Source organism: Sorex araneus, chromosome 3 (assembly GCF_027595985.1).
Source record: "Sorex araneus isolate mSorAra2 chromosome 3, mSorAra2.pri, whole genome shotgun sequence".
Classification (NCBI taxonomy): Eukaryota; Metazoa; Chordata; class Mammalia; order Eulipotyphla; family Soricidae; genus Sorex; species Sorex araneus.
Window position 1 is genome coordinate 51601499 of NC_073304.1, and position 1153433 is coordinate 52754931.

General features: G+C 35.8%; 2 protein-coding genes, 3 non-coding genes and 1 pseudogene across 5 annotated transcripts; 3 read left to right on the top strand and 3 right to left on the bottom strand.

Annotated features, from left to right (window-relative positions):
- Positions 1-48462: 48462 nt before the first annotated feature.
- On the top strand, positions 48463-860143 carry MDGA2 (MAM domain containing glycosylphosphatidylinositol anchor 2; the record flags this gene model as incomplete). The annotated part of the gene is made up of 17 exons (XM_055132080.1): positions 48463-49276; positions 432047-432186; positions 520006-520180; positions 577474-577670; positions 592380-592512; positions 611391-611660; positions 653807-654136; positions 682944-683237; positions 752085-752354; positions 779333-779481; positions 808996-809173; positions 811391-811411; positions 816600-816755; positions 817864-818022; positions 834649-834779; positions 853609-853714; positions 856453-860143. Coding segments are annotated over 17 exons (3612 nt in total), but the record flags the coding sequence as incomplete, so codon positions are not given.
- On the bottom strand, positions 520904-521037 carry LOC129404042 (U11 spliceosomal RNA). Its single transcript, XR_008629650.1, has one exon. It is a non-coding gene; the product is annotated as a U11 spliceosomal RNA (small nuclear RNA).
- On the bottom strand, positions 592090-592221 carry LOC129404014 (small nucleolar RNA SNORA9). Its single transcript, XR_008629625.1, has one exon. It is a non-coding gene; the product is annotated as a small nucleolar RNA SNORA9 (small nucleolar RNA).
- LOC129404100 (small nucleolar RNA U13) lies at positions 620395-620497 on the top strand. The gene has a single exon (XR_008629692.1). It is a non-coding gene; the product is annotated as a small nucleolar RNA U13 (small nucleolar RNA).
- LOC105943135 (coiled-coil domain-containing protein 28A-like) lies at positions 694409-695969 on the bottom strand (annotated as a pseudogene).
- A 170247-nt stretch (positions 860144-1030390) lies between the features above and the next one.
- Positions 1030391-1031387, top strand: RPL10L (ribosomal protein L10 like). Its single transcript, XM_004612150.2, has one exon. It carries the CDS (start codon positions 1030401-1030403, stop codon positions 1031187-1031189), a length of 789 nt encoding a protein of 262 aa, XP_004612207.2. The 5' UTR covers positions 1030391-1030400; the 3' UTR covers positions 1031190-1031387.
- The last annotated feature ends 122046 nt before the right edge of the window (positions 1031388-1153433 follow it).

The following is a 1153433-nucleotide window of genomic DNA, read 5'->3' on the forward strand; positions in this document are numbered from 1 at the left end:
TTCAAGCTATTATCACAGAATCACTCAACACTATGGCCTCCAGTCATCTGTACTAACACTGAAATTTCTTTTAAGAGCAATAAAAAAGAACAAGAGAAAGCATTCAGAAACCAAAACGATACACCTTTTCCTCTATGAAGTCTATACTGCAAGATTCTCTGGAGGAATTAGACATATACCCTAATATATCAACTCCGAAATGCATCAGAGACTTGAAATGTATCTGCACCCATAAGCTGTATAGTTGCATATTTAATATATCTTAGGTTAAATAAGTGCTTGAGACATTATGTATTTGTGAAAATATGCATATTTTTTCATTTTTAAAAATGGTATAATTTCTTTCTTATAAAAACCCTTATTCACACATTCATAGTATCATTTTATATCTATTTAAATTTGACAACTAAGATGTTTTGCTTAATGCTACTATTATATCTGTCGGTTATGTGTTCAAATGTAATGTCCTGCATGCTTATTATGTCAATAAACATACTAACTTGGGGATATTGAAGACTGAAAATATCTAATATGAATGGGATTGGAAAATAATCATTCAAGGTCAGATCAGCAGCAACATGGATAAGGCTGATCCACATATGGTCTCCCAATCCCACCAGGAGTAACATCCAAGCAATGACTCAGAAGTGAACCCTGAGTGCTGCAGGGTCTTCTCCCCCCAAAGAAACTAAATGAATAAGTAAATAAATTATAATTTTAGGCCCCAGGCAGGCATTGAGATTACAGTTGATCTTACTAACGTGTTCATTACAGTCTTACAAGAGATGTCTTGCTTTGCATGTGACTGACCCAGGTTCAATCCTAGATATCCCGTATGGACACTTGAACCGGTTAAATAGTGATCTATGAAAACAGAACCAGGAGTAGATCATGAGCACCACCAGATGTGTCCTAAAGATAAACAAAAAATTTAAAAACATATTATACGTCTGTATATTCATCAAATAAGTTATCTATCTATCTTGTTGTTCACACATTGGTATTTTTTTTATTTTGTTATTTTTTGTTTTGTTTTTTGAACATACTCCTTAGGGCTTGCTCCTAATTTTATGCTCAGGGATCATTCCTCACAGTGCTTGGAGGACAATATGTGGTATTAGGCAAACACCTGAATCATTATTCTATCTCTCCAGTCCCTAATCAACCCTCTTCTGAGCATTTTTTCCCGTTTTTGTATTCGGATCAACCAAATTTTACCTTAATATTGACGATTGAAATTCTTAAAACTAGAGAGGACAGATTCTTGTTGCATATAAGAGATTCTGTGTTCAAGATTGAACTGAGCATGAATTCCACATTACTTTCTCTTTTATAATTGTTTCACCATGAGGTAGAGTTACAAAGCTTTCATGTTTGAGATTCAGCCATACAATGATGAAACACCCACCCCTCCACCAGTACACACCTTCCACCACCCACATCCCATTCCACACCCTGCTTCTGTGGCAGACAATTTCCTCAATACTCTCTCTCTAATTTTGGGCATTATGTTTTGCTCGAAATTTCCTGCCACCATTTAAGCCTACCTCCTAAAGGCAGGCACTAGATAATTTATTTTTCATTGCTCATTTTGACTATCATGAGAGCTTGCATGACCACAATTATAAATGTAAATTTCTAGATTGTAAATAGTTGAGTTCCAGCGACACCTCTGAATGACACTAATCCATTTTAGGGTTAAATTGGGAGTCTCTGGGCCAGGGCTGTTGGTGCACTAAGATGGCACCCAGAGGCAAGTGGTAGGCATGACAGCCAGTCTGCTGGGATTGGGGGACACGGAAAGTGGAAGCCCAGGTCTTTTGCTGCCATACGGCCTAGAGATTTAGTCCTGGAACCCGAATACTGAGGGAGGATGGGGCTTGCTTGTGGAAGATCTTGGTCACCAGAATTCCACTGCAGTAGGCATGTAGACTGGGCTGCCCCTGTGAAATTGGCCCAGTATGGGGCCCAGAGAGATCTCCAGTGCTGTGGTGTCTTTCGGGACTCACTGCTGTGACTCTGGGCCAGGGCTGTTGGTGCACTAAGTTCCACATTACAAAATTCTTGGCTGATTATATCTTGGTGATGTCCATCCTGAGAAGGTGGAATCAGGCTGGGGGTGTGGCAAGTTTGGATTGTGGAAGCAAGTGGCTGTGGGGGCTCTGCTTGGGTGGGCACAGGCCAACCTGCAACCCTCCAATTTTTCCCAGTCTATTCAGCCATAGACTGGAGCGATAACACAATGGGTAGGGTGTTTGCCTTGCACATGGCCGGCCCGGGTTTGATTTTCCATTCCTTTTGGAGAGCCCGGCAAGCTACTGAGAGTATCCCACCTGCACAGCAGAGCCTGGCAAGCTATGCATGGCATAATCGATATGCCAAAAACAGTAACTACAGGTCTCACAATAGAGATGTTACTGGTGCCTACTCGGGCAAATCGATGCACAATGGGACAACAGTGCTACAGTGCTGTTCAGCCATGTACATGTCCGAGCTTTTTTGCAGTTTTTGATCTCTTTTGAGATTTATTTAGGGGTCTCTGGAGCAAAGCCAGAAATAAAGCTTACAGGGGGGTGCTGGTGTTGGCTCATAGGGGTGACTGCCAGTGCTTCCATGTGTATTGAGAACTGGGGGGAGATAGCCCACCCCAACTCTAAGAAATCCTGGAGATTTCAGTCACAAAACCTGCACAACCGAATTTTCAGCATATTATATTTTAGTGAGGTCCATCCTGAGACGGTGGAGTCAGGCCAGGGATATAGTGGCGATTTTGGATTGTGGAAACAAGTGGTTGCTGGGCACTCTGCTTGGGAAGGCCAAGTCAAACCATCCCCCTCTGATTTTCCCCAGTCTGTTCAGCCATGTGTGGGTCTGAGATGAACTATGACTTTTTATCTCTTTTGAGGTTTATCTATGTGATTCTGGAACAAGCCCAATAAATGTGTTTGTATAGTTGAGCCAGAGGTGGTTTGAGGCTGTGGCTCACACATAACTAACTTTTGGCCGTTTTTAATTTCTTGGTGAACTTGGTCCCCAATTATTACGGTCTGACCATAAGCACAGTGGCAATTTTGGGGTATCAGAAACCCTGAAGGCACCATCAGACTGGTGATGCACTTGCCCCACAGGTATAGGTTGACTTACTAGTGGCACCATACCCCGAGGTTTAAATACTTTTTTAAAAAGGTTTAATTCATTTCTTTTTTTTAACTTTATTTTTTAATAAGTGAGTCACCATGAGGGTACAGTTACAAATTTATCCATCTTCGTCCTGGTGTTTCCCTCCTACAATATTTGAGAACCCCCCATCCTCCACCAGTGTCCATTCTCCACCACCAATGAACCCAGTATCCCTCCCAACCTCCACTCCTGTCCTCCACCTCCACCCCACCCTGACTCTGTGGCAGAGCATTCCATTTTGTTCTATCTCCTTTTGGGTGTTGTGGTTTGCAATAGGGGTATTGTGCAGCCATCGTGTTCAGTCTCTAGTCTACTTTCAGTACACTTCTCTCTTCTCGCGCGGGGTCCCCAACCACATTTTACTTGGTGTTCCCTACTCTATCCAAGCTGCCTTTCCCCCAGCATGTGAGGCCAACTTCCAAGCCATGGAGCCAACCTCCTGGTATTATATACTGCTATTCTTGGGTGTTAGTCTCCTACTCTGTTATTTTATAATCCACAGATGAGTGCAATCTTTCTATGTCTGTCCATCTCTTTCTGACTCATTTCATTTAGCATGATACTTTCCATGTTGATCCACTTATACGCGAAGTTCATGACTTCATCTTTTCTTACAGCTGCATAGTATTCCATTGTATAGATGTACCAACGTTTCTTTAACCAGTTATCTGTTCTCGGGCACTCGGGTTTTTTTCCAGATCCTGGCTATTGTAAACAGTGCCGCGATGAACATATGAATGCAGATGTCATTTTGACTATACCTTTTTGTTTCTCGGGATATATTCCCAGAAGTCGTATTGCTGGATCAAATGGTAGGTCAATTTCTAATTTTTTTGAGAAGTGTCCATATTGTTTTCCAAAAGGGCTGAGCCAGTCAGCATTCCCACCAGCAATGTAGAAGGGTCCCTTTTTCCCCACATCCTCTCCAAAAGCAGATACTTTTGTTCTTTTGGATGTGTGCCATTCTCTGTGTTGTGAGGTGGTATCTCATAGTTGTTTTGATCTGCATCTCCCTGATGATTAATGATGCAGAGCATTTTTTCATGTGCCTTTTGGCCATTCATATCTCTTCCTTAGAAAAGTTTCTGTTCATTTCTTTGCCCCATTTTCTGATGGGGTTGGATGTTTTCTTCTTGTAGAGTTCAGCCAGAGCTTTATATACCCTTGATATCAACCCCTTATCGGATGGGTATTGGATGAATATCCTTTCTCATTCTGTAGATTGCCTTTGTATTCTGGTCACTGTATCTTTTCGGTGCAGAAGCTTCTTAGTTTAATATAGTCCCATTTGTTTATCTCTGTTTCCACTTGGTTGGTCAGTTGCGTGTCATCTTTGAAGATACCTGTAGCTTCAATATCAAGGAGGGTTTTGCTGACCTTGTCTTCAATGTACCTTATGGATTGTGGTCTAATGTTGAGATCTTTAATCCATTTTGATCTGATTTTTATGTATGGTGTCAGGTCAAGGTCTAAGCCCATTTTTTTGCATGTGGTTGTCCAGTTGTGCCAGCATCATTTGTTAAAGAGGCTTTCCTAGCTCCACTTCACATCTCTTGCTCCCTTATCAAAGATTAGATGATCATACATTTGAGGTTATGTGTAGGGATATTCCACCCTGTTCCACCAGTCTGCGGGTCTGTCTTTGTTCCAATAACATGCTGTTTTAATTGTTACCACTTTGTAGTGAAGTTTAAGGTTGGGGAGAGTGATGCCTCCCATCATCTTTTCCCCAAGAATTGTTTTAGCTATCCGTGGGCGTTTGTTGTTCCATATGAATTTCAGGATTGCTTGATCCATTTCTATGAAGAATTTCATGGGTATTTTTATAGAGATTGCGTTGAATCTGTACAATGCTTTGGGGAGTATTGCCATTTTGACAATGTTGATTCTCCCTATCCATGATCAAGGGATATGTTTCCATTTTCTCATGTCCTCTTTTATTTCATAGAGTAGTGTTTTATAGTTTTATTTGTAGAGGTCCTTTACTTCTTTAGTTAAGCTGATTCCAAGGTACTTGATTTTCTATGGCACGATTATGAATGGGATTGCTTTTTTCATGTCCCTTTCCTCTGTCTCATTGTTAGCAATAGGAAGGCCATGGATTTTGGGGTATTGATTTTATAGCTTGCAACTTTACTATACAAGTCTATTGTTTCTAAGAGTTTCTTAGTAGAGGTTTTAAGCTTCTCTAGATATAGTATCATATTGTCTGCAAATAGTGAGGGTTTGATTTCTTCCTTTCCTATCTGGATGCCCTTGATAGCTTTTTCTTGTCTAAAAGCTATTGCAAGTACTTCCAGTATTATGCTGAACAGCAGTGGTGAGAGTGGGCATCCTTGTTCTGTCCCTTATCTTAGAGGAAAGGTCCTTAGCTTTTCACCATTGAGGATAATACTTGCCATAGTTTTGTGGTAGATGACTTTGACTATCTTGAGGAAAGTTCCTCCAAAACCCATTTTGGTGAGAGTTTTCACCAGGAACGGATGTTGGATCTTCTCAAATGCTTTCTCTGAATCTATTGATATGATCATATGGTTTTATCTTTACTTTTGTTGATATGATGGGATATGTTGATTGATTTCCAAATGTTAAACATCCTCGGGATGAATCCCACTTGGTCATGGTGCACAATCTTTTTTTTAAAAATTTATTTATTTTATTGAATCACCATGTGGAAAGCTACAAAGTTCTCAGTTATACAATTATGTCTCAGTTATACAATAATCAAACACCCATCCCTTCAGTAGTGCCATTATTCCACCACCAAAGACCCCAGTATACCTCTTGCCCCCGCCCTCACCCCCATCCCTGCCTGCGTAATTGATAAATTTCACTTCATTTTCTCTTTACCTTGATTACATTCCTTATCTTAACACAAAACTAACTATTGTTGGATTTTTCCCCCAATGAAGACAGCCCTGCTGCCAAGGAAGCATTTGATAATTAGTTTTCCATTGCTGAGAATGGAGAGATATGAAGTCCCACTGTTTCAAGTACATAGAATTTTTTTTTCCTCCTTCCCGCGCCACCAAGCTCATGGCTGCTTAATAAATAGTCCTCATATTATGGCTGATGCCCGCCACCTGACAAGAAAAAAAAAAGATATTTCCCATCCTTGGCCAGTGTGGGGCTATGGCTTAGTTCACAGTCTAGAGACATGGCTGCAAGCAGTTTCTGGAACCAAAAGTAGTTCAGTTGGCCTCTGGATTCTGTTTGATCAGCAGCAACGCGGCCGCTCAAAAGTGTGGCCACCTGGGTCGAATCTCAGCCGAGCATGCACTGGTATCAGCCGGAGACTGCCCAAGCATCCCGCTGTTCCAAGTACATAATTTTTTTCCCTCCCATTTCCGTGCCTCTAAGTTCATGCTTGCTTAATAGACGTCATAATATGGTGTACGCCGCACTGCTCTTCCCCCTGAAAAGGGAATAAAACTGAGAAAGGAGGATATTTCCTCTCCTCGGCTGGCGAGGGGCTATGGCTTAGATCACAGTCTAGAGAAATGGTTGCTACTTTGATTACCTTCAATATTTCAACAAAAAACTCAGTATTATTGTTTGGAGTTTCCCCCCACAGTCAGACCTGTTAAAAAGGAACCGTTTCACATTGCTGACAATTAAGAGATATTAGGTCACGTGGCCGCAACAACGGCCGCACAGTTTTGCATTTTTGTATGAAGTCCAGGGAAAATTCTGCCAGTAATTGCATCACTGCAAGCTTTTACTTCCCTTTTGTGGTGCTCATATATATGATGGAGAAGCCTGGAGAGAGAAACCCTGTCCCACTGGCGCCGCATAGGGCCACTGGCTCCGATCACAGTCTGGAGGCATTTCTGAGAGTTGCTCGTGTCCAAAGTAGTTCAGTTGCCTCCGGAATAGTACTCGTGCAGCAGCGGCCATCATGGTGTATGATCTTTTTAATGAGTTGTTGGATTCTATTTGCTAATATTTTGTTGAGGATCTTTGCATCGGTATTCATCAGGGATATTGGTCTATAGTTTTTTTTTTTGTGGTGTCTTATTTTGCTTTTGGTATTAGGGAGATTTGTGCTTCATAGAAACTGTTTGGGAGGATTCCTGTTTTTTCAATTTCCTGGAAAATCTTGAGGAGAACTGGCAACAAGTCCTCTTTAAATGTTTGGAAAAATTCACCAGTGAATCCATCTGAACCTGGGTTTTGTTTTTTGGGAGACTTTTGATTACAGTTCCGATTTCCTTAATATTATTGGGTCTTTTCAGGTATTCCAGGTTTTCTTGGTTCAGTCTTGGGAGAGTGTAGGAATCAAGTAATTCTTCCATTTCTTTTAGGTTCTCTTGTTTTGTGGCATACAGACTTTCAAAGTAGTCTCTGATTGTCTTTTGAATCTCCTTGGCTTCTGTCGTGATGTCCCCCTTTTCATTTCTAATTCGGTTTATTAGGGTTCTGTCTCTCTCTTTCTTTGTGAGTCTTGCTAGCAGTTTATCAATCTTGTTTATTTTCCCAAAGAACCAGCTCTTTGTTTCATTGACCTTTTGGATTATTTTCTGGGTTTCCATGTCATTAATTTCTGCTCTAATTTTTATTATTTCTTTCCTTCGGTCAGGTTTGGGTTCCTTTTTCTGGTCTTATTCTATGATCTTGAGCTGTGAAGTCAAGCTATCTATGTAGGCCCTTTCTTCTTCGTAAGGAATGCTTGCAGAGCTATAAATTTTCCCCTTAACATGGCTTTAGCTGCGTCCCATAGATTTTGGTAGCTCGTGTCTTCATTCTTGTTTGTTTGCAGGTATCTCTTGATTTATTCCTTGATATCCTGCCTGACACCGAGCTGTTTAATTTCCAGGTGTTTGCTTTGGTTCTCCATGTCTGTGTGTGATTAGCTTCTACCTTCAGTGCATCGTGGTCTGAAAAGATGGTTGATACAATTTCTATTTTTCTGATGCTATTGAGGCATTTTTTGTGGCCCAGTACATGATCTATCTTGGAAAATGTTCCATGTGCACTGGAGAAGAATGTGTATTCTTTCATTTTGGGGGTGTAAAGCTCTGTATAAGTCTATTAGGCCTCTCTCTTTTGTTTCTTCTTTCAGAGTCACTGTTTCCTTGCTGAGTTTTGTTCTTATCAATCGATCTAGAGGTGATAGGCAGTGTTGAAGTCTCCAACTATTATTGTGCTGCTAGCGATGTCCTCTTTCAAAGTCTGTTAGGAGTTGTTTTAAGTATTTAGCTGTATGTTCATTAAGTGCGTATATATTTAAGAGTGTGATTTTCTCCTGTTGTACATATCACTTGATAAATAGAAAATGAACTACACTGTCCCTTCGAATCTTTTTCAAATGAAATCTATGTTGTTGGATACTAGTATGGCCACCCAAGCTTTTTTACCTACAAGATTGTTTTCCATCCTTTGACTTTGAGTCTGTGTTTGTTCTGATTGTTCAGGTGTGTTTCTTGCAGGCAGCAGAATGTTGGGCTTAGTTTCCGGATCGATTTTGCCTCTCTGTGTCTCTTAATTGGTGCATTTTGGCCGTTGACATTGAGAGAGATTATTGTCGTGGGGTTTTGTGTCATCTTCTTTTGGGGTTTGTTGTTCTTGTGGGGTTCTTCCTTGTCTTACAATAGCCCCTTTAGTCCTTCTTTTAAGTTTGGTTTTGAGTCTATGAAGTTGCTGAGCTTTTGTTTATCTGAGAAACAGTGTATGGTTTATTCGATTTTGAGTGAAAATTTAGCCAGATAAAGTATTCTTGGTGATGCGTTCATTTTGTTGAGTTTTTTAACTATGTCCCACCACTGTCTTCGGGCTTGGAGGGTTTCTTCTGATAGGTCTGCTGTAAATCTGAAGGGTGCTCATTTGTATGTGATTTTCTTCTTTGACTTTGCTGCTTGCAGTTTTGTGTCTCTATCCACTGCATCCATCATTCTGACTATGATATGCCTTAAACTCTTTATATTTAGGTCTCTTTTTGCTGGTATTCTTTGGGCTCCTTGGATCTGGATGCCTGCCTCCTCCAGCTCTCGGAATTTCTTAGCAATGATGTCTTTCACTGTGCTTTTTTCACTGGGGTTACTTCCCTGTGCTTCTGGTACTCCAATGATTCTTATGTTATTCCTCTTGAGGTCATTTCCTAGGACTCTGATTTGCTCTAGGGCCATTTTGAGGTCTTTTGCCATTATTTGTTGTTGCCTGCAAGCTTTGTGCAGCTCATCTTTGTGCTCGCTGATTCTGTCTTCGGCTCTAGTCATTCTACTGTTGAGGGCTCCTACTGAGATTTTTAATTCATCTACTGATTCCTTTATTTGTGTGACTTCCGTTCATAGCTTTGAAATTTCTGCTCTTATTTCTTCCTGCATTTTCTTGGTGGACCTCTCCAGTGCTTCATTTATATTCTCCTTTAGTTTATTGGATGTCTGTTCCATGGTTGCTTGGAGTACATCTACTCTCCTCTAGATTTCCTCTCTGAATTCTTTTTCTGAAAGGTCGTGTAGGTGGGTAGCCCCTGTTGAGGCTTCATGAATCTTTTTTTCAATCCTCTCTTCATGGAGGGGATTTTTGCTGTTTCTTCATATTGGATAGAAGTATAGTGTTGAAACGTTCTAGTTGTCTATCCCTATTTCCTCTTGCTGTGTTTGGCTAAACTGTTAATGGTAGCCTTGTACCTATTCTATAATTCTTCCTTACTCTCAGGCATTCATCCTGATTTATGTGGGGCCTCTAGTGAATGTTTAAGTCTATGCTCTCCTTGCAAAGTTTCTATTGTTCACATATAGTTTTTTTGAAGGTAGAATAAGCTAATATACTACTGACATAGAGTGACTGGAATGGCCAGGGTAGTTTTCAAAGGAACAGGTTATACAGATTATGCTAAAAAAATAATAACTGCGGCCGCGCGAGTGGCCTGCGCTCAGGCAAGACGCCATGCCCCTTTTGAGACCACATCCCCTGAGATACAGGCCACGCCCACAGTAACCACTTGGGACACTGGCAGTGCTCACAGGGGCGATGCAGTTGGGGAGCAAGCAGAGAGGCATGGGGATGGGCACAGGGTCTGGATGGTCCTGGGAGAGTTGGGGGGGTGCAGGGCCCGCCTCTGAGTCATCTGAAGCCGAGTAGGAGGAGTTCCTGGTGGGCAGATTACCTGCAGGACGGGGGGACACAGTTGGGGAGCGGTAATTTATTTCTTATACAGTATTCATTATAAAATGAGTTGGTGGTATGATATTGTGGTAAAATTAAAACACAGTATATCAACTGAAGAAATATTTTCAAAATAAATGAAAGCAGAGTAAATATTTGTGAACATTTAAAAAAGTAGAAAATACAGTTTAATCTTTATTGGGCATATCTTGGGATTTTGGCAATATTGGAGAATTTGCTTTAACCCAGTCACATTTTATTAGCACTTCCCATTTTAGATATTGTAAATTTATAATTTTAATTTTTTATTCTTAGAATCACTTGTATCACTTGTTATCCCATTTTTCGTCTATTTGTTTGAGCGGGTGCCAGTAATGTCTCCATTAGTTTGTGCCACGTGCTATTATAGCCCATTGGCATCTGCTCGATCCAGGAACACAAAGAACCTCAAACTGTTCATTTAGGGTCTTGATGAAGAGATACCTATCTCGTAGGTGGGCAACCATGCTGTCTTTTGACACCCCATGGAATCCAGTCAGTAACAGCTCTAGTCCAGCAATTGTCTCTAAGTCGCATTACGTATCCGGCCCATTTGATTTTGGATGCCTTTGCAAAGGAGACAGCATCCCTGATTCTTGATTATCAATGGAGATTGGAGCTCCAGATTCCTTCTCTCAATTGAGTGAAATGTGATACTTCAAGTGTAGCTCTTTCCATTCCTCTTTGGGATACCCAAATAGCATTCTCCTCCTATTTGCATAGGGCCCAGGTTACTAAGGCGTATGTTAGTGCAGGAAAAATGGTGGAGTCAAAAAGATGTGCCCAGAGTCAGAGATTTTCCTCCTTTTAACCACTTCTTCAATGCTCTTGAAGGCATTCAACACTACTCTCTTCCTTCTGTGTAATTCAGATCCCAGATTGTTTGTCATGTTGAGTTCTTGACCTAGGTACATATAACTGCTGCATTCGAGATGTTCATTCCATTGAATGCAAAAGGAACATCAGGAACTAGTTTTTTTCTCATGAACATTGTCTTTGTGAGATTCAGCTGCAGTCCAACCTTTGCACACTCACGGTCAAAGTTGGCCAGCATTCGTGCTGCTTGGCTGATATTTGGTGTTATGAGAATGCTGTCACCAGCAAATTGGAGGTGGTGTAGTTGCTATCTTCACTCCCATTCCTTCCCATTCAAGTTGTCGCATGATGTTCTAGAGAGTGGAACTGAAGAGTTTTGGTGAAATGGTGTCGCCCTGCTGAACCCCTCTCTTTACAACGATGATCACTTCCTTGTAGAATGGTGAAATCATGGTGGTGAATCCATAATACAGCTCACGGAGGATCCTTATGTATTAAGTTTGAGCACCCTGTTTGGCTAGGGCTTCGATGCCCGCTTCAATCTCAACAGAATCAAAGGCCTTCTTCAAAGCAATGCACATTAGACAGAGCAACATCTTGACCTCTCGAGAAACCTCAATGAGCTTGGTCACCATGTGGATATGGTCAGTCGTGCTGAATCCTTTTCAGTACCTGGCTTGCTCACATGGTTATCCTTTGTCTAGTGTTCTGCCAATCCTATTCAGGATGACTCAACTGAATAACTTGTAGACGATGGACAACAGGAAGATTAGGCAATAGTTGCCAATGTTGTGGATGTCTCCATTCTCATACAACAGGACGGTCCTGCTGGTTTTTCATTGAGATGAAACCTTGCATTCAGACAGCGTGTGAAGAGCCGAGCCAGTGTATTGACAAGTATTGGTGGCAGATTCTTCAGGTGTTTGGGTCTGACCTTGTCTGGACTAAGTGTTGTACGCTTCTTTATAGAAGAAATGGCATGTCGGATTTTGGAAGGTAAAATGCATATCCATTCTGCGGAATTTGGTATGTGGACAGGTGGATGTGGCTGTCAAAGATATCTATGTAGAAGTTGTGGATAAAAATTTCCATTGCCCTTCTGGAAGGTGTGAAAAATCCATCAGGATGTTGGAGGACAGTAATTTTGGTCTTATAGTTGTTGAAGGACAGGCGGACATTAGGAATACTTTTCCTGGCTTCTGCCACATCGGCCAACACTGCTGCTCTTTTCTCTTTGAGGTCTTCCCTTATTGTTTCTCTGCACAGCTTTTCGAGCTCAGACGTTAGCTTGTGATTGCCTGAGGCTTGCACTAGACCACGTTGGTGAATGAACTCAAGAGTTTCTGAAGACAGGCGACTTTGGCAGCTTAGGTAGACCCTGAGATTTTATCAGCCTCTCCTTGTTTGTCCTTCTTAATGCTGCTGTGTCCTTCTTAATGCTGCCTGCTTCCAGGTTCAGGGGAGTGAGGTCCATTGTTGTTACTGTTTTTGGCATATTGAATCAGCCATGGGTAGCTTGCCAGGCTCTGCCGTGCAGGCAGGACACTCTCGGTAGCTTGCCGGGCTCTCCAAAAGTGATGGAGTCTTTTAGGGTGGCCTCCAATTGCCATTATAGGTGTTCCGATGGTTCACATAATATTTCAACCCCATCAAACATGGTGTGGTAATGATGGAAAATGGATAGGCCTGAACTCGGCCCAAGCGTCCAGAAAGTAGCCTGGAGTGTGGCAGCAGTTGCATTTTACTACATCTTATGTTTTACTATATTCTTAGAAATATGATAAAAATACTCAAATTTTTAAAAGCTAATAATAATTTTATTAAATTATAGTTCTACATTTTAACACAGCAAGCCAACTTAAAAGTTATTGACATCAAACAACAGTGTCTAACAAAATTTAATGACGTGAGACTATTGGTTTAGTGTATCTGTTTGAATTTTTTAAAACATAAAATCTGTATTCAACCAGGATACCTTATGATTTTGGATGTGGAATAGCTGGGAATTCAAAGACCTTCTCTCTTTCTCATACAACTTCTAATGGAACCTAACTTCTTCAGAAAATGCTGTTCTTTCCATTTTACCATTCCCTGTGTCCCCCAGTTTTATTGAGGAAATATATTTTATATTATAGTTTCATGCATCCATTTCACAAAACATAATAACATTGACTCCGAAAAACATTTCCATGTGTTCGTCACATCATTTATAATAGCAGATGCACAGTATAACAGCTAGGATTTAGAAAACCTGAATTGTCCAAATATGGATGATTGTAGGACACACACACACACAAACACACACACACATTGCACATAGTGAATATATTTAGTGAACTACTATGCAGCTGGGAGAGGATAAAATGATGCAATTTTCTGCTATGTAAATAAAATTAGAATAAAGTCATTCAGAGGAGAGGAACAAATACAGAATGATCAGTCTTATATGTGAGATATAAAGATATACAGTAAGCGTACAATAAGTAGCCAGAAGGAACAGAACTCAAGAGGTGGTCTACAGAATTTAAAAAAAAATTAGAATCCACAACATCATGATTTAGTATGGCTAGAAACATTGTTTTCTAGATAAGAAACTTCACCTAATGTTCTTCTGCAATAGTAATTCCCAATTTGGATCTGGTCCTAATAGCATGTTTTACTAGCAGTAAAACTGAATTTTTCTTTTCCCATAAGTTTTTTTATTTGAGAATTGTTTGTTATCTGAAAAAATGGCAATTATAACCCAGGAAATTCTTGTTTAGTGTCCTTAAATATATATATGAAATATGAACAAAACCAAAGTGATAACTAACCATTTAAGTTCAGTTCAATCAATGGTATTCAAAATAATTTTAAGGGTATACCTTTTTTGTTATCTTACTCTCTGTTTCATATAATGTGTCATCTTGCTCCCTGATTCATATAATTAATTCAAATGATGACTTTAATACTTTTCAGGTGTTATATTATTATTTAGCTAGAATCTTGGAGTGCACATGCCACAGATGCTGAAAATAAATCTCAGAAGATGTTTTTATTTTCTTAATGTGAGTTTGTTGTTATTTTTTAATGTTAAGCAACATCTGGATATGCATCCTATTTTGAGTGAAACTTCATGAGAAGGAAGGCCTGTACCCAACCAGATGCTCACACCTGGGAGTTTGAATCTTGAAACCATAGACCAAAGACTGAAAAATGGCAAAGAAAAATTCTTAAAAACTGGACATTATAATGACAACTCTGGGGCAGCATGAAAGATTAATGATATCAGTGTCACTAAAATGTCTGAAATTACGGCCTCTGATACTATTCCCCATTTATCTTGCCCTGATTACTAAACTTAATGCCCTAGTTTGGAGTCTGTAATTTTAATTTTTTTTTAAATATCCAATCCATTGATTTTTTTCTTAGCTTACTAAGGACCATAAATTGTAGCTTGTAATCAACAAGCTTGACCAAGTCATCATTTTAATCACACTGAACCCATGTTTATATATTAATATACTACTAAGAGATCATCTTCAAAATGTTTCATTTAATTGTGCAAATTGTTCCTAAAATAATGTTTTTATACTTTCTATATGTAGTCTATTGTGTCAGTGAACCCATTGTTAACATATGATAAATTTTGTCTTGTTTCAGAAAATCTCAATGATTTTACTTATTGTATGATGCTCTTGGAATAAATCAACCTGTTACTTATAAACTAGTAATCAAGGAGTGTTGCATGAACTTGATCTCTAGCACGACATACAGTTCACTGTGTACAGCCAAAAGTGATGCCTGAGCATGGAGCATATAGTAATTACAGAATTGCCAGGTGCCCCAAACCCCAGCACAATTCAAAGGGGGCAGGTTAAGCCTAGTAATCAACAGCAGAATTTAAAGGAAAACCTATCCTTTGGTATTTTATATAAATTCTGGGGAATAAAATGGGATCTATATATATATATATATATATATATATATATATATATATATATATTTGAAATCAATCATCTAAATTAGTAGAAACTTTAATAAAATTAAGTATTAATCCTTTCAAAATTAAAAATATTTTCATTACAATTTAATATTTTTTCAAGTTTTTGTTAAAAATTATAAATCATAAATGCTTAGATCAGTGAATTTCCACAAGATGCATCCAGAATCAAAATAAAAGAGCAAAATATACTTATACAGAAGACTTCATTTGATCCTCAGTTCTCTGTGTGAGTTTTGTTCCTATGTTGGTTAGTATATTTTATTTTTCTTCCCTGTTTAGTTATATGTGAAGAAAGTTGCATTTGCTTCATTAATGTTTTCTTCACTGCCTGTCAAATAAGTGTTCAATAAGTGATTAGAAATGAGTGAAATTGGAGCAAGAGTGATAGTAGCAGGTGAGTTGCTTACATGAGTGATATGTAGTTCAGAGAGAGGAGTAAGCCCTGAACAAAACCAGATGTGGCCCCAAAACAAAATAAAACAAAATTGAAATAATAATTTAATAAATAGAATCTACGAATGATCTAAATTCTTTTTTTGTTCAAAGTATGCATGATTTTCATTATCTCCCTAATTTCCTCATAACTAACAGCTACTTCCGTATTTTATCTATTGGAACCCTATTTCTCTAGCATTACATAGTATGTTATTTTCAGACAGGTTTATGTGTTTTATGGATTTTTATAACACATAAACCTGTCTACAAATAACATATGTATTTATACATATCAATGGATATGATTTTTCCTCAAGCTATTCCTCTAAAATTATATATAGCAAGTATGTATTAATTAATGCATGAACCTTCTTCTAGTAAAGAAAATGCTTACTTTCTTCATATATCAAAAGAAATATCCTTTTCCTTGTAGGTATTTTTGGGGTTTTGGACCACACCCATAATGCTTAGGACTTAATCCTAGTTTTGCGCTCAGAGATCACTCCTCGTGTGATGCAAGAACCCTATGGGATCGAATCTAGGTCAGCCACATGACAGGGATGTGCTCTATCCACTATATTATCTCTCCACCCCAGCTTTTCTTTATTAATGGCTATACTGAAATTAAGCTTAAAAGAATAGAGTGTTAGAAAACTTCATAGAAAATCTTTATGCTAAAAATAATCTATTATCTCTATTGTAAAATTTTTTCCTTGTCTGGCAATTTTCATCATTAATATATTTTTACTTTTTGGTATCAAAATGTAAATGTAGTTATGTGTGTCAAAAGTAACAGGGATGCAAGCAGTAATTTTAAACTGCTCACAAAAATATTATATTGATTCATGTTGATATTCCTGACAATAGAATGTATTATATCTTTATAAATCTTTCAGGGTTATGTTACCCAAGTAATTGGTTATCTAATTGCCCTCTTTGACAATCAGAACAGGTATGCCAGAACCATATTATGCAGATTAAACTACACTAGTGTCAATAATAAGTGTGTCTAATTGTTTTTTCATACTTTATCACTTGCTAATAAGCCCAAACATAGATATTAAATGGATTTTAATATTTACATTAAATTTTTCTAAAATAAATGTTGTGACCACTTTAATATCTGGATAGCCACAAGGTCTCTAAGCCTTCTTCTTATTATTGGTGAATTAACTACTATGAGTTTTGACTGTAAGCAAATTTCTACTCAATTTTAGTCACTGAATGCATTTGATTCTAACAGCCATTTATTCTGATATTTGTATTTATAAATACATTCTGGATTTGGCTAAGTTTATAGAACAACTTGGTGTTTGAGTGTCTAATTCATAGAGTTTAATAGAGAATAGTAGGGGCAATAAACTTCAAGAGACTCTAAGAGCAGTGGTTCCCCGTGTCCAATGCATCTTTTGTTGACTACATGAATTGTAAAATGCTGTTTCAATCAGTAAAAGTGATTACCTACTGTTAGGCAATTCTGTTTGTAAAGCTTTCTGTTAGGATAATACTTCCAGAAACATGTTTAACCAAGACAAGAAGTTAACCTGACAGGAAATACAAGACAGGATATCATATGTGATACTATCGTTGAGTGACCTAGGTGAGTTCTATGCAACATGAGTCATCTAAGCAAGCCATCTTGGGTAGCTACCGAGAAAAATCTACATATGTCTGTAGCCCACATAACATATTACTACAAAGGCAACAGACAGTACAAAAGATTATCATCCTTCCAACTGATCCCTGCCATAATAATAGAGATAACAATGAACTGCTGTTTTGAGCTTTTAAATTTGGAGACAAATTATTAATATATTGAATTAACTAGAAGAAATAATGTATCAAGCGGCATGAGATAAAAACCACAACAATAAATTTAACAAGAGAAATGTATTTAACACTCTAATAACTAAAAAAATGTGGTTAACTGCCAGAAAAGCAAACAGTTTCAAAAAGCATTTAAGTAAAAGCTAAAGAAGATATTCATATTCTACTACTATAGGGACATTAATAAAGCCAACTATATATTTCCACCCAGCAAGATGCAGCAATATTTCTCATTGTAATTATTATTGGATATATTGGTTATATTAATACTGGAGCTCGAACGATAGCACAATGGTTGGGCTTTCGCCTTTCACTCAGCCGATCTGAGTTCGATTCCTCCGCCCCTCTCAAAGAGCCCGGCAAGCTACCTAGAGTGTCGAGCCAGCGTGGCAGAGCCTGGCAAGCTACAGTGCATATTGGATATGCCAAAAACAGTAACAATAAGTCTCTCAGTGAGAGACGTTACTGGTGCCCGCTCAAACAAATCGATGAGCAACGGGATGACAGTGACAATGTATATTAATACTCAAATATTGTGTTATAGTTATATGTATAATATATAATACAAAACCATTCCATATCAATTTTTGTAGGTTAGCCTTACCAATTTTTAAGATACACATTATATATTATTATTGAGGTAGTCATAAAGAGATTTCTATAATTTCATTGTATCAATGTTTTATTTTCTAAATTCCGTTAACAACTTTAGATAGTTTTGTTTCTTAATAGTTCTGAATTTGTTGTTTTTTCCATATAACTTTCATTTTCTACTAGCAATTACCAACAGTTATGGAAATACTTAAAGGAACCTATGAGACTCTCCTGGTACTAGAGATAGTCCTATTTGTTCTATTGTATAATAATCAATTTCCCCTTAATGATTAAGGTAAATCAAACATACCACTCAGTGATAGGAGAAATCCCAAAATGTGCTGCTGAACATCTCATCAAAGTGATTGGAATTAGTTATTGTGTTTCTAGGTGGAAACACAAGATCTTGGAAACTCAGATCTCAGATCAGCAGACCTCAAAGTTTTCAAGGTGTAAAAGAAATATTCATGGTTACTGAGTCATTATGTAAAATGAGAGGAGCTCCTCCTACCTTTGATTCCTGGACATATGTTGTCTTTAGGGGGAAGAAGACTGAACTATATAATCTTATCTCTAACTGCATTGATCGGAGAGCCATAATTGCATTCATCAGAGAAAGAAATTTTCTAGAAGGCACTGGCTTCAAGAGAACCAAGAGTGTTGGTAATTGTAGAATGAAGAAACTTTTCCAAAAGCATAGATGTCTAATGCATGGAATTAGTGCTATTGTGAACAGTGTGAGGTTTCCTGCATAGCAGTCCACTGACTGCCATGTTGAACAAAGCACACCGGTTCGTTTTGTTTTGTTTTGTCTTGTTTTGTTTTGTTTAAAAAGGAAAAGCCCTTCTTCCTGCTCTGATATTGTAATGGCCTTCCAGTGCCCTCTATTGGGCAAAGTCTAATGTCAAAAAAACTGGCAAAGGATTAATGTCCAGAAGGTTCTGCTCCAGTACCACAAAAAAAAAAAAAAAAAGAGAGAGAGATAGAGAAGAAAAAGAAAAGGAAAGGTGGATATGAGGTTGAGAAGTGATAAATAACAGACAGGTGATAAAGTTAATTGAGTGGGAGAAATAAATTTCTTAGTGGATATCATTTGACCTTCTCCTGCTAACACTATATTTTATAAAGCATTAAGGTTCTTATTATAAATGTGCGTTCAAATTTCAATATTTTACTTTTTAAAATTAGGAACTTGAGCTTCTACAATGAATCTAGAAAGAAATTAAACTAACCCAAATCAAAAGTAGTGAAATTTTAAAGACTGAAATATTAGCACCAAAAATAGAAGAGTAGGTAACATTTCCCAACTCCTTATGTAACCACTGATAACAAAACCAGATAAAGATGACAAAAGAATAAAAATTCAAACAACACAACAATCATTATAAAGATAGTGTAAAACTAAATCTAGAAATATCTAAAAAAGAAAAACACACAACTATCAAGAAGGGATAGTGGCAGGTAGGAGGATATCACAAATCACAAAATCCCGTTAATCATTGATTTATTGAGGGGGCTCAGTAACTTCTCATTTCGTCCTTTCCCTGATATCTTAGAAGTCTATCTCGACTCTTCCCTCCCAATGATGTCGCACTGGGGCTCTTTCAGGGTCAGGGGAATGAGATCCAGCTTGTTACTGGATTTAGCATATGAATATACCATGGGAAGCTTGCAAGGCTGTCCCATGTGGGCAGGAAACTCTTAGAAACTTGCCAGTTTCTCCCAAAGGGAGAAGTAGGCTACAAGAGGAGAACATAGAATAATCAATGTTAAACCGTACCAATAAGGAAGGAAAAATCCATGTGATCATTTCAATAAATGCAGAAAAATTATGCTCGAAAATATGAAGTCTGATGATGTTTTAAAAAAACACACACCTTAATTGGGGGAATAGCAGAATCAAGAGGATTCAGTAGACAATGATTAAGGGTAATTGACATAATGGTGGTACCTTTTCAAATGTATGAGAACATACACTTTACAAATGTAAAACATATACAATGATGTAAACCTATGCTACCTGAACCTTTTATTGTTATGCAAAATAAAGTAGAAATAAGATAAATAAAATATGATAATATTAACTGGATAAGAGTAATGTGTAGAAATGTTCTAATATCACAATTTAAGGTAAATATTAAAAAGATTTATTATATATTATATGAGAAGATAAGGAATTCTGCTCTCATTACTGCTAGTCAATGTTGTGCTAAATTCTAGACTGAGTAATTAAAGATATAAAAAATATTTTTAAGAGATCACATGGAAAACTATCCCTATTTGCATTTCACATAATGTTGTGCAGAGAAAACTTAAAGAATTCATAGAAAGGCAACAGAAATAACAAACAGGTTCAGCAAATATGCATGACATAAGACCTATGCATAAAAGTCATCTGTTTCTATACAGAATTTCAGTGAATAATAGAAAAAATACATTAAGAAATAGTTATATTTATAACAAATATCCTCAAATATAGCAAGTTGCTTAGGGAAAAATTTAATGAAGGAAGTGCAAGGCTTGTGCACTGAAGCAAAAACTCAATAAAAAAAAAGACATGATCATAAAGGAAAAAATTCAAGAGATGTATAGGTCAAATTCATTTCACAAAAGTTGAGTGCACATTCTACTATAGATGGTACAAAATCATAATTGATTAAATGATTGTTTAAAAATAAATGATATAAAACAGCAAAGATGTTCATAATATAGCAAATATTTAATATAACTTGGTTCTATGGACAATTCCTGAAATAAGCATATGGATTATCATCGGATATACAAAAATACAAATCATCAGGTAAATGAAATCTAAACTACAATGATATAAAAGCTCACAACAGTGATACTAGCACACATTAAAAACAATAAAAAAGGGACCAGAGACAACTGTAAGATTTGTTGCATTGCATACGGCCTACTCTCTTTTATCCCCACAGGATACAGAGTCCTTAAACCCCACCATGAGTGATTTCTAAGTACAAAGTCAGGAGTAAGTCCTGAGTTCTGCAGGAGTGGTCCTCAAACCAAAAATAAATAAGTAAATAATAACAAAATCAATCAATGCTGACACTGGAGGAAAAGGAACTCTCATTCACTGTTAGTGAATTTTTTAGTGGTTCAACCTCTTTGGAAACCAGTATGAACAGTTTTTGAAAATCTAATAATTGTGCTTTCATATGACCCAGAAATTTCATTTATAGCCACTTACCCTGCAAGAATGCTAAACACTGTTGAGAAAAGAACCCTACGCAGATTGCAGCACTATTCACAATACTCAAGATCTGGAAACAACCCAAGTACCCCCAAACATATGAGTAGTTGAAGAAAATTGGGCCGTAGATATAGTAGAAAAGTTAAGAGTTAAGCCTTGCATGTAAAAGACCCCAGTTCAGATCCCGTTTCAATCCCTCACATCACAATGTGCAACATTAAAAGTATACCTTGAGCACAGAGCCAGAAGGAAATTCTGAGCACACTTAGGGGTAACCCCCTCCACCCTCCAAAAAAGAGAAGAAATCATGATATAGATATGCAATGGAATACTACTCTGCCTTAAGAAAAGATGAAAGTTTTCAATTTAATACTACATGGATGGAATTTGAGGGTGTTGTGCTGAATGAAGTCAGACAGAGTAGAGTTTAGAGTCAGAATGATCTCTATCACATGCGGAATATACAGCATAGTAGAAAGAAACAAATGGTCAGAGGCTATACAACTGGAAAGTTGATCTACAGGACTGAACTTACTTGGAGTGAAAAGTATTACAAATCAGGATACCTCAAAGAAAAGAGAGTTTCTTAAAAATCTAATTTTCCTTCATAACATTTAAATGATTTTATATTCTTTAAGGGTCCATTCCCCAAATCTTGCTCAGCATAAAAACTTTAGTGTTTACTACTCTGATAAATTAAAAAAAATAATCTTCAGCAAAGTTTTATTTTGCATTGTTGTTCTTGTAAGAGTAAGTATTATTTATTTTCTCCTATCAAGATATCGTTGGTTCATTTTGGAAGAATACTTCTTGGTATATAAAACATTTAACTACTTTTAATATGTTGAAGACATCACTGCTTAATGTTATAGATTAAATTTTGTTTTCCTTTTGAGGAAACTGGCTTCAATAAGGTGATTGAGTAATAAGTATTCATTATTTTTCTGGTTGTTTATTATTATTTATTTGAATTTATTTCTCATTTACCATGTTATATAGGAATATTTTCTTGCTTCCAAATTTGAATTATATCATAATTTCAAAATTATCAACTTTAGATATCTTTCATCTTTAATATTTCTGCTTTTTTATTAGACTCAATAATACTTGAATAGATATTATTTCCCAAATTCTACTCTGTATATTTAATTCTTCTAATGTTCACACTTATAAAAATCTTCTTATTGTTCATCTACCTCAATATTCTGTGTTGGTCTATGTCAAATACATAATTAAACTTTGAGTACCTAGTATCAGGTTCTGAGTTCTTTGATTAACAAATTTATTTTGACTTATTACTATAGTTTCTACCTTATTTCTTTGAATAAAGACCTCCATTATGCATGACCTTTTTCTTAGGGAGTTGAATGATATTCTATTTAGAGATTTGATTTAGTATGTGCTAGAATTCAAAGCTGTGACTTGTACTTAGTGAGGGCTGGTCAATTTCAATTTTTATGCTTATTCCTAACCCAATGTCTTTGGGGATTCAAGTCCAGTATCATACCAGATTCTGTTTTTGGTAGGAAAAATCTGCCCCTCTAAATTCTTGAATTTGTTGAAAATATTTCTTCCCATTTCAGTTTCTCAGCCACTTCACTAAGAATATGCTAATTATTCCTAAGGAAATATAATTACAAATTTTCACTTCTCTCAGAGCTTCTATCTGAGTCTTAGCCTTCAATTTCTACTACACTGATAGTTCTCTATTGGATTTAATAATAGTGACATGCCATCCACATGACAGAGTCTAGCAAGCTATCCCTGTCAGATTCGATATGCCAAAAACAGTAACAACAAGGGGCCTCATTCCCCTCATCCTGGAAAAGCCCCCAATACAGCAGCATTGAGAACAAGGAGAGACTGCTCAAATCTCAGGGCTGAACTAGGCTGCCAAAATGAAGAAGCACTAAATTGACTGTCTGAAATTTTAATGCATGTATGCTGGCATAGAAAGCATCCATTGAGGACCTGATAGTGCAAGCACAGAAGATCAAGTATGATGTCATTGGATTGACCAAGATGAGAAGGCACTGAATACATCATGCTGTTTTCGACAATGGAGAAGAACTGTTCCTTGAAACATTTGACAGTAGAGACATCTGTGATGTTGGCGTCTTCCTCAACATGAACTTGGTCATGAGCACTGATTTATTTGAATGCCTACCAGCCTGAATCAAATGCTTACATTTGAATAGATGTGGCTCATTGCTGGAAGTTTCTATCTTCGTCGTCTACGCACCAACATCCAACTACAATGAAGAAGAAATTGAGAAGTTCTACATGAAGGTGGAGAAGTTCTATAAAGAAGACAACACCTTCTACAAGGTCATTGTCAGTGATTTTAACACCAAGATAGGACCAAGAAGGTCACCTGAAGTACTCCATATCAGGACCCAGCTTAGAATGGAACGAACAAGGTGAGAGACTATCTGAGTTCATCATTCCCAAGACCATCCATGGTAACTTGCAGTTCCAGAAAGCCGAATCTAAACACTGGACATGGGAGTCTCTCGGTACACAGTTCCACAACAAAATTGACCACATCCTATTCAATGGATGGTTTTGCCTGATTGATATCGCTATTTTCCCAAAGTTCCAAATGGAATCAGATCACCATCTCCTTCATGTGAAATTCTACTTCACAGAGCATGGAAAGAGGGCTGGAAAGTTTAAGAAGAGAACTTCCAGAAAGACCACCACTGAAAGCTCTTTGGCAATTTTGCAGCAATTTGGGAAGTTGCCGTTGTTGACAATATCCACAAGGAATACGATCAACTAGTTCAGCACCTCCACGATTGTGTGAAAAACACCAAGAGAGAGAAAGCCACAAAAAGACTCCTGTCTTTGGAAACTCTCAAGCTCATTCGCCAACATGGTTTGGCTCGAGCCTCAGGCAATCACAAGCTAACAACCGAGATTGGATATCTGTGCAGAGAAGCAATAAAGGACAACCTCAAAGAGAGAAGAGCAGCAGTGTTGGCCGATGTGGCAGAAGCCTGGAAAAGTATTTGCATGACCCGCCTGTCTTTAGCCAACTATAAGACCAACGTGATTGCCCTCCAACGTCCTGATGGAATATCACATATTCCAGAAGAGCAATGGAAATGGTTATCTACGACTTTTACTCAGATCTCTTCAATAGCCACATCCATCTGCCCACATATCAAATTCCGCAGGATGGATATGTCATTCCCAGCATTCTCTCTTCCAAAATCCAACACACCAGTTCATTGGTAAAGAAGCGTACAACGCCCATCCAGAAAAGAACAGACCTGAAAACATGAAGAATCTGCCGCCAGTACTCATCAATACACTGGCTCAGCTCTTCACATACTATCTGTCTAAATGCAAGGTCCTTCCCAATAGAAAACCCTCAGGACCGTCCTGTTGTACAAGAAGGGAAACATTCACAACATTATCAACTATCACCCGATCTTCCTGTTGTCCGTCGTCTACAAGTTATTCAATCGAGTCATCCTGAATGGGAATGGCAGAACACTAGACGAAGGACAACTATGCAAGCAAGCCTGGTTCTGAAAAAGATTCAGCACAATAAACCATACCCACATGGTGACCAAGCTCAATGAGATTTCATGAGAGTTCAAGATGCCACTCTGTCTAACGTTCATCAATTTAAAGATCTTTGATTCTGTTGAGACAGAAGCAGTCGTCGAAGCCCTAGCCAAACAGGGCATTCAAACTCAGTACATCAGGATCCTCCATGAGTTGTATTATGGATTCACCACCAAGATCTCACCATTCTACTGATCATCATCTTAAACTGATCATCATCTTAAAGAGAGGAGCTTGGCATGGCGACAACATTTCACCGAAACTCTTCAGTGTCACCCTCGAGAACGTCATGCAATGACTGGAATGGGAAGGAATGGGAGTGAAGATAGACGGTTGGCAACTACACCACTTCCACTTTGCTGATGACATCGTTCTAATCACACCAAACATTAGCCAGGCGGGACGAATGCTGGCTGACTCTGACTGTGAGTGTGGGAAGGTCAGACAGACTACAGCTGAATCTCACGAAGACAATATTCACGAGAAACAGACTAGTTCCTGACATTCCATTTGCTCTCAACAATGAAACAAACATCTCCAAATGCAGCAGTTATGTGTTCCTAAGTCAAGAACTTAACATGACAAACAACCTGGCACCTGTGCTGCACAGGAGGAAGAGAGCTGCATGGAACGCCTTCAAGAGCATCGAAGAAGTTGTTAAGAGAACAAAGAATCTCTGGCTTTGAACACATCATTTTGACTCCACTGTTCTTCCTGAACTAACATACACCTCACAGGCCTGGGCCCTATTAAAACAGGATAAAAACGCTACTCAGGTCTCCCAAAGAGGAATCGAAGAACTATTGGAATATCACATTTCACTCAAGTGAGAGAAGGAATCCAGAGTTCCAACCTCTGTTGACGATCAAGAATCAGGGACGCTGCCTCATTCACCAAGGCATCAAAAATCAGACGGGCCAGACATGGAATGCGATTTGTAGATGACCGCTGGACTTGAGCTGTTACAGACTGGATTCTACGGGATGTCAAAAGAATGCCTGGCCGCCTACCTATGAGATGGTCAGACTTCTTCCTCAAGACCCCGAATGAACGGTTTGAGGCTCTTCGTGTTCCTAGAGTGAGCAGACGCCATTGGGCTACATTAGCACACGACAGGGACGAATGGATTCGTTACTGGCACCCACTTGAACAAATCATTGAGAAACAGGATGACAAGTGATACAAGTAACAAATATTTTTAGTTTCCTGATTGTACTTTCAGCATAAATAGTGAATTTACCTATAGTTTTATTACTAGGGAAAAACAGTTCAACTTTGCTATTTCTTTCTTTTTCATGCTGGGTATCACGTTTTTATTTATTTTTTGAATTATTTTTACTAAATCACTGGAATTTACAATAATGTTGACCATATTTTTCATGGATTCATCATTCCAACAAAACACTCACCACCAGGGAACCCAGTTTTCTCTGTCAGTGTTTCAAGGAATCTCCCCACCCACTACCCCATGTAAGCTCAGTTTTATAGACAAAATCTTCATGTTAGACAGCTGACAGTTTGTTCTTTTATTACTATTTCCTTTTTTCTCATATTTGATTTATGGACCTATTTATATTTTATTGTGGAGGTGGTGACATCTAGACATATAGGTTAATAGAGCTAATAACCTAGATAGCCACACAATTATAAATCAATGCTACTCATAGAGCCAAATAAGTTTTTTAACAAATAGATCTTTTTACAAGTATATATTTTAAAAAATAGTGTGAAAAATTCTGTGTAAATGTGCTTAAAAATTTATATGAAACAGATATCTTCTACAACAGTAAAACTTAGAGTAATAGAATCAAGAAAAATTTAAGGAGCTAATCTAAATAGTCCTCTACAAGTATAAAAATGTGTTTTATTTTAACATTTGCATTACGTTTGAAAATATTATATTATAGATGTGGCATACAAGTCTACATTAATAAGTACTATAATAAAATATCTTCGAATGTAATAAAACTGATCAGATATTCATTCAATATAAATGAAATGTTAATTCATTATTGCAATGTATAAAATCCCTTAGCGGGAAAGGAGTAAACAACTTTTCTTAATCTAGTTGAGGGCAAACCACTTCTGGTAAATGCCATCCTTAATATTAAATGGTGAGGAGTTTATCTTGCCTTTTAAAGAAGCTCCTTGAATGCATCTTACAAGACTGATTTCTTGAGTTCTGGATGATAATGAAGCTGAGAGTGTTCTTGGTGATATGTTCATTTCAATGAGGTTTTATACTACATCCCTCCATTCTTTTCTTAAAAGGGACTCAATTCACAGATCGAGTTTGAATCTTATGGGCTTCCCTTTGTATGCTAGTTTTTTTTTTCATCTTGCTGCCTTCAGTATTCTATCTCTATCTTTAAATTTTGTCATTTTAAATACATTATGTCTTGAAATCTTCCTATTTGAGTCTATTTTCATTGGGACGCTTTAGGCCTCTTAGATCTCAGTGCCTGTATTCTTAAACTCCGAAAAATTCTTATCTGTAATATATTAAATGATTGGTTCTGAATCAAATTTGTCTTCATATTCTTCAGGGACTCTGATGATTCTTTTATTGTTTCTCTTGAACTCATCATATAATTTTCTGGTATGCTATAGATTTCTTTTCAGATTTTCCCCCATTTTCTTTGTATTTTCTAGTTTCTTCCACATCATCTTGGAACAGTTCAATCTATCCCTTAGCTGCTGTTATTCTGTTGCTCAGAGCTTCAAGTGAGTGAGAGATATACATGTGTATATAAGTATATATATACATATATGTATATTTATATAATATATAAATGTATATAAACACTCATGTGCATATATATCACTACAATTGAGATACATATACATATATACATATATATCACCTATTATACTCCCCATTTCTGTCATTTCAGTTTACAGTTTTCTTATTTGGGCTCTCATAATTTCTTTGTTGTTTTTGTTTAGGGCCTACGCCAGCAATGGTCAGGGTTACTCCTGGCTCAGTACTCAGTAATCACTCCTGGAAGTGCTCTGGAAAGCAGATGGGATGCCTGAGATAGAACCCAGGCCAGTCACATGCAAGGCAAGCACTTGAACTGTTTCTCCAAACTGGGTTTTCATAATCTATTGTGCTTTTCTGACAGTCTGTGCCATCATTTGACTTCATCAAACATCCTCAGAATGGTGTCACTAAAGTCATGTCTGAGAATATACTGAGTTACTTGGTGCTGGTTCAGCCTTCTGTGTTATTCTTGATCTTTGAAATTGGTGAGTTTCTACACATATTTGCTATTGGCTTTGCACTGCCCTTGCTTTGCGGACATGTGGATCTTTGAAGTTAGCCTTTCTGGAACTCTGAGGAATAAGCCTAGAAATTGCTCTTTTCTCTTCTGGCCTATAATAAGTAACTGTGAGTAGTGTGATATTTGGTGATGAGCTTTCTACATTGTTTAGAGATGAGGAGCTCAGTTGAAATGAAGGAGGATGGGTGTGGAGATTGCTAGGACAAAGCCAGAGGAGACGGGGTTCTTCACCTGGTTGGAAAAGGACTGAAAGTGCCAACCTGGAGAGGAAGTACAGCAAGCAAAGGTTCAGGAAATGTGGAGATGGGCCCATTAAAATCTACTCTGCTATTGCTTATAAAAGCTCTACTTGGTCATGACTACAATAATAATTAAATATACAAGAATAATAAAATAAGTCACCTTTTTATTTATATATAATTTAAGTGATTGCAATTATTATTTAATAGAGAAGAATAATGCGAGTTGCTTTGTTACTTACCTTTCTTAAGATTTCAAATGATCTCAAATAATTTCTTTTTGTGAAGAAAGTTTGGGACCACACCTGTTCGTGTTCCAGGGCTTACTCAGGACTTTTTCCTCAGGGGTCACTCCTGATAGTGCTTAGAGAACCAAATAAGGTGTTTGGGATTGAGTCAGGGGTAAGTCAGAAGTAGGGCAAGAGCCTTTACCCCTGTATGATCTCTCCAGTTTTCAAACATTTTCTAGTACTGTTTTTTAGAATATATTTTGAAGAGACATGAAATTTTACCTCTAAAATATATATACTTGGGGTCGGAGCAATAGTACAGTAGGTAGGTTGTTTGCCTTGCACACGGTCAACAATCCCCGGCATCCCATTAAGGTCTCTCCAGCACCGCCAGGAATAGTTCCTGAACACAGAGCCAGGAATAATCCCTGAGCATCACTGGGTGTGACCCAAAAAGCAATAAATAAATAAATGAATAAATAAATAAAATATATTCACTTGTTTTGATTCCTCCGTCCCTCTCAGAGAGCGCCGCAAGCTACGGAGAGTATCCACTCAAATGGCAGAGCCTGGCAAGCTACTCATGGCGTATTCGATATGCCAAAAACAGTAACAACAAATCTCACAATGGAGACGTTATTGGTGCCCACTTGAGCAAATTGATGAATAACGGGATAACAGTGCTACAGTGGTATCTCAATAAATGATATTTTGAAAAATAAGTTAACTGAATGAGAAAAGGTATTTATCAAACATCTAACAAGGAGCTAATATCTAAGCTACACAAACCATTTACAGAGCTTAACAACAACAAAAGCCAGTAACTCCAGTAAAACAGAAAGGGGGAAAGGAGATAAAGAGAGATTTCCTCAAAAATCCATACAAAGGGTCAACAGATGTGTTGAAAGTGTGTTTATCTCACTGATTATCATGGAAGTAAAAATCAAAATAACAACAAAATATTTCCTTACACCAGTGAGAAATGCATAAATTAAAAACTGAGAAACAACCTGTGTTGACAGAGACACACTGAGAAAGTGAACCCTTGATCACCATTGGTAGAAATGTTCTCTACCTAAGCCTCTGTGAAAAAAAACATGAACACTCCTAAAAAATAAAATTACAATTTCCATATGACTGAGCAATTCTTGATATCTATCGCTAGAACATAAATATACTAATTTTAAAGATTTCTGTACACCTATGTATATTGCAGCAATATTTTAACGGCCGAGATCTGGAAACAATTCAAATGAACAGCAACAGATGAGTGGATAAAGCAACTGTGATATACATATATATTTATATATATACATATTAGAATACTATTCACCTATAAGAAGAAAAGATGAAACACATTTTGATGCAAGTTGCATGGATATAGAAAGTGTCATTCTAAGTAAAATGAATCAGAAGGAGAAAGAAAAATACTTATAATCTTACTTACACTGGATAAAAAGAAAGAAACCTTTAAATACGGCCAACTAAGTGCTAAGGGTACCTAATTGGGATTGAGGACAAAAAAATGATCTAGGGACAGTAGTGGAAGGATATTGTCCAGAAGTGGCTGTAAATAACATTGTATATCTAAAACATTAATATTAATCCTACTCTAAATCATAATAATTAATAAACCTATTGATTTAGATGAATAGATTGGCCACGTATGAGTTATTAAATCTGATAAAGAAATGTTTTTATCATATACACTTGGCAAATTATAGAAATAACAGTTACAATAGGCTATCTGCAGATAAACAAGGTATATAAGAAAAAGTTTCAAACTTTATCCTGGAAGTAAGTGTTTTAAAACATACTGCTTATGGTGGTTTGAAAATAATACAAACTAATACAAAATCATTAATAAAAATTTTAAAGTTTATTATAATATTAATATTTATGCAATTGTATACATACTATAGCAAAGATGTTAAAATCAATATTTTATTTAGTTGACTAATTTATTAATTAAATATTATAATTTTATTGAATATAAATTTGCTACATTATATTAAAATAGGACAAATATAGAGATATTATTGGCTTAGATTTCTCAAAGTAGATTAACCAGACATATGGTTTTATCAATTTCACTCTTAAAATTAATTTTTACTTTAGGAAAATTATTAATTCACTATGGAAAATAAACATAAAAGTCAGACGTTATTAAATGCAAATAAGTAGCTGAGGAAGTTCATCATCAGCTCTTTATTTCCATGTTAACAAGAAAGGACTACATTTTAGCTGGAAAGATAGTACACTGAGTCAGACACTGCAATAATTGTCTCCTTCGGGCATTTGTCTGTCAAATAAGGAAGTATCTAATGAATATGGAATTACTTTGTATTGTAGGGAAACTGTTCCAGAAATACATTGCATTATGTCACTATTAAAATTAATTACTTTGAACACTTTATAAATTCAAAACTCATTTTTAATCAACAGATATATCCTAATAGAAAGAAAATTATCATTCCAAAATGCCTCTAGTCATCCTAAAATAAAAATTTCAGCATAGACTATGAATTAAATTCAAATAAAACAATTACTTTCAAACCTGATTTAATATCAGGATGTAATGCTTTAATATAAAAATATTATTATTGTAATTGGAGGATTGTTAGCAAAAAATTCAGATCAAGTTGAGGTTAGAAAAATCCAAACTATACACTGGAAAAATTCCTATGACTATAATCTAGTAGTGTGAAGAATGATATCAATCTCTCATTTGGGTTGCTTGTTACCAAAATGGAAGTAACATTGTATCACTGTCATGCCATTGCTCATTGATTTGCTCGAGGGAGCACCAGTGATGTCTCCATTGTGAGACTTGTTACTGTTTTTTGGCGTATCGAAAATGCCTGGGGAGTTTGCCAGGCTCTGCCATGAGGGTGAGATACTCTCAGTAGCTTGTCTGGCTCTCTGAGAGGAATGGAGGAATCAAACCTAGGTCGACCTCGTGCAAGGCAAACACCCTGCCACTGTGCTAGTGCTCCAGCCCTCAAAATGGAAGTAGACTATATCTGTGCTCTTAGTAAGAGGTCAGTTGAATGGGTATTGTCACATGAATTTTCTAGGTGTATTTTAGTTTTTTAGTATTTTAATTTATTCTCTAAAATATACCTAGAGGGGGGGTTACCGGCACGTTCTCTGCCCAGATGGGATCTGGAGTGGCTGCACATGAAACGGCTCCTCTGCTCCTAAAAGACTATGATCCCAGAGGCCTACTAAACACTTTTGGCACCCAGCAGCTTCTTACAGAAATGCATCTAGACTGTGAACTGAGAGACAACCCCATGCTGCCCCGGGAGAGGAAAGGTTTTTCTCTTTCGGCCTTTTCTTTCGGCGACTTCTGGCAGAAATCTCTCTGGACTTAATTACTAAAATATCAGAAATCCAAAACCGCGTGGTCCCTGTTGCAGCCACGCAAGCTCATATATATTCTTCATTCTCAGCAATGGAAAACAAACTATCAAATGATGCCTTTTCAGCAGGCTTGATTTTTTGGGGGGAAATTCCAAATAATAATAGTGAGTTTTCTGTTGAAATATGTATTCAAAATATAGAGAGAATAAAGTGAAGATCATTAGCCTCACAAGTGGGGGGGATGTGGTAGGGAAAGTATACTGGGGTTCTTGGTGGTGGAACATGGGCACTGGTGAAGGGATGGGGGTTTGATCATTATATGACTGAGACTTAAACCTGAAAGCTTTGTAACTTTCTTCATGGTGATTCAATAAAAAAATAAGAAGCTAAAATACACCTAGAAAATTTATGTGACTACCCATTCAACTGACCTCTGACCAAGAGCACAGATATAGTCTTCTCCCTATGTAAAATTGCAAAAAGTTGAAAAAAACTAAAAAGTAGATAGATATGACTTATACTAGAATATCAGAGTAACTACTAAACATAATTAATAAAAGTGTATATAAAATTAAAGGTCGAGGGAAAGAAATTAAATGAAAGAAATACCTTAGTCTTAAGCCATTAACTAAAAAAATCAAGAGATTGAGAAAAAATTAAGCAAACAAATATTATGTGCATTTAATCCAACTTGGAATCCTTATCAACCACATGGAAAATATCCATTCACCTGTCAGGTCCTATTTGTAGTAACACTATGTATCTCTCTCTTTCTCCCTCTCTCTCTCGTACTATATATATGTATATATATAATTTATATAAAACATATAGCCCTTATATCTATCTATTTATCTATCTATATCTATCTATACATATCCCTATATATGCACAAACGCGTAATTTTGGAAAGCATGACTACTATAAGAGCAAGGACATAAAATTTCTATTGCAGAGACTAGGGAGCTAGTATAGTGCCTGGAGAGTATATAAGAATCATGAGTCTGATTTCCCTAAGCATTGCTGAGTATAGCTCAAGAGGCCAAGTATTACAGGGATAGCCTTGGTGTTCCCTGTCACCCTGCAGAGACCAGACAGTATTAAACCATACTCATGGTTGGCTGAGATTTACAGGAAGTGGCCCTCAAGTCACCTGAACAACACTATAGAATTTCAATCCAATCCCCTCCCCTATACACATTTTTGTGTTTTTAAAAATGCTCTATTGATATACTGAGAAGTCTAATCCTTATCTAGCATATTGGTTTAGAATATAAATTTCATAATATAAATTGTCTAAAAATGACTGGGAGTAATCAGAATTGCACAACTTCTCCTTGTTTCATAAATCTATCCTCTGAGTTTCAGAATTTCACCACTGCCAAATAGAAAAAATAGCAGATAACTAAGTTATTTTAATAAAATTATATCTCAATAGATTCCAGCTTTCTTTAGAAGGACAAAATAATGGGACATAGAGAAAGATCACTGTTTCACTGCCATTCCATTGTTCATCGATTTACTCGAGTGAGTGCCAGTAACATCTCCATTATAGAGAAAGTACTAGGATTAAATTGCCAGCAATGCATATGTGCAACACCATCATTGGCTTGGCATAACATGGTTTCCCAAGTATCACCAGGTTTGGGCCTAGAAGCACATGAGTAATGCTGGGATGGTTTAGGTCATCTATGACCTCTCTGGGACCAAGTAGCACAATCTTCTTTTGCCCTCACATTGAATCACTGGAACCGTTGGTTAAAAATCCTAGGGAGAAGGCCCTAGGCCTTCTCAATTCTCAAGTAACTTGAAATTAAATCCAAATTAAATCTGAGTAGTCTTGATAAAAGTGTGTCACAATAAAATCAAATCAGAGAAAATGTAGATAAGCAAAAAATATTTCAGAAATTAGATAGTCCTTGCTATATTTAAAGAATTATTGTTGGGGAGAAGTTTTTAAAATTCATTCTGATAAAATATGTGAATCATGAACATAATGTAAATCACAAACTGAAAGGAGCTGGATGGGGGCAGCTGTCTTCAGTGGAAGCAAAAGCAAGCAATCATAATTCTTGCCAGTTCAATAATGAATGACAAGATACATTAGTGTAATATGCATCAACGTGTTAGAAGGTATAAAGCATCTCAACAATCTAATTAAGAAAGCTTGCTTTAGGGGCTGGAGCAATAGCTCAGCGGGTAGGGTGTTTGCCTTGCTCGTGGCCGACCCAGGTTCGATTCCCAGAATCTCATACGGTCCCCTGAGCACCACCAGGAGTAATTCCTGAGTGCAGAGCCAGGAGTAACCCCTGTGCATCACCAGGTGTGACCCAAAATGCAAAAAAAAAAAAATTTAAAAGCTTGCTTTATATTTTTATAAATAAGCATAAAACTGTGTGTCTTACATTTAAGATTACATATTATTTTAAAGGTTGATAAAATATTTATCTATGAAAATAACCATCTGGAAGAAAAATTTCAATGAGCAGAAAAGTGGAAAATATCTAGTGAAAATTTCCCCATGATGCTATAATGAGACAGGTAATCAAAAATAAGTGGGGGCCAAAGATAATGTAGTGGATAAGGCCCGTACCTTGCACAAGGCCAAACTGGGTTGAATACCAAGTACTGTATATGGTCCTCAACCCACGCTAGAAGCACAGAGCCAGGAGTTAAACCCTGAGCAAAGCCAGGTATGGACCCCCAAATATTTTTCCCAAAGAGTATTCAGAGGGATCAGGGACTATTACCAGTAATATTTGGATAACTGGATAATGAATGGTTCAATGTGAGGATCCAGGTATGCGCTTGATGCTTGTGCTCTGAGTTCCTAGTGATCACACATGGGTTACTCCAGTGTTTGGGTTGGCATGCAGTGCCCAGGGGGAATCAGCTAAACCCTGTAGTATTCCCTCATTCCAGAAAAAATATATATCTTTTTAAAAAAATTCTTCTTTGGGTCAGGGAGATAGTATCTTGCATGTGGTCACTTTGACTGACACTTATTCAATTCCTGGCATGGCATATGGTTCCCTGAAGACCTTCAGGGGTCACTACTGAGCCCAGAGTCATGAATAATCCTTGAGTTTGTCAAGTGTGACCCAACCCCACCAAAATAAATAAAATACAATTATCCTTCCCTTAATTAACTAATTATGTAAAATAATAGCAACCCAGTCATAGTAACACTAACAAAAAAAGCAACATATATAAAAATATAGTTAAATAGGATGAAGGACAAATCAAGTATTTTTAATATTTTCATCAGTGATTAGATACAGACTAACAAATTAAGATTTCAATCTAGGATATTTTAAATGCAAAGTCAAAATTATCCCGAGTAAGTGAAGAAATAAGAATAGATTTTTAAAATGCATATATTATTAGAAAACATGAAAGGACATAATTGACATATATAATTAAAATTTTATTGATTAGAGACAAAAGAATTAAATTTGAAATCTTACAAAACATATACACTGATATATACTCACACAAGGAAAATGAAAATGAAAGCTAGAAAAGATGAAACTTAAAAATCCATGAAAGGTAATCACTCTTATACATACACAAAAGTAATTAGTAAAATAGTATAAAGAAGTATCAATACAGTTCCAGTAATTTTCTTTCTCTGGGAAATCCCAATATTTTTTGATAGTAAACCTAAGTATAAAGTTATTGTACAATGATTATGATGCCAAAAATCCATTTGGCTAAACTCTTTAGCCATGCAAATTGAGTGTTAGGTGGAATAATAGCAAGGAAAAACAGTATCAATAACAAGAAACAACAACACAAACAAACCCTCTATTAAACCAGGAATTGTGCTTCTATCTGAAACCAACATTCAGTGAATTCTGAATTGTGAAACATTAGAAGCATTTCAATTAAAATTTGAAACATGTTATTACTAACATTTTTCAGTTTTATAACTGAAATTCCTGCCAATGGAATCTCACAAAAAATAGAGAAGTGGAAACTCATTACTACTGGAAGGGAGCAATCAAAATTATCATTATTAGTAGATTATATGATTGTCTCAGTAACTGATAAACTCAAGACAATCAAAGAAAAAGAAAAATAGACCTAATAAGCAATTTCAGCTGGTTATCAAATGAATATACAAAAATTAAATAATTTCCTACATACTAACAATAGCAATTTAGAAATTATAATTTAAAAGTTACTTATTCATAATTATAAGGTATGATTTTACAAAAATATACAAAATATACACAAACAAAACTATAAAACTTTTCACTCAAAGATCTAAATGGATTTATAATCAGTGTGTATATATGTATATATGTGTATATATGCATATATGTGTGCTTATATATGTATACACACATGCACTTATATATAATTTGTTTTCTGAACTTTCACATTGACTATAAATTTTATATGGTCTGTGTCCTAATGGATTAATTCATAAACATGAAAAATACCCATTTACAGTATCTCTTTTTACTCCTAGGGTAGTTTTTCTTCCTTCCTTCCTTCCTTCCTTCCTTCCTTCCTTCCTTCCTTCCTTCCTTCCTTCCTTCCTTCCTTCCTTCCTCCCTTCCTCCCTTCCTTCCTCCCTCCCTTCCTCCCTCCCTTCCTTCCTTCCTCCCTTCCTTCCTTCCTTCCTTCCTTCCTTCCTTCCTTCCTTCCTTCCTTCCTTCCTTCCTTCCTTCCTTTCTTCCTTCCTTCCTTCCTTCTTTCCTTTTCTCTCTCCTTCCTCCTTCCTTCCTCTACCCCTCTCTTCCCCTCCCTCTCTCTCTCTCCTTTCCCCCCTCTTCCTCTTTGTTTCTCTCCCCCACTCCCTTGGGATACTAAACTGTAGTTTTATAAACTGTATTTATCAACTGCATTATAAACCGTATTTCTGTCTGGGTGTCTGCCTCTCTTCTCTTCTTTTTCCTTCTCTCTTTCTGAGTTTCTAGGGGCTTCCCCTTACACTGCAAATAAAATATTCTCTTTAGAGAACTGGCCTAAAGAGTTTTCTGTGAATTCGTGCCTAACTACATTTCAGAAAAGCTTTTTCATTTTTATCAAAACACTGAGCTTCAAGAATCCTTTTATTCCCTTTGTAGCTCTCTCTCTCCACAGTTTTATATGCACCATTTATCTTCACGCTTACTCAAAATCACTTTCCTGATATCTAAGCAAATTTGCAATATTCTAATTCTTTATCAAGTCTATTTTTAAACATTTGCTATAATTGAAATTATTCTTGTTATTTATATGCATGTTTATTGTTTCTTTACCTCACCTACTTAGATGTAAGTTTTTTTGTTGTTATTTTGGGGCCATATAGGCTGTACTCAGAGCTTATTCCTGGCTCTGCTCAGGGACCACTCCTGGTGGTTTGGTGGGGACTGTATGAGATGGCAAAGATCAAACTAGAGTTGGTCACATGCAAGGCAAGTGCCCTACATGCACTGCTATCACTTCAGGTCCCAGATGTAAACTTTTGAAATGAATGCCTAACAAAAGGAGATTTCTCAAATGATTGCATTATATTCACATATTGAAATGCCAATCAATTATTCAAAAGTTTATCAAGAATGAACGTTTATTACCATGGAAGGGAGTTACTCTATATTAATATTTTTAAAGATACAAGATAGAGATAGAAGAATGCTGCTCAAAACTTACTGTTGATAATTATGTCTTCTTCAAAGCCTAAACAAATTATTCCCTGTTTCAGAATAAAAGAGTTATGGTAGATACTCTTTTGAGGGACTTCAGGTAAAACATAAATATTTTTAGAGTCATACCCATTACTGATCAGGGGATATTCTTGGCTTGATGATAGGGGTTACTTCTGCCAGTGCTCAAAGGTCTGTGTGATGATGAAAACAGAACTTGGGCCTCTGGCATGCAAAGCAAGTGGTCCAGTGTATTTAGTAAGCGGTCTTTTGCCCAAGCTCAGTTTCTTTTTTAAATTAATAATTCAGTGAACAAAGAGACATTTGCACTTAACATAGAGCTTAATTTATAGTTAAAAATGAATTTATAGAGTTAAAAATGGACAAACCATAATTTTCAAATATAAAATAATGTGAAATAGAATGGAATAGAATATAAAAGAACATTATCAAAGTACTTCATATATGGTGAATTATTTTTTAATGAGAAAAGGTGTGTCTGGGATGGATGCGTGTGTCAATGTGTACAAGTGTATATGATGAGTCAGTGTGTACAAGTGTGTATGCTGAGTCATATGACAAAATATGTACCTATTAAAGTGGTAAAAAAAATTTACGAGAAGCTTGAAAGTTGCTGCCCTAAGAGTTTTGTGTAAAGGGGATACCCAGAAAAAAAGATGTCATTCTTGAATCTCAAGACAGAAATAATATACATAATGAGAAATGTGAGAGATTTCCTCTTCCTAGACCTTTGATGAATAGACAAGTATTCATCAAACAAATGCATCACATATAGAAAACAAAATACTTTTTCAATTCTTCTCTGAGACATCTAGGTTTCCCAGCCCCTAAAGAGGGGAGTAACTGACTCTCAGCCTCTCAGTTAATTGGGGAATAAGGTACCCTTAAGTCTAGAATACCCTGTTCTTACAGAGTCACTGTGAAAGATCAAGATCACTTGTGTTTTACAACCATTTTTTTGGTTCAATTTTCACAATAGTCTCCCAAGTAAAAGCAGCAATAAGACATAGAAACTGATACACTGCTGAGGTTAACTGATTTAATTAAGCTAGTGAAGTGTGATTTCATTTAGAAAAAAAACCTTCTAAAGTCAAAAATCTGGAGACTTCAGGGTCCACAGCCAAGTAGCATTAGGACAAATGTGGGTTCCTTCTGGTTATAAATACCTAGGGCTACTTCAGCAAAGCACCACAAATTGGAGGGTTTATATAACACAAACGATTCTCTTAACACATCAGGAGGCCACGGGCCCAAAAGGAAATTGTCAGCAGGGCCATGTTCTCTCTGCTGATACTAGCGGAGGCTGTTCCTTAAGTTTCTCTCAACCTTTGGTGTAATCAGCAATCCTTAATTTGTTGATGAATCACTCCATCCTTTGCCTCTATTGTCACCTGGTATTTTCCCCTGTGAGTGCCTTTCTGCATCTTTTCCTATTGGAACATCAGTCATGTTGGATTATAGGACCACTCCACTCCAGTATGCTCTCATTTTATCTAATATCATCAACTACATCCATATAAGTTCATCCATATAAGTCCATTTTCAGCATTCTAACAAGGACATAAATTAGTAGTTGTGGGATATCATTGCCCTAACAAATAGACAAGTTATCACAACCCTAAGTTTGTGATAACCCGAGGGCAAAAACAATTTAGTTTTTAGAATATAAAAAGAGAATAAAAAGAACTAGCAAAGAATAAAATATATGACAAGGCAAACAAAAATGCAATGGGGAAAGAACAGAATAAAGCAGTCTTGGGTCTTCTACATGCAGAGGGCAACATGGACAAAAATTAGGAAATTGTCATAACCTAACACTATACTTTAAGGGTGCCTCCTGATTGTATGTGAAATATTCCACACTCTGCTCTTAATGTGTACATTGACTCTAAATGCATACATTTACTCCCTTTCCTCAACATCTCTGTCAACTTAATAACTAATGTGTTGGGAAGGAGGATGGGGAGTGACCATACATTTAATAAAGGCCACCCTGTCTGCTCAAATGACCCTAAAAATCAAACAATCCTTGTATTTGTTCATCTCATTTTCTGCCACCAGCCCTGTAGTCAGTTTGATAGGATTAGAGATGGGGCAGGGACAGGGGCAGACATATATACAACCAAATATTTCACTATCCACTCTACTTGGTGTCCCTTCTCCTTTTTCTTTTCCTACTTTGTTGCACTGTTTGCTAATTAACATCCAGTGATTTAGCTACTTATATTTCTGTGTTCCACTTATTTTTTTTTACCCTTCCAATGTGGTGGCATTCTGGATTACTTGTCTATTCAATTATCAAATAACCATTTTTTTTTTTGCTTTTTTTGAGTCACACCTGGCGATGCACAGGGGTTACTCCTGGCTCTGCACTCAGGAATTACTCCTGGCGGTGCTCAGGGGACCATATGGGATGTTGGGAATCCAACTCAGGTCGGCCGCATGCAAGGCAAACGCCCTACCAGCTGTGCTATTGCTCCAGCCCCAAATAACCAATTTTTGCCTACAAATGTTTTCCCCATTCTTTGGGATACCACTAACCAATTCCATTGGATCTTCTGGGCTTTGAACTTCTAAGTGATACTATATTTTCTTGGGCAACCCCAAATAGACAAGCCTTGGTCCTTCCTCCTTACTTTATATATGGAGCTTAATACTCTTTAGCTATGAGTGATTATTTTTAAGTAGACTTTATTCTATGTTTCATTTGTTTGCTTTGGGTTTTCAGGCCACACTCATCTGTTCTCTGGGCTTACTCCTGTATCTGTGCTCAGGGATCATTCCTGACAGGAAACCATAGTGGTTCCTGGGATTGTACTGGGGATAGCTGTATGCAAGGCAAGCCCCATGTACTATCTGTTTCTCTGCCCAGTGACTGATTTTTAAGATATGACCCAATATTCAGTCTGCTTCTGCTTCTCTGTAATTGTTACTACTCCAGGGTTCTACACATTTTGAAACTATCTCTTCAGAGAAAGGCATAAACTGAGGCAAAAAGAACTGTCAAGCATTTGAGAGGGGAAAAAAGTTTTTAAAGGAAGCTCCCAGATACAAATACTGAATTATTAAATCTATTTTGGAGGATTCAGACCATAACAGTTTTTTTTGTAAACCAGGGAGAATAAAGAATATAGATGAAAAATTAAGTACATTTTCCCATTAGAACGTATAGGCATAATCCCCTCTAGCCTGACGGAGGTTGAAGTAAAGAATAGTATAGGAGAAAGGGAGAGTGAATGAGAGAGAGAGAGATAGAGAGAGAGAGAGAGAGCAGTGAGCAACAGAATTCAAGAATAGAGGCTAGGGATGCACATATCTGATCTATCCCAAATTGCAGAGAAGGCAACAATTTTCTTACATATTTAGAACCTTGTGGTTCAAAAAATGGTTTGTGATTCTTATATTACCTTTAGTATAAAAATGCCCCACAGAGTACATAGCCGTGGAATCCACTAGTGACAGAAATGTCAACACATAAAGAGAAACAGTGCCACTAGATTTCCCAAAGTGCATGGCATATAGGAGGGACAGACTTTACTGGAATTCTAGAGTAAAGGAATGAATAAGTACACCAGTGACTGTGGCTTAGAAGAAATCTGGAGTTGAAATAAGGCAGGAGCTGAGTTTTATTATTTTTTAAGTTATGCCAATATGTGAAGAAGCTGTGATAAATGTTGCAGGAAGGTAAAAGGCAGATACCCTTGTCAAGAAGAAGACAGTAATGCTAAATGGAAGAAGTCACATCCCACTGTTATCAGGAAATCCATAGCCAACTACTCCTGAGGGTACAATGAGGGTAAAAGCAGGTATGAAAACCCCTGAAAAACTGGATAATTGCATAAAAGAGTTTTAACCTAGAAAGGGCTGTGTTTTTTTGAGTTTTTTCAACTGTTAGTTAATCTGAGTAACTTTTATCAGGTTGAGGTTAATTATAGAGAAGTTTAAAAGTTGCATTTATAGTAATTATACATATATATTATTACTATGATTAATGCTATGATATGTCAGTATAGTAGGTGACAATGAGATATTAATATATTAATACTGTGATCATATTAGTATAAAATTTGAACCATCACTGAGTTATGCCTCCAAGTCCCTTCTTTGATTTTCTATTCCTTATAACTTTAAATTGATGAACCTGTAGGATCTTTAGGAAAATTTGTATTTTAGCATTCTTCTAGTCTTTTATATATTATCTGAGGCTTGAAAAAATAAATCATTGTTAGAAACAATGGTGGAAATTTTTATATTTCCACTTCAAATTTTCTAATCCAACTTGGAGCCTGATCTTTAACCTGGCCCACTTGTGAATTAGAAAGTATAAGCATCACTTCAAATGAATATGTCTGTGACAGATAATATACCACGCACAAAGATAAGCAAAAACTGTGTTACTATTCAAGTGGTGGAGGCCTCCAAGAATATATGCCAGGGTGTAGCACTTTCAAAAATAATCTTGAAGCACAATTGTACTCTCAAATCTTCATGTTTTCAGGAGATATTAAGCTATATATAAGTACTTAAATGCCAAACCATTATGGATAAACTATAGAAAGAATTCAGAATTCAATGCGACAGCACAGAACTAAGAATAAGAGCAATTTCATTTAGTGAAAATCCCCCTTCATACTTATAAAATGAAAAGTTCTGAAACTGATGTCAATTAATGTCAAAATATAAATCATCAACATTTTGGCTATATATACATATATATGAAACAACAAATATCAAGACAAGTATAAATCATTATTATGAATAATAAAAACAAAATAATACCTGAGCATTATAGGTCAGGTACTATATATCTTATATATATCTTTATTTAAAACTCTTAATAACTGCTAATTCTTTTTATTTTACAAAATAATGAAAATGTTAAGGTCATACTGATGTCAAAGATTCATGCCCAATGCATTCTGAAATCAAAGGTCTGACTTTAATATACTATATTATACAGCTCTACAATGAACATGTTATACTCTAGAACAAATCATTAGTACATTTTCCTAAAATTGTGTCAGAATTATGAGTTCAAGAGATGCAAGACAAAATAAAAATAAATCTAGGGCACTGTAGCACTGTTGTCCCATTGTTCATCGATTTGCTCGAGCGGGCACAAGTAACGTCTCCATTGTGAAACTTGCTACTGTTTTTGACATATCAAATATGCCATGGGTAGCTTTCCAGGCTCTGCCATGAGGGCAGGATACTCTTGGTAGCTTGTCCCTCAGAGAGGGACAGAGGAAAATCTACGGCAAGGCTATTAAAAATTACAATAGTATATGAAAGTAAGCTTTCAAAAATAATTGTGGGTCCAAGATACAATACATGAGTTTTCATAAAAACCTTGTAAATCTAGAGACTAGCTTGTCTTGTCTTGAAAGAAAGAGGGCTTGAGAGAGTTTACACTTTCCTCCAAATGAATAAAATCACTTAGAAATGTACTACGTTGCAGCTGAAGATAGGTTATCAAGAACATCAAGACTGTTGCTTATACTTTCTGCCCCTGCTTCTACTTTTCCTCTGTGTTAAACTTTTCATTGGCAGTCACAGTATATTTGAGATCTTAGCCCCATCATCTGGTAACAAATTACCTTGGCATCTTCTCCAAATAGTGTTCACTTGCTCAGCTTCTCTTGAGCACCTGCTTTTCAATCTGGACTTTTAGTTTCCTCCCTCAAGGAATAACTCTTTAGAATTTGTTGTTGTTGTTGTTGTTGTTGTTGCTCCCTAAAGTCACATATTTTTCCTTGACTTCTCTCATTCCATCTGTAGCACTTTCTTCCCGTTGTTCATCGATTTGCTCGAGTAGGCACCAGTAACATCTCTATTGTAAGACTTGTTGTTACTGTTTTTGGCATATCGAATACTCCATGGGGAGCTTGTCAGGCTCTGCCGTGGGTGCGAGATACTCTTGTTAGCTTGCCGGGCTCTCCAAGAGGGACTGAGGAATTGAACCGCCCATGTACAAGGCCGACATTCCACATGCTGTGCTATCGCTCCTGCTGTCTCATTCCATACATGGGGATTTGATGTATTTCTTAATTTCTAACACTAACAGTTACTGTTCTCATCTTCCTTTTCTATTTCTACTTAATCCCTGTTGAGAGATAATCCTGTTTCTTATTTACTTTTTTTTATTTTGGAGGTTTTGTGTCCATACCTGTTCATGCTTAGGAGTTACTCCTGGCTGTGTACTCAGGAATTACTCTAAAGTACAGCAGTGCACTAAGCACCCTACCTACTGTACTATCTCTTCATTCAACTCCTGTGTCTGAAAACAAGAGCCTGGTCTTGTACTAAACACCAGTGTCTAGCTTCTTCTGCTTATGAATAGGTGTTCCCTGCCTGCCTCTTGTAGATGACCAACACCAGTCATCACTAGTGTTATGCTCTTTTTCTCTGAGAAAATCTTGTTGCCAATTTTATGTGATGCTGTTTATACTTCTAAATTTGCTTACAGTGTAGACTGAGTACTGCTGGGCATGGGTGAAACATATAATGGGACAAAATGGTGGGAACTAATGACCAGAAAAAAATTATTAGTCACATTCTGCTCTTTATACAATTACTTCATTTTAGGACGTAGCACTGTAGCACTGTAGTACTGTTGTCCCATTGCTAATTGATTTGCTCAAGCTGGCACCAGTAACGTCTCCATTGTGAGACATCTTGTTTCTGTTTTGGGCATATTAAATACGCCACGGTAGCTTGTCAGGCTTTGCCGTGAGGGCTGGATACTCTTGGTAGCTTGCCAGGCTCTCCAAGAGGGGTGGAGGAATCAAACCCGGGTCAGCCGCATGCAAGGAAAAGGCCCTACCCGCTGTGGCTCTCACTCTAGTCCATCATACCTTCTTAAGAAATATAGGTAATTTTTTAGGAGACCTGGTCCATTATGTAGATGTTGAAGATGGTGAGTTAAAGTTTTGGATTTTTTGTGCATATCTAAGCCACAGAACAACGCAGTTTCCCTTAACAGATTTTGGAAATATCCAGCAAAGAGTTAACTTAAGGAAACAAGTTGAGGAAACAGCCACAAGCCCACTTTTGCAGTCAACTGGTTATTACAGTTGCAGTAAACTATGATATAAGCCAGAATTCTGTAAAATAATATGGCTACCACAGGGGGTGTGTTGAGTAGTAGATAAGGCTGTATGATTCTTGAAATATTATAAATCAGTTCATTTTTATATTTTTATTTAGCTTTATAAATTGAAAAGAAACAGTGTATATGGACATCAGCATAGTTTGAAAGGCCTGCAAGTGAACAGCTTTAAAATAAACAAATAAATGATGCTAATAAATAAAATTTGATATTTTCTCTTGGGAAGAGGCAAGAGTGCATAGAAATGACATCATTGTTATTGATGTTCTGATTTTGTTCTATTCGCTTTATCTCTAGAGTTACTAGTTTTTCCCATTCCTGTCCCACGTCTTTCACCACGCAGCACTCCCTCCATAACATTATTTCCCTTATGCTATACAGATTTATAACATCTTGAACATTTAAGGACATGGACATAGAAATTTAAAACATATAGTCAGTGAAACTATTGAAACAAGCCATGAAAGAAATTAGGGGCTCCCAGGAGTGGGCCCCTAAGTTGTCATGGCCCTATCAACACAATGCTTACACTTCTTGCTGCATCTGATAAAGAAAGAATACTCCTGAATGAACCCCAGAGGTAAAGTAATGTGTGATTTCTTTATGTTTGATATAATATATGTGTTCACTACACAAAATCCAAAAATACCTTGAAGTTTTCTTATACCATTCCCATAGGAAACTGCTCAAAATGGCTAAATTAGAATGTTGTGGCTCTGCTTTCCTTGTAGTCTTTGAATCTATCTTCTAGAAATTCCTGCCTGCCATTGGCCTCAGCTTAGAGTCACCATCTGGGGCCTCCAATAGTTAGAGCTAAGGTGTGGGTTGTGGGTCGTCTGAGCAGGAGTCTTGAGCTGCAAGAAGAAAATTAAAAGACAAAACAAAACAAAACACTATTTGTGGACTTGAACTGGATGATAGCTTCTATAAACAATCTATCCAATAATCATATTAAACTCATTTCAATTTTATGCTTATTGTCATATAACTCAATGATAGCATGTAAAATTTGCCACTATCTAGAACTTTAGAGCATCAAAAGATGTAATGGTTAGAGTAATGCTCATTTAAATCATATACTTGTTAAAGGAAGGGATTATGTCTTACAAATTGTTGAATATTTAATATGTAAACTAAAAATTTGACCCAGTGCAGATCCATCTGGCATTTTCCTTAATCCAAATAAATGTTATAATCAAATTCTTAAAAAAATTCTCAACGAAGTCCAGGTGTCTCATGATAGAAAACTGAGGGTATTGGTGGTGTGTAAAGATGTGTGTCACCCCATGAAGATGTGAGGTCTTTCTGTCATACTGAAGACTAAGTATTTTTCTAAATGTGTCTCCCTCTCTATTAGGGAGACTCATTTTTGGGGGGCTCATTTATTAAAGTGATTCACTGACATTTCTGGCATTGAAATATTCCTATCAAAAATACTACAAACTCTAGAGATTAAAAAAAAACCACAACTGACTAATATGGAGGTGAAGTTCTGTTTTAGAACAGACAGTTAAAATGTGGAAGTGCCTCCTTGACGAGCTAGTTCTGAACTGTGAGCTGAGAAAGGAGTGGCCGTTTACTGCCCCTTTTGGCTGCTGTACTGCAGTCTGCAGAAATAGTCTACTTTTTACACAACGGATCTCCAGAAACATACGACCTCTCCCAGGTGACCAGTGAATGAACGGCATGCGCAGAAACACTAGGTGTTGAGTTTTGCCTGTAGGATAATACTCAATGCTATCCATTCCAGAAAGGTATTTCATGACGAAGGGCTTCTCAGCATGATATGAGGCATCCCTGGGGATTCTCTCAATGCCTCAATTTCCCGTCTTGTAAACCCAAAGGATAAGCATGAGATCACACCCTGCAAAAATAGTATACACAATACACTTAAGTGAGGTTAGGGACCTGGGTGAAAACAACAAATGGGGGGCTATTCATTTTCTAGTGCTTGATTCCCTCCTCCCAGAAGACAAAAGCAGGGGAAGAAGAACCTACGCTGTAACCAAGTTATTCTGGAAGCAATACATGAGTACTATACTCCACATTTTCCACAGCAATTACTTTTGTAACTCAAGTATAAACGCACGTTTTTAGCTGTTCTAATCACGTCTCTACCCACACGTTGTTTGAACAGTGCAGCATATAGTCAACAAAGTGTATTGCGCACAGGGAGTCACTAATTATTGTGATTGCGGAAACAAATCACCAACCACCATCCTATTCCCAGTTTCCTCCCATTAATTTTCGGGGCACCCTTTCTACACTTGCTTTAGTGCAAAGTAAAAGTGTCCTGTACTTTCCAATCCTTTTGTAGCTATGAATTTCTTAAGTTGTTTCAACATCAGCCCTGACCCAAAGAGAGACTCAGTCTTGCAGAGAAGAGATCTTCAAAGCAGTTAACTTTAGTTGAAGACATTGCATATAAAATAAACTCAGCTCTGAACTCCCAGTGTTTCCCTCTAGGGCCTTCATAGCTGTGATGCCCAGATTTCCATTTAAAAGGAAGGGGAAAAGGGGGGTTGGGTGGGGAAGAATCGCTGCCGCTTGCTAGTGCTGTGGCCTGTTCTAGCGTCTAAAGGAGCAGAAGGGCTCCTGGAAGACCTTGGGCAGCGGGGACAGAGAGCGTGCCCAGTAACTGCCCCGGGTTTAAGGTGGCAGCTGGCGTGCAGTGGCCCGCCGCGGCATCAGAAATCACAACCTGCGGCCGCTGCGGGGCTCGGGGGAGCCGGGGGAGGGCCTCGGCCGGGGCCGGCTTGAGGCCGGGTGCCGCTGGCCTCGCTGAGCCCCCTCGAAGCGGTCCAGACTGAAGAGCTCCGGGGCTTGAGCCGGGAGGGCGGCGCGCAGGAGGCGCCGGGCGGGCGGTGAGGCGCGGAGCGGGCGACTGAGCCGCGCAGCCAGCTTTGACGTCGCCCGGCTGCGGCTAGCAGCTCGCGCTCTCCGCACGCAGCGCACAACGTGACCACACACAGCCTTCGTCTCCCGCACGCCGGGCCGCCCGGCCGCCGCCGCCGAGCCCGCCGCACCGCCCCGGGATTCCGGCCCCGGGCTGGCCCCCTCGGCCGCAGCCGGAGCCCCGCGAACGGCGGCGCCACGCAGCGCGAGGTCCTCGCCACGCAGCCGCTCCCGGGTGCACCTCGGAATGCCGGCACGGCGTTAGCCCCGGCGGGGATCCCCTTCCCCGGCTCCCGCCTCTAAACTCCCGCCGGTCCCCCCCTCCTCCTCCTCCCCGACTCCCAGCAGCGGGGGCGGCGCGGCGACGAAGAGGACGCGCGCGGGGCCGGTGGGCGCGCGGAGACAGCAGTGAGGATCGCTGGGCTCGACTGGGCAGCCGCTTTTTTGGGGCTTTGGTTTTTTTTTTTTTTTTTTCCTCCTTCTCTCGGTGTGTCTGGCAAGTGGCGGTGCCTCGACTCTGGCTGTCGGCTCCCGGGATTGGTGCGGGGCCAGCCCGAGCCTGCTCTTCGCTGGAGGGGCGCTAAAGGCTGTTCCGGAGAGCGGCGGCGGCGGCGGCTGCAGCGGAGGCTGGTGTCGGGCGAGCTCCAGACGCGCTCTCTGCTCCCCGTGGGTCCCTCTCATCCGGCTCCCCCTCCTCCCTTCCCGTCCCCCCATTCCCCCCCGCCCCAGCCCCGCGCCGCCTCCTCCTTTCCTCCTCCTCCTCCTCCTCTCCTCCTCCTCTTCCACCTCCTCCTCCTCCTCCTCCTCCTCCTCCACCTCCTCCTCCTCCTCTTCCTCCTCTCCCAGCTCGGCGATGCGAGCCTGTAACGGGTAACAGGATTGGCGTTGCAATGGCAACTGATGGAATGGGGGAAGGCAAGACAGCAGGGCTGGGGGCTCCGGACTGCGGGCGCCAGGGCCGCTGCCGCCGCTTGACGCTCCTCCGGGGACCTTCCCGAGTTACTTTGTAAAGGCGAACCTCGGCGAGGAAGCCCCGACTCGGCACCCCCCCCCGCCACCCCCCCCCAAGTCAGGGGCCACTTCCTGCCTCTGGGCTGCCCGTGCCAGGCTCGCAGCGCTCGGCACCCCCGGCCCCCTTGCCCGAGCCCGCCGCCTGCCCAGCGCGCCGCCGCCGCCGCCGCCGCCGCCGCCTCTGCAGCTGCGGAGCCTCGAGCCGGCTCCCGGGAAGAACATTTCTTCGCCGGGCTCCGCGTCCCTAGCACGCCCCCCTGCTCCTCCCCGGCGGGTGCTCCCCGGCGCCCGGTGTGAGTGCGGCGTGCGTGCGCGTGTGTGTCGGAGCATTGTGTTGTGGAAGAGTGTGCGTGTGTGCGCGTGTGCTTGCGTGTGTGAGTGTGAGTGTGAGTGTGTGTGCGTGTGCGTGTGTGTGTGTGTGTGTGTGTGTGTGCGCGCGCGAGGGGGGCGTGCGGGGCTCGAGCGCTCCGCTCGCGGCCGCCGCCGGAGAAGGACGGACGGACGGCGCTTCCTTCTGGGGCCAGCGGTGCCCGGGCGCCTCGGCTCGGCCCCGGCACGCGGGGAGCGCGCTCTGCCGGCCGCCGGCCTCCCGGAGGTCCCGCCGTGTGCCCCCCGGGCTGGATATGTTCCTGCTCACGCGAAGATGGATTTAGTGTACGGGCTCGTGTGGCTGCTGACGGTGCTCCTGGAGGGGATCTCCGGACAAGGAGTGTACGGTGAGTGCCAGCGCCGCGCCGTCGTGACCTTGTGGTTCTTGTGCACGCCTGGCTAGGGAGCAGGGGCGGGGGCTGGGGTGGTGGTGGGGGGGGGTGCACGCCCGGTGGCGCCCCCGGGCCCCTCCCGGCGTGGCATCCGCTTTACACTTGCTCACGTTCTCGGGAGCGGCGGGAGTCAGCGAGCGCGCTGCGGATTGGGCTTCCAGCCGCACCCCCTAAGCCTGAGATGGGGCTCTCACTTGGGGCGAGCAGACCAGACCGCCTGGCACTGGAGCGACCCAGGGACTAGCCTGGCTCCGGGTTTTTTGTTTGTTTGTTTGTTTGTTTGTTTGTTTTGAAGGGGCTTGGGGACCCCAAGCTGGAGGCATCTTTAATGATTTGGCTCCTGGCCTGTGCGTGCGTCGGTCCCCCCTCCCGCCCCCCCACCAAGGGCAACCTCGAATGTGACCCCCGTGAGTGCCCCTCTCCCCCTGCCCTCTCGGCCCTCTCACCCCTCTCGCTTCAGCCGCCGCCTCCTCGCCACCTTTTCCTTTTTGTGTGTGGATGCCTCCATGACTTGGTTTTCCGGCTCAGGAAGTGGGGTGACAGTTGAGTTGCGCTCTGCACCAGCCGTTGCCATGAGCACTGACTTGGGGAGGGGAACTAGCAGGCAAGATTCTCGGTGCCAGACACAATTAAAGGGCATGTTTATGTGAATGGATGAGCTTATGCTTGAATGAACGGACTGACGGTTGAGTCCGCGCGTCTGGGTTCCGGGGAGGACCCAGACTCGCTGCAACAGGGGCACCTGCATCCTACAGCTCGGTTCTTCGCAAAACCCAGGTCTGGGCTGCTGAACACTCAGGGAAGAAGCACTAGATTCGACTGAAGATTTTTAAGTCTTCAAGAGCAAATTCAGGTTCCTTTACTTGTCAGCAGTTGGCACCCTTGGCTTTCGGGACACACACACGAATTGGCTGAAATGTGACTTCTGGGACAAGCGGGCGGTGGCACAAAGGAAAGCTAACTTTTGTGTACTCGATGGTGGGGAAAACAGGCCCACTCGACCTCAGCTAGTCCAGGGCTGAGACTGTGTTGGAGATCCTGCCCACCACCTTGGGTCTCACTGGGGGGTTGGACCCCTCCGCTGCTGCAGTTCTAGGTAATGGTTGCCCACCAACCCCACAATCCCCTCCCGCACAGGTCGGAGCTTTCTCAGTAGAACTGACTGCGCAGTGGGCTTGGGTGCCAGCGGAATCTGGCGCCCTCAGATTCACTGAAAACGTGAAGAGTGCAGTGGGCAGGGGTTTGGTCTTGGCTGGCAGGAGAAGAGCCCAGGCTGTACTTTCTCTGCTTGTACTTTGTATGTCAGGGCTGAACGGTGAGGGACTGTGTCGGGGTCAGGATTCAAGCTTTCAAGCTGTGAGCTCTGGCCTTTCTGGCGCTTTAGCTGCCACTCCCCTTTCCGGTGTTTCCAGTTGCCTCCAAGGCAACTCAAGAATTTTTCACTTTCTCCTACCTTTAAGCATCTTTACAGCCCTCCTCTGGACTCCCTAGGTCCTAGCTGGTATGTAGTGTATTTGGTGGTAGCTAGTGTGGTGGCTGCAGTGCCTGGAGCAGACTGCACTGCTTGTTGGCCGGAGGAGGTGGGGTCTGAGATGAGAGGGAATTCAGACAGTGCTCTTCTGACTTCTGCTGGACTTGAGTTTCCTGAAGCAGGAGAAAGTGGCCCGGATTCTAGAACAGGAGAGAGCCTTCTCCGGGAGTGTTTGTTTATTAGTGTAGGAGCATTGGAACTCTTTTCATCCCATTGGATCCGATCACTCCAGTTAACAAGGGATTTTGAAAAATGTTTACAGTATGTCAGTGTGTAGGGGAAAAGGAAGAGAATAATGGGGAGGGACTTAGTGTGATGAAGCTGTCCGGATTAGCAACGAAGGATTCCATTCTCCTGTCACTTTTTACCATTTGTGTTACTTGCCCTCACAAATTCGTAGTTGGACAGTGAAAAAGGGTTAGGATTTAGAAGTGGAGTCTTGCAGGAAACAAATGAATTAAAACAATCCTGGTACAGGTGAAGGCATTCAACTAACCTGATCATGTGATGGAGGTGGTGGTCTTTTTTGTTTTGCTTTAATATTGACAAGGTTGTTAGTCACTTAGCTAGAAATAAAATTTGCTTTGTGTGAAAGTTAATCAGCATCTCTGGAAATTATATATGCCACAGGTATTATGCCTGTATGTCTTACATATCAAAGATATTGGGGTTCTCCAAGTTAGAATGTTAAACTTCAGCATCACTATGGCCCACTACTCTCTAATTCAGAATCATACACCTACACCCCTATTTGCCCCCACTCCCCCTCCCCATCAATCTGTGTTTCACACCTCAAGTTAATGGTATAATGATGGTCTAAACTCAGGTGATGATTCAGATGTATGCTAAGGTCTGGGAACCACTGACTTCAAATTTCTTTGCTTATGACATTGTAAATCACAGTCTTTCATAGTCTAAAATGTTTTTATTTTTAGAAGCAATTATGGTGACTTTAAGTTTAATTTTATTTTAAAATATTGATCATTTGTAAGGAACTGACATGAGTTGGTGTAAGTTAACCGTTTCAAACATTTCATGAAAAGACAAAAATTAACAATTAAAAAAACATGTCATTATACAAACTTCAACTTGTACATAGAAATTTTGCTAGCACAAATGTCTCATTCCCTGTATTTCCTTATTTGATTATATTTGGTAGGCATACAACTACCATACAACACTTGGTACTTTCAATATCAGTTCTTAAGATTTTGTTCTAGTACCTTAGTACATAGACCTCAGAGAAACTAAACACTTATTTTGTATCCAGTTCAGATAAAATAACTTTATTGTTGCCAAAAGTTTACATAATTTCAAAATGTACATTATAATTTATTCTCTAAAGAAACTAGTTAGTCTCTCCTTTTTCTGTGTTTTGCTGTAATCATGAAATTCAGATATTTTCCAGTAAATCGAGAATACTTCTTAAAATTAAAGCACCATGATTTACAATTTGATTCGCATTTGGGTTTTAGATACACACACTATGGTCTAGCACCAATCTCACCACCAGTGTCTTCTTCCCTCCATCAGGGTTCCAAGGTTCCCTCCCTCAGCCCTTCCCCAGCCCCAGACTCTCACCCTCACAGGCACATTTTAAATTTTGATTGCTGAAGTTTGGAACTCTTGTTTTCAGTATTATTGACTCTGTGATGTGGATATTAGGTATACCACGCCTAAAACCATGAAAGTACTGAGATTCTCTGGATCTCTGCTCCCCATTCCTTCTCATTTATCACTACCTCCCACCCCCGTAATTTTTTTCCTTCTATACCTTCTCATTCATATACTCTGGGGTTCAGTGGTGATCTAGGCATCTCTAATTTCAAGCATTGCATTCCTTTGTCTGGGTCTTCTTTATGTCACATATAAGTAAGATCATTCTGTGTTTGTCTTTCTTCTGGCTTGCCTCATTTGACATTATATCTTCCAGCTCAAGGATATTTGTTTGAATGCTTAGGTACCCTCTCTTGGGAATACTGTAGTCTTCCAATTATGGTCATTATGTTAGCCCCCATGTTCATTACTTAGGTGTAAATATTTCTTCTCTCTATATTGGAACATTCTGTCATTTATCTTGGAATATTGCTTACCAAAGTAACTACAAAATAGCTGAGATGAGTGTATTCTTAGATGTTGTTTATGGGCATGTTCATTTAATTTATATTAGCCTATCTCTCTCCCCTTTCAGTAATTCTGATATCACTAATTTTTAAAATTTTGATTATAAAGAAAAAGAAAAATAACTTTTTCTTTATAATTGTTCCCTATTCTGTCTACTGTCAATTGGGTAAGCACCTTCAACCTCTGTCCATTGGGGGTCTGTGGCAGAGAATATGATAAATACTTGAGGAGACAAAACAAATACATATGGACTATCCAAGCTTTAGGGTCACTTAAGAAGCCATGAGTGAATGCATAGGTTGGCCATTTATTCCTTTCCCATTTAATTCCAGTTTCTTAAATAAATTCCTATTTGTATTTATTCCAATATTGCTCCCTGAACACTTTTCCTAGTGCTTGAGTTATCACTTAAGTTTCCAGAAAACAGTTAGTAAGCATATCAAAATTTAATGGGTACATTAAGAGCTGAGACAGATATTTCTCCACCATCAGCCAGTACCCTTAACATTTAGAGTATGGTCATGACAGTTTTCTATTATATTTTTGTTTTTGTTGCTCTTTACTTCTAGAACATGCTGAAATATTGTACTCTGTCCTTTTTGGAGTGCATTTTTGCTATCCATTTATTTTCTGAGACCTATGTTGCTTTTCCCAGGGAATTATCTCTACAGGTTTTAGATGGTGGATGATTTCCTACACTATTCTCTGTCAAATATGGTATTACAGGAATATATATGTATATATATGTGATTCCAAACTATAAATAAATAACAATGCCATAATAATAAAAATTAAGAAAAGTATTTTGAGAGAAAATTGCCATCATAAAAAGGCATCAGGGAAAGTAATAATGTAGACTTCTAAGACAGCTGTTTTAATTATTTTGATGGATTGTACCCATTTGATATGACTTTTAAAATACCTTTAAATTTATATATTATTCCCTCTATGGTTAAAAATGTTATTTGTAGTACGTTTCTCCTCAAAGTACTCTTAAAATTTTTAGCTGAATATACCTTTTACTGTAAACATCACTTAAGATAAAAATCTATTAAATGAATGGTATCCATTTTTGGCATTTTTAATTTTGTTGTACTTCAGTTGCACTAGATTTAAGATAACTGATTAAATGCAAAATGAAGGGCCACAATGTAAATTCTAGTTATGTGTGTACTTACTGAAATACTTACAGACGAGTGATGCAAAACATCATTCTAGTTTTCAGTTTTGTCTCTAAGTTCTTCTGTGACAATAAACTGGGCTGTTTCTCTATTTTCTGGACAGCCACTTGACGATGATATAATATTGAGAATTGTATCTCAAACTTGTTAAGTTGCTAAAACAGTAAAAAATGTTACATTGAGACTTAGTTTTTATTTCTGGTCCAGTATATATTTAATTTTTAAGGACTCTAATGAATTTGTAACTGCAAATAGCAATGTGTAATCCATAAATAGCTTCCAGAATGCATTGGAATAAATAAATAAATAAATAGAATCATTTTATCAAGCACATGTGTATGACAAAATAATAAGCTATTTAATTCTATTCTAGGAATATAGATTAATCTTATGAAATATGAAAGTGGTACTCTAGGCAGTATTTAATAGAGTACCATTACTCTAATAAATTCCAGTATTTGGTGGAATTGAGAACAAATAGAAAAGGACAGGTTGGATTTAGGAGATATTTAGTCTGTCAGTGGGATGAATTTGGCTGGAGAGATTGACCCCAAAAGAAAAAGATATGATGAAAGGTTGTTGACCATGAAAATCCCAGGATATTGCCATTCTAACAGCAAAGATATTATGGCATGCATTAAATTGTATTTTTTGTCAAAGTTAAGTGTGCTTTTTTTGTGTGTGTGTCTATATGTGTGTTGGGGGAGGGGACAAGGGAGACTAGTGGGAAGCATCAGTGCTGGAGATCAAAGTTTCAGCCTCATACAGGCAAGTGATTAAATTCAATGGCCCTATCATTGAGTAACATTTTTTTTTTTAATCTTTATGTTCCCTTATTGGAGCAAGATTCCTGGTTGCATACAGTGATTTGTTTGCTGAATTGAGGCCTATCCATGAGACAGCTTCATGTTACTTTTTGCCTATCAATGGGATCTTTCCATTGATTTGATTTACATACATCAAGAAGGTTTGATTTTGACCAGGCTGTTAATTCATCTCTGAAAAAGTAGTATTTTACTTTGATACTATATTTTTCAGCATTAAGAAAACCTATCTGCATGAGGTAACTTCTCCTAATTTATTTACTTTATGCACAATGTCATTTAACAGACAGAGTTAAACACTTCAGCCTGAGCCACAGTCAGCTCTATAAGAAGAGATAGATGCCAGAGCAGGGATGTAAAAAGATGAGAGAACTCCCGAGTTTCTTACCACAATCTAAACATCTTACTCTGAGTGTTTGAGAGTGCCCCCAGAGATCTGCCAGCGGTCACCTCCAGTGTAAGTTGGCAGTGGAGCACCAGACCTAACGGTGGTGGCAGGCACTATTTTGGAGTCCAGGTAAATAAAGGCCGAGTGCCAATCTGAGTTACAAATCAAGGACACAGAATACTCAGTACTGAGTTATCTGCTAAATGCAAAGTGAATCTTAAGTGATGGCAAATTGCACCCAAGACGCTTCCCATCTACTGGGATATACATGATTCGATCCCTTTGCTTGATCCACAAAGCCCTGAGGACATCCCACAACATTGAATTACATCTTCAGCCCCAAAAGCTCAAAAATAGCCTCTTGATCAGATAGCATTTTTGAAAAAAATACTTATATAAGGTGTCAGCTAAGAAGAGATGATTTTAATAAATACTGTTGGGAAAAACTTGATGTAAACTATTTTACATAAAATCTGCTCCATTTTTATCCTTGTTGCTCACCCAAGATTTTCCTAAACATGTGCTTGACTGTGGGCAGAAATGTACATACAAAGGTGGGCACACAGACTCACATGATCACTACCTGCCCACTATCACAAGGAAAGATGCATAGTTTTTCATACTTTAGGATTATTTTGATCAATTCAAGGCTATCCTTGCTATTCATGTCATTGAGAATTCACATATCAGGCATATCATTTCATAAAATATTACTTGTACATGACCTTTATGATACTGGAGAAGCCCCCACGTAAGATATTAAGTAGTTTCGATTGAGCAGGTTACACCTCAAGCCTAAGGAAGCACTCACTAAAGAATCAGTCATAAAAAGTGCCAGGGTTGTCACAGTTAGGAGTCAGATTGCATTAAAAGTTAAAAGTTTCGTGTTGAGGTAAGATTCTGGTGGCTAGATTCAGGAAAGAACTAGAAAGAAAATGTTTTTCTTAGTTTACTAGTTTAATTTTATCTCTGGTTATAATTCTTACTGATGTTGTAAAAATATTCTAGTTTTTTATTTAAAAGGCACATTGCCTTAAATACTAAAAAAAATCAGGATGCAAAGCAAACTTAGTTAAAATAATACTTGAAGAATACTTGTTAATCTTTGACAATTTGCTATTTCAATGTGATTGGAGAAGGGCTTTTGACTTACAAGAGCCTTATGGGCTCTGTTTATGTCTTATTAAGATGGTATTAGGAATCATGGTTTAGATTGCTTTTCAAACTACAGTATTGATTTGTCACTTATGTTCATTGGCTTCGTCGTGATGCTTTGAGAACAGTCTTTCAAGAGTTGACTTGTTACCTGCAAAGGCAAAGGCAACAGTTGGATATATCCACCTATTACTGAAACTGAATTTTAGCATTTGCTCTTGGGTAGCTGCAGCTAATTAAGGGGATCTAACAGCTCGGAGTTACATTGGGAATGATCTTAGTCTTTATTTGGCAACTTTGGGAGGAAAAGCAAAACGCTTCAGGTATACCCAGAGTGAGTGTTTTTATTCCAGTATAATTGCCATTAATGGAATAGTCCCCACAAAATGAATTTTCTTTGATTCAAGTGATTATATATTAATTATTAATATAACACCATAGATATATTATACATGATATACTATGTGCTCATGCATTTATTATATCAAAAGTGTAAATGTTGTATATTATATAATACTATAAATATAAAATTATTAATTATAAATTAATAATACTAGAACAGAGAGAATAAATTATTGCATTCTAGGAATTGATATATTTTCAAATTTAATTGTTCAACTTGTTACCTTATAAAATTATAAATTTGTAAGTTATAAGAGACTTTCAGGTGTCATTAAATTACCTCACTCATTTAAAATACTATGATGGCTTAAATGTCCAAATCACAGAGTCAACAACACTGAAATAAAGAGACGCAAACTTTAACAACCAAACTTAGAAAGGTGCCTGTCAGGAAGGCAGGCTGTAGGTATGTGAGCTGAGGGTGGGGTTAGGACATGGGAGGAAACCTGGCGACATTGGTAAAGGAAAATTAACAGTAGTGGTGAGATCTCTGCTGTATATTGTATGTGTAAAACCAACTATGAATACCCTTATAAATTAAAGTGCTTTAATCAAAATGCTTGAAAGGAAAAAAAAATCATTAAAATTTTTCAAAAAAGACACCACAATGGCTTTATATTTATGTGAGTCAGACAGTGGTCCTATACTGTTTGTGAGAACTCTCTACAGGAAAATATTTCAAAATGAATTTTCTTCCCTGCCACAGCACTTTCATTGGATTGTTTGTTTTATTTTGTCAAGTTACTAGATTTCTTAATGATCCATTACTAGGGCTTGCACTTCATGTACTTATTTTCTTTTATACCAGATATTTTTTCCTTTTGGGTGGATGGGTAGCACACTCATCTGTGCTCAAGGATGGCTCCTGGTAGTCTTTGGGAGACCATATGTATTTCTGGGGATCAAATCTTGGTCAGCAGCATGCAAGGTAAGCACTGTACCAGCTGCACTATTTTTCTAGCTCCAACCAGTACTTTCTTTACTATACTATTTTGCACTGATCCTAGTAAGCTCTTTTTCTATTAGTTTCTTATTCTTTTCTAAAGTACAAAGACATTTCCAACCTTGGTTTTGTTATTTTACTTACTATCAACACATTTGTTGAACTCATTAAGAAACATGAATTCCATGTTATAAGCCAAATCATTCAAGTCTAAAATCTTTGTAAGCAGAGACGATTCTAAATGTTAAGATCATTTTTATTACTATTATATTTTTTATTATAAACTTGTTATCTCCAGGTTTTATTATGGTAGAATCAAAAGAATTAGAAATTATAATATAACTTATTCTTTTTTGTCTTTTTGTATTCTGCCTCTTGAACTTTGCATGAAACATTTCCTACTGTTCCCAGTAAAATCTGTACCAATGACTTTGGTGTCGTTGACAAGCAACATGTTTCTTATCTTCTTTCATTGTGATGACAATGGGAAGGATAAAAATAACAGGAAAATAGCAACAATGATTTTGTGGAAAAAGAGACATATCTGTCTGAAAGAGGAAGAGTTTGTTCATAACTAACCCTTCAAACAGTTGAAAAGGAGGTTGAGCTCTTGAAGATGCTTAAGAAAGAAGATCCTTTTCTGAAAAAGGGTTTTAGAAATATATGTCTGAGCTTTAATGCAAAATATAAAAATATGTTTTTTGGGTCTGAGGTTAATATTACTTTATTCAATAAAAAGAGAAAAAAGGGATATGCTTGCTATTTCACCTAAAGATATCTTCAGAGAGATTTTCCCCCCTAGTTTCTTGAAACAAAGATGAAGAGATACAGGAACTTTTAAGTAGATCCAGTTGTTTTTGAGAATCGGATTATACTTCCTGCTACTTAATTTTGTAACCTGGGTGCAAGGAGAAATAGTCTCAAATTAAGCGTTACGGAATGCTGTTATTTACTTCTGAGTTACTTGGTTATAACCCTTACCTCAGGTACATTTCCTTATGAAGATGAAAAAACTACCATACATACCCTAAAAATATAAAAAAATGAAAAATATATGCTACTTTTTAGAAATTGTGACCGGTGGGAATTGTACACCTTCCGGAAGGAATTAGTGTATTTTGTGGCCATTTCAACATATTATGTGTAATTGCTATGGATAATATTTGTAGCTGTATACATATAGTAAGGACTGTAATAAGCTCAAAGAATTTACAACTTAATTGAGACAGTACAGCCAATTAGAAAAAGAGATATAATAAGGCTATGAGAAATGAGCAAATGTTTCTTACCTAGACAAATAAAGCTACTGCAGTTGGTGTCATGATTGAAGGAATCTTAGAGTGACCTCATGCATACTGAGGTGAGACTTGAAACTAGACACACAAGATAAGGAAGGAGGAAAGAGCTTGATTAGAGAATTCATTCTCATGGTAGAAATGAACAGCAGTGCAGAAAAGTATAACATTGTAGTTTGTGTGTAACAAAATCTGAAATTTCTTCAAAGTTTACCCCATCTTGAAAGATGTATCTGTTTTTATTTATTTATTTATTTATTTATTTATTTATTTATTTATTGATTTATTTATTTATTTATTTATTTATTGCTTTTTGGGTCACACCCTGCAATGCACAGGGGTTACTCCTGGCTCTGCACTCAGGAATTACCCCTGGTGGTGCTCAAGGAACCATATGGGATGCTGGGAATCGAACCAAGATTGGCTGCATGCAAGGCAAATGCCCTACCTGCTGTGCTATTGCTCCACCCTTGTTTCTAAATCTTTGTCTGTATCCCCACAAAGTCTGTATGTATACTAAAGTTTATATTGTGACATGCTAGAATCCATTCAGATGTATATGCTCATCAAGACTCTTGAGTTTGTGTGTATTTAGTGTGGAGCCAATTAACCTGTTTTTTCAAACATTATAGTTGTATCTAAAATTTCTGTGAAATATTGAATCCTTACTTTATAAAGGGAAACATGGGATGCTTTAACCTTACATAGTATGTTCCTTTTTGGAGTTCAAGATGTCTCAAAGCCCTTTGAGTGTGTCTACTACTTAGAAGAATATGACTATGGCATCAGAATTACTTAAAATATTATGTTCTTTACAAAAGTATAGCTAGTAAAATTAATGCTTTGCCTTCATGAAAAGAAGATATTTATGCTGCTAGTGTTGGTTTTTATTCTTGTGCAAGACAGTATGATGTGATTAAAAACTGTTTATTTTCCTCTTGTTCATTTGTATTTTATCAGGTGACTCCAAGAAACTCATTAATTTCTTTAGCCTCAGTTGCTTTAATCCATTTAACCTCTTAGGAAAGTGAGATGCTACACAGGCGAGATGTAAATAACACCCAAAATTTAAAAAAAATGTAGCATTTTTATACCTGGGGTAGAGAGGCAGTTTATGAGTAGCTATGGGGTAGAGGGATAGTATATGAGTAGTTATGGGTAATTATCTTTATGGAAAAGCGCACTTCAGCTCAAGAATTGGCCTTCACCACACTGCCCACTGCCATATTGTTCTAGGAATAAAATGTATAGATGGAAACTAGTATCTTTTTCTGGAAAAAATATTCCAGTTTTTTAGTGCAACAGAAAATTAGGTATTTTAATATTTGGGGGGAGTGCTTGGGACATCATGATGCTCAGGGCTTACTTCTGATTCTGTACTTAGAGTCACTTCTTGTGGGGCTTGGGGCACCACGTGTGGTGCCATGTTGGCTGCATGCAAGGCAAGTGCCTTCCAGAACTATCTATCCAGCCCTTATGTGAGGGTATTGGAATTAAGTCTAGTTGTTCATGTGAGGTATTTACTCTGCCACAATATCTCTAATGCTTTGTATTTTAAAGCAGTGTTAAAGTATTAATTAGTACATGGAAATACTATTTGATATTGCATCTTGTCTGCGATGCAGTGATGCAGTTGATAGTTTTTCTGGCTGCCTTCTTTCTCTCAAACCATGTAATCTTAGAATTTCTCTTTCTTTATCTTAATGGAGAGGTATTGGTGGTGGGGAATTCTATCAGTGATTTAATAGCTTCAAGAATAACAGTGCAATTTAAACTTATTGTCATGATAAAATATATATTAGGTATAACGGGGGCATCATGCTTATAAATCTTGTTTTTATTCCAAGGATCAAAACTATTCTCAATATTTTACAATTTTGAAGCTAATTGAAAAATAAAACATGAAAAATAAGTCACCCATATGGATAGTTCAATTATATAATTATAATAATGCTACATAAAGCAAAGGTAATGAGGATAAATCATCAAAGTGTATTCTATATTTTTGTAACTTTTGATACCAAAGAGATCAGAATTGCTGTTGTGCATAGAGTTAATGATTTTAAAAAATCATTAAAAATGTGTTGCCCAGGATAGCACCCAGGTCAGCAGTATGCAAGGCAAGAGCCTTATCCACTGTACTATTTTTCTAGCCCTGGAAAGTTGTCACCTCTATTTCAGAATCTCAGGAATTGATTGTGTTGTATAGTTTATTGGTAGAATTTTTATTCTGGTTCTCAGCTTGTTTATTGTTGCTTACTACAATTGTAATTCTTCCTTCACCCTTTGTTTCAGTTACATGTTTCATACCAGTCTTCCCTCCTCGACCCTCTTTTTTAATAAAACTGCTATATTGACTTTTAAGACTTTTGTCTTCTCATTTAATCACAACTCAAACTTTGCCTAATTTTGTTTACATCATCATAGGAAGAGTTTTCTAAAAAAAAATATGTACAAGTCTCTTCTTTCATGACTGTTCTTGAAAGTGACACAGTGACATCCTGTGTGGAGGTTAGGTTTTTCCAGACTTCCCATTCTTTGCCTGAGACAAGAATAATTTCCAGGAACTGTAGCCTCAATTCATCTGTTTTTATTTTTTTTCCACTCAGCAGCTACATGTTCTTGGATTGTTTCCTTTGCCTTACTGTCAAACATCTCTCCAAGTGGACCAGTTGGGGTTTTTAAAGTGGCCTTCTGCTCATGATTTCATGATTTCACTCTTGAATCCTATTCTAATTATGTAATCTTGGTTAATGTCTAAAGGAGCATTTAATTTTATTTTCCATCACCATTAAAACTTGTCATGACAAATCCCTATGCTTATGCAAAGAGTTCTTTGAAACATGATTAATCTATCTCATTTCAGAGATAGCAGTCCATATCTACATACCTACATTCTATATACTGCATATATCTTTGTATATCATTTTATAGTCATACATTTTAATACCATTTTGATGTGGATGTGGATTTTTAGAGTGAGTCTGTCTCATGAATAGTAGCTGAATTTTAGGTTTTCCTCAGGGAATTAAATGACTTTTGCTTTCTTGGTGAAGCTGACTTTGATTCAGTATTGACAGTGGGACATGCAATCTTATACCTTACATCTATTTAATTTATTTCGTCTTTTAATGTTATTTTTTGGGCCACATCTGGTGATGCTCAGGGCTTACTCCTGACTGGATGTTCATGGATCACTCTTGGTGGTTCTCAGAGGTCCATCGGGGTACTAGGAATATAACCTGGGTGACCTTGTGCAAGGCAAGCACCCTGCCTTTTGTACTATCTCTCTGGAACGCTCATTCTTATTTAAATTATCTTTTGTGATGAGTTTATGTTTACAGTACTCACCTGGTTCGATTATATTTAGAAACTCACCTTCTATTTTTTTCCTTATTTTATTTTTGTAGTTGGTGAAGGGGAAATGTTCCGCATGCATAACAACTATACATGTAGCATTTTATTTTAAGTCTGTTATATTGGACTGGAGCAATAGCACAGAGGGTAGGACGGTTGCTTTGCACACGGGTGACCGGGGTTTGATTTCTCCGTCCCTCTCAGAGAGCCCAACAAGCTACTGAGAGTATCCCACCCGCATGGCAGAGCCTGGAAAGCTACATGGCATATTCAATATGCCAAAAACAGTAATAACAATGTAATAACAGTGTCACAATGGAGACATTACTAGTGCCTGCTTGAGCAAATTGATGAACAACGGGACAACAGTGCTACAGTATTGAGTTAATATATAAACCTGAATTTTTGCATCAGATGTATAATTTGAAGGCTGTCTTTTGCTCTACTAGTCAGATCTTTTTATACTGCTCTTTTTATAGTGCTCTGTTCTTGTTTTTACAAGTGTGCTTTTAGAGCATAAAGAGTCTTTATTGAAATGTGCATACTAAAAATATACCCATGTGAGTAGGGTGCTTGCATTACATGTGGCAGACCTGGGTTCTATATACAGCATCTGATATTCCACGAGCTCACTAGGAACAAGCCGTGAGTGACGAGCAAGGAGTAAGCTCTGAGCATTGTCGGATGTGACCCCCAAACCAAAAATAAATAAGTGCAAATAAATATATACCTACCCACCCACCAGCCAACTTTGTCATGTAAATTATCTGTCATATTGTTTATCATTAAAAATAATGAAGTGCTAACTATAGTTATTTTTCACAAATTGTCTTTTATAAATATCTACTGTATTTAATACCTTCTACCAGGAGGTTTATGTACATTATGCTATATTCTAATCATATTAGTAGATGGGAAAACAAAAACTTTAATTTTAATTTAAAAATTAAAAAAATAAGTGTATATAACTACCGTTTAGTTAGTTGCTCATGGCTGAAAAACTCCATGTTTGAATCAGGAGTCAAATATGAAATGCACATAAAAATAAACACTTGTATATGTTTTTTACACATATCACTGTTATATGCATATATGATACATGTGTTTAATACTTATTATACTTATTAAGATTAAAATATTCAAGTTAGTGAGCTCTTGTTGCATGACTACGAAACTTATCTCAAATGGTATGTGTTTGAAATGCAAATTGATAAATTTTATCCTTCTGCCTTAGAAACACACACACACACACACGCACACACACACACACACACACACACACACACACACACCCCACATAGGTAATGTCAGTATTATAGATATTGGTGTCTTTTTTTGGAAAAGAAAGATATGACTTAGAACATTTTTCCTCCTTAAATTGAATGCCTCTACTGAGGACTATTTCTGGCATGATTTATTTTTGTTACTGATAGGATATTTTAAGCTTATTCATAATTAGTGACCTGTAAAACTGATATGACTCTATGAAATATTCTGTAGAGATAGTTATAGTTCTCCATGTAAAATAGTAGCCTTATGCTTATAAAAAATAACTACTGTCAGATATATTACTTCCTTCTCTCGTAGGCTGACTAACAATCATGGGGCTTGGTAAGATTGATAATTAAATGATATATGTGGCTTGGTTTTTGCATGATGCTCCTTATGTGTATTGCTGGAACTTTTTTTTTTGCAGAGTTAATTGAAGAAACTATATCAGCAGGTTTCTTTTCTTGAAAATCTTGTTGTGCTCAAGAGGACAGTTGATTGCAAACTCAGCCTTTCTCCTAGCTGCCAGTGAGTTCCTCAAACCTCAAGGCTTACAAATTAGTGCAGTGTAGGGATTTGTTTTAGGCTTTTAACTAAAGCATTTGCTACCATAAAAGTCATTTTCCTATGCTTTTTGAATGCTGTTATTGTGTCATATAGTATAACCCTGTACCATTCCAGCTATTGAGTGATTGATACAGAAACTGCTTCGATAGGAAACCATTTCAAGAGAGAACAGGAAAGGTATTATATTCCGCTGTAGTGCCATGCATTTCTAAGCAGCTGATGTTTTCTTTAACTGATAACCAACCCCCCAAATTTTCAGAGGCAGTTGAGCCTTTGGAACTTTAACTCTTAATTTGGTCTGGCTGCAGGAGTAGTGTCCCAAAGTATCTTATACATTCACATTTTTGCAAAGAGGAATTCTTTCCTTCTACTCAGTAACTGCATTTGGCAATGCTGAATTAAAAGTCAGACCTCATTTTAAGAGCATAGACCGAACATGAAGGCCACTCAATATCTCTATTGCAAACTATAACACCCCAAAGGAGAGAGAACAAAAGGGAATGCCCTGCCACAGAGGCAGGGTGGGGTGGTGGGGGATGGGTTGGGGGTGGTGAGAGGGATACTGGGATCATTGGTGGAGGTGAATGGCACTGGTGGAGGGATGGATAAATGATCAGTGTATGACTGAAGTGCAAACACAAAAGTTCATAAGTTTGTAACTGTACATCACAGTGATACTCTAATAAAAATTATTTAAAGAAAAGAGCATGGAGGTACATCAGTTGTGGGTTTTTTTGTTGTTGTTATTGTTGTTATTGTGTGTACCCCACCTGGTGGTGCTTAGTGCTTACTTATGGCTTTTGCTCAGGGTTACTCCTCTCAGTACTTAGGGGATCATGTGCAGTGCCAGATATCAAACCCAGGTTGGCTACATGCACAGCAAGTGTGCTGCCTGACTCTACTATCTCTACAGCTCTAATATATTATTTTTCTTAACTTTTTGTCCAATAGCAATTTTTACATACATGATCCAAACATTTGAGCTAGATATGACTTTTATAATACTGAACATTGTGATGAAACTATTAAATGCACAAATCATCGTGTATTTTACCATCTAAGAATCTCAGATCAAACTTTAGGCTTTTGTAAATAATAGAATAAGAGAGAAGAAAATAAAATTCAAAAACATTTAACTATGATAATGTTTTATGTCACACATTTAATCTTAAAAATGTTGTATTACCTGTTTTTATGTCTATGTCTACTTTCAGCTTTTGTATTTTATGATATCTTAGATGTGTGCTCTATTTTGAGGAAGGTGGATAATATCCTTTAATATCTGAGGTATGAAATTATAGACCTAAAGCTCACACACATCTACTGTATGTAATGGGTTATCATTTCATTAAACATTGCATACTATATATTAATAATTCCATTTAATGTTAAGGGAACTGGAATATTATTAAATGAAATAAATGAAGAATATCTTATAAATCTGAAAATTCTATTTAATTAACTTAGTCATGACAAAAGTTAAAGTCCAGATATAAAGATTATTTTAAAATTAATATGAGTTAATTGCTTTTTACTCACATACACAACTTCATCCTTGCCCAAATTATGATAACCATGCAGAGGTTTTCTCATTTTTAATAAGATGTTCAGCATCTTTACGGATGGAAAGTTCTGATAAAGTAATGAAAACCAGTAAAGCAAACTTCCAATGTACTATTGCACTCTGTTCTGGGGGATTGGATTTTAAGTTGTGTGGGTAGTGCCAGGTGTTAGCCTGCTCACAATATTGATCTAGAAATAGATGCAATCAGCTGAAATAGTTTTTGTTATTGCAAAATGATTGTTGGTTCAAGTCACAACATTAGGAGGATAGGTTAAGGTAGAATGAGATATCTATATATCAGAGATCAGAGGTTGGGAACACCCAGCCTACTTGCCCCAGAAGGTCTACAGAATTGTGTGGTCTGATCAGGGTACATGACAGGACAGACATAAATGCTTCTTGTCTGCTGTCTGTAACCCATCTGTCTCTATTGTTAGGACCACAGATTATGTTATAAACACCCATATGACCCTTTGGCAGAAAAATATTTCCCACTCCTGCCCTAGATTAACTTTCTCATGAAAGTGACTCTGCAATTTATATGCAGGTTGTTTATTTTGAAAGCATTTGGAAATAGCATGTAGAGTGATAGAAAGAATCCTGGATTAAGCAAAGAGAAAATCTGAACTGTGCTTCAGTTGCTTACAACCTTAAGCTGAGAGAGCAACTTGAAGTCACCCTATTGTGAAATTTGAAAAACTTTTTCAAATGGAGGAAAGATCAATTATTTCTCAGTGGATGAGTTGGCTCTGGGGATGGGATATTATCTCTCTGGTTGAAGGAAAATCCTGGGAGAAACTCAGCTCTGAGTAGTTAATCCTAAAATGTAGGCAAATTAGGAGATTGGATGTCTTTAGGCAGAAGAGCCTCTGGAAGATGTGTCTCACCCACTTGATTTCCGGCCTTGTGCCTACATATTAATCATCCTATTTGGAAAATGGTCTTTTAGGAAAAGGACTTTTTCCATAGGTAAAAATGGCCATACAAGAAGCAAGTGGGACAAACTTCAGTCCAGGTCTCTAAACCATGATTGATGCCCATCACCCTCCTTTTCTACCACTTCTCTAGGTCTCCCCAATTCTAGCTTATAACACCAATAGACTCTATAATGAACCTGATGAAGTGACCCCAAATGCCTAAAATCCTGGATTTTACTCAGATAGTACATTCATCAATATGTGGTTAGAATAGGTAGGAGAGTGTGAGAGGGTCCCCTGGGCTGTCAGATGTCTTCTTCCTTGCTTCACTGCACACTAGCAATCATACCTTCCTCAACATTCATTGTAATTATTCCTGTCCAAAAGGTCACTCTTTATTGTCCTGCTAATTCTTCTACATTAGGAGCCCCAGGTAACTAGGTGATAGTTATCGTAGGATAGTTATAGAAGTTTGAGTCTCTTGCTGTTCCTCCCTAGGTACCAGTGTGTATTTGACCCAGTTAATATATATGTATATATGTATATATAGCTAATATATATGCACTGTATATTAAAAAGGTTTCCAATAGCATAGCGGGTAGGGCGTTTGCCATGCACATGGCCGACCCGGGTTCGATTCCTCCTACCTCTCGGAGAGCCCAGCAAGCTACTGAGAGTATCTCACCCGCATGGCAGAGCCTGGCAAGCTACCTGTGGTGTATTCGGGAAGCCAAAAACAGCAACAGCAAGTCTCACAATGGAGACGTTACTGATACCTGGTTGAGCAAATGGATGAGCAACAGGATGACAGTGATACAGTGATATATATAAATATTAGTTGTTGTTCCAAAGTCATTTATATAATAATTACATATTATTATAGATACTAGCTACTGTTTCAAAAGGCAATTCTGTAATTGTATCATTCCAGCTGCATTGCAGAATGTTAGAGGAGGGAGTAGAAGTGAAAGATTTCAACAGCATATTCTCTTTTGTATTTTTTCCCTTAGTAGGTCCCTTTGTTCAATGTAATATCATAAGTGCTCCTGTTAAGGTGGTTTGCATATTTAGAAAAACCCTTTGAGATGCTTCCTTGAGTTCTACATTTAAAGCTGTATAGAGAATATGTCACTGTCACTGTCATCCCGTTGCTCATCGATTTGTTCGAGCGGGCACTAGTAACGTCTCTCATTGAGAGACTTATTGTTACTGTTTTTGGCATATCCAATACGCAGGGGTAGCTTGCCAGACTCTGCCGCGCAGGCGCGATACTCTCGGTAGCTTGCTGAGCTCTCTCGGAGAGGGGCGGAAGAATCGAACTCTCCTGTCCGCCGAGTGAAAGGCTAAAGCCCAACCGTTGTGCTATCGCTGTTGTTTAATGTGTGACCCAGCCGTGCTGGTATCAGAATCTTGAAGATCGAGTATCCAGAACTGTGGAAAAATAAAATTTCATTATTTAAAATCATTGAATCTGTGGTGTTTTGGTGTAGCAATTCTGGTTAAGTAAAACACAAATCAGGGGTAAAAATACAGCAATTGGAAGAGCACAAATTTACCCTTCCCCCATAGGAACAGAAGATACTCTGCTTTTGATTCTGTTTCTACCACTTGCTACACCATTTGTTTTCTTTCTGGTGCAACTAAGGGGTGTTGCTTGCAAGCCAAGTGTGTAGGGCTGGTCTAGCAATATTGTTACTGTACCACTTCCTGGGATCAGCATAAAGTGAACAAGTTCTTTAGGACTGGAATGTGCTGAAATATAAAAAGTACTCTCTTGTATTTGGATTCTGTCCTACCATAATGCAGCATCCTCATCCTAAGGACATATTTCTTTCCTTGCACACCTCTCTAGCTCCTGGTAGTACTTTACAGGACAAATTCACTTTCTTTAGGAGTTAATGTCCTTCCTTCCTTCCTCGATGATTTTTTATAGCTGAGATATTTTATACATACTCCTGATCATTGGATTCCCTAAAGGGGTGAGGAATAGATTCTGTGGAAGGTATAGTCTTGCTTGTCAGAGATCTCTGCATCAAAATGAATGCTCCAATTTTATATTCCATCTATTCTTGAATAGCTTTCCCAGATGTGTCCCACAGTGTTTTCTAGATCCTTTGACTCCTGTGAAACTTTTCCCTTTCTTACATTTGCAGGATGCAGCAATGGAGGGAGTAGCAAATCCTAAGAGGGGCTCATTTCATTTGGCAGAGTTATTTCACCTCAGTATTCTATAAATTAGAAATAAATGAGAGGAGTTTCTAGCGGAGGGGTTGTGCCTACTGTGTAAGCTCAGAATAATCTGCTAATCAAGTTGGTTGAGTGCATGAAACTAAGTGTTTATCTTAAATCTCCACATATTCTCAGTTGGGCCTCTAATTTGATACAGCAGACTGCAGATAAATTTAGAGCTTCTAAACTTATGATTGAGTTTTGAGCTGGATCCTTGGGAGTTTTTACCTTCTGTTTGTAAGAGATGAGCTTCTTTAAATTTTCTGACAAGGAGCTTTAACACCTCACCTTAAATTTATTATTGTATTAGTTTTGATCACTCTTATAACATATTGCCTCAGACGTAGTTGGTCAAAGTAGTAATAATTCTCATATACATCTGTATGTCAGAGTTTGACATGTATCTCACTGGGCTAAAGTGATAGGTTGTGCTAAGTTTTAGGAACTCCAGGAAAGGTTTCATTTCTTTGTCCTCCCCTTATTTTAGAGGATACACATATATCTTGACACATAGAGCATTTTCTCTCTTCAAAGCTAGCAGTTTAACATTAACTTTATGCTTTTCTTCTTTAGTTAAATTCTGTTTACCATAATCCCCCTGACAATTCAGTGTATTCTCTCTGTTTTAGGAACAACTGTTTAGCAACTTTTATTACATAGATAATCTTAATTCCTTTTGCCAATCTAATATAGTCATATTTTCTGAAGAATATAACATAGACTTATTTTGGAGGAAGGCAATATTTTGTTAACAGTATTTATACATATATACACTTTTCATTATCTTTCTCAAAGTGGGGAAATCCCTAGCAGTAGCTCTCTGAGTATTATTCCTTGCAATTATTACTTAACACAACCTGAAAAAGTTTATGCTCTTCCTTTGGTATATCACTACAGTTCTATTAAGAAGATAACATTTCAGAAACTCAAGATACTCTCTAGTGTTGATCAACAAAGAACACTGTCTTCCATTCTATCCCCCAGATAAATGAATTCTTTTGGGAAATTTCCTATGACTGTCTAATTTGTTTTCCTTGTGTTTTAGAAAAAATCATTTAAAGTATAAGTATTTAAGTCCTTATTTCTCACAATTTCAGAGCTTCTTGTGGTGCAAATTTCGCCTTGCCTACCTTAGGTTCTTAATGGGTATTGTAGAGAAGCCAGGATAGTACTAATACCTGCCTCTATGTGTCTACCTGTGACTCTACAAGTGCTTGTTGAAAGCTGAGAACATGGAAATAGAGAAAAGATATTCTGTCAATGCTTCCTTGTTTTCAGTCCAAGTATGTTTCTGACTTCCAGTTGTACTCTGGTGTGCCTAGCATCTTTTTTTTTTCTGGTTATTGAATCACCATGAGACGCAGTTACAAAGTTTTCATGGTTGAGTTTCAGTCATACAATGATCACACTCCCATCACCCCACCAGTGTACATTTCCCACCACCAGTGTCACCAATATCTCTTCCGCCACCTCCACCCCACTTCACTCACAGCCTTTATGGCATTGTCTACCATATTATACATACATGCTAATCCTTTAGGGATTTTGAGATCCTAATTTCAGATTTAGGGTCCTTATCTTATACATTTTCCCTTTTAAAAGGTAGCATTTTCTTTTCACTGTTGACTACAAATTATCAAATAAATGTGAGTGTGATATTAGAAAGATAAGTCCAGTTAAAAACGATTATTAGGTGCTGTTTCCTTACTTGACTTTTATTTGATGATTTTTTTTTTGGCAGGGGCATTTTTGTTTCTGAGCTCGGTTATCACTCTTGGTGGTATTCAGAGATTATTTGTGATGCCAGGGATCAATTCAGGTTGCCAACATGCATGACAAGTGACCCACCTGCTATATTATTTCCTCAGCTCTGATGTGCTGATGTTTTATAGCTTTGTTTTCCTTCAACAAATAATTGTATAAACTTGGAAAACAATTCTTTTTTAAAAATCGTTTCTTCCTTATGGAATCACTGTGAGATAGACCCCTGCAAAGCTGTTCATGATTCAGTTTCAATTCTACAGTATTCCAACACCCCCCAACCCCCAGCCTGTCTCTATGGCAGTAGCTGTTCTTCTCTCTCTCTCTGTCTCTTGCTCCTGAAAAACAATTCTATCTCAAAAACTACAAATATAATTTCAATGAATGAAGATTAGGAGATAAAGTAAAATTGCTTCATGAATTTTCCACAATTTGAATTGCTCATTATATATACATATACTATATATAAAAGTTTTAAGAACATTCAACTTTTATCTGATACTAATATTGATTTATATATATATGTATATGCATATAATGAAATTTCAGTCTCCTCTGAATAATTTATTGTGTCTCCATAGAACTTTTGTTCTCAGGAATAATAGATGAGGAATATTTGGCCATATTTAAATTTTCTGTAAATAACCTTCTTTATTAAAAAATAATTTGAGACACTCCAGTATTATAAAGGAAAATAATAATACTTTTGGAAAAGAAATATGTTTTATAGATAAACCCTATCTTTATTTTTGTGTGTTTCTTCTTATTATTAACAGATTAGATTTTCTGAGTTCTGTTCTTTCCTCACTCAGATACCTCCTGCTTTAGGCAAATAAATATTATTTCTGTCTGATAACTTTCACAATTATACTCCATACTGGAACAATAGCACAGTGGGTAGGATGTTTGCCTTGCATGCGGCTGACCTGGGTTCTATTCCTCCATCCCTCTCGGAGACCCCGGCAAATGACCGAGAGTATCTTGCACGCACAGCAGAGCCTGGCAAGCTGCCCATGGCATATTTGATATGCCAAAAACAGTTAACAGCAAGTCTCACAATGGAAACATTACTGGTGCCCGCTCAAGGGAATCGATGAACAACGCGACGACAGTGCTATAGCGCTATAAATTCTTTGCTCTGAACTTCATACCAGTGTATGGAATTGCATCTTTTATATTTTCACTTAGGTTAATCATAAACATTAAAATTAGACCCCAGTCTTTACCTAAATTAACCTAAGAACCTAGTCATTCAATTCTCATTAAAAATTTCCCATGTCTATAACAATTAGTTACATGATCTTCCAGGAAGCCATACTACAACTCACCCTCTCTCTTAACCGGTCTGTCATCTGGATGTCACAATCCACATCTGTATTGTGGATTAGCCTGCAAAACAGATCTCAAATATGCTGTCTACGTCAGCCTTTGCCTTTCCATTTTCATAATTTGTATCTATAGATGCAGTAGTCTCTGTATTCTTATCTCCTCTGTTAACAACCCCTCCATACATGAATGCAGTGTATTCCATGCACCTTTACACATGCCTAGAACAAGTCTGCATAATTTTCAAAAGAATTAATCACATCAATCTTCTACGTTTAAAGCCCTTAAGTAGTTTCCCATTCCTCTAAAACTAGGTTTGAAATTCTACTATCATTATACATTCAAGATATGGTTGTTGTGTATTTCTGCAAGTTCATATCAAATTGTTTCTCTGTTTAAACAGTGAGTTATAGTAACTGGAGAGACGGTACAGGAGTTGTAAATTAGCTTGCCATGCAGCTGACCCCAAGGAGCAGAGTAAACCTGGATGCCACTGGATGTCGACCTTCCCTCAACATATATATATATATATATATATACATATATATATGTGTGTGTGTATGCATATATAAAGAATGTAAACTTCATGGTAGACACCTTATCAAAACTTTAGATTTTTGTGCTTTAGAGTAAATCTTCACTTAGTATCATTGATAGATTTAAGGAAACTGAGAGTTGTTGTGAACGCACTTTAATGAGGCCAAATTTGCTAAAGGCTAATTGATATAAACACGATCCAGTTTCTTACAGCATATTTCTAACCACAAAAGTATGACTGAACACCTAAATAAAGGCCATAGACATTTCTAATATAAAACTATAATTTATATTTAATTATTCATTAATTTTTCAAGGTATTTATCTAGTTCAGATTTGCAGGTGTTCAGAGGCTATCCTGGCAGGTCGGTGTCCAAGGTAGAAGCCAGCCCTAGATATGAACTGCTTCCATCTCAAAGTGTACTAACTAACACTCACACATAACATTCACTTGTTCTGGGACTGTTGAGACACAACAGTGAAGCTAGCATACCTGCTATTGGAATGTGGGTGGAAACTGGAACATTTGGAGAATCTAGGGGAAAACATGTAAGCTCCACACAGATAGTGGTCCTTGTTAGTAATTAGAACTTTTTTTCTATCAATATTGGAATGATATTACTTTTACTTTTAACAAATGCCATTTGATAATTTATTGTGCACATTTATCCCTTGTTTTGCATTTTCTTTCATGCATTAGTCACAGATATCAATAAAAATAGAATAAAGGGGCTGGAGTGATAGCACAGCGGGTAGGGCGTTTGCCTTGCACGCGGCCGACCCGGGTTCGAATCCCAGCATCCCATATGGTCCCCTGAGCACCGCCAGGGGTGAATCCTGAGTGCATGAGCCAGGAGTGACCCCTGTGCATCACCGGGTGTGAGCCAAAAAGCAAAAAAACAAAAAAAAGAATAAAAATCTATATCTATAAAATATGTTTTTATACCTATTTTTCTCAATTTCCCAAAAAAATCATGTCCCAGTAAACCCACCATTAAGTTGAAAGTAACATGTTTAAAATGCCTTTAAAATATGTAACAATGGACTCAACTAAGAAAACTCCAAGACTAATTGGACTCAAAAGGACAAAATCCAAACACACAGAGAGAACTTTGAAAGCAGCAAGGTCAAGAAAGGACTTTTATATATAAAGAAATTCTACATGATTTACAGCAAAATCTATCAAATTAGACACTATGAGCCAGAAGAGAATAGAGGGCTATTGTACAAAAACTCAATAAAATGAACACCTCACTAAGAATACTCAATCCAGCTTGATTATCATTCAGATTTGAAGGAATGGTACAAAACTTCATAAACTGTCAACAGGCAACAGCTTAGGGAATTCATAGCCTTGAAATCAGTTTGCAAGAAGCATTAAAAAGACTTTTTTTTAAAGATCAGGGCAAACTTCACAACATGTGGCATTGAATATGGCATTCACTAATGGTGCATATGATTGCCCTCTACTTCATTAAGAAAGGTATTTTTATTCTTAGATTGCTAAGGGTGTTTATACATTTGCAATAAAATTAACTTTTATTTATATTTACTGTTCTGTGTATGGTCAGCTTTTTCAAAACCAGAGACTTTTATATAGCAATATTTTACATAATGCAGACACTCATGTAGTACCTATATATATTTCTTTTTGGGTCACACCCGGCAATGCACAGTGGTTACTCCTGACTCTGCACTCAGGAATTACCCTTGGCAGTGCTCAGGGGACCATATGGGATGCTGGGATTCAAACCCTGGTTGGCCGTGTGCAAGGCAAACGCCCTACCCGCTGTGCTATCGCTCCAGCCCCACAGGCAGTACCTACATTTTTTGACATAAAACAAGTGTTCCCTTTCGTAGGATAAAGTACTTTATACACGAATTTAGATTTTCCCATTTAAATTTTCTTAATTCTCTTCAGTTTTACTTAACTTTCCATTTGTAAGCTTTACCTATATGATGGAAACTCTAAAATATATTCTTAAAATTTAAACAAAGCTTTATTTATGACAGGAAACACATGATAATTACACAATAAGATTCAAGTACAAAATTAAATTTAATGCAATTTTAGATGTCAAAGTTGAAAACTTAGTCATGTATATGAGCATGGGCAGCATACTATACTGTATTAAATTATTCAAATTTCTTTATTTACATAGGCTAAAATCAAATAGCAATAAATCATCACAAATTGATTTATTTTCTGATAATTCCATTTCCCATCCCTTTAAGTTTTGTTGAGCAAACAATATGAAATAAACTTGTTACATGACTGCCAAAGGGATAGAGTGGGGGATGGGAGGGAAACTAGGAACATCTGTAGAGGGAGAGCAACATTGGTGTTGGGATTGGTGCTGGAACATTGTATGCCTAAAACACCTCTATTTATAAACAACTCTGTAAATCATGATGTATTAATAAAAATTAAAGAAAAAAGGATAAACTACCTTACTAACAATATCATAGTTTAACTTTTCCCACTTTAAATATGCTTCTAAAAATTAGACTAGGGTCAGGCAAAATGGGTTAACACAAAGTCCATTTTATAATAAAAAGTGAGTATTTTGTGTAATTCATCGAATAATAAAAAGGAAAAAAATGCCCAGATTCAAAGTACAATTTCTGCTGTGTATCACTTTGTCTTTATTGTTAAGGCCAAAAAGTGAAATTTGGTTTATTTTAAGATGCTTCCTGGGGGCTGGAGCAATAGCACAGCAGGTAGGGTGTTTGCCGACCCGAGTTTGATTCCCCGCTTCCCATATGGTCCCCTGAGCACTGCCAGGAGTAATTCCTGAGTGCATGAGCCAGGAGTAACCCCTGTGCAACGCTGGGTGTGACCCAAAAAGCAAAAAAATTTTAAAAAAAAGATGCTTTCTGGATATATAAAGAGTTTTTTGTAGTGGTGGGTTTGCTTGACACTGGAGGACAGCTAATATTTTTATCTGAATCCAAGGCAGGAAAGGAAAATAGTCTTTCAGCTTAAAGGCAGTCAAACAGAAATTCCCTCTTATTTGGGTAAAAGTCACTCTTTTGTTTTACTTAGATATTCCATCGATTAGATAAGATTCATTAACATGGGGGAGGGTTCTACTTTACCCAGTTCACTGATATTACAGTTAAGTTATGTGGAAAAATTTTAATAGAAACACCATTTATAATACTTGACTAAATATCTCAGCATTCTGTGACCCAGTCAGGTTTACTGATAAAAGGTACCCTGCCAGTTATTTCTGCTTAATCCAGCCTGGTTTTTAAACTCTCATTTTAAAATTAGAGTGACTCTGATAATAACCTGCTCAATTTAAATTTGTCTATTAAGTTTCTCATTATCATGGCACTCTAATTTCATCAGGTGCTTAACATGATTTATTATTTCATATTTGTTTATGAAATAATTTCTTTTGCATGCATCTTCCTTGCTATTTTGGGTGACCCAGTAGGACAGGTACACTCTGACTTACTCACCACTTAGGCATAGAGCAATTTTCAGTTTTCTTGGTACAAGAGAAATTTGAAGAATGAATAGGTGGATGTATGAATAGGCTCATTTTCAAGTTTGTTGTAACAGTCCTTGAAATCTCAGGATAATAGAATAGTAGAACAGTTTGCTAATGAGATATTAGTTATCGTTTCCTCTCCTTAAGAAGAAAAAAATGTTTTACAGGTCATATTCATGAAAATCCAAGGTGTCTGTTAATTAGAAGGTGGACAAAAAGTTGTTACAGAAGTTTTATGATAAGTTTTTAAAAAATGTTTAATGTACTGCTATTTCTAAAAGTATATTCTTGGTGCAAGATATTAGATCAAAATACACACTTAAATCATCATCTTTAAAAGTGCTAACTTGGTTACTTATGTGTAGACTGTATGAATATAAATTTAGGTAAAAATTTGTTTCTCTTTGCCTTCTAAGTAAGATATATATAATGATGTTTTAATAACTTTTGAATACACATGAAGAAACTAGAAAGTTAAGTAGCTTATTTTTTTAAATCTTCATATAGGCCAAAATATAATACTGAAACATATTCTTCTTTGAATGTTTTGGGCTTTTATTTATTTAATATTGTAAGATCTAGAAGTGCTTTCACTTCCCATTTTTGGTTTCTGTCTGCCATTGATCTTTTCCTGACTGCACCAGCCCACTCAGATCTTACTCTTTGAAGCTGAGATTTTCTTGTACTTATATTTCAATGCCTTATGGCTTAGTTGTTAACTACTCTCTATTTTTAGTTACAATTGTTCATTGAGCAAATAATACTATTAGACATTATGTACATAGCATGGTATTTTTTAGACATTCAGGAAGAGAAAAGTATTATGAAAATGATATTTGTCCTCAACATACATTTTTTTCAGCATTATTTTATTTTATTTTATTTTTTAATTTTTTTTCCTTAAAGAAATATTTTATTGAACCACCGTGAAAACAAGAAAAAAAATACAAAGCTTTCAGGTTTAAGTCACAGTCAAATACTGATTAAACCACCATCCCTTCACCAGTGCACCCGTTCCACCACCAAGAACCCCAATACACCCCCCTCCCACTCCACCCCCCATCTAAGTAGCTAATGATATTCCCATTATTCTCTATATATATTGAGTACATTTCATATTTCCATACAGAACTCACTATTATTGATTGGAAGTTTTCCCCAACAATCAGGCCTGCTGAATAGGCATCATCTAATAATTTCTCTTCATTGGTAAGAGTGGTTTCTAATATTTTAGCTCAGTTCACAGTCAAAATGGATGGCTGCAAGAATCCGCTCTGGTAAAAAAAACATACATTTTTTACACAAAAGATACAAAGAAATCTTTAAACATGTCTGTAATAATACCATTTTCAGAGAATGAACTATGTAGTAGAAACTTCATTTTATATGTTCCCAAAATACTACTGTAATAATATCACAGAAATCAGATGATTTGGGTTTTAGATATTTGTAATTTTGTACAAAGTTATGTAGATAATAAATTCCAAGTCCCATTTTGGAAGCCAAAGTGTCTAACTTCACAATCTTTATGAATGTCTCAGCATATAAAATAACACATTCTTATATGAGCAGAGGATTGGAGGATTTGTGTGAAATGGACTTTGAGATTGGATGATCATAAATGGATATAGTACAAATTAAAGTTTTACTTTATAGTTTTATTAACATCTTGGCCTATTTTTTTCTATCTATTCTATTCATTTTAATTTTCATTGAAACAGCATTGTATTTGATATGCCAAAAACAGTAATGACAGGTCTCATTTCCCTGACCTTGAAAGAACCTCCAATTGCTGGGAAAGATGAGTAAACAAGGCTGCTAAAATCTTGTGGCTGAGTGTAATAGAGATGTTACTGGTGCCCGATCAAGTAAATCAACGAACAACAGGATGACAGTGATACAGTAATACAGTGATGTCATTTTTATTGAAAATCAACATAGGTACACACTATATTAAATTAACTACTCAAAGTCCAGTTCCTAGCTTTTTGTTAGACATTTTACTGTATTTCCTCAACTATTTTCTCCATTCCCTTTCTCCATTCCCACTCATTTGTCCTATAGTACATAAGTTCACTTTAATTTTATTCAGTTTATCTGTTTATTTTCTCTGTAGGCCATTTTAATGAAATTATGTGTCATTTGGTTTTTTTGTCTTATTTCACTATTTCCTATGTGCATACCTGTTGAAAGTCTCTTGCCCCTGTGCCTGACTGTCTTCACTGGGGCTCCTCGGAAGGAGGGGGTTGAGTCTCCCTCCCTGCCCTGAGCAGAGCCCCGGCAGCCGAAAACCTCCAGAACCCAGCCACAGCCATGCTCAAGGCCACTCTCCACATGCTTGGACGAGCCTCACACATGAAGGAACCGGCAGAGGAACCCAGGTGTGCGGGACGTGGGGCTGAGATCTCCAAGCCTGCTTGGATCGGGACTGGGCCTCTTTTGCCCAGATCCCCCATTTTCCAGTAGCTAGGCAGTCACATCCACAAATTGCCCCCGACGCCGTGTAATTCCATCAGTGGCCAACATCCAGAGACTATAAAACCAAGCTCCCAGAAGTGAAGATGTCCGGCTGTGTGACATCTTATAGCCTTGTTCTCCCTCTTGGAGAACCTGGCAAGCTACCGAGAGCTTCCTGCTTGTATGGGAGAACCTGGCAAGCTCCTGTGGCATATTTATATGCCAAATACAGTAACAATGATGTGTCTCATTCTCCTGACCCTGAAAGTGCCTCTAATATGGCACTATTGGGAAGGATGAGTAAAGAGAGGCTGCTAAAATCTTAGGGCTAGGATGAATGGAAACGTTACTGGGCCTGCTCGAGCAAATCGACAATCAACAGGATGATAGTGATAGTGATAATGATAGTTCTACCTGTTGTGACAAATGGCAGGATTTCATCTTTTTTTGTATGTGGGAATTATTCCATTGTGTTTATCAAACACAACTTTATATAGTCATCTGTAGATAGGCTTTCACATTATTCCAGAGCTTGGCTATTGTTTTAATAAACATTGTTTTAATAAATATAGGGGTTTAGTTTTAGTGCTTTGTAGACTTAATAATATAGATATATAAGATATCTTATATAGATATAAGATATAAGATATAGATATAGATATAAGATATAAGATATATAGATATATAAGATAGATATATACAGGGCTTGTGTCTAGAGGGTAAGGTGCCTGTCTTGCATGCAGTCAAGCCAGGCTCAATACTCAGCACCAAAAATGGTTTCCCAAGCACCACCAAGATTGATGTTGAGCATGGAGCCAAGAGTAAACACTGAACACATCTAGATGTGGATAACAACTCCCCCCAACGTATTTATATAAATTACACTTATTTTATATGGTTAAGGGGAAAGTAAAATGATGGCAGTGATATATAAAATATATTTTCAATATTCTATGGTTGATGTTCTTGACCTTTTATAACAACTATAAACACACATTTTTGGAAATATCTCATACTTATGTTTTTATTATTTTCTTGTAGGAGAAAAAAGGAAAACCCAGCCTCTACCATACTATTACTCTAATGTATGGTATAGTATAAAATTATGTACCAAAATGGGTAATGTGACTACAAGACAATAATCTTGGAAAATCTGTGAAAATTAAAACCAAGTTTTGCCAGTTTGGTTTTAATCATCCCAGATCAGAATCTTATGATGTCTAGTCCTTAAAGAGTGAATGGCAATTATGCTTTAAATGAATTATGAATTTGTTTTTGACCTTATTAAAATGTACCTGATTAAATGCTATCATAAGAAAAAATCTCTTCTAGATATTTTCAAAAATAAAACAATTCAGGGACTGAAGTTATAGCACAGTGGGTAGGGAATTTGCTTTGTATGCAGCCAAGCTGGGTTTGATTCCCAGCATCCCATATGGTTTCCCACACCCCCACCACTGCCAGGAGGAATTCCTGAGTGCAGAGTCAGGAATAAGCCCTGAGCATTGCTGGGTGTGACCCAAAAGGGAAAAAAAAATCAGTTGAAACAGGACATACATGATACATTGACTATCTAATACAGTTTTTCCCAAAGTGGTGATACTGTCCTATGTTGGTGCTTAAACATCCCAACGAGGGTAGAAGTATCATTGGGTGTAATTGAGTGGTGCTTTCTGTTTGTCCACTAAGAGATGGAGATTTCTGGGGTCACTTCAGTTTTTTTTCTTTTTTCTAATGCCTGTAAATATGTTTGTAAATCAAATAATTTTGGGAATCTATGAATAAAAATTAGTGCTAAAAGTTAGACGATATTTTGAAGTAGAGTTCATAAGATGAATCGTCAGATTTAAAAAAAAGTCAAAATACTCTTGAATGATAAAGTTTTATTTTTTGAATATGCTTTATTATGAGTAGCATGCATTTTTAGCTAATGGGTTTTTACCACTTATATATTCATTTGACATACTGGCATCATATGTGATACTAGAGGTAGAGTAGAATCCTAGAAATTATTTAGTGTAGACAGCCAAACTTCAAGATGGCAGTTTTATTAGTAAACCGTTTCTTAGATATTCATGTAAATCAAGGATACTGCATATCAAACTGGCGTCATTCGGTTTTAATAGGAAAGTGTCACTGTCATCCCGTTGCTCATCAATTTGTTCGAGCGGGCACCAGTAACGTCTCTCATTGAGAGACTTATTACTGTTTTTGGCATCTCCAATACGCATGGGTAGCTTGCCAGGCTCTGGCGCGCGAGTTTGATACTCTCAATAGCTTGCCGGGCTCTCCGAGAGGAGCATAGGAATCGAACACAGGTTGGCCACGTGAAAGGCGAATGCCTAACCGCTTTGCTATCCCTCGTTGACTAAATATGATTTACCACTTAGAAATGATCTCGAACATGATGTATTATCCTTTTTATAAAAACAGGTACAAAAATAAATCTATCCCCCCTTTTTTTTGAGAAGCATATTAATTTTTTTCTGAGAGAGAGAGACAGAGAGTGAGAGAGAGAGAGAAAAAGAAGACAGGGAAGGGCAAAAGTGGTGGGGATAGGACAATTACAGCTTATATGTACATATAAATGAAGCTAATAGAAGTTTTATATAAAACATAAATTTACATAAAAATAAAACATAAAAGTGAATAGATTTCTGAAAAATGCTTTAAGTAAAGCAGCTTACTAATTTATCCCAAATACATTAGGATATAATAAAATCTCTTGGTATATTGCTTGTATTTATATCTTGCTATTTTATATTGCGTGTATTTCAGAAATAAAAGCTTCAATGTTCAGTGTGATCAACCTGAATTTTTCTGTTATGTTGTTTGTTAATCTGTTTTGAAATAATAGTTATATTTGAGATACTATAACACTTTTCTTATTGTAGCGATCACATTTATGAACACCTAAACAGTTGTGTAATAATTAGACAGTCATGCCTACCTTGAATTAAATTTTTGAAGATTTTTTTCCTATTTGGATTCTTCATTTATAAGAGAAAACTAAAATTGATTATTCAAAAAACTATTACAGATTTTTAAAAAAGAGGCAAAAGAATGTTCTTTTCAAAAGTGACATAGATGTAAAAGAAATAGTTACAAGAACTGTATACAAAAATGGAGGCTTTGGGCTGGAATGATAGTACAGCAAGTAGGGTAATTGCCTTACATGAAGCCGACCTGAATTTGATCCCAGCATCTCATTAGTTCCCCATGCACTGTCAGGAATAATTCCTGAGTGCAGAGCCAGGAGTAAACCCTTAATATCAGGTGTGGCCCAAAATGAGGGAAAAAAAAAAAAAGGAGGCTACTTCATTTCTGTAAGAGCAGCTTTTTAAAAAATTTTCTCTTCTTTCTGTTATAAAAGACTATTAGTGGCAGAAAGCTCTTGAAACTGTTCTTATGTTTTGGGGATCAGAAATGTACAATGATTGAGGGTTAAAATTAGTGAATTTTGAGCAATGTGACTTTGTTCTAGGAGATAATCTGTTCCTCTGCTTTCTCCAAATTCCAGAGGTTGCTAGTGTTCTTTGGATCATGGCTACATTCTCCATCTTCAAAACAAGCAGAGTAGCATGCTCAGTTTTTTTTTTGGGGGGGGGGTCACACCTGGCATTGCACAGGTGTTCCTCCTGGCTCATGCACTCAGGAATTACTCCTGAGTGCTCGGGGGACCATATGGGATACTGGGAATCGAACCCGGGTTGGCTGCGTGCAAGGCAAATGCCCTTCCCGCTGTGCTATCTCTCCAGCCCTGCATGTTCAAATTTTTAATACTGACATTCTTTCCTTTTAGGGGAAATGTTGTGACCTTTATCCTAAAAGTTAGGAAAGTGCATCTATGTAACATTTCCATTGAAAGATAATCCAGGAAAACTTTGTGACCTTTATAATTGGAAGATTATCCAGGAAACTTTCACATCTCAAGATCTTTACATTAACCACATCTTTCAAGTCCCTTTCGATTAAGATGTGGATGAACATCTCTGGTAGGGGTGAGTGGGGGGTGGCACATTATTCTACCAGAGCCAGATTTTACCAAATAGACAAAATTAATGTCTTTTTTGAGTATTAAAACTATGTCTTCACAACCTCACTGTATGTGTATGTGTGCTCTAACAAAGTAATTTAAAATTAGTCGTGAGAAAACTCACCTGCTCTACACTCTTATATCTAAATGACCTTTTAATGGCTTATTTCCTCCATTTTCACTATGTAAATTATACCCAACAAGGAGAGTGCTTGATAATGAGCTTTTAGCTATTACTGAATTTTAAAAAAGATTCATGTAATCTGTTTCCCTCACATTTTTGCATTTAAAGGTAAAGAAGTAAAAAATGAGTTCTTCCATTTTTATTTAAGCATTGGAGGATCCCTTATTTATGTTTTTGTGATAAATGAAATACACAAAACACACTTTTGCTATCCTAGTAGGTAAATAGTATATAACATTTTTTTTCAAATTAGGATTTTTGGTATTTTGATGTCATAACAAAGTTTTAAAGGAGAGAGTAAAAGCTTCCATACGATATGTAAGAGTTGGTACTTCTATGCTTTCCCATGTTTTGAATGACTGGTAATAAAAAATATGCAAGACTTTATTTCAATAATTAGGGTGCTATTCCCTTGCATATTAAACCACTTCTAAAAGATGGGTATTGAAGAATTATTGACAAGAAATTGCCATTTCATATTTACATCATTAGCCTTCCTACAGCATACTTGGTGGGCTTACAGAAATCAGTGATTTGCATATGCATATCCCCAAATGGAGAATGTTAGTGATTTCTGTATCATTTTTATAATGATTGGCAAGAAGTACTAGAGATGCTAAAACAGTCTCCTCATTAAATATCTTTTCAAATTTTGATAGGCATTTAAAAAAGTGGTATAATGTAGTACTTTAAAAATATTTTCCCTTTGCTTTTGGAACAGACTTTGAAGTAGATGAACATGTATAGACACTATTATATATTTTGCTATTCCTTTATGAATAGAATATGATTTCTCATAAGTATAGGGGTGAGTGTTGTCAGTCTGCATTTACCCAGTAAAACAATAGCAATAATAAAAATGAAAGCTTAAATCACACACACTATTTGCCAGTTTATAGTATATGTTCATACATAATACATATGTACATGCAGTACATTGTTAATCTTGTTTGTGGGAAAGTTTGCATGACTACTGGATTTTATTCTATGGCATGAAGTTATGTACTAGAGCTGGTCACACTAAAATCTGGTTTATTTCTTCAGGCCAACACTGAGGGGCAGAAACCAGAGCTATCTGTGAAGTCACTGAGTGGGGCATGCTGCTGAAAATGGTGATTCTACAGTGACTTTTATAGTTTTCTGGTACTAGGTGTCCATGCTTTGACTGTCACCTCACTTTGGTGCCTAGTCTTTACAAGGTAAACTTGGAGGAGTAGAGCCCTGTAAGATTCACAAGTCTTTTTTCAGCTTCCTGTTCTTATGTAGAATGTGAGAAATGACTGCCAAGGTTTGAAAACTAGATTGTTTGACTTTGAACCTTGAGGGCCCCTTCTGGCTAAGGCAAGGCACTCTGTAGAAGAAGAAATCATGATCAACCCCAAAGGGACCCCACACTGACTATTCTAAAATGACAAGAGACAGTAAAATAAATGAACAGTGATGATATTATAGAAGGATGATCTCTAATATTCTCAGATGACATATGAGGAGAATGAGGAGGGGAAGTCAGGTTAAATCTAGATTCAACAGCTAGTAAATAATAGTTGGGGATTAATCCAGTCTATCTGTATGAAAAGTCAGAACTTATAACAAAGTAATTATTGTGTTTTAAAAAAATAGTTAAGGACTGGAACAATAGCATAACAGTTAGGCACTTGCCTTACATGTGACTGGATTCCATCACCAGAGTCACATATGGTCCCTCGAGTTCTGTCACGAGTTTGTCCCTGAGCACAGCTGAGTATAGGTTCAAGCCTCCAACCTCCAAAAAATACTATAAAATAGCAGTTCTGATAAAGATGCAAATGATTTATCTCACGTAGAAATCTGCTTGTGTTTACATAGTTAATAGGTTGCAGTATGAAATTGCAATGGTGATGAAGCAATTTAGGTGTTGTGGCATGAAAGGCTCTAGGACTTTTATAAGATATGCAGTTATGAGCACAATTTGTTTGGCCAAAGGATATGAAGACTTGTTTGCCTAGAAACATTTAAATTTGAGAAAATGTTCATTTTCTATTCATATTTGTTTAATGGAGAATGAGTTGGTGCTAGAGATCCCTGTTAACTCCTGTGGAATGAAAAATAAATGTAGATTTTTATTTTTCATTGTTAGAGTGTCATATTTTGGAACTAATTTCATCTAAAAATATGTAAATTCTTCCATTTGACATACACAGTTATAAACTGTTCAACATGTACAAGACCCTTTACTAAGTGACTTGAAAACATCAATTTCTTTCTCCTAACAAGCCACTGAAATAAGTATTAAAACAATCCCTATTTTATGAATGGGAAGACTGACAGGGAGAAATTACCCAAGAGATTGAAGTAATGAGTGTCAGACCCAGGATTCAAATTTAAGTAGTCTGTCTCTAAAGTTCATTATTTGCTCGTAGATAAAATAGTTCAGATCTGTGAGGAAAGTTTCATTTGGGAGGAATGTATTGCCCTTCTAGTTTCAGTTCATTTCACACTTTTTCCTAGTTTTCTATCACAATTGAAATGAGTTAATTAAATATGATGGCACCTAACCCTGACATTTTCCTTAGAGTTGTAGCTTGTTCTCATCTACAAATTATACTACTTCTCTTTATTATCTCCTGTTCTTATCTCTACTTATCTCACAAATAATTTAATATGATAATAGACTGAAATTAATTTATATGCATCTGAAAATCATGTTTATGAAGAACATGAGCATGAAAAGATGAAAATGAAGACATACCTTAATTTTAATAAAGATGTATCAAAATAAAGAAAAAATATTTTATATCAATTTGTACTATCATATTCATGTTCTATTACTTACGAGATGATAAATCCTTATGATGGTAATTAACAACTCAACAAGTTTACCCCTGAGTATCTGTCTTTATATTGATAATCATAGTCTGAAAACTCTGAGTAATCATTGAACACTCAATATTTGGATACTACTTACTTTTAAAATCAGTTGCCTCTTGTGGAGTTTCTTACATACCTTTTTTTAAATAGTTATTCATTGTAGTATAAAAAGTACTAATTTTTATATTACTTTTTAAATAAACATCATAGTATAAAAAGACCAATTATAAACATTTTAATTTTATAAACATTTTAATTTTTATAAACATCATACTATAAAAACTAATTACTAAATTACTAAAAAGTAATTAGTCTATGTTTTATAGTCAAATATTGTACTTATAAATAATACATAAATAGAAATGGCAAGAAATATCTAGAACTATTTTTTGAATTAGGAATTAAAGCTACTGAGAGTGGGCAGAGTTGTTAATCTAAGTGAAGAAGGAATTATGTATTGGATTCAGAGTTATATAAATTTGCCAGGGGGACCAGCCAAATATTCTTAAATAAGATATAGTAATATGGACATCAAGGTAATGATCTATATTCCCTGGTAGCCAACAGACTTGTATCAACTACAAGCATATCAAGAAGAGAAATATTTATCTAGGACAGCCCTGTTTCTGGGCAGCAAATATTGAATCCCACTGCCATTGATGGACACCTTAGATATCAATAGTGGTATGGTAAAATAACTAAGAGGTGGAAAAAAAAACAAAATAAACCTTGTTCTAGTAATGGGTTGTTAGTACCTTTCTAAAATAAAGATATAGGGGCTGGAAAAATAGCACAGCGGGTAGGGCATTTGGCTTGCATGAGGCCGACCCGGGTTCGATTCCCAGCATCCCATATGGTCCCCAGAGCATTGCCAGGGTAATTCCTGAGCGCAGAGCCAGGAGTAACCCCTGTGCATCGCCGGTTGTGATCCAAAAAGCAAAATAAATAAATAAATAATAAAAAATAAAATGAAGATATATGTAAATATGCACAAGAACATACTTATATTTTTAACTTTTTTAATTGAACTAACAAAAAATTACGTGCCTCCCTTTTTTTATTTGCTAATTGATTTACAAGTGATTGAGGTGAAAATCACTGTGGTCATTAGGGAGATACTTGATTAGAGGAAATACAGAACTAGAGAAATATTTGCAAAATTGTTTATTCAGGAAATGTTACTGTGCACTTAATGCAAGACACAATAAAGCATATGTCTGTAGTTTATATCAGAGAGATGCTGCTCCTGCAGTTTTGGAATATGTGCTGTGATACTGTTTGAATGATATATGCATTGAGAGAAACACACATAGGACTCGACAAAAATAAGGTCTTAGAAGAAATGGTGTTTTGGTGAGTCTTTATAAAAGTATCAATAATATTGATGGGGAAAGTGTATTTCATGTTGAGGGACCTGTATATGAAATAACTTGGCTCTTAGAGGACTATACAAAAAACACTACAGGAGAATATACTGGATTTTGTGTGTAAGAGAGCAGAAAAGATGCAAGGAGGAACAGGGCTCATATAATATGTGAATTTATATGATATGCTAAAAAACTCTTAATAAGCACTTTAAAGCGAAATAAGGAGCCTTCTATCAAAGAAATACGAGACAATTCGTTTTACCTTAATACAGTAATGCAAGAAGACAGCAATGTGTAAGATGGAAAGGGTCTAACTGGAAGCATGGGGGAATATTAGTCGTTGCAGTAAACCTCCTAATAATTATTAAGGGCATGGATTGACATAATCGTGTCAGTGTTAAATGAGGGAGGACTCACTGAAGTGGCAATTAGAAGAAAATGTCTTTAGAAGTTGAAAACTGGATATGCATGGTTAGAGAGGAGAAATGGTTCTCAAATGCTTAGTGTGTGTGTTTTATTTCTAAAGATGTAGAAAACGAGCAAGAAAACTAGTTGAAATTAAGCTTAAGGTAAAAGTCAAGAGAGGATAATGCATGATTTGTTTTTAAACATGTGAAGTCTTAAATGTGCAAGTGAACCTAACTAATAGGTATGTAGAACTCTCCCTTGGAAGTATAGCAAAAGGTCTGGATTAGAGCTCTGTAATATTTTGGGAATCCTCATCCATTACTATCCTGGACCAAGTACTGAAATTAAACGTGATGGTTCAGTAATGGGCAGCACATGATCCTTTATCTCGGGGATCTCAGAGCATACTAGTCAGCAATGTGTATTTGTGAATCAGAACTGGGTAGATATTTGAAATTCTTTCTTCTGAGAAAAAAAAATCACAAGGCATCTTAGGTAATATTAACCTTTGATGAATTGGTGATGGGCTGGAGCGATAGCACAGCGGTAGGGTGTTCACCTTTCATGCGGTCAACCCTGTTCGAATCCTCCTCCCCTCCCAGAGAGCCTAGCAAACTACAGAGAGTATCACGCCCGCATGGCAGAGCCTGGCAAGCTACCTGTGGCGTATCCAATATGCCAAAAACAGTAACAGTAAGTTTCACAATGAGCCATGTTACTGGTACCCGCTCAAACAAATTGATGAGCAGGGGGATGACAGTGACAGTGACAGTGAATTGGTAATGGTGATGCGTGAGACTGAGAAGTCAGAGTGATAAGATGTGAACCTGGAACAACATAAAAATAGAGCAATCTACAATGTGAAATATTGTGAAAGTTTAATATTTTGGGGGGCCTTCTAAACAGTATTCATGGGTCAGGAGTAGGGCTGGGTGAACCATCCTCTGCTATTCTGCTAACTGGAACCAGCAATTCACTGGTAGGGTCAGAGGATGCAGAGTTGCTTGTGCCTTGCAGTTCCTTTCACCACCAATGCTCTCCTGGTGATGCTTGGGGGCCCCAAGGCCACACTCTGAAGTGCCCAGAGGCTCTATGGCACCAGGGTTTCAAATTGGGTGCTGCCACCGACATGCCAGTCTGCTGAAATATCTCTCCAGCACCACGCAAGAAATAGGTGAATAAAAATGCTAATTTTACATCGAATGTTAAATATCCTCTTAGTAGAAGTCTCGATGGAGTTCAGAGTAGAGTTAACTTGTGGTTTTTAAGGAAAAAATATGAAGTAGACAAAGAGAGATCATGAATTCATTGTGAAAAGAGGTTAATTCTTTCAAATCAGTCTTTAGAAATCATTGCTCTGTTCATGATATTCAAAGGAAAAGAAGGAGAAACCTGAAGTACTTACCCATGGGATCTGGGCTCAGTGGTGAAAATGCAAGCCTGAGGCCATGAATGCAGGCACTGCAGCTAAAATGTGGTACTATTGGGGAATAGTCAGCTAAAAGATGTATGAGCATCATGAGCAGACACGTTGATGACTACTGAGAGCACATGTGTAAACACTACAGTGACCCCTGGTAAACACCATAACTACCTGAGTGCGACCTCTTTTCAGCATGTGTGCATGCACTGCAGATCCAAGAAACTGAGCCCCAGCAAGTGGGAGAGCATCACAAAAACTCAAGCATGTGAGATTCCCTAATCATTACAATGAAGAAAAGGAGAGGAGAAAAGGGGATTTAGCTGTGCCTAATCCAGAACAGATTGGAGCTCATGGTGATGGTAACAGTTGTATCTAGCAAAGAGTCATGCAATCATTTAGTTGTTTAATCCATGTTAAATCGCAGATAGGCTGGTAGTCCCAATCAGTTCTGCCATGTATGACCTATAGCATACATATTATATATACTATATATAGCTATATAGTTCAGTAGGTTCCACATTACACCCAATGGCATCAGTCAACAACAGAAATCACCTCAGGGCACTTTTTTTCAGAACTGACTTTTAAGCATGACATGATCATCGAATGCTTGTTCATCAGATTTTTAATTGCCATCCTCAAAAGACAAAAATAACTGTTGCCATGGGGCTTATGTTTTAGTGAGGATAAAATAGCACATTTGTATTTATAGTATCTCTGCAATATTTATATACATGTGCATTCTATCAAGTAATAAAGAATACTTTAAAGAATATGAAGGTGATACAATCAATAAAAATGGCGGTTGTTGATCTCAAGGGGAAACTTTCTGTGATTCATTAGAAACCTTAGTGAGGAAACAGAACAGAGCCTTTTATGTTGAAGAAACTCTATGCAAAAAAAAAAAAAAACAAACCCTCCTATATGCCTTCTCTGTGCAAGGAATAACAAGAAACTCAAGAAAATTGGAGAAAGAGATCTGAAGGATTTAATGAGGGATCCATCATCCGAGCCATGACATCATTAAACACATTTTTTACATGCTGAAAACTGTTAGGTACCTTAGAATATAGTCTGACCAAATGGGGAGCCACAGAATCTGAATAGAATTGTGAGTTTTTTCAAAGGATCATTGGTTGCTAGGTACAGAGTAGTTCATAATGGGATGAAATTCAGCGAGAAAGGACCATTAAAAGACTTTTGTCATAGTTAAGAAAAAGATGATGTGGTTTGGATTAAAATAGGAAGTGATGCAAATATGGCCAATCCTCCTCTCTAATTTGAAACAGAATATGGTGTTGGAATGATCTTATGAGAAGAAAAATAAATAGGATTATCTGGAAAAATCTAGCCTATAAATTTATCTAAAATTAGGATGATTATATCTGAGGGTAAAACATTTTTGTTTGGGGGAATAAAAATATTCTCTACTTACCTATCATTGGGTATTGAAGATATCAGGGATTGTCTCACAGTTGTGTGCATTTGATAAATGTTTGTCTTTGTTTAGTACCATTTTCAAGGAAGCACTGAAAGTTTTACTGGAAATGTTAAGAATCAATCCAGGTACTTTTGTTAATTTCTCTTTCACAGCAAAACTGGTTTCAAATTTATCAACTTTTTGTGAATCAAATCTGCCCCTCACCACTACTGATCATAGAAAATGTATTTTGAGTGATGTCAGCTGTAACATGGATGTGATGCTGATATCTGAGAAAATGTTTTCATGCACAATATGCATAGATAGATCAGCACAAATACTCTTACTACTACATGTTTCTGCTTTTGGAAGTAAGGGGCTTTATCTAAATTCCTTGTGTTAGGCATCATTAGCCCAGCTTCTTTGACTCTGTTGTAGCTTGAAGACCATAATCACATGTTCAAAGCCTGGCAGGATTTGATTGAGAATGATGATGACAAAAGAGACAATAAGCAAAGACTCAGAGTTGTGTCATTTTATCTCCTTGGGTAACCACATAGACATTTAATCTGAGCATGTTACTGTTTGACTCGCCAGAGCCCATTGTGTGAACAGAGCTATGCAATTAGCATGATAGTACATTCAGGAAGAACAATAAAAATGAGACTAGCTCACATTAAGGTTTATATATTTCACATCTGAAATCTGACATCTTGCCCTATCTAAAACTATCTTGCAGGCAAAATTTGAATAACATTTTCTATGGCAATTCCACACTGGCTTATATTTTATATAATGCACTACTTGAAGAGTATTTTTGTACAGAATGGCACACACTGAAATTTTTAAAGATAGAAGCAGTCTGACCTTTTTTTATAAATGGTTAATCTTCAAAAATTTTTTTCCTGGGTTAGAAATGTGGCTCAAGGGTAGAACAATTGCCTTGCATGTGTGATGTGTGAGGCCCTAGATTCAATTCTATTTTCTGTGTACATAGAGATAGATAAAGATATATACATTTAGAGATTTTTGTGGTGATGTTTTTCATAGATTATTTAAATTTACATATTTTACTAGCAAATTTAAGTAACCACTTTTCTATTCTAGAGGGCTGTTCCGCTAAAGAGAGCTGGTGAGCTGGGTCTATCTTAATTTTGATGTTTCTCCCAAATTAACTTTTTATTTATTGACATCTCCGTTAATAATTTTCTACCCTGATGTTTATACATAAAATACAAACAATATATACCTATAATTAAACTCTAGATATCTTATCCACACAACTATCATCTAATATCGGATAGAGTTAGAAATTTTGGAGTTATTCTACTTGCATTTGAGTTCTGTTTGTACCCATAACTTGAGTATTACTGGGCAAATTATTAAACCTGTGTAGTTATGAACTTATTTATTATTGTATACAAATTTATGTATAACGAATTTCATATATTTTTAGATTGAAATGAGAAAACTCATGTATATAGATACACATACATACACATATATATATACTTTTAATATAATTTAGTTCTTATACATTTTCAGTTGTCTGTTGTTGGTTTTGTAATTATAAGCATACAACTATTAATGCTGATTTCTTAGTAGTAGATCTCTTCAAGTAATATTGCCATATCCTTACAATAGTTTTTGTAGATACTTTTCTCCTGATTGATTCAAACTTGGAAACTAAGAAAGTTGTCACCTTCATTTATCTTAGTGAAAGTAGATCATACTGCATTGTGGTTTCATACATTTCACATTCTTTTTAGTTGCAATATAAATTGTTGCTTTACGGATTAATTTTTTACTTACGTTAAAGTAATACATCTAGGAGATATCTCTATTTTATATGTTTTTGAATCTAAAATGAACAAATCATTTCAAAGTATGATGTTATAGAGTCAGAGAGCTAGTACATTAGTTTTGCTTGTTTGTTTGTTTGTTTGTTTTTTAATTTTATTGAATCACTATGAGATAGTAACAAGCTTTCATGTTTGGGTTACAATCACACAATGATCAGCTAGTACATTTGTTAAGATGCTTGTGATCCATTGTTGTGTGATCTCTGATATCCCACGGTTGCCCAAACATCTCCAGATTCAGTGCTGGAAGATCATGAGTGCTTCTGTGTTATTGGAGGCCCAAACAGCCCTGCCTCTAATGGCCTTCACCTTACACTGCAGGCCGGATTGGTCAAATGTCACCAGGAATTAGCTCAAAGACCTCCTGAACACCATTTGGGGGACTCTGATGCTCCCCAAAAGAAAATTACTATGAAAGGAATCAGTTTTGTAATAATACATCTGTGTTGTAAGTAGTTGTTGATATAAACTGGTGAGTCTTAGTCCCTAAACAGATTTTTTTTTAAATAAATATTCCCATTTATCCTGCTTTTTCTTAGTTGCTCATAGAGAATTTTAAAGTGTGTATTGTTTTGAGTAAAGAATTCCTCATGTGCTTGTAGTTTATCAATAGGTATAACTTCATTCCCTCAGGCATGTCTTGGGCATGGTGTATCTATTTTTACTCTTTCTAAATTAATTCCTTCCCACAGCATTCTTAGATATCTCACACACTGCTTTGGATGAAACCTACTCTTTCTGGAAAGTAACAAGGCATGGAGAGTTTTCTTTACAGCAAATCAGCACTTTAAGGCATTATTGTTCCTGAAAGTTTGAGTTGCAGGATTACAAAAACTAACACTTCTGATTTCAAGGACCATTGAATTTTGGGGGTTGTTTTCTGAGTAGATTTTAAATCAGTGACCACTGTTTTCTATCCTCATGGATGTATATATTTGTTATATCTGTGTTGAAAAGTCTTTGGAACCTGTTAGAATATTCTTAAGTATAAATATTTTTAAATGACTACTAATACCATTTAATCTGTTGAAATTACTTTTTATGATTTTCAAGTCATATTACCTTAAGAAGCTATTTTGCAAAAATTAAATCTACTTTAAAATACTGTAATTTGGGGCTGGAGCGATAACTCAGTGGGTAGGGCATTTGCCTTGCATGAGGTCAACCCAGGTTCTATTCCCAGTATCCCATATGGTCCCCTGAGTACCGCCAGGCGTAATTCCTGAGTGTATGAGCCAGGAGTAACCCCTGTACATTGCCGGGTGTGACCCAAAAAGCTAAAAAAAAAACCCAAAACAAATAAAATATTGTGATTTGTACATCATCTGTTTTGTGTTAAATATTATGTAGACCCTTTACAATTTCAAAGAAAATGTATCAATTTTAATGCATTTTTTCATTTAGCTAATTAAACACTATAAAATGTATGCATATAAATGTATAATTTATGCCACTTTTTAGAAGCTGATGCTCACAGAAAGAAGTGTCATTCTTAAAGTTAGCTTTATGATTGGGAATTATAGGAATTTTTATTAGGAAAATGTTATTACATGCCATTTCTATATAGAATATTTTAATGAAAATAATTATTATAATAAAGTAATCAGTATAGGAATCAGTGAGATAGTACCATGCATAAGATGCTTGCCTTATATGTGACTGACTGACTACTTTTATCCTCAGCACTTTATATGGTTTCTCAAACACCAGAGGAGCTGTCCGAGTGCAGAGCCAGGAGTAAACCCTGAGCATTGCCAAGTGTGACCTAAAAGCAAAACAAAGAAAAAAGTAACAAATTAGGTGAAACTAATTCTGATTAAAGTTAAGTGATTTTAATAATAAATTTTATAGTTACTGTTAATGTGTCTACTACTGTTCTATTTTCCGTGTATAGTATATTTAATTCCTCAAAACTCTATCTTGACTAAATGTTATTTTCTGTAATAATCTATATGAACAATATGAAACACGGAGATATTAAATAACTTGCCTAAGGTCACAGTTCAGCAAGTGAGAGGGATCTGGGATAAGACGTTTATTTTTATATCTTTAAAGTTGATTTTCTTTTATAACAATGACTTTTTATGAAAAATTATGTAGTCAAAAGGCTTATGAATAATAATGATTTAGTTGTACCAAATAAGAACACTGTGGCTTTTACCTTCATATTTTTCATTTGTCATAGAATGTAAAAGTAACAGTAGACTGAGGGAATAGCACAGCAGTTCAGTTCTGGCACCACATGACTGTCCATTGTATATCCTAAGCACCCTGCGTGACACTGATGGCTTCCAGAACTTCCAGGGTGGCCCTGGTCATCCCCGGGAGCACAGAGCCAAGCAGTATGCGTACTCATGTTGAATTTCACACCCCTGCTGACCAAGTATTTCTGGGAATAATCCCTGGATTCCCTAAGCTCATATGGGACCCGGCACCTCAGACCAAAAAGGCAGTAGTGATTTTCTTGCTGTGTAAAATGTGGGTGAGTTACTGACAATTTAAATTTATTGGTATTGAAATTAAGGTTTCTAATGTGAGACTGTGGTTTAGACATGAGATAAAGTTACCACTTTACTTAACAAAACTGTATTTGAAAATATGATTTATAATAACTGAAAAGTTTTTACAGAGACCGGGCTCATAAAGTTTTCTTTTTTTCAGAGCAGATGCTACATATATATTCTGGGTAGAAGAGGGAGGCACACCCACCTGAGCTCATGGGTGACCCGTGGTCTTGATTGGGGCGCTAAATGTGGTGCCCGCGGTGGGGGCAGCTCTGTACACGGCACCTTGTCCTACCTTGTACTACTTCTCAAACCTATCCAAAGATAATCTTAAAAGTCTCTTCTAGGACTGACTTTTATGTTTAATTAAAATTTTATCACAAATATGCACATTTCACAGAACTTACTAAAAGTTGGTCATATCCCCATTTGATGTGTGTAATTCCTGTTCAGTTTCCTTATAGAATACACTGTCTCTGTCTATCTCTCTCCAATCATATTTCCTAAATAAATTCATGTAACAAAAATATGCTATTCAGAAACATAGCTCTCTAATGTATATCTCTAATAAATTAGGACTTACCTACATACTCCCCCGATATGTTACTTCCATCATTGAAATAATAGAAATATAATCTATGATTTTTATACAACAGAAATATAAATGTCATGAAAATTATCATCTTAATTTGCAGGACTATACATGCTAAGTGTAATATGCTAGTATCTTTTTATATGTAGATAATTTCTAGTCTTCTATCTTTAGAAATACTACAATAAACATCTTGGTGTATTTGGCTCTTTCTTCTTTCAGGATACTTCTTAAAGAGAAAGGATTGGGTCACATTGTACAAAGGTTTTAATATACAAATGCAAATTACATCCGAAAAGACATATAAAAATTTGTATATACATGTAATTTGTATATACAAATTACATCCCAAAGAAATGGACTTTATTTTCTTCCTCAAAGGATCCATTGACTTTAGGAACAGACTGCTCTGTTTTATCATAGAAAAGGATAAGCAAATTATTTTTTCAATTGTTATTCTTTATAGTACATCAAAATAAAGTCTCTTATCTAAACAACTTATACCCAGTCAATAGAGTTGACACCAACTTTTTAAAACTAGAAACTCTGGTTTTACTAAACTATTGTCTAACTGATGTTAGACATGCTTATCTCTAAGCCAGATGTCAGAAATTCAATGGCTTTTATCTTTTGGAAGATATAACAAACATTAGTTCCCTATAATGAGAACAATGACAAGAGCAGTATAGGGCCTGGTGAGAGCACTTAGAATTAGGATATGGACCCCAAAATTCTGGGGTTAGTGAAGACTTCCTAGTAGCACAGGATAATTATTGACAATCAATATGTGCAAGTCAGTGTGCCAAGTACTTTTCAAGGAGTTGGTGTTTACACAGTTCTATCATGTGAACATTTGGACTGTGAATTAGAGTTTAAACAATTCTTAGGTTCACACAGTAAGAAACCATAGTGTTCCAACTCAAACACAGACTGAGTGCAATATGTGAGCACCTGCTGTTGAAATAATACTTGAAAGAAGAATAAATTGTGGTCCAAAAGGGAGAAGAGGTTAGAGCAGGGAGGAATGAGAAGCATGTTCTAGGCAATGAAAAGAACAAGTGCCAAGTTTAGGAAACCAGAGAAAATATGCTTACAAATTCTAGAAGTTTCAGTTAGAGTTCATTCTGAAAATAAAGGTGGAAATCACGAGTCATGCGTACATGAGTGTAGTCAAGCAGCCTATGAAGGACATTTAAGTTGAGTGAGTTTGAACCTTATTCTGAGAGACATTTGAGACAATAGTTTTTTAGGGACACTGATATGTAGCTGTTGACCTTTATATTGCTTCACATGTTTTCTGTATGTATATTGGAGTGGCACAAAGACACTATATAGGAAGATATAAACAGGACTAATGACCTGGGTGCTAGACAATGATAGCCAGAATAGGTGAGTGCCAGAGAGGAGGGCGGCAGGAGGATATAGTGGATCCTTAGAAGTTTGGTGGGGAAGATTAATAGTTTACTTTTGGACATATTAGCAACAAAATACAAGGCTCTGAACAAAACCCTAGGAATGTCAGTTATATGAGACAAGAATCCTGCAAAGTGACTGATAAGGACCTTATGACTCATAGGGGGAATGCTAGAAAAATGCATTGCTGCCGAGAAGAAAAAAATCAATAGAAAAATGAAAAGGTTAAGGTAGGGCCAGGTATTGGTTAGAGACGTGAGATGTTGGATGAAAAGTAGCATTTGTAATTTTTGGTGAGAGGTTAGTTTATTGAGAGTTGAAGTGGAAATGAGACTGAAATATATGAATGAAAAAATAAATGTTGCCATCCATTATGGTGAAGAATTTGGCTGTATTAGGTATTTGTAGAATATGCTGAAATTGTACATGGTGACAGATATTGCTTTGCTTTAAATTCTCATAAATGCTTAAAAATTGATAAGTAGAAATTATCTTAAGTGATATGATTGGGTTAACATTGTGGATTAAAGAGATGTTAGTGTATCCAAGAAGATTCTTGGGAAGGAGTTGTGACATGGGAAGAAGGTAATGGCTCAGAACTTAGAAAGATGCAGTTAGTAGAGCAGGAGGAAAAGAAGAGAGGAAGAGATGGAAGAAGGAGAAAGGAACAGAATTCAGGGGATACGAGAGCAAATAATCATGGTGCATCTTGGGGAAAGTGAAGAAGATATGGATGAAGCTAAGTATCTAGGGCTTGGGCAGCAGTAAAACTGGTAGGTTGTTTGCCTTGCCTGAGGATAACCCATATTTGATCCCCTACATGACATATCAATTCCCTGAGACTCCCAGGAGTAATGCCTGAGCTCAGAGCCAGAAGTAGGCCTAGATGCCCCCAAAATGCTTACTATCTATGTTATATATTGAGGATGTGACTGCTTGAAGACTTCTTTCTGAGAAAGGTAAGAAATTAGGTCCTCTGCTCAGACTGCAGGAAAAGTGATGAGAACAGGGTTATTTAGGTGCTCTAGAACAGTGTTTTTGGTTTTGGCACAGATTAGAATCACAGGACTTTTTTCTCCATACACAAAGACCAAAACCAGGCTATTCAAGGCAGTATCTAAAAGATGCATTCAAGTGTTAGTATTTTTCAAGCTCGCCAGTTGATTTCACTCTATACATGTGACTGAAAGTTATCAAGAATTATATATATATATATATAAATATATTTAAAAAGAAAATAGTAAATAGTAACTTGTAGATCAGAAAGAGTTATGTTTCATTTCTATAATAGGAATAACAGGTTCTGCCTCACAGGTTTACCTTGAGTAAAAGATGAGCAAACAAACAAAGCAGCTAGCATGGACTGTAGAACATGGTAAATTCTCAATAAATACTGGTTTAGGTCTTTATATGAAATTGAAAATACTCTTAGCAGAGTCTTTTATTTCCAATATTTGATTGTTCCATGAACTCAGAACACTAGAATGACTATATTAACGTCATTTGGAATGAAGGGAACAGATGTTTTTAGTGTCCCTATTCCCTTTAGCTATGGCACAATCAATAATTTGAGTAGTGTGCGTAGGTATATGGCTTGTTATGATGTTTGGTTTTATTCTTAATATGCAGACAACTATAAGTCTAAATGTCCTTTTAGAAAGAAAGATTATATGTTATGTATATAATTTGGTGAAGCACAGAGCATGTAAGATTCTTATTGAAGAGACAAGGAACAAGAGTAGATGTGAATTATCCATTTATATCATTTGTAATTGTAGAACATAAAATTTAGCATGCAAGTTGATCTGTGTGTACATAATACAAAAATAACATGCAGAGTTGCACACATATGGATGTAAATGCACACACAGATTTCATCCTGAAAATGTATAATTGTGTTGTTTGAAAATAACCTCTAAAAATGTTACGTCCTACAGTCTATATTAATATAAACATGTAGCATTTTTATTTGGGTGACTTGGGTACTGTACCCCATGGTGCTCAGAGCTTATCTTTAGTTCTGTGCTCAGTGATCATTCCTGCCATTTTTCAAGGGACTTTGTTTGGTATTGGGGATGGAATCTGGGTCAACCATGTGCAAGGCAAGTATCTTTCCCACTTTACATTGTCTTCTGCCCACATGTAACATTTTGAGCTTCACATTCAAAATTGTTTTCTGTTTACTTTCCACAATTGGCAAATTAGGATTTGAAGAACTGATTTCATAAAATACAATTAACTGGACAAATAGCTTTTATAAAATGACATATGCAAATTTTTCCTTCAAAATGAATATTTTTTTTACTCCACTGGAAAATGGGTTGGAAATATTAACTTCTACCTAGATAACTTTCTGTGGCTCCTAGATATATCCTTGAGTGTGCTATTTTAAATACTGTTTCTTCTTACACTAGCAGAATCAGTATCAGCTCACGCTTGTTAGGAATCAAAATTTTCACGTTTACCACAGAACACGTGGATTTGAACTGCAATATAATAAGACCCTATGGGTGATTTGTATTCATAGTAAAGTTTGAGCTCAAATGCCAGGAGAGAAATCTATTGTGCTCAGATACCCTTTTTATACTAAACTTCAAAGGATGAAGGATGCATATGTTTCTTTAGAAGTCTCTGCCTGATTGTGATGGCTTAACCAGAAACTCTACATAGTGAAATACCAGGAAAGAATGATAATGGTTAAATTTGTCCAGCTTATTGCAAAAGAGTATACCTTCTTTCTATTGTATATGACACCCCTCATTATTCTAAAACTAGTTTCAACCTTTTTCTGTCATATTTACCATATGGATCACTTTCCACTTTTGGATAGGTAGCACTATAGCACTGTCATCACATTGTTCATCGATTTGGTCAAGTGGGCACCAGTAATGTCTCCATTGTGAGACTTGTTACTGTTTTTGGCATATCTAATATAAGAGGGGAGCTTGCTAGTGGGATATTCTTGGTAGCTTGCTGGGCTCTCCGAGAGGGAAGGAGGAATTGAACCCGGGTTGGCCGCGTGCAAGGCATACTGACTGTGCTATCGCTCCAGTCCATAAAAATAAAAATCATTTGGTATGGCACACATACCCTTTTTCCCTTCCTTGACGTAAAACCATAGTTGGCCATGTATCTGTCCACTTCAGACAAATGTGAACCATAACAGTATTTAAGGAAAAAGAAACTTGAAAAATAATACTATTAAATCTATAAACATGCACTCAAATAAAATTAATATGACTTCTTATTATTGACCTCAAACATAAAACATCCTATAATTTTTTTAAAGAGCTTATTCAGAAACAATAAAAAATGTAAGATGAAATTTACCTTTCTGTGACAAAGCATATGTGCACTTCCCCCAAACAAAAGCCAGAGTGATTTATATAGCTATAGGATGGGTAGATGTTATGCAAGTAGGAATCTCTTTCCCTCTGTTGGCCAGGACACACATCCCACATTAGGTACAATGTTTTTGCATGTTATTTGGTTCTGTAGCTAGTGATCATACTTGTGTGTGAACTCTTTTAGCCACCTGCTTTAATTTAAATAGTATTTGAAAAATAGCACTATGTAGTTTTACATTATGAATATAATGCTGCTGAAAGATACAAATAAAACCTTTCCAGTACCTGATGTATTTATAATAGTGGGGCCAGAGAGATTGTACAGTGTGTAGGGCACTTGCCTTGCATACAGCTGACCCAGAGCTTGATCTCTGTCACCACATATAATACTCCAAGCTCCAACAGATATGATTCTGAACACTGCCACGTGTGTCCCCTGCCCCCCCACACTTTCTTAATACATTTCTTACAGAACTGATATGCCACATGTTCTTTCTCTACAATTTTTATTCATGTAGACCTCCACTGTCTTTTTTCTTGTCACTGGGTCTTTGAGGGAGTTCAACCTATAGGGAATTTGCTAGAATGGTTCTTGGCATCAGATTGTAGGGGGAAAAAAGCAGGATTAGTGTATAATGGAGAATTGAAGCGTGATTTAGCCTCTCTGCCAGCCTCTGTAGACTCTTTAGGAATCTCCAGGATGAAACAGTCCTGTGCCGTTTTCCAAGTTGAAGTAGGTGATAGAACTCTAAAGTTCTGGGGTTGGAGCGATAGCACAGCGGGTAGGGCGTTTGCCTTGCACGCGGCCGACCCGAGTTCAATTCCCAGCATCCCATATGGTCCCCTGAGCACCGCCAGGGATAATTCCTGAGTGCAGAGCCAGGAGTAATCCCTGTGCAGAGCCAGGTGTGACCCCCCCCCCAAAAAAAAAGAACTCTAAAGTTCTGTTGCCCCTGAAAGATGGTAGGAAACTACATGGTATACTATTCAGATTTCCCTTCAAGAATAAAGACTCATTTTCCTAACTGGAGGGAGTAGGGAAGTGAGCTAACTGGTGACTGTCTCAGGAGCATACAACCACTGCGTCTGAGGTCCCACCTCTTTCCAGGGGCAGAAACTGGAAATTCTGCATCAGTCTTTTATTTCTGTAATTAGTTTTATAAGGATGTCAGGGAAATACAGGATAAAATAAGGGACAGAGATTAAATATTGATATCCTTAAAAATATGATACTTTCCTTTTACTCTGAAAATTCATAGCATGGCAAAATCTACAGAGTGAAAAATGCAGTCTAATGAGTATACTAGAAATATAATTAATAGGATAGCGGAGTGAATAATTTATAGTTGTCAGGTTAGAGGTTAGGGATAGGTAAATTATTAGGTATTTTAGTAACCACATAACTGAATAAGGCTTGTTTTAAAGCATTAAAACTGAAGAGGAAAGAGCAGAACTTAAAAATAATTAAGTACAGTTGTATGCCTTTTCAGGTATCAATTATACTTAATAATAAGAAGTTATTGAGTAATTTTGATAGTTGAAAACCACAGTAATTATATTTAAGATATGAATATTAAGGATTTTGTATGATACTGCTCCTAAAATGATTTTATAAATACCAGTATCAGTATGTGATAAGAAGATACAATATGCTTTAATAAGAGTCTAATTAAAACATCATTATCAAGACTTTTAGTGCAGTAAATAATTTTGTACTCTGAAATGAGATAAAAAAAATTACTTTACATTTCTCTACCCTTTTTCTACTCTCACTGCAGATATAAGAAATTTGTCCCAATTTTAAACACTGTAATTAGTGCTCCAAATAAATTATTGTGAGATGGATAAGACTACATAAACAACTATACTGTTTAAAAAGAAACCATAGATTAGAGTAGATACAACTTAAACATTTTGGCTGTCACTGCACAATAACAGCAACATCTTGGGCTAATAATTTAATTTTTTAAGGCCAATGAGTTATTCAAAAGCAAGTAAATTGCATTCACATTGCAGACAAGGAAACCTGCAAATTGGTGTTTGAGTGATTTGTTTAATTTCACATGTCAGTGGGTAGTAGTTGAACCAGGTCTAATTGAGGTTCATTTAATTTTGATTTTAATAGAAACATCTTCATTGTCAAAAATAAAATCAATCTGAGTAAAATCAACTTAAGTGCTCTTGAAAATAGTTTTAACTGGCCCCTGCCATATACATTTGTGTAATACAGTATGTGTTTTATCTGAAAAGCATTTATTAGCTATAAAGAAGGTAAGAAGTCTGTATTTTTCAGTATAAGATCAAAGGATTTAAATTGGTTTGACTTCCACTACTTCAGTATGACCTCAATTTTAATTTAAAATTAGAAGCACATAGGAAAATTGTTTACCATCTATTCTATAGCCTGAAGCCTTTTTCAGCTGATTGGATATAAGAATATTAATTTATTTTCTTGACCTAGTACAAACTCCTTGATTCTATTTATATCCTAAATTTTGATAAAATGTATATATTTCTTTGTCAAGGGTAGAAAAAATATTTTTCAAACAAAGTAACAAGGACCTTCAACCTTATTACTAGGCTGAAAACATAACGTTTAAAGTTTGCAATTAAAGCAAGCTAGTACTTATTATCATTAGACATTAATTCAAAATCAGTGCCTGAAAAGGGGAATTTTAAGTCTCACATAAATTTGTATTTTCCTAAGGATAGAGTGTGACTGAATGAATTTCTAATTCTTATTGTCATTAGACATTAATGTAAAATCAGTGCCTCAAAAATGGGGGCATTCACATTCACATTTAAGTCTCACATCACTGTATCACTGTCATCCTGTTGCTCATCAATTTGCTTGAGCAGGCACCAATAATGTCTCCATGAGACTTGTTTGTTACTGTTTGTGGCATATCAAATATGCCACAGGTAGCTTGCCAGGCTCTGCCGTGTGGGCAGGATACTCTCGGTAGCTTGCTCGGCTCTCCGAGAGGGGCGGAGGAATCGAACCCGGTCGGCCTCGTGCAAGGAGAACGCCCTACCTGCTGCGCTATCACTCCAGCCCATAAGTCTCACATAAATTAATATTTTCCTAAGCAAAGAATGTGACTGATTGGATTTCTTTTTGGAATGTCCTGAAGAAACTACCCATTGACTTATAGATTGGAACTCAAACAAAAAGAACTTGTTTAAGATGATGTGTAATTTCATTATATATCAGGTTTTTTGTTGTCAGTATGATAGGTTTTGATGTTTTATTTTTAATTGACTGCTTTAAAAAACATGTGCCAAATGAGTAATAAAATTGATTCTAACTATAAGCCTCATAAACTCATTGTGGAACCTTAGGCAAGTTTTAAAATTTTGCCCAAACTTCAATATTTTCCAATTTTAAAATGGAAATATTAATAGTGGTCCTCTACAATTCAATATCGTAGCTTTATTCAAATAAGATCTTTTCAATGAATGTGAATCTATTTGCAATGCTGACGAGTTCTATGTAAATAAAGTAACAATGTCTTTAGATCACACCCATCTCTTCACCAATGTACAGTTCCCACCATCAATGTCACCAGTTTCTCTCTATAGCCATACCGCCCTGAATGCGCCCAGTCTTGTCCCATTTATTCTTGAGGCCACAACTTGAAGAAAATAGAGTCCTTCTGTATCTTTCTAAGTCACTGTCTTTCCATACTGACAGTCATAATTGATCGCTGCCTACTTTCTCAGTAAAGAAAGAATAGCCTTCTTCTCAGTTGTTTCCTTAATGTTTGTCACTATATGTGACTCATACTTCACAGTTATCTCATAATTAAGCCTTCAATAAATACTTACTGGATAAAAATGATTCATTTTTCTTCTCTTCAAAATATTATTTTTCTTACTACTTTTGCTTCAGGTTAACTTTTCCTTTACCTCACTATGGTTGTAATGTATCTTTTTTTTTCACATTAGGACTGTTTAGTCAACACATAGTTTGTGCATTAAAGAATTTGAGAACATAAAGCAGATTACTATGGAATGGTAACTTACATATGGAGTCTATTTTTTGTGTCGCTATCCCATAAGCATTTCTAGTTACAACTACAGAGCAATGCAAAAATGTGCCAGTTTGGAGCCATTGTGACAGTACTGCTGGTTGGATGCTTGCCTTGCGAAAGGCTGATGCAGGTTTGATTTCCAGTGCCACATGTTTTCCCTGGATCCTCACAGGAGTAATCCTTGAATGCAGAGTCAGGAGTAAGCCTGGAACATCACTGGGTGTGGCCTAAAAAAACACAAAAATTGAATGTGCTGATTCTCTCTTACTTTCAATGTGAAATAGATGTGTTCAAATACAGATTTCTCCCTCTGCTTAGATCTAAAATCAAAAATGTGGGTTTTTTGGGGGAGGCAAAGTAAGTCACATAGGCAACCCTATGTTCATTTATTGATGTTTGTAAATAAAAATAAATGCTATATTCTAAAGACCTATGATTTTTAAAAAAATACACAAAGAGTTCTAATGATGCAACTATATGCATGGTGGAAAAGGATGTTGAGAGTTAATTAGCTGAAATTAATGCCAAATTCTATATATGGATAAAATAGATTATTTGGCAGGCAATTAAAAAGTGACCATAATTTCAAATCATCCACTGCAATCTCTGAATACTTTTTATATTAGAGATATTATTTGGTAAATGATAAACTTATTTTCTGCATTGGGGATGCTTGATGATTACAATTGTATTTAAACTTCAGGTGACAATTAATGAGATATTTTGTATTTTAAATTATATTCAAACTTCAGGTGATAGATAATGAGACATGTTGCCTACATTTATCTTGATTAATATGAATATTTGTTTCAGTCAGCTTGAGCAATCACAGGGAACGCAAAAATATTGCCATGTACAGTAGGGGAAGTTACTGCATGCTGGTCTTAAGCCACTGTCTTCATTCATTCTCCCATCAAAGCTTCATCCCTGCTTGTGATTCACAGGATAACAGTCAGTTTCTTATTTCCTTATTAGACTTTTTCACAGTATAAAGAGTCAATTCTATTTTTTAATATTATTAGAAATAATACTGTTAAAATAATTTGAGATTGTTGCTTAGGCAGAATGATTTCTTCAGTGTTTGAAAGTGTTTGAAGAAGGGAGAATATTTGTAAGCATATAAAATATGTACACAATTAAGTAAAATGTACTTGTATAAATTTATGATTCAATAATGTAAAAGCAAATTTGAGGAAATTAAAATATGTTTTATGTAGAATGAGTAATGTTTCTATTTAAGGAAAGAAGTCTATAACACATTTGTTCAGTGTAATATATTGGTAAAGTAGGAATCAAATGTGTTATGTTTAAATTTTGGAGACTATTAAACTTCACAGAATAATCAGCATTTGCCAAAGATTTTTCCAGCAGTTTTTAAATTCATCACTTTGCATGTTATTTAACAGTATCACTGTGAAGTCTCCTGCATATCATGTGTTCCACATGTTCTGTATTAGGCTAAAATATGTTAACTACTATTTTATTCTAATTTGAAAATGCTAATATTTATATCTAAAATCAGGAACAGATTGATAGCTTGGTAAACCATTATTAATAACATTGACTTCTTCATGGTTTATTTCTGAAAATTAGTATCCAGGTGTTGGTTTGCTTGATGAAATATACTACTAGATCTAAATTTATTCTATTATGTACAATTTAGCTTAATACTCAGATATCATCATTTAATCAAGACTGTACAAACAGTATGCCCTGTGCTTCTTATGAAATTTTCATCATGGCCTCTTTTGTAGCCATAATAAAGGAAGGTTTGGCTGAGCAGAATTAAGTGTATGCCTGTTGACTGTGTTGATGATGAAAACAGATCAATTTGTGGGTCAATCATACTCCACAGGCAGGGGTGGGGGACTTGGGGTTAGGGGGGTGGGGGGAGGTTTACTGTGGATCTTGGTGGTGGAATATATGCACTGGTGAAGGGATGGATGTTCAACCATTGTGTAACTGAGACTTAAGCCTGAAAGCTTTGTAACTTTCCACATGGTGATTCAATTAAAAAAAAGTTTCTCTTTTTTATTTTATTTTTAATTTTTTTTTTTGCTTTTTGGGTCACACCTGGCGATGCTCAGGGGTTACTCCTGGCTCTCCACTCAGGTATTACTCCTGGCAGTGCTTAGGGGACCATATGGGATGCTGGGAATTGAACCCGGGTCAGTTGCGTGCAAGGCAAATGCCTTACCCACTGTGCTATCATCACTCCAGCACCCAAATCTTCTCTTTTTAAAAATGTTATTATTACTTCACTGAAAAAAAATAAGAACTTATAAGGATTCAGTTTTTCTAGTTGTGTGATAGTCCCCAACATAGAAGAAGTAATTACTTGGAACATTACCTTGTTCTTTAAGTCCACCTAGTTATTAGAAGAAAAAACACAGAGAAGTGTTTGGAAGTTTAAACTTGCCTTCAAGTTAAAGGTTTCTTAGCTAAAGAAGTACTTTGCCTGAAAACTGAGTTGGGGAAAGAGGAAACATAAGTTTCCTCTTTAACACCCTGATAAAATTTAGCTTTTTTTATGTTAGCACAATATACAAAATAATAAATCACATCTTACAAATTATATGAGTGCCATCGGCATAAAACCAGCACTTATCAAAACATTTAACTGGCTAATTCAGCATCAACTTCCAGGAATGAAGTATTCTGAAAATCTAAATAGCAAATAAAAGAGCAGACAATACACAGACATTCACTTTGATTTTTCTGTCAAATTTTCATAGTAATGCCCATCATATTTTACTGTCTGCTTCAATTGTCAGAATCAAATGTAGTTGTAACATTTAAACTCATTCCGCTTATGGAAACTTATGCTGGTTTTAGTGGTTATGATCACTCCTTCTCACTCCCTTTTATTCTTTCCAGGGGAAACAGAGTAAATTTTTTTTGCCTTTTTTTGCGGGGGGTCACACCCAGTGATGCACAGGGGTTATTCCTGGCTCATGCACCCAGGAATTACTCCTGTCGGTGCTCGGAGGACCATATGGGATAGAAATAGAACCCTGGTTGGCTGCGTGCAAGGCAAAGGCCCTACCCAAATGCCATACCACTCTGCTATCACTTCAACCCCCAGAGTGAATTTTTTGATTGGTGAAATTGGAAGCAAAAACAAGGCCAGATGTTTAGTTTTTCAGCCCCATCTAAGCCATTTCCCAGATCCACACTGAGGGCTTCAGATATGATTCTAGCATTATCTGTTTAGAAATTATTCGTCCATTTAATTTTGGGGTCTTTATCAAGAGATTCATTTGCTTATAGAAATAAACTACATTTTACTGTTTCAGTTTTCTCAATAGTCAGGGGGAGTTGCTGCCTTATTTCAATGAGTGCAGAACAAAGGTAGGAAAGAAAGATGATACTTATTAGAATTTTTAGAAATCAAATATCTCAGCCTACACCTGAGAGAGATGAGAATGACAGTTTACTAGTGACCATTCGATGTGCTGATATAACTTTATCAAAGTACATTTGTTTTCTTTCTCTCATCATCCTACCTTATTCCATCTGGACTCCTGTAATTGTCCTCATTAAGAGCTGACCTAGACTTTGAAAAGATTAAGGTATGACTTTACTCAGTGTATAGTATAGACTTGCACACTGTTCTATCATGCTTTGACCATATGAGACTACTCTATCATTAAACATTTTCTGACTGTTGGTTTGGGATAGACTCAAATACTTTAGAACTATTTTGGATAGCCCTCTTGATGTTTAATACAACCATTGATGAGGACAGCTAAAATTATCTTCATAATGTTCAAGAAATCCCCCCCAAAATTACCTAAATTAACAAATATACTCATTATTGTAAAATGGCAGAAATAGCGACATGGTACAAGTTAAAATCACCAATAAAATTTTATTTTTTATATTCTGAATTTTATCAGAGCTGTTGAATATATGCCTGCTTGAGATCAACAATTAAATTAGAGGTCCTTGTCCTTTTGATAGTCACATAGCTTTAAAAGGACTCCAAACTCCAAACCAGCAAATAAGAAAGATGGATTACCTTCATTATAAAGCAGTTAAAAAATAAATCATCTTTGATTTATCTTTTTCATCAACCCACCTGTTAAATAATATCTATAATGTAAAAATGTTGGTTGATTGATGCTGAATACCAACAATAACAGCCTTATGGAACATAGTTGTGTGCTGTATGTAGAAGTAAACTTTTGATAGATATAATAATTTAAATATACATACCTCAATCAAAGTGAATTCTTTTTGTACTGTAGAAGAGAAATAGAGAAAAAAATCTATCACTACTAAATCATACAGACCTGGATATTAACATCATCTGAATTTTCTCAGTGAATTAGTTTATGGACATAAAAAGTCCAAAAAGATGTGATATGATCCTTGCTCTACTGAAGGTTCTAAATTTGAGAAAATAATGTAGTTTTTACCTGTAGCCATTTCTGAAAATTACTAATGTTCACCTCTTCTAATTAATATGGATTCATGAGAGGATATTAGAATTAATCTATAATTGCTCTGTTGGTGAGTACTTGATATATGAGTATGAATACATATAACAAAGCCATTATTGTCTTTATGTAGTTTTTTTGCCCTGTAAATTAAGTGAAAGCATCTGCAGGAAACGTTAATTCTAAACAGTGAATAACCTATTGATAAGCAAATTTAGACAAATGTTTTTATGGAATATTTTACTGGTCAAGCAATAAAAATTTCTACATAATGTGTGTACATTTTCTGAAGAATGGCACAAATTATGTTATGAATAACTTCAACATTTGCTGAATCCTTACTAAAAGTAACTCCAAAAAGGTGTTAGTGTCTGATGAAAAAATAAAAATGTTTTATATGAAAGTGCAAACAAAATGTCCTATCAAGAGTATGATGAATTTTAAGTTTAATTTTAGATGTTAGAAATATGAGATTAAAATCTACTAATAATAATGAGAATATATCTTTATTTTATGTGACTACTGCTGACAGGATGCATTTTACTTAACAAAGGGCATGGATGTAGCTGTATGAAGATACATATATGTTGATATTCTAGAATGTTTCTGTTAAAATTTCTTCCAGTATAAAAAGCATTCCTATTTAATGATAAATACTATGTAGCCAATGTAGGGTTAGTGCATGTGATCTTGTTTGTATGTGTGTGTTTAATAAATTTTAAAAAATTCTCAGTAAAATATGATTTCAGGATCTTTTTCCTCAAAATATACATTTTGCTATCCAGGAAAGAAAGCCTGAAATTTCATTGTGGAACTCACTTTATTTCTTTGGTTTGAAACTTAGCCAATTGGCTAATAAGTAAAAATGAATATTTGCTTTGGAGCTGCTTAGGCAGTGTCATCTAATGGGAAAAACAAAGCAAAATAGAAATTGTTTTAGGGTCAGACAGAGCTGGAAGTAACCTTTGTAGGTGGTTTACTGAGTATCCATAGGCAAGTTATTTATATTCCAAGTCCTCAATTTTCTCTTCAGGAAATTTAGATAACAGTAGTTACTTCAGAGTTGGTGTGAAAAAGAAATGAGAAAACTATAGCAATTATCACAGTAGCTGGCATAAGGAAGGTGTTTAAAACTCAATGTGCATAGCTGTCTACATTTCTTCTCTAACATTAGTTTTCTGGTATCAGAAGATCTACAGTTTCTGAAGAGATCCAGAAAAAGGGAAATACCGCAAATTTAGTCCACTTTTTTTCCCCCATGTGTATTTTTAATTTTTTTAAACTTTTATTTTTTTTATTTTAGTGAATCACCATGAGATACAGTTACAGATCTACAAACTTTCATAATTGCATTTCAGTCGAGTACAATGTTCGAGTACCCATTCTTCCACCATTGCACATTCTCTACCACTAATGTTTCCAGCATCCCTTCCCCCACCCCCACCCCTTTCTACCCCCTGCATTCATAGCAGGCATATTCCCTCTTACTCTCTCTCTCATTTTGGATATTATGGTTTGTAATACAGGTAATAAGTGACCATCATGCTTGGTCCATAGTCTACCTTTAGCATGCATCTACCATCCCAAGTGATCCCTCCAAGTTTTAAGAGTGAATAGAATTGGATCTCATTTGCCTAAAACATCATAAACTTACCTTATACTTACTAGATGAGAATATTTTATAGTTTTTACCTTTCTAAATAGGTTATATTTAATATATTTTTTCTAATATAACTTATCAGGGACTGGAGTGATAGCACAGTGGGTAGGGCGTTTGCTTTACGTGCAGCTGACTCGGGTTTGATTACTTCATCCCTCTCGGAGAGCACGGCAAGCTACTGAGAGTATCCTGCCTGCACGGCAGAGCCTGGTAAGCTCCCCGTGGCAAATTCGATATGTCAAAAACAGTAACAACAAGTCTCACAATGGAGATGTTTCTGGTGCCCACTCGAGCAAATTGGCGAACAGTGGGATGACAGTGTGACAGTGCTACAGTGCTAATTTGTCAGAAATGGTATTGGAGCATTTTGTTTGGAAAACATTATAACAGAAAGCACTTAAGGGACATTAACATGAGGATGTTACTTGGAAAAGTTTTCAGATAGAAGCACACTCAAGTAATTTTTGAATTTCCAATAGTAAAAGTGCCGATTAAGAAGCTATAAGAGAGTTTACTCTGAGATGTTTGTAAAATTTAGAATTCATATGCCAGCAGTTATAATCTTGGCATCTAGAATTTTGAGCAACTTCCAGAAAGTCTGAAAAGCTATTTTTTGTGGTTGTTGTTAAAAGTTGGCACCTGATATGCTCCATCAGGTGACCCCCTAAGCTTAGAGCCATGAGTATAACTTAAGCACCACTGATTTGGCTTAAAACAAAACAAAACAAACCAAAAAAAAAAAAGATTCCCAAATTATATTGCATACTAATGGTTCTGTACTATGTCTGCTAAATATATCAAGAGAAGTAATAGTATCTGGTGTTTACTTTCTTATTGGGCAAATACTGCTACACAGATGAGTCACTGCTTGTACTCCTAGATTGCTAAGAGCAGCATTTTCTTCTGTAATGTGTTGGGATATTGACCAATAATATGTTAGATCAATATGCATTATAATCCCATTATTGTGTATTTTTGTTGGGTACACTATGTATAGCTTGTTTGGCTTTTGGCTTTTCAAGCACCTGCTGTTTGGGATACTTCAAAATTAATGTCAGAACTGAATGTTTGATTTTTTCTTTTCTGAACCATTTTTCTAGAATTTTTTTTCTTTGTTGATGGCTGCTTCATTCTTCTAGTTGCTCAGGGAAGAACACTGATTCCTGTTTGGTTTTCTAAGCTGATTTTCAAAAACCATAGAGCCTTTTTTCACTTCGTATATATAGCCAGTATCCAGCCACTTCCTCTGGTACTGCTGTCATCCAAGTCATGTGACATCACTATTTCTGCATCAGAGACCAGTGTCTGACTAGTCTCTTGCTTTTGCTCTTGTGCCACATGGCGTATTTTCAGTTAGATTGACAGTGATTCACAGTTATGTTCAATGTCTTCCTCTAAACTTCTGTTTACTTTAAGTAAAACTTAGAACCTTAAGTTCCTCATTAAAATAAGCCCCTTTAAGTTTCACAATGTTTACCACTGTGGAAAAGTAATCAGTGCAGTAAGCCTATCAGAAATAAAACATGTCACAGTCCAGAATATATCTTGATAACCAGTTTTATTGCATATAAACATTTTTTCATGTGGCTGGATTGGGTCCTTTCCCATATAAACAAGACAATTGACCTGCTCTAAGCAATTGAATTTGTATTGACTTCTAATTTGAACATACTGAGTTATATACATACTGATTTATATAGTTATATGAACTGAATTTCTTAAAAAACAAATTCCATAACCTCTCTAGCCTATGTGATAAACTCAGTCTTAATTCAAAGTCCACTGTTTTATATCCACGCTTACTTCAGCTACCTGTCACTTACAGACTCTTCTCCCATCTTTCCCTCTTTATATGACTCTGATTTACATGTTACTAAATAAAACTTCTACCACTGACATAACAATTTGAATCATTTATAGGCTTAAAATGTCTTTTTAACTGAATAGCACAGATTATTATATTTAAATGTCATTTTTAAGCTTTATGGTTATTGTTATATGGCAAAATAAGTTGACTATGCTTTTTTCTCCTAGATGCAATAAACATGACTCTCATGAAAAAATAAGCGGAGAACTTGATCATTCATTACAGTTTCCTTATTCCACTCATATTTCACACATATTTCACTTCCACACTGAAGTACCTATATTCACACATATACAGATGAAGAGAACATCCTGTTTTCATGGGTTTTATTTTAAACATTACTCCAGTTTGATCTTTATTATAAGGAAGTAAGATGCACAAATTCAGCACAATATGTATCAGAAAATAGCTCACATGATCAGTTTGTTTTGTATAAATATGTTTAATAAAGGAACTAACTTTTTTTTAAAAAGAATGTATTATAGTTAGTCATTAACCATACATAATTATCCATATTTAATTTGTTGTTATTTTATAGTGGCATTGGCATTTGTGTTTTAGATGTTGCCCATGTTATTTTAGCAAAACGTAATGAAAAATCTTAAAATTAAATTTCCTACTATTCCTACATTAAGTAAAAGTTGTAATGAAATTAAGTATGGAATAACTTGAAGAGAACAGCAACACAATGGTAGAAGCAGGTTGAAGGAGCCTACTCTTACTAATGAGCAGATCAACAGGTAGAGTATAAGCAAGTAAAGAGTATAATTAACTGAGGAGATGCAACGGCTGTGCATAAAAGACAATTAAAAGGTCTTCATCTCTGAAATCCAAATACATATTTTTCTCAAGTGTGCATTAATACTCTTAAGGTTATACCACCAGTTGATATGAAACAAGTTTCAACAAGCTTGTAAAGATTGAAATTATATCAGGTAATTTTGTGGGGGCCACGCCTGCTGGTGCTCAGTGCTTACTCCTGGTTCTGCACTCAGGGATGGCTCCTGGCTCTGTGCTTAGTGATGACTCCTGGCAGGGTGTAGGGGACTGTGTGTGGTGCCAGGCATCAAATCCAGGTTGGCTGCCTCAAGACAAGTGCCTTATCCTCTGCGCTGTGGCACCAGCCTTCAGGTAAAACTTTTTTTTTATGTCAGAATAAAACTAGAAATTTGACATAAGTAAAAATCAGAAAACCTCACATATGTTCAGATGAAACATTATACTGCTGAATAACTTATGTAAAGGAGGAAATAAAAAATAAAGTTCTGCGAACAAATTAGAACCATATAAGAACATATAAAACTAATGTATGGAAGTATATAGCAATGTATATTTATACCAGGCAGCAAGGAAAAAAAGCAGGTAAATAACCTCATATGTAAAGACAAAGAAAAATGAGCAGAAAGTAAGTAGAAGGAAGGACATGATAAGATCAGAGGTTGTCCATTTTCAAACTTTAATTTATACTATAAAGCTGCAGTAGTCAAGAAAATATTCTTAAGAGTGCAAACATTCAAAATAGTGGGAGAAAATGTTTCACATTCTGTACATAAAGCAAAGCTACTCTCTATAATATATGGGGAATGAACTATTTATTATTTTGTTGACAAATCAACAACAAAATTTAGACAATCTTGTCAAAAACCATTGGGAATAGCTAAATAGACGTTCATTACAGAATACACATTGTGTTGTTGGAATTATTTGCACATGAAACCATCATTAATAGTATTGTAATTGTATTTCCTAAATTGAGAAAGACAATTAAAAAAAAGAAAGAAGCAAATGGTAAGCAATGGAAAAAATACAGAAACACGTGGCAAACAAAGCAAAAAAAAATGTATCCATGTACAGGTAGTATACATGGGGCTCCTTGACACCACCATTGTCAGAGAATTTGCATCTTTTTCCTACTTTTGCAGGAATTTTGACAATACTGTTGTATTATGTAAGAATCATGAATTAATTTTCTGTATTTTTTATTGCAAATAAAATATTAAAACTTGTATGGCATCATGAAAATAAATATTTTTCTTAAATGTTTGAGTGTTGTGTCTGCATTAATATATATTGCAAACTAGTAAAATTAGTCAAATTGTCAAAAAGAGCAGAAAAACAGATTTCCAAAAGCACATTAAAAATTCTTATTATCACTTATTATAAAATGCAAATGTAACAGTGAGATGTCACTTCAGATCTGTGAGAATGACCTATACCATAAAGATCAGAAAGAAGTTCTAATGAAGGTGTAGAGAAAATGGAACCCTCTTACTTTTAAAGGCCTCTATGGAATACATTATGGAAATTTCTAAAAAATTCTATTATAAACAGAACTACTATATGATTTAGAAATTCTATTCCAAGGTTTTTGTCCAGAAAACACAAAAGTACAATTCTGAAAATATATGTGCACACCTCTGTTCATTGCAGTGCTATTTGCAAATGTTAAGATTTGTTAACAGCTCAAGTGCCAAAAGCCAGTTCAGTGGATAAAGAGAAGGTGCGTATATACACAATGAAGTACTACTGTTATATAAGAGAAGATGCTACCTTGCCTTTTGTTACTACACGAATGGTGCTGGAAGCATCCATACTAACTTAAGTAGAAAGGAAAATTTCAAATGATCTCACAGACACATGCTATATAAAAAATACAGGAAAATATTTAAAATTTTACCATAGAGTTGAGGTCACCAAAAGGGGACAGATGAGAATTTTTAAAAGATGGAAGATAATTGATACTGGTGGTTGGAGGAGGAGAAGTGTGGTAACACAGATTTGAATTGGTATGAAATTGTATGCCTAAAACATTCTCAGTCTTACAAACCAACATTTCCTCATTAGAAATAAAAGAGAACCGAACATTCACAAAATTGCTCTTATTGAAGACCAAGGTTTGTGCTTCTATGAAATTTTAAAAATTAAGGACAAGGACAATTTTATCATTCTCTGCATGGGTTATTTTTCTTTATGTGAAGTTCCTAGTGTAACTGCCTTTCCCAGTACGATATTTTTTTCTTAGTAGTCATTAATCCTAAAATTTAAATTCAGTACAACTCTAAGTTTAAGCATAGGCAAAAATGAAAATTATTTAAGAAAACAAAAAAGCAAAAACAATTCTCTGAGGTTCACAGAGTGAGGCATTTTAGTTTTGTGTGAGATGCATGCTTTCTGACTCACTCACAGCAGCTCTTTTTTGTCCTACAAGCCATTTCTTCCCAGTGGGAAATAAATCATATCATACATCTTTATAAGTGTACTGTATGCTGGAGGCAAGGGAGGTGCATTTTTCAGTGATGTGGGTGTATCTGCTGACACAAGGCAAACAGTTCCTCTAGTATTTAGCCTCAAATATAAGGTTTGAGCTTGAAGCCACAATATGGGCTATCTATTGCTACATACACAGTTAGGCCTCAATTTCTGCTAGCAATGGAGAAGGCTGGTGTTTCATACTTGACATGGTAATTGATTAGGAATACATTTTGAATGTATAGAATATAGATTTAGTTTTTAGACCAAAATACATATTTTCAGATACTATTTAAATATAGTTTAATAAGCATTTCAGAGCTTATCATTTCTGAGTACTGATTTTGTTGGAAAAGGAAGCTTATTCTAAATTGTATTACGTAGCAGGAAGAAAGTACATGAAAGTAAAGTATTAAATACTTTAGTGCTGTTGACCTAGTCAACTCTGTCACTGTCACTGTCATCCCGTTGCTCATCGATTTGCTCGAGCGGGCACCAGTAACGTCTCTCATTGAGAGACTTATTGTTACTGTTTTTGGCATATCCAGTACTCACGGGTAGCTTGCCAGGCTCTGCAGTGTGGGTGCGATACTCTCGGTAGCTTGCCGGGCTCTCCGAGAGGGGCGGAGGAATCGAACACGGGTCGGCGGCGTGAAAGGGTGACTGCTCAACCACTCCAGCCCAGTCAACTCTATACTACCTAATTCATTTGCTTCTTCATTCAAGACATACATGCATTCCAGGTATTAAAAATAATTAGAAAAAAAGGAGTTTCCCTAATCTAATTGAAAGTAATAGACAAATCAAAATATAAGTTGCTTTTAGTGATTTGTGCTATTACAATTTTATTAATGACTAATGTGTAAAACTCTCAAGGCAGAAACACCATTAGCTATGGCAATTAAAGATTATCTACATGAGCTGTTATCATATAGAAAGTGATGAAATTTACTCTATGCATGTGATGGACGGGGTTCAATCCCTGGCATCTCACATGGTCCTTGAACACTATCAGGGGTAATTCTAGAGTAAAGAGCCAGGAGTGACCCTGAGTATTTGCTGAGTGGACTGGCATATTTGCAAAAAAATGTCAAGATTACAATGAGATAGGGGTGGATTTAAGGAGGTTAGTGGGTATAGGTAAGAAAATAAATTACTTAGAACACTGCATTATTTATTAAAGTGTACAAATGTGTACTTTTATATAGCAGTAGAAATTTGTGAAGTCTACAGTCTATTATTTTAGTGAGGGATGCGTAGTCTTTTATTTGTGAGAAGGAATTTCAGAATATCAGTTTATAAAAAGGAATTTTAGTGCATCATTTTGTACAAAGGAATTTCGCAGATCTCTCATAGGTTATTTTGGAGATGCTGAGTTTTTTTTTTCATTTTAAAGCTCACTGTAGAACTATGGAAATGTTAGCCATAATGTAAATTTTAATTTAATACTTTCTGAAGTAAATTTGATATAATTTTACTGTTACAAATAATGCTTTTCTATAAGTAATGTTTGATAAAAAATTTTGAAGTTGAAAGCAGTTTTTAATTTTTTTTTGACCATCCCTCTATGTGCATAGTTATGTTGTTAGGATCTCTTGTATTGTAGAACATAAAATTATTATGCTATAATTAAAAGCCTGTGCATACATACACACAAATACAGATATGCTGCCACTTAATCACTTTATTTCCTGTCTTTATTTTTTATTTTTTTCAACTTATTCTTTTATTGAATCACCATGTGGAAAGTTACAAAGCTTTCAGGTTTAAATCTCCGTTATACAATGCTCGAACACCCATCCCTTCACCAGTGCACATATTCCACCACCAAGAATCACAGTATACCTCCCCCCAACCCCCCACCTCCCCAACCTTCACCCCACCTGTGTAAAAGATGAATTTCACTTTACTTTCACTTTACTTTGATTACATTCAATATTTCAACAAAAAACTCACTATTATTGTTTAGAGTTTCTACCCCCAAAGTCAGACCTGCTGAAAAGGAAGCATTTGATAATTTGTTTTCCATTGCTGAGAATGAAGAGATATGAGGTTGAGCGGCTGCACTACCCGCCGCACGGTTTTGGATTTATGTATTTTAGTATCTTAGTAACTAAACCCAGAGAAATTTCTGCCAGAAATTGCATCAGTGCAAGCTTGTACCTCTCAGCTACTTTATATTCCACATATGAGTGCAATCTTTTATGTCTGTCTCATTCTTTCTGACTCATTTCACTCAGCATGATACTTTCCATATTGATCCACTTATATGCAAATTTCATGACTTCAAGTTTTCTGACAGCTGCATAGTACTCCATTGTGTAGATGTACCAGAGTTTCTTTAACCAGTCATCTGTTTTGGGGCACTTTGGGTTTTTCCATATTGTGGCTATTGTAAACAGTGATTTAATGAACATAGAAGTGCAGATGTCATTTCTACTATACCTTTTTGCCTCTCCGGAATATATTCCCAGGAGTGGTATTGCTGGTTGAAATGGAAGTTCAATTTCTAATTTTTTGGGAATTGTCCATATTGTTTTCCAAAAGGGCTGAACCATTCGGCATTCCCATCGGCAGTGAAGGAGAGTCCCTTTCTCCCCACATCCACGCCAACACCGGCTGCTTTTATTTTTTGGGATGTGGGCCAGTCTCTGTGGTGTGAGATAATATCTCATTGTTTTTTTGATCTGCATCTCCCTGATGATTAGTGATGTTGAACATTTTCTCATGTGCCTCTCAGCCATTTGGATTTCTTCTTTGGGAAATTTTCTGTTTATTTCATCACCTCATTTTTTGATCAGGTCGGCATTTTTCTTCTTATGGAGTTCAACCAGTGCATTGTATATCCTTGATATCAACCCTTTATTGGATGGGTACTGCGTAAATATCCTTTCCCATTCTGTAGATTGTATTTTTTTTTGCTTTTTTTTTTTTTGGCTTTTTTTTTTTGGGTCACACCTGACGATGCACAGGGGTTACTCCTGGCTCCACACTCAGGAATTACCCCTGGCGGTACTCAGGGGATCATATGGGATGCTGGGAATCGAACTTGGGTCTGCCATGTGCAAGGCAAAGACCCTACCCACTGTGCTATTACTCCAGCCCCTGTAGATTGTATTTTTGTCACTGTTTCTTTTGAGATGCAGAAGCTTCTTAGTTTGAGATAGTCCCATTTATTTATCTCTGTTTTCACTTGTTTGGCCAGTGGCGTGTCATCTTTGAAGATACCGTTGGCTTCAATGTCTTGGAGGATTTTGCCGGCATTGTCTTCAATGTACCTTAGGGATTCTGGTCTGATGTTGAGGTCTTTAATCCATTTTGATCTGACTTTTGTACATGGTGATAGATGGGGATCTAAGCCACTTTTTTGCATGTAGCCGTCCAGTTTTACCAGCATAATTGGTTAAACATGCTTTCTATCTCCTGTCTTTAACTAGAAAACTTTACTTGCTTTCTTAAAATCAAATTAACAAATTAGTGTATTTATGGTTTGATGTTCATTAAGTCATTTAAAATTACTTACCAAATAGATGGATATAAACCCAAAGAAACTATTTTGTCTAGAAAAATATTAATAGTATTAGTAGCACAAGATAATTTAAATTGTGAACAAAAATAGAGAAACTGAAGGAAGACTGAAATTACCAGTAAATGCCTCTGTATGAACTTTTAGATTTGAGGGACACTTATGAAAAATTTTTCATCAGATGGTCACCCAAGATAAATACTCAATATATTTTCGTTTTTTTTTTCTTTTTAGTTTGTGTGTCATACTCAGCAGCTCAGGTGTTACTCCTAGTCTGTACAGGGGTCTAATTCCTAACCCCTGGAAACTGAGCCAGCCTGTGATATTCATAGAAATAATATCTTGATAATAATATCTTGATAAATAATATCTTGACAATAATATCTTATTGTCAGCCTTTTACAATGCTGTAATCATCATAACCTGAAGAAATAAAATATGGCTTTCTTGAATCTCAAAACTTCAAGACAACATAGGCTTGAACTGCATTAAAGTGTGTAACCAGGATCAGCAGAAGTACAACTATGGTACACACAAAATCACTGTTTTAATGAACTGCGATGAGTCCATCATGGTATAGGCTGGTAAAATATGAAGAAATACAGCAATAATAATTTCCATTTTTCCTTTGAGTGTTTAAGAATTGAATCTAGGTCTCTTTATATCTCTTTATAGCTTTTCCCCAGAGGTTCTTCACCACAGAACTAAACAAATGGCTGAGTCACAGCCCAAGTATAATCTGAAATTTTATCTACATATGTGATGGACCTGGGTTCAATTTCTGGCATCCCATATGGTCCTTGAGCACCACCAGGAGTATTCTTGAGTACAGACCAGGAATGAACCCTGATATGGGGATCCTTTCTCACCACAACCCCATCAACAATGGCTGTTTTCAGATATTTTGATAAATGTCATTCTCACTGGCATGATATGAATCTTCATGTTATTTTGATTTGCATTTCCCTAATCAAGAAGATGATGAGCACTTTTTGACATGCCCGTTGGCCATCCATATGTCTTCTTTGAAAAAGTGTCTTTTCGTCTCCTTGCACCATTTGTGAATGTGGTTGTTGGATTATTTTTTGTTGTTGATTATTGTGAATGAATGATTTACAGGTCTTGGATATCGCCTCATCACTGAAGCAGCTCTTTGAGCAGAGGTGAATTTATATCAACTATACCTAATTGAAGGATGTACTCAGATACTTTGGGCTGATATCTCATTATGTGAGACTGATACAGACTGATATATTAGTTTAATAAAGCACTCAAATGAAATCTGATTGCTTCATCAATGTCTGGGAAATAACTGTAAAAGCAAAATCAGTTAGTAGTAAGACAGGAAAATATTGGATCTTTTCATTTAAGTTATTGAAAGATAAAAATATTGTTTGTCTGCATCTTGGCAGGCTATGATACAGTTTAGAGAGCTGTGGTGCTAATTCTTGTTTGGGAGGATTATGTATATAGTCTCATTAATCTAAACCCTTGAAATGACCAGATAAACTTGCAGGAATAAGCAGACTCCTGTGGCTTTGTGTGGGCAATAATTGGATGGAAATCTTGGGTAGACTCTATTTAATATGTGACTTATGGATTAATATTGTTTCTTTTCTCATTGATGACTTTAAACTTTTAGACACTGTGTTTTTGTTGGTATCTAAAGATAAATTCAATAAAATCAAGTTGAAAAGTGTTCTTCTTCATTCATTCTCACCTTCTGTACTCTATGGCCACTTTTATCTATTACAAAATATTTCACAGTCCCTAAATCCTGCCTGATGTCTCCTTAGATTTTGGACTTCCCAATTTAGTTTCACCACGTTTTCCCTTCCAATTTTGTTTCACGTAGTTTGTATACTGCAGATAAATACATGATAAGTTTCCCTGCTTTGTTGACCTCAAGGAAAGAGCCTAAGAGCTTCCTTTGTCATTTTTTCATCTGGGGAGGGACACAAAAAAAGTCAGTCCTAGTTAGTGTCTTTTTTTGTGGAAATGAAGGAAACTAAATATATTCAGATTTTACACTAGTGAAAGAAGCAGAGGAGTTTCCCCTCCCCCTGTTATTTTAGAGGAACTGTAGTTGTTTATATTTTATAATGCTTCAGAGATCTTGTAAACACCACCTAAAAATAAAGTATGTTATATTATTATGAATGATTCATCTGATCGACTGAGTATTTCTTAGACCTTTTTTGCACATGATATAAAAGCAAACACTAACTAGTACTTCTAGTCCACTAACTCTGGGCCAGTCTTCTTGGACTTCATTGTCTTCGTGGGATCTAGGACAAAAGGCATTCACAGAACTTTGTCATTGTGCTTGTCTTAACAGGTTAATTTAACATTGTGGTTTCATAATACCATGAAATATTGGTACAGGATAGAAGCAAAACAAAATGTGCCACTATTATGAAAAATAATTTCTATTCATATTTTATTAGTCATTGATTATTCTTTGTTTGATTTTTGGGTTTTGGGCTACATCCAGTAATGCTCAGGGCTCTGTACTCAGGGATTACTTTTGGCAAGGCTTGAGGGACCATATGGAATACCAGGGATAGAATCCAGGTTGGCCACGTGCAAGGCCAGCACCTTACCAGCTAAAATGTCTCTCCAATTTCCAAAATAGTTATTGGCTTCAGGGACTTCTAAGAAGCTTTCTTAGATTAGATAACATAAAGTGTGAAATTGCTTTCCTCTAAATGAGTAATTTCTTACAGTGTCATACCTAAAACAGTGTAGGATGGCTCCAAGAAAATAAGCAAAATACCAAATTCCAAAGCTGGGGCAGAGAGTTTAATTTGTTCATAGACTTCAGACTTTCTTACAATTAAAACAGATTGAAGTTTTATTAAAGGATATCTATTACAGTGGACTCAGATATACACAGCTTGCTTTCATTCCTGAAACTCTGTATACACTGGGTTAACTCAACCAAGCACTGTACACTGATGTAACTGGATCATGACCCTTGACCCTTTCTCAGATGCCATTGAAATCGAAACAAAAAATCTTTTACCCACATTTTAAAGAAGAAAATTTGAGTTTCATCTAGACTATGTATGTAACTCAGACAGAGTAATGCCTTTCATTACTAAAAGAATTTTTTGTAAAAGCCTTAATTTTCTGTGGTGAGTGATGGAAAAGGAAGCAAATTGTTTTATCCTAGATGATAGAGTAGTGATAGGATATATGTTTATATGAAAGTATTCTTTATAGTTCAAGCCTGTCATACCTTTAACTCTTGTCCCTAAAATTTGATAGTCTTCTGCAAAAATAACTTGCTTGATCAATACTTATTCTTTTTTATTTTATTATTTTGTTTGTTTTGATATCCAGGATGCAGAGGACTGCTAGGGAAAGTCACAAGTATTGATTGAGCACAACAGAAACATGGCCTTTCGCCTCAAATGATATTGCTCTGTAACGATGCTTGTTAAAAATGGCCCCTCCTACATTCAGCAGCTATTACAGACCTCACTCCATTTTTCATACTAGCTTTCTGACTATTCACATCTAACTGTTGGCATCAACTATAGCATAGAAGGTCATCAGTTCACAATGTTAATGCTAAAAAAAATTCTAAGTTAAAAGCTTCATATTGATGTTTGAGTTGATAACAAAAATTCTGTTATCCCATACCCTCTTTGAAAATCTCGTGAAACAGATATGCCCTTTGCTTTCTATAGTATACATTTTCATGGATAATAAAGTCTCTGTGTGATGTAAGAAAGTGCTAGCAGTAACAACATAGAATTTTGTGTCTCACAGAATTTAAAGAGTCATTAAAATTCCCCATTAAGGGGGCTGGAGTGATAGCACAGTGGGTAGGGCGTTTGCCTTGCACGCGGCCGACCGGGGTTTGAATCCCAGCATCCCATATGGATGGTCCCCTGAGCACCGCCAGGAGTAATTCCTGAGTGCAGAGCCAGGAGTGACCCCTGTGAAAAAAAAAATTCCCCATTAAGTCATGGAAACTTGTTGTCTAACAGGATTTTTTTATTGTCTGAGGTGGCTTTTATTCAACTATCATAAAGACACAATTTAAAACTGTCTTTTAGCAGCTTTGATGGAGTTACACGAAACTAAGACATTCTTTCATTTCATAAATTTTCTGTATGTCTGTGTGCGTTCTTCTGACTCATGACCTATCTATATGTTGTAATTTGCAAGAGCAAAGATGGTCAAATGAGTACCAAAAGACGATAAGAATCCCTACCTACCAGTTTTGATGCACTGCATTTGTCCCAATAGTCTGAGAATAATATATCAAGCCCACAAGAGAGCTCTAGAGAAGGTGTTGACACAATTCTATTACACCCGAAAATAGCCACATAGTCATTAATTCAGTAAAAGTTAGATAAAAAAGTTACATTCTTCTGGGACAACTATGTACAGTATGAAAGAGGGGAAAAAAACTCACCAGAGCCATGTTCTCTCTATGGCTACAAATCAAACAAATCTCATTTCCTTGTAAATTTGATCATAGTTATATATTCTGTACTGTATAAACTAAAAACTAAATCACTCTTTACTTTCCCTCTGAGGTAGTGATATTACTGAAGATATAGAGAACATATAGTAGGATGTCCACAAAAAATCTTTATTAAATCTTTGTGTGTCATACACTACAAATAGGTTTATTCTTTTCAAATCACAGTAAGGTGAGGATATAAAGAAATAGAATAACTCTTCAGTAGACATGAGGCTCTGACTTTATCTTTAACCAGCAAGGTGATTTTCACAATGTAATTAAGCTTCTACTACTACTACTTTGTATATGAATGGAGGGGGTGGAAGCAGACTGTATATTTTTAAAAAATGTATTTCAGCTCTATATTAACATAACTTTAGAATACAAATCTGCCAGGTGTAAGAATGATGTGTGGATATTTTACACACAGAGACTGAAGTAAACCAAATCAATTATTGAAAGCCTTTTCCTTTGTCTGAGGTTAAACTCACGGATTAAATTAAATGTAAATCGCATGCTTCCTTATTTCAAGAACATTCCACTTTTACCATTTCTTGGAAGAAGAAAATATTGAATGCAAGTGAAGTGCTCAGCTGTGTGTATGCTTGTGTTCCCTGAATAGTCGTTTCCTTTTGCACCTCACTAGTGATTTTAATTTGATTTGATGCCATTTATTTATTTTTTTGGTGGCCACACTTGGCTGTAGTCTGGGCTTACTTCTGGCTCTTCACTCAGGTATAATTCCTGGCAGGGCTGAAGAACCATAAGGGTTGCTGGGGTTCAGAGCCAGGGCTGGGAAACTCTAGGAGGAACTGGGGACCAAGTCCAGGTTCGACACTTGCAAGGCAATCACCTTAATTTGGGAATGAATACCACACGGTGCTCAAAACTTTCTACTGATTTTTTGCTCAGACATCACTCTTAGAAGTGCTTGGAGGCGAGATGCTGTGGGGAGATCAAACCAGTTTGGACTGTGTGCAAGGTAAATGCCCTGTATGCTATATTATTGCTCCAGCACTACCACACACTTTTTTTTCTCTTTCTCATTATTTTAATAGCACAGCAGGAAGGGCATTTGCCTTGCAAGCCACCAATCCAGGTTCAATTCCTCCCTCCCTCTCAGAGAGCCTGGCAAGCTACCGAGAGTATTTTGCCCGCACAGCAGTCTGGCAAGCTACCGATGGTGTATTCTATATGCCAAAAACAGTAACAACAAGTCTCACAATGGAGATTTACTGGTACCCGCTCGAGCAAATCAATGAGCAATGGGATGACAGTGGTACAGTGACAGTGACAGTGGTACAATATTCCAACACCAATCCCACCATCACTATACCTTCCCACCTTATTTCAAATTATTCAACGCCATCCCCTAGATCTTCTCCCAAAGCAAAACAGTTAATTTTATATTGCTTGTTATGAATAATCTGCTAAAGATGATCCAAAAACGTTTCCTTAGAGGAAAGTATGTGAAGATTGTTACATCACCCAGGAGCCATTAAGTCCTTGTACAAGAAATTGCCCCAGGAATTTTAAGATTCTAAATAGGGTGATACAGCTAGAATTAAATTTTTATTTTACTTTATTTATTTATTTTTGCTTTTGGGTCACACCTGGCGATGCACAGGGTTCATTCCTGGCTCATGCACCCAGGAATTACTCCTGGAGGTGCTCGTGGGATCATATGGGATGCTGGGAATCGAACCTGGGTCGGCCGCATGCAAGGCAAACGTCCTACCGCTGTGCTATTGCTCCAGCCCCAGAGAATTAAATTTTTAAATGGATGATAACTTTGGGGTTTAGAAGCATCTCTATGGCTTGTTACTCTCTTCGTCATCTGAGGTTTATTTGTGAATTTCTGGATCATGGCCCTTACTGAGCTTAAATGGTACCAGATGCAGCTCAGGGGCATGCTTGTCAGGCTACCAGAAGTGCAGGGAGATGGGGGGAGGTCACCCATTCCAGACTCTGTGCTAGCCTGAAGGTTTTAGTCATGAGCCCCGAATACCTGGGTTTTTCATCAGAATCTCTCATGGATGAAGCTTGTCTGAGTTTGTGGATATCAACCATGACCATGGTGGCAATTGATTTTTGGAAATTTTTGGCTGTTGGGGCTCTTTCGTGGTGGGTGGTGGGACACACCCGGCCCCCTCAGTCTTGCCCTGGATGAGACAGCCCATTATGAGTCTGGTGGCATCTTGCAGTGTGTTGCTGTCTTCCTTTTCCAAGGTTTATTTGTGAGTCTCTGGAATACGGCTGTTAATCCTAGAACAAACTTTAAATCAACCCCAGCTTGAACTCTATTCCCTTTACCCATTCTCACTTGCTTCCACTAACCTTTATTTTACATTCTATCTCTATGAATTTGTCTGTGATTTCGTATCTGACTTATTTCACTAAGCATAATATTTTAACAATCCATTCAGGCTATAGATGTAAAAAATTAATTTGTTTTTGTAGTTAAAAAACAGTTTGTGCATATACTGAAGTGTTTTTTTTCACCTATTGACTAACACAGGTTGTTTACATCTTTCAGAGCTTGAGAAGCATGTTGCTACAAATATACAAATAGTTTGATCCCCTGTTTTCTGTTACTTTGATATGCATTTAGGAGTAGAATTACTAAATTACACTGTAGTTTTATGTTTAAATTTTGGAAAAATCACTACTCTCCACAGTGGCTGTGCTGTTTTACATTTCCACAAGCAGCACACTTGGGTTGATGGTTTTTACCTCCTTTTCTAGAACATTATATTATTTAAAAACAAAATTATTGACTTAGTATATGCAAGGTACTGCATGTTAATGTTTTTATTTAAAATGAAAAACTGATTATTTTGTGTGTGCTTATGGTTGTATTTGTTTAATCCAGATCAGCAGCTTTGTGGAGGGAAGCACCTTACCATCTGGACCATCTCTCCCGCCATGAACTCTGCAATTGTTGAGTTAAACTATGTGATATCATTAGGGCCGTATAGATTTTATGACTCTTTGTTATGTACCTTCTGTGGTGTGAAATATATAACTTAAGGGCTTTGCCTTAAAAATGTGCATTGTAAATTGTTTAAAGAGATGGGTGTTGGAACATTATATTACTGAAATTCAACATGAACAACTTCAAAAAAATGTACATTGGTGTGTGATTTGTGAAAGAAGATATTTGGAAAGCCTTGGAAATGGTTAAAGCTTTACTTGTGAAGCATGATAGGTCATTTTCCAGTGAACTGGAAAGGACTAATTAAAAGTCAAAATGTTGGAAGTGTGTGAGGTAAAGTTTAGTGTCTATTCACATGGCTGGAAAATGTTACTGCCATGTAGAGACAGATTACTACTTAGTACCTCAATTGAATAGTTGTGCTCAGTTACTCCAAATATTTCCTTTTGACTGTTTTCAGTGTTTTGGGGGAATAACTCCCATTGATTTTTAAGGTATACTCTTGGATCTGTGCCCAGGGTTCACTCTTGGTGATGCTGAGGGTATCCAGATGTGGTGCTAGGGATAGATTTGCAGGGATAGAAGAACATCAGGGATAGAACCAAAATTGGTGAGGCAGAAAATATATGATGTATACCATATAGTATTGCGCTATAAGCGCTTGACAATAGATATGTTATCTTAATCCACTGTTTCCTTAGCCCATAGCACGTTGCTTGATACAAGAATTTCTTTTCCTGGATGTCATCTCCCATGTGGTGCTTAGAAGACCACGTAGTGCCAGGTTCTCAAACTGATGTCAGCTTCACCCAAGGATAGTAGATACAAGGGCCAGGGGGATTGCCCCATAGCTGGAAGACTGCTTCATGGGCAGAGGGGAGTAGGCAGATGGAATAGAGAAGGGATCACTAAGAAAATGATGGCTGGAGGAACCAGTTGGGATGGGAGATGCATGCCGAAAGTAGATAATGGACCAAGCATGATGACCTCTCAGTGTCTGTGTTACAAGCCATAATGCCCAAAAGTAGAGAGAAAGTATGGGGAATATTGTCTGCCATAGAGGCAGGGGGAGGGTGGGAAAGGGAGGGTATACCCAGGATATTGGTGGTGGGGAGTGTGCACTGGTGGAGGGGTGGGGAGTTTGATCATTGTGAGATTGTAACCCAAACATGAAAGCTTGTAACTATCTCATGGTAATTCAATAAAATTTTAAAAAATTAAAATAAAAAACTGATGTCAGCTTCAAGCAAGGCACATGGATGGCTTAACCTCTAAAATCTACTCCACCTTCACTAACTGTTGGTTGAAAAAATTAACTGAAACCTCAAGGTAAGTACAGGATTCAGGGGAAAGTGACTATAGCTCTGCAGTCCTTCACAGTTAAGAAGGCTTAAATCTTTGTTTAAACAGTGATCTCATTTGCATTTGAGTCCTGAGAGTGTTGTGACTGCTTAGGAGACTGATTGAGTGCTGAGGAGTCCTGTTACTTCAAAAGCCTTTTTCCAAAATTGAAAAATACAAAGATTGTCTTTTGCTGAATCTGAAACTTAGTGTTTCTATTAATTTACATTTTGTAAATTAAAAACAATGTTGTGGTTCCTAAAGAGGAATTCTTAGAAGAAAATATCCTTTTTATGAGGATATTTTTATGAGAAATAAAATTTATTCACAGCTTTCAAGATTTTTTTCTAGCATTTAATATAAAAATCCAAAGTTCAGATGAAAGCTACTAAATTAGTGTAGCCATGTGTTAGAGCATAAAGCAAAACTTTTAAAACTCTGAACACCGACACTAACATTTAACCTAGATAAACACAGACATCCCTTGAAAGGGTGAAGAGTATTATCTAGGTGCTGTTCTTGGGTTTGGAGAGATGATACAGCAGGTAAAGCGCTGGCCTTGCATGCAGGCTACCTGGGTCCTAATCCTAGGTACCCCGTGTAGTTTCCCAAGCACACCAAAAATCATCACTGTCCACAGAACCAGGATTACATTCTGAAGAAGTCATGCTTGGGCTCAAAAATAAAAACAAAAAGAGTAAACTAAACAACAACTGTTTTTTTTTTTTACTTTTCTTTTGCCTTCTCTCTAGTTAAACACTTTTTTTTCATTATTTAAATTTATTTATTTTTTAATTAGTGAGTCATGTGAGGGTACAGTTACAGATTCACACATTTTCATGCTTGTTTTTCCCTCGTACAATGTTTGAGAGCCCATCCCTCCACCACTGTCCATTCTCCACCATCAATGAACCCAGTATCCCTCCCACCCCACCAATCCCATCTCCCCCAACCCACCCCACCTCTGTGGCAGGGCATTCCAATTTGATATATCTCTTTCCTTTTGAGTGTTGTGGTTTGCAATAGGGGTATTGAGTGGTCATCCTGTTCAGTCTCTAGTCTACTTTCAGCACGCATCTCCCTTCCCGCGCAGGATCTCCAATCACATATTACTTGGTGTTCCCTTCTCTATCTGGGATGACTTTCCCCCAGCGAGTGAGGCCAGCTTCCAAGCTATGGAGCCAACCTCCTGGTATTATATACTACTATTCTTGGGTTATTAGTCTCCTACTCTGTTGTTTTATATTCCACAGATGAGTGCAATATTTCTATGTCTGTCCCTATCTTTCTGGCTCATTTCACTTAGCATGATACTTTCCATGTTGATCCATTTATATGCAAAGTTCATGACTTCATTCTTTCTAACAGCTGCATAGTATTCCATTGTATAGATATACCAAAGTTTCTTTAACCAGTCATTTGTTCTCAGGCACTCAGGTTTTTTCCAGATACAAGAACTGTTCTTGATTCACACCGATTCTAATATCTTTACTGAGAAGTGTACTGATTTATTTACTCTTAGCAATACCTGTTTTATACTAAGAACAGTTTCAACTTCTTTAATTTCAGTGTTTTAGTTTTAATTATATTTTTACTATTAAAATGTTAGCAAAATAACTCTATACTAACAAAAATATCTCCATAAGACAATATTTGAAAAGGGAGCAGAAGGACAGTATAGTGGGTAAGATTTTTGCCTTGCATGTATGTAATAGACTTGGGTTTTATTCCTGGCACTGCATCTGGGTACTCCATCAATCATGATCCCTGGGCACAGAGCCAAGAATACCCTCTGAGACCTACTAACTGAACACAAATATCCAAGCAAGGTCTTAATCAATACCCTATCTCTTTTCAAAACATGTGAATTGGTACTAAACTTTAGCAAATAAGTGTAACAGCATGAATGGCAAGAGTCAAATTCCTACATTAAAATCTTGGAATTTTGACATTGGAGATTAGTAGTTTTCTGTTGTCACAAGGATAAGCAGAATGAGAGATTTCTTCTGTAAAGATTTTTCTAAAATTTAATAAGATTCCATTGAGAGAGTCATTTCTTATATCAGATTTCTATTCATTGCCAGTATAAAGATGAAATGTCCTGTTCCAAAATTAGGCTGTAATTGGGTTAAATTAACAATTTTTTCTCAACAGTTCATCATTATTTGTTGATTAATCATCAAATTTCAAAAATAATTCTTTGTGAAGTCAATGGAAAAATGTCCTTGACCTATCAGTGGTCATGTTATAAAATATTTCTCAATGCTCTCAAGGCAGTTTTTCTATACTGTCCTGCATAAAATATTATGATTGAACTGTTTTGTCTTAGTATTTTAATAAATAATTTTATAATAGAAAGAAGAAATGTCCATGTTTCCTGCCCTATAAGTAACTCAGTTACATTTAGTGTCCAGAGCTCTGTCCCCTCTTGATGTCTGCTTACAATTTTCTCTTACCTAATATATGTCTTTCTTCATGAGATTATGACTTGTTATTTAAGCATGACTTTATGTTCTTTTATTTCTACTTAATAATTAATAACTATTATCTCAGAAAACATCAGTGTTTTTATTTTTTTCTTGACATGTACTACGTTCTTTTCGTCTAAAATATTTGGAATTGAATGTAGCTGCTTATTATATATGGACTCTGCTGCTGACAGGATTACATTGTGGTAGGGAGGAAATATAATTTTAAAAGCCATTAAAATAAAGGATAATATCTTCTCTTACTACTTATTCAGCAGTATGCTACCCAGTTAAATTAAAGCTATTAAATTAGGAGGGAAAGGGTATCCAGATCAGAAATGAAGTAAAACAAACACTATTATGTAAACATTATATAGCAAGCCTTAATGAATCCATACACAAAAATTATTATAAATAACAAACAAAATCAGTAATTTTGCAGAATGTTAGATCAGTATACTTAGCTAACATATCAAATGCCAGTCAATGCAATCTATTTCAACGAGCAATCTTAAAATGAAATTAAGAAAGCAATTTAATTTACAATTTCATCAAAAAAGATTAAGTACTGCTTTAAAATTTTATATGAAAATTGAAAGGATCCACAGTAACCAAAAACAATTACTACACAGCTACAATTGCTATGGATAAATAAAATAGAATCTGGAAATAAATATTTATGGTAAATTGATTTTTGACAATGATTTAAGAAAATTGATGGGGTAAAATAGTTTTTTGAATTAATGATGCTGGACCCACTGGATATCCACATGTAGAAGAATGGTGTTAAATGCCTCCCGTATACCACATATAAAAATAATGCCAAATGGGCCACAGAGATAGTACAGAGGATTAATGTACCTGTGTTGTATGCAGCTGATTCTGATTCAGTCCCTGAGTTCTGTATCTGGAACCAGATGTGGATCCTCAGGACTCAGGATTTACCCCTAAACACAGATAAAGTTTTAATAAGCCATTAAAAATTCTGGGTGTGGGACCCCATCTTCTCTCCAAAGTAATGCCAAATGAAATATAAACATAAATTTAAATTTAAGAGCTAGCACCAATACAGCTTTAAGATGAAAATAAAGCACTCATGATCTGGGTTGGGCAGTAGTTTCTCAGAAAAGACCCCAAAGCATAAGTCATAAAAGATAAGGTTGATTGTGGCATGCAAAGTAACATCTTCACTAATATGCTCATATTCGACATATAGTTAACTTAGATGACAAAAGAGCTTTACATAATTAATAATAACAACATGAGGGAATATACTGGGTTATCTGTGTGGGCCCAGAAGAATGACAACTGTCTTTATATGGGGGAAAATAATGTAGGATAGTCAGAGGAGGAACTAAGGAAAAGGAAGACAGAAGCAGGCTGGAGTGATGCTGGAACAAGAGCAAATAAATGTGAAGTGTTTCTAGAAGCCACAGTAGGCAAGATGTTATTCTTCCACTGAGCCTATAGAACACATACACCCTGTAATATTAACACCTTGTTTTTCATCCATGAATCCCATTTAGAAAAAAAAATGAGGTGGGGATTTGTGCCGCACCTGGTGTCACAGTTTGTAATGCCTGCTCTAAACTCTGTGCTCAGGGGTCACTCCTGATGGTATTTAAGGGACAGTGTGGTGCACGGGATTAATTTAGGATTAGCTTCATGCAGGGTAATCAAGTATTTTAAACCCTTTACTTTGTCTCTGGTTCCTGTTTTATACATTTGATATCTATAACACATATGTAAATAGTAATTTTGTGTTTGTTTAAGCCATTAAATTGTGGTATTTTGTTACAGCAATGGCACCTGGATAATTTGGAATTCAAATATTAAGATTTTTATGTATCAAAGAGCAGTATCAATAGTGAGGATTAAGGTATTAAACTCTTATTTAACTCTTTTGCTCATTGGGACATACTTAGGAGTACTGGAAAGAGGAATTGTGGTTGTCTCAGGTACAATTCAGGCTGATTTCTATTTGGCTGAACAAGGTAGATTTCCAGAGGGTGATGAGTAATATTTTTTCCTGAAAAGTGGGCAGTATACCAAATAATTTTGGGAACCTCTTCTCTAATAGAAAGACAATGTAGTGTAGACAATGAGTATGAAGACATTTGAACATGAATGGGATCAAGGACAGTGTCTTTGTTAAAAAAAGAGTCTTTGGATAATGAGGAACGTTCAAGTTATAAAACAATAATAATAATGTAAGATGTCACTTATTCAACTAAGTATAGTTTCCAGATTCCCTTTCTAGTCACCATTCAAATTCACATGTCCTACTGTAAACTTTTGTGACTTTGCTTTAAAGTTTTTTATTTCCTATTCCTTAAGGTTGTCAGGAAATGCTTGAGCATGGAGAAATCCATGAGATGTTCTCAGTCATTAACAAATGGTCATTTCTCAAGAGAAGGATTAACTTTGAGAGGGCTGATATCTTAGACCAACTCACAGAGGTGCCCAGTGGAGTTGAGGTATCTAAATAAAACAAAACAGAACAGAACAAAACAAACAAACAAAAAATATCTTTAGTGCCTTGCCTGCTCACTTGCTTCCATTTCATGTGCTACTCTCTGTGTTCTGTACTATATTTCTTAGGAAAACTTTGTTATGTCCAAATCCCTATATTTAGATTGACATCTGGAAAAAACATTACTGGGAGTATAAGTAATGTCATTAAAAAACAAGAATGACTAATTAATTCTCATGGATTAACATACCAGGCTGCTAGTGTAGAATATAAAGATACCATGACTCTTGATAGGTTATTGCAAAAGCAATGTTAAGTGTAGTATAATGGCTAATGACGGATAACCCTTCTATAGGGAGTAGTTAAGAAAAATACTCCTGTTCAGGCCACTATAATACCAGAACCCAGAGGCACCTATAAACAACAGATGTTTATTTCTAACAAATGAGGAGGCTAAAAAGCTCATGATCAAGGTATCAGTAAATTTGATAGCTGGTGAGGTTCATAAATAATCATTTTTTGTCATGTTCTCATAAGGAATAATGGACCTAGGAGCTTGGGGTATTCTAATTAATTATGTCAATTTACTCCATGAGCCCTAATCACTTCCCAAAGAACTGATCCCCAAACACTGTGATATTGAGGTTGAGTTTTCAGTATATAAATAATTAGAAGGTGTAGTCAGTCTATGGTATTGACAATTCAGATACCACCCAGAGATTATATAAATGGAAGATGGTTGACAGATGCAAGTATGGAACTATTGGATGAAGACTCTGTGTGTGTGTGCACGTGTGCACACACGCGTGTGCATGTAGTGAGAAAGAATCAGAGCAATGTACAAATGTACATTGGAAGATAAGGGAAATATGAAAGAGAAATAGAGAGAAGGAGAAACTGAATCTGAAAGTGAAATCGAATTAATGAATTATGGAAACCCATTAAAGACACTCTGTACTTCTAGTTTTGGGAATCTATCCATCATTTTATTCCCTTGGCTTCAGTTGACTTACATTGGCTCTATCAAATGGAATTTAGAGTCTTATCTATTAAAACGCCAAATTTCCTGAGCACTTGCCCTTTGCCAAATTCTACTCTATTTTTTTAATCCTTAAGATTACTTTGTAATATTTATGTTATCATTTTGTTTATTTATAGTTTAATTTGGGGATGTTGTACCATATCCAAAATTCTTGGGGTAGTATATGTGATGATATTGATTTAAACCAGTATTGGTGAGATGCAAACTAAGTACATTAACTCCTGTAATAACTCTTCAGGCTTGAGTGACATCACAGCGGGTTGGACGTTTGCCTTGCACGCGGGCAACCTGGGTTCGATTCCTCTGTCCCTCTCAGAGAGCCCAACAAGCTACTGAGAGTATTCCACCCACAAAGCAGAGACTGGCAAGCTACCCAAGGCTTATTCGATTTGCCAAAAATAGTACAGCAAGTCTCACAATGGAGACATTACTGGTGCCTGCTCGAGCAAATCGATGAACAATGGGATGACAGTGACAGTGACAATAACTCTCTAGCCCTATCATTTATATTTTTTGATAAAAGTTATGTTTCTAGATGAGTAACTTTATCAGTTTATATCATTGTTAGTAATAGAAGCAGCATCTTAAACCTGGAATATAAGATGTGGCATAACCCAGTTTTATTCTGGAAGCTGAGTGATGCTAATGGTTCAGAGAAGATATTGGCAGATCTACATCTGGAAAGTTTGAGAAAAGGCAGCCATCACATCTCATGCATATTTTATTTCCAACAGTTCCTATATTCTGCCTTTCACATAGTCATTTATCCTTCAACATAATTTCACTGAGTGCTAAGTCACCTATTTATAAAAAAAGATAAAATTCTAATAGCAAGAGATTGGGCTTAACAAGAAAAAGAGATGAAGAAAGTATATTTGAGTTTGGAAATTATGATCTTAAGTTGTATTATTTGTTCTAAGGGGCAATAAGGAGAAACGTCATTTCTGGGTTGTTTTATTTTTGGTGGGAAAAAAAGATTCAGAAAAAAATTATTTAATGGATTCTTGATACAAATAAATATGCACTAGTCAGTGTCAGGAGAGGCATTACAAGGAGAGAGAGCAAGTGGCAAAGGCGTGAGGCCATGAAGTAGAATGCACATTCTGGGAATTGAGGAGGCATCTTGGCCAAGTTGTTGGGATATTAATGGGAGCAATATAATATCTACCAGATTCTAAGTCTGAAAGCTATCCAATAAAAAGGCAGTCATTAAAGATTTTTTTCTCTCAAGGATGGCATCAGATGAGAGACTTTTTTTAAAATGGAAATTGATTTTGAATTATACAAAATAGAAGATGAGGAAACATTGAGAAGACTTTGTGATAATCCAGACAAGATGTTTTAAATTTCTGAAGCAACGTTTTAGTAGAGAAAATGGATGTTAAAATACGTATTAGGTCATTTAAATGCACACGTTTGTGTCTGAAGTGTTACATTGTTATCTGTACTGCCACAGCACAGTGATTCCTTAAGTATAACATGTATAAGTAATGCTATGTCTTATTTATGGTTCAAGATGCTAAGATTTTGTATACGTAGCAAAATTTTTTCAATAAGCAAGAATTTGTTAGACAGAGTATTCTCAGATTAAATGTTACTCTATAACAATTAGTTATTTACAGGTGTAGTCATGTTTCATACTGGATAGTATTACATTAAAAAATAATGACAGCGTGACATTATTTGATTCACATTTGCATCGCCAGTGCTTACCATTCTTTCTGTGAAATAGATGGTCCACACTACAGGTTTTTCACTGAATGAAAAATAAATTGCAGAGTGCTGGATTAAAAATGACATTTTAAAAGGACAGTTTTATTATTGAAATAAACATTTGTATGTTTTCAAATATATGTTCTTGTCGTCAGAAGAATAAGTAGTTAAGGTGATTACTTTTGATCATACATTTTGAAAATACAGACTATTGTATAATAAAGAGTAAATAATGTGATTGGCATGCGCCTCAGTTTCCTTGTTAGCATGGTGCAGTTAAGGTGATCTTTTCTGTATCAGTAATGCATTGAGGATCATGTTGGTTTAAAGTAATTAAAAATAACAGTCTGAATGAACAATTAAGTTTTTTTGATAAAATGTTCTTTATAGCATACCAATCATTTTGATTTCTAATCTGGGTTAATATTTCAATTGAAATATAGATATATACCTATATTAACCCATGTTTTAAAACCAGGGATTTAAATAATAAAGGGTAGTTGCTATAATAAACATATATTTTAAAACATGCCATTTTCTTTATAACCTGAGAGTTAAAGACAAATGATATCACTGTGAATTATAAATATTTCATTCATTTTTCTCAAGTTAGAGAATGCTCAACATATATATTAATGTGTAAGCTATTTCAATAAGTATTGATTATTCAGCACCCTAAAATCTGGTACCCTAAGGTGTGAGAATAAATTAGAAATCAATTGTATAGTTTTCAAGGGAATTATCAAGATGAAACAGACTGTAATTCACATTTAAGTAGGAGTCATGAAGCTCTCTGTTGGAACTAACGAACAGCTCATCATTAAAATCTCAAATTGTAACCCCCCAAAAAAATTTAAATAAAGGGGCCTGCCCGAGAGATTGTACAGCAGTAGAGTTTTGCCTTGCATGCTGCTGACCCAAGTTTGATCCGTGGTATCTGATATGGTCTCAGAATCCCTCAAGGAGTGATTCTTGAGTACAGAGCCAGCAGTAACCCTTAAGCACCACAGAGTGAGACTGCAAAACAAATACAATAAAATAAAATCAAAGCTCAAATTTACTATCTCCTCTTGAGGAATACTTTTCCTGGAAAACGGATCCACTGATCCAAGCTAGCCAATCTCATCATATCTTTTTTTTTTTTTTTTTTTTTGCTTTTTGGGTCACACCCAGAGATGCTCAGGGGTTACTCCTGGCTTTGCACTCAGGAATTGCTCCTGGCAGTGCATGGGGGACCATATGGGATGCCGGGGATCGAACCCAGGTCGGCTGCGTGCAAGGCAAACGCCCTACCCACTGTGCTATCACTCCGGCCCCTCATCATATCTCTTGAGGGTCTGCAATATACTACATTTGCTAATTTATTTATTGACACTTAATGTGTATTCTCCACAGGATCCATGAGACTCCCTCTCAGTCTTGGATCCTGTCTTTCCAGTATCTAAAACATTGCATTGTGGCTACTTTGGGGAAATAAATTATTAAATTGTCACTGTATTAAGTTGTGGGGAAAAAAAGACACAATTAATGCTTACTGTCCGTAGAAGAAGTGTTGTATATTTTACAGTAAGTACCCATCAAGGAAGTATATGGAAAGAACTATAAGATATGTATTTGTTCATTTACTATAATTATCTTTATGAAAATGAGAGACAAAGACAGAAATCACAAAGTGGTGGCAGCAGTTACCAGCTATGGATTAAAAGAAAGTGTTCTGAATAATAATACACTGTAAAAGGGTAAAAATAAAAGGATAGATTTAAATAAAATACATTTTCTTATTAAGAATATGAAAGAACTTTGAGGCTGGAAAGTACAGTGGGTAGAGCACTTATCATGCATGGGCTGACCTGGATTCTACCCTCTGCACCTCATAGGGTCCCTCAAGCCTCAGGTGTAGTGATCCATGAACAGAGAGCCAAGAGTAAGCCCTGAGCATTGGTGGGTGTGACCCCCTCACAAAAAACAAAGTATCTGAAAGAACTCCAGAGAACATTGCTTTATTCTCAGGTTGTCTAATTTATTTGGGCAGATACATGATTATATAGCACAATTATAGTAACTGTACATGCTGCACTACATTATTAAACATTATTTAAATTGTGCAAAGAATCTTGTATGTATTATATTTGAGTCTTTTGCTCTATCAACAGAGCTAGCTGGGTGGTTTACAGTTCATATTTAAGAATATAAGTTTTGTTGTCTTTTAATCATCACTGATATACCTCAAATTTATATTTTTAATACATTATTATAATTACTGAAAACAAATCAAAATTAGAGTAATGGAATATGATTAAAATTGTGAAGTCCACATACAAGGAAGGGAGTTTTAGCTTATAATTTAGAAAGATTTTCATCCAAGGTATTTAAAATAATCTCGCTCTGGAAGCATTCACATTTGATCGTGTTCAAGTCATTTATACTCAGCATCACATTTTTAAAGCACACATTAATAATTATACCCTTTTGCTGTAACATTTTTAACATTTTTAGTTTAACATAGAAAATCCTGAACGAGTTGTTAAATTCCACTTCTTCTATGCTTTATGGAATATTGACCAAAAGAATGATAATCCCATCCCATTATTCCTTTGAATTCCATTTCCCACTCATACTTAAGCCATTAATAACACCCCATGGCATATGTTGTGCCAATAATTAAAACACAAATAATGAAATAAAAATACTGTGCTAATATTTAGTGGAACTTATTGTATACAAAGAACTGTTTTAAGAATATAAAATCTGTTACTTAATATCCATTATAATAATGATACCTAATATTGTTGTGACAATTTTGCAATTGAATGACTAGGTTTAGCAAAGAAAGTTTACTGAGGTTGGCCATTCTGCTTCAGAGTTTGCCTGCTAATCTGCTGGGTGTTTTGTTGTTGTTGTTGTTGTTGTTGTTGTTGTTGTTAAAGTAATAAACAAATTCTAAGCAAAATCAGGAGAATGAATAATGAAAATAACTCCTAAAATTTAGTATTATTGTATTAATATAATTATAGGCCATAGCTGACAACTTGCAAAATTCAGTTGATTGACTTGCAATAATTTATTTTCCCTCTTAGGTTACAGTCATTCTACATCTTAATTTTGAAACTGCTATTTGCTGGTGCATGTGCCTCCCATGGCAGAACAAAAGAATAGAGGGTGTTTATATGAGCTATAATGTATGCTCTGTAAAAGACTGCCACTTCTGTTGGAACTCCAGTGATCAACATGTGTGAGCAGCCCAAAATCATTAAGGCAAGAAAGTATGCCTCTCATATAGAATGAGAATCGGGAGAGAGAATATGCTTTGCAGCTCTTTCATATGATGGAAAGTCTGTGTTTTTCCCACTTTAGATCTGCAAAGCTAAGTAACATCATAAACATGGTGGGCTCTTTTTTATGATTCCGTTTGAACATATTACCACAAATATGATTGTTCACCATCTCTAATTCTCCTATCATCAGATAATCTGTTCATCATCTCTAATTCTCCTATGTTCAAATCATCAAAAATAGTGCTACCCAACCATAGTTTCTGTACTGGCACGCTTTGGACTAAGTGAAGTGAAGCAAGCAGCAATGATACAGAGTTCTGTTCCTGCAAGCTATCCTACTACCCAGTCCTGTGCTTTCCTACAATCCGGACAAAGACCCAAATGAAGAAAATAATGTAGGAAAAATAGAGAGAAATGTTTCTTTAATATATGTATATTCTATATGTCATTTTTATATGTAAAATATATATATTTACATATACAATATATATTTATATATAATAAGGATCTAGCTGTCATTGCTTTTGCTTTATTACCAGCAGAAGTCTTAGTAAGTACTATTGATATGTCCCTTTTTTATGTGAACAGTGAAGAGATTTATGTGAATAGTGAAGAGATTTAATGGACTAAGTTAGCAACAGGTAGATGTAACAGAAGCTTTACATAGTTACAAACCATGAAGTAAAAAAACTACCACCTTGTTTTGCCTTGAAACTTCAGAAAATGCATAAAGGAGTTTCTTTCCCCCCCCTTTTTTTTTTATAAATATCTATGTTGCTTTCCATAAAGGTTGAATCAGACTACCATAATTTTTTTAAAAGAACTGCAGGAAAACATATCCATATTCTGTTACGGAAATAAATTGATGTCAAGGGATGTGTTGGAATTTTTTTTCGTGTTTTCAAATATGTGGAGACCCCATATACTGCACTTTTCACATATTACTGATAGATGAAATTTTAATCTATGTTTCTATTTCCAAAATCTTATGTAGTCTCCTTATGTGGTTTCTAAAAATGTGTGGAGTTTAGTTTATATATATATATATATATGATTACATTCTGTGAAAGCTAAATCACATGTGGAATATGTAATTTTGGATATATATTAAATATGAACACATATTTATTTTATGAGTATAAAATTTATATTAAGAATATTAGTTTAATAGATTTGTGTTCCAATTTATGCTGCCATCTCTGGTGTGATTTTACTAAGTAATCTCTTTGAACTGCTTCCTAATTTATAATGCACATGTTGCATATTAATTCCTATCCAAAAGATATTAGTTATCGCTGCCTCATAAAACTATTTTATTTTTATAACTTTAGGGTTTTTGATGCACATAGAGCAGTGCTCAAAGAACATTATTCTGCCGGGGAATTGGACCTGGGTTGACAGTGGGCAAAGCAAACACCTTAAGCACTGTAGTATCTCTTACTCAATAAAATAATTTTCAGCTAGAAAATAGATGTGTAGAATTACTGTCTACGCTCTGTATGCCATCAAGCCCATTGGATTCAATTTTAGATTTTTAGCATTTTGAGGGCAGTTCTAGCTCTTTGTATGAATTGATAAATGATTTTTGTATTGTTTCTCAGAGGTCTTTCAAAGGACAAAGACGATTTACTTGTTTCATTTTATTTTTGGTAAATAAAAATACTAAATAATACTAAATAGTGGGTAGAATTTAGAATTTAGTGGGTAAATGTCAATTATCCTATGAGTCCACTGGTCCCTTTATCAAACAAAGATATAATATTGTATTGTCAGATTATTTTTCCATAGCTTGAAATGTTACTCTATTTCACCCTCCTCAGAATTATTTTATTTTTCATCTTTGATTCCAAGCTATTCTGCAACAGAGTTAAAAAAGTGAATGAACGAGTTCTGTAATTATGTGAAAGAAGGCCAGAGAGGTAGTACAACGAGTCAGGTGCTTGCCTTGCATGGGGCCAACTTGGATTCAGTCCCTGGCACCACATGTGGTCCTCCAAGCAGTGCCAGGAGTGATTTGTGAGTGCAGAGCCAGGAGTAAGCCCTGAGCACAGCCGCATATAACCCAAAAACAAACAACAAAAAAACATAATTATGTGAACCATAAATTGTGTAAAACATAAAATTTCACAATTATGAAGTGAATCAGAAGATGAATGAAAAGAGACAGCAGAACTATAAGTATTGATGGTTTGCCAGCATGTATAATGTAAGTGAAACATCACACCCATTAATTCTGAGCCTGCGTTACTCTAGATAATTTCTCTTAAATCACAAGTACTTGGATAAATAATGCATTATCTTTTGGTTTTTGGGCCACAGCTGACAATGCTCAGGGTTTACTCCTGGCTCTGCACTCAGGACTTACTTTTTTAGGTGCTCTGGGACCACATGTGATGTAGGAGATCAAACTGGGTCAGCTGCATGCAAGATAAATGTCCTAAACGCTGTAATATTGCGCCACCCATAATTAATGCATTTTATAACCCAAATTTAGAATGCTGACCTTATTACTTACTCAATTTGAAGGATTTAATCATAAACTACTTTATTACAAAATCTGATTCATACCATTTTGATGTAAGATTATGTTATACCGTATCAAAAATTCACTTTATAATGATGTTGAATTTTCAATTATTATACATTTTCTAGTTTTTATTATTTCTCTGTCCTATAAGTTATTGATTGTAACTAAAGTATATTAAGATATATTAAAAATTGGGAAAATGATAAATAGTGATGGTTACTTTTCCTAGTATGATGAGAATAAAATATCCACTTTGACCTAAAACTGTATTCTCATTAATGTACTCTGGAAAATATTTCAAACCAAAATGAAAATTTTTGCTATTGCACAAAATGAAAAAAAAACTGAATAATATTTAAAATGCTTTAATTAATTTTAGTGTATCCATGGGATGGTATATCATGTAGATTCTAATAATGATAATTGTTAAGACCATGAGAATTAAAAAAATATGATACATGAAAACAACATTGATAGAAGCATATAGAAGCATAAGCTTAAATTAATTTTAAGTATTGCAATTGTGGGGTATAAAGAAAATAGTTTGTACCTCTCCTGCAGTTATACTAACATTAAGTAAATTATTAAGTAAACTGAATTTTAGTTTGCTCTACTTTGATCATACCTTACTGAAATTCTTGGATGGTGAGCTGAACTGAGAATTTGATAATTTCCTGAGAGTAAGATAAAAATTCATGATGTTTGGAGTATATTTTGAAGCAATTAAGTAAATTAAAAAATAAACAAGATTATTGGTGAAGGGGAAGATAATATAAGGGTTAAAGGTTAAGGTGCATATACTGCACACTACTGGGTTTGGCCCTAAAGGTCTTTGGTAATCACAGGTAATCCTGGACAGGTAATGACCCAGGTAATCCTGCACCACTGCAGGGTTTTACAGCACCTTATCTTTAGGTCCTCAAATTAAAATTGCCTGTCAGGTTAGCAGAAATTGCCAGAGGGAGTCATGAACTTTTTGGGGAGATGCCCCATAAATAGCAAAAATTAACAGGGTCCCAAACTGAAAAAACAGACTGTTTGTTTCTGTCTCCTGTCTGATTTAAGTTCCTACCCAGAAAGAAATATAAGTAGCTTTACATTTTTTTCTCATTAGTACTCTTGAGTAGGAAAGTGAAATTTCAAAGGTCAAGACATTTGTTTAAAACTTCATTGATCCCCAGATTCCATTTGATTTGTTTGTTTGCTTTTTGCCACACCCATTGATGTTTAGGGTGAGAATGAGAGTGAATGAAACAGATGTATTGGGTATCTGAACTGTTTCAGATATTGTAGATGATAATTCATGATTCTTATAAAAATTTTTATTGAAATTTGTAGGCTGGCTATTATTCAGGTTTTAGTAGCTAAATTTAGACACAGGAATGTTAAAAGTGATGATGCTGTTAGGTTTTCTAATGAATTCTGCTTCTGGTCTCTATATTCCACACAATTGTGCACAGTTGTGTAGGTAGAGAAAGAGAAAATGACTGCTTACTACATATGCTACTCTCTTAGACTGGGGACATGCAATTATCTATGAGGCCAGCTGCCATTTTATACAAATAACAAGGACTAGAAAATGCATAATTATTTGACAAGTCCAGAGTTGTGTAACAATCACGGGGTTAAGAGGAAATAAATGACTTTTCACCAGGTTTTGTATCCTGTATAATAGTCTGACAGACCTTATTGAACACCCAGAAACTTCAAACACATCTCATACATACCCACACAAAGTATGTGGTATCTTTAAAGTGGTTCACCTTTTAACTACTGGTGGTTAGATATAGTTCAGTGAACTTATGATGCTCTGTGATAAAGTTCAAGTAACTGTGATGAAAATAGAGCTACAGGTAGAATAGTAAAGATATGCCCTTGGGGAATTTTTTCCCCTCTTTTGTTTTTATTTGGAAAGTCTACTATGGGTCAAGCATTTGATTAACCATTTTATAGTCTGCACTACAGAGAAACCAATCTCAAATTTATAAAAGCACTAACTTTGCAGTCAGGTTTGGGAGACTGTTTCTGGAATATCATTATAAGGAAAAGAAAAATGCAAATACGATGATTTGGAACTATTGAAAATTGGCAAATACCATTCTCATGTGATGTTAGCTTACTGGCATTTATTCCTGACATTAATAAATTTCCTCTTTTCCCATTGGTGTTAAATGCTTTCCAATGATTCTACATGGATAGAGCTTGTAGGGGCGGCATCTCTATACTCTATTTTTACAACTACAAAGTTGAATTGCAACATAGATAAACCATGTTTATGGAAAGAGTAGAGCTAACAATTTTTCCTGACACCTTTTGGAGTGAACCTTCAGGATTGTTATGAGTGAATAAACATTTGGCCAATAGTAAGCCACTAATACTATAGCGTTTTATCTTTGTTCCTCTCCCTGCCCTTGCTAATACCTAACTAGGATGTTTATGCTTGGATCTGTTTTTATACTTGGTTTTAGTACCTTATTTTAGTTTGTAGTCTTCTATTACTATCATATTTAGTTTGGAATTTTAAATGTAGTGAGTACAGCTCTTTTATGTTTATTCTTAATAAAATGTACTATTTAGACACTGTAGTTTCCAAAGTTGTTCATAGTACAATTACCAGTTTTTGATGTTCTAATGCCAATCCTACCACCAGAGTGACCTTCCCTCCACAATGAGGCTATTTTCCCCACCCCCACCCCCAAGCCTGTCCCTTTAGCAGACACACAACACTGTATTGCATATTGTTTGTTACAACTAAGTAGCTAAGTTAAATTGTCAAAAGCACTTCAACAAAAGAAAAAATTGTGAAAACTATTGTATCTCTCAGGGGGTTGTTACATCCTTGTCTGAAGATTTACTAAAGCTGTTTATTGCTAGTTGAGACTTCCAAGTGCCATTGTCTTTGTTTGTTGAGTTTAGTTGGCATCTATGTTACTTTCCATCTAATTTGGTGCGCTCGTATTGAAATTTCAGTATTGTGGAATTTGGTATGCAGCTGCATGGTCCAGAAACTTCAGAATCTATAGATCTGGGCTACTGAGTTGCCGTGGTGGTGGTTGAGGGAGGTGAGTGTGGCTCTGATTTTATACTGATTGAATGATAATTGTACCACAACGCATAATATGATTTTGTGATAAGACATAAAAATGAGGAGGCAAAGTCACAATGAAGGAATTGGAATCACTATTTTTAGTTGTTCTTTAGATAATATCAATTACCGACATTAAGTCTGCATTTTAAAATACTGCTCTCTACTCCAGAAAGAAATTATTTTTAGGATAAGCTGATTTTGCATGTATATTTATGCCACAGCATATCTGTTTTCATGAAAACTTTGAGACAAGTTAAAGAAGTAGAAATCTGTAATAGAATTGTTAGAGATAAGTCAAGTTAAATATAGCACTGTAGCACTGTTGTCCTGTTGTTCATAGATTTGCTGGAGCGGGCATCAGTATCATCTCCATTGTGAGACTTGTTACTGTTTTTGGTATATCGAATACACCACGAGTAGCTTACCAGGCTCTGCTGTGTGGGCAGGATACTCTTGGTAGCTTGCTGGGAGAGGGACGAAGGAATCGAAACCGGGTCAGCCACATGCAAGGCAAACACCCTAACTTCTGTGTTATCACTCCAGTCCAAGTCAAGTTAAATAATCTTTTAAGTATAAAGATGTCAAAATATAAACATATAGACAATAATTTCTGAGACGAATAGTCTCATATTTGGCTCTCAACACCTGGGAAACTGACTTTGAAGTAATTGTATAGGTTGCAATTCTAAATAATAATGAATATATTCTTCAGAGGAGACACAATTCTTTAGCAGTGAATTCTAAAACATGCCATGTTTTTAATGTGCTTTATATGATTTTATATCATACAAAATATACTCAAGTATATTTTTTATAATATTCATAATTATTATATATGCCCTTCCAATGACTAGGGTACAGAATTAAGTATCTTTTAGTAAAGTTGATTTTGTGGAAGGTAAAACTAACATTTAAAATAATATTATGTTACATATAATTTTTCTCTACTAAAATGCAAGGTATTGAGGAATGATGCATTACATGTGTTCTCTAAACACTACTTCTTGTATTGTTTAAATGATGGAGTAATTCTTAGTGTTTTATTTTCCGTTGATGACCTTTGATGTTGACATGATAGAAGTAATTATTTTGTTTATTTGTTTCTGAGCCACACCTGGCAATGTTAAGGGCTTACTACTGGCTCTGTGCTCAGAACTTATTCCCCCTTATAATATCTCTGTGGCCCAATAAAAGTATAGTCTGCCTGAAAACATTTTAAGATCTTATTAACACTCACTGTGTACATTAGTTTATCAGTGGTTCAAAGTGTCATAGTTTATTTTCTCTAGTGTTTAACATATGATTTTAGTTGTTTGAATTGTAGCAAAAGTGAAAAGAAATGAAATGCATCGTATAAAAAGTACTGTAATACATTATAGAGTGTTAACAACATGTCGTAACATGAAGTCTCTGGTAAAGATATTTGTAATGATAGTAGCAATGTAGAAAACATTTATGATGGTGAATTTTATTATACTTTTTATAAAATTAATAATAAATTCATTTTTGTTCTCTTTTTTTAAAATTCTCCCTCCCTTCAACCTGTTTGTCTTATGATGAGTAAAGAGCCAGGCAAACATGCTTTGTGGTGCTGTCCTGGTCCTTTTGAAGTGGCCCACTTGGTTGTCATGGTACACAGTGGAGCCCTGAGGGTTGTCACTTGGTCATGGTGCTTGTACATTCTGATTGGTGGTGCTTCTCAAGGTCATACACATTAGTTAAGATGCTTGCACATCTTAACAGCAGCTAGCTGGGAGGCGAAGATCACCCACTTTATTTCTAGGACTATACTCAGTGCATGTAGATGATTCAGGATTCAAAGTCACTGAATCATCTACAACAGCATTGTAAACATGAGGTATCATGTTTCAATGTTGCTGCTTATGCTACACTCCCAGGCATTCCCACGCCCTTGAGCTCATTTCTTTGTTTAGAAGTTTGAGATATTAGTACGAGATTTTTTTTGTTGTTATTAATTTGTTAACACATCTGCTAGTGCTTAGGGCCATTTCTTGGCTCTTTGTTCAGGCAACATGCTTGGAAGTTCTGGGTGCCAGATATCTGAACTAGGGTAATAGCTACAGCCACCAGACAGGCAAGTGCCTTACTTCCTGTTCTCTCTCTCCACCTCCAAATTCAGTGAGTTTTTATTTGAATTATTATTTAAATTTTCTAAAAGCATCCCTTCTTCTGTAGACCACTATGGTGTCCTTTGCACAGTCAGTGTACTAGTTACCTTTTGTAAAATATACATGATTGTAAGAAATTATTTTGAACTTAGTAGAAATGTAGCTCAGAGTAGTAGATTCTAAGGCACTCTGTTTTTTGGAGGGGGCACACCTGGAGGTTCTCAGGGATTATTTCTGGATCTGTGTTTAGGGATCACTCCTGATGGCCCTCCAGGAACTAGTGGGATCCAGAGGAATCTAACCCAGATCAGCCACATGCAAGGCAAGTGCTCTGAATTCTGTATTGAAGCTCCAGCCCCTCTAAGACATCTTAAGTAAATTGTCATACATTGTTTAAGAGAAGACCATAAGAATCTCATGAGGGGGAAAAAGAAAAATAAAAACATCTCTCTTTGTAATCGTGATAAGGCATACTCCCAGGCGAACTATAGCAGTAGGGAAAGTGGTTATGCACCAAGTTGTGCACATTGCTGAAGAAATGGTGTGGTGAATGTGATACAAACTGAGGTAGACTCACTAGGGTCAAGTTCCGCTTTTGTTACTACCTACATGACTTTGGGTGTTGCCTCAGTTTCCACATCTCTAAAATGGATAATTGTCATTCACGGGTACTTATACAATTGGTATTTAGATTAAATAATTATTACATATGAAATTTGTTTAGAAATATTTGATATATATTAATAAACTAATAAATGGTAGAAAATTTTATCTAATTAGTCATAATACTAGTAGTATCACTGTATCACTGTCATCCCGTTGATCATCTATTTTCTCTATTTTCTCGAGCGGGCCCAGTAACATCTCCATTCATCCTAGCCCTGAGATTTTAGCAGCCTCTCTTTACTCATCCTTCCCAACGGTGCCACATTAGAGGCTCTTTAGGGTCAGGGGAATGAGACCCATCTATGTTACTGTATTTGGCATATGAATACACCAGGGGGAACTTGCCAGGCTCTTCCCCGTGCAGGCAGTAAACTCTTGGTAGTTTGCCAGGTTCTCCAAGAGGGAGAAATAGACTATCAGAACTAGGCTATTAGTAGTATTAATACTACTAGTAGTATTAGTATTAGTATAGTAATACTACTAGTAATAGTATTAGTAATACTATTAGTAGTATTAATACTACTAATACTAGTAATATTAGAAATGAATCAGATAATATTCCATATTTTAAGAACAATATTGAGATAATATTGTTGAGCTTTCATGAATGGATTTACTAGAATTGTGTTGTAATTGATGATTATTAAGTTTCAAGTAAACTTAAAAAATATTGAATTATAATCTATAATCAGGTGATAAAAACATTCAGAACTCTAAATTTAGGATGTATGCATGGATGAAGGATGCAGATAGATCTGTAGAATGCAGAGAAAGTCCTGTGGCTGAGTCATGACCTAGATCCCAGTGGACCAAAGAGGCAGAAACAAAGAGTAGTTATAAGTAGAATTTAGACATGAGGTTTCACAAAATCAATAGTAGAAATGAGAATAATAGAAATGAGAATAGGACTAGGAAATTATTATCAGTTTATTGTATGAGAAGGGGTGTAGATATTCATCTTCATTAAAAACTGTATCTGAGTCTCCTACTATCTGTTTGTATTTAATCTGTTTTATTTCTTAGTCTGACTCTAAATTTTCATTCAGAGAACCACAATGTTCGCTGCTTGATTTCTTCTGCCTATGAACAAGCCATTAAAAGTAGTATCTTTGTTTTTACTAGTATAAATTATCTTACCTTTATTATCATAAGAATAAAGCTAAAGTAAACTCTGAGTAAGAAAAAAGCTAATCATAAATGTTGTTTATAGTCACTATAAATTTCAAAGCTTACCCTCTAAGTCCTCACCCCGCTCAGATATTTAATGATAGCATCATCTAGAATTAATTTTTAGGCTTGAAGTGACATTACATTATTACATTAAGTTTAAGGTGTGCATCATTGAAAATACACATGGGTTTGGAACTGAAAAGCCATTCTATCACTTTCTAATTTTTAGAACAATAGAAACAAATCCATGAGTTTTAAAACACCCCTTCCATGTCATTTCTTCCAATCAGCTCTTCACATGCTTTTTGCTGATTTTCTACTGCTTATTAAGAGCAGCTGTGTTTAAGCAGCTGGCACACAAGTTGTCCAGTAAATGCATAGTATATAGATATTTAATACAACTTAGTGCTTTATCAGGCTTTATAACCTCTAATTAGTTAAACCACAGAACACCCGAACACATTAGGTAATTATTACTTTCCCCCCATTTCACAGACAAGGAAACTGAGCATGAGAAAAAGGTTTTTCCTATAATATTCTAATGGATAAATGAAGACTCAAGTAAGCTAAACATTGGGTTTGTGAAATAATGTGTCATTTGATGAGATAGTGAATCCTTGGGAATCTGACAATTAGAAACATAATAACATATCTGTAGAGCTTTCCCCCATATCCAAAAGTAGAACACCCCTATTAGGAATTGTCTGTAAATATTAATAGCATTAATTTATGTAAAAATAACATTATGTTCTAGTCCCTTACCTCAAACATCTACAAATCATACCATGTAAGTAAGCTTTACTTTTGAATTGTATGGGCAACATGTATTAGTCAGAGACTTAGAATGTGATTAATAACATATTACTCTTCCAGGCTAGAAATAGTCCATGCTTATAGTACAGAGTTTACTATTCAATGGTTCATGCTTAAGTGCTTAGAAAACACTTCCCAAAAGAATAATGGCCTTTTGATTTGGTATTGGTATCTTAATCAAGAATCGCATTATCTACTATTTTTATTTATAGTTTCTTGGGATTTCTCTGCCAGAGCCTGGCAAGCTACCCATGGTGTATTCAAAATGACAAAAACAGTAATGATAGGTCTCATTCCCCTGACCCTGAAAGAGCCTCCAATCATTCAAAAAGACGATTAAGGAGAGGCTGCTAAAATCTCAGGGCTGGGAGGAAAAGAAATGTTACTGGTGCCCACTCAAGTAAATCGACGAACAATGGGATGACAGTGATACAGTGATAGCTTCTTGGAATTAATGACCTTTAATTTTCTAAAGGCATAAGATAGATGAAAGTTTATTTTTTATAAGTATATTGGGGGGGTGTACATCTACATCTGGTAATGCTTACTTTTGGCTCTGTGCTCTGGAATTACTACTGGTAGGGATTAGGAGACTATTTAATGGTGCCAGGAATTAAACCTGGCTTGGCCACAAGTGAGGAAAGCATCTAATCGGCTGTATTATTTCTGCAGATTCTTAATAGCAATATTTGGTTCTGAGTTGTTTGTTTGTTTATTTTTTCTTTTTGGCTTTTTGGGTCACACCCGGCATTGCACAGGGGTTACTCCTGGGTCTGCACTCAGAAATTACTTCTGGTGGTGCTCAGGGTACAATTGGGATGCTGGAAATGGAACCCGGGTCGGCCACGTGCAAGGCAAATGGCCCTACCCACTGTGCTATTGCTCCAGCCCTGGTTCTGAATTTTTATTAAATTAGGGAAAATAATTGATTTCAGAGGTAAATATTCCATCCTTGTTTCATAGGGATTTCTTTAGGGAAGCAAAAAAACATAGTAAATGTACTCAGTCATTTGAGTCTAAAATTTATGTTTGGAGCATTAACTACTTTGAAAAAAACAACTGTCAATAATCATGATAAGAATATGTATATAAAGTGACAATATGGATGATTCTCAAAAATTTAGAAATTGAGATCCCATTTGACCCACCAGTACCACTCCTGGGACTATATCCTAGAGAGGCAAAAAGGTATAGTAGAAATGACATCTGAATTTCTATGTTCATTGCAGCACTGTTTACAATAGCCAAAATCTGGAAAAAAATGGAGTGCCCAAAACAGATGACTGGTTAAAGAAACTTTGGTACATCTAAACAATGGAATACTATGCAGCTGTTAGAAAAGATGAAGTCATGAAATTTGCATATAAGTGGATCAACATGGAAAGTATCATGTTAAGTGAAATGAGTCAGAGAGACAGACATAGAAAGATCACACTCATCTGTGGAATATAAAGTAACGGACTGGGACACTAACACCCAAGAATAGTAGAGATAAGGATCAGGAGGTCTGCCCCACAGCTTGGAAACTGGCCTCATATGCTGGGGGAAAAGGCAGCCAAGGAGGTTGAGGATATTGGGAGGACCCATTCAGGTTGAAAGATGCATGCTGTAAGTAGACTATAGACCGAACATCAAGGCCACTCAATACCTCTATTGCAAACTACAACACCCAAAAGGAGAGAGAACAAAAGGAAATGCCCTGCCACAGAGGCAGGGTGCGGTGGTACGGATGGGGTGGTGGTGGTGGGAGGGATATTGGGAACATTGGTGGAGGAGAATGGGCACTGGTGGAGTGATGGGTAAACGATCACTCTATGACTGAAATGCAAACATGAAAGTCTATTAGTATGTAACTGTACCTGATGGGATTCACTAATTAAAAATTTTTAAAAAGAATATTTATATGTAATGCTAATCAAAATACCTTAAATTGTGACCAGAGAAAGAGATTGCAGCTGACCCAGGTTCCATTCCCAGCATAGGGTTCCCCGAGATATCCCAGGAATGGTCTCTGAGTACAGAGCCAGAACTAAGCCCTAAGCACCACTGGATATGGCCTCGAACCAAACAAACAAAATTGTACAAGTATGGGTCTTACTGAAGTTTAAATTGGTGTAAAGTCTTTCTGTTTTTCACTATTAAATGGTGTTGTCAAAGCCAGGATTTCTACATTGAGAATTAATTAATTAGATAATTAATTCTAATTAATTTCTACTTAAGACATTTTGCTTGTGTATTCTGTACACTCAGTGCCAACTCTCATTTTCTCAGGAATTACATGAACAGGCTCAGAGAGTGAAGTGGTAAAATCTTTTTTACCAAGCCACTAGGAATATGTGCAACTACTAATAGGGTTTGGTGAAATTTCTTTCTTTCTCTACCAGTTATCAGAATCTGAGTTTTAACTGAAGGAAACTCTCATTTAATCAAATTAACATATTTAGTGATTGAATTTAATCAACTTTTAATCATTTACAAAATTATTCAAGTGATTTTATAATTACTAATGTTATCATTAATATTTCTAATTTGAATAAATCATAAGTAAAATATGTGAATGTCAGTGTATAAGGTGTATCCTTTAATTTATATATTAATATTTATTTAGAAACATGAATAAATTTTGCAAAAGTAGTGATAGTGGCCTATAGAGGACAGAATTATTTTTTATGGTACTATATATACACATAGCTTGAATTTTTTAAAAGATAAAAAAATCAATCAATAATACATATCAAGACAATGCTAAAAATTAGAGAAGCAAGATATGGGATTGGCTAATCTGCTATACTATTTGAAATTTCTTCCTCAAGTTCAGCAAAAGTGAAAGTTATGCTACTAGAGAAAATAATGGGAATATATGCTAGAGGCTCAAACTAGATTCTGTACACTTTTACTATTTATCAAAAGTTTTATATAGAAGATAATTTTGTTATTTTAATATAATGGTAGGTGAAGGTATTTTTGTATGTGTTGATATCTTATATGTACTGTAAGAGAAGATAGACTCGAGATACATAGTTAAGGTCTGTATCTAAAAGGTACATATCTGAAATTTGAAATGGAAATTCTGAGTAGGAGTGCTTACCACAGTGTAATACGGCTATTTTATTCCCGTCTTTTTCCCTGCATGCTTTCTATATGTACTAAAACAATCCAGTTAGTGTTACTCTGATATTAACCCCAGGTGATAAAGTGTAGATGTGTAGTTTCTTAATTATTTATGAATTTATTCGTAAATTACCTTTTTGAAAGCAAATTCAACTACAGCCAACAGCAGAAGTTTACATTTTACTACTTCAGTTATCAGCAAAGTTTATATAAGAATGACAGTAGTTTATGTTGGATGTGAGAGGTAGAAAAAAAGGAAGCAATAATTTCCGTTGTCTTAGTTCACCAGCATCCATGTTAACATTAAGAAAGAAAAGAAGTGCATAAACTGTCAAAGTCTATGTGCTGCTTGTGCCCATGTGGCCAAGCAAATGTGGTGCCCAAGCACATGTGTCTCCCGCATCTCCCCTCTTGGATGTGTACTTTCATGCTTTCTTATCTAATGCTGGGATGTGTCTAGGGGCTTTCTCTTCACTCTTGGAGAAGCCTGCATTCTCTTTTGAGTGAGTTACTCTCTCTCTCACTCTCTCCCCCTCAGAAACCCACCAAATAAAATCTATTTTACTTCCAAAAAAAAAAAGAGAGAGAAATAAAGAATATAAAATAAAGGAAAAAAAAGTAAGGAAAGGGAAGGGAAGGGAAGGGAAGGGAAGGGAAGGGAAGGGAAGGGAAGGGAAGGGAAGGGAAGGGAAGGGAAAAGGAGTGGTTGGGTGGGTGCAAGGGATAGCTTAAAGGGCCAAAGCACATGTGCTTTTATATCACAGGAATTAGCCTTGAGATGCTCTTAACATTCCTTGGGAGGCTTACCCTGTAGAATTCCATCAAAGCATGTCAGAAGATTATACATCTTATAATCAGCAAATAAATGCAGTCTGCAGTTAATCACATGGAAATTCTGCATTAAAATAGTATTTTAATCCAGAAAGAACTTCAGATATTCCAGGATATTCATTATATACTGTACCCATTGATAGGAACATAGTTTTACCTCTCCATATAGATTTTTTGACAGCAGAGATCTAGACCTTGAATTTTGGCACATTCACAATGATATTTTACTTTGTAATAAAGGATACTTTACGAAGTGTAAATTATATATTGCTGTTTTTCCTAAAGTTATTTTTCTTTCACATTAGGAGAATGTTCTTTGGGGGAGGGAAAGTGAGAGATCTTATTTTTGCTTAATTTTATCAGACTGTATTCCATACTGACTGATTCCATATTGACTATCAAATTCAGCATTTTTATGCTGTTGTCACAAAAAAGTGCAAAAAATAATTATACATTGTTAGCTTGGATGATCCATTCATACATAGATATATATGTATATATGCATGTATATATATTAACTGATGGCAAGTACTTTGCATAATTTGGAATAAGTGAAGCTTAAACAGCCTTAACAGTCTGACTTGTGTGTAGTACAGAAATAAAATTCGCCAGAACAGCAGTTGGTTGATGACTTTAGTCTATATAGACAGCATGAGGTCCATAAAATCCACATGTGATTTTAAAACTTTTAACTTTAATGACCTTACTTGTGTCATAACTCAGGCAAGCTAGAACATAATCCATATTATTAAGGTCTCAGCAGTACTGACTAATGAAGAAAGAAAGGTAACTGGGATGTGATGGAAGCACGAGAGTGAGCAACAGAAATCTATAGGCATTATTCATTATTGGGAGATTTGGAAAACCCTAAATTTTGCTATCTAGATATTGTTGTGATTGTGTTGGCAATCATAGAGGTGCAGGAGGATTCAACAGTCTGATATTTTATATCAAAATTCTAGCTATGCATAGGAATAAAATATATCGCAAAAGGAACAACTCGATATGCACATGTACATATAGTTAAGATTTTAAATATATTTCAGTAAATAAGATGGACCATATATACACATATTCAATTTTATCTTTGTGTGAATAAAGCATTAGAAGTAGATTTTGTATATTTGGGGCTATGATAAACAAAACAGCTTGTAATTAATTTAAGCACAGGGAAAAAAGGAATTCTGGGACTGCTGCTATATACTTACTTGACAAAGTGTTGCTGAAATTTTGTTGAAATCTTGTTATGCTGTGCATAGTGCCAAGTGGCTTACTTAAGGCCCCCCCCCAAAAAAAAACAGAGGTCTTAAGGAAGGTGAATTCAGAATGAAGACCAGCTATTTTATTTATTTATTTATTTAATTATTTTTTTTTATTGAATCACCATGTTGAAAGTTACAAAGCTTTCAGGCTTAAGTCTCAGTTACATAATGTTCGAACACCCATCCCTTCACCAGTGCATATATTCCACCACCAAGAACCTCAGTAAACCTCTCCCCACCCCCCGCCCCCTAACCCCCCACCCTGCCTGTGTAGTTGATAAATTTCACTTTACTTTCTCTTTACTTTGATTACATACAAACAAAAAACTCACTATTATTGTTTGGAGTTCCCCCACCAGAGTCGGACCTGCTGGAAAGGAAGCATTTGATAATTTGTTTTTCATTGCTGAGAATGAGGAGATATGAGGTCGTGTGGCCACAGTAGCGGCTGTGAGGTTCTAGATTTCTGTATTTTAGTATTTTAGTGACTAAGTCCAGAGGGCTTTCTGCCAGAGGTTGCATCATTGCTAGCTCGTACCTCTCTGCTACTTTATATTCCACATATGAGTGCAATCTTTCTGTGTCTGTCTCTTTCTTTCTGACTCATTTCACTCAACATGATACTTTCCATGTTAATCCACTTATATGCAAATTTCATGACTTCATGCTTTCTAACAGCTGCATAGTATTCCATTGTGTAAATGTACCAAAGTTTTTTAGCCAGTCATCTGTTCTCTGGCATTCGGTTTTCTTCCATATTGTAAAAAAAGTACTTTATATACCCTTGATATCAACCCTATTGTAAACTGTGCTGCAATAAACATATAGGTGCAGATGTCATTTTGACTATACTTTATTGCTTCTCCAAGGTATATTCCCAGGAGTGGTATTGCTGGGTCAAATGGGAGCTCAATTTCTAATTTTTTAAGAATCGACCATATTGTTTTCCAAAAGGGCTGACCCAGTCGACATTCCCACCAGCAGTGTAGAAGGGTTCCTTTCTCCCCACATCCAAGCCAACAGCGGTTGTTTTTGCTCTTTTGGATGTGAGCCAGTCTCTGTTATGTGAGGTGGTATCTCATAATTGTTTTGATCTGCATCTCCCTGATGATTAGTGATGAAGAGCATTTTTTCATGTGCCTTTTAGCCATTCATATTTCTTCCTTGAGAAAGTTTTGTTCATTTCTTCGCCCCATTTTTTGATGGGGTTGAATGTTTTCTTTTTGTAGAGGTCAACCAGTGCTTTATATACCCTTGATATCAACCCTTTATCGGATGGGTATTGGGTGAATATCCTTTCCCATTCTGTAGATTACCTTTTAATTCTGGTCACTGTGTCTTTTGCAGTGCTAAAACTTTTTAGTTTAATATAGTCCCATTTGTTTATCTCTGTTTCTTCTTGGTTTGGGGGCCACACCTGATGGTGCTCACAGCTTTCACCTGCCTCTGTTCTCAGGGAAAAGTTCTGGTGATGTTCAGTACTACATGCAGTACTGGGTGTCTGATGAGCATCAGCTGGTTATATGCAAGTATAGCATAGCCTGTATATTATACGTTCTAGTCTAAATTAGGCATAATATATATTGTATAGTATAGTATAGCATAGTATTGTAGACCCTTTCTTATCTCTTGGTCCCACCCAAAAGTGTTTCTTATGTGCTCAGAAAGTGGATGAAATTTAGCTTATAGATGAAAAGTATCCCTGCTTTGACAAACAAGTATTGAGTGTATTCTAGCATTCGCACGTTATCATTTGGCATCTCTATGATAATAAATGATAGGTATTTGTCTCTCAGTTGATGTGGGCCTAATTTTATATGTCCATAGACAAAACTTACCATCTTATTCCATTATAGACTGTTTTGAACAAGTTCTATACTAATAATACAGAGCAAATACTTGTATGTAATGCATTTCTGAGTTATCTTTTTTAGGTAATCTTTAAAACCGTTTATTGGTAATCTTATTCATTAACATTTTAAAGTGCATGATTATTTGAGACAGCTGCATTGAATCTTAAACAATTGCATCTAAAATTCTTTTGCAGAACCATAGGTTTAATTTTTAATGAAGTCAAATTTACAGATGTTAACTTAATATTTAACTTTCCAAAAAAAAGAATAAAACTTCAAGCAGTAAATTCTCGAATGAATTCTCTAAAGAAGTTGTTATTAAAAAATAATAATTATTAGCCTAAATTTATCTTTAGATTTTATTGTGGCTCTCATTATTTGCCCTAAAGAAGAATAGAGTTAAATATATATATGTGGACCTATAAAAGTGAAAGTATATCACCATCCACTAGCAGACAACACTTACTGTAACAGGCAGCGTATTCTTAAAAACAAAGAATATGTGCACCTACATATTCTACTTGAAAAAGAAACTAACTAAAAAGACTCACTATTTATGGGCCTGCTTTCTATTGTCAATTCACATCATTTATTCCTGAAATCCAGATATGTTTACTCATTAGTTTTTGGAATCTTGACAGTTCCTCTTCATTTTATTTAGATACAAATAATGCACTCCCCCAGAAATCTGCTTGGTGAGTCAGTCATTTTCAGTAAACATTGTTTTTCTATTAAAATATAGCTTCCGCCAGATGCTGGATTAAAATCAAAGCTGGTGTTGTATCAGTCTAGACCTAAAATTTGAGTATATCAAAGTGGACTTATTTTTCTTACCTCTGCCTACCCTTGCTACAGAGCTCTTAAAACCAGGATTGGGAGTTCTTTGAAGAATAATGTTATATTTAGAAAGCATTACACTTTTATCCACAGGCACAGATGTGAATACTCAGAGTCCTTACCCAACTATAAATCCTATTTTCTTAGGGAGCTGAGTCTTGTTCTCATATATTATCAGTTATGCCTTCTCTTGTCACTGCTCTTACTTGCCTCAGTTTCAAGGTCAGCTATCATGCACAATTCTAGTTTTTTTTTAAATTAATTACTTATTTTTGTTATCTTCTAGAAATCAGACCTTTCAAACTGATGTGAGAATTAGTGAAAGAACTAATGAAAAATCACTAATTCACGATCAGTGTCCTTAACGTATAGAGCTATGTCATTTGTGTGTGACAAGGTGCATGGGTGAGTTCTACATTTATAAGCTGTTAGCTGTTAGGGAAAAAAAAAGTAGTTAAAGATCATGCAGAGGTCGTGCACACATGTTAAAACACCCCCTTCTTATTATCCACACTATACACTCAAGATTAGGCATTGCTTTCTAACATTCTTTTGCTCATCATTATGTTTATTGTGCCTGATGTAGAACATGACACATAGTAGATACATATAACAGTTTGTGCAAAAAATGACTAATAAATAGATTTAGTTTGATTCAATATACTGTTGTGAAAAATTGTCAGTGATTTGAAATTTTGGAAGTGACTCAAAATTCCGAGCATATATCTGTCCTCCCTCCTTCCTCACCCTGCCTTCCTAGCTGTTGTAATTGTCACCTTCTGTACTCTGGCTCATATAAGCTGACTTAGTCTTTCCTCACAATTGAGCAGTGAATCAGGACTCTTGGGACATTTAATGACCTGACACTTCAAATGATTGGCAAAAAAAAACAAGTTTATGTATTTTGTAAATCATATACTACATGTGAATTTTTCCAGAGATATGGTGACAACCCAATATCTGAAGAGTCCATAATTTTTATATACTTATAAATAGCTAAATAAAATCTATCTAGTATTCCATTTTTACTGGTTTCCATATTTATAAAATCTTACCATGATCATATACATTTTTCTCCTTTGTTAAATTAATCAGCAAAAGCATTTTGGGGAAAAGTTTTCTTTTACCATTGATAATGATTCCTGAAATATGTATTATGTAACAACTTTAGATATAATCATGTATGATAGTCATTTGGAAATAGATTTGGATATGATAGGTTTTCCCTCCTAAGAAAGCTATTAAGCAGTTGATATTAACACCAGAGTGTGTGGTATTTACTAGGGATCTACATTTTCTGACCAGCCTTTTGATTCCTCAAATTTTAGTTTTCAGTTGTTTTCAAAATATTTTTATTGAAATGTCATTGCATTAAAGTATTATGATTAAAATATTATTGATGTTCTCATCACTGTAAAGACTTGCATAAAGTTTCAATTTTTCATATTGAAAAAATGGTATAAGTTGAACATCTCAGAATTCCTCTGTGGAAATTTTTTAATAGATTAGCTTTAAAACACTATAAAATGCCACATAAAGATATATGTCCAAGCTAACGAGAGGATGTTATATACTCATAAAAATCACATTTTATTATGGTAAAATTGTTTTAAAGGTTATTGAGATATTGACAATAGCAAATGTTTAGTGGACATATGTTATTTGCAGGGTAATTTAATTTTAAAATCAGATAGCCATCCACCAAACTCTAAAAAGTGGAATGATTATTATTTTATTTATGCAGATAAGAAATAAAGGCTAAGAAAATTTCCCCAGAATGTTTCTGCTGGAATTCCAGTGAAGAAACAGAGCTTGATATCTAAATTGTCTCACTCCACTCTTGCATTGCCTTAGGTGACAAGATTTTAAGAAAAGGTGATAAAATTTTGGAAAATGAAGAGTTTACTTCTAGCCATACTCTTAAAAAATCTAATTTTGGAAAACGTATAGAATCCTAATAGTGGCAGAATACAGCAAAAGGTTTGTTGACTCAGGAAGAGTGTGTGGGAAGCTTCAAATGTGGGAAAGCATTTGGCAGTGTTTGGAATGACTGACTTTTGAAGTATCTGAGGGGAAATAAGCAGGGAATGAATGATAGGTTCTGATAGTTGGGTTAGGTCAGATTGAGGAGTCTTAAATGTCAGTAAACAGAGTTTTGTGTTTGATTTAGTGGACACTGGAGTCTCATAACCTATGTTCCATGGTACTCACAATGACAGAACCAGCTTTAAAGCCAGAGATAGGGCACAACACAAGGACCCATACTGGGAAACACAGGCAAATCCACCAAGTTGATTGCAGACAGAGTGAAAATAGAACCTGGGTTAGGAAGCAGTGATCAGAAGGGAGAGTCACTTAAGAAGAGTAATTGTAATCTAGACTGTAAATTCAGAAATGTCAGGATGGAAAACAAACCCTTCCAGTCCTATCAGAAAATTTGTTAAGTTTTAGCCTCTTTGAAGAGTCATTGCTTGATTTTAGTGCCAGTGTAGGAAATTGGGGGAATTGAAGGAGTTTTTGTTTGTTTATTTTGGTTTTAGATTTTATATGGGGCTGATGTAGAAAGGAAAGTAGAGTTGCATTTGTGGAAAAAGTAATGTTACCGCAGGATATGAGATGGATCGGAACAACTGGGTTTACAAGAACTTTAGAAACTGGTGGAGGAATGGGTGTTGAAACTCAATCATAAAAGCTTTGTAACTATATCTCATGGTGATTCAATAAAAAAGATTGTTTATTTCCACATAAAATTAAATTCCCCATGATATTTAAAATTAATATTATAATAAAATGCTAGATATGTTATTATCTAGCATGTATCTCCTGTTATTTTGTTAGCTTTTATCACAATTTGCTAAATTTATAAATTTATATTTCACTTTTGTTTCTTTTAAACATGTTACTTTTATGCTTTTGATGGTATGTAAAGAAACAATTATGTTTATATATTAACTTGCATCCTATGACCTTATAATTTTCACAAATTTATTCTAGGATTTTGTTGCTGTTGTTGTTGGTTGGGATTTTCTGTGTAAGCCACATGCTCTTCATAAACATTTTATTTCTTCCTTTCTTTTTTTTTGTTCTGTGTCATTCTGTGGGGGGTTTATTATAATTCTAATTTCTTTAAATGATGAAAGGGACTTGTCTCAAATGTTGGTGAAAAGTATCACAAGATTTACTATTCAGTGCAGTAAATCAATAAGTTGCACATTATTTCAAATGGATATTTTAAGAATATTTAAGAAGTTAAAAGAATGTGGTTATTTTTATTACTTACATATTTTATTTTTGTTGCTACAAATAAATAAGCTGTATACTCAAAAAAAAATTTTGGAAAGAAATAAATACAAATTTTAGCTAACTGAGCTGTTTCATTGTGGCAGGTGGAGAAGAGATAGTGATTTCATTTTCACTGATTCACTATTATTACATTTTCATTTTTAGAAAAAGAAGTTTTAGTAGCATATAAATAATAATTTAAAATGTCGCAGAAAATTACTATGATGGATTAAAAGTCACATTCCAAATCCGTAGTCTTTTCTCTGAAGAATTCTGTGTCAAGTGTCACAAGCACACACACTTATCAGAATAAAAATGCAAACATAGAAGTATATTATTTTTTGCTGTTTGTTGGTCCTTTTTTGTTTGAGGGTCACATCAAGTAGTGATCAGGGATTATTCCTGGCTTTGCACTCAGGCATCAGTCCTGATTAGCTTGGAGGAACATCTGGAATGTTGGGTATTGAACACGAGTCAGCCACATGTGAGGCAGGAACACTACCCACTATACTAGCTCTCTGACCCGTAAGTATATTATTTTAGCTGAATTTTGTGCAAATTTCATCACTCTTTCTTATATACAACTTATAAACTCTCTGAACCCCACAGTCTCTTTTTCTTGTAGTCCTATGTAACTAAGAATATTGCAATGCTGATAAATAAAAAGCAATCAAAATCATCTCTGTATTCTAATTATGATTTTTTTGACCTTGGTTAAAAATATTAGATACATACTTGCTTCAGCTTTCCAATTTAAGCCAGAAAAGTCATTGGAAGTCCTCCCCTCCTTTTTAAAAAAATATCTGATGAGAAAGTGCATAGTAGTAACCCTACATCTTGTGCCCTGCTTGTACTTTGTAAAAAGCCACATTTTATTCCTGATCATCTTTTCCCCCATCACATTTATAGAACAGATTGGGAATTCCAAATACTGTTTTTGTCTCAGTTGTGACTATTTGTGTAGATTTTGTCCTATTTTATAACTCTGTTGGGGAAAACTTGAGAAGTAAAATATAGGAACAGGAAAAGAGGTAAAACGCATAGTGCCCTGACAGATTGTGAGGAATATATTCTGGCCACAGTTTCCACATCAACAAAGAAAGAAACTTAAAGAAAGAACTGCACTGAGCTGAGGCCACTTCCAATGGAAATAAGTTTCTGTCTTTGAATATAGCCAGTTTCCTGAGGTAATGCAGGAGAGAAAAAGTTCAAGTGAAAAGAGAAAGTAATTTTAATACCTTAAAAATCAGAAGATTGAATGTTCTCATCATCAAAATGCTTAACATTATAAACTTATCATTACTAAAGTTAGTTCAGAGATTCCTTAATTTATTTGGCCTACCACCTCCTTTACAAAAAGAAAATTACCATCGCCCCTATTTATATCTATCTACCTTTATTAAGTGAACAAAAAATGTTACACCTATTGTACCGAATATACTTCTTCTTCCCTCCATACTGCTGCTTCTTTGTTTTAGTGCCACATCGGGGGCAGTATCACCTATTTTGGGAATAAGTGAGTTAGAGATACAAAGTCTTTATTTGTATAGGTTGAGGAAAGAGCAATAGCTCATGAATTTAGGCTTTTGCCAAGCTTGCAGCTGACCCTAGTCACCACATACGGCTTGGGATGATTTGGAGTATAACCAGGAGTGATGCTTGAGCACATATCCAGGAATAAGCCCTGGACACTGCTAGGTATATTCCCCAAAATAAAATGAAGCAAAAAAAATGAATTGATAATATAAGTAGTCTGTACTTTAGAAACTTTCCAAAGTACTTTTATTAATCTCTCAGCTGTCCAGTACGCTTGTATTTGTACATCTTATTAATCTGCGATGATGAAATGATTTAAATATTGCTGTATTTTCTGTAACACAAGCTGATTTTTCAAACTCTTCCCTGCAGTGTTTGAGTTTATAGTTCTGTTATCATCTGTAACATAGTCAAAACAAGCAAAGAACATTTAAGAAATAGTTTCAAGGTTATTTTTTTCTAGGACCAAATTTCCATTCATATATTTTCCCTCTGTGAAATAAGATACAGACAAACTACTAGGTGTGCAATACACTCATCATCAGACAGTCAGATGGCAAATGTAGAGTGCAGCTCAGAAAAAGGAACTCGGTCCAAATCAATAACACCTATAATGGAACTCCCACGCTGAAACTCAGGACAGGCATCTAGAGAATCAAATCTCTTCCATAATGGAGAGTGATTTCAGCAACAGAACACTCATTGAAAGTAAATGGATTTCTTAAATGATAACAGAGGAAAAGAAAAATAGGAAGAAGGGTTAAAACAGCAAGACCTAAACTGAAGTATACTGAACTGGTATGTCTCCATGTGAAAAAGAAATGCCTGTCTTCATCTGGGAATTTGCTACTAGGAAAGTGTAGGACATTTGGATACTATCTTTGTTATTGATAGTATTTGAACATTTCTAGTGAAAACATTGGCTTGATCTAGAGAAATAATAATTTAAGTAGTAACATATCTTATATGCCATGAACAGTAAATTACTGGGAAGGCTTGGCTGAATGGTTCTGGATGAGTGAAGATCAGTACGAAATAGGACCCTTTTTAATAATAATAATGGTGGGAAGTGAGAAGACAATTGAATAGTCAAGTCTGGATTCCAGAGGAGGCATACAGGCTAAAGAAGAACATTTGGGAGTAGTATTGAAATACTGTTTTTATTGTGACTTAAAAAATAAATTCCATTCAATCAGCTTAATCAATGGTTGAATAAATAGCAGTACTCCTACATTATTAAAAGTAATAAATAAATAAATAAATAAATAAATAAAGGATGTTAAATAAATAAATAAATTCCAGAGTGAGAGTGATAGTACAGCGGGTAGGGTCCTTACCTTACACAAAGCCAACCAAGGTCAGTGCCTGGCATGGTGTATTGTCCTCTGAGACCACAAGGAATCATCTACTAGTGCAGAGCTGGGAGTAAGATCTGAGCACTGCTGGATGTGACCCCAAAACAAAAGCTGAACAAAATAAATTCCAAATGACTAAATTTTTTTTAGAAATGAAGTATATTTGTTGAAATCATTAAAATAACTTGGGGCCTATGATAATTACTATTGTTTCAGTTATTTCTTGTTCCTTCTCTCTTTTGTCTTACACACACAATGATTTCTTTTCACTTCTTCAATAATAAGAAAGATAGAATGTATTGGGAAAGATAAAACAAAGTGAACTTTACCCATAAACATCTGATTAAAATTAGAAAATTTTGGAAAAATACTCATATGGTTTGAATTTGTTATTTTGCTTTCCAGTTTATCAAAGATTTGAACATGCAATGTAATATATTGGAAAACTTAATTTTCTTGTTTTCTCTTTCATCTTATACTTCAGAGATTATAGATTGTATGCTATAGAAAATTTGATAATGCGGAAAACTCTATATTGGATATTAATACAAGATGATATTGCAGACAGGGGAACATTGCAATAAAGGTATGCTAAGATATAGTAGTATGCTAAGATACCGTTTATTTATATAGTTGGCTACTGAGGTTGGTCAGTTAGATTCATCAGTTCAGTGTGTATATAGATGAGTAATGAGAAAGAGAATATTAATAGTACTTAACTTGCACTGTAGCTGCAGGCAGTAGAGATATTTTGATAGTACAGAAAAGCGTAGAAAGCCAAAATCTCTATCCCCAGGCAAAGAGCAGGTTCAGTGATTTTGGAGGAGGTACTCAGAATCATCCTAATGAGTTAAAGTCTGGTCTTTGATGAATGAAAAAGGAAAGCCACTATCTAAGCCGTCTGGGGGCAGACTTTAGTGTTGCGCATCTTTTGAGACACATTTTGAATCAAACACAAGTTTTCTGAATGACATTAAATAATTATTTTCCTTCTACAAATGTAGTTTAGTAAGGACTGTATTCTGCATGTTTATTTATATGCTTCTAAAATATGTCTCTTAAAATAAAAATGTTTCAATAAATTAATCATAAGCATTCATGTTTCTTATTTAAACAAATACTTTGGACTGAAAAAATTCCAAAGACAGAAATTGAGCCAGACAGTGTGAGTGTTTAAAAACATTGCTTGGGTTTTCCGCCTGACAGTGCATAGACGCTCGAAAGTGAGGTTGGCTAAAACTTGGTTTGGGGAGGAAAGGGCAGAAGTTCTGAGAAAGCCTCATCTATTCTTTCACTGTGCACGTTGGGGCAATCTCCAGTCTTAGAGTCACTGAGAGAGAATTTTTTTGTTACAAAATATAATTTCCATATAATTTAAATGTATCATCTCAATGTATTTGAGGAATTATATATATATATGTGTGTATATATATACATGTACATAGATGTATATCTATATGTATCTCTTGGAGAGCCCGGCAAGTTACCGAGACTATCCCGCTCGCACGGGCAAAGCCTGGCAAGCTACCTGTGGTGTATTCGATATGCCAAAAACAGTAACGATAGTTCTCATTCCCCTGACCCTGAAAGAGCCTCCAATCATTGGGAAAGACAAGTAAGGAGAGGCTTCTAAAATCTCAGGGCTTGGAGGAACAAAGACGTTACTGGTGCCCGCTTGAATAAATCAACAAACAAGGGATGACAGTGATAAAGTGATACAGTGATCCCTCTAGGAATAGTTGGATATTGCTTATAATAGAGGTACTATTCTATTGCTGCATTATTTCAGGAATTCTGCTTTTTGTCTTCAGTAGGATCAGTACCTGCTATGGTTAGAAAGGAAGTAATTATACTTAGTTTTAGTACAGTTAATGGAAAGTGAAGAAAATATTGAGTGAACTATGTGTTGACCTATATAGCATGTGTGAATTGCTGTGGTTTTGTTTGTTCTTGCCAAATTGTGACGTTTCCTAATATGTGGTTTTGAGATATGGTAGATAAAGATTTAATTCTAAGTGTTCACTTCCTGCATTATCATTGGCTCTTATTGCAGTTGTCTATTTCTAAAGCATAAATTCTGCATGCTCAAATATATTGATTATAAAGAAGGTGGTGGAATGTTAATAAGTTAAATTGGCTTGTCAACCCACCTCCTGTCCCAGTGCTATATGGGATAGTTATAACCTCTAACATGGTGAGAGTATAATTAATTTTTTGCTAAGAGTTACAAGAAAAGAACATGGTATGCAACCTTAAGACATAATTTACAAGTCATCTGCATAGCTTTCAGAGACATTGGCTCTTCTTAGTTGTTCTTGTTATTGCTGTTATACTTTTGGCTCCATACCTGGCTGAGCCATATGGGGTGCAGGGGATTGAACCCAGGTTGGCTGCATGCAAGGTAAGCATCTTACCCACTGTACTATCTCTCTGGCCCTTTCAAAACAATTTTATAAGATTTTGCTGGTGTATCATCCTCAGTAGCTGAGAGGTAATCAGTCAAATTAGGAAAGGAAAGGAGCATTATTGACATAGATGTGAGCTAATAACTAAAATTTGAAATTATGAGGCAAGAAGTTGTTGACCAAGTAATGGTCAGCAAAAGTTAAAAATAGGTGCTTATAACTGACAAGTGAGATTACTATTTGAATGCAGCCAATCCTGGTTTGAGCCTTAGTACCACAGAGTGGTTCCCTGAACACCTCCAAGGTAGCCCAAACTCTCACCCCACTCCAAGTCAATTAAAATGATTTTTATTAGTAAAGTATGTGGGAACATTATTAGTATACTTTTGAATGGGTTATTATTCATTTAACACAGTTATTGTGGCACTATTCTAAGTGCTAATCATATGGTAGTCAAATTTAGATTTTTATGGGAGATTTTGACATTAGCTAAATGAAAACACATATATATGTATATATATGCATATATATAATTTAAGGTAGCTTTAATAATTAAGACACACAGAGGAAGGGTATGAAGTGAGTCATGGTGATGCTATGAAGAATATTAATCTGTTGTAGGATATTTACAGATTTCTTTGAAAAAGTGACACTTGAATTACAAATTTGAAGATTGGAGTGGAAATATAAAAATATCTCCCATCTAACTGGGAGTTAAACACTCCACAAACACTGCATCCATTGCAGGACTGTGCGAAGTCCAGGATGTAAGTGCATGGGACCTTAATTTCTTCCCTCTGACTGACCTTGAGACTGTTCTATCTGGAAATAAAGACCTAAGAGTTTTAAAAGGTTTGAGTTTTGAAAGCCTATTGCAACATTAAGTTTATGAGCTTAGCACATACATAGAGCTCTGCTCAAAGATTTTAAAACGTATCATTTCAATGTATTTGAGGAAATTTCCATCAATTACTGACTTCTTGCAAAGGTGACCAAGCAGAAACTTTAGTGGGTACACATGACAAAGAATGAAGATTTTCCAGAATTAAACCTGTAAACTAATTAAATTTTTAACATTAAAACCAAACTGTGAGCATGGCGGATATGATTTCTTAAAATGTATAGTTTAAAAAAAATACATGTTATTCAGAAGGAAGCAAGAAAAAATGCCCCATTCAGGTTTAAAAATAAACAGAAAATATATAAATAAAATTATACCTGAGGGGCTGGAACAATAGCACAGCAGATAGAGCGTTTGCCAACCGGGGTTCGATTTCCAGCATCCCATATGGTCCCCTGAGCACTGCCAGGGGTAATTTCTGAGTGCAGAGCCAGAAGTAACCCCTGTGCATTGCCGGGTGTGACCCAAAAAGCAAGAAAAAAAATCCCTAAGGAAGCTCAAATTATAGGCTCACAAGACTTTAAATCAGGTGTCATATGTTCACCAAACTAAAGGAAATTTGTATACTGTAAAGATGAGAATGACATGCTGCTAACTAGGGAATATCAACAAAGAGACAAAATTCACCAACCAGAAATTCTGAAGTTTTAAGTATAATGACCAAAGTAAAATACTCACCAGGGGGCTCAGTAGCAGATTTAAGCTGGAAGAGTAATGTTCATAGGTGAATTAAAATTAGTCAGACTAAAGACTAGAAATTAAAAAATATATAGAGTCTCAGGAACCTGTTAGTTATGTTCACATGTTCTAAGTTTATGATCTAAAGGGCCTCCAACAGCAAGTCGATGAGGAAAGGGAAAATAAATAGGAACAATATTTGAAGAAATATTTCACCGACATTTCCTGTTTGATTTTAAAAAAAATAATTAACATAGGAACCAATACAAGTAGAATAAACTCATTAAATTTATACCTGAATATATCATAGTGAAACCATCAAATTCCAAGGACAATGAGGAAATCATAAATCTACCAGGAAAATGCAGTTCATATCATATTATGTCAGAAATTTTCAGTAGATAATGGTTGGATTAACAGGGATCATAGAGATCATAAGAAAATGAAATGATATATTCAAAATGATGAATGCAAAACATTGTCAACCAAAGAGTCCATGTTTCGACAAACTAGGCTTTAAAAGTAAGGAGAAATTTGGAATTTCCAGTTAAATAAAGATAATTTGTCAATATTAGACATAGTGTCTAAAAATCTACAACAGAGTCACTTGAACTTTTGGGACATTAGAGGTTAACTCAGATCCACATAAGAAGTGGTAGGGTATTTGCCTTGCACACGGCTGATCCGAGTTAGATCCCAAGTACTCTCATATCATTCCCTAGCCTGCAGGGAATAATCCCTGAGTGCAGAGCCAGAAGTAAGCCCTGAACACCAGGTGTCAGCCTTGAATTGACACCTGGTCTCAAAAGGGCATGATCTCAAAACCCACAATAATTAAATAAAAGTGGAGTATAGAGAAAAGTTAATTTTGCACATCCATATAAGAGACAGTGTATTATCTCTTGTATTTTAAGTGGCAAAGGTACAAAGCAATTAAAATATTTCTATCTCCGCTTCGGGCAATGCTTAGAGATCCCCAGGGCCACTCCTGGTGATACTCAGCCAACCATGTCTGACAGTTTAATGCTTGGGCCTGGTGCCTTGTTGCTGTCTGGGCACAGTAACACTTGAAAACCACCAGGGCTCCACCTAATGGTTTGAACAGTAGTTTAAATTTTGGGTTGATGGTTTTATAATAGCTGCAGATATGCACCCAAATGGTCCCCATCTTTTCAGAAAATCAAGTTGATGCTAAAAGAAAATTTGCATAGAAATATATTCAATCCCGAGATGCCAAAACAATATTGAAAAAGTAGACAATCTTGAAGTATTCGTACTTCTTCATCTCTAACCACACCATAAAACTACATTAATCATTTATGTAGTGCTTGAATAAGCTAGTGATATAAATTAATGGAATACTATTTAGAGTTCAGAAAATAACACTACGTTTATGGCTCACTGGGGCTAGTAGTTCAATGTATTGGTCCAAAGATACTGTGCTACTTGGGCCCTCCTCTACTGGCAGTTACACTGGTGGCAAATCAGGGGCTCCTTGATTATATCTAGCAATTCTTTGTGCAAACCTGTGGTATCAGGATCAAACAGTTTAGGTGCATACTAGGAATTTGTGTTATCTTCTGTATTATCTCCTCACCTATGACCTTGCAATTTCACACCATAGAATATACCCTAGATAAGTTTATATGTATGTCCACATAAACATTTTCATACAAATGTCCAAATATTTGTAAATTCAAAATTTGAAGCAACCCATATATTGATTAGATTATAAGTTGATAAATTGCATATGATATATTAATACAGTATTTTTTTAAAAAGGGAATGGAATGCTATGACTTGCCATATTGAAGGTGAATCTTTCAAATGCCGAGGAAAGAAACACTGCATATTATTGTCACAGAATATCACAGAAGGTCACTCATGTTTTGATTTCATTTACATAAAATGCTTTGAATACAAATATTGATACATACAGAAGTTACAGTTGTGATTGTCAGGAACTTTGGGTAAGAGTGAAAGAGTAGTAACTAATAATAGGTACATGCAGTTTATAGTTTCATCAAGTATTTTAACATTAGATTTTGTTGCTATTTATACAACTCTAAATATACTAAAACAGTAATTGTACAGTGAAATGGTATTTTTGGTATATAAATTATTTTAAATAAAGCTATTATTTTAAAATGTCATCATTTGACATTTTGATAAAATGATGATAAAGAGAAAAATTATAGTTTGAAATTGAACAGGATAAACTGTCATCTTATCAAGAACTTTCTCCGTGAACAAAGGAGTAAGAAGACAGTAACATTTAAAGGAATAAAAAAATTCTAAGTCCTGTGACGACTGAAATATTTGCTGATAGGAGTGAAAAAGGCAAGATAGACATGGAAGTAAATGAGGAAGCATAATTTTCCCATCTTATTTCATGTGAAAAAATTGCAACTTTCATTTAATGACACATTGTTTCTAATTATGATTGATTGCTGATATTATCAAATTAAGGCTATCTAATTATCCAATTTATGTACATCAGTGCTTTTCCTCCTCCAAAGTTTGCATGAAATTCTAGCCTGAGCCAGATATGTGAGATGAATAGGTCTGTGCTAATGCTGTGATTAAAGAAATTCAAACCTGTTTCAACTTGACCTTTCACACATTTAAAATGACCATACCTAGGCAAAAAGTTCATGAGTTTTAAAATTCTCAACCTTACTAGTTTTCTTTAGTCTTCCTTTGATGGGTAGCATTTGTCAAAATGCTAAAAATATACGAATATATGAATTTGTTTCATCTGCTTAAACGATTTGATTTGTTGGCACTAAAATTTATACCCCAAAGATGTTGAATTTTGGTCAGTTTTAGAAAAATGTATTAAATATTTATTATCTTATGTGTGGAAAGGTCAGACTACAGCTGAATCTCACTAAAACAATGTCCATGAGAAACGGACTCGTTTCTGATGTTCCATTTGCTCTCAAAGGAATGAACATCTCTGAATGCAGCAGTTATGTGTACCTAGGTCGAGAACTTAACATGATGAATGACCTGGCACCCGAGCTGCGCAGGAGGAAGAGAGCAGCATGGAACTCCTTCAAGAGCATCGAAGAAGTGGTTAAGAGGATGAAGAAGACAGGGTGGGGAGGAAAAAAAAATCCACCCCTGGGCAGCACAGAGTTGCAGCCCAGTTCGCAGTCCCAATGCATTGCTATTAGATGCTGCTCCGGATGCCCGGATGTGTTAGGTCTCTGGAATCAAAGTCTTTAGGTGCAGAGGGTCCGCTTCCTGCTCAGAAGCTCCGGATTTATCTGGGCCGAGGGCATGCAAGTTACACCCCCTTCCCGTGAGTCCCTGGGAGCCCCAAGTGTAGAAATAGAATACCTCTGGGTTAGGATTCTTGGAAGATGGAACCTGCACATGGCAGGCTGCATATGGCGGCTCCACATGGCAGGCACCATCTTGGAAGATGGCACCATCTTCTAAGAATCCTAACCCAGAGGTATTCTATTTCTACACTTGGGGCTCCCAGGGACTCACGGGAAGGGGGTGTAACCAGCACGCCCTCGGCCCAGATAAATCCGGAGCTTCTGAGCGGGAAGCGGACCCTTTGCGCCTAAAGACTTTGATTCCAGAGACTTCTTACAGCAATACACTGGAAATGCGAGCTGGGCTATGCAATTTCTGGCTTAATTTTCCCTGGACTTTATATACAGAAATCCAAAGCTGCCCGGACGCTGGCGCGTCCGTGCAACTTAACATTTATAATTGTGAGCAATGTGAAATGGTTCCTTTTGAACAGGTCTGACTTGGGAGGGGGGTAAACTCCAAATAATAACAGTGGGTTTTTGTTGAAATGTTGGAGGTTATTAATGTAGCAGCCACCTCTCTGGACTGTGAACTAAGCAAAAGCCTCACGCTGGCCGACTCGGCGTGGCATACACCATACTATGAGGCGCGGGAAGGGGGATGAGGGGGAAAAAAAAAAGGGAAAAGATAATAGGAAAAAAAAAGAGTTATGTACTTGTAGCAGTGGGGCTACATATCTCTCCATTCTCAGCAATGGAAAACTAATTATCAGATGCTTCCTTGGTAGTAGGTCTGTCTCTCTTGGGTGGAAACTCCAACAACTATAGTGAATTTTGTGTTGAAATATGAAATGTAATCAAGGTAAAGAGAAAATGAAGTGAAATTCATTAGTTATACAGTAGGGGGTAAGGGGTGGGGGCGGGGGGTATACTGGGGTTTTTGGTGGTGGAATATGGGCACTGGTGAAGGGATGGGTGTTTGAATATTGTATAACTGAGACATAAACCTGAGAACTTTGTAACTTTCCACGTGGTGATTTAATAAAAAGTTTTTTTTAAAAAAAGAAAAAGAGGATGAAGAACCTCCGGCTCCGGGCACATGTTTTCGACTCCAACGTTCTTCCTGCACTAACATGCCTCAGAGACCTGGGCCCTACAAAAAAAATGAGAACGCTATTAGGGTATCCCAAAGAGGAATCAAAAGAGGTATGCTAAGAGTATCACATTTCACTCAAGTGAGACAAGGAATCTGGAGTTCTGACCTCTGTTGACAGTCAAGAATCAGGGATACTGTCTCATTTGCCAAGGCATCGAAAATCTGATGCACCGGACATGTAATGTAATTTAGAGACAACCACTGGACTAAAGCTGTTACTGACTGGATTCCACAAGACGTTAAAAGACCTTGTGGCTACTCACCTATGAGGTGGTCAAACTTCTTCATCAAGACCTTGAATGAGCAGTTTGTAGCTCTTTGTGCTCCTGGAACGAGCCATTAGGCTACACTAGCAGGAGATAGGGACGAATGGAGATGTTACTGGCATCCGCTCGAGCAAATCGATGAGCAACGGGATGACAAATAATACAGGTGATACAAGTGATTTTATTAGAGAATATAGCTGTTGTATGTTCTGTTTCCTGTTTCCTAAAAGCCTTAAAATTCTTGAAAGCAAAACACATTGAGAGATTTTTTAACTGCCCTTTCAGTATAACAGAAAGACTCTGGAAGCTTACATATGCCTTTCCTACGACTATAAAAAAGACCTAAAAAATAAAAGATAGTATGGTTAAACTTAGAATATGTCCATTCTACTTTTCCTTTTTGTAATATCTTCAGATGAATATTAGTAGAGAATCCTAAAAGAACAAGTAAATGGATCAGAGCAGTAGTACACTTCCCTTGCATGCAGCTGACCTGAGTTCAATCCCCACTACCCCATATGGTCCCCCAAGCACTACCAGGAGTAGTTCCTGAGGGCAGAGCCAGAAGTAACTCCTGAGCATTGCATAGTGTGGCCCAAACTCGGAAAATCAAATAAATAAATAAATAAATAAACAATGAATAAAAGTGGACCAAGGTGGATTGTAAAGAGGAAAAGGAAAGGGAAAAGTAGTCAAAGATTTTTCTGATCTGTACTTAGCGTAGACAACCATTCTTGACTCAGTTTGTCCATTTGTCTGCTTCTTTGTATTTATTTTAGCCTTAGTCCTTCTGTCTGGAAATGTGTCTGCTGGCATCCTCTTGCCACTAAAGGCTCAGAGGGGAGCCTGCTTATGGTACCTTCTTCCAGGTACCCTGCTTATGGCTGTCACTTCTCCCAATATCCACTTGGTGGCTTCCAGTGTTCTGAGCAGTGCTGCTGCTGACTGCTCTCTCTCTCTCTCTCTCTCTCTCTCTCTCTCTCTCTGTTTCTGTCTCTGTCTCTCTCTGTCTCTCTCTGTCTGTCTCTCTCTCTTTCTCTGTATCTGTCTGTCTCTCTCTGTTTCTGTCTCTGTCTCTGTTTCTCTGTCTGTCTGTCTGTCTGTCTGTCTGTCTGTCTGTCTGTCTGTCTCTCTCTCTCTCTCTCACACACACACACACACACACACACACAAACAAACACACAGTTTGGACACACAGTTTTCCAACACTAATCCCATCACCAGCATCAAACTCTCTCCACCATTGTCCTTAATTTCACTTTCACCCCCAAGCCTGCATTTTTGACAAGCAGATGTTTAAGGTTGGTTGCTGTAGTTTTAGGATCTCATGATTTCAGTGTTATTGGCATATGTAGTCCACTTCTCTACCACCTATGTTTTCAAGAGCACTGACACCTACTCCCATTGCCTTCATCTGCCTCTTTATACTCTCACCCCATTTCTTTCATTCCCTGTCATTGGCTTCTTAAAATATAGAAGACACCCATAATCTAGATATACTTGCTTTGACACCTTGATACATTGGTCCATAGAGATAACTAAGCTCATCTGATATTTGTCTCTCTTTATCCTACTTTTCTTAACCTATATTTCTCTTTTTAATGTATTTGTGATACTGATTACTAACCTATGAGCTTAAATGCTTGTTTTGGGAGAAAATTCTTTGGGAAGAACTAGTATAAATTACTTGTCAAATTACTTGTACAGTTTCTTTGCATCAATTGTGATAAATAATCAAGCTTAAAATAAGAGTGAGGGGCCAGAGATGTAGCACACGGGTGAAGGTTCTTGCCTTGCACATGGCTGAACCCAAGTTTGAGCACAGCTTCGCAAATGGTCCCCCAAAACCCCAAAAGGAGTAGTCCCTGGACATTTATAGGTGTTGCCACTTAACTGAAGTAACTGAAAAATGAAATCTTTAAGATTAGTTTATTCCATTTACTGTGATCTAAAATGGAAGAATGGGATATAGTTATTAGAAAAAGGCCTTAAAATGAACAAGATTAAACTACCTGATTTAGTGGAAATCTCCTGAAGAGTCTAAACCCATATCTGACATGTCTGAGAAATAGACGATGTTGTAAAGTCATATGAAGCCCTACACATTCAATATTAGTTATAGAGTTCTATTCTCTCCTCATCCTGCATGCCTAAATCTCTTGCTAAATTCCAAGGGATTTCCTTATGGGACTTATTTAGATAATTTTCATTTCTAGTGTAATTTATTTGAAACTGTAGGTAGAAGAAAAGTCTTTTATATTTCTATGTGAATAAATGATTGTTATAAGAGCCTTAAATTTCTTTTTACATAGAAAAATTATGGTTATCTTCATATCCAATAAATGGCAGTCCATTTTAATAATATTATGACTCAGATTCTGTGAGTAAATGGATTGTGTGTATATAATATATATATTCTCACATAATGACCATTAGAAAAATCATGCTTATTTATATATAAACATTTTCAAAATGCTTTAACTTTATATATTTCAGGGCTCATACATACAGAAGATGGCATTATATTTTATAAAATAGTACACATTACTGATTGATGAATTTGTATTATTTTAGCTTTCCTCTTTGTTTCTATCCTTTAGTGCTTTATTCTAGGATTTTTCTTAAAATGCCCAAATACTTCATCCCAAAATACTGCTCTCAGATTGTGATTGTTCATTTTCATTTATTATCTTTGCTAGGTAGTGCTTCCTAATGAGCTATATAACTTTACAAGAACCAGGTATTCCAAATTCATACTCACATGAATCTTCCACATAAAGTATTCCCCCCACTATTTTTAAGCACTCCTCTTCCTAATAATTTTAAAGTTGCATTTCTATTTATTTTAGGTTATATAGAGAGGTCAATGTTCATATATATTTATTTGGTATAAAATGTATATACACATATTTTTGGTGTAATAGTTTCATTCTCCTAAGTTCAATGTATTTTCACCATTTCACCATCATACCTGTCTCTTAAAAGACAGGCTATGTAAATATTCCCTCAAAGTGCCATAACAGCATTATATACTCAGGCAAACACCAGAAACAGCCTGTCCATAAACTGGGCTACATTAATCTCAAGTAAACATCTCAGTAAAGTCAAGTGGTTCAGAAATCATTCACAGTGCTTTTGATAAGCATAGATTTCAGCTTTCTCCTGCCCTTGTCCCCTTCTTTACTTCTGTTTGTAGCACACCACTGTAAAGGAGACCAGGATTGTTTTTGTCTTATCCTCATTGTGTGATTCTCAGGGCAAGAATCCAAGCGTTTCATTTTTCCCTTTTAACATGAAGTGTTGTTAAACATCATTTATTGACAATAAAGATTTAAGATGTGTTTTAAGGAGAAAAAGTTTTGTTGGCACAAAGTGCCTGTATAAATAAAACATCATTAGTAGCACCCTACACAGTTTCTGTTGACTTTTACTATACACATACCTTTTACCTGTCTTTCATTCTTGCTTCCCAATGTATATCAAATTATGAACATACTCCTTTTTTGAAATATAATGTACCTAAGCAGCATCCCTGCCCCTTTCTCTAATCTTTTCTGATCTACAAAAAAACACAAGATGTTTTCAAAGCAAATATTGAGTCTCCTTAACCACAAAATGGAGATTTCCTCTTTAAATAAAAGTGTGTGTTGACGGATTTTATGGTCTACAGTTTAAACTGCTTCCTAGCTATTAAATATGGACACTTAAATACATTGAGAGCTTAGCCACCAGCTTTCAGTGCCTTTAGACTTTTATTTGTTCTTTTATTTGCAAAAATATCATTTAAAATAGACAACAGTGACTTAGATTTAATCCATAAATATGAAACTCATTCATCATAGAATTTGACATTTTTTTTTACAGTATTTGTGCTAAGATTAGGATTTTTGTTTGTTTTTTGGAGGGTCATCTTCTTTTGGTGTAGGGTCTTACTTCTGGCTCTGTGCTCAGGAATTATTCCTAGCAGGACTTGGGGACCATATTGGATGCAGGGATTGAACCTGAGTTGACTGCCTGCAAAACAAGTAGCATACCTGCTTTACTATTGCTCTGGCCCCTAGAGTTTTTCAAAATAAATATCAACTTGGTTTTGTGTAGTAGAATAAGAAAAAAAATGAATGCTACTTTCTAAAAAAATGTAAGAACTGTTGTAGTTGGCATAGATTATATAGGTCATTATTTGATCCTATCTCTCAGTATTATTCTGATGATGAATTATGTATGATTTAGAGGTTGTTCACTTAAAAAAAATAAACCAGCCTTGGGACCAGAGAGATAGTACTGCAGGTAGGGTGTGTGCCTTAAATGGACTCATTCCCTGGTTCAGTCCCCAGATTCATAAAAGATCCTCTAGTCTAGCTAGTAGTGATTTCTGAGCAGTTAGATGCTCTGGGTGTCATTAAAAAACAAAAACACCAAACAAAACAAATAATAATAAATAAACCCAGTCTGTACTTACAGGTAGGTCTCTGCTGATATTAAGTTGTTTAGGGATCTGTTCTTTTACTCAGGCCTCTGATACTATTTTAATGAAATCTTTACGTAAGACTATAGGTTTGATCTCAGTAGAAAATCACTGTACTCTCCAGTACAGTACGGAGTGGGAGTCAAGTTGAACAAATTAACTTTGCTAACTAATGTCACCTATAGCAGGATGAAACAATCTTATATTATTTCATCTATATAATATAGTTTAGGTGAATATATCTATATAAATACTTCTAATATTTCAGAGAGTATTAACTTATTAACCTTGGACTCAGTGTTCACCGATGACCCTGTCATCTCCAAGTGATAACCAGCTCTCCCAATAGTAGACAAACCAGCATTATTAACAACAAAGGAAAGACAAATAAACAACTTAATATTAAATGTGCAAGTAGGTGTTTAAGCTGATAGGAGATATGAGGCTTGATAGACATCTGATTGACACATTTAGCATGCCCATTTAATTCAGAAATGAATTTGAAGTGTCAGTGATTGTTTACATTTGATCCTTTGGACAATTACAAAATACACAAGCACTGTAGGAAGCGTGTATTACAAGTGTTAATCCATGATTGCACAGTTGAAATATGCAAATCATACATTTTACATTGGAAAACAAGTTTAAATGCCCACTAAAACTTGCTAATGGTTTTGTGGAAATCGAAGGTGCTTAAACAGGGGCCAGAGGTTTAGTACAGTGGGTAAGGCACTTGCCTTGTATGCAGTCTATCTGGGTTCATTCCTGGCACCCCACATGGTCCCTTGAGCACTGCCAGAGTGATTCCTGAGTACAGACCCAAGAGTAACACTTGAACATTGCCACGTGTGGTCTAAAATTGAAGAAAATTAAAGGCACTTGAACAGTTTTATAACTAATTAAATTTGAACACCATTAGATTTCTAATGTCTATTAATTTCTTACTGATGAAATACCTGTAGTATTTAGTCCATGACATACTCCAGAATCTTTCAGACATGTGGACGTTTTCTATAATTCTTTCGTGTTTGTTTGCTATTAGAACTTTATGTGAACCAATCACAGACTTTCTATATATTCCTGAGAAGTTAAAACAAAAAAATTATAAAAAACCAAACCTTTTCATAGTACAATGGAAAGATATTGGATAATAGGAAATTAGTCCTTTTTGTTTTCTGCAGGTTTCTTCAGAGACTATGTGTCAGTGTACTTTGAAACACCTGCACAGATAAGATGCCCTCCCTCCTTTTTCTTAGAAAGTTTCACTAGACTAATGTACAGAAGCATTTACTGCGCCACATGATATTTTGATGCTTGTTAGTCACATGCATCTCTCAAATCTGTCTCCTCTGATGATTTATTAATTTTATGGAGTCTGATGTTTGAAATGGATGATTTATGACCATAACTCTAGCCAAATGAATGAGAAAACTTAATATATTTTAATTGTGTGAGTAGAATCCTTTAAAAGGCAAGAATAGGGTGATTTACCTAGTAACCATGAAGAAAGACTGGAAAGTGAATGGTATTACTTACTTAAACATTATGTATTATTTGCTACCTTAACCCATACTACGGCTTAACTTTCCTATGGAAGAGTATTAGCACCTCAACCAAATTTACCGGTTTGCAGGTTACTTTTTAATTTTCTGCTTGACCATCTTAAAGCTTTAAAAAATATTGCAATTACCTATGATAGTAAGCTTTATGCTTATAGTGAATTGTAATACCTTCATAATTAAAGGTAATTGCATTATTGTGTGCATCATTTTATGTACTGAATTTCTGCTTATTTGAAAACATGTGCATCGTTTTATTTATTTCTGCTTATTTGAAAAAGTGTACCTATATTTCTTTTTATATCATTAAAAATACTTTCTTTAATTCAAGGAAGCATGCAATATCTTTGCCAATATACAGATACTCATGGATAATACAAAATATAAAACAAATAGCATTTTTATTACTTGAAAAATTTCCCCCAATTTTTAAAAATCTTCTTTTAATTTTATCCTGGTTGATTTTTGGATATTAATGATTTTTAATTATTTTATCATATAAATTTATTGTTCTTAAAAACTACATGGTGGTTTTTATTTTGTTTTATTTGTTTGGGATTTTGGACCAAACCTGGCTGTGCTCAGGTCTTACTCCTGGTTCTGCTCTCTGAGATCACTCCTGGGGATGCTCAGGGAATCATATGGAGCGCTAGGGATTGAACCCAGGTCAGCCAGGTGCAAGGCAAGCTATTAACATGCCATGCTATCTCTGTGGTCCCCTAAATGATGTTTTTATATCTTCAGCTTAGGTAGTTAGACTTAAATTCTGTCCCTTCACAAAACTAGACTACATAGACTTAAGGTTAGAATAAGGGGCTAGGAAGATAGCTTAATTGACAGGAGCATACACTTTGCATGCAAGAAGCTTAGTGTTAGAATAAGGGGCTAGGAAGATAGCTTAATTGACAGGAGAATACACTTTGCGTGCAAGAGGTCTGAGTTTGATCCCTGGCACTGTGCGGTGGCAACCCAGAAGTTGCCACCTGAGCACAGAGCAGGGAATAATCTTCAACTCTGCTAACTTGACCCCACATATTTTAATGTTACCCTGTAAAATTAAAAAATAAATAAATAAAAAGTATATAACTCGGGGCTGGGGCGATAGCATAGCGGGTAGGGCGTTTGCCTTGCACGCGGCCAACCCGGGTTCGAATCTCAGCATCCCATATGGTCCCCTGAGCACCGCCAGGAGTAATTCCTGAGTGCAAAGCCAGGAGTAACCCCTGTGCATCGCCGGGTGTGACCCAAAAAGAAAAAAAAAAAGTATATAACTCTACTTATTGTGCATTGACTTTACATTTACCAATAACAGCATGCAATATTGCCAGAGTTAAAGAAGAACTGAAAAGAATATCAACTAGATCAATTATAATCATCTTCTTTCCTTGTTTGGTAGAGGGCTAATCAAGTATGTTTCCCTGAAAGATTTTGCAAAATACACAAAAATTTTACTACCTGTGCATTTTTTTCCCCTAGAAATAAACATGATTTTCAGTGTTTATTCAGGGCACAGTAATAAAAGAGATAGTGGCTAGATCGCTTTTATCACTCAGAGAAACAATTGCTGTGCCGGAATAAATATTTTTACTCTATGAAATACTCTTTTTCCTGTTGTTTATTTTGCAGTCATAAAATCTTGGAACACAATTAATACAAATACTTAAAAAGTGTTTGGAATCCATTCCTTTGTTTTTTAACAAGGGATATTTTGTAACGTAATAGTTACTTATTTTTTGCTATTTTTCCTATTCATTCTTCCCTTTGTCCTTCTCCTCCTTTTCCCCCTTGGTCTTCTTGATTCTAGATGTATATTTGTTTCTCTCATTTATGTTGCCCTGAGGAATATGGGTAATTGCAAGAATAGTTCAATGAACTAGAAGATCATTTGATCAAATGAAGTTACAGTTCTGGGCATTCAACTTGAAGGAAACGATGGGGCTTCAGTTGCTTTTTTTCCCCTATTAGCACAGATGGATTCAGGTTCCTCTCAGGAAGGAAGCTAAAGGCTTGGGAACAGATCAGAATAGTGTTGAGAAATAAAAGAAAGCCTTGAACAAAATGTTTTCTGGGAGAAATTCAAACACTCTGAGAAAATTAGAGGTTGGAGATGTAGAAATTTATTCAAGGTCTCATAGCAATAAAGAGGTAGAGCTATAATTCAATTCTCTATCTTTTTAAAATTCCAAAGTAGATTATACCTTCTGAAAATGTAATGTGTAGGCTATTGGCAGAAAAGACTGAGAGAATAAAAGATATAATGAGAGCAGGGAAAGAAACAATGTTGTCTTTATGGAAGCAATGTTTATTTGATTTTACAGAAAAGATTAACACATTAAGAATTCTAGCATAAGTTCACAAGGAATGAATTTGGGAATCAAATATAGAATTTCCATAACAAAGCTTAGAAGAAAACCATGTGGGCATACCACTGCTGAAACTGCATTCGTCTGCGTCCAGCCAAAGTTTGTCTTGCAAAACATAGTGTTATTTATTTAAATTTTCTTAAATTGAACTAGCACCTACATGTACAAGCTATGAGATTATAACTCAAAGTTCATATCTTCATATTTTTTGAAAGTATAAAAATGGCCAGGCTTGGTACACACTTTTAGGTAGTCATATTTTTGTAGGGAGATGATGAATCTCTTGCAGAAAGGATATATGCTGTGTTCTTCACCTACAGGCTCACCTCAATGAGTAGTTCTATTCAGTCATTTAGAAGACCTGTTTAGCATGTGTGAGCATTTCAATTCTTTATGGTTGAAAAGTAAAAAATGAGCCGTAGGGGTCTGTGAGATGGTGCAGCAGGTAGGGCATTTGTCTTGCACCATGCTGGTCTGGATTTAATCCTATGCAGAATTTATGGTGCCCTGAGAAGCACCAAGGGTCATCCCTCATTGCAGAGCCCAGAGTAAGCTCCAAGTACTCCTGGGTGTGACTCCAAACCCAAAGTAGGAGAAGAGTGAGCTATAGACTTTGGCTGGGGAATACCTTTCATTCCACAAATATTTATTCAGCTAATGATCAATGATGTAAAGTACAGTGCAGTGTAGAAATCAGAAACATTCCTTCATGAAGATTTTATTCTGATAAGATTATAGATAATCATAAAGAAATCAATGGCTAAAGCATGTTTTATGTTAATAAATATTAAGGAGGAAAACTAAGCATCTGTGAATAGCTATTATTCCTAACTAATAGTATAGTTAGGAAAAGTCTTAGCAAAATTGTAATGTTTGGCAAAGAATCTGAAAAAATAAGTGGTTCTGTGAGGATTGAATTCTTCAGATAAAATCAAATGCAGACTCCAGAAATGAATTTCTGCTGTGTTTATCATACCTTAAAGACACTAATGCAAATGATATTGAGTGAAACAGTGGAAGAGGTGAGAATAATTTGAATTTTGAATGGCGTAAGATGACTGTTGGTACTGTCACTCTTAGTTTGAATGATATGACCTTCAGGCCTCTGACACTATTCAAAGGAACATCATGAAGCTAAATTTTCTTAATATCTCAGATTGCCATACAAGTAGGGTAACCTGTGTCCTACCTACCTAGATATTGTATTGCAATATGATCATATACTAACATGAGGTCTTTATCCCAGATATATTCCTCTCTTATAGAAAGATGTTCCAGTAATTGATTCATCGCCTTTCAACTTCAAACCCACCTCTGCTTTAGTGGAGTTGGATTCTTTAAGTGATTTTTCATAGCAAAGTTCAAAATTAAGCTTTGTCAGTAGAGGGCGCTAAGGCAACATTACAGGAGGAAGAGTGTTCCCATTCCTGGTGGCAGTCTTTTATTTCTTGCTTCTACTGCAAGAATGTCAGTATGTCCAGTGGTATACTGTTTCCACCTCACATCATACCACATAATTTCATGGATCTAATTTCCCTTACTGTGGCTGTCAGTGAGATGCCATTTATAGCAGGTCTCTTGCTGCTCTGCTGGTGAACAGGCTCCAATGCCCTAACTCCATCTGTGTGCCCACCTGCCTGCCTCTAAGGGGACGTGTCATGCTTGCAACTGTAGACAAGCTGTGGTCTGGAAACAGCAGAATTCACTGTCTCTGAAGAAAAGTCTTGACACATATTTATGTGAAAGGTCACAGTTCTTCCCCCAAAGCCCTGCATCATCTCTAATGAGTTCTGCATCTTAGATTTGTGGTCGTCCCTCTCGACTAATACCATCTTTGGATATTCTCCACCAACTCGCAAGTTTTATCTACATATTTAATTATGCCGTTATAGTTTCTAATTTACTAATGACTGTTTGTATTTCCATCTATAGTTTTATTAAAGATTTTAATATCTTCTTCATTTTCTGCTCTGTTTAGTATTGTGTTTTGTCTATTCAAATCTTGATGTAGTCCATAAGACCTGCTTGAACCTTGAATTACACAAGGGGTAAGAGAACAAAAGTTCTGAAAGTTATAATTATTATTATAATTTTTCCAGTGTAAGGACACAGCAAGTTCAAAAAACTCAGCCAAAGGTTTCCTTTAATTATGGTTATCATGGGATTCACAAATGAGACTAAAATAATAAGATACATTTTTGACATAAAGGCAAAGTGTTTTGCATTTCTATTTTTTTTTCTGCATGAGTTTTTTGTGCTGGGATCAAATTCATGGATTCACACAAGCAAAACAAGTGGTCTACTGGTCCCACAAAGTACTTTTTTTTTTTCACTCTGCAAACGATAAGTCTCACCACTACAAAGCATTTCTGCTAGAACAGTATTGCCGACTTAATAAAAAGTAGAGATACAGTTTTCTTCAGAGCTATGCACATAAATTGAGCAGTTTTTACTTGCAAGGCACCTGTGCGATTGTTCTGAAATATAACATGATCCATTATTCATTGAACGTATATTTATTGACAACACATAAATGCTGATAACAGATAATACTGGGTAGTTGTTATGAGAGTCACATAGTGTAGACAGGGAAGTTGTACCTCCAAACAGCAGCCCAGCCAGTGCAGGGGTGAGAGTGGAGGTGCAGAATGATCCCTGAGCATAATGTCAAGAGCAAACCCTGAGTATCCCTGGATGAAACCCAATTGAGAAAGGTCAGGTAAGACTGGAGAGTTAGATGTTTTGGGTACGAGCTATCCTTCCATTATAGGTCTCACTGTGGACATAATTACACTGTTTTCTTTATATCTAACATTAAATCTCAGTAAGAAAGGTAATTCCTGATGCCAAATCATCTTGTTATAAGATTTATATACTTTGATGTATCCTTTACTCTCCTAGAATAATAATTTGCCAACTATCACCTGATAATTCAGTAAATGAAGTCAGCTTCTTCCATGGTACTCAATACTCATGGGGTAATTTACTGGCCATATTATACTAATTGGAGAGAAAATTATGTATAAATTTGAAATACAATGTCAATCAGTCATTTTCATGAAACTTTAGTGCAGGAAAAGCTCCAAGTAATTTTATTTAATCACTTAGCTATAGTTAGCCAATATTTTCACGTGATATAGTTGAAGTGTGCTAGTACAGATTCAGAGCATTTACTTCATTTATTTACTATGTCTTTTAGATAATTAGATTTAAAACAATTGTAATTTATTTATTAATTTTATTCTCATGGGGGCTCTACCTAATGGTGATCAGGGCCAGTTATGCTCTGTGTTTGAGAGACTGCGGGCTCGAACCCAGCATCTTAGAGGAATGGGCTCTGTCACTTGTACCCACCCCTGACCCCAACAACATCAACTTTAACTGCAAGTAGAAAAGAAAAATGGGATATTTCTCTTAATATTTTATTTTGCTTATGTAATTTGTATTTTACTTATGTTTGCCTTTAAGATTTTATATTTCTCTTAAATTTCTCTAATAAAATCTTCATAGTAGTTTTTTTTCAACTTGACAAAATTTACTCTATAAGATAAATAGTACATCCAGACACAAACCATACCTGTGTTAAATAAGAATATTATTCATTGATGACATCCAGAGAAATGCTGGCTCCTAACAGTTATCATTATGAACTCATTGAGGTGTTCATACTTGAGGATTATGTTGAATCTTAATGTTGTTGAGACTCACCAATCCTGGAAGTAATGTGATAACTGAATTAGGGGGAAGTTTAAACCACAGTTCTTTGGCACAGTATCATATGGATCTTTTCCATTGTAAACAAAGGTTGGTTTAGTCAAATTAGCCATCTGCCTCTGATGATTTTAAACAGTAATGTGACATGTTTTAGTACTGTAACAAGCTTTTGCTATTTTTTTTTTAAAGAAAGAAGGTATCAATGGATAACAGCAGGCCCCAGGTTTCCCCTTCAGATAAATTCTCGAATTGCTTCATAGCATTTCACTTCTGTCAGCAGCTATTATAATTTGTTATGATAAAACATTAGAAGAAACTAACATTTCTTGATTCTACAGTTCTTAAATTCTTCTATAATCACTTAACCTCCTCTAAAAGTCTATTTTCCTTTGTGAGTTAATGAATTGTTTGCTATATTTTCATGGAATATGCCAGGTACTTTGATTACATGTTTAGAGTAAGTGAATTAAGTAGCCACATTTAACTTTTAAACAGATAACATGAAGATGTTTACTTCTTTTGCCATGTAACTAACTTTGGTACAAGGTAATGAATCTAGCTATAGACATTAAGCCCACTGGTATGGTTTATTGCTAAACTATATTGATTATTGATATTAGTGATTTAAAAGTCTTTGGTTTCTTACAAAGACTTCATGGTTCTAATTTTCTTAGGGGAAATTTACACGTACATATGCTACAAACTTATTACAAACTCTCAATTACATCTATAGTCTTTGAATACATTGCGGTTCTCTCCTTTGATTTGTATAATTATTGAAAAGTGTTATTGACTTCTCAGTGGCAGACATATTGAATAACAGGACATTCAGAAACACCCATATACTGACAAGAATCTTCAAATTTTACAATTAACAAAACATAAGATTTAAAAGATAAATTGTCAGCTAATATTCCTCAGACTTACAGGCATGCCTATAAATATGTGAGAAAAATGGTGGGGGAATTCTTTATATATTATTTTTATATATTTATATTTATATATTATTTATATATATTATTTGTATGTTTTTTAAATTAATTTAAACAGTGCTGTAGCAAAGCATCATAGACAATGAGCTGAAGAAGTAGTACAGTGGAAAGCCGTTTGCTTTCATAGTGCTCACTGACCTGGGTATCCCTGACACCCTATATGGGTTCCAGAGCACTGCTAGAATGATCCCTAAGTGTAGAGCCAGGTGTGGGTCCAAACCCATAATAAATAATAATAATAATAATACATACATACATACTATGGGCAAGGAGAGTTATAATCAGTAGCAATTTACTTCTTAAAGATGTGGAATCCAGGAAGTCCAAAGTCAAATTTCTGGCAGCTTTGGTGTATAATGAGGGTCTCCTCATTATGTGTGTCTCCTCATTATGGTCCATATATGGCTGTGTCCTCACATGGTGGGAGGGGCAAGGTTGCTCTCTGATTTTCTTTTGTAAGGGCACTAAATCTGTGGGAACCCTATCCTGATATGATCTAATCACTTCCCAAAGATGATTATTGCTTTGATCTTGCGCTTCAAACCATCATATTGAGGATTACTGTTCAACATAAATATTTGGGGAGGACACAGCCATTGATGATAACAGCTTTCAGGTTTATTTTTAGTATTGAATCTGTACAAATTTCTTTTGATAACTTTCAATTTGCTTGATTTTATCTGTGTGACAGAGTATATTATTGGCATTCATTCTTCACGCTGCCCCAAGTCACACCCTTCCTTTTACTTCTCTGTAGTTCTCACAGTCAAGAAAGAGGAATCCATATCTTGACTTGGGTTTAGTTATGCAATTTGCTTAGATCACGGATAGTAAGGTTTCTAAGTTATGATTATTAGACATGTGGATATATATGCAAACATTTATGAATTCATTTTCTTAAAGTCAAATACCTGGCACTGAAAATTTTGTCATTACCACAAGAAGAGAGACTGATTGCCTGCTGCCCCAAATAGCTTCAGAGGCACTTAGGATCCAATTCAAAAGCCACCTACATCAGTCCGTCTTCCAACAAACCTGCAGACTTAGATTGAGAAGAAAATACTTGCTTTAAACCATTCAGCTTGGTGGTGGCTTGTTATTTTTTAGTTTGTTTAAAAGTTTGACTAATGACAGTAGATTTTACTATACACATGTACATACACTGACTTTAGAAGTATTGTACTGGAAATGGAAGAAGATAATGCTATTCTGCATCTGTATCATGTTTATCTTTTCCTCGTTTTCTGTCTGTGTGTTATTTATATAGTTTTTCTATTACTGAGACCCATTATCTATCTCCACTCTTTATCTAGCCTCTATTTTACTGGCATGCATTCTCTTATTTCCTTTCTGAAACAGAACTGCTTAAACCTAATCCTATAGCTTCAAGGATACATACCTGCAAGCTCCTTACAATAACTGTTGATTCACTCACAAATTTTTAAAATAACCACGGTTCTGCTGCCTGCAAATGTAAAACATGGCATTATTTTCATTCTAGTTAAAATGATTGTGTTTGACTAACTTTTCTTTTTTTGTTGTTGTTTGTTTCTGGGCCACATCCAAAATGGCAATGCTTATGACTTACTCCTGGACTTGCTTGGAGTGGGATGGGGTGGGACCGTATAGGTGCTGGGGTTCTAACCCAGCAAGTGGCATAGCAGGTGTACTATCTCAGGCCCTTAACTTAGGTTTCTAATTCAAAAATTAAACATCGGAACTAGCCTAACTTAACAAGAGAGATAAGCAAGCTGACTCCATTTCAGAACAAAAAGTTCTCTCCAAAAGGAAATTTTGTGTCTTCTATTAGAATCAGTAAAAGCCTGTGAGTTTTTTTAGGTTGAAGGTTTCTCTTTATTTTTAGTTATTTTGTATCCTTGTATGAGTTGACAGATTAGGTGTGGCCAACTTTGGAGACAGGAAAGACTAAGAAGAAAAAATCAGTGCTCTGTATGCACAGGTCCTAGAGAGCAGTATATTATGTCCTTCACAGAAAAACATCAGGATGGTTATGTCTGAAGACCCGAGCATATCTGCTAATTATTGGGGCCACGGTCTTTCCTGCTGTTCCCATAGCAAAGATGGTAGGCAGGATGAACAGTTTAGAATGCCCAAAATCATCATCATCATCATCATCATCATCATCATCATCATCATCATCATCATCATCATCATCATCGTCATCATCATCATCATCATCATCATCATCATCATCATCATCATCATCATCATTCCGTTGGTCATCGAGTTTCTCGAGTGGTCTCAGTACATCTTCATTCATCCCAGCCCTGAGATTTTGGAAGACTCTCATTACTCATCCTTCCCAACGGTGCCACATTGAAGACTTTACAGGGTCAGGGGAATGAGACCCATCATTGTTACTAGTTTTGGCATATGAATATGCCGTGGGGAGTTTCCCAGGCTCTCCCATGCAGGCAGGAAACTCTCAATAGCTTGCCTGTGCTTCCGGGAGCTTGGTTTTATAGTCTCTGGATGTTGGCCATTAATGGGATTACATGGTGCTGGGGGCAGCTTCTGGGTGTGACCACCTAGCTACTGGGAAATGGAGGATCTGGGCAGAAGAGACCCCGTCCCGATTCGAGCAGGTTTGAAGATCTCAGCCCCGGGTCCCACACACCTGGGTTCCTCTGCCAGTTCCTTCATGCATGAGGTTTGTCCAAACATGTAGAGAGGGGCCTGGAGCATGGCTGTGGCTGGGTTCTGGAGATCTTCAGCTGTGGGAGCTCTGCTCAGGGCGGGGAGGGAAACTCAACCCACCCCCTTTCAGGGGCATTGGTGAGGACAGCCAGGTGAAGGGGGAAAGAGACTCGGGTAGGATGCCCTAGTATGTATAATTTTGGTGAAACTTGAGCTGTAAATGTCATTTCTACTTGTGTGGTACCTGTCTCAAGATGAATAATGTATAAGAATGTTATGTCTTATAAAATATGCCATATAGAGGCCAGATAGGGGAGACACAGCTCTGGGTATATTAGGGTTGTTTGTTTGTCTGTTTTGCTTTGTTTTGTTTGTTATCAAAGGCAAACACCTTCTCTATGTCTAAGAAACAGTTAACAGAGGGAGAGGATGAAAGACTTTTTAAGATTAAAAAACTTTTTATTCTGCAGAAAATATAGTGTATGTGTCTGTGCATTCACACATGCACATACACACACCACACACATACACGCTATGCACACTCTGTAGAAGTGATACCAATGAAATTTATATAACTTCTTTTGATTTTTTTCTTTTTGTTAAGCAGGAACTAAAATCTGAATCAACACTCAACACCTGGAAATCCTAATAAAAAATAGAATAAACAAAAGTGAAAAATATGTGGAGATAGTAATATGGCTATCTGGCACGTACCTTTTCACAACTCAGTTTCTATTTTTGAGACACAGCCTGTGCTTCCTTAGGCTTTGCTTGAATGGCATTTACAAAGGGCTGCTATGGGAGCAGCAGGACTGTGTTCCCTGAGCTCTAGCCAAAAAGATCTGGGAGACTTTCAGGCCCTTCAGTTTCTCTCTAGATAGACTGGGAATTTGGGGAAGGTTCTGCTTTATGTGCTTCAATGTCCTCTAGTCTATCACAAGGTGTCTGATATTTCTACTTTTCCTGTTCCTGGTGCCGGATATATTCCCAGAAGTCCCTTATCCTTGTTTAGAGAGCTGCTGTTCTTACCAAGAAGACCTTTGCCTAAAGTTGTTGAATCCAAACCAACCCTTTTCATTGTTCTGGGTCTTTTATTGACATCACTGGCCTTCCACTCATCCACAACTCTACCCTGGCTTTATCTGTGAAATCATAAAGGCTGGATTATGAATTTATTAGTCACAGCTGTTTTCTCCACTGAAAACCTCCCTACCGTCTATTGAGCATCCCATCTCACTCCAAAGACATTTTATGGATTTTCCTCAATTACATGAAACACCTAATCTTATGCAGACCCATTTTATTATAAAAGTTCATGATCCTTAAATAAAAGTCTTCTAAGAAGCCCTGCTAATTGACCACTTTCAGTTAGCAAGATATCTGGGAACCACTATTTATCATGTCTTTTGCTAAACTATGGAACTTATAAAATGAAATGAAAAAGTGATATAGTTTTCTAAATAAGTGTACATGTAGTAAAAACTAATCTATGCATTAAAATATATGAAAATGGTACAGTTTCAGGTAGAAGGCAATCAATCAGCTAGTGAATCTTAAAATTTCAAATTAGAATTGCTATTTTCAAATTACATTCTGAATAGGTGGTTGAGATTGAAGGAATCTCCATATGGAGGTGGAAGTGGAATACATGGGAAGACAGACACACACTCTCTCCTATTTCCATATTCCTTTAATCATCTAACTTTCCTAGGTTATTGACATAAATCTTTTAATAAAAGCAAGTCTACTAGATTGAAAATTAATCTGGTCAATCAATAAATTCTTGTATAGATACTTAGAAGCAGTTCAAGGGTGCTCTGCAGGACTATGTTTGAGAGAATGGAATGGAAACAGATAGGAGGGATGATACTCAGCATGCTCAGTGCTCCGTCTAAGCCAATATCTTACACATTTGTCTTGTTCATTCCCAGCACTTGTGTCAGTTTCTCTTAAAACAGTGCCCTGATTTTCCTTTAAAGGATTTATTCATCCATGTCCTAATTTTCATGTTGTGTGAAGACTTAAAGTGACCTCTGATTAAGTAGACTAGTCTTTGATCTTAATGATTAATCTAGGGCTGTACAGTTGACCTAAATCGGACAGAGAGAGATACAATCCCAGCATTTGTGTGGAAGCTGTTTGAAAAGATGTTATCTTGTACCACAAATAATGTGATGTGAGGACCCGTTTGAGACAGGACTGGAACTGATGCAGTCACATAAGTACCATGAAGAATAGGCATGAGGGTTTAGTAGCTGCATTAAGAAAGCTAAGATGTAATTCATTCTGTGAAAGAACAGGAAACTATAGCAAAATCAGATTCTTAACAATGCTGTTTGAGGCGCTGAGTGGAACTTCAAATCAAATCAAGATGAAGTCTAGATTTTAATTTGTCTGAGCCAGTGAATTCCCTTAATAAAATGAGTTTGGATTGGTTCGAATATCACTTGACACATAAAAAATGACTTAACTGACACAAAGAAAAATTATTCATAAGTATAGTGAGAAAGAACCAATACACAAAGAATTAGATTCAGAGGTACAAATAGTGGAGAAGAACTTAATAGCAACAATGTAGCAGAAAATACTACATTTGATGAAAGCAGTATCTTTGAAAAGAACAAATTAAAATTTAAATAAGGAGGTGCCTGGAGATGTGTATGATGTAGTAGATTTGTTCCCTTGGTCTCTGGAAATTTAGAACAGGAGCAGTGTAATGGCAGAACTAGCGAGAAGGATTTCAGGGTAGCAATTAAAATGTTGGTTAAATTCATTAGAGATGAACTCAAAGAAAATAAACAATAAAGTACTATACCTTTTGTTGTGTGAGAAGACTATGCAAACAATAAGAAAGAAAGAAATAAGGCAAGGTCAGAAACATTCAAGATAGCAAAAATCTAATGACATTTTTATTTCCTGGTAAAACTATATAATGTAATGCCAATTGAAAGGACTATACCTCATACATTTTTTAAATACTAGCATCAGTAATCACCATTAAATTGTAGGACAACGACTGGAGATATTTGATGTCTTTAAGTTAGTGAAAACCTTGACAGTAAGTAGTGGTCAAAGGCTGCAACTGTATACTTCTATAGCTTTTACCCAGTGTCTTTGGATTGTTGACCTCAAGTTATGTGAAAGGCTTTGCATCCTGAAAACCCTACCTGCCTTTGGACATAGTTTGCACTAAATAACACTTAAGGCATTATTCAGTATGTTTTTGATATTATTTTGATAATGAATATATTTATTACTCTCAATTTAAATCTTTTTCAGGATCTATTCTTCAATTTTTATATTCCTGACTGTAAATGTATATAATTTCATAAACTATCAGCTTATTGAATTTCATGCTTAGATTTTAACCTAGATCAAATAGGTGACAAAGATGAGTATCATTTACTCATTTCAAAGGGTAACATATTCAGCATTGCCAATGCATTTGATGTCATTGTCAACATTAGTCATTTAAGGAAAATGTCCCTCCTCTAATAGGATGGAAATTAGAGGAGGTTTAGTTTGGGACATAATGATAGTAATAATATAATACTAGTAATACTAGACATACTTTATTTGCATCATTTTGTAAGTGATTTCTATATATTTATTTATATACTCACCATAGCACTCCGTTGAGATGGTATTATCCACATTTTTTAAGCAAGAAACTGAGGCTCAGATAGGTTAATGAACACATCTGGTAAATTTATATTGGTTACTACAGTGTCTACTTAAAATACCTCAAGTGATTACTTTTCCCGTTTCAAAAAGTGTATTTGTTAGTACTTTTGGAGGACACAATAACACAGGTATAATTTGTTATGATATATCTTATATTCTCTATTTTGAAAATGACAGTATTTTAATTTTTTTATAACAGAGAGATAGATACCAAAGTGCATAGAATTTCATGTTCTACCATTGAATGAAATGCTAATTTCCTAGGTTTTTTCAACTGCCTGTGGAAAACTAATTTTAATCTGGAAATTTGATGAAATGTGCAATTTTGTAAGCTTAATTTCTAATTTGAACAAGGAAGGACACTGCTTAAGGGAAATTCTTAGAAAAAAACTATTTTTAAAATTATTTTAAATTGTCTTTCGTTATCAAGTTGTAAGAATTCAAAATAGTGAAAATATATTCTATAATATCTATGGAAAATGCTTTGAATTTTTTAAATGACTTATCAGTTGATACTATGCAATAACTTTTATGCAATTGTACAATTGTTTTGAATGACAAAACTTCCAAAATAGGAGACATATCCAACTGTGTTATATTGATCTGTCAAAGGTGTAGACATTTCTAGCACCAAGAAATGACACACCCCTCCCAAGTATAGTTATAATTGACCAGTGTGAACGTTTTTCATGAAAGAAAAATGTTTATAGATTCAGGTCAGGAGTGCAAAATGCTGGAGTAATGTTATGTTCAAAAGTCACTAAGAATGACTTAGTCACTCATGAAAACAGTAAATAGAATTTTCCATTTTCCATTACAAAAGTGTATCTTTTCATTTTTACTAATGAAATTTTTATAAGTTGTAATAATAGATGTCTATGATAGATGTGATATTCTAAGAAAGCCTTAGAATGTCTCTCTGATTTGTATAGTTTCAGGATGACTTTCTGAAATGGGGATCTCTGTGGCCTTCCAGTAGTAAGCTGTATAGAAATTATTGTTTGCTATGACAAAATATGAAAATTGTTTTTCACGCATCCTTTAAGATGATGTCTTGCTTTACCCAGAAATTGCTTTATGGAATCTATATTGCTTGTTCTTAAGAGTAAATAGCTAGATATATTCTTTCATCTCTGTAGAACATAGATTGTTCCCTAAAATAGAATCTATTGATAGTACTTTTAATTTATATCTTTTAAAATTTTATGAAAAATTATTTAAATTTGTATTAAGTCACTGTAATTTAAAAAATTGTTCATTGTTGAGTTTCAGGCTTGACAGTGCTCAACTATCAGTCCCAATACCAGCTCAATTTTTTTCCACCACTGTCTTCAGAGTCCCTCCCACTGACTAGACTTTCTCCTTAACAGGGGTATTTTTTTGACATTGTATTTGGGTCTCAGGCTTCCTATGTTCTTGGCTCTACAGTTTGCTTATATTTATATTGTATGCCAGCACACCATTAATGCGGCCAAGTCTTCCTGCTCCTGTCCCCATCAAGCTCTTATATCCTGTCTCAATTTCTTTCCTTCCCTCTCTTTCTCATTTCTGTAATCCAGGCTAAAGGGTAACCTAGCTATTTTCATTCAACACCTTGCATCCACCTGTCCTGTTATTTTATCAAAAATTATTTTAGAATAGATATAATTATAACAAATATTTGATTTGGTTTGTTGGTTTAAAACATTGAGAAAAATAGAGGTAATCGTTTATTTTTATACAAAGGTCATTTTTAAATACCAGATTAAATAACTTTGGTATAATGTTTTTATAATTTTAGTAAATGTTTATTTTCTAGTTATTCGGAAGTCTGAAATTTCTGTTCCCACCTCTCAGGCAATGACAGAAGAAACCATGACTTTCTTCCTTAATTTGAAGAGGGAAAGTTGCCAGAAGTTTTCACAAGCCACAGTGAAAGAGAATACATGGTTTGAATCCTCATTAACTTGTCTATTTGATGAGAGTTTACATTCTTCTCTAAACAGCCAGTATATAAGCTCTTGGAAGGCAGAAATGGAGTCTGTTTGTTCATTAATATATTCTTTAAGCTGAGTATCTTGCACTGCTGACCGAAATCACTTATTACATACTTATTAAATAAAAGCATTTGAGGATGGAGATAAACTTTAGTAGTCTGTGTCTTTACCACAGGAAAAGAAATAATATTTCATTAGGCAGAAATAGGCAAGAATAGCACACAATCAACCAGAATGATCGTACAGTAGTAGGGTGTTTTTATTGCATGGGTTTGATCCTGGCATTCTATATGGCTCCCCAAGTCCTTCCAGGAATGATACCAGAATGCAGAGCCATAAGTAATACCTGAGCACTGCTGAGTGTGGCTAGAAAACCCAAAATAAACATAAAAAGAATGAGGTGTGACTTAGCAATCTTTGTAAAAAAAGAACGATGTAATTTTTTCTGCTTTAAATTTATATTTCATTTCATTTCATTTTAGGAACCATGATAATGGGAGAGTTTTATGCATAAAGCATTCTAGCACCACATTGTCAACCGGAGTTTTATGGCAAATCTACACAATGGAATACTACGCAGCTGTCAGAAAAACTGAAGTCATAAAATTTGCCTATAAATGGATGGGCATGGAGAGTATCATGCTGAATTAAATTAAATTTTTTATGGGTTATTTTGTGGCATCATCTGACTGTATTCAGGACTTACTTCTGGCTCTGTACTAAAGGATTATTCCAGCTGGTGTTCAGGGAACTCTATGAGGTCCTAAATATAAAATCAGAATTGGGTGTGTGCATGACAAGTGCCCAAACCCCACTGTTATCTCTCATGCCAGTTTAATATGCAGAGAATCTGAAATGTGGACACAGAGATACACACACATTCAAGGTTAGGGATAATCATGTTCTGTAGTATAGTAGTCAAGGATGACATTTTTTCTTAGTTTTGTGTTTTCTCACCTACGTTTTCAGTTTCTGCCTATTGATTGATCTTTGTCCTCAGTCATCTTTAACATTCTCATAATTCCAGAGTTAAGACTCAAGAAAAACCCTTATCTTCCACTCATTATTGCTTTTCTTTCTGGTTAGGTGCAAATATGAAAGAAAAACAGTTGATATCTTCCATTTCTTGTGTCTCATTTTCTCTAACTTTTTGACAATCTGGCTTTGCCACCATTATTCTGATCAAAATTTTTCCATCAGATCACCAGTGCTCATATTATGAAAATCATGTCCTTAAATAATTAGTAAGAATTCTCTGCTATCTTTAGGTATTTGCCCACTTTGTCCATCTTGAAATTGTTCTTTGCTTAGGGAGACCTTACTCTTCATTATTTTATAGTTTTGTAGTGAATGCTGATTGAGATTTTAATTGGAAACAAAAATAGCGTTTTATATTGAAACCAATCCAAAAGTGAATTTCCTGAAAGTAAATGTTTTCCTTGACCCTGATGCACTGCCAACACGCACTTAATGAAATGATCCAGTGGTGGTGGGTGAAGGGTAGCATAGGAAAAGTGGTAACACATATCTTGATTATCTTTCTACCTTGTTTATAACAGTATTCAGTATTTTGTAAGTATTCAATTAACATTTTGAAATTACGATAATCTCACTATATTTTTATTTTAGTTTTTTTTACCATACCTGGCATTGCGTCCCTCAAACTGTCCCCAAACACAACTTCCTATGCAAGGTTTCAGTATGGATTTTTTTTTCAGGGGAGGGGAGCAAATTTAGCCATTCTCAGTAAACACTCCTGGCTCTGTGCTCAGGTATCACTCCTGGAAGTTCTCTGGGGACCATATGGCATATAGGTACTGGGAATTGAACCCTGGTCAACCATGTGCAAAGCAAGCTCACTACCTGATAGACTAGCTCTCTGACTCCTCAGTGTGTGATTCTAATTGGGCAGAATACAGTGAGAGGAACTGAGATGTGAGAAAGATGTTTTATCAGGTAAGTTGCTTGCCTTGCTGTGGCAGATCCAGTGGTAAACCATGAGCACCACTAGATGTGGTCCAAAATAAAACAACAAAAAAAGCCAACAGTGGGATGGAGAGATAGCACAGCGGGTAGGGCTTGTTTGCCTTGCACACAGCCGACCCGGGTTCGATTCCCAGCATCTCATATGGTCCCCTGAGCAAAGCCAGGGCTAATTCCTGAGTACAGAGCCTGGAGTGACCCCTGTGCATCACCAGGTGTGACCCCCCCAAAAAAAAAGCCAACAGTGGGGCTGGAGCGATAGCACAATGGGTAGGGCGCTTGCCTTGCATGTGGCCAATCCAGGTTTGATTCCCAGCATTCCATGGTCTCCTAGAACTGCCAGGAGTAATTCCTAAGTGCAGAGCCAGGAGTAAACCCTGTTCATTACCGGGTGTGACCAAAAAAAAAAAGCCAACAGAATAAAATTTTCTGGCTTGTGAAAAACATATCCAGGTAAATATTGAAAATAAAATGTTGTAGATAGATTCAGAAAATAATTTTTATATTTGTGTTGTTATACACATATGTCCAAATAACTATGATACAAATATCATGAAGATGGAAATATAAATGGAGAATTTTCCCAGAGAACTGGACTTGGGAGATAGGGGTGATTAACTTACTTGTAGCACTGCAGCACTGTCATCCCATTGTTCATAGATTTGCTTGAGCAGGCACCAATAACATCTCCATTGAGAGACTGAGTAACAAGTCTTATCAAATTTTTGGCTTATCAAATACACCATGGGTAGCATGCCAAGCTCTGCCTTGTGGGAGGGATACTCTCGGTAGCTTGCTGGGCTCTCTGAGATTGCATATGGTCCCCTAAGATTTACCAGGAGTTATCACTGAGAACAGATAGCACTAAACCCTGTACAATGACAGCTATGACCCACCCTCCATCAAGAAAATAAAAAATAAAAATGAAAGATATAATAACATGGTTAAAATCAGATTAGACATGTTAGAAAAATTACCAAACTCAAATAATTAACTAGAAATACCTAGATTTTTATCCAGAGAATATGAAAAATGTGAGGCTTACACTAACAAACATATTTGAGAGTATCACTGGCATGTCACTGTCATCCCGTTTTTCATTGATTTACTCAAGAGGGCACCAGTAACGTCTTTATTCCTCCCAGCCCTGAGATTTTAGCTCCCTCTCCTTACTCGTCTTTCCCAATGATTGGAGGCTCTTTCAGGGTGAGGGGAATGAAACCTATCATTCCCGATTTTGGCATATAGAATATGCCACAGGTAGCTTGCCAGGCTCTCCCTGTGGGGGGCAGGATACTCTCTGTAGCTTGCTGGGCTCTCCAAAAGGTATCTATGATTTGTTGCCTATTGTCTGAACTCCACCAAATATGATGTGGTAATTATGGAAATGGGTAGGAAGTGTCTTATAATGTGTCACATGGCCTCGAAGAGGCCACTTTATCTGGAAAACAGCCTGGAGTGTGGAGGCGGTTGGGTAGTGGAGGTCATTGGATAGTGGAAGTCGGCTCCTGGGGCTGGGACGGGTGGAAACAGCCTGGCGTGGAGTCCGGTGGCATGGCTATGGGGACCTCATTTTATACTCTGGTCTTGGAGGAGCAGCCGTTGATTTCTGGAGGGTAGCCGATGAGGAGATTATGTGCTGCTGGCAGGGTGTGGCTTATGGGTGTGATGCTTATGGGCCACTTTCCAGATGCTCTAGCTGAGCCTCACACATGAATGAAGTCCCACGGAACCCAGTTAATGCGGAACTTTGTGACCTTGGATTCTGGACTCAATGGGACCTGGAAGCAGAGATCCTCTGCCTGCTATCACCCAATCTCAGGTGACCCAGAGATCACCCATTTGAGAATATATGAATGTGAAAAACAAAAGAATGGATACCAATTAAAAGAAGTTCAGGAATAGTTAAGATGCTTACTTGTATGTAACTGATGCTGGTTTGATTTTAGTACCATATACTGTCTCCTAAGCAATGCCTGATATGATCCCTGAGCACAGAACCAAGAGTAAACCCTAAATATATCTGAGTGTGACCCTAGAACTAAAACTATATATTTTTAAAAGGGCCAGAGCAACAGTGCATGCATGAAGGTACTTGCATGTGGTTGACTCTAGGTAATGCATATGGTCTCCTCAAGAGTGATATCTTTAAGAAAAGCCTGGAGAAAGAGCTGAGCATCACTAGGTAAGATCTAACACCCTATTCTCCGATTTTAAAAATGGTTTCAAAAACCTGGACTTAGGGAAAGAATAACAAAAAGTTGAGTGAAGTGGAAATGTTAAGACAGGAAAATCTTGTGGAAGTCATAAAATCTGAAATGTTGTCAAGATGAAAAGGCAGTTTTCTTACTGTTATCCGGGGGACAGAGTAGGAAGCAATTTGAAAGAAAGCAATTTGTAGCTCAACATGGGAAACTTTAATAATTGGGCTTTGAATGACAATGGAACAGTGCCTCCCCAGTCAGTGAAATTTTTAAACTTCAGATAACCAAGTGTCAGAGAGGTAGAAGGCATTCTTAAATTGAATCTGAGTTTAATGAGCTCTCTTGTCAGAATCTTCCTAACTCCAAGGTTAAATAATTCTGTAGTGTGCATTCTAGTGAGTGATTGTTGTATTTTCGTGACCGTACCTGGCTTACAAAGCCGTTCATGTAACCATTAACTCAGTAAATGTGAGGTGAATTACATCTCTTTGCAGGGGAGCTGCAACGAGATATAAAACTCAGTCCTCGGCATCAACTTGATTGTGCACATGAGAAAAGCCTGCTCCGAAGAGTTTATAACTTATTCAGGTCACTCTAATAGAACTTAGTACAATGGAAGACGGGACATATATTATTAAAATGGGGCTGAATGGTGTGAAAGTATAATTCATCTCCACTAAATGAGTATTTTATTCCTTTTTACAGAGGATATTACATGCTGTTTGTCATATTGAATACAAGTGCTATAAATATCACCCATTTTAGGACAATCAAATGATCTAGCACATTGTTGCTTCAGTACGCTTGAAGGCGTGGTTGTAGGCTATGGTGTTTCTTCAGTGATTCCCCCTTTCTGTACTGGTTGTTAAGATAATGTTCCAATTTTCTGTCACAAAGTAATCAGGTAGAGCTGAATGTTAGAGCAGAAGAAGGTTGTTATTTATAGTAACTTTTAAATGCATTTTCTGTGCCATTAATTCAGAATCCTCTACAATTACTTTCTACACCAAACATCTTCTTCTATTGTCTTAATAATATTAAAAATCTTTGATCCCATCATTTTAATAACCCAGGATGAGAGATTGGCTTACCAGTGGTATGGAATGACTCTGACACATCTTAAAAAACATACTTTTCATACAAAATTCCATTTTTAAAGCTATTTTCTCTTTGGGGAAAAAATGCTTCACAGTTTAAAAACATGGTTTTAACTGAATTGGGCAAAGGGGAAATGGTGGGTGGAAGCACATATTTCAGGTCTTTTTATCTGTCCTTGATTTGCCCTCAAGCATTACTGAAAAATATTGTTGGTTCCACTCCCTGAAAATTGTTTTCACTGAAAATAAATGTTTCAACGGTGACGTTGTGTTCCCATTTGATACACCTTTCAAGTTGTAAGCTGCTGAAGAAAGAAATAGGATGTTGTGTTTCTGTCACAAACTAAGGCACAAGCAACTTCAAATATAATAGATAGAAAAATAGAACTGGAGATGTCCTTTTGTTGGCCTCAGATACTGAAGGTTTAATAAACCTACACATAACCCAGCGTGGTGCCCACCTATGTAGAATGGTCTAAGGACAAAGCTCACAAAAAGGGCACCTCGGAATCCAAAGAGTGCAGGTTCCTCTTCCTTTTTCTAGGCCCCTGAATGGATCTCTTGGGTCCACCCCTCTGAGTTTTATGTGACCTTAGTCTGAGAAACTGAAGTAGGTTCTTGGACTTATAACATCCATAAGTTTCATGTCTTCCTAAATTTTGTCTCTGTATTCTTTTTTTAATTCTACTTAGAACAAGTTTTGTTAAATGTATAATAAGCTACACTTAGTGTCTAAGTTGATTTTAAACACTCTGATAATTTAGAGTCAGTATCAATTGTTATATTCAACTCTTGTTTGTAGTAAGCCCCAACTCGTATCCAGAATTATTTTTTGTTCTTTTTAATGTAACTTTTATATTAAAGTATATGCTTACCAAATATTTTATCATTTGACAAATTTAAATAAACAAGATCAATTAGTGTACATATATGTGTATATATATATATATATACATTATATTTTGCCCTCCTTGGTCTATGTTTAATGGGATTGCTGAGATAGAAAGAAGGGGCTATTTCCTATTTCAGGAATTTGTTGTTGGTGTTGATAACTATATAAATGTATACAATACTGATGAACCAATGAAATTAAGCAGATTTAATTTGTTGATTTGGAGCTTAGAAATGTGAGTTATTTTGTGATTGAATAACATTCTTGAATCTTTAATGTGTGGCTCCATTTACCTTGATTAGCTCAGCAATTCACTGCACATTATTTCCAAAGATACTAATCAATTCTAAATCGAAATAGATTGAGTTGCTTCTTAAATTGTTAAGATTGCCTGAAAGTGTCAATCTTTTTGGGAAATCAAAATTTTTAATGAACACATTCTACTTATGAAAAACTGCATAAGAATAATAGGTGCCAGAAATACTATAAACTGGAGATAAATTTCTGAGTATAACAGTACTTTTCAATTTAGTTCTGCAATTATTTTATCAATTTTATTCTATTTGTAAGAAGTACCCGTGGTGTTATTACAGATATTACTGCTTCTAATTGATGAAATCTGAAACACAGAAACCCTAACTCACATGTTACTGATTACCACATTCACTTCTCAACTGCTCAAATTTTACAATTTACAATACTACCCTGATCAAACGGCAGTAAGTCTCCTCAGAACTGCATGTATAAAATTATTTGAAGTAGAAAGAGGAGACAACATACATAGTGAACATTCAATTCTATATCTAAATGATATAGAATTTTAGTTGTATTTAATTATATAGAGACACACACATAATATCAACACATACATAATATGTTGGATATCCAAATAGGAAAAGACAGAATTACACTGTTTTTTTATTAACCCATTTCAAACATTTAAAGCAAACATTTATACTGCTTGAGAAAATAATTGCCTTACCTATCTGTAGAAGGACCCTGAAATGCAAAGATTTCAGACCATTGGCTTACATTAGCTCATGTTTACTTCAGATAGGTGTAATATTTCAAATAAGAGGAAAATAGAATGAGGAATGTGTTTTTATTGAAGATTTGTTCATGGACTAACACATTAAGAAGTGGAAGGAGAGGATTTTTTTTTTAAATTCAAGATCAGTATATGGTTTTATCAAGAGAAATAAAATTATAACTTTTAACACAAACATGTCTGAAAAGTGATATAGCGTTCTGTAGACAATATGATCCCATTTCAAACTCATTCTCCCCTCATTGCAGTGATGGCGGGTTGGGAATGGGTATACTCCTCAATGCTTAGAGACTATTCTTGGCTCTGTGTTCAGGAGTGACCCCTGTTGGTCCTCAGGAGACCAAGAATTCGAATCCTGGTTGGCTGCACCCAAGGCGGCGTCTAACCTCCTATACTGTTTTTCTGAATCTTTCTCATCTCACTAATACCTTTTTGATCTTGACAAAGTCGTAAACTCTCTGAGCCTCATTTTGAAAATGAGACTAGTTACAGCTGCTGTATACATTATAAGGGGCATCCCTCTCAGTGATGGGAGTGGGTAGGGGACACCTCTGACAGTGTTCTCCGAGTGGTGCTTACATGATTGATGCTCAGTCCTGGTGATGTTTGGGGCTTGGTGATATTCATGAGCTTCCAAAGCTATAGTTGATGGCATTTTTTGGAGAGAGCACAGCCTGCGGTTCTGGGGACTGAACTCAGGGTCTCATACCTGCTCAGCATATGCTTTACAAGTTGAACTATTCATATCCTCTAATTTAGTTTTTGTCATTTGCCACTCTATGTTTGTCTGTGTGTCTGTGTCCGTGTGTTTGTGCATGTGTATGCCACGCAAAGAAGTGCTAAGGGCTAACTGCTGGCTCTGCACTCAGGAATCATTCCTGGTGTTGTTTGAGAGACAACTTGGGGTGTTGGTACTCAAACCCAGGCTTTGTGCAAGACAAGTTCTCTACACAGTGAATGGTCATTCTGACCCCACAAATCCAGTTTTATTGCCTTATTCTATAATTAAATTTTAAGAATGGCAGTCTTAGAACCAATATTTGAGATGCCCTGGAAAGATGAAACAAGTCTTTCATGAAAAGACAGATTCTAAATTTGAAGATGATTAGAAATTAATTTATCTCTCCACACACAGGTGCCTAATAAGTATATGTTATTTTTCTTCATTTTTATATAGATGAAAATTTTTGATATCCTAAAGAAAAATTGATGACAAAGTATCAATTTTCTTCAATAACGTTAGAAAAAAGTAATATTTTGATGAGTTTATATTTTACTAATACCATTTTAGAAATTATTTTTCCCTAATTCTAGATGACACCATTTCTATATTTTAGGGATGGGAAAGGCTAGTTTTAATTAGTATTCATCTTTAACTTAAGAGAAATGTATCTGAGCCTTTCAATGTAATGAACCCATAGATCAGAGACGTGTTTTGAGTATTTCTTTTCAGTGTTCTGAATTGTACATTCATTTCCAACTTGTCAAGTGATTAATTTTAAACAACTATTGATTCTTGATTTTTGCTTGGCTGTTAACTCATTTATTTTAATGGACTTGTTAATAAAATGTCAACTTTATCCTGTTCTGTACTCTGTTTCTATTTTCTCACTATGCTTACTTGTGACCTGAAATAGGAAAAAAATGACAGATATTAATATCTTAGTCTTGAAAAGTACTTATACTTTAATGTCCATCGTATAGATTTTTACATTAGGAAGTTCATGTGGATTCATAATATGCAGCTTCACTTATCCTTGACATCAGTCTCTTTTGGGAAATCAATTCCAAGAATCCTTACATTTGTATGCTGCAATTTTGCTATTGGGCAATCTTTTTCAATGTTTAAAGATTTTGGCTTTTTTTTTTCTTTCACAAATGCCCTTGAGTGTATTTTAGTTAACTGGTTTCTGAAAGGTAAAACCCATTGAGTCATAAGTCTATGGCTACATTGAAAAAAAAATATAATGAAGAAGAAGAGCATTGTAAAAAAATAGTTGATTCTTAATGCAAATTTTTATAAAACTATTAGTTATGGCAGAGTAAGTGAAATCGTATGATTCAAGGATAAGGTGCCTCATAGGGACAACATCCTAAACTCATATAGTATATAGAATATGTTTTAGCTTATGTACTAAACCAATTATGCTTAGCTTATCTACTAAGCCATTTATAGCTATGAACATACTCTTAACCAACTATACATTATATATGTGTATGTGTGTGTCTATATATACATGTATATGTATATATATAATATATGTGTGTATAAATATATACATATATATGCATCTGTTGGTGCTCAGTGGACCATATATGGTGTCAGAGATAAAACCAGATAATAAGGTTTTAGCCTTAGTATCTTGACATGAATAGAGAAGGGTTTTATTATTAAGTATATTTGTCTTTCAAATCATTTCAATAGTTTACTAGATATAAGTGTTAGAGATATGGGAGAAAATTGTTCAAGTTATTTGCTTCTCAATTCCTGAGAGCCAAATTTAAAATAGTGGTTCTGAGTTGGAAATAATCTCACTATTAATAGTTGATTAGATACCCAATGGTAAGGATATATATATATATATATATATGTGGTTTAAATGCATGATTTGTTCGTAGCAGATAGGATGAGTCCAAAAGAAGACTGAGACAAAGAGATTTTGAACAAAATAAAAAGAGAATTGAGGTACAGAACATTTCCACTGCTTCTCTGTCAAAAGGATTAGATGAAAACTTGGGAGAAACGTTGCCATTCCTGTACTTCCTTTCTCCCTAATTTTTCAAAGAAATAGTTAAATACTGTAATAAATTAAAAACAAACAACCAGTTATCAAAGGCATATTGTTCTTCCATTCTGTGAAAACCCATGGCAATTGAATAAAAAAATAAACTGAATCAACTCCAATTATAATGCAGGAATGCATAAAAGATAAAATAGTTTAAGAATTGTTAACAATGAACAATTTTAACAATTAAAATTGTTTAAATTAACAGGGATATTACATTTCTATTCTCATTTTTCTCATTTATGTTTTAAAGTACCTCATAAAATTAAAATTTCAGAAAGATAGTTATCAGTACCTGTTCAAAGAGAACGACATTTGAGCTTAATTGTTTTTCAATTATGTTATGAGAAGTGGTCTTCTCAATAGACAATAAGAAAGTTGCATGCACTTGCTTAATATTTTTAATTACTCCCAGTGTGAAGACTTTGTATGAAGAAAACTGCTACTGTGGGTGACTTTTGGTGCTCAAGTACCTATGTGTCCTAATCATTTGTGTTTATGTTTAGCCCTGCCCCTCCCTTTTTATATTTTTATGTATTATTCCTCTTCCATATTTTTAAGCTTCTGTGAAGGATATCTGATGTTACATAAAATCAGAATTCTGGAGTGCCATTAGATTACTGTTACTAGAAATTTATAGCCTTCTGCTCACATATGAGAACATGCATAGTCATACTTACTTGCACACCAGTATGTCCTTGCTTGTTGGGGTATTCCAAAGTGGTTCTTATGGGATAACAGAGATAGATATTTCAGTGCCCAGAACTAGTGTTATGATACTACTTTGTATATGGACATAAATATATGTCTATATATACAATATAGACTTAAATATATGTGACTATATATACATATCACTGTCACTATCACTGTGATCCCATTGTTCATCAATTTACTTGAGAGGGCACCAGTAATGTCTCCATTCATTACAGCCCTGAGATTTTAGCAACCTCTCCTTACTCGTTTTTCCCAACAATTGGAGGCTTCTTTTCAGGATCAAGGGAATGAGACCTGTTATTGTTACTGTTTTTGGCATATTGAATACATCATGGGGAGCTTGCCAGGCTCTGCTGTGTGGGCGGGATACTCTCGGTAGCTTGCCATACTATAAATAGGTCATTGTCTATTTTGCTATATAATTTTTGTAATCAGCTTCCCCCCCCCACCCAATGCTAGGGATCAAATCCAGGATCTCACATATATAAGACATGCATGTACTTGATCTGAGTCACATCCCTGTTTCCAGAAATCAGCATTTTTGTTCTGTTTTGGGGCCACTCCCAGCGGTGCTTAGGGCTTACTCTTGGCTCTGTGCTCAGGGATCATTGCTGGTTGTGCTGTGCTTGGTGCCACAGATGGAACCCAGGTAGGCCATGGGCAAGGCACAAGTGCCCTACTCACTGTCCCATCTTTTCAACCCTCAAATCAGCATATTTCTACAAACTTTTTCACTTCACAGGTGTTTCCTTAAAACTGATGATTCAAATTGTTATTTCCAATTCCAAACCTTTCTACAGCTCTGGAAACACACTTCCAAATCACGCCAGACCTGTGCTCGGTGTGCTGGCCTGAGGATGCCATGTTGCTTGGGCCTACACTACCAGAGCCACCCAGCAGTGGCTGGGGCCCACATGGTACCACAGACAGGACTGGGGTCAGCTCTATGCAATAAACTGCCATAACCCCTGAACTACCTCTCTGGCACCCAACAAGTCTTTTTGCAATTTTTAAAAAAGGATATATACATATATAGAGACATATATTCTCACCTTTTTACCTGTAAACCCACATACAAAAGTTGTCTCTTTATTTCATCTGCACAATCCATTTATGTACCCAACCTATTACACACACACAAACTCACACTCACATACCACACATGCTTACATGAATTCTTTATTTCATATATAGAAGATTTGACATTATTGTATTTAAAAGCTCATAACCAAAAAAAATTTGAAGAGGAAATTCAAGACATGCAGTATATAGAATTTTCTTTTTGTCAATATTTTTCTAGTTTTCTTTTCTATTGAGAAATAATAATTTAATCAGTAGTGTCTGTCAGTGGTTTTATTAAGTTATTTGACAGTTTTGCATTTTGTTTCTTTGGGGGTCATGCCTAGTGGTGTGTAAAGTTTACTCCTGGCTGATCACTTCTTGTGTTGAGATCATTCAGAGTTGGGTTTATGGAAAGCAAATACCTGTGCTTTTTATATGGCCCCATTTTTTTTAACAATTCTAATACATTTAAGAACAAGTGATTCTCTATGGTGTGTGAATGTTTACTAGTAGCCTATATACAGTGTGTGGAGGAATTAAATGACATTATATGTGTATGCACTACTCAAGTTTATTAAGTTGATTTCAAGGCAGAATCTAAATATGTTCTGTTACCTTAATCATTTCAGAATGGGCTGATTTTATCCAATACAATGATTTACATAGAATATAAATTTATGTCTTATTTTTAGTTTTCTTTCATTTGTATATTGATTTTACCATGGAGCGAGGAGAGTTAATATTTCTTAAAGTGATAATGCTTTTTAAATATTTTTCTCTAAATACTTGGTTTTCTTCCCTTTTTAACCTTCAGATGACTGTACATAATAGCACACTAATATTCCTGCCTTAAATTTTACTGAGGGATGTATTTTGACATCATAATTTCCTCTCAGAGCTCTGGGGTGTTTTAAGCTTGACTTCCCTCCATTTTTGTCATTGAAAACCTCCCACTTTGAGTCAGTGTTTTAAACTGTAAAAGTCAGGTGTAAGCATTTTTGGCAAACATGACTTTTTTCCAATGTACTTGGGAAAAAATCAATCCAAGAAACCTTTTTGTGACTAACATCTTAAGAATGAAAGGTGGATAGTCATAGTTACAAACATTGCTGTTAGTAAACTACTTGTTAATATCACAACTATTGTGAATTTCAGCCTGCAGTTCCTTTGTATTAAATTTCTGTTTATTCTCTAATGTATGTATTTGGTAACTTTTTATAAACTAAAATATGTGTAAATCATTTTGTCAACTATTATATTTGTTTACATTTTCTAATCATTTTCCTGCTTACTTCTGGATTTGGAATCTTTCTTTTATATGTGGTAGAAATTAGAGCCCAGTTTGGCTTACAAATTAGAAAATCAGTTTATGAATTTACAAATAAAGATTTTACCAACTAAAGGAATAGTTTAAGTTTCATTATATTTTACCAATTTTGGCTTTTCTAAAATATTTTTTTTAATTTTCTAACTCGGTATTAGCAATATGTAGGGTAGCTTTCCACATTTTGTATGTAAAGGAGACAGATCTTGTAATTTTACATTATAAAGTCAAGAAAATGATAAAACACTTCTTCTAGTTGATTCCCTGAAAAATAGGGATGGGGATATTCTCTTGGTGTCCCACCAAATGCTGCTTTGTAGTTCATTGACTTGCTCTTTCCTGTATGCATAATTTTCCCTAAATGAATCTCTACTTAACAGTATGGAATTTACTACACGTTCAAACAATGGAGCTTTTAAAACTCAAAATGCTAGAAATGAGACTTAAGAGATGTTCAGGCATTTTTAATGACAGGGATGTGAATTAGGTATTGAGAAACAAGTTCTGTATTATATATATGTGTGTGTGCATCTTATATTTATGTGTGTGTATATACACATTATATATATCAGTGCTTATATAGGACGTGTATGCATGTATGTGTGTATAGGTACATATATACATATATATTAGTGTAGAACTATCTATTTTTATTTTTACTTTATTTTTGTTGGGGGGATGGGTTTCAGTCAGGCCACATCTGGTTAATCTCAGAGTTTACTACTGCTTTGCACTAAAGAATCACTGCTGGGAGGGCCAAGGACAATATGCAGTGCAATAACAGGAATTGAACCAGGGTTGGCAACATGCAGAGCATATGCCTTGATATATTATCATGAACAATTAATAAAAATGTAAATGGAATTCAAACTCAGACATGCTTCATCTAAAAAAAACTGCTCTTATTCCAGAATATGATGCATAAATACTGTCAGTACATAAGGGAATGTACTGAATCTTCTATTTGGTTCAATAATTGAACTATGCTAATTTTCTTAACTAAAAATGAAGGATCTGTGCATTTCAGAGTATCCTCTTTAAGTTCCAAACAGTGAAATTCATTCAGCTTTCACATGAATACATGATTGGTAATTCTAAAATGTGTTCTGTAGTTCAGAACTTGGAACAAACATACAGATATTGATGCTCTGCTACTTTTATATGAGAAACCTCCTTCCAAGTGCAGAAACAGCCACTTGTACTTATGTATTCCATGCTTTTAATCACTGCATAAAGTATCATTCAAACTTGAACTTTTCACCTAAGAATTTGTATTGTAGTTCTTTTTAAAAAGGCTTTTGGGTCACAGCTGGCGATGCTTAAGGGGTTACTCTTGGCTCTGTGCTCAGTAATCTTGCTTGGCAAGATTGGGTAACCATCTAAGTTGCTGGGACTCAAACCCAGGTTGACTACATGGAAGGCAAACTTCCTGCCCACAGTCCTATTGCTCCAGCTCTGATATTGCTCTTAATTTCTGTTTTCAGACATATACTATGGCATTTTGTGAATTCACACTTCTAAAATTCACTGTTCTAAATCTATTAATTATCCCCTCGCCCCCCTGCCCCCTCACACAGAGATTTCTGTCCCATGACTAAATAGTTACTATTTTATAGACCAACCGCTGAATATTCATTCTGCTGTGAATGCGCCCATAGTACAAAAGCAGGAATCAATATCTCAGTTGCCTCTATGCAATATGAATAGTTGATAGTTCATCTTCCTGCTCTCTGCAGAGGTGTCATTCAGTGATGCAGACTTGAACTAGGATAAAGAGATGAGAAAATTGATTTATATGTATACAAAGTATATGCGTGGTGATCACCAAACTTAGAGTCAGTCCATCATCATTGAATATTGTAGTGTCATCGGGGCGACCTCCTGTGGCATTTCCTTTCAGTATGATCAACTACTTAACTCCTGATCCAAGACAGTTCTCTAGTCTTGTACGCAAGTCATTGAACTGCCTTATTTTAATAAATTACTTTTGTATGCAAAGTATTCACTATCACCACATAATTCTGACTACTTTCTACACCCTTTATGCTTTTTTCAAATAAACTTCTGTTTATTATACACATGGAATTGCTGTGTCCCTCAGCTGAAAACCCTGGGGTGCCCATGGGATACAGGCGGGCCCAATACCTGCCAAACCAAGGCTCTGGCCGCAGCGCCCATCCTACCACTACAATTTTGTCAAAGGCTCATTTCTACCACCTCACAAATATTCTGTGCAGAGACCCCAATCTCCAAATAATTTCAGGTACCAGAACCCAGCTTGAGGACTCTGTTTTTTTTTTTTTTTTTGAATCAAGGAGGTAGCCTCTTCTCCATCCCTCATACTTGCATATGTCCCAGCAGCTCCACCCACCATCCACTTCTGCCACCTTCTTGACTGGCTCATGCATCTGCATATGTGACCTCACAACACCTGAAGCAACAAAAAGCTTAGTGGATTATTTGCTAATGACTTACTAATCAGCTTTGCAATCGGATATCACAGTATTCACATGAATTTAGTTACCACTTTGCACTATATTAAATTAATTTCTTTTTTAAAAAATGGAGACAATAGACACAGATAGAAAGGTAGAACTTTATATATGTGAAATAATAAAGTTTAGTTAATCTTTACTTTGAAGATAGCCATGCTTAAATTACTATAATATTCTATCTGACATATGGAAAAGGGCCTTTAGTTTCTTGCTTGCATTGGAATAACTAGAGAAGTGGGAAAAAAGGAAGAACTTGGGAAGACATGGTTATGAACTGTATTTAATCAATTTTTCTTCTTTGTAAAACAAAGGTTAAAAGCTCCAATATATTCCTCCCCCAGAAAATTCAGAAGGAGAACAGAATTGCAGAATTAATTTTGTTCTGACAGAACTAATCTTGTCTAATTTTACCTGCTTCTTCCTAGTAGTTGCTCATAGATATGACATATATCTATCACATTTCTCATAAACTTTGAGGTGTTACCTATATTTCTTTTAGACTTTAAACAAGGAGGAATGTGGTAAAAAGGGAGGAAATTCCCATATGGAATTTTCTCTTAATCTGTTAATTTCTTAATTTCTGGGATTGGTGATCATAACTCGTACTGCTCCACCTTTGTAAAAAATGATAACAATATGAAAACTTATGAATACTCAAACAATTCAGTTAATTAATTGTTTCAATTTGGGCAAATTATTTTATTTTTTGTTTTTACAATATTGGAAACAGATCAACAGCTTTTAACTCAATATATAGCAATAGCTAATTTAATTTGCTCTTTAGTTATTTGAATTAAAAATCCTGAGACTATTTTTTGTATGGTTATTAACCTTTATGACAATTATACTAATGCATGTTTACATTGTAATCAATTTTACTATTACTGGTGAAATGTTAATTTATTTATTATTTTTAAGTCCTCAAACTGTGACTTTATTCCTGTAGATAGGTAGGAAAAGGATCCATAGCAGTATTGAGTAGCACTGTAGCACTGTAGTCCCATTGTTCATCAATTTGCTCATATGGGCATCAGTAACGTCTCCAATGTGAGACTTGTTACTGTTTTTGGCATATCTAATATGCCACGGGTAGCTTGCCAGGCTCTGCTGTGGGCAAGATACTCTTGGTAACTTGTTTGGCTCTCTGAGAGGGACGGAGGAATCGAACCTGGGCCAGCCATGTGCAAGGCAAATGCCCTACCCACTGTGCTATTGCTGCAGTCCAACAATATTAAATAAAAAAATTAATTATCGGGGCCAAAGTGATAGAATGGCAGGTAAGACATTAGCTTTATATGCATCTCACCTGGGTTTGATTTCTAGTACCATATATGCTTTCCTGAATATAGAAGCAGGAGTAAGACCTGAGCACAGCTGTTTGTGGCTAAATAAAAATAAACAAAAAATAGTTTAATCATGTAACATTTTTAATATTAGGAGTCCTAGCATAGAAGTATTAAATTATCCTGTAGTTTATTGTATAAATTATTTTTGCATAAGCCCTTCATTGTACACTCCATTAGGATATGCAGTACCATTATTATTATCATTACTATACTTAACAATGGTAATAACAATCATTTCATTCATCGCTCTATAATATAATGATAACCATTGTGGTAATAGTAATATTTTGTTCAATGCTGTGTCAGGCATACAGTTCCCAGTAAATATTGAGGAATTTCAGTAAATATATCTTTTATTTATTCTGTTAAAATCATATTTTCAACTAGTCCATTTCCCTCATCATAAGCATTGCTTCATTAAAACAGTTGTATAAAGAATACCATTTTGCAAATATTACACTGCATATTGGATGTGTTTGAAACCAGTGCATATTCTGAACATTCAGTCTAGACACAAGGTAACAAGATAACACAATTTCTATCAATATGAATGTAAATAAATGACACAGCAAATGACTTTGAATATATTAATGAAATATCCTGGAATGTCCAAACTTTGTTAGTTATTACCCAGAGTAGAATTTTAAATTTGAGTTCTGAATTGTGATTGAGATTTAGAAAAGGAGTCGTTGACTCTTAAATAAATATGATGATATGAATTATATTTTCTTTGGATTTTTCCATTTAGCTCAAAAATGGCTGACTCCCTGATAGTGAGAGCAAGCCAGGGCATTTTTGTGTCTCTACAGGGAATCTGCTGTGTAAGAGACTAACATCAATAATTTCAACATTATGCTGTCATCTCTTAAGAAAATCATTGAACTGTGGATTTAAATTAGCATTTCACAGTTGAAGTACTGTTAAGTATGGACCTTGGCATGGACTACGATAGATTTATGATGTCGCTAGAACAAGGTTTCTCTTCATAAGTCATTCAAATCTTTGACACTTGAAAGGTTGATACCATTTCAGTAAGTATAGTGGAGAATTTAATTTATGGCTTTATAGTCCTCTAATTTTGCGTCTCTGAATGAGTGATTTTTGAACACAGTTGGATTGAGAGCATATTGAACAATTCTATTCAATGTATTTATATGTATACAAAAAAGTCTTAGTAATATATTCTTCTGAAAATCAGAAGAAAGGTCTGTAATAGATTGATTTAAGTTTACAGGTTTAAATCTCAGTTATACAATGCTCGAATACCCATCCCTTCACCAGTGCTCATATTCCACCACCAAGAATCCCAGTATAGCTCCACCCCGCCCCCTCACACCCCAAGCCCCCCCACGCCCCTAGCCCCCCCATCCTAAGCCCCCCCCGCCTGTGTAACTAATAAATTTCACTTTACTTTCACTTTGATTGCATACAATATTTCAACAAAACTCACTATTATTGTTTGGAGAGTCTCTCCCCTAAAGTCAGACCTGCTGAAAAGGAAGCATTAGATAATTTGTTTTCCATTGCTGAGGATGAAGAAGTATGAGGTCGAGTGACCACACTTAGCGGCCTCTCAGTTTTGGGTTTCTGTAATTTAGTATTTTAGTAACTAAGTCCAGAGAGATATCTGCCAGAAGTTGCATCGTTGCCAACTTGTACTTCTCAGTTACGTGATATTCCACATATGAGTGCAATCTTTCTATGTCCGTCTCTTTCTTTCTGACTCATTTCACTCAACATGATACTTTCCATGTTTGTCTTCCTTCTTTAACTAAATGCTTCAATAGTTGTATCGATATCACTCTCAATGTCACTGTCATCCTGTTGCTCATTGATTTGCTCCAGCAGGCATCAGTAACGTTTCCATTGTGAGACTTGTTGTTTCTATTATTTGAAAATTGAGTACGCCACGGGTAGCTTGCCAGGCTCTGCCATGAGGGCGGGATACTCTCAGTAGCTTTCCGGGTTCTGTGAGAGGGACAGAGGAATTGAACGCAGGTCGGCATCGTGCAAGACAAACACCCTACCTGCTGTGCTATTGCTCCTCCCTCTGCATTAATATATCTAGTTTAAAAATGTGGGTGCCTGGGGCTGGAGCAATAGCACAGCAGGTAGGGCATATGCCTTGCACACGGCCGACTCAGGTTCGATTCCCAGCATCCCGTATGGTCCCCTGAGCACTGCCAGGGGTGATTCCTGAGTACAGAGCCAAGAGTAACCCCTGTGCATCACCAGGTGTGACCCAAAAAAGCAAAAAATAATGTGGGTGCCTGTGTAAAATGCCTTTTTACATTTTCATGTTTGCTATATCCAATTTTAAAATAGTATTTTATATGTTTAGAAATAGGTACAGATATATATATATGTATATATATATATACATATATATATATTGGTGGTAATGGTGGCTATGGGCCTGGTATTTATCTTATAAAACACAAGGCACATATTTAAAAAAAATATTTAAAAACTTGGCTGAGACATGCTGCCACTCATCCTCTCATCCCCCAAAACTGTGGGCAGGGGAAATGAGTGAGCTCATAGGTGGCAGATCTGTGTCTAAATAGAGGCTGTTGTTTATTCTGTACAATTCCTGAGGTAAAGTCCCATCCCACATGTTAATATTATTTAATATTATAACTAGCCAAACCTTCATGTAAAAGAAAACTACCCACGACAAACCCAATTCTATTCATTTGGAGCAATGTCTCAGAGCTACAGCCCCATCAACACCTTGTCACCCTTGATTAAGACATCCAATGGCTATATCTGCTTGCTGAGAAACTGCCATTGTTTAATTACCAGGAGTTTTATTAGCATGTCACTCCCCAAGGTGTGCATGTATGCACCCAATCCTGCACAGACACACATGCATGGAAAGGCATTCACACAAATGCACCCCTGTAGATTAGCCCAGACCTGCATATGATGAATGTGAACACGCATAAATATGTCCCCCCAAAATCCACGCATGCGTGCACATTAGCAAGCACCTGCACATACACACGCACACAGAGACACAGCAAACCAGAGTCACCAGTCCCTTGGAGGCCCTGCCTCACCCTGTTCTGCCCCTTGTGACCCCAAGATGGAGAATTACCATGAACTGAAGGTGCCCCCGCTTGGGAAGTTCTGCTTGTGCCCCCTTGCCTTCCTCCAGGGTGTTGGATCCTTACCACTGAAAGTTGGTTGACACGTGTGCTTGAGCATGTGTGTTGCCCACAAGCTCCAGCATGTACCTCTGTACTGACATATAGCCTCATCCTCTCTCATGAGAACAAGAACTGCTTTTATAAAAAATATTATTAGTGAATCACTGTGAGGTACAGTTACAAACTTATGAACTTTCATGTTTGCGTTTGGTTTACATCCCTCCACCAGTGCCCATTCTCCTCCACCAATGTTCCCAGTATCCGTCTCACCACTTCACCCCAACCTTCACCACCCCACCCTGCATCTGCAGCAGGGCATTCCCTTTTGTTCTCTCTCCTGGTGGGTGTTGTATTTTGCAATAGAGGTATTGAGTGGCCATCATGTTGGGTCTAAGTCTATTTTTGGTACGCAGCTTTCAACCCAAGTGGGTACTCCCAACATCTCTACTAGATGTTCCCTTCTCTATCTTTGCTGCCTTTCCCCCCAACATTTGAGGCCAGTTTCCAAGCCGTGGGGCAGACTTCCTAGTTCTTATCTCTACTACTCTTGGGTGTAAGTGTCCCATTCTGCTACTTTATATTCCACATATGAATGCAATCTTTCTATGTCTGTCTCTTTCTTTCTGACTCATTTCACTCAACATGATATTTTCCATGTTGATCCACTTATATGCAAATTTCATGGCTTCATCTTTTCTAATAGCTGCATAGTATTCCATTGTTTAGATATACCAAGGTTTCTTTAACCAGTCATCTGTTTTGGGGCACTCCGGCTTTTTCGATATTTTGGCTATCGTAAACAGTGCTTCAGTGAACATAGAAATGCAGATGTCATTTCTGCTATACTCTTTTGCCTCTCCAGGATATATTCCTAGGAGTGGTATCGCTGGGTCAAATGAGAGTTCAATAATTTTCACAAATTTTTTTCACCAATGAAGAACTAGGATTGAAAAAAATATTCTAAAAAGGCAAGAGTTAATACACTTGTTTGGAGTAGGAAATGCAATGAGACAAAACACCTGTCTTTGGAGTTTGGGGTTTGTTTGTTTGTTTCCTATTCACTGTTGAACAGTTCATGCTTGCACAAAATGTATGCTCTATTTGGGAGCTATGGCCAGAGACCCACATTGCTACAGTCAATATCACCATCACCACAATTATATACTGACTATCATAAATACCACCAGGACCATGACCACCACAACACTGCTTCTCTCAAGGTGACCATCATCACCCAAACTACCACAGCCTCAAAAAAATTACCAAAACTTTTACCACTATCCCTTCACTGTTTCTCTCAGAGTCACCACGGCCACCAAAATTACCACACTTGGGGTTGGAGCAATAGCACAGCGGGTAGGGCATTTGCCTTGCATGCAGCCGACCTGGATTCGATTCCTAGTATCCCATATGGTCCCCTTAGCACCTCCAGGGGTGATTCTTGAGATGCAGAACCAGGAGTAACCCCTGTGCATTGCCGGGTATGACCCAAAAAGCAAAAAAAAAAAATTACCACACTTTGACTACCACCACTTCACTGTTTTTCTCAACATTACCATTACTGCCAATATAACCACAGTCTCACACATCATCACCAAAAAATACCAAATGTTCACCACCACTACTTTACTCTTTTGCTCAATGTCACCCAAATTACCAAAACTCAATCATTATTACCAAATATTCCCTACTATTCACCATCTCTTCAGTTTCTCACTCAGTACCAAAAATACCAAAACATAACCATCATCACCAAAATTACCAAATGCTCATCACCACCACTTCACTGTTTTTCTCAACATTACCATCCTCACTAAAACTACGAAAACATAATCATCATCACAAAAAATTACCATTCACAACCAGCACTTCACTGATTCTCTCAATGTCACTATCACCACCCAAATAACCACAACCTCGCCACCATCACCTCTTCACTAACTGCTCTCTCCTGACCACCAAAATGACCACTATCACCATCATCATTATCATAACTGTAATCACTGCTATCATACCATAACCACCACTGCTGTTACCAATAATGGAGTATATAAAAGCTTAAGTTTCAGGGTTCAGGTGAGATCTCTGTGCGGAATTTGCCACAAACAGTGGGTGGACATGACAGTAGCTAGTAACAGTTCATCAGTTCTCAATATCTTCGATGTAAAATGAGTCCTTGGCTGCCTTTGAAGATCAATGGCCAAGTGAAGTGACAATTGGTTAGAATGTTCAGTCTGTTAGAGAGGGTGGCATTAGAGGAACTGGCATAATTCAGGCCATCCAGATCAACAGTGCACCACATGAACTATCCTGGAGCACTAAGGTCAAGAATTCTCATAGCTAATGGAGACCCTGTCGTCACACCCATAAACCATCTCCTGCCAGCGCCAGATAATCTCCTCATAGGCCACCCTCCAGAATTCACAGCTGCTTCTGCTGGAAGGGAGCATAAAGTGAGGCCCCCTTAACCAAACCATCGGACTCCATGCCAGAGACGCCCCAGAGGTGGGTAGGTACCCACACCTCTATATCCCCCTCCTCATATCTCACTGCTGTGGTAAACTCAGTTCTACAGACTAGTTCATAGATTCTGTGGTATTTGACCTTTTGTTTTTCCCTAGGTTTTACCCATAATCATTTTTCTTGACATTTGTTCAAGCTTTCCTTTATCTATTTTATACTTGACAACTTTCTTGGAAAGTATCTGTCCATATATCTGAGCTCTCAGTTCTATTCCATTCATCTGCGCTACATCCTGGTTTGATTACTTTAGTGTTATAGTGTAGTTTTTGTATGTCAGAGAATGCATTGTCTCCATATTTTTTTCACTTGTTTTGATATTTGTTTTCTCTTTGAAAAATGCTGTCATAATTTTTATAGATGCAAAAATCCAAAATAAAATCTTAGTCTGGAATATTCAGCAATACATTAAAGTATCAAAAGGAATTACATGGGGGCTGGAGCAATAGCACAGCAGGTACAGCATTTGCCTTGCACGCGGCTGACTGGGTTTGATTTCTAGCATCCCATACGGTTCCCTGAGCACTGCCAGGGGTGATTCCTGAGTGCAGAGTAGGAGTAACCCCTGTGCATTGCCAGGTGTAAACTAAAAAGCAAAAAAATAAAAATGAAAAAAATTACATGAAAAGGATCATCAGGAATATAAGGATGGATAAGTATGTTTAAATTAGTTATGACATACCCCATAAAAATGAAAGATCAATCTCATGATTATATTGATAGATATATTGATAGATTCACAGATATTTTTTGAGAATATTTACAACTTACTTGTGATTTTAAAAACCGCTTTTCACAAAATGAGAATAAAATAAAAAAAATCTTGCCTCCATAAACCCTTACTAGTAGCTCTTCCAATTATTTTCATTTGAATTCAATAGCTCATAGAAGTGTAACAATATCTGAAATGACCTTAAATTCTTCCCTGAAATGCTTTGCTGAAAGTTTTCTACCCTTTTATGATGAGAGAGTGTGTGTGTGTGTGTATGTGTGTATTTATCTTAATCAGCAAATACCAACAGTAAAAAAATAGAAAAATTATCGTAATGTCTTTATCATGTATAGAGACTGTGTATAAAAGAATTTAATGGCATTATTAACAAAATGACTATTAATTTTGTCCTTATTTTAATTAAATTACCAATTTAAATTTATGTTGCAGTTTCTTATATTAATTAAAATTGATAGAATCCTATAATTTGACTTAAAGAAAGAGCTACATATCTCTGAGTATTAATGATAGTACGGTACAATTCCATTTAAACATATTACATGGTTTTCAAAATACTATTGACTTATGGAGAAACAATGCTTACTTCAAAACTAAGTCTTAGACAAATATATCTTAAATCCTCTACTTTGATTATAAACAATAGTATATAATTTTATTTTTAAAAATTTTTATTAGTAAATCACCGTGAGGGACAGTTAAAAATTTATGAACTTTCATATATGTATTTGGTTTACATCCCTCCACCAGTGCCTATTCTCCTCCACCAATGTTCCCAGTATCCCTCCCACCACCCCCACCCCAACCCCTACCACTCCACCCTGCCTCTGTGGCAGGGCATTCCATTTTGTTCTCTCTACTGTTGGGTGTTTTAGTTTGCAATAAAGGTATCGAGTGACCATCATGTTCGGTCTATAGTTCACTTTTGGTACTCAGCTTTCAACCCCAGTGGGTCCTAGCCCCCCCCCACCACCCCTAACACCTCCTTGCCTGTGTATTCAGTTACATTCTACTGTGTGTAATTGTCGATGTTGTTATTCTGAAAGTCTTTGTCATTTATTGAAAAAAGATATAGGATACTAATAAAAGTCAGATAAAAATACTGATGAATAATTTACTTATAGGAGTAGGGTGTACTTGTTTTCTCAATGATTTGAAATAATAGGATAAATCAATCAAGGTGAAATTGGATATGAAATTATATGAATATCACTTAGATATACATTTGACTGCACAGTATGAAAATACTATTTTAAAAAGACATGATTTTAGATCATTAATTTTGGAGAGTGTTATAAGAATACTGTATATTGAACATGTTTTATTATAATCATTTGATCATAAAGATGAGATGACTTTTTCTATTTTGCACATAACACTGTATCTGCATGGGTAAACATACAAATCAAGTTATATAAAGAATTAATGTATGGTAGTATAAACAGATCTATAATGAACCAGAGCTATAGTACAGTCAGTATGGCATTTACTTTGCATGTCACTATCTGGGTTCGATCCTCCAACACCCTATATGGTGCCCTGAGCATTGCCAGGAGTAATTTCTGAGGCAGAGCCAGGAGTAACCCCGAGGATCACCAGATGTAACTGAAAAACCCAAAAAGGAGATGTATAAAAGATGACTTAAAGGGCAACATTATTCTGGAGAGAAAACATACAAGGGACAAAGTTCTCCGTTAAATCACTAAATTATGGCCATATTAAGCACAGCATAGTGTAATTTTTAATTTTAATCAGTTCTCTTTGCTGCAGTTATTTAGAATATCAGAGAGTTAAAACATTTTCATGCTTCATTTTTTTTCTTTCTTTTTTTTTAATTAGTGAACCACCGTGAGGGTACAGTTACAGATTTACACACTTTTGTGCTTATGCTTCCCTCATACAAAGTTCGGGAACCCATCCCTTCACCAGTGCCCATTCTCCACCACCAGTAAACCCAGCATCCCTCCCGCCCTCGCCCTCCCCAATCCCATCTCCCCCCACCCCACCCTGCCACTGTGGCAGGGCATTCCCTTCTGTTCTCTCTCTCTAATTAGCTGTTGAGGTTTGCAATAAAGGTGTTGAGTGGCCACTGTGCTCAGTCTCTAGCCCTCATTCAGCCCACAACTCCCTTCCCCCACATGGCCTTCGACTACATTATAGTTGGTGATCCCTTCTCGAAGTTGCCCTTTCCCCAGAATGTGAGGCCAGCCTCCAAGCCATGGAGTCACATGCCTCATTATTTTTTTATTGAATCACGTGAGGTACAGTTACAAAGACTTCATGATTGAATTTCAGTCATACAGTGATCGAACACCCATCCTTTTACCAGTGTACAATCCCCACCTCCAGTGTCCCCAGTATCCCTCCCGCAACCCCCAACGCACCCTACACACTGCCTTTATGGCATGCACTTTCCTCATTTCTCAATTTTTATCATTGTTTTTGTTGTTGCTGGTGCTTACTGCATTTTTTCTTTTTTTATTAATTTATTTTATTGAATCACCATGTGGAAGGTTACAAAGTTCTCAGGGTTATGTCTCAGTTATACAATACTCAAACACCCTTCCCTTCACCAGTGCCCGTATTCCACCACCAACAACCCCAGTATACCTAACGCCCTAACCCGCCCCCCAGCCCCCGCCCACGTAAGTGATAAGTTTCACTTCATTTTCTCTTTACCTTGGTTACATTCCATGTTTCAACACAAAACTCACTATTGTTGTTGGAGTTCCCCCCCCCCCAAAAAAAAAGACCGTCCTACTGCCAAGGAAGCATTTGATAATTAGTTTCCCATTACTGAGAATGTAGAGATATTAAGTCCCGCTGTTCCAAGTACATAAGATAACATACATAACTTTTTTTCCCCCTCTTTCCTGCACCACCGAGTTCATGCCTGCTTGTAATCCTCATAATATGACTGATGCCACGCCGCCCGACAAAGGGAAAAAAAACGAGAAAGAGTGTTATTTCCCGTGCTCAGCCAGCGTGGGGCTATGGCTTAGTTGACAGTCTAGCAGCATGTCTGCAAGCAGTTTCTGGGACCAAAAGTAGTCTAGTTGGTTTCCGGATTCTGGTATATCAGCAGCTAGGTGGCCACACAAAAGTGTGACCACCTGGGTGGAATTTCGGTGTAGTGTGCGCTGGTATCGGCCCCGGCTCGAGACAGCCCAAGTGTCCCACTGTTCCAAGTATATAATATTTTTTTTCCCTTTTATCCCATTCCCGCACCACCAAGTTCGTGCCTGCTTAATAGACATCATTAATATGGCTGACGCCACGCCGCATTTCTTCACAAGAAAGAAAGAAATCCGAGAAAGAAGGATATTTCTTCTCCTCAGCCGGCGTGGGATTATGGCTTAGTTCACAGTCTAGAGAGATGGCTGCTATTTTGATTACCTTCAATATTTCAACAAAAAACTCACTATTCTTGTTTGGATTTCCCCCCCAAAGTCCAAGCCGCTAAAAAGGAACCATCTCATATTGCTGACGATTAGATGATATTAGGTCACGTGGCCGCATCAGCGGCCCCATGGTTTTGGATAAACCACCGGGTTTATCCAAATATTATATTTATATTTATATAAATATAAAGTCCAGGGAAAATTCTGCCAGAAATTACATCACTGCAAGCTTTTACTCCCCTTTTGTGGTGCTCATAAGATGAAAAAACCTAGAGAGAGAAACCCTTCCCCTCTGTCGCAGCCTGGGGTAAACTCTCAGTTCAGTCTGGAGGTATTTCAGTGGGCTGCTGGTGTCCAAAGTAGTTCATTTGGGCTCCTCGATCTTGCTCAAGCAGCAGCAGCGGTGGAAAGCTTACTGCACTTTTTTTCTTTTGCATTTCTTTGTTTGCTTTGTGTTTCTTTTCTTCTAAATATTGCTTTATGTTTGATGATAGTGATTTCTCAAGGATTTCCCTCCCCCCCCCTTATTTCTAAGCTGTCCTTTAGTGTCATTGTCTTCAAAATGGCTTAATGAAGTGATTGCACACTCAGAAATAGAGTAAAGTTCCGCTAATATCAAGACTAGATACAAAGACTGAAACATAAAGGAAGTTGTATATTACTGAGATTAAATCTCTGTTTGGTAGGAGATAGGAGATAGGAAGTAAATGGACTTCTTAACATGTTCAGCAATAACAGTTTTTGCTCCAGCATTGGAATTGACCAATCAATTTCAATGGGATTATCTTTGTATTTGGAGCCTTCTGTAGAGGATTGAAGTATTATATATAACACTTCTACAACAACAGCTGCTGCTGCTATTGATACAGCAAAAGGATATCTTAACAGGCAGAATTATTGATAAAAAATGTGATTCTCCATTCACTAATATTATGAAGTACCGAAGATTCTTAGAGACAATACTTGCCAAGAATTTGTAGAGGAATTAAAAGCACGAGACTGAGTTGTTCTACATTGAGCTTGAAATCACTGTGTGAATCAATGCCTCTGTTCTTATATGTTGTGTTGGAATGATGTTAAGAGCAATTTAGGTAAATAAATAACATTTTTACTTCTAGGTGGCAATACAATTCTTTTCTTTTCTTTTTGGGTCAGACCCAGTGATGCTCAGGGATTACTCTTGCTCTGCACTCAGGAATCACTCCTGGCAGTGCTCAGGAGACCATATGGAGTGCTAGGTAATGAACCTAGGCCGGCTGCATGCAAAGCAAATGCCCTACTCACTGTACTATTGTTGTAGCCCTTGGTAGTAAAACATTTTTACATGAATTATTTGGACAGTTTTGAATTGAAGATCAGATGTGGGAAGATTCACTGTCACTGTCACTGTCATCCCTTTGCTCATCGATTTGTTCAAGCAGGCACCAGTAACATCTCTCATTCTGAGACTTATTGTTACTGTTTTTGGCATATCCAATATGCTACGGGTAGCTTGCTAGGCTCTGCCATGCGGGCGAGATACTCTCGGTAGCTTGCCGGGCTCTCTGAGAGGGCAGAAGAATCAAACAGGGGTCGGCCGCGTGAAAGGCAAATGCCCTACCACTGTGCTATCTCTCCAGCCCTCGGGAGATTAATTTAGACATTAAAATATTAAGGAAATAATATATTACCTTATCACTAGGAAAAAATTGAAAGCATGACTCAAAATCTTTCTTCTTTAGTGTGCGAGGGAGAAGAAAAGTTCCTGCCACTGAGGCAGGCTTGAGAGTGCTGGTGAGAGGAGTGCGGGGAGGGAAACTTAGGATATTTGTAGTGGGAAATGAATTCCGGTGAAGGAATGTATGTTGGTAGACTGTCTGATTGTAACCCAATCACGAACCACTTTGTAACGGTGTAAAAAATTAACAAAAACCGGGGCTGGAGAGATAGCACAGTGGGTAGGGCGTTTGCCTTGCACGCGGCCGACCCGGGTTCAAATCCCAGCATCCCATATGGTCCCCTGAGCACAGCCAGGGGTAATTCCTGAGTGCAGAGCCAGGAGTAACCCCTGTGCATCGCCAGGTGTGACCCAAAAAAGCAAAAAAAAAAAAAATTAACAAAAACCTTTTCTTCTTCTTATATCTAATAATCTATAACTATCACATATGCTACTTGAAAGTGAGCAGTTCATCAGCTCCTTTTATTAAGGATCAAACAGGTATGTTAAATCCTGTCATTGTTTTTTTCCAGATCCAGTCTTTGTCGCACACTCTTTGTATTGAGATTAATCAGACCTTATTTTCTTAACTTGTTTTTATACAAATGGATTTTCTGTCCTTTCATGCTAGTTTATCTTCCAAATTCCAGCTCACTATTGAAAATTATATATTGTTATGAACTATACTCACATTTCCTTCTTCCAAATAGTCTTTCTTCTATTACATGATTTGAAAGTAGCCTTCTCTACTTTGTTTTCTAGACCAATATTGTAGATAATTTTCTATTTTAATTGCAGTTCTGCATTCTCTGTAATTCACCTTTCTGTTCCTTTGCTTATATTCTCATTTATAATATTAAATTTATTATCTTGTAAAGAAGAGCATTATTTCAATACATTACAGGTACAGCTTGCAAAATCTACTTTTCAGCAAATTATAATGTTTGGAATATAGCATGTAAGTATGCAGAATCCAAGTTAACTAATTTTGTTATATCTTCTTTCTAAAACTACTAGTGACTATAAATAAAAAACAGAATATACTCAGTCTAGTATCCAAGTCGGGCTGAAGTGATAACACAGCAGGTAGGGCATTTGCTTTGCACGCGGCTGAACCCAGGTTCGATTCCTCCGTCCCTCTCGGAGAGCCCAGCAAACTACTGAGAGTATCCTGCCCGCACAGCACAGCCTGGCAAGCTACCCGTGGCATATTCACTGTATCACTGTCATCACTCTCATCCCGTTGTTCGTCGATTTACTCGAGCGGGCAAGATTTTAGCAGCTTCTCCTTACTCGTCTTTCTCAACGATTGGAGGCTCTTCCAGGGTGAGGGGAATGAGACCTATCGTTACCATTTTTGGCATATCAAAGATGCCATGGGTAGCTTGCCAGGCTTTGCCAGGTGGCGTATTCAATATGCCAAAAATAGTAACAACAAGTCTCACAATGGAGACGTTACTGGTGCCCACTCGAGCAAATCAATGAGCAACTGGAGAACAGTGCTACAGTGCAACAGTATCCAAGTCATAACATAAAGTTTGAAGGCCAAAGGTCTAGACTGGATCTCCTCTAGGACACATCCTTTACCAGGTCCTTTGATTACTCCTTTCAGACCTAGAGGTCTGCATTGTTCTAATGAAAAAAGCCTTTGACGCCAACTCAAATGAATTTGAGAAGGTTCCAAGTGTTCTAAAGAGGAAAGCAAGAGAAACAAAAGAAAACCAAGCACAACAATCCCATTAGACCCAGTAAGAAACAATTTTCTTATAGAATTTGTATTCAGCGTCATGAAAAGAATTTGGTCACATGGGCATATCTTGTGTAAGGTTGGGAAATATAAGTTTCTAGATGAGTGACCAAGAGGTAAATAGATTTTTGAGGGAAGAAATAACTGTGTTTCTCATCAATTGTATTTTCTACTTTTAAATTCTGTATCTTATGCATTTGTCCCAATTCTAGGCCTTTTCTCCTCCTGGTTAGTAAATTCAGATGACTTCTCTGACATCTAAACTCCATTTCCTAAAATATCTCATACTGAATGCTACTCTTCCCCCCATCCATAGAGTAATCTATTTTCTCTACAATATCTGTTTACTATAGTCCTCTATAAATGTCTGAAATTCTTTGTTATAATCTCTTATCATTAACACCTTCTGTATTTTTTACTTATATGCTAGTCTTATATTTTCTATAAGGTGTTTGTTCAAAGACAAGAAGACTTTTCGCCTATCTATATATATTTTTTCTATTCCGTTTCTTTCAGGTACTAATGCATTAGATACAAAAATAAATTGATTATTATTTTTCTAAATTTGAGTTCAACAGAATGGAAAATAAATAAGTTAACAATACACATATTTAAAATATGCAGAATAAATGGAAGCCATAACAGGGATTAAGAACTGTTGAATAGATATATAAATTTGTATTTTAATTCAAATTTTGTTCTTCAATTAGTTTTGAATTAATATAAGAAACTGAAGCAAAAGTTGAAATTTGAAATTTAATTAAAATAAGGGACAGAGTTTGTATTCTCTTTGCAAATTATATCATAACATTTCTTAGCACTTTTTTTTACAATACTAGAATGGATTTAGTTAATTTATTTGATAATTCAACACTTATTTATTGAGTACTTAATGATTTAATGATATTATTATTGATCTTCTGCTAAAGCTATAAACTATTATGTGGTTTTGTGCTCTACCAGTCAGATTACAATGTGATATTATCTATGATATGTAGTACCATTAAGAATTGGGATGAGTATTATAAAATTTTGGATAACACCCTTGTATTTTGCTTTATCATATAATAATGTGTGACATGTGATATAATATGTTGGTTAGAAAATATGAGTAGTATATATAAGCATATATCTTACAACTTGTGTTGTGAAATTTTCAGATGCAGTGAGTTGTATCAGCTTCCTAGTCTATAATTTCAATTTCAAAAGTTATTTTCAGGTCCAAAATAATTTAGAGAGTAACTATTTAAAAGAAACTGTTTTACATAGAGAAAATATAAAAAATAAATCACTAACCAATTAAAAGACTATGATCTTGATGGTTCCTTTGAATTTTTAATGAGTGATTTATTATTTGGACTCCCTTAATTTTAGTAAATCTCAAGTGTAATAGTGAATTTTTCTAGAGAATCATTAAATATTTTTCCACTCAGCTATACTAGATTACCTCTGTAAGACCTCTCTGCAAATAAGGCCGTGGCAAGGAGGACTCCCGCTTAACGTTTTTGAGGAACATAATTCAAGCACGAAAATTCTAATTTATTACCACTATTGAGTGGAGAAAATCTTTGACAGTCCTAATAATCAATTCCTATTCAGGCTTTGCTGATTAACTCCAAAGTGTCTTTGTAGAGTCAGTGTGTACATACATATAAGGAGCCAAAGATGTTAAGAGTAATTCTCACACATGCCGTTTAATTTGATGTTTTACTTAATAAGTTACTCCTCTACCCTGTGGAATTTCTATATTTTGAATTTAACTTTGCTATTTCTGATATCATGCAACATGGACTCTATCAAGTTATATTTAAAAATTGATCATATCTGAGTTGATATCAAGTTTTAATGATGCTAAAGTTTGTTAATGGTTTTCATAGTTACTCTTTTTTTTTTTTTTTTTTGCTTTTTGGGTCACACCTGGCGATGCACAGGGGTTACTCCTGGCTTTTCACTCAGGAATTACCCCTGGCTGTGCTCAGGGGACCATATGGGATGCTGGGATTTGAACCTGGGTCGGCCGCGTGCAAGGCAAACGCCCTACCCGCTGTGCTATCTCTCCAGCCCTATAGTTACTCTTTTTATACATTACTAATTCCTCATATTCAGTCTTCTAAACTTTACTACAGTAATTTATTATTACTGTATTAAAATAGCAATTGTATTAAATTAGCAATTTACCAATTTTGTTACTTTCTCTGTATTTTAATTGTATTAAAATAGCAATTTGTCAATTCTATTTTACCAATACAGTTACTTTCTCTGTATTTTTAATATTATTTCTCCTCAATTTTATTTCACAATACCGGATGCTTCTCAAATTGATTTATAATTCTCATAATTGTTCAAATTGTCAGTGTGTTAATGACAAATTGATCTTTTCTTCTTTTTCTAAGTACATAGGTAGGACTTCTCTTGTATTTTTAGGAAAAATACTTAATAAGAAACCCCCCTCATTATCCATAAAGCATAATAAACACTTGATATTTGCTTCTACCAACTTTCAGTTTAAAAAAGCTGGCTATAACTAACTTAAGTTGCACAGAATCGATTCTTGAAACTATTATTAATGTACTGTATATAATTTTAAATATTTTCTATACTTTTCTGTTTTAGTCACAGTTTTTATGGTAACTTTATATTATCTTGGACCAGTTACATCCTTTTCTTGCTGTGTCTGACAATTTTCATACTTCCCAACACCCAGGTTCATATATCCTTCTATAAATCCAGAAATCAAGTCTTACTCTAATGTTATTGTTCTTTAATAAAAATTGATATTTGTAAAACACAATAAAGTTATTAGGTGTCAAATTCAGACTTTTTAATTGTGTTATTTCAGATTTTATAGCTCAAATAACCTAAAATTATTATATATTCTCAGCTATCAGTTTTGATCCCTTTTAGTCTTGTTTGTTTGTTTTTGGTTTGGCGGCCTATATGAGTAGTGCTCAGGGCTTTCTCCTGGCTCTGCATTTAGCAAACACTCCTGGCAGAGTTCAGAGGACCATAGTGGATGTCCAGGTATTGAACCCAGTTCAACTGTGTACAAAGCAAACACCCACCTGCTATCCTAATGCTCAGGGCCCTGATCACTTTTCAGTCTTAACTTTTCATCCCAACAAGTAGAGAAGATTCCTAGTTACAAATAGAATATACAATAGAAATCTAATGAGGGGAGGAATCCCTATCCCTGGTCTAGCTCTTGAATGGTCTTTCAGCCACAAAATTTATGTAAGTTTTGAAAGAACTTTCAGAATTGTAAGAGTTTGGTCATTAAAAGGATATGAGGAAATTTTGGTAACACAATTTGCTGTTAAATATGAAATTGATCCAAGACTTATATACAGTGATTCTACTTGTTTTATATATATTTTCTCATGTATTATGAACATTTACAAAATATTTTTTCAGTAGAATTACAGATGGAAGTAGACTTACAGATTGGAAAAATAAAACTTTAATATCTTTAGTATTGGTATATTTTCTAACAATATCTGCCACTAAATTTCACACTTTTTATCTTAAGTTAAATATAGACACATATTTCCCTGTGGTTATCTGGGAAAATATTAATTCTAGAACAAAAAACCATAAAATGCAGTTTTGGTAAATTCAGTTTTGGTAAACTAAATTAACTCTCTTTCAAAATTAAAATTGGGCCAAGGATATAGTATAGGAGAAAGGCATCTAACTTGCATATACTTTGATTTGACTCCTGTCATCGTCAAGTCCCCTGAACAGTGCTGGGAGCAATTCTAGAACATTAAGACTGGAATAGCCCAGAACTTTGCTAAGTGTGACCCAATGCCCAATCACCCCCCAAAAGGAAAGATAATCCTCAAAGTCTCAAGCATGTGATTATTTTTATAGCTCATACAAATTTTCTCTTAACAAAGGTAGGTACCTCTTAACAGAGGAAAAAAAACTCATAGAAAGAGGTTCTGCCTTCTTGTGTTTATTCTTTTAAATAACAATCCTTTACTAATTTCCAATACTGGAAGCTATAAATATATAAGTATATAAAACATATATGTGGTAGAGAGTCATTGTAAAATAATACTATTAAAACTTATCATCTCACAGTAAAATATATTAAATTCTTACATTTCTTAAGCACTTGATTTAGAAAAGTAGTGTTTAGTTATATTGTGGCTATAGATAGTAGGGCATAGTTAGTTTGAAAATTATGGGTATGCATAAATACTAGAAGGCTATATATTCTATATATCTAGAACTCTATATATTGTTCTAGAACTATAAAGTAGATTTTAATAATTTTAAAATAGTAGAACATAGATATGCAGGATCCACATGTAAAGAACACAACTGATTGATATCTTTAGTACTTAGGATTTGCTATGGACCTAAGATGTCTCAATCTAGCAGAGAAGAATCAATGGGAAGAGAGCCAGGTACATTTCATGCTACTTTGTTCCATTACATTATGGATCAGTTCCAGATGGAATGATTAAGGAAAGTATGCCTAAATAACTAACACACACCTTCAGTTTCTAAAATCAAGGGAAGGCCTGAGAAATATTACAGTGGATAGGGCAATTGCTTTGCAACTGGATTCTGTCTTCAGTATCACATATGCTCCCCTGAGTCTGACAGGAGACATTCTTGATTGCATAGCCAGGAATAACCCTTGAGCACTGCTGTGTATGCCTTCAAACAAAAATAAAAGAAGAAGAAAAAGAATGAAAATAGTCAGATTAGCTATCCTAGAGAAAAATGAGTAAATTACCATATCATACAATAAAAAATCCTGCAGAAGAATAAAAAGGCCATATTGTTACCAAAAAACCTTCATAATAACGATTTCCATCTTACATGATTCACACCATATGGTCTTTTAAACCATGAATGGTTATGATGTGATAATGAATGGGACTTGCTTTAGTTTTTATAAGTTTTCAGATTAAATTATATAAAAGATGCACCAGATATTTATATCACAAAATCTGCTATGCTAAAATTCTTCCTGATGTAACTCTACATGTTTCCACAGGTCCATGAATCTATTTGTTTGTTATTTTTACTAAATTTTTGATTGTCTGCGATTCATATGCTTTGATCATATGTAAATATAAATTCCAGTGCATTTAATAGTAACTTAATACCATTTTTGACTGAATAGTGTATTTAAAACAGCGTTGCTCTTGATAAGTTTCTGAAGGAATGTTTTATTATGTTCCCGTTGAGAAGCACAGTTCCTTTTGAATGTGCCTTGGTGGGAAAGGCATTATATATACATGTAAATACTGACAGTAAATCCGAAAGATGAGGATTCATTCACACAGTATAAGTGTGCCTTCCTAACTCCAGGTCTTTGCAGTCCATGCTGTACAAGTCATAGTGTGAGGGTGAAACTGATGCCATGACAGGTGAAAGAAATGAGAAAAATCAGGTAGGCCTCAGGTTCAGTTCCTGGAACTGAAACAGATTCAATTTCCCAGCAGTAAAACTATATGCAACTAGCCAACCTGAACCCACCTGGAAAAGTTCCTGGGTTCAGCAAGTGGGTTCAATTAATCAATTCTCACAATGCCCCAGATGTTGCTTTTTGTTAACCCTAAAAGACCTAGAAGCCTATGTAATTATAATATTGGTACTGAATGCCCATATATATTACAGTGATTTACGTCTGTATCTTTATATTTGATATCTTTTTGATGCCTCATTTTCTGAGTCTTAAATAATTATATTTAATACTTTAATTGATCAATTCCTTTAGTGATATATTCGTGAATAATAAGAGAAACAACAATTTGGGTGTTTTCAGTAATTATCTATTTGTTGAAACTGTTCCTAGATGAAGTTCTAAAATGTGCTTGAGTTACTTTGGAAGATGTAATATCAAACAAACAGACATTATTAAAATCTACTTTAGATGATATCAGTTCAGTTCCAGATAAATTCTTATGTTAAAAAATATTGTAAATGCCTATTGTAAATGTCTTTCTAAGATGGAGAAATAATTGGATAACTGTTAAGTACTCTATTTTTGGCTTCCCATTATTAACTCTTACTTGAAAATATTGAGGTAATTATGTTAAATATTTCATAAATAGTTTAAAATGTAGAATTCACAAATGTTATAAAGCCAAATTTGTGAACACTCTCACTGCATTATCTCAATAGTTGAGATAAAAATATTATTAGATGAGAAACTATATTTTCAAAATTTGGAAGAGTATAAAATAGAAAAGGTAAATGCAGTGTTAAAAATTTGGAAATTAAATGGTTTTGATTGATTCATATAAGCATTATTAAAGATTTTGCTGTGTTTTTTTGATGTCTCTTTTTTAATTATACGTAAAATATTATATTGCTATGTAAGATTCTGTAAGTCTGTTACATGGAGTTTTTAATTTTATTGTTGCTCAAGTAATTTAGTTTGGGTTTTGGATTGGACTTGGGACAATTTTAGTGATCAGTCAGTATTAAAATTAAGTTTAGGTAATGGCTGATATTGATCATACTTTGACTTAGATATTGTCTCAGTATTTCTTTTTTCTTCAATTACACAATTTGACATATTTGTTGCTTCTAGCAATGTTTTTTATTACCTCTTTTTCATTCTTACAAAAGTAACATTGTTAAAGTGCAGTTTGGTAACTATTGAGTTAATGTGATCTGTGTAAAGGAGATAGACTATATACCATCTGATCTGGTTTCAAATGAATTTTCATCTAGTCTTCAAAGAAGTATTATATGATGCTGTCAGTCACCACTTATTGAACCGAAGCTTATTTTCTGCATATGTATTCAGAATAAGATTTTTTCCCACCATTCTTTCATTACTTTTGCTTCCCCAATAGTGTTTGCTTAAAATAAAATGATTTCAAATTACCAAAGAGGATTATTCTATGTATGCACATTATTGTTAGAGTAGTCAGTAGAACTCAACTGCATGTAGAAAAGTTATTTTGTATAAACAACAGAAATAAGACACGAAACTAAAATTCAAAACATCTATTATTAGCTAACCCTGACTTGCAATTTCTACACAGTAAATGAGTTGAAAAATTTACTGATGTTATTTGTTATAGGTGTAAATATAAATAATATATATCTTGCTGCTGATAATACTATATCCACCTGTATTCACTGTATCATTGTCATCCCATTGATCATCAGTTTGCTGGAGAGGGCACCAGTAATGTTTCCATTTGTCCTAGATCTGCAATTTTAGCAACCTCTCTTTGTTCGTTCTTCCCAGTGGTGCCACATTGGAAGTTCTTTCAGGGTAAGAGGAATGAGACCCATCATCGTTACTATATTTGGCATATTGAATACACCATGGAGAGCTTGCCAAGCTCTGCCATGTGGGCAGCATGCTCTCAGTACCTTGCCGGGTTATCCAAGAGAGAGAACTAGGCTATCAGAGGGAGCTTTGTTTTATAGTCTCTGGATCTTGGCAGTTAATAGGATTATGCAGAGCGGGGTGGGGGGTGTTTGTGGGTGTGCTGCCCAGCTACTGACAAAATGGGGGATCTGGGTGGAGGAGGCCCAGTCCCGATCTGAGCAGGCTTGGAGATCTCAGCCCAAGGTCCCGCACACCTGGATTCGTCTGCCGGTTCCTTCATGCATGAGGCTTGTCCAAACGTGTGGAGCATGGCCTTGAACATGGCTGTGGCTGGGTTCCGGAGGTCTTCAGTTGCTGGGACTTTTTCGGGGCAGGGAGGGAAACTCAACCCACCCCCCTCCTTGCAGGGGCAAGAGACTGCCTGTATTACAACTGATAATCTTATCCTATCAATACTTTGACAATGTTCATAAATAAGAAAATTCTTAAAACACTTTTGTATCATATATAAATAAATGCTAATTTAAAATCTAATTCATGTGTCCTTTGGGTTTGTTTGTTTTGCTTTTAGGATAAACCTGTGGTGCTCAGGGTTTACTCCTGACTCTGCACTCAGGAATTCTGGAGGTGCTTGTGAACTAAATGAGATACCAGGAATGAAATCCCAGTTTGCCATCTTCTAGACAAACATCCTACCCCCTGAACTATCTCTGACCCCACTTCTGTCTTTGAAAATAGATATATTTGGAAAAATATGTAAATATTTAGTTTAATTATTGGTTCCACTTTTTTAATCATAATTATGTGATAGGATGAAGCTGAAAAAAATAGCTTAAAATATTATAAAAAGATGTATGTAGCTTTATACTTTGTCTTTATAGCGAAGTTTCTGTCACTCATTTACCCTGTAATTTATCTTATTGAAGTAATGAAAGAAAATTTGCTTTTGAAGCTATGAAAACAAGGAATATACAGCTGCCAGTAAGAAAAAATGTATCTCAAGTGTTTTGACACCCATAGTCATGTATATTTGTCACTAGCACTGAATAGTTAAACTAAAAATTGCTGAAGAGTTGGAATACTCAAACACTTTTGGGGGGCTAGAATAAACTAGAATATGTCCTTGGCACTTGTCTTTATAATATCATGCTGTTTAGAAAATGGAGACTCAAGAACTACTACAAGATGAAAATAGATGCCAACTACTCACTGCCTGCTGAGATTTGCCAGTGTGAGTGGAAAGTAAAGAGGAGTACTTGTGGGGAAATGAGGTAAATATGAATATGTTAACAGATGGAAAGCCACTGTTATTTTAACTTCTGTAATGTACTCATGAGCTTTCAGTTTTGTCTGTCACCATCTGTAGTTCTCATTCGACACACAGTGGACCTTAATGCTCTCAGAGACAGGATTTAGGACAGTTTTCTATTGCTTATGCTGAAGTGTGGGGTCTTAGATAATTACAATGATTCTTAAAGTTGAAACTTCTCAAAATTGAAGACCAACTTTGGATTCGAGAATGATGGGGATGGAAGAGTGAAAATAAATTAATTCAAAAAACTGTTGCCATGATCACGATTATGGTGATTGTGTGTATTTAGTTGAAGCAGGATCTTGCTCATCAGTGTTTTTGATCGAGTTTGACAGAAGCATGACAGTAGAAAGGGTTGATGAAGGACAACATGAAAAACATGTGATACTTGATCATTGAAGGTGAGTATAATGTGGTTGGAAGTAATCAAGTTATTCAATTTTTTAAATAATTTGAGAGGTAATTTAGAATTATGAAATGGAAATGAGTATAATAAAGGCTTTCAAAACACTGTTCTTATAGGTACCATTGCCCTCATCTACAAAAGTTTTACAACATTGATATTTTAAAATTTGCGTGTATGCTATGAAGTGCCAATTCAGTATTGGGGGGAAATGATTAACTAGAAAAGAAAAAAATAAATCTATCGTAAGAAGAGCTTGTATTGTACCTCCATTGTATCATGGAGGTACCTTTAGAATTATCTATAACCTGACTATTTTTTTTACCACTGTGGACTCCTAAATCCAGTATATCTTCCTAATTTCACATCTTCCTATAGTCAGTTGATTAAAAAAATATTATGATCAGTTATGTGTGAACAGTAATAATGAATGTGTAGATGAATGAATCATCAATGTATTGATTATTAGAGTAAAACTAAATTTTACTCTATAGAGTAGTGAACTGGAGAGATAGTAAAGGAAATGGCAGTTACCTTACACATGACCCACAAGTTTGATACTTAGTACCACAAATAGTTCTCTGAGCACTACTGACTGTGAGCCTTGAGCAGAGAACCAGGTGGTAAGCCTTACCACAGCCAGCTGTGGTTTACATACCCCCCCAACATATTAGCATTACTTTTATTAGAAAATTACTGATACCTAGATTTTCAGGATTGGAATAAGCTCTAAATTCTTGCTCTCTGTGCCAAATGAGAAAAGTGAGCCCTGTGTAATATGTAGGTAATATATTTTTTGTGGACTTGAGCGATAGCACAGCGGGTAGGGTGTTTGCCTTGCACGTGGCCGAACCAGGTACGATTCCTCTACCCCTCTGGGAGAGTCGGCAAGCTACCAAGACTATCCCTCCCATATAGCAGAGCCTGGCAAGCTACGCATGCCATATTCGATAAGCCAAAAACAGTAACACGTCTCACGATGGAGACATTACTGGTGCCTGCTTGAGCAAATCGATGAGCAACTGGATGACAGTGCTACAGTGCAACAGTGGTATACTTTTTGTCCGTGTTTTACATATACCCCATGAATAATTTAAAACCCACTATTTATTTCAGTATACAATACCACTACCAGAGAAAATTCATGGGAAGAAATTTATTGGTGTCATTTTATACAAAGGGTAGTTTTGTAAATGGTCATACAGCAGAAACAGTAATTCTTAGCCTTTTTTGTCTTAGAGAAATTTTTTCTATCCCCTTTTACCTAATTACCTGCCATTTATAAGCCTGCACACTTCTTTCTTCCATACCTAGAAATCAAAGCAACTATAATTAAAGCCTCCTTTTTTTTCCTTTTCACTAGGAAGTTATAATTATTTTAAGACCTACTGTGAAGCTTATTTCACTCACTACTATAGTCCAATGGTGAATTTTCACTGGAAAATAGATATTCAACTTACAGACTCTTAATTAATTATAATATATTGCTACCATTATGTGAACTAAGGCCTTTAGTTTGTGCCTTATTTTAAAAAGTGTAATCAGTCAAACATACATTTTCATAGTGGCATTATATATTTATATTAGTTACAGAATATGTTTTATGTTTCTTTTTAGTTTTAAACATTTATGGTACTAAAAATTAAGGCTCTAAATTTCCATGCATTTTTAATTTTAAACAATAGAGAAACAATACTGACGTAATATTTTATTGTAAAATTTCTACTTCAAATGTAAATAGTTTATGAACCAGAAATATTGGAAGACATTTAAACTATGGTGGAAAAACTAAAATAAAATTTATTCCTGATCTATGTTTTAATATTTTATAAGTAAAAGAAATTGACATTTTTAAATAAATTATTATATGATGTTTAATAAGTGTAATTAAAATTGTTTAGGTAAAAACTAGATATTCATTACATAGAACTGTTTTATTCTCTGTATCAAGGCACAGAGGAAACATACTGATAGTTCAGGATATTAGTGTCTGCTAGAACTTGTTCTGGAGTACTAATATATTTGACAAAGTACTTTGCATTTATAAAGTGTATTTTGAATTATTGGGAGCTCTGTCATTTGCAAATTTCATTTCCTGCCAACTTGTTCACCGTATAAACATTGTCAAAAGAGACTCTGATAGTCTATTCAGTCTCAGTGTTGATTTTAAAGTTTCTAAGTGGTTAGTGTTTTCTGCACCCTAGAAATAGTACTGGTTCTTTGCTAAGTCAGATTCCTCCTACACTTTTCACTTTGTAGGTGGAAAGGGAGTAAAAGAGTAGGTGGAAAGAGACTAGTATCTTTTCTTAGCATCACATTAACTTTGACAAGGAATTGGACCTTCTTAACTTATATTTATGATGGCAATGTCATTACTTAGATACCTCTCAGGGATATTAGGAGTTCTCAAGCATTTGAATCTTATTTAAAAAGACTTTTATTATCCTAGGTTTTCCCCCTTCCTTATCCATTTCTACTCTCATACAATTTGAGATTACCATTATAATAGCAAGATAATTATTACCATCAGAACAATTCTCTAGGGTACTTCTCCCTATTGGTATAAAAATGAATCATATAATCATCTTATAGTTTGAGAATTTTCACGATAACACGTTGTCCTAATTATTACAGGATGATTTACAATAGCTCATTCTTTTTATATATTCTTATTTTCATAAAAAAACTTATTTTCCTAGTTCAGATTGAAAACTGGAATTCAGAGGCGATAATGGTAATATGAGGATCAATTTTGGACTGTTTATCTAGCCCTCTTCTTCCATAAATAATAGTTTAAAAATTATCTATATCTTCATCACTTTTGAAATAAAGGTGAAAAAATATTTTTTCTTGTCATAATGTTATTGTCATTAGAAGCAATCCAAAGAATATTTTAGTAAAAACCACTGAATTATTTGGACTTGCTGTGTGAAATGTTACTTTTTATCATAATTTTTATCAAGTGATAAAAGATAGTGGGATAACTTTAAATGCTCTTAGTAAATTCATTTTATTGTAGATAAATTACTTTCTTTGAACTAGTTCTGTTTAATCTCAAATGATATACACTAAAACAATTTATTTTATATATTAAATTATCAACCAGTGCATATATATCTATGCAAAACTATTTTCATTGAATACATGCCATTTTAATTAATTCAGCTTCATTATGTTGTTTTTCTCCATGAAAGTATTTGATTTGATATGCATATGTATTATTTATTATTATTATTATTTTTTTGAAGTTTGAACACAGGGTTTTTGTTTGTGAAACATTCGCTACTACTGAGACAGCAGTCTTGTTCTTATTACAGATGTGTGTGCTAAGGTTCAGCTACTTCCTAAATAGATGTTTCATAAGAATATTTTAAATGAAATATTAAGGAGGATCATGTACTGATATAAAAAATAACTAAAAGTAGTTTTAAGTAAATAACTGTCTAAATATTTAAGCGTTTCTTTCTGTGAATGAATCACATAATTTGTAAATTTCTTATACCAAGTTTAGCACATACAATTTGAGAGAAATAAACCTGAAGTGAGAGAGGGTTAAAAAGCTGATTGCAAAATCTTTTGATGTTAACATATGAACATGAGTTAAAGGTAAAAAAATTGAATAGCCAGGATAAGCTTGAGATATTTTGTAGGAACTAGAAGCTATATACTGTTAGAGGAAGGATTACTCTGGGCCTCATTTGTATATTTTAGCTAGGGGTATCATGTTATCACTAGAAGGAAGAATGTAGGACATGTAATAAATAATTATTGTCTAAAATAACTTGCTTCTTATATTCTTGTCAATGTTTGCTAGTGTTTATTTAGAAAAAAATATTTTTTGGGGGGTATCACTTGGGGTCACACCAGATAGGGTTCAGGTCTTATTCCTGTTTCTGTGCTCAGAAATCACTTTTGATAGGCTCAGGTAACTATTTGGAGTGCCAAATATTGAACCTAGAGTCACAGTATGCCAGGCACACTCGCACCTGCTTCACAATTGCTCCAGTCCCACCAAAAATAATTCTTGTATTATTAGAACAATAGCCACTTCAAGAAAGTATGATCATGATTAAAATTAGGTACATAGAGAAGGCAAGAGGTTTTTCATTAGATTGCTAAATTGTAATGTCACTTTTATGGTAGACAATAGACACCATTAAAATGTTTTTCTATGTGTTCCTTACTGTAAGACTTAGTTTACAGTTTTAGTTTAGTATTAATATTAGTATATTACTTATTGAAAATAAGTAATGCTAACCTAATTAGCTTAGGTTAGCATTATTTTCAATACTAATTTTATTTTATTTTTTTAAATTTTATTTTATTGAATCACCATGTGGAAAATTACAATGCTTTCAGGCTTAAGTCTTAGTCATACAATGCTGAAACAACCATCCCTTCACCAGTGCCCATATCCCACCACCGAAAAAAAACAACAACACAGTACGCCTCCCATCCCGCCCCCCCGCGCCCCCCTTGTAACTGATAAATTTCACTTTACTTTCTATTTACTTTGGTTACATTCAATATTTCAACACAATCCTCACCATTATTGTTAGGAGCACCCCACTAGAGTCAGACCTGTTGTGAAGGAAAATGAGGTTGCGCGGCTGCGGTAGCGGCACGTGGTTTTGGATTTCTGTACTTTAACAACTAAGTCCAGGGAGATTTCTTCCGGATATTCGATCATTGCAAGCTTGTAAACCCCATCTGTGGTCCTCATAATATGGCGTCCCCACGCCCTTCATCCCCGGGAAGGGACAGGCGAGAGAGAGAGAAACACCTTTCCCCTCCTGGGCGGGCATGGGGTCGAGGCTTGGTTCTCAGGCTGGAGACATTCTGCAAGTAGCTGCCCATGTTGAATTTGTTCAGCTGGGTCTGGATTCACGCTCGTGCAGCTGCGGAGGAGCCGCACGTCCTCAATACTAATTTTATAATTAAGGAATTATATTTATTATTGAAAATTACCTCCAATAATAACCATAATTCCACTCTGTCTCAAAAGTGACAGTGTTTGGACTGGAGCAATAGCACAGTGGGTAGGGCATTTGCCTTGCACTTGGCTGACCTGGGTTCGATTCCCAGCCAGGGAATATGGTCCCCCAAGCACCGCCAGGAATGATTCCAGAGTGCATGAGTCAGGAGTAAACTCTGTGCAAAACCAGGTGTGACCCAAATAGCAAAAGAGAAAAAAAAACAGTCTTATTAATTTCAAAATATGTTTGAGTTTATATAAGTTTTTAGTATTTACACACAACTTTAATTTAAGTTTGGTAATTATGATTACATAGTCACCTTAAAAATTCCACTTACAAAAAAAGTCTTGTTTATAGAATTACGACCACTACAGTATTGTTCTATTACTCCCCGAAATAATTGTTTTAAGAATAGTGTTGATACTTCCTCGTGAAGTAGCAGAGGACAGGTAGTTCCTGCCAAAACTTGACCATTAAGTCAAAGGTGAAGCTCTCTAAAACTTAGTTGTTTCCAAGGTTTCAAAAATGTCAGAAACTCTCCAGAATGTCAAAGCCTTGTCTGTCTCTAATCTATTTAGTATTATTTGGCATGCATTGGTGAAATAATCTCCTTTGAATTACTAAGTTGCAATAGACTTTTCTCAACTCATTTTTCTGTATCAAAAAAAGGTCATTTGAGTTCATTATTGTTAGAGTTGCTTTTGGATATTAAGGTATACTTTTGGGTTTGTAAAATATTTGTAGATACAATTGGATTTGAGTGATAATATTGCTAAATATAATTAGTATTGTGTAATTATCTTTGTTTTGACTCTTACTGTATCCATCTAAAATACATGCAATGTTTGTACTTTAAAAATTGCTTTCCAAAATATAGTTTATCACTGAGGTTTGATTTAGCAGATATAAAACAACAGTTAAATCAATTCAGCTGCAACTTTTTAAAGTAAAACTGAAGTTTTATTTCCACTCCTTAAAAAATATGTAGGGTTGATTTTTTCCTTAGGCATCATGAGCTCCAATACAAAAAGTCTTGTACATTTGAAAAGCAGGAGCAATGTGTTTTGTAACACTGAGTCTATTTTCAGTACCATAAAAGGAGCAGGGCATGGTGAGAAAAGCAAAGGCCTGGGAATAAGATGGTCTGAACTCAGTTCTCCTTTTAATTAGCTGTTTACACGTGGTCAGACGCCTTAACCTTCTGGGGCTGTTTTCTTTTCATTTATTTATTTATTTATTGATTGATTGATTTTTAAGAAACGAAGTTATGTTGGAAGATCCATAGGGATTATTGGTCCTAAATTTATGGGTAAATATCTCCGAAATAACATGATTATTTCCCCCCTCTTGATTAGAGTTAGACAAAATCCTTTTGGGAAGTCAGAGTTTCCCAAGTAGTGCTCGGGGAGAGCAGGGGCCTCTCCATGTGATTCTTGGCTAACCAGAGCAGTGGTTTGGGGACAAAAAGGAAGGCTTCTCTGCTGCCCATGTCCTGATATACCAAAGGATTACTGGAGTCAGTGTCATGCAGCAGAAAAGTCTTCTACTTTTGTAAGAAAGGCAAGATTCATTTAACACATCAAAAGCTATTAGGACAGGTGGGAGGAAGCTCAGGGGTAAGGTACTTGCCTTCCACACAGCTGACCCAGTAGTTACGTATCACACTGGTCTGTCCAGTACCACTAGGAGTAAGCTCTGAGTGCAGAGCCAAGACTAAGTCCCAACATGAGATGGGGTGTGGCAGCAAACAAAAACTGGTATTTCTTTCTTTACTCATGAATGCATTGACATTCTCCTATTTTAGATGATTTTTGCAGGGAAAGCAACAGTATGATAGAGGGACATTAGACATGATCACATAAAACTCAGCATATAAAAATGTAAATCCCAGGTTAAAAACCAAAGCTGTGTGTCAGTAATTAGTTATCAAATAATTATTTAAACTTAAATTTAGAGTCAAAAATTGATAGTTGTTAAAATCAGTAATATTTAGTAAGAGTCCTGTGGAGCAAAATATTATTCATAAATAAAAACTTAAGTTTACAGACATGTGAAGTTAAAGGAATTAGTTTATGGGCTCCAGTTAAATCATTAAGTGAGATAGGAACATACTTTTACATATTCTACATTTCTTTGTCCCTCCATTTCACAATGGTTTTCTTTGTACTTGATACTGTTATAGGAATATATGGACATTTTATGCCAGTGTCATTCATATTAAAAGTATGTTTATTAAACTTAGCACTGCAGCACTGTTGTCCCGTTGTTCATCGATTTGCTCGAGCGGGCACCAGTAATGTCTCCATTGTGAGACTTGTTAGTGTTTTTGGCATATTGAATATGCCACGGGTAGCTTGCCAGGCTCTGCTGTGTGGGCGGGATACAAATCAAATGTCTACATATGCCACTTAATAGATGTTATATAATGTGGATACTACTATATGATTTTAAAAAATTGATACTTAAAGATGTACTGCCCATAAGATGATTGAGCACTAAAGCCAGGAATAGCCTTTCAGCACTGCTGAATGTGGCCCCCAAAAAATCAATAGAAAGAACGTAAATAAATAATTTTGTCCTTGCAGATTGCTCATTTTTTTCCTGGATTTTCATTTTAGACATTAGGTTTTTTACTCTTATTCCATAGAGTGACATTTTAGCCCACATAAGTGCATTTCTTCTTAATTTGTCCTTCACCTTTGAATTTTTTGCCTAATTTCTTTCACTTTTAAAAAAGATTAATATTAATGTATTCAGGTGCTGGTGCTTTGGGGGCTTTGATTTCAAAGTTCTTTATTTGAAAATATAGAAGATTTTACTTTTTCAAAATCATTATAAAATAAATGTACGTTTTCACTCAACCCAGCACCAGAGGATAATCATCCCTCACCAATGTCCCCAGGTCCTCTTGCTCCCCGTACCCTCTCCCCCAAACTCAGTTCTGCAGACCTACTCTAAATCCATTTTTTAAAAACGAAGCTATTATTTATAAAACAAGAGAATTATTAAATGCATGGCTTACTGTGTGGAGTAGGATGGAGTTGAAGTGTAGGAGAGACCTTCGTGCCTCAAGAATGAGTCAGGACTGCTAACTAACAGGACCTCTTGGGCCTGTACTGCATGTGACCTATTGCCATGCCCCCTTCCCATGCCCTTCTATGTATTCCACTACCCTCACAGGCACACCTTGATTCTGGTGTTTTCTATCATGAGTAACTTTCCTACCAGGGATCCTGTGTGTTTCCTCTACTTGGTCAGTGAACCTCCTGGCTTTTGATTATGCTCGGACATATAATCCCAGAATTGACTCTTAAATTGGAAGAAGACTGTTATCCATAACATTAATAATTCACATTTTTGCCGTACTTTGAATTCAACCTTAGGCATATTGAATATTCCATGGGTAGCTTGCCAGGCTCTGCTGTGCTGGCGAGATACTCTCGAAAGCTTGCCAGGCTCTCCAAGAGGGGCAGAAGAATCGAAACTGGATCGACCATGTGCAAGGCAAGCGCCCTACCCACTGTGCTATATATTAAACTAAATTCTACACTATCATAAAAAAGTTATTATAAAACTGTTTATGTTCAAGCTTAGAAAATGGGGGACTTGCCCTGAAGATACTCATTCTTTTCTCTGTATTTCTTCATGTTCATCAAACCTTTGCTTGCTTTTTTTTTTTGTCTTCTTTCAAAAGCCATGTATGGTCATTGTATAAGTCCAATTTATCTGTTCTGTTCATGCAAAATAACTAGTGGTTCACTCACACATTTTTAAGATAAATATTTACATGTATTGAGAAGGGTTTCCTCTTATGTGGCCCATTAACTCTCACAAAGTAGGCCTTTCATAATTGTATGACAGAAATGACATGTAAAATGATAAGATTTGATGATTCTGCATTCTAAAGTTTAGCTATAATTTGTATATCCTGTAAAATTATTCAAAAATCATTAAATGCTAAAAAATATTTTAGCACTATGATTTGAGTCTCCCTAAAATTAAAAAGTCATTGTATATATAATAGAATAAAAGGATAAAGTCTGAGCTACTGACAACTACAAAAATAAATGATACTATACTGTTATTTATAGTTTCACATAAATAATTTACATCTGCAGTTATACTGCTATGAATAATTTTACCATCTCTAAAAAATCTTGGGTTTTTTACAGGGTCAGAAAGATAGTTCAGTGGGTAGGAACCTTATCTTGTGCACAACTGCCATAGGTTCAATCCCAGGCACTCCAGATGGTTCCCTGAGTCATAGGAAGATCAAGATCAATTCTTGAGAAAAGAGCTATGTACAGCCTTAAGTACAGCTGAGTGTGGCTGCAAAAGCAAATAAATAAAAAATGTAGGCATTTTAATTTTTAAAAGTTATATATTAGTTTGATAGAATGAAATTCAGTCATTGCTAATAAATTAGACATGAAAAGGAATATGAGATTTCTTTATAAAAAACAAATCCTTAAACTTGTATATGTATGCAGTATTTTATATATGTATATGATAGTGATATGTTATATAATTATGTACTTATAATTACATATATTTAATTACTTTGACTATATATTTTACAGTTAAGCTATACAGATAGGAATAGCCTCAAACTTAATAATAAAATCTTTGTGCCAAGATAATAAGATTATGTATTTGTTTTATATCCCTACCGAGTTACCATTGCTTTGACAGTTTTATGAATAAAAATAAATAATTGCATTGTTAGTTTTTATTTGCTGTTTTTATCTATGTGGGCCATACTCAGTAGTGTTAAGTGTTTGCTTGTGCCTCTTTGCTCAGAGATCATTCCTAGCACTGTGGGGGTGTATATGTGGTACTGGGGATTGATCCTGCATTAGTCTTATACAAGACAAGCCTTACATGCTAACTTTCTCCAGCCCTGTTAGTTTATTTATTTTCTTGCTCTCCAGTATAGTTTATTACCTCAGCACAATTAAAAGGCAATTTATTGAGTGTATATTGAAAATATAATAACTCCTTGGAGCAGAGATATTAAATACAGTGGTTAAGGCAGTTGTCTTGTAGGCAGCCAACCTGGATTCAATCATGGCACCATGTTCAGGCTCAGGTCCTCTGAGCCTGAACAGAGTTAGGCATAAAATCTGAGCACAGCCAAAAGTGGCCCTCCCTCACAAAATAAATAAATCAATAAGAAAGAAAATAAAATATAATAATGCCATCAATATTTTGTTTGAAAAAACTTGGCTTTGTAGCTAGTTAAAAGTTACTTTGAAATATAATATTATTCAGCTATTGTCTTCAAATTTATTAAATGCTAATCAGATTCAAACCTGAATTCTTTCTGAGAACAAACATTGTACTTGCTAATAAACCTTCAATATGTTCTGCTTTCAGAGTTTATCAGTAAGTAAATTCCCAAGAGTAAATATTGCCAAGAAAAAGATTGAGGTATTTTAAAATGTGGAATTTTGTGAACATTAACTGTTTAAAATGATCAAATAGTAGTTATTTGACTTGATTTGAATGAAGCAATTTAACCAAGATTAGGTGTTACTTAAATGAAAAGTAGAGTGTTTTGATTGAGAAGGTTAGTTCCAGAAAATGAGGATAATGGTTGCCATTTGTAATTTTTTTAATAAACATTTTTCTAATCTATGTTTTCATACTTGTATTTATATAATAATTTGTTTCTTGATATTTCTTTAGTTGATTAAACTTGTGTAGAAATAAGGTGATAATTTTTATTTTATTTCTTAAAGGTGATACTTTTTAAATGTCAAAAACATTTTACAACTTTCTCACTACTAAGTTCTTTAACACAGTGTTAAAATGGTAATGTGACAACTTCTAGATTCTGTTACTAAAAAAAAAAAGCCCAAACAGAGCAAAACAAACAAAACCCCTCATTAATGTCATTAGTCACAGGAAATAGGAGCATGCTCGAGAATGTCTCTATCCTTCTAGATCCTATTTTGAGAATCATCTGGTTTTTTACCTGGCAAGGTATCTATAAAACCATACTATTTGGGAATGCTAAAAATAGTAGTAAGAGTGATTTTAAATTCCTCATCAGTACTATCCCAAGTAGAGAAAAACAGTAATTTTCCTTTCCCCTCTTTCCAACTATGAGGTAAATCTTAATAAAAGTCAACTCTATTGCTGCTAAATCAGATCATGAATTCACTACCCAAGTTTGTCTGCCATGTATTTAACAAAAAAAACTGTCTTATTAGCTGAGTTAAAAGTCATCCTCATTTCCATAACTTTATTAAATGATACTTATTTGGCCAGTAGGAATAGTTGCACCTGAAAGAATCTTTTATTCTTAATTTTGACAGATATACTGGACAATATTTCAGTGAAAGTCTTGTTAAACCAGAAAAACCAATCTGACAGGAAGACTCATAGTTGACTGTTAGTGTTACTGAGATGGAACTACATTTTCACCATCAATCTGGCTGCACATTGCCAGTGGCTGCTTTAATTTCATTCAACAGAAAAGACAAGACAAATTAGTGGGAAGCTACTTGTAGACATGTGTTTTCATCTTGCCTATATCATGTAACAGACTGGTTCTAATTTATTGATGGGTGTATTCCAAACTCATGTTAAAAATTTTGTTGAAATAATTTTTGAATCTGTGTCATGCTGACATATACATTATTGCATGTGATATTTTTGTTTCTATAATATTTCATATATATAGCTATCATAGCATAGAACCATTATTTCTACAGATTTCCTATGGATGTAAAACCTAAAATATATTCTATTTTTTATATTTGTAGTCCTCAGTGTGAAGCAGATTTGACATTTCAAAAGCAATTTTAAGAGATTATTATTTGCATAGTAGATTCTCAAGATTCTCTATATACTCAGATGCTTTGAAATGAGCTGAAGTCATTTGAAAAGCAATGCACCTGGCATTTATATCCAAAAGAGATGCCAAACTTAACTAAAATAAACTATATAAATCTCCTCATCAGTTTAAGTTAGATTTTAGTGCTATTTTAATTCCTTAGTTTTTTTATTTTAAGCGTTTTATGAGGTCACAGAAAACTCTGGGAATAGCTCTGTGCAGAACTGGGAACTCTAGTCTAGCTTTATATTAATTGATCTATTTTTATTTAGAACTGTATTAATTTTTGTCTTTGTTTCCAGCCCTCATCACAATCAGAGTTGTATGGGGCCAGAGAAATAGTACAATGGGTAGGGTGGGTGTCTTGTACACAGCCATCCTGGGTTCAATACCCAGTACCTTATATGATCCTGAAACCTATCCAAGAATGATCCTTGAGCACAGAGCCAAGAGTAATCTGTGGACAATGTCCAGTTTGGCTCAAAACCAACAGCAAAATATAAATAAACACAATCAGAGTTTCTACAATATAGATCTTTTCTTGAAGAGGCCTCTGAAAGAAAATAGGTTTGTTCTATTCGACTGTAATTAAAAGTTTTGTAGTGAATATGACAAATTAATATTAAGACTTTTGGGGCTGGAGCAATAGCACAGTGGGGAGGGCGTTTGCCTTGCACGCGGCCGACCCTGGTTCGATTCCCAGCATCCCATATGGTCCCCTGAGCACTGCCAGGAGTAACTCCTGAGTGCAAAGCCAGGAGGTAACCCTTGTGCATTGCCAGGTGTGACCCAAAAAGCAAAAAAAGCAAAAAAACAAAACAGAAAAAAATTAAGCCTTTCAATTTATATATAAGATAAAAAGAAGCGAAATCCATATCGCCATCTATTTTGAATCTTCCATATTTATATTTAGTCTATACTTTTTTTAATAAAAAAACACAAATTGACTCATTTCCTTTTTCTTTGAGACACCTTTTATCTCCCCAGTCCCTAAAACATTTTCTGAAGATCACAGGCAAGGAAATGAAAGCATGACACCTGAGGTTGGTTTGAGACCAATTGTAGACTGCTTTTGTCATTATCAACCATCTATCATTGCTTGTGTTGTTGGAATTTTATGGTACTCTCCCGATTTCCCTCATTCCTCAGATTCATCTCTTGTGCTTCCTGACAGCAGTGCAAACCGAGCATTGTTTTAACAGTTCCACCACTGATATCTTACAACATAATAGTGTTGAGCCAGTCTTTCCCATCTTTGTTTGAACTTTAAAATGTACTATATTGAATCTTCACTTTAATCATGTTTCAATTTTGGAATAGAAGGGCATATATGTATATATACACATGTATATGTCTGTGTTCTTTTAAGTCTAAAACCATTAACAAAGTTAAAATATTAAATACTATTAATATTTTACATTAAACATTATATACAATATTAATATTAAACATTATATATGATGTTCACTATGTTACCCTCTATTGTAAATACACACAGATCACATCATTAGAATAGCCTCATTGCCCCCTCCTTATACAGTGCAGACGCAGAGGCTCTTTGGGGGTAAATAAATGTCTTGCCCAAGGTAAAAGAAAAGGTAAACTGGTGACTAAGGATACATATCTGCAGTGCGTCTCTAAGAAACTTTACTTACCATATTATCTACTGCATTATGCTACCTCTTCAGGTACCTCAGGATATTAAAAATTAGGATTAGCTATCAAAACCTTTAAAATGATGTCCTCATTCATGCCATTTTAGGGAACATTATGGAGGGTGGCGGATGAAAGGTGACAGTCTCCTTCTCCAGAACTCTTGTTATGTATGTCATGCTGCAAGATTCATTTCTATTCCCAGATTTCTTATTGCCTGAAACTTCGAGTATGACTTTCACATTCTTGCAACACATGTACTCTATGTGCCATTATAACTCAGCTTCCCATAGTCACCCAATTGATAGATTGTCATCCTTAGGCTTTGAAGAGGGTAAGAAACCTTTCTCACATACTAACAGCTCTTTCCCCCAATCCCCAGCCCCCTCTACCTATCTGCCAGCTCGATTTTGGCTTCTCTTCTTTACTGTTTTGGCAGGAATTTATCATAAATCTCCATGGCTATTTGTCCAGAAAGTTGTAATTTATGATCTTGGTTCCATTTAAAGAATAGAGTTGATTTTCAAGTGGCACCTTCACTACCCTTTTTAGATAGTTGCTCTAGTCACTGACTCTGTGTTCATGGTCTGTCCTCAACACTTGGCCTCGTTCATTCTAGAAGTGTTTTAATTGACCCTTCTCTTCCTCTGCAATTCCCCCTCTGACAGTTGTACAAAGTAGGACTCTAGGTAGTAAAATCGAAGTTCCTCATAGAATGATGTGTATGAGGAGGCATGTATATATGTGAAGCCATATAATTTTATATCATGCTGATATCAACACATTTTATCTAATCTAATAGATATGATACATTTTTCAGAGGAGATTTTGTAGACTTCATTTTGTTATGTCAGTCATTTTGAAATTCATTTTGTTAATCAGAGCGGGAAAACTCGCTATTTGAACTTAAATGAAAAGTGATAGCAAGTTATCTCAGAAACATCCAAATCTTATAAATGGGGCTCAGCCTTGCTGTGGAAATTGGAACTGAACTTTTAAAGTCGGAAAAATAGATTACTCTCTGAAACTCTCCAGGATAATACCAGCATTCACTCTTTCTTTCTCTCAACTATGTATGTTTCCTTTTGCCCTCTTTGTATTAGGATTTCATAGAATTTAAAATGATTATACAAATCCTAATCTCAATTATCTAATAATTATTTTAGCATTTAATCTAAATCCTTACAATAAAGAATCAGGTGGAGTTTTCTTAGCTTCTCTCTACCCCATGGCCAAAGGTACCATAGTTCTATGTGGTTTGTGTTAACTGGTTTTAGCAGAACAACACAGATATTGTGTGGGATGCACAAAGTAAGTTGTAAATTTGTTCTTATATATTTATTTTGGGTTTCATGCCGCACCTGCCGCAGTGTTTGGGAATACTCCAGACCCAGTGCTCCTATGTTACTTCTAGTGGGGTTTGGGTGCGTCATGGAGTTCTAGGACTGAATATGGACCTCCTTGTGCAAAGCATGCACTTAGCTGAGCCATCTCTCTGATACCTGAAAATTAATTTATAAAGTTCCTAGTTTATTTGTCAGCAATAATTTTAGACAAAAAATGTATTTGTTATTAAATTTTTAAATTATGTGCTTTGGCTAAGCAGTTTTCTGAACAACCATATGTCCATTAAACTGAACTTTCCAGTACAGTGCTATGTCATATCAATATTAAGCTGAAGAAATGCCATTAAATAAGGAGCAATCAGACAAACCCCAGAGTTTTCAAACTGTCATAGGAAACAAATCTAAAGCAATGATATGAGGATTATATTGAATTAAAGGGATTTGGGATACAATTATTGATCCAAAACTAGAGACATTATTTTAACAATCCTGTATAGATATTCCTGACCTCAGCAGTTAGTTAACTTGAAAATATTTATCATCTCTGAATACATGAGTTTTCCCATTTTTCAAAGTTGCTTAGTCACATTTTTTGTGTGTGAAAATTTAAGCTGATCAACTGGAATCACATTTTTGAACTCTTAACTTTTCATTTGATCCCTTATTTTCTGATATGTGTATGTTAGATTGCATATAAATTATTTCAACTGTACTTTGTTGACAATTAGTAATTTGGTTTCTGAGTGTTCTCCTCTTCCCATGAAATGAATATTTTGAAAATGAGTTCAGACATATAATATATCATGCTTAAAATGAGTATTCTTAAGATTTAAAGAATTTATGCACAAATAATTCTCAAAGCAGCCCTTTGTCAGTGAAATAGACATGAATAAATGTAATTTTAATAGGGGATTCAAGTTAGCATTCAAATTACTAAAATGATTGTCTTCGACATAATGTTTCTTTTTTCTATTATATATTTAGCTTCACAATTGTAGGATTATTGAATATTCCCCTTTATTATGTTTTTGAGCTCAATTTCTTCAACAGACATATGTGCACTAGAGTTTTACTATTTTTCTCTAAAATATAATAAATTTCTTCTACTTTTTGGTAAAAACCACAACTGTAAGTCAATCCTTCAATCATCAGTTAAGTTCATGTTTAAAACTTTGCTGTATATACTCTGAAAACCTGATGTATACAGTTTGCTAGTACATTTAGTTATTTTAATGTGATGGAAACAGGAGAGACCAAAATATTCAGTTAGAATTAAAAACTTCTAGTCAAAATTGTAGTTTGTTTTATTCAATTATTTACATTTAAAAAATCTCCATTACTGAGATCACCTGGGTTTTTCCAAAACTTCCAGGTTAATCAAAATAGTTGTTATGTAGAGCCCTGAACATACAGCTTCCTGACCTTCCGGGGAAATTTTGAGTCAGTGATACATTAGTGGAATTCATAATCTCAATAAAAAATTGTATTTTTTACTCTAACTTCTATTCTGACAATACTTTATATTTTTAAATTAATCTCAAGCAATGTTACCTTCTAAGCTTCAGTCACTTTAATAAACATCTATATGATTGTCAGTGCTATCATTCTTAATTGCAAATCTTTGTGGACAATGTCTAAAACAATTGCTAGTTTAATAGGATCTTACATGTTGATTTTATAAACTGTTGACGTTTTTTAAGCTTAATTTAATGGCAAAAAAATCCACTCACCTAAGAATACTGTTAGCTCATGTTTTTCTCCACTTACAAGGTACTTTATATTAGAACAATTGATTGTCCATCAAAATACACAGGGATCCAAATGGATGTTAAGATCAGGAACTGTTACTGAAAGCACATTCCTCACTTTTGAATTTTGTTTGTAAATTTATTTTGGATTGTTCCAAGTGTTCTTCTTGAAATAGTTTAAAATTAGGTGTCCAGAAAAGTAAGTACAATATGAACTTTAGTAGTATTATGCATTTCACATAAAAATAAGGAAACTGGGAGCAGATGTTTTTGAAATCTTTTGATTAAGTATATACTTTTTTTTTTTTGCTTTTTTATGTCATTGTGGTTCAGCATGCAGTCTAAAGTCTTTACAGGTATTCGTATTCATGGATCTCCACTATATTTGAGCTTCTGAGTAGAGTCTGTAAAGAAATGCTCACAGTTGGAAGCCACTTTCCTGAGAAATAAATGTAGCACAGGAAATTTAAATTGCTTCCATCTTTTAACAGTGCTATTCTGTTTATAAAACTAAGACAGGCTCACTGTTGTTATTTTCAGTCTTGAACTCCCTGTGTTGTAAGGTCTTTCCATTTCTCTTTCTTGTTTCTATTTTGGGCAAGAAGTTTGACCAAATGTTCTTCCTGCACCGTGCTACTGGTGCTTCCTTTAAAGAGTGTTTGCAAAAATAAATAAATAAATAAAGAGTGTTTGCATTTTTCAACTTGATCTGCAGAAAAGTGTGAACATTCTTAATTTTGATGCTTTCATAAAATGCTTCTTTTAAAACCTCAGGTTATTCCAGTTAGACTCTTTATTTAGCTTTCTCCCAGCGTTTTCTTTGCTGGTTGGCATTGCCATCTGTGCAGGCAGAGTTCTTAAACAAATTCCAACAAATAAGCACTTTTACAGTTGTATGACCAAGGGTGGATTTTTTTGTCCCATCAAATTTGGAAGAAAATATAATTAAAAAATATCAAGGCACCAGGGATGATGTGGTTCAGTAGTAATTATTTACTAGAGGAATTTTTTTCTCTTTGTATATGATTCATTAAATTTTATTAGTTTCTAAAAATAGCAAAAAATATAGCACATTGTAAGAATTTTAACTAGCACTTACGGTTTTTATTTCTCTTTTATAATTTTAATGCATTTTATTTGTTCCTATATCATTTTGAAAAGATTCAAAAGTTCAAAATTTTTTGATATCCAAAAGTTATTAATATCCAAAACAAGTACCAGATATCTTGAAAATGTATTCCATATTAGGTATATCTAAAGAGTGTTAAATCTCTTAGAAGTAAATTTTAACATTGACTATTTGTGAAAATTAAGAAAACTGAGTAAGTTTTTTATATTAAACATTAGAATAAAGTGAAAATATGTAATTTTTATAGGTTAAAATAAGAGAGGCAATTAATGAATTCAGTCTCATACAGTGAAAAAACTATTCTAGGTAATATAATATTATATTGCCTGGCTTGTAAATTTTAAGAATACGTCTCTTTATTGTTTACTTCTTACTACTATGAAAGTAATACTGCGTCTTAACAATTTTAAGAGAACTTGCCTGAAGTTACTGTCATACCATTTACATTAATTCATTTTTTGCCTTCTAATTTTTATTTTTCTCATCTTTATTGAAATATTGTGATTTACAATACATCATTCCAGTTCTGTACCCCCTCCAGAGTGCAGCTTCTCTTCACCGAAATTCCTTCTCCCCAAAATAAATGCCTCCCACACATCCCCCACTCCACCCCCTGCTAAGTTCATCTCTGTATACCAATTCTCCAGTTTTGTTGTCATTGGCTGTTTGTTGCTCCTTGAAGTAAATAAAAGTAAAATATTTTTATTTTAATGTGATTTTTTTGTTCTGAGAGTCTTTCTAGGTATATTTTTATCAATTTCCAAGTGTTTGAGTGTTTCCACATTTTTATTTTGATTGATTGATTTTCAAAGCATTGTGATCTGAGAGATACTTAATGGGATTTCTATCTTTCTGATTTTATGACAGTCTACTTTGTGACCCAGTATATGATCATTCTTGGAGAATTGCTTCAGTGTTCTGGAGAATAACGTGTGTTCAACTTTATGGAGGTGTGGGAGTGGGGTGATGAGACCTAAGTATGTCTCTTAGGCCCATTTCTTCCTTCAAGGCTAGTGTTTCCTTGTTGAATATTTGCCTAACTAATTTATCAACAATGATAGATAAGTGTAAAGTCTCCTACTACTGTTGTTTTGCTGTTAGTATGTTCTTTAAGGTCTAAAAGCAGCTGTTTAGAATATTTTGCTGTCCACCATAGGTGCATACATTTAGAGTGTGAATTTGGCTTTATGTATTGATCTCTTGATCATTGAGCAATGCCCATCCTGTTCTTACATGCTTTTTATTTTATTTTATTGATTAATTAATTAATTTATTTATTTTGGGTCACACCCGGAGATGCACATCCCCTGGGGGTGCTCAGGGGACTATATGGGAAGCTGGGAATCCAACCCGGGTCAGCCGCGTGCAAGGCAAATGCCCTGCCCACTGTGCTATTGCTCTAGCCCCCTTACTTGCTTTTAAATGTGCAATCTATGTTGTCTAATATAAGCATGGCCAACCTAGTCATTTTTTTTATTATCCAAAGAAACTTGTTTTTCAAAGTTATTGATAGTTGAGTCACTCCAGCCTTCTTAAGGGAATAATTTGCCTGTAAAATTGTGTTCCAGCCTTTAACTTGGAGCTTATTTTTACCTTGACTATGTAGATGTATATATTGTAGACTTAGGTTCAGTTTTCTGATCCATCCTGCTACTCTGTGTCTTTAGATTGGTGAGTTCAGGTCATTATTGTTGATTGAGATTATTGAAATGAAGGAATTTATTGCACTGATTTATTGTTTGTTTAAATTATGTGTGTTTGTGACTTTTGTCTTATCTTTTTAAAGAAGCTTCTTTAATGCTTCTTCCAAAAATCTTTTCAAATATATAAACTCCATAAGCTGTTTCTTTTCCATGAAGATTTGTATCATTCCTTCAATTCTGAATGACAGTTTAGCTGGATAGAATATACTTGATGAGGTGTTTACTTCATTCATTTTTTGTTTTACTATATTTCCCCATTCTTTTCAGTCCTATGCATTCTCATTTAGTAGATCTGCTGCAAATCTTAAGAAAATTCCTCTATATATAAGTGTTTTCTTTCTTCTTCCTGATTTCAATCTTTTGTCTTTGACTTTGGCTTTTGTGATTCTCATTAAAATGTATCTTGGAGTTTTTCTATTTAGGTCTATTTTCAGTGGGACTCATTTGGTCTCTTTCAATCAGTTCTGGGAAATTCTTTTCTACTGTTTCTTTGATTACTGTTTTTTCATCACATTCACCTATTTCTCAGAGACTAAGGATGCTTATATTGTTTCTCTTGAACTCGATGATCTTGTAGTATTCAAGTGTATTAATTTTTTCATAGTTTTCTCCATATTGTTGTTTTCTAGTAGTTTCTTGAATCTTACCTTGAATTTCATGTCACCAAATCTTTTCTTCAGTTGCTTTATTTTACCGCTTTTGTGTTCTATTGATGGTTCTTTCTTTTTAAGTTTAACTACGGTATTCTTAGTTTCTATCATTTCTGGTTATAGTTTTCTATTTACTCATACTTTCTTGTGCCATCTTTCTTTGATTTCATTAGACATCTTCAACACGGTGTCTCTATAGTCATTGTATGAGAGGTTAGAGAGTTGATTGGTATTGATAGAGATTTCCATTCTATCTTTGTCATCCACTGACCTTGATAGTGAGTGACATGGTTTCCCCATGTATTTTTTGAACTTTGAGATTGAAAATACACACACACTCACACACATGAGAGAGAGAGAGACAGAGGGGAGAGAGAGATGAGAAGAAAAAGAGAAAAGAGAACACAAAACAAAATGAAAAGAAAGGAAATATATAAGTAGATAGGAAAAGGAGGTAGATGAGTATAGGTATACACACATAGACATATTTATCATAAGTCTAAAAATTAAATAATGCCAAAATCTATGAGGTATTTTTTTTAAATTGTATTTTAGTTTTATAAATATGTTTACAATATTTGATTACATTCAGTATTTGAACACCAATCTCACCACCATTATACCTTCCTACCATCATATTTCGGGGGTTTCCATCCCCAACCCCAACCCTGCCAGCCCCAAAGCAGAACCAAAATAATTTATTTTGTATTTTTTGTTATGAAAAACCACTGAAAATAATCCAATAAAGTTTCTTTAGAGGAACGTGCATGAAGATTGTTGTATTTCACCCAGGGGCCATTAAGCCCATGTATAAGATATTACTAACATGTTGTTAAAGGTTGAGCCTTATGTCCTCATATATATATATATACATATATATTATATCTGTAAAAAATATATTCCGCTCTAAGATTGGTTGCCTTTTACTTTAAATCCCATCAAATGTGGTGCGCTACTCTTGGAATTTGACTGGTATGAGGTATGAAATGGGTTTTTGGCTGCCGGGGCTGGGTCTGTTGGGGATGGAGGGGAACTCACTCACCCCTCCTCTGGCTTCTCCCAAATGAAACAGCCTGGTGCAGGTCCGGCAGCATGACTATGGCGAGTTGTTTTATGCTCTCTTCTGAGAGATTTATAACAAGTCTAGGAGGTATTCTTAACCCTTTAAAAGAGCATGCCCAGACACAGTTCTTTAGGGGGAAGTATGACTATGTACTATAGAGAAATCTGTATAAATATAAAAATCTATCTTGCTCCCTCCCACTCAGCTTTCAACTTCTGTCTATTTTCTGTATGTAATTCTTCTTGGGAAAGTCAGTCATTTCCTTTCCACCTTTCATCAGTAAGTCAACAATTCAAAGATCTGACAGAGAATAATAAAGGGGGGATTGATAGCATTATTTAGCTTTCTGATCTCTTTCCAGTAGCACATAATGTGCTGTAGAAGGTAGAAATAGGTTCAGCCAATGTGATTTAGAAATTATTCTGGTCAAAGAAGATAGAATGTCTCAAATTCATTAGGACACAAATACTTCTCATGCTATTTTATAAACATCAGAAAGCAGAATAATATACAGTTGTACACTACAAAAACCATTCTAGAAAAATTTCTGAGCACTAGAAATAGAACTGGAAACTGCATATCAACTAAAAAAGTGGTACATATTACTTCAGTTTCAGAGTTTAGTGAGAATGTGAAGGCTTATTAATTAAAATTAATTTGAATTAATAATTAATCTCTTCCTTTTATTGGAATACTCTTCTGAATATGCCTTCAACCCAGGTTATCAACGCATGGTAGGAAAATGGGAGCAGGGAAAAGATGGGGGAAAATAAGTGCATAAGTATAGGTTGTATGTTCTCAACACTATGGAAGCATTTAATTGTTATTTTTTTATTAACAGCAGTGACTACTAATTACTTTTATCATAATTTTTAAAAGAAAATAAAAGAATATTTAGGTTATGTGCTATTGCTGAAAATTCAGACCTCTCCTCATATACATTTGTTTCTTTTGTCCTAATTTAAAAAATAAAAGCATTTGGGACTGAGTAGTACAGTGGGTAATGCACTTGCCTTGCATGTAGCCAACCCAGGTTCAATCCCCGGCATCCCATATGGTTCCCTGTGCAATGTCAGGAGTAATTCCTCAGATTCCTGAGTGCAGAGCTAGCTTCCACACCTAGAAGAGCTGAGCACTTCTAGGTGTGGCCCAAAAAGCAAAAGCAAACAAACAGGCAAAAACAAAAAACAAACATAAAAAACAGTTGCATAACCTGAGAAAAGGTGATTACAATAAAATATTACAATTTTATTTTAATATGTGAACTGACGAGCTAAGAATGAAAAAGAAAAAAGAAAATAGGGGACGGAGAAAGAGTACTAGAGTTAAGACACCTACATTGCATATGATTAACTGTGGTTCTATCCCAATACCTCCTAGTCCCCTCAACCACCAACAGGCGTGATCATCAAGCACAGATTTGGGAAGAATCACCAAGATCAGGAGTGCCCCCAACCTCACCTGCAAAAACAAACAAACAAACAAAAAAACCCCACAAGTTCAATTTTTCAGGTAACAGAAAAAATATAAAATGAAATAGGAAGAGTAGTTCTAAGTATGATCAATGAACATCAGACTCAATACTGCAGTGGAATCATTCAAGTAACAAAGAGGTAAATATATACTCTTAGAAACTATTACAAAATATTTTCTTCAGAGTAAATATATTACTTTCTTCTTTTCCATAACTTTCCCTAAATTTTGTTTGCACTTACCATATAGCACATTGAGCTGAAATTGTCACCATGTATGATCAATTGTATTTTATCAAGGTCAGTGCATTTGGATTCATACAACCCTCACTGCATTTATCAAGAATTTGCTAAAAGTAGTACTGTCGTCCCGTTGTTCATTGATTTGCTCAAGCAGGCACCAGTAACGTCTCCATTGTGAGATGTGTTGTTACTGTTTTTGGCATATCGAATACTTTTGGTAGCTTGACAAGCCCTCCGAGAGGGACAGAGGAATCAAACCTGGGTCAGCCTCATGCAAGGCAAACACCCTACCCATTTTGCTATCACTGCAGTCCTTTGATTGATCATAATGAGATATTTATAACCAAAGCATGCATACTATACTAGACTAAGTCATTCTACAAGGTATAAATGACTAAATATCTGGTTATAACTTAAGCTAATAAAGAAAAGTGATTACAGTGAAAAAAAGTTATAATTCAAAAGTTCAAGTAAACTTTGTGAAATTAGAGTTTTAAAAAAGTCAAATTGAAAACTAATCAGAAATTTGCAATAAATGTAGAATAAACTTGAAAAGATTAAGGATTTCTTACTGGCATGTGGTTTTCCAGAAGAGAAAATATAAATCATTTATTAGTATTCAACGAATTTAGAAGGAATTTGAATTCTTAAGATTGTTTGAAAAGAAAGTACTTCAGTTCTTTACTTCACTAACCTTTATTATAAATTCCATAGCAATCACTTGAAAAAATCATCCTATTCACAATTTGTGCAACAATTGTGCTTCCCTTCAGCTTGAAAATCAGCAGTGCTTACTCATATTGACTAATGCAACATTCTTCCATTGTTATAAAGGCTATATGTAATTGCTCTGAGTGTTCTAATGCCTCACATTGTACTCTGTTCTCAAAAATATCTTAATAAATGCTGGTAGATGAAACAAGAACAATTCAAAAAGGAGTCAATAAATAACAGAGCATTAATTTGACATTGGTATTTAAAATTTTATCCTTAAACTTATTCTGAAGATAGTGGTTATCAGTTACTTTAATGGTGATAAATAATGTTAGTGCTAATATACGTCGGCTGGAATTCATGTCATAGTTTTCTGTTCAACAACTCCTTTCTGTAACTACTTTAGACTAAAAACAGTGCTCCCTTAAACTTTCTGAAATTCTCCTTTTCTTTAACTGTCTTAGCTTGTGGGAAGTATTTGGTTTCAAAATTGTTCAGAGAGAGCTAAAAAAGAAAAAAAGTGACAGATCCATAGAGCTTGTTTAAACACACTGAGAATCCAATATTTGCTGCCAAATATTTGGAAACTCATATTGTAGTAAACCTCTAAAAAAAAGAGAGCTCTATATTCTCAGATCATCATAGGAAAGTATAAATTAAGAAACTGTAGGTTGCATAGCTTTTACCGTGGACAACAAAAAATGCAATTATGACTAATTATGAAGGCCTCCCTTAGTAAATATCTGTTTAGATTTGTTAAGCCAGTAATACTATTTTCATACTACACCCCCACCCTCCCACTCCAGGTTTTAATTTTTTTAATAAGGAAGCGCATTTTGGAGGAACACTGTAGTAGAAATCTTGAAATATTTTCAGCTTTGACAGTTCTTTTACTGTTCTAGTAATATATGTTAAAATTCCTGATACGTAAGATACGTTTTTCTTGTTCTTATGTCTTTAAACCATGTGATGATTACTGATTACAACCTTGTTCCAGTGAAGTTTTATTTGAACATTTTTGTGTTTTACTTTCTCAACTTTATCTAATTAATTGAAAATAGCAAATTGGGTAATTTGTGTATATTCATATATACATATATATGAATAGGATATTAATCCTCTGTTAGATGAACAGTAGGCAAATATTTGTTTTTGTGGTGCAGAAGCTTCTTAGTTTGATTTAGTCCCATTGTTTATCTTTTCTTCTGTTTGCTTGCCCAGTGAGATTAAATCATTGACGGTGCCTATATATTCAATGTCGGCTTTCCTTGCTCCACTTTTTAGTGTTTGCTGCTTTGTCAACATTTAACTGTCCCTATACTGAGGATTTCTCTGTGCTTTCAATTCTGTTACATTGATCTGAGAGTCTGTTCTTATTCTAGGTCAGTCTTAATTATTATAGCTTTACAGTATAATTTAAAGTCAAGTAAAGTGAAACCCCTTGTTCTTTTTACCTAGGATTGTTAAGGCTATTGCTGAGGTTTTTACTATATATAAATTTCAATAATATTTGCTTCATGTCTTTTAACAGTGTTATAGGGATCTTTATAGGAACTGCATTGAATCTGTATATTGCTTTGGATAGGATTGTTATTTTGACAATATCGATCCTTCTGACTCAAAAACAAGGGATATATTTCCATTTTGTTGTGTCCTCTTTTCTTTCTTCTAGTAGACAATTTTATTATGTGAAAGTACTTTAGTTTCATTTTACTTGTGGCATATTAGATATGCCAAAAACAGTAACAAGTCTCACAATGGAGATGTTACTGGTGCCTGCTTGAGTAAATCAATGAACAACGGGACGGCAGTGCTACAGTGCTACTTATATTACTTCATGCTTACTTGTATATTACATGTATGTACAATATATTTACTTGTCTTTTACATCTTTTGTAAAATGGTTCACAGATACATGTTTTTGATTGTTTTGTTTTGCTTTATTTTGTTTTTTGGTTGTGTTTTGTTTTATTGCCACAATAACTGGTGTGCATCCCATATGGTTCCCCAGTCACCAACAGTTTCAGTCCTGGCGTTGCCTGGGAGACAATAATTGGGTGCTGAAGACTAAACCTCTGTCTGTTGCATGCAAAAGAACACTATGCCTGATGTACTATCTCTTCAGGCCCTGGTGCCTGATTTTTTTGAGGCAAAATGGTGAATGGGATTATTCTTTATTATTTTTGTCTTCTATTTCATTGTTTGTACATGGAAATGCTGTTGATTTATATACATTGATTTTGTGTGATAAACTGCACAAGGTTATTGTTTCAGCTTTTCTCTTTTTGGTAGTCTTTTGGGTTTTCTCAGTACAGAATTATGTTGTCTGCAGATAATAATAATTTAACTTACTCTTTTCTGATCTGAATGAACTTAATATCTCTTTCCACCTGATTGCTATGGCAAGGACTTCTAATACTCTATTGATTAATAGTAGTGAGAGTGGGCAACCTTGTCGTTGTCTAATCTTAGTGGGAAGGATTTAAATTTTTTTACCATTGACCCTGATGTTTGCTGAAAATTCATGGTAAATTGCTTTAATTATATTGAGGAAAGATACTTCTATCCCCATCTCATTGATCTTGTCAAATTCTATCTCTGTGTCTATTGATATAGCCACAGAATTTTTGTTTGTCTTTGTATTTATATGCTCTATTATACTGATTATCTTGCTTATATTAAATTATCCTGTGTCCCCGGGATAAATCCTACTTGATCTTGATGTGTTATATTTTTGTTGTATTGTTGAATTTGTTGTTCACTTTGTTTTTGGACTACACTCAGCCATGCTCAGGAATTATCCCTGGTTCTGTACTTAGGGGTCACTCCTGGTGAGGTTCAGGAGACCAAATGTGGGTCAACACAGGTAAGGCAAGTGTCCTACTCACTGTACTACTTCTTAGCCCTGTATGTTAGATTTAGTTTGTTAATATATTGTTCAAAATCTTTGTATCTATACTTACCAGGTATATTGGTATATCATTTTCTATTTTAGTGATGCCTTTACTTTTATAGCAGGGCAATGTTTGCCTCATAGAAATTGTTGGGGAAGATTCCTATATCTTTGACTTTCAGGAAAGGCCTGATAAAGATGGGAGTTTGTGTTCTTTAAAGTTTTGCTAGTAAATCCACCTAGGCTGGGCTTTTGCTTTAAGAGACTTTGATTACTATTTCAATTATTTTATAGTGATTTTTCTGTTCCTTGGTTCTATCTCCCTTAATTTAATCTTGAATGATTAGAAGAATTATTTTTTTTTGCATTTGCTGGTTTCTCCAATTTCATAGTATAAATATTTTCATAATTTTTCTGATAATACTTTATATTTCTGTTATATCTGTTGTGACATTTTTCCTTTTGTTTCTGATTTGGTTTATTAGTTTTCTCTCTTTTTGTATGGGTCTCACTAATAGTTCGTCAGTTTCACTTATCCTTTCAAAAAGTCAACTTTTGGTTTCATTGATCTTTCTAATTGCTTTATTTTTATTTTTATTTTTTTTGTTTTCTAGTTCATTGATTTCTGCTTTTACTTTTATTTCCTTCCAACTGCTTTATTTGATTCCCATTGTTGATCTTTTGCTAACTGTTAAAGCTATGGCATTAGGATATTTATTTTGGCCCTATATTGCTTCCTAAAAATGCTTACATTATTTTTCAAATCACTCTATCACTGTTATCACTGTCATCACTGTCATCGTCAATCTGCTCGAGCAGGCCCAGTAATGTCTCAATTTGTCCCAGCTTGCGATTTTAGCAGCCTCTCTTTACTTTTCCTTCCCAAGGGTGCTGCATTGGAGGCTCTTCAGGGAGACTCATCATTGTTACTGGTTTTGGCATATGAATACACCACGGGGAGCTTGCCAGGCTCTCCCCACTTGTAAAAATAAATGCAAAAAATCCTCAAACACTACCAAACCTAACCCAGCAGCACATAAAGGCTTAAACACCATGACTATAGGGATTTATTACAGGAATTAAGGGTTGGTTCAGAACAAGTAAATATATACATGTAAGATATCACATTAAAAGGAAAGTCATATGGTCATCTGAATAAATGCAGAAAAGGCATTTGACAAAATTTAACATCATTCCATAATAACATACTTAAACTAGAAATAGAAGTAAGTTCTAAATGAAGGGAACTTACTAATGAAAGGAACCTGGAAAAGACTCAAAGCTACCAGAATATGGATGATGAAAGACTAAAAGATGTTACCCCTAAGATCAAGACCAACACAGCCTCTTTAGGATTTCATGCATACACTGTTCCAACATCCCACTCTTCACTAAAATCTGTGATCTTAAGTTTTGGGTGTCTTTATTAAGAGTTAGTAATTGTGGACTTCATGCCCAATTCAATCAGTTTAATCAATGGCCGAACAAATAGTAGTACTCCTCCCTTATTAAGAAAAATTAAAACAAATTTTAAAAATAAAATATATATTAAAAAAGATTTAGCTATTGGGGTCTGTCAAAACATAAAGCTGTGAGATACTTGATACTTTTAAATGTTTTAATTATTGCTGTTGTTCTGGGGCCCTACCTGACAGTACTCAAGGCTTATTACTGCCTCTGAGCTTAGGGATCATTCCTGATCTGCTTGGGGGACCATATGAGATGCTGGGGATTGAACCTAGGTTGACTTCTTGCAAGGCAAGTACCTTACCCACTGTACTATGCTCTGGCCCCATAATCTGAAATCTTAAGAGGATTTTCATTGTTACACACAGATTTACTTTTATTAGACATATTTCTGAGCTGTCTAAAACTAGAACATCATAAACAATTTACTTTCTCTGTCCACCTCTCAGAAAGTCTATATTCAGACAATTTTACATTGAACATTTGCTAAGGAGTCACATCTGAATGCTTAAAATTTCTCAGTTCAGGGCTTCGAAGGAAATGAATAGCTTGTCTAGTAACAAGCTTGCTTCAGAAGTCATACCTGATCATGCTCAGGAGTTACTCCTGCTCTGCTGGCAGTGATAGGGGGACCATATGGGATGCCGGAGATCACACCTGGGTCAGCCATATGCAAGGCACACACCCTAACCACTGTACTATTACTACAGCCTCACTTGCATTAATTTTAGCTCTTCTCTTAGCACCGCTATTGCTGGGTTCCATTTGCTCTCTTACTGTATATTTTTATTTTCATTTGTTTCCAGGAATATTTGTATTTTCTCTCTGGTTTCCTCATTGACCTCCCCACTTGTTCTATAGAGAACTGTACAATTTCCAAGTATTTAAGTTTCCTATGCTTCTGTTTGTCATAATGTTTTATTTTCAAAGCCTTGCAGTCTAAGACATACATTGATATTATTTTTATCTTTTAAAAATATTATTGAAATATGTTTTAAACCAAAAATGTGGTGTATCTTAGATAATGCCTCATATGCACTGGGAAGAATGTGTACTCACACTTTCAGCAGAGAAGGCCTCTTTATAGGGAGAAGGTCTAGCAAAGAGAGTCTGCTAGAACTATCTTGTTAATTTCTTCCTTCTAGATCAGTGTTGCCTTGAGTTTTGTCTAGTTGATGTACCTGATAGTGAAAGGGAATTTTTAAAATCTCTTATTCATACTGTTTTATTGTTAACATCTTCCTTTGAGACATTTTGCAATTATTTCAAAATTTTGATGGGCACTATTAAGTGCATGTTTAGGTATGCAAATTCTTGATATATTGATCTCTTGATAATAAAATGGCCATTCCAATTTTATAGATTTTGTCCTGGGGTAGAGGTGGATATGTGGTGATGCTCACGGTTTATTTTTGGCTCTATATTCAAGAATTCTAGAGATGCTTGGGAGACCATATGGGATGCCAAGGATTCAACCTGGGTCAGCTGCTTGCTAAATGAACACCCACCTTCCTACCATCTCTCCAGCCTTTTTAAAATTTGAAGTCTATATTGTCTGAAATAAGTATGGATATCCAGGTCTTTTTGGCTGGATTTTTTTTTTGAGGGTGTGTGCACATGACAGTGTTTAGGACTTACTGAACCAGTGATCAGTAAGTGATGATGAAATATCATCATGCTAATATTATCATTACTGATATTACTCAGTTACTAGAGAAATAACAAGGCACTGTTCTATCAGGTTACTGCTGATGTCAAACCCTTGCATTGTACCAGGGCATAGAGCAGTCTGCTCCAGAAACTCCAAAGAGCACCCAAAAAGGATGCCTGCTTCAGTATGTGGTTCAATAGTGGTTCCCTTGCACACATGGGGCCTGAACTAGACCCTCTCTTTGGCAATCACAATCTAAATCATTATGGTACTTGGGAAATGAGTTTCTCTCTCGTCGCCAGTACAAGTGATTTTCTTTTGTTCTGTTTCTTATTTGGGTGCCAACCCATTTGTATCAGGGATTACTGATGGCTCTGCAATTAGAAATCACTCCTGGAGGGCTTTGGGGACCATGCAGAGTGGTGGGCATCAAACTCAGGTTGGTCATCACTCTTGTCAAGGCTTGGAGGACCAAACTTATGTGGTGCCAGGGATCAAAGTCAGGTCAATCGTGTGCAAGGCAAGAGCCTTACCCACTGTAGATTCTTTTCCAGCCTATTTTCTACTTTTATTAAACCGAAGTTTACCACTTCTATGTCTATTAACAAAAGTTTCCCCATTTCTATTAGAAGATCCCTGCTTCTATTAGCACTGCACTGTAGCACTGTCTTAGCATTGTCGTCCTGTCACTCTTCGATTTGCTCGAGCAGGCCCAGTAACGTCTCCATTGTGAAACTTGTTGTTACTGTTTTTTGGCATATTGAATATGCCACAGGTAGCTTGTCACCCTCTTCCATTGCGGGCAGGATACTCTCGGTAGCTTGCTGGGCTCTTCGAGAGGGAGAGAGGAACACAGCCCTACCCGCTGTGCGATCGCTCCAGCTCTTCCCACTTTTATTAATAAACAAAAATTTATTACCGTTTGAAATAATATACTAACTATGGGTACTATAGAAATACTATCGGGACAAGGCACTTACCTTGCATATGGCTGACCTGGTACCATCAATGGAACCTGATATGGTCCCCCAAGCATATCAGGAATGATCCCTGAGTGCAGAGCTAGGAGTAAGCCCTGAGCACCACTGGGTGTGACCCTAAAACCATACCAACTATGGCCAATTCTCATTGATTCTTATATGAAGAGATTTTACTGAGTATAATAAAATATTCTTAAGCCTTTCAGAAATTAATTTATAATAGTCTATGTTAACTGTGTTTTATTTATAAAGGTCTCATCCATTTCTTCTTAAGAAAACATGCACTTGGAATTTAAAGTGTTAAAAACTATAGATATAGTAGAGTTTTAATAAAAGCAGACTCTTTTAAATACAGATCTTATACTCCAAATATAATGAACAAAAGAAGTGTCAAATAAATGCCTCTCTATTTTTAAAAAAGCTGCCGGACTACTCTTTCAGAAAAGACAAAGGATATAGAAAAAATGGAAAACACATTACTTTTGTGGTATATAAAGAGTAAAATTAGATACAGTTAAGAACCTGCTAGAAAAATTTGAGGTGATGCTTCTTTATAAATAACTCCAAGTTAAACGAGAGAATAGTTGATAAAACTTATTAGGTATATTCATGGGTCACCTGGACTTTAGAGAGGCTCTCAAATCCTCCTCACTTTCCAAACACTCCAAGCGGTTGACTGACAAAATGTACTGAAGTGGTAAATCCAAGAGGTCTTTGTATTGGGATTAAAATGACTTTAATTTTAATCTGGAAGAGCAATAGTATAGAAGGTACAGTGTTTGCCTTGCACATAACCACCCTGAGTTTGATGCCCACCATCATGCATGGTCCCCAAAGCCCTCCAGGAGTGATTTCTAGTTGCAGAGCCATCAGTAATCCCTGATACAAATGGGTTTGGCCCTCAAATAAGAAACAGAACAAAAGAAAATCACTTGTAATGGCGATGAGAGAAAAACTCATTTCCCAGGTACCATAATGGTTTAGATTGTGATTGCCAAAGAGAGGGTCTAGTTCAGGTCCCATGTGAGCAAGGGAACCACTATTGAACCACATCCTGATGCAGGCATCCTTTTTGGGTGCTCTTTGTTGTTTCTGGAGCAGACTGCTCTATGCCCTGGTACAATGCAAAGGTTTGACATCAGCAGTAACCTGATAGAACAGTGCCTTGTTATTTCTCTAGTAACTGAGGAGAATATTCATGTAACCCATGGAAGCATGTAACAAAAGAAATTGCCATGAGAAAGTGGTATGTAAGAGAGTCCCATAACTAAATGACTATAGATGTCAAACAACACCTCCTATCCCTTTCTTTCTCATTCTTACTCCCTAAATGATTAACTGTAGTGAGACAAGTGGTGGAGACAGGAATAAGATAATAATCTCACCTTTCCCATCCTCTTGCCAAAAAAGTAAAGACCAAAGAATTGCTAGACTCTCAGTAGTAAACTGAGGTAGCCTATAAGGGGAGAACATTAAAATATCTGAAATTAGGAGTTTCCTGAACTGGAATTTTTTGTTGCGGAGTTGACTATATTTGGCATGTTGGAGCTAAATGAAAGTATTTCATTATCTGGAAATAAGCAAAATATATTTTGAGTTAGGGATTTAAGGGTTCAAGTTTCAAGTTTAAAAGAACAGTGTGAAGGCCAGAAAGATAGTATGGGAGGGGATGCATTTGCCTTATAAGTTTCTGATCCTACATAGAATCCCTGCCACCACTTGGTGTTCCCTGAATGCTGTCAGATGTACCTCCTAAGTACAGAGCCATAAATAGCCTTTAAATTCCAATGTGTATGCAAGAGTAGTAGAGGGAATTACCAGGAGGTTTGCTTCATGGCTTCGGAGCTGACCTCACATGCTGGGGGAGGTGAGGGGAAGGCAGCTCAAATAGAGAAAGGAATGCCACGTAAAGGTTATTTGGAGGACCTGCTGGGGATGGGAGAGGCATAATGAAAGTAGATCCAACAGGATGGCCACTCAATACCTCTATTGCAATTCACAACATCCCAAAAGAGAGAGAGAACAAAAGGAATGCCCTGCCACAGACGTGGGGTTGGGGGGTGAGGGTGTTGAGAGATTACTGGGATCATTGGTGGTTGAGAATGGGCATTGGTGAAGGGATGGGTACTTGATCATTGTATGACTAAAATGCAAGAACGAAAATTTCTAAGTATGTAACTGTACCTCATGGTGAGTCACTAATAATTTTTTTTTTAATTTAAAAGTTAAAAAAGTAAAAAAAAAAAAGCTCCACTTGATGTGGTCTCATCCAATGCCCCCTCCTGATCCCCACCCCCCAAAGAATAATAACAATGGAGAGAGAACAAATGGCTCATACCTTTGAGTTTCATTTATTTGGTATAATGATTAAAACTACTGCAGAAATCCATGAATATATTTTGATACGTGAACTGGATTTTGTTCTGTCTCACTCCACAACAGAGAGGACTAAAATAAAAATGATGGACATTAAGATCAAATATTTAAATTTGACTTCGAAAAATCCTTTTTATTGCTTTGCTTTATTCTATGTAATTACATACTCTGCCTGGGTCAAGTTTTTTCCCATATAACTTAATTTTGGAAGAAAGCTAAGGAGATGCTAACGAAGAAAGCGTCATTGATAGGAGAGTGAAACAATCTTTCTTTTGATTTTTATTTTTATTTTTTTGGCTTTTGTTTGTTTTTTGACCAATTCAGAATTGTTCAGACACTATTCCTGGCACAATTCAAAGGTGTCACTTCACTCCTGGTTTTAGCTTGTTGACCATATGCTGTGGACTGAACACAAGACAGCTGCATGCAAGGCACCTTAGCCCCTCATCCCCCTCTCTTACCTCTCTTTTCTTGAAACTATTTTTGAATGGTATAGAAATGTCTAGAATATTCTATATCTTTTATTTTCTAATACGTACACACATATATATACATATATACATACACATATACACATGCGCGAGCGCGCGCGCGCACACACACACACACACACACACACACACACACACACACACACACACACACACTCTTTCTTCTTAGGAACTGTGGTTTGCAATAATGCCTCTGAAAGGTTACCATGTATATCACTTTACCTTCTTGTCCAGAGTGTTCATTTGCAATTATCATTGTTTTTCTCTCACTTCTGTATTTACAAAGAATTCTCATTTAAGAGAAACACCAGTAAAAAATTATTTGTTGCTCCCTCTCACAGTAAACAAGGTTGCAAAGGACAGGAAACCCCATGATATGTCTGCTTTAATAGCAGCTTTCTTTTCATGGTAAGTCTTAAGGAAACAATATGTCTCAGGATAACAAACATGTTATCATTTTTACTAATTGCAGTAAGTATATAATTTTCTACTCAGATTTCTTGAACAATTTGCTTACACATAATTACTGAGGTACCTTTCTTTGTTACAGCAAACCAAGTGCTCATACACATCTCATCTAAAATTTCTTGGTTAACAAACTGTTTTTCTTTAAAATTCAGCACTGTGATGATTCTGTATACAAAAAACAAGCAAGCCTTAAAATAAATTTGTAATTTGGGAGGTTACTATTTTTATATATTGCTGCTAAAAGTTTTTTAATAAGCTACAAATAATTTCTTTGCCTTCTGTTGACACATAGAATAAGCCCAAGGGAAGTAGAATTCTTAGTTTCTTTGAAAAAAAAAAACTAAATGACTATGCAGGTTAAAGCTATAAAGCTGTGAACTTGTCATTTGAACAAAGTATTGACTCAGGCTGCTGTTTTGTGTTCTTATAAGAGTTATGAAAATAAATTATATTCTGTTGCATTGTGTTCCCTTTCTTTCTATTTGTCAGCCATCATACCTCTACAATTGTGACAACAAGAAATTGAATTCCATTTCTGACTCATTGCTTTCCTTTTCCTATTTGTGCTTATCATTGTCCCAGGCCATTTACAAAGGAGCCACACTGTATACAATGAAGCTTTTGTGCAATAATCTTGCATTTTTTGTTCTCCTCCTCCTTCGATCCCTCAATATCTCCCTCATTTTTTATATTTTCTATTTCATAGTATCATATCTCTCTGGGATATTATTTTATCTAATTAGTTCTTAGAATACAAATGTCAAGAAAGAATGGATAAGAACGTAAATCTGGAAATGAAAATGCTCTTAATACTTTTTTAAAAATGTCTCTATGGCATCTAATTTCAATTTAAAAAAATGAAGGTAGCAAAAATGAATTCAACTAATCTAAAGAAAAACTTCATTTTAATACACGGAGAATATGCTAGGTGTAAATTTTCAGCTTAAATGGCTGGTATTGTTATTCTTTTTAATTTGGAGAAATGTATGAGAGTAAAACATTGTTTTATAAAGTTGATCATTTCTGTAAAATTATAAAATCTGTAATGGAAATTTAGAACAAGTAATATTTATAGAGTAAATATAGATAATTTTGTTTGATTATTTAGGAGTTTGGTCTGATGACCCTGTCATGCTCAGGGCTTACTTAACTCTGCGCTCAAGGAATCTCCTGGCAGTGCTCTGGAAATCATATACCATGCCAAAGGTCAAACTTGAAGTGGACCCTGTGTAAGGCAGGCTCCTTAACCCTTATACTATTTCTTCGGCCTTAGAATATAAGCTTTATAATCTTATGATAAGTCTATTAACATAGTTATCATTTCTTAATCTGTTTTGAAGCTAGTACATTATTTGCAGATGTACACGATATCTGCCAGAGATGGTCAGTGTGGGAATTAGGGCTTATTCTGCATCATCTATGAATTACTTAATATCTATAAGTTTTTATTTACCTAAAGCGCTTCATGATACCTATTGCTAAGGAATGTGAGAGTAAATATACTAATGCTCTGTTCCTTTCTTCACTACCTACCTTGTTGGTAAATTTTCCTTCTCAAGCCATCATGTGTATGAACATCCATGGAAGTGTGCTCCTTGACCTGTGCTGTGTCTTCCACATGCCTCTACTTGGACCACTGAGTCACAGACAGCCGTCTGTCTTATAGTCTCATTTAGGTTTCTTCTCAAAAGATCAGAGTCCTTTCTTAGCAACCTTATCAAACCATTGACCCATAATCTTCTAAGTTTACTTTTAGTGCACTTTTCAATACATTTATACTCTTCATCTACATGTATTTATCACTGTCTTTCTACCACTAGAACATAATAAGAATAGGAACATTTTATTCACCATTTTGAGTGCAACACCTGGGACAGTACTTACTACTAAATAGTAAACACTAGCAAAAAATAGCAATACATAGATGTTTACTAATCTCTTAATAAACTACTTGTAATATAGTTTGAGCACTGTTGTTCCGTTGTTCATCAGTTTGCTTGAGTGGGCACCGGTAATGTCTCCATTGTGAGACTTGTAGTTACTGTTTTTGGCATATTGAATATGCCATGGGGAGCTTGCCAGGCTCTGCTGTGTGGGCTAGATACTCTTGGTAGCTTGCTGGGCTCTCTGAGAGGGACAGAAGAATCGAACCTGGGTTGCTCGCATGCAAGGCAAATGGCCTACCCGCTGTACTATCACTCCAGTCCCGTAATGTAGTAAAAACTCAAATTATGCTGTCATTTACATTTATTATCAATAAGATATTTGAAAATCGATGCCTACCTGTAATCACATGATTTCTGGTGTGTTTGATTTTAAGCAATTCATGCAGCATTGTCTGAAATATCATTTCTACTCCATAATGAGATGTTTTCCTAAGAACTTGAATTGTGCTTTTGACTGTACTTTCTGCTTTCTGAAATTCAGTAGGAAAATAATTGTTCTGTTTCTTGGAATATGTTTATCAAACACTGTGATTCTACCTCAGGATTTATGGGGCAGCTGTTTTCTAACTATTCTCAGCTTTGTACTAATAGTGGTGTGTCTAGTATTTCCTAAATCTCAGTCATTAGTTTGTATTTGTATTGAGATTTTTCTGTTAATTGTGATCATACCCCAACTGCCCTTATACAAATTTAATATATTTTATTGCTTTGATGGTTTTCATATCTTGTATCCATAATTACCCTGATTTCACAAAACTGAATACTACATAAAATGAAGTTTCTGGGACTCAACACTATAACCTTATGCTTCTATGTATTTAATATGTCTGTTGTTGAATGCTAATGTATTCAATATGTTCCCAAATATTCCGTGATTTAGTCACTTACCTGAATTTTTAATATATTTGTAGCATCAGATATCTTACAAGAATTACATAAATTTATTATCCCTATGCTTTTATGAGTTACCATAAATATCTGGTATTCCTAGTTATAATTTTAAATTGCATTTCAGTATGTAATAATTTTTATATTTTATAATTGATTATTTGGCTAAAACTAATTTTCAGTCTGAAAAGTAATTATAAATTGTGGCTATTTCCTATTCATTTGTCTTTATAACAGCAAGTTGGACATTTAATTTGATATTATAAATAAATATATATGTATCATTGTATCACTGTCATCCCATTGTTCATCTATTTGCTCAAGTGGGTGACAATAACATCTCCATTTGTCGTCCCTGTCGAGTGCTAGTGTAGCCCGATGGCATATTGGGGGCTCTTTCAGGATCAGGGGAATAAGGACCATTGTTGTTACTGTTTTTGGCACACCACAGGGTTTGTGATCCACACCTGGCTGTGCTTTGGGGCAGTGTGGTATGGGGATTACTCCAGCTTGATGCTGGAAGGTGGTAGCTGGATAGACATGTGATGGGATTAAAACTAGAAGTCCAACATGCTAGGCATGTGCTTCAGACCTGTTGTCTATTTTCTTAGTCTATTTAATTTTCCAAATTGAGCTATCTTTTATTTACATGATGGCTTGTGTTTTAGGTTTAATTTCATGCAATTTTAAAGTATATGGTAGTCCAACACAACTACCACCCAAATGCAGTAAACCTTCATCAGAGTCCATTCGATTCCCTCCCTACTTTATTCCTCTATTCTATTTCCTTTGCGGTAACACCCCTCCCCACCCCTGTGCTGTGTACTCCCATCAATGGCCAAGATCCAGACTATAAAATAAAACTTCCAGAAACATGACCTCCTATTCTCTAGTTCTCCCTCTTAGAGAACCCAGCAAGCTACAGAGAGTATCTTGCCTATATGGCAGAGCCTGGCAAGCTCCCTGTAGCGTATTCAATATGCCAAAAACAGTAACAATGATGGGTCTCATTCCCCTAAAAGAGCCTCCAATGTGACAACTTTGGGAAGGATGAATAAAGAGAGGCTGCTAAAATTCCAGGGCCAGGACGAATGGATACGTTACTGGCATTACTGGCGCCCGCTTGAGCAAATCGATGAACAACAGGATGGCAGTGAACCAGAGCTCTATGGTCTGAGTCCACAAATTTGTTTTCACTTGTTTTTTCTATCACTATGCTTTTCTTCTTTATATCCCACATATGAGTGAGATGGCTAGCATTTGTCTTATAATTTTACACATCATGACATCCTCCATGATTTTGCAAAATGCAGTATTTCATCACTTTATGTATAAGTACTGTTCATTGTGTATACAGCAAAACTAGTTTTGTCTGCTTATGTGTCAGTTGTAATTTGTTTCTAGATCTTGAATATTGTATATAGTCATACATTGGACATATGTGTGCATGGATGTTTAGATTTACTGTTTTATGTTCTTGGGGTATATAGTTAGGAGATGAATTGTTAGGTTATGCAGTGGATCCTCATTTAATTATTTAGTTGTTCAGGCCAAACCCTGCCATTATCAGGTATTACTCCTGGGATCATTCTTAGCTGTGTTCAGGGGAGCATATGCAGTACCTAGAATTGAACCATGGTCAGCTCTGTGTAAAAGATACACTCCTGTATTACCTCTCTACACTCTCATATTTAATATTTTAAGAGTACCCCATACTGCTTTCCATGGAGAGTAATCAATTTGTATGTCTTCCAACAAGCATGATAATTTCTGTTTTTTCACATCCCAGGCAATCCTTGTTCCTGGTCTTTTTTTGCCGGTGAAAGATGGTATTGGTATCTTATTGCCATTACTTCCATTTGTGTTTTTCATGATTAACGGTAATGAGTTACTTTTCATGTTACTGTTGACCATCTGTGTGTCTGGTTCAAGCTTTCCACTTTTTTTTTTTTTTGCATGGGATTATGTGTTTTCCTATTGTTGCATTTTGTGAGTTCTTTATATTTGTTGAATATTAGAAGTTTGTCAGATTTTTGCATATGACTTTATTTTCTGTATATGACATTGTGATTATTTTTTGTATATTACAGACCCACATTTGATACCATACACAATGACTAAAGATAGAAAGTTTTCCTAAAGATCAGGCACATGACCCAGATGTCCACTTTCACCACTGTCAGTATAGTTTTGGAAAAGCAAATTATCCAGAACAATTAGTCAGGAAAAGAGTCAAAATTGGTAAAGAACTAGCACTACAATACTTGCGTATGAAATATTATACATAAAAGGTACTAAAAGATTCCACTACAAAACTACTAGTATAGCTACTAAATCAATAACAAGGCAAGATATAAATGAGTATACAAAATTTTGTTAGAATTCAATATGCAAGCAATGAAGTATAAGAGAAAGAATGAAAATGTGGAATCACATCTAAAAAAACTTTAGTGTCTTGGAATAAACAGCAAATTAGGTGAAAGATTAGCTTATTAAAAACTAATAGAAGAAATAGAAAATGCAAAGATATAGGAAATATTTTATATTAATGGTTTATAATATTAAATTGTAAACATAATTCTTCTACCCAATGTATTATAAATATTCAATGTAGTCCTGGTCAAAATCCCAATGCTATTACTTAGTTAACAGAACAAACATTACCAAAAGCCTGTGGAAACACATTAAACCTCACATAAAATGATTTTGAGACAATAAATGGTCAAAAGCTTGTTCCAGGTCTTTGAGCTATAGTACAAAGCTATGATAATAAGAAAAATATGTTATTTAAAATTATAGAAACAAAAAGATAAATATAATAGAAGTGAGAGAGTCCAGAGTTAAATTTTTACACATATGGGTAGGTTTTTATTTTATTTATTGTAAAGGAGCAAATAGTAAAATATGTAGAAAAGAAATTTCAATAAATAATGCTGAGAAAGCTGGACAACCACATGCTACATAATTAATCTGGCTAAATCATTATCTCACACCATACAGAAAAGTTTACTAAAAATGGAATAAAAAGTTTGATGTTTGACCAAGAACATAAAATGCATAGAAGAAAACTTAATCTTCCATATATATTCAGAAATTCAACTTCAATAGTAAGGATAGCTAAAGCAAAAACAAGCAAATGCAATTGGAGTTAGAAGTATCTATACAGAGAAAGAAACTATCACTAATATAAAAAGACATTCTAATTAATAGAAAATATTCATATACAATATATCTAAAAGCGTTTTGTTTATATGTTATATTTTATTATAGTTTGATACTGTTTAAAATTCTTGGATGATACTCAAAGTTTTAAGCTGTCAGAGTATGACTATGTTCTCTTCACTCCCTTATTGTATTTATTCCCTTATTGCCTTATTTTGGCCTAAGAAGGTAGGGGCATCCATGCTGAAATTCTTGCTATCATAACCCCTATTAAAGGTCACTGGGCCTCTGAGGAGTGCCCCAGGTCCTGACTTCTCTGGGAACTGGCTGTTACCAGGGAAACCTTACATTCTCTAAGAATACATAGATTAACTGGCCTTGATAGCTGGTGGTTGCCAGTGGTTTGAGATTTGGGAAACAGACATCTTTGTGTGTCAGCATTTAGTTCAACCTTGTCTCTGCCATAGAGCTTCAGAACAGTGCTCCAGCAGTTTCTTCCTAGTCACAATACCCTCCCTCCCTCCCCCGCCTGTTTGTTAGTGCATGTAGGCACATTCTTCCAGCCTCATTTAGCCATTACCTGCCTTAATAAATGTTGTCATGTGACTGCAAGTCTATGTCCTGTATGGGTGGCTTTGTCCCGGCCATGCTGTGCATGCAAGTCTTTTTTTTTATTTTTTTCTTTTTGGGTCACACCCAGCGATGCACAGGGGTTCCTCCTGGCTCTTGCACTCAAGAATTACTCCTGGTGGTGCTGGGATCATGTTCAGCTATATGCAAAACAAAAAAGCCCTACCTGCTGTGCTATCCCTCCAGGCAATGTGCATGCAAGTCTTCAGTGTTCATTGTCCCTGACTCAAAGAACAGTCCTCCATTTCCTGGGGTCCACATAGTGGCCCTGATAATTACACTCCCTATCTTCTTTATCTTTCCTCTAAAAAAATCAACTATGAATAATAATATTTCAGAAGTTATTGAAATAATAACTAGACTATCATTTCATTTTAGAATGAATGATACCTAAAATCTTTCTAAATTTTCATAGGTAAACACCACAAGTTAGTAAAATTTTAGTTACCATGAAAACGGTACTTTTTTATTCCTTTATATATATATTTTCACTTGTAGGAGGGGTGGAAGGTTGGGTTACACCAGAGATACTCAAGGGATATCCGTGGCTCTGTGTTTAAGGATCACTCTTGATAGTATTGGGATAGGGATAGTGGTCATTCATGCTGCTAAGAATTAAACAGGGATTGGTCACATAAAAGTCAAATGCCTTACTCCTTGCACTATATCTTCATCAGGACCCCCAAATTCATTCCTGTAAACTTATTGGTATCCTGCTATTCTGCACTTTAGCTCAGGCAATTTAAAATAAAGCTACCAGCATCTGGTGTTCATTCTATCTTTTCTCTTCAAATATGCCTTCCCTGGTCAGCGCCCTAGTCTTTGTACAGATTCTCATCTTGAAAGGTCTCCTTGAGTCTGCTGAACCAAATCTCTATTGAAGAATCTCACCAAGAACTATTCTAGCTGTGCTGTCTTCCCTGATTACTCAGTCCAGAGTTCATCATCAGTCTCTAAGTTCTCTTGAAACTTAACCTGTAGTTTTCCCTGAGACTTACATTATTGTACTTTCCTTTGTAGTCACTGCACACAGATAAGACATCCCTATTATACTGTCATAAAGCTGAAGGTAGCAAAAGTTCTGACTGCAAATATGCTGTCCCCTAAACACAGAGTGTGACATGTTTTGTGCCTTAAATTTAATTTGGCCTTTGTAAAGAATTGATAACAGATTGATTTGGACATGAAAAATTTTCTATAGAGCAATTCAGGGGATTTCAGAAAAAACAACCACCTCTTTTACTCTCTTATACATTAGCTATGAAGTCACCCTTAAATTCATAAGGAATTTTTGTTATGTTTTTGATGTTTTTTACCTTCCTTGGAATCTGTTAAGTTGTGAGAAGAATGAAGCCATCCTGAGTAATGATATGAAATTTATTTTACCTTTTATTCTATGAATTTGGGAGTACCAAGTTGCTATGTAGAGTAAGCAATGATCTTCACTCATCTCTATACGAGATGGAGTATAAAAGCATTCAGTAGTTAACAGTTCTACACATTCTAGAATCAACTGTCATCTTATTCTACATTGCCATGTACCCCTCATCCCCACAAAGTAGTCCTTAAGACAGTTTCATGAAAAAGTGATGTATTAGAAAATATTTCCAAGAGTGCAGAAACAACACAGGTAGGCTGAAATGATGTGTTATCATAGTGACAGAAGAAGTGACTTGTTTGAACTTTGCCCCTGGGGACCTCTTGTGATGGTGAAAATCATACTTCACAGTTGTCCTCTTAACTGGTACTTCTAGAACTTCATTAACCAGGGTATTCTTGTACACAGGCAAAACCAACTTGGGCAGCTTGGGGCCAAAGCTCCAGAGAACTGCAGGTGCATGTGGCCAGAAGTCCTTGTTGTGGAGCACTCACAAGAGAGCCAGCCACATGCGTCTGAAAATACCAGCAGGGCTGTGTGCGGGGCAGTGCCCTATCAGCAGCATCAGCCTAACTTTGCACTGGGTTGCAGTTGAGAATCCGCTCTCAAGAAGGAAAGCCTATAAAAGCAGTGGACTCCAAGTGAAGGTGGTCAAGAGATGCAATGTCTGTAGAAAATTAATGAACAAAAAGTAAAGGTGGCTGAAAATCATAAGCAGTGTTGTTATTTTTTTAAAATATTTTGGTTTTAGGACCATAGCAGCTGACACTCAGGGATTGTTCCTGACTCTACACTCAGGAACTACATCCCATAAGGGCGATATATGGGATGCCAGTATTGAAACTGGGCCAGTGATGTGCAAGACAAATACCCTGCACACTATGCTGCTCCTACCCTGAACAGTGCTTTTAATTCTCACCATGCACCAGTAATTTTGATTACTGTGATTACTGTGACTGATGGACTGGAGTAATAGCACAGCACGTAGGGTGTTTGCCTTGCATGCGGCCGACCCGAGTTTGATTCTTCCATCCCTCTCAGAGAGCCCAGAAAGCTACTGAGAGGATCCCGCCCACACTGCAGAGCCTGGCAAGCTACCCGTGGCATACTTTATCTTCCAAAAACAGTAACAACAAGTCTCACAATGGAAATGTTACTAGTGCCCACTCAAGCAAATTGATGAACAACGGGATGCCCGTGCTACAGTGCTACTGTGACTGATAGAATGCTTGTTATTACTCTACGCTACAGTTCCCCCAAACCTTATTTTAGTGTGCTACTATTCTTGCTTCCTCTTAGACACTCACTGTCACTGTCACTGTCATTCTGTTGCTCATCGATTTGTTCGAGTGGGCACCAGTAACGTCTCCATTGTGAGACTTGTAGTTACTGTTTTTGGCATATCAAATATGCCATGGGTAGCTTGCCAGGCTCTGTGGTGCATGCAAGATACTCTCGGTAGCTTGCTGGGCTCTCCGAGAGGGGCGTAGCAATCAAACCCAGGTCTTCCGAGTGTAAGGCAAATGCCCTACCTGCTGGGCTATCGCTCGAGCCCCTTAGACACTCAATCTCATAAAATTTAAAAGCCTATATCACTGTATCACTGTCATCCCGCTGCTTATTGATTTACTCGAGCAGGGACCAGTAACATCTCTATTCCTCCCAGACCTGAGATTTTTAGCAGCCTCTCCTTACTTGTCTTTCCCAACGATTGGAGGCTCTTTTAGAGTCAGGGGAATGAGACCAAATTTAAAAGCCTACCACAATTTATTAATGATATTTTTTAAATGCCATTACTATCCTTACCAATTTTTTTTTTTTTTGCTTTTTGGGTCACGTCAGCAATGCTCAGAGGTTACTCCTGGCTTTGCACTCAGGAATTGCTCCTGGCAGTGCTTGGGGGACCATATGGGATGCCAGGGATCGAACCCAGGTCGGCCGTGTGCAAGGCAAACGCCCTACCCTCTGTGCTATCACTCCGGCCCCTCTACCAATTTTCTGGTATTCTTTTAAAAAATAAAAGAAAACACAAACCCACTTGATTAGTTTTCTGCATCTATGTGGCATAATGCCTTTCTACACTGACATCATAAACATAGAAGGAATAGAGCAGGGGAAGGAGGGACCATCTGACAGGGTAGGAGAATCAACATAGCATTTTAATTCATCCATTTGTCAAATGTTTCTTGAATAACTGCTGGGTTCTGAGTACTGATTGCTATGCACATTTTGAGATAAATGATTATGTAAGTATTCATTATTTATAAATATGCCTTCGACATATATCCAACAATAGTGCACATATCTATCTGAACTGTGATTCTCTTCCTAATTTGGTTTAAGCCACTACCTTCCATGTTTCTCAATATAGCCTGCTATATTTATCTCCTTCATGCCAAACTCTCCCCTGAAAAAAACACTTTCCGTGCTCTTTGAATAACTATTCTTTTATTAACCAGAGAATTGCTGAACTTCATTTCAGCATCCTGAGCAAAACAAAAGCACCTAATTCACTACAAAAGTTTAATGCACAGTAAAATTCTGCAGATTATTTGCTAGTGAGTCAGTCTATTTACCAAGATAATTCATCTTGCAAATTAGTCATGTAGAAAGATTTAGTTGGCGAAGATAAAGTAGGCACATTTGCCCTAAAATTAGACACACTATGCTTGTTCTAAGACAGTACAGTAGCACCACACATAAGAGACACAGTTAGACAGCTATAGAGTTCTTTTAGTTATCCAAATGATCAATTCCTTTCCCTGATAGAACTTAGAGCACATTGCCAAGCATTTGTGCCAGCTTTTTTATACACTGGCAAATAAGCCCTGGCTCATGCTAATGAATCAGGCACCAGCAGTACCAATTGGTCTGGTTCTTCCTTTGCTGTTTGCATTGCTGACATTTGCTCCTTCCAGCTTGGGAGTCACAGCTGCAGGGATCTAGCTGCAGTGTATTTTTGGCTCTTATATCTTGAAAATGGTAACATGAAGCTAAAGGAGTGAAACAGTCATGCTTTCTCCATAGTTGAGGAATGTGAGAGGCATAGAATCTGATTAAGAATATCTAAACTTCTTTATAAAAATGTGGTGTACTCAGTGGAGAAGTGGGGGTTAAGAGATGACCCAAAAGGTTGGATCTTATGCCTTGCATTTGTGGACCATGGGTTCAATCTCCAGCACTACAGTAGACCTCTGAGCACTTTTAGGAGGAACCCTCAAGTACCTGCTCCACACAGTGCCCGCTATGACCCCAAAACACAATGGAAATGTAAGTTATTGAACTGAAGTCCACTATTTTCCTCTCTGCTTATATATGGTGTAATTCCCTGAAGATTGTGGATTGAAACTAAAATTTAGTGATTAGATGTGTCAATCATTATATAGAGAGACTTCTGTTCTTTGATACTCTTGACTATCCTCCCACTGTGTCACATAAAATTCTTCCTTTCCTCTTATCCTGAGGTGAGCTGGCATTGTTCTAGACTTGAAGTTACCAAATGTAGTGGAATGCTAAATTAATGTATAAGCAGCTAAAAACAGGGTGCAATTAGTAAATGGATATGATATATCCAATCTATGCACTGGAGTTTCTGAATCATATAGCAATGTACAATAAAATGTGCCGATACAGTCTAGAGGATCCCCATAATGAGGTGCTCAGGAATACGTGGTTTCTCATGTACTGACAAGCTACCCGTCATGGGAGGAGATTCTTCACAAATATATTCTTTGGGAACTACATAGTACAAAAGACATGACCTTATTGTAGTATCAGGGAAATGTTGCCTTTATTAGAGTATAGCATGACTGCTTAGAATAAACTGGTACTAGAGCTCATTAATGAAGCTTCTTCAGCAAATTACTCCTACTGTGGATATGCCTGCATATTACTGAACTGAAATACCAAAATTTGCATGTGTTTTTCCAGCTGTGCTTGTTTTTTTTTTTTAATTCAAAAGATCAGCTGCAAAAGAATTTCTGATAATGTTCTTAAATTGTGAGAGTGGCTCTGATCCCAGATCACGTTTGAACACTGGTTTATTTCACAGAGTAACTTCTTGGTACCATTATTTTATCCTTCACCTACTATGAAATTTTGTGAATCCATTACATTAAAACTGTAGATATATTTTATTACACTCACATGAGAAAATGTTCTAATTTTCAAAAAAAATGTAGACATATGTATTATCCTTTATCTTAGCACCGTACCGTCTCTCTGTCTCTGTCTCTCTCTCTTGCTCTCTCTCTATATATATTATAGATAGGATTGACTATTAAAAAATGAAAGATTTGAAAAAGAAAACACATACTTTCTGATGTGTGTTAAGATTTTTCCTATTGGCTAAAACAAGATGCATTGTCATACTTAATCTTTTCTATAAATAAGTTAAAATATCTCAGGAACAAAGAGATTAAGAATCTTGCCTTAAGACTTCAATGATCCTGACCCAATGGTCCTGACCCAGTGGTCCTGACCCAATGTAATGTCTCTTAAATTGATGGGGGTTAATCTGAAGTTAATCTACTCATAGGTGTGGGTCTTGAGAAATTGGGAAGGCACAATTCTTGTTACTTAAAAATACGAAAATGATTAAGTAATGTAACCACACTGTATCATACAGTGGCAAAGATGGACAAATGAATCATTTACTCTGCAATTAATGCTGTAGTCTTTATGCCACAGTTGGAACAGGTGCATTCTATGAAGCACATGCATAAATATATATAAAACCCAGAGTAGATCCTGTTTTCCTTGGAGCAGAAGTTGTGAGCCTGTTTCAAGATATCAAATCCTGATTTCATGTTTTCCTTAAGAAATCTGCTGTTTTTTTAATATGATGTATGATTACCTGGGAACCCGGGGCATCATAAGGAAGTATAGTGAGTTGAGACAATAAATATGAGTCGGGTGATTATGTCCTTTTGTTTGCTACTTTTAGGACAGTGGGGAAAATTCCCCCAGACCTCTGGGTTTTTCTCAGTGTGTTTAAGAAATCAAAATCATGACAGATTGGTTGCTGGAAGAGAAAATATCACTTTAATCATATGTGCCTGGGGAATCTGCATAGAACGTAAAATTACATACTTAAATGGAAGAGAGGACTTATATCGTAAACCTAATAATGGGAGCAAGGATGAATCATCTGGGAGAAAACAGGAGGATTTTACATGATAGGGAATGAACCATTGATGCTTACTCTTCGAATACCTCGGTTTCTTAATGAGGGGGATTTTTCAGATGATTCTATACCTGGATTAACTCCCAGTGTTCATTCAACTGGACAGTTAAGGAGATAACTGTTATTTCTCCAATTAAGGAAAAAGGCAAAAGAGTTTCTCCACAGTTCTTTGACCACAGTTTGTTCTTAACTCAAAATAATGTTCATGCCAGAGTAGCACTACTAAAATGCTTAGCTGCAAGAATATTGAGGAGGTCTGTTCTGAGCATCTCAAAGCATTCATAATCATACTTCAGCATTGTTCTATGCAGTTAATGCATATCTGTTTAATTTTGAAATTATATAACTCATGTATCTGTACAAATTATATCACTATATATTATAGATAAATTATAAGTAAAATGAATAATATTCTAAAATTATATATAAAATAAAAATATCATCTTTTCTGCTTGTTCAAGTTACTAAAAATGTACTCTATGTGGTACATGTAAAGTTTATTTAAGACACAATCATAAAACATGTATAGCAAAATATTAAACCTATTTCTGACCACAGTTTCACTAGAATGTCAAATTATTCGCCCAGAATGAAGCTTAATGACTTTACACTATTTTTAAACACCTGAGTCTCATAACATCCATTTATTCCTGAGAGAAGAGGGACCTTGCAAATAGAGAAACAAAACAGGCTTAAGGAAACAGTGAGTTTCCTGGGACATTAAAAGAAATCTATATTATATGAACTAACAAGTGAGGTTCTGGGAATACAGAATGCACGATGAGTTGCTGAGGGCCTCTCTGGCACAGGTGGGTTCTTAAAAGAGAAATGATCACCTTTAGGGTAAAGAAGGCAAAGAGCCCTGGGAAATGGCTGAAAGTTTTATTTCTATGTTTCTGTGTGTGTGTGTGTGTGTGTGTGTGTGTGTGTGTGTGTGGTGTGTTTTTGTGCCACATCAGCAGTGCTCAGGGATTATTCCTGGCTCTTCACTCAGGGGTCATAGCTGACTGCTCTAGAGAAGGCTGGGTGTTTTAAACAGATGAAGTGGGAAAACTGCAGATTTTGTAGAAAAAAAAAAAACATGATACAAATCCAGTTTGGTGGGTTCCCTTTGCCAAATTCATAAATTCCTGTGTTGAGAGAGCAGCATAAGCAGAAAGTCTAGGAAAATGCTTTTAATTACCTGATTATGAAGTAGTGTCCTATTCCACCACTCCTGCAGGGGTGGGGCCTAAAATCATCTGTTTCTCCCTATCCGAGAGGCTTGGCAAAATAAATAGTTTTCAATAAACAGTTAGTATTTGCCATTCTGTTGCCATGGAAGCAAATGACAATTTATTTTGGCCCTGGGTAGTTTCTAAAACAAGTAAAGCCTTATCATGAAGACAATTGTAGTAACCCTTCATAGGTCATAGAAAATATTAAGCTAAGGGATCAGAGAAATAATACAAGGTTGTGGCAGTTGCCTTGAACTTGCCTCATCCCCCCTTCCCAAGTTTAGACCCCAGCATTTGGAGAAGTGATCCCTGAGCACATAATCAGGAATAAGCCCTTAACACTGCAGGACCTAGACGCCTAGAAAGAAAAGAAGAGAAAAGAAAAGAAGAAAGAAAGAAAGAAAGAAAGAAAGAAAGAAAGAAAGAAAGAAAGAAAGAAAGAAAGAAAGAAAGAAAGAAAGAAAGAAAGAGGAAGAAAGAAAGAAAGAAAGAAAGAAAGAAAGAAAGAAAGAAAGAAAGAAAGAAAGAAAGAAAGAAAGAAAGAAAGAAAGAAAGAAAGAAAGAAAAAGAGCAAGCTATGGCAAGTGCTTAAATTGTGAATGAAAAAAAAATTGACACTCAAGAAAGCAGATATCCAGGTTGTGATAAGACAAGCTGCTCTTGTCCACAGTTCAGAACCAAAGTCTCACTAATGTGTGGATCTAGTGAACTGAAAATGTGCACTATTCCCCACTCAGGAAATGATGGAAATTGGTTGGGATTGGGGTGGGGTGGGGGGTAGGGTTACACAGTAGCCAAAAATACATGCATTGCTGAAGCGCATTCAAGAAATGTCTGGCAAAACACAAAGAAAATCTTGGCTTAACTAAACATTTAAGGAATCTGATATTTTTAGGAAGGTGCAGTTGCTCTTCCTCATGAGTGACATTCTCACTAGAGCTAAATATGGAAACTGATGGCATTACCCACAGAAAGCACAGTTTTTTTGAAATTTCAGGATTGGTTTTAACGTAAGCTTTGTATTATGTTCCCTTTCTCACTATGTATTGAAGTATTGAGGACCAAAGTATTTGTACCAACATTTATGTGCAATCCCCCACTCAGAGTTTCTTAAAATATTTCCTGTTTATATTGTAGATAGATGACAGAAAACAGGTAAACAGAGAGATTGTTCCGTATTTGGTACTGAGTCATTATGTTGTCTTTCCCTTACCACCTATAGTAAAATTAGGTTTGCCTCTTTTCATGATTAGTTTTTTATGATTATTATGATTAGCTCATTTCTTTTTTCAGCACTTAAGATTTAAATATGCAAGTTGTTTTTTTTCAATTCATAGAAATGCCTCCCACATAAATAACACAGGTTTTTTTAATTAATGTGCTTAAATACTTTCATCTCCTTTGAGAGAAATGCAAATCAAATTTGAAGTTTAACCTTTTTCTTATTCATGATTCAAAACATTAGGAAGAAGGTCAAAAGTTATATGTAGGAGAGATACAGAGAGGTTGGCTGGCTTCGGCCATATCCCTCTATTCCAGTCTTCCTTCCTTCTCCTGCCCACGCCCATCTGAGGATGAGTTAAATAAGTTCTGTCTGCAGGCAAGGAAGAGAGTCCCTCAGCAGGAAACAAATATGCTGGCACTTTGGTATGGATTTTGAGCTTTCAGTACTGTGAAAATAATGTCTCTTATAACCTCCCTCTGTGACCTACCCACATGCACAGAAACGGGTTAACATCATTATTGAGTACTTTAAATCTTTAAATAATTATTTACTGAACTTCCTTTTTCCCCATTCTTGACATGGAAGTCTTCACTCTGTTGTTAACAATAAATGCCTTCCATGTTTGAAACCCTCAGTTCTATTAAAGCTACTCTAGCATTTAATATGCATTGCTCATTGTAGTTATCAGAATAACTTATTTGACAGGCATCAAATGTGAAGTTTAGAAAGAAGTAACTACCCGAGATCATACCTAGTTGTCAGGATCCTCCCTTTAGCTTAGCACTGTCCTGCACTCTCTTGCACTCTTGCACTTCTCTCTCTCTCTCTCTCTCTCTCTCTCTCTCTCTCTCTCTCTCTCTCTCTCTCTCTCTCTCTCTCTCTTTCTCTCCCCTCCCTCACCCATCCCCACATTTGTTCAAATATTTTTCTTTTTCTCTGTAGTTTTTTCAGACTTAATATAGTGATTAGATAGAAACTAGAAGTAACGAATATTTGTTTTGTTTTGTTTTTTGGGGAGGCATACTCATTTGTGCTCAGGACTTACTTCTGGCTCTGTAGACAGGAATCACTCTTGGTGGGCTTAGGGAACCATGTTCGGTGTCAGGGATCAAATTCTTTGGGTCTGTCTCATGCAAGGCAAGCACCTTACCTGTTGTAGTATCTCTCTGGCCCCATATAGAATGTTTTCAGTGTGCTTATATATTTATTTCCTTACTTATGTAGTGGACTAAAATGATAGCACAGCGGGTAGGGCATTTGCCTTGCATGCAACCGATGGTTTGATTCCTCCATCCCTGTTGGAGAGCCCAGCAAGCTACTGAGAGTATCCGCCCACATGGCAGAGCCTGACAAGCTACCTTTCACATATTCAATATGCCCAAAACAGTAACAAGTCTCATAATGGAGATATTACTGGTGCCCATTCAAGCAAATTTATGAACAATGGGATGACAGTGCTACAATGCTACTTATGTAGTATTTAAATAACCATGTACTATATAGAGCTCAATAAATCTTTCTTATGAAATTCTTTCAATGAATAAGATTACCACAATGTAAAACAGTTTGTCTGTGTACTGCTTTTTATATACTCACATTCACACTTTGTTTTCTGAGTATAGTTTGTCTCTAATACATTTTACTCATACTTTAATTATTTTTATTTTTATTGTAGTTTATGTTACATGATTATAATCTTAATGTTTATGACTTTTATGCAGCTTTAATTTTGAAGAGAGAATATATCTGAAGTTTAGAGAGACTATTCACTATTGCAAAGGTCATCAATTAAGTAAAGAGAATAGGCAAGCACTTAACCAAAATCTACTGAAGTGCTTATTATAATAAATAACTCACCACTTTCCAGGTGTGTCAGGACTTCATCATTGTTTAAATGATCTATGCATACTAGATAAGCACCACTACTTGTAGTGTGATTCTGATTATTAAATCAATGCTGAATTTTTTTTATCTTACTAGAATCCTACAATACTAGATTGCTAGCACAGTTGGAAATAAAGATCCTTATACAGAAACAAAATTTTGTTCAGTAGCTGGTATCTTCCTATTTCTAACTTCATTCATTTCATATCACAAACTAACATAAACCTCTCTCCCCTTTACCCATCTATAAATAATTAAAAGCAAGAGTAGCCTCATGATTTTAGGGTTTTTTGAAATGTCAAGAGAAATACAATGAAAAGGAAAATTTCAAGAGAAAGCAACATGAAATAGGGAGAGGTTAGTCTAAGTAGAGAATAAAGATTTATATATTCAGTTAAAAAAGTAGCCCAAGAGCAATGGGAATTGCAACACCTCCCAAGATACCATCAAGCAGAAATTCTCATTTAAGGTTATCAGACAATTTAAAGTTAGCTTATCTGATAAGTCTGCATTCCCTTGTGTATTTTCATATTTCATATTTTCATTCCTTTGTCCTTAAAAATATGATTCAATGTTAATGACTTATTGGGAAATGCTATACCCACATGATGTTCACATTATAGCCTGCATCAGTATGTTAATTTTTAGTGCTATTATGTGCAATAAAACATTAGAGAATTAATAATTCATCCTGTGAAAACATTCTATTGTATGCTCATTGGGAATCAGTCAATAGTTTGTTAGTGAAATGTCTATGAGTAAGGGGAATTTTAAGGAGGGACAGCCTAGAGACTTCAGGAGCAGGAAAGTACAGGATGTTGAGAACTATTAAGGCTTTTCACCAAAGTATTTAAAAGACTACTTTCTACCAAAACTTTAGAGGAAAAATGTTATTTTTAGTTCAGTGTTAATATAGTATTTTGAATCATGCTATGCATATGTGAAGATATAGATTTAGGGGCTGGAGCCCTAAGTACAGGGAGTAGGGCACTTGTCTTGCACAGAGCTGACCTGGGTTCGATTTCCAGCATCGCCAGAATGGTCCTCTGAGCACCGCCAGGAGTAGTGCCTGAGTGCAGAGTCAGGAGCAATCCCTTAGCAATACCAGATATGTCCCCAAAACCAGAGAAAAAAAGAGAAAGAAAGAGAAACTAGAGATATAAACAGACATGGACATAAATTTTGGCATATTGGGTTTATAGAAGAGTTACAGAATGGTGTGGTCTGTGTGCTCCTCACCAACCCCCCTTTTGTGCTAGTATATTACATACTAATTAAAACATTATTTACTAGTTAAACATTTATCAAAACACAAAATCAGTATATAATATTAAGTTAACATAACCACTGAATTTTTAAGTATTTTAATATTTTAAAAAATTATTGCTAAGGGTGGAGAGATAGTAGAAGACTTAAGGCATTGTCTTCCATGCAGCCAAGCCCTGTTTGATCTGCAGCACCACACATAAGATGCCCTCAGCATCACCAAGAGTCACCCCTAAGCATGTAGTCAGGAATAAATTCTGTGTGAAAATCATTCTTGTTTTTCTGTTCTAGTATCAAATCCAGGGTACCACATTGAATTTTTGCTATCCTGTTTTCATAGTCCCCTCCAATTGGTGATGGGTTCTTACCTTTCATTTCTTTGATGCATTCAAAGAGAATTGATCATTGTTTTGTATACGACTTCTCGCTTTGTGTTTGCTCGATTTTTTTCTCAGAATTAGATTTAAACATGCATTATTTGATGGCACACCAGAGAACCGATATGTTCTTCTTTATTACCCTATGACAGAGTTGTAAGATATTGAAGTAGATTAATAGCTGTATTAAACTTCTTAATTGCCTCAGATATTTGCTAGGGTTTTATAAACTGAAAAAAATATAATTAGTAAGTATATTCTATTGTTGCCATGGCATTGCCACAGTTTTTAAACACATACGTGTATTTTAATATTCAAAGGCAGTTACTCTGCAAGAAACTTACTAGAGTTGATTATGTTTTTCCACTACTAAAATACCTTTTGCATGAGTTTTAATTCTACCTTTAACAAAAAAAATAAAACAAAAATTACATATATTATTTTACATATATTTATTATACTATTTTAAAACCAGACATTTATTATTATAAGTCCCAGGTCTTACAGTTACCCTGTAATTAACCTTAGACCTCACTTGAATAAAATAAGAATGTCATTGTGTTCTATTTTTCAGGCTGACAAGAGTATCTATTACATTGCAGTTTCTACTTCTGTAAGCTTCCACTCATTCCCTCGTCTGTGGCCTACTTCTTTCATTTTCTATGTGATTTATAGTGGATAAAGTCTTTTTCATGTTGCATAACTCTAACCTTCTCTTCCAACTTGATGGACCACTTTGATTAGATTGAAACTCACCCACAGCATAGCATACTCTTCCATTTCTCTTATAATTTTATGAATTGAAATCTTTATTTTTAAAATAACTTATTTCTTCCTAATACTATTTACTTAAAGATATCATAGATATTTACTGAATTCTTTAGATTTCAATTTAGTAATGCTATTTCTTATTTTGTTAATCAAGTTCCAGATTTGTCCATTGGGAATTTTTTTGATTGACTTCTATACTTTTTCATTATGCATCCCTATTTTATTGTCACCATTTTCTGTCTCGTACCGCATATGATTTAGAAAAGTTACACTGTCCCACTAAGTTATTAAATATTCTAATACTAGAGTTCTTATATTTCAGAAAAATAATCTAAAATCATTTCTGTAACCGAGGGCCAGTGTTTGGGAAAAAATTATCTGAAAAACATCCAAATATGTATCAAAATGCTATAATCAGTGTAGGTTTCCAACAATAAAGAATGGAAAGATGGGATAAATTTTATTATTTGATGTATGAATATTGCAAGCATGATAAAGATCTTTCTTTATAGGGAAGGAATGATAGTTATAATATATTCTTTGGGGAAGAATAACTTTAGAATTCTCTCTGTATCGTACATTGGTTTTCTGAGCATACAGAGAAAAATATCTGTAAAGAAATACACCAAATTAATAATAGTAGGCTAAGAGAGGTAAATTTCATGTGATCATAAAATAAATTTTTATATTTAAATTAGTTAATTCAGATAAAATTTGAATAATTTAAATAAAAATAATTTCTATATTGGCAATGTCATCTCAAAATCACAGGGACAGTTGAAAGGGCTTTGTTCAGACTGAGAATCAAGTCTGGTTCCAAAAGCTGAAGAAGCAGCTTCAGAAAAGGGAAGAGTGCTCTATCTTAACCCTAGGATACAGCTAGGATCGCATAACAGTCAATACTTAGTGTTCTAGGGAATATCCGGCATATTTATAAGGAAAAACATGAATATATGCCATTAAGGCACATAAAATACACCACATTTGCAGAAAATGACGATCAGTCCCTGGGGTCACATTTTTTTAATTCATAGCATAGTAATGAAGTGGTTTCATCTTGGAAGTCGTACATAAGTCAATAAACGCCCATTGTACAGTCTTCACTTACTAGTTCTGTTCATGCAGGATCTGAGATCTTCTTAATACAGAAAGATATTTATTTATATATTTCTATATAGGGCCAAAGGGAGATATAAGAATGTTGTGATAGTATTCTAGGGAAGTTGTTATATCATTTGACAGAAAACCTCAGGCCAGTGTTGCACTTCTTTTTGTTTGTTTGTTTTGGGGCCAACCAGCAATGTTCAGAAGCTATTGGCAACTCAGAGCACAAAGATTGTTCTGGAAAGGTCTGAGTGACAAAATGGTGCCAGAGATCCAACTCAGGGCTCTAGTATGTAAAGCATATACTCCTGTGTCTTGAGGCATCTTTCCCAGTCTCCGTTTTACTTTCTTTTTTTTAAATGAATATTATTTCTTTAAATTGAATCACAGTTAGATACACAGTTACAAAGTGCAACCTTGATGATTATTGAATTTCAGTAATTTCTTGTTCTAGCACCCTTCCCTTCACCACTGTAAATTTCCAACCATCAGTTTCCCTAATCTCCCTCCTGTCCCTGCCCACTTCCCTGCCTCTATGTCAGGCACTTTTCTCTGTCTCTGTCTGTCTCTATCTGACTCTGCCTGTTTCTCTCTCTGTCTCTCTGTATGTCTCTGACTCTGTCTCTCTCTCTCTCTTTCTGTCTCTTCTTCCCTCCTCCATGTCTCACTGGCATAATGGTTTGCAATACAGGTACTGAAAGTTTATCGTGTATATCTCTTTACCTACTTTCAACACTCAATTCTTGTCTAGAGTGATCATTTACAACCATTATTGTCCTACTGGTCCCTTCTTCATCCTAACTGCTCCCTGCTCTCACATACTTGTGGTTGCTTCCAACCATTGACCAGTTCCCTCCTGGACCCTGTTTTTCCTGGCATTGAATATTAGTTTCATGCTATTTTTTATATCTCACAAATGAATGCAGTCATTCTATATCTGTCCCTCTACTTCTGACTCATTATACTCAGCATGAGTGTCCATTTATTGTTTTGCTTTCTTAAGAGAACTAAGACTGAACTTTTACAAGGAGGAAAGGTGGCACACAATTTTGACTATTTGATTACAGCTGTATTTAAATTAACCTACCCAGTCTTAACAGACATAAACTTCACCTAAACTGCTAGTATATCACCACTAGCAGCATAATACAATGGTATAAAAAGCCATTGCATTTTAGAAAATGCTTTCATGTAATTTAAATATGTTGTCTGAGAGTAAAAAATAAAACAATACTTGCCACTACCTCAAAAAGCCTGAGATTGATTGAAATACATGAAAAGATTTAAAGAAAGTGATGTAATCTTGACTATGAAATACAAAGAATAAATCAAAGGAAGGTAAAGGAAGGATTACTATGAATTTTTGGATGTAAGAAACTGAAAGTATTTGTTTTCAGTGCTATTCAAAATACACTTAGTACTTACTATTTAATTAAAGCCATAAGGACAAATTAGACTTGTGATTAGCATTTTTGTTATTTGATTATTACTCCTGCATACGTGTGTGTTATGTGCTTGCACACACACACACTCACACACACAAAGACACTCATCCTCATTCTCCTCAATTCTCTTCTCTTTTTTGTAACATTTTCAATGACAGCAAGAATTAATTGCAGCTGAGTCATTGTCACTAAACTAGAGACTAGGTGGTGGGAGCCAAGAGAGTTTCAGAGAAGCAGAACCATTCTTCTCTTTCCTGGAACTTAATGTGATGCCAGATACTTCCTCAAGTAGTGAATTTGTTTCAATTGTCTAACAATTCTTTCTCACTTAGAAAGTGCCAACCAACATTGAGTTAGAGGAAGCTTCACAGAGTTCTGTTTAACATTTGATTCAGTGTAGAATGTATGAGATATGCACTTCTCATTAATAAGTGATCTATCCTTGGAAGGTGCCAAGATTAAAATTTACCAGGCAGTTAGTCTCTATCTATAGATTAGCTGCAACCCAAGAAAGAAATAAACTGGTGCTAAATAAACTAAATGCCTAAGAAAGATAAATTATTCCTAGATATCACTAAACATTTATTGATCTTGCAGCTTTCTATTTCCTTTATTATGAGTAGCTATTTTAATTTGATATCTGTTCACAGAAAAAAAATACTAGGAATGCATTACTTTGAAAGTATATCATTCTATTTGATATGTTCTTTCAAACCCCCGCATTTAAAACACATGTGTAATGCTTAGAAAACATTTTCTTTTAAATTTGTCTTATTACCTTTCAGTAATTTAGAGAATACCATATCTGTATCACTCATTCTAATTGTTGGAAGATTAATATAAAATTCTGAAGCTTTCTGTCTGGAATTGTTATAGATTAGCTTTAATGTTACACAGTTTGTCTCCTTCATAGATTATATGATTATAGAAGTTTTCATGATGACTTATCATTCACTTGAACCACAAGATATCGAGATCCTGGTTAACCTCGATAAAAACTAGTTTTTAGAACCAAGTTTTGTGCTGCTGTTTCAAAATGACAAAACACACACACAGACACACATACCATTTCTCAAGGATCTCAGCACACAGTACTGATATATATAGTCTGTATTCTGATATCTAGTAAACACTAGCCAGATAGAAACAATAGAAGCAAATTATAAACATATAATTATTCTTTGAAACAGAAGAAACAAATTATAAAAGTGTAATTATTCTTTGAAACATAAGTCATATAATATTTTTATATTTTCTGGATTTATCCTCAATTTTATTCATGTCCTTCTGACTTTTCTGTATCATTTGTATTTCATGACATTTTTTTTGGGAATGGCCTTACTCTTTTAAAACTAACAGCATCTACATCTACATCTGTCTCTGCACTGTGAGTTAGTAAATGCTCAAAAATTCATAGTAAGTGCAATAAATGTTTATGCAAACTTGATCTTCTATGAAAAATTTTTAATGATAGTTTTATTTGTTAGGGATAGTGTAGTGTATTCATTAATTGTAAAAAAAAATGGGGGGTCTCAGTTATCCCAGGTGTCTTTCTTGGTTCTGAGAATAAGTCAATGAGCAAGAGGAATGATTTTTACTCTAATGAGAAAAAATGGAACAATAGCATCTAATTTCATCTACTGATAAATCCTTAGAAGAAAATAATGTTATAGGATGGCTGGCTATGGGGAAAAATTAAAAAAAACATGAGTACCATAGCATTAAATGATCTGAGACATGAATATGATTTGAAAGGCAGTGATGACTGAATGACAGTAGAGAAAAAAAGAACATTTTGATGGAAAAATAAGTGCAAACTCTCTGTCCTGTTCCTGAATCAAAATTTAAGTGGATTTACTTATTTATTTAATCTTGCAGATTTGAGGACTACACCATGCCATGCTCAGGGTCTTCTTAATCTTTACTCAGGAGTGATACCTCGGAATGCTTAGGGAATCCTTAGTGATGCTAAGAACCACACCAGGGTCTGCTGCATGCAAACTGTCTTTAGATAGTCTTTATTTTTTAGAGCTGGTTTTAGGCTCAAGGAAAAGATGAAGAGAAGGTACATGATAATACTGTTAATCTTCTGAATAAAAGAAATTAAAAGAATGGCATACAGAATTTTTTTTAAGTTTGGCATTTAGAATGAATGAATAAATGGAACTCCTTCAAGAGTGTCAAAGAAGTGATTAAGAGAATGAAGGATCTCCGACTCCAGGCACATCTTTTAGATTCCACCATTCTTCCTGCACTAATGTATGTCAGAGTCCTGGGCCCTATGCAAACAGGATGAGAATGCTATTCGGGTATCCCAAAGAGGAATCAAAAGAGCTATCCTAGGAGTATCATGTCTCACTCAAGTGAGAGAAGGAATCCAGAGTTCCAACCGCCGTTGACGGTCAAGAATCAGGGACACTGTCTCCTTTGCCAAGACATCAAAAATTAGATGGGCTGAACATGCAATGCGATTCAGAAATGACCACTGGACTAGAGCTATTACTGACTGGATTCCATGGGACATCAAAAGACTGCATGGCCACCCATCAACGAGATGGTCAGACTTCTTCATCAAAACCCTGAATGAATGGTTTGAGGCTCTTCCTGTTCCTGGAGGGAGCAGATATCATTGGGCTACACTAGCACTCGACAGGAACAAATGGAGACATTGCTTCTGCCCACTCGAGCAAATCAAAGATCAATGGGAAGACAAGTGATAAAACTGTGATACAAGTGATAAAACAAGTGATACAAGTGGCATTTAGAAATCTTTGAGAAGTAATTATATTTGTCTTTTTAGTCCATGATCCCAAGTAAGCATCAGATCAGCTGTATGTATGTAAACCATCAGTGTCTTGAAAATGTTATGTGGTACATAAAATATTTGTTCTGATGCCTAGTACACTGAAATAACTAATTAATATGGTACTTTTTTGTTATAATGAAAAAAGCATAGTAGTAGAGTCTTGGCCTTATTATTTATTATCTCTTGAAGAAATGTGGTTTCAAATGAATGCCTGGTTGTTGCTTTTTGGATGATAATGAACATTTATCATTATTATAAAAATTGTTATATCTTTACAACTTTATGGTGAAAAGTAAACTGAAAAAGTAAAAAGGTAATCATAAAATTGAGACTGGAGCAACAGTATAGCTCCTAAGACATTTTTCTTTCATGTGGTCAACCAGGTTTGAACCCTGGAGTCCATATGATCCCCTGAGCACTGCCAAGAGTGAGCAGGGGAGCATGAGCCAGGAGTAAGCCCTAAGATCCATGAGGCGTGGCCAAGAAACAAAATAAAAATTGAATTAAATAATCAGAGAGTATTCAATGGAATAACTGGGATTAATCTATTTTTTTCAAATGGAAAGTTATAAATCCATAAACTGAACATCTGAAAATTATTGTATTTAAGAAATTTTCTCTGTTGCTGCTGGAGTTTTCTGCAGTGGCTTATGTGAAATGGGGGATAGAAGAGGTAGCAGGCTCAAGATGGAAATTTACCACTTTGTCTACCCACTCTATCGCCTGGGGAAGCATTTGGGAGATTCAGTACTATGAAAGTCTGCCAGAAGCCCCTTGCTGGCATAAAATCTCCTGCCAGCCCCATGAAGCAGCAGTCAAGCTGAACCTAGAGTCCACTTGGTCTGCAATGAGCCCTGACACCAGATTTCTCAGGGACCTATGGGCTCAGGCTGGAGTGATGAATTACTCTTCTTAGCAAAGGAAATTCATTTCTAATTTTGTCCAGGCCCTTATGGTTCATCACCTTCCCTTACAGAAATGGATTTTAAGAGATGACAAATAGAGAAGTCTAAGGCGTTAATTGGGGAAGAGGAGAGGTAGGTGAGGTAGATTAAGAATACTTGCTCAAGAGAAAACATGGGTTTCTCCAGAATGGAGAGAACCCATACACATGCCAACATTGAAGTATGACATTACATATCTCAAGAAGGGAGATGAGGATGACATGGTCATTGGCAGCATGGAGACCAGCACATATGCATATATGGGTACTTACTCCTCTTCCAGTTGGTTTATGTACACTTTTCCTAAACTTCCCCCCACCCATGTCCTGATTGCTAAGTGGGAATGCTCAGAACTTTTGATGGTCTTCAGTTCCAGGATGCTGCCTCTTCTTCCAGGCTCTCTCTGGAAATCCTCCTTGCATTCAGTCTGGAATTCTGCATCTCAGTGGCATTTCAGGGTCCTACATTGAGTCTTTTATGTCAAAAAATTCCATGCCTTCTGGCTGATTCATGTTTAAGATGTTCTTTGCCCCAAAATGCATTGAATTGGCATCCTCTATTTCAAGCACTGGTTAATATCTTCGGGTATTTCTACTTGAAACAATAAGATATAAATGTAGGTAGCATATTGTTTATACTAATTTTTATGCAAAAGTTTAATATAAATGGCCAGTTTTTAATAGAAAATACACTTTAGGTTCAAACATGCTAAATAATTTCACCAATCTAAGAATTCTTTTGTGCACATCTATCTTTAGATTTTTTAAATTATTTGTGAGAAAATTGAATTTTATTTATTTATTTTAATTTTTATTAAATCACCATGAGATACAGTTACAAAACTTTCATGTTTGAGTTTCAGTCATACACTGATCAAACACCCATCCCTCCACCAGTGCACATTTCCCACCACCAATGTCCCCAGTATACCCCCCTCCATCCCAAACCTCCCCCTGCCTCTATGGCAGACAATTCACCCCGTGCTTTTTGTCTACTTTTGGGCATTATAGTTTGCAATACAGATAGTGAGAGGTTATCATGTTTAGTCCTTCATCTACTTTCAGCACATATCTCCCATCTGGAATGATTCCCCAGCCATCATTGTGTTAGTGATCCCTTCTCTATTCCAGCTGTCTTCTCCCCAGCTCATGAGACAGTCTTCCAACTATAGGGTAACATTCCTTGCCATTGGGTCTACTATCCTTTGGTGTCAGTCTCATGTTGAAAATTGAATTTTATATGGATACTTTTACCTCAGAATTTTGAGGTTAAACATTTACTAAAAATCTCTGACAAGATAAAAGTCTATTTAATAATTTCAAAACTAAACATATATTTTAAAATTAAGTTTCATTTGTGATGTTTAATGAAATCTCACACTTATATGTGAAAGCACATGAGCTTAAATTTTGGAAAGCATTTGAAATGCCTCACTTGATTGTCCGTATGTATCTGTAAATTAGATTGACAAGTTCATAGTATAAGAACCTGCATATTGAAGTTATTAGTATATTCTTCATAACTCTTATCTACATCCTCTGTAGATTATTTTGGTGCAGTTAGCTGACAATGTCCTAAAAGTGATAGGATTTAAGTCTACTATAAATTTCTATTTCGCTTATATTAATAAAGTAGTTTTGAACTTCTTTGTTTTCTTTAGAAGAATTCATTATCTAATGACAAACTTGAAGTGAAAAAGAATTTGACTTGCTATTACTTTCAACATTTTCTTTCATTTTTTCTATGACTATATCTACAGTATATGTAGATATAAAAACATAACTAGGGGGCCGGAGCAATAGCACAGCGGGTAGGGCGTTTGCCTTGCACGCGGCGGACCCGGGTTCGATCCCCGGCATCCCATATGGTCCCCCAAGCACCGCCAGGAGTAATTCCTGAGTGCAAAGCCAGGAGTAACCCCTGAGCATCGCTGGGTGTGACCCAAAAAGCAAAAAAAGAAAATATAACTTGATAATATGCTAAATAATCTGCTTTTGGAAAAGACACTTTTGAAGTTCTAGTTCAAAACTAATACTGTTAATTTACTTTGTTGCCCTTATTTCTAGGTAAATACAGATAAGAATTTCAAGATTACTATAGAAATTGTTTTCTAATTAGGATGTAGAGATTAGCATTTCTTCCATATTTATTGTGAACCAACCATGTTCCAAGAACTATTTCCAAGATACCGAAATGCAGATCTGAAGCTGAACAGCCTATTCTCTGGGCTCCCAGCGAGCTGTTTTCAAGCTCACCCAAAGAAGGCATACGCTGAGTCATTAATTGCAGACTTTTCCAAAATAAAAAGGTAGGGTTGGAGATATAGTAGCCTGAAAGTTCTTTGTTTTGCATGTCGTTCTACCTGGGTTCCATTCCCCGAAGTCTGTATGGTCCCCCTCCTCACAATCCTGATAGTGATCCCTGAGTATGGAGGCAGGAGTAAGCCCTTAACACTGATGAGTGTGGCACAATACAAAATGAATAAAAAATAATAATAAAAGGGGAGGATATAAAGAGACCATGGGAAGTTGTAAAGCAAAAGTGTCAGAAAAAATAATACTAAATAGATTATTGTAAAATGTTCACAATCACAATATTTTTTCAATTAGAACACATTTTGGGAATATTAAAAATTTTAGGAAACAGGCACTGTTTTTTATTAGTGTCTTAGCCTGTTTTCTGGAATCGATGAGTATTCATTAAGAAAATATCTTATTTGAATGGGCTGGAGTGATAGCACAGCAGGTAGGGTGTTTGCCTTGCACGCGGCCAACCCAATTTCGATTCTTCCATCCCTCTCAGAGAGCCTGGCAAGCTACCGAGAGTATCCTGCTCACACAGCAGAGCCTGGCAAGCTCCACGTAGTATATTCAATATGTCAAAAACAATAATAAGAAGTCTCACAATGGAAATGTTACTGGTGTCCCCTTGAGCAAATCGATGAACAATGGTATAACAATGCTACAGTGCTTACTTGAATGTGTTTTCATAGACTACTTTTTAAATTCCAAAACCAAATGCTTAAGAAAATAGAAGGCAGGGGCTGGAACAAATACATAGCAGGTAGGTTATTTTCCTTGCACATGACTAACCCTGGCTATATCCCTGAGAAGCTGATCCCTAAGTAATCCCTAAACACAAAGCCAGGAGTAAGCCCTAAGCATAGCTGGATGTGGCTCAAAACAAAGAAAAGAAAAGAAAAGAAAAGAAAAGAAAAGAAAAGAAAAGAAAAGAAAAGAAAGGAAAATAAAGAGGGAGGGAGGGATGGAGGGAGGGAGGGAGGAATGTGGGAGAGAGTGAGAGAAAGAGAAAGAGAGAAAATAGAGGGCAGAGAGCAAAAATAATTGAGAATCACTTTGAAGGAAAAATGTATTAACTCTCAATTAATCAACATAACAATTTCCAGTTTTGAAATTATCAGACATCTATACCTGATACTTTATAAAGCCTATTTCAAGGCTGAAGAGACTTTTGCAAAATTTTACATTAAATGGCATTAAAAACGCTAGATTCAGAATGTCAGGGAATTGAAGTGTTGTGGAGCTGAAGCTGCCATTTGCATTGTTATTCCATGGAAATGGAATAAAGCTCTTGTCTTGAATTGTAAGCACATGAGAAAAAATGGAATCATCTTTTTGTTATTCAGAGCAGACAGAGCATTCTCTGCTATTTAAGTATCTCATCTAGTTGCATAGAAAACAAATGCATGTGCTAATTCAGGAATGTGTTGATGCTTCACAGAGCAGAGCCTGAGATCTGGTCAATGAAACAATTATCAGGCATTGCTGAATTTTTGCATGTGTTTGAGAATCATGGTAGGCATATTTGAAGTTCATATGCTTCAGTTCTCAAATAAATTTTGCACCATTGCTAAACAAAGACAATATAACGTAAATATGTAAAAGTCTTTTGGTATCAAAGAAGAATCTTGACAAAATAGTTATTTTGCTGGCAAGAAACAAGACCTTTCTCTGTAAGATTACTATTAAGATCCTCTATTTTTAGAAAAAATCATTTAAAAACAACTTATCAAATGTTGAGCATATGACCTTTATTATTTCTGCCAGATGATTTTTTTTCTGTGATATTTTAAATTTTGACCAAAGTTCAGCGCTCACAGTTGTACTTTGATAAGACTGTCCTGAAATGTTAGCTCTCTCTGATAATTTGTCAGTTGCAGATATTTTATACTGTAGAAACTGTCATAGAAATTCTTCCATTTGTTTCAAAACCAGACTACATACAGCATTTCCTAGAACTGAGATAATGATTCAACTTAGTGAAACTCCATTTTGAGATATGAATTATTTTTTATTAAAAATTTAGCATTTGCTCAGTGCTTTCATCAAATGACTCTTACTAATTTTTGATGATTTTGAGGTTACTGGAGATATTTGTTGTGTGCTTATACAATCATCTTGATTTTTATACTTATTCCTTAAATAGCATATATCATGGGGAATAGTTGATAAGTTCCCATTACTGTATGATGGAGGTTCAGTTCCACTTCTGCTGAAGACCAATCAAAGGAGACATGGAAATGGGAGGAAAATAACATTTTATTGACAACCAGCCATCAAGTTGAAAGATGATGGCCTGAGAGGTCGTAGAGCATGTAAGGTGCCTGGATTGCACTCTGCTGCCAGTTCAATCCCTGGCACTGCGTATGATCCCCCAAGCACCTAATGAGTATTACCCAAAAATTAGGAAATTAAAAAAGAAGAAAAGGAAGGAAGATCTTGTTTGCATGGTCACTAACAAGGGTTTTTGTAAAGAAAGAGAACAGGGAAGCACATTTTTAGAAAGAGTGAGATGCAGACTGTTGGGTACCAGGAGGATCAATAACTTCTCTTCTGGGATTATACCAGGAGACAAACTTTGAATGTGACTATAAATAGAATTCCTGATGGAGTTTTCTGTTCTCTTTTTGGAAAAGAAACTGGGGCATTCCCAGCATTTTCACCTATCCCTAGCCAGACAGGCTTTCTAGTTTCTTGTGTTGAATTCAACTTCAAATTTCTCTTTACCAGTTTCACAATATGTCAGTGACATTCAGCACACCAAAAAGTGTGCAAGGACTCTGTTCCATTGGTCTGTGGCTCTGCCTTTGTTCCAGTACTATGCTGTTTTAATTATACCACTTTGTAGTAGAGTTTGAGTTTGGGGAAGGTAATGCCTCCCATTTTCTTTTTCCCAAGAATTCCTTTAGCTATTCGTGGGGGGTTGTTGTTCCATATGAATTTCAGGAGTGTTTGATCCATTTCTTTGAATAATTTCATAGATATTCTTATGGAGATTGCATTGAGTGTGCACAAGACTTTGGGGAGCATTGCCATTTTGACTATATTGATTCTCCCAATCCATGAGCAGGGGGTATGTTTCCATTTCCTCGTGTCTATTTCGTGAAGTAGCGTTTTGTAGTTTTCTTTGTACAGGTCCTTTACCTCCTTTGTTAAACTGATTCCAATATACTTGATTTTCTGAGTCATGACTGTGAACAGGATTGCTTTATTCATGTCACTTTCCTCTCTCTCATTGTTTGCATATAGAAAAACCATGGATTTGAGGGTATTGATTTTATAGCCTACAACTTTACTATACAAGTCAATAGTTTCTAGGAGTTTCTTGGTAGAGCCTTTAAGGTTCTGTAAATATAGTATCATATAATCTGCAAATAGTGAGAGCTTGATTTCTTCCTTTCCTATCTGGATGCCCCTAATATCTTTTTCTTGCCTAACCGCTATTGCAAGTACTTCCAGTACTATATTGAACAGAAGTCCTGAGAGTGGGCATCCTTTTTGTGCCCATGATCTTAGGAACAGGAACAGTCTCCAGTATCCTTACACACACCTGCAAATATATGGTTATCTAATCTTTGAACATATGATCATCTAATCTTTGATAAGGGAACAAGCATTATGAAAGCCTCTTTGACAAATGGTGCTGGAAAAACTGGACATCAACATCAGACAAAAATCCATTAGGTACATTGAAGACAAGATCAGTAAAGCCCTCCACAACATTGAAGCTAAAGGTATCTTCAAAGATGACACCCCACTATCCAAGCAAGTGGAAACAGAGATAAACAAGTGGGACTATCTTAAACTGAGAAGCTTCTGCACCTCAAAATATGCAATGACTAGAATTCAAAGACAATCTAGAGTGGGAAAGGATATTCACCCAATACCCATCTGATAAGGGATTGATATCAAGGATATACAAGGTACTTGGTTGAACTCTACAAGAAGAAAACACCCAACCCCATAAGAAAATGGGGTGAAGAAATGAGCAGAAACTTTCTCAAAGAAGAAATCCAAATGGCTAAAAGGCACATGAAAAAATGCTCTTCATCATTAATCATCAGGGAGATGCAGATTGAAACAACAATGAGATATCATCTCACACCACAGAGACTTGCCCACATCCAAAAGAATAAAAGCAACTGGTGTTGGTGTGGGTGTGGCAAGAAAGGGACTCTCTTTCCCTGCTGGTGGGAATGCCAACTGGTTCAACTCTTTTGGAAAACAGTATGGATGATCCTCAAAAATGGAGAAAGCAAGATCCCATTTGACCCAACAATACCACTTCTGGGAATATGTGCTGAGATACAAAAAGTATATAGTAGAAATGACATCTACTCTTGTATGTTATTGAAGCATTGTTTACAATAGCCAGAATTTGCAAAAAACCCGAGTGCCCAGAAACAGATGATTGGTTAAAGAAACTTTGATACATCTACACAGTGGAATACTATGCATTAGAAAGAATGAAGTCATGAAATTTTGCTTATAAGTGGATCTACATGGAGAGCATCATGTTAAGTGAAAGGAGTCAGAGAGGGACAGACATAGAAAGATTGCACTCATCTGTAGAATATAATGAAACAGAATGGGAGACTCACACCCAATAATAGTACAGGTGAATGCCAGGAGTATTGCTCCACAGCTTGGAAGTTGACCTCACATGCAGGGAGAAAAGGCATCTTAGAGAAGGGAACACAAAGTATGGGGTGCTTGGAGAGTCCACTCATGGGGGGAGAATGTGCTGAAAGTAGACTACAGACCTAATGATAGCAATCCAATCGCTCTATTGCAAACCACAACACCAATAAGGAGAGACAGCTAAAAAGGGAATGATTCCCTGCCACAGAGGAAAGGTGGGGTGGGTTAGGGGTGGAATGGATATCAGGATTGTTGGTGGTGGAGAATGGGCACTGATGAAGGGATGAATACTTGATCATTATATGACTGAAATGTAAGCACATAAGTTTGTAAGTCTGTAACTGTACCCCATGGTGATAAATAAATAAATAAAATTAATTTTAAAAATGTATGCAAGGAATAAAAATAGTCATTTGTGTTGATCAGCTTACTGCCAATTTCTACAGTTTTGTAATTCTTGTAAATATCCTCATGTACTGAATCTTTCATGTTGGTGAAATTAGTAAAAAGGGAAGAGCCTCATTACCGTGCAAAAGTTAGACAAGTGTGTGTGTGTGTTTTAAAGCTTCTTAAAAGTTGAATGAATTTAAAGTAGAAGGCAAACACTTATTTTTAATGAAATAAAAGTTCTAACATTCCTGGCCTTATGCATATATTTTGGTGCTAGTTGTATTTCCTTGCTAGTGATTCCAGATTGCAAGACTGTCAGGATCAATTTGGTGTATGAGATGGCCCTGCCAATTGATCTCACAGCCACTTGCTTTTCCTAGACAGTTTTTAAGCAATGGTTCATTTTCTCTGCTTCAGTTTCTTAGACTATTGTTTTATCCTCTTTGTTTTTTCTTTTAAAAAGTTAAAAATATGCTCTACAATAGTGTTTATATTTATGCTTTAGACATGCAATGTTACTGTAACATTCCCACGACCAAAGTATTATTATCCCTTGATAACTGTTTCCAGGTCCCTTTGTGCTATACACATCTATGCTAGGTAACCTGAGTCCTGTTGACAGAGTCTGATAATAAATTTTTATACATCATTGTAGACTTGCCTAATATATAAGGAATAACAAAACTTCATTCAATGTAAATAGCCTTTAATTTAAGTTATTTTTCCATCTGGTCACTACTTGTAACAGTTCCTTTTGAGGTATTAACATAGTTCTCTTGTTCTCTAAAAAACTAGTTGGATTGACTCACTCACTTTTATTTACCTAAAATCTACAGGAGCATGTGGAGGTGGCTGGGAGACAAAAATGTTCTTCTAAAGTTGATTTCAAATCATTAACCAAAAGCAAAAGAAAACCTGGCTTCATTAGGAAGAAAATAATTTGGAAGTGTCATTAGTGCTAACTCATATTTCCTTTTCAGTCTACAGAGATTCTGTTCAAGAGTAAATTCCAATATTTAATTTCTTGTTACTGCAAAGACCTGAAAATACTTTAATGGGGAGAAGGCAGAATATTTATGAATTTAGAGGAAAAAGCCAGAAAATGCTGGTCTGGCAATTTGGTAATAAACAGAAAAGACAGGTGATGTCTGTTTCATAGCACACAGTGGACCATTTCTATGCTTTGTAGAAAAAAAAAGTATATTTTCTTTAGTAATACTTCAACTTCAAAATTGAATGTCAAAAGTTGTAAGATACTTTATTTTAGTACTCACATCTCTAAAATTATCAAGTGCTTGATTTCTTTTAACTTAGAAAATTAATTTGGAGCTGAAGCAATAGGACAGCGGGTAGAGCGTTTGCCTTGCACACGGCCAACCCGGGTTCGATTCCCAGCATCCCATATGGTCCCCTGAGTACCGCCAGGAGTGATTCCTGAGTGCAGAGCCAGGAATAACCCCTGTGCATCACCAGGTGTGACCCAAAAATAAAAAAAAATTTTAAAAGTCAATACAATTAGCAGACAATTTAAGCCAAAAGATCATTCAAAAAACTTCTTAAATATTAGAAAAAATAATTTAGCAGATGTAATGCAATTTTTATAGTAGGAACTATGTATTAATATTTGCTTCTTAAGTAAACATTATTATTAATTATATATTGTAGCAACGTTTTCCCACAAGCACCAATATATGTGTACTTGATATATTTTAGTAGCTCATTGGTATATCAGCGGTTCTTAAAGCTCTACTTATGCACCGCTGTGTAAATTAAAATTTTTCTGTAAAAATCAACATGACTTTGCCTCTGTCCTGGAAATAAAAGATAATGCTTGTTGCCTAGTTTAATTTTTTGTCTCTCCTTTTGCTGTTTTGTCACATACTAATGGACAGAAGTTAATGAAATATGTGCTGTTTTCCATCTTTTTTCTAAAACCATGAATCAAGGTATTCAAAATTGTTTTGTTTTGCTATCAAGTAGACAAGATAAAATTCTTATTCAGTTTTCAGTTTGTTGTTGTTTCTCTTACTTTTTAATCTTACTTAAAATGTTTGTTAAGGCACAACTTTTAATTCCTTTGTATTCTTTGAGTAGTTAAAGTTAAAAATGTTTCAGGTGAACAAGAATGCAAATTTTAGAATGAAATCGGCCAGATCTATTTTATCAAACTGAAACAGGAAATAAGTGAACTCAGGCTACATTAGAAGTTACTGACTATCCTGATGAAATGTAGCTTTGTGATAATATTTTAGTTATGCCAGAAAGAACAGAAAAGCTTCTCATATTTTTATACAGCTCTGACATCTGTAGCATCACTGCATTTCACCCTTAGGTTTTATTTTTTTAATATTTTTCTTGCATATAAAAATCTAATACAATAGTAATCAAAACAGTCTCAGGAAACACATGCTGTGTTTTTTTTTTCTTTCTTTCTGATAGAAGAAAGTAGTTGTGCTCTCATGGCATAAAATAAAGCAAACAACAATGAACCCACTTTATTTATTTATAGATACTTTTTTTATAATTAAGGAAGGTAGAAGTTATTAAAAGTTAGTGCATGGGGATAGGAGATGGCTTGCAAGCTAATGTACCTGCTTTGCAGTGTGACGCCTCCAGGTGGATCTACGTTTCAACCTGTGTGCAACCCTGACAGTTGTGTTGTTATCTGTAGCATATCAAGTTATTTCCGGATAAACTGCAGCCAGGCATGTTAGATTCCTCTCTGAAATGTGTAGCTCCCTGTATGCATTACAACCAGTACAGCACAAGCACCATAACTAGAGTGTGACCCTTGAAAAGCACATGGTTATGAACCACAGCTAAATGAATGTAGCCCTCAGGAGCACTGCAGCTAACTGCAACATGAGGAGTGACCCTTGTATGCCCATGGATATGTGAAAATCACAACCAACCCTAATCATGACAACAGCATAAACAGAAGAAAAGGAAGGGAGAAAAGAAATTTAAAACAATAAAAAAAATTGGGGCCTAATAATTAAGGGTCTTTTTCAACCTTCAAATCATAATTCATACGGTTTTGTTATGAAAAAATAGAATCACACTTAACTCATGATGTTCTGAGTCTTGCTTTTAGTGAAATGGAATACATCTGGCTAAATGTTGACCTTTTCATGTACATTAAATTTTAGTGTCTGTGTTTTACACCATCAAAAGGAAAATGCCATCATATAGTTGAAGACTCTTCTCCTATTATTTTCCTCTCTATTCTTTAATTCCATCTTTCTTGTTTCTATTCTCTCCAAGGTTAATTTAAAGATCTAAAGCACCTTCCATATTAATTCATTGTAACAATTTTTCCTACATGAAGAATTCCTCTGAATCACAATAGAAATGTCATGCTTAAAAGCATATACAGTATTAGAAGCTATCTAGTCTCTCTTTCCTATCATATTTGAATTCTTTATCATTCATCTGTGTCTTTCTAAATTGAAATATTACTATATGTTTCTTCATAAACTGTTGATGTGAATTGGTTTTTGTCAATTGTCAAAATAGAATTGCTAATGATCTTCAAATTTAAAATAATCTGAAACTATAAATTTAAAACATTTTTACATATTATTTTACTGTATATATAATATGCAGTGATACATCCATATGGGTAGGCATTTTAGATTATCCAGTCATATACCATTTTTCATTGTGTTTAAACCCCACACTCAGTAAACTATCCAGTGAACTTTCTTATAATTAGATTTTTATGTCTTTTAAATTCTTCTTTTAAATTTAAACAAGAATTTAAAAGATAGCAAGTTTTATATTGATATAAAATAATATCAATATTATTTTGTAAATAATTTACAAAGTATTATTTTTGTAAGTAATAAATTTTTGTAAGTAATAAATCAGATTTATTACTCTTATTTATGCTAAAATATATATGTTAGTCATCTAATTCGTATTTTATTATTCCATTGTTCCTTTAAAGAGATCTTTTTGTGTTAAGTGTGCTTACCATACGAAGTTCATCCCCCTGCCTCCCAACCACCCAAAAAGATCCTAATATATTTTTTGTCCATGTTAAATAATTAGACCCATTCTAGAATGATCAATTATACATTTAAATATGTCTATTAGCTCATTTTTTATTGTAGTCAAGGTAACATGGCTACAATACACTAAGATTTATGGTTTTGTACATAGTTACTGTTCTCTACCACCTTCAAAGTGCCAATGACCCTCCACAGTTGTCTTTATGTTACTTTTAGTCCCTCTGCAACTTCTGTATATTTTTTTTACAGATATTCAAGATAAGTTATTTGATTGAATGTTTTAGCTATTGAAATTACACTGAGCATACATGAATGAGCAGTGAACCTCTGTATAAAAAGGCTATAATAGGGACAAGATTATAAGAGAGCTCAAAAGATAGGACAAGGGTTTAGAAACTTGAGCCCAGTTCATCTCTGGTCCTGCATATGGTCTCCAGAGTATCAGCAGAAGTGATCCTTGAGTATAGAAACAGGCATAATTTCTGAGTATAAACAGGTTTGCTTCCTTCCCCCCAAACAAAACAGATAAGCAAATTAAATTTCAATACTTATTTATATTAGTTAAATTCATCATTCAATTTTTAGAAAATGATTAGAAGGAAATATTTTATATATCGTTCTTATATTATCTGGAAGCATGTTTGGGTGTTGGTTCTCTTATTTTTGGCCATGGTCTTTGACTTAGTCTGGATCAGTCATCCTGCAGTTAATATTATTTGGTGTTTCAATATCTCAATCCTTGATAAGATCAAGAAAAAATACCCTATTTGCTAGGTTCAAGTAAACAATGTATAATCACATGAGGAGGATGTTTTTATGTCTCTCTGTCTTTACATTTAATACTAATCAGTCTATCATCCTCTTTCTCCTACTGATATTCCTTAGCCAAACCTAATAGGGTTTAATGGCATGAGTATCAACATTTTTCACCAACATACATAAAGTGCTTAGATTGTAGTTTTCTATTAACTGGACAAACACATGCCTAGGATGAGCTTATTTCCTTGACCTACGCCTTTCATACCTAATGCTTTGCTAGTCCCCTTAGCCCAAAGTTCTTTTCTATTGTGCAAGCTGAATACAATGCTTTTAAAGTGAAGTAAGCAAGTAAATTGGGGCAAGATGTTAAAAAGTGATAGCTGAATGCACTAGTCTTATTAGAATTGTGTCTGTTTTGTCTGCAATGAGTCAGATAGAAGATTGGTACTGTAAGCACATGAAAATAAATCTCTTTACATGACATATTAGTTTAGAAAAACTAGCTGTGAATATATTTGGATTAAATTAATTTTCAACCTAGAAATTTCTTTTTTCCTCTCAAATTTAGCTATAGTGGAAATTGTTATCATTGTAGCACAGTACTTTTGGAAGTTGGTGCTTCATTTTGTACAGTATCTTCAGTAAATGCTGTTAAGATTTTTTACATAAAATTTTCCAGCACTAATATTATGGGCATATTTGTAGTTGAATAAAATTCTTCCTAACTTAGAAAAGTAGATGAAAATAAATGCTATAAAGAAAATATTTTAATTTATTTTACTAATTTGAGTATGGATATGCAAATGTATTCTCACATATACATAGATGCTAAATTGTTTGTTAAGTGCTTTTTATTTTGAAGGGGGGAGTTGGGCTACATCTAGTAGAGCTTAGGGCTTACTCTGGCTCTGTTTTCAGGGATCATTCCTAGAGAGCTCAGGGCAACAAATGGGGTGTTGGGAATTAGGGATAAAACCTGAGTAAGCTGCATGCAGGGCAAATGCCTTGCCTACTGTACTATCTCTTTGGCCCTGTGCTGTGTGTTTGAATCTACTTGGTTAATTAATTAATTATTCGGTTATGATTTTCTAAGCTAGGTTTAGAAAAAATGTCAGAATAACGACATTAATTAATGAAATTGTATCTATTTGTCCTTTTATTTATTTATTGGGGGGTGGAGAAAACCTGTAACAGTGCTCAGGGCTTATTTCTGACTCATTTCTAGAGGTACTGGAGGACCAGATGTAATGCTAAGGATGCAGGATTTACCTTGTGCAGGGCAAAAGCTTGAATGCCTGTACTATCTCTCCAGCCCCTCATTAAGTTTTATTGGAAATGGGAGTTCCAAACAAGTCATCCTAATTAAAGTAGCCAAATTGACATGTTAATATGCATAAATGTTTGCAATTGAATTAAGATGAATTGTTCCTTTATTTTAAGTTGACACAGAAGAAAAATAACCCTTTAGTAAAAATTACAATTATATTAATCTTACTGATAGTACTTTTGACTTGCATTTATGTCTTTTTCAATACATTTCATTACATCTAGTATGTTTGTTTAGTTTGCTTGTATTTTGGGTTGTTTTAAGCAATGCTCAGGGCTTATACCTAGCTCAGTGCTCACCATTCATTATGCTGGGGACCAAAGCCTGTGTGCAAGGCAAATGCTTTAATCCCTGTATCTAAAGCCTTTAGCCCACCTCTAAACTTTTATTGGATTCTTGGTTACATGTGAATTTTTCTTTTCTTTTCTTTTTGGATAACACCTGATGATGCTCAGGATTACTCCTGGCTCTGCACTCAGGAATTACTCCTGTTGGTGTGCAGGGAAGCCAGGAATCGAACCCGGGTCAGCCAATGTGGAAAGCAAATGCCCTACTATATTATCACTCTGACCCTGTATAATGTGAATTTCAATTTGCCCTAAACTTTGTAAATCTTAAAAATGGGCTAGTTTTCAGTATAGTGTAGTGATAAATATATAAAGATAATAGTTCAAGAAAAACAATTTTGAAAACTCCAAACTTGGCAATTTATATATTCACAAGTACAGCAACGTGTGGTGCTCTAGAACTCACTGATATTTTTTTATTCTCTCTCTTTATTTTTGTTTGTTTATTGCTTTTTAAAAATTTTATTGGCCATACCCTGTGATCCTCAGAGTTTACTCCTGGCTCTACACTCAAAATTACTCCTGGTGGTGCTTGGAGAACCATATGGGATACCAGGAATTGAAGCCAGGTTGGCGTCATGCTAAGTGCGCTACCTGCTGTACTATCTCGCCGGCTTATCTTCTCCTCTTACATTAATGAATCAGCAAGAGTAATCTAGATCTTTCTATTTATTCTTTTTGTCTTTGTGTGTGGAATATGAAATATGTATTTAGGCACTGATTTGTGATTTCACAAAGATTATTACTGTCATTAGTATTTACCATTAATTGAACATGTTAATATACATTAGAGATATTTGTGAGTCATATGATTTAAATCTAATACTAGTGTACAAAGTAGGCATTTACTATTCTCATACTATATTAAGTACACTTAGTCTTGGAAAGTACAAATTATATGAATAAGAATACATGACATGTAAGAATGAATGAACTATAACCTCATTTTGCAACCTCAACAATAAGGCAGGGACAAGTTCCAACCTTTACAGCAGGGATTTATGATTGTGATTTTCTATACGCCTAATATTTACTTACAGATGGATGAAAATTTTGCCATCTGATAGATATTTAATATTGAAAAGCCAGGTTTAATATTCAGCTTGAAACACTGGAATATGGTTTAAATGCTCTATCAGCTTGATGGAATGATATTATTAACCTAGACAAAAAGGGTTTAACACTATACAAGTTTCTGGACTAACACAAAAAATGGTTCTGTAGAAAAATCAAATAAAATTTTGATGAAATTTTGATAGTTCACAAAAGCATATTAATGATTTCTAAGAGACATCAGTTTCCTTTATTTGTAATATATTCAACTTTCACAGAACACACAGATTAAATTATTTGCCTTCTGAATAAGGATAAATGAAAACTCATTTAGCTTAAAAGGTCTTTTCCTCAAATATCACCTTGAAATTGTATGGGGAGCCATGGTTTGGTTTGTGTGCACAGATCAGAAGCATCTGAAAACCTCAGGCTTTCTTTCCTTGGGAAATGCTGGAATCTGATGTTGGTGACAGCCTAGAGCACTACTTTCATCTCAGCCTGTCTTTCCCCCAGCAAATCTACTATCAAAATAATCTATTTCACTGCATAATTTATACATTATTACTATTTGCAACATTTCAGAGGTATTTATACTACTTAAAATTTTTATTTCTATTTTGTTTTCCTTTTAAAAATTGTATAATTTCCCTCTCTCATGCTTTTTTCTGTGTCATATTATTCATCCTTCTCCTTTTCTTTAAAGATTGATAGATAGGTTATATCATAAAAACTGAAGGCAATTATAAATTATTTGATGGTGCATTTCCCTTCTTTCTTCCAGAAGACAAATGGGAACTCGAAATTTCTGATTATTTTCATAGTCAGAAGAGATTTGACTTCTCATCCGCTGATCTTTATATGAGAAATTGACTCAAACCCCACACATGAAGGATCCATATACTGTTAACCAGTGATCTGTAAATTCATGATAATGAACTTTCAAGAGCACACATGGTATGAGTTTTATCCAGGGTTCCAAGTCTCAATTAATAGTCTGACATTGAATTAATAAATTTTGTAAAATATTCAGACTCATGGAGTTTGTCTTAAATGATTGACAAATTTTACTTAAAATAACTTAAAATAGCAGTGCTGACAGAGTTCAGGGTGTGTAGTAGCAATTATATAAATATTTGCTGGGTTCAAATAAAGCGTTAGTAACTTTAATATTAGACTAATTTTGTCAAACACAAAATAGTACTAATTTTAACTAGAGATAAGGACGATAGGATGATTTACTGACATCAAAAAAAGTAGTAATAGGGGCACTACAATTATTTTTTAGAGTCATATACTTTTAGAAATTATTGCAGCCTAAATGGAGATTTTATTTTTTAATCCGCATATATATTGTCAAATGTTCAAAAATATATACCTGTTTCAAGTATCTCTTTTATATAAATGAATGTAGTTGGTATGACATTTATTGTCTCAGATCACATTTGCTGCAAAGTTTAAGAGGAGTATTGATTAACCATCAATAATAAAGAGAAAGAAAATTGTTAAAATATAGTATAAATCTGTAGAACAATAAATGGTCCCTTTGTCATAAAATTTTCTATCTCGAAAATTTCATAGTTCTTCCCTCAGTTCCTCCTTCACTTGCTCTTTTTCTTCCTCTAACTCTCCTTTCCTCCTTTCTCTCCTTCCCTCCCCATCTTTGTTCCTTTCCTTTTATCTAGAGAAGGTGCAGGGGTTGTTTGCATGCAGCCTTGCAGACACACAAATCCTGGTTTGTTCTGGAACCATGGGACTCCTAACAACTCCAGCACTGGTTAGTATGGTTCACTCTCCCTCAACCTCCCCCCACTCCTTCCCCCCCCAAAAAAAAAAATAAAATAAAATAAAGACTTGCTTTAGATTGTCTTTCCTGGATACTGAGATTAAAACTTTGAATGACAGATTAATTTACAGTTATGTGTATTAACCAGTTATTGAAATATAAAGTGTTCTTTGCTCAAGTTCTGAGGGCTCTCTAAAAACAAATAACTGTTAGTTGGCTTTTGATTTTGATAAAATATGTACATAAAAAGAAAAATAATATTAAATAAAATGAGTCTCATAGTATATAGCTTTTCTTATGGCTGAGCAGAAAAGAGCTGTTAAAGATACTTCACAGACTTAAATCTATTTTTGCAGGTCTGGCACAATAGCACAGCGTTATAGGACTCTTGCTTTGCATGCAACTGACCTGGGTTTGGTCTCCCTGGGTTATAATCCCCCTAGCCTGGCAGGAGTTATCCCTAAGTACAGAACCAGCAATAAGTCCTGAGCACCACTGGATGTGACCTCAACCCTTTCCTTTCACCCTGCTCTGGAAAAAAAAAATATATATATATACATATATATATATATATATATATATAGTGCAACTTACTCCTCAGTAATATGTAAACCGCATTCTACTACCTACATTGTTGTTGTTGTTTTGTCCTTGGGCCACACCTGGCAGCAACTCAGGGGTTACTCCTGATGCTACATGCAGGAATCACCTCTTCCAGGCTCAGGATTCCATATAGTATTCCAGGGATCATGCCCAGATTGGCTGCATGCAAGGCAAATATCCTACCTACTGTACCATCTTCGGTCCAACACCCAACGTTATTTTTTAAAACTAGAATGTCTTAGCTTTTTTCTTTAGAGCGCTTTGATATCAGGCGCGAATAAAAAGTTCATTAAAATCCAGGAAGCAATATTCCATTTGGACTGTCTACTGATGATTATACCATTCTGGAGATTTTCTTTCTGGTGAAAAACAAATCAAAATAATACAAACCTGAATTTCACATCTAAGTGTCACTTGCGCTGTTTAGAATGATATAGCTCTGAGAGAAGTGGCCTGAAGGACCTCTAGTGTGTCATAAAAGATAAGCCTCCTTAGAAGACTGGAATGTACTAACAGTACAGATGAGAAATAGGGATGACAGTATGTAACTTTTTATTAGATTCATGTAAAAAGAAGCTGTTGCCTTTCTAAGGGTCCAACTTGTGGTCTAGGCACAGGGAAAGAATGAACAGATAATTTGAACCAGTGTGATAAATGCTATGAAAGCACTGTGATGTGTTATGGTAATTAAGTCAAGCTGTCTTTACATATCATGGAACTTCCTAAGAAAAACAATCCTTTCTATACTGTGTATATAAAGAAATTGTTCTGAAAATGAAGCTCCCTTCTCTTCACTCCCGTTTTTTACTACCTCAGTCTAAGCCATCCTTGTCTTTTTTTTGCTACTTGGTTATAGAAACTCTGAACATCTTTTCTTGCCCCTCTATTGGCCTGCTTTTTATTTGTAGTATGGTGGAATGTGGGTGATTCCTAAGTAGTGCTCAGGGACTACTCTCAACAAATATGTAGATTGGGTTAGAGGGCCCAGACATGTCTGAGACCCAGTGCCCAGACCCACTTTCCAGCAGTGCTGGGAACCAGGAGGACCACACTGAGAAGTGAGGGGAGGCCACACAGTGTTGAATATCTAATTTGGGGTTAGTGCTCCAGCCCTTTAAGATATCTCCCCGGACTCTTAATAATTGCAGAAGGTTTATTTAGAAACATTTCAGTCATAGCAGGTCAGACATCAACTCAAAACATTTCAATGACTTTCAATTAAAATAGACAAGTTTCTAAGATGAGAAAAAGCATCACATTTAGGTTCCTGCCCCTCTCCTTATCTTCTCCTGGTCTCTTAAACTTACTGTACTCCAATGCTTTGAATCCCTTGCTGTCTCTCAAAGACTCCAAGTTCGTGTTGGAGTCTTTGCTTATTAGGTTACTCCACTTGAAAAGATTTTTGTTGTCTACCTGCAGGAACACCAGCATTTCTGTTTTTAATCTTACCTTCTTGATAAAACCTAGCCTTGTCACCTATTAAAAGTTCTATCTGTCTTCTCACACAAACATTCCTTATTCCTCTTACCATATATTAATTTTTATTTTCCCTGATGCACTTTAGCCCTGCTAAAATTTTACCTAGCCTTTAAAAATATTTATTATGCATTTTATATTAGTTTTCTATTGCTGTCAGATCAATTTGCTGTAGGTACATTAGTCCTTTACAATGATGCAAAAATATTATAACACCCTTTTGTAGGTCAAAATTTTAACTTGAAGCACTAATTTCACTGCTCTCGATTTCATAAGACTGAAGTCAATTTGCGTATCCCTTGGGCTTTTCTTTTTAAGAGGCTCTAGAAACAGCAAACTTCCAAGATCTAAGTTTAAGCAATTTAGTTCCTTGAGCTATGAAACTAAGGGCTGGTTGTCCTCCTGGCACTCAGCAAGTTTCACCTTTAGGCCCTAGTTTCTCCAGTTCTTACATTGCTTCCACACATCTGGGCCAACATGGTTGCTCAACAAATACTTCAGAGAATTGGACTATCTTTGGTTTATCTCTTTCCACATCTGTCCTCCTTCCAGAAACAGTTCTCTTTTAAGAGCTTGTATCATTTAGATGCATCTGCCAGATAAATAAAAAAAAAATCCTGGTTTTAAGACACACAGCCTTAATTTTGTTTGCAAAACCTTTTTTCTTCCCTGGTAACTTATTTACAGGTTCTGGGTATAAGTGTATGAACATCTTTGGAGAGTCATTATTCTGTTTACAGCACATGATTCTTGCCTTTTGTTTCCCTGGCAGAAGTCAACAAAAATTCATGCAGATCAGTGTCTCCACATTTTGTTTACTAATGTGTTCACAGTGCTTGGAAGGGGATATTTCAGCTGGTACATGCTCAGCATTGACAGCATATGTGAATGAATGAAGTTTTATTTTCACTCAACTACAAAACTATTGTGCATTTGATTAGTGATAAACCAGTTCTCAATTGGCATGTTTCAAATGTACCCTAACCTTGAAAGTAGATCTTAAATTAGAATTTGACTATGTAAGCACATTGCTACAACTTTCATAAGAATATGCTGTGTAAGTCTACTAAAAGCCAAATGACCAACCAGAAACCGTATTTTCAGGGGTGTATTCTAATATTTTTGCAAATATTTGAAGATATATGCTATTTTAAAAGAATTCACAAAAATTCAAGTTTAAGCACAAGGATAACAAATGAATAAATATTCATAAACTTATAATGTATCATAATAAGGTATGGATTTATTAACCAAAAAACTGAAAATGAAATGAGTCAATTTGAATACCAATAGTAATAAGTAATAATATATATATATAATGACAGTAAGTTCTGGTTTAAGTGCCATCAAATTGACAGATACATATAGATATATATAGAGAGAGAGAGATACACACACACTGTGATATACAATAACATACATATATTTACGTATTCATGAATATACATTTCTGTCTTCTGGAAGAAAAGAAAAAAATAGCAGGAAACTTTAAATAGCTCCAGCATGTTAACCTGCAATGTACAACAATGAAATCATACCTAGTAGAATAGAATAGTAGAATAGAAGCTTGAACCAAATTAATATGCATACTTACTCAATGCAAGGTTACAAAAAGTTGGAATTGGCTTATGTAATGCCCTGATAGGTGATTACATGGCACATTTTAAAGAATACAATGATTCTTCATACATGAGGAAGTGTTCATTTTGTGTTGTTAACTGAAAATGGTAAAATTAATACTTATATGTAAGATAATAAGATATGTAAGATAGTCTTTGTAGATTTTGTTCCCCATGTACAATGAAGGAAAACATAATGTATAATGAAAATGTCAAACAATAAAAATTTTCCTAGGGATACATTTTGGGAATGGCATTTAAGTTTTGTATACCTTTATGAAGCTTGAATTATTTTTCAGTTAGGATGTATTGTGCAGTTTGCAGGGAACTTATTTAAAATATTACCAAGATATTTATTATGTTCAGCAGAGGATGGAAGGTGCGTATATTCAATCACACCTGTTTCTTCATCCACTAAGTGAAAAGAAAAGGCAGAAATAATGAAGAAACAATCCAAGTAGTCACCTGAAATATTGCATAGCTGTTTCTGTATGTTCTCTTTGATGCATGAGGAAGAGAAAATAGAAATGTACTAAGACATGAGGGCATTATCATCTTTTCATTCTTTGTTGTACCCTTTCCCTAGTAAACTCTGTTCCTTGGTATTTTTAGTGAAATATTAGTTTTGTTTATTTGTGGGTCACACTTATCAATGAACAGGGCTTACTCATGTCTCTGTGCACAAGAATCACTCTGGCAAGTCTCAGGGAACCATCTCTGGTGCCAGGAATAATAGCACTTGGTAGCCTCTAAGGCTACGCTATCTCTCCAATCCCAGATTTTTAATTGTTTGTGTTTCCATAATTAATTATATATTAGTGATCCCTAGTATCCACCTTGAATTTATACCATAAATAAATATATACCACCATATACCCATATACCTACTTATTTACACATAAGTGGTAAGCACTTACAACAACAGAAATTTATGGTATTTTAATAATTTTGCTATTTAAGTAATACCACAAAACGTTATTTAAATCATGTGAGCTTTTTCTGCTCATTTATGTAGGATGTATTTCTAACTTAGTTGGGTGAAATTTATTAACGTTTTTGAAAATTAATCTCAAATTTCTCCAAGATAAAATGCTAATTTATTCTTCACTCAACACACACATACACACACATATATAGATATATATTTTTATATGCATAAATTCTTACAACTCTAGAATCATACTCTTTCTTGCTGTTGGACTTGTCATATATTAAACCACTTACACAGAAGGTGCACATAAGGAGATCACTAAATTTCAGTTTCTTGGATCATTATGCAGATTTGGAAATGTATCATTTATAGAAATATCTTATTTTATTAGATACTAATGAAAAACTTAGTAACTAAGCTTGAAGTTTTTAATTGTTTTTTTTCATTCAAATATTAACTTACAGGTGTTATTAATAATGTTGAGTCTTGCATGAAGCAGATAATTTTTATAAAGATTATGGAAGTAAATCTGTTGATTGAATTTTTGTGATTGCTTTATGTATAATTTATTCTCTAGCAATCCAAGTACTTTAAGTATCCCTCCTATTGTATTCATGCTCCAAGTGCTTGAAAGATTATGCAAAATTATGTGACAAAAGCCAGATTCTTAATAAAAGACAGGGGTTCTAAAAATAGAATCTGTAGCTGTCAAAGTGATTTTACAGTTCATAATTCAAGAAAGGTGTTTGGAAAAGACGAAATTGGACAAATGATTGCACCTTCAAAGTGAAAAGTGTGGCTTTGTTGAGGATTGATAGTTTTATTTTCTTTTACTGGTAAGGTTCATAGTATTGCTTAAAATTACTACTCCCCTTATCTTTGAAAAACACACGAAACATAAAAGATATGTCAGGGAAGGAAAATAAATGATTAAGTTTCAGACATTTTTAAAAACAGCATGTAACCATCTTCTTCATGGTGTAAAACTTTGTGTAATTTATAGATATGACAGAATATTATACACTAGCAGTAACACATAAGAGTTCAAATTCATCTGGAGAGAACAAGTAAAGAGCAAGATGAGAATATGACAAATTTTATTTCAGAATATAATATATTGTATGATGTATCAACATATTGTATTTCCTCAAATTTAAAAGCAGTTTTGTTAATTACTTTGCAGTACTGATAAATCTACATCAAAGTACACTTGTTATCAATCATTTTACATAATTAGAATGCATATGTACATCATAGGAAAATATTTATAAGGAAATCTTTAGGGGAATACTGCTCTAAAAACACTGATCACTGATTGCTAAACATTTATTGCTTTTTTTTTTTTTTTTGCTTTTTGGGTCACACCCGGCGATGCACAGGGGTTACTCCTGGCTCTGCACTCAGGAATTACCCCTGGCCGTGCTCAGGGGACCATATGGGATGCTGGGATTTGAACCCGGGTCGGCCGCGTGCAAGGCAAACGCCCTACCCGCTGTGCTATCTCTCCAGCCCCACATTTATTGCTTTTGATTTCAAAATTAGGATTTATTTTGATTCTATTTATGTGTTACGACTTTTGCACCATACCCAGCTGTTTTCAAGGATTACTCTTGATTTTGAGTTTATGTACCACTCCTTAGTAGGCTGTGGGGACCGTGCAGGGTGCCTTTTCATTTTGGTGCAGTATCTACTTAGTCTATTGCAGTCACATTTGTTTATCTGTATTGAATCACTGAAGATGCCTCTATATGCAATGTCATGCAGTGTTCTACTATGTTTAATATATATATATTGATAACAAGGTCTTTCAAACGCTTTGACTTGACTTGTACTTTGGGATATGGTGTTCGAAAGGGATCTGAATTCATATTTTTTGCATGTGACTGACCAGTTTTCCCAGCACCATTTGTTGACCTAATGCCTTTTAAAGTTACACTGATGCTATTTCTGGCCTATTTACTATCATAGATATGGAAACAAAATGCAATTTACTAAATGAGAGACTAACCGTGAAAAAGACAAGTACTTATTGTAATTTAGGCAAGCTGGAAACTGATAAACCACATTTGTTATAACCTTTGACCATAAAGTGGAATTTTGTGGTGTCTCAGTTTTTATACTTTTTGGACTCATGGTTCACAATAAGTTATACTTGTTTGAAGCATTCATTCTAATATTCTTATGTGCTGTATCTCACTTGCCTGTAAAGCATTATGCTGGATTATCCATAGTGATAGGTCAATTTCAGCAGTTCCATGACTTATCACTTAATTAAATCAACAAAAAATGTGTAATCAGAGGCACAGCCAGGCCTGGAATTGAACACTATGTGTTTCTAAAAAAGAGCTCTAAGTGACTGTTCTGGAGACCTGATTCAGAAAGATTGACCTTTGAATACCCAGTGGATTGATAATGTTTGAGAACATATACAAGGCCACTCTGTAACTGTGGGTTATGGACTGCTTGTCACTTGTTGCCAGGTATCCTGGACAAATTATATTACTCTGACCTGAATTCACCATGATCCATTTAATCCTTTAATATTGACATGCAAACATAAACCATATGGGAATTTATTAGAAAAATTCAAGAATTACACTAAATATATAACACTAAGATTGATCAGACTGTAACACATAATTTAGGTCTATTATTTATTTTTCTTTCAAGGAAGAAAATTTTGTTTACTTTTTCCTTCCAAGCATCTGCGGTTCTTAACTTTTTATAGTTCCTCTGTTTTCAGTGTCTGTTTTACTTATTCATGTTCCTGTTATCTTTTCTAACAAAGTTATACTACTTCAAATGCACATTATAATGAATGATGTGATCAATTGTGATGAACAGAGTAGTTGAAAAAAAGAATGAATAATTGTTTCATTATTCAATACTTCATTCATTTAATTGTGCTTTTGATAACCTGCTATTAATTTGGAAAGCAAAGCACCTATAAAATTATTGAGAATGGAGAGAGGACAAATTTCCTTTGATATCAAAGAATCAAAAGCTTATGTGTATAATCTCTCAATATCTGTATTGAAAATCCCAAAAGGAGAGAGACAAATGCAGAGAGAGAGGAGAGAGAGAGCGAGAGAGAGAGAGAGAGAGAGAGAGGAAAAGAGCCCCATAGACAGAGGGGTGGTGGGAGAGAAACTGGGACCATTGATGGTAGGAAATGAACACTGGTGGAGGGATGGGTGTTGGCACATTGCATGACTGAAAACCAACCACTAATAGCTTTGTAACTGTGTATCTCATGGTGACTCAATAAAAATAAAAATAATAAATGTGTTTAGGGACCATATAGATAGTATGGCTGTAAGGCACTTGCCTCAGTTCTAGACCACCAGGGGTCACTCCTGATCATAGAACCTAGAAGACATCTGAGCACCGCCAACTGCAGCCCTAACTTCTCCATCAGGCCCGTCATCCCTGCCCTTAAGAAAAAGATTACTGTTGTTTTGATTTGCATCTCCCTGATGACTAGGGATGTGGAGCATTTTTTCATGTGCCTCTTGGACATTTGTATTTCTTTTTTGAAGAAACTTCTGTTCATTTCTTCTCCCCGTTGGAAGTTTTTTCTTATACAATTCTACAAGTATCTTGTATATCCTGCATATTAATCCCTTATCATATGGGTATCATCTCACACCACAGAGATTGGCACACATTCAAAAGAACAAAAGCAACCAGCACTGGCATGGATGTGGGGAAAAAGGGACGCTCCTTCACTGTTGGTGGGAATGCCAAATGGCCCAGGCTTTCTGGAAAACAATATGGACAGTCCTTCAAAAACTAGAAATTGAGCTTCCATATTCCCCGCAATACCACTTCTAGGAATATATCCCGAGGATGCAAAAGAACACAGTCGAAATGACATCTGTACTTATCATTGGAGCACTGTTCACAATAGCCAAAATCTGGAAACAACCTGAGTGCCCTAAAACAGATGACTGGTTAAGAAACTTTGGTGCATTTACACAATGGAATACAATGCAGCTGTTAGGAGAGATGAAGTCATGAAATTTGCTTATAAATGGATAAACATGGAGAGTATCATGCTAAGTGAAATGAGTCAGAAAGAGAGGGACAGACATAGAGGGACTGCACTCATTTGTGGAGTGTAGGGTAGCATCACATGAGGCTGACACCCAAGGATGGTAGATACAAGGGCCAGGGGATTGCCCCATAGCTGAAAGACTACTTCGTGAGCGGAGGGGAGAAGGCAGATGGAATAGAGAAGGGATCACTAAGAAAATCATGGCTGGAGTAACCAGTTGGGATGGGAGATGCATACCAAAAGTAGATAATGGACCAAACATGATGACCTCTCAGTGTCTGTGTTGCAAGCTGTAATGCCCCAAAGTAGGGAGAGAGTACGGGGAATACTGTCTGCCATGGATGCAGGGGGAGGGTGGAAATGAGGGGCTATGCCCGGTATATTGGTGGTGGGGAATGTGCACTGGTGGATGAATGGGTGTTTGATCATTTTGAGATTGTAACCCAAACATGAAAGTTTGTAACTATCTCACGGTGATTCAATAAAATTTACAAAAGTAAATCAAAACACTAAAACAAAACAAGTGTTTTTTTTTCTTGCTAGTATTCTGTTCATTGTTGGTGTTACCTATATAAACTTGATAAAATATATTGACTGTTTTAAAAAACAAACATCAATGATAGATTTTCAGCTAAATCCAAATATAAGTATACACATAAAGAAGATAATCTAATTTTTCATAATGAATATTAATTTTCAAATCTTTACACATTGCCTTTCTTCTATATGTGATTGTTTTCTCTAAAAATGTCATTTTTAGAGCACTATGCATGCAAACTGGCAGAACACAGTCATAAAAAAATAAAACGGGATACATGCAATTCTGTGCCTTTTTGGTGTCACTGCTTAATTGTATGTTCTCATTTCTTTACTAAGAGATTGGATGATAACCAGACCCACCTCTTGGATGCCCTCTCTGACCATATCAGCTGACCCCCAGTGATTTTCCTTTCCTCTCAAATCCTAAGGCTTGCTATTTTCACTTCCCAAATATAGTAGCTACCATCTATTGCTATATAGAATTGCTATCCCTTTGACTCAGACAAAATTTATTCTCTGAACTTTTATAAAGTGAAGAAAGTATTGAATAAACTATGGAATTTTTGAACTATTGCAAAAATATTGACTATTACATCTTTGAAAGACTCTCTTCTATGCATCATGCTTCATCAATCCACTGTTACACTTATTAATGCATCAAATATGCTCTGTGGGAGAATACGACATTAGCCCTATAACTGAACTCTCTAGGAGGCCAAAGTGCTTTTGGGTATGATGTAATTAAATTAAGAATTTTCTATGGTCTTGGAACAAATGAAATTAACTTATTTCTAAAATAATGAAGTAATACTGTCACTGTCACTGTCATCCCATTGCTCATTGATTTGCTCAAGCAGGCACCAATAACATCTCCATTGTGAGATTTGTTGTTACTGTGTTTGGCATATTGGATATGTCACGGGTAGCTTGCCAGGCTCTGCCATGTGGGTGAGAAACTCTAAGTAGCTTGCTGGGCTCTCCGAGAGGGGTAGAGGAATTAACCTGGGTCGACTGAGTGCAAGGCAAATGCCCTACTGCTGTGCTATAGCTACAGCCCCAACGAAGTATTAAGCAATAGAAAATAAATTATTTAGCATCTTCCTGTGGAGCAAGCTTGGTTGGTGGGGGGAAAATTCAAAATAGTGATGGTGGGAAATGTAATGGTATTGGAATTGGTGTATTGAATGTAATCAATTACTGTGAACAACTTTATGGAAACAAAATTTAAAATTCAAAAATAATTAAAAGTAAATTAAATAATGAAGATTTAGCTAGTTATTTTGTAAACAAAGCAGCAAACAGATATTGAGCTGTTTATTCCCCATTCTCCCTCTTTTTACCATGCAAAACTATTCTCATTTTCAGGTTTCTTTACCTCTTGTTCCCATTTTAAAATCTTCCTTGGTTCTTCATCTTCTTATCCCCACGTGGTTGTATACAATAAATCTGTCAGGCTTATTCCTCCTCTAGTTCCTCCTCTTTCTTTTGTTGTTATTTATACCATCATTGAAAATGAATGCTTCTGTATTCTTTTGTCTTCAATTTGACTTTTTTCTTTTGCATATTTTACTGCAGTTTCTTTTTTTGAAATTCCCTTTATATGCTTTCCATGACATTTCAAATTATTTTTAATAGCATAATTTCTGACAAAACTTAGTATTCTAGTATTCTCTCTTAGCTGTGGAGGAATGAATTTCTGAAGCAGCCTGGGGCCTACTAATACAAGTGCACCCTGTTTGTCGAAAAGTAACTTTTGTTTTATAATAAAATTGTGAAGATAAACTATTGATACATAGGCAGAGGTGAATGGAACTGTCCCCAGATTTTTAATTTAATTTTGTTGCAATAATAATATAGCAAGAAATAAATATGAAATTGTGTCTACACACTACATGCTACATAAGGATTAAGAGTCAAGAAAACAGGGAACTGCTTGAGAAGGGAGGGTGAGACCCCTCCCTGCCCCAAGGGACCCAGCCCTAGCAGCCGAAAACCTCCAAAACTCAACCACCTCCACACTCAAGGATATTCCCCGCATGAGCCTTACATACTAGTGAACATATATAAACATATATATGTATTTTAACAAAAAGACAAGTTTATTGAGAATATTGATGAGCATTATTTAAAGAATTGACTGTGGGGTCTAAACTAAATTATGATAATTAAAAATGTTTATAAAAAGAGAGAGGTTCTCAGGCTCACTGCCTTTTTAAAAAAAAATTATATTAGTGAATCACTGTGAGGTACAGTTACAAACTTACGAACTTTCATGTTTGCATTTCAGTCATACAGTGATCATTTACATCCCTCCACCAGTGCCCATTCTCCTCTACCAATGTTCCCAGTATCCCTCCTACCACTCAAACCCCTACCACAACCACCTCATCCAAAGATCATACTCATCTGTGGAATATAAAGTAACAGAATGGGAGACTAACACCCAAGAGTAGTAGATATAGGAACCAGGAGGTTTTCCCCACAGCTTGGAAACTGGCCTCACATGTTGGGGAAAAAGGCAGCTTAGATAGAGAAGGAAACACCAAGTAGAGAATGTTGGGAGGACCACTCGGGTTGAAAGGTGCGTGCCGAAAGTAGACTATAGACCAAACATGATGGCCACTCAATACCTCTATTGCAAAATACAACACCCAAAAATAGTGAACATATTCTTATAACAGACCACATGAGCACAAAAATGGCTGCACAACACATCATAAGACACTCCCTTCCTATTCTCCATTAATTAGCACACCACATTTGATGGGGTTCAGATAATAGGCAACAAATCATAGCGGGAAATATATGTATTACTGTGGATCACTGTCATTCTGTTGCTCATAGATTTGCCCGAGTGGGTACCAGTAACGTCTCCATTGTGAGACTTGTTGATACTGTTTTTGGCATATTGAATATGCCACGGATAGCTTGCCAGGCTCTGACCTGTGGGCGAGATACTCTCGGTAGCTTGCGGGGCTCTCCAGAGGGGTGGAGGAATCAAACCCAGGTCGGCCATGTGCAAGGCAAATGCCCTACCCACTGTGCTATCGCTCCAGCCCATATATATATATATGTATATATATACACACATATATATCTGTATATATGTACATATGTACATATTTTCAGATATATATATATATATATATATACCAAACACCCAAACTTTAACATGTTAGTGATATCCTATAGAATGTCTTAATGGTTCCTGCCAAAATAGAGCAATCTTCACATTGTTTCCTATATAAAGACTTTTTTGTAAGCATGTTCAGCAGTTCTTCATAACAGACAAAACAAAATATATTATTTCATTTGTGTTTTGAGACAGGGATTGGGGCTTGGGATGGAAACATCCCGAATTTGGTGGTGGGAAGGTGTAATGGTGGAGGGATTGGTGTTTGAATATTAAATGTAATCAAATATTGTGAATTAGCTTATAAAATAAAGAAATTTAAAAAATAGATGCTGGAGCAATAGTATAGCACAGTGGGTAAGGCATTTGCCTTGCACATGGCTAATCTGGGTTCAATCCCCAGCACCCCATATTGTCCCCCAAGCACTGCCAGGAGTAATTCCTGATTGCAGAGCCAGGTGTAATCTCTGGGCATTTCTGGGTGTGACCCAAAAAGCCAAAAAAATAGAGTCTAGAAAACATGATATGGAAACAAATTAGAAAATAATGGTTAAGATGAAATTTATGCTATATTATGGTAGAATTTTTAACATCGCAGTCTACAGATTGTATGGACTACAGTGCTTTCAGATCCTCAGTTTTATTATCTATAAATGAAATAATAATAGTTTAATAATAGCTATTATTATAAATAACATTTGTTAAAAATACTTATTCTATGACAGAAAATATATACAAAGTTTTTCTTATATACATAACAACTCTTGGAAGAATGAGTTCTTTTCACATAGTATCAGGTAGTAAAGTGAAGTGGAGAAGGCTAATGCACTTGCATACTTGTACCTCTCAAAGCTTGATTTCTTTAAATTTTAAGTAAACTGTATTGACTGTACTTAAGCTATAGGTACAGATCTTATGAAATTTGGAAATAGAGAGTAAATTGGGAGGTGATGACCAGGGATATGGAATACAAAACCAAAGCACCCAAATACTAGATCATAGTTATGAATCAGCCATATGTACCATATAAATTTATGGTCCCTTGTGGTCACTGTGATCACTGTTACTGTCATCCCATTGTTCATCGATTTGTTTGAGATGGCACCAGTAATGTCTCCATTTTTCCCTGTAGCATGCTAGTGTATGAATGCGTATTGGGGTCTTTTTCAGCATCAGGGGAATGAGGACCTCTATCAATTAAAGGTAATAATTATACTTTTATTGAAGAATGCCATGTGGATAAATGAAAACATATAGCAATGCTTAGGTATTCTAGCCTTTGGTTGGTAGTAAGGCCATGAAACTGAAAAAGTTGTTATAGGTCCTCTTTGAAGATTTGGGAGAACTCACTGGTGAACCCTCTAGAGTTGAGACTTTTTCTTTGAGGGAGTCTTTTGATTAAATCTTGTTAGGTTTCTGATTCTAAAAATTCATATAGTTTTTTCTGTGTTCTCTAATTTATTTGTATAGTGTAGTTCGTGGTAATCTCTATGAACTCATATTTTATGATGATTGTTACTTAGTCCTTCCTTTATTGAATTTATTAAAACAAATAGTAAACTCAAATGAACAGATGATGAGTCAATTATAATGGTAAGAACCAGGAAGATAGTACCACATATAGGCCCCGAAGTCCTGCCATGAAAGTAGAGCCAGGAATAACAACCCCTGAGTAGTCAATTAATTGAGTACAGCCAAATTTATTTTAGAAGATAAAACAGTGTGAAGCTAACACATCCATTATTTTTATTGTATGTATAGTTTTTTATTTTGATATTAGTTTTATTTATGATAGAATAATTTAAAATTTTTCATATTTACTTCCATGGAAGAAAAAATGAGAACCAAAGGAAAGCAGAATGGCAGCAACTTTCTGTTTGGTGATCATGATGCTATGGACTTAGTTTTGCTCATTCTTGTTTCTAAACCACTGTCTAGCTGAAATTCAGATGACCAACTGACCTAGTTCTAGCACTAACTGTCCTAGTTTCCAAGTAAATCTTCATTTCTTGGAAATCAATAGGATTAGCCAGACCTTAAACACATTTCTCTACTTCATGCTCAAGCATGAATCACAGGATTATCTTGCTTGAAAAGTGAGCAGATAGCTGAGAAGTAGAGTTATATTCAAATTTTGTTTACCCCTGAATTTGTACAGATCTGAGTAACTTTAGACTCTCCAAGAACAATAGAATATAAATAACAAATAAGAAACCAGAAGCAGGATCCTGAAAGAATCTGCATGAAAGAGAATTCTTTGGCTTAAGCTCCATGGGAAATTTGCTTCTACTGACTATAAACTCATCTTTTTCTTTTTTTTTTAATTCACATAACTGTCAGTTAAAAAATTGCCTATTACTATTAGGTTATTTTAATTTTTAAAAAGGAAGTATATTCATTCAATAAAAGTATATTTAATTAAAAAATCTGAAAACCAACATTAAAAAATAAACCAGAAATGACAAAACAATAAGACCCAACAAATATATTCAGGCCTGAAGTTCCAAGTTATTAATAATGAATATGTTTTATTTATATTAGTTACATTCTAAAAATCAGCAGTGACACACAGGTTTCCATGAGTACTAAAGGTATTAGCGATTAGATATTGCAATTAGTGCAACTCAAAAAGTGTTCACCCTCCTTTGCATATAAGTGGATCAACATGGAAAGTATCATGTAAGTGAAATGAGTCAGAAAGAGAGGGACAGACATAGAAAGATTACACTCATCTGTGGAATATAAAATAACATTAGCAGACTAATACCCAAGAATAGTATTATATAATACCAGGAGACTGGCCTCACATGCTGGAGGAAAGTCAATCAGATAGAGATGGGAACACCAAGTAAAATGTGATTGGAGATCCCTCAAGGGGAGGAAGATGCGTGCTGAAAGTAGACGAGAGAATGAACATGATGGCCACTCAATACCCCTACTGCAAACCACAACATCCAAAAGGAGAGAGAGAGAACAAACTGGAATGCCCTGCCACAGAGGCGAGGTGGGGTAGGGGGGATGGTATTGGGGGGTGGGAGGGATACTGGGTTCAATGGTGGTGGAGAATGGACACTGGTGGAGGGATAGGCTCTCGAACATTGCATGAGGGAAAAACAAGCATGAAAATGTGTGAATCTGTAACTGTACCCTCACTGTGACTCACTAATTATAAAATAAATTAATTAAAAAAAGTGTTCACCCTCTTCCTGACATCTTAATCTTAGAAGACAAATGTTTTTCATATTACTAGTTCTCTATATCTCCTGTTGTAATTCTTTTTTATTCTAGTTTGTGTAGCTAGAAACAGTTTAAAGTTTTCTAAAAGAAAGTTTTTAAGAAATTAGAAGCCCAACTTCCTTTGTGTTTATTTTTTATAGTTTGGGATAGATGGCCACAATAATTCCAAATTATATGGTATTGATATACATAATTACTGCAGCCTGCCCCCCTGCCCCCCTACACACTAACCCACCACCACTACCACATTAAAATGTCTATGTCTATGGCCCTCCAAAAGGCAGAGGTGACTATCCTTAAATCATCTCTAGCCCAGTCATTAATCCCTCCCTCCCCTCCCCTCCGAGTTGGATAATTAGGATCTCAATTCAAGGTCAAAGTTCTCATTGCTTGATATTGTCTTTTCTCATCATTGTCTCAATAGGTTGCACAACGGATTAACATTATATGATATTTTCTCTTCTTTCTCCAACTTGCTTGGCAAAGCATGATACCTTTCAGTATTAGCTGCATCCATGGTGCAACTAATAGCATAATGTCATCTTTTCCTAGAACTCAGTATTTTATTGTGTGTGTGTGTGTGTGTGTGTGTGTGTGTGATTCCTCTTCAACAATGAAGGTTTCTCATATAACACTGAATTGATACTGCATTCCCTTCCAGAATTTCCTTGATTGATAAGGATATGAGAGTTAAGAGTGCCACATAGCACAAGGGTACTGCATTTGCCTGCATTTAGCCTATTTTTATTTGATTACTGGAATCACGTGTGGTCCCTTGGGTATTGCCAGGAGTGATCCCTGAGCACAGAGCAGGAGTGTGCCCTGAGCACTGTTGAGTGTGGCCTCCAATATATAAAGCTAATAAATAGCAAAAAGATCCCCAACTCTCATTTTCTTTCTTGGTTTTGAACTTCTTTTCTCAAATTGTGATTTGTATTACATTCAAGCAATGGTAGGCTGATATTTTTGTTTATTTAAATTCAGAAATCTCATTCATCAGGTATTTTTTTCTTTTCTTTCAAAAATGTTTCTTTTTTTAAAGTTGTTAAAAAATAAAATAAAGTATGTTGCTGTGAAGCCTCAACAAAGTAAACAATTTAAAATAAATATGAGATAATAACAAAAATACATGTGTATTTCTGGACAGTAAGTCTAAATTGTAATGGAAGTACAGCCAACTCATTAGATAGGGTTGTTGTTTCTCTGGAACAGTGGAAAGCTAACGCAGTTTTGTTCTGGTCCTTCTCATTTGTCATTGTTTCACAGACATCCCCCCATGGGCATCCCCCCTATGGACTTGTTGCCCTGAAATGCATCTTGCTTTTGAAGACAGGGTCTGCATCTTCTATGATCATTGTTATATTATTTTTAATTAAGGACATTTGTTAAATAAACAAAGTTAAGGCTGAAATTTGCCAGTAATCAAAATTATCATTGAATAAGTATATTACATATACACACATATATTATATATGCATATAATTTCAGTGAGAGGGTACACTTGCTGGAGCTTTGATGGCCATGTGGTGCCTAGGCAAAAGCTGGGACTTCCATATTCAAAAATATGTACTCCAGCCCTTTGTGGCATCTTCCTGGCCCTATAATAAACATTTAAAAATAGGTCAGCATGAGTTATCAGTAAAAGTTGTTTTGCATTATAAAAAAATGAGTATGCTTTTGTGTCAGTTTAGATGCATCACTTGATTCAAAAAACAAAAGTTCATTATTTAAAAAAATCCCTTTTGCATTTTCCCCTTTGTCAGAAATTCTTAAACTATTACTTCATTGATTTGCTACTCACTCTCTCACTTACACACACTTTCAAGTGCTAACCGCATGAGGTGACTTGCTGAAGGTCACAGGGAAATAGAAAGTTCTCTTAGTATGTACTGTGCATAGATTTCACCCACAGATATATTACAAGCAATCCAATTGAGCCTTACTGCCTATTGTGTGATGCATGAAAGAATAAACATACAAGAGCAGAAATGTTAATAGGAAATATAGAATTAACTTAATTTTTCAGTAGTAGGCGTAGAAAGTACTGAGGGGAAAATGTTGAAGTCAACTTTATATAACTTTCTCAGCTGCTTCTACCTGATTTTTGATATATGGTTGTTGTCCTCTGAGAATTAAATGGAATGATTGACACTAGTCATTTTTATCTGGTGAGTCCATGTGTCAGCTGATGTTAACATGGAAAATTAAGAAAATATTTTTAGATTCATGTATGTTCCTGTGAAAATTATAGCTAAGCAAGGTCAAATCTAATATTTTATAATTGAGAAGAGTAGCATCAAAGACATCAAATCAAATCACCAACATTTGTGTTGGTGATTCGTTTACACTTACATGAATACCTGCATCTAGACCAAGTGCTCCTTAACCTTAAATGGATGTTTGATGAGGTGAAGTTAACAAAATCAGAGAAGCCAAACTAAAGTGGCATCCACAGACTTCCAAAAGCTGCCAAGATCTTGTATCTGAACTTGACAGATTCAAAAATTCAGAAATAGTCTAAATCAATCATCCCTCTCTTTAGAGACAGTTTACCCTAAACTATTAACAAAGACCTATTAACAAAAATGGTGTGGAAAATAGCACTCAATTTTAAAAGAAGAAATCATTTCCACAGACAAGGATTCTAGCAAAACTGGTGCATTTTCTCCCTCAGTGAATTCATGCATTACGTACTACTTCCAGAAAGTTGCTTGGACAGAATGGAAGTAGAGCACAGTTTATAATAAAGGGGATAATTAAATGCTTATGGAGCCTGGTTAGAAAAAAAGTTTGATAGAGGATATAATACCAGAGGACATCAATGTAGCCAGAAAGAACAGGACTTTAAAGGTATGGAATCAAGATTAACACTGTAGAGCAAGCAAGTGCTGGTTGATTGGGCTTGGGAGGGCTTCAGACAGCAAGAATTAAGTTTGGGAAGGTAGAGACCAGAACTTGAAAAATGTGTTCCATATAATCACATCAACGGCCAAGATCCAGAGACTATGTATAACAAAGCTCCCGGAAGCGCATGGCCGAGGACTTCTTATAGTCGAGCCCACTGATATGCCTAAAGCAGCACACGTGTGTTTTGCTTTAACATGCTTGCTTGTATTCTCTGATATACATTCTCCATCCCTCTCAGAGAGCCTGGCAAGCTATCAAGAGTATTCTGCCTGCACTGAAGAGCCTGGCAAGCTCTCCGTGGCATATTCAATATGCCAAATACAGTAACAATAACATCTCACTCCATTGACCCTGAAAGAACCTCCAACCATTGGGAAAGATGAGTAAGGAGAGGCTGCTAAAATCTCAGGGCTGGGATGAATGGAGACGTTACTGGTACCCACTGGAGCAAATCAATGAACAGTGATGACAGTGATACAGTGACAGTGATACAGTGGTTATATGGGCACTGTCTGTAGCACTGTCATCCCGTTGTTCATCAATTTTCGTGAGCATGCACCAGTAAGGTCTCCATTGTGAGACTTGTTGTTACTGTTTTTGGCATATTGAATATGCCACGGGTACCTTGTCAGGCTCTGCTGTGCAGACAGGATACTCTCAGTAGCTTGCCAGGCTCTCTGAAGGGATGGAGGAACACAGGTTGGCCGCATGCAAGGCAAATGCCCTACCCATTGTGCTATCGCTCCAGCCCATATGTGGGATGAAAGATAATTCCGTGATTATCAAAAAGAAATAGGCAAAGAGGTAGGAGAAAATCCAGGAGAGATGGGTGTCCCAGAAGACAAAAGCTTTTGTGTTTACGTGTCAAAGGAGACATATAAATGAAAAATAAATCTTCCCTTGCCTTGCATCTGTCTGACTTAGGTTCAGACTTCAGCACTCTTTATGATCCCCCTAGTCCCTCGAGGAATAAGCTCAGTGTATAGCCAGGAATTAGCCCTGAGATCTGCTTGGTATGGTCCACAAACAAATAAATGAAATAAATAAATTAATAGATATAAAATCTTCCCTTAAATCTGATAAATCTTTGAACTGCTAAAAGATAAACAGAAGCACATTACAGTTTTTTTTTTTATTCAGCTGAATGTATTGCATTCAGCTGAATCACTTAGTGCCAAACTTAAAATAGTTCTGACAATCCACAGAGAGGTACCAGGAGAGAGCTTTTTATAAGGATACCCAAGAAATATCAAGGAATTATTTCTAGTTAACTAGTTAATTTAAGCAGTTTCTTTCTGGAAGACCTTGAAGTGCTTGTGGTTGTTCCTTAAGTTACTTTTTCTTAGATTCCAGTGCAACTTGGGTTTTGATTTGCTTACATAGGATATCAAGACAATACAACCCCAGCCCAATAGATTTTTTGTTCCACTGTTTTAATACAACAAGAGGGGGAGAGAAAGAAAAAATTTGTTATCAAAAAAGGGTCTGACCACAGTCTGACATTACAGGCACTCTGCTAAGACATTGCAAACACACAAAGAAATCTCACTCATTTATATGATCATCGCATACAGGCTCTTAAGATAAATGACAAATTCTTAAGAGGACCTGACAGGATCATTTGTCACACAAAGTGCATCGTAGATCCACCTGGCAATTGGGTTAGCAATTTGTATTAGATAGTGGGCTTTATTGAAAGAAAAAAATTAATTTATCTTTATGAAAGTAGGTAGCTTTGGAGAAAGCACCTGCAGAAGTTTGTCCCTTACTCACTCATAAAATCTTAAGTCGCTATATCCCTGATGATTGTATTTCAGAGTTGGTTTCCAGGCCTTGAGTACTAAGAGGCTTATCTATTTTCAGAAAAGAGTTACATACTTCAAAGAGACAGGCACAGTTTAAAGTGCAAGTATTTTTTTTTTTACTTTTTTTTTTGACGGTTAAGGCAGACCCATTGGTCCTCAGCGGTTGCTCCTACCTCTTCATCAGGAGTATACTTATGGCAATGCTCAGGGAACCATATGGGATGCTGTAGATTGAACCTGAGTTGACCACATGCAAGGCAAATCCCTTCCCTGCCTGCTGTACACTCACTGCAGCCCCTGAAGTGCAAGATTTCTAAATAAAATATCTTAGACAAGGCAGAGGAAGAAATCTTTCTTATTTTCAATGGGGAGAATTAAACTTCTTTTAACTGGCATTTGCACTGTGGGACTTTTGAGTTTAAGTGTAGTGGATCAGCTACGCAAAAGCTGAAGTTTTTTATAAAAATAAGATAAGATGCAGGGGGGAGGGTGGTGGATGGAGGCAGGGAGGAGGTTTTGGAGAAAATCCTATTTACGGCTCAAAGATGCCTGTTTCAACTTTTCCTGAGTATTCTCTCTATTGTATGAGTTTATTGACAGTGCCAGCCCACATTTTTCTGTATGTCAATCAGGAAAGTTGCTACTAAATAGTTAAATGGTCCTTTTATTTTCTTTTTAAAGCCCTTTGGCTTAGTACTTAAATGTTATTTGTATTTGAGGGAATGATGTTGGAATCCTGTACCCTGGGCATTTTGAAATACTTGACTGCCAACAGTTTTTATGCACAGATTTTTAAGAAATCCCCATCTTTTTATTCTTCCTCTTTTTTTTTTTTTACCCTGAGGCCCAAGGTTGCAATGTAGCGCAGAGCTTCACCTACTCAGTTTTACAGCTGCTTTGCTTTCTGCAGACTTTTTCCCCCCTTTTTTTGAAAGGGAAACTTTTAGGATCTTTCTAATTGTTCAAATAGTATTTTATTTTTCATTTATTCCATTGTCTCAACACAGTTTTAGAGACCAGTTTTTTTTTTTAACACCTGCATTATAGTCTGAAAAACACACCATATTTATTAAAAGGCACTTTTCAAGCATTATATCAGGAACTTCACAAACGATATCAACATAATACTTCCTCTATGTTAGATATCAGTCTGTAAAGGTTTTCACATATATTTTCTCTGCAAAACTAACATAATAACTTATGTTTTCACTTTATAGATCAAGTGTATGTAGTGTTTATTCAGGCTATTCTGAAACATCTAATATTTGTTGACATTGTCATGCACACTGAGAAATAAATGGCAGGTTTATTTGCTGATCACAGAAATTTACAAATGTGGCAGTGAAATGTGACTAACAAATTTGTGACTCGAAGCCTCTTGTATAGTGACATTTCTGAGACTCAGTAATCAATAAAGAGTAACCCAGAGACTTTATGCAAAAGGTAATATGTGACTTTTAATTTGAATGATGACCTATCTTGGTTTGGACACATTATAATAACTAACGGAAATCCACTCAGCAGTTTGGGCAGAAAGGAGCCTGTACAGGGAGAAGGAGAATAGGTCATTGAATGATCAGGAGTTCCACTTAGACATTGCGAACCGCTGAGATCCAAATGGCCTTGTTCTGTCCTCTTGTTCCTTGGAGCACCTGTTCTCCCACCTGGAATTTTTCCTGTGCACCTGCATCACTTTTCTCCTTTTACCTGGTCAACTTTGCCTACTTTTCTGCACATGAGCGGAAATTGCAACTCACATGCTCAATTGCCAAGATTTTGTAGCCTCAGTCCAAGTGCTTTGCAAATGCTGACTGCCACCACGGACTCCTGATTTCAATATCCTCAGGAAAAGAGGAGTTTGACTTGGTCACACAAGAACAAAAGAACAGCCAGTTTGGATGAATGTGCCTAAGAACATTTCCTATAAAAGCAGTAATGCAGGCAGGAGAGAGCTCAGATGGAGATAGAACAGGCTCTGGGAATTTACAGAAGCAGGAGAAAGCTTGGCTACTTTAGAGAGGAAATGAGAGGTGAATAGCACAGTAATATTGGTGGTGCCTTTCTGTGATGACTAAGATGAGTTTAACAAAATGTTTTAAGGGATGGCTCTTGAATCTCTGTGTTCCAATTTGGAGAGGCAAGTAATAGAGTTCATTAAGGTACTAGGATGGTCATCTTTCTCTTTATTTCTGGTTTTATTTTATTTTTGTAGTCTTACAGAGGCACATGTTCTGTGCAACAGCAAAAAAATATAGGTTAATGCTGATCCTGAGTGCAGAGACCAAAAACTTGGGACTAGGATACCGAGTATCAAAACAAAGCAAAATTATTTAAGTCAGGGATCCATGCATAGAAACTGGGTTAGAAGGTTAGAATTGAGCCCAATGAAGCAAGGTATCAGTGTGTGAAAATAATAGCCTGTTTAGCTCAGAATCCCATATGAGCAATGTTTTTCATAAGAGAGACTATCCAGGTCAAGATTAAGCAGCCTCTTAAGCAGTCTTTGTCAAGAATGGGGAACAATATTTATGACATGAATGAATCATTTATTTATTGGGTTTTCTTGGGTTGAATAGTGAAAGAGAAAGATGAAATGTTGGCAACTTTCTGTCACTTGGTAACTCTTAAACATTCAATAATTTGGGGAGTCAGTTGCACATAGAATAGGGTTGACATTACAGAGATGAAGTATGCAGTACAAGCATTTTCAGAGCAAGAAAAATAAAAGTGTAATGCTGTCCTTGAGGAACGATAGAAAAGTAGATAGAAAGTTAATGAAAATATTTGTTGTAAAGTTAGATGGTAATTGGAATATGTCATTACACAGAAAAAAGGGTTCAGGAACGCAGGGATTCAGGAAAAGGGGGAGTATGTGTCAAAACAATAGAAATATTAGTACAAATGATATTGGAGAAAAGGGACATGCATTGGCAATAAGTGTCTATTAGTGACTTTTGAGAGTATGGTATCAGGAGATAGATTAGAGCAGAGACAAGATTTCAGAGGGTTAAAACAATGAATGGATCTTAATTAAAGTGAAGGCAGTAGGCATAGATCAACAACTTAGGTGTTATAAGTAGAAGGGAAGATTTAGACAGTGACAGGACTTTTGTTAAAAAAAATTAGAAGAGTTGTAGATAATTGATAATTGCTTCTACCTATTCTACCTGCCAACCGTTGTCTTCAATATTCTGTATGGTAGATTTCTCTAACTATTACACTAGAGGTAGGTTTCCACCTTCTTTCTAACACTTAGTTGTCTACTGACTTATATAATCACAACTTCCCATTATTGATAAATGTCATAGAAGTCAAATCATAGTTATAAAATTATCTAAAACAGTTCAATTGTTGCCACAAAGGAATTATTTGAGGATTTAATTTAATTTTCTACCTACCCAAAGCATGGAAAATGGTGGTCATTATTTAATTACAGGTAAAATTTATTTATTTTATTAATTAAGGACTTAGAAAAGAGAGCCTAAGAAATAATTTTTATCAGTAACACTTATCACATATGTACTCATATCCCATAGTGTAATTTCAAGTAGCATTCTGGTAAAAGCAGAAACAAAGCTAACAAAAAAGTAAAGGTCAATAGCAAATACTCCTTGGAACAAATAACCTCTGAGTTCTCCAGATGACAAACACAATATGGAAATATAATTTGCTATCACTTTCTCTCTAGTCTATGGCAGTCAATGACCAGATAATACAAGTGAGAATAAAAGCAGAGCCAACTTGTGAATGTCCAAATGAGTGACTTACTAACCATAAGGGATTTTCTGTCAGCATGTTGTAATTTTCCCTGATATTAAAGGTCATACTGTGTCTCACCCAGTGCCAAATATAAACTGCCTTGAAAATCAATAAATACACAGCTTACATACAAACATACCATCAGTCCAGAAGGATGATGAGGTTTGTGATTTTCAAAGTGGTTCTCACCATTCCACATAACCCTAAATTATGCTAGATTAGAGTACAGGATAAGGCTGGGCTGTAGCACAATTGTTGAACATTTGCTTTGCATGTCTGAGGCCCTGCGTTCAATTCACCACACTAAGGGGAAAAAAAGAGTACAGTGTTCGTGTGCCCTTCGATAAAGTTATTAAAGTTGAAAATATCGCCTTGAAACATATGAATAAATAATTGTTTTCTAAATTTTATACTTTGATTCCATGATTATTCTCCTGAACAGCCTGATTTAGAAAAAACAATTAATCATTTAATATTTTATTTATCTGATGGACTGGAGCAATAGCGCAGTGGGTAGGGCATTTGCCTTGCACGTGGCTGACCCAGGTTTGATCTTTCCGTCCCTCTCGGAGAGTTCAGCAAGCTACTGAGAGTATCCCACCCGCACAGCAGAGCCTGGCAAGCTACCCATGGCATATTTGATATGCCAAAAGCAGTAACAAGTCTCACAATGGAGACGTTACTGGTGCCCGTTTTAGCAAATTGATGAACAATGGGACAACAATGCTACAGTGCTACATTTATCTGATATTTAAATAAAAAACATAAAATAGAAAGTGATAGCAAAGAACCTGGCTGTTGAGTGTAAAAGTTAGACACTGATAAGATTCAAAAACCCTGAGCAATATTCTCATGTAGTAAGCACAAAAATTGAAATGTGTAGTGGAGTAACAAAAAAAAATCCTCTCCTCTACATCCAAACTTCAGTCTTTCCTTTAAATGTAGCATAGGCTGTAAGAAACAGCAGTGTGACCAAAGCAACCACTTCCTTCTGCCTTGGTTTCAAATGATCTGGTCATAAACTGAAGAAAGCAAGCCAACAGTAAAATCAGTTTGACTACAACATTTGAAGTAACTCTTAGAAAAATCCTTCATATTTTATGAAATATTAAAAATTTAATGTTTTCTAAAGGGATTCTAAAAATAGTCAGAAATGACAGTCATGACTTCTGATGATGACTTTGAAGAATATACAGTACTCTTGGGAATATACAGTATGGACATATTTATTTTTATCTTGAATCTGTTATATTAGAAGTTGCTAGTTATTATTTGCATGGACCAGGTGTGGTTTTTTAATTATTTTAATATTTTAATAATTAATTATTAAAAGTTCAGTGAAGTCAGTATTAATATTTCCACATACAGGTGAGGAAGATAATTCTCTTTCCAAGAATGCACAACTTGTAAAATATCGGATGAGGATTTGAAGGCAGCGTGTTTTCCTTGTGTGTTCATGTACATGATCATGCTTTTTATGGAGACACGGCATGGCTTATATGCAATGCCAGAATGCTGCAGATTTAAGATTAGTGCATAGTGATAGAAGTCGCCTGTCTGGCTTCTATAATAATTTACCACAGTAAAGACAATCAAAGTGGCATCTTTGACCTCTGCCATCAGGGTTGGTCACAAAGAAACAAGAATGTAGACTCTGTAGTATGTCCAGGTTGACAGCTAGCCATGAACAAAGGAATAAGCTGGTCATTTATTTAACACAATTTCTGCATCACACACCCTGACTTTCTCACTCCAGACATTGAGCCATTGTTTTAGAGACATTAAGAACAAAGGCTGGTATATTCATAAACTGTACCCATATGGTGAAAAACAATCAGCAAGAACCCTTGAAGTATAATATTAAAATCATGATAATATCTTGTTCTGTTCTTTGGGTAAACATTTGCAGCCTTCATGTAAGTTTGTTTTATCCAGGTTACTATTCTGAACTTGGGGTTATTAAGTGTATGATTTCCCATGCTTTCCCTCCCTCCTCTTTCCCTTTCTTCCTTCTTTCATACCTTTTTGAGAAATTGTCAGAAAACCTCTAAGAATGCAACCATTCTCAACAGGTATCAATAGCTTTGATACTTGTCTCACCATTTCCCTCTTTTCTCTTTACTTGTTTTCACTTTGCTTTTGTTGCTAATCAGTACCTTTCAGCAAGGTTCACATTTTATTTTGCCATTTCCTAAGGACTCTTTCAATGTGAAATTGTCACTTTCTTTTTTTCTGAAATGATTGCCACCTTCACAGCTCTGAGTAATGGTGACCATCTTATTGTGAAACTAATTGTGACTGTTACCTCTTCCATAGCTACATATTATCATGAACAGTTGCATCTTTTCTTTGATAGAATCTACTATATTCAATGCCCATGAAATCAAAATCACTGGAAAGATACTAAGTGAAACATACTTCAAAAAATCAAGACCAATATGGTTTGCATGCCTGTATTTAACTATGTTCTACTGAATGATAATCCACATTTATTATCTTTTTCTCAGTCATATGTGTTAATAGCTACAGTCCTGGGATTTATTGTCATAAAATGAGCAAATATTTACCTCAGTGATGAAATTACTTTCATCACTGGCTCTATTTAGAACATCTTTGGAATCATTTATTCATTGTGGCCACACATAAGCTCTTCATTAGATCTTTCTTCAACAGATAAGTGTATGGCCTTGTATAATTTCTGGGGTGGCCGGGGGAACCCCGACTTCTCTTGTACTAATTGCCCGGGTATGGTGGACTCCAGCTGCTTGAGCACATGAGGCTGCCCAGGCCATGGGGCAGATGAAGGAGGAAATGAGGGCCAAACTGGTTGATGGTCACTTGTCATTTATTCCATTCTCCCCACACTCCTCTTCCAGTCTCACTAAGCTTTCCATTCTAATCTCACACTGTCCCTCTGTTCCCTCTCACATCTTTGCTCTCTCATCTCTCCATGTGCCTATTTCATCATTCTTCCCCTACATTCTTCTCCCTCTGTTCCCCTTGCTAGTATCTCTGTGCTCCACCTTGCTGCGCTGGACTCTCTTGGCTGGCTCTCCTCAACTTTCCACATGGGGATAGCCATCACACCCCAGCTGGCAGCTAATCAACATAAGAAAGCCCTTCCTTAGCTCACAGCAAAAATACCACTTATGGTGTTTTTCTCCTTTCTTAGACCAATAACTTAATTAACATTTTAATTCCTCTTCTTAATATTAGTTATTTTGTATGGGCACAATAAGAGATACATTGAGGTTTATAGGGCAACTCCCCAGGGACATCTTGCCACAGACTCAGACTACAGTGCTCAGGCCAGATTAATCATTCCTAACTCTAACAGGGTCCGAATCTAGTTATTACTTTTTTCGATCATAACAGAGTTTGTCCATGAACATGCTCTTAACTTATAGTTAAGTAGTATGACTCTTTGGCCAGGCCCATTTTGATACGAGGGTAGCATATAATTCACAGCTTTCCCTGGGTCCCTTGTCTGGACCCTGTTTTGGGGGTGCTAGAAAGTAAGAGGGTGGGTTTCAGTTTCCCAACCCTCCCTGAGCAGAGCTCCCGTGGCCGAAGACTTTCGGAGCCTAGCCACAGCCATGCTCAAGGCTCCTCTCCACACGTTCAGATGAGCCTCACACATGAAGGAACTGGCAGAGGAACCCAGGTGTGTGGGACCGGGGGCTGAGACCTCCAAGCCTGCTCGGAATGGGACTGGGCCTCTTCTGCCCAGATTCCCCGTTTTCCAGTAGCTAGTCACTCACACACAGGGACTGCCCCCGGCACTGTGTAATCCCACCAACGGCCAACATCCAGAGACTATAAAACCAAGCTTCCGGATGCAGGAGAACCTGGCAAGCTACCGAGAGTTTCCTGCCCATTTGCGAGAGCCTCACAAACTCCCCATGGCGTACTCATATGACAAAACCAGTAACAATGATGGGTCTCATTCCCCTGACCCTGAAAGAGCCTCCAATGTGGCACCATTGGAAAGGACGAGTAAAGAGAGGCTTCTAAAATCTCAGGGCTAAGAGGAATGGAGACATTACTGAGACTGCTCGAGAAATTCAAAGATCAATGGAATGATGATGATGATGAGGAGGAGGAATTAATGGCAACTGAGGCTTAAGTTGAGAAAACAAGTCCAGGAGAAAAATATCATTAAGAGTCAATTAATTCCCAAGTTACAAAGGCATGTCTTTTTAACTGTCTTCTTGTGTCTACACAAAAAGAACTTTGCTCTGAATTAACTATGCAAAGGATTTAAGGAGAAGACAAAAGCCATATTTACAAGTCAACAGAGCACAAAGAAAGAAGTTACAAGTAAACACAGAGAAATGGGAGCCCTGTGATGGGAGTAAGCCAATAAACCTAACCTCCCTGTGGCAAGGTGGAAAGGACAAACCAATGTGATCTACATGACCTCTCTGCTTCAACTCTTCAGATAATTATGACATTGCTGTGGATAAAGAAAAAACTGGATAAAAGAAGCCATTAATGATCACTTGCTTTTCTTTTTAATAATTGGTTTATAATCTCAGAAATGTGCTATGTGAGATTTGAAATCTGTACTGTGTTCACGTGGGGCAAGGAGAGACTAAAGCGTTTAGTAGATGTCAGTTTTAATAAGCAAGGGTATATACAAAATATCTCTAGTTATCACAGGATAAAAGATATGCACTTGCCCTCCAGAATCTTTAAACTGTCAAAGGGAATCTTAACTGCCTCTAGTCCTAAATACCATCAAATGGTCTCAATCACACCTTACTCTTTTAAGGCTATGTCCTTGGAACAAGTCCTACTGTGGTGATGGTAGATAGGTAGAGTTCATATTCCAAGTACTGGCGGGGATGGTGGAAGTAGTGAGGATTAGAAATCTCTGATTAAGATGCCGAGATCCAGTTTGAAAGGCAAGCAGCAGTCCTGTCCTTTACATTAGCCTCTCTGACACCATCTAACATGCCAGAAGGAGAAATGATTTTTTAAAGTAATCTTCCATCACTTAAATAACTATATTGGAACTAATAAATAATAGAGTGGGGAAGGCACTTGGCTTGCTAGTGCACAGCCTGGGTTCCCTGAGAGCAGACCAGGACTAAGCCTTAAGCAATGTTGAGTGTGGCCCCATAAGAAAAATAACAATATTATTACTCAGTCATAGTAAAATGTCATAAAGGTATTTTATTAAAAAAAAAATTCTGACTGTGTTTAAGTTTTGGGGGGTTGGTAACAACTTTTACATGTTAGCCCATGTCACTGAAAATAAATTACACTCATCACTTATTTAGAAATTTTCATTCAACTTTACTGAAAGCATTTTACTGTGTCTCAGAGACTGAATACCAATTCCTGATCATAGTAAATGCTGCCATCCTCAATTACTTTATTTGGATTCAGAAACTACCAGTTACATGGTAGATTTTTGCAAATATATAATTTAAATGTTTAGACTTTAGTATGTATTATGCTAATAATAGATTAAAAATCTAGGAATAAAAAGTGTAATTTTATTCATGGAATTTATTCACGCATATTACACATACTTTATATATGTGAAGTTAGTATTATCTCCTCCTTGGGTTCTATAAAATATTTAGGGTCTTTGACCCAGATTATATAAGTAGCTGCTAACACAGCTGGGTTTTAAATAATGTCTGCTCACATAAAGAACAGTGTTTATTTCCTTTTAGGAAACCTTGGCAAGATAAACTTGAAATAGCTGAAGTCATCAGAAGCATTTATTGTACAGTTTCTCCATTGTTATAGGCTCAACTATCTTTGTGTTCTAAGGTTGCATGGTCTCATGATTAACTCTGCAGTGTTCTGTTCATTTGGTCCACCCCACTGGGCTTAACACCCCCATTTGTTCAGTGACTTTCAATTTGTTTTGCAATATTTTGTTCTCCATTGGAGAGTCTCCATAAGTGGGTATATCAGGTGGGATAGAGCCACTGGGAGCTGTGTGGAAGCACTGTGGTACCCACCTTGGCAATCAGAAGCAGTGATTTTGATGACAGTATGTGGTAAAGTTGCCCTCATGAGTCATACTGCAGAACATAAAATATGAAATATTTTAGGAGGGAGATGAAAATAACAGGAAAACCTGGGTTGTAGTTCCAAGTACAATCAGCAAAATACCAAGGAGATGGCAGAAGGAATATAAAAGGAAAGGAAGACAAAGTACAGTTATTTTCACAGAAATGTTCCTAGAAGGTTAATTTTGAAGGAACAAAATGAATTATACTTTACATGTTGCCCAGCTTTTAATATTATTATGAGGTTTTAAAATCATTCTGAGCTTGCATTAAACTAATTAAGAAAGTACAGGGAAGTTACTGACCTTAGTGCTGCTCATTTCATGCAGAACTTTGTGATTCTTTGGATTCTAAAGTCCTTTCCATAGCTCAGGAGCTACTCTCCTATCTCATTCCCTCCTCAACAAACCGATTATGTAATCTGTACTTTCTTTGTTGCTATCTATACTTTTTGGTTCAAGGCAAGCACTTCACCCACTGTACTGTCTCTCCAGCCCTGGTAATTCATTTCTTTATCTTTAAAGCTCACTAACCTAAAATTTTCCTCTTTAAAGCAAAATAAATTTTTCTCTACCCTGTCCCATTCTTTATTTCACAAATTATTTTAAAGATAAAATATTAATCAAAAATTGTTTAAAGATACTAAGACAATCTTTATCAAGGGAAGCCTGCATGAGATTTGTAGTAGAGGATGAGATTGAACTCAACTCCAAATCTAACAAAAAATAGTAATAGTTTATAAAAGAGGAGCAGGATGGATGAGGCACTACTGTGGAGACATCAATGTTAAAAAAAAAAATCTAGCTGAACAACCTGACAGAATTCTTTCTGAAAGTAGGCTACGGTAATCAGACATCTCCTGGTAGTAGGTGAGAGATGGAATATAGAGTCAGATAATGTTAAGGCTCTTCATTTTGGAAAAATCTATACAAAATATTTGGCTTATTAATATAAGGCTTCTTATTTTCCCAAACTAGCTTTGGTATTGTTTTATATTGAGTTTCAAAAATAAATCATTTAAAACTTCAAACTGGTGGAAATTCAATTGACATAAAATGAATGAATATGCTTTGAAGTTGAGGCATAGGACTAAACTGTATCTTCTCTTAAAAGTAAATATTGAAAAATGTCTTTTCATTGTTTTAAAATCTCTATGATTGATTTTTTATATGTTTCTGAAGTGTGTTACACCCTGCTAAGTGGTAATCAGGAGCTATTTATGGTGATGTTTTGGGTGCCATTTGAGGTGCACCCCAAAAGCCTCCTATGGTACGCCAGACACCAGGTTGACTACATGCAAGGCAAGAGCTTTAACCCCCCTTCTGTCTCTCCAGCCCCATTCTTTTCTGTACTGTGAATACTATAGGATTTTACTTTCCTAATTTGGGCTAACAGATTACCTGAGTAGCAAAGATAGAGTCTGTATTAGTTGAGTATACTGAATGGAACCTAAGAACAAGTCGGTTTTGCAAGTGGTCATAGACTATCCACATTTACTCCCAAGGTACCACTTTGTTGTGTGTTGTACATTAAAAATGTAAGATTGATGTTACTGAATGAAATTGACTAAATAATTTCACAATCTTTTTAAAATTGCAAAATTAATTACTTTATAAACTCTGAAAACTCACTCCAGAAGTTAAATAATCAGATAGATTATTCTTCTTAGAAAATAATTTCTTAATTGTAAAATAATTGAGAACTGAGTAATAATGAAAATAGTATGTGAATATTGCTTTTATGTCAAGTGATTGATATTTTCAGAGAAAATAAAAATTAATGTACCCCTTTTAAAAAAAGAAAACTGAAAATAGAAAGGTGACTGCTTCACAGAGAACACATTATTTGAATATGCAGTAATAAGCTCAGAATAAAGAGGTTCTTTAAGATCAAGTAAAAACATTTTGAGTGTATTTGGTCACTTAATCACATAACCTGGCATAGATTTTTGAGCAGTGAAGACATGAAGTGTCTTTTAGAAAGCTAAACTTGGCAGGGGAATGTGAAATAAAGTTCAAGTGACGTGATAAGAGCTTGAGATAAGACAGAAAGTGTAAACTAAGAAGAAAAAAGTAGCTATTAATGGATCACTTTTAACGTAAGAAGTATTATCTTAGATGTTTAAAATTAATAATGACTAACTTAACCTCTTAGAGAACTCGAGTATAGGTGGAGAATCTTTGCCATTTCATGAGTGAATAAATGGTTCTGAGGAGGTTCAGTTAAAAACCAACCAAATTCTTAGAAAACAGCTGAAAAAATTCAGGTTAAGCTCTCTTTGACTCTAAAATTCAACTCTTGCCACTGTTATCACTGAAGTTTAAGAAGCATTTGACGTGTTAATAATGATTAGATGTGGGCGTGAGTTTGGGACTAAAGAAAAATGAATCAAATGTGACTCTCCCTAGGAGTGGGCTCACTCTAATTAGGCTTTATATTTTATTCCTCTGGTTCCTAATAATATAGACATACCAGCATAAATTATTGAATACTTGCCATTACAAGATGGAAACAAAAAGGATTACCTACCTCTTGCTAATCCTTAATAATAACTCTTGCCAGTTTAGGAACTTTTCCAAAAAACATATAAATGAATCCAATTTATGCTTTTTCCAATACCTGCAACTTTTTCTTGCCCTTGAAAAAAACTTGATCTGTCACAGATTTTGAAACCATTTCAGTGTTCAGTTTTAAAATGTTATTGGCTGAATTCATTGCCGATACTCATGTTTCGAAAACTATAGTCTGAAAATAGATATTCATGAAGTAATCATAGTTCCCTGGAAGTAAAAATAGAAGTGAAATCTGAATAATTTGAATGACAGGGAATAAGAGGAGCTCTGCATAGATTTAAAGTTGAAGTATGATGTAACATCTGCCTTATTGCCCGATAATCTCTTATAAAACAGGAAAGAAAGCAGCAAAAATTGAGGAAAAAGACATTCCCACAGTCAATTCATCCATTTAAACAATACCTCAGAATAGTTGTAGCCATAAGGTTATACAACTTGTACCACTTGTGTTGTTTCCAAATCTTGGCTATTGTAAACAATGTTGAGTGAACATAAATAGACACTTATCCTTTAGGATCAAAGATTTATCTTCTTGATGTAGATGCTCCAGAGTGGAATTGTGAGGTTCAATGGAAACTCAGTTTTTAATTTCTTTGAGATGTCCCCAAATCATTTTCCAAAGTCAAATAAAGCAAGTCCTACCGTAAGATTTAGAATTACTCTTTTGCCAAATACCTGTCAAAATTGTTATTCTAGATCTTTTTTGCTAGAGACCATTCTCTCTGGTCTTAGTTAATTCACTGTCATTTGACTTGCATTTCCTTGATAATCAGTGATCTGATTGTGAACTTTTTCATATACTCATTGGCCACTTTTATGCCATCTATGAGTAAATCTTTATTAATCTCTCCCTATTATTTGATGTTTTATACTGTTGTTTTTCATGCTGTTGAACTTTGAGAATACTTTTGTGTATCTTGGATAATATTTCTCTGTCTGATGTGTGGTTTTTTTCCCAGTTGTTGCAATGTCTTAAAGCTTTGAAATTCATTAGTTATACAGTAGGGGGTGGGGGGGGCGGGGGGTATACTGGGGTTTCTGGTGGTGGAATGTGGGCACTGGTGAAGGGATGGGTGTTTGAATATTGTATAACTGACATATAAACCTGAGAACTTTGTAACTTTCCACATGGTGATTTAATAAAAATTAAAAAAAAAAGCTTTAGGTCTCATTTCTTTGGCACTCCAGAAATAGTTTGTTGTAATCTGTTTATTTCTATTTTTGATTTTTTTCTGGGGGGGTTGGGGGAGCAGTGGGGCATATCATTGAAGATTCTTAGGAGGTCAAGATCTTGAAGTTTTGCCCATGTTACACTCAATGTATTTTATGGAAGCAATTTGATATTTAGGTCTTAATTCATTTTGAACTAACCTTTATGCATTATGTGTAATAGGGATATAATTTTATTGTTTTGCTTCTGACTAACTGGTTTATCCAGCACCTTTAGTTGAAGAGTTTTAACTTGATCCATATCAAGTATTGAACTGCAAATTAACTGTTACAAATTAACTTCCATATAGCTGAGGGTTTATCTCTGCATCTCAATTCTATTCTGTTATTTTTCCTTTGTTCCAGGACCTTTAAGTTTTTCTTAATTTAGCTCTGTAGTAAGATTAATGTCTGGGAATGCAACGCTGCACATATTTTTTCTTTGGATTGCTTTGGGTTTTAAGTCCATACATATTTCAGAAATATATTTTCTGTGTCCTTGAAAAATGTTATGGGAATTTTTAATGGGAATTATGTTGCATCAGTATTTTATTTTGAGTAATATGGTCATTAAAAAATTGTATTGCTTCTTTCAATCCCTGAAAAAAGAATGCGTCCATTTCCTTGTTTTATTTTTTTCCTTGTTTTATTTATTTATTTATTTACTTTATTTTATTTTCTAAAAAATAAAATAGTTTTTTATTTACACCAAATCTGTCTTTCACCTCTTTGTTAAGTGATTCCCTGATATTTGAAGGTTTTTTTTGACACAATTGAACATCTAATCACTGTCATCTCGTTGCTCATCGATTTGTTCGAGCAGGCACCAGTAACGTCTTTCATTTAGAGACTTATTGCTACTGTTTTTTTGGCATATCCAATACTCACGGGTAGCTTGCCAGGCTCTGCCGTGCGGGCTTCATACTCTCGGTAGCTTGCCGGACTCTTCAAGAGGGGTGTAGGAATCAAACTTGGGTCCGCTGCGTGAAAGGCGAATGCCCAACCGCTGTGCTATCGCTCCATCCCGAACATCTAATAGATTTTTAAAATTCTTTATCTAATGTTGCATGTTCCATAAAATTAATGTAACAAAATCTTTATAAACATTTACTTTACATTAAAAATGTCTTTAGTTATATCATCTCTTGGAACTATAAAGATACAATAATTATATTTGTTTGCATATTCTTAAAATTGGAAATTTCTGTAGGTTAAGTTCTCTTAACCAGGATAGTTAGTAGTTATTCAGTTTTCAGAGCCTCAACAACAGTACTGGATATAGTAAATCTTTTAAAATCTGCCAATTTTCCATGCATTTTATTGTTAAATTTTTATTTAAAAATAAAATTTTTTATTTAACAAAAATTATTTTAACAAAACAAAAAATTTAATATTTAAAAAAACAAAAAAAATTGTTTTTTATTTAACAAAAATTTTAGTTTTGGTTTGGGTTCCATACCCAGCCAGCTGTGCTCAAAGACTACTCCTTGCTCTGAGTTTATGGATTACTCTTGGTAGTTCTTGGGGGACTTGATGGGCTGTCAGGATCAGATTTAGGTGAACCATGTACAAGGCAAGTGCCTTACCAGCTGCCATATCTCTCCAGTCTCCATTTGTCATTACTGATTTAATTTGGATTACTCTGACTATTAGTGAGAACAAAAGTTATTCTTCCCACTAATGTTGGGAAGAAAAGTTGATTAACAATTAAATTTAAATTGTTAAATTGATTAAATGTTGACTAACAATTTAAATTTCTCAGCAAATTATTAATTATTTTCCTTTGGCCTTTCCCTATAAGTTTATGTGCTATATTACTTACAGCATAAACATGGTCTTTATATGTATATTTATATATTTGGGCTGGAGTGATAGCACAGAGGGCAGGGCATTTGCCTTGCACGCAGCTGACCCGGGATTGATTCCTCTGTCCCTCTCAGAGAGCCCATGAAGCTACCGAGAGTATCCTGCCTGCATGGCAGAGCCTGTCAAGCTCCCCGTGGTGCTTGACAGGCTTCAATATGCCAAAAACAGTAACAAGTCTCAAAATGGAGACGTTACTGGTGCCCACTCGAGCAAAGTCGATGAACAACAGGACGACAGTACTACAGTGTTATATATATTTAGGTCATTAACATTTGCCTCTCATTTGTGTTGTAAATATTTTATCATTTGTTTTTACTTTATTTTTGTTGCTTTTGTCAGACAAAATTTTAAAAGGGTACTCAAATACATCTAATTATTTACCCTTTCATTCATTAATGTTTGCATAAGAAGATTGTTCTACTTGCTTGCAATAAAAGTAGTTTCAAGACTTAAATCTTTGATATATTTTAGATAATATTATGTTTAACAAAAGTGCATATTTCTAGTGTATTTACCAATTAACCACAGTTAATGTTATATCCAACACTTTTTTTCTATTTTGTGTATGGTTTAAAATTTCAGAATATTTATAGATAAAATTATATTTATTATGCTGCTTCAAAATAAATTATAAAAAATAACAGACTGTTGTAAATCTTCTTGTATAAAAACAACCGATCGCTTAAAATTCCACAAGATAAAATAGACTGTTGCTCATAGGTTTCTTCGAGCGGGCACCAGTAACGTCTCTCATTGTGAGACTTATTGTTACTGTTTTTGGCATATCAAATATGACATGGGTAGCTTGCCAGGCTCTGCCATGAGCGTGCGATACTCTCAATAGCTTGCCGGTGTCTCTGAGAGGGGCAGAGGAATCAAACATGGGTCAGCTGCGTGAAAGGCGAATACCCTACCTCTATGCTATCACTCCAGCCCATAAAATAAAAAATGATGTCAGTTGTATAAAAAGAAAAAACGTTTTCATATGGTATTATATCACTGTATCACTGTATCACTGTCATCCTCTTGCTCACCAGTTTGACCGAGTGGGCGCCAGTAATGTTTCCATTCATCCCTGTCACATTTTGGGTCAGGGGAATGAGGCCCATTATTGTTACTGTTTTTGGCATATCGAATATGCCATGGGTAGCTTGCCAGGCTCTGCTGTGCAAGATTCTATGTTACTCTCTTCCGAGAGCTATGTTTTATAGTCTCTGGATCTTGGCTGTTGATGAGATTACATGGCGCTGGGGGCAGTTTGTGGGTGTGACTGCCGAGCTACTAGAAAAATGGGGATCTGTGTGGAGGAGTCCCAGTTCAGATCCAAGCAGGCTTAGAGATCTCAGCCCTGGGTCCTGCATACCTGGGTTCATCTGTTGGTACCCTCACGGGTGAGGCTCGTCTGAGTATGGCTGAGATTGGCCTTGACCATGGCTGTGGCTGGGTTCTGGAGGTTTTTGGTTGCCTGGGCTCTGCTTGGGGCAGGGAGGGAAACTCAACCCGCCCCCCTCTGATTGGGTCCCTGTGAAGACAGCCTAGCACTGGGGCAGGAGATTCTGGTATTGTAGTAAAATAAAATATTTAGTTAGCACTTGAAATTACTTTGATACACATTGCTTTCTGGTATTCTTTCAGTGAAATTTGCAATTCATGCTTTCTGTTAGAGACTACTAAATTATAGAGAAACTTAAATTAACGTACTGATATCTTGATTAGTACGTTTTGGGGATGAGGCAATTGCAGGAATATTACTATATAAGAATCAACTTTTTGCATTATTCTCAAGTAGTCAGGTTCAGTGCTATCCATGATTCTATTCAGAATATAAATAAATGCCTGGGGCTCAAATGACTAATTACTATTTTGTTAATATTTTATGAGATATTGTATTAAATTTTGTCCTGATTACAATCCTTAGCTAGTGACATGGTACATTAATTTCAATGACTAAAAGAGATTGATAGTTCAGTAAGTAATTTTCATAGTATTTGAGACTATGTAGTAGCTCTAGGTTTTATAATTTTTTACTAAAAGTTAGTCATTCATTTATTATGTCAGCATTAGAAATTCACTTGTGCATAATTTTAAAAGGTTATGATTATGCTAATAATGTGATATTGTAATAATATATCCTAAACACATCTCTATAAAACTTTATCTCAAACAATTAAATCTTAACTTGTGATTTAGAAAGAAGTATAAAAGTATCTTCTACATTCTAAGATCATTTCACTATCACTATCACTGTCATTTAAAATCATAAAATTAATCATTTTATGTGACTTATTTTTCACCTCTTTTTTTATTCTGGTGTTTTGTAAGGGAAAGCTTTTCAAGTCAGGAGGTATTTAAAAAATTTCTTTTCTACTGTTTACTAACTATATTATACAAATACAACTTCTGAATAATTTATTAAAAAATTGAAGTTATATGGTGTGCACATAGGAAAGTATTAGAAAACATGAGACAAAAATTATAAATGCCTAGGTAGAATAAGATTATGTTTAAGATTTGAAAATCATTTGGAACAAATCAAGTGTATGATTTATCAATTAATATATATAAGGGGTAATTTTTTCATGGGCTGGAGTGATAGAACAGCGGTTGGGCATTCACCTTTCACATGGCGGACCTGAGTTTGATTCCTCCGCCCCTCTCGAAGAGCCCGGTAAGCTACCGAGAGTATGGAACCCGCATGGCAGAGCCTGGCAAGCTACCCGTGGCATATTGGATATGCCAAAAACGATAACAATAAGTCTCTCAATGAGAGACGTTACTCGTTCCTGCTTGAACAAATCGATGAGCAAGGGGATGACAGATCAGCTCAATTTTCTCAGTAGCAAATGGAGGATAGCAGACATGAGTAGGTGCTTTACTTGAAATAAATTAGTGTGTTTTGTTTTTTCTTAGTAGTTAGCAAATAACAGCAGGCCAGAGGATAGAACATTGGCCTAATACATGGCTGACGTGGATTTGATACCAATTATCCTGTATTATCCCTTGAGCCCAGAGAAGTAATCCCTGAGCACAGAGCCAGGAGTAAACCCTGAGAACTGCTGGCTGTGGGTTCAAAACAAACAAACAAAAACCAGATAGCAAAGTTATTTACTAACTTTTAAGGAACATAGTGGATATTTCAAAGATTTTAAACAGTGACGTTAATAACCTTAAGTGAATAATATACTATTTACAGTGATTTGAGGATTTTTAAAAATAGAAGACTTACATATTCTTTTAGTTTATGGCCCCAGATATTTGTTAGTCTCTGGATCATGGCTGGTTAATGAGCTAATATGGTGCCAGAGGCAGTTTATTGGCTTCCAGAAGATCATTGGGAATGGTCTGAGGTCATTCATCCCCACTCCATCAGACTATGGAGATTTTGGTCACAAGACCTGCATCAGTGAGTATTTTAGCAGATTTATTCCTTGATGACACTTGTCTGAGCCTGTGGAAAGTTCCCCCACCTTCCCAAGCAGAGCCCTGGCAGCTGAAAACCTCCAGAACCCAATACTGCCATGCTCACAGACATCTCCACAGGACTGGATGAGCCTCACCCATGAATGAAGCTACTGAAAAACTCAGGTATACAGCTCTTTTGACTAAAACCTCTAGGCTGTAACGGAGTCAGGAATGGGTGTCCTCACCCACTTCCCTGTTCTTCTGGAAGCCTGGCAGTCACACCCACAAACTGCCTCTGGCGCCATATAAACTCATTAACTGGCCCTGATTTGGAGACACACAAATAAATCTTGGAAGAGATCAACAAGCTGCAGAGATGCCTCCAGACCCCAAAATCACCATTCAGTTAAAATTTTAATTCCAACTGTATAACCTTATTTAAAATTTTAGAATTTCTGGAACACACGCAGCAAATGCTGCCATGCAACATCTTATATTCTATACATCTGATGTACCAGGAGTAGTACCCATTTAACAGAATGTACAGTAAAATGCAACCAATCTCAATTAAAACCCCAGGATTCTGTGTTCCCAAGTATTGAGAAAAACAGAGACACAAACACGATAATGAGAAAGCAATAGGAGTTTTATTCCAGTATATTGGTGTCAACTATCTCACCCACCAAGTGGTCTCTTGATAGTGGCCCCAACTTCAGTCAGCAAACAGTTTATATAGGTTTGATTACATAAGCAGTACATGCTCAATTGTTTCAGGGAAGTCTTACTTAGTTACTAAATAAAGGTGTTTTGGCAAGTGTCTAGGGTAACAGTAGTTAGGCAATAGTTAAACAATAATTTCCAGTAACAGTACCGGTTTTATGATTACATAGGCTTCTCATTCTTTAAGGATTAACAATAAAGCAACTTCTGGGGCATTGTGAGAATTGATTAATTGAGCCCACTGTTGAGCCCAGGAACTTTCCCAGGTGGGCACAGGTTGGCTAGTTACCCATTGTTTTATTACTGGGAAACTAAAACTGTTTTAGTTCCTGTAACTTAACCTGAGACCTAGTTGATTTTGCCAATTTTTGTCTCTCACAGCGTCAGTTTTGCCCTTACAATTAACACACAAGGCTCAACCTGTAACAACACGTTGGTAATCTCTTATACAAGGGCTCAATGGCCCCATGGTGAGATACAACAATCTTCACACATTTTCTTCTAAGAAAACGTTTTTTTATCATTTTTAGAGAATTAACTGTAAAAAACTAAAGCTTGCTGAGGGGCGAGTGCACTCGCGGGCTCTCTGGGCGGCTCTGTCTCACCACCCGCGTTCGGTGCTCTGGAAACGCAGTGTGTGGACTGGATCGGGACGGCCGGTGGTCAAGGACAGGCGAAGGAAGAATGAGGACCAAGCTGGTTGCTGATTAGTTACCGTTTATTCAATCTTCAAACTTTCTCATCTCCCGCACTCCCAGCTCCGGCCTCTCTCTGGATCTACTCTGCTCAACTGCCGCCTCTCTTTGGCTTCTCTCTCTCCTCCTACTTGTCTCTCCCACCTTGCCCTCTAGGCTACAACCAGCCAGGTAGCCAAATCAACATAAGAAAGCCCTTCCTGAGGGCAGGGCACTCCAAAGCCCTTCCTCACTCTTAAGGTTTTTTTCTTTTCCTTAGTCCAAGAACTTATTAACATCTTAATACTAGTTATTTTTGTATGGACATAGCAAGGGATACATTGAAGCTTGCAAGGCAGCTCTCCTGGCAACATCTTGTCACAGGCTCAGACCACAGCACTCAGGCCAGATTAATCATTCCTCACCCTAGCAGGGTCCAAATCTAGTATCACTGTTTGGATCATGACAGCATTTGTCCATGATCAAGCTCTTAACTTATAGTTAAGCACTAGGCACTTTGGCCAGGCCCATCTCGATGCCAGGGTAGCACACAACTCACCGCTTGCCCTGGGTCCTTCTTGTCCCACGTCGGGACCGTGCTTTGGGGGTGCTAGGAAGTAAGGGCAGCTGAGGCTTAGGTCAAGAGAACAGATGCCCTGGAGGAAAATATCATGTAGAGTCAAATGACTCCCAGGTTACAAAAGCATAACATTTGTTAAGTCTTCCTGTGTCCATACAAAAAGGACTTGCTCTGAATAAACTATGCAAAGGACTCAAGGAGAAGAGAAAAACATTATTTACAAGTCAACAGAACACCAAGAAAGAAGCTACAAATAAACAAAGAGGAATAGGAGCACTGTAATGGGAGTAACCCAATAAATCTAAACTACTGAGGCTATGTTATCCTACAATTAACCATAACAAGAAATACAAAATAAATTATTTAGGGTCTGCTATAGGGACAGACATGGATGGTGGTTGGGAAAGTTCGAAATGAGGTATAATGTTAGTTGGATTGGTGTTGGAATATTTAATGAATAAATAATTTTGAAAAACTTTGTAAAAATAAAATTTAACAAATAACAAGAACAAAATAAAATAAAATGAGTGTTCAAAAATAAAGCTTTTTGGGCTTGCGAAATAATACATCTTTGTAAGCATCTTGCACACAGCCAACCTGGGTTTGATCTATGGTACCACATATGTTCCCTGAGCCATACCAGGAATCATCCTTGAGCACAGCTGGATGTGACATAAAATCAAGCTAAAAAAGAACAAAAATACAAATCTTACACACATTCCTACATTTTATACACCACAGATCATTTTAAAAATAATCTATAGTACATGAACTCAAATACTGATCATTTCTCTACTTTGGTAGGCCTTTATTTTTTCCTGAGAGTTTCAACTCAAGTTAAGGCATTTGCCTTGCAGGCAGCTGACCCTGATCCAATCCCTTGCATAATAAATGGTCTCCTGAGCATTGCCAAGCATTTTACTCATACAGAGTCAAAAATAACCCCAGACATCACCCTACCAGCCACCCCCACAAAAATCGACCAACTTTGCACACATATTCAGCACTCTTTATCCTCTTACTGTGATTTTGTTTTTCTTTCAACACATTTGTCAACAAGTGCTGCTTATATTACATACTTGTTTGTTATTTTCTATTGCCAGTAATGTAAACTTGATTAGAACAAAATCTTGTTCACTACTGGATTTCATCATCTACATCAGTAGTAAATTCATACAATCTCAAATAAATATTTAATGCATTGTTAAATAGTTGAATTCATTATTCAATGATGATTAAAAAATTAGGTTACCCTTTGGTAAACATCTTAGGAAAAATAGACTCTCACATTACTTCATATTTCATCATAAGTGTCAAAATGATTAAAGACTTTTTATTTAATGTACTTTCAAAATGCAGTGAAGAATTATCCTCTTATGGATTAAAAGTAAGAAACATCAAACAAGATTTATATGATTATACAGATGTCTTAAAGTTTGTATACACAATCATGTTTTGTTTTTTAAAAAAAATATTTTATTAACTCTGTTATGTGTTTATTTGTTTTGAATCAACTCTGGCAGTGCTCTGGAGCCACTCCCGCCTCAATGCTTGGGGATTGCTCCTAGCATTTGGGGCACATGCTGTGTTCAGTGAGGAACCATTTAAGAAATCTTGCATACTTCATGCAAAACATGTGATCAGACCATTGAATCATTTGGAGTTGTTGTGTTGCATCAAATGTGGCCACACAGACCAGACACTTTAGGATATAAGGTCTGGGTCAATGAGTTGAAAAGACCCAAAAGTTTTCAGCTTGGACATCAGGTGTAACTGAAATTTTCTGTGGTTTGATATCTCTGCAAGAGAGTATTAGTGAAGCAGTGGAGTTGAGCCTTTGGTGTGGCTGCAGCTCTGGGTTATAGGTGTGGCTGCCAGGGAAAACAGTGTGTTCATGAATTCAAGCTGCTTGACTTGCATTTCCTTGGGGATTTAGCAGAGAAATGGTAGAGAAGAGCTGTGTGGATGAGTCAACATGGTGATGGCCCTGCGGGGTGGCCTATAAAATGATTTTCTAGTGAAACAATTAAATTTATTCAAGCTTTAACCTAATGTTTTATACTAAGCACAATGCAAATATTATAAGTATAAAATAGAGCAGCATTATTTAAAACAGAGTGCCATTTTTTATATTATTTATGAACATGAAATTAAATACTTAGAGTACCTTAGACCCTAACCAGAAAGTAAAGTTTGCATTTATCACCAGTATTTCCTACTTCTTTTCACAGGTCTGCCATTTATAGACTAGGTCAAATGCGGGACATATATTTTATTTATTTATTCAATTTATTTTATCTGTTGACTTTTGGACCACACTTGGAGTTTACTCCTGGCTTTGCACTCAGGGCTCATTTGTGGTAGAACTCCAGGATCGTATGTGGTGCAGGAAATCAAATCTATTTTGGTGGCAGGAAGTGCCCTATCTTATATATCCAGCTTATACAAATATATCCAGCTTCTAATACAAAACTTTTAAATTCTCTTTCAAATGTAGATTTATAAGAAAAGTTTTAGCTATGCTAAATTGCATGGTTATTAGTTTTTTCCCCTTTGTATTACCATCTAGCTAACATTAATGAAATATTTAATTTGCAAATATATCTTTTTTATCTTTGAATTTATTGTACCCATAGCATGCCTTAGTTAATAACATGATATGTTTTGGGGGGGTTAATTTTTTCTAATTTTTGTGACGTTTTTTGTTTATTTTTTTAAGGTGGAGAATTGTTATAGGGTGGTTTACTTTGGTGCTTTTAGGGAAAAATAATAAATTTTGTATTTCAGGTACACTGCCTCTGTGAAGATATCTTTCTGTCTACCCAGATAATAACATAATTTTCTTAACAGTTTTATGTAGAGTTATGTGAAGTCAAGTTAAAATAAAAGCCAATAGAGACAATGGTCAAGAAAGAAATTAACTAAAAAATATCCTGACTGTTAAAAGATATTAGGAAATCAGAGTCCATCTCTTTTCTATTGTTACTGTTTTGTATATTAAATTTGTTTGGATTTAACAAACTGTGAAAGGTAAAGATTTACAGTTTTTAGAACAGACTCACCTATAGTCTTGTTGTTAGGGGCCAATAACTTATTTCAGAAATTATGCTCAGGGTTTACTTTTAGCTCTGTGCTCAAGGAACATTCCTATAGGTGATCACTGTGTATGGTGCCAAATTGAACCATTTTGGTATGCCAAAATTGTTTGTACAGGTATGCTCTATACAAAGGCAAGTGCCCTACTGTCTGTCCTATAGAACCAGCCTCTGTTTTGGAGGTTATAAATCATAGTGGTCTTATTTAAAAATAGAAATTATCACTATAGTATACAAGTATTTTCTAACTACCAAAATATTTACACATTAGTCCATAGTTTTTTTGTTACATGAAGCATTCTCTAGATTCTTAATATTTTATAGTACAACCAAAGAAAATCATAAATATAATTATCTTTAGCAATGCTCAATTGGAATTTTCAGGTTAAAAGTTATATTAGTTGAACACATGCCCTATAAGTGTCTTTAATTTTATACTGAAAAGTGGTAAGATTCATATTAGTTTAGGTTAAGATTTTCTCCTAAACTTATTTCAAAACATATTTTTCTAACATGATTACATATGTTAGAAACACTTTATACCCTCCCTGAATATTGAAAGATTGAAAATATTTTTCATGGTGTAATAACTGCTCTTCGTTCAAAAAAAAATGACAAAATTAAATGTTTCAGTAATTGACATTTGTGTACCTAAATCAAATGGAAGTGAAATACCAGTGATTCGGATTAGTTGGGTTGAAAATTGGGAATAATACTGAATACAATTTTTCTGGCTTGAAGACAATGATTTTTAGACATAAATATACCTAGAAAAGATTTAAATAATTTTGAAAACTCCAGGGCTCTATTATAGTCTGAAACATATATTGATTAATATTGCAAAGGCATGAAGCAGGAGTCTGTGAAATTATACGAGTTATTGGGTAAATTATTCTCACCATGATTTAACTGCTTACTATAAAGTACAATTAAAATATATCAGATATATTTGTATTCCTCTGTGCATGTTAACAGTAATTAGCTAATAAACTCCAACGGAGTTTTTATTCACAACTGTCAGTTTTTCATTTGATGACAGCTGATTAGATTATAAAGCACATCTATTTGTAACAGTTCAGACTATATAGACTACGATTCCTGTTCATTAGTTCTTAATGTTACACAGATCTTTGAATGGTTTTGTTTTCTTTCTAATTTCTAGTAACAAAATTTAAGTGAACTAAAGTAAAACCCAAAATGGCTACATTACATCCAACTTTAGGTAAAGCATAGTACCACTTATAATTAAAAAAATATGTTTTGTTGCTTTGGTCCACACTTGTTGGTGCTCAGGATTATTCCTGGCTCTGTGCTCAGGGATCACTCCTAGTGGGACTCAGTGGATCCTATGTAATGCTGGGTATCAAACTTGGGTCAGCCATGCACAAGGCAAGCACCTTATCTGTGGTACTATGACACTGGCTCTCATTCATAATCTTTAAGGAGTTCAAATTATCTGCTCAGGTAGAAACATCATTATGTCTATTAAAGTCTATATAATGCTTTCAATGAAATAATCTTTTCATTTTAGCAAAGGCAATTAATAGTAGTAATAATAGCAATAGTCATAACATAAGTTGAATATCTCTATACTAACTAATAATAAATGTACTAGTGATTAGTTGTAATAATAAACACTGAAGATATATATACATAGGCATATAGCACTGTATCACTGTCATCCATCCCGTTGCTCATTGATTTGCTCTAGTGGGCACCAGTAACGTCTCCATTGTGAGACTTGTTACTGTTTTTGGCAAATAGAGTATGCCATGGGTAACTTGCCTGGTTCTGCTGTGCGGGCGAGATACTCTCCATAGCTAGCTAGTCTCTCTGAGAGGGGTGGAGGAATCGAACCCAGTCAGCCACATGTATGGCGAATGCCCTACTAGCTGTGCTATCACTCCAGCCCTATATGTATGTATGTATATATATATGTGCATATATACTATATATATATATATCTCCTATTTATCCTATAGACACACACATATATATGTAACAATATATTGACAATTTATAGGCTGGTAAGTAGATTGTATACTATAACATAACTTACTGCTAAAAATACTAAGGTGAGGATATGTGATAGATATGCCTCCAGACCCCGTGCCAGGATGCTTCTTTTGGGGCACCCTGGGAGAGAGGGGGAGGCCCCTCCCCACCCCAATGGAACTAGTCTTGGCAGCCAAAAACCTCCAGAACTCAACCGCCTCCAGGCTCATGGTCATTCTCCACACTCTCTCTATATGCTCAGGCCAAGCTTCAGCCATGAGTCAATCTATTTCTGGACATCTCATACTTTACACAACCAATATACTAAGACTAGTATACCATATTTGATGGGGTTTAAATTAGAAGGCAATAAATTTTAGGGGGAAATATATTTATACAGTTGTAGATCTAAGCACAGAAGGCTCAACTTTTAACATGTTAGCAATCTCTTATAAAAGGCCTTAGTGGCTCTTCAGTGAAATACAAAAATTTTCACGCTTTCCTCTAAGAAACTTTCTTGGATCATTTTTAGCAGATTATTCATAACAAGCAATACAAATAAATTATTTTGGTTCTGCTTTGTGGACAGGGTTCGGGGTTCATGATGGAAATATGGTGGTGGGAAGGTGTAATGGTGGTGGGATTGATATTCAAATATAAAATATAATCAAATATTGTGCATAATTTTATAAAATAATATAAATTAATTAAATAAATAATAGTAAGGTGGAAAATATAGTATTGAGTAGGTATCTGAATTTAATTAACATTTTAGCCCTTATTAACAAATCAAGGATTGCCCTGATTAGTTCTTCCCAAATAAGAAGAAACAACTAATTTTATAGGGAAATTTTAGAAAAGACTTGCTTTTGAATTTTTGCATACTGCAAAAGAAGCAAATTCCAAAACATTCAAATTTGAGAAGTTTCTCACTCTTTCAGAAGAAAAAACACACTTTTACAAATGTTTACATATATTAGTTGAGGCTTTCCAACCCTATCTTCAGTAATTGTTCTGCTTTCCCTACAATGACATAAAACTGACAGTCCTCAAACAGAGAAATTTGGGCTATTTGAGAAAATTCTGGAATGTACCATATGATATAAAAATAAGAGTTCTTGTTGCAAGATGTGAAATTCTTGGTCTGGAGAAAGAGTACAGTGAGACGGGTGCTTTTGATCTGGTTTGATCCCCACACTCCATTTGGTTTCCAGGCTCTGCCAGGAGTGATTCCTGAGTATAAAGCCAGAAGTAAGCCCTGATTACAGCTGTGTTGTGGCCCAAAAAACAAATACAAAAAAATTTAAAAAAAACTGCAATTGCTGTAAATTCTAAGAGATATTTGGAGGTAGGGTCTTGTTCTTCCCAGTTCCATCTTCCCCCTTCTACACACACACACACACACACACACACACACACACACACACAGATACACACACAAATCATATGTGGTTCTTGAAATTTCCTTAGTGATTGAGTTCTTGGGATCTCAGTTCTAAAATTGATTTAGATATTTTAAAAGAGCTTCCAATAAAAGAGGTGGAAATGATGTAAGAGTTGGAAATACTGATTTTTAAGAAAAAATTAAAATAATGAATATGTTTGGCTTGGCATCAGATTAGAATGAGGAGGTATACGAAAGCAGCAAATATTTGTAAACAGAAAGCAGAAGAAAAATTATTTACAGTGGTCCATCGTCATCATATGTAATGAGAGATAGAAATTTAAAACCAAGTTCATTGTATTTTCTGGGTCTCCCTTTTTAGATATCATACCATATGTCTACTTATAAACAGAGTAAGTGTCCGTTTACCATATAGAACAATCGAATGGCTAGACATATGAGAAAAAATGAGTAAGTTATTCATTTCTTTTCAATAGACACCATGAGGGTCACCCTGTGGAAGTCTGCTGTGGTAGTAGGACAGTGCTGGAGATTAAACTTGGACTTACCATAGGCTGTTTGTTCTATTATTTGAGCTACATTCCTAATTCTAGTATTTGCTTTGTTCAGGCTTTTATGTCTTCACTTTTGCACTTTATTTTATGGAAGGATTATTAGTTTGCAAGTATAAATAATTATATTTTAGGATCAATATTTTACTATCCCAATCCTAGCACTAAAGTACTGGTAACCCTCTACAATACTCAGATGGACCCTTTCAACCCACTCCTCCACCCTCTTGGTTACATTCATTATTTGATTTAAGTCTAAAGTTGTTTTCATTGAATGTTGTCTCATCCCTTGTTTTAGCTTTATAAAATACCATGTATATGTGAGATCATATGACATTTGTCATTTTTTGTTTTAATTATTTCACTTAGCACTATCATTGCTAGCATCACACAAGTTGTAACAAAATGCAAGATTACAACTTTTATTACAACTGAGTAATTTTTCATTGTGTTTTTATACTATATTCTCATTCATCTGTCTTTGTGAACTTAGGTTATTTCCAGATCTTAGTTATTATAAATTGCATTACAGTGAACAAAGGTATATGCATGTCTTTGGGGATTAGTGTTTTTTGTAATTTGGAATCAGTATCAAGGAGTGTAATTGTTTCATGATTAGAAATGTTTTGACAAGTTCCCTTAATGCTTTCTAAAGATTAGTAAATTTACATCCCTGCCAGTAGTGACTGGGGTTCCTTTTTCTCCACACTCTTGCAAGTACATTTTGTTTCTGAACTCCTTGATAAATACTATTTTTACAAACCTGAATGATTATCTTATTTTTATTTCGATTTGTATTTCCCTGATAATACATGTTTTCTCGTGTGACTATTGGTCATCTATATGTCTTCTTTGTTGAAGTATCTGTTTAGCTCTCCTCCTTGTTTTACTTCTGAGTGTAGTTTTTTTGTTGCTGATGGTTTTTTTGGGGAGGGGGTCAAGGGGAAGCTCCCAACGAGTGGTCATAAAGTCTTAAGAAGACTTGTAGTCTCCTAGATATTCTTAATCAATCTGTCAGATGATTCAATGAGAGGAAACAAATTGCATGGGCCACGTGACAGTGTATGAGGGCTTCCAGGACTGCATCCAATGACATTTGAGGGACCATGTGGTTCCAGGGATTAAATCAGTGTCAGTGGCATGCAAGCAAACACAGTAACTCCAGGAATACTTCTAATTGATGATTTTCATGACTTTTTTCTTTTAAATCTTGAATTTAAACTTTATGGTGTGGAAATTTATTTTTTCATTCAGTAGGATATATTTTTGCTTTATGATTGTTTATTTTTAAATGTCACTGTCACTGTCACTGTCATCCCATTGCTCATCGATTTGCTCAAGCAGGCACCAGTAATGTCTCATTGTGAGACTTGTCACTACTGTTTTTGACATATTGGATAAGCCATGGGTAGCTTGCCGAACTCTTAGAGAGGAATGGAGGAATTGAACCTGGGCCGGTTGCGTGCAAGGCAAATGCCCTACCCGCTGTGCTATTGCTTCAGTCCTTTATTTTTAAATATAGGGATTTTTCAGTTTGATGTAATACCATTTTTTTATTTTTATAACAGTTTCCCTTGTAGATATATTTGAATACAGAAGACCTTACTGAGACCAGTATGCAGTGTTTTGCCTACTTTCTCCAGTGCATTTTATAGTTTCATTCAAATACTGCCTTTAATTCATTTTGAGTTCATATTTGTTCATGGTATGAGAGGGGACTAATATAATTTTATTATTTTCCATTTTGCTGTCCAGTGCCAGTTTTTAAGAAATGTTCCAACTTGTGCTTTTGTCTCATACTTCAAATTAATTTTCCATATACATGAGTGTTTATGTTTATTTCTGCATTTTTAATTTCATTAGTTTGTTTCATTTCAGTTTACTCTTTTAATTATTATAGCTTTCTAATATAGTTTAAAGTTAAGTAAATTAATACTTTTCCTATTCTTTTTAAATCAATATTGCTTTGATCTTTTTATATTTGTATTATATAGGCATTGCTAGCATTCATTCCCTTTACTTCAAGTATGCTGTTGGGACTGCACAGAATCTGAATAATTGCACTTAATCTGAATAATAATTTGTTTAGGATGGCCATTAGTTCTTGAAGTTGATGAATATGGACTCACTTTTTATGAATAGATGCATTTCTATGTATCTTCTCTAAAAAAATATACTCAAAAGAAAAAAGAATACACTTTAGCATATTAATGCCACTTTCTGCAGACCCGACATTAATAACATTCTCAATTTGAAAGCTAGAGCTAGAGAAAGAGTGTTAGAGGCTAAGTCACTTTCTGTTTATTCTGTTGAACCCAGTTTGATATCCATGAGAGCATATGGGCTCCTAAACACCACTGGGATGGGTCTTGATTATAGAGATAGAAATATGCCCTGTATATCTCATGGTGTGGTCCCAACCTCTTAAACTTCCCTTTAAAAACACAAAAGTGAACAGGAATACTGACTGAAGGCTTTAAGATTAGGTATAAGATAATGAACAACTTCATGGCTATTACGTAGTATAAATCTGGAAGTTTTTAGTCATAGCAATTAGGTAAGAAGAAGAATGAAAAAAAATAAGGGATCCAGATTGGATTTTACTGTTACTGGTGTTGCAGATTTTATGATATTTGACATATATGAGTCTAAGGACTCCATTAAATGCTTATTAGAAAATGATTGTCCAGTAACATGGCAGATTAAAAAAGGAGTATACAAAAATCTATTGAATTCTATACGCAAGCAGTGAACTAGAAAAGAAGTGCTGTCTACAACTTCATGAAAAGGAGTAAAGTACATGGGACTCAGCCAAGGTGGTGATAAATTTGTGCATAGAAAACTAAAATTTGATGTTAAAAGGAATTTATTAGAATAGAAATGCTGTGTACTGGCTGAACTTTTTGATCTTGGCTAGTACTTATTATTTTGTCAGCATGGATGATCATGGTAATAAACATATTAAGAAATGTCAAGGGATGAGCTTTCACCTGCATCACTGTGGTTATTCTACCCATTCCCTGTAACCAGTTCTTCTGGTTCCAAGTGGTGAAGTTTGACTCCTATTAAAGACAGTGTTATTTTGTTCCACCTCAGGTAGTTGCAGCATTCATGAATAAGTTTGTAAACAAATTTTTAAAAGTGAGACAAGATACCATTTTTAATCGTACTCAGAGATTTGTCCTCCTTCTAATGAAAGAGGAGAAAAAGTTGAACTCAGAGATAGCATGTTATTTAGAAATAGATAGACATAATGGAAATACATTTAATTTGATTTCAATGACATTATGTTTGAGCAATTCATTAGATTAGAGTTCATTGAATAAAGTAGAAAATAAACCTCAAAATTCCCCAGTGGAGCATTATTGTATATATATAGGTGGTTTTGTTCAAATTTTCCTTAAGTTCTAAGATTCTGAGTCATGGAAACAGTGTTATACTTGGTGATTCAATTTTAGATGAAGCTGTTAAATCCTATTTTACCTTTACTACTAATTCTATTTTGTCAGTTTGTACTAGCCAATTCTTTCACACTTTTTTACATGAAAAAATCAACTGTATGAACCACTATTAAAATCAGAAGCACATTTCACTGAGTGGCCAGTTCCCTCTGTGAATATCAGAGCAGCCCAGATTAGCTTCAGTCACATTTGCTTTAAAGAAAGGACCTCATTTGACTGTCACTCAAGAGAACTGTCCTCTATCATATAATGTAATGTAGGATTAGCAGATTAGTGGAATCAGTGTTGTAAAATTACATTTATAGCCTTTCTTTAGAGATAACATATGTGAATTGATGAAACAGAATTGATAAAATTCAGAGAAAAGTATAATATAGGATATGAAAAAGTGATTAAGAAAATAGTTGGCAATGTTAAATTCCATTTTTTATCACTAATCATGTGATTTTATCTAGGTAGCCTTCATTTTTTTTACTTTAATTCAGAATTTCCATGTTTATTTGTATTCAGACATTTACTATTTTTTTAATTTTATTGGATTACCATGAGATAGTTACAAGCTTTCATGTTTGGGGTACAATCACACAATGATCAAACACCCATCCTTCCACCAGTGCACATTTCCTACCACCAGTATCCCCAGTAAACCTCCACTTTCCCACACTCCCCCTGCCTCCATTTCAGACAATATTCCCATACTCTCTCTCTACTTTTCGACATTATGGCTTGCAGCACATACACTGAGAGTTCATCATGTTTGGTCCACTATACACTTTTAGCATGCATTTTCTATCCCAACTGATTCCTCCAGACATCATTTTCTTAGTGATCCCTTCCCTATTCCATCTGCCTTCTCCACTCTGCTCATGAAGCAGTCTTCCAGCTATGGGGAAATCCTCCTGACCCTTGTATCTACTGTCCTTGCATGTCAGCTTCATGTGATGTTATTCTATGCTCCACAAATTAGTGCAGTCCTTCTATGTCTGTCCCTCTCCTTCTGACTCATTTCACTTAGCATGATACTCTCCATGTCTATCCATTTATAAGCAAATTTCATGACTTTATCTCTCCTAACAGCTACATAGTATTCCATTATGTAGATGTACCAAAGTTTCTTTAACCAATCATCTGTTTTGGGCACTCGGGTTGTTTCCACATTTTGGCTATTGTGAACAGTGCTGCAATGAATAAATAGGTACAGATGCCATTTCTATTGTGCTTTTTGCCTCCTCGAGATATATTCCCAGAAGTGGTATTGTGGGATCATATGGAAGCTCAATTTCTAGTTTTTGAAGGATTGTCCATATTGTTTTCCAGAAAGGTTGGACTAGTCAGCATTCCCACTAACAGCGAAAGAATGTCCCTTTTCCCCCACATCCATGACAGCACTGGTTGCTTTTGTTCTTTTGAATGTGTGCCAGTCTCTGTGGTATGAGGTGATATCTTGTTGTTGTCTTGATTTGCATCTCCCTGATGACTAGCGATGTGGAGCATTTTTTCATGTGCCTTTTGGCCATTTGTATTTCTCTTTTGAGGAAACTAATGTTCATTTCTTCTCCTCATTTTTTGATGGGGTTGGAGGTTTTTTCTTATACAATTCTACTAGTGTCTTGTATATCCTGGATATTAATCCATTATCAGATGGGTATTGGGTAAATATTCTTTCCTATTCTGTGGGCTCTTTCTGTATTTTTGGTCACTATTTCTTTTGAAGTGCCGAAGCTTCTTAATTTGATGTAGCCACATTTGTTTATGTTTGCTTCCACTTTCATGGTCAGTGCTGTTTCATCCTTAAAGATGCTGTTAGCATCAATGTCATGGAGAGTTCTGCCTGCATTTTCTTCTATGTACCTTATAGATTCATATCTGATATTGAGGTCTTTAATCAACTTTGGTCTGACTTTTTTGCCTGGCATTAGACAGAGGTCAGAGTTCATTTTTTTGCAGGTAGCTATCCAGTTTCCCCAGCACCACTGGTTGAAGAGGCTTTCCTTGTTTCACTTCACACATTTCTTGTCTCTTTGTCAAAGATTAAGTGGCCATATATTTGGGGATCTGTGACAGGATATTCAACTCTGTTCCATTTGTCTGCAGGTCTGTCTCTAGCCCAATACCATGCTGTTTTAATTACTACTGCTTTGTAGTGGAGTTTGAAATTGGGAAAGGTGTTGCCACCCTTCTTCTTTTTCCCAAGGATTGCTTTAGCTATTCGTGGGGGTCTATTATTACTTATGAATTTCAGATGTGTTTTGCCTATTTCTTTGAAAAATGTCATGGGTGTCCTGATCACTGTCACTGTCACTGTCATCCCATTGCTCATCGATTTGTTTGAGCGGGCACCAGTAATGTCTCTCACTGTGAGACTTATTGTTATTGATTTTTGGCATATCGGATATGTCACAGATAGCTTGCCAGGCTCTGCCATGCAGGCACGATACTCTCGGTAGCTTGCCGGGCTCTTCTAGAGGGGCGGAGGATTCAAACATGGGTCGACTGCATGAAAGGTGAACGCCCTACCACCGTGCTATCTCTCCAGCCTTGGTATCCTGATAGGAACCGCAATAAATTTGTATAGTGCTTTGGGCAGTATTGCCATTTTGATAATGTTAATTCTCCTTATCCATAAGCAGTGGATGTGTCTTCATTTCCTAGTGTTCTCTTTTATTTCTTTTAGTAGTGTTTTGTAATTTTCCTTGTATAGGTCCTTTACCTCTTTGGTTAAGCTGATTCCAAGGTACCTGATTTTCTGAGGTACTATTGTAAACAGGATTGTTTTTTAGTGTCTATTTCTTCTCTTCCATTATTTGTGTATAAGAAAGCCATGGACTTTTGGGTGTTGATTTTGTAGTCTGCCACTTTACTATATCGACCTATTGCTTCTAGGAAGTTTTCTGTAGAGTCTTTAGGGTTTTTCCAAGTATAGTATCATATCGTCTGCAAATAGTGATAACTTGATCTCTTCCTTTCCTATCTGCATGATATCTTTTTCTTGTCTAACTGCTGTGGTCAGGACTTTCAGTACTATATTGAATAGGAGTGGTGAAAGAGGGCAACCTTGTCTTTGCCTGATCTTAGAGGGAAGGCTTTTAGTTTTTCCTCACTGAGAATGATACTTATTGTGGGCTTGTGGTAGATGACTTTGACTATATTGAGGAAAGTTCCTTCGATGCCCATTTTGCTGAGAGTTTTCATCATAACCGGGTGCTGGAACTTGTTGAATCCTTTCTCTGCATCTATTTATATGATCATATAGCTTTTATTATTTCTTTTATTGATATGATGAATTATGTTGATTGACTTACAAATGTTAAGCCATCCTTTCATCCTTGGGATGAATCCTACTTGGTCATGGTGTATGATCTTTTTGATGAGTCATTGGATTCAATTTGCTAATATATTGTTGAGGATCTTTGTGCGTCTATTCATTAGGGATATTGGTCTATAATTCTCTTTCTTTGTGGTATCTCTGTCTGCTTTTGATATCAGGGTGATATTTATTTGCTTCAAAGACACTATTTGGAAGTGTTTTTGATACTTCAATTTCCTGGAAAAGCTTAAAGAGGATTGGGAGTAAGTCCTCCTTAAAGGTTTGGAAGAATTCCATAGTGAATCCATCTGGGCCAGGACTTTTGTGCTTGGGGAGACTTTTTATTACCACATTTACTATTTGTGAAATAAAGGAATAAGTTCTTTGTATAGAGTCTAAATTTAAAAGAGGAACAAGGCAAATTAAAAATAAACATTTTATATTAGATGTTCATTGACTATTAAAATATTCATTTAATGAATTGGATCAGTTGCAATCTACAAATCATCCTTGAAATTTATTCATTCTTATTAAAATATATTTCACTCAAACAAATTTATTTATTAGTACTTTAAAAGACTGGAGTGATAGCACAGCAGGTAGGGCATCTGACCTGGGTTCGATTCCTCTGTCCCTCTCAGAGAGCCTGGCACACTACTGAGAGCATCCAGCCTGCATAGCAGGGCCTGGCAAGCTACCCGTGGCGTATTTGATATGCTGAAAACAATAACAGCAAGTCTCACAATGGAGATGTTACTGGTGTCTGCTCGAGCAAATCAATGAACAATGGGACAACAGTGCTACAGTGCTACAGTGCTATTTTAAATACAATTTTATTGAGGTATCATGGTTTAAATATTATTGAAATTCTTCTTTTATAGTGGTATACCTATTAAAACAAGCTCTCCACCAGTAATTCAAGATCCCACCACCATTTTTCTATGATCTTTTCTCCTTTCTATTTCCCTAATTTCTGCAGATCCCTGTTCTGTATATCATTTCTTTAGAGTTTATCATTTACATTTCAAAAACTTTATCTTTAAATATTATTGTATCCTAAAATATATGAATAGGGAGATGAATCTTTTCAGCCTGTAATACATGGTTTGCATAAATATTATTATTAAACATTAAGCATTGCAAAATTAGCATTTTTCAACATTGATCTTGAAATAGTAAACATATTATAGTTTAATGGATGATATTAAACTTTAATATCACAAATGGGTGATATTAAATTGTGCAGAATACTATAATGCCTGATTTTAAATATTGGCTAATATTTATTTAATTATTTATGGTTCACAGATATTATATATGTGTGTGCATAATATATTTATATAAGGCCATATATATAAGCTAATATATATTACATATTCAGAGTATCACTGTCATCCCGTTGTTCATCAGTTTGCTCAAGCAGGCACCAGTAATGTCTCCATTTGTCCTAGCCATGAGATTTTAGCAGCCTCTCTTTACTTGTCCTTCCCTACTATGTAGCATTGGAGGCTCTTTCAGGGTCAGGGGAATGCAACACATCATTTTGACTGTTTTGAGCATATAAAAATACACCATGGGGAACTTGCCAGGCTCAGCAGTGTGGGCAGAATACTCTTAATAGCTTGCCGGGTTCTCTGAGAGGGAGAATTAGACAATAAGAAGTAGTGTGACCGTGAATGTGGCCACACACTTCCAGGAGCTTTGTTTTATAGTCTTTGCATCTTGGCCATTGATGGGATTACACGGCACCAGGGGCAGTTTGTGAGTATGACTATCTAGCTACTGGATAAAGGGGGATCTGGGTGGAGAAGGCCCAGTCTTGATCTGAGCAGGCTTGGAGATCTCAGAGCCGGGTCCTGCACACCTGTGTTCCTCTGCCAGTTCCTTCACGCATGAGGCTCATCCGTAAATGTGGAGAGTGGCCTTGAGCATGGCTGTGGCTGAATTCTGGAGGTCTTCAGCTACCAGGGCTCTGCTCGGAGTGGGAAGGGAAACTCAACCTGTTTCAGCTGCCAGGGCTCTGCTCGGAGTGGGGAGGGAAACTCAACCTGTCCCCCTCCAAGGGTTCCTGTGAAGACAGGGGCCCCTCGGATAATCACTGTAATTCCATTGCTCATCAATTTGCTCAAGGGGGCACCAGTAACGTCTCCATTGTGAGACTTGTTGTTACTGTTTTTGGTATATTGAATATGCCACGCGTAGCTTGCCAGGCTCTGCCATGCGGGCGAGATATTCTCGGTAGCTTGTCAGGGTCTCTGAGAAGGTGGAGGAATAGAACCAGGGTCAGGTAATATAATAACAATAGATAACAAATAATAGATAATAATAAATATTATATATTCTCACAATAATATTAGTATAATTTAAGTTAAGACACAATATAAAAACACATAGCCTTTACATTTACATATGTTTGGGTATGTGTTTTTACTACACTTGGTAGTGTGCAGGCTGTACTCTTGACTCTGGGCTCAGAGTCTACTCCTTGAAGTACTCAGGGGACCTTGTATTGTGCCAGGAATTGAATCTGGGTTGGTTGTTTTCGAGGAACGTGCCTTATCCACTGAATTATTCCTTGGATCTAACATTTATATTTTAAACCATCATGTCAGAAATTGATGCAGGACTGGTGTCTGTGAGTCTCGGTGTTGGTCCCTGGTTCCCAGTTGTTCAATATTTTCAAGAACAAAAATAGTGAGTAATAAAGATGCCCAGACTCAGAATTAGAAATAGAAAAGTTTTTTGAAAAGTAGAAAAAAAAAGGAATAGTAACTCCCCATTGGGGAAGTTAACTGAGTATAGAACCATGTTAAAATGGCTCTCTTTTTTTTTGTGTGTGGGTTTTTATAGGAAAACAGGGTTTTTGTGTTACTGAGAATGCAGGAAGTTAAAATAAGGGTCTTTTTGTGTGTGTGTGTGTGTGTGTGTGAATGCTCTCTTATATGAAAATTGAGCTCTTCATTTCTTATGATTGATAAGAATGTTAAAGGGTTAAATAGATCCTTGTCAGGCCATTTTCTACAGGTATTGAACATTATCTGAGCCTCCCCTTGAGCTTAAGGTCTAGGAAAGAATTTTGTGTTGGACAACTCTTAACTTCCAAGTATTTATCAGAAAGAACCTAGAAATTTTAGGAAGTCAAAAATGTAGAAGGTGGGGAGTCAGAAATTGGACTGCTCACAGCAGCTGACAAGAGGAAACTGAGGCTTCCTCTTTCAGAATTGTGAGAGGCATTCTATTACTGGTTTTTCAACTAATTATTACATTTCCTTACTTTGAATTTACAGAGAAAAAACTAGTGTTCAGAAAAGATAGGAACAAATTTACTTTTTAGATACAATTCTTCAAATTATAATATCATGAAATTACTTATAACTTTGAAGATATTTAATATCAGTAAGCCCTAATATAAGTTACTGCACAGTTCAGGCATGATGAGTGTCTACTAATTATTCTCATCAATTGTAACTTCAAGTATTTAGGGTACTTCTAGATTTCCTAAAATTAAATAAAGCAATTTCTAAGTTTGTTAGCAATTTGTAATAATTAAAAAGATGTTCAACTTGTTTTCTGATACATTAACTTGAGGCCAGTGATGAACTGAAAAATATCACTGCAGGGGCTGGAGCAATAGCACAACAGGTAAGGCATTTGCCTTGCACACAACCGAATCAGTTTCGATTCCCAATTCCCAGCGTCCCATATGGTCCCCTGAGCACTGCCAGGAGTAATTCCTGAGCTCAGAGCCAGGAATAACCCCTATGCATCACTGGATGTGACCCCTCCCAAAAAAAATCACTGCAGATGTTTAAAAAAATTACATAGTGGTTGGTGGATACACAAGAAAGTCAACAATTTAAAGATTGTATAAAACATAAGTGACATTCAAACCTTTGTATCCCATTTATCAATTATTTTTGAAGATTGACCAAGGAACTTTATAATTTTAAAGATATCAAATCTGCCTTAAAGATGTTTACAGTTCACTAAGAGAGAATGGATAAAAACAGATACAAGTATAACCTATGCTTTCACACTCATCACTTTTGGTATAGATTATAGATTGAAGAAGTCTATTCACAAGATATAAAAACTGCATGTGCACAAAACTGTCTGTCACTGTCATGGCATTGATCGTTGATTTGCTCAGCGGGCCCAGAAACATCTCCATTCGTCCTAGCCCTGAGATTTTAGCAGCCTCTCTTTACTCAACCTTCCCAACAATGTGGCATTAGAGGCATTTTCAGGGTCCGGAGAATGAGTCCCATCATTGTTGCTGTATTTTGTATATGAATACATCACGGGGAGCTTGCCAGGATCTCCCATGCAGGCAGGAAACTCTCGGTAGCTTGCCAGGTTCTCCAAGTTCCCCTTCTGCCCAGATCCCCCATTTTCCAGTAGCTAGGCAGTCACACCCGCAAACTGCCCCCAGTGCTGTGTAATCACATCAATGGCCAACATCCAGAGACTATAAAACCAAGCATCAAACTATTGTCCTTTATTAAAATTTATTTTTTAAAAAAATTCTTTGATGTTTTGGGGGACATCTGGTAATGCTAAGGCTTACACTAGTCTCTGTATTCAGGGATCATCCTGCTGGGATTCCTTGGGACCATATAAGGGTTATACCCTTATTAGCAGTGCAAAGCAAACCCCCAATACTCTACTGTAGTTCTTTCCCTTATACTGAGAAATTATTGCCTATTAAAGCCTTATATTAAAGTTTCTTCCTGCTCTTGGACCCAGTGACCAAAATCACTTTGGTACTTAAGAGTTACTAAAATAGAAATTCATTAAAATTATAGGATTTTTTGTCTGCACCTAAAACGTCTTTTCTCAATAGGATAACAGACTACAGATTTCCTTTTCCTGAAGTTCACAGAAGTTTTTGGAATGAATACTTCTACTCATTATATAAATATGCTAAGGAGTGTACCATTCAAAAATTACTAATGATTTTTAAAAGCATGTTGCATTTGGTATACTTAGAATTTATTATAAAATATGATTGTAAATGTGTAACAGCACAAAGTGAATATCTCATCAAATTTCTGGCTTATATTTAGGATTTTAATCTTTTCTCCTTTTAGTTCTAAATCCTTGCCTAAGCTGTCATGTAACTGCTAATTATATTGATGTTCTATATTATTTGGTTTTAATGTTACTTCTGTCAGAAAAAGAAGGCCACCATACAGAAATCTTATGTTATCCTGGGCCAGAAAATGCACTAGAGCCCTTGGGTGCACTTCTATATAACAGAGTTATAGATCATGTTTTATAGGAGCAGTAGTGGCTAGTAACTGCTTAAAGGGAGATAGGTTCTGTCTTGAGGAAAGTATAAAGCAAGTAATAACATTCTCAGAATGCTATGAATTCTAAGAACACTAAAAAATAGTCTGAATTCAGTCAAATGTGCAGAGGTCCATGTTGATACGCTGTCAGTTCTATGCTAAGTTAGGATTTTAAGGTTTAAATCCCATTTCCTAAAAGAGAGAGAGGAGAGAGAGAGGCAGAGAGGGAGAGGGGGACAGAGGGAAAGAGAGATAGAGGGATAGAGGGAAAGAGAGAGAGGGAGAAAGAGAGAGGGAGAGGGAGAGGTTAAGGTGTTGGCCTTGCACAAAGCAGATATGTTAGGTCCCTAAAGCTAAGCACTACCAAAAGTGATCCCTAAGAATAATCCATGAGTCCCACTGGGTATGTGCCCCATCATAAAGTATAAATAGGAAGGTATTTTTCTCTAAGAAACCATATCTATCATGATATCAAAGCAGCATACCATTCAGATTGGATCTGTGGTCTAGTTATTAGAAGTCTTAGGTGACATTCTTTAGTAGATTGTGATTGAATAACAATGCAAAACGTAGTAAAAATAATTTCTACAATGTAGCAATTCCTCTTATTTAAAGGAGCTTGAAGTGTACTGAGAGCTCATACTGGTTTTTCATGGTTTCCATGACCAATAATTATTTATTCCATTCTCAAAGTCATTGGTAATCCAAGAAGTTTGTGGGATCTCTTCTTATTTTTGTCTGTTTTTCACTCAACAGACGGGTAACTCCAAGGAAAGAACCCTCTGTCTATAAGACATCCCTGTATATTGTAGATACTATTACTTAAATCCAGTTGGACACAACTTAGTTTAGCACAATTAGCTGCAAGGAAGCCTGAGGATAGTCTTTTTTAATCTTTTTTTTTTTTTTCTTTTTGGGTCACACCCAGCTATGCTCAGGGGTTACTCCTGGTTTTGCACTCAGGAATTACTCCTTAAATAATAAATAAAAATGTGGTTTGGGAAATAGTAAATGTTGGGGTTAATTGTAAATTATTTACAAGAATAAGAAAAATTACCCTTCTAGAATGGCATTGTATAGTCTATAACTAAGTCATTTGGTCTACTGGCCGAGGTTACAGACATTTTTAAAGTAGGTCAGAATTAAACATTCTGGTTGTGTCAGTGGTCAGGGGCTCACTGTGATTGTTGCTCTGTGGTTGCTCCCCAGTCGTACTCTGGAAAAAAGAGGGTGCCAGGGATTAAAAGTCTAGCTCTTGTATACAAAGGATGCTCACTAGCCTTTGGGCTATCTCTATAGCCCAGCAGAAGTAGTCACACAGCATTTGGAATTTGTAATCAGAGATCAGAAAACTATAATTAGATAACTGAGTTTTATGGAAGCAGAAAATTGGATAAACCTCTTCTTAGATCTTATTTTGAGTATGGATGACTAGATACAGGAAAAATCTCTTAGAAGAAAGATACTTTAGAACCGTAAGAGGTCATCTTGTGTAAGTAAAGCTTAATGAATTTTGAATGCTAGCCATATCTGGTGAGTAGAATTTCTCATTAAATTCTACTTTTTGTTCACCAAAATATCAAAGATAAGCTTCCTTCAAGAAAATGGGTAATCTTTAATAAGGTCTAGTTAAAAGGTCAACATGGTTCGCATATTTTCAGATGTGCCCTATTTGAACTCTCTGTATCTAAATGGAAAAAGAACAAACTTTGCTGTGCATAAAAACATAGCTTTATCCACTTCTCAAAGCTCTAATACTATTCTTATAATACAGACCCCTCAGATTATAGGTAATGCGATCATCCTTTAATAAATTAATCAAATCCAACACTTCTTTTGATTATTCACTGCTGCTAATGTGAGAGCACTAGCAAGACATAAACAGAGCATTCAAACAAAGGTTTAGTAATAAATTCAAAATACAGGAAGGTAAAAGAGAGTAAAAACCACCACTGGCCCTAAATTTAAAAAAAGAGAAGAAAAGTGGTTCTTAGAACTAAGTACAATAGTCATAGAGGAGTGCAGTTCTACAGGAGTTCTGGATTTGGGTACAGAAAATAACTGCTACCAAACATTCGCCTGGTCAATGGGAAGACAGGAAGACCTATGTTTGTCACCTGCCAGTTCCCTTTTTCTGAGGCAAAGGAAAGGTGGAAGACAAATGAGTTAAAATTACGAATCTTAAAGGTCCACTTCAAAGATAAAAGAAGCAACAAAATGACAATGGAAGAGAACAAATGGGTTCAAAAAGATCATTTATTGATATTTAGCTCAAGGAAACACACACACAGAGTGCTATTATTGGTTGGTATTGCTCTTTCACACTAGAATTTTCTTTAGAAAGTATGAATGTCTAAAGAATTTCTGGAAATGGTGGTGTTCTCTTTTATTAAACTGTATACATATAATATATATGTGTGTGTATATGTATATATATATATGTGTGTGTGTGTGTGTGTGTGTGTGTGTGTGTGTGTGTGTGTGTGTGTACCAGTCAGCATTCCCACCAGCAGTGTAGGAGGGTCCCTTTTTCCCCATATCCATGCCAACAGCGATAGATTTTGTTCTTTTGGATGTGTGCCATTCTCTATGGTGTGGAGTGGTAGTATGGTGTGAAGTGAAGGAGAGACAGAGAACAAGAGGGAATACCCTGCCACAGAAATGGGGTGGGGTGGGGGGATGGGGTGGGAGAGTGGGAAGGATACTGGGAACATTGGTGGAGGGGACTGGGCACTGGTGGAGGGATATAAACAAAATGCAAACATGAAAGTTCATAAGTTTGTAACTGTAACTCATGGTGATTCACTAATAAAAATTATATATATATATATATCATAAGGATTAATTGTATATTTTTGCCCATCTTACCTAAAATCTGGTTTACTTAATTTTTTTAATTTAAAACATTTTTTGGAGGGTGGTCAGAGAGATAATGCAGGAATTAGGGCACTTACCTTGCAAGTGGCTGACCCTGGTTTGAGCTCAGGCACCACATATGGTCCCCTGAGCATTGCTAGGAGTGATTCATGAAAAAGTAAGGGCCAGAAGAAACCCATGATTACTGCTGGATGGGAATACCCCCCAATTATAGACTTCTAGAGGGATAATATGTCAATGGTCAGTTATGCTTTGTTGTGTTTTGTTCTAAATCATACGTTGAGATAGGCAAATGTCTCATAATAATTTCATAAAATCATTTACTTATAATTAGCAGGTAAGGTGACAGAAGAGGGGCTTACTTTGATGCTAATGAATTTTTGCTACAGATATTTTTTGCTTATGCTTCATTTTACCATATACTATGCATAACATTTATAAATTTTACTTAAAACAATTTTTAAATTTTATAAATCTTTGCCACCACTAACCTGAACTTTTTTTTTTTAATTGAAACACGGTGAGAGCAGTTACAAAGTTTTTGGTTTATATCTCGTTTGTACAGTGATGAAACAGCTAACCCTTCACCAGTGCACATTTTCCACCACCAAAAACCTCAGTATCTCCCCCATCCTACACCATCCCCGTACCTGTGTGGCAGATGATTTCCACATTACTCTCTCTCTCTACTTTGATTACATTCAATATTTCAACACCAAGCCCACCATTATTATTTGGGATTTTACCACAACACTCAGACCTGCTGTAAAGTCAACCTTTATCAATTTGTTTTCTATTGCTTATTATGAATTCCATATGATGATGTGCAGCTTCTATTGTGGCTACTATTGTGGCCGCGTGATTTTGGAGTTCTGAAGTTTTTTTTTTTTTTTTTTGCTTTTTGGGTCACACCTGGCAATGCACAGGGGTTACTCCTGGCTCTGCACTCAGGAATTACCCCTGGCCATGCTCAGGGGACAATATGGGATGCTGGGATTTGAACCCGGGTCAGCCTCGTGCAAGGCAAACGCCCTACCCACTGTGCTATCTCTCCAGCCCCTGGAGTTCTGAAGTTTTAATAAAGAAATCTGGAGGGATTTCTTCCCAAAGCCACAGTGTTCCCAGCTTTTTTACTGAGTCTCTGGCATCATAGCCAAATAACAGCTTGATTAGCAGCCAGAGGGCTCGTTCGTGGGTGGCAACTCAGGGTCTTGTGGGTGGGGGGAGAGGGAAAAGGCCTGCTCTGCCCCCATTCCATAAATCCCCATGTTTCTTGTCACTGCAGGCCTCTCATTTGCTGTCTCTAGGTCTCTAGAAGATGGCAGCAGTGACTGAGCCACCAGGGGAAACAAGCCAAAGCAGCAAACCCATTCCCACCTGGAGTAGTCCAGCATCGGAAACCTAATGCGTATTCTGGACACATTCCTGCTAAAAACCGCATGTTTGATATTCAGCAATACAATGATCAATCACTCATCCCTCCATCAGTGCAAACTTTCCACTATCAATATCCCTATTATCCCCTCAATTTTTAATTTCAGTCCTTACCCTGCCTCCAAACATGGCTCCGGTATGTGGGGACCAGGAATATATTTCCCAACTGCAATTACGTGGCCACTCAACTTTTCCTGATATACAAAGTGAGCAATGGAAAATAGATGATCTAGCATCTGTCCCTTGAAGACAGGATTGAGTGGTGGTGGGAATATCCAAGCAAAATATAATGTCCAAAACTGTAGAGAGAGTATCTGAATAAGCCCTTTAATATTGTCAGAGTAAGCATGTTTGGCACGATTCTCTGACTCACTAAATGTGAAAAGGAGGCTTATTTATCTCAAGTTTCCCTGGGTCTACAAACAGCACCTTTGTAGCGTTAAGACCATGACTTTTGGAAGAACTAGATATGCAGTCTTAGAAAATTCTAATATTCTTATTCTATACCACCATGTGTAGAAATAACTACTTCAAACATTTATAATGTTTTGGCCTCTAATCCAGACTCTATAGTCCTGACTAGCTGAGTTTGCCTTTTGTAACCACATGTAAAGAGACAGCTGTCTTGCTCAAACAGTTACCTTTGACATTGCTAGATTGTAAGAATATGCTTGAGCTCATATTCTCTCCATCCCCTTCTCGCATAGTTGAAGATGAAATGTGATTGCAGTGCCCCCTCCCCTGATTTCTCTTCACTAAGATTTTGTTATTTAAAAGTTTCAACAGTCTTAGGCCCTCTCCACCCTCACTGACAAAAGTCAACATATTTTTATTCTGTAAATCATGCTACTGAGTGGAGCAGCGGAGGATGGGGAAGGGAAGGGGAAACTCAAGCACTGTCCAGATGGGTCAAGTATAATTCCTGACAATATTCATCCAATCAGGGCTGATGGTTCAATGGAAGGCCCTAGAATGTGCTGCTGCCCGAGCCCTGAATCTGCTTGGGGCATCCAGTACTAATTTTATGTTAATTACTTATTTAATTTATTTTTTTATTTTTTATTTTTTATTTTGTAACCACAAAAACCATAGTAATATTCTAAAACAATGTTGGACCAAAACAAAAAAAAACCTTTCTCTCTCGTTCTTCCTTCCCTCTCCCTTTCTTCCTTTCTTCCTTCCTGAATATAGTTACTCTGGTTACTTATCTTTTTAAGTGCAAGAAGCTTATTCCCACTTAGTATTAAATTATTATTATATGTTTTCCATTAAATGCTTTTTATCTTACTACTAAATTTATAATGCTATTGATTTTTGTCAGTGTGGTAATGAACGCCATTGACTGTTACATAACAAACAAGTAATTATTTTCCAGCTACTATTTTGCAAAGTACATATCACCTTATATTAGATAAGAGTTGATTGTCTAGTTTTTCAAAATCTGAGAATGCAGAGAATATATGGCAATAATTCCAGGTCAAATTCTTAATAAGTGAGAGGAGTTTTTTTAATTTTTACCTGAGTTTTAACTTTTAAGTGTCTGAGTCTTTAGTGTCAACACACTTCACTATGCTCTTACAAATCTCTTCTGGTACTAGTTCACTCCCTGTCAGCTTTGTGTTTCATGACCCATGACTTCAAGTCCTTTAGGAAATGCTTTCAACTTTACTTTCTCTGAAAACTCTACTTACACATATAAAGAATTTCCCTGCCACAACCTAATGTCAGTAACTGAAGCCTGTAGTTAGTTATACAAGTGGTTACTTTCTTTACTTCTACATCATACAAGGACGAATGGAGATATTCCTGGTACCCGCTCGAGCAAATCGAAGATAAACGGGATGACAAGTGATACAAGCGATACTTTCTTCATAGAGATAGTTTAAGCATCCTCAATTTTTTTCAATTTACAAAGTAGCTGCCAATTTTTCCAGTAGAGCCATCAGTTAATTTTGACTTCTACTTGTAGATAAATAGAAGGCATCAAATAAAAATTTGATTTTGTTGATATCACCACCACAAGGATTTTTGCTTCTGTATGCATGACTAATTTTACTGTATGCAAATAACCCAGATATTTATCTCCAATGCAACTCTATCCTGTGATACTCTGCTTCCTGTTGAATACAAGCATCTCATACTCAAGATGATGGGACAAAAATACAGTATTTTCAAAACCCATGGTTTCTCTCTGTCTGCTAGCACAGTTTTTGACAGCATTAGTCACCTGGAATTTTAAGCCAGGTGGGGTTTAATTTAAATTTAAGCCAAGATGGGGTCATCTTGATCATTAAAACTCATAACAAATTGTTCTAATACACTTACACCTACTTCTAATTAAAAGACAGTAAAATGTCAAGTTCTTTAACAATGCCATCTAAACTTCTACTATTTATACAAATTTTATATATTACTGCTGTTTTATCTACTTTTTTTCTCTCATAAATTTTATCCCCATTTTGTAATATAATTGCTTCTATTGTCTCCTAAACAGTTTCCTCTCTTCACTTGTGTGTATTTAACCCATTATCCCTGGTTAATATCTGAATAAGTTAGAAATAAAAAAAAACCTTGTCATGCCACTGATCAGCTTAAAATCCATTGATTTTGGAAAAAAAATCAGAACTCCATATTTAATTTATATAGAAAAAATTTAATTTATATATAAAAAAATCAGAACTACAATATTTAATTTTATCACTTTTAATTGTATTTGTTTCCCATCCTTTCAGTGTTACTGTGTTTGCAGTATTGAAAGGTGGCACTTGTATACAGACTTGGTTGTAGTACTCACACATTAGGTCGTGGTCCCCATCAGGAGGATGGAGGGTGGTCACATTCCTAAACTCCTTGTTTTTCTCTTTCTTTTCTCTATATTAGCAGCTACCTTGAGCAATGGTTAACCCAGCAATACCTTTGCTTGGAGTTGATAGTGCTCAGGGTAACTGCAGGGTCACCAGAGCATCTTTCAACAGTGATGAGGTTGGGAGCGGAGCAGGTCAGCATTGTCATTAACTCAGACTCTGTACATGGTAGGCATGTATGCCAGTACTGTGCCCCATCCATGATAACATTCTTCAGTTGTGCTATCACACATCCTAATAGTGTTCTCAAGGGGTCTTATGCTTTAATTGTTTAGCTTGTATAAACATGGCTGTGGTATGCCAGATTGCTCACCCTCTGTGGCACCTGTGGTACCTGGCAGCGGAGCTCCTAGAGTCTTTCAGGTACATGTGATTTGCACCAGTGATTATTCTTGCATCCTCATGTTTGCGAATAAGGTGACATTTATGCCACTGAGCCATCTCTCTCTAGTCTTGAATGAATTAATAAAGTAAACTCTTTGACATAATAGGTGGCAAATAAAAATAAGATTTAATCCAGTTGGGGCAATTATTAATACTTAATAGAAAATTATATACATTAATAACATATATTCCTAAGAGCAGTTTACCCTATGGATGTTATATTCTGTCCTTTTATACTTGAAAGCACTAAAACCAAAAAAATCAGTGATTTATTGAAGGCCAAACAAGGTTTTGTTTTGTTTTGTTTTGTTCTTGTGGTGCCAGGGATCAAATCCAGAGTCTCACACATAGGGGTAACATGCTGTCTGTTTTATCTTTTTCTTCTCCAATATATTTTTATTATTTAGTAGAATAGAATCCCTCAGTGTTCATAGTTTTTTTCTGTACCACATTGTCTGAAATTCTGAAAGTACAAAATTACATTCATTATTATATACATTATTACACGTTTATGTGATGCACAAAAATAGTATAGCCATATGATTTATATTAACAGTAATAGAATAGAAATAAATAATAGTTATCATTTTTTGAATATTTGCTTTCACTTGGCACATGTCTTTTAATTTATGCTAGCTTGACTATTTTGAGAAAAACTACTTTTGACTCAGCAAAGATACCATGCATAAATGTATTTGGGCTTATATCAAGAGGAAAACAAACAAAATTCTGCACTTCTACATAATATCAAATGATGTTTGAGCTAGGTACTTTGTGGCGGCTAAACTTTGAGTCTCATTTATGATTTATTTGTAGTATGATGGTGGAAGAATTCCAATGCTTTGCAAGTTGGAATTGTTTAATTCTTTAATGAAGTAACTACACTTTATCAGTGGTTTTAAAATTTCAAATTGTAAAGGCACTATGCGCTTGAGAGTTATGACCCACAAGTTATGACCCACAATTTCTTCTTGCTAGAAGAAGGAATTCCAAGACATTGGGAGATTTTTTCATCTTTCATTTTCTTGATGCTTCCCTTTCAAATATATATGTAGTATTTTGTTAGGGGAGGTATTTATTTACATAGTGGATGTTGGCACAATCCCGTTTTTAAGTTTATAATTCTCACCTTCATAGTCAAACTATGTGTGGGGAATATGTTTTAATAGGAAGGGGACAATCTGAAGACCATCTTTGTTTCCTGTTGGGGTATTTTCATATTGGATGAAATCTAAGGAGAGCAATCTGTTGAATATTTAGTATTCAGAACAGTAGAACTACTCCTGGCATCGGTTTTGTCAAGTTCTAGCTAAAACTAAATATTAAATAGAATTTGCTTCTTTTTTTTCCATTGGTTTTGAAATTTCCTAGAAGATATTTAAATTCCTAAAGAAAAATAAATAAGGGAAAGGAAATGTGATATTTATTTTTCATTTTATTTTACAAAACCCTAGGTTAGTTCTAAGATCAATTATGTCAAGATATTTTTACTCTCATTTCTTTGTCTCTTCTGTTAGTTTTTTAAAGTAGACTGCTATAAATTGATGATCAAAACTTCATTGAAGTTGTGTCTCTCCTAAATACACACACGCACACACGCAACACACACATTTTGCAAGATTATATAAATAATTTGTATTTCAACAGTAATGCAATAACATTTCAAATTTTTCAAAATTTTGTTGGCTCTTGGGAAAGCATATTTTTATATTTAATGATCATTGGTGAAGAAAGTTTAGTGTCTTAGATCATAGCCCGTAAACTGTGGGAGACAACCCAATACGTGACTCAATGTTGAAGATACAAAGATACTCTAAACATTTATTTTTTTAAAAAAATTATCTGTATGTTATGTTTTAAGTAAATGTTTATTTGCATACACATTTTATATATCTATATATGTCTGTGGCTATGTAAGTGTTTTTTAGTGAAAAACAATTGCTTGTGTAAAAATTTAAGAAGCCCTATTTTAGCTGACATCCACTGTGATATTCAATATTGTCAAAAAAGAAATCCAACTGGATTTGAAATTACATAAAAAATAAGATACCAACTGAATTAAGATTTTATACAGATTAATAATAATTATTATTATCAAAGACAAAATACTAAGATATTCATAGTACTGATTTGCTCTCAAATTGATAAGGAGACAGTTTTTTTTTAAAGGTTAACAAAGTAAAATATACTTTTCTTTTTCCAAATTCTTTCAAGTGTCAGACTCTTTAAACAAGCTATGGTTATTAACTATTGTGCTTCTTTAAAAAAAAATCACTAATACCAATTAGGATTTTGAAGACATAAAATCCTAAAAGACAGTGGCTCACTTTATTCAGTGATCTTTCTGAGGCAGCCAACTAGTGTCTGAGAGAAGACTAAACTAGTTTCATAATTGACTCTAGTTTGTTGACAAAACATTGCATCATATTGTTTGTTCTTGTAGTATTGAGGAGAATGTCACACAAAAGAATGCCAATAGACTCCACCCTGGCCAATCTTAAATAGGATGAGTGGCAAAACATTTTTTCCTGACAATATGGCATTGTGAAGAATACTTGGCTTATGCACATGTCAAACCTAAAAATGTGTTCCTCTGTATGAAATAAAGAAATCTCTCATCCTCAGAAGTAGTGTTTTTTTTTTTTTGTAACTGCCAAGGATAAAGAGAGCATAAGGAATTTAGAGGGAAAAAAATGAGAAAAGCAATTGCGGCTGACAATGATTGTATGCTAAACAATGATCAGCTATTTACTCTCTAGGAAGCAATGGCAGTTGTGTTAATACTACTTGTGCAGAGCTACACATTCACTGGTGATTTCTCCAAGAGCCAATGAATAATATGTAAGTAATGGATATCATTATTTAGTTAAAATTTGAATTTTTGAGATTTTAGATACATTATGGCTGTTTTTTCTGAACAATTGCATATTACCATAACTGCTTTCAAATGCATTTAAAATATATACAGGCCATATAATAGTGCTTTGGTTGAATGTGCAGGTGAAGATACATAGCACTCAAAATAGCTTTCACAAATAAATTAGCAGACAGATATGAAATTATTATAATTCATTTTAAGAGAACTTTCTATTATGTGGTATATGTTGTTACTAAATTTAGAAAATAAGTGAAAATGGCGTCCTTGTTCCTGTGTCCTATTTACTTTATTTTAATTTAAAAAACTTTAAATGGAATATCTGTGAGATAGATCATTACAAAGCTGTTCATAATTGTGTTTCACTCACACAATGATCTAGCAACCCATCCCTCCACCAGTGAACATCACCCCCACCACTAATATCCCCTGTTTCCCAAGCACCATCTCCAAATACTCCCCACCCCACCCTCCGCTTCCCTCTATGGGAGGTTGTAAAAAACTAAGGCTCGCCGAGGGGCGCGTGCACTCGCGGGATCTCCGGGCGGCTCTGTCTCACCACCCACGTTTGGTGCCCCGGAACCGCTGTGTGTGCTGTCAGTCGAGGGCAGGCGACGGAAGGAAGAAGGCCAAACTGGTTGCTCGATCAGTTTATTTCATTCTCTCCCCCTGCTTCTCTCCCGGCTCTGGATCTCTCTCTGGATCTGTGGATCTGGCCCCGTGGATCTGGCCCCCCCAACCCACTCTTACAGCCTAATTAAATCTCCCCAGCATGAGGGGGTTGAGAGGTACACATAGGTGTGGTCACCATCAATAGGGTTGAGGTTCCTTTCCCTTAGGGGATGCTTCTCCTAAGATTTAATTCTCTTTCAGCAGGAGGATCCACCCAAGGGCGGAGTCCCATGAGTGTGTTTCTCTTCTCCTCAGCCAGCAAACATATAAGAATTCATAATATTAATCATTTTGTATGGACACAATAAGAGATGCATTAAAGCTTATAGAATTGCTCTCCTGGGGCCATCTCAATCTCAGACTACAGTGCTCAGGCCAGATCAGTCTTTCCTATCCCTAGCAGGGTCCTAGTCTCATCATTACTTTTGGATCATGACAGCATTTGTCTATGATCAAGCTCTTAACTTATAGTTAAGAATTAGGCACTTTGGCCAGGCCCTTCTTGATGCCAGGGTAGCACATAACTCACCGCTTGCCCTGGATCCTTCCCGTTCCTCGTCGGAACCCTGCTTTTGGGGTGCTAGGAACTGAGGGCAACTGAGGCTTAAGTGGAGAAAGCAGATGCCCAGGAGGGAATAATATTCAAGGCCAATTAAATTCCAAGTTACAAAAACATAATATTGTCTTCTCGTGTCCATACAAAAAGGACAATGCTTTAAAGAATATTATTCAAAAGGCACAAGAAGAGGAGAAAGGCAATATTAATTTATATAATATAAATTCAGTATCCTAGGAAGGTTTGAACTTACAAATTAGCAGAGTCAGATTAAGGGAAAGCCGAGGATTAACTGTTTTGGGGAAGAGAGCATAGAGAAGTGATTATAGCTAAACAAAAGGATGGGAGAGATTCGGGAACACCTTGATGGGTGAGCCTGGGGTAAGCCTAAACTCCGGGAAAACCAGGACAAACTACTTGTGGCAAGGAGGGAAAGGTCAAAGTAATGTCATCCTACAGGAGGTGTTTTTCTTCCTGCTCTCTTTCTCCTTTTCCTTTTGGCATTATGGTTTGCGATACAGGTGCTAAGAGGTCATGGTGTTTGTTCAGGGAATTCAGTGTTTTTATCAGGACAGTAATACTGGAGTGGCTTTTCAATTGGATGGCCGCTTTGGGGTGTGGATATGACTGCCAAGAGGTTTCTGGAAGTAAATGGAGATGGGGGAGATAGCCCATCCTGACCATAAGAAAACCTGGAGATTTCAGCCACAAAGCTCTCATATCTGAATTTTCAGCAGATTGTTGCTTGATGAGGTCCATCCTGAGACAGTGGAGTCACACTGGGGGTACAGTAGCGATTTTGGATTATGGAAGCGAGAAGCTGTCAGAGATTCTGCTTGGGTGGGTCCCATACTAATCTTCTCCCTTCAGTTTATCCCGATCTGTTCAGTTGTGAGCAGGTCCCAGGTTAACTGTGGCTTTAGATCCCTTTCTAGATTTATTTATGGGTCTCTGAAGCAAGGCCAGTAGTAGAGCTTACATGGTGGTACTGGAGTTGTTTCATGAGGGCATGAGGGTGACTACCAGTAATACCAGCAATATTAGGAAGTGGGGGGAGGTAGCCCATCCCAACCCTGAAAAAGTCTGGAGATTTCAGTTACAAAACCCGCATATCCAAATTTTCAGCAGGTTGTATCTTGGTGAGGTCCATCCTGAGACGGTGGAGTCAGGCTGGGGGTATAACAGCGATTTTGGATTGTGGATGCAAGCGGCTGCTGGGAGCTCTGCTTGGGTGGGTCCCAGGCCAACCTGTCCCCTTCTGATTTACCCCAGTCTGTTCAGCTATGTGGGGATCCGAGATTAACTTGCATTTGATCTCTTTTGATATTTATTTATGGATCTTTGAAATAAGGCCAAAAGATGAGCTTACATATCTGAGCCAGAGGGGTTTGTGGTTGTGACTCCCACATACCTAGCTTTTGACTGTTTAGTTTCCTGGTAAACTTGGCTCCAAGTTGTTGGGGTCCAGCCAAAGGCACAGCGACAATTTGGGTGTATCAGGAAACCTGAAGGCACCATCAGGCTGCTGATGCACTTCCTCGCAGGTACAGGATGACATACCTGCTGGTGGCACCATACCTATCTGTCCTGTTCTTTTTGAGAAAAAGTTTTCACTCTGTGGCAGTTAGTGATGATATCAATTTAGAAAAAGCTAAACAGAAGTAATGAAACATTGCATGAAGGAAGAAAGGAGACGACAATAGATGGAGCTGAAGTGGAATTTAATGATGTTAATAGAGAGAATAAATATATTTGTTTTGCGTTGAAATTTTGACTTCTTTTTTATTCTAGGGTCCAGATTATACTATCCCTTAAGTCAGAGGGATGTTCAGCTAATCACAGTCACATTTTATTACTACTTATGATATAGATAGAATTACCTTCCTAATGTAATACAATATCCAGTATTTTGTAATCTTCCCCTTAAAATTTTGATCATATTTTCTTTTCTTTGGGGGAGGGTTTTTGTTTATTATTTCACATTATATATGAGAAGGAATCATACCTGATAGTCATAGTCTTTCCTGGAAAGGCTTACAGATTTTTCTCTCCAGTTCTATCTCTCCTGCAAATAGCTGCCTATTCTCATCTAAGACTAAGCAGCATAGATGACAACACAAGACTGACTGTTATGGAAAATATTACTTTTCCCAAACATCAAATGTTTTGTGACTTAACATTTTCAAATTCTGAAACTGATTTGTCAACTCTGTCTTTAGATAATAAAATATATGGTATCATACCTAACCTTTTTCACATTGAGGAAACTTTCCAGTTTTCACACTTTTCTAAAGAAATGAATCTATTTCTATTATCTGTGTGTTACAAAATAAAACAAAACACATTGCCACTTTACTAAAAGTTTTCCCAAAAAAATCACTTACTAGGGGCTATATAAATGTGTATAGTAAATAGCTAACGTTTTATTTTATGATCATGAGTGTTAAAAACCATTAGTCAATGGTTTATCCTATAATGCCTGTCAAAGGTATATTTGGTCAAAAATCACTTCTCAATTTTGTCCGTTTGTGAAATTCAACTGTTTTCTTGTATATTTTTAAACTTTGATTTTTTTGAAGAAAAATTTAGTATAAGATGAATGAAACATCATGTGATAGCACATGGAAATAAGTGAAATTAGTACAGAGATAGTGCTGCCCCCCAAATTTGAAGATAAGACCTTAATTGGAAATGAAATTAAGGAGTATTCAATATAGATATTCAGATTAAATTTAACTGAAGCAACAGTCTTTAAATGATGGAATTCATATCACAGAAGAATGCCAGAAGGTGAGTGAATCCCAGTGTATTAAATCCTGAATTTTCAAATATGTAACATGTTTGGAAGTTAACTTTAACTCTAGGATGACTAATAAATTCATTTTAAAGAGACAGTTTCAGTCAGCTGATAGTGATACTAACCTGAGAAAATACCAAAGATGTCATCAGGATGTATCAGAAAACGTTGATAGTCAACATCTGCCTTTCTAAATAGCACTGGAGAATGTTCTTCTTAGTTATCTTTTATAAAAGGTTGTGTTTACCCAATCAAGGAGGTCAAAAAGATTTTTATGATAAATCAAAGTGAATTTTCACCTTGTTTCTAACACTTAATATGATGAAAGTTTAGGAGAGAGCTCAAAAGTTTGGAGCAGATGCTTCGCATATGGGAGCCCTGCATTTGATTTCTTAACATTATGATCCCGTGAGCATTGCTAGGAGTAAACTCCTATTACTAAGCTGGGAGGATCCCATGAGTACTGTTAGATGGGTCCTTAAAAGCAAACAAAATGAGCATGATATCACTACCATAAATCCCATCAGGAGATATAGAACTGTAACGTAGGAGAATTTCTCAAAGTGACATCAATAGATGGCACTAGTTATTTATTCCCTTTATAACAGTCTTGAAATAATTCATATTAGTAATTTGGATCTTTTTTGTTTCCAAAGTGGGTTTACTCAATGAAAAAGAATATGATGGTCACACACACACACATACACACATATACAAACTTTTTTTTCATTATAAATGAGCTAAGTAGGGAATCTATTTAACATTGACTTATCAATTGGTATTTTGAAATCTTGGTTAGGAGATTCCTTCCAATTGTGAATTTCTTATAAAAAAAACTCTGGTTGTACTGACAAAATTGAATTATTTTCTATAAAACCAAGTGTGTTGAATTATGAAAATTTAATAATAATCATCTCTAAATGTCTTACACAGCTAGCCAGCTGGTCTCATGACAATAATTTTCTTTTCTTATTCTAATAAAATCCTAAACTTAAAAGTAATCTGTTGTCTGTATATGTTTGGAATGCACATGCTTGATAAATTTATTATCTTTGAAATTTATTATATGCCATGGCATTTATTGAAAATTCAGGAAGATTAACTATGTGAATATTAATCATCATTATATATATGTAAGTACAAATGCTTGCAGAAACCCTAATTAATTTCAGAAATCTTGCTTTCTTGATTATAAAAGCTTTAAGGCATACTATGAAATATGTTATTTTCAATATTTTATCTTTGTTCAGGATAGACATGAAATATCTTTTAGTAATAGTAAATTATTAGCTAAGAGAAATAGTGAAATAAAATAATACTCTCCCAAAATGTGTTTGATTTATGTTTTATTAATTACATTTCCTTATTTATTCCATTTCCTTCTTTTGTTATACTCTTTGCATGCACATTAGGGTTAAAGAGATAGCCCAGATGTCAGGAGGACAGTCTTCCTTTAGTGGGTCACAGCACCACATGACCCCTGCTGGAAGTAGTCCTGGAACACTCTAAGCTCTACCACATGTGCCTTTTTGGGGGCTTGAGCACCACTAGAGTTGAATTGGGAGATGACTCTGATAGATCCCTGATGGCATATTCTCAACTGTGGCTTTGAACTGTCTCATCAGATTGGCAAAGTTTTTTGGGAATGGCCCTTGGATCTCTTGAGCTTTGCTTTGAAGCCTTTCAGCACCAAAGAATGTGAACACTATGAACTATGAAAACTGGTTGATAATGAATGAGAACATTGTTACTCGTTTTACTTACTATTTTATTGGGACCACCCATAGCATTGTCTGTTCTATAGAGAGAGAGCCCAGTGTCACTCCTAGAGATGCTGAGCTCAGTTCTGCAGGTGGCATGGCTCACTGCTCTGCCCTGGAGATGTAGTGCTACTCGTGAGGGGGTACGTCAGTCCACCAGGGCTGCAGCCAGTGATGTTGATCGAGCCATGCAATTCTAGGGAGAAATTGTCATGCACACTGCCACTTGAGCTGTCATCCCAGCACCTGTTATCCATTTTAAATGGTTACCCCTGAAAAATATACCAGTTTTATTTAAGTTAAATAACTTTTGGGTTTTGGGCCACATTGGGCAATGTTCAAGGTTACTCCTGATCATGCTCAGGGGACATATGGGACGCCAAAGATCAAACTTGGGTTAACCATGTACAAGGTAAACACCCTACCCACTATGCTACCTCTTTGTCCAAATTTTTTCTGATTAAGATGTATATATATATATATATACACACATATGAATATTCAAAACATTATTGTAGTTAAAGTAGTTAACATTTTTGCTCTTACTGTATCTTTATTATCACCAAAATGTTAGGACTCTCCACCACTATCGTTATGTCTCTCTGGTTTACCTCTTTTTCTTTTTTTCTTTTCTTTTTTTTTGGGTCACACCCAGCAATGCACAGGGGTCACTCCTAGCTCATGCACTCAGGAATCACCCCGGCGGTGCTCAGGGTACCATATGGGATGCTGGGATTTGAACCCTGGTCGGCCGCATGCAAGGCAAACCCCTACCTGCTGTGCTATCACTCCAGCCACACCTCTTTTTCTTTTATTCATTTCTACAAACCTCCACCCCTTACTTGGTAATCTTAGTTCACAAGTCAAAGTCCAAACATTTGTTTACATTGATACTGCCCATTTGTTTGTTTTGCTAGTATGAGTGGGATTGTTCAGTATTTATCCTTTAACATCTGGCTTTGTAAATTTCTATTTGCTAAATATGACCAATTCTAGTTATAGCAAAAGGCAATATTTTATCTTTTTTATGTAGCTGGCTTCTATTTTATTGTTTATATATTACACAATGTTTTTATCCACTCATCTGTTGTTGGACATTCGGGTTGTCGCCTGATCTTTACTATTGTAAATAGTGCTGCAGTAGAATTTCATTTCTGTGCTCAGGGGTCACATCTAGTAGTGTTCAGGACCATGCAAAGCTGGGAATTAAGCCAGGGCCTCCTGCATGCAAAGTGTATTTTCAGTCTGTTGTACTATCCCTCTGGCCCAAATATTTTAAGGATCTAATGTCCCCTACCCCATTTTTCAAAACTGATACTGAGAGAAAAGAAGATGTAAGGCATCATATCCCCCAACTTTAAATTATGTTATGAATCTGTCATAATCAAAACAGTGCAGTAATAGATTAAAATGAGATTGAGATTAATGGAACATAAGTAATAACCCAGGGATAGTTACTTCCATATGTAAGTAATTTATAACAAAGCAATTAAGAGAAAAAGTGAGAAAGGGATACATCCTCAACAAATGATGTTGGGAAATTTGGTTAGCTTCACGTAAATGGGTTAAATTTGATCACTAATTCGCATCCAACACTATAATTAATTCAAGGTAAATTAAGTACTTCAATATTAAACTTAATTCCTAAACGTAGAAAAAATGCAGACAGTGCTCGCATAATATAGACTGTGACTCAATTCTCTTGGCAAGGAACTTATGTACAGGACATTAAGCTATTTTATAAATAGAAAGACATCGAAGTGAATGAGAAAAAATATTTTCACACCATACACCTGCCAAACAGCTAATAACAATAGCAAAAATCAAATGATTCCTTCAAAAATGGGAAGAAGAGCTGAAAAAAATCCCTTGACCAAAGAAAATATCTAGATTACCAACAATGCATGAAAAAAATTTTGATCCTCATTGATTATCAGCAACATATAACTGAAAATAACCATGGGATATCACAGCACAAGTCAGGAACATCTGTATCAAAAAAGGCCGGAAACAGCAAGTGCTTATAGGCAAAAAGGACCTCATTCACTTTCCATGGACTTAAGTTGGTCCAGTCTCTATATAAAAATATCTGGAGACTTCTCAGAGCATTGAAAATGGAAGGACCATATGACTCAGTAGTTCCACTCATACCTGTAAAGAACAGAAAAACACTAAGTTTAAAATGCACACACACACACACACACACACACACACACACACACACACACCTCTGTTCATGATAGCCAAAATCTTGGAAAAATTGAATGTTTGACAATAAATGAGGGAATAAAGAATTTGTGGCATATGGCATATGCTTGTCAGCTAAGAAAAGATATGGTATTCCTTTTTGATACATGGCTGGAACTGTAGTTTTTCACGCCAAGCAAAATTATTCAAAGAAATAAATACTAAATTATCTCAGTTATAGGGGACATATAAAGAAACAAAATAAAGTAATATACATTGTCAAATGAAAATAAACCCCTGGATTCTGAGGACACCTGATTGTACTGAGCAGGGGAAAAGCAGGGAAGATTCCCATGGGAGATGGTGAAAGCTTATTGGTACTTTGATGCCACTTATAGGCATAATGAGTAACATTGGACTCCTAAGTTGTTAACATTTACACACTTTTATATCAATGTTACCTTAATAGATAAAAATATTTTAATGCGTTCTTCTTGAAATGTTTAATATGTTCATAGAAGTTTCAAAATCAACAATTTGTAGTCAGAGTAATGACCAATTGTACTTTCTTAAACAAATTAGCATCTTGTAATCTAGGGCTGGAGTGGTAGCACAGCGGGTAGGGCATTTGCCTTGTACTTGGCCGACCCTGGTTCGATTCCTCAGTCCCTCTCAGAGAACCCGGCAAGTTACCAAGAGTATCTCACCAGCACAGGCAAGCTCCCTGTGGCGTATTTGATATGCCAAAAACAGTAACAACAAGTCTCACAATGGAGGTGTTACTGGTGCCTGCTTTGAGCAAATCAAAGAACAATGGGAGGACAGTGTTACAAATCTAGTCAGAAAGAACTACAGATCACATACATAAATAATAATTTCTGTCCTTAATATGCCTGACGTCAGCATCTGTAATGAAAATAGTAGTCATCATATTTGTGTGTGTGTAGACTCAGCCATTTGTTTCATTTCAGAGATGCAACTCTTTAATTTTGAATTACGACCTATTCTTTTTTAAATTTTTAATTTATTTTTTAATGAGTCACTGTGAGACACAGTTACAATGCTGCTCATTATTGGGTTTCAGTCATACAACGTTCCAACAACTATCCCTCCACCAGTGTACATTCCCCACCACCAATAATACCAGGTACCCTCCTACTATGCCCCTCGCTGCCTGCCTGCCTCTGTGGCGGACAATTTTTTTCTCCCTCTCCCTCTCCCTCCCTCATCCCTCTCCTCCTCCCTCTTTTAGGCATTATAGTTTGCAATACAGATACTGAGGGTTTATCATATTTGTTCCTATTCTTACTTTCAGCATGCAGTTCTTATCCAGAGTGATCTTTTCTAACTATCTTTGTCAGAGTGATCCCTTCTCTATCCCAACTGCCTTCTCCCCAAGAACTTGAAGCAGGCTTCCAACTATGGACCAATCCTCCTGGCCAATCCTTGTTTCTACTGTCCTTGGGTATTAGTTTCACAATATGTTTTTTTCTTATATCCCACAAATGAGTGCAATCTTTCTGTGTCTATTTCTCTCTTTCTGACTCATTTCATTCAACACAATACTCTCCATGTCCATCCATTTATGGACATCATATATTGGTTAATGTGTATGAGTTGAGACATTAAGACATATCCTAAAGATTTTTTAAAACTATGTTCTATGTCAGGATACCTCTCAAAAATTCCATTTGAGTCTATGAATGTCTTTTATGGCGTAACATAAAAGGTGTCATGTTGTGGGTTCAGTTTTGAGCTACACATAATCCTACACATAATCCTACAACTGTATCACCACAGGACTCTTAGTTTGATCGACTGACTAAAATGTTCATCTCTATTTACTAACTAGATTGAGCAACATTTTACTGGAAGTGATTGATTAGTTGCTGTTTGAACACTGTCTTCCATTATAATTCCAGACATACAACTGGGTTTGATGTCGGTGGGCCCTACGGGTGACTTACATGAAGCGGGGAGGAGAAAGACGGTCACTTTCTCTCCAACCGCCTCAAACACCCAGGACCCAGGGTTACTGGGTTCTTGTCTTGCTCGCAGAAAAGAATTTCAGGAGTAGACAAGCAGTGAAGTAACAGATTTTATTTAGAGGTTTCTGAGGGAAGGAGGAAGGATAAGTGGGAGAGAGAATAGTCAGAATAACGCGCTCAAGAGAGAACGCGGGCTTCTCCAAGGGTGGAGAGAGCTCTACACACACCCTAGCACTGGACACGAAAGCATGAAAGTACACATCTCAAGGGGGGAGATGCGGGCGACACATGTGCTCGGCCACATGGCACAAGCAGCACATGGGCTCAGGCAGCATATGCGCGCACTTCCTTTGTTCAAGGTGGCCTTTATAGGGTTTCTCCAACCTGCCCCCATGTGGGGGCTTCTTCCCAGGTAAAAGTCCGTTGCTAAGGAGGTTACCAGGGAGGTTGGGAGTGGTGATGGTCTTCTTTAGGCTGGATCACATTTTAATCAGATTAAGGGAGAGGTCGAGGGAATTCGAGGAACTTCATGGGGAGGGGTCCAACCTCCTCAGGGTCTGCTGAAGGTCTTATCAGGTTTATTTTCTGTATCCACAAGGTGGGTCAGTCTTAGGATTCTCCTTCCCAGAGACTTTGTTAATCTGTTTCATTGTCGAGGGCCTTTCCCTATCTACCTGCCTACATCATGTTAACAATGTGTCTTTTTAAAAACAGAATCTAATATCTATGACTCTCCCAAAACCATGGATTGAAGTACAACCTCTTTATTTTTTTATTTTTTAATTAATTTATTTTTTAAATTGAGTCACCAAGAGAACAGTTACAGGGCTTTTAGCATCAACTCTCAGTCATACAATGATCAAACACCCATCCCTTCATCAGTGCACATGTTCCACCAATAAGAACCCCAGCATACACCCCCTCCCACTCCCCCTCTGCCTGTGTGGCAGATGATTTTCACTTTACTCTCTCCTTACTTTGATTACATTCAATTTTCTACAGAAAACTCACTATCAACATTTGGAGTTATTCCCCAAACAGTCCATACCTGTTGGAATGGCATCATTAGATTGTATGTTTCCTATTGTCGATAACAAAGAGCATATGATGTTGCATGGTCTCGAAAGCGGCTGCCCAGTTTGGGGATTCTGGTATTAAGTCCAGAGGTATTTCTGCCACAGCCACTGCTTTCTGAGCTTGCTTTGTGTGCCTCTGGGATCATAGCTGTTCAGGAGCAGAGGAGCTGTTCGTGGGCAGCCATTCGGGGTCTCATTTGGGCAGGAAGCAGGACCGGTTCTACCCCCGCCCCCTATGGCGAGATTCCCCATGCGTCCCATCACCCCATCACTGCAAGCTCCTACTTCTCTGTCCATTTGGTTCTGAATGGTGGCGGTCACCATGCTGCCACAAAGGAGAAAAGGCCAAGGGACCAAAAATCCTTCCCCTCCTGGGGCTGCACGGTGCCGTAGCTTAGTTCACAGTCCAGGAGTATATATGCCAGTAGCCTCTGCGTTCTGAGATTGGTTTCTGTGCCTCTGGGATAATGGTCACTCAGGGGTGGAGGAGCTGTTCCTGAGTGTTATTTTTGTATATTTTTTATATTTTGTTATTTTGCATATGGCATAAACGGCCACGCGGTTTGGAGACGCTGCACCTTCTCCGTCTGGCACCCCCATGTTGTTAGCCCTCTCTGGGGTCCTGAGCGTTCTCTGGCTTGCTGTGCCTGCCGACCCGGATTCTTCATTGCTAGGTGCAGCAAGATTGCGCCGAGGGTGTGACCTCTTACTTTAGACAAACTAATCTGGTAGTGCTAAGAAGACTCAATTTGAGCTTCTGCCTTGAGCAATGAATCAATGGATATCTGAATAGCTAACACTACCTGTAGTTGCCAGGTCTAATGTGGTTAGGTGGAACCCTTGACCCAAAGCCTATCTGTTAATGGTGATAATTCATACTCACCTCAGATAGAAAAGGTAAGTTAAGCTCAAATTCTCTCTGTAGTATACCATAGAAAGACAGAGGCAAGATGTTTTAGGACAGAAGTGAACTGAAGAAATTCACAGTAGGTCTGCAACAAAAAAAGAAAACCACCTTTCCATCTGTTGAGTAGTCAGAGATTCAGGACTCTCATGCTCATTGCTTAAAAGTGAGTTCCTAGCAAGATGAGAGAGAGAAGCTTCTCAAGAGTGAACCTCATGACTATCACCCTTTATGTTTGAGTACAATAGACTTTAAAAGCTTTTGTTTGGCCATACATTTTTCTGTGTTTGTTTCCTTCCTGACTTCCACTTCTGAGGGGCTGGACTCTGTAAGAGTCAGAGCCTTTAGGTTTGCATAAACCATTTAGGATGCAATTAGGGGATGGTTTACTACTGTTTTTTAAAATGAAAATTTAATACATGAGTCAAATCCATCTCTCATGCAGTGCTTGAAAGCTTTATAAGCTATAAAGCACATAACCAATCTTATTCTCATTTAATCGCACTGTAAATTTGCATAAATTGGTGATAGTGTAATAATCAACTTGGGGTTCAATATCAGGATACTATACACTTATACACACATGTGTGTATCGCACACATAAACATACATTATAGGTCTATATTATAGTCCACGTAAGAAAATGTTACTGGTGATATATGATCTCTTCAGATACACTTATTGTTTTCAAGGGTTGAGAAGAGGAAGGTGAATGACACAATATCAGGTTTTTGGTTTTTGTTTTCTTTTTTGCTTTTTGGGCTACACCAGGCAATATTCAGGAGTTTCTCCTGACACTGTGCTCTGGGATCATTCCTGGTGGTACTCAGAGGACTATACAAGCATTAGAGCTCAAACCTGGGTTGGCTGTGTGCAAGGCATGCGCCCTACCCCCTCAGATAAACCTTTTAGCTTTGGTATCTATTTTTTTCTTTGATGACATTTCATAATTCATCAGAAGCTACATATTTGATATGTCCTATCTACTGTAAAATGATTTCCCTAACCTTACATAAACCATCTGTTTAAAGAGACCACATCAAATACAATGAATTCTCATTTTCTCTAATCCTCATGATCTAGTTTGATGACATGCTAATTAAAAAGAACAAACACACAATTAGGGTATAACAGTTAATGAAAACTAGTCTTGTCTCATCTAGATTATTTGAAAGACTAAAGTAAACATACAGAGTATTTTATGGTATATTCAGGACAAAATTGTTCTGCTGCATCATTCATTATAAACATTTTATCATCTCAAAGTAAAAATCAGCCTGTGTAAAAGAAACTAGACTGTTGTGCTCTTATATGTGTATAAATTAAATATATTGATATAACAGAGACACACAGAAACAGAGATGTGCATAGAGTTATGAATTGATAAAATGCTTTTAAAATCTTTAAGTTAGTGTCTATAAATAATCCTTCATGGCTTTAGCTGTAATATACTATAATGTGATATTATTTAAGTTCTAAGAAATTGTACTAACTTAACATCCAGATTTACTAATTTAATATGCTCTATTGATATTTTATCATCCATTTTACCTTATTTTGCTGATTATTTATATTAGTAACTGAATGAAGAATTTGATTTATATTAAAATATTTTATATAGTTAATATATTTATGCCAATAATATTAAAGTTTAAATTTGTTATAATTGTACTTTTAGAAGAGGACTAATATAAATATATATTTATTTTCTCTATATTAGCCTGAGTATAAAATAGGTGAATGAAGGAAAAATGATTATTTATTCAATAAAAATTGGTTGAGAGAGAGATATAATGAAAGTGCCTGCCATAAAGTCAGGCTAGAGGTAGGGGATGGCCAGAAGGAAACTGGGGACATTGGTGACGGGAAATGAACACTGGTGGAAGAATTGGGGTTGGAACTTTGTTCAGTCATTGTATGACTGAAACCCAATCATGAACAGCTTTGTAAGCTGTGTATCTTACAGTGATTTCAATAAAAAGGAAGGAAGGAAGGAAGGAAGGAAGGAAGGAAGGAAGGAAGGAAGGAAGGAAGGAAGGAAGGAAGGAAGGAAGGGAGGAAGGAAGGAAGGGAAAGAAAGGAAGGAAGGAAGACAGAAAGAGGAAAAAAGAAACATTTTTTTAAAAATTGTTGAATATTTATAGTATAAACATGGTATTTGGGATGCTGAAAAACTAGTGAAAGTGAACAACACTGGAACAAATTATAAAATTATTTACACTCGGGAAGTAGAAATAAATAAGTAAAGATAAAGAAAGAAATTGCATATTTTGTTTATTACTATTAAAGGGCCAGGAGGAGGGCACAAACTAGGTCCAGAAGAACAGCTCAGATGATCTGGGGTGCAGGGTTTGTATGTGGGAGCTCCAAGTCTAATACCTGGAACCACATAGGCTCCCCTCCCAGTACTCCTGCATATGCCTCTTCACCCCTGCCCCCAAACACATTGTATATGTCATATTGGAGATCTTATTTGTTTTTTTAATGTTTTTTATAATATTACTTTTTGGCTCAGATCTTAAACATCTACCATTGCATTAATAAAAAATCTTTCTTCTCAAAATGTAAATGCTAATACACCAAAATAATTGACCTAAGTCAGTAATTCAAAGTGACATTTTTTAATTCAAATAGAATCATTCCTGTCTGCTTGTCAAGGCTGCTAATTTTGTGTTCTATGAAAAAGCTACTTAAACTGTGTGAAGTGCCAGTCTCAAAGATTTGTTAAAGGGGTGCAATTATTTCATCTTCTCAAAATTATACTATTGCTCTAACCACTATGGTCAGACTCTGCCATCTTCATCACCCCATTACTTTTTTGTGCAGTGCACTCACCTGGCAGTGTTTATTTATTACTCCTGACTCTGTGCTCAGTGATCACTCCTGGCAGGGCTCAAGAGACCAGATGGGGTGCCTAAGATCAAACCTGACTTGACTAAGTGCACAAAAGACTTATGCATTAGGCTATCTAGTCCCCTGTGGTGGCTTTATAATTCTTCTTGTTAATTCATTTTAATTTGTATTTATTTGTATATTGTATTTATATTAAAATTTCATGACATTATACAAAGCTTTTCAGGGCTGAGGATATAGTACAGTGGGTAAGGCACTTGCCTTGAAAGGGGCTGACCTGGGTTTGATCCCCAATATCACATTGGCTTCCCTAAGGACACCAGAAGCGATCCCTGAGCTCAGAGCAAGGAGCATAGTCTGGTGTGGTCACCAAACAAACAATAACGAAAAACTTTTCTAGATTTATTTTTAATTTAACCAATACAGAATGTTTTAATTCATACTAAGTTCTAACTATTTTTATGTTGGGCTGGAGTGATAGCACAGCGGGTAGGGCGTTTGCCTTGCACACGGCCCAACCTGGGTTCGATTCCTCCGTCCCTCTTGCAAGCTACCGAGACTATCTCACCCGAATGACAGAGCCTGGCAAGCTACCCATGTCGTATTCAATATGCCAAAAACAGTGACAAGTCTCACAATGGAGATGTTACTGGTGCCCGCTCAAGTAAATCGATGAGCAATGGGATTACAGTGATACAGTGATTTTTATGTTGATTCTATTGTTCTTCTTGGCTACTTACTGTTTGACCTCCAGATTCTGTGTCTATATTTCTTCATTATTACTCTTTTTCAGCAGTTGCTAGTAATTTCTTCTTATTTATTTGGGATTTAATCCTTTAACTTCTTTCCTGTCTATATTCATTCTAGAATTAATACATGAGTAATACTTAAATGTAGATCTTTAGCACAAGTTTCTCTATGAATTCCTCAATCATAGATAGAGCTACTTACAAGTAACCTCTATGTGAAGGAAAAAAAAAACTGTGTAAATATCATGTACAATCATTGACTTTTCCCCTGGTCTTCCTCTTCTACATTTAAAATAAGAGAGAAAGAAAGAAAGAAAGAAAGAAAGAAAGAAAGAAAGAAAGAAAGAAAGAAAGAAAGAAAGAAAGAAAGAAAGAAAGAAAGAAAGAAAGAAAGAAAGAAAGAAAGAAAGAAAGAAAGATAGAAAGAAAGAGAGAGAGAGAAAGAAAGAAAGAAAGAAAGAAAGAAAGAAAGAAAGAAAGAAAGAAAGAAAGAAAGAAAGAAAGAAAGAAAGAGAGAGAGAAAGAAAGAAAGAAAGTCAGAGAAAGAGAAAGAGAGAGAAAGAGAGAGAGAAAGACAGAGAAAGAGAAAGAGAGAAAGAGAGAGAGAGAAAGAAAGAGAGAGAGAAAGAGAGAGAGAAAGAAAGAAAAAGGAAGGAAGGAAGGAAGGAAGGAAGGAAGGAAGGAAGGAAGGAAGGAAGGAAGGAAGGAAGGAAGGAAGGAAGGAAGGAAGGAAGGAAGGAAGGAAGGAAGGAAGACCAAAAACATCAGTATTTATAGACGCTCTATCTATCTCTGCTCACGTGAAAACAATGCAGTTGTCCTTAAAGTCTCACCAGGGTAGGCTTCATTAGTATGTGACCTGTGTCACAACAAAAAAACCTGATTTATGGTTTAATATTCTGCTATTGGACTTGAGTGATAGCACAGCAGGTAAGGCTTTTGCCTTGCACATGGCCGATCTGGGTTCGATTCCTCTGTCCTTCTTGGAGAGCCCAGCAAGCTACGGAGAGTATCTCGCCCACATGGCGGAGCCTGGCAAGCTACTGTGGTGTATTTGATATGCCAAAAACAGTAACAACAAGTCTCACAATGGAGATATTACTGGTGCCTGCTCAAGCAAATAAATGAACAAAGGGACAACACTGCTACAGTGCTACAATGCATTCTGCTATCACTGTGTTAGAAATCCTTTTTAAAATTTTAAGCAAGAACCATGACTTTTGAACTTTTCACTTAGCCTCAGGAAGAGATTTTCCCATTCCTTTCTCTATTATATTCTCCACCTTACATTCCATATAACCATTTCTTCCCTGAGTTAAGTTACACTATCTAACTTTCCTTCCCACCTCGTTTTGTCCCTTTTAAGACTGTTTTCAACATAGCAGCCAAAGTGACCCTGCATGTGTGTATGTGTGTGTGTATGTGTATGTGTATTGTATGTAACAGATTGATTTAGACAAATACTCTACTGGTAAAAATAAGTAAAAGTTCTGACAATGTCCTACCTTATGTAAACACAGTTATCTAAATATTCTACATCATTGTATCTGTTGATTGCATTTTCCATTACTCTATAATCCATCTTCTGGAATTATGTTTTACACACTCATATCACTCACTACTCACATAAAAAATTTCCCCCAAATTTTCTCAGGTAAATATTCTATGACCACTCTTAAAGAAAAAAAGTAAAATGTTCTGAAATCCTTTAGTTTTTATGCCATAGTTCTGAATACCAGAGACAATATATCATTTATTTCATCTCTGTGCCAACTATAACATAGGAATAATGAGTGATGAATATAATCTGTTATTCAGTGGGTGAACCCCAGAATTATTTTTTAAGTGAGAAACTGGAGTTGTGGCTTAGTGATAAAGTATGTCAATTCCTTGAGTGCAAAAGACCTGAACTCAATCATAGGACAGAGGGTGGGGCAAGCAAGGGATAAATGTTTAGCACATAGTAGATATCATATGTTGTCTCTAATAAAAGAAATCCCCCTGTTTTACGATGCGTCCCCAGCAAAGAATAAAAATTGTATCACTTTTATGTAAGCTATCCAATTTTAAAATGAGATGAGGTCTTTTCTTAGCATTCAGACAGTTCAGTTACCTAATATTTGACATAATAAAACAAATCAAAAATACGTTTTAGTATTTATTTGTCAGTCAGTATTAAGGCAGATCCAGTCTTGATCGCCACTCCAGGGATACACTGTGTCAGACTAACTTACAGAGTACAGTACCATTTATTTTATTCCTTCTTGAATTATCAATCATGCCATAGCCTGAGGCCTTTTTCACACTCATAGTGCAGACATGGGAATACAAATAAGATATTTACTTTTCAGACAAATGTCACAATTCTTATGACCAGGTTTTTATTTCTCTTAATCTTTGGAATAATTAAAAATTATTATGAGAAAAATATTTTAATAACAGTTAAATATGACCACTGTTTTATTTAGTTTGAAGGTATCTCATTAATCCTTTTAATGATCCTATGGTGTCATTACCCACATATTGCTTGAGAAAAAAATTATACTTAAGGATATTCAGTAACCTCCTGAGTATATACATTGTCACTGTCACTGTCATCCCATTGCTCGTTGATTTCCTCGAGTGGGCACCAGTAATGTCTCTATTGTGAGACTTGTTACTGTTTTTGGCATAACAAATATGCCATGGTAGCTTGCCAGGCTCTGCCTGTGCGGACGGGATACTCTCTGTGGCTTGCCAATCTCTCCAAGAGGGATGTGTGTGTGTGTGTGTGTGTATACACACACACACACACACACACACACACACACATATATATATATATATATATATATATATATATTGCTCTCTATGATCTGTTGCCTACTGTCTGAACCCCATCAAATATGGTGTGGTAATTATGGAAAATGGGTAGGCAGTGTCTTATGTGTCTTGCCGGCAGACGTTGGATAGTGGAGGTTGGCACTGGGGCTGGGTCTCTTGGTGCGGGGAGGGTTCTCACCTGTCCCATCTGTGAAGCCCCGAGTGAAAACAGCTTGGTGCGGAGTCTTTCATTAGTGATATGTCTAGCATAGGTAACTAGAATAGACTAAGCTATACACTTTATTCCAAGTTGTAGCAAATATCAATACTTCCACTAATAAATCCTGATCAATGTAATATATATGAATTTTGTAACATAACATAGCATATTTTTGTAACAGTGTTGTTACAAAATTTATATATATATTACATTGATCAGGATTTATTAGTGGAAGTATTGATATTTGCTATAACTTGAAATAAAGCGTATAGCTTAGTCTATTCTAGTTATCTATGCTGTGGATTAGGATATAACGTATTAAAAATAAATGGAAAATGATTCATTGCTATTGTGACTATTATCTTCCTTAAATTGTTATTTTTTCTTTTTACCTTGAGACTAACAACATTTTGTGAAAGAAAATTATTATAGTGATATTGAATTGATTTCTGGTCAGTCTTGATTCTTTTATAGGTCTTTACACTTTTTCTTTGAATAAGATTTGGTAATGTTGAAATTTTCCATAGCTGCATAGAAAGATTGCTTTTTTTTTTACCCTTAGAGGGTTAAACATTTTTTTTTTTGCATCAATTAAATGGACTATTTTTAAATTCTTTCTGTTTTCATTACTTTGATGTTGTTTGGATTAAGGATCACTTCTGAATTTTGCAAATGCAGTACTGACTTGCTGTTGCCAAAAGTGACTGGGCTAAGGCCAGTGTGGTCACTCAGCCAATTTCTGAATTCACACTAATTGCTGGTTAACTGATTTTGAAAGCTAAACGGAGACTTCACAATTGTGTGTGCTTCAGAGTTCCAGATTAAAAATCTCTAGGTTTAATGAATATGACTAGCTTGTACAGAATCACATAGTCTATAAAGGAATTTTTATTGCCTCTGGGACTTATGGAATGAGCAAAACTATTCTGTAGTCAAATGATATTTTATCTATGTAGACATGGTCAAAGTCTTTTGAAAATATTTATTATGACTAGACATGGGGGCTGCTAAAATCTCAGGGCTAGGACGAATGGAGACGTTTCTAGGCCTGCTCGAGCAAATCAAAGATCAACGGGATAAAAGTGATAGTGATAGTGATAGACATGGGGGCAATGAGATTTTTTTTTCCGATTGCATCATTAGTTTCTGCTTAGTTAAATAATTTGACCTTATTTTAGATAGATGTGAGATATCTCCATGCACTAGATGAAAGTTGGCTTATTTGAATTGAATTTAGAAATAAACATTTGTGTTTACTTCAAAGCACTCCAATTGAAATGTTTCAGATTTGGAAATAACGATTTTAATAATGGACAAATTTTATCACTGATTGCAAAAGTATTACCAATACAGTTAAATTTCTAAGCATATACAAAATAAGACAACTACTGGTCTTTATTAATTCTATTATTGCATACTCTAATAAGCCTCTCTCTCTCCTGTAGTAGATATAGGCTAATTATTTAACAAAAATCAAGTAGTGTTAAGTAGCTTTTCATACAATTCTTAAACAACCCATAGTAATATCAGTGTTGTGATAAAATAAAAGGAAATATTCCCATGAGTTATGGAATGAGAAAGTGGAAGAGTTTGCAAAGTTATTGTGTCAAGAGAAATATTTGTGAAAGAGAACTTTTTTCAAATATCTGTGTTTATAAATCAAACTGAATGCAGAGAGATTAAAATACTAGTTTCTACATTGTAAAATTTATTTCATCACCTTTTTATTACTTAGCATACTGACATATAGTAATTTTTCTGTTGATTTTTCTTTTATGCTTCACACCATACCGCTTAGGGCTAAATGCAGCAAATTACATTTTCCTTCTAGTCTGAGCATTTGATTGAAGAATTATGTTATCTTATAGGAAGAGTATTTTGTTTGTAAAAATGTTTTTCTGTTCTGTTGAAAATGGTGTTGCTTTTAAGTATTTTATATGAGTAAATGTTTATGCAGCAGCGATACATATTTTCTTAACTATTAACTTATTTTCATTACTCTAATAAAATAGATAGATGCTAAAATTCTCATAAAACTTTCATCATAAAAATCTTTTTGACAAATAATCCTATCTTATATTAAGAAAAATCAAATTTTTCAATACTAATAAAAGCAAAGATGGCCTATTTCTACCTCTAGATGTCCCAGCAACCACTTTGCATTCTCTGCTTCTGATTCATTTTAGATACTTTATAGTAAATGGGATCATTCTGATTTATAATAAGCTTATCTCACTCATAATATTGTCCTCCTAGTTTATCATTTAAGTAGAAGTTTTGTGTACCTCTCTTTAAAGCTGGATAAGATTCAATGATATGTGTATGCCACTGTTTGTTTATCCATTCACCTACTGATGAACACAGGCTGTGTTCGCATCTTGGGTATTATGAATAGCTCTGTGAATATAGATGTGCTCATATCTGCTTAAGATTTTTTATTTGACTTCTTGGGCTACATGTGGTACTGCTCAAGGTCTACTCCCAGCTCACTACTTGAGAATAACTCTAATTTACTTCATGGTAAGATGTAGTGCCAGGGATCAACCTAGGGTCTCTAACATGCTAAGCATGTACTCAGCCAGTGTTTTTGCTAAATATCTAGCTCTTCTCTTTATGATTTTTAATTATGGGACTGTAGATCTAGTACAGCAGGTAGGGCATTTGCCTTATTAGCAGCAGACCTGGATTCTATCTCTGGCATCCTATATGGTCCTCTACCTTACCAGAGTGATCCCTGAGCACAGAGCCAGGAGTGTGAATGCAGCCAAGTGTGGCCCTAAAACAAAAAAATATTAGTTAAATATATATATATATATATATATATATATATATTAAACAGTACACTGGATCCTAGAAACTTGTTATTAAGTTTCTACAGTGTCAGTTCTACTAAGTGGATTCATTCTAAAGTTCAACTGTATAACATATTGACTACAGTTAATAATACTTTAAAATTACACAAGGAGTATTTATTTATTTATTTTAAGTTATTCTTTTATTGAATCACCATGTGGAAAGTTACAAAGCTTTCAGGTTTAAGTCTCAGTTATACAATGATCGAACACCCATCCCTTCACCAGTGCACATATTCCACCACCAAGAATCACAGTATGCCTCCCCCCCAACCATCCACCTCCCCAGTCCCCCACCGTGCCTGTTTAACTGATAAATTTCACTTTACTTTCACTTTACTTTGATTACATTCAATATTTCAACAAAAAACTCACTATTATTTTTTGGAGTTTCTCCCCTCTAAAGTCGGACCTGCTGAAAAGGAAAAATTTGATAATTTGTTTTCTATTGTGAGAATGAAGAGATATGAGGTCAAGGGGCTGCACTAGCAGCCGCACGGTTTTGTATTTCTGAATTTTAAATATTAAATGAATATATTATATGTTCTCTACACACACAAAGTCCCTATACAAAAGGGTTTATGAAAACTTTTAAAATTTACACTCACTTCATTTAATTTTTATGTCATTTGAATTTATGTTATATAAAATAAAAATATTTTTCAATGGAACTCATAAATTTCATTTTACATACATTTATTTTATTTTCAGAAAGGGAATACATTTTTTCATGTTTTTTAAAAATCAATTTTATATATTTTGAAGTATTCTATATCTTTGATTTTTGAGGGAGGTTTTTTTTTTTTTGCCACTCACTACATAAAATTAGTGTGGTTCACCATGTTATAAAACTATTTACTGTGGTTACTACCCTAATGTCATGGCTGAAATCTACTTGCAAATATAAATTATTCTAGTTGTAACTTGTCTGTGATGAAATAGTACACAATGTATTTTTAAACCTTTCATTTCAGTACCAATGTCCTATTTTATAAACTTAAAATTTCCCAACTGTTCATAGATTCTTCCATTTAATGATGTGTTGAATTGACACTTGCCATGTAAATACTGTTTGAAATGTATATCCTTCTGTCTCTGTATTTTTTGTATAAATCAGTTATGCAAAGCACCAACACATATTCATAACTCTGAAAGTTGATGTCTTGGCTGAAATTGAATTATAGATAATTTATCATATGTGCATAGAGGAATAATAGTTCCCCAAGCGTATATCAATTTTAGGTCTAGGTATGTAGAAATAAATCAAGCAGACATCTATGAAGCCTGATGCAAATTAAAAACTTTAGTAGCTACCCTGTAACTCACTTATAAAAATGAGAGAAATGGAATCCACTTAAAATTGCTGTTTATACAATATACATGTAAATATGAATACATTGATTTCATTCTTCTTTCTTTAAATTGGTGAACCTTTTTGGTCTTAGCCTAAATAGTATCTTGGCAACTAGTTTAAGACAACACAATAGAAAAATGTCAGTTTATACCTTATTGAAACATTTGATTTGTGCACTAAAATTATTTGCTCTCTATCTCCTTGTAAACATAAAATATTTTAACCACCCTCAATAGAAATTAGGACTAAATTTTAAAGTCTTCATATGAAGATCAAACTGAAACTTTGTGTTCAGTTGTATCATTATAAAATGATTGCTAGTGTATTTTTTGAGTTTTATCATTTTTATTTTTGTCATTGACATTATACTTTATTTACTCAACAGCTATAGTTTCTGATGTTTATACTTGGCATTTTTACTAAGGACACTTTACAATCAGTATTTATTCCATAGTTCTTAAACATTCTAATTTGGGGAAAAATAAGTGATCACAAGGAACTGTATTTTTTTAATCTGCCAAATGATAAATACCTGAATCTTTTATAAAAGTAAAATGTTTATTATTGTGAAGCAGGAGACATTTGAAGAACATCAACTTTGAGAAACTCAAGGAGAAGCAACTATTTTTCAATGCCAAAATCTGAAAAGCTTTTTTCTGATGATTATTGCCTATCACATCTGACACCCAGGAGAATTAAGACAGAAATAAACAGACAGAAATCAAAGCCAACTGGATACCTACACAGCAAGGGCATGATTTTTTTAGATAATCTTTGATTTCATACTTGCTTGTTTGTTCCAGGAGTTCTGCAGTTCTACTGTGAGCTAGAGCCCATCCGATAATGCTTAATAGGTGACATTGTAAAAAACAGGCTTCTGTTACATAAAACATTTTAAATGTTGCCCATTAGTATAAATTTTGCAAGTATGCTCATAAAGAATATGTCCTCTAATAAGTTATTTTTATTTAATAGGCTAATTTTTGTACTTCCTCCAATTGAACATCCAACTATCCCAGGTTGATAGACATATAAAATATCATAGTGGATAAAAAATACTGTGTGCAAAAAAATCTTTTTTTGTATTTTCTTCAGAAATCTGTGTCTAAATTCACATTGTTTTTCAAACAGTAATTTAGTTTCTCCCCATGCTACTGTGAAATGCTCACTCAAAAGATGTATGTATATATATATATATACATATATATATATATATATATATCATTGTATCACTGTAATCTCATTGCTCATTGATTTGTTCGAGTGCGCACCAAGCTACTGGAAAATGGGGGGATCTGGGTGAAGGAGGCCCAATCCAGATCCTAGCAGGCTTGAAGATCTTAGCCGCTGGTCCCGCATACCAGGGTCTCTCTGTCTGTTCCTTCATGCGTAAGGCTTGTCAAGGCGTGTGGAGAGTGGCCTTGAGCATGGCTGCAGCTGGGTTCTGGGGATTTTTGACTGCCGGGGCTCTTCTTGGGGCAGGGAGGGAAACTCAACCCAACCCCCTCCGAGGTGGCCCCAGTGAATACAGCTTGGTGCAGGGGCAGGAAATTTTATGTATATTTACAATATACATATATTTTATATATATATATAGTAATGCTTAAACAATCATACCAATCTACCAATCCTTGGACAGTGAAAACTTCAACAAGAAACTGAGAATGTTAATGTTATTATAGTGCAAGTGGTATTTTTTTCCAAGAAACAAATGTATACTCTTGTATCATCTATGTTATTCATTAAATGTAGATAGTAAAACTTTGTGATTAAAAGTGCAACTAGATTCCTGTGCTTGAAACCCTGTATACCTCAAGCTTTAGGATTCTTCTGTGTTAAATGTGGATGATACATCATTTTTCCAGGTTATGTGAACTTTAAATGTGTCATTTCATGTGAAATGCATAATAGAGAAAGACACAGCTAAAACATTAAAATGCTGATATTCAAATATAATATATTTATGACATGTATAAGACGAACATTTTATTGTAATTTATAATGTCCTATGAATTATAATGATAAACATTATTCTAAGACCTATGAGGAATAAAGTTTTTGGTATTTCTGAAAATGATTACACTAATCTGATTATGCTTTGCTTCGGCATTGTTGGTAAGAAGTATTTTACATGTCCCTTAATTTCTAAACTTCTTGATTTTGTAGTCAATGACACAAAGCTATTCTGTCATAGTGTGACAGCATAACAATAAGATAGTGGTAAATGCAAGCCAGGTCAGTCTTCCTAAGGCTTGATGTAAGATTATTTTCTTGTTCTTCTATCCAGATAAAACTTAATTTCATTTGCAACATGTCAAAAATGGGATTCTTGCAGTGGATATTCTATATTTGTGCACCCATATTCATTTTCTACCCTGTCTACCCTTCCCTGCAACTGACAGTTTGACCTGAATGACTGACTCAGATGAATGACTTTGCCTTACAGCTATGATTCTATTAGATCCTTACCTCCGCAGGGAGAGAGGTTGGGGTATTTTTTAACCTACCTCTATTCTTTTTTTTTTAATTAATTTATTTATTTTTAATTAGAGAATCACCGTGAGGGTACAGTTACAGATTTATACACTTTTGTGCTTATACTTCCCTCATACAAAGTTTGGGAACCCATCCCTTCACCAGTGCCCATTCTCCACCACCCGTAAACCCAGTGTCCCTCCCACCCTCCCCAATCCCATCTCCCCCCCACCCCACCCTGCCACTGTGGCAAGGCATTCCTTTCTGTTTTCTCTCTCTAATTAGCTGTTGTGGTTTGCAATAAAGGTGTTGAGTGGCCGCTGTGCTCAGTCTCTAGCCCTCATTCAGCCCGCAACTCCCTTCCCCCACATGGCCTTCGACTGCAATGTAGTTGGTGATCGCTTCTCTGAGTTGACCTTTCCCCGGAACGTGAGGCCAGCCTCGAAGCCATGGAGTCAACCTCCTGGTACTTATTTCTACAGTTCTTGGGTGTTAGTCTCCCACTCTGTTATTCTATATACCATAGATGAGTGCAATCTTTCTATGTCTGTCTCTCTCTTTCTGACTCATTTCACTCAGCATGAAACTTTTCATGCCCATCCACTTAACTACAAAATTCTTGACCTCCTTTTTTCTAACAGCTGCATAGTATTCCATTGTATAGATGTACCAAAGTTTCCTCAACTAGTCATCCGTTCTGGGGCATTCGGGTTTTTTCCAGATTCTGGCTATTGTAAACAGTGCTGCGATGAACATACATGTGCAGATGTTGTTTCGATTGTACTTTTTTGATTCTCTGGGATATATTCCCAGCAGTGGTATTGCTGGGTCAAATGGGAATTCAATATCTAATTTTTTGAGAGTCGTCCAAATTGTTTTCCAGAAGGGCTGAACCAGTCGGCATTCCCACCAGCAGTGAAGAAGGGTCCCTTTCTCCCCACATCCTCTCCAACAGCGGTTGCTTTTGTTCTTTTGGATGTGTGCTAGTCTCTGTGGTGTGAGGTGGTATCTCATGGTTGTTTTGATCTGCATCTCTCTGATGATTAGTGATGTAGAGCACTTTTTCATGTGCCTTTTGGCCATTCGTATTTCTTCCTTGCCTACCTCTATTCTTAATGGTCCATAGCTTGTCGGTGTTTGTGATACTCTGCCTGGTCAGTAGCTTATGTTTGGTGATCTGCTGTTTTGAGATCTGGCAGAGCTGGGATTCTTGTCCACTCTCATCACTACGTAAAGGTCATGCATCACTGTATCACTGTCATCCTGTTGTTCATCGATTTGCTCAAGCAGTTTCCAGTGATGTCTCCATTCATCCCTGTCATGTGCTAGTGTAGCCCAATGGTAGTGTAGCCCAATGGTGTACTGGGGGCTCTTTCAGGATCTGGGGAATGAGGACCGTTGTTGTTACTATTTTTGGCATATCAAGTATGCCATGGATAACTTGCCAGACTGCCATTCGGACGGGATACTCTGGGTAGCTTGTAGGACTATGACTATGGTCACTCATCATCCTTGTTTTATTTAATTCCAGCTTCTGCTTGATAAAATGTATTTTTATTAATATTTCTTCAATATTTTTTGAGAGTGGAATCTGATTCCTGACAGAACTTTGTATAATAAAAATGTCTTTGGTGAAACAAAATTAATGACTTTTCTATAAAGAAGAAGGGATAATAGATTATTTAAGTTTAAGGATCAATATCACTTAGTATCTCTATTTCTAAATCTAAGATAAGCTGTAATTGATTTGCATGAGTTTCTCTCTGTGATTGAGTTTATTGAAATGGTACAACTGTGTCTGTACTACTCTATTTGCCTAAGGGCAGAATTATGATTCTATTCACAGTTGAGATTTACTGGTGAAGCATAATACAAAGTGGTTTGAGAAAGTATAAAATAAAATACAGCAGCATTTTATTTGGAGACTCTTTTGTCATTTTTGGAAAAGATGAGTGTAGATCCATGGGATAAAATATAGTGGTGAGGAATGAATCTAAAGTTATTTAGGGAAAATTACTGTGTATTTGTTCACTTACTGACTCTCCCTGGTCAAGTTATTTAGTCTTTCTAATTCTCCATTTCTTTTCCATCTGTACAAGCAGAGGAAGAACACCTGTATCATAATATTGTTGAAGGATTTAATTTATGTTTGAAGTTTATAGACTAGGTTCTGGAAATAGTGAACACTATTTAATATGAACTTCAATTTTTACAATTATTACTGTGGAAGCATGTCTGTCAGTGAAGAGAAACATGTCTGGGGTCACTTGCAGATACACAATTTAGTAAGGAGTCTCATTTTTGGTACCACTCAGGGAAATTAGTAGTTTTATAAGTGCAATATTCCATTCATTATACCAAAGCCACTTTGAATCTGGAAATCTTATAGAAAGCTGGGATTTGAAAGTTTTCCTCTTAATTCCATATGTTTAATGTGTTACTATCATCATAGGTTAATGTATAATAATATAATCATAATTAAATAAGTCATAGTTATTTTTGGAAGTCTTTGTATATATAAATGTCTTCTGCTATGATTTATATAAATTGATTCCATTGGAGGCCAGAGAGACAGTGCAGCAGGAAGAGTTTGCCTTTCACATATTTCATCTCTGGTACCCCATATTGTCCCTCGTGTCCATTTGGAATGATTGTTGAGCACAGAGCCAGGAGTAATTCCTGGGTACAACTGGGTGTGGCTCCAAAATGGTAGCACTATAATCCCATTAATCATCAATTTACTTGAGTGGGCACCAGTAGCGTCTCCATTCGACCCAGCCCTGGGATTTTAGCATTGTAAACTTTATGCCCTTGTAACTTTATGCCATTGTAAACTTATTGGCTCCAAAACAAACAAAAATATTGATCTTTTATTCCCAGTAAAGTTCTCCAAAATGGCTGGCACATCTATCTTTCCTTTCATCTATGTAAATTAACTTCTCTATAACTGATTTAGTCTATGTTATCTACATATTTTCTCTCTTTTTTTTATTCCAACATAAAAGTTTCAAGTCCTTGGGCTGGAGCGATAGCACAGCGGGTAAGGCGTTTGCCTTGCATGCAGCCAACCTGGGTTTGAATCCCAGCATTTCATATGGTCCCCTGAGCACCGCCGAGGGTAATTCCTGAGTGCAGAAGTGCAGAGCTAGGAGTAACCTCTGTGCATCGCCGGGTGTGACCCAAAAAGAAAAAAAAAAGTCGGGTTCTTTATCTACCTTTAATTTTTTTAATTTTCTGGTGTTTATTTATTTGTGTTTATCTGTGCTCAAGGATCACTCTTGGCTATTCTCTCCTAGATCACTCTTGGTGGACTTATGGGAAGCATATGGAGTGCAGGGAAGGGATCAAACCTAGGTTGGGTGTATGTAAGGCAAGCACTTTAGTTGCTCTGCTATCTCTCCAGCCACCACCTTTAATTATTTGATCCACTTTATTACTTTGTTTTCTCACTTTACTACCTTATGGGTTATTGAAATACCCTTTGGTGTCATAGTGAGCTTCTATTTAGCTGCTCCCTTTTCCTGAGATATCCCCTTCTTTTTTATACATATAAGCTTTACAAACTTCTGAACACCCTGTAAAACCTGGCTCATTTTCAGTTTCTCAGAGAAAGTCTCACTTTTGTGTTCTCTCCATCCCTCACTTCCCCATAAGTGAATGTTACAGTAGTTTTCAAAGCATCTTATATTATAAATTAGATCCTAAAGACGCATTGGAAGTGTCTTCAATTCAGTTTCTTAGATTGCCTGATTTAAGATATTCTGATTCAGGGCTAATGTGTGGCTCAGTAATACAGTGCATGTCTTTCATAAATAAGCCTCTGGGCTCTGAAATTCCTGGCAACATACATGTAAATGCTCACACACACACACACACACACACACACACACACACATATATATATATATATACACCATTATGATTTATAGATCTGAAGGATTAATGCTGACTGTGGCATAGCCCCTTTGCTCTCCTCTTGGTAGGAAGCTCAGTTTTACTTGGTTGGTGGTACCTACTCCTGGAATGAGCCAGTAGGTGTACTCTTTTCAGTTACACTTGATTTGTGACTTAATCTTGCTGAATTCCCAAATTTCAGTCTCTTTTTAAAATTTGAGAAATCAGTTCATAGGTTGAATATCAAGCCAGATAATCAAATTATGTAACCTCCCTTGCCAGTTACCCTTAATTTATTTTCCGGTTTAATTTTTATTACAGCGTAGGAATGTTTGTTCTGCTTTGGGTGATTTTTCCTATAAAAAATTGTGAATGTCAGTGCTGGGAGATAGTACGGCATATAGATTAGTTGGCTTCTACTGACTGACCTAGGTTCAATTCTAGGCATATCATATCACCCAACCCCTATGGCCACCAAAGGTGATCCCTGAGTGCAGATCCAGTACTAAATCCTGAACACCACCAGGTGTGACCCCCCAAAAAAAATAACAAAAAATATTGTGTTACAACTCATTGGTCATGCCCCCATGCTACTTTTGTTATAACATTGTTTTGTCTTTAGTTTAGATTCATGTGCCTATTTATCCTTGATGGATTTTCCCCAAGTTTGCTATGTACTATAAATAAACTATTTTTTTACTTACTCCTGACTGCCTAATTTTTCTACCTAACCTTCCTGTGTACAATACTGAGAGGCAAAATTTTTAACACATATCCTTTCCCTTAATCAAAATAACATAATAGTTGAGAGGGCCAGAGATAGAGGCATTAAGATGCTTACCTTAGATCTCCATCTACCCTGTTTGATTTAGTTTTTGAATTGCTTTTAGTCCCTTGAGGATCTCCAGGAATTGCCAATAAGAACTTTCAGGTAATTGTTACCTTTGCATTTTCACCATGTTTTTCTGCCGAAGACATAATAAAAAAAATCTCTTATGACAATTATTTTGATACAACAGTGACTTGACTAAATGCTCTAGACTAGAAAGGTCTGGGGTTTAGTATACTTTGTAATGAAGAAAATATTCTGACTTTCTCTAGATAAAAGATAACTGACATTTTCTGAATGATTAATGTAGTGTGGAGTTTTTAATGCATTCCGAGTGATTCTGATACCACTGATCCATTTGCAAAACTAATGTACCAGATGCTCCTAATTATATTGTAAGCTTCTGGAAGAAAAAATATTTTATATATATCACAGATCTTAATATGATTTGTATAGATTATTCAGTTAAATGATTCTAACTTGAACTGGATGGAATTATTTGAAATTTAGTTTTTCCAGACTTGTTTTTCTCCATGCCGTTTCAAGCCTTCTCATAATATTTCTTTCAAGTTAATTGCAATTACTTCTGCTTTCTAATACTGCTGTCACCCTTCACTGTTGAAGTTGTATTGCAAACTAATTCTAATTGAGGATGGCATTCCAGTTAAGAATGTTTAGGAACTCTTGCATAGTTATAGATAGCTTTCCTTGTTTTACTTGTAGAAACTGAACCAATAGTTTTATCATATATATTAATCAAATATACCCAAAGTGATTTAAAGAATAACTACGACTGAGTTCTTTGCTCTGAATTCTTACATAGGGTCATTCTGAAGTGACACCAGGAATAGTGTGTCAAATGCATGCTGGTTTTTCTCCTTTTGGACTAGAGTTACAGGACAGTTGAAGTTAGCTTTTTCAGAAAGGCTATATTCTACTCTCTCAGTATTGTCTTTCTGCTTCTATGATATGAGTAGGGACATCTCCCTTTTAATTATGGGTGTCAAGTGCAAACATTCTTCTGTTGCTGAGTGATGACAGTGGGGAGATAAGGAGAAGAGGGGATAGTACTTAAAGGGATGAGGTTATACTTCATTTGATGCAGTCTAGTACAGATAAAGTACTTTCTGTATTTGCACTATACATAATAATTCTGAAATTATATATGCATATATATGGTGAATAAACAAAAATAAAACCAGTTTACTATTTCTGGAGCCCGGAAGTATTGTTTTATCTCAATCCAAATGAAGAATCTAAACCCACTAATTATAATCCAACATGAGATGTGGATGTGCCCAAGAGGCTACTTTCTACATGCAGGTTACATATTTTGGAGGTAGCAGTGCAATGAAAATCCTCATTCCAGAAATGTTGGAATTAGGAAATAATTGAAATCATTTTATAATATAATTTTTCACAATGTAGTTTTTCCAGCTATTTTTTATCCTTTTGTCTGCTTAAAAATTGGACTTAATTCTCTCTCTAGGATATGTATTTTTTTCCTAAGATCTTGCACATTGTTTGACTTCATCAAACTTTAGCAGTAAGGTTTTTCTTTAATTTGAATTTTCTCACCAGGAAATATTAATATTAAAATAAAAAGAATAAAGCACTACATGAATTATGATGTAGACCTGTTTCCCAGTTTTGACCTTTCAAAGTTCATGAACACAATACCTGTTATAGGAGAGGAGATTATTTTACATTTAGTATATTTTCATTTTTTCTCTTCCGGTGGGTTACTTTTCAGTTTATGGCATATCCTGCTGTGCATGGCTTGTATAAGATCAATCTATGTTCTCCAATGACAGGGAATCAATCCAAATAGAACACTGGAAATGAAAAATGCTTTTCTTTATATAGAAATTATCTAGAAATATCTCCTTATCTCTCATTGTCTCTTCATACAGTTCACTTACATCTGTTATTCAGTATGTTGGATAAAGGTCATTTTTTTAGCATTTTGACAATAAATAACTTGCCTCTTTTTGCCTACGAATGTCACATGTCTGTAAAATCCTAACTTTATGAATGAAAAGAAATTAGTTTAAGCCTTTATACAGTGACTTATTAAATGATTGCTAGTCTCATTCTGAATTGAAGTGTCCAGTAATTATCAGTGGAAGGTAAGATATATATATGGGGAGATGGGGTCAAGAAACTTTAAAGATGATAAAGCATTTGCCTTACTTGCTGTTGTTTCATCCACAAACCTGGTTCTACCTGGGCAACCAATATGATCCCTTGAGCATCACCAGGGGTCACTCCTGAATACTACTAGATATGGCCCCCAAACCATATATCTTTATATAGATGGGGATGTTAATTAAGAGAAATAGACAATGGAAAATCACTCTGGTTACCATAATTCTATCCATATAAAGATATTGCATCATTAATAAGTTTATTGAACTTGTGTAATTAACCTAGACTTATAAACGTTGTCATGCATTTCTACGTCTTTCTTTTACCTCAGCTAACACAATAGTGACTTGAGACCACAGGGTACTGGATAACTGGTTCTTAATGAGCTTTACAAGTTCCTTTTGATCTGTTTGTAGTATACAAAAAGCTATAATATAGAAGCATTCATTTTTAGGTCAGCAGCAACTGGTACTAAATACTGACAAGACAAGGAGGCAGATGTTTAATTTTTATTGACAGTCTTCAGGGAAACCAACATATATCTAGCAATGGATCAATTCTTTTGGATCAATCATTTCACTTGATAAGAAAGATCCTTAGGAGTTATCACATGTTATTAATAATTCTATAATAGCAGCTATGTGAAAAAAGCAATTAGTTAAAATATGTACCAAATAAGCTCTTCTCAACTGAATTGAATTCAGTAGGTCTTCATTCTTCAACCAGATTATTGCTGGTCTAAAGGTATGAGAAGTTGAAATCACTCTTATCCCATCTTGATTTCAACTTCTGGTCTATGGACCCGAACAAAAATAATTTAAAAAGTTATACAATGCGGAGCAGGTGCTGGTTTACAGGTATAATACAGCTGAAGAATGCTGAGTTAGACCACACAGGAAACAACCTCATAGTCAAATATAGATGATAACCTGAATTGGTTGAATGTCACTTTGGTAAATGTGTGTGCAATGTCACTTTGGTGTGTGTATGAATGTATGTGTGTGTCTATCTGTCTGTATATATGTATGTCTGTATGTCTATGTATTTCCTGTCTCAGGCAACAGCAAATACAAAAAATAAAATTAAAATTAAAATTAAAAATAAAATCATTTAAAAGCTGCAATACATGAAATATATTCTGTATTTTATCTGCATTCTTCTGCCCTTAAGTGTATCATTTCACTGTAGCACTGTCCTCTAGCACTGTTCTCCCATTTTTCATTGATTTGCTTGAGTGGGCACCAGTAATGTCTCCATTGTGAGACTTGTTACTGTTTTGGGCATATCAAATATGCCGTGGGGGAACTTTCCAGGCTCTGCCTGCAGGCAGGATACTCTTGGTAGTTCTCCGAGAGGGATTGAACACGAGTTTGCCGCATGCAAGGCAAACACCCTACCTGCTATGCTATTGCACGGCATATCATTTCAAGCCTTATGTAAATCAGACACTCTGGGACTATCCTATCTTTTCTCTCCATTATATATCTTTTAAACCTCTAAGTCAGTGAAGTCCTTGCTTCTGTACCCTTTATCTATTATTTTTACACGTTTTAGTTTAGCTGTATAATGCCTTACTGTGTGTCATGTGTAGTGAGAGCTAGCAGTCTCCTAACTTTAGAACAAATATGTATATTCAATAGACTTAAATCTCATTAGCACATCCTATTATAATTTAGGAAAGATAAAAAGAAGGTACATATTTTGGTTAAAAAGGTATAACCATACCTCTTTTATCAATTTTAAGTACAAAATAATATAATTTGCTTAGAAACCTCAAGCCATTTTTCAATAGTATTAATGAAAGTCAGAACTATATCTTATTCCTGAGCTATTCAAGGGGCAAGGGAAAAAAAGGGAAGGATGGTGGGAAGAGAGGAATAATAGCAAAGGCAGAGAGGGAGAATAGTAGAAAGTTAGTGGTAGACAGGAAGGAAATATACGTAGACTTTTGCAACCACTGACAATTAACTATATAAATTTGTGAGCCATGATATACATAATACGTAATCCATTTATCTTAGTAGATGTCCTATCTAGGATAATAAAGAATATGAATAAGTTAGAATAGCTTAGATAACTACCTGGCAGTGTTTGATTCTTTTTCCAAAGTAACAAAATTGGAAATAATCATGGATCCCCTTCACATGATTTACTAAGCAGAATGTGATCATTTGGTGTGATAAGCACCACAGGGAGCTTTCTTAAGAAAATATAATTAGCTTTAGCTAAACTTTTGTAATTATAAAAGTCCTTAATTTCAAAGCTTACTGTTAGCAGTGTCTATCTCAAGAAATACATAAAAAATCACATATTTAAACCTTTAATATGGGTAAAAATTACATACCAATATAATCATATTCCCTTTATCATAATTTAAGCCTCACTCATTCTTTAAGATGAGAATATATCAAAAACAACTTTCTCTGAAAATTAAGAAATATTTGATAGATGTAAAAATAGCTTTGGAATTAGTTGTTCAGTTCGCTTAATTAAAAAGTAGACTTCATCTGAATAATATGATTTTTCAGCTTATGTCATTCCTTGACTATTCATTTTAGGTTATGAAATTCCAGTATTAAAATGTCATGTTATAACAGTTTGTTTGGCATGTCTTTGAAATTTCTACAAATGTTTAATTTCTTTTGAGATTATGAAGGAAGGCCAATGCTTGCTTTGTACTAGTGTTAAAATGCTGTTTGTAAGAATGCTGATTATAGTGATTAATTAGACAAAAGTCAATCTTAATATTTTGCCTCTTGATAAACCTACATGTTATTCACTAGGTATTTTACAAATTTTACTTTTTATAAGTGGTTTGTAATATTAATTCACTGAAATGACATTAATCATTACATTGAGTTATTTTAGAAGCTTATTTTGTTTTCTATGTTTACCGTTCTCACTCAATTTTCTATTCTCCCTTTTTTCATCATTTCCCATTTTCAATAAAAATTTTCAGCTATCATTTTTATTGTCTTTTCTTCGTTTGTTTGGGCCACACCTGTCAGTGTCCAGAGTTTATTTCTGGCTCTGTGCTCAGGGATCTTTCTTTACGGGACCAGGGGACTATGTGGGGTCTACGGTATAGAACATGGGTTGACCACATTGAAGACTAATGTTCTATTTGCTTTACTATTTCCTTGTCCCCTAACATTTTTACTCATTTACTTCATTTGTCAGTCTTTAAGAGGAAAAATTTGGATTTGTTGAAATTTGATCATTTCAATATGTGAATAATTTGTGTAAAGTTGTGATTTTTATAAATGTTCTTCACTTCTAGTAACTTTGTTTTTTATAAATTTTTGGGTAGAAAATATAATGGTTTTAGTAATCAGAAATGTCATCCTTCTAATGTTTGAGCAGAATATAGAAATTTCAGACTACAAACTAACTTTTTTTAATGCATAGTGTAATAACCTTGGCAGGTTGGTAAACTTTAGATATGCATTATCCATATGATTGTCAATAGTATGAAATATGATGTCACTGTTATCTACATTTTAGATGAAGAAAGGGAGATAGATTTTATATGCTAGTTTTTCCCAGAATCATAAATTCCAGCTATAAATCTAATAATTTAAATTAGCCACAGCAGATGAGCCACATCTGACTGTACTCTGGTGCTTTTCCTGACTCTGTGCTCAGTAGTGATGTCAAGAGACCATATATGATGCTGGGATCTGAACAGGGGTCAGTGGGATGCAAGGTAAACAACTTAACTTCTGTATCACCTACATGGCTCAAGTGTCAATTCTTTTATCATTGGAAAAATTTGGCTAAAGGAATATATGTGTATATAATTTTAATACATAATGTATATAATAATGCACATCATATATTATTATATATGTAGTTTACCAGTAAGATTAAGCATATGTGGGAGAAAATTACTTGTGGCAGAAAATTACTATTGAAAGAATATAGTCAATTTTAGTTGCTTGAAGTTTTGACAGTTTAAATTATTGCCTTAAATTTTGTGCATAGTGTAAAATTTTATTGCTGGTGTTTTTTAGACAGATTCTTGGGAGAGCGGGCTAGTAAAAGTGGAGACTGGTGAGGTGATACATGAGTGATGATTTACATAATGGGCCTGGTGAAGTGTAAAATGTTGGGGTCCTGAACCATAATGAACTTGAATTTTACGTATATTTTTATTTCATGCATACATGGGTTTTAAATATTGTTATGTTTGCAATACAAATGAGTTGGAAAATATTAAAATAGGATAAGCAGAATTCAAGACTCTGTTAAGTTTTCTTAATGAGCTGGGGAAGAAGGAGCTAAAGTCTGCATTTGTGTCTTGAAAGATGAAAAGAAATACTTGTCATATCTCAGTGATGACTCCATAGTACTGTGGCATGTGGTGCTAACACTGGCTTTGCTACAGTCACTCAGAATGACACACTAAGTGAAAAGCTTTCGAGTTTCTTCTTAGTTACAAAGGCAAGTATGTTTGTTGCTTTCAAATAAGGAGGTGAGACAAATAGAAGAATAGGATATTTGCCAGAGACCTAATTTAAGAAAAGTCAGGGAATTCTAAATCAGTTAAAATAAAAAGCAGCCTGACGCTCATGGGAAATCTGGTAGGTCCTGATAGACAAGCATTTCTTTTATCCATTGAGATTAGGAGACTTAGTGCAACAGTGAAGTGGAAGTAGAGAAAATATTACAATCCAAGAGGCAAAACTTGACTCTGAAACATAGAGATAAACTGCAGGCTCATTTTATTAGTCCTGGGGGAAAGGTACTTATTGTAATAACTTTGGAAAGTAAAGGCCTTAATAAGAAAAAAAGACCGATGATTACCAGAGTGGGAGGATATAGGAGGAAAGCTAGAGGAGGTCAATCTGATCATCGAAATAGTTCTAACTCTTTGTTGGTAGAAATGATGAGGCTTACACATACATGAAAGTGTGAGGCTCTACTTCTAAAATGTATTTATTATTGTATTCAGTTAGTAAATAGTAGAATTTTAAAAGTATGAAGCAAGATGTCAACAAATTTATATTTCCAGTATATTACAGTTGTTAATATTCCGGTCCACATCCTTTAAGACATGTCTCTAGGTATGTAGTTGTAATCATACATAAAAGGTGATTCTATGAATATTCTAAGAATATTCTAAGAAAATATAGTACAAATTTATTTCCCAATCAGTAAGCATACATTTATATAATTTTATGTAGTAGTGATTTACTTTTGGATGTTTTACCATTTTCAATCCAGTACTCGCTTGCTTGATACTTTGTTGCATTTCAAAGTTTTGTCAATTAAAAAATTGAGACAACTGGTGGCTGGAGTGATAGAACAACAGGTAGGGTGTTTGCCTTGCACACGGCCGACCCAGGTTTGATTCCCAGCATCCCATATGGTCCCCTATGTACCGCCAGGAGTAATTCCTGAGTGCAGTGCCAGGAGTAAACCCTGAGTATCGCAGGGTATGACCCAAAAAGCAAAAGGAAAAAGAAAATAAATTGAGACAACTGAAGGTAGTATAGCAGTCAGGGCATTAGCCTTGTAAGTAGTGGTCCAGGTTCATTCCCCAGTACTCCATATGCTCCCTAAATCAATACCAGCAGTCATCCCTGCAAGGATTGTAGAATTAGGAGTAAGCCTTGAGTACCACCAGGAGTGATCCCCAAGCAAAACTAAATTAATAACACAATGATCATGATTTATGCTTGATTTTGCATAAGTATCCCAGTATCCCCAAACCATCCTCTAGAATTTGAGAGAATATCTTTACAGACATATCTGTATATATTATATCACATATATTTTTACATGTGAAAGAACTTACACATAAAATGAAAATTTGAATAATTTACACTTTCTGCAAGTTCAGTCTAGGCTATAATTGTTTCATTTAGAATTAGTCATCACATTCTCCTTAAATTCATTGAAAGTGATTTGACTACTAATAAATGTTGCAGATACTGAAACAAAACATTTTATGTATGTAGAAACCTGGCAGAGTTTGAATCATCCTTGATATGAGGTAATTACTCTTCATCTTAGGTTAAGAAGGGAACCTAGGGTTTTTGTTTCTATCACACCATTTCCTTTGTTCTGGAGTCCAAAAGGCATTTTTATGACATGCCAGAGAAATTTTCCTGTTGGGTTAATCATGGGCAGCACCAGTGATTTCTCTATGAAGAGAAACAAAGGGAACTTTTCAGGCCGGAACCTCAGAGTTCTCTGCCTGTCATTGCCACTTTCGGAGAAGAAAATTGAAGCTTTCATTTTTGGCATATTCAGTAGTAAACCTCATTTGTTTTCTTGATGAGAAATACTGGAAGAAATAATGACACACTCTAAACACTCATTTTGTGATTTAGGTTGGCCCACAATGATGAGAACAATTTCATTTTAGTTCATATTTGCTGGGGCTTTGTCATTCTTTCCAAAAAGTTTTAAAAATAGATTTTACAGAGGATTGGTAGAGTTTGGTGTATAAGGGTAAAAGAAAAACTGATGTAATTAGTAGTTGTTGTCTCAGAAGTCCTGATCTTTTAAGATGCTGTGATAATTCATAAGAGACAAGGGAAATTTGGTTCACAAAACCTTGCAAGGTTCACTGACCATGATATGTGATATCTGACATTGCTAAGAGAAAGTCATTTCACATGTTTGATTTAAAGGGTGTGGATCTTAAAAATGTTTAAGATCCTTTTAAATGCCGCCTTCTATTGCACTGTTACAAAAGTGTCTGCCTCCTTCACTATGCTGACTCGAGGTTCAGAAGATAGAGTATGTCTACCTCATTTTTATTTTTTTATTATAACATGTAACCAAACCTCCAAATTTTCTGATGAATTGGTTGTTGATTATTACTGTTATTGTTTAAAATGTACTAACTATACATACTTATGATTCACCTTTAATAAATTCAGGATGCAGCACAGGATCCAATAGAAAACCAAGAAATGACATAAACAGTACTATATTCTCACTTTATTTTATTTATTTAATTATTTATTTATTTTTTGATTTTTAGGTCACTCCTGGATCAGGCATCACAGGGGTGACTCCCGGCTCTGCACTCATGTATTACTCCTGGTGGTGCTCAGGGGACCATATGAGATGCTGAGAATGGAACCCGGGTCAACTGCGTGCAAGGCAGACACCCTGCCCGCTGTGCTATCACTCTAGCCCCTGTATTCCCACTTTAGAAGAAAGAGTATAGTTCCCCGAAACATTTATTTACTTTCAAGATGGGGTATATCATTTGTTTCATGCCAATTGTTGTAAGCAGATCAATAGATTAATAAAATATTTGAAATGCTTTCAAATGTTCCCTAGCTAGAGATCAAATATTTCTTCTTGAAAATATTATCATTGTAGAAACAGGGAATACAGATATCTGGAAGCTGTGAGTGATTGTGTCCAGACTTATTAGTTCATGGATTCTTTTTTGCACCCATGCCAGAGGCTACTTTTGAACAAAAATAAAGTTAAGAACCTTATGTACAGTACAACTTTTTTTTTCCTAATTAAAAAACATACATCAGCCTTTTTGAAGTTTTTTGTCTTTTTGCTTTTGGGGGTCTTTTCTGTTTTTTTTTTAGGTCACACTGGCAATTCACAGAGGTTACCCTGGTTCATGCACTCAGGAATTACTCCTGGAGGTGCTTGGGGGACCATATGGGATGCTGGGAATCAAACCCAGGTCAGCTGAGTGGAAGGCAAAAGCCCCGCCTTTGTACTCCAGACCCAGCCTTTGAAGTTTTACCTTTAAACATTAATAGATTTGTTTCTACAGGAAAATGAGAAAAGTATTTTTAATAAAATATAAAGTTTCAAACCTGGAAAGCTTCAGATACAGTTTGAATATTTTCTAGTGTTTCACTTTAGAAAAATAGGAAACATAGATGTCAATTTTAGAAGATAATTCAGAGTGATGTCTGCTATTATACATTCAATTTTCTGTGAAATTAGTAACTTGATAATGAGATAGATGGTATTACAAACTAGTACTTTTATAAAAATATCGCTTTTACAATTTCTTTAACATTAAAATTTAACTTCCAATATTGCTTTGTTTGACTTAAGATTTTTGGTCCAGGATCAGGAGTTAAGATGCATATCCAACGAAACCCAGATTCATTCCTCTGTACCACAAGTGTCTCACGTTGAAGGGCTTGAAAAGTTTTGTATTCTTGGCCCTAACTATCAGGTGATAGTTCAGAGTTAGGGCCAAGAATACGAAACTTTGTACTCAGTATCATTAGGAGTGGTCTCTGGACGTCCTCAGGACTGCTTAGCACTGCTTGACTCCCTCCAATTTTTTAAGTGCAAACGGAAGGTGGTTTTGCATGCAGGAACCAATGATACTATTTCCCCAAACACTGCTTGAAACAAATCTTAAGCATTGTGCTGGGAGCATTGTTTGAGAACTATCTTTGTGGCCATGACACCCAAATAAATAAAAAGCAGGTCTAGAAAGATAGTACAGTGGGTGAGGTGCTTCCCTTGAAATTAGTCGAACTATTGGGTCCTGGCACCACACGTGGCCTCCGACCCCTGTCAGAGCCAGAAATAAGCTCTAAGCACAGCATGGCATGTTGCACAACACAAAAATAAAATAAAATAAAACTTGATAGATCAGAATGAATATTCTGGTTCTTGGTATGTTGTAACTAAATGTCACTTTTTTTTTTTGCTTTTTGGGTCACACCCAGCGATGCTCAGGGTCACTCCTGGCTTTGCACCCAGAAATCACTCCTGGCGGTGCTTGGGGGACCATATGGGATGCCGGGGATCAAACCCGGGTCGGCCGCGTGCAAGGCAAACGCCCTACCCGCTGTGCTATCGCTCCGGCCCTAAATGTCACTTTTTAAATAAACTTTCTTTTGTTTTCTTAGTATTTATTTCCTATAAACAGATAACTTGAATTTAAATTTAAATGTTTAACTTCGCTCTTTGCATTAAAAATGTTTTTTTTCTTAAAATTTTTGACTAACACAAGGTGTATTTTGACTTCTGTTGTTTTACTAACATTAATAGCTGCTTTTTGAAAACCATTGGGTTTGGGGTTTAATTTTTCTTACTTTACTTTGGGCTTTGGAGAGACTTTCAGGTCAGCTCAATTAATTTATAACAATGTGGATCAACATGTGCTGAGGAGAGAATACAAAATAGTCAAAAGCCTTTAATATTCAGTCTTTCATCAAAGTTATATTAAATAGATATGATCTCCTTTTGATTAATCCAGAATAATCAATAGTATCTTAGTACTTTCATTTATAACTCATCAAATTAAAGATTTTAAAGTTTTTCCAGTGAACAGGAATACAGTGTTAACCAAATAAAAGGTTGAGGAGGCAGAGGTGGGAAACTAATTTCACAGTGATGCTAAGATAGTGATTATTTCAAAATAACCAATGGAATCAAACAAGTCAAATTAGCTAAAGGCTGATAAAATCCTCCATGAAGCCAGGGAGACAGTTCAAAGCTCTAGGTGCCTATACCTGGCATGGAAAGACTCCAAGTTTGATGTTACCATCTCTCTAGACTGCAAAACAACTTGATTGACAACTTTTAATGAAGAGATTACAGAACTTTGAGAAATTTCTGCATCTGTAGTAGAGGGTTTTTTTTTTATCTCTTTTATTTTTTTTTATTATTAATGAATCACCATAAGGTACAGTTACAAACTTCTGAACTTTCGTGTTTGCATTTTGTTTATATCCCTCCACCAGTGCCCATTCTCTTCCGCCAATGTTCCCAGTATCCCTCTCACCACCTCCACCCCAACCCCCACCACCCCGCCCTGCCTCTGTGGCAGGGCATTCCCTTTTGTTCTCTTTCCTGTTGGGTGTTGTAGTTTGCAACAGAGATATTGAGTGGCCATCATGTTCAGTCTATAGTCTACTTTTGGTATGCAGCTTTCAACCTGAGTGGGTCCTCCCAAAATTATCTACTAGGTGTTCCCTTCTCTAACTCTGCTGCCTTTTCCCCCAGCATGTGAGGCCAATTTCCAAGCTGTGGGGCAGACCTCCTGGTTCTTATCTCTACTACTCCTGGTATCTCTACTACTCCAGGTGTTGGCCCAATTTGATTTGTAAGCATAATATAACAGAAAGTAAGATTCAAAACAAAGTCAGATTTTAGTGAAGTTAATTTTAATAGAATTATAAGGGACACTAGAATAATATATAGTGTTGGAAAAAAATGAAATCATGTTGGAAATACAAACTATGGTTTTTCTTCCTATATTTTAAGTAATTGTAGATAGATATGTTATTATTATTATAACTATTATTATTATATTTTACACTTAATCCTTCCTACTTAGGACTAAATATTAAGAGCAGTTTTACTTTCTCACTCTAAGCTTGGTTTAACATACTAAGATGCTTTTTACTTGTCAGCCAGATCTTCATTCATTTCTCTTTTGTTCCTACTTCTCTGTATATCTTATGTAAATTCTACCATCCTATCTGTCACAGGCAATGAGTTTAGGTCATCAACTTTTTACTTGAGAACTGTCCTAAGTGATGTGCTAGGACAGCTCACCGTGCTTTAACATCTCAGTGAGTCTTTGAAAGCACTACATTTTCTTAGTTTTTCTTCTACTCTTCACATCTCTGACTTTATAATCAAAGTCTCTTTCCCTGGTCTCTCATATTAAGTATTTATATTCCTCAAGCTTCTATTGATGTCATTTAAATTTTTCACTATACATGCTCTATTTTAGTGATTTTCATTTGTTCTATGGTTATTAACCCAAATCTCAGAATTTCTAGAGTTCGCAACAACAGGCAACTCTCTACCAGCATCTAAAACTGGAATCTTCACCTTCTTGCCCAAATTGTAATCTACTCTGATTTTTCTGAGTTGATGATTTTAGTGATCCTGAGGAAGAATATATTAAGTAAAGGAGTGACCAATAAGAGGAATAATCATAGTGGAGGACTTTAATATTTTACTTAATTTAAAAATAGAATTGGAAAATTATTGTGAAAAAGGGAAGTAGGGAAAGACAGAGTATCTTGAACTAGTAACTCAGTAAAGAAAGTAATAATGGAAGTAGGGCATTTTAGTAGCATTGACAAGTGCTATTCTGACAAGTTGATTAAATTTAAAATGTTGAAAACATATTTTTGATAGCGTGCAATCAGAAAAATGAAAGGAAATTTGTTTATTATTATTTTTTTCTGTACGCATATAAATTATAGAGAAAGTGAGGAGTTACTGCCAAGAACATGCTGTAAATATCAGTGCCAGTTTTTTATCTTTGACCATCTGAGAGGAAAAGTAAAGTATAAGATGTTCTCCGTCTCTCTCATCTCTGTCTCTTTTCCCACAGAAAGCTGTATGAGAGGTGGTGGTTCAAGTTGATCTCTGGCCTTTAGGATTTCAGCATGACTACTTGGAGGAACCTATACATTCTTTCTCCTCCAATCCTATTCCAAGAGATCTCTGACTAGTACTAGGAAAGTAAGTTACCTGGAATCTAGTATAGAAATGTGGTAAGATCTTACTGGTATCTTCAATTCTTAGAGAACAGCTAAATCATAGATTTGAGGATTTTTCTATCGCACAAAGTTCTTGATGTTTTATAGGTGAGTGAACTCCTAATGCCAAGTCCTTCAGAAACTCTGCCTGCAACTAGAAAAAGTGTCTCCTTCTAATGCATTGGTGTCTCATTACCCATCACATTTTACCTATGTAACTAAAATATAAATATTACTACCATCTTAACTTCTTCTTGCTTATACCACATTCAGTTAATCTGTGAGTCTTTTCTAACAAGACTTAATAGGCTTCTTCAAGTGTATCTGTTTCCAGTGTTTCTCCAATTTATAGGAGGGAAGATGACTAGTACCAATATCAAAGTTTGGAATAAATTAGAATCTACAACAGTCTTGCTCTTCAAGCCCATGTTCTCCTTTGAACATGGACATCATTTGCTTGTTTCAGTGTTTCTTTGCCTGCCCATTTCTACTTAAGGAAGTCTCTATTTTCTTTTTCTTTTTCCCTTTTGGGTCACACCCAGCGATGCTCACGGATAATTCCTGACTCTGCACTCAACCATTACTCCTGGTAGTGCTCAGGAGACCATGTGGGATGCTAGGGACTGAACCTGAGTTGGCTGCATGCAAGGCAAATGCCCTGCCCGCTGTACTAGCAGTATGGTCCATCTGTGTTTTCTTTTGAACATGCACTTTTCTCTCTCCCCTCATACATTTCAAAATAAATTTAAATTAAAAAATCTCTTTCTTCACACAAAAAAAGAATTTATAATAGTCCACTAGAAATCCAGTTATTTCATAAATACTATAATTAATATCTTGCAGACATGCCATTGAATATATTTCCTCTTTCTGGAATCCCTTTCCTTTTTTGTTCCTGCCACATTAATCTTTCCAGATCTAGATTAAATGTCACTGAGTTTGTAAAATCTGTTGAAATCCCCTGGAAATTTAAGTCATTTTCCTCTTGGTCCTTCTACAATGCCACCCTTGATTTTATTGTTAGAATAGAATATATCATATATATTTAATATTTAATAAAACAGACCCAGTTTGCTGTAGTATTCAAGAGAATACATATTATAGCATTATTATCCATATCCCTAGCATATAGCCTTATGCCTAATCTATAGCAAATGCCTCAGAAATTCATGCTTGAAAATCTGTATATGAAAGACTAAAAGTGCTTCTGGTTGTTGGCAAAGGAAAATAATTTATTTTTGTTATTTTTCTAACAGAATAAGAGGATTTGGTTTAACTTTCAAAGCTGACTTCTAACAAGATAAAATAACATCTCCCTTTTGCCCTTTTCAGCTGACCTCTTGAACCCCAAGCCAGTTTACTAAAATTAAAGGAGTTAATATGATTAGTGTTAGAGAAGATTTTATGTAATGGAGTTTGGTTTACTTCAAACAAATTGGGATGAATATGAGTCTGATGCAGTATTTTAGCATTTTAATTCATTGCTGACTCTAGAGGGCAAAGGAGACTATAACCCTTACTCCAGTTTCAGAATGATAAATAAAAGCTTTTTTCCAATAAAATAGAGGATAATAGATGTCTTACTTCAGATATTGTACTGAAAATTGCATTTGCATTTAAAGTAAATTCAGTTTATAGTATTTTATATTTTTCCAAGATATGAGATCAAAGCCATTGTGATAGTCGCTAAAATAAATTATAAGTCAAATATTAAGCACATATTCTATGTTTTGAATTACGAGGTAAGAAGATGCTAAAGTAAGGCTTACCATAGAAATAGGTACTGAATCTGGTTAGGGCATTAAGAAAAAGGAGCACCACTAGATATTACAGATCAACTAGAAAAATAAGTAATTATTGCTATACAATTCATTGGTTCAAAAGGTATTGTGAACAATACCTATATTAGTACTAACAATACCAAATATTAGTCTCGTGGTTCTAGCTAAGATACTTAAAAATCTCAGTACCCGTTATCTTCTCATTAATATTGTCTTGATACTACAGGGATACCGAATTATCAGGTCCATATTCTGCATATTAAATTTAGAATGGTTATATAATTCATATTACTGATCTAGTTAGAGCACCCAAACTATTTCAAGATGGCTTCTTAATCTTTCATTATTCACTTAATCTAGTCTAAGTGTACTTGGGACTTACTGGGCACCCACATTTGACTATGCCAGATGTGAATTTGATAGCTTTACATAGTGAGAAGAACAAAGTACCACTGGATTATTCTAATTTAGATTGCTAGCTGCAAGCCTGTTACCAGCCCACATGGTATCCTCAGACTACCCTGCTCTCATTTGGAAATAGAAGCATTGACCCCATGTATTTTAAAGTCTTTTATCTTGAGGAGGGGGGGAGGGAGGGTGCTTTTTGCTTACCAGAATAACTTATGCGTGTTTCCAAAATGGTCACTCTGATATTGAGCAGCTAAAATTGATAAAAGTAGGTATTTTAGTGTCAACTTCTTAGTTTCTAAAAATGCATCATCAACACTTAAATTTGGTAGACTAATCTGCTCTTCTATAAAAAAGTCGGTAGGTTCATAATGATTGTGATATATAGACTATTATCTTTTCCAAAAATGTTATAACATAAAAGAAGGAAACAAAATTAAAGGCCGGAGTGATAGTACAGTGGGTAGGGTGTTGAACTTTCATGCAGACAACCTGGGTTTGATCCTCGACATCCCATATGGTCCCATGAGCACTGCCAGAGTAATCCCTGAACACTGCTGGGTGTGACCCAAAATGTTACCCACCAAAAAAATTTTATAGCACAAAGTTCTTACTGTATAAATTTTAAACAATGATACTTGTATAATTATGGTTAGGAAAAATGTATCTGTAAAATGTATTATTGGGACCCTGAGCCACTCCACATCCCTGAGCACCATCCCATCCGCCCCTGAGCCACCCTGCAGCACCACTTCTGGTTTTCTCCCTTTCCCAGTTTTCTGCCCCCCCTACTAGCACCCCATCCACATCAAGGTAGTGGGCATGGCCTCCGCAAAAGTAGACGTGGCCTTTTTGGGGGCTGGTGGCCTCTCATGCGACCATAGATATTTTCCCCTTTACTGGCACTCAGAAATCACGTCTTCATTTTCATCACCTAATTCTATGGAGATCATCCTGGTCATCTCAAACACATTAGGACAATAGTCCAATAGCGTATTCCAATGCACCATAAAACTGGCATAATTAGAAGCTATACAAATCCAATATAAAAGAACACATCCTCCAGAACTTCACTAGAGACCTCACCTAAGCCACTGAGGAGTACCTGAGAGGAAGAGGGCAGTACTGATAGTGAACTGGAATGTTCCACCACCATACTACTACAAAAACGTGAAGAAAGAATGAAAATCCCCACCACAAAGAGAAGATGATGAGAAGGGTCCTGGCATCTCAACAAGCATTACCCACAAATATGATCTCTGATAAAGAAAAGGAGGACATGAAAGAAACAATGGAACAGACAGCTGAGAAAATACAGGGAGAAATGAAAACAAATAAAAAAGCTACAAAATGAATGTAACAAATTAAGAATTCTGTAGATGAAATCAAAAACTCATTGAGTGCTCTCAATAGCAGAATGGCCACAGCCGAAGACAGAATCAGTGAGCTTGAATATGAACTGCATGAATCTTACAGGCAACAACAAGCAGTGGGAAAAGACCACAAAATAGCTCTTAGGTGAATCAGGATCTAGGGGATGATTTCAAGAGGAACAGTATTAGAATCATTGGAGTACCAGAAAGACAGGGATAAAACCCCAAGGAAAAAGCCACAGTTAAAAATATCATTGCTGAAAAGTTCCCAGAGCTGGAGAATGCAGGCATCCAGATCCAAGGAGCCCGAAGATGCCAGCTAAAAGAGACCCTAGTAAAAAGACTCCAAGACATATCATAGTCAGAATGATGGATGCCACAGATAGAAACACAATACTGCAAGCAGCATGGTCAAAGAAGGAAATCACATACAAAGGAGCACCCCTTAGATTACAACAGACCTATCAGAGGAAACCCTCCAAGCATTAAGACAATGGTGGGATATAGTGAAAAAACTCAATGAAATAAACACCTCACCAGGAATACTTTATCTAGCTAAACTCTCACTCAGAATTGAAGGAACGATACACTATTCCCTGAATAAACAACAGCTCAGGAACTTCATAGGCTCAAAACCAAATTTAAAAGAAGGACTAAAGGGGCTACTATAAGACAAGAAAAAAACTCTAGAAGCACAACAAACCCCTACAGAGAGATGGCACAAAACCTATGACAATAATCTCCCTCAATGTCAATGGTACAAGTGCACCAATTAAGAGACACAGAGTGACAAAATGGATTCAGAAACTAAACCCAACATCCTGCTGCATACAAGAAACACATCTGAACAGTCAGAGCAAATGCAGACCCAAAGTCAAAGGATTGTAAACAATCCTGCAAGCAAACACCTCCCTCAAAAAAGTTGGGGTGGCCGTACTAGAATCCGATAGATAACATAGATTTCATGTTGTTGACAAAGATTAGAAGGGACATCGAAGACCAATTTTTAATAGTCAAGGTATATGTACAGCAGGAAGAAATCACACTCCTAAACGTGCACATACCTAATGAGGGACCAGCTAAATACTTGAAACAACTGCTAACAGATTTTAACAAAGACAATGCTAACAGCTCAATGGTAGTTGGAGACTTCAACACTGCCCTATCACGTCTAGATAGATGTACAAGATGAAAACTCAGCAAGGAAACACTAGTTTTGAAGGAAGAGATAGAAGAGAGAGGGCTAATAGACCTATACAGGGCTTTGTATCCCAAAAAGAAAGAATACTCATTTTTTTTACCCAGTGCACATTTTCCAAAATAGACCATGTGCTGGCTCAAAAATCATACCTCAATAGAATCAGGAAGATAGAAATTGTATCAACTACCTTTGCAATTGAACTTTCATTTGACCCAGCAATACCACTTCTGGGAATATATTCTGGAGATGCAAAAGAGTATAGTAGAAATGACATCTGCACTTACGTGTTCATTGCAGCACTGTTTAGAATAGACAAAATCTGGAAAAAAACTCAAGGACAGATGACTAGTAAAAGAAACTTTGGTACATCTACACAATGGAACACTATGCAGCTGTTAGAAAAGATGAAGTCATGAAATTTACATGTAGGTGGAGAAACATGGAAAGTATCATGTTAAGTGAAATGAGTCTGACAGTGAAGGACAGACAGAAAGATTGCACTTGTTTGTGGAATATAAAATAACAGAATGGGAGACTAACAACCAAGAACAGCAGAGATAATTACCAGGAGGATTACTCCACAGCTTAGAAGCCAGCCTCGCATGCTGGAGGAAAAGGCAGCTCAGATAGAGAAGGGACCACCAAGTAAAGGGTGCTAGGAGGGCTTGCTCAGGATGGGAGAGGTGGGCTGAAAGTAGACTATAGAGCGAACATGATGGCCACTTACTACATCTACTGCAAACCACAACACCCAAAAGGAGAGAGAGAGAGCAAAAGGGAATACCCTGCCACAGAGGAGGGGTGAGTTGGGAGGTAGGGAATGGGGTAGAGGTGGTGGGAAGGATGCAGGTACCATTGGTGATGGAAAATGGGCACTGGTGGAGGGATGGGTACTCAATCATTGTATGACTGAAACACAAGAAGGAATGTTTGTAAGACTGTAACAATACCCCCACAATGATTCACTAATAAAAAATTAAATTAAATTAAAAAATAAGATATATTATTATTCACTGATTTGAAAGGAAAGTAAAAATAAGTATATGTTAATCTAAAATGATCTCTTACTACATAATTAGATATTTTAATAACCATTCATTTTATCACTTATTAAACAAAATTTTAAAAATTCAACAGTATAGTTCTAAATTTTCCTTTGAACAATGTTATATTTTACATATGTTTGTTGATATCAATTTATGGACCTCTTTAATATGTGCACAATCACATAAGACTGATACTTAAAATATGTAACTCTGAAGAATAATTTATCTAAATTGAAGATTAAACTTGGTCACTGAGGGAGATTATTTTAGAAACCATTATATAAAATATATCATGTCACTCCATGAAACACTACAGAAAAGTTATTCTAATGGCATAAAACTAAAGAAATTATTATGGTGTCTAGACAGAGACCAAAGGGATGGTAGAAAATTTTGGTAAATTGGTTTTATAGAATAAACAAAATGTTTTGTTTAGTTCTTTTAAAATCAGTGAAATGTTGCATAGCATAAAATTTACATTTTGAAAAAAATTGAAAAGGAACATTTTAATCTTTCAGTATTTTCAATCAAATTATATCTGTGAACCAGAAAGCCACTTCTAATAATCTCTTCTAAGTGATGTTGCCATTGCTATCACCTGTACATTTGATAAAAATGCAGGTTGGTCTGGTGTTATGTAAGCATATTAGGTCTCTGTGAATGGTTTATTTGATTTTATGTATTTTTTTCTTGCTTATTATTCTTTTTAGGCCACACCCAGCTATACTCAGGACTTCTGACTCTAAGCTTAGGGATTACTTGGTGATGTTCAGTGTACCATATGTGGTGTCAGAAATAAAACTGGGGTTGACCATATGCAAGTCAAGTACCTTAACATTGGCTATGTTTTCAGCCTCCTAAACCTGTATTTTAAACATATTCCTGGGTAGTTTATGATGATACTGAATATAAAAATATTTTTCTGAGTATATCCTTTGTCCTTATGCTGCCTGTGCATTAGTTGGTTCAGCTGTTCCCTGTGATTCCATCTGAGTTATTGTTGAAAGTAGGGCCAAAGGGTGCTCTGACTTTCTTTGGTGTCATATGGTGCCAAAAATTTAACTGAATAAAACCTATGTAATGTCCTTAGGCTTCTATAGAAGGAAATTTTAATATGTCATTAGGTATGGGTAATTGAGATCAAATCCTGAAGTTTTTGGTTGAGGGACTGGACTCTGGCATCCATATAGAAATAAAATAAACATTTTTTTTTAATTCAAAGTTGACTTCTCTGTATTTTGGCTATTTTAATTTTAATTTGAAATTGAAAGAATAATAAAATGTGGCCTTTTACATCTTTAAAATTTATGAGTATCTTACAAATTTATGTTTATAAAAGAAAGCGTTAGATATTGGAGTCAGTTCTGTTCTTTCCAGAACACAGATTTTCTCAAATCTTCAAGTAAATTTGACTTATTTTAGTCATTTATTCCTTTGAATCAACAAATTTTCTTCAAGTTCTATAGGACTTGGATTCTTATATTATTGTTACTGTTTTGTTATCATTGTATTTTAGCCACACCTGGAGGTTTTTGGGGCTTACTCTTGACTCTGCTCTGTGATTACTCCTGACAGGTCTCAGGGGCCATATGGGATGCCGGAAATTGAACCGGGTTGAATGTGTGCAAGGCAAGGACTGCACTATCACTTGTATTAATGCAAAGCAAATGCCCTATTCACTGTGCTTTCTTGGTCTTTGTAATGTTAAATAGAATTTCCAAATATTTCTGCATTAGTTTTCAAACAGTTACAGACTCTACTAATAATTCTGCTGTCTAGGTTAAAATTTCTGCTAGGAAGTTCTTGGCATTACTGTCCTTTTCAGAAATATATAGCCTTTCCACTTGCTTTTAATTAAAATAACCATTTCTCCTCTATTCTCAAATATTTTTTAAGTAAAAGTGCTGTGTTAACTGAAAAGGATGATCACAGGCATGGGAGGAACAGTGCAGTGAGTAGGTTGTGCCTTACATGTGACCAGCCAGATTCTATCCTTGAGACCCCTTTTGGTTCCTGGAGCCTGCCAGGAGTGATCCCTGAGGAAAAAGCCAATAAATAAGTAAATGATTTTTTAAAAAGGATGATCACCAATTTGCAGCCAGAAACTGAACATAATCCACCTGATGTCAGAAATGTATCTCTAACTACATCTCATGACCACCCGATTTTTTAATATTCAGTAAGGCTGATTTTTCTTTATTTCAGTAAAACCAGTTCTAGTGAAGTTTTAATTTAGTCAAGCTTTGGTGACCTGATTTGATATTGAGATAAAAGAAAATAACTAGAAAATTTAAAGTAAGCTTCATGAGAACTCTATTTTAAGTAAAGTAAAGTAAGCTTCATGAGAACTCAGAATTTTATATTGAGCCCTCAATTACTTTTTTCATGCTTTAGTGACTTATTTCTGCATTTGTATTTTCCATCTATCAATAGATGAACTTGTGTATATTGGAAGCAAAGATAGTTTCCAATTCCTCATACAAAATAATCTTAAATTCTTATCAGCTAACTAATACTACAGAGTTTATAAAATTAATACAAATGAAGCCAATGTCATTGTTTTTTTCTTTTCAATGGTTTTTCTCTTATATTGTCTTGTTTTGAGACAACAACACTTACTATATTATTTTTTTTTAAATTTCTCAGTGGAAGATATCTTCTCACAATTTCAACAATTAACTTTTATCATGTGGTTCCATAATGCATGTGATTTTCTGAGTTGTCAGTTTTTTACCAGCCCGTTTCCTTTTTTTATTGTCAGAATATATTTTGGTCACGATTGTCAGATACATTCTATCCAGTGATATCTTTAATACCTGAGGGATATTTGAAGTGTAAGCAGTAATTAACCTGACTAGTGTAAAGTCTAATAAGAATTGCACTTAAAACCAGGATGCCATGGGAAGATAGCATGCTTACCCTTTGTGTTCTTACCTTTGCTCACTCTTGTTTTCTTTACCATACAGCTCCCCCCACGGTTCGAATTGTTCACTCAGGCTTGGCCTGTAACATTGAAGAGGAGCGCTACTCTGAAAGGGTCTACACCATTCGGGAAGGAGAAACTCTAGAGTTGACCTGTCTAGTCACAGGTCACCCACGTCCACAGGTGAGTCCGGACCTGTGACACTGGGGGGAAATTGTAACCTGTCTTAAAAGTCAAAATGTCTAGTAGATAGTATATTTATATACTAGCAGTGTTTGTGTGTGTGTGTGTGTGTGAGTGTGTGTAATTTAAATGTGTGCAACACAGAGTGAGGGTTAGAATTACAAGTTTGATTATTCAGACCTCAAGTACTTGTGTGAATAATCCAAAAAAAGAAAATTCTGTTGTGGTGCTGTGGTGTGGCGAGAAATTTGGAGACACTTCTAAGGAAGCTGTTAAAAAGACAACTACAAAAATATCTCAGCGAGATAACAATTCTTATGGCAATGAGTTTATTTTAAAATGTGGAACATGATTTCATGATGACATAATTGCAGCCAAGGAAGCATTTGTTCTGCAGAATGTGATGCAGGAGGTCACATGTACGTTCCTTACTCCTATTCATTATATTCATAGAAAACTTTGAAAAACAAATGTTTGCAGGTGCCATAGGCATTCAGACTTTCAGAGTCATCATCTATAGCTTTCCAGAGCTAATTTAAGAATATGAACATAAATGGAAACTCAAAGGGCACTAAAATTACTAGCAATGAACAAAAAGCTGGAGGAAATGAAAGAAAGGATTAGTTGTAAGGTTATATAGGGAAGCTATGTATAATGAGGTAAAATCTTAATTTGGATATAGATATCCAAGGTATTTTATTCATTAATCAACAATTTCTGTTTATATTTACCATGAATAGTTCAAAATTCACATCAGTATTCAGCACAAACACTATGGGAAGAAAAGTGTCATTCATTTGGAAAAGTCAGATATTTAATAATTTGTGCTATAGAATAAAAGAGAAAATTCAGTGACAGAACCACAGAGGAAAAGGTGAAGAAATGTTGAATTTTGTTAACCAACCATGTTGAACTTGTATTTGCTTTTACTTTTCCTAAGTAATTTTTCTCAATACTGTAGTATGTTTTGACTTGATTATTTGATTCCCCAAAGAATGAAAATAAGGACCAGATCTGTGGTAGGGAGATTGTAATCCTTACATTTATTTTATATCCGGCATTGCCAAATTAATACATAACATAATAAAATAATATTAGGAACATCAAAGAATAAGGCTAGACAGGTAACTAAAATAGAAATGGCAAAAAAATTATAAAGCATTTTTTAATCACCATTGGATGCATTTTTAATGCATCCAATGGTAAAATTGGATGCATTAAAAATCGTGAATGTATTAAACTTACAAAAAATATTGGAATCTCAAGTGGTTAAAATTGAAGGTTACTATATTGACTATTAAGTAAAAATAGTTTATAAATTGCCTTGATAAAATAATTTAACAAATTTTGACGTAATATAAACTTGGTAGAAAAATACAGAAATTCAGAAAAATAATGTTAAAATGTCATATAGAAAAAGAAACTAATATTTAGTGTATTGTGTTTTATATATAATGCAATATATACAATATATACTTACAAAATACAATATATATATAATACCATTGATTCCTGTGAAAATAGGGGGCTGGTATTAGCAAAGCAGGTGAAGTGCTTGCCTTGCATGTAACTGACCAGGTTGTAACCCCTGCACACCATATGGTCCCCTGAGCCCCACCAGGAGTAATCCTGAATACAGTCTGGAGTAGGCACTGAGCACTGCTGGCGGGAGACAGGGAAAGGAAAGGAAAGAATAAGAAGGGGAGGGAGGCAAAGGGAAGAGGATGGGAGAGGAGGAGAAGGTAAAGAAAACAGTATTGCTCTAACCTAATTATATTTTTTGTATTTGTAGACATGGAATAAAAATTCCCAAATTAGCATTGGAATCAACGCATAAAGGTCTAAATAAATGTGTAAGGAACTATAAGTTGCTATATGACAGATTGCTTATGAGAAAGACTTATTGATTTTCATTTTATCCTCACACTACACATGCCAAATTGTACATTTTCAGAACTCCAAATTTTAGTTTTTTAATGTAGCTTGTCTTGGGTCTGAATTATTTCAGATATGTTGCTTCCTCTACTTGCATCTTTATTCACCGTTAATAGGGTGCATGTCTTCTTTTCCCATGTATCTTCCCTTATTGAACTTTCTGAAATGTAATCTGGGTCTCTGGCCAGTCTAAAAATAAGTTTGAAAACAGAGAAGCTAATTAGTGCCATGTTTGTTCCCTACACAATTCATTTTTGGAACCATTTCAATATGTACTGATCATAAAACAACAAAACAACAATTGAAAAAAAGTTGTTTCTATATTGCTTTTCCATCCCTAGAAGTCATTTAGGTGTTTGCAGGTAAGTCAGTTTCAGCTTAAGTGCCTGCTTGAAAAATTAACTGGGCTTCTCCTTTGTCAATAAAGTGTATAAGGAAGGATGACAGAACAGCTGGGCCTTGATATCCTGGCCAAGTACAAAAGGGCATCTGGCAACTGATGCCTGGAATGATTTTTCTTGCCTGATAATATGAATCTGAAATGACTTTCTGGTTGCTTTGTTGAATCTAAATACAATAATAGTTGGAAATGTTCTTGAGAGACAGTAGTTCTTGATTCACTGTCGAGGAGAATCCCTTATTTCTTGCCTGAATTCTTATAGTAATGCTAGTCAAAAAATTATCATATTTACAAGACTAAGTTTTTCTAAAATCTTAACTATTTTCTTTAAAAACATATTATTCAGGAGTTGAAGCAATAATACAGTGGTTAGCACCTTACATGCACAGACCTGGGTTCAATCTCCAGCATCCTCTAAGGTCTTCAGATCATCAAGCCCATCATGAGTAATTCCTGAGCTCTGAGCCAGACTGAGCATCACAGGTGTGGTCCAAAATCCCAAACAAACCAACCAAAACCAAAACAAAATAAAAAAGCATATTATTTAGTAATGAGTACAGTGCAGTGGTTAAGAAGATGACAATAGAACCAGACTATTTGGGCATATAGTTGATTCAATCACAACTACAACTATGACCTCAAGCTTCTTTCTTGCTTTGCTCTTTATTCCTTGTTCTCTCTGTATTTATAAAAAGGGATAATGGCAGTTATAATACCTATCTTGGTCTCCTATTGAAAGTAAAAATTGCATAATATATAAGCTATACATTTTTATATGTATATGCATATATTGTGTGAACATATGAAGTAGGCAGGCAGATAGGGAAAGCCCCATGACAGTGAGTCTTTGGAAAGTGGTAAAACCAGAAGCCCTAAGGCTGCTCAGACACCCATCTGTGGATACTAAAACTAAGTCCTGATAAAACCTTAATCTGGTGCCAGCACAGACTCTGAGAAGGCTAAACCTGCCTCCAGGAAAGCTCTGCCAGGAACAAAGACCAGGAAAGGAATATCAGAGAAGATGATCAACTTCTCCCAATTCTTGCCATTGGCAACCACCCTAGGAACCTACTCTGACCTCAGCAGAAAGCCTCTAGTGATAAACATTAGGAGAAACCCTATAAAAGCCAACTTGAGCAAAGGAAACACACATATGTTGCCTCTGCCCATGTGTCAGTGCAAGCACATGTGTTGCCCTCATCTCCCTTCTTGAGATGTGTATTTTCTTACCTTTATACTTTAACTCTGGGATGTGTATTGGGACTCTTTCCAGTCAGGAAAATTCTCTGCTCCCTACCTCTGACATCATCAAAATTTCCTTAGGTGTCAAATAAAACCTAATATACTTCATTGCTCCACTCCTCCCAAAAATCTTTTCTGTGAGGGAAAGGTAAGGACCCAAAAAAGACCTGGGTTAAGTCTGGGATTGACCTTTCCTGAAAAGAACTAGGCTCATAGCAGACTCATATAAGTCTTAGATTTCTTTAGTCCTTCCCTGAGTGGCAGAGGTGGATCTGGATAAAGGGGCAGATCCCCTTCTTGAGGCTATGGCCTCTCTCTTGCCTACTTCATGTAAGTCAGCTTCAATGTATACTTGACTCGCAAAGAATATTTTATTGACAAATAATAAAGCATTTTTACTTTGTATTACTTTGAGGTCATTTATGCTTAAATTTAGGACCTAGAGTTGAATTTTTGGTACGGAAATAAGTACATTTATTTTATTTATTTATTTTTTTTAACTTTTTATTAAATCACCATGTGGAAAGTTACAAAGTTCTCAGGTTTATGTCTCAGTTATACAATATTCAAACACCCATCCCTTCACCAGTGCCCATATTCCACCACCAAAAACCCCAGTATACACCCCCGCCCCTTACTGTATAACTAATGAATTTCACTTCATTTTCTCTTTACCTTGATTACGTTCCATATTTCAACACAAAATTCATTATTGTTATTGGAGTTTCCACCCAAGAAAGACAGCCCTACTACCAAGGAAGCATTTGAAAGTTAGTTTTCCATTGCTGGGAATAAAGAGATATGTAGCCCCACTGCTCCAAGTACGTAACTCTTTTTTTTTTTTCCTTTTCCCTTTTCCTTTTTTTTTTCCCCTTATCCCCCTTCCTGCACCTCATAGTATGGTTTACGCCACGCCGCGTTTCTCCTTGAAAATGGGAAACAACCTGGAAAGAGGGATATTTTCTCTTCTCGGCCGGCATGGGGCTTATGCTTAGTTCACAGTCCAGAGAGGTGGCTGCTACTTTAATAACCTTCAGTATTTCAACAAAAACTTACTGTTATTATTTGGAGTTCCCCCCAAGTCAGACCTGTTCAAAAGGAACCGTTTCACATTGCTGACAATTATAGATGTTAAGTCGCATGGTTTTGGATTTCTGTATAAAGTCCAGGAAAAATTCTGCCAGAAATTGCATAGCCCAGCTCACACTCCCAGTGCATTGCTGTAAGAAGTCTCTGGAATCAAAGTCTTTAGGCACAGAGGGTCCACTTCACTTTCAGCAGCTCGAATTTATCTGGGCCGAGGGTGTGCCGGTTACACCCCCTTCCCATGAGTCCCTGGGAGCCCCAAGTGTAAAAATCGAATACCTCTGGGTGAGGACTCTTAAAAGATGGCGCCTGCCATAGGGTGCCGCCGCCGCCGCCGTTTTCCCTGCAGGAAGACAGGGTGGGGAGGAAAATTCCACCCCCGGGCAGCACAGAGTTGCAGCCCAGTTTGCAGTCCCAGTGCATTGCTATTAGAAGCTGCACTGGATGCCGAATGTGTTAGGTCTCTGGAATCAAAGTCTTTAGGCGCAGAGGATCTGCTTCACTCTCAGCAGCTCCGAATTTATCTGGGCCAAGGGCGGGAAATAAGTACATTTAAAAATTACTTGTTTTCTTAGTTTTTATGCAGTCTATTTTAAATTTAATATATTTTAATTTTCTAAAGTTTATTATTTATGTTTTAATGTATCAGTGTCATCCCATTACTCATCAATTTGCTTGAGTGGGCACCAGTAATGTGCTATAGAAATTTTACAGCTGCTATTTTTTTCTAGTTTACAAGAACTAGACCTATTTATACTACTTCATTTAACCAGCATGTAATATAAAGATATATAGGGAGATAAGAATGGTGGTGAGAGTATGTCAGTACACTTACTAATTCAGTAATTCCTCTAGATATTAAAGTTTCATAATTCAGCTTATTTCTCTCTCTACTCTTTATCTTCTCTTCTTTCTTTTTTTAAATATCAGTTCCTTCCCTTGTCATATGGTTAACTCAAATAAATTATGGATTTACCTTCATAAATATTTTAGAGACTATTTTATTTAATATGAATGTTACTGATCATAATCCCATATACTCCTTCTATTTCTAGACATAAATAGTAATTGGTTGCCGTCTCTGTGCTCTGTGGTAGGTAACATTCCCTCTTACTCTTTCTCTCCTTTTGGGTGTTATGGTTTGCAGTACAGGTACTAAGTGGTCATCATGTTTGCTTTAACATCTACTTTCAGTATTCATCTCCCATCCTGGGCTGGAGCAATAGCACAGTGGGTAGGACATTTGCCTTGCATGAGGCCAACCCAGGTTCGGTTCCTCCACCTGTCTCGGAAAGCCTGGCAAGCTATTGAGAGTATCTTGCCCACACGGCAGAGCCTGGCAAGCTACCCATGGCGTATTCCATATGCCAAACACAGTAACAACAAGTCTCACAATGGAGACATTACTGGTGCCCGCTTGAGCAAATGGATGAGCAACAAGATGACAGTGATAATGACGACAGTGATAATGACGACAGTGATGATCTCGCATCCTGAGAGAGAAAAAGAGGGAGCCTTCCAAGCATCATTTACTTAGTGGTCCCTTTTCTATCCCAGCTGCCTTTTCTCAGATGCTAAAGGTAAGCCATTGTTGACAGAGACCTAGGGACAATTACTAAGCACATCAACATCAACAGGTACATGAAGATAATAGGTTGGGGTATTTTTACATAAGTATCAGAGGACATGCTTAAAATGTCAACTCCTCACAGTTTCCTATTTTATTTTTGCCCCATACTGCTTCTGTATCTAAAAAACCCTAAACAGTCTTAATCTATAACTGCCCTGTGCATTTTTGCAGCAGTCAGACATTTATTATCTGCTCTATTCTTTCCTGCTGTCTTATTCTCTCCTGAGTGCATTTTTACAAACATTTTGCTTTCTTATACCTAAATGATCTTACCTGTCGGTAAATCCTGGGGCTTTTTGTTAGGATTCTGATTTCCCATAGTTTGCCATACCACTTTACAGTTTTTGTTCAATCAATGTATATAGCAATCAATAATTAAACATCTCACATTTCATTTTAATTAATGAAAAGCTTTCTATGAATAGAAATTTCCCCTAGGTCATTATCCGGTTCACAATGCATAAATCAATCTGACCTGGGTTATATCACTTATAGGCACAGAGACAGTTATAACCCCCAAGCACTACTGGGTGTGACCACCAACCCCAACCTTTGGAATAATAAAAACTAAAATTTAACTACTCCATTTTATATAAATCTCTGGACCCAACAATTTATTTAATTCTTCCAAATGATTGTGACATACATGACAGTTTGAGAACCACTTTAGAACATTATCTTCAAAAACACTGAATTAAAAATAAAAGACTGAATTTTGTATAGTTGCTCTGAATTATGTAACTCTGTCATATACTGAATAACTAAATAGTTTGCAAACAATAATTCACTTAACATATCCAGTATGTATAGATATTAAAGTAGGATCATTTATTACTTCAAAATTTAATGATTTCACAAAGATTAGGAAACTTACTTTTTTCCTTAGAAAAAGTGAATCTTTAAAAACACCACTACCTGCAGTTTTGATAGCAGGCTTGATGAGTCTTATGTAACTGTAGAGATATAAAGCTAAACTTCTAAAATCCTCTAAATTTTAAACTGAGGAAAAATCATAAGTTATTTAACATTTTGGCAAAGGGAAGAAAATTACATCCTAATTCAGTTTATTTTTACAATTTTTTAAAGTTTTATTTTCATGTATTTTTTTCATGGCTAACCTTGTAATGCAACTTTTGCATTTTTAAAATGACTCATCAGTTTAAACATCTTCCATTCATTTATCAATTATTTGTATATCTTTTATCATTGCTTGATTTTTAAAAAAATCTTACTAATATAATGTGAGGGTCTTTGTCCAGAAGGCAAGACGAATGTAGGCTTTTCATCTCCTTTAAAAACAAAACAAGGATTAAAATATGCTCCAGTCCAAACACTTCCACTTTCATGTGCTTTCTGAGTGAGATTTCATTAAGTAATAAATTTGTCAGTAAATTATTTTTAAAAATCACTCTTCAAAAGTAATTAGGTTTAAACAGAACAGTAATCTAGGAAACAATAGAATTATCTATTGGTTTATTTCAGTTCACTTCTAGAGAGTGTATGTTTTTGGATTTCAGAGACATTTTTCAGTTTTATAATGGGATTATATTCAGTCATTTAATTGCTGTATAAATGTGCTTCTGATTGTCAGGCTTTAATAATGTTTTATCTTCATGAATCTGTGTAGTCATAAGGTGATCCTTTTTCCAGGATAACAATTTTAGAAAACCTTGTTAGCAGGTTCTTCAATTTGAAGTCTTTAATGCTACATGTTTGTTGCTTTTTATAAATATTTGATATATTTCATAATTTCATATATTTTATCTGATTCAATCTACTGAATTTCTTAAAATAATATTGCACACATGAAAAATGGCATTATATTTTAACTTATATTTATTAAGTGAACAGAATTAGAATCTATTCAAGTAATATTTATTCATAGTATTCAATATACTACTTTGTTTTTGATAAATCCATAAAAACTAGCTCTGTATACTATATAATATAATGTGAAAGATTATCCAGCTGCAGCAACTAATCTTTATGCCAGTAGATTTTTGGAGAGGATGTGGAGAAGGATTTAGAGTATCACAGAGATGATTAACCACAAATTTTTTATCAGCTGTTATTTTTGCAATTTTTACCTGTGTGTGTGTGTACACAAGTGATCACTCATATACTCAGCCCAATATCCTGACTATATATTTTTATTAAGTTCATGGTTACAGGGTAAATGTACTCAAAATAGCTTGTTTAGGAGATAGCACTTTTAGACTTTCTGAAGTGAAAATCATACTTTTAAATACCTCTGTTTTCATTCATTTAAAATGAACAGGGCTAGAGTAATAGCACAGTGGGTATGGAGTTTGCTTTGCGTGAGGCCAACCCGGGTTCGATTCCCAGCATCCCATAACCCCTTTAGTATTTCTCCAGCTCAGGAAAGCCATTTTTGCTGATCACTCTATTATATTTTTAAACCGTGATTTATTTTATTTTTAGCACATTAACAAAAACCAAATAATTATTAATTTGAGTTTGCAGGCCATAGGCAGAAATTATTTAGGACTTAACTTCTATTACTTCTGGTTCTGGCTCAGGGTTCACTCCAGGGAGTCCTCGAGGCACCATACATGGTATCAGAGACCAAATCAAGGTCCCTTGCATGTGTGGCAAGTGCTTTATCCCCTGTACTATCTCAGTGACACCAGTTTGGTTTTGTGCCACACCTAGCAGTGCTCGGGACTTACTTCTGGCTTTGCACTCAGACATTATGGCTAGGATGTAGGGTGACCATATTTAGTTCCTGGATTCGAGCCTGGGTCAGGCACAGCAATTGCCCTATCTGCTCTGGTCCATGACCCCAATTAAAAAAATAATGAAAAAACTTTTTTCCTTAAGAGGTATAATAATTGATTTATTTATAGAGATATGTGAGTCTATATTTCATTTTATTGCCATCTTTATGCATAAGAGGTACATTTTATCATTCATCACAAACATTCACTGGAAGTTTATCGGTATACTTAATAAGCTTGTAACTGAGTCATTGATATAAAAACATACTCTTCTATAAACAGTAATTCTAAGCTGTCAATTATTACTACACAATTTCAGAAAATCAAATTGGTAAGTGTAGCATTCCTACATCTCCCACTAATATTGGTTTTGGTTATATCCCTGGCTTTGGCAACTGGAGTTTGAGCTAGTTATAATATGTCAGGAATTTGATAATATTTGGTCAGAGAGAATTTTAGTTCGAAGCTCTCTTTCATGATGTGTTTAATCGACTGTAAGTATACTAACAGTCAGACTGGTGTTCTGCTACAGCAGATTTTTGAAATCTGAATACCATGAGGACTTGTGTAGAGACAAGTATAGTAGCTGCCTTTAAAGAGTATTGCTGAAGCGCTCAGAGGACTCAGAGATAGTGTGATGTTAGCACAAGTTCATGTATGAGACTTATTTTTGAAAGTTCTCAAAGGACACCTGTCATGGTAAGGAATGCACCGCTTAAATGGGTGCTGGAATATTTGTGAAGCAAAGGGTTACTATCCTCAGCAGATGAGTTTGAAGAAAGAAATGGTTCTAAGAAACTAGCTCTCCAAAATCAAAAGGAAAATAGGATTCTGAAATGATGGGATTGGGTTGAATACTGTGATGAACAGTAAAGTCTGGAAGGCTACCAACTTGTTTTTCACTTTATTAGCAAAGATTTCTGTTTTTGGGTAATTTATTCTCTCTCTCCTTCTTTTCCTCTCTCTCTTTCTGACTCTCTCTCCCCATCTTACAATGAGTTACTGGGACATAAAATCATTATAAGTCAATAAATATATGCTGCTTTATAATGGTTTTATGGCTTTTTGTCCCAACAACTTATTCTAAGTTGACAATATTCTAAATCAAAAACTCATTTAATATGCTTAACACACTAAATATCATAGCTCTGTCTAACCATAAATGTGCTCAGAACACTTAACATTAGCTTGTAGTTGAAAAAACTCATTTAACAAAAAGTCTATATTACAATGAATCATCATCAGTGTATTGTGTTCTCTGTTGGAGACTGTCTGTAATTGAGATCTATTGTATTGTTCATAGTAAAAATGTATCATTTTAAGGTAATTAGTTGCAGATATCTAAATGTATAAGTTCTGTTCTGTTACATGGACACTAATGTATTATACTTTGCATTGTTGTCATTAAAATAATACCATTAGTGTTTCCAGAAGTGTAGTATTTAACTGGTGATAACTATCTCTAAATGGTAAATATCCCACAGTATGGCTTTCATCCTCAGATTCTTAATATCCCTCTTCCCCAAAGTTACTGAGTTGTCAATTAAATATAATGCATCAAAAAGTCAGTTAATATGAAAGTATTATTTTAAATGAAATGAGTCAGAAAGAGAGATAGGCAGAGAAAGATTGCACTCATCTGAGAAATATAAAGTAACAGAATGGGAGACTAACATCCAAGAGTAGTGGAGATAAATACCAGGAGGTTTGCTCCACAGTTTGGAAGCCGGCCTCACATGCTGGGGGAAAAGGCAGCTCAGATAGAGAAGGGACCACCAAGTAAAGTGTGGTAGGGGGACCCACTGGGGATGGGAGATGCGTACTGAAAGTGGACTATAGATCAAACATGATAGCCACTCAATACCTCTATTGAAAACCACAACACCCAAAAGGAGAGAACAAAAGGGAATCCCCTGCCACAGTGGCGGGGTGTGGTGGTGGGGTGGAGGGGGTGGGAGGGATATTGGCATCATTGGTGGTGGAGAATGGGCACTAGTGGAGGGATGGGTACTTGAGCATTGTATGACTGAAACACAAGCACGAAAATATGTAAATCTGTAACTGTACCTCGTGGTGATTCACTAATATTTTTTTAAATCAGTTAATTTGATTATAATCCTATCATGAAAAAATACATTAAGACTATACTTAGGTTAATGGAGATAGATTTTTATATACTATGTATGTATACACATATAGGTTACACATATGCAAATAAAGATAATAAAATATGAACGTTGGGCACATTAAACCCTACTTTTTTTTTTTTTTTTGCTTTTTGGGTCACACCCGGTGATGCTCAGGGATTACTCCTGGCTCTTCACTCAGGAATTACCCCTGGCAGTGCTCAGGGGACCATATGGGATTCTGGGTATCGAACCCGGGTCAGCCTTGTGCAAGGCAAACGCCCTACCTGCTGTGCTATCGCTCCAGCCCCAACCCTACTCTTTTAAAGCAAATAAATATAGTAGTACTCTGCTTATGATCCTACTGAATTTAATTTCCTGTTAATTTATGGTCAAAATCCCAATCACTTAGCGCATGCTTTAGTTTGACTTTAAAATAAAAAAGGTTGAAATGTAAGTTTAATCCATTTAACTGCAGTTATAAGAACCACTGACCATCCACTTCTGTGCTAAAGAATATCCAGTTAAATTGGTAATTAATAATCTACCAGTGCTATTTTTATGCATGGTGTGTTTATTCCAAATTAGACTTCTCACAGTCTTTTCTTGAAATGTTCAAAAAGGCTTTAGAAATCAATATGGAAGCAGTTAAAACAATAGTACAGTGGGTAGGGACCTTTCACACAATGGATCCAGTTTTTATTCCTGGCACCCCATATGATCGAAGTGCTGTCAGGATTGATCCCTAATCTCTGAGCCAGGAATAAGCGCACAACACAGTCAGATGTGGCCACAAAACAAAACAAAACAAAAATATCAGTAAGAAATAAAAATATTTCCATGATCTGAAGAAACTTAACATATGCTACATAAGGATAGTGCTTTTTTCAAAAAAAAGGAGAAAATAATTATTTTAAATGACTCCATCATTTCTTTTCTGAAGAATTGTTAATCCTTTATTTTGATTTTCTCTTAGCATCAACATCTTAACAAAAACCTAAAAGTAATATTTATCTTCCTGACAGTTTTATCTTTTTTCATCAGTAAACATCGATTTCTTCCTTTTTTTCTGTTTTTTGTGGTACATTATCCCATACAGCCCAGTCCATTCTTGTTTACTTACTTGCTTTTGGCAGAAATATTTAAGTGATATTGGATAAGCTTGAACAGAACAAAATCCTTAAGTTATTAAGTGTCATCTCTGTCAGTTGCCATAGAGAAATTCCAGAAAGAAATCCCATGTTTTGTTTTTATTTTAAGATTTATTTTCAGGCAATCAGGTCTTTATGGGATGAAACCAAAATTAGTTTTGCATTGACTTTGTCATATTATCTGAATCACTAATTTATTTGAATTTGAATAACTTCACAATGTCATCAGGAATATGGAATTCAAAATTGCACACTTTCTGAAAGGATCTCTGAAATTACATGAAGCATTATTCATGTTACTATATAAAATACTTATAAACACATTTTGTGATATATATAGATTCCATACCAGCTAATCTTCAATATTAGCTTCAATGGCTCTCTAATTCTAAAAGTGTACAAGTATCTGAATTGTCACTTGTTTAATTTCATTAATTATAATAGTTTCTTAGACCTCTATAACAAAGTGTTATATACTGGATGATGTAAAACAACAAAAATCTATTCTCTCTTGTTTTAGAGGCTATAGTGCTTAAATTATGCATCTAAAGTGTTAAAGTATTTGATTCTTTCTAGTTGCAGTATTGGTCATCCATCACTGGCCTTCAGTTGCATCAATCACTCCAATCTATGCCTCTGTAAAAATTATCTGTCTGTCTCTCTGTGCATCCCATTTTCTTCACTTTACAGACACTAAACTAGTGTAACCTTATTTGAGCTATCTGACTAGCATCGCATTCTGAGGTATTGGGAGTGAGGATTTCAACACTTATTTTTTGACCACACATTTTATTACACATGCCACAAAATTAGTTCTTTCAATTATATAGTTCAGTCACTATAGCTGGCCTATAGTGACTGAACTATATAATTAAAATATAGCTGGTCTGCAGCCACCTTTAAAGTGCTAGTTATAGAGCCAGAAGAGGGTAGATAGAATAGTACCATGAGTTCTAACCCAATTCAATCCTTCACACAATATGCTATCACTAGCATAAGCAGTATGGCCCTGGTGGCCCCTTCCACTGCAACGTCCCCATAACCTCACATCCTCAGGTACTAGCATTCAAGCATCTGGAACCTATGGTGACTCTGAGGCTCCTGAACACCATAATGTAAGAGACCCATAAGTAAATAAGTAAATAAAAATAAAGATCATTAATGCATATACTGCTACACTGGGTGTCACTGATCTTGAAAGAAGTTGTAGTGCCTTTACTACTGATTCTAATATATATTTTTTCTTCTTTTTTTTTTGCTCCCCCCTCTTAATTAAATAGAATGGCTTATTTGTTTCTTCCTTTTTGTTGTGTCAAAGTAGTTTGCTTAAGTGCCCTTTCTATGTGCTCCAGTAAACCTAGTCATTTCTTTTTATTTCTTTTTTATTATTATTAGTGGATCACTGAGAGGTACAGTTACAGACTTACAAATGTCTGTTCTTACATTTCAGTCATATAATGGTCAAATATCCATCCCTCCACCAGTGCCCATTTTCCACCACCAATGGTCCCACTATCCCCACCCGTTCCCCTCCCCCAACCCCGCCTCTATGGCAGAACATTCTCTTTTGCTCTCTCTCTCCTTTTGGGTATTGTGGTTTAAAATAGAGGTATTCATAGGAATTAGCAACTCCTGAAAGGGAAAAAGGTGACCACCATAGACCAAGCTCACCCACAATCCCTGATTGCACCAAGAGGGAAACTAATAGTTTCCCCACCTCCTAATCATTTCTTTAGCCATCATAATATATCATAGATTACTTCTCTGGAGAAAAGGTACAAATTTAGACTCAAGTAAAAGTTCATTTTTTGAATTTCTATCTTCTGTACTTTATATCCCTATTGTTATTTTATTTTACTTCCCTTTCAAATCTTTTTTTCTTATGTGCAGGGGATAGTAGCAGTAACTTTATAGTAGCACTGCACTGTAGTAGCACTGTTGTCCCATTGTTCATCGATTTACTTGAGTGGGCACCAGTAACATCTCCACTTTAAGACTTGTTGTTACTGTTTTTGGCATATAGAATACACCATGTTCTCCCATGTGGGTAGGATACTCTTGCCAGGTTCTGCCATGTGGGTGGATACTCTTGATAGCTTGCCAGGCTCTCCAACAGGAATGGAGGAATCGCTCCAGTCCAAATTTATAGTAAGGTTTTTTAATTCTAACAATTAAATAAAGTACCAGGAAGGTTTAATAATTGTTTTGAATTGTTTCCCTATACAAATTGTAAATTCATAATTCTCTGCCTAAATAATGTTAAGATGATAGAAGCCTGTTTTTATTTATCAAAAAATGGGAAAAGTCACTAACTAAAGAAATTAGAACAGAGCTGGACCAGACAATGCTAAGAATTCATGTTGCCATCTATGCCTAGTTAATTTGCTTCTAGGTTTTGAAGGAATATAATCACTATTGTTCATATGACACAAAACCCATAGCCCAAGGATAGATTAATTATTCCATAGCAACAGGTCTTTTGGATGCATAAGATAGGGTGCATGACTCATCAGTGTATTTTTTCTCATCAGTACATTTATTCACTGGACTTCTGCCTGTAGATCAACATTCTACCTTTAACTGATATGTATGATAGCAAGTTCACAAATATGCCTATGTTTTAATGATGTACTATAACATCATATTTATCAGTCTAAATATTGATAAATGCTTTAGACCATCTATCTAGTGATTTTATGTATTAAACAAAGCACTGTAGCACTGTTGTCCCATTGCTCATTGATTTGCTCGAGTGGGCACCAGTAATGTCTCCATCGTGAGACTTGTTATTACTGTTTGGCGTATTGAATACGCCACAGGTTGCTTGCCAGGCTCTGCCATATATTAAATAAAAACTACAATTAATTTATTATTAGATATACACATAATCTAAACCTATAACACATAACACTCCTCATAATCATGTCTACTTAAATTTCTTGTTTTTACTTTGTTGCCTAATATAACTTACTGACAGAGTGTAAATCATAGTTTTCATTGACATATGGTTTTATTTTAAAAAATGAGCTTCTATCAGGACATAATTCTACTTGAACAGATAACCGCAGTAAATGTTGCTCTTATGTCACATGGTGGTAATTTATAGTTGGACAAGGAAAACAGAAGGCATACATTAGAAAATTAGGACATTCTCAAAAATTCTGGCTTTGGGTCAGAGAGCTAGTACAGAGGGTAAGAAACTTGCTGCTATCTTTAGTTTCCCACACTACATAGGGACCACCAGCACTGCTAAGAGTGATCCCCCAAAACAGAGTCAGGAGTAAGCCCTACCTGGTATGTCCCCCACCACCAAAAAACACTGAGCTTCAAATCGAGGAGACTTAATGTAGTAAATGAGTTTTACAGAGAAACCTGGCTTTTTCTTCTGTTGTCCAGTGTCATGACAGTCCCTATCTATTATAGATCAGGATCATCTGGGAAAAATAATATGGAACTCTTTTATTTCCTCTTCCAATAACACAGAGAAAAATAAAGGAAGGTTTATGTGAAGAAACTTCCCACTATATAGCCTACCTGGGGATTGCTGGCATGGTTCTAGGCAGTTATCCACAATGGTGAATAAGGTTATATAAGGTTATAAAACTCATTTTATAGGTTAATAAACTTGATATTGTTAGAATAATGAGAGCAAATTAGTTATGAGTTTGCATTTTCTAAACTCATGAAGACGGATACACATACAAACAATGTAAAAATCAGGTTAGTCATTTATAATTAGAAATTCAATTGTATATTACAATTGGTCTACTTGAAAATTAGAGTGGGAAGCTGCAGATAATGCTAATTATGATCAAAATGCCTAGTTTTAAACTTGCAGTAGTAAATTGATTAGTCTCTGCTCTTGTCTAACAGAATTACTCTCCCTCTAGCACACCAATTGTGAAACCAAATAAGAGGAAATTATATTAGTGAGCAAGGACTTTCATGTAAGGTAGTTGAAGGACATTGAATCTATTATAGGATAGAAAATCTTAACATCTGAACCCAGTGGTAATTTCCTCTCTCTTGGACAGTCCCACAAAGTAACTACTTTCCAATTCGTCCAACTTAAAGCTTCCTTTTTCAGTGCTAAAGCTGACAATTTCTCTCTTGATTGATACATTCTTTCTTTAGATGTATTAATATTAATTCATTCAATCATACTATACTCAAATTTCAGAAAGATGTTAACAATTTGACTTCATTATGTGACTTTGCATACTCTGTTTTGTAATTATAGCTGTCCTCTTGTCCTCTACCAGAACAATAATGTCATCAATATTTCTAAAGCCTTTAGGTTGATTTCACTTAAGTATATTTTATTAGAACTGGAAAGCCACAATGAAACCTTGGAAACACCTTGTCCTTTACAATGTATACTCTACACACAGGTGTAAACAAATGAAGCAGACTATAATACCTTGAAAAAGGACTATATGTCTAAACAATGTGAAACTAGACAGAATTTCAAATCATTGTTTTCTATTCATGCAATGCTACATTATTTTATAGTTTGTTTCGATTTATCACAGAATAAGTCCTCCCAATTCATTTTGTACATGCTCGACTACTGTAGCTTTATTACATATTTCTATATAAATTTTAAAATAAACCACCTTGAAATGAAGACTTAAAAATTTCATATTTGATATTTTTGTTGAAATTATAAAAATCTAACAGGACAGGCTCTTAAGAAGCATCTCAGAGACCAAGAGGAAAAAAAAAGAAATTAGCTCTGTGATTCAGACAGAAAGCAGACTTAAATGTCAAAGAGAGTAGTAGTTTCAGTAGTAGTAAGAAAATTGCAGCATTACCAGTATTGACAGTAATACTATTAGCACCTCTATTTTCTAGGCACTGTGCTTAAATTATGTATGTGCTTTATTTAATATAATACTCATAAAAACATTTTAGGAGCAAAGTCATGACTGGAGCCTCGAGCCCTTAATGAATCACTCTGTGGCATGTCCAAGGAAGTTAATCTCAAGCAATCTATTATGAACTACTATTTATTAACTGTGTTCTGGAAGAGGAAGATCAAGAATGTCTTCAGTAGGGCTCCTCATGAGATAGCTGATCTCCCACAGCAAAACAAAACTTAATGGAAATTTTAAAAAGTAGAGCTGGCAGTGACCAGTTGTGACTTTTTAAAATGTCAGATAGCTAAATGCCCTAGGTCTAAGGAACATATATGAGCATCTTATAGAATTTTCTAAATTGCATCTTTGTATAACCTCATTAAATGTAATTTTGAAGTTCACCAACATCACCTACATTAGACATTAATATTATTTAAGTTTATTTGGGGGACAGATAAATACTACCAGGGTTATGGCACATGCCTTACAATTCAGCCAACTGGTTCAATCCCTTGGACTGTGTTTGGCCTCCCAGGCACTACCAACAGTGTCAATACCCAGAACCAGAAACAATCACTGAGCACCAGGAAACATACCCTGCAAGGGCCCCCAAATAAATAAATACAGTTCTTGGACTCTGCATGCATATAGAGCCCCACGTTCAGTAAATATGGTTGGGGCCCACAAATTTATGTTTCTGTAGTTGCCCAGGTGATAAATTATTGTTGTTTCAGGGAGGATATTATAAATGGAACATAATGTATTTCTAATAAATTGCAATAGTAAAATGTTAGCCAGTGAGACTTGATCATTTTCAGACTACCTTGATGAAAATGATACTATTACAAAAAATGGAAAGAGAGTAAAAGTGACTTGTCATGCAATGGAAGTGATTGCCCTTGGGGCCTGGCATATGCAGGCATGCTCTCTGGCCTTTTAGATTATATCTCTTGCTTTCAAATGATTTTTTAAAATAGTTCTCTCCGATATTTTAGGACATACAGAATAGAAGAAGGGAATGATAACTGAAAAATAGGTTACTTTGCATTCAATACCTTTTTTTCTAGTTATAATATTGTTGCTGATTTTAAGTGAAGAATGTATTTAATAGGTATGTTAGGATGAATAATTACTCCAACATATCACACAAAAATCACTAAGACCTGTCAAATATTACAAGTATTTATAATAAATATTTAAAATAACAAAATAATGAAGCCTTAATGAGCAGAATTTTCTAGACATGTATTTTTCTGAAAATGTACAATTATTTTCTTTCCTGGTACAAAGATAAACAAATACTATTTTGAGGAAAAAAGCATCTTTAGAAATGGATGATATCTAATACAGTCTGGGACAAAGTGTAGAATTTTAAAATTGCTATTTTTAACCCAAGATATAATAGACTTCTGTAGGGATCATCAGTGCCCCATCCGTAAGTGAAATACACTGAAGGAATTTAAAATAAGTGAATCAGCATGACAATACCTAACCCAATGATCATTCTTACCTAAAAAAGTGAGACAACTGTATAATGTATACAAGAATTTCCTTGCATAATATATCGTGTTGCTTCTTGATGAAAAGCACTAGAAAATCCATGGTATCTCTCCTGACTTACTTTTCCTCCTTACTATTTCCAAATAAATTCTAAAATATGACCTAAGTATAATAAATCTGAGGGACCAGAGAGATTATACACTGAATAAAGTGCTTGTCTTACATACAACTGACCCAGGATCTGTCTCACCTCTTAGTAGTGATCCCTGAGCAAAGAATAAGGAATAAGCCATTAGCACTGTTGATTGTGGCTCTAAGCCCCACCCCTACCGCCCAGAAAAAGAAGGGGGGGGGTAAAAGAAGTCTATAGAATTCACTAACAGTTTCCTGAAAACATGGACTTGAAGCAGCATCAGTATGCAATTTTGACCTGAATATAGATATGAGAAAACATACAAGAGAAATCAAAGCATATTAGATGATAGATAGTAGGGAGTAGTAGGGTAGATTGTGTCACACATAAGACACTTGATTATAGGATCTTTGCATAATGAATAGACCTTTTAAAGAATCTGTATAATATTTTATATATGTAAATATATATTTGAGATAAAATGAGGACCACCTAGCAGTTTGATCTTACTTTGTATAAAATAATTTTTGCTCATATTTACCAGATTATGTTAACATAATGTTAAGAAAAACATGGAAATTTTTCTTAATATGTCAATAAAGACACTGTGACACATTAACAGAAAATATATGTCTAGAATTTGCTTAAGATACTTTAAGAAACTTTTTTTTTAAATCGAATCACTAAGAGACATCACTGTACCACTGTATCACTGTCATCATGTTGCTCATCAATTTGCTCGAGCAGGCACCAGTAACATCTCCATTGTGAGACTTGTTACTTTTTTGCAATATCGAATATGCCATGGGTAGCTTGCCAGGCTCTGCTGTGCTGGCGGGATACTCTCAGTAGCTTGCTGGGCGCTCCGAGAGGGGCTGAGGAATTGGACCCAGGTCAGCCACTTGCAAGGCGAAGGCCCTACCCGCTGGGTTATCACTCTACCCCACTAGGAGACATAGTTACAAAATTGATCATCATTTGATTTCAATCCTACAATATCCCAACATCTCAACCCTCTATAAGTGTACATTTTCCACCATCGGTGTCTCCAGTTTCTCTTCTGCCACCGTGCCCACCCCACACATACACGTTCTAATGATGTTTTTTTTTTTTCTTTTTTGGTTCATACCCTATGATGCACAGGGGTTACTCCTGGCTTTGCACTTAGGAATCACTTTTGGTGGTGCTCGGGTGACCATATGGGATGATGAGACTCGAAACCCGGGTTGGCCGAGTGCAAAGCAAATGCCTTGCCCGCTGTACTATTGTTCTAGCCCCATCAAATGAGATTTTTAAGATGAAAGTAGATAAGGGAGCTACAAATGGTCAAATGAAAAAATATTGTTTATGAAAGCTTTGCCAGGGGCATATGTAAGTTCATTAAACCATGCTTCTTATTTTTGTGTATGATTAAAATTTCCCAGGGAATAATGATAGACATTAAAAGTTTACTTTTGAGTTGAGCTAATGGTAGACTTGAGGGTGATTGATATAAATAATGGATTATGGAGTATGCAGAGTCCTGTAACTCAGTCTGGCAGTGAGACCATGTTTTAGCATGAAAATAGTTTAATTTTTTTTTTGGAGGAGCTTCTATGCAGTACTCATCATGGTTTCTCCAAGCAATTTGTGGCCAACCAGATTGACAGTTCAATACAGATCCTAAAGATTCTGTGCTAATCAATTCCTGTGTGGCCAAGATATTACCAGGCATAGCCCTGGAAGCCTGAGTACATTGTGGGTAACCTTGGTGGGCCCTGATCACCATCAAGTTGGCAGTAGTGGCCTTGGTGATTTCCTGCACCACAGGTTCTGAGCAGCATGACATCCTCATGCCCTCACATTGAATTGCCAACCCAGTTGACCAAGCATCTTCAGAAATAACACCTGAGCATCACATCAGAGGCCTCTCCCCCTCTGAAGAAAACTTCCACTTATAAATGAGATCTGATATCTGTCCTTTGCTGTGTGAATTATCTCTCCAAGCAGAATACACTTATCTTATCAGTGATATCACACATGGCAACATTTCCACCTTCCTTGTGCCTTATGGCTAATGGGATTCTCTTGCATGTATTTACCATATTTTCCTCATCCATTCATCTATTAATGAATACTTAGGTTATCCCCAGAGGTTGGCTTCTAGGACTAATGCTCTAATAAACATGAGAGTGCAGATTATATCCATTTCATAGTCTGTTTCATCTGGTGCTATTGGCCCTGGAATCAACAATAAACACACTATCTTGTCTTCTGTACTTTCTTAATGGATGGCTCTGTAATCATACAGAACCTTATGATGACAGGTGGTCAAACTTATTTCTCCTGGGGTGCTCTTCCAGGGTTATTAAAGCTGGTTTGGAATCAAAGTACCTTGGGCCATTGGAAATGTGTGCTGTTTATATTCTTCTTTCTTCTGTTCCACACTTGATGTATATCTGAACATATTTTAAAGCTAGTTGGGACTTAGAATTTAAAAGTTATTTATTTTCTAGTCCTTTTTGTTACTAATAACTCAATATCAAATAATTGAATATCTAAATCTGGTGAAACCATGCACATGGTGTGACATGAACTATGACACTTGAGTTTTTCAAAAAGATGAAAAGAATAAAAAGAGGATTTGTGTGATGTGTAATTATGTGTTGTGAGTGCTTATTTTGGATGGAGCTAATATTTAAATATAAAAAAGGAAAATTAGAAGGAAGTATGATTTCTAGAAAATATCTCAGAGTAAGAATAACATGAAAATCTTGATAAATAAATTAAAATTAATGTTTTATTATTATTATTATAGTAATAATAATTAAGCTTTAGTCCCTGGCATCCTATATGGTACTCAGAATCCCACCAGGAGTAATCCCTGATATCTGAGTCAGGAGTAAGCTCTGAACACTGTTAGGTATAGCCACAGAACAAACAAAAAAAAACACAAAACAATTGATTCTAAAATATCACCAATTGTGTGAGGGAATTTCTAGTGGGTGCATAGATTATAAAATTTGTTATTTGGAAATACAATAAAAATAATGCTACTGGATCTGAGAGTGAATTTATTTTAATGTACTCAAGATATAGACATACTCACATATGGCACTAACATTACATATAGGATATACATATGTTGATCAAGAAATTTAGCTTCATAATTTTTAAACTACCTACAAGTTGAAAACAATCTAAATATGAAATAGTAACATACCATATAAGTAAATAGATTCAAAATCCAATGCAACAAAATTCAATAAGGTACTATAAAGTTATTATAAAAGGAATAAGGTCTTTATCCTATGTTTTGATTTCCAACTATTCCCACTATATATATTTTTAAGGGAGGCAGGAAGGAGGACAAAATGACTAAATGGTGGGAAAAGAGAGTGCTATCATTTTTCTGAAAATTTCATGATAGCTTTGAAAGAATATGCAAAAAGCTAATTATAACATGCACTATTTTAAACAGAAGCCCTGAGAGACAAGCCAAGGAGAAACATGATTACTTTTTACTCTAAATGTGCAAGTTATGTGAATATAGTATCTAATTTCCTTCTTTTCTTTTAAAAATTCGTTTGGGGGCACTTCTGGCTATGCTCTGGGCTTTTTTCTGGTTCTGTACCCAAAGATCACCCCTGGTGGTGCTTGAAGGAGCCCATGAGGCCCGTCTTTTGATTTCATAATACATACATTAACGATACCATTTATAACTATATAATTTTAAAAGCTTGTTCTCAAGGGGTGTGTAAAAATTAAAACAGGAAAAATATTCTAATATGACCTCCTTCAGTAAGCTCACTAATGAATTCAGATATTTAGGTGACAACCAGAATTTGAGTCTCAGCAGAGATTTCACTGGAGATCCTGGACACCTGTCAAATCTGTCTTGATAGACTCTTCAGTGTCTGGGGAAGCTGGTCTCTGAGTACAGCCTCTAGGGGGCAACCTTTCCTAATGCCACTGCCAGCCAGTCACAGTTCCTAATAATCCTTCAAAAGGATATCCTTCTTTTCTTTTCTCCTCTTTTCTTTCCTTTTCTAATTTCTATCCTCTTTTTTCTTTTGTTCTCCTTTCTTCTCTTTTTGTTTGTTTCTTTTTTTTTAACTTTTGTGTTCACACCTGGCAGTACCTAGGTTGGCCCCAGCAGTGCTCAGGGGACCATAGGTGGTACTAGGGATATGAGCCAAGGACAACTGCAGCCACATCCAAGACAAATGCCTCAACTCCTGAAACATCCCTGCAGACCCAAGGAGGCACATTTTCCTTAGTATTATTATTTTCCACATTGAATGTCTTCTCTGTTGGTGCAGCTGCATTTATTTTCTTTCAGTATTAATTCTGCCAAGAGTCTATTTCCTGCTCGGGAGAGCCTGGCAAGCCCCAGTGGCGTATTCATATCCCAAATACAGTAACATATATATACATGTGTGTAAATATATATATATATATATATATATATATATATATATATATATATACCTCTCGGAGAGCCCGGCAAGCTACCAAGAGTATCCCGCCTGCATGGCAGAATCTGGCAAACTACCCGTGGTGTATTCAATATGCCAAAAACAGTAACGATAAGTCTCATTCTCCTGACCCTGAAAGAGCCTCCAATCATTGTGAAAGACGAGTAAGGAGAGGCTGGTTACTCAGGGTTGAGCGTAATTGAGACATTACTGGTGCCCACTCGAATAAATCGATGAACAACTAGATGACAGTGATACAATAACAGTGATTAATTCTGCTAACCAAGTAGATTTTAAAACTCAGTTGTTTTTCCTGTAAGCTTTTATCTCTCCCCATAAACATACCTCACCACCCCCCTACCACGCCCCCATCCAACTGCTTAAATATTCTTTTCCTCTTTCTTTTTCTACCCCTTCTGGTTGTTGCATATAATTCTTCTGCCTAGTCTTTTCTTTCTCTTCATCTCTACATTAGTCTTGTGCAACATCTGACTTTTGCTCACCTTAACATTAGCAAGAGGGGCCGGAGCGATAGCACAGCGGGTAGGGCGTTTGCCTTGCACGCGGCCGACCCGAGTTTGATCCCCGGCATCCCATATGGTCCCCCAGCACCGCCAGGAGTAATTCCTGAGTGCAAAGCCAGGAGTAACCCCTGAGCATCGCTGGGTGTGACCCAAAAAACAAAAAACAAAAAAAAACAAAACAAACAAAAAAAACATTAGCAAGAATACCGAGGAATTGATTACTTAGAGCTCATTTCATAATTATCAACATTTCCAGCAAATTGGGAATAGACTTGAATATGTTCAAGACTTGGCCATGTTTCCAAGATATATAAGACTGGAACACAAATTATTAGTCTTTTTAAGCTTGCAGTTTGTCTTGATCCAGTTCCCACTGTTTTTCTTGTTCTTCCTATTTCTGTAGAAGAAACATGTTATATTTCTTATAGATTGGGCCCCAGTGATCTCATGCATTTTTCCCAATTGATCCATTCAATTTCCACTGATGAATATCATCAACCTTACTGTACTTTCTATCTGTAATTAAAAGAATTTCTTTTCTAAAATCCCTCTTTGATCAATATTGCCCACTGAAGACATTGCAGTTAGGCCCTGGGTATATGTATTTTATATTTATTGACTAACTTAATAGTTAGCCCATATTTATGTAGGGTCTGTGCAGCTGTAGTTTATCAAAGGTAATAAGACATAATATGCAATTTCTAATACTTTATATCTGGCTCTATTGAAAGACATAATTTCATTGAGTGTATAATATAACTTCATTGTGTACTATTTTCATTACTATCATCTATCACAGTATTTCTCTTTAAAAACAGTTCCTGAGAGGAAGCCCTGTATTTATATTATTTCTTAAAGGAGTGTTCATAAGGGAGACTAGAGGAATAGGAAGAGCAATTTAGAATCTGATGATTCACCATAAGGGGTAAGATAAAATAAAAGCCTTTAGTGGGTACCTGAAGCCAGACCCTGAAAGGCAATTCTACAGCCTAAATCATGCCTCTGAATCTTCCTTGCCTATCATTCAGTTCACTGCATTTTCAGTTTTGGTCAATCCCTGTTCATAAAACAACAAATCAGTAGTCATCATCATCATCATCATCATCATCATCATTATCCCATTGATCATTGGATTTCTCAAGTGGTCTCAGTAACATCTCCATTTGTCCTAGCCGTGAGATTTTAGAAGCCTCTCTTTACTCGTACTTTCCAGTGGTGCCATATTAGAGGCTTTTTCAGGGTCAGGAGAATGAGACCCATCATTGTTACTGGTTTTGGCATATGAATACACCATGGGGAGTTTGTGAGGCTCTCCCATGTGGGCAGGGAACTCTTGGTAGCTTGACAGGTTCTCCCAGAGGGAGAACTAGGCTATAAGATGTTCGTGGCCATGCGCTTCCGGGAGCTTGGTTTTATAGTCTCTGGATGTTGGCTGCTGATGGGATTACATGGCTCCAGGGTCAGTCCCTGGGTGTGACCACTTAGCTACTGGAAAATGGGGAATCTGGGCGGAAGAAGCCCAGTCCCAATCTGAGCAGGCTTGGAGTTCTCAGCCCCGGGATCCGCACACCTGGTACCTTCATGTGTGAGACTCGTCGGAACGTGTGGAGAGGGGCCTTCAGCATGGCTGTGGCTAGGCTCCGGAGGTCTTCAGCCACGGGAGCTCTGCTCAAGGCAGGGATGGAAACTGAAGCCCAGCCTCTCCGAGGGGCCCCGGGGAAGACAGCCAGGCACAGGGGCAAGAAACTCTCTGCCAGGCCAGTAGTAATGGTATAAAATTATTTTAGTCTTGACACTCTGACCTTGTACCCTACATATGACAATTAGACCTAAATACACATTTGCTACATACATGAACAAAAAATAGGCCAGAAAGAGAAAATGAAGAAACTTAAACTCCAGTCATTGAATACACTGTGAAGCATTGCGATCAAACCTGTAGGAAATATAGAAATAGGACGGACCCATAAATTATGAAGAAATAAAACTCAACAGGAAAAAATCCACTTAAAACACAACCAGAAACCAGTGATATATAATACATCTCATATTAATTCAACAACAGAGAGTATCTTATCATTCCAAACATCTGTATATTTTGAGGTGGGTACCCAGAAGTCTCTGCTGTTAGTAGGTGAGGGAGAGGAAAGTCCAAACTCCAGCTAGTACTAAATAAACTAAAGAAGTTCACAGTGAGTACAGCATGATCAAGCAGAAGGAAGGCAAGGGCTTTGGAAACTTTTAGGGAAAAGACTCATTTGCCTGCAGGAAACTGGATGTGGTGACAAAATTCTTTGCATTTTGAACAGACGTAGCAGGGAACGTAGATCTGTTTTATCTGAACTATTACTGTTTATAGTTGCCAAATTCTCAAGCTACAAAACCAGCTCCTATATCTTTGCCTAGCAGTGCTGGAATCAGTACCCTTCAATCAGGGGAAGTGTCTACAGTTTGAGTACATCCAGTTCTCAGAGGCATTGGCGAAGGCCTTCAAAGAAGAAAGAGGATCCTTACATTAACCCAGTACCGGGAACTCTTTCTAGACTAAACTCCCACAGAAAGCCCGAGAGATAGTATAGTAAGTAGAGAATTTGCCTTGCATGCGGCTGATGCAGGTTCAATCCCTCGCCTCCCATATGGTCCACCAGGCACCACTAGGAGTAATTCCTGAGTGCAGAGTCAGGATTAACTCCCAAGCATTGCTAGGTGTGACCCAAAAAGCCAAAGTAGAAAACAGAAAAAAAAAAAAGAAAACTCCCAAAGAGAGAGCAGATGAAGTATGATAAATTTGAACTCCTCACCCAATACTTACTTTTCCATATGTAAAGATATCAAGAAGTCATTAGGTCATCTTATTATATCTGAGACTAAGTTTTTTGTTCATTTGAAGAGATTTATTTTGAATAAGCGAGATAGTAAAATGGCGTAGGGTGCTGCTTTGCATGTAGCTGACATGAATTCAATGTTCAACCGCACAAATGGTCCCCCCAATCTGCCAGGGCTAATCCTTGAGCTCAGCCAGTGTGGCCTACATAATAACAACAACAGTAAAGATTAAAGATTATCATTTTGTCTCATTAATCTGATTGGAACTAGTAATATAGATTTATGTAGGTGCTGTGTAGTTTTAAGAATAAAGCTTAAATATGGTTAACTAAGAAACAAATAGAGGAAGATACTTCTAAGAAAGTCCCCTGGCACTCTTAAGTCAAATCACTTAAGTGTTAAAAAATTACTTAACAGTGTATACTGCCTCTAGTGAGGCATTTAAGCCTTTTTTTTTTAATTTAAGTTTAATTTTAGACATTGTGGTTTACAATCCAATTACTAATAGGGTCTCTCTTCTACTGAGTGATCTGAGTGAACAGTTTCCTCCACTATTGCCTCCCTCCCCTAGTACTAGTAGTTTCTGTCTGGTCACTGGCCAAGAGAATCACAGTTATAGTTGTGATCTAATAATCACGAATCCCAAAATCCCAAAAAATCCCATTGATCGTCGATTTCTCTTTTTTTTTTTTTTTTTTTTTTTTTTTTGCTTTTTGGGTCACACCCGGCGATGTACAGGGGTTACTCCTGGCTTTACACTCAGGAATTACGCCCAGCGGTGCTCAGGGGACCATATGGGATTCTGGGAATCGAATCCAGGTTGGCCGCATGCAAGGCAAACGCCCTACCCGCTGTGCTATTGCTCCAGCCCCGATTGTTGATTTCTGATTTCTCGAGTGGGCTCGGTAACCTCTCCATTCGTCCTATCCCTAAGATTTTAGAATCCTCTCTCCACTGGGCCTTCCCAACAATGCCACATTGGAGGCTCTTTCGGGGCAGGGGAATGAGATCCAGCTTGTTACTGGCTTTAACATATGAATACACCTTGGGAAGCTTGCAAGGCTGTCCCATGTGGGCAGGAAACTCTCAGTAGCTTGCTAGTTTTCTCCCAGAGGAAGAAGTAAATTATAAGATATCTTCTGGGAGCTTGCTTTAAAGTCTCTGGATGTTGGCCATTGATGGAATTACACACACCTGGGTTCCTCTGCTGGTACCTTCATTCGTGAGGCTTGTCCGAACATGTGGAGAGGGGTCTTGAGCATGGCTGTGGCTAGGATCCGGTGGTCTTCGGCTGCAGGGAGCTCTGCTCAAGGCGGGGAGGGAAGCTGGAACCCATCCCCTCCGAGGGGCCCTGGGGAAGACAGCCAGGTGTGCAGGCAAGAGACTCTCTGATCTAATAAAATACTCTTAATTCTAAAAGGTGTCATTAAGAGTATAAAGTAAGTTAGATGTCAGAGGAAACAGGAAGTAGGGTAGGAAATAGATGTCAGTAATAGGAAGAACAAGAATCATGAGCCATCTCTTAGATAGATCTTCTTTCTTACATTACACAGTCTTCTCTTGTGAGACTTGAAATCTTCCTCTGCCATAATGGAAGAGCATCAAGGTCCTGTTTACTGGGACTCAATTATCAGGCTTTTTTAAAAAAAATCATGTTGAAATATTATATATATACACATTTCTATAATATGTTTGGCCTAAAATATTGGGCATTTTATGGATTTTATAGCTATAATTATAATATTAGAAAAGGCTCTTAAGGTACATTTGACTTTAGATCAAGTACTGTTTTATAGATCTAGTTTAGAATTCACAATAATATATAAACTGGACTTTGTCTCAGAATCCCAAAATTAGACACAGATCATTAAATTGAAAGCAACATGGATATTCTTAAATGCTTATATTCAAAGACCTTCCTACTGGGCATACAGTCTTCTAATTGAGGTCACATTGCAGCTAACAGTAGGGTATTGTTATTTATCCTTCCTGAATTCTATATGATGTAACAAAGCTATTAAGCATGACTCTATAGGAATCTTCCATGTTCTGAACAGACAGAAGAGAATTTTACAGTGCATCAAGCATCTATGCTACTATTTTTTCTACTGCTTCTGCCTGAGTGATCTTCTACATGTCTTTATTTGCTTCTTTATTACTCATCAATCAAGGCCTAAACTCAGATTTTATTTTAACATATAACACCAAAGACACAAGCAGCGGTACTAGAAGCTACAAAAATATCAGCTGTAGTACATTAAAATTAGCAAAAAAAATGTGGCTGTAAGTAAGTTAAAACCCACAGAATGGAAGAAAATATGAGAAAATCCTATATCTGTACTCCTATGACTAAGTAATAAAAAGACACATAATCTAATTTAAGAAGTTGGAAACATTTTAATAAAGATTTTACCAAAGAATACACACACATGGCACAAAGGCACACAAAATAAATGCTTATCATCTTTAGTCATTGGGGAAACACAAATCAAAATGATCGTGGCACTTTAGAGCCACCAGAATGACTGTAAACAAAAATGAAAAGAATATACATTGATGATTATATAGAAAAATTTAGAACATTATACAGTGTCACTTGGAAAGTAATATGGTACATACACCTTGGAAAAGAGTCGGGCAATTTCTCAGAAATTTAAACATATATAATATTATTTTACAACTTCATTTGATGTAGGGCTAGGGATTGGTCATGTGCAAGGCAAGTGCCCTGCCCATCTGTACTACCTCTCCAGCCCAACTTCATCCATTCTGTCATTAGACAGTTTGGTTATTTCCACATCCTGTCTCAAGTAATTTACTGCAACCATGAGTATAGATGTGTATTAATTTTTCCAGTTAATTGCTTTGTGTTCTTGAGGAATGTGTTGTGAATTGGACTTTATGTTCCATATGGAACATTATAGAATTGACCATTCTATCCAAAGCATCATACAGATTCATTACGATCCCTATCAAGATTCGATGACATACTTCAAAGACTGAATAAATGCTACTAAAATTTTAGACTCAAAATTCCTTGAATAGTCAAATGAATTTTTATTTTAAAATATGGGGTGTTGGGGGCCGGAGCGATAGCACAGCGGGTAGGGCGTTTGCCTTGCACGCGGCCGACCCGGGTTCGATCCCCGGCATCCCATATGGTCCCCCAAGCACCGCCAGGAGTAATTCCTGAGCGCAAAACCAGGAGTAACCCCTGAGCATTGCTGGGTATGACCCAAAAAGCAAAATAAATAAATAAATAAATAAATAAAATAAAATATGGGGTGTTGCATTACCTAACTTTAAATTGTAAAGCTGTAGTAATCAAAATTGTGCGGTGCTGAATTAAAGAGTCCCTCAAATCACTAGGACAGAAGATAGAATCAAAAGCCTAGAGATAAAACCCTAAGATCTGTGGATAGTTGATCTGTGACAAAGGAACTGGATACATGAAGTTTACAAAGTAAACTTTATCAAGAAATGGTGTTTGGGAAACTGGATAGACACACAAACTCACACGCATGCACGCAAACACACACACACACACTCCAAAAAAAATAGATCTGTATTACGCATTATACACAACCGTTAATTCAAAGTGAATGAAATAACTTCAAATGAGACCACAATTCACAAATTAAATTGATGAATGTTTAAGTATATTTCTCCATATTGACTGCAGAGGTGTCTTCAATGCTTCAACTTTATAAGCAATTAAAACAAAAACAAAGCAAGCAAATAAGAGAGCAAAATAATTAGTTTTTGCATGACTTAAAGGAAGTTGGGTTAAAATAAAGAGACACTATACAGGATAGAAGAAAACATTCTCCCCATACATCTGATAAAAGACTCACATTGAATATACATAACAGATTAACAAAGTTCAACAACAAAAACAATGATAATAACTGTTTAACATGTACAAAATGCATACAAAATTGGGGAGGGGAGAGCAATGAACACTTCTCTGAAGAACACATATGGATAGCTAGAAGACATATGAAAAGGTGTTCAAGCCGGAGGTACAGTAGCTGAGGTGCTTGCCTTGCATGTAGCTGACCCTAGATCAATCCTTGGTACAGTGCATGGTTCCCCAAGTTCACTCATACATGAAGTGTAACAACTTGTGAACACAGGACCAAGAATAGCCCCATATTACTAAGTTTGACCCAAACTCCTCTTCCCCCATCATTCCCAAATTATTCAATTATCACTGATCATCAGGTAAATGCAAATAAAAATGACATGAGAATGGCATTGAAAATCTCAGGGAAATGGCAAAATAATTGGAATCCACTATTGCTGGAAGGGTGTAATGAAAGTGGAATCCTCTTTCACCTTTGGTGCGAATGTTGTCTGTATCAGCCTCTAAAAAAGTAGTGAATGGAGAATACTCAAAAATCTCTACCTCAAGAGTATCTTAAAAAAATCTTTCTAATGAATCATCTCAGAACTTAAATGGGTCCCCTAAAATAAATTTGCTGAATCTGAGCTCATTCTTTTGGTTGCTAATCTATTTAGTTTACACTGTTAGTCCTCATATATCTGAGTTTTCAACTAAATTTTCCTGAGATCAAAATTGAGTTGTCGTTGTCGTTGTTGTTGTTGTTGTTGTTGTTCTTCTTCTTCTTCTTCTTCTTCTTCTTCTTCTTCTTCTTCTTCTTCTTCGTCTTCTTCTTCTTCTTCTCCTCTTCCTCCTTTTTGTTATTTTCTATAGTTTACCTTAGTTTCTTCTGTATAGTCAGTTATATTAGCGCTTATAGTTCACAAATTTTTAATTGTTTTCATAATTTTATACTATTAAAACTATTTTTAAAATACTTTCACAGAAGTATCTCCCTAAATGCTAACTAGTGGCACACACACGTACAAAACTTTTTCTTTTTCATGGAGAAAAGATTTTGCTTTGAAATTATGAATAATATAGACAAGTTACAAGAGCAGATTATATTAGCATATAAAAATGACAGAATGTATTGGTCCATTAATATGATTTTATTAAGGACAAATCAAGTTAACTCATTTTACATTCTTCTCATAATACAGATCTTATAAATTTTAAAAAGCTTATAGTTTTTTTTCTGTTTTTGCTAAAGGACTATTAAACTTTCAAACCTTATTAATTTACGCTGCCCTTTTCTTGACTTGATATACTAGAGCAAATGCAGTAAACTGAACCTTTAAAACAAAATCAAACATCTTACTCAATTACTAGATTGCTTTAGGAAAAGACTTCATTGTCATCATAGTTTCATTAATATTACCAGAATTAATTTTTATTTGTTTTTAAAACAAATTAATGTAAGAACAATAAATAGTATTGTGTTCAAAATTAAGCATAAAAACAGAAGCTCTTTATTGGTGTGATTTCCAATATTTATTTATTTTTTTATTAAATCACTGTGAGATAGAATATTACAAAGCTGTTCATAATTAGGTTTCAACCATACAGTGTTCCAATACCCATCCCTCCACCAGTGTACATTTCCTAGCACCAGTATCCACAAGTTCCCTCCCATCACACACCACCCCTCATCTCCAGCCTGCCTGTATCACAGGGCTTTACCTCTCTCTCTCTTTTACTCTCTCTCTCTTTCACTCTCTCTCTCTTTCTGTCTCTCTGTCTCCCTCCCTCCCCTTCACTCTGTCTGTCTGTCTCTGTCTTCCCTTTTGGGCATTATGGTTTACAATATTGATACTGAAAGGTTATCAAGAATATCCCTTTACCTACTTTTAATACTCAGATCTTGCCCAGCATGTTCATTGCTATTATTGTCATACTGGTCTCTTCTCTATCTTATCTACCATCTCCCCCCTACACACTTGTAGCTGATTCCAACCATTACTTAGACTTCCTAAGCCCCTGTTTTCCCTAACCATGTATATTCGTCTTCTAATATATTGCTTTACAAAAAAGCTGGACAAATCAGCATTTTCACCAGCAATGAAGGAGAGTCCATTTCTCCCCATATCCATGGCAGCACTGGTTGATTGCTTATGTTCTTTTGGGTGTGTGCCTGTCTTTGTAGTGTGAGATGATACCTCATTGTTTTGATCCAAGTCTCCCTGAGAATTAGTGATGAAGAGCAGTTTTATCGTGGCCATTCAAATTTTTTCTTTGAGAAAGTTTCTGTTCATTTCATCACCCAATTTTATCATCATCATCTTCATCATCATCATCATCATCATCATCATCATCATCATCATCTGTTGATTGTTGATTTTCTCGAGCAGTCTCAGTAACGTTTCCATTCACCCTAGCCATGAGATTTTAGAAGCCTCTCTTTACTCGTCCTTCCCAATGGTGCTACATTAGAGGCTCTTTTAGGGTCAGGGGAATGAGACCCAGCATTGTGACTGGTTTTGGCATATGAATACACCTAGGGAGCTTGCCAGGCTCTCCTATGTGGGTAGGAAACTCTCAGTAGCTTGATAGGTTCTCCGAGAGGGACAACTAGGCTATAAGGTGTCCGCGGTCATGAGCTTCTGGGAACTTGGTTTTATAGTCTCTGGATGATGGCTGTTGATGGGATTACATGCCACAGGAGGGGAGAGGGCAGTTTCTGGGTATAACTGCCTAGTTACTGGAAAATGGGGGATATGGGCAGAAGAGGCCCAGTCCCGATCTGAGCAGGCTTGGAGATCTCAGCCCCAGGTCCCGCACACCTTGGCTCCTCCGCTGGTTACTTCATATATTGCGTGAGGCTCATCTGAACTCGGCAGAGTCTCTTGCCCCCATGCCTGGCTGTCTTCACTGGGGCCCCTCGAAGGGGGTGGGTTAAGTTTCCTTCCCTGCCCCGAGCAGAACTCTAGCAGCCAAAGCAATGGCAGCCAAATATTTCAGCAAAAACATGCAAATACAAAAGTACTTAGAGCCACAGTACTAGTTAAAAGGGCTGGAATGCAGCATGCTTTGCATTCAAAAGATAAAGTTTAATCCTCAGTACCACATGGTCTGGCCACACCTCTGGGAACCATCTCTGCATATCATGTGGGGTGTAACCCCTAAGTACAGCCACATATGACCTAAATCAAACAAATAAACTGAAAGCACTCCTCGTTTATTTTAAAGCTAAAAGAAACAACAGCTGGAAAGATAGGATAGCATAAGTCATTTGCCTTACATGTGGTGGATCTGGGTCAGACCCAGCATCACTTTTGGTCCCCCAGTGCCTGCACTTCCAGGATTAATTCCTGAGTGCAGAGCCAGGAGCAACCAGAGTATCGCCAGATGTGGTCCCCAAAAAACAATAATAAAAAGAACAAGGCACTCAGGTGGGTTCTCTCCACCTCACTCAGACTTTACCCATTTTAGTTACAACTACTCCCCAGACCCCAAAAACAAATTTTTAAAAAATAATTTTATGCTACTTACCTTATTTAACCCAAATATTACTACAAGCAAGTGTTCATTTACTCCCGCTGTTTAGACAGTGTCAAGACATATTAAGTGGTGCCCTCATGGCCACCAATTATCCTTCCATTCCCAGACCTAACACCATGATGTGAGCTTCTTTTATTTCTCTCAATAGGGTTGGATGTTTTATTTTTGTAAAGTTCTATCAGTGCCTTTATATCTTTGATATTAACCCTTAATCAGAAGGGTATTAGGTGGATGACCTTTCCCATTCCATAGACTGTCTTTGTATCTTGATCACTGAGGTCCAGATAAATTTACTAGTGCATTCTTCCACACATTTAAAGAGGACATATTGACAGTTCTTTTCAAGATTTTTCTGAAAATTGAAGAAACAGAAACAATCCCAAACAGTTTCTATGAGGCACAGACCACCCTGATTCCAAAATCAGACAGAGATGCCACAAAAAATTAAATTACAGGCAGATAACACTGATGAACACATGTGCAAAGATCCTCAATAAAAACATAAACAAATGAAATCCAACGACGCATCAAAAAGATCATACACCATGAACATCATCCCGGGAATGCAAGGATGGTTTTAACATTCACAAGTCAATTGACATAGTTCATCATATCAATAAAAGAAAGATAAATACCCTATAATCATATCAATAGATGCAGAGAAAGCAGATCCAGCACTTTTATGAAAACTCTAGCAAAATGGGAATTGAAGGAGCTTTCCTCAGTATAGTCTACCACAAGTTGTCTACCACAAGCCCATGACAAGCATTATTCTCAGTGAAAAACTACTGACAGTCTTCTCTCTAAGATCAGACACAGACAAGGATGCCCACTCTTGTCACTTCTATTCAATATAGTACTGGAAGTACTTGCCATAGAAATTAGGGAAGAAAAAATATATTAAGGGCATCCAGATAGGAAAGGAAGAAATCTAGCTCTCCACTTTGCAGATAACATGATACTATACTTAGAGAACTTTAAAGCCTCTACCAAGAAGCTCTTTGGAACAGTGGATTTGTATAGTAAAGTGGCAGGTTACAAAATCAATATCCAAATTTCCATAACTCCCCTATATGCAAATAATGATAGAGAAGAGAGTGATATGAACAAAACAATCCCATTCACAGTCATGCCTCAGAAAGTCAAGTGCTTCAGAATCAGCTTAATTAAAGAGGCAAAGGACCTGTACAAAGTAAATTACAAAATCCTACTTCAAGAAATAAAAGAGGACATGAGGAAATGGAAACATGTCCTCTGCTCATGGACTGGGAGAATTAATGCTGTCAAAATGGCAGTACACCCTGAAGCATTATACAGATTCATTGTGGTCCCTGTAAGGATACCAATGACATTTTTCAAAAAAATTGATCAAACACTTAAATTTCATGTGTAACAATAAACCCCCACAAATAACTAACTCAATTCTTGGGGGCTGGGGGTAATGATGGTAAGCATCACCTTCTCCAACTTCAAAATGTACTACAAAGTGGTAACAATTAAAACAGCATGGTATTGGAATAAAGACAGACCTGCAGACCAATGAAATAGGGTTGAATGTCCTGGCACACACTCTCAAATATACGGTCATTTAATCTTTGGTAAGGTAGCAAGAAATATGTAGTGGAGCAATGAAAGTCTCTTAAACAAGTGGCACTGGTAAAATTGGACAGCTACATGCAAAAAAACAGACTCAGACCTCTATCTAACACCATGCACAAAAGTCAGATCAAAATAGATTAAAGTCCTCAAAATAAGACAAGAATCCATAGAAGAAAAGGTAGACAAAACTTTTCATGATATTAAACCTAAAGTTATCTTCAAAAATGAAATGCCAATGACCAAACAAGCGGAAGCAAATATAAACAAATGGGATTGCCTTAAACTAAGAAGCTTGTGCACCTCAAAAGAAACAGTGACCAAGATACAAAGATTTTCAAGATTCTTAACTCTTTTTCCACATACACAAAAAATTATTATTCAAAATACAACATCAGTATATTTATCATACCATCTAAGATCAGAATTATTCTGCTTATTTGGGAATGAAAAATGGACATGAGACCAAACCTCAAGCCACATTTGTCTTTTTAGTAACCTCCAAGGATTGCTTAAGGCTCCTTAAAGTAAAATTAACAGCCACAGCTAGATTGAAAGTAGGTCTATGCATCTCTCTGCAACTGAGGAATTAAATTTTTTATAGTAACCAATTACCTTGAACTATTCTAAGCTAATGGTATTTTGCTAACTGGATATCGAACACGGGACTCTATTCACATGCATTTGTTTTATATAGACTGTATAAAAGTATTAATAAGATAACAATGTTAACACAACAGGGTGATGGACACAGCCATGAAATATGTTTGATGGAACTTGCTAGTAGAAATATTTATAGGAACCAATTTTGCATGTAGTTTGTTTGAAGACAAAAAATCCTCAAGGTAATTTCTATAGTAAAATTACTTTTATTGTCTTTTTTCTGTATTAAGAACTCTTACTGAGTGTCAGATGGGATTGTTTGCAATGCTGATGATTTGAGGAATGGGTGCAGTGATGAAAGGAGCAATGGATGTGTCCATTCTGGATGGGAGGAGAATAGATGAGATTCTTTCCTTTCTTTTCTCCCTCTACTTTGCCATTTTCCTTTCATTGTCTTATTGATCTTATCTAGAGACCAATACCAGCTACCATCTCATTCTTCTTTTTTTGTTGAATCATGAAGGACTGGTGCTTTCATAGTTCTGCCATATTCCACAATGAAATCATCACTAAGACCTTTAGCTTTCTCTTTATTTTCTTCATCTAAGCAGTAAAGATATGGTTCTGTCATTCAGTGGAGATGTGCACTGACTAAATGAACTAGCCTATGTAATGTACTTAGTTGAACACTTTCCATGTGGTTAGAACCCAGTAAATATCCATAATTGATCTTCTAGTCGCCAATTTTCTTTCATTTTTTTCTTGCTTCCTAAGATTTCATCACAGTTTTGCTTTTTGTTTATATTTACTGACCTTTGTTGGATTCTTCAAGATTTCATTTTGAAATTTCAAAATAAATTTCATTTATTTCACTTGATGAAATAAAATAGGTATAGGTAAAAGCAAAGCATCATCCATCAATCAGGAATATCTAAATGATAAAAAAACAGATAAATATTTAGACTTGAATTAATAATAATTTTCAGCATCCTGCAACTTACTCAGTATAAAACCCTAGATTAAGCAGCATTTTTTAAGAGTCTATTGTAAGAGGAAAATATTTTAGAAATTCAGGAAAAAATTAGGGCTAGAGCATTAGTACTGCAGGAAGGGTGCTTGCCTTGCATACGACCAATCTGTGTTCAAACCCTGGCATTCCATAGGGTACCCTAAGATCCTCCAGTAGTAACCTATTTCCTCAGCACAGAGCCATGAGTAAGCCCTGAGCACTGTCGAGTATGTCCCAGCAACCACCCCCCCAAAAAAATAAAGAAGAAAAATTCAAATAAAAATAGATAGTGATATTTGCTTTTGAATATTACATATAGGCAAAATTGTATTATCAAATTAAAGTCATTTATAAATTTAGCTGAGATTGATATCTAGATAAGATCACTAAGACAATATAAATTTTAAAATACCCATTTTTAGGGAGTGTATCTTTGGGCTACACATGACAGAACTCTGAACTTACTCCTGGCCCTGTGTTCAGGGGATCACTCCTAGTCATTATTGGGAGATATTATATGATACCAGTAATTGAGCCAGGATTGGCTCCCTGCGAATCAAGCTCCATAATTCCTGTACTATCTCTCTAACTCCTAAATTAATTCTTTTTACAATATTTTTTCAGCATTACTGTCATTGATATCTAAAAGATGATGAGGGTGTTCTCAGCTAAAGTAATGAATTCAAAATCCAGAGTTGTGCCATCAACCACAAGGTTAAGAACTCAACAGTATAATTCCTGCTATTTCCAGGGTAATTTTATATTGCAGTTTCTGTGTTTTTCCAGTTTATACTTATACTTATTTCTAATTGTCTTTTATACAGTGACCCTTAGCCTAAGAGCGTAAATCCATATTTCAGACTTCTACATTTTAGCCATATTTTCCTTGCTTTTTCTCTTTAACTGTCAAGCATTTAGGCAGTAAGTCAACAGATTCCTCAAACAATGTCCTGTGTTTTTATAGCTATATTTACCAATATAGTTATATTACCATACAGTTACATGAGACCAGAGTGATAGTATTGCAGGTATGCACTTGCACTGACCCCAAGTTCTATTTCTGGTACCACATATGTGAGCCCTAAGCTCAGAGATGGGGTAAGACAAAAAAAAATTAAAAATTAAAATTGGCAATGAGGATAGTGCCAAAAATGAAATGCTTATTTTTCAGTTGTATTAAAACTTTTTTGAGTAGGACTAGAGAGATCTTACAGTAGGTAGGGTGCTTGCCCTGTATGTAACTGATCTGAGTTTGATCCCTGGCACCACACATGGCCCGCTGATCACCACCAGGAGTGATCCCTGGGCACAGAGTCAATAGTAAGCCCTAAGCAGAACCAGGGTCAGCCCAAAGCCAAAAAAAAAAGAAAACAGAAAGGAAAAAGAGAAAGAAAAGGAAAATGAATTAGAGAAGGGAGGAATTCAAAGGTTAAGCTTTGCTAATATTGAGGGATTGATAACTGAATGGGAAGTAAAACAAAGTGCTCACGGGCATATATGTCAAAGGTACAGATAGAGTCTATGCCTTCGGATACAAAATTAGGAAACTCATGTATGGAAACCAACGGTCAAATTAGACTTAAGAGAAGGAGTAATTTCCTCTGCCTTAGGAGAAAATTAGGAAAGGTTCTAAGAATAATTCAATCCTTCAAATGAAGATTTTTTTTTACACAATTGGGTGAATTGGGTGAATAAAATGAATCACTGTCGTTTTGAAAAGCAAGTAATGTATTTCCTAGATATTTCTGTTGCTTGGATTGTATTTCCTAGTTATTTCCATTACTTGGCACACATATGCATGCATGCATTCATCCAAGTATATACTTGTAGTCTATCAAGCAAAATTTATAATATGAAGTTGGAATTTTTTTCCCTAGGGATTATTTCTCTTCTGTAAAATATTTCTGTAGCTTGATAGTTTCCTGTCAGCATATTTTTTTTCTACACAGTGGAAAAATAGACTATATCACTTCTCATCTTAGGCTACCTTGTCATTTTGAAAGCCACATAAATCAAGAATAGATATTGTGGTCAGATAGATAGTACAGCAGGTAAGGTATTTGCCTTGCATACAGCTGGTGCAGATTTGATCTTCAGCAACCCCTCTGGTCCATAGAACCTTACCAGGAGTGATCCTTGAACTCAGAGCTAGAAGTAAGCCTTAAACATAGATGGTTGTGCCCTCCCCCCAAAAATAATATTTATATTTTATGTCATCATTATAATTATTAATATAATATTCTTTTTCATCATCACTCCCTTTATATAAACACTAAATATATTTGACTATTTTGTATTTTCTGAGCCTGTTTAATTATGACAATAGAACTCCTCTTATGATTTTTCTAAATAACATATTCTTGTACTGTCATCACAAATATTTAAAGCTTCTCTTCTCAGTTATATCACTTCAGCATCAGTGACATTTTCCAATTTATATAATGTCTTAGTCTGCTTTGTTAGGCAAAATCAGGATCACGTATATATATGCAATGGAAAATTGTGATACTCTGAAAAGTCTGTAGGAAAAAAAAGTATATCCCTCCCCTCACTAGAGCACAAATAGCCTCCGTATAACGTTTAAATGTATAATATAGCTTAATGGAAAAATCCATGGTACAGTTCAAACCAAATGAAATAATGATGTAAGTGTGGGTGCTTCTTCAAACAGCATCTTAAGTAGATACTTATGCACTTATGAGTTCACCCACAGCAACCATGTAGCCTCAGAGCTTGTTATGGAATTTCATATTCCTTTAATGGAAATGCCCCCTTGCTGTGTTTTCACTTTTCCAACTGTGGCAGTAATAGTTAGTAATCAAGTCTTAATGCAATAATCACAACTACAGGGAAATGCTAGCAGATGTAATGGGTTGCAGGGAGAAAAACCTTTGGTGTTTTTCCAGACCTCATTTCATCAGTCTTTTTGTTGCATGTTGAAAGAGTCAGGCTTATAGGTGAAAATAACTGCCTTAAATGACTGCACAGACTTTATCACATGCTTAATCTTACTGACTTATTTTCTCATTTGACCACTCACAAAGATACAATAGCCTGAAAATTTTATGTTGAAATCTAAAAAAGCAGTGTGCTATGTGAAATTCAGAACTATCCCAATTTTAGGACACTCTCATGTTTAATGGATTTAATTAATTGGGCATTAATAAAATTTTTATACCAATCATAACAATAATCTGACAGTTTCTAAGATTATTATAAAGTTGTTGGAGTTTTCATAAAAGTATTATTTGTAGCTTATTTTACCACTGATTCTCATTTTATAGCTCCCTAAATTTTCTCAATGAAGATATAAAATCCTTTAATTTGGAAGTGTAAATTATACATTTTGTATAATTTATTTTGTTATTTTGTAAAATAAACAGTTATTTTTTAAAAATTAATAAGTACCTTTTCACTTTTTGAATCAGTAAACTGGTCACTGTTAGTTAAATTTCCCTCTGTCTTTTTTATATGCTATATATGAATGAAAAGGTGATAATGGATTATTTTTAAATAGCATTATTTTCTTTTTTGTAAGAACACATAAATGACATAAATAAATTTTCATTCCCATAAATTTCTATTCAAAAACATAAGGTACTAGGCAGTAATTATAGAGACTAGAATATATTCTCCTTATCATATCTTTCTGTCCACTTCAGCTTCTAATTGAGCTATTGGATGCTTATTTGAGCTATCAGATCTTTTCTCTTTGACTTTTATGAAAACGACTTTTATGAAAAATAGGCATAAATGAAAAGAATTTTGTTCATAGTGTTGAATCCTATTTTACAGTTCTCTATGAAAATTCTATAAGTCTAAAAGTAGTAAGTAGTAAGAACATTTTAAATGAAAATTCGCTAAATTAAGTAAGTTCTACCATTATTGTTAGTTCCTATGTAGCTTTTATCTCTAACCTAGATAATAGTCTACACGAAATCACGAATCACAAAATGTCCGTTAATTGTCGATTTCTCGAGCGGGCTCAGTAACCTCTCCATTCATCCTTTCCCTGAGATCTTAGAAGTCTCTCTCGGCTCGGCCCTCTCAACGATGTCGCACTGGAGGGTCTTTCAGGTTGAAGGGAATGAGATCCAGCTTGTTACTGGATTTAGCATATGAATATACCATGGGAAGCTTGAAAGGCTGTCCCATGTGGGCAGGAAACTGTCAGTAGCTTGCCAGTTTCTCCCAGAGGGAGAAGTAGGTTATAAGATATCTTCTGGGAGCTTGCTTTGAAGTCTCTGGATGTTGGCCGTTGATGGGATTACACACACCTGGGTTCCTCTGTTGGTACCTTCATGCATGAGGCTTGACCGAACGTGTGGAGAGGGGCCTTGAGCATGGCTGTGGCTAGGTTCCAGTGGTCTTCATTTAATCCATTTAATCCATTTAATTCAACAAGGTAGCTAACCTCTTTGCTTTGGGTTTTTAAATATATTCTTTGCAGTTTGGTTTGGGCTAGAGAAATAGCACAGTATGTAGGGCATTTGCCTTGAATGCAGCTGACCCGGGTTCTATTCTTTCATCCCTCTCGGAGAACCCAGCAAGCTACCTAGAGTATCTCACCCGCACAGCGGAACCTGACAAGCTACCCGTGCCATATTCAATATGCCAAAAACAGTAACAAGTCTCACAATGGAGACATTACTGATGCCCGCTTGAACAAATTGATGAACAATGGGGATGACAGTAACAGTGACAGTGACATGTTTTCTAACAGTTGCATAGTATTTAATTGTATAGACGTACCAAAGTTTCTTTAACTGGTCATCTCAGACACTTGGGCTTTTTCCAGATTCTGGCTATTGTAAAATGTGCTGCAATAAACATGGAAGTGCAGATGTCATTTCTATTGTATTTTTTTTTTCATCTCTGGGATATATTCCCAGAAGTGGTATTACTGGGTCATATGAGAGCTCAATTTCTAGTTTTTGGAGGAATGTTCATATTGTTTTCCAAAAAGGATGGACTGTCGGCACTCTCATCAACAAGGAATGAGAGTCCCTTTCTCCCGTTGTTCTTGCTCTTTTTGATATGTACTATTTTCTCTGGTGTAAGATGATATCTCATTGCTTTGATTTGCATCTCCCTGATGAATAGAGATGTAGAGCATTTTTTCATGTGCCTTTGCACCATTTGAATTTCTTTTTTGAGTAAGTTTCTGTTCATTTCTTCTCCCTATTTTTTGATGGGGTTTGAAGTTTTATTTTCATGTAAAATTCTACCAGTGTCTTATATATCCTGGATATAATCCCTTATCTGATGGATATTGGGTAAATATTTTTTTCCATTCCAGGAACTCTTTCTATATCTTGGTTATTGTTTCTTTTGAACAGCAGACACTTCTTAATTTAATGTAATCCCATTTATTTGTATTTGTTTCCACTTGCTTGGTCAGTGTCGTTTCATCATTGAGACATTGAAGCCTTTAGTTTCAGTATCATGGATGGTTCTGGCTACATTTCCCTGCATGTACCTTATGGATTCAGGTTTGATATTGAGGTATTTGGATCTGTCTTTTGGGCTTAGCATTAGACAGAGGTCTGAGTTCATTTTTTTTTGTATGTAATTGTCCACTTTTCCCAGCGCCATTTGTTGAAGAGGCTTTCCTTATTCCACTTCACATTTCTTGCTCCTTTATCAAAGATTAAGTGATCATGCACTTAAGAGACTGTATCAGAATATTCAACCCCCATTGGTCAGTGGGTCTGTTTTTATTCCAATACCATGCTGTTTTAATTACTACTGCTTTGTAATACTGTTTGAAATTGGGGAATATGATGCCACCCATCTTATTTTCCCCAAGGATTGTTTTAGCAATTCGTGGGCATTTATTGCTTCATATGAATTTCAGGAGTATTTTGTCTATTTCTTTGAAAAATGTGATGGGCATCCTTATAGGGACTACGTTGAATCTGTATAATAATTTAGGAAGTATTGTCATTTTGACAATGTTAATCCTCCCTATCCATGAGCAAGTGATGTGTCTCCATTTCTTAGTGTTCTCTTTTAAATATCACCCTCATACCAAAAGCAGACAGACAGAGATACCACAGAGAGAGAGAATGAAAGAGAGAGAGAGAGAGAAAATTACAGGCCAATATCACTGTTGATGAATACAGATGAAAAGATCCTCGAAAAAATACTTGCAAGTAGAATCGAATAACTCATCAAAAAAATCATACACGACAAGAAGTGAAATTCATCCTGGGGATGCAAGTGTGGTTTAACATTCACAAGTCAATCAATATAATACACCATATCAATAAAAGTAAAGATAAAAACAATATGATCATATCAATCGATGCAGAAAAGGCATTTAACACAATCCAGCACCCATTTATGATTAAAAAAACTCAGCAAAATGGGAGTCAAAGGAAATTTCTTCAGTATAGTCAAAGCATCTACCTCAAGTTCATGGCAAGCATTATTCTCAATGGGGCAAAGCTAAGAGCCTTCCATCTAAGATCTGGAGCAAGATAAGGTTTCCCACTCTCACCACTTCTATTCAATATAGTACTGGAAATACTTGCCATTGCAGTTAGGCAATAAAAAGTATCAAGTGCAACCAGATAGGAATGGAAGAAATCAAGCTCTCACTATTTGGAGATGACATGACACTATACTTGGACATTATACCTAAAGTTTTTAGCAAGAAATTCCTAGAAACAATAGGTTTGTATAGTAATGTGGCAGGTGACAAAATCAATACTCAAAAGTCGATGGCTTTCCTATATCAAATGATGATATTAAAAAAAAATTCTGCTCATAATAGTGCCTTAGAAAATCTTGTACCTAGACTTTTAACAAAGAAGCTGCTCTTGTTTGAAAGATTGAGGATATAGAATCATTTGCCGTTCTGTTTTATTGATTACCAAGGGTTCAGGGTTAATTGTCTCAACTATCACTGCAGTTCTACATTACTGATCTTTAATTATCTAAACTTTTCCAGTAATTTATTCTCCCAGCATTTTTTTCAAACTCCCTTTTCAGATGAAGTTTCCCATACTTTAAAAGGAAATAAACTTATTTTTGAGGCTACATGAATAGGTAAAACTTTACTCTAACTATTGTACACTTAAGAATGGGAACAATATTTAAAATGCAAGAGATGTAAAGAGGATTGTTAGTACAACCAATGAATATTAGTTTAACAAACCACAGCATTATATAGCACTAATGTCAAGTTATGAATTTGACCAATGAAAAGCCATTATAATATTTTAAGTGTTGTGAATTTTGCTTCAAAATAAAGAAAATTATTGGTTCTTTATACAATTCATAATAAATAAAACAGTATCATTAAATAAAGCCAAAAGGGGTAAAATTTATTAGTTCAAAATTTGTACGGAACAAAATACCTGAATGGGAGTATATTTTCTATGATATTTTTCATAATTGTTTATGTGTATATTAGAAATGATTTATCAAATACTGACAGTGGTCAATATGGATACATTAAAATACTGTCTGCAAAAAGGAAAACAAAGGATCCTGGCAAAATATCTATTTGCTGGGACCAGAGCAATATTATAGTGAGTAGGGTGCTTGCTTTGTACATATTGATCTGGGTTCAATTCACAGTACTCTGTATGGTTTCTGAGGTCTGCCAAGAGTTATCCTTGAGTTCAGAGCTAGGAGAAAGCTCTGAGCACTTCTGAGTGTGAGTCTAAGAGAACAAACAAACAAAAATTTATAGTAGACAAATTTTACCTGGGAAATATGGAATAAATGAGCATCATAAGCACAAAGGAAACAAACAGTGTAAACCCCCAAATTTTTGATGTGGACAAAATCAAATGGATTATTTACATTTTTTACTATGTTTTGTTAAGCTTACTTAGCATTGGAAATGATGCATCTAAATGAAAATATTCAACTAAACGAATGTTAATAGAATTACTTAAAATTGCTTAACTTTGTTTTTAAGGAATTAAATTGTCTTTGTGAACTTAATTTAATTCATTTGCTAGTTTTCATTTTTAAGGTCATACCCAATGGTTCTTAACCCTAACTCTGAGTGGAGTTTGGGGAGCATATGAGTACTGGGAGCCATGTGCCAGGGAAGCACCTTCTGTACTTGACTAAATTTTGGTGAGGAGGTGCATCTCCCAAATGGTATTCAGGGGTCCTGGGGCTACTCACAGTAGTTCTTAGCCAGTTGGGTCTAGTCTAGTCTAGTCTAGTGCATGTGCTTCTCAGCCCTGATAAGCATGAGTCATTCAAAAGGTGTAAGAATTAAGGCCTCCATAACATAAAATAGGTCTAGGAGTTCCAGGAATGTGGAGTACCACATCGGAATAGGGATATTAACATAATAAAGTAAAAAAAAGGTTTGATACTTAAGAAGTCTGGCATCGAGTTTAACTTTCCCCTAGTATTATTTGTTTTTATTTGTTTGGTTTTTTTGTAATTTATTTTTTATCTAGTTACTTTGAGATACACAGTTACAAAGTATTCATAATAGGGTTTCAGTTACACAATGTTCCAACACCCATCCCTCCATCATCCACCATTGTACATTTCCCACCACCTAGTTTTTCTCCTGTTACTGACCCCTACCCCAGCCTGCCCCTATGGCAGGTGCTTTTCATGATTTGCTTTTCCTCTCTCTCTCTCTCTCTCTCTCTCTCTCTCTCTCTCTCTCTTTCTCTCCCTCTCTCTCTCTCTCTCATTTGCTCTCACTCTCTTTCTTTCTATGCCCCTCCCCACACACACACACCTTTTGGGAATTATGGTATGCAATACAGATACTGAGAGATTATCAAGTTCTTTTACCTACTTTCAGCACAAAGTTCTTATCCAGAATGATCATTTCCAACTATCTTTATCATAGTGGTCCCTTCTGTATCCCTACTGCCTTTTCCCTAAGCACTTGAAGCAGGCTTCCAACCATGGACCAATCCTCTTGGTCTTTGTTTATGCTATCCCCTAGTATTATTTGGACTAGTTACTTAACCTGCTTAAACTACATCTCTTAGTTCACCCGTATAAAGGGATAGCAGAGGGACCTCCCTCATGTATTTGTGAGATTAAATGAAATGATAAGTTAAAGGAAGTAATATAATTAATGAGACCCAGAGCCTAACAAAAGCATTAGTGGATAGTGTAGTACTGAAAACTTCTGAAAGGTGAAGATGCTAGTTTCTCTATACAACATTTATATTTGTGATTTTATCTTTAAAATTCTAGAAAGTGTGTCATTATAAAATATTTTATTTCTGTATCATGAGAAATGTGGTCTTGATAATTTAATCAGCATTAACATGGAAATCCTTATAGTTTAGAAATGATTTTGGGAAAGTCTCAAGTTTTGACATAGAATTTTTATTTAAGAGTAATTTTTATTTAAGAGTTAATCAGCTTGACTTTTACTTCTTTAGAACAACTGCATCATAATATAAACTAATGCATTCAAATATAGGTCCCCAAAAGAATGAAACACTGGCTTCTGTGGTAATATCATTTATACCGCTTCATGCAGATTTCTCCAAGAAGTTCTGAGCTAAAATAGTAGCTTATTCTAACCACCATGATGAAAAAGCATAGTAACTTGCAGAATATATTCAGAAAAATGTTTAGGAAGTACAATGTACTATTATTTCAATAAGTGGAACTTTAAATCTTAGTTAACTTCTTCAGCAAGAGACAGCAACATGCTGGGACAAACTCTTATTGTTCTGTCAGAGATTTTATTGTAAATACACTGATTATTAAGACGTAAATAGGGGGCTGGGGTGATAATGTATTTTCCTTGCACAGGACCAGCACTGGGCTCTGTCCATGGTGCTCCACTAGTTCTCCAAGCACCACAAGGAGTGATCCCTGAGTGCAGAAACAGGAATAATCAATAAACACTACTGGGTATGGCCATAAAACCAAAATAAATAATTAAAAGTCAAAACCAAAAATCAAATAAATAGCTGATCTTATTTATTTATTGAATATCTTACTATACAATGGATTATTTTTAAACAGGCAAAATGAATTAAATATAAATTAGAAATGACTATTTTATATTAACTATGCTTTTAATTATTTCTGTAGTTGAATTGTTATGTAGTCTTCCTGGATCCGCTTTCAGTGTCTGCCTGTTGGTTATTGAAAATCAGCCCTGTTAGAAATCATAGGTTTTATAAGCTGACAAATATTACAGATCAACATTTTTGTTTGCTTCTGTTTGAATGTCTCCTTGTTGTTTTTGAAGTAGCATCCCACCGAACATCTTAAAGCATCAGTCAAAGGTCAAAGGGATATAATTATAAATTTTGGGAAGAACTGTCTGTAACACTGTAGCATTGTCATCCCATTGTTCATCAAGTTGCTTGAGCGAGCACCAGTAACGTCTCCATTGTGAGACTTGTTGTTACTGTTTTTGACATACTGAATACTCCATGGGTAGCTTGCCAGCAGTTTTAAATAATTATTCTGTTTGGGTGGGGGGCATCATAGATGGTGTTCAGTGGTTACTCCAGGCTCAGTGCTCGGGAGTACTCCTTGTGCAGCTCAGGGAAGCTACAGATTGAGCCCAGGTCAGCTGTATGCAAAGTTTCTTGCCCACTGTACTATCGCTCCAGCACCAAAAGCTCTTCTTGTATCAATGTCACAGAGGTATATTTTATTGTACTCCAAAATCTGCTTCTAAAAGTATTAAAAACTACAGTACAGTGGGTATAGCCAACCCTAGTTTAATCCCTGGCATCCCATATGATCTCCTTGAGACCTACCAGGAATGACCCCTGGAGTCAGCCCTGAGTACCACCAAGTGTGATCAAGAACAAACAGAATAATTAAAAATTGCAATTAACCATCTCATTTATTTAAGAATATGAATTTTACTAATGGCTAATTTAGAGGTTTTATGTGTTAAAAGAAATATTAATTTGACAAAATTTTGAAAGCAAAACAGTGAAGATCTTTTTCCAATGCAATTCATTTTAGTAAATACAATATAAAACAAGGCCCCTAACTTACTAATATAGGTAAGATTTTCAGAAATGGTACTTCTCTACCCTTTGAAAATAACTGTTGTCATTAAATTATTCCCCAAGGACATTTGATTTAAAAAGCTTGCTTCTTGATTTCCTCCATGGGTTCAAGGGATGGTGATAATAGTAAATTTTGTGAAATGAAAAGTGGTTTGAGTACCATCACTTTAGATAAATCTGCTGCAAAATAGAACATGACTTAGAGAGCTGATGCTATTCCACAGAGGTAGAAGGGCTTAGTCACGAGTTAGTGCTTGTCAGAATTCTTGAACTCAGGTTGAATTGTTATTTTTCTTTATAAAGGAGAAAAAGAGACTTCATGACAGTGATAAATCATAAAAATTAGGATAAAGTGAATGAATTCTTCCATTGTAATGTAAGGAATGGCTCACAACATTGACTTTTAAGTGGATATATATCAAAGCAAGTCATTCTTAGACAACTGCAAGGCAAATGTGAATGTTTCTGTGTTAAGTTGTGAACCTGCAATGAAATGTGATCTGAAAGTTGGCCAGCAGAATCTAAGTGAAGTCCTGTGAATCTGTCACCTTTTAAACTGCTTTGCATATGATGACAATTACAGTGACAGTAATAAATAAAGAGCATTATCATTATCCTGTCTTGCAAGAATTTTTGGGGGGGAGTCAGATTCTGCCATACCCAGCTTCCTCAGGGCTTACTCCTGGTTCTGTGATCATGAATCACTCCTGGCTAATCCAGGAACCATATGTGGTGCCTGTGATTGAACCCAGGTCAGCCATGTACAAAACAAGTGTCTTACCTGCTATAGTATCTTTTCAGCCCTAACAAGATTATTTTTAATGAGGACTTTACTGTAATATTAAAGACCCATGGTAGATTATATCCTTTTGTAATACAATTAGTGATTTCTTTTTTTTTTTTTTTTTTTTTTTTTTGCTTTTTGGGTCACACCCAGCAATGCACAGGGGTCATTTCTGGCTCATGCACTCAGGAATCACCCCTGGCGGCGCTCAGGGGACCATATGGGATGCTGGGATTTGAACCTGGGTCGGCCGCGTGCAAGGCAAACGCCCTACCCGCTGTGCTATCACTCCATCCCCAATTAGTGATTTCTTAGCAACAAAATATGAATACAATTTTTTGAAAGATGCTGGAATATCTATCTGCTATTTCATAGCAAATCCTCCACAGCACTATGTAATCGGTTCCTGAGGACCTTGTCCAGTGATTACTTGGATACTATAACAAAACTGTAGAGAAAATAAAAACACATTGCAGTTTGAATCCATGTACCTAAATCGATCTAGGATAAGTTTTAAGCTTTCAAGTCTGTGTGTTCGTGTGCTGATTTTGAAGTTGAAATGTCTGGGTAACACCGCTAATTTTTCATACTCACCACAGTATGTGTCTATGTTCTGCAGTGATTTTCTGGTATCACCTTTTATCATCTCATTAAGTCCAGAGGAGACATTTACTATTTCTGGAATTTGGAAGTTTTCCTTTCTTCACAGTTAATTTAATATCAGGAAATTCTTATTTCTGCCTTATAGCATGTATCTCTTAATATTTTTGTTTAGTTTACTTTCATTTGCCACCATCATACAAATAGACTCATAAAACAGAAGTTCTCATTCAAGGAGAGATGTTAGTTTCTTTCATCTGAGCATGGCAAGTACCCAGATGCTTAAACATATGCAGCAGACTAAGAGTAATTCATAAATAGCATCAGTGTAAGGAGGAAAAATCTTTTTTTTCATGTGAGATTCTTCCTAAAGGTATTTTTGCTGCTGTACTTGGCATATTATTAATTAAAAATATTGCGGGGGCTATTTTAGTTCTAGTCTCCATACTTAACGTGATATAGCACTGTGTCTTAGGCCATCTGTTTCAACATCTTTTGATACATTATTCTTTGCTGCTTTTAGCAAGATGAATCTTTCAAACAGCAGCTCGTGAAACTTGATACTTTCTCCCATATTATATCTCATCTTTTCCTTTTCAAACTCTCCTTGATATCCCAGAGCTAACTTTATATTTGACTCTTCACCATATATTTGAGATGAAACAGGAGGAAGTAACATGGAGACCATACATTGTCAAAGACTTGAGTATCAATATACCTACTCCAAATTGACTTTATTTTGTTTTGTTTAGTTGAAATTTTGAACTTATATTTTTTTAAAAACACACTTGCAGAACATGCTAAGGGGAAACATCAATAATTTGCTCCAGGTTCAAAGAATTTCTGATTGATTTGTTCTCTCACCTAGGTTTCTTCAAACCCCTGAACTCTCTTAAGCCTACACAGCACTCACTTGCATTGCTATGGGATATGACATTGAAGTAATTTGCTTCTTGTTCAACTTTTATGCCATTCTTGTCCTTATTATTAACTCAGTGGGCTAAAATTTTGATAACTTTAAATAACCCATTAGTTGTCATAGTAACTGATATTAATGCTAAATATAAAGCCATCTCCTGGGTTTCCCATTTAAGTCATTGCTGGTTTTCATATTATATTTCAAGAACTTTATGAACTGACCATAGCACTTTGGACAAAAGGGGCCTTCAAATGTTAGGTTTAAGAAGTTGATTCATTTCTGCTCATTTCAGCCCCCAATTATGATTTATCTAGTTCAACCCAGATCCTTCAGAACAAAGTTTACAGAATCCTTAGAAGGATGCACATGTAAATGTTAGAGAGGTTATAAAAGTAAAGTGTCAGTTTTTAAAAGGGTGATATTGACAGTCTATATTTTCTATTGTTTTCTCTTCTTACTTCGCAATGATTTTTATAAAGTTTCCAACTGTCTTTAAAATTGCCCTCTAAGCACTGAGAAGGAAAAAGAACAATCACTAGAAGCCTTTAAGAGAATATTCCTACACACGTCTTGTTATCTGCTCTGTCGTAAGTGATATTTGTTCCTCCGATCTGAGTAGTAAAAATTTCACCCACTTAAAACCTGACTATGCTCTCCTATGTCTCTGCTGTTATTCTGCTCCCAAAATTTGTGTACTGTGTGGAACGGACACAATTTAATTATAGTTCTAAGCAGTATCAATATAAAGCTGATACTTCTCTCTCTTAAATTCTACATAATCTCAGATTCTAAATTATGTTGCATTAATTTTGATAAAGCCATTGCTCTTGTGGGAACTATTTAAAAATTCATTCTTACTAAGGAATGTTGCTTCACATAAAGCATTGCAATTTTGACCATGCTAAGGGGAAACATCAATAATTTGCTTTTTTTTCCCTTTAATTTACTATTTTTTCACCTAGCACCAGTTCAACACTAATTGAATTTCCCCCCCTCCGTCTATGGAGATGCAGTTATTTTCTATCTCAGCTCCCACTTCCAAACTCCAAAAGAAAGAATGCTTTTTTATCTGTAGCAGGGTATCTGTTGAATATGCATGAAGCATCCAAATGTTGGACAGTCTTGTCACTCTGATACAGTAATTTTGTGTTAGCACCAAGTCTTTCCCATTCCCCACAGTTCTGGAACGAGCCTGCTATATATTTTTTCTGAATCCTCAGTATCTTATTCAGTTCCTGGGTTCCTGTCTCTTCTCTCTTCTCTCTCATTTTGTTTTTTCAAAATTAATTTTCCTATAATGTCACACCCTTATTTCCTAAGACTTTAAGCCACATTTTTTTCTCAAAGTTCCTGTTCTATATACATCCCCATGCCTTTCAGTAGCAGCTTGTAGATTTCTGTTCAACATGTACTAATAGGATATTAGTTCTGTACAAAATAAAACATTTTTCATTTTTATAATGCACATATATGCAATTTTCCAGACAGGAAACAATGAACATTGCAAATCTCTTAGGAAAGAGAAGAAAATAGCAGTCTTTCTAAAACATAGCTACCTTGGAAACATGTTAAGACCTTCATTTATGAAACTTCAAGTCCACAATCTTTCAATGGGTATCTGTGACCAGTGGGATCTCTTCAACTTCACTGTGTATACTTTCTTAAGATTGATATACTTGACCCATGGTTGGTGATATATAAATTTATTTCTTTCAACCAAAGAAGTGACTTTGGTTTGGAAAATAGATTCTTTTGCAACTCAGGTGGCTACTAATTATTCTTTTAGCAAAATTAAAAATGGATGTAATTGATTAACAATTGACAGTTTCCTGGAAATATTTTTTAATGAGATTAGCATGTGACTTTATAGAAGTCTTCCCCAAACCAAATAAAGTGCATGTATCTTATTTATATGAGCAAGTTTCTCAGTTTTTAACTATAAAAATTAAGAAAAAATTATGATGAATTTCCATTTTATTCTAGAATCTCTATATGTGTGAATTATCTAAGGGAAAATCAATATGGTTATAATGCATTTCCAATAAACATGTTTTTAAAGTACTAATATGCATGATTTATATTCATTATGTACTATTACCAGTTTAGTAATGACAAAATTTTCAGTCTCAGCCTCAATATGTATACTGAATTTTTTCCTAACAGGTAATATGAAAATATGAAAAATCATTCATTTATAAATGATTTTAAATTTATATAAAAATATTACTCATATTCTATGGAGAAGGATGTTATAAAATTAACTTAAGGAAAGAATTTTCTTAGTAATTTTAAGACATAATAACATTCTTTCCTCCCAATTGCCACCAAATTTTAGCATTCTCATATACATATTCAATGTCTATCATTTCTTATGACATTAACTTAAAGTAAAAATGATTAAGGTTGGTGTGGGGCATGGTGAAGAAACTGGTAACTGAGTTAAGATATAATTGATATTCAAAAATTCATGGAAATATGTATAAAATAAAAATTAAAACACCTAATTAAATAACTAAGATTTGTGAAATTTTTGGTGACTTAAGATGGGCATCAAGCGCCCTCATTTTAGAGAGTGGAAGGAGAATTGGAAGAATTAGGACATTTTTATTTTATGTAAAAACTGAAGGACAGGATAACAAAAATTGGTATTTGGGCTCAATCAGCATGTGAACTACTTGCTTTCAGTAATACTTTGATCTCATTTGCCAGACATACATTTTCAGAAAAATGAATACTGACCTGAAAACTTGATTTATGTTAAGAATAGGCTGCCAAAAACAAGTTTCTAATAATAAGACACCGCAAAATACGTGAGGCCAAAATAAAGGATATGCAATTGTTAGACCTAATTGCTATTTTCAAGTAACAAGGGAAAAGATGAAATACCCAGTTTCAGTGAAATCTCATTCTGTGAAAATTAGAAAGTCAAAAAGAAGTGAAAGAATTATAAAACAGAAGAGGGTGTTGAAAATTTTCCTGAAGGTAAAGTATTATAACTACATTTTGAAAAGTTCCAATAGTCAGGCAGAGGCCATATGAACAAAAGCAATTTCAGCAATCTGGACATATGTACTTGCAACAAATACAAATTTGTTCTTGTTATCACAATAATAAAACATTTTTGTTGTATTACACTATACACAATCAAGTGATTTGGCCCTTGTCTACTGCCTTTTCTTTATCTTCCATGGCTTCCTTTTTAATAAATTGAAATACAGTCAAATCTATGCCTTTAATAATTGTCATAGGATGAGATTTCACTGAAACTGCTATTTCATTTTCATCTTTTCCCTTCTTACTTGAAAATAGCAATTAGGTCTAATAATTGCATGTCCTCTATTTTGGCCTCACGAATTTTACAATATTTTGTTATTAGGAACTTGGTTTTGGCAGCCTATTCATAATATAAATCATGTTTTCAGGTTACTTTTCTTTTTTTTTTCTGAGAATGTATATGTCTGGCATATAAGATCAAAGTATTACTGAAAGCAAGTAGTTTGCATGCTGATCAAGACGAAATACCAGTTTGTGTTATCCTGTCCTTCAGATTTTACATAAAATTAAAATGTCCAAATTCTTCTAATTCTCCTTCCATTTTAGGCTTAGAATTTACAGTGAACTCCTCTCAATCTCTAATATCTCTCACTCTTTATATATTTCTTCATTTTATTTACTTGCTTATTTTGTTTTCATTTTAGAATCTTTGAGTAATTTAATAATTTCAATTGTCAACTTGAAGAATTCAGCATATTGAAAAAATAACAATGTTTATGTTAAACTTTCCTCCCCACTACATATGAGCTAGGCAAGTTATGAACCTATAATAAGTTACTCCATCTTTCTAAGCCCTTCATTTGTGTAACTGTAAATTCAATTTAGTCCTCACACATTCATAGTTTTGAAGTATTTAAATAAAGCAATAGATTTGTGTACCAGCTATATGAGAAAATCATACTGTAAAATAAGTATTGATTTTTAAAAACACATTTGACATGAATTAACAATGCACAAAGATTATGTACAAATTGTCAGAGTATATTAGAAGATAATTCACTTACTATTCATTAGAGGAATACCAATCAAAACCACAAAGAATTGTATCATTTATATTCATTAGGATGGATATTCTTTTTAAAAAATAAAATAGAACTATAAGAATTAGCTTAACTATAGTGAAATCTGAGTCCTGATGCATAGTTGGCAATAATATAACATGATGCAGCAAAATGAAAATAATACATAGATTTCTAAAACAATAACTTAAGAATAAAATTACTATGTTAACCATCCCCTCTGGATATATATTAAAAGCTCAGTATATAACAGATATTTGTACACCAGTATTCGTATCAATTCTCAATATTTTTATTTACAATAGTCAATAGGTAGAAGAACCCAACTATTTTATCCATAGATGAATGAATGATCAAAGTGTGATCTTTAGATGCAGTGGGATATTATTTTATCTCTGAAAACATAAAGATGATTTTCTCTATTTCAGTATGAATAAAAGAGGACTATGTACAACTAAACAAATTATGCCAATGAAAAATGTTAAATACTATTATTCCACTTATATGCAAAATTTAGAGTAGTTAGATTCCTAGAATACACATTAGACTGATACTTGACAAGGGCTGGGTAAAGGGAGACATGGAGAATTATGCATAACAGGTATAAGAGCTTCAGTTTCACGTGGTGATGCAATTTTGAAGATAATTTGTACAACAGTATCAATGTACTTAACAGTATAAGCTGTATGATTTAAAATTTATAATGGTTTAAATATATTTAAATGTCCATTTTTCTTTTGTTGAAATTTCATTCTCCCTGCCCTTTACTAATTTACTTCAATATTGATTAGTGACTGTCTCATTTATATGATAATAGTGCTTGTTTCATCCTTATTTATTTTTCCAATGAGAATGAAAGTTCCTTGAAAGCAGAATCCAAGTTCTATCATCCTTGATACATTTGTGATTTGATAATGGATGAACCATAACCATTTATGTCTAAATTGAGGGCAGAGCCAAAGTAAGTCCTTTATCTTGCACCTATGTAACCCAAGTTACCTGTCATCCTATATGATCCCTCAAGCACTGGCTGGAGTGATTCCTTCCTAAGCTCAGATCAGAAGTAATCCCTAACCATTGCCAGGTGTGGTACAAAAGCAAACAAACAAAACAGTCTAAATTATTTTGCTAATTGATTGCGTAAAGAACAAAAGTACCACATATTGTTATATTTTCCATTGACTTCTGCTGCAAAAATAAATCTCATTTAGGAACAAAACACAACACAGTCAAACTACCTAGAGGTAAATTAATATCATAAATTCGAAGTAGACTGATATAAATTTTGGACTATCTAACCTACTAGGTCAATGAGTTTTACATTTATTAGTTGTTTTGTAAGTATGAGATTTTTAACTCAGTTTTCATGAATGTTACAGGTGACTGAGCTTGTTTTAATACTAAGTTATTTTCTCAATTTCATTTTCACAAAGTAAAGAAAAGCTGCCAGGAAATTGCTGACTATAACATTAACCATATGTTGGATTTTTTCTTTTTTCAGGCATTTCTATTTCTATACAATATTCTTGTTATAAATGCGAATTATTTTTCCCCACAAAATTCAAGCATTTAACATGTCACGCACACACCGATTTTCTTCCTTTATTGAGAATTAGTTCACACTTTATCCTTCTAACTTGGGAATTATTTCTATAATCTAATATACATATATATATATTAGGAATATAATTTACTTGACAATAGGAACTGGAAGTACAAAGTTGTGTTAGTTTTTTTCTTTGCATTTTTTTTTTTTGGTGTGTGTTTGTGTTTTATTGAATCACCATGTGGAAAGTTACAAAGTTCTCAGGCTTATGTCTCAGTTGTACAATATTCAAACACCCATCCCTTCACCAGTGCCCATATTCCACCACCTAAAACCTCAGTATACCTCCCACCCCTGCCCCCCACCCCCACCTGCGTAACTGATGAATTTCACTTCATTTTCTCTTTGCTGTGATTACATTCCATATTTCAATACAAAACTCACTATTGTTGTTGGAGTTTCCCCTCAAAAAAGACAGCCCTACTGCCAAGGAAGCATTTGATAATTAGTTTTCCATTGCTTAGAATGAAGAGATATGAAGTCCCACTGCTCTGAGTACATAAATCTTTTTTTTTTCTTTTTCTTTTTTTTTCTCTTCCCCCTTCCCAAGCCGCCCAGTTCATACCTCCTTGATAGACCTCATAGTATGGTGGACGCCATGCTGCGTTTCTCCCCGAAAATGGGAAACAACCGGGAAAGAGGGATATTTCCTCTCCTCAGCCGGCGTGGGGCTATGGCTTAGTTCACAGCCTAGAGAAATGTCTGCTACTTTGATTACCTTCAATATTTCAACAAAAAACTCACTATTATTGTTTGGAGTTTCCCCCCAAAGTCAGTCCTGATAAAAAGGAACCATTTCACATTGCTGACAATTAAGAGATGTTAAGTTTTGGATTTCTGTATAAAGTCCAGGGAAAATTCTGCCAGAAATTGCATCCCTGCAAGCTTTTACTTTCCTTTTGTGGTGCTCATAAGATGGAAAAGCCTTGAGAGAGAAACTCTTCCCCGCTGGCACCCCTTAAAGTCATTCAGCTACCTGTCTTGGGCTCAGAAATCTCTCCCTTCTTGCTTATTCTTCTACCTCAAAACAGTCCTAGTAAGCACAATGTCTTAATTTGTATCGTAAGCATCATTTTACTTTCAATGGAAATATCATAGAACCCATACTAGGGCTTTTTTAATATTAAGAAATGTTCTGGAAAAAAGGGTGATTATTCAGAAAACATAATTTGGGAAATCCTTGTATTCCTTCCCCATAGGCATTGTTTGTTTGTTTGTTTGTTTGTGGTACCAAACATGTCTAGGGGTTGGAGTGATAGCACAGCAAGTAAGGCATTTTCCTTGCTCATGGCCAACCTGAGTTAGATTCCTCCACACCTCTTGGAGAGCCCTTCAAGCTATTGAGAGTATCTTGCCCGCACAGCAGAGCCTGGCAAGCTCCCCGTGTTGTATCCGATATGCCAAAAACAGAAACAACAAGTCTCAAAATGTAGATGTTACTGGTGCCCACTTGAGCAAATCGATGAGCAACGGGATGACAGTGATGACAGTGATGACCAAACCGTGTGGTACTCAGGACTTACTCTGGACTCTAATCAATAACTCATTCCTGGAAGTGCATGAGGGAGCAAAAGTAATGTTGAGGATCATACCATAGGTCTGCAGTGTGCAAGTCAAGCACTCTCTACCCATTGTACTTTCTCCTAGTCTCCTCCCCATAGTAATTCTTTAAAACATATGAAACCACAAATAATGAACTAGAATTCACTAAGTTTAACATATCTGGTTTCAAAGATTGATCTTTAATTAAAGAAAGCATTTTATTTAAAGAGTTTCAAAATGGGGCCAGAGTGATTATTGTACAGAGGGTAGGGAGCTTACCTTTCATGCAGCTGACCTAGGTTCAATTCCTCTGCATCTCCTATGGTCCCCTAGGCCCTGCCATGAGTGATACCTGAACATAGAACCAGGAGTAAGCACTGAGCACTGCTGAGTGTGGTACCTTCATCACCCACTGAACCCCTCTCCCCCACAAAAATAAAAAGAAAAAGTCACTGAAGTGCTAGAGAGAGTGACTAAACTAATATTCCATCAACAGAAAATATTTACAGGTAACATTTTTTTCTTCTTAGATTTAGAATAAATTGACATGTTAATAGGAAGAAGAGATGTTTCTGGACTTAGGTGAGAGTGTCCCTTGTGAAGATAACTGGGAGACTATAAGAGGATATTTGGGTGCTTATTTATTTATTTATTTATTTTGCTTTTTGGGTCACACCTGGCAATGCACAGGAGTTACTCCTGGCTCTGCACTCAGGAATTACACCTGGCGGTGCGCAGGTGACCATATGGGATGCTGGGAATCGAACTGGGGTCGCCTGCATGCAAGGCAAATGCCCTACCTGCTGTGCTATCACTCCAGCCTCTTGGGTGTGTATCTTAAAGAAGGAAATGGGAACTTTAATGAAAACAGTAGTTAAATCATGTTTCTTTTTGTCAGGTTACCTTTAAAGCACAGAAGCACCTTTCATTTCAATTCTTTTTTTTTTTTAGCTTTTTGGGTCACACCCGGCAATGCACAGGGGTTACTCCTGGCTCTGCACTCAGGAATTACCTCTGGAGGTGCGCAGGGGACCATATGGGGTGCTGGGAATCGAACCCAGGTCGGCCGCATGCAAGGCAAACACCCTACTTACTCGCTGTGCTATCACTCCAGCCACTGATTTTAATTCTTAAAGATGCGCCCCTTCACCACATTTTCCTAAGATTCCTAGGAGTAGATTTAATTTTTTTTAAAGGAAATGTAGCCATGAAGTCTGATTATACTGCTTCTCAAGAGCCAGTCAATTAGAAAATACTTGATGGATCGAGAGTGAGCTTTATTGAATAAGTCTGAAGACTGAATGATGGCAGACTTATGCTCTCAAAGTAGCTATCTTGTCTACATGGTCACAAGAAGCAAATTTCAGAGCTAGAGATATGGTGCAGGGGACAAGGCTCCTCCCTTGCAGGTAGTCCATATGGATTCAATCCCCAGAGCTCTAGAACCATTGGAAGTGATTTTTGAGTACAGAACCAGGACTAAGTCATAAGCATTGGTTTGCATGGCCCCAAAGTAGAACAAAACAAAAATGTCAAACAAATACTAGGAACAAAAAAGCAACTTTAAAGGAAGGGTGAATTGCAAACTGATGACACCAGAGGGATCACAATGACGATCACGATAGCCCTTTAAACACCGATTTCTTTGGCGTTCCCAGTAACATCTCATTTCGTCCTTTCCCTGAGATCTTAGAAGTCCATCTGGAATTGGCCCTCCCAACGATGTTGCACTGGGTGCTCTTCAGGGTCAGGGGAATGAGATCCAGCTTGTTACTGAATTTTGCATATGAATACACCATGGGAAGCTTGCAAGGCTGTTCCATGTGGGCAGGAAACTCTCAGAAGACTGCCAGTTTCTCCCAAAGGGAGAAGCAGGCTAAAGATATCACGCGGCTGCTTGAGGCCACGCGCTTCTGGGAGCTTGCTTTTAAGTCTCTGGATGTTGACTGTTGATGGGATTACACACACCTGGTTTCCTCTGCCGGTACCTTCATACATGAGGCCTGTTCGAATGTGTAGAGAGGGGCCTCCAGCATGGCTGCAGTTAGTTCTGGTGGTCTTCGGCTGCTGGGAGCTCTGCTTGGGGTGGGGAGGGAAGCTGGAGCCCATCCCCTCCGAGGGGCTCCTAGGAAGACAGCCAGGCGTGCGCACAAGAGACTCTCTGCCACCATAGGGATAGTGATCAGTAAATTCCTACATAGTCTAGACACCCGAATACAGTATCTCTTGTCTTCAAGTCTAAGTCTGATTTCTGAGGATCCATCCAGGCTGCCCTTACTCAGGCTATTTTTACTTAGGCTTGGGGGAAAAACAAGGGCATCAACTCTGTCTAGATGAGCTTGCTGGTTCTTTCTGTTTGTTATTATTTTTGTTTTGGAGTCACACCTAGCAATGTATAGGGGTTATTCCTGGCTTTGTGTTGAGGGATCATGGGCTTGGGAAACCAAAGGGTATGCCAGGGATGTCATATGTCAGCTGTTTGGATGGAAAGTACCCTACCCACCGTGTTATCTCTCTGTCCCTAAGCTTGCTGGCTTTTAATTTTAAATTTACTTCTTAATTTCTTTTGTATAAGTTTCAGAAGTATTAAAACAACATTTTAAATGATAGTTTTATCATATCAAATGATACTGAAAGATCATATTATGAATTGGGTATTTGTCAGTGAGTAGAATTTCAAAACCCTTTATAATTTCAGCAAATGTAAGTAGGCAGGCTTCTGCAAAATATTTTTCTAAACACAGGAACACATATACATAGACACACACACATACATACCTCTTCATGTTCCCTATATGTATAAAATATTTAATCTTGGTGAATGATATGGACCCTCTTCATTGTGTATCTACTACATACATAGCCATAATAGTTATTTTTCTCTATACTTTCTATTCTTTTCAGAAATGTATTTTTTCTCTCCACTCCTGTATTGTACTCCTTTTGCTTTTATATATTTCTAACTTCTCATTCATTGCATATCCAGAGAAACATACTCATTTCATGGTTTCATTCCTGACCCAAGCAGTAACTAAAATAAAAAATATTTCTAATTATCTAGTTACTCTTTATTATTATGATCTTTACTTTATTAAATATTAAACAACTGAACACATTTCTACAACCCAATTTATTTGAACATTGAAATATTAAAATTGGCAATATATTATTTTTCTTAAAAATGTTATTGTCAGGCCGGAGCAATAGCACAGCGGGTAGGGCGTTTGCCTTGCAGGCGGCTGACCCGGGTTCGATCCCCGGCATCCCATATGGTCCCCCCAAGCACTGCCAGGAGTAATTCCTGAGTGCAAAACCAGGAGTAACCCCTGAGCATCGCTGAGTGTGACCCCAAAAAAGCAAAAAAAAATGTTATTGTCATGAATAGTATCTATCTTCCTCGCATTTTTGATAGAATTACTTTCTGGTTTTCTTAGATATTTCAGTATCAAGTTTATAATAAGTAAATGCACCCACTATTTTCAAGTACTGAATTGCTCAAAGAAAAAGATTATTTTCATACTAAAAAATGTATATACAAGTTGGCATGCAATTTTTATTTGGTGGTGGACAGGTGAAGTAGTAGTGTGCATCAAAACTATGAGTCAATATATTAAAATAATGTAATTATATGTTATAATACTATAGAATTTTTAAATGAATTTCTTAAGGTGGTGGAGTGTATGGGGAGTAGGTGGGACCTTGAAACATTGATAGAGAGATTCTAACATTGGTGGTAAATGTGAAGTTGAAACATTGTATACATGAATTTTGCTGGAAATCAGAGTGCCTAAGTAACAAAATGTCTTTTAAAAAGTGGGGGTTCAATAATAATCATGTATAATGAGGGAAAAGAAAACACTGAGAAAACTATTTAATTAGCAGCAACTTTTTATTAATTTATTTACTCAGTTGCCAATTTGGGCTACACCTGGTGATGATCAGATGTTACTCCTGGCTCAGAAGTCAGGAATTACTCCTGGTGGTGCTCAGGGAAACTATGAGATCCCAAGGATTGAACCTAGGTGGGCCATATGTTAGGCAAATGCCTTACATACTGTACTCTCACTCTGAACCCAAGTAGTAACTTTTGTAGGAAGATAATTTAATTGATTTTTCTAATTTGTTGCATATTTAAGACATTTTTCCTTAGATTGTATTGCATTTACATATTTTGTATTGAAAAGAAATAATAAAATATCCATTGACTACCATCTCTTTGGGGTACATAAGAGATGCTCATAATTAATATAGAAGTGTTCATAATTAATCAAAATCTTTCTCAATTAAAATTGTATGACTGATAGATATGTTCTCATCAAATTGATCATAACATAATGCATACCTTTTGTCTGTGTAAACACAAATTTTGAGAAGGCTGATTTCTTCACCCATTAGAAAGTTATAAATTATTTCATAGAAAGTTCAGTAATTTTCATTAGACATGTCAAGGTAAAGATTATTCTGAATTATTTATGTTAAAGATAATGACACGTTTTTTTTTCAATTCAGTATACTAATCTTTGAAATTAATTCTGTATGAATGGATTTATTTATAAGTTAACTGAAAATTTATCAGAATGCTTTTCTTGTAAACTTGGCTTCCTTATAGAGTATGGTGTCCAGTATCTCAGAATATATACTGTTTTCAAAAGTTAGATTAATGTTCTTCAATAAATCTTTGATGGTAGTAATGAATAGCACTTAAATTTGGGACAGGTAATTCTTTAAGAGTATTCTCAGAATAGTTCACCCTATGGCATAAAAGCTAGTGAGCAAATATTTGCTAAAAAATACGGAGAAATGGCAGAGTTGAATACAATGTGTTTACATAAAAATTCCAATATTCTTTCCTATTTTGAACTTTCTACCTCTTAGCTCATTTGTAGTCCATATTAATTAAAATATCATTAAAATTAATCTATATTTGGTGATTCCTTCAGATTTGTTGTTTTTATTAAAAGTTTTGTCCCATTTTATTTTATCTTACATCTTTAGTGTCAATGTTACCATAATACATTTCTTTTTCATTACTGAGCTTTAATTTTATTTTCTTCCACAAATTGCTGAGCTTTAAAGTCTTTCCATAAAACTTCTGTAAATGTTCTTCTGGGAACATGGTGTTTCCACAGATTTTTGGATTGGTCTACAGAGAAACTTAAACCACAAACATTCTAATTAATAATACTGATGTTTTTATGGTTGTGGAAATGCATTACATGAGTTTTTGTGAGCCTATAAGAAGTATAAGAAGTTGAGTTTCTTAAGTAGAGTATAGATTTTCCCTCTCAATTCTATGGAACATTATTAAAGTCATTTCTAGTGTTTAATGTTTACCCAGTGAACAGTAAAGAATGGCAACAGTGTATCAAATATAACTGTATGTGCATTAGGCACCTACTAAGCATAAGGCACTGCTTTCGGGCTGAGATAAAGAACTGAGTAAGATTTTCAAATACCGGGGAGCTGGAGTGACAGCACAGTGGGTAGGGTGTTTGCCTTGCACGCGGCCGACCCGGGTTCGATTCCCAGCATCCCATATGGTTCCCCAACACCGTCAGGAGTGATTCCTGAGTGCAGAGCCAGGAGTAACCCCTGTGCACAGCTGGGTGTGACCCAAAAAGCCAAAAAAAATTTTTTCAAATACCAACCCTTATGACAATTTTCTGTTTTATGGATAGACAGTTAATAGATATATATGTATATCTATATACATATATGTATATATACTTATATGTGTATGTATACCTATATATGTATATATACATATATACACATATGTATATATACATATATACATATATGTATGCATATATCTATGTATATATACATATATAGGCATACATACACATATACACATGCATGTATATATGTATATATGGCTGGAGTGATAGCACAGTGGGTAGGGTGTTTGCCTTGCAAATCCGGGTTTGATTCCTCTGTCCCTCTCGGAGAGCCCGGCAAGCTACCAAGAGTGTCCCACCCATACAGCAGAGTCTGACAAGCTACCCGTGGCATATTTGATATGCCAAAAACAGTAACAACAAGTCTCACAAGGGAGACGTTACTGGTGTCTGCTTGAGCAAATAGATGAAAAACAGGATGACAGTGCTACAGTGCTACAGTTTTCTAAGTATTCTGAAGTAAAATTACTACTTAATGTGACTGATAATAACACAATTACAACTTAGTACAGATGGCCAGGGAAGACTATTCTGATAAAAAGGTGCTAAAAGCAAGTAAAGGAAGTTTAAGGTAAAGGGGACAGTGAAGGCCAAGGCCCTCAAGCAGGAGGAATATTTGGTGTGTTTGAGAAGGGAAATCAGTATGAAGAAGTGCAAAGGTGGGGGAGTGATTGGTAGGAGATAAACATATAGGGCTAATATAATGGTCTTGAGCTGTATTATTTTTACAATGTGGGCATTAGGGAAGATTTAGCTCAAAGGAAGGTTAAATAAGCAGATAACAAATTTGATCTAAACTTACCATCACCATGCCTATAATTTCGGAAATAGGTAAGAGGCATTGAGAATGGAAGTAGGGTTTTCTGTCTTGGGACAAGGTACTTCATTCAGGTGTCAAGGACAAGAAAGCTAATTTTTTTAGAGATAATATGCCAAAAACAGTAACAACAACTTTCACAACGGAGATGTTACTGGTGCTCGCTCGAGCAAATTGATGAGAATCTGGATGACACTGATACAGTGATACAATAAAGCAGAGTATATCAAGTACATATTAAGTGAAAATTTTGTTTATGATTGAATGAGCATCAGAGAACAGTAGTCTAGCATGATTAAAATTTGGCATAAGGAACTGGTGAATAGTGAGTATCATATTTGTAGATAAGGAATTTAAATTTATTAATATTTGGTTAAATATATCAAAGTAATCAAAATTCAAAAATATTGCATAAGAAATATTTGATTGCCAATAATTTGTTGTCCAAAATGTGTATCTGTTTTTCATTCCATGGAGAGTTTCTTGATTATTTTTACTTCACCCCAGGTTTAAATGCCTAAGGAGATACATATATTTTTTTTCCTGGCTACACCCAGTGATTCTCAGGGGTTACTCCTGATTCTGTACTTAAGAATTATGCCTGGTGGTGCTTGGAGGTTCAAAGGGGATGCTGGAGATTGAACCCAGCATGGCCATGTGCAAGGCAAATGCCTTTCCTGCTGTATTATCACTTTTGCCCAAAGATGCATAAATTTAAACCTATAAAATTCTAATTTTCATTGAGAGACAAAGTTCCTTCCTTCCTTCCTTTCTTCCTTCCTTCCTTTCTCCCTCCTATCCTTCTTTCTTCTTTCTCTGTGTCTGTTCAGTTTTCCTAAAAATTTTATCTGAAGAGGTTTTCTACTTTTTCCATTATAAGGTCTTGGCTCCTTTATTGTAGGTTAAATGTCTGCATAATGTGTGGGTTTCTAGAGTCATTTCTACTATATTTTTTCTGGAACTTTTTATTGTAAAGAGTGAATTAAAGGCAAAATTGGGACACCTAAGTATGAAATGTTGTAAATCATTTGATTACATCAGGAATTAGACTAATCTATTAATTTGACTTTAATTTTTTATCAAGGAGCTTAAGTGTTTCAGATATCTGAACCTTACTTTCTTAGGTCAGCTCCATGAAAAAGGGGCTATTTTCCTCCGTGTAAGCACAAGATTCTCTGGCATTCTGAATTAATAATAAGTCTGTCTAAATTAGATTTAGGTTGTGGGAGAGGGAAATCTTGTCTTACTCTAGGGGAGGCATAGCTATTTTTATAGGAACCTGAATATTGTAAGTACTGCATATTCAGGGTGTTTGCAGAAGTAAGTTATATTAATAGGTAACTTGATAACAGATTTCTAAGAACTGGGTCATAGAGAAATTTTAAATCAGAGCCTTGTAAGTTTATATAATAACTTGGCTCCTTTTGTAAGTGGAGTTAAAGAGAGCATTTTTATGTAGCTTCTCTTTTATATTTAATGGCCTGGGTCAGGAAAAAGTCTCTTGAAATAATAGTTGTATTTTTTATTTTTCAGCTGATATTTCATATTAACTGGTCTAACTATCTTCAAACATTTTTATGATAGTTCTCTGAAATATTTTGCCCATGTGGGAAGTAACCACATCCCTGAAAACATTGAAGATGCTAATTCCTTTAGTCACCAATGAGGGGATGCTACACAATGCCAATAATCTATATATCATCAATCCTTACCCAGCATTTAGGAAGGTTTTTGAGAAGACATTACCCATTCAATAGTCCTTATGTTTTTACAAAATTTTAGGAAAAAAATCCTTTCAACTTAGCAGTTCCTTCTCACCAAAATAGCATGTAACTGTTAATCTCTGTAATCATTATTAGCCACTTGAATTTTCCTCAAAAAGTAACTGCTCCTAAACATTTTCCAGTGAAGTTAATTGTACACTGCTTTGTTCTTTGGAAAAATCTGTTTATAAAATTATTGTCTTTTCCCAAATGGAGTCTTCTTTTATAACCCCATTTTCCCTGACAGCACTCTGATTTTGTTTCTTATTTCTTTATTTCTGAACCTAGATATTTGCATTAATACAATCATTGATTCATAAGTTTCTAGGTCTTCAAACTTGTCTTCCACGTAGTTATTGGGACCAAGTGAAGGACAAGTTAATTACTTCTTGACATGAACCTAAACAAACAGGGAGACAGGGAGGGTGAAAGAGGTAAATTTCTTTTTATTTTCCCCCTGATAGAAATGCAGTGAAATGATAATGCCTTTCTTCAACTCTTGCAGATAATCAAACATGCAGGAAAAAGCACTTCAAAAGCCTTGTAATCTATGCATTCCCTTACATCTTTCCTTGCCTCCAACTCTCCATTTTTTCCTCATCTTCTTTTCCCTCGGTTTGCACTTCCCAAGAAACTGTCAACTGTCTAATCCTTGCCTCAGGCTATGTTCTTTTTAGAGAATCCAAATTTAGAGGGATGGCATTATTAATCTCTTTATTTAGCAAAGATTGTGAGGAATAGAAAGGTTTATAAGATCTCATCATGCCTATAATTTTTGTGTTGATAAAGGCAGTACACATTTTTGTTTTGTTCTGATGTCACATCAGATCTGCTCAGTGTTGTATACTCAGGAATTACTTCTGGTGGTGCTCGGGAACCATTTGAGATGCCAGAGATTGAATGCTGGTGGCATGTATGACAAACATCCTATCTTCTGTACTATTGTTCTGCTCTAGTTTTATTCTATTTTAATGATTGTTCATAAGAGACAAAAGCTATTCTTTCAAAATACTGATAAAACCTTTTTGTTTTTCTGATTTTTATATTCATGGGTAATTATTCTTTTTTTCAGGGGCTGGAGCAATAGTACAGCGGGTAGGGCGTTTGCCTTGCATGAGGCCAACCGGGTTTGATTCCCAGCATCCCATATGGTCCCTTGAGCATAGCCAGGAGTAATTCCTGAGTGCAGAGCCAAGAGTAACTCCTATGCATTGCCAGGTGTGACCCAAAAAGGAAAATATATTTATATATATATATATATTTTTTTTCTTTTTCCTTTCTATTTTTTTTTGAGATTGTTCAGAGGTTTTATTTCAGTTAAGTTTTTATTCCCTAATCTTTTGTTTTGTTTGGGGCCACACCCACCAGTGTAGCATACTTCTGATTCTGTGCTCAGGTGTCACCAATAGTGGAGTTGAAGGTGCCAGAGATTGAACCTGGACTGGCTGCATGCTAGACAAGCACCCTACCCACCATACTATATCAAGGCAACAATATTTTTTCCTCTGGTCAAATTGACCTTATGATAAATGCATTATAAATAAATACAATGAGTGAATTAAGAAATTGTAAATTATTACTAATAAGAATTTTACATGTCATAGTATGTAATCAAGAAAAAAATATTACTGGACAAGAAAGTTAAGGTACAGAAGTTAAGGTACTTGCCTCATATGTGGTAGACCTGTGTTTGAACCCTCAACACTGTACATGGTCATCTAAGCACTGCCAGGAGTGATCCTTAATCGCAGAGCCATAAGTAAGTCTTGAGCACTGCCTGGAGTGACCGGAAATCCAGAGGAAAAAAATTACTTTTGGCCTGAAGTGGAAACAAATAATTTACATCATGATCTCTAATTCTCTCTCATTTCCTGTTAACTTTAGAAAATAAAAAATTTGAACAATATGTTGTGATACTTAAACTTAGCTCTTCAGATACGTAATAAATAAATATCATGTGTTCTTTGAAGATCTCTAAAAGATTTTGATCTTTTAATATGGCTTCTATGATTTAGATAAATTAATTAAATGTTTAAATTATCACAAATGAGCACTGATGATTCTTAACATGAGTCCATTATGCTAATGATATTAGTATAGTATAACTAAAACAACAATTATACAAATGTTTCTGCATAAATAATACTAGGAAAAATAAGAATACATATTACTGCATCACTGTCATCCCATTGTTCATCAATTTGTCAATTTACTCGAGTGGGCACCAGTAATGTCTCTATTTCTCCCAGCCCTGAGATTTTAGCAGCCTCTCCTTACTCATCTTTCCAAATGATTGGAGGCTCTTTCAGGGTCAGGGGAATGAGATCTATCGTTACTGTTTTTGGCATATCAAATATGCCACAGGTAGCTTGCCAGGCTCTGCCTGTGTGTGTGGGATACTCTTGGCAGCTTGCAGGGATCTCTGATATATATAGATATAGATATAGATATAGATATAGATATAGATATAGATATAGATATAGATATAGATATATACTCTCTAGGATATTTTGCCTACTGCCTGAACTCCATCAAATATGGTGTGGTAATTATGGAAAATGAGTAGGAAGCAGCATGGCAGTGGTTGGGTAGTGGAGGTTAACTGCCAAGGCTGGGTCCCTTGGGGCTGGGAGGTTTCTCACCCACCCTCCTTCGGGGCACCCAAAGTGAAAACAGCGTGGTGCATAGTCTAGGCATATATGTTTAAAATGCATATATGGTGAAAAAAAACATTCAGTGGACTATAGCATTGTCTACTGAATACCTAATAGACAATGCTATAGTCTGTTGACAGATTGTATTCATTATGCAGTAAGACTTGCAATGATATTACATCTTTTTCTTTTTAAAAATGTGATTTTACATTACTTGAAATAGTAGCACTGTCGTCATCCCATTATTCATCGATTTGCTCGAGCTGCCACCATTTCAAATTACTGTTCAAGTTACAAACAATAATTTCAAATAGTAAAGATGTAAATTTATTAAAAGTGACAAAAATATTTTTCATTAGGTATCATGGTGACATCTTGATTTTATGTCATTTTCTATTACCTGCTAAGGTTAGATTTTTTTCTCTTTTTTTTTTGTTTTCTGTTCTCAACATGTAGTCTTGCCAGAAAATATATACTATTATGCCATTTTGATGTCTTGCATAAGATCTTGAAGTTGCCTTGGTAGATGTACATGTAGAATTATGAGTTCATTGTCTTTATCATTTTCTTTGGTTCAGGAATACAATATATGAAAACCATGATGATAAATCTAAAGTTGTAGATGAGTCTGAACTTGAATTTGTAGTTGAGAAATATTTTAAATTTGTCTTATATTACTTTGTATGTTTTCATTATCATACTAATGAACTTACCATTAGTTTGTATCTGTATATAGCAAAATATAGACTATGTACTTGCATATTAAACTTATTTATAATATATATGCATGTAAATTACTGCAGAATACTTAGAAATTATGGAAGGCTAGTTATTTATCTTTACCATGTAATTTTGTTGTCCCCTACCTTTCCATCTAAAATATCTTTAGTTGTGCTTACTGCTTAATTATCCTGCTTGCACATACAAGTGGCTGCTTTTGGCTGGAGATCTTGCATTTTGCTGCAGTGTCTGAATCTCAAATAGTAGATCTCCTGGAACTGATCTAGGTGAACTCACTAAGAATTGAATTTACTGAGGATTGAGCTGATACTTACAAGCCAGGTGGTTTTGTCACTGAACCATTTCCTGAGCCTCTTGATATGTGAATTTTGTGGTCATTTATTAATATTTTAATTGAACTTTAGTTTAGTTTATCTCATTCAGTTCTAAATATTGTGAAATAAATCTTCATTTATTTAGGAAAAAACTAGATGTGAGTTTAGTGAAAGATTGTTGTTAGCTTTATGTGGATAGATGTATTTTAATTTTATTTGATTTGAAACAATTATTTATCTATTTTTAAGTGTCATAAAATTATTTAGGAAGATGTCAATACATTGATAGTTTACTGGTTGTGAAACTCATAATAATTTTACTTCAGCTGAGACACAATAAAGTCTTTGCAAATCATGCAAAGTAGCTCTTGCATATTTCATGCACCTCCTAATGATTCTATTTAACAGAACATAATTGTGATTGTTTAATTTCTGTTAGGGACCCCACTTTTCTCTTTAGTTGCTATTGCCATTGTATTCATCATCATTCCCCTTCACTTCACTAAAGTTACAGTTATCCCTCTCAGTGTCTGTGTTGCAAGCCATAATGCCCAAAAGTAGAGAAAGAGTATGGGGAATATTGTCGGCTGTGTATGCTGGGGGAAGATGGGGTATACTGGGGATATTGGTGGTGGGGAAGTGTACTGGTGGAGGGATGGGCGTTTGATCATTGTATGATTATAACCCAAACATGAAAGCTTGTAACTATCTCACGGTGATTCAATAAAATTAAAAAATAATAATAATAAAGTTAAAATCATCAAAAACTGATGCATTTAGTCTGATGAATTAATTATTTTATTTTACTTTATTTCCCTCCCCCACAGCCCCCATTGGTAGGGATCAAAGTTAAGGTCTTACACATACAAGGCAAGTGTTCTACTATGTTGTTACATCCCTGGCTTTTTAATAATGCTAATTTATATAGTGGCATAATTTTTGTTGTCTCCAGCTAATACACAGCCAATTAGGAGAGGAGTATGCATTTGGAGGATGAAGCTCATGATGTGATACAGTAGTGCTGATATTATGCTTTTGCTCTGCAAGATTTAAATTTAAAGGTAAATCTGAGTAAGGCAGGTAAAAGTAAAGAGGAAAGGATTCATTCAGAATTCAGTTACAAGGAACAGAATCTATCCTAATTTGTTTGAAGATAAATGGATTAAACAAGTAATTCATTCCACGTAAAATGAATTACAAAGACTGGAAAGAAAAGGTCTTAGACTGAACCTTTAGGCATGACTTGTAGATTAACAACACAGCATTTACCTTCCAATGGGACTGTTTCCTTTATTATAATAGCAAAATACCTCCATAACCAATAGCCTAAAGAGAAATTTAACAGCCTAAAGAGAAATGCAATAGTCTAAAGAGAAATAGCTTAGAGAGGACCTTAATTATAAAAGAGAGAATTAAGAAATACACTCCAGAACTGTTGATTTTGCTCTATGACAAAGCTTATATAATTTGCAACAACAAAATGAATTTCTCAGAAAATATAGCTTCTCTCTTCCTACTAATTTGGTTTTGAACTATTTCTTTTTGTTTTTGTGTCACACTGGTAATGTTCCATTATTGCTCTTGTTTCGTGCTCAGGAATCATTCCTGTTAATACAAGGGGTTTCATTTTTGGTGTTGGGGATATAATTGGAGTTTGCCGCATGCAAAGCCAATACCTTATCTCTTGTATGGCCCAGGTTATGAGTTTATATTGATCAATCCAATTTAGTCTGCAACCTTAGTGCAAGGAAATCAATAAATGTAGTTTTAGCTTTTTGTCCTCAGACCTATCCTATTCAAATGTTGGGAGACTCCTAACTGAACTACAGTCAAATGCTCTGCCAAAGAGCTATACGCCCAAGTGTCATAGGGAAAATAATGTGGGGTCATTTCCCATCCAGTTATCCCTTGACTTCTTTGATATTTTTATATTTGGGCATATTTTGGGCAAAAGCAAAAATCTACCGTATTTTGGCAAGAGCAAGTCTCTACTTTGCTATTGAATATATCTTACACTATCAAAGTTCACAATTCTGTTCTACTCTATTATTTTTCATTGTTTGTGGTAATTATAAGGACAGATTTTTATGAATAGACCTTCCTCTCATAACTATAAAATTTCTTACTTTCTTCCTTCCTTGCTCAATGCATAGATTTAAGTTTCATTTCTCTCTTCTCCCTTTGTATTTTTTGTTTTGTTTTGTTCTGGGGCCACACCAGCTGTGGTCAGGACTTTCTCCTAACTATGCTCAGGGATCATTTCTAACAGTATTCAGGGAATCATATGTGATTCCAGGGATTGAACCAGGGTTAGCCATGTACAAGATAGGTATTGAAAACCCTGTACTATCTTTTCACCACTTTTTGTCTTGTATATTTCCTATATCAAGAATATTGTTTCCCTAGAATTACAATTAAGATTATATAGGCTGATATCATATTTTATTTTTAATTTACATGTCAAATACAGAAAATGGCAGAAATAAATGCCAGAAATAATATAATGGGTCAGAAAGGAATTACATAAAATTTTTACTAAAAATTAAAGTAACTATCCATTTTCATTGTGTTTAAAGAAAACATTGTTTAGTTGGTGGGTCTGGCAAGATAGTGCAGCAGATAATATGATCCCAGGTACCACATATGGTCCCCTGAGCTGTGCCAGCTATGACCACTGAGGACAGAGCTGGGGCTAAGCTCTGAGAACTGCAGGTATCACCCTCAAAACAAAATTAATAAATGTCTTTTAAAAATGAGAAAGTATTGTTGGTGTTTAAATGTTTGGGGAGGCCAGAACCAGTAGAGTCATCGTCACCCCTGCTCTATGTGGACACAAAGGCCCTCCCACTAAGCAATTGTAAGGCTGCTTCTTGACACCCACTTAGTCTTCATGATGTGGGGGCTAGTTCTTGCAATCTCAATTTTCAGTGGGTCTTGGTTCTCAGTCTGAAGCAAGATTTTGTAAGAAATGGAGAAGTCAGTTTCAGCCTCCACTTGTACCTTTGTTCTTGTACTTTCTCTCAGAAAGTAACTTCAGAAGAGACTAAAACAGAAAAATTATATTAAACAATAATAAATAAGAGTAGAAACGACACAGCTTCTCCAGAGAGGACAGATCTTATGAAGAAAGCACAGAATAAATATTCATAGTAGGGATTCAACAGCTCCAGAATGTAGGTCTATTCTAGTAAGTGACATTATGACATCATGGTATAGAAAACTAAAGGTCAATCCAGTCTTTTTAGGACTCCTGAAAAAGTACCTCATTACATAAGAATATTCACAGGGCCAGAGATAGAGTATAGTAGTTGGGCATTTTGTTTGCCTTGACCAAAGTCCTCTGCCTCTGTAGCAGACAAATTCCCCCATACTCTCACTCTAATTTTGGGGCATTATGGTTTGCAATACAGATGCTGAGAAGTTATTATGTTTAGTCATTTATCTACTTTCAGCACACATCTCCCATCCAGAATGATTCTTCCAACCATCACTGTGTTAGTGATGATCAAACCCATGTTTGATACCTAGCACCCCATATGGTCCTCTGAGTTCACCAGGAGTAATCCTAGAGCACAGAGCCAAGAATGAGTCCAGGAGTAAGCCTTGAGCACTGCCGTGTGTGGACCCAACACACAATCACATACACACACAGATGAAAACTGACAGATATTTTTAAAATATATCCAAAAATAATTTAAAATAATAATGTTTTTAGGTCAGGACAGTGACAATCGTAGGCCAAGAAGAAACTCTGCTTAAACTCAGCCCTTTGCCCTTTTTATAAGAAAGAGTAAATCACTCCTCTCAACCAAATAGCCAGGAGGAAAATATAGTTTAGGGGGTATCCCAAATATAAATTTACCATTGACCTTTCCTGATATACAAAAAAAAACCATTCAGGAGTGGCTCCTTCATCCCTGAATGGCTATGATTCCAGAGGTGCAGAAACCAATCTCAGAACATAGTGACTGCTGGCAGAAATGCTCCTGGACTGTGAACTAAGCTACAGCCCCGTGCAGCCCCAGGAGGGGAAGAGTTTTTGTCCCTTGGCCTTTTCCCCTTTGCGGCAGCATGGCGACTGCCAGCTTTCAGAGCCAATTGGACAGAGAAGTAGGAGCTTACAGTAATGGGGCACTCGGGAAACCTCGAGGTGGGGGGGTGGAACCGGCCCTGCCCCCCAACCAAACAGGACCCTGAGCCACTGCCCACGAATGGCTCCTCCGCTCCTGAATGGCCATGATCCCAGAGGCACACAGACCAATCTCAGAACACAGCGGCTGCCAGCAGATATACCTCTGGACTTAATTACTAGAATACCAGAATTCCAAAATCATGTGGCCACTGTTGCGGCCCTGTGACATCATCATGCTCTTCACTATCAGCAATAGAAAATGAATAATTTAATGATGGCTTTTCAGCAGGTCTGATTTTGAAGGAAATATTCCAAATAATAATAGTGGGCTTTCTGTCGAAAATTGAAAGTAATCAAAGTAAAGAATAAGTAAAGAGAAAATCATCTGCTGCACAGGCAGGATGTGTGGGGGAGTGGAATGGGGGCATACTGGAGTTCTTTGTGGTGGAACATGTGCACTGGTGAAGGGATGGGTGTTTTATTATTGCATGACTGAGACGTAAACCTGAAAGCTTTGTAACTGTTCTCACGGTGATTCAATAAAAAAAGAAAGAAAAATATGGAAAGAAAAAAGAAAGAAAGAAAGAAAGAAAGAAAGAAAGAAAGAAAGAAAGAAAGAAAGAAAGCAAAAAAAATAAGAAAAAAAGAAAGACAGAAAGGCAGGAAGGAAGGAAGGAAGGAAGAAAGGAAGGAAGGAAGGAAGAAAGAACTCATCTTTTATTTTTTTAAAAGTTGATGTCATTTTTATTTTACTTTTTTTTTATTGAATCACCATGAGATACAGTTGAAAGCTTTCATGCTTGAGTTTTAATCATACAACGATCAAACATGCATCCCTCCACCAGTGCACATTCTCCACCACCAATGTCCCCGGTATACCTCCTTCTTTCCAACCCTCCCTCAGCTTCCATGGCAGACAATTTCCCCCATACCCTCTCTCTACTTTTGGGCATTATAATTTGCAATACAGATACTGAGACGTCATCACATTTGGTCCTTTATCTACTTTCAGCACACATCACCCATCCCGAACGATTCTTCCAACCATCATTGTGTTAGTGAGTCCTTCTCTATTCCAGCTGCCTTTTCTCCCAGCTCTTGAGACAGACTTCTGACTATGGGGAATAGTCTTGGTTCTTGTATCTACTGTGTTTGCGTATCTGTCTCATGTTATTTTATATTCCACAAATGAAACCTATCTTTCTTAGTCTCATAATAAAGTTAAAGTCCTCTCCTCTTAGCTGTGTGGGATACTGAAATATCCCTTTCCTCTTGATCCTAGTATAGCATTAATATACCTGATACACCTAAAGTTTTTGTTTAGTACTTCTGTTATGTAAATTCTCCATATGTATGTTATTAACTTGACTTTTCTATTCACTAACCTTTTTCATGCTGTTTTGGTCATTTTTCCATCCCCCAAAAGTGAAGGAGAGAATTCCACCAGGAGCCCTATGTCCCAAAGCACTGAATTATTTTTTGGCATGAGCAGGTTAATTTTTTAAAATTTTTTACTGAATCACCATGTGAAAAGTTACAAAGATTTAAGGCTTAAGTCTCAGTCATACAATGCTTAAACACCCATCCCTTCACCAGTGCCCATGTTCCACCATCAAGAACCCCAGTATACATCCCACCCCCCACCCCCTGCCTGTGTAGCTGATAATTTTCACTTTACTTTCTCTTTACTTTGACTACATTCAATATTTCAACATAAGGATCTGGAGCGATAGCACAGCAGGTAGGGCGTTTGCCTTGCACGCGACCGACCCGGGTTCAATTCCCAGTATCCCACATGGCCCCCTGAGCACCTCCAGGAGTGTTTCCTGAGTGCAAAGCCAGGAGTAATCCCTGAGCATCGCCAGGCGTGAACCAAAAAGCAAAAAAAAAATATTTCAACATAAAATTCACTATTATTATTTGGAATTTCCCCCCCCGAAATTGAACCTGCTGAAAAAGCAGCATTTGATTATTTGTTTTCCCTTGCTAAGAATGAAGAGATATGAGGTTTTGGATTTCTGTATTTTAGTAACTAAGTCCAGGGAAATTTCTGCCCAAAATTGCATCATTGCAAGCTTGTACTTCTGTTTAGTGAGCCTTATAAGATGGCGATCGCTATGCCGTTCCCCCCTCCACCACCCTCCAAAGGAAAAGCTGAGAGAGAAAAACCTTTCCCCTCCTGGGGCGGCATGGGGCCGTGGCTTAGTTCACAGTCTGGAGGCATTTCTGCAAGAAACTGCTGGTGCCGAAGGTAGTTAGATGGCTTCTGAGATCATTGGCATTCAGCAACAGAGGGGGTGCATATGTGTGGCCGCTTGGATCACATCTGGGTGGAGAGTGGTGCCAGTACTGCCCCCCCCATCCCGAGATCTCCAGCACAACCCATTGCTGCAAGCTCATACCTCTTTAGTGGGCCTTATTGATCCAGTTAAATTTTTGTTATAGTGTAAGAATACTATAATTTTTGACATTTCTGTCAAGCTTGTATTACAGAAGAAATCATCATTTTTCTGTATGTGTATTAGTGTTTCTCTCTCTCTCTGTTTCTCTCCCTGTGACTCTGTCTCTGTCTACTTCTCTGTGTGTGTGAGAGAGGGGCGGAGGCAGCAGTGATCAATGGCTGATTCTTGGTTCTGCACTCAGAGATCACTCATAGCAGGTTCTGGGGACCATATAGGATGACTGGAGTCAAACTCATTTCAGTTTTATGCAAAGCAAGTGTACTACCTGTTACACTATCACTCCAGCCCCTGCATTTCTCTTTTTAAATACCTTAAATGGCAGAGGCTTATTTGGTTACTCATGAATTCATTTAAGTATGGCTTTAGTAGACTGCTGTCTCAGAGTGAGTGAAACAGAGCAATTTAATTTTTATTACATTTCTAATACTCTGCAGTGTGTGCAATACTGTTAATTTAAATTATATTCTATTATAAAAATCATTAAAGAAATTACTGCTTCTCATTCAACGAGATTGAGAATGATGGTAAAACAATTCCCTAAGAAACTCATAAGGAACAAGATGAAAACCTATTTAGTAGCACACTTAAAAGCAATCCTCTATTTGTTAAATGTGTGCTAACATAAAATCACTGTCATCACTGTCATCCCATTGCTCATCAAATTGCTCAAGCGAGCACCAGTAATGTCTCCATTGTCAGTGAGACTAGTTGTTACTGTTTTTTTTCATATGGAATACTAAATATTAATTATTAAGTGTAAAGCTACTAAAATTCTGGACAACCTTTTAAAATTTTCTGAAGAAGCATTATATGAAACTTGATTACTCTCCTATTTCATGTCACTCAAATTCCACAAGATTTTTTTTTTTTTTTGATGGATGGTGGCTTGCTGGGCTCACCTTTGGACATGCTCAGGCATTAATTGGTGCACAATATAAGATGACTCCTGAAAAGCACAGCTGTCAGATTAAAATTCCAGGCAGTAAGGAGGGAGAGGTAGTACAGATAAAGAAGGTACCATGTGTTCTCTTTTAAGGAGTTTTTTTTTCCCTTCAGAATATTCACATATCAGTTTTGTTACAGGTATGCATGAGTGCAGAAGATGCACCTTGGGTTGACATCTGGGAATTTGAATTTCAAGAAGTGTCCTAGCATTTTCTAGCATTTTCTAAGCAAGTCATCTGGTTCATTTAGTGTAACATGTTTTTGCAAAAATATTAATATATGCTGAAAAATGATGTACTTTGGGATATCTAACTTTTGGTATATGTTTGTCAGGAGGCGCCTATGTGATCGGTCCCCGGCAAAACATCTCAGGCACTCAGGCTGTAATGAGCTTCTCTGATAGACATTTCACAAGAGTTGTCATAATTTAATGTTGGGAGAATTAAGTGCTTCTTCTGTGACTCTAGGCAAAGGGAAATTTTTCATTTATTGTTGTTACCAGAAATACGATGTAGAGGAGAGTCTGAACTGCCAATATTATCTTAGGAGTTGTTTTCATGTAAATGCCGTTTAAATACTATAATAAATATCCTGTATCACTGTCATCCCGTTGATCATTGATTTGCTCGAGTGGGCGCTAGTAACGTCTCCATTCATCCTAGCCCTGAGATTTTAGCAGCCTCTCTTTACTCATTCTTCCCAGCATACTAGAGACTCTTTCAGGGTAAGGGGAATAAGACCCATCATTGTTACTGTATTTGGCATATCGAATACGCCATGGAGTGCTTGCCAGGCTCTGCCATATAGGCAGGATGCTCTCGGTATCTTGCCAGCTTCTCTAAGAGGGAGAACTAGGCTATAAGAGGTTGCATGGCCACAAATGTGGCCGCCCGCTTCTGGGAGCTTTGTTTTTTAGTCTCTGGATCTTGGCTGTTAATGGGATTACACGGCACAGGGTGGTGGTGGTGGGGAGTTTGTGAGTGTGGCTGCCAAACTACTGGAAAATAGGGGATCTGGGTAGAGAAGGCCCAGTCCCCATTCGAGTATTCGAGTAGGCTTGGAGATCTCAGCCCCTGGTCCCGCACACTGGGTTGCTCAGCTGGTTCCTTCATGTGTGAAGCTCAAATGCAACAATTAGTGAAATACAAACAAAAAGTGAAAATCCATTTTAAAATAACTATATTCTTTCAGTTTCTGAAACCCTTTGGTTAGATAATTATTTTACATGTGAATATATATGACCCATGAGTGATTTTGGAAACAAGTCTAACAGTGGGTACCAATTAAAATTAGACTGAACTGCAAGTAATACAGAGCTAAGTATTTGGTTTAAGTAAAATAAAGTCATTTGTCTCTCATGGTTAAATTCAGGTATATCCATTTCAATAAAGATTTGTTGGTTCTATAGAAGAGAGTTTAGGAAAAGAAATAACCAAGGAATAAATTCAGATAGCATAGGATTCAATCATTCACAGTCAAAGGGTAATAAAATGGAATAATAATCTGGGACAGAACAACACTACTATAGGTCTGTACTTTTCTGTCATGTGATCAACCTAGGTTTGGTCCCCTGGTACTCCATATGGTCCCCTAAACACCAGAAGAATTAATTCCTGAATGCATAGTGAGTAATAACAACTGAGGCTTGCAGTGTCTAACAACCACCCCCCCCACAAAACAAAGCAAAAACAAAAAAACAAAAACAAACAAAAGGCTAAAATCATTTGACCATGGGAATGGATGATCAAAAATACAGTGGATAGGGCATTTACCTGGCACACAGCCAACCTGGGTTCAATCCTTGGTAACCCATATGGACCCCCACGTACCACCAGGAGTGATTCCTAGGTTCAGAGTCAGGAATAACACCTGAGCCCAGGTATGACCCAAAATGTCAAAAAATAAATAAGTAAATAAATAAAGATTTTTTTTTTAAATGGTGCAATCATTGAAGAAGCAGCTGAACAAAGCTCTTCCCATTCACTTGTGGAAAGTTTGGAGAATACTCTACAACAATTTCCCCTATTTTTAACAGCTTACATGAAATGTTGCAGTCCTTAAAAAATATACATTTTTCTTACAAAGCATAATTAAATATTTATATTTCTGGTCACATATATATTTAGAGTAATGTTCAATAGCAGCATCATATTGCTGATTCATTTATACATTTATGTGTGTCTGTTCTGAAATTTGGGTGGTTTTATGATAACTTCAAACTCTTATCTATTCTTTTGTTTTCTGTTTTCATTTATATAATATTATTCACTATCAATCATTGTCCTTAACAGAGATGGAGAAACTCTTTAGTAAATTTATCTTTAGAAATTTACTTCCATTTATTTTATTTTATATACTAGTACTGCTGATTGTTAAAAACAATTCAAATTTTCATACTGAAAAGTTATCATTTGGTGAGTTTTTTTCTATTTCAACCAAATGCTCAAAAAATCCCATACTTACAAACCATACTAAACACAACTATTTAGATGAATTAATAGAAATCCATTCAGAGTATTAGAGTTCAGGTAAAATTCCCTGTGAATATTTCAGGATAGAAGCAGAGATCATTATTTCAGTGAGCTGAAACTCAGTATGTATGTTGTGAGTCTGAAATTTTTATTGCTGACAGTAATACCCTAGTCTCTGTGCTCTGGGCTGGAGACAACAGTATTAAGAACCGTAAATGGTCTTCAGTTTCCTAGAAGCCAACACATTATGTATTAGTGAGAAAAAGTAAAGACTGGATTTTGCCTCTAACACCAATCAAGAACAGCAGTCAGTAATCCTCAGAGCTGCATCAACAGCCTTCCTAATTTATGGAACCTCAACTCCTGCCTTTGCCCATTGCCTACAGCCTCCTTAGACAAGTTAAGCAGGCCTGTAACTCCTCCTAGCAGTCACTTTACAGAAAGGCAGAGGGGGAGTTTCTGGCCCTTCAGCTTGGGCTAGAGTAAGTAGCTAGCCCACTGTGTTACCCTCTTGGAGTGGTAGTCATGACCAACTCCTTCACCTTAGTGGGCATGCCTAATGTTCACCAGGCATGCACTCCGCTGTGTGTGACATATACCAGTTAACCAAGCCCATACTTGGTGCTATGTGTGTAGTTCCTAAAGCTGGATATCTAGCAACAGAAAGACTGTCCAGTTGATTTCAGAAGATTTCAAATTCTGCACAGATTTTAAAGCTCTAATCTGGCTCTCTTTGGGAGGACAGCCAATAGATATTTGTTTGTTTGCTTGATTTTACCCTTTGTGCTTGAGTAGAAGTTTTCTTTAAACATTTTCTGGGAATAAACATATTCTTGACCACTTCTCAATTTCATTTGCAGGTGGAAACAAAGAACTTTGGTTCTACTCAGATCACTGATTGACTTAGGGCCAATGAGTAGGGCGTTAACTCTAAGACTGCCTTTGGGAGCAAAATGACTGCACAGTCCAAGGACTTTCTCCAGTGAGAACAGGAATGATAGGGAAGTCCACAGAAAGGGGATAAAGGAGGCTCTGAGAGAATCTAGTGGAATACCAGTTATTTGCTAAAGCATATAAATAGCTACTTTATATAATGTGACGAGTGTTCTAGTACAGGGATTTCTAGGGCACTGTGACAACAAAGAGGTTAGTAGTAATAGAGAGATTTATGGATGAGGAAAGGTTTCTAATGCAATGATTTCTGGGGGATTAGAGGGATTTAGCTAGATAATAAATGAAGTGGAAAAAGGAGAACTAACAGATCAGAAGATATAGGCAGAGAATCATGAGAGAGCTGAAGCTGTAAAAAATGGAAGGAATAATGTCCCTACCTTATACGCTGTGACATTAAAATCAAATAATGAATTATAAAATCATTTTGTAAACCTTTAAAGGTATAAAATCCTGTATGGGCCAGTATGATCTGACATCCAGTGCACTCATAGTTTTATTATATCAAGTAATTTAAAGAGAACACACTCCCTCTGAAATTTTCCCTAATATTAGTGAAGGATAAGAGGATAATCTTTACTTTTAAAACTATATTGAACACCATCTACTCCTAATCATCTATTACAGATATGCCTTTATAACCCCTCAGCTTGACACCATAACCAGTTTTGTTTAACTTCCAAAGACGAAATAAAGCAAATCAGCCCAGTAATTATAATGGGCTAGGAGATACTGATCTCACTTTTAATTTTTTTTTTAAGCTGAGGAGTCTTTTAAGAGGAGTACACATTAGGATAACATTCAGATATTTTGTTGCTGGGTAAATGTGGGAGATGGTTGGCCATAAACTGTGGTTCTCTGGGACTATTCTTGATTTTACCCTCAGGGGCCACTTCAAGCTGCACAGGGAACCTTATACTGTTCTGGGGATCAAGCCAAGATCACTGTATTCAAGGCATACACTTTAATTTTTCTATTATCTCTTTGGCCCTGTCCTGCAAAATTCAGATTACCCCCCCCACCACATCAGATTTGCCCCTATATATTTATATATGGCCTAAATCCTCAGAAACTGATAGGAAATGGCCAATATCCCTAGTGGACTTGTACTATCTAATGCGATATACTTGTTTAATTTATTTATTTATCTTTTTGGTCTCTGGAACACACCTGATTATGCTCAGAGATTACTCCTGGCTCTGCATTCAGGAATCACTCCTGGTGAACTCAGAGAACCATATGGGGTATGGGGGATCAAACCTCTGTAAGACAAGTAATCTGCCCTCTATACTTCCACCCCCTGATTTACTTTTTTTTGTTTTTAGCTGGATCTGTCTTTGATATGTATATCAATTCTATAACATTGTCTTCTACCTTCATTTATTTATTTGCTTTGGGGCCCCCCCACACACACTGCTCAGGACTTACACAGTGGGATCACTCTGGTTGGACTTGGGGACCATCTGAAGTGCTGGGGACTGAACCCAGGTAGATTGTGTCCAAGGCAAGTGTATGCCGGCTGTCTCTCCGGTGCCACCTTTTAAACATTTTCTGGTTATCTCAGTCAACATTTAATTTATTTAAATCTATATGTCGAGAAAACAAAGTGAAAAATTGGATGGAAAAAAGTGTTATATGGTATATTAAGATCTCCATATTGTTTCTTCAGGTTAGATGGATAATTACAGTAGAAATGTATTTGCTAAATTCCAGTATCTTTCTTTTAAACATGTTATTCTTATTGAGCACATGGTTGCTTAATGTTGTTTTATGGGATTTAAGCACAGTACTGAAAACTGCGTGTTTTATCCCTATGTCGGGACTAAAAGTTGTCCCTAGTATCTAATTTCCTATTTTTCCAGAGTTATTGAATATTTCCTGGTCTTTCTTGTAGCTGAGAGTGGGGTTGCAAATACACTATGAGGGCAAATATCAGGAAGAAATATCTAGAACCTTGTAAAGCGGATACTAGTAGGCACTTTTCCCACTCCTCCCCTACCAGGCACTTTATCTGTATAATCTTTCAACCATTTGTGAATGTATTTTGGATGCTAGTTAGAACTTAAACAAAAGCCAGGCTCCATAGGGAAGGCACCTCTGAGGAGTTCTGAATTCCCTAAATCTGCACCATTCTGTCTTGTTCCAAATTAACTTTTATTACAGAATCCACATTTTATTTCATAACATCACTGTGTTATATCAATCTTATTGCTAAACCTAATCCACACTGTTGATCCTTAACCTATCACTGAAAGTTCCATAATTCAACATGTTTGTGTAGACTATTTATGTACTAATTGCTGTAGACTCTGAATTGTATTATTCATAAAATCTTTATATGGTTGGTTATAGCCTACTTATTTTGCCTTTTGCTATTGACATTTGTGTACTATCACAGGCTGGCTCTATGATATTAAAAATGGAGATGAATTTGTTATTCATTTCATAATAGAGAGGGCACTTAAGGTTTATATTTTGTTCTGTGTAGTCCTTTCACTGCATTATATTTATTGCAAAATAATTTTCAAATGACTTCTCAATAGCAATTTTCTCTTTTTATTTAAAAAATAATGATGAAAAGATTTCCATGTATTTGTTATATTGGATTAGTTAAAATTGCATTGGGTAAAATTAGATAACATAGGTTTTGCTGCCTGCTTTTTATTTATTTTTTGTTTGTTTTTATCATTTTAATTAGACATTCATGATTCCATTGTTATTTGATAACAAGATATATGCTATTTCTCCTGTACTGCCATACTCTTTATGTTTCCAACTCTTAAAATATAGTTATTTCTTTCCTCCCCTTCCTTTCCATTCCCTGAAAATATGATGAAAGTTTTGTTCCCTCATCATTTACTACAAGCTCTCCAAATGCCTAGCTGTTTTCTAGACTTATAAATTCTATTTTATTCCTTTTTGCTTTTTTGTCCTTTTATCTTCTTTGGGGGTTACATCTGGCTGCGCTCAGTGCTTTCTTCTTGCTTCTGTGCTTAATGATCATTCATGATGGTGCTAGGCTGGGGCTGTATAAAATGCCTGCAGTAAATCCTAATCTGCAGTGTGCAAAGCAACCAGTTTACCTAATATACTATACCATTGGTCCTTAGCCTTTTGATTTTAACTTAAGAAAATATGTTTAATTATTAAATTATGTGTTACCCAGGTGGGCTGTAATTTTCCATTACGTTTACATATTAACTACTCACCACCCTATGCTTTTCTATTTTTTTTTCAAGTCTAAGTCTTCAGATCCAATATATTTGTTAAATGGTTAGAATGTCCCTTTTGGCTGTTTTTACTTTTTTAAAAAAAATTCAGGATGTTTATTTGAAAGGTGAGGTTATTTGTTGAATATTTACATACTACTGATACTTTTGCTTCACATTAAAATTAATTTGACAGACCTCAGCTGTCAGAAGCTGAGTGATACACTCTCCACTCTTTTCAGTAAATCTAAATGCTAATCCACTGCATTCAGATTTTCAGTTTTGGAGATCAGAATGCTGCATATTAATGTACCATTTTAAATTATTAGTTACAATTAAATTTAGTTTAGGGGCTGGAGTGATAGCACAGCGGGTAGTGCATTTGCCTTGCACGCGGCCAACCCGGGTTCGAATCCCAGCATCCCATATGGTCCCCTGAGCACCGCCAGGGGTGATTTCTGAGTGCATGAGCCAGGAGTGACCCCTGTGCATCGCCAGGTGTAACCCAAAAAGCAAAATAAATAAATAAATAAATAAATAAATAAGTAAATGTATTTAGTTTAGCTGCTGGTACATACACGCAAAATCATCTAGTGTTTTATAAATAAGACAGAATTTTATTTACCACCACTAGAAAATAAGGGCTATAGTTTATACCAGTTAGATATTACTTCTTGGTGGTAGAGAATTCAGATTTCTTCTGTTTTATTGACTCTGTGTTTTGGTTTTATTCCAAATCTGCTCATGAAGAGAGTCAATGGAAATATATAAAAATTAGTAAAATATTGAGTGCTGTTTCTCTATAAGGATTTTTCCCGCACATTTGATACACTCTTTTAAAGATGTAGCTGAATGAATCATGTGGGAAATGTCTTTGACCAAGGTAACCATGTATCTGCTGAGTTATTTGGACTTAAATTACTATGTAAGAAAGGTACAGTCAATTTAGTGACTGATTAAGGCCTGCTATATTAGGACTATATCAGAGCTGGAGTGATAGCACAGTGGGTAGGGTGTTTTCCTTGCATGCAGCCGACCCGGGTTCTATTCCTTCATCCCTCTCAGAGAGCCTGGCAAGCTACCGAGAGTATCCCGCCTGCACAGCAGAGCCTGGCAAACTACCTATGGCGTATTCAATATACCAAAAACAGTAACAAGTCTCAAATGGAGACATTACTGGTGCCCGCTCGAGGAAATCGATGAGCAACGGGATGACAGTGATACTGTGATATATAGGTCATTTTGTTCTTTTCACCTGATTTATATATATATATATACATATATACTTATATCTATGTGGATATAGATACATAAATATATTGATGTTACTGATGCACACTTAAGCAAATTGATGAGCAACAGGATGAAAGTGATAGAGTGATCTATATAGATATATAATAAAGAGTTTGAAGTTAAAATATTTTATCAAAATATGTCTAGAACATTCTTTTCTCAATAAGACATATAAGTTGGCAAGCAATCTCAAAGTTTAGATTTTTCTATTCTCAAAGTTTAGATTTGACTGCTTATAGCTCAGAGATATCTCTTTTGATGTATTTAACTTCACAAAGTGGAATAAAAAGTATGGGAAACTTTCCAAAGTGATTTAGTTCATTTATATCTACTTTTCTAATTTCCTTATTTCCTATGTTTTGCTAAATATTTTTGTCTACTTTCTTAGAACTTATTTATAAGAAACCCAGTATTTGCTCTGTTAAAATAAAATGAATCTAAAAATTTTATTATTATTTTAAAGGAGATTTTCATTATCTCAGAATGAACCAATACTAATTTCATGTGTCATTGCATGTAATTCTAATAAATATTGGTATATTTAAGCAGACATACACATTAATGTTTACACAAAGATGAAAATATTATTTTCAATTCTTTATTTTTTGTTTGATTATCCAGTAGCACGTTGATGTTTTAATTTTTTAATGACTGCATTAAATTCAATTCTAGTCACTCATTGTAATCATTACTCTATTATATGTATAATATATAATAGTATAGTGTAATATACATATTACACTATATATGTAGTATAGTGTCCCCAACAGTATACTATGACAAATTAATCTGCATTCCTGTACAAATGTTATGATTTTAATTTTCCCCTATTTAAATTTATTTTATTTTTAAGTTTTTGTCTTTTGGACCACACCTGATGTTGGTGCTTAGAGCTTACTCCTGGCTCTGTGCTCAGGGATCACTCCTCATGAGGCTCTAGGAACCAATAAGGGGTTCCAGACATAGAACCTGGCTCAACCAATTACAACTGGCTGTACTAAAGCTATACCCTTCTTGTGCAAAGTTTAAAGATAAATTTTAAAGAGATATTGTAAAGTGAGAATGTGAATATGTTTTCACATTACTGACATGATTTAAAGAAGGGTTCTTCCATTTTCCATCTCCAAATTACAAATTCTACTAACTAAACTACTATAGTTGGTCACTTCATAGTAAAGGTATGTATGAATGAGTTTTTTCTTGAGCTGGTAACATTTTTTTTTTCATAAAACACTACTTTCAGTTAACAGGATAATTTTTAAAGCTGGAGAGATAGGATAAGAATTAAAGAACTTGCCTTAATTGTGAACAATCCTGAATCTATCTTTGGCAATGTGGGCCCCCAGAACACTGCCAGAGCAGACCCTAAGCAGAGTCTGAAGTAGTCCCCAGGCATTGCCAGCCATTGCCCCTTTCCCCCAAAGTATAACTTATACAAACTATGCATCTCCCTCTTGATTAGTGATATATAGAGAGCATCTTTTCTGAGGCCTTTTGGCCACTTTAATTTCTTATTTGAGGAATAGTTTTTATTTCCATCTCTTTTCCCTATTTTTAATGGGGTTGGTTGTTTTGCTTTGTTCTTTTCTTGTCAAGTTCTATCAGTGCTTTATATATACATATATATATATACATACATACATATATATGTGTGTCTAATAACATTTTTTCTGATGATTGGTGGGCAAATATTTTTTCCCATTTGTTGGCTGCCTTTACATTCTGGTCATTATTTCCTTTGAGGTGCAGAAGTTTCTTAATTTAGTCTCATTTTATTTTTCCTTCATTGGCCTGATCAGTGGCATCATCTTTAAAGATGCCTCTAGCTTTGATATCATGGGGAGTTCTGCCTGTTTTACTTTATGTAACTTATTAATTCAGGTCTAATATCAAGGTTTTTGGGAAATAAGAAAGAAAACTTTTTAAGTATAAGAAAAGGAGAAGTTAATACATACTTGCATTTTATGCTTACATAGTTAAATTCCTTTTTGTTATTTTGCATTTAATTCCATATTGATTAAGCTATTGATGAATTTTATGAAATAAATTTATAAGTAAGATACAATGCTTTTAAAAATTTTTACATTGTCATATGGAATCTTAATTTCTATTTTTCCCCCTCTGGGATAGAAAGAATCATAGTAGAGAAGTAACAAAATCCCAAAGGCAACAGAAACAACTTAACTTGAAACCTGGTCTTCAGTAGGAAGCTTGTCACTGGGGTGAAGATAGGGGTTGGAGAGGAGAGGGTAGGGAACCCTACAGCCATTCTCAGTAGACACATGACCCTCTCTCAGTAGCAGTAGTATAAGTCATGAAGCCTAAAAGAAAAATGAGGACAAGACACCCGCCACAGAGGCAGGCAAGGGTGCATTACAAGTACACAGGACATTGATGGAGGGAAGTGGACACTAGTGAGGTGATTGTTGTTAAAACATTGTAAGCCTGAAGGTCAATCATTAATAACTTTGTAATTCATGGTGACAATACTTTTTTAATAATTTGTTTAATTTTCAAATATTTTTAATGATGCTATGGATAGCATTATAGCAGTTCTGAAAGCAAACACTTCAAATGAGTAATAGCTGTCTGGTTGTGTGTGTGTATGTGTGTGTATGTGTGTGTGTGTGAAAACCAACCTGAAGTAACAATATTCGTTGATGCTTGCTCAGATCAGGTGGACCAAAACAGCAGGAAGTGCCTCTGACAGATTTCAAGACTCAAGTGTATTCAATGAAACTTTGAGGATTACAAATATTCAACGACACCAAGGAGGCCGGTATTACTGTAAAGCAGAGAATGGTTTGGGGTCCCCTGCGATAAAGTCAATTAGAGTGGATGTGTACTGTAAGTAAATTTCTCAGGAAACTATTAATAAGTTTACTATGATTTTTATCCTATAACTTGTTTTCTCTTTTTAAAAATATATTAAGAAACACTGGAGTGTTTTTTTTTCCAAAACCTAGCGTGTTTACTTGAGAATAAATAATGTACAGGTGAGGATAGCTCATGTAATATATTTCCTGAAGAAACTCCGTTAAGATTTTAAAAATAACTTTTGCTCTGATTGTTGAAAGCAACCAATGCTTGAGCAATGCTGTGCCACCTGGAAAATGTTTATTGACTTATTTGTTGTTGTTAATCTCTTTTTCCCACTTTTGACATTACCTTATATATTTTAAATCCTCTTGGTCTCTCATTTTCTTCTTCACCAAAAAACTTATGGTTTTACATTTAGGTGGGTGTTTTACCCTTAACCACATTGTCTTCTTACAAAAACTTCAGTTTTATTTATTAACCTTCTAATATCAGAACAAAAAGTTGTTGTTTTAATCTTCTAAAATGTTTCAGAAAAGAGTTACAGCAAGAACTTCCTTTTCTGCCTATTTATCTTTCTACATTTTTTAATTGTTTTTATCAATGCATGACAAAGGTCATATAGTTAGGGAAATTGGGATGAGATTGAAATTATGCAGAATTTATTATTCTGAGAGTCATAAAATCACTTGGGTGAATAATGGAAGGGTGGCCTTTGTTACTCACCTTCCACTTATAGTTTATTTTTTTGGGGGGGGCACCAGGACCAACAATCACTAGCTGCCACACTGCCCCAAAATTATGCTTCTGAAATCTCTTTATGTCAATTCTACACATAGAGCAAGCAATTTTCCCTACATATGTCACTTACGGCAGAACCCTTTTTTCACTTATAGTTTCTTGCATCATTCCTGGTTATGATGAGAGTCATGATCCATGACCTCTAGTACTTTCCAGTGCTTAGGCATCCCATGATATAACTCAGGCACCTGTTTTCCACATGGTGTTTTCTCATTCTTATTGTCCTGCTGAATTTTCAACCACTGACATATACTCTAATTCTTCTAACCCAAAATTTCTAATAACACACACTTAAAAAAATACCATCTAGGGGCTGGAGCATAGCACAGTGGGTAGGGCGTTTGCCTTGCACGTGGCCAACCCGGTTTGATTCCCAGCATCTCATATGGTTCCCTGAGAACCACCAGGAGTAATTCCTGAGTGCAGAGCCAGGAGTAACCCCTGTGCATCACTGTGTGTGACCCAAAAATTTAAAAAAAATACCATCAAACTTAATTTAAATCAATTATACAGTTTATAATTTAATTTTCTAGAGTGTATGCATATTCTTTTTTGTTATGTTATTCTGTCTTTTGTAATGAAGTATAATATATATATATACCTTCAGCATAATTCTAAAATCTAGAGTTATGAAAATTAAATGAATGTGTTTTGCTTCATTTTTTCAGTAAGTTTATGTCAAAAAAAAACTAATAGGTTTTATTTTAATGCTGACATCTGATCTAAAATGATCCAAAGAGAAAAATGCAGAACTTTTTATTGTCTTTACTTTTCTTATGTTTTGCTTAGGAAATATACTTGATTATATAGTGTTATATAGTGTATACACCAACTGGTTCATAATGTGCTTCAAAACTCTGAAGCAAATTCACCAAAAGCTTTCAAATATGATTATGACTTGCAGTGCCAATATCATATACTTCATTATTTTGAAAAATTGCATTATGGAATTAAAGAATCAAGTACACAGGGGTACAATTATATTTTAAATAACTTTAAAAAAGTGTTTTTTCTTCTTTCTTTCTACAAATTCTTCTCAGTACTGTTGTATCATATCCCTCTTTCCTTCTGTTTAAAACTCTTATTACTAGACCTAGGTAGATCTTATTATTTCATTTCATATTGCACAATTTGCTGGAAGTAATAGCAGGTTTCTCACCTGCTTTCCTTAACCCTGTTCTTTTATTAAACACTTGTGGTCACCTTAGACACAGTCTTGTCTCAAGGCTTCATCCTATTCCCTTCCTTGAATTACTTTTGGAATTTCTTTCCTACACTTAGATTTGTCATATGGAGACCACTCTGGGCTGTGCTATGGAGTGATTCCTCTCTCTGCACTCAGCAATTAATTGTGGCATTGCTTGGGGAATGATGTGGGATTCTAGGGGTAAAATTTGGGTCAGCTATTGCAAAGCAAGTGCTTAACTTCTGTGTTATATCCCTGGTACCAGTTCTCTAATACAATTTGAAGTTGTTAAACATCTTGTTTTATGTTGTTTAAGTGAAATGTTACTGTGTGCATCCTATAAAATTATTATTTTTTCTGTACTTTTGATTGTCAGTCTTTATGGAAATATACTATTGGAGAAAATAATATATATTGTCATCACTTGTATCACTTGTCATCCCGTTGATCTTTGATTTGCTTGAGCGGGTGCCAGTAACATCTCCATTTGTCCCTGTTTTGTGCTAGTGCAGCCCAATGATTATCTGCTTGCTCCAGGCACATAAAGAGCCTCAAATCATTCATTCAGGGATTTGACGAAGAAATCTGACCATCTAGTTGGTGGGCGGCCACGAGATCTTCTGATGTCCCGTCAAGATATATTGTCATATATTGTCATAGATTCTATTAAATAGGCCACTTCTTTAATATGCAAAAAAAACTAGCATATTAAAGAAGTTTTTAATTTTCTAAAAAAACTCTTTTTTCTAAAAAAAAGCTCTTACTTTCACGTCGAGAGAACTAAATGCAGGTGATTAACAGTTATGCATATTAATAGAGATATAGATTCATAAATGTCTTCAGATAGTAAAATTTCTAACCTGTTTTTGACTAATAAAAATAATTCATGATAAGTTAGGTCAATTGGAAGAAATTGTGTTACAAACATAAACTTGTTAAAAGAGTATAACTTTTAGATTCAAGTATGTTTTCTTTACATGAGTATTTGTAATCTAAAATATGTGCCTTCTGTTTTCTCAGGAAGAGAGTTTGGTCCACATATAGCATTTCTCTGAGACTCGCCTTAACTCTTTGCTAAGAAATGACAACTGACTATGATTAGGGGGCCTTATGAGGTGTAGGGTATTGATTTAGATATACTGCATGAAAACAAACACCATACCTTTTATGTTGTCTCTCAGGTCCTTAATGTGGAAATTAGATTGGGGAGCACACCCAGAAATGCTTAAGAGCCACTCCAACAGTGCTTGTGTTACTGTGATATGCTGGGAATTAATTGGACTTGGCAACAAGCAAGGCAAGCACCTTAACCCTGGTACTGTTTCTTGGGCCAAAAACTCATTATCACATTTTCAATAAGATTAAGACCATGGGGCTGGAGAGATACCACAGTGGGTAGGGTGTTAGCCTTGCAGGCGGCCGACCTGGGTTCAATTCCCAGCATTCCATATGGTCCCCTAAGCACCACCAGGAATGATTTCTGAGTGCAGAGCCAGGGGTAATTCCTGAGCATTGCTGGGTGTGACACAAAAATAAAATAAAATAAAATAAAATAAAATAAAATAAAAACCATGGCTAATGGAGCTAGTAAGAGAGTATGCTTCATGCCCTGATTTCAATGGCAACACTACATGTCTTCTAAGTACTACCTGCGTAGCCCCTGTGAACTCCAGTACTGCTGGGTCCAAACAGCATCACAACCCTAGGCCTCAGCATTGCCTTTGAGAACCCTCAACAACAAAAAAATTAACTGGATTATTAATGCCATGCTTATCCCTTCCTCTAATGCTATGTTTAAATTGGGAACTTTGGTGTTGAAATGGATTATAGTCTTGAAGATTTATTTGCATTTAGCTTTTGATGTAACCTGAACTGCACGATTGAGAAAATAATTTTTATAAATCATAAAGTAGTGAACAACTTTATTTTAGACACATTTGCTTTAAGTATTTTAGAAAGCACTAAAACAGTAAGACTAATTTTTCTATTTCAAGTCCTGTATTTAGTATTGTCACTTTCACTGCATGCTTCTGTTTCTTTTTTTCCAAAGTGGCTCTGCCATATACTATAACTAGGAACTGAGTTCTTGAAACACAGAGCACAAATGCAAAATCATCTATTGCATTATATGGGGAACAACAAAATAAGGTGGATTTTCACATAAAAAATTTTAAAACACCGCAAGAAGTAATACGATAATTTAGCTTGAAATTTCTATATTAGCAAAATCTATCTGAAACAAAATTGAGTGCTTTTATTGTACTATGTTGAGAAGAACTATAGTTTCAGAGGACAGGAATCTCCTCTCTCTCTCTCTCTCTCTCTCTCTCTCTCTCTCACACACACACACACACACACACACACACACACACACACACACTCTCTCTCTCTCCCCTTGTTACATTTTTATTATTTTATATAGCTATATACAATGATTACTGATAAAAATAAAGTCATTCAATTTTATTTTTTACTTTTATTTGTTTGTTTTTGAGGCCACTGTAGATGTGCTCAGAACTTACATCTGGCTCTGCGTTTAGGGATGTCTTATAGTGTTTGGAGGACCATATGTAGTGATGGGGATTGAATCAGTGTTCCTTGCATGTAAAAGCAAACACCTTAATCCCTGTACTATATCTCTGACCCACAGATGAGGTACTTTAAAATTAAAGATACTTTTTAAAATTTTGTGAGGTTGTATTAATATTTTGATTATTACATAAATGTTTATTAGTCTAAGTTAGCATTCATTTCCCACATAATATAAAATTTCTATAGTTGGAAGTTGGACAATAAAAGTTTTAACTAAATGAATATGAGGAACACAGGCGAAGTTTAATAGAAAAGGCATAGAGGCTTCTCCTCAACAGGGAGAAATCAGTAAGACTTTGTGGAAATTATAAAACAAAACTATACTGTACATTTGGAAATAGGAAGATAAATCAGTAATTGTTAAGAGATCTACTTAAAAGGATTTTCTTGAGGAAATTTGAAATGAGGTTGTGTTTCATATAATTATTTTTTTCTAAACTGTATGTATCACTTGACTTTTTAAAAAGTTATGAATTAATAAAACATGTATTTAAAGGTTTTGCCTTGAAGATCATAATAATTAAGTTTCTAGAAATCAAAATTAATTTAATTCCAAAATTTCATGGGGGAGCCTTTGTGTCATACCCTGTGGTGAGTCACACAATTATTTTTGGCTTTCCAGTGCATATAAAAGATAAATGTTCTATAGTTAATTTACTGTGCAAGGGTAACTTGTCTAAAAAAGTTTATGCACCTTAATTAAACATGATTCAGAGACAAAGTAAACATTTCATTGGAAAAAATCTGCCCATACTTATGTGCCTCACAGTTTTCCCCAACCTTTAATCTACAAAGCACATTAACACCAAGTATGTTAAAACAATGTGTACCTATAATAAATTATCTTGTCTTTTACCCAGAAGGGTGTCTTCTTTTAGTATTTGTGAAATTCTGACTAGTTAACATGCTAGCTAGCAATAGAAAAAAATACCAGAGCCTTCAGAGGATAAAAGCAAAATAGCATTTAGACAAGTAAAGGGGCAAGTCTTATATGTTCCACAATGAGAAAACAGCAAAAGAGATTAAATGTATTATATTTGGGCAAACAATGTCTAGGTTGGTGAGTTTTAAAAAGGACTTAGACTAATGAAATGCTAGATGGTCTGCCCAATCTCATTGACATTTTTATGCCAGTTTTTCCATACGAGGAGAGTAGTTTTCTGTCACTTGTATAAGATATAAAAAGGGAATGATAATTTCAGGACTGCAGAATTTCAGGTGAGTCAGTATTATTGTCTTGGTACTAGCATGGTTTCATTTGTCTTCTTTTAGAAGTTTTAGTGTTTAACCAAGGGTCCAAGATGCATACTTGGAGGGTAAATATCTTCTTGCACATTTTTTTTAAAAAAGAGGGTTTACAGAATTTTAAATGCTCTCACTCAGATATTTGTATTACCTTGAGATTCTTGAGAGCAGACCATTTCCCGAGAATATGTTCACCTAACGCTTCCTCTTATTCTCAGCCATGACTCTATTGCTCAGAGGGTAATAGAGGTCATACAACTTTAAAGGTTAGGATTTGATTAAAACTTATTTTTAATTCAAAAAGAAATTAGATTCAGAAGCATTAGCTTAATAAATTTTCATGTGTGCCGATACACACACACAAGACATATCTTTTTCAATATCCGTTAAATACTTTAAAGTCTTCTTATGTCTGAAATACATTCCCCACTTTAATTTTACTTAGGTAGAGTGATGTATTTCATTATATTCTAAACAAGCAGTGATTCTTTTTTGGCCCTTGTCTGTGATATTCATTTATTACATTTTCACCTGAGGAAATTTTAGAAATTGGAATGACATGTTATCAATTATTCCCTAAATACAATGTTCTTGTGTTAGAAAGAATTTTAAACCACATAGTTGAAAAGTTATTTACAAGCTGTTTTAGTTTATACTTATTAGACCTATAATACGATTCCTCAATCAGAAAATTTAGAAAGATGACTTGAATGCATAATGGGGACTATGGTAGCATGCAAAAAACCTTGGATGTAAGTTAATATCTAAAAATATCCACATTAAGCACATTTTTCTTATTTACCATTCTTCCAAAAGCATCAGCCTTGAGTTTAGAAGTTCTTACTAATGAAATTTTGATATTGTATTATAATGCTTGTTAAAAAATGGGTTACTGATAACTTCATTGCAACCTTAACATTTTTTCAAGATAGAGTTTTGTACATGTTGCAGATGAAGAATATTTCTTGAGTTTTCTTTTTTTTTGTGGCACATGGATATTTTAATACCAAAACAGTTGCTGATAATAAAAACCTCAAAAGAAAATAGAAAACAGAAAGTCTTCGATAGAGACTATATTGAACATAAAGAATTCTACATAGTTAAAGTCCATGTCAATATATTTAGCTGAGAATGCGTGAATTCATGCGATCTTATCTGGACAGGCAGATAAAGACATATATCCTTTTAAACCTATTTTCTTCTGCCCAAAGTCTTACATAAAGCATCCTTAGCTTTTACTAACATTTTCACTAACAAGTACTTTGCTAATTTTTATGTATTTGTTCAGTTTCCATATATTTGTATATTCTTGAAAAATTTGAGATCACTGGTTTTATATCACTTTTATTGTGCATGATTTTTTTATTTCTATCAACTGTGCTAAGAGAATACTCTTGATATTCAGGGGCCATATGTGGTGCTAGGAATCAAACTAAAGTCAGTTTCAGTAAGCATCAAAGTAAGCACCTTAATATATATGCTATCTCTTTGGTCCCTAATAGTACTTTTTGTGGGAGGTTTCAATATTATTTTAGTCACTGTGTTCTACAATGCTCTTTTTGGTAGGGTTTCCTGCATTAAAACATTTCAGAACTACAATCTCCAACCATTATGTCTGCTTTCCTCTGCCATCATCCCAATGTCCCCACCCCCTAGGACCCCCTCTATTTAAACAGCCTATTGAAGACCATTTCTCAGTTTCTGTTGTCTTTGGTCATTTGTTCCCCTACTATGTTTATTTTCCTCAGTCCCTCTTAGAGAGCCCTGCAAGCTACCAAGAGTATCCCGCTGGCACAAGAGAGCCTGGCAAGCTACCCATGGTGTTTTCAATATGCCAAAAACAGTAACAAGTCTCACAATGGAATATTACTGGTGCCCACTCGAGCAAATAGATGACCAACAGGATGACAGTGCTATTTTGTTTATTTATATACCATATTCAATGGAATTCATTCTGTGTCTGCCTCTCTTCTAACTTCACACATGATGGCACTCTCCAGATCTATCTACATAGCAGTAAATTGAATTATTTCAATTTTTGTTATTGCCAAGTAGTATTTCATTAAGTACATGTACCATAGTTTCTTTATCCCATAAACTTTATTGGACACTTGGGTTGTTTCCATATTTTAGTTATTGTAATCAATTCTACTATGAAAAAAGTGTTTGAATGTATTTTCAAATTAGTTTTCTTAATTTTCCAATAAATACCTAAAAGTTATTGCTGCATTTTTAATATTGGAGACTTCTCAAATAAAGCTTAAGCTTCTGTTTGATCCTACAATCCCAGTACTGGGCATTTTACACCAGGAATACAAAAACAATAATCCAACAGGACATATGTATGACTATATTCGCCAAACATTACTCAAATGTCAAATGGAATGGAATACTGCTCAACTACAAAAAAAAATAAATCTTTTACTTCACTTCTACATGGATAGATTTGGAGGAAGTCAAACTAAATGAACTCAAAAATGAAAAGACAAATGACCTCACTCATTTGCAGAGTATAGAAAAGGAAAGCAAGAATTACACAACCTCCAAAGGAAACAACCTTGACATAGATGAACTGAGATCTGAGAGTGCTGGAGAACTTGGGATGGTAGCAGATCTGGTGGTGGTTATGGTGTAGCAGGACTGCAAGTATGAAACAATAATATTGTACTATTGTTAAAAAAAATTTTTTAGGGGCTGGAGAAATAGTCCAATGGGTAAGGCATTTGCCTTGCACACGCTGACCCAGGTTTGATTCCCAGCATCCCATATGGTCCCCTGAGCACTACCAGGAGTAATTCCTGAGTGCATAGCCAGAAATAAGTTCTATGTATTGCCAGGTGTGGCCCAAAAAGCAAAAAAAAAAAATTGTTTTTAAGTAAACATAAAATGATGAAAAGAAGAAGGAGAAAGAAGAAAGGGGAGCTAGTAAGAGAAACAAGAAAGTAGAATTTAAAAAGAGAGCTGTGCATGGGATTGCCTTAAACAAAAGTAAATGTCAAGCTTCTTACTATTGAGTCAGCAAGACAATGGAGATTGGCATTCACTATTCCTGTTTACATTCAGTTCATGAACATTCTGAGTCTAGCTTTCTCCCTGCAGGCAGTCTGATGTTGCCCGTGGTGTACTACATACACATTTCACCACAAAAAGTAAAAGAAAAGCAACACATTTTGTACATATAAAGTAAGCTGATAAAATGGATTGAATATGAAAAATAAATCATAGAGTAATCAGATTCACTTCAACTGTTTTTAAGCCTAGTGAGTTTGGGGTTTAACAAGAGAATAAAGTAAAAGTGGGAATAGTGACTAATTACTTAAATGTTTAGCACCTGAGGCCATCATATATCTTTTATGGTTTCTCTATATATTTAGAATGCATTGTATCACCTAATTTAGATTTATTAACATTCAAGAAAATCTTATATACTATGAGTTTGATTAGATTGTTTAAGATATTGTTTGAAATATCAATTCTTAACTAGTTTTATAGCATGAGATGGAAAATTTTTCAGACTAAAAGAATCATTAAATCTATATAGTATAAGGAGTTAAAAAGTGATTTTTCCTTCAGTAATATTTCCTACAGGAAGATTTTACTTTATTATATTTTTCTTTGACAATTGAAAGAATAAGGCTCTTGTCTGCCTGAGTAAGAATACAAGGGAAGGCATCTGATCTTGTCTAGAAATTTATAATCTCAAAAACTCAGCTCTTTTTTCTTCATTGGGAGAGAAATTTAATTAACATTTAAGCATGTGAACCATACTCATGTTTCAAGCACTTGCATTGAAAATTAAATACAGATATCTAAACATTAGAGAAGAATGCAGTGTTTTGTGGGTTTTGTATATTTTTCCAGTTACTAAAATTTGTCACCTGGCTTTGTATATAAAATCTATATGATTCGAGTTAACTATGAGGCAACTAAGCATTCAATACATACAGATGGCTGTGAAAGAAATAAATGAAAGAAAATGATTCAATTTCAAACAATATTGGGTATATACCTATAATAATTACATTCAAATTGTGGAATGAAAGTGTCGAGAAAGGTTGTTAGACATTGTTTTCAGATTCCAGAATGACCTAAGATGGGGCTGGAGCAATAGCACAGCAAATAGGTCACTTGCTTTGCACGCAGATGACCCAGGTTCGATTCCCAACATCCCATACGGTCCCCTGAGCACCGCCAGGAATAATTCATGAGTGAAGTGCCAGAAGTAACCCTGTGTAGAGCCTGGTGTGACCCAAAAACCAAAAAGAAAAAGAAAGAAAAACAATGACCTAAGATAATCAGATGCCATTTTTGTAGTCCTACCTTTATTCCTTTATTCACGTTCCATCTTATCTCACACCTGGTTCATGAAGGTCTCTGGGACCAGATGTCCTCTCTTCATAGTGCTCGCCTTTAATTTATTCTGCATATCCATACTCTCTTCAATTAAAGGCTCATCATAGTATTTGTAAACTAAAAAGTCTACATTTATTCCATGTCTTACTTGCAAATATCTGAATATTTTTCCACATTTTCCTCCAGTTTTGCTGAAATGTAATTCATCCTTCCAAATCGATATCACCTTTTCTCTTTACCTCCTCACTCCTGCCTTTCCTTTTGCCCATGTGTTCCAGGTGAGTTGGGCCTCTTCTGCTTCCTGAAAAGCCTTGACTTTGGCTGTCACTATGAGCTCTTACAACTATATGCATTCTCATCATTTTGATTTTATCTGATTCCCAGATGTCTATCATTTATTGCAGACTATGTTTAACTCTTTTTTTCTTCTCCTTTCCAGAGAAGGATTTCTTTGCTTTTAAATTTTGTACATCAAATATTTAGTGCTGTCACCTGCTTCTTTACATTACATGTCTGCAGTAAATTTTTGAAACCTTGAGGCTGTTCACACTATTTCAGATACACACTATTTCATATCTTAGAATGGTTATAATATTTTTCATATTATCTCTAGTGAAATCCGGCACATTACCTCATGATGAAAAATATTAATATTTTGCAGCTTTAGCTATACCCTGAGTCATGTCAAATATGAAATGAGATCACTGAACTTTGTAAATAGCTTCGGATCACTTGAGGGCAGTATTTTCCACCAAAATTATTCAGATCATGCAAGATTTTGCCTCCAATAAGACTTTTTAAAAACTTTTTTATATAAATTTTTATAGGTTTTTCTTATCCTTGAGAATTCTATGGAAGGAATTATGGAGATACTTATGTCACTACATATGTCTAATAGTCAGTGTGTATGCTCACAAGTGTTATGTGATGATCCTTATCTATCAAGTTTTAATTTATAAAGATATTTATATGCACATAAGATCTGGTATCATTTAATGTTTTCGATGAATAAATTACTGTCCAAAAGACTGGACCTGAACTTACATTGAAAAGTATGAAAACAGGTGTTTGTGGGGTTATAGTTTAATTACTAAAGGATATTTGAAGTTTAAATCTAGCTTGATCTTGTCTATATTAGAATATGTATTTGAATTTTTATCATCATACTTCCTTAGATTTGTGGGTTTTTTACCTTAAAATTCTAATAAATAACCTATATATTTCAGATTAATATTGGTGATTGCCAATGATGATACAATCATAATAATAGAAAATAAAAAATATTATTTGTAAACTATTGTTTTTACTCATAAAAAATTGTCAATTTCCTAAAAGCAAGGACGAAAGTAGGGAAATGATATCTGAAGATGTAGGTCAGTGGTAATGTTCAAGCCTTTCAAGCATGAAACTTAGGTTTGAATCAGGGCACAACTGAAATTAACACACAAAAAAGGACAAAGTTAAAGCAAATGATGATACATGTCCATATATTCATCGGGAAAAGAAAGATAAATAACTTGTTCTCTTAGGATAGAAGGAAGCATTCAATGAGTGGAAAACTGAAAAAATTTGTTTTTCTTTTCCTCTCTGGAGAAAGAGAATGAAGCAGTATTTTCAATGATAGACAGGCATCAGGAAAACAATACTTTGAATAGTGATGTGAAATTATACATCATATCATATCCTGCATAGTGAACAATTTAGTGTTCATTTAACCAACAACCAGTGTTGGGAACAGATAATTCATAAAAACAACACAGTAAATGTCATCAGTAAAATATGACCTAGCACAGCAGTTAGATACTTGCTATTGAAAAGTGAACAAACATGGTATCTTTTTTTAATTTATTACTTAACTTATTTTTTAATTAGTGAATCACTGTGAGGGTACAGTTACAGATTTACACATTTTCATGCTTGTGTTTCCCTAATACAATGTTCGAGAACCCATCCCTCCACTGGTGCCCATTCTCTACCACCAATGAACCCAGTATCCCTCCCAACCCCAAATCCCATCCCCCACCCCACACTGACTCTGTGGCAGGGTATTCCCTTTTGTTCTCTCTCTCCTTTTGGGTGCTGTGGTTTGCTAAAGGGGCATTGAGTGGCCATTGTGTTCAACCCATAGTCTACTTTCAGCACGCATCTCCCTTCCTGAGTGGGGTTCTCCAACCACATTTTACTTGGTGTTTCCCTTCTCTATCTGAGCTGCCTTTTCCCCCAGCATGTGAGACCAGCTTCCAAGCCATGGAGCCAACCTCCTGGTACTTAACTCTACTTTTCTTGGGTATTAGTCTCCTACTCTGTTATTTTATATTCCACAGATGAACACAATCTTTCTATGTCTTTTTTTCTGACTAATTTCACTTAGAATGATACTTTCTATGTTGATCCACTTATATGCAAAGTTCATGACTTCATCTTTTCTAACAGCTGCATAGTATTCCATTGTGTAGATGTGCCAAAGTTTCTTTAACCAGTCATCTGTTCTCGGGCATGTTCTCAGGTTTTTTCCAGATTCTGGCTATTGTAAACTGCTGCAATGAACATATAAGTGCAGATGTCATTTCGACTATACATTTTTGTTTCTCCGGGATATATTCCCAGGAGTGGTATTGCTGAGTCAAATGGGAGCTCAATTTCTAATTTTTTGAGAAGCGTCCATACTGTTTTCCAAAACAGCTGAACCAGTTGGCATTCCCACCAGCAGTGTAGAAGGGTCCCTTTCTCCCCACATCCTCTCCAACAGCGGTTGCTTTTGTTCTTTTGGATATGTGCCAGTCTCTATGGTGTGAGGTGATATTTCATAGTTCTTAGTTTAATATAGTCCCATTTGTTTATCTCTGTTTCCATTTGGTTGATCAGTTGTGTGCCATCTTTGAAGATATCTTTAGCTTGGGGCTGGAGCGATAGCACAGCAGGTAGGGCATTTGCCTTGCACAAACCCAACCCAGGTTTGAATCCCAGCATTCCATATGGTTCCCTGAGCACCACCAGGAGTAATTCCTGAGTGCAGAGCCAGGAGTAACCCCTGTGCATTGCCTAGTGTGACCCCCAAAAAAAAAGAAAAAGAAAAAAGAAAGCAGGTCTTATTAAACTGTTTATTCATTACCACTTTTTTTTAACTTTTTAGATCACAACCAGTGATGCTTAGGGGTTATTCCTGGATATACACCCAGAAATCCTCCTGGTGGTGCTTAGGGGACCATATGGGATGTTGGGGGTTGAGCCTGGGTTGACCTCATGCAAGGTATATGCCCTACCCACTGTACTATCACTCCAGCCCTTCTCACAACTGCTTTTAATCTTGAGATTATTTTTATGTATATATAAACTAAGTGAGCAAAGGTAATATTTACAAATAATGAATAAATTTTATTTTGTCTTTGGGAGATGCATATGGTAGCAATGAGGACTTCATTTGTGATGGTATTTGGGACTGGGACCATGTAGTATAGAGGGCAGTTGGCCTCCTGGAATGTAAGCACCTTAACCCATGAAAAATCTCACTGGTCCAAAAAGGCATATCTTTAACTACATGTGCATGCTTGGTATCATGGTCAAATTACCTTAGGGCAAGATATTGTGGGGCTGAAGCAATAGTGCAGTGGGTAGAGTTTGTCTTGCACATAGCCACCCCAGGTTTTATTCCCAGCATCCCATATGGTCCCCCAACATCTCCATAAGTTTTTCCTGAGTGCAGAGCCAGAAGTACCTCAGAACATCACTTGGTGTGCCCCCCCAAAAAAAAGCAAAAAAAAAAAAAATGAGACAATGTTAGTATAACAGAAATGCTAGTATATTTTCCTCTTAATATGTTATTTTTTAAACTAACTCAACAAAAGATGGTGAATAAGAGTTATTTTTAACTATTGTTAACAAGCTAATTTATTTAGTGAGCACACAGTTTTGAGATTCTATTCTTTATAAAGCAGTTTAAATGTGGAGAAAGTGTTGCAAATAATAGGAATTAGAAAAACTAAAAAATGAGTGCATTTGGAAAATGAAGATAGAGTTTTTCTGATCTAGTTTGGCAGAGAATGCAAAATCTACTTGAAATTATGTAAAGATCTTGGAGTTATCAAATACATAGGAATATTTAATTTTTTTAAATCATGATTTTCTCTCCCATTGAATTTTTATTTTATTTTTTAAAAGAACATGCAGACACAAACCACATAATAAAACAAAGGTCATTTTTAATGAAATATTAATCTTCTCACTATAATAAGTCCATGAGTATTAACTTCACCTTCTACATGCCTGCTTTGTGGAAGGTAAGGGGATGGCGGTGTGCTAAAATATGAATGATAAGTATATGTGGCAATTTTGGATAACTGATAGAACATGTGGCTGATTGAGATGTAATTTCTGGTTGGCTTTTTTTTTTTTTTTTTTTTTGCTTTTTGGGTCACACTTGGCGATGCACAGGGGTTACTCCTGGCTCTGCACTCAGGAATTACCCCTGGCCATGCTCAGGCGACCATATGGGATACTGGGATTTGAACCCGGGTCGGCCGCATGCAAGGCAAACGCCCTACCCTCTGTGCTATCTCTCCAGCCCCATCTGGTTGGCTTTTTTAATTAAAACATTTTGTAAGTGACTGAGAGTGATTTAACAAAAATCTTGAAGTATTGATAGTACACAATTCATTGTGAAAAGTGGAATTGTTTTGTAAGACAAATTATTAACTCTGTATTGGTGATCTCTTTATTATAAATTTATCTTATTTTACCAAAATAACTAATAAAGCAAGTGTTTCTCTTCTGCTTTGCACAAAAGTTCTCTTAGTCTATTTCACTTGTATATACTAGTATTTCCTTCACTGTGCCTCCCTCAATGTTAACTTCGTATGTTAGAAAGTTTTCAGTATCTGCATTTATGCACAGTGCATTTATGCAGGATAAGGTGGTAGCTTTCTCCTTTATACTCAGTAAAATGCAGGTAGTAAGTTACTTTTTATCCAACGTGGCTTTTTATTTACATGATACTTTAATTAGTTTCTGTTTTTCTTTGCTTTTCTACTCACTATAAGCTCTAGAGGTGAATTCATTTTACTGACTTGGAGAAGGAAAACTAAAATGGATGTGTGTCATCTTTTCTGACCATAGTACTTCATCAGACTAAATTAGAATTACCATTAGAATCTGGTATGTGTGTTAATTACAACCATTGACCAACCATTAGAAAAGTAGCCAGGGGCAATAGCTACAGTACAGTGGGTAGGGGGCTTGTGTTACACATTCCCAACCCTGGTTAGATCCCTGGCACTCTTTATGATCCACTGAGCACTGAATAATTTCAAGAATAACTCCTGAGCCCAGCCAGGGCCGGTGCTCGGCTCTGGCCAGCCGGGTTTTCGGCCCAGGTGCCCATGCCTCTGCAGAGCCGGTGGATGTGGAACGAGCGGGAACCAGAGACAGCTTTAGGAATTGGGGTTCCAGCAAGTGCTTGCACCCATGTATGGAGACTGTGAACTAACTTTGGCTACATGCTGTTCCAGGAAGGGAAATGATTCATTTTCAAACTTAAATCTTCGCGGACTTAATTACTATAATACAGAAATTGTAAACCGATAGCCGCCGCGCGACATTTTATCTCTTCATTCTCATCAGTGGAAAACTTATTATCAAATATTTCCCTGTTAATAGAGCTGTATTCTTAGGGGATAAATTCCAACAAAAATAGTGAGTGAGTTATGTGTTGAAATCTGGAATGTAATCAAGGTAAAGAGAAAAGGAAGTGAAATTATCACTCACGTATGGGGTGGGTTGGGGGGTGAGGGGTGGGATGTATACTGTTTTCTTTTTTGTTTGTTTGTTTGTTTTGTTTTTGCTTTTGTTTTTGTTTTTATTGGTGGTGGAATATGGGCACTGGTGAAGGGATGGGTGTTTGAACATTGTGTAACTGAGATATAAGCCTGAGAACTTTGTAACTTTCCACTTGGTGATTCAATAAAATAAATTTAAAAAAAAAGAATAACTCCTGAGCAATGCTGAGCATGCACCCCCCTGCCCCCCAAAAAAGAAAAAACAGCTAGACAAGATGTATTATTAATGTGAATTAAATATTTATAATCATTTAGTCTTAATTTGGTAAATTTTTGTTTTCATGAACGTTATTGCTAGAGTTTTTGCTGGAAAATCACTTATTATATACATCATAATTATATGAACATATTAAATCATAGATTTAACAACCATACCATTGTAGCACTGTCATCCCATTGTTCATCAATTTGCTCAAGCGGGCACCAGTAACGTCTCTATTGTGAGACATGTTGTTACTGGTTTTGGCATATTGAATATGCCACAGGTAGCTTGCCAGGCTCTTCCCTGTGGGCAGGGTACTTTCGGTAGCTTGCTGGCCTCTCAGAGAGGGATCCAACACGGGTTGGCCTTGTGCAAGACAAACACCCTACCCGCTGTGCAAATTTAGCCCTAAGGCAATATTTTCTAAAAATGAATGCCATCATTAAGAAATGTTACACAACTCTCAGAAATTTTCAAATTGTATTCAAAAATTAATATTTCATATGAAAATTAATGTCTGCAAAAAAGTGGTACTTATTTCTATAGAAAGAGGTCTGATTTTTTCTAATATTATAGAATAATAATAAAATACTGACTGGTTTCTAGGATTTACTTGCTGTTTGCCTATGTCTTGATTTTTAATAATTCATATAATTCTGTGACTATGGGGAAAACACACATACAACAGATAGAAAAAATAACAGTATATACGTATAGATAATAATGTATGCATACATATGTATATAGCACACATGTGACACTAAATTCAAATACTCAAAACAGTTCTTAAACTTAAGCACTTTAGTTGAAAAACTATTCACTTTTCCTGAAGTTACTAGAATAGTTTGTAGAAAAAGTCTCAATTTGATGCCTTTTGAAGCAGTTGAATGAATGTCTCCTTAAAGACTCAGTTTATAAAGAGGGAGAAAACTAAGTGACCCCAAACTATATTATTTCAAATAAAGTAGTGAATTAAGATTAAAAACTCCACATCACATTCAAGTTTCCCACATTGTTTTTCTACAACATTATTCCATTCGCAGCTATCTTCTGCTGTGTATGTGGAGAGAAAATTGATTTAGATAGTTCTGCACTGAGCAGTTCCCCCCCACTCCCAATGCAAAGATGTATGTTGATAAGGTTCATTTCATTAAGAGAGAAAGGGTAATAAAATTCTCAATAGTTTATATCCTATCATGATCTTTTCAACATTATGAGACTAAATGTTATATAATGTCATGCAGATATGGGACTCCTGTAGAGAAGCATTTATCTTTCCTTACATAGTCAAATAGAGTATTTTAAGGATTGTGTTATTTCTGAAAACTTTGACCTTACATTCAAGATGATCTGTAAAGCAATTTATTGAATTTGCTGATATTTATATATTTCTACTAGAGATTATGAAAAAAGCCGAGAGTACACATGCCTTGAGAGTAGATATTTTAATACAATACGACATAACTGGATTGCCTAATATTTCAGCACAGACAACAGGCAAATCTTCCCTCCCTTACAATTAATTTCAATCTGGCTTGCTGTCTTGGAAGTCTCTATATATTGCTGTCAGTGATACATGTTACACATTCATGCTACTTAATTTAATATTGCAGTATTGCAAAGGGTCATGAGGTTGCAAATCCTAGATCAACAAGGTGGCTATTTTCAGACACACAGGGGAGCAGAAAAAATAGTTGGGCATTCCAATTTGCGTAGGATCAAGCCCAGAATCATTTTCAATGTTGTGACAGGTCAAACTGTTTTAAATTTATCATGATCTGTTCATTTAGTAAACATAGGAAACTAAAACCTAAGGACTTTTGTAAGATGACCTCTGCCCTCTGGCAAAAACTCTGGATAAATGTGAGAAACAATAGATTTGTCACATAAGTGGAAATTCCAGAGAATTTAAGAAGTAATATTTAACCAGGGTTCACAGCTTCAGCATTTAATTTTATTACATTACCAAGTGCATTTTTATTGGAACACTCCAGTGCATGTTTATTGGAACACTCTAGTGTGTTCTTATTGCAACACTGCATTTTTTTACTTTCATGGTATCAATGACTAAGCCTACCAAAAATTATTTCAGTCATATTCTCTATCTCTTATCCAGCATAGTGATTGAATGTTTAAATTCCATTCTTTTATCTTCATGTCTCTGAATCCTCACACATTATGGGCTTGAATATAAATGAAAATCTAGTAGTGCTTTATGATTTAGGAAACATTTCTCCTTGGCATCCAATTCAATTAGTTTGCCTAATGGGACAGGCATGTTTCTAGTGGTCATTAAACCTATATATCAATGATCATATTTTTGTTTGATGGATAATTAGAGAGAAAAAGTATTTAGAGCCTAAATATCTCAATATCCTACTACTCACATTAGAAAAAGAGAAAATAACTCAGTAACTGCTGTACTAGTTGACAGCAAAATTACTTTTATTTTTTTTTCCCGTATTTTCTATTCTGGTAAAACTTCAGGAGAGATAGAAGAGTTAACTTCATTCTGTGGTTCTGGAGTCGTTAATGTTCATCTTGTCTTGACAAATTACTTGGAATATTTTCACAAAGAAGCACTTATATTAATGCAAAAGTATGATTGTTGTATAATTTCTTATTTACTAGTTTATTCCCCAGAGATATGTGTTCCTTGCCCATGGAAGTTCACAGCATGATAACTGATTTTCTATAGAGAAACCATACAGGGGCGAGCACCTAAGAAAGAAGACATAATATTTTCTTAATAGTATTTTTAGGTAAAATATGAATAATTTTGCTAGAATTTATTTGCCAGAAAGCACTAGAGCCAGCCCAAGCTCAAAAGAAGACAACACGTGCTTGCTTATATCTGAGGGCTTTCTGGGAGTCCTTGAGAAGTTACCACAACTGATAATAGTAACCAATTACAAATAGTAATTTGCAAAGTTATTACAAAATCTCAAATGGTGAAGTAGTTTTTCTCTTTATTCTTTTACTTTTGTAGTTTCATCTAAACGGATTAATTTTATAATTTAATTATATATAGTGGAACATAAGATATATTCAGGAATTGAAGAACACACAATTCAATTCAAGAGTTGAAGGTCAAGGGCCAGAGTGATAGAACAATGGGTAAGACACTTGCTTTGCATGTAGCTGTCCCAGGTTCGATCCTCAGCAACCCATATGTGCCCCCGCAACCCCTCCTGCTCCAAGCACTGCAGGGAGTGATTTCTGAGTGCAGAATAGGAGCAATCCCTAAGCATCACCGGGTGTGACCCCCACACATTGACATACTCCTAAAAAAGGAAGGTTCACTCTCGGCTCTCATTTCTTGGGGAAGAAGGGGTACATACCCAGCACTGCTTAGGGCTTACTCCTGATGTTCTTCAGGAGACCACAGGCAGTGCCAATGACAGAATCCAGGTTAGCCACATGGAAGGCAAGTACCTTACTTGCTACACTATCTCTTCAGCACTCTTAGCTCTGATTTTTATTTCAATATAACTTTTGTTCTTGAAGCAAGGAAATTACTTAAATTGTTCTGATCAAAAGAAGTATTTCAGAAGCCAGCTGATTACTTTGGGCTCTTCTCAGATGACTTCTTTAGGAATCTAAGAAACCAAGTGCTGGGCCTGAGAGACAACAGGGCAGTGGGTAAGGCTGCACTATTGCACGCACCAGACCCAGGTTCAATCCCTGATGCCAAATATAGTCCCCAAGCCCAGTCGGCAGTGATTATGGACACATTCTGGGTCTGCTTTCTTTAAAGCAAAAGAGAAAAATGTAAGTTTGCTTAAGTACATTTGCCAAGGAGATAGATCAAAGAGATCTCTGAGCACAGAGTCAGAAGTAGCCCTAAGTACTGACAGGTATGGTTCCCCAAACAACACAACAAAATTCTGATTTCACATTCTAATTTAATGATAAAAGTTGCAGAGAAAAATGAGTTCCATTTTTTTATTTCTCTTTTTGGTTCTGAGGCTATACCCAGCAGTATGCAGGAGTAATTCTTGGCAGTGCTTGAGTGACCCAGTGAAACCAGAGTTCAAACTCAGATTTCTTGGTCAAAAAACATGTATACTAGCCCTTTGATCTATCTTCCTGGCCAAATATACTTAGCAAACATACATTCTTTTCCTTTGACTTAAAAAAATTCTTGAATTGAATTGTGTGTTCTTTAGTGACAGCACAGCGGTAGGGCATTCACCTTTCACGCGGCCGACCTGTGTTCGATTCCTCCGCCCCTCTCAGAGAGCCTGGCAAGCTACCAAGAGTATGGCGCCTGCAAGGCAGAGCCTGGCAAGCTACCCATGATGTATTGGATATGCCAAAAACAGTAATAATAAGTCTCACAATGAGAGCAGTTACTGGTGCCTGCTTGAACAAATCGATGAGCAACAGGATGACAGTGACAGTGACAGTGACAGTTCTTGTGAATATGTTGGTCAGCTGGAGGTTATGGAACCTTGATAATGTTATATCTCCTTGGGATCTTTCATGTATGCCTGGCACAAGCTATCTTTCCTTTTTTTTGCTCTTTTGGGTCACATGCGGTGATGCCCAGGGGTTACTCCTGAGCAACACACCTAAAGCAGCACACATGTGTTTGATTTTAACATACTTGCTTTGTATTCTCTTATATATATTCTCTGTTCCTCTCAGAAAGCCCAGCAAGCTACTGAGAGTATCCGCCTGCACAGCAGAGCCTGGCAAGCTCCCCATGGTGTATTTGATATGCCAGATACAGTAACAATAACAAGTCTCATTCCCCTGAACCTGAAAGAGCCTCCAATACGGTAGTGTTTGGAAAGATGAGTAAGGAGAGGCTGCTAAAATCTCAGGGCTGGGACGAATGGAGATGTCACTGGTGCCCATTTGAGCAAATCAATGAACAACGGATGACAGTGATACAGTGATACTGTGAAAATATATTAAGTTTGGGCTGGAGAATTAGTACAGTGAGTCAGGTGTTTTCCTCAAAAATGGCCGATTGGTTTTGATCCTTGGCAACTTGTAAGTTTCCCCAGGATTCTACCAGAAACCATCTCTGAGCACAGAGTGAAGAGTAAGCCCTGAACGTATCTGGCTGAGGGCCCCCCACAAAACAGGAAAAGAGATGTGGAGTTTTGGTGGAAAATAAACATTTCTCTAACCTACTTCCGTAACAAGATAAATTCAGTGTAGCTAAAAATCTCTATGTACCTTTCCAGCCTTAGTGATAATTACTATTCTTGCTTCTTTATATACTTTAAATATACTCATTTACACTATGAAAAAATTGTATGCATGTATTATTTAGCAATATTTTCTAATTTAAAAATATACCACTTTAAAACTTAAAATCAATGTCCCAATGTTATGTATCTATATGATCCAAGAATATATGTTAAAACTTGTTTTAACAAGGATTATCTAGAATACCAAGCATAAACAGAGATAGAAACACTTTTTGATTTATTATATGGAATTGTTATATATATTATAGTTTGTTCATAAGATTAAATGTTGTGTACAGCAAAAATAAATGAACTTAAGTAACATTAACAAATTCATCTAATAGCCTTAAATAAAAAATATTATAAAAGATAGTATCTATCTTTTAATGTCTTTGAGCCATAACTAGCTGTTCTAGGGAGACTATATATGATAATGAGGTAACAAACTTTAGTCAGCTCAAATGCCTTACCATATATATAATCTCTTTAGATCCTTAACAATAATATTTATTCAACCTTTATTTAAGTAATTTAGTATTTTGCTAATTTTCTTGATGATAATAAGTGTCATTTTTATTAGAAAAGTAAAAATTATGCTAGTATTTTTTTTTCAATTTACCAACTGGTTATTTGGAAATTATTAAGCACAGCATTCCTGAAATATCTCGTGTGGGAGTAACTTTTAATTATGAATCCTATGGCTATGTTAATAATTGTGCTCATTGTATGTGGTAGGTATTTATAGGATTAATACAAGATAATTCAGTTTGAAGTTTGGTATCCTGTGAAAAAATTATTCTTTGCCTTCTTTTCATACTTTAATCTGAAAGCCTAGAGAGTTGATAGATATATTTCAGTCCTCATCTCAACATCTCACTTTTCTATGTTACAATTGCGAAAATTGCAGCAGCTGTGACTAATATTTACATTGAAAATAATAACATGTGTAAATAGGATCCTTCTAACTTGTCATTATTGTCATCAGAAATAAGTGGGAATATTGGCCCAGCCTCATCATAGATACAGAGCCACATCCTGGATGGGATAAAACAAATGATTATAAATACATAGCAAAACAAGAGAACAAATTAACAAGAGAAGGTAATAATTATAATCAAGAATGCATAATAAGCATAGAAAATTTAAGTGAGCCAGGAGATATATTTCTTTAGAGTACATTGGTTTCCATCTGTTGATTTATACATTCTAAAAATTTTAAGAATGATTCATAACTAGAGGTCACAAGGACAACTCATTTGAGTTAAGTCAACTCATATTTAGACATTTTTAGATTCAGTTGTGACTATATTTAATAGCATGAGATAAACTAATTGGATTTGAAAGTCAGTTAAGTCACTTAATAGGATGAAAATAAAAAAATTAAAAATGACCCAGGCCTATCCGCTTCATAATATTTCTCTTGGTATTGTGGGTTAATAATTATAAAGCTTCTAGTGAAAATGCAATTATCATACAGCAAACATTAGCCTTTGTTATTTAAATTCAAGAATGTGATTTTTCAATTATTCAAAAGTTTAATTCAATTTCCAATTATTTAAAAATAACATGTTTTTTCACAAAATGTTTTTTTATAAATTGGCCCCTGGTATAATTTTTTAATTATTTAAGCTGTTTATTTTCTACATATTTTAAAAAGAGCCTATGGTCCCTTGACAGACATTTTAATGTGTATTATAAGTAACTTTTTTATTATGCATCTTTTCTTTTCTTTTTTATTTTGCCTTTGAGTTATATATTTTAAAAAACTATACATTTGATTTGATCAATTCTTTATTTTCACAGAATGTAGATTTTGCGCTCACTTATATAAGACCTTGTTTTTCACATTTCTAGAGTTTTGAGCAGTTTTATTTACTTTTTAGGATTTCAATATCCATCTATATATAATAGATGTGAAGTAAAGTTTCGCAGTGATTTTCTAGATTATAAAACTAAAAGGACTCCCAAAGATACCAATAACAAATATTTTTTGTTTGTTTGGGGGCCAAACTAGTCATATAACCGAACATTGAGTTTCACTGGTTTGGCCCCGAAATATAAAATGTTGTTTAAGGTATCATTAACTCTGTCACCCAGTTTTCTATTTGCAACATGTCCAGTGGTAATTAATTTTTTGGTGGTTGAACTTCTGTGATTTGCAATATTGTTAACAGTAAGATTTCATGCATCATTCTTTCAAATTGCACACTTACCTCAAGAATACTTATTTCTCTTCAACATCCTTTGAAGGATTCCTTCCTCAGCTGTGTTCAATTTTGAAGGCCAGTCCTCTAGCCTGTTGCCTTTGACCATCTGTTGCTTTCATCCTATTTCTCTCTCTCTCCCACATATGAAAGAGATCATCTGGTATCTGTCCCCCTTCTGACCAACTACACTGTTACATCCCTCCAGTTCCATCCACATAGCAGGAAATTGCATGATTTTGTCTTTATTTTATAAGCAGAGTAATATTTAATTGTGTCTATTTACCATAGTTTCTTAATCCAGTCATCATCTATTCAGGGATACTTTTTCTTTTCCAGATCTTGGCTCTAGTAAATAAAGCTGTAGTCAATATAGGAGTTCAAATCGATCTGTGATATAGTGTTTTGAGCCCCTAACATAGATGCTTAGAAGTGGAATGACGCACCACCACTGTCACTGTCACTGTCATCCCGTTGCTCATTGATTTGCTCAAGTGGGTACCAGTAACATCTCCATTTTTTTTGAGACTTGTTGTTACTGTTTTGGGCATGTTGAATATGCCATGGGTAACTTGCCAGGCTCTGCAGTGCAAGCGAGATACTCTCGGTAGCATGCTGGCCTCTCTGAGAGGGGTGGAGGAATTGAACCCCGGTCGGACGCATGCAAGGCAAATGCCCTACCGCAGTGCTATGGTTCCAGCCCATGACGCACCATATGGAAGGTCAATTATTAATATTTTTAAGTGTTCATATTGTTTTGTATAAAGGTACAATTGGTTGACACTCCCACCACAGTGGATGAGAGTAACTTTTTGCCCCACATCCATGCCAACACTGCTTGTTTCTGTTCTTTTTCATTTGTTCCAGTCTTGCTGGTATGAGGTGATTATCTTACTATTTTTTTGGTTGTATTTTGTAAAAATACCTATTGCCCATCTACTTGATTTTATGGAAGTATCTCTTCCTCTCTTAATCCAATCTTTCTTGATGGGTTGTTTGGCTTTTAGTTATTGGGATTTACAAGTGCTTTGTATATCTTAGATTCATTAACCCTTTTATATAGTATTTGTAGTAGTGAGAATTAAATCATATTATTCTCAAAATTTTAAAAATATTTTATTTGTAAATAATATAACCATATTTTCAAAGAGGGTGATGCAATCATAAATACACATTTATTCGACAAAGCTCATAATGGTATTTGTAAATTAGCTAATGTTCTTTTGAAAGTGCAAATTTGCTTATCATACATGTTAGAAAATATTGCAGCAACTTTGGAAGGAGAGAGCAAGGGGATATGTTGAGACTAAAGAGAATGGCATCTGGTATACATGGCTTCTTAATAAAGTAACCTAAACTTATACCAATATCAATTTGTAAAATTTGTCATTGCATGGCTTGATTTCTAATGAACTACATATACGAAAACTTCTGAAACATTCCCATTGTGTCATAATTTGCAGCTGTTTGATTGTTTCTATTACCTGCAAAGCAATTATGTATGAATAAAAACATATTTGACTAGATTTCAAGAGAATATTGATCATTAATACATTAAATTAAGGAATATTGAAGCGGAGAATTTAAATCAACAAAATAAACAGTATTGAGCAGAGTGATATTTGAAGAGTAAGTGATTATAAAACCTATAAATAAATGTTTCTATTCAAAATCCATATGCATGTATATATATTATATATTATGTTTTATATATTATAAATTTGATATGTGAATTCTAATTTAATATACTAACATCAGTTTTAGGCGAACCGATCTCTTATTGTCTAGTTCTCCCTCTCGGAGAACTCAGCAAGCTACCGGGAGTGTCCTGCCCATACACAAAGCCTGGCAAGCTCCCCATGGTGAATTTGACATGCAAAAATTAGTAACAATGACAACGGGATGTCATTGATACAGTGAATATCAGTATTCCAATTTAAATACTTCATATAGCGTATTTCTGTAAATTCAAATAGGAGTACATAAGACATTATTTTTTGGAGTGTTATCTAGTTAAGTTTATCCATGCCTGAGACTTTAAAAACAATTCATTATAATTAGAGATACAAAAAAGTAATGGATATTTTCAGCTAAAGAAAAACATATAAGGTACAAAGACCCAAGAGTGTTCATGGAACTCAGAAAATACTCAAACATTTAGATTTCCAGTAGACTCAAATTTGCATTCCTATGCTCAACTCCTTTGTGAAGGTCATCACATGTTGTAGATTCTATTAAATTCCATTAGCATTATTTTCTGTGTTAAAATTATGATAAATATTTGATATATATACACAAATGTGAATATATTTGTATTTTGTATTTACTAAGACTAAAGTAAATGATCAATAAATTTGCTTCAAATTATTATTTTATTACAAATTATGCTAAAATTATTGTTTAATGTACTAGAATTATTTTCATAGAAGTGTGCTCACTTAAAATATAAAGAGTAGTAAAAATTAGGTTAAGACTATAAAGGTAGGCTAGGGTAGATTTTGACCTTTTATTTATTTGTTATTTTTATTTTTTGGTTTTTGTGCCACACTCAGCAGTGCTCAGGAATTATTCCTGGTGCTGTGTTCAGGGATCACTTCTGGCAGGGCTTAGGGGACCATATGGGGTCCTGAGGATGAATACCAGGTCAGCCTTGTGCAAAGCAAGCACCTTACCAGATGTACTCTATCGCAGGCCCCTAAGGATTTTTTAATCACAAAAAAGTTTTGTTTTGTTTTTGTTTTTGCAATATTCTCAGAAATTCTCTGGAGTTACTCTTGGCTCTGCTCTCAGAGATCACTCTTGGCAGTCTTCGGGGACCATATGGGATCCTGGGGATCGAACCCACATCATCTGTGTGAAACACCTGAGACTGCAGTCCAGAAGTTAAGATATTTTTTAATTGCCATGATTAATTATGCAAGAGGCTGTGAGTGAGTCAGTGATTCATGAGAAATATGACTTTAGGTTTTCATATATAAATTTAAGTTAAACTGTTTAGTCAATATAAATTGTGTCAGACCACATTTTATATTATTTCAATTTAAATGTACATGAACCCTCTAAAAATATCTTAAAGGAAACATATTTAGAGTAATGACATAAAATATTTTACCTTCTTTTATATGCTTATTTTATTTCAGTCACTATGTGGCTAAACTATAGCATTGTACTTTAAGTAGGGTTTTATGTATATCAATAAATATATAATTTATAATGTTATATAAATAAATAACTTTATATAAATAAATATTTATGTATTGGTAGGGTTTTATTTATGAAAAATTCTCCACACTGAACTCTCCATCTGAATATCCAATTCTGTCCACTATTGTCTCATATACCCATACCACCATCCCTTTTTTGTATGATAAATTTTGTACAGAATACCAGTTCTCAGTTTCTGTTATATTGGGGCATTTGTTGTTCCCCTCCTATGTTTCTTTATGTCTCAGATATAGAAGAGATCATTTTTCTTCTGTCCCTTTTCTGCCTAAATTCACTCAACATCCTGTGAATGATACTCTTCAGATTCATACACATAGCAGCAAATGATATGATTTTATCTTTTCTTATAGCTGAGTAGCATTCCATTGTGATTATATACTATGGTTTCTTTATCTAGTCATCCATTCTTGGGCACTTGGGTTGCTTACAGATTTAGACTGAAACTCCAGATCATGAATAATGCTACAGTGAATATTGGAGTTCAGATGTCTTTTCTTGAATACAGTTTTGGGGCTCTTGGAGTTGGTGCGATTTCTAAGCCATATGGAACCTCAATTTCTACTTTATTTCGGTTCCCAGAGTTTCACAAAGCTGTACCAGTCAACATTCTCGCCAGAAATGAGGGACCCTTTTTTCCCACATCCAAGAAAAACTTTTTGTTTTTTTGTGATGTGGACTACTAGTTTCACTAGTTTGAAATGGTATATCACTGGTGGGTTTTTGTTTGTTTAGGAATACACCCAGAACTACTTAGGTATTACTCCCAGGCTCAGGAATTATTCCTGGTGGAACTTGAAAGACCATAAGGAATGCTGATGATTTAACCCAGGTCAGCCATCTTCAAAGCAAAACCCTACTTGCTTTCCTATCACATCCAGCCTCTAATCATTGTTGTTTTGATTTGCATTTACCAAATTATAAGTGATGCAAGATTTTTTTTCATATACCTTTTGGCCATCTATATGGTATGACTTCTTTAAGTACGTTTCTGTTTATCTATTCCTCTGATTTTTTAAATTATTTTTTCTTGTAAAGTTACACCTATGCATTCTGTATCTTGGATATCAACCTTTTATCAGGTTGGGAAATATTTTCTCTAAGTCTATGAGGTGTCTTTTTATACTAGTCACCATTTCTTTTGTAGTTCGAAAGCTTTGTAGTTTAATGCAGTCCCATTTTATCTTTGCTTCTGTTTTCTTAGCCAATGGCATTTAATCATTGAAGATACCTCTAGATTCAGTGTCATAAAGTGTTCTACCTATGTTTTCCTCAACATAATCTGTTGACTCAGGTCTGATATGAACATGCCAAGAGTGAAGTAGAAGTGAAAAAAATTAAATTGCATAAAAACATCTGGCTTATCTATCTTCAAATAATGAAATAGAAGAGAGATAAATTTTTTAAAAGCAATAAAAATCACAGTTGTGCCTCAGAAAATTGGGTACTTTGGGATCAGCTTAACAAGAGGAGTAAAATATATACAAAGAAAACTATGAAACACTACAGAAAAGGGACATGAGGAAATGAAAAAACATCCCCTATTCATGGATTGGTAAGATTTATATTGTAAAAATGGCAGTCTTGCCCAAAGCATTATACAGATTCAAATCAGTTCCTATAAAAATATCCAAAGCATTTTATAGATTCTTAGATCAAATGGTATTCAGTTTTATTTAGTATAATAACACCCACCACCCCCAAGTAGCTAAGGCAATCCTAGGAAAAAATATAAAATTGGGAGGCTTTTCATTCCCAACTTCAAGTATCCCAAAAAGCTGCAAAAATGAAAATAATATGGTACTGACATATGGATAGACTCCAAGGCCAGTGGAATAAAAGTGATTGTTCAAAGACAGAACATTACATATAAGGGCAGTTGATCTTTGATAAAGAAGCAAAAAGCATCAAGTGGAAAAAGGAAAGCTTCTACAAGTGGTATTGGGAAAACTTGTCAGTCTTCAGAGTTTTAACTATTTATCATTTAAGAATAAAAATTAAGACACATTTGCTTTAAAAATAATCTATGGAAATTCATATTTTATGTAGACTTGTTAGAATTTATGTACAAAATTTCATATAATTTCTTTGTTTGCCACAATAAGCAAATAAAAACTGTATTCAGTTGTTCTGTGCATAGTTGTATGTGTGTGTATACGAAGGGTGGTTGGGCCACCAAGCAGTATTCTGGACATACTCCTGACCCTGTGCTCAGAAATCTCTTCTGGCAGTGGTCAGAGGACCGTATGTGACCATGTCCTTTGAACCAGTATCAGCTACATGCAAGGAAAGTATCTTAGCCCCTGTATTATTTTCCAGTCCATTGTACATATTTTAACAATGTTATGAAGTCCTAATGGAATAATATTTTTCCTCCTAAAGGAAGTTTCCATATTGTTCATATCTTGAATTTCAGTAGAAATAATTTTGAAATTTATCTCTCAGTCATCAGATCTTGAATCATTAATACTATTATGTTTGTCAAGTCACTCAGTATCCCTGAGCTGCTGTAAATGAGTAGTTTCTCACCTTCAAAATCTTGATTTCAATCTCAAAGCACTCTTGTAAAAATTGGATAAAATGGCAAATGTGTATTTTGTGTCTGACCCATAGTGGATTAAGAAAACTGATTACAAACATTTTAGTAATACTTGTGTTATTTTATTATTTATTTCCTCACCGCCAGTCTTAAAATACCACTTCTTAAAGATTGAACCAGACATTTCCACCAAGAGCGGATATAGGTTCTGGGTTCTTTTCTCACCACAATCCCTCATCGCTTCTGTTTCGAGACTTATTGATCTGTACCGTTCTTAAAGGCATGAGTAATATCTTATTGCTGTTTTGATCTGCATTTCCCTAATCATGAATGATGATGAGAACTTTTTTCTTGTCTGTTGGTTATCCATGTCTTCTTTAGGAAAGTGACTGTTAATATCCTTGCCCCATTTATTGATGGAGCCATTGGACAGTTTGCTTTTCAGTTTTATGAGTGTTTTATAAATCCTGGATATCAAGGATTTTTATTGCATGTATTATATGCAAATATTTTCTCACATTCTATGGAGTGTCATTTTATTAGAGCTTAAGTTTCTAGTGCTATACTAAAACTTTTTAATTTGATATGTTTGATTAAGGACAAAACTATGTCTTTGGGGGCTGGAGTGATAGCACAGCAGATAGGGCAGCAGGTAGGGCTATTATTTTGTTTATTAATTATTATCATTATATAATAATTTGAGTAATTATATATAATACTTATATATGTGCTATATATAATACATATAGTATATATGTATACACCAATTATATATACTCAAAAAACTAATAACTGCATGCAGCTGACCCGGGTTTGATTCCCAGCATCCCATATCATCCCCCAAGCACTGTCAGGAGTAATTCCTAAGTACAAAGCCAGGAGTAACCCCTGTGCAACACCGGGTGTGACCCTCCCCTAAAAAAAAAAACGTGTCTTTGTGTGACCTTCCTGGCTTTTTCATAGTTCCTTTTGCCTTAAAGCACTTTACTACATGCTGCCTTTTGCTGCCATAGCAAGATCCTGGGATCTGGGTAAGAAGAAAGGATGTGTCCTCTTTGCACATGAGAAAACAGAAGCATAAAAAGTGCTCGTGATCTGCCTTAGGTCACCATCTTGGTAATGATAATTCTGGAAAAAGGACAGAAAACTCACAATTTTTTACATAATCCTACTATTTTAAAAACTATTCTGTTCAAAAATAATTTAAGGTAGTTGATAACTGGAGCGATAGCACAGCAGGTAGGGCATTTGCCTTGCATGTGGGCGACCCGTGTTTGATTTCTCTGTCCCTCTCTGAGAACCCAGCAAGCTACCGAGAATATCCTACCCATGCAGCAGAGCCTGGCAAGCTACCATGGCATATTCAATATGCCAAAAACAGTAACAAGTCTCACAATGGAGACGTTACTGGTGCCCACTCGAGCAAATTGATAAACAATGGGATGACAGTGCTACAGTCAGATGAACAGAAAAAAGAATAAACTACTATACGACCCAGAGATACCACTTATTGGCATCTATCCCCGAAACAGAAACAATAATGACAGGATATATGAACACTTATGTTAATTTCTACACTTATAATCATAACGAAGATACGGAAATATCCCAAATACTCAACTATGGCTGAATGGATCAAGAAGTATGTATATACACAACAGAATGCTAAGCAGCTTTAAGAACTCATTCAATTTGCAGCAACATGGATGGAACTAGAGGATATCATGCTGAGCAAAATTAGTCAGAAGAAAAGGGTTAGAGGCAGAATGATCTCTCTCATATTGTGGGACTTAAAGATAGATAGCAGGGTTCTGGAAAAAGTACAGCAAGCAGGCACTCCTTGCACAGCTGATCTGGATTCATCTCTGACTCCCATATGTTTTCTGAGCCCCTCCAGGAGTGAAGCCTGAGCACAAAACTAGTAGTAAGAGCTAACCACTACTGGGTATCACTGTATCACTGTCCTCCCATCACTCATACATTTGCTTGAGCAGGTACCAGTAACGTCTCCATTTGTCCTTGTTGCATTCAGCGTCAGGGGAATGAGGCCCATTATTGTTACTGTTTTTAGCATATAGAATACTCCATGGGTAGCTTGCCAGGCTCTGCCATACGAGATTCTGCTACTGGGTACGTCACATTTTTTATTCTTTTTAAAAGAAAGATACACAACAAGGTAGCAACAAAGGTCCAAAAGCGACATTTAATGGATCCATATAATTGAGTTGGTGGGACATGGACATTCAAAGAGAGGGGTTTGGGAGTTAAGGAGGGGGAGGAAGGTGATGGGTGATGGGTATGGTGTTATAATTATTTACAAAATAATTTCAATAAAAAGAAAGCAAACTTAAGTAACAGTATTTTAAGTCACGGTATCTCAGTAAAAATTAAAAAGTTATAAAAGCAGTATTGAGGTTCACTGTACCTCAGTAAAGATGCTTTAAAAAATACCAATTCTTACAGCTTTTGCTGTCATTTTTCCTTTTCTAATTTGGTTCATAAAGTATTTGTTATCTGATATAAAAGTTTGTGATTGAGATGAACATTAAAGGAAAGGGGCTAATCCCATGTGCGTTAAGGGCACAAACTCATTTTTGTTTTGTCAGGAGACCTAGGGTTTGCTTTAGCGTTTACACTATAAATAAATTTACTTAGAATAATTGAATTATTATGTCTGTACATACCATTGTTATTTTTTTTGTAAATCTTATACTACCTTTGGCATAAGAGGAACATTTGGAACATAAAAAAAATGGAGGGTAGATAATATAGTATTAAAATTTTTGAATGTTTTGTACCAGATATATTTGTTTTTCAATTATCCTAATTTTATGTTTTATGATTATTTTTTTCCTTTTTGGATCACACCCAGTGATGCTCAGGGGTTATTCTTTGCTCTGCACTGAGGAATTTGAGGAATAACTTTTAGCAGTACTTGGGGTCCATATGGGATGCTGGGGATTGAACTTGGGTCGACCACATGCAAAACAAACACCCTGCTTACTATGCTATCTTTTGAGCCCCAATTGCTTCTATTTTATATGCACCTCACTGTACTATAGCACTGTCATCCTGTTGTTCATCGGTAGGCTCAAGTGGGCACTGGTAACATCTCCATTGTGAGACTTGTTACTGCTTTTGGCATATATAGAATACACCACAGGTAGCTTGCCAGGCTCTGCCGTGCGAGCAGGATACTCTCTGTAGCTTGCTGGGCTCTCTAAGAGGAACAGAGGAATCAAACCCAGGTTGGTAGCATGCAAGGCAAATGCCCTACCTGCTGTGCTATCGCTCCAGTCCTATTTTTTATATATGAAATCATTTAAAATTCTTTCAAGTAGGTTTAGGTATTCATGAGAAGATGGATAAGGATATAGAAATTTTTGCTTTCAATAAACTGTAAAACAACTTGATATTAAAATTATTTTCATTCAATCATGAATGTCAAATTAAAAAATGAATATACAACATGTCAGTCTTAAGTGTTTACTTTTTATAACTCAATTCATAAATTCACACCTTGCTAATGGACTTTTTCTTCTTGATTCTAAGTGCAAATTTTATCATGTTAATGATTCTTGAAAAAAAACAAGTATTATCTGTTACTGATTAATATTAATGTTTCTTTAATATTCATAGCTATATGAGAATAATAAAGAATAAACTTTAAAAATTATAAAAACAGTTTCATAATAGCTATGCAGATATTTGTGGATATTTTCAGAGTAAAGAACTGGAAAAAGCATTCTGAAAGGAAACAAGTTGAAGTATATGTTTTCATTTGCTTTTTTGTTAGTTATAAGCTATTTCAATATGCTCTCCATGACTATTTTGTAATAGATAAATAAGGTAATGTGGCTTTTGAATTGTTTCCTGTACCCTATTATGCATATTTAGAAGGGAAATATGAAATGCCAGAAAAAATTAAGATACGCACAATTAATTATTAATAAGTATTGCTTTTATCTTTACTCCAAATAACCCATGAAGCAGGTCAATTAATTTTATAGCTGAGAGAGAAAAAGGATCTGCTTCATTTTATTTTATTTGTAATCATTAATATCAGTCATCTTATCTAAGGGTTACTAAGGCTTACAAGATTGAAATACCTTGGGTAAATCAGTTCTGAGTCAAATGTAAACTATTCTGAAGTTCATATGACTTTTATTGAATAGGTATCTTAAAGGCAAAATTTCTTATATTTTATTAGCATTTTATTAATCTCGTGAAATTCTAACTTAAATTAAATACATAAGTATAATTTAAGGTAAATTAATTTGAGTTTGAGGCAGCTCCTTAAAATTGAACCGGATTTATAGATTAACATCAGACTATAAAATTTAGTATACATGATCAGTTTATATATCTTTTACTAGAACTAATTAGTTGCACTATGTCTGAATCATGTACTGCAAAACAGTATAAAATTTTTTTTACTAGTAACTTTAATTAGTATTTTTTAAAACAATTTTCAAGTAAGCAACAGATTATTTATTTTTTTCCCTTTGTGTTTTTATTTCCTTTGCCCCACATTACCAAGTGCGATCTTGGAGGCATTCTCATTGTGTAGTCCTCATTGCCATGAATTCTACTCAGGTGTAAGAAAAGATGAAATCTTGTGTTTGCCACATAGATTGAAGCAGCGGGTGTCATGTCCAGTGAAATGTCAATATAAAGAAAAAAATTTGAATTATCACATTTGTATGTATTCTATAAAGGAACTAAGTGAGGAGTAGAGAATGGCCAATGAAAACATATACTTAGGCTCAGACAACAGAACTAAAGTTGACAAGTGGGGACTATGAAAGCAGAAGTCTGGGGCCGGGGGTTGTTGCTGTGCTAGACGGATATTTGCTCTTTGGTTGTGGGAGTGACACACAACATTTGATGCGTAAGTATACAGATTTATATTTGGTAAATCATGTTACTTCAATAAGCACTCTAGCACTGTCTTCCCTTCATTAATTGATTTGCTCCAGCAGGCACTAGTAGTGTCTCTATTGTGAGACTTGTTGTTACTGTTTTTGGCATATTGAATACGCCATGGGTAGCTTGCCAGGCTCTGTCGTGTGGGCGGGATACTCTCAGTAGCTTCCCAGGTTCTGCAAGAAGGACGGAGGAATCAAACCGGGGCCAGCTGCGTGCAAGGCAAACACCCTACCCGCTGTGCTATCACTCCAGAGATTGAAAAAGAGAAGAGTGCACATACAGATACACAAAATATCTAGGAGTCGTCTGTTAATTCGGCAGCATTTTACTGCAATTATGGATAGGAAATATATGAGGGAGGGAACCTATTGAAAATAAAGTGGAAATTTACCCATTGTCAAATTATTAAGCTTTTATCATGGGATTCTCTCCTAAATACAGTGTAATGGGTGGGCTGTGAACTGTACATTTCGAACTTTTGCACTTACATTGGCATACAAAAATGTAACGTTTTGCTTATAGGATCTAATTGAGTATGCTACCTTGCCTTTGTAAACAGAATATTGTTGCTAATTTCTTTTTTTTTTCTTTTTGGGTCACACCGGGTGATGCACAGTGGTCACTCCTGGCTCTGCACTCAGGAATTACCCCCTGGTGGTGCTCAGGGTACCATATGGAATGCTGGGAATCGAATCTGGCTCAGCCGAATGCAAGGCAAATGCCCTATCCACTGTGCTATTGTTCCAGCCCCTCTTACTGATTTCTAACCCAAAGCGATGTCCTGAAAAATAGTAAAGAAGACATGTGTTTTTCCTCCTTAGATAAACCAATACATAAAATAGCTTTATTTTTTTTATAACGTAAGGTATTTTATTCTACAGGTAATGATGTCACTCAGTTTTGAAAGTGAAAATTTTAGATTTTGTATATTTTAGTGAAGTCCTGCCAGTACCTGACATTATTATTGTGTCCTTGCTAAAAATTATTTATAAACTAATATGGAATGTCCCCTACTGATTTTGGCTAATTCATATTTAAGTTGTCATCCATCATTTTGATTGACAGCCTATAGTTCTATATATCAATGAGACTAAAATAATTTATTTGAGTGGTCATTAGAGCCTGACATTCTCTATAGAGAATGCCATTCCTATTTTCATCTGCTTTCAGAAATCTGAATGCTGGTTTTATAGACAACACGCAGCAGTTGAATGGACTGAATGTGCATCAACAGAGCACAGACATTGTGAAGTCACCCACAGGCTGCTTGTGTGTCAGTAATGCTCATGATAGTCTTTCCCTTTATAGTCATGGAGATGTCTATATCTCTCACTTTATTGGATAGTTTTTTGTTTTGTTTGGATTTGTCTTTGTTATTTCCACAAAAGGAAAAAGCAAACTGAAATGGCAGAGGAGGGGAAATGATTACTAATTAAATAAATATAAACCTAACCCCATAGATGGACAGGTATTCCTAAGGTGTCTAATATACTGAAAATATGCATTTGAGGTTTAACTTTTGTTTTGTTTAGGGTTTGGGCTTTGGGGCCGCACCTGGTGATGCTCAGGAATTACTCCTAGCTCTCAGCTCAGAGATTACCCGTGGAGGTGCTCCAGGAACCATATGTGGTGCTGGAGAATTGAACCTGGGTCAGTTGTACACTAGGCGAGTGCCTTACTGTCTGTATGATCTCTTTAAGCCAAAGGTTTAAGTATTTTTGTGGAGGACGTCCCAAGGAGTTCTCAGAGACTCTGCAACTCCATCTGGTGATATTTGGCTTACTGGGAAGGAGAGTTTAATGCTACCATCCCGGTGAAGTGATGTGCTTGGGTCAGCAGAACTGGGAACCACCAGGGCTACAGTAGCCATAATATCAATTAATTATGTTAATTAAACTTACAGTTTTATTGTTTTTTGGAGTTGGAAACCATTGTAATTCCTATAACCTGATGTCCTAGAGTGGAATGTCTTAAATACTGCTAGTGGTTTAAAAATTCCTAGATTCTGCTCTTGTTTCTTTTCTTTTCCTTTTGGTTTCTATTATGTCTCATGTAAGAAGAATGCTCACTGATAATGATCTTTCTTTTCATGGTCAACTTTCAGTATTTTTTGCCCTACCCACAAAGAAACAACTTCTTTTCAGTTAGTTCAATTAGCAGTGCTAATAGAGAACATACAAAAATATAAAGGGCATGGATTCAGTGTGATTTATTTTTAAGTGCAGTATTTTTAAAAACCCAATTCAGAGATCATGGTGATTACCCCTTAGAATCAGCAAGTTAAATTGATTGTTACTCAGCGTTAATTAGAATTGACTTAATCAAGTTACTTTTAAATAATTATCAACTCTAGACATAATAGTTGGGTAGATTATTAGAAGTGGAATATGCCTGGTTAGTGTCTACTGAGAATATTGCTAAGTTTTTGCAATTTTCAGAGTGTGAAGTCTAGACCATTTGAAGAAGGCAGCAGAAAGCAGGGTTGTAAAGTTTTAGATATTTGGGTAATTTGGCATAGTTGACACATACTATCTTATCTGGTTAGATGAAGACTATTATCAAATTTATAATTAGATGAGAAACACTTATAAATCAGTGGGAGACGCAGAGCCAGTTGTTTCCTTTGTATCAATAACTGGGGTTGTGTACAAAAATTTTCTCTTTACCTCTGGTGAGGTTTCTTATGAGCTGTGGTAAGTCAGTTTACAGCATGGTATAGGTTTCAGGTATAAGTTTCCCACTTCACCAACCCTGTATGCTGTACCACATCCAACACCAAAGGACCACTTAGTACCTACCACTATTTTGTCAATCCCCTCACATTCAGCCTTACCTTTTTTCCTTATATACACCATTTTCTATCAGAGAATTAGAGTTTATTTTATGCATTTATTATTCTTTTTCCTTTTTGTTTTTTGTGCCACACTGGCTTTGCTCAGGACTTACTTTTGACTCTACTCAGGAGTAACTTTAGCAGTGCTTGGTGGACCTTATGCAGTGTCAGGTATAGAATGTGGGTTTCCTATATGCAACAACAGCAATTTAACCCCAGTACTCTTTCTGCAGCCCTGCTTTAAAAAGTATTCTTTAAAATACTTTAAAAAGTATTCTATACTTGAGTGAGATAATATTGTATTTATCCTCTGATTTATTTCACAGTATAATCCCAGAGCCATGTCTATTTCAAAAGGGACATGATTTTCTTTCACTCTGTAGAAGCTTTTAAGTTTGATGCAATTTTATGTTTTGGTTTTGTTACCCCTGCTGTAGGTGATGACTTATAATGAAGTCACTATGGCTAGTATTGAAGAGCATATTACCTAAGTTTTCTTCAATGCATATCAGGACTATGATCATATGAATAATTCTTTAACCAACTATTTTGAATTTATTGTTGTGCATGGTGTAAGGTAGTGCTCTAGTCCTATCCATTTGCACATGCCTCTCCAGTTTTTCCTAGCAAAATTTAACATACTTACATTTATCCATTGTATGATATTGTCACTATCTCTCTCTTTCATAAACAGGAAAGTAAGTGGTAAAGCAAGGGTTTGGATTTGGGTGTAGTATGAGGCATCCACTGAGTTAAACTTAAAATGAAGTGAAATGGGGTAGTTAGATAGCCCAAGAGAGTCAAGTCTTGCTAACTAAACAGAATTTCGGTTTATACTGTGAATTGTAGAAGGTTTAAAATGCTTATTACTTATTCAGCTAAACAGTGCTACTTGCTGAATAATGTAAATGAACTCAGAAGTCTTGGGATATGGATAAACATAGTCTCATTTTCCCAGGGCAATTTTATTTTGAAAGCCAAATGAGCACAGATTGGGTGTTTGCAAAATTCTACCCCCGCTCAACTGATAGCCTTCATGTTATCATTTGCTATTATTATAATTGCACTCAGATCTGAGTTAGGCTCATTAGAACTGGAACTGTGGCAGATTCCCAATTGCTTCTTGAATCTCGAAAGCAAAAAGTCTAAATCTGAGAATGGCCATGTAGACTTCTACATGCCGAGAGATTAAACCATGTTGGACAAGCATTGTCTGACATCAGTAAACCGGGGTCCCATGCACCGGATATTAATATCAGCATATCTGAGCTTTTCATGTTTCCAAAATACACAAGGGCTAAAGAATGATTTCCTGATAGATTAATCAAGTCACTTGCTTCCCAAATCACAACTCTTACCAAGATAAACCCAGTGACACTCCCTAGTTGCAGGCCTCACCACTTTCACACTCAGAAGTGCATCATGACCCTTTTCAAGTAACTTGAAACCCAAAAGGACTTCGAGGAACAAAACCAGGGGAAGCTCGGGTATTTCTACTGTTTACTGTTACATGCTAATGCAGTTCTGCTTCTTGGATGGAAGTTGCATCCCATTTCTAATTAATGTATTCTATTAGACAGTCCGAATTCTCACAATCTAAATCCCTAGGAGCAGAAAGTCTCTTTCCCGAGCGCCTGGCTGTCTTCCTCAGGGCCCCTCGGAGGAGGTGGGCTTCAGCTTCCCTCCCCTCCCATAGCAGAGCTCCCTCAGCCAAGGACCTCCATAGCCTAGCCACAGCCATGCTCAAGGCCCCTCTCTACACATTCTAACAAACCTCACACATGAAGGTACCAGCAGAGGAACCCAAGTGTGTGATACCTGGGGCTGAGACCTCCAAGCCTGCGCTGATCGGGACTGGGCCTCTTCCGCCCAGATTTCCCATTTTCCAGTAACTACTAGGTGGTCACACCCAGGGACGCCCCCTGGTGCCATGTAATCCCACCAATGGTCAACATTCAGAGATTTAAAACTAAGCTCCTGGAAACCTAATTCTCCCTCTGGGAGAACCTGGCAAGCTACCGAGAATTTCCTGCCTACATGGGAGAGCCCCGCAAACTCCCCATGGTGTATTTATATGCCAAAACCAGTAAAAATGATGGGTCTCATTCCTCTGACCCTGAAAGAGCCTCCAATGTGGCATCATTGGGAAGGACGAATAAAGAGAGGCTTCTAAAATCTCAGGGCTAAGGGCGAATGGAGACGATACTGAGACCATTCGAGAAATTTGACGATCAATGGGATGATGTTGATGATGATGATGATGATGATGATGATGATGATGATGATGATATTGTCACCTTTGTCACTAATTAGTTGTTCAAATAAGGAAAAATTTATTCTGGGTACTCAATTTTGTACATTATCTCTATGCCATTTTTTTTATTCCAGTGCCATATATTTTTATGACTATTGTGCTGTAGTATAGTTCAAGTACAGGGAGCACAATATATACCTCTATTTTTATTATAAAACCATGACTATGATCTAGATACCATGGTTACAATATTGTTAATGTTTATGGTTTTTATATACATAGTTACTGCCCCTCCCATCACCAAAGAGACAAAGACCCTGCACCACTCACAAGTCTTAATGAGATTGTTTCCTATTCTACTTGTGTTAAGAATGTTTGTTAAAAATACCATAGTAATTTTAACAATAGTTGCATTTAATTGATATATCTTTTAGTGAAAATAAATATTTTAGCAATGTTAGTTTTTTCTATCCTTCAATAGATAACACGTTAATTTCTTTGTGGTTTATTCAATTAATTTTATTAATATCTTAGAATTCTCAGTGTATAGTTTATTTATCCTCTTGGTTAAATTTATTCCAAGGTGCATTTTCACGTGATCAGCACTTTCATTGTTTTATTCAATTCTGATGTTCTATTATCTGAAATGCAGTGCAGTTTAGTAGTTGTATTGTACGTTAATTTTGTGGCCTGCAAAATAATTCTTTCATTTATGAGCTTTATTTTCCACATGCGTCTTATACTCTTGCACTTTTATACTGAAGGGAACAGGTGCTTTACTCACACTCATGAGCCAATTTCATTAATGCGCCACTTTAGATTGGCCATGCATTAGATTTGTAGATGTGCTTACACTATTCATGTTCTAGGCTTCCTGGAAGGCTTTCTGTCTAGTCATGTGTGGAGGTAGCAATATCCTCTAAACAAAAAGATTTTTGCATTAGGTAACCTACTAATTTCCAGATCTGGGACCAAGAATATTGAAGGCATATTCTGTAGTTGCAGTGCTATGTGACTCATCGCTCAGACATTGCTTTGGAGGACTGCACTTTGTCCTTGCTGAATTTTAGAATCTAGAGAAAGGTGAACTGGGACTTACAGACATGAGAAGATATGTTGGATACTTGGGTAAGGGTCCTTGATCTTAATATAAAAAAATTAGAAGAAAACTCTCTTAGGATAAGTGCAAGACATGTAGAAGTCAATCTAAAAGCTAAGTTGGTGTGGCTTTCTGCTCTGATTAAACCTAGAGACATCTCCACAGCTGACTTACAGCTCAGGAGTAGAAACTCTGCATTGCATAAATATCAGGAAGTAAACCTATACTTAAAACTTACTGTTTTTAAATTATAATTGGTACTAAATTCTTAGTGTTTTGATGTTTTGTTTTGTTTTTACTCACTGAACATAATTTTTCTTTTTCTAAATCTTTAAAATTTATTTAAAGTATTTTAAAATCTTTTAAAATTTATTTAAAAGATTTTAAAATCTTTTTATTTGAGCCACTGTGATTTACAATACTGTCCATTGATAGTGTTTCATGCATTTCTAAAAATAGTGTTTTAAATATCTATCAAGAGTTTTAAACACTTTTACTTTTTATACATGTAAAGTTTTATAAAACGAGTAAAGTTAATAACTGTTGTTGAAGTTGTTATACATATTAAAATCATTAGTTTTATTATTTAAATACAACATTGAAATATTTTTGCACGTAATAATTTTAAATGAAAACTTTCAGAGGTTTCTTTTTTTTAAATTTATTATTTTTTTATTACTGAATCACCGGCAGGGTACAGTTACAGATTTACATATTTTCATGTTTGTGTTTCAGTCATACAATGCTCGAGTACCCATCCCTCCATTAGTGCCCATACTCCACCACAAATGATCCTAGTATGCCTCCCACTCCCCATTCCCATCTGCCCCACCCCACCCCACCTCTGTGGCAGGGCATTTCCTTTTGTTCTCTCTATCCTTTTGGGTCTTGGGGTTTGTAATAGAGGTATTGAATGGCCATTGTGCTCAATCTACAGTTTACTTTCAGAATGCATCTCCCATCCCGAGCGGATTCTCCAACAACACTTTACTTGGTGTTCCCACGCTCTCTGAGCTGCCTTTTTTCCTCAGCAAGATGCATTCTGAAAGTAACTGGGCTTCCAAGGCTCGGAGCAAACTTCTTGGTATTTATCTCTGCTACTCTTGGGTGTTAGTCTCCCATTCTGTTATTTTCTATTCCACAGATGAGCACAATCTTTCTATGTCTATCTCTCTTTCAGACTCATTTCACTTAGCAGGATACTTTCCATATTGATCCACTTATATGCAAAGTTCATGACTTCATCTTTTCTAACAGCTGAATAGTATTCCATTGTGTAGATGTGTCAAAGTTTCTTTAACCAGTCATCTGTTCTCGGGAACTCATTTTTTTTCCCCAGATTCTGGCAATTGTAAACAGTGCTGTGATTAACATACAAGTGCAGATGTCATTTTGACTATACTTTTTTGCCTCTCCAGGAAATATTCCCAGGAGTGTATTGCTGGGTCAAGTGGGAGCTCAATTGCTAGTTTTTTGAGAATCGTTCATATTGTTTTCCAGAGGGCTGAACCAGTGTGCATTCCCACCAGCAGTGTAGGATCCCTTTCTTCCCACATCCAACACCAGTTGCTATTGTTCTTTTGGATGTGTGCCAGTCTCTGTGGTGTGAGGTGGTATCTTAGAGTTGATTTGATCTGCTCTCTCTGATGATTAGTGATGAAGAGTAGTTTTTCAAGTGCCTGTGGCCATTCGTATTTCTTCCTTGAGAAAATTTCTGTTAATTTCATTGCCCCATTTTCTGATGGGGTTGGATGTTTTCTTCTTGTAGAGTTCAACCAGTGCCTTATATACCCTTGATATTAACCTCTTATCAGATGGGTATTGGATGAATATCCTTTCCCATTCTGTAGATTGTTTTTGTATTATGGTCACTGTATCTTTTGCAGTCAGAAGCGTCTTAGTTTAATATAGTTCCATTTGTTTATCTCTGTTTCCACTTGGTTGATCAGTTGCCTGTCATCTTTGAAGATACCTTTAGTTTCAGTATCATGGAGGATTTTGCTGACCTTGTCTTCAATGTACCTTATGGACTGTAGTCTGATGTTGAGGTCTTTAATCCATTTTGATTTGTTTTTTGTGCATAGTGTCAGGTCGAGGTCTAAGCCCATTCTTTTGCATGTGGTTTTCCAGTTATCCCAGCACCATTTGTTAAAGAGGCTTTCCTTGCTCCACTTCACATTTATTGCTCCCCTATCAAAGATTAGATGATCATACATTTGGGGTTGTGTGTAGGGATATTTCACCCTGTTCCATTGGTCTGCAGCTCTGCCTTTGTTCCAGTACCATGCTGTTTTGTAACCGCTTTATAGTAGAGTTTAAGGTTGGGGAGGGTGAATGAACATAATTTTTCTCAGTTGGTAGGATACTGATCTGCATTGTGTAAACAAACAAAAAAAAGTTTGGAAGGAGATTTGGGACACACAATAAAGTCATCAGACGGCTAGTCCATTTCTGCTTAGGAGTGTACCTTGGTGATACTGTGAAGATTATGTATGGTACAAGGGATCGGAATTAGGGTAGTGAACAGTACAGGAAGTAAGTTATATGCAAAGCAAGTAACTTATTCCTTGTATTTATGGTCCACATAAATTTTATTTAATTGTGATGTGGTTTTCTTGTTTAAAATGTCAGGAATTGGGACTGGAGCGAGCGATAGCACAGCAGGTAGGATGTTTGTCTTGCACAAGGCCAACCTGGGTTTTATTCTCAGCATGCTGTATGGTCCCCTGAATACTGCCAGGAGTAATTCCTGAGTGCAAAGCCAGGAGTAACCCCTGTGCATAGCCAGGTGTGACCCAAAAAGCACTGTAGAACTGTACCACTGTCCTCCCGTTATACATCAGTTTGTTCGAGCAGGCACCAATAATGTCTCCATTGTGAGACTTGTTACTGTTTTTGGCATATCGAATACATCATGAGTAGCTTGTCAAGCTCTGCCATGCAGGTGGGATACTTTTGGTAGCTTTCCTGGCTCTTCAAGAGAGATGGAGGAATTGAACCCAGGTCGGCCACTTACAGGGCAAGCGCTGTGCTATCACTCCAGACTCAAAAAGAAAATATAATGTCAAGAATTGAAGTTAGGTTTCTTTAAGTATGGGATTCCTATAAATTCACTGTGAGTGGATACTCATACTGTCATTGCATCATACTTAACTCATATATGTTGTAACTTTTTACTTGATGGTATTATTAAGATATGATTTTAATGTTATCAAATATTTATCCCATATTTTTCCTATTTCTGGAAGACTTTGATTAAAGCAGATATATTTTCTGAATATCTGATAGAATTTACTAGCGACTCTATTAGCTCCAATAAAATGTTATAATTGCATTTACAAAAGTTTAACTAATTAAACAACAGAATTATGGTAGAATAAATATTACCTGTGAAAGGTTTATTTGGAGAATTCAAAATTCAAAATTCTCATTATCAAAAAATGCATAAAAACATTACTAGTACACATATAAAAAGTCACTGCAAACCTGTAACAATTCCTTGTCAAAGCAAATTTGTACATAAAGTAGAAGTTTTAAAATAAATCCTTTCAATAAAAATGTTAAATTAAAAGTCATAACTGATTAAAGTATGATTAAAAATCATTGCAGCTAAAATAGTATACAGCTATGGGCACTTGTTTAGAATATTGTCACTTGTCAACTGTCTTCCAGTTGATCTTCGATTTGCTTGAGCGGGCACCAGTAATGTCTGCATTTGTCCCTGTTGCCTGCTAGTGTAGCCCAATGATACCTGCTCACTCCAGGGACAGGAAGTGCCTCAAACCGTTAATTCAGGGTTTTGATGAAGAAGTCTGACCATCTCGTTAATGGGCGGCCACACAGTCTTTTGATGTCCTGTGGAATCCAGTCAGTAACAGCTCTAGTCCAGTGGTCATCTCTGAATCGCATTACATATCTGGCCCATCTGATTTTTGATGTCTTGGCAAAGGAGACAGCATCCCTGATTCTTGACCTTCCACGGAGGTCGGAACTCCGGATTCCTTCTCTCACTTGAGTGAAATGTGATACTCCTAGCATAGCTCTTTCAATTCCTCTTTGGGATACCCGAATAGTGTTCTTATCCTGTTTGTGTAGGGCCCAGGTTTCTGAGGCATAAGTTAGTGCAGGAAGAATGGTGAAATCGAAAAGATGTGCCCGGAGCCGGAAATCCTTCGTCCTCTTAACCACTTCTTTGATGATCTTGAAGGATTTCCATGCTGCTCTCTTCCTCCTGCGCAGTTTAGAATATTACTTTTGGTTTTATTTTGGGTTTCTAACAGTATTTAGAAAATATCTACTCTTCTGAAAAAAGGGGGATTTACTAAAAATTTTAAAATATCTAGGTTTTAACTATATTTAGATACATACATGCTTATATACATATATACTTATTTTATATAGGTAAATAAAACTTTAATGAAGAGAAAAATATTTTTAGAATACTTGAAAGAATATGAAGGTAATCATTTTCGAATTAGTTATTCAGTAGCTAATATTTATATTTAGTCCTAATCAATGTCAGTGAAGTAGTATTTCAATGTAATTTAAAAAAACAGTTTAAAATAAGATAGATAAAATGTTTTAAAGTGACAAAATGAGAGCCAGAGCAATAGAACAGTGGGTAAGGCGCTGCCTTGCACCTGACAATTGGGTTCAATCCTTGGTATCCCATACGATCTCCTGAGCACTGCCAGGAATATTTCCTGAGTGTGGAGCTGGGAATAACCCCTGAGCATTGCTGGCGTCCATCCACCTCCACCAAAAAATGAAAAGTTACAAGATGAGGAAGTAAATTCAGAAATATTTTTTCTGGGGTTAAGGCACTTGCCTTGAATCCTTATAACCCCCTTTCAAATCTCTGGCACTGCAGATGGTTTCCTGAGCATTTTTAGGAATTGCTTCTGAACACAGAGCCAAAACTCACCCCCTACTGTTTGGTATGTTGCTGGGTATGACGAAAAAAGTACATAAAATCTGAATGTAGAAAATCTCTTATATCTAATAATATAATTCATTCTAAATTAATGAAATGACATACATAATTACAAATGACTGTATCAAATTAAAAATATAAAAAATGTACACATTTATTTAAATGAATTTGAAATTATTTCCAGAATTTTATGTTTACTTGGTTTTTAAAATCTTAGTAAAATAAGTGAATATTTGCATTAACTGAATGACAAGCTTGAGAATAACATTGTAAGATACAGAAAAACAATGATGCACTATGAGAGAACAATTTTCACAATTAAAACTCAGAAGCTAAGAATTACTATTATACCATGTACAGTTTTATATTGTCATTGTCACTGTCATTCTGTTGCTCATCGATTTGCTCACCCAGGCACCAGTAAAGTCTCCATTGTGAGACTTTACTGTTTTTGGTATATCGGATACACCAAGGGTAGCTTGCCAGGCTCTGCAGTGAGGGCGGGATACTCTCGCTATCTTGCCAGGGTCTCTGAGGGGGCGGAAGAATCAAACCTGGGTCGACCATGTGCAAGGTAGACGCCCTACCCGCTGTGCTATTGCTCTAGCCCAATTGAAGAGAACAGAGCCTCATATACAGTACAGTTACTATCATTGAGAATTTAGGGGCAAGATCACAGTTTTATAGAGAAATGGCAAAACACCAAGATGGCATGACTGACTAAGAGATTAGGAATTTCATAATTTGTTTAGCTGCCCTATACTCTAGGCTAAGATGAATTAGGTAAAATTTATTTGAAGGATAATGATTGATGAAGGTTAGATTTCCTTGACAGTGATGCTTTCTTTTTAAATGCAGACTTAGATTTTGGATGTGGATCTGTCCCTGGAGTAACTTTCAGTTTTGCATATAGATACATGAATTTGTCACTGGGTAAAGGATTCCTAAATCTCTGGTTATTGATATATCCAACATTGTAAAAACACAAAAAAGAAAAGGAAGGGAGGGGTGAGGATCGCCTCACCGCACCAAGCCAGGCACAGGGCACAGGGCACAGGACAATGGCGCTGTCTCTCCCACCACCCGTGTTCAGTGGTCTCCAGCCGCTTCCCCCACCCCGGGGGAGGTTAATGGCGATGATGAGGCAGGCGAAGGAAGGAATGGAGGCAAGATGGTTGGTCTCAATCACAGTTTATTCCAATTTCCTCTCTATCCACTCCCGTCTCTCTCTCTGCTTCTTCCCCAACCCCCTCATACAGCCACTTTAAATCCCCCCAGCCCTCCTGCATCCGGGGTGGGGCTTATGCATAGGTGTGGTTACAATCAATAGGGCGTAAAGTTCTATCCCTTAGGGGATGCTTTCACTAGGACAGAATCTCTTTCAGCAGGACATCCACCCCTCTTTCAGCAGGACATCCGCCCAAGAGTGGATTCCCATAGGTGTGTTTCTCCTCTCTTTGTCCAACTAACATATAAGTACTCATATTATAAATCATTTTGTATGGACATAGCAAGAGATGCATTAAGCTTATAGAATTGCTCTCCTGGGGTCACCTCGATCTTAGACTACAGTGCTCAGGCCAGATTAGTCTTTCCCAGCCCTAGCAGGGTCCTAGTCTCGTCGTTGCTTTTGGATCATGACATGACATGTACATGACCAAGCTTTTAACATATAGTTAAGCATTAGGCGCTTTGGCCAGGCCCATCTTGATGCCAGGGTAGCACATAACTCACCGCTTGCCCTGGGTCTATCCCTCGTCGGGACCCTGCTTTTGGGGGTGCTAGGAAGTAAGGGCAGCTGAAGCTTAAGTCAAGAAAGCAGATGCCTGGGAGTGAATAATATTCGAAGCAAATTAAGTCCCATGTTACCAAAGCATATTAACAATTGTCTTTCTTTGTCCATACAAAAAGGATATTGTTTTAAAGTAAACTATTCAAAAGACCTAAGAGAGGAGAAAGACAGTATTAACTTATAATACAAGTTCACTGTCCTATCAAGGTCAGACCTTACAAATTAGGAGTCTGATTAGGGGAAGAGCATATAAACTGGTAGAAGTGGTTACAGATAAACAAAGGAATGGAAGTGACTCGGGAGCACTTTGATGGGTGTGACTGATATACCTAAGCTCCTAGTGGCAAGGGGAGCAGGACATACCAATGTAGTCTAGAATAGTTTAGAGATTATTATCAGATAAGCCCAAACTCTGTGGCAAGGGAGAAAGGACAAACCAATGATATCCAACACAACATGACTTAATTTTTTTTTTCTTCATGTAACTTCAATGCAATTTTACTTTTATTCCTATGGTTAGTTAACATTATCTATGATCTTTACATTCATTTCATAGTTGCAACACTGACATACATTCTTACCTAGTGATATATTCAACTAGCTTTCATGCTTCCAGTTATACTTAGTGGTTATTTTGCTTTAAAAATCACGTGAAAATCATTTTATGATTTCTTTTGTATAGAATTTATAAGATTTCTAGAACTTCCCAGAGGGAAATATGACATCTAATACAGTATTTAGTGTATCATTGCCATCTGGGTTTTCAGATTCATTTGGTTTAATTCAAAGATTAAAGACAGAAAAATTGGACCAAATGTTGAAATAAGCCCCTGTGGAAAACATGTTTCTGCTGTGATTATTTTTGAGATTAATTGATTCCTTAACTTGTAACTACACTCCATGACTTCATTTGAAGTTAATAACTGATTAACCATAAGCACATATATTAATTGGGCCACAGCATGTTGCAAGTTTAGTTAACTCTTTCAAGAACTCCAGTTTAAGTGGACAGTTAACTCTTTCAGGTCACTAACATACTCAAATTTAAATGGACAATAGACTAACCAAATACTTTCATTATTTAGTTAACCAAAGCTCATGCTCAAGTGTTTAATGTATAAGAAATTATTTTGGATTTTTTTAATGAAAAAAATCTGTGTCTTCTAGAAAAGTTAGGGAGGGTAACAAAAACAATCCAAAGTGCTCTAACGTAAACAACTGAAAATGTGGGTGAAAGCCTTCTCAAAAGAGGAACAGATCACTGATAAACGAATATTTCCAAAATGTTCATATAAAAACCTGTCTTATTTATAAAATTAGAATAGCTATTAAAAGACACACCATTTCTAGAAATCCTCAAGAATTTTTTCATTTTGAAAATAAATTTGTGGTGTCTTAATTTTGATTCAAATATACAATTTATAGCTATTTTTCTCCCTCAGCTAGGAAGAAAACAGAGTAATAAGATCAAAGCAAAACTCATTTATTCATTTGTCATACTTTAACTTTCACCCCAACACTTTCTTTCCATAGGCATGTTTCTGAAAAATATTATAGTTTCTTCTTATGTTTTCATCTGCCCTTCCTTCATAAGCCATAGAAAATAAAAGAACTGGCCCATAATTTCACTGGTAGAAAGAACGCTTGATAAAGATCACCTATGGCTTATGTCTTAATAAAAATCACCCTCTTTTTTTTTTTTTACCACACATAGTCATGTTTAAGTTCTTTTTTAGCATGATTTTTAAAGCCATTTCTTCTCATTTCTAATCTTTGAATGGCCATGGAAGTATTTTTCAAAAGTAATTTCATTTCACATAAATTTTACTTTGTCTTTACCACTCTCATTACGCTTTGTTCCTGGTCTTTTAAAATGTTTCCTTTTATTTGCCTTCATTTGAAGCTACCCAGTATTTTTCCTTGGACAGTTGCTCTTTTAATTCTACACACTCAGATTATTTCATGTTCCACACCACCTAAAAATATCAACGTACTAAAGTGATAGACTGACCTTTTGAGGGAACAGCTGAGTTTTAGATAGATATTATCTAGTGAGGAGTAGCACTGTCGCACTGTCTCCCCGTTGTTCATTGATTTGCTCGAGCAGGCACCAGTAATGTCTCCATTGTGAGACTTTAGTATATATTTTAAACCAGCGAATTATAATTGTATCTATTTTTATTTTTCACATAGAATAAACAGATTTCAGAAACAAGGACTGAACCCACTTACTACCATCATGTTCAAAGCCCATTTTGAAATCTGTGATTTCCTTCTTTGAACTATTCCCTGTACAATTTTAAAAGTCATACTTCTGAGAAGGGAAAAGATGTTTCTCATGACTTACATGGAAAACACCCCATTAACCTTTAAGTCACAGTTGTGATTCAGTTACTTTAAACTTCCTGTGTTAGGACATAGTACATAAAAGAAGTCATCACCTTAAAGGGGTATCTGGTCTAAATTATCAGCTGAAGGTAGAAATATTGTTACAGAATAGGTAATAAGAGTAATTGATGATACTAAGCATTTCCTGGTGTTATTGTTTTATTTTCATTGGTGATTAATGTAAAGTGCATCCATAGTGATCTGAGGGCACGATGATCAATGGTTCAAAATCCTCAGTGGCAAAGGTTTGATAATCTTACAAATTAAGGTATTAACACCAAAAGATGTGTTAGCCCAGTAGGACAGCAATCTAGAACAGTGATAGTAGACGATAAACATCATTCCCATCACATTTTCTTCTGAAACCAAGTTCAGTATAGGTGACCAATAAATCTTGAGTAACTATTATAATCATATTACTAAACTAATAATGAAAAACTAAGCAGAATAAATGATCTTATCGTAGCAACAGAATCTGAGTAGATATTACAGCACACTTAACAATTCTCTTTTCAGAACTAAGGCATTCACTATTCCAGCTGACAGTAACTGAGCATTTTATCAGCATGGTCCTTCTAATAGAAAAGTCCCAAATTAGGGTTGCATTTCGCAAGGCCATCTTCCCAAATGAGGAGTAGAATGTGCAGAAGGATTGTTTTATGGAAAACACAATGGGTAAATAAAAATTTACACCCTTCCCTCAGAGTAGGATAGCTTTGAGGGGATATAACTGTCCCATATTTTTCTGAGCTCCTGTTACGTTCATTGTAACTGCCCTGTAGTTCAACTCTTCTCCAGAACCACTCTGCTTTTCTCATTCCTGCACATGTGTTACTCTTATAGACACTTCTTGACATACTTTCTACACTTTTATGTCTGTTTTTAATGTCTGTTTATGATTCTGTTTTTGAAGTAACCTGGCCTAGGCAAACATATATAACTACTATATATTCATATGTCCAAAGAGTATAGCACTGTAGCACAGTCCTCCCATTGTTCAACAATTTGCTTGAACGGGCACCAGTAACATCACCATTATGAGACCTATTGTTATTGCTTTTGCCATATTGAATACGCCACTGGTAGCTGGCCAGGCTCTGCCATGCAAGCGGGATACTCTCGGTAGCTTGCCAGGCTCTGTGAGAGGGACGGAGGCATCGAACCTGGGTCGGGTCAGCTGCATGCAAAGCAAACGCCCTACCGATTGTGCTATTGCTCCAGTCCCCAAAGAGTATATGCTTAATATATATTATATATTTTGAATGATATACTTATGTATATATTACTTAAACTATGTGTAACTTATATGCTTATATGTGTGTAACTATGTGTACATAGAGACATGCATACAGATACAGGCGTTCTTGAAAATATCACTTATATACTATCATTGAATGCTATATTGATCATAAACTGTGGTGTCTGAATTATATTTGAACAATTTTATAGACTTCAGATCTTCAGAAATTTACCATGATTAAACAAAATTATTATTTCAAAGAGAAAAAATCATTTGCAATGCATTGAAGTGACGTGAGCTAATTATTTTTCTCTGGAACTTTATTTATTTTGGTTTTGAGGCCAAATTCAGTACCCAGGCTTTCTCCTGGCTCCACTCTCGGGAATTATATCTGGTTGGGGGAATCATATAGGGTACCCTACCTGCTGTAATATCACTTCCGCCCTCTGGACCTTTATTTCTATTTGAATTAGTTATTACATTAAGATTGTATAGTTGTATAATTTGAGAACTTGTATCAATTCGTGATAAAGATGCTAGTTTCCCGGGGCTGGAGAGATAGCACAGCGGGTAGGGCGTTTGCCTTGCACGCGGCCGACCCGGGTTCAAATCCCAGCATCCCATATGGTCCCCTGAGCACAGCCAGGGGTAATTCCTGAGTGCAGAGCCAGGAGTAACCCCTGTGCATCGCCAGGTGTGACCCAAAAAGCAAAAAAAAAAAAAAAAGATGCTAGTTTCCCTAAACACTTAGGTTAATTAAAATCAGCAAATATCCCTGCAAAACTAGTAGAAAAAATTTCAAGGGGAAGTTCCTTAAACTTTACTGAAAAGCAAAGGTTGTTCTGAAATGTTATAACCTCTTAATTAGAGACCTTTCAGGTAGCTGTGAAAAGATTATAGTGCTAGAAGAAAGAAAATCTGTAATGTTGCAGAATGAGAAATCTAAGTTGGACTATCAAAGTTTACTTTTGAAAATCATAGTTTTAAAAAGCAGGAACATTTGGTTTCTTTGATGTCTTTGGGTAACTACTATTTGGATATTTATCCTTTGACTTTTATTTCAATACAATAAAATATTTTCTAAGTGTATTCTATATTTTCTATTATATTCCAAGGAATAATAGCATATATACCTTATTATTCTTATGCGTGTATAATCATTGTAGCTTCTTTATAGAGACTTTATATAAACGTGTGAAACATAGAAACATATAATAGCCTGAACAAATGATAAAATTATGTTTTGCCTGATTTAAGCTGAGTTTGGATGCATTATGGTTGGTGATGTAAAGGGAAAGGCAAAACAAAATTAATGGATTCTAAGTGAAGCACAGTAGTGATTATGATTATCATTTTTGATAGCAATAACTTAATATTTATTATGCATTCAAGGGTTTGGTATCTATCTTATGTGCCACTAGAGTAATTTAAATAATATAATGACATCATTATATCTATTTTAAGACTGCAATAAATAAGTAAACTTCCATTATAATAAAACTAAAATATATCTGTGAAATTAATATTTATATATAGGTATTTGCATCACATTTAAGTATCATGAATTCATTTATGGAAACTAAGAACTTCCTATTGTTCTTCTTAAGTGATTGGATATGTTAATTTATTTTTCTTTAATAACCTGGGACATGGAATATCAAGATATTGGAAATCTATGGGAAATGTTGGCTTCTGAGGCAAATCTGACTACAAGCACCTGCATTTGTAAATAAAAGTCAATAAAACTCAGAAGCACTAATTATTCATTCATTTATCTATTATTTGGCTTTATTAACATTGTAAATGTTTTTGTTGAACAGTTGAGACAAAGACTGTATGACCCACAAATGGCAAACATTTAATGCCTATAGTCATTCTAATATTTACTCTAATATAATATTCATTTAATTATTGAGTTATTTAAATATACTTCAAAGAGTAAATTTTATTAGTATATTTAAGATTAGCAAATGCACTTTAGTTCTCAAAGACTGAAAGAAGAGAAACAACTTATTTTAAATTGTAGTATGGTAACATACTTACGGAAGTATTAATGACTCTTTTGAAATACAATTATTAAAACTCACCAAAGTGTTTATTACCCTCCACGAATATCCTTATATTATCTCTCGCCCACCTCTTCTTTTGAAAAACCATCTCTTGGTTTCATTTACCTTTTCTTTGTTGTCTTAATTTGTATAAGATATATCCTTGAACTGATTTATATTATTTACTTCATTCTTACTTCTGAATTTGTATATATTTTAAAATATTTTATTAGCGAATCAGCGGGAGGTACAGTTACAAGCTTATGAACTTTTGTATTTGCATTTCAGTCATACAGTGATTGTTTACCCATCCCTCCACCAGTGTCCATTCTCCTCCACCAGTGTTCCCAGTATCCCTCCTACAAACCCCACTCCATCCCCCACCACCTCACCCTGCCTCTGTGGCAGGGCATTTCCCCTTGTTCTCTCTCCTTTGGGGTGTTGCATTTGCAACAGAGGTATTAAGTGGCTACATGAAGGTCTATAGATTACTTTCAGCATGCTTCTTTCAACCCGAATGGGTCCTCCCAAGATCCTCCACTTGGTGTTCCCTTCTCTATCTGAGCTGCCTATACCCCCCCAACATGTGAGGCCAGTTTCCAAGCAGTGGAGCAGACATCCTGGTCCTTATCTCTACTGCTCTTGGGTGTCAGTCTCCCATTCTGTTACTTTATATTCCACAGATGAGCGCGATCTTTCTATGTCCATCTCTCTCTTTCTTACCCATTTCACTTAACATGATACTTACCATGTTGATCCATTTATATGCAAATTTCATGACTTTATCATTTCTAACAGCTGCATAGTATTCCATTGTATGGATGTACAAAAGTTTCTTTAACCAGTCATCTGTTTTGGGGCACTCCTTTTTTTTCCAGATTGTGGCTATTGTAAACAGTGCTGCAATGAATTTACGAATGCAGATGTCATTTCTACTATACCTTTTTGCCTCTCCAGGATATATTCCCAGGAGTGGTATTCCTGGGTTAAATGGGAGCTCAATTGCTAATTTTTTGAGAATTGTCCATATTGTTTTCCAAAAGGGCTGAACTAGTTGGCATTCCCACCAGCAGTGCAGGAGAGTCCTTTTCTCCCCACATCCATGCCATCAGCAGTTGCTTTTGTTCTTTTGGATGTGGGCCAGTCTCTGTGGTGTGAGATGATATCTCATTGTTGTTTTGATCTGTATCTCCCTGATGATTAGTGATGTAGAACATTTTCTTGTGTTCCTTTTAGCCATTTGAATTTCTTCTTTGAGAAAATTTCTGTTCATTTTCTCCTCTTATTTTCTAATGGGGTTGGATGTTTTCTTCTTATAGAGTTCAACCAGTGCCTTTTATATCCTTGATGTGAACCCCTTGTCAGATGAGTATTGGGTGAATATCCTCTCCCATTCTGTAGACTGTCTTTGTATTTTGGTCACTGTTTCTTTTGAGGTTACAGAAGCTTCTCAGTTTAAGATAGTCCCATTTGTTTATCTCTATTTTCACTTTCTTGGCAAGTGAACTGTCATCTTTAAAGATACCTTTAGCTTCAATGCCATGGAGGGTTTTGCGAACTTTGTCTTCCATGTACCTTATGGATTCTTGTCTGATGTTGATGTCTTTAATCCACTTTGGCCTGACTTTTATAAATGGTGTTAGGTAAAAATCCGAGCCCATATTTCGCATGTAGCTGTCCAGTTTTGCCAGCACCTTTTGTTGGAGAGGTTTTCCTTGTTCCACTTCACATGATTTGCTCCCTTATCAAATATTACATGATGATATATTTGAGGGTGTGTGTCAGGATATTCAACCCTGTTCCATTGGTCTCCGGCTCTGCCTTTGTTCCAGTACCATGCTATTTTATTTATTACTCCTTTGTAATAGAGTTTGAACTTACTTAATCTAAATCTCAGATCTTGTCCAGTATCATCACATATTTATTTTTTATGGTTAATTTCTATCTCATAGCATTGTGCTCTGAGAAGATACTTTATATGATTTTTGTCTTTGTGACTGCATAGGTTCTTGATTTTTTTTTCCACTGCATGACCTATCCTGGAGAATTCCATGTGTACTAGGGTAGAACTTTGGTGCACCTATATCTGTTACATAAAATTGATGAATTTTATTATCTTCATCTGTTGTTCTCTTCTAAAGAATGCAATGATTATACCTGTCTTTCATTGCATTCTTTAACTTGAATACTATTTTATAACATCACATACTATTTTAAATTCTATTACTAACCTATATGATTGTTCTAATCCATTCATTTTAAGCCTGTGTCTATTTTTAAGAGTACAGATTTGTCTCTCATAAGCAAATAGGTTTGGAATTTGTTTCTGTCCAGCCATTCTGTGACTTTTTTGATAGGAAACTTCATTCCATTGACATATAGAGAAATTATAGATATGAAAGAAGAAATTGCCATTTATATAAATTTGAATGAAGATTTTGATCATTTTTGTCATTTGCCTTTTTAAATAGGCCATTTAATATCTTTGCAGAGCTGGTTTAGATTCAACAAACATCCTCTGGTGTTGTTTGAGTTTTTTCATCACTCTCAAGTCAGAGTGAAACCCTTGCAGTGTAACTGATTCTTCAGTTGTGTTCTTTTTTTCATTCAGGTCTTTCAACATTTAAATACATCATTTCATCCTATCATAGAGTTTTATTTGACAAATCTGATGTGTTTTTTTTTTTTTGGAGATCTTGCTTCTCTCTTGTAATTTTTAGTTTATCCATATCTTTGGTTATTGCCATTTTAATTATAAAATGCCTAGTTTTTTTGTTTGCATTTATTTTGTTTGGTCTTCTATGTATCCCATTGATCAGTGTACAAGTTTTCCTCTTCAAACTGGGAAAGTTCTTTTATCTCTTCCATCAACCACTCTCCTTTCTCTTTTCTTCTCTTGGAATTTCTGTGTTTCAGAGATATCTATTGCTATCGTCCATTAAATATTATACTTTTGCACAGTCTTTTAAGATTTTTATTTTATTTCTTCTTTACTGATATTATGGACTAGAGTACTAGAGTGACAGCGCAACAGGTAGGGCATTTGCCTTGCACGCAGCCGACCTGGGTTCAATTCCTCTGTCTCTCTCAGAGAGCCCCACAAGCCACTGAGAATGTTTTGCCCCCATGGCAGAGCCTGGCAAGTTCCCCATGGCGTATTTGATATGCCAAAAACAGTAACAACAAGTCTCACAATGGAGACGTTACTGGTGCCGGCTTGAGCAAACTGATGAACAATGGGATGACAATGCTAAAGTGCTTTACTGATATCATATGCCTTCTCCTTAGCCTTTATATTTAATTTGAGGGTTAATCCATTGTGTTGTTGAGTCCTGCAACTGTATTCTTTAGCTTCTTCAATTCTGTTTAAATGAGCTCCTGCTTTTTATCCATCCTTTTTGTCCTCTTTCTTTGAATTTGTTGAATCTCTTCCATTGATTTTCTCAGTGTAGTGAACACTGAAAGAATTATATCTCTATGGATATTCTTGGGAATTGATAATGGTTCTAATATATATGATGGCTTTCTTGACTTTATGCCCCAATTTGTTGATGCAGCTAAATATTACTATCTCTGGTAGTTTGTGTGTTCTAATCTCTAGAACTTTGAGTTCCAGCTGGTCAGAGCAGAAATCCCGTGTTCCATTTTCAATATTGGGCTACTGATTACAATTCTGTTGATTTCTGGCAGATAGAGCTGCATTGTGAAGGATTTCTCGAGACGGCTAATGGGGGCATATCTGGATCATGAGCTTTAATAGACAGGCTGAGGACCAATTAGGCTAGGCCCTATATAATCCTTCTAGAGTTGGCTTAAGTATTTTCCCTGTGGGATGAGGAACTGATGGGTGGTGAGGGAACTAAGGTCTATGTGAACCTACATGATGGGTACTTACAAAAGGCTGAGCATGGACATGGGGTTTATGTTCCTTAAATAGACAGGGTTGCATGGGAGGTGAGAGAAGGAAAACTTAAACTGGGAACAAGTTTATCTTAGCTACTCTAAATATAATAATTTTAAACAAAATTGTCTGGCTGATTTTAATATATAAGCTATGATCTATTTTTAAAGAGAAATAAAGTAATTGGGATGTCAAATGTTAATTCCTTTGTCACTGTGATTCATTATATTGCCTGAATCCTTGGATTTAAGGGTTTTGAATTCTGATCAGAATTCTCTCATGAAGCTGCCTTATGTGGCGTTTTAAATACATTATTATTTGTACTATGTCAATAGAGATTTTAAATAATATTTTTTACCTTTTTATTTGGAAACTTCTCTGACATTAATTTAATAAACACACTGCAAAGAACAAGCATAAATATAAGCAATATAATCAGTAAAGATCGTGTTCTTTTGGTTCATTTTATATATGCATACTTTAAAAGCCAGGTAACTCATAACATTGTCACTATTTTCTTTTTCTAGATTTGGATGATCCAGTAGTGACTGTTCATCAAAGTATAGGTGAAGCTAAGGAACAGTTTTACTATGAGAGAACAGTATTCCTGCGATGTGTCGCTAATTCCAACCCACCTGTTCGGTACAGCTGGAGACGTGGGCAGGAAGTATTATTGCAAGGATCTGATAAAGGAGTTGAGATTTATGAACCCTTCTTTACCCAGGTAGGAATTAAGGTATAATATATCTGCCCCAATTAGTTAAGAGGTGTACAATTTAATATATTTTAGAAAAAAATAGTTCTTCCAGATCTGTTTTTTTAAGGAATTTGCTTGATATAGATTAGAAAATTCATATAAGGAAAAATAAATCATTAATTTTATGTGGCAAATATTAATTTTGTAAAATCATTTTTAACTTAAAATAGGTTCATATATATTTCTTTTTCTATTAATTTACCTACATTCCACTAATATATATATATATGTATATAATTTGTATATTCTGACCTCTTTTTTTATTGAATCACTGTGAGTTATATTTACAAAGCTTTCATGTTTGAGTTTCAGTCACACAATGATTGAACACCCATCCCTCCACCAGTGCACATTTTCCACCACCAACATCCCAGGAATTCCCCCAATCCCAACCCTCTCCAGGCCGCTATAGCAGACAATTTCTCCCACACTCTGTCTCTATTCTTAGGCATTATGGTTTGCAATAAAAATACTGAGAGCTTATAACATTTGGTCCTTTATCTACTTTCAACACACATGTCCCATCCCAAATAATCCCTCCAACCATCATTGACTTAGTGATCCCTTCTTTATTTCAGCTGCTTTTCCCCCCAGCACATAAGGCAGGCTTCCAACCATGGAGTAATCTTCCTGGTCCTTGTTTCTACTGTCCTTGGGTGTTAGTCTCATATTACGATATTTTATATTCCACAAATGAGTGCAGTCATTCTATATCTGTCCCTCTCTTTCTGACCCATTTCACTCGACAGGATACTTTCCATGGGCACTTAAAAGCAAATTTCATGACTTCATCTTTCCTAACAGCTGCATAGTATTCCATTGTGTAGATATACCGTGGTTTCTTCATCTAGCCATCTGTTTTTAGGTACTTGTTTCCAGATTCTGGCTATTGTGAATGGTGCTGCAATGAACGTACAAGTGCAGATGTCATTTCTACTGTACTTTTTTTCAACTTTGTCATATATTCCAAGTGGTATTGCTGGGTCAAATGGGAGCTCAGTTTCTAATTTTTTGAGAAATATCCATATTGTTTTCCATAAAGGCTGAACCAGTCAACATTTCCACCAACAGTGGGGAGTTTCTTTCTCCCCACATCCACACCAACACCAGATGCTTTTGTTCTTTTGTATGTGTGCCAGTCTCTTTTGTATGTGTGCCAGTCTCTGTGGTGTGAAGATTATATCACATTCTTGTTTTGATCTGCATCTCCCTAATGATTAGTGATGGAAAGCATTTTTTCATGTGCCTTTTGGCCATTCAAATATCTTCTTTGAGAAAGTTTCTGTTCTTTTTATCTCCCTATTTTCTGAGGGGACTGGATGTTTTCTTCTTGTAGAGTTCTACTAATACTTTGTACATCTTTGATATTAATCTCTTATCAGAAGTGTATTGGGTGAATATCCATTCCTAGTATATAGATTGTCTTTGTATCCTGGTCACTGTTACTTTTGAGATATTGAAGCTTCTTAGATTGAGACAGTCCCATTTGTTTATCTCTCCTTCTCTATAAGGATACCAATGTCATTATTCAGATAAATTGATCAAAACCTCCTGAAATTTATATGGAAAAGCAAGCTCCCACAAATAGCTAAAGAAGTTCTTGGGGTGGGGGAAAGATGGGAGACATCACCTTCCCCAACCTCAAACTGTACTATGAAGTGGTAATAATTAAGACAGCATGGTATTGGAACAAAGACAGATCTGCAGACCGATGGAATAGGGTTGAATATCCTTACACACACCTTCAAATCTATGATGATTTAATCTTTGATAAGGGTGCAATAATATAAAGTGGAGCAAGAAAGTCCTCTTTAACAAATAATGCTGGCAAAACTGAACAGCTACATGCAAAAATATGAACTCAGAACTCTACCTAACACCATGCTCAAAAGTCATATCAAAATGGATTAAAGACCTCAACATCAGACCAGAATCTGTAAGACACATTAAAGGTCAGCAAAACCCTGCACAACATTGAGCTAAAGATAGCTTCAAAGATGAAATGCCGCTGACCAAGAATTGGAAACAGAGATATTTATGGGTTCTTAAAAAGTGGGTTTTTTTTCATTTTTATTGAATCACCATGTGGAAAGTTACAAAGTTCTCAGGTTTATGTCTCTGTTATACAATATTCAAACACCCATCTCTTCACCAGTGCCCATATTCCACCACCAAAAACCCCAGTATACCCTTGACCCCCCACCCCCAACTGTATAACTGATGAATTTCACTTCATGTTCTCTTTACCTTGAATACGTTCCATATTTCAACACAAAACTCAGTTGTTGGAGTTTCCTCCCAAGAAAGACAGCCCTACTACCAAGGAAGCATTTGATAATTAGTTTTCCATTGCTAAGAATGAAGAGATATGTAACCCCACTGCTCTAAGTACATAACTCTTGTTTTTTTCCTTTTTCCTTTTCCTTTTCTTTTCCCCCCTCATCCCCCTTCTCTCGCCTCATAGTATGGTGGACGCCACACTGCATTTCTCCCTGAAAATGGGAAACAACCTGGAAAGAGGGATATTTCCTCTCCTCGGCCGGTGTGGGGCTGTTGCTTAGTTCACAGTCCAGAGAAATGGCTGTTACTTTAATAACCTTCAATATTTCAACAAAAACTCACTTTTATTATTTGGAGTTTCCCCCCAAGTCAGGCCTGCTAAAAAGGAATCGTTTCACATTGCTAACAATTATAGATGTTAAGTCATGCGTCCGCGCGGTTTTGGATTTCTGTATAAAGTGCAGGGAAAATTCTGTCAGAAATTCATAGCCCAGCTCACAGTCCCAGTGCATTGCTGTAAGAAGTCTCTGGAATCAAAGTCTTTAGGCGCAGAGGGTCCGTTTTACTCTCAGCAGCTCCGAATTTATCTGGGCCGAGGGCATGCTGGTTACACCCACTTTCCATGATTCCCTAGGAGCCCCAAGTGTAAAAATCATATACCTCTGGGTTAGGAGTCTTATAAGATGTCTCCTGCCATGTGGATGATGCCGCCACCGCCATTTTCTGTGCAGGGAGACAGGGTGGGGAGGAAAGATCCACCCCCAGGCAGCACGTAGTTGTAGCCCAATTCACAGTCACAGTGCATTGCTATAAGAAGCTGCGCTGGATGCCCGAATGTATTAGGTCTCTGGAATCAAAGTCTTTAGGTGCAGAGGGTCCAAAAAGTGTTTTTGATGACTAGAAAGGAATTAAATCTAAGTCTCAGTAAAATATTTAAAGTTAAAAGAGTATTTGGAGAAATATCCAAAATAATTGTTAGTATATGTAAACAAAAGCAAGTATAATATAGATACTAATATAGATTATATGTAAACAAAAGCAAGTATAATATAGATACTAATATAGATAAGGATTTCATCCTCAATTATAAACTCTAAGTTCTAATGCATTTACTGTGAAGAAGTATTAAATTACAAGAAATAATTTAATATAAAAATATTATGGCACAAAAGTGCTATATATATAATGCATTAATATTAAGCATTTTGTCAGCCAGATTTCTAGGAAAGTTCTAGTTTTAAATATCACAGGAAATTTTGACTTCCTCATAGATGAAATATTATCAGTGTTTTTTTCTTTATGCAAACACATTGTTATTTGACACTATCTCTATAGAATAGTTCATTTCCTCATAATTCAATACTTTGCTTTAATACTAACATTTTCAGATGACCTGGGTAATAATTCAAACATGTAAACCTGACAAAACATGGTAATTAATTTAACAGGATGATTCAAACGTGAATATGTCCAAATCCTTTTCCTTGTTTTAATCCATCTAGCAGCTTCCTAATATTTAGAATAAAACATTATGGCCTACATAATCTTATTTAACTTCTCTCTGCCTTGCTCTCTTATTTGATCTAACATACTTTGTATACTGTTGTGCTTTCATGATCCTCTTGACAATTTTTTTTTTGGTGGGGGTGCTAGAATTCATTGATAACTTTATGTAGATATATAGTATGCCGTTTATTGATAATGTGAAGGAATTTGCTCCACACTAGGGACACATCACATGGGAACATATGTTTCTGACGGACCATCTAAGGTTTTTCCTAGTTTTTCCTTTTTAATACCCCACTTTTTCTCTATTTTTGTTCATGACTTTTAAACTTTTAGACCAAATTATTTGTGTGATATGTAACATATGGGTTGGAGCAATAGCATATCAGGTAAGGCGTTTGCCTTGCACACGACCTAGCCAGGTTTGATTCCTCTGCCCCTCTTGGAGTGCCTGGCAAGCTACCGAGAGTATCTCATCCCCAAGGCAGAGCCTGATAAGCTACCCATGGCATATTCATATGCCAAAAACAGTAACAATAAGTCTCCCAATGGAGACGTTACTGGTCCTACTCGAGCAAATCGATGAGCAACAGGATAACAGTGACAGTGACAGTGATATATAACAAATTCACTAATTACAGAGACAGTCTTTCATACTACTAATACTGACTGTGTTAAAGTTTTTCAGTAACTATGTGTAAAATTTTGAAGCAATACACTCATGGAGCAGTCTTCATGAAATAGTAAAAATTGACTCCCAATTTTTTGTAACCTCAAGCCTCTTTAATCACTAGAGTAATATGATTAGTGAAATATAATTGAGGATATTATAATTAGATCCATTTAAATTATTTCACTTAACGGGCAAGAGAGATAATACAGCAGATAAGGGATATGCTTTTTCTGAGCTGAGTTTTATCCCTGGCACCGCATGTAGTATCCCAAGTCTTGTCAGGACTGATTCCTGAGCACAGAGCCAGGAGTAAACCCTGAGCAAAACCTGGTGTGGCCCAACTCCTCATCTCAAAACAAAATGAAGGATTTAATTACAAACTTTTGGTGATTTTCTAGTTACAATTTTCCAGTTAAAATTGCAATTATTATATATAATTTGATATGAATTTTATATGTAAATCAGCTTTATTTCTTATTGATTTTAATGGAAGTTAGTGTCTAACTATACTTGCAAATCAATTTTTATAATTTTCTTTGTAAATTTTAAAGCTATATTATTAATGTTTTCATGTTTACAATTAGTTTGTCTTTCTATTGAGTTTTCTGGTTACATTACATTCCTTTTATATTTTCATGGTAGACTATCGTAAAGAAATTTGCCTCTTTACCTCTATCAGTTTATGATGAAATTTGCTTTATTTGTCATTAATCTAATTACACACTTGTAGTGTTTTTTTGGGGGGTGGGAGGGGAATTGATCAAAGTGATAAATGTCACTTAATACTTTCAAATGTTGCATCTTTATGCATATAACCAATTAACTTATAACTAGTGTTTAAGTTTTATTGTTAATTTAATGCAGTGGCATAAAAATTAGTTTTATTACATTTAATTCAGTGAACTTAATTTTACTCCCTGAAAAGAAAGTTTATGAGAAAAATTTAATTTATTTTATAAGTAAAATATAGTACTATTTGAATCACTGGGTATTATTTTACCATTATCAATTTGATAAGGGTCAGATGTCTAATATATTTGTCTTTATTTTTATAAAGTAGTTTAAAACATTTTATCTATAACATAATTTTATGTGCTAAAGAAATAAAGTTAAATTTTACGTATTATGCACTTGCTATTATTTAGAACTTTTAAAAATGTTCATGACATCAACTTGTGTATTGTAATTGCACCATCTAATTTTGACTGAACATATTTACATCAATTACATAATTAGCTATAATTAGAAAAATTAGCTTAATTAGACAATTAGACAATAATCATCTAAAATTCCCTTTTAAAAACCATGGAAATTCACGTGTAAAAAAACTTCTGAGCATCACAGAATATTAAATTTACTTGACAAAATAAAAGTAGCAGGTGATATTTAAAAAACTAACTCATTATCATGTATATAAACATGATAAATATGAAGAATGCATACATATATCAAAAGACTTTTGTTTTGCTTTTCTACATTTAAAAATATATTCTAGAATGTTGGGACTTTATGTTGCAAGGAAACTTGTTACATACTTTGATCATTTTAAGTGTAGTAATTGAGTATATTTCAAATTTTTTTTCAACTTTGCAGTGATTTTCTATTTGTCTTCAATTGATTTCATCTTTATTATCTTTTCTGAGTTTTTGACATGCTGCATAAAATAATCTTTATATGCAAATAAATATTGTTACCATATATGTTCAAATATTTTGGTGTGTCTTTTCTAGTTAGATATGTCTTTTATCCAAGCGCTCCAGTTCCAACAGATTTAGCCATAGGACATTGTTGATTCAAAATTTTACAATTAAGTTTTTATTTGTGTTTTTCTTTGCTTCTAAAGTACCAATTTTGATATTCTGCTATGAAATAGCTATGCTATAATATCTGTAATCATAAATAAAAAACCTTTATTAGGCTTAATTTTTTGCTCTCCAAGTATGGGAACCAAATTATGTGTAAATTTTCTTTTCAAGCCTCAAAAATTTCAGTATACCTACTCAGCTAATAATTTGCTTCTGTGGCATTCCTTACAGGCAAATCTTAATATTTTAAGAATGCATCCATTGCAAAAGTGACCTTTGTATTTTAATATACTTTGTTGCCAGAGAAATAAAGATTAGATTTATCAGATTTATATATTATTTACTTATTTATTAGATTTAGGTTAAGATTTATATGAACTGCTTTATTTATTTCACTAATGCTTACTTTCCATTTACAATCTATTTATAACTGACCATCTTTTATGAACATAATTTCAAATAATCTTGATATACCTGTATTTCAGACTATACTAATATCATCATTTTTTTCTTTCTTTTTTTTTTAAAATTTATTTTATTGAATCACCAAGTGGAAAGTTACAAAGTTCTCAGGCTTATATCTCAATTACACAATGTTCAAACACCCATCCCTTCACCAGTGCCCATATTCCACCACCAATAAAAACAAAAACAAAAGCAAAAACAAAACAAACAAAAAAAGAAAACAGTATACATCCCACCCCTCACCCCCCAACCCACCCCGTACGTGAGTGATAATTTCACTTCCTTTTCTCTTTACCTTGATTACATTCCAGATTTCAACACATAACTCACTATTGTTGTTAGAGTTTCAAAACAGACTCACTATTTTTGTTGGAATTTATCCCCTAAGAATACAGCTTTATTAACAGGGAAATATTTGATAATAAGTTTTCCCCTGATGAGAATGAAGAGATAAAATGTCGCGCGGCACAGTAGTGGCCGCGCGGTTTACAATTTCTGTATTATAGTAATTAAGTCCGCGAAGATTTAAGTTTGAAAATGAATCATTTCCCTTCCTGGAACGGCATGTAGCCAAAGTTAGTTCACAGTCTCCAAACATGGGTGCAAGCACTTGCTGGAACCCCAATTCCTAAAGCTGTCTCTGGTTCCCGCTCGTTCCACATCCACCGGCTCTGCAGAGGCATGGGCACCTGGGCCGAAAACCCGGCCAGCTGGAGCCGAGCACCGGCCCCGGCTGGGCAACATCATCATTTTTTATTCCTGAATTCTGTGACAGTCGATCTAGTTTCAAAATATTTAAGGAAATTGTACGCACAAGGACACAATGGCTCTATTGTACCTTGCTAGCAATCTATACCCAGTTGATATCGTGCATTAAAATGGTTAGATATAATTTAAGTTAAAATATCTTATATAAAAAACATAATACAATATAAATTATAGAAAATATTCACACACAAATGTGTAAAGCATATATAAATATTCCTTATTTAAGTAGACAAAAATAGTAAGTAAAATTATTAAAAGATGTAAAAAGAGAATTTTTTAGCAACTATTATAGAAACAAGAGCTTTTGGTTTAAAAACTGTTTCTTAACGTAATGGGTGTCTAATATTTTCAAAATGACTAAACAAATATCTGCTGTTTGGTGGAGCAGATAGTTATGATAGGTGGGAAATATCGTTTTAAATATTTTCCAAAGAGAGATGGCAAGGTAAAAAATCAATTGCATGTCACACTAAGCACAGAATATTGTTAAAAGTAATCAAAACATTTTCCCATAGCCCACCTAATTCAGTTTCACCCACTTACTGAAGTTTTCCATTATCCCTTGATATTCATTGCTCTGTACTCAGGTCACAATGATTTTCTATCCATTCCCCCAGCATGTTGAGTTTACTATTAAGTCAGATATTTATTTCTATATGTGTCATGTTCTATTTGTCATATCAAATATTATTTTAGTTATTTCATTTTTAATGGAAATATTCAGATACCTCCAAGAATATCCTATCTAAAGTCATTTACCATATCTCCAACTCTAGCACACTATCTTATTTGATTAACTTGATAGCATATAATATTCATCTGATATCTTTATATAATTATTGGTTTTGACATATAAAGTACCTTTATAGCTCTATTCTCAGCATTTGAAAAATATTTGGCATAGAATATTCATTATATGGCTGTTTATTCATTGAAGTAAGGATACAGTTAATGTTATATACAGTTTGTATTGAACTATTATGTAGATACATAAATGTACAGAATATATGGACATTTGTCTTCTCTGTTTTGTTTTACTTTATTTTTGAGGCCAGCCTTGGCAGTGCTCAGAGCTTTACTCCATGGCTTCCACTCAGATGTCACTCCTGGCAGGGCTTGTGGGCCCATATGGGATGACAGCAAAAGCCCTACCCTGCTGTACTACTTCTCTAGTCTTAAGCATTCTTAATGAGTTATTGCATAGATCATAACATTCTTAGCAGTATAGAGACCAAAAAACAGAATTTTTACCAGGTTAACTGTTTTTGTTGTTGTTGTTGATGTTTATTTTGTTTTTTTGTGGTTTTTTGGATGGGGGTGGTTGGGGCTAGACCTGTCTATGTTCAGGCTTCTGTTCAGGAATCACTTTTGACAGTGTTCAGAAGACTCTATATGGTACCAGGTATTAAACTGGGATGGCTACATGCAAGAAAAATACCTTCACCCCTGTTCTCTCTCTTTGTCTGCAACTCCCATTCATTATTAATGTAATAAATTTTCTCAAAAGACTGAGATTTTATCCAAGATACAGAGAAAACAATGAGGATGACCAAAAATATAGCAATATAAGCAAAGGAAGAATGCTTAGCAAGAAAAAAAAATGAATTTGAATCTTCACAGATTTTATGTTTTAAATATTTTAAATGATCGTGATAATATATTATGAACACATTTTTTAAGGATATTATGGATGGAATACCAAAAATTTAATACATTATGTTGATCAACAAATATTATAAAACAAATAATTATTTATTATGAAAGAATGCTAGGTGAAACTGATTTAATAAGAATAAAGTTTTGTGTGCAGAATAAGGAATAGGTAATACTTATTGATTGAATATTTATAAAGTAGCAACTTATATTTTTATTAAGTAAAAACAGCACATAAGGGTGGTCTAGCATAAAAATAGTACTACATAGGCTTGTCTGATGGAAAAATTCAGAATGATTAAAATGAAGGAGAGATTGAATTCTTTGTATAGGTCACCTGAATTAAAGTAAAATAAATTAATCAGTATTTGTTTAATCAATGGTTGGTGAGTATCTGAAACATAGAGCACACTGGCAGAATAGAAAGGAAAGGTCATTTTTGAAAAAGAATTTATCAAATGAGTCTAAAGTACTTGATTCCGCTAACTGTGGAGTAAGGAGAAACAGTGAACAGTGAATGACGAGCTGAGTTCTGAGTCTGGACTACTGGGGAGAATGATGGTGACTATATTTGTTCTCCCCATGATCCAGACTCAGAATTAAATGTAAACATTATTTTATCTTTTCTTATATCTGTGTAGTATTGCACTGTGTGTATATATATGTATATATATATATATATATATATCAAACACAATTTTGTCCTTTCTTATAGCTGAGAGAATTCCATTATGTATATATTCCACAGTCTCTTTATCCACTTGTCTGATCTGGAATTCTACTGTTGGTTCAAGATTTTAACTATTGTGAATAGTGCTACAATGAATGAAGTAGTGCAAATGCCTTTTTAAAATTGTGTATTTGTGTTCTTGGGTTAGAGATCAAGAGGTGGAATTGCTAGATCTTATGTAAGCTCAATTATTATATTTTTTCTAAATTGTCACTGTTATTTTCCAGAGGCTGAACCATTAGCATTTGCACCAGCAATGCATGAAGTTTCCTTTTTCCCCACAGTCATGCCAAAATGGTATTTGATCAAAACTGTGTCTCTTCTATGATTAGTCCTATGCCAGGAGCTAGGGACATATTGCGAAATGAAAAGATAATTACTGAACCCTTGGTACTCAGTGAAGTAGGGTGATTCGGCATAAAATAAATTCATTACAAAAATAAATGAGAAATTATACTTTTGATGGAATAGAGATAAAAACAAATTTTGTTTTATTAGATTTCTACACTGGAAAGTCAGGAAAGTTTTACCTGTCTAAGTGAGAAGCAATGGGATCTAAAAAATAAGATGACATTTGGGTACACATGCTGCCCAAACCCGTGTGCTGCTTGTGCCCACATGGCTAAGCACATGTGGCACTCAAGCACACGTGGCACCCATATCTCCCCTCTTGAGATGTGTAGTTTCATGCTTTCATATCAACTGCTGGGATGTGTGTAAGGGTTCTCTCAGCCTTTGGAGAAGCCCAGGTTCTCTCTTGAGTGTGTTGCTCTACTCTCTCACTTTCCCTCTCTCCTCCCCTTCCTAAAACCTTCCAAATATCTGTTTTACTTTAAAAAATGACATTTATTTGTATCAGAGACATGAAGAGCCATATTTGTGTAAGAGGTCTGTGATAGAAGGAAGCTGGATATCTTAAAGATACTGAAATATACTGGACTAAGAGGATATGCAGAGAAAACTATTTTAACTATTAGGGATTACAATCATGGTAATAACTGTTGTGTTATTTCATTAATTTTTTAATTTTATTTTTTTATTTTTGACTGTGAATTACAGTTATTCATGATTGCATTGCAGGCATATAATGTTCCAATACCAGTATCTTCCCTTCACCAATGTACCAATATGCCCACTTACCTTCCCACTCATTTCCTGCCCTTGTGGCAGGCACTTCTTTTCATTTTACATGTATTATTCATAACATAATAGCAAATTATGCATGTCATTTTGCCACCTTTCTGTACCTACTTTATTTCCAAAGTGACTCCTCTCCACCATTATCTTAGTGTTCCCTTCTTTGTCCTACTTCCCCACATACACCCCCAATTTCAAGCTTCCTACTGAACAGTTGTACTTATATAATTTGCTTCTATTGTTTGGGGGCATTTGTTATTTCCCTAATATGCTTCTTTATATCCTGCATATGAGAAAGACCATTTTTTCTCTGGTATCTCTTCTCTGACTAACTTCATTCCACCTTATACTCTCCAAATCAATCCATACAGCAGCAAATTGCATGACTTCATCTTTTCTTATAGTCAAGTAATGTTCCATTGATTATATGTACCATGGTTTCTTTTTCCAGTCTCCTACTTGGGACACTTGGATTTTTCTAGATTTGGGGTATTGTGAATACTTGAATACTGCTGCAATGAACATATGGGTACAAATATATTTTCTGGATTGTGTTTTTGGACCTTCAGTGGTATTCTAAGGAGTCAAACTGCTGGTTCATTTGGAAGTCGAATTCCTAGTTTTTTGAGGGATGTTTATAATGCTTGCAAAAAAAAAAGTTGGAGCAGTTGACATCCCCCAACAATGAAGACGGTTTACTTTTCAATCGCCACATGCCCATACTGGCACGAGTTGTTGTTCTTTTCGATGTGTGCCATTCTTTGTTGTGTGATATCTCGTTATTTTTTTTGATTTGCATTTCCCTGATGATTAGTGATGTGGAGCAGTTTTTCATATGCCTTGTGGCCACTTGAATGTTTTCTTTGAGGAAGTTTCATTTAACTTCCTCCTTATTTTTTGACGGGTTGGATGGCTTTTTCCATTAAATACTCTGCCAGTGCTCTAGGACGTTTTTTTAAATAAACAATTCCAACTAATTTATTTGATTAAAAATAATGAAATTATCTGATTAGAGCATGTTAAATATCTAGATTATAATATAGTTTATTGTGTTTGCTTTTGTTCTTAATCTATACTAAGGATGATCAAGAATTTCACAGTTGAATGTTGGGTTTAGAACAAAATAATGATAAATTTAAATAAATCTATTTTACTTAGAGGATTCATTGTGATTGATGGCATTTAAAATTTAAAGAATTGAAGAGGGAGCTGCTGAATATCTAAGTAAAGAGTATAACTAAATGTCTAATATTCTTATTCTTAAAGAAGTAAGAGTAGTTTTAGAGGAATGAAATTCAATTGAAGATATTTTGAGTTTTATGTATCTCTGAGACATCAAAATGTACATACTGAAGTAAAAGTTATGTATGAGTAAAATTTAAAGGATAATTAGGAGATTTGGATATGACTAAGGTGGGTCCAGGAAAAAAATGCTTAAAATAGAGATTTATCAACAAGGGTAGTATAACTTAAAATAATTTTATAAAATGGTATAATTGTAGACCGAAGAGAATACATGAATACTAACTAAACATTCAGGGGAGAAAGAAAAATCAAAGGAATCTAAGTAGTAATTTACACAGGGGTAGGATGAGTAATATGTATCATCTCATTTAGAATTATCAGAGTCTGGAAAGGTATAGTACAGAGGTTAAGATGTATGCTGCTCACATGATTTGATCCCCAGTGCCATATGTCCTCTGGCATCTCCAAATATAGCCCTGAAAATGCACTTGGACATCACCAAGTGTATTCCAAGCATTTCATAGCTAGAATAGTACTACAATCCAGTGCCATCACATTGAACTGCAGGTCTGGCAAGAAGGGACCCTGCACTTCCTGAGAACCATTTTGGCCACCATGCCTCATACATATACACAACCAAAGTCAGTGCCAACTGATTCTAGTATAATTTCTTTCAGCTGTTCTAAGAAAACTTTTATTAAGACACTGTGTATAGTTAAATGAGAACACTAACACACCAAGATTATGTTATAAACAAAGGTTGGGAAATATATGCAGATTTCTCTCTTTGGATAGATAAGATTTGCATTTGTTTGTATAGAAAATATGTCAGGCTTTTACTGAAAAGTTTAAAAACCAGAATTCTGTTGTTTATCCCACTGAGAACATTCAATAAGTATGACTGACTTAAGACTGAATTTTAACAGTGCAAAAAAGAAATAATGGCCAAAGCATGTGAGCCAAAGTGTGGGTGCTTGATGCATGTGTTCGTTTGGTGGTCAAGAGCCTCCTCCCCATCTCTGCAATCCACTGCCACCGCTGGACACAGGAAGAAGGGAACAGGGCCACCAAGCTGGATGGTGATCAATCATCATGTATTCCAATCTCTGTCCTATTCTTGCACGCAGCCAACCCAGGTTCAATTTCAGGATTCTCTATGGTCTTCTGGAATGCTAGGAGTGATTCCTGAGCAGAGTTACTAATAATCCCAGAGCAGTGTCAGGTATGGCCCAACGTCCTCCTCCAAATGAATAATTTGGGGGTTGAATTATTTGAGGGTCCAGAGAGATAGTACAAGAGATAAGGCACTTGCCTTGTATGTGGTAAACCTGGATTTGATCCCCAGCACTCCATATGATCCCCTGTGCCCCACCACAGAGCCGAGAGTAAGCCCGGAGCATTGCTGGGTGTCCCCTCCTCCTTCTTATCTCCCCTTTGGTATTGTTTGCCATTTCCACAATTAAGCTATCTTTGAGGGGAATTATTATGGAAAGATGTGTTAAAGACTGTAAAAGATAAGGAAATTAAAGGACACTTAACTGGAAATGGATTGGAAGAATTTTTTTGTTTTGTTCTTGTTTTGTTTTTTCCTTTTTAATTACTTCTCCTGATCAAAGAGTAATCATTGGACAATTTGGGTGTCCAAGGAGTAAATGACCTTAGCTGATTCATCAGTATTTCTAAGGTGTTTTTGACCATTTGCCTAATATAGTCAAATTAGCCATCTGAATACTTAATTTAGATTTAGATCTATCATCTGTCATTGTTCCATATGCAAAAAATATGTTTATACATTTGATTGCTTATCACTAGGTTGACTTTATTAAATTTATTCTATCAACCTTGTTTTATTTAGTGGCTCTGCATCAGAATCATTTTATATCATAACTTTTAATGTAGAAGTCTGCATGAATTGCTCTACTTAGTAAACAAACTCTATTAAGTACACCATTCTGAGATCTGTGTGATAATTTGCATAACTAGTACCAGAAATAGACTTTGTCCTCACCAGGAAGCCAGTTTTCAAAGAAAATGCTGTGAATTTTCATTGTCATATCTAAAGTTTTGTTTTCATGCTTATTTTAACTGCAGTGGGGGTTTATTTTAATTATTATTTTTGTTTTCAATTGTCTGAAATTTTTTTAACTTTGCTCTCTCTGGAGCTGAGCAAGACCTCAAACCATTTTATCTTGTTCTCACAAGTTCTGTACGAATGCACAGGGTCACCACAGACCCAAATACGCTGGAGGCTTGCACTATTATTTTTTAAAGTTTGTACATTTTACTTAAAACGTAAAAGACAATCTGCCACAGTCTTATACATAATACAATTTAATACAAAATTCTGTGATTATTCTTTTAGATTATTTCAAGTTATCACTGACATTTTCTAATGATCATCTCTACATTTTCAGGGTGAAACAAAGATCTTAAAACTGAAGAATCTCCGACCTCAGGACTATGCTAATTATAGCTGCATTGCTTCAGTGAGGAATGTATGTAATATTCCCGATAAGATGGTGTCATTTAGACTTTCCAATAAAACAGGTATGGAGAAATCTGTGTTTTATGTCTGTTAACTCACAGCTTTTATTTAAAAAGAAATTCTTTGACTTTCCTATGGACAAATGACTTCTTGAGAAGAAGGAACAAATTATTTTTCCCCACCTGAAAAATCTGAAAAGCTTTTAGTCAAGGGCGTATAGCATTTAATTATTATATAATACCATTGAAACCATTTAAAACATATATTCATATGTGTCATAAGAAAGCACATATCAGGTTCAAAGAAAGTTCTTAGACATACTATATCTTTCATATGAAAGTTTATGATTAAAATTTGCAAAAATTGTTTCGTGATCAAAACTAGTAAGTAAAAGAATCTTTTTAAATCTAGAAGTCTTGGTAATTTCAATTAGTTCTTATGTAGAAAAAAATTTTTGCCTGGAAAGGTCAAAATATTGTTAATTCTCATTAATCCTGCAATTTAACATATCCTACTTTTAGTAACATAGACCTCAAATAACTTAATGAAAAAATACTGAAATTGCTAAATTTCTTAATGGAAGTATATAAGAGAACACATGATTTATAATTGTGTATAAAAATTACCTTAATAAAACTTGAACTGGTTTTAAGAAGCTTTCAATTCAGTTAATATATTTTATTTTTAACTGACTAAAATTAAATGAACCATTTAAAAAATATTTTCCCTACTATTTGAAACATTAAAAAAATAGTTTTTTACTATGCTTGATATAGAGCATGGTTGTGCCACTAATTTCTGCTTGGATATTTTTATAAACTAACTTAAAAATGTTCAGTTTTCTCAAATACGCTCATCAAGTTATCAGAAATAGTGAGTTGGTGTATGTAAACCACAAGGGACATAATTTGCAGCAAACCAGTCAGCAAGTCCAAGAGCTCATTTGGTCATGGTTATTAAACTTACACCTTTACTGAAATATTTAAAATCTATACTCATTACATTGATTTTAAATTTATGTCACATTTAGTTGTTAAAAATATAAGTTCATCCCTTTATTTACTCACCTAAAACTTACCACATTATAAGCCAGCAGCTACAGACATACACATATTGGCTAAGATGTAAATTGCCATAGGTAAGTGCTCCATTAAACACCAGATAAAAATCATTATAGAATTGCGTGGAGGCAAGGAGGAAATCAGAGAGAAAAACAAACTTTATCAAAGGGATGCAAAAGGTTTTGTGAAAACTTTCTATAAAAATTAAAATACTGGATGGCTGGAGCAATAGCACAGCTGGTAGGGTGTTTGCCTTGCATGCGGCCGACCTGGGTATGATTTCCAGCATCCTATATGGTCCCCTGAGCACCGCCAGGGGTAATTCCTGAGTGTAGAGCCAGGAGTAACCCCTGTGCATCACCAGGTGTGACCCAAAAGGCTATATAGGAGCTAGAGAGACTGTACAGGGGTTAAGTACAGTCTTACACATGACTAACCTGAGTGTGGTCCCCAGTACTACATATTGTTCCCCAAGCACCACCAGGAGTGACCCTTCAACACAAAGCCAAGAGAAATCCTTAGCACAGTCTGGTGTGACCCAAACAACTGCCCCCCCAAATGCCTCCACTCCCCCAAAATGCCCACATAGTAATAGTTAATATCAATGGACCTAAGTCATAAATGCTAATCATCTTATTTCACTTAAAAAGAAAAAAAGATTGGGGTTGAAGAGGTAGTGTTGCAGGTAAGGTGCTTACCTGGTTTGATCCCTGGCATCCCTTATGGTTCTCTGAACACTGCCAGGAGTAATTTCTGAGTAAAGAGCCAGAATAACCCTTGAGCATTGCTTAGTGTAACCCCAAAACTAAAAAAAAAAATAAAAAGAACAAGAATACTGAGAAAAAAAAGTCATAGCTTAACATGTTAAGATCTGAGTGTGAAAATTTTCCTGAAATATTTCTGATTCATTGTGTATTATTATTTAGTATATTATTTGGTTTTTTTAAGTATTTATTATCCACTACTTGTTTTTCTTGATAAATAGTGAATAAGTATTCGTAAGTCAGGTGAGTCTTACTCTTTAACCACATACTTTCTGTCATCTGATGCATTACAAACTGACCTTTAGCAATTAAAGGATCTTCACTGGGCTATTCTGAGAATGAATTATATCAATGAAGACAAACAAACAAAAAGATCAGAAGAAAAATATGTTTTTATCATTCTCAGGTCTGACAAGCTAATATGAGACGTGGTAAAAATTTAATCCAAATTTCTAAAGATTATCTTTTAATGAATTTATTTATATAATATGTTGTGTCTTCCTTCCATTTATTGTTGCTGTGACAATAGGAGTTATACATTTGGTTGACAAAGTATGATATACACACACTTTGCCGTGTCAGCTGGGTTCCACAAATGTGGTTGCCTATTCACATACACTTGCATTGTGCCAGAGATAGCACACTTGTGGCATTGGGGATTGCAATGGCTGTGCCTCCAGAGATTGTAATTGACATATTGGATGATTCTGAGGATCGAATTTATGCCTGGAATGTAGATGTTACACTGATAGCTTCCTTTTGGAATCCTCAAGTTGTTTAAATAGAATGTTGCCAACCACTCAAAACCTTTGTGAAGTTGAAAAAAATGAACACAAAACTCATTCACAGTTTTTTCTTTTAAAAGAAAAACTTTTCAGGGGCTTCTTATATTAATGCTGAAAAGAGATTACAAGCATTCTGATTTCTAATATCTTTAGGTATCAGGTGTTCTGATTTCTAATTTTTTTTAATCATCTGGTATCTTTAGAAGATGAGTGCTGACAATTGCCAGGTCAGAAGGCAGGGACATACTTCAGTGGTACATCACATGCTTCTCCTATTTAAGGTTCTGGGTTTAATCTCTAGCATTACCAAAAGAAAAAAAATAAGGAGAAAAAAAAACAGCATACAAAACATACTAGACTCCTCTTAATGAGAACACAGGAATGCTTTCAGTCTACTATTTCATTCTTGACTTTTTCATGTATAAACCAAACCAAAAGAAAAAGGGGGGAAAAGTACTCTATTTTAAGTTATCACAAAAAATTTTACATTGATGTTGACTCCAGAATTAGTATTAGAGTCATTATAAATAATTGACCTTATGAATATAAAATAGTATTCTGTCCTCAGTAACTATATTCAGGCATGTCAGGTGACTGATGCTTTACATATTCCAACCAGGTTTGCTTCATCACTTTTCCCATCTGGTTGTTCTCAACGTTGGAAGAGTTTGTGCATTTCAAATAAGTGAAATCCTTGAGGTAGCTCTTAAAGTACACCAGGGATAAATCAAGCTTTCAGCATATAAAGTATAAACTGATAAATATGTCCATATATGCCAGTTCATTGCCTTTATGACATTGGAAGCTCATGAGTCAGCAAGAACATAATCAGTGTGGAAGTCAGGTACCTGTATGATTTTCACTCTTGTAAATCTTTAATGACCCGGATAAAGTTTCAATATTTTTAATTATTGGTTTTACAGATTGTCAAGGGAAGCATGTACTGTATTGAGGAGGAGAATATGTTATCATAAATATTGAAATACATTTGATTAATTTCCTCTGAAAATCAATGGCACTGTGAAAGTGTGACTTTGAAAGTGATTTCTATAATAGAAGCAAACCAATTGAATAATAAATGGATTTTAAGTGCAGACAAAATGTTATTTTATGTTCCGGTGAGAGAGTTCAACTGGTGAGCATATGTGTGGGTTGTGAGAGATCCCAAGCTCAGTTCTCAGCATTGGTACAGGGAATTACACCTGAGCATCCAGCCTAGGAAGACATGTGCTTCTTCAGCAGAGATCTATCTCTCCATCTCTAGGTGTTATTTTAAAAGTGAGTGTCATCTATAGATTTACTGATGATCTTTTCTCTTCTTGTTTTGAGGAGGTCTCTAAAACAGTGCTCATTGGGCCCCATGGCTACTTCTTGTAGCACTCAGTGAACAGAACTCTATGGTTTAAGTGCTTGAACCATGTGCTTTGGTGAAATGGGTCCGGTGGTGCTGGGGGCTGTTAATCATGTCTTTTGCTCATGATGCTATGCCTTGTTAGGGATTCATTTTGGATCCCTATGCATGTGAAGCATATGTCCTTTACCACTGAACAATTCTAAAACTCCCAGAATGTTTTCTTAACTTCTATGAATCAGCAATGTAATACAGCTTCCCCAAGCATATGTCCAGTCATTTGTTAGCCCCTTTTGGTTGTCTGACTTGTTATAAAAATCTGTTGTTCCTGAAGTGTCATTCTTTATCCTATCTGTTATAGCTGTCTTAGATATCATCGTAAATTATAGAATCCTATAAAAGTTAAAAAAGGTTTACTTCTTGTTAAATCATCATAATTACTATACCTTTAACACTAACTAAAAAATTATTAGAATGTATAAGCATTTCTAATAGAAGGGTACATATACATTATGTGAGACTATTTTAATATGGTTAAAATATCTATATGTTGATAGCATAGAATTTCAATGGCGAATAAGAATAAGTAGTCTACTTAGCTTGATAAAACATATTTTGTGCATCATTGAGATATTATGATGAATTCTATTAAAACATGAATTTCATCATATAGAGATGAAATTGTTTTAATTATATAGCTCCTTTGAATTAGTATGCTCAAACTTGACATTTATAAAAATTATCTAATTAAGATCATCCTTAAATATTCATGATATTTAGAAAGAAAGTTATTGCCAATGTATTACTGCTATAGAAATAGTGGTATTTATACTTCCTTTCCTTATTTCCCCTATTATTTTTCTATTTCATCTTTCTCTTCCAATTGTTTTAATAAATAATCATGGGAAAAGAATAGAAAGGTTAAAAATATTTTTGTCCTTCCTATCAGATAGCTATCTTTTCTGATATTTTGTGTTGTAATATAAATGTGCAGAAAAATTCTATAAGTCCAAATATAGAATTGTTTTTCCATTTTGTTTTGTTTTAGGGTCACACTAGTTATCTTCAAGTGTTATTACTCCCGGCCCCACACTCAGGAATTACTCCTGGTTCGGGAATCATATAGAATCCTGGGGATTAAATCTCAGTGGGCTGTGTGCAAAGCAAGAGCCCTATATGCTGTACTATCTCTCTGGACCTGAAATATAAACCCTTTGCACACTGATTTATTTATGATAGTTCTCTCCTGTGTTTAGAGAAATTTAGCTTAGCTAAGTATTTGGAAAAGGCATATTCAGTTATAAAAATTGTGAATATATCAGTGGACATGACACAAAATATATCAATACTTTATTCATAAAATTGTTATTCCTGTTACCATAGGAAGTCGGTTGTAAGGCAAAAGAAAATAGCAATAGGGCCAAAGAGATAATATAAAGATTAAGGCTCTTTCCTTGAAGCTGCATATGGTCCTGTGAACAATGCCTGGAGTGACCCCTGAATAACATCAAGTATAGCTAAAAACCAAGAAAAAGGAGGAAAATATTTTTTATGAAGAATACTCAATAGAAATTTTACTGTCATCTGCATATCATATGCATTTTCTCACCCGTGTGAATATTTGAGCTTAGTTTATTAATGTGATCTACACCAGAATCAGTAATATCACTAACTACGATTAAGACTTATTTTTCACTAATAGTCAAGAAACTCTGAACTTGTAGAAAAGTATGCTTTAAGAAACTATAAATTTGTAGAAAATGTAGAGTGCAATATGTAATGGTTTTCTGTACAAAGTTTTTAATATAAGGCACAAATTTTGTTCTTCTAGACAAATACATTTTGTTCTTCTGACAAAATGAAGATGTCACCTAGCTTTTCTAAGCCTCTCTAAGCTTTTCTCAAAATATTCTTTAAATATTTTCTTCTCCCTAATGTATGTATTGCAAAAGCACTGATATTATTTTATTTTGTGGGCTATAATATTTTCAGGATTTGAAAGTTTAGAAAAATCACATAATGCATAAAATAAAAGAAGTTATACTAGGATTATTATATCACTGTATCTCTGTTATCCCATTGCTCATCAATTTGCTCGAGTGAGCACCAGTAAAGTCTACCATTTTGAGGCTTGTTGTTACTATTTTGGTCATATTGAATACACCATGGGTTGCTTTCCAGGCTCTGCCATGCGGGCAGGATATTCTCAGTAGCTTGCTGGACTCTCCAAGAGGGGCAGAGGAATCAAACCGGGGTCAGCCGTGTGCAAGGCAAATGCCCTACTGCTGTGCTATTGCTCCAGCCCAGAATTGTTATTTAAGTGAAAATATAATTAAATAATGGGATGGTAATGAAAAAATTCTTACGTATTGCACTAGGCCCATCACTAAGAATATGTGAAATGTGTCCAGGATCTTATGTAAATGGCCCTTATAAATGAACAAGTAAAATGGTGTTTTTCAGAAAACCATACCTATGAATATCTTGATATGTATTTACACAAATTAAGAACACTATTAACACAGTTTATCCCAAATATATAATGTTATTTTATGGATTTGACAGAATGAAAAGGAAAATAGAAGAAATTTGCCATTAATGATATAAAAGAGTTTTTTGTCTTAGTGCTTTTTCAGGCTTAAATTAATGGAATTTTTGTATATCCTGTTCCAGTCAATAGTTTCAAAAATGTGAGAATATAGGTTATGAGTATGTCATAATCTGGAAATGGAAGCAATGGTCATTATAGATTTTCAATTTTGGTCTTTCTGAGACTGTTTCCAGAGCAACAGGGTGACCTATTTTCTAAAATTATATTACCATAGTTACAGGAAGTTTGTGTGTTTTTGGAATCCTCTACACCTGTGCAGTTTGTTGTTGCAGCAGTGAATTTTTTAAGTTTAGTATGCCCAATGTTATTCTTGAACTTTAAGTTCTTACATAAAATATTCCTCATAAACTATTTACTCACACAGAAGAATATAACCTAGACACAATAGGAAACCAAAGAAGAAAATAAAAATGTTGTTAATAAAATGAAGGTCAATACTATCATATTTAATGCAAAAAATGTAAATTATTACAATTCAATGTCACAATTTTACAAATATTTAAGGTATATAACGTATTACTTGTTTTAAGAGCTACAATATGTAATTGATGAAACATTTCTGACTTTAGTAGTTATTTTTAATATATTTCAGACTATAATTTTAATTGCACAATTAGGAAATTGTTCACAAGAATGCAAAAGTTTGAACCATTTGTTTTATACTATATTTCAGTAGGATGAATGGGGGCAATAAATATAATATCAAAGCATTGAAATATTTATTTTCTATAGAAGTTAAATAATTAATATTTCCTTAAAATTGCTAGTAGATTATTATTTTATAAACTGTGCTTTGTACCTAGTATTTTTCAAAGTCCCAGTGTTTCAATGAAAAGTGTGAGGTGTGTTCCTATATGTATATTCAGTTTCTAGCAAAATATTTTAAACATGTTTATTGTTATTTTGTCTTCTCATTCATAACTTATATTTAGAATATCTTTGAAACCATTGATAATTAAATTTTATAGATTACTGGGCTTTTATGGTGGTTATAATAACTCTCACATGTTCATATAATTAATATTGTTACTATTCATCACGGGCTGGAGCGATAGCACAGTGGTAGGGCAATTTCCTTGCACGTGGCAGACCGGGGTTTGATTCCTCTGCCCCTCTCAGAGAGTTTGGCAAACTACCAAGAGTATCTTGCCCGCATGGCAGAGGCTGGCAAGCTACCCATGGCGATTTCGATATGCCAAAAACAGTAGCAAGTTTCACAATGGAGACATACTGGTGCCCACTTAAGCAAATTGATGAGCAATTGGACGAGAGTGACAGTGACAGTGACTATTCATCACATATTCTAGGATAAAATTTGTAAAGAGTGTCATCTTTAAGGCCAGAGTCATGTTTTTTGTGTCCTCAGTGGAAATTCCATGTCATAAGAGACCTTACAAACCCACGCAAACAAATCTCAGGTATGATCTATTACCCAATGATCTAATCTCTCCTCCAGACTTGTTCTGTGTAAGATACTACTCTTAATGTCATTTTGGGGGAGTATTTACAGATCTAAAGAGTGCATTTACAGTTCTAACCAACTCTACATAAAAAAATCATCAATGAAAAAAACATGATTCCCTACCTCTCCACTTTAGAGAAATATTATTCCGCCAACTCTTTTATTTTTTTACTGTAATGTAAGTAATCAGGCAGGCTACAGATAGATGATAAAACATTTAATGTAAGATTTCCATTTTTATTTATGAAGATAGCATCAGAGGAGCTAGATCAATAGCTCAGAGGATGAACCACTTGCCTTACACGCAGCAGACCAGGTTTCAATCCCTGGTCCCCTGTCTGGTCCTCTGGGTCCAGCAGCACTGAGCACTGAGCAAAGACCCAGGTGGAAACTCTCAGAACAGGTGGGTGTAGCCTAAAAATGAAGTAAAATATACCATGATAAACAACAAAACTTAAATGAAATGGATACCAAAATAAGTATCCAGTAGCAGCTTGTATGCCACAGCTACTTTTGAACCCAAGGTCTCTAAAAGCAAGATTCATGTTTACAGAATTTAACCAGCACCTCTTTTATTTTTTTGCTGTTTTTCTTTATAATCGGGGTTGACATTTAAGCTGAAGAAAATCTTAACATGCAAGTAATCTCTGAACCTAACAAACCTATTTTATAAATCAGTGTGAATTGTGTGTTCTATATTTATGATATAAATTTTTCTGGGAAGAAAATTTTAATCTTATTAGAGATAAGAAACATCTGACTATAGTTTTGAGATACTTAAGAATGTTGATATTCTCATTACATCTTACCTAATTATATGTGTGTGTGTGTATGTTTGTGCAAAGAAAGCAAGATTTTATTTAAAGTGCTTAGCAAATGGTAGACTCTTTATTTTATGGTAGTGGTATTTGTTAGATTAGTAAAATAATCTTGGTGAAAAAAAATAAACAAAGAGACTATCCAAAACTCATCTAGTCTTTTGATTTTCTTTTCATCTAGTTTAGTTTAAAGTACCCATAGTAGACTATACTAGACTACTCTTCAACAGAAATCTAAAATTATAGCTAAATTCCAAAATTTTCTCAATAGCTGAAAATAAATGACTATCAAATATTAAGTGCCTATGGAGCACCACCAGGAGTAATCCTATTGAGCACAGTCAGGAGTAAACATTGAGCAATACAGTATATGACCCTCAAACCAATAAATAAATAAAAATTAATAGAAGGATCCACATTGAATCATGAGCAATTTTAATAAAATATGAACATAATTCTAAGCAGTAGTAGAAGTAGGGTACTCTAGTGACTTATTATAGAAACTAGAAGAACAGAGGATGTTGTTTGTAGAGTAGAAAATAATAGGAAGAGTATCACAGAGGCATTTGTTAAGCCAGAGACAACATGTATTTTTGGTTCTGTTTTTAGTTTTGAACTGTTTTTAGTTCACAACAATTATTAAGAAAATCTTAAAGATTTCAGCTGTTTCCTGAATTTCAGTTTTTATAAATTGTTTCTAAAAGCCACTTTCCACTGGTAGTATCATACTTTTGTTAGTTGCTATTCTATTGTTTTAGGAAATTAATTGCGTTCAATTGTTTATTAATATTATTTTAATTTATATTCAGAACATAATTTCTTTTTCTCACCCCCTTTTAGTTTGTCATTCAGTGTTATTTTCCCTAGAGTACTAGAATATTTTATTGATGTCATGCTTCACTCATAGTATTCAGTGAATGTACAGCAGTATTGATTTCTGATACATTGTCTCTGATTCATATTACATGGTGTATTATGAATGTATTGATATGAATTGATGTTCTCTCTTCTATTAATGGACCCTGATCTGACAAGAATAGAAATTATCAGCAAGAAATTATACATTTGTTGGCATAAAAAAAACTTTGATTGCTGTTTAAATCTATCCTAAGTTTTTACTTAGGTTTGACTTTGCAGCATTATACTCAACCTAGGAAAAAGCAAGTTTTTATTCATCAAGTAAAGTACTACCAAGGTGATGTTCTTTATAGCAAATAGCCAAAATAGTCTTCTCTATTTTTCTGAAAAGTGTTTGTCATTCAAAAATTATGAATTATAGGCAGTTTCATATAATCCATCATAACATATAAAAATAGATAATAGATTTGTTCAAAACAGTTTTCTCATGTTAAGCACAATTGAACATACTTATTTCTAAAGTAAAGAGAAAAGATTAGGCACAACAGAAAATAAATAAGTGAAGGTATTAGAAAATAGATAATAAGAATGCACATATCATTTGGGTTCTTGTTAAATTTTTCTGGTAATAAATCTATAAAAACAATGAGCAAAAGGAGGAAAACATCACATGTTTTTAATTCTCTTGACTTTGATAAAAATACATAACTAATGTTCTACTTTATTGCATATTTTTTCAGTTTTAAATTTAGCTCAATCAAATAAAAATTGTAATTGTATATTATTTTCACTTTGCAATAATAAATAAATGAAAATCCCATAGAATTATGACATTATGGACTGATCAAAAAAGGATACTGTATTTCAAGGAACCTGACAATAGAAAGGTTTTCTATTGGTGATGTCTATGTTAAACATTATTTTGTATGTGAAAGCAATATATTAAATTCATAGGTTTAGAAAAATATTATTATATGTGTACAGATTGACAAATAGTAAGTAATATGAATTTAATTTTCATGTTGCTTGACAGTTAAGTAGGCAAATCAATGCATGTTAATATTGGGAACATCAATAAAAGCAAAAAAAATATTCAACAGTAGAAGGATTTGGTGTTTTTTCCCCCTAAAAATCTATTTTAGCAGCTCATAATAATTACATAAAATGTGATCACAAAATGAAAACATAGGGTTTATCAAAATTTAAATTGAAAATATCAGAACTGGGATGTAAAAACTATAATGTCAGTGCTTGAAGAGATAAACTTCTAAAGTATTGCCACTACTGTAGTACCTTTTTTGCTTCTTTGTTTAGTTTTGGGAAACCACACTCAGTGGTGCTTCATTTCTGGCAGGACTCAGTGGATCATATGGGATGCTAGGGATCGAACCTGTGTCATCTGAGTACCAAGCGAGCACCCTACCCACTTTACTATGTCTCCAGCTCTATTCATGCTTTTCTTAGGTGTAGAGAGGCATTGATTTCAAAGGTGATTCAGTTACTGTTTTATCTTTCATGCAAAAAAATTCTTAAAAGCTTTTGTTAGGCTTTAATTTTTCCTTAAGCAATATTTAATTTTGTGAAGTTTATTTTTTAATGTATGCTATATTTTGAAATGATCTTACTAAAATAAATATCTCCTCATCATATAGTGCCATTTTCTAAGAACATTTGCAACAATATATTTAATGTTCTCTGAATGTCTGAAATCCCAAGATAAGAAATATAACTGGTATAATAGTTAGATTTGAATTTTCTCAATTGCAGTATGTCAACTGAATACTAGGGAACACTCACTATGAGGTTTGTAGTTTTGAATTATTATTCTATCCAACATAAACCACAACTTCATGGCCTTTAAATTCAGTCCAGTAGATTGACTCCTAATTACTAAAACATTTACATTCAAATCCCTGAGATTGGACACTTTTGTTTTTAACAAAGTACGTGCTAATCATTTGTGGATTTTTTTGTCTTTTTCTTTTTTAAAATTAAATTGGACTAACCATACAGAAGAAATACAAACATAAAAACAGCAGAAAGAAATCATGACTATATCTATACTTAAAAGATATATATGAGATGTATATATATATGCAATGTTTTTATGACATATGTTTAAATGAGATATATATTTTTATATATTTGGTGATTTTCCAGGATAAATCTTTATATTGAGGTTCTCTCAGCTCTAGAATTAGGTCTCCTTTCAACAGCTTCAAAAATACAAATCCCTTATATGCTAAATCAGAAATCCCGGCCTTGGTTGTTAATATTAATTTGGTAAGGGCCAAGGTATTAAAAACAATGCACATATGTATTATGATCCACTTCAGCAATCAAAATGTGATATTCTTACTCTATTAAACTACTTCTGTATTCCAAAGTTAACAACCATTATAATGCCTAATTATGATGTGTATCAATGATTCATGTTATGATTAATTTTATTTTACCTGTCAGCTGATAACTACACTTAGTAAAATATGAGCATTCATGTCCTTAATAAAGTTGCATTATATAGTAAATTTTAAAAGCAAAAGTGAAAAAGTTTCATTGTCTTTCCACGTATCCCCTTATCTCTTTCTCTCTCCATATTTTTACCAATATATAGATGTATGGCTGTATTACTTCTTTCTTGCCCTTAACAATTTTATCTACCTAATCTAACAGTATAGGGACAGTATTTGAAGTAGGTGAAAATATGGCTAATATTTTATCTTTGTGAGTACATTTCAAAATTGCATTAAGTATAATTGTTTTGTTTCTATTATGCTATTTTTAAGGTAGAAGCTTATTGATTGATACTGTTCTCCATTTTTTCTCTCTCAAAATTTAAACTTACCCACTTTACTTCAATAAATCCAATAACTTAAAGAACTAAGTTTATTGTACTTAATATGTATAAATATAATGAAAAGTTAGAAATGAACATGCCCTTAGGAAAGGTCATGTTCAGACACCTTAGAACTTAAGCTTGGCGATATTCCCAAACAATCCTCACGGAACACTATGATTACTTCTGGTTATACTCATCTCCTGTGTTTTGAATGTAAGTTTTTAATTTATGACCTAGATGATTCACAAGTCCTTTGTGCCTTCCATTCACAATGGCAGTGATTTCTGTAAGTCTGACTAGCAAATTCACTTTTTTTCTCCCTTCAGATATTTATAATATAATAATAGATGCTATTTATGTATTTAATCTTTTTGTTAGGCAGAATTGGGGAGAATTAGAGCAATTTCTCAACCTTTTTCAATTTTGGGCCCCTAATAATCTTGTTTCCTTTCTATGTCCTATTCTAATGTCTGAAACCTAGTTTCATGCTAAAACCAAGATTTATGTGATTTTAACCTGTGATCTGTCATGGGGCCCAGAGTGGGACATATATGGCCCCTGATTTAGAATAATGTACTAGGAGCACCTGTCCTCCTGACGGACCATCAGGCATTTAATTAAAGATAGAAATTCATCAACTTTATTCACTCTGGAGTTTATAGTGTTTTATACCTGTCTTAAACCAGTTTACTTACATTAGAATTCCAGCTCCACCATTCACCTTCTGTTTGACTGGGTAAGTTGTACATAGTGTTTCTGATATTGCTAATTGGATGGTAATAAAAGTACATATCACTCAAGTAGGCCAATATACATATACATAAATATATATTATATATAATATTTTAAAGACCATAGTGCACATTAAGGGCATGTTTTGATTACCATGGTGCATATGAAGTGCTATAACTATCTGATCTAGGGTTGAAGCTATAGTACAGCGGGTAGGATGCTGTCTTGCATGCAGCTAATCTGGGTTTGGTCTTTGGCACCTTATATGATTCTTTGTGCCCCTCTAGGAGTGACTCCTAAGCACAGAGCCTGAAGCAGGTGCTGAGCACTGCTAGATGTGGTCCAACACCCCTGGCCCACTGAAAGAAATAAATACAAGCCCTATCTGTTCTAATTTTAAGTAACTAGAGCATAGAAATTGTGTCTTGTATTTTGTTGTATCCTGTGCCTCAAAAAAAAAGTAGGGTGACACAGTTGGAATGTAATAAAAATAGTTTGAATTAAGGTGTTTTTAAGTAATGCATAGGTATATTTCTCACATTGCAATTAGTTTATATTTGTTGCTATCAATGATCTATGTTCCTGATGTGATTTCTCATCTTTGCTATATCTAGCAAAGTATAAATATATCGTAAGATTAGTAGACTCTATGCTTTGGTGTTTTCCTAATCTAGAAATCGTATACGTCTTTTGAAAATTAACTTATAGGATTCTCTTATTTTTCAGAGGATCAAACAGATGCCCAGTAGAGTCAATATGTTCAACATTTTTCTTTCAGTTTAACTACAAAACAGCTTTAGACAAAATTATTATAAGATAAAAGTTTAGAATTATAAAAGGATTAAAACCATAGCATTAAAATATAGTGTCCTCAGGAAATATAATAACAGGAAAAATAACTAATCTTTATCAGACAGTAGAAGAATAACCAATGAGAGGGTTATTTTTTGCATGAACCTTCTGAGTTAGACTAATAGGCATAGGTTTCATTTTAGTAGCTGTAATAGCCAGAGCAGAATTACTGTGTTGTTTGCTTTGAAACTGGTGAGGTCTTGAGAAATATTGCTGTAGGATCAACACCAGATGGTCTTAGAAGTAATGTTTTCAACAATTCTGCTGTTTTAAATAGAAGTTTTAGAGAAGAATCTCAAATTTGAGTGAATTTTTTGGTGGCTTTTGTTTTTGGGGAGGTGGGTTTTTTTGTTTCTTTGTTTTGGGGCCATACTTGGTGATGCTTAGGGATTATTTCTGGCTTTATGGTCAGGAATTACTCCTGGCATGCTCAGGGGACCATATGTGGGGCTGCGTATCAAATTTGGGTAAGCCCCATGCAAGGCAAGTGCCTTACCCACTTACTGTTGCTCCAGCTCCTTGACTAAATTTTTTTAAGTTCATCTTCAATATATACTTATTGGTCCTATTATTGTAAAGGTGATCAGTTCCTTTATTTGTGTGACAGATAAATAATTTGTCTTAACCTCGTTTTATTAGCAGTAATGTTTGTATTATGTAGATAAATAGTTAAGCAAAAAGACATGGATTTAATATGCAGTATTTCTTTTATGTGAGTGGCATACTTATTTTTGACAGAAAAATTCTTTGTCATCACCCTATTAATAATATAAATGTGGTTAAATTTAAATCAGGTGAATAATGAGAGAACTTAGCAGCTTTCATAACTTTATAACAATGAATGATTCATAAATTTCTGATTCATATGCCACATTCTTTTAGTTTGAATTTCTGGGTTAAGTTTATGATTAATAATTGGGTCTTAGGAAGGGTTTTTAGTTTTTGCTTTTTAAACTAAACATTATTTTACTCAATAAAACATGTTTGAGGCACCAGATTATTTGCCAGATCTTTCTTATGACTACTCTTGGTACAACTACAATGAACATTGCAATTTTAATTTTAGTGTCCAATTTCTAAACATTTCATAGTAAAAGGATTAGGATAAATGTTTTAATAATAGTGGCAAGAGTAGTGGGATACTAGCTGCACTGAAAAAATAAGCAACTCTGTTCCCCTGGACAAAAAATAAATCTAGGAACTCAATGAAAAATTAATCATGTCATCTGAGTCTGATAAAGTCCTTGACTACTGGTATACCAGATGGATGAGCACTGGAAGAGATTTCTAGGTTAAAGGAATAGTGAGTTCATGTTTTCATTATTTTATGAGGATGTGTTTTCAAACTGGCTCTATTCATAATACATGGTAAACATTCATTTCTAATAATAGTTATAATAATATATAAAATATACAATAATATTTATTAATATAATAATAAAAGTTACATTTAAAGATTGTTGTTCTGTCAGTCAAATAAAATTAATTCGGGGAGTCCCTTTTTGGAATCCTTTATACCAAAGGATATATATATAATTTTTCATGAAATACACTATCATCTAAATCACTTTATGCAATATTTGTTCTGTGAATATTAAAATAATTAAAAATGTTATCGTGGCTCTAACACTGTAGCAAATGTTCTCTGTTACATTAGAAATTATTTGTGAAGACTACCTTCAACATTGCTGTATCTTAGATCGTTTTAAAAATCGGTTTTCTCAATATCATATAATTTCTAGATTTATGAGGACCTATACCTATAATGACAATGTTTATATTTGAATAATAGCGCACTAAATGTGGATTTTTTGAGCCTTCAAATTAACTTCTAATAGACTTCTTATTTTATTAAACTAATGTTTCTTGCTACCTGTATTCCAATAAAATATACATCAAAAAGGGATTTCAATGTATTATATGAAAATACAATAATAACTGTTTCACTGAAATGACTATTTAAAAAAATGCTAGATTATCCCAGTTTTTCTTTTTTTAAATCTATAAACATGGCTTAAGTCTGTTTCTTCACATAGATGTTTGATATCATTTATTTAGAGTCTATGTATTTTCAACAGTTAAATGATGATATTTTTGAAAAAAATATAGTTTTTCAAACAGATTTCTACAACAGTCTTTTAAGAAAACCCATGACACAGAACAGAAGCAAAAAGTTAATGTGTTTAGCCTTCTGATTTTCTCATTCATTACAGGCCATTATTTATTTCCTGTGTGAATAAGTGCCCTTCACTACCTGCCCCATCCTCATTCTTGTATTCTTTTTCTTTCTCCCATCATCTCCCTACAGTGAATTACTGATCACTGAATTTTCCTAGAAAAGTTGTCCCAGCAGACATTCTCACTACTCTTAGCTTAGTCCAAAGGTTTCTGCAATTTTATTGAACAGGTTTCACATTAAATATCCTTCTTCTAAAGACTTTCTCTAGACTTAAGAATGTGTTGCTATAAAGGCATGAGGTTGGAAATTTAGGATCTGCAAAATAGTTCACAGTAAACAAGCAACAGATGTTGGTAAATAAACAACCCAACCTCCTCACAGGGAGAGTTCTGATGTATGTTGCTTGTAGTCTCTCCAGGGTTCCCAGCAGCGGGAAACCAGGTTTCCTTCAGCGATAAGCCATTCATTAACACCCTGTTTCTGAATTTTCTTCTTTTCCTGTCTGGTTTCCTTAATCCTAAATTATGATTCCGGGAATCATCACCAAAACAATCTACTCAGCTCAGGTCCTGCTTTTGAAAATATTTAACCGAACACGAATACCCTTTTAGCTGAGGAAATTTTCGTTGGAGTTCATATGAGTTTTCTAAGTATCTCTTTCCTTGTGATCTCTCCTATGACTCAAATTATTTTATAATACTCTATTATAAGAAACATCTCTTAGAATAGCTCTGACTCAAGGAAACTGTCAGCTTTTTACACTGTAGTTAACTGCTTCCTATTAATATACCAGAGTTTGGGGTAGAAAATCAAGCCCCCTTTTAAGAATCTAAAGCTTCATATTCATGAAGGGCTACTGTCCTAAGAATATAAAAATTATTATTATCACATTGTTATCCATGTTCTAAAAATATAGAAATGATTATTACTACATTTGTTTTGTTGCTATGGTACTTGGGCAATACCAGTTTGGCTGTGAGGACCACACTTCTATGGGGTTAAACCTCATGCATGTGAGGCATGTAATCTACCAACTGAGTCACATCTTAGTCCTGTTTAGTGTTTCCACCCTTCATTTGTATTGTGTTACCATCATTTACAGTACTGTTACTGTTTCATGGGTACACACAACCACCAACAGAGTGTCCACTTCCCTCTCTCATGTACTAGGGCTCTGTCAAACCCCACCTGTACCATGCAGGTAAGCTCAGTTCCATAGTTTAGAAATAGTATTGATGTGCAGCATCACTGCACACAACGAGCTAGTACCAAAATGCGTATAACCCTCCAGCACCCTATGTAATTAGATGGAGACATCTGAACTGTTGTGATCAATAGTAGTAATAAGATGAAGAAAACAAAAAAGAAGCCATCAATCTCCATTAGAATGTTTCATTCCTAGAGAACATATTCTTCACAAAACTAAACTAAAATTTTTTTACTACATATAAGGACATTAGAACTTTGTATTTTATATTATGACCTTAGAGGAAATGATTCACTAAAATCTATATTGAGCATCAGTTCCAGTCTACAGAATTCAATCTGAAAGAAACATTCCCTTCTTTTTTATTGTATAATTCAGCTGCACTATTCAACTTCATTTTTATTTCAACTATCTGTTCTGATACAATTTGAGTCTACAAGTGTGAAGTCTGTCTTCTCCATATTTGCTTTACTCTTAGAGGATGCTATGTTATACAAATATAAGATCTGAATCTCTTGATAAGCATGTATCACCTGATACCTACTTACTTCAATTCTTATCATCTGGGAACGTTCAGTTTTGACTGGTGCCTTCCATTCTACCACTTTCAGATATTGATAATGGTTTCTCTAAGGCAAAAAAAATCTTTACCAGGAGAATTGCTATGTGCTGGGTTTGTCTATTTACTCATAATCAGTGACTTCAAGCCTTGAAGGAACTATATTTATCATCGGCTATTGAATACCCAAATATTTGAGATTTGGTGTAAAAGTCAGAGGCCAATATTCTGTTTGTAGAATCACTGAAATTTCTGCTCATCAACCAAAGAAAAAAGTTTTTTGTTGCTGTTATTTTCAAGGAGTGTTGAAAATACTCCTTAGATTTAGGGTTAAAGGTTTAAGATTTTGGGAAACAAATAACTGTTCCAGCTCTCTCTATTCCCTTCCTTTCCTCTCCCCACCCCTTTCCTCTTCTTAGTTCCTCTAGTGAATCAGAATCAAATAGAATAATTGTGCTTCTATACTAGTAACTGATTTATTCATATTTTATGGGTATGTTATTATGATTCAATAAATAGAGGGATACAGAGATAGCACAGGTGCTTCCCGTACACGCAAAATACCCCTGTTTGATCCCTAGCACCCCTGAAGTCACTTCTGAACACAGAACAAGGAATGACCTTGGAGCACTGCTAGGTATAGCTCACCTCCCCCACCCCCCAAAAAAACCACTACAGAGTAAATGTCATTGTCTTTGACTCATTTGAAGTTTAGTTTGAAATTGATTAACATAATATTATTTTGCCATGAAAAAGCAATACTTCCTTTAAATTATTTAAATAAACTAGTTTAAAGCATGTTTTTGAATTCTAATTGTGGTAGATCTAAATAAATTCATGTTATTTTGTTTATGTCTTTTAGCATCTCCGTCCATTAAGCTCTTGGTGGATGATCCTATAGTTGTAAACCCTGGAGAGGCCATAACATTAGTATGTGTTACGACAGGAGGGGAACCTCCACCTTCTCTCACATGGGTCAGGTCCTTTGGGATTCTGCCTGAAAAGACTGTTTTGAATGGAGGAACATTGACTATACCTGCTATCACATCAGAAGATGCTGGGACTTACAGCTGCATTGCCAATAATAATGTGGGAAACCCTGCAAAAAAGTCTACCAACATTATTGTGAGAGGTAAGTTTCCGTAAAGAGTGTTAACTCACAGGCCTCTAGGTTAGTCTGCCTATCACAAAGTGACCAATGTGGGACACAAAATTATTTCCTCAAATGGTGTGTATATATGTGGCATTTATAAATAACTATTTACAAATGTTGAATAATGTACAAACATCAATGGGACCTAATATTCTAAAATTAAAACATAATTCTTTTATTGAAGCTTTCATAACATTCTTTGTGATGCCAGTGGATACTTTATGTAATATTCTTGGTAAAGAAGAATAATTAAAATGGTAATGTAGCATGGACCATTAAACACTGTTTTATGTTTTGCTTTTTAGTTTAGGGATTTCACAAATGTATCATTTAATTTGAAATAAACATTTATTGATTTCCCATAACAGCCATAGCTTTAAGTTGTGGAACTTTACAGAGATCTATAAAGCATTATCCTGTACTCAAGGATTCTAGTGTCAGATAGTGAAAATAAAATATGGCATTAATACCCTTGTGATAAAATTTTTGGCAAACATAAGCAAAAGCTAGAGAAATATTGAATCATAGTAACTTCTGGCTGAGATTATTAGGAATATATAAAGACATTTGCTCTATGTCTTATACCATGGGTAGTGCTGTAAAGAGGAGGTGTGGGAAAGACATTGAAAGTTCAGGACAGTAAAGAAAAATATTTTTTTGAGGAATTGACATAAACTTTTGTAAACAGTCAATGGTTGCAGTGATGTTCTGCTTTGGTCTGCTTTGGTACATGTAGAGATGTTGTCACTGTGTTTGAGAGAATGTGCAGTGACTGTTAAAGGAAAACATCTGCTTTTTTTTTTGGTTTTTGGTTTTTTATTTTTTTGTTTTGGGGCCACACATGGTGATGCTCTGGGTAACCTGGCATTGCACTAAGAAATCATTTCTGGTGGGCTAGGGGGGCCATATGGATGCAGGGAATCAGACCTAGAATAGCTATAGGCAAGGCAAGTGCTCTAACTACTCTAATATATCTAGCATATATCTAGCCCAAACCTTCTGTACTTTCATGTCTCACTTCACCTGACATTTTACTGGGTTAGAAGTGATTATCAATTATCACTGATGCCTCTAAAGTTAAAGTAGACATCTATATGCCTGGGCGGATTCTTTAGTGACAAATGAAAATTTCTGATGCTGGAAGGTAATAAAGAGCCCAATGCTTGGGTTGTGTAGAGATTAATATTTGAGACTTTGTGAACATAGATTGTGATTGGTTTAGTGCCATTGTTTTTGTGATCATCTAAGCAATCAGAAATATAAAACTTTGCCAAAAGGTACTGTACTGAAGATACTGCATAGTATTATAGTCCAAGTTGAGACACAATGAATAGAGCACTATCTACCACAAAAAACTGTAAATTATAAAACATTTGACATTATAAGATTTCATATTATTTCATATATACCAGTATAAAAAGTAAAACAATGTGTGTCAGTCAAGTGAATAAATTTTTAAGAGGTATGATATTACTGAAAGATCTCTTTGACATTTGTTTATATTTAGGTGTCCTTTTGAATCATGCATTAACCATTAGCACATAAAAAAAGAAAATAAAGAAAAATAAATAAATTTAATTACACCTAAAACTTTAGATGTAGAACTAACCTAGAATCTAAATTTGTTTTCATTCCAGTTTGGAATGAGCATGATTTTCAACACATCTTTCTCTGTCATTAAGAACATCTGTTTTTCAGAATTATAACTCTCTCTGAATTTATTCAGTTGGTTTGCCATTGCTGTATCTAACTGATAGCAAAGTTAAGAGACTATTAAATATAAAACACAGGTGATGTTAGAAATGTTAGAATGAGAAAATAAGTAAGGTTATTTAAATTAATGAAATATGACCTTCAGTTTAATTTAAGAAATTTCTATTGGGCCACTGCAATCTAGTAGTGACTCAGTATATGTGTATGGGTGACATAGGAATACTTTAAGAAAACCAGAGACTAAATCCCTAATCTTAAAGGAGTGAGTTTTCAGTTCTCTAAACTGTAATGGATTGATGTAAATAAAAATAATTTAAAAAATATATTCATAGGAAAGTATCTTAACCTTAATGTTTTAAATGTCAATGTGGTTGAAATTACACTTTTTTTTTGCTTTTTGGGTCATACCTGGCAATGCACAGGGGTTACTCCTGGCTTTGCACTCAGGAATCACCCCTGACAGTGCTCAGAGGAGCATATGGAATTCTGGGACTCAAACCCTGGGTCAGCCACATGCAAGGCAAATGCCTACCCACTGTAATACTGCTCCAGCCCCAAAATTGCACTCTCTTTAAACATTATTACTGTGAACAGACTAGATTCCATATTCTCTCCAGCCCGAAGCTTAAAAGAAAGATAAATAAATCAGTGTTTATTATTTCTGCTTTTTTGTTTGATTTTAAATAACGATTTCTATATAGTCATGAGATATTGCTACCAAATAATTGAGATGTAATTGAGAAAAGTGGTTAAATCATTATAAAACCTATCCTTAGAAATCTGCAATATAGACTCTGCTATTCCATTTTATATGGAACAGGAACTGGCTTGAGAAAATGATGCATTAAATCCAGCTTGACCATAGAATCAACTCAACTGCAACTATATTGAATCTATGTACAACTAGCAAAATGTCCAGCATAAAATGTCTGTATTGCTTGTCACCCTCTATAAAAGGCTAACTCAATCCACAGCAAATACATTCTCAGAGAATGATTTGCTCCTTCCCATTCCATCTGACATTTTTTCCCTGTTTTCTTACACAAGAGAGTTTTTAACTTTGACATGAATGAACCAAGATAAAGTCCTAAAAATGTTTGCAATTCATAATTTCTTCATTATGCCATTAACTTATGTGAAGTATACATTTGTGTGATCAAATTATATTGCCGATGGAACTTCTCAGCAGCGACATTCACATAATTCATAAAATTGAGCTTATTTGTAATCTCACCAAATATAGAAATAGCCTTTATTAATGGATCATAGATTAAATTGTGGAGAGAAAAACTATAACAATAATATGGGGTATCTGATTTCTGTCATAGAAGGCGGGAAATTCAGCTAAATAAAAATGGTTTCCTTTTATTGTATCAAATAAATGATTTTGTACTTTTTCGAATTTGTAGGTCTTTGCACTGCCTTAGATGATATATATCACAAATGCAACCAAAATAGAATTTTAGGTTTATTAGCCCTTACCCCCATTTTTTCTATAATTAAATCAATATCATAGTCCAAGTTTTCTAAGTGACTGCAGTGATAGTCTGTGCATGGAATTTCTGTTGCTGCTGTAGAATGTACAGTAGGCAAAGGAAGAATGTGGAACGCAGATATGAACAAAACTCTCAAAAATACATAAAACTCAAAATACATTCTACCTCATTTTTTTTGTAATAGAAGAACATAAATCTAGAGAAGAACGCAGGTGAGAAGTAATGGAGAGTGGGACAAGGGTCAAGTGCCTAAGGTACATCGGCAGTGTAGAGTAGTGGTATAGCTACATATCCAAGCTACATATCAGAGTCAACAACACTGAAAATATGAGATCCAAAATACAACAACTAAACTTAAAAGCGTGTCTGTCAAGGTGACAGGCTCAGGGGAATAGGAAGCCAGTGAACACTGGTGAAGGACAATTGATACTGGTCATGTGATTGGTGCTAAAATTCAACTATCAATAGCTTTGTAAATCACAATTGTTTAATAAACATACAGAACATTTTAAAGCAAATAATGATAATAACAATTCATGTAGAAAGAAAGTATAAAACCAAAAGTAATCTTGCGCTCATTTTGTTAGAACATTTAGAAGTAGAGAAGTACTGCTGCACCTTAAAATTCTTTAAAAATATCCTAGTTACCACTTGGGTGAACTGAGATCGGTGCTCTCAAATAATTCTTAGATAGTAAGTCACTCCCATCTAGGTTCTCTGTTGTGATTCATTGTGTCTAGGATTGCCCAAATTTATCTTAATTTATGAATTAAATCAACCTTTTATGTAACACTATCTTATACATTATCAGCATTTTATTGCTTATAGTGCCCTGTTGACGCTAAGCATTATTCAGTGACTTAATCTTTTTCTGCTTAGAAAGAAAATTTAAACAGACTCCCTAACCGCACTGCTTGTTCTGAGAAATGGAGAATCCCATAGTATATTAAGACATGACATACATTTAGCTTAATGTTTTGCGTGCATGATTCAAAACCAAGAATTAATCTCCAAATCAGATTTAATGAAACACATTCTCCCCATGTCATCTTTGTTTCATCTTGAGCTAGACACAGTGGGAAAGAGGAGTTTACGATAGTTGAATCTTTCTCTTCCTCTACATCCAATCTACCTCTTCACCTATCCCTCCCACTCCAAATTAAGTCATTTCCTCATCTTCATGGTTTGGTATTCTCTATACAAAGCTTTATCTGAAATAATCCATTAATAGGGAAATTCATATATATATATATATTCTATTAGAAATTCACCTATATATAGTAGATATATATGAATTACATATATTATAGCTATCATATATGTGTATACCATATATACATATATCTAGGTTAATCAAGAAGTTTCTGTGACATAATCTCCCATAAATATATTAAAGTTCCACATTCCCTAAGCATCTTATGTTCTATTTTGACCCCATTTCTGCTAAAGTTTTCTCTTTCCCCTCCAGTAAACCAATAAAATAGATCTTTGTCCAACTCATGCTACTGCTTGACTCCTCTCTATTTCGTGAAAATGCTTACCAATCAGTTGGTTTTGAGGGCACAGATTTCAATTTAGCCAAATCCTATGACCACAAGGATTTTAAGTCTCTCAGACACACCAGTGCTGTTTCACAGATACTATTTTAGAGCTCAAATTGGTCTATGGAAATCCCCTCAGTAAGACACAGAGGAATGGAGAGCTTTCCTTCTGCTGCCTTGGCTTTGGAAGAAACTGCGTCTTTCAATTTTCTTCAGAGAAATTTATCAAATCAAAATTGATCTCTATCCCTTTAACTATGCCTAATTCTCTCTAAAGTTCAAGACTCATGGAATATCTTACATTTATTTTGAAAATTGTGCACAAAAAGGTTAACTGATTTTTCAGACACAGTGTAATTCAGTGGATAATATTCTTCACAAAAGTGAATCTTCTATCATTTGAAGTAAATTTTTTTTCTAACCTACTTTTAAGTGTGTTGGTTTTTCAAAAATACACTCTTTATCTGACCACAAATTGCCACATTCTCCGTCACTATCCTTATTAACTTTTCATATATATATATATGTATACATATATATGTATGTATATATCATACATATATGCATGCATATGCATATATGCATATATATACAAGAGATATATATGTCTTGTTTGATATATATATATTGTTTGATTAAGGTTTCATTCACTGTCACTGTCATCTGGTTGCTCGTCGATTTGCTCAAGCGGGCACCAGTAACGTCTCCATTGTGAGACTTGTTGTTACTGTTTTTGGCATATTGAATACACCATGGGTAGCTTGCCAGGCTTTGCCATCCAGGTGAGATACTCTCGGTAGCTTGCTGGGCTCTCCGAGCGGGACAGAGGAATTGAACCTGGGTAGGCCTCGTACAAAGCAAACGCCCTACCCGCTGTGCTATCGCTCCAGCCCAATTCTGTAATTAACCTTCTTTTATTCCCATCCCTCTTTCAGATGGAACTGCGTATCTAATGTCCTAGGTAATGTAGATGATAAGGTTAATAAATTGACCCATTTATTAACTTTAGTAACTCACAACAAAATGCCTTTTGTTTGTTCATGAAATATTGTATCCTGTTTCATAGTAAATGACGATGGTGCTAGAATGTACAATGTGATGTGTGTGTGTGTGTGTGTAAAAGAGGGTTGTCAGTTACCCATGATGATAATGTTTTTCTACAATCCATACAATGTTTCTCAGTATTTTCTGCATGCCTATGATTGGGAAATTGAAAAGAGCTTAGGTGAAGATTTTTATTGATAAGCTATATATTAGTTCCTATAACTCTTGACTTCTGTTATTTCTATTCTGTTTCTGGAGGGTGGAATTTGTTTTTATAGGACACACATAGACATTTGAATGCTGCCCCAGTGCTCACTTATATCTCTGTCCACTTTCTCCTTAATTTCATTAGCTGCTATCTGGAAATGTTGGCTCTACAAAGTCACCTAATAAATTCTTTTGTTTCTCAATTTTTGAATTACTCCAGCTTATTTTCATTGTCTATCATCTTAGATTCCTAGTATGGAGAAAGAAAACAAAAGATGTCAATATTTAAATATTTAATATTTTAGGAAGAAGTCAATATGTATTTAGTGTACAAATTTGCACTTTCTAACTGTACGGTGTATTATAACCTCTAAAAGCATCATAACCTTCTATTCTCAAAAGTGTTGATTTACCTAACTTTATTTTAGTCACATAAAAAAGGAGTTCTTTAAATTATCAATTTAATATTGAACATATTTGTACAGAATTCATTTAATGAAAATATATCATATATTTGCACTACTAACATTTCAAAATGATCTTTAGACTTATAAGCAAAAAAAGCACAATTCTAACATCCAAGAGAAATATTTAACCTCTGAGTTTTCAAGCTCCGTTTTAATAAAAGTAGTACATTAAGAATGGAAGATTAACTGAGCACAAAGGCAGCAGGCACATTGTACCTGTTAATTTTTTATCATTTCAAAATATTTTTGAGACAAATATATTATCTCCATTTTAAGGAAAAGTGAAAATGAAGAAAGAAAACAAGTAACTTTCTGAAATCAAATCTTATTAAGCAACAGAAATCAGATTCATAAACTGTGTAACATGGTTCTCAGGCCTTGTCTTAAGTAAAGCACAGCAAAGCAACTCAGAATTTAGCCAGGTTTTTAAAATATAGGAAAAAATGAAACTGACCAGCATCATTTTATTTCTTTTTCTTTTCCAATATGTACATTGCCAAAATTTAATTGGGATTCTTTCTGGATTGTGAAGTGAATGCAAGTTTTATAGTCAGAGGGAAAGTACTCCTGACATTATAGCCTATTAATATCCCTACCCCCATTATAGTCTTTTAATATCCCAGTTATATTGCTTTGGAAGAAAATAACATTTTTGTTAATCAGTGGGTTTTTTTATTGTTTGTTTTCTTGGGTTTGGGGTGCTCGGGGCTTTCTACTGGCTCTGCTCTCTGGAATCATTTGGTGGGCTCAGGGGACCATATGGGATGTTGGGGATTGAACTAGGGTCAGCCACATACAAGGCAAACACCTATCTGCTGTCATAAAACTCTATCCCTAATATGCTTTTATTTTAAAATAAAACATTGTTCAACTTCTAACCAACTTAGTGTTTATATTTTGCAATTTTCTACATGTCATTGCATTTCCAAGGTCTTAGATGGCTCTTTTACTGAACAGTTTACTACTGCATACACAGATATTAAATAATTTCTGTTATCTAAAACAAAGCAGTGATAAAATGAAATTATACAGTTAAAACAGGCAAAATTCTAAAGAGATTGTTTAGTCAGCTACAGTGGATACTGTGCCTGTAGGAAGCCTGGGTGACATTCTTTCCATGGCATGGTCCCCAAGCACTGGAAGGAGAATTCCATGAACAGAACACTGGAAGTAGCCCCTGAGAACTACCAAGGCTGGCCCCCAAACCAAAGCAAATGAATCGATTTTATATGTATAATTTATATATATAAATTTTTATATAATCTATAATAATATATTTATATATAATATAAGTTTACATATTATATATTTGTATATAATATATATAAATTTATATGTACACATTATACATATATATAAAATCATTTACCCATAAAATATATATGGGGAAAAAACTGATAACTCCTAAAATGTGTTCCTTGTTTCTGTGGAAAGGTATCAAGCTATTGATCAGAAAATCAGTCTAAATTAATTGGCACCTGTCCAGAAAGAACTGATCAAAGTTAATTCACTATGAATTTCTGAATGTAAATTATTTGTGAATTTCCACTTAGAAGGTCAATGCAGTTCTTTCCAGGCTTATAAATTAATCAAATTAAATTGCTAGTCATCAATAGTTTTCTTCCATAATTTTTGATTAATAGAACTATAATGATGATTGCTGAAATTGTACAAAGCCAGTCTTTCAACATTCACCAAAAAGCAAATCTGTCTGCAGTGTGCAGGTGTTCCAATTAGTCATGTAGATTAAGTGTTTTATTTCTATTTTCCCAACTTAATATTCTGTAGTAATTACATCTTCCCAAAACACCAGAGATAATTTTATCTTATTATGTTGTATAGCTCTGAAATTGTTTCATTATTATATTTTTTAAAAAATTTATCAGGCTTTACAAAATTTAAAACTTGTCAGATTTAATTCTCATCTGAATATAGATTTTCTTTAATAAATGAGAAAACTATCCTTATTCAATAAGTATGTTAACTTTAAAATAAGCTTTCAATAAAAAGCTTATCTGACTTGGTATCACCTTAAGATTACTTTTATATAATATAATATTGGCAAATTAGTTATACACGTTCTTTGTTCCACATCTCGTGGTGCTCAGGACTCAATCATGATGCTTATAAGACACTATGCAGTCCCAGCGTCTTTAATGGGTTGGTCACACACAAGGCAAGTACCTTAACCTCTGTACTATCTCTCTGGCCCTACAAGTCTGTGTTATCAAAACATATTATCCTGATCCTTTTCTGTTTTATAAGCATCATGATTGGCCATTCACACGTCTTGTGAGATGTGCCTCCCATAAATCTTATTACACATTTAGCATATTACTCATTTGACATGAATTTAGAAAAATATATATAAAATGTATTATCCTTTTGATTGATGGAGTCTCCATCTTCATATACTCTTTGAGCCAAGGTGATTGAGCTAATTAATAGTGCTTAATAATTAGTGTGTCTTAATATACATAAAAGAGGATCTTATTCAAGTAACATTTTTGTCGATCCACTTTAACTTTTCAGTGTTTTGTTTTGTCTGCACTATAATTACAAAATGGGACTATGACAATAATATAGTTTTAAAGCTCCTACCTCTACACTGTTGGCTTTTTTTCCTGTACCTGCAAATCACCACACTTAATTTGTGTGACTCAAATTATCTGTAGGCAGTATGATATAGGGGCAGAAATCTGCATATGTTCTGACTTCTCTTAAGTTGACTACTAGACTATTATGTAAATAGATCCCTGCTTACTTTTCTTTTGCAATATATAAGTTGCAAGATACATTTTCTCCACCCATTTACAATTCTGTATTATCAAAGTGTGTTTCGGCATTGTTAAACTCTTAAAATACTTCTTAACCTTGATCACTAGAGTTTTATTTTTATTTATTTATTTTTATTTTTTTAATAAACTTACCCATTGTGCCTGAGGACACATATCTCTACAGCTTTATAAATATTAATATGTAATTTTGATTCTCACCAGGAATGTTTCTGGACTTTTGGGGCACTACTTGTGAGACCACCATCCTCCCAAAATATTTACTCTTTTTGCATCATTTTTAAAAGTACAACAAGAAAGAAAGACAGAAAGAAAGAGAGAAAGAAAGAGAGAGAGAAAGAAAGAAAGAAGGAAGGAAGGAAGGAAGGAAGGAAGGAAGGAAGGAAGGAAGGAAGGAAGGAAGGAAGGAAGGAAGGAAGGAAGGAAGGAAGGGAGGGAGAAAGGGAGAAAGAAAGAAGGAAGGAAGGAAGGAAGGAAGGAAGGAAGGAAGGAAGGAAGGAAGGAAGGAAGGAAGGAAGGAAGGAAGGAAGGGAGGGAGAAAGGGAGAAAGAAGGAAGGAAGGAAGGAAGGAAGGAAGGAAGGAAGGAAGGAAGGAAGGAAGGAAGGAAGGAAGGAAGGAAGGAAGGAAGGAAGGAAGGAAGGGAGAAAGGGAGAAAGAAGGAAGGAAGGAAGGAAGGAAGGAAGGAAGGAAGGAAGGAAGGAAGGAAGGAAGGAAGGAAGGAAGGAAGGAAGATAGGAAGGAAGGAAGGAAGGAAGGAAGGAAGGAAGGAAGGAAGGAAGGAAGAGAGAAAGAAAGAAAGAGGGAAAGAAAGAAAGAAAGAGGGAAAGAAAGAAAGAAAGAGGGAAAGAAAGAAAGAAAGAGGGAAAGAAAGAAAGAAAGAAAGAAAGAAAGAGGGAAAGAAAGAAAGGAAAGAAAGAAAGAAAGAAAGAAAGAAAGAAAGAAAGAAAGAAAGAAAGAAAGAAAGAAAGAAAGAAAGAAAGAAGGAAAGAAAGAAAGAAAGAAAGAAGGAAAGAAAGAAAGAAAGAAAGAAGAAAGAAAGAAAGAAAGAAAGAAAGAAAGAAAGAAAGAAAGAAAGAAAGAAAGAAAGAAAGAAAGAAAGAAAGAAACAGAGAGAGAAAGAAAGAGAGAGAGAAAGAAAGAGAGAAAGAAAGAGAGAGAAAGAAAGAGAGAGAGAAAGAAAAGAGAGAAAGAAAAGAGAGAGAAAGAAGAGGAAGGATAGAAGGGGGATGGGGGAGGGAGAAAGGGCAAAAGAAAGAAAGTAATGGAGGGAGGGAGAAAGAGATGCTGGGAGTGTGGGAGGGATGGAGGGAAGGATTGTTAGGAACAATCCTTAAGAAAATCCTTAAGTTAAGAAAAAACTGCATATTTGTAAGTATGATGTGCAAATATTTTCTCCTCTCCAACAGGATATCTTTGTTTAGTGATAGCTTGTTTCACAGTATAGAAGATTGCAATTTGAGTTGAATTGAATCTACAATTCTTCCAGTTTATTCTCATTGTCTTTCACTCCATTTAAGCCCTCTTTAATAAATTTCAATGTAGTTTGTGGTTTTATCAATAAGAAGTATTAAATAACTGTTGTAAGATTGATTTCTCATATTTGAATTTTACTTTCCTTGTTCCTGATTTTGTACATAGTGTAATTTAAAACATTTAATTTACTATTTATTCTGTGCAGATAAATAGCAATAAACATTGGTCTTGTATTGTTGAACTTTGTTAAAGTCACTTATTTATTATAATAATTTATCTTAGGACATTTTGAAATTTGTATGTACATAGTCATCTATTTCAAATAATGGAAGATATATTTTTTTCCTTTTCAAGCCCACCATATTTTGTATGTTTACAGAATTATTTTATTCCCGAAGGCATAAGCATGTATTTAATAGCAGGAGTATATTTGGTTTACATATTTTTTTCAGTATTGTAGGGAAAGTTTCGAGTATTGTTTCATAAAATGAAGTAAGTAAGTAAGTACCAGTGATTTTTTTCTCCTTTTGTGGAGGGCACACCCAGAAGTGCACAGTGCTTACCAAAGGCTTTTTACTCAGGGAATCACTTGTTGCAGGCTCAGGGAACCATATAGCAATGCCTTGTATCAAACTCAGGGTGTACTATCTCTCCAGCCATCACTAATATTTTAATTCTTCTACTCATAATCTAAAATTTTTTATCATGGACAAGTTATAAATACCATCATCTAGTTGAATTATGTTGGAAAATCCAAGAAAAACATAAAAAGGAGCAACAAAAATGTCAGCTATAGAGAAACCAAACCCTATGTAATAGAAAGTAATGAAGAAAGATCATTTCAGTAAAATACAGAAATGGCAAGGGAAAATGCTGAACACATTCTTTTATAATATTAACAAAGTTGATTTTTTTTACTTTTTAAAAAAATACTTAGCAAGAATGCACTAATATATAAATGACTGTTAACAAAAAATAATGAAGAAAGTTTTACTACTGAATTTGCCGAATTAAAAGCATAATCAGGGTTATGATCATCTTCACACTAATATAGTTTACATGTACAATGGATAAGTTATTATCAAAATTATGATAATGAGTCTTGGATATGGCTCAGAGAGTACACATTTCCTGTATGTTTCAGGTCTTGTAACCCTTGATGCTACAATAATATTGATACTATTAATAATAATGTGATAAAGAAGTTTAAAGCCTGTTTTTATTTGTGTATGTTCATAATTCAATATGTCTATAAAACATGATCAAATTGCATCACAAAAAAGTTTATTACTCAGTAGAAAACATATGTAATAAATTATGCCATATGCACACATAAAAATCCAATTTATAAAAATATAAAGCACTTCCCAACATGTACCACAAGAATACCATAATCTAATAGCAGTAGAAGAATTTCTTCAACTTAAGAAGCATAGTACAAATTTATCAAGTAAATTTTTGTCATGTGTCCAACTTTATACTTGCTTCAGGTTTTGCCGGTAACTGGAGAGAAGATTAATAATTAGGGGCTGGAGCGATAGTACAGCATGTAGCACATTTGCCTTGCACGCAACCAACCCGAGTTTGATTCCCAGCATGCCATATGGTCCCCTGAGCACCAACAGGGGTAATTCCTGAGTGTAAATCCATCAGTAACCCCTGTGCATTCCTAGGTGTGATCCAAAAAGAAAAAAAGATTAATAATTAAAACTCTGATTTAAAATGGAAGAATTAAAATATTCCTTATTCTATAATGACAATTTTATACTATAGAAAACAAAACTTATTAAGATTTCTATCTGATTTTAGTAACATAATAAGCACAAGTCATCATACATATAACCACTAAATGTGTATACACTAGCAAAGTACTATTATCAAAAGGAAATTTTCAAATATCAGTTTCATTATAATAAAAAACATTAAAATTATAGTAAGAACACTATAATAAGAACATGTAATACTCTGAGAGTAATTAAAGAAGAATTAAATAGTTGAAGAGATTAACTTTGTTGAATTGGAGTTTTTACTATGGTTAAAATGTTAATCGTCTCCAAATTTATTGGAAGCAACTTTCAAATTAATTGAATAGAATCATAATTCTATCCAATACCAGTACAAATCTGTGACAAATACTGTCTCAGTAAAAATCAATACAATCCCCAATAAAAATTCATGAAAATTGACATATACACTTTAACTGTATTTTTTGAATGCAACTTATATGGGAAAATTAAATAATATTGATTAAAAACCAGAATTTGTGAACTTACTCTCCAGTGCGTGTGTGTCTGTCTGCTTGTGTGTGCTACCATGACATCTTTATTAATGTGACTTTTTAACACACACATTTTAAACCATTCTGAAAATTTTAGATTTTGGTGATTTAGAGGAAAGTTGAACATACTAATTTTTCATTGTAATAAACTCAGTTGGTTCTTTTCCAGACCTCTACATTTGCTTGTTTAGAATCAATACATGACAGCAGTGAGTTTGTACCTTTAAATTTTTTCAGTACATGTTTATAGTGTGAACATAACACTATGTTCACAAAAAATACAAGAGCCAGAGAGAGTATAGTTGGTAAAGCATTTGCCTTGCATGGGATCAGCTCTGGTTCTATCTCCAGTATTCCAGGTCCCTGAGTGCCAAAAAGAGTAATACCCGAAAACAGAGCCAGAACTGAGTCCTAAGCACTATTCTTGCCCCCAAACCAAACCAAAAAGAAACAAAACAAAGCATTAAATATAATGCTTGCAGTGCCCAAAGAGGTGGGCGGAGTGGGTGCAGAGAGAGAGAGAGGGAGAGGGAGAGAGAGAGAGAGAGAGAGAGAGAGAGAGAGAGAGAGAGAGAGAGAGAGAGAGAGAGAGAGAGAGAGAGAGAGAGAGAGAGAGAGAGAGAAGAAAAGCATCTGGCAGGCAGGGTGGGGTGATGGGAGGGAACCTGGGGACACTGGTCCTGGGAAATGTACACTGGTGGAGGGATGGGTTTTGGAACACTGTATGACTGAAATCCAACCATGAACAGCTTTGTAATTGTCTATATATTGGTGATTCAATAAAAAAGTTAAAAAAGAAAACATAAAATTTTGAGTAGAGGGGGCTGGAGTGATAGCACAGCAGGCAGGGCATTTGCCTTGCATGCAGTCGACCTGGGTTCGATTCCCAGCATCCCATATGGTCCCCTGAGCACCTCCAGGGATAATTCCTGAGTGCAGAGCCAGGAGTGACCCCTGTGCATCACCGGGTGTGATTCAAAAAAGCAAAAAAAAAAAAATTTTTGAGTAGAGGTTAAACATATCTGCAATCCCACTAACAGTGCACTGGGTCCCTTTCTCTTTCCACACCCATGATATTTATTGTTTCAATCTTTTAAATTGTTATTTTTTTTCTAAGAAGAATTAATGTTGAACATCATGTATCAATGGACAATCTTGCTAAATATATTGTCTATTTTCTAAATATAGTGCTTGGAAAATATTAAAATAAATGATATTGTGTAGGAGAAAACTAAAAGAACACAGAATATCCTAACCATGAAACATTAATTGACCTTTATAAACATTTATAACTTCTGTTCAACCAAAGAAAGTAAATAAAAAAATAATTAAGGATGTACGCAAGCCAGTATTGTAGGAAATACATCATCACATATATATGAAAATTGGCTTATGTGTTGATTATATGAATATATACAACTCGGTAATAATGCAAGCATTAAAATGTTTTAATGGGGGAAATATACTTACTGATACTAATATGAAAAAGGCAATAATTAAGTGAAAAATGTTTAATATCATTGAGATACTCCAAAATCCCTACTACAGAGAAAGCATAAAAATAATTGAGTTCACCAAAATTTAGAGTTTGAGAAACTACTGGAATGCTCATAAACTTCTGGTAAAATTGTAAATTTTCTTCCTTATGGTTTAGCATTTTTTATCGCTTCCTTTTTAAAAAGGCATAAGTTCACATTATAACAGAGTAGTTCTCTTAAGTATTTATTAAATGGAAATTAAAATTATGTGCACAAAATATTTGTACAATAGTGTACTGAATATTATTCATAGTAACTAAAACATGGAAGTAGCAAGATGTCCATTAATCTAAAACTATTTAGAAAATGGGACAGAGAGATAGTACAATGAGCAGAGCATTTTCCTTTCACCTTGCCTACCTGGGTTTCAGTCCCCGGGTCCTACACTCCCTCCAGCATAGAATCTCTGTTAAAAAAAAATTTTAAATAAAGATCAAATCTTTTAAATGAATTTAAACCATTAAAATGCCCAGTTTTCATGTTCATTCTGTTTTTACAGTAATCAAAATATGTTAATGAAAGTGTATAATCATTTCTATAATATTGTCATGACTTTTCAACTTTTTAAATGCATTGTTTATCCAGTTGAGTGCTGTTAAGTTTTCTGGAAAAATGAAAAATCTAATTTATATTTGTTGCTTGCAAATTTTCATGATTAAAATTAGGCTGCGGTCTATTTCAAATTTTGTATTTGAGAAGATAAGCACATATTTTGCTGTCATCAGCAAGTTGAGGTGGTTCTAACATAGCACTGTTGTATTCTGTAATAAAACAATGATATTGCTAATGTATATCACTCATTTGATTTCCTTGATATATTTTCCTGGGTATATTCAATATCATCAAGTGTTTCAAAACATTAATTTTGAGACGAATGGAGATGTTACTGGCAACCACTGGAGCAAATTGATGAACAATGGGATGACAGTGATACAGTGATACAGTGAACTTTGAGCCATTTTTATTTTTCCTGCCACATAGGTGCTTATTATATTAATTCTATGATCATATTTTTCAGTCATTTTAGATTTATTTGATTTCTTATTGATTTCTTTTGATTTTAGGGCCACACTCAGTTAAGCTCAGGGAGTACTCCCTGTGCCTTGATTGGGGTTGCTCCCAACAGTTCAACTATTGGGTTGCATTATTGACACATGCTATGGATTGACATGATTGAATCTATGTGTCCTGCATGCAAAACGTGTACACTAAACCACCGAGATTTTTGGTCCTGTACTTGAATTTTAAATGTCATATATCCCTCAATTTTTTTTAATTTGTGAAATATTATTGATATTATTCTTTCTATTTTTTAACACAGACTTTTAATATTATAAGTAATCCTCTCAGCTTAGTTTTAAACATCCCATAAGTTTTAGTATATAAAAAATTTTATTATTTATTTGGAAATACTTCCTTCTTTCTGCTATGATATTATTTCTTTGATTCAGAGATCAATTATAATGTTATTTTTCAAATACATAGAATTTTAGAAACAATTTTTATATTTATATTTTATTTTTCTAGTTTGAGTTTATATACTGAATTTTCTTATTTTATCTTGTGACTCCAAGGATAGAATTTATGTTAAAAAAAATTTTTTTTAACAAGGTCTTTTTTACAAGGCCTTGAGACATGCCTAATTTAATTAAGTCTTATTTCTTCTGTATGTTTGAAATGTTATAAATCTTATTCAAGCATTAGTTGGGTCCCACAATTTTTGATAAATTTATTTTTATTTTTATCCAATTCAATGTTGTTTATACCTCACTCTTCCTTCAGCAATTTTCCTTATTGATCCATGGATCATTTAGAATTATTTATTTATTAATTATTTATTTATTAATTATTAATTATTAATTATTTATCTCTAAGATCCATAAATATCTTCATGCCATATTTTTGTCATTGATGTTTATGATTGTCATTGGTTCTATGATGGTTGGAAATCTCATTCTGACTGTCTTCAGATAGGTATGTTCATGTCTCATAAGCACTTGAAAAGATCTGGTATTTGGTGTAATGTTTGATAAATGTTAACTTGGTTCTCTTGTCTTAGGATGTAATCAGCAATATGCTGGTTGATTTGTAGTTGAAACACCCTATTCTATAGCTCTAGCTCCAATTTCTAATATTATTTATTGTAATTTCTCATTATAAAATTTTCATTTGCTGTATTGTATACATTTTAATTTTCTGATTAAAATGTCTAGCTTTTCATTTAGCTATATGCAGTGTTTTAAATTATTTCGATAAAATATCCAGCAAAGCTATTTCAGTTTTTTCTCCTGGGAACCCCAGTGTCTTCATTGCATGTTATCTATTGTCAGTTATATTATTCTTTGGTATGTCTCTTAGGGAATCTCTTTTGCTAGGGAGTTTCATTTGTTATTACCAAACTTTGACTGAGCAGATGAAAGACTTGGTATACTTTCTTTTATTCCACATTTCTGACTCTTAGTAAATGGCTTTTAGAGCTTCCAACTCAATGTGTGGACAACGCATGGAAGTCTTTTTCTTGGGTCTTCAGTTGCCTGCCCTATATTATGCCTTGAAAGAAAAATGTCAGTGGAATATTAGCAACCTATTATTTATTTTTCTGATATTTTAAACACATTGCTTGAACTTCTATTTAACTCTCTATATGAAATAACTATCATTTACAGTATTGTAAACCACAATACCTAAAATAAAATTTAAAAAATTAAAAAATAGTTAAAGGATTCTTAAATCTTATTTGTTTTTAACAATATGTCTCTTTAGAGGTAGAGCTGGTAACTGAGTAGTCAGAAACAAAAATTTGATTCAAAATACTGTTAAGACTATTACTAAAAATATTGTAAATCATTATGCCTTGATAAAAATTTGGAAAAAAGAAAAGAAAAATACTTTTAACAAAGTACATTACTGTAAGAGCTAAGACAAATTTCGTATTTGAAGTATATAACGAGTGATGAATAATAGAACACAAAAAACTCAGGCATCATAAGCAAGTAAAATAGAAAATAGCCCAGTATCTTAGCTTGTTTCACTTTTGTATCATAAATTTAACATTCTTCAAGCTCCTAAAGTAAGAGGAAACTATTTCATATTTGTTTTTAAGAAGCAGAAGTGTAATAGGATATGAAAGGATTTATAATATGATTATTTGCATATTAAACGTGCTAACAGTAATGTCATATCACAATATAATGGTAATACAACAATAATAATTGGCAAATGAATCAACAGTGAAAATTTTAAATTGAACAATAAATGCATAGATGTTTCCTAATTGGAGATGTTTTACATTGTAGGCACTAGTCAATAAAAATATTATCAGTGATCACTTTTACATTTAGCACTGTAGAACTCTGTTCCCATTGTTCATCAATTTGCTCAATCGGGCACCAGTAAGATCTCCATTGTGAGACTTGCTTTTACTGTTTTTGGCATATCAAATATGCCACGGGTACCTTGCCAGGCTCTGCCGTGCGGAGGAGATACTCTTGGTAGCTTGCCAGGCTCTCCAAGAGGAACAGAGAAATCGAACCCAGGTCAGCCACGTGCAAGGCAAACGCCCTACCTGTAGTGCTATCACTCCAGTCCTTTACAGGTAAAATTTAAGAAATATTTATTATAACCAGTTAATGTGACATCATATGCAATTCAACAATTTTATCTATGGGCCATATTATTTTAAATTTAATTTATTATAATTAGTAAATTACAATAGTGTTAAAATGTGTAGTATTACAGCACAAACTTACTACATCCTACTGCCACCTGGAGTCCACAACCATCCAGCACTGTCTTTATTTCTCCTCTAGACTGATGTTCTCAGCCCCTTCTGCCCCCAAATTTGGCTATTGGCTCTGTATTCCAGTGTCAATGGTCTGTTTTCTTGTTCATTATCTCCTGCACTCTCATTTGATATTTTCTAGATGAATCAGATTATCCTAAAATCATCCTTTCTGCTCTGATTTATTTTGCCTAATGTAATAATATCCTACAGTTCTATCCATGCTGCAGCAAATTGAATGATTTCATCTTTTCCTATAGCTGCATAATATTACATTATATATGTATGTATATACACATATGTATGTTTATATTTGTGTTGTATATTTATGTATATATATGTGTATATGTATATAGATATATATAGATAAATATATCATATATACATTTATAGATATATGTGATATAGATATATATGACATAAGCTATGTTCTGTAGCTTCTTGATCTATTCATCTGTAATTGCACATTTGGGATGTTTTGATATTCTGGCTATCGTATTAAGTACTGCAGTGCACATGGTGTGCATATATTCTTTCACATTAATATTTTTGTGTTGGTGGTAGATGATAAAAAGTGGAGTCTTTGGAACATATGGGAGTTTTTCTGGGTCTTTTATTTTTGAGATATTTCTGTCATGCTTTCCATGGAGGTGGAATCATGATTTTGGGTCACATTATTTTTAAAACATAAACTCTCCATAACATTCCATTATTGAGTTAACTTTAGTTTGTATTTGTTTGATTTTTAATGCTAGTTAAAATTAGGGTAAATAAAGATAGAAAATTTACAAGGATTCTATTTTCATACTAAAGATAAAGGGGTAAACTGGTGGCCAGTTTTCATAAGATAGTGGGGGGAAAGACTGGCACTTGAGAACTAAAAACTTGTGAATAACTATTATAAGCCGTGGTCCATGAATGGGAAAGATCTTTTACAAGATTATAGAAACAAACATCTGTTAAATCTTGAAAAGTAATCAGTGATGAGAGGAAGAGAAGAAAAGCGCTGCTATAGAGCTTTAGAGCAGGCTGGTGAGATGGAGGGTGGCGGAAGGGAAACTGGGGTCATTAGTGGTGGGAAATGGGCACTGGTGGAGGGATGGGTTTGGGATCATTGAATGACTGAAACCTGATCATGAACAGCTTTGTAACTATGTATCTCACAATGACTCAAGTTAAAAAATTAAACATAAAATAAATATAAACAAAAAATGTGTAATTAGTGACACGTTAGAGGTTGAAAATGAATAGAGAAAATAGGTTGAAGAATTACTGAAGAAAAATCCAGAACTTGACACAATAGTGGTTGCCTGTAGACTGGATCATCCTGATATAGAAGAAAAAAGGAGAAATGGGGCCTTATCAAAGATTGCCCTTACCTGGAATAAATTTAAGTCATTTCATTAAGGCTATTTATTTTTCCATTGAAGTAAGAAGTCATAACTATAACTGAAACTGAGAGATGGCTTCAAGTAGAAGCCTGTGGATGATAATAACAGAAGTACAAGCATGCCTAAAAAGGAAGATAAATGAAGCATTGCTGAGCAACAGAGATTATAGCATTCTGAATAGCTATGTACTTCAATAATATCTCTTAAGAAGAAGCATGATCTCTCTCATGCTACTTAATTGTGATTGTTTAATTATCATCATTATGATTGTCTGGGTAGTGCTTGTTAATTCTTACCTGATTTTGTTTTGTTTTGCTCTTTTGTGGTTCAGAAAATTGAACCCAAATCTTTGCATTAAGCAAGGCAAACATTCTGCCGTTAAGCTATATCCCAGCCCAAATGTATTTTTGGTATTTTGGTTTAGAGTGGTGACAAAGATAGATCTTGGATCTTGCATATTTTTTCAATGACCTTTTAATAATCGAGTTTAACCATGATTTTCATTTTATCATTACTGCAGTTTAGTAATAACATGTGGTTAGTGTGTAATCACAAAGCGTCTAGGAAAGTCCTGCAACTCTTTCTCGCCGGCTGCATTCGGTAGTCTCAGGCCACTTCCCCACCCAGGACAGCCATTGCCATCGAAAGACGAAGGAGGAAATGAGGGCCAGGTTGGTTGGTGATCAGTTGCCGATTATTCCCATTCTCCCCACGCAACCTGTCCCAGTCTCACTAAGTCCTTCATTTCAAACTCCTCCTGTCCCTTTTGCTAGTCTCTCCATGCTCCCACTTGCTGCCTTGGTCTCTTTCTAGTCTCTCTCCATCTCCTGTATTGGGGGTAGCACAATCAACATATCAAAGCCCAACATATCAGGCTCAAGGACAGAAAAACCACCTAGGGGTTTTCCTCCTTTCATTAGTCCAGTAACTTAATTAGCATCTAAGTCTACTTCTTAATATTAGTTATCTTGTATGAACACAGTAAGAGGTACATTAAGCATGCAGGGTAGCTCTCCTGGGGACATCATGCTATAGATCTCAGACTACAGTGCTCAGGCCAGATTAATCTTTCCTAACCCTAGCAGGGCCCTGATCTAGTTGTTACATTTGGATCATGACAGAATTTGTCCATGACCATTCTCTTATAGTTAAGTATTATGGCTCTTTGGCCTGGCCCACTTCAATGCCAGGGTAGCTCACTGTTTGCCCTGGGTCCATCCAGTCCCTCATCACGACCCTACTTTTGGGGTTCAAGGAAGTAAGAGCACCTGAGGCTTAAATTGAGAGAACAAATGCCCAGGAGTGAATATTATTCAGAGTCAATTAACTCCCAAGTTACAAAAGCATAGCATTAACTGTTTTCCTGTGTCTATATAAAATGGACATTGCTCTGAATTAACTATGCAAAGGACTTAAGGAGAAGAGAAAAGCAATATTTACAAGTTAGCAGGGTCTGGTTAGGAAACAAAGGTGATTGACTGGTTGGGTAAGCAGAGCACAAATAAAAGAGGTTACAAATAAATACAGGAGTGGAGCACTGTAATGGGAGTAACCCAATAAACCTAAGCTCCCTATGGAAGACAGAAAGGATAAATCAGTGTTATCCTAGAAGTTAGTGAACACCTATTCAAAATGCACTATCTATCCTGGAACTACTGTATTTGTGTCTTATTTCTTTCCAAAACATAGGAAAATATCTATTCAGTAATACTAGGGTAGTCTTGAAAGATAACAATATAAAATAAGTTGTCTTTAAAGATTTTTTTATAGAAAAGTATAAATTTTAATACTGTTAAATTTATTTTAAGAATTATTTCCCATTGAAGTAAAAATACTCTCAAAGCCTCTGAGAAAGAAGTTTAATCTGACTCATTGTCCCTAAATAAACTTGTGATTATATAAATAAAACAGACATCTCCTAGGCCAGATATCATTGAATTCAACATTATTTTTAGTACTAAACATTATTTTTAGTACTCCTCTTGGTTTTTTAAAAATATATCTAAACAAAGTATGTCCAGCTTTGTTTAGAATGCTTTCTTCCTGGTATGCAATGGCAGAGGTCAGGGCCCTCTAATGCCTCAATTATGTAATTAATTCTAAGAATCCATTTAATTCAATTATACAAAGGACTAAACCTTCACCTTTCTTTCTTAGTTCCTTCATTCTATTTTGCTCAAATCCAGATGAGCTGCATAAAGAAACAGGGAAAAAAACAGCTTGACCAAATATAGTATATTTGTCACATTCATTTTGTCAACACAGCATAAAATTGATTAATATCAACATTATCACTGACATTTGGACTCAGTTAATGTTTCCTATAATAAGTCTAAGTGCAAAGACAAAGCTAATTTGACAATTTTTACCATTAAACTTTTTAAAAAATTTTAAAATAATGCTAGCAGAAACTACCTGCATTTTTATATTTATTTCAATATTACTTTGTGACTGTTTCTAGTCATATCAGAATAAAAGTAGAATTAATAAAAGCATAATTACTTGTGTCTATATAAAAAGTCAAAATTAGAAAATTCCAGTAATGTTTGGATACTTGCTGATTTACAAGTAGGAATTTTAGAATCAAGATCAAAATTAGATGTGCCTTTGTTCTTTGGAGCTGTTATAAATGATACATTTTAATCTTTTAATGATATATTTCCAAATTATTTAGTGTTTTTATTCCACTATGTACCTTAAAAGTTGCTAAAAATTTCACCTAAATAATTATTAAATAAGAGAGGATTCTTCATTCACTATGTCAAATGATGGTTAAGAAATGATGCTTTGGGTCTGGAGAGATAGCACAGCGGGTAGGGCGTTTGCCTTGCACGCGGCCGACCCGGGTTCAAATCCCAGCATCCCATATGGTCCCCTGAGCACCGCCAGGGGTAATTCCTGAGTGCAGAGCCAGGAGTAACCCCTGTGCATGGCCAGGTGTGACCCAAAAAGCAAAAAAAAAAAAAAAAAGATGCTTTAAGTTCAAAAAGTTTCTTGATGTGAACCAAATGCCCATCAAATATTAATAATTGCTTATATAATTATGCCCCAAATGATTCTGTGTTGCTATCTCAACTGAATAAAAAGAACTGCTAGTACTGATATATCCTAAAGACCATAGATAAAATAGGAATGCAAAATTCATGTGTGTGTGAATGTGTGCGTGTGATGCCAAGCACTCAGCATTATAATTTTCAAAAGTTTAATTTTGAAAGGTTAGTTTGCTTTCATAAAATATGTAAATGAGATTGTCTAGGTTTTTGGTCTTAACATCGCTTCCTATCCCCAAATTTCAAAAGGAATAAATACAAGTACAAATTCTTGCATAGTACTATCCTTATAGCTAGTTGGAAATAAACTGTAAAGATTTTCTATGGATATATTATATCCAGGTATACTACCATCCCAAAGAGCTTGTCACAAACACTTTGTAATCTAATTTAAGGAAAGCTCCACATAGTGGGGTTTAGTAATTTTGTTATTGTTTTTTGGGTTCAGGTCTTTCTCCTGATTATGCTCAGGGATCTCTCTTATTGTTGATCTCAGGACCATATGTGGTTTTGGGGATTGAACCAGTGTTGTGCGGTACAAGGTACAACAGTTGGAGAGAGAGTATAGGAGTCAGACCTTTCTCTACCCAAAAGTGATGTGTTTTAAACAGAACCATTTTTATGTGAAACTATCTTGGCTGACTCTTGAAATATCTGACTTTGTAGTTTGCTGTGAGCGCAGATTAGTTACTTGCCAGAGATTATGATCTCAAAGTTATTGTTGCTTGTTGCTCACGCTATTTCAGGTTTTTCAAATACACAAAAAAGTTCATTAGGATGTCTTTTTAAACAATTTCTTTATGTCAGAGTTTCATCCTGAGACATGAATATGAACCTTTGATGTTGCCTAAACATGCAGATCTACAAATTCTATGCTAAAGTAACTTCAGTGAAGTCACCTGTGGATGCAGTTTGGACACTGATTCTGATGCTTTACTTTTAGTTAGGAACCACTAGTCTGAGAGCCCAAAAAGAGGTCCCTAAAATAATACTGGTTTCTTCACACTTTGCATATTAAAATCCACTATGCTATATTCTCTTTGGTCTCAAGTTTCAGGCTTATGTACTGGATTTTCTTTCTTTTCTTTTTCTTTCTTTCTTTCTTTCTTTCTTTCTTTCTTTCTTTCTTTCTTTCTTTCTTTCTTTCTTTCTTTCTTTCTTTCTTTCTTTCTTTCTTTCTTCCTTCTTTCCTTCCTTCCTTCCTTCCTTCCTTCCTTCCTTCCTTCCTTCCTTCCTTCCTTCCTTCCTTCCTTCCTTCCTTCCTTCCTTCCTTCCTTCCTTCCTTTCTTTCTTTCTTTCTTTCTTTCTTTCTTTCTTTCTTTCTTTCTTTCTTTCTTTCTTTCTTTCTTTCTTTCTTCCTTCCTTCCTTTCTCTCTCTCTCTCTCTTTCTTTCTTTCTTTCTCTCTCTTTCTTTCCCTCTTTCTTTCTAACAAAATTCCCCCCTAAATTGTCCCATTTGTTGTATGAAATGTTCAAAGGTATTGCTTAATATTTGTTTCCTTTCTTCCTTCCTTTCTTCCTTTCTTTCTTTTAAACAAAATTTCCCCCTAAATTGTCCCATTTGTTGTATGAAATGTTCAAAGGTATTGCTTATTATTTGTTCTGTATACCTCTTCCAACAATATTACAGATAGTGATACTTCTCTTGTATACCGTTTTGTTTATACTCCACAGACAATCAATTTTATAATAGGCCATTTTGTCCTCATTATTTTTGCTGCAGTAAAGTTTAATGCATAATCTCTGACTTGCTGCTACTAAGTAAAAATATATTTGTATCTTTTTTCTTATAAATTTCACTCTGGCTTTGCCTTTTTCTTTACTTATTCTTACATAATTTCTTGTTTTACTTTAGTATGCAGTATATGAATATTGAAGTCTCTTAAATCTTCTTAGGCTATGGCAAGGTATAAATAAATGAGAGGCTGATTCTGAATTGTGTCCGGGTCTTACTTATATTAAATCCCATTTTTGGAGGGAGAAAAGTTAAATGTCATATATAGAGCTCCCATACTCAGTCAAAAGCACTCAACTAAAATTTGTGATATAACCACAGAAAACAAAACAATGATCCAAAATTTCAAGAGAACTAAACTACATTTGACAAAAGTCACGTACATCTTTCACAAAAGAGGTGGTGATGAATTTTGAAAGGAAGAGGTTATTGCACTGAGCTCAAATGATAGAATAAGAGCTGATAGTTATCAACAAAGTCAGTAGCAGCAGAAATGAAGCTTTCTAGCAAAATGAAACTGACACAAACTAAAAATATGTCTGTAGGTAGCCATTCAATGAAGAAATAGTAGTTCTGCTCACTCAGAAAATATATAGTACCTGGCTATTACTACCAATAAATGGTAATAATAAATTCTCAAATTTTCAAAAAAAAATGCAAAACTGTGTTCCTATTCCTTTACTAAAAAAAATCTTGTACATATGCAATATATGCAATACAGTGCAGAGTAACTTTTTAAGAAAGGTTTTGATCTTTAAATAGTTGTGACGTTAGAATAATATATTTTAAGTCATACTGAAAACAGAATTATAAACAAAATATTTTCTCTGAGTTTTAACTGGATAGATTTTAACTTTGCTGTAAGTGAAAATAAGTAATTGTAAAAGAGTGGGATTAGACAGAATATATATATGCAGAGTGTTAAGGTAAGAAAATGTTTTAAAATCAGAAAAATTTAAATAATTACTCTACATTGTTACTCCATGATGAAACTGAATGTGAACTTTATGTGGGTAAAATTCTGCTCCAAATCAAAGGAACGTATGCAGAAGAACTACTTTTGACAAAATCCTTGGAATAGTAGTTTCCAAATTTCTCTTTCATCTGTTCCTATGCTCCATGTGGAATTCTAAATGAATTTTTTCACACATAGGACTTGCTTTCAATATGTCCTTCTAATATTAGATAATATTTACAGATAAAATAGTAAGGGAAATGGGAGTCAGTAAGTAAATGTTTAGAAAAATAATACTCACCGAGTATCATATCTATTAATCTGTATAAATGATATATAAATGTATATGAATGCACACAGACATGTGCACATGTCAACTTTGATAAACTACTATTTCTAACTGCTCCATAGTTTTGTCTTTCACTGTGCCTGGCAGATTTCAGAATTATACATGGCCACATGAGGGAATATGTAAAAAAAAATTATTTTTACTTGTAATTACATGAAATTAGTGGTATTAAAACATACATAGGTGTGGTACATATATCATGGCTCCACATTTTACATTTTTATTTATTTATTTTTCCAGAATTCTGGAGATTTACCATTACACAGTATTAATAGACTATTTCTTTCCTCTATTAAGTGTTTTTCAGAAAGACAGATCATTTGTTCTAATTCAATTAAGGAAAATATTCTGCAGCAAGATTCTACAGGATTTTGAGGAGTGATTCACAAAAGGCGTGTGGTATTTATCAGGCACCATCACTAATTGGCACCCACTTGTGTAAGAAGGATTAATTTATTTGCTTGACAAATATTTTATTGAGTAAAAGTCAGTTTCCCTGCCTATTTTTATTTTATATTATTTACATTTTATATTGGTATTTAATGATTTTTTTCTATTATTGATTTTTAAAGAAATAATAAAAATTTCAGGTTAGTTTACAATGAGACTAATCTAGGTGTAAAACACAAACTTCACTATTAAACATTGGGGATGCAGATCAGTAGGTATACATAGTAAAATTGTGACAGTGTTTTGTATATATTAAATAATTTCTTAGAATAACTGACAAAGTGGCCACATTTGCTCAGATTAAAGTTTAGATGACTGTCAGTAACATAAATACCTGGAAATAATTTTATATCAATGTCCTATGGATAAAAATATATCCTTTTTTTGACCTATTTTTTCCATGTTACCAAACTAAGTGAATAACAAATTTTCATTTGAAAAACATTGTGCTCAAAAAGACATTGGCATACAAAAATCTATGTATGCAGGTAGCTGAGTCAAAAGAATAAAAAAATATTTTTATGAACAACTCTGTGGAGGAGGGTATTCTGATAGAAAATAATTGATGGTGTAACTGTATGCATTGGTAGAGAAATGTAAAAGAGACAAAATTGGATTTTTGTGTGTGTGTGTTTGGATGCTACTTAGAGAATATGGAGAAGACATCATGTTGAACAAGTAGAAGGCAGTGGCAAATTTGACAAGGTAGTGAGCAATAAAGAACCAAGTTGGGAAAGATACATTTTGTGGAAAATGTATTTTTAAAGAAAAAGAAATGGGTGAAGAGATCCAGATATTCAGAAAAGTGGTGATATGACTAGTTTTAGTTACTGAATCAGAGAGACTGAAAAGCTTCATCACATAGAAATGTGGTGATTGGAAATAAACAACTGTAACTCAAAGAAGTGGAACCAATTAGTTTTCACTAAGGTGGCATTTGTGCTGAAACAGAAACCATAAATGCTAACCAAGTTTCAAAGTGATAGTGCAGAAAAGGAAGAGGGAAAAAAAAGTCCAAGTTTTAGATAAAATAAATGAAAATAAAATCAGTCTGACAGCTAGGAATAAAGGCCAAGTAAAGTTCCATACAGCAAATGCAACAAGAATGTGTTCTGACCTCTAGAACATGTCCTCACTGGCTATTGAAAACAAGTCCTATTACTAATGAAAACTGAAAACTAATTTGAATGAGATTAAAGGTGAGTGGTTTATATATTAGTGTTTTGACAGTGAGAAAGTAAAAGTAAATGAAGTAGCTAACAGAAGATTACTTGAGGAAAGACTTTTTAAGTGTGTGTTTCTTTTTTTCCCCCAGTGAATATATTTGATCATGTTTATAGATCCATGGGAATGTCCTTGTTGTCAAAAATAAAAAATCAGGCGAGACCAGAAAGATAGTACTGAGATTGCCTTATAGAGCTCGCCTTATGGAGACTGACCTGGCTTTGATCCCTGGTACTCTAAATGGTCCTCTGAGTCCTGCAGGAGTGACCCCTGAGCCCAGTGCCTGGACTAAGCCCTGAGCATTGCTGACTGTGGCTCAAAAGAAAAAAAATGAAAGAGAGAAAATAGGTAGAACATGATATTAATATGTGTAGGGATATAACCTGAGATAAAAAGCACAAATGAAAAGTGGGTGACGTTGAAATAAATATGCAGTGATAAAACCCTCAGAATAGTCAGAACAGTACTAGAGTAAAGGAAGGTATAAGACTTCTTTTACCCCAATTTCACTTTATTTTTTAAATTAACTAACTTATTTTGAGGCCACACCTGGTGACATTCAGGGCTAACTTCTGGCTCCATGCTCAGGGATCACTGGTGGTGGGATTCAGGTAACTATATGAGATCAAATCAAAGATTGACCATGTGCAAGGCAAGCACCCAACTCAGTGTACTATCACTTTTGCCCCTTTTCCTGCCAATTTTAAATTTATACTAGAAAGCTGTAGTAATCAAAACACTGTAGTACCAGAATAAGGACAGACTTTCAGACTGATAGAATAAAACTAGAAATCCAAAAACAGATCCTCAAGATTATTGGACAATTAATCTCTGATAGGGTTGGAGAGATAGCACATCAAGTAGGACATTTGCCTTGCATGCAGCCGACCCGGGTTCAATTCCTCCATCCCCTCTTGGAGAGCCCAGCAAGCTACCAAGAGTATCCTGCCCACACGGCAAAGCCTGGCAAGCTACCCACGGCGTATTCAATATGCCAAAAACAGTAACAAGTCTCACAATGGAAATGTTACTGGTTCCTGCTCGAGCAAATCAATGAATGACAGTGCTACATTGCTAATCTCTGATATAAGGAGCAAAAAGTAGAAATTGGAATAAGAAAAACATCTTCAATAAATGGTGTTGGGAAAATTGTTCAGGCAAGTGCCAACATATTAGTTCAGTGCCCTTCCAACACCATGCAAAAAAAGGTCAACTAATATACCTTAAAGACCTTATTATTAGACCCAAATTAATAAATTTTAATGGAAAAAGACATAGGTAAACACTTTGACATTTAATCCAAAGGCAACTTCAATGAAGCAATGCCATTGGTAAGACAAACAGAAGCAAAATAAGCAAATGGGAATATATCAAACTAAGAAGCACTTGCACTACAAAAGAAAATGACCAGAATAAAAAGCTGCCCTACACACATGGAAAGAATTTTTGCCTATAGCTAATCTGACAAAAGGCTATCACCCAAAATTTATAAAACACAGGTTGAACTTTACCAGAGATAAACAATCAACTCCATCAAAAAATGAGTGAGGGGGCTGGAGCGATAGCACAGAGGGTAGGGCGTTTGCCTTGCATGCAGCCGACCTGGGTTCAATTCCCAGCATCCCATATGGTCCCCCGTGCACCGCCAGGAGTAATTCCTGAGTGCATGAGCCAGGAGTATCCCCTGTGCATCGCCGGGTGTGACCCAAAAAGCAAAAAAAGGAATAAAGAGTGAAATGAAAAGAGACTTTCTTGAAGAAGACATACAGATAGCCAAAAGGTAACTGAAAAATTGCTCTACATCACTTATTATCAGGGAAATGTAAATTAAAACAAGAAATTTCAATTGCAGACTAATGAAACTGGCATAAAGAACAAAAACAAACTGGTGGCATGGGTATGCAGGTAAAAGGACCCACTGCTGGTGGGAATGTTGATTGGTATCTTTTTGGAAAACAATATGTACACTTCTCAAAAAAACTAGGAATTGATTCTTCATGGTCCGGCAATTTTGCTTCTTGGCATCTACCCAAAGGGCCCCAAATTCTATTCAGAAGAGACAGTTTCAGTCCTTGTTTTCATTGAACTAGAGTTCTGAGTTCATTGTAGCAGTAATTCATAGTTGCACAAACCTGGATAAAATCCGACTGTCCAAGAGCAGATGATTGGACAAGGAAACTATATATTCACATACCTAATGGAATACTAAGCATTTGTAAGAAAAGGTGAAATAATGACATTTGCTGCTACGTGAATGGATTTAGAGAGTGTCAGGGCAGGGTGAAGATAGTCAAAAGAAGAGGGGCAGGCACAGTGATCTCTCTCATATCTGGGATACAAAGAAACATACTAAGGAAATAAAAAATTCCTGAAGGCAACAGAAATTAAGAACTAGTCATTAGTAAGAATCATATCAGTGAAGGAGATCAGGGGAGGAGAATGAAGGGGCATTGGAACAGTGGTGGAGGTAAGCCCAAATACTTCCCGCTGGTGGAGGATGAGGTGATGGAATATTTTATGCATTGAAACCATGGCATTATCAGATTTGTAAACTATGGTGCCTAAAAACAAACAAACAACAACAAAAAAAGGCAAGTTCCCTGTGGCGTATTCATATGCCCAAAATGGTAACAATGATGGGTCTCTTTCCCCTGACCCTGAAGAGCCTCTAATGTGGCACCATTGGGAAGGACAAGTAAAGAGAGGCTGCTAAAATCTCTGGGCTAGGACGAATGGAGACGTTACTGGGCCCGCTCAAGCAAATCGATGATCAACAGGATGGCAGTGATACAGTGATACAGTGATGAAATGGAAGATCAAGCTTGTTCTCTCTGATAATACGACAAAGGTAATGAATAGTTAAAATAACAACAAAGAAGCACATCGTGTGAAATCATGAGGAACTTTGCTGTAGTAAAAGCTTAACTAGAAATAAGTGTTGCTTTAATTCAGAAAAAGAAAAATCTCTGTTCCACATATTTATCATGCTGTCACTCTTTGCTTTGAAATTTGGCATCTAAAAGAGAGAACAGCCCTCACCTTATTTCCCCCTAATTCTAAAGAAAGTCTTCCCTGTAGGAAATAATTTTGTTTTTTCTTGAGTATGCCCTTCCATATCATTTAATACTGACACTCCTTGTTTCTTAGTCACGGTCAAGATTGTGTCTTTTCTTTCCTTCACCATTGGACTTTTTGTTTTTGTAGTTTTGGCAGCAAGCGTAGTGATAGATATTTTGTGGTAATATACAAAATTTAAATTAAAAAATTAATGTTATTATTAACTTACTCTGTTGATATCAGACATTCAAACTTTCTTAGATCAATCAGTTTCATTATTTGTGAAACTGAAGCACTGTTGCATGAATTACATTACAAATACTGCTAGTCAGTAATAAAGTGATATTAGAACCCATACAATCTGATCACAGAAAACTTAGTCTTCACTATTATCTATGGTGACTCACAAGAGTTTCATTGACATTCAGGGGGACTTGGTGGCTAGGAATATTTCAATTCCAAGTTACAAATATGCTGTTTTTCTTTTTCTAACTTGGAATTCAGTCACCCGGATTTATACTACTATTGATAGTTTCATAAGCGCTATGTTACAACATTACACACTAAACCACAGTGTCACTTTCCCCTACCAATGTTCCATAGTCCTCTTCTATCGATACCCTCTTTGTAAATTCAGCTGTGTAGACCATTGCCTTTAACCTTTTCTTATTCCCTGTTTTTCTTTATATCCCAGGTATGAATGACATATATCATTCTATTTTTGTCTCTCTCCTGATTGAATTCATTTAACATGATATTCTCTTGTTCAATCCACATAGCAGCAAATTGCAGGATTTCATCTTTACTGAATAGGAACCAAATGCACACAATAAGTTTAATTTATTTGTGTTGAGGTACTAGAGATAACAGTAGTGCTGCTAGTATTGTTTTATATTTGTAACATGCCTGCACCAAGTTCGCCCATTATTCCAAGGTTGTTCTTCTCCTCTCTTGTCATCTTCAGTGCAAAATTCTTTACTTTTATTTTTTTTTATTTTTTAGTTTTGGGCCCATACTTAGTGGTGCTTATGGTTTACTCCTGTCTCTGCTCTCAGGATTAACCCTGGCATGCTTTGGAGGATTATATGAGATGACCAGAGTAGAACCTGTGTTTGTTGCATGAATGGCTATACCTACTATATTCCCTCTCCAACTCTTTCACATTTCTATTGAACCTGTCTCGTGTCTCAGGGTTTGTTTTCATTGGAGATTAGCTAATCCCTTTATTTGTTTCTTATAAGCAAGATCACCTGGTATTTTTCTTACTGACTCACTTCACTTGGAATTATACCCTTTCATTCCAGACAAGTCACCATAAACATCAGGGTTTCATTTTTTCTTATACTTGAGTAATATCTCCTCTATAGCTTCTTTTTTACACATGGGTTGTTTCCAAATCAAGTGATTGTAAATAATGTTTTGATAAACTTGGAGTAAGTGCCCGGTGGCAGAATCTCAGCATCATATGGATGCTTTTTTCCTAGTTGTATAAGGTGTCTCCAAACTGTTTTCACAAGAAGCTGAAATAGCCCTATAAGCAGTGAAAAGAGCTCCTTTACCCCAACATCCCTGAAAGCACTTAATATTTCAAGATTTTTATATATTTTTACATGTATATGTATGTTATACATATACATATATATTCCATTCTCAATATTCTAAGGTGGCATCTCCTTGTCATTTTGATTTGCTTTTCCTAATAGCTAGTGATGTGAACACTTTTCCATATGCCTGTTGGCTATCTTTATTCCTTCTTTGAGGAAGTGTTTGTTCATTCCACTTCCAAAGTTGTTTCTACATTTGTTATTGAGCTTTGAGAGAGTATATCAATGAAAGATTTTGGATATTCCATAAATAAGAATGTTTATATTTTAATACTTTGAGAATTAATGTATCTCTTTTTTTATTTAAGAAATCTAGAGATTATAAGATTTTTTATGGATATTTCCTCAGATTTGTGGGGTGTCAAAAAAAGTAATTTCGTGCTAGGTTATATAAAGTTAGGTCACTTGACCCATTTGTATTTGATACTTAACAAAAGTTGTTTCTTAATAATATTTCAAATGATTTAATTAGGCTAATGATTCCCATTAAGTCTTTTTTAAGTCAAGTGATATGCTGGCACCACTTAATAGTATGTAATTTCATAAATCAATGACCCTTCTTTATGCTGATTTTGAAATCCCTCCTTGTTTCCTTCTGATTCTTCATTTCTAGTAAGCAGGAAGGTAATTGTTTTCTATGACAATTGTTTTCTGTATGTATATAGTAGGTCATATTCAAGAATTGTTTTTGTTTATTATATGAGTATACCCAAGAACTTGCATTTCTAACACCTAGTTGGATATATACTAATGCAACAGTTTAGGATTTATACTTGGAGAACTGCTATTTTAAACTCTATATGTCACATTTCAATGTCAAATACAAGGAATATTCTCAGAGGATTCCTGGTCATATCATCTCATCATTTTCTTTAAGAATAAGTTTATATAAACTCTTCTGATATGAAAGTTATTGCTCCTGGTAAATCTTTCTTAATGAGGAACTGACATCTAACTACACCCTAGGTATTGCAGGAGTTCATTTATCAAAAGGATATGTTATGTAATCAAATTTTTTTCCAAGGTGCTCAGCATTTTTCACTCTTAAAATTATACATTCCCTGAATGATGGTACCATGTGCTCCTCATTAGCTTGTTATTTTTCACAGATAAAACTTGGTCTTTTACAGAAATGGAGTCATAATTTGACTTTTCTTCTTTTAACTAATACGGAATGTGAATCTTATTTCTACTTCACTTAACACTTAAAATGCATATTCACATGTACCTTTCACCGAGTTATATCTGCACTATACCCTTCTGCCATGATAATCACTCCTTGTTATTCTTACAGAATATAAACTTACTTGTGTTTATTGTTTATCAAGATACTTATATTTAGCTCTGCATTAAGCCTGAACAGCTCTATTACTGAACCATATTCCTTGGGTGTTTGTATAAATATGCTGTAAATAACTTACCTTGATGGTCAGATACACAATTATTCATATATATCATACTGCCTTGATCAATGTAAACAGGAATTCAAAAATTACTTATTGTAGTTTCATTTATAATAGTGAAGAAGACAGATCCCATTCAAACATCTGTACTAAGTATAGTTATTTTGTTTATTGTTTGAGAATTTGGAATATTTTTTAACACAGAGACACTGTAAAATGGTAAATTCGTATTTTGCTCTTTTTTCCTTTTTTTCCTGGAAAGTTCAGAGCCAGATTCTCACCCAGCTTCCAATTATACAGGATATAAAAAAAATATCTATAGTACCATCATTTTGACCTTATGCTTAGTTGACACAATTTCCTCATTAAAAAAAAGAAGAAAATTATTATATGTTTCTGAATTTGTTTTAAAGACTCTTGGAGAAAGGTAGGTTAATTAAAAGGAAATATAGCTCATATTGTAATATATATATTAAATTTATTTAGTTTTAAATTTAGTCTTTCATTTCATTTTAACCTTTCTATCATATGATGGGGTTCATTTGACTTATCCCAGAAATCTAAATGTTTCTGCTTATGGTTTATTATTTGAAAAGGAAAAAAAAAGAATGATAAAACAAAAAGCCTCTAGGTCTACAGGACATTAAAGATAAAGGTATACTACTTTGAAGGGAGCATAAGTTTATAAATGGATAAAATTAATTTGACTCATGCTTTTGTACTTATGTGACATTATATCTTTGAGCAATATTCTATAGTATGTGTATGTATGGGTGTGTTATTGTCATGAGAATTATTTTCTTCAGCCTTTAAAATTTTGAGATTGTGTACTTCCTAGACTGATTTTAATATTTGTCTATTTTAACAGTGTGCATGACTAAATGTAGTGGTGGAAAAAAATTGTGCTGGAAATGTTATAAAACAGCAAAGACAACCATTAAAGGCATGACATCACAAAGAGTAAAATATACACACTGCATTAGTCTATACAATATAGACTATTATTATAGACAGAGTTTTCATGCAGCTTGACTGGAAGAAAAAGGGAAGATATCTTAATTCTGGGCCATGTTAATAAAAAGAACTAGATCATGGGGCTGGGGTGGGATATCAACGTATTAAGCAGTCCATTACAGTTGAGTAGAATTTTCATTATTCAAAGTTAAGCTTTCACCCTCTTGTAAATACTGAACTATAAGCCCAGTACTTCATAAAATTGTTGCATTTTAAAAAGAAGAGACCCAAGAACCTGAAAAAAATATTTCTGTCTTGTGTAAGATATTTTTTTTTTAAGTCCCAGAAGAAAAACTTAACAATCGCATTTAAAATTTCTTAAGGTATAAGGAGGTCAAGGGCTCAGAATATATAAAACACAACATTGTATATGATTTTTGTACATAAATTAAAAAGAAAAAAATAGCTAGCTTTAAGTCTGCTTAGCAATTTTTTTATATCCTTATCAATAGTACTGATTCTTCATTATCTTCCAAGGTAAGAAAAGAGAGTTAAGATAATTGATGGAAATTTTTTTTTAAATTTTGTTTTTTTTGGGGGGCCACTCCCAGCGATGCTCAAGAATTATCCCTGCCTCAGTTTTCAGGAATCACTCCTGGTGATGTTCAGGAAACCACATGATTTGCTGGGGATTGAACCTGGGTCAGCTGCATGAAAGGCAAACAAACTACTTGCTCTACTATTGCTCCACCCCTGATATGTTATTAATGGATACACTTCATTTAATAAAAATAAAGACCATGTTGCTTGCTTTTTTTAAATGTTAAAATTTTTAGTTATTTATTAAGACTATTAACTATTATTTTAGTTTAATTGGAATGTCCATGGATCTGATCATAATAGTTTTTTGTCTAAATAAGCAAAGCAAACAAAAACTTCACAAATTTCCAAATACGGGTAGCAAACAGAAAGTAAGTTAAGTAAAGTCTGAAATTATGGCAAAATATTTCACAAAATCCTTTCTCAATAAGGACAGACTTTACAACTGCTATTTGTTTGATTGGATTTAAATGCATTTGAAAAATAGAGACTGTATTGTGATAATCGAGATTCAGATGAACAGAGTCAACTCATTTACTTATTTTTTTAGAACATCATTTAATGTTTTACCATGGCACAAAATCGTGTAGAAAAGGGATTTTCACAAGAGATAATAGTGATATAAAGTACCACAAATAGATGTAAAGTTGTAAGAGAATTGGAAAATATCACTGTATTACTTTAATAGTTGTTGCTAATATTTGTCATTCAATTTCAGAATTTCACCAGTGATAACTAGTGTGTGACCATCCACATTACTTAAGTACATGATGAACAGGGGACACTATTAGTATTTAACTTAAAAAATATTTTTTAATTTATTAATTTTGGGTCACACTGGTGGTACTCAGGGAATACTAGTCCTGCTCAGGGGGGCACTACTAGTGGTGACTTGGGACCATATGTAGTGTGGGTGATCAAATACCCAGGTCATCTTCATGGAAGGAAAGTGCCTGAACCATTGTACTTCCTCTCTGGCTGATATTTTACTAATTTTTAAAAAGATTTCACAAGTATTTAAAGAAGTATCAGTGTGAAGGGTTCTAATAAAGATCTGTCCTAAACTGTATTCTTTGCAAAGAGCATAGAAGAAAATATTGGGGCATATGAGAAAAAAATATGAAGCATATAAAGAAAAATATGGGGCATCTGAAATTTAAAAAGAAATTTTGGAGCTAAAATAATGCAAAGCATGAGGGATCAGTGAGAGAGGTCAACAGATTGGCAGAATCACATTGGAAAGAAAAGTGCTTTTGTGACAAAAATAAGATAAATCAAAACATAATACAGAAAAAATTTACTTTGAGTTAGTCTCATTATTTTCATCCAGTTTTCACTTTCCATCAATTCCATAAATATTAAGGACATACTATGCTGAAAGAACTTCAGAAGAATTCTATTTAACACAGAACTTTCTTTACTGCAGTTGTTTGAACTGTTTCTAGTTCTAGTCTTTAAACACTAATAAGGCTCTAATTTACCTAGAATATGTGCTCATTTCTTATAGTAAAGGTGAATTATTAAGTTAGAAAATGTGAATTGGAAATATCTATGAAGGTTTTTTGCAACAGAAAGCCACTAAGTTTCTCTGATTAGTAACATCCTATCGAATCACTGGTGTGATATGTCTTGCATATATGTAGTGTGAATATATATCATGTAGTGTCAAATATTATTTCTAAATTAACACATCTGAAAATATTGTCTCTAACTTAGGATATCATATATATGCTTGTAATTTATGGGAAATATATTTTCTTTTATGAAATATGGAGCTAAAATTATCAGAATAATAAAATTAAAATAATAAATAGCAATAATATTTTCATTCCAAAAATTTTTAGTTCTCAATAAAGTGTTTACATTGAAAAACAAATCTGTGCTCCCCTAAAAAAATTCCTTTCTTATTTTAATTGCTACACTGAATATTTACCTGCATTTATTCTATTGAGCAAGGACTTTTAAAAGACAATTAAAATTCAACCATACCTTGCTTCAACAATTTGAATGATTAACTGCAGCAATTATCTTTGAGTAAATTCACAAAATAGATAGAGCCTTGATACTTCAAAATTAAATAGAACACAACTTCCTTCCAGCATCTGATTCTGCTTTCAAATTACCAGGGGTGCTATTTTAAACTACTTTTTAAAAGGGTGTAATGTTTTGTTGTTGTTCTTGTATTATTAATGAACTTTCATTTACACATAGGAGTCATTATATAAAAGAAAGTTTGTATAAGAATATACAATAGAACATAAGAGACTTCCAACTTTTACCCATCTCCCAGAAGCTTTAATGCATCTCATAATAACACTTTAAATACGTTTATACCAATATGAGATGAAAATGAATACTATTATTATTTTCTAACCGGAGTGTTTGCCTTACACATGGCTGACCTGTGTTTGATTCCTTTGTTCCTCTCGGAGAGCCTGGCAAGCTACCCATGGCGTATTCAATATGCCAAAAACAGTAACAACAAGCTTCACAATGGAGACGTTACTGGTGCCCACTCGAGGACCTCGATGAACAATGGGACGACAGTGCTACAGTGTTTTGGGAGGTGAGGAGAACAGACAACTGTGCTTAGGTCTTAACTCTTAGCTCTGAGCTCAAGAATCACTCCTGGCAGGACTCAGGGGACATAGTTGGTGCTGGAGGTCAAACCCAGGAAGGGCACATGCCAGGCCAACATCCTACCTGCTGTATTATTTCTGACCCCTACATTTGGAGATTTTTAACTAAAAATGAATTAATTCCACAGTCTTAGTAGTCTTCTGAAATAGATTCTTTGCAGATCCAATGGCTAACTGTAGTATGATATAGATCCAAATGTAGCACTGTAGCACTGTCACACTGTCATCCCACTGTTCATCGATGTTGTTTTGCTCAATCAGGCACCAGTAAGGTCTTCATTGTGAGACTTGTTACTGTTTTGGGCACATATGCTTTCTAATTCAAATTTAAAATATTTTAGCATAATTTTATTTATTGTCACTTTTTCTGTCTGCAATTTTATCGTGAAACTATATTATATCATTTACCTCTTCAGGTATTTGACATCAGTGCATTTTGGACTTTAAAGGGACCTTATTCTCTTCAGCCTGCTCTTTGTCTTTTTTGTATTGAATTTGCATTCTTGGAAGTCACTTGTTACCATTCAGGGAAGTTAGTGGTCTTTTGTAAAGGGATAAGCACAAGAACTAATCTGATTTGAATAGTGTAAGCATTCCTCTGAATAGTTTACATTCACATGGAAAAATTCACTTTTCTCTTAAGAATAGTCAGCATTCAGCCCTTCCCAGATCTTTGTGGTGACCTTTCAAACCCTGGTTTCATTCAATTTGTAATGAACCTTTGTAAATAGTAGCATAGGAATACCTCAGTGAATAATTAAGAGTGTCCTCACAAGAAATCTGTCAAAAGTGGATATGGACCGAGTTTGCACTCAGGTCTCAATATTATAAGGTAGAAAGATGCTGTGGGATTATATTACAGGTTTTCTGAACTGATTAACCAGGACTGAAACTCAGCTTGATGCCAATAATTTCCAGTAACTGCCACTCTAAACAAGTACCTTTTTGAGGTTCATCCATCACAATTTATGATACATTAGGCTAAATCTAATGTTCTCTCAGGCTGGTGTGAAGGGATTTTCAATACTCAAGCTAAGAAATTACATTTGGGGAAAGGGATTTCGCCTATTCCATAGAATTTCTTTAGTTCTAGAGAGTCTTGTTATGTCTATCAGACTCTTGTTAGACTGTAGTACTAATCGCAGATTGATTTTAAGCATTTGAAATCTTAACTGGTAGCAGGAAATGACTTTAAATTAACATTGCATGAACTACTATAAATTGTTCACTGAAAAAGAGAGTGTTTAATTATAAACGAAGGAACCTGCTTCCCAGTTGATTAACTATATTAAACACTTTATGGTTTCAAAGCTCTGCACTATTGCTAATAAGCTATTTCTCACAATGGGTCTCAGAGGGAACCTAATACTATCACCTCCTCTTTTTGAAAATATTACACTTGACCCATAAAAATTAGATCGCCCATATTGTACTACCCTGAAGTGAAAAAACAAAACTGAATTAAGTTGTAGGTTCTTAGTGTAAACTGTGCCTAGTTTGCAGAGCTAGTGCTTAGTTTCTGAGCAGCATAAAATATATAGAAAAAGAAATAAAATACAGTTCACTGTTCCTAATAACTGGCTGCACACACACACACACACACACACACAATTTCTTCTACTAAAAATATTTCTGTCTGTGGAGAACATTTACATATAGAACAGCTAAAAGCCTTAGAACATTCCTAAACTACAGGTCACTCTTATCTGTTTCAGAATGCTACTATTAATTTAAGTCAATAAATTAACTTAGGCCAATTTATAGAAATGTCTGATACTGAGATCAATGCATTTTGTTAACAATAATTTTATTTTTAAAATAATTCTATCATATCAAGTGTCTTTAAATCTTATTTATTGACATATATTATAAGTTATGTTAAGGCATACTTTATGACTATATAAATAATTTATACCATTTGCTCAAATTTTAATGGCAGAATTTTGAAGAATCATATGAACTTATATATACTATAACATTCTATAATATTTTTCTTTTGATTTTAAAAGTTATATTAGATAAATAAAACTGTTATTATACTTAATATAGTGACCAAGTATTTTTGCCTGTGACTTGAACTGTTTAGTAATTTAATTTGTCTGATGAGTAGCAATGCCACATTGATAAACAAATGTTAATTACTACACCAGTATTATTTTGTTGTTTTAAATGGTAGTCAACAAATATTAGACTGATTTTTAATACCTACTTAAATTGTTAGTAAAATTTATTTTTATTTAAAAATTATGAATTTTCTATTAAAATTCTCATTTAGATTTGTTCTTTGTTCATGAAATAGAATAATGAAAATTCTTAGCATTCTTAAATGAATCTCACTAAAATGTTATGTTTTTAAATATTTCTTGACACAAGGATCTATTTTTAATAATTTTAAATAGAAAAGTCTATCCTGTGATCTGATTTTCTCTATGCTATAGATCTTCAAATGCAACTGAATTACATATAAACAATATTATATACAAAATACAATAATCTATGAATATTTACAACATTTATCACTTTCTAAATTGTTAAGTCATATTGCATGTTTTTTTAAAAATACCTCTATGATTCTAGGTAATTGAATACCATATTTTCTTCAAACTTTTATCCTGATTCATTTTCTGATAATGATTGAGTAATAAGTGTCATGTTATATTTTATTATGCAGAAATGTAACAAACCATAGAATATAACTTAACTATTTGTTCATTTACTTTATGACTAAAGCTTTATGCATTTTCTAAGCAAAATGTTTGTGTTTTATTCAATAAGATTCAGACTTCTCAGCTTATAAAATGTATCATATCTATGTAGTATGTGGTTTCTTTAGGTATAAATCCCATACATGTTGATATATTTGGGTTCAATTTATGTGTTTTTGAGTTGCAGTGCATCAGAGCTAGGATTATTTCTACATTGCTCACTCTTATTGAGAACCTACTTCTAAACTGGAAGCCCATAAACATTCTTGAATAAAAAAGATCTAGTGTTTTTGATAACAAAGTATCTTTTCCAAGATAGAAATAAGAGAGCACCTCCAAATATTTGAAGTTAGGGAGTTAAAAAAAAGAAAGTAAGAAAGAAAGAGAAGGAAACAGAGAAAGAAAGAAATAAAAAGAAAAAAATTAATTTTTTTTCAAAAACTGTAAATTCCTTGTAAGCGTTTATAATTTTTCAGGTTTCCATTTTCCTGTGGATTTATCAGGTTGAATACTATCAGATCAAATTTTAAAAATGTCCCAAAATGCTTTTAGAATTTCTGAATTCAGTCTCTAAATTTTTAAATTCACATCACTGTGTTTGTATTCATATATTTAGGTTTATGATTAAAGTAGATGAACATTACTTTGTTCTAATAATTATACTTCATTACATTTACTCTATTTCATCATGTAGCATGTTGTCATGTGGATAATATAGGATGATGATATTTAGAGAGGTGAAAATGGGTATTATGATGGAAAAGAGAAAAATGTATGTATAAGGGAATTACTATCATAAAAGAATTGCACTTTGTTTCCTTTGTATCATTTCAAAGTTCATAACTAGAGCAACTGGGAAGCCAATAAAATGCTAAAATGCTCCTTAGCAGCCTCTGGTAGACATCACTACTGACTCTGTGAATTGCACTGATCTTAGACCTAGAAACTACAGCTGCTAAGATACTAACACAGAATATTTTGCAAATTATCTGCTAAAGAGTTCTTTTGATCATTAATCTGAGGCACCCAGCACACAATTTCAACTGTTAAATCTATATAGTGGAATATATATTCCTTTTTTTTTCAGTGTGAGTTATTTCAGTACATAAAATGTTTCCTGAGTTGTACTGACTCATTTCTCACCAAGTTAACTTTGGTTAGCATGTAGCTACAAACTTATAAGCTATTAAAATAACATTTGTGTAATATTTCAATTGTGGAAATTACACCAAAATTGTAAGGAATAGCATAGGTGAGCAATGGGCTTAATAGCTCATTTATTGATGTTAAGACATACCTTATGACTTTATATAAATAATTTATAACTGTCACTCTCACTGTCATCCCGTTGTTCATCGATTTGCTCGAGCACACTTGCTCAAATTTTAATGACAAAATTTTGAAGAATCATATGAACTTAATTATTGTTTTTGTGATCAAAAACAATGCCCAGAATACAAAAATTCACTCTTTAGAGTCAGTGACTTGTCTTTAGATTATGTCCATATTACTTCAGTGATGTTTATTGTTATATAGGCTACTTGAAAATAAATATGTACATATATACATTTTATTTTGCTTTGCTTTAGTTCATCCCAGACTGATTACCTAGAGTTAATTAATCCCTAACATTATGGAAGTAACACTAACTACTTATGGAATTTTTATGTTTTAGCATTAAAAAAAGGACGATTTTGGATCACACCAGATCCTTATCACAAAGATGACAACATCCAGATTGGGCGTGAGGTGAAAATATCTTGCCAAGTAGAAGCTGTTCCTTCTGAGGAGTTAACATTTAGTTGGTTTAAAAATGGTCGTCCATTAAGAAGTTCAGAGCGGATGGTTATTACACAGACTGATCCAGATGTCTCCCCGGGAACAACCAACTTGGACATCATTGATTTAAAATTCACGGATTTTGGGACATATACTTGTGTAGCATCTCTGAAGGGAGGAGGAATATCTGATATCAGTATTGATGTTAATATATCCAGCAGCACAGGTAAGAAACATACTTATCATGAAAAAGATGTTCACATTTAGAATAATTTCTTTACATTTAGTAGGAAAACAGTCCTCAATCCAAGTTAAGAACTTATTCTGTTTTTAAAATTTCCGAAAACCAAAATCTTATTATACTGAATCCCAAATTAGTATTGTTGAGTCAATGTTACTTCAATTTTGACTTAGTTTATGCGATGTTTTAAAAAGAAATTGGAAATAAATTTAATCTCATATATTAGGACAGATGAATACTTCTAGGTAAAATGATAACAGCATTTTTATTACCCAATAACCTTCTTTAGAGCTTAAGATTTTATTTATAAAATGACAAACATCTTGCATCAAGACAAAGTTCAGAAAAATTAAACATGCTGATAACTAAGAAGAAATATGAATAGATAATTTAAGAGTTTTCAAATTAAGAAATATGGAGAAATATATTTTCGACCAACAAAACTAATGATGAAGTTGTAAATAAATTTGAGCTTTCGGAAAACCTTGTGATAGAACCTCTCCATACTTATGATAGCTAAATGTACAAATATATTTGAGTGAAATTACTTTCTTTAAGGTTAGAAAGAAAAATGCTACTAGTTTCTTCTTAATTATATATCTATAAATGAGGAAAATTTTAGTGGTTCAGCTAATATGTGCATGGAAGCACATATTAGCTTATCTCAAAACATTTTAAAGTGCATTACTGTGAACTGCGAATTTATGCATCCATAAAACTTTAAAATATTTGCTTTGGTTTTGCCAGCTGGTAACTAACTCAATTTTTAATTTAATTTGATCTCTATATAGTGTGACTATCATTATGGGATGAATAATGTGTTGAAAACATAGAGTACAAATGTAGCTACCAGACATATTATTGTAAGAAAATTTTAACCCGTTTCACTCTTCAATTGGACAACATGTCAGCTCATGCTTTTTTGTTTGTTTGCTTGTTTTTAATTTTGCATCTTAAGGACATAAATTCATCGGACTATACTTCAATTTGACTAAATATACTAACTTTTTTTTTCAATTTTATTTTTATAAAGTTTTTCACAGTAATTGATTGCATTCAATATTTCAATACCAATCCCACCACCATTACCTCTTCCCTCCACCACTATTTTGAATTTTCTCACTATCAACAAAGTCTGTCCTGCAGGCAAATGCTAAATAATTTATTTTGTATTGCTTGTTAGCAATAGTATAGGATGTCTAAAACTTTAAATAACTGGGGTGCAAGGACCCAATCTCTGTGGCAAGCTGCTATCTTCCAAGATTCATTTGTGAGTCTCTGGATCATGGCCGATGATGCACTTCAATGGCGCCTGGATGCAGTTTGTGGGCATGATAGCCGGAACACCAGTGGGGCGGGGAGATGGGGAGGGACAGCCCATATCTGTCTCCATGTGGCCTGGAATTTTCAGTCACTGGTCCCATGTACCTGGCTTTTTCTTCTGGAGGTTTGTGGTCACCAGGGTTCATTTGGAGTAGGCAAAAGAGAGAATGCTGGTCCATCTGAGGCACTCTGGTGAAATCATCTCAGTATGGGTTCCAGAGAACTCTCTGTGATGAGCTGCTGTCTTCCAAGATTCATTTTCAGCATACTAACATTTTTTTTTTCTTTTGGGATCACACCCAGCAATGCTCAGGGGTTACTCCTGGCTCTCCACTCAGGAGTTACAGGAGTTATTCCTGGTGGTGCTTGGGGGACCATATGGGATGCCAGGGATCGAACCTGGGTGTTGGGGTTCTGGGCAGTCAACCCCGGCACACTGGAGTATGACCCCCGAAGTCTCCAGACTTATTCCCTATGGGAGAGGGAGTAGGAAGGGGAAAAGCCTCTGCCCTGGCCCTCTGCTCACCTCAGGATTCCTGCCACTGCCGCTGAGAAAGAAACCAAGAAAGGTCACCCAGCAGATGCGGGGAGTCTGGTGGTCAAGCAGTCTCCCTTTATTGACTCGCACAGAGGGGTTTTCATGCACACAGTGTGGCGGGGGGGGGGCATTCCATTCATGTATCATGCTTATCTCGTGGAGCTCAGTACAGATGCCAGTTAATGATTTGTATTCCCCAATCTCAGGGCCAGGTTAACTAGCTCAGGAAAATGGTAACTGTCACACCCCTCATCCCATTGTCTCCTCAACCAGAGTGCCTGTGTGTGGAATGCTGGAGCAAGCCCCTATAAACAGGGGGAGCTAATTTTAGGACATATAATGGAAATTGCTTTCAGGGGTAGGGGGTTTGCTCAAAGTCTCAGGCTGGCTGCTGAGACCCCAACACCTGGGTCAGCGGTGTGCAAGGCAAAAGCCTTACGTAACCGCTGTACTATCGCTCCAGCCCCAGTATACTAACTTTTAAGCATTCTTTTTTTTTCTCTTTTGAGGGGTTTGTTTTTGTTTTTGGCTATACAAGTAGTGCTCCTGAAGACTGGGGGCCAGTCACTGTGACTCTTGACCAGCCAGTGGGTGTCTGATTCAAGGATCTCATATGGAGCTGCTGAGATCCTGCAGTCCCAAGACCACTGCAACTACACACAGTGGTGTTTGGTGGGAACTACATTCCATGATGTTGAAGGTATACGGTGCCAAGGATTTTTCAGTACTATCTCTCCAGCTACTCTACATTATTTTAAAGATGTAGTCTATTTTGGGACTTCCTGCTATTTGGCACAGCAGGAAGGGCGTTTGCCTTGCATGCGGCCGACCTGGGTTTGATTCCTCCGTCCCTCTCAGAGAGCCTGGCAAGCTACTGAGAGTATCTTGCCCACACAGCAGAGCCTGGCAAGCTCCCCGTGGTGTATTCGAGATGCCAAAAACAGTTAGAAGTCTCACAATGAAGATGTTACTGGTGCCCGCTCGAGCAAATCGATGAACAACAGGATGATAGTGCTATAGTGCTACAGTCTATTTTTATCAGACATGATTAATGGGTGATAATTAGAGTGATTTGCGTTTATAAGGCAAGCTTTATTAGAGAGAAAAATAACTTTTTTGTAACATCTATTTCGAAATTGGTGCTGACACCAGAAATTGTGCTAATTTTAGGACATATAATGGAAAACTATTCATATGCTCATTCATCATTTATGTATTCATTCAATTAACACTATCCATTATTTGCCTACCCAGGTGATACTGAGTGATGTCCCAGACAGTATTACTTGTCATTTTTACAAGTAAAAATGATTTTGTGAGATCCACGATCATTTCTCCAGATTAATGAAGTAAATATTAATTTTAGGCATAACTTTGCTTCCTTCATTTTGCTTACTTGTTTTATTTTCACAATGGGTTACACAAAGGAAGATCCAGACTCGTCTGGAGTAGAATTAAAGTGTAGGATTGAGATGTTTATCTTGCATGAAACCCAGCACTGTCAGGGTCCTGTCCAGTCGACCCCATAACACTGGAATATGATCCCCCAAAATCGCTGGACTTACTCCTTATAGGAGAGGGAGTGGGAAGGGGAGAAGCATCTGCCCTGCCCCTAGGCGCACCTCGGACTCCTGTCACCACTGAGAAAGAACCACACAGAGAGGGGGAGGCTGGAAGTCAAGCAGCTCTCCATTTATTAGCTCTCACATAGTGGTTTTTATACATACATTTCAGGGGGCATTCCAACATGACATGTATATCACATTTGTCTCATCAGGCTCAGTACAGATGTCAGTTAATGATTTACATTTCCCACTCTCAGGATTGGGTGTGTCAGCACAGCAAATGGTAACTGTCACGTCCCTCATCCCGTTATATCCTCAACTAGAGTGCTTATGTGTGTGGAATGCTGGAGCAAGCCCTGGGCCCCTGTGAACAGGACTGCTCCTATTTCCAGGGGCAGGGGATTTGGTCAGTCTCAGGCTGGCTGCTGAGACCCCAACACAGCACCATCAAGAGGATCACTGACCAGAGAACCAGGATCAAGCCCTGAGCACCGCTGTGTGTCTCACCACCCCAAATAATTACGAACATTCGTTTTTGATTGTTATTTTTTAAATTTTACTATTATATTGCCTCTCTGAAGACATGTAGTATAAATACCAAGGCAGAGAAATTAACTGGCACTGAATCATAAAATTTCTAATATTTCTAAAGTGAAAATTATAAAATATGATCATAAAACAAGTTAAGGATAATTCAACAAATGCCTCTTTGTGATAAATATTTACTTGCAATTTATTAGAGGTTTTTTTGCTGCTACCTTTTTGTCTGATTAGCAAAGGTAAACAATACTGTAGGTTAAGGAGATGTCTTAGTTCTTTTCTAAAAGGGAACTACATTTTGCTCTGTGTCTCTCACTGCCTGTTATTGACCTTTTGTTGGCCATCTCCAAGAATATTTCATAGAGTGAACATTTCATAGAGTGAAAGTTCTATGAAGTCTGGGTCTTTGTTTGAATTATTCTTCATTATGGTCTCTGCTTCTGGTAAGACACATGCACATGCTAAGTATTCAGTATGTATTGTTAAAGACATAAACAAAATTTTGCAGATAGTTCTCCTTTAAGGTTTTAATGGTCCTTTTTACTTCCATAAGATAGATATCCAGTGTCCTTCATCTGCTCTGGTAATTCCCTACTGAATCTTGGTGGGGAAGGTTGTGGGGTAAATTGATTTTGAGGTCACACCTGGCTGTGCTCAGTGATTACTCTTGGTGGTGCTCAGGTGACCATATGTAGTTTTGGGGATTGAGTCACGTCAGCTGCATGAAAGCTAAGCAAGTCAATCTCTACTATCTCTTTAGTCTTTCCCTACATAACTTTTACAAATTTTTTTTCATTGACTAAGTTTTTCTATATTTTACCTTTTTCAGTCTCAGGTAGGAGAGGCTCCATAACTTGCAATTTCAAGTTAAAAAAAAACTGGGTTCCCTTGTTTAAAGGTCTCTTAGAATTTTAAGACGGCAACATCACAGTATCAAACCAAGCATAGTGCTTGGCTATGGCTGCGTAAGCATGGCTGAACTGGTTGTATTGGTTTATTTGTATTCTGTTATTTTTATTGCCAAAGATAATTTTTGTTTAGCTATGCTACAGCAATTTTAAAACACATTATTTTGTGGGGTTTGTCAAGATGCAGTCTGGTGTGCTACTACTGGATTATCACTGTCATAGAACTTGGAGATGTTGCTCGAGGTAGTCCAGAATTTTTAACTGGATGGTACAGTTGGAGTTAAATTTTCAACTGGGCAACAGTTTGGGGGTGTGGATATCACTGCCAAGACTTCTGGAAGTACAAGATGATAGGGGAATGTAGACGCAGAGAAAGCCTGCCGATATCTGTCACAAAAACCTACATACCTGAATTTTCAGCACGTTGATTTCTGGGTTCGGGAGAGCCGTAGCATATTCATATGCCCAAAACAGTAACAGTGATGGGTCTCATTCCCTTGACCCTGAAGAGCCTCTACCGTGGCACCATTGGGAAGGACGAGTAAAGAGAGGCTGCTGAAATCTCAGGGCTAGGACGAATGGAGACGTTACTGGGCCCGCTCGAGCAAACCAATTATCAACGGGATGACAGTTATACAGTGATACAGTGCTTATTTGTGGAGGAGGGGGAAAGAAATATCAGTGAGTAACAGTGAGTAAGGTGCTTGCCCTGTAGGTGGACAATTCTGGCATCCCATATGATCCCTTGAGCCCTGCCAAGAGTGATTCTTGAGTGCAAAGGTGGAAGTAAGCCCCGATGGCAGTCACTGTCCCCACAAACAAAAACTGAATAAATAAATATAAAACATATTTTTTGTGTCAGGTGTGTAGCTCAAGATTTAGAACTTATGCCTTGCAGTTGTGAGATCATAGCTTCATTCCTAGCACCAATGGAGCACTGCCAGTTATAGCCCCCACAATTAATAATGTCAAAACAAAACATAATATTAGTAATTGCAAACATATAAATTAAAAGTGAATACACTGAAATTTTATTGCAGTTCACTTTGTTGTTGTTGTTTTGGTGGGGGATCTACCAAGCAGTGTTCAGAGGTCTCAGGGCCTCTCCCAGAAATTCTCAACCAAACAAATCAGTGGTTCTTTGCTAGCACCCAAAGATGTGGTACTGATCAGGACAGACAGTTCTGGCAATCAATAGTGATTCCAGAAATGGTAGGAGCCTTGGCGTTGCACCCAGTGATGCTTGTGGACCATGTGGCTCTTAGAATCAAATTAGAATCAGACATATACAAGGCAAGCACCTAATCCTTGTACTAGCATTTTAATCTTATTTAAATTTTCCAAAAACTGAACCCATTCATTTGAAAAATCATGAAAATTTAACTAGAAAGTGGCAACAATTAAAATTAATATTTAGGGGGCTGGAGCGATAGCATAGCGGGTAGGGCGTTTGCCTTACACGCAGCTGACCCGGGTTCGATCCCTGGCATCCCATATGGTCCCCCAAGCACTGCCAGGAGTAATTCCTGAGAACAAAACCAGGAGTAACCCCTGAGCATCTCTGGGTATGACTCAAAAAAGCAAAATATAAAAAAAATGAAATAAAATAATTTAAAAAATTAAAAAAAATTAATATCTAGGATAATGTAACTTAGTAGTTTGTTCACTTACTTAATAATTACTGTTAAGAAAGATTTTTTATTTTCAAAGGATTTTATGAACACATTCATATTTTTTTCCAGTATTGTTCCACAGTAAAGTCTTTGGTGATTAGCTTCCATGAATTCTTTTGTATAAAATGATGCACTTATAGGTTTATAGAAAACAGAATCATCCGCATCATATGTAGAAATTATAAACATCATGCGTAGAAATTATAAATAGTGATCTGTGTAAATCCTATGTAAGACTTATGTTAAGCAAATGCAGCTGGAGACTCAAAACAGATTTGATGTTATGCTTCTTCATTGGTAAAGTACATGATCAATTTATATAGCAGAAAAGATTTAAATTATTCAACTAGAAACAGCAATACAAGCATAGGTACACAGGAAAGTTGTTTGGAATTTTAGCTTCTCTCTGACAAACTGTCTATAATTGTGAAAATTAACAAGTATTGGTACAAATATACATATCTGTGAAATGAAAATTTTGATAATGTAGGATTATTACTCACAACTAATAAGAATAATCAGTGAGCAAGGTGAAAGCATTTGCTACTTTCCCTTTTCCATTTAAGGGATAGGAACTCATGAATTTTGATAATTAAAAATAAAGGTCTATATAATGATTGTAGTGAGTGATAGGCTATCTTAGGGAAGAAGTCATACATGAAATTCACACTTAAAACTTCCATATACTCACAAGTTATTTAATTTTCAACCAACAAAAGGTTATATACAATGGATTTTAAATTCTGTTAATTCATCCCTGAGTTACACCACACTAAAAAATTAATTTTCTTCTTTGAATCTTAAACTGTGAGGCTCAATCTATGACTTCTAAATCAAGAATGAAGACAGAGATCAACATTTCTTTTTACGTACTGAATAGTACTTTAAGCTTTGCAAACTATTTAAATGATAAAATATTTGAGTAGAATAATTTGAAAGCTAAACTCAGTAGACTAAATAAGAAATTAAAGTAAATCCATGCTTGACTGCTAATTGTATATATGAACATTAACATTTTCTAAAAAAAAGAAAAAATTCAGCTTTTCTTATTCATCATTTCTGTGTATACTTTGTTGAAAGCTTTAGTAATTTGATTATTTTCTACTAAAATGGTCATCCAGTTCTAGAATTTTGGTGAAAGGATTCCAGATTGTTCAGAGTTAGTTACTAACATGTAAGATTTTCTGCTGTTATCACTATTTTGTTTTAGAATCATTTAATCTATATCTTATATCTGTTGATATATACTTATTGTTTAGTGGCTGAGTTTGTAATGAAAAACATTTTAAAATAAGAGGCATTCTGAACTTTAATTTTTTAATTAGTATTTGTGTGTGTGTGTGTGTGTTTGTGTGTGTGTGTTTGGGCACACCTGACAATACTCAGAAATCACTCCTGGAAGGATTAGAGGACTGTCTACCATTATGGAATCACACTCTACTTCAGCATATCCTGATTGCGAAGTCCATTTTCCTCTTTTCTGAATAGATAATTGATTGTTTGGTGCACTGACCTCTGGTAGAAATAATTTACGATTGGATTTACTCTTTCAGTATTGAAGGTCGGATTATTTAAGTTGACTCGTGTTTGTTAGAAAGGTTATTTTATCTATCCTTAATATGGACAAAGAATAAGTATAGTGTTTCAGCAGTACTTCAAAAATGAGTGTGTCATCATAAAAATACAGTGAATTAAGCATAGTTTCTAAAGTTTTTCCCACTTTTCATTGATTATTGGTCTATAGAATTAGAAATGTAATATACATATCTGTCAGATATCTTTACCATGGTACTTTGAAATTTAACTGTTCTTGTGATTAATGATTTTCCCAAAAAGAGACTGCAATGCAAAACTGTCTTTACGGACCATATACAAGGTATATTTCTTAAGAATTATTAAGCCTTGCATGCTCATAAACATATTTTAATTTTGCTTTCACAAGAACACTATAGTCATGTTATACAAGTTAGTAACTTGATAAAACTTTCACAAGCAGAATATATTGCATATTTGGAAATAAGTTTTGTTCCTTAAGTTAAATAAGTTTTAATGCTTAAATTATTTAATAATCTGGAATGATATAATCTTATTTAGTAATTTCCATTGCAGTGTTTTTCTGGAAAATTCATTAAATACAGGTAGGGCAGCAGTCTCCATACTGATGTACTTACTTCCCTTATATTTGCACTTACAATTCTTAGTTCCTGATGCAGATTTTCTTAAAGGAGACATGTAAGTACACTGATCTGGACATATTCGGGAGTGGCCAAAGGAATTCTCTAGGCTCTGAATAATTAATATCATTTTCTTTCAAAATGCATCTTCAAAAATAATAAAATTAATGTAATAGCAGAGTTTTTGGGTTTGGTTTGGGTTTGGGTTTGGGTTTGGTGACCACATCTGGTACTCAAGGCTTACCCCTGGTTCTGAGTGCATTCAAGGGTCCCTCCTGTGAGAGCTAGGGGATCATGTAAAGTGCTAGGAATCAAACCTAGGCTGGCCATGTGCAAGGCAAGACAATTCCTTTAGTGCTATATATTTTTTTGTCCCAAAGCAATTGCAAAGTTTTTCTAAACTACTCTTTTATTAATTAATTTACTTATTTATATTTTAGGGTGTACACCCAGGTGTCCTCAGGGCTTACTCCTGGCTCTGTGATCAGGGATTACTTTTGGCAGGCTCTTTGTCAGTGAATAAAATTGTCAAACATCTATGCTTGAATGTTTTTTGAGATGGGTACTTTTAAAGATTTGCCAAGTGCCATGTTAGAATGTGTCAAATATCTAAGTGAGAAACTTCTAAAATTTCAGAAGATAAAGGTGTGATGAATAAAACAGGAGTAATTTACCAATACCCTCTTAAATTTCATATATTTTAAATGAATACAGGCAATTCTCTATAAGAAATGAACATAATATTTTTAATTCTAGTGTTTGGTATTTTACCCCCGCTATTTTGGAAAATTTGACCTTTATTTTGCAAGCTCTCAGTCCTATGGAATCTTTTGTTGAAGAAGAGTGAAATGTTGAAATTTGAGAGACAGGTTAACAGACCATATAAGATGAATAATGCTAGTGTTCTTATATGGCAAAGAGAAGTTAAGCATAGCTGTCACCACAATTCTTGAATTAATTCATGAAATGTAGTGCACTTTTAAACATAAAAAATTATTCAACAACTGCTCTTGAAAATAGGATATAAGAAGATATAAAGCTGTGTAGATCTAATTCAGAATGTATTTTATATTCCAATGGGAATAAATTTAAAGACTTCAATAAAAGACAAAGTCTAGTTTTTGCTTTATAAAGTATTAGATTGATATAGAAGCATACATTATGAAATTATTTAACCTTGTTAGCAAGGGTTCCATAGAATAAGTGGCTTCTGTGCTGGGTTAAGACTGTGAATTATATGACACTAGAAGTAAATGAATGCAGTAGGATCTCATTATCAAAACAGAGAATGACCAAATAATTTTATCTAGGCAATCATATAATCAGATTGATATTCTGAGTTGCCTAGTCTTTGGATGGATATGCATTTCTAAAAAGAGTTAGAGGAAGACAGAGAAATAAAGTTTCTAAAAATACACTAATTACTTCAGTCACTCAATCAGTTGGTCAAATCAAACTTTTCCTTAATGTAGACTTAATGCTTTGCATTGTGAGGAGTTATTTAGAAAATAATTTGAAATTATGTAAGACAAAAAATTTTGTTTCTTTGTTGATTTTGTTGTTGTTGTTGTTGTTTTGTTTGTTTACACCCTCAGTACTCAGGTCTTACTCTTGGCTCTGCACTAAGGGATCACTCTTGAAGGAGCCCAGGGAACTATATGTCGTTCTGGGTTAGAACCTGGGTCTGCTGCATGCAAGTCAAGAACCCTACCTGCAGTACTATCTGCCCCAGACAGAAAAAATTATTGGAAGTAATAAGATACTGGAGAGAAACAATTATATAGATATGTCAGGTGAGAGAGGAAAAGATACAGACTTAGACAGTTAATAGAAAAAACAAACTTGCTCATGTATTTCAATTGAAAATTCAGCTGCCCTCTTGACTCTTCAGTTCCTTACTTTGCACTGCTGCTTTAGAATATTTTAAGGAAAATATTTGAGGACATCAAATAAGGGGAAAAAACATTTTTTAAAAAAGCCTTGCAGATTGTTGGGGGGGGCTGCAGTGGCAAGTATACACTTGAAGTGATTGATAGGAAGCAGATGAGGTGCTCAGGAGCACTCATAACCTCTTCTATTAAGCAGTTAAGTCAGTGACCAGTGCTCTCCAGTCAATTTGACATAGTGCCTGACTGCTATTAGGCAGCTTAATGTAACGTAGAGCCTTGGGTCTTGGACCGAACTTTCCACTTAATAATTGTATGACCTTGAGTCTGGCTGTACTTCAAAACTTTTCATCTCTAGAATAAAGGGCTCAGCTGGGTAACTGAATTCAAAATTGTGTTCCAATAACATGTAGGTATTTGGGAGAACATTCTTAATGGCTACTGAATTTAAGGAGAAAGTGAATCAACAGAGACTATTCATCCTCCTCCCACCCACCCACCCCTCGCCACTCCACATGTAACTTCAATCAGAGACAAACATATATCTCTTCTCTATATAAGATTTTTGCATAAGACTATAGCTGAACAATATATTTTTCTATTGAATTCACACTCATCTACCTATACACACAGTTTTAAATACAAACAGTTGAAATAATTTGCTACGATAAGTTCTCTGATTCCTTGAAAGTATTTTTCACTTCAGTGATTTCCAAACTGTTGTACATTGGTTGTGTAGATTATGACACATTCTAAGCTGAGGATTTTAGGTTGTGGGAAAGACTGAAAAGAACAACTCATTTGGCATTATTTGTAGTCAAAAGGTTGGTAAACATCTTTGTATTTCTGATGACCAATTGAACAATCAAGTGTGATGGTTAAGAGAATGGCAGAATTAACTCATTGAGAAGCAATTGTGTTAATTAGGACTGGATGAACCTAAGAAGAGACTATGAAGCAGGGAAAATAAATCTCAAGTGATGGTGGAAAAGGAAGAAATCTTGAAAAAAGTTCTCTTATTTATTTTTAAAAAGAGTGGACTGTGGAAATTAAGTGAAGAAAATGAACTCTTCCAAGAATTCTAAAATAGAAATGAGATTTGTCATTAGTATAAGAAATTTCTCCTCACCCCAAATCAGTTTATAAATTAATACATGTTAATATTAAAAAGTCCTATTTATCTTTCATTAGCCTAAATTTTAATCTTTGGCCTTAAATTCCTGAGATCGAAAACAGATTAAATAATTATAAAAATTTGAAAAATTTGATGTCTAATGATACAATTTTATTGGTGATGCTTATTCTTAATATTTTAAAACAAAAGTTTAGATGGCAGTGCCCCAAATGCCAATTCTTAAAATAATTTAAAAATATTTCTAAACATTTCAATAAATGGCATAAGATTTATAAATTGAAGATAATTTATACCAGTGCCTTACATTTTATAGTGATAGAAAGGGAGTCCAATTTCTCAGGTAGTTGTTTGCTTCTTGTTGCCACATCCAGATTTCATTTTATAGTCTCAAATTCTGAAATATGAGAATTTGCAGCATACTTACTGTAAAATGCTGTCTTTATTAAATGGCCATTTTCTTTACTCTTTCAGGTAGCTATAATACCCTATCTTCTTCACAAAATGAGTATTTATCTTTACTGTTTCGGATGATTCTGATATTAATTTGTACCATTTGACAAACAAGAGACACTGTAGGCAATTGCTAAAAATAACCTGAAAAGGTGCTGAGTTGATGGCTTAAAAGACTGGAGTACATGTTTTGCATGACAAAACCCTAGATTGTTTTCCCCCTAGCTCCACATAATCCTCCAATATTGTTGAGTGTAACCCCTTACCTAGCTCCATGTTGGAAATAGTTCCAAGCACTTTCACATATGTTCCACGAAAGAGTCTCAAGAGGATTCAAGTGGCAGGCTAATTGGATTATGTGACCATTTCCTTTATTAATTGTGGAGCACAGTATTCTCTACTTTGAGAACCTTTTCTCCAAAGATTTCTAGGTTGTTAGATCCTATTTGCCAATCTCAAGTAGGGAGAGTGTTCTATTCTAGACAAATACATAACTTCAATGGAATTTTACTAAGAAAAACTACTTTCAATATTGTATTAGTTTAAAAAATCTTCCACCACAAAAAAAAAAAAATCTTGCACCACAGACCAACATAGGGATAAATTAACTTGTCCTAACATAAGAAGAGTGACCTAGGACTTTGGTGAAAAATTCATGGTCCTGCAGTCTAAATTGCAAACACACACACGCATAACCACACGAAAGCATTACTGAACTATTTCAAAGTAAATTATAGGTGGTATAACATAATATCCCTACTACCAAAATATGACGTAGGACAGAATGTTTATTATGTTCCAGTTGCTTGGAAAAAGAGTTTACAATGAGTATTCCATTGAATTAATCTTCAAGAAACCACAGTAGGTACAATTACATATATTTTATAGTGATGAACTTTACAAAGGGTAAGCAACTTTCAAGGCACCACCTATGCTAGGCAGTTGAAGGTGTAGCATGTATACCTGACTATGGAATTCATACTCTTGTGCAGCCAGAACAATAATATAGTGTGTTTGAGCATATGCCTTGCCCGTGGCTAACCTACATTTGATCACCAGCACCCATATGGTTCCCTGAATCCTACCAGGAGTGACCCGGAGGACAGAGCCAAGAGTAAGCCCTGAACACAGCAAGGTGTAGCCAAAAAATAAGCCAAAAAAGAACTCAGATTCTTTATACAAAACACAGCCTCTCTGTAGGATGAGCTGAAGCAATGAAAGTTTAGAGTCAAGATGTGTGCTGTGAGAAATAGTTTGTTTTGATGAGTGAATTTGTCTCAAAAATCTCAAGTCCCCACATTATATCTGTTTTTATACTTATTAGATTAAAGACAGTATGATTTTAGGTAAGGGGCTTGCCTTGCATGTGCCCAAACTGGGTTCACTCCTTGGCACTGCATACGGTCCCCCAAGACCTGCCAGTAGTGATACACAAAGTTAGGAGTAAGCCTTGAGTGCTGCCAAGTGTCGCACACACACACACAAAGAATCAAAGAATGGGAACTTTCAATTGGTTAAAAGTCAAAGAGGCAATGAGGAAATTTAGGATCAGGATTAAAAGCTTAGAAAAGGGGACATGACAATTATTGGCAGGAGAAAGGAAGAATTAAAGATAGCAGATTAATCTCAAAAATTCCATAGGTAAATAATTTACAATTTCCCAAACTATTGAGATGCCTGTTAGTAATAATTGCTAACTTAAAGAGTTAAACTAACCATAGCTTTGCAATTTTTCCAAAAAGATGTATATACAAAATGAAATATACTGGTAATTAAAATATGTGAAATAAAAATAACAAAATGACGCAGTTCAATTATCTGTATCTAAAATATGTTCAGTATGAATTACAGTCCACTAAAAATGAAACATAAATAGTCCACTTTTATTTAGTCGGTTTAAATAATACATGTAAACAAAATATATTTAGTTGGCATTTAAACAAAAAAATCCTTGCTTGGAAATAAAATACCATGTAAAACTGCATTAATAAAGTGGAATTAAACTCCTTTCTTATTACATATTAGCTCAGAATTAGTTATATGTCATTCCAATCAGTGGCATTATGTGAGATTTTATGTGATTTTAAAATTAGGTCTGTATTTTTATTGTAGCACTCTACACTAATACAGACTGATACTCTATCATAAATGAGTGTCATAAAATGCAATCAGACATTGGTAGAATATTTGTAAATTAAATCTGCATGTTTTCTAAAAAAAAAAAAACATTTTATTTTAAATTGACCAGTTATCTGGGGCCTGAGTGATAGCACAGCGGGTAGGGCGTTTGCCTTGCATGCGACTGACCCAGGTTCGATCCCCGGCATCCCATATGGTCCCCCAAGCAATGCCAGGAGTAATTCCTGAGTGCAAAGCCAGGAGTAACCACTGAGCAGCGCTGGGTGTGACCCAAAAAGCAAAAAAATAAATAAATAAATAAATAAAAATTGACCAGTTATCTGTTAGAAGATCTGATAATTAAACTTAATTTGCTTCTAGAGCATGTGTGCCAGGTTTGTTGATGAAAACTATGTCCACCATTTGTTTCATTTTGCTCGTGACAAAGCATGGAAGAGCTATAGTTGTTTTATGTTGAGATGTTTATTAAAATAGCAGCAATATCTATTTCCACAGGAAAGGGCATATTCAGTGGTACACAATAAGTGGTATAATTAATGAATTTGTAAACCAAAGGCATTATGCAGAGTGATCATTTATAAAAGGCCTAATAGTGTCACATGTATTCTACAAGGAAACTAACGGTCTTTTTATTATTGCAGTAAATTGATTTTCTAGCCATTCTGATTTGAACAACTTACCACTGTGAGCAATATTTGCTCTAGAAAGTAAATAAATTGTGGATTGCTTCAAAGTATATTTCTTTTGTAAAATGCATTTGATTCCTAATTTATATACATACATATATATTTTAATTTAATTTAATTTAAATTTAAAATGTCTTTATTCATAAAAAAAGGAATCACATAATTAATATTATCAGACAGCTCCTATTTTACTTGCTGGTCCTTGGTTTTCATGGCAACACCCTGACCTTTGTGAAAATGGACAGTGCTGACATTTTGTCATTCTTGTAAGGGAGGAATAAATGTATTTAGGAATGTTCAAACCTCATTACTTTGTAGAAATGGAATGTGAACTGGGTTATCTATATTATGTGTCATTTTATGATAATATTTAAACACAGAGTTGAAATTATTATGTGTAATGGCATACAAATGCAGCCTTTTCATGACTGAAACTGGGGGATATCACTGACTATCCAAATTAAAATAAAATCCTTGCTATTTCAAAATGTTATTTTTTCAAATAGTATCCTTATCTGAAATGCATGTATAGCTCCCAAACAACTCTCACTGGCAATTATAAATATACTTGTTGGTATATATATATTTGTGTGTATATGTATATGTATGTATGTGTGTGTAATATTTATTTCACCTGAAATAAATAAATTCAGTCATTATACTGAATATTTAATCATTATTTGGTATAAATAAAACCAGCTCCTGGGAATGCGCACCCGCAAATGTGACTGCGCAACATCTTATAGCCTAGTTCTCCCTCTCAGAGAACCTGGCAAGCTACCTAGAGTTTCCTGCCCGCATGGAAGAGTCTGGCAAGCTCCCTGTGGTGTATTCATATGCCAAAATCAATAACAATGATGGGTCTATTCCCCTGACCCTGAAGAGCCTCTAATGTGGCACCATTGAGAAGGATGAGTAAAGAAAGGCTGCTAAAATCTCAGGGCTAGGACAAATGGAGACCATATTGGGCCTGCTTGAATAAATCGACGATCAATGGGATAACAGTGACAATGATACATTGATTGGTATGAATAAAAGTTTTGCTATTCAGTACTGAAATATGTATATAGCAGTAAAATATAGTCACTAACATCAAGGGATTAACAATTATTGATAAATTTTATATATTTATAATAAATCTTGTAGTCAAGATTTTACATATATAATATTATTCAGTATTAATCAAAAAGGGGGCAATATGGTACTTTTATGTTCATATTAATTAAGTTAAATGGAGGTGATGGTTAGATAACTTTCCCAAGGACATAAATATAGTAGATGGTAGATAAGGTTTTGAATACAGTTGCCTGATCTGAACCTTGTTCTTCATAAGTAGATTATAAGTTAAAGTATCATAGTCTTCCAGAGATGCTCTTATTTGCATCTTACCGATTTTGAAATTCCTATTAAATTCTCTTTTTATCAATCTTATTTAGTAATGACGAAATATAGACAATCCAAGATCATCTTCTAGATAGTGGACTGAAACTCCTTAACCTAAGCCAAATTTCTTACACTTAGCAGTTAAAAATCACTAATAAACTTGGGCCAGAGCAATAGTAAACTGATTTGGATGTTTTCTCTGCATGTTACTGACCTGGGTTTTATCCCTCGCATACCATACGATCCTGAAAGGGTCCCCCAAGCACAAAATCTCTAACAAATATTTTATATATTTTTAAGTTCTTATGACAACTAAAAAAATAATCATGACTGATTGCAATTTACTAAATATTACCTTTATCAGTTTCCAGAATAACTGATATATTTTTAAAGATTATAGATAGATACAGCTTCATCTCTCTTTATTATCAATATTAAGCATTTTTATGTATGTTAAAATGAATTTCCATTAGCTCTAGTGTAAGACATAAGTTCTTATACATATAGTTCTAAGAATAGTTCTAAGACATAAGTTCTTATACATATAGTTCTAAGAATTACTTAGCCTTTAAGTACTTACCCTGCTTCATATTTTAGTTTGTATAATATACTGCTAAGAATGCAGTATTAAATTTATAAAGTTTTTGATGTAAGTTGACTGGTTTTCCAGCTTCACACTATTAAAACGAAAAAAAGAAAAACTCCAAAGGTGAAACAGAATTTGTTTAGTATTAGAATTCCATGGGGAGATCTTTCCCCCAGTTTATAAGAAATGTTTCTGAATTAATTATCAACCAAAAGATCTAGTTATCCTTTAGTGCTTAAATAAGTTAGTACCTTATTTTATATTTGACTCATGATATTTTTATTCATCTTCCAGAAAACTAAAAGGTTCCTGAAATAAATTATTTTATTTATATAAAATAAATGTTTTTCATCCATATTCCTTCCACTCCTCCATCTAGTCCTAGTACCTAGCTGACTAAAATTTTTAGTATAATTGAAGTCATTAGCAGCAAAACTATTTTGTTCCTGTTGTTATAATTGTTTCAAAAATGTTTTTCACATGTGAGAAGCTACTTATCAGTAGCCACCATTCCTTTTTATACTTCAGTGTATAAAAATACATCTTCCAAGAGAGGAGAGCAAAGATTAAAATAGAAAAAAGAGATGTGTATTCATTCTTTTTTTCCCCAAACTGGTAGCTAGAAAATTTTCTCATTTATAAAGTTTTATTTAAATTATTCTAGAAAACGTTTTAAGTTCACAATAAAAAGCAAAATTATGTGACAATCATAACAATTTGGTTACTCAAAAGCGAAACTTAACCAAATGCTACATAAACAACCATAGCCAAAAGTTACATTCACTTAACTGTTTATAGGGCAGCAAGAATAGAAACTGTGTTTATTTCCAACTGGCCTTGTAGTTTTTTAAGGAAGAAAAATATGAATGTCGCTTAGAGAATGATTTTCTATTTTATTCTTTCATCTTACACTTTGGGCTATTTTGAATCCCTCAGAGACTATTCTTATGCCATAGCAACACCTGCTGGGAGAGAGATGTTGGAACAGTCACAACTGTTGCTGCCAAACCCTTTTCCCCATTGAAAGGCACTGCATGTCCTCCATCTTCTAATACTAAACTCTTCACAATTGCTACACCCCAGCATCCCTAAGGATTCTAAAAACTAATAATATAACTGTAATAAGATTTTCTACAGTTCTTTTAAAAAAATAAGTATTATGTGTACGTCTATGTATATTTCCCCTCAGAGGTTCCAAACAAGCATCTTGGTATTTAAACTTATTTTAACTCGATTTTAAAGATATGCTTTTTTTCCTTCTTATTGCTAGACTCATAAACTAAAATGTTGTCAATCTTGTTTTACTAGAACCTGACTTACTCTAGTTAGCTAATATAGTGTCAGTGAAAACAAAACAAAACGTGGGTGGGACGATAGGGTGGTGGTAATTTTATTTCCAGAGTATGGTAAAAGATATTTTTATGCTTAGCCTATTATCAACAAAAATAATAGATTTTAATGTACCTTTTTTTCATATGTGATTTACCCACAAGAGTAAGTTATACAAATCTTACAGTGTAGTCCTATGTGGACATTCTCTTTTACAGCCTTTTTTTTTTTTTTTTTTTTTTTTACTGCTAAAGAGCAAAGCCATAACAGGGACAATTTACTCAGTACTACATATATTTCCAATATTTTATCTCCCTGTTTATTTTAAAATTTGTTTTATTTTAAAAATACTGATTTCATATATGAGAGTAATTGTCATGAAATCTATATGCTAATTTATAATTGAGCATTGAATAATCAAGAGGTCATTATTTACTAGTTATGATATTGGTTTGTATTGATTGGTATTTCCTCAATCAATCAAGAAATTATTAAGTTCCTCGAAAATATTGTAAAATGTCATGCTGTGTGAAAGCAACTAAAAAATAGCTAAAACTTCAATATATTTTAGGCATATACTGTACACAGGAAATTCAGAGAGGTAGAGAAGAAAAACACATATATCTATTATATATAATTATATATTAACATAATATATAGTGTATCTATATATGTAGTTCATACTATATAAGTAGTTCAGGTAAGACTTAAGAGAACAAAAAATCTTTAAAATAATGGCCTGAAAAGAATTAAGAATCATTGGATGTGTAATGAGAGGGCAAAGCAATTTCCTGGAGAGAAGGAGAAAGAGGAGAATTTGGAAGCTAACCAAGTATGTTAAACGGACCAAAAAACTACCTAAATTGAATAGAGATTTGTTCACAAAAGCACTATTTTGATTAATAAGGTTTGGCAGGTAAGATGAAAAAACAAAAAATTAGATTTAGACCTAGGAGCTAAATATATGTGAATGATGGAATGCAGAACTTTGAAAAAAGATTAACTCAGAAATTGTAAGTTTCTGTAGGAACAGAAGGAGACTTTAGTCTATTAAATTTTACCAATCCATTATAATAGGAGGAAGAAAATCCAGAAGGAAGTACAGCAGCGTAATATATTTTATTATGCTATATTATGAAATTCATTATGTTTGTTATATTCAGTTATGGTACAGAAAAGTTCTGCATATTTTAAAACAATAACAATAGAATTTCTGAATTTTATGATATATAGTTTGTCATATGAGTTGTCTGTAATTTTATGAGGAGGAATTTTTTTAGTATGTATCCATTAGCACATTTTTATTTCTTTAAAAATTTTCTATTGAGGGGCTGGAGCAATAGCATAGCGGGTAGGGCGTTTGCCTTGCACGCGGCCAACCCAGGTTCGATTCCCAGCATCCCATATGGTCCCCTGAGTACCACCAGGGTAATTCTTGAGTGCAGAGCCAGGAGTAACCCCTGTGCATTGCTGGGTGTGACCCAAAAAGCAAAAAAAAATTTTTTTTCTATTGAATATCAGTGAGAAGACCATTGCAAAGCTGTACATGATTGAGTTTCAGTCATACAATGATCCAACACCCATTACCTCCACCAGTGTACATTTCCCACAACGTGTTTTCCCACCACCCCTTTTTCCTCCACCCCCAGCCTGTCTCAAGGGTTTTACTTTTTCACTTTTTTTACTTTTAAAAGTTATTTACTTTTCTTCTCTCTCTTTTTGTGCATATGGTTTGCAATACAAGTACTGAGGGATTATCGTGTTTGTTCAGGGCAGTCAGTATTTTTACTGGGAAGGTAAGACTGGAATAGCTTTTCAAACTGACCCCTAGAAAACCTAAAGATTTCAGTTTCAAAACCTGCATACAAAAATTTTCAGCTGATTATATCTCAATGAGGTCCTTCCAGAGATGGTGGAATCTGGCCAGGGGCATGGCTGCGATTTTGGATTGTGGAAGCAAGTAGCTGGCGAGGGCTCTGCTTGGGCAGGAACCAGGCTTACCAGTCCCAGTTCTGATTTACCCCAGCCTGCTCAGCTTTGTGTGGGTCCAAAATTAACTGTGTCTTTTGATCACTTTCAAGATTTATTTGTGGGTCTCTGAAGCAAGGCCAATAAATGAGCTTGTATAATAGGCAGACATGGTTTGTGGGTGTGGCTCCCACATACCTAACTCTTGGTCACTTAATTGTTCATGAGACTTGGTCCAAAGTTGTTTGGGTCCGGCCAGTGGCACAGTGGCAATTTTGGGGTATCAGGAAGTCTGAGACTGCTGATGCATTTTCCCTGTGGGTAGAGGTGGACCTGGAACACTGCATCCCTCATTAACAACTTTTTGAATATTGAATGTTTTCAATATATTAGCAACTTTTCTTTGTCAACTTTTACTTCTTAAATGAGATATGGGCTTTCAAATGTTGTTGCCTTTTATCAAATATAGTTTATTACAAGTGATTGTCCCTAACATGAATCTAATGTATATTGGTTTCACTGTATTACTGTTATCCTGTTGCTCATCGACTTGCTCGAGCGGGCACCAGTAACATATCTATTTTGAGACTTGTTTTTGGCATATCAAATATGCTGTGGATACCTTGCCAGACCCTGCCATGTGGCCAAGATACTCTTGGTAGCTTGCCGAGCTCTCTGAGAGGGGTGGAGGAACCAAACCCCATTCGGCCGAGTGCAAGGCAAACACCCTATCTGCTGTGCTATTATTCCAGCCCTGTATACTGGTTTACCACATCAAATTAATTTTATCCCTTAAGTAACTTTCAATGTGTGTGTGTGTGTGTGTGTGTGTGTGTGTGTATGTGTACATACCTGGTTCTGGATGAGGAAAGCAATGGTGAGTTTGTGGATTTGAGTTTTGGGTTGATTTTGTGGTGCCTAGAACTAAATCTAGGTTCTACATAGGCAGACAATGTACTCTAGCACTAATATCTAATATGTATATATAGCATATACATATGTATTCTATGCATAATTGACACACTTATCAAAAAATTGGTCAAGCAGACTCAAAAAGTGTAAAAAGTATTTGGGGTACTTGTAATTATTTTCAATTGAAGGATTTTGTGTTATATTGTCATGTGACTATTTCACAATGACCACACAGCATCATATTTATAGGTGTCATATATCAGTATAATTATTCTCAATCCCAGTGATGAACTAAATTGACAATGATGGATTTAAAGATTAGAATATTTTCAGTATTAGTGCAGTGAAGTTTTAGTATGTGATTAGAATAATATTTTCATTTATATTGAATAAATCTTGAGTCAAGATAATTGAGTTGAATTACAACTTGCTAATAATTTAATTTAACTCTGAGATTGTATTGCATATCCCATGATTTTAAGAAGTTTTTATTTGATATGTCATAGGTAATTATTGAAATTTCTTTCATAAAAAGTATATCGTTTGTGGCTGGAGAGATAGTAGAGCACTTGCCTTCCATGCAGCCAATCTGGGTTCAATTCCTGGTATACCATATGGTCACCTGAGAACTGCCAGGTGTAATTTCTGAGCAGAGAGTCAGGATAACCCCTAAGCATCACTGAGTATGGTCCAATTAGACCAAAAATAAGCGCATTGTTACTTTTCAAAATCGTATAATTTGAATATATTTACTTGTATGTATTGTGTATATAGGGCTAAAATATTTTGTCAGCTGTTACCATGGACACTGAGAAAACATTCAGGCATATTACAATATCTTTTCTTCAAAACTTCACAACCTGGAGTAAAGATATTGCTATATTGTCTCAGTAGCTCACCATCATAAAATTAACAGAAGTCAATGATATCTATTGTAATTTTTTAAGTTGCCTAGAAGGTTAATATAGATATGTAAGCATGAGGATTCTTAAATTGTGAACTCTGGCTAAATTCCATACATTTTATTGTATTTATTTATGTAATAAATGTAGGTATAAATTCTACCTACATGTTGACCATATAGAGTATGAATATATCTTATATAGGCTACTTCTCCATAAAAATAAGAAATAAATATTACTATCATCCTTATTTAAATGTTATTCAAAATATGAGTTTGGTTGTCCTCCTGGAAACAGTTCTTCCCTTTATACTTGAAAATTACTTTTATATTACAAGAAACATGTAATCTATTTTAATGCTATCGAAGTATACCGTGGATATTTACATGTTTTAAACCATGGGTCTGTATAAACATATTTGGATGTCTATTTCAAAGAACATAACATTTCTCATTTAGTGTTTGATGACAAACTTTGCCCTGAATTCTTTTGGGTAGGAGAAATAAATTATTAAATAAAACATAAAGATTAAATATTCTCAGCTTCCTTCCCATAAAGAAAATAAGACATTCTCTTATCCAAACTTGTTATAGTTTACGGTTTGTGATGCAATGGAAGAATTGATGGAAAAACCAGCTTGTTCAAATTAATTGTCTAATTTATGTCTGAACTGAGGGTCTTTGGTGTTACACAATACTCTTCAGGTTTCACAGCATAAAGCACCTCCTACAATAGCATTTCAGGTCAGAAATATCAAAGGGTAGCATAGATCATAAGTCAAAGACTATTTTTTATTTTTTTATTTTAGGGAAAATTTTATAGCAAGTGCATTATTAATATGGATTTCACAAAGTTTAATTATTTCAGAATTCTCTACATAATTTGATAATTATCATTGTGAGACATTATATTAAGAAAAATTAGTCGCTCCAAGAAAAATAGAAAATCATCAAGAAAAGTTAAGTGACATATCCTGAAATTGGTTTTTTGCTCTCTTTTTACAGCATATTTACTGCATATGTATCTGTATCTTTAAATGAAAAGAAAGAAAAACTATAAGAGCCCACTTACTCTCTTAACTACCCCTGCTTCATCACACACACACACATACCCCTACTTCAAGATTTACTACATTGGCAAGCTGTATTAATAAAATATTTTGCTGAAAATTATGCTATTGTATGGGCCACAAGTTGTAAAGTTACCACATTTCATTGTTACTTACAATTATTGAAAAATGTTAATGATTCATAAGTATAGTATTTAGGTCTACTTTATTTGTAGCTTTGGGGAAGCTTCTTAGCAGTACTTAGGCTCACAGCATCATTCTCAGTGATAATAATCAGCAGTGCTGATAACTATCAGAGTCGCCCCATCAGAGCTCACAGGCTACTAGCATCCCCCATCAATTCTCAAGAGCCAGGTGGTTCCATGAAAGGCATGCAATTCTTTCCTTTGAGCTATCACCACAGCTATAGTCCAAATTTTTTGTGTGCATGGGTATACCTGGAAGCAACTGAGGTCCACTTTCAACTTTCTGTTAGAGATCACTCTTGGCAATACTCAAGTGACCATGTGGTACTGGGAATCTAATATTGACAGGTTCTGTGCCTTCCACATGCAAAGCATATACTCAGCTTGTTGAGCTGTCTCTCCAGTCTTATTCATAGCTTTTGATTTTTTACCTTCTAATCTCTATCTCCCTCTGTCTATCTCTTCTCTCCTTCATTATTTCAAGACTTCTATCAGGGAAGCAGGACTCCAAATTTGGGAAATAGAGAAAGACCTTTGGTACCTCAAGAATATTACTAAGCTCAAGGGTAGTACTAAGACATGAGAGAAAATATAGTCAAAACACAAGTACACTTTAAATATGTGCTCATAATATTAGATCAGGAGGAGTAAACAATCATCTCAACCCAAGATTAGGCATATCCATTAGAATGTGGTAATGCTTTTTGGGGCAAGATTTCAAGTCCAAGGCTAATGCTCTTCCTCAGAGCTACATCTTGATCCCCAACACGGTATGTTTTATTTGGTTTTATTTTTGTTCTGGGACTATACTGAACATGGTGATGCTCAGGGATAATTCCTGGCTATGCACTCAGAGATTACTTCTGGCAATGCTCAGGGGACTATATGGGATATTGGATATTGAACATCGATTGGCCACATGCAAGGCAAGAACTCTAGCCACTATACTAATGCTCAGGCCCCCAAATATGGTAATTATCCAATTAAAAGCCAACCCAGGGACAACAAGGAGTACTGGAAAACAGCAGGTTTCAGATATGCTGCAGAGAAGAACAGCTGTTGAGGGGCATTAAGGCTAACTGATAAGTGAAACCACAGGTGAATGAGTGATTTTAGAAAACTTATTGTGTTGTGCTGTCCCAAGCAGTGCACTTGTTTCATTAAACAGTGGCATTTTCATCAAGTGAGCATTAGAAAAGAGCACTAACACTTTCATTTTCTCTGCTCTTCTTGGAACCTGTAACATGTTAGCATTAATTTCACATTTGGGAAAAAGTAAAAACTGAAGGAGAATATGCAAAGAAAATAAAGTTTGTTTACTGGTAGTTCTGTACTCAAAGAGAACAATGATCAGGGTTGTGGCACAGTTCTTACTGGGATTTTCATACAACTAGATTTTACCCCATATTAAACCTTCATGTTTCAGAATCAATGCTCAATGCTTCCCTATGTTACTTTGTAAATTTAGTATAAAAATTATTACTGAGTTTTATTCAATGTGCTGGATGATGATAATAAAAAATGAATTACATATATTGTCACAATCAAACTCATTAACACTCATTGGCATATGTCTTTTTTATATAAACATTTAATATTGCTGTTCATATTCATATTGATCGGTAGAATGTTTTATTCAGTTATTACTGTTATAACTATTCACACTATCCACTAGCATATTTTTTGTTTAACAATGTCTTTATCAATAAATATTATGTTATAATTTAGGAATACTGCATTGTATTTATTCTTTATGTAACTATACCATGATTTATTTAACAAATCACTGTATCATTGTCACTATCATCCTGTTGCTCATTGATTTGCATCATCGAGGGGGCAGGAGTAATGTCTCCATTGTGAGACTTGTTACTGTTTTTGGCTTATCAAATATGCCACGGGTAGCTTGCCAGTCTCTGCCATGCGGGCAAGATACTCTCGTTAGCTTGCCAAGCTCCTCAAGAGGAACGGAGGAATTGAACCTGGGTCAGCCGCATGCAAGGCAAACACCCTACTCACTGTGCTATAGCTCCAGCCATGTCAGCTTATTTTCAATTGTTTTGCTTGTTTGTTTGTTTTTCAAAATAAGTAGTGTTATGATGGGCGTTCTCTATGAAGTTGGCAGTTTTCAATTAATTTGAATAAAATTGTATTTATTATGATAAAGCTATAACATGGTAGATTGAAGAATGAAAGTAATTATAACAGAAAGACTACCGCACTACCACTGGAAAAGAAAATGATGTTTTCTAATAAGAAATCTGTCAAATACCCATGAAAGGAAAATAGGAAAATAGAGATATTTTTTGATATTGGAATCAAAGCAGTTATTGAAGAAAAAGAACTAGAAAAAAGGAAAGTATGGTGGTTTAAATTAGCAATTGAAGTGTGTTGACACATTATTATAAACAGTTAATAAATAATAATATTTAGAATTGGAAATTTCAAAGAGTTGGGTTCCAAGTAGAAACAGACACAATGGTAGATTTGGAATAACCTGAAGAAAAAGTTGGAATATATATTATGGAATTGTATGTAAGAAATTAGTGAGAACAAATTAAACCTACTAATAAAAATGTAATAATTAATATACTATAGTACAGATTTCGATGGAATGGAAAATTTTTTATGACCAAAGAAAGGAAAACCTAGAAAAAATTTTGAGAATTTATAATAGATATAAAGAGTCTCGGGGATGAGATAAAAAATGAACTCTGCCTTAGTTAAATGTTGTTATTTTGGAGAACTGGAATAATTTATTCACATAGTCAAGAATACCATGAGGTTCTGTTGTAGACCTCGTGCTGCCAGAAAATACCATAGCCACATAGAGGGTGCTGAGAGGGCCCTGAGGTACAAGGATCAAACTTGGGTTCCACACATGTGAAGGATATCTACTCTCCAATTACTTAGATTACAACAGGTTTATATTAGGCCAGTAGAAAATAATTTAGCTGAATAATAAGCAAATTTGCAGAAATAACTTTGAAATTGCTTAACACACTAAACAAAAAATATGTATAAGGATCCATTTTTTGAATGCCCTAATGTAATGTGTTTGCACATCCTTAAGTGAGTATATTTTCCCATTGTGCCATTTCATTTTAATGGTTTGCTATTTATTCCTCCAGTGAGAGCATCAGGAAATTTGAACATTGAACTGCAAGTTCTTAGTTTCAGAAGTAAAGTTTATTACTTCTGGGTGGTTAAATTTATTGAAGACTGTGTTTTATTTTAAAAGATATAAGTTTAGAATGTTTCAAATAATAACTATCCATTATCAGTTCATTAAATGCCATTTAATTTATCATCTGTTTTCATTTCTTTTACAAATATTTAACCACAGTTGTATACTTGGATTTTTATAAATTTTTAACATACATGGGAAAAGCTCTAGCTGTATATATATATATATATGTGTGTGTGTGTGTGTGTGTGTGTGTGTATGTATATGTATTTAAGATTAGCAATATAGATATATTTATTTAAAAGTGTGTGGGTAACATGTTGTTTACGACTTCATACTTTTACCCGGGCTCTTACATTGCCCCTAATATTAAATATTTCACCCTAAATAACACCATGAATTAAATGAAAATATAAAATAGCTATACCTGGTTCACAGTATACAAGTGATTAATGTTAAGTGCTAAGGTCATTGCTGTAATCTGTGTCTTTTTTCATGACGGTGCCAAATAATTGCCCACTTCTTTTAGATCCTTATGTTCTACGATTCTGTGTAAATCAACATTGTTTCTTTGTGGTTTGATTCAAATAAAACAAATTAGCTAACAACATAATTTAATTGTCTATATTTGCTATAAAAATATTTAATTGTAAAATCTAATCACAATCTTTTAAAAATATAGCCATATTAAAACTCATGTTATCCTAATGTCAGTTCCTGGATTCCACATCAAGAAGGTGGTGGAAGCTAATGCCCTATAAATATTTATTTCTGACATTTCTGTATTATTTAGGTTTTAGAAACCTATGCAACATAAGTGAAGGAATTAAATGAAAGTATTTACATGAAAATATTTAAATAGCAGGGTAATTCTATTATGATATTTACTTGAATTTTATTTTTTTCTATGTATAATAAGAGAAACAACATTCCAACATGAGTTGAAATAATTCAACATTTAGGGCTGAGATGTAACTCAATACAAGAGCTAATGCCTACGTATGTGAGGTTTGCTTTGATCCATGGCATCGATACTTTATTCAGATTTAATTATATTGTTTTTGCTTCTGGGTATGAGATGTTAGAAAAATTGCCTACGGTGCCTGAGCACTATAGCACAATGATGCTAGAAAGACAATTGCTTTTTTATCTATATGAAATTTTATCTCCAGATGAAGTATATGACATTTATCACAAGGAGAGAATTGCTTATATGTTTTTAATTCTTATTCTGAACTTTTTGTTTAACCCATGCTTTTTTGAATACACATTCTGTTATATAGATGTAGTTTAACTCATACACATTTGTATAAGACTGATGATACTGGTTTTTAGATAACTTAGTAGACGAGATTTCAATATTCTCTGTCTTAAACACTACCATATATGTTCCAGTCCTGTATTTTCCAGTGAGATTTGCCAAATTCTCTCACAAATATTTTACAAAAAAGAAACTTTCTTTTTGAAAAACTTTGAAATTTGGTATTGATTTCTTTTGAAAATTAGCTTAAAATTAATTTTCTAAAACTAGCAGCAATATCATGACAAACTGTTCTTAATATTTAAAAATATTTTATATAAAATACTTTGAAATCCAAATGTCAAAAATATTTAAAATCCTAAAAAGAACAATGTCATAAATGGTTAGCAAGTGACAACTGATCCATTTCATTTCCAGTAGGGAGTATACAAAGCCTAAACCTCAGCTATTTGGCAAACTTTTCTAAGCCAGAGTTCTGACTTATACTTTCATATCAAATTCCCTGTCCCTCACCACTCACACCATTTTTCTTCCTACTTGTTTATACTTTGTCTGCTAAGCCTTATCTCTTATCCTTCTCTTAACCTTTTTCTATGGCACCTTCGGGTAAGAGATAACAATGTAAGAAGCAGAAGATTGAAAACTGAAGTCTATCTTCAGTAAGCAAGATTGTTTTGTGAAATGCAGATGTTTAGCATCCAATTATTGGACCATAATGACAAGTCTTGGATAGATTGTACATATGTTGACCATTCATTTGCAAACTTATTTTATTGATGTTTGAAGAAAGTATTTGAGAAAGTTTTATGAATGTGATTCAGAATTAATTTAAATGTGGCTCTGTGTACTTATCCCCCAAATATATATAATTTTGTCACCTACATGTCACATTTCTTCAATCAGCAGAAATTGTTTCCTTGTGATTAAATGTGTTTTTATTATGCTTTACCAGTTTATACTAACCTTGAAAAATTTTCTTTTTCCCATTTCAAGTTCCACCCAATCTGACTGTTCCACAGGAAAAATCACCTTTGGTCACCAGAGAAGGAGATACTATAGAACTGCAATGTCAAGTAACTGGGAAACCTAAACCCATCATCCTTTGGTCTAGAGCAGATAAAGAAGTTGCAATGCCTGATGGGTCAATGCAAATGGAGAGTTATGATGGAACACTGCGGATTGTGAATGTATCTCGGGAAATGTCAGGAATGTACAGATGTCAGACCAGCCAGTACAATGGATTTAACGTGAAACCAAGGGAAGCCTTGGTGCAGCTTATTGTGCAGTGTAAGTAAATTTTTTTATGTGTTTTTGGTTGGAAAGACAAAAAGAGAAATTGATCATGTTATTAGTAAAATGACGTGAATTTTGATAATGGATGAGGGTAAATATTTCTACATTACTGCTATAAAATTCAAACTCCAATTTTCCTGAATTTACCTATTGCTTGGATTAAAACGTGGTAATAGGAAAGAGTGGTACAAAGAATATAACTGTTTTCTATGTTTAATTATTGGCAATGAATTAATAAATATGGTGACCAAAGACTGTCTATGTGCAAAGCAAAATGGAGACAGAAAAAACTGCTTACCAGGTAATAATACTCTTATTTTCACCGTTCATGTTTGTTCTTCAGGCAATTTTGTGTCTTTTACCCAAATTACCCATTTAGTTCAAAGTATTCACTTGCTTAAGATGTGAAGACCTATTTATGGAAATGTTTGCATATATATAATTGTAGCAAGCATTATATAATTTGTGCTATTGCAATAATTCAGGCAGATATTGGTACTAAATTTTGCTTGATTTTTTAGTAGTTTATTGTTGAACTGTATTAGAGTAAAATTTTATTTTATTGAGATCACGGATATAGTTATAAAAACATAGATATGTGTACCTTGCATTTGTTTTTAGGGCTAAAAATGCCAGAATTCATCCATTAAGAAGTGTAACAATGTGTCATTGGGGTTGGATGATTGAGTGATGCCTTGGTGATGTCTTGGACATTAGGTAATGCGATATTGCTGAAAGAAAAATAGCAAACTAGATACAAACTGGTCAAATTTCAATAGTGCTGCCCTATGTTTTTACTGATATACTGCCTATTAAATACATGCAGTAAAGTCATTGATGATAAAGAAAGAACACAACACACTTCAATAAACAGTGTTGTTCTCTTTCTGTCGTTTATCTAGAACTCAGAAAATGAGACACAGAATTTAGTCCCAAAATGTCAGTTTTTGTATTGGACATGTTGGTGGATTTAATTTAACTGACTAAATCAAAAGAATAGTTTAAATATGGGAATATTATGTTTAGAACTGATAACAGTAAATTGTTTTTATAAGATAAATGTGACTGGGCAGGGAGGGAGGAAGATTTACTGTTAGTTTTCAGTTCCTATTCCATATTAATTCAGATTCTAAAATTTGCAAAGAAATGTCAGATACCTACACTGATTTTTCATTTGATTATTTTTTAACTCCATTTAAATAATGAAGGTTTTTGTAGTAAGTTCCATTTATCAAATAAGTTTATCAATTTATTGCATTTTTCCTTAAAGACCTTTATCCTTCTAACAATAAAGCCATAGGTAGGAGTTATGTGAGACAAGTTTCAGAAAAAACCAAAAAAATAGTGAACTAAGAGAAACTTCTCAATTCTTCAAAATATAAGGCACTCTCAAATGACTGCAGAATTGGTACAATTTGGAACTCTTTATTGTTTGTAATCATAGAAATCTGTATTTCCTTTGAACTTAGCCCACAAAGGTTCTGTATTCCTAGTGCTAGTAGGGAAAATATTTTTCACTTTGCTCACACCTCTCTCTGGGGAAGTTCTGATAGATATACTGTGGTACCTCGTGGCTCCAGGGAATTCTGAAATAAACCTTCAAGAACCAGTATTTCCAGCCTCCACAGTGTATACATAGTACAGAATACCACCAATTTCCTCCTTATAATAAGCCCCACAGAAATTGTTAAACTCATCAAAATTTTCACAGTTTAGTTCTCTAATACTGTTAAGGAGATAAATGCTGGCATAGTTGTCTTTAGTGTGAAAGGGATGCAATGAAGGAAAGGCACTAAGACGTAATAGGCAAGATCTATTGCACTTAAAGTAAAAGCCTCTGCAATCCATGGTGGACTCAAGAGTAGGGGTCAAACTTAAAAGCACTTCCTCTCCAGAATACAGTTTGTAGTTTACCCAGGTAGTTTACTGTTTGCTGGTAGTTTTGCCAGTTTCAGGTGAGGATGCCAACACTTCTTTCAAGATCTGCCTTTCATATGGTATCACTTCTTATCCACTTGCTAATTGTCTGAATACTTGCAGGTACTAACAACTGGTAATAAGTTTAGAAATATTGCTAAATCAATCAAGTGTAATTCTCCAGGAATATAACTCCTGTTAACAGAACCAGTCAAGGTACCTAAAGATTTATTCCTGCAAAACTAATAATGCAGAATCCTTCTCATCTTTAAATAATGAACATTCTTCTTTTATAGCTACTTCATAAATGTTTCAAAGTAATGCATTATGTATACTTCGTCGGTTATGCTATATGTTAGAACAATTCATTTTGCATACAAGATATGTAAGAAACCATATAAATAGAAAGATTTTGCTTACATATTTTTTATTCCCAGTATAACATATATTTAGCTATTAAGTATGTTGAATAGATATAAATTATAAAAATGACTGGAATGGGAATATAAAGTTTACTTCTTGCTTCTTGCAATTCTGGGTTTATTATTTAGATTTTAGTAACACCTAAGAAAATTGCAAGTAAATGAAGTAAGATAATAAACTAAACTCACTTTTACAATACAGTTTAGAAATTCTGCTCTTTAGTAGATTAGAAAATTCTTTTAAAAAATGTTTATTATATAAAAATATTTTGGGACAGTACTTTACGTGGCATAGATGCTAGTATGCATTTGTGCTTACGTTTATATTATTTATATATACTCACAATCACATGTAAATTTAAATATAAGTTTATCCACTGTGACATATAAAACACAGAAAAAAGATGATCATAATAAGTAAACAGAAACTTAGTATTTCCAAATGCACATTTTCCCACTTGTATAGTTTTACTTGTTCATACTGAGTAATAATTAACCAGAGCATTAAGGGAACACAGAAGTAAAGGATATGTAGAACTTTGGTGTGAACATATAATAAGGGTTTAAACATAAACTATGTATTTTCAAATGAAATAAATAATGCATATCATATTATTGTTCACATATCACATATAAATTACATATGAACAGACCTCTGATTTTAAAATTTTAAATCTCCAAATGCAGTGTATTCTTATCAAATATTGTGAAACATTTGATCTAATGTAAACATTATATTTGATATTATTTAATATAATGTGAACATTATGAAATAATGATTCTATTAAAACTTCTAATTATTTACTATCTCTAACAAATTTGCTTTATAATATGTGTAGATATTTAATTAGCAAATGACAGAAGTCTACAAGTGTTTTATAGCATTCTATGTCATGCTAAGAATAACAATCATTTTCATTAAATGGTTTAAATGAATACATTATTGAGCACATTGATCATTCTTGAAAAGAGGAAAAGAAGATATTTTTCTGTTTCATATTTGACTTCTTTTTATTTTGTTTTTGGGGTCACAGCCAATGATGCTCAGAGGTTACTTGAGGGTTTGTACTCAGGAATTACTCCTCGTGGTACGTGGGGAACCATAACGGATGCTGGGGATTAAACTTGTCTTGGCCATGTGCAAGACAAACACCATACCCACTTATTATCACTCAGGACCCATATTTGATTTCTATAACTGCCAATTGCCACAGATATTATTTATTAAAATAGGAAGTTGCAGATATGACTACAAAGTTCTTTCAAATTTTTATCAAGTTCTTCATTTAATTTATATGGTTTTGAAACTTAAAACAGTTCTTAAATTTTATGGATCATTTTAAGTTGTATAGAATTTTAATAGAGTAATTGGAAATAAAATGTTGGAAGCATTTATTAGTTAATATTATATAAAATCCTTAGTGTATATATAGAGAGCTTTCTAAACAAAACTAGACAATTTCTAAACAAAAATAAGTGTAGATGTGATATTTATTTGCACATTAAAGTTCTTATTATTTGAATACAAGTTAAAGAAAATATCATTTGATGTATTAATATTTCTTAAATGAAGAAACTAAAATATACAATTTTTATTTTAACATAATTTATTTATATTAAATTCATTATATACTGTGATCTTGATTTCATAAACAATAACGTTTTTTATTACACTGGTAAATCTTTATTAGCACTGTAGCACTGTCGTCTTGTTGTTCATCGATTTGCTCGAGCGGGCACCAGTAAAGTCTCCATCGTGAGACTTGTTACTGTTTTTGGCATATCGAGTACGCCACAGGTAGCTTCCCAGGCTCTTCCGTGCGGGCGGGATACTCTTGGTAGCTTGCTGGGCTCTCCGAGAGGGATGGAGGAATCAAATCAGGGTCGATTGTGTGCAAGGCAAAAGCTGGTGAAGCAAGTTTTTTTAGTTACAGTTTTTTGAAAATAGTTGAAAAAATATATTGCATTTAATGCCACTATTACTCTTCATGATATTTAATGATTTTGTTGTATCTGTAATTAAATATATTTCTGTTATGAGATATAAAATATAGAGGAGAGTATTGAAACAGCAAACTTTTAAGTTTTATTTAAGTGATATTTCATCTATCACATAGTTTCTCTGTCTGACATAAAAAAAACTGAAAGAAAATGATTGTGGCCATTGACAAACCCATGTTCTCCATCTTTTCTACAGCAATATCAAATTGTATGAAGAAAAGAGGGTCATTTATTCAAATATTATTACTTGTGTTCTCAAGAAATCTAGAAAAAATATAATTACTTCATGTCAAAATAAAAATTCAAGCAGAACAGAATATCACGGGCCTTATAAATAAAGATTAAATTAAATTTAATCTTTACAGATTAAATTTGTAATCTGCCCACTCAGGAAATCTGTAATTTGCCCGCTCAAGCACATCAATGAACAAAGGAATGAGAGTGCTACAGTGCTACTAAAGATTTACCAGTGTAATAAAAAATTTTATTGTTTATGAAATCAAGATCACAGTATATAAAGAATTTAAGTAAATTGTGTTAAAATAAAAATATGTCGATTTTTTTTTCTTTCGATTGACATATGCTGCAACTAATATAGTAACTTTCTAGAATTGCTAAGTAATTTTTGTAGTAAATTACTTTTGAGTGCCCCAGAGGGGGGCGGGTGAGAGCCCTTCCCACCCCAAGGGACCCAGCCCCAGCAGCTGATCTCCACTACCCAACCGCCACCACGCTCCAGGCCACTTTCCGTATGCTTGGGCCGAGCCTCATGCATGAATGAACATAATGCACAAGACACTCCTTACCCATTTTCCATAAAACATAGAGGGAAATATATATATATATATATATATACATATATATACATATATATATGCCTCTCGGAGAGCCCAGCAAGCTACCAAGCTTATCCTGCCCACAGGGCAGAGCCTGGAAAGCTTCCCATGGTGTATTCAATATACCAAATACAGCAACATGTCTCATTCCTGACCATGAAAAGAGCCTCCAACCGTTGTGTAAAACGAGTAAGGAGAGGCTGCTAAAATCTCAGGGCTGGGAGATGTTACTGGCACCCACTCAAGTAAATTGATGAACAACAGGATGACAGTGATACAGTGATATTTATATTTATATTCACTCTATTGAGTAAAATATATTTTAGGTTTAAAATTAAAAGTTACCCTGAAAATATCAAATATGGCCAAAGATTAAACGGACTAAGTCTAATATAAATGGCAAGATAATTATGGTTAAAAAAAGGAAACTCAGGAGTAATTTTCCTCATGTATAGAGGAAAATGTTAAAGGTTATCCAAAGGAACTTACAAGTAAATGGACAAGATTTCTAACTTAATAGTGACAAAATTATGACATCCAGCTTAATAACTTGTAACTTGGAAAACACCCTTATTTAAATGTATTTCTTATTTTCCATATTAATTCAATCCACCTTTCATTTTTAATTTGTGGACATGGTAAATCAATATTACCTCTTTATCTAAGCTCCTACTGTAAATTTTTTTCACCACTTTAAGTACTGGCTCACTCCCATATTTTAGAAAATCTCAACAGATATTCCTAAATAGTTTACACAGTAGAAATGCCTGAGACAATTTAGCAATTTTTGCCTTCAAGGTAAAACTATATTGAACGTAAAGCAAAAAACTTACTCTTACTTCTCTAAAAATAATTGGTTATTATTTCACAATTTCCTTTTATTATAACTACGTTATAATGTTGCTTTTGATATCAATATAAACAACTAAATAAATATTGCTAGTGATCACATAGTTTTCACACATATTAACTAATTGCATTTATTTCACCAAAACAAATTTTTCTAATAGACTAAACTTTACTTCTATAAAACAAATTCACTATCAAAAGTCAAAAACATATGTTAGAGTTTATTTGAAAGATTACAACAGAACTATAAATGGCAAATTCATAGTTATTTTCAACTTACGGTAGGTAATTACAACTTCAAAAGTCTATAACCATAGCTATGTAATTATGCTAACTTTGAAGAGACCATTTATTTCAGGAATTTATGTTAAATCCTAGCTTCTATCATGGGTTACTCTTATTATTTGATAAACTGAGATATATTACAATTTTTGAGTATTTGTTCAAGCAAGAGTCAATTCTAATAAGGCAGTTCCAAACTAAAAATGGTTGGAATGTTCCTTAAACAAGAGTTAGGGAGAGCTTTACATGGAGAAAAAGAAGAAACTGATTTTTTTTTTATGTACCTGATTGGTCTCATTCCCCTGACCATGAAAAAACCTCCAAATGTTGGGAAAGACAAGTAAGGAGAGGCTGCTAAAATCTCAGGGTTGAGAGGAATAGAGACGTTACTGGTGCCCGCTCAAGTAAATCGACGAATAACGGGATGACAGTGATACAGTGACAGTGATGTACCTTAAAGTTTAGTTATCTATAGTTGTCTACCTGTGGTTAAATGGTTAAGGTTTAAATTTTGTAACACAGGCTTAGATTTGGTGAGGTTAGGAAGGTCATAGTGATAGTAAAGCCATTTTAAGCATAAATATATGTGGTATATGGTAAATATTTTAATTTTCTTTAGCTGTAGTTTAGCTGTAGTTTTCTTTCTCTTAAGAAGAGAATATTTTTCTCATTTATTTTTACTACTTAATAATTTTATAAAGTAACTAGAAAATTATTTAACAGTATCATGAAGGGTAGAAAACTTTACCTAATTTCTCTTGGTTCTCAGAGTAATAAGGAAGTAAAATTAACATTAAAGAGATTAGTTAGAGAAATAATAAATCTCAGTACCTATATATATGAGGAATGGGATTAAGGAGTTCAAGATCAGTGAGGGAAATTGATAGTGTGTATAAGATAAATGGAATTTGGGTGAGAGAGATATACCTGAGTTAGTGTGCCTGCTTTGCTTGTCATTGCTCCTAGCTCCTAGCTCAATTCCCTGTAACATCAGTTCCTCCAAATACAAGAGGGGCCCTTGGAGGTCCCTGATCACCATTGAGGTGGCCTAGATAATCTCTGAAACTTCTAGACCAGAGCATATACCATTTTCACATCCTAGCACTGCCTGCCCATCCAGTTGGCCAAAAATGCCTGAAAGGGCTCAAGTTTGTGGTGATAGAATGGGAAACTGGGGCTTCAAGTATAGTTGAAGGTTTAAGACCAGATGGCATATATTTTCAGGTTTTGCTTCTTATGTAGAAAGATTTCACTGATAGAAAAGTTATTTCTGGTAAAAATCCAATTCTGGGGAATATCCCTAATTTTTACTCCTTTAGATGTGAAGGAAATGAGTAAAAATATAACACTTCAAATGGGCTTATTGAGACATAACCCATATGCCAAAGTCACAAGATTTGGTATGTTGAGTATCTTGAGTTGGTTGATACAACACACAATTGATGTCATGGTGATTATTATTTTATTTCCCCCATTTCCCTATGTTTTTCTTTAATATATAAAATTCCATGTCACAGCTCTATGTTTTTCTGGATTCTCATTTCCTTCATAACCTATTTTATTAGTTTTAATGTTTTTATTTTTTTATTAACCATGTTAGATTATAGTTAGAAAGTTGTTCATAATTGGATTTTATAAAATGTTCCGACAACCATCGTCTATTTTATTGTGGGTTGTTTTTATTCTTTTTTAAATAAAGATTATTCTAGGCATCACAGCATTGGTCGTGCATTTTTTCCTGCTAGGTTTTTAAAATTATTGTTATTATAGGGGCCACACCAGGGCCAAAACAGCGATGCTCGGTGCTTACTCCTAGCTTTGCACTCAGAAATTACTCCTATCAGTACTTGGGGACTATTTGGGATTCCAGGGATATAACCGAGCTTGGCCACATGGAAGGCAAGCACCCAACCCACTGTACTCTCTCCAGCTCCTTTTTTCTGTTAGTCTTTAGGATGAATTTATTTTAGTTTAACTGATCCAGCCATACTGAAAATCACAATATTCCTTTTTTCTTATTTGTCCAGAGGAGATAGAAGGGTTCTTAACCATCTAAATTAATTGTCAAAGAAGACAAATATCTTTCTAAAAAGATGCAATGTAGAATATGCAGAGGATATGTTTATTGAGGAATTTAAAGTTTCAACAGTTATGAAGAAATTTTTAAAAAAATTTAAACTTTAAAAAAGGTTCTATGTTTTTTTTTTTTTTTTTTTTTAGTTCTACCCTCCATCCCTCTCAGAGAACCTAGCAAGGTACAGAGAGTATCCCGCCTGCACAGCAGAGCCTGGCAAGGTACCCGTGGCGAACTCGATATGCTTAAAACAGTAACAAATATGGTCCCCACTCCCCTGATCCTGAAAGAGCCCCCAATATGCCATCGGGCTACACTAGCGCGTGACAGGGATGAATGGAGATGTTACTGGTGCTCATTGAGCAAATCAATGAACAATGGGATTACAGTGATATAGAGATCCTTTTTAAACTTAGTAAATTTTAAAACTTTCCCCAACTTACATTTTATTAGAGTATATCACTGCAAGGCTTTCCAGTGAGAAGATGACATTAAGAATTTTTTTGTTTGTTTGTTTTTGTTTTGGGCCTAGCCAGTGGTTCTCAGGACTTACTCCTGACTCTGCATCCAGGGATCAGTCCTGGTGGTTTCAGGAAAACCATATAGAGTGCCGGGAATCTAACCCTAGTGGCTGTGTGCAAGTACCCTACCTACTGTACTATCGCTTTGCCCCCCAAATTAAAAATTTGTTATTTACCAGTTTTGCCCTTCTTCCTTTACAGAAATATGGACTCCCAAAGAGGTAAATATAAACATGTATAAATGTACAATGTGTAACTTTAGAACTTCTATGCTTTTTTATATATTTCATAGTTAAATAGGAGTTAGCATTCACCAAAAGCAAAGATATTTTTCACAAATATAGATATGACACATTTCCTTAGGCTTGCTCTTCTGTGACAATAAAAGAGAGCAATAATAATAAATATTTAGATTAAATCATACAGAGTTTTCAAATATGATAGCTCATGATGATTGCATATCTCATATTTTTCTTAAATGTGCCCCTATAATAGGCTTTGTCAGAGAAAAAATAAAAAGTATGCCAGAGACATGAGTCTAATGGTTAGGAAAGTAAAATACACAAGCATATCAAAAGTTATGTAATAGTGTAAGAAATCAAATGTAAAAAAAAATTTTCAGTCAATGAATGACAGAACTAATCAGAAAATGTCAGATCCATGTCTAGCATTGTGAGAGAAATACATGACCTTCTATAGCTGTGGCGAGAGAATACATATACCAAAGTAATTCATCAATTTTAAAACTTGTTCATAAAGAATTAGTATATATTTTGTTAGGTTTATATTTATTATTTATTATTTATTATTTATATTTACTTATTTATTTATATTTATTATTATTTGTTTAGTGCCACATAACACTTTAATATTTTGTAGCAGTCACTTATTTTTACAAACTGTGTTGTATTATTTGGAGTATTCATATTTTGTCAATAAATTTCAACCTACTACTAGACTCTCCTTTATTTTCTAACATACCACAAGGTTGACTTAGTTTCAAATATTTTTAACTGCATCTACCATAGGCACATTCACTTTACAGACATAATACAGAACCCACAGCCTGCTAGCATGCTCCAATGTATCTATTTCTGGGAAGGTTGAAAAAGAGAAAACAATTTTTCTTGCTGTGATTGAAGGAGAGGTAATACTGGCAGATCATCATAAAGTAAGAGATGCTGTTCAATGTTTCAAAATATAGGAGATCCTGTCAACAAATCATATTCTTACAATTATTTGGAAGTTGAGACTCATTTTCTTAAGTTTATAATATTTGGAGATCTTCTTGATCTTGGATATTTACATGCAAATAGCCTGGTCTTTCTCATACTTTGTAACATAAATTGTGTACAAATATTGCCAAATATTACTGGGATAATATTACTCCAGATTAAAAAAATTACTGCCGGAAGGTCAGAGAGAGTACAGGGGTTAAGGGGTTGTCTTGCACAAGGTGGACCCAGGTTCAATACTCAGCAGGTATCAATGGTTTCCCAAGGATCACCAGGAATGATACTGAGCAAAGAGCTAGGGTAAGCCATGAGCACCACCAGGTTTGACCTATAAGACCAAGAACAAAAATGCATCAAACAGACATGTTAATCATGTAATTTTATTATTATTATTATTATTATTATTTTGCTTTTTGGGTCACACCCAGCGATGCTCAGTGGTTACTCCTGGCTTTGCACTCAGGAATTACTCCTGGCGGTGCTTGGGGGACCATATGGGATGCCGGGGATCGAACCCGGGTCGGCCGCGTGCAAGGCAAACGCCCTACCCGCTGTGCTATCGCTCCGGCCCCTAATCGTGTAATTTTAAAGAGTACTGTGTAGCTGATTGCTCTTATAGAAGGAGACCTCTAAATTTCTAGGTAGAAACTGACAGGAGCCTCTGCCGCTCAGGAGCCAATGTCCATCACAAATCTGTAGATGTAATTCACAGAGAGTCATTAAGCTGCCAGAGTCACTACACTAAAAGCTGTGACCACCGATCAGTTATTAATATTTCTCTCAATCCGCCCAATGGCGTCAGCTCGATCCAGGAACACAAAGAACTTTTTTTTTTTTTAACTCTTCATGTTCAAAATTCTTATAAAGGTGGGAAAAGGTTCTTTGGTTTTTTCAATGAATCAATTTTCTTAATGTATGATGCTTAATTATTTTGATCTTGTGCTCTCATTTGTTTATAATTTCACTGAGTATTAGCAAATGTTTCCAATATACCTACCTTACTTTTTATTTTTATTTATTTATTTTTTTGAAAACAATCACTTTATTAAAAAATAGCAAATTTCACAAATACTTAATAGCTCATTTCATAGTCACTGGCCATTGGCACACACCCCGGCATACGTGTCCTGATTGTCTAGTGTAAACTGCAGGCGGGCTGCCGCAGGAAGCCCGCGCATCATCAACTTAGGAACGACACTCGAGCACGTTTGGTGAGCTCCAGAAGGTTCCATCTGCCAGCCCTATCCACAGCGTCGAGCGCGAGACATTCCAAGTATAACCCATAAGGCAACAATAAGAAGCAGAGCAGCCGGCCTCGGTGTCACGTTTCCTGGGGAAGCCTTCAGCAGCGCGGCTTCCCCAGAGATGGTGAACCATAAGCAAGTCAAGTGGACTCACAGCAGAACACGGAAAAAAAAAAAAATCATGGCACTAATCGTTTTTAATTCCTTGTTGTGGAGGATGATTCTGCTACTGGATTCAGCTGGAAAAGTAAAGAACGCTTGTTCTCCTCGAACCCCGAGGAAGCAAATGCACTTCATCTCAGCCGGCAGAAGTGTTCGGAACATCTCGTGCGTCGGCCAAATGCAGTTTCTGTATGGACGAGTTCAGTTCTTCGAGGTCAGACAGAAGTCTGTCCAGATTAGCGTCACTGGCTGCTTTTCTCTTATCCTCAGGAAGTTCTTCCAACTCCCCGTAGAGCTCCAAATTCAAGCGAGCCAACTTCTCCTGCATTCCCCGAACATGCCCCATCTGCTCAATGGAACATTCATTCCCGAACGCTTGCAGTTTCCCAGAATGGGAGTCATTCAAGAGGCTGAGGAGGCCCTCTCCATCTCCTGGACACCCGAGACGTGGGTGAGGAAGGAGCGCTGCATGGGCGTGGCCTGGGCGCCTTGCCCTTCCCCTCCCTGAGGCTTGGTCGTTTCTTTCATAACCCTCTTTAACTGTGGCCGCTGCGACGTTGACTGTGATGCAGGATTTGAAAATCCAGTGCTTTTTTTACTCACTGGAATGGCATTTTTTGGGGGCACTGACCCCCCTGAGTCGAGTGGGCGCTGAATGACTTAGGGCTTCTCCGCTTCACTCTCCGCTCCTCCATTGGTTTCAGTTCTTTACTGTGCCAAGGCCAGTTTCGGGGGCCCTGTGGCAGAAGGGGATGGAGGGTTCTCGCCCTTCACTTGCACACGCCCCCGAACCTCTGAAGCCGCAGCAGCCGCGGCTGCGGACTCTCCAGATGCATCTAGAGCCAGGGTCGCAGCTCAGCCCTCCCCTACCTTACTTTTTAAAGTAAAACTTTCTTCTTTTGACTCATCTTCTGTGAACTATTGTGCTTACATATATTTTTTCAGATGATTTGTTTTGACTGCCTTTGAGAGGAATTAACTATTTAATGCTGTTCCATCAGGTCATTTTGGTCCAACTTTCAAATTTATTTCTTTTGGCAAATTAGTATTTCTTAAAACCTTAACGATTCTAGTGGAGAAAAGCAAAATTCTTCAAAGGAAACCTTGAGATTTAAATTGCCCATGCATATAAATTCAAGGGAGAAAAAAGCTCTCCCTTGATTTCACACTTATTAGACTTATTTTAAAAGGAAATTATTCTTATTCCTTGAATCCAGACAATTTCAAAGAGAAGAAAGATAAATCTATTTCTAAAATTACTGAACTTCTGGATTTAGCTCTTTAATTCTGTTTTTCAGTAAATGAAACATTTTTCTTCAGAAAGATTGTATACTGAGTAACATTTTAAAAAATTTAATAAACAGTTATGCAAAATTAATTTAGAAAGGATTTATTATAAAGAAGAGAATGGAAGTTTTTAGAAAAAATAGATGCAACTTATTAGCATCAAAACTCTGTGTTGAAATACATGGATGAAGTGGGGCCTGGTGAGATAATACAGAGAGTAGTGTACTAGCCTGGTATGCAGCTGACCTGGATTTTATCTCCAGCACCCATGTGATCCCAGAACACTGGCAGGAGTGATACCTGAGCATAAAACCAGAAGTAAGCCCTGAGAAGAGTCAGGTCTGGCCCCCCAAACAAATATACAAGTCGAAATACATGGATAAAATGATATGATACCTAATTTTCCTTCGCCTGTTCTTGGCTTGTCATTGTCAACATTTTTCTGGTGATTCTAGAGTTTAATGGTATATATTATTAAACACAGATTTTTATTTTTATAAGATAGTTATAATATGATGCATTTTTGTTGAGCTAAAATTATTAAGCAATCAATTTCAGGTGTTTTACATTATACCATGAAATGTAAATTATAAAAATAATAAAAAATGACTAATAAAATTTTAAATACTTATATGTAGAGTATTGTGATATGATGATGCTTACCTATTATCTTATTTGATGTGATGATGTGATGATGCTTACCTGTAAGTAAATGTGATGATGCTTGCCTATTATCTTATTTGTCTAACATATTTAGACAAAAATGTGATGATGCTTACCTATTATCTTATTTGTCTAACATCTTTCTATACCTAGCTAAATATTGTTCACGTTGGATACGTATATTGAGTAAACATTCATTTTGTCAATGTAGTTTGTGTACTTAATGTAGTTAACAAGTGAAGCTGACAACATTTTTAAAAATGTAGTTCATCTTCCTTTCCTCAAGTCAGGTAATAGTTCTTTCTGCATTGGCAATCTAATGATTGAAATCATTATTCCTAGTTGGAACTACCTCACATAAGTATTTGGGTCATTCCACCAATTTCTGTCATTTCAGGATCGTTTCCTTTTCTGGTGAATTCTAAATTTTGTGACTAAATTTAGTGTGATTCCCTTCAGTAATTTTCCTTTTAAGTTCCCTGTCTCACATAAAGAATCACTCTACTCTTGTTACTTATATTAAAGTCGTTGTTCTTTCTTTTCCCCCAATATACACTTGAAAATTAAAGTACTCGATTTTGAAATTAGAGATTTTGTTTAATCCAGCCTGGGGGCATTAGCCATAATTTTCCTTCGTATCTATTTTTATTCTTTCATGATGGAGATTTCCATCTAATATGTCATGGAGGTCTAGGATAAGTGTTTAGCAGTATATAAAATATACTTGTATTTTCCTAAATGTTACTTTTAATTTCTTAAAACTTCTGTAACCCTTCCTGCTCCCCCTTAGTTCCACTTTCATTTTAAAGCTAAATTATTTATCTCCCACAAGAAATTTCTACTATTTTTTCTGTATTTAATCTTTCCTTTCCCCTCAAATACTGCTACCAGAAAAATATTTACTTGTGAACTGGTACAGTTTAATAGGCAAATGACAAAAATTGTGTGACTCATTGTTACAGGCAAGATAGTGTAGGGGGTTCTGGTATAAACATTTTCATCTCAACATTTGGCTCAGTTTTATGTGTTGCTTTTAATTAATACTGTCTAATTATTTATAAGTCCAATTGAAAAATAAAAGGCACTCCCTCTTTGCTTCTTACCCAAGGATGAACTCCAACTGGGATATTTTTTGGTAGGCTTGTATAAACATATTTTCTAGAAAAGCCAGGGAAGTTTTCCTATAATTGATTGGTCCCATCTCTGTTGAAAATTATTAGGCTACTACTCATATTGGTGATTCAAAGTTCAGCCAACTAATTGGCAAAAAGAACTACCATTCTTCTCTAATAGCATATACCATATATTAATTAAAAGAAAAGATTCATTATCCTGAGTACTTTTTAGTGAAATGGGGTTTTGGAAATTCCTTTGTCATAAATATCCATAAAGTCACCTCTGTGTTCCTACTGTATACAATCTTCAATTCAAATATCACTTATTTTTCAAGATAGCATCTGAAATGTCTACTTATTTTTAGTTGTTCTATCCTCTAATTCTACATCTTTATTTTTGTATTTAATAATTTCCACTTTGTACTCATATTAAAATATTAAATCTTCTTTCTTTGTTGTCTATCATAAGAGTATAAGCTTTTCCATTTATGAGTTATGCACATCTTTGAAGAAACTAGACTAGTAAATGTATAAGCTATTATAAATATCTAATTTGAATTTTATTATGTTTTTATCTATAATTTTGTTAACAAATATAATACACCACACGAATAATTTTTAGTTGTAAATATTGATTGCTTATACCCCAGAAAAGGGAGAGAGGATTAAACATGTGATAGTTTCTAATTTTTATACTTGGTTCTAATTTAAGCACTAGCATTTTAATGTTTGACTCCTGTCTATATCTACCACCAGTTTCTTGTGCAAATGAAAACCATTAAGTAATCTTCCAATATGATATTGATACCAACAAAAGAAGTCTGGTTTATACCTACAGAAAACACATATTTTAGTACTCCTATTAAATTTAAAAGAGTCAAAAATAAATTTATTTACAACTGCTTCCCATTATTAGCAAAACTTAGTTTTTTGTTAAAAGTGAAAGATACTATCCGATTAAAAATACAAAACAAAAAGGAAAAAGCATTTGCATTGTATTGTAGAGAAAATACAATGTATTTGAAATCATGATGAATAAGATATTCTTAAATCAGATAATTACAATTGTTAATGCCATACAAGTATTTTAAAGAATATTAAAGATGTCACCTTTTGAATTTTGCATATTTTCATTTATGATCAATTTTCATTTATTTTTTTTTGTTTGCTTGTTTGCTTTTTGGGTCATGCATGGCAATGCACAGGGGCTACTCCTGGCTTTGCACTCAGGAATTACCTCTGGTGGTACTCAGGGGACCATATGGGATGCTGGGAATCAAACCTGGGTTGGCCGCATACAAGGCAAAAGCCCTACCCGCTGTGCTATTGCTTCAGCCCACAATTTTCGTTTATAATAGTATTGATCACTCGACATAAATCTGGATTCATATACTTATCTAAATGTCATGCGGGTAACTATATATTATTTTTTAGTTATTTATTTTTAAATGCTGTGTTTATGAAGCATACCACTGTCTTTTAAAACAATACATAGCATAAAAATACTTGTTAAATCAAATTATTTTTATTTTTGTGTCTTTTTCTATGCAGAGATATTTTATGGTGTTTTATAGACATTTTTCAAATTGATGGAAAGATATGATAGCTTGGAAATTAGTATTTCTCTTTCAAAACCATTTTATGAAATGCCCAATTTCAAAATTAGATTGCCTATTTGCCTTAGCAAAAGCATTTGTTGAATAGCAGTGGATTACTTTTTCTTGAAGCAATATGACAAGAGAAAGTTCTGTTTTCAGTGTTCTATTTAGTTATTTTTAATATTTATTGAGATCCTGTCATTTATAGTGCTGTTAATAATGTTTTCTCATTCACATGTTTCAATATTATGCCATTTACTGGTGTACTTCTCACCTACCAGGGACCCCAACAGCCCTAACTATGTTTCACTTTCTGGTGAGCACTGCAGGGTGTGCCCCCGCCCCAGCAAACAAGCAAATAAAAGAACCATCACAACCACCAACAAAAAAGGAGATAGGTTCTCATTTAGGATTTGGAAGAAATCATTAGTGAACTTGTCTGATCCTGGGCTTTTGTTTTGGGAGACATTGTTTTTAAGACATTATTATCTCAACATCTTTGATAGTAATGGGCATATTCAGATTTTCTACTTTCTCTCAACACAGCTTTGGATGGTTCTAAAACTAAAAAAAATTATTTGTTTCTTCTAAGTTTTCCTGTTCAGTGTGATGAAGTTGCTATCACATTTTTTCCCCTTTAAGTTATATATATATATATATTTTTTTTTTCTTTGTTAGTCTAACCAGAAGGTTATCAATCTTAATTATTTTTATAGCTTTGGTTTTATGGTCTTTTGCATTGTGATTTTAATTTCTATATTATTTCTGTTTGAATTTTTATTATTTCTCTCTTTCTACTTACTTTGGGTCTCTTCATTTTTTCCCCCTAGTTTCTAGAAATGTCATGATAGGTTGTTTATTCATTCTTGTTCTTGTTTCCTGAGAAACACCTGTAGTGCTACAGCTTTCTTCATTAAAGCTCCTGCTGTATCTCCTAGTTCTAGTAGTCCATGGTTTCATTCTCATTTATAACCAGAGATATGTTTACATTCATTTCGACCCAGTAGTTTTTGTTGTTTGTTTTGTAACTGTGTGTTTACCAACTTATAGCATTTGAGTTTTTCTTTTTTTTTTTCTTGGCTTTTTTTGGGTCACACCCAGCAATATAAAGGGGGATTACTTCTGGCTCATGCACTCAGTGATTACTCCTGGAGGTTCTCCGGGGACCATATTTGATGCTGGGAATCGAACCTGGATAGGTCACGTGCAAGGCAAATGCCCTACCTGCTGTGCTACAGCTCCAGCCCCTACTTGAGTTTTTCTTTCCCCAGATATTTGTGATTTATTTCCATGTATAAAGCATTGTAATCTAAGAGTATCCTTGACATGATTTCTATTTCCTTAACTTTATGGAGCCTCTTTTTGTGAAGAATCCGTGCCAGAGAACAATCCATGAGCATTGGAGAATATACATTCAGCATTTGAGGAATGGAAAGCTTAACATATGTCATAAAGCTGATCTCTCTCTCTCTTCTATTTCTCATTAATCGTGTCTCTTCCTTTAAAGTGGCTCTTTACTTATTGATTTTTATCTACCTATCAACTGGTGAAAGTTATCTATTAAAGTCTCATACTACCATTTTGTTGCAATCACTGTATTCCTTTAGGTCTTTGGTAGTTGCTTTATGTATTCAATGCTCCTTCATTTGATGCATATATGTTTAGGAATGTTCATTACTTTTGTTGTATAGATCTTTTTTATAAATGTCCATCTCTGTTCTTTATTATCTTCTTATGTTGAAGTCTATTTTGTCTTCCCAAATCATTTTAGGTGACTATTTGCCTGTATGATTGTTTTCCATTCTGTTATTTTGAGCTTGTGTATCATGACCGACCGTTCACCTGATTCACCTGTAAGCAGTTGGGTTTAGTTTTATGATCCATTCAGCCTCTGAGTCTTTTAATGGATGAGTTCAGAGCACTGATATTAAGAGCAATCACTGAAATAAAGGAAGTTAATGTATCATTTTGGGGGGTTGGATTCTAGGTTTCAATATCATTTATTTTTGTCTGGGTATTTCTATAGTAACTCTTTGAAAATTTATATTAAAACATACAGCACGTCTTGAATCGCTAGTTTAGTGACCATGAACTTTATAATCTATTGTTTGTCCATGAAGTTTTGTGTTGTGTATTTGAATAAGGAGCTATTGGCATAAATCTTACTTGCCTGATAATTTTGTAATGGAGTCCGTTTAATTCAGTGCCTGGACTATATTATGCCATTCAATATTGTAGTTTGTAGGATTTCATTTGAAAGACCAGCTACAGATCTTATGTGAAATTCCTTACAGGTAATTTGGTGTGTTTGTGTGTGTGTGTGTGTGTGTGTGTGTGTGTATGTGTGTTTGTATTATTTTGCTTTTCTATTGCTGTTTATAAGAATTTACCTTTATGTTTGTATCTTTGTACTTAAATTACTATATATCTTGGTGTGATTTACTCTTTTTGGCTGATTAATTGTGGGACTTTTTTGAGCTTCCTCAAACTGTTTGTATGTATGAATTTTCAGACTGGAGAAGTTTTGACTATAATTTCTCCCACTAAAACTTCCTCACCTCTTTCTTTTTCTTCTTTTGTGATAGTTTAGACGTTTCTTCTCAGACTGCCCTATAATAGTTGCTATTTTCTTCATATTTAAAATTAATTTTGTTTTATTCCTCTGCTTCTGTCATTGTTTCTTATATACTCAATTATATTTTGCTTTTGCTTATATCTAGCTTAGATATTATTTACAATCCTGAGACATTAACAGAAGACAGAATTCATATCTATCTCTTAGATAGATATGAAAAAAAACTCTTAGATAAAAAAATATTCTTTTCTATGATAATGCTCTCTTTTAACACTGTGCTATCATAAACAAAATTATTGATAAAGTCATTCTTCCAAAGGATAGAGAAGAAATCTCACTACACTAGCCAGTATATATATTACTCGGTGTATTTTTCTTTTGGTCTGTGTGTGTGTATGTATGTGTGTGTGAGAGAGAAAAACAGAGACAGAAACAGAGGACAGAGATAGACAAGAGAGAGATAGAAAAGCAGAGAAGAGAGATAAGAGAGAGTCACAAAGAAAAAGTGACATTTCCACAAAAGTAAGTCAACTAGATTTTAAAACTGGATGCATTATTTTCTTTCTGTTGTGTTTCTGTGTGTACTAATATGTGTTTTCTGAATTTATATGTGTGTCTGTGTCTACAGGAGCACACTTCAAATATAGAGCAAATAAAGCATATAAACAAAGAAAAAAGGGTAATACTAAAAGTACCAAGTCTAAAATTCTGAGAGTAGTAGCAACAAACTATCAGAGTAAATTTTACATTTTATTTAGGGGTGTTTTAAAACATAGGCCTTAATATATGATGTACATTTTTAAAATTATTAAATGGTAAACTCAAATATAAAGCAGTGTAAGATGGCTAAGCTAGTACATTTACGTAGAATTTTAACTTAACATCTCAAGACCTGTATTTCATCATACCATAACAGAAGGGCAAGGTTTGAATCTCTGTTATAAATGGGAATAAAAAAATTAATATAGTTGCAGTTTTCAGCTTCATGTGAAATTTTTAAATCATTTAAAAATAATTAAAATATTTTCATTATTAATTTGTCCTGATTGCTGAAAATATTACATGTGAGAGAAAGAGAGTAATAGGTAGTTGACTAAATTATGACTTTCTTATTATTTCTTAGAAAACTAAATTATATTTTTGTTTTATTTTTTCCAATTTTCTGTTTCTCAATCTTTTAGATTAACATGCTATATATTAATAATGTAAGGAGGCATATGGTAGTCTATGTTCAGGGCATACACTTTTTCAATGCTTTGGGATCATATGCATTGCCGGGAATCAAATCAAGGTTGACCATATGTAAGGCAAGCATTTTAACCCTGGTTTTATTTCTTGGGTCCTAATATTATTTATTTTACTTATACTCCACCCATTATATAATTTGGCTTGGTATAAAATGTCAAATAGCAAATTAGTCTATAGTTCTCTGTAATAAATAGTGCTTTCTTTTTTGAAGACAAATTATTGATTATTCATTTTCTTTATGTAAGCATAGGTGGTTTTTTTTTTCACCCTTTGGATCAGAGCCTCTTAATGAAACTAGGTTTCCATAGCCTGATCTAAAATAAAACCTGTCTTTATGTGCAGCAGGGAACATAAAGTTAGGAAATTTTTTCACTTGATAAGCTTGAAATGTCAATTTCAAGGATAAAGTAACTTGATACAAGTAAATCAGACTAGGAAAACAATTGCAAACTGGGAGAAATAGAGACATGTGATATGTGATAACTTCTACTTTTCCTAATTAAGAAAGGTACTTACACATAAACTCAGATATTACTCCACAAGAAGGAAATATCAAAGAGAAAATAACAAAGCGAATAGAATATTGATGATAGTAAAGGCTACCCTGAGTGAGAAATAAGAAATTATTATAAGTGCTTTAGAGGCATTTGCCTATGAGTTATGTAAAATCTTATTAATCCCTTGCTAATTTTGTCCCTCTTGAAAGTGTAATCCCGAAGATAGAAAAATTTTGGATTCTTATTTTTATATCTTTACTATTCCAATGTAAAAAGTCATTTATAAGTTTGATGGCCAGTCATCATCATTTTAGAAATATCACTATGGATTTATTTAGTAAGCTATTTTTTCTGAAAGAGTATTCTATATTCCAATATTGAAGACTCCCTCAAATATAATGAAAGTTCAGGTTATTTTTCTTTGCCCACTAGAAAATTTAAGATATTCAAATAGTTTGTGACATATATATGTCACAGCTTCTTCAGTTCATTTATTTGTTTTCTAATTTAACATTTAGACTTTAAAATAATAAAATATGATGTTATTGTAATGCAGGGTTGGAATTTTAGAAAATAACATTTAAAATATATTAGTGACACAATCGTTATATTTGTTGTAATTCGGATTGCATGTTTTATGAAAGACTTGTTTAAAGAAGTTTTATAAAAAGTTTATACTGCATTCATCATTTTTGTTTTTATAATGCATCACTTGAGAAAAAAAGAAACTAAATTTTTCAACAAAGTTGGCAAATTTAACAATTGAAAATGATAAGCACAGAAGGTCAATTTTAGCCTATTTTGACTCTAGCCCTTACTTATTATGTACTTAAAATAATGAATATAACAAAAAATTTTAAATATTAAGTAGTTCTGCAATAAAATAACTCTCTACCATGTTATATCGCCTCTAAACAAACAAATGTGTAGGATCTCACAAGTTATTCACCTTTTCCTACTTGGTTGTCTTTTCCATATATTTAACTTAAAAAAAAATTCTGTCTCCTTAGGTTTTTTCTATTAGAAAAATTACATATTGGAAGCATTAATTGAATACTATATATATATCTATTCCTGTCTCTTATTTTATCAGTCTTCCTTAGATTACCTGTCTCTGAAATGTTGCATCTGCTATCCTTTCCATAGTCCTTGCATCAAATTAATAATGTTCCATATTTTGAACTTACAAGTTTCTAATTGCTAAATAACTTAATTTTAAACGTTAGTCTGGAAATTTCAGGCCTATTTTTGATGAAGATTTGAGTGTGTCAAGCTTTCAACTTTTCTCTGTCTAATGTAGGCAAAATAAATGACCAATTTCCCTCTTCCAATATTTTCAAATTTCTGCTTAATCTGCCTTGGATATCCATTCTTTAAAATTATCTCTTTCCCTCACTCTTTTATCTGAAAAATATAAAACATTTTTCAAGATGTCGTTATTACTCCTCCACATTGAAAACACATTGAATCAACTCAAAGTTAGCTTTAGTTAACAATGACAACACATTAGTAACAATAAAATCTAGTATTTGTGGAACACTTAGTTATTCTAAATTTTGTAGGAAGTTATTTTTACTCATTATTAACTTGTCACTTGTCACTTGTCTTCCTGTTGATCTTCTATTTGCTGGAGCTGGCGCCAGTAACATCTCCATTCATTCCTGTTGTGTGCTAGTGTAGCCCAATGGTATCTACTTGCTCCAGGAACATGAAGAGCGTGTGTTCAGGGTTTTGACGAAGAAATCTGACTGAGGTGTATGTTAGTGCAGGAAGAATGGTGGAGCCGAAAAGATGTGGCCGGAGTTGGAGGTTCTTCATCCTCGTAACCACTTCTTCGACACTCTTGAAGGAGTTCCATGCTGCTCTCTTCCTCCTGCGCAGTTTTGCGCCAAGTCGTTTCTCATGCTGAGTTCTTGACCCAGGTACACATAGCTGCTGCATTCAGAGATGTTCGTTTCATTGAGAGCAAATGGAGTGTAAGGGATTACTTCGTTTTTCATGAACATCATTTTGGTGAGATTCAGCTACAATCTGACCTTTCCACACTCATGGTCGAAGTCAGCCAGCATTTGTGCCGATTTGCTAATGTTTGGCATTATGAGAACGATGTCATCAGTGAAGCAGAGGTGGTGTAATTGCAGACTGTCTATCTTCATTCCCATTCCTTCCCATTCCAGTCATCGCATGATGTTCTCGAGGGTGGCACTGAAGAGTTTTAGTGAAATGGAATCACCTGCCGCACCCCTCTCTTTACATCAATGATCAATTCCTTGTAGAATGGTTAGATCCTGATGATGAATCCACAATACAGCTCATGGAGGATCTCGATGTACTGAATTTGAACTCCCTGTTTGGCTAGGGCTTCGATGACTGCTTCAGTCTTAACGGAATCAAAGGCTTTCTTTAAATTGATGAACGTTAGACAGAGTGGCATCTTGAACTCTCCAAAAACTCAATGAGCTTGGTCACTGTGGATATGGTCGATCGTGCTGAATCCTTTTTGGAACCCAGATTGCTCGCATGGTTGTCCTTCATCTAGTGTTCTGCCTATTCTATTAAGGTTGACTCGAGTGAACAACTTGTAGACTACGGACAACAGGCAGATTGGGTGATAGTTACCGATGTCATGGATGTCTCCCTTCTTGCACAACAGAACGGTCCTGCTGATTTTCCATTGGGACAGAACCTTGCATTCAGATAGGTAGCATGTGAAGAGCCGAGCCAGTATATTGACGAGTATTTGTGACAGATTCTTCAGGTGTTCAGATCTGACCTTGTCTGGACCAGGTGCTGTACGCATCTTTACTGACAAAATGGTGTGTGGGATTTCAGAAGGGAGAACGCTGGGAACGACACATCCATCCTGCAAAATTTGGTATGTGGGCAAGTGGACATGATTGTCGAAAAGATCCGAGTAGAAGTCATGAATAATCCTCTCCACTTCCCTCCTGGAAGATGTGATAGATTCATCAGTACATTGGAGGGCAGTCATCTTGGTCTTGTAGTTGGCGAAAGATAGGCGAGTGTTGCTACTACTTTTCCCGGCTTCTCCTGCATCGGCCAACACTGCTGCTCTTCTCTCTTTGAGGTCTTCCTCTATTGCTTCTCTGCACAGCTTTGTGAGCTAGGACGTTAGCTTGTGATTGCCTGAGGCTCATGCCAAACAATGTTGATGAATGAGCTTGAGCATTTCTAAAGATAGGCATCTTTTTGTGGCTTTCCCACTCTGGGCATTCTTCGCACAGTCCTGGAGGCGCTGCCCTTCCATGGAGGTACAGCACCTCCATTATTAACTCTATTTTTTTTCTTTTTGGGTCACACCAGCAATGCTAAGGGGTTACTTCTGGCTCTGAACTCAGGAATTACTCATGGTGGTGCTTGGGGGACCATATAGGATGCTGGGGATTGAACTCGGGTCGGCCGCATGCAAGGCCAACTGTACTATCATTCTGGTCCTAACTTAAAATTTTAAGTCGATGTCCAACTATCCATCTTGTAGTTTTGCTTATATGCTTAGTTTAATTCACTATGCTCATTATGCAACCTGGAAATTACAGGATAATTATTCAAAGTTGGCTGAAAGTTTGATTCAAAATGATTAAGTTAAGTAAAAACAGTCTACTGTGGGAATGCAATCTCAAACTTGGGAATTGTATGTGTTTTGGATTTTTTTCTTGTTTTCTTTTTATTTTTGTTTCATGGCTACATACTCTGTGCTCAAGGCTTCTTTCTGGCTCTGTGCTCAGCAATCTTTCCTGGCAGGGGTCAGAGGACCAAAAGTGCTGCCAGTGTTGTGCAGGATTGTGCCTTGGCCTCCTATAATCCTACCATTTCTACTGAGAGATCTAGCTCTGGAAGTTTTATGTTTTAAATAATTGATCATCGTTATGAAAAATGTTGATTTAACTGACCATTTTAATCACAAGCCAATTTTTTTCATCTAGTTCCCTGTTGTTGGGCTCGAGCAATAGCACAGCAGGTAGGGTGTTTGCCGTGCATGTGGCTGACCCTGCTTTGATTCCTCCGCCCCTCTTGGAGAGCCTGGCAAGCTACCAAGAGTATCTCACCCGCAGATACTGGCAGAGCCTGGCTAGCTACCTGTGGCATATTCGATATGCCAAGAACAGTAACAAGTCTCACAATGGAGATGTTGTGCCTGCTTAAGCAAATCGATGAGCAACAGGATGACAGTGATACAGAGTGATACGGTTCCCTGTTGTCACCAACAGATCAATTCAGTTGTAGAAAAAAACGTTTTCAAGAGATACTTGAAATAATTTTTGTTCCTTATGTTTATTTTTTCCATCAAATCACCTGTGCAATTTTTGTGTGATCTTATCTTTATGCACAATAGTTACTTATGTCTTATGTGGTTTTAGGACATACCAAATAGTACTTGGGAGACAATGCAGTCTGTGCCAGAGGGCAAACCCAGTTCTCCATCTGCAAAATATTCACTCAGTTCATTGAGCTATCTCTGCAAGCCATGTGCTTTAAAAACACACACATAATTGTATATATTGGATATATATATATGGATATTTAAGAAAGCATTAGTAAATAATCAGCTTGGGTCAGATAAATAGTACAGAGTCAAAGTGCTTACCTAAAATGTGACTGGTTGGTTCCCCAGCACTGCCTATGTATGGTCCCGTGAGCACAGACAGACATGAACGCTGGGTAACCTGGGTACAGTGCTAGGAGTTAGCACTGAGCATGAAATGGCTGCCTGTGGCTCAGGAATAAAAAAAAAAAAAAGAAAAAAAAAGAAAGAATAAAAGTCAAACAACTTCATTAAGCAAGAATGTAAACAAAAATGCAGATATTGAAAAGGGAAATATTAGTACAAATTGGGAAATAGTAATTAAATAATATTCAATTGAATACCTTACTATTAGGTTTTTGTTGTTGTTTCAGGATGCACACTAAAATTAAGAAAAAGCAAGAAATTGACAAAACAAGTACTATTTGATTGCTTAATTTTTAAATTTCATTGAAAACTTATCCTATTTATATGCAGGATAAAAATTATAATTTTAATTTATCTCTAAACTAAATTGTCATCATTATAATTAAAAAACAGTTGGGGCCTGAGAAAGAATGTAGAGTTTAAGATTATCACCTTGTATGTGACGAACCCTAGTTCAATCCCTGATCACCACCAGGAGTGAGAGACCCCTAAGCACAGAGCAAAGAGTAAGTCCTACCAGGTTTGGCCCAGACTCCCTCCCAAATAAAATAAATGGTAAAAGGACCAGGGTATAGGGGGCTCATCTCAAACACACAGATGATTAAGAAGTGCTTTGAACTATGTATTGAAGCTACAGGTCCAACAAAAATGAATGCATGAGATTCATACTACAGCATCCAAACTAAAAATATGTACCTGTCAAATAGGCAGGCTTGGAGGTGCCTGGGTAGGGGAAAATGAGGACAGTAATGGTGGAAAGTTGACACTGTGATGAGATAGATATTGAAAAATGGACTGAAACCCAACTACAATAACTTTGTAAATCATACTGCCTAAAATAAAAAAAAAAAACAAAAAAAGCAACTACAAAACATTAATAGACCACATGGCTTGTTTATGGTAGACCTTGGGTTCCATCCCTCTGTACCATATAACACCAACTGTGTGTGTGTGTGTGTGTGTGTATGATGAGATGGAATATGTGTGTATAATAATTTCAGATTCCATCTCTGAATAAATGATGATTTCTGGATGATCATCCAGAATAAATGATTTTATCACTGAATGAGAGGCACTGTCAGATTTTCAATCTCACAAGACTGAACTTTGCAGGCTCCTAACCTGAGTTTCATTTGTAGTATCACGTATGGTCCCTGAGCCCAGCCCGGAGTGATGCCTGAGTACACAGCTAAGAATAAGTTCTAAGCACCTTTTATGCAGCAAAAACCCAACCAAACAAAGGAAAGAATGGAAAAGAACAGAAAAAATATCCCCCCTCCAAAAAAAAAATCCAAATTTAACTAAAAACATGATTTGCTAATGGGAATTTTTTTAATTCTAATGTATTATGTTAAAAAATAGACATGGATATTTACTTATCACTGTTAAATATTTTATGATTGAATAGTTAAGCTTTTATGGAGAAATACATATTTGAATGAATGAATTATTAAGATTCTAAACTGCTTTAACTAATACAAATAAGACAGCCCGCACTCCTGGCTGTCTTCCCCGGAGCCCCTCGGAGGGGATGGTCTCCAGCTTCCCTTCCCCGCCCCTCAGCAGAGCTCCTGGTGGCTAAAGACCACTGGAACCTAGGCACAGCCATGCTCAAGGCCCCTCTCTACAGGTTCGGACAAGACTCACGCATGAGGTACCGCAGAGGAACCCAGGTGTCTATAATCCCATCAACGGCCAACATCCAGAGACTTAAAAGCAAGCTCCCAGAAGATATCTTATATCCTACTTCTCCCTCTGGGAGAAAGTAGCAAGCTACTGAAAGTTTCCTGCCCACATGGGACAGCCTTGCAAGCTTCCCATGGTGTATTCATATGCTAAATCCAGTTAACAAGTTGGATCTCATTCCCCTGACCCTGAAAGAGCCTCCAATGAAGCATCATTGGGAAGGCTGAGTGGAGAGGGGCTTCTAAAATCTCAGGGATAGGACGAATAAGGAGGTTACTGAACCCACTCGAGAAATTGATGATCAATGGGATTTTGTGATCGTGATATTAATGTGTGAGTATGTATATAGAAATGTATATATATATATATACACATACACATACATTGCTTTTTGGGTAACACCCAGTGATGCTCAGGTATTATTCCTGTCTCTGCACTCAGGAATTACTCCTGGCAGTGATTGGGGACCATATGAGATTCTGAGGATTGAACCCGGGTGGGGGGTGTATAGCCCTCACTGCTGTACTATTGCTCTGGCCCCTGAATACAGATATTTCATTAAAAGAACTCTTATCTAGTGAAATAATCTGCAGAAGAAATTGTTTTAATTTTTAAAACTCCTTGAAATATGTTATTTTATTTTAACATATTCCCAGAAAATATTTTGCAGTAGCAATATTATATCTTCGTAGATTAATTGAATTTTAAAATTAATAATAAAATACAACATAAGATTATATTATATCCTTATAAGTGGCAAAATATGGCAAAATTTCTAGTCCAATGTCATTTTTTATCATGATGTCCAGATATTGAAAAATATTTAAATATTTATATTCTGGACATAAATTATAGACAATACCTTGCTTCTGGTTCTTTGTAGCCCAGAATGTCTTATAGAACAGAAACAATTAGACATTTACTAATTTCATCTTACTACCAGTACAAAGAGCCTTCTGACCTACTTTTAGCTTCAAACTTTTTATTTATACTTATAATTTTGTTTTTCCCATAACTATTTTGTTCATAATTTATATAGAGAACCTTTGAGTTGGATTTATTCCCCAATATATAAATAACCCAAAATAGTTTCTGTGACCTCATAATGTATACATGGAATTAGAACTCAGTATATCCATTAGGGAACATTTACAAATGATTGCACAGTAGTTTAAAGTTGCCAGTTTTAGCTAATAAAATTAAATTTGAATTGTTCACACAAATAGAGATCTGAAATGTAAAAATTTGAGAAATGGAAGTTTCACAAAATAGTTTGCACCACATTATAATTTATGTTGCAGAGATTGTCTGAATATAATTGTATATTTTTGGAATCTCCATACCTACACATTGGATAATTCTAGGAAAAAAAACAACCTATGGTGTTAAAAATGATGTGTGTTTTTTTTCTTTGCACAATGGACAAAGTGTGTTTTATTCTTAAATTAGTAAGAGTCTATATTCAATTACAATGACTGAAGAGAAAGAGCAAAGATCTGTACAAGTATTTCTGTTTGCATACTTTATTTCATTTCCATGCTATATTTTAACTGATAATAAGGAGGAGAAAATTAACTTTCAGAATTCATAATAATAACATCTTGTGTAGTCTTTGTAAAGTTCTTCCTGAATAGCATTTTTTAGAATAGAAAAGTAATGTTCACTATATCTCCAGTAAGTGTTCCATGTTGCTTTTCCAATTGACAGGCTGCCATGTAATCTTAAAATTAACTAAAATAATCTTTATTCAAGGAAATTTCTTGATGTCTAAATTTCTAATGGCAGTTACATTGATATCTATCTTTTTGTTGGCTGAATTAAATATGCACAACATACAATGAATATCAAATAAAAGGAGAACATTAATGTTAGTATGTTATAAACTTCAGGGTGTTTTTTTTTTACTGATATTGTAACAGGTTCAATTATATTAAGACATTTTATTTATTTTAATATAAATTAGGAGACTTATTGTTTTGTTGATTTTTATATTAGAAACTGTGATTACATTATTGGTAACAATAGGGTTTTGTGCATACAATGTTCCAGCATCAAATCTGCCACCAGTGTTCCTCTTGTCAATCCACCCCTCCCTACCCTTATCCCCTAACCATAATAAGCTCAGTTTTAAAATTTTAATGTTTGTAATGGATAAATGACATGTAAAATCAATAGCTAACAATGGGAAGTGATGGGACTCTAATAAGGTTTTCCTTAAACTATTTAATAATTAAATCCTAATTGCTAAATGAGTATTTTTATGAAATCCAACCTTCTAGATGCATCCACTTAGAATAGAGGATCATGCAGGTCCTAATTGCTAGCTATTTGTGTCCTTTTAGGCTATGAACTCATCTATGTTAATTAATGTAAACATTTGTCATGGTGATCACAAATAGAGGAATTACCTATGAAGACTATTTCACTAATTTCTATAATTTTATAATGTATGCTGAATATATTGCCTAGTATGCTTATTATGTAAAGCAGATGAACTATATTGAAGCTTTTATCCTTGTTTTAATAGAATTTAACCCTTTGGTTATGTAATTCATACTTTAATAATTCACGGTACCACATTAAAAATTTACCAAAAAATGAAATACAGATTAGAGAAACTAAAAGAGCAATAACAACTGTCTTATTCCTGTATAGTAATTTTATTCACTGCCTTCCATTATGATTTTGTGTTCCACTTTACTTTAGATAACTCAAGATAATTTAAGATATTAAAAAAATCTAAACAATATGCTGCTTCCTATTAGAAATGTTAGGTTTCTGAAATCTTTATAGTAGAAAGAATTTATATACTTGAGCAGCTTGCAATTTATGAAAAAAATCAGACAAAGAAAACCAAAAATATGCTGAGACATTAAACCCTTTGTCTCTCTAAGTCATAAAGTAAAATAAATCTTAGATGCTAGTCAAATTCATATAATTATATTAAACAAATTTTTGTTGTTGGCATATAGAATCAATTTACCATTCACAATTTATAAAATTAATTTCTAACTCAGTTTGAAGGATATTTTGAGCATTTTAATTTTACAGATAATATAAAAACTAAAAGGAATTTTATAGGAGTGTCTGTTCTCCCATAGCTTTCATTGATTTTATCATTGAGTGTTATTATTCTTATTGGAGTCAGTAAATGCAGAAGAGTTTTATGTAGACTTTAGATAGAATAAAATTTATATGACCTTGGCTGGACCTATTTGGCAGTATTAAACTTACTAGATAATTTTAAAACCTTCCTCCCCCCGCCCCCCTTCCGTCCCTCACACCCTCCAACCCCCGCCCCATATTTGTGTTTATGTAATGCCCTTTTCCTCAAAATAGTTTCATGAGCTGTTTTTTTGCAAATGGCTTGATTTTCTTACTTTTTTTTTTCTTTTTGGGTCACACCTGGCGATGCACGGGGCTTACTCCTGGTTCTGCACTCAGGAATTACTTCTGGCGGTGCTCAGGGAACCATATGGGATGCTGGGAATCGAACCCCAACCTCGGTCAGCCTCGTGCAAAGCAAAAGCCCTACCCGCTGTGCTATCGCTCCAGCCCCAGTTTCCTCACTTTTCACAGACAAAGAAATTCTTCTTCTTAAGCGGGGTGGGCTTGGGGCTCCCAAGCAGTGCTCAATGAACCATGAAACTACCCCTAGCAATGACTGGCCAGATTATGCAGGTCTGATAGTTCAGTGCTAAGGTTCAGCAATGACTTCTTCTCTGAGACCAGTGCTGCTGGGGCCACCAGGTCCACATCTGGCAGGACAAAGGACACCTCACATTATGAGGTGCTAGGGATTGTATTTGGGGATGTGTATGAGAGGCGTGGGCTTCCTACCCTTGAGCTATATCCCTGTTGCCTGAGAAATTATTTTTTCTGTTTCATGATATTTCATTTCCTTTCCCCTATTTTTCTGAAAGGTCCTTTAAAATAACTCTTTGCATCTGTGTCATGTATTTCTCTTGTCTAAGTTTCTTATTCTTATTTTAAAAATGATATTCAATAGAAATTTTTTTATTAAAATAATAAACAATTTTTTGAGGGAGAAAAGACATACACAAAATATTTGTTTTCAAGGGCTTTTAAGCTTAGAATGTTCACAGCAGGTTTCATTTTTATGATATTGATACTTATCAAACCTAAAAATTATCTATGCTACTTCCTTCCCATTATGCTAGAATTTCATGAATAAAACTCATGAATGACTATAACAGCTACTTTAGATTCCTTTAACTCCTAAAAATGTCTAATGTTGAGTTCAATGAGATTTAAAACAATAAACCTAGATTGTAGCTATTTGATTTTTTTTTATCAGCAAAAATTTGGGTATTTTTCTAAAATAATGTCAGAAATTAGAGACTCAAAGTTTCTAATAAAACTGACTATTGGTTTAAAAGTAAACCAGTACTGGTCATAGACCAATTTTAATGTCAAAATTGAATTGATATCTCATTACTTTTTTCTTTAACCACCTTTATTAAATACCACTTTAAATAAAACATGTTAGAATTGTAAAAAAGAATAAAAAAACTGCTTTCATTTAATTTGATCAAATTCCACTTTTTAGTTCAAATTTTATAATACCTTAGGAATGATATAAGAATAACTTTATATTAAAAACAAACAGTCTTTTATTATAATATTTCAATGATTTGAATTTTATTATAATTTTTCTTATTTTAAAATGCATAAAGGACACATTTTTCATCTTATGAAATTATGTTAAAGAGTTTTTTGATTTAAAAAAAGCCAGGAAAAAAATAAAGCATTTGAAAATTTGGGGCTGGAGCAATAATTCTACAAACTGAGTGCATGCAGGAATCCCAGTTTCAATCCCCAGCACTGTATGTTTCTTCCACCTTCCCGATCCAAAGCATCTCTAGATATGATCCCTGAGCATGAACCAGATATAGCTACTGTGGGGTGTGACCCAAAAACAACAAAACAATTTTTGAAAATTAAAAATAATTAGAAATATCCAAAATTGTCAAATGAAGCATTCAAATATTTAGAATAATGTATTTTATTTCTGATAATGAATTAATCAAAGCATGCCTTTAAGCAAAAGAAATTGTTATAGGAATAATCTAAACACATAAATTACTTGACCTACAAAATTTTATATATCAACCATAGTTAAATTGTGCAGTATCAAAAATTATTTTTTGGTATGAAATAAGTTTAAATCCCACAAGTATTTATCTAATACAAAACATTGGACTAACTTCAGTATGCAAGAAATGTTTAACATAGTTTATCAGTAGTTCTGAAAGTCTGATACACAAAAGAATAATTTAGAGAGCTTGTTAAAATGAAGAAATTCAGAATTTAACTGTCTGGAAATTTATAATATCTTATGTTATAATATAGGCACCAGAAAACTCCCTTGTTAATTTGATCAAGAAAACTATTCAGTTTATTATGAGTAGAAGTAAATAGTAATTTTGTTATAATTTTACTTTAAAATCACAATTTTAATTTACCATTTTCATCTTCCTCTGATTTTCATAAAGTGATAATCATCACTATATAATGGTCTACCATCTCTCTTTGATCAGGGACATTTCTACTGATCAAATTTCAGAAATACTGTTTCACTCAATACTATTCAACCTATATTAGAAGAAGGAATTTCAAATCCTTAATTCTAATATGAGTATTGACAAAGTTTGATTTACTCAAAAGAATAATGAGGCAAGGTCTGAGATGATGTCTTAAGAAAACTAATAAAAAAAACTGCCCTTTGTGTGTAAAGATAAAAAGATTACAGGGAGTTATATTTAATTGAATTTTCTGCTATGCCATGTGGTTATTTCCTTTGCATCAAGAAATGAAAATAATGGCTTAATACTTTCAGTTTTAGAGATTTTATATTTAAGGGTCTTTTGCTCTTATATTTAAGGTTGTTTTGCACCAACTCTTGAATTAATTATTAAAATCCACTTGTAGTGCAAGAGGAATGAGAGGAAGCACACATGGCACTGACAGTAAGTTACTGAAATATATTTGCTGATCTTTAGTTTGGTCTGTGGATGTTCATTTCTATGTTTGGACTACGTTTTTGTGTTATGTATTTGAATGGTGTGCGTATGTGTTTGTATTTTAGTTTGTGTCTCTAAGTAATCCTTTCTTGAAGTTGGCCAAACTACAAAATTTGGGGGCACAGTTCTCTGCAGATTCCCCTATGTCTGACACCACATGCAGGGCTTAGTTCAAGGGATTTCACCAAACTACCCTTTTGTTTAATAATTTTCTAGATGAACTCATGCAATTCATGTAGCACTATATTCAGAATTACAGTTTATTACTGGAGATTAAAATTAGCTAGAGGAAGACAATCATGGGTTCTGTACGTGAAACTTCCATTGTCTTCCCCAAGGAACCTGTAAAAGTATCCTTCCCTCCCTGATCTATTACAACACACAGTATTGCCAGCCAGGGAAACATATACAAATGTCAATATCTAAAAATTTAATGAGGCCTTAAAACAGGAGCACAATTGATTTCTTGTCTACATAGTTGAACTCAGTCTTCAGGTCAACTATTAGTTGTGATCTCTCTTCTGATGTGATCAACCCACAATTTCAGGTGTGCTCAGGTGATAGCATATTTGCTATGCTAGCAAATATAGCATAGAAATAAAGCATATTTCTATTCAGTTATGCTTTAGAACCTAGCTTCTAAAACTGTGAGTATTAACCTTATGATGATGTTGCTTAACTTTTAAAAATTGGAGTGAAGGAGAGATCACAGCAGTTAGGGTGCTTGCTTTGCATTCAGCCAACTCCATGCAATTCTCAACATCCCATATGTTCCCCCAAGCACTGCCATGAATAATTCCTGAGTGCAGAGTCAGGAGCAACCTCTGAGCATAGCCATATGTAACCCTTAAAGTTATCATTAAATAATTTTATGATTATTAATAAATATCTGATTTTTACACCTGTTTTATAAACTTTTATACCTGGGATGATGTGAAAATTTCATAGGTGAAAGGTGTTTCAAGTAGAGAAACATTAAGAGATCTGATATAGGATACCTGTAGAGGCATAGGATAAAGCCCAGTCTTTTTTGGGGGGAGGGGTCACACCTGGCGATGCACAGGGGTCACTCCTGGCTCTGCACTCAGGAATTACCCCTGGCGGTGCTCAGGGGACCATTTGGGATGCTGTAAATAGAACCCGGGTAGGCTGCATGCAAGGCATGGAATAAATTTAGAAAAATTAATTGACAAACTATTTAAAATAATGCATTATGTCATCATACCAAGAGGAAATTTTAAAAGTATTGAGCTTTGTCTTTCTGTTAACATCATTTCCATCAGAAGTGACTTTCCTGATGTATAAAAAAATTATTTTTCATGCAAACAATTTTAGGACATGGTTGCATTAGTTCCTATGTTCTCTTATTTCCCCTTGTTAATACTAAATATATAAGTGACTAGGTTAGTCAAGGAATAGTAGCTGTGTCAATCAACCTCATGCATCAGTTAGGATTCATTAGGATAATTCTGGAAGTTATTTTTATCTCACACTTTTTTCTCAAAATGAGCTCAATATTTAATTTTTATGACAAATCAAAAGTGACATTATATATTATGTTTGTTACATAATAGTTTTTAGCAAAGTATACCAATAAAACAATGAGAATCATATTAAAATAGAATATTTTCAAGAGTAAAAACCATTATGCAAATAAAAATCACTATGTGCTTTTGAAATATATAGTTACTACTTTAATATATAGTATATTAAGTATATATTATTGCTATCATTTAAAATAGATTTTAGTTTATTAATTATCCCCTATTAATATTAACACACATGAACCTACAATTACCCTATTAAAGAAGTAAAACAACTGGAGATTTAAAAACAAATGTTTTAAAATCCTTGGTTAATTAGGAATTTGGTTAATTTGGTTAAAAAGGAATTTGCCATACTTTCCCTACCCCTGGTATTTTGGTACAAGTTTTTCCATTTAATTTTAATAAAAATACAGATGTAATTCACAGTAGACATTTAATAAGTTTATTCAAGTATGAAATTCCAAGTTAGATTTGCTGGTATTATTATTTTCCTGTCATTTATTTGTGTATGCTCACACCAGGGATTTGGACTGTGTAAGAATTTCTTATCATTGTCACTAGAAGCAGTTCTGTTGTCTCGGTATATACCTCAATTACTGATAACAACTGATAACTACTTTTTGACAGGAAGATCTTTTTAGGAATAGTATTTCTCACTATTCTTATGGGATCATGAGTTGGAAATAATTATCTTCCTTCTATTTAGACAACACAATTATGTATTTTTCCAAGTCCACAACAAAAAGTCAAATATATGTAAAGTCTCCTTTTTTTTTTTTTTGCTTTTTGGGTCACACCTGGCGATGCACAGGGGTTACTCCTGGCTCTGCACTCAGGAATTACCCCTGGCCGTGCTCAGGGGACCATATGGGATGCTGGGATATGAACCCGGGTCGGCCGCGTGCAAGGCAAACGCCCTACCCTCTGTGCTATCTCTCCAGCCCCAGTAAAGTCTCCTTTTGTATTTCAACCTTTGGATGGGATTCAAGAGTTTCACACTGAATGCTGTAATATACTATTTATGTTAAATTGTGATATAGCCAAGCTATAGTGTATTGAATGAATGAAGGAAAGATTGTTTTTAATTTTAAGAGTTTATTATAAAACAGTTGCACTCACCATTTTATATTTACTACAATTATAAAGAAAAATAAATTCCTTTCAGTTTTAGTAAGAGAGTGCATTTTACATTTTTTTTCTCTTAGTAATGTGCAGGCTGAGATAAGAAAAAATGATTAATGATTGATATAAGACAAATTCTAGAATATGCTTGGAAATATACTGAAAGACATCTTTGATTTTTCTCATTAAAATATTACTACTTTTACTTAGGGCTGGAGTGATAGCACAGCGGGTAGGGCATTTGCCTTGCATGAGACCGACCTGGGTTCAATTCCTCAACCCCTCTCAGAGAGCCTGGCAAGCTACTCAAGAGTATCTCTCCTGGCAAGCTATCCATACCATATTCGATATGCCCAAAACAGTAACAACATGTCTCACAATGGAGATGTTACTGGTGCCCACTTGAGCAAATTGATGAACAGTGAATGACAATGACAGTGACAGTTACTTTTATTTATACCGCTAAGTAGAGATAAAATTCCATATAATTTAAATGTTTAAGCCAAACTTTAATGCTTTGAATATTAGAACATATGTGGAGGGGCCGGGAAAGTATTAGTCTCCTAAGGACTGTTAAGGTAAATTATTGAATGTTAACTAATGTAGGCATTTGGAAAGTATTCTGTTTAATAAATAGTCTGACAGGTTAATACTTAAATGTCATTAGTAACAAAATGAGAATGGTACTCATCTCTGAAAACTGTAAGATTTAAATAATTCTCAGGATAACCTTTCTTAAGAAGAGTATGACTTCCCTATTATTAATATATATCTTGAAGTTTCTGCTGAATTATGTGACATTTCCACAGAACTTGAAATAGAAATATTAAAGGATAGAACGGAAAGTACATTCGTTATCATAAAAATGTCTCACTATATGACCCCAATAAGTCTAGTTAAATACAATAACACTTTTATTTTATATTGAAGGACCAGGTAATAGCCAGAAAGAAATTACTAAACATGAAGTCTAGCTCAGTATATGTACACTAAGAGTGTAGTAATGGTTTTGTAATATTTTGTTGATGTGACCTCCAGCCTCTTTCCCCAATATTTTCTAGCTTTGTTTTTCATGTGTATGCCTGTGTGTATGTGTGTCCATTTGATTTATATATGAAAGCAAGTCAGTGATTAGGAAGTAGATTTTATGTTTTTTTCCAGGAGTTAGTTAAATTACTAAAGCACTTTACCTATATGCTATGTATAACAAAGTAAAATTTTATGTGTTGGAGTTGAAGTGATAGTACAGTAAGTAAGGCATTTGCCTCGAGTGTGACGTACTGGGGTCCAATTTGCAGCATCCCACATAGTCCTCCTGAGCACCATCAGGAGTAATTCCTGAGTGAAGAGCCTGGAGTAGCCATGAGCATTGCTGAGCTAGCGGAACAACAAACAAGCAAAAATATATGTATTATACATAGAAAGTTTGTATTTAATTATCTATCTATATCTAGTAGCCTTACTGTATAGCATTTTAAATCTTTGATCAATTTTATATGTAGAATAAAAGACACTGTGTTCCGATGTACATTATATGCAACTTTGAACAGTTGAATAGACTAAAATCCAATATTCTGTCAAATGCTTGTAAAAACATCAACACATTTTATTATTTATTCCTTTCAATAGTATTTCTTCACACCTTTTATTTATTAAAACATATGATTCTGAAGAATGACTCTTGGCACATTCTAAGTAAATTTCACTATAAAATTTTGAAAAAAATTATTTTATTTTTTTTGTGATATCATGGGGAATTCAGTGTTGAAATGGGGACAATATGTGATGTGGGGATTGAATTGGGGCCATCACATGCAAGGCAAGTGTCTTAGCCCCTGTAATATCACTTCAACCCAAAATATTTATTTTATGTCTTGCAGTTTATTCAAGATAGTGAAGGTTTGATTTAGCATTGAACATGGACAAGCTCTATACTTATGGAGTTCATAGACTAGTAAACCAGGCAGTTAGGACTAGTGTTCTATAGAAACTTCACACTAGCTACTAAATAAGGAACACGAGATTATGTTAAGCGCTTATGTTATACGTCATCTCATTTAATTTTCAAAATGAAGTTGTGAGTTAAATAGTTCCAAACCTAATTTTAAAGATACAGAAATTAAAGCCCAAGAGAAATCAGATTCACATTTATCAAAGTCTTATGTCAAGGATAAGATAAGATAATTATAACTTGGATAGGATAAGATAAACCCAGATTTGAACCAGAGATCTCTTAAATATAAAATACTTTAGAAGAGACTGATATTTTGTAATAGGATGCACTAATTCATGACTAGGCAGATGTTTTACACATATGAAATCTGGAATTTTAATTTTAGTTCCATCATACAGATTAACCGAATACTTGGAAAGACTGCCAGGGATTTTTATAAAGGTTGAATAAGTCATATAGGTAGGTTTATCAACTATGACATGTAATGTGATAGAAGCTATTTTATTAGAAGCAAAAATTCATTTATAATACTTTATATTTTACTCTTCCTTGACATAGTCACATAAGAGTTAACTGAATATGATTTGTTACCGATTGTCAGCAGATAAGCTGATGTTATATTTAGTTTCTGCCATCATAGTACTGTCAATATGCAATTCTAGGCATGTTGAAAAAATATTTGTCACATGTTGTCACCTGCCAAGTTTTTTTTTTTTTAAACATTAGCTTCCTACTTGTTTTTTATTTACCATTAGTTCGTTATCAAGGAAGAAATAATTCTACTCAGGCAATTATGTGGACATAGAGCATGGAAGTTTATAATGACCTTGAATTCTAATATCTTTATAGATAGAAACAAAGAAATTTAAGAGAACCATAAGTATATGTGATTAAAATTCTTGTTGTTCAGACATAGTAAAGTATATGGTTTATGTGTACTTTTAAAATATAAATTATAACAAATTAGAACAAATGAGTTTATAATTTGGATGTGCTATTTTTAAGACAAAGATGGTATTATTACTGGCAATAAACTATAGTCCAGACTTTTATAATCCCTGTTCTTTTACTGGGAGAACATGGACAATTTTTTTAATGCAAGTACTACCCAAGTGTTATGGTGAAGAAACAGTTAAAAGTCACTTTCCTGTGATGCATTAATAAACTTGACTACACTTGGCCAGCCCTGATTTTATCATCTCATGACATATGGTCCCCCCAATCCCTGACAAGAATGATCCCTGAGCACAGAAGCAAGAATAAGTCCTGAGGACATGGCCCCAAAAAAATGTAAGAAAAGGAAAGGAAAGAAAAGGAAAGGAAGGAAAAGTGCAGGGGAATAGAGGGAAGTGATGGGAAGGAAACAACTTCTCTATATGAATCTGTTCTAAAATTTTGAAATGGTTTTATTCACTACAGGCAAAAACCATCATAGAATATGAATTTCAGTATTCAGAATAAAGAATAAATTGGATTTGCATGCAATCTTTTAAAAGTTTTCTCTGTCCTTTCCTTTTTCAGCTTTACAATTGATAGTTTTCTATATATAGTTTTAGATATATAGTTTTCCAACTATATATGATTGCTGCTGTGCCTGCTCATTTCATTAGTATTTATTTTTATAAGTGATCATTTTTTAAAATATTTTTTCACATCCTTCATATGCCTACCCTTATATCAGGCTGCCACTGGGACTTCTTTGAAAATTGGAAGATTGCTGTCCTTACACGTAGCACCAGCAGCCTTTCTATCAGCAAACATGTCAGACTCTAACCTTTGCTAGGCTCAATTAGGCTCAGTCTCAATTAGGCAGATGATGCTCATGTTAGACTCTATGGCTGCACCTGCCTGAGTTGAGGAGCTATGCTACTTTACATAATTTTCTTCTGTTAACTCTTCCATAAGGTAAATATAAATCCTCATTGTTATGCTTTATTTTTTTTACGTAGCCATATATAAAGGGCTATTTTTTTAAATTTTATTTTATTAGAGTTTTGTGATTTACAAAGTTATTCTTAGTTGAATTTTGGACATACAATGTTCCGGTATTGATCCACTATTAGTCTCAATAAATACATGAATAGCTCTGTTTCTATTTACTTATCATGTTTTTGTTGTTGTTGTTTGCTTTTTGGGTCACACTCAGCAATACACAGGGGTTACTCCTGACTCATGCACTCAAGAATTACTCCTGGCGGTGCTCAGGGGACTATATGTGATGCTGGGAATCGAACTCGGGTTGGCCATGTGAAAGGCAAATGTCCTACCCGCGGTGCTATTACTGCAGCCCCTCTATTTACTTATTATAAACAGAATTTTCTTCAGTGAATATTTCTATAATTTTTTTAAATTTTCATATGATAAATAGCCCCCTATTTCTTTTCCTTATAAATTTTAGAATAATCAATGCAATGTTCATCTTATGAATCTGAGGACAGAGTAATAAAATATATAGGAAGAAGACAAAAGGCAATAATTCTGCCACATCCATTTATGGCTTTTCTGACTAGCACTGTCTTTAAAAACCACGTTCATCATGACAGTAATTACAGCATGCCATAAAATTTAATTAATTAATTAATTAATTAATTAATTTCTTGAATAGAAATAGTAAAAACATTTTCCTAAAGAGAATTAGTAAATAGCATACAGCACCTAGGTTTCAGTGAAGGTGTTGTTCATTAACATACTGTAACACTGCACTGTCATGCACTGTCATCCCACTGTTCATCAATTTGCTCAAGCAATCACCAATAACGTCTCCATTCTGAGACTTGTTACTGATTTTGGCAGATTGAATACTCCACGGGTAGCTTGCCTGGCTCTCCGTGTGGGCAGGCTACTCTTGGTAGCTTGCCAGGCGCTCCAAGAGGGACAGAGAAATCAAACCCGGGTCGGCTGCATGCAAGATTTTAGGTATTAAAGCAAACTTCATTCTTCACAAGACAAATAGCTAAGCAAAAAAGATTCTGAGTGAGACCATATATACTTCTTCTAAGCTTTTGTACATACAGGATCCAAGAATCTGATTCTCATTGAATAAAGAATATTTATACTGTAGCTTAGTCTTCTTCTCCCATAATAAGTATACTATATACATCTACTATATACTACACACACACACACACACACACACACACACACACACACACACACACACACACACCATGATCAACTCAAATCTCAATTTGGTATAGATTAAAGCCTTATGGGAATCTTGGAAGTCTTAAAATTTATTTTCTATTGTAGGGTCACACCCAGTGGAGCTAGGAAGAGGGATGGAGCCACTCCTATGCTTGCCAGAGTTCCCAGGACTCCAGTACCCAGTAGTGTTGGCGGGGCCATGAGGCATGCAAAACCAGGGATCAAATTCAAGACCTTCCACATGCTAGGAAAGTGCTCTACCACTTGAGCTATCTCCCCACTTTTTTAGTAGTTCCTTATTCAAAACCACATACTTTCTTTTGTACTGCAATTAGCAGTAGCCAACCTCTGTCATTAATATGGAAAGGACTGTGACCTCAAGACACACTGAAACAGAAAACAAAAATGAAAAGCAGTGTAAACTTAAATAAGCTGGATATTCACAACAAACCAAAATTGAAAGACAAGACAGGATAAAACTTGTCAATTAAACCTAATAATAAATGCTTATGAATATGACCAAGTGAATCTATTTTTTCCCCACTGCAGGGCAGGGAATTGGACCAAAGTATGCACAGTTTATGTTTTACCTTATAACCAAAAATATGCCAGTCCCTATATTTTTGAAATGGAAGGTTAGTTATAAAGTATATGTGAACTGTCAGTTCATTAACATACATGATTTCAAATTGAATAATAACTTACTTTTTGAAGTTTAAGGATTTGTATTTTAATCAGAATTTTATGTGTTTTGGTACCTGTGTATCATTTCCTCTTTCCTTTTATACTAATATTGTTTTCAAAATTGTACATTTCACTGAAATACCAGATGATGAGGATTGCAAATAAGGAATAAAAATAAAAGAAAGAAAAACTCATAAACTAGTAAATAAAAGAGGGATGATTAGGTATGATAAAATTCAAGTAAAATGATGGGCTAAAGGTTAACGCAGACATAAATGAGGAAGTTGTGTTGGCAACATAGCAGCTGTGTTGTACTAATGAATGTTTTATTTGTCCTAGCTTACATTTCTCCTTGCTCTCCCATTTTTATGATTGCATTTATATGAAGGTAGTGAAAAACATAACATCTATTTCAAATAAATGACAAAGATAAGAATCTGTAGTTCCAAGAAATGAGTTTCTTGATTTCAAGATACTAAGATACTCATTTGACATATTTTGATATATTGTTAATCTAATTTAAGTTATAGCTTGTATTTGAAAAACATAACGAAGTGTATTTTTCCTCTCAAAATTAGTTTGAAAACATATAGTTTATCTTTATGATGATAAAAGTCTCTTCATTTATTTTTAATTCTTGATGACTTTTTGTTGAATAAAATGCCATATTGATAGCATTTGACTTTTTTCTGCAGAATTATGAAGTATTTATAATTTTAAGTTTACAAGTTTATAATTATAAATTTGTTATCTTAAGCATTTTTATAAAGATTGAGTGGCAATATTATAAAATTCTCCAAGAAATCCATTAATATATTGGACAGACACATCATTATTTCTACTTTTTAAGTGAAATGTTGATCTTATGTTTCTTCTATTATCTGTCTGTATTTCCATGGCTTATTTTCAGCTTTCATGTTACACCAGAATGAAAAAAATATATAAATTTCTGATTTCTCTGGCCTTAACTTTATATTTGTGAATAATGACTGTCATCTTTACTACTTTTTATTATAAATTACATGATTTCTTAGTTGGCTATATTAATATCAATATAATATTTGCATTTCTTTGATATCACATACTATAATTTATACCTTCAATGATTATAGTACACTTATATAATTAATTATATAACACACATGTCAGAAATTCTATCTCAATGCCCATTAGCATAAATATTTTACAATGTGATGGTAAATTTATCAGAAAGAATGCCCTCTTTGGAGACCTTTGTGATGTTATTTATGGTATTTGTACCCCATTCAACCCAGGTTAACGTGATTAGCACAGAGTAGGAATTTAGTAGCTTTTTGTCATTTATGTTCCTTGATTACCAAGGAAGTAATCTTTCAAACATTTTGTCTGTTTTATGCATAGTTAGAGTATTAATGTAACATAAAACTTCAGATACACTAAAGTTGCTCTGAAAGTTTGTTTTTAGATCTTCAAGGTAAATTCCATCTCAATTTAAAATGGCTCTAGGGTCTCTGGCAAATAGTTTAATTATATCTTCTGTAGCACTGTCTTGTTCATCAATTTGCTTGAGTGGGCACCAGTAACGTCTTTATCGTGAGACTTGTTACTGATTCTGGCATACTGAATACACCACAGGTAGCTTGCCAGTCTCTGCCATGAGGGCGGGATACTCTTGGTAGCTTGCCAGGCTCTCCAAGAAGTTTCTGCTCTCATATCCTCCTAGATTATCTTGGTGGACCATTCCAATGCTGCATCCATATCCTCCCTTTATTGCTTTATTCCATAGTTGCTTTGAGTTCCTGAACCATCTTCATGATTTCCTTTCTGAATTCTTTATCTGAGAGGAGATTGTATTTTTGGGAAGTCTCTGCTGAGGTTTCTGAGATCCTCTCTTCCATCTCTCCTGAGAGCGGGGATTTTCGCTTGTTTCTTCATGTTGTTATGTGCTTTACTGTCAGGCGTTCCACTTTACCTTGTGAGGGGACTCAATAGAAGAACTGGGGTAGCTGAGATTGGCATATAGTTATAAGAAAGCCACAATGTTCTTCAAAGGATTAGGTTATATAAATTGTGACATAAGAGAACAATGCATTGAGAGGGGAGAAACAACTGTGGCTGCATTACCGCCTCCTGATGTAAGGACACGCCCCCCAAATCTGGGCAGGACGTGTGAATTAGGGCGGCGCTGAGGTTGACTGGCAGCGGCGGCAAAGTGGGGATAGGGTCCAGAAGGGTCCAAGCTGGCGGGATGCCGACTTGGGGGCAGTTTCTCGCAGGGCCATGGGGCGCCCGGACTCTCCGAGAAGGACAGAGGAATTGAACCTGGGTCGGCAGTCTGCAAGGCAAACGCCCTACCCTCTGTGCTATTGCTCCAGTCCATAATTATATCATGGATAAATAACGTATAGTATCAAATTTTTACTTGATCCATTGATTTGTTTTGTTTGAGCCAACTGGCTTGGTCAGGACTTATGCATGGCTTTACTCACAGTGATCACTCTTGGTGGTGCCTGGGGGACCATGTGAGGTGTCAGGATTTAACCTGGGTCAATCGCACGCAAGACAAGTGCTCTACCTGATATATTATAGTTCTTGCACCTCTTGACGCTTTTCATGTCAGATGTTATATATATCTTGGCAGCCAGATCATAAAAATGTTTTGTGGTATTTCCCCAGGAGTAAGAGATTAACAAAGAGAAATTGACCTCTGTTTGCTTGGCTTGTTTTTTCTCAAAATTTTACAATTGGATTATTAGTATATATTTTAGTATACATTTAGTGTCATTTGAAGGTTTCACTATCATTATTCTATACATAAATAGATGATAGCTGTATAATAGATAATAGATAAATGAAGTATGAAATAACCATATCAGAATTGTATCACCATAATGGCTCAAAATCAAACTAAAACCACTTGAGAAAATATTAGAATTTGTTTTTAAGATAATACAATCCTCCTAGAATTGTCATAAAAATCAACAAGCATCTTAACTAAGGTTTCCAATTAATTTCTATAGGAAGATTAGACATTTTACATAACACTAAAGCACAAGCCATGCATAAGGGAATCCACTTTTTATTTTCAGCACTGCAATAGTCCCTGGGCACTGCTAGGAATTACAGTTGAAAATCAAGTCTTCAGTAATCCCTGAACAGTTCTGGGGTTACTTTTATTTAAAAATAAAACACAAAGATAATACAGGATAAATTACTGAGTTCTGATGACTTAAGTAATGAAATAAATCGCAGCAATCACAAGTAGTTTGTTATTGATAACTTTGGAAAATAGCTTGTCAGTAGGTTTGTAAGAAAAACAAGATAACATGATTTGTAAGAAAACCAAGACATCATTAAAACCAAATTATATGATGTGGGAAAATGGTTCCTGTTGGAATCATTTCCTTAAGAATTTTCTTTTGTTTAAAAATCTCTTCAATTGCCTATTTAAAGCTATCTAGTAACCACAAAATTAACTCTTAATTTAATCAGCATACAGAAGAGAATCAAAAAGAAAATCAAATAACCAGAGAAGGTGTTTGGAATATTCTGGGATTCGTGTTAGTAGGTGCTCAGGTCATCAGTCTCCAATACTGTTATTTAATTTTATGTGGCCATTAGTGTTGAGCCGATCACCTCAGTGCTTTATAATTAAGAGGAAAAGCTTGCCACAGAAAGATTCTCTGAGCAGTCTTTGTTGGTACAAATAATATAGGCACAGATGTAGAGGTAGCTAATAAAACTTCTTGTATAAAGGGCTTTCAGATCCACTTGTGCATAATAAAGTTTTGTATGTGACACTGTTCTAGAATGGAAAACAATTGATATCTCTTTGCCATATGTTATTTTGAGTTTGTACCAAGTGCCAACATCATAAGATAAAAATAACTGCTTTTCCACAGAGTGCTAAGATTAGCTTATAACCTTATCTTGAAGTAAATTTGTGCATACTATCAATGCTAACAAAATGGATGCTTTTTCTTTTAAATTTTTTAAAAAATTTATAAGGTAAAATTTATAAAAAAATGGATGCTTCTCAATAGGCAAAGTGTTTATAAATGGTTATCTTTCCATACATTTGTTCAACTTCTGAAAATCAAAAAGGCCCAAGGTTTTATTTTATTTCTCCTCAATATGGGGAATAATAGCAGTATAAATGTAATAGGAAAATGTTGAGGTCTGTGATTTTTCACATCAAATGTTTATCTTTTTATTTGAATACCTGATTATCCTAATTATTTAAGGTTTGTGAAAATACTTCTTAACTTCAGCATGTGTTCTTCTGTAATCAGTGTATGGTACTACTAGCCTAGAAAAAGTGAAGGCAGAAGCCAGCTCTTGATTAGCTAAGAATAAACCAGTATACTAAAGGTTTTCTTAATTATCAGAAGATATGCCATGTTCCATTGCAGAAGAGTGAGAGCAGATTTTCCTGCTGTAGTCTTGTTTTCTCATAAGTCATAGTACCCTTGTTTCCAATGCATCTTTTTTGGTAGCAGTGAAAGTACCCTCAAGAAAATGCCTTTCTATTATCTGACCTAATCCCACTGCAGATTAGGGCAGAGAGTCTCTTGCCCGAGTGCCTGGCTGTCTTCCCCGGGGCCTCCTCGGAGGGGATGGGCTCCATCTTCCCTCCCCACCCCAAACAGAGCTCCCAGAAGCCAAAGACCTCCGGAGCCTAGCCACAGCCATACTCAAGGCCCCTCTCCACATGTTCGGACGAGCCTCACGTATGAAGGAACTGGCAGAGAAACCCATATATGTGGGACCCGGGGCTGAGACCTCCAAGGCTGCTCGGATCAGGACTGGGCCTACTCCGCCCAGATTTCCTATTTTCCAGTAGCTAGGCGGTCACCCCCAGGGACTGCCCCCGGCACGTGTAATCCCATCAATGGTCAGCATCCAGAGACTTAAAAGCAAGCTCCAGGAAGCGCGCGACCGAGAAGCGGTCTCTTGATATTTTATAGCCTACTTCTCACTCTGGGAGAACCTGGCAAACTACTGGGAGTTTCCTGCCCACATGGGAGAGCCTGGCAAGCTCCCCATAGTGTACTCATATGCCAAAACCAGTAACAAGCTGGGTCTCATTCCTCTGACCCTGAAAGAACCTCCAGTACAGCATCATTGGAAGGATGAGTAGAGAGAGGCTTCTAAAATCTCAGGGCTTGGACAAATGGAGACGGTACTGAAACTCCTCGAGAAATGAGAAATCCGACGATCAACGGGATGATGATGATGATGATGATGATGATGATGATGATGATGATGATGATGAATCCCACTGCAAGTCAATAAAACATATACACACCAGTATAAAAAGAATTACATCATTAAAAGTTGCTTAAACTGAAAAAAGCAAGGTATTGATTTATAAATTTTGCATCTATAGTATTTAAAACTTTAATTGAATAATTACACACTTATATTTACTAAACAAAGCTGAATGTTTTTATTTTCTATTTTATTTTATTTACATTGCTGTGTACATTTCAGCAGTACAATTTCATACTGATTCAAAAAAATATATGACATTGCATTCTTAACCAAAACACCAATATTCTTTACCAGAATTGAAGTTCCTTTGGGGTAAATTTAATTCTTAGGTTTGAGTCCAGAGTTTTGTTTTTATTTGGTTTTGCCTGTTTCCTTGCATAACTTCTCTATATCCCACATTTAAGTTTTCTTTATCTTTATCCTTCTGGCTTTTTTTACACAGCCTAAGATAATCTAGTTCCATCCATATTGTTGCAGAAAGCAAACCTTCATATTTTCTCATCATTAATTAGTATTCTCTTTCATATACATGGGCTGGAATGATAGCACAGTTGGTAGCGTGTTTGCTTTGCACACGGCTGACCCTGGTTCGATTCCTCCATCCCTCTCGGAGAGCCTGGCAAGCTACCAAGAGTATCCTGCCTGCACGGCAGAGCCTGGCAAGCTACCCGTGGCGTATTTGATATGCCAAAAACAGTAACAACAAGTTTCACAACGGAGACATTACTGTTGCCTGCTCGAGAAAATCAATGAACAACGAGACAACAGTGCTACAGTGCTTTATATATATCGATATATATCTACATTATATATATATTTAGCTATCTACTCATGTTTCTGACACTTTGTTTTTATATTTTAGCTGTTTTAAATGGCACAGAAATGCACACAGATGTGCCTATATCTTACCAAATGAATGATTCGGTGTGTTTTGAGATAGATAACTAGGAATGGAATTATAGATTATATACAGGAGCACAGTGCTTCATGGTCAGTTAAATTATTTTCAACAAATTTCCATTGAAAAACACTTCTATGTGAGACACACTATTGTATTCCTCAAATAAAAATGTTGCTAAATCATTTCCTGGCAAAGTATTATCCATATTATGCTTTTATTTTATATATATTGTCTTCATAGTACTCATGAATAAAGGAAACATTTAAATCTGAAATTAACAAAAGACATAAAATTAAATGTAATTGAAGCCACTGCTTGGACTGTCCTGCTTGTCAGCTTCTTAAAAAGAAACTCTGCTTCCATGCTTGTAGCTTTTTCCATCTTAGTTCTTCCCTTATTCCTTTTGAAACTATCATCCAAATAAATGTCCTGATGTATAAAAGCAAATTATAAAGGGAAGTAAAATACACTAATGATTAATAAAGTGCAACTTCTCTTTAAAATCAAAATTTAAGAGAAATTCGGCATATGTTAACTTGGATATTTAAATATAAACTATAGTTTACCATCATTGTTAGTAAGGCTCTGGTAAAGTTTTCCAGTGACTAGAATATTATAAATTAAGGTGCATAATAAGAATTTATTTATATGAAAACTTTTTTGCAAACTGAAATTAGAAACAAAAAAATTTCTATTCTCTTTGAAAGCAGTTGGAACCATTTATATCAAAATGTTTGATATGGTTGCCGTTGGAGATCAATGGCAATTAAGGGCTAATTATAGTGTTACAAATAAGTTAGTAAGATTTTTAACTTGTGAGTTGAGGGACCATATAAATATTCTTGAAAATATGATGAGAATCACTGAATTACAGCTATCTATGAAGGTCATTCTCCTGATATAAATGTAATGTCATTTATTTATTTTGTGTGGAAATATTCAGCAGCTTTAATTTTGTTTTGTTTATTTGCATAATGATTAGGATTACTTTTACTCAATACTTTTTAAAAGAGCATTTTAGAAAAAAGGAGTAAAGTCAGTGGAAGTTATATACTATATTGCAATCCATTAGTCTGCAATAAGGTCTTTCCCTGAAGAATAATATAAAACCTGATTCAAAGTTTTGTTTCTCAAATAAAAGCACCATGATATATAGTAATGTTAATATTTTACAAATAAAGCATCAGTGCACCACTCCCACACCCAATGTGCCAATATTTCTCCACTTCTGTATCTAAATATATTTTTTGCTTTTGGGGTCACACTCAGCGATGCACAGGGGTTACTCCTGGCTCTGCACTCAGGAATTACTCCTGGCGGTGCTCAGGGGACCATATGGGATGCCAGAAATCGAACCTGGGTCGGCGCTTGCAAGGCAAACAGCCTATGTGCTGTGCTATTGCTCTAGCCCCCTATAAATATCTTTTTTCAACAACTCCAACACCTGCCACATTAGCACAATTAGTTTTTAGGCATTATCAGCGTCTGTTTTCAGTGGCAATTTTGTATTCCCTTCCTAGGTTTCTCCAGCTCAGTGAGATAACTGAGTGTGTATCCTTCTTTCTCATATTTACTTCAGTCCAGTTCATTCAAGTTATAGTGTTCTGCAAGATTCCAACATACCAACCTACTTCCTTCCTTACCTCCTTTGTTCCTTCCTTATAGTATTGCATTGTTTTTATTCATCTCAGTTTCATTAGCTACTCACCTGTTGCTGGCACTTGCTTTGTTTTCAAATCTTGGCTATTATGAATTGTGCTGCAATGAACAGAGGACTGCAAATATCTTATCAAATTCATGTTCTGTGTTCTAGGGTAGATGCCAAGGAGTAGAATAACCAGGTCATATAGAAGTGTTCATATTACTTTAAGAAGTCATCATACTTTTCTTTAACTTTTACCATTTATTTCTTTATTTTTTTTTATTAAATCACTATGAGATAGAGCTGTTTATGATTAGGTTTTAGTAATACAATGTTGCAATACCCATCCTTCCACCAGTGTAATTTCCCAGCACTAGTGTCCAAGTTTCCCTCTTATCACCTCCCATCCACCCCCAGCCTGCCTCTATGGTAGGCTTTCTCTCTCTCTCTTCTCTCTCTCTATCTATCTATCTTTTTCTCTCTATCCTTCTCCTTTAGGACATTGTGGTTTGCAATACAGATACTGGATGTTTGTGATGTATTTCCCTATTTTTTTTTCTTTTTTGGGTCACACCTGGCGATGCACAGGGGTTACTCCTGACTCTGCACTCCGGAATTACCCCTGGCCGTGCTCAGGGGACCATATGGGATGCTGGGATTTGAACCCGGGTCGGCCACGTGCAAGGCAAACGCCCTACCCGCTGTGCTATCTCTCCAGCCCTGCCCTTTACCTATTTTTAACACTCAGTTCTTGCTTGTCAAGTGTGATCATTTCCAATTATTATTGTTATACTGGTCCCTTATCTTACTTACCTACCCTTCACCCCCACCACACACACACACACACACACACACACACACACACACACACACACTTGTGGTAGATTCTGACCATTGACCACTCCTCCTACCCCTTGTTTTACCTGGAATTGGATATTAGTCGGCCTTCACACCACCAGTGAAGGAGAATCCCTTTCTTCCCACATCTGTGCCAGCACTGGTTACTCTTGTTCTTTTGGATGTGTGCCAGTATCTGTGGTATGGAATGAAATTTCATTGCTGTTCTTCTTTGCATTTCCCTGATGATTAGTGATGAAGAGCATTTTTCATTGCCTCTTGGCAATGAATTTCTTCTTTGAAGAGGTTTCTATTCATTTTGTTCTCCCCATTTTTGATGGGGTTTGGATGTTGGACTTTCCTTCCCTTTTGGTGGGAAAGCTGAGTGCTCCAGTCTTTTTGGAAAACAGTATGTACGTTCCTCAAAAAAGTAGAAATTGAACTCCCATTTTACTCTGCAGTACCACTTCGGGGAATATTTCCCTGTGATCCAAAACATACAGCAGAAACATCATCTGTACTTCTATGTTCATTGCAGCACTATTCACAATAGCCAGAATCTGCAAACAGCCTGAGAGCCTGAGAACAGAGAAATGGATAAAGAAACTATGGCGCATCTATACAATGGAATACTTTGCAGCAGTTAGGAAAAAATGAAGTCGTGAAAATTGCTTATAAACTGATAGAAATGGAGGGTATCATGCTGAGTGAAATGAGTCAGAAGGAGAGGGACAGATATAGAATAACTGCATTCATTTGTGGGATATAAAATCTATATATAGTAGAAGACTAATATCCAAGTCCATGTAAAAAAAAAAAAAAGGGGCTAGGAGGACTGGTGGATGGTTTGAATCTACCAGAAGTGTGTGGGCGGTGGAGGTCAGTAAATTAGAAAAGGGACCAGTATGACAATAATAGTTGGAAATGATAATAATGGTGGACAAACAAGAACTGAGTGTTAAAAATAGGCAAAGGGATAGATATATACTATGACCATTCAGTATCTTTATTGCAAACCACAATGCCGAGAAAGGGAGAGAGAGAGAGAGGGGGAAGAGAGAGAGAGAGAGAGAGAGAGAGAGAGAGAGAGAGAGAGAGAGAGAAAGAAAGAAAGAGAGATAGTGAAAGAGAGAGAAAGAGGGAGGGGGCTGCTATAGAGGCAGGCTGAGTGGGGGGGATTTGGAAGAGTGAGGGTAACTGGGAGCATTGGTGCTGGGAAGTTACACTGGTGGAGGGATAGGTGTTGGAACATTGTATGATTGAAACCCAATCATGAACGGTTTTGTAAAGTCCTATCTCCCAGTGATTTAAATTTTTAAAATTAAATAAAATAAAATGCACAAGTAGGAAAAAAGAAAGTATTTCTTCTACAACCATGATGATATTGAGATTCATTAGTAAAAAGCAAGGTCAGATTAAACAAATTAAGGAATCGGAGTTTATATTATGATATTTTAAACTTTAAAATGACACTTTGGGATATTTCAAATTTGGGTAGGGATAATTTGACTATACTATTAAAATAATTAAAAAATTATTTTTAATTAAAAAGTTCTGGTTTTTAGAGAAAATTTATTGAATACCCCATTGATTAAAATGTATAAATAATATTAAACAACTGTGGGAAACTCAATGATTTCATACTAAAAATTTAAGAAATAATAGGATAATCTTCAGAAAAATTCTTATAAATTTATCAAAGGAAATTTAATCATTTAGAGTTAAAAGTTCTGTTAACTTAGAAACAATAGGTAGTTATATAACTGAAATAATTATTGCATTTGTTTTATCTGAAATATGGTTTTATTTAATAATCTTAATACTTTTTAATAATCTAGCCTAGGGGTATTGGTTTCATTCCTTATATGAGTTTTACCCCAGTTTACTTCCCCACTAAATAGCTCCCCAGGTACCATTTGGAGCCTGGAGTGACTCATCTTCTTCCAGAATAGAGCAGTGAATAGCTCCCAAGCACTGATGAGTTGGGGTAGCTCCCAAGGACTGATGAGTTTGAGTAGCTCCCAAGCAGTACTGAGTGTGACACTAAATTGCAGCCGTATCCACCCAATCATTTGAATACACAATAGCTAATTTATAAAAAACATACTTTTAATTAGCTTTGAAGGAGTTGGGTTTGGGTCCATATATCCATAGTTAAATTAAAGATCAAAATTGCAAACCACATGCAGAGAGAGAGAGAGAATTAATTTCAGTAATTAGACATATCATACAAATTTTAATAAGTAAGTGAGGTATGTGGTTATTTGGGGTTTGGGTCCACATATCCGTCATTAAATTAAATATAAAAATTTATTTAATTTCAGTAGACACCTCATACAAGTCTTAATAAGTAAGGTATGTGGTTATTTTACTTTTCATATTGTAATTTGTATCACATGTCATAAGTTATAGCCATTATTTTCTATGTTTTACCTAATTGCAAAGTTTTTGAGAATAGCAAAACTCTCAATTATAGATACAAAGAATATATTTAATGCACAAGTAATATTCAAATATTTTGATTAAATGATCAAATTCATTGATATGGTCCTATACATACCACATATCATTCAGCCTCTGAAAATCTTTATTGGAGTCAGAATTACACTATAGTAACCATGATTCTTATCATTATGACTCATTGGTTCCCACCACTCTTTATTTATTGAATCATTAACTTTTTCAGTCAATGTAAATATTTCAGTCAATTTTTTATTAATGTAGGAGTACTGCTATTTATTCAGCCATTGATTAAGCTGATTGAATTGGACATGAACTCCACATTACCTTTTTTAATTCAGTATGTTAATTTTATTTTATTATTATTTTTAAAATCACCCTGAGATATAGTTACAAGGCTTTCCTGTTTGAGTTTCAGTTATTGCAATCCCTAGCCCTCCACCAGTGTACATCTTCCACCACCAAGGTCCCCAGTAATTCCCCGATCCCACCCCACTCCCTGCCTCTATGGCAGACAATGTCCCCCAAACTCTGTTTGTATTGCTTGTTATGAATAACATAAGATGTTGCACAGCTGTGAGAGCAACTCAACTGTGTGCCCCTGGAATTCTAAAATTTTAGATAATTAGGGTCTGGATTAATCTCTGCAGTGAGCTGCTCAGTTCAGAGATTTTCTTTTTGGATCATGGCCGTAAAGGAGCTTAAATAGCAGCTGGAGGCAGTTTGTGGGTGTGACCACCAGGGTCCTATGGGCATGGGGGCGGGGGGGGGGGCGATATTTGAGAAGGACTGGCCCATCCCTTATCCCCTGAGGCCTGGAGTTTGCTGTCATTGAACTTGTGTACCTGCACTTCTCATTGGGTTTTAGAAGTTGGTGGTCACCGGGGTTTTGGGGGGCAGGTAGAGGGACAGTGCCTGCCCCCATCATTTCAGTCAATTTTTACCCAAGTATTCTAAGTGAAAATTCAGGTTTAAAAATTGTACAATGCCCAAAATTTTAATTTCCAGCATCTTTATGTATGTGTTAATTCCCTAATGTGTTCTTCATTTAACACTCGTTTTTACAATCAACCGTTCTATAAGTAAAGTATGTAGGAAAAGATTATTTTTAAACTAAATATTTAATATAAATATAACTATCAATACATCCAAAAACATATTGAAAGAGATAAGTATCATCCTGTATCTTGAATCAGTCTTTGAAAAATATTTGCATTTTAATAGACCTATAATATTTTTTTAAATTAATCACCATGAGAAAAGATTACAAAGCTTTCAGGTTTAAGTCTCAGTCATACAATGATCAAACACCCATCCCTTCACCAGTGCACATGTTCCACCACCAAGAACCCCAGTATACCTCCCATTCCCTCCCCCTCCAAGCCTGTGTGCTGATGATTTTCACATTACTTTCTCTTTACTATGATTACATTTAATATTTCAATAGAAAACTCAATATTATTATTTGGAATTTTCCCCCAACAATCAGACCTGCTGAAAAGACGTCATTTGATAATTTGTTTTTCATTGCTGAGAATGAAGAGCATCTGAGGTTTTGGATTTCTGGTATTTTAGTAATTAAGTCCAGAGAAATTTCTGCCAGAGGTTGTCACTGCAAACTCATACCTCTGTTTAGTGAGCTCTAAAAGATGGTGGTCGCCACACCTCCGCCACCACCGAAAGGAAAGGCCTAGAGAGAAAACCTTTCCCCTACCACAGCATGGGACTGTAACTTAGTTCACAGTCTAGAGGCATTTCTGCAATGATATGTTTTAATGCTTGATAATTTAACAACCAGGACTTAGTAGATACAATGGGGATATTTATTCCTCTTTTACCAACTATAATTCCCCGAAACTGAAACTAAACAAATTTTCATTTTGGGTATTTTTGTGTGTCATAACTGGCGATGTTCAGGAGTTACTCCTGGCGGTGAACTCAGGAATTACTCCTGGTGTTGCTCAGGGGACCATATGGGATGCTAGGAATCGAACCCAGGCAGCCATGTGCATGGCAAATGCCCAAATTGCTATACTTCTCTGGCCCCCAAAAGTAAAGATTTCTAATAATTTCATAAAAAAGAATTTACAACAACTTCAAGTACTTTGCCTCTTATATTATTACTACCATGAAATTATTGTGAGATTATATATGAACCTTTGGATAGTAATGACTATTTTAATACATATCCAGAAAGCATTCATTGTAGGAGCCTATAATTAATGGCAGCAGCATTAACACAGTAATGTCTGAATCATTGCCTATTACTCATTTACACATTTGTATTTATTATCTGACTGTTAACATGGATACTAAATGTTTTCTTTAAATTATAATAAATGAAGAAGTCATATTTGATGTATAAATTAGAGTGATATATTAATTCTCTGTGTCTGTGTATTAGTGATTCCTAACAGTCTTTTTCATCAGTGTCTGGTCTTATTCTGGAAATGCAACAAATTAAAACAGTGTGATCACTGTATTTGATGATGCCACTTTAAATGTTAGAATTATAATCATTTTGTTTTGTTTTATTGCTTTATTTGTTACTGTTGAAATATTTTACGCATAAATGCATAGCAAGTAAAAAATGACTTCAGCATTCAGAGAGAATAAGATCACTACAGCAGCATTTAAATGTGAAAATGCTCTTTAAAAGACCAGAGAAATAATACAGCAGGTGAGGCACTTGTCTAGCATATAGCCAACCCTGGTTTGATCCCCAGCATCCCATGTGGTCCCCCAAGTCCCACCAAAAGTGATCCCTGAGCAAAGATCCCAGAATAAGCCCTGAGCACATCTGAGTGTTCCCCCCTAAAAAAATGCTCTTTTTAAAAAAGATCACAAACCATCAACAAAAACTGAGCATTATGAAACTTCTGTTTGCTAATACTTTTGGTGATGGGGCCTATTTTTTATTGTTAATCATCACCAGAATTAAGGAACATACCATACTATTTTGGCCCAAGATTAGGTTTTATACTTCTTTTTTTAGAGTTAAATCTTATTTTTAAAAGTTGTTCACAATAATGTATTACATTCAATATTCCAACATCAATCCGACCACCATTATACCTTCCCACTTGTATCACTTGTAACACGTGTCATCCCATTGATCTTTGATTTGCTCAAGGGGCACCAGTATACCTTTGTGGTATACATTTTTCTGTGGAGATTGTGTCTGTTTGTGGCTTTCCCACTCTCGGCACCAGTATACCTTCCCACCACCATTATTTTAATTTTTCCCAACCATATGAGAGCCTACCCCCATAGCAGGCCCTAAATAATTTATTTTGTATTTCCTGTTATGAATAATTCTCTAAAAATGATTTAAAAATTATCCTTTTTTTAGAAGAAAGTGTGTAAAGATTGTTGTATCTCACCCTGGAGCCACTTAGCCCTTGTATAAGAGATTACTAACATGTGGTTACAGGTTGAGGCTAGTGTGTTGGTATTTTTTTAATAGATATCGGTTGCCTATCTATCCAACATGTGCTACTCCTGGTATATCAGTGATATAGAGTATGAGATGTCATGTGGTTGCATCTTCTAAAGTTAGAATCCGGGAATTCTAAAATTTTAAATTAGGTGATATAGCTGGAGTTAATTTTTTAACTATATGGTGACTTTGGGGTCTGGAGGCATCTCTGCAGTTTGTTGATCTTTTCCTATATTTATTTATGATTCTCTGGATCATGGCCAGTTAATACGCTTATATGGCGCCAGAGACAGTTCATGAGCATGGCTACCAGGCTCCTGGAAGAACAGGGGAATGAGGGGAGCTCACCCATCACTGGTTCCATAAGAGCCTAGAGATATCAGTCACAAACCCGCGTACCTGAGTTTTTCAACAAATTTATTCATGAATGAGGCTCGTCCAAGCCTTAGGAGATGAGCTGTGAGCATGGAAGCAATTTGGTTCTGGAGGTTTTCTACTACTAGGGATCTATTTGGGTGGGTTGGGAAATTCACTTGCCCCCCTTCTAGGGTGCCCCAGAGGTTCAGCCTGGCATGGGGAATGGAGGCAGTTCTGCAGCTTGTTGATCTCTTTCGAGATTTTTTGAGTCTCTAAGATTTATACTTTCTTAGTAATATTTTCACGGATAAATTTTTTCTGAATTCCTCTACTACTGGAAATTTGTATGTGCACAAGATTTTTCATCATGTTAATTATCTAATTTATCCTCACATATGATTTATTAGGGCTGGAACAATAGCACAGCGGGTAGGGCGTTTGCCTTGCACGTGGCCAACCTGGTTCAATTCCTGATTCCCCTGTCCCTCTAGGAGAGCCCAGCAAGCTACTGAGAGTATCCCACCCACACAGCAGAGCCTGGCAAGCTACCGTGGCGTATTTGATATGCCAAAAACAGTAACAACAAGTCTAACAATGGAGATGTTACTGGTGCCCACTCGAGCAAATCGATGAACAAGGAACAACAGTGCTACAGTGCTATATGATTTATAAAGGATTAATGAACTTATTTTATTTCTTACACTATTATTATAATTAAACTTTATTTAATTATCATAATCAGTATATAAATTAACTATATAGAGTGGACTTGCTGGTGTAAAAAGAAACAATTTCAATATACGTCGGGGGCCAAGGATATGATTCAACAGTAGAAAACTTGCTTTGCATTTTGAGGCCATTGTCTTAATTCCTGGCACCAAATAATAAATTTATCAGTATAGTTCAAGGTTTACCTAATTGAGTCTTTTGCCAAATAATCATTTCTAGAGGTGTGTAAAATGAAATCAAGATCAATGTCACCCACAAAATATGTTGTGTAATTGCTCTTACAATCTTGAATTTTCCAGTCATCAGCTGACAGTAAGAGTCTGCAATTATATAGAAGTTATATATTAGTAACCTCTTTAGCTCACTAAAGGCCTTTAAGTTTTTCAGTTAGCACTAGAACTCAGACCAATACATTAAATTTCCTCTCTCTCTCTCTCTCTCTCTCTCTCTCTCTCTCTCTCTCTCTCTCTCTCTCTCTCTCTCTCTCTTTCTCTCTCTCTCTCTCTCTGTCTCCATACTGGTTTTGGATCACACTTGGTGTTCCTCAGGGCTTACTCCTTTTCTCAGGGAATATTCCTTGCAATTCTTGAGTGACTATAAGGGTTGCCAGGGATTTAACGTAGTTAGCCTCTTGTAAAGTATAGTCCTGACAGCTATATTATCTCTTTGGCCTCTAATAGCATCACTCTAAATAATAACCTTAAGCATAATTTTTGTATAATTATGCTGTTAGTGTGATCTATTTATCTTTATTTTAAACATTTTTTCTCAAATTTCGTTTGAAGGGAGGACATAGTTAACATATCTGAATCATTACCATGTTAAATGTTCTCCCTATCCCTAAATAATAATGAATTAAAACACACGTGTAAGCCAGTATGCTTAGGTATTGTATCTTAGATAGCATTTTTATTGACATTATTACCATATCTATGTTTCTGGGAATTTATTAGCATAAAAGTTTTATAAAATAAAATGGTGAGGGGCTGGAGCAATAGCACAGCGGGTAGGGTGTCTGCCTTGCACGCGGCCGGCCCGGGGTTCGATTCCCAGCATCCCCTGAGCACTGCCAGGAGTAATTCCTGAGTGTAGAGCCAGGAACCAGTGCATCGCCAGGTGTGACCCAAAAAGCAAAAAAAAAATGGTGAAAACATGTCAATGCAATCATTTTGCACTTCAAATATAGACACATTTTTTAAAAATTAGAAATAACTATTAGTTATGTACTGTTGTGTTACTTATTAGAAAAAAAGAACAAATAAGTCTTGACTATATTATTTTATTTTAAATAGATTTTGAAATTTAAAATGAGTTAAAATTTGCCTTTTTGTCTTTTTAAATTAAAAGGATATATGTTGAATAAAAGATTAAAGAAACTATAAAATATATGTGTGTGCACGTGTGTGTGTTTATGAGTATGTGTATGTGTGTGGATATGTATGTATGTGTATAGTTTGTTTTTATTCAGACTTTTTCTTTTATACTTCGCCTTGTTGTGTATATTTGTATAAAAGCCTTGAATTTATTAAATAAAACTTGTGTTATGGTTATCTGCAATAGAGCAGTTAGACTGGATAAGGGTATAAAATTATCCTTTCCAGTGGAATTTTCCATAATGAAATATCATTATATATGTGAAGGACATTTGCCAATATTAAGGGAAATGTAGCAAGAGAATGGTAGAAGCAAATAAATACCATATATGGAAAAGAAAGAGAAACATTCTATTTTAAAATAAATTGGAAAAAGAGGTCTTGTCATTGTGGACTAGTAAGATGCAAAAGCTATGTTTTGTTTCTTCCTAAAAATCATTTTCTCTATAAAGACTGAAATGTTTTAAGACAAAAGAATGAGTTTGAGACTATGATTCTAATCACTCTACATGTGATTAAATTATGTTCAAATTTATTTATGTTGTCAGCCCATAATTGAATTTTACTTTAAATAACCAAATTTGAAATGCCCTCAAGTTGTAAACATAGCCAAATCTTGATTAGTCACAAATATTTGTGACAAATATGTTTTGCATATGTGAACTTCACATATCATTTGTTTTATATTTTGTTGTTTTTGAGGTTATCATTATATTGTATTATAAATTGCAAGTTGACAGAGTCATTTTTACCATTTTTTGTTTAGTTCCCTATGATATAATGTCTTACCCAGAATTTTCTAAGTGTTAAAGTGTTTGATACAAATAAAATGGAAATCTTTTTAATTTACATCTAGTTAGTTAAGCAGTGATTAAAGGAATTACATTATAAACCATAAATAGGTAAATTAGCTTGGATTCAAAATGTTTTGGATTCCTAGTCATTGTAAATGTACTCAGATTCATCTCTCTTAGAATTTCAACTTCCTTATTACTAAGATAAATATAAATGCAAGACCATGAAAGACTTAAAATACATAGCACACTCAGAAAAAGAGAATGAGAGAGGGAGAAGGTGTACTGGCTATGCCTTCTCTGTCTGGCTCCCCGGTGTTGCCGGCCTGGTCTGGGGTCCAGAGAAGTCTCCGGCCTGCGCCGCTTACCAGAACACCCAGATTCTTCTCCACCATCCCTTTTAAAATGAGGAAATTAAGATAACTAGAATAATGCTTATACTGAAGTTTTCCAAACAGGGGAGTGATGTATTTTAACTCTAAGTAATCTGAAGATAGCTCTCTGTATATTTAGCAGCCATAGTCTTATACTTTCCTTAAAATCAAACCCTTCTGAAAATGATTCTATCAGTAGTGGGAGATAGTTTAGGATTTGGGGAGCATGCCTTGCATTCAACTCAACCTGGAATCCATCCTAAGCACCATATGAGAAAAACCAAATATAGCCCTGCAGGCTCTCAAGCATCTTCAGGTGTGGCCCTGGACCCCAGACACTTCCAGATTCACTCTGCGGTTCCCTGCTCCACAGAGCCCAAAGAGCGCTGAGTCCTCAACCAAGCACTGAATCTCTGGCTTGAATAGCTAAGTATGTATGGGAGTGGCCCTTGGACCCTATGCATAAGGAGCTCCTCCAAAATGTCAAAGTAACAATATTATTTATTTAACATTTCTTTATATTTAACTGTATTTCTAACTTTATTTTTAACTATATTATTTAAAATTCCAAAGTATTACTCTGTTTGCAGTTCTGGTGTCTATTGGAACCTAGCTATTTTTTCAAATAAGAAGCAAAATATATTCATGCATATTTTACAACTCACAAACTTGTCTCTAATTTTCTTATTTAGAAATATATATTAATTTATATTTCTTTACACTCAGTGCTTTTACCACATGTTAATATTGTGTGTATAGGTTTAAACATTGGAATGTTCTCTCCAAGCAAAATACTTTCCAAATGTCTGAAACTAGTAAGCATAAAAAAGTAAAAGCTATTCAGAATTCTAGTGAGTACTTTTTACTTCCTGATTTCACTCCAAACAAAATCCTCGATCACTTTGAAAAGGTGCACTTTTACTTTAGAGAGCTTTTCTTCTATGTACTCATTGTATACAGTAATACATGTACAGTCTATAAATTTATTTTCATGAAGAGCATTGCTATATAAGTACAATTTGATTCTGGATTAAAATCTATCATTGCATTGTTCTTTGACCTAGAAGTTTTGTTGTGAACTTGATTTTCACTCTGATATCAGTCTGTAAATTCAAATAGGATTTGAATAGGTCAACATCTATTTTAATGATCTCTTTAAATAACAAATGGGTCAAGATTTTTCCAAAATATTTTTTCAAGGAAAGATAAATTGTACCACATTGCTGTGTTTGAAATTGAAACATAACAAGTTATTAAGGGTATCTAATGTGAAACCCGATTGCCTCATTTGAATGTTTATTCTGCTACTTTTTAGCTGGATGACTTTGCTTAACTTATGTAACTCATTACTGTCTTCAAAATGACTGCTCTTATACACATATGAACTATGTGAATGTTTAATGCAATAATTAGTAGTCAGTAGATATTCACGATCAAACATGATTATTTATATTGGCATCATTATTTAGTATATGCATAAAGAAATAGCCAAAGATTTCTGATGTAACTGAGCACTTTTAGTATAATGATATAGTTTTAGAATAATTTTGTTTAATTACGTATCTTTGGGCTGGAGCGATAGCACAGCAGTAGGGCATTCCCTTTCATGTGGCCGACCCGTGTTCTATTCCTCCACCCCTCTCGGAGAGCCTGGCAAGCTACTGAGAGTATCGCACCCGCACGGCAGAGCCTGGCAAGCTACCTATGGTATATTGGATATGCCAAAAACAGTAACAATAAGTCTCACAATGAGGTGCCTGCTGGAGCAAATCAATGAGCAATGGAGTGACAGTGACAGGACACTGACGTATCTTTAATTCTCAACAATTCTAGTTTTAAACATTTAATATATATATGGATCTTTTCCTTACAATATTTTTATTTATTTCAGTTTTTTAAAATTAAGTATCTCATGAAAAAGCATACATGATCAGTCTTTCACCATGAAAATATGATCAGAATAGTAAACTCTAACTCACTGGACACCTGAAGCTTTCTTTCATCATACTCAGTCTTCACATTGTATCATTTAAACATATCTGGAAAGGCCTACCCTTCTTACTGGCTCTGTCAAAGAATGATGAGATCATTAATACCAAGGTTTAAGTGAACCTCCTATCATAGAATATTTTCATAGGTTAGAGATAATGGATTATAATGAGTAAACTCAATTTTATATTACCTAAGATTTTTTTGTGGTTTTATTTATTTATTTTTGTTTCATTTTTTTTCTTTTGACCTTAAGGTACCACCCTAAAATCCAAATACCTTGTGCAGTGGTTTAAAGCAGTAATTATTACTTCATTTAGGAATGCTTTCCAATTCCTACTACATTGAACTTTACTAAAACACACTGCTTTAAGTTCAGAGAGATAGGTCACGGTCAATGCTTCGCATGTAAACAAGCCCTTTTTGATCACTGCATATGGGTCTGTAGTAACGTGAGCACTGTCAGTAATATTACCTGAGCACTACCAGGAGCAGTTTCTGAGCACAGCAGATGACAAAAACACTCAAAAGAAAAAAACAATGTATTTGAAGAGTTTTAACTCAACACTACCAAATATCTATATAGAACATTACTGATTTCATTGATTGAAATTTCTGCATTTAAATAAATGACATACTTCTAAATAGTGAGGGTCAAAAAAGATAATTTCCATTGTTTAAAATCTTATAATTCATATAATTGGATACATTCAAAACAGTCTCACAAAAATGTTTTAAGTAGTAAATATGTATTTGGGGGTATTTGCCTAAGTACACTTCCTACATTGATAATTTTTGTCATTCACAGGAAGAAAGTAAACAATTGCAGAAGTCTTAGTTTTGTTAGGCAAATGCAACTCTAATTTGAGAGTAAATACTTTTATTTATGCTACTTTATTTGATAACAGTATCATTAGCCACCTTCAGTGTTTCATTCAAATGACTGCATTTCTAATTTTGTAATCATTCCAAATTTTTTTCTCTATAAAATATTAAATATCAAAAATATATTTATTGACAGGAACATTCTGATATGCTTTGTGATTCTTAATGTACTTGTGTTTAGGTTATCAGGTTTTTTCAGTAAATTGGTCCACTGACAGTCTTCTCCCATGACTTTCTTTCTGAATTCATTTCTTTTCAGAAATAGCTTGAGGCCTGTGATCTGGTTCTTAAATTGTATTCTATCTACTGCTTGTCCCTTTATACTTCTGCCTTATCATACAAAACCTCCATTCAAAATATCAAACTGATAAAATAGAAAATTTAAAGACCTCTGTGTCAATTGTCTTTTAATGGTAATAAACTACCATTAGTAGGAGCTGAAAGGAATAGAAATATTACTGTTTAAAATTATCTATCATCGAGCAAATTATTCTTTGAGCAAATCTATGAACAATGGGATGAACAACGGGATGAATAATGGGATGAACAACAGGATGGCAGTGAAAATTATCTAATTATCTAATAACTACCGAATATATATTGCTACTGAATATATGTATGTATATGTACATATATATGTATATATATATATATGCTCAGGAATTACTCCTGGCTTTGCACTCAGGAATTACTCCTGTGGTGCTCAGGGGACCATATGGGATACTGGGAATTGAACCCGCATTGGCCACATGCAAGGCAAATGCGCTACCTGCTGTGCCATTGCTCTAGCCCCTAATGTAGATTTTTATTGTAAATTTTTAGTGTTACATTTACATGTACAAATCCATGTGCTTTGTTATTATTATTTTTTAATTGATTCACCATGAGAACAGTTATATAGCTTTAAGGTTTAAGTCTCAGTCATACAATGATCAAACACCCATCCCTTCACCAGCGCACATGTTCAACCACCAAGAACCCCAGTATACCCCATCCCACCCCCCACCCTGCCTGTGTGGCAGATGATTTTCACTTTATTCTCTCTAACTTTGAGTACATTCAATTTTCAACAGAAAACCCAATATTATTACTTGGAATTTTCCACAACAATCAGACCTGCAGAAAAGGCATCATTACATCATTTGTTTTCTATTGCCGATAATGAAGAGCATATGATGTCAAACAGTGGTTTTGGAATTCTGGTATTTTATTAATTAAGTCCAGAGGTATTCTGCCAGCAGCCCCTGTGTTCTGAAATTGGTTTGTGTGCCTCTGGGATCATGGCCGTTCAGTAGTGGAGGAGCCGTTCGTGGGTGGCCACTAGGGGTCTCATTTGGGCAGGAAGCAGGGCCGGTTCCACCCCTGACCCCATTGCAAGATATCCTGCTGGCCCCATTACTTCAAGCTCCTATCTCTCTGTCCAGTTGGCTCTGAAAGGTGGTGGTCACCATGCTGCCGCAAAGGGGAAAAGGCTGCTGGACAAAAACCCTTACCCTCTCGGGGCTGGATGGGGCTGTAGCTTAGTTCACAATCCAGAAGCTTTCTGCCAGCAACTGCTGCGTTCTAAGATTGTTTTGTGTGCCTCTGGGATCATGGCCGTTCAGGGGTAGAAAAGCCGTTCCTGAGCATTTTTTTGTATATCAGGAAAGGTTGCATGGCCGCCTAAGCGGCTGCACAGTTTAAAAAGAAAATCTTGGTCCCCACATACTGGAGCCATGTTAGTAGGAGCTCAGTGTCGCCAGGATTCCATTTGGAGAAGGCAGGGAGACTGCACCTCTCCATCTGGGGCACCCTGGTTTTATCGGTTTGGTCTGGGGTCCAGAGCATTCTCCAGGGTGTGGTGCCTGCTGGCCTGGATTCTTCACTGCTCTTGCTGGGATATTCTTCTGCACCTCATGCACCAATATGATATAGTACTATATGGATTATTTGGTGATTTCCTAAAATGTAAAACTTTGGGCTGGAGAGTTAATACAGAATGTAAGATGCTTAACTTGCATGTGTACCAACTCCTGTTCAGTCCCAGGAATCATATACAGTTGGACAAGCACTGCCACGAATGATCTCTGAGCACAGGGTCTTGAGGTCACCCCACTCTCCTCCCAACACCCACAAAAAGAATGAATTTAAAATGTTGTTAGAAAATCAAGGCCAAAAAGTGCAAAATAGATACTTATTGTTTGTTTTGGGACCCCATACAGAGGTGTTTAGGGATCACTCCTGGTGGGATCCTGGGATTATATAGGGTGCAAAGAGATTGAACCCAGGTCTGCAGCATGCAAGGTAAACACCCTACTTGCCGGACTATCTTTCTGCTCCCCTCCCCCAAAAAAGGACATTTTTAAAGGATATACTTGAGTCAAAAGGAAAGTAATCGCAGATTTGAATGGTTTATAATAACCTAAGGAATTAGGGTAAGTTAGCATGTATCTGGAAAATTCTAAAAATTAGTGCAGGTTCAAAGTTAGAATATTCATTGGTTTCATAAAAGCAAGAAAGAATTAAGGTGCATGACCAGAAATAGTGCATGACCAGAAATATTGCAAAATAGGAACTAAGTGTGCAGTGTTCTCAGGAACTAAGATGGCAAAGATTATTTAATAGATATTTTGCATAATTTAAATGTGCATGTTCTGTGCTTTAGTATAATCAATAAAATAATAAAAGAAGCTTAGCTAAAGTCCCAACAAGAAGCAAGAAAAGGTCTGGAAAAATGATGTAATCTATACAGAAGTTCAGAATTTATTTTGCCTTATACCCTTTTTTTAAGAAAAAAATTTGCTCTGTGTCTCCCAGGAATCTACCTTCTATAAGCAAATAGACAGAAACCACCTCCACAAACAATTGTACACGAACCTCTTGAGATCTCTACATCATTCCAATGATCCTGTGGGGAAACACTGTCCACTTTTGAAAACACCAATTACAATCAAAGAGAAATGCACACACAAACACACACATACACACACACACGTAAAGAAGTAAAGTACAAAATTATAAAATACATTTTGACCTAAATATATCATTACAGTAAATGTAAATGAATAAAGTGCTAGGTACTTTTAATAAAGTTAAAGTTTTGTCAGACATTTTGAAAAGAAAACATATTGTTTAAAATATATTCATATAAAATAAAAGTAGAATATATAAAAACAAAAAATATATATCATGCAGCTACTAAATTAATACCAGGATGATTACTTATAGAAATAAAATAATTAAAATAATAAAATGTTACAGATATACAGGGACTATAGTGATAGCACAGCGGGTAGGGCATTTGCCTTGCATGCGGCTGACCAGGGTTCGATTCCTCCACCCCTCTCGGAGAGCCTGACAAGCTACCAAGAATATCTCATCTGCACTGCAGAGCCTATTGTTTCGTATTCGATATGCCAAAAACAGTAACAAGTCTCACAATGGATATGTTACTGGTGTCTGCTCGAGCAAATCGATGATAGATATGCAGAAAATCATTTCACTCTTGTAAAAGCTGCAAATTATCAATGGACATGAAAATATTTTTAATTTACATTTGCTTAGTATTAGAGCCTCGAATATATAGACTAGAATGGGGATGACAATAATCGAAAAAAAAATCATCCTTACTTAACATCAGTTTCTTTTTCTCTATAAACCCTTCCTTGTTAGCAATACAGACAAGATGGTTGTTCTGATGACCTGTGTCACCACCTACCAACCTGCTAGCTTAATGCCAACAGAGCTCCTTTTTAAACAGTTATGTCTCTTGTTCCATTGGCCTAGGGAAAGAGTGGTACCTAAACCGAGGCATGTAATTTACAGCAGGGATTCACATATCCTTTATATTCTTGCTCAAACTATGTTTTTTTTTTAAAAAAAAATCCCACTACAATTTTTTATTGTTTTTTTTCTTTCAACAGTTGCAATCATTGTAAGATTAAGTAGTTATTTCTTTCCTTTGTTAATAAAAATCTGTATTGCTATCAGAAAATAAATAAAATGGGGATGATAGTACTAGAGTAGTACTAGAGGAAACTATTTTTAATACTACTACTCTATGAGAAGAGTTTAACATTCTTCTAAGAGAATAAGTAGATTCAAAAACCCACATCTATAATTATATAAATGCTTTGCAAAACTCAGCTATCAGTTGACCAAGTATAGACCATACTGCAGACTATTCCTTCTTTGAAAATAGGCATTTTTTTTCCTTCGAAAACAGGCATACAAAGAAGAGGATCACATTCTGTATCCTAAAACAAATTTTGTATCCTAAAACAAATTGTGTATACTATAAATACAGAGAACTGAAAACAAAAACTATTTCTCTAACCATGATTCAATTAATTTTTTAGGAATCCTAAGAAAAAGATAGTAAAACACAGTCCACATGTTTGGAAAAAAAAGTAATACTTGCTTAGTTAGTATTTTAACTATCTGATTGACAAATGGTATGCAAATAAAGCATATTCACCGTATCTTCAACTCCCTACCTTCCCCCTTACTGGTGACTGTCTCCATTATGCAGTATAATTTACAAGAAGACTTTTTCTTGTAGTTCTTATTCTTCCTGCCATAGTTTAGTCATATAAACCTTTCATAAAAAAGTTAAAAGACTGTTCCCCTCCCCAATATATCCCCTAAATTTTATTACTTCCAAGGATTCTTGCCTAGAGTCTCCACACCTTTATGTCTTCATAAATCCTCAAGTTCTATTGTCTATCAGCTATACTAATTCATTTATGCTTTCATAAGCTCTGTGTTCCTCAATAGCTTTTCCTTACTTTTGCATATATAATCTCTATTCCTGGAATATATATTTCCTATAAATCCTGGAAGATAAAACTCAAGTATCCTTAGAAAACATTGCCTAGCTAGTTCTCCGTATCGTTCACTTTTTTCTCTAGAATTGTGTTTTTGTACTTCAGTTTAGTAAAATGTCATTTCAGTGTCTACCTTCTGTGTTAGACCAGAAACATAATGTAGGTAGAATTTTTTTTCTTAATCTGTAAGAGTGTTTTTATTAATGCTATTGGAGTATGTCAGAATTGAGCTCATAAATTAGTAGTATACTTTTAAAGTATAGAAAGCACAAGAAGAGCCAGCCAATAGATTAGCAATGGAAAGGGAGAGTGATTGTATGAAACAGTGGTTTTACTGAAATATATATATATATATATATATATATATATATATATATATATATAATGTCAGATGGCACATTCGGTGTGGTAGTAATGCAACTTTTTAGTGTCTCGTGGAAAGGGTTATCAGGTGTAACTATGAAGTCTGTGTGCTGCATAACTCCATAGGATGTTGCATATATCAAATCAAGAATGGGAATGTGATGAATGAGTGCAATCTTGGGCAGTCACACAGTTTCCTTAATCAAGGAAATGGTATAATTTTCTTTACCATATCATCACATAATTAGTATCCAAGAATTCATCTATTGTGACCACTGGAAGTCAAAAGATGTTATATATTTTCCTTTATTTTTTCTTACTCTAAGTAATAAGGAAAATATATTACACCTTTTAGAAATATTTCCCTCAATAAACAAAAGGTTTGGCAACTAATGTAGCAAGTTTTAATTACATGGTGAGGGAGGGTGAATCAAAATTAAGCAAGATAATTGTGATTAAGCAAGATAATTGTGAGCCACGTCAGTGGGCTGAAAGTCTTTTTGTCTGCTGTATAGTTTGCAAGGTTTTCTTTAGGTTTGCACATGAACATTTTGAATCAAAATCAAGTAAGATTAAACCAAATAATTTAAGAACTAATTTCTCTATTTTTCTTACAATTCTATTGTAAGAAGTTCCCAGAAAGCTCAGCACTTCACCTTACATGAGAATAGTAGGATTCACTGATTTGAAAATTAAGCATTCTCCTCTCCATAAAGCCCTGTGCTAAATCTGGAGATTGTTTTTTTTTTCTTCTGCTTTTTGGGTCACACCCAGCAATGCACAGGTGTTACTCCTGACTCTGTACTCAGGAATTACTCCTGACGATGCTCAGAGAAGCTGGGAATTGAACCCGGGTTGGCCACGTGCAAGGCAAATGCCCTACCTACTATGCTATCGATCCAGCCTCTGGAGATTGCATTTCTTACCCAGAGCATCACTTGGTTGCTAAGAGTATAAACCAAAGAGAATCACAAGATTTTTGTGCTGTTTTTTTCACAGCTAGCAAGGAAAAACAAACTGTTGGTTTCACCTGCAACTGCTTCTTTAGAGCAATGAGTCTCATGAACTGCCCACACTCAGGAAATCATTTCACAGCCAAAGCTGAAATTCCTGGCCTGAATATGTTTTCTCCCCAATCCTTTCCTGTTGTTGGATATGTTTTTAAAATTGCTTGTCACAAAAAAGAATAGCTTTTGGTTTATTGCAACCACAAATTTTAAGTTGTAACATTTCTTTTGTACAGACCCACCTGCTGTGGAACCGGCTTTCCTGGAAATTCGACAAGGACAAGATCGGAGTGTCACTATGAGCTGCCGCGTGCTGAGAGCCTATCCAATAAGGGTGCTGACATATGAGTGGCGTTTGGGCAACAAATTGCTAAGGACTGGGCAGTTTGACTCTCAAGAATACACAGAGTACCCAGTGAAGAGCCTTTCCAATGAAAACTATGGGGTGTATAATTGTAGCATCATAAATGAAGCTGGAGCTGGGCGATGCAGCTTTCTTGTTACAGGTAAGATAACACACATTTCACTCTCAGATTATTTATATCTCTAAGGTCCCTGTTCTGTTTTTAAAGGAGCACCCTGGTCCATTTGATAGTTCATTGCATGGCCTGGTACTATGGTGCTTAAGGCTGGTTTTCATTTACCACCAGTTTTCCTAGAAGTGGCTGAATCCACTATATTTTCTTGTATTTCCAAAATTGTATTTTGATAAAGCACTATGAATTGTAAAATTATTCATAGTTGGGTTTTTGACAGGCATTGTTCCATCACCAACTCCGCCACGAGTGTCAACATTCTTCCACCAGTGTTCCCAGATTACCTCTCCTCCCCCCTCACGTTAATCTATTCTGCCATCTTGACAGACACCTATTAAATCTGGTTATCAAAATCTGTGTTTCACGATATCAGTGTTGTGTCTCTGTGGTTTGAACATTTAGCTCTATTATTCCTTGACACTACCTATGTATCTGAACTTTTTCAGTTTTGGAGACCATGCTATCATGGGTATTGAACTCAGGGTCTTATGCATGCCACATCTTCCATCTCTTTGAACCATATCATCTATCAATAAACATCGCTACATTAATCTATCATACATGGATACACACATATTAGCTCCAAGGATCTTTGGCTTATGCCAGTAGCAAATGTAAAGCATGATGTTGAATTATAGAACAAACTATAAACAGTTTGACTATTCCAGTTAGAGCTTCTATAAGTTTCCAAAAAGCTAGCTCATTTTAGTAGTTAAAATAGTTTAAGTGTCTATAAAAGTACATGTAAGTTTATGTGAATTTAAGTAGGTTTGTTGATGAAGTTGCATATTTTGAGTATTTTAGTAACAAATCATAACAAGTTTATTTATACCAAACTGCAAATATCAGTCTGTATTTTCTTCTGCAGTAAAAAGTCTCTTGTGAGCTGACCCCTGCTTTGGTTTTATAAATAGCAGAAAGAAGCTTTCTTCTTTTCCTTTGTGTATCTGCATTTTTGTCCTTGACTTATCAGTTTTCAAAAATATTTAAAGGAAAACAATAAATTCTATCTGGCATATAATTAGACATATTGAAATTAGGCATATCGATATTTGCCATTTTTCAATGTATTAAATCTAATAAGTATAAAATCTCAAGTACTTAAATTTTTGTATTTATTAAAACTGTTTTCAAGGAAGAATTCTGTCAGTGTTCAGGGCTTACTCTCAACTCTATAAACAAGGATCAGTCCTGGTAGAGCCAGTGATCCATTCAGGGTGAGCTGTATGCAAGGCTAACACCTTCGCCCATATACTATGTTTCTAAACCAAAAATCTGTGTTTCAGCTATTTTTGAGCTTAAGTTTAAATAAAAAGGAAATTCCTCCTTACTATTTTCTTGTTCTCATTAGTTGTAGAAGAGTATTTTACTAGTAAAATGTCATTCTATATTAGTTAAAAGGTAATGGCAATGATTACAGTTAAATGCTAGCACAAATTCTTATTAATGACTTCTTACTCTAAGAAAACTCTCTAAATAGAAATTTCCTGAAGAGACTTTTTTGCATCCTGAAATGTTTTATTAGGTTGATGATTATAATTAATTAACAGAGAATATGAAGATGCTCTCATTGAAGCATCCTCTTTTCTGGTTGGTCAAAGGAGACCAACAGTGGTTTCCTTTTGTTGACACAGTTCTTTTTATGAACATTTAGTTGGAATGGAATCCTGGGTGGGAGTAAGAGCTGGACCACACTTTGCTATGCTAAAGGGCTATTCCTCACTCTGTGCTTGGGAGTGATCACATACAGTGCAAGGAATGATACCATGATACTGGGGTTGGTTGCCTGTAAGGCAAGAGCTGTATCCCTTTAGTAACTCTCTGGCCCAAAGTGAAAGTTTTTTTTTGCTACGGTTAGTAAACTATTGATAAAAAAACAAAATTTCAAGGGCAAAACAATTTACCTGATAATCTAATTGCTACTACCCCTAATCTGTTATGGCTAAATATTATTACAGAAATATTTACTATGGAAAGAGAGTCTATTAATCCAAGGAATAATTTAAATGGCTCTCTATATGCTTTAATTCTTTATATACTGTCTTCTAAACACAATAAGAATCCACAAAAGCTGTTGTTTTTCACATTCTGGTACACATAGAACATCTTATTTTCTTTTAGCATCCACCTCAATGCTCGCCTCCCCCTCAAATAAGAAGCATCACATACAATTAGCTATGTCCCTTTCTTCAAACTTTGTCAGCTCTGTACACATTTTAATTTTCTTTGGTGACACTGTTTTCTAACTCTCAGCTAGTTTAGACCATGCTGCCTCCGCAAGATTTTTATTTGCCCTCTATTATGTGATCCAAATCCTATTTTTTGAACTAGAAGACAAGCTGAGACCAGAAGAAATACTAGCTCCATTCTCCCATTCCAGATCCATGGGGTGCAGTAAGTAGATTTCAATAGCTGCAGAAAGAAATAAACCTATTATTGTTGGCCCCATAGAGAGAGAAAAAATAACCTCAAGCATTAATGTTTCCAGTGTGAAACTTTTCAATCTTTAGGTCAACCTCATTGTTTCAGGAGCTGCACATACAATCTAATAGAATTTTGAAAAGGAGAAAAGGAAATGATTAAATTCCAAGTACTATGCAATCTGGGAAACTACGTAAAGAAATCAGTGATCCTATTGAATTATATATTGAATTATATATTGAATCATCTGGAAGAAATTTTCTAAGGTCTCTTAATTCCACTAAAATATGTCCTATTTAACAATCCTATGAAATTCCCACAGGGCTGGAGCGATAGCACAGCGGGTAGGGCGTTTACCTTGCACACGGCTGACCCGGGTTTAATTCCTCCATCCCTCTCTGAGAGCCCGGCAAGCTACTGAGAATATCTTGCCTGCATGGCAGAGCCTGACAAGCTGCCTGTGGCATATTCGATATGCTAAAAAACAGTAACAAGTCTTACAATGTAGACGTTACTGGTGCCCGCTGGAGCAAATCGATGAGCAACAGGATGACAGTGACAGTGATAGTGATGAAATTCCCACAGTTCTAAAACTTTGAAGCTCTGTCTCTATATACAGAATATATTTTGTATTGACTAAAAAAAAATAAACACATGTTTATAGGACCACACCCAGTATAGTTGGGAGAAAGGGAGGGAGTGCCAGGCAAAGCTCAACTGTCTGTGCAGTCCTGGTAAACCAATATTCAGATCATTGATTGTTGGGGAACAGTTTTTCCCCAAGTTTTTGCCTGGACACATTGTGCACTTGGTCTGGGCAGACATGGGGCGAAGGATGATGGGTACACGGAGAAACAATTTCTGGGAGCAGCTGATGGATGGTCACTTTATTATCTAATACAAACATTTTATAGAGGGTCTCGGCTTTATAGGAAGGTCCACATAAAGTTCAGCGTTACTGTCCTATTACCTCTCCTACTCTGCCTTCAAGGCTAGATGCTGCAGTTAAGATGACTTGCTAAGTGGTCATGACAGTTTCTGTGTTTTTCTGTGTTTGGGGAGCATGTGACAAGGAGGTCGAGTGAAGCTGAAGGCTGGACAATTGGTGCTGGCTGACACCCTATTCTTGCCAACTTTGCCCAGATACTCCCTTCCGTTGAGCCTTGCTTCAGGACTGCTTTACAACGCAGGTCTTATCTGTTCCAGTGCTCACAATGGATGTGGTGTTACATGGTCTAGTGGTACCTGGAGGCCATCTGCACATAGAAATGTTCAGGGAAATGTATGTTGTCAAGGATCCAAAATAGTCTTTCACATAAAAGGCACATGCATTACTACTTGGACTGTCTCCCCTGTGGTCCAAACAAAGCGTATTTTGTAAGACACTACTGTTTATTTCCTGAGGTCCATATTAAATAAGAAAAACTTGTTTTAATTATGTTGCCCTTATTTTGTTTACTCATTCCTCAGGGATGTTATATAGTGGCCCTAAAGTGGATTTGATCTAACTGCACAACAAAATACCAGCCTTCACATTCATACATATTTTAGCTCTCAGAAAAACTCAAAAGATCAGATCTATTTTTCCTTTTATATAATGTATTTATGATGTGTGTTGAAGGATGGAGCAGAATAGAGCTGTGTTTATTAAGAAATCATAGAGTTTAAGAATCATTTCTTATGAAGAGAAAGAAAGTAGCAGCACTTCGCAAACTGACCAGTCTAACATATAGTATGTTAGAATACAACAGGTAAGTATTGAGGGAGAGATGTTCCATGACAGAGAATATCATCTACATTATCACAGAGTACTTAATCTGTGTTTTGGGCGCATGTGACAAGGAGATTGAATGAAGCACAAGACCAGACACATGGTGCTCATACCCTGTTCTTGCCAACACGACATTTATTAATGTCATCTACTAATATTATTTCTATCTCTCTCTGTGTGTATTTGTGTGTGTGTTTCTGTACTTTAAGTTTTGTGGACTCCCTTAGTAGCCCAAATCTCATTAATCATGACTTTCTATCGGAGGATTTTCAAAAGCTGTCAAATAAATGTTTCATTTGATTTATTAGAACAAGCCCATTTTCCTGAAATTTATAGCTCATATGTATTCATGTTAATAAATAATCAGAATTTTTAAAAGTAATTAGTTATGTAATTTTATTTTATTTTATTTTGCTTTTTGGGTCCTACCCAGTGACGAGCCAGGGGTTACTCCTGGCTCATGCACTCAGGAATAACTCCTGGCATTGCTTGGGGGACCATATGGGATACTGGAAATTGAACCCGGGTCGGCCGAGTGCAAGGCAAATGCCCTACCCGCTGTGCTATCACCCTAGTCCCTAGTTATATAATTTTAATACAAATATTTCACCTGTAGTATGAATTATTCATTATCACAAGTTTTAAAGGCTCAGGTTATTTATTTTTAGAAAATCTATTCTTAAAATAATTTGGACAACCTAAGAATATCCATGTATTTGCAAACATGAATGAAATAGCACGTTTTTAGAGACTATCCCATAGCTTTACCCAGCTCAACCAATACATAGACAATATTTATTCTATATCTAGTGATAAATTTTTCAATCAGAAAAATATCTTTAAATTATTTACTGTATATCTACTAAGACAGATACTATAAAAAAATCAAAATTTTGAAAAATTTTCAAAAATAGAGCTATAAATTTTATCTCTCCCAAATCTTCTTCTATTGTATCAATTTCTATTTTTTTAAGTTATATATTAGCAAGTATTTTGAAATTGACTTTATATTTTTGTATCTATTATCTCATATTATCTTATCTGGGATATTATACTATTCTTTTATCTGTTTGTTTACCTGTATTCAATACTGCTGGCATTTATTTTCCTGGAAAATTAACGTATACTTGGTAAAGAAATGTTGATCCTCTTTTTGGCCTACAAATGATATGTAAACTCCTTATTAAAAAAATTTAAAAATCATTTGTTAATTTGCCAAAGAGAATATATTACAGAATCTCCATCAACCCTACCAACTGCTTCAAAATCTGGGCAGATTATATTACACCAAACATTACAAATTATTAGGACTGTGTGTTTTGTTTATGTTACTTTTTCCTAAAAAACAAGCACTTTATGAATTTCTGTCGTTTAGTTTAGTGATTTTTATGATTTCTTTACAAAGATTATATTGACCTATGCTCTTATTATGAAAGTTTAAATTGCTTTCTAATTCATAAATTATATATGTTAACTCTAGTCAAGCATCTTAAAGTATCAGCAATATTTCAAGTAGTCATTGTTTAAAAAGGTTATATAATTGTTTCATTCTGTATAAGGCCCTGAAGTATAAAGTTCAGAAAACATGATGACTCTGTTCCACAAAATCCTGAGGGAGTTGGTTTCGTCCAAAGTATTGCTCAACTATCATTAATAGATGGCACATTTCATTATTTTAATAACTAAATCCTAGCTATTATTTTCATATTTAATTTTCTACATTCTATTTTCTGTGCTCTATCTTATATTCTAGTAATTTCCTACTGAGGCACTAACTTTTATATCTCAGTGGATTATCTCTTTTTATGAATGCTTCTATTTGGTTATGATACTTTATAACTGAATATAATTGGAGATGAATTATGTATACTACTATATCTTTAGTAAATAATGTAGACATAGATTTTATTCTGAGATTAAAACACATATATACATATATATACAATTTATTTTATTGAAAATTTTACATTGAAACTAAATTGAGATTATCAAGAGAAATATAGGATCTATGTTTAATCTCTGTAATTCTTAATATCATTGATATATTTCAACTATCCTTTCATGAACCATAACCAAAGTGGAGTATTAGAATAAATTTGAAAAACAGGAAGAGATTGAGTTTAGATCCTTAAGAAATCTTATTACAAAATATGAGATTTATTTGATTTAAACTAACAATAAATTCTTTTCATTTTATGTAATTGATTGTATTTGAAAAGAAATGAAAATTCTTATGTAAATAGATTTTTGCCACATAACCTATTAACAAAAATTTACCATCTCAAAACCAATACACATTTATTATCTCACAATTTCTGTATATTACAAATACAGTTCTGGCTTACCTAGATCCTCTTTCCTGAAAATTTTATCTGGGATTTGTTCCTATCTGGAAGATAACTTCAGAGAAAAGGTTGAATAATCTTCAAAATTATTAACAAAATTGATTTCTTAGGCTGTATCAGATGGGAGCCTTATTATTTTGCTGATAGATAAGTTGGAGTTGTCCTGATATTCTGCAAGATATTTTTAAGTCAAATCACCCAGAATTCCTTGTTACTTAATAGCTTACTTCATGAAACCAAAAAAAATCACTACATTCTTCTAAGATTATATTTTATATAACACAATTATGTAAGTAATAGCCCATCATTTCAGATGAGCCTCACGAATGGAGGAGCTGCTGGAGAAACCCAGGTGTGCGGGACCCGAGGCTGAGATCTCTAAAGCTGCTCGGATCTGGACTGGGCCTCTTCCACCCAGATCCCCCATTTTCCAGTAGCTATGCAATAACACCCAGAGACTGGCCCCACATATAATCCCATCAACGGCCAACATCCAGAGACTATAAAACCAAGCTCGAGGAAGCATCTAGTAGCATAGTTTTCCCTCTTGGAGAACCTGACAAGCTACTGAGAGTCTATTGCCCACTTGGGAGAGCCTAGCAAGCTCTCTGTGGCATATTCATATCCCAAATACAGTAACAGATATATACATACCTCTCGGAGAACCCATAAAGCTACTGAGAGTATTCTGACCTGGCAAGCTACCCGTGGCGTATTCAATATGCCAAAACCAGTAACAATAGGTCTTATTCCCCTGACCCTGAAAGAGCCCCCAGTCATTGGGAAAGACAAGTAAGGAGAGGCTGCTGAAATCTCAGGGCTGAGTGTAATAGAGACGTTACTGATGCCTGCTCAAGTAAATCTACGAACAAAACAGGATGACAGTGATAAAGTGATACAGTGATATCCCATCATAATCTCATCCCCTTTCCATGGAAAAGAATTATATGCAAAGACATGATAACTAAACAAAAGCATCATTGGGAGTAATCTTTGGGTCTGTATGACATAAATCAAAAATTTTTGACACTGAACTTTTTAAAAATATAGCTTCCATGCAAAACTTCTTTTATGACAATATATTAAGAAATTTTTCTGATTTTAGTCTATCTCAATAAACATGGCAGTAGGTTTTGGCCAAGTTAAAAGATATGTGACTTATTTTCACTTTAAAGTTCAGAAATATTTTTGCTAGGATGATACACATTGTATATGCCCTCTGATATATTATAATATTTATGTATTTATATATATCAATAATATATTATTATTAAGAGAGTCTCTTGCCCACACACCTGGCTGTCTTCCCCGGGGTCCCTTGGAGGGGATGGGGTCCACCTTCCCTCCACCCCCAGCAGAGCTCCTGGCAGTCAAAGACCACCGGAGCCTAGCCACAGCCATGCTCAAGGCCCCTCTCCACATGTTCTGACAGGCCTCATGCATGAAGGTACCAGCAGAGGAACCCAGGTGTGTGTAATCCCATCAATGACCAACATCCAGAGACTTAAAAGCAAGCTTACAGAAGCATGAGGCTGCTTCGCAGCCTGAGATATCTTATACCCTACTTCTCCCTCTGGAAGAAACTAGCAAGCTGCTGAGAGTTTCCTGCCCACATGGGAAAGCCTGGCAAGTTCCCCATGGTGTATTCATATGCTAAAGCCAGTAACAAGCTGAATCTCATTCCCCTGACCCTGAAAGAGCCTCCAATGTGGCGTCCTTGGGATGGCCGAGTGGAAAGAGGTTTCTAAAATCTCAGGGATAGGACGAATGGTGAGGTTACTGAGCCCACTCGAGAAATCGAAGATCAGCAGAATTTTGTGATTCATGTGATTCGTGATAAATATATATATATATATGTATATATATATACATTATATATAAAGGGAAACTACAACTTTCTTCATCCAATGGATCATACACAAAAGCCAAGTAAGACAAACTCTAGAGAAAAAAATCCTATAGACAAATGTCCTATGGGCCCTATAAATCTTATTTAATATATATGAAGGCAAAGGCAAGGCATTTTTAAGAAAGAGAATTTGCTACGATTCAAGAAAATTTACACAACTTAATAATGATTAAAAATAGAGATATTTCCCAGGACAGGATGGTGAAGATAGCTAATTTTAATGAGTCAATGAATCAAAGTAAGAAATAACCAAATCAATTTTACTCCAAATAAAAGTTTTTTGTTGTCGTTGTTCTAAAATTAGATTGATGTTTATGATGATCATGGAGAACATATAGTTGTTTTTTTTTTTTTTTTTTTTTTTTGCTTTTTGGATCACACCCAGCAATGCTCAGGGGTTACTCCTGGCTTTGCACCCAGGAATTACTTTTTACATTTCTCAGGGGACCATATGGGATGCCAGGGATCGAACCCAGGTCAGCCGCATGCAAGACAAACATCCACCCATTGTATTATCACTCACTCTGGCCCCAAGAAAATATAGTATATTATCTGGAAATTAATATGTTCTTTCTACTCAACTAGGTTTGTTTATGAGAGTCGAAAAATGGACATGTTAGTTAAAAGATAATTGGAAACTTTCAGTAGATAAATTAATCTCAACTTTGAAAATAAAATAATGGAAATATAATATCCAGGATGATTTCCTGAGATATGAGACACATATTTATTTGTCAAATCACTTATTTGTGGAGCTTGTTAAATTTATTAACATTTGATGTACTAAAATAATAGCTAGTAGATAACAACGTTTAGCCACATTATGGATCATTATATTTTAAATGTAGGGCAAAAAGAGTTCATAATATGTATAGCAGCTCTTAATATATAGAATTCTGTATTATACGAGATGGTTCTACTGTATCATTTTATCTCAAAAAATCTTTCTATATGTTTAGAATATTTGTAAACTCCTCTGACATATAAGCCAATAGAAGCTCTTGAAGTCAAAATTAAATATATTTTTATGGCAATATTCAAATTCTTTTGTCCCCACCACATTTTTTGCTAATGGTACTAAATAAATTTTTTTTGAATCTTTTTTTTTTAATATTGAATCACCATGTGGAAAGTTACAAAGCTTTCAGGCTTAAGTCTCAGTTACATAATGCTCGAACACCCATCCCTTCACCAGTGCACATGCAAAGCAGGCACTACCTCCAATGAGCCAATCTCTCCAGCTCCTGAATATTTCCTAAGTGGTTCATCAATGGAACTAAATTATATGTGAACTTACCTAAAATATCTTATGAAGAAAGCAATGAATGAACAAATATATTAAACATGTGCAGAAAGAAGAAAACAGAGCAAGGTGATAAATTTTAATTTAGTTATTTCAATAACTATATTAAATAAGGATAACCCAAAGATCCTATTAATAATAAGAAATAATAATAGTTAATTGATTTTTAAAAATAAGTCTTCAGTGCTAGTGTAGCTCACTAGTAGACTTGGTTTCGGGTCTTAATCACTGATTCTTCAAAAAAAGTAAAATAAACAAAATTAAGCTATCTCCAAGATACATACAACTCACTATAAGAAACATGGGTTAAATACAAAGAACAAAAAGAGTGACAAAAAGGATCGTGAAAAGGAAACATGCAAACAACATACAAAATAAAACAGAGATGGCCCTTATTATCAGAAAAAATAAACTCAGTACATATACTTATAAAATGATAAAGAGATATATTTAATAATATTAGATAACTATAGGAAACATAAGAGTACTCCTAAATACATGTTTACTTACATGACATCCCAACATCACTGTATCACTGTCATCCCATTGTTCATCGATTTGCTCAAGCAGGCACCAGTAACATCTTCATTTGTCCCTGTCATCTGCTAGTGTAGCGCAATGGTGTCTGCTCACTCCAGGAACATGTAGAGCATGTTGTTGTCACTGTTTTTGGCATATTAAATATGTCACAGGTAGCTTTCCATGCTCTGCCGTGAATGTTCCATTACCACTGCAAAAAGTTCAAACTTCCAAAGTAAAATAAAGAGAGAAGAATCTGGCCAGAGACCTAAAGATCTAATGAAAATTTCAATACATAACTATGGAGCTAGGTGGAAAAACAAAATGTTGTATTTAATTTCAGCATATTCAGGGCTAAAGAGATTATAGTCAAGTGCATGCTAACTCCAGTTAAATACCCTGTTACCACAAACATTTCCATAAGTACCACAAGTGTCACTTCTAACACAGAACCATATATAATCCCTGAGTATCTTGGCTATGGCCAAAAAAATAAAAAAAAACATACACAAAAAACAGGCTGACCTCATGGCACAACAGTAGAATGTTTTTTTTATTTTAATGGGATGCTGGGGATCGTACCCAGGTCCTCAAGCACCGCCAGGAGTAATTCCTGAGTTAGGAGCTAGCAGAGTCAGGAAGTGTGAAACTAAAAAAACGGTGTATTTCTGTAATATTTTTTTCTCTTTCTCTCATTTTAACTCTCCTTCTTTTATGTTTATAAACAAAATCTCTCTGGAGATGCATCTTTTCAAAAGTGAATAAGTCAATCCTAATTTCCTGTCTCCACTTGTCTAAACATATATAAGAAAAAGTATCAGAATAGACTATTCCATGATGACTGCTAAAGTTTTTTAATATCTGTCTGTGAATAATTGGCAGAATATGCATATATAAATTCACTGCCTACACAAGTAAGCAAATTAAACTAACTGACATTTATAAGTCACTATCCCCAAAGCTTTACACTATACATTCAGTGTCACTGTCACTATTATCTCATTGCTCATAGATTTGCTTGAGCGGACACCAGTAATATCTCCATTGTGAGACTTGTTACTGTTTTTGGCATATCGAATACACCATGGGTAACTTGCCAGGCTCTGCTGTGTGGGCGAGATACTCTTGGTAGCTTGCCGGGCTCTCCGAAAGGGGCCGAGGAATAAAACACTGGTCGGCCACATGAAAGGGAACGCCCTACTGCTGTGCTATAGCTCCAGCCCAAAGATACATTATTTGAAGCATATGGAATGCCACTCACTGAAATAAATCAGGTGACCAATTTTTTTTATCAGATTTAGAACAAAACCAAAATTCTCATTCTTACCACACAAACATTGTGCTTCAGATTATTAATACTTCAGTACAAAAAAAAAGATAATTAAAAAGTATAAAGGAAAGAAAGAATTTAAACTATTTGTATTACTGATCTGGAGCGATAGCACAGCGGGTAGGGCATTTGCCTTGCACGCAGCTGACCTGGGCTCAATTCCTCCGTCCCTCTCAGAGAGCCTGGCAATCTACCGAGAGTATCTCGCCCATATGTGGCAGAGCTTGGTAAGCTCCCCGTAGCGTATTTGATATGCCAAAAACAGTAACAACAAGTCTCACAATGGAGACGTTACTGGTGCCCACCCGAGCAAATCGATGAACAACAGGACGACAGTGCTACAGTGCTGCAGTATTTACCAATCATGTAATTTTCTTCATAGAGTGCTACTTCCTCTCACTTAAGATCCCGTTTGGAGCTGGAGAGATAATAGAGTGGGGAAGATGCCTTTAACATTACGTACATAAATTTGATCTCTAGGACCACATATGGTCTCTTGAGAATTGCTAGGGAGTAGATTCCTAGCATCACTTTGTGTGGCTCCCAAATTTAAATAAACAAACAAACAAAACAAGACAAAAAATGAACAAATAGAAACTGTGTTCCAGGGTTTTCTGTGTTGCCACTGTGAGTACAGAACCTTAATCTATAATGCTATTCTTTAAGTTCAACTAGATTCATTTTATTTTCTGAGAGATTTACCTACAAAGGAATGTGCTCACATGAGTATTGACTAAGTCTCTGGAATGAGAATTTCATATATTTTGTTAAACATTTAACTTAAGAATGATGAATATATAGTTAGATGAAAATAACCATATTCAGTTTTCCCGAAGGTTATGTATCCTCAAAGAACAAAACATTTCCAAACTATTTTCTGATCACTTTAAGGACCATTGGTTGGGATCTGTGCTTGGAGGGGGAAACAGATGGAATGAACTGACCTAGCAGCTCTCAGACTGAGCACTGAATTTTCAATGGTGTACTTATGAACCACATTAACTTCTTGGCAAATGCTATTGTTGCACATGTGGGTGGTCCAGTGCTGAATATGAATGTGCTGTCCCTTTTACTTAGAGAGCTAGGGGTGTTCAAGTAAGTTGGAGAGTAGCCCAGAAATCATGCTATTTATCTTCTAAAAACATTTATTTTCTACAAAACATGTAACTTCAATTTATAAAGTAGATTTAGAATTGAGTAAAGAAAACTAGTTATTGAAACAGAATCACTCTAGGTTATCCCTTATTATTATAATTCAAAAAACTTAGAATTGACTCCTGCCATAAAGAAAAAGCAAAGGGACAAATAACTATTTGTATCTTATTGCTAAGAAGCACTGGCTTGGATCTAACGGCAAAGCAGATGTCCAACTGAGTTCTTAGTAATGGTCATTTTTATCTGTTCTTTGGAAACAGACAAAGCTCATTGCAATAATGAGATGAAAGTCCCTAAAATAGTTGAATATGTGAAATCAGAAGATTTATGGTCATGCCCTATAGTCAGAAAATGGAAAAATAATGAAAACAATATCCTTTATTTGCTTTATCCACTTGCAATCCTATCACAAAATCTATGAAACCTCTCTTGAGAAAACACAACACCAGGTTGTGCGCAATTATCTGTAGAAATTCTCCCCTGACCATCTTAAGTTTGGTAGCCAGCAGCCTTTGGAATAAGTTCTTCACAATTCTCATCCATTTATCATCCCTACAGGATGATGGACGGGGGCCAGGTGCTTAAGTAGACACTTGGAGGTTTGGGAAATGGCTTTGATTCCATTGAGATCAAATTCCTTCACATTTTGGGTTAAGTGCTACTTTGTACATAATGAAAAATACAATTGTAATAAATGCAAAAAAATTAAACAATCAGTGAAATAATCAAACAATATTTTATGATATATGTATATTACTACATTATAGTTATTTCTTTTATTTTCCTTTTGTACCAGCCTCATGAAAGTTATTTTCTGCCAGGGAGAACTATTTGAGAGTTCAGATTGTTTATCTGCTGTTGGCTGGCTCTAATAACTGCCCAAAATAATACTAGGAAACTGTGAGAAATAGTTTTGGGCAGGTGGCTGTAGTTTGTTCTACTGATAGCTCTCTCTTCTCTTTAGTCTACCAAGTAGTGACAATTTCAAATATAAAGTGGTAATCCATCAAAACCTGATTCCTATATTTAAGATTTAAATTGTTTACATCACCTTTTTTTCAATATAATAGGTCATTTTATGTTCTTAATGCAACAATGTCTGTTACAGCAAGAAATATCAATGAGGTCAGATTGTAGTTGTTATGGATAGAAGAAATAATTTGAAGAACAGCCAGTCTAGTCTTTCCATCTAAAGGAAATAATTCAGGAGTTAAGTAGAGAAAAATAAATGAACTCTTTGTGAGAAAATTTATCAGCATGTACAATATCTGTGTGAATTAAAAAGAGAGAGTTCTGTTTTCTTTAAGCAGATATAGTCACTATAGCCAAGGACAAGTGGTGGCTAGGGAAATTTAGTATGAATTTCTGCCTTACTAAGTTGTTCAAGTCAGTAAGGCGCTCCTTTTCAGGAGCAAGTGTACCCAGACAGATTGGAATTTAGAGTAAAAGGCACTTGAGACTGTGGATTCAGAGTGCAGCTTTGTTCTTCAGCTTAAGTTTACATAAGCAAGTTATTTGAGATCTTTAATCCTCACTTTAATCATTTATATAAGAAAAATGATAAAAATACTCTTAGTATGTGGATTGTAAATATTAAAAGACACAAATTGTTTATCTAGTACATAAAAAATTAGATGCTACTACGACAAAAGTGCAATAAAAATCTTACTTTTGTCTGGATTCTAACAATCAAATATCAGTTCGTCCTCAAGCCTAGAAAGACCATTTTACTCCTTAAATTTACCTTTCTCTTTATGATTTAGAAACTGAATTTAGAATGTTTACCACGACCAGGTGGATCCCTAGGAGTAGGTTTATAGAATCATGGGTAGGAATATCCACATCGATGTCCTTTCCTGAGAATGTTATCAGAGGTTTTTTTATTTATGTAGACATATGCAAATAATGTGGAACATTATATATTATGTGGAAAAATGTTCAGTATATGTTTTATAAGAATGGGCAAAATTGAATAACAAATTAGACATTGTGTATGGAATTTTCTCCTTGTCCGGGATATTCTCTACTTTAAGTTTTATTAGTTTATATTTCCTTTTACATATTTTTAAGTACATAATTCATAGTAACATAAAATATCATAATTTATCAATATATACAGATATTTTTATTCACATTAAAGAAAAAAATGAAAAATGCAGAGGAATAAAAGTCAATTACTGATTGGGAAGGGAAGGGCATAGAAAAGTCAAGATGAATCAAAGGAAAGGTTTCTTGTTTGTTCTCTCTGCCTTTGATAGAATATGAAAGGAAAGGCAGGAAAACATGAAGTCTCTGTGTTTGAGAATACCTGTGAGAAATTCTTTGGGAATTCCAGAAAGAATAAGAAAATGTGAGGAGACTTACAAACATATGCACTATATTAAATAAGCAGAAAATTTGTATTTCTAATATTGTCTCACAAATACTATAGTATAATTGAGAGGAATCTAGATACCATTTCTGTTTCTTTTCTGAATTGTGTAAATGAGCAATTGTATTGTTAAATAAATTGTTGTTATATATCTCAAATATCTGATCTCTAGTAATATTTTTAAATACAGGACGTATTGTGAAGAGGGGGAAAAAAGATTGATCACAAAACAAAGATGTATCAATTATTAGCATTACTAGGATATATAACAAGGGTGCATTCATTTACTTACAAGATAGTATATATATATGCTTATACTAGGAATTAGAATCTCTGCATATCTAATCATTATTTTTCTCTTTCTGCTGTTTTTGAAATTTAGTGACATATATGGAATTGCTTCTGCAATCCCAATTATGTCTTTATTCTCACCACATTCATGCATAGTCTAAAGTCGGCCAATTAACAAACATGGTTGGGATCTATAAAATAAGCATATTTATTGAAGGGCTAGCCTAGATTTTTTTTTATACAAGCAAAAGTGAATCACAAGATTAAAAAAGCCACTTAACTACTTCCAGGTAACTACTCACTCTTGTTCTTCCCTCAGCCAATGCTGGGAGAGTGGGAATGACAGTTGACCTGTATTCTGTATTAGTGAAATTCTTTAGAAAAAAGTCACTGTCACTGTCACTGTCATCCCGTTGTTCATCGGTTGCTCAAGCAGGCACCAGTAACATCTTCATTCATCCCTGTCACATGCTAATGTAGTCCAATGGCATCTGCTCGATGCAGGAACACAAAGAGGCTATTTGTTGTTACTGTTACTGTTTTTGGCATATCAAATACACCACGGGTAGCTTGCCAGGCTCTGCCATGTGAGCAGGATATCTTGACCGTTGATGAGATGACATGGGCCGGGGGCATTTGTGGGTGTGACTGCCAAGCTACTGAAAAACTGGGGATCTGGGTGGAGGAGGCCCAGTCCTGATCTGAGCAGGCTTGGGGATCTCAGCCATGGATCCCGCACACCTGGGTTCCTCTGCCAGTTGTTTCATGGGTGAGGCTCGTCTAAGCATGTGGAGAATGGCCTTGAGCATGGCTGTGGCTGGGTTCTGGAGGTTTTTGGTTACTGGGTCTCTGCTTGGGGTGGGGAGAGAAACTCAACCTGCCCCCCTCTGAGATGGCTCCCGGTGGAGACAGGCTGGCTGTCTTCCCCGGGGGCGGGGGTGGAGGGGAGTAGGAGATTCTGCTTAGAAAAATTATCAAGTGAAAAATAGATTTGTTTTCTTTAGGACTAAAGAATATTTTTTGCAGTATTTCAATAATTTTGTTCTAACATTCAGGCCTTCTGAATTTAAAAGACAGTTTTCTTCATCATTGGGCTCTTCAGAGAGATGACTGCCTGCCCAGGCAAAGATAATAGACAGTATTCATTCATTAATTATGGTGTTCTTATTAACTTACATGATTTACAAGCCTAGCCAAATAATATTGCTCTGCAGATCTGTCTTCATAATTTGCGAAGATAAAAACCCATTAATAATTGTGAATGTACTACCCAAGTTGTAAATTCCTATATAAATTTGAAATTCTATTTTCAGCCCTCAAGATTTCTCTTGCTCCATATGTCCGTCATTGTATAGTAGATTATAATGGGATGTCTTTCCACAGCACCCCATTCATTTCACTCTGTGATGTGGCTCAAATACCTGATACACTATACACCCATAAAAGCTCTGAAGTGAGCCCTATGATTGAACAAGAGATGACTGAAGTACAGATTTTAAAAGTAACCTTTTCAAATTTCTCTTCATCTAAGTCTCTCCATCAATGGTCAGTCATCTTTAGTCATAAGGATCTTTAGATTTTTTTCTTAAAATATTTTTTCATATGTAAAATTATAAATTTTTGATTAAAATATAAATGTGTTAAGAGTTTTTATTTCCAAAGTTCTTTGAATTCATAAGAATCATCTTTAAAATATTTGCATTAAATCCTAATGTAGGTCTTTTGTTAATGAAAAAAATTGCTACTCATATTTTTTTTCTTTTTGGGTCACACCCGGCAATGCACAGGGGTTACTCCTGGCTCATGCACTCAGGAATTAGTCCTGGCGGTGCTCGGGGGACCATATGGGATGCTGGGAATCGAACCCGGGTCGGCCGTGTGCAAGGCAAATGCCCTACCCGCTGTGCTATTGCTCCAGCCCCTGCTACTCATATTTTTTATGATTTTTGGAAAAGTAAATTCTGGATTTTAGGGCTTAAAGTTTATTTCTTTATATTGAAATGTGATCTAGTAAATGTATGTGTTTATTTTATATTTTCCAAGACAACTCTATATATTTGGTATGTAAGCCAACAACCGTATTGTATAAATATTCATTATCTGGGCTGATGCCAAAAAAAGAGTCAGAGTTAACTCAATTGTGCTGAAATATTTCTTCAATATAGTTAAGGAAAATAAATTGAAGTTATTTAAATTTGTCTAACTTAGTTTTAAAATTGCTTTGAATCTATGTCTGAGCAGCAATGAAAATAACTGTGACTCTTCCTAAAGTTTTATTTAATTTTATCCTGATTTGAGGGTGTGTGTGTGTTGGGAGTGGTGGGGACTGTGAGCAGTAAGAGGTTAAGGTTCATGTAACATTTACTGTTTTCTCTGTGGGGTGATAAGTATCTTATATAAATTGTTAAACATTTTCAAAAAATAATTTATTCTGTACTTTGATTCATTTTTATCTCAAGTGATATCTTATAAATCCAATTAACAATGACAAAATTTCGTTTTGTGGGGGTCTATACTTAGTGGTGTTCAGGAGCTATTCCTGGCTACGCTGTGCTCAGACCTGACCCCTTGTGGTGCTTGCAGAACCATAATGCATTGTCAGAAATGGAACCAGTATGGGTCCAAAACAGCCACATGCCAATCGTCTTACCTTCTATACCATCTCTTTGACCTTAACATAAAAATGTATGAATGACTGCATTCATTTGTAGGATATTTGAGAAAAACATATCAAACTATTATCCAAGGCCATGGAAAATGGGCAAGGAGGACTGGATAGAAATTACTACAAGGGTGTGGGCAGTGGAGGGTAGTTAAGATACAGGAGGGTTTATTATTACAAAATTAGTTGGAAATGATAACTCTGTACAAAAACTGAGTGTTGAAAGTAGGGAAGGGGATATACATGATGACTTTTCAGTATCTGTAATGTGAACTATAATGCCTAAAATGAGAGAGAGAAAAGGAAAGAGAGAAGAGAGATGCCTATCATAGAGGCAGGCTGGTGTAAGGGGTAATTCGGGTGGTGGGAGGAAAAGTGGGGATATTGGTGCTTGGAAATTACACTGATTGAGATATGAGTATTGGAATATTGTATGACTGAAACTCAATTGTGGACAGCTTTGTAATGTTCTATCTCACGGTCATCCAATAAAATAAAAATACATATAAAATAAATAAATAAATTTAAAAAATACATTGATATGGGGCAGAGCTATAGTACTGCAAGTAGAGTGCTTACCTAATCTGAGTGCTACTCTAAGTACAGAGCTAGGATTAGTCTCTGAGCACCACCAGGTTTCATTAAAAAAACAGCAAAAACATCTTGAGGATCAAAGAGCATCTTAGTTAAACAAATCCTGTAGCACTGGAGCACTGTCATCCCATTGATCATAGATTTGCTAGAGCGGGCACCAGTAACGTCTCCATTGTGAGACTTGTTGTTACTGTTTTTGGCATATAGAATACACCACGGGTAGCTTGCCAGGCTCTGCTGTGCAGGCAGGATACTCTTGGTAGCTTCCTTACCAAAATAAACTATTATTTCTGTATATTTTTATTATTTGATGCTATAATGTAATTATTAGTTATTTATTGTGTTATTACATTTATTTTATAATAATCCTATTTTAATTTGCCTTTCCAAAAATTATCCTAAATGTTTTATTGATGGTCTAGCTTTAACAATGAAGGCATGCTTATGAAAGTTTACCAAAACTATTAGATTAACTTCATGTCTGCAATTAATTTTTTTTCTTTTTGGTCCATATCTGAAGGTATGCAGGTCTTACTCCTGACTCTATGTTCAGGGATCACTCGTAGCAAGGCTCAGGGGGACTATAAAATATTACAAGGATTGAACCCAGGTTTGCTTCATGTAAGGCAAGTAACTTACTTGCTATACTATCGCTCTAGTCCCTATAAATAGTTTTTCTTTTTAAGTTTTATTTAAAGTATGTCCTATGATATCACAATTCTCTTTATTTAAACACCTATGTAGATGAGAACTAAAGCAGATAATTCTATAAGACTAAGTGTAGTTTTCCTTTACATTGTTCAATCATGTTTAATGACCCCAATTATGGTGATTCAGGAATTTTCATTTACTGCAATAATATTCAATGTGTTTACTAACTAAATGCAATGTATTGTGGTATAAAGTATTATTATAATAAAACCTAATCAAAAGAGGGAAAACCAGGGGGCTGGAGAGAAAGCATAGGGGCAAAGTGCTTGCCTTATATGGGGCTGACCCCACTTCAATCCCAGGTACCACACTAGAGTTACTTCCTGAGCACAGAGCCAGGAGTAGCCATTGAATATCACTGGATGTGACCCAATTCCTTCCAAAACAAAAAAACTAAAGAGGGAAATTTAGAAATTTGGTTACTTTAAGATGGAGAATTGAAAATAAAGTGCAAATTTACCAGGCAAGCTTCATATCTTAAGAGATCAAGTGTGTTCATATAAAACTAGAGCTTTAGGAACTTTCAGTCAATGTTGGCTGAGGAGTCACTAAAATGAGTCACTTAAATGTAGAGAAGAAAAACATAATCAGAAGAAAAGTTTGTATTAACTTGTAGTTACTATGATCACAAAGAAGAATAGTTTACAGTGTATTAACACAAGAGTTAGAAGTTTACTGTTGGTCTGAAATGATGAGTGAAAAAAACCTGATTTGATCAAATGCAACAGTTATAGGCAAGAATCAAGCCAAAAGAGGACTCTGCAATTATGAGAAGAGAGATGAGTGGGAATTTAGGCATTAATCCCATAATACTTCATCCTAACTTATGTTGTTTTATCTTTTTCATAGAAAAACTTTGCATTATCCATACCAACTCATAAAGTAAACCCATGAACACATAATTATTAAAAATCTTTTTCTACTAACTGATTTTTTTATCTGATAAAATTTTACTTTTAAAGCTTCCAAGGAGCTTTAAAGACAAGACAGACTTCTCAGTGCTAGTTTTGAGCATGCCCTTCACTCATGGCTCTTATTATCTTCCTTTACTAAGTAAAGAATGCTTGTTCACTCTAAAATTGTTAAGGGATTTTACATGTTTTCTATAATGAATTAATGTTTCACTTATATTTAATGTTCTCTGATCACGTGTTTATCCATTGATGTTTGTTTTTATTTTTTGATTTATTTTTATTTATTTTATTGCAATTTTTTCTCTACATTTTTATTTTTTAAAAATTGGATCACTGTGAGATAGACCCTTACACAGTTGTTCGTGATTAGGTTTCAGTCATGCAGTGTTCCCGCACCAATCCTCCAGCAGTGTACATTTCCTGTTTCCCTCCCATCACACTCCAACCCTCTACTCCCCAGCCTGCCTCTAGGTCAAACACATTTCTTCTCTCTCTCACTCCGTCTCTCTCATTCCTTCTCTCTCTCTCTTTCTCTTTCTCTCTCTCTCTCTCACACACACACACACTATTTTCTTTTTGATGCAAATACTTAAGGAATATCTAGAATATAATATTTTCTAACAGGAGCCAATATTCTCTTTTTTATACTAGACTTGATATGTGAAATTGTGCCTTTGATTCTTTGTTTTCCTCTAGCTTCGACACCATGCTTCTTGTGCTGAGGGCTTGGCACCACATCTGCCTGGTTCTGCACTCAGGCACTCAGGGATCATTCCTCTTAGGCTTCCGGGATTATATGGGGTTCTGGGGTTCAAACTGAGATCAGTGGTGTGTAAGGCAAGCACCCCACCTACTGTATACTCTCTCCTGAGATAACTGCTTTCAAAGATTCTCGCCATATGTGGTGATTTTACTCTCAACTTTGCATCTTGTATTGGTCTATTAACTTATCACTTTTATTAACATTGGTTATTTGTTAACAATGTTAACAATGTTAATTGGTCTATTAACATGTCAATTTCAAGTCTAAAATTGCAGTTTTCAAGGGTCAAATGACAAGTCTTTTTTTCCTAAACTCTTTCACATATCTTATTTTGGGGTGTCTGTTTTTTGACCCCTAAGGAATTCCCTTTTTTGTTTTCAAGCTTAATTATAAATGTATAAAATATTTAGACTGGCAAAGTTTAATAATGACACATTAGTTTCTTAATATCTCACATTTGAGCATTATGTATAAAATTAAATTTTCAAACAACTTTAGTACTTTTCAAAAACTATTTGTAATATAAAACGAATGTACTATTAGTCTATTTACTTAAACAAGTAGCATTCACTATATTTTAAGATTATCTAAAAATATCAAAAACATGCATAATTTTATATATTTAAAATTTATCTGAAAGTTTTAATAATGATTAGAGTTATAGTAAGCCTAAAACATATTCAAACTGGAAAAACTTTGCAAGAAATAAAATAGACTATAGAGGAACATAAACATACTCTTCCAATGCATGCTGAAATGAGAAAATAAAATTCTGGAGGATAAAAAAGAAAAAGATTATTTAATTAGTTCCATGTTCAACCAGTAGATGTCATATTTGGCTGTCAGAACCCATGATTATTAAAAAGGAATTTCCTTGGTATTACTATGTATGTCTTACAAAATGAATGTATAAACATTAAATAAGTTGGCTGTGAAAACAGAGAAGGAATTGGTATGTATGCCTTACTTTTAAGATGCATTTCCCAAATGAAATTCAAAACTGCATTTTCTTGTGTAAGTTTGTCCAAAAGAGGATTAGTATTCCAAATATACTCTCTGAGAACACAAAATACTCTCTGAGACTAGTGTCTTATATCTATACATCTCTATATAACTAGAACTATCCAAACTATCCAAAATTCTTTCTTGCCAATATTTATTAGTACTCTCTATTATATATGTATTATTTTTACTTTTGATCTAAAGTGTTACAATTATCCAACTTTAAAACTTTCTCTATTGTTAATATAACAAACAAAAAGTCAAAATTTGAAGGGTCAGACAAATGGCTGAAAGTGCTCGAGTTCATGTTGTGCATGCATGAAACCCTGAATCTGTCACTAAAACCTCATGGTCCCCTGAGCACTGCTCAGAGCAACCCCCACACAGCAAGCCAAGAGGCGTCCCAAGCACTAGGGGTGTGACCCTTGAAAAGTAATAATTGATGAGTCCTATTGTATTTTATAATTTTTATATCAACTTCCAAATATTATGAAGACTTCTGTTTTGCATTTTCTTCTTATATGAAAAATTTGAATAGTTTGTCTGCCTATTATTTTCTGATTCAACATTCTCTGAAAACTATTCCATACAATATCACACATGCAATGCCAATGTCAATGTAGGTAATACATTTTAAAAATGCATTGAAAGGCATTTGTAATAGTTGGCAAGTAAATGTAAAGATGATATTGTACTTATTTAATATGAATGGTATATTTAAAAGAGTATTAGTTTTTACCATCCTGAAAATGTATTATTTAATTGTCAAGTCTGTCTTTATATTTTTTAATTTAAATATCATTGCTTTATGACATACATGGTTTTCAATTTTATATTATTAAAATTCAGCATATGTATATATTTTATTTTGATTACCATCAAATCTAGTTTCAATCAAAAATATATGTTCAAGAATAATCATAGTAGTTATAAGGTATTTATGATTTTGTTTTACCTTCAGAGTCAAATTGCTTCAAACATTTTATGAGTATTTATTTAAATAACCAGTCCAAAGACGTGTCAGTGTGCATGCAGTGATTTGTGGTGGTGAATAAAAGCAAAATATGATTACAGATATAAGAAACCAAAGTGGACTTTATAAATAAATGTGCTTATGACAACTAAAATAATGAAGCTGTACACAAATATTTTAAGTTCCTTATAGACTGACACCACAGGTATCTAAGTAGTCAAACTGTAGACTGTTACTCAGATCAATTCTGGTAATTGCTGATGAAGTGTTGACTACATACCTTTCTGAAGAAACACACTCATAAGCTTGAGTTTGAACATTTTCTGTTCAGAGAGGATTGGTCTAACTTTTAAGCTTAAATATGTTTCCCTTTAATATTACTCATATGCTTTCATATTATATCATTTGTTAGAATATATTACTGTAGCACTGTCATCCTATTGTTCATTGCTTTGCTCAAGTGGGCACCAGTAACGTCTCTGTTGTGAGACTTTGTTGTTACTGTTTTTGGCATATAGAATACACCACAGGTAGCTTGCCAGGCTCTGCCGTGCGGTCTGGATACTCTTGGTAGGTTGCCAGGCTACATTTCAGGTAGTCATCATTAGGAATCACATCTGTATATAACACATTAAATTTGCCACTGAAAATTCAGTTCTATTCTGCACCATGTAACTGACCTTATCCAATTTACTCACACTTCTTCCTCTTCATTCAGTGTCTTCTAATTCTGTTTTATTGTCTAGAAATGTATTAGTATTATCTATTTATATCCATTTTAGTTAAAACAATGAACTATTATCTATGAACTACTAAGGGAGCATCCTCTGTTAATGTTTGGGAAATTTGGTGTTAAATTTGTCGATAATGTGTATATTGGGTTGTTCATTTGGTATACTGCTTTCCTCTTATCTTGATTTGACTATTGAGTATTATGAACTTGAATTTATTGTATCCTTTATTGTAAGTAAAGATATAATACAGTATATTTAAATTGATAAAATGAGTGTAATGGCTCATCTCATTTTCTTCAATTAAGATTTCTTTAATAATGTGAATGTTATACAATATACTTTCAAATAAGTTGAATTTACTCTTATGGATTTTTTAGTCTTTATTATGTTCTTAAATTTTATATTTATAAAGTTGCTCACAATCATCTCAATATTCTAACACCAATCCCACCACAATTACACCTTCCCACTACCATTATTTCGAATTTTCTCACCACCACCCAAACCTACCCCAAAGGAAGATCCTAAGTAATTTAATTTGTATTTTGTATTGTTTGTTATAAATAATCCACTAAAAATTATCCAAAAAGTTTTCCTTAGAGGAAAGTGTGTGTAAATTGTAATATTTCACCTTGGAGCCATTAAACCCCTGTATAAGAGATCACTAATATGTTGTTACAGGCTGAGCCTTGTATGCTAATATATCTATCTATCTATCTATCTATCTATCTACCTAGATAGATAGATAGAGAGAGAGAGAGAGAGAGAGAGAGAGAGAGAAAGAGAGAGAGAGAGAATTTCCTTTTTGATCAAGATCAGTTGCTTTCTATTTTACACCCCATCAAATGTCGTGTGCTACTCTTGGTACATCAGTGGTTAAAGTATGAGATGTTGCTCCAGGATTTCTAAAATTTTTAATAGGGTGGTAGAACTGGAGTTGAATTTTTAAATTGATGGTGATTTGGGGATCAGGAGACATCTCTGCAGTGTGTTGCTCTCTTCCAGGATGTATTTATGAGTTTCTGCATCATGGCTGGCCATTAATGAGCTTATATGGCACCAGAGGCAGTTCATGGGTGTGACTGCCAGACTCTGGAATTTTAAAGATTTTTTAAATGTAACAATGTAACCTAATGTTAATGAAATGAGCTCTTCTAAATATCAATGATATCAATATATTTAATTCTATGTATTTGCATTTGCTAGTGAATTTTCAGAAATTAAATTCAGTTCATCTCATATTATTTATTATATTCTGGATAAACTCTCTAGATTATTAGGCCATCAATTCCATTTATTCCATAATTTTATTAAAGCACATTGAGTTACAAAGTTATTCATTGTTAGATTTTGACATACAATGTTCCATCACTGACCCTGTCACAAGTGTCAGCTTCTCTCCACCATTTTCAGTCTTTAAAAATCAATCCTTTGGCTTATTTATTTATTTTTTTTTGTCTATCAGTCATTTACGTATCTTGGATAATAGGTTACTGATCCTAAATAAATAACTAAAAACAGGCAAAAAAAGTTCTTGCATATAGTAAAACACTCACACAGCACTTGTTTTTACCAAAAAAACTTAAATAAAAGTATACTATAAATTAGTGCCTAATATAGAACTGGAGCCAGAGCACAACAGGTAGGGTGTTTGCCTTGCATGTGGCCAACCAGGGTTCGATTCCTCCGTCCCTCTCAGAGAGTCCAGCAAGCTACCTAGAGTATCCCACCCGCACGGCAGAGCCTGGCAAGCTACCCGTGGTGTATTCAATATTTCAAAAACAGTAACAACAAATCTCACAATGGAGACGTTACTGGTGTCCACTTGAGCAAATTGATGAACAATGGGACGACAGTGATACAGTGTCAGTAATAATTAAACACTCTCTGAAAATATGTTGCTATTGTCTATAATTCTGTTGTTTTTTCTAGTCAAGTTATTTTTTCACCAAAGTAATGCAGTATACAAGCAAAAATTTTTATTTTTAAATATCAAAGGCATAGAAGTAGTCAGTGCCTATTAATGGGTGAATAGATAAAATATGGAGTGATAGCACAGCGGTTGGGCGTTCGCCTTTCATGTGGCCAACCCGAGTTCGATTCCTCCGCCCCTCTCAGAGAGCCCGGTAAGCTACCGAGAGTATTGAGTCCTTGAGGCAGAGCCTGGCAAGCTACCCGTGAGTATTGGATATGCCAAAAACAGTAACAATAAGTCTTTCAATGAGAGATGTTATTGGTGCCCGCTCGAACAAATTGATGAGCAACAGGATGACAGTGACAGTGAGAGTGATATATATATGATGGAAAAGTGTCAAGCCATAGAAATAAGAAAATCTTGCCTTATTTTATTTTTGTGAAAAATACTTGAAATGATAAAAGACAGCATCCTGAAATTCAAAAGAAGAGAATGACAAAATCTGTATAACAAATCTTTTTATTCACGAAATAATATGTATAACAATAGTTCACTGACATTTTTTCACAGATGTGATCGTTAATTGTTCTATTAACTAGTAAATAGAATTTTCCTTCTATTTACAAGTGTTCCATCTTAAATCTTGGGGAGGTTCTTCGATGCTCCCATACTTTGGACATTCATGTTCTTCAAAGTATAATTTGAAATAAAAATTGGCACTGTATGTTTCAACCATACCACTACTCATCAGAACACCCTCTTCTCTCTTTGCTCTCACTACTTTGGTGATATTATCCATTTCCTGACTTTAAATTTGTTCCTTATCTATAGCCTGTGGTTAGAGAATATCTCTTACTTAAGCCTCTTCTGAATTCCAGACTAGTAAATTCCACTTGATTTCTATGTTTACATTATGGAAATTTTCAAAAATATCTCCCTGATCTCATTCCTTCAAATGTGTTCCTTTCATAGAATTTTATTGCAGTGGCTGGAAATCTCCTTTCACTACTTAGGCCAAAATCCTGTATTGTGATGACCTTTGATTCTTTTATTCCTCTCACGCTGCTTCTCCAGACACATAGAAATTACTGTTGTACTTATTCGCAGAATTCTCCATTTATTTGATATAGTCTGAAAATCTGACTTTTCATTGCTTATAAAATATTATCATTTTAAAATAGTTAAAGGACAGAAAATATGGATACGTTTAACTGTAAGGTATGTCATCATTTGAAATTAAATGCTTTACCCCCCCCTTTTTTTAGGAAAGGCCTATGCTCCTGAATTCTATTATGATACCTATAATCCTGTGTGGCAGAACAGACATCGTGTTTATTCCTACAGTCTGCAGTGGACACAAATGAATCCTGATGCAGTAGATCGGATCGTTGCATACCGATTGGGTATTAGGCAGGTAAGAAATATATCTGATATTCTTTCCTGTATTTCTTCTTTTTCTTTTAATTTTGAGGTTACACCTTGTGATACTTTGAGCCTACTCCTGGCACAGTGCTCAGGGATGACTCTGAGTGGTGCTCAGAGGAACATAAAGTTCCAGCCATGGTACATGCAAAGGTGTGCTGTACCATTTAGTGCTGTTTTCCCAGCTGCTAATTGGTGTTTTTCCTTTCTAGTTATTCTCTGTCATTTGCTACTATGAATTTGAATCTCAGATTTTATTTTTCTATGTAAAGATGTTATCTGCAAAGAACTCTTCCAGATTACTTACACATACTTGAAATTAATTTATGCATTTTCTGCTCTGACAGAAAATGTATTAGAGGTACAGCCTTTGCACTTTCTGAAATTTGTCATCACCAGCTCTAATACAGAAATTACATGATAAACTAGATAATAAAGAAGCTTATTTGAAATATATTCACACTATACAGCATGAGTCTTAATCTGTTTCCTAAGAAATGAGAAGTCTTATGTATTTTTACTCTAATAGGTTCAAAGTATGTACAGAATGTTTTTAAAGTTAATAATATATGCTTAAATGGACTGGAGTGATAGCACAGCTGGTAGGGCATTTGCTTTGCACAAGGCCAACCCGGGTTCGATTCCTCTGTCCCTCTTGGAGAGTCCAGGAAGCTACCAAGAGTATCCCGCCGGCACAGCAGAGCCTGGCAAGCTACCCGCAGCATATTTGATATGCCAAAAGCAGTAACAATAAATCTCACAATGGAGACGTTACTGGTGCTAGCTCAAGCAAATGGATGAATAATGGGACAACAGTGCTACAGTGCTACATGCTTAAATGGGACACATATCTTCAAATGTGTCACAGTAAAAATCAGTGTAGGATACATCATTCAAATTAAGCTAAATTGTGTATTTAATATTCTCAAGCGCATGCCCGAAATCTAAAACAAAAAATTTCTCTTGTGAAAACATTATGGCATTTGATAATCTTTGCTTTCTGGTCTAAGTATCTGTGGACCTGTGAGGTAGCAACCAGAAGAGGCTTTCTCACTTATTTACTAAGAGAACCCAAGTAAATCTGTCATTCTCAAGTGCTTATAAGAATTATGAGTTCAACTTGTTTTAATTTGAGAGATTAGAATTCAACTTGTTCTAACTTGTTCTAGTGTTCCTTGATAAAGAAGACATTTTTTAAAGAAACTGTTTTTCGATTCCTGAATTGACTTAATCTCTCCTATTTTTTTTTCTTTTTGGGTCACACTTGGCGATGCACAGGGGTTATTCCTGGCTCTGCACTCAGGAATTACTCCTGGCAGTGCTCAGGAGACCATATGGGATGCTGGGGATTGAACCCAGGTCGGGCGCGCGCAAGGCAAACGCCCTACCCACTGTGCTATCGCTCCAGCCCCCCTCCTTTTCTTTTTATTCACACATTTAATATATTTAAACACCTCACATTCAGAGACTCTTGGAGCTTTCTTGACATTGACTCTGCAGACTCATTGTCTAGGTTCAAACTGTGTTACTTGGCTTTTCTCATTTTATTAAATTATACAAAATATAATGACAAATCATTGCTATTTTTTTTTTGTTTTTCTACTTTTTTTCAATGGACTGGAGTGGGTCGGGTGTTTGCCTTGTACGTGGCCAACCTGGGTTCAATCCCTCTGGCCTTCTCAGAGAGCCCGGCAAGCTACTGAGAGTATCTCATCCAGACAGTAGAGCCTGGCAAACTACCCTTGGCGTATTTCATATGCCAAAAATAGTAATAACAAGTCTCACAATGGAGACGTTACTGGTGCCCGCTTAAGCAAATTGATGAACAGTGACAGTTGGACTTTTAGTCAATGATAGGGTTAAAATTTCATCCTTTGTTTCTCTCTTTGTTGTTTGGTTATCTTTTATTAGGTGTAACTGTCCATTGCTATCTGTAGGCTAAAGTGCTGCCTGTTTAAATCTACAGGATTTCCCCAATTCTCCTATTTATTCATTCTTTTTAATGTAATGCTCTTCAAACTCATTGTTCCCAATATCTCCATTATGTGCTCAAATCACCTGCTCAACAAGACAAATTTAAAAGAAAAGTGGATACCTTTGGAGCCTTCCCATCAAATAGATATTTTTACCCAAACTGGTAAAACTGACTAGCTCCTAACAGAAACCAACTTAAGTCTTTCCTTCTTGCGCATAAGTTGCATTTATTTTTTAAAAAATATTAATAATGTTTTATTGGGATTGTTATGCTCTTTGCATAATTAGTAAAAAATCTCATATGCAATAACACAGTTTGCAATAACTGTGTTGTTTTCCTGTGACCAAAATTAGACAATTCCTTCTGCTTTGTTGCTTTAAAATAAATGAGACCTATGCCAATGTGTGTATTAATTTTCCCAGAGGATATCTGGTTAAAATTATCAGTTCTAGACACATATGACTTCTATTTCTAGCCAAAAAATCTTTTTACATTTTTTGTGATACAGACTTGATTATATTGCGGAATCTAAGCCTTAGTTTCTACCGAGTAAATTACAGACAATCATTTCTATCAGGCTAATTGAGTATAGAATAGAATATATATCTCCACTGGTCACATTCTCTTATACATGACTGTCCTGTCACAGACACCTCTCATAATGATTATATTCATTTGTCAAATTTGTGTGAAGATTTTTTGTCAAGTTTAACCTAAAATAATTAAATTTTTGTTGATTTTTAATAATATCATCCATTTCAAAACTAGTAAATAACAATATTCATATAAAATATGGTTCTCTACATGGGATTATTCATATTTATTCCTTGGGTATGATTACTTTTAGATATCAGCATGTCTTGAACACATACATTTAGAAATCACTATAATGAATTATGATTGAATGATTATTCTGATAAGAGTTTTATATTTCATGAATAATTTAATTTCCTGTGTTTGTTCTGAATCTTTATGCAATGAATATGCTCTGGTTTTGACTTTAGTGGGAGAAGTTTTGGTCCAGACCCTATAATTCTCAGGGAATAGTAGTGGTTCTGTGCTCAGGACTGACCCCCCATATATAGTACCATGTATAGTACCATATATAGTACCAAGTATCAAACCCAAGTTTGACACAGGGAAGGCAAGTTGCCTCACCCTTATACATTGTCTTCTATCCAGCAATGAATATGCTTTTGACTATGAAGAGCACATCATCTAGAATATAAATAAACTATATTATGACTATTATCAGAAAGACATAATTAAAAATAGAATTCAGGACAGGAGAAACAGTATAAAAATTAAGGCACTAGTTTTCATGTATTTGTGGTCATGAACTTGTTTAGTTAATGCCCCAAAAATAGAGAGAGAGTATGGGGGAAATTGCTATAGAGTCAGGGGGAGGGATGAGATGGGAGGACATTGGGGGTGGAAAATGTACAGTGGTGGAGAGATGGTTGTTTGATCATTATATGACTGAAACTCAAACATGAAAGATTTGTAAGTTTGTTCACAGTGATTCAATTAAAAAAAATCCCCAGACTACATATGGTTCCCAGAGTACTTTCAGAAGACGACAAAAATGGGCAATAGAGCCAGGGGAGGCCCCTGAGCACAGAGTCAGGAGAGGCTCCTGAGCACTGTTTGATGTGCTCCCAACAAAATAAACTTCATCCTTGAGTAGCTAGCATTTTTATCTTTGATTTTCTTTTGTTTGGGGAGTTCTTACTTGGTGCCGGGGCTTAAACTCAGGTTGGCTACATGCAATGCCTTACCTGCTCAGCCCGGTATTTCTATCTTTGATTAGAGAACAAGTTTCCTTCAAGGTATTATTGCTATTTTGTTATGCATTTCATTGATTTTGGTCTTATTATTATGCTTTTGTTGTTATCGTTGTTGTTATTTGGGCCATACTCGGCAGTGCCTGGGCTTACTTCTGGCTCTGCACAGGAGCATCCCCTGGCTGTAACCTCAGGGGATCATACATGGTAACAGGAATTCAGTCTTCACTCAGCTGCATACTATGCAAATACTATATTTACCTTTTCTCCTGTACTATCTTTCCAGACTTATATAATTTATCATATATTTATTCAAAATATTTAGCTTATCTAGTTAAAACTACCTATTTCGGGGGCTGGAGCAATAGCACAGCGGGTAAAGCATTTGCCTTGCAAGCGGCCGACCCGGGTTCTATCCCCGGCATCCCATATGGTCCCCTGAGCACCGCCAGGAGTAATTTCTGAGTGCAGAGCCAGGAGTAACCCCTGTGCATCGCCAGGTGTGACCCAAAAAGCAAAAAGAAAAAAAAAACCTACCTAGTTTTTTCTTTCTTAAATATAGCTTTATTTATGCCACAAATCTTATATTAGACAAAATCTGAAAAACAAATTTAGTATTTTTAGACTAGTGGCAAACTATTCTAAAGAGTCCTATATTGCTTTTAATGTAAAAATTATTTTAAATGGCTTGCCCATTAAAAAATGTATTACAAAATCACTACAGTATACTAAACACACAGGGGGATGTGGTTGTTAAACTTAATCTATCACTTAATTCACTTTTCTGGTAATATCAGCTCACAGTTTTGGTGAATATATATGGTTCATGTTAATATATGACGATTAAAATTATCTCTGAATTCTAAGCAAACTGCTTAAATAGTTTTCTTAAATAATATTACATTGTATGTAGAATGAAATACTAGAATTTTGTAATCATTAATTCTGGAAAATGAAAAGAAAAATGGATCATGTGAACTAAAAAGTTAATGTGTAGAAAAACGCTTTTTAAATTTAATGTCATTATTATACTCTTTAGATTCAGTTAAGTAGTTCTTTAGTCTCTATGGACATTTACTAGCCTCCCAATTATTTACTTCATTTGTTGCTTAACAAGAAAGAAAAAAAGGTGATTTGAGGGTCTGCTTTCCTTGGTATCTAAGGAATTCAAAATTCAGTAAAACTGTTCTAAGCTATAATACTATACACAAAAAAACTATAAACATAAACAGTATTTGACTCCATTTGATACATAACATCACTATAGTTTATATGAATAACAGATTTCAGAGTTATATAGAAGTATCACTATCTAAATATATTCCTCACCATAGAAATTCCAATGAATTTTTTGGCTATTATATTACAAAGTAAGATGTTTTGCTGAATAATATCTTACTTGATCCTATATTAATTCATAATATATTAACATGCTTGAAATTATAATTGTTCACAAACTTATTCACCTAAATAGTAAGTAAATCTTTCATTTAATAATCATCAGTGTATTTAAAAAATATTGTCTGTAATATCTTATTCAAATAAATGCTTTAGCAGGGATAAATATAAAGTGTCATAAAAATAGGTATGGGAGCAGTTAGGACTGTGAAGTAGGAGGACTAAGAGATGTGATCACAAAGTCAAGGACTCATTTATTAACTGAGGAGGTAGAGAGCCCTTGCCTTGCATGCAACCAGCCAAAATTGACCCCTCACATCACATATGATCCCCTGAGAATCACCAGAGTAACTGCTAATCACATACTCAGAAAAAGCCTTGAGTATCATTGGGCATTACCCAATCTTCCACTCCCATCAAAAAAAGAAAGAAAAAAATTTGAGAATTTACATTTTGGCAGTGACAAGAAAATTAATGAAAAGAATAATTTCTGAAAGTGACTTATGTGCACCACAAATACAGCATATCTGGAGGTGAATCTGCATAAAAAACACATTCTATATTCTGAGAATCTCATGAGGCTTTGGTAAGATAGAGAGCATGGGGAATATTGTCTGCCATAGAGGCAGGGGGAGGGTAGGAAAGGGGGGTTATACCCGGGATATTGGTGGTGTGAAATGTGCACTAGTGGAAGGATGGGTGTTTGATAATTGTGAGATTGTAACCCAAACATGAAAGTTTGTAATCAAGTGCATTAGCTAAAAAGGTAAAAAATGACATCTTTCCCATATTCATTTGCTGTTTTAGTTATTCTTAAAAACAAAAGTAAGATAAATGGCTCTCAACTTCAATTTCATAACCCTTTATTATTTTCATCAAAAAGAAAACTTTTTTGGGGTGGGGGTTGGAGTGATATCACAGCGTGTAGGGCATTTGCCTTGCACGCAGCTGACCTGCTGACCTGAGTTCGATTCCCAGCATCCCGGATAGTCCCCTGAGCACGCCAGGGGTAATTCCTGATTGCAGAGCCAGGAGTGACTCCTGTGCATCGCCAGGTGTGACCCAAAAAGCAAAAAAAAAAGAAAAAAAGAAAAGAAAAATAAAAAAAGGAATCAAATTTTCATTGGAATACAGGTTAAATAATAGATTTGACAACTTACTACTGTTGATTATATAAAAATCTATGGACAGTTTGCAAGGCAGGTTACTTGGACATAAAAAAATAAACAATTAAGAAACATATGAGAGTCTTTATTGTGTATAAGATACACTATTGTAAGAGTGAGATATCCTATTTCAAAGGCATTGAGACTCCTAATGCTTCAATCATAACTGCATTTTCTACTAAAGTAATTATTTAAAATTTTTATTCTAACAATGACTATTTAATTAGAATAAAATGGTCCTAAAACAGCTCCATCCAATGAAATTCCAAGGGGTTAGAATATCAAGGTGATAAAGAGCAGTCTTAGGGAAGGAAGAAGTTGACCACAGCCACATACACAATTATAAGAAATTAAGAACTGGAACACTACCCAGTTTTCAAACTGTTTTATCCATTTCAATTGTCATGTTGCTTATGGTTCCTGAATTCCAAAAGTATTTTCCATGACTCTGAATTTTATATATGCTAAAATTATAAGCAGAAAATGTTTCTTCCCTTGTCAAAATGCTTTTACTTTGAAAGATATCCTATCATAAACAACTATTAATGATTTTGGTTAGTAAAAAAAATGTTCTGGGTGTGAGGTTCAGGAGGAAATACAAGATGACTTTAATAGTCATATTGGGACTAAATAAACTAGTATGAGCAGAAAACCCTTTTGAAAGTGTTGTCAGGGTAGAGACATTAATGAGATAAATAAATATGTTCTACTGTCACTAAAACTTTCATTAAAACAGGTCATATTTTTTAAAAATAAGTGATGACAGTAAAGGTTCAATTTTTTCTGACAACATCCATATTCCTTCAGGTTTTTTTAGTGTCTTTTAAATTTCATGAATTAATGACCTTCACCTCAACTATGGGTTCATTTGGAAAAATCAAGTAGATTATGAATATAGGAACACAGCAATCTATGAGTGAATATAGGTGTTACTACTTTTTAAAGACATATCAGTGAACAGAAGTAAATTTAAGGAATATTTTAAGGAACAATTGCCTTACAGATAAATTTTCTCAAAAATGAGAAAAATCCCATTCCCTTCCAAACTACATGTTCTGTTTGTTTAATGCAGTAGTTAGCTCAGTCTCTAGATTGAATGTACAGTATTAATCAATGATTAATGTTCTTTATATTCTCAGAAATTATTTTATTATACATGTACATATGTATTTGAAGTAATATTTAGTGATAATATTATAAAATTTTCAGGTGTATATCACTAAAAATTGCATATATATTAACTTAAGTGGGACTTTTCTTAAGGAAATAACTGAGGCCAGAGAAATAGTACAGGGGTTAAGGAACTTGTCGTGCATGCAATGAATTCCAGTTCAAATCCCTACCATAACATGTGGTGTCCCAAATAATTTCAGGGATCACTTCTAAGCAGAGACATGAGTAGCCCTGAGCTCTGCCAGATATAGCCCAAACATGCCTCCCCCACATTCAATAGCTTATAAAATAAAAAAATACAAAACTCTTCAAAATAAGTAAGAAGAATATCACATTTTAAAATCACGTATTTACTATTCTATTAATTTTACATGCTATGTTTTTTACTTTCCAATATTTTTATTTACATTATTTTTTGTGCCCAGTATGCACTATTGAGTGTCAGAGACTTACATTTTTTTCACTCATTTCCATTAACAAAAATTAAGTTTAACTTTGGCTTCTGGTTAAAGAGAAGAATTTCTCTTATATTTGTTGTTGTTGTTGTCATTTAGGTTTTAAACAATTTGGTTAAACATGATTAAAAGTTTTTGTCATAAATGGAGCTACATAGTTTTTCTTCTGTTACCTTAATTGCTGCTTTTATTTGTAAATTGGCATCTAATTAATATTTCTCTAAATTTTAAAATTAAAGAAAATAAAGATAACTGCAGTCTCCCAAACTAGGTGAAATCTTCATGTAAATCATGTTATAGATCCCCAGATTATTATTATGCAAAGAGTGGTAAATTAATCCTTTATATTGTGACACATAATGTTTACTTTGTTTTAAACATTGCTAGGAGAACTGACATACATGTATTAACTCTGATTGTCCTAATAACATCTCAAGGACATAGTTACAATCAGTTTAGATTTCAAGCTCTTTAAAGAAAAGAGACTCTCCATAGGTGGTTTTGAATAAATAAATAAGCTAATGATATTGTGTAGCATTTTCTATGAAAAATGACCTTTATTATAAAAATAATATTTCAAAATATCAAAAGACTTTTGTATGCAGTTGTTTCTCTGTTTATTTTCAAAAATAGTCTTTCAAAAGCACTTTGATGGAACTCTGCTTGGGAAACCCCCACTTATTCCATGGGACACTTCCTGCTCTTTTCCCCTTTTTATCTGTTCTTTTAAATAAAATGTCCTAAGTATGGAGGAAAATGAATACTTTAATGATTAAACTTTTTTCTGAAAATTACCAAGAATATCATGCAGAAATAGGAAGAAAAAATCAAATTAAAATAATATCTAAGGGGCCGGAGCGATAGCACAGCGGGTAGGGCGTTTGCCTTGCACGTGGCCGACCTGGGTTCGATCCCTGGCATCCCATATGGTCCCCTGAGCACCGCCAGGAGCAATTCCTGAGTGCAGAGCCAGGAGTAATCCCTGTGCATCGCCGGGTGTGAACCAAAAAGCAAAAAATAAATAAATAAATAAAAATAAAATAAAATAATATCTAAGCCTAGACACACTATAATAGAATATTAAAATATATGTTTAATAAATGAAACATGTTGATAAAATATAATATAAATGTTAATTATATCTGTGTATCATAATTTTAAAAATATTTGGTTATTATATAATGAGATGTTGTTTGCTTAAATTATCAATTTACCTTGTGCCATTTTGGGTGACACAATATAGTGTATATTCCAACAGAATAGTGTTTACATACTTATGTCTCAATATTTACTAATTAAAAGTGTAGAATAATTTTAATAGCATTTGTTATAAAATTGGAATTAGTTTCATAATATCAGGAAAACTATGTATGTAGCTAAACATTTATAGTCAATGCTTTTATAGTAAATTAACTGAAGTGTTGTTTTTATTTATGATTTGTGAAGAGCAATATAAAATCTGATTACATGATAGTATGATACATATTTAATTTATGCTCTAGTAACTTTTTTTTTTTGCTTTTTGGGTCACACCCAGCGATTCTCAGGGGTTACTCCTGGCTTTGCACTCAGGAATTGCTCCTGGCAGTGCTTGGGGGACCATATGGGATGCCAGGGATAGAACCCTGGTCGGCCTCATGCAAGGCAAATGCCCTACCCGCTGTGCTATCGCTCCATCTCCCTGCTCTAGTAACTTTTGATTTGATACACTGTTAAGAGAACTTTACTGTCAGAAATATGTGATAGTCTCAAAGTGCTAAGATTATAAGACTGCTAAGACTATATATTTGATTATTTATCTGAAGTTAATTTTTCCCCTAACCCTCATGTTCATAAGAAAAGTACCTATTCTACACTTAGAGATATTGACTTTTGTCCTATGGTTTGCCTTTGTCAATGTGCAGTATATGGGAAAACGATGGTTTCAAGTTCTGAGCCTAAGTAAGAAGCTTTGCATAATTCTGTTTACCCTTTAGAATAATTTGACCTCGTTAAAGAGAAAAATTTTCCTTAGGTGACTTATTAAGAAACATAAGGAGTTAACCTGAATTTGACCAATGATTGGAGGTAAATTTTGTTAAGTTTAGTTTAACTGAAACCAACCAACTTGCCAATGAACATATAATAAATAAATGCTTATTGCTTTATGCCTTAATAATTTTCTGCTTATAATACCTCATTATTGTGCAACAGCTAAATAAAAAAAGCATATTTTCTATTATTTTTACCTGGATATACCTTATATTGAATTTTGCAAAGTGAGTCATTGATGGAAGGAACATTAACAAAACCATAATCTGATTTAATAAAAATGTCTAGACAATTTTATTTTACAATTTTACACTGAGTTTACTCAGTGTACATTTTTTCCCTTAAGATTAATGAAATGGAAACAAATTGTTAGTACCTGTCAAAAATTATATAGTTGCATAAAACTGAAAAAATAGCTCAGAATAATAGCAGTTTAAGTAGGTAGATATTTGTTTTTCTCTGCATAAAATCAGTTCGGACAGTCGCTGTCTACTATTATCATGTGCTCAACAGTATCATCAAAAACCTAAGGTTAAAGTGCTTTTTTTTTTTTTTTCAAATTAGCAGAGCACAGACTTTCATGCTCCAGGTTACCTGATGTTCTCAGGTAGCTGCTAAAATTTGAGCCACAACAAATAAATCGGAAGCCACAATCAAATTCAAGCATTAAAGTCCCCCAAATCCTTAAAAGTTAGAATACTTTTATAGCTGACATTATATTCTGACATTAGCAAGATTTAGATAACTTAACCATATCTCTTAAAGTGGACATAATTGTAGCACTGTTGAAAACTGGATTCTCAAACAAAAGAATTTGGAAACTGGATATGAGGTAGTACAAAGCAATTCCAGGGATGTTGCCTATTAATTCACTAAGAACATGTTATATTTATCTCATAGGCCATAACCTCATTGAAATTAAGATGTTAGATTTCAGGAAATTTCAAAATAAACAATTTCTAAGGTTTAAAAAATAAAGTATACAGAGTTTAAAATTACATTTCAACTGTCATTAAATAGTTTTTATATAACATTTTCATGTTCTTGTCTACTTGTTCTATCCAGTCTTAACATGCCAGTCTCAACATCTTAACATTGAATTAGTAATAAAAGACCCAATAAAAGAACACCACTCTGTTTAGTTTCTTATGATTATTAAAGGCCTACTTCGTTCTTTGATTGAATGATCAACTAATATAATAAAATATTTTCTTTCAAGATAGAGTAGCAATGACTTTTTAAAATTCAAAATAACTTGAAGTATGTACCTCTATTTGTAGATTTGTATAAATATTATTTTTTTCTCAGTGTTTTTTTTTTTTTTCATTGAGAGAGTCTCTTGCCGAAAGCCTGGCTGTCTTCCCCGGGGCCCCTCGGAGGGGATAGGCTCCAGCTTCCCTCCCGAACCCGAGCAGAGCTCCCAGCGGCCGAAGACCACCAGAACCTAGCTACAGTCATGCTCCAGGCCCCTCTCCACACGTTCTGACAGGCCTCGTGCATGAAGGTACCGGCAGAGGAACCTAGGTGTGTGTAATCCCATCAATGGCCAACATCCAGAGACTTAAAAGCAAGCTCCCAGAAGCGCATGGCCAGTTTGAGGCCATCCGATATCTTGTAGCCTACTTCTTCCTCTGGGAGAAACTGGCAAGCTTCTGAGTTTCCTGCCCACCCAGCCTTGCAAGCTTCCCATGGTGTATTCATATGCTAAATCCAGTAACAAGCTGGATCTCATTCCCCTGACCCTGAAAGAGCCTCCAACCCTGAAAGAACATCCTTGGGAGGGCAAGTCGAGAGAGAGTTCTAAGATCTCAGGGAAAGGACAAATTGAGAGGCTACTGAGCCCACTCGAGAAATCGATGATTAATAGGATTTCATGATCGTGATTTCGGTTTTTCATCTGAGTCGATAATTTTAAACCAATTTCATTAAGACTTTTTTTTTACTGCCATCACTGAATTAAATCAATCATCAAGATAGTTAAATTTTGTGCATTGTTCTATATATCAAGATTTTGATACAATAGTAACATATAATCTCCATATGAGTGTGGTATTTATTACTCAAATGGATATATATTTAAGTGAAAGCCAGCTAAAGTAGTCTCACAAAACCTAGAAAATATTTGGGGTGATATTAATATTTCAACTAATCTAAATTGAGTAATTCATCAAAGTACATAAGCAGTGTACAATATTGCCCATTGTAATAAATAAGAAGAACGCATATCATTTGAGCAGAAGAATGAGATCAAGTTATTTCAATGGCAAAATGTAGAGTTGTCAGGAATTAGAATTCACTAGGAGTTCATAGAAAAGATTTTGGGAGGAAAAGATATAGTACAGATTTAAGGTGCAGGCCTTGTATGCAGCCAACCCAGCTTGATCTCTGACACCCTATGACCATCTAGGGTCAGTGGATACAGATTTAAAGTCTTCTCCTTAACCTCTGGGGTGGATTAAGTAATCTTCAACATCACAAGACCCAACCAGCAGCACAGTATTACCCATAAAGCTGCCTCAAATATTTTTTAATTTAAAAATACTTTTAGGAGAGACACACAAACAAACCTTAATCCCAAGCAACAGTGCTGCAGGGATAGAATTGGCCCTAGACTTTGCAATAGGCCATTTCCACTGGGCTGCTCCAGATGGGGGTAGGTACTGTCCCTCCACCAACCCCCTAGGAACTCCATTTTCAAGAAGCCATCGATAATCTGTAGGTACGAGTGACTGACTTTGGTGGTGGTAGCGCCAAACGCAAGACCTCGTGAAAAAGGGGAGGAGTGGGCACTCCTCCATCTCCCCCTCCTCAGACTCTGAGATGATGCCACACCTGGCCACCATCTACTTAAGCTCCCACTCAGCCAGGATCCAGAGACATACAAAGGAACCTCGGTCCTGAGCAACTTGCTGCAGGATCTCTTCAGACCCCAATTATTAAAATTTTAGAATTCCTAAAGCGCAAGGCTGCAAGAGGACTGTGCAACATTATGTTGCATCCATAACAATCAATACAAAGCATGGTGTAGCATTGCCTTTTCGGCAGGTATGAGTGGTGGTGGGCCTGGTCTCGGAATATTGAGGGTAACTAAAGTAGAAAAAGAGAGTATTGTGTAAATTTTCTGCCACAGAGGCTGAGGGAGGTGTGAAGTAGAAGGAGGGGGGATACTGAGGATTTTAGTGGTGGATAATGTGCACTGGTGAAGGGATGGATGTTGGATGACAGTATGATAGAAACTCAAATATAAAAGCTTTGCTACTGTACTGTACACATGGTGAATAAAAAAAATACTTTTAGAAGTCAGTTGTAAGGTAGGAGACCAGATAATGTGTAGAGTCAAATATAAAACTAGGAGTAATTTAGCTAGAACATAGCAGTAGTTCTTTACCAATATATTATAAATGTAAAGTAGCAGACTGGGTTAGTCATATAAAATAACTTCAAGAAATGACTATAATATCCTTGTATTAGGTTAATACCAGTGTATTAAAATAAAAGCCTTAAAATACTGATCATTTTTTATATTTTGGAAAAGCTAATTTGTAAAGAAAGATACTGAATTTCTCAATTTCTTTGAGTTGAAATCTATAATAATGAATCTTTAAATTGAGGTGTTCTGCTAACCTACTGATCCAAGGATGACAAGAGAATAATTAGACTGTGCTCTTTGCAAACTTAAAGGAAACCAGTACTTCCAGAGTAATTTATCATTCACTACCTGCTGAAGAATGATTATTTTTGCTTTTGTGCCTGTTGGGTGGTTTCCAATGTTGTTTTACTTAACATATGAAAGTAATAAATGGGTAAAGGGATATGCCAGTAATAATACAAATTCTGTCCTGAGGCAATGTGAAACACCTTGTCACTTGATGATTTATATAACAGTTTTGAGCATAGAAATCAGCACAACTGAAGAATATATATATATATATATATATTCATGGAATGCTAGAATAAAATTCAAAAGAAGAATTTGAATTTTCTTAGAACACTAGGACCCAAAATTGCAAAAAATTTATGTGTGACAGATTCTCCTCCTAAAGAAATATTTTCTATCTTACTGTATCCTCCTGTTATGTAATGCTGCAGGGTAGAATTATGCCATCACTAGCCTTTTCTTCTTTTCTAAAATAAGGATTAAGATTGAAACTTGGAAATTGGAAAACACTGGGTTTGCAATGTCATCCATTGCTTGTGACCTGGAAAACTTAATTCTTTTTTATTATTTTTTATTTTATTTTTTAAATTTATTCTTTTATTGAATCACCATGTGGAAAGTTACAAAGCTTTCAGGTTTAAGTCTCAGTTATACAATGTTTGAACACCCATCCCTTCACCAGTGCACATATTCCACCACCAAGAATCACAGTATGCCTCCCCCCTCCCCCCACCTCCCCAGCCCCCCACCCAGCCTGTGTAACTGATAAATTTCACTTTACTTTCACTTTACTTTGATTACATTCAATATTTCAACAAAAAATTCACTATTGTTGTTTGGAGTATCTCCCCCCAAAAGTCGGACCTGCTGAAAAGGAAGCATTTGATAATTTGTTTTCCATTGCTGAGAGAAAACTTAATAATTCTTAAGATTCAATTATCTTGAATAAATAATGAAATAAGGATAATGATACTAACCTAGTTGGATTTTTTTTTTAATGATTAAGAATTTTTAAGGATTTTTAAAGGAATTTTAAGGATTTTTTTAAAGGATTTATTTTAAGGATTTTTTAAAAGGATTTTTACGGATTCAATGAAAACATGCCTAAAAGAGTACAATGCTCAAGAGTAGTAAGTCACTGAGGTGTTGGTACCTATTATTTTTCACTTGTTTGATAGACTACATGTATATTACCAACAACATCAAACTGCAATTCAGTAAACTTTGTGGAATTAAAAGTCAAAACTATTTTGAAAGAATCTGCCTTTCTGGTGTCTGGTGATTGAATTAAGAGACTAATCACAGAAGTCATCATTTATGTACCAACTGGATGGGAGTTGTAGTGAATGGGGGATCCAGTAGAGAATCATGGTATTTTAAAACAAATTCAACCCTTTAGATCCATCTTTCATTTTTATCTAAAGAATACTCTGATTGTCAACATTTGTTCTTATAATTTAGTTATTTTGGGGAGTTAGATAGTATAGTTGGTAGGGTGTTTGTCTTGCATTTGGCTGACCCAGGTTGGATCCTCGGCACCCCATGTGGTCCTTGAAGTCATCCAGGAAGTGATTTCTGAGTGCAGAGCCAGGAGTAATCCCTGAGCACCTCAGGGTGTGCACCCTTCCTCCCCAAAAGAATTTAACTAGTTTTGATGAATTAATGTACTATAATTACATTTTATATTTAAAACAATTATATTAAGTGTTTAAACGAGACTTGTATCATTTTTTAACAGGATTGTAACTTTTGTCTTTAAAATTAACATTCCCACTTTCCACTGCTGCATGAGCATGATCCCAGAGGCCAACTAAACTACTTTGGGCACCAGCAGCTTGCAGGAATGTCTCTAGTCTGTGAACTGAGCCACTGCCCCATGTGGCGCCAGGGGGGAAGGGTTTTTCTTGCTTGGCCTTTGCTTTCTGAGCACAGCATGGCAATAAGTGCTTTTTGAGCACAAAATGGAGGTGCAAGCCTAGCCAGCAGCAACGGGACATGCGGGAGATCCCAGGATATGGGTGGTACCGACCCTGCCCTCCGCCGAGACTTAAGCGCAGCAGTCACACGTGTGTTGCCTTTCCACTACTGCAGGAGCATGATCCCAGAGGCCAACTAAACAACTTTGGGCACCAGCAGCTCGCAGAAATGTCTCTAGACTGTGAACTGAGCCACTGCCCCATTGCGTCAGGGGGGAAGGGTTTTCTCTCTCGGTTTTTCTATCTTATGAGCACCACAAAAGGGAAGTAAAAGCTTGCAGTGATGCAATTTCTGGCAGAAATTTCCCTGGACTTTGTTTCTAAAATACAGAAATCCAAAACCTTGAGGCCGCAACAGTGACCTCATATTTCTTAATTGTCAGCAATGTACAACATCAAATGGTTTCTTTTCAGCAGGTCTGACTTTGGGGGGGAAACTCCAAACAATAATAGTGAGATTTTGTTGAACTATTGAAGGTAATCAAAGTAAAGTGAAATGTATCAGCTACACAGGCTGGGGTGGGGGGAGGTATACTGGGGCTCCTGGTGGTGGAAAATGTGCACTGGTGATGGGATGGGTGTTGAGCACTGTATAATGGAGACTCAAGACTGAAAGCTCTGTAACTTTCCACATGGTGATTAAATAAAAAATAAAAAATAAAATAAAATTAACATTCCCCATAATGGGACAACTTCTCAAAGTAGAATATGATCCAGGACCCCATGATGCTTCTCAGCCAAGTGGGACAGCGATTCAGTGCAAAGGTCAAAGGAAGCAATGCTGATTTGATCCTGCAATTCTAGGGATACCAAGTTTCTCCAGCAGTGCTGGGGTCTCAAGGGCGACACCTGACAGTGTGATGGAGCTTCTAGGGCTTCAGCTAGCTATGACCAGTGACAGTGTAGTGCAAAACCAAGGTGTGTGCAGCCACTGTGCTCTCTCTCAGACCCCAAAGTGACCCTTTTCAAGCACCCAAATTACGCATATTCACCCATATTCAATTCTACTACATAATAGTACATTCACTTGTTTCAGTTTAAATAGAAATTTTATCAGATGTTCAACTTTTATTCCAATTTGAACCTTAAAATGGCTTATTTATAACTTTAGTACAAAAAACAAAGTTTTCATTATACAACAACAACAACAAAATATCCAGGACTGGAGCAATAGTGCAATGGGTAGGGCATTTGTCTTGCATGCAGCTGCCCAGCACCGTCTATGGTTCTCTGAGCCCCTCTATGACTGATTCCAGAACACAGAGCCAGAACTAAGTCCTGAGCTATGAACAAAAGCCATACCAGCAAAAACCTCACAAAAAAAGAGTATCTGGGTTGGTGAAATTGTAGTTATTGGAATTTTCTCATGTTCTAACTGGTAAACAAAAATGAAATTTTCTTTACAATATGAATCATTTATATAAACTTTACCTTCATATAGTCTATCTTTTAATATCAGGTTTTTTAGGTTCTAGAATATCATAAGGTTTAAATATTTATTTCAATGTTGTTTGAAAAATTGGCATTTTAATTACCTTTAAAATGCACTGTATATCACAAAGACATAAAATATGTATGTAAAAAGAAAAAGAAGCCTAGCAAGGTTCACTTGAATTTTGTTTTTTTCTCAATGACTAGTGAGATATCATATCTTTTCTGTTTGTCTTCACTTTTAACTTTTTAGGTAGTTTAATTTAGAAAACTCATTAATACATATGAGTATACTGTGAAAATATAATAATAATACTTTATTGATGACTTATTTAAGTGTTTGCAATTAAATAAAATAACTAATGTTCTTAAAAATACAGTCACAATAGTTATTTAATAAAATAATAGATGTATTTAATTTTTTCTTCTAGAGCTCTTCTAATATGTTTTGAAACCATATTGGACCACAAAGATGTAAACATTCAATAGGTTATATAGTTCATAAAAATTAGTAATAAAAATTTTAGATCATTAGACGTAAATCTTTGGTTTCAGCTACTTCACATAACATTTGACTGTTTTAGAAAAAAAAAAGTAGAACGCTGAAAGTTATGGTTGATTACTTTAGCTTTTCTTAACAAAAATTTTGTTCTTATACTTATAATTTTTTTCCTGAAACTAATGTTTAAACTTTATTTATTTATTTAAATAAATAATGCTGAGGGGACCCAGAGCCAAAGCCTAGCATTACTCAGTCTTCCTGTGCAAGCCTTATGATTCAGTGATAGTTGCTATGGGTCAGTAGTACTGGCTGCCACCAGAGCTATATTATAATGCTCAAGGGTCCATGTAATGACAATGATCAAACTCAGGGTCTTGAGTATGTCAAAATGTAGTTTAAGCCTTTGAGTGATCTGTCTGGACCCAAATGTAATTCTTCACATCCTGGATATAATTATAAAATTTTACTTCTATTTTACTTTGAGTTTCTAGTGGTGGTCAGTCCTAATCCTGGCTCAGTAAATTCTCATAAATTGCTACTCCAAGACTTCTAAATTGATACTACTCGCCTGGAATTTACTAAGCTGCAACTCTCCACTCCATAATCTTAATATTTTTTATAAATTAGTTAATATTTTAAAAATATAACCAGAGGAGGGATAGCACAGCAGGTAAGGTGTTTGCCTTGCACGCGGCCAACTGGGTTCGATTCTTCAGCCCCACTTGGAGAGCCCTGGAAGCTCCCGAGAATATCTCTCCCGCACAGCAGAGCCTGGCAAGCTACCTGTGGCATATTCAATATGCCAAAAATAGTAGCAACAAATCTCACAATGGAGACGTTACTGGTGCCCGCTCGAGCAAATCGATGACAGTGATTATGATGATGACAGAATCAGAGGAGAGTGTTAAAGATTGCATAATGACAGCGAGTAATATTTCCAGATTTTGAGAGAGATAAAGAGTAAAATACTCAGGAACTTTAGTGCTATTACAATGGGTAGGGCATTTGCTTGCTCTCTACTGACACAGGTTTGATCTTGGATGATCCCAGTTTGATCTGTATGGTCCCCTGAGTACTTCCAGGAGTAATTTCTGAGTGCAGATGTATGAATAACACCTGAGCACTATTGGGTACCCTAACCCTGCAAATAGGAAGATATTCAGACTCTTTCACCATAATCTCAATTTAGTCATAATTAAGTAATGCTGTACTTTGTAGTTATGGTTAATCAAGGTCTCCAGCTTGACATATCTTTCTTCATCAAATCCAATTTAGTAATAAAGTCCTGACGTGGAAAATTAGGCAGAGTACTGGCATCATTTGAAGTGATGTTCTTTAAGCTGTTGACCAGTCTACCAATCTGTCAAGTCCTGGAGCTATAATAACCTTAGAGTCTACTTACTTATGTTTATAAGAAGCACTAACTTTCCAAAATATTGATTATGACTAACTCAAAAGTCCATCTTATTTCTTGTTGCCTATAACTCAATGCCAAGCTTTACTTACTAAGTAATTAGTAGTGCAACTGGAACACAGGAACTACAGTTTTTTTTTGAAGAGGTTTATATGAGACTGCAGAGAGGATATCTGTCATGTGACTGGTGTTGGTTTGACCCCTGGTACCACGGGTCGCCAAGAATAGCCTTGTATAACCCTGGGAGTCCCCAACCACCACAAGAAGTTGCCTTGGAGGTATCCCAGGTACTGCAGCTCTACACCCTTAGTTATAGAATTGAGTCATGACTGCTTGCCAAGAATCTCAGGGTTGCTGAGTACCACTAGGGAAACCCTCAACTTAAAAAAATATGATTGATATAACAAGATCTCCTTTATAGCTTACATGAAAATACATTGAATAAACACATATGTGGTTTTTGTTTTGTTTTTTTTTTTTAGTAACCTGGTCTGGTCCATCTCCTTTAGGTTTTCGTTTGTCAAGCAGCTCTTAGTGAAGTTCATTAAAGTGGAGCTTCAGTCTAAAAGAAAGAGAAAGAGATGGCAATTTAATTTTAATTTTTTTTAATCTTTAACATTGCAAAGACTGACTTCAGCTTTGAAGAGTTCATTCTGTTCTCTTTAAAATAATAAAAAAAAAAAGAAAATAGCTAGTATGATTTTTTTTCCTTCTGAAGCTTTTTAAACTGAGGCAAAAAGAGCAGCAGTGGAATTTTATAAAATGCCTCATTGTAGGGAAATTTTAATTTTTTTTATTGAGACAGCCCCTTAATAATATGAAAGAAATCTATCTCTTAGCAAAAAATTAAATGGAGAATATTTCAAATATACAATTTTTAAAGAACTAAAATAGCAAATTTTAATGCCTTCGTATGAGTATGATTATGATTATGGTCTGAGATTGTCACTTGGAGCAGTGGTTTAGGTATTATCTTCTCTGAGAATTTTGTGGTATAAACACTGGATAAATATTGCATTTTCTTTTGTGTATGTTCAAATGTTTCATTTAGTTATTCATTTTTCCATTTTTCTTGGCTCACTGAGAATAGAGTGTGAAGTATTTAATAGCTTATATTTCAACTGTTGAAGTACATACTTTCATTGTGGCTTTAAATTATAGCATTGGAATAAAAAGTTATTGTTTTTTAAATATGTGTATGAAGTTATGCATGCCAATGTTTTTTTTTAATAAGAAACAACAATATGTCTTCCAACAAACATTCCTTTAGTAGAACTTTCATTAAACCAGCAGAATACCTACAGTCTCCCCTGGGATGTACTGAAAATATTTAGTGGCATTAAACTTATATTAGCATCCAGAAAAGTATATCTGGCTTAATCTTTTGTGTCTTCAGATAACAATGAGATTCAAATTACTCTGCCTGTGTTGTTCCAGGTTTTAACTACTATTACAGTACTTTCTCAAAAATATGTATTGTTTCTTTGGAAATAATAAAATTTTTACTTTAGTTTGTGCAAATGATATAAAGATATAAAACCTAAGTATAATGAAAATGTCATGTGCATAGTACCATATTATAATAGTCTCATCTCTAAACCTGATAGCAATATTTTAGAATATAATATAAATGGTGTGTATTTAAATTATTTCTGTAGAATTAAATTTTATGTCCATTTCTACAACCCTACATGAATTTAAGAATTGTATATGGTTATCACTAATTTGTATTTTCTGCTGAATTCTTTGGAGGCCAGTTTTATACACATTGTATGCTGAAATTTAACCTCATCACATCTTTTATTAAGTTTGTAGTTAAATAATATTCTATAGATATTAATAATAACTCATTTATGTATTACGGGGTCTCTGGCACTGGTGCCATCACACGGTGACAAGGACCGTGTCCTGCCAGGTACAGAACGGCTCGAAGACAGTCATCCAGCGTGTGTACCAGAGCTGCCTGTGGTCGCGCCCTGTGCCAATCTCGTGAGGTAAAGGCAACAGGGCTGGTGGCTTTAGTCCTTCCTACCTGTTCCCCAGATCCACACCCCCTTCTGCGTGGGGTGGCAGGTGGTGCAGACACGAGTGTAGGAGCATGCATGCGCTAGTGACAGAACGTCCCCATCAGTGGGCATTGGTTGGGCAGAAACCCACAAGGGGTAATGAGTGGGGTGGGGGTTGGAGAGATGGGAAGGGGAGGGAAGGCTCAAAAAGGAGCCAGCCAGGCTTGGGTCTCCAGAAGATCTTACCCATATGCAGAGTAAGGAGAGGCTGCTAAAATCTCAAGGCTGGGATGAACGGAGACCTTACTGGGCCCGCTTGAGCAAATAGTTAATTAACAGGATGACAGTATATACATACCTCTCGGAGCGCCCAGCAAGCTACCGAGAGTATCCCGCCCTCACAGGCAGAGCCTGGCAAGCTACCCATGGCATATTCGATATGCCAAAAACAGTAACAATAGGTCTCATTCCCCTGATCCTGAAAGAGCCTCCAATTGTTGGGAAAGATGAATAAGGAGAAGCTGCTAAAATCTCAGGGCTGAGAGGAATAGAGATGTTACTGGTGCCCGCTCGAGTAAATCAACAAACAAAGGTATGACAGTGATACAGTGATGGATTAGAATCTGTATGCCATGCTAATTAAGTACTGTACCATAATTACATGTATGCTAAATGATAAATGCCAAGAGGGTATGATTCTGGACAAACAAAGAAGAAGCAGGTCTATAACCACTTGTGTACAATCAAATACTGCAATCACTATCTTGTTGGACAGCCTTATACCATCTAAATTAACTTCCTCCTTCCTCAATGTCTTCAATTATAAAATGAGATTAGCTTTGCTTTCTACTAGCAGTTGTGGTGGATAAAAGCTATAATACTGAAATAAAGTCAGTATGATAATTATCATTAAAATAACTGTGATAATAAGTATAATAGTAAATTAATATGATGTTTGATACACAGTGAGAACTTGAAATATTGTGAATGATTTTTGTGTGATTTTATTTTAAATTGCCAGAGTTGGAGTTTTTCTTTAGGGATTAATTTATAGATGTTAGAAGATATCACTAGTATTAATGAGGTACTTTAGAAGTACTGACTTGACTACCAAATTCACTATATTTGACCTTAGTACTACATGATATGCATGCATATTCACTATAAAAAAGGTTATTTTAAAAACGAATATTTTTAGCATTCTCCAAAATTGTATCCTTATTTAGAATATAGCACTGTAGTACTGTCATCCCGTTGTTCATCGATTTGCTCAAGCGGGCATCAGTAACATCTCCATTGTGAAACTTGTTACTGTTTTTGGCATATCAAATACGCCACGGGTAGCTTGCCAGGCTCTGCTGTGCTGGTGGAAATATGTTACTGTCATCCCATTGCTCATAGATTTGTTCGAGGGGGCACCAGTAACATCTCTTATGGAGAGACTTATTGTTACTGTTTTTGGCATATCCAATACGCACGGGTAGCTTGACAGGCTCTGCTGCGAGGGCGAGATACTCTCGGTAGCTTGCTGGGCTCTCTGAGAGGGGCGGAGGAATCGAACTCGGGTCGCCCTCGTGAAAGGCTAACACCCAACTGCTGTAAGATTTAAAATTAATTTGGCTGAATATTGACTTTGTGAAATGTCCATGATATTGTAAATAACTTCAGTTCAATTTTCATGCCTTATTTTGTATTTTATTTTATGAAGTTTCTGATTACTATCTCTTAGTGATGGATGTTTGGATCATTTTCTGTGCTTTCTATACCATGAGAATTCCAGTTTCCTCATGAAATGTTGTTTTTATTGTCAAATTGCTCTCTAGACTTGCACAAATTTACATACTCATCAAGGCTAAATTTTTAGAAGACTGTTCTCAGTGGATCTTTTCCCATTTTGTGCAATACTTGTACAGAGGCGCTGCCTTTTTTTCCTACTTATATTTCAAGGTTATTTGCATAGAAAATATTCTTAGCATTTAGAGATAGTATCACTCTCTAGAGTAGACAAGTTCTGTTCAATGTCCATTATAATAAATATAACATCTCCCACTTGGACAATGCATGAAGGGTTTAGTTACTGTCAATTATAAAATACTGTGATTTTTTTAAGCTCCATGCCCCTCAAATCTGCTACAAACTCAAGGTATGTGAAAAATCCAACTGGGAATGTTTGATCATACCGGAGTGACTTGGGAGGCAGAGGAAATCAGTGCAAACATAAAGCTTCTGCTTTTGGTAATATCTTGACTCAGTAGTGAGTCATTACTATTTTTGATTTAGCAGTAAGCATTCTGTTAGTATTCATTATATTGTTGCAGATTAATTTATTAGTTTGTAAGCAAATGAAATATAATCCACCCCCACACTTATTCTTAACATATAAAGCATTCCTTATCTCTATACCAAATATTAAGGATGATATTTGTATTTGGTTTCCATTTGCCAGTACCAATTTTCTATTTGGTACTCAGGTAATCTTTGGACCATTACCCTTGAGTTTTGGACAGTCAGACTTGGACAGAACCTATTATTTGAATACCAAGGTCCTGTTGTTCTTGTGGACATCAGCACCACCAAAGCCACACTTGGTAGTGCTGGGAAGGGGACAGGGATCAAACTCAGAACACATGTACATAAGACATGTGCCCTAAGCTCTGTACTATCTCCTTTAGCTTCCAGTGTGTTCTTTTTAAGTTATTTATATGATTTCAGACAACAGTACAACATATTCATTTTCATTTCAGTGATTTCTTAATGAGCTGAAGCTTTCCAATTAATTAATTTTCTTTTTCTATAAAACACCTCTTTCTAGTCTGCTTATATTTCTATTAAACTTTTTTTTTCTTATTTGGACAAATAATCTTTCCCACATTCTAGATAACTAAATATGTTTTAGTTTTTTTTCAAATTTCTATCATTATTTTCCATAATAATTGGGGAATACTGATTAGAGTGTTGTATTATTTTAACATTAATTTTTTAACTTAGCATTGGCTAATTTATCAGACATCTCCTATATTCATTGTATATTTCTGAACTATTTAAGAAACAATATATTACTCAAGTCATAATGTACTTCTCTATTTTAATTAAATGATATAACTTGGTATTGTATATTCTAAGAGTTTGAACATATTTATAATTGCATGTATGGAACATCATATTATCATGCAGACTAATTTTCTCTGTTTTTAGTTAATTCATCCCTTTCTTTTTCCAAAACTCAAACACCACTATTTTTTGTTCTTTTCATAGGGTTTTTTTTTCCAGAATGTTATAATGCAGGGATTAAATCATGTATCAACTTACCTGGTTGTTTCTTTTACTTATTAAAGTGCATTTAAGTTCCATCTGGTGTTTTTCATGACTGTATAGTTCATTTATATTTAGCACCAACTGGTATCTTACTGTGTTGTAGTAATTCTTTTATCCATACACCTACTGAAGGATATCTTTGTTGCTTCCAATTTAGACAGTTACTAATAAATTTTTATAAGTAGTCATGCACATAGTTTCATATGGGCATGTTTTAATTACTCAAGAAGAGCAATTACTAATAACTTACAAGTATATTCAGTTTGAAAAGAAACCAAGAAACTATCCTACTAAATAGCATTCCAAGTTACATTCCTACTATTAATGAATGAATTGGTTTTAGGCCACATCCTTGTCAATATTTAATATTGTCAGTATGCTTGATATTGATCATTTTAATAGGTTTATAGTGTCATCTATTAATATTTCAATTTGTATTTCTCCAATGGCATTTAGTGCAGAAAATCTCTTCTGTTACAGTCCTTGGTAGAGATTTTTTTTTTTTTGCTTTTTTTTTTGGGGGGGGGTCACACCCAGCGATGCTCAGGAGTTACTCCTGGCTTTGCACTCAGGAATTACTCCTGGCGGTGCTTGGGGGACCATATGGGATGCCGGGGATCGAACCCGGGTCGGCCGCGTGCAAGGCAAACGCCCTACCCGCTGTGCTATCGCTCCGGCCCCCTTTGGTAGAGATTTTAATTGAGAAGTCTTTTTAATTACTGGATGTTAGGAAAGTTTTGTTTTAGGCAACAGTTCTTTATCAAAAGTATATTTGAAAGCATTTTCCCCAAATTTTATCTTGTTTAAGTTATCTTAGTGATGAACTTTTGTAGAGTAGAAAATTTTAATTTAAAGAACTCTGTCTTACAGGTTATCTCATGGATTCTAATTTTGCTAGCGAGTCTTAGATATCTAAAAAGTCTTCGATAAAGCCCAAATTCATCAATCCAGTTCTCCGGTGTTTCTTTCTAGGAATTGTGTAATTTTATATTTTATATTCACCTCTGTTAAATTTTGTGTTGTGCAAACTGCACAACAGAATCAGTGTTTTTGCATATGTATGACCAACATTCTGACATATTTTATGTAAATATGACTTTTGTTCTAATGGGTAGTTTTTATTCCCTTATTAGAATATAATTCATGGATCTATTTTGGACCCTCAAATCTATTAATTTTATTTATATGTTCATTTATTTACCAATATCACATGGTCTTGACCAATGTAGTTTTGATTAAATTTTGAAGTAGGGTTGTATCAGTGTTCTCAGCCTCACTTTTCTCCTTCAAGATTGTGTTGATTATTAGGTGTCTTTTTTTAAAAAAATATTCAATAACTGTGATTTTTTCCTTCATATAAATTTCCAAGTCACAGTTTGTCATTATTACAATAAAATTTGCTGGGATTTTTCATTAAAATTGCATGAAGATCAAATTGAGAAGAACTGAGATCTTGACAACAGTGTTGTTCTCATCTACAAACATAAACCATATGAGCATATCCCCATCCAGTTTCCTTTATTTTTTAACAATGTTTTATAATTTATATATATATATATATATATATGTTTGGACATGGTATTGCAAGTGGTATTGTTTTTTCTAGATAGTAATGATAACTTATTGCTAACACATTTTATTAATACTTTATTCTTGGGGGAGCACACCTAGTGATGCTCAGATCCTATTCTTAGCTCTAAGCTCAGGAATGACTTCTCGTGGTTTTGGAAAACCATTTGTAATGGGAAGCATTTGAACTTGGGTCAGTGCAAGGTAAGAGGCTCAACCCCTGTACTATCTTACTGGCTTTATTTGTTTTCTATTTTAAATTATACCTTTTTTATTGATGATATATCCAAAAAATGATTGACTTTTTGTTCTCTGAAAGTTTGCTATCATTCCTTATTAGTACCAGGAGTGATTTGGGGGTTTGATTTCTTTGCTTTGGTTCTTTTAAATTTTCTATGAAAATTATTATGTCATCTGGAAATTAAGAGAATTTGCTCTTTCTTCCAATATGTTTATACCTATTGCTTCCATTTCTTTCTTTGTTGATTTACTAATACTTCCAATACTGTACAAACTTGGAAGTGAGAGGAAAAAGTCCTTAATGGGCTTCTGATCATAATGAAATTCTCTAATGTCCTGTCACATGTGATGACACCATAGCTATTTAATAGATATTCTTTATCTAGTTAAGGAAATTGGGTGTTGTCACAAGTGACTTGAAAATATGAAAATATGAAACTTAAACTATACATAGGTTAAGGTGATTGCTTTTAACATGACTAATCTAGCTTGATTGCTTGCACCATATATTCCCTATGCACTGCTAGGAGTAATCATTTATATCTAAAACTTCCAGGAAAAAAAACTACCACAGCACAAATTAAACTTTCAATATATCTACTTAGAACAATACAAGAATCTTATGAAAGGACTATTTTAAAAATACATCTTGATACTTTTAAAGCATTTTACATACTTTGATTGTGTACGTCAAAGCCTTTCAAGATATTTATTTTTAGTTCTTGAAAATTTTTATTAATTTATTTTATTTTAGTTTCTACATACATTTAAAAATCAACATGTCATGTTTTGCAGAATACATTTTAGGATTTTTATATAAAATTTTATTTAATTTATGTATTTTCTATTAGAAATTGTTTATGTTAATATTTGGTCTTTCCATCTATGAACTCAGTTATATTTCTCCAATACTTCAGATAATTTGAATGTTTTATAATACAGTTTTAAAAATTTTACTATTGGGATTTAACATATTATTTTATATTTTGAATAGGTGATTCAAATATTTGTTACTTTCAGAAACTGTAGCACTTAAATAATTTAAGATGCAATAACTTTAAAATATACTTTATTTTATATTGTTTAAATTGCTACGACAACATGTTATAATTTTGTTTTTTCTTATTGTCAGAAAAATTCATATGTGGACACATGCACATAGTTATATATATAAAAACTGAGAGAGGTGGGAAGAGAAGGCAGTTTTCAGTATGACCTTTAAATAGATATATTTTATTTTTATAATTAAACTTTCATTGTTATTTGGATACAATTTTGAATGGATGATATTCTTATTTCATTTATGAGTAATAGCAATAATTCTAATATAAGTATGAATGAATTTCGCTATAAATTTCTGTTTAATGTTATCAAATTAACCTCATTCTCTTCCTAGAATAAAAACAAGTAGGAGTTGAAATCTGTCAAATTTTCTCCATTTTTTTCAGCTTTGTTTTCTTTTTTTTTTTTTTTTATTTGAGACTACACACTGTGGTTCTCAGGGCTTACTCCCTAGCTCTGCTCAGGAAACCATATAGGTTGCCGAGGATTGAATCTGGGCAAGCTGCTCGCAAGGACTGTATCCGCTGTAGTATTTCTTTGTCTCTATTTTTATTTTCTTTCATAGAAATATATTTTTCTTTATTGACCAGTAAATTATATTTGCATTAATGTATAAGAAACCATTTTTCTAAGGTTGGAAGGAAAATGATAGGGGGCTTGGGAGATAGTACAGAAGTACAGAGGTTAAGGCTCATCAAATTCTGGTGACCCAGTCTGATCCCTGTCAGAGGGTTCCTTGAATATCACTAGGTGCAACCTAGTGACCACTGCTATGTGCACATTTTGAGGCTTTCAAACACAACAGAGTGGGCCAGATCATCCTTAGAACTGAAGGATCTGTGCGTTATATCCTCTGGCCTTTGTAATGAACTGCCAGCTTGAAGATCAGTAAGGGTAGCCCTTAAGCTCACTGAGTGTGCTTGAGAGCCTCCTGCCTATATTCGCCCCCCCCCCAAAAAAAAGAGAAAGACAAGTACTTGATGACTTCACTCATAAGTAACACATAAATAAACAAAACAAGGTAAAAGATAATGTCCATTAAAGCAACCCTCTAGATTGACCAGAATTGATACTATCAAATTGGGATAGAGTGATTAAAAAGATCCAGTGGACTATGATGGAAAGATATTAGCTTCGTTAGAAGGATTAGAATATTGACTGTGAAGGAAGGATTAAGTAGTGTGCCTGCTCTGGTAACATTTTCCCCTAAGATTTACCAAGTTTACACCTGTGTATAATGATGTTACCACAAAAAAAGAAGCTTAAGTTAGAAAGAATGATTGTACCCCTAATGTTAAAGTAATTACATTTGTGACAGTTAAACCAAACTTATGGCAGCTTGGTTTATTACTGTTAAAATGGGATTGAATTATTTTTTATATATGTAATTTTTCTCTCTTATATGTTCATTGAGGTTTTTGGTTTTACTTATATTAAAGGAGTAGAGGACATATTTTTAATTTTTTATATAGTCTAGAAATTTTACATAAGATTACAACTATTTTAAGCATTATTTTATATAACTGAACTATAACATTTCTGAGTTTATGATTTTCAGGACAAGGGAAAAAGTGAAACACAAAATTCTTCTTTCAACATATTATAACTAGGTTTTTGTATTCATTATTACTCTTGTACTATTTAACAGTCTCATTTCAGTCTTAAGATTCAGTGGCAAATTTTTGGCCCTCATCTCATACTTCCCAACAATATTAGATTTTATTGCACAAATATCTTTGATATATCTAATTGAAAGTCCTTATAGTCACTTGTTACCCATGAAATTTATTTTTTCTATTAAAAATAGTATTTTTCTTCTAGGTCACTATTTTATAAAATAACATCATTATTTTATGACTACTTGAACTCATTTATATATTTTATCTCTTTTTAATAAAAAATTTAAGAATTTTGCCTTCTGTTTTATATACTTAATTTTTCAAATATATCTTAACAATTGTTATGTGTATGATTAATATAAGTTTATTAATATAATATAGTTGCAGGTATTCAAAAGTGTCACATGCCATAAGTATATTAAACAAGAAGTTAAACTTACATTTCTTCAATCCTTTATATCAGAGGCCAGTGTTACAGTTCTCTGACTCTTAAAATTGGAAGACATATTAAATCTGTTTAATCAATGTAACTATTCTGTGATAATTCTATAATAATCTGGAAACAACGCCTAAACTCTATTGCATATTACAGAAACTTAACCTTTAATAAAATCTGTCCTCATAATTTAGTGTAATTTATAAAAAAAAACTCAGAATTTTTCTTCCCATGTTTTTAGAACACAATAAATAATCCTAAAATACGAGGTAGATTAAAATAATAATTTTTTTCAGGCTGGACAGCAACGTTGGTGGGAACAGGAGATTAAAATTAATGGGAATATCCAAAAAGGAGAATTAATTACGTATAACTTGACTGAACTAATTAAACCAGAGGCTTATGAAGTGCGACTAACTCCTCTCACCAAATTTGGCGAAGGTGATTCAACAATTCGTGTCATTAAATATAGTGGTAAGTAACCTTTTATTTAAAAGCATTCTATTATGTGGGCCAGACAAATGGTACAAGGTTGAGGTGCTTTATTTACATATTTCTCCAGCTTCAAGCCTGGAGACCACATATGGTCCCTAAGCACTGTCGGGAGTTATCCGTGAACACAGAACCAGAAGTAAACTCTGAGCACCTCCAAGTTAGGCCCTTCAAAACCAAAATATAGAAGTAAAAATTTGCATGTTAAACTATTAAGAGTATGCAAGTTATACCTATACAATTTAGATGCAAACCAAAATTTTGAATATTTACTTTTTTGAGTTAGCAGTAATAAAAAACCTAAGTGGGCAGATACTACAGTAAGTAAGGCTTATTGCCTTGCTTGCAGATGACCAGAGTTCTATCCCTGCCAACCATATATGGTCATCTGCATCTGTCAGGAGTCAAGCCTGAGCAGAGTACCAGGAGTAAGCACTGAACACCATTAGGTGTGCTCCTCAAAACGTAACAAAAGAAGAGTTTAGAAATCCAACCTACTAAACTTAATTATTGGTACAAAACTGTGACTCACGGTGGAGTTGTGGGGGTTGGGGTGGGGACGGTGGGAGGGATACTGGGAACATTGGTGGAGGAGAATGGGCACTGGTGGAGTGATGTAAATGAAATGCAAACATGAAAGTTCATAAGTTTGTAACTGCACCTCATGATGATTCACTAATAAAAATTTTTAAAATTTCAGTAGTTCTTTTTGAAACAGGATTGTTTTTAAGAAAAGCTGATTCAATCTGATGGCTAGTTAACTGCATAGATGATGTAATTGTTTTCCCAAAGTCAAATTCGAGAAGGAATGGTGTAGGAAGTAGACAAAAGCAAGAAAGAGTAGTGGGTTGGTGAGCAGGATTTTAGTCATGCAACTTCCTGATGTTTTCAGTAGTTTGATAAAATTATGGGGCCATGCCTGTCTGTTTCTTATAAAGGGTAAGATAAACAATATCATTATGTAGCTGTGACATCATCAGGAATAAGACATCAGTAATTTTTTTTCCCCATTTATTTGTGGTTGTTTGGCTCCTACTCCAACACTAAACACTGTGGAGGTAAAAGAAAGGGGTGAGAGAAAGCATAAACATTGTTAGAGAAGTTCTACTGCCTGTTCTCTAACTTTATTTATTTTCTTATTTTAGTCAAACTACTATGTATTCCATTTTTGTGTTATTTATTCTATAACTTGCATTAGGGAATGAACAGTTAGAAAAACAGTAAAATAATGGAAATAGTCATTTGTATGTGAAAATTGTAAAAATAATTTAGAAACTAACTTTATTAAGGCTGTCTTCAGTGTAATAATATACATATATATATAATGGCAATGTGGCTGTTTTGTGTATATGTATGCCTTGTGTGTGAGTAGCAATTATATGTGAACATTATGCATGTGTATACATTTTTAATATATCATACTTTACTAATGTCTTAATTAATCAAAAATGTTCAATGGTTTGGAATCAGCAAGTGTAGACAAAATTCTGCTGGTTATTTATACTGCCAATTATATACTGCCAAACATAACTGGGAGAGTACTGTAATGCTTTTATTCATACAAAATGGAATTTTCTCTCAGTGTTATGTGTCTTATAAGTTTATACAGATATGTTTGTTTCTTTGTTTTTAGATATATATTTGGTGTATCCGTAAAATATTGTGTTAAATTTCTCTTCAGGCAGAAATCTATTGGCACTTTTGTTGCAAATATTATTAGTTTCTTGAGATTAAGTATTTCTTTGGGGACATTAAAAAGTCAACTGTGTTACCCAGCTCCTTTTTACCAGAAGTAGATACTAGAAAATGAATACAACTCAAATGTAATCCCTGCTGGATAATCTCTAATAGTTGTATAGCTAATTTATACATTACTCATATTGTAAATCTATATTTAAGTTTCTCCATTTTGTTTGGCACTCATTAATAAATAAAATATCAGCAACTTCATTCTTATAAAATGATCAGATCCCAAATGCCGTTTAGCTTTGTTCCTTTGGGTACTTTCAATGTTGCTGTTGATTAGCTCCAAAAAAGTTTCTATTCATTCCTCTAGCACAAAAATAGATTGCAGATATAATTCTCCATGGCCACAGTGGGGAATATGATTAAGTTTTGGTAAAGAATTATAAAACACCAATTCAAGTTTTATTTATAAAAGATAAGTCATTCTAACATTGTTTTTCACTTTCCTTGTAGCTCCTGTTAATCCACATTTGAGTAAGTATATTTTTCATTATATTTTGCAATTAAAGGAAATGAAGTTTGCACAGAAACCAATTATCTGACAACTAATCTTATTAAGTTTAACATGGAATAACTTAAAAACAGTAAAGTAATGAATTTGAAATTTCAAAAGATGAGGTTATAAAATCAATTTGTTAAATATCGATAAATATTCCCTTGAATATAAAACTATATCCCCCCACTTGCTTAATATGTGTCATTTTGTGTTATAATCCCTCAACATGTTTAATACATGTTACAATAACTATGGGATTATATTTACTTTTTTGGCATACCATATCAGTTTTATAGCTATTGTTAATTTCTTTAACTTTCATTATTTGACTTATTTATTCATAAGATATATACTTAGAAAATTGAAATTGAGTGGCTTAACCACAAATTATCAAGGATCACTATTCTATAGGCCATACTTAAAGAACAAGATAATATGATTGTCATTCATTTATTAATATTTCACATTAAATTTCGGAGGGTGTACCCAATGGTGTTCGAGGACTACCTCAGCTTCTATCCTCAAGGGTTACTCTTATGGGCCATGTGGTCACAGACATCAAGCCCAGGCCTTCCACATGCAAAGAATGCAGTCAGCCTATTTAATGATCTCTTTGACCCCATCACATCAAAAGTAATAATTTATTATTTTTCTTTTTGTTTGATTACTAAATTAATGAAGAGCTTTAAGTCTTACATTCAAACTTCATTCTCTATTACCTATGCTTAGTGAAGAAAATTTCTAATACATTTTCTTACTTTAGTTTGGGTTTGGGTTTTGGGTTTTCAGCCACACTCAGTGATGCTTAGGGCTTACTCCTAGTTGTGCCCTCAGAAATCATCACTGGCAGTGCTTGCAGTATGGTATGGGATGCTGGGGATCAAACCTGGCTTAATTATATGCAAGTTCCACCCACTGTACTATTGTATGGGTCTCTTTTACATTAATTTTCCACTATGGCCTTTTGCTACCTTTATAAGAGAAAATTACATAGCTTTCGTTTCTGCTGTATTCTCTACTGATATCTACTTCTACTTCACTTCTGTGCTTTCAAGTAGAGATGCAAAGTATTTAGAGATAATTATTGTTTATATATTACTTTTTTACGTAGAAGTTCATGTACTCCCCACAGTATCCCTTTTATGTAGATATTGTCATCCATTTTTTGAGTTTGATTTCTCAGACAAAATTTAACACAAATGCTTTTTGTCACTAGTTATTCCTTTTTTATTTTATTCAGTAATTTATCTTTATTTACGTAGGAAACTTTTTTCCACTTGTACTTGTCAATAGAGTACAAGATATCGAAGAGGAAAATTCTATTCTTCATTCCCGCATCTACCTAAGACAATCTCCATATCTATCATTCCATCTCATATTTAGTTTTTCAGTAGCCATTTATTAAAAGAACAAAATCATGAAAGTTTCAAGATTAATTAATTACATGAATCAATTTTCTCTGAATTTATTCCAGGCTACTGTTATTATTTAATTACTATGATTATAATTTCTCTAAAGTTGAGTTATGTCATTGCACTTTCAGTAGAAATGTTTAAAAAGAGTTGTCATGTAATCAAAGTATATAGAGGAAAAGTTGGCAAATAATTTAATTCAAATAAAATATTTTTAAGTTTTTGAGAAATTTAAAATAAAACAAAATGCATATATAGACATATAAAATTGGGTATTTTGCTAACAGATTTATTCAGCATAGTATATTATATACTGCTAATTTTATGGTATATTGAAAGCAATGTAAAGAAATGTGCTAGATTTTCTACTTTTAAAATGCTTTAGTTTAAATCTGGGCCAGAGTGATAGTAAGGCATTTGCCCTGCACATGGCTAGCCCAGGTTTGATCCCTCACATGCCATATGGTCCCCTGAATCTGTCAGGAGTGATTCCTGAGCACAGAGCCAGGAGTAAACCCTAAGCATTGCCAGGTGTGGCCCCAAAACGAAATTCGCAAACAAAAAATAAAGTAATTTAGTTTAACTCCACCAAAGGTACCAAAGCTCTGTTCCTTGATTATTTTAATTAGTGTTCATTATGGAAGAAGAAGCAAGCTTTTTTTTTTATTTTAAACTTTTTATTAAATCACCATGTGGAAAGTTACAAAGTTCTCAGGTTTATATGTCAGTTATACAATATTCAAACACCCATCCCTTCTGGTGGTGGAATATGGTGCCCATATTCCACCACCAGAAACCCCAGTATACCCCTGCCCCCACCCCCTACTCCCTACTGTATAACTAATGAATTTCACTTCATTTTTTCTTTACCTTGATTACATTCCATAATTCAACACAAATCTCACTATAGTTGTTGGAGTTTCCAACCAAGAGAGACAGACCTACTACATTTGATAATTAGTTTTTCATTGCTGGAAGTGAAGAGATATGTAGGCCCACTGCTACAAGTACATAACTTTCTCTCTCTCTTTTTTTTTTCCTTTTTCCTTTTCCCTTTTTTTTTTCCTTTTTCCCCCTCATCCTCCTTCCCGCGCCTCATAGTATGGTGTACGCCACGCCGCGTCGGCCAGCGTGGGGCTTTTACTTAGTTCACAGTCCAGAGAGGTGGCTGCTACATTAAAAACCTTCAATATTTCAACAAAAACTTACTGTTATTATTTGGAGTTTCCCCCCCAAGTCAGACCTGTTCAAAAGGAACCGTTTCACATTGCTGACAATTATAAATGTTAAGTCGCGCAGACGCAGTAGCATCTGCGCGGTTTTGGATTTCTGTATAAAGTCCAGGGAAAATTCTGCCAGAAATTACATAGCCCAACTCACAGTTCCAGTGCATTGCTGTAAGAAGTCTCTGAATTCAAAGTCTTTAGGCGCAGAGGGTCCGATTAGCGCTCAGCAGCTCCGGATTTCAGAAGCAAGCTTTTTAAATTAAAGTTTTTTATCAAACATTACAAAATGATTTTTCAAAATCATTATATTTGTGTTACTGAGTCACATGTATTTTTTTCTTACTGACTGATTTTTAACTCTATTATTTACCTCATGTCCTAAACACCTTTAAGAAAATAGTGTTTTGATGAACAAAGCTATTTATTATAGATTCAATTCATTATACAATTTCAATTAAATAAACAGATATTATTCATTTAGGAAAATATGTCAAATATGCTTTTTCTTTGCAGTTTGCTCTGGGAATTTATTTTTTCTTTCCTTCAACTAAACTATTTTTATTTATAATCATTTTAATGGGAGAGGGCATTTGATTTAGAGTTGGTGATATACCCAGTAGAACATTGAGACAGGGGATTCTATGAGATCTGTAGTCCCCCGTAACTGGAGGACATGCAATGCTGGAGATTAAAGTCGGGACTCCTTCACACAAAGCAAGTAATCCACCCCAGTGAGCCATCTCCAAAGTCCCCTGAGATCTTAAACATTATATTTTTAATATTTTGCAATTGTAACTCTATAATCACTGACCAAAATCTCTCCCTATTTTTCTGTCTCTCTTGTCCCTGCCAGTTACCATTTAATTCTCTGGTTCTCAGTTTGGTTGTTTTGGTTTCCACATCAAGATGATACAACTTTTGTCCTTCTGTATCTGCTTTAACTTATTGAACATAATAAAACAGGTTCATCTATGTTTTCTCAAATAGCCTGGAAGATTTTTTACAATTCTTGTTGCATGTGTATTCAGCCTTTTCATTTTTATTTATTTATTTATTTATTTATTTATATAATTTTTCAAGTGAGTCACTGTGAGAACAATTACAGGGCTTTTATGATCGAGTCTCAGCCATAATATGCTCAAACACCCATCCCTTCACCAGTGCACATGTTCCAATAACCCCAGCATACCTCCCTCCCACTCCCCCTCTGCCTGTGTGGCAGATGATTTTCACTTTACTCTTTCCTTTCCTTGATTACGTTCAATTTTCGACAGTAAACTCACTATCATTATTTAGAGTTTTTCCGAAACAGTCAGACCTGTCAAAATGGCGTCATTCGATTGTATGTTTTCTATTGTTGGTAACAAAGATTATATGATGTTGCAAGGTCGCGAAAGTGGCCACCCAGATTTGGAATTCTGGTATTAAGACCAGAGGTATTTCTGCCAGCAGCCGCTGCATCCCGAGATTGGTTTCTGTGGCTCTGGGATCATGGCTGTTCAGGAGCGGAGGAACTGTACATGGGTGACTGCTTGGGATTTCATTTGAGCAGGAGGCAGGGCCAGTTCTGCCTCCCCCATCTCAAGATTCCCCATGCATCCCATCCCGTCACTGCAAACTCCTACCTCTCTGCCCAATTGGTTCTGAATGGTGGCGGTCACCATGTTGTCCAGGGGGGAAAAGGCCAAGGGACAGAGACCCTACCCTTCCCAGAGCTGCACAGGGCCATAGCCTAGTTCAGAGTCCAGGAGTATATCTGCCAGCAGCCACTGCGATTCTCACATTGGTTTCTGTGCCTCTGGGATAATGGATGCTCAGGGGTGGCGGAGCCATTCCTGAGCATGTTTTTTGTATATTAGGAAAGGTTTTAGAGATGTCCCAGTCCCGCATACGGAAGCCGTGTTAATAGAAGCTCAGTGTCCCGGGGGCTCCATCTGAAGAAGGCATGCTGGCTGTACTTTCTCTGTCTGACACCCCGGTGTTGCTGGCCCGGTCTGGGGTCCGGAGCGATCTCCAGCCTGCGGTGCTGCCGGAGCGGCCCCAATTTTCACTGCTGGTTATGACAAGATGGCGCCGAGGGCGTCCTCCTGAGTGTGAAATATCTTTCCATTTAATTGTATATACTACAATTTTTTATACAAAATTTTCTTATACAAATGGTTTGAAATTCTAAATGTGTATCTTCCATCTTTTCTTGGTTGAATCTGTCCCAAAGTATTTTGTTATTTTTTATACTTATTGCAAATGGGCATTATAATTTCTAATTTAAACTTAAATGGAAACAATTTTTCTATAATTATAAACTTGAGCACTTGTTATTGATCTGGTGCTATTACTACAATCTTTATTATTATTGCATGATGTTTTAATTTTCACTGCAAAAGTTTTTGTAAATATTTATGTAATATTACATAAATATTACATATTACATAAAATTTTACATAATATAAAATTTTATATAAATAAAATATTTATGCAACTATTTTATTAATTTAGTTAACATTGTTTCAATTAAATTTTTTTAACAGGAGAATTTCATTGTGGATTTGAAGATGGTAACATTTGCTTATTCACCCAAGATGATACAGATAATTTTGATTGGACAAAGCAAAGTACTGCAACAAGAAATACAAAATATACTCCAAATACAGGACCTAATGCTGATCGTAGTGGCTCCAAAGAAGGTATGAATATAAAATAAAATTCAAAATAATCACTCTCTGGTCTTGGTCATTTAGGAATTTCATTAATAAAAATTTCAACATACTTAACTATAGACTTTTTTTGGGGGGGTCACACACGACGATTCACATGGGTTATTCCTGGCTCTGCTCTGAGGAATTACTCTTAGCAGTGCTCAGGGGACCATATGAGATGCTGAGGGTCAAACTGGGTTCAGCCATATGTGCAAGACAAACACCCTGCCCGCTGCACTATAGCTCCAGACCCATTTACTACAGATTTGAAGTTTATAGAATAAAGTGTTAAATTTTTATTGAAAAACATCAATAATTTAGATATTTGGAAACTCTGTTGACTAACTGTCTCTCAAAACTCACACATATGTATTTTAAACTAGGTCATTTTTTTTTAAGTTTCACGTCTAAAATCCCAATTTTGTCTTGTTTATATATTTTAAAGAATATTATCTTTAATTATAAAAGTGATTTATTCTTTCTTTTTCTGGTTTTTGAGCCAGACACTCAGTGGTACTCAGAGCTTACTCATTGCTCTGTGCTCAGGGATCACTCCTGTTGATGCATGGAGGACCATTTGGAGTGTTGAGTTTCAAACCTGGGATGGCCTTATGTCCCACTGGACTATTTCCCAGGCCTAAAGAGTTTGTTCCTAATATTGTTCTATATGAAGATTTTTTGAAGGACATGCAGATCCTCTTTACTTGGATGTGTTTTTTTTTGTTTTGTTTTGTTGTTCTGGCTTCCCAAACAGTGCCTGGCGCCCTCCAGGCAAGGTCTCCAGGATACAGTAAATGCTGGGGCCCGCCATACCATGCCAGGTTATCCTGGCCACTTAGACAGTGCTCTGAGGGCCTCCAGTACCTTGCTCAATAGGGTCTTTAAGCTTCCAGGGCTGCACCCAGTTATATTTTGAGGGTCACTGGAGTCATGGGATTCAACTGGGGTTAGCTGTATGTAAGGAGAGGACCTTAAGTACTATACTAACTCTCCAGTCCCATCATCCTTACTTTGCTTGAAAACTAAAACCTAACACTTCTGAATTTCAAGTTACCAAATAAAAATATATTTAAACATTTTATTTGTCTCTTTAAAGGTTTTTATATGTACATTGAGACATCGAGACCCAGATTGGAAGGTGAAAAAGCTCGACTTCTCAGTCCTGTTTTCAGCATAGCTCCCAAAAACCCTTATGGACCCACAAACACTGCATATTGTTTCAGCTTCTTTTATCACATGTATGGACAACATATAGGTGAGATGGCAAGAATTGCTCGTTTATTGTAAAGTTAATCCTAACTAAAAAGGAAAAGTTTCACAAGCACACCAAATTAAGTTAAAATTTAGTCAGAGGATGGTATTGACTCTTAAACGACTTATCTGCAAATTGCAATATAAGACATTAAACATGTTTCATCATCATGTTCAAACTTTAAATTAGAACTTGGTATTTTGGAGCATTAGATGGCTTCTCTAGAATATCAGTCCATGAATGCCATTAGTGGTGCTTTCTCAGAAATATTCTGTGGGACTAAATAAGGATAATTAATCTGCTTTTATCTAAAGAAACTTATTTAAATAATTACTACGTGTATATTAGTAATCATGGTAAGAGAAATCCTCATAATTGAGAGATAAGTACATTTAGCACCATATACACATTAGGAATAAGGTATGATTTTCCCTGTTTACAAAGTGTCTCTAGCATATCTATTAGAAATAGGAAAATTTGAGGTCCTAGAAAGAAAACAAAATTCTGAATTTTTAAATATATTGAGTTTCAGATCATGGACAAGGGATTATGGATACAAATCTAACTAAACTAAAAGGCAGTGCTTTAGGAATAAATAAAGCATTTTCTCTAAGCATGAGAAAGGGGTATTTTTTTTCTTGTTTTATTTTTTGTTCTATTGAATCACCATGTGTTATGTCTACAAAACTTTCATGTCTGAGTTTCAGTCATACAATGGTCGAATACCCATCCCTCCACCAGTGTATATTTTTCACCATCAATGTCCCCAGTATCCCCCTCCCTCTATGGCAGACAATTGCCCTCTCATTCTCTCTCTCTCTCTCTCTCTCTCTCTCTCTCTCTCTCTCTACTTATGGGTATTATGGTTTGCAATACAGATTACAGATAATGAAAGGCCATCATGCTTGGTACTTTATCTATTTTCGGCACACATCTCCCATCCCAAGCAATCCTTTCAACCATCATTGATTTTGTGATCCCTTCTCTATCCCAGCTGCCTTCTCTGCCCGCTAATAAGGCAGGCTTCCAACCATGGAGTAATCTTCCTGCCCTTGTCTTTACTGTCATTAGGTGTTAGTGTCATATTATGATATTTTATATTCCACAGATGAGAGCAGCCATTCTATGTCTGTCCTGCTCTTTCTGACTCATTTAACTTACCATGATACTCTCCATGACCATCCACCTATAAGCGAATTTCATGACTTCATCTGTCCTAACAGCTGCATAGTATTTCATGATGTGGATGTGCCATAGCTTCTTTATCCATTCATCTATTCTCAGGCATTCAGGTTGTTTTCAGATCCTAGTTAGTGTGAATGGTGCTGCAATGAACATAGGAGTGCAGATGGTGTTTCTGCTACATGTTTTTGGGTCCCTAGTGTATAATCCCAGGAGTGGTATTTCTGGGTCAAATGGGATCTCAATTTCTAGTTTTTAGAGGAATGTCCATATTACTTTCCAAAAGGGCTGGACCAGTCAGCATTCCCGCCAACACTGAAGGAGAGACCCTTTCTCTCCATATCTGTGCCAGCACTGGTTGGTTGCTCTTGTTCTTTTGGATGTGTGCCAGTCTCTGTGGTATGAGATGATATCTCATTGTTGTTTTGATCTGCATCTCTCTGATGATTAGTGATAAAGGGTGTTGGGTGAATATCCTTATCAAAATGGTATTGGGTAAATATCCTTTCCCATTCCATAGTCTGTCTTTGTATCCTGGTCACTGTTTCTTTTGAGGTGCAGAAGCTTCATAGCTTAAAATAGTCCCATTTGTTTATCTCTATTTCCACTTGCTTAGTCAGTGGTGTTTCATCTCTGAAGATACCTTTAGCTTCAATGTCGTGGAGCATTTTGCCGACTTTGTAAAGTTACTTCAGTGTGACTTGTAGATTCTGGTCTGATGTCAGATTTTGATCTGACTTTTGTGCATTGTGTTAGGTAGAGGTCTGAGCCCATTTTTTTTTTTTTTGCATGTAGCTGTCTAGTTTTGCCCGCACCATTTTTTTTAATTGATTCATCTTGAGATACAGTAACAAAGCTTTCATGTTTGAGTTTTGATCATACTGTCATCAAACACCCATTGCTTCACAGTGCACATTTTCCACCACCAAAATCTCCAGTATCCCCTTCACCCTACCCATTCTACACCTCTCCATGCCATGTGGAAGACAATCTGTAATACTCTCTTTCTCTACTTCAGCCACCCTCAACATTTCATGACCAGTCCCATCACCACCCATATCTGCCAAACAGGAAATGTTAGGCAATGTATTTTGCATTGCTTGTTATGGAAACAATGTAATGTCACACTGCTATAAGAGCAGCCACGCACTCGATAAATCCCAAAATTTTAATAATTAGGGTTTTAAGAGATCGAAGCAGCAAGTTGCTCGGGTCTGAGATTTGTTTGTGTGTCTTTGGATCATGGCCGTGTGGGAGCTTAAGTAGATGGTGGTCAGATGTGGCATAATCTCTGAGTCCCATCGGGGTTGGGGGGAAAGAGAAGGGTCATCTCCTCCCCTGTCCTGTGAGGTCTGGCATCTGCCGCCACTGCCACTCGTACCTGGAGCTTGTCACTGATTTCTAGAAAATGGAGCCTCCAGAGCTCCTAGAGGGCAAGCAGAGAGATGGTGCCTGCCCCATCTGGAGTTGCCCAGTGGAAATGCCCTGTTGCAAAGTCCAGGGCCATTTCTGCAGCGAGTTGCTCAGGTCCATTTGTGTGTCTCTGGATCATGGCTGTGTGGGAGACCAGCACCATTTGTTAAAAAGGTTTTCCTTGCTCCATTTTATATTACTTGCTCCCTTATCAAAGATTAAATGATCATATATTTGAGGGTGTATGTCAGGATATTCAGTCTATTCCATTGGTATGCAGATCTGTCTTTCTTCTAATACCATGATGTTTTAATTATTACCACCTTGTAGTACAGTTTGAGGTTGGGGAAGGTGATGCCTCCCATTTTCTTTCCCCAAGAATTTATTTATCTATTCTTGGGGCTTGTTGTTCCATATGAGTTTCAGGAGTGTTGGATCAATTTCTTTGAAGAACGTTATAGGTATCATTATAGGCATCACATTGAATCTGTATAATTCTTTGGGGAGTATTGCCATTTTGACAATTTTAATTCTCCCAATCCACGTGCAGTGAATGTGTTTCCACTTCCTTTTGTCCTCTTTTGTTTCTTGAAGTAGGGTTTTGTAGTTTTCTTTGTACAGGTCCTTTATCTCCTTAGTTAATCTGATTCCAATGTACTTGATTTTTATGAAGCATGATTGTGAATGGGATTTTAGTTTTCATATCACTTTCTTCTCTATCACTATTTTCATATAGGAAAGCCATGGACTTTTGGGTATTGACTTTATAGCCTTTGACTTTACTGTATAAGTCTATTGTTTCTAGGAGCTTTTTGATAAAGGCTTTAGGTTCTCTAAGTATAATATTATGTAAACTGCAAATAGTGAGAGTTTGATTTCTTCCTTTCCTATCTGGATGCCCTAAATATCTTGTTCTTGCCTAACTGCTATGAGAAGTACTTCCAGTACTGTATTGAATAGGAGTGGCAAGAGTGGGCATCAGTGTCCCTGATCTTAGGGGGAAGGCTTTTAGTTTTTCCCCATTGAGGATAATGCTTGCCATATGCTTGTGGTAGATGGCTTTGACTATATTGAGGAAAGTTCCATCGATTTCCATTTTGCTGAGTTTTCATCATAAATGGGTGCTGAACCTTGTCAAATGCTTTCTCTGAGTTTATTGATATGATCATATGATATATATCATTTCTCTTATTGGTATGATTGATTATGTTGATTGACTTGTGAATGTTAAACTATGAAAAGGGTACTTTTTACAGTAGAAATGAACTTGAGAAGATAAAATATTGGTAATTAGGAAACAAAAGGTAAGAAGTAGTATGAAGATGTCTTTATATAAATTAATAAACTAATCATATACATATATTTATACAAATGAGTAAAGGGACACATAATATAAATGAGTTACTGTAGTATTTAAATAAGTCTTCTTGATGAGTTTATTAAAATGTGGCAAAAAGAAACACTGTCTATGTCCGTTTCCTATGTTGAAGAAAACTGAAAGTGAGATAGCTTCCAAAATTTTAAGCAACTAGTTATCCAATTATTCAAACTCACAGCCAGCATCATTAATTGAATTTTTTCAGTGGAGCAATAGGTAACAAGTTTGGAAGAATTACCCTAATACAGTAAGAAGTAACCCCAAATTGAAGTAAAGAATAACTTGAAGTTGAAAGAGCATATCTCTGTGTTGTATATTCGGTCTCTGTAATATTTCAGATCAGCCACTTAAAATCTATATTTTCTCATCAGTAAAATAGGAATGTGGATTCCCATTTAAAAATTTTGCATTTCAATACTATTTAACTACTTTGACTATCAAATCATCTCTTTTTGGTGGGGAATTGGTCACACCCAAAGTACTCAGGGCTTACTTCTGGCTCTGTGCTCAGGGATCACTCCTGGTGGGACTTGGGGTCATCTATGGTCAGAGGGATCAAAAGATTGGCTGCATAAAAAAAATGCCTTTCTCCCTTTTTCATCCCTCTCATCTTCCTACAACATTATTTGCATATGTGTTTGGAAGGATGGGGTATGTATTTTATTTCATTCTCTTTAATTTTCTTCTGTATATTTTTTTTAAAAAAGAGCTATCATATTTATCAGGTACTCATCATGAACCAAGACGGTTCTTAACAATTGTTAAGAACAATTGTTTTTGATTTATACAATAATTTTTATATTCATAAAGATCATCATTATGTTTCTTGAATGAGAATTTTTTAAGTGTTTATTTATTGATGTTTGATTTGGTGTTCAAACTCAACTGTGATTTAGTCTTCCTCTTGGCTCTGTGCTCAAGGGAATATTTGTGGTGTCAGCCATCAAATCTGGATCAGTTGCCAGCAAGGCAAGCCCCTATATACTATATTATCTCTCAGGTTCTGAAAAAAAAATTAATCAAGACATCCAAAATATCATAACTGATAAGTGGAGTATCCATGATACCAATCTAGGATACTAAATAGCACCCACTTCTTTCAATCTGCAGAAGACTTTATTTTCAGGAAATAGGTAGTTTTATACTTAGAAGACTTATTATAAATTTTAGTATCAATATGCATGATGAAATCTTTGATTTGGGAAAATAACCTTACATGAGTAGGAGAAATTGCAGAAGCATTAAATATACAAGAAAAGCTGTGAGAGCTGTAGGAGAGCATGCCTGATCTCAATAGTTTGTTACACAATATTTAAATTGCTTTAATATATACCTTTTGTATAGACCTAATTATCTTTGAATTCACATTCAAATTTCCTACATATTTTATGTGAATCCCAACATAATTTTAATATGCCTTTTATTTTATCACTATTATTCTAAAACTTTTTATTGTCAATGAATGTTCAGTTTATTTTCTGCGAGATGACATTTTTCCATTTTCCCCAATGTTCTTATTCAGTTAACCCTCTGATTTCTGCAATTTTTTTACTTTACATGTGACAAAATACTGTAGTTTTCTGTCAGGTTTATCATTTTTGTTCCTATAAGTGGTCATAATCATACTGCTTACTAAAATCTATGCAGAAACACATGTTCCAGATACCAAATAACCAACTAGAACTAGATGAGCTAATTCATTAGGGAGCTCTGCCTCTAGCTGAAACTTTTTCTCTTTGCAAATATTAGTCTAAGACAGTTGTTCATCTGAAAACCCTGAGGGCTTTAGAGTCATTGATTTTACAAATTACATTATTAGTGTTCTCTTTTTTTTGAGTTGCAGATTCAGAAATATTTGTTCTAAATTCTATTGCCAATGCAATAATTACTTCTTGAAAAATCATAAATAATCCTTGCTACTTTAATTATGACTAATGGAAAAATACATTATTGAGATGAATTTTATTTTAATAATCAAAAGGTGATCATTTATACACAAATAAACTTCTTTGAAATAAAGTCAAATGTAGTACTGCACTGTAGCACTGTCATCCCGCTGTTCATCACTTTGCTTGAGTGGGCACCAATAATATTTCCATTGTGAGACTTGTTGTTACTCTTTTTGGCATATTGAATACGCCATGGAAAGCTTGCCAGGCTCTGCCGTGCGGGCGGAATACTCTTGGTAGCTTGCCGGGTTCTCCGAGAGAGATGAAGGAATTGAACCTGGATCGGCCACGTGCAAGGCAAACACCCTACCTGCTGTGCTATCGCTTCAGTCCAAAGTCAAATATATTGTTACTAATATGTTGCTATATAGCAAATTTCTTCCAAATTTTGTGAAAACATTTTTTATGTAGAAGTACTACTATTTTTTCAGCCATTGATTGAGCAGATTGCATTGGGCATGAACACATTACTTTTTTAAATTTAGAATGTTAATTTTATTTTTTATTATTATTTTAATCACCATGAGATATAGTTACAATGTTTTCTTGTTTGAGTTTCAGTCATACAATAATAGCTCACCCAACCCTCCATCAGTGTACATCTTTCACCACTAAGGTCCCCAGTATCCCCCCCTCCATCTCACCCCTCCCCGTCTCTACTGCAGACAATCTGCCCCATACTTTCTTTTGTATTGCTTGTTATGAATAGCATAAGATGTCATGCAGCGTCGAGAGCAGTCACGTGCTCCTGGAATTCTGAACTTTTAGATAATTAGGGTCTGGAGAAAACTGCATCGAACTGCTCAGATCGGAAATTCTTTTGTGTGTCTGGATCATGCCGTGCCACTAGTGGTCCTAATTGTGGTTTTTGATTTATTTCGAGATTTATGGGTCTCTGAAATAAGGCCAATGAGCTTGTATATCTGTGCCGGAGGTGGTTTGTGGGTGTGGCTCCCACATACCTAACTTTTGGACGTTTAATTTCTGGTAAACTTGGCCCCAAGTTTTTTGGGACCAGCCAAAGGCACAGTGGCGATTTTGAGGTATCTGGAAGTCTGAAGGCACCATCAGGCTGCTGATGCACTTGCCCCGAGGTACACCATGACCTGCTGGTGGCACTATACCCATGAAAACATTTTTCATTCTTAGTTTCTAGGAGTAATTTTGCTTATCCGGTGCTACTAGTTCAAGGTTTTGTACTTTTAAGATTTTTTTTTTTTTATGAGATTGCAAGTTAACTCTCACACAAGACTGCAGTCTGATCTGAAGAATTTAACTGGGAACAATATATTTCTAAGCCAATTTTTCTGGTTTTTAAAAAGTCCCCCTCCCTTAAGATTTTGGATTGAAGAAATTAATTCATGACTGACTGTTGTCTAGGGGCCTCTCATAATTCCTCACCATAAGGTTATCTCTACAGAATTTTATGGTGCCATGACAAGAGACTTTCTCCACACCAAGCAATCCATGTGAGAGCAATCTTGTACAGTCTCTTTGAAACCTAATCCCTGAAGTGATATCCCATAACCTCTACTCTAATCCATTATAATAACTGTGGATAGTTCCAAAACACACTCATGGGACAAAATTACACATGGTTGTAAGAAATAGGAGTGCAATATCATTTGGAATCATCTTGGTCATTGACTGCCATGCTGGTTAAACTTCTTAGACAAAGAGTTCAGGAAAATTGACTAAAGAATAAAGCTAATGAAAACTATAACAGGTTGCTATTATAATATATCACTATGTAATAGTAGATTATACATTACATAATATACTAGATTGATATATGCATGGTATAATATAAGCTAGAGATGTTAAATAATTTCATTTCAGTGATCCTACAGTGGTAGACATGATAGTGGTAGACATTCTAATTCTTAATTCTAATTCTTATAGTGGTAGATATTCTAATTCTTAATTTAGTAACTAGATGTATAATCTTGCGGAGAAAATAAGTCTCATATAAGGTTACTGTATGTCACAAAAAAACCTATTAAAAATTAACTTAGTGGTAATTCATTTATTTCTAGGAAAAGAAGATGAGATCTAAGTATCATACCAAGCTAAGAAAATAACGATAGGAGAACAAAAAACATAAATATATTCATTAAATTTTATAAAATTATTCAAAAAAGTTTTTCTAGACAACTTGTTTCACTGTGACACAAATGGGAAGTACGCAAAGTATTTCATTGATGATTTCTACTCTTTGATGAACATTCAGCTTAGGAAGAAGTAATAGATGTGGGGTTTCAGCTGGGTATATTTTAAGAGAAAAGGGAATAGAAAGACAGGATAAGTTTATATATACAATCATCAGAAACAGAACTATTTAAAAGATTAAAATTTCAAGTTCTATGTGGACATTAGTCCTGGTGAAAAGGAGATATCAAATCTGTGGAGGTGGAAAGAAATTAATTAAGTAGAAGTGTGGCTGTATAAGCCAGGACAACAGGCACATGTAAAAATTGCCTTTCTAAGACTATAACTTTTCTTTGTAAAATAACTGCAAAGGTTGCATGTTTGAAGAATGCAATATTTTAGGAAAATAGTAAATGGAAGCAAAAAGTGATAGCAATATAGAGTTGTAGTAATTAGAGGTCAAGAACATTAATATTTAAGGCTTTAAAATGTAAGCATATAATGGTCACTTTGATTTTCTATCACTTCCTGCATTTAGAAATCCCAAATTGCAGTGATAACTGATTTCCTTCATGCTTCTTTTACTGTAGTTTCCTGGGTAAAGATACTTATTAAACATTAATCTCATAAGGACTTGAAGGACTTATGTCTTTTTTGTTTTTCCATGAGAAGCTCCACTGTCTATTCCAGCTGTGCTTTCTCTAAATCAAGTGTGTCTACTTTGAAACTTTTCATGGCTGCTATTCATGGTTCTGATGAATCGTGTATTTGGAAAGTAGAAATAATCTGTCCAAAAGATATGGTATCCTAGTAATGTCAATATTTATGAATGCATATGCTATTCATTAAGAACATAAATATTTTAAATTGTGTGATAGAATAATTACTTTTTTATTTAATCATCTAGTAGTTTAATATTATTCCTTTAAAATTCAACACAAACCATCTACTCAGAGTCTCCTCTATTCTCCTTGATTTTCTATTTCCATACATCTGGCAAAGTTTAAAGACCATAGGGGATGATTGCCAAGGTGTAAAAATAGAGAGGAAAAGAATACTACTCTTAAGGAGAGTAGAAAGTGGAACAAAAAGAATGAAATGGTCCATATAAGAAATCTGAATTATATCAGAGAAGAGAATAATGTAAGTCATGTCTCAGGAGAAGTTGTTAGACACTAAAGTACAGATTTAACTGGATGTGAGAAGACATAGTAATGACTGGAGAAAATAAACTAACATTTTCTATTTAAGAAATATCTGCAATTATATATTGAAAAAGTACTAACAGTAGATGCATGCAGTCATTTCTATTCAAGCAGAAAATAATGATTTTATAATTTCCCACTTTGTCTGTGTATATATAACAAATGATGCTAACAATTACCTATCAGTATACATAGCTCCTGCCTGAAGCTAGATAATTTTGGCACACTCTAATCCTTTATGAAATGTGAAATTCAAATAAATGAATCTGTATTACTATTAGAATAAAACTGTGATTTATATGCTGTTATCTCAAGGCCTTAAATAGAATAAATTACAATTTAATTCACACAAACTTTTTATTTCAAATAACCGTAGGAAATGTTTGTACATTTGGATATATATTTATATTATTTATTTAAAATAAATAAAATATGTATGTTATAATAAAATAGTTAAAATAAATAAGGGCAATTAAATGAAAGAAATATGCAGTCATACTTATGAAATAATATTTATGCAAGTTATGATTTAATATATTTACTCAAATTAAAATTAAGAATCAGATTATAGCAAAATTTTTTTTATATATATTTTTTTAATTTTATTTATTTTTAATTAGAGAATCACCGTGAGGGTACAGTTACAGATTTATACACTTTTGTGCTTATACTTCCCTCATACAAAGTTCGGGAACCCATCCCTTCACCAGTGCCCATTCTCCACCACCCGTAAACCCAGTGTCCCTCCCACCCTCCCCAATCCCATCTCCCCCCACCCCACCCTGCCACTGTGGCAAGGCATTCCCTTCCGTTTTCTCTCTCTAATTAGCTCTTGTGGTTTGCAATAAAGGTGTTGAGTGGCCGCTGTGCTCAGTCTCTAGCCCTCATTCAGCCCGCAACTCCCTTCCCCCACATGGCCTTCGACTACAATGTAGTTGGTGATCGCTTCTCTGAGTTGCCCTTTCCCCGGAACGTGAGGCCAGCCTCGAAGCCATGGAGTCAACCTCCTGGTACTTATTTCTACAGTTCTTGGGTATTAGTCTCCCACTCTGATATTCTATATACCATAGATGAGTTATAGCAAAATTTTTTAAAACCTCAATAGGTGGATCACTGCTCACAAAGTATTACAATAAAAATCATTTGAGCATTTCTAACTGCCATCATGAAACAAAAAAATCCTTTTTAAATCCTAACTCCTAAGGCATAATATATAGAAGATTAAAATTAGAAAACTAAGACAAAGATCGTTATTTGAAACTAGCTATTTGAAACTTCTATCATTAAATGTACATAACATTTGAGACTTTGTAGTGATGATTAAATTCATACGTAGGTATATAGTGCCTACTAAGGCAAAAACACAGAACCTCTAAGGATTTAAAATTACTATTAAAGGAGATTAGCACAATCCATCAAATTCACTCTGAAATTTTTTTACTATAATACTATAATAATGTGCTGAATCATCTTTGCTGAATTTAACTCCTCTTGAATAGCCTTATCCTATTTCATATGTCTAATATTTTTTATCAGAATACTGGAAAATAAGTTTAAATAACTTTTGTCACTTAGAAATCAATACTGTTTTAGTGAACTCTAAAGGAAATCAAACATACACACACACACACACATCTGACATACGAGGGAGAGAGAGAGAGAACATGATTAGAATGAGAAAATAAAGAGAAAATGAAGCAAAAATATTTTAAGACATAAAGAAAAAGCCTAAAAGATGACTAGTGACTTGATGCAGAAATAAAGTTTTAAAAACCTACTTAGAAACATAATAAACATAATAATCAGACAAAACCAAAAATAGAGAAATTTTCAAACACAGTCTGAAAAAGAAATAGAATATATGCAGTGGAAAAAAGATAAAGTGATGGTTGACTTCAAATTTAAGAATTTATGTTGAAAGTGTTGAGTGGGTAATGTCACAATTTTTTCTTTCCCAAAACCATTTAAAATCTGAGGATACTGTTACAAAAAGAAACCTGAGAAGTTTTTATATGTATCAGGCAATCACTATTATAAGTATAGAAGGATGTCACCAGACCACAGAGAAATGGTGCTAAATTATAATTCAGATAGATAAGGGGATGTAAAAATCATCAGAAACGGTACACAAATAGAACATTTTAATGTATATTTTTTTCTCTTAGAATTTGTATGAATACACTTAATTATTAAAATATAATAATATTTAGAATTTAGCAAAGGGACAAGACTTGATTCTCTACTTAAATAATATTTGTAATTATAATTTTGTAAAATTATATTTGTGAAAGAAGGTGCATAATATATGATGACATACTTAAATTTAAATATGTCAGAAACTTCATTAAATGTATGTGAACTAAATTATAAAACTTAAAGTTACTACAATAACAAAGATGAGTAAAATAAAGTTACTTTGAAAGAAAGTAAACAGACATACAGAAGATAACTTTTGAAAAATTCCATGAATGCAAAATTCTAGAAAAAGCAAACATCATTTGCTAGTGAATGGAGGCAGATCATAATTGCATGGCATAGAAAATGGGTTATTAAGATTTATTGCAAAAGAATTTGTAGGAGCGTTTCTGAGAGATGTAACTACTCTATACCTTAATTTACTGGCACTTACATTGCAGAATGTATCAATCAAAAGTTATTGAGCTTGTCAAGAAGGTTCTTATGAGGCAAAACATGCCTTCATGTGAGAGGCTATCAAATTAATTCCCCTGGGTCCTTGGGTATTGCAGGTATAGCCTTAATGTCCCTACCTACCCCTCAGAAAATGAAAAATTATTGATCTGTATGTTTAAAAAAATTATTTTCTTGAACACTTTATTGAGTGTATTAACATATCTAAAAATGTCAATATTTTGGGGCTGGAGCAATAGCACAGTGGGTAGGGCGTTTGCCTTGCACGCGGCCGACCCGGGTTCAAATCCCAGCATCCCATATGGTCCCCTGAGCACCGCCAGGGATAATTCCTGAGTGCATGAGCCAGGAATGACCCCTGTGCATTGCCGGGTGTGACCCAAAAAGCCAAAAATAAAAATAAAAATAAAAATGTCAATATTTTAATGGCACTGTAGGTAGCACTGTTATCCCGTTGTTCATCGATTTGCTCGAGCGGGCACCAATAATGTCTACATTATGAGACTTCTTGTTACTGTTTTCGGCATATCAAATATGCCGTGGGTAGCTTGCCAGTCTCTGCCGTGAGGGTAGGATACTCTCGGTAGCTTGTTGAGCTCTTCAAGAGGGCCGGAGGAATTGAACCCGAGTGGGTCCTGTGCAAGGCAAACATCCTATCCGTTGTACTATATTAAATATTGTCTAATAATTAAGATACAAAAATTTGAAAGATTCTGATTTTCTTACAGGAGAAATTATTTACACATTCTTACTTTTCTCTTTTATTTTGTTCAGATCAAAATAGGAAACACTTTATGTAATTATTCAGATTAATTCCCTACATGAAGTAAATTTTCTTTTTTTTTAATTTTATTTTATTGAATCACCATATGGAAAATTACAATGCTTTCAGGCTTAAGTCTTAGTCATACAATGCTGAAAAAACTATCCCTTCACCAGTGCCCATATCCCACCACCGAAGACAAAAAAAAAAAAAAAAAGTACACCTCCCATCCCGCCCACCCCCGCACCCCCCCGCCTTGTAACTGATAAATTTCACTTTACTTTCTATTTACTTTGGTTACATTCAATATTTCAACACAAACCTCACCATTATTATTAGGAGCACCCCACTAGAGTCAGACCTGTTGTGAAGAGAAATGAGGTCGCAAGGCCGCAGTAGCGGCCGCGCGGTTTTGTATTTCTGTACTTTAACAATTAAGTCCAGGGAGATTTCTTCTGGATATTCGATCATTGCAAGCTTGTAAACCCCATCTGTGGTCGTCATAATATGGCGGCCCCCATGCCCTTCATCCCCGGGAAGGGACAGGTGAGAGAGAGAAATACCTTTCCCCTCCCGGGCGGGCATGGGGTCAAAGCTTAGTTCTCTGGCTGGAAACAATCTGCAAGAGCAATCCATGTTGTAGTTGGTTCAGCTGGGTCTGGGTCACACGGGTGCAACTGTGGAGGAACCGCACACGCGTGCGGCCCCCGAGGTCACATCTCGGCAGCGGTGGGAGGGGCCGGTGCCTCCCCTACATGAAGTAAATTTTCAACATCATCTTTTCCATGACATTTATTTTGTCGTTGTCATTATATCGTTTCTATGTTTAGGATGTGAAATTGCTGAAGGAGATGTATCGAGACAAAATTTATTTTCATTTTATCTTCAGTTGTTTAGGAAAAAATTGAGACTGGGATGGAACACTGGGATCAAAAAAGAGATCCTTCAGTCAGTGCCTAATTACATACTAAATTAGTTTCTCAGTTCTACAGTAACAAATAACATACCACAGGGACCAGACTAATCATACAGTGGTTAAGGTGCTTGCTTTGCATGCAACTGACCCTTATTCCATGCCTAGAACTACATGGATGTACTGAAAAAAGCCACCCGCCCCTTTGTCCCCCAAAACCAACATAATGCAAACTTTACCCTTAAAGCAATATGATTTTATTATCTTTTTAAATTCTAGATGAAATAACACTGCAGCTAAAATTATGGTGTCAAAAGGGCTGATTTTGTGAAAGCTCTAATGTAAAATCTATATGTTTATTTCCTTTCCAGATCCTAAATCATGTGCTTGGCATGTCACTCCTTCCATCTTTATTTTTTTTAATTTTTAAAAAAAATTTTATTTTATTGAATCATTGTGAGAACAGTTTCAAAGCTTTCAGGATTAAGTCTCAGACATACAATGATCCAACACTCATTCCTTCACCAGTGCACATGTTCCACCACCAAAAACTCCAGTATACCACCCTCCCACTCCCCATCCTGCCTGTGTCGCTGATGATTTTCACTTTACTTTCTCTTTACTTTGATTACATTCATTTTTCGACAAAACCCCACTATTATTTTTGGAATTTTCCCCCCAATAATCAGATCTGTCGAAAGGCATCAGATCATTTGTTTTCTATTGGTGATAATGAAGAACATATGATGTCGCACGGCCATGAAAGTGGTTGCGCAGTTTTGGAACTCTGGTATTTTAGTAATTAAGTCCAGAGGTATTTCTGCTAGCAGCCACTGTGTTCCGAGATTGGTTTGTGTGCCTCTGGGATCATGGCTGCTCAGGGATGGAGGAGCCGTTCCTGAGAGTTTTTTTGTATATCAGGAAAGGACATCATCTGTTTATGAGGCTGCACGGTTTGGAGAAATGGTCCGGGTCCCCCATACAAGAGCCATGTTAGCAGAAGCTCAGTGCCTCCGAGATTCCATCTGGAGAAGGCGGGGACTCTGCACTTTCTCCATTTGGGGCACCCTGGTGTTGGTGGCTCTGTCTGGGGTCTGAAGCATTCTCTTGCTTGCGGTGCCCACTGACCAGGGTTCTTTACTGCCCAGTGCAGCAAGATGTCCTCCTTCCATCTTTAAACCAATAGTATAGGGCACTTTTCTTGCATGCTGCCAATCTGGGTTTTTTTTTTTTAATTTATTTTATTGAATCACCAAGTGGAAAGTTACAAAGTTCTCAGGCTTATATCTCAGTTATACAATGCTCAAACACCCATCCCTTCACCAGTGCCCATATTCCACCACCAATAAAAACAAAAACAAAACAAAACAAAACAAAAAAAACAGTATACATCCCACCCCTCACCCCCCCGCCCCCCCTGTACGTGAGTGATAATTTCACTTCCATTTCTCTTTACCTTGATTACATTCCAGATTATAACACACAACTCACTATTGTTGTTAGAGTTTCAAAACAGACTCACTATTTTTGTTGAAATTTATCCCCCAAGAATACAGCTCTATTGACAAGGAAATATTTGATAATAAGTTTTCCACTGATGAGAATGAAGAGAGAAAATGTCGCGCGGCCGCAGTAGTGGCCGCACGGTTTACAATTTCTGTATTATAGTAATTAAGTCTGCGGAGATTTAAGTTGGAAAATGAATCATTTCCCTTCCTGGAACAGCATGTAGCAAAATCTTAGTTCACAGTCTCCATACATGGTTGCAAGCACTTGCTGGAACCCCAAATCCTAAAGCTGTCTCTGGTTCCTGCTCGTTCCACATCCACCGGCTGTGCAGAGGCATGGGCACCTGGGCCGAAACTTGGCCGGAGCCGAGCACCGGCCCCGGCTGGGACAGCCCCGGTATCCCGCGGCTGTTTCAAGTTCAAAGCACTTTTTTTTCCCATGCCAAAAGTTCATACCTTCTCAACGGACCCACAAAATGTCGTACACCACGCCTTCTCCCGGAGGGGAGAGAGACCAAGAAGGAAGGCTATTTCCTCCGTTAGCCGGCGTGGGGCAAAAGCTTAGTTCACAGTCTCCATACATGAGTGCAAGCACTTGCTGGAACCTTAAATCCTAAAGCTGTCTCTGGTTCCCACTCGTTCCACATCCACAGGCTGTTCAGAGGTGCCAATCTGGGTTTGATCCTCAGCATTATGCATTATGTAAAGTCCTTGAGACTACCAGGAAATCCCTGAACACAGAGTCAGTAATACGCTCTGAACACAGCCAGATGTGACCTGAAAACAAACAAACAAAAAACAAAAAAAAAAAAAAAAAGAAAAGAAACATGCAGTGTAGCTTCTTTTCTCTCACCTGGTATTCTCTCCTATACCAAGTAGCATTCCACTTCCATCTTCTAAAATATGTGTGTGATTACATCTAGATACTGGAGACTCATCTTTCCATTTTAAGGTTCTGAATCACATCTGCAAAATCAATTTGCCATATGAAGTAAGATTTACAAATTTTAGGGATTAGGATATGATTATCTTTGGAGGCTTGCCATATGTTCCATATATTATAAGAACAAGATCAGAAATGAAAGAAGAAGGGAGAAACAGGTGGGGCTGGAGTAATAGCATAGTAGGTAGGGCGTTTGCCTTGCACGCGGCCGACCCGGGTTTGATTCCCAGCATCCCATATGGTCCCCTGAGCACCACCAGGAGTAATTCCTGAGTGTGCAGAATCAGGAGTAACCCCTGTGCCTCGCCAGGTGTGACCTAAAAAAAGCAAAAAAAAAAAAAAAAGAAAGAAAAGAAAGGAGAAACAGAGATTGCTGTTCTGCAGGACTTGGGGGACCCTATGGGATTCCAGAGACTAAACCTGGACTGCATGAACAAGGCAAGTGCCCTTCCTGCTGTACTAGCTCTCCAGACCCATGTAAAATTAGATTTTAAAAAACTTATGAGTATTTGATCAAGGAGAGACAAGTTTGCAATGAAAACAAATATAAAAAAATAAAATGTAATTGTTGTTTTTAGGTGTTTTAAATGTTTATCTACGTTTGAAAGGGCAGACAACGATAGAGAATCCACTGTGGTCTTCAAGTGGAAATAAAGGACAACGATGGAATGAGGCTCATGTTAATATATATCCAATTACTTCATTTCAGGTAAGAAAAATTTTGTCTGTAATGATATTGCTGCACATGAGAAAAATGCTAAAAATTAGATGCTTGAATAAATAATAGATGTCAGAAATGTTAAAATGTCTCTGATCACAGAAATAACATGTTTATTTTTCTATGGTTTTGAAGGATATTTTATAAATAGAAAAATATTTTCATTTTTCATTATCCATCAAGTAATATGTTAGAATGATAGCTTATTAAAATTCACATGACTTTCTTGAAGAAAATATAACCATGTCTATAAAATGCAAATCTATATTTTACTTCCTAAAGACAAACAAAGTTTCTTGTAATAATGGGACCTGGATAGTCAATTTTCAATGAATATATTTGAATTTCACTTGATGGAATTTTTTATGCTTTAAACAAATAAACAAAATAACTTCTGTGATGAAGTCACTTTAGTAATTGATTCTTTTAATCATCAAAGACAGGTAACTTTAAACAAGATTATCTTCCTAATTTTCATGTTAGAAAAGATTTAAATTCTTTGGAATAAAGATAGTTGCAATATATATCGTATTTTACTTATAATTGAAGTAAACTTGGCTTACAAGATTATATATACTTTAGGGGGGCAAATACATAAAAGTTGTATACTTTTGTTTTGTTGTGAAAGATCAAATTTAGGCCTCGTACATGAAAGACATGTATTCTACCAGCGAGTTATATTCCTAGACCGACATTGTAAAGGTTGTAACAATGGCTGTCATGGTTAAAGATAAAACTTCTTGAAACCATCTTAGTGAACAAAATAAAAGTTTTAATAACTTTAGTAATTAAATATATGAATGTTAGATGTCCTTTTTATTTAAATTGGTATATTTAATAGGTATATTAAATAAATAGAATGTTAGATGTCCTTTTTATTTAAATCGGGTATATTTCCTAGGTATATTTGTTTTCAGATATAGTAAATTTAAAGAAAAGCTGGTGTTACTAATAATGCCAATTTTTAATTGGGTTATGTCCTTTCATTTTAATCTAACCTATAAAATTATATAATTAATTTAGACATTTATAAAATTATACGATTATAGAACATATAGAGGAAATTTTTAAATGTACTTTTGAATTTATCCAAAACAAAAGTTCACAATTGTTCACCATTGTAAATAGTAATAAAGACTATCTATTTAGACATAAAAGCAACATAAAATATATAAGACATAAAGCATTGTCTATAGCAATCATTTTGTTTCTTTAGTGAAAAAACAGTTAAGAAGGTTAATTCTTTAACAACATATCATTAAATCAAATTGAACATGAAAGATTTCCAAGTGTTATTCTTTAAAGTAATCTTAATATTAAAGGACACTTATCTACACAGTCATCAAGAATTCTTTATTTATAGAACACTTATGTTCTTTTGGACATATTTTTGCATAATAAATGACCTTCATGAAGATCTTTTGGTGCCATGTACATTAGTTTAACAAATATTTTTGAGCATCTCCAAGATAAATAAATATTTCATAGACAATAGTTTAATAAATACTTATTGAGCTACAACCATGTGCCAGGCATAGTATTGGATATATATATTTAAAAATATTTTTTGCCTTAAATTGGTATAAATGCACATTAAAATTCATCAAATAATTTAATAATTGCAGTAATCAAGGCTCTGAGACCATATCTACCCCAGGAAGAATAGTGTGGAGAATAGTCAAAGTAGTCTATTGTGGATGGTGAAATCAGAAATAAAGGAATTGGAAATAAAAGGAAAAACTCACATGATATTGTAGAGATCCAATGAATGAAAACATCAAGCTCCTATACCACAGCATTTAGAAAAGAAACAAATTATGTTTATTTAGACTTTTGGATGACGATTATCACTTAGGTTGCATGTGGAAGATTTGTTCAGGAAGGTCAAAATTGAAATTCAAACCATTTGGGATAACATCATCAATTCCATAACACTGTTGAGAAAAATTAATGAACTTATAGAAAGAAAAGAGAATGATTAAAATATATACTTATGAATAAAAACTAGCAAAACATTTTCATGTTGGAATTAGTGACTTAGTCATGAGTGACTAAGAAGTTTCAAACTAGAGAATCATGGGACTTATTTATGCCTTACTTTAAATAACAAAAAGGAGATGAACATTAGGGATGAAGACAACTAGTCCTCCTACGAGCACGTTAATGTGAAATATATGTTAAATATTTTTAAAAGTTACAAAACATTGTGGTATATATCTTCATTGGAAGCTTTGAGGACACACATACTGGCCCACATCATATGTGCTAGTCAAAACTGAGAGTGGTTGGTTGATATTTCCAATAAAAAGTATACATCTATGATTAATGACTGAAGGATGGGGCTACATGGAATACTAGCAATTAGTAACAAAAAATGTATAAGAGATTTCAGTACATTTTTGAGTCAAATAGAAGAATATTCAGGAACCAGAGATACAGTACAGAGGTATTTTACTTGCTTTGCACGGACTCACCTCAGTAGTCTTCTCAGCTCTGCACAGGATCCTCCAAGCACCACCAGGAGTGATTCCTGAGTACCACAGATCCAGAACAAAACACAACTGGGAGTAAATAAACAAATAAACAAACATTAAGGAAAATTTAGTAACCATAGAATTTAAACACAGCTGGTTTGAGTCTGGTGAACTGGTTATACAAATATCCATTTTTCAAAAAATTGACTTAAGATTTGCTACTAAAATTGGGAATGAAAGCACTCTGAACTAAAATTATTTTATTATTCAAATTCAGTATATTTATATATTTACTATAATGAAGTTGTTAAATTAGTATAGTCATACAAATAATTGTTTTATTTTTTCATGATTCCACATTAGAAAGAATATAGATTTATCTTCTTCTTGCAAATGAGCAGAGTCTTTCTCCAAGATGCTACAATGGGCGAACCCTGAAGGAAATACTCCTCTGGATTTAAGTAATTAGACAGATATATATGGAAAGACACTAGAGGCAGACTGCCAGCTGCGAGTTTCATGTTGCACTCTTAAAATAGAATTGCTTTGTCATTTATCTCATCTTAGTTATATTCTGGCCCCAGGTTGTTGATTAAAGAAGGAATTTCAAGATAGAATTTTTTTTGTTATAAGAAAACCTTAAGTCAGTGTAAACTGAGTAGCACATTTTTACAATGCAGGGTAGATGACAAACTTTCTGCTACCTCAGTGAACATAATAGGAAAATATTTTACAAGAATATTCAAAGCAAATGCTCAAGAAATGAGAAAACTAAAGTGGAGAACTTCTATTTCTTAGTTATACCATCTAAGAAATAAATCTGGGTTTAAGCAGCTGATGTCCAAAATAGTGATCAACTACGTTGCTTTTATTTTTTCTATGAAGTGGAGTGATAGCACAGTGGGTAGGGTGTTTGCCTTGCATGTGGCCAACCTGGGTTTGATTCCTCCATCCCTCTGGGAGAGCGCGGCAAGCTACTGAGAGTATCCTGCCTGCACGGCAGACCCTGGCTAGCTAACTGTGGCATATTTGATATGCCAAAAACAGTAACAATGAGTCTCACAATGGAGACATTATTGGTGCCCACTCGAACAAATTGAGGAACAACGGGACAGTAGTGCTACATTGCTATTTTTTCTATAGATTTGTCTATAGAATAATGTATCTAGCTCATTTCACCTGAAGAATTTCACTTAAAATTTGCCATTTAATCTGTGGTACATGAATTATTATTGACTTTTATATTTTGAACTTAATTTCAGCTTCAATTGTTTTTTATTGTTGTTATTGCTTTGGGGCCACACCTGGCGATGCTTAGGGGTTACTGCTGGCTCTGCACTCAGAAACTGTACTCAGGAATTACCCTGGTAATGCTCAAGCGACCATATGGGATGTCAGGGATCTCACCTGGGTCAACTGCATGCAAGACAAGTGCCTTAGCAGCTGTACTGTCGCTCAAGCTGCATTTCTCCTTCAGTTTTGGAAAGATAGGGCCTCTAGAGTATCCTAAATTTTCTTTTTCAGACTTTAAACATGTTGCCTTTTTCTTCACATTATGTTAAGAATAGACATGCTGGGCCCTGCTATGTATTGAATGACTCTTGGTTCCTTTATGTAATGTCTCTTTAGAATTGGTTTTGAACAATTTGTTTATGATGAACTTTTATATTTTTGTTCATTTTTGATGTACCTGGATTTCATTGGCTTCCATATCTGTGATTTCATAATTTTAATGTAATTCAAACATCTTCTGATTAATGTGTCTTGAATGCTACTTGCTTTCAATACTTTCCTTTGACACGTTTAGCTCCAAATAAAGCTACCTAAAAGTGTTACACAACTGATTACTGCTTTTATTTACTTGCTTTTGTTTTTGTTTGGGGCCCACACCTGGTGATGCTCAAGCATTACTCCTGTCTCTGCACTCAGGAATCACTCCTGATGGTGTCGGGAGAATATATATGATATCAGGGATCTAACCCAGGTCAACTGCATGCACCCTACTCACTATACTATCACTTTGCCCCCTATTTACATTTATTATTTCAGTTGTGCTTCACTTTAAATAGTTTCTATTCTGTCTTCATATCCACTAATTATTTATCTTGTAAGGTCTATCTGCCTTACACTATTAGTATATCTTTATCTCACCCATCATACTTTTCATAAGTATGATGTAAGTTCAATTTAAGTCTTCTTAAAAGCATTTTTTCTGCCTATAGTTAATATTTTGAGGTATAAACTTTAGTTGTAGTAACAGATTCAATGATACTTTATGGTAAAACCTGTATCAGTTATGGCTAATTTTGATAGATTGCTTCTCCCATCACCTCAATTTACAAATTACTGTTTTCCTGCTTCTTTGCAAGTTTGGTAATCTGAATGTCAGACATCACGATGGGTGCTGGATACTTTTGTATTTTTATAAGTATTCTTGAGTCTTGGTGACTGGCGTAGTGGGTATTGGAGAGGGTATAGTTGAATGGCTTGCAAATACATTCATCACTTTGGTCTTGATGAGACTAGAATAGTGTTTGAAATAGAACACTGAAGCAAGAATTTCCTGAGAAATTATTCTCACAACTGAAGCAAGAATTTCCTGAGAAGTTTACCAAGGATCTATGGAATTTGGAGGTTTGTCAGTTGTTCCGTGTCCACTGTCCCTTGTTACATACATTAGTTGTCTCTCTTGTTCTTTCCCAGGTCCTGAGTTGTTTCCTCAAATTCAAATTCAGTCTTTATTTTGAATTTTCTGAATCCTTGAGGTCATCCTGCATATCTCTTTATCCGTATCTCTTTGCAAGCATTCAACTGTGTGTCCTCTAACTGCCTTTGACTTGGCTAAACTCTCAGCTCTATTTTCTCAACTCAGATTTCCCACCAGGATACCCTGCCATTCTCTTGCATCATGGTCAATAAATTCTGGATGCAGCAGTTTTAGAGATCACTGTATTTTATTGCCATCTCTCAATCATCTCTGTTACTACATGCTGTCTAATTTATTGAATATCATTGTTTTATATCTATTATATGACTATTTTCAGATGAAGGATAGATGTGAATTTGTGTTTTATTCTTTTGACAGAAAGCAAAAAGTAAATATTTTTAGTCCATGTATTTCTGTTATTTATATTAAAGTAGAAAATAAGATAAATCATACTTTGATTTTGAATCTCTACAACCTTTGATTTCTATGTCGACTGGCTAAGTACTTACTTTGTTTTATAAATCTTGATTATTCAAGGAAACATGCAATATACTACATAAACCTAGATCTGTATTACATTTTAAATTTTTTTGGCATTTTAATACTTTTAAAAACATTTATAACTATAAGGTTTGGAAATATATTTACATTGGCAATAATACCTACCAGAAATGCATGCTACCAAGTAAAGAAATTGTATTACTATTAAAATTATGTTGTGAGAAATCTCAATATAATTTGAATATAGCTTTGTAGCATTCTAAGATGTCTTCATTCAAATGAAAAGGAGATGTCTTACCTCTTGGAATTTTAAATGATATATAAGTGATTTTTGAGCTGCTAGCTCATTGACACCTTTGTTGTTTTATTTTTTTGAGTTAACATACCTTTAAATAAATTTGAGCCATAAATCCTTTAAAACATAAACCTCTCAGAAATAGCTTTAAAATTCTTTTGTTTGGTTGTGTCAAATTAGTTTGCTTAACTGAAAATACAATTATTCTGTAACATTTCTCAGAGCATGAACTTTATCTTTATAAAACCTATTTCACATTTTTCCAGAATTAATTTAGTATGGTTAATATTTGAGGTGAAATTAATTTTGCTGCATTTGGGAAGTAAAATTAATGCTGTGGCAAATTTTGATAAAATTTCAATTTACACATGAATATTGTCTCGGTATATCATGTACCAAGAAAAATATTTAACTATCTTTTTAAATGCTTTACTGTTTTCACAGTATATGCAAGTATATTAAATGAAAATATTTCAAGCATATTCAGTTAGACAAGTAGAACAACACTAAGCAACACAAAATCGTGTCCTACTATTTTTTAGTTATAGCATAAAGGAAATCTAGAGACCTACTTTTCTACTTACTTTTAAAATTTTGAAAATGCATACTAGTCAATGTATTTATTTATTTATTTATTTATTTAGCTTTTTGGGTCACACCCGGCGATGCACAGGGGTTACTCCTGGCTCTGTACTCAGGAATTACTCCTGGCGGTGCTCAGGGGACACTAAGGGATGCTTGGGATTGAACCGGGGTCAGCTGTGTGCAAGGCAAATGCCCTACCTGCTGTGCTATCGCTCCGGCCCACTAGTTAATGTATTTAAATCACACAAACCCTTTGAAAAGTTCCCTCATATAATGAATATCAGTCTGTACTTTGAATTTGCTGAATGCTTGAGAACATCCTGCAGATCTCTTTATCTGGACCTCTTTGCTAGCATTGAACTGTATGTCCTCTAACTGCCTTTAACTTGGCTAAACTCTCAGCTCTATTTCTTCAACTCAGATTCCCACTAGGCTACACCACTGTTCTCTTGCACCATGGTCTATAAATTCTGCTGTCTTTTTGTTTATCTAACATAATAGTTGGGAAAGTATTATTCTCTTAGTAGAATTTTCATACTGATATAGATACTACCTAGCATGCTAATCCAAGCTCTGGTGCAATTATCGAGGCATGATGATAGCAATTGAAATAACCATTGAAATCATGTTATGATTGCAACTCACAGCATAATCTATTTATTTCTTTTTGCCAGTAGCTAAATATCTCATATTATTATTTCAAATTAAAAGCTTTAACAGACGATTGACATTTATTTAGTATGTTGGATTAGAAGACACTGTAAAGTTGAAATTCACTGTTAATATTTACAAAGCTTTGCAGGAAAAAGCTAAGATTACTTTAATATTTATTATACTGACTCTTTTCAAATATGTTAGTAAGACCTAAGTATAGTTAAATTACTTGCTAACCTGGTAACAATATATAAGCACAGTTAATAATGTTAATAACTATTTTCAAATTTATTTATATCCTGAAGTTTTTTGGAATGATCTCATTGCCTATTTTTCAACTCCTCTTTGGCTTTGCAATTGGTATTACCAGTAATAATTAGATAGTCTTCTGTCAGGAAATAAATATTCTTGTGAACATTTGCAGGAGGTTCTGTATCACTGAAGTCAGAACATCAGAAATATATTGTATTGTTGAGCTCCCTCCTCACATTTTTCTTCTTTTTTACTAAGAAATTATATTTAAGCATGTTTTTCTAACCTCACAGATATATGTGTCTCTTAATTTTCATAAATATTTAAATTCTTTAAGACTTTTAATCTGTGAAACTACCAATAAATTGAAATAATTCTGTGTTATGTAATTCGAATACAGAAGCCCACATACATTTTTTTCTAGATGATTTACCTACCAAGAGTTAATTTTTGATCATGCAGTGTTTCTTGCATAATAAGTTTCCAATTTGTACATACATACTGTGAAACATTAATTTTTAACATGTCATTTTAGTTAAAGCAAGCATTGTATGAAAATTCAAATGATCGTCTATGAAAAATAGGTTTTGTATAACTTGATTTCTTTTACTTTATTCTATTTTTAGTGATGCAAGATAGTTTTTATTGAATAAAACTTATTTAGAAAGCTGTTAGGTGAAAGAAGGAAATGAAGGCCATGTTCAAGAGAGAACACAGTCTTTTCCAAAGTGGAAAAAGCAAGCATTGAGGTATAGCGACAATCGGGTAAGATATGTGTTCAAGACAGAACATGGACTTAGAGAGCAAGCCTCGATTTTTCTTTAGAAGATGTAAATTTAATTTTTTCCCTGAACATCTCTATAAAATTAATTTCTTCAGGCAATAAAATAAAATGCATTTGAAAAATACTGAACAGAAAAGGAACATAGTTTTATTACTGTAATGTAATATTAGTCAGAATCATGCTGTTTCTTCCTAAAATATGACATAATTTAATCTATGAAACAAGAAAGCATTTCTTAAATGAATATAATTCAGATTGTTATATTTGCATACAGGACACATCTTTCAAATTGAAATACATCAGAGCTGCTATGATTTCTTGTTTGTGCTTGGCAAATATATTTTTTAATCAGTGACTTATTTTTTAAAAAATATTTGATGTTTGGTCAAATGCTTTATTCTAATTTGATTCCTATTTATTTCATTTTTATTATCATCCTCTTAGCTGAAAGCAATAAACAGAAAAATGTATACCTTTAGGACTCAATCTAGAAATTATTCAGGATCTATTAGAATCTATAAATTTTATTATAACAATTCAGATATCATCATTAAAATTCAGAGCATGAACAGAAAAATACAACAAATATTTCTTTTTGAGAATCAAGATGAGTTTAGAAACAGCAGTACACTTCTCAATAGCTTAACTGCTGTGGAAATTAAAAGGAAGCAAATATACTATGTGGGATCTTCATTTGTCCTTTTTTCACTTCCTCTATTCTTTCTATTCTTCCAATAAGAATGAATAAAATGAAAATAATTTTGTACTTTAAAAAATTTTAAAATGGCTATATTATCCACTCACTTATATGTAATTAAATGGATAATTTGTTTACCCCCAAGTCTATTTGTCTAGCATCCTTCCCACTGAAAGGATTATAACTTCTGACTCATCAGATTAAGTTTCAAGTGTGAGCAGCTACAGAACATTCCAGCCTACTCTTATCAGTCTCCTCAACAACCTCTCACTTCTGCACAAAGAATATCAGAATGATTATCCATTGCCAAAGTTACATTATAAGTCCTGGATTTTTCTACACAACAGTGTTTATCCCCTTTCCTTTTGTATTCATTCCTTTAAAATTAAAATCGATGGTAGCTTAAAATCTTGAAGTTCCTCTTTGCTATACCAAATTTTCCTGAATGAAGAATTTTTCATTCTTATTCTGGCTCTATTTCTGAATTACAGTTTTACTGGAAGGAAGAAATTTCCCCTTCATTCCAATCAGTTAAAATAACTGCATAAGAGGAATCACATGAAGGCAACCCTCCACTTTCGTTCAGTAAATGATAAGCCTTGTGCCCAGAGTGGTAAAATGTTGCTTTAATGGAATCAAATGCCTATGAGTTTTATTTTTTTTTATTTTTATTTTTTATTTTTTTACAGTGAACATTTTATTCATTTGTATCTTTTTCAATTTAAATTCTTACACTTTTCTGTGTACAGTTCTTTTTTTTAAAATTACTTTATTGATTCACCATGTGGAAAGTTACAAAGCTTTCAGGTTAAAGTCTCAGTTATACAATGCTCAAAAACCCATCCCTTCACCAGTGCACATATTCCACCACCAAGAATCACGATATACCTCCCCCCTTCCCCCCACCTCCCCAGCCACCCACCCCGCATGTGTAACTGGTAAATTTCATTTTAATTTCACTTTACTTTGATTACATTCAATATTTCAACAAAAAAAATTCACTATTATTGATTTGGAGTTTCTCCCCCCTAAAGTCGATCTGCTGAAAAGAAAGCATTTGGTAATTTGTTTTCCATTGCTGAGAATGAAGAGATATGAGGTCAGGAGGCCACACTAGTAGCAGCATAGTTTTGGATTTCTGTATTTTAGTAACTAAGTCCAGAGAAATGTCTGCCAGGAATCGCAACATTGTAAGCTTGTACCTCCAGCTACTTTATATTCCACATATGAGTGCGATCTTTCTATGTCTGTCTCTTTCTTTCTGACTCATTTCACTCAGCATGATACTTTCCATGTTGATCCACTTATATGCAAATTTCATGACTTCATGTTTTCTGACAGCTACGTAGTACTCCATTGTGTAAATATACCAGAGTTTCTTTAGCCAATCATCTGTTTTCGGGCACTCTGGTTTTTTCCATATTGTGGCTGTTGTAAACAGAGCGGCAATGAACATGGAAATGCAGATGTCATCTCTACTATACCTTTTTGCCTCTCCGGGATATATTCCCAGGAGTGGTATTGCTGGGTCAAATGGGAGCTCAATTTCTAACTTTTTGAGAATCGTCCATATTGTTTTCCAAAAGGGCTGAACCAGTCGGCATTCCCACCAGCAGTGAAGAAGAGTCGTTTCTCCCCACATCCACGCCAACACCGGTTGCTTTTGTTTTTTGGGATGTGGGCCAGTCTCTGTGGTGTGAGATGATATCTCATTGTTGTTTTGATCTGCATCTCCCGGATGATTAGTGATGTTGAACATTTTCTCATGTGTCTCTCAGCCATTCGGATTTCTTCTTTGCAAAAGTTTCTGTTCATTTCATCACCCCATTTTTTGATTGGGTTGGCAGTTTTCTTCTTGTGGAGTTCAACCAGTGAATTGTATATCCTTGTTATCAACCCTTTCTCTGATGGGTACTGCATAAATATCCTTTCCCATTCTGTAGACTGTCTTTGTATTTTGGTCATTGTTTCTTTTGAGTTGCTGAAGCTTCTTAGTTTGAGATAGTCCCATTTATTTATCTTTGTTTTCACTTGCTTGGCCAGTGGCGTGTCAGCTTTGAAGATACCTTTGGCTTCAATGTCGTGGAGAGTTTTGCTGACCTTGTCTTCAATGTACCTTAGGGATTCTGGTCTGATGTTGAGGTCTTTAATCCATTTTGATCTGATTTTTGTACATGGTGATAGATGGAGGTCTAAGCCCATTTTTTTGCATGGAGCCGTCCAGTTTTGCCAGCACAATTTGTTAAACATGCTTTCCTTGCTCCACTTCACATTTCTTGCTCCCTTATCAAAGATTAGATGATCATATATTTGGGGGTGTATGTCAGAGTATTCAACCCTATTCCATTGGTCTGCAGCTCTGCCTTTGTTCCAATACCATGCTGTTTTAATGACTACCGCTTTGTAGTAGAGTTGGAAGTTGAGGAGGTTGATTCCTCCCATTTTCTTTTTCCCAAGGATTGCTTTAGCTATTCGTGGGGGTTTATTGTTCCATATGAATTTCAGGAGCGCTTGCTCCATTTCTTTGAAGAATGTCAAGGGTATTCCTATAGGGATCGCATTGAATTTGTACAATGCTTTGGGGAGAATTGCCATTTTGAAAATATTAATTCTTCCAATCCATGAGCAGGGGATGTCTTTCCATTTCCTTGTGTCCTCTTTTATTTCCTGAAGCAGTGTTTTATAGTTTTCATTATACAAGTCCTTTACCTCCTTTGTTAAGCTGATTCCGAGGTACTTGATTTTTTGAGGCCCAATTGTGAATGGGATTGCTTTTCTCAGGTCACTTTCTTCTCTCTTATTATTTGCATATAGGAAAGCCATGGACTTTTGGGTATTGATTCTATAGCCTGCAACTTTACTATACAACTCTATTGTTTCTAGGAGTTTCTTGGTAGAGGTTTTAGGATTCTCTAGGTATAGTATCATATCATCTGCGAATAGTGAGAGCTTGATTTCTTCCTTTCCTACCAGAATACCCTTAATATTTTTTTCTTGCCTAATCCCTATTGCAAGTACTTCCAGTACTATATTGAACAGAAGTGGAGAGAGTGGGCATCCTTGTCTCGTCCCTGTTCTCAGAGGGAAGGGTCTTAGTTTTTCCCCATTGAGGACAATGCTTGCCATAGGTTTGTGATAAATGGCTTTGACTATATTGAGGAAGGTCCCTTCTGTACCCATTATGGCGAGTGTTTTCATCATAAACGGATGCTGGATCTTGTCAAATGCTTTCTCTGCATCTATTGATATGATTATTTGATTTTTATCTTTTCTTTTGTTGATATGATGGATTATGTTGATTGATTTCCGGATGTTAAACCATCCTTGCATCCCCGGGATGAATCCCACTTGGTCGTGGTGTATGATCTTTTTGATGAGTTGTTGAATTCTATTTGCTAATATTTTGTTGAGGATCTTCGCATCTGTGTTCATCAGGGATATTGGCTGTAGTTTTCTTTTTTTGTGGTGTCTTTGTTTGCTTTTGGTATTAGAGAGATATGAGCCTCATAGAAACTGTTTTGGAGTGTTTCTGTTTCTTCAATTTCCTGGAAAAGCTTGAGAAGGACTGGCAAAAGGTCCTCTAAATGTTTGGAAGAACTCTCTAGTGAATCCGTCTGGACCTGGGCTTTTGTTTTTGGGAAGACTTTTGATTACCATTTCAATTTCCTTGATGTTAATTGGACTATTCAGGTACTCCAGGTATTCTTGGTTAAGCCTTGGGAGATTATAGGAGTCGAGGAATTTATCCATTTCTTCTAGGTTCTCTTGTTTTGTGGCATAGAGATTTTCAAAGTAGTCTCTGATGATCTTTTGAATTTCATTGGTTTCTGTTGTGATGTCCCCCTTTTCATTTCTGATTCGGCTTATTAGGGTTCTCTCTCTCTCTTTCTTTGTGAGTCTTGCTAGTGGTTTATCAATCTTGTTTATTTTCTCGAAGAACCAGCTCTTGGTTTCATTGATCTTTTGGATTGTCTTTTGGGTTTCCATGTCGTTAATTTCTGCTCTATGTTTTATTATCTCTTTCCTTCTGCCTGGTTTGGGCTCCTTTTGTTGGTCCTTTTCTAAGGTCTTGAGCTGTGAAGTCAAGTTATTTATGTGGGCTCTTTCTTCCTTCCTGAGATATGCTTGCAGAGCTATAAATTTTCCCCTTAAAATGGCTTTAGCTGCGTCCCACAGATTCTGGTAGCTCGTGTCTTCATTCTCCTTTGTTTCTAGGTACCTTTTGATTTCTTCCTTGATTTCCTTCCTGACCCACTCATTGTTCAATATCGAGCTATTTAATTTCCAGGTGTTTGATTTGGTTTTCTGCATCTGTCCACGATTAAGTTTTATCTTCAGTGCATCATGGTCTGAAAAGATAGCTGGTACAATGTCTATCTTTTTGATTCTGTTGAGGTATGCTGTGTGGCCTAGCACATGGTCTATTCTGGAAAATGTTCCATGTGCACTGGAAAAGAATGTGTATTCCTTTTTTGGGGGATATAAAGCCCTCTATAGATCTATTAGCCCTCTCTCTTCTATTTCTTCCTTCAAAGCCAGTATTTCCTTGGTGAGTTTTAATCTTATTCATCTGTCCAGAGGAGACAGTGCTGTGTTGAAGTCTCCAACTACTATTGTGTTGGTCGAGATGTCTTTCTTAAGGTCTCTTAGCAGCTGTTGTAGGTATTTAGCTGGTCCCTCATTGCGTGCGTAGACATTTAGGAGTGTGATTTCTTCCTGATGTACACATCCTGTGATTAATAAAAAGTGGCCTTCACTATCCCTTCTAATCTTTTTCAACCTGAAGTCTATGTTGTCCGATACTAGTAACGCCACCCTAGGTTTCTTGAGTGAGTTGTTTGCTTGCAGGATTGTTTTCCATCCTTTGACTTTGAGTCTGTGTTTGTTCTGGCTATTCAGATGTGTTTCTTGCAGGCAGCAGAATGTTGGGTTCAGTCTTTGAATCCATTTTGCCAGTCTGAGTCTCTTAATTGGTGAATTCAGACCATTGACATTAAGGGAGATTATTGTTATGGGATTTTGCGCCGTCTTTGTGCAAGGGTTTGTTGTGCTTGTAGTGGTTGTTCTTGTCTTAAAATAGCCCCTCTAGTGCTTCTTTTAGTTTTGGTTTTGAGTCTATGAAGTTCCTGAGCTGTTGTTTATCCCCAAAGTAGTGTATGATTCCTTCTAGTTTGAATGAGAGTTTAGCTGGATAAAGAATTCTTGGTGAAGCGTTGATTTCATTGAGTTTTTTCACTATATCCCACCATTGCCTTTGAGCGTGGAGGGTTTCCTCTGATAGATCTGCTGTGAGTCTAAGGGGTGCTCCTTTGTATGCGATTTCCTTCTTAGACCTTGCTGCTTGCAGTATTGTGTCTCTCTGGATGATGTCCATCATTGTAACTATGATATGTCTTGGGGTTTTTTTGTTAGGATCTCTTTTAGCTGGCACTCTTCGGGTGCCTTGAATCTGGATATCCGCATTGTCCAGCTGTGGGAAGTTTTCCGCAATGATTTGTTTGACTGTGTCTTTTTCGTTGGTGTTGGTTCCCTGTGGTTCTGGTAGTCCAATGATTCTAATGTTGTTCCTCTTGAAATAATCCCCTAGGACTCTGATTCTGGCTAGATCTATTTTGAGGTCTCTTGCCATGGTTTGTTGTTGCCTGTAGGCCTCTTGCAGCTCATCTTCAAGCATACTGATTCTGTCTTTGGCTGCAGTCATTCTATTGTTGAGGGAAGCCAGAGAGTTTTTGATTTCATGTACCGAATCCTTCATTTCTTTTTGAAGGTTTTTATTTCTGCTCTCATTTCTTCCCGTATTTTGTCGGCTGTCTGTTGTATTGTTTCTGCCAGGTCCTCCTTGAAGTTGTCCATCTTTGCATTGAGTTCATTGAACATGTTGAGGATTTCAACTCTGAATTCTTTATGAGAGAGGTCAAGTTTGTAGGAAGCGCCCATTGAGGTTTCCGGACTCCTTTGATCGTCCTCTGCTTGCACTGGGGATTTTCGCTGTTTCTTCATGTTGTTGTTGTGGTATGAAAGAGGGCCCTTGAAGATGAGTATCCCTGTTTCCTCTTGTGGTGAAAAAGGATTGTGGATAGGCTCAGTTAATAGTGGTTGCCTTTTTACTTGTAGAACCTGGTCTCGTACTGAGATGTTTCCTTCAATTCTTATGTGAAGTCTTGTGTTTTATTGTCCTACTGCTTGCGAATAGCTAGGATGTTAGTCCTGGATAGGATGTTGAGGAAACTATCTGCCCCCGCGTGAGCTTTGGCCGCCGGTAATGAGGCCACGCCCACTTTCCTTAGGCCACGCCCCTGACGATTAGGCCACGCCCCTTCCCCCACAACCCGCCATCGGTCAAAGGGGGCCGGCAGTCCGGAGGGGAGGGAAGCCCGGGGTGCTCAGGGCCGCGGAGCAGGCTGGGTCCGGAAGGGCGGGTCGAGGGAGCGTCACAGACCTTTGCCAGAAGACAGAATGGCGGTGGCGCTTGGGGTCGGTGTGCTGGCCACTCGGCCGGCAGTCCGGAGGAGCTGCTTATCAGTTTTAATCTTTGAGTTCTGACTTTCTCCCAGATAATATTCAGCTCGTGTTGTCATGTTTAGGAAAGAAGATTCAGCAAACTAAACAGGGAGTGGGAACAAACTTTGATTTTGTTCACTGATTCTTTACCAGATAAGCTATACATATCAAAAGAATCAAAACACTTTAAAAAAATTATTCAATCACTGTGAGATAGTTACAAGCTTTCATGTTTGGGTTACAATCCCACAATGATCAAACACCCATCCCTCCACCAGTGTACATTCCCCACCACCAATATCCCGAGTATACCTCGCTTTCCCACCCTCCCCCTGCCTCCATGGCAGACTGTGTTGCAAGCCATAATGCACAAGAGTAGAGAGGATGGGGAATGAAATACTTTTCTAAAAAAATATGCATTTTGAAATGTTCATTTTAAAATATTTTTATGATTTGTTATCAGTAAGTGTTTAGTTTGTGTACTTAAACACTTTCTACCCCGTAGTCTTGTAAAATTTTCTTGGGTGTAAAGCATAATTGCCTAAGACTTTTTTTCAGATATCTCCTTTCAAAACAGCACTGGAAGTCAAATGTAAATTATTTCTAGAAATTCAAAGTAATTCTCCATTATTTTAAGGCTAAAAATTTTGATATTTCTGCACTTGCTTCTAGGCAGTTTGATCCTGCTCCCTTCTTTCTTTTGGCTTTAATATTGGGTGAATTCAGAGAAAAAAACTTTGAAAATCTTTGAATTTTTTTGTTTTCTTGGGGTGCATATTCCAAGTGTTACCTCTTGCTCTGTGCTTTGGGATTGCTACCTGTGATACTTAATAAACCATGCAGTTCTGGCAGTGAACCCAGACCTCCCAGTGCTCTAAGGCCTTTAAACTATCCCTTTGACCCTGAAAAGCAGGTATTTCATCATGCATAAGCATTTTGATATGAGTAAACAAGACACCTTTTCTACAAAAATTGAAAATACTAAAATTAAGAAATTTAAAATGCTAAATTTACCAAACCTTTTTCTCTTATATCATGTATCACTGTATCACTGTCACTGCCAATCCGTTCATCGATTTGCTCGAGCAGGTGCCAGTAACATCTTCATTTGTCCCTGCCATGTACTAGTGTAGCTCAATGGCATCTGCTCACTCCAGGAACACTTGCTCCAATTAGTGTTTATGGCATATTAAATATGTCATAAGTAGCTTGCCAGGCTTTGCCGTGTGGGAAAAAATAAAATTAAAAATAAAGAGGTCGCATGGCCGCTAATTCAGTTCTGGGAGCTTTGTTTTATAGTCTCTGGATCTTGGCCGCTGATGACATTACATGGTTATGGGGGGGAAGGGGGTTGTGGGTGTGACTGCCAAGATTCTGGAAAACTGGGGATCTGGTTGAAGGAGGCCCAGTCCCAGTCTGAGCAGGCTTGGAGATCTCAGCCACGGGTCCCACATACCTGGGTTCATCTGTCACTTCCTTCATGAGTGAGGCTCGTCCAAGCATGTGGAGAGTGGCCTTGAGCATGGTTGTGGCTGCGTTCTAGAGGTTTTCGGCTTCCCGGTGCTCTGCTTGGGGTGAGGAGGGAAACTCAACCCACCCCACTCTTGGAGACCCCAGTGAAGACAGCCTGGCACGGGGGCAAGAGATTCTTATATCATGACATTTATTTAATTCTAGACTATTTTGAAATTAAAGACAGACACTCAGAAAAAATGGTAACTAATGCTTCTGTTCACTAATACATCTCAATTGGAAAAATAACAACAATATACAGAAAACATTAGATGAATTTCTCAGAGGTAATGTATACTTTAGACAGTCACTGTAAAATATGTCATTAAAGCTCAACATTAAAATAGTTTCAAGGACAATTGAAAAATTAAAATTTTGGTGACATTTTTTATAAAAATGGGTTGCATTTTGAGTTTTTTCAATGTAGTAAGACTATAAATGCCATTAGAAATGCACATATCAGCTTAATATTACAAACAGATTTTTGTTAATTTTTATTTGGAGACAAATATAGAAGTTCCATTTGGACACTCTGAAATTTCTTTCTGAGAATATAATCCCAGATATATTGTTTGCCTTTTAGTATCAAAAGAATAAAATGGACTATGAGAGAATACAGTAGTTATTGCACTTAGCTAGTATGTTCCCAACCTGGTTCCATCCATGGCACCACATGGACTCCCAAGAATTGCATGTAGACCTATAGACCTTGAAGCACCTCCATGGTGGCCTTAGTGGTCCCTGACTCCATTTGCTCAATCTTCAGAATAACGTGGCCCCCAAGTACTGCTAGTATGATCTTGGTAGCCACCAGCACTGACCACTAAACTGTCAAGTCTCCACAGCCAAGCTCATTCTCACTGAGAGTTTACTAAGGTTCCACTGAGCATTGCTTGGGAGGCCCCAAGCACCCCACTCCCAAAATAATTAAATAGTTTTTCTGGAAGCAAGAAATAATTAGGATATAATAATACAAATTGTATGAATCTTTTCCTATTAAAATACAAAGATAAAATTTGCACATTATCTCTATTTTGACATTGTACATTGTATACAGAATTTATAATAAACTGATTCTAATAAACTATACTTTCAATCCTTATATATTAAGCCTCTAGATCAATTGCTATTTTAGACACATGAAATTTAAAGATCTGCCTCCACTAAACATTACACAGAAGTAGACCCATAAATATCTGCATGTGTTTTAAAATGAAGGGGTAAAAATGAGATAGAGATAAATCATAATAACTTATGGGAGATATGTTGTTATGACCTGCTCTCCATGAATGTAAGAGTGCAAGTAATTTTATAGAGATTTATTGAAGCCCTTTTTCTGGGTTTTATGAAAATTATAAAAAACCCAGAACTGATACATTCCTCAAAACATTTCTAGAAAACCAATATTATATGTTTAGAGAAAATTGGAGGGAACTATTTTAGAGAAACACTCCTCAAAGTGTTCTCCTTATCACCAAATCTGATAGGTTTTGTCCTTATTTTTTTATTGTTAAATTTACTTTGCTTTTCAGCTCAACACAGGTTTATATTGTAAAAAGTAAATATTTTTGTATTTTAGCATGTTTTTAAATATTTGTATTTAAGTATTTGTTCTAAATTCAATACAAAATTTATGTTGTGAAAAACAAAATAATACTTTACAAGAAACTTCAATGATAGGTTTTGTTAGGAAATAACATACTTTGTACTTATCTTTGTACTAACAATTTGTGAAGATCATGAAGATCATGAAGAAAAAGTGACATTGATAAGTTTAGAGGTGGTGCCTTAATTTCTTAATAGAAACTCATTTTCAAATAAGATTTCTACATTTAAATTTGTTTCATTCATATTTTAGCTCATTTTTGAAGGTATTCGAGGTCCTGGAATAGAAGGTGATATTGCCATTGATGATGTGTCAATTGCAGAGGGAGAATGTGCCAAACAAGACCTAGCGACCAAGAGTGAGTGTTCTTTCTTGTATTGGCTTGATGTGATGCTAATGTAAGATAATTATAAGTGCATTAATATAGTCAAATTTGAAGACTATTTTAAGTTTGCTCATTAGAAATTTCTTTTTTATATTCTTTTCGGTTTTTGAGTCAAATCCAGTGGTTTTCATGGCTTATTCTTGTCTCTGTGCTCAAGTGTCACTCCCCGTGCTACATGGGGTCCATGTAGCATGTGGAGTATTGAACCCAGATTGGTTTCATAAAAGGCAAGAAATTTATATGTTTGACTCTAGAAACTGTTTATAGATGAGATCCTAACATTTTGAACATATTTATAAAATCATAGTATGAAGTTTGCTGTAAGTATCTTTGGCCTGAGATAAAATAAACAAAATTTTTATCTGAATTTTTGTGAGGCAAGAACACTTTGATTTTTATTTAATATTTTCCATAATTAACTATATAGAATAAATTTGAATATGTATTTTAATTAAAGCATTTACCTATTTAAGACACTCAACATACAAATTTATATAAACATTTGTTTTTATTCTCCAAACAGAAAACAATTTATAAATACGTTTGCTAGGTCTAACTTTGCCCATCACCTTAACAGATGCAGATATAGTATCATGAAGCATATTGCGTGTGGATATATGTGGAAAAAAATAGTGTGTACTAGTCCTTATTTTCAAAGAAATAATCTCTTATATGTACTGAGTATTTATTAGTAACTTTGTTTTAATTTTAACTTTAATTTTAATAATATAGTTTAATTTGACGCTCACAAATTTTACTGTAAATACATTTTCAATAAGAGGTATAAATTAGATATTATAAATAATAGAAACATCTTAATGATAACTGGACTGCTTATTAAAATCTGCCTTTCATACTGGTCACTTGAAGTTGATAAGTATGAAACAGTTCCTATTAAAATATCCTCAAATTGGTGATAGATAGTACAGCAGACAGGGTGCTTGCCTTGTATGTAGTAAACCTGGGTTTGATCCCTGAACTCTCATATAATCTCCAGAACTGCCATGAGTGATTTCTGTGTGCAGAGTCAGAAATAAGCTCCGGAATAAGCCCTGAGCACCACCTGGTGTTGCCCCACCTCCCTCCCAAATAATTCCTCAAATTGAAGGGTTTTCATAGGTTCACCTATAAATTTTATATTTGTGATAATATAGTTACAAAATTTAAATTTACATCTAGATTTAAATCTAAATTTACACAATTAATCAGTCATTAAGCATCTATAAAGAGAACATGGAAATGCTTTTTGTAGAGCAACTCAACCTTTGTTAACTAGATATTTTTGATGAGAAATTGTATCAGGCTGAATGTTGAAATTCAAATTTGTATAATTGCCCAGTGATTGCTTATATGAACTGAATTGACTACATTTTTTTTATTTCAAAAGACAAAATCTAAGACTGTGACAATGAACCATTTTGGTCATAATTTTCACTTTCTTCACATTACACTTAGATTTTAGTAACATATTTATAAAAATTCCTTATGTGTCTGGTTAATTTGCTTTAGAAAATGAGTAGAAATACCCAAATGAAGGTCTGTCAAATGCACAGAATATCATACATTCATTCTTCTCAGAAGAGAATAGGATTTGTTTTTACAATATGGATCAGTGACAGATAGCATCATAGCATCTGAAGATAGTGACCATTCTCTATTGAAGTTTTTGATGAGCATTAAGTTAATGTTTCTTTTTAAATAAAAACCAAACTGAACATGCTCGAAGAAGTTAGAAGTATCCTCTTCCTACAATGTCTGATTCCCAGCCATTGCAAATAATAAATAGAACTGTGGCCCATACTATCTAAAACTGAGATAATACATCTTTTATTTTCAAAACCCTGCTCTTTCCTAGGTTATGACCATTTACAATAAAGTTGGTGTTAAGGAATTACTAGCTTTGCCAGTGTTCATTTCCTAGGTCTTAAAAAGAGTTGGCAAGAAACTTTATCAGCTGCATTAGTAATCTCAATGCGGAAGAAATTTTTTAAAGTTAGTGCTCCAAAAATTAGATATTGGGTTGGGGCCAGAGAGATAGAACTATGAGTAAGTCTTGCACATGACCAATCCAGGTAGGTTTGAGGCTCCATATATGGTCTCTCAAGCCCTGCCAAGAGTGATCCCCAATAACAGAGTCACGGGCATAGCCAGGTATAGCTTAAAAACAAAGAATAAGACAAAAAAAGAAAACAAAAGGAGAAATTAGATTTTGGATTGATATAAATGTATATTAGTCACTGTTGGCCGTGATTAATTTCTATGTCATTAAAAATATCTTAATGGTTTTCATTTAAAGTCATTTTTTATCAGTTCTTAAGCTGATACTTTCTGAAAGCCTGGGGTGTGGGGAAAGCATAACCTGTAAGGATTTCAAATTATTTTCTATATGTGCATGTTTTCATGTGGCTAGCCAAACCTGGAGGTCAGCACAAACCCATAGAAATGTCTTCTAATATTTGATATTTTATAGCATATTCTATAGCATGTTTATTATATAGCATGTTTTATTAAATTATAACATAATTTAAATGTGCATATATTTTCACTTCATCAAACAGCTAATGAAATTATTTTTCTGTTAACCCTTTTGAAAATTAGCTTATAAAGTGAACATCTAAACTGTTTTCAGGTTACTAAATTGTGTTATTAGATCATTATACTGACAGCTATGCTTCTTCTTTCATTTGTTTGGCATTTATTTTCTTCTCTAGATTCTGTTGATGGTGCTGTTGGAATTTTAGTGCATATATGGATTTTTCCGGTTATCGTCCTCATCTCTATCTTAAGTCCTCGAAGGTGACCTTATCCTGGCAGAGGCTATAAAAGATTCACCAGGCACTGGCATGAAGAAAGAGTCTTTGTAAATGGACATTGAAAAAACAAACTACCAAAGATTCCTCAACTGACTACTGACTCAAAAATAAAATAATAAAACAAAATTTTTTAAGCACTGGGGATTAATAAAAAAGACATCATGGAAGTATAACTTATTCCAAACTACATATAAAGATAACCTTGACCTGAGTAGTGAAGAGACCTTCAGGTGCTTTTGTGGCTAAAAGATTACAGCATCATCTGGTCATCTGGTTGAACTCTGGAAAAAAAAAAAAGCTATAGAAATCCTTGTCAAAGCACAAAGTCATGGCTGGTTTTGTTTCAAATGAATAGTTTGCTTGTTACCATGGAAACCTAATGGCCTGCCAACAAAAACCTCACTGTAAACAGGGTACGTGAAGAGCTGGCATTTATTTTCCTTTCAAGAAGGTTTTTCGTAGAGAATTAAATAAATGTAGGCCCTTTTACCTTTGGTTGTTACCCTTCCTTGAAAATAACCTGAACTCAGAATGATTTAAAACACTCATGTTCCTCCTAGCCTCTCCCCATCCCACCTTGGTTGTTATTTTTTGTTTTCCTCCATGGCTAAGCTAGATAACTGTATGCTGTCTCTTTTTGCATGCACTACTATCCAGGACGGTAAACCTGGGCTTACATAATTACACAGGCTTATCGGAGTTTGCTTGCAGCCACTTGAACACTCAAACTAAGTCATCTGTTCCAACGAAGAAACCAAACACCATCTTTTATAAATTGCCATGGAAACCAAGTGCCTTCAATGAAACAAGCCTGACTAATTTTCAACTCAGAAGCTTGCACTGCTAAGAGTGGTTTGTGTAAAACTATTTTATAAGCAAACTACAGAGCCTAAATGTGCAAATTACAGGCAAAACAACAAAGCCGCTTCTGAAGAAGAAAGGACCGCAGCTGCTGCGTAAGCCCATGCAGATGAGATATTTATTGTTTGACCTAGACAGCCATGGCCTTTCGGCTTATTGTCCATTAGAAAATAACTTCCACTGAGACCAGACATGGGAGCAACACTTTTTTCTTCCAGGTTACTAAATGGGTCAACCAGAGCCAAAGGTTGTTAAGATAATACTTAGAACAGAAGATGGTAAAACACAAGAGTAATTTCTCACTCTAGCCTCCATTTGAAATGAAATTGGCCCTAGCTTTAGAGGGAACAAGAATATGTGATTGCAGTGCATACAAACTCTACAGCGGAACTGGGCCTGAAAATTCTGGCTTTATTCTAAACACTGAGGGTAATATGCCTCTGCCCTTTAGTCAGACTCTGTGCAAATTGTGAAATATTATTTTATTATTTTACCAAGATTAAAAACACTTTTACAAAAAAACAAAAATCTGTAAAAATGATTTTGAGCTACCTGAGGACAAATCATACCTTTAACCAGCCAGTTTTCCAATGCATTGTAAATTTCACTTAAACCTGTTGGTTATGAAAATTTGAAGATCTTTTTCCTTAAATTATCTCAACTTTTAACTTCATTTAAAACGACTTTTGTCTAAGGAAGAATATTATTATTATTATATGTTCTTTCAACACCCCAGGATTAAAAAGTGGATTATGCAAGTAATTGGGATATAAATATTAAATTATAACATTTGCAATTATTAATATTAAAAGCACAACAAGATGTAGTTGAAAATGACAAAGCTTGATTTTTTTAATAAATTCTGTAGAAATGTTTGTGCAAATTCAGTAATTCAACTTAAAAGTTAATTTTACAGCTATGTTAAATAAAGCCTCTTTCCAGGTAAGGTATGAAAAGCAGTATGTGTGTTTGTTGAGCAATGTTTACTTATTACCAAAATGAGATTAGTTGCATAATTGATTTGTTATTTATGGGATAAATTTTCATTGTTTCATTCCTACACAGTAATGTCTACAGGAAGAAATTTTAAGAGGAACTCCCTGATACACTCTGCCATATTTGCAATCCATGTAAAAATAATATCAAATCTTTGAAAGTAAATCATGAAACAAAATAAACTTGAAATGTAATGCTGATTTTCACAGTTAAAGAGGAGACTAGTCTGAATATCTAGTGACAGAGTTGAACTGAACCAACCCCTTTATATTAAACAGGATAAAAAAAAAAGCTTTAGAATTTCTTTGAATTCAAAAGCAAACATATTACATATTGAAAACTTTTCAAAATTGTGGTCAAGGATCATAAGGCACTTACCTTATGTGTAGCCAACCTGATTCCAACCCCTGCATTCTTTCTGGTCCTCCAAGCTCCATCGGGAGCAAACCTGTGCACTGCCAGGTGTGGACCATAAGAAAATCAAAACAAATAAAAAATTATAGTCAACTGTCTAATTTATCAACCAAAAAGATCATAGTAAACAATATTTGAATCACATGATTTAATATTTTGAGTAAAAATATCTTCATCTTGACTTCATTTAGTGTGCAACTAACAACTTCTCTCCACTATTCCTATTGATAGATCATCTTTATTTTCTGCACACACCTTGATTCTATTATCAAGAAAATATTTTAGTGTTAAAGAGAAGACTATCTCATTTCCATCACCATTTTTTAAAATATGGCTTGAGTGAGACTTTTCAAAAAAAACTAGCAACTTTATATTCAGACTATTTGGATATACATGTGTCCTTTCCTGGAAAGCAATTAAATTTCCATTTCTCCCTAAATGCTTCATCAGAGGAAATTTCTGTAAATAAAGTAGGTCTACCATAAAACATTCAGGAGCCAGAGCGATAATACAGTGGGTATGGTGCAGGCCTTACATGGGTGATCTGGGTTCAGTTCCCAATACCCCAGAAGTTCTCCTGAACCTATCAGGAGTAAGCCCTGAGCACTGCTGGGTATGGCCAAAACACCAAAACCAAAACACCCCTTTCCCCCACCAGAAACCTTTTAAGTCCTTCCAGTAACTTTCTGCACAGTAAGAACACATAATGCTTCACAAGTGTATTCAGAGTGATAGTATGCAATAAGTATATTAATAGTAAGGATATACAGTGCTTCAGAAGTTCATGAGAACTGGCTGGTACTTCAAAAATAATTCTTGATTAAATTTTCAAGAAATTGCAGATGAGTGCAAAGAGTAATGTGGGGGACAGAGAAACCACAAAACAATTAAATTTATTGATATGATAATACATTAAAATACATTTTTCAAGTGGGTTCTGAATTACTTATATAAACCAGGAAACTTAGAACCTGTTTTCTTTCCTCCAGATCAAATGTTCTCTTGCTTTAATTGAAAGTAAATGTATGAATATACAGGAAATTTTAAAAGATTGGGATAAGGGAATTATAAAATATGTTGCATAGTCTCTTCTATAACATTAATAGCAATGATGACAACTTTAAAGCACTTACCTGTTTACCAACTGCCTTCCTATTCCTAATTTATTATTACATTTTTTTGTATTTTACGAGTTGAAGTCACATTCACCCCTTTTCTTTTTTGTTAGCATTTTAAATGTAAATGATGCCAGTATTTTTGTTGTTGTGTTTTTATGTAGGAAGGCATCAGGCAATAGAACTTTCTAATTTTCTGGGATTATACCATGTAATATGCACTTATTCCTACTTTAAGTAATTGATTCTGATTAATTAGGACCATTGTTTTCTTTCATCAGTTCAAAGATGCTTGTTTTTTCGTATTTTGACACCTTCACAGTGGACTTATTTTTATTACAATTGGCAACATTTCTGTTTGATTATATATAAAGGAGTAGTGTATCTTAATTCGATGGCATTTTAGCTGTTTAAATTTACAAAATTTACTAAAGTTTCCGGAAGTGCTAAATCATGCTATATACCTTCCAACAAATTCAAAAGTGAAAAAGATGCCCTATCATATTTCTATATTTATGTTATTCATTGACTATGCATTATTTAAAATAATTTAAATAATTAAAATAATTTTTAAAAAATTTAAATCTGAGTCTTCTCTTACATATATACATAACTAACCCTTCTTTCCTTTTTCCTCTCACCTAATTTTTAGTTCCATCATGAATTTTAATATGCTGTGTATTCCTGGTTTCAAATATTTTTCAGTTTCATGTGATTCTTAGCACTTAGTATGTACAAAATTTGTGCTGTCATAATATTTTCTTTAAAATATTTAAAAGATGCCTACTGTAACACCAGGTCATATAATAAACTAGATTGATGGTACTTCACTTTTAATATATCAGAAAATTGACCTATACATGTCAGTAATCATAACAATTATAATTGGAATTACAGATTAGCTATTCAATCATTATGAGTAATTGAAGATAATCTGTCTTTAGTTTTATATTTCAAAATGAGAAATATGAATGACAGGTCTACTAACTTTTCACCAGAGATACATTTTAAAGACTTTGTAATAAACTTACCTGTATAAAAATCATCTACCAAATGTATAATTTTAAGAATAATTAATTTAGCTCTATACTTGAGATATAAAACTGACTATGATACTTTTTTCTTATCTACTTTTGTTTGTTTTGATTAGTGATTCAAAGCTCGATGAAAAACTTATTTTGATAGAGTGATTTCAAAGGATTATTTGAATTGCATGTTTTTTATCAAAAACCTTTTTTTAATGTGCCTTTCATTGATCCGGGGCCTCTCCAAGTACATCTAAACTGGAAAAAAATTACTTCAAATTTATTTCCATCTTGGTTGATGACTACTTGTTTCTAATTGCTTTGTCTGTGTCTCAACAAAACAGAAGATACACTCTTCTTGCAACTGGGTAGTTTATGTCAATGAGGAGTTATTGCATTTTCTGTGAAAACAATGCAGTCATATGATTAGAATCCAAGTTGGTTCCTTTCTTATAGTGTTCCCTTCATGACTAACCAGTTTAATTAGTTTTCTTGTGCTTATTTTTAAAGAGCAATATCTCTGCAATTTTTTAATTCAATTTTTAGAGAAAAAGATGCTACATAATATTTAGAACTTTTTTTCAAATCTGGTATAAAAAGTTCTTTGCTGAATATCCATACTATTTATATAAGTATACATACATGCTGTTATTTCACAGAAAAAGACTTAAACACTTGAAGTTTTAATGAGGTATATGTCAATTCAGAATCACTATATCATAGATGTAGATCTCCTTGGAAACTGAAGTGAAAAGGAGAGATAGTCAATATGTGGACTTTATTATTGACACATTCTCATAAAGTTTGAGAAGTTATAAGCTGTAATTTACTATTCTGAACCCACATTGAGTATATTAAAGTTAAGGAACTGAAATTCAAAATTCTGGATATAACAGAGTTACACTCTGCATAGCATAGCAGCTGAGGTAATCTTCTGAAGGAAATATTTGCAATGGATTCAGTTTTATTTCAGTTGTACAAATTATCCATGAGTTGAGCTAATTGTATTCTTATATTTTCAGTAAAATGATGATAAATTCTATGATGTAGGGATTAGTTTGTTACATTCAGTTTATTTACATCTGGAACCTTATTATACAGGAGTTGTAAGATATTATTTTATTTCTTGAGTTTTATCAGTATATTTAAATGTAAAAGTTGAATAAAAATATGTGTTAAATTTACAGTAAATATTAGTTATATTTTAGATCTCAAAATATAGATTTAACTTACTTTTCCTTTGATATATTCCTTCTGCTTAGTAGTTTCAGATAGCTGTTATTTTCCCTTGAGTTTTCTTTAAATAAATGAAATTATGTTAAATGCTCTATTAGTGTTTGGGGGAAATTTCTGCTTTCAATAAGCACTTAAGTTAGAAACAAAAAGATATTTAGTATGGCAATTATATTTGCAAATTAAGATAAAAATGCCATCACTTTTGTTGTTATTAAAAAGCTTTTATAGACTTAACACTGCAGTGAAGCACAATTAGCCCATTAACGATATGTGTGATTTTTATATCCATTGTGAGATCATTTATAGGATTGTGTTAAACAAGTAGATACTAAAATCTTCATGGATAAATTCTGAGTTTAAATTAAGACTAAATTTAGTAACTCCGGGTTTCTAAGTAACATGCAAAATTATTGTAGATTTGTAGCACTAATGTTATTCATAAAAACCATTTTCATAGGTGCACTACAGGCTAACTGTGGATCTTCTGAGGAAAACAAATGATGCTACTTGACAATGTTTTCAGTGAACTAAAATATAAATGGAATTCTAAAAGTTAACTTGCTTCTCATTGTCTCTATACAATCTATTTAGCTTACTTTTTTTCCCTTTCTTTGGGTCAGACCCGGCGATGCTCAGGGGTTTCTTCTGGCTTTGCACTCAGGAATTACTCAAGGGACCATACAGGATGCTGGGAATTGAAACCGGGTCAGTCACGTACACGGCAAACACCCTACCCACTCTACTATCACTCCAGTCCCAATTTTTATTGATAATTTTGATAATCCATTGTTAATTTGTCACTCCAAATTTTGAAAAACCATGAAAGCATCATATTATTCATGGTGAACAAAACCCTGATTAAAAATAAACCTCTATTTTATTCAATAAAATCTGTCTTGCTTCACTGAAAACAAGAAAAAAAAAACTTTAGCTACATAGTATTGTTCATTCTTCATAAATCATGTAGTTTAATAGTTTGTCAAATATCAAGCTTCACATGTGTTTTGATGTCCTGTAGTATTTCAGTTCCTTAAAAGTATTATTTGTCTTTCTGCCTGTTATTTATATTATGACCTACTTTCTGTAGAGGTTTAATTTATTTTACAAGTTTTAAATACCTCCAACTTACCTAGGTTCGGTAAGTATTATCGAGTTAACAATTACTAAATCCTTAATTTGGAACTATATCAAACAATATTTACGAGTGCTCTTAAGAAAAAAGCAGCAATAATACCTTTCATTTATAAAGTTGATAAAATTTCAGAAAGATCTTTCCTGGACACTCAGGAAAAAAAGAGAAGTCAAGGCAGCCAACACATTACTTGAAGCATTTACAGTAAATATTTAAAAAAAATAATTTCATAGTTAAACTGAAGAAAATGATATTGCATGCTTTTTGTTGGATGTCATCATCATTCATGGGAATTATACATATAGAATATTTTTTTCTTTAAAAATTGCACTAATAGAGGATGGAGTGATAGCACAGCAGGTAGGCATTTGCCTTGCACACGGTCGACCCGGGTTCGATTCCCAGCATCCCAGATGGTGCCCCAGCATCGCCAGGAATAATTCCTGAGTGTAGAGCCAGAAGTAACCCCTGTGCATTGATGGGTGTGACCCGAAAGGCAAAAAAAAAATTGCACTAATAATACAATATTAACTTAATTTTACATTAGATAAATCAAATGAAATCTCCTAGAGCAATGCAGAGTTTTATTGTACTATGTATTTCTTGGGTTCCATTCACTATACATGAAGTATACCTGAATGTGCAAGTATTTTTAAGAATTATATAATTATTCAACTTATGAAACAAAATGCTAAAATTAGGGAAACTTTATTTAACCCCATATCAATTTTTATATGTGAAAGAAAAGCTGATTTTCAAAAATGGGAACATTATGAACAGGTTCACTATTAATTTTTATTATTATTTCTACTTTGAATAATGTATTTTATTTCTAAAATTAAAACAATTAAACAGGCAAATTAATTCAAAGTAAAAGAAGATATTTTGATAATGTGTCAACTGCACAGTACCTGAAAAACTTTTAAAAATAATATTTTATTTTAATGACATAAACATGTATCTTTTCTTAATATATTCTATAGTTTCTTATACTATAATAAACAAAATTGTGGTATTCTATATTCGTAAATGACTTTCCAATCCAGTGGTATCTGAGAGTACTGGGCCTATGATATTTAAAAATTCAACTTTTCCATTTTATTGTGGTTTTCATCAGTTAGCCTTTTTTTTTGGCAAGTATAAATACTCCCAGAAAGGAAAGATATTGTTCCTAATATTTGGTCATAATGTTTTAGTGGGTAGCTAGAATATTTTATTTGGTATCTAGAAAAATAGTGAAAAAAATACTGGACCTGCTAGACATGGCTAAAGGACAAAGAAGGACCAGCATGCAGAAGAGTGAAGTGTGAGTTTTCAAGACTAGTATAATTTTGCAATTTTTCTGAGGACAAATGCATATCACATATCCAGTACATAAAATGTAGATAAAATAAAGGATTTGTCAGATTGTCAGATACATGCAAAGGTCAAAGAACACAGTAACAGAGCTTCGAGAATAGAAAAACACAAGGGACAGTATGAATTGATATGAATAATGCATTTTCAAATGAGGCTAATCAACAAGAGTGCTCATATTATTAGAGAGAAAAGCACATTTTGTGGAGACAATGAAAATTATCTATCTTGTACAAAGAAAAAATTTAAATGCAATTAATGTATATGTAAATATTTACCATACCTTCCTCTTCTTTATCTTTCTTTCCTTTGTAATGACTATGGAAAAAACTTAGCTTCAATGTCTAATTTCTCCTTAGTGGTTATATGGATTCACAGTATATAGGTCAGTTTGAAATGTGATATCAGCAGGAAAGTTCCTATCTCAGACCTCCACTCTTTCTCCATCACTTTATTCTAACACAATGTTAGCCAGGTTAATGTCCCTGTAATAACTTCCTTCTTGTAAAATGGGAATAATAGCAACAGAAATAATATAGTATTTTATAGGCTTTCTGGGAGTTTCAATAATGTAAACTATATAAAACAAATAGTTTCTTAGAACACAGCAAGCATGAACATCAACACTAACATACTGATACGCTTGCTACCTTCCCAGAACAGTAAGTATAGAATAGTAATTTCTACTATACTGCTCATGTACCAAATTTGTAATTAGAAGTTTCAAATTATTTCTACTTTTTCTGTCTTTCTTCAAGTCCACACACATGTTTTTATGTGCACAGCATCAAAGGCCATTTATCATTTCCAAACTGTTTTCACACACATCATTTAATCTGTCCTAATCTATAATGATTAGTGACTTACACATTATATATGTGCAGCTAAGTTTGATAGATGGATTTCTCAGCAAGTAGATAGGTCACTTTTCACAGTGTGACCAAGACAAAAAAATGTTGTTTAATAAGCAATGTCATTTGTAGTTTATTTTTTAATGTACTTTCATCTTCTATCAATTTTAAAACAAAAATATCTTATACATCATGAAGAAAAAACATTAAAATTAAAAAAAATAATGCCTACAATATACTATCACCTTAATAGTCTTATTTCAGAGGTTAAAATTTTTGAAAAATAATTGAATTATAGTTTATAAAATGCAATATGATTTATAATTATACCTAATATTATATTTGGCCCTCGCACGAAACTACTTTTATGTTGAAGTTGAACCTTGGTTTTTAATGTGAATAAAATCTCCTAGAATGTTCATTTAATATAGAGATTCTAGAATCTTGGAAGTAGAGGTTTTTATTCTGTATAAATTAGAGGAAAGGGTACTGGCAATTTTAAGTTTTATTTGTCTTTTTCTGATTTGGGGGCCACCCCTACTCTCTGCTCAGAGCTCAGGAATCAGTGTTCTTGCTATTCAGAAGCCCATTCAGTTCCAGGAATCTGAACCTAAGATTCCTCAAGGCAAGACAGGAGTTCTAGCCCTTTGAGCATTCTCCTCAGTCCCTAGAGCAAAGGGTTTTGTTTGTTTTGTTTTTGAGGCCTCACAAGTGATACACAGAAGTCCAGAAGCCTCACCCTTGAATTCTCAACCAACAACTCTCATGGTTGTAATGATAATGTTCTAGGTGTGGTTGTGGTACTCTATATATTAAGTTGTGGATTATCACTTTTAACAAAGGACATAGGTGTCTGTTTTGCTTTTGGTATGTGGGCCATGGCTGAGAGTCTCTTGCCCCCGTGCCTGGCTATCTTCACTGGGGGCCCTTGGAGGGGGTGAGTTTCAGTTTCCCTCCCTGCCCTGAGCAGAGCCCCGCAGCTGAAGACCTCCACAGCCCAGCCACAGCCATGCTCAAGGACCCTCTCCGCACGTTCGGACGAGCCTCATGCATGAAGGAACCGGCAGAGGAACCCAGGTGTATGGCACCTGGGGCTGAGATCTTCAAGCCTGCTCGGATCGGGACTGGGCCTCTTCCACCCAGATCCCCCATTTTCCAGTAGCTAGGCGGTCACACCCAGGGACTGCTCCCAGTGCCCTGTAATACCACCAATGGCCAACATCCAGAGACTATAAATCCAAGCTTCCAGAAGTGTGTGGCGACATCTTAGAGCCTAGTTCTCCCTCTGGGAGAACCTGGCAAGCTACTGAGAGTTTCATGCCTGCATGGGAGAGTCTCACAAACTCCCCATGGTGTAATCATATGCCAAAACCAGTAACAATGATGGGTCTTATTCCCCTGACCCTGAAAGAGCCTCCAATGCGGCACCATTGGAAAGGACAAGTAAAGAGAGACTTCCAAAATGTTAGGGCTATGACAAATGGAGACATTACTGAGACTTCTTGAGAAATTCGACGATCAATGGGATGATGATGATGATGATGATGATGATGATGATGATGATGATGATGATGATGTGGGCCATCCACAGCAGTACTGAGGGCTCACATTTGGCTCTGGGTTAACAGGTCACTACAGGCAGTACTGGGAGACCACATATAGTGCCTAAAATCAAATATGATAAGGGAAACAAGTATCTTAGCTGCTGTATGCCATCTCTACTGCCTCAGGGGCAAGGGATTTTAAATCATCCCCTTAAATAATTCTGATATATGTGATCAAACAATCACATATAAAGATAAAATATGTTATAGGTAAAGATAAATAAATGAAGATCCTTATTTTTACCACTAGTAGCTTGTATAACCTAGAATAAAAAAAAATCTAATGGTTCCTTTGTCCCTGGAGACAACAGAAAAAAATATCTGAATAACAAAAGTAGGATATCTAGACAGGAAATTAAGGAACTAATATGTGAAATACCTTTAGGAGGTTAGTGACATACTAGTATCACATAAGTTTTTGTTTATCTATAAAATAAAAAGAGAAATACTATTATATACTTTAAGACAAAACAAGGATAAGTGTATATATCTATAATACAAATTTTAAGACTGAATTTTGTGGGGCTGGAGTGAAAGCACAGCAGGTAGGCATTTGCTTTGCATGCAGCCAACCCGGGTTTGATTCCCAGCATCCCATATGGGATCCCATATCCCATACCCATAAATTAGGAAATCTATGTCATGTGTTCAATGAAAATAGAGTGTTTTTAGTCTTGGCTTTTAAAAAGACATCTCAAAATCCAGTCTTTTATTTCTTTATTTATTTTGCTTTTTGGGTCACACCCAGCGATGCTCAGGGGTCACTCCTGGCTCTGGACTCAGGAATTACTCCTGGCGGTGTTCAGGAGGACCATATGGGATGCTGGGAATCAAACCCGGGTTGGCTGCATGCAAAGCAAATGCCTACCCGCTGTGCTTTCACTCCAGCCCCACAAAATTCAGTCTTAAAATTTGTATTATAGATATATACACTTATCCTTGTTTTGTCTTAAAGAAAACCTGGATGGTTTCATATCATTACGTATTTATTAATGCATAAAATGATAATTTAATAAAAATAAAATAAAATATGAGTCAAGTTGTAATCATAAATGGCAATCAAAAATACCCTATGAATAACTAGCTGTGGACATTTATGGGAGGTCAAATTGTTTGAAAATTGTAGAATAATGAAGAATGGAACAAGTTGGGAGGCAGGCAAGAGTAATGTTGTGGTAGGGCTTATGCATGTTAATGACTAGTGTGTACTTTAATTTAAAATGCCAGCCACTTCTTTGGTGAACTAAATCTATACTGCATTAGCAACTCTAAAGAATAATTGCAAAGTACAAAATAAGAACAAACAAAAAATATAGTCAACTATCTGAAGAATCTACAGAAATGTAGGCAGATTTTGGAAGGATGATAAGATTTAAAAAGATAAAGTGGTACAAGGTGGATACTTAATTTTATAATTTCTGGCTTGAAGAAAGGCCATATTCAGTACAGAGAATTGCTTAAATGCCAACTGAAAATTTAACAGCTTCTTGGCCTTAAAAAATCAAAAGAACTTTTGAGAGAACTAGAGAAACTAGTAGGTAATCCATCATTCATTAGAGTTGGCATGGAAGGATGGGAGAAAGATATAAAAAATATACATACTAATATTTAATTTTATTTTAACATAAAATACATATACCAAGTTATATACTTGCTGACCCCTCTTCACAGGTCAAAACAAAATATCCCAATGAAAGCTAAAAAACTAAGTAAAGATTCAAATTCATATGTAAGAGATGGATACTGCAGTTTGAGTTCAACTGAGTTAAAATATGAAAATAAGGAAACAAAAATAGTTTTCAAAAGAGTAAAATCAAATCTGGAGGCTCAGAATAGAGTATATAAAATATTTTGGATGTGATCCAAAAATTATTCAGCAAGAGAAGTACTGGGACAATGTGACCCATTTTCAAAAGAAAAAAAATGCCAATATAGACCAACCCTGATTTGAGCCTAATGGTGAATTGAGCAGAATATCAAATATCCATTATAATTTCATTCAGTGATGGAATGAAAAATGGAATGCTAATGATAAATGACTATATATAAAATTCCAAAAGAGAAATGAGATTTATTTTAAAAGCAACAAATTTGGAACTGTTATTACCACATTTAAATTTTGAAGTCTCATCATAACTGTGACAATAAGAAAAAGATCAGCAGACTATAAAGTAAATAGATCTACAACTTTTATTATTATCTCCCAAATTTTATTTATTTTTAAGAATTTTATTACATCAAAATGAGGCTAGTTTTCCATACAAAGAATTCCATCATGTATTTCTTGTATAGCTAGTTAAGAAATGATGAATTTATTTTAACTATTGTCTGGAAAGCTCTTACTCTTCCTTTAAAGGAATGATAGCCTATCTGAGTAGAGTATTCTTGGTTGGAGATATTTTCTTTTTGGCATTTTATATATATATCATGCTAGTCCTTTTCTATAGAGTTTCTATGTTCAAGTCTGCTGATACAGTCTATTTTAATTTTTATTTTGATTGAATCACCATGGGATAGAGCATTACAAAATTGTTCATGATTGCATTTCAGTCATACAATGTTCCAACACCCATCCCTCCATCAGTGAAATTTCTCAGCATTAGTGTCCCCAGTTTCCCCTTTAACCCAAGCTACCCCGAAGCCAGCCTGCCTCTATGACAGGTGCCTCTCTTCTCTTTCTTTCTCATTTTAGGGACTATGATTTGCAACACAGATGCTAAATGTTATCTGTGGTGTGGGAAATGGAGGGTAGTTAAGATTTCAGGGTGTCCGTTATGACAAAATTAGTTGGCAATGATCACTCTGGTCAAGAACTGAATGTAGAAAATAGGTAAAGGGATATAGATGCTGATACAGTCTTATGGGGCTTCTTCACGTGTAACTTTTTATTGATTCTGAAAATATCTACCTTTTATTTGATATGTGCCATTTTAATGATAATGTCTTAGGTGGGCATTGTTTGGATTTAATTTATTTGATATTCTTTGAGCTCCATAACTCTGGAAGTCTCATTTTTTTCTTATTTAGTAGGAGTCCTCATTTATTATCTTTGCTTAATAATTCTGAGTCTTTCTCCCCCATTTCTCATTTAAAATCTTTATGATTTTAATCCTGTTATTCTCATTATTGTCCCCAATAAATCTCATTATCTTCTTTTTACTTGCCTCTCTGGATGAATTTTACCACTTTATCTTCAAGCTAAGTGATTCTGGTTTTCACTTCTATTCTGACATTATGCCCCTCCACTATTATTATTATTATTATTATTATTATTATTATTATTATTATTGATTTAGTTAAGCTGCTTTATTCTTCAGGATACTGAAGTTATCGTCAGGTTATATATTTAGTTCTGTCTTATTGGGAGCTATTTTCCAGTTACAGTTGTTGAGCTGTCAGTAAGTGAGTTGCTCCTTATGCTGCTATGCCTAGTTCATGCTCTACGAGGCCTGAATGGGGATCAGACTCCTGTCTTGAGCAGGCCTTGGTGGTAAGCAGAGAATTCCCCATCAGAGTGCTTAACACCTTCTGTGGCACCAAATTCAAATCAATCTACGTAACTAACAGAGGCTCAAAGTTCTGAATATCTGGGGAAAAATATGTCAAGTTCCAATAAGCCTGGGTCTAGATCAGGGTTTACAGTATCTTGAGTTAGCTATGCCTGTGTTCTAAGAGGACCTGAGCAATGACTGGGCAAACAGATGACCTGTTGCTACCAAGTGCAGTGAACGCAGAGTTAGAGAAGGCCTGAGAAGTAGGTGATCAAGGCTGCTGTTTTGACATCTGACTTCCACTAGACTGCCTTGGTCACACGGTCCATAAATGTGGCTGGGGGACTTAATTAAAGTGATTCTAAGAGGAAATTGGCACCTGAGCCCAGCTATTGGCAGAGAATATGACTAGGAGCATGCAGGGAACAGCTCCTGGCTTGCTGCGAGCCAGTAGGTGAACACAGCAGAAAATTAAAACTCTTGAGAACTGATGTTTTTTTTTTTCTTTAGAAGATGCTTTTGTGACTACAAAATTGCAGCATGCTAGAGAGAAATAACATATGGACTGGCAGGGACCAGGTCTGCAAGGTTACTCCTTGCATTCTGGTAATTATATTTCGACTTGTTGAGACCTCAGCTGTTCACTTGAGGTAGATAAAGCTTTCTCCAAGTACTTACCATTAAGCTATGCTACTATAGAGTAAAGATCCAATAGCTATCCAGAGCAATCATAGTGTTGGTAGCAAGAATTCATCAAGATAACACTTGCCATATCTATATTGTAAACTAAAATGCCCCAAAGTAGAGAGATCAAGAAGGAAATTGACACAGAGGCAGGAGGGATATTGGAGACATTGGTGGTGGAAAAGGTACTCATAGAGCGATAGGTGTTCGATCATTGTATGACTGAAACTCAATCATAAAATCTTTGAAACTGTATCACAGCGATTCAATAAAAAGAAAAAAAGAAAAAGGAAAAAAAAGAAAAGATAGCACTTGCCAGTGACTCCAACACCTATGTCTACCCTATAATCTCTAGTTTCCTTTTTCCATGATAAGGATCATCATAGGGTTATAGGATTATAATACAGGCTGTTCAGTATAAAACACACCTTGCTTACTGGGATTAAGTTCTGAATTTAGAAATCTTTTCCTGATTGCATCTTGTAGCACTGTGAGAATGTCTAGCTATTTTCAGTCTATTTATTATTATTCATTTGTCCTTTGATCTGACATTTTTGTTCATTGGTGTTTAGAGTCCATTTCTGTATATGATAATCCAAATTCTGATGTAGATTTGCCATTGTCATAAAAGGAGGTGAATCTTCCTATTCAGCTATCTTGGATCTGCTAACTCCAATATTTTACTCTTCTTATATATATGACATAAAATGTATTTTTATTAATTTGCTATTGGTTTGTAATAATGTAGTATTTCAATGTTATAGTTTAACACCTCTATATATGAGTAGAAAATTCATGGCATGGCACACATCACCAAGATCTCAGTTTTATCCTATCACCAAAAATATCTATTTTACAAAGTTATAAAAATAATTTCTCGCTTCTAAACTTTCCTTTTGGTAACCACCATAGTATCCTCATAGTTAAGAGTTGGTTTTGTTATCTTTTGCCCATTTATTTGCTTTAAGTTTGTGTATTCTCTATCCAAGTGAAATTATCCGTAATTTTCATTCACTTCATCACTTATTTCTCTTAAAAGAGCCAACTCATGTGCCATCCATTGTCTCCAAAAGACATGACTTCATCTTTTTTAATGATAGAGTAGTTAGTAGTCCACTGAATATATAAACCAATGCATCTTCATCTAGTTATCTACAAGGGTGATTTAGGATGAGAAAATATTTGGATTATTGTGAATAGTACTGATATGACTTTAAAGGTGCTTATATATTTCAAAATTAGAGTTTTTATAGCCTTACAATTAAGGTCTATAAGCTGGAGTGCATAGTACTTTTATTTTGTTCATACTATATTTCATAGAGATGGTACCAAGTTCCAGGGAGTATTAAGGTTTCATTTTCCTCACATCTTTTGCAACATTTTATTTCCAAACTTTTAGATATTCACAATTCTTACCAATCTGAGGTGATATTTAACTGTGGTTTTATTTGGATTTCCCTAAGAATAGGTGATGCTGAGCATTATTTTCACATCTGATATAAAATGTGTTCAACAAAAATAAATTATATTCAATTTTTAGAAGTTTTTGGTTTTATTTTTTAATTTTGGGCCTCACCTGGCATGACTTACGGCTCTGTGCTCAGGAATCATTCCTGTCAGGGCTCAGGGTGCAGTGGATTGAACTCAGGTTGGCTGCATGAGAGACACGGGCCCTACCCACTGCACTAAGACTCTAACACTATAATGCAAATATTTTAAAATAATTATGTTCACTTTAGATACAAAAAAGATGATAATATTATATAATTGGCAGTGAAGAAGCAAAAAGTTTGAATTGTTTCTTTAAAATGTCATTGATATACACATGTGTGTATGTATGTGTTGTGTGTATATATATAAACATTTCATAGTATAGACAGAAATGCTTCTATTTTAAAGAATTTAACACTTAGTTTTGCATAGTTATAGAGTATCATAAAGTTCCAAGAGATATGTTGAAAGATCTTATGTATACTTTACCCAGTTTCCCTTCTTAATAACATCTTGTTATTAATTGATACTATTATTGTTAGTTAATTAATGACATATTAATTACATTATGTGTGTATTCAACTAGATGTATTTTTATACTAGTATGAATTCATGTATCAACAAAAAGATAAATCAGTTCAACCACCCTGACAGCCCCTTTAATCTTGCCTTTTTTATTACCACATCAGCCTTTCACCTTCCTTGTCTCATCTAGTCCATTGATAATTGTTGGCAACAATTAAATTTTACAATTATACAAGTTTTCAAGAATGCTATATGAATGTTTTGTTTTGTTTTCTTATACACAAAATAATTCCCTAATTTGTCCAAATAAAGCCAACCATCAATAGCCTGTGCCTTGTTATTACAGAGTAGATATTTGCAGTTATTATCATCCTACAGTTTGTGTATACATACACTTGAAAAAGGACATATTGTTTGTTTCTAGTCTGCAAATATTACAAGAAATGCTGCTATTTACATTCATGTACACATTTTTGAACTGTATTCATGTATTTTTGCAAGATAGGAATTCAGAAATGTAAGTGTTAAGTAGTATGTGAGGTGGATTTGATTGAATAAGAAATCGCAAAGTATTTTTTGGAGAGGACATGTCATTTTACATTGCCACCAGAAAACTATGATCTAATTTCTATGCGTTCTTACTCCCTTTTGTAGGAACCTTTTTTTAATACACTGATAGAGAAGTAGTGATAACTCATGTTTATAATGTGTACTTTCTTAATGCATTGTCATTTGAATAACCTTCCTCTTAAATATCTAGCCACAATTTTAACCTCTTTTGTATTTGCTGGTGAGATTTGTTTTACATCATTTACTGGTGAATTTTGAGTAATTTTCTTCTATTCTAATGTAGTTATTTCCCAGATAAATTCCTTTGTAGAGGGTTTTTATTTCAAATGATTCTTTTTGTATTATCCTCTTCACATGGAAAGCAAAGATTTTAGCTTCTGTGAAATCTAATTTATAATTGTTTTTGTTTCAGATTATGCTTATGTTGTTAAGTCTAAAAATCCTGTCTAACGCACAAACTAGCAATTTTCTCTAATCTGTTTCAGTCCTTATTGTCCTTATTTAATTTTTTCTATTTTATTTTTAATTTTTTAAATTGAATCACCATGAACTAGAAAGTAATGAATGATTGAGTTTCAGGCATACAATGTTCCAACACCAATCCCTTCTCCATTGTTTACTTCCCTTCACCAAGTCCTCAGTTTTTCTCCCAATCTCCAGCCAGTCTCTATGGCAGTCACACTTTTCTTTTTCTGTGGTTTGCAGTATTGTTACTAGTAGGGTATCATATGTATATCTTTGCCTCCTTTAGAGTGACCACTTCCCCCATCAATGGTGACTACTTCCCTCTACCAATGGCATAATGTTCCTTTCCCTTACCTATCACCCTCCTTGCAGTGGAAAACTTCTTACTGTGGACCGGGTATCTTATTCTTGGTTTTTATTACCGTTAGGCATTTTTTAAAAATTCTCCTACTATATTTCATTATATCCCATATAGGTGAAACCAGTCTGTGTTTCTTGCTTTCTCTCAGCATGGTACTCTCCGGATTCTTCTGCGTAGCAGTTCACCTTTCTTATGGTTGAGTAGTATTCCATTGTATATATGTACCATATTTTATCATCTTTTCTTGGGCACTTGGTTTATTTCCAGATCTTGGCTATTGTGACTAGTGCTTCAATAAACGTAGGAGTACAGGTGTGACTTTGGGCAGATCTTTGGGGTATATTCCAAGGAGTGGAATTGCTGGGTCATATGGAGGCTCAGTTCCTAGTTTGCTTGGTTAGTTGATTGTTTGTTTAGGGGGCCATAACTGGAAGTATTCAGGGATTACTCCTGGCTTTCCATTCCTGGTATGGTTTAGGGGACTAGGTGAGATACCAGTAATGGAACTTGGATTGGCCATGTGCAGGCTATCCACTGTACTAACACTCCAGCCCGCAATTCCTACTTGTTTTTGGTTTTATTTTAAAAATAATTTTATTAAAGCCCTATAATTTACAAAGTTGCTCATATTTGGGTTTTAGACATACAGCGTTCCAGCACCTATCCCACCACCAGTGTCTTTCTTCCACCAGTGCTCCCAGGTTTTCTCCCTCCCCATGCCTATCCCCAGCCTCCACTTTGACAGGCACCTTTAAGTTTGGTTGTTGAAGTAGTGGAAAAGAATGGTTTGGCTAAATATCCAAATTCAGAGTCAACAATACTATAAATAAAATATCAAGTACTCAATTTAAAATGGAAAAATGAAAAATTAGACAAAGTTTAACGTTAATATATTCCTTTTGATGCAAACTATTGACATTTTCTCTTAGTAATAATGTAAAAATAAATGAGAGTAATAATTTGGATTTTTTATATGTAACCTAAATTTAGAATGTGTTATTAAAATTAGCTATATGGTATATCTGAATCAATAATAACATTCACATAGGTAGAATAGAGTTTATTCTAAAACATACCCAAATTATATTATCTTTACTGTTTCAATTTCTTCTTCATCTCAATTTACAGGAATAATAGCATGAAAATTATTAAACTTATATTCTGAGGAATATTTGTGAGGATGTTGTGGCAGTTCATATGGTGGGGAAAAATGGACATTTTCTAAATAAATGTCTATTAATTACAGTAATGGTTAAATGAAAGTTATATTATTTCTACATCTACTTCAGCTTGAATATCATAGCATACCCTGAAGACTTCCATTGGGTAAGAGATTGCTTCAGTGTGTTCATGTAGGATACCTCAACAGTGCCAGAAACTAAACACCAAAATGAACTCTTTTGAAGCTCTTCACTGATGTTATATGTCCTACCTTTTCGTTCTGAATTAATACCTGTTCTACAATTCCCAGAGTTTCCCAATGTTACCCAGTTTATTGTTCACTACTCTTTGAATTAAGAAAATTTCTCCACTGATTGCCTCTCATTCTCTTTTTCTTCCTCATAACCCTACCAATATTTCCTGGATGTTTTGCCAGATACAATATTGCACTGCAACCTTGCTCAAAGATTGCTTTTGAGAGAACCAAATTAATACAATAGTTTACATATAGGGAAATAAGAATTTTGCTTTTTTAAGTATGCCCAAACTTAATATAATTATATGTAATACATACAAATTTGTATAATATGTATTATTATGGCCCAACAAATATAACTGCATATAGTCTGATATATTTATAAAAATATATAATGTTCCTAATTACTAACATCCTTCCTAGTCAGAGATATGCCTTATTTTTTTCATTTCCTTCTTCATTCCTATAGTCTTAGTCTATTTCCATTAAAATATTAATTTTGTGGGGGTGGTGGTGCTTAAGGAGTATAAAAAATACAGTGTAAGAAGTTTTCCCCGAGACTTATTTTGTTGTTGTTTAAAAGTAGAACAACATTTTCTAGATGGCTTTAAAAAAATACATCTGTAGGCATTCTACAAGCAGGGAGAAGGGAGTAAAAATAAAAATATAAAATAATAAACACCACTGTATCTTATCTGCCTGATGAGGTCCTAAGAATATTATGGGATTGTGGAAAGAGGATAGTCTACTAAAAAGACAAAGTATCACTACATATTGCATATTGGCAGAGGAGAACAGGTGAAGTCAGAGAATCAAATAATGCTCTACCTAATGAAGCATATATAATTCATATTTTAGGTATGTAAAACTAATTCTTAAAGAAAATTTACATTTTAAAATGCATATGTATTCATCATGAATAGCGATAAAAGTTTATATGCCGGAATAAATATGCAGGTAACTCTTTTAGAATATAATTACAAGTTCCTAACACAATTTTATATCTTCCATCTTGGATATAAATTATTTGCTAATCTGAATTATAGTCTTCCAACTACATTCATTTGCTCTGTAAAATAGTACACTTATATATGAAAGAAATTTCCATTACAATGAATGCATTTCTTTTCATCATTTCGGCCTGATGAGCTATGTTGATTTTAGAATATCTTAATGAGATTAGTCCAGTATATTCCAAACCAGTCCTGTATATTCAATCCCAATCTTAATTAGTTGTGTATAGAAAAATGAACTTTATGGAGATACAAACAGTCTTAAACATATGAATGATGCTTGGTTTTGGTCAGAGATGGGATTATAATTATAAGGCTAAACTGATGTTTTTTAAGATCACTACTGAATAAGAATTCAAAACCCTATTTTGCATTGGTTTATTAATAGTTGTTTCTTTTGTTTTTCTTATATTTAGAATCACAGTAGTAGTGACTATAATATAAGCCAGAAATATGAGACTCAAACTTGATGCTTTCTTCTTTCCCTTATATTAAATATTTCATTATATCTTGCTGATTTTTGCTGTCTGAATATATTTTGAATCTATGTATTTCCTCCCATCTCCAATAGCACTATCCTAGCCAGAGTGACCACTAATTCAATGCAGGGTTACTGCATTAGCTCCTTCCTTTTGACTTACACATAGAATATTGCTAACCACAGCCATTCTCCATCCTGTAGTTTATATAATTACCTTAAAATACTTCCTTCAAATGGCCTTCTGTTGCTTTTTAAATAAGGACTAGAGTAAATTGCTTAAAGTATCAAAGAAACCTGCATATGTTGGCTTACTACCAATCGGACTTCATCTTTCTTGTTCACTAGGTGCTCGTCTTCTGTATATACCATATTACGTGAGCTATACTTTGCACTCACTAAATTCAAATAAAGAATGATTGTCCTTCCTCTCCTACCCTTTCTTGTGCTGCTTTAGACACAGAACTTTTCTTCAGTATTGACTCCTTACTCAGAATTCAGTACTGCCTCCTTAATTGGGCTTTTTGTGCCTGCCATTGCTCGACCTCAAATGTATGAGTCTTCATTCCCTTTTGCCTATTTTTCCCTAGTTTTGATTTTCTTAGACACTTCTCTGGAAATTTCTTTGTCATGTAATCCAAATCAGTCTATTATGTTACATTTTTCTTCTATTTTACTTTAGAACATTTGTTAAGAATTTAATTGGATGGTAACTTGATGATGAATTTCCATTTCCCTGAAATGAAAGCTATAAAATTTTCTCGACTTTAATGTTTAAATTGAAAGTAAAGTGTCAAATATTTGTTAAATAACAGCAAAATAGTTTTATCTCTCTACTTTGATCTTTTAAACCAAGTCCAAAGATTTCTTCAGTGATTTGTTCTCCTCCATCATTTTACTCTTTTTGATACTATCATTTAAAAAATCCTTTTAAAAGTCACCAACGGGGCTGGAGTTATGCTAGTATAGAGGATAGGGTGATTGCCTTGAAAGTGGCTGTTCTGGGTTTAATCTCTGGCACCGCATAAAATCCCCTGAAACTGCCAAAAGTGATCCCTAAGTGCAGAGCCAAGAATAAGATATGAGCACTGCTTGGTGTGGACCATAAACTAAAATAAAAGTCACCAACATTGGTTTATGTTATATTTACTTAATTTACTTAGTTATCTTCAACCTTCATTTATGTGAGGGGCCAGAGAGATAGTGTATCAGGTAAGGTGCATGCCTTTCATGTTGCTGACCTAGTATCAATCCCTGGTACCTCATATGGTTCCTCGAGTCCTGCCAAGTGTCATCCCTATGTGTGGAACCAGAAGTAACCCCTGACCATGGTAAACTGTGGGTGCTCAACTAAAAACAAACCATGTGACAGCTATTCATTCTTTTATCATTAGATCTTTTTTCAACTGTTTCTATTTATTAGTCCTGTTTATTATAAACTCCTATCTACTTTGTAATGGATGATGTACAAATTTCATTCTCCAGACGTCATCTTTTATATAGATTCAAGAGTTTATACTGTCGGGGTTGGAGCTATAGCACAATGGGTGGGGCATTTGCTTTGCACATGGCCAACCCAGGTTTGATTCCCAGCATCCCATATGGTCCCTTGAGCACTGCCAAGAGTAATTCCTGAGTGCAAAGGCAGGGGTAACTGGTGAGTATCAGCGGATGTGATCCAAAAAGAAAAAAAACAAGAGTTTATACTGTCTCTATAGTCCAAATTTGTAAGCAATTTCTTCCCTGTCCCTAAAACAAAATTATTCTCCCAAACTCTTAAATTCTTTCAAATTCTGGATTCTTCATCTGTTATTTTACTGCCATTGTACTACTATTTCTCTACTTAATTATGTTTAAAACCCATATAATCTCTTTAACCTTAATTTACCTTGTATCCAAAATTTAGTAAGTATTGTCACTTCATTTCTGTCATCTTGCAATTCTTTTAAAAACTCCATTTTGATTAAGGAAATTGACTTAAATTTTCTTCTGTCTAGACAGTGTAATAGCGTTCTAACTCAAATAAGTGCCCTGATACTCCTATTCTCAAATGAATCACTATTGCCCTGTCAAATTATCTGATATTGTCCCACTATTCCAAGAATATTGGGCTTCAAACATAATAGTCCTCTTCACAGGGATTCTGGACATCTGCCTTTTGCATAATAACTAAGGCACAAATGTCTAAATGTATTCTCACAATTTAAGTGTTTCTGAAAACACCTCACCAAATGAATTACACCGCAGTTTACTGGATCACTTACCTACGAAGAAAATATTAACTCAAACTGCTTTGAACTTTAGTTTACCATCTGACTTTTCTCAGGATCATTCTGGCTTATGGTCTTGAGAAGTGTGGAGATCTCCTAACTATTCTTGAGCACTCATTTCAAATATATTTTTTACCTCTTTTACCTTGAAATTCATATTACCTTCACTTCCTATAGCATCACTTCTGTTGTTAAAAATGTATTTTTTTATATTTTATTCATTGTGTCTATGTCTATATTTTCTCTGTAAAAATGTTATAGTAGGCATTATATTTTCTTTTATGTTTTTTACAATGCTAATATTAGGATCTGGCATATACTAGGTGCTTGATAATGTTTTTGAATTAAACTATATAGGAAGCCAAACATAACAGTGTATATACATAGAAATAAATATTCAAGAAACTATTTAAATTTGTATATCAGAATGTAGGGCTGGAGTGATAGCACAGCAGGTAGGGCATTTGCCTTGTATGCGGTCGACCCAGATTCTATTCCTCGCCCCTCTCGGGGAGCCTGGCAAGCTACTGAGAGTATCCCGCCTGCACGGCAGAGCCTGGCAAGCTACCTGTGGCATATTCGGTATGCCAAGAACAGTAACAAGTCTCACAATGGAAACATTACTGGTGCCTGCTCCAGCAAATTGATGAGCAACAGAACGAGAGTGATAAAGTGATATCAGAATGTATACAATAAATAATTTCTTGTTTTGTTATATAGTTTGTCATCACAAGACAATAATACTGTTTGTAGAACTTAATTATGTAAAATTTTCTAATAAAACATTAATTTGATGTTTTCACTGAGAATTTGGTGGAACTAACAGGTTTAAACACATGAAAGTATACTGTTGCTGCTAAAATGAAGCCATGACTTCAGTAAGAAAAACACCTGGTTTTATCTTTATTGTCTGTTTTTTTGATAGGGATTTACTCCTAGAGGTGCTCACGGGATAACACTGAGTGCCAGTGGTGGAACCCTGGAGCAGATCACCTCTCTAGTCCAATTTTTATTATTTATTTCCACTAATAAATGGTTGAAAGGCACCAGGACTATCATATTATTTATGTTAGCTATAAATTTTTTAAAATTAAGGTTTTTGAACCTTAATTCAATGCTTAAATTTAGTAGATACATTTAGTAAAAATTTAGAATTTAAGAGATAGGGGAGATTAATCATAAATTATATCTTTCTAAAATCACCCCCTACCACAGACACTGAAATTACTTTAAATTAATTTATAATCTATTTTTAGGAATCACATTAGATAGTGCTAGGAGGTTCCATTCGGGATGGGAGATGCACCCTGATAGTAGACTATAGACTGAATATGATGGCCACTCAATATCTCTATTGCAAATTACAACACCCAAAAGGAGAGAGAGAGAGCAAAAGGGAACACAACACCCTGCCAGAGGCAGGGTGGGGAGAGGGGGTGGAGATGGTGGGAGGGATGCTGGGACCATTTTTGTTTGTTTGTTTATCCTGTTGTTCATTGATTTACTCGAGCGGGTACCAGTAACGTCTCTATTGCACTCAGCCCTGAGATTTTGACAGCCTCTCCTTACTCATCTTTACCAAAGATTGGAAACTCTTACAGGGTCAGGGGAATGAGACCTATTGTTACTGTTTTTGGCATATTGAATATGCATGGGTAGCTTGCCAGGCTCTCCGAGAGGTATGTATACATGTTACTGTATTTTGGATATGCATACGCCATGGGGAGCTTGTCAGGATCTCCCAAGTGGGCAATAGACTCTCGGTAGCTAGTCAGGTCCTCTAAGAGGGAGAACTAGGCTATTAGATGTCTGAGCATGACCGTGGCTAGATTCTGGAGGTCCTCAACTGTCAAGCTCTGCTGGGGGGGGAAACGCAACCCGTCCCCTCTGAGGGGCTCTGGTGAAGACAGCCAGGCGAGGGGCAAGAGACTGCTGGGACCATTGATGGTGGTAAATGCGCACTGGTGGAGGGATGGATACTTGACCAATGTATGAATGAAATGTAAGCACGGAAGTTTGTAAGTCTGTAACTGTACCTCATGGTGATTCACTAATAAAAAAATCACATTATAAAAATATTGGGTTTTAGTTTAATAGGATAAGAACAGTGCCCTGTATGAAATATGCCCTTCTTCTGGGAAGGGATGCTTGCTGACAAGGGAAGAGCTCATACATTTAAAATATTTTTTGTACTACAATATAGTTTGTCAAATTTGAGATATTTTATTATTTGTACTCATTTTTATTTTCAATTCTATTTGTTAGGTCTTTGATACTAAGAAGTCAGATGGATTGCCTTCATTAACAAGTTTAGTTTCTACAATACAGTCATGTTGTGTTTATAACTATTCTGCTTTCTTTTCACTTCTTGATTCATTTCTTCTGAGTTGCATTAGTAGAACAGATTTTATAACATGACATTAGGAGCCCAAATATGGCTCTAAAAATTGGGAATGCAAAATGAACAAGATAGATGACATTACCTATTTTCTTTAATAGCATCAATTTAAGTGAAAATATGATTTTTATTTTTAGGGTAATCTAGTCACAATATTCTGGGTGGTAAACAGACAATAATAAAGCTTAAGTAAAATATTTATGAGAATTTTTCCAGTAGCTCTATTTAGTTCTCTGTAAATGACTTTTAAATATACAATATCCACTTAGTATCATTTCTGCATGTTGATTCCACTCTTATTTTGCATATGAAACTTATAGGAATCACACTGAATATAAGTGAACATTTTGCTTCTGCAGAGCACGTCTAGAAAAGCTTAATAAAAGCTCATTAACCCAGCATCCGTTTACACACTGAAGCCACTATAAGACTAAAAAGAGGTGATCACATTTAGAAGAAGGTAGTAGCTTCAGAGAGAGGATTCTGAAAAGCACAGTAAAGGTCAATTGCTTAAAGATTTTTTTCCTCTTTGTCCTGTTACTTTACAAACTTTTTATTAAAAGTTATAAAGTAAATGTATTGAAAAATTCTCAAGATGCAGCATAAGCAAACTCTTTTGTGGCATTGACTCTGTACTAAAACTAAATTAAATTTTTTTAAAGAACTGTCCTTACCAGGAACTTAATGAAATCTCTGATGCTGTGCATTCAACTGAGAAAGAAGCTATATTGAAAACAGTCTTCTGCTAAATATGCCTATTTCTAAAGAAGCTATTACAAGCCTGACTTTCTTTACCTTAAGTAAAGTAATACTTATGTGGTTAACTATTGCAAAAAGCATTCTAGAAATGAGCTGCAAATATAAAAGAAGAACATCCTAGAAATAAAATATTGGGACTAGAGTACAACACATGAAAAAAAATGCTCTTTGCTGGAGCCAGAGAGATAGTACAGTGAGGAAGGCAATTATTTTTCACACAGTCAACTCAAGTTTGATCCCCAGCATCCTATATGGTACCAAGGCACTACCATAAGTTATCTCTTCATGCAGAGTCAGGAGTAAGCCCTGAGTACAGCTGGGTGTGGCCCTCAAACCAAAATTTAAAAAAGTATAAATATATTCAGTTATGAACTTTAAAATTGCTCTCAGATTAACTTATTTTATAAAATTTTAGCATATATAGTAACATTGTGCTCAAAGTTGAATGACTTTATTTTTAACTTTTATAAAATGTAAACTTCTCAGAAAAATATAGATGTATGTCAATGAATACATGTTAACTACTACTGTCGTATCACACATAAATGATTAAAGAAGCTTCTGTGCAATGATTGACATGCAGTTAAACAAAGGCACAAATAATATCTCTTGTATTTCTCTACTTTTTCCAAGGTTCTATTGACCTATTATGGATTAGATCATTGAAATGATGAGATTCCACAGAAGTAGAATAAATAACTATGAGTATGCATGTGCTTTGAAAATTTCATGCACTGTAGCACTGTTGTCCCGTTGTTCATCGATTTGCTCAAGTGGGCACCAGTACTGTCTCCATTGTGAGACTTGTTACTATTTTTTGGCATATTGAATATGCCCACGGGTAGATTGCCAGGTTCTGCCGTGTGGGTGGAATACTCTCAGTAGCCTGCCAGGCTTTCCAAAAGGGACAGAGGAATCGAACATGGGTTGGCCACATGCAAGGCAAATGCCCTACCTGTTGTGCTATTGCTCCAGTCCTGAAATTTTCATAAATTAAAGTTTTTTAAAAATGTGATTTTACCTGGATTTTTCTTATCATTTGATTTAAAGTTTTGAAATAATTACCTGAGATTTCATAAATTTTCAATACTTATGGTTTTATTACATTAGTTTGCATTTATCTTTATATAATGGTTTAAAAGGCCTAATATTTAATAGAAAAAACACAAATAAGGACATCAAATTGATATAAAATATATCTTCTTCATTTGTGTAAAGTAAAAATGAACGTCAAACTCTAGAAACAACTTGATAATAATATAATACATACTTGCTGTTATTGCTATTTAATTTCATTTTGGACACTTGTTTGTTATGGGTTTATATACAAAGAAGACATAAACACGAATTTATTACTGACAAAAATCCCAACCTGTAAAGGCGTCAGACAAGCAACATAGGAACAGCACACAAAAATATGTCCAATTTTTCTCTGATAGATATAAGACCTGACAAACTGTAAAGAATACAGATGCGTTCACGGGAGGGGGGTGATGTGATGTGTGTTGTGTTGTTTGTGGGCTCTTGGGGCTGCTCTCTCTCTCTCTCTCTCTCTCTCTCTCTCGCTGCTTGCATTCATCTCTCTCTCGAGCCACTGTGTATAGACGGATCAGATGGCTCCTCCTTGTGCTCTGCTTCTGTGTGTGCCGCTGTGCTCTCTTCTTTCTGTCTCTATCTCTGCCTCTGACTCTGTAGTCTCTCCTCTGGTCTCTTCCTACCTCTCTTCTTCCAATCTCTCTCTCTCTGGAGCCCTTCTGCTTCTCTCACTGAAGCCCTTCTCGCTCTCACTTCTGACTCTGACTCTTATTTCTGACACGCTTTGTGCTCTTTCTTTCCCCTACTTCTGGCTCTGATGACTCTCTGATTCTCTTTCGCTTTGTGCTCTGCTTCTGTGTCTTTTACCTGCTTCTGTGTCTTCTCTCCTGCTTCTGTGCTTCCGCTTCTGTGTCTTCTCTTCTAGCTTCTGTGTCTTCTCCCCTATTTTTGTGTCTTCCTCCTCTTCTGTGCTCTTCTCTGCTGCTTCTGTCTCTTCCCCCACAGTCTAAGTTTATAGGGCAATCACATAGGGTGGTGACACAAAGGTGGCTTGAATGTTAAAAATTAACAAAGATGGGTAAGACCACTTCTCCAGGAGATTAACAGAATCTCATCTAAGGCGATTACTCTAGATTGCTAGGAGATCTGCTTAAGGGTGGGATCCAAACAAGGTTGTGTCGCTTTCTTCTTTCCTCAGCTAGTAATCCACTTAAATAGTTGTAGTAAATCTACTTAAATATTTCTAGCAATGTCATTCTGTATGAACACAGTAAGAAATATATCAAACTTAAGGTTCAGTTCTTTCTGAGGACTATATCTCACTATTTATTCCAGACCAAAGTCCTCAGGTCAGGTTAGTCTTCCTAACCCCAGCAGGTCCTAGTCTCATCATTTGTCTACGACCAAGTTGAGTATTGTGGCAGAGAGTCTCTTGCCCCTGAGCCTGGCTGTGTTCCTTGGGACCCCTCAGAGGGGGTGGGATTCAGTTTCCCTCCCTGCCCTGAGCAGAGCTCCCGTGGCCGAAAACCTCCGGAGCTTAGCCATAGTATGATAGATGGACACCATTTTTCAATGGGTAACAGCAATTTCCAAGGAATTCTAAACTACCAATTAAACACAGCCCTTACATTAATTCCCCTCAGGATCATAGAGCCTGGTTTACCTCTCACTGACTAATTAAGAAGTGAATACCAGGAAATTAGGATACTTGAAAACACAGGCTGAATTCTGCTGAGCTTTCAGAATTGGACTTTCTGTAAGATTTTCTTATGCTTCGGAAAGTGCATTTCTTAAATATGGTTTTTCTCTGATTGTTACATTGAAAAAGGTGAGTCACACTGTGGTAAAAGATAATGAGTGGCTTTAAATGAGCCATAAAGCCAGCCTACTGACTGAATCTAATTACTTGGCACCAGTGGTTGGCTATGATAACAGAGTATTCATTTAGGACAAAATACAAAATTAGAATTATGTGATTGTACCTCCAATTTCAGTTACAACTATTGTTTTTCTATTAAAATTTTTGATACCTACTTTGACATGACAGGTGGAACTCTAACTCATTAACCTGTAAGCAATCAAAATTGTTAAATACTGTGCCAATGCCCCAAGAGAATACATGAGATTTTTAAAGTGGTAATTTTGTTAACTATGAGAAGATTAAAATAAAGCATTGGAATATAGTAATTTTACACACATGCATTTTCTCTTACTTCAGCAGAAGAAATTCCATTTTGAAAAAAGAAGAATTTTGTAATATCTTGTGAAATATCCATTACTTAATGTTGGATGACAAAAAGGTTTATTATAAATTTAAGAGAGGCCATATAATCCTAATGACTAACCATGTAATTCTTTGTGCACAAATTCTTTCTTCATAATCATTATTCTGAGAATCTGAAAGCAAATGTACTACCATCACTGGCAATTACAAGTGCCAAATTATTAAGTGCATTAACGATTTTAAGCTATTGAAGTTCCACTTAATGCACTGGAGTAGCAATTTACTAAATGGACTCAAGTGGCCAGAAAGATCTAATGCACCCACAAAGGTAAGCATTCGATCACTTTAATTCCATTTGGATCATATATATATTCATTTGGATCATATATATATTCAAGGACAGTAGAATTATGGGAGTTAAAAATTATTATTGAGAAACAAAAAAGAGAAAAATAAACCATAACAAAAGTAATTTGGAAGCTGCATTAACTTGAGAAGTGTAGTTTTGATGATCTCTGTATAGAATATTAAATTTATTAAGCTTAATGAAACAAATTATAGTGCACAATGTCAGGTCCTTTTGAATAACAAAAATTAAAAATAAGAACTGTCATCTTAAATTGCATTTGCAAGTAATAAACATGGGAATGTGAAATTGCTCAAAGAAAAAGAAAAACAACCACTCATGAATAGACAGCTCAATAGTCAGTCATTCAGTTAACAAACAAAAAATTATATTTGACCTTTTAAACTTAAGAATAACTTATGCATGCATGTGCAGAAGATAGGAGTATAAATATATGAATTGAATATTTAAGGTAGCTTTAATTAATTTGGTTTATTTTAACTTCATACTTCAATTTGGGCCTCAAAAAGAATGCTATGTAAATCTCCCAACTGAGTTTGCCTTTCATATTAAAGATATTACCTTAAAAGCACAGGGGAGAGGAGAGCTTCCCTGCTGCTAGGTGCATGGCAGGCAAGGGCCCGCTCAGACATCTTCACTACACACACCCTTGCTGTGGTGGATGCAAGAGTAATACGTTACTTTGCTCCACTTACATTTTAGAGCCTGCTCAGCCCCAGGCACCTGCCTGGAGCAGACGGAGTCAATGAGGGAGACTGGCCCTTCTGATAGAGGCTAATGGCCAAGGCAGCCCAGGGAGGGAGGTGAAGCCCAAGCCGGCTGTCAGTGCAGCCTATGTAGGCTGGCGAGGTGAAGGGGCTTGGACCACAGAGGCCCCAGCATAGTGGCGTCACCAGCTCTCCAGCTGCTTGCTTGGCATGTTGAAGGAACAGGTGGAAGACCAGGAGGGCTGAGCTGGGACGGAGGCGCTGCATGGCACAAGAGGAGGCGGCTGCAAAGTCGGGTCTGGCAGAACCTACTGGGAACTTTGGTCTTTATTCTCAGTGTGATGTCGGTGGGCCTCACGGGTGGCTCATTGACCAACCATTAACCAGTTCTCTTGATCCACTTTCCCTGGACTTGGATATTAGTTTTATACTGCTATATATATTATGTGTATAAATAAATATATATATCCCACAAATGAATGCAGTCATCCTATATATGTCCCTTTCCTTCTGAACCCAGTATGATACTCTGCAAGTCTATCCACTTATAGTCAAGTTTCAGGACTTCATTTTTACTAACAGTTGTGTAGTATTCCCCTGTGTAGATGTACCATAGTTTCTTTATCCATATATCTGTTCCCAGGCACTCAAGCTGTTTCCAGATTCAGGCTATTGTAAATAGTGCTGCAATGAACATAGAGGTGCAGATGGTGTTTCTGCTGTGTGGTTTCGGACTCCCAGGGTATATTCCCCAAAATGGTATTATACTACTAGCAAGATTATGTAAATATCCATAGAAATATGGTTATAATTGGTGAATATCGATAAATCCATTTAAATCAAGTCTTTCATGTTATCTCTCGGTTATACCTTTCGAACTTCATCTATAGTGCGAACCAAAATTACAGAACTAACTTACCAGGGGCAGTGGGGGAAAGAGTTTAGGCAGGGAACCATAAGACAGTGGTGCAGGAATGTGGACACTCTGTTGGAGGTTGTGATGTGAGAACACTGTGTGCATGAAGCCCAATCTAGAACAATAATGTAAATCATGGTGCTTCAAATTAAAAAAAAAAATTAAACGTGAAATTTTTCAAAAACTTAAATTAAGTAATTTAAGTAAATCATTTTGAAATATATTTGATAAGAGCTTTATTTTATACTCCAGTTAATGGTCTTATAGGTTGTTTTGTTTATTATAAACCACTGAGTGTGCAAAAATAAAGACACATGGAATTTCAGGCAATGAAAGTGCCCACAAGGATATAAGAGCCTTTATCTCAAGAGCCTTCTTGTCTAGTGAAAAATAGAGGAAAGGGGGGAAATTAACAAAAAACTGGAGTTGTGATGAGGGGGCTCAGAGATCCAGACTCAATACATAATGGCAGTTGCAATTTTTCTCAATGGTGAAGATTAAAACTGAACTGGTGTATGTTCAAGATACTGAGTGTATGCTTACTGCTGCATGGATCCCTAAAGAACTTGCAGAAGCACTCCCTGAGCACTAATTTGGAGTAGTTCCTGAGAACTGCGAATGTGGCTCTGAAAATAACAGAAAGATAAAAAAAGAAAGAAAGAGAGAAAGGAAAATAAATCAAACAAAATAACCCCCAACTAATCAATGTGGAATTTTCTTGATTAATACTAATGGATTTGGAAGGTTGATCTGCCTGAAATAAATATTTATTTTCTTTTGTTAAAAAATAAATATTTATTTTCTCTTCTGCCTACAAAAACATTCCATTTATTTGATCTCTTAAAGTGCCTTTCTATTATTAGACATAATGCCCCCAACTTTTTTAAAAATTAAAAGTTAATTAAGCTGTATAATTTATTCTGATAATTTTGTTTCTGAATATTCTATAAGTGGAAGTTTGATATAACTGGGGACAAGAAATCTTTAAGGAGGTAGCTAAGGCACCTGAGCAGTTACACTTCACACCTGGCATCACATTTACCATGACCTAACCTTTCTTTTGCCCGCATGCCTGGCTGACTTCCCCCGGGGTCCCTTGGAGGGGATGGGCTCCAGCTTCCCTCCTCACCCCGAGCAGAGCACCTGGCAGCCAAAGACCTCCGGCACCTAGCCACAGCCATGCTCGAGGCCCCTCTCCACACATTCGGACAGGCTTCACGCATGAAGGTACCAGCAGGGGAACCCAGGTGTGTGTAATCCCATCAACGGCCAACATCCAGAGACTTAAAAGCAAGATTCCAGAAGCTCTTGTAGTCTACTTCTCCCTCTGGGAGAAACTGGCAAGCTTCTGAGAGTTTCTTGCCCACATAGGACAGCCTTGCAAGCTTCCCATGGTGTATTCATATGCTAAATCCAGTAACAAGCTGGATCCCATTCCCCTGACCCTGAAAGAGCCTCCAGTGTGACATTGTTGAGAGGGCCAAGTCGAGAGAGACTTCTGTGATTTCAGGGAAAGGAAGAATGAAGAGGTTACTGAGCCCACTCGAGATATCGACAATTAACGGGATTTCTTGTTAGTGATTCGTGAACCTTTCTCTGAATCTTTTTTATTTGGATCTAGCAGTCTGCCTTTGCATTGCCTATTGATTCTCCTATTCTGGCAACACTTTTATGTTCAGTATCTGCTCTGTACCATAATCTGTTCTTGTATTTAAAAACATCAATTTAAAAAACAGTGAACCTACAAATGATCCTCCTGTTTATAGAGACATCGATTATAATGTATAAATGTATATTTATTTAAGTAAGCAATACATTGAATTATGAATATTTAGTGATGGATTAGCATAAATACAATATTTCAGTGCAGTGGGGGCTAGGGGATGGGAACAAACAATATAAACCCTAATGTTCTTCCTTTGGTATTGGCAGAAAATATAGAACACATAATCTCGGGGCCTCCTGTGGGACTTAATTTCCCTCTAATCCCAATAAAATGCAAGACAAATTTTACCTTCTTGCTGCATCAAGCTGTTTAAAGATATTTGGTGTGTGTGGGGGGGAGTTCCTGGTTTTTGTTCAAATATATTTTGTTTTTGCTTTTCCCTTTTCATATATTTTTATTATTATTTTTTAGCTTTTTGAGTCAAACTGGCACGCTTAGGGAGCCATATGAGATGCTGGGGATCGAATTCTGGTAGGCCACACCACGTGCAAGGCAAACATCTAAACCACCGTACTATCACTCAGGCCGCAAAAACCTTATAATGTTAATTGTGAATGTTTTGTAGCCTTTTGGGGTTAGTGCTGGTGTCAGTCTTGACATCCTAACAATTTTCAAGGGTGGTCCATATCTTCTGTGAAAAGTGAACACAGCACTTATGATTAACCAGGCATAAATATACAAATACCGAATTAGGCATTGTAGGTCATTAAGAATATCTGTCGGTGATTCAATAAAATTAAAAATATATATATCTGTAATGTTTTTGGAATGGAGTGATAGCACAGAAGGTAAGGCATTTGCTTTCATGTGACCACCCTGAGTTCTATTTCTGCATCCCACTTGGAGAGCCCGGCAAGCTACCAAGAGTATCCCGCCCACATGGCAGAGCCTGGCAAGCTACCCATGGCGTATTTGATATACCAAAAACAGTAATAAGAAGTCTCACAATGGAGACATTTCTGGTGTTCACTCAAGAAAATCGATGAGCAATGGGATGACAGTGACAGTGACAGGAATTATCATGTAGGATCAAACCAATCTAGCCATAATTTTCATATCTGCCTGGGTATACTATCAAGTCTATACTAGGTATTTGTTCCTGAAATCCAATTTCTAAAAACTCTGGAATCTCCTGGATGAAATGACTCTGGCATGCTACTGAGAAAACACTTGGCCTAGAGACTCCTCTGTAGCTTCAGGAATGGGAATTGTCAGCCAGAAGCCATGCTTCCATTAGAAATGTGGAATAGTCATCATCATCATCCTCCAATCTCCAAAGGCAAATTGAGATAAGAAAATTTGCCAATCACCTGTGGCTATTTGACAATGAAGCCTTCATTTAAAACTTTTCCAGAATATTAGAGGTAATACAGAGTTGATGGTAGTTTCCTGACACTGAGCCAACCCCAGTTTTATCCCTGCATGTAGTCCCCTGATCACCTCCAAGAGTGGTTGCTGAGCACAGAGCCGTAGTAAATAAGGCCTGAGGACAACCAGTGAGGCCCCAGTCATTATCCAGAAAATAACTGATCCAAAGGCAGTCAGAGCTCCTGGAAGTTACACAACACTTCCATGCACTGGAATGGTAATGCACAACCGAGAGTCAGAAACCCATACACTACCCTTCTGTACTTCATCTTGTGTACCTTATATATTATTTGTATGCACTATAACAAGCCAATTATAGTAACTAACATGTTCCCCTGAGTTCTGTAAGTCTTTCTAGCAAGCTATAAACCTCAAAGGGTGGGAAGATGTAAGATCCCAGACTTCGAAGCCAAATTAGACAAAAGTGCATATACACAGTACTGTTGTCTGATGTGAGGGTAGACTTATGGCAACCCTCTCTACAATCTGCAGAATCACACTAATTTCAGATAGTTGATGTATAACTGCAATGAACTGTAAAATAATTTGTTAACTCTGGAATTGAAATACTGATTTTTATGCAGGTAGTTTTAATTATTTTGATGATATTATAGCTTGGTGATATAGGTATAATAGCAATCAAATTTTTTGTTTGGATGCATAATGTTACTACTGCACCAAGACAGTTGCCAAAGACCCTCCACCACTGCCCTTGTGTCAAGTACTATATTACCTCTTCTTCCTTCCCAGACCTTCCTGCCCCAATTCCTTCCACCACTGCTTGGTTATCTCATTCTTTTAATCAAAGGCCAAGCATGTGTCATCATTTGATAATATATATTCCCTTAGTTTCACCATAATAAGTGAGATCATCTGGCGTTTTGTCTTTTTTCTCCTGATTTATTTCTCTTAACATGGTGTTTCATTTATAATTGCAGACAATTATAAAACTTCCTCTTTTCTTATAGGTGCATACTATTCCATTGTGTGTATATAAACCACAATTAATCCATTAATCTGCTCTTGTTTCCATATCCTAGCTACTGGTTGTAATTGTGATAAACCTACACACATTTTCTCTCAGAAATGAACAAAAACAGAGAATGCCAAAGACTATAGCAATAATGTACAATAATGTATAACAACATTTATAGTTTCATTATTATAGTGTTGATACTCTCAATAAGGTATTTCTTTTCAGTGTATATAAGAAATGCATTTTATTTGAATACAACTTAAAAAATTTTAGACAAATGATTTTAGTATATAAGTTTGATTTTGATTTTATTCAGAATATAAACATACCTCTTATTAATCTTTTACGCAAAGGGTAGTAAAGTCTGAAGGGATGTACTTTCTGTACCCAGGTACATCTCTTACATCTGGGGTACTGGGAACCAATGGTGTAGTGCTCCTACACATAACTTACTTCAAGTGACATCACATAATAGAAAGGGGATCAGAGAAATGTTTTAGCCTTAATCAGATTAAAGAAGCAAATATGACACAAAAACTCAATAACATTAGTTAGGACACTGAAGATTAGATTGGAGCAACAGGTTTGTGAGGCTGAAGTGTACACCTCTGACAGCTACGAACAGCAGTAAAGCCTGGACTGAAGGATTCTCACTGAAGCACATTCACTTCTTGTCAACTGCCAAAATTTAACAGAACAGCATATAAGTGTTAGTACACTGAAGGCATGTTATACCGATTTCTGTGCAGCCTGCTAAAATGTACTTACAACTTCACTGGTGTGTAAGAATCATAAATAGTCACGGAAAGTTTTTTGCCCCTTATCGCCAAATTTCAGGCCTGTCTTATTTAAGACGGAGTAGAGCTTTCATCTATTATTTCCTCTTGTGCCAACATGTGAAGACATCTTTCTATGCCAGAGGATGGCCAGCAACCTTGTTTATAAACTGCTCCAGTCCTGGTTTTCTTTCTTCAATAAAATCATCATCAAATATTCTATCATCTCCTCTAAAAGGAAATTGTTACAAAAATGCTTTACCAGGAAGTGGGGGAACTATAACTTTGCTCTCTCCAATTCACTGCTCAGCCTCCAGAGTCACGGATCTCCTAACAGTAGCTTCCTTCAATTTTAAAATAGGTAGAATATATTCTAATTCAGCTTGAAAATAGGTAAGATATATGTAATTATACTAAATATACATAATTAGTAATATTCTTGATATATTTCTATTAATTTATGCTTCAACTTTAGTATATTAAACATTAATTAAATATTCCAGGCATATAAACCTTAAGAAAAAATTACTGAAATGTGTGGGATGGCAGGAATTTATCAAATAAAAGAAAAAGTATAGTATACATCTGAACATATTTATATAATTACATTCGGATTACATTAGGATTACACAACGTTTTGTGGTCATAAGTAGAGCTATCTTAGTTGATGTGGGATGTGGTACATAAACAGGCAAAAGGACAAAAAGTGGAGATGATAGCTTGCAACCAGTGGTTTTTAAGCATCCATCTGGAGACTGATGCCTCAAAAATTTCCTGTTTATTAGTGAAAAAGTTAAAGCCCTTTAATTGACATTAATTTTCTTTTTTTATTTTCTATTGCAGTAACACTGATTGCCAACTATGTAATTGGTTATATGTTTTAAGGGTAAAATGATTCCACACCTGTCTACTATACTCTACAGTACTCTTCCCATCCTCTCTACACTTACACTATCCTACCCACCAGTGAACTCCATAAAATCATCCCATAGAATAAAATAGGGGAAAACACTCACAATCTAATAAACATTAGCTGCAATGGAATCACAAGTATATATTTCACAGTTATGCAAAAATTTTAAACAATATATTAGCAATATAAGTCAAATGGCATTTTTAATTGTGAGTCTAGTGGCTTTTAATCATGTCAATTTTTTTACTGTATCACAAGTATGATTATTTTTCTCCAATATATAATGATTCTGTTACTTATATTTGGCAAGTTAAAAAAAACAAACAGTTTGATAGTAATGTATGGTTTCCAAAGTCAGATTTTAAAGAAAACTGCACTTTCCTTCCAGGTCTCTCTCAGGATTATTGTCCTTGAAATTGAGTTTCTTACTATGGGGAAATTTAGACTCATTGCATAAATTTCTAATAGATACTGTAATTGACAATACCTGCAAAAATCACACCTACCAGGGCCTGGAGAGATAGTAGATCAGAGAGAGCACTTTACTTGCATGTAGCTGACCAGGGTTCAATTTCCGGAACAACATCTGGATCCAGTGAGCTCCACCAGGAAGAAACCATGAGCACAAAGCCTGGAGTAAGTCCTAACTATTGCCAAGTGTGGCCCCAAAACCAAAGTAAATAAATAAATTCCTACCTAATAGCAGTGTCAATTGCCTTCCAGATGAATAAGTAAGACTGGAAGGAGTCCAAACAAGCAGTCAACAGAGCCAAATCTTTTTTTTTTCATTTTCTAGTCACTATAATTTGCAATACTATAAAAAATGAGGTTTCATATATACAGTACACCAAACACAACATCCCACACTAGATGTTTATTTTTCTCCTACTTTCTGCACCATTCCTTGTCCCACCCTGCCTCAGAACATCCCCTTGTAAACTCCATTCTGTAAATCAGCTCTTAGATCCTGTTAGTTGACTATTTATTATTCCCTTGTTATGCTTCTTTATATATCTCTGTGAGAGAAATTAATCTGCAATTCAAAACATATTAAAGACCTTCATATCAGACTTGAATTTATAAATTATTTTGAGAAAAACAGGGAGAATAGTTCATGAGACTGATTTCAATCTTATGAAGTACTGCTATCAAAACACTCCCATCTATGCCACTATCATTGAGGGCCTAAGAAATTAAAATAAATGATGTTTTGTTATTATAGGAACTCTAAATTTAGGATGTTTGTTATGCTGTAGTAGAGAAAACTTATCTACTGTGATTTATTCCAGGAATACTGCTTTAACATTCAAAAGATAATCTTACTCACCACAATTGAATTAAGTGATAAATTTATCATTTCATGGACTTAGTTGGTGTAACCATGTAAGACCAGAGAAAAGAGACTAATTTCATGGATTTTGTTCAATTGTATCTGGATAAAAGAAGTATCTTTATCACTGGTCACAAAGTTGTGAGCAGGTGATCATAGAGTAACAAAATATCTTTTATTCTTTTTCTAGATGTATGGTTAAATATAATAAAGCAAAACTCCATATAGACATAAAAGCAAAAGATGTAATGAAATCACTTAATTGTTTAATCCACAGTTATAATTATCAATGCCTTCCCTATAATATTCATAGGAGAATATTACAATATTTTTCAGCAATAAAGATCTACTTTAACACTTTTTGTCATCAAAGATAGTTGAAGTTAAGATATTGTAATTATTTGGGGCTAGAGTAATAGTACAGTTGGTAGATGCTTACAAGCATATGGCCAACCCAAGTTCAATCCCTGACATCCCATATGGTCTCCTGAGTACTTCCAGGAGTAATTCCCGAGTGCAGAAACAGAAGGAAACCCTGAGCATCACCAGGTGTAGCCCCCAAACGAAAGCAAGATAGTGCAATTACAAAAAAAACTTCCTTTCTTCTGTATTCTTCTTCCAATTTTAATTATATATTTTAATATTAACTGAAATGAAGATGAATAGTAGACTGAAAGAATACATTTGTTGTTATAACAAGTTGTTATAGGAGAAAAGATAATATTATAGGTTTAGGTACACTTTGCACAAAAAAATAATAATGTAAATATTCCTTTATGTTGTTTGTAGTTTAAAAATAAATATCTTGAATAAATAAGATACTTAACATTATCCTTGAAACTAAAAAATATTCCTACGTAAAACTTTCAAACAGAATTTCTAGAAAAATTCTACCCCAAGAAACAGCAAACAGATATTAAAGAATAGTTTTGTGAAAGTGATAATGAAACTGGAAAAGAATGAAAGTTGAAAATACAAAGCAGAAGAGATGAAGCTGAGGTTTTGTAGAAAAATATGACTGGACTGTAGCAAGTCAGTAGATCTGATAAAAAGACACAGTAAAAATTGTAGAAACCCTGGATCTCATTCCACAGATTTCTACTCCAAAAACAGGAAGACTTGAGGAAGGAATTTATGTCTGAGGAAACACAGACTATTATTCTTAAAAGTCCACTGCTGTTATTTGAAACAGAAACTTTCGTATTTATTTTTGATCTTTCCAGTTTTCTGAAATTCCAGTTGGCTGAGAATTGCCTTCCCCTATTTTTCTCTATACACATGGGTAAAATATAAACTAAACCAAGAGGAAGTATAGCAGAAGGGAATACAAAGAAATGTCTTTCTCTTAACACTTTCTAATATGATATTTATTTATTCACTTATTTTTTTGGTTTGGGGGCCATGCCCAACTGTGATCAGGGATGACTCCTGCTCTGTGCTTAAGGGTCATACATGGTATAGCTCAGGAGAACATCGGGGTGCCGTGGGTCAGACTCAGGTTAACACATGCAAGGAAAGCACCCACTGTGTTAGCCTCTCTAATGTGATATTTTATAGTATAACTTTCCAGTTATCACAAAAAACTGCTCTGGAAAAAACTTTACATTTAGAACAGATGCAGTTCTGATATTAACACAATATAAAAAAGCAAAAAGTTATTAATTTTTTGGCATTCATGATAAGTATTTGGAAATCTAGAGGATAGTTTATATCTTCAGGCAAAATATTTGCAAATTGTACAGCTTAATTGGGTCTATAAAAAATGACAAATAGGGCTGGAGTGATAGCACAGTGGGTAGGGCATTTGCCTTTCACGCTGCCAACCCGGGTTAGATTCCCAGCATCCCATATGGTCCCTGGAGCACTGCCAGGAGGAATTTCTGAGTGCATAGTCAGGAGTAACCCCTGAGCATCACCGGGTGTGACCCAAAAAGAAAAAAATGACAAATAAAGGACAGAAGGAATTTCTGTTTTACAGGAAAATAAAAATCTAAGCAGGAGCACAACTTAAGATGAAATTGGTTTAAAATAGCATCTAGTGGAGCTCTGTGTCTGAATATTCTTATCAGACTTTGAGGGTTGGAAACAACCTTGATGGTTAAAAAAATCAGTAGTTGCATCAGTGATGCTATACAAAGCAGCTAAGTGTGTGGCTATCAAAAAATGAAAATTAGATATTGGTAGTTTGAGTTGATGACTGAGAAGATAAGATTAAGAAATCTCATAGGGTTCCCTGTTGGGAGTAGAGCAGATATTTGTGTGTGTATTAAATTTGCTGGAGATATATAAAAGTGGAGAACAAAATCAAGATGATGCAGAGAAGAAGGGATAGGAAACAGATTTCTAAGAAAATGACAGTCATAATCCCTGGTACCCCATATGATCCCCTGAGCCTGCCAGGAGTGATCCCTGAGTGCAGAGCCAGGAGTAAGCCGTGAGCATTGCTGGGTGTGGCCCAAATTAAAAAAAAATCTGATAAGGTTATTTTTTCCCATATTATTTAAAGGTCAGAATGTACTTTTGTACTATTAAATATATAAACTACCGAGAATAGGAGTAGTCAGCAGGCTTAGAATTTTTAGTTTCATAATTTATTATTGCTAAGTATACTGTCTTTGGTTATTTGAAAATTTAAACTAAGTCAAATTTTTCTAATACATTTTTATAATGATTGTAAAAGTGGCATGCTGCTATAAAACAGAACTACAATATTAAGGTATGTTTTTGATTAAATTATTTGGGAGGATGAAATTATTTGTTTTTTTGCTTCATTTGGCTCTCTTCTCTTACTTGAGAAATCTTCATTTTCTCTCAAGCATGTTTTCTATTCCTTCTTTTTTAATGTATTTTCTTCAAAACAGAATTATTTTTTAATTTTTGTATATGATATTTATCCCATCTCAATTATAATTTTATGCTTTAGATATAAGTAATCTGTATAGAATTATAGGACGCATTTATCTTAAACCAAAGAAGTAAAGAAAAATTACCCTCCCCGCCCCCTGCCCGCCGCGGCTCGGGGCTTCTCCTGAAGCCCCTGCCTGGCACCTGTCCGCCGCCGCCGTCGGATCCTGACCAATCTCCATCCTGCAGGTAAACAGGCAATCCCTTGGAGAGCCTGCCTCAGCGCGGAGAAGCCCCCTCCCCGCCCCCTGCCCGCCGCGGCTCGGGGCTTCTCCTGAAGCCCCTGCCTGGCACCTGTCCGCCGCCGCCGTCGGATCCTGACCAATCCCCACTCTGCTGCTTAGGGGCGTGTCCTCATCTCAGGGGGCGTGGCCTAAAAAGTGGGCGTGGCTTCTTTCCGGAGCGGCCAACGCTAACGCGGCCGCAGTTATTCTTAGCTACCTCAGCTCAATCCGTACTGTGTATTCCTTTGAAAACTCACTTTTGCGATCTCAAACATTTACGCAAAATACCCATTAGCTTAGGCTGACACTATAAAAGCTATCAGTGAATAAGGGAAGTTTAGCACAATCGGAGCCCCTTCTTCCCACAAAAGGAAGAGGAATAAAGAACTACAAGGTTCCAACTCTGCACTTCCGTGACAATATGAAGAAACAGCGAAAATCCCCTCCACCAAGAGAGGGAGAAGAAAAGATACTAGAAACCTCAAAACAGTCTCCCAACATCTACGACCTCTCAGATAAACAATTCAGAGAGGAAATATGGAGGAGAGTCGACCTACTCCAAGCAAATATGGAACAGACATCCAATAAATTAAGGGAGGACATGAATCAAGCGCTGGAACGGTCTACCAAGAAAATACACGAAGAAATGAGAGCAGAAATGAGAGCAGAAATTTCAAACCTTCGAACCGAAGTCTCACAAATAAAGCAATCGGTAGATGAAATAAAAATCTCACTAGATGCCCTCAACAGCAGAATGACTACAGCCGAAGACAGAATCAGCGAGCTTGAGGATGAGCTGCAGAAAGCTTACAGACAGCAACAAATCATGGCCAAAGACCTCAAAATGGCTATAGAGCGAATCAGAGCCCTGGGGGATAACTTCAAGAGGAACAACATAAGAAACATTGGAGTACCAGAACCACAGGGAAGGAACACCAATGAAAAAAACATAGTCAAAGACATCATCGCTAAGAAATTCCCAGAGCTGGAGAAGGCAAGATACAAGAAGTCCGAAGAGTGCCAGCAAAAAGAGACCCAAATAAAAAGACTCCAAGGCATATCATAGTCAGAATGGCGGATGCTGTAGATAGAGACACAATTCTACAAGTAGCAAGGTCAAAGAGGGAAATCACATACAAAGGAACACCCCTCAGATTTACGGCCGATCTGTCAGAAGAAACCCTCCGAGCCCGAAGACAATGGTGGGACATAGTGAAAAAACTCAACGAAATGAATGCCTCACCAAGAATACTTTATCCGGCTAAACTCTCACTCAAACTCGAAGGAACCATACACTACTTCTCGGATAAACAACAGCTCAGGTCCTTCATAGACTCAAAACCAATCTTGAAAGAAGGTCTAAAGGGGCTACTGTAAGGCAAGGAGGAGCCCCATAAGAACAACAAATCCCACAGAAAGATGACACAAAACCACATCACAATAATCTCTCTCAATGTCAATGGCCTAAATGCACCTATCAAGAGACACAGAGTAGCTAAATGGATCCGGAAATTAAACCCAACATTCTGTTGCCTGCAAGAAACACACCTGAACAAACAGAGTAAACATAGACTCAAAGTCAAAGGATGGAAAACAATCCTCCAAGCAAACAACCCCCTTAAAAAAGCTGGAGTGGCCATCCTGGTATCCGACAACATAGATTTCAGGATGAAAAAGATCAAAAGGGACAGCGAAGGTCATTTTCTGTTTATCAAGGGATATGTACAACAGGAAGAAATCACACTCTTAAACGTATATGCTCCTAACGAACGACCGGCTAAATATTTAAAACAACTCCTAACAGACTTCAAAGAGGACATCACTAACAGCACAATTGTAGTTGGAGACTTCAATACGGCCTTATCACCTCTAGATAGATCCACAAGAACAAAACTCAACAAGGAAACACTGACCCTGAATGAAGAAATTGAAGAGAGAGGCCTAATAGACCTATACAGGGCCTTACACCCCAAAAAGAAAGAATACACATTCTTTTCCAGTGCACATGGAACATTTTCAAAAATAGACCATGTACTGGGCCCCAGAACATACCTCAATCGAATCGGAAAAATAGAAATTGTATCAACCATCTTTTCAGACCACGATGCGCTGAAGATAGAAGCTAACCACCCACAAATACGGAAAATCAAATCAAACACCTGGAAATTAAACAATTCCATGTTGAACAATGAGTGGGTCAAGAAGGAAATCAAGGAAGAAATCAAAAGATACTTAGAAACAAATGAGAATGAAGACACGAGCTACCAAAACCTATGGGACGCAGCTAAAGCCGTGTTAAGGGGAAAATTTATAGCTCTCCAAGCATTCCTCAGGAAGGAAGAAAGGACCCACATAGATAGCTTGACTTTACAACTCAAGACCCTAGAAAAGGACCAGAAAAAGGACCCCAAACCAGACCGAAGGAAAGAAATAATAAAAATTAGAGCAGAAATTAATGACATCGAAACCAAAAAAACAATCCGAAAGATCAATGAAACAAAGAGTTGGTTCTTTGAGAAAATAAATAAGATTGATAAACCGCTAGCAAGTCTCACAAAGAAAGAAAGAGAGAAAACTCTAATAAATCGAATCAGAAATGAAAAGGGGGACATCATAACAGAAACCAGTGAGATTCAAAAGATCATTAGAGACTACTTTGAAAGTCTTTACGCCACAAAAAAGGAGAACCTAAAAGAAATGGATGGATTCCTTGATTCCTACAATCTCCCAAGACTGAAGAAAGAAGACCTGGAATACCTGAATAGACCCTTCAATGTTAAGGAAATTGAAACGGTAATCAAAAACCTCCCCAAAAACAAAAGCCCAGGCCCAGATGGTTTCACTGGCGAATTCTTCCAAACATTTAAAGAAGACCTATTGCCTGTTTTCCTCAAACTTTTCCAGGAAATTGAAAAAACAGGAACTCTCCCAAACAGTTTCTATGAAGCACATATCTCCCTAATACCAAAAGCAAACAAAGACACCACTAAGAAAGAAAATTACAGACCAATTTCCCTGATGAACACCGATGCGAAGATCCTCAACAAAATACTAGCAAATAGGATCCAACAACTCATCAAAAAGATCATACACCACGACCAAGTGGGATTCATCCCAGGGATGCAAGGATGGTTTAACATTCGGAAATCAATCAACATAATCCAGCATGTCAACAAAAGGAAAGATAAAAACCATATGATCATATCAATAGATGCAGAGAAAGCAATTGACAAGATCCAACATCCTTTCATGATGAAAACCCTTGCCAAAATGGGGTTTGGAGGAACTTTCCTCAAGATAGTCGAAGCCATCTATCACAAGCCTACGGCAAGCATTATCCTCAACGGGGAAAAACTAAGGGCCTTTCCTCTGAGATCAGGCACAAGACAAGGATGCCCACTCTCACCACTCCTCTTCAATATAGTACTGGAAGTACTTGCGATAGCTATTAGACAAGAAAAAGAGATTAAGGGCATCCAGATAGGAAGGGAAGAAATCAAACTCTCACTATTTGCAGACGACATGATACTATATCTAGAGAAGCCTAAAACCTCTACTAAGAAACTCTTAGAAACAATAGACTTATACAGTAAAGTTGCAGGCTACAAAATCAATACCCAAAAATCCATGGCCTTCATATATGCAAACAATGAGGCAGAGGAAAGGGACATGAAAAAAGCAATCCCATTCACAATCGTGCCCCAGAAAATCAGGTACCTCGGAATCAGCTTAACCAAGGAAGTAAAAGACCTTTACAAAGAAAACTACATAACGCTACTCCATGAAATCAAAGAGGACATGAGGAAATGGAAACATATACCCTGCTCGTGGATAGGGAGAATCAATGTTGTCAAAATGGCAATACTCCCTAAAGCATTATACAGATTCAATGCGATCCCTATAAATATACCCATGACATTCTTCAAAGAAATGGATCAAGCAATCCTAAAATTCATATGGAATAACAAACGTCCAAGGATAGCTAAAACAATTCTTGGGAAAAAGATGATGGGAGGCATCACCATCCCCAACCTCAAACTTTACTACAAAGCAGTAACAATTAAAACAGCATGGTACTGGAACAAAGGCAGAGCCGTAGACCAATGGAACAGGGTGGAATATCCCTACACACAACCCCAAATGTATGACCATCTAATCTTTGATAAGGGAGCAAGAGAAGTGAAGTGGAGCAAGGAAAGCCTCTTTAACAAATGGTGCTGGCACAACTGGACAACCACATGCAAAAAAATGGGTTTAGACCTTGACCTGACACCATGCACAAAAGTCAGATCAAAATGGATTAAAGACCTCAACATTAGACCACAAACCATAAGGTACATTGAAGACAAGGTCGGCGAAACCCTCCACGATATTGAAGATAAGGGTATCTTCAAAGGTGACACGGAACTAAGCAATCTAGTAAAAACAGAGATCAACAAATGGGACTACATTAAACTAAAAAGCTTCTGCACCGCAAGAGATACAGTGACCAGAATACAAAGACTATCCACAGAATGGGAAAGGATATTTACACAATACCCATCAGATAAGGGGTTGATATCAATGGTATATAAAGCACTGGTTGAACTCTACAAGAAGAAAACATCCAACCCCATCAAAAAATGGGGCAAAGAAATGAACAGAAACTTTACCAAGGAAGAAATACGAATGGCCAAAAGGCACATGAAAAAGTGCTCTACATCACTAATCATCAGAGAGATGCAGATCAAAACAACCATGAGATACCACCTCACACCACAGAGACTAGCACACATCCAAAAGAACAAAAGCAACCGCTGTTGGAGAGGATGTGGGGAGAAAGGGACCCTTCTTCACTGCTGGTGGGAATGCCGACTGGTTCAGCCCTTCTGGAAAACAATTTGGACGACTCTCAAAAAATTAGATATTGAATTCCCATTTGACCCAGCAATACCACTGCTGGGAATATATCCCAGAGAATCAAAAAAGTTCAATCGAAACAACATCTGCACATGTATGTTCATCGCAGCACTGTTTACAATAGCCAGAATCTGGAAAAAACCCGAATGCCCCAGAACGGATGACTGGTTGAGGAAACTTTGGTACATCTATACAATGGAATACTATGCAGCTGTTAGAAAAAAGGAGGTCAAGAATTTTGTAGTTAAGTGGATGGGCATGAAAAGTTTCATGCTGAGTGAAATGAGTCAGAAAGAGAGAGACAGACATAGAAAGATTGCACTCATCTATGGTATATAGAATAACAGAGTGGGAGACTAACACCCAAGAACTGTAGAAATAAGTACCAGGAGGTTGACTCCATGGCTTCGAGGCTGGCCTCACGTTCCGGGGAAAGGTCAACTCAGAGAAGCGATCACCAACTACATTGCAGTCGAAGGCCATGTGGGGGAAGGGAGTTGCGGGCTGAATGAGGGCTAGAGACTGAGCACAGCGGCCACTCAACACCTTTGTTGCAAACCACAACAGCTAATTAGAGAGAGAAAGCAGAAGGGAATGCCTTGCCACAGTGGCAGGGTGGGGTGGGGGGGAGATGGGATTGGGGAGGGTGGGAGGGACACTGGGTTTACGGGTGGTGGAGAATGGGCACTGGTGAAGGGATGGGTTCCCAAACTTTGTATGAGGGAAGTGTGAGCACAGAAGTGTATAAATCTGTAACTGTACCCTCACGGTGATTCTCTAATTAAAAATAAATAAATTAAAAAAAAAAAGAAGTAAAGAAAAATTAAATATTCCTTAAATTAATATCTTAGTAAGGAAATGCTGACTTCAAAGCCTTCTTTGATCACCCAGTATTATATTTGCATCAATGAACACAAGCCAGGGCTTTCAGAGACTTAGCTGTGGCTGCCGCTCTATTCACATTAAATGCCAGTGAAAGTGTTAAAAAAGTTCAATCACAGACAGACAAACTGTGCAGAATCTTTTGTCAAACAAAGCCAGCCTTTATGATATAATTCTAGAGATGTGACTGACAGCACTTGAGGAACAAGCCTCTTTTTCTGTGGGTCTGTTTTACAGATGAAATAAGTCGTTCCTTAATAGAGCAAATGAAAAGCACTATCGGCATTTGGACAAAATGGGCACTCTTTCAATTATTAATTGAATGATAATCCGAATTACCTGAATGAAAGTTTAAAGAATGTAAGCTATGAGGTTAAAGAATCAGTATTTTAGATTAAGGCCTTCTAATGACTAAAAGACTAGCCTGGGAAATTTCCTTAAAATATTTAATCCTCAGTTTCATTAACTGAAAGGTGGGGATAATGATACTAATTTTATAGAGTTCTTTTGATACTGTGATAGAATAATGTGTATAGGTTAGCACTTGTGCTCAGTGACTTCCCACATATAATTTATAATGACGTCACAGAATAAATTGCAGGTTAATATTAGCAAAGTGAAAAAATCCATATATGGACTCTATTGAAGTTACCTATAATATTTTTAAAAATAAATACCAAAGTAGAAATATATCAATATTTTTATAAAAATAAATTTATAAAAATATCAATCCTTAAATAGGATAGGCATACAGAAAGTACCTGAGGAAAAAATAGCTTTTGTCTATTTATATGCAAATATAGAGAAACATTTATTATGAGTTTTAAAAGTATATGAATTGTGCCAGAAAATATTAGAGTAATCAATAAAACAAATAAACATAAAGAATAAAGTGACATAAAATTTGATTATGAAACAAAGACATTTTCAGAATGTGTAAGGTGTGCAAAGTAAGAAAAGTCAGTTTTAATACTACACATTAAAAGCATGTAAGATAAAGCAAGGGAAAAGCTCATGGTGAGCAATAGATGTATTTAAAGGAGTATTAGCCAAGCAAAACATTGCTAAATTAAGAGAACAGCTGAAGTGTTTAGAGGTTAACAAACTGAGACTAGAATTGTAAAGGGCTAATTGTCTTGGGTACAATTAATTATGAGCAAATAGTACTGAGGTGTCATCTAGATAAGATTTGTTTCACTCTAACAACTGCTTGTTAAGTAGTAACTATGTGGAAAGTATTGTCAATATTCTGCAGAAGACATATCAAAATGAGATCAATTTCAAATGAGTCTTTTACCTATACCATTCAAATATTCTCTTTGGTGTTTTTTTTTCAAGTTAGGAGCAGTTTTATTACAAAATAATCCTATAGATACAGAAAGTCTGTGACCTTCAAGGTCACAACCATCATTATATCTCTACGGTTGTAGGAATGATATCAAGAAACTACATATTAGTATTTTTTTAGTACCCTTCACTAGTACCAAAAAATGCGCTTATTAAAACAAATACTTCACATACACCCTGGGTAATAAAGGAATTACTTAAGTAAAACTGTTTTATCTTGTAAAAGCTTATTCTTTTTCATGTATGTGAAACAACATAGTTCTATTAAAAATTATTTATAAATATGTGAGGGAGGAAGTAAAGTATGTAGTGAGAATTGAGAACACAGACTTCCCTAGAATGATAATATGCAAATAAAGAAACAGAGAGACAAGCAAGTCAGATATATATTCAAGGGAAAACACAGGCTTAAAGAGCAAGTCTAAAAAATTATTCTTATAGAACACTCATGAGTTCAAAATAAAGACATTTTACACGATTGTTTATAAAATACCACAGAACCGCATATTATTATGAATGGCTTTCTATCAAACACGATTCTAATATAACCACTGTATTGAATTTTCCTCACAGCTATTTTTAGTAGAGGTTACAATCATGGGACTAGAGAGACAGCACATTGCCTTGCACGAGGCTGATGTGAGTTTGATCCCTGACTCCTTTGGTCTCTGATCCCTGCCAGGAGCGACTCTTAGTTTAGAGCCTGGAATAAATCCTGAGCAACACTGGGGTGGGTCCAAAGATTAAAAAAAAAAAAGAAGAAAAAGTAAAAGTAGAGGCTTTCTTTGCTCTCTGCTCCTCTTATGCTTTTGATTGCTTTTTCATAAAACAGCTGTCCATATTTCTGGACTCATATTTTGTCTATTGGTTTTGTCTGTTTTAGTTTTTTTGTAATAACACACTTTATTATGGTTTTATAATGTACTTAAAAACGTATAATGCCTCCCATATTCTTTTTCCTCAGGATTAACTTAGTTATTCATGCAGTTTTGTGGTTTCATGAAAGTTTTCTATAAGTTTGTGCTATGCCCTTGAATAATGTCATTGGAATTTCTTTTAAAGGGACATCTTCCAACAGAATTCTGCCTGCAAGATACCTGTTTATTACCATGGGGAATTATCGGAAAACAGATCTACAAAAGGCAATTTGTGATCATTGTGTCCAAAGTCACAGGATTTACCAAACTTGTTGGTGACTGTTGATCCTTCTGTTATGGTTTTCACTTTCACGAGTTAGTGGTCTTCTACACATTTTGATCAAATGTGCTATATTCATACTATCAGTACTATGAAATTGAGAGGATTCTCCAGAAGTTTATTTATCACTAAATTTAGTGACCTGGTTCAGCTGTGGGCACTTTCTATGCAGGAAATGTCCAGGTGTGTGTGTATGAGGGGGGGCCCTAATGCGGGGGAGATTGTGAGGGAGGGTTGCTGGTCCTTCCAGTAGAGTGTGGTGGTATGGTGGGAAGGAACTATCAGCCCCCAATCTGAGGAGGTTCAAGAGTTCTCAGCCCATACCTACCGGGGAGATTCAGTGCCTTCGGGCTCTTTCAAAGGTTAGTTACGGAGTTGGGCTGCTACTGTGCAGAAAATGTTGAGTGAGGGCAGGGTGGCTTGCTGGTAATTCCTATGGGGGCTTGGAGGAATCTCTCCACCCTCATTCTGGGAATCACCAACGTTGTCAGCCCATATGGGTTTACCTTGGAAATTTGGCAGCTTGCTGTTCTATTCAAGATTAGTTGTGGAACTGGGTTGTTTCAATGCTGGAAATTGTCAGGTGGCCAGGATTCTGGTTGTTCCAGGGGATGATAGCAGGGAAGGGATGTAGGGGGAATCAGTTTACCCCCATTCTGAGAAGACTTCAGAGTTCTCAACCCATGCCAGTTCAGCAACTTGGCATTTTATTCAAGACTGGCTGTGGAACTGAGGCATTTCTACGCTAGAAATTGTCTGGTGTGGGAAAGGCTGCGGGTGTTTGGGGTGTTTGGGTGGGGCAGAGGGAAGGGGAAGAATCTCTCTATCCACATTCTGGGAAGTTTCCAGAGTTCTGAACACATACGAGTTACCTCAGGGAGGGAATATCTACCCCCATTATGAGATGGTCCCAGAATTCTCAGCCTATACTTGTCTATCAAGGGTGTTCTCTGCTTGGTATTGTTTTCAAGATTAGTTGTGGAGTTGGACTGTTCTTATAGGGAACATGCCCTATGTGGACCGAGGAAGATTGGGTGTTTGGGGGAATCTGCCTGTTCCTATTCTGAGAATTCCCAGAGTCTGCAAACCATACCCATCTATCTGGAAGATTTAGTGGCATAGGGTTCTTTTCAAAATTAGTTATGGAGCATGGCCTTTTCTATGCCAGAAATGTTCTGTGTGAGTGGGGTCTGCAACTCTTCATTGTACAGGGTGATTGGGGGAATACCTTCCCCCATTGTAAGAAGGCCCCAGAATTCTCTGTCCCTACCATTAAACCTGGAAGATTAGGCAGTTTGTAGGTCATTTAAGATTAGTTGTGGAGCAAGGTCAATCCTGTGCTGGAAAATCTGGGTGTGGCAAGGGCTACTGGTCCTTCTAGCTGCGGGAGGGTGTAGGGGAGATTAGCTTGCTTATTTTGAAAAGGTTCTAGAGATCTCAGTCCTTATTTGTCTACCTGAGCGATTCAGTGTCTTCCTACTCTCTTCAAGACTATTGTGACCACTTCTTTGCTGGGAAATGTCAGATGAGGATAAGGGATGCTGGTTCTTCTGGTGGGGGTCGTTAAGGCATTCGGCCTGACCCTGTTCTGAGAAGGTCTCAGAGGTTTCAGCCCATACCAGTTTAGCTTGGAGATTCAGCAGCTTGAATTTCTTTTCAAGATAATTTGTGGAGCTGGACCCTTTATATGATTAATATAAATATATATATATATATATATATATATATATATATATATATGAGCAGGGCTTGCTCATGTTTCTGGTAGAAGGGGGTGGAGGAAAATCTTCTTGACCCCATTCTGAGAAGGTCCCAGAATTTTCATCCCAGTCCTGTGTACCTAGGATATTAGGCAACTTGGCATTATTTTCAGGAATAGTTGGTGAGTTGGGTTATTTCTATGCCAGAAAAGTCCCAGTGTGGTTGGGGCTGCCAGTCTTTCTGGCTGGGGACAGGGTGGTAGGAATCTGCCTATGACAATTCTGAAAAGGCCCCAGAGTTTTCAGCACACACAGCTCTAACTGGAAAACTTGGATTGCTTTTCAAGATTTTGGAGCTGGACCATTTTTTTTATGCCAGTCTATGTCACATGGGTGGAGGCTAGTGGTACTTCTGGGGAGAGTTTGGGGGGAATCTTTTCATCCTCATTCTGAGAAACCTCAAGAGTTTTCAAGCCTATACTTTTGTTCCTCCAAGCTGGATGCTCGGCAACTTGGCATTCTTTTAAAGATTAGTTGTGGAGCTTGGCAATTACTGTGCCAGAAACAGTCTGATGTGGGTGGGTTCTGCTAGTCTGACCAGCAGATGGAGGGTAAGGGGAATATGTGATAACATTTTGAGAAGGCTCCAGAACTCTCTGCCTGACCAGCCTACATAAAAGAGTTGTAGAGATAAGGACCAGGAGGTCTTCTCCACAGCTTGGAAACTAGCCTCACATGCTGGGGGAAAAGGCAGCTCAGATAGAGAAGGGAACACCAAGTAGAGGATGTTGGGAGGACCCATTTGGGTTGGAAGATGCAAACTAAAAGTAACTATAGACCAAACGTGAAGGCCACTCAATACCTCTATTGCAAAAGGAATGCCCTGCCACAGAGGCAGGGTGGGTTGATGGGGCATGGGGTGGGGTGGTGAGAGGGATACTGGGATCATTGGTGGAAGTGAACAGGCACTGGTGGAGGGATGCATAAATGATCACTGTATGAGTGAAATGCAAACACAAAAGTTCATAAGTTTGTAACTGTACATCACAGTTATTCTCTAATTAAAAAATGAAAAAAAAAAGATTTAGCAGCTTTGCTTTCATTTTCAAGAGTAGCTGTGGAGCTGGCCTTTCCTACACCAGAAAGTGCTTGGCGTGAGTGGGGTCAGCTAATCCTACTGGCAGGATGGGCAGTGGCAATGGGGCAGGGGTGAGAGGAGGAGACATAAATATCATTCTGGGAATGTTCTAGAATTCTCTGCCCATAACTGGCTGTCTACCTTGGAGATTCTGTGGTTTGAGATTCTACTCGATTATTTGTGGAGCTGGACCATATCTATGCTGAAAAGTTCAGATGTGGGTGGGGGCTACTGGTCCTTCAGGTGGAGGTTATGAGGGATTCTGCCTGTACCCATTCTGAAAAGGCCCAGAATTCTCAGCCCATAATGGTGCAGCTGGTAGTTTCAGTACCTTGGGGGTTCATTTCAAGAATAGTTGTGGAGTTGGGACATTTCTACACCAGAAAATATCAGGTGAGGGCAGGGATGCTTGTCCTGTCAGTTTGGAGGACTGAGAAGATTACAAGATTAGTTGGTGAGCTGGGTTGTTTCTATGCCAGGAATTGCCTGGTGTGACTGGGACTGCTGATCCCACGGGCAGAGGGATTATTGGGCAAATTCCACTCCATTTTTTATAATGCCCATGGTTAGCCCATATTATTCAACCTAGGAAAATCTTGCTTGCATTTTCCCCTCTGAGATCAGTTGTGGAGCTGGGCTTTTTCTATGCAGGAAAATGTTGGGTGAGGATGGAAGGGGAGGGGACTGGTCTTCTTGGCTGGGAAGGAGGTGGCTGCAATACGCCTGCCTCTATTCTAAGAAGGCTCCAGAGATTTCTGCTCAAATTAGTCTACCTTGGAGATTCAGCCTCTTGGTCTTCTTCTCAAGATTAACTGTAGAACTGAGTTCTCTATTTTGGAGAATGTTGAGTGTGGGTGGGATTGTGGGTGGAACTGTCAAGCAGTGGTGAGTTTGGGGGAGTATACCCATCCCTATTCTAAGAAGGTCTCAGAGTTGTCAATCTAAACAGTATGTCCATGAGAGTCAAGGGCTTGGAGTTCTTTAGAAGATTAGATAGGGAGCCAGGCCTTATTTATGCAGAAATATATAGCGTGTAGGACAGGGATAGTGGTATTCCTGTGGTGATAGGTCAGGAGAATCTCTTCGTCCCCATTTTAAGATGTCCCCAGAGTTCTCAACTTATACTGGTACACCTGGGTGATTTGTGGCACTTGCCTTTTCTGTGCTTGAAAATGACCTATGTAGGTGGGTCTGCTAGTCTTTTCTGTGGAAGGTGGATGCAGGTTATCCTGCCCCCATTTTGCAACGTCCCAGATTTTGAAAGTGTTAAATGCTTATTTGTCAAAATATTTTTTTTTAAAAAAAGTGGGAGGAGAGGGATAAAACAAGGCTAAGTTCCAACTAATGCTCTATTCACATCACAGGTCAGACATTAAAAAAAAAAAAACCACAACCCCCCCCCCCAACACACACCCAAACCCCAATGCTCCTAGCAGTTTCAGAAGATTAGCTGCAATGTGAGTCCAGAGCTAACAGAGAGAAGGCCACTTGTGCTACATGGTTTTCTTAATCGGAAAGGAGGTGTCACAGGGAGATGGGGAGAAGGGGCCAACTCCTAAGGAAAGCAGATCAGAGGGGCTCCACTGTACAGGAAAAGATGTACCAGCATAACCCTTACCTAGGGCTGCTCAGAGACAGACTAAGAGGAACAGACTGAAAGGCTACAGGACTAGTAACAGGCAGACGGAAAAGTCACCTTAAGACAATTAAATTAAGAAAGTCTACCTGGGAGATTAGGTAGTCTGGTGTTTTCAGGATTAGTTGTGAGCAGGATCATTTTCTATGTTAAAAAATTTGTGTGGGAGGTGGCTTATAGTTCTTCTGGTGGAGAGGTAGTATGTTATGCATCTGCCCACTCCTATCCCATTCTAAGGTGTCGCCAGAGTTCTCAGCCCATACTGGTCTATCTGAAAGAGTTGGCGCCTTACTTTTTCTTTTAGTTGGCGCCAACTAATTCTTTTCAAGATTAGTTGTGAAGATGGGTCATTGCTATTGCTTATACTCGAAAATGTCACATGTGTGGCAGTCGTACCCACAGTTGCTCTTGGCACCATATAATTTCATCAATGGCTATGATTCAGAGACTCAGAAATAAAGCTCCTGGAAGAGAGCAATATAAAATGTTCAGACCCCTGCACCAGGCTGTCTTTGCAGGGGCAACTGGGAGGGGAGCAGGTGAGTTCCCTTCCCCACCCCAACAGAGCCCTGGCAGTCGAAAACCTCCAGAACTCAATCACCACCATGCTCATGGCCTCTCTTCACCTTGGATTAGCCTCACCCATGGGTGAATTTGCAGAGAACCCAGGTATGTGGGACCCGTGACTGAAATCTCCAAGCTTACTTGGAATGAGAATGGGCCTCCTCTCCCTATCTCCCAAGTTTATCAGTAGCTTGGCAGCCACACCCACAATTGCCCCTGGAGCCCTGTATTCTCATCAATGGCCATGATCCAGAGACTAAGAAATAAAGCTCCTGGAAGAAAGAAACATAGACCTCACCCATGAGTGAATCTGCTCTATGATCATATTCAAAATTTTAGAATTTCTGGAGAGAATACAGCCATGCAACCTCTTATACTCTACATCACTGATGTACCAAGAGTAGCACATATTTGATTGGGTTTAACAAACATGTTAGTAATCTCCTGTACAAGGGCTTAATGGCTCCAGGATGAAATACAACAATCTTCACACACTTTCCTCTAAGAAAACTTTATTAGACCATTTTTAGCAGATTGTTCATAATAAGCAATGCAAAATTGTTTTGGTTCTGTTTTGGAGGACATGGTTTGGGATTTGGGATGGAAACCTTTAAAATATGGTGGTGGGAAGATGCAATGGTGGTGGGATTGGTGTTTGAATATTAAATGTGATGAATTATTGGGAACAACTATAAAAATTTTAAAAAAGAAAACATTATATAGGTATGTATGTGATATTGCTGGTCTTTTCATAGAGGGCTGTGTGTTAAGGGTACATGGATTCTGTCTATCCCATTCTGCGAAGACTCCAGAGTTATTAGCTTATACCAGTTTAGCTGGAGATTTGGAGAATTGGGGCTCTTTTCACAGCTAGACACATTCCTTCCTAGGAAATATCAGGTGAGGATGTGTACTGCTAGTGTTCCTGGTTGGTGTGGAGATAAGGGAATCTGCCACCCCTATTTCCACCCCATTGTGAAAATGCCCAAAGTTCTCAGCTAATACCTATATACTTAGATGATTCAGTTTCTTTGGCATTTCTTTCAAGATTAATTGTTCTCAGCCCATACCATTTTACCTAAGATACTTGGCTGTTGGTGTTATTTTCAAGATTACTTGTGCTGCTGGGCTATTACTATTCGGAAAATGTTCGGAGTGGGAGAGAGTTGCAAGTATTTCCAGTGGGGTAGAACAGCAAGACTTTCTCTATGCTGGAATATATCTGGTGTGGGTGAGGGCTAATGGTATTTCCAGGAGGAGTTCAGAGGAATTTCCCCAATACCATTTTGGGAAGGCCCAAGAGTTCTCAGCCTGTATTGATTGGTGAACCTGACAGGTTGACATTCTTTCTGAGATTAGAAAGAATTCTTTCTTTCTGTGGTACTTGGCCTTTTCTATGCTAGAAAATGTCCCGGGTGGGCGGGGCCTACTAGTCTTCCCTGTGAAGGAATACCCGTCCCTTTTCTGAGACAGTCACAAAGTTCTCGCCCATACCAGTCTCCTATGAGAACAGGCAGCTTAGTGTTCTTTTCAAGGTTAGTTGTGGAGCTGGATTGTTTCTATGTTGACAAATTCAGGTGTAGGAAAAGGCTGCTAATTGAAAAGAGAGAGTAGGGGGAATGTGTCTGCCCCATTCTGACAAGCCCCCAGAGTTCTCACTCCATATCAGTTTATCTGGATAATTTGGAAGCTTGTATTGTCAAGATTATTGTGGTGTTGGGCCATTTCCATGACAGAAAATGTTACGTGATGGTGTTTGCCTCTGGTGTTTCTGCTGGATGTAAAAAACTAAAGCACACCTTCGGGCGTGTGCACTCTCAGGCTCTCCGGGTGGCTCTGTCTCACTGCCTGCATTCGGTGCCCTGGAACCGCTGTGTGTGGCTGTTGGTCAAGGGCAGGCGACGGAAGGAAGAAGGCCAAACTGGTTGCTCGATCAGTTTATTTCGTTCTCTCTCTCTGCTTCTCTCCCGGCTCTGGATCTCTCTCTGGATCTGTGGATCTGGCCCCCCAACCCACTCTTACAGCCTAGTTAAATCCCCCCAGCATGAGGGGGTTGGGTTGGGGTGTACACATAGGTGTGGTCACAATCAATAGGGGTAAGGTTCCTTTTCCTCAGGGGATGCTTCTCCTAGGACTGATTCTCTTTCAGCAGGAGGAGCAACCCAAGGGCGGTGTCCCATGTGTGCGTTTCTCCTCTTCTCATCCAGCAAACAGATAAGGCATTCATAATATTAATAATTTTGTGTGAACACAATAAGAAATGCATTAAAGCTTATAGAATTACTCTCCTTGGGCCATCTCTATCTCAGACTACATGCTCAGGCCAGATCAGTCTTCCCTATCCCTAGCAGGGTCCTAGTCTCGTCATTACTTTTGGATCCTAACAGCATTTGTCTATAATCAAGCTCTTAACTTATAGTTAAGAATTAGGCACTTTGGCCAGGCCCATCTCGATGCCAGGGTAGCACATAACTCACCGCTTGCCCTGGATCCGTCCTGTCCCTTGTTGGGACCCTGCTTTTGGGGTGCTAGGAACTGAGGGCAACTGAGGCTTAAGTGGAGAAAGCAGATGCCTGGGAATGAATAATATTCGAAGCCAATTAATTCCCGAGTTGCAAAAGCATAATATTGTCTTCTTGTGTCTATACAAAAAGGACATTGCTTTAAAGTAAATTATTCAAAAGGCATAAAGAGAGGAGAAAGGCAATATTATAATATTCAGTGTCCTAGAAAGGTCTGATCTTAGGAATTAGCGAGTCAGATTAGGGGAAAGCTGATTAACTGTTTTGGGGAAGAGAGCATAGAGAAGTGATTACAGCTAAACAAAGGGATGGGAGCACTGTGACGGGAGAAACCCAATAAACCTAAACTACCTGAGGCTACGTTATCTTACAGCTGGAGGTGGGCAAAATATAGTTTCCCCTCCCCCACTATTCTGAAAAGGCCCCAGTGTTCTCAGCCCATATCTGTCTTCTGAGGAGATGTGATGGCTTGTCATTCGAGATCAGTGTTTGATCTGGGCCATTTCTATGCCTTAGAATGTTGGTGTGGACAATGTTGCTTGTCCTTCCAGTGGTAGGTGGGGGTGGGGTGGGATATGCATACTCTCATTCTGAGAAGCCCCAGATTTCTCAACCCATACCTCTCTATTTGGTATAACCTATCATCTTATAGTTGAAAGTTCTCAAGGTTAGTTGTGGAGCAGGGCCATTTCTATCATGAAAAATGTCAGGCATTGGCAGGGCTGCTGCTCCTTTCCAAGGAGGGAGGATGGGAATCTTCCCACTCCCACTTTGAGCATACCCCAGAGTTCTCAGTCTACATCTATCTACTTGTAGATTCTGTGGCTTGGCGTTCTTTTCAAGATTAGCTCTGTAGCTGGACCATTTTGTACCAGAAAACGTTAGCAGTGAGTAGATGCTTCTGGTTCTTTCAATGTGGGTGGGTTGTAGAAGGAATCTTCCCATATACATTTTTAGGAGGCCAAGAGTTCTCAACCCAGGGGCTGGAGCAATAGCACAGCGGGTAGGGTGTTTGTCTTGCACGTGGCCAACACGGGTTCAAATCCCAGCATCCCATGTGGTCCCCTGAGCACCACTAAGGGTAATTCCTGAGTGCAGAGCCAGGAGTAATGCCTGTGCATTGCCAGGTGTGACCCAAAAAGCAAAAAAAAAAAAAGAAAGAAGAGTTCTCAACCCATACTCATACCTGAAAGAACCTGAAGCTTGGGTGCTTTTTAAGATAATATTGTTGTAGGTAAGGATTACTGGCCCTTGTGGCAGTGTTGGCAATCTTTTTGTCCCCGTTATGAGAATGCCCCAGTATTCTCAATCCATTCTGGTCTACTTGGGTAATTTGGCACCTTTATATTCTTTATAAGATTATTTGTGGACATTGATGTTTCTGTGGTAGAAAATAAGGATGTGAGGGCTGGAGTGAAAATGTATTGAGTAGGGTGTTTGCCTTGCATGAGGCTGACCTCGGTTCAATTCCCAGCATCCCATAAGTTCCCCACAAGCACTGCTGGGAGTGATTCCTGAGTACAGGAGCAACCTCTAAGCATTGCTGGGTGTGACCCAAAAAAACAAAAAAAAAAACGATAAAAGAAAACAGGTATGTGAGTGGGGATCTTGCTGGTTCTTTTTCCAGATATGGTGAGAGGAATCTACCCACCCCCATTCTGAGAATGCTCCAGATTTCTCAACTGAAACCTGTGTACTTGGGAGATTTAGTGCTTTGGAGTTCTTTTATGATTTGTTTAGGAGCTAGGCCATTTCTATGCCAGAATGTGTCAGGTGTGGTTGGAGGTTGCTGATCCTTCCAGCAAGTGAGGGTGGGGGCTGTTAGTCTACCCTCACCTGAGAAGACTAGAGAGTTCTCAACTCATACCTATGTTCCTGGGAGATTCCATGGCTTAGCATTCTTTTCAATATTAGCTCTTGTTCTGAACCCTTTCTACACTGGATACCTAGGTTTTGTTGTTGTTGTTGTTGTTGTTAATCATGGATTAGTATAAAATTTTGTCAAGTGCTTTTTTTTTTTTTTTTTTGCTTTTTGGGTCACACCTGGCGATGCACAGGGGTTACTCCTGGATTTGCACTCAGGAATTACTCCTGGCGGTGCTGAGGGGGTGCTGAGGGGACCATATGGGATGCTGGGAATCAAACTCGGGTCAGCCGCGTGCAAGACAAACACCCTACCCACTGTGCTATCACTCCAGCCCCAAGTGCTTTTTTTAATTGATTGCACTATTGCACTAACACTCCCTATTCATACGTGCTTTTTTCAATAAAGTTATTAGAATTTAATGCTATTTAACTAATGACATTTGGGGATCTGGGACTATATTTTATAATCTTATAGAAAAGAATAATGTCTCAGGACTTTAGATCTCCTCATTCTACAAAGAAATATTATTCATATGTGATGGTCAAAAACGGAGAGTTGTAGACTATATCTCTAATAAACTTATATGTAAAGTGCCTTAATGAATTATTCATAAACTTAATTCAATAGCAAAGAGATGAAAAAGGAAAAATGCTGTAAATATCTCACAGCATTGCTAAGGAAAAAAATAATTTAATTTACAATGATATTCATAACAGAAATTGAAGAGGATGCAAATAAAGAACAAATAGTCTGTGTTCAAAGACTGAAAGCATTAAAACTGTGAAAATGTCTTTAAAGCCCAAAGTTATTTGTATAGACCATGTAGTCATTAGAAATAGCACTGTAGCACTGTCGTTCCGTCGATTTGCTCAAGTGGGCACCAATTGTGAGAGAAATGACACTATGTAACCAATATTTGGGAGTTGATTATTCAAAGAACATCTTTTAATACTATAATTATCTAACTTATTTATTGAGTTGAGGTTGCAGCCACACCCAGTGATGCTCAGGGGCTCTTCTTGTTTTTTTTTTTGCTCAAGAGCGACCCCTGGTAGTGCTCAGAGGATTGACTCTATTTTCTACCAAGGTTTCAAATCATGGTCGGCAGGATTACAAGGAAAACATCTTAGACCCTGATATCTCTCCACCACAAATCACAATTATCTTAAGGTAAAACCTATGTACAATTTTTAAAATTTCAAGAGTCTACTCAAGCCACATAAATTGGGGTTATAATAAGACATGCTTGATTAAAAGTATTTAGTTTAGAGAGTGAAGAGAGGTACCTGCCATAAGAGGCAGCCTGGGGTGGCATACAATTGGGTTGTGCGGGGAAGGAAACTGGAGACTTTGGTGCTAAGAAATGTACACCAGTGTAGGGATGGGTATTGGAGCCTTGTAGGACTGAAACCCAACCATTAACAGCTTTGTGATGCTCTGTCTCATGGTCATTCAATGAAAAAGAATTAGTTTAGTCCCTAACTATTCAGCAAATAGTATAATTCAGGTTAACTTGGAAATAGAATTGATATATTTTGATTTTTGTCTATATACCTTTCAGTCTTGTTTGAATTTTATACAAAGAACCAGTAATATGCTAGGGTCTTAAATAAGCTATTGTTTGTAAGAGGAGAAATAAAGAGAAGGCTCTATTTGTTTGTGCTTTTGGTTTTGCATCCAAAATAGTGTTGATAGGATCTGGCACACCCAGCTAATTGGACCAGATACTCAATACCAGGGTCTGTCACTGCAGTGCTGCTCAGGCTCAGTGGAGCTAGAAGTCACCAGGCTATACCTGGAAGTGCCTTTGTTCCATGTGATTTACTTTTTGCTTTGAAAACTAGCTTAGTATATAGGTGAATGAATGAAGTTGTGGATTATATATATAATGAAATAGTCTGCAGCCACAAGAAAAGATGAAAACATACTGTTGCTGCAACCTAGATTCTATAATTTTAAGTGAAGTCAGAGGGAAAAGGGCAAATACTCAATGACCTTAGTCACCTGTAATATATAGAAATATCATACAAGAGAATAGAAATTATCAAATGATAATAAGCCCTTGGTCTTGGACTACAAAACTGAGAATTTCAAGTGATAGGGAGTGAATGGGAGAATGATGAGTGACTGATAAAACATTAGGACATCTTGGGGCCGGAGCGATAGCACAGCGGGTAGGGCGTTTGCCTTGCACGCGGCAGACCCAGGTTCGATCCCCGGCATCCCATATGGTCCCCCCAAGCACCGCCAGGAGTAATTCCTGAGTGCAAAGCCAGGAGTAACCCCTGAGCATCGCTCGGTGTGACCCAAAAAGCAAAAAAATAAAAATAATAAAAAAAAACATTAGGACATCTTTGGAGGGTCTTGGACACTTTGATGATGGTGAGAATAACTGTGTATAATAATCTGTACTATACACAGCATTAATAGTATTGCAAACATGTGAGCCAAACTATAATACATATATTTTAATAAATTTTCAAGGGTCTGGGGTGATAAGAGGTGGACCATGATATTGGTGAGGGGTACTGACAATATTAGTTGAGTTGAAACATTGTATGCTTAATACTCTATTATTGAAAGTGCCTACATTAAACCTGACATAAAAAAACACATCAATATGTTTATAGAACTTCTCATGTATTTCAGCTTGTAAAGAATTTGTAATTCTGGATTTATGCATAAAAATATGTTAAATCAATAATAAATCTTTAATGTTGCTCACAAAATAAATCCCACCTTTTTTCTCTAAGTTTTGCAGTGAACATCTATATTTAGTCTGGGTAAATAACATGTTTGTTTTTATATTAATGGATATTATAGATCTCTAATTCTTAGATTTGTCACGTTGCACTTATACCTCTTTAGAAAAAATAGTTATCCAAAGGAAATCTATAAATAATACAATAATAGGTAACCTACTATCACCATCTGCTATGTTTTCATACTTGCATAAGTCTAATATATTGGTCTCAGAATTGATTTGGAAACTAGGTGTGTGGTAAGATTAAAAGAAAAGTTTCAGTAGAACTTAAAACAGCATGGTGCCCTCTTGAACCATTGCTTCTATTATATGAAGGGAAATATGTGAGGCAATGTTTACATTTAGAAATAGTTTCACGTTTTTGTGGAAAAACAACCTAGAATTATTTAATTTTTAAAATTTTTTAATTACTTAATTCTTTCACTGCAACTTCAAACTGGAGATTTCCCAACATATTATTGCACATATAAGCATGTTTATAGTTTCTGCTAATGATTTCAGATGGTCATTGTCTCATGGCAATTTTTTTGTTGTTTGTTTTTGTTTGTGATTCTGGTTTTTGCATCCAAAGGAACACTCAGTTAATTGGGTCAGATACTTAATGCCAGAGTCTGTCAGGGTAGTGCTGCTCAGACTCAGTAGTGCTGGAAGTCATCAGGTTACACCTGCGGTGCTCAGGGTGCCATGTTATGCCAGGGATTGAAATCAGGTCCATGCACATTGAGAGTCACACACGCTAACTCCAAGCTATCTTTCCAACCATCCTTCATGGCACATTCTGCTAGTTTTAGGATTGCATTAATAATTTGAAATATTTAACACAAATCATTTTCATAAAATACAATTAACAAAGTAGTAGATTCAACACTGAATGAATCAATAATCCTATTAGCATGAATACTTACATTTATAGATTTTCCCAAGAGATTGCTACATATTCAAAAAAGACATTGGAACAAATTGATATAATTATACTATGCCTCTTAAAGTATTTGACTCTGCATATAAATGCCAGAAAATCCATTAGTATTTTCTATAACGGTTAGATAGATAAATACCACAGGACATAAATACTAACAGTGTTCTTTTGATGATTTGAGATGATATCCTTGGAAAGAGCCAACATTTTTAATAAAGTGGTTTTATTTACTAAGCCATGAAAATATTTTTTATTCCTAACATAATTTGGTTTATGTGAAATGAGAATCATTTAATAGGTACCATATATGATGCAAACATTTAGTGATAACAAAAAAATTGTGGAATCTCTATTAATAACTTTAAAAAAAGAAACCTCTTAAAACATACAACTGTGACAAGTATGAATTTTGGTCTTCTTGTAAAAATAACACATGTCAACAGAAATACAAAGGTGATTGGCAAAAGTAAATATATATGCATATAAATATATTAAATGAAATGCTTTTAACTATATAATTATAAAAATAGAGTAATGGACTTATGGGTTTAATAAACAATGTTCAAAGCCACACATAATGCTTTTATGAATATTTCATTAGCATATATGTCGAATGGCAGAATCTCCTGCGCCCACACCAGGCTGTCTTCACCAGGGTGCCCTCGGAGCAGGGAGGGTTGAGTTTCCCTCCCTGCTCCAAGTAGAGCCCCAGCAGCCAAAAACCTCCAGAACCCAGTCATAGCCATGCTCAAGGCCACTCTCCACATGCTTGGATGAGTCTCATGCATTAAAGAACCCACAGAGGAACCCAGGTATGCGGGACCCGTGGCTGAGATCTCCAAGCCTGCTCGAATCAGGATAGCCTCCTCCACCTAGATCCCCAGTTTTACAGTAGCTTTGGCAGTCACACTCACAACTGCCCCCGGAGGCATGTAATTTCATCAACGGCCAAAATCTAGAGACTATTAAATAAAGCTCCCGGCAGAGAATGTTGCAGAATCTCAAACAACATAGCCTGGAAGTCACCCGTGGCGTATTTGATATGCAAAAACAGTAACACTAATGGGCCTCATTCCCATGAATGAAACAGGGACAAATGGAGACGTTACTGGCACCTGCTCGAGCAAACCAATGAGCAATGGGATGACAGTGATACAGTGATATATCCAATATTTTGTCTTTGTTGGATAATATAGCATGACTTTAATATTTTGTACATATTTGCTAAATGGCATTATAAAAATAAACCAAAAAATTGTATTGTTCTTTTCTTTTCTTTTTTTTTTTGGTTTAGGGTCAGAGGAATGAGATCTGTTATTGTTACTGTTTTTGGCATATCGAATACGCTACTTGGAGCTTGCCAGGCTCTGCCATCTAAGTTCATTAAACAACATAATAAAAAGTAAAAGCTATCTTTACAGAAAGAAAAAAGAACACACTTTTTTTCCATCAAACACTTTTAAAGAGAAGAATTGGGATTCATTTCTATGTTTATGCATACCTACTTTCATACATATACAAGAGCATGTATACAATGTATATTTCATGCAATGTATATGCATTGCATGCATCATTAACATGCTCTTTGTTATAGACTGAATGGTGTCCTCCTAGATCCATATGTTGAATTCCAACACCTAGTTCTCATTGATATTGTTCCTAATGTTTTCAGAATGGTGACATCAGAAGAGGAAGCAGGGACATACAGAGACACCACAGTAAATTGTACACTGAGGAAGGTCCATGTGTAAACAAAGAGAGAGGAAAGCCACCAGTGAATCAAGGAGAGAGAAACCAAGACATACTGATGTACTGACACCTTGATTTTGGAATTCTAGCTTCAGAACTGTGTCTTAATGCTGCTATTTAAGTCAACTCATTGATGGTAACTGTTATCGAAACCCTCTCAATAAAATGTACATAAGAGACCACAAAATCCAAGCCCTCACCAAAAAGTTCACTCTGCCTCTGTTTCAATATTTACACTTTATTTTTCTGAGTATCCAGTTGGGCCCTAAGTTCTATAGTACATATACACGTTTAGTAAATGTTCCATGAAGCTAATAAATATCTTAGCGGATTTTAAATATTCCAATGCATGAATACCCCCTTACGTTCTGGGACTCAAACACATCCCTGATGTGAAAGAATATTTTCTTCCTGTTTGGGCTCTGACACCTTGTGCTAGACTATATCTTCTGGATCTTCTGCTTATCTGTTCAGGTTTTGCTTGCCAGCTCATGGTGTCCTGCCAAAGTGGTGCCTTCTTCACCCTGCCCTAGCTTTGATATCATTGTGATGCTTCTGGTTGTGAACTCAGGCTAAGGTTTCTAGGGATAACTTCCTTCATTGTCTTGCCATATAGAACTAAAATATAATTATTCATTAAAAGAACGAAAGGGGAGAAAGATGATGGGAAGAGTTAAGAGACAAGAGACATTAAAAACTTTTAACTTAAGTTAATATAAATACTGAAGCAGAAAGTATGTACAATAACAACCATTAAACCAATTTTTTCACTTATTATTTTCCTGAAATGTATGAAAAAGTGACATTTTTTATTATTTTGTTTGTTTGTTTCTGGTTTTTGGGTCACACCCGGCTATGCACAGGGGTTACTCCTGGCTCATGCACTCAGGAATTACTCCTGGCAATGCTCGGGGGACCATATGGGATGCTGGGATTCGAACCTGAGTCTGCCGCGTGCAAGGCAAACGCCCTACCTGCTGTGCTATCACTCCAGCCCCAAAAGTGACATTTTTAAAACACATATTTAACTTGTGGTAATTGTGTATTTGGTGAAGTGAAGGCAAAGCTTAGCTGATTTTTTCCCAGTAATTTATTAGGAGAACATATATATATATATACATATGTATATATACACATATATGTGTGTATATATATGTGCACATATATATATGTATTTGGGAACTTATCAAAGAAAAGATTACCACAGGAGATAGCAGCAAACACAAGCTTTACTAGGTGAGATACTCTGACAGATTTGTAAGTAAGGAAGGTCATGAAGGAAATTCTTTATCACAGGGAACTGTGCAGAAGTTAGGAGTTGGAGGCTCCTACTCAGAAGGGGAAAAGAGAGGGGGAAATGCTTCATGAAGCAGAGAGATAATACTGGAATATTTAGGAAAAGTCATGCAGCAGTGTGGGGAAGGAAAAAGAAAAAGTCTCAGAGAGTTCTAAAATCTAGTAAAACTGAAGGGGCACAAGGCTCTGTCTTCTCAATGGCTAGCAGATGTTATTAGGGTTTTATTTTTTCAGGGTATATAAAAGGAGACTGATGATTAGCTTTTAAAAAATGCCTTAAAATTGTTTCATCTGGGTTATTTTAAAAAGTAACTGGATCGCCCTCAACTAACCCTCAGTGCCATCTTGCTGCACTCAGCAGTGAAGAATCCTCGCTGGCGGGTACCACAATGCTGGAGAAAGCTCCTGACCCAACCCCAGACCGAGCCAATAATACGGTGTGCCCCAGATGGAGCAGGTGCATTCTCCCTGCCTTCACCAGATGGAATCCGGGTGACACTGAGCTTCTACTAACATGGCTCCGGTATGTAGGGACCAGGACTATTTCTCCAAACCACGTGGCCACTTATGCGGCCTTTCCTGATGTACAAAAAAAAAAAAACACTCAGGAACAGCTCCTCTAGCACTGAACGGCCATGATCCCAGAAGCATATAAACCAATGTTGGTATGCAGCCGCAGCTGGAAGAAATGCACCTGGACTGTGAACTTAGCTATGGCCCCGTGCAGTTCTGGAAGGGGAAGGGTTTTTGTCCATTGGCCTTTTCCCCTTTGTGGCAGCATGGCGACCGCCACCTTTTAGAGCCAATTGGACAGAGAGAAAGGAATTTGCAGGATGGGACACGTGTGAAATCTCTCAATTGGGGGGCAGGGGCAGAATCAGCCCTGCTCCCCACCCAGACGGGACCCCATAGTGGCCGCCCACAAATGTCTTCTCCACTCCTGAACAACCATGATACCAGAGTCACACAAACCAATCTCAGAATACAGCGGCTGCCTGCAAAAAATACCTTTGGACTTGATTATTAAAATACCAGAAACTGCGCAGCCGCTGTTGCAGCCATGCTGCGTCATAAGCTCTTCATTATCAGCAATAGAAAACAAATGATCTAATGATGACTTTTCGACAGGTCTGATTGTTGGGGGAAATTTCCAAATAATAGTGGGTTTTCTGTTGAAAATTGAATGTAATCAAAGTCAAGAGAAATTAAAGTGAAAATTATCTCCCACACAGGCAGGGTGGAGGGTGGGATGGAGGGTATACTGGGGTTCTTGATGGTAGAACGTGTGTACTGGTGAAGGGATGGGTATTTGATCATTATATGACTGAGACTTAAACCAGAAAGCTTTGTGACTTTTCTCATGGTGATTCAATAAATAAAAAGTAATGGATGTTTTAACATAATAATAAATATATATATTTAGTCTCTGCCAGTTCCTGAAAAAAATGTAAAACTAAAATCCTTGTAATTTCCTAGAGTGTAAAAGATAGTCAAAATATCTTTTGTTTTAGCATTTCATCATTGAACTGGTTCCTGGAGCAAAACTGTTAAAGTCCTTGTAATTATATAGGTGATTGAGAAGGAGGTGTAGGAGGAGTGGTGGTGATAGAGGTATTTACATAGAGTTCATTAAGTCCTCAAATTTATTGAAAGAATAAGGACAGGACACTTAGAAATCTCAGACTCACAAGTCATCATCTAAGAAGAAGTGGGACTGCTGTGAGTAAATTTTTCATTTCCATTAGAAAAATCCTTCAATTATTCCTAAGATATGGAGTTTGGAAAGTTTCTGGGTTGATGGAAGTGACCATCAACTTATAGGATGAGACACTACTGAAAAATTTGAGACTCCTTTCTTCTAGAAAATACACTATTTGAAACCAGGATTCATATCTAGTTATTTTTCATATCTGGTATCTATTTTTATTTTATTTATGTATTTTTTACTAACCTCCAGGCTTTATTTGGATTTCACAGTGGTTATTTTTTTTTAATTTTCTAAGATGTAGTCTAAAACTACCACACTGAATGTAGTATCATTTCTACCTGTTTCTATTTTGTGCCCTGTGACTATTTCCAATCTTTCCTTGCTTTATTCAAAATCTTGTCAGTTTTGAAGAGTAATGGTCATATATTCTGTCAGTAGTATATGACCCTACTGGGGTTTGTCTGATGCATTTCCCCTGTGATTGGATTCACACTGGATGCTCAGAAAGATAGTCACAGACAGGATATGACCTTCTCATATCAGAGGCATATTATATGTTATGTATATGTGTGTTATGTATATGTTATGTATTATTTATATGTTATATACATAACATGCAGTGTTATTAGTGTTCATAACTTTGCTAGCATGAGGTTAGTGAGATTTCTCAATTATAAGAGTGTTCTTTTTGGGGATGGAGCAATAGCACAGCGGGTAGGGCATTTGCCTTGCACGTGGCTGACCCGGGTTCAATTCCCAGCATCCCATATGGTCCTGTGAGCACCGCCAGGGGTAATTCCTGAGTGCAGAGCCAGGAGTAACCCCTGTGCATCACTGGGTGTGACCCAAAAAAAAACCAAAAAAGTGAAAAGAGTGTTCTTTTTGTCTTCCAAAATTGGTGGTTTGGAATTAAGCCAGTAAGTTTAGTCTATCCTTGAGTAGATAACAAAGGGGAAAAGCGTTAGCACCATCTGAACAGAGAAGCATTTTGTAAGAAACATGCATTCTTTATTCCTTATTTATTTATTAATTCATTTATATCAGTATAAACTCAGGGATATTGATTTTATTATTCTTTGAGTTATAAATAAAATAATGTTTTATTATTGTAATTATGGGCTGGAGTGATAGCAGAGTGGATAGGGTGTTTGCCTTATACACTACTGACCTGGGTTTGATTCCTCAGTCCCTCTCGAAAAGCCCGGCAAGGTACTGAGAGTATACCGACCTTATGGCAGAGCCTGGCAAGCTACCCATGGAGTATTCAATATGCCAAAAACAGTAACAACAAGTCTCACAATGGAGATGTTACTGGTGCCCACTGGATCAAATCGATGAACAATGGGATGGCTATGCTACAGGGCTAGTGAAATTATGACAACTTTTTTTGACTCCTATATTCCTTTGTCAGTCTCCCCTTTTTTGATCACTTACTTGATGGCACTTGAATATTCTTGATGTTCATCTTCTATTTTTTCTTCCTCAGACTTAAAAGCAGAAATTTCTCCAAGCAGTCCCTGTTTCCTTTTTTTATTTTATTTTTGGGTTACACCTGGCGATGCAAAGGGGTTACTCCTGGCTCATTCACTCAGGAATTACTCCTGGCAGTGCTTGGGGGACCATACGGGATGCTGGGAATCAAACCCAGGTCTGCTGTGCTGTTGCTCCAGCCCCTGGTTCCTTTTATTTGAGTATGGAATTTTAAAACCAAGATAAAGGGCCTGAACATAGCTCATTGTAGATCATGTGCTGTACAGGATGCATCCATAAATTCTATCTGAGGCACAGCCTGGCATACTGAGGGAGATAATTTAGACCTGCTCTATATGATCCGTAATACCATAACAAGCATGTGACTCCAGTGCATCACACTCAAATTTGTGGGAGGACTAACAGCTGAAGTGTGTGACCTCTGGCAAGCACTGTAGTCAAGTGTGCAAGCATTACAGCCAAGTTTGAGATCACGTCTATGCACTGAAACAAGATCTCTGTGAAGCCAAGTCATGGAAACAATAAAAGGGAAAAAGAAGATAGATGAATAAATAAAACATCCATGCTAGTGGACTAGCATTGCTTTCAGGGTCTATCGATGACATAACATAGGCCCACATATCTATAATTATATCTATATCCATCTATCTGAATTTATTTGAAGTTAAATGATTAATTGTAGTAAATGGATCACATTTTCATTTCGTTTTTCACATATGGCATATGACTTTTAAACTTTTAAATTGAGTACCACTTTAAAATTAAGAGTAAACCTCATAGAATCTTTAATGTTAATTAATTTGGTTGCTGGAATTATATATACAAGAATATTACTGTTAATACACATGTGCAAAACGACATGGATTTACAAAAATAAAAGTTAACTTTTGAAGGTTCAAGAGATAATTCAAAGTTGAAAAAAGGTGCGAAAATTGTTACATAGACACATAGTTTGTTTTTTTGTGTGAAGATTTTTCCTTACTTTTTAATTGAATCACCATGATTGGGTTTCAGTCATAGAATGTTCCAATACCTAGCCCTTCACCAGTATACATTTCCAACCACCAATATCTCCAGTTTCCCTCCTGTCACCTTCCCCATCTACCTCCCTAACCCCAGCCTGCCTCTTTGGCAGGCACTTTTCTAGTACATATCTAGTATATGGTTTGTTGCTGTTTCTTAATTAATGGATGAAACCTATCAGCAGAAGTTTAAAAATTATTTTTTAAAACAATAATGTTTGTGGAATTAGTGAAGTTATGCAGATCAATGGCATAAGCTAATATTTCATACATCTCAATATATGGGATACAGTTTCTCTTCTAAATGCATTATATTTTAAAATCTGAGAGATAGTAGCAGAGTTATGATAGAAGCCTTGCATGAAACCAACTCTAGATTGATCCTGGGTACCACATGTCTCTAAGGCATAGTAGGCTGCATTGAATCACGGTGGTGGGCCAGATAATCCGTGGCACCAGAAAGGAGAGAAGCACATCAGTGGGTTCTCACATTGAGCCTCATATCCTGATGACCAAGAACTTCCAGAAGAGGCCAAACTTTTTCAAGAGATTTCCAGAAGAAGCTAAAAAATAAATTTATGATTTAATTAAAATAAATAAGAGCAATAAGACATAGTACCAGCAAATCAACATTCATCAAACATGTCTGAATAAATGCTTTGCCAGAATGCTTCCTCTTGTCCAATTAAACTTCAATGCAACAGATACTTTTGAATTTATAGGAGTGTCTTCTAGAACAAAAATGCCATAGTCATAGAAAGTTTACTAAAGGTGAGAATTTGAGTAGTAACTGAGCACTATTTCAGGTTGTTATGACCCAGTAGTTCATTTCCAGCTAAAGATAGTGATTTATTTAGTGAAAGAGTAGCTCAAGTGAATATATTACTACAGATCAATAATTATATAATTATATATTCCATTAAGAGGAAATACATTAACTTATCTTAGAGGAAAAAATTGTAAGTATTCTCTTCTGTAGTGAATATACAGCAGCAATATTATAAGATGTTTAATCTTATAATATAAGATGTTTTGTTTAGTTTTTTTTCTACAAAAAACTCTAAACTTGGATTATAAAAGGTGGATTAATTAAAGTGATCATCAGCTTACAGGGAGAGAAGCTACTGAGAAGTTTGAAAACACAAATCCATAGAACATCTGATAAATTTTGTGCCTCCACCAAAAAAAATCTGTCATTTAAAAACATAAAGTAGGGCCGCTGTGTATGTCCCCACTTTATCCCCACCAGGGAAAAATATCACTGACATTGACATGAAATATGTTATTTTAAGTTCATAAAGTCAAAATATGAGCTTTCCCACTCTGGAGAAGCCCATGTTTGCTATTCAACACATATTATTTTCTCCCTTCACCTCACTTTTCTCTAAATAAATTTCTTTAAATAAATCTATTTTCCTAGAATAAAAAAAAAAGAAAAAGTCAAAATGTGTGTAGTATTTTATGTCACATCAAACTATGTGGAGCTTCTATTTAAAGTACATTAATATGTACAGCTGCACCCATTCCATTATGTGTGATCTGTGTTTGGTTTGCTCCTCTGGCAGAGATGAACACTTGTGTCTTTTTGGTTTATTTTTGCTTTTGTTCAGGGGCCGTACTCAGTTGTTGAGTTTTTCACCATTCACAATAAATATCTGTGTATATTATATTAACTTTACCCTAAGAGTCCTATTCTGTCCTTCACATTAAAATTGATCATCATTCCTGCTCTTCCCACCTCCTCCCCTCCTTTGCTTTTGGAAAACAATTTTTGTCTTTCAGCCTAAGCTTATTTTTGAGCTCATTATTTGAGCTCATTTTATTATTATTATTATTGTTGTTATTGTTGTTGTTGTTATTATTATTTTGGTTTTGGGGTCACACCCGGTGATGCACAGGGGTTACTCCCAGCTCATACACTCAGGAATTACTACTGGCGGTGCTCGGGGGACCATATTGCATGCTGGGAATAGAACCCGGGTCAGCTGCATGCAAGGCAAACACCCTACCTGCTGTACTATCGCTCCAGCCTCCTTGAGCTCACTTTTAAACAGTTATTTAAAACGTTATTGATAGTTGAGTTTTAGGTATATCATATTTCTATGCCAAAACCACCACCAGATGCCAACTTTCTCCCTTGGCATCTCCATATGGTAAACAGTGCTCCCATACTCCATCCTCCCTGCCCACACACACCAACCATTCACCTTGACCACCTTGACAGGGACATTACAAAGTTTATGGTTGTAGCTTAGATCTCATACTTTCAGTGTAGTTGGGTCTAACTTTGAGTATTAGGCGATACCACTCTCCCACATTACCAATATAGCCAAAGTTCTAACCTGTGTCTCTCCATTAGTTCCCTTTCTCAACTTCTTTCTTCTCCCCTTTATTTCATTCCTTCTCTGTCTTTCCCTAAACTGGAGGCAAGGATGATCAAAGCATATACTGTACATTACATTTCCTTATCCAGTTATTCTATACACCACAGATAAGTGAGATTACTCTGTGTTTGTCTTTCTTCTCTTGGTATACTTCACTCAGCACAGTATCTTCCAGTTCCAATCAGGTTGCAGCATTATCTTCTTTTAATTCCATACTTTTTGTTTGTTTGTTCTTTATTTTATTTTTGTTTACTTTTATTTTCAGAACATACCCGTTGCTAGGATTTACTCCTGGCTCTGAACTCAGGGATCACCCCTGGTTGTGCTGACAGGACCGTAAGTGGTGCTAAGAACTGAACTTCAGTCTGCTTGTACAAGGAAAACACCAGACCTGCTATATTACCTGCTACATAATGCTTTCTTTATCCATTTATCAGTTAAGAATCACTTAAGTTGTTTCCAGATATTTTGTTTTGTTTTGGTTTTTGTTTGTTTCCTTTTAGGTCACATCCCGAAGTGCTCATGGTTTACTCATCACTCTACTATACTCCTGGGGATGCTGGGAAACCATGTGTGGTGCTGGGGATTAAACCCTGGATCAAAGCATGCAAGACAAGCACCCAACCCTCTGTACTATCACTCCGACCCCGTGTTCCCATACCTTTACTGGTGCAAACAATTCTTCAATGAATGATTTTTAGTTATCAAGCCATATCAAACAGAAAGGGCCATTCTAATGAACTTTGGTGGTTAGTGTAATAGTGCGTAAATAGAAACAGAATGCTAGGTGCTATGCACACACAAAAAGCATATCAATGTAAAAAAGATTAGATTAATGGTTTAGATTAATATTTCTCTACTTGCCCAAGAATTATGACATTTCAATAGGTGTTAATTATTCATTATTGATATTTTACAGCTAGGAAATGTCTTCTCTGAGTTTGGGAAGATGCAATAGGAAAAGGCTGGAAGGATGTCAAGGATATTTGATATGTGTCACTAAGTGTGGTGAGGGGAGTCAGATCTAAAATAATTCTAAAAATATTTTAAATCAACATCTAGAGGTCAAGTGAATTTCTTTGTGACACTTCAATTCCATTCTTCTATCATTATTTTCTTGTGCTACCTTATCCAGAAGTGACAAATTGAATACACTATATCCAATATACTAATTATATTATTATATTCAGTAAACACTGGCTGTTTTGCAAGATTCAGACAGAATGGCGCCGGTGGGGCATGGAGAAACTGTCGCCGCCCGCCCCGGCAGGGCTGAGTCATAGCACCATTGGACATAGAGCCATGGTGGCAATTCAGACAACGGCTCATCTACTATGGGGTGCTGTCAGCCAACCACCAGTTGACCCCGGCCTCAGTGCAGGTGTTCAACCTGGCACAGACCCTTCACAATAGGGTCCTACTCTGCCAGCTTCTCAAAAAACCTCTGGGTGCAATCCATCAGCCTCAAGAGATCAACCTGAGGTCACAGATGTCCCAGGTGCTGCCCAGAGACACAGGCAGGTGCGTGTTTGTCAGTGTGCAGATCCTTACAACATGCCCATAGACCAAAATCTTATATTCAGTAGACTGGGAACACCTGTAGAGGTGATTAGAGGCCAACCCAAAAGCCTTCTTCCCTCTCGGAGAACACGGCAAGCTACTGAGAGAGTATTCTACCCTCACGGCAGAGACTGGCAAGCTACCTGTGGCCTACCGATATGCCAAAAACAGTAACAACAATTGTCCTCATTTCCCTTATCCTGAAAGAGTCCCCAATACATTATCAGGCTACACTAGCTCGCACAGGGATGAATGGAGATGTTACTGGAGCCTGCTTGAGCAAATTGATGAACAACCGAGATGACAGTGATACAGTGATACCGTGATATTGTAGGGCCTAGGTGGTAGTACAGAGGGTAGGATGTTTGCCTTGCAGGTGGCCTCCCTGGTTCCATCCCCGGCACCCCACATGATCACCCAAATACTTGAGGAGTAATTCCTGAGTGCAGACAAGTAGGAATCCCTAAGCAATAGTAGGTGTAACTCAAACACACACTAACACATGAAACACATGAAAATCAGAATAAAAACAGATTTGGGGATGAGGAACTATGTTTTGAGTATTAGTTAAATTTTATTGGAATTATTTTATAACCATAGAAAATGTTATACAAGAAGATTCATGGTCAATAAACTACTTCATTCTTAAGAAATTGTATACATCTGACAAAATGATAGTTATGGAAGGGGATGAATATATAGTATAGCAAGTAGGGTGCTTGCCTTACATGCAGCCAACCTGGGTTCAATCCCTAGAACCCCGTATGGTTCCCCATGCCCACCTGATGTGATCCCTGATCTCATACCAAAAGTAAGGTCTCAGAGTTACTGAATGTGGACTGTAAACAATAACTCAACAAAATTGCTGCAGATATTAAGGATTTTCCTCAAAATCAGTTTTGTCATTAAAACTTTATTTAATTCAAATGTAAACATTTGATTATTTCAATATAATTGAAACATCCTTTTAAAACTATAACCTGTGATTTAGCATTAACTGGCACACATATTTCTGTGCTACCCTGATGCTGAAAAAATATGGTTAAATGAGTATATAAATTAAATTTGGGATGTGAACTCTGTTGATAACACTAAGCTAAAAGTTTTCAATATTTTCAAAACCATTCTATTTTAATTGAACATCATATGGTAGAAAAGTCTAACCTTAAGTGAAAGCATTTACAAATTCAATTTTATGTAAAATATTATAAGTCATTAAGTGAAAATGAAATCTACATGAGTTATCACCACAACCTTGTAGGATGTCTCTCATCAAGAAGACAAAAACAAATATCGACAAATTTGCAAATATTAACAACAATGATGTTGTTGGTGAGATGTAAATCAGTATAGTCATTAAAGATAAAAGTGTAAAGGTATAAAAGCTCCTCACATTAAGATAATTACTTGTAATTCAGAAATCCCACTTCTGAATTTATATCAATAAGTAAAAACAATATTGAAGAAATACCTGACTCCCATATTTATTAAATGTGATTCACAGATAGTCAAGATATGAAAATAACCAGCACATCCTTCAAAAAATTGATGAATAATATATAAAAGTAGGGGTATGTATAAAATATAAAAGCATGATATATAAAAACATATTTGTCCATAGAAAATAATGACATCCAGTCATCTGCCATTCACAGCTGCATCAAGGGGGCATTAAAATAAGTGTGATAAGTCCCAACCCTCCCACCAGAAGAAGAAGCATTAGCCCCACCCACACCCAATACCTTCCAGCATAGAAATGGCTCACCACACTTCCAACTCTTGCTGGAAGGACCAAACTAAATCTTTTCTGTCATAGAAACATCCAAATTCCACAAGTAATCTTGAAAAGAACACCAAACCACTGAATTTCCCAGTAACTTGTATGGGTGGAGAACTCTGGGGTCTTCATTTTTTTTTTAAAGCAAAACAAATTTTGAGCCGGGACCCGTGCTCGGCTCCGGCCGGCCGGGTTTTCGGCCCGGGTGCCCATGCCTCTGCAGAGCCGGTGGATGTGGAACGAGTGGGAACCAGAGACAGCTTTAGGAATTGGGGTTCCAGCAAGTGCTTGCACCCATGTGTGGAGACTGTGAACTAACTTTGGCTACATGCTGTTCCAGGAAGAGAAATGATTCATTCTCAAACTTAAATCTTCGCAGACTTAATTACTATAATACAGAAATTGTAAACCGCGCGGCCGCTACCGCGCTGCGCGACATTTTATCTCTTCATTCTCATCAGTGGAAAACTTATTATCAAATATTTCCCTGTTAATAGAGCTGTATTCTTAGGGGATAAATTCCAACAAAAATAGTGAGTCTGTTTTGAAACTCTAACAACAATAGTGAGTTATGTGTTGAAATCTGGAATGTAATCAAGGTAAAGAGAAAAGAAAGTGAAATTATCACTCACCTACAGGGTGGGTTGGGGAGTGATGGGTGGGATGTATACTGTTTTTTCTTTTGTTTGTCTGTTTGTTTGTTTTGTTTTTGCTTTTGTTTTTGTTTTTATTGGTGGTGGAATATGGGCACTGGTGAAGGGATGGGTGTTTAAGCATTGTGTAACTGAGATATAAGCCTGAGAACTTTGTAACTTTCCACTTGGTGATTCAATAAAATAAATTAAAAAAAAAAAGCAAAACAAATTTTATTTGGAGGATCTTTGAAGGGAAGGCGGAAGAGAAAGTGGGAGAGAGTGGCAAGGAAGAGATAGAGTAATGCACTCAAGGTAGAACGCTGGCTTCTCCAAGGGCAGAGAGAGCGAGAACTCTGGGGTCTTCTAATGTTAAGTTTATTGTAAACGTGTAAACCATTATTAAATTTAAACTTTGAAAAAGGAGCTGATTTAACTGCCAGGTGTGATCCAACCCCCTTCCACAAATGATTTAAAGATTGTCTAGAAAAATGTGATACTGCTGTAAATAAAGATTATAATTGTTTCTGTGTTGATGTTTTAGGTTATATCTTAAAAGGTAAACTTTTACCTTCATATATATAATATATTATAAATTATAATGTATTATATATCCCAGTTAGACATATAAGAACACAATTTTTTGTAATTTGAAAAAAATTAAAATTTGTTCTACAAAGAAGCAAAAAGTGATTTACACTGTTGAAATAGGTCTGTATTGAGCATTGATTCATTCGAATGCCTAACAACTTGAATCTTACATTTGAATAGATGTGGCTCGTTACCAGTAGACAATCTTCATTGTCTATTCACTGATATCCAACTACGATAAAAAAGAAATTGAGAAGATCTGCATGGAACTAGAGAATTTTTATAAAGAAGACCACACCTTCTACAAGCTCATTGTTGGTGATTTTAATGCCAAGATAGGACCTAGAAAATCACCCAAAGAACTCCATATCAGGACCCACGGCTTAGAATGGAACAAACAGGGTGAGAGAGTCTGAGATCGTCATGTTGACCAAGACCATCCATGGTAACTCGCAGTTCCAGAAGGCCGAAAATAAATGTTGGACATGGGAGTTTCCCCCTGGACAGTTCCAAAACGAATTTGATCAGGGCCTGGAGTGATAGCATAGCAGGTAGGGCGTTTGCTTTGCACGCAGCCAACCTGGGTTCAAATCCCAGCATCCCATATGGTCCCCTGAGCACTGCCAGGAGTAATTCCTGAGTGCAGAGCCAGGAGTAACCCCTGCACATCGCCAGGTGACCCAAAAACCAAAAAAAAAAGTTACAAAATGAAATTGATCAGATCATATTCAATTGATGGTTTTGCCCAAAAGATGTTGCTGTTGCCCCCAAATTCCAAAAGGGGTCAGACCACCATCTCCTTCATGCGAAATTCTACTTTATGGTGCGGGGAGGAAGGGCTGCAAAGTTTAAGAAGAGAACTCCCAGAAGAATCACCAATAGAGAGCTCTTCAGCACTATGGTAGCAATATGGGAAGATGCTGTCGTACACAACATCGACAAGGATTACAATCGATTGGTTCAGCACCTCCATGATTGTGGGAGGAATACAGAGAGAGAGAGAAAGCCACAAAAAGTCGCCTGTCTTCGGAAACTCTCGAGCTCATTTGCAGCATGGTCTGGCACGAGCCTCAGGCAATCATAAGCTAACATCGAGCTCACAAAGCTCGCAGAGAAGCGATAAAGGAAGACCTCAGAGAGAGAAGAGCAGCAGTGTTGGCCGATATGGTAGAAGCTGGGTAAAATATTCGCAACACCCGCCTGTCCTTCACCAATTATAAGACCAAGATGACTGCCCTCCGACATCTGGATGGACCTATCACATCTTCCAGAAGGGCAATGGAAAAGGGTATCTATGACTTTTACTTGGATCTCTTTGACAGCCATGTCCACCTGCCCACATACCAAATTCTGTAGGATGGATATGTCCTTCCCAGCGTTCTACCTTCAGAAATTCAACACGCCATTTTGTTGGTAAAAATGCGTACAGCACCCAGTCCAGACAAGGTCAGACCTGAACACCTGAAGAATCTGCCGCCACTGCTTGTCAATACACTGTCTCGGATCTTTGCATGCTACCTGTCTGAATGCAAGGTTCCATCCCAATGAAAAACCAGCAGGACTGTTCTTTTGTACAAGAAGGGAGACATCCACGACATGGGCACTATTGCCTGATCTGCCTGTTGTCCATTGTCTACAAGTTATTCACTCGAGTCATCCTGAATAGGATTGGCAGAACACTAGATGAAGGACAATCATGAGAGCAAACTGGGTTCCAAAAAGGATTCAGCATGATTGACCACATGGTGATTGAGCTCACTGAGGTTTCACCAGAGTTCAAGATGCCACTATGTTTAATGTTCATTGATTTAAAGAAGGCTTTTGATTTTGTTGAGACTGAAGGGGTTATTGAAGCCCTTGCCAAATAGGGTGATCAAAATCAATACATCAGGATCCTTCATGAGCTGTATTACGGATTCACTACCAGGATCTCACCATTCTACAATGAAGTGATCATAGACGTAAAGAGAAGGGTTTGGCAGGGTGACACCATTTTACCGAAACTATTCAGTGCCACCTCTAGAACATCATGCGATGACTGGAATGGGAAAGAATGGGAGTGAAAATTGACGGCAACTACACCACCTCTGCTTCGATGATGACATCATTCTAATAACACTAAATATCAGCTAAGCAACACAAATGCTGGCTGACTTCTACCATGAGTGTGGGAAGGCTGGACTGCAGCTGAATCTCATGAAGACAATGTTCATGAGAAATGGACCAGTTCTAATGTTTCATTTGCCTTCAACAGAATGAACATGTCCGAATGCAGCAGTTATGTATACCTAGGTCGAGAATTCAACATGACAAATGACCTAGAAGCTGAACTGCACAGGAGGAAGAGAGTAGCATGGAATGCATTCAGGAGCATTGAAGAAGTGGTTTAGGGGACGAAGAACCTCCAGACTGGGCACATCTTTTCGACTCCACCATTCTTCCTGCACCTTAGAGACCTGGGCCTTACAAAAACAGGATGAGAACACTATTTGGGTATCCCAAAGAGGAATCGAAAGAGCTATTCTTGGATATCACATTTCACTCAAGTGAGAGAAGGAATCCAGAGTTCTGACCTCCTCAAGAATCAAGAACGCTGTCTCATTTGCCAAGGCATCGAAAATCAGATGGGTCAGATACATAATGACATTTAGAGACGACTGTTGGACTAGAGCTGTGACCACGTTGATTCGGTTCCCAGCATCCCATATGGTCACCTGAGCACTGCTAGGGGTAATTCCTCAGTACAGAGCCAGACACTTCTGTGACCCCTGTGCATAGCCAGATGTGACCCAAAAAGAAAAAAAAAAAAAAAAAAAAAAAGACCTCGTGGCTGCACACCTACAAGATGGTCAGACTTCTTCATCAAAACCCTGAATGAATGGTTTGAGGTTCTTTGTGCTCCTGGACCGAGCAGATGCCACTCTCACAGGACAGGGACAAATGGAGACATTACTGGTGCCTGCTCAATCAAATCAATGAACAACGGGATGACAAGTGACAAGTGAAATAGGTTTGTAGTATAATTGAGTATTATGAGATAAAATGAATAAACGCACATTTAGACTAAGTAATAGGATATTTTTTTCACTATGAAACTCATTGAATCATAGAATAATTTCTTGTGGAAATTTCCATGGGGGGGAAATGTGTATATTTGCAGTATTGATTTTCTTTCTACTTAAGCATGTGACTCATTACGTTTTGTAGTAAAAAATAAGTAATCCAAGAAAAAGCTTCAATATATCTAAAATTTGATTCATTTATTATAACAGTAAAATGGCTCACTAGAAGACAAAATTTTTGTATCAGTTTGGTCAGATGCCCCTCATTTTTTTAATATAACAACCAACTGGATAATAAATTTTAAACTAAGATAGCTAGTTTAGACTTTGCGCTTACAAATATGCTCACTATGATTTTAAAGTTTTTTATGTGAAAAATAAATAATTTTTATCCATAAAGACCTCTTTTATATTTAGGTTGAATGATTCTATTAATTTATTTTGATACTTTACCAACAAATTATCAAATAGAGTTGTTACTAAAGGACAGCTACAATTTAACCTATGATCACTTGAAGATGAAGAAGTGTGTTTCTTTTAGTTTTATAATATATATCTGTGATTCTATGTGTGAAAAATATAAATGCACACAGAAAGGCTGTGTGATGATGTGTGTTCAAGGGCTCTCGGGGCGGCTCTCTCTTGCCACTTGCATTCATTGCTCTCAAGTCGCTGTGTATGGACTGGGTCAGGATGGCTCCTCCTTTGTGCTCTGCTTCTGTGTGTGCCGCTGTGCCCTCTTCTGTCTGTCTCTCTGACTCTGTCTCTGTCGTCTCTCCTCTGGTCTCTTTAAATCTCTGTCTCTGGCATCTTTCTTCTGGTCTCTTCCAATCTTTCTATCTCTTCAGCTTCTTTCTCTGGAGCCCCACTGACTCTCACTTCTGACTCTGCCCCCCTCCACTCTTACAGTCTTAGTTTATATAGCAAATACATAGGGTGGTGATACAAAGGTGGGTTGAACATTAACAAATCAACAAAGAGGGGTAAGGATACTCTTCCAGGAGATTAACTCAAGGATAAAATCTCGTCTAAGGAGATTACTCCAGATTATTAGGAGATCCATTTAAGGGTGGGTTCCCATCCAGAGTGTGTCACTTTCTTCTTTCCTCAGCTAGTAGTCCACTTAATTATTTATAGTAAATCTACATCTAATATTTCTAGCAAAGAGATATATCGAATTTAAACTTTGGTTCTTCTTGAGGACATCTCACTATATATTTCAGACCACAATCCTTAGGTCAAGTTAGTATTCCTAATCCCAGCAGGGTCCAAGAATTGTAATTACTTTTGGATCATGACAGCATTTGTCTATGACTATGCTCTCAACTTGTAGTTGAGTATTGTGGTCTTTGGCCTGGTCCATTTCGATGCCAGGGTATCTAACAGCTTACCCTGGGTCCATTCAGTCCTTTGTTAGGACCCTGATTTTGGGGTGCTAGGAAATAAGGGCAACTGAGTTGAGGAAGCAGATGCCCAGGAGTAAATATCACTGGGAGTCAATCAACCCCCACGTTACAAAGTATAATATTAACTGTCTTCCTGTGTCCATACAGAAAGGACATTACTTTAAGGTAAACTAAGTTCTCTGCGGCAAGGCTGAAAGGACATACCCAATGTTATCCTACAGCTATGTATTTTAGACTTTTATTATTAATAAAAACATAAAAATAAAATTCAGGTTATTTCTAAGTTTTTAAAAAAGGGAGTCATTTTATCTATGTTCTAAATTATAATAAACCACATATCTTGAGGGTAAAAAAAACTCCTATGGTCACAGCTAGAAGTGATCCATTTGGTTATTTTCTCCATGTGGAAATTGAAATATATTTTAATTTGCTCTGCATGAATTCTCTCTATTCTTCTCAGGTGAGAGTCTTTTTCCCCCTCTGACACCAAATAAATAGAACTGTTTTTAAAGGAAGTTTCTTCCATTGTGTTTGAAATGAACTTTCCAGAAGAAAGATATCATTGAAACAAGTAGAATATGCATAAACTGCCATAACTTTGAGCGTCACTTTCTTTTATTTCCATAACATTTTTAATAGCATTGTTCTACACTCCACAATAAAGAAGTAATTTCTTCCTCAAATACTGTTATTGTTGTTATCCAAAAATGTATTATTATTTTTAAAGATAAAAGGGGTAAAAGATAAAAGACTTTCTCAGCAATCATTTGAAAGATATCATATGTCCATTTTTCTCATATAGGTTTCATCAGTTTGTTCCTTTATTGTGATGTAAATATGTTAAGACAGTCTTCTTTTTGTTTCCTGGGTTAATATTTAAAATTTATTTCATTATAACTGCAAAGACTGTGTCTCATAAAGATCACTGTCTTGATGGTCAATAACATTTTTGTAATACAATACAATATTGACATTATTGGTCATTTAAAAAGAAATATGGTCATTCCTAAACTACTATCCCTTGTTAAAATAGCAGTATTTTTATTTTTCTAAACATTTGTCTCTATTTTATGAGTAAGACTAATTGTCAGATTTACAAAACTTAAAAATAAGTTAGTTATCAAGTGAATGCATTTTAATCCTTTTCTGTGTTATTGATCTCTTTGAAAAGCCTACTTACTTATATTGTTGTTTTGAGATGATAGAAAAACTTTAGAGTCAATTACAGACTTTAAAAATATGCAAGAAAATAATGATAAAAAAACTGTGACTTCTCAGGTTTCTATTAGTCAGTTATGCTGAGATAAAAACAAAATAGATTTAAAAATCTATAGCTAAATATTTGCCATAGCTAAATAGTGGACAACTAACAAGTGCAAAAGGAGTTCCCAAGGGGGAAACCAGACAGGTAGTACACAGAAGATTTTTGCCTACTGAACTAGAAACCTTTTAACTGGAAAAATTGAAAACTTGCTTAGGCACAAATGGGGATAGGCCTTTGTTACTTTCAGGAGAAAAACATCATGACTAATCAATCATCTTAAGTTATCAATGCTATTTGCAAGAAATATTCAGTTCTTTTATGGAAGTCAAATTTTGAACTGAGGGTTTTTCTTGTGTGTGTATAACCAAATTAAAATGACAAAACATGAAACTGACACCCAAAGACAGTAGACACAAGGGTCAGGAAGATTGCCCCATTGTTGGAAACCTGCCTTATGAGCTGGGGGAGAAGGCACCTAGAATAGAGAAGGGATCACTGAGAAAATGATGGTTGGAGGGAGGGATCAGTCTAGATGGGAGATGTGTGTTGAAAGTAGATAAAAGGCCAAACATGATGGCCTCTCATTAACTGTATTGCAAAACATAATGCCCAAAAGTAGAGCGTATGGGAGAAATTGTCTGCCATGGAGACAGGGGAGGGTGGGAAAGGGGAGATTTATTGTTGGTGGTAGGGATTGTGCACTGGTGGAGGGATGGGTGTTTGATCACTGTGTGACTGTAACTCAAACATGAACGTTTGTAAGTAGGGGCTGGAGCGATAGCACAGCGGATAGGGCATTTGCCTTGCACGTAGCCGACCCGGGTTCGATTCCCAGCATCCCATATGGTGCTCCTGAGCACCGCTAGGAGTGATTCCTGAGTGCAGAGCCAGGAGTCAGCCCTGAGCATCGCTGGGTGTGACCCAAAAAAGCCAAAAAAAAAGAGAGAAAGTTTGTAACTATTTCACGGTGAGTCAATAAAATAAAATAAAATTTAAAAATCTCAAAAAGATTATTTATTTATTTATTTGCTTATTTTTGCTTTTTGGGTATACCTGGAGATGCAAAGCAAACACCCTAGCCGCTGCGCTATTGCTCCAGCACCTCAAAAATATTTTTTAATTTGGTTTTTGTGAACTAAAACTTAGTTTGAGCTATTTTTAAAAAATTTTACACAATTCGTGTGTGCATTATTTTTCCCCTCCTGAAAACTCTGAAAATGCCTCCTTTCACTGATTTATTTCTAAAAATGCTGGGCTAAATTATGGTATTCTGTCCTTTATATGTCTGAGATATGTTTTTGCCCTTGGCTAGCTTATTGTGTATTCTGATAGAGCTGCTTTAGATCTTAATTCCTTTTGACAGAAGATTAAATTCTGAATTGGGGCCAACCTCTGAACAATCCTCCTATGGTACAGATGCTTGCATGCCAAGTTACTTTCCATATGAAAATACATGAAATACAACTCTACCAGAGATTTAGCCCTTAAATCACTGTCTGATTGTCTTGTTTTCCTCTATATTGAGTAAATATGTTATTTTTAAACTTCATAACTTCCTAAAGGTATCAAGAACACAAACAAATATCCACCTGAGCCTATCCCTTACTCTAAACATAGATTGATTTTAGTTTATTTTAAATGCTAGGGGACCTTTTTCCCTTATAATAGACCAACAGAATCAACTGGGAGACTTAAAAACTTATTGCTGTGCCATGCCCCCAAATACTTTGATTCAATACCTGTGTGTTGGGACTAAGAATTTGAGCTTCTAACTAGTTCTTTGGTGGTGCAGATATTTCTTTTGGGAAGCTAATTTGAGAATCCTGCTCCAGAATGATTTCCCATTCAACTTAAATAGTATTATCATGGGTCAGTTTGCTTAGTAAGAGTTATGATATTAAAAAAGAACCCTGAAACCTTGACACAGAAATAAGTTCAAATTGTGTTAAATCTTATTCTAATCTGAAACTTTGTCATCGGGGTATTATTATGCTATTAGTGCTCTAATGAGGAGTACAAGTCATGGGGTTGTAAGTCTTTGGTACGTTGGAGGTTTTTAATCCTCTATAATCATTCAAAGATTCCTGTTTCTTTGTGAGTTTCAAGTGCTTAAATTGCTTTTCAATTCCATAGAAATGTTTAAAAAGAATATTTGAGGTTCAAAATAGAGGTGATTATGGCACTTACTGTAGTTAAAAGTTCAACGTAATGCTTAATATAAGAAAAAAAATGAGATTAAACCCTAACAAATACCTAAGAGATTTGAAAAATTACTTACCCCTTATTTTACCCCTCATTCCCAAGTATCATATTCCTATATAACTTTTTTAAAGTTTCTACCGTGACATTGTTTCCTTTCAATGTTTTCATAATTCAATGAAATATGGTTCAAAAACTGAAAGAATAGTTCTCAGACAGTCATATCTGTACATTCAATGTTTCTAACTAATTATAAAAGTTATTTTGTCACTGCTGCTGGTGGGTGTCCCTGAATGACTTATGTAAAGTGAAAAGAGACTGAGAGAGAAGGAGTATGCAGCAGCCTTGAGAAAGCGATCTTCAGCTTTCTCCAGATTCACCGCTGCCACCCAGGAGAACGGCTGAGGAAAGCTCCGATGAGTCTTCATGGAGCCTTCCTTCTTGCAGCAACAGAAAGTCAGTCTTAGACCTTACCCAGACCTTTTGGGTCCATTGTTTTTGCCTCTCAGAATAGAATTTCAGGAGGAGATGAGAAGTGAAGTACAAACAGGTATTATTAGGAAGGTTTGAGGAAGAAGGGTTTGAGCAGGGTGGGGGGTGGGAGGTGAAGAGTAATATGCTTCTCGAGAGTGGAGAGAGCTCCCATACACTCCCAACATTAGATAATAAAGTACAAATCTCAAGGGGAGATCTAGGTGACACATGTGCTCAGGCACCTCATGTGTTCGGGCACCTCATGGACACAGGCAGAACATGGGTGCAGGCACCACACTTTCTTTATCTAACTTGATTTTTACAAGGTTCCCTCCAAGCTTACCAGGTGAGACTTTGTACCTAGGTTAGAGTCTTTTCTTACAGTGGTTGCCAAGGGAAGGGTTGGGACCAGTTGATGGTCTTCTTTGAAATCCCTTTCCTGGTCTGGAGCTTTTCTCTGAGGGGGTCTAGCCTTCTCTGGGTGTGATCTGACTCAGGTAAAAGTCTCATCTGGCCTTAGTTCCTGTGCACACAAGGTCACAAGGTGGGGTTTTTAGCAGCATTAGAGCTAGTTGGTTTTATTACTTCCTAAATACTCACTGTGGTATGTGTGTGTGTGTGTGTGTGTGTGTGTGTGTGGAGGGGGGAGGGGCTGGAGAGATGGAAAGGGGAGAGGGTCCCTATATACCTGCCTGCTTCATTTCTCCTAGTAATAAGAAAGTTACAAACAAGTTAGGTGTTTTGAAAATAACTAAGCTGTATTTCTAACCTCTGATATTTTTCTGCTATTACCAACTTTCAAATGAGTTATTTGTTTTATGTATTATGTAAAGTATTTATGAAATATTTACTTTGTACAAGGCCTTACAGATAGACAAAAATATACATAAATAAGTAGATTCAGATATCCTCTTCTGTTCAATTAAAGTACACAAAAATGGTTTATACTTACAAAATTCTATATAACAAATAAATTCCACCTGACCATGATAACATCACTGATGAGAGATATTACAGATTATTTTTGCTGCCCATGCATTGGTTAAAAAAAACTAAGATTCAGAATGAATAGTTCAAGACTGGAGTGATAGTAGAGTGCTTGCCTTATACACAATCTACTCAGGTTCAATCCCTGAAACCCCATCTAGTCCCCTGCACACCATCAGTAGTGATTCCTGATTTCAGAGCCACAAGTAACCACTGAGCATCACCCATGTGACCCAAAATCGACCAAACAATCAAATAAGCAAAAAAGAATCCATAGTTGAACAATATATTTTGAATATTCTCTCTTTCATACAATTGGTGTTTATTTACAGAAGCCAACAGCATTCCCAAATAACTAATAGTATCATCCAATTTGGTCCCCAAATCATAAGCAAATAACCCACTTTTGCAAAGACTAATTTATGGGTCACAGTTTATGTCATCAAAGATAGGACTGATCCATTGGTAGGATTGGGACAGAGCAAAGTACTGGAAACAGAGGCAGACTGAAATGAGAGATTGCTGTGTGTAAATATATGATAAACTCTAATTTTTATAAGTAAGTCATATATGAATATACTGGGATGGAGCAATAGCACATCTGGTAGGGTATTTGCCTTGCAAGGGGCTGACCTGGGTTCGATTCCTCCATCTTTCTCTCAGAGAACCCGGTAAGAGAATATCCCAAGAGTATACTGCCCAAAAGGCAGAGCCTGGCAAGCTACCTGTATTTTATATGCCAAAAACAGTAACAAGGCTCACAGTGGAGACATTATTGGTGCCTGCTCGAACAAATCGATGAACAATGGGATGACAGTGCTATCAATATACCATAGAAATTTTGCAAATTTTTTCAACCAAACTAAGGTCATTGACAAATCACATTTAGCAATTATTTGTAATTTTAGACTTAAATCAACTAAGAAATCTACCAGATTACTACAGGATTCAGAGATGACTCAGTTGTCTAAGTAATCTATAAATACAAATTGTAGTGTATGCACTGTATATTGTAAGTACTATAGTATGGTTCTAAATGGCTGAATGATGAGGCAACTTTGTGTTTTTCTCCAATGTAGAAAAAAATCAACTCCCTTCTGAAAGCTTTGTATACCAGAGTTTGAATAATGCTTCTACTTGGTAGTCTGACTTTCAGCTGAAAACCTGGATGCCTTCTCCACTCTAGATCTGCAGATTCATATCCTTTTCACCAAGAGACTGATCTTGGGGACCTAAGAGGTAGTACACCTGGTAGGATACTCTCCTTCTATGCAGCTAACTCAGGTTCAATCCCAGTCACCCCATATGGTTCCCCAGCCTCACCAGGAGTAAGCCATGAGCACCACTTGGGTTTCCCCACTTACCTCCCAACAAAGAGATTGGTCTTTGAAATCCTTGGCAAATTCAGCATTCAGGACAGCATTGTGGACCTTCAACACTCCCCCACCCCCAAACACACACACCAGTCTTCAGTAATTGTATAATACCACAGTGCTTTCTCAGGTTCCCAGAGATGGTTGCGGTACTGCCTGGGGATAGGAATCTGAGCCCACTCTAAGGTTAGTGCCTATCAGTGGAAATACAAAGGGTGGCTTCAGCAATATCCTGGACGTCCAACAGAGATATGCCAACTTATTTCCCATGCAAAACCTTCAGTTTGCATGGGAAATACTCAACTCAACATGTTGACACTTTGTGTTTTCACAGAGTGTGGGCAGTCTGTGTGGACAGGGTACTATGGGCTGCCCACCTGCCTGGCCAAGGATCAGAACCACACAGTGTCTGAGAACTAACTACTCTCTGAACTCAAGCTGCACAAGTCAGTACTGATATACCTCTTAGTATCTTTGAGAACTAATTGATTTTACAAAAGCATTGTGGGATGTGTGTGTGTGTGTGTGTGTGTTGGAAGGAAAAGTGTGTAAAGACCACACCCTGCAGTGCTTAGTGTATATTGCTGCTTGGTGCTCTGGAGTGATACCTAACAATGCTCGGGGGACCAATGGGTACCTGGAACAAAGAGTTCTGCATAGTAGGGAAGCACCGTATGTCCTCGACTATCTCTCTGGCCCTGATCACTGTTTTTGATGGAGCAATCATGATAGCCATGAGACAGCTCCCTGATTGTGGTAGAATATTAGGAACCAATTTTGTGAAGCCACTCATAATCCAGTCTCCCCTGTTTCTCTTTCCTCCCCTGTTCTTTCCCTATCCACTCTGTTCTAAGTAAGTACCCACTTCCTTCGGGACCCTTCCTGCTTGGAAAAGACAAAGCTCTACTAACATATGTCTTCTCGCATTCCCACACCAAGCCCTTCACCCCCGAGAAGGAAGAGGCAGAGAGAGAAATACCTTTTCCCTCCTGGGCTGACATGGGGCCGCGGCTTAGTTCTCAGTCTGGAGACATTCTGCAAGGAGCTGCCCATGCCGAAAAATTTAGCTGGCGTCTAGAGTCACGCTCCTGCAGCTGCGGAGAGGCCGCACACATGTGCAGACCCCGGGATCACATCCTGGCGGCCTGTTTTTATTTCTTAAGAAAGGGAAGAAAGAAGGAAAAGTACGAAAAAGGAGGGAAAGGAAAGAAAGGAAAACATCTCTGAATGATACAATAAGGGACTGTTTAACCATGTGGCTAATTGATGTATATTTTTTAGAACCCAGGAGTTGAACAGTTCCTGTTCCCTTTCAAGGCCCACACAGCAACCTTTCATTGCCTGTGCACATAAAGGGATTATAATAATAATGTTTCACGAAGAAAGCAGCAGTATGTTTTCATTGAACGGGGTGGGGGATAAAAGAGGTTTTCTCTTCCACAGTCCCATACATGAACTTACAGTATGTACCATCACCTCCTCCTTTCCTTAATTGTGTCAGCAACTCTTATAAATCCCCCTTTAAAATTATGAAGTGGTTCGTTACCTGCTTACTGGGAGTTTCCCAGCTTGGCGCCTTTCCCCTCACTCCTATATAGTCCAGTTAACAAGTAATTGACCTACACAAAGTGAGACACACTATTTAATCTCTGGCCAGATATTGTCCCTCTTGGTACTAAAATATTCAGGTTTCTATAAAAGTTTCTTTCTCACTCAGTACCAATTTATGCTTTGATATTTCTAAGGTTTCTCTTTTGTCCTGTCTTCTTTCTAATAAAGCTGTAAAACAACCTCAATTCAGTTGAAGTTCCTGATGAAGAAATACAACTGATATGTCATTTTTAGTGATAAAATTTGAATATTTGTATTTTAAACAATGTAATTAAAGCAGGATGTAAATTACCCCTTTTCCCTATTTGACTTCAATGCCTACAATTTATTCTATATAGAATATTTATATGCTCTACATGATAAGAATAAACATACATACATTTTAAAAATTCAAGTCATTATGTGAAAAAGCTCTGTTAGATGAAATATTAACATTTTTAGCATGATTAGAAATTGTAGTCACTTCCATAAGAATTGGGATATAGGGGACAAGGCAATAGTATAATGTATATGGTACTTGCCCTGCATGCAGCTGGCACACGTTCTATCCCTCAAACCCCATATGGCTTCCCAATCCCCACCAAGAATGATCCCTGAGAACAGAGCCAGAAGTAAGCCCTGAGCACAGCCAGGTGTGTCCTAAAAGCCAAATAAATGAAGATGGAATTGGGACAACAAAATAATTTTTAATAATGATATTTAATAAATTCCTGGAAATTTACTATACAATCCAAAAAGCAGTCAATGTCCAGAGAATGAAAATTCTATGAAATATATGCTTAAGATATGTTTATATGCCAAGAAATCACACAAAAAAGTAAAACACATTTTTCATTGAAATAGAACACAAATATTGCTATTCAATTATTAAGAATTTAGTGTACCAGAAGACTAATTGAAAAATTTAATAAAAAACTATTTTACATAAAAAATAAGTACCTGTGCATAGGATAGAAAAATTCAATGCCTGTAATGAGGGAAAAAATTTAATAAAAAACTATTTTACATAAAAAATAAGTACCTGTGCATAGGATAGAAAAATTCAATGCCTGTAATGAGGGAAAAATGCTAAATCTTAGTGCTTGTCAATAACAATCAGAAATAAACATACATTCTGAATTTATTTGTCTGTTAGTGTCTGGGGAGCAACACCCAGGGGCACTCAGGACTTACTCTTAGGTCCAAGATCAGGGATCACAGCTGGTTGTGCTCAGGGTATCTTGTGGGGTGCTGAGGATCAAGCAAAGGTTGACCACATGTGAGACAAAAGCATACCCACTGTGCTATTTCTTTAGCCTCACATTCTAAATTTCTGAACAGAAATTTAAAAGATCAATATTGAATCAACAGTGAATGCCTTATATTATTCTCAAATAAATTTATACATTTAATTGTATATCAGAATTACTACGAGTTCTTGAGACTGGTGCTTAACAAAATAATTCTAAAATTTGAGGTAAAAATAAAAAACAGCATATGAAATGTTGAAAGGAAAACTTAAAGTCTCTTTTCATCTCAAATATTAACATTTTAATTAACAATAACTTTTCTGACTAATTTGCTTCAAATGCTGGCAGACTATACATTATACATATGGGAACTGAACCCACAGAATTTAAGATGTAAAGTAATATAAGATAGTAGGAAAATATACAGCTGCATATGATAAGATGAATATAGCACTTGGTAAAAATGTATTAGGAAAAATAATAAAGAATTTGATGCATAAACAAACCAATGAAAAGAATCCCAGAATCAATAAATCTGAGTAATTTAAATAAATTGGTGTTTTATAATCCCACCAATATGGGTGTAGTTTCCTCAATATAACTGAAGTTAGAATTACCATACAATATAGCAATCATACTACTTGAAAAGGCAATAATACAAAGTAAATTAGAACAGAAGGTTATATTGAAATAAGGAAATGTTCTTCAGAGAAATGGAGGGAGACCAAGGGAGCTCTTCACTGGAGGAACTCTCACTGAGACTTCTACTGCTACAGATGATGATTTCTACAGGAAATGGAGAGCAAAGCTGTGGCCTACATGCGGCTACTTCACACCAATCAGGAGTGACTGTTGGAATTGAAAAAACACGGACAAAGCACTCCAAGATATTAGCTCCTGGGGAAGTGCTCTGAAATTCAACTTCATAGGCGAGTAACCAAAAGCAAAATATAAACAAATAGGATTAGATCAAACTAAAAAGCTTATGAACAGTGAAAGAAACCATCACTAAAACAAAAAGACACCCAGCTTAATGGGGGAAGATATTCTCACACTGTACATCTGAAAAAGATGTATACACACATCTGTATATCACAAAACACTACAAGATCAACCAAAACCCAAAAGTAAATCAAGAAATGGAAACAATATTTGAATAGATACTTGATCAAGAAAGTCATATAGTGGACAATAAGTGCCCTTATAGCTTATTATCAGAGAAACTCAAATAAAAACTACATTAATAGATCACCTCACACCTGTGAGAATGGTCTTGATCAAAACCACCATAAACAACATATAATTGAGTGTATGTGAAGATACAGGAAATTTCAAACATGGTAATTGAAATGTACACTAGCTCATCTTCTCTAGAATATAATATGTAGATTTCTCAAAATATTGAACCTATATCTACTATGTGATTTAGCAGTTCCACTAGTTATCTTATTAATACAAAAACTTGAATTCAAAAAGATAATATGTATATTATTCATTGCTTATTCAGTGTTCATTATACAGCTATTTCTAATGGCCAAGCATCCAAAAAGAAATAACTGGTCAAGAGAGTTGTGTATGTATACACAATAGAATTCTACTCAGCTATAAGAAAAGAAAAAAATCTAGTATTTTGCTACAATGTTGATAAAACAAGAAGATGGCATGCTAAGAAAAATATGTCAGGAGGAAAACAAATACTACATGATCTCACTCTTATGATCTATATGAATTAACAGAACAAGGGAAAATATAATATCCAATAAAAACGAAACAAGACTCCGACCACAGAGTTGAAGTCAGCAAGTCTTGCTGAAGGGTGGGGGAGTCTGGAATGGTGGAAGGAAGCCAAAAGTTACGGAGAGTGTGGAATAACATTGTGCCCCTTAATATTTCAGCATTTCCAGTCTTATAAAGCTGTTAGCTCAATAAAAAATAAATTATAGGATAAGAAAAGCAGCTCAAAAGTCTGGAGCTCAAGCATTGCATGTGGTAACTCTGGGTTTGACCCCTAGTGCTGAGAGACTCCCAAGCAGCAAGCCAGAGGTAGTCTCTGAGTCCTCTAGGTGTGGTTCCTAAGTAAAAAAAAAAAAATTAAAATAACTCTTTAAAAGTGTTAATAAAAGTTTTAAAGTGACTGTTTAGAGGAGGCTGATTGAACAAAACTGTTTAGGGTAAAAATTTTTAAGAAATTATAAAATTTCCCATTTAATTAAAGCACTGAGTTAGACACTGCCACTAGAAATTCTTTTTTTTTTCTTTTTGTGTCACACCTGGTGTTGCTCAGGGGTTACTGCTGGCTCTGCACTCAGGAATTACCCCGGGGTGGTACTCAGGGGACCATATGGGATGCTGGGAATTGAACTCAGGTCGACCACGTGCAAGGCAAACGCCCTACCCGCTGTACTATCGCTCCAGCCCCTACCACTAGAAATTCTTTTCAATCTAATTTGTCCTTTAATGATGAAGACACCCATAAGACCTGCCTCAGGAAGACAGTATTAAAGTATGATGGATTATATGAATATTTTTTTCTGAAAAAACAAAGCAGAAATGCTCTAAGAATTTCTACAGCTAATAGAATTTTTCTGTGTTTCAAAGAAATATCACTATTCTGGTGTTTTTTAAAAAGTTTTAAAGAAAAAATTTATATGTATATATTTCATTTTATATGAAAAAAGTCTCTTGCCCGCACACCTAGCTGTCTTCCCTGGGCCCTCTAGGAGGGGATGGGCTCCAGCTTCCCTCCAGCTACAGCCATGCTCAAAGCACCTCTCCACACGTTTGGACGGGCCTCACACATGAAGATACTGGCAGAGGAACCCAGATGTGTGTAATCCCATCAGCGGCCACCACCCAGAGACTTAAAAGCCAGCTCACAGAAGCGTGGCTGCTTTGTGGTCGCACGATATCCTGTAGCTTACTTCCCCCTCTGGGAGAAACTGGCAAGTTTCTGAGAGTTTCCTGCCCACATGGGACAGCCTTGCAAGTTTCCCATGGTGTATTCATATGCTAAATCCAGTAACAAGCTGGATCCCATTCCCCTGACCCTGAAAGAGCCTCCAGTGCGACATCACTGGGAGGGCCAAGTTGAGAGAGACTTGTAAAATCTCAGGGAAAGGACAAATGGAGAGGTTACTGAGCCCGCTCAAGAAATTGATGATTAATGGGATTTCGTGATCATGATCAGAATCGTATGTATTTCATATATACATTTAAATTTATAAGTATATATAACATAATTATATATACACATGTATATTTTTGTATGTATGGGTATACACACATATATATTGCCTAAAAAGTTTTTCATTGCATTCATAAGAGAAAAAACATGGTATATTAAATTATTAGAACAAAATCATCTATTTAGAGGTAGAATGACTTAAGAGATGGATATGAAAAAACGGCATTTGAAATGCTTTTTATAAACATGAATGATATGCAATTTATGCTTCTATGTGATGCTTATCTTTAAGAAATATTGGCATAGGAACCAATTTTGGTATTCAATGGACTTCCTTTAGTGAGATTATAGACTGCTCAGAGTTTCCTACAATTTATTTCAAAAAAGAATATAAATCAGTTAATATTTTCTATTCTAAGTTACTGGAAAAGGGTAAATTGTACAACCAATCATTTTATGTCTACTGTATATGTGTCAATTTGGTGAAGGTACTCTTAAGTAGTGCTCTGGCCTAGACATTAATTCCAGCAATATTCTGTAACCAGGCCAGAGAGTTCAATGTTAGGATTCAGTGATGTATGATATTGGCCTCAGTGGTGCTAGAACCACCAGTCACACATAGAGGTATTCAGGGGATATGCATTGTTGAGGAGCAAAGTGAAGGCCTTGAACATTCAAGGCATGTGCTCTGTTTACTGAGATATATCCCCAGCCCAATTGATATTTTATAAATGTTTTACTGTTTCTCTTATATTTTAACTTAAAATATCCAGATTTTGAGATCTAATCCTTCAAGTACAGCTTCATTAAAATTTCCTTGCCCAAAAACATACATAAATTATTTTCTTATATTGAGTGATATCTCCGACACTAGTAATGTTTTACTATTGTATATGACTGTCAGCTCAGGAGTCTCATTGGATAAAATGATATAAGGAATATCCAAGTAGATATTGAACTGAATATATGACAGGCTGGAGCAATAGCACAGTAGGTAGGGCGTTTGCCTTGCATGCGGCTGACCCAGGTTCGATACCTCTGTCCCTCTCAGAGAGCCCGGCAAGCTACGGAGAGTATATCGCCCACACAGCAGAGCCTGGCAAGCTACCCGTGGCATATTAGATATGCCAAAAACAGTGACAAGTCTCACATGGAGATGTTACTGGTGCCTGCTCGAGCAAATCGTTGAGCAACAGGATGACAGTGATACAGTGACAGTGATATGACATAACGGTTTTAGAAAATAAGAAATAAGGTATCCTTATTTTTTGAGCATACATATATGCACTCTGTTTAATACCTTAAACCATTATGTTCTCAATGTCAAACATATACCGTCTGACTTTTGAGTGTAATATTAGCCTTCTTCAATATTTATTTACTAGATCAATTCATTAACTCTAACTTGCAAATTTTATATTATATTTATATTATGTTTTCACTTATCTTCACAGAGTTATAAGAAAACTAGAAAAATGATTTTTCATTGTATCTAGTCTTCATAATACTCATTAGAGAGTAAAGTGTTTTTTATCCCATTCATAGAGGTTGCCCTACACATTTGGGGATTTGGTAGATATTTTGAGGAGGGCTTTACCTATCAGTGCTCCTGTGCTACTCCCAGTTTAGAGGTTGAGGATCATTCCATGGTGATGATAGGAGAAATAAGCAATATTGAGGACAATCTCAAGTCTCCCACATAAACTTTATGAACTAGCTCTACATGGATTGTTTTGGTATCAATATGAACTGAAGGTTATAAACATACTCGATGGGTACAAATCCATTATATTTAATATACAGTTGGATTAAAAACTGTCCCATCTTAGACCAGCAGTATCTTTGAATGGGTACCTACTTGCTATTACTATGACCACAGTTAATTTCCCATGACTTATTTGAGATTTATGTGTCATATTTCATATTCATAAAAAGAGAAATCATTTACTTCATCTTATTTTATATATAGCACACTTTTATAAGATGTTGTCATAGCATTTGTTGTTGTTCATTTTTTGTTCATTGCAAAAATCGATATAAATTTATAGTGACACAATATTAGTGATTAAAAACCAAGACTCATCTTAGTGTCAAGATTTGCTATTCACACCTTGCTGACCTTATGAATGTTATTCAACCTCCATCATATCTTGTTTTCTCTATCTTTAATACAGGAATTATGCTGACATCTAAATCACAGCGTGTCCTCTTCAGGAACCCAGCTTTCTCGCATGGTTGTCCTTCGTCTACTGTTCTGCCTATTCTATTCAGGATGACATGAGTGAACAGCTTGCAGACGACAGACAGCAGGCAGATTGGGCGATAGTTGCTGATGTTATGCTTGTCGCTTTTCTTGTACAACAGAATGGTCTTACTGGTTTTCCACTGGGACAGAACCTTGCATTCAGACAGGTAGCGTGTGAAGAGTTGGGCCAGTGTATTGATAAGTACTGGCGGCAGACTCTTCAGGTGTTCGGGTCTGACCTTGTCTGGACCAGGTGCTGTACGAATCTTAACCAACAAAATGGCATGTCGGATTTCAGAAGGGAGAACTTTGGGAATGACTATATCCATCCTGCAAAATTTGGTATGTGGGCAGGTGGACATGGCTGTCTAGGAATGTATACATAGAGTAATTACCAATAAGCTGGGGAAATTTGTTTTATTTTATTTGGGCACCATACCCAGTGGTGTTCAGAGCATACTACTTGATCTTACAAATCAGGATCACCACAAGAGGTGCTGGGGACCATATGTTGTGCCAGGGATTGATCTTGGGTTTGGCCACATGCCAGCAAGCACCCTAGCCTCTGTACAATCTATCCAGCCCCTAAACCAAGAAAATTATCATAATGTTTGAATTAGAAATCTAGAGGCAAATGAAATCTAGAGGCATATTTCCATGGGGGAGGAAAATGTGTGTATGTTCCGGACAATGTCAGATCCAAACACCTGAAGAATCTGCTGCTAGTGCTCATCAATACTGGCCCGACTCATCACATGCTACCTGTCTGAATGCAAGGTTCCGTCCCAGTGGAAAACCAGTAGGACCATTCTGTTGTACAAGAAGGGAGACATCCACGACTTCAACAACTATCGCCCAATCTGCCTGTTGTCTGTCGTCTACAAACTGTTCACTCGTGTCATCCTGAATAGAATAGGCAGAACACTAGACGAAGGACAACAATACCAGCAAGCCGGATTCTGAAGGGGATTTAGCACAATAGACAATATCCACACAGTGACCAAACTCATTGAAGTTTCACGAGAGTTCAAGATGCCGCTCTGTCTAACGTTCATTGACTTAAAGAAGGCCTTCGATTCTGTTGAGAATGAGGTGGTCATAAAAGCCCTGGCCAAACAGGGCGTTCAAGCTCAGTATATCAAAATCCTCCGAGAGCTGTATTGTGGATTCACTACCAGGATATCACCATTCTACAAGGAAGAGATCATTGATGTAAAGACAGGGCTGCGGCAGGGTGATACCGTTTCACCGAAACTCTTTAGTGCCGCCCTTGAGAACATCATGCGATGACTGGAATGGAAAGGAATGGGAGTGAAGATAGATAGTCAACAATTACACCACCTCCACTTCGCTGATGACATCGTTCTCATAACACCAAACATTAACCAAGCGGCACAAATGCTGGCCGACTTCGACCACGAGTGTGGAAAGGTCGGATTGCAGCTGAATCTCAACAAGACAATGTTCATGAAAAACGAACTGGTCCCTGAAGCTCCATTTTCTCTCAATGGAATGAACATCTCTGAATGCAGCAGCTATGTGTACTTGGGTCAAGAAATCAACATGAGGAACAACTTGGTGCCAGAACTGCACAGGAGAAAGAGAGCAGCGTGGAATGCATTCAAGAGTATCGAAGAAGTGGTTAAAAGAATGAAGAACCTTGGACTCCAGGCACATCTTTTCGATTCCACCGTTCTTCCTGCACTAACATATGCCTCAGAGATCTGGGCCCTACACAAACAGGATGAGAATGCTATTAGGGTATCCCAAAGAGGAATCAAAAGAACTATGCTAGGAATATCATGTCTCACTCAAGTGAGAGAAGGAATCCAGAGTTCTGACCTCCCTTGAAATCAGGGATGTTGTCTCATTTACCAAGGCATCAAAAATCAGATGGGCTGGTCATGTAATGCGATTCAGAGATGACTGCTGGACTAGAGCTGTTACCGACTGGATTCCACTGGACATCAGAAGACCTCGTGGCCACCCACCAACTAGATGGTCAGATTTCTTTGTCAAATCCCTGAATGAATGATTTGAGGCTCTTCCTTTTCCTGGAGCAAGCAGATATCATTGGGCTGCACTAGCTCGCTATAGGGACAAATGGAGATGTTACTGGCGCCAGCTCGAGCTAATCAAAGATCAATGAGACTACAAGTAATACAAGTGATAAATTCCTAGAGAGCATAGTTTAGTTTTGCCTAGTTTATAAGTTGAATAATCCTGCACCTATTCACTGTGTCTGATTTACTTAACATTATATTTTTGAGACTGATAGAATTTAATTAAATGGAATAACAGTTTCCTCATTTCTATTGCTATGTATATGTTCTACAGTTGAAGACATATAGGTGGTTTATGGGATAAACTTTTGATAAAATATTACATACACATTTTTATGAGTAGGCTTTAAAGATACTTTTAAAATCTCAATAATCCCAAAAAGAACATTGAAAGAGGCAGCGGTAAGTACTATATGCTTGATTTCAGGTAAGAACAAAAATGAGAAAAATAATTCAAACAATGCTACTAAAACCTCACAATTTGACCAAAGCATTGAATAAGAGTCAGAAATAAATATTTCTCTAATGTTATTGCTAATGGTATTTGCAAAGGTCTTACAAATAGCCTCTCTTCCTTGCCCTTAAATTCATAAGAAATTGAAAAAATGAGAGTAAAGCAAAAGTGGAGTTCAAATGTATATTTATTCCTAATAAAGCTAATGTTAAAGTAACTGGTTTTTAAATATTAGGAAATAAGCTTCTTAATACTGAACCTTCGAATTAGGAGTAACTATTCAGTCTAACACAGACAATAACTATAGACCATCTCCTCAGATGGTGACTAGCTTTTGTAAAATATTTGGTGTGGATGGAGCAAAACTGAATGTCTAAAATTTCACTTACTGTACTGGAAGCCACTCAGCTCAGGGTCTCACACAAGAAAGATTTTTTATTTTTTTATCAATAAATCACATCACAAGCCCCAATTTTTCTGAGTTTTGAGGGAGACAAACAATAAAGACAGGTGTACAGAAGGTATAAAGTGTTTTTTTTTCTTAAGTTCTCATCCAACTCATTGATGAAATACACTATTCCCTCTCCTTTCCTAAGCAATGGGAACAATGATAAAACAGGCAAAGAAACGGCAAAAGGGCAAAAGACATCTCTTGATGTCCCTCAGAAAGAAGAAGGATAAGAAGGAAATTTCTCCTCAAACTGCTATTCCATAGGAACATTAGAACTTTTTATATTAGTGTGAAAAAATATGAGTGGTAACTGGAAAAATAATTCATAACTGTTTTTCTAATCAGTTATCTCGGAGCTTCATCTTTCGATTCTCTCTTTTAGGGGTTTCTCCTACAGGTTTCTCAGGTGAATAAGAGACACTTAGCCAACTTAGACTGGTAGTTCTTCACACAGTCTTGTACATACCTGAATACTCTGATAGGATAATTTATTGCAAACTAACCCTCATAGCTCTGCTTTGACTCATGTTTTTTGTTCAATTTAATGTATTCCTCTTAAGTTAAAGATGGATAAATCCTACTTGTCCTTCTATTTTAACCCCAATGGCAACTTCTTCTAAGATGTACTATAATCACAGAAGGGGAGATCTTAGAAAATATTCAGTGTCATTTTGTTAAACACTGTTCTAATGTCTAAAGTTTTTTTTTTCTGATCGTACTGAACAATGAATAATCCTATTTCATACCAAAATAATTTCCTTTCTCTTAGAAAATCTATTTCTCTCATGAATGGTTGAATGGTTTAGAAATTACATTATTTCTTACTTTGAGATTAACAATGTGTCTTAATGTTTAGTTTTTGGATGCCTTCACCCCCAAAATTGTACTGAAATTTTATACTCAATGTGACAGTATTACCAGGTGAGGAGTCTTCTACAGAAATTTGGTCTTGAAGGTGCAGCCTACAAAATGGTTTTAGTGTTCTTGTGAGCCACACAGAGTACCCTGCCCTCTTCTACTGTGAGGGGATAAAACAAGAAGTCTATAAGTTGTGAAAGGCATCCCATGGTGACACCATGCCACCCATGGTAGCACCCTGATTTAAGATCCTACAACCTTCCATACACGTGAGAAATAAAGTTCCATTATTTCCAAGTTACATGGACTTGTTGTATTTTGTGATGGTAGCAGGAATGAATGGAGACAGTATGATTTACTTTAACTTATGCATAATAGTTCTAATTATCTTTCTAGTCACACAGAACAAATTCATTGCAACTTTCAAATTATGTTTCCTCAAATATTTTAACTATAATTACTAAGACTCCCTTTATATGAATATCCCAATTCTTCTAATTTTGTATCATATGGCTTTTTAGATTTTATAGTTTTAATGCTTTTTATTCAAATATGCTGCTTTAGTTCTAAAGTGATACCTTAAACTAAGATGTAGACACTCTTATTCTGAGTTGACAAGCACAAATAATTATTTTGTATTCCCAGAAAACTCTCTTGTGTCTTTAGTAATAATTATTAATATCTGGATGGTCTCTTTTTGAGTTAAAATAGTCTTCATACAAGGGCCATAGAGATTGTCAAATAGGCTAAGCAAATGCTTTGCTTGCAGGAGGCCCATCATCAATACTCCATGGTCCTTCAATCATTAGCTAGAGTACCCCTGAACAGTTCTGGTCATGGCTAAAAGAATTCAAAAAATCATTATATAAAATACAAGCCTTTTAAAATTTTGTATCGTCTAAAATATGCATGCATAAAAATGATTTAAAAATATCAGAACACATGTATCTGCTAAACTATACAACATTCACCAAAGATGTAAATGTCTTGAATCCTGAAACCTAGAAATTGTTATCTTATATTGAAAACAAAAACTAGACATGAGTGATTAAATGAAACATTTTGAAACCAGGAGATTATTTTGAATTACGTAGGCAGTTCCAGTGTAATGACAAAAGAGAGCCAGTATAAAAATGGAAGCAGAGGGGCTGTAGGAACAATACAGTGGGTAAGGTTCTTGCTTTGCATGTGTGACTGAGGTTTGAGCTTTGGCACTTCTTATGGTTCTCTAAGCCTCACCAAGTAGTGGTCCCTGAGTCTAAGAGCCAGGAGTCAATTCTGAATACCACTGGTTATAGCTTAAAAGCAATGGAAGCAGAATCCAAAGTTTTCCTGGGCTATAATATAAGGAATATAAACAACTTTTAGAAAGCAGAAAAGACAAGAATGATTTATCTTGAGAAGAAATAAGAGCTTCTGACTTATTTTGGACTATATCACTGTATCACTGTCATCTCATTACTCATTGATTTGCTGGAGGGGGCACCAGTAATGTCTTCACGTGGGACTTGTTAGTGTTTTTGGCATATCAGATATGCCACGGGTAGCTTGCCAGGCTCTGCCATGCGGGTGAGATACTCTCGGTAGCTTGCCGGGCTCTCTGAGAGGGGCAAAAGAATCGAACCCAGGTTGGCCGCATGCAAGACGAATGATCTAGCCACTGTGCTATCACTCCAGCTACAGACATAGTATACTGTAAAATAAATCTGAATTAAGTCAAAACACTGTGGTAACTTGTTACAACAAAGAAAATACCTTATTTATATCTACCAAGTAGATTATAGTTTGAAAACAGATAGTCCTGTTGTAGGATAATAAAGCATTAATTAATTAAAACGACCTCCAGAGCCCACACATGATATTTGTGTAATTTTGCTTATGTGGCAATTAACTGAAAACCAGAATTTTAAATATGAAAAATTATTTAAGTTATGCCCTTAGGTCATATTTTGCTTTCTTTTCTTAGAGGACCATATTATTGAGAATATTTTCATTTTATGTTAAGAAGTACAGCAAGTAATACCTAAACTCAAGGGTTCACGTTATTATCTGTTAATTGGAAAATAATTGCAACCAAACTGAAACTAAAATAACTAAGGTTTTATTTTTAAAATAACTACTGCAATAGATTACTGAATTCCAGCAACCTTTTCACTAATTACTTTCTCTGGAGACAGTCATAAAGCAGGGTATGGTATTCTTTAAACTCATCTAGGTGCTCCTGGAATAATAGTTCCCATTTGTAGTTGGAGTGCTTCAGTCAGTGCACTATTGGTCATAGCTGACAGAGGATATAAAATCTAACAGCTTTCTACAAGAAACTGAAAGGCAAGAGAAAATGTTATCCACTAGTGTTCTGATACAGAGTTGAAGTCTATAAAATTTTTAATTTGCTTACATCCACGTTTCGGTTACAACAGAAAATAATTGATTTAATTTTCCATTTTATAATTAGCATTTTTGCCAAGTTATTCAACCAGCTTCTTGTCATATTATCATATATGAGAATAAACATAAAAGGCTGTATTGTACTGCATGGAATCAATTACCAAGTGTGTAATCTATAAACAGTGAAAGACAAGAATTTACCAGGAATTAATAATGCATGTCTTTATACCTGCTGATGTATTAACATGATGGAATTAAGATCTGGATTTTTATTATATATTAAACAGAAAGATAAAGTGAAAAAACTATCTGGAGAATCCAAAACTTGTCAAAGTTCCGGCCACAGCTTTGATGTTTATACAAAATTACGTTGACACATAAGTTAAATCATATTCTAAGTTGTTGAAGGAATTGGTTTAGTCAGAATGTACTACTTAAATGAAAAAAATTCTACTAGTTATTATAGCGTAGAATTCATATTCAAAAACATGCACCACAAAGTAATATTTAGCCAAATAATGGACTAAGTTTTAGATAAATAAAATTACGTAACCTTGTTTGAAATGCTCAAAATTTGTAATTTTTGAAAGTTTTAAAGACATGTGGATTTAGCTATTTTCAATCAGGAAAATAATTTAACCCTGAGGTTATTTAATTGTTTATAATATCACACTGTCGCACTGTTGTTTATCCATTTGCTCGAGAGGGCACCAGTAACATCTCCATTGTGAGACTTGTTACTGTTTTTGGCATATCGAATACACCACGGGTAGCTTGCCAGGCTCTGCCATGCAGACGGGATACTCTCAGTAGCTTTCTGGGCTCTCCGAGAGGGGCGGAGGAATTGAACCTGGTCAGCCTCGTGCAAGAATGCCCTACCACTGTGCTCAGCCCCCATATCTTGATACAACAGGATATCATAAGAACATGGGTTTTATTTATTTTTGTTCCATTCCCCACTTGTGTGGCTATACTGATCTTTATTTTGGTGCTGAATAAATTAGTTTTAACATACAGAAAATGCAATAAATTTAGCTTTTTATACCAGATATATAACTTTAATTTACTTTATTATTCGTGATGTTCCCTCAGAGCTATTAAATATGAGAAATACACTTGTCACCATGCCATTTTTTTACATTGCATTGAATGTGAATATAAATGTGAACGTCCTTAAATGTAATAGTTAAAATAAAACCACATAAGGGACCAGATCTCTAGTACAGCAGTTAGTGAACTTTCTTTGTGTGCGGCTGATAAGGGTTTGATCCTTGGCATTCCTCATGGTCCCTGAACCTACCAGAAGCCCATCCCTAAGCACAGAGCCAAATGTGTCTGAGAAAAAATCCAAAAATGCTATATTTTGGCCCTAAACTTTAGACATTTGACATAACAAAAATTTATTCTGTTGTAAAAATATAACAAGTATGTGAATATGTATTTGTATGTGCATTCTTGTAGACATATTATTTTCTCATGTACTTATATTAATATACTTTCTACAGCGGTAGGGCATTCGCTTTTCATGTGGCCGACCCGTGTTCTATTCTTCCACTCCTCTCAGAGACCCCGGCAAGCTACAGAGAGTATCGCACCTGCATCACAGAGCCTGGCAAGCTACCTGTGGTGTATGGATGTGCCAAAAACAGTAACAAATAAGTCTCATAATGAGAGACGTTACTGGTGCCCCCTCTAACAAATAGATGAGCAACAGGATGACGGTGACAGTGACCACGAGACATGTGTATGCACAGTTTTTTTCCTTGGCATACTTTCTTTGCTTTTTTCCCTTTGTTTCATCGCTTTTTCCTCACTGGGCTAATTTGAGGTCATCTCGACTATGTTTGAGGGGAAGATAACACTGCCTAAGCGTGCATTGCTTTTACACAGCCTGTATTTTCAGCTAAGAAGGCGTATCGTTACATTATTGCTCAGAGTTTCATTAGTTTATAGTCTTATTACCCAGATTCCAGTAGTCACTGGCCTTTCCAATCCTACAAGATCCACGTTTTCTCAACTCATTAATATCGTTGTTCTCAGAAAAGCAGGAAGTTTTTACTTCAGCTTATCCCTTCTGTTAAACATATTTCTAAAATTAGAAAACTGAAACCACACACAACATGTCTTAATTTCCAACCAAGTTCCCTAGAACTACAAGGTTAGTAATGATAGTTTCAGCCAACTAAATGTTTTACACTACCTAGTTGGGTCTTCCTTTAACTAACTCACAACAGAGTCTTTATTACTTGAATTTATAAATCTAATTTATCCAAGGCAGTAGTACAAAAGATAAATACAAAATTTCAGTGAAAGCCCACGATGTTTTTTATCGCTCCCAAGAAGAATAATCAGCTAAAGGGAAGGTGAGAAGCGCTTCATTCAGAAACCTTATTTCTTTTCTAATGTGTGGCTACCAAATTCATGGTCACCCCGTGTTTTCAAAATATGGGTGGGAGAGATCAAAGAAGATAGGATCCTGAAGATGATCAAAAATAAGCATGGAGGCCATCTTGATGCCACAATCCACAGAGAAGCGGCAGGCATTCTGGTGAGCAACACGGCCCGGACAATGCTCCGGACCCGAATCGGGGTCAGCAACACCGGGGGGCTGGAAGGAGGAGGTGCCGCCAGTACACCTTCTCCAGATGGAACCCTGGTGACACTGAGCAGCAACTAACACGGCTCCAGGATTCGGGACTGGGACACGTCCGAGCCGTGCGGCCGCTAATGCAGCTGCGCGACCTTTTCTAAAAGCTGAAAACATACAATCTTTTAATGAAAACTAATTATCAATTGCCTCCTTATTAGGGTTATCTTGTTTGGGGATATAACTCCCACAACAATAGTGAGTTTTGTGTTGAAATATGGAATGTAATCAAGGTGAAGAGAAAATAAATTGAAATTCATCAGTTATACAGTTGGGGAGGGGGGCGGGGAGTATACCCGGGATTTTGGTGGTGGAATATGGGCACTGGTGAAGGGATGGTGTTTGAATACAGTATAACTGAGACATAAACCTGAGAACTCTGTAACTTTCCACATGGTGATAAAATTTTTTAAAAAAATAAAAATTAAAAAAAATAAGCATGGAAATTTTTATATGAAATATTCCCAGGGTAAGAGATCATTTAAGCATATGCTGCAAAGTAAGCTGGAGAATAATATCTAAATGTATGACAGAAAGAAAATGGAATTTGGATAGATGATTGTGTGTATGTGTGCATTTGCATGTTTACAACATACATTTTTTCAAATGCTTAGGTTATTTAAAGTCTGACGAGATGAGGCATTTTGTTAAGTTTTGATAGTATGGTGCTAATTCTAATAATTTCTTTGTATGGATGGATCATAGTCATTATCCAAGTAAAGAATGAACTGTTAAATGATTTTAAGTGATACAATTTCAGTTCTAAATTCTAACCTGCCAAAGGAGTTTTACTCTGAAATAGTTATTAGTATTATACTAGGAATTAAATTCATGCCTGTCCATAATAGCAAAGCAGAAAGAAAGCATCTGTGCCCGTGCTCTTGATTCTATTATTGGTGGGCCAAGTGTACTGCAGGGGATCGGGAACGTTAAAGAAGAATTATCCAGGTTCTGACTCTTGTCTTATGTCCCAAAATAATTTCTGGAGAAGACAGAGAGTGAAATAGAGAAGCAGTGTTATTTAGAAAAAATAAGAAAGGAGAAACAAGAGAGAATCCTAGGGAATAGAAGAAAGATTTTACCTTCTCTAAATGGTATGAGGGCAAACCCAGGAAAGAGTATTCTGAGCTGCAATGGGAAGATGATGATGATGATGATGATGATGATGATGATGATGATGATGATGATGATGATGATGTGTGTGTATGTGCGTTGAGCTATAGGTTGGTTCTAGGGAGTTGTCAAAGATAAGGACTTTAGTTGGGGGATTTTGTTGTTCCCCTCTATCTTATTAGAACACCATTCTTGGACATCAATGATTAATGTAGTGGGTTCAGTTTTCATCACTAGCTGGAAGAATGATAACTCCTCTTTAAAGCATGTTTTTGTCTCCTCAAACATCTTTAGTCATTTTATGGCTTTTTGTCTCTCCAGAAAATTACTGCCAAGTGTCTCCCTACTTGATTTCTATCACAGCATTATCTGTATTAATTTTATCTAAAATTTCTTTTTAAAATATTCAAGAGTACTAGCTAATTTTGGCAAGACTACCTTAACATCAATGGCTTTAACATTTTAAATATCAACAGAAAGCTCATTTTCCAATGTTTATTTAAGCTTCAATGTCACTATGTAGTTATCCAGTTCCAATTCATCCTGAAATCTCTTTCATAACACTTTTATTGAAAGATTTCTATTTTGGGGTCTCAGAGATTTATTTTCAGGATATACTGGCTTGGAAAGATGTTTCTTTTATTATGAAGGGAATATACTTTGGTAAAATAAAATCTAAAAAAAAAATAATCCTAGAGTATAGATTGTATACTGTAAGGTTCAAGCAACTGATTACATATACTTGTTCATATAGTTGAAAAGATAGTCCTAGGACAGTGGGTAGGGGGTTTGTTTTGCATACACTGATAAGGTATCCCTAGAATTCTTCATGGTTCACTGAGCACCACCAGAAGTGTCCCCTGAGTGCACAACCTGGAGTAAGTCTTGAGCACTGCTGGGTGTAGTGCCAAAATTAAAAAAAAATTAAATATAATATAATATAATCCTGTTTTTTAATACATGTTTAGAACTATTTGATGGCATTATATAATACATTTCTCTGGCAGGGTAAGTTCATATAGGGTAAAATAAGAAAGATCTTATACTTTAAAAAATCAAATCTACAATATACATCAGAAATTAAAGTTTTATATTGGAGGAACATTTGATAATTTAAGATACTTTTTTTGTACTGTCAGCACCTACAAAATGTTTTAAAATTAGTGAAAAAAAGTTTCCAAATATTAACCAATAACTAGTGTAGAACTATGATTCATGAGAGAGAGAGCACATAAGAGGAAGCTTAAAAAATATCAACTTATTACAGGAAGACATTTTCTTTTCTTGACTTTTAGTATAAACTAATCTACTCCTATATGGGTCTTTGAGTCATTGTATGTAAAATTAGCATAAAAAATTTAATATGTTTATAAAGTTATATTTATTTGATAGCTTTAATATGGAAGTCTTGGATTCTCGAGTATTCAATGAACAGGTCACACACTGATTATTGCTGGTTCACATGTGCATAGTCCCTGTCTACATTGGTCTCTGCTAGGATATGTCACTCAATGTCTTGGTGCTCTCCATGGTCTGCTAGTCTGTTTTGGGTGCTCTGTGGTCCTCCTCTCCTTGCTGCCGCCTGCCACTCCTGGTCCCTGTAGGTTTACTATGTTTTTAGGCTTTCTGTCCTGCAAGAGTGAGGAGTCAAAGAGGAAATTATATGAACCCTGGACCCCTTTTAAGTGCATGCATTTCCACCCCCTGGACATTCTGTTATCTTTCTGACTGGCTACGCTGTGTAGTGAGATTTCAATTGATCAGTTGAAAATGATCAATTGTAACTAGAATACCTTACCCCACATCCCTCTGCTCTATTTCTCAGTAATTTGACCAATAAAAATTCAGAGCCTGCAAGTTTTTTTTTTCTTTTTGGGTCACACTTGGCAATGTACAGGGGTTACTCCTGGATCATGCACTCAGGAATCACTCCTGGTGGTGCTTGGGGGACCATATGGGATGCTGGGACTTGAACCCGGGTTGGCCACGTGCAAGACAATAGCTCTACCCACTGTACTATTTCTCTAGCCCCAAGTCTCTTGATGAGGTGAAAAGAGAGATCAGAGTGTAGGGATCTAAGATACTTTAAGAGTAGAGTATCAGAAACAAATGCAGAATACTCAGGAAAAAAATCTCCAAAAATTCTTTGACATATCCTAAGTCTTTCACTAAATATTCCTCATCTATTAATAGGATGAAGATCCATGATGCCAAGAACAGAAGAATGACCAGTAGTTTTTAAACTGAATATTTGTTTATGTTTTTCAAAAGAGAAAAAAAAATCAGATTTTTCCTGGAGAAGAAATATTCTGAATGAGTTAGATATCAGTAAAAAGCCAAGATACCAGAGTTGCAAGTAAAAGTAGCCCTAAATTAAGGATTATTTTGATGTATCTAAGAAGCTAATCTACAAGTTAATTACCTTGAGAAAAAGACTTGGGACATTCTTTAAAAGAGACATAAAATACGGTAGTGGATAAATATAATCCTAGACATGACTGAAAAATAACAGGAACTTTAGAGGGTAATATTGAAATTTATGAAAATTTGTATTGATTTATTCATTGAAAGCACTTCATGCAATCCTCTTCCTCATTTCATTTTTAATTGGCTCTTATAAATTTAGCATTCTGTAAGTTATAATAAAATTAATCAGATTTATTTACTTAAGGCATAAACAATAATGAAATCTAAAATAAGACTTTATTCACCTACAATTTCCATGAGATAATTTTTAAAAATAATTTTTTGATCAGTAAATTTGATTCTATAATTTGGTTTAAGTTTAAATCAGCAGGTGGAATCAAAATACATATATTTTAAAGAATATTTTTAAGTAATCCTGAGACCACTCAAATATGTATCCCATGAAAGATAAATGTTACTACTATTTCTGAGGTTCTTGCAGAATACTTGGATACAATTTCTTACCAAACACATTAACAAATCATTTTTCAGAATTTTTAATTTTTTTAATATATTTATTTTTTAATTAGTGAATCACCTTGAGAGTACAGTTACAGATTTACCCATTTTCATGCTTGTTTTTCCCTCATACAATGTTCGAGAACCTATCCCTCCACCACTGCCCATTCTTCACCACCAATAAACCCAGTATCTCTCCCGCCCCCCAATCCCATCTCACCCCACCCACCCTTTTGTTCTCTCTCTCCATTTGGGTGTTGTGGTTTGCAATAGGGGTATTGAGTGGCCATCCTGTTCAGTCTCTAGTCTACTTTCAGCACACATCTCCCTTCCCACGCGTGGTCTCCAACCACATTTTACTTGGTGTTCCCTTCTCTATCTGACCTGCCTTTTTCCCCAGCATGTGAGGCCAGCTTCCAAGCCATGGAGCCAACCTCCTGGTACTTATTTCTACTATTCTTGGGTATTAGTCTCCCACTTTGTTATTTTATATTCCACAGATGAGTGCAATCTTTCTATGTCTGTCTCTCTCTTTCTCACTCATTTCACTTAGCATGATACTTTCCATGTTAATCCACTTATGTGCAAAGTTCATGACTTCATTTTTTTTCTAACAGCTGCATAGTATTCCATTGTATAGATGTAGCAAAGTTTCTTTAAACAGTCATCTGTTCTAGGGCACTCAGTTTTTTTCCAGATTCTGGCTATTGTAAACAGAGCTGCAATGAACATATAAGTGCAGATGTCATTTCAACTATACTATTTTGCTGCTCCGGGGTATATTCCCAGAAATGGTATTGCTGGGTCAAATAGGAGCTCAATTTCTAACTTTTTGAGAAGTGTCCATATTGTTTTCTAAAAGGGGTGAACCAGTCGGAATTCCTACCAGCAGTGTAGAAGGGTCCCTTTCTCCCCACATCCTCTCCAACAGCGGTTGCTTTTGTTCTTTTGGATGTGTTCCAGTCTCTGTGGTGTGAGATGGTATCTCATGGTTGTTTTGAATTTTCTTCCTCAAGTTACCTTTGCAAAACTAGTCTGTTGCAACTCTTCTTTTAGTACAAATAACGATAATCATAAATGTACTCCCCTGGTTCTCTTTATTGTCTAACTCAAAAATTGCCAAAGTCCAATAAAAACAAAACTAAAATTAATGACATGGAATTAAAAATAATAAGTTATGTTTCAAATACAAATGTACAAAGAAACCTTACTGCCTAGATGGGTAGACGACCATCCTTTGTTTATCCTGGGAGCCTCATTCATGAACACTAAGATTAGCACGGTCTTTCCATTGTTCATCGATTTGCTAGAGCGGGCATCAGTAATGTCTCCACTGTGAGACTTGTTCTTGCTGTTTTTTGCATATGAAATACGCCATGGGTATCTTGCCAGACTCTGCCCTATGGGTGGGATACTCTTGGTAGTTTGCTGGGCTTTCTTAGAGGAAAACATTAAGATGTATTAATTAAAAATGAATTGAGTTTGCTTCAGTTGACAAAAACAGGCCAAAGTAAGCAAATGCTGCAAACCTATGTGTACCTAGCAACTGATTCCTTATGTGACAACAATTTAAAATAACAAACATCATGGCCTCTCATTACCTGTATTAAAAACCATAATACCCATAAGTAGAGAGAGAGTAAGAGGGAAATTGTCTGCCATAGAGGCAGGGATGAGGGGAGGGGGCAGGGGATAGGATACTGGGACATTGGTGGTGGAAAATGTACACTGGTGGAGGGATAGGTCTTTGATAATTGTATGACTAAAAACCATGAAATCTTTACAACTGTAGCTCATGGTGATTCAATAAAAAATAAAAATAAATAAATTAAAACATAATATATGGGGTTGAAGCAAAGTATAAGTCTTGGATCTTATCAAACACATTGCCGGCTTTTAGAAATAAAACTTATTTGGAGGACTGAGGAGATTGTGATTGGACACAGCTATTTTAATTCCTTTACATGTTTTCTTTCTCAACACAGACAAGTATTTGAAATAGAAAACAAAAACATTGCTATTTGGTGCTTTACAGAGAAACTTTGCTGACTCCTCTTTTAGATTAGTCTAAAACTTTTGAGCACTTAATGTATACGATATTTTCCCCCCTGTGGCCCCTGAGAAGTTTATGGTCATTACTTAAAGAATGCAAATTATTCTGAGAAAAGAGGTACTAAGGCCCAGGAGACTGAGAAGTTTTCCGTTTTTTTTTTGTGTGTGTGTCTATTTTTGTCCTTTATCCTTCCTTAACTACAGAGACAACAGAAGCAATAACCTTACAATAAAGATCAAGCCATCTCCTCATCTGAAATATATGCTTACTCTCTTGTTGACACATTGGGGTTTTTTTGGCACAAGAGATCTGCCCCCATTTGGAGTTCAGTTAATTATTTGACTTTAAAGGTATGATGTCAGTGGGCCCCACTAGTGGCTCATGTGAAGTGGGGAGGAGAAAGATGGTCACTTTCTCCCAATTCGCCTCTGATACCTGGGACCCAGTGTCTCTTGGTTCTTGTCTTGGCTCGAAGAAAGGAATTTCAGGAGTAGAGGAGCAGTGAAATTAGAATTTTTATTTGGAGGTTTTGAAGGGAAGGATGGAGAGAAAGTGGGAGAGAGAGTGGAGAGTAACATGCTCAAGAGAGAACCTGGGCTTCTCCAAGGGCGAGGAGAGCCCCTACACATACCCCAGCATTCTCATGAAAGATGAAAGTTACACGTCTCAAGAAGGGAGATATGGGAACACATGTGCTCAGGCACTACAAATAGGTGCAAGCAGCACATGGATTCTGGAAGCATTTTTCGCCCTTCATTGTTCAAAGTGTCCTTTCAAGGGTTTCTCTAACTTGCCGCCATGTGGAGCTTCTACCTAAGTAAAAGTCCCTTGCTAGCAAGGTTGCCAAGGGGGTTGGGCATGGTGATGGTCTTCTTTGAAATCCCTTTCCTGGCCTTTTGTTTCTGCAGCTTCTGTTGGAAGGAGTTGGTCCAGCTTCCTCGGGGTCTGTTACAGACTGGCACCAGTTCTCCATGAGGTCAGGGCTATTACTTCTCAGGAAATTTATTGCCATTGACTTGGGAGGGGGTCTTCCCTATGTGCCTGCCTACATCATGCAGACAGCTTGTTGAAAACAGGCTTTTGTGACTAAAATAGTTGGATTGAAAAACCTTCAACATGGGTGAATGTAAGGATATAGGACCTGGGTTAGGCATGAGTTTGATCTTGCACAATTATAAATGTAAGTCTGATCAGAAAACGTATTTTTATAAATTTCCTCTAATAAAAGGTCTGAAGTTTTCAGTCATGTGAAAAAATCATCCTAATAAAACAATGTATCATTTAATGTAGTAAGGTATCATAAAATGATGTCCCTACTATCATATTTTAGGGCTGGAGTGATAGCACAGTGGGTAGGGCGTTTGCCTTGCACGAGGCCGACCTGGATTCAATTCCTCTGCCCCTCTCAGAGAGCCCGGCAATCTACCGAGAATATCCAGCCTGCACGCAGAGCCTGGCAAGTTACCCATCGTATATTCGATATGCCAAAGACAGTAACAAGTCTCACAATGGAGATGTTACTGGTGCCCGCTTGAGCAAATCGATGAGCAATGGGATGACAGTGATACAGAGCTACAGTGATCATTTCTTAAATTATTGATGTCTTAATTATGAATGTTTTAAAATAAATTTTAGTTGATGATTTTCCACTGTTAAAAATAAGTACTGTATTTTCCATTGCTAAAAATTACTACTGTAAATAGCTGAACATATTTACTTCAGTTATCTATTTCAGACAGATACATAGGGACCTAATAATAAGGTTTTCAAGAAACAATATACAAAGAAGGGACTTACTACCCCTGAAGTTACCCAAAGGCATGAATACCACACCATTTTGAGATGTAAATTGCTGAACATTTTGGGGTTAAAGAAACTGTGGCAAAGCCCAGAATAAGGTGAAGAAAAAGACAGGTTAAATCAAAAGGTTGGGATAAGAATATAAAAAATACAAACAAAAGCCTACAGCTATTTCACTGTGACAACACACAGATTAACTTTTATGTATTCAGAATATTCCAGGACCAGATAATTTAGAAGAATTGCATATAATTTTTTCCCCAAAGTCATTATTTGCTTTTTCCACTTTAAACAGCTGAATTCTCTCTTGAACAGATATTTCTCTCTCTCTTTTTCTCACCCCTCTACCTCCTCTAAGTAAATATCTTTAATGAAACTGCTTAACTGCACTGTTTCATAGTTAATACTCACCCCTACTTTCTCCTGAAATATTTTCTTTGAGGAAAGGCAGAATACCTGGATTGCCTATGCAGAGTAAGAACTGGCTTCTTTTGTGGGACAAATTCTTGTGTAACACAGACCAAGTGAACTTCAGAAGCAGTTTGGGACAGTATATCAACACCAGGGTGATGGGATACTAATGTCCTCTTAGCTAGTGTTTGTTGCCACTTTACCAGTCCTATTCCAGTCAGCTTTCCTGTGCCATCAGGACCCCACCCATGGCAGGGCTGATGTGCGTGGAGAGGACAAGAAACACTGGTTTCCCAAGGCTGCTTCCCTTTGATGTCTGTGGACCCCACTGGTGACTTATTTGAGGCAGGGAGGAGAGAGACTCACTTTCTCTGCTTCCACCTCTGCCACCCTAGGACCCACTGGCAAGACAAGGACTGATAAAGTTTGAGATGAGCCCCTGCTTAGCATGGGCCAGAGTCCTGCCTGCTGTCAATCTACATATGATGTCCGCTTGGTCTTCTAGGTATGGGAGCTGATCCCCACCACCCAATTTCTGGGGGAGCCACAGACTCGGGGTGGAGCAAGGATTTTTCTCTTTGCAGTAAAGGAGAAGCTAGTCCCAGGACTTACCCAGGGTCTGAGCGTCCTTGTATCGCCCTACAGAAAAGAATTTCATGAGTAGACAAGCAGTGAAGTAAAATAGATTTTGTTTGGAGGTTTAAAAGGAGAGGAGAGAGAGAAAATGGGAGAGAGAGAGTAACCACTCAAGAGAGAGCTTGAGCTTTCCCAAAGATAGAGAAGCTTTGAACGGCCTCAAAGGTGGTTTTATGCATGCATATTCTTGGGATTGCTTTGGTTTGGAGGTTTCTGCTGGAGGTGGGGGTTTGATCAGATATTGTCACAAAGGGACAGCTTTGAAGTTTCTGGTGAATCTCATTCAAGTTCTTATCTCTTCTGAAGTGTGTCGGCTCTGTTTGTCAAGCCTTCTCTGGGTCTGTTACTAGCACCAGGTGAACTAGGGGAAGCCTCTGTTGTTCCTGATTGAGCAATGTTGGCTTTTCCAACTTCAGGACTATCAGATATTATTACTTCCTAGGAATTTATTGCCATTGTCTTGGGAAGGAGCTTTCCCTATCTGTCTGCCTGCCTACATCACCTTGGTCCCTCACTTCATCCAAGTCACCCACAAAAATGCTACTAATTTGTCTTCTGAGTTGATGGGTACATCTTAGCAAATGATATTTATCTTTATAGATTGTATACATTACTCAATATGAATGATTTTATTGGTTATTAGTTTCTTAGCATTAACATTTCTAACACTAATATGAAGAATTCTCTAAGGGGAGAGGGAGATAGTACAGTAGAGATGTTGCCTTGCACAAGACTGACCCAGGTTCAATCCCTGTCCCCCAGGTGCTCCCCCAGGCCCTTCCAGGTGGAGTGATCACTGAGGGAAGAGCCAAGAGTAAGCCCTGACCACCACGCATGTGGCCCAAATACACACACACACATACACACACACATACACGGGTCCTCCAAAAAATATGCTATATTTTGCTATATTTTCTTATATATTTAAATATTTAATTATTTATAAATGACATTTTGACATTTAGCTAGTTTAATATTGCTAGTAAGTTTACTTTTATGAATACAGAAATAGGAATGATTGTTCCCAAATATTCGTTGCTTCTGAAATAGCTCTCTATATCTATCTTCTTTCGTGTCTCTTGATCTATGTATTAGGATTAGTGGCCATATTTAGGTATATTTTTAGATCATTATTAATTTAATACTATATTTCAAAGACCTAGATCAGAGATCTGAGAGGCAGTACCATAGGTAGGGCACTTGCCTTGCATGTGGCTGACTCAGGTTCAATTGCTGGCATCCCATATGGCTCCCTGAGCCTGCCAGGAGTGATCCCTGAGCACAGAGCTTGAAGTAAGTCCTGATCACTGCCAGGCATGGCAGAAAATAAACAAGAAATACTCCACCCCCAAAAGTGCATTACCTGAAAAATTACGTTGAGAATTTCATACAAAGTTCGCCAATACCAGAAGGTCACAGACCATTGAAATATTGATAAATTTCCACACAGTAAATGTAATTCGAATACATATGCACTCCCCTAGATGCTAGAAAAGATACTAGAATCATCTCTTGCTCTAAAATTGGATTTCATATTAATTCAAGTATCACTTATCACTCTCCAGATGAAGTCAGGTAATTTTAGCAGTATGTAATGACAATTGCTTGAACTCATATATACTTTACTTGAAGGGGCTATTTTCAAAAGCTTTATTAACACATTTTTCTTAACATTTTCAAGTATGATAGGTCAAAATCTAATTTAAAAAATAACACTCCACTCAAAATTTCTAGGTGGAATATTTTTAAGCCTGAATAATGGTATATTTTCTAAGGAACATAATAATCAGGAGAGAGGAACTTGAAAGTTTTTGCAGTAAGATTTTGTTTTCACCATTTGTTATTGATTACAAGACTATTTTCAGTTTCCAAGACTGTTTTCAGTTCTACAGGAGTATAAAAACATCACCAAAGGTGATTTTGGGAAAGACTATTTTATTGTTGTTGTTTCCCATTTCTTTACTATTAATTTTACTATTTATTCATTAGACATCCAAGCAGGCTTGAAGATCTCAGCCCCGTGTCCCGCACACCTGGGTTCCTCTGCTGGTTCCTTCATGCATGAGATGATTTATATAATGATAATATTGCAGGTATGTGAGTTGTGATCTTTCTGGTTGTTAAATAGAGGGTATAAATGGGGAATCACCAGGGGGGGACCCATCCTGCTCTCTAGGTTTGTTCTCAGATCAAGTAAAGGACAGTGCATACATGAAAGTTAAAAGAATGCTTCCTTTGAACACAGCCATACCACATAAAGACATCATGTGGCCTCTTCTGTCCAGATCCCCCATTTTCTAGTAGCTAAGCAGTCACACCCAGAAACTTTCCCTGGCTTTGTGTGATCCCATCAACAGCCAACATTCAGAGACTATAAAACCTAGCCCAGTTCTCCTTGGAGAAACTGGCAAGTTACTGAGAGTTTCCTGCCCGCATGGGAGAGCCTGGCAAGTTCCCCATGGCATATTCCATATGCCAAAACTAGTAGCAATGATGGATCTCATTCCCCTGACCCTGAAAGATACTCCAATGTGGCACCTTTGGGAAGTATGAGTAAAGAGAGGCTTCTAAAATCTCAGGGCTGAAACAAATGGAGACATTACTGAGACGGCTCGAGAAAATCGACGATTAACAGGATGATGATGATGATTCCTAGTCATACAAATAGTTTTTATTGTCTTTACCCCTTTGAAAGTACCTTATTAACACATAATATCAATGAGATCTGTTATCCAATGAAACGTATGTAATTAAATATGTAGAATAAAACCATAATGGCAATGTAAACAAAAGTGCTAAAAAAAAAACCAAAAAACATGGCTAGGTTATAACTCAGAGATAGAGCACTTGCCTTGCATGTATAAGGCCATATGCTTGATTTTGGAACCACACACACATTAAAAAATTAAATAAAAGGCCAAATAAGGTGATGAAGGTAATATTGTAGAAGAAATATCTACACAGGCCTGTTAAAGCTTCATACTGTAACACTGTAGCACTGTTGTCCCATTGTTCATTCATTTGCTGACACCAGTAATGTCTCTATTGTGAGACTTGTTACTGCTTTTTGGCATCGAATAGGCCACAGGTAGCTTGTCAGGCTCTGCTGTGCAGGCGAGATACTCTCTGTACCTTGCCAGGCTCTCCAAGAGGGAGGGAGGGAGGAATAAAACCCAGGTAGGCTGCATGTGAGGCAAATGCCCTATCTGCTGTGCTATCGCTCCAGTCCTTAAAGCTTCATCACTGTATCATTGTCATCCCCTTGTTCATTGATTTGCTCAAGCAGGCACCAGTAACATCTCCATTGTGAGACTTGTTATTGTTTTTGGCATATTGAATATGCCACGGGTAGCTTGCCAGGTTCTGTGGTGCAGGAGAGATACTCTCAGTAGCTTGCCAGGCTCTCTGGAGGGATGGAGAAATAGAACCTAGGTCAGCTGCATGCAAGGCAAACACTCTACCCGCTGTACTGTATCACTGTCATCCTGTTGTTCATCCATATACTGGGGAGGGCACCAGCAACGTCTCCATTCGTCCTAGCCCTGAGATTCTAGCAGACTTCCCCTACCCGTCCCTCCCAAAAATTGGAGACTCCTTCAGGGTCAGGGGAATTAGACCTGTCATTATTACTGTATCTAGCATATCAAATATGCCAAGGGAAACTTGCCAGGTTCCTCCGTATATATAAATAATATACATATATACACAAAGGGAATGCTACTATGATACAAAAAAAAAGATAAATATTAGCATTTTGAAACAACAAAGTGGGAGACATGTAAAATAAGGAGAATGAAAAATACCAGATATTCCATCAGATCATGGGTATGTGGTATATAAGGAAAGAAATGGAATAGGCACTATCTAATAAAAACAAACCTGTATATTCTAAGAACAGGTCAGAGAAATGAATGAAAAGGGTTTTATGATAAAGGGATATTAACATTTGGTGGTTGATGGTGTGTGAACCCCTACAACATCTAAGTATTTACATTATTGCACATCGATATTATTTCAATGATATTTTTATATTATGGGGCTGGAGTGATAATACAGTGGGAAAGGTATTTAACTTACCAGGTTCAAAAAGTTAAAAATATAAAGAAAATGACTAGTTCATTTTGGAACTCTGTGATATTGTGCATCTATTTTTTTCAACATCTTACTGTTTTACATATGTAAAATGTGATGATCAATTTAGCTAGGAAAAATAGCAATGTAATTCAGCTGCTTAGCTTCAGAACTGAAATGCCAATGAAATTTAAATGTTTAGTGAGGGTTCTAGATTGATTCTTAGGAACAGTAATGCCAATTTATTTAATTACTTTATTAAACATTTATTCATTTGAAATATAATTTTAGCTTTATATGTACAACTATTTTAGATAATACAAAGTTTTATAGAAAAACTTCTAGACAAAGAGTTTCACTCATTATTTAGTTGAATTACTATAACAGTTTCATATGTTGTATACTTTTAATATGAAATTATTTTGGTTGACTTAAAAAAACATAAATTTCATGTAAATCTAAATTTCAAAGTCTACAGTTAATAGAAGCACTGTTCTTGAAATGCCCACTGAAATTTTTCACAATATGTTTGCAAAAAACAGTTAATTTTTCTAGTAACCAATGTTTACCAAAATACCAATTAAGTACCAATAATTATATCACTGAGGCCTTGCATTTTAATTATATATTGGTAAAATGGTTCACAAAAGATTATTATTATTATTATTATTATTATTATTATTATTGTTTTATTGACTCTTCATGAGAAAAGTTACAAAGCTTTCAGGTTTAATTCTCACTCATACAATGATCAAACCCCCATCCCTTCACCAGTGCACATGTTCCACCACCAAGAACCCCAGTATACCTCCCATCCATCCACACCCCTGCCTGTGTGGCTGATGATTTTCACTTTATTCTCTGTTTACTTTGATTACATTCAATATTTCAACAGAAAACTCATTATGATTATTTGAAATTTCCCCCCAACAATCAGACCTGCCGAAAAGGCATCATTTAATAATTTGTTTTCCACTGCTGAGAATGAAGAGCATATGAGGTTTTGGATTTCTGGTATCTTAGTAATTAAGTCCAGAGAAATTTCTGCCAGAAGTTGCATCACTGCAAGCTTGTACCTCCGGTTAGTGGGCTCTATAAGATGGTGGTCGCCACACCGCTGTGAAAGGAAAGGCTGAGAGAGAAAAACCTTTCCCCTCCCGGGCGGCATGGGGCCATAGCTTAGTTCACAGTCTAGAGGCATTTCTGCAAGAAGCTGCTGGGTGCCGAAAGTAGTTATTGAGCCTCTGGGATCATGGTCTTTTAGGAGCGGAGGAGCCGTTCATGTGCGGCCGCTTAGGGTCTTGTCTGGGTAGAGAGCGCACCAGTAACCACAAAAGATTATTTGTGTCATAATCTCTGCATATAATCAAATAATGTATAAGTATTTTTAAAATAACTTTTTTTACAAAAACAAATGATTGCTTTCTTAACAAAAAAAGAAGCATCCTTATCTGATTAATAGTAAAATGGACAGGACAATGGGTAAATAAATAAAATTGCACCTCTTATTTAATGTCAAGATGGAATGAAAAAGATAAAAAATAATGTCAATGTCATTATTTGAAAGCATCAGATTGGAAAGCGTCTTCTCATTATTTTGGATTCACAACTACCATTCCTTGGAAAGTTAGTATGCAAGTTCTATATGAGTTTTATCCAAACAACAGTGTAAAGTTAAAAGGAGGAAAGTCTAAAATCTAAAAATTATTTCAATTTTCTTAAAGAATTTTGTTCCATAACATGGTATGTACATTAGACGAGGAATTTTCTGTGTAGGAATATTTCTTCAATGTTTTTGTAAACTGCCTGTGTGTACAGTAGAATTTCTTACTCAAAAATGGAAAGGATAAAGCCTAGGCTGTGGTATTCATTACAGTCAGAAGAAAGAGCCAATTTTCCACCTACTATTGTAACCCCTTGTATTTTAATAACTTATAAGAAAACAAAAAGGCCAAAAGGGCCAAGGCAACCAATAATATATCAAATTGACGACCAAATTCTCTTCATTTGTATTTTTAAAGCATTTTATGGGCACTTCCCCTTCCCCTTGTTATGTTGCTGCACTGAGCAGTGGTCTCACAACGCCTGGTTGTGGTGCACACCAGGATGTGCTCTTCAGCTTGTAGTGCTTGTAAATTCCATGGTCTCTTAATTGTTATGCTTGATGAGTGGTTGGAGGGAAATGGACTCCTTTAGCTGAAGTGTTCACAAACATTTTTTGATTGTTATGTTTGCCAGCAATTGTGCTTTCTGACTATAGTGCTCAAACATATATTAATGGTGTCCCCTGAGGTTTCAGGATACCTTGGTTGTGGTATTCCCACATAACAGGCTGCAGTGGTGCCAGGAATTGATTGTGGTACCTGGGATCACAGACAGCAAAGCGGTAAGATTACATTCAGAATACAATACCAGGGTATGAAATTGTGACCTTCCACTTGCAAAGCTGTTACCCTGATGCCTAATTCACTTTTTATGCAATGAAAAATTGAATTATATGCTTTACACGAACTCTAACATAATGCAATAGATCAAAAGATATCCTCCACTTTAAGAAACGGTGGTCTTATTTGTTCTCTTTGAAATCTGCTTTTTTTATATGAATGATTTAGTAAGTAACAAGGAATAAGAATTTTTTTCTTTTTTTCTTTTTTGGGTCACACCTCGCAGTGCACAAGGGTTACTCCTGGCTCTGCACTCAGGAATTACTCCTGGCTGTGCTCAGGGTACCATATGGGATGCTGGGATTCGAACCCAGGTCAGCCTCGTGCAAGGCAAATGCCCTACACGCTGTGCTATCGCTCCAGACCCCGAGTGAGAATTTTTTAAAGGAGGAGATTTTTTTTAAAAGTTCATGGAGGGATTATGTTAACTAAGATCTTGAGATGTGAGAATGATTTGGACTAATAGAAATGAGGGAGGGTTCGGTCCAGGTTATGAAATCATAGTGAACAAAATACACTGAAAAGATTTAAGGGGTTATCAGAGAATACTTAGAGTAACTTGGAAATGCTCTAGAGAGGCCTGAGATAAAACTTTTAGAATTTAGGACTAGATCTTGCTCTTTAATAAGAGAACTGTATATTTTGTGTAACCTTGTTTGCCCAGTGCTTTACACACTGTTATCACACTGTTATTTAGTGTCTCTTATCTGCCGTCTCAGCATTCATTTTTCTGTAGATCTTCCCATTTTTCATCAACCAGAAACTGTCTACAAATGACTGGCTTTCAAAAGCATAAGCCTGATCCTATCACTCTCCGGTATCAAACTGTTTTATTCTTTATTTAAATTTTATATCAATTTGAAACAAATCACACTTAAAATATTACTTGATGTGTAATTTCTAGTTTAGATAGAGTTTTCCAAACTATCTGCTTTAGTTACATCATTTTTTAAGTCACCTCCTTCATCTATCATGGAAATCATAAATTTAAGTCTTCTTTGTTCCCGTCTCTATGGCTTTAACAGACTACAAATACTTCTACTATGAATGCTTTAGCATTGACCTATTGTTTTTTATCTTAATGTGAACACATATTGGCTTGTATTATATTTTTGATATTTCAGCACATATCACAGTACACAATTTGAATACAATATTAAATGTTGGAAGACTTTTTTCTTTAAGTCAAGAACTTGACATGATAAATTGAGCTTGAAAAAGATTTTCCCAGCAGGAAAAAATTGAAAGTTGTTTGCTCCATTATAGTAGAACATTTAGAATTTGGGTGAACTACACAGATTAGATATGCTTCATGTTCTCCTAGAAAGTTATTCACCATTGTGAGTATCATAAATATGGGTGAGTGAGAAAAGTAACTTTGAAAGGTTAAGTGATTTTTTTTAGCATACCTGGCAGTGCTCAGGACTTACCTGTGGCTCCATGCTCAGCAATCACTCTTGGCAGGGACTGGGGGCTACAGGTGAATTCAGGGATTGAACTGGGGCTCGCTAATTGCAAGTCAAGAACCCTAATCCCTGTACTGTCTCTACAGCCCCAGTTAAGTGATTTGTATGAGCCTCATCAAATTAGTACAAGTTGACATTTGCTTATTTTTATATGTAATAAATAATGTTTAATAAACTATGAAGCAGACAACAAAAACCAAAGTCATATTCCAGGAAATTCAATAGAAGAAATAGCTACAAATATATGAATTACCAAGACTGAATTGTGAACAAATGGAAAATCTAAATAGACTGATAAAGAAGGAGGTTAAATCAATAATCAAAAACTTAAGGAAGATAGTACATCAGATACCATACTTACCTTGCCCATACACAACATATTTTGATTCCTAGTGCCACATATGGGTTCCTAAGCACTTCCAGCAATGATGCTTGAGCACAGAGCCAGGAATAAGCCCTGAGTACTGCCACATGGGGCCTAAAGACCAAGAATATCTAAAAAAAAAGCCAAAACAAAACAAAACAATAAACCAAAATAAAACTAAAACCAAAACATACTGGTTCACTGGCAAATTCTAACAAGCATTAAAAAAATATTCTGTCATTTGTAACAACAATATTGGTGAATAAGAGAGCAAAGACTAACTGAAAAAAAGCAAACTGAGAAAGACAATTACAGCATTTATATATAGAATCTCCCAGTCTCCCCCTCATCCCGAAAAGATTAACAAACTCATAGAGACAGAATACTGACAGCTACCAAGAGCTGAAAGTAGCGTATGTTATATGAGGAGAAGTTGGGTAAAGGAAACATTTTTAGTTATATTTTTTGATATTTAATGTAATTATAGTTAAATACTGTGTTAGATGCCTTAACAGTGTTGAGAGTAAATCATAAATATTCTCATGATAAAAATAGAATGGACCTTAAATGAGACCAGGGATGTGTTAGCTAATGCTACCATATTAGTAATTTACAATGTATAAAAGTGCCAAATAAAATTTCTATGAACCTGAAGATATATAATCGTAATATTAATATTAATTAAAAACAAAATATTTGTATGGAATATTGTTTTCATTTAAAATGTGTATTTCTTTCTGTTTTTAAAAAATAATCACTGTGATATAGTTACAAACTTATGAACTTTTGTGTTTGCATTTCACTCATACAGTGATCATTTACTCATCCCTCCACCAGTGCCCATTTACCTCCACTGATGATCCCAGTATACCTCTCACCACCCTGTATTTCTTTCTTATAGGTAATTCAAAAGAACAAAAGAACACTTAATAAACTGCATAAACTGTAACATCTTTCTTGGCACTATAAATTAAAATAAAGTACTTTGAGGTTTACCATTCACAAAAATTCACAAAAATTTTAGTTCAAGCAATCTTTCTTAAACTGAACAACTTGAAGCATATTTACTGTTAGGGCATTTGGGTATATATCCACAGGGATTATATGCCAAATACCTTCTAGCTACATGGAAGAAAACTGCCCATTTATAATGAATGGATATTGAATTATTTTTTTTCTGATAGCTTATTTTCAAATAATACTCCATCAGTATAATCTAAAATACCCTTCTTTTTCTGTTATATTACAGTTTTATGTTCAAATGAAATAGAGCTTGTTACAAGTCAAAATTCTGACTTTCAAATTGAATATAACCAAGGTAGCAATTGATAATATTACCATTGCCTATTCACTCAGTCAATACAGAATATTTGAAAGCACTACTTTGCTATTTTCCCAGACATTAGAGGATTTTCTAAGTGTGAAGTAAAAGAATATTAGATGATGTGCTATTTGCTCTCACTAAAATGATGTTAAATTGGCCAAATATATCCCAATTGGGGTTTTGAAATAGCTATTTCAAAAATGGTACATTACTGGGTTTTAATAGTTCACCTTAATTCATTAAACTATTTGATGTATATTGAAATAATGGAGACAAAATAGTAAATAAAACTTATTTTCTACTACAATAGCTTAAATTTGAAAGAACATAACGGTATAAAGCAGTAAACCCAAATTGCAGTCAATTTCCTGATTTAATCAAGTAAAGCATAAAGCAGATTTCCAATAAAACTATTAAAATTAAGACTTTTATTATGCTTTATTTAAAATAATTGGGTGTTAAAAGATAAGAAAAGATATATCTTTAGAAATATCAAGAGAAAAATCAAAGTAAGCATCTTGTGCATGCATAGAATTTTGTTGGGTTGTAATCATGTCATTAAGATAATAGTAAAAGGAGAAAAAAAATCCTTGGCTCACTTTTATGTCCTGCAATTAAAAAAGTTTTCATTCTGACTAGACAGCCCACAACACTTTTTGTTTTATTAACATAGAACAATTATGAGTCTCCAGATAAAATGCACAGAAGAAAAGCAATATACCATATTATTTGGAACGGAGAGGGTTTCTCAAGTGGTGTTCAGGAGGCCTGGAGACCCCTTCCAGAACTTCTAAGTAAAATTGATCAAGATCTACTGCAAAGACCTACAGTTGTAGCGCTGGTCAGGCACTGGCACTGAGGATTACCAGGGCCCCTATAGTGGTGCTGGAGTCTTCCATGGCTACACGTTTGATAATTGAAGCAAGTGTCTTCACCCCTGTAGTCTATCTCCCTTAATATGATTTTTGTTCTTATCATAGCACCCTGATTCTGGTAACTTCAGGATTCCTTTTCCATTGAAGCTGACCGACCACTTGTTTCTACCCATATAGTGACCCCTCGTCATTTTTAGAAAAGGAGCCTTGATGACTCACAAATAATTATGGTTGCTTCACTCCCCTTGTCAAATAATTGGTTTAGCCGTGTTACATCATATAATTTTTACTCACTGTTAGTCACTGTCATCCCATTGCTCATTAATTTGCTCGAGGGGACACCAGTAACGTCTCCATTGTGAGACTTTTTGTTACTGTTTTCGGCATATCAAGTACACCCTGGGTAGCTTGCCAGGCTCTGTGGTGCGGGGGAGATACTCTCAGTAGCTTGCCGGGCTCTCCAAGAGGGACAGAGGAATCAAACCTGGGTCGACCGTGTGCAAGGCAAACACCCTACTCCCTGTGCTATCACTCCAGCCCATATAATTCTTACCAATGAAATTCTAAAGTAAGTTTGTTGGGGGTACAGATGCTATTAGATTTTCCTCAAATTTAAAGTGTTTCCATATGAAGCAATTCCTTTCTAGCTCTAGACTCTGATAAGCTAGTATTTGTTATTACGAAGTTATTTATGAGGGGGTCAGTTGAAGAGGAGCAATATATTATTCACTCCATTATGTGGCAAAAAGTATAAAAATATGGAAATCGCTTGAATTTTTTTCTTTAGAAAATTTTATTTTATGTTGTGTTTTACAACCCTGTTAATAGTAGGGTTTCATGCATAAAATGTGCCTCAACCATGCTTTCCACCAGTTTCTGCTTCACTCCACCATAATCACAATGCTCCCAAACTTCATCCTAGCCTACCCACCATGGTAAGCTGAAGAACAGTTCTGTTTCTGTTGTAATACATATAGTTATCTCCTTACTATGTTTCTTTATGTCCCACATATAAAGAGATTATTGTGTTGGTTTCTTTACAGAATTGGTGAACTACACTGAATGCTTTATGTGTCCTTCCAAATTTCTTGCTATGAAAAATAAGTCCTATGTGACTTATACAGCTACAGTCTATCATGTTTGCTGTTGAAAGCATCCTAACTTATATGAAAGCAGCATGATTCTAAGCACAACAATTTTTGCTCAATGTCTAGGTCTTTTGTGTTTATAGTTTTTTAATTATTAGTCTTTTCTTTTCTTACATTAACTTTTTTGAGTGACCATTAATTTCATATACTTGTGAAAAGCATAATTTATATAAAATATAATAAAATTATTTGGTTTTAGAAATTATTTTATTGTATCTGTTTTACTTTTAAGTTATAACATCTGTCCCATTGTGAAATTGCTCAATTTTAGGGGAGATCTATTTAAATAATTCATCTCTATTCTTTATAGTTTTTTGTAATAATTTAACTTTGTAAATATCACATAGAATTTAATAACCTACTTCTACCCTTAATAAAATTATCTGGAGAAAATTCTTACATGTAACAGATCATTAAGATTTATCATATGCTTATTGTTCTTGCAATAAATTAAAAGAATGAATCTAACCATAATACCATAGTTTATATTGTTAAAGTTTATCATTTAATGCATGAATTAAAAATAATAATTGCATTAGTTTTATAATTTAATTCCTTAATCATAAACTGATGCAAAATAAGTTATTTTAAATTTCCTCTATGCATAATTAGCATTTTTAAATAAACTATGTTTTAAGCATGTGACAAACAGCAAAATCTTTGTGGAATAAGATAGAAAATCACGCCTCTGCAAGCTTATATATCTTCCATCTAAGCTACACAGAAGGCATTATTTCAACATAAAATTTTTAAAAAGACTACAAGGGAATATACAGGACTGAAAAATGACAAATCCTGGATCCTACATTATAAAACCAAGCTTACCAAACAGTGAAGGAGAGAGGAGGGAGAGAAGAGAATAGAAATAACAAAAAATATTTGGAGGAGGATATTGGGCATCTTGAGTATGGTGAGTTATAGTAATTATACATCAAGACCATAAACATTAACATTACTGTAAACATTTACCCAAAGTATAACAACAACAGCAATAATAATTTGATTATTTTGGCTAAGATATGTCTGAGAAATTGATATTAAGCATGTACTATAAATTGCATTGCTTTGGGGCCCAAAGAGATAGTACAGCTGATAGGGTTCTTTCTTTGCATGCAGTCAGTCCCAGTTCAATCCCCAACATCCATTTGGTTCCCCAAATTCACCAGGAATGATCCCTGAGTGCAGAGCCAGGAATAACACCTGAGCAAAACTGGGTGTACTTCCCCAAACCAAAAATAAAAAGGTTAATTAATTAATTAATTAATTGTTTTACAGTTGATTCATATATTTAAAAATTCACTACCAAAAATTCTTTAACAATTAAAAAAAATCTGTAGCAGGGCCAGAAAGATAGTACAGTGCCAGGGACCAGGCCTGGGTGAACAGTCCTGATGCAGAGGCACCATGAGGATTAAGAAAAAAGACAGAAATCAGAAAGAAAAAAGAAAAAAAGCAAGGGACCCAGGAGCTAACAGACTCATGGACTGAGAGCCCTGACTCTCCTCCAAGTACAGTATTTATTTCTTAGAACTAGTAATAACAAAATGGAGAACGGCATTCATTGGTCATATGACTATCTCAGACTTCTACATATTCCCAATCCGTAAATTCTGATAATCAACATATTTGTAAAGAGTTTTCACAGCAGGATATTCTTCTAGGAGGGAGGCAGATGGCATATGCAAGACTCCTGCCGAAGACAGCATTTCAGGACAGCATTCCATCTTCTTATTTCAGCAACTGGATTGAAAGCATCCACAACTGCCTTTCCTGTCTGTCTAGTTCCAACAGAGAGAGGCTAAGGTGCTTGCCTTTATGGTAGCCTGGTTTGGTTCAATCCCTAGCATCACATAGGATACCCTGAGCACCGTTAGGTGTCAATCCTGAGCACAGAGAGTAGAACAGGAAAGCACTTGCCTTGCTCTCTTGCCTAACCCAGGCTCAGTCTCCGGCACCGCATAAAGTCCCTTGAGCCAAGAGTGGTCCTTGAGCATAGAGCCAGGAGTGAGTCCTGAACACTGCCAAGAGTGGCCCTAAAACAGAAAAAAAATTTTTTTTAAATATTTTTCTGGTGGACTGGAGCAATATAGCACAGCAGGTAGGGCGTTTGCCTTGCACTCGGCTGACCCGGGTTCCATTCTTCTGTCCCTTTTGGAGAGCCCGGTAAGCTTCCAAGAGTATACCACCCACATGGCAGAGCCTGGCAAGCTACCCATGGCATATTTGATATGCCAAAAACAGTTACAAGAAATCTCACAATGGAGATGTTACTGGTGCCCACTTGAGCAAATCAATGAACAATGGGACAACAGTGCTACAATGCTACCAACAATTTTTCTGGTAAGTTTTGCATATTTTTCTACTGCTAATGTGTATTGAAAGCAAGTGATGCAGAATCTCCTACCCCAGTCCCAGGCTGTCTTCACCAGACTCCCCTCAGAGGGGGATAGTTTGAGTTTCCCTCCCCACCTCAAGCAGAGCCCGGGCAGTCGAAAACCTCCAGAACCCAGCCACAACCATGCTCAAAGTCTCTTTCCACGTGCTCGAAGGACCCTCACCTATGAAGGAACCGTCAGATGAACCCAGGTATGCGGGATTCCTGGCTGAGATCTCCAAGCCTGCTAGGATCGGGATTGGGCCTCCTCCACCCAGGTTCTCTGTTTTCCAGCAGCTTGGCTGTCACATCCACAAACTCCCCCTGGCGTATTCATGGCAACTCGACCTCTTTCTTTTTATTATTATTTTTCCCAGAAGGCAGAGCCTGGCAAGCTACCCATGACATATCTGATATGCCAAAAACAGTAACAACAATGTGCTCTTCATGTCCCTGGAGTGAGCAAACACCATTGGGCTATGCTGCCAAGCGACAGGGATAAATGAAGACATTACTGGCACCCCCTTGAGCTAATCAATGGACAATGGGATGACAGTGATGATCATAGTGAATGTGTATTGAATTTTGGTGAGTTTGAGTCTTGAGGGACTAAATATTTTTTTCAATTTTTTGTTTACCTTTCTTCCCTACTCATAGATTGGTGGATAATTATGCTTTTACTAGTTATTATTTCTTTGTAAAATATTGCATGCATCCATCTTGCCAAATTTTTTTGAAAAAATAATTTTCAATCATAAACTGTGCATCCTTCTCTGATATTTGAGTGTTTCTACATTTTAAATAGCAAATTATTTTTAAAGACCACCAATAAATTTTTTATCAAAGTTTTGCTTTGATAGTACTGAAGTACTAACAAAGAAGCTACAAGAATTCCAAATCAACATTTTATTCTATTTGCTATGAAGTAAATATATTGCAGATATATTATAATATGGAATTTGTTCTTAGTTTGTGGAATAAACATGTAGGAAAAAAATGTGCTCAGCAATGAAAAGCTAAAATGAAAAGTTCAGATCCCAGCAGTGCTAACTACTCTATTAAATTAAGAGGCTTCACTTATGATTTAAGTCAATTGCATATAATTAAAATTTTGTTTTATTAAGGGGAGTCCATATTACAGCACCAGCATACAATGAAATTAGCAGTAAGGGGTGGAGGTGAATCAGTAATAGACAACTCAGACCCAGGGTTCCCAGAAAATAACCCTCGCAGAGAAGCAAAGTGCATTTCTGCTGAGCTAGAGTCTAGAAAGTTCTCAGCTGCTATCTCAGGTGCTTTGCTTAATTTTGATGCCCAAACTTATACCATAATTTAAAGGTGTGTTATCAGGACCACCAGTGGATTTAATTTAGGCAGGTCCTCTTAAACAGCTAAGATATTTTGTTTCTCCTCATGTCCGCTTATCAATCCCTTCATAAATAAGTAATTATATTCCTTTGATATCACTCTCTCTTGGTCATAGTTTTTCATCTGTCCAAGATAGATATTTCTAATTTGAAGGAACACAACCAGGGGTTGTCAGGGCCTGATCCCAGAACACGGAAAACTCCAGGACCCTTGGTTTTCACAAACAAGATATCTCTTTCTTTGGCTAAACGATTTGATATATTTAATATTTTAAACATTACATATCTGAAATATTCTTGGGTTTATTCCCTATCCTCCACTTCCACTGTTGCATTATAAAATGCATTCTATTGCTTTATTACAGTTCTCAGATTACAGTAAGCTATTATTAGAGTTTGGCTGCTTTTCCCCCTGCTGTAATACTTATCTCTGTTTCTAAGTATCTAATTTGGTACTAAATACCTAACTTGGCACCTTAGTTACAGTAGAACTTCATCTGATATGGTAAATAGATGAATAAATAATGCTAAACACTAGAGAAAAAAGGAACAAAATGGGGTCAACTCCACAGATACAAAGTAAACCTAGACTGGTTTCAAACAACCATAAGGGTTCAGTAGCTATTTCATTTGATTTTTACTTACTTTATCCGTTTTGGGTTCATACCCAGTAGTATTTAGGGCTTACTCCTGGCTCTGCACTCAAGGTTCATTTCTGGTGGGAACTCAGGGGACCATATGTGATACTAGGGAAGGAACCCAGGTTGACTACATGCAAAATAAGTGCCTTACCAGTTGTGCTATTGCTCCAGCACAGTAGCCATTGATTTTAAATAAGAAAGAAAATAATATTAAACGTTCCTACAGGGGCCAGAGTGATAGTACAGTGCATAGGGCATTTGCCTTGCAGGCGGCCCACTTGAGTTCAATCCCCAGCATCCCATATGGTCCCCCAAGCACCACCAGGAGTAATTCCTGAATGCAGAACCAGGCGTAACCCCTGAACATAGCTGGGTGTGACCCCAAAAGAAAAAAAGTTCCTACACAATGCTCTTTCTTTAAAATTTTCTTTTTGGCTTTTTGGGTCACACCTGGCAATGCACAGGGGTTACTCCTGGCTCTGCATTCAGGAATTACCACTGGCGGTGCTCAGGAGACTATATGGGATGCTAAGATTCAAACCCGGGTCGGCCTCGTGCAAGGCAAACACCCTACCCGCTGTGCTATCACTCCAGGCCCACTTTCTTTAAATTTTTAATTAGAAGTACATTTATTACTTTAAAATAAAGAAGGCAGGAGCTGAGACAGTTGAATAATGATGGCAACGATCTGCTAAGTAGAAACATGAACTTAGCTGATATTGGAAACATCAATCAGATATAGTACCATTCTCCATGACTGTACATTTCATTCCATTAATACTTGACAATCAATTAATTCAAGTATGTTAATGAGAGTTTAGCATGTTAACAAAATGTTTTAAAATATATTCATTGTACAATTACATAAATACATTTAAAAAGGCTTACTTTCTTAAAATAACAATCTCCTACAGTATTGGTGAGTGTCAGGATATAAGATTGGCCAAAATGAGTGAACTGACTCAGCTTTTCTCCTGTGACTGCAGGAAGCACACTGATAGAGATGGGAGAAATCATTTACAATATGGCTCACATACGCAGCTTTGATAAATGGCCTTAGATTGTCACCACTAAAAGCACAGAAATAAAGGTACAGAAATAAGTACTGAAATTAAAGTTCCACATTTAAAAGTAGGATTATAAATTCTATGGATTTATTTCCAGTCACCACATGGAGGCATACTCTGAGCAAGGTAGAAACAAAGCTTCGCCCTCAAGATTATCATATTCTACTTCAGCAAGACAAAAATTAAGAAATAAAATCTATAAACAGGATAATTCTTAATTGTTTTAAGTCCTATGAAAGCAATAAACAGGTGCATGCGTTATGAAGGTACAAGAAAAGTTCATGTTGTTTCAGTCTTAGGAAAGCAAATAATAGGTGTATGTTTTACTGAAGCAACAAGGAGCTAAGCTTGCATTAAACATATTATTCAATGTAAACTATTTTGTGTACGTTAGTATTGTAAAGACCTAAAGGCTGGAGGGGGAATGACCCTTATGGAAATCGGTGAAAGAATTCTTTAGGAGAGGTTGAGAATGCTACCCAATGAAATAGCAAGAACCTGAAGATGTCAGCAAGATAGTCTATGGAAGAACAAAAAGGCATTCTGGACATAATCATACCATTTGGGTACAAGAGGTAGGAAAAAACAAAATAATACCACATGTTTGTTTGGTATCTCAATGGGTTGGACTGGAGCCATAGCACAGCGGGTAGGGCATTTGCCTTGCACAAGGCCGACCTGGGTTTGATTCCTCCACCCCTTTCGGAGAGCTCGGCAAGCTACCAAGAGTGTCCCACCCACATGATAGAGCCTGGCAAGCTACCTGCGGCGTATTCAATATGCCAAAAACAGTAACAACAAGTCTTACAATGGAGACATTACTGGTGCCCACTTGAGCAAATCTATGAACAAATGGACGACAGTTCTTCAGTGCTATCTCAAAGGTAAGAATTTTGATTCAATTATGCAATAAGAAGATATCAAAGATTTTATACAAGAATAAAATGATTGATCAACATTTAAAAAATCTAAATAGAAGTAATATATATATAACCATATGGAATCCCAGTAAAAGTAAACAGAAAATATTTTTATGGAATAATGCACAAAGTGCAATATATACATAGTATAAATGTAGCAACCAGGTGAAACTTAATCTTACTTCATATACTACAAGTATTTTAGTTGGGGGCCCATGTTTCGGTTTGAATAGTACCTAAGGCAGATATAACAATATTTCCCAGTATACTAAATAACTGAAGATTAATGGCTATTTTTCATGCCTGCACTGTTTAAATGTGTCAAAAATTTTATCAAATTTGTTCCATTAAACCCAATATTAGTGTTGGCTACAAAATATATATAAATTTTCTAATTTGATACATTTATATTTATTTTTATATACATTCATAACTTTTATATTTGGTACATTAAAAAGAATATCAACAATCTTAGCAGTTCTACTAATTGTCCCTTTCTTAAGTGTACAGAATAGTACAAGGCATAATAGAAAACTTTTCCACAAACTCACCTACCTGGTTTTTGAAAATTCTCAGAAAGCTCTTCCAAGGACAAATTTGACTCTTATAGACATGTCAACTATATTTGTTAACTCTAGATTCCATAGCTGTATACAGATCAGAAAACCAAAATAAAAAAGTATTCAAATATGTAAAAAAGCATTTGAAGTTAAGAATACAACATCCATATAGAAACAAAAAAAATAGTTTTGAAATAAACTTTTGACTTATTATTGAATTAAAAATTCTTTTCTGTCTTATTTTTCCTTTCTCTTATTTTCACAGCCTCCCTTCTTTTCTAACTTTTTTCTTTCCTTTTTATCTCTTCTGATTTTGCTTATTCTATTACCCTTACCTTCTTTTTCATATAATAATAATAATACTGAGCTGGAGCGATAGCACAGCAGGTAGGGTGTTTGCCTTGCACGCAGTCGACCAAGGTTCAATTCCTCCGCCCCTCCAGAGCCCGGCAAGCTACTGGCAGTATCCTGCCTGCATGGAAGAGCCTGGCAAGCTACCGGTGGTGTATTCGATATGCCAAAATAAGTAACAACAAGTCTCACAATAAAGACTTTACTGGTGCCTGCTTGAGCAAATCCATGAGCAAGGAGATGACAGTGATACAGTTATATAGTGATTATTACTTTTAGGACCACACCCAGCTATGTTCAGGGATTATTCATGATTCTGCAATCAGGGATGATTCCAACTATATGTGGTACCGGAGTCAAACCCAGATCAAGTGTGTGCACGGCAAATGCACTACCAACTATGCTATCTGTTGGTATTATATACTAGACTATAATAATATTATTATAAATTATATTATAATTTATAATATATTATATTATATAATAAAATATGTATTACATAATGTATAATATAATACTATATTATATAATACATAATATATACTTATAATATAAATTATAATGTATAATATTATATACTATACTATAATAATATTATTATAAATAATAACTATACTCTGTTATTATTTATCTTCTTTAAAAATTTTCTGCTTCCTATTCAAAACATGCAATTAAGGTGACTTTCAAAAATTTACTTGAATATGAATGCATTTCATGTAAACCAACATTGATTTTAATACTTAAAAATATTTATTTTGTGCTTATTTTATTTCAGACACTTTACTAGTCATTGCTGCTTATACAGTTATCAAAACCAGGCAGAATTTTTATGGCCACCTAAGTCACAGAGACAAAAAAAGGAGCTACTTAGTCATTCTAGTTAATCTTGAACGTTAGACAAAGTGGCACCTTGGATTCTCGCAAAACCTCAATGAGCTTGGTCACTGTGTGGATATGGTTGATCATGCTGAATCTTTTTGGAACCCAGCTTGCTCGCATGACTGTCCTTCGTTTACTGTTCTGCCTATTCTATTCAGAGTGACTCAAGTGAACAACTTGTAGATGATGGACAACAGGCAGATTGGGCGATAGTTGCCAATGTCCTGAATGTCTCCCTTCTTGTACAACAGAACAATCCCACAGGTTTTCCATTGGGAAGGAACCTTGCATTTGGACAGGTAGCGTGTGAAGAGCCAAGCCAGTGTATTGATGAGTACTGGCGGCAGATTCTTCAGGTGTTTGGGTCTGACCTTGTCTGTATCGGGTGCTGTATGCTTCTTTACAGATGAAATTGCGTGTTGGATTTCAGAAGGGAGGATGTTGAGAACAACATATCCATCCTTCGGAATTTGGTATGTGGGCAGGTGGAGGTGGCTGTCGAAGAGATTCAAGTAGAAGTCGTGAATAATCCTCTCCATTGCCTTTCTGGAAGATGTGATAGATCCATCAGGACATCGGAGGGCAGTCATCTTGGTCTTGTAGTTGGGAAGAACAGGTGAGTGTTGTGGATACTTTTCCTGGCTTCTGCTGCACTGGCCAACACTGCTGCTCTTCTCTCTTTGAGGTCTTTCTTTATCGCTTCTGTGCACAGCTTTTCGAGCTTGGATGTTAGCTTATGATTGCCTGAGGCTCTTGCCAAACCACGTTGGTGGATGAGCTCGACAGTTTCTGAAGACAAGCATCTGTTTGTGGCTTTCCCACTCTCAGCATTCCTTGCGTAGTCATGGAGGTGCTGAACAAATCAATTGTATTCCTCGTTGATGTTGTCAACAACAGCATCTTCCCATGTTGCCACAATAGTGCCAAAGAGTTCCAAGTTGGTGGTCATTCTGGGAGTTCTCTTCTTAAACTTAAACTTTGCAGTTCTTTCTCTTCACTCTGTGAAGTAGAATTTTGCACGAAGGAGATGGTGGTCCAATCCTGTTTGGAATTTTTGGGACAACAGCGACATTGGTCAGGCAAAACTGTCGATTGAATATGATATGGTCAATTTCATTGTGGAATTGTCCACCGGGAGACTCCTATGTCCAACATTTAGATTTGGCCTTTTGGAACTGTGAGTTACCATGGATGGTCTTGGTCAACATGATGAGCTCAGACAGTTTCTCACCCTGTTCATTCCATTTTAGGCCATGGGTCCCGATGTGGAATTCTTTGGGTGATATTCATGGTCTTCTCTTGGCACTGAAAGCACTGACAATTGCAGATTGATCTTGTAGGTGGTGTGGTCTTTTTATAGGATTGGGGAACCGGAGATTGGGGGAAGCAGGCAGAGGATCTCTGTTTCTGGGTCCCATTGAACCTGCAGACCAAGGCCACAAAGTTCTGCTTTACCTCGTTCTGTGGGGTTTCACTCATGTGTGAGGCATGGCCTGAGTGTCCGGAAAGTGGCCTGGAGCATGGCAGTGGCTGGCTAGTAGATAATCAGACTTCATCAAAACCCTGAACGAACGGTTTGAGGCTCTTCATGTTCCTGGAGCGAGCAGATACCATTGGGCTACACTAGCATTCAACAGGGATGAATGGAGACATTACTGGTGCCTACTCAAGCAAATCAAAGATCAAAGGGATGAAAAATGATAAGTGACAAGTTAATCTTGACTATCATATTCATAAAAAGGTTCCTAAAGCAATAGATCATGTGTGTGAGTTTATAAATTAGAAAAATAGGTGTAATCATGGGATTTAATGTGGAAGAAATAAAGTAAGATGTTTAGGGTGGAATTTGATTAGATGAAGCATGATGGGGAAAGTACAACAATTATTGATACAATAATTCTCAGCTTATTCTACTGAAGGAAACAAGCAGTCAGTTGAGAGGAAGAATTGCAAAGAAGAAAGAAGATGCATTTTAGAATAAAAGTATTCTACTTGTAGATTAAAGATACTAATAGTAGTATACCTTCTATGTTTTAATTCTGGAGTAAATAAATTAAACAAATCACTTGGTCTCCTTTAGGCTTCTGACTGATACTCTGATTATACTCCATCATTCAGAAATCACCACACATCCATATATCTTCTTACATGGGCTGGAATTTTCTCTCTTATTGTCTCTGCTAGTGCAGACAGTGCAATACTTAAGAGAGGGCAAAAGCAGTTTCCATTTGGCCTTATAATCTCCTAATATTTGATAGCTCTTCTGAAGACACCTAGAAGAATTCAAAGATTATTTTGTGTGCTTTGTTTTGTTTTTGCAGAAGTTAAGGTGGAGAAGCACATAATTAAATTTTCATTTTGAAAAGATTATTGCCTGAAGTAAAGCAGAATGCAGGACTCCAGAGAAATACTGACAGCTTTCTTCCTTTAAAAGAAAAATCCTAGGCACCTCTCTTAAGATGATTTTATTGGAAAATAAAATAGCCTAAGAGATTTTTATATGCAAAATTATTCACAATTTAATGTTAGATTAAAATGAGAATGGGGAGGAGATCTGGGAAATGGTAAATAAGTATTAACGAAACTTCAGCAAAGAAAAACAAGAGTAATAAAAATAAATGACAAAATTAGGGCCAGAGAGAGTACATCAGAGCAGTTGCCTTACACGCAGTCAAGCAAGGTTTATTCTCCTGCACTGTGTATGGTCCCCCAAACACTTCCATCAATGATCCCTGAACACAGAGCTAGGATCAAGTCCTGTGCATAGGGAGATATGTGGCTTCTGCCAAATGACAAAATCAAAGCAACATTTGGATACAGGGGATGAGCATAATAACAAACAGATATTGTGGTCTAGGACTTCTACCAAAGTGGGTCATATTATTACTGATGAGGTTTCTAGAATACTACAGAAAGAATAAACCATATAGATTATAATATGACATATATATATATATATAGTACAACAGTGTATAATTTAGTGCCAGAAAACTAATTTAATAGGGTAGAGCACAAGCTTTGTATGTTAAGTCCCTGAGTTCAATCTCTGGCATAACCAGACTCCACACATGTTAAGTATAGCTTTGTTGGACCCTAGCATGGCCAAGTGAGAAGCAATTCATTCACTGATCCTAAGCACTGAACATCCCCAAATTAACAGGGCTGCACCATCAGGCCAAATATATCAGGAATACCACCAGAGACACCTTCCTTGCAGAAAGTGAATCATTTACTTAGGACAAGCATGAGAATCCTTGTTACTGAGATTCAAATGAATTTTTTCTTTGATTCTCTATAGAAAGAATATTTTATAATTCTTCTAGTAAAATCCTCTCCAAACCTCAGCAATTACCACCTCAGCAAGAAACACACTCAATTCAATCCAAGGGTAGAATTTTGAATTCTCTGAAAGTATGAATTATTTGTAATGTTTCCTGAATAAGCATTTATTCTTCCAGTAAACTATTAAGGTAGAGTGGGTGGGGGTGATAGTCCTGACAACATAATGGGGAATATAATTCATCTGTGCAATTACAGGGTTCCCCAGACACTTGAGTCTGCTGTAACACCAGTTGTTTATAGTTGAGATGTATGCACTGAGAAAAAGAACAAGAGCTGGGTCTAGGCAGAAGGATGTCCTAACACTGCTTGCAAAGTTAATAATATCTTGGGCTGGAGAAAGGAGAGGAGCTCCCAAAGTAGTGCTCAGGATGCTCAGAGACCACTCCTAGCAATTCTTGTTCAGCTGGGTCTGCTGTTCATTTCAAGGGCCTACAGATGGAGTGCTGCTCAGGCCCTGCAGTGCTGGTTGTTAGGGATTACCCAGGTCACACTGCGGTGCTGGGTTGGTAGAGAGTGAGCCTCCAGGGGTGCACTTAACAATGTTCAGGAGGTCATGTGATGACCAGAATCAAAACAATGTACCTACATGCTAGAAATGTGTCTTCAGCCCTGGAGAAAAGAAAAAGTTTTTTTTTTTAATTAGGAGTTTTACATATATATATGTATGTATATATGTACATATACATACATGTATTCATATATACATATATATATGAAGGAAGGAGGGAAGGAAGGAAGGAAGGAAGGAAGGAAGGAAGGAAGGAAGGAAGGAAGGAAGGAAGGAAGGAAGGAAGGAAGGAAGGGAGGAAGGAAGGAAGGAAGGAAGGAAGGAAGGAAGGAAGGAAGGAAGGAAGGAAGGAAGGAAGGAAGGAAGGAAGGAAGGAAGGAAGGAAGGGAGGGAGGGAGGGAGGGAAGGAAGGAGGGAGAGAGGGAAGAAAAATGAGTCCTCGAGGTTTTTCATATGGTTAAAATAAAATTAAATAAGAAAATAAAGGTTTAGAATAAAAATAAAAATGGTAATCTTCATGGCCATTCATGGCTATCCTTCATGTGAAGAATGGCCACAACCTCCTCAATAAAGGAAACAGCTCTTGGGGCAATAAGCAAAATTTTGTGGAACTTTGTACCCCCTTTTCTTTTCTTTTTTCCTGAAACAGCTGTACTCTCTAAGAAAATAAAATCACAAACTGTTTGGGGCTTGAAGGCTATACTCCAATGATATATTCTTGTGAGCAAGCACATTACTCCTGTACTCTTTCAACTTTGATTGGCCTAATACAAAACTTTACAAATCTTCTGTGTTGGTAAGACTTCTGATAAATCTGGTGTGTTCAAGACCACCTTGACCTATAGCCAACTTTCTCCTCATCAACATAAGAAAGGTCACACCTCTGGTGAGGCTTCTTGGCCATTTTCTATACATACAACATATGTTTATGTATGTTCTTCAAGTGCATGTACTTGCTGTTTCCCCCTGGAAAATACATAGACTTTTCCCTAATGAAATAGACATAGACAGCAGTGTCAGTCTAACTAGTCGGCATTAAATCTGATTCCCTCTTCCTCTCCTAAGCTGGCTCTGAGAATTGTGTGGGCAAACTTCCCATTTGACAAACTATTTTCTTGCCAATAAAGCCCTTCTCAATCCATCTGTTCCTGTGTTTTGAGGATGTCAAAAGCAATATTTTGAAAGTTTGAATTATTATATTGAGGTGAGTCTAGAAGTATTTGAAAAATAAAATTTGAGATTTTCGTAAGAAAATGAGAAATTGCACAATTTGACACACTAAATACTTCTACTAACAGCTCCATCTGTGAAATGGGCTTGTTTTACTTTTAATGCTTATTAAAGTTTAATGTATGCTAATGTGACTGAAGACACAAGAAAAAGTAAATTGAGTAATAAGCTTTTGTTTTCTCTGCAAGAAAAAGATGATTCCAGACTAAGTTAAAACTACATAGGTTTCTAGCACTGTCCATATTTCTTTTATGCCATATTCAGCATGTTCATGATGTTTCACCCTGACACTTTATGATGATTGCAACAATTCCAAGCATCACATGCAGAATTAGATTATATGGGGTATGTAACTGAATGTGGTAGCTGGAGGATCATAAATAATTGCCATCAATAAAAAATTTCCAACACACAATGATCAATAGTTAATTCAAAATTACAACCACATAATTAACCCCAGATGTTTCTGACAGCACTTGCTTATCTTGCATTTCTCCAGAAAAAAAAAAGATCATGAAAGTTGGAGATACAGCACATGGGTTAAGGTGGAGGGTGCTTGCCTTGCACACTCGGGCAACCCAATTCAATCCCTGGTATCACATATGTCCTCTAGCCTAAGAGTGATTCCTGAGCACAGAGCCAGGAGTATGAACACTGGTTAGGCCTGAACATATATTTTTAAAAATCCTAAAAATTGTGGGGGAGATGGGACTATGAGTGGAAAATTTAAGAAGGCCAGATTTTACAGACTTTCAACTAAAAATAAATCACCTCTGCATTTGGATTAAAGAAAGAATTTTTCTTTTTTAAGAGTTTTAGGGCTTTTCAAAGTAGTCATTTTTCATCTTTTTCCCCATTTAAAAACAGACATCAGATTTGTATAATTTTTTAAAGAAGAGTATCTTCAATAGAGGATAAATAGACATTTGAGCTACAATAAGAAGAAATCATGCATTTTTTGTGACCTCCTGGTAAATATTCATCATTCTACTTCATCAGAGACTGCTTTTGTTTGGAAGCCTAAAGCAGAGGATATTCTAGATGTGAGCACAGTGCAAACTTTGAGAGAAAATTTTGTTATATTCATAATATCAGTTATATTCATAATGTCAGTTAGATGTATATCTGAGCCTCATATTTTACAAGAATGAATGATGTCAACAAGAGGTTGGGTTTATAAATTTGGTAGAAATTAACTCAAACCTTTGTGTCTTTATCTTTGTGCCACACCCAGCAGTGATCAGAGCTTAGTCCTGGATCTGTGTTCACAAATCACTGCTGGCAGTTCCCAAGGTACCATATGTGGTGCCAGGGATGAAACTGATGTCCACCATGTGCAAGGCAAATGGAGGCAGAAGGATCACACCTCTTAGTACTCTCTCTCTCTCTCTATGTATCCTTCAGTACTGTCTCTTGAAGCCCTTTGGACATGTTTTTTTTAACCTTTACACTTTACAATAATTCACCTCTGGCTCCAGTCTCCTACTATTTTATGCCATAGGAAAATTGGGCTTTATTTCTTTTTCTTCTTTCAATTTTATTTTCATGGAGTTGTTTACAGTAATTGATTACATTCAATATTTCAATACCAGTCCACCACCAATACACCTTCCCTCCACCATTATTTTGAATTTTCACACCACAACTAAAGCCCATCCCATAGACAGATGCTGAATAATTGATTTTTTATTGCTTGTTATAAATAGTATAGGCTGTTGAAAACTTTATATAACTGGGGTCTGTAGACATCTCTTCAAAGATTCATTTGTGAGTCTCTGGACCATGGCCAGTGATGTGCTTAAATGATGTCCAGAGGCAGTTCATGGGCAGGACACCTGATGGGTGGGGGTGTGGGAAGGAACGGCCCATACCAGCCTCCATGTGGCCTGGAGTTTTCAGTTACTGTCTTCGAGTACCTGGGTTTTTCTTCTGAAGTTATGTGACCTCTGGGACTCATCTAGTGTAGGCAGAGAGAGAACGCCTGCTATCAGCTATCACAGGTTCCCGAGTGATGAGGTGGTGAGGTGCTATCCTCCAAGGTTCATTTGTGAGTCCAAAAATTTTTTTTAATCATCTTTTTTTCAATCTAGCAAGAAAACAAATCTTAGAAGTAATACTTTCACCACATTCTTTTGGTAAGAATTGTGAAACATATCCCTATGTAAAGTAAAGCAAAGTCTAGAGTAATAATTCCTTTATTATTGGTTTAGGGCATTCATTATTTATTCCAGGTCCTTAATGTTAGTGAGTCTATAAGCATACCTTTTCAGATCATGACTGCATGTCCCAAAGAGGAATCGAAAGAGCAATGTAGGAGTATCACGCTTCACTCAAGTGAGAGAAGGGATCCGGAGTTCTAACCTCCGTTGACAGTCAAGAATCAGGGACACTGTCTCATTTGCCAAGGCATCAAAAATCAGATGGGCCAGACACGTAATGCAATTCAGAGACTAGACCGCTGGACTAGAGCTGTTACCGACTGGATTCCACAGGACCTCAAAAGACCGTGTGGCCGCTCACCAACAAGATGGTCAGACTTCTTCTTCAAAACCCTGAATGAACAGTTTGAGGCTCTTCCTGTTCCTTGAGCGAGCACATATCATTGGGCTACACTAGCACTCAACAGGGACAAATGGAGACATTACTGGCACCTGCTCGAGCAAATCGAAGATCAACGGGATGACAAGTGATACAAGTGACTGCATGTCAAAGTAATACTCAAATGAAAGCAATGTGTTTGCAGTGAGGAAAAATTCTAAGAAAGAAAATGTGCCAGTTTGGTGGAAACCAGAAGCAGTTGCCCCAATGTATGAGAGCAGTCATGATAAGCAGTGAGGATTGCATACATGCTTTGCTTCTCTTTTTATATGTTATTTTCTTCTGTTGAGGAAAAAGTTTATCCATGTTTTATGATTTGAGGAGACAGAGGAAAGAGTGACTCTAAAAAAGGGAATGAATGGTTTAATTTACTCAAAGAAATAGACAAATCTTTGGAAAAAAACATGCTTCTTAGAATTTTTTAAAAATAAATTATTATTGTTTTGCAGTTAAAAAAAGCCATCTTGCTTTTTGGAGAGGAAATTCTACCCTGAATAAATAAAATACACTGCGTTTCTGGCAGTTAGAAAATTGGAAAAACTTAAAATCCTGAAAGATTAAGAGAAAGTTGACAGATCTTATTAAAGGTTGATTTCTTAGCATTTTGAGTGAATCTTTTTCAACATATAAAACTTTTAAGAGACGCGGTTTCAGTGTAATTTGTAATTTGCTTTACATACAGTAAGTTATTTACATTCATTAAAAGTTAATCAAAATTAGTTACTGTATAGCACAAGTTATAAAGATTTATCTGGATAATGCTATCTTGATATGACTCATTTTTTAAAAATAATTTTATTTGGATGATAAATTTTATGTTTACTTTATCACAGCAGGAAGATGTTTAGATGCCTGATAAGTTTAAACATGACAAATACTCATCATACTCTGTTAGTGTATTAACTTGCATCAATTCAAATTCCATATTCTATGAAAGCTATATTACATAATATAGTGTTTCTCATTCTGGAGTAGAAAATTGGTGTGAATGTAAAATTTCTTTTTATGAGACGTTACTTCTTTTTAAGTTAGAGTACTATCAGTGCCTCTCAACTCCATCCTTCATTCAGTCAACATCACTGTCACTGTCATCCCGTTGCTCATTGATTTGCTCGAGCGGGCACCAGTAGAATCTCCATTGTGAGACCTGCTATTACTGTTTTTGGCATATTGAATATGGCACGGGTAGCTTGCCAGGCTCTGCCATGGGAGCGGGATACTCTAGGTAGCTCTCCGAGAGGAATGGAGGAACTGAACTCTGGTCGGCTGTGTGCAAGGCAAATGCCCTACCCACTGTGCTATTGCTCCAGCCTTTTGTCCTCAGTTATCTTTATTATTTCTCTCTCTTACTTCATCCAGATTCTGAGAAGATGTTTCTAGTCTGATAGAATCAATCAACTTTAAGAACTGTTGTCTGTCAAAGTGTGAATGACATGTTTGTTAGAAGACCCAAGGAGAGCTGCATGTATTTTAAAAATCTGGTGACAAAAGTAGGAGAAGGAACTGACTAAGAATAAATTAAATTATTTGGAGGAAGAAAACAGACACCATCATAAATTTTTCATGACAATAAAATGTTTAACTAGGAAAATGTTTCTTTCTAGCAATACAACCCTGGCAGTAGATGTGATCCAAAGAGATCCCAGAACAGATTTTAAATCAATTGTTTTCTGTACGAATATGATAAAACCAGAAAAAATAGATTTGGAGGAGAACTACTTTCAGTGGATGATGGTAATGAGGTCTAGAAAAGAAAGTTTAATCAAAATGGGAATTTAGGAACATAGCTTGTGTTGTAAGTTGATACAGATGAGAAACATGGATTGAGAAGAGATTGGCATTAGTGGTTAAATAGAGACATGCAAAAAAATTAAAATAACAGTAGTTTCTGGTGAAGGGATGGGTGCTGAAAAATTATATGCTGAAACATAATCATGAAAAACTGTGTAACTGTGTATCTCACAGTTATTCAATTAAAAATGGATAAATAAAAAATAAATAAAATATTCTATGGTTCAAAATAAAAAACCCAAAAACAGTAGTCTCAAGAAAACCTGAGTTTGAAGAACTGTATGAGCATATGCTGCTGAAGTTATTCGGTGTCCATTATTTACTACTATTTGATGCTGATAGAACTAAGTTTGTTCTTCACCCTAGGTTTTTCACTCAGAATTCAGAATGTGCACGTTTCTGAGAAGTGTCCATAGATTAAAAGGCTTGCAAACCTTAAAACATTAAGACTGAATACAATTTTGGGGTGCACTTGATTAAATTTAAAAAATGGCATTTGCAAATTTTTGGTGACTTTTCTCGATGATGAATTGTCATTATCTTATTTTTTGACTCTGATTTTCTAACTCTTACCTGTTAGACCTCTTAAAAATATTTTAGTATGTGTGTAGTCTATAACATACTTGTAATTTTTTCCTTAAGTAATCAGTTTTATTTTTTGTATGAACATGGCTTCAGACAACAGAGAAAATAAAATCTTGCCTTTTGAAAAAATAAACTTTAATGGGATTTAAGGTTATTTATATGAATATATTAATCAAAAATGCTCAAAATATTTTATTGAAATTGATCTGGGTTAAATAATTTCTTAGATATCTTATTTTAAATGAATCACTGGAAATGTTGATTCTGAGTAAATTATTTCTTTAGAATAGACAAGAAAGAAGTTAGATATTTCAAGGTATATATCCCTTTAAATGGATTCTGAGAACAGTTTGCTTTTCTGTTTGTTTGGGGGGCCCAAACAGGAATGCTCTGGGGTTATTCCAGGTAACGGTGCTTTGGGGGCCATGGGGTGCTAGGGATAAACTGTGGAGTCTTCTGCATTGTAAAGTATGTGCTGCAGCCCTTTGAGCCATCTCCCTGGTCTCAGATTCTGAGAACTTTTAAAATCCTTTCTCTTTTTTTCAGTTTTATGGTTTACTAATTCACCTGAATAATAGATGACTATGGAACCTAGAGGAACATAGACTTACTTGAAAATACCCCAGAGACATTTTTATTGTCTATCTTTGTGGAAGAAGAAATTTGGGTTTTATAAGCTGTTTTATAATGAGAAGGAAATGATTCTCATAAAAGAGAAAGAAGTGATCATTTGTAAGCTTGAAATGAAACATGTAGAAAGCTTACCTTTTATAATGAAAATGTAATCCTAAAATTGACAGTTGATAGATTTTACAAATACCTCAGTGTATAGAAATCCATCAGGAAAATGACAAAATGATAAAAGAGAGTGTTGCACAGGAATATTAGTGAAGATTGAAACTTGTGCTAAAAAAGTCATCCTACTGCTGAGAACATCATTAGAGCTATTAACCAACCAGTATGCAATGCCAAACCCACATACTTATAGTGATTGATTAGGAAGTAACTGAATTTATACTTTGAGCACTGGGCCAAAAGAACAGAAAAAAACATAAACTTTCTACAAAGTAACAAGTTCCTTTTCTATGAAGAAATTTTGTATATATTTAATGCAACAGAAAAGTGAAATAATCTTTTTCCCCCAAAGGCACTGAGATTTATGATAAATATGAAACAAAGTAAGAAATAGAAATAGGGACCATTGGTAGTAAAGGAGGGATGTGAGCACTTATTACATCTCATTAGTTTCATTACAATATCTAAAATTAATTGAGCACTTTCCACTAGTCATCATGCAAATCTCTGTATACACATTCATCATCACAATTCCACAAAGTGTAATTGGCTTGCTCATTTTACAAATAAGGAATCAAAGGCAAAGAGCAGATAATTAACTTTCCCAGTGGCAGATGGTCAGTAAATGGCAGAACATGAACGTGACACCAGTCTAATTGCAAGGACAGATGTTTTTCACCACTCTACAACAATGGGCTTGATCATTACCCATACATAATAAAACCTTATACATGAGTATAAAATGTACATTATTGGCATTTTTTTAATATTTCAGTTCTTGCATCACACTCTCCCAAAGGATACAGAAAAAAACAGCACATTTACGTATAACAAATTCATTGAAAATTGTTAAATTCATTGAAGAGTTAAGGATTGAAGAATAAGGTAAATAAAGGGGAAAATGGAGAAATCCTTAGTTATGATAAATAGCTCAAGTTCAAGTTTTGCATTAGTTCTACTTGAATCCCAACAGTGTCACCAAAAAGTTGTGATCTAATTTGTCATATGGGGAAAATATGCTTAGAAAAATATCTGGCAAATAGTAATTAGAAAAAGCGCTTTTTTTAAAAAAGCATTTAAGATAAAGTGTTTAGAAAAAATCTGACAAATAGTAAACAAGTAAGACAACCAACATAATTAAATTAAAACCAGTAAAACAGTGGCTATTTAATTTCCCCATGTTAATCACTCAGATGTGCAAGTGGAAGTACATTAGTAAAACAAAGGTAATATTTTAAAATTATATAAAATATATAATTTTTAATTCATATCTTTTTTTTTCTTTTTGGGTCACACCCAGCGATGCACAGGGGCCACTCCTGGCTCTACACTCAGGAATTACCCCTGGTGGTGCTCAGTGGACCATATGGGATGCTGGGAATCGAACCTGGGTCGGCCGCGTGCAAGGCAAACGCCCTACCTGCTGTGCTATTGCTCCAGCCCCAATTCATATCTTTTAATTCATACATTCACTAATTTTTTTGTTTAATTCGGGAGCCACATCTGGTGGTGGTCTGGGCTACTCCAGGTTCCATGTTTATTGGCTATTCCTGGCAGTGTTTAGGCCTATATGGTACTTGGAATTGAAGACAGGCCTTCTACATACAACACAGTGCTCAGTCAGCATTTTGTGCTATCTCTCTAGCCCTTCACTGAACGTTTATAACTATGCTTCTCTTAACATTAAAACTAAACATAGTGTAGGGAAGAGCTTTAGACTGTTAGTATGTTTCTATTCTGTATGCACCCCATACTGTCAATTTATTAGACTTTACTATTTTCCTATCAGGAAATAATATTTTATACCAAATAATAATGACAATTAATGTTTTCAATCTCTGTATTCCAGTACTGTATGTAGTCCCCTGAGCACCACTGGGAATGAGCACAAGTTAGGAGTGCTCCTGAGCACTGCCTGGTATTGTTCCCAAAAATATATATTTAATACTTAGTGAATGCATATTCACAACAGAAGCAATTAGACCTTGGCCAATTACTCTGCAATTTTCTATAGTACATTTTTTTCTTTTTGGATCAAACCCAGCAATGCTCAGGGGTTACTCCTGGCTCTGCACTCAGGAATTACTCCTGGTGGTGCTTGGGGGACTATATGGGAAGCTGGGGATCGAACCCCGGTTGGCTGTGTGCAAGGCAAATGGATTATCCACTGTACTATTATTCCGGCCCCTACCATACATATTTTAATAGAGATTTGATTGTTAGTTAACATTCCTAAGCCTTATATTACTGTTACATATTTTATTTTATAATAGTTAAATTGCAGAGTTGACAAAACCAATATTTAGTACATCAGTTACAACAGCATAACTTTTATCTTGCTCTAAATACTTTTGTTTTATTTCTGCTAAAATAAATATTTAAAATTTTTTATGTAGAATTAACTTGAAAATTGTACATAAAAGTGCCCTGTTTAGGAACTAGCTTCTGGCAAATATTTCAATATTTTCCTTCAGGACTTTATCATTTAGTTCTATTAGTGTAATAAACAGATCAGAGTTCACATATAAACCATTATATAAAATCCTAGGCTTCTGCTGTATTAAATTATTCTTAATAACCACTATTGCTCTCTCTTGTGCCCGTAATTTGTGTACTATATTTTATATTTTCACATCCTTGAAATATGAAGTGCTTCAATTAAGTTCATGAATAATGTCAGTTTATGTCTGATGCTAATGCTGACCTAAGTGTTTGTGAGTGATTATGACTTGAAGTTTCTGCAAATAATGGGAATGTACACACAGCATAGATTTCAAAGCATTAAGACTCATTGCATCAACATTGAACTATTCAGTAACCATAAATATACAACTTTAATTTTTCCTTGCCTAAGCTGAATAGTAAAATATCAGTGACAAAGGTTATGAGATTTTATTTGGCAGGTTTTATTTCTGTTCTATCACAAAAATACCAAAGGCTATATTGTTATGTATTTCTGTAAAATGTCCCAATATTGTCTGGTCAAAAAAATATGTACTTAGGGGACTAAGAGTTAATGTATTCTGAAGTGTAGCTCACCATTAACCTATGTTTTTCTACAATTTCTTAGTTCTAAAGTTAGGTAAACATAAAGGACATACACTATTACTTCAAATGTGCTTGTTCAATTTCTAATTAAATTAAATACACAATATATTTATGCTTCGTAAATTATAATCACCAATTCTTGACATTAATCAATGACCAAATAGAATGTTTTAATTCCTCTTTTAGTATCTTAATTTAATGAATAAGAGTCAAATTTTGATAAAGAGAGAGCATTCAAAGGGCTGGAGCACAGCTGGAGTGATAGCTCAGCGGGTAGGGTGTTTGCCTTGCATGCGGCCGACCCAGGTTTGAGTCCCAGCATCCCATATGGTCCTCTGAGCACCACCAGAAGTGATTCCTGAATGCATGAGCCAGGAGTAACCTCTAAGGATCCTAAGGATCGCTGGGTGTGACCCAAAAAGACAAAGAGCTGGAGCACATAATTTTGTATGAGAAGACCTGGGTTCAATTCCTTGCACCATAGAACAGGCAGTATCAACCCCAGAGGAACAAAATGGGAGTAATTCCACATTACAAATATGCCCGTGATTTATAAAACATAAAGAACTATGAAACATTTATTATAATAAATACCTTCTTTCAAAATAAAAAATAATTGAGCCTACCTAAATAATCTGTAGTTCTATTTATTACCATTGTATTCTTCTCATGATACACATTCAATGTTGGCATTCTATTCTGTGAAATCATACTTGAATAATACAAATATCCTGACCATGGTATGAAGACATTAATTTGCATCTTCTCTTATACTATTCTTATGACTTGGTTATTTTATAGGTGTTTGTTCCCTTGAAAAGAAGTTACAAAGAAGAACAGTTAATTTTACAAGGTGTGATTTCTATCCAGAAAAGGGAAAATCATATATATTGGGGGGAGTGTGGAGAGTAGGGCCATACTCAGGGATTCTCAAAGCTAACTCCTGACTCTGTGCTCAGAAGTTATTCTTAGTGGAGCTCAAGGATCCATTAGTGGTGCCAGGAATTGAACCCAGGTTTGCAGCATGCAAAGTAAGTACCCTACCTATTATACTATCACTCTGGCCCTAAATCATATAAACTTTTACAAACCAAATAGATTTATCACTTGTTTGCAATACTTTGGAGATTTAAGGAGTATGTTTTCACATCTTGAGATATAATATATGGGTCTCTTATTTCAGGGCGTGAAACTATATAAACCACACTGATCTCACCACAAAAATTCTACTGCCATTCACCACTTGTAAGATAAAGTTGATTGTCTGCTGGGAGCTTGTGTTTGTTGATTGGCCCCCAATCTACCAATTACCTTGGTCACCTGATCAGACTCTGACTTGTAAATATTGTCTTTCACTTCTCCTTACTGTTCTTTGCAAGGTTAGTTTTTTCAGAGCAATTGCTTTTTGTATGGATACAGGAAGACAGTTAAAATGAAAAGCCTGTAGCTTGGGAGTTGATTGACTCTAGGACATCTGCTGAACATCTCCTGGACATCTGCTCTCCCAACTTGAGCCTCAGTTGCCCTTACTTCCTAGATCCCCAAAAGCAGGGTCCCGACGAGGGACTGAATGGACCCAGGGCAAGCGGTGATCTCTGAGCTACCCTAGCATTGAAATGGGCCTGGCAAAGTGCCCTAATGCTTAACTATAAGAGCTTGATCGTGGGCAAATTCTGTCATGATGCAAAAAGTAATAACTAAATTTGGACCCTGCTGGAGTTAGGAATGATTGATCCGGCCTGAGCACTGTAGTCTGAGTCTGTAGTGAGATGTTCCCAGGAGAGTCACCCTACAAGTCTCAAAGTGTCTATTATTGTGTCCATACAGAATGGTAAATATTGGGAAGTAGAAATAAAGACTTTAATTAAGTTGCTGGTCTAAGGAGAGGAGAAACAAACCTTAAAGTTTGTTTTGCCCTTGTGGGCTGCTGGTGGTTAGGAAGTATGGAAAAACATTTTTGATTGCTTGTGCTTTCTGTGGTAAGGCGTGGTGGGGGTGGTGGGTGAGAGAGAAGTAAAAGGAAAGGGTTGGTTGCTGCAGGGGACGGAAGGAGATTGGGGAGAGACAACAAAGAGAGAGATAGAGAAAAAGAGCGAGAGTGTTGGGTTGGAGAGAGCTGGGAGAGACAAGAGATTGAATAAATGGCAACTAATCAGCAACCAATTTAGCCCTTGTTCTTCCTTCATCTGTCCAAGGCAAGAGCCTTCCCAGGTGGAGAAGCAGATAAACATGGATCACGAGAAAGAGCTGCCAGGAGAGCTCGCAAACATCTATTTATGTATAATCCCTGTGAGTGTGAGGGCCTTACACAGCTGGATCATGAGGGGTTTACACAACCACTATCAAATATACCCATTCAATCCTATTTTCCCAGAAGAATCTTCTCCTTCTCTTCCCATCTAGTGGCCACCATTTTATTCTGAGTCTAAATTTTATTTATCATCGACTTATACGTGTACCTATTCAGTATTTCTTAAACTGAATGCTTAGGTTTTAATCTGAAGAAGAATAAAACACTGGGAGAGATACATACCTCTGTATGTTCACTGTAGCATTGTTCACAATAACTAAGACTTGGATACAACCTAAATGAACACTGACAAAAAACTTGATAGAGAAACTGGGGTAAGGGCTGGAGCAATAGCACAGTAGGCATGGCATTTGTCTTGCACTCGGCCACCCAGGTTCATTTCCCAGCATCCTATATGGTCCCCTGAGCACTGCCAGGGGTAATTCCTGAGTGCAGAGCCAGGAGTAACCCCTGTTCATCAGGTGTGACCCCTTCTGACCCCCAAAAAGAGAAACTGGGCTATGTGTGCTCAGTGGGATGCTCAGCTGTTTAAAAAGGCCCGTTCGTTTATTTTGCAATGACCAAGGTAGAACTTGAGGTGATTATGCTAAGTGAAATAATCCAGAAAACATAAATATTTGTTATTCTGGGCTAAACTGATTTGATGTAGAAAAGCCATGAGACTTGGCTTTTCTGCCAGATCCACCTAATTTTCTATACATTTACTTATTCCAATTCCTCCTTGTGGACCCATTAAGGGATGCACATACATTTTTTAAATAAAAAATAATAAAATAAAACAATCAATATACCAACTGCTAAAGGGGAGGAAAGAGATGGTGTAACAGGCAAGATAATTGCTTTGCACACATCCCAGTGAGGTTTAATACCTGGAAACTCATATGGACCCCCAAAGTCCTCCAGGAGTGATCTTTGAACACAGAGTCAAGAGAAAGCCCTGAGCATATTCAAGATAGCCTGAAAATAATAATGAAAAAGAAGGATGGGAGAACCTTTTAAAATTGTATATGAAGGTGTCAAGTGTCAAAGACATGGCAATTAAATTATTCAGATTTTCATATAATTTAATAAAAGAATTAGGCCTTACAAAATCAGAGTTTATTTGGGATTTTTCAAAAGTCAAATCTAACATCCTTCCAGATGCTGTGTACTAACAGAATAAATCAATAATTGGCTCTTTATCATAAGAATAGCGGAGCTTTACAAGAGAAAAGTAGGAAAAACTTAGAAAAGTTAGCAAAACACAGCAATAGAAATATCTAAAGAAGCAGGCATTTATACTGTGTTTGGGGGAGAGACTCCCCTATGTAAACCCAGATTCTTCTGTTCTACCTTTACTTTTCTACTATTTGAGAGAAATAATTTCCCAAATCTATTTAAATTATATTTTCCCCACACATCTGACAGAGTAAAATTGAACACTTGGCACTCAATTGCTCTCTGTTATGGACCAGAGAGGTAGAACAGGAGGTGAGGCACTTGCCTATGATCCTCTGAGCTAGGAAGAGGCCCTGAGTATCTGCTGTGAGAACAAATTTACAGTCAAAATTCAATATAACCTTGGTTATCTGTCCTTTCAAAATAGTCAAAAGTTGCTTAGCCTGTGAGGTATGTAAATAAGGTAAAAATCATGCAAGTCACAACATAAAATTTACTATGGTTTATATTTTAATTAAAGCTGGGCATTTTATCAAGGAAAGAGAGAAAAAAATATCACTAAGAATACTAAGATTTAACATGCTTCGGGCTGGGACTGATGGATTCATGCAGCTGTACTCAAGAGATAATGCCTGATTCACTATGCAACTGATTGGATAAGGAACTGCCACTGTTATAATTAGTAGAGAATCTTGATGTGCCAGAGAGCAAAACCTTTATAATAAGCCATTTTCCCTCACACAAGTAAAACAAGTTTCAACTGCAACTCAGTATCAACAATGACAATTAAAAGTTAATATGCCATAATGTTATGCCTTAATAGATTTTTGGCTCTAAATATTTATGCTGAACATCTGAGGGAGCAAACTGTTTTATAACTCTGTCTATTGATTATATCAGTGATAGGAATGATTTATGCATTATTTATATAAGATATATTCACCACATCCAGATTTATATCTTCTAATAAAGATGTTTCATGGTCTTTAAAAATGTCCTGAGGGCTGGAGAGATAGCAAAAGGGGCTCAGGGCAAAGTACAAAGTTTTAAAAAACTTTGCATGTGGAGGTCAGTTTCATGAGCTATATGGGCAGTGAGTCCCAAGTACTGTCAGCCATGGGCAACCTCCCTCTAATTAAAAAAAAAGTCTTGAAACTCTTAGTTGTATTTTTTCATAAAATCAACAAGAAACTCATTGAAAGTCAGTGAGTTGGTTGAGAGTATTACAGCACACTAATCTAAATCAGTCATTAATAATTAGAGTCTGACTGTTTTATACTTCTCTAAAAGATTATTCTTAGATATAATTCTATCCATGTTTTATTATTTTAAAGGTACTCAATAGTAATAAATAGTAATTCATTATTATTTCGAATTTACTCTAAAAATTAGCATTATTTCTGGGAAGAGGTCTTCAAAGCTTTATTATTCCATTAAATATATATCTTTTGCATTAAATGTACCAAGGTAGAAAAGTGAGCCAAATAATCTAGGAAAATCTCCTATTGCACTAGGCTATTAATGAAGACTAGACATCTTTTAATGTTCCAATCTGCATAAAAGATATTAGAATGATTTTAATGTGCATTTTGACACAATACTGAAAACATTTGGTTTAAGTCATCTACAATATTTTTGAGGGAACTTAAAATATCATTTAAGTTAAATGATCAAGATTATGCTGATCTTTGTGTATATAGTCCATAGATTGTCTTCTCACTTTCTTGAACGTGTCCTCTGAAGAAAATTCCTTTAAACTAATGAGGATCAATTCATAACGTGATTTTTATATCATTTAAAAAATAACGCAGGCCCGCGAACGGGGGCTAGGTCGGAAGCCCCCAGCCCCACCTGGCAGCGCTCAGCCATCTCGCCCACTGTGCCTGACCCCTCCCTCTTCTCCAGGTTAGGGGCGTGTCCTCTCGCCAGGGGGCGTGGTCTCAAAAGTGGGCGTGGTCAATTTCTGGAAAGGCCACAGTTGTTTCTCCCATTCATGCATGGTGCCTGGGTCACAATCGGTATAACCTATTCCTCTTAAGATACCCTGGTCATCTTAGTCACTATATGCTAATAGTTAATTAGCCTATCCCATCCTAATTTCAAAAACTATCAGTGAGCACATCAAGCACAAAAAAAGTCCTTTTTAAAGACATCATAGCCCCACGTCTTCAATTGAGGCCCCTCATAAGCTAAGGCAGTGCGCCTGACAGTAAAGCCCATAACAACTTGAAGAAACAGAGAAAATCTCCACCACCAGGAGAAACGGAAGAGAGGATCTCAGAAACCCCACAGGGACTTCCCAGAAATACAATCTTCTCTCAGATAAAGAATTCAGAGAGGAAATCGTCAAGATGGTTCACGAACTCAAAGCAACTATGGAACGATCATCCAATAAATTAAGGGAGGATATGGATGCAGCATTGGAACGGTCCACTAAGATAATCCAAGAAGAAATGAGAGCAGAAATCTGAAAGCTACGAACAGAAGTAACACAATTAAAAGAATCAGTAGATGAAATTAAAAACTCAGTAGCAGCCCTCAATAATAGAATGGCTACAGCCGAAGACAGAATCAGTGAGCTTGAAGATGACTTGCAGAAAGCATATAGGCAACAACAAATAATGGCAAAAGATCTCAAAATGGCTCTAGAAAGAATTAGAGTCCTAGGGGATGACCACAAGAGAAGCAACATAAGAATCATTGGAGTGCCAAAACCACAGGGAACCAATCTCACTGAAAAAAACACAATCAAAGACATCATTGCTAAGAAATTCCCAGAGCTAGAGAATGCATCCAGATCCAAGGAGTCCGAAAGGTGCCAGCTAAAAGGGACCCAAATAAAAAATCCCCAAGGCATATCATAGTCAGAATGATGGATGCCTTGGATAGAGACATAATACTGCAAGCAGCAAGATCAAAGAAAGAAATCATATACAAAGGAGCACCCCTTAGATTCACAGCAGACCTATCAGAAGAAACCTTCCAAGCCCGAAGACAATGGTGGGATATAGTGAAAAAACTTAATGAAATCAATGCCTCACCAAGAATACTTTACCCGGCTAAACTCTCAGTTAAACTTGAAGGAACCATACACTATTTCACGGAGAAACAACAGCTCAAGAACTTCATAGACTCAAAACCAAACCTAAAAGAAGCAATAAAGGGGCTGTTGTAAGCAAGAAGAACCCCTAAAGCACAAGAAACCCTTACACAAAGATGGCACAAAATCCCATAACAATAATCTCCCTTAATGTCAATGGTCTAAATTCACCAATTAAGAGACACAGACTGGCAAAATGGATTCAGAGACTGAACCCAACATTCTGCTGCCTGCAAGAAACATATCTGAATAGCCAGAACAAACACAGACTCAAAGTCAAAGGATGGAAAACAATCCTGCAAGCAAACAACTACCTCAAGAAATCTGGGGTGGCTTTACTAGTATTGGACAACACAGACTTCAGGTTGAAAAAGATTAGAAGGGATAGTGAAGGCCACTTTTTATTAATCACGGGATATGTACATCAGGAAGAAATCACTCTCCTAAACGTCTATGCACCCAATGAGGGACCAGCTAAATTCCTCCAACAGCTGCTAAGAGACCTTAAGAAGGACATTGTGAGCATCACAACAGTAGTTGGAGACTTCAACACTGCCCTATCGCCGCTGGACAGATCAAGAAGATTAAAAATCACCAAGGAAATACTGGCTTTGAAGAAAGACATAGAAGAAAGAGGGCTAATAGATCTATACAGGGCCTTATATCCCCCCAAAAAAGGAATACACGTTCTTTTCCAGTGCACATGGAACATTTTCCAGAATAGACCATGTGCTAGGCCACACAACATACCTCAACAGAATCAAAAAGATAGACATTGTACCAGCTATCTTTTCAGACCATGATGCACTGAAGATAAAATTTAATCATGGACAGATGCAGAAAACCAAATCAAACACCTGGAAATTAAAAAGCTCGATATTGAATAAAGAGTGGGTCAGGAAGGAAATCAAGGAAGAAATCAAAAGGTACCTGGAAACAAATGAGAATGAAGACACGAGCTACCAGAACCTGTGGGACACAGCTAAAGCCGTATTAAGGGGAAAATTTATAGCTCTGCAAGCATATCTCAGGAAGGAAGAAAGGGCCACATAAATAACTTGGCTTCACAGCTCAAGACCTTAGAAAAGGACCAACAAAAGGAGCCCAAACAAGGCAGAAGGAAAGAGATAATAAAATTTAGAGCAGAAATTAACGACATGGAAACCCAAAAGACAATCCAAAAGATCAATGAAAGCAAGAGCTGGTTCTTCGAGAAAATAAACAAGATTGATAAACCACTAGCAAGACTCACAAAGAAAGAGAGAGAGAACCTTATAAGCCGAATCAGAAATGAAAAGGGGGACATCACAACAGAAACCAAAGAAATTCAAAAGATTATCAGAGACTACTTTGAAAATCTGTATGCCACAAACAAGAGAACCTAGAAGAAATGGATAAATTCCTCGACTCCTATAATCTCCCAAGGCTGAACCAAGAAGACCTGGAGTACCTGAATAGTCCAATTAACATCAAAGAAATTGAAATAATAATCAAAAGTCTTCCCAAAAACAAAAGCCCAGGTCCAGACGGATTCACTAGCGAGTTCTTCCAAACATTTAAAGAAGACCTATTGCCAGTCCTTCTCAAGCTTTTCCAAGAAATTGAAGAAACAGAAACCCTCCCAAACAGTTTCTATGAGGCTCATATCTCCCTAATACCAAAAGCAAACAAAGACACCACACACACAAAAAAAACTACAGGCCAATATCCTTGATGAACACAGATGTGAAGATTCTCAACAAAATACTAGCAAATAGAATTCAACAACTCATCAAAAAGATCATACACCACGACCAAGTGGGATTCATCCCGGGGATGCAAGGATGGTTTAACATCCGGAAAGCAATTAACATAATCCATCATATCAACAAGAGAAAAGATAAAAATCATATTATCATATCAATAGATGCAGAGAGAGCATTTGACAAGATCCAGCACCCGTTTATGATGAAAGCGCTCGCCAGAATGGGTATAGAAGGGACCTTCCTCAATATAGTTATAGCTGTGTATCACAAGCCTACAGCAAGCATCGTCCTCAATGGGGAAAAACTAAGAGCCTTCCTACCAAGAAACTCCTAGAAACAGTAGACTCATATAGCAAAGTTGCAGGCTGTAGAATCAATACCCAAAAGTCCATGGCTTTCCTATATGCAAATAATGAGAAAAAAGAAAGTGACATGAGAAAAGCAATCCCGTTCACAATTGCGCCTCAAAAAATCAAGTACCTCGGAATCAGCTTAACAAAGGAGGTAAAGGACTTGTATAATGAAAACTACAAAACGCTATGTCAGGAAATAAAACAGGACACGAGGAAATGGAAAGACATCCCCTGCTCATGGATTGGAAGAATTAATATTGTCAAAATGGCAATTCTCCCCAAAGCATTGTACAAATTCAATGCAATCCCTATAAGGATACCCTTGACATTCTTCAAAGAAAGTGAACAAGCGCTCCTGAAATTCATATGGAACAATAGGCCCCCACGAATAGCTAAAGCAGTTCTTGGGAAAAAGGAAATGGGAGGAATCAACCTCCCCAACTTCCAACTCTACTACAAAGTGGTAGTCATTAAAACAGCCTGGTACTGGAACAAAGGCAGACCTGCAGACCAATGGAACAGGGTTGAATACTCTGACACACACCCCCAATATATGATCATCTAATATTTGATAAGGGAGCAAGAAATGTGAAGAGAAGCAAGGAAAGCATGTTTAACAAATTGTGCTGGCAAAACTGGACAGCTACATGCAAAAAAATGGGCTTAGACCTCCACCTATCACCATGTACAAAAGTCAGATCAAAATGGATTAAGGACCTCAACATCAGACCAGAATCCGTAAGGTACATTGAAGACAAGGTCGGCAAAGCCCTTCACGACATTGAAGCCAAAGGTATCTTCAAAGCTGACACGCCACTGGCCAAACAAATGAAAACAGAGATAAATAAATGGGACTATCTCAAACTAAGAAGCTTCTGCAACTCAAAAGAAACAGTGACCAAAATACAAAGACAATCTACAGAATGGGAAAGGATATTTACACAGTACCCATTCGATAAAGGGTTGATAACAAGGATATACAATGCACTGGTTGAACTTCACAAGAAGAAAACTGCCAACCCAATCAAAAAATGGGGTGATGAAATGAACAGAAACTTTCCCAAAGAAGAAATCCGAATGGCTGAGAGGCACATGAGAAAATGTTCAACATCACTAATCATCAGGGAGATGCAGATCAAAACAACAATGAGATATCATCTCACACCACAGAGACTGGCCCACATCCCAAAAAACAAAAGCTACTGGTGTTGGCATGGATGTGGGGAGAAAGGGACTCTCCTTCACTGCTGGTGGGAATGCCGACTCGTTCAGCCCTTTTGGAAAACAATATGGACCATTCTCAAAAAGTTAGAAATTGAGCTCCCATTTGACCCAGCAATACCACTCCTGGGAATATATCCTGGAGAGGCAAAAAGGTATAGTAAAGATGACATCTGCATTTCTATGTTCATTGCTGCACTGTTTACAATAGCCACAATATGGAAAAAAACAGAGTGCCCAAAAAACAGATGACTGGTCAAGAAACTCTGGTATCTCTACACAATGGAATACTACGTAGCTGTCAGAAAACATGAAGTCATGAAATTTGCATATAAGTGGATCAACATGGAAAGTATCATGCTGAGTGAAATGAGTCAGAAAGAAAGAGACAGACATAGAAAGATTGCACTCATATGTGGAATATAAGGTAGCTGAGAGATACAAGCTTACAATGTTGCAATTTCTGACAGATATTTCTCTGGACTTAGTTACTAAAATACTAAAATACAGAAATCCAAAACCGTGCAGCTGCTAGTGCCGCCTCTTGACCTCATATCTCTTCATTCTCGGCAATGGAAAACTAATTATCAAATGCTTTCTTTTCATCAGATCGACTTTAGGGGGGAGAAACTCCAAATCAATAATAGTGAGTTTTTTGTTTAAATATTGAATGTAATCAAAGTAAAGTGAAAGTAAAGTGAAATTTACCAGTTACACATGTGGGGTGGGGGGCTGTGGAAGTGGGGGGAAGGGGGGAGGTATACTGTGATTTTTGGTGGTGGAATATGTGCACTGGTGAAGGGATAGGTATTCGAGCATTGTATAACTGAGATTTAAACCTGAAAGCTTTGCAACTTTCCACATGGTGATTCAATAAAAGAATAAATTAATTTAAAAAAATAACACAAGTTTTGGGGCTGGAGCAATAGCACAGCGGGTAGGGCCTTTACCTTGCACGCGGCCGACCCGGGTTCGATTCCCAGAATCCCATATGGTCCCCTGAGCACCGCCAGGAGTAACTCCTGAGTGCAAAGCCAGGAGGTAACCCCTGTGCATTGCTGGGTGTGACCCAAAAAGCAAAAAAAAAAAAAAAAAACCGCAAGTTTTATTTCTGTTTCCTTGTAAGAGTATCCCCAGAATATAGGAATAAGGACACAGAGAGAAATAAATGGTAGGATATGAAAGAAAGGAAAGGGAAATAGTAGCAGGGGCAAAGGGCCCAGGCCCCCGGGTACAAGAATGGTACAGCTCTAAATCCAAACTGCAGCGTCAACAACACTAACAACCAAACTTTATAATGTGCCTGTCAAGGATTTGGAATGGGGAAAGCAGCGAGGGCATGTGGAAACACTGGTGGAGGGAAGCTGACACTAGTGTTAGGACTGGTATTGGAACATGACTACAAATCAACTATGACAAACTTTGTAATTACTGTGTCTTAATAAAAAACAATTTAAGAGTATTACATATTTTTAACTCTTACCTATATATATGCAAGCTACTGAGAGTATCCTGCCCACACGGCAGAGCCTTGCAAGCTACCTGTGGCGTAATCAATATGCCAAGAACAGTAACAACAAGTCTCACAATGGAGACATTACTGGTGCCCTCTCGAGCAAATAGATGAACAGCGGGACGACAGTACTACAGTGCTACATATATATGTCTGTGGTTGATTTGAGCAACTTTTTTGTGGTTTGCGGTTGGAGCCCAACTTTATTATTTTGCTTTTTTTTATATAGTGAGTGTTCCAGAACCACTTGAAAAGACTTTCTATCCCATAAAATTTTCTTAGCAGTTACCAAAAATTAGTTGTTCACAAACTAATTTGGGGTTATTTGGAGTTCTCAGTTATATTCCATTGTTCTATTTATATATTTCCTTTTGACACTAATACATTATTATGATTACTATAACTCTATAAAGTTATAAAATTGGCAAGTGTGTCTTTATACTTTTGAGATCCTAATGGGTTTTCTGATTTCTCTGCATCTATATGAATCTCTATGATAATTTAAATATTTCAATCAAAAGTTAGACATAAGTTTGATATCAACAGCATTGAATTTTTAGATAAATTTAGACAATATTCTATTGATAAAATGAAATCCTCCAATCTATGCACATGGGAGCCCTTTATTTTAGGTTATTTAATATTTTTCAACAATATTTTGTAATTTTCAGGGCATAAATTTTTCAACTTTCAAACTTATTTCTGCATATTTTATTTTTATTATTTTGTGTCTGGGCTACACACAGCTGTGCTCAGGGCTTACACTTGGCCCTGAATTAAGGGGTCACTCCTGGTAGAGCTCAAGGGGACTGTATGAGGGGCTGCGGGTTGAAATATCTTATTTTTAATGGCAGAAAAGTTTAATGCTTCCTCAGTTAGTCATCATTATCATCATCCCATTTCTTGTCGAATTTCTCGAGTGGTCTCAGTAACGTCTCCATTTTAGAAGCCTCTCTTTACTCGTCCTTCCCAACGATGCCGCACTGGAGGCCTTTCAAGGTCAGGGGATGAGACCCAGTATTGTTACTGGTTTTGGCATATGTATACACCATGGGGAGTTTGCAAGACTTTTCCATGTGGACAGGACACTCTTGGTAGCTACCCAGAGGGAGAAATAGGCTATAAAATATCGCGCTTCTGGGAGCTTGGTTTTAAATCTCTGGATGTGGGCCATTGGTAGGATTACATGCCACCTGGGGTAGTCCCTGGGTGTGACCACCTAGCTACTGGAAAATGGGAAATCTGGGTGGAAGAGGCCCAGTGCCAATCCGAGCAGGTTTGGAGATCTTAACCCCGGGTCCCACATACCTGGGTTCCTCTGCTGGTACCTTCATGTGTGAGGCTCGTCCGAACAAGTGGAGAGGGGCCTTGAGCATGACTGTGGTTAGGGTCTGGAGGTCTTTGGCTGTGGGAGTGCTGCTCGGGGCGGGGATGGAAGCTGGAGCCCAGCTTCAGACGACCCTCATGCAAGGACTGTCCCCAGCACCATGTAATCCCACCAATGGCCCACACCCAGAGACTTAAAAGCAAGCTCCCAGGAGAGAGTGATGCAGAAAGTCTCTTGCCAGCGCTCCTGGCTGTCTTCCCTGGGGCCCTTCCTCAATTAATATAAATAAAATGTTATTTACATTGATCTTGCAACCTTACTGAACAATAAATTTATTAGTATTACTCTTTTTAGACTGTTCATGATTTTCAACATAAAAGATGACATTTACATATAGAAATTATTTTATTTCTATTGTGCAAATGGATGTGCTTTTGTTGTTGTTGTTTTTGCCTAAATTCCAAGTTAGAATCTGTGCTACATTGTTGAAGAGAAAAAAAACCCCTTCTAATTTTTGGTCTTATGGAGACCATCTATTGTTTCACAAATAAATGTGATGTTATGTTAGCAGTAGGTTTTCACATACCTTTATCAAAATGAGGAAATGCTTTAATTATGAGGTTTTTAATGAAAGTGTTCTGGGTTTTATCAATTATTTTCTGTTTATTGGAATGAGTAAATATTTTAATTTTATTAAGATCATATGTTATATTGAATATAACCAATTTAATATTCTTGAAAAAATAGTTGCTTGGTTATACTTATTGTTATTTGTCCTGGTTTTTTGTTTTTGTCAAGGTTTTGTTGAGGAATTTACTTCTATATTGATATTGGGTATTTGTAGCTTTTATTGCTTGTCACATTTGTGTCTGACTTAGGTATCAAGGTCTCATAGAAAGCTGAGGAGTGCACATTTAGTTTTTTTTGGTATAGTTTGTGAGGAATCAGTATTAAATCTTCCTTGAATAGTTACAAGAATTCAGTCTAGCCATGAATTTGTGATAAATTTAGAGACAACTAATTCAAATGAATTCAATTTATTTAATTATATAGATCTAGCTATAATTTCTACTATCTTGTTAATTTTCACAGCTGATATCTTATCCCTTACCAGCCTTCTACTTCGGAGATTTCATATTTATATATTGTATACTTAATGTTGTGCCACAGGTTTCTTAAGGACTACTCTTTAACTTTACACTTTAAAAATTTCTGTTTCTTCCACCTATCCTCTGGGAATCCAGGTGGCCGCCATATTTTAGTACCAAATGAGAAGCCCAGGTAAGCAGGAACAGTAATAGCAAACACCAGGCCTTGTGGGATAGGGGAGGAGCCAGTCCCTTTCATCCCCCCATCCTGATGGGACCTGAGATAACACCCACAAACTGCATTTGGATACTACTTAAGCTCCTTAACATCCATGATCCAGACACACACACACACACACACACACACACATTTTGGAACTGAGCAGCTCACTGCAGAAATCTCTTCAGACCCTAATTATCTAAAATTTTAGAATTCCAGAAGTCTTATGCTATCCATAACAAGCAATGCAATATAAATTATCTAGTATTGCCTTTTCCGCAGGTTTGAGTGGTGGTGGGAAAATTCTAAATAATAATGGTGAGAGAGACTGGTGTTGAAATATTGAGTGTAATCAGAATAGAGAGAGAGTATTGTGGAAATTGTCTTCCACACAACAGGGTAAGGGTTGGGATGGGGCAGGGGGATCTGATATTGAGGACTTTGGTGGTGGAAGATATGCAATGGTGAAATGATGGGTGTTTGATCATTTTATGACTGAAAGTCAAACGTGAAAGCTCTGTAACTGTATTTCACAATGATTCAATTAAAAAAAATCCTGTTTCAGACTTCATACTCTCATTGAATTACTTTATTTACATATTTGTGGGTGGGTTTCCCAGGCAGATCTCAGGGGTCTGGGTTAGCACTCCTAGGGCACTCCTGGCAACTCTTAGCAACCAGGTCTGACAATTCAAATCAGCTATGTGGTACTGGTTGGCCAAACATTACTCAGGGTGTCCAAAGCAGCATCCACATTTGAACTTCCTCAAGGACAGTGGCATTGTTTTCTCTTCTTAATGGATGCTACTTATCTTCTTCTTTGCCAGTTCATAAGTTTTTGAAAACTGGACATTTTCTAAATATCACAGATCAACTCTGAATATTAGATATCTACCTTTGAGAATGTTGTTACTTGTTATTGATGCTACTGTTGTTATCCACTTGATTAATAGTATTTCTAGAATAACTTTAAGTCTTTATTTCTTATTGTGTGTACCCAATAAGAGGAACACAGATGTGTGGGACCCGAGGCTGAGACCTCCAAGCCTGCTTGGATTGGGACTGGGCCTCCTCCGCCCAGATTTACCATTTCCCAGTAGCTAGGCAGCCACACCCATGGACTGCCCCCGGCGCCATGGAATCCCATAAATGGCCAGAATCCAGAGACTTAAAAGCAAGCTCCCTGAAGCACGCGGCTGTGATATCTTATAGCCTACTTCTCCCTCTGGAAGAACCTGGCAAACTACCAGGAGTTTCCAGCCCACATGTGAGAGCCTCGAAAGGTCCCCATGGTGTATTAGTATGCCAAAACCAGTCATAAGCTGGGTATCATTCTCCTGACCCTGAGCGAGCCTCTAATGCAGCATCGTTGGGAAGGATGAGTAAAGAGAGGCTTCTAAAATCTCAGGGCTAGGATGAATGGTGATGTTACTGAGACCGCTCGAGAAATTTGACGATCAATGGGATGATGATGATAATGATGATGATGATGTGTGTACCCATAAAAATTGTTAAACTAACTCAGTGGTCTGCTAACAATTGAACAAAAGTTTTCTTAATTACTTTAAACCAAAAACAGTAACAAGTCTCACAATGGAGACGTTCTGGTGCCCGCTCGAGCAAATCAATGAACAACGGGGTGACAGTACTACAGTGCTACTTTAAACCACCTTGTTTTCTACTTCTGACAGCAGGATTCTTGTGCATACTTTGTCATTCCCTCAATGCTCTATATATTTAAAGCCTTGTCTTTGGCTTTTCTTCCTCTTTATGCAAAATTTCAAGGGACGCCAAACATTAGAATTTAGAAAAGTCTCTTGTATTTTCTTGTATTTTCTGATCATATGCATAGTTCTTTACATGTGTGTGTTGTCTAAGCTCCATATTAAGTTAGAGCTTTTTCAAAACTCCATGTGAAAAATTTGCTCCCAAGACCTATGAGATTTTTCCTCCAGATTCTTGCAAATCACAATGAGTACTTCCACAAAGGGCAGCTGAAATGTTAAACAATTGCTATTGGCTGCTTATAGCAATTTAGTGCTAGAGCTTTACCCACCAAGTGGGCACTCAGATCTGATTATAATTGCCCTGTGAATGAGGTTTTATCAGGGAGTTTAACTAATTAGAGGCTTTTTTCCCCCCCAGAGGGAGCTTCAGCAAGAGCTCTTGATCCAGTCTGTTACCTTTAGCTGTTGCATGGCTGTTGGCTTTCCAAGCTAACAGAGATCTGGAGAGAGGGAAATAGAAATAGAACATGCTAAGTCACCACAAAGCTCACAGTCCTTAAGGGTACGTAGTTATTTTTCTAGTATAAATATTCTCTGAACTGTTTTAATACTAAAGTTAATTTTTAGTATTCTGAAAAGGCTTATTTATTTTGGCCAGTGTACCTATTGCTTTTATGAAGTGAATTATAGGATGCCTTTACATTACAATTTCAGAAATATACTTGGTGGCTAGTTTTACCTAATAAGATATATTGGCAGTAATGCCATATGACTTTTGAGGCAAGGTCACAAAAAGATCTGGCAAACTCCCTCTTACCAATGACAGTACTGTGAAGAAGTCTGATGTACCTGCAGCTCTGAAGTATAGAATTTTTATTATTATCATTATTGTTTTGGTTTTGTGGCTACAACCTGTTGTGCTCAGGGGCTACTCTCAGTCCTTCTCGGAGGTGCTCAGGGAAACCTGGGGTGCTGGGGATTGGACCCAGGACACCCTGCATGTGAGCATGTGAGTATGTCCTCCAGCCCAAGTGTAGAGATCTTCAGGAAAATCTCAAATGAGGCCTCAGCCATCATCTGCAACAGCTGCAAATATGCATGGAAGAAGTTTTCAAGTAGTTTTCAGCCACATTTTAACTACAGCTGAATGAAAAAACAAAGACCTCCTAAGTGAACCTAGTCAATTCTCAGTAACAATTCTCACACTGAAACAAAAGATAGTAACTGTAATAAAGAATTATTGCATGAGGCTATTGAGTTTAGGATTACATAGTTAAAGATTACTGGGACAAATTTGGATACTAGTGATACAAAATTTTAAATGTTTCAATGACTTTTAGACCTGGCTATGAAAACAAGCTAAAGCAGTTTGAAGACCCTGAAGGACCTTGACAAATTTTATGATTAAGTGCCCAAACCAAAAACAGGAAAAAATGTGATTGAAATATAGAAGTAGTTCATTGTTATTGCCTGACAGAGAGTTTAGCAACATTGTGTGTAGTAAAATGCACAATGAAAAATATGCTTAGTGAACTAGACATTTGGCTAGTTAATAAGAGACTTCCTATTGGAATATTGAAAGTGACACCTGGCTTCCATTTGCCTCTAATAAAATGAAAAGAAAAATTATTTTATGGCGAAAAAAAAAGGTTAGGTATAATGGAGACAAAATATCTTAGTTTTGAAGCAAAATTGTTTTTCATACCCAGATGATCCAGATGGCAAACACCATTCAAATTCAGAAATAACTTCCAGGCAAAGATTAAATCCATGGCCTTCTATATTCCTGGAAATGTTACCACTTTAGTCTAAAGGGAAAATAGGAGCTGGTATAAAATTTAAAAAGGCCTTTGGACTTCTGCTTTTCAGTGGTCATGGATATATTTAGGATGTCACTCATGACTGGACAGATAATACAGAGGGTAAGTCATCTGTCTTGCAGCTTGACTGATTTTCGTTCAATCTCCAGAGTTTCATGACCTCCTGAGCACCACCTGGAATAACACCTATAATCAGTGACTACAATGGTCCTGCCTGAGCACCACTGGGTATGGCCAACACCCGCTCACCCCCTGCAAATAGACTACCAATATCACTTGACTACAAGCATATGCCATTTTATGGAAAATAATTTACAAATGGCAGTAAGTAATTTCCAATATGTGCCTGGGGCTCACTGTGAGCTTGGTGCTCAGAGATCGCTCCTGGAAGTCGTTGGAGGCTGCATGTAATTCTAGGGATCAAAATCAGGTCAACTGTGTACAAGGCAAGAGCTTTGTACTATCTCTCCATTCCTAGTATATCTTATTTTTATGGATCACATAATTTAGGGGAAAATTCCAAAAGGAACTAGATTGTAAGGTAATTCAATAAAAATGAATAATATTAATGAAAGTATTTTACAATAAAATGTTGCCAAATCACATTTCAGACCACATTAATATCTTTAATTAGTTAAGCAATGGTTTTAATTGAAGTTATAAATAGACTCTTGGTTTGTTTTATGTTTTATTATGCAATTAATGGAGAAAAATGAGTTGTTCAGCTCATTAGAAAGAGATTTAAAATCTTGGCTGGTATAACATGAAGTCCCAGCTCTAGCAAAAGAAATATGTAGCTTGAGAGAAAGTATTAATAGTGGTATGCTAGAACATTATTAATAACTGACTTTCTAGAAACAGTATTATAAAGAACAGCATTAGATTCCCAGCATTGCAAATGGTGTATCTATTCCTACCACTCCTTCCAATTGAGTACACCAATGTCATATTACCTATGTCAAACTTAGGAAGTGATGTGAACACTCAACTATCATGAGAATGAAAAAAATGGGTAGTTCTAGTTCCCTCTCCTGTGTATCACAGGATATTAATTATAAACCATAAATACTGTCCACTAATAATTTAGAGTAACTCCCATGTGCTCTCTCTGGCTCTGACTGTTTTTTTCCTCCCTAACAGTGCTCAGGGAGCCTGGGGGCAACACACAACAGTATTCAGTTAACTGGGTCCAATATTCAGGTCTGGTGATGTGGTGCTCCTTGAGCCCGGCAGTGCAGGGTGCCACCAGGGTCACATCCAAAAGTGGTGCTTTGGTAACCGTGCAGTGCCAGAGTTGAAGCTCAGTTCCCTGGATATGCTGGCTACTGGATTATCTACTCAGTTCCTTTCCCTGTTTCATGTATAATCTTCATTCTTTTACTGAATGAAGACTTTCAAAAATGTATTTATTTATATCTAATAGACCCTGAATATTTCCACAAATTGATTTTTAATTTGTACTAAAGCCAATTATCCAGTACGGTTTTTCTAGTCCCGAAAGGTTAATATAGAAATAGACAATTTTTGTAAAAAAGAATTCATAAGTGAACTTATTCTTGAGTTTGCTCCAAGATCCAACACTTGCTGACTTTCATTTGTAACAATGTTTATTATTTCTTAATTTATTAAATTCAGGGAAAAGTGATTTTGGATATCTTCCAAGATAACTATTTTGGTGAATCAAGTTCAATAATGTATGAAAAATAGGCAATGATGGGATGTGCAGGAGATCTCGGGATGTGACCCCTGGCCAGATGTGACGAGTGGCCGCACAGGAACGTCCCTTCCATTCCTGATGGCCCATGATCTCGGAGGACAACTAACTACTTTCAGCACCCAGTGGTTTCTTGCAGAAATGCCTCTAGACTGTGAACTAAGCTATGGCCCCATGCCTCCCTGGGAGGGAAAAGGTTTTCTCTCTCTCAGCCTTTCTTTTCCCCAGCAGCGTGGCAACCACCATCTTATAAGGCCCATTAGACAGAGGTACGAGTTTGCAGTGATGTGACTTCTGGCAGAAATTTCTCTGGACTTAATTACTAAAATACCAGAAATCCAAAACTACACAGCCGCTACCTCATATGCTCTTTTTTCTCAGCAATGGAAAACAAATTATCAAATGATGCCTTTTTGGCAGGTCTGATTATAGGGGGAAAATTCCAAATCATAATAGTGAGTTTTCTGTTGAAATATTGAATGTAATCAATGTAAAGAGAAAGTAAAGTGAAATTCATCAGCCACACAGGTTGGGGGTGGGGGTGGGATGGGAGGTATACTGGGGTTCTTGGTGGTGGAACATATGCACTGGTGCAGGGATGGATGTTTGATCATTGTATGACTGAGACTTAAGCCTGAAAGCGTTGTAACTTTTCACATGGTGATTCAATAAAAAATTTAAAAAAAATAGTAGAGATGAATACCAGGAAGATTACTCCACAGCTTGGAAGCTGGCCTCCTATGCTGGGGGAAAATAAAGCTAGGATAAATGGACCACCAAGCAAAGGGTGCTAGGTGGGCCCACTATTGATGGGAGACACAGGCTAAAAATAGACTGTAGACTGAACATGATGCCTTCTTAATACTTCTATAGCAAATCACAACACCCAAAAGGAGAGAGAAAGCAAAAGGAAATGCCCTGCCACAGAGGCAGGGTGGGACGGAGGGGATAGGGTGGGGTTGGTGGGAGGGATGCTGGGACCATTGGTGGTGGAAAATGAGCACTGGTAGAGGGATGGGTACTTGATCATTGTATGACTGAAACACAAGCATGAAAGTTTGTAAGTCTGTAACTTTATCTCATGGTAATTCACTAATATTTTTAATATTGTCAATAAAAAATTGATAATGTATGAAAAATAATTTTAATAATTTATGACATATGCTTATTTCTGAGCCTACCACTTCTTTTTGGTGGGGGGAGGTTCTATCTACCTTTGTTTCTGAGTCTACCGATATTTTATATGCAGTATGTTTTCATGCTATGGTGAAATTCAACAAAGTGATCCTTGAAATTTAACCAAGTTTCCAGGAACAATGTAGTAATATAACTTAAATGTGTTAGTTTGTACTACATTCAGACGGATTTGTTATGATGCAAATATTTTCAACTAATATATATATATATTATTATTATAGGAAAATCTTAAGTTAAAGAAAAATCATAAAATAAGCACACGGACTATTAGGATGAAAAGTACCAAACATGGAGTTCCCATTGCCTTCTCTTCATTGAGTCATCAGACATTCTTTATGAGTATTGATCTGTGAATAATCAATATTTGTCATTTGATGCAAAATTCCTTAAATTATGAAAGAACTATTCCAACTGATAAAGCATCAGCACTGGAAAACTTTTTTAAATCTTTAACTCACCCCTTACATAATTTAATAATTTTCATTTCAGGTATTTCTCTTTGGCAGAAAATAGTTAGAACTAGAACAAAGGTAAAGTGCCATACTATTTGGGATAGTTGGTGAACTATTGTTTTATTGAGTTTCTTAAATCTCTGTGTAAAGAATGTGACTCAACTCAAAAAGTGGCTCTCTCTTAGGACAAAAACAGGAACATCTTGGGATTTCAGTCATCTTGGTGCACAACCCAGATGCATCCCAGGTATAATTAAAACTGCCGATATAAATCAAAGACAGAGACCAAAGAAAGAAGCAGGTTTTACCAGCTGGGTAGTTCAAGAAATTTCAATGTACAAAGGAACATATGTACGAGGGCTACAGTGTGTCTTACATGCACTAGACCCTGAGTTTGAGCTCTGGTATAGTTAGATTTTCCCCATCCTCAAGCACCACTGAGTATAGGTAGCAGAGCCAAACCAATTATAATTAGGCCCCTACCCCCTCCAGCACACTTGGAAGTCACCTCCATCACCACACACACAAAAAGAAATCAAATACTAAGAAGAATAAATATTACTTTTCCCTGATCTGATCTTCATAAACTTCTCTCCATATTTAAAAACAGTGTAAATATGCATACAAAATCAATAGATTCTCAAAGAAAATAATTATTAAAGGCATAAAAACTATTGGTCCAAGAGTACTAAAGAGTTAAACAGCTAAAATTACATTTCTAATATTTCTATTCAGAAAATAATATGGTTTTCAGGAAAGAGGTATATAGTAAAATAGGTGGACAAGAAACAAGCACTATGACCACCCAATCCTTATGACAATAGTTAACTCTGTTCTGTTTTTAATGTTTTCATTAAATCACCATGAGATAGCTACAAAGTTGTCCATGATTTGATTTCAGTCATACAATGTCCCAACACCCATTCCTTCACTAGTGTACATTTCCCATCATCACTGTCACTAGTTTCCCTCCTTCCACCTCTAACCCTCATTCTGCTTCTAGAGCAAACACTTTTCTTCTCTTGTTCTCTAGCTCTTTCTCTCTCTTTCATTTTGGGCTTTGTAGCTTGTGACACATGTACTGTAAAGCTGCTATGTATATGTTTTACCTACTTTCGGCACTTATGAAAAAAATGCTTTACATCACTAAACTTCAAGGAGATGCAAATCAAAACAACAATGAGATATCATCTCACACCACAGAGATTGACACACATCAAAAAGAAAACCAACCAGGGCTGGTATGGATGTGGGGAGAGGACTTTTATTCATTGTTGGTGGGAATGCCAACTGGTCTAGCCTATTTGGAAAACAATATAGATATTCCTCAAAAAGCTAGAAACTGAACTTCCATATGACCCAGCAACACCACTTCTGGGAATTTACCCTGAGGTCCCAAAAACACAGAGCAGAAATGCTATTTGCACTGCTGTGTTCATTGCAGTACTGTTCACAATAGCTAGGATATAGAAACAACCTTAGTGCCCAAGAACAGACTACTAAATAAAGAAACCATGGTATTTATACAAAGTGGAATACTACACAGCCACTAGAAGAATGAACTCATGACATTTATTTATAAATGAAAGGACATGAAGAGTGTCATTTTGAGTGAAATGAGTCAGAAGAAGTGGGACAGATATATAGAATGAGTGCACTCATTTGTGGGATATATATAAAACATAGCACAAGATTAATACCCAAGGACAATAGAAACAAGAGCCAGGAGGACTGGCTCATGGTTTGAAGCTTGTCACAAGTGGAGGATATGGGAAGAAGGCAGTTAGGATAGAGAAGGGACCACTATGACAATGACAGTTGAAAATGATCATGCTGGGGGCTGGAAGCGATAACACAGCGGGTAGGGCATTTGCCTTGCGCACGCTCGACTTGGGTTTGATTCCTAGCATCCCATATGGTCCCCCGAGCACCACCAGGAGTAATTCCTGAGTGCAGAGCCAGGAGTAACCCCTGTGCATTGCCTGGTGTGACCCAAAAAGCAAAAAAAAGAAAAAAGAAAAGAAAATGATGATGCTGGACAGTAGCTGACTTTGAAGATTCAGCTAAAATCATGACTCTTATATTCACTACTTAACTCTAGGAAAATGAAGCCAAGTTGCTCATGTAAGCTCTCAAATATATTGCTATTGTAGCCCCAAGTGTGAAGTTACTAAGAAACACAGAAGAAAATGATTATTCATCATTAGTGGAGACTTTATACTTCATTGCAAATCCAAGCGGAAAAATGATCTCTGAATCACATAAGTGTATTGTCAAACACCAAGTGATAGAATACCACCAAATGGCTGAGTGAACAATTCAGATAGTTCAAGCAGCAGGAGAGGGCATCCAGAGTGCTTTTCAGTTAGTGTGCTAAATCCCAAGGCAGATTTTTCTTTAAGAAGCTGTTTTTTTCAATTTACAAAATATGATAGAAAAGAAGGAAGGAATGTTATGAATTGAACTGAATCTCAGAGCTGATCTTTTCCAGTTTTTGCATGAAAGAAGAAGATGCTAAGAATTTGGACTTCCAACATTGCTCAAAGCTAATTCAAAACATTTCAACTTGCATTGGTGTTTGCTTAATCAATATGAAAAAATATATTGCAGTTATCTTGCATAACGGTTGTAGAACAGGGAAGGAAAATCATGAAAAAAATACTTCACAGAAGTGAATGATGTAAAAATAATCAGTGATGTTTTTCTGTCTGCTTTTTAAAAGATTCCTAGAAAATGATCCATGCTACCATTTCCAAAATAATTGCAGGTTATGAATTATCTTTTTAACCTGATTTTACTATTCTTGTTTGGTGTGGTACAAATGATTGATTTCCATCTACACACTTCACACCACTCAGTGGTATCAGGCAGTCCTGATGAAACCCCAAATAAAAATGATTCATTGGGTCTTAGTCATGTTGGGACATAAAAAGGAGATATTAAATTCTTGAATGTGTTATATTCATTTCTTATCGTGCCTGTATCCCTTTTTGGATTCTGTCTAGTTTATTGACTGTACAATAGTTTAATGAGAGTTAAAAGCCCTCTAAAGCTCTTCAATGGTCTCAAATAGAAAAGATTTGAGGACCTGTTTAATGGTCCTGTTTAATATGCAGATCTCCACTCCCCTAATACATACTGGACTCCCAGATGCACTCACTTCCTGACTCAGTCACACTGCCTTTCTTTAATTGCTTAAAGGGTCAATGTTCAGGGCCTTGGCAAATACCAGACTCCACCCCACAATTACTGAGTCTTTTTCCTGATGTCGTCCTCCTGTTTATTCAATATGAATATTAATCAGAGCTCATTGCTAGCTATGTTTTATATGGAGGCACTTTATTGTCCTGTGTTTTATTTGTTTTTGAAGCCACACTGTACAGTGCTCAGTTTACTCCTGACTCTGCATTCAACCATAACTCCTGGAGGAGCTCAGGTGGCCATAGTGTTGGCAGGGTTTAGGGTTAGTGATGAGCAGGCAAATACCTCACCTGTTAAATCTACAGCTCCTGGAAAACTTGTACTTTTGATTCTGAAAAATTACTTTTTTAAGTAGGAGTTGAAATCACTCCAGACCTATACATCTAGAGCAACTATGTTACTTGTTGCTTGCAGGCTTTCTGTAATTAAGAACTAGTTGAGGAAGAGGAATGAATGAGAAGGAGAAGCAAACTTTCATGTTATAGAAGTTTTCATTTTTCTTTCCTAACAACGGTGATAGTAAAGCTTATACACTTTAAGGACAAAGGTTATTTTCTTACAACTGTTCTCCCTGTTGAAGAGACAGCATCAGCAGAACAGTATTCACATTATAAAGATTTTCTTCCGTGACATCACATTTGTGAAATGGGGAAGTAAACATGAAAATGTAATTTTGCAAATTATTTCTTCCATTTCCCTTTCCCCATCCCTGGTCATCTATATAAAAAAAAAAGTAACTTTTATATTCAGCAGTTGTAATATTAAAAGAAAAAAAGTAAATAGCCTTGGGGCCTGAGAGTGGAGTGGATGTTTTCCTTGCATGAGGCCTAGTTGGGTTGGTACCCTGCCACCCCATATGGTGCCCCAAGCCCTGCCAGGAGTGCTCCCCTAAACACAGAGCCAAGAGTAAACCCTGATCACACTGGATATATTCCCCCTGGCCCCTCCCCCAATAAATAACACTAAATTCAAAACTCAGTTGGTCTTTTCATTTTTTGTTGATGTCATTAGTAAGTGGAAATTTTATCATCACTACTCAGCACTCTTCTGTTCCTGAGCCTTATCAGAAAGCTTACACCAAGAAACCCCTACATCCAGGGAAAGATGGCCACAACCTGAGAAACAGCAATCTAGCTACAAAAATACCGAGCAGAGGTATAGGCTCTGGAAAGTGGATTATTTAGATAAACTAGATGAAAAGTACATTAACTATCTGCAAAGATACTTCTAATTTCAACTCTTAAGAAAATCTGTTGGCTACACTTACAGCCTAGGGTCAAATTTAGACTGACTCCCAATAAATTGCAAACTGAAAAGGGGGGAAGGCGGTGCAATGGCCAAATACGTTACCCAGCAGCCACTTACACACACACCGCGCCCACCCCAGCTCCTGCCGGATCGTTTTTTTTTTTTTTTTTTTTTGCGCAGATGCCTTAAGACCACTCGCCCCGCCCCTCTACAGCGGGTTTAGGGAAGAGTCCAGCATCTAGCATCTATGGTTGGAACGTTCGGAAAGAGCGTCTTCCCGGGACTCTATGGTTTCTGCGCGGATGACGGGCCGTGTAGAAAAGGTACGCGCACGCAGGCGCGGAAACGACTCTTTCCGCTCTGTCGCCCAGCTCAGGGTCGGAGCGTCGCCATGGGTCGCCGCCCGGCCCGCTGTTATCGGTACTGTAAGAATAAGCCGTACCCGAAGTCGCGCTTCTGCCGCGGCGTTCCCGATGCCAAGATCCGCATCTTTGACCTGGGTCGGAAGAAGGCGAAGGTGGACGAGTTCCCGCTGTGCGGCCACATGGTGTCGGATGAGTACGAGCAGCTCTCCTCCGAAGCCCTGGAGGCCGCCCGCATCTGCGCCAACAAGTACATGGTGAAAAGTTGCGGCAAAGACGGCTTCCACATCCGCGTGCGGCTCCATCCCTTCCACGTCATCCGCATCAACAAGATGCTGTCGTGTGCCGGCGCCGACCGCCTGCAGACGGGCATGCGGGGCGCGTTCGGGAAGCCGCAGGGCACAGTGGCCCGAGTCCACATTGGGCAAGTCATCATGTCCATCCGTACCAAGCTGCAGAACAAGGAGCATGTGATCGAAGCCTTACGCCGGGCCAAGTTCAAATTCCCCGGCCGCCAGAAGATTCACATCTCCAAGAAGTGGGGCTTCACCAAGTTCAATGCCAGCGAGTTTGAAGAGCAAGTGGCCCAGAAGCGCCTCATCCCGGACGGGTGCGGAGTCAAGTACGTCCCCGACCGCGGCGCACTGGACAAGTGGCGAGCGCTGCACGCGTGAGATCTTGGGCTGGCCCTGCCGTGCTGGTTCGGGACAGATCTGCTGGTTCGGGGGACAGACTTGTGACTTTTATGTTCGCGGATGGGGACTGTGCGAGCCTGACTTTGAAGTTCAGAAATTCTGGTTTTGCAGATCTGAGTTATGTTCAATAAATCGTTTGCTGGCAAAAGAAATAAATATATATTTTAGTTCTCTCTATTTAAAAGTAAATAGTTCTTTAGAATGTAGTTTGCTAAAGAAATGGTCCTAGCAAGAGTTTGGTATTTTTAAGCCATGTATGTGATTTCTAGATGAAGCTTTTGCAAGGCAAAACTCAGCACTTCATATGATATTCCCCAATGAAAGGTGTTTTTTTTTTTTTCCTTTTAAGTAGAAAGCTGCTGACAGAGCGCTTGCTTCGTGCGCAAGGATGGGTTAGGTCCTGTTAAGGTCCCTGAGTAAGCACCCTCAAGCCTGGTGCAGCCCCCCCCAACCCCGCCCCATCTAGCCCCCAAATTCCTGGGAGGGAAGAGGAGAAGAAGAAAGTCTAAAAATATAGTTCATCGTAAAGTTAAGTAACTGTTTCTACGTTGAATTTTTTTTTAATCGAAAAGTTCAAAATTTTGCAGGGAAAAATTGCCTCAAAATTCCCCTTATTAGGCGTTAGGAAATTGTGTATCGCCACAAAACGTTTTCCCAGACAAACCTTCACACCTCATGTTCAAGGAGAAAAACAGTCCTGTCTGCTCTTTTCATCACGGGAAGGTCGTAGGTTGACAACGGATTTTATAGTGCTTGTATTTGAGTCCCAGTAGAACCAACAGAAAAGAGAAAATGACACCAGGTCAGCTCTCAGTTGTCTAAAAGACTCCAGAGAGTTTACAATCTTGTTATATCGATCACACTGATTTTTTCCCCTTTTTAGAAAGTGGCGGTAAGCTAAAACTCCAGGGTCTGAATTTATTTTAAATTCTATTCGTTTACACAATTACCACTCAGTATCCTCAGATTTTCATAATTATCTCAGTAAAAGTTGAATGAAATAAATCGAGGTCGTATAAAATTATTCAGGAGGGACCGCAGCAATAGTACAGTTGGTAATGCACTTGCCTTGCACAGGACCAACAGACTTCCAGGAGTAATTTTCTGAGTGCAGAACCAAGTATAAATACCCTGAGCATTATAGGGTGTGGCCTCAAAAAAAAAAAAAAGTCAGGAACTACTAACTTCTCCAAAAACAACTCAGAAATAAGAAGATAGTTTACTTTTTACTATATTTAGAGAACAAAAATTCAAACCAACCTTGAAAAAAATCAAAGTGCGAACAAATTACAACAAAAGCAACTATAATGTTGCTTTCGATTAGTATTTGAAAATATTTTCCGTGTTGCGTGTGCATCCTTTTTTTTTTTAAACCCGTGCCAGTTAAACATCTTGACCTTTTAACTTGGAAGTTCTCAGTATATACATGAAAACAACTAAGCGTTTTCACACAAGGATAGATTGTATAGATGAAAGGGAAAGCTCTGAAAGTCCTACATTAAAAAATTGAAGAGGTAGCTATCACTTAGTATTTGGCCTATTCCTGATTTTCCATTATAAACAAATTCCTGTTACTAGGTATTTTGACATATTTTTCATAACTAAAGTTATCTTTTGGGGGGAAATCTCAAATGGTGCCTTGGGTCACTCTGACTTGAATTTCAGTGCAAGGGTGTGGCAGTGCAGTGCTGCTCAGGCCCTGTGGTGCTGGGGTCCTCCATGCCTGCACCCAGGAGGTACTTGGGATCTCCTCCCCCCAGTCAAACCTGGGTTGGGTGCATGCTGGTAGGCAATGCAACCTAGTTGATGTATTATCTCCAGGCCTGTTTTTTAAATCATGGGATGTATGTGCGTTGTGTGTTTTGTTTTCCTATTTGCTAGTCACTCTAAAATTTTGATGCAAAAATAGGATCATTTTATACTTTTGTGTACTTTTTCCTTTCTAATTTTCTATTTTAAAATGGAAAACTAGTATATATTCATTGGTCCTAAATAAAATAACCATTTGCTCATTCAAAATTGAAAATAGGGGCCAGGGAGAATACAAAGTTCAAGGGTTTTGCCATATAAAACTCCTGTTATATAGCCAAAGATTAGATACCTGGCACCACATAAGGTCCTCTGAGAAGCACCAGGAGTGATCCCTGAGCATAGCAGGATTTGCCCATTGATCCCAAAAATTAAAAATTAAAAATTAAATTAGTTAAAATGAATCAACTCAAAACTGATTTAGTGGATGTGAAGTCTAGGTTTTTATGATAGAAAGTGAAAGTTTCAGCTAAAACATATAATTTGGTTTTGGAAAGCACATGTTAGAAATAAATGTTAGACAATCTACTATTATTCTCCATCCAAATATAAACTGGCTGGAATCTTTAATTTTTGGCTGTGGAGAGGCAGGTCCCAAGTTATGCTCAGGTGGTCTGTGGGCTAAGGATGCAGTAATGCTGTTTGATTCCTATGGTACCCATGTCACTGAGATAGTTGATGCTAGGGGCTTCCAGGTCTATACCATGAGATGCTTGGGGGACCATGTAGTGCCTGAAATCAACCTGATCACGCCAGCACCCTAATCACTGTACTATACCCTGGCCCCTTAAATCTTTAGTATTTGTTTATTGTTGTTTATCTGGGAACCACATAGTTCTCAGGGTTTACTCCTAGCTCTGCGCTCAGGGATCATTCTTAGTGGTGCTGGGGTCAGCCAGATGCCTTATTCTGTACTATCTCAACAGCCCCAGGACAATATCTTTTGGACTGAGGCAACTTTTTTTGGGGGGTGGGAAACGGTGCCACACCCAAAGATGCTCAGGGGTTACTCCTGGCATTAGGCTCAGGATTACTCCTGGCAGTGCTTGGGGGACCATATTGGATGCTGGGGATTTAACCTGGGTAGGACTACAAGGCAAATACCCTACACTGTACTATCTCTTCAGCCATACAGATAATTTTTTTTTTTAGGGAGGAAATTATTCCTTCCTCATCCTGGGTGATTAGATGTTAGGAAATTTTGATTTTCTTTCACCTGAAAATTATAAATTGAATGTCCTACTCCCCTTTCTTCATCCTCCTCCCCACCCACCTACCCCCACCCCACACACACCACATGCAAAGAAAAGGAAGAAAAAGAGAAAAACAATGCTACCGGAATTCCACTGGTACGTTCATTGGTACTTTCATTGGTACCTCCAACTAGCTACCTCCACAGAACCTAAATCATGCAGAGATTTTGTTCAGGTAACAGAGCCTTTCCTTACCCAACCAGCTCACAGACACTGGGGAGTTTTAGACCGAAGTGTCAGAGAATATGGATATTGCTGGGCTTGTTGAATTCCTAGATCAGTTCCAGAGATACAGCTAGCTAACTAGAGAGCTTTCATAATTTTTTTACTTTGACTTTTTTATATCCTTGTTGCTGGAAAGTGTTTCTGATTTTAGATAAATATAGAAAGATTATGTTCTTTTAAAAGAATTTCATCTTGTATTTCTTCTGATAATACTTGCCTATATTCTCACTTCCTGGAACTCATTAAATATATATTAGACCCCACTGTATCCTCCATTTATTTTTTGAGGGGAGGGGTGACCACCTCCAACAGTGCTCATGGCTAGTCCTGGCTAAGCTAGGGAACCATATGAGGTGCTGAGAACGGAACTTGGGTTAGCCTCTTGCAAGGCAAATTCCCTACCTGCTGTACTTTCTCTCCAGTTAAATCCATCATTTCTTTTAACCATTATATATATTATATATATATATATACATATATACACACATATATATATTTGTCATGTTCATGGTTATTTTAGTTGATTTCAATGTTTCTAAATGGTCATGGAGATTTTAATATTTCTAATTTATTTTCACCTTCATTCTTTCTCCATAGGGACTCAGAAACATTAGGTCTACTGTAAGCAGAGTCAGCTGGTCAGTAACTTTGGTGACTTATCTGATTACCTATGTGAATGATTACCTATCTGATTACACTATCCCCTTTCGAACTATCTTTTGAGCCGTTCCGTTCCTGTTATTTCTATAAATATACTGTATTATAAATACTTATGTCACTGTCACTGTAACTGTCATCCTGTTGCTCATTGATTTGCTTGAGCGGGCACCAGTACTGTATTATGAGACTTGCTGTTACTGCTTTTGGCTTATTGAATACGCCACAGGGAGCTTGCCAGGTTCTGCTGCTTGGGCAAGATACTCTCAGTAGCTTGCCCGGCTCTCCAAGAGAGACGGAAGACTCTCTGAGAGGGATGGAGGAATAGAACCCTGATCGGCTCGGCTGCGTGCAAGGCAAACGGCCTATCTGCTGTGCTTGCTATACTATATTTTTTTGTTTCAAATTACACTTAGTATTTATGCTTTCCTAAGAAATTCTAGCAAATCCAAGAATAACCAATTAAGTTTGGAAAATTTTGAAAATTAATTTGGTGGCGCTATTGGAAAAACTCATACGGACTCTCGTTTGTATCCTGGTTCTGCTTTCAGCTTTCCCTTTCACCTTAAGCAATTTCTTTGAACTTGCATAGCTTAGTTGCCTAAATTTCAAAAAACTCCCAACTGTAAAATAAAGATTATTATGATGAAAACATTATTATTATGAGAACATAGACTTCATACAGTTTATGGTATTAGTGCACTCTAAATGAATGTTGATTATTATTATCATTTATTATTAAATAATTAGATCTTGAAAGTTCACTGTTATTAGCTCTGCTTACTAATATAATTACTCTGACCATCAAGCGAAATCTAAATATTACTTACTTTTAGTTGGAGGATATCAAAATCTCTATGATTTATTTAAAATTATACTGAAAGTATTCACTGAAAGGTTTAAAGTGTACTTGTTTTTCCTTTATATAAGCCCTAAAATGACATCCAACTGTGAAACTGCTTACTAACCATCATACTTAGGATTCTCTGCAGGTTAATTCTAATTTTATACTAAATTGTGACTTAATTATTATAATTTAAGCAATACTGCCATATTTTAACTTTGTTAATGTATTTAAGGGATTTGATACAATTTTAATTAAATAAGTGATTATTTTCATTTATTATAAAATGAATAATTGTAGCAATATTAAAAATACCAAAAATAAGTCATTCACAATTCACTCACATATTGATATAGTTTTAATAGTATATTAATATATATTATTTTTAGATTTCATAAACCAGAAAGGTTACAATTGCTAAAAAATTTTATTTATCATGTCTTCTAAGAGGTTTATTAAAATGCAAAGAAGCATTGTGTAAAGAATGCTTTACACAGTGTATAAAATATAAAGAATCAAATCCATAAAAATGTTCAGTCAAATATTAATATTATAAAAATTACATTTTGTTTTGGACTTAAATCCATAATTGCTAACAAATAATTATAAAATTGTCATGCAAGATTTTTCTTTGTATGCATCTTCTCTATATATAATACATAAATATGCACATACACATTTCAAGTATACACACATTTCATTGATTAATTTTTCAGTACTTTAGCAAATTTTGTGCTCTCCAGTCTAACCACATCAAGGGTAAAAAACAGAGGAAGAATTACTTTTTCTGAAATAAAAACTTGTACACATAAGCTATTTATCTACATATTTGTAAAAGTTAACAAATCAAGTTTCATGTTTTGAGCTTTGAGAAGATAACAAGTACTAATTATACCAGTAAAACATTAATGTAATAAGGAATTATAATTTATTTGTAGGCATGGTGAAACTTAGTTCTGATTACAGTAATGCCCCTAAGGAATATTATAACAAAATGTAATCTGAATAATGTTATGAGTCTCATTATTACCAACCAAATCTAATGCATCATTTTTCCAAATATGAAGTAACCATAGAAAGTAAATAATAGTTTTTCTAATATATGTACTATTAGAATTTGTTGTATTCATTAAGTGAACATACATATATTGATTGCCCATAATGGAATATGACAGTTGAAGACAGAAAAAAAACTGGAAATAGAATCTTGGACTGAGATTCCAATCCCATCTTAAAAGTAAAATACTATAAACAGGGAATCTGCTAATACTTGCTAAACTCTCATAATTGACAACATTAAAAATAAAAGAAAGAAAGAAAACTTGAAACTCTTTATAGACAGTAGGGAATCTATAGAAATTCCAAAATCTATGAGATTTAGTAATGCTAAAGCAAAAAAAGGAACTATATACAGATTCTTTAGCTTTACAGATTATTAATAGCATTATGCCTTATACCATTTACTCAATAGTTTATTATTTTTCACAAATACATGGACCTCATTTTGAGTTTGCTCTTCTGTACCCCTAGAGCAGGGCCTCTTAAACATATTCCACATGTGATCTCATTTTGCCTGAGAAATGCAACACTGGCAAATGCTACCAGAAACACATATGGATTTATTAAGTGCTTGAATTTGAATATTTTTTATGCTTGTGTGTTGAGAAATTTTTAGTATTTCCAAATCTCCAAGGTTCCCATGTTCTGCTTTTAAAAAATAAACTGATCTACAATTTAAGAAGCGAGGCACAGGGCGTCCTTATTAACCTAAAGAATTTAAAGAAAAATCTTGGCATTATAAGACTCTTTTCCTCTTATTTCTACATTTCTATTTTTTATCACTTTCCCATGCAGTTGCAATATCTCTCCATTTGCTTTAGTTCTGTGACTATCTAATAAAATTTTTGTACAAAGAAAATGTGAGTTATTGCAAGTAAATATACTTTTGTTGAATTTATACTTTCTAAGCTTTTATTACAAGTATAAAAAAACAATTGAATATTACATATTGTTTTCAGTATAGGTAAACATTTTTTATTCTAATAATTTAATGTTGTTTGTTTGTTTCAGTGCTCAGGGTTTGCTCCTGGCTCTATGCTCAGGGATCACTCCTGGAGGGGCATGGGGGACCTTTTAGGGTGCCAAGAATCATCCCTGGTCAGTCATGTGAGGACAATGTCCTACTCACTGTACTATCTCTCCTGCTTCTGTAATTTGTATTTTATACAGAGGTAGTGATATTTTTTCTGACTTGCAATATATTTTTAAACAATTTGTTTGATTTGTTTTAAGGTAGATCTTATATTCTACTATAGTCTTTTATAGAATGCCATAAAAATTATAGAAAAGATTTAGGTTAGGCTTCTTAAAAAGTAGAAATTAAGATTGCCCTTATTTTTGAAAAGGATGCTCACAACATAAGAGTGATGAATGAAAGGAAGGAAAACAAGGTAAGAGAAAAGACAGCACAATAAAATAAATGCAATCATTATAATCAGTATCAAAGTGACTTTGTAGATAACTCATTGTTAGCTTGACATGTGAGACTTCCAGAGAAGAAGGGATTGCATCAGAATATTCTCTGAAAAGACAGGAGAGTGAAATTATATGTATCCACACATCCTTCATTTTTTCTTGTCAAGGACCATGCATGACTAATCTGTTTTCTGGGGGCTGTTCTGGAAGCCAAATTGCATGGTCCATATTCAATAGTAGTTTCTCTAGTTAGAAAACATAGCAGTGCTAAACCAAGAAGAAAGAAGGAGATCGAGAGAGTCTGTGAGATCCAAAGCAATTGTAATCTAACAGAGCAAGGATTTTATTGTATTTAAATTAGCTTTAACTTTAAAATATTGTATGATGCAATAGATATATCAGAGAATTGACTTTCTATTTCAAAGTAGAAAGTAAATTGAGTTATCAAAAATGAATACTAAAATGTATTCAGATGACAAGGATATGAAAATATATTTTCTATCCTGTTATTAGTGAAATGCAAAATAGAACAACAGTGAATTACCAATGTATACAAAGGGATGGCCAAAGTTCAGAATAGTGATACCAAATGCTGGCAAGAATAAAGTGGTACAACAGGAATGCCAATACTCTGAGGTGGGAATGCAAGATAGCAGTCACTTTGGAAAAGAATTTGGTTGTTACTTACAGAATAAAGCCTACTCTTACCATAAGAACATTGAGTGTACTGCTTGGGTTTTGCTCAAAGAAATTAAAATCTACACCCACACAAAACTTCACATGTATGTATACTACAGCTCTATTCCTAAAACTTGGAAGCAAACAACATAGACTTCAGTAGGTAAATGGACAGATAAATATTTTGACATTGGAATATTATACAACCAGTGAAGAATTAAGTAATCAAATCATATAAAGTCAAGAAAGAAACTTAAAAGTATATTCTGAAATTCAGTAAGTTAAGATGAGAAGGTTATATCCTATAGGATTCCAGGAAATAGCAAAACTATAGATACAGTGAAATGATCATTGTTTACGAGGGATGGAGTCTAATGAATAGGTTGAGGATGGAAGATTTTTAGGACAATGAAAATACACAGTACAATGAAATGATTGACAGGTAACATTATACATTTATCGATTCCTAATGAATACTAGTAGGAAACTATAATTTAGACCATGAGCTTTCAGTGATTATTATGAGGCAATATTGTTCATTGATTGTTACCATAGACTGCTCAGATAGAGGATGTTCATAATTAAGGAAACTATTTTGTATGAGGGCCAGGAGATAAAGAAAATCTCCATATGTTTCCTTTAGCTTTGCAGTGAGCCCCAAACTGTTTTATAGTAATGGCATTTTAAAATATAAATATTGGGGCTAGAGCAATAGCACAGCAGGTAGGGTGCTTGCCTTGCGAGGGGAGTAAGTCCTGAGCACTGCCTTTGTGATCTCATATACATACACACACACACACACACACACAGGGGCACACAATGCATAAAAGTTGAATATTATGATAGTTAAATCACATTATTGCATATGTAATTTAGAAGCATTTAATACCTCTAAAATGACCGTTTTGTAACTATGAGCTAACTGCTATTTTTTTATTTATTGACTTGTGATAGTTCTTCATGTTTATCAGATATTACTTACATTCTTCATGTTTATCAGATATTACAAGAGAGTCTCTTGCCCGCACGCCTGGCTATCTTCCCCGGGGCCTCTCGGAGGTGATGGGCTCCAGTTTCCCTCCCCACCCCGAGCAGAGCTCTCGGCAGCTGAAGACCATCAGAACCTAGCTACAGCCATGCTGGAGGCCCCTCTCCACATGTTCAGATAGGTCTCATGCATGAAGGTACCGGCAGAGGAACCCAGGTGTGTGTAATCCCATCAATGGCCACCATCCAGAGAGAGACTTAAAAGCAAGCTCTCAGAATCGATATCTTTAGCCTTCTTCCTCTGGGAGAAACTGACAGTCTTCTGAGAGTTTCCTGCCAACATGGGACAGCCTTGCAAGCTTCCCATTGTGTATTCATATGCAAAATCCAGTAACAAGCTGGATCTCATTCCCCTGACCCTGAAGAGCCCCCAGTGCAACATCGTTAGGAGGGCCAAGTAGAGATAGACTTCTAAAATCTCAGGGAAAGGACGAAATGAGATACTACTGAGATCGCCCAAGAAATCGGTGGTTAACGGGATTTTGAGATTGTATTATCACTTTTACTAATTGAATTTTCAACTTTTACTAGTTGATATTGTGTGTGTATATATATATACATATATATATACCTTTTTCAGTGAAAAATATGGCAATATAGAATTCTGGGAAAATAATAGCCTATTCAGTAATTGTGTGGGAAGAACTGATAACTCATGGTTAAAATTGATAACCTATAGCTCAACTTTAATTGTGACTATTCATAGAGGGTAATAAATACATATATGGAATTTAAAGATGAATTACAAAGAGAAGACAAGATCCAGATTAAGAGATAAACACTGCTACTGACTTAGAAATGGCCCATTTGTCATCAATGATCCTTTCTCCTCCCTCCTCTTTAAGGTAAATCTTTTCCTAGATTTTTTTTTAAATTTTTTATTGTGGAAAGTTACAAAGTTACAAAGTTTTCAGGTTTAAATCTCAGTTATACAATGCTCGAATACCCATCCCTTCACCAGTGCTCATATTCCACCACCAAGAATCCTAGTATAGCTCCACCCCGCCCCCTCACACCCAAACCCCCCCACGCCCCTAGCCCCCCCACCCTAAGCCCCCCCCCACCTGTGTAACTAATAAATTTCACTTTACTTTCACTTTGATTGCATACAATATTTCAACAAAACTCACTATTATTGTTTGGAGAGTCTCTCCCCTAAATCTTTTCCTAGATTTTTAACAATTCATTTGCTTTTCTTTTTTAAGTTTTGTATCAGTGATTATATCTATAATTATTAAGCTACATTCTTATCTCCTTGTACTCTTTTGGGTAACTCTTGGCTCTGCTTTCAAGAATCACTTGAAGTGATATGGACTACTGGAGATTAAACCTGGGTCAGCATTATGCAAGGCGAGCACCTTACCCGTTGTAATATCCAGTGCCTGTATTTGTACTTTATGCAAAAGACATCCCCATAGTTTTATTATTTCTATTTGCCTCCCCAAAATCTAAGATACTTCCCTTTTCTTTTTCTCATCAATGAATGCTCTATTTCAATATCATGAATAAAACCATCTCTTCAGTGCATTTTGTATTTCACTACACACACACACACACACACACACTTTAAGTTATGAGAATGGAGAAAATGTTTGAGCAAGAAAAGATATAGATTTTGAGTATATTTTGAACTCAAGCCCATGGTCTCTCTTAAAAACATATCTTGTTTGCTTACCCTTATTTCCACTTTGAAGAGCTTTCTCTCACTTGAACACATACTTCTCTTTCCCCTCACTTCTTTCTAAATAAGTCTCAAGAAAAACTACCTTGCCTCAAAAAAAAAATAGATTAGCTATCCAAAACCATTAGTGGCATACGTAAATCATGATAGCTTTTTATGGCAAATTATTGGTGTCAGGAGATAATATTCAAAAAGATAAAATTATAATTTCTAGATAGGTAAAATACCATGAGTGCCGGATACATTATTACTTAATTATAAAACAAGAAAATGTTTTGATACTTTCAAAATAGAATATAAAGCAAAAATTATATAGACTAGGGATATGAAAATAAATGTACAGATACAGACAAAACTAATTTCCTCTACACTGGGAAAGGTAAGCCACTTGAAGTGTACTGCCTTTCACGGTACAGATTTCTTATCAAAGATGGTATATTTTGCCTGGCTCTTGATTATCTGCAAAATATAGGCTTACAGATGAGCCCAAATAATAGAAAATGCCATGAAAATCAATGTTTTGCCATAGATAATGCATAGCTTTGCACTGAAAATATTTTTTTCTGTAATAACATTAGTCTTTGGATAATTTTCACTTAATCAATATTGTCACATTCATGGAATAGCTGACTCTATATGATGAACATTGTACTGCTATTTTTTATCTTTTTGTTATTCTGCCTCCTTTCAAATCATTAGGTTTTTCATATTTGTCTTTTCCTATTACATTTTATGTTCTACTCTCTGGGCAGCATGTCCAGCCTCATTTTTAGTCACCCTTCTCATAGCCTCTTCTGATTTCAAGTTTTCCTCACACAAGTGAAGACTTCATGGTGCTTTAATAGCTTGGAGACAAAGAAGCAGACAGTGTCTCTTGACAAATGATGTATTTCAAGAACAGACTTCAGATCCATTATTGTGTGATAGATATGTGAATCTATAACTCCTGTACTTTAAGGATTTAAAAAAATTGCATGCGCCCTGCTGACTTGCCAGGCTTCTGTTTCAAGTAAGTTATTTTTATCATTTGAAAACCCTCTTTATGAATGAAGACATTTTACTCTAAGTTCAGGAAAAGGCTATTATTTTTCAGGGAAAGGCTATTGTTTAAGCAATTATAGGCCACTTCTGAATTGTGAATGATCATTTGCTAAGTAGAATAATTTTTCAAATTTGTGGCAGTGCCCAAAAAAGGCTGAGTAATATGCAGGATACTGCTTTGTCTAATATTTACAATACATCTACTGCCATTTCTGAGAACTTTTTTCCCCCCATTTTAGTAGTTTTGGTTTATTTCCTGTTTTACTCATTCAAGGTCCTTTTTTTTGTGACAACTGAACTCAGACAAGATGCATGGAACTCATGAGTTTCTGGGTAGATAGATAATATAAGGATTGAGACATGGATTTCAGGGTCTGTAGAGATAGTACAACTAGTAAGGCCCTTGTCTTTCATGCAGTTGACTTTCAGGAGTGATCCATGTGCATAAAGTCAAGAGTAAGCTCTGAGTAATGCTCAGCATGATCTTTAAACAAATAAAAAATCCTAAATATTTTCCTTCCCATTTTCACCACTTAAATGGTGGTGAAATTCCTGCAAATTCCTGAAGTAGTCATTTATTTTCATCTAAAATTGGAAATAAAACTAAATGAGATAATCTCTAAAAAGTGCTTCATACAGCTATAAAAAAGAAAAAGTACTAAACCTTATTACTTATTATCATGTAACAATTCTTTGCTTGCTCCTTTTCTTACTATTTAGCCTTCTATAACTTTCCATATAAAACTAGTTCTCCTGATGAAAAAAAAAAACTAGTTCTCCTGAAGGAAAAAAAAACTAGTTCTCCTGGATAAAATAGTTTTATGTTAGTTATAACTTCCATTTATTATGAATTCACTATGTATAATTTAATGTATTATTATTTTTAATGTTCTAAGTGAAAAAAGTTATTTCCCTAAGGACCAAAAGAACAAAACAAAATTTATTTGCAATGTAATCTACATTAATAAAGAGATAGTAATTCACACATTTAAAATATAATTACGGGGCCAGTAGATTAGGTGCTTGCCTTGCATTCTATGGGCCTGACTTTGATCTCTGGCATCCCATATGATCCATGGACCACTGCCAGGAATAATTGCTATGTGCAGAGAAAGAGTAACTCCTGAGCATCATCAGATGTGGTCCCCAAAGTAAAATACCTATGTACATAGGTACATATGTATGTATGTACATATATATATACAGTATAGTGATACATACTGTGTCACTCTTGTTCTGTTGCTCATCAATTTGCTCGAGCGGACACCAGTAACTTTGGTTAGGGATCCGTTCATCCCTATCACATTCAGGGGCAGTGTAATGAGGCCTATTATTGTTACTGTTTTTGGCATATCAAATATGCCATGGGTAGCTTGCCAGGCTCTGCTGTGTGAGATTCTGCATTGCTCTCTTCCAGGAGCTTTGTTTTATAGCCTCTGGATCTTGGCCATTGATAAGATTACATGGCTCTGGAGGCAGTTTGTGAGTGTGACTGACAAGATACTGGAAAATGGGGGATCTGGGTGGAGGATGCCCAGTCATGATTTGAGCAGGCTTAGAGATCTCAGTCACGGGTCCCTCATACCTAGGTTCCTCTGCCGGTTACTTCATGTGTGATGTTCGTCTGAGTGTGTGGAGAGTGGCCTTGAGCATGGCTGTGGCTGGGTTCTGGATGTTTTTGGCTGTCGGGGCTCTGCTTAGGGCCGGGAGGGAAATTCAACTTGCCTCCCTCCGAGGGGGCGTGGGTAAAGACAGCCTGGCATGGGGGCAAGAGATTCTACATACATGTATAATTGCATGTATACATATATGTATAATTGATATATAATTGCATATATACATATAATTGATATATATATATAGCTTTGTTGTCCCGTTGCTCATTGATTTGCTCCAACAGGCACCAGCAATGTCTCCATTGTGAGACTTATTGTTACTATTTTTGGTATATCTAGTACACTGTGGCTAGCTTTCCAGGCTCTGCTGTGTGGGTGGATACTCTTGGTAACTTGCCAGGCTCTCCGAGAGGGGAGTAGGAATCAAACCCAGGTCGACCGCATGCAAGGCAAACACCCTACCCGCTGTGCTATTGCTCCAATTGGTATATATATATATATATATATATATATATATATATATATATATACACAATTGCATATATGCATATATATAATTGATATATAAACATTTTAGAAAAAATATTTTTATTATATTTCATTATGCAAAGGTATCACTGTATAACTGTATCACTGTCATCCCATTGCTCATCGATTTGCTCAAGCGGGCACAAGTAATGTCTCCATTGTGAGACTTGTTACTGTTTTTGGTGTATCGAATATGCCACGGGTAGCTGGCCAGACTCTGTCATGCGGGTGGAATACTCTCCGTAGCTAGCCGGGATCTCCGAGAGGGACAGAGGAATCGAACCCGGGTCGGCTGCATGTAAGGCAAACACTCTACCTGCTGTGCTACCACTCCAGCCCAATAAAAACTTCACAACTGGAACAATTGTCAGGAACCAACTGGTGCTGTCTGGGACACTGTGGGTGCCCACAGGATATATCCGCAGCACAGTTTACACTATGGAGGTTGAAGTGTAGTTGGCCATAATAAGCATGAGGACAGAACACTATAAACCAGAAAAGACCTGGGGCCTTAGTGATGTCACCCTATTACTGGAAAACTCTGTAGACAGAGACAAATTAGAGATTGAAGGACACTCCCTTCAGGGTAAATCATGTCCTTGAGCAATAACAAAGTTACATAAACATCACACATTGTGCTGCATAGCAAGGTTACTGTACCTGCCATTCTTTATCTTGAACTTCCCCAATGCCTGCACTTAAATACAAAGCCTAGAAGAGCCCCAGAAAAATAGCCTGTGCTGGTTAAGGAAACTGCATGCTATCACCCCTTACTGAGCTTGGATTGATTTTACTATCTTGTGCCTCACATGGGGCTGCCTGACTGACTGCCCAGAAGAAGAAATTCATACTAGATGTGACAATAAACTAACCCATGAAAGGAAAAAGTCTTATTGCATCAGACAACATAGATTGTCAACATTTCTTTTCACAAAGCTCCACTTTTTAATACCAATGTTTTTGCTTCTCTCAGAGAGCCAGTCTGGTGGAACAAATCACACTGCTTCCCATGCGCTCAGATATAAGACCTAATGAAATCTTGTCTTGGCTACTTGTCAATATTTGTTGACGGAAAAAATGTTGGCACCTAGGGTTTATAACATGACCAGTGGACATAGGATTTCAAAGCCCTCTATCTCTCAGCCTGGTGGCAAAGGCAATGGCCGATGCCCTGATATAGCTAGCAGGAAGCCAGAAGGGATGGACTATGCCAGGCTGGGATGAGTAGTCCACAAATTAAGAACCCTGTAAGACAAGGCTAATTCCTGCTTCCTGCAGGTTACCACATGTCTCCGACCTTTGGGAACTGGAAACTGGGTATGAGGCAGGAAGGCAGAAGGCAGAAGGAACAGACTACAGCCAGCATCACCCAGTAACCATAACCCAGCCTTTCTAAGAGGAGGCCTTCCCCAAGATTTCGAGACCTGTGGGTTTGAGGCATTGACTAAAAGACACTAAGCTTTGTTTCTGGGTCTTCTTTTTTTTTTCAGCCTCCTCTCCTAAGACTTCAGAAGCAGCTGAGTGTCTGGGCCTGGGCTTGCAGGTCATTGCGTCCTCTCTTCTAGACAGCGGTAACTGGTAGGAAGGGAGATGGGAGAACTAGTGCCACAATAAACTCTGTTTTCAGCATTTCAAAAAGAAGCCCCATACTCATGTGCAGTCACTCCTACTTTTCCAGAACTTTATGCTTCTGCTCTAGGCTACCATTATTTTCATAAATTTTATACGCTGATAGACATGTTTTGGACCTCTCATATAAATGAAATCATACCCTATGTGAACTTTGTGTCTGGCTCTTTTCGGCTAACTTAATGTCTTAAAGGTCCATATATGTTTTAACATATCACTCTTTCAATTCTTTTTCTATTGTTGAATATGATCCATGTTCAGATCTGTCAGAATCTTTTTATTCATCTATCATTTGATGAATATTTTCTATTTTAATTTCTGCCTTAATAACAATGTCTTAATGAGCATCTGGGTGATTTTGATTCACTTCCATATACAGGTAGGACTAGAATTTCTGGGACATATCATAACTACATATTTCATTAAAGTGGTTTTTGTATATTAAGTTGTATGTAATTAGTCTGTACAAACCAGTTAATTTGGATATGAATATAATCCATAAAACTATCACCACAATATATGTCATAAACTATCCATAAATTCCAAAATATTCCTCTCTTTTTTATTTAATTGCATTATTTAAATTAAAAAACAGGCATGAGAGATAGTATGGGAGGTAAAGCATTTGACACCCAGATTTGATACCCTGCGAATTTGGTTCTCCAAAAGCTGCCAGGAGTAATCCCTGATCAGAGAGCCAGGAGTTAACTCTGAGTACCACCAAGTGTGAGCCTCCAAAATTTGAAAAATAAATGAATAGATTTAAAAAATGAAAATAAAAATAATATATTATCTACCATGGTAGAATTTTTTAAATACTTAATACAGTATTTCCTATAGATACTACACTGTGCAGTAGACCTCTAAGGACCTGTGTCGTGACTTTACATCTTTGATTAATATTTCCATATTTCTTCCTCCCCTTATCTTCTGACTACAGCTCTTCAATTTTCTTTTTAAATTTTGTTAATTTAATTAATTAATATACTTCTTTACTAATAGGATAGGATTGCATCTATTTTTATTTTTTAAATGAATCACTATGAGATAGAACCTATTCAATTATCTTTTTAGATTTTGTTAATTTAATTAATTAGCATATTTCTTTACTAATAGGATAGACTTGCATCTATTTTAAATTTTTTTTTTTAATGAATCAATGTGAGATAGACCCTTACAAAGTCGTTCATGATTAGGTTTCAGTCATACAGTGTTCCAACTGGACTGGAGCGATAGCACTGTGGGAAGGGTGTTTGCCTTGCAAAATTGACCCGGGTTCGATTCCTCCATTCCTCTTAGAGAGCCCGGCAAGTTAATGAGAGTATCCCCCCCACATGGCAGAGTCTGGCAAGCTACCCGTGGCATATTCGATATGCCAAAAACAGTAACAACAAGTCTCACAATGGAGATACTACTGGTGCTGCTTGAGCAAATCAGTGGACAACAGGACAACAGTGCTACAGTGCTAAAGTGTTCCAACATCCATCCCTCCACCCGTGTGCATTTCCCAGCACCAGTGCCCCCAGTTTCCCTCCTATCACCCCCCACCCCCACCCCCAGCCTCCTTCCATGGTAAGAACAACTTCTTCTTCATGTAGTTGTTTCTTTTGTCCCATTTTACTCATCTCCTCTTCCCTTCTGGTAACTACTAATTGAGGCTTATAGTTCAAAAGTCTATTTATATTCTATTTAAATCATCTATTTGTTCATTTATTTGTTCATATCCCACAAAGAGTGAAATCATACAGGATTTGCTTTTGTCTGACACTTCACAAAGCACCAGAGGTGCTTGGGGGAACAGCTGGTGCCTAAGACTGAACCCAAGCACCTGCATTGCAAAGACTGTGATCCCACTGCTCTGAACCAGTCCCCTAGATGTCATGTGTTCATTTTAGTTATGAAACCCCTATAAGTTGTAACTATAATAGTAAGGATATTGATAGTGCTAGTAAACATTTACTAGACACAGTATACCAAGACATTTTTGTGTAGTACCTTACATAAGTCTCTCAAAATTAAGTGAGATGCTTGTTATAATTTTTAAGTTTGCAAAATATCTTTTATGTTTTTGGTTTGTTTGGTTTGGGGCCACACCCAGCAGTGCTCAGGATTTGCTCATGATTCTGTGCTCAGAGATCACTCCTGGTGGGCTTGGAGGACCATATGGAATGTCCGGGATCTAATCCATGTTGGCCATGTGCAAGAAAAACACCTGACCCACTGTACTATCATTCCAGCCCCTGATACAGATAAATTTTAAAACAGACCTTATTATTTATCCTTGTCTATTATTTTAAATACAATTTGTAAACAAAATACACTTTTACATAAACGTTATCTTAGAAAAATATCTTGAAGGAGAACATCTAAAGTTCAGCTTTTTGTAATTAGCAATGTCACAAAGCTACTGTGGCATATCATAACTATATATTTCATTAAAGTGATTTTATATAATAAGTTGTACATAACTAGTATGTACAAACCAGTCAATTTGGAGATAAATATACATCCATAAAATTAACATCACAATATATGTCATAAACTATCCATCAGTTTCAAACTATTTTCTCTCTTTTTATTTAACTGCATTATTTTTAATTTAAAAATATCTTTAATAGTTTTTCTATTTGAAAATTCTTAAAGCAAAGTATACTGAACAGAGGAAATCACACATCTATCTCGTTTAGAGTAATAAATTTTATTCCATTTGATAACAATAAATGTGAAAATTTTTTCGGTATAAAGTTATTCCTACTGTTCTTACCAAAATTCTGAGCAAGTTTTTAAGATCTCTTGTATACTAGGGGTAAGAGATACTGATAAAATAAAATTTGCTATTAAACCAGTATTACTGCTTTGAAGAAAGCAATTATCTTGAATTGCTTTAGTATGACTGCTATCTGTTTTTTAACTAAAAAAATCTCCCAAATCATTTTTCTCTCTAAGAATAAGGCAAGTTGTACACGTAGTATATCAAACAAGGGATTAAAGTAGAAAAAAGTGCCAAAGTGGTGCAGGTGAGAGAGTTCTTCATTTTTTAAGCTTAGCTGAGGGATAAAAACAAAAACAGTCTGTATTCTGCCAACTCTGAGATTGGAAGGTCAATATGGATGAAATATGATAAAAACGGCATAGAGTAGAGTGGGTTTGAGTGTAAGACTTTAGTGCTAAAAAAATGTCTAGGTCAGGGTTACTGTGAAGCAACTAAGTGAGAAATATCAATCAGACAAAAATATTTTCCTGAAGATAGCTAATATGGAAAGAGCAAAAACGCTAGATAAGCAAAGGAGGGAAAAAACATTGTTCTTGCTCACAGTAATGGCTCAGCAGCTTTCTAGCACACTAAAAGTAGCTGTAATCACACATTTTCATTTGCTACTCTCTATCACCCTGATGGCCAATTTATCCACAGTCGCATATTTACAGGCCTGTTTACAAAATTGAAATTCTTCACCAGAGCTGATGCTACATCGCCTCAGAGCACTATCGGATTTAATTGAACCAGCATGAAAGAACTGATGAATGGTTTTGCTTGCAATGAAGAAAGTGGTGCAGGGCAGAATATCAATGGAAGATTTTAGCCAGTACTTAGTGGCGGGGACACAAAATTGCTGGTTATTGCTATATCCTTCTCTCTCTCTCTCTCTCTCTCTCTCTCTCTCTCTCTCTCTCTCTCTCTCTCTCTCTCTGCCACACACACTCTCTCTCCCACACTCTGTCTCTTTCTCCCTCAACTTACATGTGCCTAATTATTATTTTCTTTGCCACATTCTCTTATTTTTCTTTCCATTGTGTGTGCTGTGTCATCCACTCTTAGCTTGTCTAAATGATAGACACAAATCAGTTTGATTGATTGCAAACTTCAGTTTTTTTACTTTCATATGCTCCATTAAAATATTCCAAAGTAGAAGAAAAAGTATTTTCACATTGCTGCTATTCACGGAATTATCGTGATGAAGCATTGCAAATCAAATGCAACCAAATCACTATATCTTGCTTTGGACTTCACAGACAGTGCCCAATGGATTTATCTACTACATTCATTGATAATGCCTATTTTCTATTGCTGATGTTTGTCTTTTATTCTTTCTTTAAAACCTAGTTTTCTGAATAAATATTTACTGTTTTACTGGAATTTTCCATCTTTATTTATGCTTAGGTCCCAATCACTCTTTCCTATCCTAAATCTGTTTCTTTATTTTCTTCTCTGTAATTAAACTTATTTCAAGTTTCATAAAAGATACACTTATAAAAAAATTTCCTGACAATCAACCAATTTTTTTAGGGATCGAGATTTCAAAGTTTCATCATCTTATTCTTCCACTATACTTTACAATTCCCTTTAATTGATGAAATTATTTTCATTATACTTTTCTTGTTAGTATGTAATCTGACAACCAGGAATGAGACTGATTATATTTTTTAATATTCTGATTTTGACTTCCCAGATTTTACTGAATGTCAAACAATGTTAAAAATTATATTTCTCAACTTGGTGAGCTACATGACTAATTCATTTTTGTTTTATTTATCATGTAATTACAAGTAAAAATGAATTGACATTTATATTTCCTTTTCCTTTTCATGGCATAGTGCCTACTCATATCATCTTTTCATCTTGCTGCTATTTTTCTTTCTGAGCCTTCTATAATAAATCATGAAATTTGGTATTTCATTTATTTAGTAGTTCCTAGATTTGCTTTAAGTTGTCTTTAATTTTCCATTTTATCCTATCTTGCTTACACTTTATTTTGGACATCTTCAAATTTGTCCTAATCAAGCACTGAGAAATATTTGCATATTTATACCTCTATTTTTTTTTCATGCTTGAATGTTGTTTCTTGGTCAATTATGATTTCTCTCAACCCTTTGAAATTTCTATTTGTTTCATTTATTTTGCCATATATTAAATTTCTTTGTTGTTTCATTTACCTACATAAATCAGATTCTACAAATACTACCCTAATTTTAATCTTTTGTTTATATAGTAGTGAATTTAGTCACAAAAATATTCAATCAAAGTATAGTTACTACTGAACATATTCTCTAGACATTTACATGGCTCAATGGAGTTCTATGACCATATCTTTTTATTATTATTATTGTTATTATTTTTTTAATTGATTTATTTTTAAAAATATTTTAATTTTATTGAAGCACCATGAGATAGTTACAAGCTTTCATGTTTGGGTTACAATCTCACAATGATCAAACACCCATCCCTCCACCAGTGCACATTCCCCACTACCAATATCCCTGGTATACCCCCCCTTCCCACCCTCCCCCTGCCCTTATGGTAGACAATATTCCCCATATTCTCTTTACTTTGGGGCATTATAGTTTGCAACACAGACACTGAGAGGTCATCATGTTTGGTCCATTACCTACTTTTGGCATGCATCTCCCATCCCAACTGGTTCCTCCAGCCATCATTTTCTTAGTGATCCCTTCTCTATTCCACTTGCCTTCTCCCCTCCGCTCATGAAGCAAGTTTGCAGCTATGGGGCAATCCCCCTGGCCCTTGTATCTACTGTTTTTGGCTGTCAGCCTCATGTGATGCTACCCTACACTCCACAAATGAGTGCAGTCCCTCTATGTCTGTCCTTCTCTTTCTTACTCATTTCACTTAGCATGATACTCTCCATGTTTATCCATTTATAAGAAAATTTCATGACTTCATCTCTCCTAACAGCTGCATAGTATTCCATTGTGTAAATATACTAAAGTTTCTTTAACCAGTCATCTATTTTAAGGCTCTCTGGTTGTTTCCATATTTTGGCTGTTGTGAACAGTGCTGCAGTGAATATATAAGTACAGATGTCATTTCTACTGTGCTCTTTCGCATCCTCGGGATATATTCCCAGAAGTGGTATTGCGGGGTCATATGGAAGCTCAATTTCTAGTTTTTGAAGGACTGTCCATATTGTTTTCCAGAAAGGCTGGACCAGTCGGCACTTCCAACATCAGTGAAGGAGCGCTATGCCATTATCTTCTCTCACACTTAAAAAAATATCCATCTATTAATCTGCTCAGCACTGAGTGGATGTGAAAATGATGGTGATAGGTGAAACAAATTCTTGTTGCTTTGGCTGAAATATTATCAAATCTGCTATCCAAAATTTTTTTACCCAATATTCAGAAACTCGAGCACACATAGCACTGTAGCACTGTAACACTGTCATATCATTGCTCATCGATTTGTTAGAGTGGGAACCAGTGACATCTCCATTGTGAGACTTGTTATTTTTTTAAAAAAAAATTATCAGTGAATCACCGTGAGGTACAGTTACAATCTTATGAACTTTGATGTTTGCATTTCATTTACATCCTTCCACCAGTGCCCATTCTCCTCCATCAACGTTCCCAGTATCGCTCCCACCACCCCTACCCCAACCCTTACCACCCCACCCTCCCTCTGCAGCAGGGCATTCCCTTTTGTTCTCTTTCCTATTGGATGTTCTAGTTTGCAATAGAGGTATTGAGTGGCCATCATATTCGATCTATAGTCTACTTTCGGCACGCAGCTTTCAACCTGAGTGGGTCCTCCCAACATTCTCTACTAGGTGTTCCCTTCTCTATCTCAGCTGCCTTTTCCCCCAGCATGTTAGCCCAGTTTCCAAGCTCTGGGGCAGACCTCCTTGTTCTTATCTCTACTACTATTGGGTGTTAGTCTCCCATTCTGTTAGTTTATATTCCACAGATGTGTGCGATCTTTCTATGTCTCTTTTTTTCTGACTCATTTCACTCAACATGATACTTTCCATGTTGTTATTGTTTTTGTGTGTGTGTGTGTGTGTGTGTGTGTGTATTGAATATGCCACAGGTAGCTTGCCAGGCTCTGCCATGTGGGTGGGATACTCTTGGTAGTTTGCAGGGCTCTCCAAGAGGGATGAAGGAATCAATCCGGGTCGCCTGCATGCAAGGCAAACACTCTCCCCACTAATCTTGAAAATTTGTTATTAAAATATCTTGTGTCTTCTCAACACTTGATTTAAAAATCCTTACATATTCCCCAACTTCATCTGAATTTTTTTAGTAACGATCCAAAATTTGAATGATACAGAGAAAGCATTAGTTTAGGCAAAGTGGATATTCTTAAAGACTCTTGAAAAGGGTTTAGTATGCAAATTTTTAGATTAATTAAAGTATATTTTTAATCAAGCAGGACATATTAAACTCATAAAAGCAAAATGTGAAAAAATGGATGAGATATTTTAACAGAAAAAAATGAAGGGGATGAGTAATATGCAGTGATATATATGCATCACTTCTCTCATTGTGGTGTGTGTGTGTCTGTGTGTTTGTGTGTGTTTGGAGAAAGCTTTAATGGAAAATTGCTGGCAGGTTGGAGTGTTGTGAACTCATACCCTCAAAGCAACCATATCACAATATCTTGATGATAATAATCTTGATTCTTTCTTCTCTTTTTTTTTTTTTTTTTTGCTTTTTGGGTCACACCAGCAGTGCACAGGGGTTATTCCTGGCTCTGAAATCAGGAATCACTCCTGGTGGTGCTCAGGGGATCATATGGGATTCTGAGATTCGAACCCAGGTCAGCTGTGTGCAAGGCAAATGCCCTATCTGCTGTATTATTACTCCAGCCTGATTATTTCTTATCTACTCAAGCTTTCTTGATTACCTTGAACTGATTTTTGCTTTATTTATTTATTTATTTATTTATTGTTGTTGTTGTTGTTGTTTTGTATTTTAGTTTGGGGGCCATATCTGGCAATGCTCAGGTGTTACTCCTGCACTCAGGAGTCATTCCTGGGATGCTCAGGGGGACCAAATGGTATGCTAGGGATTGAACCGAGGTGGGTAAAGTCCAAGACAAATCCATTGTACTATCACTCCAGGCCTTATTTTTAATTTTTACTTTATTTCTCAGTACAATTACTAGTAGTATGCATTGCTCAAAAATTGCATTTTATATCTAAAATATCTATTTAAAAAATAAAATGGTCTATCTTTGACTTGCAAATTTTATACCAGTATGCATTATGTGAGTACATGCATATGAGTGAAAAGATGATAAGGGAGTCGAAGATGAACCAATTTTTAGGAGCAAAAGCAGAAAAAAAAAGGATGAGCAGCCTATAGAGTCAAGAAAGGTTTTATTAGAATGTGATAGAGAACTAAGTCACCTTTAATTAATTGGTGCTAATGTGGAAGAGAACAAATTATTGCATGTGTTAGCTACTTTGGAAATTTCACATATATTTAAATAATTAAATTTAATAATATTTCCATGAGTGCCTATGAGAAATGTGCTGGGAAAGGATGCAAGGATAAATTAAGTTTCTTTTTATGTGTAAGGAGTTCTATGGGGATCTAAGACACACATATCGGTCATACATATATGTCATATTTAGACAAATTTTATATTTCGATTAAATTCATAGAAATGTATTTTCCTTCTCCTGTGATGAAGACAGCAAAATTAAGGAATTAAGATGAGATCTCTGGAGAAATAGTACAACTGGTAGAGTGTTTATCTTCCATATGACTGACACTGGCCCGTAGCCAGCACCCTGAATGTTCCCCCGAGCATGTTAGGTGTATTCCCTGACTGCAGAGCAAGCAGTAAGCTTTGAGTAGTGCTGGTTGTACTCCCTAAATAAACAAAGAAAGAATTAAGAGAAGTGTTATTGAGACCTTCAAGGATATATTGCATTTTTGTATTGTAGATGAAAGAGACTATTGCAAATTAAAATTAGATAACCAAAGATTTGAATGATCAGAATCTATATGAATACAATACAATGCCTACCTGTGTTGATGTTAGTGAAGAGTTTATTGGAATTATACAAATATAAGCAAAGGAGGTGACTAGACTAGATGATTCTATTAACTAATTTTATTATAGAATATAAAAATCTAAGAAAACTTTTTACTCAAAGTGTGATTGTCATACTTATGATTTAGGAAACTATTAACTTTTGAGAGTATAATAAAACAAAAGATACTAATAATAAGTTGATAATATGGTTCAATCAAAAGTTGATATATGGTTCAATCAATATAAAAGAACAATAATTAAAAGATAAAAATATTGATTTTAGAAAAAGCATGATTAACTGAGAATTATATGCACATAAAGGGAGTGAGATAGAGATAAATGACTCAGTATTCCTATGCTTGAATGGCTAAAATATATAGTTATTATTCTTGGAAATTGATTGTTCTATTTAATATTTTATTTGTATAGATATAATATGGTCGATGCTTTCCAGTAATATTATTTTTCTAATTCTTTTGAAATAATGCACTGCACAGACTATTAATATATGTTTATGCTTAACATAGCCTTTATTGAAAATAGTAAGTAGAAATAATTTTCTTGTATTAAAAGAAGTTGAATATTTATTAAACTTTAATAGAGATTTAGTTAAAAAGTTATAGATGTATTGGTATTCCTTCAAATTATGAAGTGATGAGTCATAAAACATTTTTCTCTTAAAGATGAGAAAAAAATCTAAAGAATCTCTGAACATTTCTCAACCCATTTGTATATACTAAGTTATGTAACAAATTAAAGCACTTAGTTAAAGATTTTATGCCTATTTGCTTGGAATTTATGTTACTGGGAAAAATGCATATGCAGCCAACAGTTTTGGGATTGAATTTTCTCACATTTTGATTTCCTATCTTTTATGCAGGCCTCCACATGAAGCAAAACACTTTCTTGTGATTAAGCAATATAGTACTGTTTGGAAAATATGCATCTCACCATGATTCAGCCTTGAACACAAGAACAAAAGGGGCAATGCCTTGAATAGAGTAACTCCCAACAGATAGATATTGATTACTACATAGCCAATGAACAGCATGCCAAACAGCAAAAACAGCTCTCTGACAGCTCTGACAGCTGTGTCATATGCGTGGCTGAAATACAAAATTAGAACAAAGGCTATGTCAAACCAGTGGGACTGCACTGTACTGAAGCCTTATCAATGGTCCTATTAGAACATAGAAGTAGAAAGTAAGACATTAACAGATGGATTAAAATATGAGGACATAGATAAAGGTCTGATGAGCGTGTAGAGCACTTGTGGCAGAATCGTGTGTGTGTGTGTGTGTGTGTGTGTGTGTGTGTGTGTGTGTGTGTGTGTAAAACTAGAAAGAAAACTGGACTGCCTCTAAGAATAGTGACTTTGGTCTATCTTGGCCTGTATTCTAATTACATAAAAGTAATTTCTGAGGACACAAAAATGACTCTTGGTGGTACTGGCACAAAAAACAAAATGTAAAACTCTACTATATTCTTTCCTCTCTCAATAACAGAATCTCCAGCTAATGTATTTTATATATTTCATAAAAAAAATTAAAGGAAGGCTTTAGAAGGATTTTGTTTGCTTTGCAAGTACTGGTTTATACTATATAATGCTCTGAACACAACCAAACTAAAAATGTTAAGATATACTACTATCTATCCATTTAATATTTTACATAACTAGGGCAGAGAATTCTTTGGAGAGACTAATTAAGAAAAATCAGGAGAGTTTTTATGATATATTTGCAATGTTGTATATTTACAGATATTTAAGTAAAAAGATTCAAGAAAACTTTATATTAATGTGCATTGTCTTCTCCCTAGTAGTAGAAAATTATATTCAGCTTTAAAACTTCAGGCAATAGTCTTTTGTCCCCTTTCTTAGACATATGTCAATTTCTCCCCCAAAAGACTTTGCGATGTCTTTTTCCAAGTCTTTCATTTGTTTACGTTCTTTTCCTTCTTCCCAAAAGAGCACTTATAGCAGAGTCTTGTAGCAAGATATGGTCAGTAAAAACAATTAGTCCCAGAACAGCTAGTAATAATTTCAGGTAGAATTTTAAATGTGAATCATCAAGTTTTAAACATAAAAGTCCATAACATATTCCTCATTATCTATTGTTTAATTTATTAGACAAAGTCAGATTCCTTATTTTGATATTTTTGTAAGAGAGAAAGTGAAACCAGGACAACTCCATTTCGACAGTGTTCTTGCTCTAAGTGCATGTACAAAAGGGGTTTTAGGAGGAACACTTTAAAAGCCCTTTCAGCAATGCCATGTGGATAAAGTCCATTGTGCTCACTACATCTCTCTTATTTATGAGTCAATAGCTTTTCCCCCAGGTTCAACAATCTGCAAAAGGGTTTCTTGGTTTGATAAAACCATACGTACTCTTAAGATACAAATAAAGAAAAGTAGGGGCTTTTACCCCCACTGCTAAGCATCTGTTGAATGCGTATTCCAACTTCGAAAAAAGAAACAGAAAGAATAGTTATTTTGCATGTATCTACTCTATACCAGCTGCTTCTCAACTCAGTTATCACGTCTAATCTTCACGTGGTTCTGTGAAACATGTTACTGACACCATTTTACATTAGGACATAGAATCTGAGAAGAGTCTCTATGCCAGTGGCACACAGAAATAGAACATAGATTTGGGCCCAGAGAGAATACATTGGAAAGAAGAGTCATTTTTACAAGCACAAGCACTCCCAGTGCCATTCAAATATAAACTTCAACAAAAGAATTTTTTTTTTTTTTTTTTTTAGTGAATCACCATGAGATACAGTTACAGGCTTCCAAACCTTCGTGCTTGCGTTTCAGTCATACAATAGTCGAGTAGCTATCCCTCCACCAGTGCCCATTTTCCACGACCAATGGTCCCAGCATCCCTCCTACCACCCCCACCCCGTCCCCTTCACCCTGCCCCACCTCTGTGGCGGGGCATTTCCAAAAAGAAAGAATTCTAATACCTGGTGAGTTAAATCCTCCTGGCAACTAGTGGTAAGTTTTTCTAATCATTTCCTTCTCCTCACCCCACATAACTTATCACTCTGAAGAGAATATGGATTCACAAACAAACTAGAAATGGGACACATTTACTAAAATTTATAACATCTCAGCTCAGACAAAGATTAACAAGGCATGATGTACCTGTATTGTTTTATTCTGAAATAAAGTTTGTCTAAGGATGGTAAGTCAAAATTAGGAAAAAAAGAAACAAAAGTGTGAGGCCTCTACCAGGACAAGAGTGACTAAAGCTTAGTTCTTTCTCTAGTGAAAAATTGAGCTGACATACTTTCATTAAATATAATAATTTCCTTAAATTAAAAAAAAAGTCGTGTGCTGTTCCAAATTGCTTTCCCGGGTGTTTTCATCTTGAGAACAGCAGGTGAATATGAACAAGTTCAGACCTATTTTTATTTTCCAGTAAATCCCAAATGCCTGAGCTTTGCAAGTTAACAGCATCCAAAAAACATGCTGATCTTGGCAGGAAGGTGAAACCTGAGAGAGACCAAGCAGAGTAAAGGAACAATTTTGTAGTTTTACGAGAAAATATAAAAGCACTTGATGTAAATATGGAGACTTTAACTTTTATCTCTTCCCAATTCCAAAATCTAAAAGAACATGCAGTAAACAAATTAACTTTAAGTTTTTTTTTAACATATATCAAAATGTATTTTATAATAAATTATTGGAGTGAACACATACCAGCTACGCACAGTATCTTGGAAAAAACAATAAAACATCAGTCAAATCAATATTAATTTAGGGTAGGGATGTTCGGCCACATCGAGTAGTTCCCAAGGCTAATTCTGGCTCTCTGCTCAGGAGTGACCCATGGTAGTACTCAGGGGTCTACATAAGGTGCCATGGATACAAACCCGAGTCAGTTGCATGCAAGGCAAGCACCTTACCTGCTGTCCTATCTCTCCAGGTCTGTATGTGTTTTTTAAAATCAAAGCAGCCCTGACAAATTGTGAAACTCTGGAACTATTCCAAAGTCATCACTCATTGTGGTGTAGACAGTCTGAATTCTAGATTCACATCACTATGCTAAGAATTCGTTGCTTGAGTTTTGTTACTCTAAGGAAAGAAAATTTGAAAGAAAAATAAATGAAGATTTTATTTATTTGACTCTTTCGGCTTTATGTTCTTGGTTTTATGTTCCTAAACATAACTGTCATTGTGATTGAACACTGTTCATTCATACTGATGTTTGCTTGTTCAATTATTTGGATGCAAGAAAATTTCTTGTAATTACAATATAAATAATAGATTTTTAGAATGAACCTGATTTCCCTTTAGGCTATTGAGTGAGTGATTGATATTGTTGATTTTTGCCTCATTTATAGCTTGGAGCATTGAAATTCTGGCCTTGTTATAGTAAGAATAATACTATTAAAAATGAAAAATTACTCATATATGAAAATTATATTTCACATATTTTTAATGCATAGTAGCACCATTCAAAGGAAATATCTCTACCAATTAAAGATGACATATATGATAATATAAATAAATTTTTCTTTAAGAGTCATATGGACTCTTATGGATATATTTTAAACAATATATCAATGTTTAGCACAAATAAACTATAAGCCTCATAAGAACATTCTATGTCTGGATGCTAAAAGATAGACATGGAATGGAGTTTTTGTTTATTATTGTATTTTTCAAAAAAACTTGGGAGCCACACCTGGAAGTGTGAAGGGTTTACTCCTGGCAATCAAAAGATCAGTCACTTTCAAGGCAAGCACCTTACCTACTGTGCTATCTCACTGTCCCCCATAATGGAGATGCCTAAAGAATGACAATTGAATCTCCTTTCTTATACCTCTATTCTGGGTGTATTTCAAGGTTGTAAAGAAAAGTGACCAAACTCAGATCAGAGAGCTCAGAGCTGCTGTTTTAGAAGGATCAGCCTTATTGATGGATAGCATGGAGCTGATCCTGAACTTTGAGAGAGATGACAGATGACAGGTGAGAATCTCACCAAGCACAGAATTCTCAAAAGTCAGGCATGTATAGGAACACAGTGCTGTTCTTAACAGGAGATATATTTTAAATACTTTAATATGTCTGCAAGAAAATTAACTATATTTTGTGTAGTTATTTGTACACATTAAAATATGTACTGTATATTGTCCTTGCCATCTATGAGTGATATATCAATGTTTTTGAAGGGATTAATTTCACAGCAAGATGAAGCAATTCAATTCAACAAGCCACTCACGAAGGGAAAATTTCACAATAGTAATCATGCAGCCATCCAATGAGAAATTAGAATTACTGGGGACAAAGTGGACAGAAAACAAGACCCTGGAATTTGTAAGCTGGTGCTGATGTGGGGGTTCACTGAGGCAGGGGTTCAGTGACTGCTTATCAGTTTTTGTTCACAACCCCCAGGGTAAAATCTCCTTAGATGTACCCATAACAAATATGTTTGTTCTAACACATTGAGCCCCTTCATATGTAAAATATTTATCCCTGTTAGATTAATATAGTTATGCACATGATCAAGCAATATTGTTCTCCTCCAACTAAAGATTCTTCAATAAAAGGATGAATTATTAAATATGAAGGAGTTTGGACTCTCAACTTTCCAGGCTATTAAAATCCTGGCCCCACATTTTCTTTCTTTCTTTCTTTCTTTCTTTCTTTCTTTCTTTCTTTCTTTCTTTCTTTCTTTCTTTCTTTCTTTCTTTCTTTCTTTCTTTCTTTCTTTCTTTCTTTCTTTCTCTTTCTTTCTCTCTTTCGTTCTCTCTTTCTTTCTTTTTCTTTGCTTTTTGGTTCACACCCAATGATTTACAGGGATTACTCCTGGCTCTGCACTCAGGAATTACTCCTGGCGGTGCTTAGGGAACCATATGGGATGCTGGGGATTGAACTCAGGTTGGCTATATGCAAGGCAAATGCCCTACCTGCTGTACTATTACTCTGGCCCTTTACCTCATTTCATAATCCTCTGCAGTGTCCCTACTTTGAGTGGGGCTAGTCCCTCATAAGAATCATTCTAAAATTATTATTTGCTAATATTAAAATTTAGCCTTCACTGTCAAGAAAGTTTCTTGAGTAACTTGCAACACAAATTATTGCCTTCAAATAATGCAGAAGCATTGAGTCATGGGAGTATCTAGAAGACAAAAAAATGGTATGGCATTTGCTTTCAGGACTGGTGCTTCTTAGACTTTGGTATATGTTTTTTTCTCTCTCTCTTTCTCTCTCCCACATCTACCTTGCCATATAATGTATATATTTTTTCAGCTTAATGTTTACTATTTAACTTTTCTAGGGTATGGATTACTTATATTTAACTATAATTTCTTTGTAAACACAATTTATTATTCTTTGAAGGGACTTCTGGATCCTTTATATCATATATTAGTCACTCCATAAAATTGCAAAACACTAAAGATGTGTATGATTATAGTGCTAGCAAATATGCAAATGTAATCCACATAAATTATGCAAACGCATAGTAAGTAAATTATAATACATTTTTATACTGGTGCCATGAGGTAGTCACTAGGTAAGCCTTCTAAATTGGGTATTAAAATCTCAAGAAATTTTCCTCCTTGTAAATTTAAAATTATACATAATAAGTAGCACTGTCATCCTGTTGTTCATCAATTTGCTTGAGCGGGCACCAGTAATGTCTCCATTGTGAGACTTCTTGTTACTGTTTTTGGAATATCAAATACACCACTGGTAGCTTGCCAAGCTTTGCCGTGCGGGCGGGATACTTTCAGAAACTTGCCGGACTCTTTGAGAGGGATGAAGGAATCAAACCCGGGTTGGCTGCATGTAAAGCAAATGCTCTACCTGCTGTGCTATTTTGATCCAGTCCATACATAATAAGTATAAAGAACTTATTACGGTAAATTTTCAAATGGAATTTACTTTGTTCTTTAAAATGATCAGTGATAAAAATGACAACAAATTATTTATATGTAGTGAGGTTTTATTTTAATCATGATCCTGCTACTTGTTGGGAGAAAAATTTGATGAAAAGTGGATCATAACACTAAATTTAATGTTATCATCTAAATAATTTGTTTTGACATAAAACTTTTAGTCAACTTTTAGGATCACTTGTATCACTCGTATCACTTACTGTCCCGTTGATCTTCAATTTGCTCAAGCAGGCGCCAGTAACATCTGTCCCTGTTGCGTGCTAGTGCAGCCCAATGATATCTGCTTGTTCCTGGAATAGAAAGAGCCTCAAATCATTCATTCAGGGATTTGACAAAGAAATCTGACCATCTAGTTTGTGGGAGACCACACAGTCTTCTGATGTCCCATGGAATCCAGTCGGTAACAGCTCTAGTCAAGCGGTCATCTCTGAATTACATTATATCCACTACCCAGCCACCACCATGCTTCAGGCTGCTCTCTGGACACTTGGTCCGAATCTCACGCATGGGTGAAAACCTCACAAAACCAGGTAAGCAGAAAGTTTGTGACCTTGAACTCTAGGTTCAAGGAGACCTGGAAACAAGACCCTCTGTCTGCCTCCTCCAATCTCCAGCATCTGAGGGAGGGGGTCAAACCAAGAAGCCCCATCCTACTCAAGTGAGATAAATACCTCACCGGCTGACCCCCACTACATCCACTACCCTGCCACCGCCATGCTCCAGGCTGCTCTCCAGACCGCACCATAAGACAATTAATACCCATTATTCCTGCACCATATTTGATGGTGTTCAAATATGGTGTGAACCATTGTAACACCTCTAAGGGCAGTTGGAGGCCGCCCTAAAAGCCTCCATCCCTCTCGGAGAGACCGGCAGGCTACCAAGAGTATCCTGCCCGCATGGCAGAGCCTAGCAAGCTACCCGTGGCATATTCGATATGACAACTACAGTAACAACAATAGGCCTCATTCACCTGACACCGAAAGAGCCCCAATGTGGCAGCATTAAGAAAGATGAACAAGGAGAAGCTGAAAAAATCTCAGGGAAGAACTAGACTACAAAAACGAAGAAAGACTAAAATGATTGTACTTTTAATGCACGTACAGGGGCATCAGATGCATCCATCGAGGACCTGATGATGCAAGGGCAGAAGATCAAGTACGACATCACTGGTATGACTGAAATGAGAAGACATCAATCACAGCATGCCATTTTCAACACTGGAGAAGAATTGTTCCTCGGAACCTGCAACAACAGAGGTGTTGGTGATGTCAGTGTCCTTGTCAACACGAACTTGTCCATGAGCAATGATTCATTCGAATGCCTAACAAACTGAATTGAACGATTATGCTTGAATAGATGTGGCTCACTGCTGGCAGTTTCTATCTTCGTCGTTTATGCAACAACATCCAACTATGATTAAAAAATTGAGAGGTTCTACATGGAACTGGAGAAGTTCGATAAAGAAGACCACACCTTCTACAAGATCATTGTTGGTGATTTTAATGTCAAGATAGGTCCAAGAAGGTCGCCTGAAGGATTCCACATTGGGATTCATGGCCTAGAATGGAACGATCAGGGTGAGAGATTGTCTGAATTCATCATGTTGACCAAGACCATCCATGGTCACTCACAGTTCCAGAAGGCAAAATCTAAATGCTGGACATGGGAGTCTCCCGGTGGACAGTTCCACAATGAAATTGACCACATCATATTCAATTGAAGGTTTTGCCTAACCGATGTCGCTGTTGTCCCAATTCCAAACGGGATCAGTCCACAGTCTCCTTCGTGCAAAATTCTACTTCAAAGAGTGGGGAGAGAAGTCTGCAAAATTTAAGTCTAAGAAGGCAAGTCCCAGAATGACCACCAACTGAGAGCTTTTGGCACTATTGCAGCAATGTGGGAAGATGCCATTTTTGACAACATCAACGAGGAATACGAACAACTGGTTCAGCACCTCCATGATTGTGCGAAGAATGCCGAGAGTGAGAAAGCCACAAATAGACGCCTGTTTTCAGAAACTCTCGAGCTCATGCATCAACGTGGTTTGGCGCGAGCTTTAGGCAACCACAAGCTAACATCTATCTGAGCTCGCAAAGCTGTGCAGAGATGCGATAAAGGAAGATCTCAAAGATTGAAGAGCAGCAGTGTTAGCCAATGCGGCAGAATCTGGGGAAAGTATTCGCAATTCTTGCCTATCCTTCACCAACTACAAGACCAAGATGACTGCCCTCTGACATCCTGATGGATCTATTACATCTTCCAGAAAGGCAATGGAGAGGATTATTCACGACTTCTACTCAGATCTCTTTGATAGCTATGTCCACCTGACCACATACCAAATTCCACAGGATGGATATTCCGTTCACAAAGTCCTCCCTTCCAAAATCCGACAAGCCATTTCATTGGTAAAGACACGTACAGCACCTGGTCCGGACAAGGTCAGACCCGAACGCCTGAAGAATCTGCCACCAGTACTCATCAATACACTGGCTCAGCTCTTTACATGCTACCTGTCTGAATGCAAGGTTCCGTCACAGTGGAAAACCAGTAAAACTGTTCTGTTGTACAAGAAGGGAGACATCCATAACATCGGCAACTATCACCCAATCTGCTGGCTGCCTGTCATTTACAAGTTGTTCACCCGTGTCATCCTAAATAGAATAGGCAGAACACCAGATGAAGGACAACCATGCAAGCAAGACGGGTTCGGAAGGGGATTCAGCATGATAGACCATATCCACACAGTGACCAAACTCATTGAAGTTTCGCAAGAGTTTAAGATGCCGCTCTGTCTAATGTTCATTGACTTAAAGAAGGCCTTCTATTCTGTTGAGACTGAAGCAGTCATCGAAAACCTAGCCAAACAGGGTGTTCAAACTCAGTATATCAAAGTCCTCCATGAGCTGTATTGTGGATTCACCATCAGGATCTCACCATTCTACAAGGAAGTGATCATTGATGTAAAGAGAGGGGTGCGGCAGGGTGATACCATTTCACCGAAACTCTTCAGTGCTGCGCCCGAGAACATCATGCGACGACTGGAATGGGAAGGAATGGGAGTGAAGATAGACAGTCAACAATTACACCACCTCCGCTTTGCTGATGACATTGTTCTCATAATGCCAAACATTGGCCAAGTGGTACAAATGCTGGCTGACTTCGACCAGGAGTGTGGAAAGGTCGGATTGCAGCTGAATCTCAACAAGATGATGTTCGTGAAAAACAAACTGGTCCCTGAAGCTCCATTTTCTCTCAATAGAAAGAACATCTCCAAATGCAGCAGCTATGTGTACCTGGGTCAAGAACTCAACATGAGGAACAACTTGATGCCAGAACTGCGCAGGAGGAAGAGAGCAGCGTGGAATGCCTTCGAGAGCGTTGAGGAAGTGGTTAAGAGAATGAAGAACCTCCGACTCCGGGCACATCTTTTCCATTCCACTGTTATTCCTGCACTAACATACCTCAGAGACCTGGGCCCTACGCAAATAGGATGAGAACGCTATCTGGGTATCCCAAAGAGGAATCGAAAGAGCTATGCTAGTAGTATCACATCTCACTCAATTCAGAGAAGGTATCTGGATTTCTGACCTCCATCGACGGTCAAGAATCAGGGACGCTATCTCGTTTGCCAAGGCATCAAAAATCAGATGGGCCGGTCATGTAATGCGATTTAACTTTTAGGATAGACTAGTTATAAATCGCTCTATGATTCTTTGTTTTATATATTCTCTAAGTACACGTATATTCTGTGTGATTCTCATGATCCAGAAATGAATAAAATGTATATTCTTGGTTTATTAAAAAATAGACAAGAGAGATTGTACAGTGTAAATGTGCTTGATGGTAGCAATGTTGATTTTTCAGATGTCAACTTAATAATTCATTGATGTATTGTCAATTAATGTAACATTCTTTATGAGGAATTTTGACAAGTACTTAAATTTATAAACTACATTACTGAGAAAACTTTATATATTTGTCCTTGATGCTTTGCTTTTCTATACTTATGTGATAACAAGAGTCTACAAATGCATGCTTCAAGCATTACTGAGATTCAAGATTTGGTAAGCAATTATTTATTTTTGGTTCACTCCACCTATTAATCTTCAAGTCAAATACAATATATAAAGTCATTACAAGGAATATCGTGAATATTGCTTCATAGTTACTTATTTTTCAGCAGTTTAGTTATATGCCTGAGGATGTTTTGCTGCTCAAGTTCTGCTTTGCTCAGGACACCAGGGCAACCCTGGGAAAGCTTGGTTTTCAGGGCTATACTCTGAAATTCTCTGGGACCATATGTGGTGCCATGGACCAAACACAGTTCTCTTGCATGCAAAGCAAGCACCCTAAGTATGAGGCCTAACCCATATCAATATCTCCAGTTCCTAAAAATCTTTTTAGACAATTTAGTATTATGGGTAGATTTTTAAACAATAACTTTTATTTTGAAATAGTTCATTCCTTATAAGAAACTGCAGAAATAACTCAGAGTTCCTACATTCCCTCCGGAGTATAAAACACTGTAAAGTTTATGTAAAACCTTTCCCTAATATTTTACATAACCACAACACTCACTATGCTAAACCTAGAAACTAAAATTACTACAATATTACTAACTTATGCAGAGACCTAACATTTTGTTTTTGGTTTTGATTTTGGCACCATACAGCCAGTGCTCAGGGCTTACTCCTTTGGTCCTCTGCACTGCAGTAGTTAAAATCCAATTTGTTTTTTCAAAACTAGGAAATTTTATGTATAAAGTTGTCTACAGAAGTATTGGCTACAGATTAAAAGAGCAAAATTGATGCAGATTTATAGACTAATGAATAAAACATTTACCACTATTAACTCTGAGAGAACACAAAGGAAGAAGGACCATAGACAGAACCAGTACCCAAACCCAATAGGACATGTAGGGATAGGACTTGGTCCTCCAGGGGAATCTGCATAGCTGAAACTCAGACATTGTAGGAAGAAATGCTAAGTTCAGCATTAACATTTGTACTCAGCAGGCCTTATGGGACAAAAGGAGGTAGTGGGGATTGAACCAAGAATTGAACCAAGGCATGCAAGGCAAATGCCTACCCATTGTAGTAACTCTCCAATCCTGGGCAATATATTTTGAACATGTACTTATTTTTCTATTAATATGATACATACCAAAAACATGATCAATTGTATAAATCAAATTGTCAGCCAGAATAAAATATTTTAAATTTCGGCACATATTAAATTTAGGGTTTGGAGACTACATCTAATAAGAATACAGTGTTTTTCCAGCATCAGCCAACATTTGGCCTTAGAGCCTCATGCTTTGAAAATTAAGCTATTTAGTAAAAAATATCTTAATGCATTTTAATATTATTTTGACATTTCCATTCCAACGTATGATTCATGATATCAGATCTCAATCCTATACCACCAGCTATGTAACCTTATATTAGACACCTTAAATTGTCTTATTTACCTATAGAAATAAAATCTTAACAGAACATTATCATCTTGTGTTTTACCTATTCTTTTTCATCTCCAGAATTGCTATCTTCTGTGGCTGACAGACAAGAATCTGAAAAGTACATTTTTGAAATTTTGTCCCAAAGAAGGTCCAAACATGTCCAAGCCTATTAGGGCTGATCAGTGAAAAGGCCCGTGAAAGAAACTGAAAGTTAGGAAGGCAGCACTGCTTCTATCTGCCGTCTTACTTTTTAAGTCTCACTTCATCAGCCAGTTTTGGCATTCTTATTTTTTTATATAATCCTTTGTAATCAGAGTGGAGATTCTCCCTGGTCTCTCATTCTAGAGAATATGGAGCCCTACAATTAGCATCAGCTGGGTTAAGATGTTGAACTTAACATTTCTTCTGCTAATGTCTGAGTTTCAGCTATTCAGATTCTCCTGGAGGACCAAGTCCTATTCCTACATGTCCTATTGGGTTTGGGTACCAGGTTCTGTCCATGGCCCTTCTTTCTTTGTGTTCTCTCAGAGTTGATAGTGGTAAATGTTTTATTCATTGCTCTATAAATCTGCATCTTTTTTGCTCTTTCAGTCTGTAGCCAATACTTTTTTTTTCTTTTTGAGTAACACCCGGCATTGCACAGGGGTTGTTCCTGGCTCATGTGGAATATGCACTCAGGAGTTACTCCTGGCAGTGCTCAGGTGTCATTTTGGGATGCTGGGAATTAAACCAGGTGGGCAGAGTGTAAGGCAAATACACTACTTGCTGTGATGTCACTCCAGCCCTGTAAACAATACTTCTGTAGCCAATTCTATATATAAAATTTCCTGGATTTGAAAAAGATACCAGACTTTTTTTTAATTGCATTTTAACTATCGCAGTACACAGGACCAAAGTGAATTCAGAGAGACAGACATTGAACTGTGGGGCTTTAGGTTTGGTTTTCTTATGTCTTTGACCTTGAATCAACAATCAGTTTTGGTTGAGCTCCCTTTCAATAGAAACTAGGCTTCTAGTGATCTATATGTGCAGTGACACCACAAAAATTAAATTATCATGTTTTTCTTGAGGTAGAATACTTCCAATAATCAAGTGTTTGGGGAAACACGTGCTTCTTGAACTTAACAATTATGATAGAGATTTTGATGGTAAGAATTGAGGGTGCTAACACTAGAAAGTTAAAAACAAAAGAAACAAAAACAAAGAAACTGAGGCCAGAATGATAGTACAGAGGTTTGGGCTTTTCTCTTGCACATAACTGACCCTTGTTTGATCACCTGCTGGCATCCCATATGGTCCTCTGAGCCCCAAAGGAGAGTGATCCCTGAGTACAGAGCCAGGAGTTAGCCCTGAGCACAGACAGGTTTGGCCCAACCAAAAACAAACAAAGAAAACAAAACAAAAACAAAGATTTTTTTCTCACAATGGAGACATTACTGGTGCCCGCTAGAGCAAATTGATGAGCAATGGGCCAACAGCCATAGCAAATGTGCAATGGTCAGAACTATACTTTAAATATGAAAATTGAAGAAATTAAATGCTGGCTCCATTGTGAATATTAAAATATTGATTAGAGAATAATGGGATCTTGAGTCTTAGAGCTCTGTATCTATATTTATTCTCCCTAGCTCTCCCTCCCCTTCTTACTTGCATGTGGTTGCTAATATTCTTTTGATCAAAGATAAAATAATAGTTAGGCTCAAATTAGTAGCAAAGACCTATGTCCATCATCTCTCACTATCTTATGTTTATAACCAGTATTGAATCTGAGAATGTTTCAGAAAGGTCAAGAGAAAATTCCTACTTAGAAAAAAATTTTTATGGGGCTGAAGTGATAGCATAGCGGGTAGTGCGTTTGCCTTGCACGCGGTCAACCTGGGTTCGATTCCCAGCATCCCATATGGTCTCCTGAGCACTGCCAGGGGTAATTCCTGAGTACAGAGCCAGGAGTAACCCCTATACATCGCCAGGTGTGACGCAAAAAGCAAAAAAAAAATCTTATGCTTCAGATGAATTGTATAATAATATGGTTTTTATGCATAATCCTAAAAAATGAGTATGAGATTATGTTCCAAGTTGGAGTGTGCGTGGCTTTGATTTGTCTAATTTATGAACATAAGGCCACATAAATAGAGATTTCAGACTATTTACATTACTTTGAGCAATTTGCTTGATGTTTTAACTATAACCCCAGGCCAAAGAGATTAAATATTAATTACATTAGATGCAACACACTTGATCTTAGCCAAAAGGCTGAGAAGCAACTGGAGCTATAACACAGTGGGTAGGGTGTTTGCCTTGAACACAGCTGACTCGGGTTCGATTCTTCTGTCCCTCTCACAGAGCCTGACAAGCTACCGAGAGTATCCCACCTGCACGGCAGAGCCTGGCAAGCTACCCATGGTTAATTGAATATGCTCAAAACAGTAACAACAAGTCTCACAATGGAGACGTTACTGGTGCCTACTGGAGCAAATCGATGAACAAGGAGATGACAATGCTACAACAGTGCTACATTAAATGTCAATTTTTTCCTAAAACAATATAGAGGCTATAATACAAAGTCATAAAAAAAGAGGCCGTAGAAGTGGGTTTTATGAGAGGAACTCTGCATATACACTTCCTTCCATACACCCTGAAACAAAGTAGAAACTCTGTTAGTCATGAGGGTTTAGTGAGGGGACATTAGCCTCTCTGAAACGCTCTCTTGTAACTTTGTTTCTTACAGGGTTCAGATACTGGCTATGATGTTGGTGGGCCCCACACATGTGAGGGAAGGAGAAAGATGGTTACTCTCTCCCCATCCACCTCTGCCACTCTGGGAGCCAGGCTTACTGGGTTTCTGTCTTGCCTTACAGAAAAGAATTTCAGGAATAGATGAGCAGTGATTTATTTGGAAGTTTTTGAAGGGGAGAAGGGAGAGAGAGAGGGAGAGAGTGGAGAGTAACACACTCAATAGAGAGTTCTGTCTTCTCCAAAGACAGAGAAGACTCTACACACACCCCAGCATTAGATAAGAAAATACACATCTCAAGGTGGGCGATGCGGGCACCGTATGTGCTCGGCCATGTGGCACAAGCAACATCTGCTCTCGGGCAGTATATATGAGCCCTTCCTTTGTTCAAGGTGGCTTTTATAGAGTTTTTCAAACCTGCCTGTCCCCATGTGGGGCTTCTATCTAAGTAAATGTCCATGGCTAGGGAAGTTGCCAAGGCGGTTAGCGTTGGTAGTGCTGATGGTCTTTGAAATTTCTTTACTAGCCTCTTGTTTCTGCTGGATCTTATGGGGAAGGGGAGCCCAGCCTTCTCTGGGTGTATGCTGGCTGGCTAGTGAAAGTTTTATCAGGCTTTACTTCCTGTATTCTGCAAAGTTCGTTATTTGCAAGTTCATGATATTATTATTTTCCAGGAAATTCATTTCCATTGCCTTGAGGGTCTTCCCTACCTGCCTGCCTACATCAGTTAGAGTTGTTACCATTAAGATGAGTTTCACGCGCTCTCTGCCTAGACAAGATCTGGAGCAGCCACACACCAACGGCTCCTCTGCTCCTAAAAGACCATGTTCCTGGAGTCCTACTAACTACTTTCGGCACCCAGCAGCTTCTTACAGAAATGCCTCTAGACTGTGAACTGAGCTGCGACTCCGGGAGGGGAAAGGTTTTTCTCTCTCGGCCTTTCCTTTCCTCGGTGTCAGTGGCAGCGGCAGCGGTGAATGCATAGCGATCGCCATCTTATAGAGCCCACTAACCGGAGGTACAAGCTTGCAGTGACTCAACTTCTGGCAGAAATTTCTCTGGACTTAATTACTAAAATAAAAGAAATCCAAAACCGCACAGCCTCTATCATATACTTTTTATTCTCAGCAATGGAAAGCAAATTATCAAATGATGCCTTTTCAGCAGGTTTGATTGTTGGGAGAAAATTCCAAATAGCAATAGTGAGTTTTCTGTTGAAATAGTGAATTTAATCAAAGTATATAGAGAGTAAAGTGAAGATCATTAGCTACAGAGGTGTGAGGAGTGTGGGACGGGAGGTATACTGGGGTTCTTGGTGGTGAAACAGGTGCTCTGGTGAATGGATGGGGGTTTGATCATTGTGTGACTGAGACATAAGCCCAAAAGCTTTGTAACCTTTTTCACGGTGATTCAATTAAATAAATGAATAAATAAATAAATAAATAAAAGATGAGTTTCAGATTTTAACCAGAATGATGGGATGCTCAACTGAAAAAATATTGAAGTGTCTATTAAAATACACTTTATGTAGCAAACAATCTATGAGTATTAAATAATATTTATTTCACATTTTTGCACATATTTCTAGATGCTTGCATGAATGCAATTGTGATTCAGTAATAACACCAATGAGTCCTTTCACTTGATATATAATATAGTTTATACAAATTAAAACATAGATCTACATATTCTTAGCATTCTCAGCTGAAAATACTATACTAATCATAGGTGAAATAGTTGAATATTAAGATACTTTCTATTCTGTGTTTTCTAACAGCAAGAAATATTCAATATCTAGCAACCATTTCTATGACTAGCTGAATACCCTACTTATGGACGAAAGATCTCTATGGTGTTTATCTAAATAAATAAATGGTCATGATGTGATCATAGGCAGAATTTTGAGACTCTCTTAGGTGATAAAACTATTAAGAAAGACACCATTGCCATTTAGTGGGCAGGAGGTGAGTGTGACATACTTCTTATAATTCATTATTTTTCTAATATCTTGCCATAATCAATCCACTGGGCTGGAGCAATAGCAGAGCAGCAGGACATTTGCCTTGCATGTGGCCGACCTGGGTTTGATTCCTCTGCTCCTCTCAGAGAGCTCAGTATGGTACTGAGAGTATCTCTCGCCCACACGACAGAGCCTGGCAAGCTACCCATGGTGTATTTAATATGCCCAAAACAGTAATAACAAGTCTTAAAATGGTGACGTTACTGGTGCCCACTCGAGCAAATCGATGAGCAACGGGATGACAGTGATAGTTACAACACAATCAATCCAACTACAAATATAAATTAGTAACACCTAATTTTAACAAGTTTTACGAAATATTCAGGACTGAAAAGTAAAATTTTCCTACTAGAGCATGTACATGGAATAAAAGTTTAAATAGCGGATAGGGCATTTGCCCTGCACACGGCTGACCTGGGTTCTATTCCTCTACTCCTCTTGAAGAGCCTGGCAAACAAGAGTATCTTGCCTGCTATGCCAGAGCCTGGCAAGCTACCCGTGGCATATTCAATATGCCAAAAACACTAACAAGAAGTCTCACAATGGAGACGTTACTTGTGCCCGCTCAAGCAAATGGATGCATAAGGGGATGACTGTGCTACAGTGCTATTGCTATAGTGAAGAAATTTTCTTAAAATTACTGAAGAATTTGCTTCGAACAACTTGCCTCCTCCCTTGCCCTCGACAACACTTACTTATGACCCACCCTTACTTATGACCCTTCCTGCCAATTTTTCAGAAGGTATACTTGTCCCGATTTCATTAGGCATGTGCCTGCTGTGATTTAAAATTGGGCTCTTCTGCCCAGTCACTTTGTTGCTATTACTAAACAGGCCACAGTTTTTCATCTACATTACAGGGATTTTGAGTTAAACAAGTGCCTGTAAGGCTCCTCACACAATGACTGTTCCCCACCTTCAAGGGTGTCAAATATTTGCTCAACTGCCATTCTTTGCTTGAAGCGTGTATATTGACCACGCAATATACAATTGCAAAGGAGGAGAGTCTTTCCCCACAGCAATACTCACAGTATTAGTACTTTCTATCCTGTTGGTCTCCCCCTATCAGTATTTAGATATTTTAAAACAAAAAGTACACTGGGCAATGCTAAATAAGACTTTATTCAAGGCTGTGGCAACAGAGAAAACCAGTCAAAGTACAGTTTGAATGTAATTTACCTGAATGAGTCTGCCTAAGCAAGGAACTGGAGAGTTTTGGAAGAGGATCATAGGTCATTTGTGTTTGTGGATACAATTTAACCTAAAGAAAAACAAGCTATTTTGCATCTCCATTACAAGAAGTAATTTCACAACTTGGAGCTTGGTATCTGCTAGACATAGGCTCATATTCTCTTTCTAAAATTGGAAGAGAAGAGCTACTTCTATTTTGATGATCGCACTTAGAAGGGATATTATCAGGCCTTTGACCAACCAGTCCTTCATTGTAAATCAAAGGTTTTGTTTGGTTGTACGAAGAGATTTATGTCTTAAAGGGGAAGGGGGGGAGTTACATGAATAAGTTTCAGCAAATAAACACTTAAAAAGAGAGAGAAAAGAGTCTCTGCAGTTAGGGCATCTAAATTATTGGTTGATTGAGTGAGACGGAAGTTGGAGATCCAGAAACAGAATCTTCCTTTAGTCAAGCAGAAGGAAATGTTAAGGCTTTCTTAGTTTGTTTTGTTTGTTAGCTCCATATAGGTGTATGTCCTATAGAGCAGGATTGTGTTTTATCCATTACTGCTTAAAAAATAATTCCTGGTGAAAATTCCTTTTGTTGGTAAAGGTATTTTTTCCCATTTAATGCGATACAACATCAAAAGAAATGATAACATTGCAAATGATTAAGTTTGGCTAATTTATAATGGTTGAAGTTTACATATGTGTGAATTCTTATAAATTCTAGAAGGCATGTTTTCCTTAAACAGTCCTTTCAAGTTATTTGCTCTGTTTTCATTTGTCTTCCATTATACTAAGGAATAAAAATGAGGATGAAAAATGTGTATTTTTTCTTTTACTGTAACTATTTTTCTTATGCTTTTTCTTTTCATAAATATTGATCATCTGAGCCCAGTGATATAGTGTTGGAAATTTTTTATATGTTCTAGAAGATTTTATTAGTGATACTGATATAAACAAATCTAAACATTATAGTTCTATCCCACAATTGGGTCCTATTTATGGGTAGTGGAGAGTGCGATAATAAAAGAAAGGGGTGGTTATATTTATAGATATTCTGTGGCTTAAATTTTTCTTTAGAAAAAACAGATATAAATATCAAGGAAATTATACCCCTCAAAAGATTCTTTTACTAGTGTGCACAAACAAAAAGACATATATCTAAGCCAAATAAGGTGCATTAATTCTAAGGAATCACAGCTACTACAGGAACAAAATATCGTGTAACCCAAGTATTTTAGTTTTACATGCAGTTTTGCTATTTAGATGCTTTTTATTCTTATATATAATGTTACAGGTGGGAGAAGAATAGTGTTCCCTGGTGGCTGTTGCATGGGGAGGAGGGAGGCAACAGCCTGCAGAAGGGTGTCTACCCCTTCCCTCCCTACCCACCTTGGTCACCCAGTGAAGTGCCTGGGAGAAATCTAGGACTGATAAGAGTCTGTGACAAGTAAGGCATAGCCCTATTAGGAGGTCATTGATTTATGCTTCACTCCACTTGTTCTTCCTGTCCTAGGACATGATCCCACCATTCGATTCCACGGGGAGCAGTGAAACCCAGGCGGAGATGAAGAATTGCTGTTACCAGGATAAGAAGGTCAGTCCTAAGTCTTCTCCAACCTTTCCAGGTCCTTCATCTTTCCAGCACAGAAAAAAAAATCAAGGAGGAAACAAATAGTGAAGTCAAGGAGGAAACAAACAGTGAAGTGGGATAAGTTTATTCTTTTTTTTTTTTTTTTTGCTTTTTGGGTCACACCTGTCAATACACAGGGGCTACTCCTGGCTCTGCACTCAGGAATTACTCCTGGATGTGCTCAGGGAACCATATGGGATGCTGGGAATCGAACCCAGGTTGGCAGCGTGCAAGGCAAATGCCCTACCCGCGGTGCTATTGCCCCGGCCCCAAGTTTATTTGGGAAATAAATGGAGAGAAAGATATAAGTGCTCAGGCAAGTACACACCTTCTCCAGAGTGGAGAAAAGCAAGTTCATGCCCCAAGCGGGAATGCGTGGGCCACCTCATCTGAATTGGGGAATGAGCCTTAAAATAAGAAAGTATACGTCCCAGAGATGTGGACAAATGTACCTTTACTTCTGTCAGCTTAGTTTATATATCATTTCCCAAAGAGCTTCCTCAAACTCAGCTGCTAGGGTGGGTTGAGAGGGGTGAGCGTGGAGCAGTTTATTAGTCTTCTTTTCATATTCTTGTCATGACTTTTGGTTGCACCAGTGGATCCTTTCTCCCATAGGGTCCAGCTATGCCCTGGGCCTGGAATTCTGCATCTTAAAGTTTTTCTATGTTGTGCTCCTGAAGTGGGCTGTGTTTAAAATGCCATTGGGTTGGTCTAGGTTCTGTACAATGTTTTTCCTCCAGTATACATCATCAGAACCTCTGTATCTCACTGTCTGCAATAATAATAAATATGTATTATAGATAGGATGAGACTACTCCTTTTTATTAAAGTATTATGTTCTAATAGTTTCATTTTTGATGCAAAATCTTATTACAAATATCAACATTTTGCCAAAGACCAAGTATCCTACAATAACTTAAATTTAGAATATGTGGAAAGCAATTATAATAACAATGCTATGTATTTAATGTGATGTATTGAGAGGGATACTGGCAGATAGGCATGTGAATCCTGGTAGTGAGTTTTACTGAAATCAATAAAGCTAAGAAGAAATTGCCTACCCCTAAGTTGGCTCAAAGGCATGCAGATCACATCCCTTTCAGATTCAAATTATGAGCACTTTGAAGCTATAGAGATACTGAAGCACCACCCAGATGCAGAAATTGAGGTACAAGCCAGTGAAGGGTGAAACCTCTCAGAATAGAAGAACAGGAAAATCCAAAGATTATCATTAGAATATTAAAGGACCGTCAAGAATCTATGGCTGTTCCTTAGACAATGTTCAGATAAACTTTCATGTATGCAGAGACGACTGACAACAGCCAGATCAGGCGATAGTTGCTGATGGCCTGGATGTCTCCCTTCTTGTACAACAGGACAGTCCTGCTGGTTTTCCATTGGGATAGAACCTGGCATTTGGACAGGTAGCGTGTGAAGAGCCGATCTAGTGTATTGATGAGTACTGGTGGCAGATTCTTCAGGTGTTTGGGCCTGACCTTGTCTGGACTGGGTGCTGTATGCTTCTTTACCTACTAAATGGTGTGTTGGATTTCAGAAGGGAGAATGCTGGGAATGACATATCCATTCTGCAGAATTTGGTATGTGGGCAGGTGAACGTGGCTGTCAAAGAGATCTGAGTAGAAGTCATGGATAACCATTTCCATTGCCCTTCTGGAAGATGTGAAGATCCATAAGGACATTGGAGGGTAGTCATCTTGGTCTTATAATTGGCAAATGACAGGTGGGCATTATGAACACTTTTCCTGGCTTCTGCCACATCAGCCAACACTGCTGCTCTTCTCTTATTGAGCTCTTACTTTATCACTTCTCTGTACAGCTTTGCATGCTAGGATGTTAGCTTGTGATTGCCTGAGGATCGTGCCAAACAGTGTTGGTGAATGAACTCGAGAGCTTCTGAAGACAGGTGTCTTTTTGTGGCTTTCTGTCTCTCGGCGTTCCTCGCACAATCATGGAGGTGCTGAACCAGTTGACTGTATTCATCATCAATGTTGTCAGTGACATCTTGACATACTGCTGCAATAGTGCCAAAGGGCTCCCAGTTGGTGTTCATTCTGGGAGTTCTCTTTTTAAACTTTGCGGCCCTTTCTCCCTGCTCATGAAGTAGAATTCTGCATAAAGGAGACAGTGGTCTGATCTCGCTTGGAATTTTGGTACAACAGCAACATTGATCAAGCAAAACCATCTATTGAATACGATGTGGTCAATTCCATTGTGGAACTCCTCACCATGAGACTCCCATGTCCAGTGTTTATATTCAGCCTTCTGGAACTGCAAGTTACCATGAATGGTCTTGGTCAACATGATGAACTCAGTCTCTCACCCTGTTTGTTCTATTCTAGGCCACGGGTCCTGATGTGGAGTTCTCTGGGTGATCTTCTAGGTCCTATTTTGGCATCAAAATCACCAGCAATGACCTTATAGAATGTCTGGTCTTCTTTATAGAGCTTCTCCAGCTCCATGTAGAACTTCTCAATTTCTTCTTCATCATAGTTGGGCATAGTTGGACATTGGTGTGTAGACGACAAATACAAATTGCCGGCAATGACCCACATAAATTCAAATGTAATCATCTGATTTGGGTTGTTAGATGTTCAAATAATCAATGCTCATTGCCAAGTTCTTGTTGACAAGGTCACCAACACCACTGATGCCTCTACTGTCGCATGTTCCAAGGAAAAGTTTTTCTCCAGTGTCGAAAATGGTGTTATGTGTTTGATGCCTTCTCTCGGTCAATCCAATGAAGTCGTTCTTGATTTTCTGTGTTTGCACCATCAGGTCCTCGATGGATGCTTCAGATGCCAGCATACTTGCAGTAGAAGTGTAGACAGTCATTGTACTTCTTTGTTTTGGCAACCTAGTTCAACCCTGAGATTTTAGCAGCCTCTCCTTGCTCGTCCTTCTCAACGCTGCCGTACTGGGGGCTCTTCCAGGGTCAGGAGAATGAGGTCCATTTTTGTTACTGGTTTTGGCATATTGAATATGCCAAGGTAGCTTTCCAGGCTCTGCCTTGTGGGTGGCATGTAGGGAGGTGCCCCCCTTTGTACTCTTCACTTATCTACAAGTTATTCACTTGAGTCATCCTGAATTGGATTGGCAGAACACTAGACGAAGGACAACCATGTGAACAAGCTGGGTTCTAAAAAGGATTCAGCATGATCTACCATATCCACATGGTGACCAAGCTCCTTGAGGTCTCAAAAGAGTTCAAGATGTCTCTGTCTAACACTTATTAATTTAAAGAAAATTTAAAGAAGGCCTTTAATTCTGTTGAGACTGAAGCCATCATTGAAGCCCTAGTCAAACAGCCAAACAGGGCACTCAAACTTAGTACATCAGTATCGTCTGTGAGCTGTATTACGGATTCACCACCAGGATCTCACTACTCTACAAGGAAGTTATCTTTGATGTTAAGAGAGATGATCAGCAGGTTGACACTATTTCACCGAAACTCTTCAGTGCCACCCTCGAGAATGTCATGGGATGACTGGAATGGGAAGGAACGAGAGTGAAGATAGATGGTCAGCAACTACACCACCTCTGCTTTGCTGATGACATCGTTCTAATAATACCAAACATTAGCCAAGTGGTACAAATGCTGACTGACTTTGACTGTGAGTGTGGAAAATTCATACTACAGCTGAATCTCACAAAGACAATGTTCATGAGAAATGGACTAGTTCCTGACCATCTATTTGCTCTCAACAAAATGAACATCTCCAAATGCAGCAGTTACGTGTACCTAGGTTAAGAACTCAACATGACGAACGACCTGACACCTGAGCTGCACAGGAGGAAGAGAGCAGTGTGGAACGCCTTCAAGAGTGTTGTTAAGAGGACGAAGAACCTCTGTCTCCAGGTAAATCTTTTCGACTCCACCATTCTTCCTGCACTAATATATGCCTCAGAGATCTAGGCCCTGTGAAAACAGGATTAGAAGGCTATTCAAGTCTCCCAAAGAGGAATCAAAAGAGCTATGCTTGGAATATCACATTTCACCCAAGTGAGAGAAGGATTCTGGAGTTCCGACCTTCGTCACTGATCAAGAACCAGGGACGCTGTCTCATTTGCCAAGGCATCAAAGCTTAGAGGGGCTGAACACATAATGCGATTTAGAGATGACCACTGGACTAGAGTTGTTGCCGACTGGATTCCACGGGATGTCAAAAGAACACGTGGTCGCCCAACCAGGAGATGGTCAGCCTTCTTCATCAAGACCCTGAACTAATGATTTGAGGCTCTTTGTGTTCTTGGAGTGAGCAAACACCATTGGGCTACATTAACGTGTGACAGGGATGAATAAAGACGTTACTGGCACCCATTTGAGCAAATCAATGAACAACAGGATGCCGAGAGTGATACAAGTGATACAAGTATGCAGATAACTCTAGGACAAAAAAATTGGAGAAATTCTATAGAATCTTTTCCCAAAAGCCATTCTCTCCATTTTCCCCTCTGGAAAAGCCCATATTCTCTTGAACACATCTCTCTCTCTCTCTTCCTCTTCCCTGATATTTCTCTTTTTTTTAAAGCTATTTTGCTTCACTATTTTGTTTCCTTCTAAACTTCTTTTTCCTGGAACATGTCTTTCTAAGTTGGGATTGACTTTTACTTTTCTGCAAAGAGCATTCCTTACTCCAGCCTGGATTGTTTGTTTCCCATGTTTTCGCTGGATGGGACTTGTTCCTGCACCATGCAGACTCAGGAGGATTCAGGAAGATCTTGAAAGCTACCTCCTGGGGCTGGTGGGATGTGAGTGTTGCTGCTGTGAAAGTGCTTCTCTAGGCTTTACTGTCCCTAACCCTTACCAGGTGAGTCAAGTCCAGAGGTGGGAATATGTTTGTTTGTTTTTTTTTTCCCAGATTACCTCCCCTGCTCCCAAGTCACCTGCAACAGTAGGTATCACATATGCCACATATACATATATGGCATATGTGACATTGGCATTGTATATGTTCTACAAATGATAATATTAATCCTGAACAAAGATTGTTGTAAAGGTCTTCAGTATATTACAAGAATACAAAAGAATTATGGTTTTCTGAAGGTCATAGAACTAGTTTAATAAGACAGAGATTATAATAAACGTTTTCTGCTCTGAGACAGGTAGTTATTGCACAAATGCTGGAATAAAATACTCATGTGACTTCTGGATATTTGATTAGTGCTGAGTTCTATGAATTTTATGCTTACATCCCTTATAGAACCTCTCTTATGATCCTTGAAGTCACAAAAAATTACTATTGCCACAGTCATCTTCAAGTATCTTCAAGAAACAAAGCCAAATCCATTATTCAAATCCTCAGATAACTATCTTCAGAGTTGGCACATTCCAATTACCAGTAAATAGTTAAACTTACAGATTCTTTTTTAATTGCCATAATTTTTAATTGATGAGCTACAAATACTCAAAAGAGCTTTTAAATAAGATCTATACTTATTTCTTTGCAAGGAAAGGATTATAACTAATTTGACATGCTATGAAATATTCAACGGTAAGTAGTCTCTTTGCTACTAAAAGAAAGAAAAGGTAAGACTTGTAGTTAGAGACATTAGCTTCAAATACTTTTTAGAAATGCTTATATTATCATACTTTGAAGGGAGCACTGCAAGTTATAAAGAAAAGAATGTTGAAATATCAAAATTATTTTAAAATTCATCAATAAAATCCTCTTGATGTGCTGTGATTGTGTAAACTACTTTCAAATCCACATTTTAAAGGACAAACATATGGACAATTTGAGGAACCTATGCTTTTCTATAAAAATTATTTTAGAAGTGATTTCTATCCTTTACATTTTGAGTAACAAACATATCTAATAGGTGATAAAAAGACATATGGAAGAAAATTAAATAAAACCATTGGAACTGAATAAATTTTTTATTAGAAATATAAATCTTCTGTTCCTTTATTAAGTCCTGCAAAGATTTATTAAATTTTACTTGATTTGAGAAACACTGTAGAATTGCAATAAAAAAGATGGATGGATTTTAATCCAGTCTTCATTATGATCCAATGGCTTGACTGCCAAATTTTGATGTAGGAAATGTAGAAATATTCTAAAAGAAGATTTATTTTTAAAATTACAATTTGATACACTATAATAGTTTTTCAGGATATTCAGATATCATTTACCACTTGGTTCCTTCCTTAATAACTTTCTATCAATCTTTAATTCAGAAAAATTACAAGCACACATTTGTTTAAAAATTATCAAAAAAACTTTCAGAAATAAAATGACTTAAAAACATTGCATTTTTGCTATATATATGAGTAGTACACAATAAATTAGATGAACTATGCTGTACTAATTATATTTCTGATGCTGTTTTTCAACAAACTAGATGATGCACTATTTATTTCACTCCAGAAATTTTTATTACCTTTTTCAGTTTAAATTTTATTCCATATGATCCTCACTTCTTTTATTTTATTGACTCTGTGTTGGTGTGTGTGTGTGTGTGTGTACATGCACACTTATGCACATACACTCTCATGCACTGGAACGTTCATGTCTCACATGTATATGCCGGAAAGGCAAGTCGAATTTGTAATTCTATTTTAGAAAAAGTAAAAGGCTATAATGTATACCAGAGCAGGCTAATGCTTTTTTTTCCATTGATTGCCCAAGTCACTTATGTTTCACATTCCATTTAGAAGAATCACTTCTCTCTAGTATATTTCAAACCCAATGATGTGGACTGAATTGAAACTGTCATCTTCATACATCAGTTTATATTTGACATCGTCACAAATATAAGCTGGGAACCTCCTACATGTTAAGCCTTCTATAGGCTTTGCAATTACTGAAGTAAACAAGTCTCACTATTTCTTCCCCCCACCCCCAAAACTTACATTTTGTTGAGAGAAGGACAAGAGAAGGACAAATCAATATTTATGTCAACCAAAAAGTGCAATGACATTTACTAAAGAGGTTAGGGAAAATGAGGAGCTAGTTGTACATGATATTCAAGAAAAGCTTCTCTGCTAAAAGTTCTTCGAGTGATCATATATATAAAATGAGTTTTGGGGCTTGCTCTTCAAGACTGTGTTCTCCCTTTAATACATATCTCACTTGTCTCCGTTTCTTTGATTGCTTCCTTGCTCTTTCAAACTCTTGTTTTCTCTTGAAAACATGTTTCTTCTCTTTCTCTCTCTACTTACATTGATCTGAGTAAGTTTTGTTCAATTAAAATTATCGTACTTGAGGCCCCCTGCCGAAGAACGCAGCGATCTCCCCCGCGCCGGCAGTCCGGAGACCCCAGGCCCAACTCGCGCCTCTCACTCTTCCCATGGTGGCCCTCAACTTTCCCTCCCCACCAGGGTGTTATGGGCGTGGCCACAGTCAGGGGGTGTGGACTCAAAGGAGGCCTGGCCTCCTTCTGGCCAAAGATATTTTTCCCACTCATTGCATTGTGCTTTGGCCATAATTGATAGAATCTATTCCTCTGAAGAATACCCGGGTCATCTTAGTCACTATATGTTAACAGTCAACTGACCTAGCCTATCCTAATTTTTCAAAAACTGTCAGTGAACACATCAAGCAGCACATAAAGTCCTTTGTAAAATGATCATAGCCCCACGCTTTCTCTTGAGACTTCTCTCAAGCTAAGGAGAGCGCCTAACAGTAAAACCCATAACAACATGAAGAAGCAGCGAAAATCCCCACCACCAGCAGACATAGAAGAGAGGATCTAAGCAACCCCAGCAATTACTCCCCAGAAATACAGTCTCCACTCAGATAAAGAATTCAGAGAGGAAATCATGAAGATGGTTGAAGAACTCAAACCAACTATGGAGCGAACATCCAATAAATTAAGGGAGGATATGGATGCAGCTTTGGAACGGTCCACCAAGATAATTCAGGAAGAAATGAGAGCAGAAATTTCAAAGCTGCGATCAGAAGTGACACAATTAAAAGAATCGGTAGATGAAATAAAAAATTCAGTAGAAGCCCTTAAAAGTAGAATGACTACTGCTGAAGAAAGAATCAGTGATCTTGAAGACGAGCTGCAGAAAGCATATAGGCAACAACAAATAATGGCAAAAGACCTCAAAACAGGTCTAGAGCGAATTAGAGTCCTAGGGCATGACCTCAAGAGAAACAACATACGAATCACTGGAGTACCAGAACCACAGGGGACCAATCCTAATGAAAAAAAAAAACACAATTAAAGACATCATCGCTAAGAAATTCCCAGAGCTAGAAAATATGGACATCCAGATCCAAGGAGTCTGAAGGGTACCAGCTAAAAGGGACCCAAATAAAAAATCCCCAAGGCATATCATAGTCAGAATGATGGATGCTATGGATAGAGACACAATACTGCAAGCAGAAAGATCAAAGAAGGAGATCATATACAAAGGAGTACCCCTTAGACTCACAGCAGACCTACCAGAAGAAACCTTCCAAGCCCAAAGACAATGGTGGGATATAGTAAAAAAACTCAATGAAATGAATGCCTCACCAAGAATACTTTACCCGGCTAAACTCTCAATTAAACTTGAAGGAACCATACACTATTTCACAGAGAAACAACAGCTCAGGAACTTCATAGACTCAAGACCAAGTTTAAAAGAAGGACTCAAAGGGCTACTATAAGACAAGGAAAAAAACCTATAAGAACAACAAACCGTACAGAAAAATGGCACAAAATCCTATGGCAATAATTTCTCTTAATGTTAATGGTCTAAATGCACCAATCAAGAGGCACAAAGTGGTAAAATGGATTTGGAAACTAAACCCAACTAATATTTTTCAGCCTGAAATTTATGTTGTTGGATACTAGTATGGCCACTCCCACTTTCTTGAGGGAGCTATTTGCTTGCAGGATTGTTTTCCATCCTTTGATTTTGAGTCTGTGTTTGTCAGACTCAAAATCAAAGGATGGAAAACAATCCTGCAAGCAAATAGCTCACAGACTCAAAATCAAAGGATGGAAAACAATCCTGCAAGCAAATAGCTCCCTCAAGAAAGTGGGAGTGGCCATACTAGTATCCAACAACATAAATTTCAGGCTGAAAAATATTAGAAGGGACAGCGAAGGTCATTTCCTATTCATCAAGGAATATGTACAACAGGAAGAAATCACACTATTAAACATATACGCACCTAATGAATGACCAGCTAAATACTAAAAGAACTCCTAACCGAATTTAAGGAGGACATAACTAGCACCATGATAGTAGTAGGAGACTTCAACACTGCTTTATCACCTCTGGATAGATCGACAAAAAAAACACTCAGCAAGGAAACAATGGCTCTGAAGGAAAAAGTGGACAAGACAGGGCTAATAGACCTATACAGGGCTATACATCCCAAAAAGAAAGAATACACATTCTTTTCCAGCACACACAGAATGTTTTCCAAAATAGACCACGTTCTGGGCCACAAATTATACCTTAATAGAATCAGGAAGATAGAAATTGTATCAACTATCTTCTCAGACCATTATGCACTGAAGATGGAAGTTAATCACGCACAGATGCGGAGAACCAAATCAAACACTTAGAAATTAAACAACTCACTATTGAACAATGAGTGGGTCATGAAGGAAATCAAGGAAGAAATCAAGGAATACCTCGAAACAAATGAGAATGAACACACAAGCTACCAGAACCTATGGGACGCAGCTAAAGCTGTGTTAAGGGGAAAATTTATAGCTCTGCAAGCTTTCCTCAGAAAGGAAGAAAGGGCCTATATAGATAGCTTGACTTCACAGCTCAAGATCTTAGAAGAGGACCAGCAAAAGGAACCCAAACCAGATCGAAGGAAAGAAATAATAAAACTTAGAGCAGAAATTAACGATATGGTAACCCGAAAAACAATTCTAAAGATCAATAAAACAAAGAGCTGGTTCTTCGAGAAAATAAATAAGATTAATAAATCGCTAGCAAGACTCACAAAGAAAGAAAGAGAGAAAACCTTAATAAACCGAATCAGAAATGAAAAGGGGGACATCACAACAGAAACCAAGGAGATTGAAAAAATCATCAGAGACTACATTGAAAGTCTGTATGCCACGAAACAAGAGAACCTAAAAGAAATGGATGAATTCCTTGATTCCTACAATCTCCCAAGACTGAACCAAGAAGACCTGAAATACCTGAATAGGCCCATAAATATCAAGGAAATAGAAACTGTAATCAAAAGTCTACCCAAAAACAAAAGCACAGGTCCAGACGGATTAACTGGTGAATTCTTCCAAACATTTAAAGAAGACCTGTTGCCAGTTCTCCTCAAGCTCTTCCAGGAAATTGAAAAGACAGGAACTCTTCCAAACAGTTTCTACAAGGCACATATCTCCCTAATACCAAAAACAAACAAAGACACCACTAACAAAGAAAACTATAGACCTTGATGAACACCGATGCGAAGATCCTCAACAAAATACTAGCAAATAGAATCCAACAACTCATCAAAAAGATCATACACCATGACCAAGTGGGATTCATCCCAGGGATGCAAGGATGGTTTAACATTCGGAAATCAATCAACATAATCCATCATATCAACAAAAGTAAAGATAAAAACCATATGATCATATCAATAGATGCAAAGAAAACATTTGACAAGATTGAACACCCATTCATGATAAAAACTCTCACCAAAATGGGTTTTGGAGGAACTTTACTCAAGATAGTCAAAGCCATCTACCACGAACCTATGGCAAGCATTATCATCAATGGAGAAAAACTAAGGGCCTTCCCTCTAAGATCAGGGATAAGACAAGGATGCCCACTCTCACCACTTCTCTTTACTATAGTACTGGAAGTATTAGCAATAGCCATCAGGCAAGAAAAAGATATTAAGGGGATTCAGATTGGAAAGGAAGAAATCAAGCTCTCATTATTCGCAGACGATATGATACTATACCTAGAGAAGCCTAAAAGCTCTAGTAAGAAACTCTTAGAAACAATTGACCTGTACAGTAAAGTCGCAGGCTATAAAATCAATATCCAAAAATCCATGGCCTTCCTATATGTAAACAGTGAGACAGAGGAAAGGGACATGAAAAAAGCAATCCCGTTCACAATCATGCCCCAGAAAATCAAATACCTCGGAATCAGCTTAGGTAAAGAAGTAAAGGACCTATACAAAGAAAACTACAAAACGCTACTCAATGAAATAAAAGAGGACATGAGGAAATGGAAACATATCCCCTGCACATGGATAGGGAAAATAAACATTGTCAAAATGGCAAAACTCCCCAAAGGATTATACAGATTCAATGCGATCCCTATAAGGATATCCATGTCATTCTTCAAAGAAACGGATCAAGCAATCCTGAAATTTATATGGAATGATAAACGCCCATGGATAGCTAAGACAATTATTGGGAAAAAGATGATGGGAGGCATCACCCTCCCAAACCTTAAACTCTACTACAAAGCGGTAACAATTAAAAAAGCATGGTACTGGAACAAAGGCAGAGCCGAAGACCAATGGAACAGAGTGGAATATCCCTACACACAACCTCAAATGTATGATCATATAATCTTTGATAAGGGAGCAATAGACGTGAAGTGGAGCAAGGAAAGCCTCTTTAACAAATGGTGCTGGCACAACTGGACAACCACATGCAAATGAATGGGCTTAGACCTTGACCTGACACCAAGCACAAAAGTCAGATCAAAATGCATTAACGACCTCAACATCAGACCACAAACCATAAGGTACATTGAAGGCAAGGTCGGCAAAACGCTCCACGATATTGAAGATAAAGGTATCTTCAAAGATGACACGGAACTAAGCAATCTAGTAGAAACAGAGATCAACAAATGGGACTACATTAAACTAAAAAGCTTCTGCACTGCAAAAAACACAGTTACCAGAATACAAAGACTATCTACAGAATGGGAAAGGGTATTTACACAATACCCACCAGATAAAGGGTTGATATCAATGGTATATAAAGCATTGGTTTAACTCTACAAGAAGAAAACATCCAACCCCATCAAAAAATGGGGCGAAGAAATGAACAGAAACTTTCCCAAGGAAGAGATACGAATGGCCAAAGGGCACATGAAAAAGTGCTCTACATCACTAATCATCAGAGAGATGCAGATCAAAACAACCATGAAATACCACCTCATACCACAGAGACTAGCACACATTCAAAAGAACAAAAGCAACCTCTGTTGGAGAGGATGTGGGGAGAAAGGGACCCTTCTACACTGCTGGTGGGAATGCCGACTAGTTCAGCCCTTTTGGAAAACAATATGGACGATTCTCAAAAAACTAGAGGTTGAGCTTCCATTTGACCCAGCAATACCACTGCTGGGAATATATCCCAGAGAAGCAAAATAGTATAGTCAAAATGACATCTGTACTTATATGTTCATCGCAGCACTTTTTACAATAGCCAGAATCTGGAAAAAACCCAAGTGACATAGAACAGATGACTGGTTGAAGAAACTTTGGTACATCTATACAATGGAATACTATGCAGCTGTTAGAAATAATGAGGTCATGAAGTTTGCATATAAGTGGATCAGCATGGAAAGTATCATGCTTAGTGAAATGAGTCAGAAAGAGAGAGACAGACATAGAAAGATTGCACTCATCTGTGGAATATAGAATAATAGACTAGGAGTCTAACACCCAAGAATAGTAGAAATAAGTACTAGGAGGTTGACTCCATGGCTTGGAGGCTGGTCTCTAATTCTGGGCAACTCAGAGAATGGAACACCAAGTAAAATGTGTTCGGAGATCATGCGGGGGAAGGGTGATGCGTGCAGAATGTAGGCTAGAGAATGAACACAATGGCCACTCAACACCTTTATTGCAAACCACAACACCTAATCAGAGAGAGAGAACAAAAGGGAATACCCTGCCATAGTAGCAGTGTGGGGTGGGGAGACGGGACTGGGGAGGGTGGGAGGGATGCTGGAGTTACTGGTGGTAGAGAATGGGCACTGGTGAAGGGATGGGATCTCGAAATCTGTATGGGGGAAACATGAGCACAAAAATGTATAAATCTGTAACTGTACCCTCATGCTGACTCACTAATTAAAAATAAATAAAGTATAAAATAAAAAACAATCTTACTTGAAAAATGGGTAAAATTTTTATTTTCTTGGATATCTGGGAAAATGTATTTGGTTTATTCAAAGAGATCAGTATGACTGGAATAAAGGAACTAGGTAAAAGAAATAGAAGGAAATATTTTCATTAGATTTGTATTTCATAATTTGTACTAGATTCACTGTATTACTGTCATCCCGTTGCTCATCGATTTGCTTGAGCAGGCACCAGTAACGTCTCCATTATGAGACTTGTTGTTACTGTTTTTGGCATATAGAATACACCACGGGTAGCTTGCCATCATAAGAAGTTGGCTTTTCCTTTGAATAATACAGTAAGGTGTTTGTGTGTTGAGTAGTAGTTACATTTGACTCATCCTCAGAGTTAATATGGGTGCAGTGGTAGAAAACAGAGAGGTTAATTTGAGTATCACTAGAATAATCCAGGTTGTTAGAATTGAAGACAGTAAGATATGATAAAATTTTGAGTATATTTTGATATTTTATTGATTTGATATGCATGTAAAATATGCATCAACTAATTTTCTATATAAAATACTTTATCAAGTGATAGTGATAGTGTTTATTGATTCTTTGAAAACATAAAATGAAGTAAAGGGTAAGTTTGGAGAAGGTGTAGGCGGGTACCTATAAAGTAAGAATGAGGGAATAAATCCGGAAAGGGTATGTAGTAATACAGTAGCACTAAAGCCAATAGACATTTAGACTCTTATAGAGAAATGTTATATTCAGAAAAGAAGAAAGGAAAATCAAAATAAAGCTTGATAATTGGATTACCATGGTGGAAAATTGGAGTTTCTAATTAACTGATATTTATTAGAACATTTATTCACCAGGTTCAATTCTATGTTGGTGGAGGAACTCTCCCTCTCTAGGACTTTGAATATGGACTCCTGCAGCTTTATGGAAGGTCCTTAGAATAAAAGCCAAGAAGAAAAAAAAATCTAAAATTAGTTTGATATGGTTAGTTCTAGATTAAGTCTAAATTAAATTTACTGTTACCACAAGTGAAATTCAGAAATGGTAAAGAGGATTGGATGTAGGGATAAAATATGCAACCCAAAGAAAATAATCAAAGGAATCTGAATCAAAGTAGTCAATATTAATTTTTTTTGGATCTGGGCTGGAGCGATAGTCCAGCAGGTAGGGTGTTTGCCTTGTATGCGGCCAACCCGGGTTCAATTCCCAGCACCCCATATCGTCCCCCGAGCAGCACCAGAAGTGGTTCCTGAATGCATAGCCAGGAGTAACCCCTGAGCACTGCTGGGCGTGACCCAAAAAGCAGTAAATAAATAAATAAATAAATTTTTTTTTTGGATCAGAGTCATAGTAATAGATTAATGTATGGGTATGTGGGCCAATCTGAATCAGAAACTTTTCTTAGTTTTAAGTTAGCCTATAAGGAAATTACTTTCTTTTCTTGTTGTGTGTTTGTGAGGGTATAAACTCTTAGCACCTCAGTTAGTCATTCTTTTAATGTTTGGTAAATTCTATTGTAGTTGAAGGAATATCAGTAAAAAACAAGTATTCATTCAAAATGTTCCTCAACTTGTTCCTGTTCCACAATTCACTACTTGGGAGTTTCAGAGCTGTTTTCATCATAGTACTTCGTTATTCTGATTTTATACAGTCTCTGGGATACTCTAGTGTTATGATGATGACTTATATTTATGATTAAGATAGTCTGAGCTATGTTATGGGAGCAACAATTAAGAGCCCTGACATAAAAATATTTTGTCTATTAAAAATATTTTCTATTTACGGGGCTGGAGCGATAGCACAGCGGGTAGGGCGTTTGCCTTGCACGCGGCCGACCCGGGTTCTAATCCCAGCATCCCATATGGTCCCCTGAGCACCGCCAGGAGTAATTCCTGAGTGAAGAGCCAGGAGTAACCCCTGTGCATCGCCAGGTGTGACCCAAAAACCAAAAAAAAAAAAAAAAAAAAAAAATATTTTCTATTTTAACTTTAGTTCTTTTCATGATTTTAGCTGATCATTCTTAATTATTTAGCATCAATACTTCACTAGAAAGATTTGCATATGTCCCTTAACTTTATTTGCAAACTAAATTAGGTTATGAATAAATTTTCCAAAATTAATCTTTCTCATAAGGATAACTATTAAATTAAGATCAAGTATAGCAAAGTAAAAAATCTCACACTGTTTAGCTGTAGCTTTTTACCAAATTAACCTAAAAATTGTTTCAAGGCTGGAAAGATTGTGCAGAGGTTAAGGTACTTGCTTTGCATGCAACTCATCCTGATTCGATCCCCAGAACTGAACCTAGTCCTCAAGCACCACTAAGAGTGATCTCCTGGGCAGGGCATCAGTAGTAAGCCCTGCACACTGTGGGTGTTACCTCCAAACCAAAATAATTGAAAAGAAGTACACAGTCATTCTTTCTTTATAGGTTGTGTTTTTACTCAAATATTACAATAATTTATTAGCTCCCCCCTTGAATGCACACAAGCGAGTTCATTTACCGGTTACGTCCTAATATGAAATTCATTATGCCGTCCCACAGATTAGACCTGAAAGCTGCTCAATGATAAAGCTTCAAGTTTTGAAGCAAAGATTCTGCCTGATTCGCAATGAAAAGTATTTTTGGTCTTTGGGATGGCTCAGTGAGTGAAGTGCTTTAAGCCTTGGAAAAATGAGTTTATGGACTGAATGTCCAAGGGTCACTGCAGGTGATGAGCAAAGTATGGATGGCTCTGCTGTCTAGACTACAGTGCTACAATAGAGTGCACAACTTCAGGCCACTGCAACCAATTGTGTGTGAGCACTGTGGCCAAGAGTGTGTCCTCTGACCAGTTTTTTGTGAGCATTACAGGGACTTCTAGGGAGTACAACCAGAATGTGTGACAACTAAAAAAGTATGTCCATCCCCCGTGAACACCAAAATTCTGTGTGCATGAAATCTGTAGCTACAGGTACAAGCTCTGGTCATTGCAATAGCAACAGCAAAGGGAAAAGGGGTGGGGGAGAATTGAAGGAATGTGTTAAGAAGAAAAGAAAAAGAAAATTTTCCACAGATAAGTTTTTCCACAGAAAACAATTAGACAGGCAAATTATTTTGAAATGATGATCTTCCTTGATATCCTAAGCAGAGTTATACAATATGCATTTAATGCTAGATTCAGATAATTTCATTTCCTTTTATTGGGGTAATTATTAAATCCAGGTGACTTCTGAAGAATATAAATAATTTGTCACCTGCTGGATAGAACTAATGACTAATGTAGGAACATGGAACCATAACAGATAAGACTATTGTTTTTGGAGTCAGATTGTCTGGACTGGTAGTCAGGCACACTAATTATCACTAATTGTTTTCTTTAAAAAGCAGCTTACCCTCAAGACTACTTACTTTTTATCATTGTGTCTGTATGTAATGGGTAAACTATGTGAACTAATGATGAATGATAATAGTAATCAAGAAAGGTTTCATTATTTCACATCAGTGATTTACAACTGCTGTTCCAGAAACCAGTGACAGTCAATAGAAATTGCTCCTATCTACAAAAGTTTTATCACTTAACACATGGCACACAGAGCTATATAGCAATGCTAACATAAATTTTTGTGTACAATCATTCTTACTATAAAATCATTTAAAATTTTCTCCTATAGATATTCACAAAATATTTGTCTTACTGTTACCAGTGCACAGATCAAAAACTACTATTCTATATCATACTAGGCTCTGAAACTTTTATTCACTAGAGTTTTGGCTAAGATACACTGCTTCCTAAATCCTTCCTTTTTTCCATCTTGATTTACTCTCTTATTATGCTGTATAACTTGCAGTAATTTACTCAAAAACATGTCTGTGTGGTAAATCTTCTTGAGAGCTAGTAGGTATAAAATGAGTTTAATCTGCCTCACTTCAGTTGTTGTTTGCAGTTTTAGGTCCATCCATCTGCAATTTTTTCAGATGTATTAAAACTCCTATGCCAGAGTCCATCTTTGTTCCATGAGATTATTTACCTGGGATCTAATTTATCTTCCAGGTCTTTATTACCAATTTTTTTCGTAAAAAATAAAGTTGACTTATGTACAAACTACACAAGTCACACTTTAGAACCTAGATTAGAAAAAGAAAATCATGGATGTATATTCTATGAACTGTCTTCTAATTCCTGTGCCACAACTGACACAGGACATACAAATGTGGTATTTATGAGGCGGTCATGATTTTGTCATAGTCCGTACACAGCCTAGACTGTGTATCAAGAGTTTCTTATGCATGCTTTAAAATTCTCTCTATTTCTTGTAAGCACTCAAGCAAGGGAATCCTGACACATTGTTTACCATTTTGGGTGAATTACATTATAATTCTGTAGAATTCATCGACTGAAGGTTAGATGTGTTCCATGTACAACAGAGAGCATAACAGTTTCCATTTCTGATTGGCATACTCTTTTTATAATATACTTTTATTTTTAAAGAGAATCTCTGGGCTCTTCTTATATACAGCATAGGACTAATGAAATGCTGCTGTAAGCTAGATTTATTACATGAAAAGTGCTTCAGTCTCCTACTCAGGGAGGAAACATTTCCATTGTAATTGTGTATTTCATATATCAAATAATTCCATGACATTGTTCTCAATATAAGAAGAATTTAGAGATGGTGGTACAACTTTTAGAAATAGTGTAAAAGAGGAGTAGTTTTTCAGTCTTTCAAAGTACATTTGACATTTATTGATCACCTATTACAGTGGTCTAGAAAAAAACTACAAAAACAGGGAAATGAGCAATAGAGCTAGTACAGTGGATAGGACATTTGCCTTGCATCTGGCTGACCCGGGTTTGATGTTTGGCATCACATAAGATCCCCAACCCCCCTGCCAGAAGTCATTCCTGAGCACAGAACCAGGAGTCATCCCTGAGTACAAAACCAGGAGTAAATCCTGAGCATTGCTGTGCATGCCTTTCCCACTATCATTCTGGCCCTTAAATTCTACTATTTGAGCTATCTTCTTCACTTCTATCCTACCTGTATAAATCAGATTTTTCATTTTTCAATTTTATAAGTTTTAAAATATATTTTAATAGTAGATGAACAGTTCAAACTATGCTGATCATTTGTAAAAGAATACCTAGAGGTGGCTTGCCAGGCTCTGCCATGTGGGCGGGATACTCACAGTAGCTTGCCAGGCTCTCTGAGAGCGACGGAGGAATTGAACCTGGGTTGGCCGCATGCAAGGCACATGCCCTACCTGCTATGCTATCGCTATACGCCATGGGTAGCTTGCCAGGCTCTACCGTGGGAGTGAGATACTCTCAGTAGCTTGTCAGGCTCTCCGAGAGGGGCGGAGGAATCAAACCCGGGTCTGCTGCGTGCAAGGCAAATGCCCTACCCACTGTGCTATGGCTCCAGCCCAAGCATAAATAAGGGAACAAAATAAAATATTTGAGCTTTATTTTCCATGGATATTAAACTAGTCTGAAACTAATTTAAATCTGAAAGACAAATTCAGAAAAAATAAAATAAATTTTAAAAGGCAGACATGAATATATGTGGAAACTTCAATCCTTGATGGGGAAATAAAAGATGATATCACTATTAATTTATATGCAGTCAAGTATGTTCTAATTAACAGCCCTGAATGGCACTTTATAAAGCTTTCATTAAGGAAAATAAAATCTTTCTGGAAAATTAAGCAAAATCATATTGAGGTGTCAATAGTTTAAATGAAGGTTTTCCTTTCAAAGACTTTAAAGAATATTATAAATGTAACTTGTCTAATGTATGTGATATTATATTAAAGTAGAAATGATAATAATCCATATCTTATAGAAACTAATGTTTTGAAAAATTAATTCAAGCTTTTATAATAAGATTAAATGAATAAGTGAAAATAAATCAACTGTGGGCATTTCATTAAGCCAATATTAGTATGATAAAATGCAAGACTAAAGACAATGTGAAGCAGATCTAACACCATACTATATATAAAAATGTTGAGGAATTGTTTATATTTTAAAGACAATTTATAAAAATATTTTATAGTAACTGAATGAAGTGATCATATATTTTAATAAATGAATAGTTAATACAATGTTTAAATATATGTAATAAACAACCATAAATGGTGGCCACAAATTGTTTTTTAATTTATTTTATTGAATCACCATGTGGAAAGTTACAAAGTTCTCAGGCTTATGTCTCAGTTATACAATGCTCAAACACCTGTCCCTTCACCAGTGCCCATATTCCACCACCAAAAAAAAAAGAAAAAGAAAAAGAAAAAAAAGTACACCTCCCAATCCCACCCCCCAACCCCACCTGCATAACTGATAAAATTCACTTCATTTTCTCTTTAACTTGATTACATTCCATATTTCAACCCAAAACTCATTATTGTTGTTGGGGTTTCAACACAGAACTCACTATTCTTGGAGTTTATCCCCCCAAAATATGGCCCTATTGACAAGGAAACATTTGATAATTAGTTCTCCACTAATGAGAATGAAGAGGTAAAAGATTGCGTGGTTTAGGATTTCTGTGTTTTAGTAATTAAGTACATGGAGATTTAAGTGGGAAATTTCATCATTTCCCTTCCTGGGGCAGCATACAGCAAAAGCTTAGTTCACATTCTGGGGACATGGCTGCGAGCACTTGCTGGGTTCAGAAGTAATCTAGCTGGCTCTGGATCTTGGTCGTTCAGCAGCAAAGCAGCCGTGCAAACACATGGCCACCCGGTTCAAATCCACAAATTTTTTTTTATATGAAAATGCAACTACTTGAAGAATTTAGAGACCAAACAAAAACAGTTAACTAATTAGAATTTACCTCTGGATAATGGGAATAACAAAGTTTGAAATGGCCTATTTTTATAACTTTTATTTGAACAACAAACCCTAGTCTGTGCTATTTAAAATATATAATGTGTCAATGAAAAATCTTATCTAAGTGACTTATGAACAAAACAGGACTGGAGTTGGGGAAAAATATTCCTTGGAGAGCAGGGAGAACACACAACGTAAAGCCAGAGAAGGAAACAGGGGGGACCTTAAATTTAATGACGAATTTCCATCTGATTGATAGCTGGCTGATAGTTGACCATTAACTATCAGCCTCCATTTGTATTGTACAAATCACCACAATAAGTGGTTTAAAATAACACAAAATTACAACCATCTTAGATGTCCTAACTTTGAAAAGTCTTTCTTTAAGTTAAAATCATATAGTTTTGAGGGTCCTGGGGCAAATTTTCATATATGCCTTTTCTAAGTTCTAGAGATATCTACATTCCTTGACTTTTGTCTTCTTTTCTTTTTACAAAGACAGAAATAATACATCTCTCTGACCATTCTTTCATAGACACTACTTCCTCTGCTTTAAGCATGGAAGATTCTTTGCATTTAAAGCAATCACAATTAATGTGATTAATTATGTACCTGTGTTTAAGTATATTACAATCCCAAGAGCCTCAATTTTTATCTTGTAGGTTTATTATCTTCTGGTACCTGAAATATTACATCCACAGATTTTGGAGATTAGGACATATATAGCTTGGTAATTATTTTCCCTGCCACACATACCAAGCATGTAAGCTGCATCTCTAAGTACCAAACACACAGTTTAAACCTAAAATAAATACTCCAGAATTTTTCATTTTTTTAGCTTTGGGTCCTGCCCAACAATGCTCATGGGGTACTCTTGTTTCTGCATTCAGGAATTACTCTTAGTGTGCTCGATGGACCATATTGGATGGCAGGGATTGAACCCTGGTCAGCTTTGTGCAAGGCAAATGCCCTATCCTTTGCACTATTGCTCTGACCCCACTGCAGAATTTGAGTTTCAGTTTCCACACGGGAGAATGAGTTTTGTAAAAGGGGTAACTTCCTATAAGATAACTGTCTGTCTAAAAGAGAAAAGTACTGAACATAGTACTCTTCAAGGCTCAATATATAGGCAGTATTAAATTATAAAGAAGCTAGATATTTTGACTAACTCTGAAAAGAAACATAATCAATGGTGTCAAACATGATATAGCTCAAATGTTGGGATTGAGAGACAACAATTTAAAAGTAACACTGTAATAATGTCACCCTGTTGTTCATTGATTTGTTCAAACAGGCGCCAGTAATGCCTCCCTTCCTCTCTGTCACGTGCTAGTGTAGCACAATGGCATCTGCTTGCTCCAGGTACACAAAGTGAGGCCCATTATTGTTACTGTTTTTGACATATCAAATATGCCATGGGTAGCTTTCCAGGCTCTGCCGTGCAGGCGGCATATTCTCGGTAGCTTGCCGGCCTCTTCAAGAGGGACGAGAAAAACTGCAACACTCTCTTCTGGGAGATTTGTTTTAGTCTCTGGATCTTGTTCATTGATAAGACTTCATGGTGGCAGTTTGTGGGTGTGGCTGCCAAGCTACTGGAAAACTGGGGATCTGGGTGGAGAAAGCCCAGTCCCGATCTGAGCAGGCTTAGAGATCTCAGTCCCAGGTCTCAGACACCTGGTTCCTTCATGCATGAGGCTCCTCTGAGCATGTGGAGAATGGCCCTGAGCTTGGCTGTGGCTTGGTTCTGGAGGTTTTCAGTGGCCGGGATTCTGCTTGGGGCAGGGAGGGAAACTCAACTTGCCCCCCTCCGAGGGGCCCCAGTGAAGACAGCCTAGTATTAGGGCAGGAGATTCTGCCAGGAAGTGTCAGAAAAGTTACCACAAGGATAACTGGCTTGTGGCAGCCAAGCATTCATAGAGACATCTCTTTTTGATCCTTCGATGTCGGCTCTTCCTATCATTGTGAAGCAGAATTCACCAAGTAGAATTTAAAAGTGGTTCACATAAATGTTTAAAAGAGGAGGAAGGGGCCAAGAAAAGGTATAAGAGAGTAAGGCATCTGGCTTGCATTGTCTGAACCAATTCAGTACTTGGCACCACATACAATCCCCTGAGCACCACCAGGCGTAATCTCTGAGTTCAGAGCCAGCATGAGCCCTGAGCATGTCCAGCTGTGGTCCCTAAACCAAAATTCTGTATCACTGTATTATTGTCGTCCCTTTGCTCATCGATTTGTTTGAAGGGGCACCAGTAATGTCTCCATTCATTCCTGTCGTGTTCAGGGTCAGGGAAATGAGGCCCATTATTGTTACTGTTTTGGCATATCAAATATGCCATGGGTAGCTTGCCAGGCTCTGTTGTGCGAGATTCTGCATTGCTGTTTTCTGGGAGCATTGTTTTATAGTCTCTGGATCTTGGCCATTGGTGAGATTACTTGGCGCTGGGGGCAATTTGTGGGTGTGACTGCCAAGCTACTGGAAAAATGGGGGATCTGGGTTGAGGAGGCCCAGTTCTGATCTGAGCAGGCTTTGAGATCTCAGCCATGGATCCCACATTCCTGGGTTCCTCTGCCAGTTCCTTCATGCATGAGGCTCATCTGAGCGTGTGGAGAGTGGCCTTGAGCATGGCTGTGGTTAGGTTTTGGAGGTTTTCGGATCCTGGGGTTCTGTTTGGGGTGGGGAGGGAGATTCAACCCGCCCCCCTCTGACGGGGCCCCAGTGAAAACAGCCTTGTATGGGGAAAACCAAAATTAAATCACTGTCACTGTCATCCCATTGTTCATCGATTTGTTTGAGCGGTCACCACTAACGTCTCTCATTGAGAGACTTATTGTTACTGTTTTTGGCATATCCAATATGCATGGGTAGCTTGCCAGGCTCTTCCGTGTGGGCTCCATACTCTCAGTAGTTTGCCGGGCTCTCCGAGAGGGGTGGAGCAATCGAACTCGGGTTGGCCACGTGAAAGGCAAAAGCCCAACCACTGTGCTATTGCTCCATAAACAGCGGTTGGGCATACAATAGAACAAAAGAGAAGTCTAGAACTGAAATACCTAAATAACAAAAATTCCCAATTAAGTATTCAAAAACAAAACTTTTATCCTCTTCCCTGTTCACAAATGACACACACAAAAATAATTCTAAAATAGTCCATTCATTTCATAAAATAAGGATTAACAAATATACCCCCCACCCCACACACACACCTTTTAAAATATTTTATTTCTTTAGTGAAGTCAGGCCCAAGAATGTCCAATTTCTTGGTAACAGGAACCAAATTGAAAGAAAAGTCCACTAATCAGAAAAAAAAACAGCTATATGTACAAGGAAAAGGAAAAGTTTCCAAAGAAATATGGAAATGATTTCCCCAGATGTATTCTCAACTGAGGACAGAAGTTGCAGAGAGTGTGGGCTTTTAGTGCAGAGCTGAGTGAAAATTGGGAGCAATAATATATGGCTTCAAAAAATGCAGTTCAAGATTACTTCCCGAAACTGAGGCACTCAAAAGGTAATGTGAAGAATTAGAATTTACAGGCTCACAATATTGCTTATATGAGAGGAAGTGGAGATCTCTGATTTAATTTTTATGAAAAATACTCAGGAATAAAAGTCACTAAAGTGATCTGCTTTTATTATCCCCTTTTTAGTTATCACTCACCAGTAACTCCGGCTCTTGCTGAACACAATCACTAACACACAGAAAGGACTGTCCATGTGAGCAGGTACTGAGTGTCAATAGCAGAGAGAAAACAAAATCGTCAGAGTGGCACCAGATGGCTGACCTCAACTTTACTCCAAATCTTACCTGTTAAGAAAGCATATTGAATGAATTTATATTTAGCACAATGCATACCTCCCTATTATTCACTGAAGATAAAGGAGACATTTTTGAAGCCAACAAAGGAAATTTAATAAAACAGTGAAATATACTATCAGTTGGGTTAATAGGACCCAATTTTCCTTAGAATGTTGCATAATTAGTCCTCTGAGAAATTTTATCAAAACGCAGTGAATCATAGGCCTTTTGGGTTTTAAGATTCTAATTCAGGATCTACCAGGCATCTGTACTTTCAGATATTTATTGTTTGTTTGGTTTTGGATTCTTTGGCTATTCCTGGCAGTGCTCTTGGTTTATATGGCCTTGATTGAAGGATCATTCCTGGTGAGACTCTGGGGGCCATAGAGGGTCCTGTGGATTGAACTTGGTTCCAGAGTTTAAAAGGCAAGCCCCTTACATGCTGGTGCTAGCTTTCTAGCCCCATCTGTGCCTTTACAAAATGACAAAACAAAGCAGAAAACTCAGGCCGTGATACAGATGGTCATTTACAAATGTTGCTGGTGGGTAAGGAAAAATGGGATTGGGTGAGGTAGCACTCGTTCTGCAAGTGTGGGAGATAATTCCTGCATCTGTGAGCTCATGGTGGCATGAGGAATTACTCATTACTGTCAATAAAGTCAGTCCTAAATTCAGCATAGGCATTCCAGGTCCATCGCCTTTCACTCACAGAAAAGAATATCAGAACGAGATAAAATAATGAAGTAAGATAGTTTTTATTGAGCAACATTTGCTTAGAAAAAAGAAAGAAAAATAGGAAAAATATTTGTTCAAGAGGAAAACACTTTCCAAAGTAGAAAAAGCAAGCAAATGAGATACATGTTCAAGAGAGAACATAGACTGTAAGAGGTTTTCTGAAGGAGATTTTATACAATTCTTTCAAATTGGTTTTCCCCTGGAGTTTTGCATAGAGAAAAGTTGATCACATTATCATAAGAAAGCTTTATACCGTTGATAGTCCTTTGATGGTCTCATCCATTGCACTGTTGAAGGTCTTTTCTTCGTCATTTCAGAATCTGACGTAGTTTTCTCCTTTTCTGAAGTGCCCACCTTTGTCTGGTTGGGGCATTGGGTTTTTGTAATCCAAATACTGCTCACCTAATTCTCTCCAAAGAGCTCAGAATTTGCATGTAAAAGGAATGTTATCTTCATGTTTTTGGGCAACTTCAGGGCTAATCAATTTCTTCTCAAGTATATACATGTATATACTTTTTAATTTCCCAAAAGTACATTACCAGCAACCTCCCACCTCCACCTGTCTGCCTCCAACATAAACATAAAAAGATAAGAGAAAATGAAGAGAATAATGAAATATTGAGGAAAAGAAGAACATTTATAGCTTGGACAGAGAGCTCAACATGCTCGAGAATAAGATTTGCATGTAGAAAACCTGGGTTTGATTTGGGGTACTGCACGGTTTCCCAAGCACCACAGAGACCCACTCCTTACCAGAGTGCTGGGATTAAACCCACAAGCACCTTGGGGAGTAACCCCAAAACAAAAGTGAGAAAGATAGAGACAGTGACAGATCAAAGAGATGTAAAACTGCTTGGGCTGAGAGATAGTACAGCGGGTAGGGCTTTTGCCTTGCATGCAGCCAACCGGAGTTCAATCCCTGGCATCCCATATGGTCCTCCAAGCAGCTCTAGAAGCAATTCCTAGTGCAGAGCCAAGAGTAACCCCAGATCATCGCTGGGTGTGATTTAAAAAAAAAACAAAAATAAATAAAGAAAACTGCTTCAGTACAGAGGTTATATTCTTTAATAAAGAGTTAAAGCAGAATGCATATGATAAATTTAATGTTTGATATGTATTTTTATGTCATTCAAATGCCATTAGATAAAATAATACAAAATATCCAGAACAGATTTTTGTGAAAGAAATAAACTTCGGGAGTATCTTTTTTGGTAAAAAATTTCAGGGAATTCTAGTATTACGGTTGAAAATCAATGAAGAATATATTATGAGAAAGAAAATGCTAGAAAGAAGTTAAGGAAAGGCAAATCACACAAAGCAAGAAAACAAAATAGGTACAAAGTATTTGAAATAATAAAAAATAAAAATTGTACAAACATTAAAAACAGATTTTTTGAAGTGCATGCTACATACAAAGAAAAACATGAAAAAACTTTTATCAAGAAATAATCTAAGATCAAAGCTGAACTAAAATAACTTTATGAGTGTTTCACCTATATGTAATTTTTAATAAATTCTACAAATAAGCGATACATTAATCAATACATGATAATATTTTGAGCATTTATTAAGACTGTATTGTAAGTATATGTGAAGGCAAGAAAGTATACCTATGGCATACTATTGATAAAAAAATACACTTATATTGCTGTAGAAGTTGTTTTCTTCAAATGCCTTTCTGCCTTAAAATCAAATTGTATAATTGGGTTTCAAGTCACAAAAGCTAACTGATGTAACTTTTGATTGGTAATGAATTTATTGGAGGATCCTGTTTAGGAGAACCCTCTACTGTGCAGGGCTTCAAAAATGGGCTAAAAAGTGGTTTAGACCTTTCTAAAAAGGTCCAAGCAAGATGTTCTGGATAATATGGAAGCTATGGGGAAATACAGATTTTTATGAATTTGTGGTGAAAGTGACAGAATGGCATGATTATCTTTTGGTCATAGAACATGAAGGAAGGTGGGAAAGAGCATATTAATTGAAACATGAATGCACGAAAGAAGAAAATGCTCTGTCCATTGAAATCAGTTTATTTAGGCTATATTCAGTGTATTATCCTAACTCATATTCAAATACAAACGTCAAATAGACTCTCAATCTGTGGTAATATGTGGCCTCAGGTTATAAATTTGGCACTCATTAGCATTGAGAGTCATGGGAATTAGATGCAATGTTGAGCTTAACGCGTTCCTTTGAAATGTTTGATGTTCCTACAGTTAAAAAATCTCTTTAGTTGATGTGCCTTTAAATATGTACATTTTTTGTGCTTTGAACTTGAAACAGCAGCGGGATACTGGGGCAGTCCCAGCCGGGGCCAGTGCTCGGCTCCTGCCGAGTTTCGGCCTGGGTGTCCATGCCTCTGCCTAGCCGGTAGATGTGGAACGAGCAGGAACCAGAGACAGCTTTAGGATTTGGGGTTCCAGCAAGTGCTTGTAACCATGTATGGAGACTGTGAACTAAGCTTTTGCTACATGCTGTTCCAGGAAGGGAAATGATTCATTTTCCAACTTAAATCTTCATGGACTTAATTACTATAATACAGAAATTGCGTGACATATTATCTCTTGATTCTCATCAGTGGAAAACTTATTATCAAATATTTCCTTTTTAATAGAGCTGTATTCTTGGGGGATAAATTCCAACAAAAATAGTGAGTCGGTTTTGAAACTCCAACAACAATAGTGAGTTGTGTGTTGAAATTTGGAATGTAATCCAGGTAAAGAGAAAAGGAAGTGAAATTATCACTCATGCACGGGGCGGGGTTGGGGGGTGAGGGGTGGGATGTATACTGGATTTTTTGTTTTTGTTTTTGTTTTGTTTTGTTTTTATTGGTGGTGGAATATGAGCACTGGTGAAGGGATGGGTGTTTGAGCATTGTATAACTGAGATATAAGCCTGAGAACTTTGCAACTTTCCACTTGGTGATTCAATAAAATAAATTTAAAAAAATAAATAAATATGTACATTTTTGTAAAGTTAAAATTCCAGATTTGAGAGTTTTACTATTACTGTTTTGCATATATAACTTTGCACACACCAAGTTGCTAAATGAAAAAAAGGAATTAATTTTATTTTGGTAGAGAAGCTACTTTAACCTCACAACACTTTTAAAATTCAAACACTATCTTCATATTCAAGTATACTTTATTTTAACAAAATAAACAGAAAGTTCTGAGTAAGGCAGAGCCAGGTAATTATAATAAAAATATGGCAGCTTACTGCTTTATTCTCTGTAAAATTCCGTCTCTGAATCTGCCTTTTCAATTGTCTTTTCAGTTGAACAGCAACCAAATACCAACACAAACACTTCCAATTACCTTTCTTTGGCATTAATCAGCAGCCTAAGATCAGATATCAAATATTTTGTTGTATTAATAAAAATTATGAACTTTAGATTACTTCTTTAGTTTAGTTTAACCACATTCCTATATATTTATATATTAATTCAGTTCTCCAGTAAACAATAATATATTTAAGTATTTTATTTTTATCTTCATAACGATATTTTCATAAATGATAATTTCAATAGTTGAACAAGGAAACGCCAATATGATCTTTAATGCAAAAACATTTATTTTTAAGCAAAATACTATACTTTTCTGAAACATATTTGCTTGAAGTTTACAAAATATGTCATGATTTATGAAGAATTTTAAATTTGTCTTTATGAATAAATGTAAAATCATAATTTTTGAGTCATCATTTTTGTTTCAGATCTGCAAATCAAAATGCATACTTTAAATGTAATGAATCTTCCATTTATTCCATTTTTAGGTATTTCAGAGCTTAGTAGCAAAGGGAATGTTTTTCCTTCTATTTTTTTTAACATGAGAGAAGGGAATATTGCTATTGACAGATTATTACTGTAGAAAATCTGTCAAATATGTCTTAAAGAAATTTTAAAATCTGTGAATGTAATTCTGGTTATAAAGTTACAGGCCTTGATTCCTTGTTGATTTAGAAAATGATACTGATGTAAATATAAATCTGATTATTATGAAAAACTTTCTTATCTATTCAAAAGAATTTTTATATAATAAAATATTGTTGCAACTACATTTTAGTTAACAGACACGTTGTACAAATGATATTAAATTTAACTATTAACAGGAATAGAATGCTTTATTTAATGATTGATACAATGTTAAACTGTTATTAGTATAGAGGTTTTTAGACTTTTGAGTTTTTGCAATGGGATGACAGTGATACAGTGATACAGTGATGAAAACTGAACCATTGACTGTTACAACACTGAATAACCCTTTGACCTTCTCCATTTTCAATATACCTGTGCACACAGTAATTTGGTGGTTTATCCTGTGGGGTTTCATACTGAAGACATCTCAAGTGCCTATGGTTCTATTAAATGCTTTTCCTTTTCTGGTATTTCTAAATGTAGTCATTAATAACTACAATCCATTGATTTTATCACCTTTTTACTTCTCTCTTAAGCCACCTTAAATTCCATGCTCAATTATTGTAATAGCTTCTTTCCAAAGGCTCCCAACTCTTGTCTACTCTAACCTTTTCACATCTGCTTGGCAGATTTTAAGTTCTGGTTGTACCTATAACCCTAAGCAGAAAATATTCGCATACATGATATATGGAGTTCTTGTTTTTTAAGGGAAATAAACTTAAAAAAGGCTCTTATGGCTCCCCGATAAGCATATTCCAAAGTATATTGACCCTGTATCTTCCACTCCTATAGGCAAATATCTCTGGTCTTTTCTCAACTGCTTATATTTCCTGTCCCCCTTTCTAATAGTCTCCCAACTTTTCTGAGATTATGTGGTAGTTAGGAACAAAAGCTGCAAACTGCCACCATCATTGTTATCAAATAGTCAGAATCTGCACCTTTTCTTTCCTTTATTTATTTTTTTTACTGTCCTAAAACCAGTTATTCCAGTTGATCTTCTCAGTTATTTAAGGACACTTTCCAGAAATTCCTTTTCATCATGTATTATTGATTGCTTCTTTACTTCACAAATTCATAGGATAATTTCTATCAGTATGTCTAAATCTTGTAACTCCTCCCTAAATTTTTTTTTCTTGAAACAGTACCTATTTTACTGTCTTTTCCCATTTAACTAAATCTTCACATCTCTGCTTTTACTTACAATAATTTGGTTGGAATCTGATTTACATTCACTTTCTTAATTTTTCTACTTTTTCCTCTGAAACCTATGCCAACTCAGAACTCCACAGAAAATGCACCCTTAGATGTCACCAATGACTCCCACAATAATTCTGATGGTGAGTCTGTCTGCATCTAGCTTGAACTTCGTATCATTCTGTACCATGTGATATTTTCTTCAGCTCTTATACTAAACACAGACTTTCAAGTTTTTGTTTGTTTTGTTTTATTTTTTATTTGACAGGCCACTTCACAAACCCTTACTGATTCTTATCTCCCAAATCATTTTCTTTGCAAATCTTCAGGGTTCAGACTTAATCTTTTCTTTTGGATGTATTATGATAAAAATGATTGAATACCTTGGGTTCCATGATATTCAATGCCATCTGTACATAAAATACTTAAAAAAGATATAGCTTTAACACAAACTTCTCCTTTAAACGGTAAATTTATATATCTATATGCTTACTTAACATAACAAGCAAGAGAGAGGTACAAAAGTATTCTCATTTTTTCTTTTTTATAGCCCAGAGCTTGCAAACTTAATGGCCCTTCTTCATGTGTATGTCCTTTAGAAAATTATGTAGACCTACTGCCAGTTTCATCACATAGGTATGTCTTGCTATGGACCAGGAGATACTTCTGAAATGTAACTCTATGGGGAGGTAGTTACCTTTATTCAGTAGGTGTGTTACACAAATTGCACACTATCTACTCCATAAAGATGTGAAATTATTTCTAGATAAAAATTAGCTAACACAGATGGTCATTGAAGCTACCAGGTTAATTTAGAATGAATTATTCATGATAAATAGTGATATAATAGCCTCTTAATTTAAGATGTTACTGTTTTGAGATCATATATGAAATAGATGTGTCTGTATATTTTAAAAATTTGCTTAAAAATTTTCATCTCTCATAGATTCAGAATCTATAACTTTTCACCATCTACAATTTCTTTTTTTTTTTTTTTGCTATTTTTGGGTCACACCTGGGACAATGTACAGGGGTTACTCCTGTTTCTACACTCAGGAATTACTCCTGGCGGTGCTCAGGGGAACATATGGGATGCGGGGATTCGAACCCGGGTCGGCCGCGTGCAAGGCAAACGCCCTACCCGCTATGCTATTGCTCCAGCCCCTCACCATCTACAATTTCTACCACTTGATTCAAACTGCTAACTCAACTATTTGGAATTATTTAAATAGTCAACTAATTAGCTTGCTTCCTTTGGTATTTTCCCCTTACATTTTTTTGTTTTTTTGATTTGTTTTGCTTTGTTTTGAGCCAAATCCAGCAGTGTTCAGGGCTTACTCCTGTCTCTGTGCTCAGAGATCACTCCTGGAGGCTCTCAGAGGCCCATATGTGGCATAAGGGATGGAACCCAGGTCAGCCATGTGCAAAGCAACTGCCCTGTCTGCTATACTAGTACTCTGTCCCTATATATATTATTGCGTGTTTGTATTTATTGTTATGTGTTTTATATATTCCAAATAAACCTTATTTCTTCAAAAAATATATAATATTCGTTGTTATGTGGCTTGAAATTTTTCTTAATAGTTAATACAAAATGTAAATTTTTATTTTTAATGAAATCTAATTTAATAGTTTATTCATTTATTTTTTTAGTCTTTGTTCTAAAAATAGTGTGTATCCTGAGATATAATGAATTTCTACCATATCTCCTTCCAAAATTTTTGTATTATTAAGTAAGTCCAAAATTTATGTTTATTATAAATTAAGATAATTTTATGGTAAGAGTTTTATTTAAATCAAGCTAGTGCTTGAGCTAATGCTTGAGACAGATTAATCCCTTATAATTCACATAATCTGATAAACCTCTTAAAACATCGTTAGTCTGTATAATTTTGTTTCTAAACTTAATACCCTTTACATAACCACCTACTAATTCCATCTTTTCAAAATTGTATAATTAGGTTAACAATTTATAATAATATATTATTAGCATAACTAATATATGGTAGGTATTGCTTATTGCGCACAATGTCAGTAGCAGCAATTAAAAAAAGTAGTTCAGTTACTATTTCCTACTTATTATAGCCATTATTCATATTTTATAGATGATAAAATTGTGACTTATAAAATTTAAGCAACTTTCTAAGGTCCCATTTTTATAAATTGACCAACCTAGGAATAGAACACTACTTTGTATGCTGCAATGCCAAATTAAAACCTTATTACCTTAATCTGACTGAAGCATAAATTTTTTAATTCGTTTGCCTTCAGTTATCTTAAACACTCCTTTTATTTCATTGTCTGAACCCAAACACATATATTTCTTTTAAAATATATGGCTTTGGGGGCTGGAGTGATAGCACAGCGGGTAGGGCATTTGCCTTGCACGCGGCCAACCTGAGTTCGAATCCCAGCATCCCATATGGTCCCCTGAGCACCGGCGGGGATAATTCCTGAGTACATGAGCCAGGAATGACCCCTGTGCATTGCCGGGTGTGACCCAAAAAGCAAAAAAAAACCCAAAAAAACAAAAATAAAATATATGGCTTTCCCCATAGCCTTCTGAAGTGGAGATTGCTAATTTTTCCCACTACATTTTCAGCCTTTATTGGACTTGGACCACACCTGCAATCACAAATAAAAAATAGCAAGATAATCTCAGTCACCTTCAGCAGCTGGGGTACTGACTCCATTAGTGTTGGTTTTACTGATTGCTTGTGAGAATTCTGACATTTCCCTGATTGTTTATGGTTATTCCTAATTTCAGACCCTAGGTCTCCCCAGCCTTTTGCTGGAAGGAGACTTGTTTCCAGTTATCTGGTCCTTCCTACAGGTCTGTATTTTAAACAAAAGATCTTGAACATCTCTGTTAATTGTTTGAAGATTATTCTGGGCATCAAAATTGTTAACAAGGCCATAACCACTAACAGCAGCCAGTTTCAAGGACAAAAAGCATCAAATCTATTGCCAAATAATAGATTAAGCCTTAAATTCTTATTCGTTCTCACATTTTATTTTTTCTGTCAGATGAATATCTCTCAAGGCTTCCGAATTCTAAGTCAGCTGTTTGCATTTCTTCTGCTTCAACTCTAATGTTATTATGATTCAAGATGATTTCCTCATTACATGCATAAACTTATATAAAATTAAATATTAATTTTCAGTTTCTGCCCTTACAGCCCCTAGCAACTACAGATACTAATTAAAGTAGAACTTTATTTTTATTTCAGCACAGAGTGTTTGAATGATTTATGTGGAGTCTTGAGCCTGCAAAATGTTCAGCATGTATCAGTCGATATTAATAAATAAATAAAACACAATTTTAAAAATATTTCACTACCCGATTTTAAGCAAGTTGAAGGTAAGTGCTATGCTTTATCTTCAGTGGCTAACAAAGTTCCTCATCTTGGATGCTTATTCCAATAGGTAAGTGGAATGAATGAGAAAATAATAGGTTAATTTTGCCTGTTTGGAAAAAAGTATTCAAAAGACAGTATTATATACAGTTTGAAGAGGCATATAATTCTCTCTGTAGCACATATTCAGCCACGTAAGCTAATGTGTTACTTTTTGGCTTTGGTTTCTGGGACACACTGGTGTTTACTCCTGACTCTGTGCTCAGGGAATCACTCCTGGTAGTGCTCAGGGGGGTGTGTGTGGTACCTGGGATCAAACCAGACTCAGTTGTGTGTAAGGCAAGTACCTGAATCACTGTGCTCCCTCTAGGCCAAATCTCGGCTTTTCAAAGGGCAAAAATATCAATTCACTTATTTAATCATTTTTCCCCTAGAGAAAGTTGCCACTAGAAAACTTTAGCCTACAACTATTACTCCTTAGTTTCTATTTTCATAAGGGTGTGTGCTAAACTGCATTGCCATGTCTAAAGGTACAGAGTATATAAACTCTGTTTTTTTTTTCTTTTTGGGTTACACCTCGAGATGCACAGGAATTACTCCTAGCTGTGCACTCAGGAATTACTCCAGACGGTGCTTGGGGTACGATATGGGATGCTGGGAATTGAACCCGGGTTGGCAGCATGCAAGGCAAATGTCCTACCTGCTGTGCTATCGCTCCAGCCCCGGAAGTTTTTAAACTCTGGCCTCAAATGTAATCTATAAATTATGTTGACCTTATCATTTTAGGAATTTTTCTATGTTTTCATTTGTGCATTCAAAGAGATCAGTATGCCAGGTTATAAAATAGATCACAGACCTATCTTTAGTTGCTTATTTAAAAAATTAACTCTCCATTTTATACTTTTTAAAAATTCTAAAATTAAAACAGTTGCATATTATTTGTTATATTTTATAGCTGCATAATAGTAGCACTGTAGCACTGTCGTTCCGTTGTTCATCAATTTGTTTGAGCAGGCACCAGTAATGTCTCCATTGTAAGACTTGTTTTTACTGTTTTTGGCATATCAAATATGCTACATGTAGCTTTCCAGGCTCTTCCATGGGGGTGGGATACTCTCAGTAGCTTGCCAGGCTCCCCGAGAGGAATAAAGGAACTGAACCTGGGTTAGCCATGTGCAAGGCAAACGCCGACTCACTAACAAAATCAAAATTCAATATATATTTATTTTATAATTAAATGATGAAGTCAGAATGATGTTTTTATAGATATTCCAGGACTTCTATTTCTGCATTCTAGTCCAATATGTGCAGTTGTTTGCCAGATTTTTTAGTTTTATTAAAGCTGCTCTTGGCAATGGAAATGTCCTGAGGAGAGGCTTTTTTTTTCTTAATATCTCCTACTGTGGCATGCTAAAAATAATCTAGACATTTCTCTAGCACTTTATCATTAACAAAGTATTTTCTAGTTCATCATTACAACAATACTGTAATGTTAGCTAGCTTAGATGAGAAAAATAGAAGTTTAAGTGATTTCTCTGAGGTCATATGGATAATAATATGGCCTGTAGAATAGGCAAAGTCCTCAATGTTCAGATCACTCATAATTTATTTTCCATCCTAGACATAAAATGTAATTTGTGTCCAAAGAAGACCGAAATTTCTGTATTCAGCAGTATCAATCTTCTTACCAATCCCCAGAAATACCGCTTAGATTTTCTTTTCTATATCACTGAGAAATCACTCTATCACTATGAACTTAAAGTCCTGGTTTTGAAAATGCCAAAATGAAATGTACAAAAGTTTAAGAATGCCAGAAAGGGAAGACTGCCCACATCCTTTTGTATGGGGACCACAATAATTCACTGAAACTGCCAGACCAACAGCCAAGTCACTGCTTCACTAATAATCTTTTCAAAGTCACCAAATTTTGAGAATTCCAGGTACTCCAGTGCTCAGACTGAGAACTCTTTTTGTTGTTTAGCCATTTAGTTGTAACAGGCAATATAAAATAAATTACTATGTCTCTGCTAAGAGGACAGGCATGGGAGGTAGTAGGGAAAAGAGGAATAATGGTGGAGAAAAGGTCACTCTGGTGGTAGGATTAGTGTTGGAACATTGAAAATCAGCCTAAAGTGTACAATGAACAACTTTATAAACCATAGGTTTTAAATAAGGTATTTTTTAATACCTGTAGAATTATAACTTTATCCTAATTTAAGAATCTATGTGACTTCCTTGAACACAAAGGACTATTCTTTTTCAAAAATAAAATATAATTAAATTGGTAAAATAATGACTATCTTCTTTACTCTTTCAGAGATACCCATGCCCTTTTCTTTAAAAACAGATTTTTATTTAAAATATGGAATAGAAAACTCTAACTACAGTTAAATCTTTGCTAGTTCTTGGAAATTACACAGTAAGGTTTTAATGATTTGACTATTTTTATATATTAGTCGTAGTGAAATATTTCAGTTTATTGACATTTCTAAAAATGCTATGATTTATTATTAAATTTTGAATATATTTTATTCAGTGGGAAACATTTTCTGAGTAGTAAAGTTTGCCTATTTAGATCTCAGTTTCATATAAGTAACTTCAAATGTATGTCTTTCATGAATTCTCCAGAAATTTTCAATATTCACTAAGAGAATACCAATCTAATGATAAGTCTGACAGCTTTTATGGACAATTCTTAGTTTTTCACTCTTGTGCAATCATTGTTAATTCACAATATGTAAAAGAATTTCTATAAATTTTAAAAGAGCTCTGCTCCTAAAGACTACTATCTGAGAGGTCTTCTAATCCATTTTGGCACCCAGAGTGGCTTCTTACAGAAATGCATCTAGACTGGGAGCTGTGCTATAACCCCATGCCGCTCGGAGAGGGATTTTCCCTCTCCACCCTGTTTTTCTGCGCAGAAAATGGCAGCGGCGGCAACATCCACGTGCTGAGATCCACCTCCTAGGACTCCCAACCCAGAGGTATGAGTTTTGCAGTGACATTGCTCATAGGTGATCATGGGAGTTGGGGGGCATTATCGGCATGCCCTCGGCCCAGATAAGATCTGGAGCTGCTGCACAAGAAACAGACCCTCTGCTCCAAAAGACTACAATCCGAGGTCTTCTAACCCATTTTGGCACCCAGAGCAGCTTCTTACAGAAATGCATCTAGACTGTGAACTGAGCTAAAATATCAGAAATCCAAGACCTCATAGAGTCTTCATTCTCAGCAATGAAAACAAATTATTTAAATAATGCCTTTTCAGCAGGCCTGATTGTTGGGGGAAATTTCCAGACAATAGTAGTGAGTTCTCTATTGAAATATTGAATGTATTCAAAGTATAGAGAGAATAAAGTGAAGATCATTAGCTACTTAGGTGGGGGGTGGGTAGGGGGGGATATTGGGGTTCTTGGTGGTGGAACATGTGCACTGGTGAAGGGATGGGGTTTAATCATTATATGACTGAGACTTAAACCTGAAAGCTTTGTATTTTTTTCACGGTGATTCAATAAAATTAAATTTAAAAAAAAGTTTTAAAGAGATGGTAGCCCTCCAAGACAACTTCATATCAGTCTGATTTGAGATTATCTAGAAAATTAATTTAATAATTTAGGTAAATATAAAATATATCTTATAATAGCAAACCAATAATTGTGTGACTAATGACAAAAATTATTCTGACTAGAACTTGGAATATACCGAACCTATACTCACCAGACAACAAAAATCCTGTTTTTCCCTTTAGTAAAATAATGAATGAATAATACTTTACTTTAATCACAGCCTTCCTTTTATAAGTAAGAATCATCACTTTCTTGGCCTGTATTTTAGTAGTCATATTACATAGAAACAAATTCAATAGTTTTGTTCCTTGAATTACATCATCACCAAACAATCCTAAATTTCAGTACATAAGAATGTGAACTTGATTGAAAATAGTTTCAGATAAAATCTCGTAAGATGAGGTCATACTGTTATAGCAAATCCTAAATCCAATGATAGGCATAAAACTAGTACTCATGATTTCTTTTTTTCACGTAACTAAAGTATTACATATTCAACAGAAAGCATCATAACCATATTGAGATGCAAATACTGAGGAATAAACTAGGCTTTTTCACTCTCAGAAGGAATTGATTCAATATGTTATACTAAAGCAATTACATCCAAATTCATATCTCTACAATATAATAACTTCCTATATCTAAAAACTTTAAGTTAATAACACTATACAACAGCACAGATGTTAAACACATGGATTCACTATTTTCTGTAGAATTATAACTTTATTCTAACTCAAGAATCCATGTAACTTCCTTGAATATAAAGAACTACACCTTTGATTTTGAATGTACCTTTTGTTCTAAACAATGTACCTTTTGTTTTCACAGTATTAGTTACTATACTATCACTAGAATTTTGTCATTTACGTTAAAATTAATAGATCATATGGTAAGCTATAATTCATGTGCTTAATTATAAACATTTCAATTATTTGCTTTCTAAAAATAATATTCAGAGCAAAGTTTTCTCTATGAGACAAATCACTATGTTTTGAGAAAGCAGAATTAAAAATTTATTCTATACATTAGAATAATAAACTTGAGGAAGTAGCATAAAAGGTAAATTTTATTTCATTTTAATATATTTGTGGATTAAAAATTAAAAATCAGGCGGCTGGGACGGTAGCACAGCAGGTAGTGCATTTGCCTTGCACATGGCTGACCCAGGTTCGATTCCCAGAATCCCATATGGTCCCCCGAGCACCACCAGGGGTAAATCCTGAGTGCAGAGCCAGGAATAACATCTGAGCACCACTGGGTGTGACCCCCCCCAAAAAAATTTTAACTCAGAATAGTCATTACATGTCTCCATACATAGTTTCAGTGCATCTTAGTCTTGGGGTGGGAGGAGAATACCTTATTCTAAAATTATTGAAGTGTAATGACTGTTATGATTGTAATGATTAATTCTGTGCTAAAATTTTCCTTTTTAATTAAAAGTTAAGACTTTAGGTCATTATCTACACAGAATATTATTACTTACTATAGAAGAACGGAAATAGGCCCAGTGAGGTCTAAAAATGGTATCTTACAAAGTCAAGGGCATTCGAATCATTCAAAGAACCAAATAATTCTTTCAAAGTATTCATGAGAGAAATAACTAAGGCAAAATAATCAGATAAAATGTGAATTATGGGCTGGAGTGATAGTACAACGGGGAGGGCATTTGCCTTGCGCACCGCCGACCTGGGTTCAATCCCCAGCATCCCATATGGTTTCCCAAGCACGGCCAGGAGTAATTCCTGAGTGTAGAGCCAGGAATAAACCCTGAGCATTGCTGGGGTGACCAAAAAAAAAAAAAAAACCTCGATAGTCAATTACATCACAAGTAACTTAGTTAATACCACTGTTAACTACAAAATAAAGAAAAATATGAAATATACATATATATGGATCTAGAATTTGGAAGAATTTAATATTTGGATAGTAAAACAATAGAAACAGCGCCTTATCTATAACTTTTTAGAAAAATATCTTTTTTGTCCTAACTCAAACTATTAAAGAAATTATGTGATATGATGAGAAGAAAAATGGCTAATCATGAAACAACTTTAAAAATATGAATAAAACAGAAGAAATAGTAACATAAAGAAATTTTAAGATGGGAAAGTAATTTCTTCCACTTTAAGATCCTGGAGTTTGAGCTGAATATTAATTAAATAGAGACTACTTTGGGTTACTTCCTTTATTTAAGGATGTGAGTGTGCCATCTGTGCTAGATGAAGAAATGTTTTATTTGTTTGGAAGACATGAGACTAATTTATCACCAATGAGTATTTATTGCTCTGTTGAGCACAGAGTTATAATATTCTTCTGGCCTTTTCTGCAGTTAGAAATTACTGTGGACTTTGTTCTCATGAATGGGAAGTGAATTGAAATGGTAAGCATTATTTAAAGATCTAAGGTTTGAAAACACCAAAGTGCCCCCTAATTATATTCTATTAATTTTACTGGCTTAGATGGAAAACACAAGATAAATTAGAAATTATTATTGAAGCTAGCCAGGTGTCTTTCAGCAGCATCCAATGAGAGAATGGGTGAAGGAGAGATGATTACAACTCTACCTGTCTTGACATATTGGGAAATAAACTACTGTGAGTGAACATTTGTGTGTTTGGGAATCTGTGTTACTGCAGTATTTTCTCACTGATGATTCTCAACTAGGTAATATTTTATAGCATCTAGATTAAATTTGGTTATCATAATTGAAGGGGGGAAGGAGAGACTAGTACTGGTGTATCATGGGTAGAATGCATGAATGATAAATATGCACATGGGAGGCCCCTCCTCCCCATTATAGTTATCCAACCCAAAGTATTAACAGAACTGAGGCTGGAGCAATAGCACAGCGGGTAGGGCGTCTGCCTTGCACGCGGCCCACCCAGGTTTGATTCCCAGCATCCCATAGGGTCCCCTGAACACCGCCAGGGTGATTCCTGAGTGCAGAGTCAGGAGCAATCTCTGTGCATTGCAGGGTGTGACCCAAAAAGTAATATATATATATATATATATATATATATATATATATATACAGAACTTATATATCAAATAATATGTTTTGTTATTCATAGTAATCTGTGTTACAATTATTTGGAGACATTACTCAGACAATAATGTTTGCAACCAGATGTCTAATTGTGGAGATTTGTGTTCTCCTGATAATTAGTCAAGTTTGTGTTAATCTATGCTATTTTAGTGCTTATACTTCTAATTTTAACTAGATAGTGTATGCTAGGAATGGCACAAAACAAAGTGTCATTTAAAAGTAAGGATATATACTAGAATAGTAGAAAAGTCACCAAGTACTCTAACATAAAAGAGTAAAATTTAACATAATATAGTTCTCAGCTAAATTCCCGAAGCATTTAATCTAATTTAACAGAATAAATATAAACTCATGCATTTCTAATTCCAATATGGAAGAATTTCTTTGAAAGGTAGGAATGGGGGAGAGCGGCGGGAACCCGCGCGGGGCACAGTCCACCGAGCCGCAGCTGCAGCGTCGGGCCGGGTCGCCGAGCGGGCGACTCTCTTGGTTCTGCATTGATGGATCACTCCTGGTAGGCTTGGGGGACCCTGTCGGCAATACTGAGGATCAAACCCAAATTGGCAGCATGCAAGGAATCACTCCTGACATTTCTGTGGTACCAGGGGTGGACTTGGGTCAGCTGAATGCAAGGTAAACAGGCAATCCTTTGGAGAGCCTGCCTCAGCGCGGAAAAGCCCCCTCCCCGCCCCCTGCCCGCTGCGGCTCGGGGCTTCTCCTGAAGCCCCTGCCTGGCACCTTGCCGCCGCCGCCGTCGGATCCTGTCCAATCTCCATCCTGCAGGTAAACAGGCAATCCTTTGGAGAGCCTGCCTCAGCGCGGAGAAGCCCCCTCCCCGCCCCCTGCCCGCCGCGGCTCGGGGCTTCTCCTGAAGCCCCTGCCTGGCACCTTTCCGCCGCCGCCGTCGGATCCTGACCAATCCCCACTCTGCTGCTTAGGGGCGTGTCCTCATCTCAGGGGGCGTGGCCTAAAAGTGGGCGTGGCCTCTTTCGGGAGCGGCGGCCGCTAGCGCGGCCGCAGTTATTCTTTGCTACCTCAGCTCAATCCGTACTGTGTATTCCTTTCAAAACTCACTTTTGCGATCTCAAACATTTATGTAAAATAGCCATTAGCTTAGGCTGACAGTATAAAAGCTATCAGGGAATAACGGAAGTTTAGCACAATCGGAGCCCCTTCTTCCCACAAAAAGGAAGAGGAATAAATAACTACAAGGTTCCAACTCTGCACTTCCGTGACAATATGAAGAAACAGCGAAAATCCCCTCCACCAAGAGAGGGAGAACAAAAGATACTAGAAACCTCAAAAGAGTCTCCCAACATCTACGACCTCTCAGATAAACAATTCAGAGAGGAAATATGGAGGAGATTCGACCTACTCCAAGCAACTATGGAACAGACATCCAATAAATTAAGGGAGGAGATGAATCAAGCGCTCGAACGGTCTACCAAGAAAATACAGGAAGAAATCAGAGCAGAAATGAGAGCAGAAATTTCAAACCTTCGAACGGAAGTCTCACAAATACAGCAATCGGTAGATGAAATAAAAATCTCACTAGATGCCCTCAACAGCAGAATGACTACAGCCGAAGACAGAATCAGCGAGCTTGAGGATGAGCTGCAGAAAGCTTACAGACAGCAACAAATCATGGCCAAAGACCTCAAAATGGCTATAGAGCGAATCAGAGCCCTGGGGGATGACTTCAAGAGGAACAACATAAGAATCATTGGAGTACCAGAACCACAGGGAAGTAACGCCAATGAAAAAAACATAGTCAAAGACATCATCGCTAAGAAATTCCCAGAGCTGGAGAAGGCAGGCGTCCAGATACAAGAAGTCCGAAGAGTGCCAGCAAAAAGAGACCCAAATAAAAAGACTCCAAGGCATCTCATAGTCAGAATGGCGGATGCTCTAGATAGAGACACAATTCTACAAGTAGCAAGGTCAAAGAGGGAAATCACATACAAAGGAGCACCCCTCAGATTTACGGCCGATCTGTCAGAAGAAACCCTCCGAGCCCGAAGACAATGGTGGGACATAGTGAAAAAACTCAACGAAATGAATGCCTCACCAAGAATACTTTATCCAGCTAAACTCTCACTCAAACTCGAAGGAACCATACACTATTTCTCAGATAAACAACAGCTCAGGAACTTCATAGACTCAAAACCAATCTTGAAAGAAGGTCTAAAGGGGCTACTGTAAGACAAGGAGGAGCCCCATAAGAACAACAAATCCCACAGAAAGATGACACAAAACCACATCACAATAATCTCTCTCAATGTCAATGGCCTAAATGCACCTATCAAGAGACACAGAGTGGCTAAATGGATCCGGAAATTAAACCCAACATTCTGTTGCCTGCAAGAAACACACCTGAACAAACAGAGTAAACATAGACTCAAAGTCAAAGGATGGAAAACAATCCTCCAAGCAAACAACCCCCTTAAAAAAGCTGGAGTGGCCATCCTGGTATCCGACAACATAGATTTCAGGATGAAAAAGATCAAAAGGGACAGCGAAGGTCATTTTCTGTTTATCAAGGGATATGTACAACAGGAAGAAATCACACTCTTAAACGTATATGCTCCTAACGAACGACCGGCTAAATATTTAAAACGACTCCTAACAGACTTCAAAGAGGACATCACTAACAGCACAATTGTAGTCGGAGACTTCAATACGGCCTTATCACCTCTAGATAGATCCACAAGAACAAAACTCAACAAGGAAACACTGACTCTGAATGAAGAAATCGAAGAGAGAGGCCTAATAGACCTATACAGGGCCTTACACCCCAAAAAGAAAGAATACACATTCTTTTCCAGTGCACATGGAACATTTTCAAAAATAGACCATGTACTGGGCCCCAGAACATACCTCAATAGAATCGGAAAAATAGAAATTGTATCAACCATCTTTTCAGACCACGATGCACTGAAGATAGAAGCTAACCACCCACAAATACGGAAAATCAAATCAAACACCTGGAAATTAAACAATTCCATGTTGAACAATGAGTGGGTCAAGAAGGAAATCAAGGAAGAAATCAAAAGATACTTAGAAACAAATGAGAATGAAGACACGAGCTACCAAAACCTATGGGACGCAGCTAAAGCCGTGTTAAGGGGAAAATTTATAGCTCTCCAAGCATTCCTCAGGAAGGAAGAAAGGACCCACATAGATAGCTTGACTTCACGACTCAAGACCCTAGAAAAGGACCAGAGAAAGGACCCCAAACCAGACCGAAGGAAAGAAATAATAAAAATTAGAGCAGAAATTAATGACATCGAAACCAAAAAAACAATCCGAAAGATCAATGAAACAAAGAGTTGGTTCTTTGAGAAAATAAATAAGATTGATAAACCGCTAGCAAGTCTCACAAAGAAAGAAAGAGAGAAAACTCTAATAAATCGAATCAGAAATGAAAAGGGGGACATCATAACAGAAACCAGTGAGATTCAAAAGATCATTAGAGACTACTTTGAAAGTCTTTATGCCACAAAAAAGGAGAACCTAAAAGAAATGGATGGATTCCTTGATTCCTACAATCTCCCAGCACTGAAGAAAGAAGACCTGGAATACCTGAATAGACCCATCAATGTTAAGGAAATTGAAACGGTAATCAAAAACCTCCCCAAAAACAAAAGCCCAGGCCCAGATGGTTTCACTGGCGAATTCTTCCAAACATTTAAAGAAGACCTATTGCCTGTTTTCCTCAAACTTTTCCAGGAAATTGAAAAAACAGGAACTCTCCCAAACAGTTTCTATGAAGCACATATCTCCCTAATACCAAAAGCAAACAAAGACACCACTAAGAAAGAAAATTACAGACCAATTTCCCTGATGAACACCGATGCGAAGATCCTCAACAAAATACTAGCAAATAGGATCCAACAACTCATCAAAAAGATCATACATCACGACCAAGTGGGATTCATCCCAGGGATGCAAGGATGGTTTAACATTCGGAAATCAATCAACATAATCCAGCATATCAACAAAAGTAAAGATAAAAACCATATGATCATATCAATAGATGCAGAGAAAGCATTTGACAAGATCCAACATCCTTTCATGATGAAAACCCTCGCCAAAATGGGGTTTGGAGGAACTTTCCTCAAGATAGTCGAAGCCATCTATCACAAGCCTACGGCAAGCATTATCCTCAACGGGGAAAAACTAAGGGCCTTTCCTCTGAGATCGGGCACAAGACAAGGATGCCCACTCTCACCACTCCTCTTCAATATAGTACTGGAAGTACTTGCGATAGCTATTAGACAAGAAAAAGAGATTAAGGGCATCCAGATAGGAAGGGAAGAAATCAAACTCTCACTATTTGCAGACGACATGATACTATATCTAGAGAAGCCTAAAACCTCTACTAAGAAACTCTTAGAAACAATAGACTTATACAGTAAAGTTGCAGGCTACAAAATCAATACCCAAAAATCCATGGCCTTCATATATGCAAACAATGAGGCAGAGGAAAGGGACATGAAAAAAGCAATCCCATTCACAATCGTGCCCCAGAAAATCAGGTACCTCGGAATCAGCTTAACCAAGGAAGTAAAAGACCTTTACAAAGAAAACTACATAACGCTACTCCATGAAATTAAAGAGGACATGAGGAAATGGAAACATATACCCTGCTCGTGGATAGGGAGAATCAATGTTGTCAAAATGGCAATACTCCCTAAAGCGTTATACAGATTCAATGCGATCCCTATAAATATACCCATGACATTCTTCAAAGAAATGGATCAAGCAATCCTAAAATTCATATGGAATAACAAACGTCCAAGGATAGCTAAAACAATTCTTGGGAAAAAGATGATGGGAGGCATCACCATCCCCAACCTCAAACTTTACTACAAAGCAGTAACAATTAAAACAGCATGGTACTGGAACAAAGGCAGAGCCGTAGACCAATGGAACAGGGTGGAATATCCCTACACACAACCCCAAATGTATGACCATCTAATCTTTGATAAGGGAGCAAGAGATGTGAAGTGGAGCAAGGAAAGCCTCTTTAACAAATGGTGCTGGCACAACTGGACAACCACATGCAAAAAAATGGGTTTAGACCTTGACCTGACACCATGCACAAAAGTCAGATCAAAATGGATTAAAGACCTCAACATTAGACCACAAACCATAAGGTACATTGAAGACAAGGTCGGCGAAACCCTCCACGATATTGAAGATAAAGGTATCTTCAAAGGTGACACGGAACTAAGCAATCTAGTAAAAACAGAGATCAACAAATGGGACTACATTAAACTAAAAAGCTTCTGCACCGCAAGAGATACAGTGACCAGAATACAAAGACTATCCACAGAATGGGAAAGGATATTTACACAATACCCATCAGATAAGGGGTTGATATCAATGGTATATAAAGCACTGGTTGAACTCTACAAGAAGAAAACATCCAACCCCATCAAAAAATGGGGCGAAGAAATGAACAGAAACTTTACCAAGGAAGAAATACGAATGGCCAAAAGGCACATGAAAAAGTGCTCTGCATCACTAATCATCAGAGAGATGCAGATCAAAACAACTTTGAGATACCACCTCACACCACAGAGACTAGCACACATCCAAAAAAACAAAAGCAACCGCTGTTGGAGAGGATGTGGGGAGAAAGGGACCCTTCTTCACTGCTGGTGGGAATGCCGACTGGTTCAGCCCTTCTGGAAAACAATTTGGACGACTCTCAAAAAATTAGATATTGAATTCCCATTTGACCCAGCAATACCACTGCTGGGAATATATCCCAGAGAGGCAAAAAAGTACAATCGAAACAACATCTGCACATGTATGTTCATCGCAGCACTGTTTACAATAGCCAGAATCTGGAAAAAACCCGAATGCCCCAGAACAGATGACTGGTTGAGGAAACTTTGGTACATCTATACAATGGAATACTATGCAGCTGTTAGAAAAAAGGAGGTCAAGAATTTTGTAGTTAAGTGGATGGGCATGAAAAGTTTCATGCTGAGTGAAATGAGTCAGAAAGAGAGAGACAGACATAGAAAGATTGCACTCATCTATGGTATTTAGAATAACAGAGTGGGAGACTAACACCCAAGAACTGTAGAAATAAGTACCAGGAGGTTGACTCCATGGCTTCGAGGCTGCCCTCACGTTCCGGGGAAAGGTCAACACAGAGAATCGATCACCAACTACATTGTAGTCGAAGGCCATGTGGGGGAAGGGAGTTGCGGGCTGAATGAGGGCTAGAGACTGAGCACAGCGGCCACTCAACACCTTTATTGCAAACCACAACAGCTAATTAGAGAGAGAAAACAGAAGGGAATGCCTTGCCACAGTGGCAGGGTGGGGTGGGGGGGAGATGGGATTGGGGAGGGTGGGAGGGACACTGGGTTTACAGGTGGTGGAGAATGGGCACTGGTGAAGGGAGGGGTTCCCAAACTTTGTATGAGGGAAGTATAAGCACAAAAGTGTATAAATCTGTAACTGTACCCTCACGGTGATTCTCTAATTAAAAATAAATAAAAAAAAAAAAAAAAAAAGAAAGGTAGGAATGGTTTTTCTTTTATAGTTTTTGAGGAAGTACTTAAAAAGATAATCAGTGCCTCAGTGTAAAAGATGGGCATTGGAGGAAAAGAAGGAAACTTTTTTTTTTTGGTTTTGGGTCAATGCTCAGAGATAATTTAAGTCTCCACACTCAGGGATCACTTCTGGTGGGATCAGAGGACCATGTGGGATGCTGGGGATTGAGTGTTGGTCAGCTATACAAAAATGCAAACACCCTACCCATGGATAGGGAAATCTTGAAATTGCTAGTGCTGAGACTGTTTTTTCCTACAACTGTACTGAGATACAACAACAAAAAAAATTTAAGAGTTTGGTATGATAGGTTGATTCAATAGTAAAAAATACCACTATAATATTAGCTACTCTTTTAGTTCAATCACAAAGGTACCATTTTCTTTTTGTGTCAGAATCTTTCAGATGTCTCAACAGCATTCAACATTGACAATAATATGCATTCAAACGTTAGGTCCCCAAATGTGGTCATCTTATAAATGGGAGACTGTACAAATTGTCTGATATTTCCAAGTTTCCTCCACTCTTCAAACCCTGGTAACCAATAGCATATTCTCTGTTCGAGTTTGATTCTTTTAGTAGCTCTAGATGAGTGATGTTATCAGCATTTATCTTCCTCTTTCTGACATATATTGCCCTTAGTTTAATGCTAGCTGTTGCAAGTGGCAGTATTTCCTTTCTTCTCATGGATGAATGACATTCCATTGTTATAGATACCAAGGGCTTGAGTGATAGCACAGCATGTAGGACGTTTGCCTTACACGAAGCCAACCCAGTTTGATTCCTCCACCCTTCTCAGAGAGCCCGGCAAGCTACTGAGAGTATCTTGCCCGCACAGCAGAGCCTAGCAAGCTGCTCGTGGTGTATTTGATATGCCGAAAACAGTAACAAGTTGCACAATGGAGACGTTACTGGTGCCTGCTCAAGCAAAGCAATGAGGAACGGGATGATAGTGATACAGTGATATATACTATATCATCTTCATCAAATAAAGCCTAATTTAACACAGAAATTAAGCATTTAAAAAGCTAGTTCAAAACGTAGAAAGAGAAACTGGTTAATTGTACTGAAAATGAACTAAGACATTTTAGATTCTATTTGATTCAGGTTCATGAAAGTGTTTATAACAGTTCATGCAACAGTTGGAAACCAGAGACTTAGTTTCATTAGAAATTCGGACTGCACAATAGATGTTCTAAGAAGTTCAACAGTTACAGACTGAAGTTTTGGTGGAAAGGTTAGGAACCACTTTTCCTGACATACCATTCTCATGGCTGGTGTCTTTTCCCAAGTTCTTGCTTCCAGAAGGAAGAATTTCAGGGCAAGACACAGCAAGTACCCAAGAGAAAGCTTTTATGGTAAAGCAAAAGTACACATAGGATGGATTACAATTCATATTTTGCAAGCAACATCCCCCAGGGTTGTGATCACTTAATGGGTCTGGGCATGAAGAGGTGGTCTATTCAAGACTTTGGAGATCTGCTCTAGGAATAGTTTAGGTCCATTCTAAGAATGAGAGTGCCACCCATTTTCCCCTTGTTTTGTGAGGCAGTTTTGGATATGTCATCTTTTGTGGAGGGAGAGTACATGCAAAATGGTGATGCTAATTTTAAGCTTAGGGTCTTTGAGCTGTTAAGTTAAATTGAAATGTGCAGGTGTACTTAAGAGAAATTCCCTTGTCTGAAGAGAGGGGAAGTTGGGGCAAACAGCCTGCATCAAAGTGGACACATAGGGTTGTTGTGGTTATATATTTTAGGGATTTTTTTTCCCATCGTAAAGCCTGGGAGCCAGAAGATGAGCAATTTCAACTGCCGTTTTATGCACATCTCAAAAAGCAGATTCACTAGTTCACAGTACTAAACTTCTATATAACTACAGTGCAGATGCATTTTTGTCATTGGATAGCAAGTGGAAAACAGTTTCTGTACTCATTAATATTACCTCACTGCTAAGCTGAATGGGGGTGCCAGTCAAAACTTAAGCAATGCTTACCTGAAGAAAGACTACTGCTTGTTGTTCTGGTGTCTTATAAGGTGGAGGATAGAACACAAGCACAAGCCTTTCTTTTTGAAAACCATTTCTCACTCCTTGAAAGTTGAAATGGGTTCTTTATGAAAAGAAGGGTCTACCAAAATTTCAGTCCTTCTCACATTTATTTACATATGTGACATCTTAATAGTCATTGTGTACGCATCCCAAGTTTACTACTGCAAGGGTAAAAGCAAATAATATCATAAGAGAAAAGGGTGGGCTATAAAAATTAGACGATCATTCTTTTTTATTATTTTAATTAGTAATTATATGGAGCATTTAAATAAAGTAAAACTTTCAAGCCACAGGAGACTTTTAAAAATTTACATAGCACACAATTAAGCTCTTACCATTGCGAAGAGCACACAACTTCACTAATTTAAAAGGTCCTCCCCTACTATGTTAGAGTTACAGTAACTTTGTTAGTAGAGATATAAACATTAAATCATTAATGTATGCAATAAATTAAAGAAAAATCACAGTTTTAAAGGGAAGTATGTGAGAGTTTACATTTGTGCATGAATGTATTGTATACAAGTGTGAAGTAGAAATTGGTAAGCCTATTTTGTAGTCAACTAAAAAAGAGTAAAAGAACAGGTAATAATTAAATATCAGAATATTATGAAAAGCGATCAACTAAATACTTACCAGCCTATTTTTGGTGTCAGTGTCTTACCGGGAGATCATTAAATTGTTATTTTTGATAACTGAAGGAAAAGAGAAGTGCTGCCTGATCCTTGAGAAAAATGTTATAAAGATAAGTGACAAAAATAAGAGTAGATGATTATCGACTGTTCAGTCTTCTTTGGTTGTCTGTGGCTAGTAATTTTTCCCCACTAACAGATGAGTTAACACAAGTGTTCACTCAGGACCAAGGTTTTTAAGCGGTGAGTGTGCTTTCTCACTATTTTGTCCTTAACGTTGCTTTAAAAGTTGCATACTACTGAATATTTATATATTTATTTGAAGAAGCAGTAATAGTAAGGAAGCAACTTTTTTGCTGTTCTTCAGCTTTTCAATTCAACTTAAATTCTTAGGAAGAAACTGATTTAGAAAATCATAATGGAATAATGGATTTGATTAAATATAAAAGTGTTCTAATAAGTACAGAAACTTTAAGTAATAATGTTAATATAGTTCTAATTCTCAAGATTAAGTACTTATTATGTTCTTTTGAGAAGTTTGTGACTTATTACAGTATTGATAAACATTAGAAAATGTGGAAATGTGAAAAGTGGCACTATGTGACTATATCATTATAATTATAAATATAAGGTTTTTCAAATTTATAATTTCACTTCTTATATATCTTGGATGTTTATTAAGTGTATACGATGGCAAAAAATTCTTAAAAGTGGCAGAAAAATAATACATTTTGATTAATATAAAGTTTGCCTAAAATTCATTCAAATATTCTTTTAAACATATTCAGTTCACTATGCAAACTTGCACACTGACTTTCAATGAAATGTGAACTATTTTTTTACATCATTGTATACATTAATTATTCAATATTAAATAACTTCATAAAATTTTTAAGAAGAGTCTTTTATAAAAGAATAACCTTTATATTCCATGAACTCTACTTCTCAAGCAGTAAAGTTCATTGAGCAGTCATATTAGATAAATAGATATTTCTTTGTGGAGGGGGCACACTGCAATGCTCAAGGGTTACTCTTGACTCTGAGCTCAGGAATTATTCTTGGCAGTGCTCAGGGCACCAGATAAAGTGATGGAAATCAAACCCAGGTTGGCTGTGTCCCAGATAAAACAAACCATATTTCTAAATAAAATTAAATAATCTGCTATAGAAACTGATTCAAAAACTTCTAGACTATCTACAACTCTGTCCTTACTTATGTGTCTACTGAGCGGCATATAATTTAACAGTTCTCTTTATGACTCATACATGTAAGTAATAAGCAGTTTATTAGCCCTTTCCTCTGCTTAGTGCTATAGTTTCAGCAACAAGCAATCATCCTTCATATATTTCTATTTAAATTTTATATTTAAATTTATTAATTTGTTTATTTAAATCTATTTAAATATTTGTATTTATATTTAAATTTTATTCTACAATTTTTCATACTAAGTAAATACTTAATGGTAAAGTAAAACTTTGAGGGAGTGGTTGGGGCTAGACCCAGGAGTGCTTGGGGTTTACTCCTGCTCTAAGCTCGTGAATCTCTCCTAGCTGACTCAATGAATTATATCAAGGTGTCAGTGACTGAACCCAGATTGGCTATGTGCAAGGCAAGTGTCCTACTTACTGTGCTATTACTCCAGTTCCAGTAGAGTTAACATTTTTAATAAAAAGCAACAAAAAAATCCTATCACTAAAAAAAAATTAACCATTACCAAAAAGATGAGAGATATAGAACTTAAAACTAAAAGTTAAGAAAATATTACAAAAACCAAGCTCTTTGAGTGCCCCTGAAATTGAAAGTTGAATGACTACTACCTTGAAAGGTCAAGAAAAATTTACATAATTTTCCATAATTTCCTTTTATATTTGAAGATAAAACTGGTACAGTCCTATTTAGATTTAAGGTTAAGGTAATCAATGAGAATCATATGAGCGTAAGACAATTCTCTTCACACAGTTCTGCACCTTTTTTTTTCTTAATCTTAATTCAGTGAAAGTAGTTTTGCTTTAGAGGTCTTTGAGTGCAAAGTCAGCAACTCATTAATGAAGGTTGTTTCTCTTGCTGATTTCTGTTAAAGTGTTCCCTGGGTACCACTTCAGTTAGGGCAAGTTCAATGAACCAGTGTCTCTTTTGCAACTTGTGGTAGAGAAATAAAACTGATTAACTTGGTGAGTTTTAAAAATGTCTAATCCAGCTGTCTGATTACTTCTATTTTCCATCAGTGTCTGCTATCAGCTTTGTTTCTCTGGATATCTTACTGGGTTCACATAGGCAGGAAGAAGAAAATCAGTGTTTAGTTGTGTTTTTGTAAATGCCTGACTAAAAGAGTAAACAAAATGTCTTCTTTTTGAAAACTCTTTTATTTTATGCAGGTCTCCTCAGCAGTGCTCTGGAGCCCAGGTCTACTCTTGATAAAACTCAGCAGGACAGAGTGGGCTTGACGGACCTATCACCAAACCAGGAGGTAGCATTGTGCAGATGCCCTGGTAGTGGAAGCCAGGCACAGCTGGTGACTGAACTTGGGGGCTTTGCACAAGCAAAGCATAATATTTCAGCCCTTGAGCTATCACCCTGTCTTCCAAAATATAATTTGGATAGGCTGTAAAACACATCAATATTACTCAGGGCTAATTCCTGTTTGTGCTCAGGGATTATTTCTGGAGGTGCTCCGGGGAGGGATCAAATGAGGTGCCAGCGATTGAATCCCAATTAGCTACATGTAAAGCAAACACCATATGTGCTGTATTATCTCTATGGGTCCCCAAAATGTAACCTTTTTTACTTCTTCATTTTTTGCCCCTCCCAGCTCTGAAACCCCAAATGTGTTCTTAATTATAAAAATAATCTTATAAGCAATTGAAGTACTCAAATATCTGCAATATATATATATACATATATATATATAACATAGTAATTTTCATAATGGAAGTTATCAATCTAGAGAGCAACTCAAAATGTCATGCTAAGAAACACTTTACACTTTAGCCAGCTATTATATTCTGGAATCTATTATTGTATCCCTCTGCTGATTCATTCAATGATAGAACAGTCATGTTGGTTAGAACTCACAGCATGAGTTCAAATAGAAAGCACAGTAGCTGGGAACATAGTTTAGTGATATAGTGTCTGCTTTCTATGTATAGGACCCTGAGTTTGATCTCAGAACACCCTTCCACCAAAAAAAAAAAAAAGGAGCAAAGAAAAGGCACAAATACACACAAAACAAATCAAAACCACAGACAAACAAAAAAGGAAGCACAAAACTTATTGTCTGGGCAAATGTATCTGGAGTCTTTAGAGGCCATTGGAACATAGAAAAGGGATTGGAATATACAGGGACTGTAAGGTACAGAAAGCAGGGGGCTTGTGTTGCATGCAGCTGACCCAGGTTTGATCTCCAGCACCCTATACAGAGCTTTGAGAACCACCAGGAATGATCCCAGGATCTATGCAAATGTCTGACTAAATAAATAGTAAACAAAATATTTTCTTTTTAAAAACTCTTTTATACAGGTCTTTTCATCAGTGCTCTGGAGTCCAGGTCCACTCTTAGGCCCAAAATAAAAGAAAAAAAGAAAAATCATAGTCTGGAAACTCCTGCCAACTGATTTCTATGGTATCCTTTAATAGCATCAATATTCCTAAATCAATCAATAAAATTTCTGGCATAAAATGAGAGGGAGTGGATCTAAAAGTCTTTTGGAAAATTATATATACCCAACAATATATAATAGGCATTGAATATATAAAAATGTTTAATTGGAAAAGTAAGGCTAAGTATTGAAATAGTGTTTTACTGGGTTATAAAATAAAAATATCTATAAAGTAAAAATTAAAATTACAGAAATAAAAAATGATGTTCTAGTGTAAACACAAGAAAATATGTGTCTCTGGTAATCTGCCTAAATAGTTAACTGGAGAAATATGTATAGTGAGAAATCTGTAGTTTTGAAAGGCCAGTTTCAAAGGGAAATCAGTGAAACAATTATTCCAAAGCAAAAAGTAAGAACATGAAGATAGCAGTTACCACTGAGCTGATGTGGTTAAAGAATATTAAATAATATAATAAAGTTAGAGAAGCTCTTGTAAATTTCCTTTACAAGAATAAATATGTTTTTCAGTGGTCAGCAATGAACTCTGATGTGTCTGGAATGAGCCAAAAAGTTATGAATAAAACATTAAGATCAACAATATAGTATACTGGATTTTAGTGTTCTTTCTTGGTGCATTACAGTGTTCCTTGAGCATGCTGAACAAAAATCTATTAATCATTGCTCCTGAGATGGCTATTATATCAGACATTTGGAAGCCTAAATGACTTATTCTTCTGGCTACATCATGAAAACAGAATAATTCCCAGGAAAAAAGCCAGGTTTTTTTTTTGCCCTTAATATATGGTAGAAACATATCAAAATATAGAGTTTCATATTGCAACATACAACTTTTGCATTAGTCTAAAGATATTTACTAGGCATCTACTCTAAGTAATTTATAAATGACATAAATAGTGTGAAAGTGATTTGGAAAATAAAACTATATTTTTTCAAATGTTAATCATGCATTTTATACACCTTGAAAGGTCACCAAACATTGGGCACTGGACTGTGTTTTGATACAGTGGTCTATACTACCAAAAGAATAATCAGAACACACAATCAATCAATTGAGTCATCTTGGGAATAGTGCTGTGTAGGATTGTGTAACAGGGCCCTGAAATGCTGAAGAGTGTCTAAATACTGTCAACCTTCTTTGGGGGGAGTGAGCGCTTTGGGAATTATAATCAAAGGTAATTGATAGGAGTGTTGTATGCTAATTACAAAATTCCTGACCTTGATTTTACCATGCTACGGTAATATTACTAAACTATGAGCATTGGAGCTTGTTACTTTAATCATGTTTCTACTTATCTTTTTTTTAAAAACAAGAGAATTCACGGGCTTATTAAAAATGCCATTTGCAGCTGGACTATATATGGATTGAGTCAGCAACTGCAGAAAACATCTGTGCTGCTTTATCTGGAACTCCTTCAGGTTTCAATTCCATTTAGAGCTTGGGCTGCAATTTTGTCTACCCCAACCAGAAATCTACACAGCAACTGATGGCATTAGGCCATACCAGAACTTTCTCTTTAGAGGAAATCTTAAAACTGAGATGACTGTATACTCAGTTTGCCAAGAGCAGTGATTCTCAACTGACAATAGCCTCTTGGAACCAATAGCCTCTTCCTTCCCGTGCCCGTGTCCTATAGGAAGGCCCCTACTTTTGCACTGTGGTTTCCACTTACTGACTTTCACCTGTGTGTCTCTTGGGATACCTTGGATGCCCAAAGGAGCCAAATGGATATTGACGAAGTTAGAAAATCCCTAACTTCTGGTACCCTAAGAAATGTATTATTAACAATTCACTTTGTTTTTGAGAATATTCTGTTTGATCAAGAACACATAGACACTCTATTAAATTTGTTTGAATTCCTTCCTAACATGAAGCTTCCTTGATTCTGGGTGTGGGAGGGATGCAGTACCACACTCTCATGTTTGTGCTCTGCCATTCAGGGGCCACATCTTCCAGAACAAATTTAATCTTCTGAGATCTGATTCGAGTAACCTCAAAAAAATTTAACGCCAATGACCTAATCTCAAAAATAGTCATAAATAATCCACAATGTGCTAACAGCATTTTATTTGCCTTAGGAAAACAAGCCAGTCAATTGTTTATAAGTAGTGAAGACATATTTTACAATTATGGCATGACTTAATCCTTCAGTTATATGAATTAAAAATGACATAACATTATCCTTTAGGCTATAACATAGAATTTAATGTTATGTCTGAAAAAGGAAATAAAGGGTGCTATTTAAATGTCTTTTCCTCAGAGCACTGTCATAAACTACATTTTAGTACCAGATTTTTATGTACATAACTGCAAGAGAGAAATGAGGTACTATAAGATAAGATCGTGAGTTATTAATAAGAACCAACCAGGAGAAATTGCCATGGAGATTATAATGTTGGATACATACATATATGAATATATATAGAATAAATACATATACGTTCTGGTTTTCAATATTTTATTGTCTTTTTATGTATTTTTTATCCAATGCCTAAATGGTAGGTCATACTAATATCCCTAATATTATCATTCAGAAGCTAAAAACTAAAAATGCTTTGCCCATTATCATACAACTTGTAAACAAGATGTAGAACATGGTAATTGTTTCTCAGAAAAATTCTCAATTAGCATATAAGCATAATAATATCTTAAAAATTATATGTGTTATGAGTAATAAAAAGATGTATAGCTCAATGATTTTGAAAAACAGACTAAGATAAAAACATATTTATCAACTAGACCCAAAATAGAAATAAGCCTTAGCTGTACCTAAAAATTTCTGCTTATATTCATATCTGATATTCTAAGCATAGCTCTTTCAGTTCCTCTTTGGGAGATCTGAACAGCATTCTTATCCTGTTTTCGTAGGGCCCAGGTCTCGGACGCGTATGTTACTGCAGGACGAAGGGCAGAGTTGAAAAGATGTGCCAAAGTTGGACGTTCTTTGTCCTTTTAACACCTACTTCGATGCTCTTGAAGGTGTTCCACGCCACTCTCTTCCTCCTGCGCAGCTCAGGTGCCAGGTCGTCCATCATGTTGAGTTCTTGACTTAGGTACACATAACTACTGCATTCAGAGATGTTCATTCTGTTGAGAGCAAATGGAAGATCAGAAACTAGTTCGTTTCTCATGAACATTGTTTTCAAGAGATTCAGCTGCAGTCCGACCTTTCCACACTTACGGTTGAAGTTGGCCAGCATTCATACCGCTTGGCTAATGTTTGCTATTATTAGAATGATGTCATCAGCAAAGCAGAGGTGGTGTAATTGCCGTCTATCTTCACTCCCATTTCTTCCCATTCCAGTCATTACATGCCATTCTTGAGGGTGGGACTGAAGAGTTTCAGTGAAATGGTGTCACCCTGCCGTACCCCTCTCTTTACATCAATGATCACTTCCTTGTAGAATGATGAGATCCTGGTGGTGAATCGGTAATACAGCTCAAAGAGGAACCTGATGTACTGAGTTTGAACACCCTGTTTGGCTAGGGCTTTGATAACCACTTCAGTCTCAACAGAATCAAAGACCTTCTTTAAGTCAATGAACATTAGACAGTGCAGCGTCTTGAACTTTCACAAAACCTTAATGAGGTTGGTCACCGTGTGGATATGGTCAATCATGCTGAATGCTTTTAGGAACCCAGATTGCTCGCATAGCTGTCCTTCTAGTTTTCTGCCAGTTCTATTCAGGATGATTCCAGTGAACAACTTGTAGACAATGGACAACAGGAGATCTGGTGATATTTGCCGATGTCATGGATGTCTCCCTTCTTATATAACAGAATGGTCCTGCTGGTTTTCCACTGGGATGAAACCTTGTATTTAGACAGGTAGCATGTAAAGAGCCAAGCCAGTGTATTGATGAGTACTAGTGGCAGATTCTTCAGGTGTTTGGGTCTGAACTCATCTGGACCAGGTGCTGTAAGCTTTACCAACAAAATTGTGCATTGGATTTTGGAAGGGAGAATGCTGGGAACAACATATCCATTCTGTGGAATTTGGTATGTGGGCAGGTAAACATGGCTATTGAAGATATTTGAGTAGAAGTCATGGACAATCTTCTTCATTGTATTTCTGGAAGATGTGATAGATCCATCAGGATGTCAGAGGGCAATCATCTTGGTCTTATAGTAGGCGAAGGACAAGCAGGAGTTGAGAATATTTTTCCTGGCTTCTGCCACATCAGCCAACACTCTTCTCTCTTTGAGGTTTTCCTTTCTTGCTTTTCTGCACAGCTTTGTGAGCTCAGATATTAGTTTGTGATTGCCTGAGGCTTACGCCAAACCACTTCGGTGAATGAACTCGAGAGTTTCTGGAGACTTTTTGTGGATTTCTCTTTCTCGACATTCCTTGCACAATCATGGAGGTGCTAAACCAGTCATTCGTATTCCTCATCACTGTTGTCAATGATGGTATCTTCCCGTATTTCCACAATAGTGCCAAAGAGCTCCCAGTTGGTGTTTGTTCTGGGAGTTTTCTTCTTAAACTTTCCAGCCCTTTCTCCCATCTCCATGAAGTAGAATTTCACATGAAGGAGACAGTGGTCCAATTCTATTTAAAATTTTGAGACAACAGCAACATCAGTCCAGCAAAACCAACGATAAAATATATTGTGGTCAATTTTGTTCTGGAACTGTCCACCGGGAGACTCCTATGTCCAACATTTAGATTTGGCCTTCTGGAACTGTGAGTTATCATGGATGGTCTTGGTCAATATGATGAACTCAGACAGTCTCTCATCCTGATCTTTCCATTCTAGGCCATGGGTTCTAAGGTGGAGTTCTTGGGGTGACCTTTTCAGTCCTATCTTGACATTGAAATCACCGACAATGACCTTGTAGAAGGTGTGGTCTTCTTTATAGAACTTTTCCAGCTCCATGTAGAACTTTTCAATTTCTCTTTCATCGTAGTTGGATGTTGGTGGTAGATGACGAAGATCAAGAACGAAACTGCTGGCAATGAGTCACATCTATTCAAATGTAAGAATCTGATTCAGGTTGGTAGGCATTCAAATTAGTCAATGCCCATGACCAATTTTGTGTTGACAAGGACACCGACACTGATGCCTTTACTGTGGCATGTTCCAAAGAACAGTTTTTCTCCAGTGTCAAAAATGGCATCTGTGTACAATGCCTTCTCATCTTGGTCAATCCTATGATGTTGTACTTGATCTTCTGCTCTTGCACCATTAGGTCCTCAATGGATGCCTCCGATGACAGCATACGTGCATTAAAAGTGCAGACAGTCATTTTAGTTCTTTGTTTTGGCAGCCTAGTTTTGCCTTGAGATTTTAGGTTTAGATCTTAGATTTTTTTGTCCCCTCCCGCGGAACTTGATCAACGTGGGTAGCCGAGAGAGAGTGCGAGAGTGAAAAGGAGACAGAGGCAAGGAGAAAGAGACAGACACAGACAGACACAAGAATGGGAGAAAGCTCCAACTTCATTTCTCGTAGGCTAGTCTTTTATAATTGATTATATGAGGAAGTGGGCAGAATGGGAGAATAGCAAAGAATGCAAATGTTTAAAGAAACTGGATATGGGCCCTGATGGCAGTTTCCCTGGGCATTGTTCTGCAACCTTTCCCAAGAAGCGGTTGTTCTTAGTTACAGGTCAGTTTGTACTGACATATTAGTTCCCAGGCATAGGTTTCTGGCCGTTCCCAGGCATGGGTTTCTGGCCGTTCCTATGCGTTGGTTCCCGGCAATTTTTAGATTTACATTATGTATGTGTGTGTGTGTGTGTGTGTGTGTGTGTGTGTGTGTATCTGCCTCTTAGAGAGCCCAGCAAGCTACGGAAAGTATCCTGCCCTCACAGGAAGAGCCTGGCAAACTCCCTTTGGCGTATTTGATATGATAAATACAGTGACAGACAATAACAAGTCTCATTCCCCTGACCTTGAAAAGAGCCTCCAATCATTGGGAAAAAAGAGTAAGGAGAGGCTGCTAAAATCTCAGTGTTGGGAAGAATGGAAATGTTACTGGTGCCCGCTTGAGTAAATTGATGAACAACGGGATGACAGTGATACAGTGATACAGTGAACTATTCAATATGTTTAACTATTACTATAGTTAAAAAGAATTTAATCTAAAAATAATCAGATTAGAGCAAATAGTTGAAAAGGTACATAATTATCAATCTACTGTTGATAGAGCAAGTCATAGTCCTAAAAATTTGGAAATTAAATTGTTCTTACCTGAATTCTAAAATCAGTACACAATTCTTGGGAGTATAAAAATTGCAGAGCCTGGCAAGCTACCCATGAGGTACTTGATATACCAAAAACAATAAGAACAACATACTCTTCGTGTTCCTGGAGCAAGCATACACCATTGGGCTACACTAGCACACAACACAGACAAATGAAGACGTCACTGGCGCCCTCTCAAGCAAATCGGTGAACAATGGGATGACAGTGATACAGTGAGACAGTGATAAAAATCACCATGAATGAACCATATAATTGTATATACTTTAAATGTATACATTGTATGCCTCAGACTGGAGTGATAGCCCAGTAAGTAGCGCGTTTGCCTTGCCACAACTGACAAGGGTTTGATTCCTCTGTTCTTCTCAGAGAGCTCGACAAGCTACTGAGAGTATCTTGCCTGCATGGCAGAGCCTGGCAAGCTACCCATGGCATAATTAGATATGCCAAAAACAGCAACAAGTCTCACAATGGAGATGTTATTGGTACCCGCTCAAGCAAATTGATGAGCAATGAGATGGTAGTGATACAGTGATACAGTGATTGTATGCCTCAGTAGAATTGAAACCAAACAAACAAATAAGCAAACTGAACAAAACTTGTTTGGCAGATTAACTTTGAAAATAAAATTACTACACCTCAGCGATTTTCATTTGTCACTCTGAACTCGGTGTAATTTTCATGTCTTACAAAAGTTTGTATGTCTTCTTTTGGGGGGGGTGGGGAGGTCAGAGAGGAAGTTTAAAGGTTTGGGTCACTCCTAGTGGTACTCAAGGCCTACTCCTCATTCTGCACTCAGGAATCACTCCTGGCAGGGTCTTGAGACCATATGTCAATCCAGGTTAGCCATGTGCAAAGCAAGCACCCATTCACTGTACTATTGCTACTATCACTTGAATGTCTTTTAGTATTGAATCTGGTGGCAAGAGTTTGTAATCACTGTGGCAATTACACTACTCACTATAAATGAGTTAGTTGGCATATGGCTTTGCGTAACAAAACACTTGTGAGTATCACTTAGATATATAATTTCAAGAGAAAATATATTTTTGCTATATTAGCAAATCAGGACTTGGATTAAGTCAGGCAGAACTCAGACCATGTAATTTAGTAAATTAAATATTGAACTGCCTTCGGAAGACAGTTTTGAGAGGCAGCATGGTGGCTTTCACTCAATAATATCTGGCTACAAAGTATCATGATAGTATAATAATTTTTCTTTCATGATTGTTCATTTCATCTCTAGTAATTAATATACTAGATAAGATTAGATTTTTAATTTAATGATATTTTTATGATAAGATTTTTTTATTTAATAAAATTATAATGTAAATACTGGAACATTAATAAGATATTAATATAGACTAATCTCTCTGGAGTTTATGCAGCACTATAGCACTGTTGTCCCATTGTTCATCGATCTGCTTGAGCGGGCACCAGTAATGTCTCAATTGAGAGACTTGTTGTTACTGTTGTTGGCATATCAAATACGCCATAGGGAGCTTGACAGGCTCTCCAAGAGGGCCTGAAGAATCGACCTGGGTTGGCTGCATGCAAGGAAAACGCCCTACAATTTTACCAGAGTGTTTAATGTAAAAAAAAAAATGGTTCATATGGTCATCTGATCACTGTTCTGAATGATCCTGAGTGCTCAACCAAGAGTAAGCCCAATATACTCCCTGGTGTGGCACAAACACCAAAAACAAAACAAAACAAAAAGCTAGGGAAATATTCAGGGGAATATTGAGATGGAGAGATGGAGATAAGATGGAAAGAACTTTCTAGGTATAAACATGATAAAATGTGACAAAATCCAATTAGTAAATGACCTAAAACATCTAAATTTTGTGCAAATGTAATACAATTAAAATTCAAGTCTGAAATAAATTATTGGTAATAAATAAAACAATTAGAGAGTATTTGTCATCTATGAAGATATTCTGAACTGGAGCGATAGCACAGTGGGTAGGAAGTTTGCCTTTCACTCAGACAACCCGGATTCGATTCCTCCATCCCTTTCAGAGAGCCCGATAAGCTACTGAGAGAATTCTGCCTGCACAGCAGAGCCCGACAAGCTACCCATGGTGTATTTGATATGCCAAAAACAGTAATAACAAAGCTCACAATGGAGACATTTCTGGTGCCTGCTCGAGCAAATTGATGAACAACGGGAACAGTGCTACAGTTACTGGTGACCACTCAAGCAAATTGATGAACAATGGGACAACAGTGGTACAGTGCTGAGGAACCATTTATTAATATTTACATCAATCTACTTATTTCTTCTTTAAAGGGAAAAGAAAAACAAATTTCTTGCCCTGAAGTTTAAATAAGATCATATTTTGGGTACTTCAGGGCAGTCATTAAAATAGACTGAAAAATTGAAGAGGTATTATAAATGTGTGCTTATATCTTAGCAGTACTGGGGCATATAAAATTATTTCCAAGATAATTTTATAAAACATATGATGAAAAATGTAACATAGTCCTGTCATTTTATTTCTATCAACCTCTCACAAGCAGTAATAAAGGTGAAGTTAAGAAATTAATTATCGGGGCTGGAGCAGTAGCACAGCAGGTAGGGCATTTGTCTTGCATTTAGCCAACCTGGGTTCGATTCCCAGTATCCCATATGGTCTCCTGAGCACTGCCAGGGGTAATTCCTGAGTGCAGAGACAGAAGTAACCTCTGTGCATTGCCAGGTGTGATCTAAAGAGGAAAAACAATAAAGAGAGAGAAATTAATTCTCTAAGATCATACAAAAATACAAATGCACACGCATGAGCACACACTTACTGAAGTTTGAATGTACTCTGAGTTTTCTGAGGCTAATTTTTGAACTCTAAATTGTGAGTGTGCCAATAGGGCACAAGCAGAACCACATACTTGAGCCCTGTGGACCTGAAGACCATTGTGATCGCTTGTCAATGCTTAAGGAGCTACAGGGTCACAACCTTCTGTACTCAGAAGGTCATGCAATGCCTTGGATTGAACCCAGCTCTAATCCCTTCACAATTTTCCAATCCCTAGCAAGTAATTTATTTTCATAAAGATTTCTCTTATTCTTGTTCAGTTGGTTGAACTTTTCTTCCTTCACTTCTGATAAATTCATTACAGCAGGTGGCACACACTCCATAGATAAATGTAAGATTGATTTTAGCCAGATAAGTGAGTTTTAAATATTTGAGATCACAGCATCAGTATTCTAATTTGACCTTGGAGACTCTTTCTGGAAGTGCTGGAGTAGTGGTAATAACCACAGGCATGCTCAAGAGGAATGTGAAAGAAAGACACAGATTTGACTTTAAGTGATAAGGGAATCAATAGCTTTTTTTCCATAAAAAATTTTCATAGATAAAACAAGACATGTCATATCTGGTATTGTAAAAATCCACTCTTTAAACTTGAAAGAGGCCAAAAAAAAACCACACATCCCACAAAAGACACATCTCTGTCATAGTGCATGCAGATTCCTTATTCCTTAAACATATCAACATCTCCCGAAAGATAATAAGGCAGATGTACTTCAGAAGACAATTTATTGTATTTTTCTATGTTCTAACACTTAATGGGCTGTCAACATGTAACAATTAATTAATTTGAGACATTTTTCACTAGTAAAATAAGATACTCCATTGGGTTGCAATGAGAAATAGGTGAAATAATGTATTGTGGTGTTTGACATATTTATTTTATGACATAACCATAACTAAAATAAATAATAGATATTATTATTACTATTGTTATAAATATTGCTGTTTATGAAATAACTATACGAGATTTGAAGACAGTCCCTGATAACTCTTATCAAGTCACTATTAATCACTGAGAGACTTGGCAACATGGAAAACAGACAGGTTGTGGCTATGTAATAAACATAGAATAAAAAATATACTAATCAGTTTCAAGCGTCCAAACTGTAATATTTTAAATAAAATAATTTACAACTATAAAATTTCTCTAACAGGTATCATTTGTGTTCAAAGCTTTGACTTAAAGGTTAATTTTTCTAAATAGATATATTTCTAGACATGCTTACTTTTGGGGAATCAAAAACTATAAACAACCATAACATAACATTATCCCATTTCAGGAGTTACAGAGTTTTTTCCTGATTATAAAATAAATAATATTTCTTATAAATATTTTTTAAAAATCAAATAACTTATTTTTAAAAAACAATAAAATGCCATCTGAATCCAATTTTCTAGATATAATTATTAGTAATTATTATTTGAGCAGGCTGGAGCGATAGCACAGCGCTTGGGCATTTGCCTTTCACACGGCCAACCCGAGTTCGATTCCTCCGCCTCTCTCGAAGAGCCCAGCAAGCTACCGAGAGTATCGAGCCCGCGTAGCAGAGCCTGGCAAGCTACCCGTGAGTATTGGATATGCCAAAAACAGTAACAATAAGTCTTTCAATGAGATACTTTACTGGTGCCCGCTCAAACAAATTGATGAGCAATGGGATGATAGTGACAGTCATAGTGATTATTTGAGCTGGCAGAGGAACCCAGGTGTGCAGGACCTGAGACCAAGATCTCCAAGGCTGCTTGGATTGGGACTGGGCCTCTTCCACCCAAATCCCCCATTTTCCAAAAGCTAGGTGGTCACACCCAGAGACTCCCCAGAGCTGTGTAATCCCATCAACAGCCAACATCCAGAGACTATAAAACCAAGCTCCTGGAAGACATTTTATAGCCAATTTCTCCCTCTTGGAGAACCTGACAAGCTACCGAGAGTCTGTTACCCACTTGGGAGAGCCTGGCAAGCTCCCTGTGGCATATTTATATCCGAAATACAGTAACAGATATATACCTATCTCTCAGAGAGCCCAGCAAGCTACCAAGACTATCCCACCCACACGGCAGAGCCTGGTAAGCTACCCATGGCATATTCAATATGCCAAAAGCAGTAATAATAGGTCTTCTTCCCCTGACCCTGAAAGAGCTTCCAATCGTTGGGAAAGATGAGTAAGGAGAGGCTGCTAAAATCTCAGGGCTGAGTGTAATAGAGACTTTACTGGTGCCCACTGGAGTAAATCGACAAACAAGGAGATGACAGTTACACAGTGATTATTAGTAGTAATTTATATGCTCATTCCAATATTTTGTCAGGGATATATAGCAAAATTGTAAATACACCACTACACTTATAAATCTGAAATTAGTTTCATCTTATAATATTGCATTTATACAACTGAAGTCAGTTTGAACTATTACAAACATTAGTTAGGGGCTGGAGAGATATTACAGCAGGTTAGTTTCTTAACTTACATGCAGTTGACCCTGGATTCAATCCTGCCACCCTTAATCATTCCCTGGGGTCCACCTTGAGTGAGCCCTGAATACAGAGCCAGGAGTAAGTGTGAGCATAGCTGGGTGTGGACCCAAAGCCATAATAATAAAGTCTATTAAAATACACAAAAATATGGACTTGATAGATAGGGATACAAACATAAGATTCATCTAATATACTCCTAGATGCCCTGTCAATAACTAAGATGAACAGAGTTCTAGGGACAGAATGATTGGTGGAAATATAAATATATTTCAGTGGAATAAATGATCAATTATTCAAGAGCTACTAATGGCAATATATTTTTGACAAGTAATTTGAAAAACGGCAAGTTACCTCCAATAAGGAGAAAAGGTCCAGAGGATATTGATGTCCCAGAATTAGAATCCTCTAGGCTTCAAGGCAAATATGATGAATGGGAAGTGCTTAGAGGTTATCAGTTTATTTTATTGAGCAACTTGCAATTAATAGAATATGTGGTGTTTGGGGTTGTTAGCTAGCTGCTGCTTGGGGAGTACTTAGGTGATGGAATCATTGTGAACCAGTTTCACAAAGCTTAGATGATGGAATCATTGTGAACTAGTTTCACAAGACATACGGTAGTAATAAATAGCATCAATGTGCAATGTGGCACTTAATTATTAATAGCTACAAGTTTGATTCCTAATATGTGCCATTCTCTTCTGAGAGTTTAACATGTTTCAACTTGTTACATTTGCAAAACCACACAAAGATGAAGTTAATTGCATTTTGTATATTGTACAGCTAAAATTGAAGTGACAAAAAGTTTTACTCATTTATGTTAGCAAGATCTTAAGTGACAGAGGTGGAGCTGAAAACCAAGCTACTGTAGTCAAAACCTTAATTATCAATGTCATTGTAATGAAGTTTAATGGAAACTTATCAAATGATTTTATTTAATATTAGTTTTAAACCAAACTAATGAAATTTAAATTGTTAAACAGTTGGTCCATGTAGAAACTCAAAAGCAACTGGAACTGACCGTTTTAAATTTTGTGCAGATTCACAAAAATAATCTAGTATCTCTTAGATGATTTATTCTGAAAAATCTCTGAGTTAGTATAGAACACTTTTCACGAGTACTCAATACTGAATGTAGCACAAGTTTGAAGGTGAAGCTGTTCAGGGTGCATCTGTGGAAAGCTTCAGAGTTCCTCTGAAGTGTGGAAGTCTGATATATACAAGATATGTAATTGTGATTACCAAGCCCCAAATATATCTCCTCTCTGGCTAATCAATAAGTTGTGTTTTATTAGTAGATGTTGGAACTTGTGAGATAGGTAGGAAGGGTCAACTCACTTCCCATTCCTCTCTATATACATCTCTAAAATGATGTAGCTACAGCAGTTTGTGTTTGTAAATGTATATACTTAAGTTTCTTTAAAAATGTATATACCTGGGGCTGGAGCAATAGCACAGCTGGTAGGGCATTTGCCTCGTATACGGCCAACCCGGGTTCAATTCCCAGCATCCCATAAGGTCACCTGAGCACCATCAGGAGCAATTCCTGAGGGCAGAGCCAGGAGTAACCTCTGTGCATTGCCGGTTGTGACCCAAAAAGAAAAAAAAAATGTATATACTTAAGTTGCTATGAACAGGCACTGAATTAATCTTTAACTTTCATAGCTGGAGACTTAAAACACAATCCTTTTATACTTGAAAATTATTAAATTCATTAGAATACTTAAATTGAACTCTGTTATATCTACTTATTTTCAACATTTTCCTTGATTTAAATAGAAAATACCAACATTGTGAATGGAGAAAAAGAGAAAAATTCCAGGTTTGTGTCAAAATAGAACAAAGCTAAAAAATCTAACTTGACAGAACAAGGTTTTTATGTATTTCACTTTCCATACAGCCATCCAGATTCAGAGTTTCTTATATTTTTGAAGCAGTCATATATTAGTCAATCCAAATAAAGAAAACATATCTTCATAAAATAATATATTTGGTTCTGATTAATTGATATCAAGGAACTAGGTAATTTTATTTTTATACTAAATTTCATGGCATAGAACACTCTTGATAGAAAAATCAATCATGTAAAATTCTTTCTGTCTTCAGGAGTAGAATGATTAAAATTTCCTTTGAAGAAAAAAACATTTAATTTTAAATAATTGAAAACAATTTCTCAGCCTATTTATCTTTACAATTGTTTACTGAATAGTGCTTAGAATAAAAATGGCATTGCAATTATTGAATCATCTTTCCAAGAAATAAAATAATGGAAAATTAATACATGGTATTTAAAATGAATTACGACAAATAGATACAGTTATTTAACAGAGAAAAAATGCATAGTCCAGAATCAGAGATACAGGGATTAAGTGTTTGCCTTGCATGTAACTGACCTTAGTTTGATCCCTAACACTCCTAGTGATTCCCTGAATGGCAGGGAGTGATCTATAAGCACAGAGCCAGGAGTAAGCCCTGGGCACAGCCAAATGTGGCCCCAAAATAAAAAATTGAAAAGTTAAGAATAAAATTGTGTAGTACATAATGCTTGTTTTAGTTTTGTTCAAAAATACTAGAGAAGTATACATGATTGGAAGTAGTAATATTAACATTAATATCCTGGGTCATCTCTCCCAACCAAAACAATATTATTAATACATTCATACATGTAGTAATATTGACACTTTCATATGTTCCTCTGAGAGGTGAATTTTAAGAATCATCATATTTGAGTTTAACTAAATAAATATGGTTGATAGAACATACTTTTAGGATAATTCTGCTTCTCTCTTACTGGGGTTTTATGAAGAGCTTTGAAATGTATTCCTATGTCAAAAACACAACATGCTAACAATTATCTCTAAGCTTCACTCCCCTTTCCCTTCACTCTGAAGTCTCTTTGAAGGTAAGAACAGAAAAAGTTTTTGTTTAGTTAAAACACATTATAGTATGCACTGACTAGATAAATTTTATAGAATTAAAATAATATATTCAATAATTTAAGTGTATTTTAATTGTTTAATTACATGAATCAGGCCGGAGCTATAGCACAGCAGTAGAGTGTTCGCCTTTCATGTGGCTGACCCGTGTTTGATTCCTCCACCCCTCTCAGAGAGCCCGGCAAGCTATCGAGAGTATTGAGCCCACACAGCAGAGCCTGGCAAGCTCCCTGTGGCGTATTGGATATGCCAAAAACAGTAACAATAAGTCTCACAATGAGAGATGTTACTGGTGCCCGCTCAAACAAATCGATGAGCAATGAGAAGTTCCAGTGTTCCAGTGTTAATTACATTAAGAAATATTTTTAATACTATGACAATATTCATGGGAATAGTTAAATATTTCAGACAAAAGGAGACTATCTTGATGTTTATCTTATTTTATACATTAGAAATCATCTGAATGCATATAATTATTTTGGCTTTGAAGAATATACCTTACTTGAAACTCAATTTACCATGTTTTACTATGATTAATATATTGTAGATAATGACTTTTTTTTCTTTGAAATTGTGGAAAGAAGTTAATGCCAATCAAAACATTTAGAGGAAATAAACAGATTTACCACACACAAAATGGTGTTGTATGTTAGCCCAAAGTTTAGATTTAACTTTTCAATATGCTTGCATAAAAAATAGTATTTTTGCAGTATTCAAAATTGTATTCCTTCTTAAATAAAAATGATAGTGATAAATTGCATAATTAATGTGAATAGAAATTAAACAAAAATAAACTATGCTTTCAAAAAAATGTTAAAAGTTTAGGTTCCAGCCATACATACTTAGTTTTAAATATATGTGCTCATTGGTGAAGAAAAAGATACTAATTATAGGACATACATGAAATACAAAAGAACTAGTATCACAATTGCATCCAAAATAAGGCATAATTAGGGAATTTATAATAATTTTAAAATGTTCAGATAAAATTCTTTTTATACCTTCCAAATCAATTGTCAGTTTTGAGTATTATTTCTTGGAAAGTTTCAAGAAACTATTGTTATTGAAACTAACCATAAAGAGTCAGATAATTTGTTATCTATCTTTAGTTCTAATTATTCCTCAATAAATATGCATGTAGTAAAGTTAAGCAAAGAATAAATGTTTATTATGAAGTAATCAAATAGAAAATAGAAGAAATAAATGAAAACTAGCTTTTTCTGTATTGGAGAGAGGGACAGGATAGATATTATATAATCGGTGAGGCTATCTTCAATTCTTTTACAGATCATGGAAGCTGCCTTCCACATTCAGATATGCATATATAAGATCTTGCACATATACTTATTTTAGCATGTTTTAGCTCAAATCATATTTGTTTGCAGATCTTTTCTTTCACAAAATTTTGGATATTTTATAAGAAGTGCCAACTCTATTGTTCCACTTATCCTTAACATCTAAAGTAGTATATATAATAAATGTTTAATAACTCTTTGAGAAGGGGAGGTGAAAAAGAGAAAGAGAAAGAGAGGGATAGAGAGAGAAGAATGAAAGAAAGGAAAAAATAGAGACGTTCATAAACAGTAACATTTTCATTCAGTAACAGTCTAATAAGACAAAGGTTATAGAATAAAAACAGTTCATGAAACATGGAAAGCATGTATTATAATGTGTTTATTACTACAGGTCAATTTGTCCCTTGTCTTTACAACCATAGATTTATAAGTAGTTCAATAGTGATTGCAAGATTGTGTGGATTGAGGGAGAAAAAAACCTCACAATTTGTAGCTCTGACTTAATGAATGATGTATTCTCATACTGACAATTTATAGTTGCAAAATAATCATTATGGTACTATGTGCTAAAGTATTTGCCTGAAACTAATTGTGAGCTTTTTTTTAATCTACAAGCTATGAGCTTTCTATGAATTATTAAAAGACTAAGCAGGGGGGAAATCTTTAGTTAGCAAATTAATCTATAATGCATAAAATGCAAGTTGCTGAAAAGCACAACCTTTCTGTTAAAGATTTTAGGTCACCATATTCCATATTTTGATCTTTATGACATTCATATAACTGGTTTAAATGTTAAAATCAGTCAATGCTGAAGTTGTTTATATCTGTCTCATGCCAAACATCTAGTTTGACATTTTGGACTGAATTGTCTGAATTGATTATTTGTCTAGATACCAGGTAAAAATACTGACACTTCCTCAGATACACGTGCACGTGCTTACACAAACACACACACACACACACACACACACACACACACACACAGAGGGAACTTAAATATATTCGTAGTGGTAGCTTTTCTACTTTGAAATAAATTTTATTTGCTGTAGAAAAAAATTTAAAATCACGTAATCATAATTATAACTAGCATTTGGTTTAAAATACTCTATTGCAGTCACAAGCAAAAAGCACTCTATAGAATTTATATTGAGAAAGTATTGGGCTGGAGTGATAGCACAGCGGTTGAATGTTTGCCTTTCACGCGGCCGACCTGAGTTCGATTTCTCCACCCTCTCAGAGAGCCCGGCAAGCTACCGAGAGTATTGAGCCTGCGCGGCAGAGCCTGGCAAGCTACCCGTGTGTATTGGATCTGCCAAACACAGTAACAATAAGTCTCTCAATGAGAGATGCTACTGGTGCCCGCTCGAACAAATCGATAAGCAACGGGATGACAGTGACATTGAGAAAGTATTCAGAGAATGTTTCAATAGCCAAATTTCCTGCTTTTAAATATTTTTTTAAAAATTATAAAGTCTTCTGATCACTGTTCATTGCAGAGTCAACTTTCTCTGATAGTTAAATCTCTATCTAATACGTAAATGAAAATTTCAAATTCATTTTTCTTATGGAATACTCCCCTCTCCCAATGCCTTCCTATCTGTTATCAAAGGCTGTTCTGGAAAAGGAGTATGGCCAGCTCTTATATTACTCAAACTTCTCTTCCTCCTGCTTCCCTTCCAGCTTCTCCACAGTTGGATCAGAAACACTGTCACTGTCATCCTGTTATTCATCGATTTGCTCAAGTGGACACCAGTAACGTCCCCATTGTGACAATTGTTACTAGTTTTGGCATATCAAATGTGCCACAGGGAGCTTGCCAGGCTCTGCCGTGCAGACTTTCTGTAGCTTGTGGTCTCTCTGAGAGGAAGGAGGAATCGAACCCAGGTCAGTCTCATGCAAAAACAGGTGAAAATATCAACCTCATAATTATCTAAATTAAGAACACACTTGTACTCTGCCCTCTTGGTAGTAGGTTGACAACCTCTAGACCTCTAGCTTTATGTTCCATTTGCTGCCTTCCAAGGTCCCAGAGACTGGTGTCAAGTGACTGCTGTGATATCTCTCAGCACAGATGGGTCAGCTTTCTCAACAAAGTAGCTGTTCAGCCCTCTGTTCTAGAAAAAAACATTTCCATTATCCTCCCTTGAAAACCTAGCAGACAGACTAACTTGTATATAGTCCACACTTAGATCCTGAAAAATACTGGCCTTAGTCTAGACAGTAGATTAAGGGGAGCATTCATTTGGGCAGAAATGTAATAATAGCATTGTCATGGTCACTGCCACTGTCATCCTGTTGCTCATCAATTTGCTCAAGCAGGCACCAGTAACATCTCTACTGTGAGACTTGTTACTGTTTTTTTAACAGAATAATAACTTACTATTATTGATTACTAGACATAAGTCCCAGCCACAAAATCTTGTCTTTTGATTTATAGCATGTGTCAAATAAAGTTTTCCATGTTCTCTAAATTTTAGGGTTATTAATAAAATTTCCTATGTAACTTTACTAAAGCCCTCACCACTTGATACAAGAAGAAAGCTCTATAGGCCAAAAACAATTTCAAGAAAACTCTCGAAGTAGTACCTACTCTTTTCCTCCATGAATACCTCTTTTCACCAGTGATAGCTGGATAATTGACCATATATAACAGACCTGGATTTGAGCTCTATCCTTTACACATACTGCAAATGATGACACCAACTTGTAAGGATTAAGAGTACAAGAAACAATTACATTTCTTTGTAGAAATGGGAATCCCTGTCAAGATGCAGATTCCCACTTCTGAGATCCAAATTCTAGAGAATAATACAAAAAAATCTTTAAAATTACTACCATTTTTTTCTGTATCTACATTAAGAACACATATAAAATTGAATTTAAACTTTAAATTTGTAAGTCACTCATTTTAACTTAAGATACGATTGTTAATGCAAAAGTGGATTTTCCTATGCTGCTGGATTCTTGAGAATTGTATGAAAGATTTGGATACAAAACTCAATAGATGAAAAGTTAGAGTTGATTATATAGACGTCCCTCCCCAGAGTCCAGGTGTCTCTTTTACCCATAAAAGATATCACCAGTGCTCTCCCTCGTGCTGCCTGGTCACATGAACAACTTCCTGTCCTGGTCCACACAATCTCTGGTTTCCCATGAAGAAAGTCACTGATCTGTCTCATGCTGCTGTCCGTATCCTGTGAATAGCTGCTCCGTCCGGTGAACAACTTCCCTGTCTTGGCCCTGCTCTGCTCTCTATCCTGTGTATTCTTTCCTTGTCGCCAGCCACAGCCATGTGCACATGGGTGAGACTCCTATGCTCAGTGCCTGTCTCTACCAGGGCGTTCAAGCCCTGTCTACACCTGAGCTTTCCTGGGCATCTATCTGCACCTGCCCTATCTGGCCCTGAGTGGGCTGTCTCTACTGGGCCTGTGTTTAGACTTGCTGCCCAACCTGATCCATGGAGAGAGGAGAGAGTCCAGAGCGAAAGTGTAGGGGGGAAGGGAAGGGAGGGGCTTCCTTTTATCTGCTGTAATATCCCACTCCCAGCCATCCCATCATCTGTTCTGATTGGCTACCTGGTCCCTGGTGAAGATTTAAAGTGACCTGGTGCTCCACACTTCATCTCCTGATGTATCACTATGAACACTTTTCCATGCCTCCAAATATTTATACAAAATAGAAATATTGAAATTATTTGATAGCACTTTTGTGTTGGCCATATGGGTGGGCTACAGATAACATTTTTTGCAATTTCATACATTTCTGGACTGTGTCCTATCCCCCCAACTCTCCTCCCCAACGGGAGGGATTGAGCACACTTGGCTGTTCTCAGGGCTGACTCCTTACTCTGTACTTAGGGATCACTACTGGCTGGGCTACGGTGACCACATAGGCTGCCAGGAATCCAACATGGGTCACCCATATGCAAGGCAAGCATTCTGCTCACAGTAATATCTCTTCAACCTCAATTTTTTGATCAGTTAAATATCATGTTTCTGACCTAAATCTCCCAGACCTAGGCTTATGCAGTGATTTAAGAAGTCTCCTCCAGATTGATTCACTTGGGAAAAATGAGTAGATTTTAAGTGTGACTGAGAGTAGAAAATTGATGGACCTTTGCCTTTTCTTCTGACTGAGAGGAAGCATATCAAAGACTAGAAGTCTTTGTTTTTGAGAGTAGTTATAATCAGGATTATTGGGGGAAAAGCAAAAATTTTGTCATTCTCATAAAAATGTTCTAGATGATCTCAATTTAATGCAGTAGAGGGAAAAAGTCAGGTAATGATATTTTTTGAAATTTTGTAATGTCCATCAACTGGAACAATAAAAAAAGAACAGGTGATACCAGAAGTAGCAGTAGACAGAAAAAGGGAACCATAAGTGTTTGAATCATGTGAAACATAAGTGTTTGAATCATGCAACTACAGACCTCTAAGCTCTGAATACCTGCTGATAAAGTGAGGAATGATTACTAGGCCATTAGAATGGTAAAGGAATGTGAAAAAATATTTTTATACATGAAGCTTACAGCTGTTTATATACTCAAGCATTCTTTCTTGTCTTGGTGATTTTAAAAGCAATTCCACATTAACTGTAATCATGTGAACACATCACTCACTCAAAATTCAACTGCCAATTCTAACACAAGTGTCAAAAATATTTTTGAGTGGCCATTTTTATTTTTGAGGAAAGATTTAAATAATATTTCTCCATTCTTGATTATAACAAGATTTGGTTATTTTATTTTTATTATTCTATCTTGTGAAAAGTTTTATTTTTCTTTTATAAATTAGATACTAGAAACCCAGAAGGGTAGATTGTCTTGCCAAAATTTTCATGAAAAGTAACTGGAGAAAAGGTTGTGTCAGCATGAATATTAGTATACATGATTATTTTGGGGGAGGGGGGAATGAAAACTGAAAGAAAATAGATTCATCAAATTGTTCTTTAAATTATTACCTTAACAATAATGCTCTATGGGCATTCTTCCATGTAAGTACATATTCGGGACTAGATAGATAAAGGAGATGGGACAGGATGTGTAGTTTATTTTAAAAGCAATTTTAAAATATGGGCACCTTTCAGCCTGGTGCCTTTCAGCACAGAATGCTGGCACTTAGTGGAAGAATGCTAGCACCTGGTGGGGGAAATGCTGCCCTAGCAGGGGTCCTGTGACTCCTTTGTCTCTGCACCCTCTCCCAGAAGAAGCTCCACTACAGAGGTGTTTGTCCCAATATACTAATGCACTCAGATGTGTACAAGTCTGACTAGGATAGATTAAGATAGGCATTTAATCAAGAATGTTGTTCTTCTCATCTGATGACTGCTGGTTCTAAACAATAAATATTGTATGTGGAGGACAGTCAAGGTTCAGTCTATGAGGCTGTTCGCCCCGATCCACCCCACCCCCATGCTTTTACTCTCTTATTTCTATCTCTTTTATTGATACTTGTAGCATCTCTACTTTAGGACTATTCACCCAGGGCTGGTCTTTGGCAATTACACACCATTTATTTCTCATATTCTTTAAGAGCAACTAAGATTTATTTATTTAAACATTTCTCTACTGGTAGTATATAAATTATTTTTAATTTTTTACTCTTGGAAGTATAAGAAGATATTTGACTAAGACTTTTCATATCACCTAGTTATAAAAGACAAAGGAGAACTAAGGAAATTTCACACTATAAAAAATAACTATAAAATACTATGTGGTATGTACTCAGAGACTCAAACCAAGGAGAAGAAGTCTGAACCATCACCCGCATGGAATGAGACTGAGTTGATGATCTGACTTAAAAGAGATGAATTGCTAGTTAAAAGAAAAATCTGCATAGAAGAATATAAAAGATAGTACAGTGACTATAACATAATAATTACAATGTCATAAAATTATTAAAGGAACATATTGTGAGCCATTCGGTGGGAGAGACAAAACACATCACAACAATTTGGAATCAGATGCTTATTGCCATTTTATTTGTATTAGTGAATATATACATGTACTTATGCCTATATATACATATATATCTATGTATACATACATGTACACACATATATATACATTCATTAATACAAATATATAATCACATATATATGTATATATATGCATATATACACATATATGTATTCCAAGTAGCCCAAAATTTTGTCAATAAACCAATGTAAAAGCAAATTATTTTCAAAAAATGCAATACTTTATAGGATTGACGAGGTGGTGACTGGTGAAGATGTAGGCCAACTGGAGATCTTATATATTCTGATGGGAATGCGGAATGATATAACCACTTTGCAAAACACTTGACAATTTCATAAAAATTTAAATACATGTTTTTTATAATTCAGCCAATCCACTCTGGGGAATTTTTTGTTTTTTTTGCTTTTTGGGTCACACCTGGCGATGCACAGGGATTGCTCCTGGCTCTGCACTCAGGAATTACCCCTGGCGGTGCTCAGGGGACCATATGGGATGCTGGGAATCGAACCCAGGTCTGCCGCGTGCAAGGCAAACGCCCTACCCACTGTGCTATTGCTCTAGCCCCTCACTCTGGGGAATTTATCCAAAATAAATAAGAACGTGTATTTCCACTAGCATTTATAATATGTGTTCAAAGTCATATTATTTGCAAAAATTCACATCTGAAAATAACACATTAGTCACAATCAAGTGAATTGAAATGTTTTCAAAGCAATGAAATCCTATTTAGTAACTTAAAAGGTAAATTCTCTACAAATAGGACAATAACAATGAATCACAAGATAGTTATCTTAAGTTAACCTGATGTAAAAAATAAATTCACATATAATTTCATCATATGAAATCCTAGAAAACATAAATTGGTCTATAGTGACAAACTTATCAGTAGCCAACTATGAATAGGAGCTGTAGAAAAAATGAATTTTAAAGAGAAGGAGGAAATTTTTAGAGATATTATGTGCCTTAAATCTAGTAATTTCACAATTCATCAAAGCATGCTTTTTTAAGAATTAAGTTTCCATCTGAGCCTGCATTTTTATTTCTTGGCATCTACCCACTCCAAGAGCCCCAAAATTATTTTCCAAAATGAGATAAACTCTTATGTTCTTTGCAACATTTTTCAAAGCAGTCAAAATCTGGAGCAACCCAAGTATGTAAGAATGGATAACAAGATAAAGAAACTGTGGTATATTTACACAATGGAATATTGTTAGGCTGGAAGAAAAGATGAAATCATGAAATTTGCTACTTTGTGGGTGGAAATAGTGTGTCATGCTGAGTGAAATCAGTGAGAAGGAGAAAGACAGACACAAATTGATACCTCTCATATGTGAGATATAAAGAAATATAGTAAGGGAAGAACAAATGAGCAATGGGAACAACCTCAGAATGCTCTACAAAACTGAATTTAAGCATAGAGGCTGAGGGGAACTAAGGGTTAGACTAAGGGGAACATTCTCGTGAAGGGTGTAGTGCTGGAATATTGTATTAACAAAATCCTATCATAATAAATATTATAAATCATGGTGTCTAAAGTAAAAAATATAATTATTTTAAAAATAATTTTCGCTCAGCTGATGTCCTATGTCTGGGCCTCATGCTGGTTTCTCACTAGTTTTGTTCCTTGATGTCATCCTTATCCATGCTGGTCTCTTGCTGATTCTGTACCTCAAAGTCCACAGGAGCTGTGTCTTATTCTGGGCTGTCCCCTTGTGCACACGGATCTCTCTATGATGCTTTGTAGTCCACCTTTCCTGGTAGTGTTGGCTCTTTGTTCCTTTTTCTTTCCTTTATTTCCTGGGCACATACTGCTTCCTTTACCTTGGACCCATACACTTCCATCTGTTTGTATCAAAGAGGGGGGTTGTTGCCCTGTGCTCCCTCTCTTAAGTGTTCTAATCCCTACCCCTTAGCAAATTCTAGTATCTATCTGATTTGCCATATATTCCTCATGTCAGTAAGATTTAAAATTACCCAACTGGACCTAACTAGTTTGTCAGAAGCCTTCCTTTTCCCCTTAGACTCTAATAATGCTATACAGGGCAATTTTAAATTATGAGAGAAAAGTATTAATAAGATGTATTAAGATTGTAAATCCACAGAATTGTGATTAGTAAACTCAAAATTAGTCTTTTATCCTGAGAGTTGGGGAATCATGACAAATTTTGATGCTTTATATAAAGATTAAAGAGACTTTCCTCAAAGATTCTGATGCTGTAGGTCAGTAAAGGAGTCCAAAACTTGCATTTTAACGTGCTTTTTAGTGAAGATGCTAATGCTAATATGAGAATCACTCTTTCAGTTTTTTTATACTTTGCTACATCAACTACGTGCTTCCTCCTTTTCATATTCTAAAGTGGTTTGTTTTACTTTTCCTCTTTGATCTTTGTACTGAGTTTTTTAATCTCTAAAAACTGCATTTCATGTGAATGTTGGTATGGGGAGAATAGAAATCAAATGTGTCCTACCAGCCTCTGTTTAACTTGTGATGAATTTATATGCCATATGGGTTTCCTAATTATTATTCTCTTGTCACTGATAATGCTCGTAACAATTATTACTAATAATGAGTATCTAATCACTTGTATCACTTGTCATACCTTGATCTTTGATTTGCTCAAGCGGGAGCCAGTAATGCCTCCATTCGTTCCTGTCACGTGCTAGTGTAGCCCAATGATATCTGCTCACTCCAGGAACAGGAAGAGCCTCAAACTGTCCATTCAGGGTTTTTTTTTTTAATTTTTATTAGTGAATCACTGTGAGGTACAGTTACAAGCTTATGAACTTTCATGTTTGCATTTTGTTTACATCCCTCCACCAGTGCCCATTATCCTCCACAAATGTTCCCAGTATCTCTCCCACCACCCTCACACCAACCTCCACCATCCCACCCTGCCTCTGCGGCAGGGCATTCCCTTTTGTTCTCTCTCCTGTTGGATGTTGTAGTTTGCAATAGAGGTATTGAGTGGCCATCATGTTCTGTCTAGAGTCTACTTTCGGCACACAGCTTTCAACCCGAGTGGGTCCTCCCAACATTCAGGGTTTTGACGAAGAAATCTGACCATCTCATTGGCGGTTGACCATGCGGTCTTTTGACATCCCATGGAATCCAGTCCATAACAGCTCCACTCCAGTGGTCATCTCTGAATTTACATGTCTGGCCCATCTGATTTTTGACACCTTGGCAAACGAGACAGCGTCCCTGATTCTTGACCATCGACGGAGGTCGGAACTCTGGATTCCTTCTCTCCCTTGAGTGAAACATGATACTCCAAGCATAACTCTTTCAATTCCTTTTGGGATACCCCAATAGCGTTCTCATCCTGTTTTTGTAGGGCCCAGGTCGCTGAGGCGTATGTTAGCGCAGGAAGAAAAGTGGAGTCAAAAAGATGTACCCAGACTTGGAGGTTCTTCATCCTCTTAATCACTTCTTCGACACTCTTGAAGGCGTTCAACGCTGCTCTCTTCCTTATGCACAGTTCTGGCACCAAGTTGTTCCTCATGTTGAGTTCTCGACCCAGGTACAAATAGCTGCTGCATTCAGAGATGTCCATTACATTGAGAGCAAATGGAGCATCAGGTACTAGTTAGTTTTTCATGAACATTGTTTTGGTGAGATTCAGCTGCAGTCCAACCTTTCCACACTTTCGTTGGAAGTAGGCCAGTATTTGCACCACTTGGCTGATGTTTGGTGTCATAAGAATGATGTCATCAGCGAAGCAGAGGTGGTGTAACTGCCGACCATCTATCTTCACTCCCGTTCCTTCCCATTCCAGTTGTCGCATGATGTTCTCCAGGGTGGCACTGAAGAGTTTCGGTGAAATAGTGTCACCCTGCCAAACCCATCTATTTATGTCAATTACTTTCTTGTAGAATGGTGAGATCCTGCCGGTGAATCCGGAGGATCTTAATGTACTGAGTTTGAACGCCCTGTTTGGCTAGGGCTTTGATGACTACTTCAGTCTCAACAGAATCAAAGGCCTTCTTTAAGTCAATGAACGTTAGA

What these genes read in the sequence shown, in the direction of transcription:
- RPL10L (XM_004612150.2), top strand. Translation starts at nt 1,030,401, where the DNA reads ATGGTTGGAACGTTCGGAAAGAGCGTCTTCCCGGGACTCTATGGTTTC.